The 1,153,433-nt window shown below is 42.2% G+C and overlaps 2 protein-coding genes and 1 non-coding gene across 4 annotated transcripts; 2 read left to right on the forward strand and 1 right to left on the reverse strand.

Annotated features, from left to right (window-relative positions):
• Window positions 1-122,017: 122,017 nt before the first annotated feature.
• Window positions 122,018-198,261, forward strand: E2F3 (E2F transcription factor 3). 2 transcript variants are annotated; one of them, XM_047102678.1, is made up of 7 exons: window positions 122,018-122,267; window positions 184,748-184,859; window positions 186,510-186,711; window positions 188,258-188,416; window positions 191,406-191,520; window positions 193,221-193,356; window positions 194,619-198,261. In XM_047102678.1, exons 1-7 carry the CDS (start codon window positions 122,250-122,252, stop codon window positions 194,879-194,881), a joined length of 1,005 nt encoding a protein of 334 aa, XP_046958634.1. In that variant the 5' UTR covers window positions 122,018-122,249; the 3' UTR covers window positions 194,882-198,261. The 2 variants fall into 2 exon arrangements, with proteins under 2 accessions (XP_046958634.1, XP_046958633.1); XM_047102677.1 differs by having other exon boundaries at window positions 122,019-122,267; window positions 186,492-186,711.
• A 40,267-nt stretch (window positions 198,262-238,528) lies between these two features.
• On the forward strand, window positions 238,529-903,229 carry CDKAL1 (CDK5 regulatory subunit associated protein 1 like 1). Its single transcript, XM_047101748.1, has 16 exons — window positions 238,529-238,615; window positions 239,422-239,465; window positions 258,823-258,997; window positions 260,351-260,463; window positions 352,260-352,344; window positions 418,281-418,377; window positions 434,671-434,719; window positions 468,141-468,261; window positions 547,101-547,204; window positions 642,124-642,290; window positions 676,615-676,760; window positions 738,159-738,339; window positions 779,965-780,027; window positions 866,723-866,806; window positions 869,708-869,872; window positions 902,118-903,229. Exons 3-16 carry the CDS (start codon window positions 258,828-258,830, stop codon window positions 902,301-902,303), a joined length of 1,731 nt encoding a protein of 576 aa, XP_046957704.1. The 5' UTR covers window positions 238,529-238,615; window positions 239,422-239,465; window positions 258,823-258,827; the 3' UTR covers window positions 902,304-903,229.
• LOC124529445 (U6 spliceosomal RNA) lies at window positions 516,550-516,656 on the reverse strand. Its single transcript, XR_006966344.1, has one exon. It is a non-coding gene; the product is annotated as a U6 spliceosomal RNA (small nuclear RNA).
• Window positions 903,230-1,153,433: the final 250,204 nt, after the last annotated feature.

Below are 1,153,433 nucleotides of genomic sequence, written 5' to 3' on the forward strand. Positions count from 1 at the left end.
TCTCAGGGTTGTGGGTTCAAGCCCTGTATTGAGCTCCGTGCTGGCCACAGAGCCTACGGAAAAAAAAAAATGTGGAAGGAGCAAATAGAATTAAACATGCCCAGGAAGATTTTAAAAAGCACCTAACAGAGATTCTAGAAAAGATTAATCACTGAAAAGGGAAACTCAGTGGATACTTAAATAGCAGATAAAGTATAGTCAAAAGAGACAATTAACTGGTAAATAGAGCTGAAGCAACTGCCCATGATTTAGTACAGAGTAAAAAGAGTAAAAAGCAGTTGAGAAATAGGAAAGAAAGGTTAAGAGACATGTCTTTTAGAGTAAGAGAGCCTACGATACGTGCAACAAGAGTTCTGCAGAAGAGAGTAGAAATGATAGTCTTGTCTTGAAGACATAATTACTAAGAATTTCCTTTAATGATAACAGGTATACATTCTTAAATTTGAGGGGGGGGGAATGACCCTTGGACACAGTGTGGTAAGACTTTAGAAAATCAAAGATAGGAAACATCAAAAAAGCACTCATTGCCGGAGGGAATGCAAACTGGTACAACTACTTTAGCAAACAGTTTGGCATCCTCTTACAGAGTTAAACACACACTCGCCGTAAGACCAGCAACCCCATTCCCAGCTATTTATTCAAGAAATTAAGATACATATCTATAAAGGCCCTATATATAAATATGTAGAGCAGCTTTGTAAAAACCACCCAATCTGGAAATGGTCCAAAATGTCCTTCAACAAGTGAAGAGATAAACAATTTGTGGTACATCCACCAGAAATAGTACTTAACAATAAAAAGGAACAATTTAAAAATACAACAACATCAAGGCGCCTGGGTGGCTCAGTCAGTTAAACGTCCAACTTCGGCTCAGGTCATGATCTCATGGTTCATGGGTTCAAGCCCCAAGTAGGGCTTTGTGCTGACAGCTCAGAGCCTGGAACCTGTTTCGGATTCTGTGTCTCCCTCTCTCTGCCCCTCCCCTGCTCACATTCTGTCTCTCTCTCAAAAGTAAATAAACATTAAAAAAATATGGATATATCTTAAAACAATATGCTAAATGAAATAAACCAGACTGAAGGACTACATACAGTTTGATTCCGTTTATATAATATCCGGGAAAGAGCGAAAGTAGAAGGACACATCAGTGTTTGCAGAGAATGTGAATGAAGGGAAGAAATCTAATTACAAAGAGGACTAAGGAATTCTTGGGGATGATGAAAACATTCTATACCTAGATTGTGGATGGCTGATGAATTATGCATATTTGCCAAAATCCATAGAACTTCATTTTTTAAAATTCTTTTTAACATTTATTTATTTTTGAGAAACAGAGAGAGACAGAGTGTGAGCGGGGGAGGAGCAGAGAGAGAGGGAGACACAGAATCCGAAGCGGGTTCCAGGCTCTAAGCTGTCAGCACAGAGCCCGACACGGGGCTTGAACCCATGAACTGTGAGATCATGACCTGAGCTGAAATCAAGAGTCAGACACTTAACTGAGCCACCCAGGCACCCCACCTAAATTCATAGAACTTTAAATATAAAAAGGGTTTTATTGCATTTATATATTATATTATATATAATATTATATATAATTTATATTATATTATATTATATTATATTATATTATATTATATTATACCTGACTTTATTTTTTTAATGTTCATAGAAGGTGGAGAAAACATCCAGAGATAAAAGACAGATCACTGTAAAGGAATTAAAATTATACTGATGGCAGACTTCTTAACAACAGGAAAATCCAGAAGGCCGTGGGGAAAAAAATGCTCAGAGAAAATAACTGTCAGCTAGAATTATGTATTACCCCCTAAAAAAATATGTTTCCCAACTAAAGGTAAAATAATTTTCAGATTTAAAAAGTACCACATGATGTGGTATATATATATACAATAGGATATTACTCAGTGATCAAAAAGAATGAAATGTTGCCATTTGCAACAATGTGGATGGAACTAGAGAGCATTATAGTAAACGAAAGAAGTCAGAGAAAGATAAATATCATATGATTTCATTCGTATGTGGAATTTAAGAAGCAAAACAGATGAACATGAAGGAGGGAAGGAAAAATAAGATAAAAATGACACATTCCCTGCACAAAAGACAGAGGGAGATTCTTAAATATAGAGAACAAAGCGAGGGTTGCTGGAGGAGAGGTGGGTGGGGGATGGGCTAGATGGGTGATGGGCATTTAGGAGGGCACTTGTGGGGATGCGTACTGGGTGTTATATGTAAGTTTTGAATTACTAAACTCTACTCCTGAAGTCATTATTACATTCTATGTTAACTAACTTGGGTTTAAATAAAGTTTAAAAATTAAAAATAATACAATAAAATGTTAAAATAAAATAAAAATAAATAAATAAAAATAAAAAGTACTAGAAGGAATTGACAGATACATGTGAGCAACTCCGCAGGCCGACGCCCCCCCCCCCCCACAGCCTGCAAAATTCGTTGTTTTTTTTTAAACTAACCATTTAAAATCTCTAGAAATGGACCAAAGAGGTACAGCAACAAACAAACAAACAGACAAATAAAGACAAAAAAACCCCATATACTCAAGAAAAGCTACTAGAATTCAGAAAGAACCGTGAGAGTCTATGGTATTTGAACACAGCCTCCTTAACCTATCCCAGCTCAGCAAGATGGGAACTCCCCTCCAGACCTGCGCCACCAAGCACGTGGAGCTCACTCTTGCCCCAGCGCCCAGCCAGAGGGCTCCCCTCCCAGGGGAACAGGATGTCAGCGTGTCTCATGCTGTCCCCAGCTATGTGTAACTGAAGCAAAGTTCTAGACAAAAATGACTGAGAAGTGAGGCTCTCTTCTTCTACCCAAACCCTGTTTGCGGGGTGGAGGCCCCACGCTGGGCGTAGCGCTGCTGAGAATACTGGGACCCCGGTTGCCTTTGACTCAGCTCTTAAGGCAGCAATTCCATGCCGGGACGAGCTAACGACACTTGGGGCTACCGTCCCCCCTCCACCACCAACAAGTCAGTTCTCAAAATGGGAGCGTCACTCCGAGAGAGGCAAGCCACTGGCGCCAACCCTTTTATCCAGAGCCAGCCTCAGAGATTTGCAGAGAAGCAGGCCATAAAACAGATAGCTCTTAATCTCTTCCTAAAGGTACTGCGGGGGGTGACGGTGGGGGTGGTCTGGAGCCAACGACCACGAAAGAATTCTTGAAGACACCTTTTTGCAAAAAGAGGTTTTATTAAAGCACAGGGACAGAACCCGTGGGCAGAAAGGGCTGCACTGGGGTTGTGCAGAGTGACTGGTTATATACTATGGAGGTGGGGGAGGTAAAGTCAAATGGGAGGCCTCCAGAAGGACTTTGATCTGCCAAAGAGGACTCCAAAGATACCTGAGGCCTTGTTGTTGTCACCCTAAGGTTGTCTCTCCCTCTAGCAAGGCATTAACATTAAGACAGTAGGGACTTCCTAGAGAAACATTTTGCTCTGCCTGCCTCAGTATCCGTCCACGGGCTGCAGGTTATAAGGAAATTTAATTTTACCTGCCATTTCCTTTTTGCTTTTGTTCCCCATATCACTCTGGAGGGGTGATGTTGGGGTTCCAGGAAACTGAGTCTACAGGTTTCTGGAGACTAGGCTTTCGATAAGATTACCTTTTTCTTGTAACTTACTAAGATATTTGCAAACTGATAGAGACTCCTGTCCTGTATGACTGTGATCTCTATCAGTTAACCATTTGTTTCCTTTCCTTTCCTTTGTTTCTGGGCAGCCAGCAGTACTTGAGGAATATCACACATATCCCATGGGGTAGGGGCTGTGCTAGCTTGTACTTTGTCCTCAGCCTGCCTTATGCTCCTTCATCAAAACTATCAGAATTAATAAATGAATTAAGTAAAGTTACAGGACACAAAATTAATATACAGAAATTGATTGTGTTTCTATACACCAATAATGAGCTATCAGAAAGACATTAAGTGGGGCACCAGGTGGCTCAGTCGGTTGAGCGTCTGACTCTTGACTTCGGCTCGGGTCACGATCTCTCAGTTTGTGGGTTCAAGCCCCACACTGGGCTTCATGCCGACAGTGTGGAGCCTGCTTAGGCTTCTCTCTCTCTTCTTCTCTCTCTCTGCCCCTCTTCTGCTTACTCTCACTCTTTCTCAAAATAAATAAATAAACTTAAAAAAATGATCAATAGGTAAAAAGATACACACATACATACATACATACATACATACATACTGTGGAATACTACTCAGCCTTAAAACAGAATGAAATCTTGCCATTTGCAATAACATGGATAGACCTAGATGGTATTATGCTAAGTGAAATAAGTCAGGCAGAGAAAGACAGATAGTATATATGGAATCTAAACAACAAAACCAAAAAACTAAACAAAACAGAAATAGACTCATAGATATAGGAAACAAACCTTTGGCTACCAGACTGGGAAGGTGTTGAGGGATGGGCAAAATAGGTTAACGGGGTTAAGAGGTATACACTTTCAGTTATAAAATAAGTAAGTCATAGGGATGAAAAGTATAACATAGCAAATATAGTCAATAATATCATAATAACTTTGTATGGTCAAGGATGGTAACAAGACTTATTGTGGGGATCATTTCATAACGTATAAAATATTGAATCAAAACACTACCAACATACACAAAAAAACCCAAGTCCAACTGGTTTCACCAATGAAATCTATCAAACATTTAAATAATTAATATCAATTCTTCAGTTTTCAAAAAAAAAAAAAATAGAAAAGAAGGGAAGATTTCCCAACTCATTGTATGAATCCATTATTAACCTGATACCAAAACGAGGCAAAATATCAAAAGGAAAGAAAACTAAAGACCACTGTGATGCCATGATTTTGAATTTAAAAATCCTCAACAAAATACTAGCAAACCAGATCCAACAATATACAGAATGAGTGATTCACCATGGTCAAGTAGGATTTATCCTAAGAATGTAAAGTTGGTTTAACATCTAAAAATCAGTTGATGTGATACATCATATCAATTGAAAAAAAAAAAAAGAAACACAAGATCATCTTAATAGATGCAAAAAAAGCATATGACAAAATTCAACACAATATCAGAATTAGGGGAAAAAACTCAATAAATTAGGAAAATAAGAGAACTTTCTATACCTAATAAAGGGCATCTATGAAAAACTCAGCTAAAATTACACTTAATAATGAAAAACTAGGCTTTCCTTCTAAGATCAAGAACAGGACCAGGATGTCTGTCCTCACCACTCTACTCAATATAGTACTGGAAGTTCTGTATTATTATCTATTTTGAAGCGGGGGAGAGGGGCAGAGAGGGAAGGAGAGAGAGAATCCCAAGCAGGCTCCACACTGTCAGCACAAAAGCCCAAAGCAGGGCTTGATCTCACAACTCATGAGATCATAACCTGAGCCGAAATCAAGAGTCAGATGCTTAACCAACTGAGCCACCCAAGCGCTCCAAATTCATCATTTAAAAAAATTCTTTTATTTACTTTTTTGTTTTTTGAGAGAGAGAGAGAGTTGGGGAGAGGCAAAGAGAGGGGAGGGAGAGAATCCCATGCCCCTGAAATCCCATGACACAGGGCTCAATCCCATGACCCTGAAATCATGACCAGAGCCAAAATCAAGAGTCAAACACTTAGCCAACTGAGCCACCCAGGTATCCTGTACTGGAAGCTTTAGCTAGAAGGTCTACCTAGTTCCAGGTAAGAAAAAGAAAAGGCATCCAGATTTGAAAAGAAGACGTAAAATGATCTCTTTTGGAAGATGATATGATATTGTATATAAAATCCTAATGACTGCACTAAAACCATATTGGAGCTAATAAATGAGTTCAGCAACATGCATAATACATGATTAATATAAAAAGTCAACTGTATTTGTATGTTATTGCAATAAATAATCGGAAAACTTAATTAAGGAAACAATTCCACTTACAATGGCATCAAAAAGAATAAAACACTTAGGAATAAATTTAATAGAAGAACTGTAATACTATATTCTGAAAAGTACAAAACATTGTTGAAAAAATTTTTTAAAGATCTAAATAAACGGAAGAACACCTGATGTTCATGGATCGGAAGACATAATATTGCTAAGACGGCAACCCTCCCCAAGTTGATCTATAGAGTCAATGCAATTTCTAATAGAATTCCACCAAACTTGAATTCATAAGTTGATTCTAAAATTTGTATGGGACTATACATCACCCAGAATGGCCAAAACAATCTTGAAAACGAACCATAAAGTTCAAAGCCTCACACTTACTGATTTCATAACTTAATCAAAGCAATGATAATTGATACCATTTTTACAGCATAAGGATAGACATAGAAATTGATAGAATAGAACTGAGAATTCAGAAATGAAACCATGCAACTCTTGCCAAATGATTTTCAACAAGGGCACCAAGACCATTCAATGGGGAAAGAATATTCTTGTTAGCAAATGATGCTGGGACTACTGGATAGCCACATGCAAAGGAATGAAGTTGGACCTTTATCTCACAATATACATAAAAATTAACTCAGAATGAATCAAAGACCTAAATGTAAGAGCTATGCCTGTAAAATTCTTAGAAGAAAATATAGGAGTAAGTCTTCATAACCTTGGATTTGGCAAAGGATTCTTATATAGGACACAAAAAACGTGAGCAACAAAGAAAAAAATAGGGTAAATTGGAGTTCAAAAGGACTCCAATTTGTGTTTTGAAGGACACTATCAAGGAACTGAAAAAGCAATCCACAGATGAGAAAAAATATTTGAAAATCATATATCTGACAAGGATTGTTTACCTATAATATATCAAGAATAGTTAACAAGCCAATTTAAAAATTGGGTGAAGGACCTAAATAGACATTTCTCCAACAAAGATATACACGTGGCCAGTAAGTTCATGATGAGACACTCAACATCATTACTCATCAAGGAAATGCAAATCAAAATGACAATAAGATACCACTCACAACCACTAGGAGGACTAGAATCAAAAAGTCAGTAACACATGTTGGTGAGGTTGTAAAGAAATTAGAACCCTCATTCACTACTGGTAGTGTGTAGTTATTTTGGAAAACAGTCTGGCAATTTCTCAAGTATTTAAATGTAGAGGTATCATGTGACCCAGCGATTCCACTCCAAAGGATATACCCAAGAGAAATGAAAACATGCCACATGAAAACTTGTACACAAATGTTCATAGCAGCATTATTCATAATAGCCCCAAATTAGAGAGAACCCAAACGTCAATCAACTGATGAGTGGATAAGCAGAATATAGTATACCTTTAGAATGGAATATTGTTTGGTCATAAAGTGGAATGATGTGCCGATATATGCTATAATATGGATGACCCTTGAAAACGTTAAGTTAAAGAAGCCAAATACAAGATGCCACATATTGTGTGATTCTATTTAGATGAAATGTCCAGAATAGGCAAATCCATAGAGATGGAAAATAGATTAGTGGTTGCCAAGGGCTGAGAGAAAAGAAAAATGGGAATTGTATCCATTTCATAACAAATTACCACAAACTGGCTGGGTGAAAGCCACACAAATGTATTCTCTCACAGTTCTAGAGGCTAGAAGTCAGAAATCTAAGGAACCATACTCCCTCTAAAGACTCTAGGGAAGGATCCCTCCCTGCCTGTTTCTAGCTTCTGGTGGCTACAGGCAATCAGGGGCATTCCTTGGCTTGTAGCTGCATCCTGTAAGGTGCCACCACCTCCACATGGCTTTCTTCTCTGTGTTCATCCCTATGTGCCTTCTCCTCTTCTTAGAAGGTCACTAGTATTGCATCTATGATCCATGCTAGCTCAGTATGACCTCATCTGAATGAATTATATGTGCAAAGATTTTATCTCCAAATACGGTTGCATGCTGAGGTTCCAGGTAGACATGAATTTTAAGGAACACCATTGAACCCATGATAGGGAGTGCCTGCTAACAGGTACACGTTTTCTTTTTGAAAATGCCCTAAAATTGACCGTAGTGTTGGCTGCACGTATTTGTAAGTATATTAAAAACTACCTAGTTATATACTTTAAATGGGAGAACTATATGGCCCATGAATTATATCTCAAAAAAATGTATATCTAAAAAGCAAAAAGAATTGATTCACCAAACTTTCAGTAAAGGAACTTCTTTTTTTTTAATGTTAATGTTTATTTATTTTTGAGAGAAAGAGACAGAGTGTGAGAGGGAGAGGGGCAGAGAGAGAGGGAGACACAGAATCTTAAGTAGGCTCCAGGCTCTGAGCTGTCAGCACAGAGCCCAACGTAGGACTTGAACCCACGAGCTGTGAGATCATGACCTGAGCCAAAGTTGGATGCCCAACCAACTGATCTACCCAGGCACCCCTCAGTAAAGAAACTTCTAAAAGATGTGCAGAAAGAAGGAAAGTGATCCCAGAAGGAAGATCTGAGATGTAAGAAGGGACAGTTAACTTGAGCTGGAAGTTAAGTCCCTGAAGATCAAGGACTTTATTTTCTTCACTGCCTTAGTCCCTAGACTTATGGTAGACCCTATATTCCCTAGAGCTAAAAATATGTGTTAGATAAATGGTTGTCGAACAAATTAGTAAACAGGGGCATAAATTAAAATAAACATTTTCATTAAATAACAACATCAAATTTTTATAATTAAAACAAATAACCAGTTCTGGGAAGATGGAAGAGTAGGAGGATCCTGAACTCATCTCCTCTCATGGACACAATGAGATAACAGCCACATCAGGGCAACTAACTTTGGAAATACCTAAAGACTGGTGGAAAAGACTTTCTACAGTTAATCAGAGAGGCCACATTGAAAAGGGGGCAGAGGTGTGGTTAGGAACCAAATCCCTGGCAAGACTAACCACAAATGGGAGAAACACCACAAGCACAGAGAAGTAAGAGTATCACACCCCATATCAGGAACCCCAGGAACAGAGGACCTGTACTGGGAAGATGAGTCCCCACATGTTTCGGCTTTGAAAACCTTCAGGGCTTCACTCCTTAACTTCACAAATTTTTATAATCCGTGGGGCTTAACTCCAGGTACTTTAAAAATCAGTGGGCTTACATTCAAGGGTGCTGAAGGCAATAGGAAACTAAATCCCTGCCCTTAAAAATACAGCCTAGAGGGGCATCTGGGTGGCTCAGTCAGTTACGCATCTAACTTCAGCTCAGGTCGTGATCTCATGGATCATGAACTCGAGCCCCATGTCGGGCTCTATGCTAACAGCTCAGAGCCTGGAGCCTGCTTCAGATTCTGTGTCTCCCTTTCCCTCCGCCCCTCCCCCGCTCACATTCTGTCTCTCTCTCTCTCACAAATAAATAAACATTAAAAAAAAATTTTTAATACAGCATAGAAGCAGCAGTTTGCAGAACACCTGGGGTATACAAGATGGGGATTTATTTACTAATCTCAGAACATGCGCTGGAGGAACAGGGATCTTTAGGAGACTTCTCCAATAACAAAAGAGCTCCTAGGTACCATTTCTCCCCCAACCCCACCCCCAGCCTAGCTCGCCAGACACTTGTGGGAGCCAGAACGAACACTCTCCACCTATCCTGCTAACATCACATGCCCCACTGCTGTGTTCGCCCGTGGATCCACCCCATCCAAGCCACCCCGCTCTGCAGGTATCCCTCCAAAGCGACTCCTGCGCAGCATAGGCTTTAAGCAATGTCACTAGGGACCAGTGCCACTGCAATGTGCCTCCTGCCCCGGCAAGAGGGGAAGACAGCCACACATCCCACTGTGCCCACCGTCCCAGCAGCTAACCTTATAGATGCCGGTACAGAGAAGGTGCCTTACCAATCAGTGTGACTGCAGCCCTAGTAGACAGACTGGGGGCAGGCATCCGATCTGACTGCCAGGCCTGCTCACCAGTGAAAGCCTCTGGGTGGACAAGGCAGGCCCGTGTGACTGCAGTCCGGGCAGATGGGCTGAGAGCAGGCATCTGGTCTGACTGTTAACACCACCTAACTACAAGCCCATGGGCCCAAACAGGTCCCTAAACAGCACAGGGACCAACCCCTACCCGGTGCTCCCACAACAGGCAAAGTGAGCCATTACAGCTGAGTGAACTAAAGGCAAACACAGTCACAACAGTAGGGTGCCTACAACACACATAGGAGATACCCCTGAAGCACCGGGTTCTGGTGAACAGGGAACATTGTGCTATAAGGCAACACAAGACCTCTTCTTCATAAGGCCACTACTTGAGATGTAGCTGACTTTCCTAATACATAGGAGATGTAGCTCACTTTCCTAGTACACAGAAACACAGAGAATTTGACAAAATGAGGAGACAGAGGACTATGTCCCAAAAGAAAGGACAGGGCAAAACCACAGCAAAAGAGCTAACTGAAAAGGAGATAAGCAATATGCTTGGTAAAGAATTCAAAGTAATTATCATAAAGATGCTCACTGGACTTGACAAGAGAAGAGGTCCTCAGTGAGACGTTCAACAAAGATATAAAATATAAAAAAAGGACCAGTCAGAGATGAAGAACTCAAAAACTGAAATAAACAACACAATAGAGGGAGTCACAGCAAATTAGAGGATACAGAAGAACAGGTCTGCAATCTGGAAGATGGGATAATGGAAAGCAATCAAGCTGAAGAACAAAAAGAAAAAAAGACCAATAAAAATGAAGAATAGGTTAAGAGAACTCAGGGACACAATCAAGCATGATAACATTTGCATTATAAGGATCCCAAAAGGAGAAGAGAGAGGAAGAGAGCAGAAAATGTATCTGAAGAAATAACAACTGAAAAGTTCCCTAATCTGGGGAAGGAAACAGACATCCTGACCTAGCAGGCACATAGATTCCCCCAACAAAATTAACACAAGGAGACCCACACGAAGACATATAATTACTAAAATGGCAAAAAGTTATGAGAATTTTTTAAGTAGCAAGAGAAAAAAAAACAGTTATATGCAAGGGAAATCCCATAAAGCTGCTTTTTCAGCAGTCACTTTGCAGGCCAGAAGGAAGTGATATGATATATTCAAAGTGCTGAAAGGGAAAAACCTGCAACCAAGGTTATCATTCAGACTAGGAGAGATAAAGAGTTTCTCAAACAAAAATTAAAGGAGTTTATCACCACTAATTCAGCCTTTCAAGAAATGTTAAAGGGAATTCTTAGAGTGGAAAGAAAAGGCCATAATCAGGAATAAGAAAATTATGAAGGAAAAAAATTCATAGGCAAATGCAAACATATAATAAAAGTAGTTGATTAAGCACCTATAAAACCAGTATGGAGGTTTTAAAAAAGCAAGAAAATCAATTACATTCACATACACACACACACACACACACACACACACACACACACACACATATCTCCCTTGGTCAAGAGATTTCCAAGATAAAAGGATATAAAGTATAACATCATGTACATAAAATGTGAGGAAGGAAGTAAAAATTCAGTGCTTTTACAATGGGTTCAAACTTAACCATCAACTTCATATAGACTGCTATGCACATAAGACATTATATATGAACCTAATGGTAACCACAAATCAAAAACCTATAATGGATTAAAAAAATAAAGAGAAAGAGAGAAAGGAATCTAGTCACAACACTAAAGAAAGCCATCAAACCACAAGGGAAATGAGCAAGAGGAGAAAGAAATAGAGAAAAACTACAAAAACAATAGTTTTTACTATTGTAACAAAATGGCAATAAGTATATACCTATCAATAATTGCTTTAAATGCAAATGAACTAAATGCTCCAATCAAAAGACACAGGGTGGCCAAATGGATAAAAAAAAGCAAGACCCATCTATATACTTCCTACAAGAGACTCAATCCAGACCTAAAGTCACATGCAGATTGAAAGTGAAGGAGCGGAAAAGCATTTACCATGCAAATGGAAGCAAAAATAAAGCTGGGGTAGCAATACTTATATTGGAGAAAATAGACTTTAAAACAAAGACTATAACAAGAAACAAAGTAGAACACTACATAATGATAAAGGGAACAATCCAACAAGAGAATATAACAAATGTTAAGTATTTATGCACCCAGCATGGAAGCACCTAAATATATAAAGCAACTATTAACAGATGAAAAGAAAGAAATTGATTGTAATACAATAATAGTAGGGGACTTGGCACCCCACTTACATCAATGGATGGATCATCCAGACAGAAAATTGAAAGGGAACAGGTTTGAATGACACATTAGACCAGATGGACCTAACAGATATATACAGAACACTGCATCCGAAAACAGCAGAATACACATTCTTTTCAAGTGCACATGGAACATTCTCCAGAATAGATCACATGTTAGGCTAAAAAACAAGCCTCCGTGAATTCAAAAAGACTGAAATCAGGTCACGCATCTTTTCTGACCACAATGGTATGAAACTAGACATCAATCACAGGAAAAATTCTGGAAAGATCACAAATACATGGAGGCCAAATAACATTCTGATAAATAATGAATGAGTCAACCAAGAAATCAAAGAGGAAATAAAAAAAGATACATGGAGACAAATGAAAATGAAAACGCAATGGACCTGGGGCACCTGGGTGGCTCAGTCGGCTAGGCATCCAACTCTTGAGTTAGGCTCAGGTCATGATCTCATGGTTGTGAGATTGAGCCCCAGGTTGGGCACGATGCTGGGTGTGGAACCTGCTTGAGATTCTCTCTCTCCCTCTCCCTTTGTCCCACCCAACTTGTACACACATGCACTCTCTCTCTCTCTCTCTCTCTCTGTCTCAAAAAAAAAAAAGTAAATAAATAAAGAAAAGAAAACACAATGGTTCAAAATCTTCAGGATGCAGCAAAAGCAGCTCTAAGAGGGAAGTTTATAGCAATATAGGCCTACCTCAAAAAGGAAGAAAATCTCAAATAAACAACCTAACCATACACCTAATGGAGTTAGAAAAAGCAGAAAAAACAAAACCCAAAGATAGTAGAAGGAAGAAAATGATAAACATTAGAGCAGAAATACATGAAATAGAAACTGAAAAAACAGTAAGATCAATGAAACCGGGAGCTTGTTCTTTGAAAAGATCAACAAAATTAATAAACCTTTAGCCAGACTCACTAAGAATAAAAAGAGAGAGGACTCAAATAAAATCAGATATGAAAAAGGAGAAATAACTACCAACATCACAGAAATACAAAAAATTTTAAGAGAATATATTTTTAAATGTTTATTTATTTATTTAGAGAGACAGCATGAGCAGAAGAGGGGCAAAAGAGATATGGACAGAGACAATCCCAAGTAGAATCCACACTGTCAGTGCAGAGCCTGATGTGGAGCTCAATCCCATGAACCAGGACATCATGACCTGAGCCAAAAACAAGAGTCAGACACTTAACCGACTGAGACACCCAGGTGCCCCTTAAGAGAATATTATGAAAAATTACAAGCCAAAAAATTGGACAGCCTAGAAAAAAATGAATAAATTCCTAGAAATATATAATCTTCTAAAACTGAACCAAGAAGAAATCGAAATTTTGAACAAACCGATTACCAGCAATGAAATTGAATCAGTAACAAAAAAAAAAAAAACCTCCCAACCAACAAAAGCCTAGGACCAGATGGCTTCACAAGTGAATTCTACCAAATGAATCCTACCAAACATTTAAAGAAGAGTTAATACCTATTCTTCTCAAACTATTCCAAAAAATAGAAGAGGAAGGAAAGCTTCTAAATTCATTGAAGCCAGCATTACTGTCACACTAACACCAGATAAAGACACTACAGAGCAATATCTCTGATGAATACAGATGCAAAAATCCTCAACAAAATATGAGCAAACTGAATTCAACAATACATTAAAAAAATCATCCACCACAATCAAGTGGGATTTATTTCCAGGATGCAAGCGTGGCTTAAGAGTCTCAAATCAATCAACATGATACATCACATTAACAAGAGAAAGGATAAAAACCATACTGTCATATCAATAGATACAGAAAAAGTACTTGACAAAGTACAACACCCATTCATGATAAAGACTCTCAACAAACTAGGTTTAGAGGGAATGAACCTCAACATGACAGAGGCCACACGTGAAAAAAACCACAGCTAATATCATGCTCAACGGTGTAAAACAGAGCTTTTCCTTGAAGATCATCAGCAAGGACGTCCACTCTCACCACCTGTATTTAACAGGGTACCGAAAGTCCTATCACAGCAATCAGACAACAAAAAAGCAATAAAAGGCATCCAAATCCATGAGGAAGAAGTCAAACTTGCAGATGACATGATGTTTTATATAGAAAACCCTAAAGATTCCACCAAAAAAACTGCTAGAACTGATGAACGAATTCAGTAAAGTTGCAGGATACAAAGTCAATGTACAGAAATCTGCTGCATTTCTATGCATCAATAATGAAGGAGCAGAAGAGAAATTAAGAAAACAATCTCATTTATAATTGCACCAAAAAGAAAAGAAAATACCTAGGAAGAAACTTAACCAAGGAGGTGAAAGATCTGTTCTCCAAACACTATTAAATATTGATGAAAGAAACTGAAAATGACACAAACAAATGGAAATACATTCCATGCACATGGATTGAAAGAACAAATATAGTTAAAATGTCCATACTACCCAAAGCAATCTATAGATTTAATGCAACCCCTATCAAAATACCACCAACATTTTACACAGAGCTAGAACAAACAGTCCTGAAGATTTGCGTGGAACCGCAAAAGACCCCGAATAGCCAAGGCAATCTTGAGAAAAAACAAAGCTGGCGGTATCATAACCGCAGATTTCAAGATATACTACAAACTGTAGTCATCAAAACAGTATGGTACCGGCACAAAAACAGACACACGGGTCAACAGAACAGAATAGAGAGCCTCAAAATAAACCCATGCATATATGGTTAATTAACCTATAGCAAAGGAGCCAAAAACATACCAGGGAAAGACAGTTTCTTCAATAAATGACTCTGGGAAAACAGGGCAGCAACATGCAAAAGAATGAAACTGGACAACTTTCTTACACCACGCATAAAAATAAACTCAAAATGAATTAAAGACCTACATGTGAGGCCTGAAACCATAAAACTCCTAGAAGGAAGCATAGGTAGTAATGCCTTTTACATCAGCTATAGAAACATTTTTCTAGATCTGTCTTCTCAGGTAAGGGAAACAAAAGCAAAATTAAACTATTGGGAATACACAAAAATGAAAAGCTTCTGTGCAGTGAAGGAAATCACCAACAGAACAAAAAGGCAACCTACTGAATGAGAAAAGATATTTGCAAATGACATCTCTGATAAAGGGTTAATATTCAAAAAATATAAGGAACAGATACAACTCGACACCCAAAAACCAAACAATCCAATTTAAAAATGGGGCAGAAGACACGAAGAGACATTTCTCCAAAGAAGACATACACATGGCCAACAGACACATGGAAAGATGCTCAACATCACTCATCATCCGGGAGATGCAAGTCAAAACCACAACAACATATCACCTCATACCCGTCAGAATGGCTAAAATCAAAAACGCAAGACACAACAAGTGTTGGCAAGGATACAGAGAAAAAGGAACCTCACGTACTATCGGTGGGAACAGAAACTGGTACCACTGCTGAGGAGAACAGGAGGTGCCTTAAAAAATTTTAAATAGAATTGTCATATGATTCAGTAATTCCACTATCAGGTGTTTACTCAAAGAATACAAAAACCCTAATTCAAAAAGATCTATGCACTCCTACATTTATTGCAGCATTACTTAAAATAGCCAAGTTATGTAACAAATTAAGTAACCCGCGTGTCCATCGATAGACGGCTGGATAAAGAAAATGTGGGGTATAAATACAATGGAATATCATTACTCGGCCAAAAAAAAAAAAAAAAAGAATGGGCTCTTGCCATTTGCAACAACATGGATGGAGCTGGAAGGTATAATGCTAAGTGAAATAAGGCCGAGAAAGACAAATACCATATGATTTCACTCACATGTGGAACTTAAGAAGCAAAACAAATGGAAGAACAAAGAAGAAAAGAGACAAACAAAACATCAGACTCTTAACGACTGGAATGGACTGTTAGTCGCCGGAGGGCATGGGGCAGTGGGTGAAATCGGGAAGGGGATTAAGGGTACACTTACTGTGGTGAGCCCAGAGTAAGGCACAGAATTGCTGACTCATTATACCGTACCCTTGAAACTAATATAACACATACGTTAACTACACTTCAATAAAAAACAAATAAACAAGATAAAACATAGAGTAAAAAAAGCACGTAAGCTGAGAGTGTGTTCAGAGAGCAATGAAATGTTCTGGAATTTTTCAGGCATAGGCTGAAGACATTAATTTTGGACTTTGTAAGTTAAATATGCATGAAACTATTTCAAAAGGAACAATTAAGAGATAAAGAGGGTATAACTCCTAGCTAATTGAGCAAAAACTTGGGAAAAAAGAGAAAGGGATGGTCAATTAATCCAGTAGAATTCTGGAAAGGAGGCGAGAACATAGAATGCGCGACAATTAGAAAGCAAAATAAATGAGTCGACAGGAAAAAAAAATCCAAATACACCAGAAATAGATGTAAATAGATAAAATCTTCCATTTAGCTATTTTGTAATGTTTATTTATTTTTGAGACAAAGAGAGAGCATGAGCAGGGGAGGGGCAGAGAGAGAGGGAGACACAGAATCTGAAGGAGGCTCCAGGCTCTGAGCTGTCAGCACAGAGCCTGACACGGGGCACGAACTCAAGAACCACGAGATCATGACCTGAGCTGAAGTCGGACACAACCGACTGAGCCACCCAGGCACCCTGACAAAATCTCCCATTTAAAAGACATTATTACAGCAGCTTGGAAACAAACCCTGCTAAACTCTACTTAAAGATACACATCTTAAAGATGTATATATCGAAAAAAAATGTATATAAATGCACACACCTTTAACCCAAACCCTAAAAACCCTAAAACCAAATGTGTTTCCAAATTCAGGTTAGTTTTAATTTCAGAAATCCATATAGGTCATAGCTTATATTTTACATTACACTCTCATTGGGGTTTGAGGTATCGCCTCTTAATCACACACAGTAGTATTCCGAAGGAAACATAAACGCTCACACTAAGAGACTAAGACGATAAATAGCTTCACATCAGCATAGAACAGATTTTGCTGTCAAAGGAATCACAAGAAAAACTTGTTTTCGGAGCTCTTTGGTTTTCAGAACGGCAGATACGTAATTACAGATTTAAACCAAGCACATTTTAGCCCGAAGAACTATCATACCTGTGGCAATGTTGAACAAAACAGGTTCCAGGGGCAAACAACATTATTAGGGCAACCAAACAAGGATCTTTTTTAAAGCTTCAGTGTACCAGGAAGATATAACAATCCTAAATATATACACACTTACTGAGACAGCCTCCAAACATAAAGACAAATGGGCAGTACAATAAGGGCGATTTGTTGTACGCCTCAAATAATTCTCAATTTATTATACCCTGTCTATCCACCATTTTAGTGTGTGTCTTGTCCCAACCGGATTACAATAAATCAGGACTGAGTGGGTGTTTTCATGGAGGAATGACTTCCGAGTTGAAAGGCGCTAAGTGAGGCCCTGTATGCTCATGACCTCCTTTGACCCTACAACATGGGGCTTGATGTCTCCCTATGGCAACAAGGGAGATGGAAGAATTTGCCCAAAGCCATATTGCTAAGTACCAGAGTTTGGAGTCAAACTTAGTTCTGCTGGACTCCAAAGACGCAGGACCTTTTCAGTGTATCATGAAATAAGCACGAGGCATTGTCCCTTCATTTATTGGCGTTAAGAAGGCAGCCATGACATAGGAGAATTAAAATCGGGACAAGGGATCTCTACATACTATCTGTTACCATTCTCCAGGAGGCATATTCTCAAGCATCCATGCGTGAGAGACACAAGGATTTGCACAATCTTCATCCTCCTGCTTCTCCCCAAATCTTGCCCTTTTCTCCCTGAACTTAGGACATCTTTGAAACGAGAACTCGCAATCCCAAGACATCCTGAAATTTCTCAGCATGACATTCATATCACGCTTTTAACAAAAAAAAAAAAAAAATGCGAATTGTTTGGGTAAAGGACGAACTAATAATTTAAAATGTAGAGACTTTTTAAACCGATTTCACATGTTTTTCTACTCTCATTCACCAATTCCCGTCCATAAAATGGAGAAACTAATTATAACTAAAATCGGTCACAGTAGCAGCAGTTGGCATACAAACACACAGTGAAAAATAAAGGCTAGAAATAAAAACGGCGTGTTTGCCCTTATGGTTAAAGAACACCAGAGACCAACCGACAATTACCAGGGATAGAGATCACAGAATGATCGCGGCAAAACTCGGCTCATGGCTCACATGAACGGACGGAGACGTGCAAACTCACCGTCCACCGCAAGAGGGCGCGCGTCCAAAGGGAGTGAAAGGTCATCCTGCCCTAAATCCGCACCGGAAGAGTAAATCCCTGTCCAAAGGGGTTAGGAATATTTTTATAACCGGGGCCTGCTGCCAGAGTTGATAAAGCAAGGATCCAAATTAGGAGTTTCCTCCAAAACTACCACTGTGTTGTCAATTGCATTTCTATAATGAATTCTATATAAAGAATGGTAAATGCGCCTGTCTGTATGGTAAAACAGAAACCAAATGAATTGTTCCCATAGAACAGTTCCAGTAAGTGTCAGCATTAAGTGAATCTCATTTTTGGCGGACTTGGCCAAAAACTGGCAGGTAAAGAGAGTTCAGCCTGCACTTCCCCTTTATAAAGGAAGGAAGGAAGGAAGGAAGGAAGGAAGGAAGGAAGGGGGGAATGTATGGATTTAAACCTTGTATCGCTTGTAAACCACGGAAGAGGGAAAACCTTGAGTTCAAATTCCAGTTTTATTATCTTTCGAAAGTATGCACGGCAGCTGTCTCAGCCTGTCTCTCCGTGTCACTGGTACAGGGTGTCGCTCGGATATCTCCGTCCTTCAAACGGCTTCAACTGTCAACTCCGCCCTGCAGACCTGATCTGTCTACCAAGAACCTGCAACACGGCCAGGTACTCCCCAGTGAGGAGGCGGTGTGAGTGTTCATGGGCCAGATGCAGGCTTTGGGGGCAGGCAGTTCGGTGTTTGGACACCGGCTCCACCTCTTACTGGCTATATGGAACCTTGGGCTAGTCTTGGAATCTGCCTGAGCCTCTGTTTCCTTATCTGTAAAACGGGAATGATAATAGGACCTACCCCAGAGGGTTAAGTCTTCAGTGAAATAAATAACGTGAACCAGGTGGTAAAGTGCTTAGTCCCAGCATGTGCTCTGTACATGCTCATTATTATACTTTATTTATTCACAGATATTTACTGAACACCTACGGTGTACCAGGTACCATTCTAGATGCTCGGGATGCATCCGTGAGCAAAACGGGGAATAATCCCTTCCGCTGTGGGCTTGCATTCTAGCAAGGAAAGGCAGACAGCAAACAACAGACATCCCAAGTAAACAACGGATGCTAGAAGGCGAGAGCTAATACGTGCTAAGAAAAAAAAGAAGTAAGCAGAAAACCAGTTACCGTTTTAAACAGGGTGGTCAAGGTAGGCCTCATTTAGAGGTGCGGCTTAAGTAAAGAATTGGAGGGGGTGTGGCTGATACCCTGGAACTATGGGGGCGGGATGGGGCGGGGCGGCAGGGCGGAGGAGTTCAGGCAAATGAAACAGCCAGTTCAAAGGTTCTGCCGCAGAAATACGCCTGGCTTATTCCAGAACAGCAAAGAAGCCCGGGGCTAGCTGGAGCAGGAAGGACATCCGCACCCCAAATGGCCCGTTCTCGCATCAAACTACACGAGGTCCAAAGCAAAACTCAGACTCTAACATTCGTCCAAGATCATAACTTGGAAGTCATTTTTTTATGCCTTCTCCCCTACATTCCTTATGTGCTATTATTTTTTTTAATTTATTTATTTTGGTGTCTTTAGATTTACCCTTTTCTTTCCACCTCTTGCTGTCCTAACACAGAGAAAGGTTACAGCTTGGCCCTAAGACTAAAAAATGTATGGTGCCCTTCTTTGTAAGTTGCAAAGGTCTGTGAAATGTTACGAAGCTGGGGGGGGGGGGCGGGTTCTCGATTTTAGGTGTCCCTGCTCTGTCCCTCAGCACGTGTTTAAGCTGCCTGGCCGTATCCACAACTGCCTTGCACCTGTCTGAATGCTTACCACCCACCTTACTTCTAGGTTAGTTCAGTTTCTTAACTAGTCTCCCCCTTCAGTATCTACTAGCTATAATCTGTACAGTGCAAAACTTTCTGATTGACCTTTCTAAGATGTTACATTCATTAGTCATCTCTATACTTCAGGACTCATAATGACCATTTATTACTTACCAGATAAAGTCTAAATTGCAATGCCTGTCCTCCTAATTATAAACAACTTGACATCAGAAACTTAGTTTTAAACTTCTGTTGTAGTCCAAGAAATGCTTAGCATGGTGAGTGATACATTACTGAATTGATTGGAAAAGAAAGGGAAAATTGAAAGAAAAGATAAAAAAGCGAAGTTTACATAGTGCCAAATTCTTTCAGTTCTGAGGGCCATATCGTGTGTGTGTGTGAGTGTGTGTGTCTGTGTTTTAATCAGGTTCCTTGAGGTATAATCTACATACAGAAAGACTTACTCCTTAACGCGTATATTCTCTGAGTTTTGACAGATGCATATGGTTGTGTAACTACCACTGCAGTCAAGATCTAGAATGGTTAGAGAGCACTCTAAAACACTCCCTTGCACCTTTGTGTTCAACCCTTCCCTCTGCCCCCAGAAATTACTGATCTGTTTCTCTCTTGTTCCTATACTTCTCTCCTTTTCCGCATGTCACATAAATGGATTCATCCAGCTTCTTTCACTTAGCATAATGTAATTTGAAATTCACCATGTAATTTGAAATTCACCATGTTGTTATGCCGTTGCATGTATCAATAATTTGTTCCCTTTTCCATGGTATGGATGGACCACAGGTTGTTTATCCATTTACCAGCTGAAGAACATTTAGATCGTTTCCAGTTTGGGGCAATTATGAATAAAGTTGATATAATTGTACAGGTTTTTGTGTGAACATTTGTGTTCATTTTTTTCTTGGATAAATACACAGAAGCGAAACCGTCGGCGTGGGGTACGCTTACTTTTTAAAGAAACACCAAACCGTTTTCCAAAGTGGCTGTGACCATTTTTCATTCCCACTAGCACTCGAGGACGGTTCTAGGTGTTCCAGACTCTCATCAGCACTTGGTATTGTCAGTTTTTTTATTTATCATTATTTTATCAAGTCTAACAGGTATATTTCACAGTGGTTTTAATTTGCATTTCCCTAATGACAATGTGCTTGCTTGCCATCTGTATATTTGGTGAAATGTCTATCCGAATCTTTTGTTCTGCTTTTAATTGCTTTGTTTTCTTGTTACTGACTTTCGAGAAATCATTGTCATTCTGGATACAAGTCTTCTAACAAATATATGTTTTGCAAATATTTTCTCCTAGTCTGTAGTTTGTCTTTTTTTTTTTTTAATGTTTTAATGTTATTTATTTTTGAGAGGGAGAGAAAGAGAGAGAGGGTCAGGGGCAGAGAGAAGGAGACAGAGAACCTGAAGAAGGCATCGAGCTATCAGCACAGAGCCCGATGCAGGGCTCCAACTCACAAGCCGTGAGATCAGGACCTGAGGTGAAGTCAGATGCTTAACTGACTGAACCGCCCAGGCGCCCCTGTGGTTTGTCTTTTTAAAAACTGCGTACAATGGAACTCACATTGGTGTACAATTCTGAGTTTTAACACATGCACAGATTCTTGTAACCACCTCCACAAACAGGATACAGAACATTCCAATACCTAAAAAAATCCCTCATGTTCTCCCTTTGGGCAGACCCTCTCCCCAACCCAATCTCTGGCAACCTGTTTCTGTTCTATAGTTTTGCTTTTTTCAGTATCTCAAATAAATGAAATCTTATAGCATATAATCTTCTGGGCCTGGTTCTTTCACATAGTATAATGCCGAACAGTAGTCTGTTACACGGATGTACCACAGTTTATCTACCCATTTGCCCACTCAAGGACATTTAAGTTGTTTCCAGTTTTTGGTAATAAGGATTTTTGGAAAATAAATTCAATGCTTATGATGAATAAACACAAAATATCAGACGCTCTTGAAGACAACAGATTGAAGCAACATTGTTAAGTTTGAGAAAATCAGCGAAGAAGGGTTATTAGCAAAGTGGACACAGAGACCATCATGGGACCAACTCAGGATAATGTACCCTCCGGGAACGAGGGGAACCCAAAGTCTGCCCGAGGAGCACGGTGAACCAGAACAGTCCAGGTCGGGGCACCTGGGTGACTCAGTCGGTTAAGCGTCCAACTTGGGCTCAGGTCATGATCTCGAAGTCCGTAGGTTCGAGCTCCGCGTCGGGCTCTGTGCTGACAGCTCAGAGCCTGGAGCCTGCTTCAGATTCTGTGTCTCCCTCTTTCTCTCTCTCCCCCTCTCTCACTCATGCTCTGTCTCTCTCTGTCTCAAGAATAAATAAATGTGGGGGTGGGTGGGTGATGGGTATTGAGGAGGGCACCTTTTGGGATGAGCACTGGGTGTTGTATGGAAACCAATTTGACAATAAATTTCATTTAAAAAAAAGTTTTTACTATAGACAGAAAATAAATAAATAAATAAATAAATAAATAAATAAATAAATGTAAAAAAAACAAATTTAAAAAAAAATCCAGAAAAATAGTCCAGGTCAACACAGGACCCTGGCTTGCAGTTAAATGATGCAAGAGAACTATTGGTAACATTATGAAGCTACAATTATATTAAACATTTTCTTAGAGTTTTATAATTTCTCTTCCCTACTTCTCAGAAAGCATTATGACAATAATGAGAGGTCTGTGCTAGAACAGCTAAAACCTAAATAGGAAAGAAAGTTCAGGGGGCGCCCGGGTGGCCTAGTCTATTAAGCATCAGGCTCAGTTCATCTCACGGCTGTGAGTTCGAGGCCCACGTCAGGCTCTGTGCTGACAGCTCAGAGCCTGGAGCCGGCTTCAGATTCGGTCTCCAGTCTCTCTGTGCCCCTACCCCACCCACAGTCTGTCTCTCTCCGTCTCAAAAGTAAATAAACATTTTTTTAAAATGATGTTTAAAAAAAAGAAAGTTCAGAAGCCTGTTGAAGAAGAGAACAAGGAAAAAGTCCAGCTGAGAACCTAAAAAAAGATGCTTTTTTTGTTCTCTGAGCTTCCCCTATATATTCCAGGGGTGGGGAGAGAGGAGATAATTTTTATTCTTTTGGTTGTTAGTTGGAGGAAATTCAGTTTTTTTTGAGAGGAAAACTTTTTCCTGTCACTCAGGAAATTCTCGGATAAATTGGTCACATAATTTTTTTATTTTTATTTTTTTACATTTATTTGTTTTTGAGAAACAGTGAGACAAAATGTGAGCAGGGGAGGGGCATAGAGAGAAGGAGACACAGAATCCGAAGCAGGCCCCAGGCTCCGAGCTGTCAGCACAGATCCCGACGCGGGGCTCAAACCCACGAACTGTGAGATCATGACCCGAGCTGAAGTTGGAAGCCCAACCAACTGAGCCACCCAGGTGCCCCTCGCATAATTTCTGATATACAAGACCCATAAGGAACACTGAATAACATCATCAAAACAACAGTTTTGCGAGAGATGTGAAATTTTCTTCAGAGGAAATTGCCTCCCATCTACCTTCAGCATAATCTGTCGGACCACAGCAGGTAGGAAATTTTGATGCATTCACACCTAGTCGGTGCTTTCACCTGGATCAAAATCTGTTAGGGCTGGGGCGCCTGGGTGGCTCAGTTGATTAAGCGTCCAACTTCCGCTCAGGTCATGATCTTGCGGTTCGCGAGTTCAAGCCCCGTGTCGGGCTCTGTGCTGACAGCTCAGAACCTGGAGCCTGGAGCCTGCTTCGGATTCTGTGTCTCCCTCTCTCTGTCCCTCCCTGACACATACTCTGTCTCTCTCTGTCTCTCTCTCTCAAAAATAAATAAACATTAAAAAAACAAAATCGCCTGGTGCTATTTGACACGTGCAGATCCCTAAGCCCTATCTCAGACCAACTAAATCAAAACTGGGAGGACAGGGCCCAGGAACCTGGGACGTGAAAGTCTGAGAAACATTTGTAGAGAAAAGTACGGCTGCTTTTAGGCCAGGCGAGACTGCAGAAACAGCAACGGAGAGATTTAAGAAAATGAATAATTAACATGTCCTTCAAACTGCTTCTCTGGATATTAATTGCTTCCGCTGTGCTTTTTGGCAACCAATTAAGAGCGGAGATCTTTGGTAAGTGCCCGGGGTGCACACCTTCTCTTCATTGACTAGACCTTTCTAATTGAAATACTTTGAAGTGTGTTTGCCTGCCTAAGAAGTTGCACGGCGACTCCTCTCTGTAAAAACTCTTGATAAGCATATTAATAAAGGAAAGATGTTGATCACATTGTCGTTTCCGTTGGTCCAATCTGCTTGAAGCGTGTTAGCGCTCTGTTAGTGTCTGCACCATCCATCACAAATGAGACATAAACACAGACCAGGAGGTCCTTGGCTTGGAAACACCTTGCCTGCCGCTCTAGTTTACATGTGCCTGAAAGTCATAAACTGCAGTTCCTAAAAATACTCTCAGGTCTAGATTGTGCTCCCCCAGTCAGGGGAGGTGACCGAAAGTGTTAGACTATGTTTCATGAATCTCCTTATTGTTATTTCAGGAAACCACTAGAGGATTTGACCATTTTCTCTTTAAAAGCAGCATAAATAGAAGAGGCTAGCCGGCAAGATGTAAGTGGAAGTTTCAAGTCAAAAAAACATATCGCATTTATCTTAGAATCCCATTTATGCTTAAATCTAACATGTCCCCAGAGATCCGGATATACATATACTTCCTAGGAGAAGATGCCAGCCCGTGTAACGATACCCACGGTCGCTATCTGTGCCTGGCAGCAAATAGCATTTGTTAGGGCCTCGTGGGCATGTGTGAAACCCTGGATTGTTTACAAAGCCTCCACAAGAGTTTACATTTTAGGGGGGGAAAAATAACACCAGATTAACATTGAAAGATATGTTCAAATAACTTGGATTTCTAAAACCCAACAGAACAGTAGGACGAATACTTCCATCGAAAACACGATATGGAACCTCCAATCCATAAAATTTAAAAACACCGTTTTGCCTATCAGAATGCACAAAGAAAATCAATAACCACCACCGTTGTTTGCTTTGGAAAGATGGGAGAAACAGAACAGATGAACGTTATAGTTGATTTACTGATTATATTTAACTTTCACTTCTGTTTAACCCAATCCTTTTTGTCTCGTGGGCTGAAAATTTCTGATTGTAAGCTTCTCATTCAAGACCACCCGTCCCTCTTGTCGCCCATCCCCACCTTCAACTCTCAAGGAATGTATTTCCTAGGGGAACTTTATGATCTATGCTCTCATTTCTGCACTGTACATGGTATTACGTATACATTTAAATACATACTTTGTGATGATTGCCCTTAAAGAGCTTTGGTTTGGCCGGTTACCCTAACGCTTTGCATGATTCCTTTTCAATCGTGCAGTTGATAATAGTTTGCAAGTCCCCTCAGCGTTCCCCAATTTTTAAACATTAAATCTTTTAGACTCATTCTGGGCCATTTCCTTTTCTAGTCCTTGACTCTTTCTCGAAATGACCCCTTTTAGTTCAGCCAGATGTAAACAAAACGGAATTTTAGCTCTGCTCTTACAAGAGCTGTGTTTAGACTATGATTTGCTTCAGGCCAATGCTTTTCAAAGGGAAGATTTTGATCTCCGGGAATCCTTGAAGGTGAAAGATGCCAGGGATCGGGAAGGCGGATTTTAAAATGTATATATTTATCATTCATAACTTATGTTAGGGAAGAGAAAAGGATTTAGATGCAAGTAAAAAGCATCTAAGCACGGTGGGCCAGTTGCGTAATTCAAAAACGCAAAATTGCCTTATAACTCATTAAAGTGTTTATTTATATGCCCATCTTTTTTCAAAATGGATGTGATTAAATGATTCCATTTATATGAAATGTCTAAAATAAGCAAATCCATTGAGAAAGAATGTAGATTGGTGGTTGGCTGGGGCCAGGAGGTGGGGGGGGGAGAAGTAGGGAATGGCTGCTAATGCTACCGGGTTTCTTTTTGGGGCAATGAAAACGTTCTAAAATTAGATGATGGTGATGGTTACACAATTCTGGGCATATACTAAAAAACCACTGAATTGTATACTTCAGAAGGCTTAGTTTTATGGTTATGTGCATAATATCCCAAGAAAGCTGTTATTTTTAAAAACAGATTTACATAGTTCCCTTCCATCAACTAGAAGATGATAAACAATCCAGTAGAAAATGGGCAAAGGATGTCCTGGAAGGTCACCTAAGAGGAAACACAATTAGACAAGCAAGTATGAAAACAGAGTATCACCAGTGCTTGGGGAAAACGCAAAACAAAACAACAATGGGATATTTCAGCCCATTATGTTCACAGAATTGGAAACCATTCCCGATGAGAGCAGGAGGTAAGAGTGAGAATCTCATACAGAGCTGGCAGGGACATAAATTGTTACAAAACTTTGGAAGGCAATTTGACAACCTCTCAAAGCTAAGAATAAGCATAGCCCCGTGGTTCCATTTCTCAGTGCCCTCTCATGCACCAGGGCAAAGATATATATGCACAGGGACATCCATTAGCATTGTCTGTAATAGGGAAGAATGGAAACAATTCAAATACCTATCAATAAAGGGGTTGAGAATTAACCTATAGTGCATATATATGGGATACTGTATAGCACCAAGTAAGTAGATTGGATTCACCGGCGGGGTGGGGGAATGCATTTACAAAGCACACGCCACAGGATTTGTCTGAAGGGAGGAGGAATAAGAAAAATAAGCCTGAGCTACGGGTTTTATGCACAGAATGAGGTTTGGCTCACCTGCGAGCACTGGGTCACATTTGACTCGTTTAGACACCAATGCAAAAAGGGAAATCTGATCAATTACAGAATTAGACTGTGATGGAAAAATATACATACAACTATTCCTGACGCTAAAATCGGAGAGAAATTTCCTCCAGGGTTTTCAGGAAAAGGCCACCACATAAAGCGGGTAATAAGCAATGTCTTCACTGTCATTGTCTTATCAATGGAACTGTCATTTCCGCAAAGACAAATCCCAGTGCTGCAATCTCCCAGTGTCTGGCTTTATCGGAAGACTCGTCTTTGAGAGTGGGGAATCGAAACTGGGGTGCCGAAGTATTCTGCTCAGCCAGCACGGTGGTCAAAATTTTAAACCTGAATGACTTCGGTGGGACATACACTCCTTAGAACAGCACCATTGAAGAGAACTTTCTACAATGATGAAAATGTTCTATATCTGCCTTGTGCAGTATGGTAGCCAATAGTCACATGTGGCTACCTACTGCGTTCATGAAATGTGGCTAGTTTCATGAAGGATCTGACTTTAAATTTTATTTCATTTAACAAGTTTTGATTTAAATAGTCATGCAGTGGGGCGCCTGGGCGGCTCAGTCGGTTGGGCGTCCGACTTCGGCTCAGGTCACGATCTCGCGGTCCGTGAGTTCGAGCCCCGCGTTGGACTCTGGGCTGACGGCTCAGAGCCTGGAGCCTGCTTCCGATTCTGTGTCTCCCTCTCTCTCTGCCCCTCCCCCGTTCATGCTCTGTCTCTCTCTGTCTCAAAAATAAATAAACATTAAAAAAAAAAATAGTCATGCAGTGATCCTACTGCCCAGAACTGTACAAGAGGAGCTCTGGAAAGCCGCACCCCCCACTCTGTCTATTAAGCTCCCACACTCAGCATCACGAAGTTGTGTTATGTGGCCTCTGGGGGTGTTTTCGTTTGTAACTCATGTTTCAAAGCACTGTGTCTCAAGGAAAGGACAGATTATAATTTTATTGTATGTCCACCTTTGTTCATGTATTCAATAAATACTCTTTCCACTGGGAGGTAGGTAGTAGGTCCGTGTCAGACACAGCATCTACCGTGTCAAGGGCAAGAGTGAGGTGGGACAGCGCTTAAGGATGGCCACGCATACGGTAGGCAAGGCAAGGTCCTGGGGGAGCACACAGGATAGAGGCGTTAGAAACCTAACCTGAACTTGGTGGGCTGAGGAGTGTAAGTCCTCAGGGGGAACTAACAATAAGTACAAGTCAGCTGGGGTCGGAGGTCAGTTCTCAGAAGAGGAAACCACGCGGCCTGTTGCAGGGATTCAAAGAAGTTCGCTAGAAGTCAGAAGGTGGATGTGGGGACTTTGAGAGTTGGGCGAGGACTACACCGTGTGGGATGTTTGAGCCACGTTCACCCGACTTCGGACTTGGTCCTGGTGGCGGTAGAAAACCGCTGAGAAACGTTAAGGAGAGGTGGAGGTTCCCGTCCTCCGCCATTGAAAGAGACCCACAGAAATTACCCCATGAGCCTGCAACTCCACCTCTGGGCGCCGACCCAAAAGAATCAAAAGCAGCGGCTTGAAGAGATCTTCGTCCACCCACGTTCACAGCAGCACCATTCACGCGTGTCCACCAACGGACGAACGGATGAACAAACGCTATACGCGTGCAGTGGAATATTACTCAGCCTTAAAAAGGAGGGCAGGTGTGAGACGTGCCACTACATGGAGGAACCTTGAAGACATTACTGCTAAGCGACCGCGTCAGAGACAAGAAGGCAGATGGTATCCAATTCTCCTTCTATTAGGGACCCAGCATGGTCAGATTCACAAAGACAGAAAGTTGAATGCTGGGGAGGAGGGAATGGAGGGTCAGTGTTCAACGGGGACTCATGAGTATTTAATGAGTTTCAGCTTGAGAAGATGCAAATGTGCCAGAGACAGAATGGATTGATGGCGGCACAGCAGTGTGACAGTGTATAAGGCCACTGACCTGGACACTTAGAAGTGGTTAAAATAGTAAATTTTAGATTATGTGTATTCTACCACAATAAGAAAAATGAAACAAATCCTCCAAAGCTAGCAAAAGCTTACTAACTGATCTCGCTGTGACCATTCTTGATCCTTTACGGTTAATTTTCTACACAGCAAAGGTTATTTTGAAACCTCAGTGTGGGGGCGCCTGGGTGGCTCAGTCGGTTAAGCGTCCGACTTCAGCTCAGGTCACGATCTTGCGGTCCGTGAGTTCGAGCCCTGTGTCGGGCTCTGGGCTGATGGCTTATAGCCTGGAGCCTGCTTCTGATTCTGTGTCTCCCTCTCTCTCTGCCCCTCCCCTGTTCGTGCTCTGTCTCTCTCTGTCTCAAAAATAAATAAACGTTAAAAAAAAAAAAAAGAAACCTCAGTGTGGGCACCATGTTCCCTCCCTTCCCCCCCGCCCCCCCCCCCCCAGAAATTTTTCAGTGGCCGGTCAGGTCTCTAGTAATTTGGTCCCTTGTCACCGCTGGGGCCTCATGTCCACTCTGCCCCTGTTTCTCTCCACTGACACTCCACTGTCTTCCTTACTGCTCTTTGAATTCACCAAGCAAGCCCCTCCCCCCTCCTCCCAGGGCTTTCTCACTCTGGAACATTCTTTCCCCTGACAATCACCTAGTTTGCTTTTTCACTTCATTCCGACCCATTATCACTCTGCAAGTATCTTCCTTGACCACCCTATCTAAAAACATTCCTCTCATGATTTTCTTTACAGCACTCACCCCATCCATCACATTAGTAATATATCCATTTGTCCATTTACTTACAGACTGCCTCTTCTGTAATGTAAGTTCCACAAAGGCGAAGACTTTATTTTGTACACTACCGAATCCCCAGGGACTGGAACGGGGACAGTCCTGTAGGAAACATTCAATAAATATTTGCCGAGTGAAAGAATAATTACATTTGCGTTGGAGGAAGATCATGTGAATGGCTCGCAAGGCTAGGACAAACCAGCTGGGTGACTGCTGTGGCAATCACGTGAGAGGTCAAGTTGGCCAGGATGGTGGCAGTGGGGGGCAGAGAGAGGTTTAGGGACACAGATACGCAGAAGAGAGAATCAAGAGGCTGAATGGAGAGTTCATTCACTGAGCTAGAAAACTCAGGAGGAGCAGGTCTGCATGAGAAGTAGGTACCATTCTCAACCACGGAGGCAGTGCCTGGATGGCTCAGCCAGCTAAGCATCCTATTCTTGGATTCTGTTCAGGTCATGATCTCACAGTTTTGTGAGTTCAAGCCCTCTGTCAGGTTCAGAACTGAGAGTGTGGAGCCTGCCTGGAATTCTCTCTCTCTCTCTCTCTCTCTCTCTCTCTCTCTCTGTTCTTCCCCAATTCATGCGGTCTCTGTCCCTCTCTAAATAAATAAACAAAATTTTTAAATAAGAGCAAATAAAATAAAGAAATTCCTGCAGCAGATTATCCCCTAAGAGATGTTCGGGGGTCAGCTACGTACGTTCAGCAGAGAGATCTAAGCTAGAAATGTCATTTCAGCACTTCTTAAGTAAAATTTTGTGCAAACTGGCTCAATTTTAATCGATGATATCCAAACCATAAGCCGTATATTCTGTACTCCATCTGATTAGTCAATTAACGTTCAGCCTTCAGGGGAACCTCATGTTCCTTCATATTTAAAACAAAGATCGCCGAATCCAGCGTCTTCGTTTCCCGTATGTGGAAATAAAACCCCACAGACACTACTGACTTGCCTAAGGTCACACAGTTGGACGGTGGCAGAGTCAGAAGTAGACTGGATCTCCGCCTCTGCTGCGTCAGTAGTTCGTAATTATGCACAACTGTTTCGATTTCTGTTTTGGTCTGTCCTTGGAAGGACTCCTTCAGAACCCCTCATCACGGGAAGACAAACGCCATGTGATTTCACGCATATGTGGAATGTAAGAAACAAAACAAACGAAGAAAAAGAGACAAAACACCAAACCCTTCACGGCAGAGAACATACGGGGAAGGGGGGGGGGGATGGTGACACAGGTGAAGGGGATTAAGAGAACCCTTATCAGGATGAGCACTGGGTAATGTCTAGAAGTGTTCAATCGCTGTATTGTACACCTGAAGCTAATACAACATTGTATGTCAATTACACTGGCATAAAAATATAAACAAATAAAATGCGCAAAAAACCCTGCTCATCATGTCTGCACTGAAAAGAACAAAGCTATCTGGATAGCCCCCAGGCACACCCTACTCCACCCAGCGAAGCTATTGACAGACACTGAGTTTTCTCTTTTTCACAGTTCAGCACAGTTTACCTCCCGGTTAAACATGTGGTAGAACTGCTTGAGAATAAAGATTTGATCTCAAGAATTCACATCCCGAAAAAGTATAGCCATTTGTGCCTCTAGATATAAGGTCCAGGCTTTGATGCCACCCACAGACTCCCCTTGAAGGAGTTTCTTATTTCATGGAAAAGCATTATTAGATGGTGTCCCCAAGGACCAAAATTTAGCAGCCAATCCGAACAATGCAAATCTTACATTAGAGGCAGAAGAAGGTATCACATCAATGGTGATAGTCAACCAGCCAAAGCTGGTTGTTTTTCTCGCCATTGTAGCAACTAACTGTGGCAGATTCGTGGAATGGGTACCCCAACCCTTCCCAACGTCTTCTCCTTGTCCCCTCTGGCTCTACATCCTTCCTTGCAGCTGGAGACATCCGACTGACCCAGTTCAGACCCAAGAGGCAGAAGCAGAAGCCTTCCCAGGCAGCTGCTGGAAAGCTGGCATGCCCCAGTTCCCCGTCTCCTTTCCCGCCGAGGGGCAAGATGGCACACTATAGCCATTGCCTTGCGTTTATGAAGGAAGAGGCCAAGGGCACCACCCTGGGTAGACCCTGTCGTGTCTAACTGCTGAACCAAACCCACCAGCTCCACATTGCTTATTGCGTGACAAAATCATTCTTTTTCTGTTTAAGCCACTGTAGGTGTATTTTCTGTTTCCCACATCTAAGTGCAATGGTAGCCAAAATACCAATGAAATAACTCAACTTAAAAGGATTGGGGGACGGGATGGGACAGATCAGAATATTTGTGGGTGGGGCCCAGTTATATTATAATTTATATATTGTGTAAAGATATGATATTTGTGAAGCCTCCAGTTTTATATGTTTTTATATACATATTTTATATATATAATATTTATGGGTGGGGCTGTGTTTTTTTATATATATAAAATAATCCTCAGCACCTCCTCTCCCAACTGGGAACTACTTATATAAGTTTTTTCTTAATCAGTTCAGTTTTATAGCCACAATCTATGAGAAAAAAAAAACAAACTAATACACTCATGATAAAGACCTTCAACAAAGTACGTTTAGAGGAAACATACCTCAACATAATAAAGCCCACAATGAAAAGCCCACAGCTAACATCATACACAATGGGGAAAAGCTGAGAGTTTCTCCCCTAAGGTCAGGAGTAAGACAAGGATGTCCACTTTCACCACTTTTGTTCAACATAGTTTTGGAAGTCCTAGCCACAGAAATCAGACAAGAAAGAGAAACAAAAGGCATCCAAATTGGTAAGGAAGAAGTACAATTTTCAGTATTTGCAGATGACATGATACTATACATAGAAAACCCTAATTCCTCCACCAAAAAACTACTAGAACTGATAAATGAATTTAGTAAAGTCACAGGATACAAAATTAATGTACAGAAATCTGTTGCATTTCTACACTCTAATAATGAATTAGCAGAAAGGGAAATTAAGAAAACAATCTCACTTAAAATTGAACCAAAAACAATAAAATACTTAGAAAGAAACTTAACCGAGGAAGTGAAAGACCTGTACTCTGAAAGCTGTAAAACACTGATTAAAGAAATTGAAGATGAGGGGCACCTGGGTGGTTCAGTCGGTTAAGTGCCCGACTTCAGCTCAGGTGATAATCTCACGGTTCGTGAGTTCGAGCCCCGCGTCGGGCTCTGTGCTGACAGCTCGGAGCCTGGAGCCTGCTTCGGATTCTGTGTCTGCCTCTCTCTCTGCCCCTCCCTTGCTCGCACTCTGTGTGTGTGTGTTTCTCTCTCTCAAAAATAAATAAACATTAAAAAAAATTTTTTTTAAAGAAATGAAGATGACACAAACAAATAGAAAGATATTCGATGCTCATAGATTGGAAGAGTAAATATTGTTAAAATGTCCATACCACCCAAAGCCATCTATACATTTTATGCAATCTCTATCAAAATACCAATAGAATTCTTCACAGAGCTAGAAAAAATAATCTTAAAATTTGTATGGAACCACTAAAGACCCCAAATAGCCAAAGCAATCTTGAAAAAGGAGAGCAAAGCTGAAGGTATCACAATCCCAGATATCAAGATATAGCTGTAGTAATCAAAACGCCATGGTACTGGTACAAAAATAGACACATAGATCAATGGAATAGAATAGTGGAGCCAGAAATAAACCCACAATTATATGGTCAATTAATCTTTGACAAAGCAAGAAAGAATATGCAATGAGAAAAAGTCTCTTCAACAAATCGCGTTGGGAAAACTGGACAGCTCCATGCAAAAGAATGAAACTGGACCACTTTCTTACAATATATACAAAAATAAACTCAAAATTGATTAAAGACCTAAATGTGAGACCTGAAACCATAAAAATCCTAGAAGAGAGCATAGGCAGTAAGTTTTTTGACACTGGCTACAGCAACTTCTTTCTAGATGTCTCCTGAGGCAAGGGAAACAAAAGCGAAAAGAAACTATTGGAACTACATCAAAATAAAAACTTGTGCACAGGGAAGAGAATAGTCAACAAAACTGAAAGGCAACCTAGAGAATGGGAGAAGATATTTACAAACGGCATATCCAATAAAGGGTTAGTATCCAAAACATATCTAAAGAACTGATAAACTCAACACTCAGAAATGAAATAATCCAATTTAAAAATGGGCGGAAGACATGAATAGATAGTTCTCCAAAGAAGGCATCCAGATGGCCAACCGACACATGAAAAGATGCTCAACATCACTCGTCATCAGGGATACACAAATCAAAACTACAGTGAGATCTCTCCCTACGCCAGTTGGAATGGCTAAAATCAAAAACACAAGAAACAACAGGTGGTGGTGAGAACTCGGAGAAAAAGGAACCCTCGTGCACTGTTGGTAGGAATGCAAACTGATGCAGCCACTGTGGAAAACAGTAGAGAAGTTACTCCAAAAGTTCAAAATAGAACTACCCTATGAGCCCCTAATTGCACTACTAGATATTTATCCAAAAAATATGAAAATATTAATTCAAAGGGATACGTGTACCCCTATTATCACAGCACTATGTATAATAGCCAAATTATGGAAGCATCCCAAGTGTCCATCAACAGATGAATGGATAAAGAAGATGTGGTGGGGGGGGTGGGGGGGTGTGGGAAGGTGGTGGAATATTACTCAGCCATAAAAAAGAAAGGGATCTTGCCATTTGCAACAGCATAGATCGATCTAAAGGGCATAGTGCTAAATGAAATAAGCCAGTCAGAGAAAGATAAATACCACATGATTTCACTCATATATGGAATTTAAGAAACAAAACAAAAGAACAAAGAGACCAACAAAAAAGCCGACTCATAACCATAGAAAACAAACCAATGGTTCCCAGAAGGGAAGCGGGTAGGGGGATGGGTGAAATAGAGGAAGGGGATTAAGAGTACACTTATCACGATGAGCACGGAGCTGTGTATCGCATTTTGAATCACTATATTGCACCCCTGAAACTAATGTAACACTGCATGTTAACGATACTGGAATTAAAAAAAAAAAAAAAAAAGAATGACATCAAAAATAAAAGGAAAAAAAATCCTAGAACGTTGGTATACAAAGACAACTTCCATACACATGAAAACTTTTCTAATTCGGTGAGCTCCGAATATCACCCAAAAGATGGCAGAAAACATCCTAGGAGCATGAAATCATACAAAGCATGAGAGACTCTCGTAGAGAATTTCGTGAAGCTCCATAGGGCTGCACCCCCCGTGACTAAGTGCTGAGGAGATTAGGGGAAATCTGCTTAGTCCAACCAGGACTCAGGCTCCACTCCTGTCCTCACACGACCCTGTAACAGCCCATTTCCTCGTCTGTGCGGTATGTGAAGGCCTCAGCTGACTAAGCAGTTGCAAGCGCTGGGCTCTGTTGCTATTAGTGCCTTGGCCACATCCCTGTAAACCATCCGCTGGCTCCCCCTGCATCCATCACTCTGCAAAGATCACGGTGCAGTCTGTGCTGCCACGCCGAGGCCAAAGCTCCCTGATGGACAGCGTGAGTCAATTCAGAAGTCGAGATCTTGCCAACGACGGGTTGCCTCTCAGATCATCTGCGGTTTTCCTCCCAGTCTTACAAATTACGTTGATAGAGGGCCTTTGAAATCCGGGGGCATCTCCTCAGTTCTCCAACTTTGCAGGAAACCGGGGCAGATGTCTGAACGATATTTTGTCATCCTTCTCAAATTGACCACGAGCCCAGGAAACACTGTGAAATGGGTGAGGCTGGCTTTCTCTGACTCTCCGTCCCTGTGAGAACATCCCTTACCACCCCCAGAGCTTCCTCTTCTCCCAGCTGCCACCTGGTGACGCTCCGCCTTGCCCAGAACCACCCTCTGGAAGGTCTATAGGCATGCGTTCCCCAGTCATCTCCCACATTGGGGAACGGGACACCTCACGAATAAGCTAGGCTAGACTTAAGGTTTTATAAAGTCCACGCACTGGTCCTTTAATAACCAAGCCGAACCCAAAGGAACAAACCCGGTGATATTATTTGGGGCACCAGTGATGGGCTGCTGGAAGAGGCGGTACGTGGCAACCCCAGCCCCAAGCAAGCTTAGACCCAGCTCGCCTCCGTTAGGGAACCCCTGCGTTCTCGCTCCTCTGAGACGTTTTGATTACTCCAACACTTGAAAATAACAAGAATCTAATCTGTACATCTTTTGTTTGTCCTCTTTCTACTATCTGCTATTTCTTAAATCAAATCATCTCTGTTTGTTGATCACACAAGTCAGAAAATGGTGTCTGGGGCGCCTGGGTGGCTCAGTCGGTTAAGCGTCCGACTTCGGCTCAGGTCATGATCTCATGATTTGTGAGTTCGAGCCCCGCGTCGGTCTCTGGGCTGACAGCTTGGAGCCTGGAGTCTGCTTCAGATTCTGTCTCCCTCTGTCTGCCCCTCCCCTGCTTGCACTCTGTCTCTCGCATTGTCTCAAAAATATATAAATATTTAAAAAAGAAAAGAAGGAAGGAAGGGAGGGAGGGAGGGAGAGAGAGAAAGAGAGAGAAAGAAAGAGAGAAAGAAAGAAAGAAAAAGAAAGAGAGAGAGGGAGAGAGAGAGGAAGGAAGGAAGGAAGGAAGGAAGGAAGGAAGGAAGGAAGGAAGAAAGAAAGAAAGAAAGAAAGAAAGAAAGAAAGAAAGAAAATGGTGTCCATGAGCTCTTGGTAGAAATCAGAGAAGCTAGTTAAACCGGTTGACCTGTGCCATACCACCATAACCACACGTGGGAATACTTTTTGTCAAAACAAGCCAGAAAAGCAGCCTGTTGGGTCACTTTCCTTCAGATCAATGGTTCTTTCCAGTGGTCGCTCAAGGTCATCCAGCTGGTCTCTCAGAGCATGGATTTTCTCTACTATGACCTAGTCTGTATTTTTGTTTCATGAATGAATTTCTTTGTCTCTTTGGCCTAATACAAATGAAATAACGAACACCTGGTTCTTTTCTCACTGCATGCCTCACTCGACTCCCCCACCAATTCTGCAAATTACTTTTTTTTCAGTGGTTCTTAGAGGCTGGCAGAGTAAGCAATCTGTTGTGCCTCTGCCCTGTTGCAGTGGCTTCGGAAGGAAAAAAAAAAGCATGACAATGACAACAGCAATGTTCTGAGTACTTCAGACCGGGGGCATAACTAATCTCAAAAAGTCCTTATAATCACAATCACCTCCCATACCTTCTGCTAGATCTTTTGGGTCCTTTAAAGGAGCCTCTAAAATCATGGGAAGTGTATGCCAAGTAATTTAAGAAAATAAACTTTACACCTTTGCAAAAATAGCCCGTTGGGAATTACTGGTGTCAATTTCCAACCCCCCACAGACTGCCTGGTGTGAATTTCACCTGTGGCTTGTTAGTGTCCTGGGGCTTGATTAAGGGCAGCCTGGGAAGTAAACAGAAGGCTTGCAGAAATATAATTAGAAGGGAACCCCTTGTCCCAGGAGTGTTTTTCTATTCCTTCCTTGCTCTCTGTACAATGGACTCCAAGCCTAAAACTGCTGCTTCTTAGAAGAAACCCAACAAAGAATGGGCAAATGCACTCTTGTCTGTGATGCAAATCAGGTCCATGCTGTTCGATCCTATGGGATAAAAACGAACCAGTGGGGGAACAAAATGCATTACCAGGCCTGCTCTGTCATGGATGGAAGGCTGCATTTTAGAGGCCCTTCTATCAGGTGGTGGCCCTTCAGTCTTGCTGTGTGCCCTTCTCTCCCCCTGTGTTTTCCTGGTGAGACTTCAGAGGAGGACTCTGCTCTTCCAGGTGTGGAACAAGCACAGTGATAACCTCACACATCAGGGGTGCCAGCGAGGACTGGCCCCATAGCCATGTCACTATGTCTGTGTCACATCACTTGCTTGTGCCTGTAAGACTCACTTGGAAATCTGCAAGGGGGATCTCTGTTTCTTTCTCTGTCTTTATCACAGCCTCTTTTCCTATTCTGTTGCCGATGCTGTCTCTCTAGTTCTACTAACTTCCATCAGGCTGCCAATTCCTTCCCACAAAGCCATATGGAATTACAACCCAATGCCGCACAGTTGGGATGTGGGGACCTACTTGTCTCATGCATCCTGTCTGTACTTTGATAAAATGCGAATCTTTGAACATCATAAAATGATGATTACCTTTTAGTGTTACGTGTTCAAAGGTCAAAAGAAATATGGAGGGAGAATCTGATCCAGTTTCTTTTTTTAAACTGTAGGCTTCCAATCAAACTAATGGGATCGCACAGTGACTTCCTATAAGGAGTAATTTTGCATTTATTGCCTGCTAATCCAGAGGGAAAAAAATAGGGGGAAGGCAGTGCTAGAACACAGCAAATTCTCTCAGGCTTACCACGTTCCTGCAGTGACTACTTTGTTAGGTAAATGATGTCTCCAAATGCTTTAGGGATCAGAAAGGACAAAAATGGATCAGTCAAAAAATATCACTCCCCTGCCAACAGTTTTCCTTTCATTTCTGGAGGGAACTGGACCCGGTATTGATTTCGTGACACGTTTTTTTAAAGCTAGGATCAAATCATTGCTGCTCACAGAATGTTTGAAAAGTAATACAAAATATCTAACAATATAATATTTAGAGGCAGTGTTGTCTGGTAGAAAGAGCAGACCAGTGGGGCTGTCGACTGATGTGGGTTCAAATCCTGCCTTGGTTGTCCACCAGCTCTGCGAACGTTTTCTCGTGTGGAAAAAGAAGAACAAGTGAATGTTTGTGAGATGAAAATGGCTCTGTGTACGTAAAAGAGGCTAGCCTAAATAGTAGGGTCCCTGACTTGGGACCAGAGCCTGGCACTGTTATTTACCAGCTACGTGACTTTGAGCAGATTGCATAACCTCTCTTAGCTTAAGTGATGCTATGCTACATACCTTATATGGCTGCTGTAGGATTAAATTAGACTCTGTACAGGGGTCAGCAAACCTTTTTTAAAAAAGCAAGATAGTAAATATTTTCGACTCTGAGGACCGTATGGTCTTTGTCACAAATACTTAACTCTGCCTTTGTGGCACAAAATGTTTAAATGAATGGGTATAGCCCTGTTGCCCTAAAATTTAGCTCACAAAAACAAATAATGAGCAAGATTGGTCCATAAGCCCTAATTTGTCAGTTCCTGATGATAAATGATAACATTCTAATAAGGAACACAAACTTTGTAAAAAAAAAAAAAAAAAATCTCTTTTTGAGTAACCTCAGAGCACCCGGGTGGCTCAGTCGGTTGAGTGTTCGACTTTGGCTCAGGTCACGATCCTATGGTTCGTGGGTTCGAGCCCCACATCGGGCTCTGTGCTGACAGTGCAGAGCTTGCTTGAGATTCACTCTCGCTCCCTCTCTCTCTGCCCCTCCCCTGTTCATGCTCCCTCTCTCTCCCTCAAAATAAATAAACACACTTTAAAATTTTTTTCAAAAATAAAAGTAATCTCTACATCCAACGTGGGGCTTGAACTCACAACTTTGAGATCAAGAGTCGCATGCTTTACTGAGTGAGCTAGCCAGGTGCCTCAGAAACATAATCTTTTTAAATGAAGGTAATTGATACTAGATGAGAGCTGAAGGAAAATATTGAAGATTCCGATCTTTCCCGCAACATCAGTGTGTTTTTATACAATTACTCCACATTAGATATCCCTATGAATTCGATAAGCAATAGTGCAGGTCATTTCTTCTGACAAAATCCTTAAAACACATACACACAGGGTTGCCTGGGTGGCTCAGTCGGTTCAGCAGCTGACTTCAGGTCAGGTCATGATCTCGCAGTCTGTGAGTTCGAGCCCCACGTCGGGCTCTGTGCTGACAGCTCAGAGCCTGGAGCCTGCTGCCTGCTTCGGATTCTGTGTCTCCCCTCTGTCTATTCCCCTCCCCACTCATGCTCCGTCTCTGTTCTCAAAAATGAATAAAACGTTAAAAAATTAAAAACACACATGCACAATTTCTGGGGTAAAGAGAAAAATATGGCAATAACAATAACAAAAAAGACAAACTTCCAAAACCACAAGCAAATCTAAATTAAAAAAATTTTTTTTAATGTTTATTTATTTTTGAGAGAGACAGAGACAGAATGTGAGTGGGTTAGGGACAGAGAGAGAGGGGAACACGGAATCCGAAGCAGGCCCCAGGCTCCGAGCTGTCAGCACAGAGCCCGACGCAGGGCTCAAACTCACGAGCTGTGAGATCATGACCTGAGCCGAAGTCGGATGCTCAACTGACTGAGCCACCCAGGCGCCCCTCAAATCTAAATGTTTTAACAACAAAAATCAAATAAGAAGAATGACAAAACTGAAGGGGAAGGCAAAATCACAGAAGACAAATTATGCACAATGGTGGGACCGGCGATACTCCCCAAAGATTCCAAGATGAGGAGAAATCATCTGATACTAACGAGGCTACGAGAGACAAAGAAGAGTGAGGCTCATAAGTAAATGCTGACACAACAAAACAGCTCCATGAATTGGTAAAGAATAGAATTAATGGAACATTGATGGTCCACAGAGAAAACAAAAATCACAGCTAAATAATACAGCAATTGATAAGAATAAAAAATAAAGGGCAAAGCTAAAATAAAGACTGAGATCCAACCTAACAGTAAAAAAAAAAACAAAAACCACTAAATAGACAAGACCATAATGGAAACCACTGTGTGCCAGACACGGCTAGTCACCAATCCCTTGTGAGCCTTGAGGGAATCATGAGAAAGCCATATGCTGGGAGTAGAAGGAAAAGAGACAGAACCTGGGTACTTACTGGGAACCATGACTGATGACATGATAGAGCTGACAGACCATCCCAGGACTGCCTGCCTCCATGCTTCTCAGCACACGAGGAAAATAAACTATATTTGGTTATGCCAGTGGAGTTCAGTCTCTTTTACGTGCGCCTGAATATAATCCCTAACTGATGTTCATATATTATCATATCTAGGATGCCATAGATTGTAAGACGCACCATTATTTTGTGCACAACTTACTAAGAAAAAACATATTGCCAACTATAACACAATGCTGTGACAGCCCTGTTAGATATGTGAATTGTTCATACCTCTCTTTCTTGCTTTGAAATCTCTTTCACCTGTTCTGAAGGATTTTCCAGGCTTTTCTGCTATGCATTCCATTATAAAAGGAATGATAAGCAATCCTTTTACACATAACTCGGTGACTAACCCAAGGCTACTTGTGGGTATCTTCTTTTCTTATGTCCCACAAAGCACTTGGTTGATGCTTTTCAAGGCCACTGTGTATGGTTGTGTGGTCTTTGCTTTGCACAAAAATACCTGACCAAGTGGGGTAAAGGAAGGCCGAATCTAGCCCAAGCTCTAATATTCTGGCACGTGGCTCCCACTAAAACAAGAGAGAAAAACCTATTGCCTGGAGAGGGGCCTTTTTCTGATTGGCACAAAAGTTCAGTGTGTATTCACTGCAGCCTTTGAACTGGGGATATGGTAGAAAAAAGGAGAGACATGGTTCCTGACTTCCCAGCTCTTGAAGTCTTGTGAAGAAGAAGGACGGCAAACAATGATGTGTGAAGATGGGGGTGAAGGAGAATATCCAGGCTCCGGGAGCACAGGACAGGGCCTAGAATGGGTTCAGATTTAAACAACCATCAACTTAACACAGACTGCCATATGCAGAAGAGGTTTTACACACAGCTGATAATAACCACAAACCAAAAACCACTAATAAACATGCAAAGAACAAAGAGAAAGAATCCAAATATACCACTAAAGAAAATCAACAAAGCATGAAAGAAAGACAAGAAAGGATTGGAGAATATCTCTAGAAACAACCAAAATACAAGTAATAAAATGGTAATAAATACGTATCTATCAATAATTACTGTGAATGTAAATGGAGTAAACACTCCAATCAAAAGACACAGGGTGTCAGAATGGGTAGAAAACCAAGGTCCTTCTATATGTTGCCTATAAGAGACTCAGTTTACCCCTAAAGACACCTGCAGATTCAAAGTAAGGAGATGGAGAAGCATTTATCATGCACATGGATGTCAAAAGAAAGTCAGAGTAGCTGTACTTTAAAACAAAGACCATAAAAAGAAAAAAAGAAGGGAACTATATAATAAAATAAATATTATATAAAAAAATAAAATACAACACAACAAGAAGATATGACAGTTGTAAATATTATGCCACCAACATGGGAGCATCCAAATCTATAAAACAATTAAGAACAAACATAAAGAAACTAATAGATAATTATACAACAATAATAGGGCACTTTAATACCCTACTTACATCAATGGACAGATGTTATAAATAGAAAATCAGAAAGGAAACCTTGGCCTTGAATGGTACACTGGATCAGATGTACTTAACAGATATATTCAGAAAATTTCACCCTAAAAGAGCAGAATACACATTCTTTTCAAGTGCACGTGGAACATTCTCCAGAATGTTCTCCATTCTCCAGAAGAGATCACACAATAGGCCACAAAACAGGCCTCAACAAATACAAGAAGATTGAAGTTATCCCATGCACCTTTTCTGACCACAATACTATGAAACTAGGAATCAACCACAAGAAAAAGTCTGGAAAGACTACAAATACATGGAGGTTACGTAACACAATGAATGGGTCAACCAGAAAATAAAAAGAGAAATTAAAAAGGGGCACCTGGCTGGCTCAGTCATTAGAGCATGTTGCTCTTGATCTTGGAGTTGAGAGTTCAGACCCCACATTGGGCCTGGAGCCTACTTCAAAAAGGGAGGGGGGAGAAAAATACACGGAAACAAATGAAAACGAAAACACAAAAGTCTAAAACCTTTAGGATATAGCAAAAACAGTCCTAAGAGGGGGGTACATAGATACAGGCTCACCTCAAGAAGCAAGAGAAATCTCAAATAGACAACCTAATGTACACCTAAAGGAGTCAGAAAAAGAACACCAAACAAGGCCTAAAGCCAGCAGAGGAAGGAAATAATAAAGATTAGAGCAGAAATAAATGATATAGATGTTAAAACAAAACAAAACAAAAAACACAACCAATAGAACAGATCAATGAAACCAGGAGCTGGTCCTTTGAAAAAATTAATAATATTGATAAACCTCTAACCAGACTTATCAAAAAGAAAAGAGAAAGGACCCAAATAAATAAAATCACAAATGAGAGAGGAGAAATAACAAACACCACAGGAATACCAGCAATTATAAGAGAATATTATGGAAAACTATATGCCAACAAATTGTACAATCTAGAAGAATAGGTAAATTCCTAGAAACACGTAAACTTCCAAAACTGAAACAGGAAGAAATACAAAACTTGAACAGACCGATAACCAGCAATGAAATTGAATCAGTAATCAAAAAACTCTAAAAAGGCGGGGCGGGGAGGGGGCCACCTGGGTGGCTCAGCCAGTTAAGTGTCTGACTTCCGCTCAGGTCATGATCTCGTGGTTCATGAGCTCAAGCCCGGCGTTGGGCTCTGTACTGACAGCATGAAGCCTGGAGCCTGCTTCAGTTTCTGTGTCTCCCTTTCTCTCTGCCCCTCTTCTCTCTCTTTCTCTCTCTCTCTCTCTCTCTCTCTCTCTCTCTCTCTCTCTCTCTCAAAAATAGACATTAAAAAAAAAGAAAAAAGAAAAAAGTCCAGGACCAGATGGCTTCATAGGTGAATTCTACCAAACATTTAAAGGAGTTAATAACTCTTCTTCTCAAACTATTCCAAAATAATAGGAGAAGGAAAACTTCCAAATTCATTCTATGAGGCCAGCATTACCCTGATACCAAAACCAGATAAAGACACCATAACAAAAAGGGAACTACAGACCAATATCCCTGATGAACATAGAAGCAAAAATCCTCAACAAAATACTAGCAAACTGAATCCAACAATACTTGGAAAAAAAAAAAATCATTCACCGCAATCAACTGGGATTTATTCCTGGTTTGCAAGGGTGGTTCAATATTTACAAATCAATCAACATGGTGTGTTGCATTAATAAAAGAAAGGATAAGAACCATAGATCATTTCAATAGATACAGAAAAAGCATTTGACAAAGTGCAACATGCATTCATGATAAAAACCCTCAGTAATGTAGATTTAGAAGGAACATACCTCAACATAACAAAGCCCATATATGGAAAAGCCACAGCTAGTATCATCCTCAATGGGGAAAAACTGAGCTTTTCCTCTACAATCAGGAACAAGTTAGGGTTGTCCACTTTCACCACTGTTATTTAACATGGTACTAGAAGTCCTAGCCACAGCAATCAGACAAGAAAAGAAATAAAGGAAAAGAAATAAAAGAAATAAAAGGCATCCATATTAGAAAGGAAGAAGTCAAACTTCCACTATTTGCTGATGACATGATACTCTCTGTAGAAACCTGAAAGACTACCAAAAAGTGCGAGAACTGATACACAAGTTCAGTACGGTTGCAGGATACAAAAGCAATGTACGGAAATCTGTTGCATTTCTATACCAATAATGAAGCAGCAATAATGTAAATGAAACCGTTTACAATTGCACCAAAAATGATAACTAGGAATAAGCCTAACCAAAGAGGTAAAGACCTCTGTACTCTGAAAACTAGAAAACACTGATGAAAGAAATTGAAAATTACACAAACGGAAATACATTCCATGCTCATGGATTGTAAGAAAAATATAGACATTATGGACATTATTAAAATGTCTATAATACCCAAAGCAATCTACACGTCTAATGCAATCCCTATCAACATACCGATAGCATTTTTCACAGAGCTAGAACAATCCTAAAATTTGTATGAAACCACAAAAGACCCTGAATAGCCAAAGCAATCTTGAAAAAGCAAAGCAAAGCTGGAGGCATCACAATTCCAGCCTTCAAGTTGTATTACAAGGGTGTAGTAACCAAAACAGTATGGTACTGACACAGAAATAGACTCACAGATCAATGGAACAGAATAGAAAACCCAGAAATGAACCCACATTTATATGGTCAATTAATCTTTGACAAAGCAGGGAAGAATGTCCAATGGGAAAAAGACAGTCTTTTCAACAAAGGGTGTTGGGAAAACTGGACAGCAACATGCAAAAGAATGAAACTTACAACATACACAAAAATAATCTCAAAATGGATTAAAGACCTAAATGTGGGACGTGAAACCATAAAAATCTTAGAAGAGAACACAGGCAGTAACTCCTTTGACGTCAACTGTAGCAATGTCTTACCAGATAGGTCTCCTGAAACATGGGAAACAAAAACAAAAATAAACTATTGGGACTACATCAAAATAAAAAGTTTGTACACAGCGGAGGAAACAGTCAACGAAACTGAAAGGCAACCTAGAAAATAGGAGAAGATATTTGCAAATGGCATATCCAATAAAGGGCTAGTATCCTAAATATATAAAGAACTGATACAACTCAACACCCAAAAAATGAATAATCCGATTTAAACATGGGCAGAAGACATGAATAGACATTGTCCCAAAGAAGACATCCAGATGGCCAACAGACACATAAAAGATGCTCAACGTCACTCATCAAGAGAGAAATACAAATCAAACCACAATGAGGTATCACCTCATACCTGTCAAAATGGCTAAAATGAAAAACACAAGAAACAACAGGTGGTGGCGAGGATGCAGGAAAAAGAAACCCTCTTGCACTGTTGGTGGCAATGCAAGCTGGTGCAGCCACTCTGGAAAACAGTATGGACTTTCCTTAAAAAGTCAAAAATAGAACTACCCTACGATTCAGCAATTGCACTAGTAGGTCTTTCCCACAGAATACAGAAATCCTGATTCAAAGGGAGACATGCATCCTGATGTTTAAAAAAATTTTTTAATGTTTATTATTTATTCTTGAGAGAGTTAGAGAGACAGAGCACGAGCAGAGGAGGGGCAGAGAGAGAGGGAGACACAGAGTCTGAAGCAGGCTCCAGGCTCTGAGCTGTCAGCACAGAGCTCAACGTGAGGCTTGAACTCGTGAACCACAAGACATGACCTGAGCCAAAAATCGGACACTCAACTGACTGAGCTACCCAGGTGCCCCACACCCTGATGTTTATAGAAGCATTATTTACAATAGCCAAACCATGGAGGTGGCCCAAATGTCCACTGATAGATGAATGGATTTAAGTAGGAGAACGGCACAAACAGATTTGTGTTTCAGAAGGCACTGTGGCTACACTGTGGGTAGTGGATAGTCCATGTTAGTTAGGAACGTGTCGCACAGCCCAAGTATGACATGACAGTGGTGTGGATAGGATTAGTAGCAGAGGGGGTGGAGAAAAGTGAATACACCTGAGAAGTATTTAGAAGGTACAGATGGCAAAGTAATGTTAGGTTGGCTTCTGGAGACAAAGAGGCAGAGTACCAGCTGACAAGAGAAGTGGGTAGATGGTCACATCATCTACCAAAGTAGGGAAGAGGAGTAGCATGATTCAGGGACACAATATTTCCATTTCGTACATGTTGAGTTTGAGGGACCCACGATGCCCAAGGAGACCCATGAGAGCCTCCCACTTCTCAGCTGCCCACCTCCCACCATACTCCGCTCACCCATTTGTCTCCCTTCCTTGTTGCCTTTACTCCTGAGCTTGACGCCTGCCTGCTTGGTCTCCAATTCCCATCAGAGGAAGCATATAAAGTTTTTAAAAAAGGAGCATAAGAAACAAGAAGGATTAATATCGTAATCCTCCCTAGCAAAGACATTTAGCAATTTAACATCAGTCTTAAGGCATCCGCTTAAGTTGGATTATGTCCCCTGGACCAGAGGTTCTCCAAAATGATGGTTGGTATTCCTCTTGTAGCAGCTGATCAAAGTCCATCTCCAGGGGGATCTTTCTCAGAAGATGGCAAGAGAGAGAAGCACTGAAAGATGAATTCTAACTTCTTTCCTTAGAGCCACCAGGGGTCCCACTTACCCGGGTAGATATACCACCACATAACGGAATTAGATCCATGATTGTTACATGGTGTTGAGTTGTGGAACCCTTGTCTAAGGAATCCTTTGGTCTAGAAATGGAACCTGAGACGGAGATTCTTGTGCGAATGGTTTGTGGAGGAAGTGGTCCTGGGGCAGAGGAGTGGGGGAAGCAAGATAAGGCAGGGTGCGAACACTGAATAAGTCGTGGTCGCAGCTGGACTCTGGCTTCAGCCTCATCCCCAGGGAGCCCAGGGGCCAATCTACACTTCAGAGTCCAGCACCGGCTAGGCAAGGGGCCAGCCTTTTGTATCCGATCAGTTGGCCATTGGCTGAGGGCTGCTGAGTGGCTCCAGGCAGCCCCATGCTGAGGGCAATTCTGCGGACACGAGGGCAGCTGTGGGTCAGAAGCAGCCTAGGTTCGCAGGCGCTGGGGGATGGGTGCACCAGGCCTGGAAAAGAGAATGTAGACAGAGAACCGATGGCTTTCTTCAAATAAAATCTTACCCAGAAGCCTGATAGATGTAAGGGAAAACACACACACACACACACACACACACACACACACACAGCTGAAAGATGGCACCTTCACAGAAAATTTTCTGACTTCTTATCACCCCCAGGAAAGAAAGCTCACCCGTTTGTACGAGAAACTTACAGAAGTAAACACCATGTTAAATAATTAATGTCTAAAAATGTTAGAAAAGTAACCAGATTAGATAAGATCATCATCACCATCATCATCACCTCAAGAAGATACAGAGTTCAAAGCACACTTTTTAAAACCCTATGAACGGGGGCGCCTGGGTGGCTCAGTCGGTTAGGCGTCTAATTTCGGCTCAGGTCATAATCTCGTGGTTTGTGGGTTCAAGCCCCGCGTCGGGCTCTGTGCTGACAGCTCAGAGCCTGGAGCCGGCTTCAGATTCTGTGTCTCCCTCTCTCTCTGACCCTCCCCCGTTCCTGCTCTGTCTCTCTCTGTCTCAAAAATAAATAAACATTAAAAAAATTAAAAAAATAAAACCCTATGAATGAAAGCAAAAAAGAATAGCAAAAACAAAAATACATTTTACAAGGAGATACAAAAAAAAAGGAGTAAAACTACCTGAGTTATTGGACTCAATGAATATGGAGTTAAAGATTTGTTGAATTGAACACACGGAACTGAGTATCCTCCCCAAAACATCATAAACTGAATGTTTAACTTGTTAAATTCATATGTTGTGAGTCCCAACACCCAGGACCTCAGAATGGCACCTTATTCGGAGACAGGATCTTTACAGAGGTAACAAGTTAAAATGAAGGTTAGGATGAGTCCTAATCCAATCTGACTGGTGTCCTTATAAGGAGGAGAAAGTTGAACCCAGATGCACACACAGAAGGAAGACAATCTGAAGAGACACGGGGAGAAGACAGACATCTACAAGCCAGGGAGAGAGGCATGGAACAGATTCTCCCTACAGTCCTCAGAAGAAAACCCCACCGACACTCTGATCCTGGACTTAAGCTTCCAAAACTGTGAGATAATACATTTCTCTTGTTCAAGGCCTGCAGCCTTTGGGACTTTGTAATGGCGGCCCCAGGAAACCAATACCTCTGCCAAGGAACATGCTTGGGGCAGTACCACAGAAGGGGTTGACATGGTTTGCCTGTTTGATTGTAAGTAAGAGTGGCTATCTCACTGTCCGATTTCAAAGTGAAACGAATAAAGTCATTATATGATAATAAAAGGTGTCATTAGCAACAAAAGCCTTAGAACACCAGAACACCACGCAAGGAAAAAACAGGCAGAAATTAGAATTGTACTTTGAAATGTCAACGTTCTGCATGACAAATTAGTAGGACCTGGATTTAATGAAGAAAGTATGGAGTTGATGAGTATAATAAATTAGGTGGAATTAACACACATGTGGAACCATAGAAGAAGTTAATACATTTTTTCCAGTGTAAGGGGTCATCAGAAATATCAGTCAAAGAAGGCACAAAAAATTTCATTACGTGAAGAAAAAAAGAGGGGTGCCTGGCTGGCCCAGTTGGAAGAATGTGCAGCTCTTGATTTCAGGATCATGAGTCCGAGACCCAAGCTGGGTGTAGAGATTACTTTAAAAAAAGGAAGATATTTTTACATACTACATTCCCAAAATAAAAAGGAGTGCAATTTGAAATAAAGGCAATAGAAGAATTGATTCAAATTTTATTTTTTTTATTTATAAAATTTTTAATGTTCATTTACTTTTAAGAGAGAGACAGAGAAGGACAGAGTACAAGCAGGGGAAGTGCAGATAGAGAGGGAGACGCAGAATCCGAAGCAGGCTCCAGGCTCTGAGCTGTCAGCACAGAGCCCAACGCGGGGCTTGAACTCACTGACCGCGAGATCATGACCTGGGCCAAAGTCGGATACTCAACCGACTGAGCCACCCAGGCATCCCGAATTGATTCAAGTTTTAAACTAATCTCTTAAATAATAACCTACGTCAGATGAAATCTACTACATAATTCCAATATATATATATATTTTATTTTTTAATGTTTACTTGTTTATTCTTGAGGGAGAGCATGGGCACGAGCAGAAGAGGGACAGAGAGACAGACAGAGAATCCCAAGCAGGCTCCGCACTGTCAGCACAGAGCCTGATGCAGGGCTGAACCCAAGAACCACAAGATCATGACCTGAGCCGAAATCAAGAGTCGGATGCTTGACCGACTGAGCCACCCAGGTGTCCCTCCAATGTATTTTAAACAATATATTCTCACTGTATAATACACACAGATGATCAACAATATATAAAGTTGTACATACAGCTGACAATTATGTAAAAAATACACAAGTAACTGCATCAAAATAATCATAGTTGTCTTTGGTTTCTGGGACTGAGCCGTAATTTTTCTTATTTTATTAATTTTCTAAATTATCTGCTTTTTAAAAAGAAAAAAATCATGAAGAGAAACTAAAGAAATGGAGAACTAATAAACTAAGCATCAATAAGGCAGAAAAGGAGCTGTAAAATCAATAATAGGAGGTTTGCTGACAATTTTTGAGAAGTATTAATCATCGAAATAAGAGGAAAACCCACACTAGCAATATTCAGCGTGAGAAAAAAGCAATTACAATATGAGCCAAAGTTTTTTTTATTTCACTGAAATGGAAGAATATTCTTTTCAACTATATGTTAAAATACTTGATAGCCAAAATGAAATGGACGAGTTTTCTAAAAATATAAAATATATAAGCAAAGAGAACTAGCAAGAATGTAGGCTTTCAATCCCATTGGCACAGGCTCCTGGAGAACATCTCAAAAGGTTTCCCCAGAACCTCTTTAAGAAGAGGTCTACGGGGGACGCCTGGGTGGCTCAGTCGGTTGAGCATCCGACTTCGGCTCAGGTTACGAACCGGTTTGTGAGTTCGAGCCCCGCCTCGGGCCCTGTGCTGACAGCTCAGAGCCTGGAGCCTGCTTCAGATTCTGTGTGTGTGTGTGTGTGTGTGTGTGTGTGTGTGTGTGTGTGTCTGACCCTCCCCCACTCTCGCACTCTGTCTCTCTCTCCTCCAAAAATAAATAAACATTAAAAAAAATTTTTTTAATAAAAAAATTTTTTTAAAAAAGAAGAGGTCTACAGGCACCAATTTTCTGTTATTCCACCTTTGGGTGAAAAATTAGTGAGAGGAGATGATTTATTATACTAGACTTATTATGGTTGAGGGGAAAAAGGCCACCAGAACTATCTAGAAAAAAAATAGGAAAAGCTGTTACAACATAATGAAAACAAAGGAGGAGAAAAGTCACCTGGCTTTGCCAGTCTTTCAACCAACAATTAATTCTATCACGTGTTGTTTCAAAAAACCAGAAAAGACAATACATCTCTGAACTGATTTCATAAGTTCAACATGGATTTGTTTCCCTGGCCGAAGGCCAATATCAAAGAAGAAAATTATAATTATCAGCATAGGTGCAAAGGAAGAAAGGGAGAAAAGAGGAAAGAAATGGAGGGGAAGAGTGGAAGGGAGGCGACAAGGGAGGAAGTGAAGGTAGGAAGGAAGAAAGAAATGAGGTCATTCCCAGCATCTAAAGACACATTGTCACCAATGAACAAGGTTTATTGACACGACTGCAAGGTTAACATGACCCATAGAACACTATCGAGGTGATTCATTGTATTAAGAGCAAAGAATAAGGATCACATAACAGTATAAATAGATACAAATCTGATTAAATGTAAAATATTGTCTTGGGGCGCCTGGGTGGCTCAGTCGGTTAAGCGTCTGACTCCCAGTTTCAGCTCAGGTCATGATCTAGTGGTTTCATGAGTTGGAGCCCTGAGGCGAGCTCTGTGCTAACAGTGGGGAGCCTGCTTGGGATTCTCTCTCTCCCTCTTTCTCTACCCTCCCCCAGCTCATGCTGTCTCTGCCTCTCTCAAAATAAATACATACAACTTAAAAGATACCATAAAATAAAATATTTTCTCAGTTAAAGGGAATGTTTCTTAATTTGACAGATTGCATATTTAAAGTTGATGGTAACTATCACACCTAATGCAGAACATTAGAAACGTTCAGCTTAAAAATAGGAATATGCCAAATTTCCCTTTGTCATGAATCTTACTTTATACTGTACTAGACAAGCTGTCCATCACTGTTTTATTTTGTTTTATTTTAAGTTTATTTACTTACTTTGAGAGAGAGAAGGAGCACGGGAGGGGCAGAGAGAGAGGGAGAGAGAGAGTCCTAAGCAGGCTCTGCACTGACAGGACAGAGCCCGATGCAGGGCTCAAACTCACTAACGGTGAGACCGTGACCTGAGCTGAAATCAAGGGTCGGACGCTTAACCAACTGAGCCACCCAGGCGCCCCAACTGTTATTTTAAATAAAATCAAAGAGATGCAAATATAGAAAAAGGAAAAAATAATATATTACTTTTTATGAAGTAAGTATGAGCCTCATGAAGAAGCAGGTTATGGTGAAGATCCGTACATATTAATCAAATTGTCATGAATTAGTGACATACCTTAAAAAAACAAGGAATGGAGTAGATGTAGCAGAAGTTTGCTCTAAAAACCAGAAAATAGGGGCGCCTGGGTGGCGCAGTCGGTTAAGTGTCCGACTTCAACCAGGTCACGATCTCGCGGTCTGTGAGTTCGAGCCCCGCGTCAGGCTCTGGGCTGATGGCTCAGAGCCTGGAGCCTGTTTCCGATTCTGTGTCTCCCTCTCTCTCTGCCCCTCCCCCGTTCATGCTCTGTCTCTCTCTGTCCCAAAAATAAATAAACGTTGAAAAAAAAAATTTAAAAAAAAAAAAACCAGAAAATAATGATGACCGAAAAGAACACAAAACAGGAAGGGAGTCATTATTTAATGAATATTATTGGCACAACTAGATATCAATACAAAAATTATGTGAATGACGACCTCTGGTGTACAATGTAATAAAGCCTATTCTAAAAAATTAACCTGGGGTGCCTGGGCAGCTCAGTTGGTTGAACATCCAACTCTTGATTTGAGCTCAGGTCATGGTCCCAGGGTTGTGGATTGAGCCCCACATTGGGCTCCATTCGAAGCATGGAACCTGCTTAAGATTCTCTCTTTCTCTCTGCCCCTCCCCACCACGTGCACTCTCATGCTATCTCTTTCTCTCGCTCTCGCTCGCTCTCAAAAACAAAAACACAAAAAACCAAAAAACTTAACCCATGAGAGTTTGATAGCTATGGAGGGTTGGTACTCACTATTTGCAATCAAAGATAAGGTACCCAAAGAGATGAACAAATGGCCTGAGAAAATCTAGCAAAACAATACATACAAAATTCACAGGCTTACCATTCATTATGGAAATCAAAATTCAAGTAACTCTAGGATCCACCTTTTAAATTAGCTAAAATTGATCTATAAATAAAAATCTGATACATCAGAACGATATGCAGAAAGGTATACTAACAACGGCTGGTAAGCTATACACTGGCATGTCTTTCCAGAAAGCAATCTGACAACATTTAAAAGCATTATGAAATTGTTTTGCATGTTGACAAAATAGTCATGACTTGGAAATATGGCCTCATTTCCCTCAACCCCCCAAATTTTAAAAATAATAATTTATTTACGAATGTTCGTGACAGCACTTTAAATTTTTTTCATGTTTATTTATTTGTGAGAGACAGAGAGAGACAGAGCGTGAGCAGGGGAGGGGCAGAGAGAGAGGGAGACACAGAATCCCAGGCAGGCTCCATGCTGTCAGCACAGAGCCCGAAACAGGGCTCGAACCCACAAACCGTGAGATCATGGAAGCCAGATGCTTAACCGACTGAGCCACCCAGGCGCCCCCATAAGAGCACTGTAATAACAAGATATTCCCAACAGCCTGAATGCTCCACAGTAGGGAGATGGTCAAGCAGAGTCTGGTCAATGCTATGAGGGTCACCTCCTTTCTCTTGCAAGCCCCTCTCTCCAAGAATGACCACACCACCCCACAGTAACCCAACAGAGAAAACTAAGACTTCTTTCTTTACTTTATTCCAGCTCTGCCCCCACGTAGAAGCCTCCTAACTGGTCTCTGTCTCCAGTGCCCTCCTCCTCCAACTCATTTTCCTCAGTGGTGCCAGGGTGCTGATTCTGAAACTTGAACCTACTCCTCCCTCTCCACAATTGCCCATAAAAATAAAATCCAGGGGCACCTGGGTGGCTCAGTCGGTTAAGCATCTGACTTCGGCTCAGGTCATGATCTCACAGTTCGTGGGTTCGAGCCCCGCGTCGGGCTCTGTGCTGACAGCTCAGAACCTGGAGCCTGCTTCGGATTCTGTGTCCCCCTCTCTCTCTGTTCCTCCCCCGCTCATGCTCTGTTTCTCTCTCTCCTTCAAAAATAAATAAAAACGTTAAAATTTTTTTAAAAAATAAAAATAAAAAAAATAAAATCCAAACAGCATAGCAACCAAAGACCAAGATCTGACCCTACCTACCAGTGTCTTTCTTCCCTTGCACACACTGCATTCTCTAACCATCGGGATGATTTTCGGTTCGAGTCCATCACGCTGTGGACAACCCTGCGCCCCTTTGCCTAGAATGCCCTCCCCGACCCTCCTGGGAGACACTCCTCATCCGTTAACTTTAATTTAAATTTCCCTACCAGCCCTTCCTGATATAGCAGGAAACGCATGCGCTTCAGCTCAGATATGTAAAAATCCTATGTTTATCTTCTCTGATTCCATTATTGCTGCTAATGACAGGAGCAGTAGAGTGGAAGCACCCAACTTGCCAATGAAAGGTAATGCAGTCTCTTTAGGTTTCAAACCAATGCCTTCATGGGGCGCCTGGGTGGCTCAGTCGGTTAAGCATCCAGCTTCAGCTCAGGTCATGATCTCACAGTTTAAGTTCAGGCCCCGCATCGAGCCCGCTTCGGATTCTGTGTCTCCCTCTCTCTCTGCCCTGCCCCCCCCATGCCGCGCTCTGTCTTTCTCTCTCTCTCAAATATAAATAAACATTAAAAAAAATAAAAAATAAATAAAGCCAATGCTTTCAGGAAGATATGGAAGGTTCCAACTCCTCATCAGACGATTTCTTTCCTTTCAGAGGAATTCATACAACACCCAGCACTTGCCAAGATGGCACCTGCATGCAAGGAAATATGGGAGGTGACATACCTCCGTCTCCTCCCTACATGTGCTGAGACGTCACTCGCCTCGGTAGGCTTCTGAATGTACTGAACTGGTAGCTGCTGAGATATGGCTTGTCCCATTTGGTTTTTTGGATGCTACGAGGATACCAGCTGCAGAAATCCTTGACCTCTGGCATTGTCCCCATGTTCTGAAGCCGCCTCATTCTCAGCCCAGGGCACCTTATCAGTTCCTTGGATTTGGGGCCCTTTTAACAGCCTTTCTCTGAGGCATGGGAAGCGTCTGGGTGTCCTCGGTGCCATGTGCAGTTTGCGGGCCCCTGGTCACTGTGTCACCCTCATAAATTTAGACCCATCCTCTGCCAATGCTCTTCTATTGTTCTTGCGCCATATTGGACGTGACGGTGTGATGAACTGCCCCCAAAGAAACAAGGAATCTGCCCCAATATTCGCGGTTGCCACAATACTGCCTGGCTATTCCAACACCCTTTGCCAGCTCTGAAGACAGAGTCCAACACTCACCGCTAAACTTTTGTCCTCCTCCTCTCCTCAGTGCCTTCTCTTAGTGCCAGAATGCATTTCTAATTCCCCTTCCTGACTTACAGGAGTTGTCTACACCAGTGCTTCTCAAAAGTTGGTGTGACTATAAATCACCTGGGGATGCTATTAAAATGCACATTCCAATTCAATGGTTCTGGAACAGGGCCCGAGAGTCAGCATTTCTAACAAACTCCCGAGTAACGCCAGCCAGGCTAGCCGATGGACGACCACTCTTGGAGAAGCAAGTCTGATCAATCATCAATCACTGGATTGGATGTGCTTCCCCCACGCCACTCCCCTGGGACAACAATAGCAGACAAGGTACAGGCAGAGAAAATAGGTGAGCAACGGGGGAAAGGAGTCGGGGGGTATCTCACAGATTCTCTCTCAGTCACGCTAATGGCCACCGCTGTTTCCTCTCCCACCTGAACCCACTGCTTCTCCGAGACTCATATGCTATCTATACTTCAGCCATGACTTCTGCATTTGATTATATGTGTTTCTCCCTAACTGCACTATAATTTTCTTGAAAGTGTACAGCAGAATTCCCAAACTGGTGGTGACAGGCTGCATATGGCCCCACAGATGTTTTGTTTTACCATTACAGTGTTTTTAAAATATAGGAGTCGGTTGCCAAATGCAAAGCGCCGATTCTCAACCCCAACTGCACGTCACAATCTCCTGGGAACACTTTCCAAAAACGTCACTGCCTGAGTCCTACCCTCTTAGCGATTCTGCTTTAATTGGCCTGGGAAGGGTCTGAGACATCAGAATCTATGCTTAAAATGCCTTTAATTCTAGAACCGTTTGAGAGTCACAGAATTATTGCAGATAGTACTAAGTATCCTCTTACACCACACAGCCCGTTTTCCCTCTTATCGTCTTACATTACTGGGGTACGATTGTTACAATTAATGAACCGTATTAATCCAGTATTACTATCGAATGCCACGCGTTATTCAGACTTCCCTCGTTTTTTTTCTAGTGGTTGTTTTCTGTCCCAGGACCTCATCCAGGTTACCATGTCACATTTAGTTGTCATGTCTCCTTAGGCTCCCCTTGGTCATCGTGGTTGCTCAGACTTACCTTGGTCTTGGTAATCTTGCCAGTCCTGAGGAGTACTGGTCAGGTATTTGTAGAATGCTCCTCACTTGGGATTTGTTTGATGTTTTTCTAATGATTAGGCTAGAGTGCTTTATGTTAAGATTTCTGGGTTATTCTAATGTCTAGTTAGTGTTTAAAAAAGTCATTGATTTTGGGGCTCCTGGGTGGCTGAGTCGGTTGAGGTCGGCTCAGGTCATGATCTCACAGCTCATGAGTTCAAGCCCCACGTCGGGCTCTGTGCTGACAGCTTGGAGCCTGGAGCCTGCTTCAGATTCTTTCTCCCTCCCCCCCCCTTTGCCCCTCCCCCACTTATACTCTGTCACTCTCTCTCTCCCCCTCCCTCTCAAATATAAGCAAACATTAAAAAAATTTTTTTTAAATAATTGATTTTAAGAATGTGAAGGGTCCTGGGGCCCCTGAATGGCTCAGTCGGTCAAGCGGTGGACTCCTGATTTCAGCTTAGATCATGATCTCGTGGTTCGTGAGATCAAGCCCCACATCGGGCTCCATGCTGACAGTGCATGAAGCCTGCTTGGGATTCTCTCTTTCCCTCTCTCTCTTCCCCTCCCCCCACTCGCACTTGCTGTCTCTCCAAATAAACAAACTTTAAAAAATTAAAAAAAAAAAAAAAGAACGTGAAGAATTCACATGAAAGCTTAAATTCTGGCTTTTGACATGTGGGAAGGTGTGAAAACTGCAGTGCTTCCCAGAAACAAACAACTGGCAATGACAAGGCATTGCCAGCACCCACCAGCTCGCCACAACCCGCTTCCCTATTGGCCCTCTTGTCACCCCCAGCCTAAAGCTTAACTTCGTGTTTTCTGCTGGGCACCTAGTGCAAGGCTGACACAAAGCATGCCCTGAATAATGCTGATCAAGTAAATAAGTAAATGAGCAAGTTCCTAAAGGAGAAGACACACACACAGTCACTGAACATGGCAAATTTGTGTATTATACGACCAGCTTAAACTATCGGGGCAAATATTGCCCACTGATTTACTCAACATTTGTTCTAACCTCCTTACAGGAAGGATTTTTATAGGAAGTGAGACTCCCTCACGGGACAGTAATCCGGGCATTCTCACTTTGCCAAACTTGCCAGGAGGAAAGAAGTCACAGAAGGAGCCTACCCAGGGAGAGGGATTTTTTTTCTGGCAAGCACAGCGGTGGAGACATTTGGTTATGCCGAGACCCGGAGCATCCTAATTGGTGCAGAGACAGAGCGGTCTGGGGGTCTCGAAGCAGCAGCCAGCTAAGCAGGCCAGTCCTGCAGGGTGGCTCTGGGACTTGTTCCCTACGCACGGCCTCCTCGAGCCCCATTTTTCATCCTCCCAAGAATGTCTCCACAAATCTACGGGATGAAGTCCGTGATCTTCTTTTACTTGGTTTGATACAATAATTGGTCAGAGACTGCTAATTGCCTAGCCAGTATTCATTGTCTTCTTCACCAACTCCTATATTTGGGAAGTGTAAATACGTCATGCTTTAAAAACATATGTTCTGGGGCGCCTGGGTGGCTCAGTCGGTTAAGCGGCCGACTTCGGCTCAGGTCATGATCTCGCAGTCTGTGAGTTCGAGCCCCGCGTCGGGCTCTGTGCTGACAGCTCGGGGCCTGGAGCCTGTTTCAGATTCTGTGCCTCCCTCTCTCTGACCCTCCCCTGTTCATGCTCTGTCTCTCCCTGTCTCAAAAATAAATAAAACATTAAAAAAAAAAAAAACATATGTTCTATTATCTCCACGTTCCCTTGCAGAACGAATGGCCAAGGACATGAAATGGAAAGCTTGGCCCAGGGTTTTCGGGAAAGCTCTTTCAAGGCGTCTCCTCGGCTGGCAAGTACTCCTCCATCCTCTGTCCATCCTCCGACTTACACGTGATCTTTTTAGCACCCGCAGGCTCTTGTGAAGGGGGAAGCCACATGCTAAGGACAGCAGAGAAGAAAGCCAGGAGGATGCCAGATATCGATGCCGTTGTGGAGCTATCTCAGCCCTTGACCACCCGCCTCCAGCCTTCTTATTCTGGGAAAGACAAACAAAATTGTCTCACTTAAAATATTGTTTGCGGGGGTCCCAGCTCCTACGAGTTTAAAGCAGTTCCTTAATAATATAAATATAATGGAATGGAATATCCAGACAGAAATTAAATGTTTTGAGGGCTGTAGCTCTAGGGAAAGGGGTACTGAAAAGTCACCTTGGCCTTTTCATGTGCCCAGTCTAATCTCTTTTGAGCCACCAAAGTATCTCTCTCCACCTTCAGAGCCAGTTGAAGATCTCCAGACGCATAGGTGGGTTGCCAAGCTAAGAAAGTGAAGGATAGCCCTAGAATCTGGCAAAGGGATTCCAATCAGCCCTTACACATTTTTCCAAATCCAGACAGAGCCCTGGGGGAGACACTGAGAAAGGGAAGCCAGTGAGGGTTCCGGATTCATTTGCTCACCCAGCGCTTCCTGAAGATTCATGGTGCATCTACCTCACGCCATGGAACCGTCTAGGCATTGAGAGCGGGCAGTGAATGAAAGATCATGTCTCTGTCCTCAAGGAGTATGCACTCTAGTCGGGCCTCTGCGAGGAAGCTGAGCTGTGCCACAGAATCAGCTGAGAGCAGGTGCAGGTGAAAGAAGAGAAGCAGAGAAGAAATCTGCTACCTGACCTCAGCCAGGGAAAGTGGGACAGTGGGTCTCTCCCAAGCCAGCCATCATGCTATAGTCTGCCCTCCCTGCTGGGATCCCAGCTGGACACGTGGCCCATCAGTTTCCTGGTTACAATAGAGGTCACAGGGAAGCATTTACTCTGGGGAAAATAGCCCTCGTACTTGGGGAATGGAAAAGGGTACGTTGGGGCCCACTGAACTTGAAGAAGGAAAAGTAGAGGTCTGGTTGGAAATTTACAAAACCTGGGTTTCTAGGGGCGCCTTGGTGGCTCAGTCGGTTGAGCATCTGACTCTTGGTTTCGGCACAGGTCATGACCTCACAGTTTGTGGGATCGAGCCCTGCGTTGGGCTCTGCGCAATCAGCCCAGAGCTTGCTTGGGATCCTCTCTCTCTCTCCCTCTCTCTCTGCCCCCCCACTCACGCTGTCTTTCTCAAAATAAATACATAAACTTTTTTTTAAAAAAATTTAAAAAGTTAAATTAAAAAAAAACTTTAAAAGTCTTGGCTTTTAGAGACAGGATTCAAACCTGTCTCTACAATGATTCTAACCATTTATTTCATCATGAATGTGGAATGGGGCAAGCAGTGTGCAAGGTCCCGTCCAGTCTTCACAGGAACCACACAGAGTGAGCTATTATCTTTCTTTAAGACTGTGATGAACGTTCACAGAAGTTAATGATCTTGATTGGGTGTGGTAAGAAATCAAAATAGAACCGTCTGACTCCAAGGTCACATTCTCTCCGCTTCACCATTCTGCCTCCTCCACGCCAACCTCGCAAAGACAGACGTCGTGTCCTAGAGAACATCGCCAGTCCTTATCAAGCAAATCTTGCAAATCCAAAACACAGCTACAGAAGTCGTTCCGCAGGAACTGTTGCCGAAGGCTGCAGTAGACTGTCCAGCTTGCAGGAGGGCACAACGGCTGGATGGATCCAGGAATTCACTGGTTTTCAGTAGTATGTCCAAGATTATATCCAGCCATAAGAAATGTTTGACAGCTCAGTAAGTCATGCTTTATTGTTAGCGGTCGTCATTTACATGACCTATTCTTGCCGTGGGGGGTGGGGGGAGGGTTTAATGCCAATTACCGCTTCCCTAAAGAAAGAAAAATATTTTCTCTTGTCATTTTCAACAGCCCAGCCTTTGACTTGACCATAGGATCTTCAGCAATCTCCACCATTTCCCTTAAGGGAAATGCACAGACTAAGGGAAAGTGGAGAAAAAAGGAGTCGCCAGAAATTCTTTCCAGACCACTGGACCCTCCTAGAACTAATTAGCTTGAGGCATGCAGGAAGAGAGAATGAATGTCTTATGGTCAGTAGGAGTGTAGGCTAGTCACCAACTGTTCCCCTCCCCAGGGCGCGGGAACATCCTCCCCAGGCAGAATCAGCTGCTCCCTCTGCTGTACCCCCCACGCTGGGAATGTGTCTCCAAATTTGCACTAACCATAGGTGTGCAGCCTCAGTATCAGGCGTGATGTCTTTTCATTTATGGCCCTGTGTCAAAATTCTTTCAGTGTTGGTGGCAAAGGACATAAAAACTAATCCAAACTGGCTTAAGCCAAGGAGGAGTTAAAGAAAAAGGAAACCATTGGCTCATAACATGGGAAAGTTCAGGGTTAGTGCCAAACTGATTTGGCCCGGATCCAGAGGCTCTAATGATATCTTCAGAATTCCATTTTTCTCCATCTTAGCGCTGCCTCCCACGATGTAGGTTGGGTGCTCTGCGGTGGGTCCTGGCAATTCCAGCTGACTTCATTCTTACTGCTAGAAATCCCAGGAGAAAGATGTCTTCCCAGCGCTTCCCTCTTAAGTTCTGGGTTTTTTCTGATTGGAGGAACCTGAGTGACTCAGCCATCTCTGAACCAATCACTAGCCACGGGGACTCAGTGTGGTGATTGGCCAGCCCTGAGGCACCTGCTCTGTGCCCAGAGCTGGGGGTAGAGACTCTCTAAACCATGTGGCCTGAGCAGGGAATGGCTCCCTGAAAGAAATTCATAAGGTTATTACCAGAAGAAAAAGTGGATTGGATAGTAAGTGGCCAGAATAACACAGGATCCTCACTGCCTAACACGGCACTTGGCACATAGAGGAGCTCAGAAGTCTTTACTCAATGTATTGTTGAAGGAGCGGGTGCTGCCTGGGGCAGACATGGGCTTGGAACAGTGCCCTGCCTCCGGCACCCGGTGGTATTGGTGAGTGATGCCCGTCTTGGATTTCTTTTCCCTTGGCTCCTCTCCTCTGAGGTCTGACTCAAGCCCAGTAAGATGCACATGATCCCTGATAATTTCCCCTATCTCCACAACACACCTTCAGTTTTCCAATCCTGACCAGTCTACCCTCTTTCCACCGAGGTAGAGCTCTTTACAAGGCAAAGCCCATTGCCTCCATGCCTGGTCCACACAACTCAACTGGACCTGAGCTGTCCTGAGTGAGTCACTAATGGGGATGGGTGCACTGCCCAGGATGGAGGACAGGAAGTAAAAAAAAAAAAAAAAATGCCAGACCTGGAATTTTATCTTCTAGATGCCCCACTCCATCCTTTATCCAAGCAGTTCACGGCCTCTTTTCCATAGTTTATCCGGCTGATATCCCGAGAGTAGGACCAGTGATTTTTCAAGATGGCAGCAGTTTGTGTTTCAATAGTTACAGCTGCACTGAGAAAGTTTCATCTTAGAGTACTTTACTAATTGACCAGAAAATATCATGCCCTGGAAACAGGAAGTCAGTAGCTACGCCCTGTAGAGCGTCTGTGAGAAGACACTTATTTCTAGGCTGCTGTGGTTTTGCAGGCAGGGTTCCACTACTGCCCCCAAAACTTGCAGCTGAATCAATCTCCTTATATTATAAAACTCATATGCCAAGTTAGCGTAACAGGATGCTAGCAATCCTCTGTGTTTTCCTACAATAATTAATGTTTCCTACCTTCCTAATCAATGCACTCATTGAAATTTTTACATCATGGGGCACCTGGGTGGCTCAGTCTCAAGAGGGTCCAACTGTTGATTTCAGTTCAGGTCATGATCTCACAGTTCGTAAGATCAAGCCCCCATTGGGCTCTGTATTCACAGCACAGAGCCCACTTGGGATTCTCTCCCTCCCTCTCTCTGCCCCTCCCCCACTCACTGTCTCCCTCTCTCTCTCTCAAAATAAACAAGTAAACTTTAAAAAACCCTTTACATTGTATATGGGGTGCCTGGGTGGCTCAGTCGGTTAAGCGTCCGACTTCGGCTCAGGTCATGATCTCGCGGTCCGTGAGTTCAAGCCCCGCGTCAGGCTCTGTGCTGACAGCTCGGAGCCTGGAGCCTGCTTCGGATTCTGTATCTCCCTCTGTCTCTGACCCTCCCCCGTTCATGCTCTGTCTCTCTCTGTCTCAAAAATAAATAAACATTAAAAAAATAAATAAAAAATAAAAAACCCTTTATATTGTATATAACAACGATTGATCTTTATCATAAAAAGTGTGCTCTGCAAGATAAAATATCCAATTTCCTATTTTCACCACCCGTACCCTTTTAAATAAACTTGAAATTGAAGACACTAAAGGTAGACATGTATTCCAGTTCAGGCAACATGCACGAACCTTGGAATAACTAATAAACTTTTGATTTCTTATGCATTACAAATAAGAACCTGAAGAAGACAGTGGGGGAAGTAATTACCTAAGATAGGGAAATTTGAAGAGTGCCTGATGATCTTAGAATGTGACTTCAGCACACTTTAGTCAGAGGCCACTGGAGGTGAAATATGGCGTAGCTTCTAATAACAGATGTATTCCATGTCTGTACAGTGCGTTTCATCAGAGCATTTTGTAACCCTTATCTCTGTCATCTTTATAAGCACAAGGGGAGTTAGAGTAGGCGGTCAATGACTCCATTTCACAGATAAAGAAATTGAGGTACAGAATAATCGGGTTTCTCAAAGTCACATACATCAGAGAAAGTGCTGGAAATGAAGTCCGCTTTTAATTCTCAGTCAGTCCAGAATTTCGCCTATTCATACTTAGAGAAGCTAAGACTCACCCAGCTTGGTTATTAACCTTTATTCTACACACTGTCGTTCTTTGTGTCTTCCTTGAACTCCTGTTGTTTCCTTCCCGGATGTCAATTCTCTTCCTGACACCAGAATTCTGTTTTCCTGATCCTTCATTGTCTCTCAGTATCAATCGGTTTCCTGTTTGTGTTTCTGAAGTTCATGAGTGCATTTATATTACGAGCTAAAAGACGTGAGCCAAAATTCTTGTGACATACATTGAAATGCAGTTAAGTGGGTAAGTGTAGCACAAAATGTTGCGAAATCAAAACACAAAGGTTTATGGGTGCCCGGAGCACAGGTTTGATGCGATTCAGCACTGTACCTACCCTACCTCGATGTAAGCCTAACTTTGAGAAATTTTGTTTTCAGCCAGTGTTAAATAGCTATTAATTTCCCAGGAGTGTAACTTCCCTTAGGGGTTATAGTGAAACGTCTTTACAGTACTCTGTCACGGTGAGGCAAGAGAAGAGTTGAATCTTGGGGTTTTAGATACGCTTTTGACAGGCAATGAGTGAAATGTTCACAATGATGCCTACGGCTTGCACTAAATACCACGAATTCTTTCTTGATCATACCATTTGTTCTTAAACATATCACAACTTCCGAGAGGGGAAGCATTTCTCTTTTTTTAAGTTTATGTATTTATTTTTGAGGGACAGAGCGAGCGAGCAGAGGGGATGGGCCGAGGGAGAGGGAGAGAGAGAATCCCAAGAATCCTGCACTGTCAGTGCAGGGGCACAAACTCATGAACAGTGAGATCATGACCCAAGCCAAAATCAAGAGTTGGATGCTTAACCAATGGAGCCGCCCAGGTGCCCCTGGAAAATTTCTCTAGCATTAATCGCCTTCTAGGATGTAGAGTCTTCTCGGTGCTGTCTCCCTAGTCAAAAATGTTTCATGAAAATCAAGTTCTGAGAATAAAGAATCAATATTTGATTAAACCTTTGATAAGAAAGTACCGCATGTTGCCTAGGAGAAAGCGAGGGTGCTTCATAAACACGTGGATTCAGAGCTTAGCTCTGCTCCCTTAAGAAAGTCACTTGGTTTCCTGCGCCCGTCTCCTCACCTAGGAAGCGGTGCTGATGATAACCACTTCCTGGCGTCCAAGCTGAAACAAGATGAGGTACGGCAAGTGCTTATTTTCAACGAATAGCAACTATTTGAAGGTATGTTTAGAAACAAATAAGGCTGGGGCGCCTGGCTGGCTCAGTCAGCAGACCATGCAACTCTTGATCTGTGGGTTGTGAGTTCAAACCCCATGTTGGCTGTAAAGAATACTTAAAAATAAAAAAAAAGGGGGGGCACCTGGTGGCTCAGTTGGTTGAGTGTCTCTTGATTTCGTTTCAGCCTGCATTGGGCTCTGTGCTGACAAGTGAGGACCCTGCTTGGGAACCTCTCTCTCTCTCTCTCTCTCTCTCTCTCTCTCTCTCTCTCCCCTTCCCTTCCACTTTCTCTGCTCCTCCCTACCTCAAAATAAATAAATAAACTTTATAAATAAATAAATAAATACATAAGGTTATTAATGGCCCGTGTGTGAGTATTCAAGGCGATTTGTCGCCGATGATCGGTGACAATGGGACCTCTGCAAAGTGCTCTGTTCATGTACATTGGTATATATCAGGCACTAAGTAGCAAGTGTCCGTTTCTAATTTGAATGAGTACAGACAGTCTGGTTCTCTAGTCTGCATGTGGTAGATCTTTATGCTTCTGTAAGAAATGAGAGAATTGATTTCCTATCTTCGCAAAGAGGAGGGAGACAGAGTGCCTTCTACACCCTCCGGGGTCACAGAAAGGTGGTGGTGTATCTTTGAAGATTAGAGAACTGCACTGGTCACCTTTTTTTAAATGGAAACTCTTTGTAGGTGGGATGGAATTCAACTTAACTATTTTTGCAAGTGATCTAATCTGAAGCTCCAGGGTTAAACTGCACACGTGCACACACACACACACACACACACCTCTAAAAACTGAACTAGCATTGAAGCTTATTTTTTTTAGGTTCATTTATTTATTTTGAGAGAGAACGAGCGGAGGAGGAGCAGAGAGAGAGAGAGAGAGAGAGAGAGAGAGAGACAGAATCCCAAGCAGGCTCCTCACTGTCCGTATGGAGCCAGATGCGGGGCTCAAACTCACAAACGCATGAAATCATGACCTGAGCTGAAATTGAGTTGGGCACTTAACCGACTGAGCCACCCAGGTGCCCTAGCGCTGACGCTTGTTATGTGTCATTTGATAGCGCTGTGGCCTCAGACAGCTGAGCCACAGGGGTATGGACACAAATGTATCCAAAATGTATTTGGGTGTACATGAGGGCAAAACAAGTCAACTAGTGTATATTAAACAACAACTTTGATCACGGTATTGAGTTGGATGTGGTTGGAAATGCATTAGAAGGATCTAAATTACACCCATCTTTTAAGGCCTGACTCAATTACCGAGGCCTCTAAAAGCCAACCAACAGAAGATCTTTCCCTTCTCTGACTGTCCATTCTATGTATTGTTTACCAAAAGATTTCGTGCTTTTCGTGGCCATAACTCTAGCGAGGACAAAAACCCAGCAGAAGCCAAGGTGGAAACCAGATCTAAGCAGAGGGACTCTGGTAAAGTCCTTGTCTGTCTCATGTACTTGGTGGTTCACCGACATACATTCATTGTCTTTTTTTTTTTTTTTTCCTGACTCTTGAACATTAGTTACTAGATTACAAATTCCTACAGGGCAGAGATTCAGATGAAAGACAAGAGAAACAATGAGGGCTGGGAGTCAGGAGATGGAGGTTCTGGAGCCAGCACGGCCACCAGCCAGAACTTGCATACGAGCCCGCTCAGCGCGCTGAGCCTGCAAAGGCCAAGCTAGGCCATATATGAGAAGTGTGACGTAATTCCCAGGTTCTCCCGAGGCTCCTGCTTTACACTGGCTGTAGACCAGTTAAATTATTTTTAGGACCCTTACACTCTCAAAGTCTCCCAATTTGGATGATCAGTCATATGACCTCTTTACATATAAGGCACTTTCCTTCCGTCCTTCCTTCCTTCCTTGCTTCCTTCCTTCCTTTCTTTCTTCGTTTTTTCTGTTTTGTTTTTACAGAAGCACTTTATGTTCCTTACCCAGTGACGCTTTGCTGAGGCCTAATGTTCTCACACGACAGTAGAAAACCAAAATTTGTTGTCATCTCTTAAAGAATTGAGAACTATGTACAAAAAAAACAAAACAAAACAAACCATGCATTGATTAAAAGGATGAATAAACTTGCCGTTGTAAATGCAAACCGTGTTCCAACTCAAGGCAACTAACAACCCACAGTGTTCTAGAAGGAAAACATTGAGTAAGAAAGGAAAGTGGGTCCTAAGGCTCGGAACTTCCCAGCCCCGTCAGACCAGCAAGACAACTGGTTTAGGACTCTTGGCCAGTCTCTAGAGAAATCCTGAAATAGCTCTTATACATTAATACCCCGCATGGATCAGAACCTGATGGTCTTGCAGATTCTCAAACCAGTGGATTTCTCTTCCATATACATGTTCTCAGCCTCACGCATGAAGCGACTGAGACACACGTACCAAGGGTTTAAATCCAAGATATGCACAAGGTATTGAACATACATCAGGGAAGCAGTGAACTTGGATACAAGGTCAAGATCAGCAACAAGCTCTACCATCCGGAGCCGGTATCAGACACAAACTTCAAGGACAAATGTCTTTTCAAAGGCTTATTCCAGGTATAAGGCCACTTGTTGATTCATGATTCTGTTCTGTGCTTACCCCGCCCACTCACCCCCACCCTAGGACCCAGCACAGGGCTAAGGACACAATAAGAACTCAATAGACATTAAATTAGGTCGGCATAAAACACACTTATTAACCTAAAGGAACTCCAAACCTAATTCAGGAGATGATGTACACATATGAAGCCTCTGGAAGTCTCTAGAAGCCCGTGTGTGGAGCTGTGCCCCGTGCTGCAGGCAGTCGGTCCCTTCATAGCAACTGGATTTTAAATATCAGAGCCGGGGAGAGAGGCCAGGTGAGGAACGGCCAGGACCAGACAGAAGACAGACTGGTGCGTGGAACACACGATCGGGGCAACAGGGGTGACAAGGCAGGGAGTGTCAGGGAGGCAGGGGCTGGGCCTGGCTGGGTGTCTGGCCAGCTGGCGGTGCTCCGAGGGGGTGGGGGGCATTCGGCAGGAATCCAAGCAGGCAGTTGGTGTTAGCGAGGTCCATGTGTGGACGGACTGACAGCAGTGAGGGCAGCGTGGTAGGGAAAGCCAGGCGTTGGGTCCTGGCAAGCCCATGCAGTCTGTAGCTCTAGAGAAAGGGGGTCTTGGGGCAAGAACAGGGCACAGCAGTGTAGGCGGGGACTCTCTGAACGTCGGGGGAAAGTGGACGCTGTAATTTGGGCTGATTTGGCTACTGGGCATGCTAGAATCTCAATGGTGGGTGAGCACTGGAAGAATGAGCCGAAAACTGGCAATAACCAAGCAAGAGGGATTAATGTGGTTTTGGGCACGGCCCCAAGGAGAAGAACCGGCTGTCCGAACCACAAACTAGGGTCTGACATGGGTTGGTTACAGTGTTCAAATCTGCCAGCAGGAGGCTGATCCCCACCTCCTCTGATAGGCAGAAGCCAGGGAAAAACACGGGGGCAAATCCCACAAATTATGGTAGATCACCGGGGCATGGATGTCGTCCCCAGCCGTGGTTACGGTAGGTGAAGTTGAAGGCAGAGACTGGGAATCGTGTGACGTCTTAGAGAGTGAATCCAAAACAGGGTCACAAAACAGGAGTTTGACTGAGAATAGGTTTTGAGTTAAAGAGCCCGATGGGAGTGATTTCACTCATATGTGGAATTTAAGCCACAAAACAAATGAACAGAAGGAAAGGGAAGCAAAAATAATATAAAACAGGGAGGCGGACAAAACCTAAGAGACTCTTAAATATAGAGAATGAACTGAGGGTTGCTAGGGGGGTTGTGGGTGGAGGGATGGGCTAAATGGGCAAGGGGCATTACGGAGGACACTTGATGGGATGAGCCCTGGGTGTTATATGCAGGGGATGAATCACTGGATTCTACTCCTGAAATCATTACCGCACTCTATGCTAACTAACTTGGGTGTAAATTTAAAAAATAAATATGTTAAATAAATAAATAAATAAATAGCCCCATGGGAGATCACGAAATTATACGAAAAAGACGTGAAAAGTGGAAAGTCGGGCACACAGCACATCTCTCGTAGCAATTTCATGCCACGGTGCAAGTCCCTATGGTAGCGTTACCTGGAGCAGTCCCAACGTGGGCTGACATACATGTGCTGGAGCCATTTAAAAAAGAGCTGATGGTTCAGGCAACAACCATCTCCAGGCAGAGATCATGAATGCCGTCAAGCCGGAGGCTTCATGGGTCACAAGACTGCATCTAGCAGCTGGAAGGAACAGATGCAGCCTTGGGGGACAGGAGGTAGGCAAGCTCTTGGGGCAGGATGTAAGGGTCTCAGTGAAGTAGACTGGGGTCACAGTGAACTTCAGTCCCAGGAGTAAAAGTCAGGGCCGAGGACAGAAGCAGACAAGGCACACGCACACGAGGCAAGAAGGGAAGCTTGAGCATGCTGGACCTACCCAAGCCCTACCAAATATCGGCCAGCACGGCAAGAATGTGTGGTGGTGGAATCTGATGTATACTCTGGACTCAGACTCATGGGGGTTTTAATCTTGATCCCACCACTTGCTGGCCATGAGACCGTCAGCTAGTTAATTAAGATCTCTGAGTTGTGGTTGCCTCATCGTTAAGATGGGGATGACAACATGCACTTAGCACAGTCGTGAAGATTAATGACGTAATGTGTATGAAGCACCACGCTCTCCCGGTGCCTACCACCATTACAGATGCTCCATAAACAGAACTATTACTACCATTAAGACTCAATCCAAACCACACCTATAGGGAGGAAGGCAAATAGAAATTTAATACGTGCCAGGCTGGCCCGGATTACCAAAGGGAATGGGTGCTGCTTGGCCTGCAGGTTTAAGAGCTGGATGGTGTTGAGAAAGGCAGGAAAGAGGAATGGGCTTGGTCCTATGGAAGAAGTGAGGACTCGATTTCTAAAAACAGGAGTTCAGGGGCACCTGGATGTCTGAGAGTTGGGGGAGGGTCTGACTCGATTTCAGCTCAGGTCATGATCTCACAGTTCTTGACTTGGAGCCCTGCATCAGGCTCTGCAAAGACTGTGCAGAGCCTGGTTGGCCTGCTCTCTCTCCCTCTCTTTCTGTCCCTCCCCTGCTCGTTCTTGTGCTCTCTCTCTCTCAAAATAATAAATAAACTTAAAAAAAAAAAGAGTTCGGGTTCAGAGAAGGACCAACCATGAGGTGTTGACTTACTGGCCTCAATTTCCAGCTCAAGAAACACTGAGCCTACAAGCAGGGTCCAAACAATCCTTGCAGAAAGAAGAAAGGGACGTGGGATTAGGCAACCAAGCAGCTCACTACGCTGAGAACCCCTGGATGCTGTCATCCAAAAAATATCCCCTCTCCTGAATGCAGGATCAATGGTACCTAAAATTCCACCATTACATGTTTATTTCTTTGAATTGAATATCCTTCTCCCCAGGCATAACTGTTGAAAATGTAAGCATTTCAGGGGGCGCCTGTGTGGCTCAGTCAGTTGGGTGTCCGACTTTGGCTCAGGTCATGATCCTGCAGTTCGTGAGTTCGAGCCCCACATCGGGCTCTGTGCTGACAGCTCAGAGCCTGGAGCCTGCTTTGGATTCTGTCTGTCCGTCTCTCTCTCTGTCTCTCTCTCTGTCTCTCTCTCTCAAAAATAAAAAAGAAATAAAAATAAACTAAGCATTGCAGGACTTGGAGCCCATTGGGTCACTCATAATTCATATACGCAGGCCTCCACCTGCTGAGAGCCTGCAACTCCCCCAGAGACTCATGTGGGCACTGGCCTTCCCCAGACATGGGGCATCTGTGGCAGCCGGCATGAGGGAAGGAGAGGGAGCATTTTTAGGACTATGAAGCTTTGGGAATGAACCAGGAAAAGGTGGGAGCTTACATAGTGTTTGTTTTCTTCTTTCTGCTGACATCGGGGTTTCACGGGAGCTAGTTTATACATCCATTTCTTTCCGTGGAACCGAGGATTCTAAGCAGGAAGCATGGGGACTACAGGCATCTAGGGAAGATAGTCTAGAAGGGTAGGAAGAAGGACACTGCATGCACAATTTCCTCTTCCTGGGGCCCAAAGCCCTGGGACCTTCTTCCTTCGGTCTCCAGACTTCCCCAGAAGAAGCTAGTACCTGCACGCGTTGGACATAAGGCTGGCTAATGCAGCTTTGAACTTTGAACTTAGGCACCAATAGTACATTGGAAAGGTATGTGTGTGACTGGCTTGCAAAGCGTTTGACCAGCGCTGTGGGATGTATGGCGGCCCCTAGCTGACTGGGGCTCCCGAGCCCTTAAAATGTGGCTGGTCTGAACTGAGACGTGCCATTGGTTTCACGTGAAGGGCTCATGACAAAAGGGAAAAAGAACGTAAAATGTCTCTTTGATATTTTGGGCGTTGGTTACATGTCAGAATGATAAGACTTGGGATATGTTGGGTTAAATAAAACAGATTATTAAAAGTAATTCCCACTGGGACACCTGGGTGGCTTAGTCGGTTAAGCATCTGACTCTTGATTTCAGCTCAGATCATGGCCTCACGGGTCGTGAGTTCAAGCCCCGCCTCGGGCTCTGTGCTGGTAGTGCAGGGGCTGCTTGGGATTCTCTCTCTCCCTTTCTCTCTGTTCCTCCCAGCTTGTGCTCTCTTTCTCTCTCTCTCTCTCTTTCTCAAAATGAATAAATAAAAACATTCAATAAATTTTTAAAAGTGTCCTTCAAAGAGAATGCTTCTTCTCCCTTGCCGGACTTTAAAACATAATAATAAATTAAAAAAATAAAAATAAAAATAAAATTCATTCCATTTAATCTTTTTTACTTCGTAATATGACCACTAAGCATTTTCAATTCCGTATGTGGCTCACAGTATATTCCTATTGGACGGTGCTGTTTTAAGCAAATTGATGGGTCCATTTGTTCAAAGAGTCCCAGCTCCTGAAGGTCCGGCCACCCCCACTGTGGTTTGTCAACTGGCTGGGGACCCGACCTCTGGCTGATGAGAGAGGAGTCAGCTTCTGTGCTGAGAGGGAGGGTGATGGCTTTAGGCGAAGATAATAGAACATTCCCTTCATCCCTCATGGGATCTGTTAGGGAACTCTCGTCTCTCTTCTTCCCAGACACGTATCCTCACTTCGGCAGTAGAGAAGCTCTCCTCGTCCTTCCCCACCCCCGTCGCCACCTTATGGTTCCTCCCTTTGTCGAGAGCCAGAAACTCTTAACTCCCTGTGTTCTTCCCCAGCCGGCACCATGGAGGGATGGGGTCTCTGTGAAAGCTTCTTGAGCTTTTCTGTCTTAGTGAGCTCTGAACTCCGTGTTGAGATCCTCTCCTCTAGACCAAAACACCTGTTAGGGCTCTACCTCTGACAGTAGAAAGTTCGTCCCTTAGTAAGGACACAGCTGCACCTCTCTCTGTAGTCACTCAGTGCATATTTGTATGACATCTACACGCCCAGCACTGAAGAGAAGAGCTAACAGAACCGACATCTGGCTCTGTCTGCCACATTCGATGAGCCCCTGGCTCCTTCCTTCTGGGAAAAACTTGCTTCACGTGGCCCCTACACATGACTTTATCTTATTTCTTCCCCTTTTTACTGTCCAGTCCTTCATCCTCTTAACTAGCTCCTAGCGGCCCTGATCTCTGAATATTGGCATCCCCTCAGTCTGCAGGCCTTGTCTTTTTAATTGTCACCAAGTCCCCACGTTCTCGCTCTGTTCCAATGGCTATAAATATAATCTGTGCACTGACAACAGCCCCTCTTCGTGACTTGGCCTGGTCCTAACCTCTCACTTGGACCCCAGACTGCCATATCTGTCTCTCTCTTCAACGTTTCCACTTGGATGTCTCATGGGCATCCCCAGTATCACATACCCAAAGCTAAATTCTGGTTTCTCCTCCAAAATCTGCTCCAACTCGGAATAGGGAGAGAAGGCATCCTTCCAGTTGTTCAGTTTACAAGAACATTGGAATCGTCCTCGACTCCACTTCCTCTCACATTCCACTCCTAGTGTGGCATCGAACCCTATCAGCTGTACCTCAAAATATGCCCACGTTCTGACCATCCTCCTCATCTCAGGCCTACCCCTTGGGTCAAGCCACTGTCTTCATATATGCGGGATTCTTGCACCAGTTTCCTCATGCCCCCCCCCCCTTCTGTTCTCCTTGCCTTTCCAGGCTGTCTATTCTCAAGTCAGAAGCCAGGGCAACCCTTGAAACATGTAAGCTGTAGCAGATGGTTCCAGTGCTCAGAGGCCTTCAACAACTTCCATCTCTCTCCAAGAATTTATTGCATCTGCCAGGCCAACCACGTTCTACCCTGCTGTCTCCGGTGCGGCCACGGCTTTCCTTAAGCACCTGGGCCAAACGGCTCCCATTTCTGAGGCTTTGAATTTGCTCTTGTCAGAAAACTCTTCTCCCAGACATCTGCCTGGCTTGCTCCCTTACTCTCCTCAGGTCTCTGCTCAGATGTCACCTTCTCCAGGAAGCCTTCCCTGACCACCTCGTTAAAAGCAACACTCTATTGGGATGAGCACTGGGTGTTGTATGGAACTGATGAACCATTAGCCCAAAAACCAAGAGCATAATTTACACGTTGTATGTTAGCCAATTTGACAGTAAATTATATTTTAAAAAATAATAAATAAATAAATAAATAAATAAATAAATAAATAAATAAAGAGACAAACTATATCCAAAAATAAATTAGGGGCGCCTGGGTGGCTCAGTCGGTTCAGCATCCGACTTTGGCTCAGGTCAAGATCTCGTGGTTTATGAGTTCGAGCCCCGCGACAGCTCGGAGCCTGGAGCCTGCTTCGGATTCTGTGTCTCCCTCTCTCTCTGCCCCTCCCCTGCTCATGGCTCTGTCTCTCTTTGTCTCAAAAATAAATAAAACATTTAAAATAAATAAATAAATACATACATACATACATACATACAAGAAAAAGCAATGCTCTGCACCAGACTGTTATATACCCTCATCCTGCTCACTTTTTTCTCTGTAGTGCTCATCACCACCTGGTACGTTGTATATTCACTTGCCCATTTATTACATGCCTCCCCCAGGAACGGGAGCTCTCTGACGATAACGATGGTACCTTTTCATTCATTGCTGTCTCCCAGCACCCGGTACGGCCCCCGACACATTGCGAGTGCTCAACAAATACTTGTTGAGTACGTGAAATCAGAGAAATGGTTTTCCTTCAAGAAGATTAGAAGAGTACGAGACAGCCACTAGATAAGTGCGAGAGTAAATACGTGTCATTGCAAATGGTAACGAGTGCTTCGAGGAAGCTAGCTGGCCCAATGATGGAGGACCTACTTTAAATAGGGTGGCCAGAGAGGATCTTCTGGAAAACAATGACGTTGACGTTGAGGGCAGGATTAGAAGGATGAGGGAGGATCAGCCCTGCCCACGTTGGGAAGACCATTTGGAAACACCGACAACAAGCAACAAAAAACAAAACAAAAAACAAAAACAGCCCAGCACATCCAAAGATCCTGAAGCAGCACTGAGCTTGACATCTTCAAGGAAAGGGGGCTGGTGGGTGGGTAATGAGAAAAAGGGTAAGAAGTGACCTTGAAGAGGCATCCAGAGGCCAAATCCTACACGACCTGGCGGGCTGTGGTGGGGATTAGATCTTACTCACGGTTTTTTCTGAGGCCCAACATGTTAGTAACACGTGGAGGGCAATGTCTGAGGTGGCGTCCAGAGATGGCATTTAGGCACCTAGACCGTTCAGTGAAGCTTCTGCGTGAGGCTTCGCAGTTAGGAATGGAGTGGCCTTTACAAGGAGAGAGCAGACCGGTCCTCCAACAGCAGGCTTCTCCCTCTATCAGAAGCAGCCCCCAGCTGCTCCAGCTCTTGTTATCTCATCCCTCTTTGATTACGTCGCCAGTCTGAGTGCCCACTATGACAAAATATGGGGGACATTTCCAGTCCAATCGGCCTTGTCTCCATTCTCTTCCCTACATCCTCACACCTGCCCCCGGGCCTTTGCCCATGCTGTTTCCCTGGAAAGAAATACCCCGTGCCTCATCTGCGTAGCCAAAACCCAGCTCTACTCCTAAAACAACCACGAGGTCAGATTTATAAGCCAGAGTCATGATTTTAAAATTGCTTTGTTGATTACTGCAGTAGGCTGAATAAAGCCCGCACCCCCCCAAAAGACACCCGCGCCCTAATCTCCAGCACGTGTGGCTGTTACCGTAGGTGGCAAAAAAGAAGATCTCTGCACGCGTATGAAATTAAGGATCTTGACATGGGGACATTATCCTGGACAATCGGGATGGGTCCTAAATGCAACCACACGTATCCTTATGAGACAGAAGCAGAGGGTGAAAACACACACACAGAAAAGGGGAAGGCGGGTGACCGTGGAGCCGGAGACGGGAGGGATACAGCTCCCAGCCAAGGTGCAGCAGCCTCCAGAAGCCAGAGGAGGCAAGATTCACCCCTACAGCCTCTGGAGAGACAGGGGCCCAGCTGACACCTGACCCGGTGACGCTGATCTCCGACTTCCGGGTCTCCGGAACTGTGACAAAATAAACTTTAGTTGCTTTAAACTCTCACGTTTATGGCAATTTGCTACAACAGCCACGGGAAATTAGTACGTCTGCCTTGCTCTCCTCACCTGGGCCTCTTGTCCCTCAGGCCCTCACCGCTTCCCGGTTGGTTATTTCTGGTGAATCGCTACGGACCCCCGTCCGCCTACGCCTCTTGCTGCTATACCCACGCATATTGATGGCAGACGACGTCACAGGTCTGTGGAGCTGTTTTCTTCTTCCTGCCCCCTTCATCCTAAAGCCACGTGATCAAGCCAGCCGGTCGCCAGGAACATCTCCAGGGCGACCGTCTCGGCAGGCCCGGGCTAGCTGGGAGGCTAGTTCAGTAACCCGCAAGTGAGGTGATGGGGTGTGGACGAGTGGGTGGCTGGAGCCAGTGAGCTTGCTTTGTTTTTTGTTTAACTTTGACAATGCCAGGTGCCGGGAATTATGGTGAAGAGGTAACGGCCAAAGTCTCCGGGCATGATTGTCCCCAAGGCTCTGGGGACCTCAAATGAGAGGTGGGAGCCAACAAGACCCCATGGCGAATGGCTCCAAGGGGTTGAAGAAAACAGAAACACCAGGTTTTACACTTACATCGTTGGGGAACTGAATAGTAGTGCTATACAGCAGGATGGGGGAAATTAGGAAGCAACGTATGTTTTGGAGAGAAAATTATTAATTATTTATTCAAAACGTTGGGCCTCCGGCAGGTGCAAATGACCATAGGAAGGTCGTCTCCTGTGGAAAGTCCCTTCCCCAACTCCGGTGTTACTCTTCCACCCCCCTCACAGTCTGTGAGCTCCTGAAGGGAGGAGATCATGCCTTACTGTATCTCCAGCACCAAACACACACCAGTAGATGCTAAATAAATCCATTTTAAAGGAATTAATGAATGGAATTGGACTCAGAGAAGAGGTGCAGGCTGGGGAGGACAAGCTTGGAGGATGCAGGCCGCTTTCAGAGGTGAGAGTTGAAGCTTTGAGAAATAGTACAACCGAAGCGGGTGGCCGTCCGATCTGCCATCGGTTGGATGCCACGATAATAGGAGGCAGTGCTAGGGAAGGACAGTCAAAACACTGTTTTTAAGATTTTATCTTGAAGCGATCTCTGCACCCAGCGTGGGGCTCAAACTCACAACCCCAAGATCAAGAGTCACGTGCTCTACGGACCGAGCCAGCCAGGCGCCCCTGGTAAAGCACAACTTTAATCTTTGGCCTAACATTCAGGTGTCAGAGATCATGATGATCAAATAAGGAAGAAGACAGGAGTCTGAGACATTGCCATCCATCCAGGGCTTTCACAAAATGAAAAGTAATTTTTCATTTGCCAGTCGGTTCAAGGTTCACTCACCCTTATCACGGTTGTCACGCAGCATTATAATAGGCATCAGTCAGGGACATAAAGGTATTCTGCGTGTGACGTGTCTGACTTCTGGGTACTGGTAATTATATTTTATGCCATATCAAAGATCTGGTCTACAAGGAATATACTTTTTTGTTGGATATCGCTACTCTTAAAAAGCTGCTAAAAGCGTGGAGCGTGCTTCAGAATGCATTTCGGGGCACCTGGGTGGCTCAGTCAGTTAAATGTCCACCTCCTGATTTCGGCTCAGGTCATGATCTCACGGTTCATGAGTTCAAGCCCGGCATCGGGCTCTGAGCTGACAGCACTGAGCATGCTTGGGATCCTCTCTCCTCCTCTCTCTATGCCCTTCCCCTGCTCTCTTTCTCTCTCTCTCTCAAAAATAAATAAACTTTTAAAAAAAATGCATCTCAAGTATGATTGTAGAAGGCTGCCCCTTAAATTTCCAGCAAGATCTTTGTTTCACTTCCTGCCAGCATCAGGATATGGGGGTCAAGTTCTTCTGAATGCCAAGAGATAGATAATAATCCTGGCTGTTTTTTAGACACTGCTCTTACCTTCATAGCCTGGACCTGTAATTGAATTACCCTGGGAATTTTATGACATATTGATTGAACCTAATTAAGTCAAGGACCTGCTCTCTATTATCTGCCTTTGCAGCCTCTACACAGAACTATTCGATTCAAACAACATTTACTAAGCTACTAAGTACAAAGCCATGTGCTGAGTCTCTGCTAGACACAGAGATAAATAAGACAGAGTCCCTGTCGTCCCCAGTCCTGGAGCAGTTAGCGTTTATATACAGATACTCTTGCACAGGAAAACTAAGATAAATACTGTAGAAGAAATGTGGAGAGCCATCACGACATTTACCATTAATTATTGGGTTGAGATGGTAAAGATCCAAACTATTTGTTTGAAATAGTATTGCCTCTATCTACAGATTGGCAAACACTCGTTCTTAAAACAGGCCATAAGGAATACTGACTCACCTGGTCTTCTGTACCTTAGTTACTTCCTTCATAATTAACCCTGACACGTCCTTCTGGAAAGCGTCATTCCTCCGCTTCTGGACCCCTCGTCTGAACGTACACATTCATCACCCCAGTGGGGGTTATCTCCTAGGGAAATGCAGGAACGTCTTTAGGAGGACCCTGGGTAGCCTTCCTTCCTTTACTTACAGAATCCCTGTCGCACATCCTGATTCCTTGATGTCCGGTCTGACTGCTATGGTTCAGCATTCCCGTGTGTGGCTCTCCCAGCACCTTAGCAAAGACTGTGTGATGCTGAGCTAACACCTTTTACAGATCTGCCCAGCTCCTTCTTCAGGAGACAGACTACTGTTCTTACATACCTGCACCATGGCCGCGGCTATAAGCCAGGCGTTCAAGAACTGGATGAAATCACCTTTTCAAACAGACATCAATCTACCCTCACTTTGGAGAGAAAATTATGTTTAAGGAAAATCATAGCCATGTTTCTAGAATACCGTTTTACACAATCCTGTCAAATAACTTCCAGGTAAATGGCACCTGGTTTGATATATATTTCTACGTGTGTATCTGTGTGTGCATATCTTAATGCCTATATGTATATAATATTATATATATTCGATGTGTGTATGTAAACTTGTAATTTTAAACTTCATGGTTATTTTCAGAAGCTGCACCCGCAATTAGAGCCAAATCCAATCCAAGTAGGCAGTAAGTGCTTTGATTGCATCACACAGACTTCCAGACTTCAACTGTATGTGTGGTTAATTTAAAAAGAAATTACCATGCTTTCCTCCACATATTAGCCTGAACAAGTCACTTACCCTAAATCTGAGATACTTCTGCAAAATGGCAAATCTGCCCTTCTGAATCTTCAAAGTGGTTATGAGTAACAAATAGAATGATGTTGGGAAAACCACTTTACATGAAACAAGGCAGTCAGGATGATTATTAGTCAAAAGTATCTTCTGGACCTCTGGGTCCTTCCTTTGCTGTCTGGAAGCCACCAGGCAATTTAGCTATTGTTGCTACTGAGGGTGGACTTCTTTGTGTGTCTTTCCGTTAAAACAACTCATGGTCTTGGACCCCAAACATCTCAGTCCGTAAGTTAGTCTACTCAGGAAATTCTAGAACCTAACCTGTCATTTCTTCAAGAAGGGTTTTATTAAATGTTCCCCTGTGCCCGGCATAGCAATAGACCTTGGAGATGCTAAGACAGATAATTCACAGTCCCTGCATATAAAGGGCTTGGAACATAGCCGAAAGAAACAAATGAATGAATGTAGTAAAAATTTTATAGGTGCCATATAGAAGCCTGTACAGAGAACAAAGAGCAGAGAGGAGGGAGTAGTTGAATCTGGCGTGGGCGGGAGTGTGACAGACCTTGCTGACTGCCTACCTAACAGTCGTGCCTTCCCCTCCCCACACCAGCTTCCACTAAATAGACTTGAAAGTCAAATGCTCTCTTTCTCACCCTCCCTACCAACTAAGCGCACATGTGACCTAGATGGGTTCAAAGAGATAAACTGCACCTTTGCCAGGTGGTTTCTGCGAAAGTGTTGCTTTCTTAATAAAAGGGTTCGTGGTAGATTGTATTTTTCAAAGACGGCCACAATATCTCCCACCCAGTGTGCTCTTCTTAATAACACGACTGTAAAACGCCTCCCATTAAGAGACAGAATCAACGTCCTCCACCCTTGACCCTGGAATGAATTTATTTTTAGTCTTAGCCAACAGGGTGCAGTGGGAATGGCACTGTGACATACGAGGGTAGATCATGAAAATGCTATGCGTTTCCACCTATTCTTTTGGTATACGTGCTTCTGGAAGCCAGCAGCCATGCCGTGTGGAAGCCCAAGCTAGCCTCTGCCAAGAGACCTCACGGAGAGACTGTGTCTACATGTTCTGGATGACAGCACCATGGAGGTCCCAGCCAACAGCACCAACCACGAGACACAGGAGGCAGGACATCTCTCAGTGACAGTCCATGACTGAATCGAGACTTCAAGTGTTCCCAGCTGAGACTTCAGACATTGTGGAGTAGGACAATCTTTCCCCATCTAGCATTCCTCTTTCTCCTTTCTTCCAGCCTTGATTCTAGGAGCTGAACAGGGTGGGAGTAGGGGAAATCTTACAACCATGTGATAAAAGCATGATGTTGAGCGTGACGTTGTTGATCTGTTAAACCAACACCTGCAACTGTCTATCTCCAGACCTCCTAGAACGTGAGAAAAGTTAACACACCCTTGTGGGTCTAGGACACCGAATGCCAGATTCTCTGTTACTTGTAGTTAGAAGCACCCCTAACTTATACATGTGATCCCTGCTGGTAAGATCTGGTGGGTTCGTGGGGGATTAAAATTTGATTTAAAAATGTGGATGTCTGTCTAATCAGAATAAAAGTAGACATAGCAATTGTAGCCTGGTCTCCTGAGAAGTTTGGCTGTGAAGGAAATGAGGGAAATGAATTGGTGGCTAGGGGGAGCCTATGGGCAAATTTTATAGTCCATAAGGAAACACCTAGTAAAGCCATAGAGATTAAAAGCAGGAAACAGGGGCACCTGGGTGGCTCAGTCAGGTAAGCGTCTGACTTCGGCTCAGGCCATGATCTCACGGCTTGTGAGTTCGAGCCCCACGTCAGGTTCTGTGCTGACAGCTCAGAGCCTGGAGCCTGCATCGGATTCTGTGTCTCCCTCTCTCTCTGCTCCTCCCCCGCTCATGCGCTCGCTCTCTCTCTCTCAAAAATAAACATTAAAAAATTCTTTTAAAAAGAAGTTAAGAGAATAATGTCAGCAATGATTGTTACAGTTCAACCCTGCTCTCGCCCTGTCTTCAGCTAATCTCAAAGACTCTCTTGGGAATTTTTAAAACAGAGCTGGCTTCACGGGTGTGCAACCTATAGATTCACAAGGGCCTCATGCTTAGAAGGTCTCCATGTTTGACTTAATGCTCTACAGTTTCTGTGTTGAAAGTCTTAATACATTTTGAACAAGGGGACTTGTTTTCATTTTGCACTGATTCCTGCAAATACATAGACGATCCTGCCTAAGAAAGTTTTCTGTTCCCGGGGCGCCTGGGTGGCTCAGTCGGTTGAGCGTCCGACTTCGGCTCAGGTCACGGTCTCGCAGTTTGTGGGTTCGAGCTCCGCATCGGGCTCCGTGCTGACAGCTCGGAGCCTGGAGCTTACTTCCGATTCTGTGTCTCCCCCTCTCTCTGCCCCTCCCATGCTCATGCTCTATCTCTCACTGACTCTCAATAATAAATAAACGTCTAAAATTTTTTTTCTTTTAAATAAAAAAAAAGTTTTCTGTTCCCATTACCCACTCACATGCAGTGCTAAGAAACAACTCGGACTTTTATTACCCATGGATCTTTAAGGGCAGTATATCCTGTTTTTATGCAACATGGACACATCCTCAGACGGCTATCAAGTCAGTGGTCTTTTCCAGGTGGGGAATTTTCCAGCCCCGTGGAATCCCCAGAGACTCCTACAGATCCTTATTAAAACCCTGCCATTCAGGTCCAGGGGCCCTCCGCCCAGCACCTGCACCAACACGGTTAAATGTGCTAGCAGACCTGGGAAGCAATTCCTCAAGAACTATACCACCTGTCACCCAGATGACCCGGCGGTTTAGTGGCCCACGGCGGACTAATACCTCCCATATGACCCGCTGAAGTATTCCTTCCGCAGCAATTACGAATCCTCTCGTTCATTCTCCCATCTACCCCGGAACTACAACTGTACCTGTAGAATAAGCTCCGGGTCAATCTTGGGGACACACTTCATGGAGCAAAGGCTTGGTGTGAAGTCTCTAAACACTGCAGCCAGTTAAAGGGGATCCTCTGCAGATGGCATGACCTTCGTTGCCACACTCTATCTTCAACCTGAGTGTAGTTGACATGTAATGTTACATTAATTGCAGGTGTATAATACAGTGATTCAACAATTCTAGACATCATGCCATGCTTGCCACAAGGGTAGCTCCCATCTGGCACCATACAATGCTGTTACAACGTCAATGACTATATTCCCTACGCTGTATCTTTTATTCCCATCACTTATTCATTCCACAGCTGGAAGCCTGTATCTCCCACTCCCCTTCACCCATTTTGCCCATCCCCCCACCTACCTCCAGTAGGTAGGCAACCTCCAGTAGGTAGCCTCCAGATGGCTCTGGCAACCGTCAGTTTGTTCTCTGTATTTAATGGCCTGATTCTGTCGTCTGTTTATTCGTTTGTTTTGTTTTTTAGATTACACATGTAAGTGCACCTGTAAGGTACTTGTCTTTCTCTGCCTGACTTATATTTCACTTAGTGTAGTACCCTCTAGGTCCATCCATGTTGTCATAAATGGCCAGGTCTCATTCATTTTTATGGCTGAGTAATATTCTATCGACGGACACTTGGGCCGCTTTCATACCCTAGCTAACGCAAATAATGCTGCTGCAAACACAGGAGTGCAGGTATCCTTTTGAATTAGTGCTTCTATTTTCTTTGGGTAAATACCCAGTAGTGCCTATGATGTTCCTATTTTGAATTTTTTGAGGAACTTCCATACTGTTTCCCACAGTGGCTGTAGCAATTTGCATTCCCACCAATAGCGCACAGGTGTTCCCGCCCTACTCTTTATATTTTCTCTCTCTAGCCGCCCAGAGCACTTCAGGATGTCTCCCTGGGGTCATGGATAGCTAAAAAGAGTCAAGCAAGTGATTCGATCAACTCTCACTGCTGTGGATTACCAAAACCCCATTCTCTCTTTCCTGTCTACAACGAGACTGTCAGAACCTGGGACTTCAGCCACTGCTCCTCACAGATACTCCATGAAGTGGGGCCAAAGGGACAACAGAATGTTCTGTGAAGCTGTCATTTTCGAGCCATCAGGTATGTGCCACATCTATAGGTCGAGAATTCCGGAGGCAGAGTTCACTCCCTTTATAGCTACAGTCATGGCGACCAGGCTTCCAATCAGCTGAGTGGCGGGCCTACCACAAAACCCAGGCAATTTCTTAAAAACCAGGAATGGGAGCAGGGGTTCTGTTGGTTACAGTCAGGGTTCGGGGACGTAGCGAGAGGGCCTGCAATGGGTGCCCGTGAAGGTGTCCGTGGCCCCGTCACCCCAGAAATAAAGCAGCAGACTACTCCCAAGTGCCCTCATCCTCCACCACTGGGTGGTTGGGGAGCTGGGGACACACACCGCCTGGCCGGACCCTAACTGGCTCAGGGACTGGTTGGGGGGAGGCACACAGTCCCTTTTGGCAGGCAGAGGTGGGTGCTGCTGACAGACGGGGCCGGTGAAGGCGGGAGCTTACCTCCTCTCCCCTTACCTCTCCTGTGCTGAGAGAAAAGGCCAGGACGAATTTATGTTTCCACTTTTATTAGCAGGGCTCAGTAACCATTAAAAAAAAACAAATCTAAGCATTTGTTTTTAATTGCAAATGGAGAAGTACTTAGCAGGAAAGCAGAAAGCAGAAAATGGAATTTTATCCACCCAGAGGAAAAGCTGGTAAAACACACACACACACACACACACACACACACACACACACACTTGGGTATTTGATATATATCTGTGTATCTTCAGGACCTATTTCTGTGTCCACGACTGAGAGGCCCCATGGTTCAGTGCCTGCATATCACAGCAGCCTGACATAATTTCAGCCCAAATACCTTGAAGAGGCATATGGCCCCAGGCAGACTTTTCCAAATCCCATTGTCCTTTCCACCCACCATCCCACAGGCAACGGCTCACCTCTCCTTTCTCAAAACCCTGCACAAAATATCCTCCCAGCCCCAACCACCATGCCTCCCGACTTTCTCCCCCTTTTCTTTCCCTCTCAGCTCTCATCGCAGAAGCCCAAGAAGCTTTGTCTGGCAAGGCAGGTCCTTCCACAGAGAATGAGGGAGAAGGGAAAGAGACCTAGAGGACACGGTTAGAATTCTTTGCAGGTGACGAGAGGGAAAGGCTGAGATTGTAGACACCGGTAATCATTTTCTTGCCTTACATGTGCAGTCCAAAAAAATGCATGGTTTTCTACATCAGCAATATTCTAAAATGTAATAATTTTGAACAGCTTCCTGGTATTCCATGGTATAAATAAGCTATAATTTCTTTAACTGAGCCGCTAGTAGTTTATATGCAACTTTCACATAAGGTCTGTGATAAATTTCACTGTTGCTTAAATCTTTACATATATCCTCAATTACTGACTGAGGATGAGTCTCTAAAAGTAGGGATTCTGATGCATTAGTTAGGATATTTCGGGCCACATGTGTCACATGCTGTGACTTAATTAACATACATGTATTTTTATCTGGGATAAAGTCAGAGCTGGTATGGTGATTTTGCTCTATGATGTCAAGGACCCAAGTTCTTTCTATCTTGTGGCTTTGTCTTCCCTAGATAGTGCTCTTGTCCATATGATCTGTATTCCGGACAGCAGGACAAAAAAAGGGGGTGGACGGGGAAGCAAGAGACCTTACATCTGTCCTTTTGAAGCTCAATCTGGAGGTCACCACATCACCTCTGCTCTCAACCCACTAGCCAGAACTTAATCACATGCTCATTCTTAGCTGTGGGGAAAGCTGGGAATATAATCTTTATTCTGAGTAGCCCAGCTAAAAATTTTATTACCATGGATGAAGGCATTAATGAGCATACATATTTTTAAGGGTTTTGATATATGCTACCTTATCGGTCTGCAGAAAGACCATAGCAATTTATATCACCCTTGCCAACACAGGACATTTTAAAATACCTCACCAAATTAATAACTGAAGAAAATGATCGTTGTGCTGTTTTATTTTGCATTTTCTTAATTCCTGGTGATGTCTGCGCCATTTTTTCCTGTTGAAATACATCTCAAAAGTGGCTTCAGCAACTTATCCTAAATGCAGAGCGAAGAGGGAAGCCCAGATTTCAAGATTATAGACTCTCAGTAGGGCACGCCAGCTTGCCCCCATCTTCCAGGTCTGTTTTGTTGCAGACAATTCCAATCCTGGTTCTCAGGGGTGGTCCTTTTTTTTCTTTTTTTTCCACCAGGTATGGACCTACTGTTGCCAAGTAGGTCTGCCCTTGGGTTTTATTATTTCAAAGACTTTCATGGCGCAGGGAGGCGGCCCCTTTGAAGCTAAGGGGGAATTGGGGGGGAATTACTCAACTTGAAAGGATTGTTCCTTCTGGGAATTCTAGTTAAACTGAGTTCACTGTTACCTTTGTTCATTTGGTGTTACAGCTCACCCAGGAACCCCAGTCCCAACTCAGTCTAGATAACCTGTTTCGGGGCCACAAAAACTCTTGCTGGGTCTGGGAGAGGTTCGCTGTATCTGTCAGATTATGCATGCTGAGGTAACAAACAGTCCCAAATTTCACTGGCTTAAAACAACAAAGTTTTTTTCATGTTTACATTCCTGTCTATCTTGGATCAGTGTGGGGAACTGTGTTCCAAATCACCCTTATCATGGGACCCGGGCTACCAGAATGTAGCCTGTGTACAATGTATACAATCTGGAACACGGCCGGTCACTAACGTAGAAATTCATGCACTGGTTCATAAAGACTTTCTCAGGTGTGACATATGTTACTTCTGCTCATATCTTATGGGCCAAAGCAAGTCACATGGCTGCTTTTGACTGCAAGGGGGGGGAAGTACAATTCTACCATGTGCTCTAAAGGCAGAGAACCAGAAATACTGGGGAGTGGCACTAATGATCACTGGACTCCTGCTCCCATGGAAGTGGGGGTGGGGAGTGTACTTCCAGAGTTACCTTGGGTGGCTCCCTAAAGGGGTCTGTTGCCCATGGTCCTTCTGAACCTGTAGTCTTCTTAAAGACAAATCTTGCCCTACTTGCTTTGGATCCCCAGCAACTGGCACATCTCTTGACACATGGCAATTTCTCAACAAATATTTATTGAACGGGGAATGAGAGGCAGCACTATGCCTGGAATAGCTTTTATATTAAAAGTACTGGAGAGCATCAGGCCAAAATGCTAGGGAGGGAGGCCCATTGCTTGGGGACATGAAAGGAGCCAGAAATAACAAGTTCATGTAGAACTAGGAGGTGTGGATGAAATGGTGGGCGGCTAGCCAGAATGCAAGGATATTGACCCGCCTTTCTCACCATCACACACCCAAGCCTGTACCACCTTGACTCACCCACTCCCAGTGTGTCTGAGTCCGCGTGTATATCAGCTTAAGTTCCACTTATCACACAACACCAAGTGTGTCCACACAAACATGCACACACCTCCACCCAGCACTAGCTGATTATAAATGTCCTGTTCATTCTTAAAAGAAGCTTGGTAATAATCACAACCAGCTTGAAAGAAGCAAGAATGAAAAGCCAAAAAAGTTTCCAGGACTTAACTCTTTGTGGGCAAGAGGACAAAAACAAATTCGCTATGTTTTCTCTCATTAATCCTGTAAACTAAACAAGCAATACATGTTGCGTTAGTAAAAAATAATTTTGTTGCAAACCCCCGGAATCAATTCAGGCTAACTTAAACCAAAGACAAAATGAACAGAAGAAACTGCATACCCCTAAAAGCAAAGTAACTCCTAAAGCCTCAAGAAAGACAGGAGCTGAGAAGCCTGGGTGGCTTGGTCAGTTGAGCGTACGACTTTGGCTCAGATCGTGATCTTACGGTTCATGAGTTGGAGCCCACGCCCGGCTCGCTGCTGGCAGCATGGAGCCCACTTCAGATCCTCTGTGCCTTCCCCCACTCACACCCTGTCTCTCAAAAATAAACAAACATCAAAAAGAAAAAAAAAAAAAAGAAATGCAGAAACCAAAGTTCCAAAGACTCTTTTTTTAAACCTTGCCAACAGATGATACAACTCCACAAACCATCCTGTGTACCTGTGTGGAGATTCAGATGCCAGGAGAGTATCTGACTGGCCAAGTTCGGATGATATATATCCACTTTTACCCTGGGTGGGCTGGGGAAGGGCCAGTAGGAAGGGAGCAGGTCTTAGTTCCCAGGACGTCCAAAATCACATGGACTGAAGGCAGGGAAGTTACCCAAAGGGATGGGCACTGATTAGTACAAAAATAATACATGTTTATGGCATGTGCTTATATTTTTTATGTAGAAAAATGTTTAAGTAGAAATGTATACCCATTACAATTCATATTCTGGTATATAGCCTTCCAGACATTTAGCTAATCATATAGAATTTTTTCCTTGCAAAAACTAAGCCATACTGTGTACCCTACCCTGCAATTTGCCTTTTTATCCTACTTAAAATACCTTGTGGGAGCACCTGGGTGGCTCAGTCAATTGAGCGTCTGACTTTAGCTCAGGTCATGATCTCACAGTTCATCAGTTCGAGCTCCGTGTTGGGCTTTGTGCTGACAGTGTGGAGCCTGGAGCCTGCTTCAGATTCTCTCTCTCCCTGCTCCTCCCCTGCTCATGCTCTCTCTCTTTCTCTCTCAAAAGTAAATAAACATTAAAAAAAAAAAAAAAAACCTGGTGAAAACTCTATATAAATAGTGACAAGATTGAAATATAACTTTTAATTCAGAGAAAGGAGGTTCAAATGAATTGTAACCAAAGATAGTGACCAGTAAACTAGTTAATCAGTGTTAGAGTAGGAATTTTGAAGTCACGATTCCTAGACTTCGTGTCCTACCCATGAACAACTACCACCAGGATATCTGATTTTTTTATCTCACCATCGGTGTATCTGTCTATCTACATACATACCTATCCATTAGCTAGTTACCTACCTATTTAACTTACAGATTAAGTTATGCTCCAGTAACAAACAACGCTGAAATCTCAGTGGCTTCTTAAGTGTATTTCTCTATCCTGCTACATGTCTGGTGCAGGTTGGGGACACTCTGCTTATCCACGCACTTGGGACCCAGGGTGACAAAAGCCCGATTTCAACCCAGCAGTGGAACAGAATACCACAAAGCACACCCCATTTCCCAACGCTTCACCCAGAAGTGATACATCTTCTCACTTCTGCTCACAACTCATTGGCCAATGCAAGTCTCACGGCCAAACTATCACCAAGGCAGCGATCCTACTATGCGCCCTTACCATGTCTCCAGAAGAGCTTGGATATTTGTGAGTGGCAAGTAGCAAAGATGACCCTTGGCTTCTTTGAGTTTATAAACAATCTAGTAGTCAAAATTGGGCTGGAATGGAGAATAAAATCTTTCCCGATTTGCAAATCCTTTAAGAGGATCAAATGCTTTAACCATATTAGTCTGAGTTTGCATCATAAACCATTTCCCTTTCTATCCTAAACTATATTTCGTCTCTCCCTCTAATCCTCTGTTCATAGAACATCAAACAAAACAGAAAGTAAAGACGTCGACAGCTGGTGCTGGTAACTCCCACGGAAGACGATTTTGTGCTATGTTAAAAAGCCCAGTGGTATTAATTCTAGGTAATCTAAAACAAAATAGGAGTAGTTTTGATTGCTTAAACTGTTTTTAAAACTATCCTAAGGAATTTAATATTAATATGAGAGCACTATTATCAGTGAGTCAGACCAGGAGACTATTACGAAAATAATACTGGTAATAATATATACCTTTGAGCCAGTTTATTTCAAGTGTTGCCTAGTGAATGTAGTAACTGATTAAATGTTTGAGATCTTTTTATTTTTTTAAATGTTTATTTGTTTATTCTTGAAAGAGAGAAAGAACCAGCACGGGGGAGGGGCAGAGAGAGAGAATCCTGAGTCAGGGCCCCATCTCATGAACGGGGAGGTCATGACCTGAGTGGAAATCAAGAGTCAGACACTCAACCCACTAAGCCACCCAGGTGCCCCATGAGATCTTTTTAAACAAGTAATGGATTATATAGATTATGGGAAACTGTAGGGGCACCTGGGTGGCTCAGTTGGTTGGGCATCTGAGGTCGGCTCAGGTCATGACCTCATGGTTCGTGGGTTCGAGCCCCGCGTCGGGCTCTGTGCTGACAGCTCAGAGCCTGGAGCCTGCTTTGGATTCTGTGTCCCTCTCTCTCGGACCCTCCCCGACTTGTGCGCACACTTGCCCGCTCTCTCTCTCTCTCTCTCTCTCAAAAACAAATAAATATTAAAAAAAATTTTTTTAGGTTTATAGGAAACTGTATCTGGAGCCACATTGCATGGTGGGACTCAGGTATATCATTCGGTTACTTTTATTGATGGGTCCCAAGGGGCTGTAGCCTGGGGGGAAGAAAGATGGCACAGGGTATCATCGGAGGCTCACTTGAGCCAAGGACAAGTTGGGGACAGCTGGAACCAAGTGTACAGTCATCTGACTTAGGTGGAGGCCGAGATGGGAGCAAAGACAGCCAAGTCGGTGCTACTGGGAGCTACAGATTTCAGGCAGACAGCCTCCAGGAAGGCCCTCGGATGAGGCCAGAGACAAACGCTCGCTTATAACCAATCTCATCGTCTCACTGGTAAAGGTGCAGCAGACGTGGAGGGAGTGACAAGGGAGAGATGACAGGACTCCAGGGGCAACGGTCGGCAGCCCTTGGAAAGGTGAGCTGAGCCAGTGGTCGGCAGAGCAGAGGACTCCTTGAGGCCCAGGGAAAAGCGTATGAGGATCTGGGCATGGAAGGATCTCTGCCCATGGAGTAGCGGAGGTGGATGTGTTCTAGGAAAAAAGCTAGAAAGGCCTACTGAAGAACCGAAGTTCATTGCAGAGGAAACTCTTTGCTGGGGTTTGGGGGCTGGGGTTTAGCTTCCTGGTGCTGTCTTCTGCTCACTGAACAGACAGGGAAGGTGCAAATGTCCCGTGCCACACACACTCTCTTCCACAGACAAGTTCTCTCAGTCCTAGAAATGGAGGGGACAGGGTGAGGGAAGCGGCATGGACGGGGCTAAACTGGATTCAGAAAAAAGCTGCCAGTCCCGCTACTGTTTAGTCCATCCCCCTGTTGGAGCCCAGAGGGTGTACGTTTGGTGATATAAATGCAAGTTTTCATCAAGTCAGCAAGTATTTTCTCAGTTTAATATAACAAGCAAATTGGTTAAGAGTCACAATTTTTTTTATTGCATCCAATAAATCAGATTTTTTTTTTGTAATTACAAAAGCAATACATGCAAATTGCAGAAATTTTTGGAAAAGCAGAAAATGACAAAGAAAAAATTTTAAGGGCTCATAATCTCACTGCTGGGAGATAGTTACCGTTAATATTTAATATGTTTCGCTCTTGTCTTTGTCTATGCAATTTTTAGCAACTTAGACTTTTTAAAACATTTTCGATTAAATGTTATATACAAAATGAATCCTACGTTTATCACTTTAAATTTAAATATGGACACTTACCCTGTACTAAAAATACTGGCACTGTCACATGATCTTTGTGGTTCACCAACATTTGTTTATTCTTTTTCCTATTGTGAGTCATTAAGTTTATTTCTAGGGGCGCCTGGGTGGCTCAGTCAGTTAAGCACCCAACTTCGACTCAGGTCATGATCTCATGGCTCGTGGGTTTCAAGCCCTGCGTCGGGCTCTGTGCTGACAGCTCAGCTCGGAGCCTGGAGCCTGCTTTGGATCGTCTCTCCCTCTCTCTCTGCCCCTCCCCTGCTCGCACTCTGTCTCTGTCTCTCTCAAAAATAAACATTTAGGGGCGCCTGGGTGGCTCAGTTGGTTAAGCATCTGACTTTAGCTCAGGTCATGATCTTAAGGTTCATGGGTTTGAGCCCCACGTTGGGCTCTGTGCTGACAGCTCAGAGCCTGGAGCCTGCTTTGGATTCTGTGTCTCCCTCTCTCTCTCTCCCCCTCTCTCACTCATGCTCTGTTTCTCTCTCTCAAAAATGAATAAACATTTAAAAAAATTTTTAAAATAATAAACATTTCTTAAAAAGTTTATTGCTAATATTTCATTATTGTAAATTATACTGAAATATATATATATATATATATATTTGCACACAAAACTTTGTTCACATTTCGAGTGATTTCATTAAGATAAATTCCTCGGAGGTAAAATCTGGGTCATAGACATAAACACTGAGGCAGTTCTGACTCATGATCCCCAGACTCTCTGGCACTCTTCCCATGGAGTGCTGGGGTCCATTTCCCTTCTCCTTGGATCTGAACAGACTTGTGACAACATGAACCAACAGACTGAGCAGAACTGATGCTGTGTGACCTCTGAACTTCAATGGCCAGAGCACTCGCATTTGGAGCCCTGAGCCACCACAGAGGCAACCGGACGACCACAAGGCCACCAAGCCGAGAGGAGGCCAACCCACATGGAGGCCCAGAAAGGCACCCCCGGAGACAGTCCTAAGACCAGTCCAGGCACCAGACTTGGGACTGAACACACCTTCAGAAAATTCCAGCTGCCCAGCTTTCAAGCATTACCCGCTGAGGCCGCACAGGTCACAAAACAGACTATCCATCGCTACCGTTTGATTCCTGATGCACAGAATCTGTGAGCTTAATAAAATGGTGTGGGCTTTTTTTTTTTTTAATGTTTATTTTTGAGAGAGAGAGAAAGAGAGAGAGAGAGAGACAGAGTGTGAGCCAGGGAGGGCAGAGAGAAGGAGTCACAGAATCTGAAGAGGCTCCAGGCTCTGAGTTGTCAGCACAGAGCCCGACGCGGGGCTTGAACTCACGAACGACGAGATCATGACCTGAGCCGAAGTCGGCTGCTGAACCGACTGAGCCACCCAGGAGCCCCGTTTTGTTTTAATAATAAAATGGTGTTTTAAGCCAAGTTTCTGGGTAAGTTTTCATGCAGCAATAGTAACTAGAACAAACATTTTCAGGGTTCTTGATCTATCCTGTCAGACTGTTTTCCGGGCCTCTTGGCACACCGTGGCCTCCCACCCAGATCTTACGAGAGCTCCCAGCTCACCGCACATTATCCACACTGACCGTTCACCTCTTGTTTTGTCTTTTAATTTTTGAAATGCTTATTCGTTTTTGAGAGAGAGAGACGCAGAGTGTGAGTGGGCGAGAGGCAGAGAGAGAGGGAGACACAGAATCCGAAACAGACTCCGGGCCCCGAGCTGTCAGCACAGAGCCCGACGCAGGGCTCGAACCCACAAACCGTGAAATCATGACCTGAGCCAAAGTCAACACGTAACCAAGAGAGCCACCCAGGCGCCCCTCTTGTTTGTTTTTAAATTTTTACTATGGAAGACGAATATGCACAATAGTGAGAAAACGGTATACAAACCAAACGCCCATGTGCCCATCACACAGCTTCAGTGCCCTTCCCACTCCTATCTCTACCAGCAGAGCGGTTATATGTCTACTTCACTCTTCCTCAATTAAAGTATATTTGCTCCCTTGGTCACTGAAGACCATTGCTGGAAATAGCTCAGTGAGACAATCAACGACAGAGCAGAAAAGATCAGAGCTACGGCATATACCAAAGAGTTACCATGAGCGAGGCACCATTTCGTTGAATTTCCTTTTTTTTAAGTTTATTTATTTCTTTAAATAATCTCCATGCCGGGGGCGCCTGGGTGGCACAGTCGGTTAAGCGTCCGACTTCAGCCAGGTCACGATCTCGCGGTCCGTGAGTTCGAGCCCCACGTCGGGCTCTGGGCTGATGGCTCAGAGCCTGGAGCCTGTTTCCAATTCTGTGTCTCCCTCTCTCTCTGCCCCTCGCCCGTTCATGCTCTGTCTCTCTCTGTCCCAAAAAATAAATAAACGTTGAAAAAAAATTAAAAAAAATAAATAAATAATCTCCATGCCGAACACGGGGCTCAAACTCAATGACCCTGAGATCAAGAGCCACGTGCTCTACCCACTGAGCCAGCCAGGCGCCGGAGTTGGGCACTGTTTTAAAACCCATCACCTATAATCACTCATTTAAGCTTCACAGAAACTCTAACAGGTAAGAGGAATTATCATCACCCCATCTTACAGATGAGGGAACAGAGGCACAGGAAATTAAATGACTTGCTCCAGTCTGCACAGCTAGCTACAAAGGGGTAGAGACAGAAGTGGAACCCGAGCAGTGCTTCTCCAAAGCAGACTCTCATCGCTGCTCTTGACAGAGACTAACTTCTGTGACTGATTAGAGCCAGTCAGTTCGTATGGCATAAAAATGATTCTCTGCTCCACCATTACCCCGGTTACTGGGGAGAGATTTGAAAGCTGGAGATAATACATGCTGCCATTTGACCAGATGGCTCAGACCAGACGGGTTGCTGGTTTACGTGTAGAGCCCCGGAAAGAAAAAGCCAGGCCAAAAAAGAGACAAATGTGGCATAGCCTAACAAGGTCAAGGTTCCTACTGCATATGGAGTAGGTCTTGTTCATATTAAAAGGGAAAAATACAACTTCTGGATTACCATGGAGCATGAAGCTGCCTCAGAGATCATTCCTCAGGAAATCATCGAAAAAAATAACAGAAATTCACGAGCAGCAGCCAAATGAGGAAAGAAGCACGTTCCGATACTATACACCTCAAAAAGGTGGTCCAGGAAGGACACAAGACATGGGAGCCAAGCAGGCCGGCATCTTGGGAGGCTTGCTGACCTCCCCCCCAGCTCCTTCTCGCAGGGGTCACGAAATGCTAAGCACTGGCATCAACACTCAAATCTGCAAAGAGCCGGTCTGTGTGGTTATCTTTATCTTTTTTGATTGCAGGGAAAGAACCTCGCTGCTGGGGAGAAATTGGGTGAGACATTCCACTGGAAAGCCACGGACGGGAAAGCTTCAAGGGCCGCCTTCTGAATTGCAGAAGGGATCCCAGGCCTGTGGAAACGGAGTCCAGCAGGTGGAATGAACTCTCTGAAATAGCAACCCGCACAGAGCTCGGGGTTTCTGATGAAGAGGGCCCACAGCCGCAGCTGAGCCCCCCTACCATGCCCACAGGGCGCAGAAAAACAGGAAACACCCAGCCTGCCAATTATAGCACTTTGGGGAAAACAAACTGGTCTCAGATAAGGTGGGAAGGCAGTCACGAAGTCACCCACACTCCATCAGAGCAAATAGGGGGTTTGACGGAGCTGCCCGAACTTGAGCAAGATGAAAAGAATCAGCCCTGGCAAGGAGGCACCGGTGCCTGCGGGGCTGGGGGTGGAAAACAACAGAATCTGATAAAAGACACACACCACAGCCTGCATGAACGCTTCACTCCAGGAAAAGAAAGAATCTCCCTTACCAAAGTCTCAAGGACAAGACGGAACTGCCCAGCGATCCACAAGAGAAGACCGCAGACAACAGGGATAGAAAGAAAAGAGCAAGTGAGAGGATACCCATGTGAGACGTCCTCTTAAGGCTCAGCTCAGGAAGGCTGAGACCACATTCCTTTGTGTGGTTCAAGCTCCAGCCTTAGGAACCTGGCTGAACCCTTCCGAGAGAAGGCAGCTATTTGCGTGCCACTGTAAATAGGTACCAGGTTCTTGTAATGTATTAAATCGTTTAATCCTTAGAGCAACCCTGTGAGATAGACACTATTATCACCCCATTTTACAGCTCGGGAAACTTCGCCCAAAGGCACACAGCTAGCCAGATGGTGGGGATCCCGATTCTGTCCTCTTATCTATCGTACTACTCACCATCGTTTACTCAAAGGAAGAAAAAAAAAGTTTTACTCTTCCTCTAGATCTGGAGAAGCCCATTTTGTTTACCAGGTAGAACTAACTACAGGCTGCCCTGCCTGGAAGAAGAATTCTTTGATTTTCCTCTCCACTCCCAGAGGAGCTGGGAAGGAGCAAGGGGCCTGCCACGTGGTTACATTTTTTTTTTTTTTTGCGCTAACCTTACTTGACATGTAAATAACCAGTTGAAATTAACCTGATTTCTATTAAGTGTTCAGCTCTGTCTCTTAGGTAAGTGAAAATCCCTTCACCAACAGGTTTGGCTTCCTAGGCCGTAGACTACACCCATACATAAAACACCCACACGGGCACACACAGCTTGCAGCAGTGTTTTAACACAGATACAATTATGACTCACAAATAAGCATGGCTGGAGCATAAAGCACTCAACCAGAAGTTACATAAGCATGGATGTCATTAGATGTCATTCTATTAGAGCACAGTAGCATGATGCATCATGGACTGGAGATTCAATTAACAGAAGGCAGAATAGGCCATTTATTGTAATGAATTCCTGAAGGGGGGATCCGTCTTGGAATCACTAGTTCACTGTGGGGAGTGTAATATTCCACCAATAAACCATAAGCTCAATAATAAGCCCAAATATTGCTTCCAGAGAGCCATCTGGTCTACAAACCAGTGATTTAGAAGCTTTCTATCTGGACTCGGTGTCTTGTGTTCTAGAGCTGGCTACCCTTAAATAATTCACACATGTGAAGGATGATGGATTTTTTTTTTTTTTGATAGTTCCAAGAAAGTGCCTAAGTTGTACCAAACTCCGGAAAGAAAGGCAAAGACAGGACGTTCAGCTCAGGAACTGGAGGGAAACATGAACCATATACAGCATGCAGGGCAGCAAAAGCATTTGGCCCAAATGTGACATTCTTCTTCCTATTTAGGCCCTCTATCTTATTTGCTTCTTGATCCTTTTCTAAATTTTTAATGGAAGCATGTACAGAAAACTTGTAAGAAGAGGAAGGGTAGAAGTTGATTATGGTCCTACCACCAATGACTTACGACGTATAAATATGTATTGTTTATTATTATTAATTATATTATATAATTATATATATATATAATTATATTATATAATTATATTATATAATTAATTAATTATTATTAATATTATTGCCTTATCCATGGCACACCCACCTGCTGGTTCATGTGAAGGTGTTAAGTATGAAGATAAAAAGGTGGGGAGTCCAAGTGCCCTCATAGGGAGGGTAGTGGCTGCAAGCTATATGGGCACAGGTAGAACTCCCTCCCCAAAGCATGTAGGCTTGGTGCAAGAAACATTCTCCCGTCCTGGGAGCCTCTGGGGCCATCCCTGAGGCAGTCTTGAGTGTTTAGATTTAATTTAGAGCAAGTCAGTAAGAACTACTACTATTTAGAAACATGATGGGTCTATACGCACGTTGGGTGTGCACGTGTTTAGGGGGCAGAAGATGGAGGTACACCCGATTGCCAAACTCACCATTTCACTATCTTGTTTAAAACTGTACTGGGGCGCCTGGGTGGCGCAGTCGGTTAAGCGTCCGACTTCAGCCAGGTCACGATCTCGCGGTCCGTGAGTTCGAGCCCCGCGTCGGGCTCTGGGCTGATGGCTCAGAGCCTGGAGCCTATTTCCGATTCTGTGTCTCCCTCTCTCTCTGCCCCTCCCCCATTCATGCTCTGTCTCTCTCTGTCCCAAAAATAAATAAACGTTGAAAAAAAATAAAATAAAATAAAACTGTACAACTGCTGCCATCATCCAGGGACACTATGGGACCCTAAGTGCCCAGCGATGGAGAAATGGGTAAAGAAGATGTGGTACGTACACACGATGGAGTATTACTTAGCCATGAAAGAGAAGGAAATCTTGCCATTTGTGACAACATGGATGGATCTAGAGGGCGTTCTGTTAAGTGCAGCGTCAGAGACAGATAAAGACCATTGATCTCACATGTGGCATCCAAAAAAACAAGAACAAAACCAAAGCACAAGCACAGTGATACAGAGAACAGAAAGCAGGGGCGGGGGGTGGAGGCAAAATGGTGAAGCAGGTGAAAAGGTAGAAACTTCCAATTATTACGTAAATAAGTCATGAGGATGTAGTACAGTGTGGTGACCATAGTTACCGCGTTGCACTTTTGAAAGGTGCTGAGAGAGTAGATCATAAAAGTTACATCACAAGAAAAAAAGTGTAACTACGTACGGTGACCGATGTTAACGAGGCTTACGTGGCAATCACTTATGTTTTACACCTGAAACTAATATGTTATAGGTCAATTATATCTCAGTGAAAAAAAGGCCTATTTGCTGCCCATCATCCATTAGATACAATTTATATGGGCCCTCCATCATCCAACCTCCGCCTTCCTCTTCAATACGGCCTTAGCGCCGACTTCCCCAAACTCAACAATGAACTTCATGAGGTTCCAATCACACTATTTTATTTCTCTGTATCTCTGCTCTTGCCCCGTCCCTAAACCCAGCCTCGCCCAACTATCTCAAACCCAAACTTTAGGACTCATCTCCACCTTGCTTTCCCCCAAAAAACTTATCTGATCCTTCCAGACTAGTTCCCCCCCCGCCCCCCGCCCCAGTACCTTGTACACTGTAGGGTTTTTTAAATCACGCAGGTAAAATACTCAGAATAGGGCCTGGCATATAGTAATCACACCAGCGTATGCTAGGCAGCTACCCCATCACATCCCATACTGTATCAGAAGCACCTGTTTTTATTTCTGTTAGCTACTGATCTCCTTGAAGACTGACAGGATACCTTTTATTTGCCCATCTGGGTCCACTCTACCTTTCTCCTTCCCGCTCGACTCCAGGAGGCTGGCATATACACTTCACCAAGGGGCTTCCTCCCCGACTGGCTTCCGAGTGATTGGAAAAGGGCACCGTAGGGTAAGGAGAGTGAGGTCAAGGTATTGATTCCCCAGCTCCCTCCTTGCTAGATTGCCATCAGCTGACTAATGGCTTCAGGACTGACTTCAGCCCTTGACTGAAGACCACAACGTCAGGAAGCATCTCTACATAGCTTGCTGGTCCTTCTTGTTCTCCCATGTTCCAGCAGCCATACCTCCCAGCCTCACCCATGTCAGGGCTCAGGATACTCATTCCCACTATCACCAGCCTCAGGGGTCTACGCTATCCCACGTGGTTTCCCTAAACTCTGACTACGTTCTCCTCAAATGACCCAATTTGAAGCTCCGTCTACCTTCTGCTGGGGTCCTAACTGCTACGAGGACAGATTCTTATGTGTCTCTGGAGCCTCACATCCAGCACAGCGCTTGGCATACAGAAGGTGCCCAATAATGGTTAAATGCATGAATGTGTCATCTTGGCAGTGTGCCAAAGTCAGGCCCAGCTATGTCTGAGATAACAGAATGTGGTGGTAATTAGCTGAACCTAGGCTCACGGGGAGAGAGAAGGAGGTGCTTCCAAAAGCACAGGTAGGGAAGAGTCTCATCAGACTGACTCATACATAATTGATCAGGACTAGAGAAAAGAGAATAGGGTCTGAATCTTCCTGGTGAATCTAAAACGGAAGTTTGCCTTTGGAACGTGAAGAAGAAACAATTGATGTGAAAGATAAGATATGGAAGATACAAAAAGAATTGTCAGGGGGGCGCCTGGGTGGCTCCGTCAGTTAACTATCCGACTCTTGATCTCTGCTCAGGTCATGATCTCAAGAGGCCGTGAGATTGAGCCCCGAGGGCTCTGTGCAGACAGCACGGAGCCTGCTTGGGATTCTCTCTCTCTCTCCCTCTCTCTCTGCCCTTCCCTGTTCATGCTCTCGCTCTCTGTCTATCAAAATAAATAAATAAACTCTTAAAAAGAAAAAAGAACTGTCAATTAACAAGGAAAGTGGAGTTGACGTTAGGGGTTTTTTTTGTTTGTTTTTTGGGTTTTTTTTTTTTTGCATCTTCACATATTTATGTCAGGGCAATAATTCTCTGACTTGGATGCACGAATGGAATTCAAATAAGCATTGTACTGAGACTTCCCACGTGTCAGGCATTGTGGTAGGATCTGGAGTCCTAGGAATGATTGAGACACGATGTCTATCCTTGCAGAGAGAGGAAGATGAACACATAACCAGGTCTTTAAGGCCACCTGGGAAGCATTATAGTCTGTGGAGAGTGCAGACAGACACAGGAAGGGTTACCCAACCCAGTCTGGAGGAGACAATGTGAAAGAAATCCAGAAAGACTTCCTGAGGAGGTGAGCTCTGAGAGGCGTCCTGAAAGACAGCCAGGTGAAGAAGGGCAGCCTAGATTAGGGTGTAATTACAGTCAGCAGATGACAATGTCAAAGGGGTGAGAAGCCCAGGACACACACACACCGACACCAAGCCCGAGATTCAAACACTACGGCCTCTTTGGAAACTGTTGTGTTTCACCATAGTTTTCATTACAAAAGATAGCATTAAAATACTTTATAAATAATCCAAAGAAACCAAAAGAAACTTTCAGAGTGAAAATAGTCTGCTTTTGCCTTGCTATCAACCCCCCTGTTCTTCAGAGGTAAATCCCACTAGCGTGTAGAATAACATTTTGGTATATTAATCAGTGTGGTTCTGTCCTCAGTACTCGTTGTTGATATTTCTGATGGTTTTTTTTTTCAATTTTTTTTTCACTTTTTTAGTCATACTCCCGACATACACACACCATTAAAGCAAGACTATGAGGCAGGGGCATTACAGGAATCAAGATGGCAATTGGCCCAAGCTGTGAATTCCAAAGACCTGTACTAAAAGTATGCTTGGGAATCCCAATTCTTGATGCTATGTATCAAAATCAAAGCCCTGGCATATGCGCAGCATAAACAGCAGCTTGGAAATCGAATGCATGAGGAAGCCAACTTCTTCGCCACCAGAGATAGCTAGGAAGTGGAGTAACGGAAGGGACGTGACATGACAGAGGGTCTGTGTGAGTCAAGATGAGGGCAGGACAAGAAGCAACGCCTCATACAAGAGGAGAGTCCACCCTCCTCCCTAGTGAGCAGCAGAGCCACCGGGGACCAAGGCAAAGTCTGCAGAGGGCCATTTGAGTAAGCAGAGCCAAGGAACACTTTAGTCGCTCTTCGGGTTGTCCTCCGGCAGGGACTGTCTACAAACAGCAGCCAGTTGGACAGCCATCAACTGTCCAGCGGATATGGTGGCTGTTCATGCCTTAGAACCTTGCTCTTTCCAAAGGTTCAGGTCATTTATAGACCCCCAAGATGGAGCCAGGATACATAAGAAGTGTTGATGTGGTAAAGCAATCCTCTGCATCCACACTGGGTGGCCTGAAGACAGCCAGCTCGAGACCTCTTTACCGCCTGGCAGAGGTGACCACAGCCCAGTAGACATTTGTACACAGGTGCAGATTATTGTTCAACACCCATTGGTCATACTATGTAGACTATTCCATGACTTAATAGTTTTAACTTTCAGCACCTGGACCAGTTTGGGCAAAGTAAGTCCCCAATAAATATTTGTTGAATAAATGGGCAATCTAGGAGTGATCTTTCCATGTAGAAGGTACAGACTTCCATTATACTTTTTAAATGGCTGCACAGTACTCTACGATATGAGGCAATCTATTTAACTATTTCCCCACTGAAAAACATTCTGGAAAGTATTTCTGTAGGTTAGATACAAAGTACAACTGCTGAGCCAAGTACATAGATTTTTTGATAGATATTGCCAAACTGTCCTCCAGTAAGGATATACCAATTTATACTCAGCAAAGTTAAATGATATGATAGCAAATGTTGACTGAGAGTTTACGTTACCCAAGGCAACTTCCCAAATATTCTGCATGGGTTGCTTAGGTTATTCTTTAAAACAGCCCTTTAAGATAGGTATTTTTTGTCATCATTTCACATTTTAGTTAGAAATGGAAGCATAGAGAAGTCAAGCAACTTGACCGAAGCCATGGATTAGTGGACCGGACTCCAGAGCATATGTCCTTAACCATGTGCCTCTCTCAGGAAGGGTATCTGTTTTCCCACATCCTCAGTGATAATAGGGGATTATGCACTCTGTCCATCTCTTATGAGATAATGTGGGTGAACACACGGGATGAGCTCAAACGTGGACGTAAAGGATAAAAGATTAGAGAGTTGATTCCATGCGGTTACTCCTCTAGTAGACCCAATTTTTACTATTTTTGTGACTAAACAAAAAGTTCTAATGTTCTTGCTGACAGCGCGAGAGTATCAGAGAGGGATCTGAGCAGCAGACAGCAGAATCCACGCTAGCTTATTTCAACAGAAATGGATTTATCATTTGCTATCTGGGCTTACAGAATTTCCAAGAAGGCCAGAACCAAGTTTGGCGGCCACACGGCCAGGAACAACGCCACTGCGAGAGATACCCAACCACACTAGGCGCCTGTCTGATGCCAGGAAACCTCTTTTCTGCTGCCTGGAGCAAGGGGCATGACGCAGGTGTGTTGGCAAGTCCTGAAAAATCAATCTCCACTGTGGGACCCTAGCTCCCCGTGGGCTGCCGCCTCATCTTGTTCACCCCACCTTCCGAGTCTCTCGTGGACGCTACTTGCAGAGGAGCCTGGGAATGGATTGCTAGCTTGCTAGCTTCTGAGGTATAATCCAGAAGGGTTTGGAGTCCTACACAAACGGCAGATCCTGCTACGAGCACACGTACTTTTTCTCCCTAAGCATTCAATGAAGTTTTGCCCTCTGTGAATAAGGGGTGGGGGGGGTGATCGATAAATATCTTTATTTTTCCTGTATTTTCACTTTTGCAATTTGTCCTGAACATGAGGGCAAGGCCATGAGTGGCTCCAGATGGGAAGAGGACAAAGAGCGGAAGTGGACCAGTGAAGATTTAGCATCCTCAAAAGAAGATCATCGATCGCCTATTAATATAGATGTAACAATGGTGGCTGTTAGTGGCATTCATCCTCCCCCCCCCCCCCCCCAGAACCGACTTCTGTGCACTCTCCACCATCCCTCCTGTCTGCACGGCTACTATAGGACCTTTCTGATTCATGCATTCTCCTTAGGAGTCTTTCACAACTACATTTCCCCCACCAAATGGGACTGATCTAGGGATGGGCACCTGACCCAAACTAAGACAATAAGTGCCTTGACAGGTAGCTTTGAATTTGTGACTGAATTTGTGGAACCCAGAAGATATGTAACTGAAGTGCCGTTGGCAGACCTGTCTCTTGCATGTAGAGGAGGAAGCCAGTCTGCACTGAAAGAAATGAAGCCAACCCAAATGAGGAAAGATGGTCAGACAGAGAGTTCCAGGAGGGTTTGAGCTTCTGGTTCAAGTGCTTCCTGAGACTCAACTGCATTACGGCCTTCTTGTGACTTCCCATATCTGACCAAGTTTAAGACACCATCGGTTAAGAGATGCACCACCTTGTTCGCATGTATTTTATGTAAATACACTTGCAATCAAACCATAATGTGCTATCAAGTGTTAGACTCATCTTATTTCAGAGATATTTTTAAAAATTGTAATGCAAATTTTAGAATCAATGAAATAGTTATTCAACTCTTCCTTGGAGTCTAAGCAAATTCAAGTTGGCTTGCTTGAGTTACAATCACAACTAATATATTATGGACTTACATAAGTGAGTGTAAGGCGAAGATAAGTTCTGACCCGGGAACATGAAAAGGATATGGAAGTAAGTATTTCTTAAGGGAAAACTTATTTCATGCAAGCGTCATAAAGAGCATAAATTACCCTGGAAGTAATTGCGATCGCCAGTGTCTTCGATGTCCTCATCTGCTCCTCCCGTGTTACTTAGAAGCACCGTAGTGACCCATCTTGAGGTGAAGAATGACTTACAGTAACAACACTTTCAAGCAAGTCAATGAAGGTGTTTTCCTATAATTATTATTCATAGATACAATTTTGAATATTGGTTAATATACGTGAGCATCTTCTCAAGGTAAAAGTTAGAAAGTCCTCAGAACGATCCTCCTAATAGAATTAAATTGTTTTGTAACAACTAGTGATGAATGAGTGATTCAAACTGAAGAAAGCTTTGAAACTCCACAAATAAGCAAACTCTTCTTTGGTAACAAAACAATTTGGAAACTCAGATTTACCTTCGTCAGTGCAGGTAAAAAAGGTCCTCTCTGAAGGCTGGGGAAATTTACAAACTATTAAAGATGGTTGCCCCGCCAAAAGGAATTTCTGGAGCTAAAAGAGAATTCATTCTTACAGATCCAACTGTCCCGTAGCCCACTTTTACTTTAAATTTGGCTTGTGGTGTTGCTGCAGCCGTAGTGTGAGCTGTGAACTTGCACAGTGTGCCAGATGGCAGTGGGGAACCCATTAGGTATGCATCACACATCCCGATCAAAACTGAAAGAAATTATGCTCAGATTGAGGAGAGACACTCGAGAGTAAGGCAATGATTAGAATTTTCTGTATTTTTACAGAAGATTTCACATAATCATTGTCCATAAATAAACTCATTCTTATGATCCTGCAGACCCAAATCTGGGATAATTTCCAGAGGAGCTCCTCTCGTGGTTTGGGTCAGAACGTGCACGTCCTCGTGATATTCATTAGAGAACGCCATAGAACTGATGCCCTTTCAAGGTTATCTCGAAGAGTCTGAGACTCAGAGTGGAGGCTAACGCATTAAATGTTGTGCCTTTCAGAGGAGGGCTGTTCTTTGATAGGTACTGGAGAGGAAATAGAGGAATTCAGTTACAAAGGAAGCTTATTAGAATCTTTGAGAGAACAGGCTTGATGAAAATAAATGGGAAATGCAGTGCACAAATACTGCTGATAGGAAAAGTCTAAGTAGTATTTTGAAAGGGGCTGAGGGACCCAAAGCGTATAAAATAACATTATCAGATTGTAAAGTTTATCATCTCTGAAATAAGATCTAAGATTGTGTTTGTCGCTGAACAAAATCATGAGATTGTACCATAATCATACATTCCCAGTTATCTGCGGAGTAGAAGACATTTATATTAGGGCTTGTTCTGATGTACTCTCGGGAGAAAAGATCTTCCTTTTTGTTGCTTAAGGAGAGACCATCACTGTCAATACGTCCATGGAAGCCAGTCCCAGCTCTGCCTTGAGTTGCCTTTTTGGCAAGGAGTAAACAAATACGTTTTTCTAGTTCTCGGTTTCCCCATCTATAAAATAAGGGGAAGGGGGGAAATGCTCGTCTGTCCCCACCCACTGGGATGCTGTGAAAACAAATGTCAGAAAGAGACATTTCAAAGGGGGAAATCTCTGTCTCAGATGAAGGGAAGAAAAACAATTCTTTTCTGCCCTATCTCCAAATTTTCTGAGAATGCTAGACTAAATAGTGTGAGTCTAACAGTCTTTGGAGTCCAGAATCATCTCTGAGGGGAACCTGGAGGGCTGCAGACAAGCGGCTGCAATAGCAGAAGCACGGAAAATAGTGTTGGTGCCTAAGGTGAACGTGGCCCTCCAGTTGTGAGGGATAGGGGGTGTGTAGACTCCCTGTTCGTGTGAAGCATGCAGTCTAGTGCCCAAGGGAGCCCTGGAACTGCGCTTTCCAAACCTGTGTCTGCATCAGGATCACCTAGGAAGCTTCCCCCAAAACACCCAGATCTGCCTCTCCCCAGGTCTAGTGAATTAAAGCCTCTGGAATGGAGACGGTAGACTGGTAGAGGTGATTGGAAGACATCGCTGGGCTTCCCATTTGAACTTGATTCAAGGGTGGCTCTGCCATTATTTATGTTCAGCAAGATGTTGCTTGAACAGAGAATTCAACTTCTAAAGCAAAACAAAACAAAGCAAAACAAAAAAACCCTTTGATTTAAAAAACCATAGGTCTGATGTGTTTCCTCAGAAGCAGGAAATTATTTCCAGAGTTTCTTTCGTCCATTCAACAAATATTTATTGCACGCCCGTTGTGGCCCTAGGGTCTCATAACAGTCTACACCCATTTCCAACGTGGGGGGAAAGGAGTCCAGCCCCCACCCCGTCCCTACTTCAGATGCCCATGGCGAGCCCAGCTTGTTACCTGTGCTTCTGACCAACCAGCTTATATATACATTGGAAGTTCCAATGACACCCTCCTCGGGTCTTATTAATTTGTTAGAGTACCTGACAAATTCAAGGAAACATTTTACTTACTAGAATACTGGTTTATTATAAAAGGGTGTAACTCAGGAACAGCCAAACAGAAGAGATACTTAGGGGAAGGTGTGGGGAAAGGGCACAGAGCGTGCATGCCATTTCCAGACCCAGAATTCTCCCCACATCACATCTCCATGGGCTCACCAACCCGGAAGCTCTTTGGTTTTCTATGAATGCTTCACTACTTAGTCATAACCGATGAAATCATTGGCCATTGGTGACTGATTCAACCTCCAACCCTTCTCCCCACCCCAAGGTCAGGGGGTGAGACTGAATAGGAGCTCTGCACCAGAAATGGGGACGAAGACCAAATATATATTTCTCATTATAAAGAAAAGGACAAAGTCCCAGTTCTTCTGAAGCTATCATCAACATAAACTGAATACCCAGGCCCGCAGGTTGTGTTTTTCTAGGTTTTATTCTTTAACTGAACCAGATGTTCTTCTCATAATTCTACACATTCTTTCTTACTCCACCCCCTTTCCACCACCCTTTCTTCCCTCCAGAAAGTCATTTCTATTTATTTGCAAACACAGATTTTAACGTCTGCTCATCTGAAGTATATTAGTCTCTGCATATCTCTGCCATTGGTTCTGAACCAGGCAGTGCAAAAAGCAAGTACGTCTGCATAACATGTGCTTGTTCCCTGGCTTTATTTCCTTCTGTTTTATATTCGATATGACAGGTCAGAAATATGTCTCAGAGCAGGATGTTTATATGTACATACCTTAAGTAGATATGATTTGATGGGCGATGTGGACGTAATCAATCAATCGACAAATATTTACGGAGACATTCCTGAATGTATAAAACAATGTCCTCATTCCCAAGAAGCATATCGAGCTTCCTGTGAGGGGCAACTCTGAAATTATAACAGAGACCTACCCTCTCCCTGCAGTCATCTGAAAAAAGAAGGAAGGATTTTAAAGGTGAAGGGCAAATTATCTCCTCTTGTAGCCCAAAGCCAAAATGATGACTGCCGCATAGTGAATAGTTCGACATTAGTGTGTGTGTGTGTGTGTGTGTGTGTGTGTGTGTGTGTGTGTGTGTTGCAAGAACAGAACTAGTGGGTTCCTAGAGGGGATAAACTCTTCACTGCTCCTGGTGGATATCTCACCAGCTTTGGGCAGGATGAAAGTGGTTAGCTCTAGATAAAATCAATAAAAGGGAAGGCCGTCCTCTGTCCTTTTCACCTTTGTTTTCCCTGCTCCCTCTCAGCTGGGCTTTCTCATTAGCACTGACTCCCATCTTCCTGCTCCCAGAACACTGTTACTCAAGGCCCCACTGTGCATCCTCCCTCCTTACCAGGATATGAAGGTAGTATTTGTACCCACCCCCACCTCCACTCATCTATAGGGTGGTTCTACTTGCTCCTTGGTGGATGGACCTTTATTCCTACTTGTTCCAGAGCATCACTCCTAAAGCTGGCTAGCCCAAGGGAGAAGATGACCTTCCTATAGAGAGGAGGACCACTGTCCAAGTAAGAATGTGGTCCAGGTAAGAATGCTGTCCGTCTAAGGATATTATCCACATAAGGAACATTGTCCACATAACAAGTCTACTGGTTTCCCCAACAACATTCCAAGCTCTTATTATTGTGCTTTCTTTACCACCAAATTTAGCCTCTCCAATCCAGATTCTTTGACATTGCTGGTAAATTTTAGCAGATCAAGTAAATGATTCCATGCAAACCAGCCAATGGGACAAGACTCACAGAGAATTTAAACACTCATCTTTTGTCTTTCTCAGGTGTCTGAATTATTACAGTCTCTAAAGACAATCTCCCCTCCTTTGTTCTCTAGCCCTAAGAAATGACTCTAAGGGGAGGAATTTTAGGTTAGGGTAGTAAGGATAGGAGATATATTAAAATTAGAAGGACCTTCACCTCATACTATTACATATAGGTCATCCCCAGCACAAAACTAGCTCAATGAAAAAAATTCAGCCACCTTCTTGCAGGTTTCTTCTGCAAGGAAGGAAAAAAATGCTTCAAGCAGCATTCATGTTTTATAAATTTTCTACCAGAGTTTAAGTTGGAAAGGTTCTCATACAACAATAATGTGTAACTATTTCTCTGTATGTTTCCAACAAAATAACTTCAGAGTTAAAAAAAATTTATAATAGAATCTTGAGGGATATAACTTCAGGGATTAAATATTGACTATTTGCTCTTAAACCAAGGACATATTGTTTTTCTTTGACCTCTTAAATCCTCATTGAGTAACCAAAAGATAAAAATCGTAGTATTTCTGGCATTTCAGAAAAGCTTCTGTTTTGCTTTGAGCAACTTAAGATATAAACAGAAAATGTCATCCTGACCAAAAGCCTATGATCATTTTTTTATGAAGAAGTTGTTAGCAAAGGCATATACCTCTGGTATGTAGATTTTACCTGGTATATTGGTGTCCTGGGACTGCTGTATCTTCATGGCTACAGAAACAGAAATTTATTGTCTCACAGATGCTAAAGGTCTGGGATCAAGGTATTGTTGGGACTGTGGTCTTTCTTAAAACAGTAGGGAAATCTTTCCTTATCTCTTCTAGCTTCTGGTAGTTTCTTGGCAATCTTTGGCATTTCTTGGCTTGTAGCTACATAGTCCAATCTCTGCTTTCATCGTCAGATGACATTTTCCCTGTGTCTCTGTGTTTTCATATGACCGTCTTCTTACATGACCACCAGTCATATTGAATTAAGGGCCCACTCTACTCCTGTATGACCTCATTTAACTTAATTAATTATATCTGCAATGACCCTATTTTCTTTTTTTTTTTATTTTTTTTTCAACGTTTATTTATTTTTGGGACAGAGAGAGACAGAGCATGAACGGGGGAGGGGCAGAGAGAGAGGGAGACACAGAATCGGAAACAGGCTCCAGGCTCTGAGCCATCAGCCCAGAGCCCGACGCGGGGCTCGAACTCACGGACTGCGAGATCGTGACCTGGCTGAAGTCGGACACTTAACTGACTGCGCCACCCAGGCGCCCCTGCAATGACCCTATTTTCAAATGGAGTCACATTCTGATGTGGTAGGGATTAGAATTTTGATGTTTCTTTTTTAGGGGGACACAATTTAACCCACAACACTTGGAATCTGTAATTTTGTTTGAGAATGACTTGGAAACCCGGTATTGTTTTCTGGGGAAACTGGCTACTTTGAAAGTGGTCCACCTTCAGAGCTGTGTGGATAGGCCACTGGGCTCCCCTTTAGAGTGGCATGGGTTGCAGAAGGATCCTTGAATCAAGAGTGTGAACATCTGAGTCAGAAACTCAGCTTTGCCATCTAGCACGTATGAAAGCAAGGTCAACTTTAGGCAATACTAAATGAAGGAAAAGATGGCCCTATGAGTTTCCAAGTATTAAAAGCAAAGACTTAACTAAAAAAGGCTTGCTGGACAGGCCTGAGTCACAGTGCCACCCCTCGAGTGGGGGTAAAGGGGCTCAGCTTCAACTAAATCACAAGGTTCCTGGCAGCAGGAAAAACAGCAGATGCTTTCTGTATATCTATACGTGAGTGTCACACACATATAAACCCACATACATCATTTATCCAGCAGACATTTACTGAGCAAGTACAGCGTGCTAAGTACCGAGAGACAAGGTTGACTAAAGAAAAATATCTGCTCTGAAGACGTCCACAGTTTCATGGAAGAGAAAAAAAAAACCAATAAGAAAGCAATAGATTACCATCATAATTCACATGCTGTGGAAAAGAGGAGACATCTACATCTGCCTGGGTAGCCTGGTCTAATTCACTATGATATCTTACTCAGATCAGAGGTTGGCCAACTTATCCTGTGAAGGGCCAGATACATATGTTCAGCTTCATGGGTTCAACTGTGTTGCAATGACTCAACTCTGCCCTTGTAGCCCGAAAGCAGCCATAGACGATATGTAAACCAATGGGCTTGACTATGCTCTCATAAAACTTTATTAACAAAAACCAAGCTTTGAATTTGATTTACTTTTTCATGTGTCGTGGGAGACACTCTTCTTTGGATGTTTCTTCAACCATTCAAAAGTGTAAAAAGGATAAAAATCATTCTTAGATCACAGGGTGTATAAAAACAGACCATGGGCCAGATTTGACCTGGAACATGGTGCGCTGACCTAGATTATTGCCATAGTCCCGGCCCCTCCAACACATTCCTCATTCTGCGGCCAGGAGTCCTTCTTAGACCAGATCTTATCACGTCATACATTGTCTCAATGACTTCTCGTTGCCTTTAGGATAAATTCCAAACGTCTCCATACTGGTTTATAAGGTACTCCACAATCCCCTGCTGAACCACTTTCATTTTTTTCAAGAGGCCATGCATTCATGTTCCCTGCTCCCATGCTATATTACCTGAGCAATTCCTATTCATTCCTCTATTTCCTCCTCCAGGAAGCCTTCCCTAAATTCTCGCTAAGCCCAGGTGAGGTGTCCTTCTGCAGTGCTTTAAGAGCCTCAGGTATTGCCTCACATCACGGCACTTATTATGTATGATTATTAAATATAGCTATCACTATGTCATTATTATTATTCCCTACTTGCGAGTCTCTGTCTTAAGCTTGATGAAGACAACCTCTAAGTTTATCTGCTTCTCACTTACAGCCGCAGTTTCTAAATTGGAGTCTGACACAAAGTACATGCTCAGTAAACACTCTCCGGATGAATGAAAAATATTGCAGGGGGCGGGGGATGTGATCTGAGGAATCTACACGGAGGAGGTGTTCCCTGAGCTGAGCCTTAAAAGATGAGTAACTGTAGAATTTTGACAGACAGTGATGGGCATTTTCAAGCAGAGTAACAGCTGTAGCAGTAATGGAAGTGGGAGAGACCATCTGAGGAACTTCAGGCAGTTTGGTATGGCTGGAGTCTTGTTGCCTGTTGGAAAACGATGGGAAGTGAGACGGGAGAGAGAACCTGAGAAACTGTAGGCTAAGATCAGGAATTCAGTCTTAACTCCTCAGGTCATGGGGAGTCTCAAAAAGACAAAGTTTGTCAGATTGACGTTTTAGCAACTTCACTTAGATCTCATTGCCCAGTAGATAGTCTAGATCCAATTAAAGTGTCTGAGAGAAAGTAGACAAGATCATTTTGGCAGCAGACCTGGCTGGAGTTTGATGCCAATTTCACATTACGAAATAAATTCAGATTCTGCAGCAACAGTTCACAAAAGAAATAAAGACACGCAAATCAAGGATATGTTCGTGAAAACACAGGGGAAGTTTCATACTTGAAACTCAGGAAAAATGGCCAAGTCGGAAATACAGAATTAGAAAAAGTCACAGCCTCTAAGTATATGTCATCTGGTTCACTAGCCCACATGTGCCTTTTTTTTTTTTTTTAACATTTATTTATTTTTGAGAGACAGAGAGAGACAGAGTGCAAGCAGGGGCGGGCAGAGAGACAGGGAGACCCAGAATCTGAAGCAGGCTCCAGGCTCTGAGCAAGCCGTCAGCCCAGAGCCTGACGCGGGGCTTGAACTCACGAACCATGAGATCATGACCAGAGCACAAGTCGGATGCTTAACTGACTGAGCCACCCTGGCGTCCCCACATGTGCCTATTTAAATTTGAATTTAAATTTACTAAATGGATGAAGGGGGTCAGAAGGTAAACATTTCCAGGTATAAAATAAATAAGCCATGGGGATGTAATCTACGGCATGGTGACAATGGTTAATAGCACTGTGCTGCAAAAAATAGATCAATCTTAAAAATTCAACTTAATATATTTTCTAAATTTACATGCTAGTTAGCATATAGTGCAACAATGATTTCAGGAGTAGATTCCTTAATGCCCCTTTCCTGTTTAGCCCATCCCCTGCCCCACTCCCTCCAGTAACCCTCTGTTTGTTCTCCATACTTAAGAGTCTCTTATGTTTTGTCCTCCTCCGTTTTTATATTATTTTTGCTTCCCTTCCCTTATGTTCATCTGTTCTGTGTCTTAAAGTCCTCATATGAGTGAAGTCATATGATTTTTGTCTTTCTCTGGCTAATTTCACTTAGCATAATACCCTCCAGTTCCATCCACGTAGTTGCAAATGGCAAGATTTCATTCTTTTTGATTGCCGAGTGATACTCCATTGTATATATACACTACATCTTCTTTATCCATTCATCCACCGATGGACATTTGGGCTCTTTCCATACTTTGGCTATTGTTGATAGTGCTGCTACAAACATGGGGGTGCATATGCCCCTTCAAAACAGCACACCTGTATCCCTTGGATAAATGTCTAGTAGTGCAATTCTGGGGTCATAGGGTAGTTCTATTTTTAATTTTTTGAGGAACCTCCATACTATTTTCCAGAGTGGCTGCACCAGTTTGCATTCCCACCAACAATGCAAAAGAGATCCTCTTTCTCTGAATCCTCAACATCTGCTGTTGCCTGAGTTGTTAATGTTAGTCATTCTGACAGGTGTCAGGTGGTATCTCATTGTGGTTTTGATTTGTATTTATGTGATGCTGAGTAATGCTAAGCATTTTTTCATGTGCCGGTTGGCCATCTGGATGTCTTCCTTGGAGAAGTGTCTATTCATGTCTTTTGCCCATTTCTTCACTGGATTATTTGTTTTCCGGATGTTGAGTTTGATAAGCTCTTTGTAGATTTTGGATACTAACCCTTTATCTGATATGTCATTTGCAAATATCTTCTCCTATTACATTGGTTGCCTTTTAGTTTTGCTGACTGTTTCCTTCACTGTGCAGAAGCTTTTTATTTTGATGAGGTCCCAGTAGTTCATTTTTGCTTTTGTTTCCCTTGCCTCCGGAGACATGTTGAGTAAGAGGTTGCAGCAGCCAAGGTCAAAGAGTTTTTTGCCTGCTTTCTCCTCCAGTATTTTGATGGCTTCCTGTCTTACATTTAGGTCTTTCATCCATTTTGAGTTTATTTTTGTGTCTGGTGTAAGAAAGTGGTCCAGGTTCATTCTTCTGCATGTTGCTGTCCAGTTTTCCCAGCACCACTTGCTGAAGAGACTGTCTTTATTCCATTGGATATTCTTTCCTGCTTTGTCAAAGATAGTTGGTCAAATGTTTGTGGGTCCATTTCTGGGATCTCTATTCTGTTCCATTGATCTAAGTGTCTGTTTTTATGCCAGTACCATACTGTCTTGATGATTACAGCTTTGTAATACAGCTTGAAGTCCGGGATTGTGATGCCTCCTGCTTTGGTTTTCTTTTTCAAGATTGCTTGGCTATTCGGCGTCTTTTATGGTTCCATACAAATTTTAGGATTGTTTGCTCTAGCTCTGTGAGCAATGCTGGTGTTATTTTGATAGGGATTGCATTGAATATGTATATTGCTTTGGGTAGTGTTCACATTTTAACAATATTTGTTCTTCCTATCCAGGAGCATGGAATATTTTTCCTTTTTTTGTGTCTTCTTCAATTTCTTTCATAAGCTTTCTATAGTTTTCAGTATATAGACTTTTCACCTCTTTGGTTAAAAATTCAATTTATTAATCATACTAAGCTACATTTCCTACAATCATTAGCCACATGTAGCTAATGGCTACTGTATCTGACAGTACAGAATTATAGAACATTCCCATTATTGCAGAAGGTTCTATTGAACAACACCATCTAGACTGTGTTGAAATTACAGTTAAAGTCAAGACTGTCCAGGAAGTTCCTCAAAAAGTTAACCATAGAACAGCCCTAGTACCTAGAAATTCCACTACTGGTTATGTACCCCAAAGAACTGAAATCATGGACTTGAACAGATATGTGTAGGCTAACATCACAGCAACATTATTTACCATATCTAAGAGGTAGAAGTAACCCCGGAATCCATCAATAGACGAATGGATGAACAAAATGTGGTATATACATTCAATGGAATATCATTCATCCATGAAAAGGAACAAAACTTTGATATCTCTTACAACACGGATGGACTTCGAAACATGTGAAGGGAAATAAACAAGACACAGGACAAACACTGCATATACTACTTGTACGTGGTACCTAGATTAGTCAAATTCGCAAAGACCAAAAGTAGCATGGTGACTACCAGGGACTGAGGGAAGGAGGAGGGGGATGGGGATGATTATTTAATGGGTACAGAGTTTCTGTTGGGGATAATTAAAGACTTTCAGGTATATATAGTCATAATGATGACACAACATCGTATGTGTTTGATGCCACTGAATTGTCCACTTACAAGTGGTTAAAATAATAAACACTGTGTTATATCTATTTTACTATAATAATTATTTTAAAAGTATCATCCAGGGAGAATGTATAGAACAGGAGGAGGAGAAAGCTGAAAAGAGATTTTTAAGAGAATAAGTAAGAAAATGAAACCATCGAAGAGTCCCACAAAGTCAGGAGGGTCGAATGGGAAACCAGAGGGAATGCTGTCCAGGAAACCAAGGCGGAAAAGAAAAAGCAATTTTCTACCCACGCACCCATTTGTGATGTGCTACAAACAACATTCCCTATCTAAAGCCCCACAAGAAAGAGGTACAACCAGACTACCACGTATGGAGAGGCAGCTTGTGTTCCTCTGCTTCCTCCTGTTCTAGATCTCACGGGAGTCACTGCCTAAGTAAAATTAAGTATCTTGACTCCACTTCTCCCTCTCAGCTCATGTTTTCAAGTTCTAGCTGATAACCTGGAAAGAAAACAGCTCATAACTTTCCTTACCCTTAACGCTTACAGAAATGTGTGCTTGCATGGCATTGTTTTCATGACAATCCAATGTGGTGGACTCAAAATAAATTTGATTAAAAGGAAAGGTAAGAGGGGGGCACAGGGCGCCCGGGTGGCTCAGTCAGTTGAGCGTCCAACTCTTGATTTTGGCTCAGGTCATGATCCCAGGGTCGTGGGATCAATCCCTGTGTCGGGCTCTACGCTGAGCATGGAGCCTAAGATTCTCTCTCTCCCTCTGCCCCTCTCCCCTGCTTGCTCTCTCTCTCTCTTTTTCCTCAAGTAACAATAATAAAAAAAGGGCGGCGGGGAAGTAAGGGTGTTTACCCAGAGAATACAAAAAAAACCCACCTAATTCAAAGGGACACATACAGGGGTGCCTGGGTGGCTCAGTCGGTTAAGCATCCGACTTCGGCTCAGGTCATGATCTCACAGTTCGTGAGTTCGAGCCCCATGTCAGGCTCTGTGCTGACAGCTCAGAGCCTGGAGCCTGCTTCACATTCTGTGTCTCCCTCTGTCTCTGCCCCTTTCCTGCTCATGCTGTGTCTCTCCCTGTCTCAAAAATAAACATTAAAAAAAAAAAAAAGGGACACATACACTTTTATGTTTACCACAGTATTATTTACAACAGCCAAACTATAGAAGCAGTCCAAGTGTCCATCAGTAGATGAACGGATAAAGAAGGGGTGTTATTACACACAATGGAATATTAGTCAGCCATAAAAAATGAAATCTTGCCTTTTGCAACAACACGGATGGAACTAGACAGTATTATGCTAAGCAAAATAAATCAGTGAAAGAAAGACAAATACCACGTGATTTCACTCATACGTGGAATTGAAGAAACAAAGGAGCGAAAGTGCAAAAAAGTGAAAGCGAGAGACAAACAAGAAACAGACTGTTAACGATACAGAACAAACTGACGGTTACCAGAAGGGAGGAGATGGGGGGGGGGATGGGCGAGGTAGGTGATGGGGATGGTTGCGTTACCGTATTGTACGCCTGAAACTCCTATAACGCTACGTGTTAACCCAGCAAAATTAAAATTAAACCCTAGAAAAAAAGGAAAGGTAAACCTGAAGATGGTGATGCAGCAGCATTACTCTTCAATCTCTCTTTACCCTCGCATGAAAACAGAAAGGACACCTAGATAGGAAAACCAGAAACCCACGAGCGATGTCGATGACAAAATTTGGTGACGGAGCAACCCCGTGAGTCTCAAAATACAAACGAGTGGGAACAAACCACCAACAGCCGTTAGGAGCTGCGTGGCACCAGCACCTGCGTCTGAGAGAGAAGGAGAGAACAGAGTAGTGCCTGAGGCCCCAAACCAGGAGAAGCCCCCAAAGAGCCAGGAGACCTTCACGGGGCTGCGGGCGGGGTGACATGGGAATGGCAGCTACCCCCCAGGAGCAGCTGAGAGCAAGAACGTTGGTAGGAAGGTCCGGAGGGACCGGAGCCGGCTGGCCTCCCCCTCTCAGGGCTGACCCTCAGGGCTCCCCTCTGAAGATAGGAGACCCCGAGCTGGGGGTGCTGGGATCAGATCAAAACCGACCAGGACAGGGACAAGGCAGAAGAAGGAAAGGGAAGCTCTAGGCTAGGGATGGAGGAAATCTCGGGAAGTGAGCCGCCATCGTCACGACAACCATCGAAGACGAGCTCTGTGAAGAGGGACAAGCGTATCTGAACCCTTCTCATTCTTCAAGACGGAGAAAGCGATTTTCACGTACAGAAAAGCATTGAGGACAAATACCGCGGGAGTAAAAGAAAATAAGGAGCGCGGATGATCGCCAAGATCACAGAACAAGGGACAAAAATGACATCGTGTGCCTCGGGTTTGCCAGAGGAATCAAACCTGAGTCTGGCCCGTACTGCGGATCCAGCTGCAAATCTGCAGGAAATGCAGGAGACAGAGGAACACGGCTAACGGCACCAGGAGTGTGCATTCTGCCAAATTCAGGTCCTGACGTCTAACGGCCCAAACTCTTTGAAAGAGTTCCTGGAGCTGCTGTACAACAAATGACCACACGCTAGGTGGCTTAAAACAACAGGAATCTATTCTCTCCTAGTCCTGGAGCCCAGAAAGCTAAAATCAAGATGCCAGCAGGGCTGTTTCCTTCTGAAAGTTCCTGAGGCAGAATCTGCTTCATGTCTCTCTCCTAGCTTCTGGTGACTGCAGGCAACCCTTGGTGTGCGTTGTTTGTGGGCCCGTCACTTCATTCTCTGCCTCCTGCTTCCATTTCTCCTCTCCTCTTGTAAAATAACGGACATTGGATTTAGGGCTCATCCTAACCCAAGGCCATCTCATCTCGAGATCTTTACCGTAATTATTCTGTGAAGGCCGTTTTTCTAAACAAGGTCAGAGGTCTAACTCGAAGGTTCCAGTGGACATAGGGAGGGGCCCCCATTCAACTCACTACATGCTTCAAGATAAACTGTAAGGAAAATAAAAGGATAGAAGACGAACCATAGATTAAAAGAAACTTAGGGGTGCCTGGATGGCTCAGTTAGCTAAGCGTCTGTCTCTTGGTTTCAGCTCAGGTCATGATCTCACAGTTTCGTGAGTGCAAGCCCCGTGTCAGGCTCTGTGCTGACAGTGTGGGACCTGCTTGGGCTTCTCTCTCTCTCTCTCTCTCTCTCTCTCTCTCTCTCTCTCTCTCTTTCTCTGCCCCTCCCCCACTCGCACAGTCTCTCTCAAAAATAAATAAATAACCTTTAAACAATAATAACAAAAGAGACTTTAAAAACATATCAACATTTTTTTAAATGGACAAGATGAAACTACAGTTCCTAAAGATGCATATTTGGGTGACAAAACTTTGAAAAAAAAAACAGGGAAGTGAAGACTAAAAACATCAAGCTAATGGTTACTTTTGGTGGGAGGCAAGGGGCTGTGACATGAATGGGACTTCAGATCAAGTTCCAGTTCTTGACCTGGGTGGTGGTTACAAGGGTGTTCCCCTGATAGTAACTCATTAATCCACACATTTGTGTTGTCTGGTTTCTGTGTCTGTACTTTTTGTTTCAATAAAAATCTGTATTGAAAAGGCAAGGAAACACACACACCTTTGAGATCATACCTTTCTTTTCCACTCATCTAATTTGTCTCCATAGCATTACTTGTTAAGTGACCAGGAAGAGCTTTTGTAAGAGGCAATTTGCAATCACAGTACAGTCTAAATAAATGCTTATGCTAACAATGGTAACATTAGCTACTCAAAAGACACTACCTACAAGGGAATTTTCTATGCCACAGTTGCCTAAGAAGCCAGTTTATAGGGCAGAGATTGCTAGGTCATGGATGGAAGCCCGTGTGGCTTTCTCCAAGTGCGTTCAGGGGACCACCTGCATCACAATGGTCCTGTTTATAAGGCACATCCCTGGACTCCAATCAGAGATACAGATTCAGTAGATGGGATTGACAACCATGATCTGTGCCTGAAGTTCACCCTAGATTTATTTAAAAATGCAAAAATTCTGTCCAAACAGTACCTTCCTGCACAAAGAGCTGAAGACAAGAAACTACACAGGTATCTAAGCCACAATCTATAATAACTATAATGGTCAATTTTCTAGGATAAGCACCTAGAAATTTTGTTATTAGTGTTTGATGTGGTAATGGCTTAAGGACACGTTCCTCTTCCTAACCAGGAAGATAAAAACAGAGAAGCTTATTTCTCTATGGGCAACTACCTGAATTGCACTACAAGAACCTTAAATTCTTAAACTAATCTTCTCCAGACCCTAAAATTTAAAGCCATACACTCTAAATCCAATGTGGTAACCAGACTTGCTTGAACTGGAATTAGAGGCACAATTTCATTTATTTTTTTTCTTTTTAATTTTTTTTAATGTTTATTTCTGAGAGAGAGTGTGAGGGGGAGAGGAGCAGAGAGAGAGAGAGGGAGACAGAATCCAAAGCAGGCTGCAGGCTCTGAGCCATCAGCACAGAGCCCAGCGTGGGGCTCAAACCCACCAGCCACAAGATCATGACCCAAGGTGAAGTTGGACGCTTAACCAAACGAGCCACCCAGGCACCCCAAAGAGGCACAATTTTAAATGTTAGATGTTCCAAAGATTTTCTGGGCTTACGATCAGTTTCTTTAATTTCCTGAACCTACAATTTTTTATCTGAAGACTTAATAGTGAATTGTCACAAAACTGTTTAATAGAACTGTTTCCTGGATATTATATATATCGATCTTATGGATGTTGGCAAAATTGTATTTTGAAATTGAAAATGAAGACTTTTGGGACACCCGGGTGGCTCAGGCAGTTAAGCGTCTAACCGGCTCAGGTCATGATCTCATAGTTCATGAGTTCGAGCCCTGCATTGGGCTCTCTGCTGTCAGTGTGGAGGCTGGAGCCTGCTTCAGATTCTCTGTCTCCCTCTCTCTCTGCCCCTCCCCCACTGGTGCTTTCTCTCTCTCTCTCAAAAATAAACATTAAAATTAAAAAAAAATTTTTTTCAATGTTTATTTACTTTTGAGACAGAGACAAAGCATGAACGGGGGAGGGTCAGAGAGAGAGAGGGAGACACAGAATCTGAAACAGGCTCCAGGCTCAGAGCTGTCAGCACAGAGCCCGACACGGGCCTCGAACTCACGGACTGTGAGATCATGACCTGAGCTGAAGTCAGATGCTTAACCGACTGAGCCACCCAGGCGCCCCAAAGAATTTTTAAATAAAAAAGAAAACGAAGACTTTTAGAAAAGATTGTAACATCAAACTTTATATATAAAGTACGAGCGTGTGTGTGTGTGTGTGTGTGCTCGCACACGTACGCGTGAATGAATAGGAATTCAGTGCTCGTTATGTTAACTGGCAGGATGAGAAGGGCCACCAAAATAACAAACACCCAACAAGGCGTTTAGACACAAGAATGGCAACTCCAGCTGTAGCTAGAAAAGGAAATAATGGAAAGAAGTCCAAAGTCATACAGCTGACTCTGGTTCTCCATCTCTAGGGCTTGAAGAGATTACCTGGAGGGTCTTGTTAAATAAGATTCTTGGGCTCTGCCTCAAAGGACTCTGACTCCTTAGGTTTGGGTAGAGCTCAGGAATCTGCATCTTTATAAACTCCTTAGGTTAAGTCTGGAACAAGTCATACTTTGAAAGATCTTCAACGGGGGTTACAGCCCAGGCTGACACTTAGTGTCACTGGTGCCCAGCAAGGAACGGTATCTTAGTGGCGCCACAAAACAACGTGAGTAGCAGCTAAGAGGTTTGAGACTCAGGTAGGCAGGCTAACAGACTGCATTAGTTCCCCAGGGCTGCCATAATAAATTACCAAGCTGGGTAGCGTAGAAACGTATTCTATCCCAGGTCTAGAGGCCAGCAGTCCACAATCTACATGTTGGGCGCGGGGGGCTGCTCCCTCCAGGGGCTCTGTGGGAGATGCTACCCCTTGCCTCTTCCAGCTGCTGGTGGCGGGCGGCATTTCTTGACTTTCATTCCAACCCCTGCTTCCATCTTCACAAAGCCTCTCCTCCTCTCCGCACCTTTCCTCTGGGCGTCTCTTGTAAGGATACAGGTCATTGGATTTAGGGCTCACCCACATCATTCGGAACGCTCTTACCTTGAGATTCTTGACTCAATTACATCTGTAAAGATCCCTTTTTCCAAATAAGCTCACAATACGGGTTCCAGAGATTAGGATAAACACGTGTTTTTGGTTTTGGTTTTGTTTTGAGGGGCCACCATTCAACCAGCTACCCAGGCCAACTCTGCAACAACCAGCTGTTTGGGGCGACCGTCAGAGCAAGAGGAAGGCGAGAGCTGTCTGGCTCTCGTGCTGGATGAGCCTAACCTTCAAGGGAAGGTCAGGAAGGCTCAGACTTCGGAACCAGCCAGAAGTTAGCCACTAACAGATGAAGTGGGTAGTGGGATGAGCGGCGGAGCTCACTTTATTTTATTACCCGGAACTTCTGAGGATGCTATAATCCCTACTAATCAGGACACGACTGTGCTCCCACTCTGGGACAAAGCCACGCTGCCGCAGCATGTGGACATCCAGGGACAACAGGAAGATTGGAGGCTGGGAGTCAGAATGGACGACACAGAACTGCAAACCGCACCATTAAGTAGAAGCATAAATAGCTACCACTTACTGAGCACCTGGTATATGCCTGGCACTTCACATTTATTATCGCCTCTTTTCATCGCGACCTTGTAATACGGGTCCTGCAATAGGGGTTCCCACTTACCATAGGAGAAAACAGGCTTTTAAAGATTAAAGTTATAGAACCAGTAAGTGGCAGAGCTGTAATTTAACCCCACATCACTCTGGCTCCAAAGCCCATTATCCTTCTATGAAAACATGCTGCCTCTCCACAAATCAATAGACCTACCTCAAATTTTCGCATCTCGTTTTCCAACACCTTCTCTTCTCTCTTCGGACCCTTCTCTCTACCACTTCATCCTGGGGTTCACCACATGTTACCATGTCAAAACGTTTGTTTTCTACCAAATGCCCTGCATTAAAAAATATAACTTGGCTAATGTAGAATAAGTATTGCAAAGCTTTCTAAATGAGAATCACAGGTGTGGCTCTGGATTGGGAACGTTTGCTCCTTTGTGATCGGGCCGTATTCATCTTGACGTGACCACCCGTGGGGAGCTCTAGCAGGGACTTTGGCGCTCAGTTCCAAATCCGGGGCTTGTCTCTAATCTTAGAACTGCGGGTCCCCTCTTTCCCACCACCGAATGCGTGCCACCAGGGACGTTTTACAGGTGGTATTATCTGAGTAGTTACAGCACTGGTTTCCTCAGCAGGGACCCACAGTGGAAAGCTACAATGATGGAACAAGGTCGAGGAAGCTGCTGGTAACACTACGCCTCTCATCCAACCAGGAACTGATGCCCTTCGAGTACCACCTAATCTGCCCTAAAGGTTTTATGAAGTTTTATGAAAGAGCATCCACGAATGTTTGAGTACTAGGCCGTGTCCTCCACTAGCTTGCCTCCTTGCGCACCTGAGCCGGGGGCAAGCTTTAACAGTACTTTTTAGCTCATTCTGTTTCAGCCTAGGTAACAGGACTGAAAGTTTTAAGAAAGTCCTAGCCTGGACTGACAGATCTAGTCAGGCCTTTCCTAAGACTGAGTATGTGAGTTTCTGTAAATTCGTATTATTAATAACAATAATAAAGTTTTGCATATGGGCTTTAAGGATCCCGACCCTCATCACCCCCTGAACTCCAGCTTAGCAGCTATTTTGCACAATCCTCAGCGACTGGAATGGTAAACGATGACTAACTGACGGGTACACCTTTCCCCACAATCCTGCAGGCGTTCCTTTTCCTGTCCTGTCTCACAGAAGCAGTCTTCAATTTTAAGACCAACGAATAGGTGGCATGAGTACAGAAGTCCGTTTGACAGTAACTTAATAGACTTCTGGTGACAAATTCTAGTTTACTAAAAAAAAAAAAAGAAAGAGAAGAAAAAGAAAAATCTTTTAAAATGTTTCCGAATAGGTCTGTGTCGTTGCGTTTGCTTTTAGTCAGAGAACTTGGTAGGAAACCGAGATTGTAAAGCGCTTGGTGGTGCCTGGGCGTGCAGCGTTTGCTGGGAGCAAGACGTCATCGTGGGAAGCGTGTACTTCTTCGGATTACTGCTTGGCGGATTAGAAACCTGCAGATCAGTCCCAGGTTAGCCTTGATTAACTGCCCTGGGTGCTTCTGGGCCAGTGGGGGGCGGGGAAGGGAAGGGGGGTGTCTGCCGGACTCAAAACCCGTACTCGTGGTAAGCTTTCGCTCAAAACATTTCAGAGTTTAATTTTTACTTAAACCCAGTCCCGGCTAATAATGAAGCTACCAGGAATCATCTGGAATGCTAACTAGACTGGTGCCCGCAGTCACGTCAGTCGAACCTTCTGCCCCCACGATCCCTGTCTGCCCACATGCTTCTGTCTATCAGGCTGGGCCTCGGGATCAGCTCTCGCGGCGGCATTGGTTGGATTTCAGGAAAAGAGAAACCCACGATTTAAAGGGCTCAGTTCCCACCTGCCAGGCATCGTCCGCGTGGTCCAACTTGCCTTTGGAACATATTTGGGAGAATCTCCAGCTTTTGCTCATCTATTACACTGACTGGCCAAAGGAAAGAGAATTCCCGCAAGTGTCCCCTTGGTCACCTTGACAATTTCTAAAAGCGAAACTTGCGCTCCAGACCGGATTGACACTGAGTCTGCGGGGCGCTGAGCGCCTGCCCAGGTCAGCAGCCCCCGCCCGGCGTGCGGGCGGGGACCGGGCGGAGCTTGGACAAGGCGTGGCTTTCCGTGGGAGAGAAGGAAAGGCTTTTGCCCCACCTCCCAAAGACCCTGCTCTCCCTTAGCCAATCAAGGAGGTCTATGCAAATGAGGCCCCTGTCGCCCCGGTAACCGTGATGCAAGACAGCCAATGGAAACCAGCCAGCCGCGGCCCTGCGCCACGATTGGGACTTAAGTAAGGAGCTAGAGGCCCAATGGGCTGTGGGAACGGTCCTCGGCGGGTTGAAGGGCGGGGATATGCAAATATGGTTTGAAAAGCCGGCGGGAAATCTGAGTTTCGCGGGAGGACCTTGGCGCGTAAACCGTATCCCTTCATTCATTGTCAGCAGCAGCTTCCTGGAGCCATTTTTCAGCTGCCGGCCGCAGCACCCGGGCTGCCGCCGCCGCCTCGCAATCCGTTGCATCGGCCGCCCCCGACGCCTCCATCCCCCCTCGGGGCCCGATATCCGTGCGGCCGGGACCCTCCTCTCTCCAGAGCCCCGATTATTTTTGGCCCCCGGTGCCCGTGCGGTGCGGAAAAATAAAAAGAAACGAGACAGAAGGGGCTCGGAAGCGCCGGGCGGGGAGGAGAGAAGGAGGAGAGACTTGGAAACTCCGACTGCAAATAATAAAAGAAATTGAAAACAATACATTAATATACCATAGCAATAAAAAGAGCAGGAGCGAGAGATGAGAAAGGGGATCCAGCCCGCCCTGGAGCAGTACCTGGTGACCGCCGGGGGTGGGGAGGGGGCGGCTGTCGTCGCCGCCGCCGCAGCAGCCTCCATGGACAAAAGGGCACTGCTAGCCAGCCCCGGCTTCCCCGCCGCCGCCGCCGCTGCCGCCCCGGGCGCGTACATCCAGATCCTCACCACGAACACTTCCACCACCTCCTGTTCCTCTTCCCTCCAAAGCGGCGCCGTCGCCGCCGGCCCCCTCCTCCCCAGTGCCCCCGGCGCGGAGCAGACGGCCGGCAGCCTCCTCTACACCACGCCGCACGGACCCTCCAGCAGAGCCGGGCTGCTGCAGCAGCCACCAGCGCTGGGACGCGGCGGCGGCGGCGGCGGCGGCCCTCCGGTAATGCCCTCCGGTTCCCACCGTCCCCAGCCCGGGCGGGAGGTGGGCTCGCACCGCGCGGGGTGGTGGGCGCGCTGCGGGCCGCCCCGGGACGGCGCAGGGCCGAGCGTCGCGGGCCTCGGCGGCCGCCCCTCCAACGGGGCTTTATTGTTAGCCTCGTGCACTGCCCCCCTGCGCCCGGAGGTCGGGGGGCTCCGCCAGGCGCGCGGGGCAGCGGGGATCGCCTTGGCGCGGACCACGTCAAACACTCCGAAACTTTTCGCGGTCCCCCCTTCTTTTCCTGCACTTTTCCCTACCCCCACCCTCCCCTCCCCTCCAACTCGAAGCTTCCTCTTTCTCGGGCGTAGGAAGGGGTCACGCCCCGGATGGAGAAGGGGGTGGGGGGGGAGGGAGTAGTGAACTGGGGAGTGGGGGACTCTGGGGGCTGGAAAGCGGGGGGACAGTTGGGGTGATCGCCCCACACCCTCCGCCGGCCTCAGAGGCCCGCTGGCGGCCGGGGGTCCCTGAGGCGTGCTCGGGGCGCAGGGGCTCTGCCAGGCTGCGCTTGACACATTTTGGGATCTGGAACTCCCGGCAACAAAGGGGTGGGGGAGGCGGAGAGGGGCGGCGGGGGAGGTGGGGCTGGAAGCCGGGTGCGAGCTGGGGCGTGGGCTGTCTGGGGGCGAGGGACCCGCGGGCAGGCGACCCGGCCTGGGCGCATCCTGGCGGTGGCAGCGGCGGCGCCCGCGTGGCCCGAGCGCCCGGGCCTTCCTCGCCGGGCCCCGGGCCTGCCCTTGACCCGCCTCTCCCCTTGCCCCTTCCTTCCCCGCCCTGTCCCCCTCCCCGCCCCCCGGCGACGGAGGGCGGGGGCAGCCGTGTTCCCGTCCCGCCGGCTGGGTCTGTCCCTCTCCCCGGGACCCGCCGGTGACGTTTCGCACACGTGCGCGGAGGACGCGCCTGTGACTGGGGAGGAGGCGGCGGCGGGAGGGGGCGCTGGAGGGGGAGAGGGGGGCACCCACTTCCTCCTGCTCGCCGGCTCCCTGGCCTGGGACGGTCCCGGCGCCCTCGCACCCGCCCCCGGCGCGGCCACCCTCCCTCTGCTCTCCCTAACCCCCCCCCCCCCCCACCACGGGCGCCCGCCCTCGCCCGGCGCCGCCGGTCTGCTCGGCCCTCCGGGCCCCCTCTCCAGCCGGCCCCCCCACCTCCCCCGGAGCCAGGCTGGTTTCGGAAATGCCCTTACAGCAGCAGGTTAGTGACCGGGACGGCTCGGGGGCTGCCGCCGCCGCGGGGGGCACCGGATTCTGTTAGGGGCTGGAGCCGTGGGGGTAGGCGGTTGAGCGGGGTTTTGGAGTGGGAACGGGGGGTTGGGTGCTTGAGGGAAATGAGTAAGCAAGAAAAATCTAAGTAAGTAAATGCCCCGGCCTCCGGTTCTAGGAACCTCGGGCCGGGAGTGTCCGCCCCGGGGGGTGGGTATGGTGTTTACATGTATCTTTTTCTAGGGGGCCGATGGATGGGCGATTGAAAACCGGAGGGGGGGGTGCTTCTCGCCAATGGCCGAGTTGAGCTCTGTTTTCTGTCTTCTTCCCTTGTGCTGGAGGGGGAGGGGGGCGGGTCAGAGGGTAGGGTGTCTGTAGGATTCCCAGGCCACCCGCCACCCCCTCCCTTTGTCCCTGTAATTTATAAAGCGCCTTTGAGAGATGATTTAGGTCAGTATGCGGCTTCTCTTTTTGTTGGTACTCGAAAGAAGTGTGGCCCGGAGGTCTCTCCCCTTTCTCCTTTTTCTCCTTCATTCCCTTCCTCCATGGCTCCTGTCTTCACCCTCGTGGTGAGGCTTGGCCCCCACGAGGCTGGCAACCAACGAGAGTCACATAAATGGTTGATAAATACCAGTCGTTGACCTCACCTTGTGTCAGTTCCAAATGGGTTTGTTTTTTGGAGAATCAAGATTTTGCAGGGGTCTTTAAGAAAGTCAGCACATAGGCAGCACTTGGGGAAATGAGACGGGTCTTGGAATAACGAAAATTTCTTATTCCCATACTCTTTCCAGTTTCTCCCATGGCTGGGTCTTAACTGCTTTCCAGCCCCACAGATACTTGCTGAGGATGTGTGATAGTCTCAAAGAAGCTCCTGGTTTTTAGTGACAAGGGTCTGCCAGCAGGGGGGAGATAGAGTTCAGTACCTACTTAGACACACTGTATCCAGTATGCTGGATCTCAGTCACAAGAATATTCCATGCTTTTGGCGTTAAATACTGTTACTTGACCTGACCTAAACATGTTTGGATATATTTAAAGCATATTGGCCCCTTACACAGTCGTGTTACTATATCATAAACTTAACCGGAAACAACCAGCTATTGACATAATTCTTGCATTGGATTCAGACTTATGGGAGAGTACTTTTGACAATGGGAAGTTATGAGACCACCAGATTGCTGGTGTTTTGTTTTTGTTTTGTTTTTTTTTTTTTTTTTTGACTCTTAGCCTGCTCTTGGAGCCTCCAAAACTTGTCTAGCCAAACTTCCCTGGACTTCATTGTATTTAAAGTGTAAAAATTACCCTCACTGGCTTCCAAGTTCTTTCAAAACTTTATCTTTTTTGCCATGAGATTATTATTCCAAAGTCATGAGCATTGAACGCGAAGTGTGATTTTCTTCTTATCAAAATTGTATTAGACTGTGATTCCAGTCTTGAAATTTTGTTGATCTTCTTTCCCTGAACCGGGAATGACAGCATGGGGATGGCTGAGTGATTGGCTGAGCAAAGAGACCATTTAAACACTTTGTGTCCAAGAAGAGGTTGAGAATTCTGTTCGGGAGGCCAGAGTTGCAGACCCAGCTGGTTCTAGTTCTCAAGAACATCTAAGAACTTAACGGGAGCAGAACCTCACCTTTTGGGGAAGAAAATAGGAGTACTACCTTACTGGCCAAGTCGCCTCTTATCATTTACAGGTTTCGTGCTCTTAGGCAAATAACTTAATTTCTCAAAACAGTTTTCCTCTTTTGTAAAATAGGAACAACAGCAATATTGCCGTTAAGTTTTTTTTGAAGGGTTAAATATGAGAATCCGTGTAAAACACTTAGCACAGTGCCTGGTGAATAGTATAGATGCCCAATAAAACTACGATCCAGAAATGTCACTTCTTTTATAACTTAGAGCAATTGTATGGGACCTCGTGTACAGCCCTCCTTTGTTTACATGTATGAGTAAAATGGTTACGAGTTTTCTAAAGGGATATGTCATTCCTTATACCCAATTAGTCTGGGTTTTTAAATCCACAACACATGGCTGTCCCAGCAATGGGTAAAACGGGGGCATGTCAGTAGGACAGGAATATATAGAGAAGGTGTCGAACTGCCTGAGCATGATCTTGTGCCTTGGGTTGTGATAAATTTAGATCAACTCATCCCCACTTTTTTTTTGCCTGGGCTCCGCTCCTCCCATGACGCCACGGACCTGCTAACTTTTGGGTGCAGTCTGTGTTTGGTGGCGTTTGTAGGACTGAGCTGTCCGTCGTCACCAGGTCCGAGGCACGCTCTAGGTAAATTCGTGTTCAGATGGTGAACTGTTGGAAATGGAAGAACTGTAGAGAACCACAGAGGAGCTATTTTCTGGAGCAGAAAGGACTTCATCATTTTCTCCCTCGTGGATGAAATGATTTCATCCAAGGCCTAGAAAATTTGGGATATATTAATGCAAGAGACAGTGGCCTTTCACATCTGATTTAATTTAATCCAGTTACAGCAGCCTGCTGATTACACTTTGGGAAAGAACCCACATGCTTGAAATTTCTGTGTAAGAATGGAGGAACCATAGACCACGTATATAGCCGGGACTGGTTTTTTTCCTGTGCAAGTATAAAAGAAAAATGCTGGGTTCCTGTGGTTCTATACTCAATAATCTTGCTTCTGCTGAGATACATGATTGATGCCAAGTTTAAACTAGGAGAGAATTTTTAGTCGCTACATACCCCAAAATGGAAGTTTTAATATAATGCGGTGCCCAGACGCGGGCAGTGCAAATAGCTCCACTATAATCAGTACCAAGGGCACCACTCTAATCATCCTCTGAGACGAAGCACCCTCAACTGTGGCCCTGTGAGCTAAGGAACCCAAGCTTGCAAACAGGGAAGGATTTTTTGTCGTCGTCGTTGTTTTTCTATAAGTCGTCACCTTGGAAGAGTAGATTCGGAGATTAATGCCGCTCTGTGTAAAGCTGCCTTGAAAACAGAAAATAATACTCAGAGCTTAGACCTGAATAAAAAGCAGCACCTGCAGATTTAGAGGCTGTGAGGGGAAAGTTGCTTTTATTCTTGTTTTTCAGAGGTCTCATGCAGTAGTTTCCTTTTAACTCTTCTGTCTTTATTGCCTCCCTAGAGATCTACCACCCACCCCTTTAACCCCTTTCCACATGACTGGGATCCATTTGGCAAAGCTTCAGATAGTCTGCGTTCATTTTCTGGCTGCTTTTCTGATTTCATGGGATTCCCTTGTCTTCCACTTGGCCGGGCCAACCAGCTCCCATTCCTTTTTGAACCACCTATTTTCCCACCAACGTTTTGAAACCAGGAGGAGTGAAAACCAACACTGGCTCGTGCTCATGATATCCAGTCCCGTGTCGGTGCCCGCGAAATCACCCCCAAAGCGTGCACAGCACAGAAGTAGATTTCGGTTCTTAATCAGATTCTCTGTTTCCATTCAGTTTTTAAAAAGGAACTTTTCCTGAATTCTTTGAGGTAGGAAGTATGCGGTTTAATGCATATTTTCATGCGTGTTCTCAGCTTAAAAATTGTGTTGTAGGGACCATAGTTACAACTGCTAAGAAGCCTTTTTTTCTACTAATCATTTTTCATGGGACCAGGAAGGGACAATAACTGGGAAAGCAGTAAATATAGGAAACCACTAACGGTATCTCCTTCCTCCTACTCTGATCCTCTCGTTGGCTTCAAAGAGTGACTTGGAAAATGTATCTTAACACCAAGAAAAGTTACACAACAGAAGGGCTTGGAAAAGCAACAGGAGAGATGGGGACGGGAAGCTCGTGTGTGTGTGTGGGGGGGGGGAATACAGAGGGATAGTGCACAAAGGTTTGCTCCAATAAGAAGGAAATTGGTTTATTTTCTGTTGTCACTTTTGCTTCAAACACTTCCCTCGCCCCTCCCACCACAAAGCAGTGTGTTTTTAGAACTAGAAGAATGTACAGGTTACGAGATTGCATTCTCAGTCTTCCCCAAGCCCTAACGGGGGGCAGTCTTGGGGCCATGGCGGTCACAGTCATCTACAAGACCGCTTTGAACAAGAAGAGATAACGCCCATTGGTTGCCAGATTTTATCATGAGGCCCGTGCGCTGTGCTTTGCTGGGGAACCTGAGCAAAGCAAGAAGCTACTACTTAGATTTGTAAACTAAGGCAGGGGTTTATGTCAGCTGGAGGGTGATGGGAGAATTGACAGCTGATGGAACAAGGAGAGGATAAAAAGAAAAGAAAAGTTGACCCTTGAACAGCTTACACACACACACACACACACACAGTAAAAAATCTGAGTAGAGCTCTTGACTCCCCAAAAACTTAACTACCAGTGGCCTACTGTTGACCAGAAATAACATAGTTAACACATCTTTTGCATACATATTGTTCACAGTGTTACAATAAAGTAAGCCAGAGAACTGAAAATGTTATTAAGAAAATCACAAGGAAGAGAAAATACACTTAAGAGTACTGTAAAAAAAAAAAGAAGAAGAAGAAAAGAAAAACCAAAAAAAAATCCCTCATACAAGTGGACCCGTGTAGTTCAAACCTGCGTTCAAGGGTCAACTATACTCTACTTCAGTCCACTTTCTGTTGCTGTGGCCCAGCTGTCTGGGGCTATCTGTAGGGTCTAGGCAATATTCTTATAACTTGACAGTCTCTAAGAATAATGCTTTAGGTTAGCATAGGCAACAACTGACAACTCCTGAGGTCTTGGTGTGAGTCATAACGCTGAGAGCTGTCTGACCCAATCTGCTTCGTTTTGCAGGTGAAGAAATTAAGCCCCAGCGGAGTTCAGTTACTTTCCCAAGGTCACAAGCTAGCTAATGGCAAAGCCAGGACTGAAACTGGAGACTTTGAATTCTTAGAGGAAGCCTCATTCACCAAGAGAAAGTTAACCGCGTCTCATGTGCTCTAGATGGGGAAATTGGGATGTGTAGAAAACTCCCTTTTAGGAGTGGTGACATTTTTTTTTTAATGGGCACCCATGGAAGTGTCTTTTGAACAGTGGGTCTTGGAGTAACAACCCATTCTCAAAGATTCAGGATAAGCAAAGCTATTTTAGATGTTAAATGAAAGGGAATTTTTAAAAAAAAATTTTTTTTTTTAATGGAAGGGGTGACTGGCTTATATAAAACATAATATTTTTAACGTTTTGTTATTTACAAGTTTGTTCTCTGTGTACGTGACGTTTTCTGGCACTTAAAAGGTGAAAGATGGACTTTACAGAGAATAGAACCTAAAAGGATTTCTGAAACTTTGTTCAGGACAGGGGCACACCGTGGAGCTCTGGTACTGGAAGTTCTATCCTGGGCCATCCGCCCCCTCAGTGGCTTGGAGTGGCTTTCACAGGTCCCCAGGTACTTGGCCGGTGACGCTGGATTAGATGCTCTTCCTGCAGCAAGACTTCTGGTTTAACAAAGTGACTGGCCCGTTAATTCTTGGCAGAGGAAGCCACCGTCCCCTAAAACCCAGAACTAATTTCATTAAAATGTCTTCTTTTACGCGTGGAACCGAGAAAGCTTAAAAATAGAATCCCTCCAAGCCCTGAAGCCTAAAAGTGAAACATAATCTGAGGTGGCTGTGGTTCCTCCACTCGTTAGGGGCTCGGATCTGTGGCCCGTCTGTAATCCCCAAAACAGAGAGGGGCTGTGGATAGAGATGGTCTCCCAGCCAGCGAGCAGGAGGCAGCACGATGCTGGCAGTTGTCATCAGTGAGACTCCTTTTCCCAGAAGAGTGTTTTGGTAAATGGAGCCCGTCTTTCAGGGAGCACGAAGCTGAATGCCCTTGGTCCTCCGGGCCAGCTCCTCCGGCATGCTCCTGCCCGAACCTGCTGAGAAGGGCTTCTCCACGCTCGGGTTTTCATGACCCCAAATGCTGTGGCTCCCGACACCGGAGTGAACTCCTAGCCTTTTGGGCTCACCCCTCCTCTGCCCTCTGCCATTTCTACTCCAAGGCTCTAGAGATAGAAGACCAGAGCTGTAGCCCCATGGCCCCAAACACCATCCCTTTTGAGCCCTTCTGGGTCTGGCAGGCCTTGGGAGAGAGGGGGGCCCGTGCGTACAAGACCTCACCCTCACCTAAAAGATGAAAAGTGAAGGGTCGGACGATGGAGTCTGGAGACAGAGTGCCTGAGTTCTAACTGTGGTTCCACCTGCCGGCTGTGTGGCCTGGGGCTTACCACCTGCTCTGTGTCTTAATGTCCTCACCTGTAAAATGGGAAGATCGTAGCACCTACCTCCTGGGGTTGGAAGATGGACCACCAGCCTGTGTTCGTTTAAACCCAATTCCAGGGGCGCCTGGGTGGCGCAGCCGGTTAAGCGTCCGACTTCAGCCAGGTCACGATCTCGCAGTCCGTGAGTTCGAGCCCCGCGTCAGGCTCTGGGCTGATGGCTCAGAGCCTGGAGCCTGTTTCCGATTCTGTGTCTCCCTCTCTCTCTGCCCCTCCCCCGTTCATGCTCTGTCTCTCTCTGTCCCAAAAATAAATAAACGTTGAAAAAAAATTTAAAAAATTGGAGGAAAGGAGATCCTTGTTATATAGTGGAGAAAATTTAAAAGGAAAAAAAAAATAAACCCAATTCCACCTCCACAGATGGCGGCGATAGGCAGGAGGGGTGAGGCACGGGGCTGCTTTCTCCTGACGTAGCTGTTCGGATCTGTGGCTCTTTATAAGCTGTGCACTGACTTGGGAGAAGGAACAGAAAAATAAGCTCCTTATTACAATAGAACTAGCAGTAGTAACAGCATCGTGACTAAAATCTTTATTTCTGTGATTAAATGTGTTAATAAAGTTGTACTGTTAACATGATTTCACTTATGCACAGTAAACCACGGCTTAAGATTGAACGGCAGAAATCGGGGTGCCTGGGCGGCGCGAGGCCCCAGGAGGGGAGGGCCGTGTTGCTCTCCAGAGTCAGGGAACCGGCCTCTGGGCCTCCGTTTCCCCTTCTCAGCTTCCTCTCGACCCTCGATTTTTGTGTTAGGTCTCTTCTTCCCCCTCATCCCTCCCCTCTCCCTCTGCCTGGCTTCTAGAAGGATGCCAGAATCTCGGCCTTTGCTGGCTGCTCCCGTGACGTACTAAATTAATTACCACCTCGTTCGAGGCACGGTGAAACCTCGCCTTTCCCGTCCTGCCTTCCCTTCCTCCCAGCTCGGGTCTGACCTGGCACGTGAGAGGCTGCAGGTGTCCCTCTGGTGCATTCACTTGCTCGTGGGCTCTTTCTCCTCCCACTCCGCCTGGCCTCTCTTGCCGCCCTCCTCACCGGCCCATCAAGTGCACCTCCCTGTAGCCCCATCGTCGGTGCCCTTGACTCCCTCCTCCAAACCTGCGAGCTCCCAGAAGTCGGTCTCGGTCGGTCAGTGGTGTTTTCATCATGTACGTCCCCGCGGTGTCTTCGACCCCGGAGACTCAGATACTTGAGAGGCGCGCGTTCGTTAGACACCCGCAGTGTGCCGGCCCCCGGGTCCGGTTGGGGATGCAAACGAAGTGTGAGGTGTGACCCGCCCACTCGCGAGTTTACAGCCTGTGTGGGGAGACAGGCTTTAAACACAAGGTGATTCGCAAGCAAGACTGAACAGGAGTCAGGAGCGAAAACAAGACTCTTCTAGTCCTCGGTTGTGCGGTGCAGAAGAGGACGAGCCCGCCGGCCGTGAGAGCGGGGAGACCTGGCTCCCGTGGTCAGCAGGCTCGGGGCACACGAGGGTACACACCTGAATCATCTGGGCATTTCCCCAGAAAAACCCAAACTCGGGCTCCGCCCAGATTAATTAGAACCTGTGGGGGTGGGATCCCCACATGGGTGTGTGTCCCAGATCGTTCTCCTGTGCATTCTCAGGTGGAGCCCCGGTGCTAGGTGCAGACAGAAGATTGAGGAGATTGTTCAGGGCTAGGGAACCATCCCAAGGCAGAGGTAGGGAGTAGAAGACAGGTCACAGACAGAGAGACCGTTTGGACTGAAGGAAAATAGAACCTAACGTTGGATATGTTGGTAGAGTTGGTGGAGAATAGAGATTGGCCTTGGTACGAGGGTCAGGCAGGGAGTTCCCTGCGGGGTAGTGGGGTGGGGATCGTGATGTGCGGGCTTTGCTTGAACAAAGAAGAAACGCCCTATCAAGAGGGGGCCGTGGGACCCAGCCCTGGGCGAGGTCTGCCAGAGGGTAAGGCAGGCCCTGCCTGCTGCCCGTCCTTCAACCTTAAAATGCCAGAAATCTACCAGTTTTAAAATGTTGGCTCGATTAAAAAGGAAAATGTGCAAGCCAAACAAAATAGGTCTCTGGGACAGATTTGGCTTAAGGGCTACCACTCAGCAGTCTCTGGTCTATGGGATAATAATAGCTAATGTTTATCGAGTGCCCGCGTGTATGGAGGGCACCAAATTGAGTGCTTCACGCACATTAGCCCACTATCCGCATAACAACCTATGAAGTGGGCATTATCATCATGCTTGTTGACGTGGGAAGGACTCGACAGCCAGGGGTTAGGGGGCTGGCTCAGGGCCCCCCTGATGAGTGGGGCCACCTAAACCTGGCTACAAAGTCTCCGCTCATTCCTGGATGTTCTCCTCCGTGGTCTCTGACGCTGTACTCCTCCTACAGTAGAGACTCAAGACACCCGGCAGAAAGAAAGAACCCAGTGTTTCCCCGAGCTTCCCTGATAATAAGAATGGCCCGTGGCACTCATTCCACGCGCTACCTCTACCCTCTTCAGTGAGAGAAATACCGAGATCTGATCTCCCGGGACGTTGGGCAAACACCGCCGTAGGTCGGGAAGCACGGTTCTCCGAGCTGGAGCCGGGCGCAGAATCCGCGCGCTGGCGTGAGGCTGGCCTCCACTCGTGCCTCGGTCGGAGGGACTAGCCCGGAGGCCCCGGGGAAGCGGGGCAGGTGCGCTGGTACCCGACGCCCGCCCCCTTCCGGCGTCCCTATGTCCCTGAAGATGGGTCGGTCACCCACGGCGCAAAGCGGGCGAAGCGTGAGGGGGCTCCGGAGGCCGGAGGACCTCGGTCGGGAGCGCCGAGTGGGGGCTAATGCCGCACCGAGGCCTGCAGGGAGCGGGTTGCCGAGAGGACAGAAAGCCAAGAAATCTCCCCGGGAAGGGAACCGGGTCACACCGTCTAGGCTCTGGGCGCCGTAGGTTGAACGAGCCGGGAAGCGGGACAGCAGCGGTGAGCGTGTGGAAAGGCAGCACGGAAGTGAGGGACGGGCTGAGAAGAGAAGGGAGACTTCAGACTGTCCGCGGGTTTCAGTCCTGGGGCTGCCGGGACGGCTGCGGCGGAGCGCGGCCTCGGGGAGACGGTTATTTGGTGGGAGTTGGTTGTGAGTGACGCCGGAGGCCGTCCAGCCTTCCGAGAGGCTAGGGCCGCGCACTGGAAACGTGGCTTTGGCAGAGAGGTCATAGTGCAAGGCTTGATGAACGATGGCGAGCCAAGAACTGGTCTCCCTAACTTCGAAAAAAAAAAAAAAAATTAATGTGGTGCCACAAAAACCTTTGTGTTGTTTTCACTTCTCGCAGCGCAATATGAAAACGAGACAGATCCATCAGGTTGATTTGGGGGATCGATACTGCCAGGGCTCGTAGAGACGAGCCATCAGATGTTATTTATTACATGCTTTACCAGGTCCGGGCCTGGCTTCTGGCTGCTTCGAGAAAGCCAACGGTTTGCAACCTGTCAGAGCCCAGAGCCAGCTAGAGAGTGAGAGTACTGTGCATAAAGAAAGGTCACATAATTCCGTCTTGAACTAGGATGGCTCTTTGGACCGTGATTTCCTAGGCTCTCTGATTTTGCTGGTTACAAAAACCAAAGCAACAACAACAACAACAAAACTTGAATTTTCTTAGGCTCTCGCACATGAGCCTTTAAAAATCAGTCTTTGAGTACTCCTCTGGAGGAAAGACTCCCTCTCTTATTCTGTTCCTCCCTGGCTCATACTCTCTCTCAAAAATAAAGATTAAAAAAAAAAAAAAGACTATCAAGGTTGCCTCTGGACATTGCCACATGTCTCCTGGGGGCAGAATTGACCCCCACCCCCGTTGTGGACTAGTGTACCAGACCTTGAAGAAAGAGCAGAAACGGGGAATCACGGAGATGCGTCTTCTATATAAAGTGTACATTAACATTTTGAAATAACAGTAGAGATTTTCAAAGCACATGGTTTCTCGTAGCTGGACTTTAATTTTGGCATGCCTAACCCCCGGGGGAACCCTGGAGCTGTGCTCTCCCTCTTGGTCGATGATACAGAGAAAACGTGCTGTGCACAGCCTGGTGAAGCTCTGTCTGGTTTATGGTCGGGCATGCTGTGAATCGGCCACTTGAAGCTTCCCTGTCACTTGGAGAAGAAAGGATCAAAGTCTGCAGTTCAGGGAAGGCCTAGGAAGTGTTGGCATTTATCATTTACTTACCTGGGTGATTAAGACAGACCCGCTCAGGACCTACTTCTCGGCATGGTTGTTGATCCCAGCGGGACCACGTCGTACTTTGATGATTTGGGCACACCACTGCCCTCCCCCCCCACCCCCGTTTCCCTCACCGGAACTGGGGTTCCTACCTCAGTCCCTGGGAAGGTTGAATGCCATAATGTGTGTGAAGTGCTAAACGCGCTAAACCCTGAAGTGTTTGCTGTCGTTGCCTATCTGACTGTCGCGAGTGGTACCTTCGTTGTTAAGTAGAGCTTGCCTTCCAGCGCACATCAGCTCTTAGCAAATAAGGTGAAGTGGGTTAAGAGGTACAAGTTTCCAGTTATAAGACAAGTCAGTCACCGGGAATGTAGTCAATAATATTGTAGTCACTTCATATGGTGACAGATGGTCACCTCACTCACTGTGGTGAGCATTTCGTAAGGTGTATAATTGTTGAATCACTATGTTGTACACCTGAAACTAACATCATACGTGTCAACGACACTTCCGTTAAAAAGAAAAATAACAACAAATGCGCAGGAGAAAATAATCTTAAATGTATATATCAAAAAACAAATTAAAAAGGTGAAAATTTTTAGAAAAATAATGGCAATCGTCTGTGGAGATTGAAGAAACATCTGTTAGCGTATTATTAAGAAACTAGCAAAAATGAATCAAATTCAACTGAGAAGGATTACTTGGTACGAAATACTCGGTAAGAGAAGAAATGCATAATAAACATTATTCATCATATGTAGTAATTGTGCATTCCAAACATTTTGAAATACACCAGTCAACCGGGAAATTTATATATTGTTGAAGACTAGATTGAATTTATAAATTAAGGGAAAAAAATTTTTTTGCACCGTGTTTATTATCGTTTGCAAGTGACGATATTAACTGTGGTACACACAGAAGCAGATAACAGAAATAAATCAGTTCTACCTCCTTTTGAAGTGCCACAATTTGTTCCTTTCTACTAACCTAAAGAAAATGGATGCAGAATTAATACTGTAGTTCAGACTTCCATTCACACCCGCGTACTAAAACATGGAAAATCTGAGTTTTGAATGTTCAGAATTAGATGCTTCGGAAGGAATATGTGGGTCATTTACCTTGGATTCTAAAGAAGTGTTGACAGGGTGCCTGGGTGACTCAGATGGTTAAGCATCCAACCAGCTCAGGTCGTGATCTCACGGTCTGTGAGTTCGAGCCCCGCGTCGGGCACTGTACTGACATCTCAGAGCCTGGAGCCTGCTTCAGATTCTGTGTCTCCCTCTCTCTCTGGCCCTCTCTTGCTCACGCTGTCTCTCTCAAAAATAAACGTTTAAAAAAAGTCATTTGTAAAATAAAGAAGTGTTAGGCTGCAGGACCAGAAAGACCTGAATATGCCATGAGGAGGGCAGCTGGGCAGCCCTGGTGTGGACTCCCAACATTTAGCTGCACCCGGGGGTGTGTGGAGACCTTCCACCTGCTCACAAGAACCACCTGTGCTCCTCTCTCCCTAAGTCTGCAATCAGTGATGCCAGGATGGTAACTTGTAATCGACCTTGGTGGAAGAATTTACACCAAGGAAAATGGCACATGCAACAAATTAAGGCTTTTTTTCTCCCCCTCCCGAAGATCTGGTTGTGAAATACTTAAAAATGTATTCTGTTGTGACCATGAAAAAGAAAAAAAAAAACTGTTAGCAGCCTGGTGTGAATGCAACCACTCTCTCTTGCCCACTCCCACCCACGTGGGCCAGTTTCTACCACGGAGCCTACGGATTCAGTTGACGTCCCTAGTAGATACGTACAGCACACCAGGTACGTGCCAGCCCCCGTTCCAGACGCCGGGCACCCAGCAACAGACAAAATTCCCTGCCTTTGTGTGGCTCAGGTCGCAGTTGATAAAGATTTTGCCACATAAAAAAATGCAGCCTTGTCTTATCTTCGATGGGTTCTGGTCTGGTCTCTTAGAATAGTGGTTCTTCAGTATGTGGTCCCAGACCAGCAGCAGCACTGGGGAGCATGTTAGAAATGCAGGATTTCCAGTCACACCCAAGACCCAAAGAGTCAGAAACTCTGGGGGGGGTGTGGGGAGGGGAAGGGAGCAGCAGTAGTAGGTTAAACAGCCCCTACCCCCAGGTCATTCTGGTGCACCAAGTTTGAGAGGCACTGTTTGAGAAAAGATCCCTCTCAGCGTAAAAGGGCTGGGGGAAAGCTAAGGCCTTAGCTGTGCTGCAGTGTTGCTTCTAGAAGTGCAATTCTAGTAACAGAGCTTATAAGCGATAGTCTTGGGTGTATCAAGACAGTTCACAGCTGGCAGAACCCCTTGATCCCTTCCTGGGCCTGGCGTCCCTCCCTGAAACCAGAGGACTCCGGGAGGATCCTGCACGCCAAAGCCCAGAACTCGGTAACAGAAATTCTTAGCCTTCTTTGGGCTTTTCATCATCCAGCAAACAGGGAAACTGCTTCCCTCCCTTTTCTCCAGAGACTGTTGACATGTTTGCCTGACAAATATTTTCCTCCTTTTAATTCCTTCTCTCTCACGGTCCTCTTATCTAGCACCATTAAAAATCTTTATAACCAAATTGCCAGCCAGATGTACAAGACTTATCTGGAAGTGAAATGGTCAGTCTCCTCACATGTCTGGTAATTTGGGTATTTAAAGATATTGTGAGTAGCAGATGAAATGAGAGACCACGGGAAAGCGTCCAGCCTGGAGCTGGGCACAGAGTGGCCAGCCACTCGGTCACTGTCCATGCGGTTCCTGTCCCCTAGCCCCAATAAAGGCCTTAAACAGATACCACGCTTCTTTGTGCGAAAAGCTCGTGACTACCCACAGTTTGAATGAGTATGAAGAACCATCGTATAAATTATAATCAAAATCACGGAATCAGAAATTCTGATTAGTTATGACTTTTATTTACAAGTGTAATTACACTTAGAAACTAGGGGGAAAAAAAGGTGTTAACCTGATTCTTTTTTTCCGTGAAGAGGAATGAAAAAAAAAAAAAAAAAAAGACCCTAATCAGAATGGCAGAAATTTTTCACTTCTGCAACCAGCCCAAACCCTGGTCTGCTCCTAAGCAACCTAATTAACTACTACCATGTTAAAAGGAGTGTTTGGGACGGAACCATAGTTTCTTGTGATGGAAGGCCTGTGTCCTGAAATGCATGTGGAAGATTATGTGGCTTTATTATGGCCCAGGTTCGTCTTGGTGGTTCTTCTAAAAGCGTCTCTCTAGCTATCTGGTGGGCAACTCCACCCCCTTTCCGTCCACCTTCAGCCAAAACAACTTCTGGTGACAGTGACAGTTAAGTTGGCCATTTGCGGTTGATGATATTACAGAGGTCGAGAAAATGAGGCAGGCGGTACTCATTTCTTGCTTCCTGCTTTGCTGAAGAGTGTGAGGGTCAGCCTTTCTAAGCCCATGACTTCCGTCTGACGTTTGCTGCTCTGTGTCACAAGTGTGGCCAAGGTGTGGCCCTTAAAACGTCCGCCACCTCTGAAGGTCTAGCATGACTCAGCTACTGCCATCCTTCCCCAAACTAGCTCTGGGTGTGGTCCTCCCGTCTTGCCTTACGGAGTAAAAGAAGTTAGAAAAGAGCCATGCCGTCTGTGTACCGTAGTTGAATTTTATAAATATTTTTTTAAATGGATCTCGACACACATTGTCCCATTTGACCATAACAAGTGGCCACGTGAAGAGCTCTTTTGGGTCTTGCTTCACCTTTTGCTGTTAATACAGGACTAATGGTGTTGAAATGGTCAGCCCATTGGCTGCCCTTTTTACGTGCCCTTCTATTTGTGCACCTAAGAGAAGAGATCTCCGTAGGAATACATGTTGGCCCCAACTTGGTGTGATTAGGAACCCGGATCTGTTGCTCTGGGGGACTTCTTTGTGTTGTGTAAGGGTTCTGAAGACTGCCAAACCAGCATGCAAACTTCTTAATACACCCCAAGAAGTGTAACTCAGGGTTACAGATACTGCTGTTGCCTTCCATTCCCAATCAGATCGGCAGGTTATGAGTGGAGCCAGGTTCAAGTTGAACAATTCCGTTAGTGTCCAGCTGTAATAGCTCCTCTCTGGAGCATACCTGCAGAGGTGGGGCTTCTGCTGGCTGTTGAAGGGGCACCGTGGACACTGTCATCTACTCAGGTGCCCACTGAGGACTGTTAAGAAACAGTGACTTCGTTGCCTTTTTTTTTATTCAAAAAAAATTTTCTTTTTGATGTTTGTTTATTTTTGAGAAAGAGTGTGAGCAGGGGAGAGGCCGAGAGAGAGGGAGACACAGAATCCAAAGCAAACGCCAGGCTCCGAGCTGTCAGCACAGAGCCTGACTCGGGGCTTGAACCCATGAACCGTGAGATCATGAGCTGAGCCAAAAGCAAGAATCAGATGCTTAACCACCTGAGCCACCCAGGCGCCCCTACCGTGTTTGTTGTTGTTAAGAAAATACTTGTTTTTAGTACATGCTTGCTTATTTAAAGAAATCAAAGACCGTCAGTGGAGTAAAGTTTAAAATACTTGGTCCTCCCACCTAGTCCTGCTTCCCTTCCTAGACGTAACCACAATAACAGCTTGGACTTTCCCTTTTTTGTTAATTTGCAAATACATGTTTTATATGAAGGTGCAAATTGTGGCTTGCAGTTTGTGCTTAGCAAGCCATTGGACGCATTTCCACCCTGGTCTTCATTCTGTCGTGGCTGCACTCTGCCCATTATATGGATTTGTCAGAATATAGTTAGCTCTCCTATAGTTAGCTCTCCCCATGCCATTGTGGTTTCGGTTATTTCTAATTTTAACTGTCCTTATACATGTTTTTGTACACCTGCGTCTTTCCATAGGTGACATTTCTATATATTGAATGCCTGTCACAGGGCACAGGGAGGAAAATGCAGGTAGATGAGGCCAGATCGCCCTCCAGACAGGCCGAGCCAGTCCTGTCCCCATGTCCCCACTGCCAGGGCAGAGCGGATGCCTGGTTTCCTGTACTCTTTCCAGTATTGGATAACATACGTCCTTTTATGGCTTTGCTAGTGATGCTAGATGATGATCTCTGATTTTTAGTTTGTGTTTTTCTTGATCCTTGTTCCTACCGTCACTGCTGCTACTGTTACTGCTACTGACTAATATTTATTCAGTGTATTTATGTGCCAGGATTGTTTCAAGCACTTCGCATGGAATTTACTGATTTTAAACTTCAACATCCCTCTGAATTTGGTACGATTACTGTCCTCATTTTACACACATACATGTAAACATCTCTGACCCGATTTGTATCTCTGTGAATTGCCTCTTTGAATCCTCTACCGTTTTTGTTTACAAGGCTATTTATAACTTTCCTATTGAATTATTGGTACTTTTAATGAGTTTCAGATATTGGACTTTCTCTGGTGTGTGCATGCATGTGTGTGCATAGTAAATACTTTTTCCCCCTCTGTCATTTTTCTATTAATTTTATCTATGAAATATGTCTCTCTACCAAAGTTTTGCTCTTTTTTTTTTAAGTTTATTTTGAGAGAGACTGAGACACTGTGAGTGGGGGAGGGGCAAAGAGGGAGAGAGGATCCCAAGCAGGCTCCACCCAGTCAGCAAAGAGCCCCACTTGGGGCTCTGTCTCAGGACCAGGAGATCATGACCTGAGCCAAAACCAAGATGCAGACACTTAACCGACTGAGCCACCCAGGCGCCCCCATTTTTTAATATATAAAACTACAATCTTAATAGTTTCTGAAGTTGGTGGCTTGTTTTGGGAGGGTCTTTCCTAATCCCTAAATTATAACAATACTCTGTATTTTGGGGAGCCTAAGCATCTGACTTCAGCTCAGGTCATGATCTCATGGCTTGAGAGTTCAAGCCCCACGTTGGGCTCTGTGCTGACAGCTTGGGGCCTGGAGCCTGCTTCGGATCCTGTGTCTCCCTCTCTCTCTGCCCCTTCCCTGCTCGTGCTCTGTTTCTCTCTCTTTCTCAACAATGAATAAACATTAAAAAAAATAACAATACTCTGTATTTGCTTCTCCTGATTTAATAATTTTATTATTTTGATCTTTTTTAGTCTCCTTGGAAAGGTGTGTGTGTGTGTGTGTGTGTGTGTTACAGATCTAACTTTATATTTTTCCTAGATGCATAGCCAGTTATACTAGGGCACTCTGTTGAATGGCTCAGCCATTCTCAAGACTCTCATGATTTTGAAATGCCACTCTTGGGGCACCTGGCTGGCTCAGTCGGTACAGCATGAGACTCTTGATCTAGTCGTGAGCTCAAGCCCTACACTGGTAGTAGAGATTACTTATTAAAAAAAAAAAGAGAAAAAAAGAAATGCCACTTTAGTCATATGAAAGAGTGTGTGTGTGTGTGTGTGTGTGTGTGTGTGTGTGTACATGCACGTGGATCTGTGTTGGTTTCATTTTGGACCTTCTACTCCGTTCCACTGATACCTTTGTTTCCTTCCTAAGAAAATAGCACACTGCTTTAAATACGGTAGCTTTATAGTATGTTTTGCTGTATGTAGGGAAGATCCTGCCCCCTCTCCTCTCATACTTGTGGTGTGTTTTTTTTTCTTCCATTAAAATTAATTTTCAACATTGTACTTTCTTGCAGTTTTGCAGTCTGGGGCTCTGTCTCCCCATCCACTGTGAATTTAGGGCAATAAACGTACCGTCCGCCTATTGGATGGTTTTGTACACCAGAAGTGGCAGTGAGCATCTCACATATATTGTGTCATTGGACACAGCATGAGAAAAGTGAGGTTCAGTGCTCACACAGTTTGTCCCAGGCTACACTTCCAGACGGTCAGTGAGAGACGCAGGAGTCCGGACCAAGTGATTCCCAGCCTCCTTTTTAACCGTGATGGTAGCCAGGCAGGGTGTCCCCCCCCCCACCCACCCAAGGTGTTTCCAGGGCCTTTGTCTGGGATGGGTTGTCAGGTGTCTCCATGTCTGCCGGGTGGTCAGTGGCATTTATAGAGCGGGTACTGTGTGAAACGGAAGGACTGACAAGAGCTCTCCTGAGGACTCACATCTTGGGGCAGCAAGGGTTGAACATTTCAGCCTTGCTAAGGGTATCTGTTCCCATTTAGGGCGTGGGTCAAGGTGGGACCACAGAGTAGAATACAAAGGAGAGGGGAAAGAAATGGTTCAGCAGATGCTTCTTAGGCCAGAAGTTTAGCCGTCCCTCAGCTCTGGGAGCAGCAGCAGGACCGGTGTGGAGTGCAGCCCTGGACCTTCTGGGGCGTTCTGGCGGGAAAGGCCATAGTTACAACACTGGGAGCTTCTAGCTGTGTAGAACACGTGCGAACACAGCACACGTGTTAGCTCTCTGGCGGAGGAACAAAGGTCTTGGTGGGTCTGGAAGCCCGTGGCTGGAGAGGAGCATTTATTTTATTTTATTTTTTTTTTTCAACGTTTATTTATTTTTGGGACAGAGAGAGACAGAGCATGAACGGGGGAGGGTCAGAGAGAGAGGGAGACACAGAATCGGAAACAGGCTCCAGGCTCTGAGCCATCAGCCCAGAGCCCGACGCGGGGCTCGAACTCCCGGACCGCGAGATCGTGACCTGGCTGAAGTCGGACGCCCAACCGACTGCGCCACCCAGGCACCCCGAGAGGAGCATTTAAAACTGTGTCTGAATCCGTCTACCTGCCAGGCTAAGCCTTCCCTTTGCAGGGAAGTTGCCCCTTGATTCGATTTCTCTCGGATGCCTCCTGTTCTTGAGGGCGAACATCAGGAAGGTAATTTTCTTTGGAGAACTTCGAAACGGCCTCCCAAACACCCGTCCAGCTGAGCGCCCACCGGGAGCCTCAGAAAAGTAATCCTATTTATTAGTAGGAGTCTATTGATTCCGTGTGTAAAATGGACCCAGAGGCCTGTGACAATGAGTCCATTTGAAATTATAATTTAAGACATCTAACAGACTAGCTGCACTGAAATACTACTCCAGAATATAAATGATGAGATGCTTAGTGAATTTCTCATGTACACGTAATTAAATTGGCAATTGGTAGGTCAAGTTTGTTTTCATATCCCAAATCACTTCATTTACCTTTCCTTCAGCAATCACGGGTGGTAAGGGTGGGAAAATCGCCACTAAATCTTACGGGCCTTCCTAAAAATGTGTCATGGTGCCTCATCGTTCATTTATTTGTTTAATCAGCCCGCATTGCCCGACCTCATGTTAAAAAACAGAAGGCGCCTCATCAGAGAAGTCTCCTCTTGCACTGCATAAACTACAGTCTTAATTTTGTGAAAGCTGGCAAGGTTTCCTTCCAGATTGAGAGGTAAATGTATAATCACTTTATTATTTATATAGCACAGGCCGCCCGGCCTTGTTTCTTATATCTGCAGTTATGGCTGGTGCTCCTTCCCAGACCTCCCTGTGCCAGTGTCTCTCTCTGATCACCACCCAGTGTCACCCTGGGACTGTGGCCACAGGTGGGCCTGCCCGGGCAGCGCTGGTGGTGACCACCATGCTGGGAACTGTGGTGTCCTGTCCGTGGCTTCACCTCGGCTGACCTGGTTTCTCTGTCCCTCCCAGGACCAAAGCTTCAACTCTGCCCACTCAGGTAACAGTTTCTGTCCACATTTCCTTTAAAACGTATTTTCACTTCTTCCTTCCCACCCACCCCCCTCAATACAACGTGACCCCGGCATCCTGGGTTTTTCCATTCTTGACAAATGATATGTCCACTGTAACTGTACCTCCGCTGTGCTGATATCTGTTGAAATTAGACCCAGAATCTAAATGTGGCTTCATGAAACGGTGGGTGGGACATTTTTCTCTTGGAATAGTCTGTGGTCTTCTGGCCCCCAGACCACCCGACTGTGCCTTCTCTGCTGTGATGTTGGGGGAGAATGGGGTAACAGGTGTCTGGAAGTGATTTAGAATTAAAAGTTCTGTATAAGGTGCGGCATTGGCTGTTTCTGCATCAGTGATAAATTAGAGAGATGTTCACCCTCCCCAGGCCATAGTGACCCAAACTGCAAACTAATTACATTTCTTACAGAAAAGGAATCCAGAACCTCCCTAGGTTTGCTCCGACAGCCACTTCTTACCCTGATGAGACTTTGTTACCCAAAGATTAAACGTTTCATTTCGGCTTCATGGACTGAGTTACCGAAACACTTTGTATTTGCTCCTTTTTCTCTTAGAAGTTTCCAAAGCATAATTTGGTCCAGAAAGTACGGCAAAACAGGCAGGTGACAAACGTGACTCTGTGCTGGAGGTGAGGGCCAGAGTGCGCGGTGAATACTTCACCCGGAACAGGGGGGCTGTGCAGGCGGGAGGGTTTAGCCAGGGCCTAGGCCGCGGCAGGTTTGCTGTGTGGTCAGACTCAGGGCGCCTGACATCTGGCAGAGGTCACAGCCTGGCTAGACAAGGTCAGTTCTTTGGCCTCTAGGCTCCAGGTCCCTATCTGTCAAAATGCAAGTGATCTTCATAGCCTCCTTGCACTCAGACCTTCGGTGATTTTGTCCACTAAGCCACAGGCACCCAGCACCGTGGCCCCTACGTCTTTGGGGGCCTCGGGGAGGCTTCGCTGCTCCAGGTGGCGACGCATCTGCCACCGTGCTTTTGGAGCACCCCTGGAGGTGACTCAGAGCTTGTGCAAGGAGGGAGCCCCAGAGTGCCAGTCACCTCCCTCCCACCACTCGCCACACCCCTCCCCTGCCAGACTTGATGTCTCTGACTTCTCCACTTTTCAAAGTCCTAAGGGTTAATTATGATGTTTACTATTTACACCGACGTTCTTGATAGTGCTGTTTCAAAGTGAGTGGCACCAGTTCATTTTCAAGTGTGAGTAGATCTCAGACTCAGGGCGTGGTTCTCCTGGCCTTTGAGTTGGGCCCCCCGCTCCAACGCAGTGAGCCTTAGGTGAATGTTACACTCGCCCAGAAGTCGCTGAATATCATGGCTCACCGGTGGCCAGGACTTTGGTCCTTTCCCTCCCACAGCCCAGTAAACCGCCTTCAGGTTCTTGCAACAGTTCTGAGAAATACTAAGAAATGTCATTTCCAGGTGGGGAAACAGAATGAAGGTCAGAGGCATTTAGTGACTTTCTTTTTCCCTCCAAGCTGAGAGAGGTGGTTAAGGGGTTGGACTTTGGAGTTACTTAGGTTGAAAATCTCATGAGCTTTGGGAACGTGGGCAAGTTATTTCACTTTTCAGGACCTCTCCGTTCTCTCATCCCCAACGTGGGGCAATGAACGACCTACCTCCCGGGCTTGAGATGGAGGGACTGAATGGGAATGCATGTGTGGATCACAGAAAGTGATCAGAAGGGTTAGCTCTTACTCTGTATGGGGAGCAAGTTGGAGAGACAGGTTAAAGACCGGTCTCTGGTCTAAATCTCCTTCGTATTAGCCTACAACAACTATCTGTATACAGAGATGATAGATAGACCTATTTATTTTTAATTATACTCTACATATATTCAGGACCATTTTGATCAGCATGGCTTCGGTGCATGCAGATTTTGTTGGGAGTTCTCTCTCTCTCTCTCTTCCTGTCTCGCCCTCCCTCTCTCTTTCATTATTCTAAGCCCAGCACTGGTATTTTAAAAAATTGCTGGAACTCAGGACTGTACAATTGCCAAGGAAAAGAAAAAGCCGAGACACTAAAGGTTCTCTTTGGCCAGGGGATCTCAATGGGGGACAATTCTGCTCCCATTTTTGGTTGTTATAACTGAAGAGAGGGAAGGAGGAGGGAAATGCTCCTGGCCTCTAGCAGGTAGAGGCCAGGGAACGCAATTAAGCAAACAGGAAAGCGCCCCCTTCCCCGCCCTCCCCCCCACAACCAAGAGTTACTGGGCCCAAAATGTCCATCGTGCTGAAGTTTAGAAGCCATGCTCTCAGGTGATGCTGTCCTCCCGTTATTGCAAAGTCCTAAAAATTCCAGGACCATTTTCTCAAACCGTAAGGGGAGGAGGAAACTGGAGAGGAAATTGTTTAGTTCTTCCATAAAGCTTGAGGTATAGGAAGCTTCCAGATCCAGTCAGAAATCTCAACAGCTTTTTGCGCGTGTCCCCCCTCCCCATCCCCAGTGCCGTTGATACATTTAATTTTTGTGAGCACTAAGTAAACAGTGGCAGGCTATACAAATAAAAATGTTCTTACTTTTTTAAATTGCTCTTTTTCATACAAATAATACATGAGTTTTTGTTCTTAAGCCCCTGATTTCTAGGGGAACTTGAATCATTTGTTTTTGAACTTTTATTTCTTCCATATTGAGCTACCCTAGTTGTTCGCATGAGCCATCACTTCTAAAAGAATCCTGTCTGTTAGAATAGCGGCTTGTTCTGACTAGTCATGCTTTGAATGGTCTGCCGTAGTTTATCAGAGTTAAAACAGGAAGTTCATATTTTAAATAGAAATTCTACTTTTAAATTCTCATTTTGCTAATTTTCCATTCTGGAATATTAAGAGGGGCAGGACTGCCACATAAAACATAGGATGCCGAGTTCAATTTCAAATTCAGATAAACGACAGAGGCTTTTAGTGTAAGTATGTCCCGTGCATCATTTGAGATATACTTATGATGAAAATTATTTGTTGTTTGTCTGAAACTACAATTCAGCTGAGTGTTCTGCATTTTTATTTGCTAAATCTGGCAACCCTAAAGATAGGGCTCAGAGGACTGGAAAATACCAGGAAATACCACTCATGTCTGGCATCTCCCTGCATAACTTTATCTTGGATGTTGGACTTTACAAAAGTGTTCAATAATAAATCTCAGGCGACTGTTTGCCAAAAGGAAAGAGAGAAATTTCTGAGGGTAATTTAGAAACTTCGTTCTGCAGTCACATTCCTTGGTCTCTGAAGGTGGCTCGAATACGAGTTAGAAATCTCTTACCTGATGTACAGAAGTGCCCTGTATTTGACCTAAAAACTCGATTCCGGAGGCGAAAACTGGACGGGAGAGAGAATCCTTTTTATGGTTTGGTTTCCAGGCCTTACCTGAAACTTAAGTGAGAGTGTAGAGTATCTAAACTCACTCTGTTTGCATCATTGGTAGGTTCATCTTAGAGCCCAGAGGCCAGTTACAATAATGGGAACAGGCTGATTGTAAAAGAATTAGATTAGCTTTGGAAAATAGCAAAACAAACAAACAAAAAAAGCCCAACCCAAGTTCTCATTAAAAATACAGAATTTGGGGCGCCTGGGTGGCTCGGTCGGTTAAGCATCCAACTCTTGGTATCGACTCAGGTCATGATCTTGGGGTTTGTGGGATCGAGCCCCGCATCAGGCTTTGCACTGACACTGTGGAGCCTCCTTGGGGTTCTCTCTCTCTCTTTCTCTCTGCTCCTTCCTCTCTCTCTCTCTCTCTCTCTCTCTCTCTGTCTCTCTCTCAAAATAAATAAACTTTTTAAAAATTTTTGCAAGAGTCTGCTGACAGTGAGCGTGCCCCAGTGAGTGTCCCTCACCGTTCTCTGGTGACGTCCATGTTTACCTTCTGGGAGGAAAGTGGCTGTCACGGATGCCCATCTTCACATATGTGGCCTCAGAATGGCTCTATCACAGACTCTTGCTGCCTCCAGCTGCCTTATCCACGTTCTTGCCTTCTGGAGGAAGAACCAGCCCGTGTCAGCTGAGGTCAAGTAGCTGTACATCCCCCCTGGTCCCACATGACATCGCTGTGGCCTGCCTCTCTTCGCAGTCCCCTGTGATGGCATTGGCCAGTGTCAGATTCTCCTCCCCACTCTGATATCTTGCTTCAGGTGAGTGTAGTATCACTTTTTGCTTCCTCCCAAGGAGCCTCTCTCATACCACCGTGCACACACGCTAACCTACGAGTTGAGGGAGTTACCATCCCTGGAGGCGACCCTGTGCCCTTTGGGAATGGAAGGAAGCCAGTGGATGAATGTCCCTGCCTTCTAGAACAATTCCGGGGGGGGGGGGGGCATTCTGCAGGCCACAGCAGAATCGAGCCCCTGTGATCCATAGCCATGACCTGGTTCACACGCCCTTAAATCATGCACCTGCCTCCTGCTCTCTGCTCCCCAACTCCTGCTTCCCGGGATCGCTTCCAAATAAACTACCTGCACCCAAGTCCATGTCTGGGTCTCTGCTTTTGGGAAGTATCTAATTTGAGACACCTGTCCTATTAGTTTGCTGGGGCAGCCGTAACAGAATGCCGCTGAATGGGTGGCTTAAACAGCACATTTATTTTTCATAGTTTTGGAGGCCAGGAAGTGCAGGATCAAGGTTGGGTTTAACCAAGGCCAACAAGGGTTGGTTTCTTCCAAGGCCGCTGTCCTTGGCTTGCAGATGGCCGCCCTCTTGCTGCCTCTTCACACGGTCCCCTGTGCGTGTGCGCCCCTGGTGTCTCCCTGTGTGTCCAGATCTCCTCTTGCAAGGACACCAGTTTCTATGGACTAGAGCCCACACGAACAGCCTCATTTCAACACGGTCTCCTCTCCGAAGAGCCTGTCTCTAACGAGTCACATTGTGAGGTATTGGGCTTAAGGGCTTCCACATGCGCATTTTGAGGTGGGAACAAATTCAGCCCCTAACACCCGTGGAAGAAGAAAAACTCAATCTAGGATACAGGCTACCCCGTCATAGGTCTCCAGTTTGTAGCTGTTTTCACAAAACCTGTGTGTCTTGTCTCCCGGAGGGCTTTGGAGAGGTGGATCTGTGAACTTGGAGGGGGATAATGACGTTAGTCGGCTGTCTTTAAATTTACCTAGCAGCCTGTGTCTCCACTTCCGCCCCACACGTTTCTGGAGAAGGCGACGGCGAGGCAAGGGTGTCGCTAGCCTAAAGGAGCTTGCAGGCTGAATAGGAAGACAAGACTGTTAGACATACATCAGCAGAGGCCAAAAGTCTGTTTTAAGACCAGCTGTAGGATGCAGACCGTGAACTTGGAAGTTCAAAGGGAGTTCAGTGTCCTGTCACTAAAATGGTCAGATTATTAGAGGTATGGTTGAATTCGGTGATTTATGGAACATCCACCCTGAAACCCTGTGATGGAGAGAACGCTCTGGCCTGGGGTACGAGAAAATGCGAGAGATGGAAGGAAGAAGGGAAGGGTCCGTAAGAAAGGAACACAGCCTCTTCCAGGGTCTTGAAAGAGGCCAGAGGGTTTGTGTGTGGGAGGGGGAGGGAGTAGTGAACCTGGTGTGGTATGGTCAGGTGTGATGAGGAATAGGGAACTTTTTGTATGTTTGAGCCGCGGGCCCATCGCACAGAAGTGCTTAAGGAGGATGGACTGGGCGGCATTGTGTAGGAGGGGACATGGGGACCCGGGAGGAGAGGAGCACTTCGGAGTAAAATGGGTCAGGAGGTAGGAAAGGCCTGTGCCGAGAAGGTTCTTCCTCCTGGAATGGCCCCGTGTCTTCCCCTGCGACCCTGGCTCCTTCCTTGTCCTCACAGACCCCGCTGACACTTCCGAAGGGCCCTTGCCACCATCCAGTCACCTTCATCCTGTTTTCATGTTTTGTTTTCCTAACACTTATCACCATCTGAAGTTAGCATCTTGTGTCCGCCCAGTGCCTAGAATGGTGCTGCCTGTGCAGAGCTCCGATGGTGCAGAGCTCACTAGTCACTCTGAATATTTGCTAAAGGAATGATGAGGCTGAAGTAGGCTGACCATCGGTGGACCGGCTGAGATTTGGAGTTTGGAAGGTCACCCAGTAGATAAGTCAGACTTATCTATTGAACCGGCTCAAACATTTACTGAGTGCCTGTTTTGTGCTGTGCCTCGAGCTCATCAGATCTCAGGGGTCATGGATGAGTAGGACCTTACGGGGATCTTTGTCCAGTGCATGGTTCTTTTTTCAATCAATTTTTTTTTTAATGTTTATTTTTGGGAGAGAGACAGCGCAAGAGGGGGGAGAGGCAAAGAGAGGGGGAGACACAGAATCCAAAGCAGGCTTCAGGCTCTGAGCTGTCAGCACAGAGCCCGGCGCGGGCCTCAAACTTATGAGATCATGACCTGAGCCGAAGTCGGACACTTAACTGACTGAGCTACCCAGGCGCGCCTGTCCAGTGTGTGGTTCTTAACCTGGGTCCTGATTGGATTCTAGATCATACTTATTTATTATTATTCCCTTCTAACTGGAAGTTAGCATTTCCTTCCACTATGAATCCACATTCCCTGGAGCCTGCTTCGGATTCTGTGTCTTCCTCTCTCTCTGCCCTCCCCCGCTCACTCTCTGTCCCTCTGTCTCTCTCTCTCTCTCTCAAAATTAAATAAACATTAAAAACAATTTTTTTTAATTACAGTGGTTTTTTTATACCTGCCACTGAATCTTTTTATTTAATGCATTAAAAAAAAGTACAAAGATGACTGTATTATAAATTTCTTTTTAATGTTTTGAATAGCCATGTTTCAGTACAAAGTGTTTCCTTTGTAATCCTATGTGTTTTGTTTTAGGTGCATAAAAACATGAGTCTGAGAAGGTATCTATCTGTAGTTTCACCAGAAGGCCTAGTCCGTGGCACAGACACAAAAAAAGGTTAAGAGCCCTGGTGGAATTGTGTAAAAATAGAGGTCCTCTCACCTTGGCTTATATTATATTAGTGAAGATTCCTGTCAACAATGATCCCATCCCTTCTCTGGGCCTATTGATTGCGTTTGAATTCTTTCTCCTTCTTTTCTCCACCCGCTCCCCCCCCCCCCCCCCCCCCCCCCCCGTCTTTTGTAAATTTTGGGATGGACTTTCTGTGAAAGATTCTTCCTGGTTGCCAGAGGCACTCGCCTGGTCAGGACTGTAAGAGGCTGTTACAAGCCTTGAAGATTGAGCACAAGATCTCAGGACAGCTGGTCAAAACAAGCCTGTCCTGCCTTGTGGGAGGGACAGAGGTTTCCAAACGATCTTTTGGTTAGGATCTTAATTAAAAACAGCCTAAATTCACTGCAAGAATTTATGAAAGGAAAATACCCGGGAGCACGTCCCTGTTGTGGTATAAAGAAAGAAGCGCTCTTGGGACACCTGGGTGGCTCAGTCAGTTGAGCGTCCGGACTTCGGTCCGGGTCATGATCTCACAGTTTGTGAGTTCGAGCCCTGCATCAGGCTCTGTGCTGACAGCCTGGAGCCTGCTTCGGATTCTGTGTCTCCCTTTCTCTGCCCCTCCCGTGTTCATGCTCTGTCTCTCTCTCTCTCAAAAATGAATAAACATTAAAAAAAAATTTTTAAAAAGAAAGGAGCACTCTCGTGGGGGCGATCAGGAGGCTTGACTTGTGGTGAGCTTGGCACAAAGGAGCCAGGAAACCTCCGACTGGTTCCCTCTGTTTGTGATTCATCTAACTAGGGCATGGAATGGTCACTAGGATCTAAGAATCTCTGAACTTGAGGACACTGTGATTTGTGGCATAATTAGATGCAGTTTATACTGTGACGTCAAGGTGTCAGAAGAAAATTTACAAGTAATGCATCTGTCTCACTTCTCCTGTGCCGCTTACATCGTTAACCCACTGAAAGCATCTAAATGCCTCAGTGGATTTGTCAGCATCACCCCAAGCACATTGCTTGCTCTTTCTCTACAAAGTCTGTAGAGAAACACTGGTTTCTTCCAGAATGCCTTTATTAAGTTTAGCTCTTGTACCTTGGAGCTTCCCTTCTTTGTTTCGTTTAAGACCAGAAGGGGGTCTGGGAGCTGAATATCCCTTTCCTGCCCACCTGCCCCATTTACTGCCGCAAGCTCTCCAACGCTTGATGTGAACACTGGTGATTACACCACGGGCAGCACTGAGCAGAGCCAGTGGCTTCTTTCTGCCCTTCCAGATCAGCAAAGGTACAGGCATAGAATCAGAGCCGGGCAGATGAAGAGGGGGAGGGGGAGTCTAGACAGTGACCAGTTCCAGGCACAGGCAATGGAGGGGTGAGTACAAGAAACGGCGCCCAAGAATAAGGTGCCTGAGCCACAACAGTTGGCCCCCTGCCGTGGATGCCCTGCACAGCACGGGTGTGCAGAGGGGTGTGGCCTTGGATGAGCGAGGTGGTGATGGACCATTTCAGGGTATTTCATGGTCGTTTTTATTTGTTCTTCCCACTTTGAAGTCGGTCAGTGGTGTATCCATTTTACAGAGGAAGAACTTGAGAGCTGGGTTGGTTATAACTTGTGTGTAAAATTAACAGTGAGCCCCAAGTATGTGGTAAGTTGAGTGTTGCTTGGCCTTTGATTTGATAGTGAGACCAGCCCACTGGAGTGTCATAAAAGTAGAAGTTTACCAAGCCAGTTTGTTAAAAAAAAAAAAAAAAGAGAGAGAGAGAGAGAGGGAGCAATGAATATTACTAAAATTCGTTGAATTGCTGAAGACCAGAATTATAAAGGGATATAAGAAGTAAGAAAAATGGGCTCCTTTTGGTTTTTGAGAGCAATAATAATAATAATAATGGCTATTACTATTAGAGGTCTTTCCTTAGTCTCCTTTTCCTCTCCGCCTCTCCAAAGATAACTTTGTCAAACTCAGATTGTGTATCAGAGGATTGTCTTCATAAATAAGGAGTGTTTGGGTTTTTCCTATTATGGTAAAATGAAGAGTCTAGATCTTCCTCTTTCTCTGTACATTAGATGCTTTCCCGCAGTGGTAGCCGCTTTTCCCTGCCTCTCTTAAACAAACGAGAAAGTACCAGAAGTAAGAAAGCAGGAAAGTGAAGGAAACACGTGGCCCATAATTTAAGCCCTTGAATTCGAGTAAAGTTCAAACACAGATATGTATGAAAGTGTGACAGTTAAGTCCATTTAGGGAGTGGGAAAGCCTTTCATACCTTTTAAAACATCAGAGGTCAGTATTCCCGCGTGGGGTGTACTACTGAGAAATAGAAGTCTCTTGGTTGGACCTAGCTTGTGTGGAAAGTAAAACGTGTCATTGCCAATTACAGGTGATTGGTGATTTTGGATAGAATTTATCAGCATTTGAAATGGCATCCATTTCAAAGGAGTAGTGTTTGTCTCTAGGGAAGATCATTCTTATTCCAGCTTCCACTACCCTTGATCTGTGTGAAGAGTCTAAAAATTGATGCGAATCAAGTTTGGAAATGCAACTAACACAGTCACCTCCAGACAACATTGAATAATTCTAAAACTGTTCTCTATTGCTTACCTCTTCTATTGGGCAAAAGTTGGTAAAGTGCATTTTAGCCTACCCTGTTCCTGTAGTTAGGGAGGGTGGAGAGCCATTGACTTGGAAGAGTTTCTAATATCCAGGAGGAGGAAAGAGAGTTAACACCAAACTCTGAGTAGGTGTGAACAGAAAAAACTGAGGCCACTCAGTTTTCTAATCAGCCTGATGTTGAAGGGATTTAGGGGTTCTCTGCTCAGTCTTTACTGATTAGGAAACTGAGTCTAGAAGCAATCCCTCTCGCCCAGGGTCAGATGGAACTCGTGGAAAGCAGCCTTTGTCACACCACTTGCCTGCACAATCCCTATCCTCAAGCTGTGCCTGGGTATAAGATTTATTTAATGGCATGTGTTGACTCTAAGTCTGTCCGTGATGTCGAATACCACAGATTTGACTGGGTAATCTGATCTTTTTTATTTGCGTTAAGTTAACTTGAGCCTTTAGCACGGCGTGATGCAAAGGGCACTCAACTTGGACCCAGAAGGCTTGGGTTTAAGTTTCAGTTTTGACATTAGCTCTGCCTCAGCAAATTTGAGGGCCCTGTTTTCTTAATCCATACAATGGGAATGACACCATTCACCCGACTAACCTTACACGGTTGTGAGGAGTAGTGGCGGAGGGCCTGGTAAAAAAGCACAAAGTGCTATGTAAGCGTGAGAGTGTTAGTCTCACACTTTGGTGATAAGCTAAAAGGCACACTTTCAAATTTTGGCTAACTCGAATCTGCATAATCTTGCAGATTCTTTCCCTATTTTTACTCTGAGTGCTTTTTTCCCTCTAGAATTTCTTCACACGAAGCGTTACAGCATCTCTCCGCATGCGAGCCTTGTCTCAGGGTGTATGAATTTAAGGCATTCCCCCCAGTATCTTTGTCAGTTTGGGCCTATTGGAAATTTTCGATACTCTACTCAGGATATGATAACTGCGTCCTACAAGAACATAAGACACTTCGGGATGTGTTCACATTTAACATTGTGAAAATCCAAGCGTGCTCTTCACTGGGGGAAAATGGAGGGTTGGGTACAGTTCGTGATTCTCCTCACCTGGGCACAGCCTTAGCAGTACAGATTGGAAGGAGATTTGGTAATTACGCTCTTTAGTTCTTCTGCGAATATAGCCAGTCTGGGCAATTTGGGCCCCAGAGTGAATTTTTAGGCATGGATTATCTGGTTAAGTTAGCCCGATAATTGCCAGCTGTCTCCTCTGCCCTCTGCTCTGTAGACCCCGGCCTGAATAATTGTCTTCTACTTAGTCATGCGAGCAAGTTGCTGGTTTCCATTTTCAAACAAAAACGAACGACATATTAGGATGGTATTTTAATTGAGCTATTTTTGCTGCTGATTCAAAAATACTCCACCCCATCTGGAGCTGCCCAGATCAGGACCCGTTAATTTAGTTGATTTGGAGGGTGGGGGGGAGCTCCCTTGTTGACTTGGGGAAAGACTTAGATATAACAAAAGAGATTTGGAAGTTGGTGGTACGGGGTTCTGTGAAACATTCAAAACTTATCTCAAATTCTGACCAAACATTTTTCTTCTACTAATTTTCCTAACTAAATGGAAACTCCAGCTGTATAAATAATGATTTTTGTTTGGAAATATTTCTTCCCTCGTTTTTAGAACCATCGGGGGAATTAAATTATAAATAAGTAGCAGCAAAGAACTGCTCTGTCAATGTGGAACAGAATGCAAAATTGCTCAGATTTTGATCTGAGTTCTAGAATGTGGAGACCACCCTTTAGCATGGGTTGACAAAGCAAGCTGTCCTTTGGGGAGGAGGAACAGGCTTATTACTCACATGTTCCTTTTTGTTTGTGTCTTTATTTCACGTCTTAGTGTATTTGCTCATTTCTCTGTTGGATCTGATTTTAATGACTGCAGTTCCTTCCATATACTCATAACTGATTACAAATGCAGTGATGTGTCCTTCTACAACCTTTTAAGAAAGGAAAAGGAAGAAAAAGAAAACAAGAGAATCCGCATTTCATTGACCTCACAAACCGTTGTCTTACTTAAGCATACATAATGGGAATGCTTAAGCTTATGACCAGCACTGATACTTTTCTTTCTGGATGTGTGGGCTTGGATTCTACATTCCAGTGGAAAAGGCACTGGCCCCTCAGCCTAGCCAAGGTGCTGTGCATACCCCATTATCTCCACATCTCCCGGTCCCTTCCCCGAACTTCCTTGAACCCCCATTACTACATACCACGGATTTACCCCATGTTAATACCCTATGGACTTCATCGTAGTTTGAACTCCTCTTTTGTTTGAGGGAATTGTTTTTACTGTAGTCTTGATTCCGTGAGTCCTTAACCCAATGCATATGTTGTGACAGGCATATTACTGCCAAAGAAATCATAATTATTTAAATCGGTTTTCTAGAAAAGTCACAATAACTTAGGTTAATAGTGTCAACATTATCTGACATTGAACTTTTTTCCAGAATTACTCAATGGAAACAAATGGGCGCTGTGAATTTTTACCTTGGCCCCTGCCTACTTCTGATCAAGGCATTTATAACTAGCAAAGCATATCCCTCGGTCCAAAGAGGAGAGGAGAAAATGTGGCACCTGAGTTGGGGAGAGTGAATGATTCACTCACAGGCACTTGGGAGTCTTGGCCCCTTTTCAGTCTCCCTGGCTCGTTGGTAGGGAGTCAATGAGACCAGTAGAAAAAGCCCACTTTTCCTACTTAGGATTTGCTCTGCTTTCTGGAACCTACTAGAGAAACTGGAGTTTTCTTTCCACAATGATCTTGGGGTGCCTGGTGGCTCAGTCATTTGAGCATCCAACTCTTGATTTAGGCCCAGGTAATGATCCCAGGGTCATGGGATCGAGCCCCACATCAGGTTCTGCACTGAGTGTGGAGCCAACTTAAGATTCTTTCTCTCTCTCTCTCTCTCTCTCTCTCTCAGCTCCTCTCCCCCCTTGCATGTTCTCTCTCTGTAAAATTAAAATTAAAAAAAAAAATTCAAAATGGTCTTAAGTGTTGGTAGTTACAGTCTATGTGAAAACTCATAAACATGATTTCTTTTCCTTTGGAAGGGGAGGTCACATCCTGGAGCTACCAGTGGAATGAATACAGGACCAAGGATCATAAACCTCCTGCTTTAAGTCTGGTTTCCAGATTTATTGGAGCCTCCTTCTGCCAGGAGTAATTTCCGTGGCCAAGGAGAAGGAAGGGTGATCAGAGAGGCAGGCGTGGGAAGACCCTGCAATCCTGCAATGTAGACAGGCAAGGGAGGGGACCTGCAGGGGTGAGGGCACCCTTTGAGAATCCTTGCTTTGTTTTATTGTGGTAAAATACATATAAAACTAATCACTTTTAGATATACACTTTGGTGACATTAAGTACATTTATAATGTGGTGCAACCATTGCCAGTATCCATTTCTAGATTTTATTCACCGTCCCTAACAGACACTCTACACTCATTAAACAATAACTCTGCACTCCCCTCTCTTCCCAGCCCCTGGCAAGCCCTGTTCTACTCACTGTCTCTATGAATGTGATTACTCTATGTGCTTCCTGTAAAGGGAGTCAGAGTATCTGTCCTTTTCGTGTCTGTCTTATTTCACTTAGAGTATCTTCGAGGTTAATCCCTGTTATAGCAGGTGTCAGAATTTCATTCCTTTGTTTGCTTGTTTAAGTTTATTTACTGAGAGAGAAAGAGAGAGAGAGAGAGCACTCATGCGTGCAGGGGAGGGGCAGAGAGAGAGAGAGAGAGAGAGAGAATCCCAAGCGGGCTCCACACTGCCAGTGCAGAGCCCAAAACAAGGCTCAAACCCACAAACCGTGAGATCATGACCCAAGCCAAAACCAAGAGTTGGGCGCTTAGCCTACTGAGCCACCCAGGCACCCCAGAATTTCATTCGTTTTTATCAGCTGAATAATATTCCATCCATCTCTCCATGGGTTGTTTCCACCATTGGGTTACTGTGAAGAAAGCGGCTATGCACATTGGCATAGAAGTATCTGTTGGAGTCCCTGCTTTCAATTCCTTTGAGCATAGACACAGGAGTGAGATTGTTGGATCGTAAGGTATGTCTGTGTCTCACTTTTTGAGGGACCACCCAGCTTTTCCACAGTGGCTGTGCCATTTTACGTTCCCACCGGCAGTATGCAAGAGGGAGATTGAGCCCCTCTGAAGGTCCCCCAACCCTGATTTGCTCACCAGGCCTCATTCTCTCGCGTGAATGACTGTTTTTGCTCTCTGGTGGGTTGGCTTTGGTCGGGGAGAGGGGCATTTTTGCTTTGCCCTTTACTGGTTGAATATGGCAGCCTGTTTAGGAGGTGCAGGAAGGCTTCCCGTGGCTGTGGGGTCCGAGTGGTGCTGTTTGTTCGTGCCTGTAAAGGGAGCCGGCATTCTGAAGTGCGTTCACCCCGCCTCCTCCAGAAACAGTCTGCCCGGGAGTCTTTTCATTATTCTGGTAACCGGCTTCTTAATAGCTGCCGGTTCATCTAAATGAAAAATTTATCTTGTGCTGCTTACCACAGGAAAGGCTCCTCACATGTCAGATATTCTTTTACCAATTATCTTGGAAACTTCTGTCCTGTTTTATTTCTTAAAGTTCAGAGTTATTTATTTGAGTTTCTGTAACATTCAGCCTTTTATGCCTTCTTATCATCACGTAGTAACAATCAATGAAGCGGAGTTTAGAATTACTTGAAATGCTGCAGCGCCTTCAATTGTATGTGTGTTTGTGTACATGTGTATTTATACCCAGACACGATTCCTTTCACTGACCACTGTAGATAAAGCTTTTAGTTACTAAAAGTTAGGCTTCTCGATTCATCATTTTTATAGAAATTGCAAATCTACTCTTTTACTTAACCTCCGAAACATTTGTGTGAAGCAGGTGGCTCACGGACACCATTACCTTCTTTTGACAGGTAAGGGAACCCGTGTGTCAACAAGGCGAGAAGCCCCACTGGGGTGCAGTGTGGGAGGGGCGGTGTAGACGGGACAGCATTGGAGCTGCCCGAAGTGGGAGCTCCCCACGTGCAGAGATGTCTGCTCTCCTCTCCGGGATGTCTCTGCACAGACAGGCTCTTCTCTGGACCTCGTTCTTTTTCTCTTCATAGACTTACCGTGTTGGATATGTACACAGATGCCCGGCACCCTAGCTCAAAGCTTCCCCAGACCATCAGCAATTCCCAGAGTGTCCGCTTTGTCCATCTGAAATCCCCACCGTGGCTGTTGACCACATTCCCTGAAAACTGTAGTGCTTCAGGTACTGCGTCTGCCTGTGGGGATTCCGGTAGCTTTATTGCCAACGGGAATTAGGTGACAGTTAAGTGCATACACCGATATTCCGTGTCTCCCATCAAGTTGAGGGTTAATTCTTTTATTTATTTTACTTCAATTTCCTATCACTATTTTATCATTGCTTAGCTTTCAGAATGATAGAACGCTCTTCCCGGCTAGATTTGGTAAGCTTTTTTAGAGGTAGAAATTGCGTATTAGGGTCTCGGTGGTGTCTCCTGCACTCTGAGGTCCACCCCACACGTTTATGATTTGATATGGCGCATTTAAGCAAGGAGAGTTTTTTATTAATGTTTATGTATTTATTTTGAGAGAGAGAGAGAGAGAGCACAAGTAGGGGAGGGGTGGGGAGAGGGAGGGAGAGAGAATCCCAAGCAGGCTCCACACTGTCGGCACAGAGCCTGATGCGGGGCTCAATCCCACGAACCGTGAGATCATGACCTGAGCCGAGATCAAGAGTCCGATGGTCAACCAACGGAGCCGCCCAGGTGCACCTAGGTGCACTCATGATTTGCAACAAGCTCAGTCTTTGTGAAGTACATTCATTCGAATCCTTGAGACACCCCATTTTTTCAGTAGAGCTTCACAGCTGACACCTCGAACAGACGAAAGGCTTGCCCGTGTCTTAGTTCCTTCACGGAAGGAGAGCTGTCCACCTCCACCTGAAGTCACATTGTGGACCTGTTCCTCTGGCTTCTGTTGTATGTCAGTTCCCTGCCGCAGGGGTGTCCAGACCCCAGAGCAGGAGGGCAGCGTGCGGGCGGCTGACCCCACGTCCCCACCTGGAAGCAAGGTCCCGGGAAAAGAAAGGTTACGTCAAACAAACAAGAACAACAACAACAAAACAACAGAAAACACATTTCCTTAGCCATTCAAGACTTTACTATAATTTTTTAATGTGTATTTATTTTGAGAGAGAGCGCAAGCCTGAGTGGTGCCGGGGCGGTGGGGAGGGGCAGAGAGAGAGAGGGAGACACGGAGTCCGAAGCAGGCTCCAGGCTCCACACCATCAGCACAGAGCCCGACGCGGGGCTTGAACTCACGAAACGCGAAATCATGATCTGAGCCGAAGTCGGTCACTTAACCAACTGAGCGGCCCAGGCGCCCCAAGACTTTATTGTTAAGTCTTGGGAAATGTCGCAGAGTCCGTCCAAAGTTTGTAGGAAGTACCCCCCTCCATCCCGGGGGGTGGATGGAGGGCATGTGGGACTGGGCTGTGGACCCTTGGCATTAGGACCGCTGGGCTTTTGTTCTGAGGCCAGGTCCCCAAGGGCAGGAGTCACACTGAGCCCCAGTCGGGGTGGGGAGTGGGCCGCAGGTCACAGGGAGGTATTCCTTTTGTGTAGGAATCGGAGCGTTTCCTCCATTTGCTGAGACCTACATTTCTTTCTTTTTTTTTTTTTTTTTTTCAACGTTTATTTTTTTGGGGGGTACAGCGAGAGACAGAGCATGAACGGGGGAGGGGCAGAGAGAGAGGGAGACACAGAATCGGAAACAGGCTCCAGGCTCCGAGCCATCAGCCCAGAGCCTGACGCAGGGCTCGAACTCACGGACCGCGAGATCGTGACCTGGCTGAAGTCGGACGCCCAACCGACTGCGCCACCCAGGCGCCCCAAGACCTACATTTCTTTTATGCCCACACGCATCTTACCGTTGGTCTCTCTGCATTGGTTTATAAAACCGTGGTACAACTTGCAGTCGGTAACTTCTGCAAGAGCCAAGGACGTTATTTTCACATCCCTCTCGGAGACAAATCGGGTATTAGAAAGACAGGCTCGGGTCTCCACTCTGCCACTCTCTAGCAGACGTTCAGTTTTCTCATCTGTGACTTCGAAGTTTGGGGGGGAAGAAATAACACTGCCCGGCAGGGCAAATCTGACTCTGAACAGAGGCCCGGCACATACTAACGGCGGTCGTTTTGCCAAAAGGGTAAGGGCTTACAGCTGAGGGCTCGCGCAGCACCTGCTTGACAGGCCTAGATGGCTCTTGTGTCACAGCCCAGGCAGCACCGAAGGTCGGAAGCATTCTGACAGGGTCTTTGCTGACCCCTGTTTCTGGACCAGGAAATGAAAAATGGGATGGGTCACCCACCCTCTGTATTATTTTTGCCTGGATAGACAACGCAGGCAGTTAGAGGGAAACTGAGAAGTTAGAAGTTTTCAAACAGATAAATCTGATTAATAACAAAAAAGCCGTTTCCTATAATGTCACTGTTCTGCTGCACCTTTATAAAGAAACGCGGCCACCTCGGACCCAGAAGATGACAGTCTTTTAAATTGTCTTTCTTGGGTAATATCAGGAGGCAGTGTAATAAGTTAGATTAATGGATTAGCTCGCGTCTTCTTGTCGGGCAGAATAGGTTGGTCCACAGAGCATAGAGGAGAGAGGAACCTCCCCGTGATCCTGTTTAATGTCACTTTGAAGGGGAATACGACCAGCCAGTGCCTGGTGTCCTGCAGCTTTTGACAGACGTGGGGGAAGGGCACCGCCTCTCTTGTTTCTTGCCCAACGGACAAATGAGCTAAGCAGTACTGCACACACACGCACACACACACACACACACAGGCAGAGCCAATAAGTCTTGCCATTTTGCTTTGTATCTGACAACCCACCGCCAACCCTCAGCACAGAAATGTAATCATAACCCCAAGCTACCGCTCTGTGTGTTTGGGCCTCTGAACTCAAACAGGGCCTGGAGGCAGTTCACCAATGCACCGGATTGAGACCCATAGCCATCTTCTGGGATTTTTTTTTCCTTCCCCAGAGCATGAGTGATTTGCACTGATCCGGTCTCCAAGGATAGGAGGGATAGGAGGAAATAGAGAATTTATTTTTTATATTATGTCATCTTGTGCCGAGACTGCTGTATAATCAGGAGCCGGAAATCTAAAGGATTAGGCTGCGAAGTCACTTTGTGCACGCGTTGGGTTACAGCACATCCATTCGCTGTCAGCAGTCACCCACAGAAGAACCCACAGTCATCGACATAATTTATGCTTGCCACTACACTGGGTTTTCAAGTGACAGAGGCTGCTGTCCGAAGCAAGGCCCCTCGAGCTCCGGTCTCTGCACCGCCCGAAGAGACCTTTGCGAGACCTCGGGTACCACCGCCGCCTCTCGAGGCTGAGCAGATGGAGGCCCGGAGAGGGGACGTGACTTGCCCAGGGTCACACAGTGAGTTAGGTCGAGGACTGGAGGACTGGTGTTTCTGGATGCTCTGTCTCTGGGTCTTTTCCACTCGACTTCCCGGTGATATGCTAGCTAGGATTTTACTCCAGGGTCATTCCTGAGGGTTGATGGGAAAAGTTTTTCACTCGTCCCTCCTCGTTACCTTTTTCCAGGTGGATCCCAGGTGGTAACTCTAGCTAAACGGAGCAGAGGATGTGCAAAGCTAGTTTGCGTGGTGGGCTTTTTTTGGTTGGGTTGTGTCATGAGTGCTGTCCGTGCACGAGAAACACACCATGGCTTGGAAACACGTCCAGAGGAATGATAATCGGCTCTCCAGGGAGCTAGTGCAGACTGGCATGTTCCCGGCCCACTGACAGATGTCCTTCTGGAAATCCCGGGCATCGAGAGGCATCGGTACAGGGGAGGTCAGCGCACCGGTTTTCTTCTGTTGATCTGTGGCAGACAATCATAGAACTGAGAACTCTGGAGCCTTGGCATGTGCCCAGAGTAAGTTAAAGTGTGTGTGTCTTTATTTAAAAGCATTTTTTGTGGGGCGCCTGGGTGGCTCCGTCGTTTGAGCATCGGACATCGGCTCAGGTCATGATCTCGCGGTCCGTGGCTTCAAGCCCCGAGTCAAGCTCTGTGCTGACAGCTCAGAGCCTGGAGCCTGCTCCGGATTCTGCGTCCCACCTCTCTGTCCCCTCCTCTGCTCACGCTCTGTCTCTCTCTCTCAGAAATAAATAAACATTAAAAAATAATTAAAAAATTAAAAATAAATGTAAAAAAACTGTCACATTTATATAAGGTTTATGTTACATTTTTGCAAATTTTCTATAACAGTCTAAACATAGGGAATGACTTTAAAAGTATGATGTTTTAGGAACTATGTAAAAGTTGACATCTTTTCTGGAAAACATGGAGGTACCGAAAACCCTCAGTTATTACTATGACTAATTTGTGTGCCCCATGTGGTGTACTTTGTACAGTATCTAAAGGTGTTGCCTCATCTTTGGGCTAGATAAGACGCAGGCTTGAGACCTGGGGGAAGGGTGGATTGTATTTCTTGTCTGATCTGGGGAATTGTATATTCCTGAAGTCCACAATCAGGCGCTGATGTTGATTGCTTATTTATTAAAACAGAGGTGGGGGGAGGAAAGTGCCACAAAGTGAAAAGCATTCTGGGGCTAACATCTGAGCTTCACTTAAAAGCATGGGCTCCAAAGAAATGTAAATTCATTGGCTTAATTGGAAGAGGGTATTTATAGAAATTGAATGATCCAGTAAGACTAAAAGCCTGGCTTCTTTGATCTCCAGAGGCCTGCTGTAGTAGATGCTGTTCTGAAAAGCCCTTGCATGTAGAGTGGACTTTGCCATCCAGTGTCTGGCCTCCTGGAGGTCAATAAGTTTGGCCAAGCCCTATCACTTGACTGGTATTTACTAACTTGTGTGTGTGTGTGTGTGTGTGTGTGTGTGTGCACGCAGTGGCTTTGAATTGTGCTGCAAACATGCAGAGAAAAAAAAAAGTTCACGTACACCGAAGTTTCTCATTTATGATATAGTTGACAAGTTGATTTCAATACCTATTATAAAGGAACTTTTATAAGAAGGTACGCTTGAAAATCTTGCTCTCAAGCCTATTCCCACCCCCCACCCCCCAGCACTGTCCTCCAGTACCTTTATAGGTCATCGTTTCCCATAGCTTGTTGTGAATTCTTCCACTGTTCATGCAAATTCAAAAAATTATGTATTTTTTATTTTTTGTCTTTTCTTAGAAAAGATAGCTGTAGATTATTCTCCACCTTGTTTTTACATTTAATGATACACTTTAATGAGTTTCCAGAACATACGGAACTGCCTGTTATTTTTTATATTCTGTTGTATGGATGTGCCATGGTTATTAAATCAATCTCCCATGAACAGACTCTTGGATTCTTTCAGCCTTCACCTGTTACCAACAAAGTGGCACGCGTATCAGTTCGTACAGGTGCAGGTGTTTCTGTAGTTAACTGCAGGATGGAGTGGAATTTTGGCCAGAGGATGTGTGCGTGTCAATTTGTAGTGGTGTTGATTGCCTTCCTTAGGGCTGTGTCCTTTTGCACTCCTACCACTGCTGACGAGAGCCTCACCAACAGAGGAGGTCATCACCCATTTGGTTTTTTGCCAATCTGATATGCAAAATAAAATATCGATATGGTTTGAATGTGCCTCCTTTTTTTTTTTAAAGTGTGAGGTTGGACATCTCCTATTTAAAGCGCATTTGTTTTGTTTTTTTGCAAACTGTATGTTCTTGTACTTATTCTTCTATTGGTTTGTTGACCTTTTTCTTATTGGTTTGTAGGGCTCTTTATATAATAGGGAGGTTAATTAGTTCTGAGTCCATGATATGATCTCCAAAGGCTGTTCTCAGTTTGTCATTTTCTTAGTCTTTGAGGTTTTGTATACCCCATACAGACATTAACTTTCATGTAGCAAGGTTTTTTCCACTTTTTTCTTTTATGGCTTTCAGACTTTGAGTCTCTTAGAAAGCACTCCCCATTCGTGGATTCACGCCCCACATCAGGCTCTGCGTCAGGCTCCGTGCTGACGGTGCAGAGCCTGTTTGGGATCCTCCCTCTCTGCCCCCACCTCGCGCGCTCTCTCAAAATAAATAAATAAACCTCAAAAAAATAAAAGGAAAGAAGAAAGTATTCTCCACTACTCCCCTCCCGCACACACATAGAGAAGTCCAACTTGCATGTATGTTTTTTGCAGAACTTCTATGGGTATTTTTTTTACATTTAAAGAGTGGCTCCATTTGAGATTGAGCCTGTGTTTTGTAAAGTAGGCTTCGACATTATTCTTTTTCCAGATATAACTCAGTGGCCCCAACCACTTAGTTATAAAGCCCACCTTTGCCTCCCCTTAAATGCCACATTATAAACATTTTATAAGTGAAAAATAGCCAGTATTCCCTTGTGAAACAAACCATGGGTGAATTATTTTCTGGAAAGAATGTTTGGGGCCTTCTCGTTTAAGGCAGCCCTTCCACTTTCTCCTCCGAGAGTGACGTTTACTCATGAGTGAATGAATAAAGTTAACCGAACTCCTCCTAGGAGGAACTTGCTCTTTAGGAGAATGATAACATTTTGCCTCCTGGCATCTCGAGATCCTAAGACAGGGCCTCATTTTCTCAAGGTAATTTGTCTCTTGGTCACAAAGCCTGAAGCAGGGCGGAAACATTTCTTAATGCCACTCAAGAATCACGCCATTTGCGAGCCCTTGAAAACGGGGGTTCTCCGTGTGGTTCCCAGGCCAGCAGCCTCTGCTTCGCCTGGGAGCTCATCAGAGAGGCGAATCCCCATCCTCCACCCTCAGATCAGAGACCCTGTGTAAGGAGCCCTCCAGGGGACTCTGAGCTTGCCCAAATTTGAGAGCCATGGCCTTACAAGTTATATTTAGTCTCTTAATGGAAAATTACAACCCTGTAGTTCTGCCTTCTAGGTGGATAGGGTTTGGGCCTTATCTTCTTGATACAGAAACATGTAAAGACCCGCCCCAAACAACGTCTGTCCTTTGACGGTGGTGTTCTTTGAGTAGAAAGCTCCCCTGGGTTTTTCCAGAAGTCCCAAAGATATCTCGGGAATACTTTGGGCTCGAACATCTGACATCCAAAATTCTGCGATTGGGTCAGTGATTCCCTTTGTCCTATAATAAAAAACCAGCAAAACTGGTTTCTATAATATGCTAAGAAGTCTTGGAGCATTGAAGACTTGTCTTACCTCTACAAAAGCCTCATTGTTCCCTCTCGTCCTTTGCCCCTCTGCCTTTAAAAATAATTTGATATCAGAACAGAATACATATTTACCCCTGATGACTCTCGGCCACACCGTAATTGTGCTTATTTATATTTGGCAGGTTAAGGCGGACTTCCCATAAACAGCAGCGTCTTTTGGGCCGAAGGGTTCAGCTTACAGCTGTTATTCTGACACCCGCTGGACTTTAGAATCAGCTGGGTAGCGTTTAAGAACCCTGCCACACAGACCATACCCATCCACCTAAATCAGTATCTCAAGGGTGGGGACCCAGGCATCAGACTTCTGAAAATTTCCTAGTCCGTTCCCAGTTTGAAAAGCAGGACTTGTGACAAGGACTGTAACCAGGAGCAGATACCGCAGGCGAGAAGGTGGTCCCCAAAATGACAAAGGCAATCAGAACGAGAAATCTGTAATTGAAATTGCAGCTTGCTTGCAACTTAAATCACCTCCTCTTTGGGTGACTTTCTCATCTTCCAAAGAACCCATTTCTCTCTGCATCCTCTGTATTTCATTGTAATACACTTGCTGATTTTGTTAGCAGCTGGCAAAGTGACAGGGGGTCCGGGTCAGCATCGGGCTTTCCCAGTGGCTCTGCTTTGATGCATTTAGCAGGTTGATTCGAACCCCCTTTGGAAACTTTTGACCCCCAGAAGCATCTGCTATCTAAGCCACCGTCCTTTTTAGACCTTTTCCCACCTTTCTGCCATCAGATAGTGTTTTGTCCACAGCAGGGGTTAACTCTGCCTCCTAGAAGCCCCAGGATTTTATTAACTGACCCCCTGCTGCACAAGTTTCCTTGAAGGGAGCCATAGTTGGCTAAAAAGGGAGATAAGGGTGGAGTACAAAACTTTCTAAGCATCCTGCTTTCCCTGAAGACAGGGCACAGCTCGTAATAAAGTAAGTGTTCTTTCGTGGTGGCCCTGGGGCAAGGGTGTCCCAAACGCTTTGGACCAGGGTGCCATTTGGTCATAAACCATGTGGTAATAGGGTGGGGACAGAAAGAAATTCTCTCATCCCTTTTACGACTCCAGTCAGCTCTAGAACCAAACCCTTAGGAGCCCAAGGGAAGAGCTCCGAAGGATCTGGTGGGGAAGCATGTGCCTTAGCCACACCTCAAGTTGAACAGTTGTAGGAGCTGGGGAGGGAGCTTTGTGTTTGGCTACACAGTCACAAATCAAGAGACTCTGGATATTAAATTTTTGCTTAGGATCCTACGGTGGTGTTTTTTTTTTTAATTTTTTTTTTTTTGAATGTTTATTTTTGAGAGAGAGAGAGAGAGCACGTGAGTGGGGAAGGGACAGAGAAAGAGAGACAGAGGATCTGAAGCAGGCTCTGTGCTAACAGCAGATAGCCCAGTGCGGGGCTTGAACTCACAAGCTTCGAGATCATGACCTGAGCCAAGTCAGATGCTTAACTGACTGAGCCACCCAGGCGCCCCCACGATGGTGTTTGGAAGTGTATTTCCCTTACCTTGTGTTGGTAACTGTAAATCAAGTCAAATATGTCTGGTGAACTTAACACTTTCCAGGTGCTGGTCACTACACGCTGGGGCATCTTGCTCAAAGCTGGTACACACAAATGAACAAAAGAGGTGAACTTATTGGTGGGTGAGGCTTCAGAGACTCTCAGGGATTCTTCTGGTCTTCCGTTCACTTTGTACATGTGAGGAAACAGACCCAGGGAGGCTCTGTGTCTTGACCAAAGTTTCTTGTCATTACTCTACAGCCTGCCAGTTTAAAAAAGTGTTTTTAAGTTCTAGTTTGCAAACTGACTAAAAGAACTATATACTAACAGGGTGGAAATAACACTCATTTTAATGTATCTGTCCCTAGAGTTTATTTTGTTCACTTTTGTAAACCGCTCTGAGAGTATCATCATAAAAAACATTCTCCTAAGTTGGAACTTGATTCTAAGAGTCCTGTCTCTCATGCTCCCTGATTTTTATGAAGTGACTGTCTACACATGCATGCATTTTAGTAAGCCATACAATCAGTGTATGAGTACGAATAGAAATCAGTTTTGTAAAAGTCTGTCAGTCCATTAGTTGAGTAAAGTGCCAACGTACTTACAAGATTCATTAATCATGTTTAATAAAACTATCGGGGCTTTTTCTTTGGATTGGTTAGTTTTAGTTTACAAAGCTAATGTTCTCAGATATGTAAGCTTCAGATGATCTGTAGAGATCTTGAAGTTTTATTTATCCCACAGATAAGTATTTGTGGGTTTTTTTGTTTTTGTTTTTGTTTTTTTACTAAGTAGGTACTTGTTTTGCATTGGTGATGATCAACTGCAAAATAGTTAAATTAACACTGGCCATGGGAATCTCTAGATGGATTCTCAGGTGAGCCCTCACGTGGCGTCCTTTGAGTTTGCTCAGGGTTATTCATCAAGAAAGCAATGCATTTCAGGTTTATGAACTCACTTTGCCCACAGGTTTATGAACTCACTTTCTGCCCAGCGGGAGAATCCTATGTATATAGTGGCTTCAGAGATGAAGACAGTCTCTCCTTCGTAAACCTCCATCCCTTGCCTACATCTGGAAATAAGTACAGATTAGGGAAGAATTGTTCTCCCAATCGTCAGGTTCAAGTGGAGTACTTTTTGAGATCCCTATGTCTCTGTTTAGTCACCCTATTAACAAGTATCTGTTGAGGTAACATCTGATGCCTAGAACCATTCTAAGGTAGATAGGCTAGAGCTGGAAAAGGTAAATGGCTAGGAAAAAACGCGCTTGTGAAAAAAGGACGCAGGCTTTGGAGTGGCCACCTGTCTGTATGCACCACTCATTCGTGTCCCCCGAGAGAGCTCATGAGCTCCATGTGAGCTTAAGACCCTATTCAGACAAATTGTTGCTTTTCCTGTAATCGTGGAGCTACTGGATGGAGTCCAGTCCTTGATAAACTTTATCGTTTGTTCTTGGTTTTATTATTAAAGGTTAGCATTATCAACATCCCTTTCCTATATCGCACTAGACCAGCCTTTTTTTTCAAAACTCGTTTAAAGAACACTTTCCTTTGTCTACTTGTTCATTGAATTCAATATCCCAAAGTTTGTATATCTTCAGAGCTATTGTATCACCACTACTCCGTCCTACATTTTTCATAGCGTTTATTCCTAGTGTATTCTTAGGATCTTCTTAACATGCGTTTGGAAAATGAACACGGTTTCATACACATTCAGTAACAATCTCTGCCGTAGGCCTTTCTAGTCTGATTTTTCTTCTTTGCCTCAAAGGTAGTGGCTCATTATAAAGTAGAGAATAGCCGGGGTGCCTGGGTGGTTCAGTAGGTTGAGCGTCCGACTTCGGCTCAGGTCGTGATCTCACAGTTTGTGGGTTCGAGCCCCATGTTGGGCTCTGTGCTGACAGCTCAGAGCCTGGAGCCTGCTTGGGATTCTGTGTCTCCCTCTCTCTCTGCCCCTCCTCCACTCATGCTCTGTCTTTCAAAAATAAACATGAAAAAAAAGAGACAAGCCAAGACCTTGTCCTAAACCTTCCGTGGGTAAGTCAGAGGCTCCTGAGTCATGATCTGTATCAGAATGCTTGCCCAGGTTAGCCCAACAGGGAGTTAACACCCGATTTCTGTATCAGAACCTGGGGGCTCATAAAATCGCAGGAAGTAAGTGGAGGAATTTGACTCCTTTCAAAGAGTGGTAGCTTCTGTTTTGATGGCGGTCTTGCTTTGCCCTTACGTCAAGAGGATGTCGCAGCACCTGGGTGTCTCAGTCCCGTTAAGTAGCCAACTCTTGATTTCGGCTCAGGTTATGATCTCACGGCTCGTTTGTGAGCTCGAGCCCCGCATGGGGCTCTGCGCTCAGCACGGAGTCCGCTTCAGATCCTCTGTCTCCCTCTCTCTGCCCTTCCCCCACTCATGTGCACTCTCTCTCTCAAAAAGAAATAAATGTGAAAAAAATAAAATTTAAAAAAACTTAAAGAAAGATCAAGAGGATCCATCTGTGTGTTCTCTACGTTGAGGGGTCTTTAAATCCTAGAACAAGCAGAAGCGGGCCCGACTAGAGCGGGACTCACTGAAGCCAACACAGCCCGTGAGCCCCCCTGCCTACCTACCTGGCCTGGTCTGGCTCCTCTCCGAACCCTCCTCCTGGACCCATTCTGTTTCCTCCACTTGAGAAAGCTCATGGGTGGTCCCGTTTGGAGGTAAATTTCTACTCCTCAGTTTTAGGACAGTTGAAGTCTCATCTTAGGGCCAACACGTATCTTATCAGTGTAACCGTATTCACCTGCCTGGGACTCCATTCTATCCTTCAAACTCTGGGAGATTTCTCAACCTCAGGGTCATAGGCCTGTTGGTAAAACCCTCCATGACAAAGGGGCAAAATTTGCTTCTATGTGTAGCTACTGCTTTTTTAATACTCTGTTTCCTGGAAACAGGGCTCTAGGATGCTTCTCTGGAAGTTAATTGGGAGAAAAACAATGGAGATAATGGAGGGTCCATCATCTGCCCCAGTCTGGGTGTTTGGGGGTGATTCTCCCACCTCCAGAGCTGCTTAATCCTTTATTTACCTTGTTGAGGGTCACATGAATTGGGGTTCTAAGTCAGATTTTCCACAGTTGTTTTGTTCTTCAGTGATCCCACAAGGAAGAGCCCCAGTGAGAGCAGTGAACTCGCTGGGATTATTGGTGGGGACTCACTGACCCCAGTGACACCGGCTATGAAAACCAAGTATCACTCACACCAGTAGATGAAGAGACTGTTCTCAGTCCTCCAGTTACCAAGACGCTATGTGAAATATGCTTCTGAATAGTCAGTGTATCTGAGGATTGATGTCACTATGTTTACATTAATTTTTTTTTCATTAAAACTTTTCATCCTCAGGACTTAAATTTATTTTGTAACTGGAAGTTTGTACCTTTTAATATCCTTCACCTATACATTGTTTTTTTTTTTTTTTAGTACAAAAACATTATCATCTTAACAAGTTAAAGGTTTGTTAGAGGACCCACTTTTCTGTAATTAAAATAATCTACAGTTGACCCTGTGCAGGTCAACTCTTATGTGGGTTTTTTTCAATATAGTATGGCACTGTTAAATGCACTTTCTCTTCTTTATGATTTTCTTAATAACATTTTCTGTTCTATAGCTTACTTTATTGTCACAGTATAGTACATAATACACATGATATACAAAATACGTGCCGATCAACTGTTTACGCCATCATTAAGGTTTCTGGTCAACAGTAGGCTATTGGTAGGTAAAGTTTTGGGGGAGTCAGAAGTTAATACGCAATTTTTGACTGTATAACAGGTCAGTGCCCCGACCATTTTGTTCAGAGGTCAACTGTATATGAAAGTACACAGTAAGCACTGGATAAATTTTAGTTTTCCTTTCTAAAACTTTGGGAGTTACCAAACTACGGGGAATGTGTAGAGAATTGATACTATAGAAACAGCCAATAATTCTAAAGTCTGAAGGCTTCCTTCCTTCCTTCCTTCCTTCCTTCCTGGCATCCATTCATTCTTTCATTGACCTTTGTCCTTTGCCATTCTCCATGGAGGCCCCCTGCACCCTAGCCCCCAGGAGCCCACCATCTGAGAACTTCTGGCCTAGCTGGCCCCACTCTTCCTACCTTTAACTTCCGGTTCCTCTGATTTCTCATAATTTCTTTGGTGCCTAGGCTCTTATTGTGTTCTTAACATGTGTTTGTTTTGTTTGTATTCTGTTTTCACGAATTTAAAATTAATTACAGAGACACCGTATTCTGGCACACCTTCCATCAGTAGAGGGCCCTGCCTTATCTTCCTCTTCACCGACAGACTTCCCTCAAGACCTTCTCTATGTATCTGTCACCAGTGGCTGTTTTTGGAGACCATACTGCAAATACAGTTCTGACTTGCTTTTTTTTTTTTTTTTCTTACTAGATAAAGCCAAAGGTGGACCTCACTGTAGAATACTGTGGCCTCATAATGTTCTGCAGTGTCGGTGTATATAATATAGAATGGTTTACCTAACCATCCCCCTGTTAATGGACAATAGACATTTAGGGATGTTGCTGTTGTTGTTGTTGTTGTTGTTTTTTTAAGCCCCCCCCCCCGTTAAATATAATGCTATAACAAACGTCCTCATATGTATCTCTCTCTGCATGTTTTTAGTATTTCTCTAGGATGAATTGATTTCCTGAAGTACGGTTGTGGGTCAAAAGGTGTTTACGTGTTTAAAATGTTAATAATATTGCCAGATTACCCTCCAGGTGCTTGGTCACATACCCATAATTCTGTCTTGCCAGCTGACTCCTACTTGTTTTTTAAAATCAACTATGTGAAACATTTCAGATACAAAGGATAGAAAGAATAGCATCATGTGGTGACATCAGTAAATGCAGTTGAAGATTTTTGTTTCCTCCCCAATTGCTTTTTCTCTTTTTTCTCTGTATTTGCTGTTTCTCACATACTTTTCTGCATATGGCTTGTGTGTGTATACTCATATTATATATGTAGTACCCTAATGCTATTTAATAAGGTCTTAACTGTTTTAAAACTTTATGTAAGGACACCATGTTCATTCTGTGGTGTTTTTTGTTTTTGTTTGTTTTGTTTTGTTTTGCTCAGAATTTGTGTGATTCATCGATGCCAATAACTATAGCCTGGTGGTACAATTCTTGTTTATGCTTCCTTGTGCATATGTGCAGGAGTTTGTGGTGCATGCTGAGGGGTTGATGGTTTTCACTAAGTACGGATAAAACTTTTTTCCAGGGGGTTTACAGCTCCAGCCCCCCTGTGCACTAGCAAGATACAACAGTTTTGCATATTTGCAACACCTGGTATTTTCAGACTTTGCAATTTTTTGCCAATCTGATGAGTGTGAAAAGATTTTTTATTTTAAATTTACATTTCCCCAATTATATCTGTTACTATTTTGACCATTTAGTGCCCTCTTTTGGGAATTGCCTCTTCTTATCTTCTATTTTGCTCGGGTTATATTCCTTTTTCCTACCAGTTTCTAATCCGGTATCTTTTTTGGATAATAATTCTTAGGAGGCTGTGTGCATCACACATATCTTCTCATAACCTGTGGCTTGACTTTATTGTGGTCTTCTGATGACCAGAGTCAATTTTAATGCAGTTTTTCACATGTATTATTTGTGTGTCTCTTTCTTGTTTAAGAAAAAAATCAAAGCCAAATATTTCCTTTGTTTCTTCTCATCACTGTAAAGTTTGGTCCCTTCATTTAGATCTGAAGTTGAATTTTGTGTGTGGTTTGAGGTAGGGATCCACTTTTATTTATTTTTCTTCTCAGAAAAACAATTGTCCTGGCACCATTTGTGAAATAGTCATTCTTTGGTAGCTACACTTGTGGTGAGCATAGCAGAATGAATGGGGTTGCTGAATCACTGTGTTGTACACCGGAAACTAATGTTGTGATGTGTGCCAACTGGACTTCAATAAAAAACCAAAAACATAAAACAAACAAAAAACAGTCATCCTTTCCAGCAACCTGCAGTGCTCCATTTGTAATACATGACATTTCCAGGTACATGTGGAATTGTTTCTGGGTTTCCTGTTCTGTTCTCTTGGTCTATTTGCCTATCCCTTTGCCAGTACACATTTCACTCATTACTGTAGTTTTAGCATACAAGTCTGGATATCTGGTAGGGCAAGTCTGTCGACCTTGTTCTTCTCTTCAAAGTTGTCTTGGCTGTTCTTGGCTCTCTGCACTTACCCCTACTCATTCTTTAGGTATGCTTAAGATTATACCACTTACCTTATGATAATACAGTTCCATTTCTTCCCTTCTCGCTAGTATGCTAGTATACTAGAATATGCTAGTATTCTGCATTTTACTTATACCTATGTTATAAATTCCACAATATAATTTACTATTTTTGTTTAGTCATTTGTCTTTTACAGAGATTTAAATATAAGGGGGGAAGAAGTCACACATTTGCCATGTAGTTACCATTTTTGATACACTTAATTCATTTGTGTAGATCCATATTTCCAGCTGGCATCATTTCCTTTTGTTTGAAGGTCTTCCTTTAATATTTCTTCTATTGTGAGTCCACTGGTTAAAAAAAAATTCCTTTAGCTTTTATATTGTGGGAAAAGTCTATTTGCCTTTGGATTTTGAAAGCTATTTTTGCTGGGTATGAAATTCTAGCTTGATAATTTACTTTCTTTCAGTTTTAAAAAGATGCTGTACTGTCTTCTGGCTGTATTATTAAAAATGAGGAATCTCAGTTTTATTTCTCTGCCACGTATTCCTCCACCCACCCCCACTAGCTTTGGAGATTTTTCTATCAGTGATTTTGAGCAATTCAATTGTGATGTGCCTTATTACAGTTTTCTCCAGGTTTTCTTGTGTTTGGGATTCATTGAACTTGTTGAATCTATCAGTTTAAATCACTGATCCCTCCACTTAGCTTTTTTAACATGTGGAATGCAGTCACATTAACTTTTTTTATGTCTTATCAGCTGGTTCTACCATTTGTGTTGGTTTTAGGTCAGTTTTGATTGTTTGATTTTTCTCCTAATGTCATTATGGTCATATGTTCATGCTTTCTTGGAAGCCAGGTAATCTTCGGTTGGATGATAGTCATTATTGGGTGCTGGACACTTTTGTATTTCTGTAAATATTCTTCAGTTTTGTTCTGAGAGGCAGTTAAGTTTCTTAGGAAGAGTTTGATCTTTCAGCTCTTGCTTTGTAGGAGGGGACCAGAGCAGCATTTATTCTAGGGCTACTTTTGCCTCACCAATATAGCAACAGCCTTCTGAATACTCTACCTGTGCCTCTGAATTATAAAGGCTGCTTTTTGTTTTGGTTTTTATTTTTTTTCTAGTTTGTCTGCTAGAAACAATTGAAAGAACAGTGTGCTTACAATTTTCTAGTTCTAGGCCCTATGGGAGCGCTAGGCACTCTTTATTTTTTATTTCTTTCAGGCATTTGTTTTTCCTGGCCTTGGGTAGTTTCCTCACATCCATACACTGTATTCTGCCAAATTCTCAAGAGGGACCTTCTGAAGACTTCCAAGATTCTGTCTCTGACCAGTTCTCTCCTTTCAGTGCTCTGTCCAAGTTTAAGCTACTTTGACCTCCGTGGACTCTCCGCTTCATCTCCTCAACTCAAGGAATTTTTGGCCTCCACCCAGGTTCCTCCTTACTTTGTTACGACCCAAAAACTCCCAACTCTCATATACAGGAATTTAACTTGACCACTAAATGAAAGTTGAGTGAATGGGAAAGTAGCACCCTTTGATCTTCGAGTCAGTTGTACAAGTATTGGATATTCCTGACATGACACAAGGCTACCAGATGTCTGCTTTCTGTTCTTTGCAATACTTAAAGTAACACTTCACTACGTTAAGAGGAAGTTCTTCATTTAGTTCTTAGGTTCATAAATCTTTCAAAAGTGCTCTTACTTCTTGGAGTCCATTTATCATGCTCCTGTATGGGGACAGTTTGTGAAACTATGTCCACCCAGGACCAAGTGTCCTGTCCTTTAGAGCCATGGTAGTCATTAAACACATGCTGTTTTCCTGAGATTTAAGATGCTTGCATTGTGCTGCAAGCCATTTTACCAACTACATTCTGAAGTCATTCTCTGTGAACTCACTGGTTGGGATTCAGAATAGTTACTCTGATGTTTCTACAAGAACTCAACGGGAGAAAGTTTGCTGAGAGATTTTTTTTGGTACAAGTCATGAAGAAATTAAATTAATATTATCTAAAACTGTTGTGTCAAACCCATAGTAAGAATTTGTTTGCAGCTCTTCATTAAACCTATAAGTTATCTCTTTAGCTGTAAATCGTTGAGGACGTAAAAAGGAGTATCTTTGTGTGTTTAATTGTCATTGTTTTCTATGGATGGGATGAGGTTCAGCTATTCAAATGGACAGCTCAAATTTGCTTGTATTTTTAGTACCTCTTTTTAGTCCTTATGTATAACACCAAGCAGGACGGAGACATAATTCCATTATCCAAAAACATGATTGGCTTATTTCATAAAATCTCAGTATTTGGTGTGAGCAATGTAAGTATCCTTTAATAAAAACATAAATTGTAGGAGGATAATGGTTTATTGCATGAGTCCACACACTGTGACCCATGGGCCAGATCTGGCCCCCGGCTTATTCTGTAAATAAGTTTTATTGGAATACAGCAAAACCCATTTATTTACGCATGATGGCTGCTTTCCTGCCACAGAAGTGTTAAAGAACTCAAACAGGGCCGTGTCCGACGAGGTCTAAAATATTTACTACCTGGCCTTTTGCAGAAAACGTCAACTCCTGGTGTATTCCTTTGGTACTGAAGTGAGGTAAAATCCTAAGACCAAAAATGAGGAGTTGAAAAGGAACATCAAGATAAACTGAATAGTACTCCATGTAGAGTGTAGACCTGAAAGGGAATAATTAAGCTTGAGCATTGTGTGGGGGATTCAAAACCTTTTGCCCTCTCCATTTGAGAGACCACAATGGTTATTATAGAAAAGGGCATCCCAACATTTTTCATTATTAAAAATCTTGCTTATTTCCTCTTACTTCATTTGCATGACATTAAATCTGTGTCATTTATTAACCAGGCCCTCCTCTTGGGCTTCTTATTCATTTACTCTTAATTTGGTATAGATACAGAATTAATCTGTAAAAGGTTTTTAGGGTTTTTTGCTTTTTAAGATCAGTATTCAATTATTGGGGTAGAGACTTGGGTAGGAAGGGTATTAGGGCTCCTAATGCAAAAGAAACCAGTGCCTTTGTGATGGAAGTGCCTGGCACCATGCCTTACATATAGTGAGTAGTCGGTATCATGTGCTGATGAATGAGAATTAAATACACAGACACATCTGGTTCAGAAAGGCAGATTGTCGGGGCGCCTGAGTGACTCAGTTGGTTAAGGACCGACTGTGGCTCAGGTCATGATCTCACGGTTCGTGGGCTTGAGTCCCACATCGGGCTCTGTGCTGATAGCTGGGAGCCTGGAGCCTGCTTCGGATTCTGTGTCTCCCTCACTCTCTGCCCCTCCCCTGCTCAAATTCCGTCTCTGTCTCTCAAAAATAAATAAACATTAAAAAAAAAGTGTGTATATATATATAAAGAAAGGCAGGTCGTCAAACATAGTTTTCTCCTTTCCCTTGAAACCCTACGAAAATAATAGTAAACAGTTTGTCGTTGTTGTTTTTCATTATTCACAATGAGAGTGGGGCTTTTAGCAGACCAGATCATTGGGCAGATTCCTGGAAAGCAGGGAAAGGATTGAGGAGTAGCGGTCAGTAAAGTAGAACAGGAAGCTATGGCGGAGAGAGCGTGGGTCTGCCTTGGAGAGCCTCAGGAGTCACAAAGCAGAGGCAAAAAGGATGTTCCCATGAAGGACTTCCTTTAAGTAGGAAAAGAGGACAATGGAGAAAATAAACAGGAAACAAAAGAAAACTTCAAAAGAAGCAATTAGTGGTGAAGGAGAGGCGCTCCTAGTTATAAAGAACAAGATGCTATAAAAAGGGATTGATCAGAGAGCAAAAGCAAAACAAATACTCTTGGAAATGAAAAATCTAGTTGCCCAAACTAAAACAAAACAAAACAAAACGTAGTGAATGGAAGTTAGATTTGATGTAAGGATGACAGAAAATAGGAGCTTTAGAGGATTCCTCTAAGAGGAATAGGAATTCCCAGAAAATGAGAGAAAACGAGAGGGGATGATTTACAACATAAATATTTCTTCTAGCTCAAGGCCAAGCCGGTAGCTTCTAGGAGCCCAGGAGTCCCTCACACAGTGAGTGAGAAAAGTTGCACACCTGAACAGATGTTACGAAATTTTACGATAAATGGAAGACAGGCCAGGCGTCTCTCAGAGAGGTTAGAAACCCAGTAGTTCCAAGGGAATGAGGATCAATGGCCACAGGTCTCTCACCATCAACACTGGATATAAAAAGCACTAGAACAGTGGCTTCTGAGTGCTGAGGGCAACCCATGTTCAGCCTGAAATTCTTTGCTTACCCAGCCTATCGAGTGTGAGGATGAAATACACATTTCAGATATACAGGGACTCAAACGTTCCCTTCCATACTACTCTTCGGATGTGTCCCAGGAAAGCAGTCAACTGGCATTGGGCTCAGGAAACTGACTCTGTCGCAGGCAACAGAAGGCAACCCCAGCTGACTTAAGCAGCGAAGGAATTTATGGAAGGATATTGAGGATTAGAGAACCAGGCTCGGAGGACAGGCAGGAACCAGCAAGGACCAGCAGACAGAGCCACAGCCAAAATGTCAATCCACAGAACGAATCCAGTGGAATCACAAATCTAGTGATTTCTCCCGGGCTCCAGCAGCCATCGCCAGCCAGCCCGCTGCTTTCCCAGAGCCCCTCCGGGTTCTGGGTCCGGAGTGGCTGTGTGTGTCTGTCCTCCCGCTGAGGCAGCAGGACTGGTCCAAGCTCTGGGGAAGCTGGGAAAGAGCACAGGGAGTCCTCTACTTCCATGATAGAAGGGCAGCTATGCCTCCTACATAGACTGATCAAGTGGGGAGTTTCCTAAGCCTGGGTGGGAAGGTTCAGAGGCTGGGCAGTCAAATAAAGGGACAGATGTCCCCTTCAGGCTTCCACACTGTACAGTGAGTGGAAAATCACAGAATGACAGCTTCGCAACAGGCGCACAGAACTGTCCGTCTAGGGTCTAGACAGCAGGAGGTAACAAGTGTTTCAGGCAGGAGAAATAGTGGGGCTTGACAGAATGGGTAATACAATGGAGAAAAAGATGTGACGGATATGAAAAGGTGAGGTAATCTTCGGTTGGACGATAGTCACCACTGGGGGGCTGGACATTTTCATCCAGAAACAGCTGTGCAAGCTTATTCCTTACAGATGCAGAGGTGACCACCAGGAGAAAGAATAACATTGATTCCCATGGGGAGGTAGCCATTATAAGCTGCCTGAACTAGTGGGTTTTTAAAAATCATGTGCGTTAATTTCTTTTTAAATTGTCTTAAAGTATCCTGTTTTGTTTTGTTTTGTTTTCTAAGTAGGCTCCTTGCCCAACTTGGGGCTTGCACTCATGACCCTGAGATCAAAAGTCGCATGCTCTACCAACTGAGCCAGCCAGGCGCCCTGTCTCAAATTCTTCTTTTTTTTTTTTTTCTTTTAATGTTTATTTATTTTGAGAGAGTGACAGTGTGACTGGAAGAAGGGCAGAGAGAGGGAGAGAGAGAATCCCTAGCAGGCTCCACACTGTCAGCACAGACCCTGGTGTGGGGCTCGAACTCATGAAACCATGAGATCATGACCTGATTGGAGATCAAGAGTCAGACGCTTAACCGACTGAACCACCCAGGCGTCCCTCAAATTATTCGTAAAAACAAAACAAATGTCTGTAGAAAGGGAAGCAATCACCAGTTCATCAGTAAATGGCTTTGATTCCAGAAGTTCTGCCCTTTAGAAACATTCGTATGTATGTGCTTAGATTCCCAGACCAGTCTGCAAACACAAATTATAGTGAAGATATCCTAGATCTGTAGTTTAAAAATAAAAAAAAAAAGAATGGCCAAGTTTGGGGGGGGCATTCTAGGTACCCAGTGATGGGGAAATTTAGCTGGGGCAGGGAGGCATGGGAAGGAGCACGTCTGAGAGAAGAGAGACTACTCTCCACTGGTGGTGGCTGGGATGTGGGATTTAAGGGGAAATCTTCACCAAGATAAAATGCACTCTTCTTGTTTCCACACGCCTCCGTCTGCGTTTCTGTTCAGTTCCCCAGTTCCTGGGAGACAATTCGCTTTCTGATTAGGCTTTCTCACCTAATAGCTCATAGAGACGCTGCTCCTGTCAATTCTGAACTTGACCTGGCTGAGGAAAGCCGGGGAGGACCTTAGAGCTCTTCATCCTGGGTAACTTCATCTCAAGGAAAAGGGGACACTGAGTGTGGTTTATAACCACATGGCACGGAAGGGACTGTGATGTGGCCCCTTCTTCACCCTCTACACCCAAGCCCCTCCCTACTCACCAGCACCTCTGAACCAGAGTTCTGGTTCAGCCCCTCCCAAGTCCCTGTGCTTCTGCTTGTGCCTGGACAGCCTTCTGGAGATCTGACACCCAGACCTTTCTCTGCAGGACAGAGCCCCTTGCCTTCCAGGATGTGGCTCAAACACCGCCAGCTCTTTCCACCCTCTCCAGACCTCCACCATCTTCTCCATCCAGCCCCTCTTCCTGCCTTCCTGCCCCCAGCCATGGGCTCATTGTGGCATTCTTCATGCATTTCCCATTATTTGCCTGGAGCCTCTCTTATAGCAGGGACCACCATGTTGCCTTTATAATCACCTGCCTGGGGCGCCTGGGTGGCGCAGTCGGTTAAGCGTCCGACTTCAGCCAGGTCACGATCTCACGGTGCGTGAGTTCGAGCCCCGCGTCAGGCTCTGGGCTGATGGCTCAGAGCCTGGAGCCTGTTTCCAATTCTGTGTCTCCCTCTCTCTCTGCCCCTCCCCCGTTCATGCTCTGTCTCTCTCTGTCCCAAAAATAAATAAACGTTGAAAAAAAAAAATTATAATCACCTGCCTGTGCAGGGCTGGGTACACAGCAGGCACTTAATAAATATTTAATGGATTTTAAAATGGTTAGCCAGATTGTGTTAGTATGTAGTCACAGCTGGAAACTGGGAATTCCTTTCTTGAAATCCTCCTGCCCTAACCTACTGACCTAAGGATGGCCAGAACCCAAGTGTGATTCATCTGTGGTCTGGTGTCAAACTAGAGATTCTCTCCATTGGGTCATTCCGCTAAGGAGCTTAACCTGGCCCTCATATCTTTTTAGCCTCCATATTTACTTCTCTTCGTCCTCTGCTTGAAACGTCCTGCCTCGTCTTTGGCCATGAAACAAAACGTATCATGGGTCTGGTTCTTTCCTTTGCCCACGTCTCTTATTAACGGGGGTAAAGGGAGTTTATTTTAGGGTTCAGTTTGTGAACGACAGCAGGCCGTGCCTTTTTCTTGATTTAATTCTTTTCCTGTGGCTCAGCCAAATGGTAGATAAGAACACCACTTCCCTCCCCGCCGTGAGGGGGGATGTCCTTCTGTTAGTATGGCCCATTTCTGCTTTGAACTCATACCCATGCCTACTGAATGGTACAGAAGATTTTTAACAGTCTAAAAACCAAACCAGCAGCCTTCTTTTGTTTAACCTCCAATGGAAATTTTTGTCTTGTTATGCAAGGAACCCATGATCACTTTTAAATGATTTAGAAAGAAGAAAATAAAATCACTGTAATCCTACCACCCAAAGATTAATACTCTTAAATGATTTAGTGTATAGCCTTAGATATCGTTTCTTCCTATGTGTATAATTTCCCTACAAAAATAACATTTTACATTCACACCTACTTTTCTTTTAAACTTACATATATAGATGCATATCATTAATTGCACAACCTTCCATTATATAAATGTACAATAACTTACTGAACTTTTCTTCTGATTGGGCATTTATGTTGGACATAGGTGGAAAAATATAAATATTCAAGAAAACAGCTGTGCTGTTTTAAATAGACAAATCCTAGAAACAACATCAATGTTCTCAGAATATACTCCAAAGAATAGAATTGCTAGGTATAACTTTAGTATGTATAAAGACACATTGCCTTCGGGGCGCCTGGGTGGCTCGGTTGAGCGTCCAACTTCGGCTCAAGTCATGGTCTCAAGGTTCGTGAGTTCGAGCCCCACATTGGACTCTGTGCTGACAGCTCGGAGCCTGGAGCCTGTTCAGATTCTGTGTCTCCCTCTCTGTCTGCCCCTCCCCTGCTCACACTCTCTCTCTCTCTCTCTCTCTCTCAAACATTAAAAAATTAAAAAAAAAAGACACATTGCTTTGTCAAATAAATCTTACAAACTATAAACATGAAGTCATTACCCCATATTTAATTTTACTTCTCAGAGATAACCTCCATTAACATTTGATGTGGGTCTTCCTCTATGGATACATGGAAAATTTTAGAGCGAAGTCTATATTTTATAGTTTTTTTACCTTTATAAAATCTTCAGATGTGTCCTTCTGCAACTTTAATTTTTCCCCCATATGTTTCTTGAAAATCTTCCCAAATATGTAGCGATTAGTCTCCAGCATATGTATGCGTATGCATGCACACATATGTGTGTGTGTATATATATGTACATTCCACGTACATACATACAAACCTTACAGGTTTGTGATGTCAGAGCTTTGTGCCTTACCTGCCAAGAGACTTTGGGAATTTATTCCTTGGTTCATTCAAAATAAATAAGTGAATTTGTCTGAGTGCATGCCGTGTGCAAGGCTACTTGAGAGCTGAGCTCATGGTCCAGGGAGGAAGCCTGGAGCATACACGTGCGTTGTGATGGCAGTCAGGCCGCGGTAGCCCAGAAGTTGCTATGGCAACAGGAGGGCCATTTCCATGAGTCCAGGGAGGTCGTGGGCTCAAATCCTGGTATCTATGACTCACTAAGGTAAACTCTTACCTTCTCTGCCTCAGTGCAAGGTGGGCATAGTGATACCCACCCCACAGTGCCATCATGAATGCTTACAGTAGAAGAGTGCTGACTATCCATTAGCAGGTATTTGGTTAACAAGTTGTGGCATACTAATGAATCCAGCATTATGTAGCTATGAAAAATAAGGTCATCCTGTGTTAATAAATGCATCATTGGTGTACAGTTTTTTGTAAAGTGCAATGGTCTCTGTATACATACGTATATTCACATAGATTGTCTAAAAGGAGATCAAAGGAACTTAATAGTCTTGCCTTTGAGGAAGGGGATGGGATCAGGAGTGGGAGAAAGAGTTGCTTTCCTCATAGACACATTTGTGCTGTTTGAATTTCCATATTCCTTTTATTGTGTAAAGGAAAGTTTTTTTAAAGTCATGAATAAAATAACTTGGGGTGCCTGGGTGGCACAATCAATTGTCCAACTCTTGTTTTTTTTTAATTTTTTTTAACTATTTATTTTTGAGAGACAAAGTGCGAGCAGGGGAGGGGCAGAGAGAGAGAGGGAGACACAGAATCCGAAGCAGGCTCCAGGCTCTGAGCTGTCAGCACAGAGCCTGACGCAAGGCTCAAACCCACAAACAGTGAGATCATGACCTGAGCTGAAGTCGGTCACCCAACCAACTGAGCCACTCAGGCACCCCGACTGTCCAACTCTTGACTTGGGGTTCTCTCTCTCTCTCTTGATAGATAGATAGATAGATAGATAGATAGATAGATAGATCTGTCCAGACCCCACTCATGATCTTGCGTGCTGTCTCTCTCTCTCTCAAATAAATAAATAAATAAAGCTCTAAATTTATCATAAAGTTAAATGGCATCAGTTTAATATAACTTTTCAAATATTTTCATGTGGCAGTTTTTCACAATCCTTAAAGTGGTTATAAGCATGGGTTTGGAGTAGGCATATTTACCGACTGCGGGATCTTGGAAAAGTTATTTGAGCATTCTAAACCTCCGTTTTCTCCCGTAGAATGGGAAATAATAATAACAACTACCTTGCAGGGACGTTGTGAAAAGGAGATAACATAATCAAGTGAAAAGTAATTACCATGGTGCATGATACATTATGAGCACTCAAATATCCCTTGAGTTCTAGCTAATGCTAGCATGCTAGATCTATCGGGACTCCAGGCTGCAAATAATGGTCACCGAAGTCAGTTTTCTTCTACGAAAAAAGGGAATCTGTTAGTTCATACAAAATGGAAGTCTTGGGTAGACCTGCCTTTGGTCATGGCTATTTCTAGCACCTCACTTGAAGGCATTGGGACTCAGTCTCTCCAGCTCTTTACTTCCATGTTGGCTCAGTTCCCAGGTAGCCCCAGGCTGACTTCCTACTAATAACTCCCAGTGAAAAGAACCCAGTACTTTCCCCATCGTTTCTAACAAAAGTCCCACACTGGCCGATTCTCCTGCTTTGATCATAGGCCCATTAGCCAAGGGATACCGGAATACGCTGATTGGTGGGCCCAGGTTACAACACTCACCTTTGAACCCTCGATGGGAAGGGCCAGCCTAAGATGTTGAGCAGTGTCAGGGTTTTTGCTCATCAGGCTTAGAGACAAAGAAACCACCTGAACTAAGAATTGTGGAGAAGTTTCTTCCCCGAAGGCAAAAATAGGGTCCACAGATGCCAGATGGGCAGAAACTATGGATGTTCCCCCCCGCCCCAGCCCACTGCTTGGCTGCCTGACAGTTATTACTAATATATATATAATTTTTTTTAATTTTTTTTCAGAAATTTAACATTACAACATCTTAGTTTGGGTTGACATTCTAAAATTAGCACCTACTTCATTTATAATAAAAGCCACACTTGGTAATACCTCAGAAAGATGCCACGTGGGCGATCTACGTAACCTCTCTCCCGTCCAGCCTTTATTCCTACTTAGGACCAGATGGCTGGGCCTTCCGCTGAGCACCAGATAGATGAGTTGCTTTACTGATAGGGGCCATGTGATATGAAGATCTCTTTATAAACAGAAGAACTCAACAGTTCAGGGAGATGGTCACACTCAAAAGAAACAAAAATTGAGCTGATGGGAGAGAGATTTCCATCTGTCCTGGTGTGAGCAGAGACCGCCCGTACTGTTTAAAACCCCCCATGTAGTTGTTTGTTTGTGTGTTTGTTTTTACCAAGCACGTGCGCCTAAATTTGTTAAGGTAATGCTGCTCCATGATGTATCAAATGTTCAGCTAGCTCTTTCCCCAGAGAGATTCCAGTTAGTGTGCCCGTCCTCAGGCCTGCGACCTGTAAGTCCTAAGGACTACTGTGTGTTCATCTCAGATCCAGTTCAGCCCCTTCCACTACAGCGCGGAGGAATGCTAACAGGATAGCCTGGCAGAAACGTCCATCTGGAAAAGGAAAATGACGCAGTGATCACCTCTCAAAGCCTGTCACGTCTACTCCGCAGGAATAGCTCGTGTAGCCGATATGACCGCCCCCAATTTCTACCCTCCAGGAGGATTTGCTGGGGCTGCCCTTCTTCCTCAGCTCATTTCTTTTTGGCGTAGATGTATAGGCTTGGTGATCTATCCCCTTAGAGGCTGAGATCTCATAGATCATGGGGATTCTAGGACTTAAGGATTCTCTGGCAGTAGAAGTGCCCTTAAGATTTAGATTTTCCATCAAGTATTTAGATTGGTTCAACTCTCCAAAGTCACACAACCAGCCTAGTCCTGGTCCTTGAAGTTAGATCTCCGTTTCTTAGCAACAGATCTCTGGGAATTTCCCCAGCCTACAAGCTTACTGCTTTCCATGGGTCTTCGCCTCAAAGCAATTTGGAACAGTAGCCTGGATGGGGGAGGGAAAACTAATATGCCCCCAGGCCCCTGGCCAGTGAGCAATTCTTTATTGTGAGTGTTCAGGAAGAGTTTACAGACTTAGGAGCCCAAGAGTTCTGGGTCTCCCATTTGACTCCCTGCTGGGGACCTTAACATGGAAAGAATACAGCGGTGTACCTCTTGGATGGCTTTCTGTGGAGAGAAAAAGCCTCCGTAGCAAAGCTGTTCCCCTCTCTACTTCTAGGTGAGCCTCAAATGGAGCTTGCCTCTATCAGTGGTAAGGTCCTGCAGGCCGCAAGAAGTGACCCACCCACCCTGCCGCTCTTCACTGAGGCTTTGATTGGCCAATGCCACTGAGAAGTCTGGGGAAAGACCAGCTGTTGTCCCCAGCATATGACTTGATTCAGAGTTTTGAGTGATGGCCTTAGACCCCATTCTCTCCGTGTCTTCACTCCACCTTCCCCTCTAGAGCCTCTGTTGTCGGGTAGTTTCTGGCTACTGTCAACCTTCCTGGGAAGGCACAACCCCTTCTTGCCAGCGGTTCCAGAAAAATCCCTGAGTTGGCCTTTGTTCACCCAGGTTTGGTCATGTGCCATCCGGCCCAGTCACTGTGGGGGAGGGGAGGATGGAACACAAAGATCCGGCAGGCCCAGGTCACCTGTGTGCACAGATGTGCCTGTGCTGGCACAGGGAGGGGGGTGCTCCCCAAAGACAGTCAGAGGCTTTTACCTAACGAAGAGAGTGTTTGCCAGGCCAACCAAAACAACAGGCCCACACGAGGATTTGACAGAATATTTGGGAGGGGAAGATGAAGTTAAGAAATTTTCTGAACGTCGTTCCTAGGCCTTGAGAGTGAACTTCAGCCCAGCATTGCCCAACAGAAAGATAACACGTGGGGCGCCCAGGTGGCTCAGTCGGTTAAGCATCCGACTTCCGCTCGGGTCATGATCCCAAGGCTCGTGGGTTCGAGCCCCGAGTCAGGCTCTGAGCTGACAGCTTGGAGCCTAGAAACTGCTTTGGATTCTGTGTCTCCCTCTCTCTCTGCCCCTCCCCTACTTGCGCTCTGTCTCTCTCTCAAAAATAAATAAACGTTAAAGTTTAAAAAATAGCATTTTTCAATTATTTTTATTTTATTACTCAATTAGTTAAAAACAAACATTTAATTTAAAAAAGGAAAGCTAATATGTGCCACAAATGCAAGCCACATAGTAAAAATATATATGAAACAAAACAGGTGAAATAATCATTTTAATACTGTCTGATTTAATAATATTTTGGAAAGCCAAAATATCATTTTGGCGTGTAATCTATATAAAAACAGTTGGTGATGGATTTTGCCCTTTTGGGGGGTGGCACGTTTTCAGAATCCAGTGTGCATTTGACACCTAGAGCACATGTTGATTCAGATGAGCCACACGCGGCTGTGGCCACTGTAGCGACCAGAACGAGATGAACTGATCACTTTCTACAGAGAAGCCGGCGAAGCTCTTACTTCTGTTTCTATGTCCTGAGGAGTTCTGTGAACTTGTGCATCTCCCCATTAGGAGGATCTGCCCCAGAAATGAGCCTAGAGGCACATGGCCCTGTGGGGTGTCCAGTCGGTACCGTTCCTGTCTGGACACCTGTCACACCCAGACGTTGGCACACAATAATTACTTACTTCAGTGATCTGTCTCCTCTCAGACTCTACGCGCTAGGGAGGCAGGGACTCTTAACCTATCTTGCTTTCACCTGCGTGCCCTAAGCCCAGTGCCCAGTCCGTAGACACTAGGTGGATATTTTTGTAGTGAAATTAGATCAAATTAAAAACTTGAAGACCTCCACGCGTCAGGTGTGATGACAGAATTGGAGACGGTAATACCAGGGGCATTTGCAGTATTTGTTATTCCGGTGAGTGACCATTTGTAGTCTGTGACTAGTTGTGTTACTGTTCAATCACTCTCGCATTGAATATAAATAGAGAGAGAGAGAGAGTGATTGAACACCTACAGAAACCCAGGCTCTGTGCCAAGCACTAGGTATACAAAGATAAGTGGGAAACGGTCCCTGCCTTAAAGGAAATGAGACACAGAGAAGTAAAATAACCCTTCTTTGCAATAAGTGGAGGATACAAATAAACAGAGTGTTTGCGGGAGCACAAGGAAGGGGGTCCTGCCCAGATTAGAGATGAGGTCGGCGGCAAAGTTTTGCAGGGGAAAAGTGAGTTTATGTTCCGCGATGCCTGCTGGCGTCTTAGTGTCTTGCCCCACGCCTGGCACGTATGCTGAATGAATGAATGGATGAATGAGCGAGCGAACGAACGAACGAACGAACAGGTGGCTCCTGATCCTAATCCTAAAGGCCCACTGGCTATGTCCTCCACCTGATGGGTAATCCGTTGCAGGTGAAGAGAGTTGACGTGATAGCCCGGCCCCCGGAGCCAGAACCTGGTGTGGGGCGGGCCAGGGCCCCGCGTGCGGCAGAGCAGAGGCCTGAGAGCCGGCAGGTGCCCGCAGCCCTTGGCAGGGACAGGTCACAGACAGCCCCGCTCCTTGTGATTGCCCACGTGCCCAGTGACCAACGCTTGTGCTTTCACATTGCAGGCCAAGCGAAGGCTGGAGCTGGGAGAAAGCGGTCATCAGTACCTCTCCGATGGCTTAAAAACCCCTAAGGGCAAAGGAAGAGCTGCACTTCGAAGTCCAGATAGTCCAAAAAGTAAGGATGCTCTCATCTCATATTCTCCTTGGTATGGGCTTCCCACCTTTCAAAGCTTGTGGCCGAGAGGATGCCAAGGTGTGAATAATGCTGGCATGCTGTGTCCTTTTTCACCTCTCTGTTCCTATCCAGAAAATTAAATACAGTGTCTGCAGATGCCCCGCAAAGGGTTTCGAGTCACTTCGGGACCTGAATACTGATTGGGGGGGGGGGGGGGGCGGGCCTCTTTGAATGTGTGTGGTTTCACTTTTCCACTTGGAATACAAGTTCTTTGTATTCTATGCAAATTTAAATTCTATACCATTCTATAATCAAATTTAGTTTTAACTTTCCTTAACAGACATGACTTTGGAGAGCAGGCTTAACTGGGGCTAGACAAACCGTGCCAGGGTCGGGGATGTCTGCGCCAGCCTGAATCTCTCTAACTCAGCGGAAGGCAGTGTAAGAATTGACCGACACTAATACACTGCAGCTAGTTTTCCTTTCCATCGATTGCTTTTTCTGGGAGAAAAAAGTAGGTTGAAAACAGCTAAACAGTCCTTTATGTCTTTGGCATTTAACATAGATGCTAAATTAGACTTTGTTCGCTCCTCTCATGGAGTTTATGAATGAGGCAGTCCACAAACGGTGTGTAATGCTCAGCGAAAGCCTTGACCTGGGCACCTGTGAGAGAGTAAACACGATATTGAATAAGGACATTGCATTCAAGAGGGATGGGGCGATTCCACTGAAAGGCAGTTTCAGTATTCTTCATCCACTTGAAGCATTATTTGAAAAAGTGGTGAATAAGTCACACACACACACACACACACACACACACACACACACAGAGGAGTCTGCAAAGCCAGTTAAATTGAGTCTGTCTGAGCCCATCATGTCACACACACACACACACACACACACACACACACACACACACACACACAGAGGAGTCTGCAAAGCCAGTTAAATTGAGTCTGTCTGAGCCCGTCATGAAACGCTGGGGAGACTTTTCAGCCTGGCCCCATCAGGTTAGGCTCCCCATGTGCTGCTCCCCTGAGGCTATCACGCTTTTTCATTAATTCAACAGATATTGTTGAACACCCACTATGTGTGGGATTCTTCACTAGACCCAGAGAGTAGGGGAAGCCAAAGTAGAAACTCCCAAGAAATTCACAGTAAAACGCTTTATAATCAAACAAGAACTTGTCCTGTCCCTTCCTTTTCTTTTTCTTTTTTTTTTTTTAAATGTTTATTTATTTTTGAGAGAGAGAGACAGAGTCAGAGTGTAAAACAGAGAAGGGCAGAGAGAGAGGGAGACACAGAATCAGAAGCAGGCTCCAGGCTCGGAGCTGTCAGCCTGGAGCCCGATGCGGGGCTCAAACTTGTGAACCACGAGATCATGACCTGAGCCCAAGTCGGATGCTCAACCGACTGAGCCACCCGGGCGCCCCCTTCCTTTTCTAATAAAGCAATTTCATAGCTTTCTGTAACTTACCAAAACACGACAGCAACAGCTTTGCTTCAACACTAATACTTGGGCTGCAGCGGGAAAGAGGGCTTGCCTACCTGCAAAGAAACCCTTCATTTCTTTACCTCTCCCCCTTCCCTGTCCCCCCACCCCCACCCGCTCGGCTTTTGTTTTTCTTTAAGCTCCAAAATCTCCCTCAGAAAAAACACGGTATGACACATCCCTTGGTCTCCTCACCAAGAAGTTCATTCAGCTACTGAGCCAGTCCCCTGATGGGGTCTTGGATTTGAACAAGGCAGCGGAGGTACTGAAAGTGCAAAAGAGAAGGATCTATGACATCACCAACGTGCTGGAAGGCATCCACCTCATTAAGAAGAAGTCGAAAAACAACGTGCAGTGGATGTGAGTACGAGCCACGGGCCCCGGTCCCAGGTCTCACGTCCACGCCCACACTCCATTTCCGAGGTCCCCTTCTCCCCGCCCCTCAAGCAGGTCCTTTGTCAGAAGTTCAGAGCCTCTTTGCACAGAGCCCTTCTCTTTAGATACTTTCAGAGACGAAAAGCTTGATTAGCCTCAAGCCAGGGGATCCTGGGATTCGGGGGGGGGGGGGTTGGGGGGGCCTGCAGATGTCAAGTAAGATGCCGTTCATCTGCTGTGGCGATGCCCACGTGTGTGCTCCCGTGGCAAATCTAAAGGCTGCTCACGCGTGTCGTTGGCTCGTCTCTAACAGGCGTTTGGAAGTGAACGACCGCTGTGTGTTAACACATCCGTGTGTATACACCATTGCCACATTATCCTTAGCCGTGGCTCGACCAGCAGGCCACCTCACTTTCTGAGTAAACTGAGGCAAGACTTAGTTGCCTCGGTTCCTTCTGGAAAGCAGGGATGTTAACACTTGCCACCCACACGTGTGATTACATGTATGATCATGCCGCTCGTGAATTATTAGACGGGACGCCTGAAGAGCCTCTATTTTAGAAGGAACTTTGAAAGCGTTGTGGGGAGGAACCAACCTCTTAGAGGGTAGCTTTGGAAAAATAGTACCTCAGACACGATAAGATGAGCGGGTAACTTTTTGTACTTTTTTGGAATTTTGTGACGACTCAGTGACCCATTTTGGCCTGTTGGGTAGTGGCCTTTGTTCTCCCATAGAGCACACAGATCCGTTCCCTTAACCTCCTTTTCCTTGTCGGTGGTTGGTATAAGGCCCTCAGAAACTGCCTAGGTCTTTTGTACTTTTCGGATGATATTTTGTTGAATTTTGAACCACTCCTCATCTTTTCTTTCAAATTTTTCTCGCTATGTCTCTCTATCCTTCTTCTCCCTCTCTTTCTCTTTCCCCCCAGGAGGCATGTGGCAGGGAGGAGGCCCTCTTTTCGCCCTTTGAATTGGAGCCTTCTGAAGAAACAGGCCTCCTCTGGAGAAAAGAAACCTGAAAATAGCAGTGTTGGATTTTGGGTTGTTGTGTTTTGTTGTTTTTTTTTTCCCCACTTAGTTTCTATGGTGTGAGAGGTGAAGGACGGTGTGGAGAAAAAAAAAAAAATAGGTGTATAAATGCTCTGATTTTAACAATTGGCTAACAAGCAGCGTGACCTGTGTCAAGAGGAGACATTTAGGGCCGCCTGGGTGGCTCAGTCAGTTAAGCGTCCAACTTCAGCTCAGGTCATGATCTCACGGATCATGAGTTTGAACCCTGCGTTGGGCTCTGCACTGACAGCTCAGAGCTGGAGCCTGGTTTGGATTCTGTGTCTCCCTGCCTCTGCTCCTCTCTCTCTCTCTCTCTCTCTCTCTCTCACTCTCTCTTTCTCTCAAAACTAAATAAACATTTTAAAAAATTTAAAAAAAAGAGGAGACATTTACTCAAAAGACCATTTCTCCCTTCCCTCCCTTCCACCCCCACCTCTGGTCCCCCCCAGCAGCCATGATGAGTCTGTGTTTCGGTTTCCAGGGGCTGCAGTCTGTCTGAGGACGGGGGCATGCTGGCCCAGTGTCAAGGCCTGTCGAAGGAAGTGACCGAGCTCAGCCAGGAGGAGAAGAAATTAGATGAGCTGATCCAAACCTGCACCCTGGACCTCAAACTGCTAACCGAGGATTCAGAGAATCAAAGATATCCTTTGTGTCACCTGTTCCTTGGGCGTTAGCGCCTTCTAGATTACATCGAGACTTGACAGGCTGACTGTTAGGCACAGGTAGAATTTTACTCTGGTTTCACCCAAGTCCATGTATATGTGTGTGCGTGCGTGTGTGTGTGTGTGTGTGTGTGTAAATCCACTTATCTTGGTTTTAGAACTCAGTATTTATGGAAAGATAGTCACTGGACAGTATCTTCTCCTATCTATTTTGATAGCTGGGTGGTGACTGTGGTTTTGGGGTTTTTTTTGTTTTTTTAAGCATGTTATTTATGTGTGGTTGGGACATATGGACACACTCATAGCGTAAGGCAGCACTATTATAAGACATGTAAGGTGTCGGTGTTAATATTAATGACAACACCCAGCAGATTCATCTTTGGCTCCCCAGATTTCTGGTGGGCGTTAGCTGTCATGTTGGGGTTCTCACATTCTATTTTCTTTTCATCAGATATTGGAGCGATCGGAATTTGTTGAATCTGTCTGGGCTACAGCTGAAGGAATAAAGAGAGTAGAGAAAAACCACACTATAACTTCCCATGCGTTAATGCTGATTCATAGCACCAGGATTTCAGAAGTACCCCCACCCCACCTGCACCGCCCCCACCCCCGGCCCCAAGGCCTGCGACATCTCAATTTATCCATTCATCTACAGACATTAGTCTCTGGAAGTAAAATTTTTTAAAGCCAGTTCTTGTCAACTGGCTGACAATCTGTTGGCCATCATGGGAAAACTTACTGTTCATCATCCCCCCTTCCAGCAGGAAGGGAGAAAGATTACTTCATTATGTTGACAAGAAGATTTTGCAGTATTCTCAGTTTCTAGAAGAAGACAAAGCCAATGTTTTAAGACCCCCCATCTCTAATCTGCGTTCCCCACTTGTGATCATTCCACATTACCCTTTATGGCTGATAAGCTTCCCCTTGGAGGGTGTGGGGACATATATTTTCCAATTCAGGCAGTATTTTGCTACTGTGATTGTTCGCTTTCTGTTGACCGAAAGATTCATGTTGTCAGCTGATGATTAGTGACATGGAGAAGAGGTGTGATGATTTGAACCCCCGGTGGTGGCCAGAGTGGGTTTATCAGGAGAGAACGCAGAATAACTCTAGTGGGGCTGCTTCCTTCATTGTTTAGTCGGGAGCCCCGTGGAGGAAGAGACGGGGTGGTTGTCCGTGATTGACAGCTCTCTGCAATGTGTAGCTTACGGCATGGTCCCCTACATTAGCTTTCTCTGGGGCCATTGTTCCGGAAACTGAAGGCTTCCTTGCGGGGAGCTGCTAACCCAAAAAAGCAAATTCAGGAGGGAGCCACAGCGGAAGTACTTTTAAATTTGTAAGATTAGAAAATGCGTTTGCACAATTTATTTCAATTCGCCACTCAGTTCCGAATGTGGTACAGCTTGTTCACAAATGTGTTGAAACTTTCCTTCCTGCAGCATGTTGAGTAATTGTAGATGAGTTTTTAATAAGTTCTTGTCACACAGCTTTTTTTGACAGTGGGCTGTGGAATAGGTACCTGGCTGTCAGTTCCCCCAGCGTTCTCGGTAAAAATTCACAACAGTCAGTTTGCTTCCTTGATGAAATAAATGGGGACCTAAGACCTGGACTCCCACGTGAGCTTGTCCCATCAAGCTCAGCACCGAATTAGCCGTTGTCTGAACCGTTCAGACTTAAAGAAGATAGTCTGTGAAGATGCCCCTAAAACGATATACAGATATGAAGTGAATGTGCTTTACTCTGCAAAGTACGTTCCTTAGCTTCCTTCAATTTCTAATAAAAGTCCACTGTTCTAAGAGACATTTCCTCCTGGCTCTCTAAACCCTATTTCTGTATTAAACATGTCAGATCATTGACTCTATGTGCTGTATTACATTACCTGCAGAAAGGCCTTCATTGAGTTGTGATTTGCTGTTTTATCCTAGGCATTTTTTGTGGGCTAACATAAAAAATGCAACAGGCTAGAAGACATTGTACATTAATTATGTCACTCCGTGTGCCTTATAGAAGAGAGCTACGTGAGTTCTTTTACTGCCGAGTAAGAACGTGTCTCTCTAGGCAAGCTCGCGTGAATACTTTTATCATGTAGTAAGTACCATATTCTTTCATGATATCCTCTCAGGTTTGCCTGCCAGGGCACTCAAAAGAATTGTTCAGTGAGTAGAAGTCATTAGCAAGGGTACTGAAATACTGTTTGCTCTGTCTTCTAACGGCAGTGTTTCTCAAGTTTGTTCAGTAGCAGAGCCTTGGGAAGCTGCTTTTCTCCTCCTTGTGAACACTGAAATATTGACAGTTAATAATATCCTACAAAGGATGATTTTTGTAACAGAGAAATAATGACGGTCTTATCAATGGGCAGTGTATAATCACCCATAGCCCGGGTGCCCTTAAGAATACGGGCTGTCCGTCTGAGCAGTCTTCTGAATTCTTCCGCCAAAAGATGTTTGCTACTCACTCATTCATTTGGGTGGCTGCTGACATTTGCTAATAGTCAAGCAGCAGATAGAAGTTACCAGAGTTTCAGAAAATATATGGGTATTAGAACTTACTTCTTTTTTCCCCCCTGTAAATTGGGAACTGCCATCACTCAGTTTGAGTGACAGAACACTTTTCACTGAAGTGTATGGAATGTCTGTGCTCCAGAGGAACCTGGCTAGGAAATCCCTGAACAAATTGGGTTTTGGTTTTCTTTGGGTAGTTTAACTATTCCGTTTCTGGGTTTAATATTTTAAGTAGCCATGGGCTTTTTAGAAATGGGCAGGAAAAAGCTGTGTATTTGTCTTGTGTAGAATATCAACCAGAAGATTCACGGGAGATCCCATATATTTAAAGATCTAGACGGAGACGCTGATATATTCTTCCAAGTCATAAAATACTTTATAAAATTTTTCCTTGCATCTGTTCTTTTGTCTTCTGAATGGTTACATCTGAGGCAATTCACTGGAAGATTTCCTTAACACTCCCTACGTTAGCTTACGTTACATATCAAGATATTCGAAAAATTAGTGGCCTTAAAGACCAAACTGTTATAGTTGTCAAAGCCCCTCCAGAAACAAGACTTGAAGTGCCTGACCCAATAGAGGTAAGGAGATAACATCTTTGTTCATCTGCAGAGATCTTTCTGGAATGCTTGAAGTTAAGGAATCATGGAGTCGTGGACAAAGGCTGTATCCTCTGAAAAACTGGATACTTCTTTCCCATCTATTTTACTTAACCCGAACTTTAAAAAACATTTCAACAGTTCATTATGCATGGAGTCCCCCAGAAATCAAATTTCACATAGCAGCATTGAACTTGGTGTATGGCTCCCTATCCCTCTTGTACTTTTTGTTTCTCTATTATCTGGTGGTTCTGACTGATTTGAACCGTTGGGGAATTTTATGTTGATTGCCCTGGACCCACCAGGAGTAGAGGCATTAATGCTTTAATGTATCTCCCCAATTAAAAAAAAAAAAAAAAAGTAACCCCCCCAACATATCTTAGCACATTTTCAGAATTTATCTTTTATAACATGTTTACTTTTAAGAAATCACATAAGGCTGTGGCTGAATTGATAGACTAGAATATTAGAAGAAAGTAGGGAGCATGTTTTTCTGATTGGTTTCAGATAATCTTCACTAATATAGGCCGGGACTGTAACTATAAGATAAAGAAATGTAGCAAAAAGGAAATGCATAGAAAATAAGAGAATGAAATTTGCAAGCTCCCATCTAGGGTACAGTTCTCACCTTAAATGATATTAATAGCTCTGTGACCCAGATGACGAAGAATTTTAGATGTTAGTGTGCCGTATTCTCTTATTAAACTCTGCTCCTATCACGTAAGAATGCTGTTCATCCAGTGGTTATTAAAGTTCACGTGAAACAGCCCTGCCAGGGGCACCTGGTGTCTCAGTCGGTTAAGCGTCCGACTTCAGCTCAGGTCATGATCTCGCGGTCCGTGAGTTCGAGCCCCGCGTCGGGCTCTGTGCTGACCGCTCAGAGCCTGGAGCCTGTTTCAGATTCTGTGTCTCCCTCTCTCTGACCCTGCCCCGTTCATGCTCTGTCTCTCTCTGTCTCAAAAATAAATAAACGTTAAAAGAAAAAGCCCTGCCGTATAGGAAAAACAACATGGAAATACTGTCTATGGAATATTTAAAAGACCTTTTAATCGTTTGCATAGAAGCAATATATTTAAAGAACACAGTTCACCTCCTCTAGGGCAGGGGTCAGCAAACTTTTTCTTCAGAGGATCAGGCAATAGGGCGTCCGACTTCAGCTCAGGTCATGATCTCACAGTTCGTGAGTTCAAGCCCCACGTTGGGCTTTGTGCTGACAGCTCAGAGCCTGGAGCCTGTGTACCCCCGCCCCCGCCCCTTCTGCACTCGTGCTCTGTCTCTGTTTCTCAAAAGTGAGTAAACGTTAAAAAAAAAAAGTTAAAGGACCAGACAGTAAATATTTTTGGACTTGTGAGCCATAAGTCTCTGTTGGGACAACTCAACTGCACAACTCTGCCTTTATGATAGTATGAGGGGAAAAAACAAACAAACAAACCCAGAGGCAATCCATAAACCGTGGGAATGGGCATGATTCTATGCCAATAAAACTTTATTTACAAAGCCAGTTGATGGGCTGGATTTGGCCTTCGGGCTGCAGTTTGCTGGCCCCTGCTTTTGATCGGAGTGGGCTACCAGTGAAGAAGCAAAATAAAGAATGAAAATTACCCTTACTTTCCATTTTTAGATGATAATTACTGTAGCTTTCATTTTTCAGTTTGGACTTTTCTCACTTCTTCTGTTTATAGAGCCTACAAATACATTTGGCAAGTACCCAAGGGCCCATTGAGGTATATTTGTGTCCAGAAGAGACAGAAACACACAGTCCAATGAAAACAAACAACCAAGACCACAATGGGAATATCCCGAAACCCCCTTCCAAAGGTAAAAATCCAGCTTTTTCATTTGGAAACTATGTTAAAAATGAAGGTGATTGGAAGGACCCTGTGTCAGAACCACACGTCTAGGCAAGAAATGAAAACTTTTGTTATTAAACGTTATTAAGGTAATTTTTTTTAAGGCATTGGGACTGGTTACAGAATAAAATAATGATCTTGAGCAAATGACTCCTCCACCCTCGGATGGAGTCCCTCAGGCTTTTGCAATCAGCAGAAACCATTTGCTTAGTGTTTTAGAAAACCAACTCAAGTGCGGAGTGAAGCTGTGAGCTGTTGGGGTGAATCATCAGCGACACTGAAAGGCAACAAGTTTGGAGAGAAAAGCCTTTTGTCGACAGAAGTTGTAACTGAATTTCCACCCTCCCTCCCCGACCCCAGTGTGATGGGGACAAGACATGGGAGGAATAACCCCGGGGGGAGTCTAAGTTCTCCCCTCTTTTCAGTTTCAGACTGGGGGACGTGTATTTAATTTTTCTTCCTACCGTTTCCCAGTATAGCAGCAAGAATAGGAGTGATTTACGTGAATAGGTTCTAATACTGAGCAAAAAACAAAAAACACAGCACCTCAGATGGTAAAACGAAAGACCCCCCCCCCTTTCAAAGAGGATATGTCTTATTACATGTGTTTTTAGAGGTATCTTTAAAAAGTTAGTTGAAAAAGGCTAAGTTAAAATCAGTGAGCCCTACTAGGAAGCCAGTGTTTCACTATTGATATTTTGTTTTTTTTTCCTTTAAATAGTGACTAACTGGGGGCACCTGGGTGGCTGAGTCCGTTGAGCATCCGATGACTCTTGATTTTGGTTCAGGTCATGGTCCCAGGGTCGTGGGATCAAGCCCTGCATCGGGCTTCATGCTGTGATGCGTGTGGAGCCTGCTTAAGATTCTGTCTCTCTCCCTCTGCCCCTCTCACCCACTCAAGATCTCTCCCTCTCAATAAATAAATAGTGACTAACTGATAGCAGAACAAAGTGTTGGAACTTGTTAGCCTGTAATCTTTGAAATGACTTGTAGTCTCGTTTGCTAACAGTGGACGTTTCGAAAGATGAATGAGTTAGACCAGAGCAGAGAAAGGCAGCCCGTCGCTGTGAACAGTTAGCACGAGATGGTCTGGACCGCAGTGTCGTTCTGATCAACCTTAGCACAGGGCGCATGCTCTTATAACCGTGACGTGCATATTCTTCTAAAAAGTCGATTCGATTTGCTCCTAATTTATTTTTCTGTGTCCCCATTTCTTTTTCCCCCTTTCAGACTTGGCTTCAACCAACTCAGGACATAGCGATTGTTCAATTTCTATGGCGAACCTTTCTCCTTTGGCCTCCCCAGCCAACCTCTTACAGCAGACTGAGGACCAAATTCCTTCCAACCTGGAAGGACCATTTGTGAACTTACTGCCCCCCCTGCTCCAAGAAGACTATCTCCTAAGCCTTGGGGAGGAAGAAGGCATCAGCGATCTCTTCGATGCTTACGATTTGGAAAAGCTCCCACTGGTGGAAGATTTTATGTGTAGTTGATTATGCATTGTGTGAACTCCCCTTATAAACCAATATTTTTTTATTATGGAACCAGAACATCTGTCATGCAGTGTTGTCCCTTCCTGCCTTCTTCCTCCGAGATAGTATCATGAAGTAAACTACAAACTTCAGAACAAAGCTGACATTTTAATGAATTTAAACAAAAAAAATTTTTTTTTCGTTTATTTGTCTAAACGCACAGTCGCAGGCGCCCTTGGGAAAGCCCTGCTTTGCCCCAGGCTCCAAAATCTCCTGGATGAGTCAGCAAGTGAGAAAATGTGCAATCAGGTGTCTCTCACCCGTATTTTTCTTCCCCCACCCCCTTCCCGGATTGGCTTGCTGTCCCTGATGGATGGGCTGTCGAATGGGGTCTGGCCACCTGGCCCACTCGAAAACAGCAATCTTCCTTAATAGCATTTCAAGCCGTGCCTTCTCCGCAGAATGCATGTCTTTGGGGTCTGCTAATATGGAACGGAACGGCAGGAACTGTAAACTTGAAGTCATGCAAAAAGTATGAAATGGATTTCTTCAGCTCTTCTTAGGAATATTTAAATTACTGTCATAATTCAGTGTAAGCTATGGACCGCGTGTCCCGCCAGGAGGTCGAGAGAACCCGCACAGCCTTTCGGATGAAGAACTCTGTTTTCTACTATCTGTTGCAGATACAGAGGAACCATAGCGTTCTGCCACTCGAAGCTGTTGTGGATTTTCCTGACTCCGTTAACCACTCCCAGTCCCCCGCCCCCAACGTATTTGTCAGTTTAAAGTTGATTTGTAGCAAATGCTCACTTAGAAGTTCTTTGTGGATTGTTTTAGGCTTTTAAAAAAAAAATTTTTTTTTTAGCCGCCATTGAAGCATTCCTGTGGCACCCATCACCATTTCAATTTAATTGTTTACTTTGAAACGGTTTTTTGCTCATTGGAATGATTGAAGCAGAGGTAGAGAACCTCTACTGATCAGAGCATCTAGACGCGTGGGACTGCAGGTGTAACAGCTTTGGCAAGAAGCACCAACCCCTCCTTGCTTCCCTTCCTGGGAGCGAGGGGGTCCTGGGGCTCGCGGACACCGGTGGCCCATGCGAGAGGAGAACCAGGTCAGATGACAGAGCAAGTCCCAGGGAGCCACAGGTGTGGATCCCTCCGTCCTCGGGCTTCCCTCCTTCCCCCCCTCCCCGGGCCCCGAGAGTGGGGCAAGGGCTCTCTTACACTGCACTCAGGGAGACCACTTCTCAGGATGGGGTCAGATGGAGAGGCCTCCGGGGACAAAGGCATCCCCGCCGTGTGAGTGGCATTCTGTGGGCATTCACTTAACGCTGGCGAGACCGGGGCACCCCCCCCCAATGCCCAGGGGGGCTGCAGTCGTCCTGGCCAGAGCCCGGTCCCCTTCCTCCATGAAGGAGTAAAGTTGAACCAAGGGAAGCCGGGAGGTGGGAAAAGAAGCGATAGAATGCCGGGGCGCCTCCCACTTTACTCTTCGGGGATGGTGTCCCCCAGTTGCTGGAGGCTTCGTGTCAGCCGCACATCCTCCCAGGTACGTCCAAGAATGGCTTTCCCGTGGGCCCCGGGAGTGAGCCTTCTCCCCCCCCTCCCCACCCCACCCCCCCCGGGGCAGGTGGCCTGGTACCTCAGATCCATTCCTTGGATACTGAAGACTGCAGGAATGAGGGAGTCACGTAAGAAACAAACAGAAAACAAAACCCTCAAGATGAAACAAACGGTTAAATTGAAATGCTCTGTGCCTGACGCAGTAGCACTCGATTCCTGTGTTGAAGTGAATCGAGACCATCCCTTGGGAAAAACACAAAACAAGACAAAACAAAACAAAACAAAAAACCACGAAAGCCCCAGCCAGTTTACTCTAGGTAGATTTCCACAATATGCAAAGTGGTGGTGGGGTCAAAACAAATGACACCAGCACTTTAAACTCTTTGTGTGGGTATGCGTGGGTGTATGTTTGGGAAGGCAAACAAAGGTGCAGATTATCCTCGTTTTTTCTTCCTCGGCCTCCGTCCCCAGCCTCCTCCCTCACACACACTGGATTTGGTACAAATAGCGGTGTGGTCCGTGATGAAGCCTTGGGGTGGGGGAGGGAGGGGGAGCTTTGTGTCAAGTGCCTACTGGAAATGCACTGTGGGGTGTTTTCCTGTATGGGAAACCGTTTATGCCAAGCTTTCCCCCATTTCCCATATTTATCTCATCTGGTTAGCTGCCTCTGCTCCCAGCTTTGTCTCATTCTCTTTGCCAGCTGCACAAAGCTGATTTTTTTCCAAAGTCTAAAGACTGAGCTCACCTGGCTAGGTTGCTGTGTGTTCTGTTGACTTTCTCGCGAAGCCTTTGCGTGATGTAATGATGCCGTATTTATTGTTTTCAAAAGAGAAAGGAATACTAATAAGTCTTAAAGAGTTCCTTCACGCGTAAGATTTTTTTTCCCCCCAGTTAGTGGGCTTAACTGGTGTACCTTAATTAGATGTCCGTGCTGTGTTCCATTTGCATTAGTCCTTTTCTTTCTGACGTAGTATCTGGCGTACCCAGCGGGTTAGTACTACGGTATTTGTGTTACTTTAAGTACTGAGTCTGCAGGTTTTCTGGTACCATTGAGTTGCTGCTATTAACGCTCACACATGAAATGGCTGAAAGTTACAAGTGTGCAAATTATGACTGCGTGAGCCTTACAAAATAAAGTGTATAAAGGGCAACACATGAGCTGTCAAACAGTGTTAGGTGTGTGTTCATATGTACAGATCTGTGCATAGCGGTCGTTTTATTTAAGTTGATATGTAGTCTACTCACATTTTCATTATCTAGCAATTTTGTACAAAAAAAAAATAGCAATTAATTTGTAAACACTGCCAGAGTATTTTCTAGCTGGTTTGTAATTTTTTAAGAGTGTCATATTGCGTTTTCGTTTTTCGTCGTGGTTTCTGTTTCCGTTTTCGTTGTTTTCGGTGTAGATCTGTAAATAAAACTGCAGTATTTAAAGCTTTATCTTTCAGGAAAAAGAGAGTAAGAACTCGAGGAGTGCATGACAGCCTGTGTGTGAGAGGAAGGGTCTGAAGGAAGATGGCTTTGCAGTGGTATGGCAAGTCCGATTGTGGGAATTTCTTTTCCTACGGGGTACGTGATTTTGTCGAAAGGAAGTATCTCTCCCACAATTGGGAGTAGGCAAACTACTAATCGGTTTAGCTTCGTGTTGTATGCTAGTTTAAAACAGAAAATATGTAATATAATGTAAAAAAAAAAAGCTTTTATGACGGATTTTGTAAATAGATTTGTTACAGGGTAAACCTGTTCTCTAGCTGTGATCTTACCACTTCAAATGGGTGTAATTTGAATAAATTTTGTATGGTAAAGGATCAATAAAATGATTTTTTTTTTTAAGAGTTCAGACTTGTAAATGGCTTTTCTTAATACCATCTCATGTTCCTATGTTAACTTCATTTTTTGGGATGCACTTTAACAAGGGGAAAGGTTGCCCAGAAGCTGAAGAACGTCACATGCCTTACCCTTTATTTGGGACTTGGGGAACACGGGACATCCTTTTCGAGCACCTGTAGTGTGCTTAGCACTTAGAACATGCTGTCCCTCTGGCCACCTGCAAAAACCACTTTCAGATATCGAAGGATTTTTACACTATGGGACAAGTCCAGTTTTATTCGTCATAACAAGTATGAAGCCAAAAGATTTTAATTCTCAAGATGGATAATTACCTCCCTTGTCCAAGATTCTGTATCTCTTGTAATACTGCCTAGGAGCAGGTTAGGAATTTTGGATGGCCACCTTATTTATTTTTTTTTTTTAATACTTATTTTTGAGAGAGAGAGGGAGACCCAGAATCCGAAGCAGGCTCCGGGCTCTGAGCTGTCAGCACAGAGCCCGCCGTGGGGCTTGGACCCACAAACGGCAAGATCATGACCTGAGCCGAAGTCGGACGCTTAACTGACTGAAACACCCAGGCGCCCCATCTCATACCCTTCATGCTCAGCTTATCATCTAAACTCCCAAACTGTTGTGTCTTGTACATATACACGCGCAATCAGTCAATCAATACGCAAGGGTATAAAGTTCAAAAACAAAACCATTCCTGCCCCTTCCCCCAACCTATTCACCCTAGAGGAAACCACAATTCTCAATTTTCTGATGCATATCCCTCCGGTTGCTTCCCAGGCAGATATACATGGGTGTGCACGTGCATGTGTATTTTAACATAAATCCTACCACGTTCCCTCATCTGCAGCTCCTGTTGTGTCCTCGCTGTAAATTCAGCCGTCTTTCCAAGTTTGTACTTACACACCACGTTCACGCTCTTCAAAGCCTGCATAGCATTCCAGTGGTTAAAAGTGTATTTAATAATTTTGTTTACCTAGGTAATTTTTTAAATTTATTTTTAGGGGCGCCTGGGTGGCGCAGTCGGTTAAGCGTCCGACTTCAGCCAGGTCACGATCTCGCGGTCTGTGAGTTCGAGCCCCGCGTCGGGCTCTGGGCTGATGGCTCAGAGCCTGGAGCCTGTTTCCGATTCTGTGTCTCCCTCTCTCTCTGCCCCTCTCCCGTTCATGCTCTGTCTCTCTCTGTCCCAAAAATAAACGTTGAAAAAAAAAATAAAATAAAAAAATTAAAAAATAAAAATAAATTTATTTTTAAATTTTTATTTGTTTGTTTATGTATTTTTTTAAATAGACATCCAAGTTAAGTCTGCAGGTTTTCTGGTACCACTGAGTTGCTGCTGTTAATGCTCACACGTGAAAAAGCTAAAAGTCACAAGTGTGCAAATGATGACTGCAATAATGATTTCAGGAGTAGATTCCGGTGATTCATCCCCTACATACAACACCCAGGGCTCATCCCAACAAGTGTCCTTAATGCACCTTACCCATTTAGCCCATCCCCCCACCCCTCTAGCAACCCTCAGTGCATTCTCTGTGTTTAAGAGGCTCTTATGTTTTGTCCCCCTCCCTGGTTTTGTATTATTTTTGCTTTCTTTCCCCGATGTTCATCTGTTTTGTATCTTAAATTCCACATATGAGTGAAGTCATATGATTTGTCTTTCTCTGACTGACTAATTTCACTTAGCATAATCACCTAGTAATTTTCTATTTGGGAGATTTGTGTTCATTTTGCTATAAAGAATAACATGTAAGTTTTATTGAGTACTTACATTATGCCAGGTACAATTTTTTTTTATGTGGTAAAATACACATAACACAAAATTTAACATTGGTGACATTTGTACATTTACAGTCTTGTGCAGTGAGTTCCAGAACATTTTCAACATCCCCAAAGGAAACCCCATACCCGTTACCAAACCCCATAGCCCTACTCCCAACCCCCGGCAACCTCTCATCTGCTTTCTGTCTGCACGCGTTGGCCTGTTCTGGATATTTCCTATAAATGGAATCCTACAATAAATGACCTTTCGGGTCTGCCTTTTTTTCACTTAGCACAATGTCCTCAAGGTTCCTCCGTGTTCAAGCCCTTGTCATTACTTTCCTTTTATGCTTGAGTAATGTTCCGTCGTGTGGATATGCCACATTTTGTTTATCCATTCATCAGTTAATGGACATTTGGGTTGTTTCTACCTTTTGGCTATTGGAATGCCAGATACTATTTTAAGTGCTTTCTCTGAGTGCTCTATGTTTTCTCAAAGCATACATCACTAGCTAAAGTATGTATCTGTTGTTTCTCCACTTCTAGAATGTAAGCTCAGTGAGGAGAGGAACTTCATGTTGTTCTCTGCTGTGCCCCCAGTTCCTAGAAGAGTGACTGACATATAGTAAGCACCTAAGCCATATATGAGTGAGTTATTCCTATTTTGCAGATGAGTCTGGGGTTTAAAAATGTCACAGGGGCGCCTGGGGGCTCAAGCATCCAACTTGAGCTCAGGTCATGATCTCACGGTTTGTGAGTTCGAGCCCCCGCATCAGGCTCTCTGCTCTTGGTTCAGACCCCACCCAGGGTCCTCTGACCCACCCCTCACCCCCACCGCACCCCCACCCCTGCTCTCTGCCCCTTCCCTGCTCTCGTGCTCTCTCTCTCCCTCAAAAATAAACATTTAAAATATCTAAAGAAATAGGGGCGCCTAGGTGGCTCAGTCAGTTGGGCGACTGACTTTGGCTCAGGTCATAATCTCGAGGTCTGTGAGTTCGAGCCCTGTGTCCGGCTCTGTGCTGACAGCCCAGAGCCTGGAGCCTGCTTCGGATTCTGTGTCTTCCTCTCTCTCTCTCTGCCCCTCCTTCGCTCATGCTCTCTCTCTCTCTGTCAAAAATAAATAAAACATTAAAAATTTTTTTTAATCTAAAGAAATAAAAATGATACAAACAAAACAAACACGAAGAGCCCAAAGACAAGGCAGTGTTGTGGTGAGCTTTTCATCTGTGCTGTCTGTCCTCTTTTTCCTCATTTTGTGCCTTGTACTGGACTCTTTCCCCCCCACACACATTTTTGCATTTCATCTTCTTTAGTTCTTGAGTCCCATTTTCCCAATTTGGTTGTCTGACCTGTCATCCACCATAGCTGCTACCCTACCCAGGCACCTCCACATTTGGTCAGCAGCTACTCTGTACTCAAGCCAGTGGTAAAAGCTGAACAAAATGATACAAAGATACAGTCCTTCCTCCAAGTGAACTGTTGAAGGCAGGGGTAGAGGATCTAGGGAATAAAAGAAGAATTGCCTGTATATAAAAGCAGTTGAAAAAATGTAGACAAGATACAACTAAATCAATTGTGTAGGGCTACATCCTTTTTTTTTTAATTATTTTATTTTAATGTTTATTTATTTTTGACAGAGAGAGAGAGACAGAGCATGAACAGGGGAAGGGCAGAGAGAGAGGGAGACCCAGAATCCAAAACAGGCTCCAGGCTCTGAGCTGTCAGCACAGAACCCGATGCGGGGCTCGAACTCACAGACCACGAGATCGTGACCTGAGCTGAAGTCGGACACTCAACCGACTGAGCCACCCAGGCGCCCAGGGCTGTGTCCCTTTAAAAGGTGAATATAGGGGCACCTGGGTGGCTCAGTTAGTTGGTTGAGCGTCCAACCCTTGATTTCAGCTCAGGTCATCATCGTGGGGTGGGGCGATCCAGCCCCGTGTCAGGCTCTGTGCTGAATGTGGAGCCTGCTTAAGATTCTCTCTCTCCCTCTTTCTGCCCCTCTCCCCCACTTGTGTGCGCTCTCTCTCTCTCTCTGACATAAAATAATAAAAGAATAGAATAGAATAAAATAAAATGGTGAGTATAGGGCTGGGATGTGTAAATATAATTCAAAACCTTGTCTGAATATTGTTTTAGAAATGAAGTGTCCTCAAGAGAATTTAGAAGCCAGTCTCGGCAATATTAAGAGATAAAAAAATAACAGAAAAGCTCATTGCATTCCCTCACACGGTGTGTCCATGAAATCATTCATTGATTCATTTAGTCACGAAGGATGCCAGGCGCTGTTGTAGTTTCTGGAGTCCAAATAGAAAAAGGCATAGTTCCTATCCGCAAGAGGAAGCTTAGAGTCTGGTTGGGGAAGAAACATGTTTTAGCTGGAAGTAAACACTGGGGGCCAGATCTTAAGTAAGCAATTTTTCTTTCTTTTTTTTCAAAACTTTTTTAATGTTTATTTTTGAAAGAGAGATGGAGCGTGAATGGGGGAGGGGCAGAGAGGGAGACACAGAATCCGAAGCAGGTTCCAGGCCCCGAGCTGTCAGCACAGAGCCCCATGTGGGGCTCGAACTCACAGACCGTGAGATCATGACCTGAGCCGAAGTCAGATGCTCGTGAGCCACCCAGGCGCCCCAAGCAATTTTTCTTTCTGAAGCCATATTTGAAAGACTGGGAACAGCAGATGATTAGAGGCAGACACAGAAATGGAGGGAGGCCGCAGCTCCCTACCCAATAGCTTTATCAAACAAGATTCTGACCTGGGTAGTGTGGAGCCAATCCCCAGTCCCGGGCCCGGGCCCGTGCACGTAGGTGCAAGAGGGGTTGTAGAAGATTGCCCAGGTAAGCATGACTCAAACGTGAATAAACCAATGGATTCATTTTCTAGGATCTCAGGAACTGGGGAGCCGCCACATAGACCTGGACTGCAACCCTGATATGAAGGAAAATGACAAGTTTAAACGGTAGGTCGTGCACCGAGACCTTTAGTGACAACTCGTGCGCTGGCTATTGAGAATGCGTCCGCCAGGAGTCCGTGAGGAGTTAAAAGAAGTAGCATGTGTAGCTGCCAGTTGGGATGACCTAGAGAATGCACAAAGAAGGCTTTTCATTGTGCCTTTAAGTCCAGGATGGGATGGCTGAAAGACAGAGCGATTTATGAAACTATTCTGAAATGTCTACAACACTAAAAATTACAATTATGCTTTTCATGTCTGTGAAGAGTACTGTCGAAAAGTTCTGGAGTGCCTTTTGTTGCAGTGTCTGCGAAGGGCTGTGGAAAACAGGGGGATCAAAGTCCCGCGTTACCAGGAGTGTGGCTCAGGAACAAACACTAGAAACTCCAACAGTGCTTCCTTTGGGAGGTTTCAGGACTTGGGTATATACCGCGTAACTGGATGGTTGGAACTAATTCTCGGGGAGACCGTGGCGGTGTCTCCTCTTTCCTACACCCCCTTCAGGGATTGCCTGCATACAAGCCGGCAACGCAGAAACATGGGTATTAGAACCCAGGGAGTTAAGAGACACAAAGCAAACCACTAATCAAGCCCGTGTTTTTCAAGTCAGACAAAGCCGCGTCAACTGGTGATGATAAAATCACAGAATTTGAGCTGGAAGGCCACCCCATAGCAAGGAGTTGCTTTCATCATGTGACGGTTTAGCGATCAATTCTTTTTTCATCATCAAAAAAAAAAAAAAAAAAAGTCTCCAGAATCCTAATCCAACAGTCTCTCTGCTATATCCATAAGGTTTCTCAGTTCTCAGACACGCACAACGGAAATCTGCCTCTTCCTAGTTTTGGCCTTGGAACTGGAGCCCAGCTGTCATGGTTAATTCATCATTGTGAATTAACATAGCTTCTAGAAGTTCCCCATCCAGATTGTCCACTAGCAGCGTAATCTCTTCTACTCTTCCACGCCACGTTTCAGAGGCGGCCGCTTCTACATAGGAGGTTCCATTTCCCCCTTGAAAGACTCAGTCATCTCTTCCTGTGCAGACCGCTTTTCAGCTTCAGAAGGCTTTCAGATGGCTTTTTCCCCATAAGCAAAGTCAGGGGCATTTGCCTCAGCTGAAGCCTAAATTATGCTATGTATCCCATCCCTGCAGAGTCCTCAGCACTGTACAGGGCTTTGTAGTTTACAAAGCATTTTCATATGCCTTGTCTGTTCGTCTAAAGCCATTTGTAACTGATGCCATCAACTCCAGAAGTCACTTATCAAGCTAAAAATGTCGGAACAGTGTACGGGCAGTGATGGAAAGCGAGGAAGAAAAGCATTTAGCTGTAAGCCACACTCTGGAGCCCCAAAGAGCAAGAAAGAATACTGTTGTTTCACAGGAGTGACCTGAAATAATGACATTAGTAAATGGAAATTAAACCATGCCAGCAAAGAGATCATGTTTAAGGGGATTAGGACTGAGAATGGAGGTTGTGTGTATTCAGAAATGGAAGGAAGCAGGACACCCAAGATGCTTGGAAAGAGCCACAGCTGAATTCTGTCCTTGGCAAGAAACCAAAGAATGGGTGTTCCTTTGGTCAAAGAGAAGACCATCTTTGTTGACTTTGCAATTGGGTATCTGTTAAGGGGATAAAATGAGTGCTGAAGACAAGGGCAGGCACAGGGCTGTACCAGAGGAAAGGAGAAAGTAGACAGTGTGGAAATAATCCTATTACCTGGTCCTGGGGAGGAAATAAACCAGCAAGTGGGGGCAAAAATTAGTCATAAGGGCAGAACAAAGAACTGGGTAGGACTTCTGCCCTGGCAATATGGCAGACTAGATAGCCAGGAAACCCTCCTGTTAGAAAACATCAAGATTGCATAGAAAAAAAAAATATGTTGTTGTTTTGCTGAGATTACGGGAAATTCCCAATGGCCAGAGGAATAAAAAAGAAAACTGAGCAGAAAAGAAAGATTGAAGAACACGCACAGGGGACGACAGGTGTGCCTAAAGACAGACAGCGCTTTAATTGCCAATATTGGTGCTGCAAATGAGGGCAAGAAGTCTTGGGCCAACAGAGAAAGAATGAAGTATTGAACCTCAGACTGTCAGATTAAGCCAGAGAAATTGGAAGAAGGCTCTAATGCTTCAGGCGATAGTCATCTCCCTGGCTTTCAGCAGAGCAAAATCCTCTCTGGACGGGTGTTTCACGTAGGACCACAGACTTGGTGCTCCCACCATGAGCTCACAGTCAAAGATCATTGAATACATAAGGAAACTAACCAGCATCAGTAGCAGAAGCAGCAATGATCAGATTTAGACCTCAAAGGTACCGAATATAAAATGAATATACATGAAACGCTTAAAGAAATAAAAGATATCAAAAACATGAGTAAACAATAAGAGATGATCAAGCTAAGGAGGTCATTACAAACTGCAAAGTAAATCTGACACAATTACCAAGAATGTAGCACAGAGACAAAATGAGATTTAATCTATATATATTAATCTATATATATAGATCTATATTATTATATATAGATAAATATATATGTATATATATATATATATAAAAGTGTATATATATTAAAAGATAGGAGGGATTGGATTATTTTTTTCTGTAAAGAGCCAGGTAATACATGTTTTTGGCCTTGTGGATCTTAAGGTCTCTGTCAAAACTACTCAACTTGTCTGTGCAGCATGAAAACACCCCTAAACAGCATGTAAATAAATGAACATGTGTATATTCCAACAAAACATAATGATTGATTCTAAAGCTTGATATTCGTGTAATTTTTACTAGTCACAAATACTATTCTCTTTTGATTTTTTTCAGCCATTTCTTTTTTTTTTCAGCCACTTAAAAAATGCAAAAATTGTGTGTTGAGCCCGACCGCAGATCTAAGAGAATGCTGGCTATTAAGAAATGCAAGCATTTTGGACTAGGAGGCGATAAGAAGAGAAAGGGCCAGGTGATGCGGATCTAGGCTTCCTATTTTGTTTTACTTTGAAGACACTAAACTCTTGAGGTTATGTTCACTTCAAAAAATAATAATAATATTTAAAAATACATAAATAAAGCAAACATTGTTTTTAGCTCACAGTTGTACAAAAAAAAAGGTGGTGGGTGGTTTCTGGTCCAACATGGATAGCGTGGAAGTTGTCTCTCCTGTCCTCGCAGCAAGAAAAAAGCTGAACAATGTGAAAATCAACAACTCTCCTTGGATTCGTCAGAGAATTGAGATCCAGGACAAACCCCTCCCCTGAAAACTGTATATATGGAAAATGAGAGCATGTCTGGAGCAGAACTGGCCCCTAGAACCAGCAAGTAGTATGAAAGTCTAAATTTTTAAAAAACGTTTATTTATTTTTGAGAGACAGAGACAGAGCATGAGCAGGGGAGGGGCATAGAGAGAGGGAGACACAGAATCCGAAGCAGGCTCCAGGCTCTGAGCTGTCAGCACAGAGCCCGATGCGGGGCTCGAACTCACGAGCCGTGAGATCATGACCTGAGCAGACATCGGTCGCTTAACCGACTGAGCCACCCAGGTGCCCCATGTTGTGTGAAAGGCAACATGTCTAGAAAGCAATTGACTAATTGTTGGGGTCTGAACGTTGAGGATAAAATCCCCCGAGGACCCTGTCTCAGGAGGAGCCCTCACATGTACACCAGTTTTTCCTTCAGGACCTCCACCAGGTCCTCAGAGGGAAGATCTAAGAGTGTTTCCTTCATGCTTCTAGCAGGGGGAGGGGGAAACTAGCTATTTTGAAATATGCCCACAGTGTTTTGTTCTCCTAAACAAAGGCCCTCGAGGAAAACGATTTTGCCAGATATTAACCCACATGGATTTGGTCAGAGCCTAAATGATGTGGGGAAAAGGACGCATCCAATTCCAACGACTTCTAGTCTTCCTGCCCCAACAGTCGCAAGATCATGACATGAGCAGAAACTAAGAGTCTGATGCTTAACTGACTGAGTCACCCAGGCGCCCCTAAAATTTTTTTATAGAGAAGTACAATTGATATTCTAATAGAGGAGAAAGACATAGAATCATGCAAAATGTTCAATTAAAATGAGAGAAGAGAAAAAAGTGGAGGACAAAAGAAAAAATAATGAGGGCAGCAAATAGACAACAGTAACAAATATGGTAGATATATTTTCTTCAAATATAGTAGATATTGTTTCAACTACTATCCATAATCACTTTTAGTGTCAATGGTTTATTTTTTTTTTTAATTTTTTTTCAACGTTTATTTATTTTTGGGACAGAGAGAGACAGAGCATGAACGGGGGAGGGGCAGAGAGAGAGGGAGACACAGAATCGGAAACAGGCTCCAGGCTCTGAGCCATCAGCCCAGAGCCCGACGTGGGCTCGAACTCACGGACCGCGAGATCGTGACCTGGCTGAAGTCGGACGCTTAACCGACTGCGCCACCCAGGCGCCCCTAGTGTCAATGGTTTAAATACACCAATTAAGGGGAGTCTGGTTGGCTCAGTCAGTTAAGCATCCGACTTTGGCTCAGGTCATGATCTCACAGCTTGTGACATCTTGGGTTCGAGTCCCAAGTTGGGCTCTGTGCTGACAGCTCAGAGCCTGGAGCCTGTTTCTGATTCTGTGTCTCCCTCTCTCTCTGCCCCTCTCCTGCTTGTGTGTTCTCGCTCTCTCTCTCTCAAAACTAAACATTAAAAAAAAAATTAAATACACCAATTAAAAGAGACTCTCAGAGCAGATTAAAAAAACAAGACCATGTGTTATCTATAAGAAATCCACTTTAAATATAAAGACAGATAGATTAAAAGTAAAGAGGCAGAGAAAGATATACCAGGCTAACACTGATCAAAACAAAGCAGAGTAGCTACATTAATTTCAGACAGAATGGAAAGTTATCAGCAAGGAAAGTTATCAGGGATAAAGAAGGGCATTACATAATGATAAAGAGGTTAGTACTCCAAGAAGTGTAACAGCCCTCCCTGTGTATGTGCCTACCAGCAGAGTGTCAAAATATGTGATGTAAAAACTGATAGAAATGCAAGGAGAAGGGGCGCCTGGGTGGCTCAGTCAGTTGAGCATCCATCTTCAGCTCAGGTCATGATCTTATGGCTCGTGAGTTCAAGCCCCGTGTCGGGGTCTGTGCTGACATCTCAGAGCCTGGAGCCTGCTTCAGATTCTGTGTCTGCCCTCCCCTGCTCATGCTCTGTCTCTCTCTCCTTCAAAAATAAATAAACATTAAAAAAAAAAAAGAACTGCAAGGAGAAATAGACAAACCCACTATTGTAGTTGGGGAATCCAGTACCCCCGTATCACTAACTGACCAGGCAGAAAATCATTCAGACACAGCTGAACTCAAATGAACCATTAGTAAGCTAGATCTAGTGAAAACCTCCAGAAAATCTCATCCAACAGCAAGCTTACATGGAACATTCACCAAGGTAGACTACTTTCTGGACCACAAAACATATCTTAAGAAATTTAAAAGAACAGAAATCAAACAAAGTATGTTCTCAGACAACAGTGAAATTAAAGTAGAAATCAAGAACAGAGAGGTAGCAAACCCTCAAATACGTAGAGATTAAACAACAGACTTCTCAATAACACATGGATCAAAGAAATTTCAAGAGAAATTGTTAAATGCTTTGTAATAATCACAAGTAAAAATGTAATTTACCAAAAATTGGGGGTTACAGCAAAAGCAGCTTAGAGGGTAATTTATAGCATTGTATGCATATATTAGAAAAGAAGAAAGATCTAGAGTAAATAATCTAAACTTCTACCTTCGTAAACTAGAAAAAGAAGAGCAAATTAAATACAAAGTAAGCAGAAGAAAAGAAATCATAAAAATTAGAGCTGAAATCAATGAAACCGAAACCAAAAAACTTTATAGAGAAAAGAAAAGAGAAGAAAAGAGCATAGGCCTGAATGGAAAATACAAATCTATAAACAACATGAAGATGACATAGAAGACAATCTAGGTCATCCTGTGTTTGGTAATGATTTTTGACATGCGACACCAAAAGCACAATCCACGAAAACAATTCTGATAAGTTGAACACAGTTTGATGCAACCGTATTGGTGCCTCATACTTAGGTGGTGAGTTGATGGGTCTTGTTTAACTGTTACTCATCAAAACTTTCATGCTACTATCTATTACCACACAATTTAAATTTTTTCTTTCTTTTTTAAAAATTTTTAAATGTTTACTTATTCATTCATTCATTCATTTGTTTAGGGAGCACAACCCAGGACAGGGAGTGAGAGGGAGAGAGAGAATCCCAAGCAGGCTCTACACTGTCAGCACAGAGCCCAACGTGGGGCTCATGAACCCTGAGATCATGACCTGAGCCAAAATCAAGAGCCGGATGCTCAAGCGACTGAGCCACCCAGGTAACCCCTAAAATTTTTTTCTTAAGGTTGGGCCCCAAAATGCCCAAGAAGGAGACAGGTAAGGGTTTAACAGGCTCTTTGATGGCAAACTGGTCTTCAGAGTACCAAATGTGATCTTTTCGGCGCCTATCATATTGCTAATTAATTATAGAGGAATAACGCACCGCAGGTTGAGGTCATCTTTTTTTTTTTTTTTTCTTGCTGTGCACTGCAGGAAAGGCCTCGGACTGAGAGATAAAACTCGAGAATTGGGTAGCATAAAGAGAAAGGCAAAGCTTTGCAATTCATTATTTTTTTTAAGCCAAGAAACAAATCAGAAAACAAAAAATTCCAAAGAGAAGCAAGCAGAGAGAAAAAGGTCATTTTGCCGCACCAAGGCCACAGAGTGCTTTGCTTAGCTCTTCTTTGAAGTGCTGATGTGTGCAGACAGAGTGCCAGGAACCGCCCTTGATAAAAACTGCTTTTCCTCCAGGCCCCTCGTCCAGCTGTGTCCAGTCACATCTCAAAGGCCCCGGGCACGACTTGCTCCTAGGTAGGTGCCAACGGGAGACAGGCTGATGAGAGCAGGGGTCTCCGCTGCTCCTGTGCTATGTGCCCTGCAGCTTCCGTAGTTCATTTCGTGAAAATACCGGCGGGGAGGGGAGACCTGGAGCGAGGAAGACCGTTCGGAGCCGTGTTGCTGCTTTGCTCCTTCTTGCCTCTGTCTCGCCTCCATATTCCCTGGCTCATTTCCTATCATCTTTGCTTTTCTCTTAGTCCTTCGCTCTCTGAGGCCCACTGTGTCTCAGGCTATCACAGCCTGTGCGATCTCGGCTTGGATGCACCTGCCCTTCACCGCGCGTCCGCTAAGCCCAAATCCCCTCCGACCACCCAGCGCTAGTATTTGGCATCGCGGACCTTACTCTTCCCGATCTGGCTATCGCAGCATGCACCTCATGGAAGAACAGAGACGAAGCAATATTGTATTAAATATTTGTGGGGGCACCTGGGTGGCTCGATCAGTTAAGCGTCCGACTCTCGGTTTTAGCTCGGGTCGTGATCTCGCGTGGGTTCGAGCCCCACATGGGGCTCTGCGCTGATAGCTCGGCGCCGTCTAGAGATTCTCTCTTGCCCTCTCTCTCTCTGCCCCTCCCCCTTGCATGTACATGTACGCTTTCTCTCTCTCTCAAAATCAACAAATAAATTTAAAAAAATATATATTTGTGGAAACAGGCACCCAACTCAGTTTAAAACCTTCCTTTGGACTATGCTCCTTTTTACCCTATTTATTGTACTTTGGGGGAAGATAAATATACCTCATAGATACTTTTTCATCTTTTGATTATTTAGCCTCTTAAAATTACAAAGATACTCTTCATGGGAAAATGACCAATTTTTTACTCTCCTATTTCTTTTGGCAATTATTTGGCATCACTGAAATAGTACCAATCTTCTAATGGAATTCTACATCATTTATGAAAGCTTCTCTTAGTTTAGGATGATTATTTTCCTTACCAGGGCAAGGGAGTGACATAAAAGCAAAGGAAATGGAGACCATCCTCTGGCCTCTTCCTATCACTTAAAGCTGCCACACCCAGGGCCGCTTCCTTGCAGGAGGCCCAATGAACATAATGTGGAAAGCCTCCACTCTCAGGGATAAGTTTTTTTGTTTTGTTGTTGTTGTTTTCGTTTTTTTTTTTTTTTTTTTTTTGAGACCGAGATAGAGAACAAGCAGGGGAGGGGCAGAGACAGAGGGAGACAGAATCCTAAGCAGGCTCCACACTGTCAGTGCAGAGCCCCACGTGGGGCTCGAACCCACGAACCGGGAGATCATGACCTGAGCCCAAACCAAGAGTCGGATGCCTAACCTATTGAGCCACCCAGGTGCCCCCACAAATATTCGGTCATGAGATCATGACCTGAGCCGAAATTAAGAGTCAGACGCTTAACTGACTGAGCCACCCAGGCACCTCCAGAGTTAAGCATTATAATAAAGTTTCTGTTGCTTCAGTGATCAAAAATAGAGTAGTTTCAGTGTAACCTCCCAAACATAATTATACAGTGGCATAATTAAGGAGACTTTCCAGACGATTTGGGAAAATTCTAATGCCGTCGTGTTTATTGCAAAGATTCAGATATCATTACCAAGACCCTTCTCCTGGCTCTGTTTTGGCTCTGAGTGACTCTTTCTTACTTTGGCTCACTTTCCCTCTCTACCACCACTAGACAAAGGGCCTCTTCTAGAAGTCAATGTTTTTAGAGATCTGAGGAAAACAGTATACATTTTAAGATGGTAGAAAAAGAGCAGTTTAAAATGCCTAGAAGCATTTTAACAATATATTGCAGCATCGAGCACTTGACTCACATTAGGCTTTGAATGGTAAGAGATTGATATGTGCTGAGTTTCTCCTAAAACGATAAACAGGAATGCCAGAATGGAAGGGACGTGGGGATCAGATCACATGATGATTCTTAAAAATATATCAACTGCTCCTTTCACAATCATTCAAACTGAAAGATGTTGATCTTTATTCTGTGAAAAGTAGATCAAGAATATTTCAAGCGTTTGCTTCCCTTCCTTACTAATTCATAGTCTTTCCATACAGTGCTGTTAAATAAAATACGCTGGAAAACAAATTAGTGAGGGGAACCCTTAGGCACTGATGGTGGGAATGTAAATTGGTGCAGCTGCTATAGGAAACAGTATGGAGGTTCCTCAAACAATTAAAAATAGAACTACCATATGATCCAGCAATTCTGCTTCTGGGTATTTATCTGAAGGAAATGAAATAACTATCTTAAAAATATATATGCCTCCCATGCTCACTGTAGCATTATTCATAATAGTCAAGACATGGAAATACCAGAGTCCATTGAGGGATGCATGGATAAAGAAAATGTGATCTACATTCAGCCATAAGAAAGAAGGAAGTTCTGCCATTTGCAACAGCAAGGATGGCATTTGAGGGCATTATGCTAAATGAAATAAGTCAAATAGAGAAGGACACACAGAGAGCAGAGTGGTGGTTGCCAGGGAGGGGGGTGGGGAGGCAGGCGAAATGGGGGAACGTGGTCAAAAGGTACAAATTCCAGTTATAAAGTAAATAAGTTCTAGGGATGTAACGTACAGCATGTGGACTGTAGTTAAGTTACAAAACAAATGAAAAAAAAATTAATGAGGCAATTAAGAAATGAAAAAAGAGGTACTTGTCTGGCCCAGTGGGTAGAGCATGTGGCTCTCTCTTGATCTCAGGGTCATGAGCTTGAGCCACAGTTGGGCATAGAGATTATTAAAAAAAAGAAAAAAGAGGGGCGGCTGGGTGGCGCAGTCGGTTGAGCGTCCGACTTCAGCCAGGTCACGATCTCGCGGTCCGTGAGTTCGAGCCCCGCGTCAGGCTCTGGGCTGATGGCTCAGAGCCTGGAGCCTGTTTCCGATTCTGTGTCTCCCTCTCTCTCTGCCCCCCCCGCCCCCCGTTCATGCTCTGTCTGTCTCTCTCTGTCCCAAAAATAAATAAACGTTGAAAAAAAAATTTAAAAAAAAAAGAAAGAAAGGAATGAAAGTTGTCTTAAAGATAACATGTAGATAGCAATGAGATTAGTGTGCATGATGCACCCAGGGCACTATTTGGTAAAAAAGAAACACTAATTCAATTCCAACATGTTTAGATCCAACACGAAGAGAGAATTATGATCAGTTACATGAGTCAGGATTTAGTGGATAAAACAAGCCAGGACTCATGAGAAGCCCTAGCTATTCCTTGGTTCTAAGATCCTGAAATCACCATTTCTCTGAGAATCTTCATAGAAAGAACTCTGTTTAAATGTAGTAAACATCAACATTTATTCAATTGGCACATTCTTTTTTTTTTTTCAAAAAATGATTCAATTTCCAAAACCGATTCAATCAGCAAATTATTATTTGCTTATTAGTTAATAAGCAAATTTTTATTGAGCATCTATAACGTGCCATTAATTTTCTGTGTTAGCTTGGCTGGGCCATGGTGCCTGGATAAGTGGTCGGATCATATTCTGGATGTTTCTGCGAGGATGTTTGTGGATGAGATTAACATCTAAATGTGTGGACGTTGACTAAAAGCAGATTGCCTTCTGCCATGTAGGTGGGCTTCGTCCAATCAGTTCAAGGTTTGAAGAGAGCAAAAGACTGGTCTGTGTATACATGGATATACACATTCTTTTGGTTTTGTGTTCTGGAGAACTCTGACTAATGCAGCATTAGGTAGTAGAAACTTTTCAGTGTCTGTCCATCCTCCAACTGTCAAAGCTCCCTAACAAACTATAGGGTCACAAGTGGGCCCTCTTTTATTACACGATCCTCACTTCCTAGACTAAGCTGATTGAACACAGTCTCTTCCCCAGGAATTGGAATGGAGGTTAAGAGAAATTATTGTCTGTCTCTTAAATGGAGGAGATGTAACCATTCTGGAGGGCATCCTCCCCATGCACCGAGTAGCAGAGAAAGTCACAGCAATTAGGGAAGAGGAAATTCCAGGTTGAGGGAAGCAGGGATAAGAGAGAGAGATCAACGAGTTCCACGTGCTTCCAGAAGCCAGCTGCCCGGGAATTCTCTTTACAATAAATTCTCCATTGCTTAATTTGACTTGAGTTTGCTTGTTCCTACTACTTGCCACCTTAAGAGCCTAACGAATATGACCTAATGTGTCACACAATGTGTCGGCCACTAAGGATACGGAGATAAAAAAAAAGGCTTTGAATGCCACATCCCCACCCCACTAACTCCCCACCAAAAAATGACGTGGTCCCTTTCTGTAAGAAACCTCTAATACCAAAGGAGAGGTACACATGAAAGCAGATAAATCCCATACAGTGTAACAAGTGAGGAAATATTTAATGTTGTCCGACTTGGAGAAGAAAATCAAGAACAGGATGCCTAGGGGCACCTGGGTGGCTCAGTTGGTTAAGCAGTTGGTCTGACTCTTGATTTAGGCTCAGATCATGATCCCGTAGTTTGTGACCTCTGTCAGCATGGAGGCTGCTTGGGATTCTCTCTCTCCCTTCTCTCTCTGCCTCTCCCCCACTCTCTTTCTCCCTCACTCTCAAAATAAATAAATAAACATTTAAAAAACAAGAAATAACAACAACAACAAAGAAACAAGCCAGGATGACTGGTTTAAATCTGAATTTCAGATAAACAATGAACCATTTTTTCGGAGAAGTGTTCCTCAAGTATTTTATCTGGCGACCTCAGAGGTAGAGCGCATACAGATGTCAGAGAAAGGGGAAGCTTGACCCAAAGTGAGGTGTCTCAGAAGTACTGTTGCTTTTAGTCAGTTAGTTGGTTCGTTGGAGAAAAGAGTGCTTTGGGTTGAGTTTTGAACGATAAGTAACAGTTCAGATAAAGAAAGGTGGTAAGAGTTTTTGAGTGAGAAAGAGAAAACCACAAGGCCAAAGGTGTGGAAGCATGACACAGCAGTGTGCGTGTAGGAAAATTCACCACCTTGGTATTGCTAAAGCTGACAAGCTCCAGGCAATGAGATGAAAAAATGTCAGTAAACATATTGGGATTAAGATGCCATGCTAAACACAAACAACGATTCCCCTTCCTTTGCATAGGCCTGTTGGAATGTCAGGAAAGATATGTTAAAAGCAGTAAGTCATGACACTAAAAATCTAGAAGGGCTGTGGGCAGCAGATAAAAGAGGTGAAGAATTCCTGGAAAATAGAACACCAATAGCATCAGATTAGCAAAGAAATCACATAGAGAAACTGTAGCCAACACACATAGACAGGAGAAAGTTATGTCAGTAATATCTCAAGGGTAAGAACAGATTTTCCTAAGGAAACCCCAACTTCATGGTCAATAAATAGGAGAAAAGGGAAGAGCCTGGATGCATCATTATGACAAAGATTGAGAGACCTGACCTGGAATGGGAGGAATGGTTGGATTTCCCTCACTGCCCCAAGTACTAGCCAATTGTTTGCTTCCAGAATAAAGTCCTGAGGATATTTTTTGCTAACAATGGCCAGGAAGGGTCAGAATTAGAATTGCCATATATGTTTGGATCAGAAAGCAAAGAAGGAGCCATTGGTGACTCCAGACATTGGCCGAGACTATGGTGGGGCTGGAGGTGGGGGTGGGGATTCCAAACCAAAGTCATGAGCACTACTCTATATAAAGAGAATTGTGTTTCAGGAGATAGGTAGAGAGTCCCAGGTAAGGGGAAGCTGCCTCTATAACCACAAAGCAAGTGTGCACTCTCTCTCTCTTTCTCTCTCTCTCTGTACTTCTGTATGTACACGTGTGTGTGTGTGTATAGATATGTGTATATATATATATATATACACACACACACACACACACACACACATATACACGTGTCTATATATACACACATATATACGGATATATATACGGACATATATATATACACACACACATATATGTGTGTGTGTATATATATATGTGTGTATATATATATGTGTGTGTATATATATATATATATATATACGCGTATATATGTGTGTGTGTGTGTGTGTGTGTGTATAAAAGCTTTCTAGCTTGACAAATACTCCTGCATAACAAAATATTTTAAAGTATCCAGGGGCGCCTGGGTGGCTCAGTCGGTTGAGCGTCAGACTTTGGCTCAGGTCATGATCTCACGGTTCATGGGTTCGAGCCCTGTGTTGGGCTCTGTGCTGACATCTCAGAGCCTGGAGCCTGCTTCGGATTCTGTATCTCCCTCTCTCTATGCCCCTCCCCTGCTCGCTCGCTCACTCTCTCTCTCAAAAATAAATAAACTTAAAAAAAATTTTTTTTCAAGTATCCAGAGCCATGGTTTTGCAAAATATCGACAATGTCTGACTTTAATTAGTATTGCACTTGTCTGGATATTCTGTTGATGTGTGAGGAAAAAAATTCCAGAATTGGTACATTAATATATATTTATTCCATAACATTTCTTTTCCTTGACCATTTTAATGAAATCACTAGCCACATTGTTACAATCAAGATTTTTACATAATTTGTCTTTTATTGAAAGTAATTACCTGAAGAATTAAAAATAAAATGTAATATTTAAAATGTACAGGGGCGCCTGGGTGGCACAGTCGGTTAAGCGTCCGACTTCAGCCAGGTCACGATCTCGCAGTCCGTGAGTTCGAGCCCCGCGTCGGGCTCTGTGCTGACGGCTCAGAGCCTGGAGCCTGTTTCCGATTCTGTGTTTCCCTCTCTCTCTCTGCCCCTCCCCCGTTCATGCTCTGTCTCTCTCTGTCCCAAAAATAAAAAAATAAAAAAAACGTTGAAAAAAAAAAAATTAAAATGTACAAAATTTAGGGGTGGCTGGTGGCTCAGTTGGTTGAACGTTCAACTCTTGATTTTGGCCCAGGTCATGATCTCACGGTTCCTGAGTTCGAGCCCCTAGTTGGACTCTACACTGACAGCATGCACTCTCTCTCTCTCTCTCAAAATAAATAAGTAAACTTTTTTTAATTAAAAAAAATGTACACAATTTATATTGCTTTTATCAAAATGTGTAAATTTAAGTAAACGTCAAAATTATTTTTCATACATGTTTTCAAAATGCTATTTTTGGCATGCCTGAGTGGCTCATACAGTTAAGTTTCTGACTCTTGATTTCGGCTCGGGTCATGACTTCACAGTTAATGAGTTCAAGTCCTGAGTTGAGCTCCACACTGTCAGTGTGGAGCCTGTTTGGGATTCTCTCTCTCTCTCCCTCTCTCTGTCCCTGTCTTGCTCTCTCTCTGTCTCTCTCAAAATAAGTGTTTAAAATTTTATTTCAATATTGTTAATTTTTAAATGAAAACACTAACAGCTAGTTTTTACTGTCCATCTATTTGCTAAAAGTAAGAGTCAGCATTGTGCTACATGTCTATTATCGTCTGTTAGTGTACAAATTTAAAAGTAATATGAATTATTCAATATCGCAAAATTTTATTCAGCTGTCATGTACAATTGTTTCAAATATCGAGCTAAGTCAGGAGAACCTCCAGATCCACAAAGGCAAGCAAGAAAATGGATGCTCAGCCTTCTTGGAGAATAATTCTTCATTATGTAAGAAACTATTGCATTCATCTTGAGAGGAAGGATTTGTCATTATAATTAATTTGTATTTTCTCTTCCTTCAATGATTCTGCCTCTCAAATCCTCCCTGCTAAAACAATACCTACTTCTCAAATCGATAGGGCACAACTCACAAACCTTTGTGGCATTTGGACAGGATTGTCTCCTTTTCTTTCAAGGTCACAGACGTGAGCCGAGGAAAGCGTTTCTCTGGGGTTTGAGTAGTGTTAGCATGAGAGTGTATGTTTAGGGATGCACATCTCACTGTTCCAGAACTGAGTGCCTAGCATGAGTGGAAAAGGCACATATGTGTTCTTTAACCACGTATTTTTGTGCAGAGCCTTTTATGTCCAGCTCTCAGAGTGTGAATGCCCCCACACTTCACCTTGTCACGTTATTCAACCCTCACCTACAATCGCCAGCATCAGTTTTCTATGATCAAAACTTGAACGCACTGATAGGTGTGACCAGAGAGCCTCATTTGGGCATGGAGGTAAGCGGTTTCATGTAACAGCAAATATTAACAAGAAAGAAAAAATAAAACAAAGCAAGAACCACCAAACACCTAAGAAAAATCAACACTGCGAAAGAGACACCAAGTGGGACAAATAGAAGGACTGACTCCAGGGGCGCCTGGGTGGCTCAGTTGGTTAAGTGTCGGACTTCCGCTCAGGTCATGATCTCAGGGTTAGTGAGTTCGAGCCCGGCATCCGCGTTGGGCTCTGTGCTGACAACTCAGAGCCTGGAGCCTGCTTTGGATTCTGTGTCTCCTCTCTCTGCCCCTCCCCTACTTGAGCTCTGTCCTTCTCTCTCTATTAAAATGTAAAAATAATAGTCATAACAATAACAGCAAATAATGATGGATGACACTTACTGAATTTCTACTTTATGCTACTTATGATTCCATTTCATTCTTTATTAAAAAAATATTTTTAGCATTCTTTTATTTTTGAAAGAGAGAGAGAGGCAGAACGAGGGAGACAGAGGATCTGAAGCAGGCTCCATGCTATCAACACAGAGCCCTATGTGGGGCTTGAACGCATGAACCGTGAGATCATGACCTGAGCTGAAATCAAGAGTCGGAGGCTTAACCAGCTGAGCCACCCAAGTGCCCCAACCATTTCATTCTTTAAACTAACTACACCTATTGTTCCCATTAATGCTCTGAGCATTTTGAAAAATGCATACTATTAGTGTCTTTTGACAGGAAAAAAAAATCTGAGGTGTAGCCAGGTTAACTAAAACTCACAGGCAGTACCCTTGATAAACAGTGTTATTGTCAGCGTAGCAAATAACTTACCAGGATTGTTCCTCATAGTGCCTGCTTTGATTTACTGCTGCCTAACAAAATACCAAAATGTATTGGCTGAAACCAACAATGAACGTTTATCACACCATTTCTGTGGATCAAGAATGTGGGAGTAGCTCAGTTAGGTGGTTCTGGCTTGGGATGTCTCATGTGGTTGTAATCAAGATGTCAGCCAGGGCCTCCCACCATTCGTCCCCACAGGGGGGGGGGAGAGAGAGAGAGAGAGAGAGAGAGAGAGAGAGAGAGAGAGAGAGAGACGTCAGCCAGGGCAGAAGTCATCTGAGAAGTCATCTGAAGGCTTGACCGGGACTAGAGGATCAACACCAAGATGTTGCACTCTCTGGCTTGGAACACTGGTGCCATGATTGGCAGGAGGCCTCAGTTCCTTCCCACGTGGACCCCTTCATAGGGCTGCTTGAGTGCCCTAATGACGTGGCTGCTGCCTTCCCCAGAGCGAATGATCCGAGAAAGAAAGAGATGAAAGTTACCACATCTTTGATGTCTTAGCCTCAGGAATCCCACACTGTCATTTCCTCCACGTTTGTGGGTTATACCCATCGACCAGATTCTGTGTAGGAGAAGAATGTAGAAAGGTGAGCATCACTGGGGTCATCTTGGATACCAGCTGCCACGTGTCTCTCAACTTGACCTTGTGGCATTCAATCCCAGCACCTTTCAGCAGTGCAGACTGACTCAGCAACTCCGATTTAAGCCACGGATAGATTTTTAGAGACAAGCGTGCGCTCCATACCCTTAAGGCAACCCTTTATTAATATTGTACCTGTCAACCAAGCTTTAGTCAATGTTGAGCATCAGGAAATGTGACACGGTCATCCGCAACAACTTCCCTGAGGATAATAAACCTCCCTTGATGGTTCACGGTATAGAAGGCCCAGCATAGCTGATCTCGGTCTACTTGGAAACCTCTGCCCAGGCCACTGTCTGTCCATTCATTCATCCCAGTCTTTCTTACACATATTCCCACCTCAGAGCGTTTGAAGTTACAGGCGTCTCTGCCTGGAATGCTTTCCCTTGCTTCCTCCCACTCTTTCTCTCCCTTGGCTTCCCATTCTGGACTGCACTTACTTGTCATTACCTCAGAGAGAACGCCCCTGCTTACACGGGACTCCATGGGAGCAATGGCCTCTCATCCTTGGGGTCCCTGAGCTATGTTCTGCCATGAAGCAGGAGAAAAGAAATCTGTTCTACCTGAGGAAGGCAGTTACATTAGCACTCTCTTGGGGGAAGAAAAGGCACCATTTGTTATGGTTGTCACGAATAATCAAGACAATTATTGCCACCATTTGTCAGTTCTTAGATAGCAGTTGTGCCCTAGTCCTTTTGTCCTTCAAGAATCCACTTGCATAAAAACAATAGTGAGTAAAGGGGACTTGACTAAAGATGTCAAGGGAAGAACAAGAAGTAGACAGTCTGAAAAACAATCTCCCTTAGATATCCCTGTTCCAAAGAACGTTCTTTGCTGCTCTGACAGAGATCTTTCCTCCACGGTTGTGCCGTAAGTGCTTACTAACTAGGTCTTTGGAAAGTGGGAAGGGCTCATTTGTAGAGTTGCCAAGTGCTGTGGTATAAATATTCTCACCATGGTTAATTTCACAGCCCAAACACAGAGCTGGAAGAGATACCAACAATCAGCCCTAGGAAGCCAATAGGCACAGCTCAGCACATCCTACCTAACACCCCTTCAGCACCGACCTCTTCAATTCTTTGATTCTTCCTCAGATTTACCCCATCTTTCAGCTCCTAACCATCAAAAAAAGCAAAAGGTCTTCCATTAGCAGGATTCACCCTTCCTGGAAGGCAGTATATTTTGATAATAGAGTGTGACTCTTAGGGTCTTGGGACAAAGAAACCTATCAAAGTATTTCTTCTAAACTCATGTGCTAGAGGGGCACCTAGGTGGCTCAGTCGGTTGAGTGTCCAACTCTTGATTTCAGCTCAGGTCATGATCCTAGGGTCATGGGATCGAGCCCTGTGTTGGGCTTAAGCTTCTCTCTCTCTCTCTCTCTCTCTCTCTCTCTCTCCCTCTGCCCCTCTCCCCTGTTTGAATGCTCTCTCTCTCTAAAAAATAATAAAAATAAGCAAAAAAACCTCATATACTAGATCCCAGAGTAATTTAAGAGAATGTTATTTCCTGTTTCTCCTTATACATACATCATCTCCTTTATCATCTTTGTAACTGTCATTGGGGATATTATTACCTAATTTTCCAATGAGGAACTTGAAGTGGAGGGATTTTAAGTGACTTGTCCAAATTCATTGAACTAGGAAGCAGTATACTAGGATTTGAAGCTAGCGTTGTCTGAGTCCATGTCTGTGCTCTGAATCCTTACCTTATGTTATATGCGCCTGTGAACCCAGGCTGTGTCCTAGAGATCTGACTGGGGAGCACTGGATACAGTTGTTTCTCTGTTAACCACACAGCCTTCCCAGGATGTTGCTGGAGAGTTACAGAATTAATGCTATAACTTCAATAAACAACGTGAGGTTTTTTGTTTTTTAAAGATTTTATTTTTTAAGCAATCTCTGTACCCATCGTGGGGCTCAAACTCACAAACCGGAGATCAAGAATTACATGCTCCACCCCTGAGCCGGCCAGGTGCTTCCAAAGTGAGTTTTAAATAAGGAAATTCATGAAACATGTTTTTAGCATGTGTCAACAATGCACAAAACACAGAGCCAGGTAGAGTTGTAGATATACACCTAGGACCTGGGGCTTCTTCAACATTTATAGAAAAGAATTGAGTAAGCTGCTTTAGGTCAAGTCTTACGGGGTGCTTCATGTGGGGGACAACCCAGGAGATCAATGTTGACTATACCAAGCTTTACTATGCCAGGTTGGATCCTTTGAAAATAAGTTCGCACTACCTAAACTCAGTTTTTGGTGGCTAGAATCCATTTACCCTTATTTTAATAACAATTCTTTTTTTTTTTTTCAGTAGGCTTTATGCTTAGCATGGAGCCCAATGTGGGCCTTGAACTCACAACCCTGATATGAAGACCTGAGCTTGGTGCCCCCAGTGTCTATTTTGTTTGGGGATATCTTTCCTCCCCAATTTTCAGTCCAGATGCTCTAGGTGGTATTTATTCTGTGTCTTACTTCCAAAGGGTTCATTTGGGGTGAATTTTATGGTATATGAATTATATTTCAATAAAGCTGTTATTTAAAAAAATAGAATTCTTGAGGCTCAGTCTGGCTAATTAGAATATTACATTCTCCTGGCCAGAGTGAATGTGTTCAGGGACAGTTATGTAACCCAATCAAGATAATAAAAAAGAAATGAGACTTTTGCTGAGATTGTTGAAAGCACACCTTAACAAATTTTTTGACTGAATTGAACTGGGAAGATGATTCTACAGTCATCTTGTTACCTCCTGGAATCAGAGAACAAGCCCAGCTTTCTCAAGACAAGACATTTAGAATGGTATTTCCTGATGGCATTTTTGTTTAACTTTCCTCCCAACCCAGCCTTTTGAAGCGAGATCTTAATTAAGACCTTTCAGTACCATAAGCCAATACCTTATCTTTGTTTAAGCCAATTGGGGTTGTGGTTTTTGTTATTCGCAACTACAGAGAAGTCATAAATGATGACACAATTCATACCAAAATGGGAGTGTAAAAGACACTCAACTATAGAGTTATCTACGTTAAGATAGTTCCAGTAAGAGTGAAGACCCGTCTTTTCTAGACTGGAAAGGTGGTGACTCTTCTAACCCTTAATATAAGGTAGGGAACAGCTGGTCAGATGACTAGGATGTTGTTTGTTTGTTTGTTTGTTTAGACAGAGAGAACACACAAGCAGGAAGAGGGGCAGAGAGAGAGAGAATCTTTTTTTTTTTTTTAATGTTTATTTATTTATTTATTTTAAGAGAGAGAGTGCGTGGGGGAGGGGCAGGCAGAGAGGGAGAGAGAGAATCCCAAGCAGGGATTCTAGGTTCCCTGAGACAGAGGGAATCTTATGCATTGTCCACGTGGGATTTGATCCCACGACCCTAGAATCATGACCTAAGCCAAAATCAAGAGTTGGATGCTCAGGGCACCTGGGTGGCTCAGTCGGTTAAGTGTCCGACCTTGGCTCAGGTGATGATCTCGTGGTTTGTGAGTTCGAGCCCTGTGTTGGGCTCTGTGCTGACAGCTCAGAGCCTGCAGCCTGCTTTGGATTGTGTCTAGCTCTTTCTCTGTCTCTCCCCCTCTTGTGCTCTCAATCTCTCTCAAAAATAAGTAAACATTTAAGAAAATTAAAAAAAAAAAAAGAGTTGGACACTCAATCTACTGAGCCACCCAGGCGCCCCTGATGTATTTTATCTTGGGACTAGGACTATTTATTGCCACAGGACGGAATGTTAAAAGATACAGTGCAACAGTGTAAGAATTTTAGAGTGTGTTGGCTGTTTCTCATGGCCGATCTTCTGGTGCTCCATAAAGGAGGGCTTAGGTTGAAAGCGGCTCATCTGATATCTAAGAGTGAGAATCAGTATTTTTTTTTTTTTAATTTTTTTTTTTAATTTTTTTTTTTCAACATTTATTTATTTTTGGGACAGAGAGAGACAGAGCATGAACGGGGGAGGGGCAGAGAGAGAGGGAGACACAGAATCGGAAACAGGCTCCAGGCTCTGAGCCATCAGCCCAGAGCCCGACACGGGGCTCGAACTCACAGACCGCGAGATCGTGACCTGGCTGAAGTCGGACGCTTAACCGACTGCGCCACCCAGGCGCCCCGAGAATCAGTATTTTTAAAACACCCCTGATCCCACAGGTCTCATCCAACCAGCTGTCTTAATGTACTTCTGCCTGACGATGTGGGCAATTACCAATTACAAAAATGTGGCAGGAACACAGGACTGGAGCAGATTAGCCTCACCTACCTGCCCAAGAACATTTTGAATTTCTCAAGACAGATGTAGAGATGAAGCCATTAAGCTAAGGGTTGTAGAAGAACAGAGCACTGGAGCCCCTGCTGCTGAGAAACAGAAGCCCAGAGGTCCAGTTCTAGACTCAGCTCGTTGTCTGGCTTTGGTTATTAGCTCAGAGAAGTGCCCGGAAGCAAGCGCTAACTAAACTCCAAGTCTGGCGAAGAGAATAGTGATTATTTCCCCTCTAAGTCTCTGGTCACACCATTAGTAACTGAAGAGGTGCAACCTCAGGATGGAACCCCTCCCCAGTGTCCACTTCAAATGTGGCCTTGGAGGAGACGGGGCTGTTTTGGCCAATTCCTTCGCTTCCAAGATTGGGAACCTTGCCATTCCTGTCTAGCGGTGTATGATGCACGCTATGGATTGTGAGACAACTATATACTTACGTTGCCATTCTTCTTTCTTCCAGAGAAGGGTTGATGGGGGCTGGGTAACAAAAAGAAAGAAGATGGACAGATCACTACTCCGCTTTTATTCTTGATTCTGTTCCCCTGATTCTTTGATACTGGGAACAGGGTTATGTCGGCTCTAGTCTATTGGAAAGCAGATGCTGATGAAGGTAGAAATGAAAAAAGTTTGGGGCGCCTGGGCAGCTCGGTCGCGTAAACATCCAAATTCGGCTCAGATCATGATCTCACGGCTTGTGAGTTCTAGCCCCGCATTGGGCTCTGTGCTGACAGCTCGGATCCTGGAGCCTGCTTTGGATTCTGTGTCTCCTTTTCTCTCTGCTCCTCCCCCACTTATGCTCTGTCTGTCTCTCTCTCTCTGTCTCTCAAAAATAACCATTAAAAAAAATTTTTTTTTAAAAGAAATGCAAAAATTTATTAGGGGGTGGGGAGAGAATCCACAGGATTCTCAGCATTATGCTACTCTAAAAAAGAGATTTCTCAGGAGTAATGTCCGTGAAGGATAAAGGGGGAGAAAGTTGGAGTGAGTAGGCAAAGCCTTCAGTCGGCAATGCAGATCATACAGTCTCAGTGCAACGGATGGCTGGAGAGCGCACTTACGGTGGTCTGCATTGCATGGAAATGGCTAGGTATGAATAAACCCCTCATGCTTAATCATCGCCCGGGAGGGTTGCCCAGGAAGAACATGGCCTCGGCCGAGAAACAAGGTGGTTCCTAAGGTGCAGCTCATGAGGCTGTTGGCCAGCTGCACTCTTCACAGCTGAGCGGCACGTTCTTTGGTGAGAGCAGACCTTATGGTTGCGCTTCCGTGGCCAACAGAGTCTCGGGTTCTCTCATTACCACTATTGGGTATGTTTCTGCGTGCCTGCGTTATTTTTATCGTTTAAGTCGGGCTTGGCTGGATTTTACGAAGTCACCCAGAGAACTTGGGCAAGTTTTTCCACGGAGCAACCAGACAGAGTTTGAGTTGTCTTATTTTAAGGATGGAGTGCTAGTGTTTTGGTTGCATATGGTATTCCAGTATGGAAGTGTGGGCATGCTTTAAAGCATATGTATGGGAAGAAGGTGTGTGGGAATGTTGAGCTGCTAAAAGAAATGAATTAAATAGTGAAAATCCGTTTTGCTACTCAGAACCCATTCAACATTCTTCTAGAAAAGTATCCCAATTTTCCTCAATGAAACCATTCTGTGCTACACCAGGAGCCCAGATGCTAGAGAGCACTTATCCACTCTTGCCTCCAGGGGTGGACATGGTCAGCCTTAGCCAATCAATGCATTGCATTCTTCTGTGCCATAGAGATAATAGGAGCCGCAGCAGACCCAGCCTGAGCCAATGATAGGCAGTGAGACCTTTTTTGGGGGGGGTGGGAGGAGGGGGTTGTTGGGTGAAAAGTAAATTTATTTATTTTCTTTTGGACTTGAATCTGGAAATTGTCCTTGAAGCTAATGACAGCCATCTTGACACTAGAGTCTGAGAATGAAAAACAAGTCAAGAAGAATGATAGAGTCAAGAGGTTGAGAGAGATGGATGCTGGCTGGAATTATTTAAGGCTCTAAATCCATTTTTACCTGAGGCATGATCCCTGCTAAGATTTGAACATGTTTTACTTAAGAAAAGTTGGTATATGTACATGCATTGTATATACACATTTGTATTTACTTTTATATACACTATCGTATATTAAAAACATGTTTATATACTGAAATCTCCAATTCAAGTCCCATACCACAGGGTTCATTCTTATTTTCCTGTTTAAGTCATCTCCAAACCCAGCGTGGGGCTCAAACTCAAGACCCTGAGATCAAGAATCACATGCTCTACCAACAGCCAGCCAGGCATCCCTTATTTTCCTGTATATAATTCTCTTATTTGATAGTAAAACAAAAAAACCCAAAACAAACAAACAAAAAAACTTGGCTCCTGTTATGATCCATATATTAACTTATAGGCTTAATCCTCCTGTTTGTAGCCAATCTTTCATTGTGACCCCCATGTCTCCTCCCCTGTCATACATGCCCTACTCACCCCAGTTGAAATATGACATCATCCCCACCTTAGCAGATGCTATTCTTACCATGCCTGGGCTCTGATACTTTGCACCAGGCTGGTACTGGTGCTGGACTATGTGGATATCCTTTTCACCCAACTCTGACTCTGACATCCTACACTGGGTCACCACTGCCGACTAGTATCCATAGTATGGACGTGCTATAGTTTAACCATTCACTTATGGAAGGTAACGTTGTTTATTTCCAGTGTGGGGTATTACAAATAAAGCTATTGTGAATGGTTGAGTATGTTGTTTTTGTATGAACACAGGTTTCATTTCTCTGGGATGAAGGTCCAGGAATGGGATTGATGGGTCATACGGTAAGGGCATGTTTAATATTTTAAGAAATGGCCAAACTCTTTTCTAGAGTGGCCCCACCACCTTATGCTCTTGGTCTAATGACTTTTTCACCAAGTTGTTCAGGAAGGGCAGGGCAATGAAGGGAAGAGAAAGGAAAAGAAGGGAAGGAAAGAGGAAAAGGAAGAGTTAGTAATAAACTATTACCTATATTTATGTCCATGTCTAATTTCTTTCATTTTTTCTTTTTGTTTTTTTGTTTGCGTTTTTGTTTTGTTTTTATTTATTTTTGAGAGAGCACAAGCGGGGGAGGGATAGTGAGAGGGGGGACAGAGGATCCCAGGCAGGCTCTGTGCTGACAGCAGAGAGCCCGATGCGGGGCTCAAACTCACAAACCCTGAGGTCATGACCCGAGCTGAAATTGGCCGCTCGACCGACTAAGCCCCTCTAATGTTTTCTTTTGATCTGGATTTCTGCTTTTACCCCTTTGACACATCATTTACATTTTTATTGCTAGGTGTTATTTTCTTATAAAAGCACTTTTTACCTGTTTTTTTTTTAGCATATTCTTTACTATTTTCTCCATTAAAAAATGTAAGAGCCAGGTTATTGACGTTAAATATGCATACAGTAAAATTCACCATTTTTCACGTACAGTTCTAAGAGATTTGACAAAAGCATGGAACCATGGAACCACCACCACTATCAAGATACAGAACATTTTCAACACTTTAAAACATTTACCTTTGCCTTTCTTCCTTTTTTTTAAGATTTTATTTATTTTTTTTTTAATTTTTTTTTTTCAACGTTTATTTATTTTTGGGACAGAGAGAGACAGAGCATGAACGGGGGAGGGGCAGAGAGAGAGGGAGACACAGAATCGGAAACAGGCTCCAGGCTCCGAGCCATCAGCCCAGAGCCCGACGCGGGGCTCGAACTCACGGACCGCGAGATCGTGACCTGGCTGAAGTCGGACACTTAACCGACTGCGCCACCCAGGCGCCCCTAAGATTTTATTTTTAAGTAATGTCTATACCCAGTGTGGGGCTGAAACCCATAGCCCCAAGATCAAGAGTCACAGGCTCCACCGACTGAATCAGCCAGGCGCCCCTTCTTGTACGTCTGTCATCAACCCTTTCCTTCCCCCAGTTCCTGTCAGTCGATGATCTGTTTTCTGTCCCTGTAGTTTTGCCTTTTCCAGAATGTGATACAGATGGAATTATATGGTATGTAGCTGTTGAGGTCTGACTTTTTTCACATAGCATAATGTATTTCAGATTCACCCATATTGTTGTTTGCTTTAGGGATTCATTCATTTTGCTTGCTGAATAATATTCCATTGTATGTGTGTATCATGCAGTAACTATTTACTGGTTAAAGAACACTGGATTGTTTTTCAGTTTTTTCTGGTTTTTGTAAAACCGAATTTGATGAACATTTCCTGATTTCTATATAAATTCTGTTGCAGTATTAATCATTTCCCCTTATAATTTTATCTTCCTTTTGATTTGTTTGCCATAGATGCCTTCTTGTTTCTAGTTATTGTTTTTTCTCTTTACTGTGTTATATCTGTCGTCTGTTCATTACAGTAATTTCTTTTAAAAATCAGCTTTTGATTGTATTTGTCAAGTGCATTTTCAGATTCTAATTTACTTACATGTGTTTTAGTTTTATTTCACTCAGGGTTTACAAATTTTCTAAGATCTTAAATTGAATGTTTATTGAGTTGTCTATTAGTAATAAAATACTTTAAAAGCATGAATTTTTCTTCTGAGAAGAGTTTTTCTGCATTTCAAAGCTTTTGAGAAGTACTTTGTTATTGTTATTTTCAATGAATTACATAATAACATTGCGAGTAGGTATTGAAGTCCTTTTAATATTATTTTAAAATAGACTTTTAGTGTGTTCTTAATTTTCTCCTTAATAACTCTATTATTTAGGAAAACTTAAATTTTTTCATGTAATTAAATTTTTTGTTTTATATTTGCATTATTAATTTCTGTTTTTATCACAAGTGATGGCCTAGAGAGCATTTTGTATGTACTATAAATAAATAAAGGTCTACTTCATTTAATTGATTCCAAATATCAATTAATTCTATATTTGAAGATGTCAGGACCTTTGCACAATGCTTCATCCACTCCGTCTCTCATTATTGACACAGGAGAATTAAAATCTCCAATATAATTTTCATCCCGTCAATTGCCTGTATTTCTAACAAACACATATACACCAGGGCTTTGCCACTTGGTTCACGTTCCCCTCTATCTAACTACTGCCAGTCTCCTAGGCAAATTGTACATTCCATTTCTTACTGCCAGAGTTCCTGAACCTCTACTCCAACTCTTCCTTCCTTTCAACAGCCTCATCCTGGACCTTGTTACAATTTGGGACCCTTCTACCTTTGGTAGCTCAGTGTCAGACCACATCGTTTCTCTCAATTCCTGACTCCCACAAAGCAGCAAACTCATTTAACCCTGCCCTCCAGCTCCCCAGTCTTTCCCCTTCTTCTAGTTGGGTCTGGCCACTTTGGATTCTCTTTCTTCTCAGATCCCACTTGACCCTCCTTTTCAGTCACTTCAACTTTACTTTCATTGGTACCTTTAGTTTCCTTTCCCTCTACTCTATCTGTCCCACAAATTCCCAGCCCTGGGTCGACATATTCATCTACCTTCCCTGCTACTTACCTTCAGAGACTGCAGAATTATTAAAGATTCTTGATTGACAAGGAGAAACCAACCGGGACTAGCTTCAAAGAAAGAAGCTAGCATGAAGATTCAAATTTGTACCTTCAGAGAATCAAAGGTCAAGAAGGTAGCCTGGCTTTGAGAGGACTGAAGTCAGGACTTCTGTTTTCATTTTTCATCTCTGCTTCTCTCTTCCTGATTGCTTCTTTCTTCTAGAAGGTTTTCTGTTCTCCCATAGTCACATGGAAGCCCCCTAATATACAGTTCTTCTGTTGAAGAGATGTCAAAACTGATACGGGGCTTTCTTAGTCTCAATTTCAAAATCATGGGGAAAGAGCTCTGATTGGCTCAATTTGGGACAGAAGTCTACTCTAGATCCATCAACGAGGGCCAGAAGTGCATGGTCATATTTTGTAAAAATGGCAGTTGGTGACTCCTAGTGGGTGACCATGTGCTCATCCATGAGCCTATGGCCAGGAAGGGTAGGATATGCTGCTGAGCCTGGCCAGAGTTTTATGTATGCATGAAACCCAGTACTATGGTCAGAGGAATATAAGGTTCTGATTGAACTGGTCTTACTTGCCCACTAGTAGAGGCTGAAGTAGTCATGGAATTAGAACCACAGGGAATTAGAGTAGGTTCTTCCGGCTAAGGAAAAACAATGACTATCTGCCATAGTTGCCAAATGATAGATAAGGAAGCTGAGAAACTTCTTGGTGGTTAATTACCATCTACTTATTACAAGTGTAATTTGTGCAGGGCCAGCCTATGAGCTAAATAAGGTTTTACTCAGTATGTTTTCACTGCTTTATTTGAAGTTAAAAAAAAAAATTAGAATGTTCAAATTTTCCGCGTTCATGGCTAAATATGAATTTTATCGAAATTTTTGAAAAAGAAAGTCAAATATAAAAGACTTGATTATTTTGGATTAACTACTGCATTGTTTCCCCCCATTAGTTAAGGTAATCAACAATCAAATCAACTTATAAAACATCTTTTAAATAAACTTAAAAAAATAAAAGTAAACATATGTTTCTTTTGTATAATAATACATCATAGTTATATAAAAACAAAACTTCAAGGAGTGTAGTTTTGCTTTGAGCAAATTCATTTAGGATATGAATTCTGCCTGTATTTATGCATAAAGTAATTAAATCTGCTTTGAAAATAAATATTGTAATTATTCGCTGAGTGCCTTTTTACTAAACATTTTTTCTGCCTCCTTACAAATCATTTATTGAGAAATCATAGAGGGTAAATATAAGAACACAACAAAAAGTAAGACAAAAAATATTGTTTCCTTTATTTTGTCCAGGGTTAGGTTTTCTTTTTCTCTCTCACTTATTCTCCTTGAATGAACAACAACGCCAAAGGGGGTCTTTGAGAAATTTAGGATTACCAAATAATCTAAAAACTGAGTAAAACAAAATTGAATACCCCTCTTCTTCCTCCCCTCTTGGGTATTTCAACTTAAACTTGGTTTCTCTTGCAGCCTCAGAGAGTAAAATTCTCATAAAATCAGGCTCTGTTCTGCTCTCTGGCAGAGTTTCTGAATAGCAAAGCACTCCGTGGCCTTTGTTATTTCTACCATTCACTCTCAGAGAGATTTGTTCTCGGGGGAATTGCAAATCTCTGAATTTTCCCGATAGATTTATCACTAGTAAGAAAATATTTGGAAAGAAGCCAGTGAGAGATGTGGCTAAAAGAGAGCACTAATGAATGCATTTTTTTTTTTAACAAAAGTCACAAATGTCCTATGGTTAAAGAAGAAAAAAAGGATTTTCTCTTTCCACATCTTCCTGGAAGTGACCACGTTCTGATACTTGCCAGTGAAATAGATTTTTAGCATAATATTTTAAAAGACTTTTTAAAAAGTTTTATTTATTTATTTATTTAATCTCTACACCCAGTGTGGGGCTCAAAGTCACAACCCTGAGACCAAGAGATCATGTTTTTCTGACTGAGCCAGCCAGGCTCCCCTATTTTAGTTGATTCTTTTTTTTTTAAGTTTATTTATTTATGTATTTTTAAATAATCTCTACCCCCAATGTGGGGCTCAAACTCAGGCCTCTGAGATCAAGAGTTGCATGTCTTCCAACTGAGCGCACCCCTTGTTGACTTTTGATGGTCACTGCTAATGAACATCTCATTAGAAAGCTTTTTTTCTTTTAAGTCACATTTTCTTAAGTTTGAGTTTTAAAATAACATTAGCCAGATGCATTTGAAATGTATTTAAAATGTTGAGGGGAGGTGCAGAGGGGTAGAGGGAGAGAGAGAATCCCAAGCAGGTTCCACACCTACCGCAGAGCCCGATAGGGTGTTCGATCTCATGACTGTGAGATCATGACCTGAGCCGAAATCACTAGTTGGATGTTTAACCGACTGAGTCACCCAGGTGCGCCTGTATCTGATTTTTTTAAACTAGGTGAACAACCTTTATTTATTCTCCAAATATTTATATTTCAGGTCCTATGATATGATGCTTAGAAAATAGTCGCGGTCTTTCCCCAGGAATATCATTTCAATAATTTCTACCTCTTTGTACTATAGCATCAATTTCTCCATCTCCATGGGATTGTTCTTAATTAGCATAGAACAATCTTATTTCTCCTATCTTCCAGTAACAGTCCCTCTTTATTTTTTAAAAATGTTATCTTTATTCCAGTATACTTAACACACAGTGTTAAAGTCATTCTTTATCAACCCACTTTCTCCGCTGCTACAGTCCAATATTTCTGCTGCCCTTTGCAGCAAATCTGCTGAGTTGTCCATACATGCTGTCTACAGTTCTGTTCCCTCCTTCACCCTTAAATCCATGTCATTTACCTTCTACCCACACCATTCCACCAGAATTGTCCTTCCAAGTTGCTCAATCCAATGATTAATTTTCACTCATCTTACTTGACCTATCAGCATCATCTGACACTGTTGATCACTCCCTTCCCTGTGATGCACCTTCATCATTTGGCTTCTGGGATACCATTTTCTTCCTACTTTGCTGGTTATTCTTCTCCCTTACCTTTTATTTATTTTTATTTTTAAAAATTTTAAATGTTTTATTTTTTTTTTTACATAATCTCTACATCCAACGTGGGGCTCAAACTCATGACCCCAAGATCAAGAGTTGCATGCTGTACCTACTGACTGAACCAGCCAGGCACCCCTTCCCTCATCTTGACATTGGAGTGCACCAGCCCTCAGTCTTTGGTTCTCTTCATTATTTACATTCCTTCTATAGCTAATCTCATCTAGTCTTTTGGCTTTATATGCCAGCTATCTGCCAATGACTCTCAAGTTAACGTCTTCAGCCCAAACTTCTCCCCTAAACTTCAGAATCATCCGTGAACTGCCGAATTAACAGTCCAGTTTGATGTCTAATAGGCATCTGGAGTTTAAGAAGATGAAAACTGAGCTCCTAAGGCAATGACACTCACTAGTAATGAGCATACCTAGTATTCATATTGGGTTGTGAATATTACTTCTTTCTAAAAGGAACCATGACTCCTTGAAGAATTGGCTGATTTCAAGGGGCAGAGAAAGAGCAGGATGAGCCTGGAAAATCTTGTGGTTCCAAAAAATAAGAAGGTGCAAACAAACAAACAAACAAACACAGCAGACTTGTCAAAAGAACACAAGCCATCCCAAAGACCAATGGCCACATCTGGGATAATTGAAGCAACAAAATCATGGTAGTAATGGGTTATAAACCATAGAATAAAATAGATATCTATGAGTTCATAGTAATATGAATAAATAATTGGACAGATAAATAAATGATGGGAAGGAACAGCTCATCTAATAATAAAAGTAGAAGGAATGATGGCAACGGAAAATTATCCTTTGGCAAACACCATAGTATTAATTTTTGCTTACAGGAATCATTAAGGCATACTAAAATTAGTGGATGAATACATGCTGAGAAACAAGACACTTATACAATCTCAAAGTGTCTTCACACAGGCACTTACTAATAACAAAGGGAAAGATAGTAACTTTCCACTGGAGAGATCAAGTGTTCAAAGTACATCATGGGTAATGAGACATTTCAACATCAGGTGCCTCTTTGATGTGACGGGCGGAGAGGGCCACGACATCACTTCTGTGGTGGTACTTCTAATACTTCATACCTGAATTTAATCATGAGGGAACAGCAGACAAACACAAATTGAGGGGCATTTTACAAAATAACTGATCAGTATTCTTCAAAAGTGTCAAGGGCACAAAAGACAAAGAAAGAATGAGAAACTGTCCCGGATTGGGACAGTTCATACTACCCAGAGTCAATGTGAATTTCTTGGTGTCGATGATTGTACTTTGGCTATATAAATGTTAACATCTGGGGCAGCTGGGTGAAGGTTATGCATAAATTCATTGTACTATTTTTTGCAACTTTAAAAAGTGTTGAAGTTATTTCACGTGATTTCATTCACTCTCTGACCTCCTTTCTTACTATTCATGCATTTACACACTCACTCCATTCAAACCACTCTGATCTGCCTGCCATCTCTTGAACATGTCAGGTGAGCTCCCTTTCCACTGGCAGGGCCCCTTTTCCCTGAATGCTCCCCCCACCCATCCACCCCCCCCCCCCATTCCTTGGCTAACCTCCTCGTCTTTTTCAAGCCTTTGCTTAAACATCTTTTTCTCAATGGGCCTACTCTGACCACCATCTTAAAAAAATGCCAGACTTCCCTCTCAGTTATCCCTAATTTGCTACAAATTTGGGGCCATTTTTTATCAACTTTGAGCACATATAAAATTTTTACTTAGGTCATTTTTATTGTGTATCATCTATCACTACCAGCTAGCGTATAAACTCTTAAGAGGGCAGGTTGCGGTCTTTTTTTTTTTTTTTTCTCTGAGTATTCAGAACAGTCATTGTTAGGGTCCCCTGGGTGGCTCAGTCGGTTAAGCTCAGAGCCTGCAGCCTGCTTCAGATTCTGTGTCTCCCTCTCTCTCTGTCCCTCCCCCACTCATGCTCTGTCTCTCTCTTTCTCTCAAAAATAAATAAACCTTAAAAATAATAACAAAAGAACAATCATTGTTACTCTGTATACAGTATATATATGTATTATTGAAAAACAGAAAAAACATATGCTTCTTTCCGGCAGCTATTTATAAGTAATCAGGGAGTTAGACAAAAGATATAAATTACTGTTTTTTAAATCGAGACACTATGGGAGCACCTGGGTGGCTGAGTCGGTTAAGCATCTGACTCTTGGTTTCAGCTCGGGTCATGAACTCATGGTTTGTGAGTTCCATCCTGCATTGGGCTCTGTGTTGACAGTGCAGAGTCTGCTTGGAATTCTCTCTCTCCCTCTCTCTCTACCCCTCCCCTACTCGCTCTCTCTGTCTCTCTCAAAATAAATACATAAACTTAAAAAAAAATCAAGACACTACGTAAAGCTAAGAAGTTTAGGAGTACTCTTTCAGTTGCAAGTCAAAGAAACCCACTCAAGTTAGCTTAAGAAATAAAAAGGGGGCATTTACTCATTCACAAAATTCAACAGCCCGGAAGTAAACATAGCTTCAGGTAAGCTGGATTTAGGGAGGCTCACGGTCATCCTCAGAATTCCCTGATTTCTCCCTTCAACCTTCAGATCTACTTTCGCCTGAAACAGCTTGAGCCCCAGGCAGGTGATCTCCACCTGGTAGTTTCCAAAGCTCCAACTGCGGGTTCTGGGGGCTGACTGAGAGCAAGAAATTCGCCCCTGCCTAGCATGGGTCACCCGCCCTGTGGCTCCACTGCTCTGGCCTGGCCCATAGGCACAGCCCCCACACCACTTATACAAAGGGTGGAAGAATCAAAAGATAAAATTAATTATAGAGTTGAGCCAAACCTATTTGTGTAACCCGACAGAATACACATGGCCACTGTTGGAAGTATAGCACTCTGACCTCTGGTGGTTAGAAGCCATGGAGAAAATTCAGCATTAGTTCAAAGACCACAGCAGTTTAAAAAAATTTTTTTTAAACGTTTTTATTTATTTTTGAAGGAGAGAGAGACAGAGGATGAGCTGGGGAGGGGCAGAGAGAGAGGGAGCCATAGAATTTGAAGCAGGCTCCAGGCTCTAAGCTGTCAGCACAGAGCTCGATGCAGGGCTCGAACTCTCAAACTGTGAGATCATGACCTGAGCCAAAGTCGGATGCTCAACCAACTGAGCCACCTGGGCACCCCTCTAAGATTTTATTTTTAAGCAAGCTCTACACCCAGTGTGGGGCTGGAACCCATAGCTCCAAGATCAAGAGTCACAGGCTCTGCCTTTTGTTTTTCCTCTTCACTGTTTTCCTCTATGTGAATTTTTGCATTTTTAATGACAGCCTATAGTTTCTTTCTTCTAAAGTGTTCATATAAAGTTGTTAAAAAAAGACCAAAATAGGACTACTTAAGCTTCAGTTTTCTTCTCTGTAAACAGAGCATAATAAAAGAATAGTAATGGTACTACTAATTTATAGGATTACCTATAGAGTTATTGTGATGAATCTGATAATTCAGTGAGGGCTTAATGTGGTTACTGACACACACTTCTAAGTTCTCAAAAATTGTGAGCCTTTACTATTATTTTATAGATTCACTTGCATTTTTAGTGTCTTTGTGCACACAAATTGGCTTGTCTACCACCAAACTTTTTTTTTTTTTTTGTATTAACTAGGCTTCATACCCAGCATGGAGCCCAACGTGGGGTTTGAACTCACAAACCTGAGGTCAACACCTGAGCTGAGATCAAGAGTCTGATACTTAGCCGACCAAGCCACCCAGGTGCCCCACCACCAAACATTTACAAAACATTTAATATTGCATTATGGGCTGAAAAGCCAGTAACAAGTGTCTATTCTTATGAAGTTGATAGTCTAATTTGAGACTCAAAGCAGAGAGATTTAAACTTTATAAACACAATGTGATATATACATATGATGGAATATTATTCAGGCTTAAAAAGGAAGTCAATTCTGACGCATGCTACTATATTGACATGTTTCAAGACATTATGCTAAATGAAATAAGCTAGATACAAAAGGACAAATGTATGATTCCACTTATATGAGGTACCTAGAGTAGTCAGATTTATACACTCAGAAAGTAGGACTATGGTTGCCAGCGGCCAGCTGGGAGAGGGAAAGGGAAGTTGTTTAATGAGTACAGATTAGTTTGGGAGGATGAAAATGTTCTGGCGATGGATGGGGTATGGTTGCCCAAAACTGTGAATGTACTCGATGCTACCGAACTGCACATTTAAAAATGGATGACATGGTCAATTGTATGTTACGTACATCTCACCAAAAATTTTTTTTAATTTAAGTATTAATATAAAGGAAAATCAAAGTTTAATACTACAAAATAACAGACCAGTAACTTATAAATTTTCAAGTGCCGTTTTAATTTTATTCATCAAATGTGTCTTTATTTTTTGAATAAGTAGTACATGTCCATGGTACAAAGATAAAAGTTACAAAAAGGAATACAGGAAAAGTAAATCTTCCTATAGTCAACATACAAATGTATATACGTATATATTGCAATAACTATACTCAGACACTGTAAACACTGTTGAAACTTTCTTTTTCCGCTTAACAATGTCTTGGGTAGTACATTAAAAGCAACCTTGTTCTTTTTTTAAAATTTTAAAAAAAGTTTTATTTATTTATTTTGTGTGTGTGTGTGTGTGTGTGAGAGAGCGAGAGAGCATAAGGCAAACTTGTTCTTTTTAAAGAGCTGTATAGATACCATAAATGTATTTAACAAATCCCCACTGAGAAGCCAGAGAGGGTTTCTGTATTTTGTTATTACAAGCAACATTTCAAAGAATCATCTGGCACATGCGTCATTTTGTGTAACTGTGAGCATTTCTGTCAGATAAATTCCTAGAGGTTTGGTCACCGGCTCTTCAAGTGATTGATGTTAAAAGCACCCCCCATTCCCATTTCCCCATTCCTCGCAGCCAACGAGTCCATTCAGGTTTTCAATATTTATTCATGTCTGAAGTGTTGTCCTCAAACCCATCCTCCAGAAAGAATAATCTGCTCAGACACTTTGGTGCTACCTAATACATCCAGGATAAGGTCTAATATCTTTATTTTGGCAAACAAGGCTCAACTTCTGGTCCCTGCATTTTCTCTATCAACCCTTCTGTACCTTCATCACTCACTTTAACTCTTTTTGCTTATATAAGAGTTTACAGTTTCAGGCCTCCATGCATGTGCTCTTACTATCTCCTTGGCCTGGCCTACCCTCCTCCACTTCTGTCACTTCTGTTGTGGGGAGTCTAGACCCCCTCATGCAAAAAGAAGAACCTCCCCCTTGGGCTCCACTGGTCCGCGTGCATTCATCTTCCTCAGCCATTGCTCTTCTCCACCGAAACTGTATTCAGCAGCCTGAAATAGTGGTAGCGGCTTGTCTCTTTTTTCCTTTCTAGTTCTGCAACGAGCACAGTGCTTGAGATCATGTGGTGTGCACTCAATAAAGTCTCTTTACCTGAACTCAACTAGATCTTGGGGGGAAAGGGGTGGAGTCATTCATCCATCCATTCATTCATTCAAGGTATACTGATGGAGACGCCATTAAGTGCAAGATTATGTGCTAGGCAGTGGGATTACAGTAAAAGAGATGCGACAACATAAACAGGCAATTCTAATTCAGCTGGGTAAGGACTGCAGAGGACTCTAGGTCACAGTTTGGATTTTTTTCATGGAAATGGTGAGCAGAGGGTGGTATTGTAATTAGAAGGAATCACACTAGAAACAAAGCTCATGATTTCTGACTTCTTGCTCATGGCGAATTGTCTTCATTTTTGAAAGAGGAGATGCTCTTCTGGTAAACAAGGTCAAGCACAGTGTCCTGGGTAAAACATAATAACGTGAGCTAACACTTACAAGGGAACTAGGTCAGAATCAGTATACTCCACGAAAGTTCTCTTTCTCTGCTAAACTGCCTTAATATTTGGCGCTACACTGTCTTCTAATGGATAAAAAAACCCTTCTTTCTTGGTGTTAAATGATCTATATTGTTTAATCAAATTGTTCTTTGTCCTATTCTACTCTCCTCTCCAGTATGACCTCATTTCACAAAAGGTTGAGGAAGCAAGTAAAATGAAATGAAAATAGCAGGTTCTTTCAGAATTGAATTCAGCACAGAGGATTGCCACTACTAGCAGAGTAACTTTAGGCAAGTACTTACACTCCCTGTTTCCCCTTTTGTAAAGTAATAATAATAATAATAATAATAATAATTAATAATAATAATAATAAATGTTAAGAGCTTAATATGGTGCCAGACACATAGTAAGAGCTCAGAAGATAGCTGTTAAGCGATTCTAAGAACCTGAGATTCTGGCGTCTAATTTCGCTCTTGCAACCAAAAAAATTCTAACTGTAATCTTTACCCAAGCAAGTTAGACCTGAACTCGCGCTTTCAGCGATGAGGCAGTTTGCCCTCTCCCGGCCACCGTCTTGGAGCATGCGCAAATAAACGTGGCGGGACGTAAGTGTCATGGCGAGCTCCATCTAAAGTGTTTCCCGTATCCGCAGAACGGCGTGTGGATCCTCTCACTTTGGACTGGTGTGTTATTCCCTGACCTCTGGGTAAGGGTGGCGGGGGGATCAGTGTGGGGCGGAGTGTGGCTAGAGCTCCTTTAATGGCGGAGCCTGGTTTCCCCCGTTTCGGCCTTTCTCGGGCCGTTTGCTGGCTTGTTTCGTAGTTGAAACGGGACTTGCCAGCTGGGGTCAGGGAATTGGGAGGCGGGGAGCGCTGCCAGAAGTGAGGACAGAGTGGTTGGCGTTGCGTGCTGCAGGGCTGCGAGGAATATTTAAAGGAACTCGTCCCTTATTGTCAAATCTAATTTCATTCGTTTTCCCACTTGCGCTGAATTTGTGTGATGGATGGGGACGAGGCGTTCGCAGTTCGGTAGCTTTCACAGAGCTGTACCTCAAGAATTGAAACAGCAGTTGGCCGGAAGAGCCAGTGGCTTGATTTTTCACTCTTGTTCCTTTTTATACTCATAAAACCTCTCTCTGAATCTCGGGACGCCACGTGTTTTTCTGGTGGAAGGTGATCTGGATACGTCCCTCACTGCCTAATCCCTATTTTGTAGCTGGTATTAATTGAATCACGCAGACGTGTTGTAGTGCTGGGCAGTGTTTATTACTGTGGCCAGACGCTGGGTCACCATCGTGGCAAATTCGGTGGATGTAAACACACTGACCCAGTCAGTAAGGAGTTGGAAGTAGTGTGGAACATCATTAACTTGGCTGTAGAAAGCTCTCTTTTATGAAGTCTAATCCCTGTTAAGTAGTTTTAAAGAGCCCTTATGTGGTTTTGTGAACTTGTTGGGAGCTCGCTTTTTCTAATGAGTTTTTATTTTCCAGACTTCTCTTTCCAGAGGATTTAAGACTGATTGCAGATAATCAAGGTACTTATTTATTTCAAACCTTTTATGCTTGAATAAAGTGTTCCACATTGGGATGTTCACAAAGGCAGTCTAGCGTCTCAGTAATGCTGTCACCATCATTATCTGGAAATGCCATCGTCTCCATATCATGCCAGATCAGTAAATCTAAGAGACATTTTCATTAATTTCAGCCTTTTTTGTACATTCAGCAGCACAGACCTTGTTGGCCTCTTTGACATGCTGTCTTCCTTTGCCTTCTATCCCTTACTGATTTTCTCCTTTTCTGGTTGCTGCTTCTTAGTCTCTGTGATAGGCTGGTTGTCTTCTTTTTGGCAGTTAAATTTGGAGTTCCTCAAGGCTTGGCCCTGTATTCTTTTCTCTTTCTGGATGATCTAATATATATTCATCTTTGTCAGTGCTGTTGTTGTTATTATTTATTTTAGCCATCCTGGTGTGTATGAAGTGGTATCTCATTGTGGTTTTGATTTGCATTTCCCTTATAGGTAATGATATTGACATCTTCTCATGGGTTTATTGGCCATTTGTATACCTTTGGAGACCTGTGTACTCATCTCTTTTGTCATATTTTACATTGGGTTGTTTGTCTTTTTATTGTTGACTTGTGTACTCACTGTATTCTGGTACTAGATGTTTATCAGACATGTAATTTCTAGATACTTTCTCCTGTTGTATGAGTTGTCTTTTCACTTTCTTGCTGGTGTTCTTTCAAGCATATACATTTTTAATTTTGCTGAAGTCCAGTTTTTTTTGTTGTTTGTGCTCTTGGTGTCATAACTAAGGAAGGAATAATGCTTAATCTAACATCACGCAGATTTACATCTATATTTTCTTCTAAGAGTTTTATTGTGTTCGCTTTTAAATTTAGGTCTGTGGTCCGTTTTCAGTTAAGTTTTGTATGTAATGTGAGGAAGGGCTTCGGCTTCTTTCATTGCATGTGGATTGTTCTTTCCCCCCATTAAATTTTTTTTTGGCACCCTGGTTGAAATCAGCTGATGAGGTAGTATATTTTTGATGAACATTCTCGATGATTTTTTTTTTCAACGTTTATTTATTTTTGGGACAGAGAGAGACAGAGCATGAACGGGGGAGGGCAGAGAGAGAGGGAGACACAGAATCGGAAACAGGCTCCAGGCTCTGAGCCATCAGCCCAGAGCCTGACGTGGGGCTCGAATTCACGGACCGCGAGATCGTGACCTGGCTGAAGTCGGACGCTTAACCGACTGCGCCACCCAGGCGCCCCTCGATGATTTTTTTTTTTTAAATTTTTTTTTTTTCAACGTTTATTTATTTTTGGGACAGAGAGAGGCAGAGCATGAACGGGGGAGGGGCAGAGAGAGAGGGAGACACAGAATCGGAAACAGGCTCCAGGCTCTGAGCCATCAGCCCAGAGCCCGACGCGGGGCTCGAACTCACGGACCGTGAGATCGTGACCTGGCTGAAGTCGGACGCTTAACCGACTGCGCCACCCAGGCGCCCCTCGATGATTTTTATGAAAGAGTAACTCTAGGATAAAGATTTTCAAACTTTAGTGCACATCAAGATCGCCTGGAGGCTTGTTATAGATTGCTGGGCTTTACTCAGAGTATCTGATTCAGTAGGTCTGGCGTGGGGCCTGGGAATTTTCATCTCTCCCGAGTTTCCCAGTGGTGCTAATCATGCTGATCTGGGAACCACGAACTATGAAAACTACTGGTGTAGGACTTTGGTTCACAATGTGGTTACACATGTAAGAATTACTAGAAGGTTTAAAAAATAGTATCAATCTCCAGGCTCTGTTCCCCCATTTTTTTTTTTTTTAAAGCAATCTCTACTCCTAGCTTGGGGCTTGAATTCAAGACTGAGAGGCCAAGAGCTGCATGCTTTACCTACTCAGCTAGCTAGGTGCCCCTGTTCCCCTTGATTGATTGAGTTGCCCTGGGGCTCAGTTGCCGGTAGTTTTCAAAAGCTCCTCAGGTGAATGCAATGAGCACTCAAGCTTCAGAATCTGTGTCTTCCCCTCTCTCTGCTCTTCCCTGTTTGACCTCTCTCTCTTTCTGTCTCTCAATAAATAAACGCTAAAAAAAAAAAAAAAAAAGGTTGAGAATCTCTGTCTGGGAGAATGATGGTTCTCAATCAGGGATGTGTAGTGGAATCATCTGGGCAAGCTTTAAGTTTATGTCCTTATATTCCACTCCTTGGAGATTATAATTCAGAATGGGACCTGGGTATTTGATACTATAAAAACTCTCCTAATAAATCTCAAATGCAAATAACACTACTATAGGATATTGCTTTATATATTTTTCCTAACATTTTCAGTATCTCCCTTTTCACTGACGATTTATATTCCCTTCATCAAACTTGAATTCCTCAGCCTTTTGAGAAAAAAACTGTATGATCTGTTGTTTCCTTTCAATGTTGTCTTGTTTCTTTTTAGTCTCAGACTTTCATTTCCTTCTTACTCATTTACAAATTTCTGAGGGCTAACGGTTCTACCAGTTTGTTGGAAGGAAAAGCTTTACAAATAGTTATGAGATGGTTCAAGTCCTTATGCAGTCAGATTTACGATCCTCTGCTTTATATTTGTTCTCCTTTGTTTCTCTAAATTGAATTTCTAGAAATGGAATTGATGGATCACAGGATATACTGTATATGTCTTGGGGAGCCTGGGTGGCTCACTCTTGATTTTGGCTCAGGTCATGATCTCATGGTTTGGGAGCTGGAGCCCCATGTTGGGCTCTGCGCTGACAGCATGGAGCCTGCTTGGGATTCTTTTCTTTTTCTCTCCACTCCCTTATTCATGCGCAAGTGCGTGTGTGCTCTCTCTCAAAATAAACATTTTAGAAAAGGGTATATATATGGTTTAAAGTTTGATATGTATTGCTAGGAAGACTTCCGGAAAGAATAAACCAGCTTTACCGTGCTTTCGGCCAACAATAGGGTTTTGTCCGTCTTTTTTTTTTTTTATCAGTGGGGTAGACAAAAAAATAATTTATTGTTTAAACACTCACTATTAGTGTGCTTGAGCATTATTTCCAGTGCTTATTGGCTATTTGCATTTCTTGAAGGCCTGTTTTTCCTTTGCCCCCGCCCCTTTTTTTTCCCGGAATATGTTTATTTCTTCGCATCACATTAGACTCTTGCGTTGTTTGGGCTTTGCCAATGAGGCAGAACTATAGTTGGGGGGGCTTGGCATTGAGGCCTGGGTTCTAAATGTAACTCGGTTGGTGTGCACATCTTTTTGCTTCTTTGGATTTCAGTTCTATAAGATGAGAGGCTTAGCAATGTTTCCTACTCCCTGTACTGCATGATGTTGTATGTCTCCTCTCCTCTTTCTTTCTCCATTCCTTTCCCTTCCTTGAATCAATCAATACACAGGGCTATATGGGGTGTAAAAAGTGTAATTAAAAAAGTATGGCTTTTAATGTGTCCTTTAATTCACAGTCCTTCACTAGTTCTTTAGTAACATTTGAAGGCAGTACCTGTCTTAGCCTTTCTCATTTAGCCTCTTTATTTCATAGACTAACAGTGGTAGAAGAAACTCTGAGGGTTATTAGGTGTTTGCTTTAGATTCCAATCCAGTATAAGAAAGATGAGCTAAATTTACCTTGTGCATCTTATTTATTCATTCATTTGGTCAACAGATACTGTTTGCCTGCTCTGTGCTGGGCATTGTTGTAGGTGTCACAGAGACAGTGGTGAACACGAGGTAATGCCTTTTTTCCTGATGGAGGTGACACTGTGGTGAGAGAGATGGAGTTCTGTTCTGCAGTTACAGTGTCAGGTTGGAGGTCAGTGTGAGTGTGTGTGGATGCTTGGTCTCTGTGTGGTTGTCTTCGATGTGGTGGTTAGGAAGGGCCTCTCCCAGGAGGTGTCATTTGAATAGAGAAGTGGACAGCAAGCCATACAGCTATTTGGGGGATGATATTCCAGGCAGAAAAAAAAGCAAGTGTGGAGCCCTTGGAGTCAGAAACTAGTTTGGCATACTCAGAGAATATGGAAAAGGTTTAGTATAGTCAGGACAGAGCGGGTAGCCACGGGCCGTCTCTTGTTAGACTGGGTCATCTGTAGTAAAAAAAAAAAAAAAAAAAAATTATTGAGAACCTGCAATGTGCTAGATGTAGTTTGAGGCACCAGAGGGGATAACACAGTGGACAGAGCACACAGAAACTTTTACCTTTGTGGAGTACATCTTCTAGTAGAAAGACGTAGATGTTAACCAAGTAATGAAAACATCGAAGCAGGTATGAGATGCTGTGGTCGAGGAACAGGGCAGGGAAGGGGAGTAGCAAGTGTGTGTATATGTGGTGAGGTGGGAGTTGCCCGGGAAGATTTCACTGGTGGTCTCTGAGCAAAGCCCTGAGGCATCCAGGCAACACTGAGACCCTGGGGTGAGTGTACCTGGTGGCTGTGAGCTAGCAAGGAGCCCATGTGTCATGCAAGGAGAAGAGGGGATGGTAGGAGATAGAGTCAGAGAGGTGACAGGAGGCCGATTATGTAGGTCCTTGCAGGTCTTTGCACTGATTTTGTTTTTTTTTTACTCTCAGAGGGAATACCATTGGCAGGTTTTGATCTGAAGCTTGAGATGAAGTTAGGTTTTAAAGGATCCCTGGCTCCTGGGCTGAAAATGTCCTTTGCGAATTAAGGATAGTAGCAGGGAGACTAACTATGGCAATAATCCACGCAAGAGTGGATGTTGGTTTGGACCAAGAATGTGGCAATGGGTACAGTTAGAAATAGATTCTGAAAATATATTTTATTAGTTAAAAAAATTTTCTTTTTGATGTTTATTAATTTTTGAGAGACAGAGACAGAACATGAGCGGGAAGCGTTAGAGAGAGGGAGACACAGAATCTGAAGCAGGCTCCAGGCTCTGAGCTGTCAGCACAGAGCCCGACGCGGGGCTCAAACTCACGAACTGCGAGTTCATGACCTGAGCCGAAGTCGGCAGCTCAACCGACTGAGCCACCCAGGCGCCCCAGAAAATATATTTTAAAATAGAGCCAGCAGGATTTTGTTGGTGCATTGGATGTAGGGTGAAGGAAGGAGTCAGGGATGACACCACGATTTTTGCCTGGAGCAGGTACAAGGTTGGGATTGCCTTTAAACGAGATGGGGAGAGTTTTGAGAGGGTCTGGTGTGATGGTGGTGGTGGTGATGACGGTGATGTGTGTGAGATGATGGTGGTGGTGGTGTGTGAGGTGGCGGGGTGTGATGTGGTGGATGTGTGTGCGGTTGGGTGGGGAGAGTCAAGAGTTCTGGTTTTGACTTAGGTTTGAAACAACTGTTCGACATTCAGGCAGGGGTGTGGAATTGAGCAGGCAGCTGGACATTTGAGTCTGAAGTTCAGGGGAGGTCTGGGGGTGGTTATAGAAGCATCTGCAGTTGGTATTTCAAGGTCACGGAACTAGATGAAATCGGATGGGGTGGTCCCCAGATTCATGGGGGCATTTCGACGTTGGGAAGTGGGAGAGAGGAGGAGGAGCCAGCAAAGGAGACTTGGGGTGTGGCTGACATGGTAGGAGAAGATCCCACAGATCGTGGGGTCCCGGAAGTCAGTGAAGAAAGTACCGTAAGGAGAGAATGGTCAGTATGCCAAGTGCTGCAGAGAGGGTCCTATAAGATGATTGAATATCTATGATTGTATGTATCGTTGGAAGTCACTGACATCACGACAGGCAATTTTGGTGGAAAGGTGGGGGTGAAAGCCTGGTTCATGAGATAATGGAGCGGGGGGGGGTGGGGGCAGAGATCAGAAACTATACGTGTCGACAGCTCTTGCAAGGTATTTTTATTTTATTTTATATTTTTTGAGTATAGTTGACCCACAATGTTACATTAGTTTCAGGTATACAACTTAGTGATTTGTCAGGTTTATACATTATGCTATGTTCACCACAAGTGTAGCTACCGTCTTTCCCGTTACTTGGCTATTATGGTGTCATTGACTGTATTCCTTACGCTTTTGCTTTTCTCCCATGACTTATTTCATAACCGGAGGCCTGATCTCCCAATTTGCCCTTCTCCCATCTTGCCCAGTCCCCTACCACCTTCCCCGCTGGCAACCATCAGCTTGTTCTCTGTGTTTATAGTTCTGATTCTGCTTTTTGTTTATTTGTTTATTTTTTAGATGGAATTTATGAGTAGAATCATATGGCGTTTGTCTTTCTCAGGCTGACTTATTTCACTTAGTGTGATACCTGCTAGGTCCATCCATGTTGTCTCAAACGGCACAGTGTCATCCTTTTTATAGCTGTGTAATATTCCATCGTGTGTGTATACTGCATTTTCCTTGTCCGTTAGCCTACTGATGCACACATAGATGGCTTCCATGTCTTGGCCGTTGTTCATAATGCTGCAGTGAACATAGGGCTGCACATATCTTTTCGAATTAGTGTTTTCGTTTTCCCTGGCTAAATACCTGATAGTGGAATTATTAGATCATCTATTTTTAATTTTTTCAGGAACCTCCATACTGTTTTCCATGGTGTCTGCACCAATTTACATTCCCACCAACAGCACATGAGGGTTCCTTTTTCTTCACATCCTTGCCCACACTTGTTAATGCTTGTCTTTTTGAGTTTAGCCATTCTAACAGGTGTGAGGTGATATCTCTTTGTGATTTTGGTTTGCATTTCCCTGATGATTAGTGATATTGAGCATTGTTTCATGTGTCTGTTGGCCGTCTTTATATCTTTGGAAAAATGCCTGTTCAGGTTTTCTGTCCATTTTTTTTTTTTTTTCAACGTTTATTTATTTTTGGGACAGAGAGAGACAGAGCATGAACGGGGGAGGGGCAGAGAGAGAGGGAGACACAGAATCCGAAACAGGCTCCAGGCTCTGAGCTGTCAGCCCAGAGCCTGACGCGGGGCTCGAACTCACGGACCGCGAGATCGTGACCTGGCTGAAGTCGGATGCTTAACCGACTGCGCCACCCAGGCGCCCCTTTCTGTCCATTTTTAATTGGATTATTTTTTTTTCTTTTTGGTGTTGAATTGTAGTTTTTTATATATTTGTGTTAACCCTGTATCGGATATATCATTTGCAGACATCTTCCCCCTTCAGTAGGTTGTCTTTCTGTTTTGTTGACAGTTTCCTTTGTTGTGCAAAAACATTTCATTTGACATAGTTCCAGTGGTTTGGTTTTGCTTTTGTTTCCCTTGCCTTTGGAGATGTATCTAGAAGAATGTTGCTTTGGCTGATGTTAGAGAAATAGCTGCCTGTGTTGGCTTCTAGGATTTTTATGGTTACAGGTCTCACATTGAGTTCTTTAATCCATATTGAGTTTATTTTTATGTATGGTGTAAAAAAGTGGTCTAGTTTCTTTATTTTATGTGTAGCTGTCCAGTTTCCCAGCACCATTTGTTGAAAAGACTGTCTTTTCCCCATTGTATATTCCTGCCTCCTTTGTCATAGATTAGTTGACCATATAAATGTGGGTTTATTTCTGGCATCTCTGTCCTGTTGTGTTGATCTATGTGTCTGTTTTTGGGCCAGTACCATACTGTTTAATTATTACAGCTTTGTAGTACCTCTTAAAATCTGGAATTGTGATAACTCCAGTTTTGTTCTTCTTTCTCAGGATTGCTTTGGCTATTTGGAGTCTTCTTTGGTTCCATACAGATTTCATTGTTATTTGTTATGGTTTTGCAGAAAATGCTTTTGGCATTTTAATAGAGATTGCATTGAATCTTTATTAAATTTCTTTGGGTAATATGGATATTTTGACAATATTAATTCTTCCAGTCCATGAGTATGGAATATCTCTCCATTTGTTTATGTCATTTTCAGTTTCTCTCATTAGTGTCTCACAGTTTTCAGTGTGAGAACCCTTTGTATACAGGTCTTTCTCTTTTTTCTCTTCTATGATTTTAGTGTAAAGAAATGCTACTGATTTCTGGTATTCACTTTGTGTCTTGCCACTATACTGAATTCATTTAGTACTTCTAGTAGTTTTTTGGTGGAGTCTTTAGGATTTTCTGTGTATAGTATCATGTCATCTGTGAGTAGTGACAAGCTTAACTTCTTCTTTACCAATATAGATGCCCCTTGTGTCATTTTCTAGTGTGATTCCTGTGGCTGGGACTTCCAGGACTATGTTGAGAGAAGTGGTGAGAGTGGATGTCCTTGTCTAGTTTCTGACCTTAGAGGGAAAGCTCACAGTTTTTCACCATTGAGGATGGTGTTAGCTGTGGGTTTTTCATATATGGTCTTTCTTATGTTTAGGTATGTTCCCTCCAATTCCATTTTGTTGAGAGTTTTTTATCATGGATGTATGTTGAATCTTATCAGATACTTTTTCTGTATCTATTGCGGTGATCATATGATTTTTATTCTTTGTTTTGTTGATATGGTTCATGATGTGAATTGGTTTGTGAATATTGAATCATCCTGGCGTCCTAGGAATAAGTCCCATCTGATCAAGGTGAATGATCTTTTTAATGTATTGTTGTATGAGGCTTGCTAATATTTTGTTGAGGATTTTTGCATCTCTGTTCATCAGGAATATTGGCCTGTAGTTTTCTCTTTCTGTGGTGTGTTTGGTTTTGGTATCAGGGTAATGCTGGCCTCATAGAATGTATTTGGAAGCTTTCCTTCCTCTTCTATATTTTGGAATAATTGGAGGAGCATCGGTATTAATTGTTCTTTAAATGTCTGATAGAATTCACTGGTCTTGTATTTTTATTTTTTGGTAGTTTTTTGGTTACCAATTTAATTTCATTACTTGTAATCGGTCTATTCCTTTCTTTTTTAAATTATCTTTTTTTTTTATTTGAGAGAGAGAGAGAGAGAGAGAGAGGATGTTAGTGAGGGAGAGGTAGAAGGAGAGAGAGACAGAGAATCTTAGGCAGGCTTCATGCTCTGCGTGGAGCCCAACACAGGGCTTGATCCCATGACTCTGGGATCATGACCTGAACCAAAATCAAGAGTTGGATACTCAACTGACTGAGCCACCCAGGCTCCCTAGTTTATTCAGATTTTCTATTTTTTCTTGGTACAGTTTTGGAAGATGTATGTTTCTAGGAGTTTATTTCTTCTAGGTTGTTCAATTTGGTGCCATATAATTTTCATAGTATTCTCTTATAACCCTTTGTATTGTGATATGAGTTGTCACTTCTCTCTTGTTTCTCATTTATTTGAATCCTTTCACCTTTTTTTCTTGATAAGTCTGGTTAAAAGTTTTTCAATTTTATCTTTTCAAGAACCAGCTCTTGGTTTCATTGATTTTTTTCCTATTGTTATTTTAGTCTCTACATCATTTATTTCTGCTCTGATCTTTATTATATCCTTTCTTCTACTCATTTTGGGCTTTGTTCTTTTTTTAGTTCCTTTAGGCATAAAGTTAGATTGAGTTTTTTGTTTCTTGAGGTAGGCCTATATGGCTATATATTTCTCTTTAAGGACTACTTCCTGTGTGTCCCATAGATTTTGGACTGTTGTGTTTTCGTTTTCATTTGTCTCCATGTATGTTTAAAATTTTTTCTTTGATTTCTTGACCCATTGGTTGTTTAGTGGCATGTTGTTTAGTCTTCATGTGTTTGTGTTTTTTCCAGTTTTTTTCTTGTAATTTGTTTCTAGTTTTATACCATTATAGTTGGAAAAGATGCATGGTATGATTTCAGTCTTTTTAAATTTACTGAGGCTTGTGTTTATGACCTACTATCCTGGAGAATATTCCATGTACACTTGAAAAGAATGTGTATTCTGTTATTTTGGATGGAATATTCTGTGTATGTTATATCCATCTGCTCCAGTGTATCATTCAAACACATTCTTTCCTTACTGATTTTCTGTCTGGATGATCAATCCATTGATGTAAGTGAGGTGTTAAAGTCCTCTATTGTTGTATTACTGTTAATTTCTCTCCTTATGTCTGTTACTATTTGTTTTACCTATTTATGTGCTCCAGTGTTGGGTGCATAGATACTTACAATTGTTATATTCTCTTGCTGGATTGATCCTTTTATCATTATGTATGTAATGCCAGTGCCCTTTTTTGTCTCTTTAACAGTGTTTGCTTTAAAGAAGCCTATTTTGTCTGGTAGGAGTATTAGTACCCTGGCTTTTTTTTTTTTTTTTTCTTCTTCTTTTGCTCCCATGTGCATGGTGAATGTTTTAGCACTCCTTTGCTTGTAGTCTGTGTGTGTCTTTAGATCTAAGGTGAGTCTCTTGTAGGTGATGTACAGTGGGTCTTGTTTTTTTTGTTTTTTTATTTTTTTTATTTTTTAATTTTTATTTTTTAACGTTTTTTGAGACAGAGAGAGACAAAGCATGAATGGGGGAGGGTCAGAGAGAGGGAGACACAGAATCTGAAACAGGCTCCAGGCTCTGAGCTGTCAGGACAGAGCCCGACGCGGGGCCCGAACTCACGGACCGGACCGCGAGATCATGACCTGAGTCGAAGTCGGCCGCTTAAGTGACTGAGCCACCCAGGTGCCCCTGTTTTTCTTTTTTTTAAACATTCTCTGTGTCTTGATTGGAGCATTTAGGCCATTTACATTTAAAGTAATTATTGATAGGTGTGTATTGCTATTTAAAAATTCCGTTTTCTGGCTGTTTTGTAGTTCTTTGTTCCTTTCTTTTGCTCTGTTTCCTCGAGATTTTGTTTGGCCTTCTCTCTCTTTATTTCTTGTGTACCTATCATAGGTTGAGTTTGTGGTTACCATGAAGTTCATTCATATATAGCATGCTAAGTAAAGAGCAGTTCATATTAATTTGATGGTCATTAGGGGCGCCTGGGTGGTGCAGTCGGTTAAGCGTCCGACTTCAGCTCACGTCACGATCTCGCAGTCCGTGAGTTCGAGCCCCGTGTCGGGCTCTGGGCTGACGGCTCAGAGCCTGGAGCCTGCTTCCGATTCTGTGTCTCCTCCTCTCTCTGCCCCTCCCCCTTTCATGCTCTGTCTCTCTCTGTCTCAAAAATAATTTGATGGTCATTTAAGTTCAAACACATTCTAGAAAAAAACAAACGGAAAATCATTTTCCTTTTTCTTTTTCGCCTTCTCTTTTTACTCCCTTCTGCACATTTTCTGTATATGTTGTCATATTTTGCATCTTTTTCTTATGTCTAATTGGCCATTTCTTTTCCACTTAAACAAGTCCCTTTTACGTTCTTTGTGAGGCACGGTTTAGTGGTGATAAACTCCTTTAACTTTTGTTTGTCAGGAAAACTGTTTCTTTCCTTTAAATCTGAATGATAATCTTGTTAGGTAGAGTATTCTTGGTTGTGGGTTTTTTCCTTTCAGTGCTTTGAATATATCACGCCTTGCTCTTCTGGCCTGCAGAATTTCTGCTGAACAATCAGCTGATAGCCTTATGGGGTTTCCCTTTTAGGGAACTTTTTGTTTCTCTCTTGCTGCTTTTAGGATTCTCTCTTTTTTTTTTTTTCAACGTTTATTTATTTTTTGGGACAGAGAGAGACAGAGCATGAACGGGGGAGGGGCAGAGAGAGAGAGACACACACAGAATCGGAAACAGGCTCCAGGCTCTGAGCCATCAGCCCAGAGCCTGACGCGGGGCTCGAACTCACGGACCGCAAGATCGTGACCTGGCTGAAGTCGGACGCTTAACCGACTGCGCCACCCAGGCGCCCCAGGATTCTCTCTTTTTTAACCTTGACATTTTAATTATTATGTGCTATGTTGTGGACCTCCTCGGGTTCTTCTTGTTTGGAACTCTGCTTTTTGGACCCGGATGTCTATTTCCCTCTTTAGATTAGGGAAGTTTTCAGTTTTTACTTCTTCGAATAAGTTTTCAGAACCTTTCTCTTTCTTCTGAGACCCCTGTAATGTGAATGTCTGTTTGCTTGATGTTATCCAAAGATCTCTTAAACTTTTCATTTTATAAAAATTGTATTCTCATTGCTGTTCAGCTTGTGTGCCCTCCATTACCCTTTGAGATTGCTGATATGTTCTTCTGCATCCTCTAACATACTGTTGATTCCTTCTAGTGTGGTTTTTATTAGGGTTGTTGTATTCTTTATGTCGGATTGGTTCTTTTTAATATTTTCTATCTCTTTCTTGAAGGTCTGACTGAGCTCTTCCAGTCTTTTCTCCAGCCCACTGAGGACCTTTACAATCATTGCTTTAAATTCATTATCAGGCATACTGCTTAAATCTGTTGCATTTAATTCTTTTACTGAGGCTTTTTCTTTTCTTTTATTCTTTTAGAACATATTCTTCTGTTTCTCCATTTTGCTTAACTTTTTGTGTTTGTTTCTATGGATTAGGCAAAATGGTTATTTCTCCAAAAGTTGAAAGACTGGTCTTGTGTATGGAGACCCTATGCAGACTGGGTATGCTTGCTGACTTGTGCTGGCTGGAGCTGTGTCCATATGTGCTTAGTTACTCTTTTAACTGTACTCTTTCACTCCTTTAAACTGGCTTTTTAGGGACACCTGGGTGGTGCAGTCGGTTGAGCATCTGACTCTTGTTCTTGGCGCAGGTCATGGTCTCACGGTTTGTGAGTTCGAGCCCTGCATTGGGCTCTGTGCTGACAGTGTGGAGCCTGCTTGGAATTCTCTCTCCCCCTCTTGCTGTCCTTCCCCGACTCGTATGCATGCTTGCTCTCTCTGTCTCTCTCTCTTTCTCCCCCAAATAAGTTAATAAACTTAAAAATTTTAAACCATGGCTTTTTTTTAAAATTTTTAAATGTTTGATTATTTTTAAGAGAGAGAGAGAGAGAGGACACAGGCAGAGGAAGGGCAGAGAGAGAGGGGGAGACCCAGAATCCGAAGCAGGCTCCAGGCTCTGAGCTGTCAGCACGGAGCCCGACCTGGGGCTCGAACCCACGAACTGCAGGATCGAGACCTGAGCCGAAGTCAGATGCTTAACCGACTGAGCCACCCAGGTGCCCCAAAACCATGGCTTTTAAAAGAAAGATTAAAGAAAAAAGAATTTAAAGAAGAAAAAATAATAAAAGGAGAAAAGAAAAAAGAGAACAAGGACAAAACCAAAAAGAAAAACATAATAAAACAAGACAAATTTTAAAAAGTTAAAAAAAACCCAGTAAAAATTAAAACACACATAAAACACAGAACTGTAGCTTGTTTTCTTTGCCCCAGTAACCTAGGACGGCTGGTGTGGACTTGTGGGTCCTGGGCTTGCTGAGGTCACAAAGTCCCTGTGATGACCACTCCCACCAGTTACGCCATCCAGACCCTCCAGTTTCCGTGTTGGAATCTGCCTCTGAGGGCAGCCAGACCCTTCTACAGTCTGGTGTTTTGACGTGGAGAGGGAGAGAGCATTCCCACACTTGGTCCACCCTTTCAAACCGCGGCTTTTCTTCTAGGGCTGGTGTGGGCTCGCAGACCCTGGGCTGGCAGAAGGCACAGTCTGTTGGGAGAATTGGACCTGCCTGTCGTGGTGCCTGACCCTGTTCCAGTCTAGGCTTTTTAGGTGGGGTGGGAGCATTAATGTGTCGTTCTCCGTCCTCCAGTCCCTCTGTCCTGGCGCTTTCCTGCAGCTCTTCTGCTGCTTGGCGGAGGTCTGGCGTTGCCTCTCTTATATGCTAGTTGCTCTGTTAAACTGTGGGGTTTTTTTCCTGGGCCCAAGGACAGAAGGATCTCCTGGTTTCTCAGTACTGTCCTTCCCCACTGCAGTGCACGGTGTCAGGGTGGGCATTCCCTTTGTCACTGTATCTCCATCTCTAGCTGTTCTGTCTTTGGTTGTTGTGTAGCTGCTCAGTCAGCCCTCAGTTCTTCAGGAGGAATTGTTCTATTAATAGGCGTAATTTGGTGTGTTCTGTGGAGGAGGTGAGTTTCAGAGTCTTCCTACGTCATCCTCTTGCATTGGAACTTGCAGGACTTTTTCTTTCTTTTTTTTGTTGAGTTTTTAAAATTTTTTAACGTTTTATATTTGAGAGAGAGAGAGAGAGAGCGAGCGAGCACGAGCAGGGGAGGGGCAGAGAGACTGAGACAGAATCTGAAGCGGCCTCCAGGCTCCGAGCTGTCAGCACAGAGCCCAACGAGGGGCTCAAACTCCCGAGCAGTAAGGTCGTGATCTGAGCCTAAGTGGGACACTTAACTGACTGAGCCACCTAGGTGCCCCTCTTTTTTTGGTTAAGTTTTTGTTTTAATTCCAGGATAGTTAACATACAGTGTAAGATTAGTTTCAGGTGTACAGTGAGTGATTCAACACTTCCACGACACCCTGTGCTCAGCACATGTGCTCTCCTTATTCCCCATCTCCTGTTTCACCCGTCCCCCACCCGCCTGCCCTCCGGGAACCATCAGTGTGTTCCCTAGCATTAAGAACCCATTTCTTGGTTTGCCTCTTCATCTCTTTTCTTTCCTTTTGCTTTGTTTCTTAAATTCCACTGATGAGTGAAATCACACGGTATTTATCTTTTCTCGGGCTGACTTACTTCACTTAGTATAATACTTTCTGGCTCCATCCACATCATTGCCAAGAGACAAGCAGTGTTACTTTAAGGGAGAGAAATGTGAGTGAGATAGTACATGGAGGAGGTGGGTTCAAGATAAGGTTTTTGTTTTTTCAGTGGGAGAAATAGCAGCATGTTTGTATCTAGGCAGTAATGATTGAGTAGAGAGACGGTGACGATGCCGGAAGAGCGGCCACTGCTGGGCTTCTGTGCTTGAGGAAGTCAGAGTGGAAGGGCTGTTCTTGGGAGGGTGGGCTGTTCATTCATAGTAACATTGCTGGGCAGAGTCCATGGACCATCTCCCTGTAAAAGAAGGAAGTTTTCCATGTGTGCAGAGTGGGGGAGAGGATCTGAGGGCCTGCTTCACTCAGGCCTTCTGTTTTTGGCACCATCTTTAGCCTCATGAAGAGGAGATCTATGAGAAACTAATTTTCAGAAAATTCCCAAGATAAATGAGTTTTAGTTTCTTCACTGCAGTTTTTCAGTCTTTGCCCTAATGCGTACTGGCAGTCTGTAAGGAAGCAGAATTTCCTGAATTTTTTTGACCACAGAATGATTTTTTCACTGGTAGATGGTCTTTCAAATAAATAGAACCCATTTCAGAAAGACTAACCTGGTTCATTTTTCCTTATCTAGTTTGCTGAGTTGGGCAGGGCTCTTGTTTGCAAGAGCGGAAAACCCAGTTTAAACTCATTTAAGCCACAAAGGGAAACTGACCGGCTCACAAGACGGGCCGAGCAGGGCTTTGAACCAGGTGCACAGATAATGTCAGTGTGGCTCTTTCTGTCTCCAGCTCATGTTAGGCTTCATTCCCTAGGTCGTTTCTGCCCTGTGGCAGGCAGCATGGCCCCTGGCATCCGCAGGCTGACGTCCTCCCCCCTTGGCCACTTCAGTGGGAAGGGAAGCCACCTCTTCTGTTGGCTCTGGCACACAAGTCCTCCTAATGATCCTCATGGTCTGGGCTTGTCATGTCCAAACCTGAACCGGTTATGGTGGCCAGGAAGATGGGTTACTGTGCAGGCTTGGGTCACGGGCCCCATTCCTGTGTCTAGGGAAGGAGGAGGCCTGTGATTGACAGCCTCACCTTGACCATGTCCTATCCTTGTTAACTGTAGCTCAGCTGGTCTTTATCAGGTTAGATTATTTCTGATCTTTTGTTATGACTAACGATGTAAAATTGGCTGAGCTTTGAACGGGGGTTGGACTCACTGGGCATAATTCGTCCCAGTTGTAAAGACCTCACTGCAGTCAAGGGCACAAAAAGATCCTGCCTGGAAAGCTGGTTTGTTAATTGAAAGCTGTGCGTGGAGAGATGGGGATCTGGCAGGTGGGAGAGGGGAGATTCTTTGGAGGGAGGGGCCTGAGAGCAGCGGAGAGTATCGGGATCCTGACACTGGTTTGGGCGACCCGGGTGAGGCACCGTGGTCGTCGCTACGTGAAGTCCGCAGCAGAGGGCTGCTCAGGCCACGGGCTGGGGCTCGTTGGCCTGGGATTGTTGTTGATCTTGGGGTGAGCGAGCTTCCGTGTGCTTCCTGGCTGTCTAAAGGGAGGGCGGTAACACCACCAGAAGCACGAGTTGTGAGTGGTCAGTGAGGTGACCCGTGAAGCACTTGTTTCATGCCTGGACGTGGTAGAAGTAGCAGCCGCACTGTCAGTAAATGTACTCGAGTGTACATTCCTTTTTCTTCCCAGGTGATTTTCTCCCCCCTTAATCATTGTATTTTAACATAGTTACAGATTTCCTTACAGCAGTAAAAGTTGTGTGGATATGCTGTATGGCTGGTCCAGGTTTCCCCAGTGGTAACGTCTTGCAAAACTGTGAGTGTCACACCCGGGATACGGACATTGATCTGGTCAGGACGGAGGACGTTTCCATCTCCCCAAGGACCTCTCCTGTTGACCGTGGCTAGTGGCCTTCCCTTCTCTCCTGCCCCATCCTCTCCTCAATCCCTGGTGACCTCTGTTGTGTTCCCCATTTCTGTAATTTTGTTATTTCAGGCTCAAGGATGTTATAAACATGTAACCATAGAGCCCGTAAGCTTTCGGGAGCGGCTGTATTCACGGCAGCATGATTCCCTGGAGAATCAGTGGCACTTTTCCTTTTTTTTTTTTTAATCGCTGAGTAGTATTCCCTGGTGCAGCCATACTGCGGTTTAGGGCATGTGGGTGTCTGCACGTTTGGACAAAGCAGTTGCTGTAAGCATTTGGGTTTAGATTTTTGTGGAAATGTAAGTCTTTATTTCTCTCGGATAAACCCTCAGAAGTAACATGGGAGTTCCATGGTTGGTTTTTTAAGAAGATGCTGAGCTGTTTTCCAGAGTGACCGTGCCGTTTTATATTCCCCCTAGGATTGTAGGAGTGGTCCAGTTTCTCTGCATCCTTGTCAGGGTTTAGTGCTGTCACTGTTTTTTTTTTTATTTTAACCATTCTGATAGGTGTGTAGTGATACCTTATTGTGGTTGGAGTTTGTTTCTCTGGCGGCTAGTAATGCTGTGTGCTACTTGCCTTCTTTCTATCCTCTCTGGTGAAATGTCTTTGTCTTTCATCCATTTTCCAATTGGATTTTTTAAAACTGTGTTTTGAATTCTAGATACCAGTCCTTTGTCAGATAAGTGGTGGTTTGCAAAAATTTTCTCCCACTCTGTAGCTTGACTTTTTCTTTAACATTTTTTTTTGATGTTTATTTATTTTCACAGAGAGAGAGAGAGGGAGAGGGAAGGAGTGAGAGAGAGAGAGAAAGAGAGAGAGAGAGAGAGAGAATGGGTGGGGGAGGGGTTTATAAACCTGATGTGGGACTCGAACTCATGAACCATAAGATCAGGATCTGAGCCAAAGTCAGACGCTTAACTGGCTGAGCCACCCAGGCGCCCCTGTAGCTTGACTTTTTGTCCTCTCTTAAACGGGTCTTTTGCAGAGCAAAGGTTTGAAGTTTTGATGGTGTCTGGATTGATTAATTTTTCTTTTTATGGATCATGCTTTTGGTATCCGGCCCAAGAATTCCTCACCTAGCTCTAGGTCTAGAAGATTTTCTCTTACAGTTTTTCCTAAAAGTTTATAGTTTTACGTTTTACATTTAAGTTCATGATACATTTTGCGTTAATTTTTGTATAAGGTGTGAAACTTAGATTGGGGTTCAGTTTTTGTCTGTAAATGTCCCATTGCTCCAGCACTAATGGAAAGGTTATCTTTCTTTTACTGAATTGCTTTTGTACTTTTGTGAAAAGTCGCTTGAGCATATTTGTGTGGGTCTCTTTCCGGTTCTCTGTTCTGTTCTGTTCTGTTGATTCATACTTCTGCTCACCCACCAACACCGCACAGTCTTGATTATTCTAGCTGTATAAGTCTTCAAATCGGGTGGCTCAATTCCTCCCACTCTTCTTTTCTCACAATTGTTTCAGATGTTACTTTTTTTTTTTTTTAAACGATTCCACATAAATTTTACAACAATCTTATCTATGTCTACAAAACATCTTGCTTGGATTGTGATAGGAATATAACTATAAACTTGTACATCAGTTTGGTCTTGACTGACTGTGGTGGGGTGGGGGTTCCTTACTGTTTGGTCGGCTGGTTGGCAAGTCCAGGGTTCCTACATGGCCTCCTCTGGTTCTGCCCTGGTGGGGTAGGGTGGGGTGCCTCGTTACAGCCTCATGAAAGTAGAAGTTAGGAGGTGGGACTGTAGTTTTGTGTTTTGTGGGGCTTTGTTTTGTTTTATGGGGTAGAATGGTTGTCTAAAAGTTTTGTCTTGCTAGACTGTCCCTTTTCTGGTTCTTTGAAAAGAGAACAGGTTTTTTTTGGGGGTGCTTTTGTTGTCTGTCTCTGTTAGCAATTCTGGGTTGCTGGCTTCTTCAGCTCCAAGTCTGGGATAGAGGAGGCGAAAGAAACCCCAAGTAACTCACCATTGTGTTGTTCCTTGGGTTCCAGGGTCCCCGGTCAGTCAGCCTTCTCTCTACCTCTCAGAGTCTTCTGATGCTTATTTTATGTATAATGCCCATAGTTTTCATTGTACTTAGTAGGATGGATAAGGAAGAGGACATCTGTTCTATCTTCCTGAAAGCTGTGTCCACGTTTTCTTGTCTTAATGATAAAAATTTTGAACATTCAGGAAAGTAGAATAGGATAATGAACACCAATATATGTGTCTTAGGTTTAAGACATGTAAGGTTTTCCTGTATGTCTTAACCTATTTTTATTGTTTTAAAGTAAATTATAGACATATTTAACGTCCACATATTCAATATTAATCTCTAAAAAGATTTTTAAAAAACTTTGTTTTGAGAGAGAAAGAGCGAGCATGCGTGAGTCGGGAGGGGTGGAGAGAGAGGGGGAGAGAAAATTCCAAGCAGGCTCCACATTGTCAGCAGGGAATCTGACATGGGGCTCGATCCCATGAATTGAACTGTAAGATCATGACCTGAGCTGAGATCCCAGACGCTTGACTGACTGAGCCATGCAGGTGCTCCATAAAAAGATTTTTTAAAAATAATAAATAAAAAGTAAAATCATGTTTACGATGTCAGAAATAAGATTTTTAAACATGAGGACAATACTTTATATCAGTACTTTGTATCTAATGATTTACATTAATATCCTAATATTATCTAACACCCACTTCATATTCTGACGTCCGTATTTGTCCCCAAAATATCTTACAACTGGTTGGACAAAGTGACATAGAGTCAAGAGCATGAATTGCATGTAGTTGTTATGCTTCTAACGCATTCACTGTGAATAGTCTCTCTTCGGTTTTTTTTCTCTGTGAGACTGATTTGTTGAAGAAATAGTTCCAGTTGAACCTTGGGATGTCCCATTATCAGTAGGATTTGTCTCATTGTTTTCTTGTATTTTTTTATCTTTTGCATTTTCTGTAAACTTGAAATTAAATCTGAACTCTCTATTAGATTCAAGATCAGCAAGAATATTTCGTAGATGATACATGTGAAATAGATTTGTGAGGGACTCATATGCCTCTGTCGTTCATAACTTTTTTATGTAATAGAGAAGATGCCTTCTGCCTCCTGTGATTCTCTCCTGGACGACATAGAAGATATTGTGTCACAGGAAGATTTAAAGCCACAAGATAGGCATTTTTCACGGAAGCATGTTGTTCCAAAGGTGCGAAAGCGAAACACCCAAAAATATTTGCAAGATGAAAACAGCCCACCGAGCAATAGGTAAGCTCTTGTTTTGAGATTATATTCAGTATCCTACCAAGGAAGAAACTGGTGCTACTGATACATACTGGTATATATCAGTGTGTGTGTGTGTGTGTGTGTGTATATGTGTATATACGCATATGTGTATATATATATATACATACATACATATATATATGTGTATATATATATGTATGTATAGGTGCTGTTTCTAAAAATCTTTTGGAGAGGAGATATTTTATTTGGTTTTAAATTTAGCAAAGTAATTGGTTAAAAAAAAAAAAGATGTCAGATGGCATGTTTCTTGAAGACTGGGTCAAGGACAGTATTTGGCATAAATATAGGAAATGCTGCCCCTGCCCCATATCTGTGTCCGCCACCCCAGGATCTCTTTGGTATCTCTGTAGTTGGTATGTAATTTTGTGTTACTTCCAAATGAGGCATTTTACTGCATTTTGAAATTCTTATGAGACAGTGGTGGTTTGGGTATTTGATTTTTCTTAGCAAATTTACAAATACTTCTGGATCAGCTAAAGGCATTGGCACAAAAAAATTATTGTGTCATTTATCATATTAGGTCTGTTGTAGTTCTGTGAAATTGTAATACAGCCTAGCCAGAAAGGATTATGCAGTTGTATAATTTTAACATGCTTATATTTGTTCAGATAGTAAATTGTTGAAAGTTTTAATGCATTCGATGGTTTTATTTGTAACACTTTTTAAAGTCTGTGAATTTAAACTTCTCATATTTTAATGACTGAAGTTTATTGAATTTGCTCTGAATATGTCTTTAAGGTAACTTCTATTTAAATTTAAATTATTAGTGCAGTCTGAGTTGAACGACTATTTTTCCCTTTCTAAAAATATTACATTTTTATAACTATTTTTACATATGGAGTACTTTTAATTATGCTGTAGGGTGATGGTTTTTCTGTTTTGATTCAGTTATTTGTATCTGTAAGTTATAAAGATTGTAATTGTTATATAGGAGTCAGTGAATGGGTGATGTCCTTAGTTTTTCTTTATTTGCTTCTCTTGCTAGAACCATTTTGTTTGCTATTGTTATTTGTATTTACCTCTTTAGGAGTTTAACTTAGTGATAGTACTTTAGTACTGAATTTAAAATGCAGAGAAAAGGGAAATATTTATATGGAGAGAGTCATAACTTAGGTTTCTGTGGTTATTTTTCTTTGATTTTAGACTTTTGGTGTAACAGTTGATTATGGATTAAGTTGGTACGTTTCATGAATAGATTGCACATGGGTTGCCATGAGCGTATTTTTGCATAATATGCCCAGAAATCGAGTGATTTTGTTCTAAAAAAAAATTCCTAAATGAGACTTACTTTTTTTTTTTTTTATTGTTTAATAGCACTATTCCAGGCATACAGAAAATTTGGATGCGAACATGGGGCTGTTCTCATAATAATTCGGATGGAGAATATATGGCTGGACAACTAGCTGCTTATGGATATGAAATTACAGGTAATGGGATCTGTAGTGTATTTTATTGGTTAGGTTTTTCAGGGCTGAATTCTTTAGAGAGATATATTTTAGCTTCAGCAGTTAAAGTATATTTTAGCATGACTTAATGATTTTAAGGCAAAACAAAATGATAACTCTTATATGTTGTCTAGATAACTATAGATACATTATTATACAAATACTTTAAAAAAACTACTTTGAAATAAATTTAGACTTACAGAAAAGTAGTAATATGACAGTTTGCATATGTCCTTTACCCAGTTTCCTCTAGTACTGACATCTTACATAATTAAGCTAGAATTAATAAACTAGGAGGTTAACATTAGTGCAGTACTGTTACCTAAGCTGCACATCTTGTTTGATTTCTGCCGGTTTCCCCACTGACGTTCTTCTGTTCCAGGATCCAGTCTAGCATCTCACTTTACATTTATTTGTAATGGCTCCTTAGTCTCCGCCAGTTGATAGTTCCTCTCTTGTTCCTTGTCTTTTATGTCTATGGACTGCTGAGGAAAGCTGATTAAAAGTTATTGGTTGTTGCGTAGAATGTCCCTCAACTTGGGTTTGTTGGGTGTCTTCTCCTGATCAGAATCCGGTTATGTATGGCATTCTTGGCAAGAAGAGCACATTGAGTTCTCAGTGCATCATATCCGGGAGTCGATAATGAGTTGATATGTCTTATAACCAGAGGGCCACGTCTGCTAGACTTCTCCACAGTCAAGTTACCGTTTTTTTCATTGTAATTAATAGATCTCCTGTTTCCCCTCAACATTTCTCTGCTAGTTTCAGTGTCTGAAAATTTGTGTCCATGGATCGTGTCTGCAGCAGTCATTACTGTTTGTTAAATGGTGATTCACTGTTTCTTCCTTTCTTACGCTTATTAATTGGAATTCTCCTGTAAGGACGACCCTTTCTCCCTGGTTTTATTTACATATATTGGCATGGATTTACATGCTTGTTTGTCGTTCCTGTGGGTTGTAGTCCAATACTGTTGTTATTTTGCCGCTCGTCTGTTCCAGTTTGGCCGTAGGACCTTGTCAAGATGGCTCCTGTGTTTTCTCAACAAGCCCCCGTTCTTTCTATTGTCTGCCGCCACAAGATGTGCTCGTCTCATATTTTCCCTTCCCCAGCCTTGGAAGCAACCATTTTTCCAGGGAGTCCTGATCCCTTTCGGTAAAAGAATGGTGTTTTGAGCCAGACGAGCTTTGTGGGCAGTAGGTGAGCTCATTGCCACTGTGAAGTGTCCATGTGTCTAGGAGCTGTCAGTGGACGGAGCTAGGAAGTATGTATATGTGGAAACCGGCACATGTCGTGTCTACATTACTGTGTCTGTCAGCATGTATATTGAATGGGGCCATGATTTGATATTTTGTGACAGGCACTGGCCTGGTGTCTTATGTATGTCACCTTGCTTAGCCTTTGGGAGATGTGGAAGTATTGGCATCCTGACTTGACTATACAGACGAGAATGGAGAGGTTGTATCCTACCTTAAATCACACGGACAGTGAAGTCTCTTCTCACCCCAGAACACTGCTCTTGACCACTGTTGCCTATGCCTGTGTGATTGGCAAAGTCTTAGCCTCAAGATGGCCTGTGAGGATATGGGAAGATTGGAAACTTCTTTCCTAGTGGTGTTTCCTTCAGCAACTCAATGATCCTAATGTCTTAACTCTGAGTTTTTGATAACTTGTCCTTTAGACCGCAGAATCAGCCTTAATAATTTTGTTCTTTAGATAAAAGTACTCAAAATGTGTTTTTAGAATGATTTCTCAAAAAAATAAAAGGATTATCCTTCTGGATTCGTTAGTAAATTTTAGTGTAAGTTAGCATGGGTTTGCCTTGATACATTCTGATGGTGCAGAATATTAAGACAATAGTCTGTAAGATAATTTCCTAAAACATTAGAAAAAATGAGCTTGACTTCTCCTAGGTAGTGTTAAATATCTAACACATTGTAATTTTAATTTTAGTCCATTAGAATTTTGTATTTGCTCTTATTACAGTACTGTTCTAAGTGATAAAAAGTAAAATAGTCCTGATGCATTTACACAAGAATACCAAGTTTTGTTATGTATATCCAGCTTTAGCCTGTTTTTAATTTTTAATTTTTTGCTTTAAAGAGAGAGTGCATGTGAGAGGGAAAAGGGGTAGAGGGAGAGAGAAAATCTTTTTTTTTTTTCTTTTTTTCTTTTGAGGGAGAGAGAAAATCTTAAGCAGGCTCTATGCTCAGCATGGGGCCTGACATGGGGCTCGATCCCAGGACCTGGGATCATACTTGAGCTGAAATCGAGAGTTGGATGCTCAACCCACTGAGCCACCGAGGTGCCCCCAATTTTAACTTCTTATTTGGGAAATAGTAAAAAGGGAGAATAAATTGAAATTTGTTTCTCTTATTAATGTGGTGTACTACTTTTATATAGTTTCATTACTTGTATGTATTTGTACTAACTTTATGTCCTGTTGATTGTCCCCACTTTAGAAATTTATAGTCTGTGTTTAATTCTAGTCTGGCTTGCCTGTAGTGGACTATAGAGTCCCTTTTCTCACTGGTCAGGTGCTGTAGGCCCAGAAAGTATGAACGGTAGTAGCTGCTGTAAAACATTTAGAAAGGAAATCTCTGGGGCGCCTGGGTGGCTCAGTCAGTTAAGTGTCTGACTTCGGCTCAGGTCATGATCTCGCATTTGGTGAGTTCGAGCCCCATGTCAGGCTCTGTGCTGACAGCTCAGAGCCTGGAGCCTGCTTCAGATTCTGTGTTTCCCTCTCTCTGCCCCTCCCTCTCTCATGCTCTGTCTCTCTCAAAAATGAATGAACATTAAAAAAAATTTTTTTTTAAAAAGAAATCTCTACAGATTTTATACTTATATTAAATATATGAGATGAATGATGGGTGGATTGTTTGTGCTAGCTGTTGTCTTTCATTATTGTGGAATAGTAGGAGTTTATATAAATTATTATTGCTAAATAATTTAAAATGTTTTATTAATCAAATATAGACCTAAAATGTTTTTTAACTGTATAATTGATGCAAAATAGGCATAAGATATAGATTATGTAAAATGAACACCGAGATTACTGAAAACAGTATACAATAAATTCGAAATTAGCTCTCAGTTACCGGTAGTAGATATTTTTACTATTTGGAGACAAAAGAGATTATGTGGGTATATACTTGAAATTGCTTTTAACTGTGTGAATCCAGGAATATAATTATTCTATAGTAAAATCTCAAAGAGGCTTACTCAGAGCAGTTAACTCTTGTTCATTGCTTCTTTCAGACCCTTTTTATTTTGAGAGAAAAGGTGGTTCATAACTTACAAAATAGTGCCTGCTGGTTTTTCATTTCAAAGAATGAAGCCTACTGAGGAGAATTGATGTCATTCCCTAAAATTCAGAACAGTCGGTTGCATCATGGGTACATGGATGCATGTATACAGTTAGCGTCATGGAAAACGGTGAAACTGTCCCTATAGACACCATGGCTTTTAAAAGAAATATGATTTGAATGCATACATTCCACGAGTGTTGTTTCTTCAAGTAAGCAGTTTCTGTAGACTGAACTTTTTTCCCCCAGTAAGGCTGCCTTTGGTTAATGTTCTTGGATTATTTCTTTGGAGATGTTGGGAAAGTATTTTCAGTGTCCTCATTCGTGGCAGATCTTCATTATCTTCAGAGTGCATTTAAGGTTAGAATGGTCACAGGTCATTTGAAGCCACTAAGTAATAAATAAAGTATGTGATATGATGCTGAGCCATGCTGTTTTAGTTAAAAGTAAGGCATTTTTTATCTTAATTGATTCTGAAAACTGTTATAGAAGAGTTTTCAAAAATGTTTATAGCAGCGATATGTATGCTTTTTGGATCGCTTCAGACTCTCACAACTATAATTTCATCAAAGATTTCATAACCAGTTGCTTATGAATTCCAGTAGTGGAATAAAGGCATGGTCTCCCAAGGTGATGACTTTAGGGACAGCTCTCATTTAGGTAGAGCTGTATTAGAGATATTTTAGATAGAGCTACATTGGAGGGAGAGAGAGATGCTGGAGAGAGACGTTGTTTACTTAGTAGCTGTGCTTACTGTGAATGAAAGTAGCATGTGCTTTTTGGTTTAGTGGAAAAAAAGTCCATTGCAAGGCCCTCGACTGAAGTTTTAGTTCATAGACAGATGAGAATAATGTGAGTTATATGTACGGAATATTTGTGATAAGCCTATATAGTTCAGAATAGAGCGTTTAGCTTGGGTGCCCCCAGTTTCAGAGAAATCATTTTTATTTCATTTCACTTTTTTGAGAACAGTGCGTGTGCGTCGTGTGTGTATGAATGTGGGAGTGGGAGAGAGACTCTTAAGGAGGCTCTATGCCCAGTGTGGAGCCAGACACAGGGCTCAGTCTCGTGACAGTGAGATCACGACCTGAGCCAAAGTCAAGCGTTGGACACTTAACCAACTGAGCCACCCCGGTACTCCAGAGAAATGATTTTTAAATTAGGTTTTACAGTTCTTGATAGTTCCTTTGTATATTTGTATACCATTTATTCATTCAGCAAGTATTGTCTGAACATGATGTGTGTTAGAGGCTGTGGTGCTAGGACGTATGAAGACATGAAAAAATGAAGCATACATGGATTCCAGCAGGTGAGAAATTTATTGTTTTTTGGCAAAGGAAAAGCCTTCATATCATGTGTTACATCTTAGAAGCTGTTTTAGTAAGTGGTCAAGCTGTTAATGTATTTTTTCATAACACAGGGATATAGGACCTGCTTTATTAAAAGAGCTTTTACAGTTTATATTTTAGAAATGCTTTGTGATAATGTCAGGTCGGAATAACATTTATTTATTTTTTATCAGGCTAAGTGTACTCTTTCATCCTCATCACCTATTTCACCTATCCTGCCACCCACTTCCCTTCTGGTGACCATCAGTTTGTTCTTTATAGTTGCGTCTGTTTCGTGGTTTGTCTCTTTCTTCCTTTTTTTCTTCGCTCTTCTGTTTTGTTTCTTGAATTCCGCATATGAGTGAGATCATATGGTGTCTTTTTCTGATTTATTTCGCTTAGCATTATGCTCTCTGGCTCTGTCCATGTTGCTGTAAATGGCAAGATTTCGTTCTTTTGTATGGCTGAATAATACTCCACTGTAGGTATGCACCACCTCTTCTTTATCCATTCATCATTTGATGGACACTTGGGCTGCTTCCATAGTTTGGCTTGCGTCAATAATGCTCCAATAAATGTAGGGGTACATGTATCCCTTTGAATTAGTGTTTGCATATTTGCTGGGTACATACCCAGGAGTGTGATTATTGGATCATAGGGTAGTTCTGTTTTTAAGTTTTTGAGGAACCTCCACATTCTTTTCCAGAGTGGCTGCACCAGTTTGCATGCCAACCAACGGTGCAGGAAGGTTCCTTTTTCTTTCCATCCTCGCCAACACTGGTTGTTTCTTGTGTTTTTGATTTTAGCCATTGTGATGGGTGTGAGGTGATAGCTTATGTCATTTTGAGGTGCATTTCCCTGATGATAAGTGATGTTGAGCATCTTTTCATGTATCTCTTGACAGTCTGTATGTTATCTTTGGAGTAATGTCTAATCATGTCTTCTGCCCATTTTTTAATTGGATTATTTGTTTTTTGGGTATTGAGTTCTATCAGTTCTTTATATATTTTGGATACTAACCTTTTATTGGAAATATCATTTGCAGATATCTTATTCCATTCTGTAGGCTGCCTTTCAGTTTGCTGATTGTTTCATTTGCTATGGAAAAGGTTTTTTATTTTGATGTAGTCCCTTGTTTATTTTTTGCTTTTATTTGCCTTGCTTCAGGACATCTATCTAGAAAAATGGTGCTATGGCTGATGTCAAAGAAATTACTGCCTGTACTCTCTTCAAGGATTTTTATGGTTTCAGGTATCACATCGAGGTCTTTCATCTGTTTTGAGTTTACTTTTGTGGATGGTGAAAGAAAGTGGTCCAGCTTCATTCTTCCGTGTGCTGCTGTCCAGTTTTCCCAGCACCATTTGTTAATGAGACTGTGTTTTTCCCACTGGATCTTTATTCTTCTTTTGTTGAAGATTAGTTGACCATATAATTGTGGGTTTAATTTCTGGGTTTTCTGTTCTGTTCCATTGGTTTATTTGTGTATATTTATGCCAGTATTCTGCTGTTTTAATTACTACTGCTTTGTCATATAACTTGAAACCTGGAATTGTAATACCTCCAGTTCCATATTTATTTTCCAAGGTCTCTTTGGCTTTTGGGGGTCTTTTGTGGTAACACACAAATTATAGGATTGATTCTAGTTCTGTGAAAAATGCTACTGGTATTTTGATAGGGATTGCATTAAATCTGTAGATTGCTTTGGCTGTAGCCAAATCTGTAGATTGGTTTGGACATTTTAACATTTGTTTCTCCAACCCATGAGCATGGAATGTCTTTCCATTTCTTTACGTTGTCTTGAATTTTTTTCATCCGTGTTTTATAGTTTTCAGAGTACAGGTTTTTTTTTGCCTCTTTGGTTAAGTTTACTTGTACATACATTATTGTTTTTGATGCAGTTGAAGTGGGATTTTTTAAACTTTGTCTGCTGCTTCATTATTAGTGTGTAGAAATGCAACAGAGTTCTCTACGTTGGCTTTGTATCCTGTGACTTCATTGAATTCATTCATCAGTTCTGGTAGTTTTTTGGTGGAATCTTCTGGGTTTTCTCTATAGAGTATCATGTCCTCTGCAAATAGAGTTTTACTTCTTCCTTACCAATTTGCATGCTTTTTATTTCTTTGTGTTGTCGGAGTGCTGTGGCTAGGACTTCCAGTACTATGTTGAGTAAGAGTGCTCAGCGAGCACATTCTTGTTTTGTTCCTGATCTCAGGGGAAAAGCTCTCAGTTTTTCAACATTGAGTATGATGTTGGCTGTGGGTTTGTCATATATGGACTTTATTATATTGACGTATGTTCTTTTTAGACCTCCCTGAGAGAGGGTTTTTATCATGAATGGATGTCGCACTTTGTCGAATGCTTTTTCTGCATCTATTGAAATGATCACATGATTTTTATACTTCCTTTTATTGATGTGACATATCATGTTGATTGTCGATTGTTTTCTGAATATTGAACTACCTTTGTAACCCAGGAACAAATTCTACTTGATTGTGGTGTATGATTTTTTAAAAATATATTAGTGGATTCATTTTGCTAATATTTTGTTGAGGATTTTTGCATCCATCAGAATATAACATTTTAGGTTTGAATTAAGAAAATGAATCTCCTTGTGGAAATAAGTAGTAGTTTATATGGCATAGGAGATAATATTAGAATTGAATGTCTGAAGTATAAGCATATTTCCTGGACCTGGCCGTTTAACTTGAAATAGCTTTTTAGGAGCGTCTAGGTGGCTCAGTCGGTTGAGCATCCAACTTCGGCTCAGGTCACGATCTCGTGGTTTGTGGGTTCGAGCTCCACATTGGGCTCGCTGCTATCAGCACAGAGCCTGCTTTGGATCCTCAGTCCCCCTCTCTCTACCCCTTCCCGGCTTATGCTCTCTCAAAAAACAAAAACAAAACAAAACAAAAGAAATAGCTTTAAATTTTCAGAGAGATTAATGGGATATGTTAGATTCATCTATGCAGATGTTTGTGTCAAGAATACATTCAAGGACCACACTTGAGGGTCAGTAGAATTTTAAGGGCATTAAAGCTTGATTTTTGTGTTTGTGCTTGGAGTTTTTGGAAATCACATTTGTACATAATTAAAGTATGAATGCACATAAAGTTTCTTTGCCTGTTTTTTATCTGTTTTAAGAATTGGGGTGCCTGGGTGGCTCAGTTGGTTGAGCGTCTGACTGGCTCAGGTCATGATCTCGCAGTTTGTGGGTTCGAGCCCCGCGTTGGGCTCTGTGCTGACAGCTTGGAGCCTGGAGCCTGCTTCGGATTCTGTGTCTCCGTCTGTTTCTGCCCCTCCCCCACTTGTGCTCTGTCTCTGTCTATCAAAAATAAGTAAAATGTAAAAAAAAAAACAAAAAACCAAAAACTGGTTACCATGACATTTCACATTAATATCTTGAGCTTATATATATAATAATAAAAGATATTAAGATAAGTAGACTAATTGTGTGGGATTCTGAAAAAGCAGTAGACCTCCACCTTCGTCGAGATGAAACTGAATGACAAGTTTATATTTTACTTCTCTTAGACTTAGGGGCACCTGGGTGGCTCAGTGGGTTAAGCACCTGAGTTCGGCTCAGGTCATTATCTCACGGTTTGTGAGTTTGAGCTTCATGTCGGGTTTTTTGTGCTGACAGTGCAGAGCCTGGAGCCTGCTTTGGATTCTGTGTCTCTCTATCTCTCTGCCTCTCCCTCGCTTGTGCTCTGTCACTCTCTCTCTCTCAAAAAAAAAAAAAAAAAAAACACAAAATATTATGTACCTATGTGAAATCAGGGTTTTTGTACACATTTCCAGGCAAGGGAGTTGAATTGGTTGAAAGCATACTGTGTGTTAGGCATTTCACAGAAGTCATTGCAAGCATCAGATGAAATAACTTTGGTGGGAGGTGACTGCATATTTTAAGACCAGGAGATTGAGGCTGGGAGAAGGGAGACGTGATCTATACACCTTCACCCAACTGATGTATGCTAGAGTGGACCTTGAGACATGGCTGCTGTCAGCACAGCCTCTGCTCCTTGTTATACTGTGTAGTCTCTCAAACTTAATACTTTAAAGGCAGGTCAGTGTGGAAACCTATTATTAGATAGGTTTTACTGGGTGTTTTTTATTTTTTATTTTTTGCTGCCCAGCATTTTAATATTTCTCCTGCATGACTTTTAGGACTCTTTTAAGTGCAATACTGTTAGAAGGCTGGTTGTCTGTCTGTCTGTCTTTCTTCCTCTTTTTCTCTTTCTAGAGGCAAGAGAAAGGGGGATACGTACCACTGGAATCCATACTGCAGGAGTATGCTCAGTTTCTTAATTTCAGTGCAGTGGAAGTAAGCTGTTACTTTAGTTAAAGATGGCACTGGGAGCTGAGAGCCACGTGGCCCGGGTCCACCTCCTTTATCATCAGTGTGAAGTCACCCCCCAGGGGGAACATAAATATGACATCATCATCTTTTTGCTTTTCTGTTTTGATCAACAGCAGTAATTACCTATGTGCATTTGGGCTTTACCATGTGCTGGGCCCAGGCCAAGGGCCTTCTCTCTGTTCCTTCATTTAATCATCACAGTAATAGGGCAAATACTGGTGCTCCGTTTCCAGAAAGATTTTTTAAAGTTTTGGTTGGCACGCATGTTGCGTTAATGTCAGCTGTACAGCTTAGTGATTCGATGGCTCCCTGTGTCCCGCTGTTCTCAACACCAGCGTGGCTCCCACCTGTCACCATACAATGCTGTTACAAGACCATTGACTGCGTTCCCTATGCTGTGCCTTTCCTTCCTGTGACCCACTCAGTCCTTAATGAAGCCTGTATCTCCTCTCCCCTTCACCCATTTGCCCCTCTCCACAACCACTAAATAAAACACTCGATGTTTCTGTTCTAGAATCTCTAGTGGAATTCATTGAAAACTCATCAGCTTTCTTAGTGTACAACTCTTGCCTCTTTATTTTTTTATTAAAAAATTTTTAAAAAATATTTATTTTTTGAGAGAGAGAGAAAGGGCCAGCGTGAGCAGAGGAAGGGCAGAGAGAGAGGGAGACACAGAATCTGAGGCATCTCCAGGCTCTGAGCTGTCAGCGTAGAGCCTGACACAGGGCTTGAACCCACAAGCCGTGAGATCATGACCTGAGCCGAAGTCAGACGCTTAACAGACTGAGCCCCCCGGGCGCCCCCACGTATACCTCTTTAAGGTAGCCTTCTTATTCCTTAACCATCACCACTGCTGTTTATATGTGTACAGTGTGTTACAGCTCATAAAACATGTTCATGTCTGTTGCTAATTTTATATAGATAGTACCTGAAGATAAAAAGAGAACAAAGACTTTGTTTACCAGGCTTTTAAAGAATTACTTAAAAATATCCTGACATTTAGGTTTCTGACTTAAATTACACATACTGGTAACGAGTATTTACAATGAGGTATTAAGTTATGTGCTGAATAGGACATTTTTCTAAGTGTTACCTAGAGTTTCCTTGGAGGAATTCTTTATCCTGTAGCCAAAGGTGATTCCTTTTATCCGAAGATTCTGAAGTCTGTCTGGAAATTACAGTGAAAATAAATTCTGTTCTGATGATTTGCAGACTGTAGTAAATACAAGAGTTACCATCAGCTTATGGATATAGTTGAATCTTAGCGTTATTCTAAAGCTCAATGTTAAACATAGGTTTTTTTTTTTTTTTTAAAGAGGAAAAGGGGTCTTTTGCACGTTAAAATCGGAACTATATCTGTTAATCTGTTAACTTTCCTTCTCATGTGGGCATTTCAGGCTAATTTTATAAGCTTTAACTTTTTATATGTATCCCGTATGCTGGAAAACTATAGGCTTAAGGTAATTATTTAAAAGAACTTCCTCACCTTGCCAGTAATTTGCAGTTTTACTTTCCCTGTCTGGTTACTATGGACATATTCATATATTAGGTTATTTGCATGAACCACTAGGGATATTCTTAATATTAATATTCTTAATAAGTCTTAATATTTTTTGGTTATTTTTGCCAATATTCACATAGAAAGTTGAGAATTCTGATGGCTGACTTGGTATGAGGGATCTGACAGCACAGGGTCTAAGTCAGGATGTGACTTCAAAAAAAAAATAAAGGAGACGTCCCCTATTCTGGAATGGATGACTGTTGTTATTGGAACGCAGAGCTGTATTCTTTCTACCGAATCTCCAAAAAGTTCAGCTTTCCAGGGTAGGAGACAACAAAACCGAGCAACTCGCAGTGTTAGGATTTGACACGAGAAAGGAATTTGGAGAGAGCTGAGTGTGAAATGAGACCTCCAGGCACAGCCTATTATGTATCATGAACAGTGGGCTGTTGATTGGAACCGTAAATGTCCGAACTAGACAGCCTCTTTTTGACCTGACCTCGTGTTCTAGGAGGGTGAAATTTTGGAATCCTGTGCTTGGTGTTGTGGAATGGCTGGCTTGAGCTAGGAAAAATTGTCTTCTGATCTCAGAAGGAACGGAGTAAAGATCTGCCCTTCACACATTTCCCTTTTGTTAGACAGTGGACTGGGAATGCCAACAAAGTAAAAGACGCACTGATCCAAGTTGGGGAAGAGGAAGAGCAAGCCAAAGGAGTTAAAACAGGATTTTGAAAGTGGGAGTAGCTGAGAACTGATTTGAAGAGAATTAAGAGTGTAAGAGAATTAGCCCGTGCAGGGTGCGTGTTTGTTGTACGTGCATATTGACGAAGAGACTCCATCATTTGGAAGGATGTGGACAGATGGAACGGAAAAACCATTCATATGTAATTTAGTCTTAAAAATGCTTCACTGTGAGGGCCATTGATACGTATAATTGATTGCTGAATGTTATGTATAACTTGTCCCCTCTAGAAGGTTATGTCCCCTGAAAATGGAGCCCAGTGTGTGTACCTCTTAACGAAAGCATTGTGGTGAAGATACTGTTTAGCTTACGTGGCATATTGTGATCAATGTGTGTCCTATAACTTTTTTTAAAATTTTAAACAAATTTAATGTAGTATAACTTAGATTTTATTTACCCGTACTATTTACTCATTTTACCCAGAGGGTCTTGTAAAGAGGTGGTCTTCATTTTAAAATGAGTCCAGGACGACTAATTACATTAAATTTCATTATGTAGGGAATTATATTATGCTTTATATTCTAAGAACTGAATAGCATTCTCTGCTCAAGTCCCTGAAACTTAAAATTTTTTTTTTAAGTTTTTATTTATTTTTGAGACAGAGAGAGACAGAGCATGAGCAGGGAAGGGGCAGAGAGAGAGGGAGACACAGAATCTGAAGCAGGCTCCAGGCTCCGAGCTGTCAGCATAGAGCCCGACGCGGGGCTCGAACTCACAGACCGCGAGATCATGACCTGAGCCGAAGTCGGATGCTCAACCGACTGAGCCACCCAGGTGCCCCTAGTCCCTGAAACTTTAAATTTGATATGCTAACAGTTTCTGATGCTTCCGTGAAACGTAACATTTCCAAATGATGTTTTTAATACATTTTAACAGGATGTTGGGACTCCTCATCACTGTGATAAAAAATAGAACGCATGCTAATTTTTATGATCTCTATGTTCTAGTGTTCTTTTCCCTTCTTTAAATGGGGCATGGAGATCTTCAGTTTCTGTTAATTTTCATCTTGTTGGCCCAAGAATCTCATTCATTACGTGAAGCACAAAAACTCCATGTGTTTGAACCAACAGTTTACTAAGTAGCACAGTCACTCGTTTTGATCTTGTACTAAACTGTGGATTATCTATACAGATTAAATAGTGACAACTTTTCTTTAATCCCAGATATTATTTCCCTTATTGAGAGTGAACGTGCATGGTTGATTAGAATCTTCGCCTTTTAAACAGATGAAGAGAAAGTCTAGCTCATTCTTGTGCGTTCTACAGTGTATTGGTGCTAGGTCATAATTTTTCTTAGTCTGATATCACATCTGAAATGAAATACCAGTAATAGTTAAAAACTCATGTGGTAACTTATTTTGAAAAAAATTTAAACTCTTTAAGTTTTCTTTGTAGTAGATGTGGGAAAGGTTTATCTTTTTAATTGTCTTTGGGAACCTGAATATCCTGTTTCCTTCTGTTCCACTTTTGAATTTTTTTTTTTAATGTTTATTTATTTTTGACAGAGAGAGAGAGAGACACACACACACACACACACACACACACACACAGAACATGAGTGGGGGAGGGGCAGAGAGAAAGGGAGACACAGAACTTGAAACAGGCTCCAGGCTCCAAGCTGTCAGCACAGAGCCCGACGCGGGGCTCGAACTCACGGACCGCGAGATCATGACTTGAGCCGAAGTCGGACGCTCGACCGACTGAGCCACCCAGGCGCCCCAACATTCCGTTCCACTTTTGGCCTGACCTTTCCAAGTTACTTAGACTTCTTGTCTATATAGACTCTTGTCTATATGTTACTTCTTATAACATGTAGGTGTTACTAATACTTGATGTGTAGTTGTTTTTTTGTGAACAAACTACTATGGAGTGCTGAATTGTTTTAAGAAGACTAGTCTTTAGAATTGCTGTTGTTCTGGTATTAAAAATTTTTTTTTCCTACTTTTAATATTTTAGACTTTTTTAGGAGAGAAAAATCAACATAGGCTAGAGATTTTCAGAAATTTCATACTTGCTTAATTGTTGTTCAATGATTCAAATTACCTTTTGAGATTTTGTAAAACTTTTTTTGGATAGTGTATTCAGAAATAGTCTGGCTAAGTTTTAGTTTTCTCCTTCTTTCTCTCTTTCTCTCTCTCTTTCTCTGTCCCTCCCTCCCTCCTTCTGTCCTTGCCTTTCTTTCCATCTTTCTTTCTCAAGGGTAAATGATAAATTACCAGGGAAGCTACACTTAAAAATCTGTTTTTTGTGTTACTGTTCTTGACTTTTGGGAAGAACCTTTTTTTGAGATGTTGACACTTGAGTGTGTAAAATAGTGTGGGCTCTTCTGGGCCTTTAAAAATTTAGTGAGTTTGGATTAAAGATGTGATGTATTTTTAGCTCTTGGACAATAGATGGCAGTATTATATTACATGATCACTGCCCCTATAATACATATGAAAAGTGATTTTCATGTTACAAATAGTCCTCTTATAAAATTATTAGAAGTTATTAAATTTGTTAACACCTTATTTTTTCTGATTTACTACTTTTAAAAGTGTGTAGTAGTGTTTATATAAGAATTGGACAAGTTGACCTTCTCGGAGGCAGCACGGATCCTGTGCAATCTGCTTGCAACATGTATGCTGGAGACCAGATGTGAAATGACTCATTCACCGACTCATTGCTTGACATCTTCATAGCTCTCTTGCCCTGACTGTGCTTGTCCTAGAATGTGGTGGTTGCCCTCTCGCCCACGGGAGCCTACTAAGGTGGGAGTTTTTGCCTCTGAGGACAAACATTTGTTACCTCTGCCATTACGTCGCTTGCGTACTTTCTCAAAACGAATCTTTGCGTAAGATGCATCTTGAGTAGCCCATTAATCCTCAAATTAATCCTCAAATCTGTTAACATATTTAAGGTTAATGAGGCTTAATGTGAAATGAGAAGGCAGTAAACTACAGCCCTTTAAAATTTCCCACCGTTCCCACTTGACCCACATGTGTTTGATGGTTAATTTCAGCGGAAGTGATTCGAATGTCTGGGCAATCTTCAGACTTCCTTCTGGTCCTTCCTCTATTGTAGCCTGGTGCTTGTCAAATTTAAGCGTTGGTAAGAATTTTTGTACATAGATTCATGCAGGTGATATATATGGGTGACTTAAGGGCCTGTTTGTGTGTTTGTGTGCGTGTGTATAACAGTCGTGACTCTGCATATTAGATCAACTAAACTTGATCATTTCGATCCTGATGCTTGTATTTACCCTAAGTCTGCTTGCACTGCTGCTGGTATGTTCCCCTGGCTTAGAGGCAGAGAGAAGTCCCTCTGTTAGTTCCTTCTTAGGGTAATTTGTCTGTTTCCCATGTGTCTCCCATAGTGAGTGAGTTCCTCCTATCTTAGCCATCTTTACCTTTGACATCTCAGAGACAACTGTCACTTAATTTTTAGGAGCAGACAGTAGCCCCTATTATCATTGGTTAGACTGTAAGACCCGGCTATGGCCATGGATTAGCTGTATGACTTTGGACAAAAGACAGTGTCTCTGTACTTCAGTATCTGTCTGTACTTAATGAAGACAACAGTAGTTTTCCCCCCAAAGATTAAATGTTAGCATGTGCAAAGTGTTCAGTGGATTATCATTATTACCATTAAGCACAGGACATGGCACAAAATAGGAATTCAGGTGTTCTTTTAAGTGAATTAGTGAACAAATAAAAATGATATTTTGGCTATCTCGAAGTAAGTTTATTCGTCTTATCTTTATAGCAGAATAAAACTTTAAAGTATATTCTAAAGGTTAAATAAATTGTGTGTGTGTGTGAGTGAGCAAGAGAGAGAGAGAGAGAGAGAGAGAGAGAGAGAGAGAAAATCCCTTGAGTTTTCAGCACAATCCTATTTTGGTGTCTGTCAACTCCAGTCTGCATAGTCTTGGCAGGTCTTGGGTAAGAGCCTCATACTATCACTTTTCCTGACATGGACACTACAAATTATATCGAATCAGAAATCTAATTTAATCCATCCTTATGAAACTGCAAGCAGTAATTGCCTTCAATGTAATGGGATTGGATTCAGCGTTAGAAATGCTGATGTTCCCGGGGCGCCTGGGTAGCTCAGTCGGTTGAGCGTCTTCGCCTTCGCAGGTCATGATCTTGCAGTTTGTGAATTCAGGCCCCGCCTCGGGCTCTGGGCTGACAGCTCGGAGCCTGGAGCTGCTTTGCATTCTGTCTCCCTCTCTATCTCTGCCCCTCCCTTGCTCACACTCTGTCTCTCTCCCTCTCAAAAATAAACATTAAAAAAAAAATGTTGATGTTCCCTCAAATCTAAAATTTGGTTCTCTTTATTTCCAAATATTTGTGTGTATACCCAGAGACTTGTAGAGAGACACCAGTGACCTTGGAGTGCTACTTGTATTCAAATGTTGAGTTCCTTGTGACAGTTGGTAAGGGTGCAGAGTATGAGGACGGCAGTGAGAAGGGTACTTTCTCCTCCTTTTCCCCCTTTTTACCCGGAACTAAAGCAGAGAGAAATAAAACTAAGGGCCTTCAAAATGGGCTTTTTTCACCCATTCAGAAATAGAGGAAAGAAATTAAGAGTCTCTAGAGAAGATGCAGAATGTTGTTTACCCCTGAGGGTGAGCATTTAGCCCTTGTAATATGGCAGAAGGCGCTGTGGGGTGAAGGGAAATCCTTCTAAAAAGCTTACTCTTAGCATGTTTTGACTTAATCCTTCCCTGTGAGTCATTTTTAGAAGTAGCTCAGTTTACCAACTTGCACGTCTTACACTTGAATACGTTGTGAGTAAGGGGTGAGGTTGATCCACGGACTGCATTTGTGCGCTACGGTCTGACATGCGCTGGGTCATGGGGTCATGTTTCATCCTCTGCTGTGACTCTTTCAGGTGTTTCTGGCAACCATTTTAGCCGCCATCTTATTAGCCGTTGTCTTGTCGCTGTCTTTTTAATTGAGTTGCTGTAATTTAAGATGGAATCCTATTAACTGTGATTTTGAAATCTCTGTAAAGAGCTCCTTGAGTGAATTTTGAGGAAAATTCATGGTAACACACGAATCAGAGACAAAAAATCATTGGGAATATTTTCTGCTTTTCATGTGAGAGCCGAGTTAGCTACCTTAGAAAAATAAAGGAAGGGACTGGTGGTGGTGTTCTAGAATACATACGTTATAGTCCAACAACACCACACAGGAACCCGTTGAAAGATGTGAAAACAGAAGACATTGAAAATGGTATACAAACCTCTAAATAGGAGGTCAAATTAAGGCAAAGACTCTTTAGGGAGAGTATTCGAAGCTTTTCATTTCCATCTCTTTTGCAGTAGCTTTTAATCTTGTGATTTAGGTGAGTTGCAAATCAAGCACAAGCCATAAACAAAGGCTTTCTTTCCTGGGGCAGGGAGGGGGGAAACGGGGCTTTGCAGTTTTGAGTGAAGGTTTATCTAGTAGCATAGAGACCGGAAGGATACTGTGTTAGGTGAAGAATTGTTGGTTGTCGTGTTTGTGGTGTGTGAGCTGCAGCGGGAGTGTGGTCAATGTTTGTGTGTTCTTCATGTAGGAATTTAAACCTAGATTTCCAAATGTATACAGGAAACATTGTAAAAACAAGAACTGTTTTTGCAAAATTTTACACAGCGTAGAAATGCGTGCATTAATTGTGACACAGGATAATTCTAGGATTTGACTTATTATATGTTTTAGGAATTCATGTGGGACTATAAAAACCAGCAATTTCGAGCCGGTGATGGCTCAACCATTCTTAACTGAGGGATGTTTGGATCAGTCATTAAAACTTTCTGAGCCTCATCAGGTCTTTTTTGTTTTTTCTTTTTTGTTTTCTTTTTAATGGAGTGATGTACTACAAACCTCATGAAATTGAAATGAAAACATGTAAACATGAGGTAATGTTTTAGTTCTTGAAAATATTTATGATTTAAAAGACAAATAATATATTTATTAGGCTTTAATGTTATTAAACTGTAAACTGATGGGCTTTGAATTCCTTGCTATACTCTTTCATCTGTGTTGCATTAAAGATGTTTTTGTACAATTTAGAAGCTCGATTCCTAGATATACCAAAAGGTGGCACTGTTTACCTATGTCTTAATATTTTTAATTTGCTTTTTGATGAGAACATGTGTTGGATGTTTTATCTGGAAATGTATTAAATTGAGGTTATATTTTTTACATTTAATTTTCTGTTTTGTAAATGGATCTTTAATTCACGCAAGGTTTACTAGGACCAGGTTTCATTTTTACTTTGAAATGGCTTGGAAATTCAGATATTTAGCAGTCAGTTTGTAGATATAAACTCCTGTATAATCCAGTATAATTAATAAAACCTTGTATTAATGTGACAGCTAATGTTTCATGGAAAACACAGTTGCTTTTGTATAGCAGGAACCATTAATTTTTTTAAGCCTCTAAAAACAATCCAGTGATTAAAACATAACAGCCATAAATAAATGATTTGTGTGGCTTTCAGGTCACACCACGTAGGTTTATCCATTCTGGAATGTTATTTTATGTTAAAAGTACCTTTGAAAATTTAGCAAAATCTGTCATTGCTTGAATTTCCTGCTGGCAGTAATGTGATGAAAGGGGAATCTAGTAGGTTCTGTGAATAGCTTCTCAGGTGAGAAATGCAAAAATTAGATAATAGGAATGTGATTTGAAGTGAGGATTTATATGCAGCAGGATGTGGTTCATACACTTCCCATGCAGTTAGGTGAAAACCTCCTGATTGTTCATTCATGGAGCATAATGTACGACCAACACAGTGTACGACCCGAGCAAGAGAATACGAGGAGGTTATTTTTATGTCCAGTCAGAGCTATCTGTCCTTGGTTTGTAGCATAAACAGAATTTGTCAATAATTTTTACTGGAAGTGGAAACACACAACACACTTCTGTTACCAATATTAGAAAAGGTTTGACTCTTGTTTGGGGGCAGGGTTAAATCAAAGGCAACTGGGGGTGTGCTTCCATGGTTTCCTTCATTTAAAACTAGAACATGTTTCAAGTTAACATGGCTTGTACATTTCAATTTTTGTTAATTTTCCTTAAATACCACTTTTTAAGGTACAGGCCTTAGAAATATAGAGTTTGCCTCTTTTTCCATTAAAAAAAATCTTATAACTCTGATGTGACTGTTTCAGTTACTCAGTGTGTGTCGTTTAGGGGAAGTGAGGACACACATGGCAGAGGTTTGTTTTATGTTCATGAGAGTGTATGTGCTTGTATTTAAATGTTCACTCTTGTTGCTGCCTTTGTTGATGTTAGTAATATGATACATATGTGATTTGTCCGATTTGTTTAAAAATGCATAATTAAAGGAGGATTTGATTATTCAACAACTGTTTCAGTAGCTAAAGACTATTATTTAGATATTTTCTTCCAGTATTTGACAACTGTTGTGTGAGCTATGAATAGTATGAAAAATAGAATGAATGTACTATGACACTAATACTTCAGACCCCATACTCTTAGGATACTATTATTGTAGAGATTAGAACACCGTGTTTTCATTATTTAAAATAGCGAGAAACTGATCTACTCTTTCCCCTTTTCTGCGTTTGTGTGTATGTGTGTGTGTGTGTGTGTGTGTGTGTGTGTGTGTAGATGTAAAATTCTGTGGATTTGGTAAATGACAAAGGTTTATTTTTGAAAATGACTTTGTGTTTTCAGATTTTTATAAGGAAGTTAGAAAAATGTACTCAGAATGACTTCTAAAAAAAACCCTTAATAAAACAATTCGTGAACAACAACAACAGCAACAACAACAACAACAAATAAACCCTCTATTTCTACAAAAATGCAAAATGGAGAAAGACAGCTAAGTGTCCCCCAAATGCTTTACACAGAATTCCCCTTCTCCACCCTGCCCCCTTCCCTGACCCCACCGCACCCAGGCTCTCACCATAATTTCAGATTTGCTTCTCAGGGAAGCTGACATAGTAAAATGTGATGTTTTACAACCAGTACTTTTCCTGCAAATAATAGTTGTGATTAAAATAAATCAAATCAAATAGCATTATATATTTGTTATGAAAAAAGATGTATCCTGCACAGTTTATCTGGTTCCTGTAGATGCCTTATAATAATGTGCTAATTTATGCTGATGATCTTACCTTATGACACTTCTGTGTGGCCTAGATATGTTAATATGTTCCAGCTTTTTAATTTCAGTAATCTGTGTTGGTTGAATATGCTTGTTAGTCCATGGTACCCCTCACCAGTCTGTGTCAAGGACTGGAAAAGAACAAGAAAATGCATCTCAGAATAGTTTTCTTGAAGCATGCCTTAGTAAGGGAGGAAATTATAAAATAGACATAATTTTAAAAAGACTGTCACATCTGAATATTCACTGAGAGTAGTAAGTACTCCAAATACTGTCAGCTTTTAATTAGGAGAGTAGGGTCGTTGGTATTATTAAGCAAGGCCTTATTAGTAACCTTTTGATTTAAAACAAAATTAAAAAAAATGTCAATGAGAAAATATTACAAGAGAAATAGATGTCATAAGCAGTTTTAAAGAAGTAAACCATTTTATTACAGCTCCTTTTCTGTTCTGTTCTGTACACTTTGAGGGTTATGTGTCTAAAAATCCCCGTGGTAGGAAACTACTATTATGTGGTTGAGAATTTCAAGACCTTGTGGTAGAAAAAGGGGTAAGGATGATCAAGACCTAAAACATATGGGAGAATTAAAATACTTTAAAGAAATTTCAAAATAAAAATTTCAAAGAAGGAAAATAAAAATATTTATGACTTAAATTTAATTAATTTATTTATTATCCTTTTTCCCAGAAACTCTTGATAAATTATTTTTATCCCTTCTAGAGAAAGTACTTATCCTAAGAGGGTTTTTTTTACTTATATTTAGCCCTTGATCCGCAAGTGTAATGGTCCTTTATCTTTTCCTTGAAATTGGGTCTCACTATTTTTGGGTCTCACTTTGATCTGAAAAACACTGATCAATTCAAATGTCTGAAAAACCTGGGGGTAATTTTTAAATTAGCATGCGTGGCATAACTGAATACATAGTTCTCAAACCTCTCTGAGCCTGTGATTCCTAATCTGTAAAATGGGTTCAGGGGCTGTTGAGAAAATTAATAAATGGTTGATAAGGATTGGTATTATTAAGTATTAAAGAACATTCATTTTTATATAGAAATGTTTTAAATTTGGATCTCTGAAACAAACTGGAACTTCAGTTTAAATATGCGCTTAATTCATTTTAACCCACTTGGTTTTGTGTGTCTCTCTTGTACACCTTTCTGATGCTAAAGTGTTAATTAGGAAATGAGGCAAAATAGGATATTGAGGTAACATATGATAGTTGGCTTCTTCGGGGAACCAGCAAGACAGAGTGGAGTGATTTCATAGAAGGAAAAGGGATTAGCAGTTGGAAGATTTGAAGTCTTGCTTCAAAGGTGACATTATTAGGGAACTTACTTACCTTTTTTTTTTTTCAGTGAATTTATTTTTTATTTTATTTTTTTACTTCTCATTTTGACATTTTGACTGTTTCCAGAAGTATGAGGGATGGGTCGTGTTTTTTCACATACTTTGCAATTGGTAAAGTACTATGTTAAGAAATGTCAGGTGTGAATCTTTAAAAAAATTTTTTTTTAATGTTTATTTATTTTTGAGAGAGAGAGAGAGGGAGAGAGAGAGAGACAAAGTGTGAGTGGGGGAGGAGCAGAGAGAGAGGGGGACACAGAATCCGAAGCAAGTGCCAGGCTCCGAGCTGTCAGCACAGAGCCTGATGCGGGGCTCCACCTCACAAACTGCAAGATCATGACCTGAGCTGAAGTCGGGCACTTAACTGACCGAGCCACCCAGGTGCCCCCTGAATCTTTTTTGAACACTTCTAACTCTGCCCCTCCATCCCCTCCCCTCTCCCAGTCAAGCTCTTCCTTAATGCAGTCTTTTTTTTAAATTTTTTTTTTTTCAACTTTTTTTAATTTTTATTTTTGGGACAGAGAGAGACAGAGCATGAACGGGGGAGGGGCAGAGAGAGAGGGAGACACAGAATCGGAAACAGGCTCCAGGCTCCGAGCCATCAGCCCAGAGCCCGACGCGGGGCTCGAACTCCCGGACCGCGAGATCGTGACCTGGCTGAAGTCGGACGCTTAACCGACTGCGCCACCCAGGCGCCCCCTTAATGCAGACTTATGACCGAGATGGTCTTTATCTCTGCTTATAGTGCTTACTAGATTCTGTTGGAATTACTTGTTCACAACTCTCTCTCACTCTGTCCTATTAGACTGGACTTGAGTACAACTTTTCTATTCATATGACCTCCTATCATATTTGGCCTATAATAAGCACGCCCTGTTTGCTGAATGAATTCATATGTATATTTGCCTCATTCATGAGAAACAAGTAAAATGTACTGAATGATTATGTACAGAGTGGTTTCTCATTTGTGTTGCCCTTCTTTTTACTATTAGGTGTAAATCACTGATCATTTCTTACCACCTGAAAGAATTAAATGTCGCATTTTTCTAGTTCAGGTAGTTCTTTTGTAAGTTTTGGGGACTTTTTAATGAGCCTGACTGAAGTTAACGGCCTTATTTGTGCTTTACAAATGTTGTGATTCATGGGGACTGTAAGTATACATTTCTTGCTTAAAGTGCCTAAATAAAATGGGCACATTGTTCTTTGTTAGTTTCTTCAATTGGTTCTTTTCATTTTCCTGTTCTTACTGGTGATACCTTAAGGCATCTGGCCAGTGTTGAGTATTTCTTCCTGACTCATCATTCCTTCCGCCACCTGCCAAATAAATGCTTTTTCACTTTGGTCAAGAACATTTGGAGTTAGATTTCATTGTGGGTATAGGTCATGGGCCATCTGATAAGTCTCAGCATGTCATACTAATTAGCATTGACTGCCAGCCACTCGAATGCTTAATTCTGGTGCTATGCTGTTTTAAACCTAAGGTATTATAGAGGATGGAGAAATTCGTTATCTGAATATGAAACTAGCTACCAAATTTGAAGGTTCTTCCTCCACTCCCATTACAATTTCCCTTTGTGTGAAGTTCCAGTAGATTGCATTAAGTTGATGTTTATTTAATCCTTCAGGGCCATTAGATTTTTTTCCCTTAGGTATATTTAAATCACCCCCTTTTGAGATAATTTAGAAAAGAGGAAGTTGAGGGTTGGGAATTCAAAAGGAAGAAAAATGGCTGATAGGTCCTATGGTAGAGGTTTTAACCTTTCAGCAGGGAAGACATTTCTGGGCCCTGGTATTTGCCATCTTGTGTCTGAGAGCCAGGAGGAAGTTGAGATCTGTGTTGGAGTGTTCCTGGGACTTTGTGGGGCCCCAGAAACATAGAAATCTATTCCAGTAAGAACAGAATCGGTTGGACTATAGATACAATGAAAGCATCTTAGAATGTATTTTATCTGTTACAAGTCAAAAGAAAATTTTCTCACATTTGAATTAAACTGTAGAAGATCCTGAATTCTCTCAAAAGCAGAGGATGGTTAGCAGCCTTAAAAATGCAGTATTCATTATGAACCGAGAGTAAAATGTCACTTAACAGTCCTTTCTTTTGGTGTGATATCTTTACTGCAGTAAATTAAAAACTTTTTTGGGGCGCCTGGGTGGCGCAGTCGGTTAAGCGTCCGACTTCAGCCAGGTCACGATCTCACGGTCCGTGAGTTCGAGCCCCGCGTCGGGCTCTGGGCTGATGGCTCAGAGCCTGGAGCCTGTTTCCCATTCTGTGTCTCCCTCTCTCTCTGGCCCTCCCCCGTTCATGCTCTGTCTCTCTCTCTGTCCCAAAAATAAATAAACGTTGAAAAAAAAAAAAAAATTTTAAAAACTTTTTTGATTGGGGCTTCCATGGATTCTTTTTCTCCTTTTGGTCTCCCTATTCTGTCCTTCTCTGAGATCTTAAAATTCCCTCCAAATAGATTCTTCTGCTATGGGAATTTTAAAAAATTAGCCCCCTGATTGGGAAGGGATTGCGTCCCTTCTCTGTTTCCATAAGGGGGAACCTATGTAAATCTCTAGAAAGTGGGTTGTGTTGATCTCAAAGAATAAGTACTATAGGTGGGAGAATGAATAAGAAAGAAGTTGGTGTTAGAGTGCTATCTGTTGAGTTAGCCACTGGGAGGTTGACCATCTTGCCTAGTGATCTTAGCCAAGCCATGTAATATTTCTGAGCCTCAGTTTACTTCTGTTTTATAAAGTGAGCGAGCTCAACTCTAGTCTTTGCTGTTCTTCATAGATTCATTTTTTCAGTAGATCTTCACCAGGTGCCTGTGGTGCTGTGTATTCAGCAGTGAAAAAGACAGATATGGTCTCCTCCCCGTGAAAATACTCCTACTTCTCCTGTCTTTGTTGACCTGGCCTTCTCCCTGTTCTGCCCTTATCTGGTAATTGGGTGGATAATGAGGAAATGAAGCAATGTGAAATGATTAATTACAAATTTGGGGGCCCCGTCTGCTTTTATGTACAAAGTGAATCAGCGTTTTTGGGAGGAAAAACACACTTGCACAAAGCATAGCTTATGTACGTTAAAAATGTTATTAAAATGAAGAATTATCTGCTAGTGGAAATAATTGGGTGACTTGGGAGGGAGAGAAATGAAGGTCTGAGCTGGAGAACGATCCCACTACACTGTACCAGGTACAAACACGGAAGATTTATCCCTGATGCCGAAAAACAATTAAAAAGTATTTGAGCTTTTGGTGGTGGGGGGGTGGTGGTGGGGGGTTAGTTACTCATGCTGTTGTATATGTTGAAGGTCAGATATAATTTTTTTTTTTTTAATCTGGGGCAAAAACCTGTTTGGTATGTCAGCCTTTAGTCTGGAGAATTGAAATTTATTGTCTCACCAAAGTGGAAAATAATTTGAATGGAGTTAATAAAAATGGAAGGAGTAACATTTTACTTCATTGAGAAATACGGCGAGGCATCCAAAATGAAGACGAGTCCGTCTTGGGCTTCAGGGCTTAAAACGATCCTCCAGTGTGTGTAGGTTGGTTCAAGAGCATTCAACTCTGTTGGAGGCAGCCAGGTTAGCGGTGTATAATTTAAAACTCTGACTTCTCCCAAGATACTGATGAAAGCAAGTAAATTTATTGGTTATTAGGTAGCAAGAGTAAGTTCAATTTTCTCCAGACTTGGCGACAATTAGAGGTTGGTTCTGGCATATCTAATGCTTAAGTTTCAAGGCTCCCTCTATTTGAGAGCTGTTTTGGGGAGATAACCTTGTAACACATACATTTTAATGAGTTCATTACTTTGACCACTTGCTGAAGTAGAGTTGGAGTGACTGCTGACCTGGAGTGAAGGCCCGCGTTCAATATTAATACGGCACGTCCGCATCCAGACAGCAATCTTTCATTCTGACATGCACATAGTCAAAGTAAATTAATGTTCAAAACCCGAACACTTTAAGTTCAGCCAGTGTGTGCATTCCATAATAATCCTTCAGAAGCAGTTTACACAGAAATGCTGAGTGCTTTCTTATACTTTATTTATCATATGTATGGGTCCACATTGCAGTATTTGTAACAAGATTTACCTGGTGCTATTTTCGTGAATCCTTCGTCTTGGGGTGGCTAAAGAAATTAATTATTTTAGGATTTAGTCTGTGCATGTTTTAAATAAAATGGCACTCTTTTTATATATTCATGCCTGGTAAGACAGTAGCCTAATTTCAGTTATATTATTTTTAGATAATTTTTATTAAGCTAATTCCTTATTTTATCTCTGCTCAAGAAATCACAAGTTTTTGAAAGTGTAGTACTAATTTTTAATAAGCTAGGCCTGGAAATAGTGTGCATCTGTGGCTATCTCTGTAACAAGGGTACTGCTGGAGGATTTTTCTTTCCTTACGTACCGTTTTCTAACTTGCTCTTATTGGTGGAAAAAACATTCATGGCAGATGTAGTAATGGGGAAATTATATTAACATTTAAGTATTAAATTAGCTTTTAGCCAGAGTCTCCTACTAATATGATGACATTTAGTAAGTTCAGGATTTTACGGACCACGTGGCACAACACTCATTGTTACACATTTCCTGTTTGCCTCTTAAAACATGTTAGATCTACTTTTTCAGACTGCAGATTTCATTGTGGATTTCAGCGTTGTTACTATTTTCCTTTGCCTGTCAATGTTGGTTATTCACATATCGGGAGTGTGTGTATGGCGACCATAATGAGAATGCCATGCGGTTGTCGCCATGTATGTAGCAAGCTGGTTTTCATAACACTTTTTACAGTTTAATTCCAAAGATTACAGTTTAATCTACCTATTAGCGAGCATATTTCAACTGGGGAGTTTTCCATTCTCCAAAAAGATGGCAGATGAAAGTGAACCTAATACGTGTTTAAAGAAAATACGCTGCACTTAAATTATATCATCAGCATGACGCTTTACAGTTTGTCTTAGAGTTATCTTCAGTGCCATACTTCTGCTGTAGAAAATCAAAATTAGATTCCTTCTATGATAGAATTTATTTTCTGTCCGGAAATAAATAGAGCATTTGGTGTAGCATATAGACCATCAGATAACAGCTGTAAGACTATGTTTAATACGTTTACAGTTTCCTGAATCTTGGCCGTCCCTAACAGAAAAATCGGTGCTTTACCCCTGGTACAGTGGATTGAGATCGGATTTGGAAACGTTGTGCAGAGAACACCCATTGTTTCCACTGAATGATGTGTGCCCTACGGAGGTGAACTTTTTGACCCACTGCTCTGCCAGGAGTAATGGATTTACACTGATTTGAGCGTAGTCTCTCACTTGGTCCCGTTTTCAGTTCTCATGTGTGATGACCGGCTGGCAAAATTAAACATCTGCTTTGTGGCTGTGGAAGGCAGCATACTCGCTGGCTCATGCTTTAAAATTGACAATGCAGGCTTGATTAGTGCTATGTTATCACCACCTGTATTAACTGGCCATGGATAAATTGTCTGTGTCATATGAACATACACATTTTTGTTCTGTATGGGGACTTTTTGTCCTCATGGAAAATTTCATAGAAGCTTATGTGAGCGTGGATTAATTAGAAAATCAGCATTTTAACACCACCTCCCCACCCCCAGTCAGAGACTTTGTGAGTGGTTTCTACAACAAGAGACTATATAAGAGATTGCGTGATTGAATCTTTTATTTGTGATCTGATTTTAATTTGCTTACTTTTATAATTCTTCCACAAAACCCAGCCATATTGCACCTCTAGAAAGATCAAGGAGTTTAGCTGGAATGTGTACACATGTAGGTTTTTATGGAGACGTCTGTACATCTGTACAAACACACTGTAAAATACGTGCATTTTGCTGAAGTAGTAAGACCTCTTGGGAAGGGAGAGTTGCTATGGAGTCCTCAGAGGTGTTGGGCTATTTCGATGGAAGCAATGCCTGTACCTCCACTGATAGAAATATGACGAGGCAGACATTTTCTTTGGTGAAAAGTAGTGCACAGCAGACTGTGAAGCTCCGCTTCTTGTAGCTTTATGGACTTAGTTCAGAGGGCTGGTTACTGAGAGCAAAATATGTGCATGATTACATATAATCAAGGTTAATTTTTATCAAGGGTCACCATGTTTTCGCTATGGTCTGACAATCATGACCTACATTAAAAGAGCCCTGTGGGTCTGTCTGGTATATTTTTGCTTGATGTCTGGGTAGTTTATTTCAGATGCTTGTCAGTTTCATTATATATTATCGTTTGGGGCTCTTGCTGGATCTTCAGGTATACCATAAAAACAGTGTTCTTTGCAATTAGGTTGTCGCGAGGGAGCTTCTGTTTTATGGTGTGTAAACATTCTTTAATCTTGAAGGATGAGTAATTTGGGGGACATTTTCCATTTGGTTTTGCGTTGTAGTCAATTGATGGAAGATTTTAAAAATGGAATACTTCTTAGCCCTACAACTGAGGTTCTGGATTTGGGTCAGTTAATCCAGTCTTTAGTTCGTTATTCTTGGGGAAAATATTTTAGAGTTTTTAATTCAAATGCATTTTCCTTGCTTAAGAAAAATCCAGATGAGCAGTTTATTTCACAACGTAGCAACTAAGTAGGATTTATAAAGACAGAAATTTACAAATATTTCCTCCTTTTGCTGGTACAAAGGGAATGGTGGGCAGTGTTTAAAAACCATGTGAGTTAGGACATTTTGGTAACTCAAAGACAAAACTTAATGGCTGTTAAAACTGGCTATTTGATTTTATAGTTTTGAAATCATATTTAATTTTAGCCACATCTGTCTTGGTAGTTTAAAGGATAAACAGTTCAAACAGTAAGAAAAAAGCAGTTTATGTTTTGCCAGTTTTCAACTTTAGATATCAGTAAATCATTGCTGTAGCCTTCTTTATCTTTTGTTTGCACAAAAAACCTGTTAGAATTATGTCTGGGGGGACCATCTGCTGTGGTTCCCAGTCTTGTCAGTGTGATAAGGGATAAGCTGTATAAACAGGGGCACCAGAAAAAAAAAAAAAAAGAGAGCGAGAGAGATTGAGAGGAAAGCAGGCTGCTTTTAGGAAGGAAAAAGTCTGATGTGGATTTAATTTTACAGTGTAACCTCAGAAAGTCATAGGATTTTGCTCATAGTCTATCAGGATTGACACTTTCATATATTTATTTAGAAACCACAGGTCCAATGGTTTATCTTCACATTAATATTATACCCCCCCCCTTTTTTTTTTTGATTATAGGGTTCCTGGTTTGGAGGTCGAGCCTTTAGAAGTTATTTGAAAATATATCAGTATAGCACTTGACATTGCAGTATTTTCCAGATTGTCTCTTTAGTTTTTGAATTCTTTTTTCTAGCTATTAATTTTTTTCTCAGTTGAATCCTCAGAAGTCATCCTTTTCCTTTTTCATTTGCAATGAGGTCACGGTGCTTCATAAGGAACAAGCCAGTCATTTCCATGGCAACGCACTCTATCAAAACATCACAAATCTGTCTTGTCCCTTACCTTTCAACTCTCAAGTGCAAGAAGTGTGTAAGCAGCACTGTTGTTCGTGTAGCATATTCGATTATAGCAGGATTGCAGAAAGGAGAAGAAAATCAATTAAAATAAGTTAATTTCAAAAGTACCTTAAGATCACTTAGCTATATATATACATATGTGTGTGTGTGTATATAATTTGTCTTATATTAAAATATATTTTATATTAAACAGTTTTTTTTAAGGTGGAAAATAGAGATCTCAAAAAATTGATCTGAAGAGTGGTCATTTAGCATTAGTGAAAGAATAATAAGTAACTGAGCTGTGTGGTACATATGAACATATTACACAATTACTTCCATCGTGAGACGTCCACGTTTGCTTGAAGGCCTTAACACATTCCCATCAGTCATTTTGGCTTATGGCAGTGTTATTTTGGCACAGTAGCGGCACCTTGAACTTTAAATGAGTTCCAGAATTTTTTTTTTTCCTATTAGGAGATGCTAGTGAAATGATGGGATTGCAGTCTTTGAACATCGCGGATTTGAACTGGGCAGGTCCACATATACCCAGATTTTTGTTTTTGTTTATGTTTGTTTATTTTTGAGAGAGACAGAGCGTGAGTGGGGGATGGGCAGAGAGAGAGGGGGAGACAGAATCTGAAGCAGGCTCCGGGCTCTGAGCTGTCAGCACAGAGCCCAGTGCGGGGCTCGAACTCACGAACCATGAGATCATGACCTGAGTGGAAGCTGGACGCTTGACCAACTGAGCCACCCAGGTGCCTCTGGTTCTCCCAATGTCTTTCTCTTTTCTTTTTAAAAAACTTTTTAAATGTCTTACTCATTTTGAGAGAGAGAGAAGGAAGGAGGGAGAGAGAAAGAGAAAATGAGTGGGGGAGGGGCAGAGAGAGAGGGAGACAGAATCTGAGGCAGGCTTCAGGCTCTGAGCTGTCAGCACGGAGCCTGACGTGGGGCTCGAACCCACGAACCGTGAGATCATGACCTGAGCCTGTCAGACGCTTAACCAACTGAGACACCCAGGTGCCCCTACTCAGATGTTTTCTGATACATATAGTACAGCACAGTAAGTGTATTTTCTCTTCTTTATGATTTTCTTAATAATCCTTTCTTTATTCTAGCTTACTAAATAGTAAGAATACAGTATATCAGCAAATATGTGTTAATTAACTGTGTGTTATTGGTGAGGCTCCTGAAGTAGGCTGTTAGTAGTTACGCTTTTGAGAAGTCAAAAGTTAGGTGTGGATTTTCAACTGTGCAGGGGTGATCCCCCTTAAGGGGGATCTGTGCCCTCAGTCTCTGCACTGTTCAAGTGTCAGACTGAACTTGTTTTTTTATAGGAGAGCAATTGATCATAATTCCTGAAAGTTTCATCCTCTTTAAGATCAAGTATTATGGAGTATAATAAAATTAGTTTTTAATAATTAAAAAATTTCCCAGAGTACATTTTCTTGCCCCGTGTGCATGTTGCAAACTTTCCATGTGCGAAGATGGTACACTTTGCAAGGCTTGGTGCTTGCTGTTTGCCTGTGCTCCCTGCTGTGCTCCCTGCTGTGCACCTGCTTGGTCCTTGAAGAGCCTCTCAGTTCTGCAGAGAGGAGTGGGCTCATCTGACTTACTCCTCCCCTTTGGCTGTTGGAAGTTCGGACGCAGGCATTTTCTTGTCCCTATCTGTATGTGGCATGGAGCACATGTTCAGTAAGTGTTTGTTGAGAGAATAGTGATCAGAATGCATGCAGTTAGTTATTGGTGATAAACTGTATTTTTCTGTGGCAGAGCCGTATTCTAATTTTTTTTTCCTGTGTGTGTTAACAATGAAGTTGGAATATGTTCTCCATAATCATTTAGTATCTCTTTTTATTTCACAGTATGGTTTGGTACCTTGGGCCCATCCCCTTGTGCCTGCCCAGGCCTCATCCTTAGCCATCACAACAGAACTCCTAAGCCCATCTCTTCCCATTTATCTTCACTTCTGACGAGCTAACGTGTGGCAGTTCTGAGCTATCTGTTGTGGGAGAAGTAGCTGGTGGTGCGGAAGGTTCTCAGAGGCTGTAGACACTGTGTGATGGACTGCATTCAAGTGTTTTAGTATGAATTATTTGATAGAGAAAGGGATTAAGAGAATATGATAAGGAACAGCTCTACACTCCCTACCCAGATTCAGAAATAAAGCAGTATGGATACAGCTGAAGCTGCCTTCTGTATTGAGCGGAGGATAGGTGGGAGATACTTATCCTTCTCCCTTTCTGCCTCCTCACTCCAGGAAAGCTTTGGCTGGCAGAGGAAATCTTGGTCTCTTCCGCTTTCACAGTACCACCCCAGGCCCGTGTGTATTCTTGAACCTGCCAGTGTGTGACAGCCATCTGTTGAGAGGTCTGCCACCTCGACCAGGCTGGGCTTCAACTCTGTGTTCCCAGCACTGTGCACATGGCTGGGATGGAGTAGGTGCTCATTAAGTGCTTGTGGCATGAATGAATGAATGAATGAATGAGTGAGTGAATGAGTGAGAATGAGTGAATGAGTGAGAGTGAGTGAGCGAGTGAGTGAATGAGTGAATGAGTGAGTGAATGAATGAGTGAGTGAATGAGTGAGTGAGTGAATGAGTGAGTGAATGAGTGAGTGAGTGAATGAGTGAGTGAATGAGTGAGCAAGTGAACGAGTGAGTGAATGAATGAATGAATAGGTACAGTTCTTTTCTAGCGATCACCATTTCAGCGTAGGATTCTGTTGAGCAAAACGATTTCCTTGTCTGGCCCATAGTTATAGGCCCTTGCTGCGCTCATTTGAACAAATTGAATTAAACATAAAATCCTGTAGAACAGACACATTTACAAGTCCCTGCTCACACAGCTGCTGGTCTCTTTAATAAAAACATTGCTGTTTTGATTGAGCATTCATAGTCTTTCTTTTTGTTAACTTTGTTAGTGTCGTGGTGTAAGCAGGGTCTACAGACTGACTCCGAGATGAGTGGAGGACAGGCCAGTGATGAGAATTGAGACCGTGGGAGATGGTGAGATGGATGTTAAAGGGGCAGAGAGGGAACAGGTTTTATTCTTAGGTGTAGTTTTAATAAAAAGAATAAATATGTATACTTGTCCTCCCTGGACCATAACTTGTAAGTCTTTGACTCCATATTTCTCAGGCAATTACTCTAATCTTCCCTGTCCTGAATCACCCGTGTATAACGTTCCTACTTGAAATTACCAAGAGTATATATAGATGTATTCGTTTTTTTAAAGTTTTAAAAAATTCGGGCATGATTTACATCCAATAAAATATACAGGTTCTAAGTAGTGTTCAGTTCAATGAATTTTTTCCCCCATTATATGCATCCATGAACGCCTCACCCCCAAAGAAGATAGAGAATATTTCCATCAGCCCCAGAAAATTTCGTTGTGCTGCTTTCCAATCAATCTTCCCTTCCGTTTTCCCTCTGCCAGCAGCTGCTTTCCAATTCTGCCCCCTCTTATTTGTGGAAGTCCTGTAATCGGCATCACATGGTGTGTATGTCCCCTTTTGTTTCTAGCTGCTTTCACTCGAGGTGGTTTTGAGATTCATCCGTGCTGTTGCACGTATAAGTTTCATTTTCTTCTAACAACACAAGTGTATATACATCAGCAACCAAATACAAATTTACTTTTACCTTAAAGGTGAGAAATGGAGGAGTGCTTTTTCAGTTTTATTAATTGAGTTCATGACAACAGCTCACATTTATGGAACAGCAGCCCCTATGCCAAGTGTTTGACCTGCATTATCTTAGTCTTGTTCTGCAGTGATCTGTTTACTGAGTTCTTTGTGGCAGACGTATTTGGTGAAAGTCTTGAGATCTGATGAAGGACTTGATGTTTGCCAAATGAAGCTGTCCAGTGCTGTGAAATTCTGATTGTTTTCCTCAGGACTAACCACTGTTTATGGCAGGGATTGATGAGCTGAAAGTGGAAGGGCATTGGAGAAGAGACATTGGGTAGGAAAAGCACTGTGGTAGTTCACTTCAAATTCCCCTTCCATTGGCTGCAAAGAAACAGCCTTTGTACGTAGGGTTAGTTATGTTGACATTTTCAGAGATGCTTATAACAATGCAGTGCCCTTGTTTGTGTTCAGAATTCTGTCCAGCCTTGAATTTTTGTGTGTAGATTTGTTTTACTTGCTTACATAATACCTACTGTGTTCCAGAGACTCTCCTAATAACTGCTTCACATATGCTAATTCTCATAACTCTGCAAAGTACAGATTTTTTTCTTTCGAATCCCCGTTCTGCACAGGAGGCCACTGAAGCACTTAGAGAATACAGCGCCGGGCCACAGTCACGTAGGCGGGAAGAGTGGAGCTGAGATGGTCATCCAGGCAGGCCGATTTGAGGGCTTTCCCCACCACCTTGGGTGCCACACCCCCACCCTGTACCTGCCCACATTCCTTACTTCTTCTTGATCCTGGTGATGATGCTGCAGGGGGACCGGGAGGGGGGTGGCGGGGAGGAAGGGTCGGGGGAGGGGCGTGTGTCAGCAGGGCTGGTCGGGATTGATAATGTCTAAACAGATGCAGTGTAGTGACTGAAGCTTACTTTTATGACTTGTAGGATTCAAGAAATAGGTCTTGAAATTGCATGGTTTTTTGATGTTGTTGTTTTGTGCTGGGGAGGATATTTAGGAAGGAACTATTCATATTTGGAATCTGCACAGTAATAGAGTGAGCACTTTAAGCCTCAACAAAACTAATCTTGGAGCCAACATTGTGCTTGAGGCCAGTGCATATAGCGGGTCGATGCCTCTCTGTGAGTTGTCTGTAGACCCTGGGGGTGGGGGACTCACCAGATTTTTGCAAGGAACGTAGTATGTGTTGTGTTCGTCATTGGCAGTCGGAAGTATTGTATCACCATGTGAGGGGTCCTTGTGCTCAGATGGAACACACCTGCACTAGGTCCTTGACATTTGTGAAGTTAGCATTTGGGGTTTCAGTTATTTTTGAGCACCCAGAAAGTCCATGACATTTAGTAGTTTGTTAGGAGAATATCAGTTTAATACAGCGGTGGGGTTACGAGAATGAATAAAAATAATGTATGCAGAAATCAGCTGTCAGAAGACTGGAGCATAAATACTAGTCATTTGGCTAGTGAGCGAGTCTAGCAGAGGTTCCTGCGTGTCGGTTTCACCTGGGATGCTCAGGAATTTGGGAAGGTCTCAACATGTCCGTTACCGTGTCAGGAGGGCACTGGTGTTGCTGTCCGTGTCCGTGCAGGCCTGCGAGGCCTCCTCCCTGGACTTGGGCCTTCCCTGTTACTTTGTTCTTTTGTCCTTTATGGAGAGGTTACCCTTGACTTCTGTTTGGTCTTTAAAGCTGAAGTTCCTTTATATTATCGACTCCCCTCCCCAGGCTGTAACAAAGGCTGTTAATGGCAGTCACCTTTCTTAGCTATGGGTTAAACATTCTGGGATGTATTCTTTTATTGCTGTGTCATAACCCTTGTGTGTCTCCCCTCAACTCACCGTGAGGTTGGTTTCACTGACACTTTTTCTACCTTTTACTTTATTTCTTTACATTTTATTATAAAATTTTTTTAATGTTTGTTTTTGAGAGAGGGGGAGAAAGAGAGAAAGCGCACGCAAGCAGAGGAGGGGCAGAGAGAAGGAGACACAGAATCTGAAGCAGGTTCCAGGCTCTGAGCTGTCAGCACAGAGCTTGACGCAGGGCTCAAACTCTCAGACCATGAGATCATGACCTGAGCTGAAGTTGGATACTTAACCGACTGAGCCACCCCAATTTTTTTTTTTTTTTAATCTTAAAATACATTATTAAAATTGCCGGGAGAGGCTGAGATGTTTTTACAGCTCAGCCTCCAGAGCCTCACTCAACCCTCGATACATTAGATCACTTTGCCTCCCACTAACTTGGGGCAGTGGCTGTTGTGAAAAAAATCTTGAATGGGGTTATTGTCACACACTTATTGTTTTTTAAGTTTATTTATTTTTGAGAGAGAGGGAGAGAGTAGGAGTGCATGTGTGAGCAGGGGAGGGGCAGACAGAGAGGGAGAGAGATTCCTGAGCAGGCTCTGTGCTGTCAACCCCGGCAGGGGCGGGGATTGGAGGGGAGTGGTTAGGTCTGCTGTGAGGTCATGGCCTGAGCTGAAATCAAGAGTCTGATGCTTAACCACTGAGGTGCCCCCAACACTTGTCTTTTAAGTTAGACTTCCATTTTTACTGTGCTTTACTGTAATTTGAAAAAATGGGTTATCATATATTTGTATTTTAGCAAAGATACCATATTATCCTCTCATTGGTAAAGGTTGCTTTATTTTATTTTATTTTTTTTCCAATATATGAAATTTATTGTCAAATTGGTTTCCGTACAACACCCAGTACTCATCCCAACAGGTGCCCTTCTCAATACCCATCACCCACCCTCCGCTCCCTTCCACCCCCCATCAACCCTCAGTTTGTTCTCAGTTTTTAAGAGTCTCTTATGCTTGGTAAAGGTTGCTTTAAATACATAGTTCTTTGGTAAAGGAGTGTTATTCCCATATTCTAGTTCCTAAGATACGTTGTCTGTGTTTGGTTTAGTAAGAAGCCTTACAATTCTTTGAATTTCATAAGGAGCCGTTTTCATGGGGCCTGTTGAGTGTATACTTACCATGTAAAAGACACTGAGTTAGATGCTGTGGGGGACACAGAGATGCAGCTCTGTTCTTCATTCTTTTTCTTTTTCTTTTTCTTTTTTTAGAGTTTACTTATTTGGAGGGAGAGCGCATGCATACACATTGGGAAGGGACACACTGGGGAGAGAGAGAGGGAGAGAGAGAGAGAAAATCCCAAGCAGGCTCTGCACTGTCAGTGCAGAGCTGGGCATGGGGCTCGATCTCACGAACTATAAGAATATGACCTGAGCTGAAATGAAGTGTTGGACGCTTAACTGACAGAGCCACCCAGGTGCCCCTGTTCTTCATTCTTATAAAGCAGTCATCCTTTTAAGACTCTTGAAGGGTGTTAAGCTAACGGTTTGTGCAAACCAAATACAATTGCTGTTGTTAGAGGTTAGGTAAATATTTGAAAAAAAATATTCTGTACTGTGTGAAAATCTTAATTTATCGCAGCTCTCATTAACCTTTATTTTTTTAAAATGCTGTTCCTTGTGAAATGTAGGTATTAAAGAGATCAAAGTGATATGACAGCATCATTAATGATGGATGCTTTAGCAGGCTACAGAATTGAACAGTAGGAGGTTTACAGCCAATACAGAGTGCCTGTGGTAATCGTTAAAGTATGATCTCCAGTTTCGGTATTATTTTGCATATCTATGATTTATAATAAATACTGTGAAATTGCAGGTTTTGCCTTTTGCAGTAACATACAAGTCCGTAAATAATGTTACAGCCTTTAACACGATAGTTTTTGGCTTAGCAGTTCCTGGTAATATCTGGGCATTTTTCTGAGTGCTTACATATATTAACTTCATGCTAAGGATTAAGCATGGTTTTCAAAAATGAATGCTAAATCCTTTTGGAAAAACACAGCAGGGCTGTCTTCCAGACCCTCGGTTCGGAAAGCCCAGTCCCCACCTCCACCCGTCGTTAAAAACAGAGAAGTATATTTTCAAAAATAAACAGCAAATTCATAATTACTTTTTGCAGAGGAAGTGTTTTCTTCACGTATCTGACCCACAAAATACTGTTTCATTCACAAGATGTTTTACAGAGACCTTTTCACGTATGTGAAGTAAATTTTAACATGTTGTTTAACTATTGAACATAGCGGGGATACGGTGCTATGGGCTGAAGGAAATAATTTTAAAAATGAAAAGATTTGGTACTTATTTTTATTTTTTCAATCACCACATGGGGCAAAACATGGATGATCCCACTAGACAATGACCCTGTTTTCCTAGTGAGAAGAGAAACATGTTTGATTAACTGCAATGTATAAACTTCGGAATGAAGATGAAATTGTCAAATGAAATTGTCAAATATGCTTATATTTTGTGAATTTATGTACGCATAGTTAAAATTGCATCCTATGAAATCATTTTAAAGTTGTTGCTTTTCCAGCTTTTCCTCTCTAGAATCACTTTTTGACCTGTCTGACGCAGTTTTCTAGACTTCACTTCCATTTGATGTGTTTGGAATTCAGCATATTTTGAATCCATCTGTGATGCGGTCTCTGGAAATTTTCGCCTGGGAGAAAACTGTTCTCATAATTAAAGAACAGTTGGTTTTGTCTTTACTCCTGTAGAAGCGTGTATGTTGATCTCTACAGTGTACCCAGTTATTATAATGCTTTTAAAAAAATTAATCTTTGAAAGGCTTGTTACTGTGAAATGCGATACTTGCCAGTGTGAAGTTACATCCCTAGGAGTTAAATCAGGGTTAAATCTCACTGCAGCTGTTTTTACTGGTTCCAGTGACTTCTCTAGGCTTCAGAGACCCTGTTGCTCAGGGTAGTATCTTCTCCAAGTGATGGTCTGTTATCCAAAATGAGGGAATGGAGAGAGTAAGGCTCCTGGTAATAAGGAAGATTTTGCATAGACTTGATTGGAAATATGAAACAGTTCCGTGTTTTCTGAGGGATAATTTTTTGGGGGAAAAATAAACTGCACATTACATTTGAGCATTTGCTTAGTAGCCAGCAAATCTGTCTCAGGGAGTATAGGTAGGTGGTAGTTTAGCCCATTTTTTCCCTTGGGATCCTGTGACCATTGCATACTGCTTTTCCTTGCTGTGAATTTAGCTCTTTTTACCTGTTTCTTCATTTTTACATTTCTCTGTTTCATATTTTCTTGTTAGAATTTCCCCCCACTTTAGTCAAATGAAGAATATTTATCACTATTGATGTCTTCAGTGTCATAAATATCTGTAACTCTTATTTAGAGGTGAGAGTGATGTCCCGATGGCTAAGAGTCTACCACATTGACCTCCAGTACAGATTGATGTGTTTCTGGAATGAATGTTTCACTGATTCTTGCTTGCAGATTAAACTTTAATATTTGATATCAGACCTGTGTACTGTTGAAAGATAAAATACCCTCTTAAAAATATTTGCATGGTAATCTAAAGAACAAAAACATTTAGTAGGAGTGGTGGTAGAAATGTTTCCAGGATCAACACTTGAATGCTATGGAAGAGCATTTTTTTTTTTTTTTTTAATGGCTGGCAGGTGGCAGAGTTGAAAAACAGGTTTTTATAATGGAAATGCTAAGAGTGTTAGCTGTAGTGGTGTGAATGGTATTGTCACAATAGATATAATAGATGTGTTGCATTATCTTATCTAATCAGACACTTTTGTTAGAAAAAGCTCTCTTCCCCATTAGTTTCCCCGTGTCTATTGGGAGAATGGTTCTTTTTGAAATAATTTTAGCTACTCAAAAAATTGTTGAGAGGCTAAGGATTTTTTTTTTTTTTAATCTTGGTCAAATTTTAACAGATTTAATAAGCCTAAGTGTATTTTATTAAAAATACTACTTTAAGCTAGGAAAGTAAGTGTAGGAAACAGCCCAGATGTATTCCGGATTAGAGGATATGACTTTGCCCCTTTAATGAGTATCAGTAATGTTGGCAGTGTTCTGTTATTTTTTTTTTTTAATGTTAGTACTCATATTTCACATTTGATTTGTTTTCAGTATCCTTACTCTTAGCAAGGGGCTCAGGAAATTGAATTACATTTTGTATATTTAGTTTCTAATCTCATTCTTATTTTAAAAATCCTTACAATTTCTACAGGCTTTTGTACATAGGGACCTGTAGTATCTGTAAGTCTGGGAGGCTAGGAGGGAAATACTACAAAGGAATTGGGTTTGATCCGTGTGGGGAAGGTGCTCCATTATCGACTGCTTAAAGGAAAAGGAAGTCAATTATATGCTAAGAGTATAACTAGTTGGTCTGTTCTGAGTAAATAGTGTCTGAGGGGGTCAGTCAAAATCAAGGTGGATAGTTGCCATTTGGGGACTTTAATCCAATGGGCAGGAAGCACTTTCTGCCCACGTGGGCCGGACACGGAAACATGCTTCCCACCCTATCCAAGAGAAGCTGGTGAAGAGTGGGGATGGGTGGGCTGTGGTTGGTGGGAACTGCGATGCCTTTTCTTCTGTGAGGTGTACAGAATGGACCTAGTAAGCCCTCCCTGCACGTGTCAGGGCGGAAGCTCCGCCCCCTGGGTAGTTAGGCAGTTTGAATGTATTTGCTCAGTGGAACTCTTGAATGATTTAATGTGTGCCAGTGCTAGTGCTAGAAGTCCACAGATGACCAAAATGCAGCCCGTTCTTCTGAAAAGCCATCAGTCCAGTGAAGCTCACAGCTACTTAGAACCACTGGAGGAGAATACCTTTGTATGCCCGGTACCCAGTCTACCTGCCTGAATGGATTTGCTTCATGAGCCACACTGTGGTCCCTCCACGGCACCCGATGAGTGGTCCGTGCTCCTGAGGCCAGCTCTGTCACTTGTCCACTGATCCCCCCTCACTGCTCCAGGATATTGTTCCTGAAGTTTTCTCCTTTCTCTGTGGATTATCTCCCCTCTACTGCGGGATTCCTATCATCAATCATGCTGTGATATATCCTTTTTTTTTTTTTTTTCAGTTTATTTCTTAGAGCACGGGAGCAGGGGAGGTGCAGAGAGAGAGGGAGAGAGAATCCTGAGGAGGCTCCACACTGTCAGCGCAGAGCCCGATGCAGGGCTCAAACTCATGAACTGTGAGATCATGACCTGAGCTGAAATTAAGAGTTGTATGCTTAGTTGACCGAACCACCCAGGCGCCCCATCCTATCTTAAAATGATCTTCTTTCACACCATATTCCACTCCAACTTTTACATTTTTTTTCTTCCTTTTTTGTAGCAAAACTCCTAAGCAGTTGTTTATACCTGCCGCTTCCCCTTCTGTCTCTAATTTACTCCAATCAGGCACCTTTACTAAAATTGCTCTTGCCAAGTTCATCAGTGACTTCTGTATGGCCAAGTGCAGTGGTCACTTCTGAGTCCTTGTCTTACAGTCTTTATCTGTCAACATTTGACATAGCTGATCACTCTTTCCTCCTTGAAATACGTTTTTACCAGGCTTTCTGGATACCAGTCCCTCTTGGTTATTAGCTCTTTTACCATTTCCCTGGCTGCTCCTTCAGTCATCCTTGCTGGTTCCTCCAGCAAGGATTAGGGTATCTAAATGTTGGAGCCCCCAAGGCACTTTGTTTTACTTCTCTGCCTGGACTCACTCATTTGGAATTTTGCAGAGCTCCACAGCTTTGAAGTACTCTGTATGCACACAGTTCCCAAATATACATTTTCCAAATCCAGTCTCTCCTTTGAACCCTGGACTCTCTGCCTACGTATCATCTGAATTTGAATTTTTAATAGGCATGTCTACTCAACATGTCTAAAAGTGCTAATCTCCCCCTCAGATCTGCTCCTCTGTAGGCTTCCTATCTCAGTAGAAGGAATCTGTGTCTCTAGCTTGGGGCAGAATTTGGAATCAAGACTAACTACTCCTGTTTCCATGTCTCACATAGAATCTGTCAGCAATCTGCTGGCTCTGCCTTTAAGACATATCTTGGGTCCTGTCATTTTTATCACCTGCATTTAATGGGCACCACCTTGGTCTAATTCAGCATCATCTTCTTGCCTAGATTATAATAGTTGCCTGATATATCTTTCTGCTCCCCACCCCTGTATCTGTTTTCCACTTAAATTCTTTGAATACCTAACCAGATTATTTCCCTCTTCTCAGATTTCATTCACAGTGCTAGCCAATGGAATTTTCTGCAATGATGGCCATGTTCTGTTTTGTACTAATATGGTAGCTGTGGCCCTATATGGCTGTTAAGCACTTGAAATCCAGTTAGTGCAAGGGGGCAACTGAATTTAAATTTTTATTTAAGTAATACTAATTTTTTTAAATGTTTATTTATAGTTGGGAGAGAGAGAGAGAGAGAGAGAGAGAGACAGTGTGGGTGGGGGAGGGGCAGAGAGCGAGGGAGACAGAGTCCGAAGCAGGCTCCAGGCTCTGAGCCATCAGCACGAAGCCCGATGCGGGGCTCAAACCCACGAACCATGAGATCATGACCTGAGCCGAAACTGGATGCTTAACCAACTGAGCCACCCAGGTGCCCCCAAATTTTACTTAATTTTAATTAATTTAAATATAAATAGCTACAAGAGTGAAAGCCAGTTTTTATCATGACTTGAGAGGTATTAGGCAACCTGAAGCCCTCACACTTCTCTGACTCCATTTCCTGCTACCACTGTTCCCCTAATCGTCTTTTTGTTCTTTGAACATCCTCAAGCATGTGTGAATACTTGCTGTTCCCTCTGCTTGGAATGTTCTTCCTCCAGGTTCCCTCATCTTGGGTCTGTGCGCCCCTGTTACCTTACCAGAGAGCTCCTCCCTGACCACCCTGTGTAAAATAGCACCTTCCCTCACTTTCTGTCTTCGGCCTTCTTTACTTCCTTTGAGTGTTGGGCACCAGCTGACGTTCCTCATCTGTTTCTTCCCCACGAGACCGTCAGCTGCAGGAGAACAGGAGCCTCACACGGCGATGCTGTTGTCGCCCCGGAGCCTAGAGCAACTGCCAGCCTGCAGTAGGCACTCGGTCAGTGTTTAGTAATGGATAGTGGTTAGAGTCAAGGTGAAACACTTTGGTGTGTGGATGAAGACTTCTTGTAGTTACAGAGGAAACAGTAACCCCATCACCTTCAGGATTTGGGCAAACTACAGAGAGGCTATGAAGTTCGAATTAGGCCTTGACTAGGCCTTGAATAGAAATGTGTCTCATGTTAGTAGAGAGATTACAGTTACGTGACTTACCTTGTTTTTAGTTGTACCCCGTTTTAAATGATGCTGATGTTTAGAACATGAATTCTGCCGTGTGGTTGGCACTATGTGGGCCCTGTTGATACGAAGAATAAGTGAACGAGTTGCCCTCGCTTCCTTCAGGGAACTCTGAGTACCGGATATGATAACGTATAGTGTCTGCTGATGGGAAATAAAGTGGTAAAAAGTTCACGTGCAGCTCTACTTCCTTTAGCGTTGTAAATGGTATGTTTAACTATTCAGTAATGAGGAGATTGCTAGGTAAAAAATGTATCAGTGGAAATGGGTGTTTGCTTCCATCAGCCCCGCAATGACCGTTCCTCCTGGTACTTGATTTGCTCCAGGTTTTTGTTGAGAGGGATCAAATTTTTTCCCTCCCACCTCCCTCCTTTTTTTCATTATTTCATTTCTGCAGAAAGCTGAGACCATAAAATGTCATTAATTGTCGGTAAATTTTCAAAAATTACAAATCTGAATTGTTGAGATTTTCATTTGGAAAGAGAAGTGGTAACCAGGTATGTATGATAATTTTGTACTGCTCCCGAAGAGACACTGTATGAATACTTGATGAGCTTATGCTGTTAAATTCTAGTAGAAATGAACTTGACACTGTGCCTTAGTTCCCTTTTCGTTATGGGTTGTTGTTCATTTAGGTGTTGTGAGTGATACATGAGCTTTACAAAACTACTCTTTCTTTTCTTCAACCCACGGAGTATGTTCTTCAAAGCCACCTTCCACATCCCTCCCTCACCCGAGAAAATTCGTCTTTCCTCCTTGCCACCTGTGTTACTCTTCCTTCTTTGAGCCCACCTTTGAATTTAGGACTTGTAAAATTATAAACGTTTATAAATGTTTGATCTCTATGTCCATGGAACAGCTTTAAAAATCTTCTTTAATCTCCAAGATGAGGCAGTCAAGAATAAGGCATCTTCGATTACAGAATCTCTTTGAAGTTTTCTTTCTATTTCAGTTTTTCCCTCTAGCGTTTCTACTTTCAGTGGCTCAGAGGTGGTGTTTTTTTTTTTTTTTTTTTTTTTATTAAAAATATTTTCCCCCTTTTGCTTAGGTCTTTTTGGCAGTCATTCAAAAATTCAGAGGCAAAATTAGTAAAATTACACTTAGAGTTTTGTTTATTGTTTTCAAGCTCTGCTTTTCTACTTAAGATAGTTGTTTGGGATGGAAAGAGATCTCCTTTTAAAATATTTTCATCCATTTTACATTTTATTGCTGCTTCTTGTAGGTATAATAGTTCTAAGAATGAATGACCTGTTACGTTCCTTGACTAGAGTACAAAGCTAAAATTAAGATGTCCTGAGTATAGTTTAGCTACTACCCATTTTTGTTTTAAAGGATTATATATTTAAGTTTTGAAATGAAAAATTGCGAGTCTTAGAATGTGGACTTTTATTTTGTGGTTTTACATGAATCAAAGTCTTGGTTCAGGCAATAATATTAAAAATATCACTACAGAAAGAGGGTTATCTTGTTACTTATTTCATTCAGGTTGTCCTTTGTGAAATTATTGGTGGTCTTTTTGTCTTCCTGAATATCCATTCTGCTATGTTGAGAAATTTGCTTTGCCTTTTGTTATCAGATTCACATATTACGAATGTTCAGGCTAGATAGCATTAGTCAGAGCCATTAAATTACATGTATCACAGCATCTTGTGTATTTACATTGGGCTTTTACTTCAGTGGTGGGTTTGCTGTTTTCTCCTTTATACTTAATATTACACACACACACACACACATACTCACACATTCATGCTAAATAGAAATAGTTTCAGATTGCCTCCCATTTGATTTTAGATGTAATCGAAACTCTTAGTGAAAGCCAATGAGATTGAAAGGCTTAACTTTGTGAGTAGAGTTTTTGTTTTTTTAATTCTGTAATTAATAATTATTGTTTCTCAAGTTTCCTTTGGTGGGTATTCTCGTGGAACATTCTAGGATCCTGTAATACTCGTTGTTTGATTAGAAAATTATTCATTACCTGCCTCCCAGTTTTTCAGGAGAGCAGGGCCTCCTAATTGACATTGGTGGGATTGAATTTCAGGACAATAATATAACATGAAAATACTTTCTAAATTATCATATTGGGTAGTTTTTCTCTTATTTCAATGAAATATTAAGAATAAAGTCCACATTTATATTTTTAAGTTTCACAGAGTTATTTGTTGACCGTAGAATTGCATTGCTTTATATTAAGCATTAGAGACGTGTTATGGGAAAGCAGGTAAGAGTGTGTGTGGTGGTACCAGACTGCATAAAGTGCAAGAACCAAGAACCATTTCATTACTTGCTGTGTGACCTTGAGTAGGTTGTTTAACCTCTCTGTACCCAGTTTTCTCGTCTGTAAAGTAGATAATGATACCTATTCTGTATGGCTGTTATGAGTAAGAATAAGAATATTCTTATGAATAAGAAATGAATTTAAATTATTTAAGATAGAAGTGTTTTGAAGGATATTGGGAAGAAACGATATAATGGTACCAGACAGCTGCCGCCATGATTTCGTTAGTGTTGGTTTGTTCGTATTGGCAGATAAGTCTGTGTTTGAATGCTTGCTTTGCCATTTAATAGTTATGCGACTCTCCCGGATTGCTTTACTTGGAGTCCGATTTTTCATCCTGAAAATGCAGATTGTGTAATGTACCTAATAAGGTCATCATGAGGATTAGAGATGGGGTATGTAAATGACCTGCTATGGGCACAGTAGGGGTGCCATAACTTTACTCATAATACTTACAGTTTTTATATTTTTCCCCCTTGAAACCCCTGCCTGAGAACTGTTTTCCTCTTTCCTTGTAATATTTAACTGTGCCTTACTAAGTGGGTATCTAGAGAGTTTCTAGGAGGAGGAACTCTTTTGGGATTCTAGGGCTTTAGACCTGAGAGAAATAGATGTCTCTTAATTGCAGGCCATGAGAGAAACATGGTGGGGACCATTAAGGTTCCACCACTGAGTGTTAAAACAGGATGTGAGTGCTGAGCCAACGTTTTCTTCCTCCTCCGTCTCCTGTCTCCTTCTGTCTGCCCGTTAGTATCTGTTGCGAGTGGTTATGGTGGTGGGGTCACGGTCCACACGCTGTAGTGCCCGTGTAGGAATTGCAGGCCTCTGCTGGAGAGTGTCGGCGCGGGGCTCCCGAGAGCTGCGCAGGCATGGATGGGTTCACAGAGCTTCAGAGGCATCGTCGGGAAGATGAAGTTGAATTTCCTTCAATTCTTATGTTTGTAATGGTCATAGTTACCAAAAGCATCGGCATAATTTGGAATCCGGGGAAGGCTGTGCTGTGGGCCAGCTTTGTAATAAAGTTTGCTGTTGCTGAGGTCACATACTGATTGTCTTTTTGCCAAAAGGCAAAATTGTTCCTAAACTGAAACCTCAGCCTAACTGAGCCTAATAATGATTTTGAAGGCTGTATAGTGATGACAGAAAAATAGGTTAAAGCCATTTTTGAAGAGAAAATACATTTGAACTTTTACATTAAGTGTGGCATGTGCTACATGTCTGACCCAACTTGCTAAAGCAAGTCATTAATGACGTGACCTCCTGTCATGAGCATAGACACATGTTTTAAATTCATAAAGGACAGCCTACTGAGAAATGTCTATTGTGTTCATTAAAATATACATATGAAACTAGAGTCAAATTAAACATTTCAAATAGCCAATTTTATCAACTCTTAATAATTAATTAGCTTTTAGCATTGAGGATAAAGGTAATTAAAATAGACTTACTATATGCTATACAATTTCAGCCTCAGGAAGATGAACAGGGACATTTATTTTTCATATACTTAAACAGTGGCCTTTCTACTCTTGTTCTCTCGGGGTTTGTATATAACAAAAGAACTTACTGAGGTTTTTTTTTTGTTGTTGTTGTTATTGTAAAACTATAATTATAAAATATATCCAGTGCTTTTTAGTTTGCCTCAATTTAATTGCAGCCTGTTGGAAAGTTAAAATTCTGTCTTCAGCTTCTGCAGTTCAGTAAAAAAGTATTTTCTGCTGTGGTAGCTTATTGTCACATTATTTTATTTACATTTTTATTAATTTGATCTTGAGAGTGGTTTATAGCCTCACATGGTTTAAAGTACCTAAAATAAAAAGATTTACAGGCAAAAGTTTTGTTTCTGTCTGAGTACCTTCTTTGCTCAATTCTTAGATCCTCTCCAGGTAAAAACACTAGTTTCTTGTGTATCAGGCCATGGTTTCTAAAAATGCAAACAAATGCAAATCTGTATCTTTATTTTCTCTCCTTTGTTACATTTTAAAAAGTAGAAGTCCAGGAATAATAAATAAGGTCACAGGTAGTAAATGTTAGACCTTAGATAAGAACTTGAAAAGAACAAAGTCACAGTATTTTTGTACCTGGAAATCAGTTCCTTCAGTTATGTATCCCTCCCCTTCCCTGTTACTTCAGGTGGAGTGTACCTGTTTGCTTCGTCTTCAGAAGAGAAAGTTCCTGGAGAAGACCTACCCTTTCTGGAACTGTTTCTGTTTGACCCATCCTATGCAAACTTACTCACTCATGCAAACACTGGGTGCTTTATACAAATATTACCACCTGTACTTTTTATTTGTGTTTCTCAAAGGAGTTTTTGGTAAAATTTGCATAATGACTTGGGTCATTTAGCTTTGTGTATTGTTAAGAGTTCAAATGCCGTGGATAGGAAAGATGATAGCGTGTAGCAGGTACAAAGCTTCTGCGACAGGCAGCGTTCTCAGGATAACTCTGTTTTAGGTATTTAAATCTAATTTGCATATTGGATCGACACCTATGATTATTAAACCTAACTCCATTTACAGTTGATGAAAATTTGCATAAAATTGGTCTTGATAGCTTAAGGTAAAGTGAGCAAATGTTAACTCCCTGTGTGCAAGCCTCCAGTGTCATGGTGAAAAATTAATCTAAGCGCATTTGGTATACTGATAATCTGCTCTAGAAATTAACTGTGCTATCATGTCAGAACGTCAGAAACATGCCTGACAGTTTGCCTTTCTGTACTGGAGATGATGGGTAGCATATTTTGCATCCTAGCAGCTGTGCGGGATCACATTCTCTCTGTATGAATCTCATTCTTGGTAGGCACGGCATTCAGGAGGATCTTGTGTGTAGATTGTGACTTGTTTTATGATTTTGAAAAAAAATACAGTAGTTTTACTCATTTTATGTTGGTTCTTGCTTTATTGTAGGCTTTCTTTTCTGGCTTTAACTCGTAACTTCCCAGTTATTTGGTCTTTCCTTTTCTTTTTCTTTTTAACTTGTTTGCAGAAGGTGATTCTTCTTATTAAATACTGTGTGGGTGAATGCATGTATAATGGTTTACTGGGGACAGTGAGTGGGTACAAACCTCCTTTTCAGGTGAAGTTCCTGGCCATTTACAAAAAGGCTGATTACTTCTTAGAACACTGATTGCCTCAGATTTGCAAAAGCAGAGGAAAATCACACCTCTTATTTCACCTTTCTCCATCTATGGTTAAACTTCCTGTAATTATATCGGTAAGGGTGTTAGGCCATTGATTAGGCCTCTGTATCTGAACAGTTTGATTCTGTCAATTTCATTGAAGTCATTCTTCTTTGTTAGGACCTCAGGCTGATACCACTTTCAAGCTGGTGACTGAACAAACATCAGTCCTTAAATAATATTAATTTCTAGGGGCATCTGGGTGGCTCATTCAGTTAAGCGCCTGGCTTGCTTTCAGCTCAGGTCATGATCTCACAGTTCGTGAGTTTGAGCCCTGCATCAGGCTCCATGCTGATAGTGCAGAGCCTGCTTGGGATCCTCTCTCTCCCTCTCTCTCCACCCCTCCCCTGTTCGCACTGTCTGTCTCTCTCTCTCTTAAAATAAATAAATAAACTTAAAAAAAATGAAAAAAAAATACTAATTTCTATTAAGTTTTTTCTTTTGGGGCACCTGGGTGGCTCAGTCAGTTGAGTGTCTGACTTCAGCTCAGGTCATGATCTCATGGTCTGTGAGTTCGAGCCCCGTGTCGGGCTCTGTGCTGACAGCTCGGAGTCTGGAGCCTGCTTTGGATTCTGTGTCTCCCTCTCTCTCAAAACTAAATAAACATTAAAAAACAATTAAAAAATAAAAATTTTCTTTTATAAGAGTAGTCTATGCCTTTTAAAATGAGATTTTAGTAAGATAGTAATTAATACTCAAGATATTTAATTTTACTAATAAAGTTTTGATTGCCTTAAGCAAATCTAATGTTGTACCAAAAAACCTGGATTGAGAGTATATATTTTTAAACGGTACTTATAAATTGTGTCTGGCTAGCGAGCACCCTTAGTGCATTTAAAGTATTAGATTTGTAAAATTCACTTTAGGTACAATGTTAGATTAGGATGTGTGTTATATAAAGTAAGGCATTCCTCTGTGAAATCTGGCATGTTTTTTCGTTCCCAGATTCTGTGGTGTGCTGAAAAATAAATAGTCACGTCCTTAGTCTGATTGATCCCGGATCCCTTGAGGGAACTGGCAATTTCCCTTGGATGGCATTGCTAAATTTTCAGGTTTCTCTCTGCATTGTTCTCCCTGTGGCCAACACTTTGGTTAGATTACTGAAAAAAATCAGTGTTACTGATAAATGCTTTGTACATAATTCCAAAAGTCTCAGTACCTCTGAGAAAGAGCAGGAACATGTAATTAAATGCAAGTGGTGGCAGCTTGTTTAAATTTGAGTTAATGTAGATTAACCCACTTGGAGCAGCACTGTCGGGGGAGTCCATAAAGATCATAATGATGCTTGTTTTTGCTTTTAGGTAAAATAATGTTTGATAATAAGGTTTTTTGTTTCTTGATGATAAGGTGTTTTGTTTATTTTGGGGGAGAGAGCGTGTGTATGGGGCAGGGGCAGAGAGAGAGGAAGAGAGAGCATCCCATGCAGGCTCTGGGCTGTGCGTGCAGAGCCTGACGCGGGGCTTGGTCCCACGAACCGTGAGATGGGGACCTGAGCTGGACGCTTAACCGACTGAGCCACCGAGGTGCCCTGAGGATAATAAGTTTTCATGAAGTTTTAACAAGAGATTTTTTTGGAGGCAGAATGGTAGGTGGTGACTAAAGTTTTGCGTTGAATGAGCGGAAGGAAAAAAAATTAAACTGAGAGTTGATTTCTGTGTGTCCTTGGAGAATAAGGGTCTGTGTTCTCAGAGCTGCTTCTCTGGTGGTGAGCTGGTCGTGGATCGGGGTGAAGATGATGATACAAGCAAAAATCTGGGAGGGCCAAGTACTGGTATACTAATAACGCAAACCTTAAAAATTTTCCATGCATCGCCCTGTCGAATTGTATTGGAGGGGAAACACTCTTGATGGCGCTTCCCTCGACTGCATCTTGTAGCTACGAAAACCGAGGGCCACGTAGAATGGGGCACCTTCACCTTTGCCAAGTTACTGAACTCATTAGTGGCGGCCTGGAATCCAGATCTTACTTGCTCGGCCTGGCACCTTGTTCTTCACTCTTCTCCTTCCCGGTTTATAGCTCATACAGAATTTTTGCTGGGTTACCAGATGGTTAGGTATGATTGAGACAGGAGGTGGGAAGACCTGATGCAAAAATTTCTTTCACAGTTTTGCTGCAGACCGAGGCTGCTGACCTCCAGTTAACAGTAGTGTCTAATGTGACACTCAGGGCTTGCTGTAGAAGACGCCCTGTGCCAAGAGGTTTACATGCACCTGACGTGTGATTCTCAGAAGCCATCTATGCGGTGGGGAGCATTGTTTACTATTTCGGGGATGCACAAGCGAAGTCTTAGGTGAAGTAACGTGCTAAAAATACATACCTACTGAGTGTGGGAGCACAGATTTGAAGTCTCATATCCCATTCTGCTTCCTCCTGTGTGTCATTTAGCATATAAGGCAGGGCCTTCGAACACATCCAAAGCCCTTTTTAACTCTAACACCCTGGGACCCCTGGATTGTAATTCTTTTTAAAAAAGATTTTCTTTTGAGTTACGATGTGGCGAGTTAGCTAATTGGATTTCACTCTAGAGGGGCAGACTTCTTAATGTGGTAGAGTTCATTCTGGAAGGTCTACCAGCTCTTAGAAAGAAAGAATTAAAGTTAGCTTTGCCATTATTTGGTCCTCAGGATTTCAGGCTTCTCCCTACTGGCTAGTGATTTCTTTCTGTAGTGGTTTTGAGCCATCTTTAACATATAATTGTAGTCCTTTGAGGATGGGTGGCCAAAGGATAAGTTACCCAGTTTACCTTAGCTTGGAAAACTGGAATGCATGCCTCCCTCTTGTGTTTCCATAGTTTCCATAGTCTTTCTCTGGGATTCCTCAGAGATTACTGATAGGTCCAGCAGCTGTCCCTGCTTCTTCTGTCATTACCCTGGGATATCAGTTACCTGGGCTGGATTTAGAACAGTGAGGCACTTAATTCTTCTTACTCATCTTGGCCTCTAATCCCCTTTAACCATATTTATTGTGTTCTTTTCTAATCTGAAGGAAATGGTGACATCCAGTTCCTCAAGGCAAGGAAGAAAAAGTCACTGGTAATCTTTTCTCCGGGGCTCCTTTATTATTTGGGACTATAGCCCTATCATAGTGATTAAATCTCAGAGGGGTGTAGATTTAGGGAGTGGCATCCATCTGTTCCCCACTGTGTTTGGGAACACGGAGGATATTGTGAGCAAAGGTGGTATTCTATGATTCCCCGCCCCCCTCACCTTTTTGGTCTTCTCCCTATTATTTGTCTGTGGCATGTACCGATAAGAGAGTCACAGTGCAGTTCTCAAGGAATTTGGGGCAAATCTATGTCCTCTTCTGCAGATAATGATTTTTCTTTTGAGAAACAGCTCGTGGCTTGTGTTGGGCCTCGTTTGAGACTGAATACGCAGTTGTGAGCTATCCGGTGACCATGTGGCCTGAGCTTCCCCTCATGAATTGGGTGTTGTCTGACCCATTTTGCCATAGAGTGGGAATGAACAGCCTCACTCTGGTACCACGTGGAGACAGTACGTAGGAGGCCAAACTTGGCTGGCCCTGGAACATATAGTTAGGTTATATGAGCAGGTGGTTCAGAAACCTTTGAGGCCAACTTCTGCTTCATTGTTTCCTTCAGACCGTGCCTGTGGCCTCCTGGGAGTTGCTTATGACCAGTTGGGCAAAGAAGAAGAAAACTTGAGGCTGGTTTACAAATGAGTCTGTATGACCTGCTGGTATCGGTCAAAAGCAGATATTGCAGCGCTAAAGCCCCACTCAGGACTGGCCACGAGTGATGGTGATGAAGCGAAATCCAGTTTGTGGGCAGAACTTTGAGCAGTGTGCTTTTTTGCCTCCTATATTTTGAGTAGGAGATGACTAGAGATAAAGATCCATGTTGATTAATGGGCAGTGGCTCATGTTTTGTCTGGATGGTCAGGGACTTGGAAGGAAAAGGATCTGAAGATTGGTGACAAGGAAGTCTGGGAAAGAGGTGTGTGGATGGACCACTGTGAATGTCCATAGACTGTGAAGATTGTGTCCCCTGTGAATGCCCGTCAAAGGGTATCTACTGTGGTGGAGACTCTTGCTAATGAGGTGGGTGTCAGTCTCTTTCTGTAGTCACATGAGGGCTTACTCAATGGGTTCATGAAAAAGTGGCTGCATTGGCAGGGCTGGAGAGTTCATGGTTCAATAATATGGACTTTCCCTTAACAAGGTTGACCTGGCTAATGCTGTTGCCGAGTGCCTATCTGCCAGTAGAGAGTCTAACGTGGAGTCCCTGATACAGCCCCGTTTGCAAGGGAACCAGCCAGCCATCTGCTGGTTGTTGACTGCATTGGACCTCTTCCATCAGAGAGAGGGAGAGGATGTAGCCTCACCGGGATAGGCACATATTCTGCATATGAATTTGGCTTTCTTTACCTGTACCTATAATGCTTCTGCTAGTACTGCCTTCTGTGCCTTCACAGAGTACTTTATCCACTGTCCTGGCATTCTGTATTGCATTGCTTCTACTCGGGGACTGACTTCCACAATAAGGAAAGTGTAGAATGGGCTTACGTCCTTGGAATTTATCGGTCTTGCCATGTACCCCATTATGTGAAAGTGGCTGGCCTGATTGAAAGGTGGAACAGCTTACTCAGTACTTTGTTACAGCACCAGTTGAGAGACAAAATCACGAAAGAATGGGGTCTTGTTTTACAGGGCACAGGATATGCTTTGAATTATATGATGCTGTCTCTCTCATAGTCAGAATTCATGGTTCTGGGAATCAAGGGTTAGAAGTGAGTGTTTTTTCTCACTATTCTACTTAATAACCCACTTGCAAAATTTTGCTGCCTTGTCCTGAGAACACTGGGTTCTGCTGGTTTGGAGATCTTCGTCCTCAAGGGGAGAGTGTTTCCACTAGGGGGGACACAACAGTGGCTGCATTGAACTAGGAGATGAGACTGCCCCTTGGCTCTTTTGGGGTCCTTATGTCACTGAACAAACAGACAAAAAAAAAAAGGCTGATTTACTCTGTGGAGTGATTGATCCTGATCACCAAGGGGAAATTGGGTTATTGCACAGTGGAGTCAAGGAGACACAATCTGGAATTCAGGAGGTTTTCTGGAGTACTTTTGAGTACTTCCGTTCCCAGTAGTAAAGGTTAATGGAAAACTACAGCAGCTCAGAAAGAGTGGAATGATTAATGACCCAGATCTTTCAAGAGTAAAGGTTAGGGTCATTTTGCCAGGTGAAGAACCCACTGCAGCTGATTCAGTTTAAACTCTAGTGTATCAGTTTGGGTCTTTTTTTTTTTTTTTTTTTTTTTTTTAAATCTTGCAGGTCTGTGCTTAATTTTCTGAGCATATGTAATTTAGTTATAATAATTTGTTAATGTATTTATGTTCTAATTCAAACGTCTCTGTTAATTCTGGGTCCATTTTGATTTACTGATTTTTCTCTGCGTTGTGGGATTTTATTTTCCTTGTTTTTTTTACGTGCCTGATAATTTCTGAGCGGGTGTTTGACATTGTAAATATTACCTTGTTGGATGCTGAATAGGTTTCTGTTCCTGTGAATATTCTTGATCTTTGTTCTGGGACCCAGTTAAATTCCTTAGAAGCAGCATTTCAAGAGCACCTGCTGGGGGGTCTCTGGAATTGATCATTCTGAGCATGAGCAGAGCCATGGGTTCTGTCAGGCCAGGGCTGCTACTGAGGCATTACCCTTTGGTACCCTACCCAGCATTCCATGAATTGTGTTTTCCTGTCTGACTGGAGAGAACAGACATTACGTATTTCCAGCCCTGAGTGAGCGCTGGGCACTGTCCTCTCCATTCTTTTGATGTCATTCTTCCCCTAACTTTGGGTAGCTTAATCACAAGTATGCACTGATCAAGACTCAGGTGAGTATTTAAAAAAAAATTTTTTTTTACAGCTTATTTATTTATTTTGAGAGATACAGAGACAGTGCGAGAGGAGGAGCAGACAGAGAGAATCCGTAGCAGGCTCTGTGCTGGCTGATGTGGGGCTTGAAGTCATGAAACTACGAGATCATGACCTGAACCAAAATCAGAGTTGGGGTCTTAACCGACTGAGCCACCCAGGCGCCCCAAGACTCAGCTGAGTATTTCAAGAGTACCCGCTGGAGGTCTCTAGAATTGCCTTGCTGTGTAGCTCACTTGTCTCCAGTACTCTGTCCTGCAAACTGTGAACTCTTCACTCTTGTCTTCTCATTGTGGAGTTCTCTGGACTGTCTCGGTCAGCTGCAATGGAGACTGGAAACTCTCTCAAGGCAGTAAGCTGGGGCAGTTGTAGGGCCCACCTGAGTTGTATCCCCCTTTCAGGAGTTATTGTCCTTCACTGTGTGATGTTCTCTGTCTTAAAAACTGTTGTTTTATATATTGGCACATTTTTTTGGTGGTTTCAGATGGGAGCTTTTAGGATCATGTTTTAGACAACCTACTCGTGTAACGGTGAGCTAAGATTAAACAAAACCATGTTGATTATTTAGAAAGTTAAAAGAGAAGCTTTCATTTCAGCATAATGGGAGCCTGTTTTTAGTAATTTATAACCACTTTATGACACAATATTTCGTTTTTTATTGAAGATTTGTGTCTCTTCAGACTTCTTCCTTGTAAGTTGTAGAACAGAGAAGAGACAAAGCAGGTAAGATTGACCTGATTGCCTCTGCGGGTTTGTGTACACGGAGAAGCTGAATGTGTAGAATTTCAAGAAGGTAATAGAGAAGTCTGGGAGTAGTTTATCTGAGCACCAAAGAATCGTTTGTAAATAAATGCAGATTGAGAAAAGCAAAGAATGAAAAGAGAAGCTTTTGAAGCACAATATGCCAAAGTCTTGTCATAAGGATATATTTGTGTTTGTCATTTATTGATTTGAGGTCTGCTTACTGTATGTTGGAAAATTTATCAGGGTGAAGGAGTTGATCCAAAAATGCTACAGCAAAGTTGGATGTGCAATGGGAAAGAAAGTAAACTTTCATGAAACTTTTCACAGAATCTGTTTGAATTCTGGGCAAAACTAAAACTGTGTGTCTCACACTGAGGTTTTGAAAGTTGTTTGTATGAGTTTTATGAAGTGAGGTTTCGTTTATTTGGCTTCTGTTTGCCTTACGCTGTGCCCGTGCTTCACGTGTATTATCCTCTCTTGTCCTCCTGACCAATTCTGTGAGGTGTGTGGTGTTAATCTAGTTTAAAGATGAAAGCTTGGAGGTTTATAGGCTTTGGATAGTTTGCTTAGGGTCAGTGCTAAGGAAGTAGATAGGGACCATGCCTGGGATACTGGCTGCTAAGCATCTACTCGATCACTCATCAGTGCCTGGGTTGTGTCTTTGTAGTTGCTTTTTCTGAACTTTTCTTAGGTTATTTCTTTCCTTGAGTTAAAGAGCAGAAACTGAACTGAAAGTAGTTCTTAGGTTATCAGTTTCTGTTTCGAAGGAACAGGGAAATAGACTGTTACAGGGAAGTAACAGGGAAGTAGAGACTGACTGGCCTGTCTCACCTTGGTTTTGCATTTTCCCGATTGCTCTAACATCATGTTTGTTGAAATGCCTGTACATATTGTTGAAATGGCTGTGTTTCTAAATAAAATTGTTACGTATTTTTATTTATCTTTTTTAAAAACAATTTAATGTTTATTTTTGAGAGAGACAGAGAGAGAGACAGAGTGCGAGAGGGGGAGGGGCAGAGAGAGAGACACCCAGAATCGGAAGCAGGCTTCAGGCTCTAGGCTCTGAGCTGTCAGTGCAGAGCCCGATGTGGGTTTCAAACTCATGAACCGTGAGATCGTGACCTGAGCCAAAGTCGGATGTTTAAACTGATTGAGCCATCCAGGCGCCCGTAGTATTGTTACATAATTTTAAATGCATATTTTAATCAGTTAATTATGCTTTCTTGTTAAATAATCCATAGGCTGTTGTAGGTTTTTATCATTGGATGGCACTTGGAACCATAATGTTAGTATTCAAGAAGAAAGATTCAGAGTACCTCTTTCTCTGGTGAAATCATCTGATCTCCAAGCACGGTTTAAATAACACTATAAAAGTAGGGCTCTTAGGAGAGGGGTGGTGGCTACAGGTGTTTGGCCCTTTTTTCTTGGAGTGAGAGTGGTTAGAGGACCCAGAGAACACATTCAGTATCTGGGTGTGCGTGCTGGTGTCTTGCTGTTTGGTTCAGTCCGTTGCATTAAGAAGAGTGTTCAGTAACGGTGTGCGGAGGCAGCTCTTCCTGGATGGCTCCTGGTGCTTCAGATCTAGGCGTGTTCTGTTGTTCCGGTTGTAAACCAGCATACGCATAGTAGATTCTAAGGTACCGTTTGGACAGATAGAAGTGTCCTGAGGGAAAGGAAGAGAGAAGTTCAAAGCCTGCCATGTAAGTGATCATGACTTCTAGCAGTGTCAAAAGCCTGTGGCCAAAGTTGAGAAAGTTCTTAGACTAATAAAAATAACGTTCATTAATGGTGAGATTGAAATCGGCATATTGTGTACGTTTGCTTTCTCTGGTGTACCCCGTATGTTTTAGGAGGTTGAAAAACCATTTAAGAATTTGAAGGTCTGTTCCTGCTTTTTTAGCACTTTTCAGGTTTGTTCCTGGTTCCAAGTTAGTATCAGTGTGTACAACTGCATCGTACTATGTTTTCATCTCCCCAAAATAAACAAGTCAACAAAATCCAGTGTGTTCCATCCTTGACAAGAACACTGTTTTGTTGCTGACATATGGTTAGTCATTAGTTGTATTCAGCACTATACTTTCCTCATTTAATGGCACCATCTGTTAAAACTATGACTGATACCAGTAGAGAGAGGAAGCCAATTATTTTTTAGTTTGCGAGCATGGAGTAAATGAGAATGTGCCTGAAGTTGCCTGCAGTCAAGTACTTTACAACTGGTTTAGTCAAACAGTTGGAACTAGCGCTACCTTGGGAAACCAGATCTGGAAAGAACATGATAATGCTTGTTTAGCGCCTTTCTCTACTCTTACCAAGGGTAATGTTTTATAAAGAATAAATAACACATAATTAAGTTATTCAAAAAGATTTGCACAATGTGCTTGTCTTTAATGCTATCAAACTACTGGTGTTTGTGGTTTGTTACTGCAGCTAGCATAATGAGACTTGGAAAAGGTGTTTTTGCAGTGAGGCACACAGCTTTACAAGAATGATTTTTCACAGGCTTTTGTATTTGGGATGATTTTGTACTAATAACATAAACCAAAATTATTAGACATTTATAATTGGTTCTTTTTCATGTCCGTGGCCTTGTGTGTGTTGTGCAGTGATGTTTTGCATTGCATGTATAGGAGTGCAGCATAATTACTGGCCTTGCTGGGGTGTGGGTAGTTCTTCACAGCCTCTGTATGTGTGTGTATCTGTGTGTGTGTGTGTGTATTAGTAGGTGTGTCTGCTGTCATTTTTTGCTATCTCTGCCTGAGCTCTTAAAACACTTATTTTGGAAAAATAGTTTTGACTTGGAAATTATGTGTGGTTGTCCTCTTTACCCACCCTTCCTGCCCAGAACTCATTATAGGACCAATAACTTGATACTCAGAGTTTTCCTTCCCTCTCTCTCTCCTTCTTTTTCTATTTCTCTGTTCTGTGAGTAAATCTTATCCACACGATGAAAACAAAAATTAACAAGATACCAAAGGGAAATATGTCAACAAAATTCAACTTTGACTTAGAATCTGTCTTGAATAATTGTGTCAGAAAAGGTCTCTGGTAGTAAATTCTCTGCTTATGCATGACTGAAAATGTTTCCTCTTTGTTGGAATGGGTATAACTTCCTAGGTTGAAATCATTGTCCCTCAGATCTTTGAGGCTTTTCTTTTAGAATTCAGTCTAATAGCTATGGAGTCTGATGGCAATCTGTTCTTGTCTTTCTCTGTAGTATCTTTTTTTTTTTTTTTTCCTTTTTAGAAAAACGGGTAGGATCTTAACTTTAGCCTCAGTTTGAAGTAGCAGAAGGGTATTTCCAGGTGTGGATGATTTTTCAGTTACCATGTTTAGCAGTCTGTGGATTTTCATTGAGAAGGTTCATGCCTGACTTCTAGGAAACTTTTTTATTTTGTTCTATATTTCCATACTTTTTATGTTCTCCCCCTCCCCCTCCCCCTCCCCCTCCCCCTCTCCCTCTCTGGTATCCTGTTATATATGGTAGCCTATATGGTACCATATAGTAGTGTGGTACCCTAATAATGGTAATATGGTACCATATGGTAGTCCTCTATGTCTTTTAACTTTTCTCTCATATTTTCTGTTTGTCTTTTTGCCTAACTTCCTGGAATGTCCTTGATAATGGTGCATTAAAATATACATAGTAGTGGTTAATTTTAGTGCATATTTAAAGATCAATATGTGCATTAACTATACTTAAAGAAATATGTATTCAGCACTTCATGCTTTCATGCAGATTATTAATCTTGCTTTTTTATATATACATTTACATAATATTAATTGTATATACTAGGGTGACCATCTTTTTATTTTATCATCAGTAACTTTCTGGGCTCATCTTTTATGCCTCTCTGGAATTTCCCCACATTTCTCTGCTATAGATTGCCATCTTTTGACTACTTAACTGCCTTTTACTTTTGTTGTCTCCTTTCTGGCAGAGAAAGTGCATTAGTTCACACCAACCCACCCCAGAATAATTTTCTTTCAGTTGTGATGATTTCATCTTCTTACTTCAGTGCAGAGAAAAATTGCTGGCAAACTATTGTGTCTTGGTAATCTGGACTATTAAATATGACGGATAGAGTTGCTAGCTCTTAAGATGTAGAAGGGATCCTAATGTCCTCAAGGAGTGCAAATTAGAGATGAAAGATTATTTTAAAGTGATAATATTTGCAGGAGGCTAATTCTTTCGTTAGTATATTTTCGATAGGGAGGGCTTTTTCTATGACTCAGGACCCAGCACATCTGTTATGTATTTCAGTTTAAAATTGATGGTGTATGTAACCAAGACTTATGTTTACAGTTACTGTTGTTCTTTTGGATCAAACTAAGAATATTGAAAAATTTTTGAACGGATAATTTATTCACGTGGTACACACTTCTAAAGGAACCAAAGGGTAAACAGTAATAAGACCCCATCCATCTGACCCAGCTACCAGATCTTCTGGAGAAACCCAGTATTACAGTTTGTCTTTCTATGAAGAAGGATATGGATTTATAAGAATAAAGGTATATATACAATCACATGCATGCACACATATGTGTGATTTAGTGATCATTTAATACCATTTCATTAGAAATTTCCTTATTCTTTTTTTTAAAAGCAGTAGGGTATGGATGTAAGATGATTTATTTAGCCAGACCTTTCATTCTGGACATGGATATTGTTTCTGTTCTTGTCTTTGGCTGCTGCCCACGTCTGTGCTGCAGGGGTACCCACATCTCTGTGTGTGTGCACCACTTTACACATGTATAGGTATAACAAGAATAAATACCGGAAGTGTGATCACTGGTTTAAAAGGTGTATAAATTAGTAATTTTGACAGATGTTGCCAAATCTTTTCTGTAGAGATTGTATTAACTTATACTTCCATTACCAGTGTCTGAGCTTGTTAGTTTCCCTAGAGCCTTGCCAACATCAAGTATTATCAGACTTTTTTTTTTTTTAAATCTTTGCTAGTCTGATGAATCAAAAGTGGTATCTCAGTGTCTTTTATTTTTTTAAAAAAAATTTTTTTTTTCAACGTTTATTTATTTTTGGGACAGAGAGAGACAGAGCATGAACGGGGGAGGGGCAGAGAGAGAGGGAGACACAGAATCGGAAACAGGCTCCAGGCTCTGAGCCATCAGCCCAGAGCCCGACGCGGGGCTCGAACTCACGGACCGCGAGATCGTGACCTGGCTGAAGTCGGACGCTTAACCGACTGCGCCACCCAGGCGCCCCTCTCAGTGTCTTTTAATTTGCATTTCTCATAAGAGCTATCTTTATTTCTTTTTCTGTGACCCATCCATATCCATTTGTTATTTTTCTGTTGCATGATGCTTACTAATTTGAGACACTGTCTCTTTGGGAAAGTAGCCCTTTGTGATAGAGGATTTCCTGATTTGTCTCTCTTGGTTGTATTTGTCATTTATGGTTGCTTTGGCCATGAGGAAAGCAATTATTTTTTATACAGTTGACTTTATGAATGTTTGGTTTTTACTTCAAGGTGATGGTCATACTTCTCTGATTATTTCTGCTGTTACTTTACTGGTTTCATTTTTTTATATTTAAATTGTTGAGCTATCGTCAATTTATTTCGCTTTATGTGTGATTTGTGGACCCAACTCTTCCCCTCCCTTCTCAATGACTAACCAGTTCTTCTGATACCATTTATTGAGTCATTTACCTTTTTCCTTTGATTTGAAATGCCACCTTTACCACACAATAAGTTCCTATATTCTCTTTTCATATTTAAAAGTTATGTTTATTATAAAAAGCTCAAAGAGGCACACAGGAATAGGGAATAGGTGAGTGAGCTCCATGTAACTATCAACAGATTGAATAATTAAGATTTATTCCCTTCCTCTTACTCTGTTTTTGCTGAGGAATTTTTTTTTTAATGTTTTTATTCATTTTTGAGAGAGAGACACACACACAGCATGAGCCGGGGAGGGGCAGAGAGAGAGGGAGACACAGAATCCGAAGCAGGCTCCAGGTTCCGAGCTGTCAGCACAGAGCCCGATGCAGGACTTGAACTCACGACCCATGAGATCATGACCTGAGCTGAAGTTGGATGCTTAACAAACTGAGCCACCCAGGCGCCCCTGCTGAGGAGTTTTAAAGCAATCCCAGATACCATGTCATTTGACCCTTATATCACTTCTGTATGCAGCTCTAACATTAAGGACATTTTAAAAGATAAATTAAATATTTGACTTTTTATTCCAAATTCAAGAGAAAAAGCTTTTTGGGGCTGACATTCGGTGTTGCTGCATTCTTATTAATTAGTAATCAGTTGCTTCAGAAGGGTGATGCCATAATATTCTTTTAGCTGTTTTAGCATTGTGTCCTCATAAAGCTTTCCTCCTGCACTTGTCTCTGTGTAACCTGGGTATTGCAAGGTTTTATTCGTGTAGAGGTGTCCAGTTGACTTCACTAGTGGGTCACATAACGAGGAGTCTTGATGGAGGCTTCAGGAATCATAAAATTGCAAACAGTGGTTACACAGAGCCAAATGTATAGATGGAGGTAGAAGAATGATAGGCAGTTCAGGTATCGCCTAATCTATTTTTTTAGTGTGTAATAGAAGGCTTCATGCTAGAAATTAATGTCCTGATTAAATTCATGACTGTATTCTTGAGAATCAGGACGTAGGGCATATGTCCTGTCTGTAGAATTGTACCATTCCAATTAGTGCTCAATTTCCCATTGTCAGTTTCATGTGAGAAAATACACTTCCGCGGTGCCAAGTGGGCACAAACATTTTACACAACTATACATTTCTGTGTAGTTTATATTTATTAATTAGATTGCACGTATAGTATATTTCCTTTCAGCTTGATCATCTTAAAGCTGAGCTAACCTCATAGGGCTTGTTCTTGATAATTCTATTATATCCTCAGATTTGTTCTCCAAAGACAGCTTAAAATATGGTTCAAATTTTTGTACATCTATTAAACTCTTTTGAAAATGAGAAATTATTTTAATTAAATAACCTTGGTATTCACCGGGATACACCTTGCAGTGATAGAAAACTAATACAGATTTTAGTTACCATTTGCAGAATTTATAAAACACATTTGACTGGAAATTTCTCATTTTTTGAACAATTTCACAGGTCCCTGATTTTCTCCTGTTTTAGTGTGTTCATGTGCCTGTTAACATTCTGTTACTGTCTAGTGAGTCCTGTTGATATTTGACTGGTTAGGTCTTCTTGAGTCCTGCTGTTCCAAAAAATGAGCTGGGGAGGTGGTTTTTTATTTCCTTGATTTTTACTATCTACTCATTTGAATGAATTGCAATAAAGTTTCCATATCCTGCTTTAGCTTTTAAATATCCCCCTAACTTGCCATAGCAACTTCTTTCTAGATGTGTCTCCCGAGGCAAGGGAAACAAAAGCAAAAATAAACTATTGGGACCTCATCAAGATAAAAAGCTTTGCACAGAGAAGGAAACAATCAAGAAAACTAAAAGGCATCCTACTGAATTGGAGAAGCTTTTTGCAAATGACATCTGATGAAGGGCTAGTATCTAAAATGTATAAAGAACTTATAAAAGTCAGTAACAAACAACAAATAGTCCAATTAAAAATGGGCAGAATACATGAATGGACATTATTCCGCGGAAGACATCCAGATGGGCATCAGACACATGAAAAGATGCTCAACGTTCACTCATCATCAGGGAAATACAAATCACAACCGCAATGATACACCACCTCACACCTGTCAGAATGGCTAAAATCAATAGCACAAGAAACAACAGGTGTTGGCAAGGATGCGGAGAAAGGGGAACCGTCATCTTACACTGGTGGTGAGAATGCAAACTGGTGCAGTCACTCTGGAAAACAGTATGGAGGATCCTCAAAAAGTTAAAAGTAGAACTGTACTGTGATTCAGCAATTGCACTAGGAGATATTTACCTAAAGGATACAAAAATACTGATTTGAAGGGATACCTGTCCCCCAGTGTTTATAGCAGCATTATGTATAGTAGCCAAATTATGGAAACAGCCCAAGTGTCCATTGATTGATACAATGGATAAAGATCAGGTGTGTTTGTGTGTGTGTGTGTGCGCGCGCACGCACACATACATATTTAGTGGAATATTTCATACACATACTTTTACAATGGAGTATTACTTGGCAATCAAAAAGAATGAAATCTTGCCTTTGGCAATAACATGGATGGAGCTAGAGAGTATTATGCTAAGTGAAGTAAGTCAGAGAAAGACAAATACCATGTGATTTCATTCATATGTGGAATTTAAGAAACAAGATAAGAGAGCAAAGGGGAAAAAGAGAGGCAAACCACGAAACAGACTCTTAAGTATAGAGAACAAACTGATGGTTACCAGGAGGAAGGTGGGTGGGGGATGGGTGAAGTAGGTAATGGGGAGTAAGGAGTACACGTGATGAGCACCTGGTGATGTGTGGACGTGTTGAATCACTATATTGTACACCTGAAACTAATATAACACTGTATGTTTACTGGAATTGAAATAAAAACTTAAAAAAAATACCATAAACTGGCTTAAAAAATAAGTATCTCCTTAAATTCTGTGTGTTCAACTGACTTGAAATCTTTTAATGGGTGATTTACTAGAAAGCCAGTCATATTTCTCTTCTTTGACTTGAATAAACTGTTAAAGAGTCATCTTTTCTCCTTGTGTTCAAAATAAGCAAATTATCCGTGGCAAGTTTACTCAGTTTTCTCATGTTAGCACTTCTCATTATTATTCCGGTAGGTTTTCAACCTTATTGTTAGTTCATATGTGCTGGCTAAATAGGTAAAACCAAGTTGGGCTGAAAATCTTATTTCCCATATGTAAAAAACCATAGTTTATATATGAGAAACAAAAACCCCCTCAATCCATTGGAGGGAGATGATAAAATCTGGAACAGTATTAACCAGGCAGTATGTATTTAACTAGATAGCTAAAAGACCTTGTGTTTTTATAAATTTAATTCTTTTATAAATTTAGAACTGTTGAAAATAATTATTTTTCCAGATTGTTTTTTTGTTTTATTTTTATTTTTATTTATCTATTTTTTTAAAGTAGGCTTCATGCCCACTCTCCAACCCAATGCTGGGCTTGAACTCACAACCCTGGGATCAAGACCTAAGCTGAGATCAAGAGTTGGATGCTTAATCGACTGAGCCACCCAGGTGCCCCTATTTGTCCACATTCTTAAAGAAAATTATTTACTTCTAAAATATTTTATTTTTAAGTAATCTCTGCATCCAACATGGGGCTTGAACCTATAACCTAGAGATCAAGAGTCGCAGCCCGTACCAACTGAGCGAGCCAGTCTCCCCTCTTGAAGAATTTTTTTTTTTTTAAGTTTATTTTGGGAGAGAGAGAATCCCAAGCAGGCCGTGCACCATGAGTGCAGAGCCAGATGTAGGGCTCGAACTCACGGAGCTGTGAGATCATGACCTGAGCCAAAACCAAGAGTTGGACGTGTAACTGACCGAACCACCCAGGCACCCCCCTCCCTTGAAGAATTTTTTTAAAGAATTTAAGTGTTTGTACCAATTGTTAAGCTTCTACAGTGTGCTAGTTCTGACCTATAGCAACTTTATGTAGATTATGTTTAGTCTTGGTGACAAATCCACAGATACTATCCCCATATCATAGGTGAGGAATGTGAAGTTCCAGAGGTTAAGTGCCTGACTACTGTCCCATTGCTAGTATGTGATGGAGTGAAGATTTGAGGCTACATTTCTGAATACGAAGTCTTCCCCCACACCCCCCTCCCCAACCCTGCCACCAAATGTTCATGGATACTGTATTTCCTAAGGTCTTACTCATGTTTGAAATTGTATTTTTCTAAAATAAAAATCGGGTTCTATCAATGAGATGTTTGCAGATTTTCTTATTTTCTTTTTCCTCCTCATAGTATTGCTTTTGGATTTTGGATGGCTATTCTGGGCAAAGGGAGTGAAGAACAGGATTGGGTTGACTATCGAAATATTTTGTTTTCCTTTGCATTTGTTACCGTGCTTCCAGGTGACATTTTTCAAAAGTTTATAGATTAAGTCTGGCCTCTTCCCACATTAGAACACTTGTGTTTTTCTTTGCTAATTTTATTTCTTTTGTTTTAGTTCATTGCGGTTTGAAAAACAGGTTTGTGCTTCTGTATTATTCTTTCACTTTGGTCAACACGTTTTGCCCCCAGAATTCATGTCTACTCTCCCTTACTGCCTCCTCAAGTTTACTATTTACATTTAAGCACAATTGTAATATAGAATCGTTATCTTAGCTTTTATCTAGTACAACTTTCATTTTATAAAGAAACTTTTAGTTACCGTTTGCATTAGAAACTGATATACTGAGGGGCGCCTGGGTGGCTCAGTCGGTTAAGCGGCCGACTTCAGCTCAGGTCATGATCTCGCGGTCCGTGAGTTCGAGCCCTGCGTCGGGCTCTGTGCTGACAGCTCAGAGCCTGGAGCCTGTTTCAGATTCTGTGTCTCCCTCTCTCTGACCCTCCCCCGTTCATGCTCTGTCTCTCTCTGTCTCAAAAATAAATAAACGTTAAAAAAAAGTTAAAAAAAAAAAAAGAAACTGATATACTGATACATATGTGTAGTTTTTTTTACTATTATGAAATCAGGAAACACTTGGACTTGCTAGGCTTTTTTCAATAAAATGTTTTTGTGCTTAAGGATATTTGAGGGGACCAGTTATATTGGTTTTGTATGGAATTTTGGGGGAAGAAAAGTATATTAAAAGGTTTTTTTTTGGAGGGGGTAGGTAGTGAGGCAATGAAATATAAACCTGTATATTTCCATGGTATATAAACTGTTGTAGTCATGTTTTCCTTGCAGAAAGCCCATTCACTTTTTAGTAACAGAGTTTAAAGTTATAGTGAAATCTATACCCTTATTTAATAATTTCTGAAAAATCTTAAGATAATCAATACACAAGCTGACTTTGTAAGATAATCAATACATAAGCTGACTACATAAACTAGTAAGTTTATGCTGTGATCCATTTGGAATATGGGGAATGGGATATCATATAACATAGCTTGCCAGCTTAGACTTACTTTATGCCCTTAACATTATTCAGTGTATTAATAGTTTTAAAATGGGATCCTTTACAATTCACTTTACCAGACGCAGGGGGAAAGGGAAATTGCTATGTTGTGTTCAAATCTTGTTGAAAGAAAATCTGTTGCTGTAGTTCATAGAAGAAGTAGTGTACCACATCAAAAATTTTTCATTCCGTGCGAGATGCTTGCTATTTATGTTTCACAAAGTAAAATCAAGGGGGAGGTTAGTTTTTTAATGGGTGGGTTTTGTTGGTTTCTTAGCCATGGTGACTAGCATAAAGAAAAATAGTACTATGTAACAGACCCTTATTTTATTACTGAAATGTTTTGGTGTGCTTTTAAATATATTTGACAGCAGTGGTGATGAAGGTAGTAGAGTTTGTTTGCAAATATCTTCTGCTATTATGAAAGTTGCCTTTTAGTTTTGTTGATGGTTTCCTTCACTGTGTGCAATCTTTTTATCTTGATGAGGTCCCAATAGTTTATTTTTGCTTTTGTTCCCCTTGTCTCAGGAGGCATATCTATCTAGTAAGAGGTTGCTATGGCTGATGTCAAAGAGGTTACTGTCTGTGTTCACTGTATCTGATAAGGGGTTAATATCCAACATATATAAAGAACTTAAAAAAAACTGAACATGCAAAAAACAAATAATCCAGTTAAAAAATGGGCAGAAGACATGAACAGATATTTCTCCAAAGAAGACAGATGGCCCAACAGACACGTGAAAAGATGTTCAACATCACTCATTATCAGGGAAATACAAATCAAACCACAATGAGATATCACCTCACACCAGTCAGCATGGTGAAACTTAACAACACAGGAGACAACAAGCGTTGGTGAGGATGCGGAGAAAAGGGCAATCCTTTTACACTGGTGGGAATGCAAACTGGTGCACTCTGGAAAACAGTGTGGTAGTTTCTCAAAAACTTAAAAATAGAACTCCCCTATAATCCAGCAATTGTTCTAAGCATTTACCCAGAGGATACAAAAATACTGATTTGAAGGGATACATGTACCCTGTTGCTTATAGGAGCATTATCAATAATAGCCGAATTATGCAAAGAGCCCAAATGTCCACTGACTGATGAATGGATAAAGAAGATGTGTACACCCCCCCCACACACACACTCAAAGGAATATTACTCAGCCATAAAAAAAGTGAGGTCGTGTCATTGGCAGTGATGTGGAAGGAACTAGAGAGTATTGTACACGAAATGAATCAGAGAAAGACAGGTACTGTATGATCTCACTTGTCTGTGGAATTTAAGAAGACAGATGAACGTAGGGGGTTAAAAAAAAAGAAAAAGAGGCAAACCAGGAAATAGACTTTTAACTATAGCAAACTGAGGGTTCCTGGAAGGGAGGTAGGCGGAGGGATGGCCTAAATAGGTGGTGGGTATTCAGGAGGTACTTGGGAGGAGCACTGGGTGTTCTGTGTGGGTGATGAATCACTGAGGTCTACACCTGAACTAATATTATGCTGTATGTTGATGACCTGGAATTTAAATAAAAACTTGAAAGAAGAAGGTTGCAGCATCTGGAGCTAGATTGCTAAAGCCAAATTCCTGTTTTACCATTTGGTAATGTGTGACCTTGGTCAAGTTATGTAAACTCCGGTTCCTTATCTGTAAGGTGGGGATAAGCTGTCTCATGGAATTGTAAGGATTGAATGAATTTATGCATAAAAAGTTCTTGCAGGCTGGCACAAAGGAACATGCTTAATACGTGGTAGTTACGATTATGTATGTATATTTAGGGAATATTGGCTTATTGTGCTTTTTTTGGGCAACTGGAGAACCTTTTACACGCTGCTTATTGTGGAATTCTTTTCTTGAGACGAGATCTTTGTAGTTTGGGAGACTTCACTACCTCATTCAAGGGGTCTGTTTCCAGTTTACGAGTAGGTATCTGGTACCACTTCAGGGGTGACCGCTGAGATGAGCTGGTGGTCCGCTCTCGGCAGAGACCATTCTGCAGGCGTGTGTAGAGCTGAGGTCCACGGGGGCACTCCTGCCACCCCACACAGCCCTTTACTCCCCATCAGAGAACTCATTAGAAAAACTCCACAGGTTTTCGCTGGTTTTTGCCCAGACTCTTCCTCCTTCCTGCAGATGCAGCTCGTTATCTTCTGACCCAGAGGCTGGCTGGGCACATACCAGGGTGTCCAGTTACTTGCCTCTCCATCCTGTGTATACAGTTCAGAAGACCTGCCTTTGATGGGGTTGGATCCCTGCTTCCCTTCACCACCTTGCTGCCACCCTGAGACTTCCACAGACTCCTGAAACTGGGCTGCGATCTCACAGATTAGATCCGAGGGCTAGAATTAATTTAAAAACATCCATTTCCACCAGTGAAGGAAGTACTGGGGAGGAGAGTGAGACACACAAATTTGAGAAGTATTTCAAATTGTAAGATTACTTAGTACTAAAATTTTTTACATAAGCTTTTGTATTTCATTCTCTATAGCACCACGTTTCTTCAGAGTATATGGAAGCCAATTTTTGGTTTGTTTAATTGAATTTATTATATTCACATCAACAAATGGTATTAGAGTAGGGTAGGTAGAGAATAAAAACTCTCATTCTTTATAATTATGATTTTGTTAAAGCCGAATTTTGTCTTTACGCTTCTATGCTTTTTGGCATAGATCTGTAATTATGGTTTATAAGATATTTTCACTTCCTCTCTTCCTCTGTTTTCTGAGTAGTGACATGACTTCTCAGAATACTTAACATACTTAATACAAAAAGACAGTATTTGTTTTTGCTCTGGTTGCAAAAAGATACAACAGAAGGATTCTGGATAAAGATAGTACAGATCGTTAAATCCTAGGAAAAATGATTCTGTTTCACTTGAAGAAGGTATAAACTTTTGGTAAGGGTAAACCATAGATGAGACTAGGATCTTTTTTGTGTAATTGTAATCTAGAGATAGTTACATATTCTGTGCTATTTCAGCAAACTTGAATATATTGTGAAACTCTTAAATTACTTACCTGGGTTCTCTTATCTATCAAATATAAAAATGGCTGTGAGAGGAAAATTTACTGGTAAATGAAGTTAAAGTGTTCAGTGTGGATGCATCTGTCTTACCTTTTTTGCGTTGGTTACTTGGACAAGAATTCCAGGGGTATGTGCATTAGGCTAGTACGTTTCCTTTCCACAGTCCTCACCGGGGAAATATGTGAAATTCACTAAATCAATTGAAAAGTTTTGAATGTCTTTGTGGCTTATGACAAATTCCTAAAAACTAGGGCTTTCTGAGTTCCAGTTGTATAGGTAGTGTATAAAAACTCAATATGTTGCTATAAGGTACAGTTTAATAAGCTTTTAGACATATTTGGTTCACACGTGTTCTGTGTATTTTAACCCTCTTAAGTGATTTGTAATATTTAGATCTATTTTCCCTATGGGGTTAGGTAGAAGTAAGGTCTTTAGAGTCAATGAATTGCTTCTGGGTAAAGCTCAGCAAAAACAGATTTTGCTGTAATGAAGATTTTGAAATACCTTCTTAGAAGGAGATGTGGACTGTTAACGTTAAAATTAAGTCGGATTCTGTAAAATTGTAATTGGGAGACTCTATACGCCTTTGACCAATTTAAGCTTATCAGCCTTTCTTCTTGGTTTATCCTTAAAACAGTAGCCCTATCTCTGAGACCTGCCTTAATTGTGTTCCCCTACCCCCAACCATTAAAGTCAGATTTAGGATTGATGTTTTCTTTGCTGTCCTTCTTTTGGTTGGGGGGCTTGAGGATGTGGTTTGAGTATGCTTTATTTCCCGTACTTCTTTTATTTTGTAATTATTTAACTTTTAAATCCACTGTTATTACTCTATACCCCCCACCCTTCTTCAACTCACTGAGTTAGCATGGGCTCATTCAGAAGCCTCTTTACTGCATTACTTCTCCTCTTTACTGCATTACTTCTCCCCCTCCCCTCCAACCCCCTGCCATTATATACCAAATTGAACTTCATTGCCTCTTACCTGTTGTTAGGAGACAGCACTTCCCGTCAGTTGCATTTGGCAAATAAGTTTCTTGCTAGAAATTCAGCTGGATGGCATGATGCATAGTAGACACTTTAAAATACATGTCGAATGAGAGAAAGGAACTGAGGTCTTGAGAGGTTAAGTGAAATAATACACGGGAGCATTATAACAGATACTATCAAATTGATACTCAATATGAAAGTACTCTGAGAGGCTCCAGAAATATTAGGTGCAACAGTATTAGAAATATTAATATTCATGTAATAGTAAATCACTTTTTCTATTTTAAAAATCTATTATGAAATAACATACCCTATATTAGTTAGGGATAGTATTTATTTATTGATTATAAAAAATATTTTTTTTTTGAGAGAGAGAGAGAGATGGAGCACGAATGGGACAGGGGCAGAGAGAGAAAGAGAGAGACGGAGCACGAATGGGGCAGGGGCAGAGAGAGAGAGAGACAGACAGACACAGAACCTGAAGCAGGCTCCAGGCTCTGAGCTGTCAGCACAGAGCCTGATGCGGGGCTCAAACTCACAAGCTGTGAGATCATGACCTGAGCTGAGGTCGGATGCTTAACCAACTGGGCCATCCAGGCATCCCTGGGATGCTTTTTATTGTTGAAGTGTAATTGGCACACGTTGTTATGTTAGTTTCAGGTGTTCAGCATAGTGACTTGACTTCTCTCTCCCTTATGCTGTGCTCACCACAAGTGTAGCTACCATCTGTCACCATGTAACACCACTACAAGATCATTGACCTGTGGTATGTATCTTTGCTGTACCTTTTATTCCTGTGACTTACTCATTCCATGATTGGAAGCCTGAACCTTCTGTTTTCCTTCACCCATTTTCCCTACCCTCTCACTCTCTTTCCCTCCAGCAACCATCAGTTTGTTCTGAATATTTATAGGTCTGTTTCTGCTTTTTGTTTGTTTTGTTTTTCAGATTCCACCTATGAATGAAATCATGCAGTGTGTTTGTCTTTCTGTTTCTGACTTATTTCACTTAGCATAATACCCTCTAGGTGTGTGTATATAAATGTATGTATACACACACACACACACACAGATATGTACACACATACATAGTTAACTCTTTGGTTTTTTGAATTCCACATATAAGTGAAATCATGTAATATTGTCTTTCTCTTTCTGACTTATTTCACTTAGCCTAACACCCTGTAGGTCCAACCCCCACTCCCCCACCATCTTTATCCGTTCATCTATTGGTGACACTTGGGCGGCTTCTATTGTTGGGCTGTTTGTACATAATGCTGCAGTAAACATAGGGGTGCATGTATCCTTTTGAATTAGTATTTTCTAGGGATGCATTTTATTTTATGTAACAGAGGCTTAAACTCATGAGGGTTTATTTTTCTCATGAAAAAAGAAATTTGGAGGTCGGTGTCTGTTGACATTGGTTTAGCAGCTCAACAGTGTCAGGGCTGTTGTTTGGTTATTTTCTTGGCCTTTCCTTCGTGGCTGCGAGGTGCTGGGGTCATTACCTTTCTGTTTGAGGCACCGTGAAGGGGCATCTCTCTTCATTTTACATTTAAGGAGACCAGAAGCCTTAGAACATCACTTCATTTTTCCGGGAAGCCGAAAGCCTTTCTTGAAGCCTTGCAGGCCAGCCAACGTCCCCTTAGGTGTTAAGGACCAGCTGTTTCACATGGCCACCCCTCACTAGAAGAAAGGCTGTGAAAAGGAGATTTAGCTCCTCCAGCCTCTTAGTAGAGATGGGGGAAGGGAGAAGGAGTTTGGAGATAGGGGTTGGGTTCGCTAACGAACAATACCTACAAAAGCGACCACTCTGGCTAGTCAAAATCCAAACAGATCCTTTTTCTTGTGAAAACATTTTAGGGAGTTACAGTCACCAGCTTTCCAAGGCAGTCAGTACCTGTTCTTATCCACGCCTGCATCTCCCTCTGAGTCCACCGTGTCTGCTTGATGCACAGCTTTCTGCATTAGGTTTGGTCATAGCTCGTTCTCTGGTGACCCTAAAGCTAATCGAGAAAATCTGTGCTCCCGGTATATCCAGTAAAGTACTGCGGATAAAGGAACAGGATAACTGTGAAGAATCCTCCCACTTAGAAAACGGGAGAATTAGAAACAACTGGCATCTGGTATACAAGCACAGGATACAGGGGAGGATGTGAATTTTGAAGGTTTCCTGTTAATGGCAGTAGATTAAATTCCTAGTTGGCCAGTCTGTTGTTTACATTCCCTGGAAGGATCTCCCCCTAGTCATGATTTGTTGACTACCATAGGTCTATAAGAAGTCTTGAAATCGGGTAGACCAGTTCCTTCCACTTGATTTTTCCTTTTAGCTATTTTAGGGAGTTTTCAATTCCATATAGATTTCGGAATAAGTTTGCCTGTGTGTGCCAGAAACCTTCCTGGAATTTTGGTAGGAATTGTGTTAAAACTTACAGAGCAGTTTGGGGAGAATTCACATCTATACTCTGTTGAGTCTTCAATCCAAGAACATGGTGAGTCTCTCCAGTGAAGGTCTTCTGTCCGTTCTGTCAACAAAATTTTGTAATTTTCAGCCTACAGATCCAGCACATATTTTCTTAGATTTATACCAAAGTGTCTCATTTCCTTTGGAGCCATTGTAAGTGGTATTGCTTTTTTGATTTTGATTTCACTGGTTGGTTGTGAGTATATACAGATGTGGTTGACTTTTGTTTGTTGATCTAGTCTGCAACTGTGCAGAATTCACTTATTCTGGGGTTTTTTTTTTTGCAACTACCTTGGGATTTTCTACATAGATAATCATATTATCTGCAGCAAAGAGACAGTTTCCTTCCTTCCTTCCTTCCTTTCTTTCTTTCTTTCTTTCTTTCTTTCTTTCTTTCTCTCTCTCTTTCTTTCTTATTGGTATGCATTTTGTTTCCTTTTCTTGCTTTACCATGCTGTTTATACCTTCTTGTATTACATTGAATATGAGGTGAGATTAGATGTCTTTGCATGGTCCCTGATCTTAGGGGCCAAGAATTAAGTCTTTCACTGTTAGGTATGATGTTGGCTATAGGATTTTTGGTAGATGTCCTTTTTTGTGTTTGAGGAAAATACCATTTTCCCCTACTTGATGAGTGTTTTTAGCATTGAATAGGTGTTGAATGTGTTATGGATATTTAAAAATATTATGAAGGGAACTGGGTTTTTCTTTTTTAATTGGAAATAGGGTAGCATCTGAATAGTAAAATGTTAAAGCCTGAATGTTATCTAATATATATAGTACTAAAGGCATCAAATATTACTGGCTCTGAATCAGCTTATTTCTCACTTACAGGGAAAGATTTATAAAAATCATTATATGTGAATATTCTTTGTTTCTCTTTGACTTTTAAAATAAATATTCCCTTCAGCACTAAAAAACCACACGTTGTCAATGTCTTTATTGGTCCTGCCACTGACATTGTTTCCTATCAAGGGAAAAATACCTCCATTGGATAGAGAGTCCTATTCTTTTTTTTTTTTTTTTTTTCCACGTTTATTTATTTTTGGGACAGAGAGAGACAGAGCATGAACGGGGGAGGAGCAGAGAGAGAGGGAGACACAGAATCGGAAACAGGCTCCGGGCTCTGAGCCATCGGCCCAGAGCCCGACGCGGGGCTCGAACTCACGGACTGTGAGATCGTGACCTGGCTGAAGTCGGACGCTTAACCGACTGCGCCACCCAGGCGCCCCGAGAGTCCTATTCTTTATTTTGTAGTGCTTTCCATTCTTTTGCAATTTTTGTGTGTGTGTGGCAGCTATATATTCTTATATTGCCAAGCAGCCTGCCTATCCGATCACCTTGTTTCAAAAGTAAAACAAAACAAACAAAAAAACAAAAGAAAAAAAAAGAAAAAACGATGTTTACAGTAGAGGTGCAGAAAGAGCATTACTGAAAATCTCGTTTTCAAAACCATTTGCGAAGAAGCTGTTCAGTCACTGCCTCATCACCCCCAGATTCTTTTTTTTTTTTTAATTTTTTTTTAATGTTTACTTATTTATTTTGAGAGAGAGAGTGCACAAGCTGGGGAGGGACAGAGGGAAGGAGAGACAGAATCCCAACCAGGCTTCACACCGTCAGCACAGAGCCCGACGCGGGGCTTGAACCTACAAACCATGAGATCGTGACCTGAGCTGAGATCAAGAGTCAGAGATACCCAGCTGACTGAGCCACCCAGGCGCCCCACCCCCAAATTCTTTAGTGTCTGTTTTCTGCAGAGTTATTCTTTTACGAAACCACAACATGACCATCAAAAAGGGGAACCAACACTTAGGGCGTCACTGCCACCTCATTGTCAGACCTCGTTCATGTCGTTCACTTGAGTGCCCCTTACAGCAAGGGGACCCACTGTGTGATTATGTTTGGCATTGAGTTGTCATGTCTCTGTAAGACTCCTTTAATTTGGACCAGTTTTTGTCTCTTTCCTTGTCTTTTCATCTTTGACGTTTTTTGAGGAGTGTTGCCAGTGATTTGAGTGATTGTCCCTTGATTTGTGTTTGTCTGGTGTTTCTCACGAGCAGGTTCAAGTTTTGCATCTTTGTCAGGAATATCTTCTGGAAGCGATGCTGTCTTCCTCTCTGTGCATTCTGCCCTGTGGCACTTGACTTTGATTTGTCCCGTTATCGTTGATGTTAATTAACTTTGATCAATATGTTAAGGTGATGCCTGCTGAGTTTCTATGCTGTGAAGTTACTTTTCACCCTTACTGTGTATTTTGTGAGATGGTGTTTTAGGAGTATGTAAATTCCCTGTTCGTCTTGAGACCTTTGACCTCCCCGGGACTCTTATACTCTTGTACCTCGCTGCGTTTTTACAGGGATGCCTGCTTTCCCCTCCTGGATTCCGGCACATTCTGGGCACGCTCCTCTACAGCTGCCCGGGGCCATCCTCCTGCACGTGTACCCACAGCCCTCACCCTGTCTATGCTCTGACAACAGGCACTGCCCCATGTGCATGCCCTCGTCACTTCCTTTGGGTTTGACACCCCATGCCAGGCTGCCCTTTGGCGCACATGCCCATCTCATTGTAGGGTAGCCCCGACAGCCCAGGCGGGGCCATCCCCTGTGGACCTGCCTGTCTCACTGTTCTCAGGCTCTGAGGCCCTGGGCTGGGCTGCCTGCCTCGCTGAAGCTCGCCCTCTGCTCGGACTGTGACACCTCATGTCAGACCACTGTCCTTTCTCACCATCCCCACCCTCTTCATTTCTTGGGCACTGATGCCCCACGCCTTCCTCATCCTGCTTGTGCCCTGACACCCTCTTCCCTGTGGAGGGGCTCTGGTATTCCTCCTTAGACCACCCCTCACCTTCCCCTAGTACCACTGCCTGCCTGGTTCAGCCCCACCTAATGGCTTTGTGGTGAATTGGTTGTAGAGAAGGGTAGGGAGGGTAAGGGGAGCTGTTCTCTTGGTAGTTCTATTCTTTTAGTTGTTTTAAAAAATTTTTTTTTCTTTAAAAAAATTTTTTTTTAACGTTTATTTTTGAGACAGAGAGCGTGAACGGGAGGGTCAGAGAGAGAGGGAGACACAGAATCTGAAACAGGCTCCAGGCTCGGAGCTGTCAGCACAGAGCCTGACACGGGGCTCGAACTTACGGACCGCGAGATCATGACCTGCGTAGAAGTCGGACGCTTAACTGACTGAGCCACCCAGGCGCCCCTTAAATTTTTTTAATGTTTATTTTTGAGACAGAGAGAGAGCCTGTGTGTGTGAGCAAGCAGGGGAGGGGCAGAGAGACAGGGAGACACAGAATCCGAAACAGGCTCCAGGCTCTGAGCTGTCAGCACAGAGCCCCATGTGGGGCTCGAACCCATGAACTGTGAGACCTGAGCCGAAGTCGGATGCTTTAACCGACTGAGCCACCCAGGTGTCCCTCTTCGTAGTTATATTCTTTTTTTTTTTTTAAAAATTTTTTTTTTCAACGTTTATTTATTTTTGGGACAGAGAGAGACAGAGCATGAACGGGGGAGGGGCAGAGAGAGAGAGGGAGACACAGAATCGGAAACAGGCTCCAGGCTCTGAGCCATCAGCCCAGAGCCCGACGCGGGGCTCGAACTCATGGACCGCGAGATCGTGACCTGGCTGAAGTCGGACGCTTAACCGACTGCGCCACCCAGGCGCCCCCGTAGTTATATTCTTAATCAGCCCTGTTTGCTTTCTCACCCCTCCTTTCTACTTTGTAGCTCTTTTCACAAGGAGTGGCGATCATTTGTAACATTCTCAGTGTAAAATTCATTTTTCTTAGGAAAAACTTGGTGAGTATAATGCATGAATAGAAATGCGTGTGCAGAGTTTAGTTGTTTTAGGCATCATGAAGGAAATCATCCTTGTGCACGGGAGTGGAGGCAGCCCACATCAGAGCACCTGTCCTCAGACGGGAAGTCGGTAGTGCACGTTCAGAGTGTTTCAGCCCAGCCTTTAGAGCCAAAGATCCACCCTGGCCCTACCTCCTGGTTTCCCGCTTATGACGCCTTTCTGCAAGTCACGACATTTTTGTATGTCTGTTTCCTCATCCCTAAGATGGAGATCATAAATAACTTACCTCATGCGACTGTTGGGGAGCTCAGATGAGATAATGTGTTTAAAAATGCTTTGCAAGTGGTAAAATGCTATGCAAATGTGGTTATTTAGTTCTAATTTATTGCCTAGTCAAATTGAAATCTGTAGGAAATTAAGTCAAGCATTTTAATTGCACTTGTAACTTCTAGGCAAATTCCCTCTGATTCATAAGGCGGAGTGGAGGTCAGCATAGTGTTTGTTCTGTGCTGCCGCTTTCGGTCCATTGTTCTGTCGCCATTACTCAATCAGGCAAACACACCTCTTTTGAAGTCCTGCCCACTCACCCTGCCCGTGTGACATATTTCCGTCTTCTTGATGGTTTTCACCCCTGCCGTGCACCCGTCTTCCTCACCCCATTGCCTGCTGTCTGTCATCCTTGGTGACATCATCATCGTTGACCTTCCAGGAGTTCATTCGTGCACTTACCGTCGCTTGTGGCACAGCTGTGCGTGGCGTGTATCTCCGGATAGGCGTCTTCAAGTGAACATGTCTCGTGCCCGAGCTACACCCTCCTTCTCTGACCTGCATCTGTGCTACGGGGGTCACTATTTCTGTCCCCTGTCTAGGTCAGAAATCTTGAATTCTTCCCCCGTCATTTCCCATGTCTAGGCAGCTACTAGCTGTTTTATTTTTACAAAAATCTCTTTCCTAATTGAGACTTTGTTTTCCCATAATTAATTAACAGTCTGCCTTTGGCCCTTATTACCTAATCCCTGATCCTTTGAAACAACCTCCTTCAAGGCCAGCATTAGAACCTTAGCTTGTCAGGTCCAAGCCTGGGCCGCTGCTGAGTAATTGGATGAAGACTTTCGGGGTCTGAACCAATTCTCCGAGGAGCCAGTCCTCAGATGAGCTAGTCAGATGATAGAGAACATGGCTCTAGAGCCCCATAAGAACCTCCAGATGGTAGAGATCAGGCTTGAGGAAGAAGATCTGCCTTCTCAGGCCCAAGGTTGTGCGAAAGCCTCTGGAATCCAGGAAGACCTGATCTCTGGGACAGACTTCCATTATCTAAATAGCTGCTGTTAACATTTTGGTACATTTCCTTCTAATCTATTTTTAATGCATAGAGTTTTTTTTTTCTTTTACTCTTCCCATAGTTATTACTATATGCGTAAATAGCATAGTACCTATTACGTGAAAGTAAACATTTTCCATGCTATTTTTGTAAGTGTAATTTTTTAATGGGTATATAGCATCCCGTAAGATCGTGTGGTCTTCGTTCCTTTTAGAACAATAAGCTCCCCCGGGAGAATACTGGATTCTCTGTCAGAGCTTGACAGCAATGTCTCCTGAAAGTATTTTTCTAGTGTTAACTTTTGATTGCTGACATGAACTAGTCTGTTGCCTCTCATTTGGTATTGATGCTTGCTCATTAACAGGGCTTTCTGTGTCCTTGATTTTTGCTTTTCCTTCCTCCCTCCCTCCCTCCCTTCCTCCCTTCCTCCCATCCATCCATCCATCCATCCATCTGCCCATCTACCCACCTACCCACCCACAGTGAGAGCATATTCTCTTCTAAGTCCTAAGTCGTAAGTTTGCCTCTGGGGATTTAGAATGGATAGTCCATTGAGGGTCTTATCCTGGGGGAGACGTATGTATGAATCTTAGCTAGGATGTGCCATAGCTAGTCTGGGCACAGAGGAAGCAATGCCTTACTCTTTCTGAAGAGGGTAAGGAGGGCCTCTTAGGGGAGGTGACATGTGACGGAGTTGTGAAAGTTGAGTACGAGCTTGCTGGGGGTAGACTGTGGAAGAGACATTGAGGCAGAGGGCTCAGAAATGAGAACTGTGATGCTGTGGCTCAAGCTCGTCTCTAGTGGGTTTTTTTTGGGTACTTTTATTTTTAATTTAATTTATTTTTTTAAATAAACTTTGTCAGAATTTACCATTTTTTAAAAAAGCTTATTTAGGGGCGCCTGGGTGGCTCAGTCGGTTAAGCGACCGACTCCAGCTCAGGTCGTGATCTCGTGGTCTGTGAGTTCAAGCCCCGCGTCGGGCTGTGTGCTGACAGCTCAGAGCCTGGAGCCTGTTTCAGATTCTGTGTCTCCCTCTCTCTCTGACCCTCCCCTGCTCATGCTCTCTGTCTCAAAAATAAATAAACATTAAAAAAAAAATAAAAAAAAAAGCTTATTTATTTATTTTGAGAGAGAGAGAGCCTGCCCAGTCGGGGGAGGGGCAGAGAGAGAGGGAGAGAGAATCCCAAGCAGGCTCTGCACTGTAAGTGGAGCCTGATGTGGGGCTTGAACTCACAAACCGTGTCATGATGACCTGAGGTGAAATCTAGAGTTGGGTGCCCCGGTATTATTTTTTAAATATTTTTATTATAGCTATCCTAGTAGATGTGAAGTGATATCTCACTGTAATTCTGATTTGCATTTCCTTCATGGCTAATGATGTTGACCTTCTTTTCATGGTTACTTGTTTATCTTTGGAGAAATGTACATTTACATCTTGTGCCCATTTATAATTCGATTATTTGTCCTTTTATCATTGAATTGTGATAGTTCTTTATATTGTCTCTAGTTTTCTGAAGCAAAATTGAGACTGGAATACATTATTTTTGATTTTGTCACTAGAAAATGAATCAATCAAAATAAATTTGAAATTACCTACACTAAATGAAATTTAAATCGGAAAAGTAGATTTGGAGTTAGAGGATATTAATTTTAACAGGTGGTAACATTAATATATACCACAAATCAAATTCAAGTTAAATTATTTTAGTTGTTTAAGATAATTTTCTTACCTATGTATATTAGCGTCAGATAACTAAATATTTCACTCCTTATCACAAGCTGCTGTGACAGATGAGCAAGGTTTTTAATACTTTCTTCTTTCCCAAATAGTTCTCTAAGGCAGTATTGTTTCTTCTTTTTGTTACTACTTATTTTTTGCCTGAAATTGGTAAAACTTATCTGTAATTTTAGAAATCTTGAAATGGCTATTTTGGGGATATTATTTATGAATATCTGTCCATCAGTTGAACAATTACTGGATGCCTGCTAGGTAGACATACAGCCAGCTTGTTTTGTTTCTCTCCAGGGGTCGCATTCAAAATATCTAACGTTTTTGTGGCATGGACATTGACAGATCAGAATGGACACTGGCCTTAAAGTACTTGACTCAGCACATTGTTTCATTATTTCATTCAGCGATCTCTGATGTTCTTCTTTGCACTTTGGAGTCTAGCAAACCTAGGTCTCGTCCGTAGCTTTATGTTTGGTGTGGATCTTTCCTGCGTTGGCAGTTTCCTCTGGGTATTTTTCTTTGGATTACCAAATTGGTCATCGTTTTGATCCAGTAAGTTTGCAAAGTTAAAACCCAGAGGTAGCTCTTGTATTAGAGATGATACTCAGGGTACAATCTAAACTTCACTTCAAGGAGATACTTCTTTCCTCTAGAATTTGTCCTGGAAATTGGTCATTCGTAGCAGATGACTCCACTGATCTGTGCTAAACTATTGAGAGTTTGTATATCATTCTGAATGAAAACCAGATGCTTTGCAATTTTGGTAGTGAGTGGTTTTTTCAGTTATGATTTGCTCCTTGGCTAGATAGAACTCTTTTCAGCATATTGCTGTAGAGATACTTGAATGAGGAAGGAAAGTTCCCCTAGAATACTTGAACGTAAGGTTACGATGGACCATCTGCCCTGGAAAGCCATCCTGGCACCGTTCCTGGCCCTGGCTCCCTGCTGGCGGCCTCTGCCCCTCCAGCGCGGACTCAGGCAGCCCTGTGTCACCACAGTCCCCAAACTCGGCTTTCTTTTTCATCCGCTGCATCGGGTCACTGGCGTGCCCCACCACATCAGACGGGGTCGTGAACACGGTGCTGAGAGCACCACCCAGGACTTACAGGACGAGAAGGAAGAGGGTGGAGAGTGGAAGGTGCGTAGCTGCTAGTGGGAATGCTAATGAGGAGGATGGAGAGCAGGAGGCCGCCGGAGAGGTGGGCCAAGAAGGGGAGGGGCGTGAGGGCAGCAGGAGGATGGAGGTGGTTCCGGCAGAAGACGATGAGGAGGACGATGTCAACACCAAGAAGCAAAGACTGATGAGGAGGACTAGACAGGGGGACAGAAAAGACCGCTGTGACCTCCACTTCTTGTCCCAGAATCTGAACGTGGTCACGTGTGAGTAGAGAGCCTGCCGGGGACAGTGCCTGTCGAACGTGACACCGGCCTCCTGCCTGCAGCCAGGTCTACGGCCTGGCTTTGCCGCAGGGGAGGGAAAAAGAACCCATGCTCCCACGGCCCTGCTCTTTTCCTTAAAAGTACTTTAAAAAGGGAAATTTGCGTTTTGATTTACATTTTATATTTTCGTTCCTCTTGTGAGGGGCCAGCCATTTTTAATGACCTCAGAAGATCGAACCAGCTTAGAGCCTTCTCTGGCCCACTTCTGACTTGACTTGTGCTGTGACCGTGTTCATTATGCTGTCAAAGGAGAGAAGAAACCTGGTACAAAACAACAGATCTTATTCCCAGCATTCCTGTAGCTTTTTGTGTATGTATTTAGCTGTACTGTAAGTAGTTGGTTTTATGAGGTGGTTAAAAAGGCCAAAGGTAAAAAGTTCCTTCCTTCCTTCCTTCCTTCCTTCCTTCCTTCCTTCCTTCCTTCCTTCCTCCCTCCCTCCCTCCCTCCCTCCCTCCCTCCCTCCCTTCCTTCCTTCCTTCCTCCCTTCCTCCCTCCCTCCCTCCCTCCCTCCCTTCCTTCCTTCCTTCCCACCTTGCCACCTTCCCACCTAACTACCTTCCCTCCCTCCCAGCTGCTGTTTATTTTTTGGGTCTGTTTAAGTGTGAAACATTGTTCCACAATAAAGTGGAATTGTATATTGCTGAGTTCTTAAAAAAAAGATACAATTGCATTTTTTAATAACTCTGTTTTTTTGTGTGTAGTAAATGATCAATAGTGACTTATTTTCTCCCTTACCAAAATGTGGTTTCCACTAGCTGCCAGTAGTATGTATCTAATTAACCCAGTTTTCAGTGATCCAGGTGTACAGATTACCCATGACTGTTAAAGCAAAAGCTCTTGCTTTCCTTTGGTTCCTTGAGAGTTTTCTAAGGTGCCTAATTGCAGCCATAGGGAGGCAGGAGACTGTTCCGGGGGTCTGGGGAGCATCGTGATGCATACAGGGGTGATGGCAATGGACAGAAATAGACATTCACATTAGTTTGGAGGTGAAATCCTTCGGGAGGGGTTGGATGTGCTGCAGGGGATGGTGATGGAAAAGGAATGGTTAAAGGTGACTGTCCGGTTCCTGGTTTTAGCATTTGGGTAGATGGGCCCTTTATAGAGATGGGAAGGACTGGAAGAGGTAACATTTAGTCGCTTGCCTGTTGGCTCTCAGCTACGATCTGCTGACTGTCCTCTGTCCCGGTCTGTATTGTGTGGGACTGCATTTCGCAGTCTTCTTTACCTTTCGGCTTTTGTGGGTAGGACTGGCCAATGAGAGGCACTGAGGGAAGGCTGGAGGATTGGAATGGGGAGAAGGTAGGGTATTTTCCTTCCTCTCTTTTTGCTCCAGGTTGTGTCCCAGGGGACCAGGCAGTTTCATTCCTGTGGCTCAGCTCCTACCCGACAGCAACTCCCTCCGGCAGCCCCAGCTCCCGTCGGACAGCTCCAGCCTGAGGTGTAGCCCCTGCCGAATGATGGCAGCTTCTGGGCTCTTACAACCCCACCTCTTCTGATGGGTCCCTCCAGCCTTTAGGCTGCTGATGGTTTCTTGCTGTTACTCACGTCCTGGTTGCTCCCCCGTTTCCTGTTTGGTGTCCTGGCTTTTCCATCGCCCATGGAACCACATTTCTATGTTTTTCTAAAATGTCTGGAGTGGTTTCCTCACTAGAATGAACCTGATGAATACAAGGGTGAAAATTTGAGTCCAGTTTCAGAAATGGTTTTTGTCAAGTTTAATATTTCTGTGATGCGTTCCACTGGAGATGTTATGGGCGAACTGGAGAGTGGGCTCAGACGGACGTCTGATCTGAAAGTATAAATTCGGGTGTTGTTGCTCAGCATAGTGGTAGTATTTTAGACCATGGGAGGACGGGTCGGGCTCATGGAGTGAACAGATGAGAAGAGAACCCAACTCTAGGACGTCAGGAGGTCTACTCATGGAGGGCAGAGGGGGAGGGATAGGGGGGTCGGGGGGTAAGAGGAACGGGAGTGTCGTGCTGTTGACACCGACAGGAAGGGGGTGTCGGGCGGCTGTGTCATGCTGCTGCAGCGTGTGGCGTCTGGTTGGTGCAAAAAGAGTTCTTGTGAGATGTTTGGGAAGGGACTGAAGAAATGGGAAGATAGCAAGATTCAGACAAGCTACGGTTTTTATAATTGCTTTTTTTTTTTTAGTTTCAAATGCTTAGTTTTTGAATATGCAAGGAAGTCTTCCTTTTCCCTTGTCTCCTGTAAACCCCATTTCTGCTCCCTCCATCCAGTTCCAGCCGTTGCCATTTATTTCTGGCACCCGTCCCGACGCTTTGAGGCAGATGCAGGCACTTGTGATCACGGAGTCTAGATTTTACCCCACGGCCCCAGTGGTAGCATACCGTGTGCATATTTTAACATCTTCTTCTTGGGGGAATGTGTCCTGGTGGTCTTTCCGTTGTAGGATTTAGAGGCCAGTCATTCTGCCTCTTTCGTGAGCAGCCTTATAGCAGCCTCCCTTCCGAATGTACTTGGAACGCCTTTAACCAGCCACCTTGTACTGTTGCAAATAACGCTGCAGTGAATGACCTTGCACGTGCATAAATATGCTTGTAAGTAGGCTAACTCCGTAGACGCAGGACTTCTGGGTCAGAGGATACGCCTCTGCCCCTCGAGTGGATGTGGCCCGAATCGTGTCCGTAGATGCTGTGGTGGTTTACGCTCCCACTGGCACTGCCCGAGAGTGCCGGCTTCTCCATGGCAGCGGCAGCACAGTGTGTTATCAGGGTTTTGACACTCCAGTAAGTGAAGCACGGCGCGCTTGGCTTTTCTTCATGCGGTTTTAATTTTCATTTATTTCAAGATGGGATTGGGGCGCCTGGGTGGCTCAGTCAGTTAAGCGGCCGACTTCGGCTCAGGTCGTGATCTCGCGGTCCGTGAGTTCAAGCCCCGCGTCAGGCTCTGGGCTGATAGCTCAGAGCCTGGAGCCTGTTTCGGATTCTGTGTCTCCCTCTCTCTGACCCTCCCCCGTACATGCTCTGTCTCTCTCTGTCTCAAAAATAATTAAACGTTAAAAAAAAAAAATCAAGTTGGGATTGAACATCTTTTTGTACGGTGAAGACCCATAGGTGTTTCCTTTTTGTGTGAACTCTTAAGTTCGTATTCTTTGCCCCCTCCCTTTTTTTTTTCTATTGGAGTTTATTCTTCTGAATTTTTGAGTTTTACTCGTGAGGCCTGTGGGCCCAAAAGCTCAGAGTGGCGGGAGCAAGAGCCTGCAGGGTACGCCGACGCGCCGTGGTTCCGGACGGAGGGGTGGCGGCCGGATCGTGAAGTGTCCGCCCGGGTCCGTTTGGTTCGTACATCGGCCCTTACTTTATGAACCTACTGAACATACAGAAATCAATGCCCTTTAGGGATTCCTTAGATGCAGTGACTTCTGAGCCAATTATGTGTCAGGATCAACAGGGCAATTTAATTTGGAAAGATGATGGGGAATATTCGCAATGTTCTCTCCTACACAGTAAGGCAAAAGGGTCCGTCCTGCACTCTGATTTTGATTATGACCAGCCCTCCTTAGCTGTGTAATTAATTTTCAGTAGTTATTGGTAGAATTTTGCCAGCTTTTATTTCTCATTTAAAAAAAACCTTCTTTTCCTTTCATACACTAAACAGAGTTCAAGCTGACCCTTGGCTTCATCTTATTTCTGTGAAGCACTCAGCAGGACTCGTTTTAAAAGAACAAACTTATTATACGAGCAATCTCTAAGGATAAGTGCTTCCCCGTAGGAGCTCCTATGTTCTGCTTCGCTCAGAAACACACTGAAGAGTCCCTGATACTCTACAGGGGAGGGTCACTTCTTGCTCTGAGTGTTTCAGACTGGGAACTGACTGGAGACGCTCTGTCTCTTTCTTTCATTTCTGCTCTCCCTCTCTCTCTTCTTCTCCCCCCCCTCCCCCGCCCTGCTTATTCTTCCCATCCCCCCCCCTACTCCTCCCACCCTAGCTGGCTGAGGGCAGAATACTTTCTCACAGATCATTTCCATTGCTTTTGTAAAACCGATTTTGAAAACATGGTTACTCCATTCTGTTTACACAGCCCCTACGGAGAACAGTGAATGGAACAGAGAAGAAAAAAATGAATCCGCTGACCAGAACTCTCATTTTGCCTTTTATTGGTTTTTAAGAAATTACTTTATAAACATGCACCTCAACGGTGCTTTTAAATTCTCCTCCTAAAGCATATTCTCTGACTGTGTGGTAGGCACCCAGTGATTCGTATCGCATAAATAAACTCCCTGGGTATGGTTAAGTGTAATGGACATTTAAACTGTTTGGACTTGCCTTCCAGAGTTCCATAGTAAAGAAACTCCCCCAGAAGGCTTTGGGGTTTAAGGCAGTCAACTTTTTTCCCCCTCTTTGTTTTGTTTTTAGTGAGTTTTTATTTGTATCATCTTAACTGCCCTACTTAAATCTATGAATAGAGCCCTCTCCCTGTCCTATGCAGCTGCTCTGGTGGACTTTCAAATGGAACAGTAGCAGAAGATAAATGTTTTGTTCTGAGTGGTGCTGACTTGACCCGTGCCCATCTCTTCTGTGATGCCGCCATTGTGCGGAAGCCTGCAGGGTGAGAGGAGCCGGGTGGCTGTGAGAGTCAGCCTGTGCCTTGGACTCAGGATCCTGCACTCATTATTAATTCTCTCTTTATTTGCATGTCTCCTACGGATTACAGAAGGCCAAGAGCTGACACGTTCAGGATCTTGGAAATTTTGGAAATAGCCAAGCGGTTCCTTTTGAAGCCTGATTATTAGTCTTCTTAGAAATACCGTGAGGCAGTCTTACAGCCATGCAATACTTCTTTGTTTTGTTTTTAGATATTGTCTGTATTATTTTTGATCAAGAGGCAAAAAGCCACTAATGAGGCATTCTAATTTCCTTGAGTTTATAGTCTCTGGAGTCAGTTTGTCTGGATTTCTAATCCTGCCCCCCACCCCCCCTTGCTGTGTGATTATAGGCAAGTTACTTTTCCTTTCTAAGTCTTAGATTCTCTCTCTAAAATTAGAGTAAAAGTGAACCCACCTCAAACTGGGAGGATTAAGTCGGGAAAAAAATGAGTATGATATGCTTGGCTCATACCACTCGATGCATAATGTATACTCAGTAATGCTAGTTATTAGCAGTACTGCTACTCAGATTTTTATTACTTTAGGCTTAAAAGTAATTTATCTAGCATATATAAAGAAATAGTTTGGAGAGTAATGCTTTTTGATTAAAACAAATAGTAGTTTGTTTCTCTCTCCTCACACTCAGAGTAGGTGGTGTGTCAATGACCGTCATTTCCTTGGTTCAGTGAGTACAAAAGCTTTTAGCCGCGAGGAGAGAAGTCCCTCAGAAAATGTATATCGGGTCACTGTTTTCATGATGGGTCTCAGCAGGAAAATAGTTTTTATATTCTCACCTTAAAATGAAAGAACGCTACTGATTCTAAGCTCTCTGGAAAAGGAAACTTAAAAAAATTTTTTTCTAAAAAGGTTTGATTCATTTTCTTAAATGAAAAAAGCAATAGATACTTAAAAAAATTGAAGTAATACAGATGGATATAAATTAAATATTAATGTTTCCTGTCTCAGGATTAAACTCTATACAGTTATACAAGTAAGGACCATAAAAACAGAAAAGAGAAAGACTATAAAAGGAGCGTATGAACACCTCACTCCCAAGGACAAACACCTCAGTTTCATGTATGTGTTTTCAGAAATGCTCTTTACTTAGAATGGAATTTGCCTTAAAAAATTTTTTTTCACGTTTGTTCATTTTTCAGAGAGAGAGAGAGAGAGAGAGAGAGAGAGAGAGACGGAGTGTGAGCGGGGGAGGAGTAGAGAGAGAAGGAGACACTGAATCCAAAGCAGGCTCCAGGCTCTGAGCTGTCAGCACAGAGCCCAACGTGGGGCTCGAACCCATGAACCGTGAGATCATGACCTGAGCCGAAGTCAGATATTCAGTTGTCTGAGCCATCCAGGTGTCCCTGGAATTACCTTTAAAAAAAAATTTTTTTTTAATGTTTATTTATTTATTTTTTTTTTAATTTTTTTTTTCAACGTTTATTTATTTTTGGGACAGAGAGAGACAGAGCATGAACAGGGGAGGGGCAGAGAGAGAGGGAGACACAGAATCGGAAACAGGCTCCAGGCTCCGAGCCATCAGCCCAGAGCCTGACGCGGGGCTCGAACTCACAAACCGTGAGATTGTGACCTGGCTGAAGTCGGACGCTTAACCGACTGCGCCACCCAGGCGCCCCTAATGTTTATTTTTGAGAGAGAGAGAGAGAGAAAGAGAGAGAGAGAGCGAGCGAGCGAGCAGAGGAGGTGCAGAGAGAGAGGGAGACACAGAATCCAAAGCAGGCTCCAGGCTCTGACCTGTCAGCACAGAGCCCAATGCGGGGCTCAAACCCATGAACTGTGAGATCATGATCTGAGCCGAAGTCAGACGCTTAACTGACTGAGCCACCCAGGTGCCCCTGGAATTTCCCTTTTTAAAAAACAAATACAAGACCTGCCCTCTGCACCTTCCTTTTCTTTCACCTGATGATTTAACAAAGATAATTATAAAATAGCATTTATAGCTTTATCTTGCTTTTTAAGCTGAGTGGTATTTTAGCAGTAGTCTCATTTATTTTCACAGTTTCCTTATAATGGATATGTAGGCTTTCTAGGTTTTTTGCTTTGTCAGTAATGCTTACTGAGATTTGTAAAATTGATTACTTGTCTCTCTCTATGTATGTGTGTATGTGTGTATAGGTGTACGTGTGCATATATGTGTGTGTATAAATACACACGTGTGTGCTGCAAGTAGCCCAGAAGCGTGTGTCAGAGAAACCCTGATGCACATTTAAATTTTTGAGAGCAGTTCTACATTGCATTCCAGAGAGTTTCATCCGTGTAGACTGCCGTCGGCAAAGCGAGGCGTCGGTGTCCCATTTGCTTTGCTAGCAGTAGGTAGTGTCGTAGGTTTTAATAGTTTCCAATTTGAAATGAGAATATAAGATCTTACTTCATTTTGCATTAAAAAAATTTAGTGAGATCAGTGCATATCAAGATAAATTCCTAACAGATCAAAGATCTGCACGTAAAACCATATGTGTATTAGGAGAGGACATTGGCAAACTCCTTAGTAATCTGGGAATAGAGGAATCTTGTTAATTATGACTCAAAATCCAGAAGTAATAAGAGGAGAGGTTGATGAATTTGTTATCTTAGAAATAAAACTACATGAAGACGGTCTGTAAGAAAGTAAAGTGACAGAGTGGGAAAGAATACTGGAATATATCATCGACAGAGAATTAATATTCCTTGTGTGTATTTGTGTATATTAGTAATTAAAACAAGATAAAAATGTTTAGCCTGAGTGGGGGGGAATGGGCAAAAAGACATGAACAAATGGAAAACATTAAAAAAAATTGCAAACAGCCCTTAAATATATGAAAAGATGCTGAGCTCCTTCATAACAAGAGAAATACATACTGACACCTCCCTGGGACCCAGCTTCCCACCAGATTGGCATAAGTACAGACGTTTGATAGCACGCTGTGTGGGGGTTGATGTGGGTCAACGGGCAGTCTCACGCATCGCTCATGGAAATGCAAGGTGGTGCACCCTTTATGGATAGGAATTTCAAAGTAGGTAATGGAACGACATAAAAGTTTATCCCTTGACAGCAATGCCACTTTTTGGGGCTTGATTCCGAGGGTGATCTGGGAAGCATACAAAATGATACAGGCACAGTGCTTTCATTGCAGCCCTGTTTTCAGAATGAGAGACTGAAAATAATCAGATCTTGACAGCTAGATCCCATCTGGCTAGTCTGAAGCTGGTTCCCTTCCAGACCAGTCCTGGTGTCCCGGCTCTGGCGTTGGCAATATTTGACTTCTGTGTAGATGATTTTCAGCTGCACGTCAGGCGTCGCCTGCACCGGAGGCCACATCTCAAGTAGCAATCTTTCTTGGATCCTCTCCAAGCCTGTGCCTCCAAGCTGGCTGCCTTCTTACTGCCTTTCCCTTCCTGGGTTCATTCTAGCCCATCTACCTAGTCCTTCTTTCCCCAAGTGGTCTTCTCTAGCTGCTGCTCCTCCGACACTGGAGGTGTTGGTGACTAAAATGCTCCGATGGAGGCAAGACTGTAAGGCGTTAACTATCTCTTTGCAGACATTTAATCTAATAACCAAGTCATCCACTAGCGGTGCCATGTTTGAACGTTGACTTTATTTTGGGAGATGGGTTCCTGGAAAGGCAGTTCTTCTGGCATTTCTTGATTCTTCTAGAAGGTGGACAGCGCTAATCTGGTTGATTTCTGTTTCTGATGCCATTCACTCCTACCCTCCTAGTGTTAATGTTTGAAGTTGGCATGTATCTTCAAATTGATAAGAACATGACTACAGTTTTCTGCCCCTCTTGAAGAGCTGTTACACAGTTGATGGTGTTTCTGACAGTTGCTGGCATCTTAGAACCCAGAAAATGTGTTTATAAGGGGGCAAATCATGTGGAATCTGCATTCTTTATGGGCAAATCACTCCCCTTTTGTAGTGAGTTTTTCTGTGTTAGTTGAAAAAAGGGGGGGGGATCTTTGAATGATTGTGGGTTGGCACAGAGATACAGAGATTCAGAAACCTTTCTTTAACTCTTAGCATTTAACATAATTGATTACCCCTTTTTCAGATAGTTTTTTTCTTTGGATTTCTGTCACACCATGTTTTCTGTCTTTTATCCTCTTATCTTGCATGCTGTGCCTTTTCAATGTCCTTGTCCCTCTCACCTTCTTCTCCAGACCTTGAATGACCCGGTGTTCTGCCCTCTACTTCTTTCTCTCTCCTTTCTCTTTTTCTCCTGTAATCTCGCCCATTCCTGTAAATTCTGACATGTTCTGTAGGGTTTTGATTCTGCTATTTGTCCAGGCTGAAAGACTCCCGCGAGTTTCGGTTTCTTTTATACCAATAGCTGCTCAGTATTTCTAGTTGGAGATTTAATAAGGATTTCAAACAAAGCACGGCCCCCTAAAACCCCTATTGATTCTTTTAGTCCCCAAATCTCTTTTTTCCAGCCTTTCCCCAACTCAGTAGATGGCATCACAAACAACTGACGATCAGGTCCAAGTTCCTTCCATGTGCTGAGGAATCCTACTTGATTCCTTCTTGCACTATTCCTGTCTCGTCTACCCATGAATTCTTTTGATTCTACCTCCGAAATAGCCCTCCTCCGTTTACTTCTTGCTTTTGCCGTCGCTGTAATCCCAGTCCAGCTTATGCCGTCCTTTTCACTTAGTCTTAGACCAGTGTGTCAACTTCCAGCTGGGTTTCTGGACTTGACTTTTTTCCCTGTTTGTAGTCTTCACAGCACTTCTGGAATGGGCTTTCTGAAGTAGAGATGAACTGTTTGAAACCCAGTGGTGACTTCCCGTTATGTTTACAATGCTGTGTTAAGTAACGATTGGTTTCTGCCTGCCTCTCTGACCTTTCTGTCCCGACTTTCACTGTGTCCAGTCACACTGTTCTCTCTGGTACTGGAACGTGACAAGTTAGGTCTTGTCTCGTGGCCTTTATTTTACACTTGCGGTGTTTTCTTCTTGAAATGCTCTTTCTTCTGGTCTTTGCATGCTAGGTTTCTTTTGTCACTTAAGTCTCAACTCAGATTTGAGTTGAGGTCTCTGAGACCTATTTTGACCAGCAGCCCCCTAATTATTCTTTGTCTATTACTCTTATTCTCTTTTTTTTTTTTTTTAATTTTTTTCAACATTTATTTATTTTTGGGACAGAGAGAGACAGAGCATGAATGGGGGAGGGGCAGAGAGAGAGGGAGACACAGAATCGGAAACAGGCTCCAGGCTCCGAGCCATCAGCCCAGAGCCTGACGCGGGGCTCGAACTCACGGACCGTGAGATCGTGACCTGGCTGAAGTCGGACGCTTAACCGGCTGCGCCACCCAGGCGCCCCATACTCTTATTCTCTTAATATCACTGGCCAGTACCTGAAATTACCTTGTTTTCTGTCTTTTTTTTTTTTTTTTTTTAAATCAGACTTCCTTCTCAAGACTTAAACTCCTTGAGGGTAGAAACTCTTTTCACAGCCATATCTTCTGTTCCTAGAATGGAGCCTGGCACATAGTAAATCCTCATTGTATTACTGTTGTGTACTGACTGATTTGTGCTTGTAAATAGTGTGTTTTGACAATATTAAGTAAGATGTACTAACACAAAACTGAGTTCAGAAATAATTGGATAAGAGACTCTTGTGTTCATTGGAGAAGGGACATTGTCTTTTGAGGGGTGGTTAAAAAGTTGCGCAATTTTGTAGGCATTTTGGTATATTCATCAGGTTCCTGTTCATTGCAGTTAGATCACTGAGCGTAACAGTCACCTTATTCTGAGAGTCCGTACATTCTGCCACATTTCAGACGTAGTGGAATAATTTGCCTTATTTATTGCTGGAGTTCTTCTTGAGATGGCTTTTGTTGCAGTATGTAGGGTGAGAGATGGCTTTAAGGTGACTGAGTAGAAGAATGTGCCATGATACAAAAGCTGGCATCTGGTGCAGATAGTTCTGTCTTTAGGTGTTTGTTGATTTTAGATAAATGCCTAGCCTTTATTTATTTATTTATTTTGTCATTAGCTAACAGACACTCATGACCTTTACTTATCTGTGTAATACATTGCTCGGAGTTTAGGATTATCTTTAAAATTCACCATTCCCCCAGTACATACTTAATGGGTATCTCCCATGGACCAGGTGTTGTAATAAGTGTTGGGGGTATAACTGTGAATAAGATCAGGTCTCAGCCCTAAGTGTTTGTTAAACAAATTGCTGAAGCTTATTCACGAACATGAGTCTTGCCTTCAGAGCTTTAGCAGAAAGGCGGAAGTGCCATGTGCATGTGGTTCCGCGCTAGGGTCTTCCTTCTCTCTTCTTGAGCCTCCTGGCACATTGTTCAGTGTTGCATGGGTGTTTGAATGTTCATTCTGTGCCCATCGCTGTATTAGGCCCCGGACATTCAGAGGGCAGCAGATAAAAATGCTGTCTTCAGTATGTCTTACGTAGCAATGAAGACAGGCTGTGGGGATGAATTCTTTCCATACGGAATGTGAAGTGCGGGAATAGTCTTGGCGCAGTCTACCATGGGGTGCAGAGAAGACGCATCTGCGGACCTCAGGCTGCACCTGAAAGATGAGTAGGAGGTAGCCAGGTAGGCAGACGAGTGAAGCAAAGATATTGTAGCCCGCTAGGTAGTGCAGGCTTTAGCAATTACAACCAGTTTGCTGTGGCTGGAGGGAAAGATGAATGTAGGGAGAAATTCATACTGAAGTTGGGGAGGTAGCTAGATCTGGAAAGGCCTTGATCACCACTGGAAGTCATCAGACGATTGGTATTAGAGGGAGGTCTTTCAAGCGGCATTGTGGAGAATAATTAGGAGGGGACAAGGGCAGGTAGGTAAATACTCATCATTTCTGACTTTGAACAGGGAAGTGACATAACCAGATTTTTTAAGTAAAAGGTCACTCTGGCTGTTGGGAGGGAAAATAGACCATGAGGTGTGGGAGGGGGATACGGATGGAAGGAGTGAGACAGGGAAGGAGCGATCGTAGCCTTCAGCTGATAAACAGGTAGAGGCACCTTGTCTTTAATCGATTCAAGAATTTTTTGGTCTGGTGTCTATAAAAATATTTCATCTTTTTTATAATAAAATATTTGGGGAAAAAAAAGTCTTTGCCAATTTGCCAGAAGCTTTGATGTGCTCGCCATCCCTTTGACAGAATGCTGTCACTTGAGGTTCCCTTCCTGGGTGGAGAATGTGCACACTGACATCGGCTTGTCCTCGTGGTTCTTCATGTCATTACACCTTAGCTTCTGGTATTCCAGTCATATACGTTGTGGGTGCTACAGTCTTCGATTTCGGATTTCTTTTCGTTGTGGGAGTCCTGTTTCGGTGTGTACGTCCTGTTAGACAACAGGGTAGCTGCAATAGCATCAAACACCGTAGGCATTTACAAACTCGCTTCGTAAGTTGATGGGTTTGGATTCTCGGTTGCACTGCCAGTGAGTTTGTCATCGTACGGGAGTCCCCCCTCCACAACCCCAGCCCTCATCGGCTGTTTCGGTGACCCATGGTCAGTCACAGTCCAGCAGCAGGTGGTGCTCCTTGTGGCGTATTGCTAGAAGGTCAAGTAGTAGCCTAACGCTACATCCCAGTGCCTGTGTGTTCACCTCCTTCATCTCCTCATGTGGATGTTTTGCCGTCTCACTTCGTCACTAGGGGAAGGGTGAGTGCAATACGGTGAGATACTTTTACAGAGAGAGACCCGTTCACATAACTTTTGTTGCACCATACGAGTATAATTGTTCGATTTTATTATCAGTTAGTGATTCTCTTACTGTGCCTGATGTATAAATGAAACCTTATCACAGATATGTATGCACAGGAGAAACCATAGCATCTATAGGGTTCAGTAGTGTCTGGTTTCAGGCATCCGCTGGGGGTGTTGGGACATGACCCTACCCAGGATGGGGGGGACCACATACATAACAATATTGGATCAAACTGGTGAGAGGCATGAAAGGCTCACTTTGACGTAAATGATTAACTTTTTCAGGGAAGACAAATTACAGTTTAAACAGCATCTCAAGCTGCAGAATATTCAGTGTATGATAATATCTCCAGCTGGAAAATATTGACACGGTCCAAAAAGGGGCAGTTAACTGCATATTCCACTCAAGTGTTTGGAAGTTTTTAAGTAAGGGAAGAAAATGCTTATTTATACTTTCACTGAAAAGGTACAGCACAGGTTCTAAATTTTTGTATTTCTCACGAATATTTCCATAGTCTGTAGAGCAGTTAGGGAGCGTGATGCCGTTGACAATGTACCTGACTGTCCACTGCGTCTGTCACCGTGCTGTCGGGGTAAGCGCTTGAGTGATTGTGAATGGTTAAATGCGATACTGAAATTTCTTTTTTATATCTGTTTTTTAATAGAAAATGCATCAGACGCAGATCTATGGCTCCTGAATAGTTGTACTGTAAAAAACCCAGCTGAAGACCACTTTAGAAACTCCATAAAGTAAGTGGAAGTTGTTTTTTCCCTGTTTTTAAATAAGTGAAGTAAGAACTTCAGGAAATCAACTTCTAAAAAATTCCCTAATAATAGGGGTGCCTGGGTACCTCAGTCAGTTAAACGTCTGACTCTTGATTTCGGCTCAGGTCCTGATCTCTCCTGATTCGTGGGTTCGAGCCCCGCATCAGGATCTGTACTGACAACGTGGAGCCTGCTGGGGATTTTCTTTCTTCCTCTCTCTCTGCCCCTCCCCTGCTTGTGCGCACTCGCTCACTCTCTCTCAAAATAATAAACTTAAAAAAATAAAAAGTTCCCTAATGTTATACATATATATATAGTATATTTATAATGTATATTCATATATACATATATACACATGTATGTAAATGTATACATATATATGAAATTTAGTATGTATCAAAAAAAGTATGAATTGGAGTTTTAAGATTATACTGTTTTGACTTTACGTGATAAAGAATATAACTTTAATGTGGACTTTTCCCATGGGTGATTTGAATATTTGTTGAGTAGTAATGACGTCTTCTTCTCAGGGAACCCAGTCTACACTTGTTGGATCAACTCAAAACAGTCTTTCCCTCTTTTTTCTTTCCTGCCCATTAACATTGTTCTCGATACTAACGATGCCTGGCCTTGAGGGGAGTGAAGTTCAGTGGAGGAGAAGGGCATCTAAGTCCTTCTTTCTTTTGTTCCTTCACGTTCAAGTGAAAGAAGTATCCTTTTGCATATGTGCTCTATATCTCCTCCTGTTCACCTTCTTGGAAACCTTGGTTTATAAATTATGTCCTCCTTTTCCTATGTTTTCAACGTCTCTTCATCTCACTGGTGCCTTTCCATGGGTACTGAAACCTCAGGTCTGATTAGTCCCAGGGCCCCCTTGTAGCTATCCCTGCCCAGGACTCATCGGTTCCGGGGCCCCCTTGTAGCTGTCCCTGCTTGGGTCTCATCGGTTCCGGGGCCCCCTTGTAGCTGTTCCTGCCCGGGTCTCATCGGTCCGGGGCCCCCTTGTAGCTGTTCCTGCCCGGGTCTCATCGGTCCCGGGGCCCCCTTGTAGCTGTCCCTGCCCGGGTCTCATCGGTCCCGGGGCCCCCTTGTAGCTGTCCCTGCCCGGGTCTCATCGGTCCCGGGGCCCCCTTGTAGCTGTTCCTGCCCGGGTCTCATCGGTCCCGGGGCCCCCTTGTAGCTGTCCCTGCCCGGGACTCATCAGTCCCGGGGCCCCCTTGTAGCTGTCCCTGCCCAGGTCTTATCGGTCCGGGGCCCCCTTGTAGCTGTCCCTGCCCGGGTCTCATCAGTCCCGGGGCCCCCTTATAACTGTCCCTGCTTGGGTCTCATCGGTTCCGGGGCCCCCTTGTAGCTGTCCCTGCCCGGGTCTCATCGGTCCCGGGGCCCCCTTGTAGCTGTCCCTGCCCGGGTCTCATCGGTTCCGGGGCCCCCTTGTAGCTGTCCCTGCCCGGGTCTCACTGGTCCCGGGGCCCCCTTGTAGCTATCCCTGCCCAGGACTCATCAGTCCTGGGGCCCCCTTGTAGCTGTCCCTGCCCGGGTCTCATCGGTCCGGGGCCCCCTTGTAGCTGTCCCTGCCCGGGTCTCACTGGTCCCGGGGCCCCCTTGTAGCTATCCCTGCCCAGGACTCATCAGTCCCGGGGCCCCCTTGTAGCTGTCCCTGCCTGGGTCTCATCGGTCCGGGGCCCCCTTGTAGCTGTCCCTGCTCTGGTCTCATCGGTACCGGGGGCCCCTTATAGCTATCCCTGCTCGGGTCTCATCGGTCCCGGGGCCCCCTTGTAGCTGTGCTGCTGCTTTCCTTCTTGTCTTTCCAGCCAGACTTCTTACATGCTCCACCTCTCCACATCCCGTTCTTACTCAGCCCCCATGGGTTTTTCTGTCAAACACATCAAATGAAATATATCAGACATATATGAAACATGTACAGTTTACATAATAATAAACATAGCACCTATATAGCAACCACTCAGTGTAAGAATTACAACATTGCCAAGACTTTAGAAACTACCACGTGTCCCTTTTTTGTATCCTATCCCTAAGAAGTAATCTTTACCTTGACTTTTGTGAGTTGTTCCCTCACTTTTATTAGTAAATCTACATTTAGGTAGAGTATCGCCCCAAACAACGTGTGGTTTAGCTTTGTCCTGTTTTGAACTCCATTTGTTGGACTTACTGATGTTAGAGATTTGCTTCTTTTCCTCAGCAATAGGATTTTAGATTTATCCATTTGATGGATATAAAATAACTGGTCCTTCTTACGTTTCACTGGATGGATTTGTCACTGTTTGTTCATCTTATTATTGATCGAGTACTGAGTTTTCCCAGCGTTTTGCTTTTATGAACACTGTTGCTCTGAACATTGTGAACATGTTTTCTGGGGCACACAGGCAAGCGTTATTTTAGGATACGGACATAGGAGTTGACTCACTGGGTCACAGGTGAATGTGTATTCAAATGTCAGTAATGTCAGACTCTTCTTCCTGAATGGATGTACCAGCGTTCACTGCCTGCAGTAACGGGTGTGCGCTACGTTCTTGCCAGTTCTCCATATAGTCAGACTTCTAGGTGTTTGCCAGTCTCGTGGGAGAGGTGATGGCTCACTGTGGTTTTAATTTCCATTTCCTTGATTACTAATGATGTTGAGCATCTTTTTATATGTTTATTGGCCATTTGGGTCTATCTTTTTTTGTGAAATGGCTTTTCAAATATTTTTTCCTGTTCTTTTTTTTACTGTTTGTGGGAATATATTATATGTATTCTCTATACTAATCTTTACATGTTGTATAGGCAGCAGACATCAATTGTAGCTTTTTTTTCCCCACTTCCTTTAATGGTATCTTATGATGAAGAAAAATTTTGGATTAAAATTTATTTTTTTCCTTTCGGTCTGTGCTCTTACTATTTACGAGGCTTTTCTTTACCTCAGAGTTAAGGTATTCTGTAATCTTGTTTTCTAAATGTCTCCTCTTATACTTTAAGTTTATAATCCATCTGTTGTTAATTTTTGTTGTATGGTACCAGGAAGGGGGTCCAGTGTCCTTTTTTCCCCCCATGTAGAAAGTGAATTTTTTTCAATATCATTTACTGTTTTTTAAAAAAAATCCATTCTTTTCCTTTTGTGTATGTATTACTCACTCTGATGTTGAGTGTCCATAGATGTTTGGGTCTGTCCCTGGGATCTCTGTGTGGTTCCATTGATCTCTTTCTTTCTTTTGGTGCTGTTCCACACAGTGATTGATACAGCCTTATATTAAGTCTAGATATTTGATATCTACCAAGAATATCTTGGCTTTTCTTTGCCCTTTGTCCTTCCACATAAATTTAGTATCAGATTCTAGGTTCAACAAGGAAGAAATACTGTTGAGGTTCTGATTGTGATAAGATTGAATCTCATGGTGACTTTGAGAGGAGAATTGGCATCTCTACATTTTGAGTTTTCCAGTCCACGAATAAGGTATCTGGGCCTTCTTTGACTCTCCGGGAACGTATAATTTCTTCATATAGTACCTGTACTTGTTTTAGATCTTTCCCCTTAACAGTGTAGGGACAACCACATTATTCCAATATCATTTATTATTATATAAAAAAACATGTTATTTCTCCTTGTATCTGTACAGTATTTATTTTTATACTACTGTACAAGGTATTTTAAAAGAACTATTTTTCTAGCCATGTTTGCTCTCTTGGTCTCTCAGGATTAATTCTTGCAGCAGTGGGAAGGATGGTTGGGCGTAAGGACAAGTACAGCTCAGGAGTCCGTGGAGGGCAAGAGTTGCAATAGTTTAGGAGCCGATGACCTCATCTCACATGGAGACGCTCGGGTAAGGAAGGAAGGAGTTGACTTAAAGAAGAATTCTTTATCCTTTCAACATTGATGAGTAGGACTCTAAGACCACTGGCTAGAGTATAATGGGGAATGCCAGACGGGGAGTTCAGTTGGAGGGAAGACATGTTTTGGTTTGGAACAGGCTGTATTTGAAGTCACAGCTATAAATACTCTAATAAAGTGATGATCCTATTTGATCTTTATTGAGTGCCTTCTGTGTGCTGGGCACTGTTTGGAATGCTTTGCCTCAGTGGGATATCACCTAGCTTAATTTTTGCAGTCTGTCACTGAGTTGTGGCTTACAGCTTTATTCCGCTTTTCCAGATGAGGCAGCATCTGTTTTCCAGAGGAAGTTCTGTAAGGCCGTTCAGTTCCCAAATGGTGCAGTTGGGATTGTAACCTAGGCAGTCTGACTGGAGTCACTGTGTTCAGTCATTTTCTTACTGTGCCCCCCAGATAGAGCGGTCAGGGAAGCGTTTGTAGGACTCAGGCAGTCATCAGAGGGACCAACACTAAGAGACAGAGTTTATACTTTTTGCATAGAAGTGATAGCTGAATGTGATGGTATACTCAACTCAGAAACTACAGGAGGAGCGGGGGGTGGGGGGCCACTTGCACTGCGGTGGGGAACAGAGGAGGGTGGTGGAGATGCAGGGTGGCGCGAGGGAGTGGAGTCACGGTGGGGAGCAAGCCGAAGATGATGATTGCCAGATGCTGCTCGTTTTCAAAGTATGCTTTTCATTTTATGAGAAGTCGGTCATGTCCCCAGGTTATCTACTCTTTCCTTCTAGGAAAAGGTAAATAAGATGTAAGGGTATTTTCATGCTGTGGATACCCCCTCCGTACAGAACCCAGAGGATTTGGTTTCTGTGATTCTGTTTTGTAATGTAGCTAATGGCTGTGCTCCTAGACTGTTTGTAGACTCAGATATAACGTGTGTCAGTGGGTTTTGTCGTATACACGGCTGTGTTGTGAATGTGGTTCCCAGGAACGATGCGGTGTTGGGATGATTAAATGAAGTCATCCCAGGAGAAAACCGTCTTTAAACACTGGTGGCAGCAAGCCCACTCCTTTAGTGCACTCTTCTGCTCAACTGAAAGAAAAATGTAGAAACAATATTGGAGGTGATTAAGTAGCGTTTTTTTTCTTTTAATGGCTTTAAAGGCTTTTGGTAATCACAACCAGTTCTTGTTAACATAAAGCCTATGCCAGTATTTGATTTGTTTCCAGAATAAATATAATCCGGTAAAAGACACAACAATGCTGAGGAAACGCCAAATTCAAGTGACATTTTTATACATGGAGAGACTCTCAGTGATGTCCTGCTTGTGTCAAGCCTCATGCTTTACTTTGCTGCTTCCTCCCTTGTCGTCACTATCTCTTAACAGAGGATGGGAGATGAATACTTTATGCACTCTGGTACACCTTGAGTCGTCGACACTCTCCTTTATGCACTCTGTTACATCTTGAGTCGTCTACACTCTCCTTTATGCACTCTGGTACACCTTGAGTCATCTACACTCTGTGCACTGTTAACACCTTGAGTCGTCTACACTCTCCTTTACTCACTCTTACACCTTGAGTCGTCTACACTCTCCTTTATGCACTCGGGTACACCTTGAGTTGTCTACATTCTCCTTTATGCACTCTGTTACATCTTGAATCGTCTACACTCTCCTTTACGCACTCTGGTACACCTTGAGTCATCTACACTCTGTGCACCGTTACACCTTGAGTCGTCTACACTCTCCTTTATGCACTCTGTTACACCTTGAGTCGTCTACACTCTCCTTTACGCACTCTGTTGCACCTTGAGTCATCTACGCTCTCCTTTACGCACTGTGTTGCACCTTGAGTCGTCTACACTTTCCTTTATGCACTCTGTTGCGCCCTCAGTCGTCTACACTCTCCTCCAGTCTCCTGGCTTCGTCCTTTCCCTGTCAGTGTCCTCTCTTGAATTCATTTTCTTTTTTTCTTCTTCCTTTCTTTTTTTTTTTTTTTTTAATTTTTTTTTTTTCAACGTTTATTTATTTTTGGGACAGAGAGAGACAGAGCATGAACGGGGGAGGGGCAGAGAGAGAGGGAGACACAGAATCGGAAACAGGCTCCAGGCTCTGAGCCATCAGCCCAGAGCCCGACGCGGGGCTCGAACTCACGGACCGCGAGATCGTGACCTGGCTGAAGTCGGACGCTTAACCGACTGCGCCACCCAGGAGCCCCATCTTTTCTTTTTTTTTTGATGATAGTGAGACGACATTTAAATTCAGGAGAGTCCAGTAGGTTTTTCCTTCTTCCTGTTCTGCTTCACTTAATCCCTTCTGCTCAAATTCAAAGATTTACAAAGATGAGCTGAGACCTATTTTTTTTTTTTAATCTAGATCTTGTACGAATAACGATTGCTTCACTTTGCCACTCATTCCTGAATGTGATCATTTCTGATCTTCTGCTTTTGTTTCTCTCCCATTGTATTTTTGGTATTTAATAATTGTTTGTCTTTAATTACTCATCACCTCATATTTATGTCTCTTGAGTCACCGAGGCAGGAGTAAAGAGAGATAACTCTAAGGGATTTATCTACTGTATTTTATGTCATTAATACCATAAATATTAAGATTCATGAATCATTGATCTCATTGATTAAAATCCATGAATTGTGAAATCCTAATGAGACAGTGGTAGACTGATTTTTTTTTCCCCCTGGTGGTGATGGTCAAACTTCACAGTATACACAGTATTGTAGGCAGTGTTATTTAATGTTGGTCAGAGAGAATGTGGCTTAAAATTATTTGAAAGTCTTCATTTTATAAGCTAGTGCTGATAATATAGCATTTGATCTTTAAATAATTTGTTAATCTAGTTAATGTACCCGATACAAAAGTGCACGTCTATATTAATCTGTAGGCTGTGCTGCTCAGTACTTTATACTGGCTCTCTTCTAGTTGATCTAATTATTAAGGTTACAGTGTTTGTGTTACTGGTATTCAGATTGATAAGCGAGTGGGAGTTTTAAGTAGCAAAAATGAAGTCGAGTGATTTTGGTGGGGGGAGGCTGCTTTCTGAACTTTGAAATCTTAAATGCTGTTGCCTTTGCTGGTTTTGAAAAAAATCACTAATGAGCCCCATGTTTTGTGATAGCAGCATATTGGATGTGTGCACTTTCCTCTTGAGCATTTGCTAGTTGCCCTGTCCTTGTTTTATTCATTACACCAGTTTGATTTAGACAATATGGCCTTTAACTTGAGGGGCTCTTGAAAAAGATCAAAAGTTTCAAAAAAATAAAATTTGCTCTTAATGAGAGTATCAAATAAGAAAACTCCTTTGGTTAATGCTTTATAGAAATGTGGGATCTTTTCTATGCCACCTAAAGGAGGTCATTCAGAGGCTGGTGAAAATAAACACATCTTGTGTGTTCTATATAAATGACAGAAAGAATAGCCAGCTTGCTTTGATCATATGGGCTGTCAACCTCTTTTTGACCTGGTGCATGATTAACCCAAACGGGCAGTGTGGTTTTAGCCCTGCTGATAGTGGATAGACCAGAGTCACTGGTTCTTTGAACCACCTTTGCTATAGAAATAAATGGTAATGTGGAAGGGAAGGTTTAGCTATCTGAGTGAAATTACTTGAGAGAACAATTGGAAATCTGAGAAGGAATGAACAGAGAAGAAAACGGTTGAGACAGCGGCTACTTACTTTGTATAACATCTTTTTGTCTACAGGACAGCTCCTTATATAGCATTCTGTTGATAGAACACAGAAGTTATTGGATGGTCATTCCTATTATGAAGTCATTTTTTTGCTCTATGTAGATTTAACTTGGAGTTCTTCTTCATAAAGTTGAGGATGCAGCATAGTATTGTTTGAACGTGAATTTGTACAATGTTTTAAAAAAGCTAACCTATTAAGAACAGAGAAATGCTTGGCCTTTCAGTTAGTAATTATCCAGTTTATAAGAGAATAAAGAGCTTGACTGATTGTGTTGTTAACCTAGATTCACTAGTAATCAGGTTATCTTTTGGAAGAGAAAATTAACAGTAGGTTTTAGTTTGGCCTTACAGAAGTTGTTCTGTGAAACTTAATTTTTGGAGCGCTGGGGTGGCTCAGTTGCTAAGCATCTGACTCTTGGTTTCAGCTTAGGTCATGATCTCACAGTTTGTGAGTTCAAGGCCCGCATCAGGCTCTGTGCTGGCAGCACGGAGCCTGCTTGGGATTTCTCTCTCCCCCTCTCCCTCCCCGGCTTGCGTGCTCTTTCTCTCAAAAAATAATAATAAGTAAGCATAAACTTAATTTTTAATACTGTACATTGTCTATTTTTTTTTTAACTTTGGTGTTTCAATTTTGGCTTTTCTAGTTGTATGCGGTGGTTTCAGTTCATTGTCAGTTTTATGTCCTTAAACTGTCAGTGGCAGCTGCCTGAGTATAATTTTACCAGGCACAGTCTCATTGCTTCAGTTTTCCTTGCTCACCAGCGCGTTTCCCTTGCTCACCAGCACGTTTCCCTCCATATGGAATGTTAGTTCAAAAATAGTGGACTGTTTGACTTCGTATGTCCTGGATCAGCTATGGCCTCGTGAGGTTTTTGTCCCTGAACAGTGCCGTGCTTAGTATGAGCTGACATTTCTTCCTCCCATTTTCTCATTTCCTTCACTTGTTCTGATACCGTCCGTGTGCCGATGACTCTCACATTTCTGTTTCTGACTCTCCTCTCCCCTTCCAGGATCCAGACGTGCATATCTGACTGCTTCCTGGACTTCTCTGTTGACATGACTCATTGACCCCTCCAGTCATCATGTGGAAACCCATGTTATGTACCTCACCTTCCCCCCGCTCCCCCACGCTGGTGTTTGCACTCATGCTGTCCGTCTTATTTGCTTGCACGGTCATCTTCCAGATAGTCTGTGAGTTTTCTTTGATTCTTTTCCTTCTAGAATATCTTTTCCTTTCTCCTTTTAACCCTTCTTCCTCCTCTTTTCTTTTTTCCTTTTTTTAAAAAAAATTTTTAACATTTATTTATTTTTGAGAGAGAGAGAGAGAGAGAGATAGAGACAGAGACAGACAGTGACAGTGTGAGTGGGGGAGGGGCAGAGAGAGAGGGAGACCCAGAATCCAAAGCAGGCTTCAGGCTCTGAGCTGTCAGCACAGAGCCCGGTGCGGGGCTTGAACTCGCAAAACTGAGCCGAAGTGGGACGCTTAACCAACTGAGTCACCCAGGTGCCCCATCTTCTTTCTCTTTACTTTCGCTCGCTTTATTAGTATTTTTATTCCTTATGTGGTAATAAGTGTTCCTCTTGGAACCGGCAGTGAACCACTGTGTTCTCTTCAGGAGTCGTCAGATTGCCGCGAACTGGACACATATCTTTTGAATGTAACCCTCTGCCTCCATTCCTGTTGTTAATGTTGTAGTTACCGTCCTCAGTATCTCTTGCTCATAATTTCACAGGAAAATTTTAACTTGTTTTCAGCTACTTTTCTGGGCCAGTCCATGTTCTCCTTTCCTTCACACCCCGTAGTGGTTCCATCCCAGCTATAGGATGAAGGTAAAATTTCTTAGTGTAATAAGGTCTTTAAAAAAAAATCTTTCTTGCCTCCCTCTCTAACTTGTTTTCTTGTGGCTCCTTAGACTTCTACTTTTCCCGTACGTTATATGATTTTTTAAACACATCATGTGTTTGCACGTTTTCTTCCCTTTCCCTTGAAAATGCTCCCCCTTTCTCCCAAATGCATGCACGTGTGCATGTGCGTGCACTTGCACGCACGCACTCACACATCCACACACTCCTGTAATCCTGCCTGGCAACCTGTTCTTCATTTGGAACTCCTATCAAAGGCAGTATCATCTGGAAGGTCATCTCCCTTCTAACTGCCCCCCTTACCTCCAAGGTCCACCGAGTTAATCACCCTCTATTCTCTGCTACTTCTTTATCCCGTACAAACATCTATTGTTGAATATTACATTTTATTATTTGTTTACATGTTTGACATTCTACTAGATTGTGAGTCTTGAGGTCAGGTTATTGACCTCAGGAAAATTCTTTTTTTATGGAGTTTCTGACCCGCTGACTCTACTGTGTAATGATCTTCCTTTTCTTGGGACACAGAAACCATTAATAGACTGCTTGTCAACTCTTCTAAGAATGGTCCCCCAAGGCCCTTGTGAATCTCTTGTTGGAGACAAGTCTGTATATTTGCAAAAAGGGGAAAAAAAATTCTAATTTTTGAATATCCTGTTAATGGACCTTCTTTTTAAGAAATCATGCTGTTTTCTTTTTATGTTTTCCTTGTAAACTAGGAAGAAACCTGCCCCATGTCATAAGTGAGGTAGGAAACTTGTATTGGTCACTGTTGCTGCACGGTGTCTTTCCAGAGAGAGTAGGAAAGGGGGTAAGAATTCTTTTGTTTTAAATTTCAAGGTTTTGTTTAAATTACAATTAACATACAGTGTAATATTGGTTTCACGAGTAGAATTTAGTGATTTACCACTTACATACAACACCCAGTGCTCATCACAAGTGTCTTCCTTAATGCCCATCACCCATTTAAGCCATCCTCCCACCCAGTACCCCTCCAGCAGCCCTCAGTTTGTTCTCTGTAGTTGAGAGTATGTTTAATGGTTTGCCTCTCTCCCTCTCCCTTTTTCACCCCGATGTTCACTTACTTTGTTTCTTAAATTCCATATATGAGTGAAATCATATGGTATTTGTCTTTCTCTGACTTCTCTTAGCATAATGCACTCTGGCTCCATCCATGTCATTGCAGATGGCCAGATTCATTCTTTTTATGGCCATTCATCAGTCAGTGGACATTTGGGCTCTTTCCATAATTTGGCTATTGTTTATAATATTGCTATAAACATCCGGGTGCATGTGTCCCTTCAAATCAATATTTTTGTAGGCTTTGAGTAAATACCTAGTAGAGCAATTGCTGGATCATAGGATAGGAATTCTTGGAGTAGTCACTTGGTCAAGCTGGCAGAAGGCCACCTGTGAATGACAGGACTTTGTTCTTCTTGCCAAACTAAGCTGGGCCAACTTCAGGACCTTGACCATTGGCTCAATTGAAGCATCTCATCTTGAGTCAGAGGGTAGGAAAGAAAGGTGTAGATAAAAACCTGGTAATGTTTGGTCTAGAGTTTGACACACAATTGTAATTACTTGATACATATTTGTACAGTTAGGTCGAACTGATTCTTTCTTTTTGGGGAAAAGAGGTTAGCATCATACTGTCTGTGCATCAGCAAGTCATTGTTAATGTATTTACTCTGGTTAAATATATAAATTATATAGCTATATTAATACCATGGCATATATTTTGCTTTTGAGTATCAAATTGTTCAGTTTCACCAAATGAGCAGGAAACAGATATACCACTGAATTAAAAAAACAAAACACAAATCCACACGGCTGTTGCAGGGGAGGAAGCTGAAACGTTGGTAAGGTTGACTTGAGAAAGGACGTTATGAGAGAGGTCAATTAGTAAGATGTATGTGCACGGGGATACTGGTACAGACCACATTTTTGTGGATACGTTGTTGTTTAGGGGTTAGGCCTTATCATCGTACCACGTGTGGATTTGTGTTATTCAAGTCCTAAGTCATGGTTCTGTTTAGTCTATTTTCTGTTGTTGCAAGGACTTTATATTTGGTTTTCCCCATCAGCGAGTCTGGGGTTAATAATGGTGTTGGAGGAACATGCTTTCTGGAAACATAAATGGAAAACTCTCTGTTGATTCCTAAAGATTTTGACCAGTTCCTCGTTACAAGGTTTATGTTACTTGTCCCCTAACCAAGGAAAAACATGGAGATGAATGGGAGTTCAGGGATATTATTACGTGGTATATCCCAGTGAGAAACTTGATTGGAAATAAAGGAGAACGTGTATTTTAGGGTTGAACTTCTTCTGGTAGACTTGAATAAGGCAAAATGAGGGAATAAACTCACAGTTGAAAGATTAGTCACTTATTTTGCAAATCAGGAACAGAAAAAGCAGTTTAGATGTAGTAGGTCATTTTAAAATGCAAAACTGAGTTTTTGTAGTTATCTACAATCTTTTTGGAGAATAGTATTTTGCATATTTCATGATTACTGTTACATCAACAGTTGCTTTGTTTTTGCCATTTTAAGCAAGAGAGTAAGTGAAAGAGGTCAGTGTATTATGTACTGGCAACAGCTGGCTGATAGCGTTGAATACTTACGTAATTAAATATATGTGTTGGCTGTTGTCCTAACAGCTCTGTAGGTGGAGGCCCCAGAAAGCATGCAGAAACTTGCTTTAGCAGGATTAAAGAAGAAATCAACATGATCTGGGCCCGTGCTTTCAGCCAAGAGTGATTTCCTATTGTTTTGGTTTCAAAGACATTCTACTTATTCTTGGTGTGTGTGTTTATACAACAGAGAAAAGGACTCTTGTGTATTTTTTTCTCTCCTTATTCTGTGCTCTAAACGTAAGAAACATAATCTTTCTTAAATTTTAGGCACTCAATGGTATTGTTTAATAACTGAGAATAAATGAACTAAAAAAACATAGGACCTTTAAACCTATAAACAGGATATTAAAACATCACGTGTTAACTGTTGCTGTCCCTTGCTTATGGTTGCACTCAGGTTTAGGTGTGCTCCGGGCCACTTTGAAGGGTTACCTCGATTTTAGACTATATTAAGGCATGGTTGTCTGCAGTCATGGAAAATTGGAGAGAGTGGTTGCGAAGGGGAAACAGGATCCGTAGGTAAAATGAAACTGTGCTTTTAGCTACTAGCCTTATCTGTGGAGGCAAATCCTATTCAAAGTGCCCTATGTTTATTTCTCTTACTGTTTTTATAGCTCAAGGGCTGAGGCCAGTCCTTAAGGCACTTTTGAATACAGGCTTTGATGGCTGGATAGCAGCTCTGTGGGTTATTAGACACAGTGCTTGTAGACATAGTCCGGCATAGGCTGTGTGTGGCTGTCCCATATGAATAATCCTGTATTTACCCATCTCTTGATGTGCCTGTACTCCGTTTCAAAGTTCCTTAGGGGTAGCCACTATGTGTTTTATCTGCATCCTGACACCTACTAACTGTGGTTGACCATGACGGTTGAACAAATGAATGAACCAAACCATACGTTTTGCTTTCTCTCTAGGTTTATCCTCCTGACCCCCACCACCCCCTGCCTCTGTCAGAACGAGAGTGTTCCCCTGTAGCTTTTCATAGAACTTTTTCTGTATCCCTGTTTTCTATTAGGTTGCCTTACTTAGAAATTAAGTTTGGCTGTATGTCCTAGAAAACTAAAAAAAATAGAGGCTTACATAAGATGGGAGATTTAGTTTTCTTCTATAATACAAAGTCCACAGTTAGGAAGTTGCTGGCTTTGGTTTACCAATTCGAGCATGGAAGTGCCAGGTCCCGGCAGTCTTAGAGATCTTTCCATTGTGGTGGAATGTCAATGCTCCTCTGCAGCCATTATATGTGTTTTCTAAAAAGGAGGAAGTACCGAATGGGCGGACAGTGCCACTTGACTTTGTCCCTCCTTTAAAGGGGCTTTGTAGGAAGTCCCACTCAAAACTGTGTGCTTTATCCCAATGGCTGGAACCGTATCAGATGACTTCTCTATTCATAAGGGAAGCAGGAAATATATTTTTATTTATTTCAGACTGGTCATTGTTGTTCCCAACAGAATTGGGGTTCTGTTGGTAGGGGAGAAAGGGAGTACTTTATCTGGGGGCTAACTTGATGTCACTGCTGTAGATGTAATCTTTGGGGCAAAATACGTATTTTGTTTCTTATTTGTCTGGATCCCTGTATTAGATTATGTTCTCAATATGGACAAATGACCCTTCTTTCTCCTTTTTTCTTTACTAAGAACATTTAAGAAGCAGCATAGTTGCCATTTGAGAACTTTTCCTCTTTTTGCTTACCCGGACCTGTTTCTGATGATGTAACAACAAAATATACAGGAAAGAGCTCATGGCTTAGATGTTTGCACACACTAAGGATAATGATAATGATGATAATAATGATAATGAGTAATTGGGATTTTCAAATACCTTCTGCTCCTAAGATGTACAGTTAGCATATTTGAAATGGAATCTATAAGGACAGTATCTCATTGTTCCAGAGACTCAGTTTTAAGATATAATAATTCTAAACCTGTTTTAGAAACTAGAGATTTTAAAAGAATTTAGTAGAAAACAAAACTAGTGGAAGACAAAAGTAGGGTCGAAAATGGAATATCACGGAAGGTTTTAACCAATTGGAAGCCAGGTTGAGACAAATTCATTCTATAATTAAATATTAGAAAATGTTATTTTATATAATTCTAAAAAGTTTGTTTCAGCTGAGAACAATGCTGCTTTTCAGTAAAATGGAAATTCAGTGTTTTACACCTAACATGAAAAAAATGGAGAATTAGAAGTAACCACTGAACATCTAACCAGTGGGATGAGTCCAATAAAACTTGCTATAGATTTTCTGTAGTTTGGTGCCATTGGATATTAGAGGAAAGTTAAGGGTATCAAATTCTTCTCATGGAATGCACCCGAACATTGTGCAACAGTGCCTTTTTGTGTCCCTGCACAGATACACTGCTGAACCATTGTTGTGAACTGCCCAGACACAGTTACGTCTTAATGGCCTATTCTTCAGTGTTTTTCTTCTTTGCTGAATGTGTGCGTGCGTGCGTGTGTGTGTGCGTGCACACGCGCGTGCTTGTCTCCTCAGTAGATACATTGAGAAAGAAACTGACAGAATCACATGATAGAAACTGCTCTGGGAAAACTACAAATTAATGTGTATGTCAAAGATCTCTTTCACAGAATGTTTTAGAATCAACAGCTCGTCCTTTGTGCCAGGCTGTGACGTGTTTTCTAGCTCGTAAATTTCTATTCTCTTATATGAGGGGTCAGATAAGAAAGTTTACAGCAAAAGTAAAAAGTTTAATTTGATGCTTTCCTTAAACACATGTCAATATTGTATGATAGTTACCAGAGAAAGACTTGTTTTTTCTTTGAATGAGAAAATGTTTCGAGTCAACGTATTTCATACTTTTTTTTGGTCATCCGTGGTTGAAGCATAGATTAATTTACTGTTTTGACGTTTTTACCACTTTACTAAATAGCAAAGGTTTTGGTATACTTGATCAAGTGATTTTTAAAATGGTGATTAAAAAATATGAAGATAGAACTGATGGGTATTCCATTGAGCATATCCTGGGCACATGGCACTCTGAGTATATATTTCTTTTCCTCTCATTGTCCTGTTGCCTAAGTAGCTTCAGTTAAGCATTTGAGCCTGAGAACTGGATGTCTGAGGAGAACACTGACGTGGCTGAGACACCAAGTTTTAGGAACAAGGTTCACTGCATAATGGACATTAGAGGGGGAGCCTTATCTGTATTGCTAGGGGTGAAGGAGAGGAGGGTCAGAGGCCTGGAATTAGGGGAGTCTTTCCTCTCCTGTAATCCTAGAGCAGTATTTCTGAACCTTTTCAGGCTCTGAGATCCTTTCGTATAACAAGTACGTTGCACTGTACCCTTTATTATTCTGAAGTGATATTCACAAATATAATTTACGTACACACACAATAACAAATGACAGTGCTCTGAATACAATGTAAGGGGAGAAACCAAAAATTGGTAAGGTAATAGATACGTTTCAAAATGGAAATGTTCAGGCATAGAGGCACCAGGAAATGTAAGAGATGAATGTATATAGAATTACACTGAATGTGAGGGTAGTGAATGTGGCGTGACATCTGTGTGGCCTTAATGGCTTAAATGCCAAGAATGGCCTAATCCTAGTGATGGGCCTTTCTAGACCAGATGACGACTCTTGGTAAAGTTCTCAGTGCAGCAAAATGTGATTTTTTTCCTTCCCTCCATTTTCATAAAAGTTGGATTCCCGAATTGCTTAAAAAAATGCGTTGTGTTTATATGTGAAATAGAGTTAGAATGTAGATATTGTGAATATGTTTTTTACCTACATGAATGTTCAGTAGGACATTTAAAGCTCATGCAGGACGTGTGGACTTTTTCGTGCTGGACAGACCTGTTCTTAATGAGAAGGAACCAGGCACCTGTGACTTCTGCCCACTGAGTGGCCCTTGCAGTCTCCAGTGTCATAATCACAAAGATTTGATTGGTTTCATGGCCTAATGATTTAAATTTCTGTGTAGCCTGGGAAACACCAAAATCAATATCTAGAAAAAGAAAACCCACAGAGGTTAAAAAAATACAATTTTATATCTGTATACATGATTTGTATTTATATAAATATATAAAAAATCATGTATAAAATCATATATGTATATACACACACACGTGATGTGACATCAGTAATGTCACAGGTCTCCTTGAATGAAACCATTTAATTGAATAGTTTCCAAAAAGTATGAGCAAGCAGTTTACGGAAAGGACATGCAGGTAAACATCAAAGAGTTTCATCCTTCCTGGTGGTCAGAGAACTGCGAGTTAAAATGAGATACTATAGGGGCACCTGGGTGGCTCAGTTGGTTAAGTGTCCCAATTCGGCTCAGGTCATGATCTCATGGTTGTGGGTTCACGCCCAATGTTGGGCTCTGTGCTGACAGCTCGGAGCCTGGAGCCTGCTTCCTATTCTGTGTCTCCCTCATTGTCTGCCCCTCCCTCTCTCGTGTTCTGACTCTCTCTCTCTCTCTCTCTCTCTCTCTCAAAAATAAATAAACATTAAAAAAACATGAAAAAAAAATGAGATACTATATTTTCCTGAGTACATTGGATCCCCTCCCCACCCCGCCCCACCCTAGGAGATCCTGTGCTCCTAAGATTGTGTGGAGATGTTTACTCTGATACATTGCTGGTACATTCAAATATATTTGAATTACTGCAGTCTTCTTGACTTAGCAGTTCTGTGTTTTGTGGCCCTCCCCTACAGATGTGAAAACACTTGTCTGCAGGGACAGGGATTTAATCATTCATTGCATCGTTGGTTATGGCAGCAAAAGTGTTACAACAGCTCTTAGACCTCCACTTTCCCCTGCCTTTCCACTCTCCGTCCTCTCTCTGTACTTTCCTCCCTTCCTTCAAAGGTATATCCTGGAATAATTCCTTGCAGGTAGATAGAAAGCTTCCTTATCCTTTCATTTATGGATTTATAGAATACTTTGTGCTCGTACTTATTCATGGATTCTATTGGTTCTATTTTATGTACAAGGGAATTTTATTTAACCACTTATTGATGGGCATTTAGTTTTTTTTTTCTAATAATTGGCTGTTAAAAGTATTGTCCCTGAACATGTTTTGGCTGGGACTTCATAGAGTATCAAAATTTTTGTAACTTGCATCTCAAAATGATATCATACTTACTGAAAAGTTGCAAAAATAGCGCAAAACTTTCCCGTAGATCTTTCCCTCCACTTCTATAATGTTCAGATGTCTTACATTACCAGGATGCAGTTATCAAACCAGGAAAAAAATTCTGATCCGATATGATTAACCCTTGTACAGATCTTACTCACATTTTGTCTTTTTTCCTCCTAGTTTAGGGTCCCACTTTGGGTCTCACACTGCTTTTAGTAGGCACATCAGTTCTCTTTCTGTTAGGGGGACAACTTCTCAGTCTGTTGTTGTCCTCATGACATTGGCACTTCTGGAGACTCCTGGTCATTTATGTTGTAGAATGGTGCCTAATTTGAGCTTTTCTGGTGTTTCCTGATGATGAGCCTCAGCCGTGCATCTTATCTAGCCTACAGGAGTGATAGATCCGCATCCTCGAGGGTCACACCAGCGGGGTTCTGCACATTGCCTGCATCTCTGTTGAGTTAACTCTAACATCCAGTAACTAGGGGTTAAACTTACTTCATTAAGGCGGTAACTTTTGCCCTTCTCTACTGTGAAGTTATTATTTGGTGACGTTTTTGCTTGGTGATACTCTATCATGCTTTCACCATTAATGTTAGCCACTGATTATTCTTGCCTGCAATAGTTAATACTATAGTATTTATCAGGTGGTGATTTTTCTCTTCCCATCACGCCGTCTACATTAGTTAATTGGAATCTTGCTGTGAGGAAGAGAGCGGACTCCTATTTATTTATTTATTTATTTCATTTCATTTTAGGGTCAAGGTTATTTATTCTGTGGGGCATAATCTCTCATTGTCATTATATTTTATTACTCAGAGTTTTAGGGATTTGGCCAGTGGAAGCTCCTTTCTGTACATGAGCTAGTCTAGGCTTATCTTGTCCTCTCCTTGCTTCAGTCCTGGATTGAGCCATTTCTCCAAGGAGTCTAGGTTCCTTTCATTGGTGAATGGTTTAAAGACACCTAATTTGAGCACTGGGTATGCTCTTTGTTACTGAGATGCCATCACTTCTAGGCGGTGTTAGTGGACAGAGTTAGGAGATGTATATAGGTGTACAAACATCTGTTTCTGTTTATTTGTGTTTATCTGTATCTGTTAAAGAGCATGAGGTCATACCAATCTCTTTGATTCTACTTCACCTGCAGGGGATTTATTTCTAGCCTTCCCGCCTCTTATATGCAACTCCATTCTGTAGCAGGGAGAAACACACCTCTCATTTTCCATGGTGTACATGTTACTTGTTCAGTCCTATGAAACGGGTAGCACAGTTTTGGAATTCCTAACCCATCCTCCTGTGAAAAAGACATTTTGCTTACTAGCATATAATGTTTGAGCCCTTTTTTGTCTTTAATATTATAGTATGTAGTCAAAATGATGCTTTCCAAAGTTAGATTCAGTGTGGTTATGTTACTAATTTGTGATTCAATTAAGTTAATTTGAAGCCACTCATATTCCATTGTGGATTCTGCCCACTTCCTGTCTGGTTTTAATTTTTATTTTTTTTGTATTTTTTTTTTTTTTTTTGGGTATGTGAAACATTAGCATGATTTTCAAAGGCAGAACTATATACTAAGTCATTTGCTGAGAGAAGGATCAGTGCCCTGTCGCCCTTTTCACCATCCACATGACTCTGTTCTTTTCACCCCCATCCCCCGGTCTCACAGTAACATCTGGCTTACTCTTCCTTTTTTCCACATACAAGCACCAGTCACGTTGTGACTTTTCTGTCATGCCTTTTGTATTTATTAATTGGAATTTTACTCGGGAGAACTGTTTGTTTTTTTTTTTTTTCTCCCTACTTATTTGTTGAATTATTTATTTCAGTATGGACTCATGGTCACTTATTCTGTGGGCCATAATCCCACAAAATAAATTACACCGAATTCTGTATGCAGAATCCATGTACTTTTTAAAAAGTTCTTTTTGTTTTTTCCTTAACTGATAGCATACTCTAGATACTCTCTTATTCTGTAATAGAGCCTAGGAACTGTACATCAGGTGGTGGAGATATTCCTTGCTCTTTGGTATGGCTGCACTAAGTACCTCACTTAGTGACCCTGTCATGGTTTATTCAAGTGTGTCCTGTGTGTGCACATTGAGGGCGTTTCCAGTATTTCGCACTTCCAAGTAGTGCTGTGCTTAGTTGGGTTTTGCACGTGGATTTTTATGTTGTCATTAGTGTATCATCAGGATCCATTTCTAGGGTGGAAATGGCTGGCTTAAAGGTGAGTGCATATAGAGGTGTCACCAAAAGGGTGGTGCTGATTTGCATTCCGAATCGAGTCTATGTGAAACTTGGGCATTTCCACGGCCCCTCAAACAGAGCATTGTTGTTGTCATGCTTTGTTAATTCTACCATTCAGCAGGGAGGATGGGTTCTCAGATTGTCATTTTCATCTCTCTCCTTCTCTAATTCTTTTTATATGTTTGGCCATTTTTATATCTTTGTTAGTTGTTCACATCTTTTTCTTATTTCTTATCAGTTGTCTCAGCGTTTAGGAGGGTTTTTTTTTATGTATCATGGATATTTGTCTATGATACATAGCACAGACATATTCAAACAGTTTTCCAGTTATCTTTTGACTCTGTTTATGGTGTTTTAGTGACATATAAAATAACTTCCATCATTAAATTTATACAGTGTCTTTTTCCACTTTCTCCTGGATTTTGACTCCTAGTGAAGTCATAGACTTTTTGTACACTGAGAGTAAAGAGAGGCTCGCTTATGGTTTCTTCTAGTCCTTGTATGGTTTCATTCTTTTACATTTGCATCCCTGATCCATTTGGGGTGCATGCTTATGTGTGGTGTTGGGGTGCTGGTCTACTTTCATCCTGTCCAGATGGCTACTTAATTGTCCCAGCACTCTTTATTAAGCATTTTATCTTTATCGAAGTGTTTTTTTTAATGTTTATTTATTTTATTTATTAATTTTTTAAATTTTTTTAATTTTTTAAAATTTGCATCCAAATTAGTTAGCATATAGTGCAACGATTTCAGGAGTAGATTCCTTAGTGTCCCTTCCCATTTAGCCCACCCCCCCCTCCCACAACCCCTCTGGTAACCCTCAGTTTGTTCTCCATATTTAAGAGTCTCTTCTGTTTTGTCCCCTCTGGTAACCTCAGTTTGTTCTCCACATTTAAGAGTCTCTTCTGTTTTGTCCCCCTCCCTGTTTTTATACTTTTTTTGTTTCCCTTCCCTTATATTCATCTGTTTTGTCTCTTAAAGTCCTCATATGAGTGAGGTCATATGATTTTTGTCTTTCTCTGACTAATTTCACTTAGCATAATAGCCTCCAGTTCCATCCACATAGTTGCAAATGGCAAGATTTCATTCTTTTTGATTGCTGAGTAATACTCCATTGTGTGTGTGTGTATGTATGTATGTGTGTATGTGTATATATATGTATATATATATCCACATATGTATATACACACACATATGTATATTTATACACATATACATATGTGTGTGTATATATGTGTGTGTATATATATATATACAAATATATATACACACACATATATATATATATATATATATGTATATATACACCACATCTTCTTTATCCATTCATCCACCGATGGACATCTGGGCTCTTTCCATACTTTGGCTATTGTTGATAGTGCTGCTATAAACATGAGGGTGCATGTGTCCCTTTGAAATAGCACACCTGTATCCCGTGGATAAATGCCTAGTAGTGTAATTGCTGGGTTGTAGGGTAGTTCTATTTTTATTTTTTTGAGGAACCTCCATACTGTTTTCCAGAGTGGCTGCACCAGCTTGCATTCCACCAACAATGCAAAAGAGATCCTCTTTCTCCCCATCCTCAACAACATCTGTTGTTGCCTGAGTTGTTAATGTTGGCCATTCTGACAGGTGTAAGATGATATCTCATTGTGGTTTTGATTTGTATTTCCCTGATGATGAGTGATGCTGAGCGTTTTTTCATGTGCTGGTTGGCCATCTGGATGTCTTCCTTGGAGAAGTGTCTATTCATGTCTTTTGCCCATTTCTTCACTGGATTATTTGTTTTTTGGGTGTTGAGTTTGATAAGCTCTTTATAGATTTTGGATCCTAACCCTTTATCTGATAATGTCATTTTCGAATATCTCCTCCCATTCTGTCTATTGCCTTTTACTTTTGCTGATTGTTTCCCTCGCTGTGCAGAAGCTTTTTATTGTGATGAGGTCCCAGTAGTTCATTTTTGCTTTTGCTTCCCTTGCCTCCGGAGACTTGTTGAGTAACAAGTTGTTGTGGCCAAGATCAAAGAGGTTTTTGCATGCCTTCTCCTTGAGGATTTTGATGGTTTCCTGTCTTACATTGAGGTCTTTCATCCACTTTGAGGTTATTTTTGTGAATGGTGTAAGAAAGTGGTCCAGGTTCATTCTTCTGCATGTTGCTGTCCAGTTTCCCCAGCACCACTTGCTGAAGAGACTGTCTTTATTCCATTGGATATTCTTTCCTGCTTTGTCAGAGATTAGTTGGCCATACGTTTGTGGGTCCATTTCTGGGTTCTCTATTCTGTTCCATTGATCTGAGTGTCTGTTCTTGTGCCAATGTTTATTTATTTTTGAGAGAGAGAGAGAGAGGGACAGAGTGTGAGTAGGAGAGGGGCAGGGAAAGAGAGGGAGATGCAGAATCTGAAGCAGGCTTCAGACTCTGAGCTGTCAGCACAGAGCCCAACATGGGGCTCGAACCCATGAACTGCGAGATCATAATCCTGAGCCAAAGTCGGAAGCTCAACCGACTGAGCAACCCAGGTGCCCCCATACTGAGATATTTTGAGATGCCCCATTTATCATATATTACATTTCCAGATTTGTGTAGGTCTGACTTGGGCTTCCTGTTTTATTCTGCCGGTCTGTTTGTTTACTTGTGTTCTGTCTGCTCTTTTTTCTATGGAAGTTTTATTTATGAGTTGATATCTGGTAGAATTAATCTCTCCTTGTGTTTTTTTATTTTTCATGTTTTTTTTTTTTTTTTACCTTGGTGTTCTTGTATGTTAGGTTTTCAAATGAACCTTACTATCACCTTTCTAATTCCATGACACAAGTAGTTGGTACTTTTACTAGTAAATCAAAGTTAATCATAAATTACCTTGGGGTGAACTGACACTAAAAAAAATTTTTTTTAATGTGTATTTTATTTTTGAGAGAGACTGAGAGACAGAAAGCAAGCGGGGGAGGTACAGAGGGAGGGAGACGCAGAATCCAAAGCAGGCTCCAGGCTCTGAGCCTGATGCGGGGCTCGAACTCACAAACTGCGAGATCATGACCTGAACTGAAGTCGGACGCTTAACTGACTGAGACCCCCAGGTGCCCGGAGAACTGACATTTTGTGATGTTGATTCATCCTATCCAAGAATAAGATATGGTACATTGATTCAGTTCTACATCTGTTTCTTTTAGGAGTGTTTTAACCTTTTCCCCAATATAGGTTTTGGATATGTCTTGTTAATAAGTTTATTCCTGAGAATTTTATGGTTTTTATTGCTCTCTTAGATGCTTTCTCTACGTCTGATGAAGATTCTATTGTTTTTCCCCACGTTGGTTATTGTTTGTGACTGTCTGCAAAGGCTATTGTTACTTTATATTTTTTATATTTATTTTTATATTTTAACCGATTTTTTTTATTGTTAATTTTTCTCATCAATTTTTGAAAGGATTTTCTAGGTGCACTGTCATTTCATCTGCAAATAGTTTTCTTCCTCCCTTCTTTTTTTTTTAAACCAATTTTTATCTTTTATTTCTCTTAATTACATTGGCAGATGCCTGTAGTACAGTGTTGAGCAGTTTTGGATGTTGTGGATAATCTTACCTTGTTCTCTGTCTTACTGAAATGACTCTACTGTGTCTCCATTTAACTAACAATACTGGCTTTTGGATTTTATGTATTTGGTCATGTTAAGAAACTATTCACAAATTTGCATTTTCTTAGAGTTTTATTGAGAATGGATGGTGAGTTTCACTGAAAGTTGTTTCAAAATAGATTTTATTCCTCTTAGATGTATTCATGTCTTGTACATATTATTACTGGGTCTCCTAATACTGAAATAACCTTGCATTTCCAGAGTGAATTCCACATGGTGTGTTTATTTTTGTATTGTTGCATTGAATTTACTGTGCAAAAATACTAAAAATACTAAAAATATTAGCGGTGATATCCATGACTGGTAGTGGTCTGTATTTTATATTTTTGAACTGTCTTTATCTGGTTTGGTTATCTGTTACTTTGTTTTTCATAAAAAGAATTAGAACATTTTTCTTCATTTTCAGTACTTTGGAATACTCTATAGATTACCCGAAGTATCTGTCTTTAAAGACTTGGTAAGAAGTGAGAAAAAGCCCTGTGAATTCATCTGGATCTTTTGATTTTTGTGGGATGGCTTCTAAATAAATTTCTGTATAATTTCTATGGAAATTGGTCTACTTATTATTTTTTTAATTTTTTTTTTTTTTTAATTTTTGGGAGAGAGCACAAGCAGGGGTGGGGCAGAGAGAGAGGGGGACAGAGGATCCAAACCTGATGTGGGGCTTGAACTCACAAACTGGGAGATCACGACCTGAGCCGAAGTTGGATGCTCAACTGACTGAGCCACCCTGGCATCCCTGGGAATTGGTCTGTTTAAAAAGCTTTCTTCTCTAATAGGTGAATTTTTTTTTTTTTTTTTTTTTGGTAATACGTGGTCCTGTAAAAATGTATCCATATCATCTTGCCTTTCAAGTTTATTTGCATAGAAATCTGCAAAAGTGAGCTCTGTAATTTTAAAACAGTTTTTTGGTTTTTATGATATTTTTCCTTTTCATTTTTTATTTGGTATATTTGCATTTTTTCTTTTTTGTTTACTTTGTTCTCTTGTTTTTGAGCTAGGTATTTAACCCTTTTATTGTTTCATTTTTACTGATAACTGTTCAGTACAAATTGTCTTCTCACTGCCTAAATGTATTCCAGAGATTCTGATGCATCATGTACTCAAGATCACTAATATTCTAATTTCAAACTGTATTTCTCTTTTCACCCAAGAGTTGTTCAGAGGAAGATTTAAAAAACAATTTTGAGATTTATTGCATTATACTCAGTATTGTTTGAATTTTTCTACTTTAAATTTTTTTTTTTCAACGTTTATTTATTTTTGGGACAGAGAGAGACAGAGCATGAACGGGGGAGGGGCAGAGAGAGAGGGAGACACAGAGTCGGAAACAGGCTCCAGGCTCTGAGCCATCAGCCCAGAGCCCGACGCGGGGCTCGAACTCCCGGACCGCGAGATCGTGACCTGGGTGAAGTCAGACGCTTAACTGACTGCGCCACCCAGGCGCCCCTGAATTTTTCTACTTTAAAGAGCTTACTGCTACGATACTTTCTTTGTGATTTATTATGTCATTGGTTTATGTGAATGTTCAATGAATGCTCGAGAAGGTGTGATTCTCTATAAATAGGCATAGCATTCAATGTAGATCTATAGGGTGTACCTTACTAATTGTATATAAGCCTTCAGCTACATTTGTTTGTGCATGTGTATGTGCTTGATTTTTCTTATGTGGAGAGTGTATTAAAGTCTCACATTCTCTGTACATTTCTTCTAACGTCAGCCTAAATTAAGAGGCAAAGTGAGGCAAACTCAAATTACCAGAAATTAAAGTTGTCTGGGAATAGCAGAGGAATTACAGGTTGGCAAATGTATGCTGCAGCGAGCTGTAGGCAGGTTCTCTCAGTGTTTGGGGTGGGCTGTATTTATAGGCAAGGAGTGCAGAGAGGAGGAAGTCAGGCCACAGTCCAAGCAGTATGTTCATTGGTTTGAGGATCGGGAGAGATTCTTGGAGACTATTCATTGGACAGGAGATAAATCTGTGTTTTCTGTAAATCAAGCGTTTACTGGAAATGTCTCTCAGCTCCCTTTTTCTGAGGGTTCTTTAGTGACATTCTCCATTTCATATCATCTGGTGCCATTTTTATTTTATTTTTTTGTTTACTTATTTATTTTGAGAGAGAGGGAGGGAGGGAGAGTGTGCATGCAAGTGAGATCAGGGGAGCGTCAGAGAGAGGGAGAGAGGATCCCAAGCAGGCTCAGTGCTGTTAGCGTGGAGCCCGATGTGGGGCTCGATCTCATGAACTGTGAGATCATGACCTGAGCTGAAACTGAAGAGTCGGACACTTAACCGACTCAGGTGCCCCTCATCTGGCTCCATTTTAGATTGAAATCCTTTCACCCTTGCAACTTGTGTTTAGTTTCATGAGCGTAGTTACAGCATTGTTTGGCGCATTGATATTTCTAAGTGTTAAAATCTCGTTGTCAATTGTGGTTTTAGAATTAAAGTGCTCTTTTCATATTTAATCCTTTTGGCTTGAGTTCTACTTTGCTCTCTTTTTCCTGTTACACCATTTATATCCCTTTAATTTTAGCCATTCTGAACTATGCCTAAGATATGTCTCTTGTATGTAGCATTGATATCTTGTTGCTTTGTTGATACTACTGGTAAATTTGGTCTCAAGTCTGTGGTGATAATTTTTAAGTATATGTTACTTGATATTTGCTGTGTTTCCCTATGAGATGTATACATATATTTTAATTAATAACCTGTTATTTAGGAACACTTGTATTATTCGGTGGTTACCTTTGTCTTTATACCTTTTAAATTTTTTTTTTCAATGTTTATTTATTTTTGGGACAGAGAGAGACAGAGCATGAATGGGGGAGGGGCAGAGAGAGAGGGAGACACAGAATCCGAAGCAGGCTCCAGGCTCTGAGCCACCAGCCCAGAGCCCGACGCGGGGCTCGAACTCACGGACCGCGAGATCGTGACCTGGCTGAAGTCGGACGCTTAACCGACTGCGCCACCCAGGCACCCCTGTCTTTGTACCTTTTAAATGGCTGTATTGCTCTGTTATATATTTAGTCATTTACCCTTTGTCATGTTAGTTTAATGGTACCCTTTAACTTCTGACTTTTGACAACCAATGAACTTATTTTACTTTCTCACCTCCTTTCCCATTTCTTCACTTTTTTTTTTTTTGCTTTGTTTGTTTTATCACTGCCTCTAACATTTGCACATTAATCTTCCAACTTTCAGAGCTTAACATCTCCACCTTTATTCTAACCTTTAATCTACTGTTATGTGTACGGATGTCCTTCTCACTCTTTTTGCTGAAATTTCCCTAGTCATTTGTTGGGTGGATTAAGCCCAACCTCTGGTAGATTACTCAAGAAGGGATAGTGATTCTTATATGTTTAAAACTGTTTTTAAAAGGCACTCATACTTGAAGGACAGCTTGGTTGGGTATAAAATTCATTATTCATACTTTCTTTCATTGAATTTCTAAAAACAGTGCTGTTCTGTTGTTGCCTTGCATTGTATTTTGCTTTAGACAACTCTGATGCCAGTTAAATTTGTTTGCCTCTGTTCATTATTTTATCTTTTTTGTTTGTTTGTTTGTTTGTTTTTTGAGATTTTCCTTATCTTAAGAAGCCTAAGAGTTTTCTGTGTTTGGGAGTGATTGTTCCAGGTGCATTGACACTTTCAGTCTGTAGATTCAGATCTTCTTTTATTTCTGCAAATTTTTCTTGGATTATAGTTTATTTATTGGTTCTATTCCCCCCTCTTTTTTTTTTTTTTCCTCTTTTGCTCAGACTCCAGTTTTAGGAATGTTATTCCTTCTTTCCTGCTTTCTAGTTCTACCACTTCTCTCTGAAGTTTTTTTCCTTCTTTCTTTATATGATTTTCATTTTCTTGACTGTTTTGCTGCATTTCTTCAATACTCCCTGTTAAATTTTTATTAGAGTTTTAGAATAGATCTTTATATTTAGATGGGATCATTTTGGGGTAGGCTGGTCGGGAGGGCTCTTTGAAGGCATAAGTCTAACTCAGATGAGTTCTGCAGTATTTATTCATAGTCATTAAGAGAAGAATATTCCATACATAGCAGAAAAACACTAAAAATTCTATTCTTACTAGTAACCACCATTCCGTTTCCAGCTCTCTATCAGGCAAGACCTAGCTTATTACTAGGAATAGAAATTATATGTGGGTAGTGTTTTGTTCTGTTTGGAACTAGTTGACCAAAGGTTCATTGTGATCCAAGGTGGTGGATAGAGTAAATGGATTATTTTCCAGTTAGTAACTTGTGGATATGAAGTCAAATGAGACTGAGTGGCATCCTTGTCTGTGGTCTATGCCACCTTGTAGAATAGACTACTATGTGGGGAGATCCTTTTAGCCAGTTTTTGAGCAAATGTTGCCACTCATTTCTTACGCATTGGACACTATGAGAGGCACTGGGGCCATAAACCCCGTCCTCAGCTGAAAATAAGCCTCTTGAGAGGAGATCTTTAAATAGAGTTCTATTCTGTGTTAAATGGCTTATAGGGAGACTGAGGTGTAATTAAATTGCATCGTTGCTGAAAGATGAGTGAGTATTGCTGTTGAAATGTATTGGAGGAACATCTTTTAGAATGTAATAATATTATCAATTCTGTTGAATTTTAAAACTTTTTTATTTTGGAATAGTTCTAGTCTCCCAAGCATTGGTGTTTTTTTAAAAAAATATGACATTAGGGGTGCCTGGCTGCCTGAGTCGGTAAAGCATGGGACTCTTGATCTCGGGGTCATGAATTCGAGCCCCACGTTGGGCACAGAGATTGCTGAAAACAATATGACGTTATATTTGAAGTTAGTTTTCTTTTTTTTTTAAAATTTTTTTTTTCAACGTTTATTTATTTTTGGGACAGAGAGAGACAGAGCATGAACGGGGGAGGGGCAGAGAGAGAGGGAGACACAGAATCGGAAACAGGCTCCAGGCTCTGAGCCATCAGCCCAGAGCCCGATGCGGGGCTCGAACTCACAGACCGCGAGATCGTGACCTGGCTGAAGTCGGAGGCTTAACCGACTGCGCCACCCAGGCGCCCCTGAAGTTAGTTTTCTTACAAATACTTGCCAAATGAAGAAAAAGTGAGGGTGAATTTCATGCCAGTAAACCACTGTTTGCAGTGTTTGATTCTTTACACTCCTTGCTTAAACCACGACTGTTCTAGAAGACTAGTCTTTTTTTAAAGATGGTTAAAACTAGGACAGGTTGTCACTTGTCTGGAATTATTCTTTTGATAAGCAAGACTTTATGAAGACTGAATGTTGTCTGTCACTGTCTGCATCGGTAATTCTCTTTATTCTGATTGAAAGAAAATCTTTACTTCCTGCAAGTAGCTTTATATAGAAATCTGGCCCAACAGAACACTTTTGGATCAAATCTCATGCCTTCAAAAGCATTGAAAAATGTAATTTAACAATGATTCTGTTCAGCAAGGTGAGGCTATTTATAACAGGGCAGCATTTAAACCTGTGTTTCTTGTTGGCCCGTCTGCAAAGAGATAGCTTGTTTTGTTACCAGACAACATTGGGATGTGATTTTAAAGAAAAGAACAGTTTTTAATACTGATGGTACTGCTTAATACCTTAAATGAACAATCAGCATTTTGTGAGAAACGGAAAAACAGGCTAGGAAGGTGCATGGTTTCAGTTTGTTGCATCACATTGGTTGGAGATATTTAGTTCAAGCCTCTTTCCTGGTGGCCCACCTCAGCTCAGTTTTTTTCGTGTTGTCATAATTGCACGTACAGTTCTTTGAAAAGATGGCCTCTCTGGGTAGACGAATCCCTGTAAGGAACGTTACAGAAAGTTGTTAAAATAACTCCTCTAAGTGTGATCTGGAGTCTGAACTGTTTCTAGGTAGCAGCTGACCTTTAGGAAATCCAGGGTGCTTATTTGTGTGTCTTCCTCGCTTCCCACCCCCCCCCCCCCAACTCTGTCACTGGGCAGGCTCGAATCAGTATCTGCCTGCGTCTAAATTTTGTGCTCTTTCCATTTTATTATGCTTTGCAAATTTGTTGAATTCCTCCTCTGTGGCCGACATTGTGTTAGAGGCCAGGCATTAAAAAAATACTGTCATTTACTTGATGGGAAAGACGGTATGCCCGTTACAGTTAAATGTTTCTCTGCCCCAGCTGCGACCCTGATGGGACCAGAACCTGACCCTGTGAGAGTTCTCCCTTGTTAGCCGCTGCAGTATTAGCTTTGTCAATAGAGGGCGCTAGAGAGAAGTTGAAAGGTGGGAGCTGTGGGAGAACTCCTCTCTGGGTTCCTTTGCTCCTTCCTTTTTCCTTCCCTGCAGGAGCCTGCGGTGGGTGCGTGGAAGGTCTGGCGTGGCTCAGGGGACAGCATCGACCCTGCCTCCTTTCTGTGATACTGCAGGCCACATCCCTCAGGAAACTCTGGTTCCGGCCGCACAGTTCCATTTGTACCTGCCTGATGTTCCATTCCTTCTCTGACTGGATAACATTGATTTTTTTTTTTTTTTTTTAATCATCTAGATCTAATAGCACTTCTCTCTTAGAGTCTTCCTTAAACTTCCAGCCCCAGTTTCATTTCCTAACTTGTACTTCTTTAAAGAAGCCTATATGTAAATGGCGCCTGGGTGGCTCAGGGGGTTAAGTGTCCTACTCTTGGTTTTGTCTCGGGTCATGATCTCGCGGTTCATGAGTTTGAGCCCCGCGTGGGGCTCTGTGCTGACAGCTTGGAGCCCGGAGCCTGCTTCGGATTCCGTGTCTCCCCCTCCCTCTGTCCCTCTCCTGTGCACTCTCTCTGTCTCAAAATAAATAACCTTAAATAAAGCAGCCTATATTTACCATAGCTGTATTATCCTTTTAGAGTGTATTCTAATTTTTAGTTGGCTTGTATTTTTCTCTTCCTGAAAACTGCCAGCTCTTGCTTATTTCTGTATACCTGGTGTGTGGCATAGCCTCTTGAATGCTCCCTGAATGGATTTAAATCCTCTGTTACACTCTTTACTGCTTGCTTCTGCCTAGTGAATGTTGTTTCTGAAGGAAAATATAGCTCCCCTTTACTGAGTAATGGGCAAGGCATGTCTGCATACTCTGTCTTATTTAACCTTATTTTATTTTAAACTTGAGAAGCAGGTGTGTTTAGAGGGGTTAAGTATCTTGCCCCCAGGTTTACATGGCTAGGAAGTGATGGAGTTGGGTTTTTTTTTTTTTTTTTAAACATGGGTCTGTCCCACTTTAAAGACCCTTAAATGTAAAGAAGATGTTAAAATTTAAACAAGTTTTTATATGTTTCTCTCTCTCACTTTAAAAAAATTTGGTACGTTCCTAATGTTTATTTTCATTCTGGTTGGCCTAGCTCCATTAGAGTGTCACACAGTCCAGCATTTAACAAATTCCTGGTTTTATCTGTACTTAGAGATGCATCTGTTAGCAGAAAGTTTCTTATGGGTAGTGTCTTGTCCTCTTCAAAGTTGGAATTAATAAAATGGTTCTTTCAGCTCTCACAGTTATTTTTAGGGAAAGACTATCGCAGAGGAAAAAACCCATAATGTCCATTTTATGACTGTTGTATAATTCCACCTGGGGATAAATGGTGTTTTCCGAGTCATTGATTGTTGTCTGTTAAAGGTTTATGTTGTGACGTTGATTTTCCAAGTCATAGATACTTTATCCAGGAATCATTCAAAATTGAATGATAAGAAATACTGTTTTTATTGTATAAGGCTTATGTTTTATAAAGCTAGTCTTAGTGTTAAATAGTAGCTGATTTTTTGAAATATTGTTGGTTGATCCATAGACTTTAAAAAATATATTTATTTTTTTATTTTTGAGACAGAGAGCAAGTAGGGGGAGGGGCAGAGAGAGTTGGAGAGAGAGAATCCCAAGCAGGCTCCAAACTGTCAGCACAGAGCCCCACATGGGGCTCGATCTCATGACCATGAGATCATGACCTGAGCTGAAATCAAGAGTTGGTCGCTTAACCTACTGAACCACACAGGTGCTCCAATCCGTAGACTTTTTAAACCGTTTTTCTTCCCAGTTATAAAATAGTACCTTGCAGATTGTAGAACATTTGCAAAATACAGTTTAAAAGTCACCTAAACTCCTTATGTGGAAGTTACTATGGTTAACGTGTTGGCATATGACTTCCCAATCTTTTTTTTTTTTTTTGTATTGGTTTCTCTTTTACACAGATGAAACTGTTTTTAGTATTTTTGTATCCTACTTGAAAAAAAAAAAACAGTTGAGTGTGTTACATGGTACAATACTAGTTTTAAATGGCTACATAATGTTTCATCTTACAGATCTGTAATGTATGTACATTTTTTTTTTTTGGCCAGGGACTTAGATTTTATCTAGTTTGTCACTTACAACAATAAATATGTTATAACCATCAAATAAACAACATGTTTGGTTATATGTCTCTGTGTTCATCTCTGGTTATTATATATTTTGAAAGTAGATTAGATTCCCAAAGGTGGAACTTAGGGTCAGTGCGTGAGCTTTTTAAGAATTCAGGATGCATTTTGTCTCATTGTTCTCTAGACAAAATGTATCAATCAGCCTCCTACCAGTTGTGTATCAGAGTGAGGGGGGAGATGCTTTTCCCTTCTGTGTTTTTGGAATTACAGATTTTGTCTTTGCTAATTTAATGGGAATTGGGATGATAGCTCCTTGTTGTAATATGTATTTCTTTGATTATCAGTGTAATTAACATGTTTATATTTACTTGGGTTTGTTACCATTTACCTCGTGTTTATTATAGACGATGTTTTTCAAGTGTACTCGTGTGAGCTTCTTGTATGTTGATAATCAAGTGTAAGAGGACTTTTAAAGTCAGGACTTCTTTACCGTGCTCATGAAAACAGTAATCAAGAATAAGTTTTACCTTCAAATCTTGAGAAAAGGTTATGCAGATCTGATGTGAATTCATTTAATGATATCACAACGTGCCCACCATTGTCTCCTTTAGTACTTTTATCAGCGTATTAAAAAAAGAAGTCAAGATCAAACATGTTTTTGAAATAAAATGAACTATTTACTTCTCCAAGGGAACAGACAGTAATGACTCGAATTCTTTAGGAACTACGGGTGAGTAAGATGCTTGATAACCACCCCAAGAGGTTTTGTGGTTCCCATTTGTAAGCTAGTGTTTGCTGCGCTGTCTCTTGTCTCGGGCTCTCTGCAGCTCTTCCCGAATCCTTGGACAAGTTCCTGCAGGAAATAGGCGTTCCTAGTGGTGCCCTCTGGGCCGGCAGATCGTGAGCAGGCCGCGCTGCGGAGCGCAGATGCGCGTGCAGATGGCGTGGTGGGGCCAGCCTGCCTTCTGCCGGGCGCTGCTGGAGAAGGTGATTGATAATCCAGCTGACTCCGCATAATGGTCCGAGGCAAGGGGAGCGGGAGTCCCAGGCTAAGTGAAAGTCAGAGCTGGCGGAACAGACTTGCACGCTTGCTGTGATCCGCAGTCTTCGCGAACTTCCTCACCAGCACTCTTAGCCCCTGGCCTCAGCGCTCGCCGTTTTGTCTCCTGGCCTCCTCTCTGGCCTGCATCTGCATTCAGAGGGAGGTGGCATCCTAGCTCTAGAAGGGGCTGGACGCAGCCATCCTGAGTTCGAGGGGGTATTTGGATGCTGACACGGTGGAGCGTGGGCCCCGAGTCAGTGTCCAGGTGGCTGATTATGTGCCTCAGTCTTCCGTTTCTTCTCTTCCCTCGTAGCGGTCTCCAAGATGGGGTGTCATACCCAGGAGTCCATGGATAAGAACACTGGTTTTGCTTACTGTCAGTACTAGGACCCTGGGACAGGTACAGAGGATTACTCTCTCCCTATTAGGAGTTTTTGTTGTGTTCTTTTTTTTTTCTCTAAGTCAGACTTAATAGAGTACATACAGCGGCATGAATTTGAGGACGGTTCACGCTGTTTCTTGGCCAGGGTTTTACTCTGAATTTAAAAATGTCAAAATGACTGAGGACTTCAGGAGTGGCTAGCCACATAGCATCAGTCTGTTATTTAAGCTCAGAGTTCTCCTGGAGTTCTATTATCTGTTTTAGGCAGTTTTCTGTTTGGAGTCCCAAACATCAGGAGATCTTGTGAATTCTGTCTGCAACTAATAAATAAGTATAATTTGTGTCTGGTTTTCTTCACCTTCTTTATTTATTTGCAAGTTGTATTTTACGTGAGCAGGGTAAAGGAGTAGAGAGAGAGAGAGAGAGAGAGAAGAGAGAGAGAGAGAGAGGGAGGAAGGGAGGGAGGGAGGGAGGGAGGGAGGGAGGGAGGGGGAGAGAGAATCTTAAGCAGGCTCCATGCCAGTGCAGAGCCCGATGCGGGGCTCAGTCTCACGACTCTGGGATCATGACCTGAGCTGAAATCAAGAGTCGACCACCCAACTGACTGAGCCACTTAGGACCCCTTTCTTTACTTCTTTTAATAGCTTATCTGTAATGTCCAAAACCGTTCTGGGCTTTTGATTTGGCATTCTGCAGAATTCCCATCTGAGTCACAGAGGGGTGAGTTATTTTTTGGAACTCTGAGACCTCACGATTCTTATGGTTTGAAAATCCTGAAGCCTATGGTGAAAACCACTTTGGAAAGCTCACTGACTGGGAGTATCAGCTCTGAGACTTGATGGTGATGATCGTTGTTGCATTCTGCCCCGCCCCCTGCCCCCCCCCCCCCCCCCAATTAGGACAAATTATTTTTTGAAGCTTCAAAAAGTAGTGGTGTTGTTAGCAGGCCAGAACATGAGTCGTTCTTTAGCGAAATCTGAATAAATCTGGAAAACCAGTATTTTGAAGGGTCACAATGAAGAGAAAGTGGGAGCTGCCAGCGGTGTTAAGTTACAACAAAGCCAGAACTTTCCGCAGAGCAAGGGATCAGATCTCCGTGGGCATCGGAGGCTGTGGCCCTTCAGATTCCCAGACAGCCTCTCACTTGGCGTCCTCTCTTGTCACTTCCTTGACAAATATTTTAAGTGTGCAACTACTTATGCCTTTTCTGGTTAGTCTGAAATGCTGACCATCCCCGATAATTTATCCACTTGAGATAAGGTAATTCTTGTTACTCAGATCAGGTCACTGAAATCCCTGAGACTGAACGCGTAGAACTCTCTTCTAGCTCTTTGCCACATCTACCGTGAGAATGAACACCAGTCTCAGCAAGGAGACTGTCAGCATCACTCTGAAGGGCTGCACTGTTGTTGTGACAGGCCCCAGGGGAACCCTGCGGGGGGACTTCAGTCACATCAGTGTAGAGCTCAGTCTCCCTGGAAAGAAAAAGGAGGGGCTCTGAGTTGACCAGTGGTGGGAAATAGTGTGAACAGTAGCCGATTCGTTTCTACCTGTAGTCATGTACAGAACGTGGTCAAGGGCCTTAACTCTGGGCTTCTGTTACAGGATGAGGTTGTGGATGCTCAGTTCCCCGTCAACGTGGTTCTTCAGGAGAATGGTTTCTCCTGTGAAATCTGGAATTTCTCAGGTGAAAAAAATGCATCTCTGGGGTTCAGATGAGGCCAAGGTGTTGCTTGTTCAGTATCTCAAGCCCAGAAAGATGAATTAATTCTTGAAGTCAGTGACATTGAGGTGGTTTCAAACTCAGCTGCTTTGTTTCAGCAAGCCACAACAGTTCAACACAAGGATACCAGAAAATTTGTGGATGGCATCTATGTTTCTGAAAAAGGAGTTCAGCAGGCTGATGAGTAAGATCTAAGCCGTCCGGCTACAAAAATAGCAAGATGCTGGATCAATTTCAGACTTTGTGATACTTTAGACATGCAGTGAAAGCTGTATTGATTGCGGCTTTTTAAAAAAAATTTTTTTTTTTTAATGTTTGTTTTTGAGACAGAGACAGAGCACAAACAGGGGAGGGGCAGAGAGAGAGAGAGAGAGAGAGAGAGAGAGAGGGAGACAGAATCTGAAGCAGGCTCCAAGCTCTGAGCTGTCAGCACAGAGCCCAATGCGGGGCTTGAACCCATGAACCGTGTGTGTAATCATGACCTGAGCTGAAGTCCGAGGCTCAACCGACTGAGCCACCCAGGTGCCCCGGGGCTTTTTTTTTTTTTAAAAAGAACTCTCAGCTATTTAATCTTTGTGTGTGTTTTATCAAGAGAAAGAAGAACCACCGATTTCCTCTCTCCCAGAAACACAGAGTGAAGAACTGGACAAATGACCAAATCATCTTTCCAGATAGATGTGTTTCTTCCAGGAGCAAATGTTCTGTACTTACTGCTTCTTCGTCAATGCATCTCTTGTCGATGTGCTCCTAGCACGACATGCACCTCTTTCCCATGACTTCCTGAAAGGTCAAGGCCACAGAAGTAGTATCGCCTCCTCTTGTCACGTCTCATCCATTTGATGAGGATGCTTGAAGTCCAACACTAAAAGCTTTGCATAAGACCTAGTTAAACTTGAATTTGGAGGTGCTTACATCAGAAAAGTGCCTTGTTTAATTGACTTGGAAATAGTCCTGCTGGGCGCGAGTCTTGTTTGAGAACCCACAGCTACTTTCCTAGGAGCCCCGGTTTCGAGAGCTCTGGATGCAGGGAGAGCCCCTTCAGGTGCATAGAGGAGAGGAGTGGGCATCTCCACCTGTGCATCAGGATGCCATTCTCTGAGTTGTGCAGAGAAGCTTCACTCCCACATCTTGTGCATATTCTCCATGTTTATATTAATTTGTTGCTGAGCATCAGCTGGGCAGAGGTAACGGGCCGTACTCATGTTGACGCCGTGGCTGGAGCTGTCCCTTCGCCCTTGCTCCAAACAGCTCTTGGAGGTAATGAAATGTGTCCTGAATCCTTGTGCTGAAATACAGAAAAACCAGAATGAAGGCCTTTTTCAGCGCTTCTCACCTCTGGTGAAAAAAGTAGGAAACGTTTTTAAGTCCCAGCTTAATGGAGAGCTGCTTCTTTCCTAACCAGTGATTTTGAAAGACGGAGATACATGGTGTGTGTTTTTAAGGACAGTGTCTGGGCAAACATCAAGTTGTCCCCCGCCTTCAGAACTGGATGTTCTTATGCTTCTAGACACAATTTGATACTGATAGGAATACCTAGACTTGTTTCTTAGAAGGTATCTACGACATCTAGCCGCCCGTCCAGTGGCCCTTTAACACCTGGGCGAAGGGCTCCCTCTCTAAACCATCCTCCGGGACTCCTGCAACGATCAGTCCGTCCATGTGTTCGTGACTACACATGGTTTTCTTTTGGAGCTGAGCTCAGCTGTCAGGTGACAGTCGAAGAACATGGTGTTTCTACACCAGAGGGGGCTTCTGTGTCTTCGAATCTGCTAGTTCAGGTGCTCCGCCTGGTTTCCTGACCGTCGATCCTGCTGCGGCTTCCACCATTTGTTTGTTCACCTGTTTGTTCTCTGGCCATGCACATGTGTACCCTGGATTGCCACGCGCTCTGCAAGATGCCGTGCACAAGCCTTCCTGGTTTCCAGTGATACTTTATTGCGGTGAAATACGCATAACGTACGATCGACCAATGTAACCATTTTTAAATGTACATTCAGTACTTCACATTGCATCACCACTACCCACGTCTGGAACCTTCTCATCATCCCGAACTGGAACTCTACCCATTGGACATTGACTCCTGATTCCCCCCTCCTCCCAGTAATCCCAGTAATCCCTGTAATCCCTATTTTCTATTTTCTGTTGTATGAATTTGACAGTTCCACATACCTCAGATAAGTGGGTTCATTGATATTTTAAAAATAGATCTGAAACAGTCATGCCACGTTTCTCAAATTCATGGCTTAACTTGCCAGTTGAGTTTGTATTTCTTCTTGCAGCTGTGGCCCTGAAGGCACTCCTCATTGACCGGCCAGCCAGGCGCCAGACAGACCTGGGGAGACCCCACAAATGATGGGCCTTCCTCCTTTTAATGAAGATTGATGCCGAGGAGTCCTCTGAAAGTGACACAGCATTCTTCCCCATAGTTGTTTATCTCTTGTGACAACAGTATTGTGCTTACAAAAACGGGGAGGGTTTCAGGTTACTCGGCTGTTACCTATGCCCCAAGGCAAGGCTCTGAGAGTTCTTAAGGGTAGACTGGGAATTCTTTAAGAAATCAGGCAGCTAGGGGCGCCTGGGGGGGCTCGGTTGGTTAAGCATCCGATTTACCTCAGGTCATGATCTCAAGGCTCATCGGTTTGAGTCCTGCGTCACGCCCTGTGCTGACAGCTCAGAGCCTGGAGCCTGCTTCGGATTCTGTCTCCCTCTCTCTCTGTTCCACCCCCGCTCGCTCTCTTTCTCTCTGTCTCTCTTTTTTTCTTATTTAAAAAAAAAATATTTATTTATTTTTGAGAGAGAGACAGCATGTGAGGAGGGGAAGAGCAGAGACAGAGGAGATACAGAATCCAAAGCAGACTTCGGGCTCTGAGCTGTCAGCACAGAGCCTGACGTAGGGCCTGAACTCTCGAACTATGAGATCATGACCTGAGCCGAAGTCGGATGCTTAACCGACTGAGCCACCCAGGTGCCCCTGTCTCTCTCTCTCTCTCTCTCTCTTAAAAATAAATAAAAATGAAAAAAAAAATCAGACAGCTAACAGCATCTGAAATTACTGAAGGAAACAAAATCCATTCTTGAGAAAACAAAAAATTAGGAGTTAGCTGAACACCAAGGACCTCTTCCTTTGGTTGTCTCTAAAGCTAGTACACAGACATTTTTACTTTGAACTCTCTTTTTATCTCTGTCCTTCATTTCATGCTTGGATTAAGGAAAAAATACAGAGTTTTTATTTTTTTTAAGTGTTTTAAATATTTTAGCATTATTTAAATTTTGACTAGATAGCTCTAAAATGATTTCTAATGTAAGATCTATTAAGTTGAAAGATATTATCATGAAATAAGAAATTATATGGCATTTGAATCAGTAGTGTAAACCTCTTATTACCTTCTCATAAGTAATCCATGATCCTGTCTGCCGCTCGTTTTCTTTCCAGCTTTTCCCAGTTAGGCCCGGACTCAAACAGTATGTGTTGAGGAATGTTGTGTATGATGTGAGCACCCATTCAAAGTGTTCATTTGTAATAAATGACAACATGTTCCATGTTTGCTCGTGAGGATTAAAAAGAATTGCTGTGTATTGCTGTATCAGAAGTTGGACTACTGAGGTGATAAATCTAAGCTTTGGCAGCATTTCCGGTGACTGTCTAGAACGTTATTTCCTTGTACCAGTTCACTCAGGATGAAGAAATATGCACCAAAGAGGCACAAAAGGAGGGAAATTGGTCACTCTCTTCCAGGGCTGGATGAACTGCAAACTAGGTGATAGAGTACAAACACTCGTGTGAAGGTCCTGGAAGACATGGCTGAAATGACTGACTTTGTTTAAAAAAACAAAACAAAACAAAGCAAAACCAAACCCCACTGAGATGGACACATCATTCAATCTTTAGGTAGAACGGTTTGTCATCAAAGAAATGCACCGTGCATCGTTGTTTGAAAATAATGGCTTCCCGAAGAAAGTTTTGGTGTCTGTTTTGGGTGAGATGTTTGAAGTGTCAAGCAGATTGTATTTCCTAATAGTTACGTTTCCAAACCAGATAAAATTGCATGTGGTATTTAAGATGAAACTAGAAGGCTGCTTTTTCGGGGAAAATACAAATTGTGTAACTCAAAGGAAAACTGATTTTAATCGGAAAAAAGCAGTAGTTGGTTGACTGTTGTTTTCTCAGGGCTATGGTTTTAATGAGTTTTGAGTCACAGATTATCTTAATAATCTTACAAAACCCAAGGACATTCTCCTCCTACTGGAAAGAGGCACATTCACAAACATGTGAAGTTTTCATACAGTTTCAGTTACATTTTTGGAAGGCCGTACATGGATATCAAGTTTGAAACTCTTTCTTCTTCTTCCTTCTTCTAATGTTTATTTATTTATTTTGAGAGAGAGGGGGTGGGGCAGAGAGAGAGAGAGAGAGAGAGAGAGAGAGAGAGAATCCCAAGCAGGCTCTGTGCTGTCAGTGCAGAGCCCGAGATGGGCTCCCACAACTGTGAGATCATGACCTGAGCTGAAATCAAGAGTCGAGGCTTAACCGACTGAGGCACCCAGACGCCCGTTGAAACTCTTTCTAGAAGGGCTGTGGTGAATTGACATAAGTCAGCTTTGTCATTCACAACACGTAGTTTTTGCCAAACAAGTTCAAGGTGGGGGAGGTACCTCTCTGCAAAACTCACCATATTCTTTTCACACAAAGATATCTATTAATCATTCGCCAGTGAATCTAGCTCAGACAAATTAATACCGCTTGCTACATAAGCTTGATGAACATTCAAATCTCTGTGCTTTTAGGTGCCTTGACCACCACTTTGTATGAAAGGTTTGTCTAGGCAGACACAGTGACGTTTTACAAGTAGAATTCTGTTACCTTTATATTCAACATTAGGTAACAGAGAATCCCCCTAAACTCATGACTGGGCAACAGGACTTTTAAAAGATTACGTTTTGGGAGCCGTCTCTAAGGGTGAAGGCTTCTTAGGCTGTGTTCATTCAGAAGTGTGTAGTGTCGGGGTGACTCCGTCGGTTAAGCATCTGACTTCGGCTCACGTCAGGATCGCATGGTTCGAGGGTTTGAGCCCTGCATCGGGCTCTCTGCTGACAACACAGAGCCCACTTCGAATCCTGTCTCTCTTTCTCTCTCTGCCCCTTCTCTGCTCACTTTCCTTCTCCAAAATAAAACAAACAAACAAAGTATGTAATGTCTCTGAATATTCTAGTCAGTCTTCATTTCTTGACTACTGTTGTTTTCAGTAACCGAAAATCGTTTTAGCAAGAATCCTGCCAGACAACAAGCTACAGTTTTTACCGATAAAAACTCATTTAAGTGTCCGACTTCAGCTCAGGTCGTGATCTCACGGTTAGTTGGGTTCGAGCCCCGTGTCGGGCTCTGTGCTGACCTGACCGCTCAGAGCCTGGAGCCCCTTCAGATTCTGTGCCTTTTCCTCTCTCTCTCCGCCCCTCCCCTGCTCATGCTCTGTCTCTCTCTGTCTCAAAAATAAATAAAAAACAATTAAAACCCTCATTTCTGATACTTAGTATACTAATTAGCAAACAAGCTGTTACTTGAGATATTGATAACAACAGAAGTATTCATAGCAGCTATTTCTGGAATTAGGATTCTGGTTAGATTGCCCTGGTCTTTGTATTCTTGAGTTGGGCAACTGAATGCCCGTAGACTTGAAGTTTGAACTATACGATCATCCCCTATTTTATGCTCAAGTGTTTTATTTCATTTATTTTTTGAAGCAGTGCATTTTATTCTCTTTTTTAGATTTCATTTATTTTTATTATTTTTTTTTTTAATTTTTTTTTTTTCAACGTTTATTTATTTTTGGGACAGAGAGAGACAGAGCATGAACGGGGGAGGGGCAGAGAGAGAGGGAGACACAGAATCGGAAACAGGCTCCAGGCTCCGAGCCATCAGCCCAGAGCCCGATGCGGGGCTCGAACTCACGGACCGCGAGATCGTGACCTGGCTGAAGTCGGACGCTTAACCGACTGCGCCACCCAGGCGCCCCAAGATTTCATTTATTTTTGAGAGAGCGAGCACAAGCAAGGGGAGGGCAGAGAGAGAAGGGGAGAGATAGAGAATCCTAAACAGGCTGTGCGCTGACAGCAGCAGACGGGCTCAAACTCACGAACCGCGAGATCGTGACCTGAGCCGATAGCAAGAGTCGACGCTTAAAGAGCCACCCTGGCGTCCCGATGCTCACGTATTTTAAAGGAACAGACATTGTAACGGATAATGATTTATATTCTCTGTAGCAGCGAGGCACCGTGTTTCACACCCACCTGTTTTGAATCATTTTCCTGTTAGTCGTGGAGTTGAGTCTCACTTTCGTGTTGTCCCGCTGACCCTGTCTCATGGTGGGGTCCCCGGGCATCGCATTGTGTGTGGTTGCATATAGCGACTGATCGGCGAATTTTGGTGGAACGAGTGAACGTTCGGAATCCCCACTGAATACATTGTAGACAGTCTTTATATTTTTGAATAATTTGAGCTTTACAGAGAGGTGGCAGAGACAGAGTTCATGCATACGCTTCACCCAGTTTCCCCTGGTGGCACCTGTTGTGTCAGTGAAGCACCTTTGTGACAAGTGAGAAGTTCACATTGGTTCATTACTGTTAACCAAACACCATCCTTGATTCAGATTTCGTTAGTTTCCCCTCGTGTCCTTGTTCTGCAGGATTTCGTCTCGGGTCCTACACTGCACGTAATTCTCTCGTGTTCCCAGTATCCACTGGTCTGCTGTGGTTTCTCACACCACCCTCGTTTTTGACAGTTTGGAGGAGGACAGTTTTGTTGGAAGGTCAGCTCTTCTGTCGACTGCCCTTCAGTTTGGGTTTGTCGGATGTTTTCCTCATATTTAGAGGAGAGTCATAGGTTTCTGGGACGAGGTAAAGTACCATTCTCATTATACTGTATCAGAGGTACATAGTAAGCAATTTTATTTCTCACGTTTCCATCTCAGCATGGAGAGATGGGGAGAGCAAGAAGGTGGGATTTAAATCGGTCAGTTTTTGTGGTAAAGACAAATGAGGGAACTAAATCGAAAAGAAAAATTTAAATTTATCTGGGGAAATTCAGCCCTTGGTATTCTTGTCATGTGTCACTTTGGATGTTTGTGAGCTGGTAATATTTACTTTATATAAATGCTTGACTGATGTAAATCAGACAAATGAAAAGGCCAGTGGTTTATAGATACACATTAAGGCAATAATGTTTAGAAGTCTCTCGACCAGTTTTTGAAGTGAGAAAAATCCTTAATTGGATTTTTTTTTTTTCTTTTCCTCTGCTACTATGTTTTTCCCTTCCCTGTGTTCTTTTGCTTTTGGGTTTATGTTTTTCAAGCCGACTTAATGTTATTGAGAAACATTTCAAAGCATTTGTCACTGGAGTAGTTTATCCCTTAATTAATGGTGAGGCTGTTTTGCAGACAGGTGATACACTTTAATGTATTACAGAGAGTTGTTGGTTATTGATTACTGATGAATAAATTACTGCCATTTTTAATCATCAGAAAACTTCTTTTGAGGATAATTAATCAGATTCATGCATTTCTTAACCAGTGTAGGATTATCATCTTTTTTTAGTTACAAGAATGAACCTGCCTGCCTCTGCCCTGGGTAAATTCAGGAGAGAGGAGACAGGTTTCTAGGTTTGTATTTTGATCTTTACTTTTATTAGGCAGATGAAAAGTGTACTTGCTTAAAAATTACTTCAAACTGCCTTTCTTGTTGAGTAGGTTTTGAACTACCTGCTTGACAGATGGTGTTGGAAGTAATTACTGAAATCATGTGTTTACCTGCACGTGGACATGTGTTCACCAGATGCACCCTGTTTACCCAGTGCTGCTGATTTCTTAAAGAAATATGCACCTTCTGGATAGAGTTGCATAACTTAGGAGAAAAGCTCTCTGCCAGCCAGAGCCCTCAGTCTCTCTCGGTTGCAGAATTTTGCAGAATCCGTTGTGGTCAGAACCATTTACCTCTGGTAGAGTGGTTGGTGAGGATAGGCCAAAGAAACACTTTTGCAACATTGTTTCCCTTTCCTTCTTTTGATTTCCTTCCTCTACGGAATCATTTAAGAAATAGTCCTCCCCCCCCCCCCATATTGTATATTCAACAGTAGTCCTAGTGATCAATCTTTTATTATGATGGTTATGGTTCAGTGTATTGTTGTATTATTTGTACTCAGTATTTTTAGAAATGCATTTTCCAGATCACATGTTAAAGATGTAGTCATCCTTCCCATTTCTAAATTCTGATTTTGGAGGTCTGGCTTTTTGGATTAAGTGTTGGGTGTGTGTGTGTGTGTGTGTGTGTGTGTGTGTGTGTGTGTTTTAACAACTCATGGGTAATTCCTGTATTCTTGAAGATTGAGAATAACTGCTTTATTTTATTTATTAACCATCAAAACCTGATTTATGTTTTCCACCTCATTTCTCTTTTACTTCTGTTAAAAAAAAAAAGCTAAGAAAAAAAGATAGTGCCCCCTTTTGAGCATGTATGCCTTGAGTGTTCAGTTTTGAAACAGTACATTTAACTGTCTGTAAACCCTGAGAGACAAGGAAAGTCATTGTTTGAAGATTTTGACAGGTGCAGAACTGTAATTACAGGCCTGGGCAGCACAGCAGCTGGCAGGCCTGACCTGTGACAGGTCTGACCTGAGTTAAGGCGCCTAAATTTCATGGCAAGCTCAGATTTGTTTTATAGTATGAAATCCACCTTCTGCCACAAAACGTTTCTACTGATTCAGACTAGATACCAGCTGCAAAGGGAGGCATAGATGCAGAATATTGAGAAAGAAAACTTGCCATTGAGCTACCTTTTGTATGACTTCGGGACCAGATGGAACTTGTATAGATGAATTCTAAAATTGATTTACACATCGACTGAAATAAATCACTCAACACCCAGTGGTACACAGCACTTACATGTGAGGAGGGTGGTCTGCTGGCCTTTTTTTTTTTTTTTTTTTTACTTTTTATGTTACCTGTTTCTAAAACATTAAATTTTGTTTTAAATATTTATTTGGGGGATAACTCAATTGGGGGAGAAGCAGAGAGAGGGGAACAGGCTCTGAAGCGGGCTCTGTCAGCCTGTCAGCACAGAGCCTGATGTGGGGCTCGAACCCACGAACCACAAGATCATGAGCTGAAGTTGGACTCTCAACCGACTGAGCCACCCAGGCGCCCCTAAAACAGTATTTTTTTTAGTCATGTGAGTATATCTGACTTTTGTAAAGAGTTATGTCTGAGTTGTATTTTTTTAGGTCTTCATAGAGAGAGTAAAGCAAATCTATAATGAGATTTATCACCATCGGGTTCCGTTAGGCAGCCAGGCACCTTAAAAACACCAGCTTTGTTGCTGACCCGTAAAGCGTCCCGCTCATGGCCAGCAGTCTTCGCCTCCACACCCCGTGTTTTCACCCTGGAAAGCAGCAGTTTGGAAATCACAGGCTTTTGCTAGAGCAGAAATAAAAAGACGGTGATTTGTGGGCTCAGTGTGACCCATAGATGAGTTTTCTTGCTTGTACAGTGTTTTAAAATTTTGACCGTTTCTCATTTAGGAATCTGTCTTTCTGGCTTTCCTGGAAGCACTGACGATGCACAGTCCCGGGCCTGCATTCCTGTGGGTGGGGGAGGCGAGTACCAGGTGCCCCTTTCCCGTCCTTTGGATTGCCCTGGTCCTTTCCTTCCTGCTGTTTGCTCGCTTCTGTTACCTGCCTGCACACGGCGAGCTGACGGCCCTTGTACTAGAAGAGGTGTGGGCTTAAAAGTGGACACACATGAAGAGGAAGGACAACATGAGCGATTTCTGGAACGTTGATCCAACTAACGGGCTGGTTTGTCTCGTGCTCTGTTCGCCCCGTGCTCATTCCGTTACTCCCCGTCATGCTTGCATTGTTTTCCTCTTCACTGTTATAAGAATTGAACTACTAGGAACTTTAAAAAAATAAATGCTTATTTACTTCGAGCAAGCGTGAGAGAGAATCCCAAGCTGGCTCCGTGCTGCCAGCACAGAGCCCACTGTGGGGCTGGATCCCATGACACTGAGATCACAACCTGAGCCACAGTCAAGAGTCAAACATTTAACCGGCTGAGCCACCCAGGTGCCCAGGAACATAGACGGTTTTAAAGTTCTGGGCATCCTGAGAGTTAGGGCAGATCCTAGTAGAACGCCATGGTGGGTGACTTAAGTGAGAGCAGCACCGTGGTACCCTTTACAAAGTGGACAAGAAGGAGTGGAAGGATCCCAGAGATTAAAACTGTTCTAGAAAGGAGAGAAGAAATGGGTCTCTTTTTCCTTCTCTTCATACTCCTGTACTGTTTGGTGTTTTAGCTCTGTGGTTTTTCTTTGTCTGATTAGAAGGAGAGAGGAAACCTGGGGAAGAGTTGAGTTTCATTTATCTACGAATCCACTTCTACAACATATGGGGGGAAAACCACCCCCACTGCAGGTCGACTTGGTGCATAGTGGGCTCATACGCCGTGTCGGTCGGAGTTTTGTTGATTGAAGTTAGTACAGAAGGAGTGCCATAGACTAGGAGTTGAGAAACGGTGGACTGGAGACAGATCTAGCTTGCTGCCTGTTCTTGTAAATAAAGTTTTATGGGACAGACACAGTTGCAACCATTAGTTTATATACCGTCTGTGGCTGTTTTCGTGTTAAAAGGATTGAGAAGTTGTGACTGATACCGTATGGCTTGCAAAATCTAAAATATTTATTATCTTGCACTTTACAGGAGAAAAAAATGTGATGATTTTTATGTAGAAGGTTATGTTCAAAAAAGAAGAAAAACAGCCCTTTTATATGGCGTGAGTTATTTTTGTTGAAAACAAAGGGAATTAGATGTGTGATTGATTTTCAAAATTAATATGGCTTTGTGATGATTTTGCAAATGTTTTGTATAGAGTTATTGTTCTGTTTGAATGAAATGAAAATTTTATGCCAAGGACCTCAGTGGGGCTATGATTTTATGATGTCATTTACAGCAGCTGTTTCTGGGGAAGATTATAATAGCTGATGGGAAGACTTGAAGTAAGACAGTTAGTCAAAACGCGATATAATATTAGCAAAAATTAGTAAAATAAAAAATTGGGTAAGTTTGGGCCACAGCTTTTTTTGGAGGGAAGAGTAGAATGGCAGTAAGTATGAAAGCATGATGTTACTTAATTAGCTTCACACGTAATATTTTCAGGAGTATATTTAATGCGCAGATGTGGACATATGGTCTGTTATGGTGTTAATTGAAACTTTGAAAGTTTTAGTTATTAGGGGAATTGTGAACGTTCATCTAATATTCACATTAGACATTAATAAACTTACGTCTTTAGTGTTGTTTTCAATTTTGAGAACATTTAAAAATAGCAGGCCTGTATTGTGGGATTTGTTCACCATGATTATTGAGTGTGTCAAGAATGAACACTGTTGTAGGCACTAGGATTTCAGCACTGAGTAAAATAAAACACTAAATAAGCATTTCCCATTGCTGTTGTGCAGGAAAAAAACCCTAAAGATACTTCTGAGCTTCCATGGGCAGGGTGGAGGGGGGGAACAGATAAACATTCATCAACTCAAGTATTTCTTGAGCTGTACCAAGTGCTCTTTTAAGTCCTGAGGATATAAGCATTAGGAAAGCAAATTTTTGTCTTTTATGTAGCTTCTGTTGTAGTTGGATAAAAGGGGTACCGTAGAAGTTGGGTAACAAATGCTATGAAGGAAATGAAAGAAAGGTCTTGGGGATGTTATTTTGGTTGGGGTGGTCAAGAAAGAGTTCTTTCACAAGGTGAGGTTTCAGCAGGCACCTGAATGAAATAAGGTAATGAGCAACGGGCACGTTTGAGAGAAGAACATTCCAGGCAGAGGCAATAGCAGTGAACAAGCACTGGGATAGGTGTATGCTTGGTTGTTTAAGGAACAGTAAAGAGAAGTCATTGTGGTTGGTGTTGAAGGAGCCAGAGGGAAGATGCTCGGAGATGTTTTGTTTTCTACTCAGTGCATAGCTCTGAATATATATCAGAGGTGAAGTTCCACGGGACCACGCTAAATCCTTTATAAATCTATATGACAACAGTTTAAAAGGAGAAAATAAGGGTCTGTGGAAGATGTCCCTAGACCAGAAGTCAGGAAATAATAGAGTTAATTTGCTCATTGTTCCTCAAATTAAATCTCACTTCTGTGAATCTCTTTGTGATTTACTCTTTCAAAATGGAATTCTACACGGTCCAGTCCAGTGCCCTGAGGCCTGTGTAAATTGTTGAATTTATGGAGTGCCAGTACCCATTACAGGGTGGCCATCCAGTGAATTTGTAACAAAGAGTGTGAGGCTTGAATAAATGGGTCAGAAAGCCTGACTCAAACGAGAATAACAATTCACATTCAATTAAAATGTGCACAGCCTGCAATAATTTTTCATTGCACCAGGGTTAAGGAGAAAGTGGAAGTAGGAAGATAATTAATAGTTGTAAATTTAAAAGTCAGCTCTATTCCGAGTGTTAATTTTTTCCTGGAAGTGTTTTACAAAATGGTCAAGTTCCTGAAATTGTAGAAACACTGATCATGGTATTTATAATTGTGAGGCGTGCTAGGTAGTTGACCTCAAGTGTGAACTAATTAACTTAGGGCTTGTGTAATATGCTTTAGCAAAAGTAGATATTTAAAAATAATTGACTTGTTTTTTTTTTTCATTTTACAAATGACAATATTTAAGGTGCTTTAATTTATTTTAATATCACCGAGCACATTTTTATGGTGATTCTTTCAACTTTAATGCAGGTAGGTATCAATAGATGAAACTTTTTTCTGGCATAATACGATCATTAGGCTTATTCACAAAATATATGTCTTATAAAGAACATCATCATTCACAAGTATTTTAAAGCTACTGTATTTGAAAGAGTGCAGGTTTTTGAAACTCAGCAGTTGTAATGATTATTGAAATGCCATACAAAGACAAGACAAATGTGTAGTGTTGGGAGAGGTATTTCTACGGGGAAGGCAGGCACCCACATGTCAACAGGTTGGGTTAAAAAAGTTCTTTTGCAAAGACTTGCTGGAATTAAGGACTCATTTTTCCTGAAGAGTAATAATGTATATGGTAGTTTGATTTTCAGGCAAACCCAGAATGTATTAGGAATATCTATCTGTTTCATGCATTTTCACAGGACTCTGGTACTAGTTTTGAGCAGACCTAATTTCCAGTAAAAAGCTACAGATTTTCCTTCTCTTGGTGTACATGATTCGGCAGCATACTCCCTCTTGAGTCTGTTTAGGATTAAACAGACTTTTCTGTTTGCTGTTTACCCATGTGGTGGGTAAGGTAGTCTGTGTTCATAGAGGAGTTGCTTTATGAGTTGGGTTTACAGGTGAGGCGGTGAGGCCCTTACTGACATCCTCAAACATGTAACCAGCTCTTTCCAGGGCAGCAAGTCTTACCCATGGGTCTCCACGCCCATGATTACCAGCCACAAGAAGAATGAGATAATGGGGAGGGCCGTGTCCCTGACCACCCATTTGTTCCCCATTTTCTCAGATGGTGGTTGATGGTGAAGGCTGGACACAGTGGGCTGGGATAGGTGGGCCCTCTCTGCTTCCAGCCCTATGGCATGTCCTGTGAAGATCCCTTTGCCTAATTCGGATGCTTTATCAAGGGATGCCCACCCCCTCACTAGCTGTGCCTGGTGTGGGGAGGCGAAGCTGTTGGGGCAGAACCTTGGCTGGAATGCTGTGTGGTGGAGGGGAAGGGAAGGAAAAATAAATCACTCAGTCTAACTTCTTTTGCTTTATTACGTTATACTTCCCCCAGCCCCTTTCTGGTGAATTTGAGGTAGTTTTCAGATGCCCTTTAGGTTGACCCAACCAGCTTCAGCCTACTTCTCACTCTTCAAATTCTATGAAAAGTGTCCTACAAGACAAATTTTAGTGAAACTAGGCACACTTTTCTCCTTACTCCTGGCTTTATTTCAGATTTGTAACATTTTACCTTTATTTACTCAGACCAAAGTATTTAATTCAGCCCCCTCATTTTACAACAGAGGGAATGGAATACCCTCAAATAACTAAGTATAAATATATATGTGTCTGTCTGTGTTTGTGTATATTATTGATCTGTGTTATACAAGTAATAAATAATCCAGGAGTACAGCGTCTGTCTTACCTGCTGTTCTCTCTATGATGTGAAGCGATGAGTCACATGAGTAATTGTATTACTTGTGTAAAGTACTTGGAAGACAGTTTCACTTGCATTAAGTCCTGTGCTGCATGTCATAAAGATGAAAAGTTTGAGCCATCTGTTACTTAAAAAAAAACACACACACAACAATTTACCCTGGTATATACCACCTGGTGTTTAACTAGGCCTGGGGATCTGTTCCAGTTCTAGCACTGCTTCATTGTACAAATATTGGGGTGAGGATAGGGAGGGTATGGTGATAGCTTCTGTGACTTGGGAAGGGCCTCTTTCACTGAGTCTCGAACAATGTTATTCGGATCATTGTTATTTCCTATTGTGGCTTGCCTGTCATTAAAAACAATTTTGTCTTAATTTTGAAAATTGGGTGTGAGGAGTAACATTACACAAAAACAACATTATACAATGATGGAGATAATGTTCTGTGCAGCATGATTTAATTTGGAGCCGTGGATGGCCACCTGCTGGGCCTTTGTTCTTGGGGCAGTCTGGCCGGTGGCCCCAGTGTTTTGGGTCTTCGGTTGGTCACGTGGCTGTTGAGATCTGCCTGGGTTAGTTGCAAGCCATTAATCTGGTAGCACAGGACGATGGGATATTTGACTGCTGGGTTTTTGAATTAAGAAAACAAATCCCTTTTAAAGCTATTATTCAGCAATCACAGAATGCTTTTAACATGTTGATATAACATCAGAGTCTTTACATTTTATCTAGGGGTAGCCTATTCTTATCTACAACATAAAAAAAAAAATCCAGTACCATTTGGCATTATGGTAACTAGCTACCATATAGCACCTGTCTGCTTACCCACTGTGGTGGAGTTACTCTGTAATTCAGTGACTAACCTTGGGACACTTTTGAGAGTGACAGCCACTAATATTTATGCTGGGATAAAAGGTGAAGACAAAGACATATGGTCACTCTGTTTATAAGGCTTGGTCATTTTTTACTGTCCTCTGTGATCAGGAATAACCAAATATTCCATATGTATTTAAGGATAATTCTTATATTTAAATTGCATTAATTGTGGCTGATATGGTCCTTGAGACAGAGAAGGTACTCAAATCAATATTTTCAAATTGAATAAATGTTTACATTTTAAAAAATTAAAACTTCTGCCAAGTATCTTTAAAAATGTACATTTTAAATTTTTTTTTTTTTTTTCAACGTTTATTTATTTTTGGGACAGAGAGAGACAGAGCATGAACGGGGGAGGGGCAGAGAGAGAGGGAGACACAGAATCGGAAACAGGCTCCAGGCTCTGAGCCATCAGCCCAGAGCCCGACGCGGGGCTCGAACTCACGGACCGCGAGATCGTGACCTGGCTGAAGTCGGACGCTTAACCGACTGCGCCACCCAGGCGCCCCTAAAAATGTACATTTTAAAACCGCTTTTGCATAAGACTCTTCTCTGGTTTCCTGATATTCGGGTTCAGTCTCAGGCTTCCCTATAGTGTGGTATTGTCTGTTGACCTATGATGTGAACTCTTAAATCACTGTAATACATAGCATCTTAAAAGGATGGGCAAGCACTTAAAAATTGTAGTTGCCTGTTCTATCTAAAGTAATTTAAACTGCATACTAGTAGAGGGAGCCATTTGGTCAAGTGCTTATTATGACTTGTCCCAGTAACTTATTTACTTTTTCTTATTACTTGAAGTTGTGAAATGATTCATTGGCTACCTAGCAATTCCTTAAATTTCTTCTGAGAAAATAGGGCAGTCAATCCATTTAGTTGTCTGATAGTATGTAGAGATTTTCATAGTGTGGAAAGATGGAGATTTCGGATGCTTTTTCATGCTCAGCTTTACTCTTGTGTTTATCACTTTGGACACTTTCAGCAATGTTCTCTCTCTTCATGAGCCCTAATGCATTACATATAAGGCATAGGAATTTCTCTCCTTTTTTAGATGAGGTAATAAAAATGGTGTTTGTTGCCCATCTGCCCATCTCGTGAGATAGATTGGATTTAACTGAACCCTGAAATGTGGGTTGCAGTGTTGGGGGGTTTTGGAAGTCAGTTGTGGTTTAGAGGGACTCTGTGATGCAGGGCTGGGAACTTTGGTGTTTTCTTCTGGTCCACGGTAGGTGTTTTTAAGAGAGCTGTTAGAAGATCTTGGGTTCTCGACCATGTGAATTGGTTGGTTTAAACATCCCATTTGTCCTGGTCTCCCTGTTTCTAATATGAAAGAGTTGAAACGCGCTATTTAGACCTCCATTTCTTTATCCTTTGTGTGTGCACGTGTGTCCTGAGGGTTTCATAGGCTTGTTCCTTTTGTATCTTTCCCTATTGCTGTCTACCACTCTGGTCTGATTTCTTTCTCTTGATCTTTCTGTTTTTTTTTCTTCTTGTTCTCAAGCCTTGCCTTTTTCACCTGAGTAAAAGAGTTCACAAAGTCTTCTTTATCTCTACCCTAATTGTTCCTAGTATTCAGATACTGGTCATGACAGAACTTGCGTGGGTGCCTCATGATTTTTATACAGTAGAACTGAATTCACGAGGAAGATGGTTATTTACTTGTTAATTATCTTTTCATTCTCTGTGGCAGGAGAAGCTTCAAGGGCAGGCGTGCTGTTTTGTTTACAGCTATATCCCCAGAGCCTGGAGGGATGCTGGGTGCCCAATAACTGTTTTAATAAAAAGAATAGATTAAAAAAATAAAAACAAAACAGTGAAAGAAAGGGACACCTGGCTGGTTCAGTCAGTAGAGCATGTGACTCGTGATCCTGGGGCCAAGCCCCACGTTGTTGGGAAGGGGGAGGGGAGACTGTTCTTAAAATAAAAAAAATTAAGAATAGAAATGCCATAGCTTTCCGATAGTTTACCAAATCAAATATTATTTAGGAAGAGTCATGGAGTTCCTTTGCTTTATAGAAACTGTCTTGAACTTTGGCTGGCACTTGAACCATTTAATGAGGGAGAAGTTACTTTGGAGTGATTCTTCCTCTAATAATGCAGGTGTATAGTCTCTTTCCTTTCTAGCACTTGTAGTCCCTAGACTTGATTTGACTACTTTTATCAGTTAAGATCCTTTTTGTTGGAAGTAATAGAAATCTCAGCTGAAACTCACATAAGCAATAAAGAAGTGGCTTATTCTCGCAAGTCCAAGAAGGCTTCAGAGTGGGTTGCTTTAACTTGGTGTTGTCATAAGAGACCCAGTTTCCTTGGTTCTTTTTACTCTCCCTTTTGCTACCTTTGCTTCATCCTTAAAGCTTGTGCTTTCTGTGATTATGAGGACAGGAGTGGCAGGGGAGTCTTTATTTTCCTTGTTCGTATCTAGTTGGAAGAAGGCTGGCTTTTCTTCATTGAAGACCTGAGCAAGACTTCTTCGTGCATCATTGGTCCGAACTGACTTTGGACTGCTCTCCCTGAACACGGGCAGGGAGACGGAAGTGCATTTGGCTTGGACTAATAATCATCTCAAGTGAAATAGATGTTGGTTCCAACTGCGCTGCTCATGAAAATCCCATGTGAATTAACCTTTATAAATACGTTTTTAAAGACTGTTGATTTCCTGAACTCCAAGATAAGACTTCCCAGAGTAATTAGGTTCATAACCAAGAGGATGCTGGGTAAAGTCAACATTATCATCATAATCACTTCATTAGGGAAATTACAGCATTTACATTTAAAAACGTGACAGTTTTTGTTCTGTCTTCCCAAGTTTATTAAATGTGCCACATTGTTTTTGTAAAGTAGAAAGTAGGTTTTTGTAAAGTAGAAAGTAGAAATTGGAACTATGACTCCCCCTTAAGTGTGTTGGCACTGATAACAATTGATATGTTTAAATTATTTAAGTAAAATGAAATCTTGTTGACCAGAAATACCTGGAAAAAGATAAGTAGGACATAGTGAAGCTTACTGAAAAAAAAAAAAAAAGTCAATATATAAGGTAACGTGCATCTGTTACCTTAACTTACTAAAAGGTTTCTGATTTACTTGGAGTTATGGTAATGGATTATTTTCATTTGGCGAAGAATTCTTAGTAAATGTTTTTACTAAGCAGCATGGAAGTGTTATGATATTGTGGAGGAAGCCCTGAATTAGGAGCTGAAACCCAAATTTCTCTCATTTTCCCACCGACACAGTAGAGAGGATGGTCTCAGGTGAGCTCACTCACCTGTCCTGTTGCGTCTCGTCACTTCCAGGACTTGAGAGCAGTTGTGTACTCATCCGTGACCGAGTGAGGTATCCCGGCTTGTGAAAATCTAATGGCGTACCACTCTCATGAAGACCTGAGTGCAGATACTTTTTTGCTTAAGGTTTTAAAGTGAAGTAGTCGGGGTGCCTGGGTGGCTCAGTCGGTTGAGCGTCTGACTTCGGCTCAGGTCATGATCTCACGGTTCGTGGGTTCGAGCCCCCCGTCTGGCTCTGTTCTGACGGCTCAGAGCCTGGAACCTGCTTTGGATTCTGTGTCTCACTTTCTCTCTGCCCTTCCCCTGCTCATGCTCTCTCTCTCTCTCTCTCTGTCCCCAAAATAAACAAAACATTTAAAAAATTAAAAAAAAAAAAGTGAAGTAGTCATCCTTCTCCTTCAGAAGGTAGAACTCTCCCACAGGCGTTCTGATTTCTGTGAGCACACCAAGTGTTTCTTTTTGCTTTAAATAGTGGAGACCAATGTGAATTCGTCTCTTATTCTTTTCCTTTAAGTTTATTTATTTATTTTGAGAGAGAGAGAGAGAGAGAGAGAGAGAGCGCGCGTGCGCGCGCTCATGTGGGAGGAGCTGAGAGAGAAAGTAGAGGATCCCAAGCAGGCTCCACACTGTCAGTGTGGAGTTGGATGCAGGGCCCAAACTCATGAACCGTGAGATCATGACCTGAGCTGAAATCAAGAGTTGGACGCTTAACTGACTGAGCCACCCAGGCGCCCCAATTCGTCTCTTATTCTTGTATTCTGTTTTCCAGCTCACTTCTCTGAACCTCATTTTCCTAGTTTGTAATGTGAGACTCTCTCCCTTAACACTTAGATTCTTCTTGAGGGTTGCATGAGGCAGCACATGATGCCTGTGGAAGTTGCTCTGGAAAAATCTAAAGCAGAATAATTTCTAGAAACATGGACAGTGAGCTGCACAGGACCACCCCTTAGGCTCCCATCTTTTGTCTTACTGAGACTTTTGTCTCTCCCCTGCCGCCATTAGAGACTTAGTATAGTGACTTGGGTATTCAGGATCTTGATGTGTGGGGGTTGAAATTTGAACCCTATAAACTGGAGGTGAAAGAATGTATTGCTTGTTTTTTAATAGTTTATTATTCTAACATGCAAAACCCACAAACTTTCCCTTTTATCACCATTTTACAAGTGGATCTATGAAACAACTAGAATTTAAAATCAGAAAATGATTTTTTCCCTTACATTTGTATTTGCTAATTTTCAAATCTACTGAAGTTTCTTCTCCTATCAGCTGGGTGTAAAAAAAATTGCACATAGATTGCAGCTTTTTGGTGGGGAGTTTTCAAAGAAATTTTACTTTTTTCTAATAAAAATGTAAATATTTGGAAAGGAAAACTTTTCTACTGATGTATTTGGTATTACCCTTGTGGAATTTTGGTGGGAAGTACTACTTTTGGGGACAGATAGTTCCTGCCATAGTCACAGACTCTTAGTGCTAGAATCGGCCTCAGGGTTCGTGTTGTTTTACCATTTTCCTGTCTGGGTGAGAAAATTAAGGCTCAGAGAGGAAGATTTGTCTTCCTGTCAGTTATGGCACAAGCCGGGCCGCGAGTCGAGGTCTCTGGAGCGTCAGTTTGGGGTTTTGCTCCTTGAAGCGGCCTGCCTCTCAAAGCCCCGCTTGTGTTCTCAGGAAGAAGGGGTGCAAGCGTGCGCGTACAGGGCGGCCCTGCAGACAGACCTGGGTCCTGGGCGCCCTCCGCGCTTTCGACGCTCCGGCCCGCGCGGTGGCCAGCCGCCGCCACGTACAGCAGAGGCACAAGTCCTCTTGGGGGCCTGTCTTTGAACCCTCACGAGCAATTCTGAATGACTGGGTCTTTTCCCTGTCGTTCTAGTGACCTGTGACAGGGATGGCCGGAGGATGTGTCTGCAGACCAACTGTAGTCTTCAGCTAACCGTGACATCCTGTTTATACACCATGGGTTAAAACCACTTTCATGTGGCTTCTGAGATATATAGGAAGGTTCACAAGACTTTAGAGACAGCTACCACAGTTGTACTTTTCTTCCCCTTTTTGTGGACTGGGAAATTTCTGGTTATTTAGCGCTACAGTATTTTTTTTTTTTTTTTGTATTAGATATTTGTCTTCTGTTTAACTCCTTCATTATAAAATACGGTAAGAAGTTTAGAAACCACAGAGAAGTGTACAGGTTAGTGAATTATTCTAAGTCAGACATCCCTGTAGCTACCACCCGGTTGCTTACCCACACTGGAAACCCTTCGATGCTTCCCGCCACGGCTGCAGCTTTCTCCCTGCGTCCACAAGTGACCAAGCGCTGCCTTGACTTTTGTAATAATCACTTCTTAGATGGCTTTATCACCCAGGTTTTTTGTTTAGATGATAAAGTTCAATCTTGCCCATTTTAAAAAACCTTGTATGTATTTTTGGAATATATATATATATATATATATATATATATATATATTCACTTCTGTGCATTGGTAAACTGTGGAGTTACTTAAAGGAGAAATTGACTGATTTCAGTAGAATTCAGAGAAAAATTTCTGGAGGGAAATGGAACTTCAAAATTAGCCACAAACATTGCCTCTAACCTTTGTAATTAAAAAAAGCCTCCTAAGAACGACCTGTTTTGTTTGTAAGGTAAAGTGAAATGGATAATTGATGGGATTATGTAGTTAAAGCAAACCAAATCTTCTCTCTTCTTCCTTAGCATGTATAATTTTGCATCTGGAATATTTTGCACTTGCTACATTGAGATCGTTCAGTAACTATTCGTTGATTATATAAAAACGTCTTAATTGTGGCAGTCCTGTGTAGCGTCTTCCTGTGCGCACACAGCTTTTCAGTCCTCCTGGTGACACTGAACACAGCTTCCGAGGCGCCATGAGCACATTCTCTTCTCTTACGTGCCTCTCGGAGGGAATACTTGGTCCCTTTTTGTATGACTGCTGAACTTTCGTGTCTTCACAGTAGACGGTGGTGGGAATGAAGAAAACCTATTTTCTTGTGTATTACAGTATGGTTTCATGTGTTCACGTCAAGTTGCTAAATGGCGAGTGCTGTCTGCTGGGTTATTTCACTCGACCGTTTCAGTTGATGTTGGTGTGAGTGATATTAGCGTGATGGTAGCGTGAGTGTGGTCACATTTGTCCTTTGGCTGGCACTGCAGAAGTGGAAGCGTGGTGGCACTTTCTCCCACCCCCCACCGCCCACGCCCGCCCACCAGTTGTTGGTATTTGGGTGTTTTCACATAGAATGGGGGGGCCGTGTCTGTTTCGCTGAGGTTTTGCTTGCTGGAACTAGAAGTGAGCCCTGTCGCTCCAGGATTCGTCTGGGCCCAACTATGTTAGGTGCTCTTGTCAAAGAATTTTTTTTCCCTCGTGAAGTTATAAAGTAGTTGCATTTGTTATAAATACCTTTCTTATCTGAGGTCAGATTAATCATAAGCAATAGCTGTATTACTTTTGTGAAGATGTAAATAGAATTGTATTTTTTACAAGGAGTGAGGGAAGGGACAAAGTAGAGAGTTGAGGGGAAAGTTGTGCTGCTTATAATCAGTAAGAAAATAATTCTTAAGAGTATGATAGTAATTCTTATGAATTGTTTATTTGATCTGTGAGAGTGAAAATCGTGATAGGATTTACTATAAAATTCACGTGGAAATAAGTGGTGTTGGCACTGATCACATGTAGTTCATCTGATTGGATCATCTGTTTCTGACGATGAAAAAGATTCCTGTTTAATGGTAGTTTTATTAAATTTTAAGAGACATAAACATGGCTGTTAATCACAACTTTAGTTAATGACTCATCCTAGTATTATTTCCTGGTCTTAGGTGTTCTTTCAGAATTTACTGAATTGCAAGAAGGGGTTTTGTTTTTAAGTTTATTTATTTAGTTTTGAGGGAGGGAGAGAGGGGGCAGAGGGGAGGGGCAGAGAGAGAATCCCAAGCAGGCTCTGAGCTGCCCAGAGCGACTGAGCCAGCCAGGCGCCTCCCCCCCAAGAAGTTTTTTGAAAATGTATTCGAAGGTGTGTAAAGTGAATCACATCTAGGCATTGCCCTCGAGGAGCTCATAGTTTCGTAGGGGGAGACATGTCTTTTGCAGGAATTACGGTTCTAGAAGTCAGTGCTGAATGTTACAAATCATTTGTTGTAGGAACAAGTACATAATTTAGGACACTGATTTTTCTGAATTAGCTAGTTCACTTAGAATATGTTAAAAATGAGTTGTTTATGGTGCCCTGATAATATTCTCTACCTCTTGTCCCTCCGATGAAACCTCTTGATTATGCAGGAGTTAAAGCTTGCTGAAGCCCAGTTAAGGCAGGTTTGAAGAAAGTTTCTCTTCTCTTGCTCTGTTCTGTAGATGGGGATTCCATATTCCATTACTGTATGGATTAGTCAAGGAGACAACTCTTACTTTTACCTGGGCATGAGTGTCTCTTGGTTAGCCACTTTTTATTGTATTATTTTAAATTAAGAAAAAAAATTTTTTAACATTTATTTATTTTTGAGAGAGACAGAGACAGAATGCTAGTGGGTTAGGGACAGAGAGAGAGGGAGACACAGAATCTGAAGCAGGCTCCAGGCTCTGAGCTGTCAGCACGGGGCCCCATGCGGGGTTCGAACTCATGAGCTGTGAGATCATGACCTGACCTGAGATGGGACACTTAACCGACTGAGCCACCCAGGCGCCCCTTATTGTTTTATTTTAAATAACAAAGTGCTTTTCTCTTACCCCCTCCAGAGGATCAGCTTTTACATTAACTAATGCCTCTTTGGATAAGTGACTTTGAAAAAGGCACGAAAGGCTTGGAAATCTTGTTTAGGAACTTTTTATAAGTTTCTGATATTTTTTCATTCAGACTGTGTAGCCAATTCCAAAATCCAGTGGATCTCCCCCAGAAACCAGGTTGGGATCTAAAGGTACCCCAGCTCAAATTGTATTCAGGATGGACTAGAAATAAGCCCATGTGTGCATTTTCCTTCTGAACTTTGGTTCCTTTAGTTCAATTTTTAGTTGAATCAGAACTGTATACTTCCCTATTCCTTCCTCAAAATATAACCTAGATTTCTGTTGTAATTTAATTTTTGTTTTTCTTGGTAAAAGTGATAAAGTACAATGAGATGTGCAAATTGGACAGTGAATTGAATAAATGTAACAGCTGATCTCTTTTCACTCTCAGTTTTTAAAGGTCTTCTGATATACTGATAGACTCTTGAGATTGCTTGCTTTCTTTTTCCATTTTCTTCTTTCTTTTGTTTCTTTCCTCTGTCCAAGGGTATTACCATCTAAAGTGTTTGCTAGGAAGAGTATCAGGATATTGATCTTTGGGGAGGTGAACTAACTACAGATTTGCTTTTCATTTTATGAAATGAATTCTCCATAATAGGACTACATCTGTCGTAACTTTAGGTTACTTTTTGTGTTGGTCCTTTTAAGGAAGGAGTGTCTTGCTTACTTTAATTAGCTTAACAAGAAGGGAATGATTGATTTGAATGGTAACTGCTGTGTAAGTCTTAAATGCAGTTTTAAAGGTGGTGAAGTATCATGTATATAGTGGTCAGATTTTCTGAGCTTCACTCCTCTTACTTTTTCTTGGATCTCGAAGTTACAAGGTACAAATATCATTGAACCTTAAACTTCATAATGTAGGGGAGGAAAAAAGAAACAACCTTTGTGTGTACTTTCTTAGGTTCATCCACTGGGGCTTGGGAATCAATCTGATAAAAGATGGCTTAACAGGGGGAAAAAACCAAATTTAGGTATGCAGGGGTAGTTCATGAGGACACGTGACCTAAGGAGGAGGTTGCAATTTAGAGATTGTATGCTATCTTAACAAAGGGGTAAGAGTAGAGAGGAGCTGAGATGAAGGAGAAAGGGTTTGGGGTTCCTTGGAGAGAGGGAATTTATGGTAAGGTGATTAGAAATACGTGGGAAATGAGGGTTGTTTAGTAGGGTTGGTTATGCAGATATGAGATGGTTTGAGTTGTCTCTGGAGTAGTTCTCTTCCTGATACTGGAGAGGGTGATGCCTTCACACATGGAGATTTATGTTCTTCATTTAACCTAATTGTGGGGGGGTTGGGCTCTTTTCCTGAGCCTGCTATTTCTTTTTCCTTTTTTCTTTTTTAAGTTTGTATATTTTTAGAGAGAGAGAGAGAGAGAGAGAGAGTGAGAGTGTGCATCAGTGGGGGAGGGGCAGAGAGGAGGAGAGACAGAATCCCAAGGAGGCTCTGCACCATCAGCACAGAGCCCGATGTGGGACTTGAACCCTGAGATCATGACCTGAGCCCAAATCAAGAGACATATGCTTAACTGACTGCACCATCCCGGTGCCCCCTGAGCCTGCTGTTTCTTAATTGCTTTTTGCTCAAAATAATCTTCTTGTCAAAGTGCTGCATTTTGCGGTGGCATATTCTGGCCCTCTTCAATGACTAAACAAAGTTCTGGGTGACTGGTAGCATTGTACCAGATTTTAGGAGGCTTACTTAACCTTTATTTGAGCCTGCATTAACTTCTTCCTGTTTGAACTCAGAACACTAATATTCTTTTGAAGTAATTCATCAAAAATCCTAGTATTAAGGTATTTTTTAATAACATATACAACATGTTAGTGTAGTACTACATGTGTATGATTTATGTACAACTGTATGTATTTATGTATCTGGGTTATCTCCCTCTTTTTTATGCTGGTGAGTTCTTCGATTAAAAGTTTTGGTGGCCACTTGATATCTGATGAGCCTCTAAGCATATACTGCACACACATTTCATTAATGAATTTGTGAACATCATATATATATATCAAGTGAGGCTGTTGATGGTCATCATTTATTCCAGAGGTTTCATAGATCCATTGTGTAACAGAAGTGGCGGTGGGTGAATTGAGTAGACAAGCTAGAAATGACATGTTGAGAGGTAAGAGCCAACACAAAAGGAAGAGAAGAATCCATCTGTGTGGCTTCCCGAGATTATTTATCACTGGGCCGCACGGCCTTAAGATCTTGGTAACCCTTGGCTACCGACATCATTATGTTGAAGCAAAGGGCAGTGATGGATGACTGTCAGTTCTGTCTTTACCTTGGGCAAGCTATTTCATCTTTCTGAGCCTCTGTTTTCTCTTTTATAAAATGAAATCACAGGGCTAGAAAGTTTGGGGTGTCTCTTACAGATGTGAAATTGTCTGCAGTGCTGAAGGCAGTCAACTGCGGGTACAGTTGGAGTCACCATATTTTGCACCTATAGGAAATGCAGGCATGCCATACAAATATTTTAGAAACATTTCCTTTAGAATGGTTACCTATTTTTTTGACCATACATGGTTTGGGATGTAGGCCAGTGTAGGGGATAAGGCTTCAGGAGGTGAAAGAAGGCAAATTTGGGTGAATAAGTGGGAGCTAATTAACGGGAAAAGACAAGTGTTCAGTGATTAAAAAGGCAGACTTGATGGGGTTTATCCATCTTGAAAATAACCATCCAAATGTGTATTCAAATATGTAACTGGGGATAGATACCTGCAGACATTCAAGTCCAGAGTAACTGGGGTTTTGTCTCATGATCGCGAGACTCAATGTTATTTTAACTAAACCTAGTTATGTCACCTGGAAAGCCAGCTTGACATGACATACATTTCCATTGCTCGAAAACTGAAGCCCCAATTCTGTAAGACAATTAAGCACCCCTACTATCTGGTTTCTAAAGCTAGTGGCTTAAAAGTTGTATCCAAAGCACTAAAAGCCACAGGTTTTTTCTCTGATTCAGAAATTCAGCATCAGGACTCTTGGGCAGGATAACGGTAAGTCAGTCAACAGCAAGTCCATTCTCCCCGTTGTTTTTCCAAAAATTGTAGAATTATTCCTAATACATCTTGTTCTCTTGAATTCAGTCCGTCAGCAAAATCCTCTACCTGTACCCGGAAGAGTGCCCAGGTTCCACCCACTTTTCACAACCTCCGCTGCTACCTCCAGGAACATGTCTGCCCTGTCTCCTTCCACCTCTGTCCCCTCATGGTTTACTCTCAGCACAGCACTCAGAGTGATCTTTGTAAAGCGTGTGCCAGAACAAAGCACACCTCTCCTCCTTCCTCGACTGCTTGTTCCAAAATTTACAAGAGGCATCATGGTTGTTGAAGTATATCATGCACACAGATCCTTATTTGCTGAGATATTTTTATGTTTCACATGGCTACTTGTCTAACTATAAATACTTCAAATAGGTGTTCCCTTAAATATTTGCAGAGAATACTCAACATGCAGAGACTGAAGACTGTGCTTGCTTTGTACAGAAACAGATTGATTTGACTCTCTTTTTAGTGCTGTTATGTGGAAGTTTTTATGAGTATATCCATGTGCATTTAGAAAGGTGAAAGATCATGGGGCACCTGGGTAGCTCAGTCGGTTAAGCATCCGATTTGTCTCAGGTCATGATCTCACGGGTTCGAGCCCCATGTCGGGCTCTGTGCTGCAGATTCTGTGTTTCCATCCCTCCCTCTCTCTTCTGTCAAACATAAATAAACATTTAAAAAAAGTGAAAAAAAAAAGAAATGTAAAAGATCAGATATATATCTAAGAAATACTTTTTCATGAAAGAGAACTTTGGTTGAAGACTGAGTCATTATTAGGAGTATTATATCGATTAAGCATCACATCGAAGGGAAGATGGGCGTAGTAGGAAAAAAGAACACGGAGAGAGAAGCAGCATTTCCTCCCTGCCTGCTTCTTGTGCAGAACTGTGTTTTTCTTGATTTTATTTCTTGAGTGTATTACTCTGCTATGAGATCGTTCACAAAAAACAGAAAAACAGGAACTGTCGAATACTGTTTCTACTTTGAGGACATTCGATACATTATAATCCCCATAAATTTCTGTGTGGTTTTAATCAAGAAATGTTTGCTCTAATTTTTATTACACGATCGAAACCCAAGTTGGATTTCTATTCTGAGATCTGGTGTGCAAGGAACAGGGGATCTTGGGTGCCCATCTGAGCTCCAGCACCAACTCAACGTGTGAACATTGGGCTTCAGTTACTGCATCTTCTTGACTCTCAGTTTTCTCATTTGCGAAATAAAGCAAATGATACTATGTGATCTTTATTTTTTACGATTTCTGTGAATTTTAAGGTTCTGAACAAATTATCTCTTGTATTTAGTAGTTGACAGAAAAGAGGGAAAGGTTTCTTTATGTTTTCTGCATCACTCTAGTGCTGTAGTCAAGGATATGTCTCTAATTTTAGAAGTGTGTTTCAGGAAAATAAGGATGATTATAGTGAATTAGTTTTACATGTAATTTTTATTTTAATTAACATTTCAAGGCTATCTAAAATGAAAACATGGAAATTCATGCTACCTTAAACTTTCTTAAGGTATTATTGTTACCAACGTTCATATTTTGAAGGATAAAAGGTTTTAAAGATGTGTCTGTGCTGAGTACTTTCTAAAGAAATTGTTTTATTGGCTTTTATTAACCGGAACAAAGCTCACTAAACAAAAAGAACAAGATGTAAGAAGGGAATGTTTAGAACAAGAGGACTCAGAGAAATTGTGTTCAAGCCTTTGCTGCTTTATTTGGTCACATATAAAATGAGGCATTAACATTCCATAACGGGGCTGTGATTTTTGCTTTGATTCTAATTCTGGTCTACCCTAGCATTTTAAGTCCAAATTCAATAAAAGCATGAAATAATATTCTAAATAAATCACTTGTTCAAGCATCTCTGTTTTGAACTTTTCCTCTTAATTTTCTGGTGTTGTGCTTACTCCCTGAAAATCAGCCTTGGACTGTTTTATGACCTGGTTTAGTGTTTGTAATGTCACTGGAACATTTTCCCTGTATTGTTGTACTTATTGGCTGTACGGTTTTCAAATGTTACGGAGCTAACTGCATAATGGTTAACCCGATGAAGTGCCGTGGGAATGCCGTGTAAGTGCTGATCCTGATGATTATTGTTGTTAAAGTATAGGTGTTGGTGGTGATGTTACCTCCTTTTTGTTTTCCACACTAGTATTTTTATCCTGTGGAAATGTTTCTATAGCTCTAAAGAGCCTTAAAGTTTTGTACTCAACCAGATTGTCTCCACACCTTTCGGGACTATTCTATCCAGGGTTACCAACCGTCACATTAACTTCATTCCCAGCTGGCTGACTTGAATCTCTGGAAACCTGATAGGCATTCATGGAACCTCCGATTAAGTGTGTCCTGTGTGAATTTGTTGCTTTCTGTTCCAGTCCTCAGCCAGCTGCTTCTTTGGGCCAAATCTGACCTGCTTCCTATTTTTGTAAATGAAGCTTTATTGGAACAGACACACACACACACACACACACACACGTAATGTTATATATGATTGCTTTTACATTAAGGTGGCAGAGTTGAGACTCTTCCAACAGAGACCTGTGAGTAGCGAAGGCTAGGGTATTTACTCTCTAGCTCTTTATATAAGATGTTTGCTGATCCCTCTTAGACTCAAAACCTTGGCATCACTTTGGATTCCTCCTTGGGTTTTCCCCAAATATATTTAAGAGGAAAACCCATCTCCTTTCCTTTAATCTTTCTTTTTTCAGATCTTTCACCTGCATTCAGGTCCTCACATCCTTTAGCCTAGAGTATTAAATAAATTTCCCCACCTCTTGGCTCCTTCTCCCCTTATGTTTCATTTTATGTCTTGCCATCAGCGTGATGTTCCTAAGATTTGGTGCCACTCTTTGTCCGCTCTGCTACCAGAACACTTCCCCATTCCCACTAACTTCAATAGAAACTCCCCAGCCTCTCTCTTAAGGTTCCTTCCATAATATAAGCTTTGCCAGTCTCCCTCATACAGGAATTCTGTAGTGTAACACTTTCCTCTGACGGTCTTGTCTTCGTCCATGCGGGAACAACCGCCTTGGGCTCTCTGTCTCCATTTTCCACCTTCTCCTCCTACCGTCTGCCCTAAAAACCCCCTCAAGTTTGTTTGGAAGTCTTTACTGTCTGTTTCTGTCTGCATATTCCTTTTCCCTCCCTGATACATATATGTATAGCCTGTGCCTCTTTCTTCACTCGTGGCATTTTATCTGATGCTGTGTTGTTGATGTCCTTTTACGTCTCATCCGTTATAAACCAGAAGCTTGTTGAGTGCAAAGTGCGTGTGTTCCCTTAAACTCTCAACATCATGTCTTAGGCGTGCTTAATAATTAAGTAATTGAGTCACATTATAGGAGGCAGGCCTTCTAAATTGAATGTAATTATTGGTGACCTCACAGACTCCCTTGGATGTTTGCAGTGATTCTGGGTGTTAGAGGGAATTCTTGAGGAAACCAGATGTCACTTCCTCATGTAGATTGTTAATGTAAATGGAAAGATTTTTTTCGTCTGATAAGGTATTTCACATTTACTGCAAGAAAACTGTTTGTGTGCGGTGATGTGTATGGTGCTGATAAACACAAGTAGAAGCAGCAGGCAGAGCCAGGCAGGAATTCTCTTGGATGTGGTAAGCAATCTACCAAACTCAGATTTTTTTTGATTCCGTTAACACGTTCCCCCCAGCCCCACCCCCAGGATTCCAAGAGGAAAAATTATACCAAAGCACTCTAATAAGTTATTGAAGTGAAACCCTTACAGATGATGTTAGAATAGTCTTTTACACTCTGCTTATCCGTTCATTCAGTCATTCCCTGCATTCCTCCCGGAAGGTTTTGATGCGGCTGTCAATTCCAGATAGCTGGTTCTGTTAATCCCAGGGTTTTTGGGGGGGCCTCCTGTTCTGAGTTTGTTCTCTGGAAAAAGTTGAGAAAAACAAAACAATGTGCCAGGTGTAGAGACTTTTCACTTCACAGTGGTATGTTCCTGAAACTGGGCTGCTGATACTCTTAACTTCCTCAAATGGTTTTAGAAACAGAGATTGCCAGGGGGCGGCCAGGAAGACAGTTTGGTGTATAAAGCGTAGTACCCAAGCATGTGGCAAAAAGGAAAAAAAAAAAAAAAAAGAAAGGAACAAAGCATCACTATATTCCAAAACCCACACACTTGAAAAAGAATTAAAGACTTGAAAATGTAATTTTAATTGGGCAAAGGACATGCATAGTTTCTAGGAAAAGATATCCGCTCTGCTGGGTTCACCACTGTTTTCCACTGTTTTCTAGCACATAGTCAGTGTTTGCTGTATACACGCATGTGAGATAAATGAGTAACACAGATGCATAAAATATATCCCAACCTTCTTCTAAGTAAAGAAATGCTTCATAACTGGAAATGTATGCCTTTGAATCGGCATTTCTACTCTCTGGAATTTATTCTAGGGAAATAATTAGCATAGATTTCACATTTATGTTTCCATAATCGTGGAACACTTTCTCAAATACTCAAAGATGTCTATCTGTCCATCCACATGTATATGTACATATGTTGTTAGCATAAGTTAGCATAAGCACTTAAGCTTATGCATGTCTCCAGGGAACAAAACTGGGAGATATATGAATTCCCAGGATAGAAAGGGTATTATACCTTCAATTTCTTTAACTTTTGTTTGATTTTTTTAAAAGCATATTTTATTTTTATACTGATCAAAAGACTGAGAAGTTATAGAATGAGTTTTAGGTACATTTTCATTAGTAATTAAAATAACTTATTTGAATGGCTAACTTGTCTATCTAGAAAGTGTGTTTTTTTAAGTTTGTTAATTTTTAGAGAGAGGGAGGGAGGGAGAACAAACGGGGGAGGGGCAGAGAGGAGAGACAGAATCCTAAACAGCCCAGAGCCCAGTGTGAGGTTCAGACTCACGGACCGTGAGATCATGACCTGAACCGAGATTAAGAGTCAGAAGCTCAACTGACCACGCCGCCCAGGGGCCCCTAGAGAGTGTGGTTTGTAAGAGTGCTTTATATCCTTGAGAATTCTGTGGAAGTACATTTTTTGGTTTTGTATTGGGACGGTAACGAAAGACATTATCAGGTTGGAGTGCTGTTGTGTCCTTTAATGGTGTGATCAATGGATGCACAGTTCAGAAGTCTTACAGTTTTCTTGCAGCGGTTGTAAGAAAATCCAGCTTCTTGGTAGAATGAATGGCTTCTTATGGTTTGGAGAACTTATATGCACTTACATCAGTTTCCAAGGGTATACTTGTGAGCAAAAGAACGACTCTGTTTTTCTCTTCATCTTTCTAGAAAAGCTCAAGAGGAGAACAAGAAAATTGTGCTAGCTGGATGTGTTCCTCAAGCCCAGCCTCGGCAGGACTACCTTAAAGGACTGAGTATCATCGGGGTAAGCTTGTACCTGACGGGGAGGACAGAAAATCCTAGGTTGTTGAAACACGTGATAGGCCCACATTTGATTTGCTCTTTCTGTGTTATTGACAAGCTCTGTTATGCTTCCGACTACCTGTCAACACACTTCCCCTGTTGCCGCTGAAATTTTGTCATGTCTGTGTAACTTTTTCACCTTAGCACAAAAGAATGTTCCAGATTTTCTTGTTGAAAACACCAAACATTACGAAGCCATAGTATGGGATTTAGGTCCATTACTAACCCCTGGCCTTTGTCTGCCTGTCCTGTGCTGCGTTTTGCCATGGTGTACGTATCATTGTACTTTTCCCATCCCACGGACCCATGTGTCATCCCTCCAGCACACGGATGCCTTTTTCTGGAACGCCCCACTTCTGGTCCCTCTCACATCATGACTGCAACATGATTCGTTCCGTTCAGCCTCCTCTGACCCCTGCGCGGCCTTCCGCAATCCTGTGCCTCAGTTCCTGGGTCGCAGCTCACTGTGCGGTTACCTGTCATCTGCTCTCTCATCGCAGCATTCCACAGAGTTGTGATTTTACCTTGACTCTGAGAATTTTTTGATTAAGGCCACCTTTCTACTTAAATCATTAACTTTACAGGACAGCTTTTCAGTCTTTTTTAAAACTCTAACCATGTTACTCCAGCCTTTCCCATGGTGCCTGACATACAGTAGGCACTCAATAAGTGCTTGGTGACCGGCTGAAGGAAAGAATCTTCCTACTATATTTTGGTCATTGGCATGCCTTCTTCCCTGTGGGGCACTTAGCATTGTGAAGTCAGGACACTTCCTGTCTGTTCCCTCTCTCATTCTTTGTGGCCATCACTGTTCACAAAAGGCCCAGAGGTAGCTGGCCTTCAGTCGGTATTTGTGACCACATGGTGGTACTTCGTCCTCCTCACCACCCTCCAAGGGCTGTACTCAACCTGCTCAGCAATCTTCTTTTAAAGTAGGCTTTGTTGATTTTTTAAAGAAATATAAAAATTCAGTATGCGCATAAAAAAATCACATGAATAATTGGCACCTGGAATGAGGTTTATTGGATTTTTATTTATTTTATATACTACTGACAAGTTTTGTTTTCTTTTAAGATTTTATTTTTTTAAGTAATCTCCATACCAGTGTGGGGCTCGAGCTTATAACCCCGAGATTAAGAGCTGCACGCTCCGCCAGCTGAGCCAGCCAGGCGTCCCGTTATCGACGACTTGTTATAGTGTGTTCTCAGTGTAATGAACTTGTTTTCTGCTGTCGAGTCCTTGCCCCACTAGCAAATTTAATAATCTGTGAGCAAACATTCTCGTGTTAAACAGAACCTGAATGTTTGAGAAGTTTAGTTTGTTTTCACCATTTGTCTGTTTACTTTATGATTTCTCCTGGTTTAAGGGATGAAATGAATATGGACTCCCAAGTTATGTTTTCAGGTCAGACTAACTTTCTCCATAAACATAGTCCTGCTGTGTTAGGGAAATAGGAAACTCGTTAGAATTCGGATTCAGAAATGGAACGTGGCAAAAACATAGGATTCCTCTTAGATTTCACCTCAAGGAATTCAGTTATCGGAATAGCATAATTTCTTTAGTATGACAAAGCCTCTTCTCTGTGTACAGTTTGGTACCATTTTCCTGAACTCCGCTGTGTGCAGTGATGGGCTCAGAATATGTTAGGAGGTAGGGGGGATTCTAAGGGAGGATGCCCGGTGCCAGCAACGGGGAAGATTATCTCAGGGGTGATATCGTCTCATGGCTTTGGCGACTAACGTCTCCCTCTTCCCCGTTTAGTCCAGTATCTTTTGCGTTCTGTTTCCTAATAGTGTTTAATTACCTCAGAAGTTCTTAAGACTTCCTTATTTTGCTCCTTTATGAGAATGGAGAAATAAGGTCACATGTTTTAAAAAGGGAATACAAGGAATATTCATAATTCCATCCCTGAAACACAGTAAGTATAACTTTGCTTATCCCCTTCACTTTTTTCCCCTCATTGTGTCCCTCGTCTGTTTCTTTTTAATGTAAGCTCTATGCCCAACGTGGGACTTGAACTCATGACCCCGAGATCAAAAATTGCATGCTCTACCGACTGATCCAGCCAGGCACCCCACCTTTAGACTCGTGCACATTTGACTTACTGTAATCTCCAAACCATTTTTATCCTTATGTCTCCATGAGCTTTTAAACCATTTTAAATCTTGTGCTCTCTTCGGTATTACATGTACTAAACCACTTTAAATCTTGCATTAGCACTCTATTGAAGGATATGCCATCATTTACTTAACTATTCTTGTTGGATATAAGGGTTTTCTAGTTTTTAGGAAGCATACATCATATATCGATGTCCACAAAGGGCTTTTTATTTTAATTGCAAGTCAGTATATTGTAAGAAGTTTCCGAAAGTGGATTCACACTATTGGTGACACTGTTTGAGTTGTAAGTTAATTGTGTCTTCAGTAGTTAGTGTTCCAATGAAACTATGAGATTCGACTACTCTTTGTAAACATCATTTTTAGAGCAGTTGTTAAGTGGCAGCATGTATATAACATGTATCATAACTGACTGTATATGAAAACCTTGTCCATAAACTGAGGGTTGATGGTGGGAGGGAGGGAGGGGAGGGTGGGTGATAGGTATTGAGGAGGGCACCTTTTGGGATGAGCACTGGGTGTTGTATGGAAACCAATTTGACAATAAATTTCATATATTGAAAAAAAAATTAAAATTAAATTAAAAAAAACAACCTTGCCCATAGAACCTAAACTTTAAAAAATCTGGAGTAGGAAACCAAAATCATCTATAACTGGTGTTTGAAAAGACCTGTTTCTGAAGATAATTGTTAGAATTGCTACAAAAATAGAAACCTTCTGAGACAGAGTGAGTTTCCCTGAAATAAAGAAATGAATTAATTGATTTATACAAAGGAAAAAATTCTGAAGTATAAAAAAAATATGAAGATGTTTAAGTTCATTGACTCAATAGGAAACTAGTTTTTGAGGGTGTTTGGGATTGTATTGCTCAGTTGATTTACAGACCGAACGAAAACTGATATTCTTTAACAAAATTCCCCTTACAGAATATCTGTGATGGAAGGGCTTTAATAGAAGGGGAAGAAAGAAGCCTTGTAACTGCAGTAGGTGTTTTTGTCGTCTGCTAGGATTTGTCTGTGTCACTGCGCAATACAGGGAGGACGTGTTGATTCTTTCGACCAAGTGATTGAAATAAAAAGCTGCCTTTAGGTGGGGATCAGTGGGTGAGCAAGCTACTTACTGTACACCTGAATTAAAAGGGCACGTTATCCTCGTGTTTGCAAGTACTCGTGGAGTAAGCAGTTAGGAAGATATGTAATATTTAAAAAGGATATTACTACTGTTGTAACGTGTGAATTTCCATCCGTATCACCCTTTAGAAATGGTGCATTTAATTTGTTTTCATTATCAGAGATAGCAATGTAGTCAGGGCACTTAGTTATCAGTTGTTTGACCCCTGAGTGTTTTATTGTCATCTCTCCTACTGTCTCCTGAAGTGATCTAGTTGTAATTAATATTATTTGTGTGGTGGTGAATGAAGAGAAGATAACAGAATATATCAAAACCTACCAACCTCTGGGTCCATACGAATGGATTTCAGTGGAAGTAACCTCTAAACTGATCTCATTCTGGAGCACAAAAATGTCTAATTTTTTTACATTGGGAGAGGAGAGAGAACAGATTTGAAAACATACATGTCTTAGATAAAAAAGTCTTTTTTTTTTGTAACCAAAACTTGTTTCATAGCATGATTAAATGAAATGTATATTTTATATCTAGAATATATGTATTTGCAGGTAACCAGTATGGAATCAGGATCTTTTTAATAACATTTTACCTGACAGTGAAAAATTTTCTGTCCCCTGGGGGGGGAATAGTTATGGTTAGCCCATCCACCTTGGAATGAGTTTTAATGTAGTGCCCCTCTTGTGATACCTACTGAATGCTCCTTTCCTTCTCTTCAGCTCATGTATTGTCAGGAAAGTTTCTTTTAGATTAGTCAACCAGAAAGTAGACTGTGCTCTGTTAAAATCTGGTAAAAAAAAAAAAAAAAAAAAAAAAAAGAAGAGCAGACTTCAGGATTCCAGGATTTTCAAATCCCAGGGGCCGCCCCATCATTTTTCTCCAGCAGGTACTTACTGAGAGCCTATTATGTGGCAGCACCTGGAACAGGTATGCCGCCGCATGTACGATTTCAAAGATCGCTTCCCTCTTGGAGCCTACGTTTCAGTTCTTGGATAACTGGTGTGAGCCTAGAATGTCTCTTCCCCAAGAGAATGTGGTGGGATGGGTTCCTAAGACCATAGGGAGATTGATTAGTCGGGAACCTCTTGGTAAGGCTCAGGTGTACTTTGAGAAATATACTTTGTGTCCGTTAGTTAGAAGTTGTGTTAAGAATAGGTACATGAAACAATATTTGCTTGAGTTCTTCTTCAGGCAGTGTTACCTCTCCATTATTGCAGTTATTATTTATAGGCGTGACGTTTATTAGGAGGGTTGGTTTTGAAAATTTTAGGAGGGAGCATGTTTACAGAACTGTACATTTTGTGTTGATTTTCTGTGCTAATTAATAAACAAGGACTGCATCTGAATGTGGTGTTGATTCATTAGGCTTATCTTTGTAGTTGTATACTATCTCTAGAAATCCTAAATAAAATGTGCATTTTAGATTATCACATTTGGAAACATGCAGTTCATAGCAGGATATATAACTTGATGTTGAAGATTTGTAAATGACAAAACTTCCTGATTTGCCAGCTGTGAGCCCCGCAGGCAGGTGCACACTTTTCTCTGGATAGCTGAACAAAAATGTTGTTCAGCACAGGTGTCCACTTATCTCAGGGACTATTAACCAGGTTGATTTGCAGTGGCTTAAACATCTTTTCAGTCAGCCTGCCCTAATACTGAAAAGTCAAACAGCACGATGAATATTTCCAATGCGGACACTTTAATTTTGAAAATTACGTGTATAAATACAGCAGCATTTGAAAGAGACTCTATCTGAGAATATTTCTGTCCTATATCTTATTGCAAAAGGTAAATGAATTCATGGAGTGGAGCAAAGTGTCACGGTAATAGTGGCATTGATATCGAGGGCAAAGCGTGAGAAATTGTGTCCTTCTGGTTTGTCTCTGCTTCAGAGATGTATTTCATCTTGTTATATTGCTTTTTTTTTAACTTTAATTATTGAAAAGGCAGTATCATACCAGAATGACATGTAAATTTAAAAGGCCACTCGTGTTTGTGCCTTTGTTTTCATTTCTTTTGTGGCCTCTTGTAGTTTTTCCTGTATGTGTGTATATTCTTGCGTCGTTCACATATTTTAAGAAAGTAGCACATATTAGTAGTTAAGAGCGTGGATTCAGGAGCTAGATTGCACAGATTCATATCCCTGATGCACCACTTACTTATTAGCTATGTGGCTTTGTACAAGTCATTTCACCTCTCTGTGCCTCAGTTTCCTCCCCTGTAGACAGGAGGTAATAATAGAACCTAACTCTGAGTTTTGTCAGGGTTAAACCAGTTAATACGTGTAATGTGGTGAGCACGGTGCCTGGCACTTGGTAAATGCTCTGTCTGTATTAGCTTTATTATTATTATTATTTCTTTAATTTTTTTTTTTTTAATTCACTTAACTAATAGAGTCAACATCGAGCAACATACGCTGTGCCTGGAACAAGAACTCTTTGCTAGAGATACAGAGCTGAATAAAATGTCTTTCCCCTGAAACCCGTGAAATCTGAAGAGGGGCACAAATAATCATGATGAATATGCAGAGGCGAGAAAGTCCCCTGTGGGGACACACGTTGGATGGAGTCGTCCTACACTTGGGCCTCAAAGCCAAGAGTAGTGATTGGATGGAGAGAGGAGAAAAGGCTTTTAGCAGAAGCCACAACACATCTAAAGAAGAGCATGTGGGCTTACGGGTGCCTGGAAGGCAGGGGACTAGCAGGAAGTGTAATTCAGAGAGGGTAGTTTAAGAGGTGTAGTTTGGAGGAATGCAGATGAGGAATAAAGAGGGCCCTGTGAAGGTGGAGAGAACGGGTTTGCATTGCACGAAGTGCTCAAGTGAGACCCAGTAGGACCGGGGGAAAGACTGAGCAGTAGCACAGCCTGGAAGAAGTGACACTTATTATAACGAAGCGGTATAATCGAGTGGTTGTTTCTCTATGCCCTGTACTGGCTATTTGTTCATTATCTTCTTGTATGTTATTTATACTGGTCCTTTTTCTTGCTTTAAGACAGATTCATTGAGGCATAATTAACATATAGTGAAATTTATCTTTGATGAAGTGTGACAAACGTACTCTGTTGTGTAAGCACGATCACGGTTAAGAAACAACATTTCCATTGCACCAGAAAGTTCCCTGTGTCCTCTTGTAGTCAACCCCCCACCCCGCAACCTAACTAACACACATACCCACGGTCCTTGGCAACCGTGGTTCTGATTTGTCTTACGGTTTTGCCATTTTCAGAACGTCCTAGAAATGGAATTACATGTTACTTTGTTTCTTGCTTTTTTCACTTCGTGTAATGCCTTCGGTATTCATCCCTGTTGCTGTGATTATTACTAGTCCGTTAGTGTTTGTTATGTAGGATTTTTTCACTTTATGGGTGGACAGTTTATCTGCTCACCAGTGGAGGCAATTTGTGTTGTTTACAGTTCTGGGCTATTAAATAAAGCTTCTGTGAGCATTCATGCACGGATCTGCGTGTGGCACTGTTTGCACCCTCTCGGGTAAATACCCAGAATGGTATTGCCTAGTCATATGGTATACATCTGCTCAGCCTTTCCAGAAACTACCAGAGTATTTTCCAAAACTGCTGTACCCTTTCGTTCTGTAGCAGCAGTTGACTTGCTTCGCATCCTGACCAAAAGTTGGCATTGCCGGCTTACAATCTTAGCAGTTGTACTGGGTGAGCTGTGGTAGCTAATTGTGGTTTTAATTTGCTTCTCTCTGTGGAGTGATGATGTTCAGCATATTTTCATGTGATTATTTGCCATCGCTGTATCTTTGGTAAAGTGTTGAAACCTTTTACCACCTGCCCCTCTTTTTTGGTGACCTTGAGCTAGGAAACTTTCTTTTTTTTTTTTTTTTTTTTAAATTTTTTTTTCAACGTTTATTTATTTTTGGGACAGAGAGAGACAGAGCATGAACGGGGGAGGGGCAGAGAGAGAGGGAGACACAGAATCGGAAACAGGCTCCAGGCTCTGAGCCATCAGCCCAGAGCCCGACGCGGGGCTCGAACTCACGGACCGCGAGATCGTGACCTGGCTGAAGTCGGACGCTTAACCGACTGCGCCACCCAGGCGCCCCTCCGAGCTAGGAAACTTTCTTAGGACGCCTGGGTATGCACACGCATACTCACATGTGCACACGCACGGACACACACGGGCACACATGGGCACACACGGACATGGACACAACTGTTTCTTAGGACTGAAAGAAAAGAAATTGATACATTGGACTTTATCAAAAGTAAGTACTCTTGCTTCTCAGAAGATGTTAAGGAAATGAAACGGCAGGCCACAGACTGGAAGAAAATATCTGCAAATACATGATCTCCTAAACAGTTTGTATCTAGAATATATAAAGGATTTCTACAACTGAACAGTGGGAAATCAGTCTCTCTTAACATGGGGGAAAGATTTGTCTTTTTATCACTTTTCATTGCCTTTAAAAGTTTTGATATAGTAGAAACTTGAAAATTTGGATGGGAGTAGTGATGAGTGGATAATGAGGTTTGAAACTTACAATGTATATTCCCAGGATCTCAGAATAGGTCTGATAAAGTATGTATTTCTGTCTCTCTTAAACCCCTTCTTTTAAAGTAAGAAAAGGATTTATTCACCTTTTTAGTTTATTTGCAGTTTACTCTGATGGACCCTCCTTAGGGCCAGGGACTTTGTTTATTATTATTTTAGATTTTTAGGTATTTTACATTACTTTCAGTGCTTATTAGTATAGCATCTAGTGAATGTTAAATACAAGGTATGCATTTAACTCAATTTTTTTCTGTATTGTTCTCTTTTTCCTGCAGCATTTATCTTTAAATTTTTCTTGTCCCGTTTTATGCTCTCATATTGGCCTCTTAATTAGTGCCTTAGTTTTGTATGCCACATGACAAATGACCACAAAAATGCTTAACACGACATGTACTTACTATTTTATAGTCCTGGAGATTGGAAGTTGGACGTGGATTTTACTGGACTAAAATCAGGGTGTTGATATGGCTGCATTGTTTTCTGGAGGCCCTGCAGGAGACTCATTTTCCTTGCCTTTTGCAAGGACTTGTGACTGGTGGCCCATTCTGCCGTGGTTCAAGCCAGTAGTGACTTCTCTCTCTTACCTTTTTATCATTGCCTTTCTCTCTATCCCAGAAGGGGAAGTCTCTCACCTTTGAAGGACTCCTGTGAGGAGATTGGGCCCATATTAGGTGATCCAGGTTAATCTCACCATGTCAAAATCCTTAATCTCATCACATCTGCAAAGTCCATTTTCCAAGGAAGGTAACATTCATAGGTTCTGGGGCTTAGGAGGTAGACATCTTTGAGAGGCCAGTATCCTGCCGATGACACGTATACCATTATTTATTATCTGATGTTTTACATCTCTAATGTGTATTTGTGTTTTGGTTCTATTATTGCCCTCTTTTTAACTTTAGTGTCACTTTAAAAGTAATTTTTTACTTCGTAGTATTGTCCAAAATAACGTGTCTCTATACAGTTGTGTTTTTAGCACGTTGAGTTTTGTCATAATTGCAGAAAGAGTTGTTTTTTTCCACCAAAGAAAGTTTTAGGGGTATTTTCATTGGATTTAAGAGGAAGAAGTTTCTGGTACGATACTGATTTTGCTTGGCATCCATCTAGCCTGGCCTTATCTGTCTGTTAGTAATTTTTATGTCTTACCGAGTGTTAGTCACTCACTGGTACCATTCAGGTGGAAAATACGCTTTTAGTGATGTGTGGAATGTGCTGCCATATCAACTTCTGATGAAAGGACTATTTCTGCCATCGGGGAGAAATTTTTCTCAATGAAGAGATGCAAGAAGATAAAACTATGCCGGAAAATGAGAAGGTTTTGTTGAAAAAGTTAAACCACACGTAGTATCCAGCATTCTTTGGTGTATCTCATTAGCAAATTTGTTCACAGGCTTGTGAATTCAGTGATCTTTCTAGTAGGGTTGGTTTAGTGACTACTATGGACTTCCCCACATTTCAGAGGTTTGGACATTGAGCTGTCTTGCAAAACCATGGATAGAGGTAGGGACTTTTCCTTCACAACTTGGAGAAAACTTTTGGGAGAAAAATGCCTTTTGTTTTTGTTTTTGTTTTTTTTTCCAGGGAGAAGTCCATATTGACCTTTAACCTATCAGATGCTGATTATTGAATCAGACTCCCCTTATGGTAAAAGTGAGAAGTTTTTTATAGTATAGTTCTTAACAGAGAAAGAAAGGCTTTTTTTCTTTTTCTTTTTTTTTTTCTTTTTGTTTTTTCCTTTTCCTTTTCCTTTTCCTTTTCCTTTTCCTTTTCCTTTTCCTTTTCCTTTTCCTTTTCCTTTTCCTTTTCCTTTTTTTTAAAGGTTGATAGGGTGTATAGGTGGTTTTGAAGTTTTGGTCTGGTATTGGTATTTCTAATTAGAATGGTAATGACAGGACAGGTTGTCCTAGTTTATTTATATACAATCAATTAAAGGAGACAATGAGAGAATTCCTTTGGATCTGTGTGAATATGTACCTATAACGTATTCACCTTTTTTCTGAAAGGATTTGAGGTGCCTCGGGATGAAGTCTAGAAATAGTAAAGCCCCAGCCAGATCCGTGCAAGTATAAAAGCACTCATACCAAGTAATAGAGAAATATGGGTACATTTTCAATAGAATTAGCCTCAGTGCTGCTGTTGAAGGGGTTCTCTTGACCCCACAGTGACGTCCTTGTGCAAGCAGAGTGGGATCTGAACAGCATAGCATTTGGTGCAGCGTTTCACCGGGCCTCCCCCACCCAACTATCTGACCGCCTCCCCTGTCGCTCTGCCCCTCACTCACCGCCATTTCTGTCTCTGCCCTGGAGGTTCACGTTGATGCTCCTGTCATATGGTTCAGGTCCCAGGGTTAGTGCTGCCTGTTGAGATGTTTACTGGACCACTGTGGCAGAATTGCCCTCTCTACCTCCTGCCACTTCCAGATTTTATTTTCTTCGTGGTATCTGTCATGACAAGAAATGAACATTTTCAGTTGTTGAACGTGTTTTGCCCCCCTCCCCCTCCCCATTAGAATGTAAGGCCCATGATGCAGGGACTTTGTATTTTCCACCATCGTGTCCCCAGTTGCTAGACAGTGCTTTGTGTTTAGCTGGTGCTTAATAGATACTTGTGAAGTGAGTGCATGCACGCCAGTGGTGATTTGTGGGCAGAGGTTGGGGGAATAGTTGTTACCGGGGTCTCTTGAAAGTCCAAGTTCAGTCGGGTGGCATTCTGTGATCCGTTAGTGATGGCCTTCATGTGCATAGGAAAAGGAACAGTCATGAAACGTACCACCCACGTCCCATGTGCCACTCCCGGATGAGATCTGCCAAAAACACCTGGCCAGACTTTCGCCGGGTACCCTTGTGCCTTGGTTCCTTTAGCCTCCGAAATAACAGTAGTACCTCCTGCCTAGGAATGTCTGAGGATTAAACGTGATAGAGCATGTGACGTGTTAGCCCAGAGCCTGGGACGTGGTAATTGCTCAAGAAATGTTAGCTGTCACTGTGCCATTACTAGTCATTAACATGCCTTGTGGCTCGTTGTTCGGGCAAAAGCCGCTAGGGCAAGAGCCGCTGACCTCCAGACGGTATCAGCCTGTTCCCTGATGGGACTTTTTTTAAGCCTGGTTGGCAGAACTGTGTCTGAGGTGTGTCGCGAATTGCCGCGGGTTGGGTGGCTGGCCGAGCCACACTCTAAACCCGCACTTTCTGGTGTGACCTGCCAATAGCTGCATCTGACTGTTGGAGTTAATTCACGTTGAAAGCTTGTCGGTCCCAGTAGCCACACTTCAAGTACGCAGTGACTACAGGGGGCCGTTGGCTGCCACGTTGGGTGGCACAACATCGAAACGCTTCCATCGGTGTAGAGAGGTCTGTCGGACGGCACCGCTCTAAATGAAGAGCACTTTGATTTGCTTTAGGTGACTTTGTGTAAGTTTGTTTCTTCCGTGTGTGTTTAGTTATAAATTTGGAGTAGTTCGTAATAGCTGAATAAAATATTTTGATGGATTTCTTTTAAAAGTTCTGCAGCAGAGTGACTCGTTAATGTTATTTATGAATTGTTTGTTCACTAACTCCTTTCTTCATTGTCGACAACATATGGAGTCAGTAATAGAACATACTGCATGCCTTTTTTTTTCCTGTATATTTATAACTAAGTGCCTGAAGGACACGAGATACTGTTTTATTTATTTTATTTGAATTATATGCCAGAAACTAAGCTCTTGTGTATTCAGGGCTACAATTTATAGTATTAATTAAGAACAGCTTTCCTTTTCTCTCCAGAATGAATTCAATATATTCTTCATTACCCTACGTGGATCTTGAGTTTGTTCTCTCGTAATTGTTTTTTCTTCTCTCCCTGCCTCCCACGTGTTGGTGGTTTTTGTTTTTGTTTTTCGGCCTTCTAACTCCCCTCTCCCATTTACTGCTTCCCCCCAACCCCCGTCTCTTCTCTCCCTTCCTTCTCTGCTTCCCCTTCTTTCTTTTTGTCCCACCGCTTCCTCCAATATCCACTTCACTAGAAATGGAAGCAACACAGTATTTTCTTTAAATCACTCACTGAAATTTCTCCCTGCGTGTTTGTAATCAAGTGCTGTTTTTATTTTCTTAATGTTTGGTAGACGCTTTTTCAAGTTCTAGAGGCCCTCCACGCACCTAGTGATTAAATTATGTGTAGGGATCATTGATTTTTCTGCCATAAAGCAAATGGAATTAAGTCCTTCTTTGAAAAGATGAGACAATAGGGGTGCCTGGGTGGTTCAGTCGGTTAAGCATCCGACTTCGGCTCAGCTCATGATCTTGCTCCTTGTGAGTTCGAGCCCTGCGTCCTGCTCTGTGCTGACAGCTCAGAGCCTGGAGCCTGCTTCACATTCCGTCTCCATCTCTCTGCCCCACCCCGGCACGCTTTCATATTCTCTCTCTCTCTCTCTCTCTCTCTCTCTCTCAGTATAAAATAAAACATAAAAATCAGATAATATATTTTCAGCTGTGTACATACATTCGAGCAAATTCTGTGCGACTATCAGCATAAACAAAAATTCTCTTTATTCAACATATACATACGCACACACATATATTTTAAACTTTTATTTTGACATAGTTTCACACTGACAGGAAAATTGCAAACAAAAGGAATTACCATATACCCTTTACCCAGATTCTGCAAATGTTAATATTTTAATAAATTTGCTTATAATTATCTTTTTTAAAAAAATGTATATATACATTTCTTTCTGATTCTTTGAGAGTAAGATGTAGACGTGATGCCTCTTTACTTCTGAATACCCGTATATTTAAAAAATGAGAATATTTTCGTACACTCTTAGAGTATAATTATAAAAATCAGGAAATTAACATTGGTACACTGTAGGCTTATGTGAAGACCGTATTCAGCTCTTGCCGGTTGTCCCAGTAATGTCCTCGATAGGAAAAGAAAAAGCCCCATATTTGAAGTTGCATTCAATTCTCAGGTTTCTTTAAGCCTCCTTTAATTGGGAATATATATCCTCAGTTTTTCCTTGAGGTTCATGACCTTGGTATTAGAACGTTTGACCGCCATCAGCCTGTATTATTATTATTATTATTATTGTAATAACAGCCTTTTTGAGATATAATGGACACAGCATACAGTGCTGTCATGAAGCATGTATAATTTAATGATTTTTAATACATTCAGAAGTATGCCACAATCCACCAGAGTCAATTTTAGAATATTTTCAGCACTCCAAAAAGAAACCCAGCCCTCCCTGGCAGCTTCTCTCATTTCTTTTACTGCCGTTCACAGGCACTCAGTGATCTACTTTGTCTCTGAAGATTGTCCTATTCTGGCCAGTTCATATACATGGAGTCGTACAGTATTTGACTAATTTGGTCTGGCTTTGGATTGGCATAACGTTGTAGCATATAGTATTCCCCTCTTTATCCATGGGGGGGGGGAATGTATTCCAAGACCCCCAGTGCATACAGAAACTGTGGATTGCCCTGAGCCCTATATATACAGTGTTTTTTTTTCCCCCTATACATACATACTTATGCTAAAGCATAGTTTATAAATTAGGGACAGTAAGAGATGAGCAACAATTACTATTACTAAAACAGAACAGGTATAGTCATATGCTATAATAAAAGCATAATGTGATGTAATGTATTACGTAATCTCATGCGTGAATGTGATCTCTTTCTCACACTATCTTAATGTACTGTACTCATCCTTCTCATTGTGATGATGTGAGATGATAACATGCCTACGTGACGGGAATGACATGTGCACCGTGACGTAGGATTAGGCTGCTGCTGGCTTTCTGATGATATGTCACAGGGAAGGTCATCTGCTTCTGGATTGCAGGTAAATGAAACCGTGGAAGGTGAAACTCCTGGTAAAGTGGGGACTACTGTCTGTTACGTTCCCCTTTACGGTTTAATGATATTTCATTGTATGGATGTTTACCCTTTTGTTGATGTCGTCATCAGCTGATGAAACTTGAGTTGGTTCCACCTTTTGCTTATTAGGAATAATGCTGCTTTGAACATTTGTGTACTAGTTTTTGTGTAGGCATGTATCTTCATTTCTCTTGGGTGTATACTAAGGACTGGAATCCTGTTGCAACTCTGTTTAACTATTTGAGGCTCTGCCTATTTTCCAAAACGGCTGCACCCTTTTACCACATTCCCACTAGCAATGTAGAAATGTAGAAATGTTCCAATTTCTCTGTATCTTCGCCTACACTTGTTATTGTCTGCCCTTTTGATTATGGCCGTCCTAGTGGGTATGGAGTAGTATCTCATTATTATAAAGTATATATAACATTAAATTTACTCCTTTAAGTATTTGTTTTTTTTTCGTTATTGAGTTGCAGGAGCTCCTTATATATTTTAGATACAAATCTAAATCCTATCGTGTTTATGATTTGCAAAAACGTTCTCCCATTTTCTGTGTTGTCTTGTTACTTTCTTGATGGTGTCCTTTAATGTACCAAGAGGTTATAATTTTGTTTTATCTTTTTTCTTTTGTCATTCATGGTTTTGGTATAACTAAGACACCAGCGTCCAACCTAAGGTTCACCTACGTTTATGGCTATGTTTTCTTTTAAGAATATTACAGTTTTATCTTACCCTCAACTTTTTAATGTTTTAACTGCTTCTTCTACAGGTTATTCTGACTCTCTTTCTCAGTCCATGTGCTTCCGGGCTGGGTGCAGTGGTCCCTTTGAGCGATTAGGTCTCCACCTGCATAGGAAAGCTTCTGTGTTTTAATTCCACCATTGGATCATCTCATCTTGCATTACTTTTATTCTCTCTCTTGTATCCTCATCTGATACCTTGTTCATTCACCCACATTCACCGGGAAATTTGACCAGCTTGTGTCTCCTCTTCTTTCTATCCATCTGTCTGTAGAGTAGTCTCTATTTGCTGTCACTGTTTTTTTAGTTATGATTCATTACTGCTGAGCTCACTGCTTCCCCTAAGTTCATCGATTCCCTCATTGTTAAATCAGGCATACGCATTCCAGTCTTTATGTTAACTCACTATCTTCGTACCATTTGACCCTACTGGCTGCTTTCCTCTTCTTTGAACTCTGATATTTTGACTTTGATCACATTCTGTAAGGAAGCCACATGAATTCTCTTCATAAAACCAGAACCTGGTGGTTCCAGCAAGGCAGGTTTGTTTGGGACTAAAGATCCAACAAAGATTTACTTTGCCTTTGGCAATTTCTCAATAATTATTGCTACTTCTACCACTATGCTGGGCTGAGTGGTCAGAAGCAGAATCAAGTTCAGGTGTGTTCTCGCAAGTCTTTCCTTATTTCCTGTAAGACATTGAGGCCAATGGAATATTCAAAAGAGGGTTGCCATTTCACTTTTATTAAAGTCTTTTTAGAAGGTTCTTATCTCATTTGAGTTCATTGCAGCATCTTTGTATAATAGTGAAAGAAATAACGTAAGGGTCCATCAGTTGGGGAATGAATGAATGCATTATGATAGATCTCTACATGAGATACTAGGCAGCTAGTAACATAAATGAAGTAGACCTTATGTATTGATGATGTATAGAGGCAGGATTGTTATTTTCACTCTCATCTATCTGTGTACCTATTTATCTCAAAATTTATAAGGAAAAAAGTACAAAACAAAGCTATATGTAAATATTCTGTACTGACAAATGTCTTGGTATCTACTTATTGAACTATTATGAATGATATTATCTTAGGAGCAGAAATGGAGGGTGTAGGATGTTACAGGTTACTTTATTTCCTTTTTACATTTCTGATTTGTTTGAATTTTTTCGATGAGCATGTATTCTGTTATAAAGCTGTAGCTTGAGGATTGTGCAAGGTGTAAGTAATACCAACTTATGATTTTTTCCTTTTTGACTTTCTCCCTTCCCTTAGCTTCTTGCAGTAAGTACAGTCTTTGCTTTTTTCCATTTTCCTTCTACACCCTAGCCACTCTTAGAGTCCCCTTTGGTTCTCTGAGATGCACTCTTTGACTTTGTATTCCTTTGACCCAAGCACAGCGCCTAGCACATGGTAGACATTCATTAAGAGGTGTTGCAGTGTTAGAGTAATAAAGCATAGAATAGGGGGTAGATCTCACTACCAGCATGTCCTTTTGCGTAGGTTGTCATTTTGTGCCATTTTTCTTGAAGAATGAAAAGAAGAGAATGTGTGTGTGAAGAGACATGTTTTAATTAAACTTCAGTTTATGTCCCTGGATCTGTTGAGTTGATGTTGATAGGCTATGCTAACAGAACGCCAGGAGGTTCATTTAAATGTATTATTATTTCTTCAATTATCATGGGAGGACAGGAGAGTGGTAATTTCATACTTCACTGTAACATAAAACATTAATACACAATTTTTTTAATAATATCTCCAAATGCATGAATTAAAGGAAACCTGAGTTCGTGGGCATAGAAAAATGTGTTTCATTGACTCAGGCAGAAGGGTCAACACTAATTAATGTTTCTTGTCTCATGTAAATAGCTTATCTAACCATTTGTTTTCTTTTCAGGTTCAACAGATAGATCGAGTGGTAGAGGTTGTGGAGGAAACCATTAAAGGTAATTGTTGCGAGTGGGATAAGCAGATGTATACAGTAGTCCCCCTTTGTCTGCAGTTTTGCTTTCTGGATATGGTTAGCCAGTCAGCTCATGTCCGGAAGCAGATGGTCCTCCTCCTGACTGCCATCAGAAGGTCAGTGGCAGCCTGACCCCTCATCACATGCCTGCCTTGTTCACCTCGCAGCTCATCTTACCATCATAAGAAGAAGGGCGAATACGGGATAGGAAGACATTTTTTTTTTTTTAATTTTCAAATGTTTTGTTTCTTTGTTTGTTTTTGAGAGACAGAGAGAGAGAGAGCATGAGTAGGGCAGGGACAGAGAGAGAAAGGGAGACACAGAATCCGAAGCTGGCTCCAGGCTCCGAGCTGTCAGCACAGAGCCCTATGCGGGGCTCAAACTTGTGAACTGTGAGATCGTGACCTGAGCTAAAGTCAGATGCTCAACCAACTGAGCCACCCAGGTGCCCTGAAAGTAAGATACTTTGAGAGAGACCATGTTCACATAACTTTTATTACAGTCTGTGGTTGTAATTTTTCTATTTTATTATTAGTTATTGTTGTTAATCCCTTACTGGGGCTAATTTATAAATTCAACTTCATCAGAGCTCTGCATGTGCAGGAAAAAACAATACATCTAGGGTTTGGTACATATATATGTATATATATATATACATATATATATATATACGTATATATACACACACACACATATATATGGATATATGGAGATATATATCTCTATATAGATATATATAGATATATAGTGTCAGGCATCCACTGGGGGTCTTGGACCATATCCTCTGGCTGGTAAGAAAAGGAAGCTACTGTATTGTTTGAACTATATTATAAAAATATCACTTAGTTAACATTTATTTAGATATAAAGTTGTAACATTTTGTCCTTGACTACTTCGTCCATTGACCAATCTAATGCAGGAGGCATATATCTGATTGGCTTATAAATGAGTCAGGTCATAATCGTTTTTTAATCTCATTTTTATTTTTCAGCAAAATGAATTTTGAGTTTCAGATCAGGAAGAGATAATTTAACTAATTTTAAGATAAGGAAATGATTTATGTGTATTTTTTTGCCATTTTATTTAGATATAGTTGATGTTATTTGCAGGTTTTTATATCACCTAATTGGTTGTAGTTAACGATTTTTAAAAGTACTTTTGGGGTGCCTGGGTGGCTCAGTCGGTTGAACGTCTGACTTCGGCTCAGGTCATGATCTCACAGTTGGTGGGTTCCAGCCCCGGGTCGGGCTCTGTGCTGACAGCTCAGAGCCTGGAGCCGACTTTAGATTCTGTGTCTCCCTGTCTCTGCACCTCCCCGACTCATGCTCTGTCTCTCCCTCTCTCAAAAATAAGCAAACATTAAAAAAAGAAAAAAAAAAGGACTTTTAAGGGCCCTGGGTGGCCTGGTTGGTTCAGCGTCCAGCTCTTGGTTTCTGTTCAGGTCATGATTTTACAGCTTCGTGGGTTCGAGCTCTACATCAGGCTCTGTGCTGGTGGTTTGGAACCTGCTCCTTCTCCCTCTCTGTCTGTCCCTCCCTCACTCGTGTGGTCTCTGTCTCTCTCAAAATAAATTTAAAAAACTTAAAAAAAGAAAGTACTTTTAAAAGTAGTATTCAATTTTGATACTCTCTTGTGTATAATTTTTGTAGTTACACTAGAAAATAGAATCATGCTTTATTTTGTTAGTCACTGTTTTTTGAACCAGATTCCTTTTGAAGTCACTGAGAAATAAATTATCCTCACTTGTATGGTTTAATTTTTAAATACTCATAGTCTATTTTCCCCTTTTAGATTAGTACAAATAAAAACCAATAATATTGAAATATTAAATGAATTGAGCTTTTTCACTTAAAATTTTAATTGTTTTATTACAAGTGGGGATTGTGTGTTTAAAAAAAGAACACACCACTTTCACCAAGTTGAGATTTTAACCCCATAGTTTTCCAGCTGGCTTGTGTCTGCTACCTTGCACATGCTGTTCCTCATTTATTTTGACTCATCGATTTATTAGAGAACCAGAGAATAGGAGAATCAGAGTCTCCCTGAATCTTCTTTGAAATTTCAAAATAAAAGGAAACATCATGATGAAAAAGCAAACCGCGTGCCCACGTCCCGTTTTGAAGATTGCAGAAACAGAAGTGCTGGCGTGTATTGTGCAGGTCAGGGGGACAGGCTGGGAGGGACAGGCTCCGTGGGACAGGCGCCAAGCGCATCATGTGACTACGCCTTTCATCTTCACAACAGCCCTGTGAGGTGAAGCGGCTGTAGATATTCTCCCCATTTCTTGGTTGAGGAAGTTAAGATCCAGAGGCACACGGCTGGTGCGCGCAGAGTTGGGATTTGTATCCAGGCCGGCCTCCAACCTTGCCTGTGCTCCTAAGTGTGGTCCTGCATCCGCGTGACTGTACCCTGACTTCCCTGACCTCTCCCGCTGGAGACTCACTGTGTTAGCGGTTCCTTGATTGAGCTTCTGAAAGCAGTGCTTCAGGGTGCTTGAGGGTTTAATCGCCTTACTCATCCTCTGTCTTAAGTACCAGCTGCATACTGGCTACCCCATATACGTACACATACATACGTATACGTATATATATGTATATATGTACACACACACACACACACGCGCGTATTTTAATTAATGGCGATAAAGGTAGCACAGAAGAAAATGTACGTGACCTGGGGTGTGGATGGCTTTTGTAGATGCAACACCAAAGGCTTGATCTGTGAAAGAAGGAACTGACAAGCTGGACTCCATTAAAATTAAGAATTTCTCCTCTGCAAGAGAAGACTGTCAAGAGAGTAAGCAGACAAGTCATACTGGGAGAAAATGTTTGCAAAAGATAAATCTGATGAAGGAATATTATCTAAAATACATAAAGAACTTTTAAAACTCAAGAGTAAGAAAATAAAGTACCCAGTTAAAAAAATGGACTAAATACCTCATCAGACACTTCACCAAAGAAGATACATGGATGGAAAATAAGCACATGAAAGATGATCCACCTCATGTGTCATTAAGGAAATGCGAGTGAAACAAGGAGATACCACAACACATTTACTTGTATGGCTAAAATCTGGACCACTGACAACCCCAAATGCTGGTGAGAGTGCGGAATAACAGGAACTCTCCTTCATTGCCGGTAGGAGTGTGCAATGGTGCAGCCATTTGGGAAACCAGTTTGGCAGTTTCTTACAAGACTAACATACTTTTAGCATATGATTCAGCAACCATGCTCTTTGGCGTATACCCAGAGGACTTGAAAGTTTGTGTCTGCACAAAAACCTGCACACAGATGTTTATAGCTGCTTTATTAACCATAATTGCCGAAAGTGCAAGCAACCAAGATGTCCTTCCGTGAAAGGATAAACTGTGGTGCATAGAGGCAATGGGATGGTAACCAGTGCTGAAAAGAAATGAGCAATCAAGTTATGAAATGGTATAGAGAAAACTTCAATCTCATTACTGAGTGAAAGAAGCCAATCAGAAATGGCTACACATTGGATGATTCCAACTCTGTGGCTTCTGCAAAAGGAAGAAATAAAGAGATAGTAAAAAGATCAGTGTTGCCAGTGTTGGGGAAGAGGGGAGAGAAATGAATAGGCAGGCTACAAAGGAATGTTTTAGGGCAGTGATACTGTTCTGTATGATACTATAGTGGTGGATACATGGTGTTACATATTTTTCCAAACCCGTAGAATGTTTAGTACCATGAGTGAACTGTAAAATGGTCTTTGAGTTATAATGATGTGTCATCATAGGTTCATTGATGTAACAAATGTACCATTCTGGTGGAGGATGTTGATAACCGGGGACAGCTTGGTGGTGGGCTGGTATATAGGAACTCTGTTCTGCTCGATTTTGCTGGGAACCTAAAACTGATCTGAAAAATAAAGTCTAATAAAAAACCCCCAGTAATATTGTGCTCTGAATGTGGTCAAATGGCTTGCAGGGGTATAATTTCTATAGGAAATCATAGAAGCTAAAGATAAAGTACGTTTTTCTATAATGACAATACTTGGGGCACTGAATATGTAGGTTTTCTACACAAAACAATTTTTGTTATTTAAATATCACAAATCATTTTTTTTATTTGTCACCATTAAATGTCAGAGTTTTAATTTTAGTATATGTGCTGCCGAAGCGAGCACTAAATGTCAGAGTTTTAAGCAAGATTCTTGGACCAGGGGCTCACATTCCATCAGCTTGTTCAACTTTAGCACTGGTGTCATCCCCAGGAGCTTTTCCAGAGCCTTCACCATGAAGCTTAATCAGTTTTACCAGTTCATACTTCCCAATGCTTTTTCAGCATTTTTACTTTTCTGACAGAGACATCATGGAGTGGGTAAATAGACTGACAAGCCTTTTCTGATGCCATTTGGAGTCTATTTATCGACCACTCTTTTCAAGTCATTTGTCTGTACCTCTTGGGTCATGACTTCCATCATCTTTTTTGGAATTTGGCAGACCTATTGGTGCTTAGCATAAGAGGTCTTCTGAATATGATTGTTGCATTTTTAAGTAAAATCAACACAAAATAGATGAAGCAAATGACCATTCCTAGTCAATGGCATCAATGTGAGCTTCAGTCATGGTCTGCCATTTTTGACCATGGAGCACCATTTGTCAGTGGTAAGATCCATGCCATGGAACTTAGACAGGAAGTTTTTGCGCTGAACATCCTCAATAATTAGCTTGAATTTTCTAAATGTAACTTCATTGTTCTGCAGATCAGCAAGGCTCACTTCTCAAACACTGTCTTGGAGGCCATCAGATGCAATTTCGATTCCTTGAGTTCTTGTGATTAGTGTTTTTTCCAATATTTCTTAAAAAAAATTTTTTTTAATGTTCATTCATTTTTGAGAGAGAGAGAGAGAGAGACAGAGCGCAAGCAGGGGAGGGGCAGAGAGAGAGGGAGAGAGAGAATCCCAAGCAGGCTCCAGGCTCCAAGCTGTCAGCACAGAGCCTGAAGCAGAGCTCAGATCCATGAACTGTGAGATCATGACCTGAGCCAAAGTGGATGCTTAACTGACTGAGCCACCCAGGTGCCCCCTCCAATATTTCTTCTATTGAACATAGTTGGTGCTTTTACATCCTACCATTCTTTCTTAGAAAATGGATTAGCCACTTTCTTCTTGCCTCCCTTTTTGCCCCCTTTCATAATGCACTTGTTTTTCCCAACCACCATGGTGTTGCTCAGGGAATCAAAAGGGCTGTACTGAGCAGTTTTGACATGAACTGTCTGGAGTTAGTGTAGACCTCATAGGTTAAGGGCTCAGTTTCATTAGACTACCCACCACTCTAGATGTCCATTGTAAGAATTGTCACCTATACTTCTGACCAACTGTAAATTTGGTTCCCATGACCCCCTACTTAGGTTTGATGACTTGCTTATAGAATTCAGGAAAACCTTTTACTTGTTATTACTGGTTTATTGTAAAGGATACAACTCAGGAACATCCACATGGAAGAAATGCACAGGGCAAGCTATGTGCTAATGGAAGTGGAGCTTCCATGCCCTCTCTGGGTATGCCACCCTCCCAGCACCTCAGTACATTCACCAACGTGGAGGGTTTCTGTGGAGTCTACATTACCTAGGCATGATTGATGAAATCATTGGCCAGTGCTGCTTGAACTCCCAAAGTGTGGGGTTGGGGGTGAAAGTTCCAACCTTTTAATTACATTGTTGGTTCCTTTGACAACCAGCCCCCATCCTCTTAAGAGTTACCTCATTAGCATGAATCCAGATATGGTTGAAAAGGGCTTATTAAGAATAACCATAAATGCTCCTCTCACCCTTATCACTCAGGGAATTATAAGAGTTGTAGGGGCTCTGTACTAGGAACTGAGGATGAAAGCAAATATATACTTCCTGTTATATCACAGTATCACAGAAGGCCTATCACCTGTAGGTCGAGTTGACTGGAGATGGCCTCTCACTGAAGAGTTTTTGCTTGAGTGCATTTGTTGGGGAGACTGAAATCAGATTTAATTTGAGAGTTCACAGCCAGGGATGAGTTGAAGATGAAGTTGATGGGGATGTTCATTGGCAGATTGACTTGAGGGTGGCAAGGCTGATGAATTAAGTATTAGTATTGCAACAGGAAAACTTTAGAGATGGAAGAAATAATTTTGGTAGGTGCTCTTAGTTGCAGATAAAGAAGGTAAGCTAGGGAAGGGGTCAGGTGACTCATCTGAGATCTCCTGGTTGATGGAGCTCTGGACCTGTCAATGAACTTCTGTTTTTCTCTTTCTGTTGCCAGTATTTCATTTAGAAAGCACGAGTTGGTGAAATATTGTGGCATTTGTAATAGCTAATTAGTTCTGGGTTGACTTTCAGCAGGTTACTTTCTTTTTTCAAAAATATTTATTTTTGGGAGAACGCAGGTGGGGGATTGGCAGACAGAGGGAGACAGAGGATCTGAAGCGGGCTCTGTGCTGACAGGCTGACAGCAGAGAGCCCGATGTGGGGCTGGGACTCATGAACCGCGAGATCATGACATGAGCCCAAGTCAGAGGGTCAACCGACTGAGCCACCCAGGTGCCTCTCAGCAGGTTAGTTTTCTGAGGCTCAGGTTTCTTAGTTCAAAATAGAGAGGATTAAATGGATATGATTTTTCAGATACCCAGGACATACTACGGGATCAAATTGTGTTACTATTTCTTACTACTTCCTTAATACCGAGGCTGCTGGAATCATCTAACTGCTAGAAGTGACTCTTCTTCCAATCTGACTGTATACACTTGCTGCCATTATCCTGGGATTATTTTACCTTCCTGCATGTGTACCTTCAAACTGTGACTTCTTAGTGTGATCTTAATTATCTTTTATTCTACCCTGTCATTTTCACTTTTTCTTCCATTGATTCCATATATACACCTTCTGCTCCAGCCAAAATGTGCTGATTGATGTTCCTGGTATATTATTTGTAGCTTGCTCTATGTTTGTCTTGGGGTCCTGCACGAGTGGATAACTTCCGTTTACCCTTACAGACCCATTCTGTACCTTGACGTGTGCCCAGAGAGGCTGACCTGTGTATGTATTGCATCAGTAGGTTACTTACTGTTTGGCATCTAATTGGATTTTTCCAGCTGGAGGTTGGAGGCTTGACTAGAGTGTGAGATGGGAGTATTTGTTAACACTTCCTCACTCTCTTCTTCTCTGCTTATGCTGGTTTTGTGCTTCCCTCAACTGCGGCCACAGATCCTGCCAGGTGGCCCACTCTCTTCATCTGTTTCTCCAGGTTCTTGTAGTTGTTCCCTTCCTTTGCTTTTTCAGGCCCAGGGGTGGAAACAGCACCCCATTGTTGCAAGCCTGAGAGTATTGCATTGTCTCTTGTTGGTTTTCCTAACCTTGCCAAACCTTAGTAAATAGTCCCTTTATTAAAACCTCTTCAATTATGCAGTGTACCATCTGCTTTGCTGGGACCCTGATTGATAAATGCTCCATGGAGAAGCAAGTCTTTGCCCAGAAAGGCCAGATGGAATACTGCCTGACAAGAGGATTGTGCCATAACTGTCTTGTTTCCACATTTGATTCCTGTTGGGCTCTCTTCATATGTCTTCCTTGAAGGGAGTTTGGACATACAGCCTCTGCCACAGCCTGTTGGCATTCTTCTTACTGCTTATGTTATACCAAGTAATGTTTTAAAAAATGAATTAATAAGCTACATTGATGCCCAAAAGCATTTAACTATTGTAATTAACATAAAACCATATAAAGCATATTCCATTTATATCTGTCTTGGTTGGAACGAAATGGAAAATTTCAAGTTATTCTGAATGAATCTTCACTATTTTAATAGTGGCCTGAAAATTCCATCCGTTTATAGCGTTTACTTTAGGAGAAACCAGACTATAATGAATTTAGGATTTTTTCCAGATCATCTCGGTAATTCAACAAGGCATATAACTGATTCTGAGAGAAGAAGTACAGTGTTTAAAGTATTTATATTTATTTATTTATTTTAAAATATTCACGTACCTTAGTCTTGGTTTACATGGTCGTTAAAAAAAATTTTTTTTGTATGAAATCTGTGAAGGGAATATAAATCTGTATTTCTTCTGATATGTGTTCATTAAGTCCTCCAAACAAATAAAGAATCCTTTAAATTCTTCTCTTTGTAAAGGTAGTCTACTGGATAACGTAAGACAAATGATTGCAAATAAACATTGCCTATTGAAGTTAGAAAAATGTTTTTAGTATTAAGTCATGTTTCTTCCCCTCTAATATGAGAGGCCTCCGTTGTTAATAATACGTTTGCTGGTATTTCATTCAGTCTAATTCCAAATGCCTCCAGTGTTGGTAATTCAAGACTTTCCCAATATGGCACAGTCTGCAAGTTTAATTGATTTTCCGTTTCCCTTAACTTCTCAGTAATTGATGCAACCTTGGATTAGACTGACCTAAATTCCCAGGGTACTTCGCCAAATAGCTCCTCCCTATTTAACACATTGCTCTTCAGTGTGTCAGATTTTGTACTTTGCATTTGATACTAATTCAAAGTATAAACTTGTCATGAATTGAGACTGGAAGGCAACACTATTATATCAAGCATGGTTTTTATCAGTGTTAATAACTGAGTAACCTCCCAAAAGTCCCGTGGAGATTTACTTGAGGATGTTTTCCAAACTTAATGAGTAAGTGAATTGAGCTTGGATACGTAACATGGTCCATCTGGCATGGTGTGGGTTGGACCATAAAAGCACATCTACTTTTTTCAGGGGTTTCCAGTAAAATCATTTTATTCATTTTCAAAGTATGCTTTCAAAAGGGACACTTCTGTGCATCCTCTCAGTGTGTGTAATCGCTGACACAGTTATATAGTTGGAATGTGGTGGAAAATGTTGCACATTGGTTTTATATATTGGAAATACTTCTCAGACTCACTGGTATAATTAAGTGATAACTTCTATCTCGTAATAACTAAAGAAGTCAGGAAATTATTGCTGTTGTTTATTTAGTTTTTTTTTTTTTCCAATGAGCCTGTTTAAGTTTATGTACCTTGTTAATAAGTGGTTATAGTTTCGCAATCATTGTATTTTGCTACCTTCTTAAATGAGTCAGTTTATGTTTTTTCCTCTCTCCCCCTCTTTTGGTCCCCGAGATTAGCAATAGGATTTTAACTTATTTGTTCTGTATCCTTCCATATCCATTATTTCTAGAATGGATATTTTTTATCCATTGTATCTTTCTTAGCCTTTTCCAAATCATAATAGTTTTCAAAAGATGAATTGGGAACAATTCCTTATGGTCTCCAACAACAAAGTTCTACCACGAGACTTTAAGTTGGTTTCTCATGTCACTTTATTTTGTAATGGCTCGTTTGGAATAATGACTGGAAAGGACCATCTATTAGAGAAACCACCATGTTGTATCTTGTCTGTATTTTTCTAACTTCATTAGCTAAATTGTCAGTTCTATTTCCAGCCACACATACATAGTTGAGCAGCCCTAGCTGCAAAGTATCCAATAGATGCTGATAAGGATCTTCTTTAAACATTATAAATGGTCATGTTGACCGTTTTGAAAAAAATGAAAATCTAGTTAAATAACTTTCATTTTGTCTAATATTTTTCTGCCGTTAAAGCTTTTAAAACTAAAATAAATGCTTTCCTGTGCCCCCCTGCCCCAGGTGGGTTCTGCTATTTTACGATACCTTCAGAATTGTTTTATATGTTTTTGGTTTGTCTTCAATTACACTGCTTTAGTGTGTTCATCATGTATATTTCCTTTTCTGTTCAAAGACTCATTTTCTTATGGTTTGAACCCACCTTTCTTTATTAACAGAATTAATTTTTATGAAGTCTTGGGTATTTCATTAACTTTTGTTTCTTCATTCTGGTGGTAGGGCTACATGGGAGGTACATGGGGTTGAATAGTTTGTTAGTTTGACAGTCTTACCGGAGTTTTCACATAATAACACTGTTAAAATGGTTCAGTGGATTTAATTGTTCAAAACAAGAAAGGAAATTACTTTGAGCTTGAACCTCTCAGGCTTCCCATGACCCAACCCTCCTATTAGTGGTCCCACTGATCTGTCTGCGAAAGTAGCCCCATCCTTCCTTGTTTAAATATTAACAAGGAGTTGCCTACTGTGGAAATTGGACTTACACATTAACTCTTGCAATTTTGTGTTTTTTTTTTTTTAAACACAGGTGGGACCATGTCCCTCCTTTACTTCCGTGGTGTCCCCCCCCCACACTACCTTACCTCACTCAGAGTAAAAGCCAAACCTGTACAGTGGCCTCTAGGGGTCAGTATGAGCTGGTTCACCTGCAGTTTCCCTCCTCTTCCCTCCTTCAACTCTGCCCCCTTTTCATTCTGTTTTCCAGGCATTAATCTCTCTGATGTTTCCCTCCCCCCCCACCCTTCCAGTTTTATGGAGAGATAATTGACGTACATCACTGTATAAATTTAAGATGTACAGCATGATGGTTTGATTCCTATATATTATGCAATGAATACCACACTGAGTTCAGCTAACCTGCACCTTCTCATATAGATACCATCAAAAGGAAAGAAGGAAGAAAAGAACAAAGGGGAAGATTTTTTGCTTTGTGATGAAACTCTTAGGATTAACTCTCCTAACAGCTTTCCTGTATGCCATACAGCAGTGTTAGCCACAGTCACCGTGCTGCGCTTTACATCCCTAGTACCTGTTTATCTTCTAACTGCAAGTTTGTACCTTTGACCGCTTTCCCGCAATTCCCCCTCTTCTCTCCTTCACCAGCCCCCTTACCCATAGTAACCACAGATCTGATCTCTTCTACTATTAGTTTGGTTTTCATTTCCTCTTCCTTCCCTTCTCCATGCCCCCCACATAAGTGAGATCACACAGTATTTGTCTTTATTAGTTCAGCAGAATGCTTGCAAGGTCCACACGTGTTACTGCACATGGTAGGATTTCTTTACTCTTTTTTGTGGCTGAATAATATTCCATTGTGAATCTAAAGCACAACTTCTGTATGCATTCATCCATTGATGGATACTTAGGTTGTTTCTATATTGTAGCTGTCATAAGTAATATTGCTTTGAATATGGGGTGCAAGATATTTTTATGAGTTAGTGTTTTAATTACCTTTGGATATATTCTTGAAAATGGAATTGCTGTATCATATGGTAGTTCTATTTTTAATTTTTTGAGGATTCTCCATAAATGTTTCCCATAGTGGCTGTATCAGTTTACAATCCTACCCGCAGTACACAAAGGTTCTCTTATCTCTACAGGCATGCTATCATTTATCTGTTTGTGTGTGTGTGTGAATGCTTATTCATTTTTTGAGAGAGAGAGACAGAGCATGAGTGGGGAGGGGTAGAGAGAGAGGGAGACACAGAATCTGAGGTAGGTCCCAGGCTCTGAGCTGGTCAGCACAGAGCCTGACATGGGGCTTGAACTCATGAACTGTGAGACCATGACCTGAGCCAAAGTCAGACGCTTAGTCAACTGTATCACTCAGGTGCTCCTATCTCTTGTGTTTTTGATGATGGTCATTCTAACAGGTGTGGGATGATATATCATTGTGGCTTTAATTTGCTTTTCCCTATTTACTAGTGATGTTGAACATCTTTTCACGTACCTGTTGGCCTTTTGTATATCTCCTTTGGAGAAATGTCTCTTTATGCCCTCTGACCAGTTTTTCATTGGGTTATTTGTTTTTTTTTGTTTGTTCTGTTTTGTGTGTGTGTGTGTGTGTGTGTGTGTGTGTGTGTGTGTGTTTACTATTGAGTTATATGAGTTCTTTATGTGTTTTGGATATTAACCCCTCAACAGATAAGATGGTTTGCAAATATTTTTTTCCTATTCTGTAGGTTTTCTTCCTTCGTCCATCTTTCCGTCCTTCCTTCCTTCCTTCCTTCCTTCCATCTACCCTCCTTTCTTCTCTTTCTTTTCTTTTCTTTTCTTTTCTTTTCTTTTCTTTTCTTTTCTTTTCTTTCGATGGTTTCTTTTGCTCTGCGGGATTTTTAGTTTAATGTAGTCCCACTTGCTGATTTTTGATTTTGTTGCTTGTGCTTTAAGTGTCATATCCAAAAATCATTACTAAGACCCATGTCAAGGAGATTTGTTCCTATTTTTTCTTCTAGGAGTTTTTTAGTTTTGGGTCTTTAATCCGTTTTGAGTTAATTTTTGTGTGATGTAAGATGTGGGTCCAGTTTCATCGTTTTATGCATAAATATCTAGTGATCCCAGCACCATTCATTGAATAGATTGCCTTTTTTTCCATTGAGTATTGTTTGCTCCCTTGTCAAATATTACTTGGCTCTATAGGCATGGGTTTATTTCTGGACTTTCAGTACCATACTGTTTTGATGACTATATAACTGTGTAGTATAGTTTGAGACCACGAAGTAGGATACTTCCTGCTTTGTTACTCTTTCTCAGGATTTCTTTGGCTATTTGGGATCTTTTCTAGTTCCATATAGATTTTAGAAATATGTTTCCTACTTCTATAAGAAAAAATGCCTCTGTAATCTTACGGGGAGTGCACTGAATTGATGGATGGGTTTTGTTAGTATTGACATTTTAACAACATTGATTCTTCTAATCCATGAACATGGGATACCTTTCCATTTATGTATGTCTTCTTCACCTTATTTCGTCAGAGTTTACAATTTCATTGTAGAGGTATTTTTTTTTAAGTTTATTTATTTTTGAGAGAGAAAGAGAAAGCGTGAGAGAATCCCAAGCAGGCTCCACACTGTCAGCGTGGAGCCCAATGCCAGGTTCAAATGCACAAACCATGGGATCATGACCCCAGCTGAAGTTGGACGCTTAACTGACTGAGTGTGCCTCCATTGTAGAGATCTTTTCCTCCTTAGTTAAAATTATTTCTAAATACTTTATTGTTTGTGATGCTGTTGTATATGGGGTCAATTTTTAAAATTTCTTTACAGAAATTTTGTTCTTAGTGGACAAAAAATGTTACTGATTTTTGCATGTTAACTTTGTATCTAACAATTTTACTGAATTCATTGATTAGATCTGACTTTTTTTTTTTGGTTGAGTCTATAGGATTTCTATATATAAAAGTATGTCATCTGAAAATAGACATAATTTTACTTCTTGTTTTTCAACTCATATATGTTTTATTTCTTTTTCTACTTTGATTGCACTATGTAGGTCTTCTAGTAGTATACTGAATAGTAGTGGTAAGAGTGGGCACTCTTGTCATGTTCTTGTTCTTACAGGAAAAGCTTTCCTCCTTTCACCATTGAGTATGATATTGATTGTGGGCTTGTCATGTATGACCTTAATTGTATTGAGATATTCTCCTAATTAAGAGATTATGTGCCTAATTAAGAGAGATATGTGCCTAATTAAGAGTTTTTAATCATGAAATGATGTTGAATTTTGCCTAATGCTTTTTCTACATCTATTCATAGGATTATGTGATTCTTTTATTGTATTTTATTAATGTGATTTATCACAGTGGTTAATTTGCTGATGTTGAGCCATCCTTGCACACTAGAGATAAATCTCATTTGATCATGGTGAATAATCCTTTCAATGTGCTGCTGAATTGGTTGTCTAGAGTTTCATTGAAATTTCTTGCATGCGTTCATCAGGGATATTGGCCTATAGATTTTTTTTTTTCCTAGTAGTATCTTTTTCTGGTTTGGTATCAGGATAATGTTGGTTTTATAAAATGAGTTTGGAAGTATTTCCTCCTCTTCAGTTTTTGGAAGAGTATAAGAAGGATTTATTTTAATATTCTTTAAATGTTTGGTAAAATTCACCAGTAAAGGCATCTGCTTCTGGAATTTTGTCTGATGGGAGATTTTTGATTAGTGATTCAATCTCCTCACTAGTAATTAGGCTATTTAGAATTTTTCTTTCTTCCTGATTCAGTCTTGGTAAGTTGCATGTTTCTGAGAATGTTTCCATTTCTTATAGGTTGTCAGGTTTGTTGGCATTTAATTGTTAATAGTAACCTCTTGGGATCCTTTGAATTTCTGAGATATCAGTTGTAATTTTTTTTAAGTGTTTATTTTTTGAGAGAGACAGAACTCAAGTGGGGGAGGGGCAGAGAGAGAGAGAGACACAGAATCTGAAGCAGGTTCCAGACTCTGAGCTGTCAGCACAGAGCCCGATGTGGGACTTGACCCCACAAACTGTGGGATCATGACCCAAGCCGAAGTCATGAACTTAACCAACTGAGCCACCCAGGTGCCTTCTGAAATATCAGTTGTAATGTCTCCTTTTTCATTTATAATTTTGTTGATGTGGGTCCTTTTTTTGTTTTTTTTCCTTCCTCTGGTTAGTCTAGCTATGTGTTTGTCAAGTTTGTTTATCTTTTCAGAAAACCAACTTTTAGTATGGTTAATCTTTTGTTTTTCTCTTCTCATTTTTAATTATTTCTGATCGAATCGTTATTTCTTGTAATTTAAGTTTGGGCTTTTTCTAGTTGTTTAAGGTTTAGAGTTAGGTTGTTTATTTGGGATGTTTTTTGTTTCTTAATGTAGGTTTTTATTGCTATAAACTTTGATTTTAGAATAGAATTGCTTTTGCTGCATCCCACAAGTTCCAATATGTTTTATTTCCACTTTAGTTTATCTCATGAAGCTTTTTTATTTTCTCAATTTTTATCATGATTCATTGGTTCAGGTGAGTGTTGTTTAATTTCCATGTGTTCGTGACTTTCCAATTGTCCCCTTGTTAATTTCTAGTTTCATACCATTGTGGTCAGAGAAGATACTTGGTGTGATTTCAGTCTTCTTGAATTTGCTGAGACTCGTTTTGTGACCTAACATGGTTTCTTCTCTTAAGTGTTCCACGTGCACTTGAGAAGAACGTGTACTCTGCTGTTGTTGCGTAGAACGTTATGCATATATGTTAGTTCTGTTTGCTTATAGTGTTGTTCAAACTTGCTGTTTCCTTATTGATACTCTGTCTGGCTTGTGTATCTTTTGTTGAGAGCAGGTTATTAAAAGCCCCCAACTCTTACTGTATTATTTTTATTTCTCACATTAGCTCTCTGATATATAAAATATATAAAACTTTTTGCTTTATATATTTGGGTACTCTGTTAGGCATATAAATCTTTATAATTCTACATTTTTGATGTATGACCCCTTTGTCATTTAATAATGGTATGTTTGGTCTCTACCATTGTTAATTTAAGTCCATTTTGTCTGATACAAGAATGGATACTTTTATTTTTTTTAAGGCTAAAGTGAAGTCTCTTATAGGCAGCATATTTTTGGATCTGTTTGTTTGTTTTTGTCCATTCAGACATTCTGTGTCTTTTGAATGGAGAATTTAATCCTTTTACATTTAAAATAATTATTTTTGGGGACATCTGGGGGGGGGCCTAGTTGGTTGAGTATCTGACTCTTGATTTTGACTCAAGTCATGATTTCATGGTCATGGGATCGAGCGCTGTGTCAAGCTTTACACTGGGCATGGAGCCTGCTTAAGATTCTGTCTCTCCCGCTTCCTCTGCCCACTCAGGTTCACGCACGTGCTCTCTCAAACTATTAAAAAAAAGAAAGGAAATAAAATAATTATTGATAGGCAAGGGTATACTGTTTCCATTTTGTTAATTGTTTCCTGTTGCTTTGGAGGCCTACTGTTCTTTTGTTTCTTACTCTGTTTTTGTGTGTTTTGACATCTTTTTGTATCAGGATGCTTTGGCTTCTATATCTTGGTTTCTTGTGTTATTACTACACAGTTTTCCTTGTGGTTACCATGAAGCTTACATAAAATATTGAAAACTTTTAACACTCCATTGTAACTGATAATGACTTATCTTCAATAAAATTTGTATACTTGACACTTTTATTTCTTTTCCCTATCACATTTTAGGTTATTGCTGTTAGAATTTACATGTTGTATTGTGTGCCTAAGAAGAAGTTGTTGTACTCATAGTTAACATAAATTTATGGTTACATTCCTCTTGTTTTTTTAACATTTAGAGTTTTAAGTGAAGTATTGCATCACTGTTACCATATTGCAGAGTCTAACTATGACCTACATTTACTGTCTGTTATTAGTGTGATTTATCTATCTTTTTGTGTTTTTATGTTAATTAGTGTTCTCTTACTCCCACTGAAAGAATTCCCTATAGCATTTTGTCTAATGCGGGTCTGATGGTAATGAACTGTCTCATTTTTTGTTTGTGTAGGAAAGTCTTTATTCCTTGTTCTTTTCTGATGGATGGCTTTGCCAGGTACAGAATTCTTAGTTGAAAGCAGTTTTCTTTCAACATTTTCAGTATGGCCTCTCAATCTCTCCTGGCCTAAAAAGTTTCCTTTGAGAATATTATGGGAGTTCCCTTATATGTAACTTCTCTCTTTTCTCTTAGCTGCTCTTAAATTCTTTTTTTGTCTTTGATTTTTTAAGTATGTATGTATGTATGTATTTATTTTTTTTGAGATAGCAAGTGGGCATGTGCTCCCATGAGTGGGGGAGGGGCAGAGAGCATTCCTAGCAGGCTCTGCACGGTCAGCTCAGATTGGGACATGAGGCTCTATCTCCTAAATCTTGAGGTTGTGACCTGAGCCAAAATCAAGAGTTGGACACTTAACCAACTGAGCAACCCAGGCACCCCTGATTTTTAAAAATAATTTAATAATAATGTGTAACCCTCTTCTGGTTCAACTTACTTGGTGTCTTTTGGACCTCATTGATCTGGATGTCCATTTCTCTCCCTAGGTTTGGGAAGTTTTCAGCAATTTTTGCTTTAAATTTATGTTTTGTCCCTTTCTGTTTTCCTTTTCCTTCTGGAATTTCCATAATGGAAACATTGTTTCTTTTCACTGTGTCCTATAATGTGCTAGGCTTTCTTCATTGCTTTTTATCCTTTTTTCCTTTTTGCTCCTTGGATAATTTCCAATGTCCTAGGTCTCTGATTTTTTCTTCTGCATGCTCAAGGCTACTTTTGAAACTCTGTCTCTTGAATTCTTCAGTTATTGTATTTTTCAACTCTGGGATTTATGTTTGTTTTATTTCCACCCTCCCCCTTTTTTTAGTGACTAAGGAAATTAGTGCACGTATATAAACACTGTTTCATTTTTTTAAATGTTTATTTATTTTGAGAGGGAGAGGGAGAGAGACAGAATGTGTGTGAGCGGGTGAGAGGAAGACAGGGAAAGAGAATTCCAAGCAGGCTCTGCGTTGATAACGCAGGGGCTTGATTCCACGAACTATGAGCTGAAATCAGGAGTCAGACTGTCAACTGACTGAGCCAGCCAAGTGCCCTGTGTTTGCTTTTTCTTAACAGGTGCTGTTTCCTTGTAGAAATTCTCATTTTGTTCGTGCATTATTTTCCTAATTTCATTTTTCTGTTTTCTTATAGTTAACTTCCTTATGAGGCTTATTCGCAAATTTTTGTCTGACGGTTCATAAATGTCCATTTCTTTAGGGTCAGTTATTAGATCTTTATTAGTTTTCTTTGGGGGTGTCGTAATAACCTGCTATTTTGATCCTTGGTTTCTTACATTGCTGTCTGTACATTTGAGCAGCAGGCCTTTGCTTCCATAGTTGACACATTTCCTTTGGCAGAGAGAGTTTGTCCCCAGTCAGCTGAGTTTGGGTGTGTGGGTGTGTTTGCTGATAATGTCTTTGGGCAGTTGTGAGGCCCGCTATTCTGATCGATTTTTGGGTGAGACAACTCTGAGGATGGAGATGGGGGGCTGAGAACACGCGGATAGGACTTGGCTTGGTTATCTACCCAAATGAGGCATCTGTAGGAGGGGCTCTGTTGTTGCCTCAAGTCTCTGGTAAGGCTTACTAGGTTATAGATGTGGCTATGAATTAGCTTCACTGCTCCGGCAGAGGGCAGAGAAGGGCCTAGGACATATATAGCTCATTGCTTGGGGGCCCGAATCAGGCCCGAGTGGACAGTGAATTTGCTGGGCAGGTAAGCCCACCGATTTTGCTCTGCAGGTGGGCAGAGCCCTCTGTGCTGTATTCTGTGTGCGACTGTCATTTTTCACAGGACTTTTGAAGGGGCCATGCAGCTTCCGTGTGGCCTGGGTAGTTTCCGTGGTTGGACAGGCTGAAGCTATATTCAGCAATGAGAAAGGCTGTGAATTAGGTTCCCTGCCCAGGCACAGTGGGAGAAGCAGCTCTAAAACCGGGAAAGCTCTTTGTTTTTTGCCTCAATTCAAGCTGACTCGCAAGTTCCTGGCTGCGCAGAGACTGGCTCTGCCCCACAACCTCTGGGGTCTTCCTGCCCTTCTCTTGGCTCAGGGCTACTGGCCTCATGGCTTCCAGGTCTTGTCGCCAGCCTGTCTGTTCAGGTGGGACTGGGAGGCACTCTCCATTCCAAGTCAGTACCTTGCCTGGTCACGGGCAAACTGGATCTCGGTTCGTAGAATCCCTCATTTGAGGTTGGGAATTAGGTAGACCTGCATGCACGTGGTCCCCTTGGCGCAGTGTGCTGCGGAGTTGGTTCGGTAGGTGAGCATAGCTGCTTTGTGGAATTGCTGCGTGGGCATTGAGGGTATGGATTCGGGCTGCCAAAATTCCTGGTCGTTGTAAACCCCTGGCCCCCCTTCTCTGTCACAGTCAAGATTCCCTGGGACTGGGCCCCACAGATTGTTCAGCAATCCCTGTGGTGTGAGACCAGAGTAGGGGCTCCCACAAATGACCCACGATACGAGGGAGGTTGGTTGACCCCTCGGGGTTCTCTTTAACCACTGGAGATACGAGAGGCTTGGGGAACGTCTCCTCTTGGTGCTGTGCTGAGTGAGGGAGGGACAGTGCAGTCAATGTAAGTCAGTCTCTTACCTCTTAATGCAGTCTGGCTTGGTCTTTGATGTGCATTGGGGTACTTCAGCCCCATATTCTAGAATCATCTCAATGATTTCTTGCTCTCGAATGATTGTTAGTTGTTCTCGTGAGAGGCAGTCAAGTCAGGAGCAGCTGATGTCGCCATCTTGGTGACATCACATTCCCACTCTTGCAAATCTTTGTAGTGTCTTAGCAGATTGCAGGAAGGTCACACCACAAATATTGTTGAAGTCTCTAAAAGTGTATATAGTGTTGTAGTCTAGATTTGGTGACACCATTCACGCACAACAGGTTTTAAGTTTGAACATCCTGATTTTTCTGTTTGAATATTAATCATTTTTGTTTCAAGTATTTGGTGTTCTCAGGTATACCAATTTCTGAATCCCAAGGTTCTGATTTCTATTTACTGTAATAGGATTATTTAGCAAAATATGCCAAGGAGATGAATTACTCCTTTTGAAGCTCTCATAGAAACATGGCAAATTAATAAGTTTTTAAAAAACTTGAGGTAAAAAATTTTCTTCATATGATGTTTCTTTAATATGATTAACTTTTAAGAGGATCAGCATGGAGCACACCACTTTTATACCCTGCATGCATAGCATATGCTCTTTATATTCATCCGGAAACATTTTAATCTTCATTTAAAGAATATGCAGTTTTTGGTACAATGTAGGGAGAATCGTTGAGACTATAAACTTAAATAATATTAGCAGCTCCATTACATTTTTCAAATAGAAGAGGGTGAAGTTGTAGATAGGTTAATTGTGTTATTTTTCTGTTTTCTTAACACAATAGTAAGCTGTATTGGTAATTCTCCATTAGTACTTTATGGCTGGCTTCCATAAAAACGGAGATATAAAGTGGAAACCAGTAGAAATGTAAAGTAGAAGCCAGGTCATGTTAGAGGTGTATTAGAACTTCAATATCCAAATAAAATATATGTAAAAATCATGATCACCCTTGAGGAATGTATTAAAAACAAATATATATATATATAATATATATATTATATTATACATATGTATGTATAATATATACGTATATACGTATGTATAATATATGTATATATAGTCAAATGAAAGCACTGGCAAGTTTATAAGTCAGATGTGAGCACACAAAAAATTTAAATCTGATTTTCTCTTTTTCTTAAAAATTTTGTTTGACAGGAACATTGATTTAATCAGACAGTTGTAAGATGTCGTTTGTTAGGTAATGCCGTCGACCTTTCCCTGGAAAACCCAATATCGGTGATCACTGGCACAGAGAAAACTGCTTCTCGACTTTAACATTTTGCATATAATGTTTGGAGATACACAGTTTTAAAAGTTCATTCTGTAACACTCTACAAAGCATGTACCATATACATAGCAATTCTGAGACTGAGAGAATAAATATCAGTTTCCTGTAATTATCAGTTGGGTGGGGGGAAAAGTCATGTGCAGAATCTCCAGTTGGAATGTGAACTATGCATGGATTTTTAAGAAGAAGTTTATCAGTACTACTGGCTTATAACAAACCTTACCTTGTATTGAACAATAAGGTTGTAGTAATTGAAATGTTTTTATGAAAGGGGGCTTCTGACACATGAGATCTGTAACTCCCAATGTTCAAGTGCACCATTCCTTGACGTCCTGCTGCAGTTGGCCGTCGTAAGGGGTAAGAATCCTGGATTGAGCATGTGATGAGCTGTGTTGAAATATCTCGTTCTCCTGTTAACAGTGTCCTGTTTAGCAATGCACACAACCTTACTGGTTCTGTTGCTTGAGTTGTTAATGGTAAGACGTGGAAAGTCCCTTCCACTCTGAAACTCTGGAGGTGTTTGAGTCTGTAATATAACACCGACTCTCAGAGTCTGTCGTTAGGATGAGCTACTGACATTTTGGACAGTGATCTCTAGCCAAAGTTTTTAGAATGTGAAAAGCTTTTTCTCGCATCCACATATCCTTCTGCCAGATTCTACTTTTTCTTTCCCTATGCCTCCCTACTTAAAAAAATGAGGTTGAAATGTTTGCAGTGGACCTACCATGCATTTTGCTTTTGTCAGTCTCTGTATTCTGGAGTGAAGAGGGTCTGGAATTCATAAAGCACAATTCTCTGACTCATTTGCCTTTACCTCATTCAGTTGTAATGGCATCCTGGGTGGTGATGGACAAGTGTACTTCTTGGTGTTGCTTAGGAGTTTTATGCTTCTTTGAAGCAACTTTCATTTCTACCCTGGGGCATGTTTGTTTTTGGGACTTTGAGACAGGCTGCTTTAGTCTTGACGACTAGGATTGCTGGAGAAAAAAGTAACTTGAGAAAATTTCACGTAAGGTAAAAACATTACCTGGAGCAGGGATTCTCAAGGGTGTTTGCCGAGAGGGGAATTGTTTGCTGAGAGGGGAATGGTAGCTGAGAGAGGAACAGTTTGCTGAGAGAGGGAGCTGGCAGACTGGTTTCTCAGAACTTGGGGAGGCTGAGGGTTGGAGGTTCTGCCATATGGCCCTTCACCTAGATTCATTGCCCTGTTGCAGCCTGGCAAGGATCCTGTCACTCAGGTGTCCTGGGTTGGGAAAACAACACCGTTCTCTAGGCATATATGCTGATATTTACCCAGGATCCTGTGCAGTTCCTGGCACGACTGCTTACACTTTCTTCCTCTCCCCTCATATTCAAGAAATGGTATCAGGATGCGAGTGAGCGATTTAAGAGGAATGACCTTGAATCTACTTTAATTTATATATTTGAAAAAATCACTCGCAAATTTGATTATCATTATCCCTGCAATTATTTGTGACCTATTTCCTAGCCCTCCAGAGCTTAAAAAATAAATGGGATCTGACTTTAAGTGTGTGAAAGTTTGGAAAATCTCCTTTGCTTTTTGCTTTTGGAAAACGTCATTACGGCCATAGATCTTGATAGGATTACAATTGCATTAATTACAGTAGCAACCGTAATGAACTTCTCCCTCGCTCTTTGTAGCTTACCCTTTCCGTGTGCGTGAATTCATCTGTACTCTGGATCACACAGCCAGGCAGCAGTGTGTTATAATGCGAACCCTCATCCTCCAGTCTCCTGTTCTTTACTTCCTGTTAAGCTGCTTACCTTGAATAGAGGAAAGTGAGAAAGTGAGGCGCGTGTATTACTTCCTTTCCTTGCGCCTATTGTCGAATGTCACTGCTCACCCATTTCTGGTTCCCTTTCTTAATGTTGCCTTAACACATTTTGTTCCTTCACGTTTCTTGGCTCCTCTGTGATCAGTTTTCCTCCTCTCCTCCCTCACTTTTACAAGCTATCCCATTTTGTGCCAAAGGGTTTTTTTTTGTAAGGAGGGCTTTTTCTGTTTTGTTTAAAAGGAAAAAAAAAAAAAGCCTCTGAATAGAATATTTGAGTCTTACCTTGCTTTAAAGGTGCTTAATTTAGGAAATGAGAGAATGGAAGTATACCTTAACTGTAAGAAACCAATAAAAAGTTGATCTACCCAATAAAAAGCTAATGAAAAGTTTTTACAGGGAAAATTCTCTTGGGTGTGTTTATTAGGGGTAATTTTCGAAGATTTTTTTTTTTTGAGATACACTTTATATAGTTTTCATTCTAAAATGGTTAGGTCAGGAAAATCCTTCCATGTTTTTTAAGGATATGGGCTGTGATTTCTATCTCAATTTTGTATTTAGCCTAGATAAATAATGAAGCTGTAAGCAGAAGGATTTCGATGTAGTTAACTTTCAGTCTTTAGTACTTCATAATGAACATTAATTGTAATTTCCTAAAATTAAGTTTTAAAACTAACGTTTGATCACTCTGAATTGGAACTAAAAATGTGTCTCAAGCCCATATAACTTCTACTTCATAAACCACACTTAGAAATATTTTCATTTTTGAAGGTGTGGTTTTTCACAGTGGGGCTCCTTCATGCCAAGTCTTAATAAATCTTTTCAGTGAAATCTGGTTTTAGCGATAGGCTCTTAACTAGATTGGTTTTAAGAAGTGGAAAATGAGCACCAAGCAGGAATTCTAGCAAAAAAAGTCGTCTTGCTGTGTTGGTAGTGTTATGTCCAAGTGTACCGTGAAGTACGCATAATTGTGTATTTGAGTTGTATGACGCTTGCCCAGCACCCCCACACCTGGCCATCTCTCTTCGAAGCCTTTCCTCATCTTTCTTGGGAAAGTGGACCCTCTTTCGTGGTGTCCCACTGTTCCTAGAAACACCTGTCAGACCTTTTCTGACACTTCATTCCAGGTACTTGTTTTCCAGTCTGTTTTCCTCGGAACCTTACATCGTTTTAGGACAGAAGTCAGTGTGGTGACTCAGGACAGAATAGGGTTTTTGTTTTTGCGTGTGGGAAAGGTAGATATTGGAAATCTTTATGCATATTTTGGAAGCATGTAATATTGATAAAATAATATTTCATACATCTTAAAATTTTTTTTATGTTTATTTAGTTTTGAGAGACAGAAACAGAGCCTGAACAGGGGAGGGGCAGAGAGAAAGGAGACACAGAATCCAAAGCAGGCTCCAGGTTCTGAACTGTCAGTACAGAGCCTCACATGGGGCTTGAACTCATGGACTGTGAGATCATGACCTGAGCTGAAGTTAGATGCTCAACTGACTGAGCCATCCAGGCACCCTTTTTTAAGTTAGTTTTTGAGAGAGAAAGAGAGAGCGCACATACGAGCAGAGGAGGGGCAGAGAGAGGGAGAGAGAGGAAGAGAGGGGATCTGCAGTGGGCTCTGCGCTGACAGCAGAGAGCCCAATGCCAGGCTTACACTCAAAAACCATGAGATCATGGCCTGAGCTGAAGTCAGACGCTTAACCAACTGAGCCAGGCTCAGGCGCCCCTCATACCCTCATACATTATTTTCAAGCTCATCTGTAACATGGAGCTTTTGTTTCTGTTGTGAAGACACATTAAGGTATTATGATACAAAATGCACATCTTCTTTGTTTTTCTTATACTTTTGTGCTTAATACATTGTCGTCATTTTATAGAAAGGCAATGCTAACGCCTGTCACAAGGGGCTGAGGACTAAGAGTGTGTCAAATGTAAAGCCAGCAAGTAAGCCCCTGGTGCCATTTCCTACCTTCTCCCATTTAGATTGCCTTCAGACAGCCACAGTGCAAGTAGGTATGTTCAACTCATGCTGAGAGGTGAAATGCAGACAAAGTGTGCTTCAAGATCCATAGATGGGACAACTGTCCAACTTACGCTGCTTCCGGTCTCTCTTCTGTCACACTCTGTGGGGGCTTGAGTTGAATAATAACAGGCGAAAACTTGAAACTTTCATTGGTGATTCAAAGTGGGACTTTGCACTGCAGTGTTCAAAAGTTCATAAGGGGCTTGTGGCTTACAAGTTCCTTATGTCTGTATTTTACCATTCTCATTTCCTAGCAGCCTGAATGCTGTGTATTGTAAGGTCTGCGATTTCTGCTTTCGTCGCCTGGTGCAGTGATTTTCCAAATGTAGGTTTGAGCGTGAGCAGTGATTAAGTTCTGTATTGCTACCATGGATGTTTACATGCTGAAACTGAAGCATTCGTAGCTTTATTGCTGTAAATACTAAAGCCTTGGAGCTATTTAGCAAATTATAGTTCAGAAGAGCCTAGGATAGCAAGACAGTCAGTGACCTAAGGAGTTCATTTAAGGGTTCTACTAATGTGGAGTCACTGACATGGGACTGCCTTCTACTCTTGAGTGTTTTGATGTACACTTGATTTACATTTGGAAAAATGAATCGGCACTACGCAAATCTCCCACTGTCATAAAAAGTACATCCGCTTGTAAAGGATTTAATTAAAACATAAAATTAAGTGCTTATGGGAATTTGTCCCCAGAAGGTGTTTCCATTAGGGTAAGAAGACATTTTGCTTATGTGGATTATTTGTTTTGTGTGTCTTTTGTTTAATGTGATGACCTTAAACTAATTGTCATCATCAGTTGTGCCAGTAATGCTGGGAAAACGGAAGAAAAAACTGTCTTAAAAAATGTTCCATTGCAGCAAATGCTTTCATCTTTCTGTCTTACATAGTTCTAGATCATACATAAAGTTTACATTGTTGTAATTACAGTGTAGGAAGGAACTCTTTTTGTGCACCAAGGTGTTAAATAATCCTCAGACTTCTAGGGATTTGCACTTTGTATTATGACCTTATCTTAGCTTCCTCTCCGACTCACCTTCGTGTCGGGTAAGATGCAGGCTTCTTTACGCCTTGTCCAGCTCTGGAATACACGCTGGTAACTGTGCGCCTCCGTAGGCCCTCTCCACCCCTGTTCTGATTCACGCTTCGAATTCTTCCTCTTAGGACAGTTGAGTCTTACTGTCCTTTCTTTATTTTGATATCTTTTTCTAGGTGTCATTGTTCTAGTTAACGTTTAAAGTTTTCATACCTATTCAAAATCTTAAAAGCTAAAATTTATGCTTGAATTGGGATGATTTTGGGTGTTTGAGCCCGTTCTGGCCCGTTGTGTAAAGTTTTCCAGCTTAGGTGTGGTACAAAGCTGCTCCTTCCACTTAATCAAACTTCCTAGTTTTACTTTGCTTTCTTCTTTTAAAATGAAATCATTTCAAGGGAAGGCCACACTTGAGTGTGACTGTCCAACGGTTCTTTCTTGTTGGAGTGGTGCCTGCCTATGAGGAATGACGTTGAATTGAGCAGAGTCACATTTCTGGCCACATTTTTGTTTTTCTTCATGATTAAGCAGTTAAAAGTGCCTGTGCAGGGAATGTCAAGTAAGAACTCCAAACGTTTTGTAGAAGAACAGATTAAATTGAGCGTTCCTTTGTAATAGTCTTAAATAATACTCAAATGGATGTGACTACATTTCCGTAAGTGAGAATTGGTGTCTGCACTACATTTATTCTCTTTTCTTTTTGCTGGAATTTTCTGCCAGTCTTCTCCTAGCCTCTGCCCCTTGCATCTTGGTGGGTTGCTTCACCGGGACATTTTCCAGCAGTCTGACCCAGAGCTTGGGGTTCAGACAGGTCTGTCGAGTGGGTAGTTAATAGGACTGAATTTGTGTGAAGTGAGAGCAGTTTGGCACGAGACCTCTCTGGTGGTGGTGGAAGGTGGGCGGTCACACATGAAGGAAACGAGGGCCTTTGCAATTAGATGGGGTGAATAAAGTATGGAAGGAAACTCTGGCTGGTTACGGAGCCTTCAGAAGAACAAGAGAAGTTAAAGAGGGGGAAATACACGATCGGAGTCCACATTGCCAGATCACGGGTGCTTCTGTGATGTGTCATGATATTCCAAAGCTAATTTGTGACACCCACTTGAGCTGTGTGAGAACCAAAGGAGAGAAGATTGGTTTGTGAGCAGAAATGTAATTTAATTAGTAAATATGCATTTGGTAGGCAGTCCTGTTGTCTGTCACTCCGTTAAAAGATGTGCTTATAATCCAGAGGCTCATCCTTTTCTATTTGTAAATGACCGTTATAATTGCCATTCTGACATGTTGACAGGCTGTCTTTCTAGTATCCACGGGTAGAATGTTTCCCCTTGATTTTAATAATGTTTTCAACATTTGGCACTGTGGGATTTGGAAAAGACGTTTTGCTCTTGAAGATCCGTAAACAGCACTGAATATTGATTGAGCTAATAGAGCAATTACTGTACATGACTGTTTTTCTCCCACATAGATTTTCTCAGTATTATGAATTTACAAATATGCATTCGGTAGTGGATTAAATTTAAAAATTAGCTTTTGGTTCAAAATTTGATAACGTGTAATTTTAGCCAATAAAATGGTTTAGTGGATTCGATCGAATGTAAAAACCAGCACAGAATCAAGGTTTTATAGCTGATTTAAAAATAACTGCTGAAAGCCTCAGGCTTGAAATTAAATTTGGTTTTAACAGGGCTGAATTTTATGTGACATTTGTAACAACGTAAGGAGATGTTTATTAAAGATGGTTAATAAACTCACTGAGACACATTTGACCATTATTTATAGGAGATGAAATGTAAATTTACATATAAAATGGAAAAGATAAAAGATCTCAGAGATTGTGACTTTGAGTGTGTCCCATTCTACATGTTAAGGCAGTTTGGTTTTTGTTCTTATCCTCAGATTAAAATTGCTTATCTCTGTTTTAATCACTTCACATCATTATCACTGACTCCTCAGTGGCCTCCTGTTGTCATCTGTAGATCTGGTCACACTGAGGATTATTCTACCGATCCGTTCCTGTTAGTTCCTCTTATAATTTCAGAATAGACGTGTGATTGAAATAATGTCAAAACTGGTATTTTCACACTCCCATTTTTCTTTCGGACTCTGTTGTCCTGATTTCCTCCTACCCCTTTCTCTCCTGTCTAGCCACAGAGGGTGCTGAAATTCACAGTAGTCACAAAATAAACCAGTATTCCTTGAATGGCTCTTCTTTTCCCATCGTGGTGTGAGGCATCAGTGGCCAGAAGGGATCACACAAAGGAGCAGTGTGTGTTGAGTGTGTAATTGGGCTCCTTGCTCCATGGTCCCTTCATAAGTGTGGTGTGTTCATTTCCAACACAAATTTTCCCAAATTTTCCTTTTTTACCTTTCATATCTTTATTCCCTGAGCCTGTTTCCCTGTTCCAGACCCCTGGTCTCTTCTTCTTTTCTTCCCAAAGACATCCCCTCCAGTTTATTCTTTAGCCTGTCAAATTTCAGTTTATTTTAGATGGTTATAGTATTGATAACCACACATAGAACAGGTAATGATTTGCAGTGTATGTTTTTATTCTGTGGTCTGTGGATTCAAGGAAATAATCTGAAACAGCAGCTCTGTTTGCAAAAGGATTCTTAAAAGAGCTGGTTTATAACAAGTAAAAGTTTTATTCCTCCAGTCCATTAAAAAAAAAATTGTTCTGTGGTTAAATTTTCTTTTTTTCATCTTTGGCTGGGTATAATGAGGGACTTTTATATTATTTCCTACTTTGTCTTCAGTGTACTATATTTTTCAATTAAAAAAAAAAAACCAGGCTATTGTTAGTTCTCTCGCTCTTTAATGAATCATTGGATTGGAAAATAACTCATTATGTAATCAGGCAGAGATATGTTCCTTTATTTGCATGTAGATAGTGAAGATGAATAATTTATCAAATGTTATTAGCGCAGGCTGCGTATTACTGAAATCTCAGCAGGATGTAATGGAATTTGTCTCGTGCTAGTATGAAGATAGCATGCCCTTGCCTAGTCATTATTGAACTTGTGGCATCTCTCAGCGAACTATTATGTTAGCACTCCACTCTTGCACACCTCTTCATTAACTGGACTTTTGATTGAAGAGTTGAACTTATCTTGAAAATCTGAAATCTGGCATGCCAAATGCTTGCTTGACTCTAGCTATGTTTTTACAGCACAGCAAGAATTTTCAGAATGAATGAAGGACTTAATGTTTCTTATTAAAGTGATTAGTGCAAAAAGGCTGTGACTGATGGTTTTATTACTTCTGGTCATGAAAAGCTGTCTGTACAAGAGACGTTGAAGCAATGTATTTTTCTGAAACGAAGGGTGATGGAACATGTATATAATTGCCTTAGAATCTTATGCCTGTACTAATTATGTATTTGAAGTTATTTTAAATGATTGCTTTGAAAAAGTTGGCTTTGATTTGCTTATGGCATGATTGCACGGGGAGGTCAACAGATCTCACAAGCAACAGTGAAGATGGACAGTCAAAAAAACAATCCCAGCACTCTGGAAATTGCCTAAAAGTTTTCAGCAAACTGAGAAGTGTTTCTTCACGAAAACAACTGAACTTTGGGTAAGAACAGTGTGAGTCCATGGCATTTGTGCCTGGGGCTACTCCCATTTTCCTTCCTCAGCTCTTCTAGCAAGGTTGTTCAAGGCAGAACGGGCTCTGAAAACCAGGGGCTTTGCTGCTGCTTCCAGGACAGCTCAGTGGATTTGAAGAACTGTCCGTTAAAGTGGAGATTTTGATGGCAAGCGACAAGGGAGCGTGTGTGACTATACCTGCCCGAAACTGTGGGACTGTTCTGTGTGGACAGGTGGACTAGCCCAGGGATTTAATGGGGACTTGTGGAAGTGATTGGAGGCTTGCTAAGTCCCCATAGACGGTTAGTTGACCTGAGGTTGTGCACTTGCACAGCAGAGACAGGAGTGGGCCCCGCCACCCACACGCATCTGCCTGCTGGAGCCTGCATGCGTGTCCTGAGAAGGTGGCAGAGAACCTCAGAAAGCACAGGAGGAAGAAAAGGCCGGGGGAAGCGCACTTGGAAATGTCCCTGACTCTGAATAACCTCAGTGGCTCATACGCAGTTCCATCAGCAGATAGAAATCTTAATGGTTTATAGGGTTTGAACGAATGTGTAACCAGTCTTTCCTTAATAAAAAGGTATGCAGATACAGGGTTGACCCGGAGGAAGTCAGGCTTGGTGGTGGGGGGTGGTGGAGAGCTAAGAAGTGACATCAGTAGCCCTTCCTTGTAGAAGAGATAGACTTAATAGATTTAGTCCAAGTAAGCTAAAACAACAAAAACAAACAAAAAAACCAATCCCTGGTGGGGGGAACCCGAATGGAGAATGTCAGTATATAATCTAAAATGTTCTGTATTCAACAAAGTATTATGATTCATGCAAAGAAACTAAGTATAACCATATTCAGGGGGGAAAAAAAGTACACATTATCCTTGACCAAAAATGTTGGATTTGACAAAGACTCCCAACTACTAAGCGAAACCGTGTTAAAAGCCTTTAAGGAGGAGTGTCTGGGTGACTCAGTTGCTGGGCATCCGACTTCGGCTCAGGTCACGATCTCACAGTTTATGGGTTTGAGCCCCATGTTGGGCTCTGTGCTGACGGCTCGGAGCCTGGATCCTATTTTGGATCCTTTCTCTTTCTGCCCCACCCCCATTCACACTGTCTCTGTCGCTCTCAAAAATAAATAAAAATGTAAAAAAAAAAAAAAAACCTTTAAGGAAAGGATGATGACATTGACTTGAATGTAGAATCACAAACAGAAATGATAAAAAAGAACCAATGGGAAATCTGTAGTTAAAAAGTACAATAACTGAAATGAGATGTTCATGCAAGAGGCTCATTTGCAGGTTAGAGATGGCAAAAGAAGAGCAATTAGTAAATTTGAGGATAGATCAATAGAAATGATCCACTCTGAATAACGAGAAAAATCACCAGGAACTCGAAGACCTATGAGACAACATCTGGCACACCAACAAGTATGTCATGGCGCCACAGAAGGAGATACAGAAAAAATGCTCCCAATTTTTTTTTTAAAGCATTACATGAAAACTTCCCAAACTTGATAAAAAAATTACTTTATAGAGCCAAAAAGATACATGAACCGCATGTAGGAAAATCACAGTGATCCACACTTACATACATCATAGTCAAACTGTTGCAGAAGAGAGAAAAATCTTGAAAGTGTAAGGCAGAAGTGACACATTATATACAGAAGAACAACATTAAGATTGACAACTGACTTCTCAGAAGCAACAGAGGTCAAAGGTGTGGAGTGCTATGCCGTTGACCCCCGAATGACATGGTTTTGAACTGTGTGGTCCACTTTGACGTGGAGTTTTTACAATACAGTACTGTAAATGTATCTTCCTCATGCTTTTCTTAACATTTTCTGAAGCTTGCTTTATTGTAAGAAGTACGTAATACATATAGCATGTAAAACACTTGTTGATCAGCTGTGTATGTTATCAGCAAAGATTCCAGTGAACAGTGTAAGCTGTTAATAGTTAAGTTTTGGGGGGGGAGCCAAAAGTTATACATGGATTTTCAACTGTGTGGGGCTTGATTCTGCTCAAGTCTGCATTGTTCAAGGATTAGCTGTATTCACTGCTCAACGAAAAAGCTGTCAACTGATAATTCTGTATCCAGCAAAGGTATCTTTCACAAATTAAGCAAAATAAAGACTTGCCCAAGTAAGCAAAGAATCTGTTGCTAGTGGGTTTCCTTTACAAGAAATAATAAAGAAAGTTCTTCAGGCAGAAAGGAAGTAGTATCAAATGCTACGTTGAATTCTTAGGAGGAAACGAGTGCTAGAAATGGTTAAATATGGTGGGTAAATATAAAGTCCTTTGTAAGTCTATATTTTTCCTCTTTTTAAAACTGTATAGTTGTATGAAACTAATTACAGCACTGTTTTGGGATTTATGCAGCTGTGTGTTAATATGTGTGACAGCAATAGGACAGAGAAGGAAGATGGAAAAGAAATGGCACTTGGACAATTGAATCCATATGAAAAAATGAACGGAGACCCTTACTACACACAAAAAAGTAAAAAAGTGGATCCTAGACTTAAAGATAAGAGCTAGAATAGTACGACTTTGAAAGGAAAATATAAGAGAACTCTATGTGCTAGGGCTAGGCAAAGAGTTCTTCCATACGATGGTAAGAATATGAGCTATAAAAGAAAAAAATTGATAAAGTGCACTTCGTTAAATTGAAGAACATTTACTTTTTTTTTTTAATGTTTATTTATTTTTGAGAGAGACAGAGACAGAATGTGAGCAGGGGAGGGGAAGAAAGAGGGAGACACAGAATCTGTAGCAGGCTCCAGGCTCTGAGCTGTCAGCACAGAGCCTGATGTGGGGCTCAAACCCATGAACCGTGAGATCATGACCTGAGCCGAAGTTGGATGCTTAACCGACTGAGCCACTCAGGCGTCTTGAAAAACATTTACTTTTTAAAACATAATATCACAAAAGTGAAGCTATAAGCTACAGACTGAGTAAAATATTTAAAAATCACGTCTGAAGAGGGTTTGTAAGCAGAATAAAGAAATCTTATAACACAATAATAAGGTAGTTACTCCAATTAAAATATCGGCAGACTTCTAGAGTAGACATTTATATCAGCAAATGTTCTCCAAAGAAACAGCCAGTAGTAGTTGTGTGTGTGTGTGTGTGTGTGTGTGTGTGTGTGTATGCACGTGTGCACGTGAGTATGTGTTCAAAAGAAATGTATTAAAAAGAATTGGCTCATACCATTATGGAGACATGATGGAGATTGAGAATTCCAAAGATATGTAGTTGGCAAGATAAAGACCCAAGAGCATTTGTGTGGTTCCAGTCCAAGTCCAGAGGTCTGAGACTCAGAGCTGGTGGTGTTAGTGTCGGTCTGCACTTGGGCAGAAACAAGACCCAAGAAGAGCCTGTGTTTTAGCCAGAATCCCAAGGCTGGGAAAGAACAAGGACCCAGCTCAACAGTCAGTCAGGAGCTGTTCCCTCTTAGCTTTCTTGTTCTATTCAGGCCTTTGATTGGTTGGATAAGGCCTACCAGTGTTAATCTGCTTTACTCAGTCTACTGATTCAAGTGTCAATCTTTCCCAGAAAGACCATTGTGGAAACCCAAAATAATGTTTGGCTAAATGGCATTCTGTGGCCCAGTCAAGTTGACACATAAAAATTATTACATTTACCAAACAAGACATACATTTGGCTAATAAACACATGAAAAGGTGCTCAACGTCATTAATCATTATGGAAATACATAATTCATTTGAACCACAATAATAAATTACTTCCCCCTAGGATGGCTATTGTCAAAAAAGTTACAATGTGAGGTCTTGGTGACAATGTGGGGAAACTCAAACCCTCATACGTTGGTGGTAGGATATAAAATGGTACCCCACTTTGGAAAACCGTTGTTTCATACAAAGGTAAGTATAAATTGACCACATGACCCAGCAATTCCATTCCTAGGAATCTATCCAAGAGCAGTAAAAACATATGTCCACATAAAGACTTGGACGTGAATGTTCCTAGAAGCATTATTTTAATAGGTATTAATTGGAAACAGTTCAAACATCTACCAGCTGGTCAACAGATTAACAAAATGTGATATATTTTGGAATGGGAGCAAGGGTGGAGTACAACTAAGCTTGGGACAATTTGGGGGGTGATGGAAATGTTCTAAAACAGGGTTTTGTGAAGACGGTGCAGTTGTGTGTGTTTCTTTAAAGTCATTGAGTTGTAGACTCGTCATGGGTGAATCTTATAGGATGTTAAAGTTATAAAAAGTTACAGAAAATACTCTGTGTAATAGGCAAAGGACAAAGTAAACATGGAGAACAGTAATTGGAGAATCTGAAGGGGATGGGAATTCTTTGTACTGTTCCATATTTTCTCAACTGCAATTCAGACTTTCCAAGTTACAAAAATTTTTATGACTCTTAGAAATAGTCTGATTGTCTTTTGTTATATTAAAAAAACCAGTTTAAAACCTTGTGTTTGTTTTTAAAAAAAACAACCCTAAAGTGTCATTTTATCTCAGCTTTTTAATTCTTTATTTCTTGGATTTGCTGTTTGCTCTCAGCAGGTAATCTGCTTTTGCATTTTTTTTTAATCCCCCAGCGGTACAGTTGGCTGACAGGCACAGTGCTCCGTGAGCCCTCCCTGCTTCATCCACGCGTGTGGTTGACGCTTGAGGGCGTGCCTACCTTGCGGAATGCCATCCTGAGGGTATTTTTGGTTCTGTCATCTGTACAGTAGAAAAAGGTGCAGATATTGTAGGCAAAGCACTTTTGATGGCAGGGTATGCACACAGCTGTTTTTCTCTTTGGCATTATTTCTTAGGACAATGATCATGTCTTCTGTTGGTTTTTTTTTGGTATTTGTTTCATAGAGGAAGAAGGTAAATTAATACATTTATTGAGAGCAGTAAATGAAAGTGAAGTTCTGTGACCCGTGCTGATGTGTGTTTATATGCTTTGTTTGAAGGTCATTCTGTGAGACTACTGGGTCAGAAAAAGAATAACGGAAAGCGGTTGGGTGGAGCGCCATTGGATTTGCCAAAGATCAGGAAGAATCCACTGATAGAAATCATTTCCATCAATACTGGGTAAGTGTCTCTCAAACTTGCTCATAAAATATTCAGTATACTCCATCCACAAATTCAGGTTTTTTTCCTACCGGACATGTGACAGAGTAAAGCAATTGAACGTTTTCATGGGAAAGAAAAATCATAAATCTCTAAACCACATGAATATAGTTCCTGCTAAAAGATGTTCCCAGGGTATAAATTACACTTATATTTCAGGAAGAGTTTAGGTTTTTGATTAATATTATTCTGACTTCTTTTTGGTAATAGACATGGATTTCGTTTTCTAGCCATGCACCCGGGTTAAAATATTTTTTAAAAGAGTGTTTTGGGGGTGCCGTGTGGCTCAGTTAAGCGTCCATCTTGGCTCAGGTCATGATCACGCGGTTCATGGGTTCCGGCCCCGCCTCAGGCTCTGTGCTGTCAGCACAGCTCATCGAGTTATATACTTGCAATGGGTGAATCTTACAGGATGTTAAAGTTATAAAAAGTCATAAAAAACATTATGTATGTAATCGGCAAAGGACAAAGTAAACCTGGAAAAACAGTAATTGGAGAATCTGAAGGGGAGAATCTGTGCTGACAACTCAGAGCCAGGAACCTGCTTTGGATTCTGTGTTTCCTTCTCTTTCTGCTCCTTCCCGCTCGTGCTTGCTCTCTCTCTCTCTGTCTCTCTGTCTCTCTCTCTCAAAAAATATATAAACATTAAAAAAATTGTTTTTTAAAAGAGTGTTTTGTTGTTGGAATGGTTAACATACCCAATCATCTTGGTTTTTTTTCAATAGGGTTATAAGTAAATAATACCCAAGATACTAATCATGGTTTGATTATTAATTCTCTGAAATACGTGTTTGAAAATGTTGCCCTTTTGAGCTTTAAACTGAAAATGAGCATGATAACTGAATATTAAGCACTCTTAATTTCCACATCTTTGTCTGAAGTTCTTCTCCCTTACTGTAACTCTTGGTGAGCCCATTCGTACTTGGTTTTATTTGCATTTACTGAATTTGCAGTCAATGTTAGTGTAGTCTGAAAGTCTGATGAGGCCAATTCCCTCCTCCATTCATAAAACTTCCTCCCACAGGGGCGCCTGGGTGGCGCAGTCGGTTAAGCGTCCGACTTCAGCCAGGTCACGATCTCGCGGTCCGTGAGTTCGAGCCCCGCGTCGGGCTCTGGGCTGATGGCTCGGAGCCTGGAGCCTGTTTCCGATTCTGTGTCTCCCTCTCTCTCTGCCCCTCCCCCGTTCATGCTCTGTCTCTCTCTGTCCCAAAAAAAAAAAAAAATAAATAAACGTTGAAAACTTCCTGCCACAAAGGCAAGCTGTCCTGCTCCTCTTTGATTTCAGCTTTCTTCCTTCCTTTCTAGAATGGTTTTCCTTGTCCTTTGCTTCCTTCATGCTGTTTCCTGTGGAGAGCAGGCGAACTTGTCTCTTGCTTCTCCATCATTTTCTACGTCTCTCTTAGCAGTTGCCTTCTCTTCCTCCCGCACAGTTACAGCTAATGTTGTTGGTCATCTTTCCTCTAGTTTTACCACCTTCTGGTTAACCCTTCCCGCCGCTGCCAAAGATCAGGGAAGGTTGAAGAAGTCATTTGGTTTCTCCTAAAAGGCCCCATGGGGTCAGTTTCATTTGACTTGGTGAGTTTGTCCTGGACCAGCATCTGGCCTTTGGGGTGGAAGATTCAGAAACCTGTACTCATCGAGCTCATAGAGTGATTAAATCAGAGTGGAACAGTGAGAAATGTAGTTATCGCATTGACTAGAGTATCTAATCTATTCTCTCTTTTGAGCCTGAGCCAAATTATAAACATAAGGCTGTTTGCTACTCCCTCTGTCTCAATTATTCTCCTTCCTTCAGATATTGCAGGTTTTTCTTTTTATTCCTGATTTCCTGCATAAAACTCCCATATCCCTACATTCCCTGTCCTCCATATTTGCCTTATTTTCTTCTATAACACTTCTCACTATTGAAACATATAGGAGTTTGTTTATATTTTAATTGTCTCCCCTCATCGGTGTGTAATGAGGTCCAAGATAGTGGGGAATTTCGACTCTTATCTACCACTGTAGCCTTAGTATACAGAAAACTGTACACAGCAGGGATTTAATAAATATTTACTTGCTGAATGAATGAATCATTGATTTTTATAATTTGAAAGTTTAATGGGTTTATGCTAAATTCTCTTCACAGTACAGATGGCCTTGCCAGTTGGACAGTAATACTTGGAGTTTGCTAAGCATGCTTTCTCCCGAACAATGCCTTTTAGAAGGGCAAAGTCAAGTGTTCCCGAGAATCTCTCTCTTTTTTCGGTAGAGAATTGATCAACACCTCTTTGCCAAGACAAATTTCTTTAAGTGTGTTGATGGTTTAGGGTCTTTGAAATGCTCTCATATTTAGATCCATTTGGTCTCTTCGGGGTGACTTTGCAGCTCTAGACGACCTACTGAGTGTTGCTTCTAGCTGTTTGTTTTCGAAGATGCTTTGTTTTTCTAGTTTCTCTGTACTTTTTCATTTTGTCATTCCCTGCTTCACCCTCCTGTGTTCAGTGACACTGGACTACTCGACACGCAAACTCAGGGTTCTCCTCTGTCTCGGCTGCAGGCCCCTGTGCATGCCATCAGGTGTGCCTGGCACGTCTTATCTTTCCCCCACTCATCTGGTTGGCAATCCTTCCCTATGCAGTTACGTGCTTTTTTTGGGGGCAGGGGTGGCTTCTTCTTCCTCTTTCCATGACTGAGCTGAATACATCCCTCTTTCCATGGTGCGTTTACCACGTTCCCTTGTCTCATGGTTATGGCACCTTCACACCGGATAGTTTATATTTCCCAGTAAATTGTAAGCTTCCTGGGCTCTGAAAGCATTTCAGTTATCGTTACATTATTATCTCTGAGTTCGATGTCTAGTACAAAGTGAGTACTCAATAAATATTTGTGAATACATGTTTTAAGGCCATCACTAGTTTTCACTGCTGTAAGAAATTTTAGGAAGTTTGCTTTATTTTATTTTATTATTATTTTATTTCATTTTATTTTATTTTATTATTATTTTTAATGTTTTTACTGATTTTTGAGAGAGACCGAGCGTGTGAGAGAGGGAGGCACGGAATCTGAAACAGGCTCCAGGCTCTGAATTGTCAGCATAGAGCCTGACATGGGACTTGGAGCCACGAACTGTGAGATCATGACCTGAGCTGAAGTCGGATGCTTAACTGACTAAGCCCCCCGGGTACCCCTAGGTAGCCATTTTAAGTGGCATTATGTTAAAATTTTTCACATATTTGGAGTTTCCCTTTTCTTGGATTATTTCTTAAAATGAGGCTACCTTGTAAACTTTTTAATCCAGCTCCCTGGATATTGGCTGTCACTGTGTCACTTCCTATCCCCGATTGCAGTATAGAACTCACCCTTAGTAAGTAAATTAGCACATACGCCCCGCATGTTAGGAGAAGTCAGTCAATCTGTCTCCAGTTGAGAGAAGGATTTCTAACCTTCCTCGACTACTAGTCACTTTCCCGAATCAGGTGTGGCCTTATCATCTGCTCTCCGGTGAGAGCATCCCGTGAGCATTTGGCACAGTATCACTCTTAACATCTTAGCTTGGATTTTATTTCTGACCTCTGGTGGAGCTCATTGCTTTTTGTTTTGTTTTGTTTTGATTTTTTTTTTTTTTAGCTTACATTTAAATGTTTTAAAAGCATTCTTCCCATAATTATTTCTTACAAGAGAAAATGATCCTTCTCATCAAAATCTTGACAGAGTTTTTTATTGCTTTCAAATTAAATAAGGACGTATTAAATTTTATATCAGTTTTTCATTTGGGAAAAAGCTCACATTTGCAACACATTTTATTGTATGTTAGTAAATTGTTGAGGTTACTAATTAGAGTCTACAGAATTGTTCTGATTTCTTACATTTCTATAGAAGTATGAGGAGTACATTAATTGCTTAACCAATGAAGAAGTTAACATTTTCAGGTCTTGCCAGATTCTGGGTGATCTGAGAGAAGATTATTTATTTGAGAATGCCTTTTATTTATTTCTTTTTTTTTTTAATTTTTTAAAGTTTATTTATTTTGAGAGAGAGAGTGAGACAGTGTGAATGGGGCTGGGGGCAGAGAGAGAGAGAATCCCAAGTAGGCTCCATGCCATCAGCACAGAGTCCGATGTGAGGCTCGAACTCACCAACTGTGAGATCATGACCTGAGCTGAAATCAAGAGTCGGATGCTCAACTGACTAAGCCACCCAGGCGCCCCGAGAATGCCTTTTATTTCTTCAATAATGTTTTATCTTCTCTCCTAAACCCTCTCTCCAGTGTTTGCTTAGTCCTTTTTCATTATATTTGTTACGTTGAGTATATAAATGTTGGTCCACATGATTCATTGTGCGGTTTCCGGTGCTCTTCTAGTTTTCTGAGCTGAGCTGTTTCAACTTCACTGCCGCCTGTCTTAAAAGCTCTTATTTCCAGACGGTCTCTTGGGTGGTAGAGACTCCCCGCAGGGGAAATGTGAATGGCACATGTCTGTCAAATATGGTGATGAGATAGCTATGTGGATGTGATTCCGAAAAACAGGTGAGAATGAAGTTAACGATGATTGCTAATGCATATTGAGTGCTTCATGTATGCCAAGCACAGTGCTATGAAATGTATATTCTTTCCTATATTTAATGCTCAAAACAGCCTTATGAGATTTTTTTTTTTTTAATAGATGAACAAACTAAAGTGCAGAGAAGTTAAGGAACTTCAGTTGTCATGTAGCTGGTGGTTAAGACCAAGACTTACCTATTAAATCCATCAGATACTTTTGTGGGTTAAGAGAAGCAAGGAATCCTATCCAGTGTAGTTGGCAGAGAGGGATCGTTTGGGAGCAGAACAATCTTTGCATTACAGAGACTTTTGAAATGGGCCCTGGAAGACAGACAGGTAGAGTGTGAAATTACATATGGAGGTGTATTCAGTTTCAAATTACCACGAACTGGCTGGCTTAAAACTACACACATGTATTATTTTATAGTTCTGGAAGTCAGAAGTCTAACACAGATCTTTTTTATGCTAAAATCAAGGTGTTGGTTGGACTGTGTTCTGTAGGCTACTGGAGAGAATCCATTTACTTCCTTTTTTCGGCATCTAAAAACCACCCGTTTTATTTGCTTATGGTCCCCTTCTTTCTTCTTCAGAGCCTGCAACATTGCATTTCTTTCTGTCTCTTTTCCCTCGTCTCATTTCCTCCCACCCTGAGTCTCGGTCCCACTTTTAAATGATTACACAGTAACCACCTGGATAATCCAGGCTACACTCTCTAATTTAATGTCGCCTGATTAGCAACCTTAACATCAGCTGCAACCTTAGTTCCCATTTGGCATGCAAAGTTCCAGGGACTAGGATAGATATGATGAGAAAATTGTAGGGAGAGAAAAGAATGAACAAAGCCATCTGAGTGGACCATGTAAGTTGTTGGTGAAGAAGACAGTTTTCTCCAGGCAGTCTGGTGTTTCCAGCGTATGTAAGGAAACGTGGGATTAAATCATAGTCTGTGTGAAAAAACGAGTTGCCCCAGGGTGAGAAATTACACTTAATTCAGTTGGTAAAGGAGAGTCACTGAAGTCTAGAGCAGCGGTGAGAAGTAATCATAGCTGGGCATCAGGAAGATGATTCTGGTACCAGCTGATAATGTGGGTTGGTGTTGGAAGACGGGTCCAGGGAGACTTCTTCTGAGGCCGTTACAGCAGCCCAGCCAGCAAGGAGTGAGGGCCTGAGTGGTAGTTTGAGGAAAAGCATGGATAGCAGAAACGTGTCATGGTTAAAAAGATGGGCTTTGGTTGGGGCTCCTGGCTGGCCTAGTCAGTTAAGTGTCCGACTCTTGATTTCGGCTCAGGTCACGATCTCACAGTTCGTGAGTTCAAGCCCCACATTGGGTTCTGCTCTGACAGTGCAGAACCTGCTTGGGTTTCTCTCTCCCTCTCTCTCTGCCCCTCTGCTCTCTCTCTTTCTCTCTCTCTCTCTCAAATAAACAAAAAAAAAAAAAAAAGAAGAAGAAGAAGAAGAAGATGGGCTTTGGCATACTCCACTGGAGTTGTTTGTAGCTGTCGATTTGGGCTTTGCCAACCATGGTTGGAGATGGCAATACAAAGCCCCAAAAGACGCCTTAGTTGGAGAGGCATGAGTGAGTGAGGTCACTGAAGGTGAGTGGTCGCTGCGTGTGTACGGGAAATGGGAGGAGTCCTCTATGAACTAGAAGTAGGCAGAGACGAAGGTTTATGAACATGGTGTGTCGTACTATCAATTGCTTCAGGCCCCTTCCAGAGAAAAAATGTTGGGACAGGAAGCTGTTTCAGGGGAGTAGGAAAATTAGAAACCAGATTCAGAATTAGTTTTGATCCAGGAAGATTACTCTTTTGAGGAGTTTAACTATGAAGGAGAATAGAAAGATTCTTCTGTCTGAGCCTGTTTAGAGGCAGAGGGGTAAGGAGGAGAAATAAATTGGCGGGAGAAGCTGGTTCAGCAGGATCGTGTGTACGGATGGGAAGGTAAGCCTTGGCAAGGGGGTAGGACACTTCTGTGCCTCCCTGGATATAGCAGTGAAGGATGTGAGTAAGTCAGAGTGTAGAACTTAGTTCTTTTTCTTAAAGGTCTTGACTGGTTTATGTGTTTGTTTATTCATTCATTTTTGAGGGAGAGACAGAGAACGAGTGGGGGAGGAGCACAGAGAGCAAGGAAGACAGAGAATCTCAGGCAGGCTCCACACTGTCAGCTCAGTGCCTGATGTGGGCCTTGAACTCAGAAACCATGGCAATCATGACCTGAGAAGAAATCCAGAGTCTGATGCTTAACCCACTGAACCACCCAGACGTCCCGGATCTTGGCCAGTTTCACGTACGGACAGTGTTTCAGTTCTTTCATGCTAGCAAGTGAACTAGACAGCAGTGTGTCAGTGTTCTGTCCCAGTACGTTTTAGTTACTGCACCACAGTCCTGTGATGGCCCTGACTTGGGATACAGCCAGTTCTCGATTGCAATTCCAGCCCCGTCCCCAGGACTTGTCAGTGCCCTTCGTCCCTCCCTTCCTCTCCTTGGTGTTGGTGTCAGTTGTTCGCCTACACTGTGTATTTTCTACAAACCACAAGTTACATCTCATGATAGATTCTAATGAAATCTCCAGCCAGAAATAAGCCAGTATCTTAGGTAAAGATAAAAATTTGAAGATTCATGCCAGAGTGTTTGATTTTTCTCATTAAATGGTGGAATGGAGTCATAGTTCTGAAATAACAATATATGGAGATTCATGTAGTTCTATGTGGGCATATGAGGATATTTATGTAGATTTAACAAAAGGATCACTCCCGCGCTGTAGTCCCTATCATACGGAGTCTACGTGTGTATAAACAAAGAAGTGAGCTGAGGTTGGAAGGCTCCGTTTTTGTTAGAGGACCTCATTTGTGTGATTGCTTTATTTTTTCCCTAGTACTGAGCATGGAGATGGAACCTAGGTAGTGTAAAGACGAAAGGTAAAAATTGGGAATTGGGCCATAAAGAAAATCTGTGCCTCATTTTTGCCTTCCCTGTCACCTGCTTCAAAGTCATCAGTTTTGACAATTTCTTGGCAACCGTGTTCTTCCAAAGCCAAGAGTTGGACGCTGGGTAGCAGTTGTGATAGAAGTTGTATCATCGTTTAGGTACTACTATCAGATTATCCCTAGTTTGAAGGGATAATCCTCCCCTGGGCTAAACACATCTGAGAAAATACTGTCTGACCCTGTAATATTTTACTGATACTTTCTCTTTTAAGATTTATCTCATTTTTCTTATTACTTGCCATCTGTCAGACATAAAATGATGGTATATGCGAACCTTTAAGGGGGGTGTCTAATTTTCTTTGAGATTATGTACTTGAATTTATTATCATTTTTTAAAGAATCTGTTACTTTTTCCCACCTATAACATCATATCTTTGTGAAAAAAGCTAACTTGTATGTTTTCACTTTCTTTCTCTAATGTCCAGATTTTATCATGTCTATTCCAGTGCTGGATTCATAGGTGTGCTCAATGTTTGAATGAATGAATGAATGAATGAATGAATGAATGAATGAATGAAACAATGATAATTTATTGTATATAAGTGAAATTATTTTTAGAGAAATATAATCACAGTAACAGTTCTTTTTCTGGTTCTAATGATTAAAACATGAAATAGTATTAACTAGACATAATCATAGTACGTCTGAAAATAGAACTATGCTGAGCTTACCACATTACCAGGTATTGTGTTAGGTGCTATGATACATACAAAGGTAAACATTTCCCAAGTCAACAGGTAACTAACATTGAATGGACTAATCCAAAACATGCAGCTCTAAACACGGTATTAATTGCAGCTCCTCTCTGGGGAAGATTTGGATCTCTTTCTATTCTATATTCTGGGGAATGCTTTTAGATCTCAGCATGACTGTCTTTCTAGGGGCTAAGGGAACACAGCAGGGACTCCTTAGACCTCTGAATTTGAGCTGTGGGTTACTCAGACATTTTCTTACTGCCTTTCTGTGAGATGCTGTGGCAGCAACACAGTTAAAAAGTTTCCATGGCCTTGGACATCAACTGCCATCATGAGTACTTGGTGGAAAACAGAAGCAGCAAGTATTATCTTTTTATGTGACCCTTAAGTTACAGCTTTCAGAAAATTACATTGCGTAAAAAAAAAAACAAAAAAACAAAGAAACATTTTTAGAGGTATTTAATTAGAAGTGCTCTAAAAAGTTTTTAATTAAGGTTCCAAGGAGATCCTGTTAGCAGTTTGAATATCTGTGGTTTCACACTCATACTAGGGTGAATCTTTTTAATATTGTGGGAGAATAAAATTTGGGAAATCTTATCATCTCTTCGAAATGACTGCATATTTTAACGATTTGTTGAGTTCTTATATCTCAGCATCATGTGAAGAATAAGCTGTTATTTTTGTAGTTTACGCTAGGCTGTTGTTCAAATGTCCTGATTATATAAATCATGGCCGCCTTCTGATGGTGCTGTCTTGAGAAAGCTCCTTCAGCTTCGGTGCCCTCCTCAGAGACAGCTGTTAGAAGGTCCTAACACCTCTCTCTTCCAAGAGGCAGAATCCCAAGATACAACACTTTCCAGAAAGGATTTGGCAGACTATATATATATAGTCATTCTCTAGCATAAAAATTGTGGGTCAGTATTGGCTTTTTATATATCCGCACTGATGCTGCGAATCAGCCTAAGCCAATTTTGTTCTGTACAACTAACTCTTAGGGGTTTTTTGATCGACAGCAGTCGCTACCAATAGGGATTAGTTGTTCCTTATAACCCAGCTGTCAGATTATAATGAAAGCAAGTCCCAGTCCAAAACCTGTAATAAGAACTTATTAAGCAAGCTGGCACAGTCCAGCTGTTCTTGTAAGCTTTGTGAAGTCCTATCTCTCTCTCCTTTTGGGTGATTAAATCACACCTTGCGTGAAAGGTTCGCTGGAGCCCAATGAGACAGCATGGCCAGCTTCCATCCACCAGAATCCGCTACCAGTGTCCGAGCGCCGGCTGAGTAGGGGCCAGGCCAGAACAGTCTCCTTAATGTTCAAAGCCAGGGCTACAAAGTGTGATTCATGGACCAGTGCTGGGTCACCAACTACTGATAGCGGGTCTGCGACAAGTGTAGAAATTGAGAGCAATCATTTTAGAAACTTTGCAAGCCGTTTAACATTGCTGCAATGTCTTGGAATTCATTTTCATTGTATTTCATAAAACTAGCGGTTTATAAGAGGTTGGCAATCAAAATCCTCGTCTGTCACTGTAGTTTGAGAAACACTGGTCTCAGCCATTATGTTGCAGGATCCTTCACCCTGTTGTGGAGAATATTTAGCCAGTCCACTTATCTTGAGTGCCACTGATGTCGCTAATTAGATGCTGTTTCTGCTGTCTTTTATGCTAGTAGCTAACCACTTGTGCTTACTATAGTAGTTAAGCACTACTTTTACAAATGCAGATTTATTTCTGTCATTTATTATGCTAAGTTGCAAAGCCTCTTCTGTCCTGGGAAGATAAAAAGCTAAAACATTCCCGTAATCTCTGGAAGGTAGTCTTTCTGATTAAATAACTAGAAAAGAGGGACTTTTCTTAGAGTTGTAGCTTAAAATGACTCACACATTTTATATAATGCTCTCTATGTTAAATCCTTTCAAAAGTAAACTATTGTGGTCCTAACGTATGGTTTCCACGAAACTTGAAGCTAGAGATTGTAACCGTTCTTTTAGCATGTCCCCACGATGAGCAGAGAGCTGTTGTTTTTCTCTTCTTCTGTAAACTTAGGGAGGCCAGGAACCTATGTCTTGATCAGGAACCTGGAATGTGACTCCGACTTATTCTGGAGAAGGCACTGGGGTCTGTGGCACGTTGGAGAGAGCGCTGCACTTGGGTCTGGAGGCATAGAAAGTTATTTTCTGGCTTTGTGACTCAGGTACATTAGAGACCTCTTAGAATTGATTTCTTTTCTCATGTGGACAAGTGCTGCCTACTACATGTGTCACCTGACTTAGTATGGGTACTTTAATAAGTGTTTTCCCTAGAATTTTGATGTTGTTTTATCCTCCACTCTACCAACATTCTCCATGACTCCTTCTCCTCTTCTTTTCTCTTCTTCCTTTGTACTATTTATGCAAGATAGTTTCTGGTACTAGGATTTAAAGTTCGGAGCTTGTTCAATTCATCATCAGCTCGTCAATCTCCTACTTCACTCGTTCAGTGTTAAGTGAATGACAAACTTTAAAAAAAAGTTAGGGCGCCTGGGTGGCTCAGTCCGGTAAACATCTGACTCTTGGTCTCAGCTCAGGTCTTGATCTCAGGGTCGTGAGTTCAAACCCCATGTTAAAAAAAAAAAAAAATTAATCTTCTTTTCCCCTGTAGCTTGTGTCTTGCATAAATTCACTTCATAAATATTTTAGTATTTTAGTGACAGCAGTGTTACTTCAATGCAGAAAATTTTTTTCTGGCTGGAGTATAATTCTAATTACTTCTCTCTTGCAATAGATGATTGTTTTGTAGAAAAAGAGAAAATGATAATTTGGACTATGAATGAAGTAAAACTTACTCAAACAATTAAATGTGTGAAATTGAAGTATTTATGGCAATTTTGAACTTGTTACATTTTTACTTTTGTCCAAAAACTAGCTGTCCTGAAATTTGCAGCTTTTTTGATGTTTTCAATGAAATCACCAAATACTTTATTTCCACTTAAATACATAGAAATGAAATTTTAAAGTGATCTTATTTTTAGTGGATTATAAAACTGTATTTGGGAAAGATCATTCATAAGAACAGTGGATGGCACTGTTGGTTCATACCCGCGAAGTAATTATCACTAAGGAGAACTTTTAAATGCTGGTTAATAAATGCCTTTAAACAAGTGGCCCAGTTAAAAATTTTAGGCAGTATTAGAATGGGGATTTCACCTCCAATTTTGTAAATTCTTCTTTATGTAATCATTATTTTATATAAACTTTGAAATGAATATATAACTTTTTTAGTAATGATATATAAAGAAATGGTTGGTTTTAAAAAATCCTTTCAAATTCTAGCATGTACCATTCCCCTAACTAAAAAGTGTATTTTGCTTACCGCTTTTCTGATTCAACAAAGCTATTTAACTTGAGGAAGGGAGAATAAAAAACTGAAAATTTAAAGAAACTCAAATTTAGGCCCAGCATTAAGGGAACCTTAGATTGCAGTTGATTGAGTAGAGTGGTCCACGCTTTGTTCAGGTTAGTTCGTAGAGTCTGTGGTGAGAGGATGTACATTAATTTTAAATAGTTATAGATGCTTTCACAGTTTTATAAAGTTTCTTTTTTTTTTTTTAAATTTCATGTGTGGAAGTATCTTATGCTTGTTCATTAAAACCAAAGAGCCCTCAACTGGACGTTTATTTACTCAAGATATGTGGTTGAACACCTGTTAAGTGCTGAGGATAGATAGATGTGTTCATTTGGTATTGGCGTCTGCCGTTGAGAATCCCACAGGAGAGCGAAACAAGCATAGAACAATAATAACATTGTGAGTAGGACAGAAGGGGTGTAGACAAAGTTAATTGAGGACCACCAATGGATTGTTTGGATGGATTAGGTAGGGCTTCCAAAGAAAGTGGGTATTTAGTCTGAATGTCGAAATTTATCTCCTAGGTGGGTTCATAAGGCCATCTAAGCAGGTGGGGAATCATCTAGACAGTGGTTTTGAGTTGTCTCACATAGGGAATGCACACAGGCTGTGCCCTGCACAGGGAATGATGAATTGGTAAGTGGTGGTGTTTCGGATGTGGGTCTAGGAGAAGAGGGGTGAAAGAGGTGGCTTGAGATTGCTTAGGTTCAGACCTTGGCCTCATCATTTCATCATTTGCTGTGTGACTGTGGGCCCTAGAGTTTTCAAGAGAACGGGCTGCCAGCTGGAGGTTCAGAAGAGTCTGGTTGTGCACTTGTCAGGTGCCTCTTAAGGTGCATTAAGTTCATCCATTGGAATGAGATTTGAATTCCTTGTTTTGATGGTTACCATTTGGGACTGTTAAATCATACAGATTTAGAGTTAGAGGACTACTGGATTGCCTGTCTTTTCTTCTCCCCTTCCTTCCCCTTCCCCTTCCCCTTCCCCTTCCCCTTCCCCTTCCCCTTCCCCTTCCCCTTCCCCTTCCACTTCCCTCCCCTCCCTTCACCAGTAGTTAAGTAGGGTGCATGAAAGTGAGTGGCCCTGGGAAGGGCACTTTGGGAGTGGATGATTGGCTGTGTCCAAAGAGCTACCATCTGTCAGTTTTCCTGTTGCTTCAGGGAAACTCATTTTCCAACCCTTATCAGGAAGGGGAAAAGCCTCCAAAACTTGTCAAGTGCAACTTTAATTAAGGATAATTGGATACACACATGATTGGGGATAAAGTCTTTTCAGTTTTTTTCAACACGAAAATAGTACATATCGTATTTATTTCAGAAATGACTTGAAAAAATTCTTTTTGCTACATCTCAGCATGGTAGCCCTGGTTGTCTTATTTTTTCTAACCCTGACAAAGCAGAATGTTTTGTTTAGCTTTTTAAAAAGGCAATAGTGCATGTAGTTACGACCTCATTTACTTTATCTGATGAAGCAGTCTCTGAGGAATGTCTCTTTTTCTGTAAATTGACGAAGGAACCTGGATTTAAGGCAAGGTCATTTTTTAAAGTCCTGCTTTCTGTTTCCAAACAACGTATGTGGCTTTGTGAATTGTAATGTATATTTTATGGTTCTTTTTAGGTTCTCCTTGAAATGGCTATTAATAGTGAGAGGTAATGTGGGTTTAGGAAGATCTTTTTACCTTGTAAAGGACATTTTATGTATTGTTCCATTACTGTTCTTGAGGAAAACGTAAACTGCCTGAAATGGGATTTTTAGTCTGTTCTCTTCCTCCCCCAACTCCTTTCCCCATTTCTGATGTTCTCTGCCTGCCCACGTGCCTGTACAAATTTATGGCAGTGGTACGTAACGATGGACTTTTTTTTTTTTTTTTTAACGTTTTATTTATTTTTGAGACAGAGAGAGACAGAGCATGAATGGGGGTGGGGCAGAGAGAGAGGGAGACACAGAATCGGAAGCAGGCTCCAGGCTCTGAGCCATCAGCCCAGAGCCCGACGCGGGGCTCGAACTCGCAGACCGCGAGATCGTGACCTGAGCTGAAGTCGGATGCCCAACCGACTGAGCCACCCAGGCGCCCCAACGATGGACTTTTTTATTTAGGACCTGTAGCACCTTGTGACTGGAAGATAAAAAGGTTGGTGGTCTGCTTTATTTATTGGTTTGTTCATATCTTCATTGTACTCATTCACTCATTTATGCAACAAATATTTTCAGGATATCCGTATGTATCAGATACTCTTAGTGCAGTGACAGAAACGAGGCTGGCTTATTTCATCCCTGCCCCTGAGAGTCCCAGTCAGGTTTAGTTAACTGGTAAATAATTCTGTTTTGGTTTTCATGGAGTATAATAACAGTCAGTTCTTTTTTATTACGTGTGTGGCTTAGGGTTGTGTACCTAGAAATGACCACAAATACAGAGATTGTATAAAATAGGACTTGTATAATATATGGTGACTGAAAATGGTCTTGTCCAATTTCATGTTCAGCATGTGGGATGTGAGAGCTGGTGGGACCCTCTTTGGTAATTGATTACCTTTGAGAATTCAATCACCGTGGTCACCTGCTGCCCTCACTCTGGAGTTTGGGCAACGCATGACCCTTCGAATGTTGATGTTCTGATTACTCTGTTAAACTCAACGCTCTGATTTTACTTCCAAAGAGTGAAACTGTTAAGACCCCTTTCTGTTTTACCTTAATCTCTTTCTCATTCTTGTTTCTACTTTTAGGTTTATTTGTTTATTTTCCTAAGTTAATTTCCAATTATATGCAACGTAAGAAGCAAAGCAATAAAAATAAAGACGCTGTGTCAATAGCAGCACTGATGTTGACGTGTTGAACTGATAAATGGAAACAAGACGTCTGTCTGTTTCAGATTCCTTGGGACGGAGGGCTCTCGGTGCTGCTGCTGCGAGGTTCAGTCGTGTGCAGTGATGCCTAGTAGAGGGTCCTCGGTGGCAGGATATGAGTCCCTTACCTTTAAATTCTAGTAGTAGGTTATCCTAGGTGAATGATGGAAGAGGGCATAACGTGGGTGTTTCCAGGTTTACTTTGTGTTTGATTTTTAAGTTGCCTTCTTCTTTCACGCCATAATTTAAAATTGCGCAGTGATCACGACAGGAGGTTTTCCAGATGATACTCCACAGTGCTTTGTAGAAGCAGCATCACTATGCTTCATTTCTTAGTTCCCGTCCTTAACCCAGTGTTGCTTTACTCATCTCTCAGTGGTTTCTGGACGACTTCAGTTGAGTGATGCTGCCATATCTGTGTTTCCTGACTTAACTTGCAGTCTCTTTATCCTCTTTAAATCGTTATTTAGTCCACTATTCTTCCATCTTTGTGTATTCTGTCTATCCACAAGGGGCCATACCACCACTGTGCTGTTTTCTTGTTTACATCTGCTATAGGATGATTAGTCGTGTGTGTGTGTGTGTGTGTGTGTGTGTGTGTGTATTGTTAAAATTTCTTTTCTTTTAATATTGTTGAGAGAGAGAGAGAGAGAGAGAGAGAGGCAGTCACAGAGAGAGAGAGAGGGAGACACAGAATCCGAAGCAGGCTCCAGGCTCCAGGCTCTGAGCTGTCAGCACAGAGCCCAATGTGGGGCTCTAACCCATGAACCGTGAGATCATGACCTGAGCTGGAGTCTGACGCTTAACCGACTGAACCACCCAGGCGCCCCAGTGTGTGTTTTTAGAGTGATCATTGGAAGAGTCTTTTTTCCCGAATTTAGATATACTGATAACAGCCAAAAAGTAACTTTAGTAAAGCTAGACAAGAGTTTCTATTCCTTTCAGAATACAGTTCTTCATAAATTTACCCTCGTCTTTTTATTTTCTTTTCTGATGGTTTTAACTGCAATTACCGTTAGCATATGTAACATATTCTACAGCAGACCCTTGAACAAGGCAGGTTTGAACTGCACACTTCCACTTGTATGTGGATTTTTTAAATTAAATACACATACAGCTCTGTAAATGTATTTTCTCTTCTTTACGATTTTCTTAATATTTTTTTTGTCTACCTTAATGTATTGGAAGAACACAATATGTAATACACATAAGCTACAAAGTATGTGTTAAGCAACAGCTTATTTTCCTGGTAAGGCTCCTGGTCAACAGTAGGTAAGATAAGGCTCCCAGTTAACAGTGGTTCAGTTTTGGGGGAGTCAGAAGTTTTATGTGGATTTTTGACTATGCAAGAGGTTGGTACCCCTACCCCTATGTGTTGTTCAAAGGTCAACTCTATACTAAAAAGCATAGATTTTCAAATATATTTCATTTGGATGAGTTAACAGAAGTGGAATTATGTCGGAGTTAAGAACCGTTTCATGGGTCTTGGAATATAAACTCAGATTCCTTTCTACAGGCATTTTTTTTTTTTAAAGTAGGCTCCACCTTGGGGCTTGAACTCATGACCCAGAGATCAAGAGTCTGCTGACCGAGCCAGCCAGGCGCCCCTCAAATTGCTTCCTATAACATTGCCATTTACAGTGCTGACAATGAAGAAGATGCCTACTTTATTCCACTGTAAAAATTGTCCCCGTTTTATGGAAACTGAGGTTGAAGAGATTAAATAATGTGCTACCGTCTTAGCATAAAAGTAGCTAAAAAGTGCAGCCTCATGTACTCAGTGTGAGAGGCCATTTGGCCTCGTGTGAGGAGCGTGATTCTGGTGCGAAACTGCTTGGGTCTGAACCCTGGCTTCACTGCTTATTGTGTAACCCTGCATACGTTTTTTTATGCAACAGTTTTCATCTCTCTGGGAATATTAATAATAATAACAATACCTGTTTCATAGGCTTGTTGTGAGGATTGAGTATATCTGTGCATTGCTTAGGATAGCATCTGGCAAATCAGTAATTATAAGTGATTGCTGTTATTATCATCCTCATTAATTAGACTACGTTCTCTTTATTTATTTATTTTTTTTAAACCCCATGTATGTTTATTCCTTCTTTCTAAAACAACGTAGGCATTTTGGGTAGTCAAGTTAGTGGACCACTCAAACATTTGAGTGAGTGAGTGAGTGAACGAATGGATGAAATAATGCCTGGAACCCACATCTTTGACTTTTATGTAATTGTGACGTTTTATTACAAACCTCCTCATCTTGGTGTAGTAGGTGTGAAAGAACTCTTTGAATTTATTTATTTATCTTAAAGTTTAAAAAATTTATTTAGAGAGAGGGGGAAGGGCAGAGAGAGAGAGAGAGAGAGAGAGAGAGATCGAAGCCCAAGCAGGCTCCACGCTGTCAGCGCAGAGCCTGACCGGGGATTCGTTCTCACAGACCGGGAGATCATGACCTGAACCGAGATCAAGAGTTGGACAGGCTCAACTGACTGAGCCACCCAGGTGCCCCACAACTGGTTGATTTAAATAAATCTACTGCAAATAGGTGGATTTGTCCTTTGTAACATTTCTTTGACGAATGTCTAGATTACTAGAGTAACATAACACTTTGCGTCGTGGGCAGCAGGTTGGTTTAAGCTCTTCGTGAATGAGTTGTGCTGCCTGAGATCTCTTGCCAACTAATGAGAATGGTCTGAGGCCTTTCTTACAAAAGATGGGGGGGGAGAAACCCTTTTAATTAGAGATAGACTTTGCAAAACTATTTAATAAGTTCCTTTATTATTTGTAGCCCTGTGGCCAAATACCAACTGCCCACACACCTTCTTAATACAAATCTATTCTTGGATTAATTAAAAACCCTTTTGGCAGTTTCATATATTCAGAGACTCTTGGAGCCGGAAAGGATTTTAGAGATTAAAATTTTTCTTTTCATAGATGATGAAACTGAGGACCACTGGGCCTAACAGCCCAGAGTTCGGTGGCCCTGCATATTGCACTCGCTTGTAGGAGAACTGGTTTGTGACAGACAGAAGGACGCTACTCTGACAGGTGATACATCTTCCCCTTCAGGATTTTAGAGCTTGGTGGAAGGATTAGAAACTTTTGTGGTCTGGACACATCATAACAGTGATACCGTATGTTAGCTTGTGTTGAAGTATATATGGGTCAAAACAGCAGAAAATGGTATCACTTGGGCCATTCATGCTTTTGGTGAAGGAACAGTGGGACACAGCGAACTTATGTTTGTATTCAGTGCCTTGAATTAAATGGGATAAAGAGTCTATTGTGACTTAAGGCTTTTCTTTTGATGTGTGAGAACCTTCACAAAACTCTAGACTTTGAATCTCCTTGTGTTCCTCTTCTGTTCACACATAATTTGCCTTTCCTGCCTGTATTTCTGGTTCTACTCTTTACTTTCCTTTTTTCCCTAAAGGCTTGTGTGTTTGTGTCCCTAGCACCTAACAGTGACTGGTATATGGAAGCTTTCAACAAAAAAGTTTTTCATACTCAGTTTCCAAATGCTAGGTATGTTTTCATTCAGAATTTTCTCTTGCTGTTTGTTTCCTCAGTATGTATTTCAGTCTTTCTCAGGCTGTGTTCTTTGAGAGAATGAAGTCTGAACTTAACACCTGAATGTTCTATGGCATTTACTGTATAAAATGAATTCACTTCTTTCCTAGGCTTCTAGATTGGTAAATATCTGTTTATCATCCTTGGGAGATTAGAAAATAATCACCTAGATTATTTTTTGTGGTATCTAATTATCGTGGAGTGCTAATTGAGAAAGCCTGATTTATTCGCTTTATCGGACTTCTTAATACCCTTCTTCAAGCTTACTTTCCTAGGCAGCGTTGTCACTGATTGACCTCATTTTGATGTCCGTTGTGTATTTTACCCACATTTCCTTACGTTGCATAGACTTATTTTTTACTATAGGTTGTTGCTAAGTTTGCATTATGTTGCATAAGTTACAGTTGACTTGGCTTATTCTTTAAAGAGAAATGCAAGGAATAAGTGTATAAGAGAATTCTGACATTGCTCTATTGTTCTCATGTCAGGCATACACTACTTGAACACCAAACTTGCCATCACTTGTTGGGTTTGTATGTGAGACATGCTAGCACCATGGCCACACAAGTTCCAAAGGCAAAGGAAGGAGACTGGGACAAGTAGATCAGAGTGTGGTTAACACTGACTCGGCCACCACCACTGACCCTTGAGAGTCAGCCCTGTTTTAGGCATGGCATCTAAGACTGGCAACCATCTGAGTTCTTACTTCCAGAGGAGTCCATGTTAGATGTGGTAGGGCACAGTTCTATGAAAATAAAAGAAGAAATAAAACCAAACCCGTTCACAGATGACATGATTATCTACATAGAAAATCCCATGGAATCTACAATGAAACTGGAACTTATGAGGGAGTTTGGCAAGAATGCAACCTCAAGCCCACAAAAAACAATTGTATTTCTATGAACTAGCAATGTACTATTGGAAACTGAAATTAAAAAAAAAAAAAAATTTCACATCCGAGCTCCAAGAAAAATCACTACAAATTGTATTAGGATTTGTATGATGAAAAATACGCAGTGGGAGAAATCAAAGAAGATCTAAAAAAATATAAACATGATGTTTATGAATTGGAAGACTCAACGTAGTGCAGGTTATCAATTCTTCCCATATTCATCTCTAGATTTAATTTCAATATAAATTATGGTTGGATTTTTTTTTTAGTTATGGCCAAGCTGATCCTAAATTTTATATGGAAAGACTAGTGAATTAGAGCTATCTAAAATAGTTTAGAGAAAGAATAAAATTGGAGAAATCACACCACCCTAGTTTATAACCCATTCTAAAGCAACAACAGTCAAGAGAATGTGAAGGGATAGGCCCAGAAGTCATTGGAAACAGAACAGCAAGTGCAGAAATAGACCTCCACAAAATGGCCAGTTGACTTTTGACAAAGGCACCAAGTCTGTCCAAGGGGAAAACATCAGCTTTTGCTGGAGTGGTAGTTATCCATATGGAAAAAGAAGAACTTTGACCTAAACCTCACATATATGATAATTCACCTTGGAATCAATGATCCAGAAGTAAAATTTTAAATTCCAAAAGTCGGAGGAGAAAACATAGGAGAGTATCTTTGTGATCTGGTGTTAGGCAAAGAGCTCTTTGACATGGCATCTAAAGCATGATCTGTAAAAGGAAAAAGGATGGACTTCACTAAAATGAACGTATTTTGCTCTGTGAATGATGCTATCCAGAGAATAAAGAGCGGGCTGAACACTGGGAGCAACTATTTACATGCCCAAGCATAGGATAATATCCAGAATAACTCTCAAAACTCCGTATTCATATTCAGTATGAAAACCAAAAACCCAGTTAAAAAAACGGACAAGAGGCTTGAACAGACACGAGCTAAAGATGATATTCCAGTGGCAAAGAAGCACATACAAAGTTTTTCAGCATCGCTACTCTGCCACTAGTCACATATTAGACTAGGTAAGATTATGAAATACAGTCCCAGGTGTCGGCAGAGTTTTGGAGCATCTGGAACTCTTACATGGTGGGGTAAAATGATACAGCCACTTTGTAAAGAGTGTAACACCAGCTTACCATCTGACCATTAATCCCACTTGTGGGTCTGAGAGAGGAGAAGACTTCATTTCATAGGAAAACGTGTACACGAGTGTTTCTAGCAGCTGCTCTCCAAATCATCCCAAACCAAAAACAGTTCATACGTCCTTCAGGGGGTGACTGGATAAATAAGCTGTTATATCCATTCAGTGGGTAGTGAGCAATAAGAACACGAATGAATGATTGCTACCCTAGCATCCTGGATGAATCTCCAAAGCGTGATGCCAAGTGAAGAAACTTAGTTCAAAAAGGTTATGTACTGTATAATTTATTTATATGACATTCGAGAAAAGAGAAAATGATAATGATGGAGAAGAGACCAATGATTCCAGTGCTTAGAGGTGGAGGGAGAATGAGAGAGGGGATGTAAAGGGAGAGCGGGAAGAAATGTGTTGGGGTGACGAGGTTCTTGTATCCTTATTACCATGGTGCTTGCATACATCTATTCTATATGTGTGCTATAATTCACAGAACTAAACCGTATACCCTGCAAGAAATTCATTGTAGAAATTACCATGTGGCAGTTATTTTAAAAATTAATGGATCCTACAAAGAAAAAAAAATGTTAAATGTTTAGGTGGAGAACCAAGGGAGGGAGATTGAAGTTTTTGGAAAAAAAAAAAAAAAAAGGTGTAAACTTGCATCTAAGTAGGAAGCAAAGTCGTCTGGACAAAGAGGGAGGTGGGTCTGGGACTGTATATTTGAGAAGAACATAGTTTTGGAGCAGCCTCTGAGTTTAAATGAAGCCTTACTGAATTTGTCCTCGGCAGTGAATGGAATATTGTCACCTCAAGGTAATAGGAGATGAATAATAGGACAGTGAAATGGCAGCTTTTTGTCATGATTTGATTTATTAAATAAAACTTTTTAATTGCCTGCTGTCATTTCCCATTAAAGAAGACTCTCTTTCATTCTGGCGGCTCCTGCCAGTCACCATTTGTGGGTCAGAAGACAACTTGCAGAAGTACTGTCTCGTTTGCTGCTGGAGGTGAGAATGGAACGGATGGAATTTGGTCAGGACAGAGATGTCAGTCACAGAGGAGACGGTTTGGCTTACGACCAAGCCGATGTCTATGTGTCTCCGTTGCCTCTGTGCACACGTGCACACCAACCTTGCCACTTCTGCATAAAGGAAGAAGTTGTTACTGCTTTGGAACTGGTGCCTATAAAACTGCAAAAGTTGGGGTGCCTGTCTGGCTCATTGGGAAGAGCATGGGACTCTGGATCTCAGGGTTGTGAGTTCGAGCCCCGTGGTGGGTGTAGCGATTACATACATACATACATAAATACATACATACATAAATACCACTTTGTTTTATTTTTATTTTTTTTTAATGTTTGTTTATTTTTGAGAGCAACGGAGAAAGGATGCAAGTGGGTTAGGGGCAGAGCGAAAGGGAGACACAGAATCCAACGCCGGCTCCAGGCCCCGAGCTGTCAGCACAGAGCCCGACGCGGGGCTTGAACTCACGAACCAAGAGATCATGACCTGAGCTGAAGTCAGATGCTAAACTGACCGAGCCACCCAGGCGCCCCCATAAACACTATTTTAGAAAAAGCAGAAGTTTATAATCACTTGTTTAAATTTGAATTTTTTTGTTTGAACAGATACTGTAAAATCAGGTTCTCCTGTTCACCATGTGATCATCTTAAACATATTTTGGAAGAATTGCAAATCTCCTTTTTGCAGAGGCTAAGAAAACACAAAATGGTGGAAACCCAGTCGCGTGGATCCCTTACAGCCTCTAGGAGCATTCAGCCGTGCTGACACTGTGGGACTAGCGTGTACATACCAGACTGTCGCAGCTGCATTTTTTTTTTTTTTAAATCAAATGATCACAGAAGCTTTATTTGTAATAACCAGAAACCAGAGTCATCTCACTGTCCGCCACCAGGCGAAAGGACAAATTGTGACACAGGCATACAAAAGAGTACTACCCAGCAAAATAAAGGAATTAGCTTTTGACACCTAAAAAGCCTGGATGAAACTCAGGATAACTGTGCGAAAGAACTCAGACAAAACCATTACACATGGCAATATACCATCTACATAAAATTAGAGAAAATGTAGACGAGTCTATATTTAAAGAAAGCAGGTCAGTGGTTACCTAAGGCAGGAGGGTCCTGGAGGGCGGAAGGGAGGGATCACACGGGTACACAAAGAAACTTTGTCTTTATTGCAGTGTTATTTTCTTAAATATGTGAAACACTTCTCAAACTGCTATGACTGGTTTCTTTAATCCTTTTGATAACTGATAGAAATTTAAACATGTTTTAATGATACCACTCTTTTCTCCCTTTTTCCCCTAAAAAATTTTCTGTGTTCCCCTGCCACCTTAGTATCTTCCTGAAAATATAAAGGAAAGAAAAATCAGAAGGGAGAAAAAAGGGAAGAAAGTGAGGAGAGAGTATAAGCTAGATCCCATTTTGCTAGGAAGAGGCTACCAGAGAATACCTTCATTTGGCTTCCTTGTTTTGGCCGTGTGTGTGTGTGTGTGTGTGTGTGTGTGTACACATGCATATGTGTTCATACATGTTCTATGGAAGTTTGTGTAGCCAAGCCTCTTGGCAGTTATTGGCACATGATAGGCACTTAGGGCTGATATCTGTGGTTTTCTTTTGTGAATCATCTAACTTCACACATTAACTGACTTCACAGATAACTTTCATAAACTAGTTTGTGCTCTGTAATGTTTGTCACATGGTATATAAGTAAGGGAATGGAAGGTACAATGTGGAAAATTACTGTTTCAGGCATTTCAGCCTGACTGGTTTATCAACAGGGAGTTACTAGTGTCATCCTTATAAATAGCTTATTACATAATAAACCTACATCTTTGATCACATTTTGGTCGGTGATTTTCTTTTCATCAGAGAAAAGAGAAGGACACAGGCACATACCTGTTTAAATGCTTTTGTATAGTTTGGAGCGTGTGGGTGGCTCAGTTGGTTAAGTATCTGACTCTTGATTTTGGCTCAGGTCATGATGTCATGTTCGTGAGATCAAGCCCCACATTGGGCTCTACACTGGCCATGGAACCTGCTGAAGATTCTGTCTCTCCTTCTCCTGCATGTGCGTGTGCTCTCTTTCATAGGTAGGTAGGTAGATAGATAGATAGATAGATAGATAGATAGATAGATAGAGTGCGTGTGCTCTCTTTCATAGATAGATAGGTAGATAGATAATACATACATACATACATACATACATACATACACGGATGGATGAATAGTTTCATGGGGTTCACAGAATCCTTGAAATCTCTGACTCTATATCCTTAGAGATTCAGGGACACATATTAAAAACTGACCTAGAAGGTGATATTTATGATGTCCTTCCTCTTCCACCTAGTCCCTATTTCCTCTGGCCAGAGTTTTAAGCCCACAGATGATCCATACTTTTCACTTCTGAAGGTTTGGTTCATTGGGTAGGCTTGCCTGTGAAAGATCCTCGCGGTTTCCTGTCAGTTTTCACCACCAGACACAGGAATACAAAAGGTGCAGTAGAGAGTCCCGTCCCCCCCCCCCCCCAGGCCTCTGCTTGTCCTGTGCCTGTGACAGGAAGGCTCAGTCTCCCTCGGCTAATACCACCCCCTTCTCCGTGCATTCCCCGGAAGCATCAGGGGCTCGGCTGGGCTTCAGTTTAGTGGACACACTACCGTCACCCCTGGTGGAGTGACCCTCTGTAGGTATTAACTCTTGCAAGTTAATTCAGACTCACAGGGAGTTTTTTAAAAAAACGGTTGAAGTGGGTCATCATTAGGGGCACTGCCCCGCTGTTATCTCTGGGTGTCCAGATCTGTGTTTGACGCAGCGAGGGGAGTATGCGCCATGTCCTGCAAGATGGGCCTTTAGGCTTCCTTACGAGGATCTGCAGATGCCGCCTCAGCAGCCTGGTTTACATTGTCCCAAAATTTTATTATGAAAACGTCAAATGGCAATTTTGCACGAATTTTATAGTGAACACCACGAAGAGTCTGTCATTAACATTTTTTGTTTTGTTTTTTAGATTTTATTTATTTTGAGACAGTTTGTGAGCCATGAGTGGGAGGGGCCGAGGGAGAGGGAGAGAGAGAGAGAGAGAGAGAGAGAGAGAGAGAGAGAGAATCCCAAGCAGGTTCCATTCTGTGAGCGTGGAGCCCAACACGGGGCTCAAACCCATGAACCCCAAGATCATGACCTGAGCCGAAATCAAGAGCCAGACTCTTAACTGCCTGAGCCACCCAGGCGCCGCGTCATTAACATTTTGTGATCCTTGATATTTACTCTTCTCTCCATTTCTGACCATCCATCACTTCATCCTTTTTCAACACATTTCAAATTAAATTGCAGACATTAGAACACTTCTAAGTGCTTCATCAGACATGTCATTAACTGGAGGTCAGTATTTGTTTCTAGTTTTTACATAAAATTTAGAAACAATGGGATACGCACATCTTACAAGCGCATTTCCTAAGTTTTAACATACATACACCTGTGTAACCCCTATCTATTAAAAACTGTGCTTAGATATTATTCACATAATATTCAGAATACAAATATAGTAACCCCCTTGCTTTATAGGAAAGTGTTGCTAAATATTCTGTATTCACTGTGTCAAGAAAAAAGCTATAGGGGCACCTGGGTGGCTCAGTTGGTTAAGTATTTGGCTTCGGCTCAGGTCATGATCTCGAGGTTCATGAATTCAAGCCCTGTGTCAGACTCTCTGCTGTCAGCACAGAACTTGTGATCCTCTGACTCCCTCTCTCTGCCCCTCCCCTGCTTGCATGTGTGTGCTCTCTCTTTCAAAAATAAACATTTTTTTTAACTTTTATTTATTTTTGAGAGAGAAAGAGAGACAGAGCATGAGCAGGGAAGGGACAGAGAGAGAGGGAGTTACAGAATCTGAAGCAGGCTCCAGGCTTTGAGGTGTCAGCACAGAGCCCGACGCGGGGCTCGAAGCAAGGGTCTTCAGTGTAGAGTAAGTTCCTGGTGCATATGGGATCAAGAACATAGGTGGAAGCACTTAGAAGGATAAATTATCCTCAGAGGCAGGAGGGTATTGGGAAAAATGAACTAATTTCAATTTTTCAGACCTGTTTTGGGGGGGGCACATAAAATGTGACACTTAGATCCTTTATGAAATGATTTCCTAAGATCATATTTTTATTCTGTTCTGTTTATGTTTATTTTTTCTGTTACATCTTTGAATAGAACCATTTTATAATGACCACATACTTGGAAAATACCTTTAAAATTTTCTTTAATGTTTATTTATTTTTGAGAGAGAGAGAGAGAGTGAGTGAGCATGGGAGGGTCAGAGAGAGAGAGAGAGAGGAAGACACAGAATCTGAAGCAGGTTCCAGGCTCTGGGCTGTCAGCACACAGCCCAACTCGGGGCTTGAACCCTCGAACTTCCAGATCATGACCTGAGCTGAAGTCGGAAGCTTAACTGACTGCGAGCCACCCAGGCGCCCCTTTCAATAAAAAAATACCTTTAAAAGTTTAGGAACCGCAACAACCCCATTACGACCATCCTGAATGCGTACTATGTATCAGCTACAGTGCTAGGCGGAAGAATGCACTGCTGGGTGAAGAAGTGTTGTGAGTTGTCACAGTTCAGGAAAGAAATACATAGTATGAACTCGGAGGCAAGAGGAAATGGGCCTAAGAATTTAGGTGATTGGTCAGTTCAGGCATTAGACAGCTGCAGCTTGCAGGCCAAATCAGCCACTGGCTTTTTTGGTACAGCCTGTGATCTAAGACTGGCTTTCGCATTTTTAAAAAAATTTGGGGGAGGGGGGAAATCATAATATTTCATGACACATGAAAGTTACATGAAATTCAAATTTCAACCAACATAAATAACGTTTTGTTGGTGTATGTGTTGCCAAAGTGAGCACTAAATAAAGTTTTATTTGGAAACAGCCATAATCACATGATTTGCGTTGTTGTTGGCTGTGACTGCGTTTTGCACCGTGGTGGCCGAGGTGAGCAGTTATGCCAGAGAATACACGTGGTGCCGTGCAGAAAAGAGTTAATGCAGAAAGTCTTGGGTTGTAGAAGGGCCTAGCTGGGGCTCGGGGCATGGAGACTGGGACTGACCCTTTAGTGGCATCCGTAAACGTGGCTGTCGACTTCTGCGTAAGTTGATTAAACTGTGGTTGTGACCTAGTCACTGTGCCTCCGTGACCAGCCCAGAGTGCAAATTCTGCAGGCTGCGTCTGGAGCAGGCTGCCCGAGGCTGCTGTACTGCCCGTGCGAGTTCCTAGATTCCTCTGCCAGAGAGAGGAGGGCGCTCCGTGCGGCCCCTCCCCGGAGGACGGCCGTGAGAAGCCGCACACGATTCCTCCAGGCTTCACCTGCTGCGTCCTTCTCTCCTGCTCACTGGCGTGCGAAACCGTAGCCCTGAGTGCAAGTCTCCGGAATCCTGTGAGTCCTTCTGCCAGGTCAGCTGCCCGGTGGGTGGTCTCGGGTCCCCCGAAAACAAGGGGCCGTCAGGAAGAGAACGGAAGGTCAATGCTCAGCACGTGACAGACTGCAGTTATAACTAATTCAGCAGTGTTTTGAGTAGACCTAGAGTGCTTTTTACAGTTTTTACTTTATTTTTTATTACCATCATTCCCAAACAAAAGAAGACAAAAGTGTGCTTTGAATGCCTCACTTTTAAGGCACAGCGGAGTGTGAATGACATTGTTGTCCAATTAGATGGCAAAGCACTGGTTTTATTTTCCGCAGTGACGCTCTGTGCTAAAAGAATACAGTCTGCCTTGCCATTATCAGACTCAGCACTCATCATAGTATTCCCAGTTCCCAGAAAAGCAGCAGGTAGAAATATTAGACAATTCCAAATGGAAGATCTGTGTATAGCAGAATTGCTTTACAAAAGTCACAAATGAGGAAGAGGCTACAAACTAAATTGTCTCTGATCGGCACTTCTGTGAGCCAAGCAAGAACTCCTTGTCAATACTGACGTAATTTAGCGTGTTTGTAGCAGCTGGAGAAGCGTGTCCAGTGAGAATAAACTTGTTTAGTATACACTAGGTGAGGGCGGTTGCCCAATGAGTGGAGAACACGAGGAGCTGTATCAGTAGTTAGTTCAAAAACTGGAGAAATGATTTCAAGTGGTTTTCTTTGGCTCTGGATTAGTCAGTAAATGTGTCCAGGATCATTCAGTTGTCGATTAGAAGAGCCAGCGAGGAGTCAGAGGTGGTGGAAGGATTAGCTTCTCGGCATGGCCTGTGTGGAACGATTACAGGTGGGAATGTTTACAAGGAAATGAGAAAAAAACCCGACGGATTCGGTACAAGCTGAAGTGGAACCCGCCAAGATGTGTTGCAGCTGATGATGGTGAAAATATGTGCACAGGAGAAACCTTAGATTCACAGACTGGGAAAATACAGGGTGTTCAAAACGTATAGCTGCTTACTTTTTACGAGCACACACTTTGAGGAAAATACCTGAGTGTGTTGTGTGTCGAGCCAGTTCAGTGGTGAATTTCTTTCTTCCTTTTTTTTCTTACAAATTGAGCTTTTCTTCTGTGACTTTTTGTCAGAGATTAAAGCTAGAAATCTGGACTTGCCCTACTGCATAGCATTTGGTGACTTAGCAGTGGCAAAGTTGTACCGTGATTTTTTTTTGAGGTTGGGGCTGGAATTGAAATTAAAGAATTTTTTTAAAATGTTTTTTTTTTATTTATTTATTTATTTATTTATTTATTTATTTATTTATTTTTAAAATTTTTTTTTCAAAGTTTTTTATTTATTTTTGGGACAGAGAGAGACAGAGCACGAATGGGGGAGGGACAGAGAGAGAGGGAGACACAGAATCGGAAACAGGCTCCAGGCTCCCAGCCATCAGCCCAGAGCCCAACGCGGGGCTCGAACTCACAGACCGCGAGATCGTGACCTGGCTGAAGTCGGACGCTCAACCGACTGTGCCACCCAGGCGCCCCTGTTTCTATTTATTTTTGAGAGAGAGAGAGAGAGAGAGAGGCAGACAGACAGAGTGTGAGCTGGGGAGGGGCAGAGAGAGAGGGAGACACACAATCCGAAGCAGGCTCCAGGCTCTGAGCTGTCAGCACAGAGCCAGACGCGGGGCTCGAACTCACTAATTGTGAGATCATGACCAGAGCCAGAGTCGGATGGACTCAACCAACAGAGCCACCCAGGCGCCCCTGGAATTGAAATTTTACTGAATGAGAAGAGCCACTCTCACCTGCTCTTACTGAACACTAAGAGGCTTTGAATTAGTTTCTGCTAAAGATTTGATGATATTTTTTAATGAAATTAAAATGAAAAGTTGTGGGCGTCTGGTTGGCTCAGTCGGTAGAGCATGTGACTCTTGATCTCAGGGTCGTGAGTTCAGACCCCAAGGTGGGTGTGGAGCCTCCTTAAAAAAGAAAAGTGCTAAAGGGACTTCTGTGTGAAACTCCTACTGTAGGAGAGTCATTTTGGTAGCAACTAATGTTTGCATCACAAGTAATGTTGGGCTACTCTCCACGCTTCATGTGCTGTCCAAACTCACACCAAGAATGTGCTCTCCATTCCTCCCCAGATTGGTAGCAGATCCATTTTCTGAGCTCAGACTGCAGTTAATTCTAGCAGTGTGTTTTGGACCTCAATGCCAGAGTTGAGGAAACTTCCATACTTGAACATCTATTTAAGTGTGCAGAATGGGACTCCTCCCCACCCCAGCCTTCGTTGGAAGTGATGAATCTGCATTGTATCGATGTGATCAAAGACAAACATCAGGAGTAGAACTGTGTGGATGCCTTCCAAGTGATGAATTTGCTCAATTAAATTCGCATGCTATCAGTATTTGCCTTTACCCATCTTTGTGAAAAGACGTTTTCGAAGATGAAATAAGTAACATCTCTTCATCTCTTCATGTATCAGTATTAACAGATGAATATTTGTAACCAACTCTGATAATGGGGGCCATTAACTTTGAACCCAAATTAAGCAAAATATTTTCTGTCACAAGGAAAGAATTACATTCTGCTTCTTAGGAAGTCCGAATTATAAGAAAATTGTATCTGTTATTTTTAATACCTTTTGAATTTTGTCAAAAGCTTCAGGAGATTCGTTGTCTTTCATTGTAAAAGTACATACATAACAACTTTGATACTGCCTTTTGGCTTGGAAGGGCTGGCCTGGAAAAATGTTTACTTTCTGTGCCTTTACAAAAAAAGTTTGCTACACCTTTGTTAGTTGATTGAATGTGGAAAGGGGTGGTGGTGGTGATGGAAACAGCGAGAGATGATGCCCACGGTTTCTGGCTGGGACATTGTGGTACTGTCCCTGCAGACAAGGAGTTCCAAGGAGAACTGTGTGTGAGATGCCTGTGGGATATTTCCAGCAGCCAGTTGAAAACCGGGGTCTGAGTTTCAGGAGAGAAACTGGGGCGAGATGTGCTGTCATCAGGAGAAGATGGTAATAGAAACCTTGGGTGTGGTTTCTAATGTAGTCTGTGTTCCTTCAGAAAATGAATCCGTTTTTCTCCTGTGTTTTCTGTTAGGAAGCAAGACTCATTTTTCGTGGAGTTCGTAAATACAGACTGGTCACTAAGTAACTTTGATTTCATACCAAGGGGAATGTTTCACATTCTCTTCTTGACTACATGATAACGTTCTCTTTCACTGTGTGTAACTTTAATTCTGAGCTACGGTACTTGAAGTACAGTCCACAAGGTCCTTTTTGAAAGCAAAAGCATACATGCATTTTGGCTGCATCAGTGTTGCTTGCAGAAACCACAGTGTTTTTATCAGGGGGAAAGCAAAAACTTGTTTACAGTGGAAAGCATAACAAAATCTGTGATCTTTTTGCCTGAGGGCTCTTTCCAAAACAACTTACTGTACCAGACATCTAAGGTCAGTATTTCCTAATTAAGACGATTCAGCCGCAGCTGGGGCTCCCAGTCCTAACCATCACTCATAGGGCTGTCCTTACACACACGCACGCACACACGTGCACATGCACACACACAGACACACACACGTACGCTCTCCTTAATACATTGTGCCTTTCAAGTTACTAGTTAGTATCAGGAGGCTAGGCCTTTTTAGCTTAAACTAATATGAGAGAGAAAGATGTTTCATTTCATATCACTAATAATTTTTACCTGTTTTTTTTTTGCCTTTTTCTGAAACCAGATTTGGATATCCAACATGACAAATAGGTATATCTCTTTGTTAGCCAGCTCTGAGCCAGGGATTTAACGTGTCGGTATTTTACTGTATTAGTAATGACTTTGTGTCTGCCGTATGTGGGGGATGGGAACATTGGCCTGAGGAGGCAACATACTTCTTTCCGTTCTTGCTTGTTCTCATCAGAGTGCCTCATTCTAGTGAATGCTCAGTAAATATTTGTTCGTTTGAACTCAATTAAATGAGCAAATTGGAGGGTTAACAGTTGAGGAATAAATATATTTAGAAAGGAAGCAACACTTGGAGATGAATTGCTCTAGTTCTTGAAGAGTGTATGGAGTGACAGAAATTGGGGATTGATTGGGCTCATCCTTTTTATTGTATTCTTAGCTGATTTTTTTTCTCTTTTAAGATATGTAACTCCCTGGAGAAAGATATTTTTAATTTTGTGGTCTTATGAATAGAAATTACTCAGGAATGTACACCATGTTTCATATTCCAGTTTTATAACATGAATAAAACTTAATATAGGAAAGGAAGCATCCAGTCAGTTGAAAGATGTATGTAAACTTATGAGTGGACACATTCTTTATTTTGTATCCTGTTTTTCTACCTTTTAGCGTTTTCACATTTCCTTTATTTTTTTAATTATAGAGAACTTCAAACAGAAGAGAGAGGCTAGCATAAGGAACCCTCAAATGTTCACCAGGCTGCAATAATTATCAACTTTGGAAATACGTATTATTTTATCTGTCATGCACCTTCCCCTACCCCTTTCCTGACTCAGCACAACTGGATTATTTTGAGCCAAATTCCAGAGATTGTATTATTTAATTGGTAAATACCTTAGTCATCTATTTCTAGAGAAAAAAATCTGATCCTTTTTTCTTCTCTCTATGGAGGGGGAGGAAAAGGGAAAACGAGAAACCAACCCAAATACCACTGTCATACCTAAACTAAAATTAATAGATTTTCTCGTTATCAGCAAATGCTGTCAGTCTGAAAACTGACAAAACAGAGCTGATGCTCTTTTTCATCCTGCCCGCCCCCCCCCCCCGCCCCCACCACCTTTACAGTCAGCTCTTTTGAATCAGGACCCGGAGGGGAGCCACGTATTCCTTTCGGTTGGTATGTCTACACTACCGCATTGTTGGTTATGTGTCCCAGGTTGGCCATCAGACTCCAGAGACGAAAATGACGTTAAATACCTCTTTCATTTCAATGCACCGAAGGACCCAGGGCAGAAGACGTAGCGGTTCCAGCATCTCTGTCTCATCAGGAAGCCTAGCCTGCCTGCCCTAACGTATAGGTGCTGTTAGCTCTTCTCTGGAATGAGCCTTCTGTCTAACTGCCACGGGCCAGAGTCACGATGTGCAAAGACACCACCTTGACACAGTGAAGAGCCAGCCTTGATTTGTCACTAAATTTTTAATTTCTTTTAATGTTTATTTTTGAGAGAAAGAGAGAGCGCACGAGCAGGGGAGGGTCAGAGAGAGAGAGAGGGAGACACAGCATCCGAAGCAGGCTCCAGGCCCCGAGCTGTCAGCACAGAGCCCAACGCGGGGCTTGAACTTGGAAACTGCCAGATCGTGACCTGAGCTGAAGTCGGACGCTCAACCGACTGAGCCGCCCAGGCGCCCCTTCACTGAAGTTTTAGACCATTCTATTAAGTGGGACCAAGGCCTACGTACCCCTTCACAACTTCCTCAATCCAGTGACAGTTCTCTACAGCAGGTGAAGCAGACACCTGCTGGGTTTATCTTACCTCTGATGTTTTGAAGGATATAAGTGTGAGAAGAGGGACACTGAGGTCATTCCCAGGGAAGTCTGCATCAGCCCAGGCCAGTGCTAACTTTATATTCACATGGTCCCTTAAGTATTTTTTCATCTGTTGTTTGGTTTTTCTATTTCTCTCTGTCTCTTTTTATTTTTTTTTTATTTTTTTTTTCAACGTTTATTTATTTTTGGGACAGAGAGAGACAGAGCATGAACGGGGGAGGGGCAGAGAGAGAGGGAGACACAGAATCTGAAGCAGGCTCCAGGCTCTGAGCTGTCAGCCCAGAGCCCGACACGGGGCTCGAACTCACGGACCGCGAGATCGTGACCTGGCTGAAGTCGGACGCTTAACCAACTGCGCCACCCAGGCGCCCCATCTCTCTGTCTCTTTCTTTCTCTGTCTCTTTCTCCTTCCTTCCTTCCTTCCTTCCTTCCTTCCTTCCTTCCTTCCTTCCTTCCTCCTCCTCCTCCTCCTCCTCCTCCTTCTCCTCCTCCTCCTCCTTATTGATTTTAGGAGATCATTTCACTTGTCCTAGAGCTTCTCATATTCCAGAGTCTTCTGATTGCATCCTCACAGTGTTATTTAATATATTTCTTTATCCTGAGTTTCTGCTGCAAAGTGGAAATTGGATCTAGGACTTGATCAGAGTTCAGAATTTTGGCAAGAATGCTTCATAGCAGGTAGTGTGTCCTACTTGTTGCTTCATATCAGAAAGCTCACGTCTAGTCATCTTACTTCTGGTAATCTGTGCTATTTTAGTTCACTTGGGCTGCTGTAACAAAATAGCACAGGCTGGCCAGTTTATACACAACAGAAATTTATTGCCCGCAGCTCACAAGACTGGAAAGTCCAAGGTCAGGGCACCAGCCAGCATGGTCACGTACTCGTGAGGGCATTCCTCCTGATTTGTGGCCATTGGCTTCTCTCTCTATCCTCACATGTTTGAGGGGCCAAAGTTTTTCTCCGGGGCCTCAAAATTTTGAGACTGATCTCATTCATGAGGGCTCCAGTTGCTTTCATTTCTTCTTGGGTAAATGCCTAGGAGTGGAATGGTTTGCATGGATGGTACCATTTTATATTTCCACTAGCCTTTGCTGCGGGCCCAGTTCTGTATTGTTGCCAACACGTGATGTAATCAGTCCCTTTGAGCCATGGTACTGGGGATATAATTACATCTCAGTGTGCTTTTCATTGTTTTTTCTCTCGCTATATATATATATATATATAAAGTTAGGGGCTGTTTCTTTATCGGACATATATTTTGCAAATATTTTTCATCCATTATATGTCTTGTCTTTTTATTTTCTTAACCTTGTGTTTTGAAAAGCAACAGTTTTAAATTATGATGAAACCTACTTTATCATACTTTAGAATATAATTTATACCTTTTTGTGTTCTAGTTAAGAAATCTTTATCCAATTCGAGGCTGCTAACGTTTTCTCTTTTCCCCTAGAAATCCTGTAATTTAATTAATTAATTCATTCTTACATTTAGGTCTCCTCTGCGCGCATTTTTGATTCATTTTTGAATGTTGTGTGCGGTAAGGGTTGAGGTTCATTCTTTTGGATGTACGATTGTTCTGGCACCATTTCTTGCAAAGAGTCCTTTCCCTTTGTCTTGGAATCTTTGTCAGTAATCAGTTGACAGTGTATGTGTGTGTCTCTTGCTGGATTGCCTATTTTGTGTCGCTGATATATGTGTCTACCTTAGTGTCAGTTCCACACTGTGTTGATTGGCGTTGCTTGAAATCGCATAGTTTGTCTTCCAGCTTCTTTCTTCTTTTGCAAACTTTGTTATGCTGTCATAGTTCATTTGTATTTTGATACGTTTTAAAATAATCTTTTCAGCTTTTAATTAAAAAAAAAAAGCCCGAATCAAATTGTAGTAAGTGTATAGATGATTTTGGGAGCACTGACATCTTTAAATATTGAGTGTTCTAACCTATGAGCATGGTATATTTTTCTGTTTAACTAGATCTTTAATGCTGATCGTGTTTTGTAGTTTGATTAACAGATGTTGTATGTCTTTTGTTAAATTTTCCTTTAAGTATTTTAGTGGGGGGATAGTATTATAAATGGTATTTGAAAAAATTTCAACTCCCAAATGCTCATTACTGTTATAAAAAACTTTGATTTTTGTATGCATCCTGTCATCTTGTTAAACTTACTTAGTAGGTCTAGTAGTTTTTTGTGGATATCTTAGAATTTTTTATATAGATAATTCTTTTGTTGGCAAACAAGATGGTTTTACTTGTTTTTGGTCTCTGTGCCTTTAGATTTTTTTTTCTTGGTTTATTGCATTGGCCAGGACTTCCAGCCTAATCTGGAATAGAAGGATAAGGATGCTAGCATTATTCCTGATCTCAGGTGGAAAGTATCAGTCTTTCACCATTTAGGATAGTGTTAATTGTCGGTTTTATGTGGTTGAGGAAGTTTGATTCCATTTCTGACTTGCTAAGCATATTAATCACACATGGGTGTTTAGTTTTGTCAAATGCCTTTTCTGCATTTATGCATATTTATTCTTTTTTAGTCTTCTGAACTTAACATGTTGAATTATATCAATAGATTTTTAAATGCTAAACCACCTTTGCTTTACTGGTATAAATCCCACGTGGTTATGATGTATTATAATGAATTTTTGGATTCAGTGTGCTAAAATTTTGCAGAGAATTTTTAAACCTGTGTTCGTGAGTAATTTTAGTCTGTAGTTTTCTTGAAATTTAGCTTTTATATCAGGGAAATGTTGACTTCATCTTTTTTATTGGTAGTGTTTAAGTGGTTTAAATGTAATGTGGTTATTGGTGTGTTGGATTTATTGTCCCATTTTGCTGTTTTCTATTCATGCCACGTGTTTTGGTTTCTTTTTTCCTGGTCTCCTGCCTTCTTTTGTGTGAAATGTGAATTTTCATTATTCTTTCTCTTTATTTTGGTCCCATTTTCTTGCTAGTTACACTATAGTTTACGATATTTATATTTGAGTTACTACAATTTACTTCCAAGTTCTATCACTTCAGATTTAAGAACCTCATAAGCGGGATACTGTTACATTCCCCCTTCTTGATTCAGTTGTCGTCCTGCATTTTATTTTTTTCTGTAGCCTGCATTATACATACGATTTCCTGTCACTCCATCTTGTCCAGAAACAAAAAGTCTTTTTGCTAGTGTTTTATTTAGCATTTTTTTGCATTGATATTCCTGAAAATGGTTATAGCTTTCTTTTTTGGATTCTTTGTGAGCTTTTGGAATTATTGTCATGTTTGTTTAGGAAGAAAAATATCAGATAATTATCTTGTTTCTCTGTTTTTAGGAATAGTTTATATAGAACTTGTAGCATTTGATTTCCTGAAGGTTCAGTAGAGGAGAGGGTGCTTTAGATTCTCTGTCTGTTCTAGTAATGGATTTTTTTGTCTTCTTGTCTTTTCTGGGGTCAGTTTTGCTAACTTGTATTTTTCTAGAAAATTACCCATTTCATCTAGATTTTCAAAATCATTGACATAATTTTGTGCAAAGTAGTCTCTTATTTTTAAAATTGTTCTCTGTTTTGGTGGTTACTTCTTCTGTGTCCTTTCTAATTTTGTTTTTCTCTTTATGCCTTGGTACATGATTAGTGTAGTTTTTTATAGGCCTCTTTATTGGCTTTTATTCTTATTTTAAAAGTAAAAATGTTTATAGAAAAAAGGCTTAGAAAATTTGGATGAAGCACAAATAATAGGATGAAAATCAGTGACTCCACCACGCAGAGATAGGCATTGTTAACAATTTGCTGACATTTCATATGTTGCTATGCATATTATGGCTTGTTAATTTAACACAATCGAGATCAGTTTTCTACACACGTACTTGTATTAGTTTCTTAGGGTTCCTATAACAAGTGGCCACACACTGGGTGGCTAAAAATAACAGAAATTTATTTTCTCATAGTTCCAGAGGCCAGGAATCCAAAATCAAGGCTGTGGACAGGGCCATACTCCTTCTGAACGTAACTCTAACCTCTGCATTCATCTTAACATGGCCTTCTTTCCTCTGTGTCTATGTCCAGATTTCCCTGTTCTTAAAAAGGCCACTAGTCCCTAGATGAGGGCCCATCCCCATCTGTCTGACCTCATCTTAACTTGATTATACCTGCAAAGATCCTGTTTTGCAATAAGAACCTTCACAGAATTTGAATAGACATGGATTTTGGGGGTACACAGTACAGTACTGTTATGTTCCCTTCTGATTAGTTCGAGGCCTTCTTTGTACTTTCATTTCTCTCCAGGAATTTTAGGGTCTGCTGCTGAGCGAGAGAAGAACATCGCTAGAGTGTGTCAGCACTCCGAAGTGCTAGCGGCAAGCTAGCCTTGTGGTTGAGCCATAAACACAGATTACCATCATTACCTAACAAAGCGTCATCATTGAAGAGAGAAGCAGAGCTTATTACATTTCTTTAGAGCTAACTTCTCAGTTAATTTTAGATGAGGATGCTCTTTCTCAGACTGTTCTTCAGAATTATTTAATTGCATCATAAATAAGTGAATAGAATGACAGTGATATTTTTACAACCCAAATTAAGAATCATAAAAAAGCAGGTGGCGTTAATAAAACTGTATCATCAGAACACTAAAAAACAATTTTTAAAAAATGGTGGCGTGAACGTTTTATTGGTGGTGGTGGTCAGTTTGATCAGCAAACCATTCAGGAACCTTTTCATGACATCCACCCTGGTCCTCACATTGCTTGTGACACTCTCTAGTCCTGTTCCATGCTTCTTTAACAAGTGTCTTTCTGCCATCCCTGCTACTGTCCCTGTATATCTAGTCGATGGCTGTTCCTTGTGATGATGAATTAAGAAGTACTTATGGCCATGGCTTTTTAACACTTTGCATTTTAATTGGTCTAAATATGGGATAGTGGGGAGCAGGGGGTGGGCAAGGACTCAACAGTCTTTGAAGATACTATGTGTGATGCACTGTGTGGTGCCTTATATGTTATTTTTGTTGAGTCCACCAAACTGTCTGAAACGTATTATACTGGCTTTAAATACCAGAAACATTGATAGGCCTGGAACTAGAATTTAGGCCTTAGTGTCCACAGTTTTGCATACAGCTCTATTTCTTTTTATTAACATATGTACTTACAGACTCCATTGTAAAGACATGTATAAACATCCTCTGTGGAGCCTTGTATAAGACAACCTATTTTTAAGAGTCGAAGTGGAATTTTTCTTAATTAGTTTTTTCCTTTTAATAATTTAAATTCTCAAGTCCTCCATGAGCTATTTGTAGTAATTATAGGTCTAGAAAAGTTCTCTATTTGTCAGAGGGTCAGGGAAGGTAGATGTCACGCTCCTTCTTAAACTAGTTTTATTTAATGCTACTTAATTTGTCTTATGTTATTGGATCAAATAATAGGGGTCTACCTAAGAAGAATTGACTCGTCATTGTTGTCTGAAGGGTAATACTGATATAAAGTTCCCCTTCATCTCCAGCAAGGACGCAGACCCACCCTTTTTCTTTTTTTAATTTTTTGAGTTTATTTATTTATTTTGAGAGGGGGGTGAGGGCGAGAGGGAGAGAGAGAATCCCAAGCAGGCTTTGCACTGCCAGTGCAGAGTCTAATGTGGGGCTCGAACCCATGAGCCACGAAATCATGACCTGAGCTGAAATCAAGTGTTGGACTCTTAACTGATGGTGGCACCCAGGCGCCCCCAACACACCCTTTTTCTAATCAGCTTGTGACCCAAGAAAGCACAGATTTATTATTTATTATTATTATTAAGACTGTTAAGGGTTTTTATGCTTTACAACATCAAGGGTCTTAACCATAGAGCTTTTGTGAAAAAATTGCTTTGTGTTATGGAATGCTTTATGAAAATAATGGAAGATTAGATGAACATGATTATAACCTGAAGTGCCTGCCTCTCAATGTCACTTCCTGTTCCTGAAGAAAGGTCTTTTACTCTTTTCTGAGCCTTGCTGCCTTACTCCCCATCCCCATAAATCCTCTTTACCGAGGGCCATTTACGTTATTGTTGCTGTTGTGGTGTCAGTTTTTCCCAAACATGCTCTCCTCAAACAAGTGACTCATTTCTACAATGATGGCTTATTTCAGAATCTTTCACAATCTCTTGTTTGGTCCTGTGGGACCACATGTGCTGTCACAATCAAGGGTCAGATGATAGTTTCTGATAACATGTATCAACTAGAGTTAACAGTTGTTAACTGCAGCTGACAATTTCTTCACCTGAGGAGTGTTTCTGAATTGAATCCTGTAAACTGTTCTAATGATAGTAATGTCGTGTGTCTTACATTTGTGCCTCCGTCATTACTCACATACGATGGAGCGATAAACTCAAAAAAATTTTTTTTACATTATCAGATGGTCGGTATTACAAATAGCAATCCAGTACCAACCAATTATCTTTTTTTTGCCTGAGTGTTTTATATTTAAGAAGAGTGGTAAGGTTCTCTTCATTAAAATTGAGCTAATGCTACTTTTCTGTCTCCTATAGGTGAAATCAATTACTTAAATACAATTATAGATCTATCTTATGAGCACTGCAAGTAAGAGCGAGTACCTAATTCCCCATTCAGGGCATCAGCTTTATAAGGTTTCATTCAGAATGAAAGGGTAGGCTTTATTGGAACAGCTGTGGGAAACTTACGTAAACATCGAAGAATTCATAGTAAAATTCTTAAAAATATGTTATGCTATACCAGTGTGTGTGTGTGTGTGTGTGTGTGTGTGTATAGAATATATATTATATATAAATATTACATATAACATGTTACATATGTATAATATATATGTAACATATGTGTTTAACATAACATGTATAATATATAATACATATGTTATATATAATACATATTTATATATAATCTATACCTATGACAAATATAATATATATAATATGTAATATATATTATATAACATATAATTATAATGTTATACAATGTATAATATAATCAATATATAATTTATGTAATTAATATATAATATAATATATAGAATATAATGTTATGTATATATTATGTATGTATATTATGTATTATGTATATATGTAAATATTGTATATTATATATATTACATACATATGTAAATATTATATATATATATATATAAATACAGATATATATAAATGTGCAAGTGTGCTGTTGCTGTGAAATCACAGCGAAATGATGCAGTACGATAGGGAGTAGTGAGAGAGCTCTTTTGTCCACCCTCTCGTGACATATTTTGATTATTGCATATGTTTAAGATTTTGGTTTTATAGAATGTTTTAAAAAAAACTCTTCATTATCTGTTAGTAACTGACATAGGTGTATTTGTTTTTTTCAGTTCGTGAATGATGCACAGGCTTCGTTGATTTATGCTTTATATGAAAAGAGCCATTTGGTTGAATGAGTTACTCTTGTTATTCAGAACGGTTTCTGATGGTGGTTTTCAAATGGTGTTTTCCATTTTCCCCCTTGTGTGTAGCTGGCGTACATCGTGGCAACGTTTGATTTATAGGTGTGCTGTCTGGTTTTGCCATGTTTTGTGTGCCCTAGATGTTTGGGGTACGTATCTCTTACCTATGTGAATGGGTAGTTTGGAGGAGGTGGCAGATGGCCTGTTGGGCCGTACTGTGAAGGTTGTGGAAGGCTGCGGGCAGGCATCTCTTTTAATTGGGTAGGCAGTAGAATTCGAGTACATTTCTCGAGTGTCTGATAGGTGTGCCTTGTAGGTTTCTTCAGACTCTGAGTCTCTGTGAATATAATGATTTTTTTTTTTTAAATTTTTTTTTTTTCAACGTTTATTTATTTTTGGGACAGAGAGAGACAGAGCATGAACGGGGGAGGGGCAGAGAGAGAGGGAGACACAGAATCGGAAACAGGCTCCAGGCTCTGAGCCATCAGCCCAGAGCCCGACGCGGGGCTCGAACTCACGGACCGCGAGATCGTGACCTGGCTGAAGTCGGACGCTTAACCGACTGCGCCACCCAGGCGCCCCATGATTTTTAAATTTTTTGCAGAAGTGGCAGTGCACCAATTGACATTAGCAAATTTATTTTTGGTTTTATTAATTTAGGACTCACTCTGTCTCCTGTATTCCTAGTGGTCAAACTGATGCCTAAGCTTTGCTTCATGCCTTTAGTTGACAGAAAACACCCACCTAGCTAGATGCCATGCTAAGGTGACCAGGTAGGCCGGCACAAAGTGGTGTAAAAACCATGACATAACATTCATCTTAGGCCATAGTGAACGTTTTGATCACTAAACAAATGAGACTCTTCTATATTTGAAAATACAAAGTGTGAAGATGTTTTACACGCATGTGAGCATTTTCCTTCATGTTCTGCTTTACAAATGGATTTCTATTATGGAAACAGGAAGGTAGTAGCTATGATGTCGAAAAATTTTAGTTCTCCTTCTTTGTTCAGTATTTAAGAAGGTGTCTTATGGGCCCCTTCTTCGGGTAGAGGCGTCGCCTGCACCTTTCGGTGATGCCTGGCACGGGATGGAAGCGGCCGAGTACCCCTAATCACCCCACCTGGGAGAGGCCTTCTCTACCTGGGGGACACCACTGCACAGGGCCCAGTCTCGCTTGTAGCCTTTGGTGGGGGCCAGTGGATTCCTTTTGTTTGTGCTTGCTTTCTCTCGGTGCTCCCCAGGAGCGTGTCACAGGCCTGAAGCCATGTGGACAACACTGTCCTCTCTCATGACTCCTCACAAGCCGGGGTTGCAGTGGTGCTGGCAGAAGAGGGTGTAGGCTTCTGACTCTGATCACACCTCCTTTCGCTGGCGGCGGTCACTTCAGTACATTCAGTCTGGTTGAAGTTCGGTTTTCGGGCCTGGAAGCCGTGCTGCTCTTAGTGGCGATGGTGATGGTGGCAGTGGAGGTGGTGATGGTGATAGAGGATGAGGGACCTTTGCCCACTGTTGGTGGGACCGTAACTAGGTGCAGCCACTAAGGGAAATAGAATGGAGGTTCCTGAGTAGATTAAAAATGACACTATGATGCAGCACTTTAACTCTGGGTGTTTATCTGAAGAAGGCAAGATATGGAAATAACCTGAGTGTTTGTGATGAATGGATAAAGAAATTGTGGTAGAGATCTATCATGAAATATTACTCAGGCATTCAAAAGGATGAAGTCTTGCCATTTGTGAAGACATGGATGGACCTCGAGGGCATCATGCTAAGTGAACTAAGACAGAGAGAGAGACCATAGTGTATGATCTCTCTTACATGTAGAATCTTGAACAACAACAACAACAACAAAAGCTCATAAATGCACAGAACAGATTGGTCATTGCCAGAGGGAGAGGAGTGGGAGAAATGGGTGAATGGGGTATAAATTTATTCTACAATAAAATAAATAATAATGAGTACCTATGCAGTTCCAAGGCTTTTCTAAGTAAGTTACAGGTATTAACTTGTTTATTCTTGCTAGCAGCATTGTGACATTGGGACTCCAGTTATCCTGAATTTAAAGAAGAGGCAAAGAACGAATAAGGGATTTATTTGCTTAAAGTCACGACGATAGTAAAATACCAGACTGATGTCCCCAACCACAAGGACAGCCAGCTGCTAAGGTGACTTGGCCCCGTCTATAATGCGTACATTTATTATTGACTTCTGTCTTTCTAGTCCCACGAGGACACGCCTTAGGAGGCTACTGATGAGGAGTGTGGGCCCCAGTCTCCAACCGTCTTAAACTCAAGTTCTGGCTTGGTGGCGTGGTCGCCCTTTCACTGTGAGCTTGGGAAAGCTCGACACAGCAGCCCTGCATTCGTGCCTCCGTTCCAGAATGTGCACTGACAGCCTACTGTGTGCCAGACACTGAGGTGTGAGGGATGTCGCACTGGGGACAAAATCCTTGTCTTCATGGAGTTTCGTTTCTAGTGAAAGAAACAGACAAACGGGTAAACAGAAGATACCATGACAATCGTAGGAGAGTGGTGAGTGTAATGGGGAAACTAAAGCAGGCTGTGGAGACGTAGAGGTTACAGAAGGGGGCTGTTTTGGACAGAGGAGTTTTGGGGGCAGCCTGTGAGGTCGTGCTCTTTGATCTGAACTATGAAGATGGAGAGTGAGCCACGCGGGTGTCTGGGGAAGAGCGTGTCAGGTAGAGGCGGAGGCCCTAGATGGAAGGTGCATGGCATGAGCCTCAGGGAGGCCTGTGTGTGGGTCTACTGCTTTTGCTAACGCGTAAGTTATATAGTTTGTAGTGTGGGTGCAGGTGTGTGAAGCCTCTTGATTCTCTGTCAGAAACACCATGTTCTTCTGACCCTCATTGATCATGTAAATAGATGGCTTGACACTTCTAAAGGCCCTGCGTTAGTTATTGCCGTATAACATATCCCTGCAAACATAGCCACTAAAAACAGCATTTGGTTATTACCTCACCACGTCAGAAAGGCAGGAGTCAGGGCCTCGTTTAGAGTCATCTGAAAGGCTGTGATCATAGTTGTGTCTATGAGGGCTGAGTTCTCTCAGAAGGCTTGACCGGGGAAGGGCCCCCTCCTGAATTCTCATAGTTGTTGAGAGCATTTGGTTCCTTACAGGCTGTTGGATTGAGGGCCTCAATTTCTTGCTGGCTGGCAGTCGGAGGCCACCCTCAGTTCCTTGCCATGTGGCCCCCTCCAAATACTGGTTTACAACATGGCAGCTTCCTTCTTCAGAGTTATCAAAGGAGAGAGTTTCCTTGTAAGACAGGTGTTATTAACACAAGTGACATCCTAACATCTTTGCCATATTATTGGTTAGAAGCAAGTTAGAGATCCAGCTTACCCTTAAGGGGAAAGGATTACAAGGGCATGAATACTGGGAGGCAGGGATTTGGGGGGCCACTGTACAGACCGTTAGCAAGAGGACCATACAAATAACTGGAGCCACCCATTGGGAATGCTTGATATAGTGTGCTTATCTCTATTTAACAAAACTCTTTGCTGTTCGGCGCCTGGCTGGCTCAGTAGAGCATGCGAGTCTTGATCCCAGGGCTGTAACTTTGAGCCCCATGTTCAGGGTGGAGATTACTTAAAAATAAGATCTTTTTTAAAAAGCTAAAAAAACCCACAAAAAACTATTGAGTGTTAAAATGCTATGGGTGTTTGATAATTAGTAAAAAGAAGCAAGGTTTTTAGCTCTTCTAGGAGATAAGTTGTAACTAATTAGGAATTCCCGCTGAACTTATTTTTCTATTTCTGTCTCCTACCAGCTGTTCTTCTGACTAGGGCGGAGACAGCACAGGTCAAATCTTGACCTCTTGATCAAATCTGAAATTGTTGATTCCTTCTTCCACCTTTAATCCTCTTTTCTTTACCTTCCCGGCAGCCCCTCCTGTGGTTTGTCTTCTTCCTTCGCCTTTGTTCCTTGCCATTCTCCTCTTCTGGAACATTTTCTGTTTCGCTGTTGCAGCTTAACCTCTTTGTCTTCTCCATATCCCTTTTACATGCTCAGTAAGTGTGTGCTGACCATGTCCCCTAAAAGGCAGGATGCCAGGTTTGAATTTGACTTAGTAGGCAGAGGTTTTCAAGCTGGGTTCTGATGAGATGGCGGGGTTCTCAGGGGCTGTAGGTGACAAGGTAGGTAGGCAGATGTAGAACTGTCACTTGCTGCTGCTTGGCGAAGGACCTGTTACTAGTCTGAGACCAGATGCATACAGAAATAGAGAGTCCGTGCTGAGACACCTTTGATGGGGTTTTACGTTTGTTTTTCTGGTTTTGGTACTTCAGTTGGAAGTGATACTACTTTGTGTCATACCCTATGCCCGTATGACAGCTCTCATGGACTTTTAAAGTATGGCTTGATTCTTGCTGGCAGTACCTGTGACATGAACGCATATCCCTTAGTAACAGGCTGTATTTACAGGCTGTATTTGCTGTAAATACTTGAAAAACTGTTGCTGACAATTCAAGGCTAATTAATGAATTTTTGGATGGTCCCAGTTTATTGATAACCCAAGTTGATTATTAGTTGTGACTTAATGAAACTATTGCCAAATGGCACATATGGGCAGGCAGGCTACAGACAGCCCGCCTGTTCCTCTGCAGTCTCTGAGATTTCTTTGTTGGCTTTGTATCTCCTCTCCGTTCTGTTTTGTTTAGATCATTTTTGGAAGATTAGTACATCACATCACATTACGTTTTGGGGAGATGACTTTGTTTTCTACCCAGAGATCAACCTGAATTTGGTCCTGGAAGAGGTGTTCTCGATACATGTAATTAGATAATGTCCTCTTCCAACAGAATCCATATGCAAATAGGTGTAGCATCCTTCGGTCTTACCTGCAGTCTTTCTCCTTCGATGTAGAAACCAGAGTTTTGAGCAAGAATTTTTCCAAATGGAAGCCGATCCCCTAGACCAGTGGACTCAACCTAGTCAGCTTGAGGAGGGAGACGTTGGCCTCCTTGAGTTCGTGTAAATAAAAATACAGGGAGGAGGGGAACCTGCTGAATGAATCCGGTCAATGTGACAAAGAGCTATTCCTGTAAGATATTTTGTCCTCTGACTTATAAAACTTCCTTTTTGTTTTTCTCTCTTGCTTCTTTTGTGAAACTTGCTATTTTCAGGTGTTTTGATGTTTGGGGGAAGTTATAAATGGAATTGTGTATTTCAGAGAAGGTCAGGCTTAGGAGTCATCACTCATCACATGCCTATCTCTCTTTTTTATTTTTAAACGGCACACGAGTGTCTGACTTGCACATGGTATTTCTTGCTTGGCAGGCTGGTGCCAGACTCAGTGTCTTTTGTTTTTAAGAGATAAATGTCTGGTGGTTTTTGTTTTGCCGTGAGACACATGTGAGTCATACGTATCATGAACCAAGTCCTTCCTCCAAACCTCTAATTGTTTTGGACAACTTACCTACACTTCATCATCTAGAAGCTAATTTATTAAAAATTCCAACTGTGTGTCCATTTATAAAAGTTCGGTTAGTCATCTACACTTTATCGTCGATATAATCATTTCTTGACCGAGGGAACTACCAACCCTGTTGGCACTAACTTTGTTTTTGTGCTTGCACGTTGATCGTAAACTTAGAAAAAGATTAAAAATGAAGATGTAGGCCTCAGTCTCTGTGACTTCCTTCCTTCTTGGTCGTGGATAGCACCAAAAATCTAGATTTTACTAGTGTGTTTAATCCCGTGAATGACACTCTCTAATGCAGTCGTTAGTGTTTTGTTAAGAAAGCAAACAATACTATGATCAAAAAGAGACTGAAATATTTTATATTACATTATTGAATAACTTGCTCAGCGTTATCAAAATGATCTTTATTTTCTCAGCGTATTATGACAGGTACTGTGTGTGACAGTTAGAATGGATGGCAGAGCCGGACTGTCCGGGATTTATGTATTATCTCTACCATTTAAGTGGTTCCGTGATGTTTGAGATATTTGTCAAACAACTGGGTCTCTCCATGCCTTTGTTATGTCTTTGTAAAATAGGGAATAATAGTAGCATCTACTTCACAAGGTTGTTTTCAGGGTTAATTTAATTAATATATATAAAGTGTATATGTGAACAGTGCCTGGCATTGCCTACAGGTACATAGAAGTCTTAGCTCTCATTGGTCACCTTTTTGATTGTCTAGTTTTACTAAGGTTTGTTAATAACAACAGACATGTATTTACCATATATTAAAAGTATGTACTAAGATTTAAGTGTTTTTAAAACTAAAAATTTCCAGTACAAAGCTACTTTTTATCTATAACTCTTAAGAAAGAACAGTTGGATTGAAACACTCCATTATAGGGTTTGTTGCAAAGCAATGTTTTAAAACAAAAACAAACTTAAAAAAAAAAAAAAAAAGTCTGTCCATGGAGTTGAATGGGAGACTCAGTGATGTGGTTCTGCCTTGTTTTTTTTTTTCAGCATTGTGTTCTTTTAACATTTCCTAAGTTCCTGATTGAAAAAATAAAGACAGGTGATTTTCAACAAAGTAGCTATGTCGTCTTTATATGCCTTATATCTAGAACTTAAGTTTTTTTTTTTTGACTGTGGACATACTTCCATATTATTGTTTTAAATAGTCTTTTTTTTTTTCTTTTAATTGGGAACATTTCCTTGAACATTCACATAGAGTATCAAAAGAAGTTTTTGTTTGTGGTTGGAAAAAAATGTCTTTAACCTGCCAACAGGACTTAAAATTGCATAAGAAAATGGGTGTTGATGCAGAGGAATGGTGTGTAGGCAGCAGATCTCTTGTTCTGTCTGAAAACAGTGATGAAATACAAACAACCAGTGTGGAACTGCTGTTGCTCTGTTTCAGTGTGGGAAAGACAACTTCAGAGGAGGAGAAAAACTGCTGTTTTAATGCTTTTATTATATTTTAGGCATGGGACTTTGTTGGCACGCATTACAGGGATCACAGAAAGCTGAGATCTATAAAAAGTACTATGGTGCCTGTTTCAGTCTATTTATGTTGAACTTTAGCAGGAGTTTGGGATTCATTTTTGATCTTTAAGTGCTCCTGTGAACTCTTGAAATTATTTATAGAACTTTGCTTTTTTTTTTGAAGCTTTTTTTTTTTGCTTTTTTTTTTTGAAGCTTTTATGATGCCTTGTTGTCATTAACCAGTGTTTTACTCTTTTGTTTTGGTTTTGGTTTTTACTGTAGTAAAATATACATAACATAAAATATACCGTTTTAACTATTTTTAAGTGTCACATTCAGTGGCATTAAGTACATTCCTATTTTTGTGCAGGGGTCACCTCCATCCACCTCTAGAACTTTTTTTATGGTGCCATCCTGAAACAGTGTATCCATTAAACAATAACCCCCAGACCCCCCTGCTGTGGCAACCACTATTCACCTGTCTGTCTTTATGAACTTGACTATTCTAAGCACCTTATGTAAGTGGAATCATATAACATGTGTCCTTCTGGTTTATCATGTTTTATCAGAATTTCACTTTTTTTAAATGTTTATTTCTGAGAAAGAGAGAGAGAGAGAGAATACAAGCGAGGGAAGGGCAGAGAGAGAGGGAGACACAGAACCTGAAGCAGGCTCCACATTCTGAGCTGTCAGCACAGAGCCCGACGTGGGGCTCGAACTCACGGACCGTGAGATCATGATCTGAGCTGAAGTCGGCCGCTCAACCGACTGAGCCACCCAGGCGCCCCCAGGATTTCGTTTTTTAAGGCTGAGTAACAGTCCTTTGTATCTATGTACCACATTCTATTTATGTGTTCTCCCGTTGATGGGCAATTGGGTTGTTCTACCTTTGGCTATTGTGAATAATACTGCCATAAACATTAGTGTGCAAATATCTGTTTATGTCCCTGCTTTCATTTCTTTTATGTGTATATTGGAATTGGAATTGTTGGATTACATAGTAATCCTGTGTTTAATATTTTGAGGAACTGGCATACCGTTGTCTACGGTAGCCACACCATTTTATACTCCCACTGTCTGTAGAATCTTGTGGGGTGTGTGTGTGTGTATACAAGAGTCAGTCATAAGATTTCATCAAAAACTCAAGAGTGTAATCTTTGTATTTGGTCTTTAACAGATTCACTTCAATTCCTGCATACTTAATACAATGAGTAGTGTAATATAGATATTAGTTATATTAGGTCTATCCACTTGTTTTCTCATTCCACTGAAACTTCTGTGGGTTGATGAAATGCAAGGAGTTATCCTTCAAGTTTAGTTACATGTGTTAACACCAAATAGGTAGCCATCATTAGGTAGAGTCTTGTGTTCAAGCGTCTTGATAAACAGTCTTCGTTCTCAGGCTCAGAAGATCGAGATGTCAAAACACAAAAAGTAGCCTTCAATTCTGAACTGAGTATGGTAGCGGATTGGCATTAATAATTTTGGTGTCTTATCTGTACAGAAGAGATTTGGCTTGTAGGCCAACAGACTCTGTGTGCCTTTCAGTACTTGGAGAGACTATTTTCAGTGTGAATATGATAATGGATTTCTTTATGTAAATAGATGTTTAAAATAGGTTTCTGGTCTATTTTAAAATGGATTATTATCAATCAACGACATTATCATAACTTGAATTTTTTTCATCTAACTTTAGAATGATGACTAGCAAAAATATAGTAGAAATATGACTCGTTTTCACTTCCTTCAAATAAATAAAATAAACCCAGTGACAGAAGTCCAATATTATGTTTTGTCCTAGATCCCCATAACACTTTAAAATTATATGAAGTTGAGCACGATAATATGAGCTACTATTCAAGATTCTCTTCATTCTATTTTATTTCTTAAGGCAGAGGATTTGTGTCATAAAGGAGTTTCCTTCCTTCCTTCCTTCCTTCCCTCCCTCCCTCCCTCCCTCCCTCCTTCCCTCCTTTTTAAAATATGGAACACTTCACAAATTTGTGTGTCATCTGTGGGCAGGGGACATGTTAATCTTCTCTGTATCGTTCCAATTTTAGTATATGTGCTACTGAAGTGAGTGCAAGGATTTTTTTTTAAAAAATGAATTTTAGAGTCCTGTATTTTGGGACCAAATTTAAAAATCCAAAACTGGGGCAACTGGATGGCTCAGTCGGTTAAGTATCTGACTCTTGACTTTGGCTCAGGTCATGGTCTCATAGTTCGTGAGTTTGGGCCCCCACATCGGGCTCTGCTCTGACAATGCAGAGCCTGCTTGGGATTCTGTCTTTTTCAATCAGTCAGTCAGTCACTCTCTCTCTCTCTCTCTCTCTTTCTCTCTCTCTCTCTGCCCCTCCCCCCTTTCAAAATAAATAAATAAACATTAAAAAATCCAAAACAAACCAAAGAAAATTGCATATAACTCTAACATAGTAAGACTGCAATAAAAGAAGTTGCCCCTCCCAAATGGAGTGATGCTCTGACACCCCACCTCTTCTCTCATCTCCTTTCATTCATGATCACTTTGTGGGTATGACTGGGGCAAATCTCAGCACTGTCTTTGGGCAGGAGAAGAGGTTGAGAACAACCAGTACTGAAGTATTAGATTACATTTTAGAAAACCTGGTTTTTGCTTCTTCAAGTCAATTAGCTGAATCATTAGGTCTCCATTTCTTACTCATTTTTTTTTTTTAATTAAAAAAATTTTTAAAGTTTGTTTTAAAAGAGAGAGCAAGCAGGGGAGGGGCCAGAGAGAGGGGGAGGGAGAAAGAATCCAAAACAGGCTCTGCACTGTCATCACAGAGTCCGATGCGGGGTTTGATCCCACAAACCGGGAGATCATGACCTGAGCTGAGATCAAGAGTTGGACGCTTAGCTGACTGAGCCACCCAGGTGCCCCTCCATTTCTTGTTTGTAAAATGTTAGGCTTGAACTAGAAGGATGTACTTTTTGAGGGGGTGTGGGGTGTGTGTATGATTCTGGAGTCTTACTTAGCAACACTCAAACTTCAGAAACCCAGGAAATTCCTCCAACAGTCTCATAGAGTTTCTATAATGTCCTAACCCTAGAATTCTCTTCTAGTTCGAAGGAAAGGACTGTCCATCTTGTTATCCTCAAAATCTCCCAGCACAAGGCATTTCTCACAGTTGGCACCTAGAGAGAATGCAAATGCATAGAAAATTATTCAGATTAAGGAAGGTACAAATTGTCATGGCAACAAACACTATTTAATTGGTTCTTGGAAGCTCTTAATGGGTTTGGTGGCCCTGTTCGTTATGTGGATCCATACATTTTGACTGTAGATCGTAGAAATCCTAATGATAATGAGATACAGTGACTTGTAGAACTCAAAGTTAGGAGATACACCTTAATCCAGTGGTGTTGTCTGCATTCTTCTGTGATTTCTTTGACTCTATCTTCCTTTGGCTTTAGCCTTAGGGTCAAATGGTCTTTAGTTCATAATCTGGAAAAGGAAGGGGTAATATTTTAAGAGACTATTTCCCCCAAACTCTCAGTGCATTTCATTGAATTTTATCCTTGTACAAGTATGAACTAATTCTTGGTTCCTTGAGAAAGCCGTGCACCAATTGGCTTAGGTCTGAGTTCCTGGGCTAACCGTTTATGAGAGGAGGAAAGGAATTACTTCCCTTTGATTAATCATGCCCTAGAATACTCTAGAATTGAAGACACAGTGAGTTCATCTTGACCTGCGAAAGGAGGATGACAGGAGGGAGGGGTCCATTCTTGAACAAAACCAGTATTCTTTTAGGACGTGGAATGGGACCAAGTCCAGGGCGGGGTATACCAGCGTGTCCTGTCGTTCACCCTTTCCACTCCCAAATAGCCGTATACATTTTTCCTCTTACGCGTGTTCTTTTTTTTTTTTTTTTTAATTTTTTTTTTTCAATGTTTATTTATTTTTGGGACAGAGAGAGACAGAGCATGAACGGGGGAGGGGCAGAGAGAGAGGGAGACACAGAATCGGAAACAGGCTCCAGGCTCCGAGCCATCAGCCCAGAGCCTGACGCGGGGCTTGAACTCACGGACTGCGAGATCGTGACCTGGCTGAAGTCGGACGCTTAACCGACTGCGCCACCCAGGCGCCCCAATACGCGTGTTCTTAATGAAAATTTGCCCTTAGATGAAACGCTCTCACTGCCTCCCCAAAAAAGGACTTTTCCAGGTCTCATCTAGTTCCAACAGCAGGATCTTTAGTGATGTATTGTCTTCTTTCTCACATCTGAGGGAGCATCTCATGGTCTTGCCCCCTGTGGCTAAAGAATAACATGTCTATCCATGGTGCTCAAGCCAGACCAGGGAGATTGCAGTAGACGTTCCCATGTTTAAAGGAGGATACTGGAAAAGTACACACAAGGATCAGTGATCACTCTTTCCTAGTTCAGGAGAGTTGAGTGCCCCTGTACTGGGAGAAGGTTAATTTCTTAGTGATTTTTATCTCTGAGAGTGTCTCCTTTTCCCTGGTCTCCCATGGCCTCTCAGGGGTGGCCTTTGAGAAGGACTGAACGACCATTGGAAACTGCAGCTGCACTAACTCTCTCACCTCTTGTGGGGAATTGGGAGGGAGGGACCTCAGGTTGCCTCAAATCTGTGGTTCTCAGTGTGGTCGGGACCAGCCACATAGCAAATTATGGGCTGTCACCCCAGACCTAATGACTCAGAACAGGGGCTCCAGTGGTATGTCCTTCAACACTACCTCCCAAAGCATCAAGTGCGGTTTCTAGTTTAAGAGCCATTGACTTAGACGTTTAGCGTTTTTTCGTGGTTTCTTTGGCAAATCAACTCCCTTAAGACTAAGTGGGCTACTAGTTGGTTTATGGTCAGTTCCATTTGCAGTAATCATAGTAGCAGAGACCCTGCCTGGTCATTGCCTCTGAGCCTGTCAGAGCCTGCTCCTGCCCTGTCTTGGCCTCTGCTTGTTCCCTGTCTTTGTGCTGCACCTTAATTGCACTTTCACAAGGAAGTGTATTGTCATCTTTGTTAGGCACGGGTATGCCTGTTAGAGGGAGGTGCTTGGGAAAGGACCCTTGTGGGGTAGGTCAGGTGTCTTCCAGGCTCCATTCCGCTCTCCTGGGAAATTTCTAACTTCACAGCCTCTGTTTTCGCAAGCTTTAGCTCTGTTTCCACTAGCATGGCTTTTTGGTTGGTTTGTTGGTTGGTTGGTTGGTTGGTTGGTTTGTGTCTGAACCGTACTGGAGTCCACATTACTGAACTTTGAGCTTTTTTGGGTTATAGAGGTGGAGAGGGCCTCTCATATCAAAGATCTGTTTCTCCCCTCCTTGCTTTCAGCCTAAGCTTATCTTTATCTAGGCTACAGGAAGCAGGCAACACATTTCTTCTGTCTTAATTTTTGTACCATTTACGTTTCTTTTTCTTGAAGCAGCCATAATAAATACTTGGAGCAGATCATGAGATTTAAGGTATTGGCTCTTCGGTTAAGAGTGCTGATGTTAAACTCTATCAGAGTTAGAAACTGGTGCCACCAACAGATGGGAAGCAGATAAGGAAAAGCAAGTCCTTTCTCTCCTGTCTAGCCTTTCCATCTCCCGCTTTTGACCCATGGCCTCATGGGGTCAAGCTGGCAAAACATGGAATCCATGGAATAGAACTCAGCAATAAAGAACAATGCACTGTTCATACACTCTACAGTATGGATGAAAGCGGTCAGACATAAAGGAGTGTACACCTTATGAGTCTATTTATATAAAATGCTACAAAACTAGTTTATCATGAATACTAATGGTGAGAGAAAGATGGGGTTCTGGCTCCTGGGCTGGAGAGGTGACAGACTGGATGGAAAAAAACCAAACGGATACAAGAAACCTTCGGGGTTGATAATTTCACAGATACATTCGTTTATCAACTGTCATCAAGGTGCACATTTTATTTTTCAGGGAGAGAGAGCACGTGTGCGTGCAGGGGAGGGGCAGAGAGAGAGGGAGACAGGGGCTCCAAAGCGGACTCTGTGCTGACAGCAGTGAACCCAATGCAGGGCTCAAACTCCGGATCCGTGAGATCATGACCTGAGCCCAAGTCGGAAGCTCAACCAACTGAGCCACCCGGGAAGCTCAACCAACTGAGCCACCCGGTGCTGCAAAGTGCATCTTGTAAATATGTGCAGTGTACTGTATGTCAGTTTTATCTCAGTAAAGCTAGTCAGATTACTAATACATTTCTCCATTACAATAATGCAGATGAAGCAAACAGTCTCCCCCTCCAAAATAAAACAAACCAAAACAACCCCTCGAATCTTCGTTACTGTAAGTAAAAAAGAGGTGGGTGCCTACACTCTTCCTGGCCCTTAATTAGTCTGCGTCCTGTAAATTCTTCCAACTTGTGGCTTCTTCTCTGAAAACCAGAGCCCCTACCACCTGTCTCAGGGATACCTCCCAAGGAGTCTGTGCACATCAAAAATGGGGGAGAGAGTGTGTTATGTGAGTTAACACCATTCCTCCTCACAAGATCCCTCCTCCTGAGCATTGAAAAGATCCTTCGGGAGCTTCGATTTGGCCTCCTTTTCCTTCTATATAGATGCAAGGAGAAAGAGTATATGTCCCACAGATACGCTATACCTGCATTTTTTGGTAGTGAGTTAGCTGGGTAACTGTGTCATTAATTTGAAGCTGTCTTCAAGAAATGGCAGTGGGAAAAGATACATCTTGAAGCAAATCAGGCTGATGATGTGTGACAAAGGCTGTTTGATTGTCTGAGTTTCAGTTATTCTGTAACCACAAATGTAATAGATTGGTATATTATAAAAATATTTTCTCAAAAAAACCCCACAAAAAACAAACAAACAAAAAAAAAAAAAAAAACAAAGGCCGGGGCGCCTGGGTTGCTCAGTCAGTTAAGCGTCTGGATTTCAGCTCAGGTCATGATATCATGGTTCATGGCACTGAGCCCTGAGTTGGAGTCTACACTGACAATGGGACGCCTGCTTGGGATTCTCTCTCCCTCTCTCTGCCTCTCCCCTGCTTGCACACACATGCTCTCTCTCCTCTCTCTCTCTCAAAATAAATAAATAAACTTGGAAAAAAATAAAAGCATCAAGAGGTAATCATATCTAGAAACTCACCTTTACACTACAGCTATCCTGTGGCAAGTTGAATGAGACAAGAAAGAGATAATCTTATTCCTGGCGTAAATACTCCGCTGGAGTGTGCATCTGGTGACTAGTGACTGCGCAGGGTTTATGGCTGTTTCATGTTAACATTTTTGTAGCTGACAAGTGACTTTTTTTTTTTTTTTTTTTTTTACAAATAAGGGAAAAAGAAAGTGGTTGAGTTTTTCCAGCAATGAAAGGATCCAAAAATGTCAATAGAATTTCTTTGAGAATTGACCGTGTGTTATATATGTTTTAGTTGCTTTTACTGATATCTTTCTTTTGTAGTGATGAAATCTAGATGACTTAGGATTCACCTTTGGTCATGGATATCAGGAGATACCAGTGGAAGCACTGTGCGTTAGCCTGGCAGTTTGAGTCTATCTTGAAGCAGCATGGTCTGGGGCGTCTTTGTTTCAAATCCTAGTCTCACCACTCATTAGCCTTTAATAAATTACTTAGTCACATTCTGTCTCAATTTCTTTATCTGTAAAAGAAGGGCAGTAACAACGCAGACCTCATGAGGTTGATTAAAAGGGCTCTAATATATGTAAAGTGCTTAAAATAGTGCCTTCCACGCAGTAAGCATTGTGTAACTATTGGCTTACTATTTATTACTATGCCAGCAAGAGTGTTTTATTTTTAGGACTCCATACTCGGAAAGATTTTTTTTTTTTTATACGGTGTATACAAATTGAGCATTTAAACATGAATGTTTGTCAGAATGGAAATAGAGTTTTTGGGGAAAATACAGTAAGGCTTTTAACACTTGTTAGCAGGTTTGTCTTCACAAGAGTTAAAGCAATTTTCACTCCTATCTGCAATCAGTAAGCCTCCCTAGAAGTGGTATTATTAAGCCAAATTAGAATGTCTTTCTCTAAAAAAAAATCTTAAAATGAACCCGTTTTCCTGATTTAATCTAGGGGGAAAAAGTAAAATAGGATAGGAGGTATTTGGGAATATAAGGAAGAATTATCCTATGCAATCTACTGAAAAACAGGAAGAAAAACCATTTAAGGGTAGGCAAGGGATCTACTCTGGGAAATGCCAATAAACAGCTTTCCTGTTAACTTGTTTCATACTGTTTGGGAGCTGTGGGCATTCAGGCACCTGGCTTGATCTATAATATTTGGATAAACCGTTGTACGTATTGCATCGGTTGATTCTTTTTTAAAAAAGGAAACATTCCATACCTTGGTGTTTGCCTGTATATCGAGGTTTACTGGGGAGACAGAGGTGTCCTACGACTTACTTTGGCCTCCTTTGGAGGGCAGCTTCCTTAGGGTTATGACCTGCCTCTTGGGAAGAAAGTTCTCAACTGGTATATTATTCATCTTGAAACTATTATTCTTTACTGTTCCTGTTCCAGTTCTTACATTTACGTTATTCCCTCCATCTGAGGTGTAAAATCCTTTTTGTGTCCTAATGTTTCTGAGAAACAGCATAATAGTTCTTTAAAAAGGATTAAATTCTATACTTAATAGGGGTAGCTTTTATCTCTCCCTCTTCTTGCCCCAATAAAGAAAAAAAGGAGCTGTCACTGAATTGAAAGGGAATCCTACAGTCTTTCAAGGAAATACGGTGTAATATGTATGAAGGAGAATTGCCCCAAAATATTGGGCAAGAGGCCTGAGTGGGAGACGCTTTCCTCCCACGGAGGTTTGGGTGGGACAGTTAGCTGTCCTTTTAGGACCTGCTAGTTCCCTCATTTTGTCTCCAGTAACTGATTTTTGTTGTGATCCTGCCTTAGTTTATACTCTCTAAAAGCTAGAGATGGACAATTGAATTTTACTTAATTTAGTGCTAACTAGAATTGAAATATTCAAATTTGGAGAATTTGTTGAAATTGGTGGGTAATTGCATAAATGCTTAGGCATTACTTTTCCATTTTGGCTTAAAACACCTCTTCTCTCTTCATTACGTAATTACACCATTATTTGACCCAAACAATTTTAAGTTATTTTCCCACACAGATTAGACAATTATCTGACTTTAGCTTTCTAGTTTCAACACAGTGGAAATAAAAGATTTTTTTTTCTTATCCCAGGATGTTTTGACCCATGTTAGAACAATACCTCTTCTCCTAGGCGCCAAAATGTGGTACCTGTTATAAGTTATAGAATTAACGTCAGCTAGTGTTTCCTGTGAGATTTCACCCTGGCAGACGTCGGCCTCCAGAGCCACTGAGGAAGCAAAAACAATAAACTCTCCTTGCTGATATTCCTTTACTTTTTAATACATTCTGAGGTCTGTTATTCAGGGCTTGTTGTGGTTGTTGTTGATACATTCATTGCGAAGCCTTCAGGAGGTTAACCCCGAGGTAAGTCTTGGCTACAGATCACTTCCCACATATTGTCCTTCAGAATATTTGGAAGTGAACGGTGTGCCTGGGTGGCTGAGTTGGTTAACCATCCGATTCTCGACTTTGGCTCAGGTCATGATTTCACAGTTCGTGGACCTGAGCCCCAGGTTGTGCTCCGCGCTGACAGCATGGAGCCTGCTTGGGATCCTCTGTCTCAACCCCTCCCCTGCTCGTGCTCTAAATAAATAAACTTAAGAATAATAAACTTAAAAAAAATTATTTGGAAGTGAAGCTTTAGCGTTCCTTAGTTTAATAGCAGTTAAATGTTAACTGTTAAGCCACAGGAAGTAAATAAAATGTTGTTTCTGATATCATTATGTAAATTTGCCTTCAGCTTTGTTATACGATAATCATACTACTTTTTACACGTACAGATTCCTTGGTTCCGTGCTTGCATGTTCTGATTCAGTATGTTTGGTAAGGAGGCCGGGTATTTGTACCGAAAAGTCAAAAACCCAAACTAAAAACCAAAAACAACCAACGAAAAAAACACCCTCCAAGATGTTGAGAACATTTAATGGTGGAAATGGGGAAACTGTGTGTGTGTGTACATGCGCCTGTGCACTCACACATGCTTGCTTGTATGTTTGTGCTTTTTATACATCCACTTGGCTATATATATATTTAAGTTTACTTCGTTATTTTGGGAGAGAGAGTGTGCATGAGAGAGAGGAAGGGGAGAGAGAGAGAGAGAGAGAGGGAGAGAGAGAGAGAGAGGGGGAGGGAGGGAGGGAGGGAGGGAGAATCCCAAGCAGGCTCCATGCTGTCAAGTTGAGAGCCCGATGCAGGGCTTGAACTCATGACCAAGAGATCAAGACCTGAGCCCAAATCTAGATTAGAATGCTTAGCCGACTGAGCCACTCAGGTGCCCTGAAAGAATAAGTCATATATATTTGTTATTTACAAATACACATGCCTTGATGTGATCACATATGGCTATTCAGGATTAATACACACAGTGGGTAAATAAAGTCTTCTGTGGTAGGAGATACATAATTGCCTTCAGGGGCCCTATTTTGTTTTTAGTTTGGCTATTCGTAAGTTAATTCATGTCTGTAGTAGAGTCACGTTGTACCTGTCTTCCAGGTCAGCCTGGAAGACCTTTAATGGTCAGCCAGCTATTTTTGCTTTGCTAACAAGTATAATTTGGTGACTGTAAGTATCTTTGGTGCTGTCTTTGAATGGTGCGGATACTAGCTCAGCATTAATCTTTTGTACTGGTTTCATTGTTGTATAAAACTAAGAATAGCATTGTAGGTGGGATAGAGGAAATATTTTGGGAAACTGTGTGCTTTATGGTTGACAGAATGTTATCATCTTCCACCATGCTATTTTGGTAAACTCATTAAGAAAACAGTTGTTGCTAGTAGGGGTGTGGGACTTTGTCTCCCAGGGAGTGAACCACTAGCTACAAATAGAACATACTGAAAATCCAACTGGAATTATTACTGTTACTATATTTCTATGTGTATCAGTTGGTGTGTCATCTGACTCAGGATAATATTCAGTGAAGCCTTTTTTTTTCCTTGCTATTTTTTATCTGTACGTCTTCAGTTGTAAAGATTATTATAGAAATGTAAGGAAACTTAGATAGATGACATAGGATGATCTGCAGCAGTGTTTTTTGTAGACCAGCTTGGATTTTTACTGGTTGCTGGTGAAATGAGAGATAGGAGGAAAATCTAGTGAACTTTTCCTGAAGGTAAATGTGTGATCCTTCATCATGACACTCCTACTATGTTAGTGTCAAGATAGACTACTTTTAATTAAAATAATGACAGTACAGAGTGGTTTAATTTTTTTTTTTTAATGTCTTGTCTCCATACTGTTTTCCAGAGTGGCTGCACCAGCTTGCATTCCCACCAACAATGCAAAAGAGATCCTGTTTTTCCCCATCCTCAACAACATCTGTTGTTGCCTGAGTTGTTAATGTTAGCCGTTCTTACAGGTGTGAGGTAATATCTCATTGTGGTTTTGATTTGTATTTCCCTGATGATGAGTGATGTTGAGCATTTTTTCACATGTCGTTTGACCATCTGGATGTCTTCTTTGGAGAGGTGTCTATTCATGTCTTCTGCCCATTTCTTTACTGGTTTATTTGTTTTTTGGGTGTTGAGTTTGATAAGTTCTTTACAGATTTTGGATACTAACCCTTTATCTGATATGTCGTTTGCAAATATCTTCTCCCATTCTGTTGATTGCCTTTTAGTTTTGCTGATTGCTTGCTTCGCTGTGCAGAAGCTTTTTATTGTGATGAGGTCCCAGTAGTTCATTTTCGCTTTTGTTTCCCTTGCCTCCAGAGACATGTTGAGTAAGCAGGGGCTGCTGCCAAGGTCAAAGAGGTTTTTGCCTGCTTTCTCCTTGAGGATTTTGATGGCTTCCTGTCTTATGTTTAGGTCTTTCATCCATTTTGAGTTTATTTTTGTGTATGGTGAAAGCAAGTGGTCCAGGTTCATTCTTGAATTAGATTAGTTGGCCATACGTTTGTGGGTCCATCTTTGGGTTCTCTATTCTGTTCCATTGATCTGAGTGTCTGTTCTTGTGCCAGTACCATACAGTCTTGATGATTACAGCTTTGTAGTATAGCTTGAAGTCTGGGATTGTAATGCCTCCTGCTTTGGTTTTCTTTTTCAAGATCGCTTTGGCTATTTGGGGTCTTTTCTGGTTCCATACAAATTTTAGGATTATTTGTTCTAGCTCTGTGAAGAATGCTGCTATTATTTTGATAGGGATTGCACTGAATATGTAGATTGCTTTGGGTAGTATTGACATTTTAACAATATTTGTTCTTCCTATCCAGGAGCATGGTATCTTTTTCCATTTTTTGGTGTCTTCTTCAGTTTCTTTCATCAGCTTTCTTTAGTTTTCAGTGTATAGATTTTTCACCTCTTTGGTGAGATTTATTCCTAGGTATTTTATGTTTTTTTGTGCAACTGTAAATGGGATCGATTTCTTGATTTCTCTGATATCTGTGTGTTGATTTTATATCCTGAAATTTTGCTGAATTCATGAATCAATGCTAGCAGTTTTTTGGTGGAATCTTTTGGGTTTTCCATATAGAGTATCGTGTCATCTGCAAAGAGTGAAAGTTTGACCTCTTCCTGGCCGATTTGGATGCCTTTTATTTCTTTGTGTTGTCTGACTGCAGAGGCTAAGACTTCAATATTGTGTTGAATAACAGTGGCAGGAATGGACATCCCTGTCGTGTTCCTGACCTTAGGGGGAAAGCTCTCAGTTTTTCCCCATTGAGGATGATATTAGCATAGGGTCATTCATATATGGCTTTTATGATCTCGAGGTATGCTCCTTCTGTCCCTACTTTCTTGAGGGTTTTTATCAAGAAAGGGTGCTGTATTTTGTCAGATGCTTTCTCTGCATCTATTATATGGTTCTTTCTTTTATTGATGTGATGAATCACGTTAATTGTTTTGCAGATATTGAACCAGCCCTGAATCCCAGGTATAAATCCCACTTGGTCGTGGTGAATAATCTTTTTAATGTATTGTTGGGTCCAGTTGGCTAATATCTTGTTGAGGATTTTTGCATCCATGTTCATCAGGGAAATTGGTCTATTTTTCTCCTTTTTATTCGGGTCTCTGTCTGGTTTTGGAATCAAGGTAATGCTGGCTTCATAGAAAGAGTTTAGAGGTTTTCCTTCCATTTCTATTTTCTAGAACACCTTCAAGAGAATAGGTGTTAACTCTTCCTTAAATGTTTGGTAGAATTCCCCTGGAAAGCCATCTTGGCTCTGGACTCTTGTTTTTTGGGAGATTTTTGATTACTAATTTGATTTCTTTATTGTTTCTGGGTCTGTTCAGATTTTCTGTTTCTTCCTATTTGTTTTGGTAGTGTGTATGTTTCTAAGAATTTTTCCATTTCTTCCAGATTGCCCATTTTATTGGTGTATAATTGCTCCTAATATTCTATTGTTGTTTTTATTTCTGCTGTGTTGGTTGTGATCTCTCCTCTTTGATTCTTGATTTTATTTATCTGGGTCCTTTGCTTTTTCTTTTTGATCAAACTGGCTGGTGCGTTATCAATTTTGTTAATTCTTTCAAAGAACCAGCTTCTGGTTTCATTGATCTGTTCTATTTTTTTTTTTTTTTTTTTTTTGGTTTCGATAGCATTGATTTCTTCTGTAATCTTTTATTTCCTGTCTTCTGCTGGTTTTGGGTTTCATTTTCCATTATTTTTCCAGTTCCTTAAGGTGTAAGGTTAGGTTGTGTATCTGAGATCGTTCTTCCTTCTTTAGGAAGGCCTGGATTGCTATCTAATTTACTCTTATGACTGCCTTTGCTGTGTCCCAGAGGTTTTGGGTTGTGGTGCTATCATTTTCATTGACTTCCATACACTTTTTAATTTCTTCTTTAACTGCTGGGTTAGCCCATTCATTCTTTATAGTAGGATGTTCTTCAGTCTCCAAGTATTTGTTACCTATCCAAACTTTTTCTTGTGGTTGATTTCGAGTTTCATAGTGTTGTGGTCTGAAAATATGCATGGTATGATCTCAATCTTTTTGTGCTTACTTAGGGCTGATTTGTGTCCCAGTATGTGATCTATTCTGAAGAATGTTCCATGTGCACTGGCGAAGAATGTATATTCTGGATGAAATGTTCTGAATATATCTGTTAAGTCCATCTGGTCCAGTGTGTCATTCAAAGCCATTGTTTCCTTGTTGATTTTTTGATTAGATGATCTGTCCATTGCTTTGAGTGGGGTGTTGAAGTATCCTGCTATTATGGTATTACTATCAATGAGTTTCTTTATGTTTGTGATTAATTGATTTATATATTTGGGTGCTGCCACATCTGGTGCATAAATGTTTACAATTGTTAGGTCTTGTTGATGGATAGACCCCTTAATTATGATAGAATGCCCTTCTGAATCTCTTGATACGGTCTTTATCTTAAAATCTAGATTGTCTGATATAAGTATGGCTACTCCAGCTTTCTTTTGGTGGCCATTAGCATGATAGATGGTTCTCCATCCCCTTATTTTCAATCTGAAGGTGTCTTTAGGTCTAAAGTGGGTCTCTTATAAACATAAGATGGATATAGATGGATCTTGTTTTCATATCCATTCTGTTACCCTATGTGTTTTGATTGGAGCATTGAGTCCATTGACATTTAACATGAGTACTGAAAGATATGAGTTTATTGCCGTTATGATGCTTGTAGAGTTGGAGTTTCTGGGGTGTTCTCTGGTGCTTTCTAATCTTTGTTGCTTTTGGTATTTATATATATATTTTCATCTTTTCTCCCTTCAGAGAGTCCCCCTTAAAATTTCTTGCAGGACTGGTTTAGTGGTCACACACTCCTTTAATTTTTGTTTGTCTGGGAAACTTTTTATCTCTCTTTCTATTTTGAATGACAGCCCTGCTGGATAAAGAATTCTTGGGGCGCCTGGGTGGCGCAGTCGGTTGAGCGTCCGACTTCAGCCAGGTCACGGTCTCGCGTTCCGTGGGTTCGAGCCCCGCGTCGGGCTCTGGGCTGATGGCTCAGAGCCTGGAGCCTGTTTCCGATTCTGTGTCTCCCTCTCTCTCTGCCCCTCCCCCGTTCATGCTCTGTCTCTCTCTGTCCCAAAAATAAATAAACGTTGAAAAAAAAAATTAAAAAAAAAAAAAAAAAAGAATTCTTGGCTGCATATTTTTCTGATTCAGCACATTGAATATATCCTACCACTCCTTTCTGGCCTGCCAAGTTTCTGTGGGTAGGTCTGCTACAAACCTGATCTGTCTTCCCTTGTATTTTAGGGACCTTTTTTCCCTTGCTGCTTTCATGATTCTCTCCTTGCCTGAGTATTTTGTGAATTTGACTATGATATGCCTTGTTGATTCTTGGTTTTTGTTCAATCTAATGGGGGTCCTCTGGCCCAGTTGGGCAGGGCTCAGTGTAACAGCTCTGTTCTCCACTAGATGGCGCTGCTAGCCTACTGGGATGGATTGTTGTGGCGCTTGTAGGTGCGTATGCACATGCGCGGGAGCGGTGAAAATGGCGCCACCCAGCTACCCAGTCTCTAGTATTGGAACTCTGTTCTCCCCATCAACAATTGTGCACCCGACCTTTGTCTTCAGCTTTCCTCCACTCCCCGCTTTTTCACTGTCTGTGACCAGGCCCCAGGCAGTACCTCTCTCCCAAGTTTTGTCTCAGATGCGGCTTTTTTCCCTGGCCCCTTACTTCTGGGGGACTGCGGCTTTGACCCGTTCCGCCCCTCTGCAGGAGGGTCTCACTGAGCAATGGTCGAATGTCGGCTGCACCCAGGAACGCTTGCAGGACCCTGCTGCTGCCGGTGCCCCGAGACTGCGGCCAGGTTCCAGCCCACCCCAGAAAAAGTTCGTGAGACAGTGTAGCAGCAGCTTTTCAGGGATTGTGGAAAATCACAACACACATCTGGCACCAGGCTTCATCCTTCACGACCTTGTTCCAGCACCAGCGAATGTGGCCATTTTTCTGGGGTCTGCTGGGGCCAGGTGGCCTCAACAGTCTCTACCAAATGTCCTTCCAGCAGTGGAACTGCTTTTCCCCGTGTGGCCCGAGAACGTCCGGATCCCTCTCTGTTCCTGGGGATTTGCCCTTCCCACCAGAGCACCACCAGGTATCAAGCTGTGGAGATGCAGACTCTGCTCCTCTTGTTTATAGTCTTAATGGGATTGAAACCCCCTCCTTTCTCCCGTTTTAGTTTAGTCCCTGCGGCTGTTTCCAATTTTCCACTTTCTCTCCAGCTGCTTTTGGGGAGGGGTGCTTTTCCCATATCTCTCCCCTCCCCCGTCTCTGTCCTCTCTCTGCCCGCAAAAGCACCTCTCTGCCCTCCGTGGCTTCTCTGTCCCCAAGTTCACCTCTTTGCACCGTGTACATGCTGAATTCTGTGGTTCAGGTTGTGCAGATTGTTGTGTTAATCCTCTAATCATTTTTTTAGGCGTGCAGGATGGTTTAGTGTTGGTCTGGCTATATTTCATGGACGTGAGACACACATAAAACTTCCATGCTGTTCCCAAGTGTGTGCATTTTAAATTTGACACCTCAGGGTCTGGGAACTGCAGATGGAAAATGTATAGACAGGTGCATTGAAAATGGATGGTTTGATGAATATTCTGGCTCTTTGATTTCTTTTACTGGCTAGTGATACTTGGCGTGGTGTACACATTGTATTGTGTTTATATCCTGTGTGTGGTCCCTGGGCCTAGAGTGCTTAGGCTTGGAGGTTCCGTTTCCTGTCCCCAGCTGCCTGACCTTGAAGACGAATGAGCTGGCTGATCCTTTGGCGTGGCGGGATCCATATTATCTCCTTGGGACTTCTCCATTCCTGACTTCCCTTTCCCTGTCTCATTGTGTATTGTGCTGGATTTCTTTCCCGGAAGATCCAGTTGTAAATGCCAGCTCACCTTTTTGCTTAGCCCTGCTCTTGGCTCTGTAACCAGCTGTTGGCTTGACAGCTGGTCTGGTTTATTATGAAATCACAATAGCTTGGAGTATCGACACTCTAATTGTATACAACGCACTGTGTGAGATGTTACGACATTCAGTAAAATGAGTAAAGTATATACCTGTTCCTTAAGTAAATTCTAAACCACATAATCGTGTATATGTTTTTCTTCCTTTTTTATGTTGTGGTAAAATACACATAATGTAAATTTCACCATCTTAACTAGCTTTTAAGTGTACAAGTGACTGGAATTAAATACATTGACATTTTTGTGCATCCATCCCAACATCCATCCCCATAACTCTTTCCGTCTTGTAAAACTGAAACCCTGTACCCCTTAAACACTAACTCCACATTCTTCCCTTCCCACAACCTCTGGCAGCCATATTAGTGGACTCCATACATCATTTGTCTTTTTGTGACTGGCTTATTTCATTTAGTATATAATGTCATCAGAATTCATCAGTAGTGTAGCATATTGCAAAAATTTTCTTTCTTTCTATGGGAGAATAATATTCCAGTGTGTTTTCCTTATCTGTCCATTTTTCCACGGACACTTGGGTTGATCCCAAATTTTAGCTATTGTAGGTAATGTTGCTGCTATGAATATGGGTGTATAAATATCTCTGAGACCTGCTTTCAGTTCTTTGGGGTATATACCTAAAAGTAGAAATGCTGGGGAATTCTTTTTTAATTTTTTGAGGAACTGCCATATTATTTTCCACAGTGGCTGCGCCATTTTCCATTCCCAGCAACTGTACACAGGGCCCCAGTTTCTCTGTGTATTTGCCAACATTTACTATTAGTAGTGGCCGTCCTAATGGATTGTCACCGTTGTAATGGGTGTGACATGGTATTTTATTGTAGTTTTGATTTTCATTTCTCTCATGATTAGTCATGTTGGGTATCTTTTCATATGCTTATTGGACACTTGTCTATCTTTGGAGAAGTGTTGCAGTTCTCTGCCCATTTTTGAATTGGGTTGTTGGTTTTGTTGAGTTTTAGAATTTCTCTGTATATTCTACCCATCTCTTATCAAATATATGATTCGCAGTTACTTTTTTCTGATTCTGTGGGTTGTGTTTTTACTCTGTTGATAGTAAGTGTCTTTTGGAGAAAAAAAAATTTTTTTTTAACTTTTCTTAAAGTCCCAATTTATCTGTGTTGTCTTTTGTTGCCTGTGCCTTTGGTGTCATATCCAGGAAATCATTGCCAAATCCAAGGTCATGAAGCTTCTGTTGTACGTTGTCTTCTAAAAGTTTTATTGTTTTTGGTCTCACATTTAGCACCTTTTGATCCAATATTGAGTTAAATTTTTTATATGGTGTTAGGAAAGAGCCCAATTTCATTATTTAGCATGTGTATATACAGTTTTCCTAGCACGATTTGTTGAAACAATAGTCTGTATCTCATTGAATGGCCTAGGCACACTTGAGAAAAATCGTTTGACTGTTTATGTGTGGGTTTATTTCTGGATTCTCTATTTTATTCCATTGGTCTGTATGTCTGTGTTACACCAACACCATACTGTTTTGATAACTATAGCTCTGAACTCAGTTGTGAAATCAGTAGTGTGAACTCTTTAGTTTTATTCTTTTTCAAGTTTGTTTTGGCTGTTTGGGGTCCCTTGAGATTCCGTTTGAAATTTCGGATTTTTTTTTTATTTGTGCAAAAAACCTCATTGGGATTTTGATAAGGATTGCATTGACTCTATATATCACTTTGGGTAGTATTGACGTTTTAACAACAATCATCCAATCTGTGACCATGTAGTGTATTTCTATTATGTCTTTTTCAATTTCTTTCAGCAGTGTTTTGTATTTTTTTTGTTTAAGTCTTTCACCTTGGTTAATTGCTAAATGTTTTACTTTTTCTTTTTTTTTTATTTTTTTTAATGTTTATTTATTTTTGAGAGAGAGAGAGAGAGAGAGCATGAGTCGGGAGGGGCAGAGAGAGAGGGAGACACAGAATCTGAAAGAGGCTCCAGGCTCTGAGCTGTCAGCACAGAGCCCGACATGGGGCTTGAACTCATGGACAGTGAGATCATGACCTGAGCTGAAGTTGTACGCTCAACCGACTGAGCCACCAAGGTGCCCCAATATTTTACTTTTTCTGATATGGTTGTAAATGGAATTATTTTTGTAATTTACTTTTCAGATTTTTCATTGTTCATGAAATATAACTTTTTTGTATATTGATTCCGTATCCTGACACTTTGCTGAATTAATTTGTTCTAAGTTTTGTGTGTGTGTGTGTGTGTGGGGGGGGGATTTTCAGGATTTTCTACTTAGAAAATCATATCATCTGTAAACAGCTAATTTTACTTCTTCCTTTCCAATTTGGGTGCCTTTTGTTTCTTTCACTTGCTCGGGCTAGAACTTCCAGAACAATGTAGAATAGAAGTGGTAAAAGTGGATATCCTTGGCTTGTTCCTAACTGTAAAGGACAAGATTTCAGTTTACCTGGAGTGTGATGCTCACTGTGAGTTTTTCCACTTACAGCTTTTATCATGCAAGGAAGTTTTCTTCTATTCCTAGTTTGTTGATTGTTTTTAGCACAAAACGGTGTTAAATTTTGTCAAGTGCTTTTTCTGCATCATTTGAGACAATCATGTGTTGTTTTTTCTCCTTAATTCTGTTGATGTGGCATATTATATGGGTTGATTTTTGTATATTGAACTATCCTTATTACATTCCAGTAATAAATCCCACTTGGTTTTAATGTATAATTCTTTTGATGTGCTAATGAATTCTGTAGCTAGTATTTTGTTGAGGACTTTTTGCATCAATGTTCATAAGAGATACTGGTCTGTAATTTTCTTTTCTTGTGGTGTCATTCTCTAAATCATAATGCTGCCATTATAGAATAAGTTAGGGTGCATTCCCTTCTCTTCAGTTTTTTGGAAAAGCTTGAGAAGGGTTTGGTATTCTTTCTTTCTCTTTTTTTAAGTTTATTTAATGATTCATTTATTTTGAGAGAGAGACAGAGAGAGTGAGCACATGCATGCACGTGTGAGAAGGGAGGGGCAGAGAGAGAGAGAGAGAGGGAGAGAGGGAGAGAGGGAGACAGAGGGAGAGAATATCCCAAGAAGGCTCTGTGCTGTCAGTACAGAGCCCAACTTGAAGCTCTATCTCACGATCACGAGATCGTGACCTGAGCCCATATCAAGAGTCCTGTGCTTAACTGACTGAGCCACCCAGGCATCACAAGGATTGGTATTCTTTAAATGTTCGGTAGAATTCATCAGTGAAGCCATCAGGTTTCAGGCTTTTTTTGTTAGGAGATTTTTGATTACTGATTCACATTTTTGGTACTCACATACCTATTTAGACTCCCTATCGCTTCATGACTTGTTCTTGGTAGGTTTTGTGTTTTCAGGAATTTGTCCATTTCAACCGGCTATCCAGTTGGTTGATACACACTTGTTCATAATATTCTCTTATAATCCTATATATTTCTTTTGAATTGGTAGTAATTGGGGTTCCTGGATGGCTCAGTCCATTAAGTGTCCCACTTCAGCTCAGGTCATGATCTCACAGTCTGTGGGTTCGAGCCCTGCGTCAGGCGCTCTGCTGACAGCTCAGAGCCTGGAGCCTACTTCGGATTCTGTGCCTCCCTCTCTCTGCCCTTCCACTGCTCACTCTTTATCTCTCTCAAAGTAAATAAACTCTTAAAATAATAATAATAATAAAAAAGCTAAAAAAGAGCTAGAATTGGTAGTAATGTCCCACTTTCATTTCTGATTTTAGTAATTGAAGTCTTTTTTCTTAGTCCATCTAGCTAAAGGTTTGTCAGTTTTGTGGATCTTTTCATAGAACCAGGTTTTTTTTGTTGATTTTCTCTGGTGTTTTTCCATTCTCTATTTCATTTATGTCATCACTCATCTTTATGATTTCCTTCTGCTAGCCTTGGTTTTAGTTTCTTCTTCTTTTTTTCTTTTCCTAAGTTCTAAAGTTGGGTGTTGACATGAGATCTTTATTTTTTTTGTACGTGTTTATAGCTCTAAATTCTCTCCTTAGCGTTGCTTTCTGTGCCTCCTGTAAGTTTTGGTATTTTGTTTTCCTTCATCACTATGTTCTCCTTTTCCATTGGTTGTTTAAAAGTGTATCGTTTAACTTCCACAGTTCTGTGAATTTTCCAGTTTTGTTGTTGATTTCTGATTTCATTCTTTGTGTTCAAAGAAAATACTTTAAAATCTGTGGAGACTTAATTTGTGGCCTCACATATGTTCTGTCCTGGAGCATGTACCACGTGTATTCTGTTGCTGCTGATAGAGTGTGCTGTTTGATGGCTTTTATGGAGAGTGCAGTATTAAAGTCTCCAACTACTTTTGTACAACTGTGTCTTGTTTCAATTCTGTCTATTTTTGCTTCATATTTTGATGGTGTGTCACTGGGGTATAAATGTTTACAATACTTGTTTTATCTTCTTGATGTATTGAATCTTTTATCAGCTTATCATGTGCTTCTTTGTCTTTTATAACTGTTTTTATTTAATGCCCCTTGTATCTGATATTAGTATAGCAACCCCTGCTCTCTGTAATTGCCTGGAATATTTTGTTCCATCCTTTTACTTTCAAACTATTTGTTTCTTTGGATCTAAAGTAAGTCTCTTGTAGCCAGCATATAGTTGGTTCATGTGTTTTTATTAATTCGGCCAACCTCCATCTTTTGATTGGAGAATTTAATCCATTTGCATTTAAGTTAATTACCGATAAGGAGGGACTGACTTCTGTCTTTGTGCTGTTTTCTACATGCCTTATACAGCTTTTGCCCCTAATTTCTTGCATTACTGTTTTCCTTTGTCTTTAGTTGATTTTTTATAGTGAAAATTTTAAGTAACTTCCTCATTTCCTTTTATTTATATTTTATATCTGTTTTCATTATGGTTACCATGGAGATTGCATTCAACATCCTAAGATTATAACACTAATTTGAATAGATACCAGCTTAACATCAGTAACATACAAAAACTCCTTCACAACTCCAGCCCCACGTCATTTGGTTGTTGATGCTGAATCCCTCTAGTGAATTTCTCATTTTTCTTAACTGTACTTTTAAGCTCCAGAATTTTTTTTTTTTTATTTTGTGTTCTTTTATTGACATTACTATTTTTTTATCCATTTTTTTTTAATTAAAAAAAGTTTTTTTTAATGTTTATTTTTGAGAGAGACAGAGAGAGTGCACATGGGGGAGGGACAGAGAGAGGGAGACACAGAATCCGAAACAGGCTCCAGGCTCTGAACTGTCAACACTGAGCCAGATGTGGGGCTTGAACCCATGGACCATGAGATCATGACCTGAGCCGATGTCGGACGCCCAACTGACTGAGCCACCCAGGTGGCCCCCATCCATTGTTTTCTTGATTTTTACATATTTTTATTATTTATTAAAACAGCTTTTTAAAAAAATGTTCATTTATTTATTTTGAGAGAAAGTGCGTATGTGTGAGCGGGGAAGGGCAGGGAGAAGGAGAGAATCCCAAGCAATCTCCATGCTCAGCATGGAGCCCGATGCGGGGCTCTATCTCACAACGGTGAGATGACCTGAGCCAAAATCTAGAGTCAGATGCTTACCCAACTGAGCTGCCCAGGTACCTTTAAGACAGTTAACTTTGTTTATTATTTTAAAATTTTTTTTCCTTTTTTTTTTTCCTTCAATATTTGTTTATTCTTGAGAGAGAGAGACAGAGTGTAAGCAGGGGAGGGACAGAGAGAGAGGGAGACACAGAATCCGAACTCAGTCTCCAGCTGTCAGTAGAGAGTCTGATGCGGGGCTCGAGCTCATGAACTGCAAGACCATGACTTGAGCCAAAGTCGGACACTTAAACCGACTGAGCCACCCAGGCGCCCCGAGACAGTTGTTTTAAAGTCTTTGTGTAGTATATCCGCCGTAGATCTCTTTTAGGGACAGTTTCTGTTGATTTATATATATTTTTCCTGTTTCTTCGTATGCCTTGTGATTTTTTTTCAGCACCTAACGTTTGAATCTGATAATTCAAATGGAAATCAGATTCTCCCCCTTCACAGGTTTGTTGTTCATTTGTTATTATTTATTTTTTAATTGTTGTAGGCTCTGTTTGTGCTGAGAATCAGCCTGAGGTGGGAACCTAAGATCTTCTCAGTTCTTTTCTGGTCGTATGTGGTCACTTTCTAATTTGCACATATGCGGAGTTGTTTCTGAGTGTCCTAATCTTTAATATCTGCTTCCCCATAGGGGAAAAAGTGAAAAATGAAGGGAGAAGTAGGGACGAGGAGTCTTTACATCTTCCAGCAGTCACTGCAGTTCAGCTGGAGAGGCGGGGACTTTGAAAGGTGTGGGGAGGTGCAGCAGTGTCTTGTGCCCCCGTGATAGGAAGCAGCGATGGGAGCAAGAATCCTGATAGCTTGAGGGCAGGGTCCTCCCCCACACCCACATGCTGTGTGCGACCTGGCTCTGGGTAAGGCATGGGTAGGGTGGGAGCTGCTACTGTGCTACCGGCTGACCTTATCCTCAAGTTGCCGTCCAAAGTTGTGGGCCTTTCTCAGATACCAGAGTCCTGAAATTGTTACATGACGCAGATTGTGCCAGTGCAGGTTCTTATCAAGGTGAGGAGACGGGTTCCTGGAGCTTCCCAATCCAGCATCTTCCTAGAATACTCTCCATCCATCATCATGTTTTCTTACGCAGAGTAAGTTGCATCTTAAGAGAAGTAAGGTACTATCAGTGACAAAGGAGTTTCAGGTGAGATAGGTTCATCTTTCATCGAATCTGGGTAACCTCCCGTAAGGTTCTTGATCTTTTTCAGCCTCAGTTTCCTCTCTGAAAGTTAGGGATAGTAATACTAATAGCAAGACTTCTGGGAGGATAAGCAAAACAGTGTAAAATGCATGCTTGAGTGTCCAGCATTCAGAAACCATCTTTTACTGTTATTAGCACCAACCTCCCCCAAGTGATTTTAAAGGCTGTGATGATTTTTACACAGGTCAATGGCTGATGGTGATAAGGGTAATTCTTTCAGGTAAAGTGATGGAGAAATAAGATTATCGTTTAAATATGTTGGAACAACTTTTTGAAGCAAAGGATGTGACATAGTGGTTAACGGAAGTGGAGTAAGAGAAAACGTAGCTGAAAGTGTTTTTGAATTCGGTATCAGTAGGAGAAAGTTGGACTGCTGCCACCTGCCCCCCCCTGCCCCCCCACCCCGCTTTTTCAGAACTAAAAGCACCTTCAGAAAGGGAACAGTTGAAAGAGACCGTAATTATTAGAGTAAGCTTTTGGATCTGGGGGGAGAAGGTAGAATCGGTAATCCTGGTGGAGAGATTCATTTTAGGTTGGAGAGTTCCTGGCCGTAGGAAGCTTAAAGAATTTAAGATTTTGTGACTATAATTTGTTAGTTTCTAAGTACGTTATTTTTCCTTTGTTCGGGATTTTGATCTTGGCAAACAGGGATCATATTATCATTTGAAGATCTAATCAGATCCTGCTGATAGAGGAGTATCTCTTACATTTGTTTTAAAGGATCAAAAAGTTTGTCATACTTCTGGAAATATTTTTAAAACCAAGATGAGGGCTCCCAATATTTAACATTTCCTGAGTTTTTGGTTTTTTTCTTTGCTTCATGGTACTTGAATATGGAAGGATGTGGCTGGCCCCCAGTATGATTTTTTTAAGGTGTAGCTCTGTAAAGGGCTTATTATTTTGTACAATTGAAGCTTTGAAGAATATTGTACTTTGTCAATTGATTAAAAGTAATAAGGTTCTGTGAGTGAAACAGAATATGCTGGTTTGAAGTGGTAATGTCTGAGTCTACAATAATTTTAGCATACTTAAATTTATTTTTGACCCAATAGAGCAGAGAGAAACAGAATTCTGAGTCACATGGGCTTTTATTCTTCCCCCACAAAAACAGATATCAGTACGGGTTTTTAAAAGTGTAACTCTGATTTTTAAATTATTTCAGAACTTGTGATATTTAAAGATGCTCTTTAAAAGAAAAAAGTGAATACAGTAAAATTTTTAGTTTTCACTTGCTTTGTGTGGTTTAGGTATCAAATTTGACATTTTGTTATACATTTGAGCCCTTTGAAATATTTTAATTTGTGAAACTTGTTATTTCATCTCTTCGGTTTCCATACTTTAAAAATTTTCTGCCACAGATGCTTTTGAGGAGTTAAGAGTTCTGCTGAATTGAATGCCCAATGTGTCTGTGCTTTTGAGGTGTTTTCGTTCCTTCCTGGCCTGTGGCCAGATGACCACCTGTGCACAGATCAGTAGGTGTGGTGACCCAGCTGTGTTATTCTGTCATGACAGTTGTGGTCTCTCCAGGATTTTCCATCTTCCTCGGACGGCCACGGCCATTTCTTTCTGGTTTTGGCTTGCACCAGTCGGCCTTCAAAGATCTTTTGTTTTCTGACAGTTGAAGAAATTGGTTGGCGTTCTTACCTTTAGACAATTATTTAATTGTTTACAGGTAACTGAAAGTATCTACCAAAGGTTTCTAATGATGAATCCCTTTATTTTGTCGGAGCTTTGTCACGTCGAAATGACTGGTCATTATAATTCCTGGTGATAGAATTGTTTTTAACCCAAAGAGCGTCAAAAGCTCATTCTTTCTTTTTGGATTTTTTTGTTGTGCGTATTTTTCCTGTGTGTTATGACAAATCTCCCTTTTTAACTGTAAGGCATAGTAGATTTAATGCTTGAGATCGTGCTATTATAACGTTCTTGGAGAAATATGCTTTATTGAAATTTTCACTTTATCAAAATAATACAGAGCATTGTTTTGATAACTGCAGATAAAGATGAACCTATCTTATACAATATTGAGTTTAGAACTTCAAACACATATCACATCAACAATCCTAATTAACCCCGGGGGAGCAGTTTAGTGAAGAATATTTTGAATTCTTAATGTGACATTTATACTTACTGGCTTATTTTGATTATTATAAATGTTTCCGAATATCACCTGGTTTTATTAAAATGTTTTAGTGAATTTTCATGAGTGAGTTTTCCATGGGGGTTACATTTCCACCTTTCTGAAGTGAGCCAGTAGGAAAATATGACTTGGTTTCCGCAGTTGATTTAAGCCAGCCTCTCAGCAGCACATCTGGTCCATAAAGTTAGGTACACCTGGAACATGATAATGCATAATTATTTCCTCACAGAATTGTTTCGAGCAGTCACATTAGACAACCAGTGGCTGGCACTTAGTGTTCACTTACTAGGTACAGACACTAAGTCCTTTACATGTGTTAATTCATTTATGTTATAAATGTTTCAAATGCGCATTTCCCTTTCCTTCTTTTCTGTCTTCCTTCTCCTTCAGGCGGGTGTCCCTCGAGAGAGTTACTTTTAAGATACAGCCCAAGTCAGAAATAGTAGTGGCTTTTATTAAGATTAGCCACTTCAGGGGCGCCTAGGCGGCTCAGTTGGTTACGCCTCTGACTTCAGCTCAGGTCGTGATCTCGTGGTGCATGGGTTTGAGCCCCGAGTCAGGCTCTGTGCTGACAGCTCGGAGCCTGGAGCCTGCTTCGGATTCTGTGTCTCCCTCTCTCTCTGCCCTTCCCCCGCTCGCACTGTCTCTCTCTCTCTCTCTCTCTCTCAAAAGCAAACATTTAAAAAAAAAAAGTTTCTCAGTTTCATTTATGGAGCTCTCCATTGGTGATAGAAATAAGGGAAAGGGGTCAGGTCAGGAGACTCGAAGTAGTATCAGGAGGTCCAGAGAGCAGACCCCCCGGCAAGAGCGCTGACTGACCCAGATGAACGTGCGTCGTCGGGGGCTGTAACCGGGGATGGAACGGTAGGGCCTGAGCATGGCTTGGTGCCACTTGAAGAGAAAGGCAGAGAGGACCTGAGCAGTAGAATATAAAAAGATGTGGCAAATCACACGAGTTGACACATTTTGCCCCTGAGCCAGTAGGAGGATGAAAAGCAAAATTTGTAAACAGAGAGGAGATAACTGGTGTGGGCTCGTGGATGAAAAAGCAGCTTAGCCTTAGGTTTCCAAAGGATAAAAGAGAGACACACATGTTTTAGAGAAATAACTTCATGTACAGGACCATAAGGACTGGCCACATTACTTGTACGCCACGTCAGCTGGTTGATGGTTTTACTACTTGCATCCATACGTAGCTAGGATGTTTGACACACATTTATTCTGGGGAATCAGATTGGTATGGAAACAGCATGAAGTTCAAAATTCAGCAGGCCTTGAGGCGCCTGGGTGGCTCGGTCAGTTAAGTGTCCGACTTTGGCTTAGGTCATGATCTCCAGGTTCACGGATTCAAGCCCCACATCAGGTTCTCTGTGACAGTTCAGAGCCTGGAGCCTGCTTTGGATTCTGGGTCTCCCTCTCTCTCAGCCCCTCCCCTGCTCATGTTCTGTCTCTCTCTGTCTCTCAAAAATAAACAAACATTAACAAAATTTAAAAAGAAAGAAAAAAGACATTCGGCAGGCCTAGATTTGAATCTCAGCTATAACATGTCTTGAGCAAGCTACTTAACCAGACTTCCCCCCTACCTGCACTCAGTTTTACTGAGACATAGTGACATATAACATTTAAGCTCAAATTAGGCAATGTAATGATTTGATATATGTATATATATGAAATGCTTACTACAGTCCCTTTAGTTAACCTATTTCACTTCACGTAATTCTTTTTTCTTGTGATAAGAGCTTTTAAGATCTAGCTCTCAGAAATTTTCAAATATATGATACAATAGTGGCAATTATAATCACCATTACACCTGTGGAACTTAAGTATCTTAGAACTAGAGGCTTATACCTTCACATTACCTTCACCCGTTTCCCACCCACACTCCCCATTTCTGGCAACCACCAGTCTCTTCTGTGTTGCTAGGAGTTTGTTTTTGGGTTCCACCTATAAGTGAGGTCATACACTATTTGTGTTTCTGTCTGACTTACTTCACGTAGCATAATGCTGTCAGTGTTCATCCATGTTGTTGCAAATGGCAAGATTTCCTTCTTTTTTATGGCCGAATAATGTTCCATTGTGCATGTGTGTGTGTGTATGTATATATATACACACACACACACACACACACACACACACACACACCATATTTTTTATTCATTGGGTTATCTGTCGGAGAAACTTAAGTTGTTTCCATGTCTTGGCTCTAGTAAATAATGCAGTGAAAATGAGCATGCAGATACCTCTTTGAGATAGTGACTCCCTTTCTTTTGGACATATACTCAGAAGTGCAATTGTTGGATCACGTAGTTTTAACTTTTTGAGGAACCTCCGTACTATTTTTTTATAGTGGCTGGACCAGCACTGGCCACCCACAGTAGCCAAATATTTCCTTTCTTTTGTCTACGTCCTTGCCAACACTTGTTATTTCTTGTCTTTTTGATAATAGCCTTTCCAAAAGGTGTGAGGTGATATCTCATTGTGGCTTTGATTTACGTTTTCTTAACGATCAGTGCTGTTGAGCACCTTTTGAGGTACCTATTGGCCATTTGAATATCTTCTTTGGCCATTTTGAATTGGATTATTTGTTTTCACTGTTGAGTTCCTTATGTATTTTGGGTATAAAGCCCCCATCAGATATTATGGATCTCTTATTATGGAATGATAATCAAATATTTAAATGACTTATTAGGAATTAGATATGTGGTTTGAAAATATTTTCTCCCATCTTGTAGGTTGCCTTTTCATTTTGTTGATTATTTCTTTTGCTGTGCAGAAGCTTTTTAGTTTGATGTAGTCCCACTTGTTTGTTTTTGATTTTGTTGCTGTGCGTGAGTATCACATCTAAAAAGTAATTGCCAAGACCCATGTCAAGGAAGTTTCTTCCTGTGTTTTCTTCTAGAACTTTTATGGTTTTCTACAGTCTTACACTTAAGGCTTCAGTCCATTTCAAATTAATCCTTGTGAGTGGTATAAGACCGTGGTCTTGTTTCATTCTTCTGCGTGGGAGCATCCAGTTTTCCTGGCAACATTTATTGAATAGACTAACCTTTTCTCCATTGAGTATTCAGTGAGTCAAGTACTAGTTGAGTGTATACGCATAGGCTTACTTCTGGGCTCTTCATTCATTTCCATTAGTCTGTTTGCCTGTTTTTATGCCAATACCAGGCTCTCTTGATCACTGTGCCATTGTAATCTTGTGTGAAATCAGTAAATGTGATGCTTCCAACAGTATTCTTCTTTCTCGGGATTGTGTTGGCTATTAAGAGTCTTTTGTAGTTCCACACAAATTGTAGGATTGTTTTCTTTTTCCTTAAAAAATGCCATTGGATCTTGATAGGGATTATGTGGCGTCTATAGATGCTTTTGCGTAGTATGGACATTTTAACAATATTAAATCTTCCCATCCATCGGCATAGGATATGTTTCCAGTTATTTGTATCTTCTTCAGTTTTTTCCATCAGTATCTTATTGTTTTCAGTGTATAGGGTTTTTTTACCTCTTTGGTTAAATTTATTTCTAAATATTTTATTGTTTTTGGTGTCATAAATGATATTTTCTTTATTTCTTTTTCAGATAAATTTTTGCTAGTGTATAGAAATGCTAGCCTTTTTTGTATGTTGATTTGGTATTCTCTAACTTTACTGAATTCACTGATTAGATCTAACACTTTTCTTGGTGGAGTTTTTGGGATTTTTTTTATGTGTATAAGGTCATGTCGTCTACAAATGTAATTGTACTCTTCCTCTCCAATTAAGATGCCTTTTATTTCTTTTTCTTGCCTAATTACTCTGGTAGGACTTAAATCACTGTGTTGATGGGAGTACCATTCCTATTTAGAGTGGATAGCTTTGTCTTGTTTTTGACCTTAGAGAAAAAACTTTGAACTTTCACCATTGAGTATGATGTTAGCTGTGGACTTTTCACATATGGTCTTTATTGTGTTGTAGTACAGTATTCTACACCCAATTTGTTGAGAGTTCTCAATGGATGTTGACTTTTGTCAGATAGTTTTTCTGCATCTATTGAGATAAACATATAATTTTTATCCTTAATTCTATTAATATGTTGTATCACATTTATTCATCTGTGTCTGTTGAATCATCATTGTTTCCACGGGATGAATTCTACTTGATGATGGTGTATGATCCTTGTAGTATATTGAATTTAGTTTGCTAGTATTCTGTTGAGATTTTTTGCATCCTGTATTCATGAGGGATATTGACCTATAGTTTTCTTTTCTTAAAGTGTCCTTATCTGGCTTTGATATCAGGATAATACCAACTTTGTAAAATGAGTTTGAGAGTGTTCGCTCCTCTTCTGCTTTTTAGAAGAGTTTGAAAAGAATTGGTATTCACTTTTTTTAGGTATTTGATAAAATGCAACAGTGAAACCATGTGCTCCTGTGCCTTTTGATGGTAGGATATGATATGATCTCTTTACTTATTATTGATCTATTCAGATTTTCTGTTTCCTCATGATTTAACTTTTGTGGGTTGTATATTTCTGGGAATTTGTGTGTTTCTTCTAAGATTGGCCAATTTTTGGCCTGTAGTTGTTCGTAGTATCTTAAGACTTGTATTTCTGTGGTATTAACTGTATTGTCAGACAGTTTTGAAGTAGATTCTTCATCTGTAAGATGGAGATAGTAACATTCAACTCTAGAATGATGAATGAGATAATGTGTATAAAACATCTAGAAAAGTATCTGATGCTTAATCAAGGCTAAACAAAAGTGAGTTAGTCTTGGGGCGCCTGGGTGGCTCAGTCAGTTAAGCGTCCGACTTCAGCCCAAGTCATGATCTGGCGGTTCACAATTTCGTGCCTGGCATTGGACTCTGTCCTGACAGTTCAGAGCTTGGGAACCTGCTTCTGATTCTGTGTCTCCCTCTCTCTCTGTCCCTCCCTGGCTCACACTCTGTCTCTGTCCCTGTCTCTCTCTCTCAAAAGTAAATAAACATTAAAAAAAAAAATTTTTTTTTAAAGTGAGTTACTTTCCTAGGGAGAGGCCAACAATAATTTTCTCTTTTCCCTTCTCATGGAACAGATGGGAATTGAAAAGAGAAGACCGATAGCAATTGGGAGACTAGAATTTGTGCTAATAAGAAAGAGGCCATGATCTGTGTTTTATCTAAAAACAAAACAAAACAAAAAAATGGCTTAAGAAGAAAAGAGGGTTAGTTTTTTAAGATTATATAATTGGATAAACAGTAAAAATCATTTCAAGTGTATGTGTTACTTAAGAGTGCCATGCAGGGGCGCGTGGGTGGCTCAGTCGGTTGGGCATCTGACTTTGGTTCAGGTCATAATCTCATGGTTCTTGAGTTTGAGCCCCCGTATTAGGCTCTGTGCTGTCAGCTCACAGCCTGCTTCAGATCCCTTGTCTCCCTCTCTCTCTCTCTGCTCTCCCCACTCCCCATATACTCTCTCTCAAAAATAAGAAAACAATAAAAAAAAAGTGCCATGCAAAAATTACCAAAAATTAAGCATTACGTATTTGGCCGCTGAGTACAGTGATTCCATATATATTTATAGTCAAATATTAACAAAATTACACATTGGTCAGGTTCAATTATTAAAAGTTCAGTTTTCCTCATTTTGAAATTTTAAAGCATTTATGTGATGATGGTGTTTTAAACCATGCTACTCATTGTAACAGTTGAATCAATGAAGATGTTTTTTTTTTTCGTTTGGTTTTGTTTGGTGGTGTTAAGCCTTTTTGGTGTAGGACTGTTTTATTATGTTGTAGCTGTTTCTTTTATTTTTTTTTAATTTTTTAAATGTTTTTATTTATTTTTGAGACAGAGACAGAGCATGAGCAGGGGAGGGACAGAGAGAGAGGGAGACACAGAATTCGAAGCAGCCTCCAGGCTCCATCGATGCGGGTCTTGAACTCACAGACTGTGAGATCATGACCCGAGCTGAAGTCGGACGCTTAACTGACTGAGCCACCCAGGTGTCCCGCTGTTTCTTTTATAATAACAAAATTTATTTAAATTACATTAAAAAATTATGAGAGTAGAGCCAACATTTTAGTTTTTCAAAGATAATTCCCTATCATGTCTACAGAATATTGGGATTTTTTTTTTTTCCAAAACTAATTGTGTTATTCTCCTTGTTTACTTTCTCTAATATAATCTTAGGGAGTATTCATTGGACTTGTTTTAATATTCATTTTTTTCTGACTTCAGGAGTGAAAAATACTGTCTTAAAATTTCTAAGGCTATGGTGTATTTTTTTGTGAGAATGCTATGTTGCCTCTTTATTCTTATATCATTAGTTACATGAATATGCATTATCATTTATAAATAATACAGTATACATAAGCAATACTACATTTTTATTTTTATGATGGCCAAGCAATGTCAGTGGTTTAAAAAATCTTGAGTTTCTTTTCATTAATCATTGTAAGTATTTGTAAACTTTGTTCCTCATGGATATGTTCATTTGAAGATAATACTATGTGATTTGTACAACCATTTTTGAGTAGTTGAAACTTAAAAGAACTGCAAATTGAAATTTCTTTGCCTGGTGGAAATAAAATAAGTATGAACTATGGTGGACATTGGCTTTTTACATATTTCTCATATAAAGTGGCACATGTCACTAAGCTACCATTTTGGTGTATGTTTTGGGTGTTTTTTTCCCATGCTAAGTATGTACTGACTTTAAAAATTGGAGCTTCATTTATTGCTATCATTTGAACAGGTGTCTCAATGCTTGTACCTACTGCAAAACTAAACATGCCAGAGGGAATTTGGCGAGTTACCCAATTGATGAACTAGTCGATAGAGCCAAACAGTCTTTTCAAGGTAAGAGTTTCTAGAATTATGTGCTCTTTGACCACTCTTCTGTCTCCGTATGATGTATCTTGAACTTTATCACCCATTTTCACTTAATAGAAAAGACAAAAAAAAAAAAATGATTGACCATCTGAAGTGTGTTAAGACTTTTGTGGACTGAGGTGAAATACTTTTCAAGATTTCTACCTCTTTCTTTGGTAATTTTTGGACCATTTAGAAAATAGAGTAAGTGTTTCCAGGAGTGTTGGAAAAGGTAGATTCTACTATCAACTAATAAAGTTAGCCCTCTTTATCTGCAGGACTGTTGGACCAGTGCAGAGTGGCACTGGTAGAGAGTCCTAATGAGAATAATTCTTTGTGTGGGTGGCCAGCTACTTCTGAATCATCAGTTGCTGGAAAATGTGATTGTTTAGGTATCTCTCAGCATATAATAAGACTTATCTTTAACATGAGTCACGGCTGTGTTGATACATAACTGCTTATTAAACCATAAACTCCCTCTTTTGTCTTTGTTTATAGTATGTGTGTATAACATTGGTGTTTCTTTACGCCCAGCGTGATATAATCTATTGTCTCATAATCTTGTGGGTTAATAGTTATTGGCGATGTACTTTCCCTTTTAACACGTAAGTCAAATGCTGCTTTTAGTACACCCTCAAAGTCATAGTATGAGTTCTTTATTTAAATAGTACTTTAAATAAAGTGAGCGTTTTTTTATTTAATCTATGTAAAGCCTTTGTCAACATGAATTTGGAATGCTCTTTGTAATAGAAAAGTACCCTTGACTGATTAACATCTGACAATTTTTTTTCCTTCATTCACATTCAACTTGTATTGAACAAGAAATAAAAGGCAACACATCGACTCTTACCAATATTCTGTTTCAGAGCCAGGTAATTATCTTATCTGAAGAAGAGTCTGAGTGATTGTCTTCTGTACAACACGACTATGTTAAGGCTTTTTCAGAAAGGGCATAAATTTGCACAGGAACTTAATCTACTTGAAAAATGATGCCTTTGCTGGTATTCTGAGTTGGTGTTTATTTTTCCCCATATCTGTCAGATAATGGGGATATTAAAACTCTATGGTCTGTCCACCAAACACTGCAAATTGGTAGGAGTATGATTTAGTTCTTTCAAAGGACTTTTCCAACATTATGCATTTCTAACTGCAACTAAATATAACTGGAAAAAATCTTCTCATTTTACTCTGACAATTTATTTTACAAACGTGAAACTGTTCAGTCACCATCTAGAAAGTGAATGTATTCCCTTGGCTCCCTTGTATCTATCCCCCACCTATAACCTATACTGACATTTTGACGTGATTGCTTCGTGACTCAGCATGGACACATTTATGTATTACATTTGACTTGAGGTAAAAACCAGAAAGGAATAATCCTAGTTTTTATAAACTATAGAAATTTGCTAAAGATACCCAGCTCAGCTCTCTGACACATCTTTAGAAATGCCCCCTGAGCAATACAAGTACGGTTGTGTGACTGCTGCAGACTTGAGTCGTCACTGACCATCGTCACATCCAAGTGGGTTGGCCAGTTATGGTGAATGTTTCAAAGTATATATCAGAGGTCAGCAGTGACTTAGTGTTTATTTATAGACCAAGTATTAGAAGAGATTTACTTAGTATTGCTTTCATCCACATGAGTATGTGTGTGTGTCTGCGTATGTGCCTTTTGGTTCCTGACCGTGGAATGTTGGCAATGTAACCTTTTTCTATTGTCTTCTACCCATATAGTAGAGTCGAAACGGAATGCTACTTTCTGGACTGGTGAACTCATTTGGTTGACGTATGGTACTCTTACTAGAATATTGAGATCATAACTTCCTAGGCAAGCCAGTGTGGTTAGGAAAACTTTGAGTCATTAGCTATTTGATGTGCTTTGCCATAGGAGAGTTGGAACTGGAAACAGTGTTCTGCTGCTTACCAGCTGCTATGGTCTGAGGAAGGTACTTGGCCCCTCCAAGCCACGGTTTTCTCATTACTGTGACACTTAGCGCTGCTGGTAGTTAGAATTCCATATAGCTTCTATGAAGTAATTGCCTGTGTTCTTTTTATGAAGCAGACATGTTACTTAAACTGAAGGAATTTAAAGTGAATCCAAGAAGTCTAATTTTGAGTGAGAATATTGGAACATCTATAACAGACATTAATGGCTAGAGTCAAATGACAGGTTTTCTTTTGCTGTTAAAATATGTTTTATGAAAAACGTCTCTATAAATAGAAACTACTTAGTGTGACAGTTACCTCTCGTTCTCTTAATTTGAGAAAGGCAGATTCATGCTGAGGATGGCCTTACAATCTTTTTCCACTCCAGGAACTATCCGTTGCTAACTTACATTTTAAACACACTGAGTTAGTTCATTATCTTTCTTTCTGCAGAAGACATTGGGATTTTACTGATCTGACAGAATTTCTGTGTTTGAGCTTTAGAATTGTAAAGCATAATTATGAAGGTAAATATAATAGAAGAAAAACCTCTTATCTCTGGGACTCTTGCATATTTAGTTCTTTAGTAATCCAGGTGTTAGGAATATTTTTTGAGCTAGAACCCCTGAAATTCTTCACTACACCATTATTCAGTGGTCCTGTAATTAATAATAAACAGTACAGTTCTTTGAAAAGCTACTTTAAGATGAAAACTCTTAAGTATGCTGTTAATAAATTTTAGTACGAGGAAAGTCAGTGGAAGTTAAAGGAAAAGTACATGTCCTTTCTTTTTCTTAAATTTTTTGATGACTGACTGTGTATGAGAAATATAGAGTGATTTATAAAAACTCTGAACAAATTGTAGAATGGGGATAGAACCCAGGTTGCCTGTCAGATGATAGAATCAGCACAGCACAATTTCTTTCTGAATAGCATATTTATGAAATATTTTATATTCATAAAAATTTATTTCTTAAAAGTTTATTTCTTAGTAGTCTAATGAATGAAGAGACTAAGGGTTGACCCAACGGCAAGGGAGCATTCAGAAGAGGTTCTGAAATAATCATGAAATCATTCTGAATGTACAGTGGTTTCCCAAAGAGCTAAAATTATACTGACTATACATTTCGGCTGCCAAAAAACGAGAAAGAGAGCTCGTTAAATTTTGAATGGATAGCATTAAAATCAGAATTACTTATATTTTAAAATAGAAACTTTACCTTTTATCAAAAAAAAAATACATATATTCTGTGTCTCCCTCTCTCTCTGCCCCTCCCCCGTTCATGCTCTGTCTCTCTCTGTCCCAAAAATAAATAAACGTTGAAAAAAAAAAAAAAATTAAAAAAAAAAAAATACATATATATTATTTAGTTTATATTTAGTTGGTTTCCTAGCTTTGTATGTTTTTTGTTTGTTTGTTTTTCTTTTTCTTTTTCTCTCATCCTGGTCCCCTTGATATTTTCACCTTCTCAACATGTTTATCATTTTTGTGGCCAGTTCTGAAAAGAAGATTTATCAGGTAACGGCAGCTTCTTAATCTCATTGTTCTAACAGACTTGGGACACCTTCCCCCTCACCTCCTCATCTGTGCTGAGATTTAGGTTTTAAAAATTCCTAGGCATCACAGTTTGGGGGGACTGGGGTTTGACGTGGTTGCATTTTAGATATCTAGAAAAACATGTCAAGCTATGACCAGGACTTTGTTGGGGCCAGAATGAATTTACAAGCTAGTGTTTTCTAGGATATTCGTATTGATTTTTCTCTAGCAGGTAATCAATCAGTTTCAGTTGTGTAAGTGATGGCGCAAACCTTTTTAAGTGTGCCGGGTGAGTGGTGTGGAAACAACACCTTTCACTGCCGTCTCTGGAATCAAAATGTGGAGATGATGGATGAGCTATTTTTATAGCTATCGCGTGCTTTTCTAGATCTCATTTGTGTGTCGGTACTGTTTTTTTCTTCCTCATAAATTTAAAAAACCCTCGCAAGAAAGTGGCCTAAACCCGTTATGGAAAGGTAAATAAATTGAGATGAAATATTCAAAGCAGGGAGAAAATTTCTTGGTGCTCAGTGATTTTAATATTCCTGTTGAAATTTTTAAAAAATGAGTTCTGTTTTATTGGAGACTTGCAGAGATACTGTCTGCTGCGTGTAGGATTAATTATGAAATGCAACTGGAAAACATTACTTCCTGACCTTTTGTATAGGAAAGGATATGAGCAATATTTGATTTTCGGAAGGATGAACTTAGATTGTTGAGTTACAGTGTATATCAAGCCACATTTATCTCATCACCTTTAGCAATGACTACTATATATTGATTTTGATCAGAGATCAAAAAAGAGATCAGTAATTGCATCCTGTTAATTTATGTGGCAGTTATGAGTGTCTCTTTTATTCCTTTATCTTTTCATTTGTGCCATGTTCAAAGAGAGAAATTTCTTTCTTCCATAGGATTAATAATGTTAATTTGAATGTTATCCATTTGGAGGATTTTAGGCAGCTTACATTAAATGATGGAGCATGCAACGGACCCTGAAAATAAAAGCTGTATAAAATGTGTTGTGTTTACACAAAGGGAAGGTAATTCTACCAACTGGTGAATCCTGGCTCTCCAGAAGAATAAGGAAATATGATTTATGTACTTTGACATGAGTGTGAAAAAGGAAGTATATAGTTTATAATGAAACATATACATGTTTGAGGCTGTAGACACTAAGAATTATGTTCCTTTCCTAAAAGACATTGAATAATGTAATAAAAATCCTTTAGCTGGTAATATGTAGAAATGCCAGGTATAGCCTCTACATGGTGTTTTCTCCTGTTGCTTCTTTAAGAAACCCAAAGTATAATATTAAATGGTAACTTTTCAAAGAAATTTTAACGAGATACCTACATGCCACGTACATAATACATGTAACTTGGTAAGGGGACCCGATGCCTAAACAGGTATTTGTCCGATATCTGATCTAAATAAGCGAGGTTAATCACTTTGATTTTGAAGAAAGCTAGTTAAGGCTGTCCATGGCAAAGCAGAGTGTAATTTACCTGGCCTCTGCCTCTTCAGATCTCTGAGTTTCTAAGTCAGCGGGGTTCAAACCTTTTTTTCTCAATAAAGGGAATCCTTTCTTCAAATGAAATTTGAAAAGTAAGAGCCAAGGTATCATGGTTGAAGCAGAGGTGAGGCCCTGTTTAATGAGCCCTAACCTCAGAGTCTTTCCTCAGAACATTTAGAATCCAGCTGAATAGTCTGGTGTACAGGTTTTCCCCGCTTTCTGAAAGTAGAGCATCCCTGTGAAATATTTTGAAAGCCCAAGGGGCGTAGAGCAAAGGAGCAGTTACCATTCATTTGTATGGAAAAAACTTTGAGTATTTCCCAGACCCCAAAGATAACCTCTCTTAGGTTTTTCTGATACCTTAGGACACATCTTGCCAGTAGGTCCACAAAATAAATGGAGCTAAAGCACAGAGGCTCCCAGACACGGTTCAGAGCTGTGGCCGCGTGGTGCTGAGATGCTGAGCGTGGTCCCCAGGGGAGGAGCTCCGAGGGGCCACCCTCGCTGCCCAGGCTGCGCTCTGCCTCCTCCTTCAGCGGCGTGCCGCGAAACATGCTGATGCTGTTTTCACTTTTCGCCTTTTTTCATAAAAACAAAAACCCTCTTTGGATTCCTTTGAGTTAGCGGAAAACAGGTAGCAACATGAGTCTTTCATACAAGCAAAGTGGCCTAAATGTAAACTTGAGAACAATGGGAGATGCCTGTGTTCCTCAATATGCCAATCCAGGCGTGGCAGATGTTTTCCTAAAAGGGCCGGGTGGTAAGTTCTTTAGGCTTTGTGAACCCTAAGGTCTCTGTTGCAAGTTCATTTCCGCCCTTGTAGCATGAAAGCAACCACAGACAATACATAAATGAATGGGTGTGGCTGTGTTCCATTAAAGCTGTATTTGTGATTGGAATTATGGGTGAGAGGATTCATTGGTCAGCTTTGGGGAAAGCTAACTTAAACAAATGAGAGAACAACTCTCTATGGCAGAACTTCCTGTTGTTTCCAATATGCTAATATTTGCCGTAAATCCCTATGAGAGGAGGATGTGGGCTTTAGGGCCAGAGGTTGCTCTCAGGTCAATCAGTGTTCTCCGTCTGGCTGCTCGTTTTAGTCACTCGGCAGTTGTAAAACCAAAACCAAACTTCTGTCTGTGTCCCCTTGCTGGCAAGTGCACCACACTTCCTGTGGACGGGTGGCCCTGCATTTTCTAAGGTACAGGTCCCTCTAATGTATACCCGGAGCTGAGAACTAGGATTGAGAACCATGAGTTTAGGCAATGTTTGGTGGAAACTGTAAAATGAACTGACCCTTTCCACCTCTGTTGAGAGGGATCTTGAAGAGGAAACCCTGGCCAGTTAGTAAGGAATGAGCTGAGTTTGGGAGGTTGGAAGGACGGCCCAAGCGTTGTGCATTTGCTGACATCCTGGAGTGGTGTCAGAATCCTAAGGTGCTTACTTAAGTTTAAAGGGTGCATTGGGTTTTGTTATCCCCAGGGTATCACAAAAGGGTCAGCTGGCATTTACTGAGTATATACTGTGCTGTATTAGAGACTAAAAAGATGGAAAGAAAAAAAAAAAGGCAAGGTTCTTGTCTTGTAGGGGCTCCTCCTAGTTTATATTTAAAAAATTTTTTTTTAATGTTTATTTATTTTTGAGAGACAGAGAGAGACAGAGTGTGAGCAGGGGAGGGACAGAGAGAGAGAGGGAAAGACACAGAATCTGAAGGGGCTCCAGGCTCTGAGCTGTCAGCACAGAGCCTGACGCGGGGCTCCAACTCACAAGCTGTGAGATCATGACCTGAGCCGAAGTCGGGCGCTTAACCAACTGAACCACCCAGGCGCCCGATCGCGCTCCTCCTAGTTTAGAAGGACAGGGTGGCAGGTTGGGCTGATGAAAATTAAAGTACGCAGACCAGGGAGCAGGTCTTCAGATAACAAAAATCACCGAGCCTTTTAACATAAATAAGCACCTTTGGATTTTGAAAACTCCCGTCGTCTGTCTGGGGCTGTGTCCGCAGATCGACCACACTTGCGTTACCTGCCCGCCTTCCCTGACCCTGGGCCCCTTTCCCTGACCAACCAGCGTTTCTCCTCAGAATCCTTCTCAGCACAGGGCTCTTGTCAGCCACCGCCGTTGGAATACACTCAGTATCCAAAATCGAATCTACTTGCCATTCTGAATCTTGAGGTTCATGTGATGCTAGAGGTCCGTGAAGGGGAGAAAACGAGCAGTGACACTTGGACTGAAGTCACTGTTAGAACTATATAGCTGTTGTTTTTCCATTCATCCAACAAGTATTTACCAGCATTTGTCAGAGACAGTTCATGTTTTAGCTGGTGGGCACATGGTTTAGAAAAATGGGCGTAACAATACGTTATTATCATCAGCCTTTGATGACTTCTGCCAGGAGGCCCCTGGATAAGGTTTGCTGATAACTGAGCAAACAGCTTATTTTGCTGGGAAACAAGGATGCGCTTTGAGGCTGTTCAACAGAACGGCATTTGCTCATAACTCGCTGAATTTTCATACTTGAGGGTGCATCGTACAAAGTATGCAAGTACAAAGTACAAAGTACATACAAAGTACGATCCTGTGCAAAGTACAGGAAACTGGGAGCTTCCAGGAATGCCTTTTTATATCCCTCCTCAGGAAATCTAGAGTGTGATCAGCCCCCCACTGTTATTGGTGAGTTTTATTTTATTGCTCCATTGTGTTCTGCGAAACAACTTGCAAATACACGAGTGTAGAAATGTATGTAAAATAACGAGACCCTGGGAAAACCTGAGAAAAAAGTCCAGTGTGGATGTGGAGTCGTAACATTGGAGCTGGGCCGTGGTCACAGATGCAGTTGAGACTCTGAACTTCTTGAGATCTTATTGTCCATAAGGAAAAGAACGACAGCTTGGCCTTGGATTTGGAGATTTTCCCCTGGGAGTCTGTGTGGAGCCGACTGAGAGGTGTAGTGCATCTCCACAGTGTCCCCTTAACACTCAGATGCGCATACTGGTTTCTTACAGTTGCATAGTTTGACATTCCTTGTTAAAACGTAGAGCCGAGCCCTGGAAAGCCTAACACTCTGAAAGGCTTTCTGGGGAGGCTGAGACAATACATCCCCAGTAGCTGTGACTCTGTGGTGACTTGGTCCCACTTGTGAGTCCCGAAGCTCGGGACTCCTTGCACCACAAAGGAGTCCCACAGGAGAGGCTAACCGCTTAGGGGTTTGTGTACGCTCGGTTGTCCTGCAAGATGGTGCATTGCAGTGCCGGAAGAAGATACGAAAATTAGTGTTGACTTGTATGTTCTCACCCTTTGGCTTTGTCTTTTGCCTGCATTTCATATTGTACAGAAGAGACCAGCAGTGCAAAAGTGCATGAGTGTGGCTGATGATCTGCACCTGTGGTGGTGCAGGCCTAAATTTTCCGATTGGAGAAAGTGACTTTTCAAAATGTGGAGACCACGGATTTAGAGGAACACACGGCCCATCTCGCAGGTTAAACGTAGCTGTTCCAGCCAGAGATTTGGTCTGAGTGGGGCAGCCGAGTTCTTTGCTCTCGGTCATGGTCCCTAGGGGCCCGTACCCCGTTTGGCTTGAGTGCACATCCTTCTGTTGTTGAGATCAGATAGGCAGCTGATGAAGTCGATGTCGTTTGGAGGAAAACTAAAGCACCTGATGAGGACTCTTGCCCTGCGCCTCTGCTCAGAGACAGACTCCTTCTCGTCATTAACACCTTTCCCCTCTCCTTCCATCTGAGGTCGAGGCCGGAAGACTGAGCCCAGAGAGCGCGGGGTCGGGCACATGTGGCAGCGCGTAGCGGTTTAGTAGGTGCTCAGTAAATGCAGAATGAATGTCTGATCCTTGAATTGATGACGCCTGATGAAATTCCGTATGTGACTTGGAACCAACAATGAAAACGTAGCCTGGAAAAACTAAATTTTACAGTGAGCAGGAGATCCTGCTTAGTTTCAGCAGCTCTTCAGGCACAGTTGAGTACTGTGTCCTTACAACACAGGCTTAGTTTTGTAACGGCAGCTATTTAGTGGGGGTGAATTTCCAGTATTTGCCACAGAGAAATAATTTACTTTTGGAACTTATTTCCTGATAGTTAACGGGTACCTACCATTTCACTGAGTATTTCCACTTAGGCGCACATTTTCGTTATAAATAACTATATATTTGCATTGAGGGTTTATTATTATTATTATCATTATTATTATTATTATTATTCTTTTACTAAACAGAATTCTGCAAAAGATGTTTGGTGACGGGGGACAAAAGTTAACCAAAGGTTTGCTTTCCCCGTTTGAACTGAGGCTGATCTGTCTCTGGGATCGTTTTGGTGAACTTGAAAGGCTGCAAGTTAGTTTTGGAAGGTTGTTTAATGGAATTTTAATAGCCTTGGAAAGATGTGAAAAGTGATACTGCTACCTGGTGGTTTGTAAACCTGACCTTTGTGAGATGTTTTCTGGGCAAAAGTACTACTTTGTGATGCCAGTAGCTTTTATTGATTCTCCGGAGTCTGCAGTTTTCTGACACTGGCTGTCAATTCATTCCAGCTGAAAAATTATTAAATTTCTTCTCCTGCTTGTGTGGATATTAAATTGCAGTAAACATACTTGCACAACGTCAGGTATGGCAAGCATAATTTTCTGCATGAAAAAAAAAATATTTGTTAGTGGGACCTTGGCTGTTCTGCAGAGGTTATAAATTTCTGAACTTCTTTTTATTTGTTGCTCTCAGTAATATTTATTTCTCTTGGGGAGTTCCAGCACATCTCTTGGTATTTGTAATGTAAGAAAGAAAAGTTTGATTTAGATCGCCGTCTTTAAAAAATAAGCCCCTTAGTCATCTTTTCTGGTTCTGTCAACAAAAGAAGGATGAGAACCTGGGGGTAATGGGGCTTAACCCGTGAAAATATAATTGGGGAAGAATGGGCACGATCTGGTGGAAGAATGAATTGAGTGAATAAGGGAAAGGTGAATGAATAAGATGACCATACACTCTACATAGAGCTTTCTGATTTGTTCAGTTTTAGTTAGGAGGGTGAATGCTGGTATGATAGTAATCATGTATAGAAGCAGATCTCCAGCTTTACAGTCTCTGCGGATAACCCTGGACCTCTGGGGTATACATTTAAATTCAGACAGGTGGCCAGATTCCCAATTCAGTAGGTCTGCCCTTGGCCTAGGGATTTGCATTTTCAAATGAATCGTTCAAGATGACTCAGGCGCATGTGGTAAGGACCACTTCTAGAAACTTCTATCTAGAAAACTTTCTTGATTAAATAACTATACCGAGTCATTGAATCAAAATACTCAATGGAAGTGGAGACGAAACCTACATTTATGTGAGGAGATAAATAAAAATCTGCGCTGTTTTTCCCACATAATAGATGCCGGGTGTGGAGCCGTTCCATTCTTCCCACGCCTGGCCTTTCATCAGATTATTGTGTGGAGCTTAAAAATGCAGATTCCTAGGTGCCACTTCAAAAGATTCAGATTCTGTGAGCTAGGCTAAAGCTGGGGAATCTTTATTTTAAAAGCTTCATGGGTTTGGGATTCACCACCTAGATTTTGTTTGTGGTCTAGTTCTTTTTGATGTATAACTTTGTGTTGATTTTTCATTCTTCAAATATTGCTTTTTGGGTGTAGTTTGAGTTGAGCCTTTCAAAGCAGAGTATCACACTGTCATAATTAGAAGAACAAAAGGGCATTTAACTCTCATTTTAGAAAACAAATATATGTGTATCTACCGTGTATCAACATGACTGAAGTAATTAGCTAATTTGTTTTTACAGGTACACAAAGAGTATGTGCATTTGTGTAGTTTGTAAATTATCTTTATTTCCTTGAGATAAGATGTGCCTTTCTTTTTCTTTATCTGAGAAGAATAAATTTAAGAAATGCTAAATCTGTATGGTAGTTGCAATTTCTCTAGTTTGGAAAGCGCTTAATTTTTATATACTTGCATGATGGAGTATTACACAGATGTGAGTGTTAGTGTTGCAGTAACCTGGAAAGTGTTGTTTCATAATCATGTTAAAAAAACATGCTGTAGATGTCCTTTACAATCACAACTATTTTTAACAAGCAAGCAAAAATAATTGAGTACAGAAAAAGGAGAAATTAAACCAATATGTTACTTTCATTGGAGAGACAAAGAATGTATTAAAATTTTTTCTGCTCTTAATATTTTCTGTAAGTACATACCCCTTTAGACTCCAAAAACAAAACCTAGACCTCAACTTCATTTTTAAGGAATTGCATATTTTAAATTATCAGAGTTTTTCAGTGTAGAAAATTAAATCACACGTATTTGAAATAGAGTCACTTTTTATTTCCTGTCTAAGATACGGGAAACAGAAATGTGACTATTTGGAACAGTTGTTAAACTGAAACTTATTTGTACCTAACTTTGGAATTGGTGGGTTCTGTTTGACCATAGAACAGCCTGATATCCTGAAGATTTACTTTCCACAAATAATAAACTATGTGTAATGAAGACTTCTTTAGGAGAAATCTGAAAGCTGTGTGGCTTAACCTATTCTGTTTCCTGCCCAGCTCTGTGGTTGAAACTGCAATTCTCTGAACAAATCAAAGAAGAACAGGCTAGGGAGGAAACCTCTGCAGTGATCTTTCACCCTTCACTTTCAGATGAGCACAAGGAGGACCGGGGACCTCCTAAGGCTCCCGCTCACTCCTGCAGTTCTCTTAACCACTGTACTCGGCTTCTTCTGTTCCGTGGAACAGCATTAAGAACATCTTCTTTGAAAGACAATTCAGAGAATATGGGGGGAGAAAAGACACGTGAGTAGGAGAAGTTTAGGGAAAGGAAGGTTGCCGGCCAGAAGACTAAGTGGTAGCTTCTTCAAAGAGGAGAGACTTGGGTCCGCGGAGGGTAGTTTGCATTTGGGAGGAAATCCGATTGAATTTGGGATCAAAGCCCAGAAGGCCCCATGTGATCTGGCTGCATTCTCCACTCCACACTCCTCTTATCCTGCTGTCTCTCTAATGTGCTGTCACCCAACTCTCCTTCCTTAGTTCCTTAACACAGCGCTCACTCTTCCTCTTTGAAAGGGTTTACCTGTGATCTTGCCCGGCTGTCTCTTTCATGTTAAAGTATCAGCTTCAGTGTGACCTCTTCATGGGGTCCTTCTTTGCCAGCCCTGTTTAAGGGAATCTCTTACTTCTTCATCTCCGTCATATCGCACGTTTCCTCCAAAGCACTTAACTTTTCCACTTCATACCCAATTGTTTATACATTTCTTTACTTATAGTTTGTTCTGAGAAAGCAGTGAGGTTGCCTGTTCTATTCATCCCTGGACTCAGAGTTTGGCATAATGTATGACCTATCGTAGGCACATAGTAAATACTTGTTGAATGGATGCATGAATAAAAATTATACATTAATAGAATTCTATTTACAACTATTTAAAAACATTTTTCTTAGTGAGGCATGCTATTTCTTCCTTTAAAATTTTTTTTATTTATTTTTGAGAGAGAGAGAGAGAGAGAGAGAGAGCGTGAGCATGTGAGTGGAGGAGGGCCAGAGAGAGAGAGAGAGAGAGGAAGAGAGGGGGAGAGAGAATCCCAAGCAGACTCTGCACTGTCAGCTTGTAGCCTGATGCCTAGCTCAAACTCACGAACCATGAGATCATGTCCTGAGCTGCAATCAAGAGTCGAATGCTTAACCGACTGAGCCACCCAGGCACCCCTGCTATTTTCTTTTTAGAGCAAAGTATAAACGGCATAAACTGTATATATGGGTGTGTTGTCATCTTATTAGGAAAAACACATTTGCTTTTTCTAAATACCCTCCCAGGCGGGTGTGAAGTGACAGGATTCAACGGTAGGAGTAGAGACAGTAGCAGTATTTCATGAATCGTGTCTGATAAAAGATTTGTGTGTGCGGGCACATGTGTACCAGATATGCAGAACTATCACAGCCCAGAAATATGGAACACAATGTTCAAACTCAGAAGGGTTGCCCGTAAAGTCATCAAAACAAAAAGATGGGAGTTGGAGATCAAAGCCAGAGTATGAAACCAGAAAAGCGGAGAGAAAAACAAACCCAAGCACATGGAGTGTAAATGGGAGAAAGTCCAAAGTAGTTAATTAGAAAGGGTCGTATGACTTGCCACTTGCAGTGTGTTGTTGGACTTGACTCGGGGTTTAAAGACTGCATGTACAGTGGACAGAGCCCACTTTTGTCACAAAAACCTATTTGAAGTGTTTAACAGTTTGTATTTTCTTCTCCCTAATACCGTGTGGATAAACTATTGAAACGTTCTAGTAGACTGTTACTTGGGGGGGGCCCCCACTGAATCACACCTTTAATAGTCATACTTCGTGTAGATAGACACCTTCCCACGTTGGCTGTCAGCTTGGCCACCGTTGACTGGCTTTGGCCAATGGAACCAGGAAAGCATAATGCAAGTAGACTTTGTCCTGTATGCTGGGGCTTGTTTTTGTGGAAAGTTGCTTGGAGCCCTGAGCCACCTTGTTAGGAGGTCCGACTACTCAACTGGCAGTATCATATGGACAGAGAGATGGATAGCCATCTTCTAGCTTCCCAGCTGAGACTTAGACATGCGAATGAAGAAGCCATGTTGAAGGTTTCAGCTACTACATTGATCAAAAGCTAAGCCTAGCCCAGATTGCAGAATTGTAATAATAAATTATTATTTTAAGCCACTAACTTAAAAAAAAAATTTTTTTTTTACTGTTTATTTTTGAGAGAGATAGAGACAGAGGTGAGAATGGGAGGGGCAGAGAGAGAGACAGAATCCAAAGTAGGCTCCAGGCTCTGAGCTCAGCACAGAGCCTGACACAGGGCTTAAACTCACGAGCCATGAGATCATGACCTGAGCTGAAGTTGGATGCTTAACCGCCTGAGCCACCCAGGTGCCCCTTAAGCCACTAACTTTTATAATGCAGTGTGTTGTACAGGCATAAGTACGTTGTGGTAGATATTTTTAAGAATGTATTTTAATATAAAAATTTCATAATACCTTTATTATATTTACAACACCTTTTAAGATTAGCCCCCTATATCCAGGATTGCTTTTCATTAAGCTAAATATGGTGGTAATAATAGGATTATGGTTTAAACAATTACTGGTTTATGCTGGGAACTGTTAAGCATAGAGAGAACTAAAAATCAGCCTCATAGTTTATAATGTACCATCTAATATGTTAGCCGTTATATCACTGGACGATAAGACCAATGATTCAGATAATCACAAGAGTCTGTGGCATTTTGGTTAAGAACAGAATAGGTTAACTGCTGTTTGTGTAGTTTGTTAGTTCTGTGGCCTTGAGGAAGCTGTTTGGTTTATTCTCTCGCAGACTCAGTTTTCTGATCTGATAAGTAGGGGAAAAGCATACTTATTAGATAATCAGCATGAATATTAACCAAGAGACTGTAATGGTAAGTCTGATACTTTGAGAATACTTAATAAATGGTCACTAATACCATATTGTTCTTGATGATATAATAAGCGGGCAAGAAGGAGGCAGAGGAGGAGAAAATAAATCGATACCTAAGAAAGCTGTCTTGCCATTTTAGTTTTTTCTTTCTGATTGTATTCTATGTGTGTGTGTTCATACACCTGCCTGCATCACATGCCTGTACTTGGGCTGCTTTTCAGAAGCGACACTGGACCCTACATGTGCTTCTCCCATCTTGAAGTGCATGCGAGTCACTTGTGCATTTCGTTAACCTGCAGGTTTTGTGTCTGAAGGTCTTGGGTGGGGCCTGAGACCGTATTTTAAGCTCCCAGGTGATGCTGGTGTTGCAGGTGCTTGGAACACAGCAAGTAAAAAGGGCCTGTAGGATGACAGGGTATTCCTGACCCTCACAATCCTCTTCAGTCTCCTCTCCAGCCACCGGCTCTCAGCATTATGTACCATATAATTTGTTCTTCAATCACAGAACCTTTTCTTCAGACATCCACGATAGTGTCTACGAGGTTTACTTAAAGTGGTTTGTTTCCATCTTTTACCCTCCACCTCACCTCCTCTGAAATAGCGACTGCATGAATCTCGCTTATCTTTACATCACAATTAATGTTTAATTAATGTGGTTTGCATGCATGCACGCATGCCCTACGATTCTTGTAAGTGCAGACTGGAAACTTCATGTTTTGCCTTACCAAGCGCGAGCAGTGAATGCTCACAGAACCCTGCAAGTGTCCGCCTAGGGATCCTGGAGTTTGAAGAAACAGTCAGCCAGTGCCCGTGATTGGTAATGAGGGAGAAAGATGGATTGTTCACAGATGTGAGGTAATTTACAGAGGATAATGCGGATTGGGCAGTTAAAACGACTTTTTTTTTTTTTTTTGGTGAGTATTAATGTATACCCACACTATATTATATTAGCAAATAATGGCAAACTAGAGAACATTTAAGATAAAACGAATGCCTTACATAGGAAATGTGGAAGAAAACTGGAACGAAAAGGTATTATCTTTGAAAGGTTTTCTTTGAAAAACTTGGGTCGCTGCATATTGTATACGAGCAAATTCATGTCTTTTTACATCTGTGCTTACTCTGGTTATATCTAGGCTTTATTTTTCAGACTTGAAATAATTTCCATGTAACAGACTGACCTTCATTTACAGTTGTACTGAAAGATATAATGTACTGTGTAATTAGTTTTAGTAAAAAGAAAGGGAGGATGGTGGGGTGGGAGAAACTTGGCACTGTTAGGTAGAGAATAAATTGAATCGATTTTAAAAATAATGTCTTTAAGTATATTAGCCTAGCATTCAAATGTTTCCAAGCAATATGATTTCTGTAGCTAAGTTCTCAAGTAATAGGTGCTCTTTGTAAATTCATAAATATTGCAATTAAATGAAAATTATACCACCCATGAATTTGGAAATTTTGTAATGTTTTTGCTCAGATTGATTAATGTTTTGCATTTTACTGTATATTTCTTGGCTTACAATAATGACATTTAAAGTAGCTTACTTTGAGTAAATATAAGAGATTGGTTGAGATTTTTCCCCAGCACATTAGCCAAGGTTAGTGTGCAATTTAATCTTAATTGTTTTTGTTATTATTTATTTAACAGACGTTTGTCAAATACCTATTAAGTGGAGGATTTGTGATGATGAAATGCTGTATACATTTCACATATTCTGTAGTGGATGTTAGAAGGTAATTTGTAAGTATGGCTTGATAACAAGTTAAAAAACAAATATGTGTTTTTCTTCACTAAAACACAACTTGCTGAATTGTAAGGTGCTACTTAAAGATGAATGGCTTGTTCAGAATAATTTAAGTAAAAGGAAAACTAAGTAGAAACTCGGAACAATGTATTTTAGGTAAGACAAGATGAGTTTTCAAGTTGGGTGTCAGCTAATTGTTGACATCTAATCACGTATTCAGCCGCCATATTGCTTTTCATTCTTAAATATGGACTCCAGGAAGCAAAATGGCTATCACCATGTAAATAGAAATTCATTTTGTGTGCTGCAAAATATTTATTCTATTCTACCACCAGAACATAAAATGGACTCTTTGCACATCAGTGGTTTTATTCCCAGTTTTATTTTCATTCTTGTGACAGTGATTTTTTTTTCAGGGAATGCAAGTGTGATTCTAAATATAATTCAGATGTTATGCCGTTTTGTGGGCCCCTGTATTCATAAAATTGTCTACGAAATGGGCATCAAATAATTTTCTTTGTGCTTTTACATCTGGCCTTTCCTTGTTACTTTCACCTGGTGAATTATAGGTGCTGGTGCTCTTGTCCCTGTTTTACTGAAGCACAGAGAGGTAACAGTACACATCTGAGCAAGAGTACTAAAATGGCCACTTTCTGATTGATGGGCCAGTGCACTTCGCATGATAGCATGCTGCCCCTCAGGGAGAATGTTGTACTCAGATACTTGATATTGCAAATGCATTGCTTGCTATAGTGCAGTTTAGTTTATTATGGTAACTGGGGTCATTTCATCAGTTGTGATCATTTTGAAGGAAGCCCTTAGTGGTATTGCAGTCATCACGTTCTTGGATGGTGGTACCGACACAGTTTGCAGGTCTTCAGTTTCATTGGCCGTTACTGTTTCAAAAAGATTAGATACCTGTTAAGAACAACAGAATGCGGAAAGTCAGATCCAAGCAATAATTTTGGGCTCTGGGAACCTTAAGATACTAAGAGAAAGGGTTTGAATGTTTGTTAGTAAATAAGACTGTATTTAAGTACATTCATTAAGTAGTTCAGTAAGGTACATTTAAAACTAACTCTGCTTAATTTGTAAAAATACTTCTTCTTTTCAAGTTTGGAGATTAAAAATGTTTAAAAGAACATTATGGGACGCCTGGCTGGCTCAGTTGGTGGAGCGTGTGGTTCTTGATCTCGGAGTCATGAGTTAGAGCCCCGTGTTGGGGGTAGAGTTTACCTGATTAAAAACATAATAATTAAAAAAAAAAAAAAAAGAAAATGCTGCATTTTGTATTTCAGAAATATACATGAGTCTAGTAATGATGTTAATGGTACAGAAAGATCAATTCTGCTCCGTGTACCTTTGAACCTGAGGCTTGGGATCCGTGGAGACACTTGAAGCTCCAGTGTACCCATCAGAGTAGCTTGATTGCCTAAAATCTGTGTTCCCTTCATGCCACAGACCGTCATTGGGTGTGCTGTGAATGCGAATTTGAAATGTATTTGCAAGCCAATTCCTATTTTTTTTTTTAAATGTGGATTTAAAAAAATGGATTTATAGCCAGACCGGGTACCTCAGAAATGCTGAGTAAATCCAGTTCTTCCGTTGCCAGTTGTGCCTGGTTTTAATTTTAAGCAAATTGCATTTGTGACCGACTCTTGTTTTGCTTTACTTTCTGAGAACCCGTGCTCAAAGAAAGAAAAAATAAACCCACTTTTGTTCCTAGTTTATTTGCAAACCAGGTCAGACGCCCTTGATTAGCTCTCAGTTGGAGGATAATTTGAACCTTGACAGATTGAACCCAAACAGCAGGGTTTCTCTAGTCTGGCCATCAGATAGAAAAAATAAAATAAAAGCTAATTCCAGTTCACAAGCATACAACAGGACTGAATAAATGTGCAACTGTTAATGAATAGCTATTTCAAATATTTACAAAAGGCTCAAGGAAAAAGAAAAGATTAGCATCTTAGGCAGCTGTTCTAAGGGAAACCTATTAAAAATAAACATGATAAATGATGCTTGAGAGCTAATATATCTGTCAAATATCAAATACACTCAAAGAAAAAAAAACACCATTTCAGGAAAAAAACAACAACAACAAAAACCAAAGACTCTGTTGGGCAAGCTCTCTTGCTTTGTGGTTGACACCAGAATTTTTTTCTTACTCTTTTAAATTTGTCTCTTCTAATCATGGAATATTCATACAGATAGTATTTTATAGATTGTAGGTCATGGGTAAGTGAATGGAATCATTAGAGTTGTGTCTGTTGTGATTAAATTGGTTAGAAACTTGAAAATTCATCTATATATCATTTGAATGAAGACATACTGTTAATTGTTATTTTATGGGATTGCAGATGATATAATGGTTTGAATATGATAGTAATAACATTTTAGCATCATGGCAAGTGTGCTAGGAAATGCTACATAAAAATGGAAATTATTACCGAGGCAGTGAGGTGTTGGCTCCCAAAGCTGATTACAGGCACAGTCACTATTGCCTGCAGGGTTGGTATCAGGCCATCCTAGCTTCTTTATGGAAACAGTCTTTTTTTTTTTTTTTCTCACTTTAACTAAAATTAAAGCAAACTGTATTTGCCACGTATTGGTGACTTGTATAGTGGACCTTTAGCATTCAAGACTTACCATTTGTGTTAACTGTTTCTTGATAACTTGAAAATCTGTGGAAAGAAGCAATTTGAAATTTCTGAGGCTTGAATTTGTATTTGAATAGCTGTATTCTGAGACTGGAGTGGAGATCAAGTCATTTGTCTGCTCAGTGAGTGTAGCCAGCACTTAGAACTCATATCTCAGGGTAGTGTAGAGTGAGCCTCTTGTGGGTTTTTTAGTTGTAAATTACTAAATCTTTGTGTCCGAATGTCACCGGAAGGAAAGCCAGTTAATAACGTACAACCTTTGTGAATTTGGAGATTTGTGGATGGTAAGGATCTACTATATTAATCATTGAATGTTTGAAAAGTTTAAAAATCCTTAGTTACTTTGATTTGAGGTTGTTTCTAATCCCGTTGTTTGCAACAGTGGGATTCTTTACCAGGAGTGTGGGTCATTCCATGAAAGTTCAGAAAGCATGTTCATCAGTTTAAGTGTGTTCTGTGTAAAGAGGGACGTCAGTGGTGCAAATATTAAGCAATTCGGTCATGATGTCAACTAGAAGTCAGGCCGATTGTGTGGACTGATGTGTTAGTACACCCACTGTTTCAGGCTAGTTTCAGCAGATGTGTGGCCGTCTGGAGCCCTTTCTAGGGAGGATGCGTATTGTCAGGGAGACCGAGGTGAAGGTCAGCAGAGTCTTGGGACCTGAGGGTTGGGCCCTAGCCCGTTGTCCCACCTCACATCCCATTCCTGTCCAGGGGCACACTAGGCCTCAGCAGTGTCTTCGTTGATCCATTTCCTCTGTCCCCACGCAAATGGGCAAGATTGAGCACTCCGTAATTACCTATCACATGGAATACGCTTTAATCACCATTAATTCATTTCTGCCCACTAATGGAGAGGTTAGAAAGTGGAAGGGAAATGACTAAAAAAAATAAGACTGATATATAGAAGGGGCATGAATGAGTAAGGAGTAAGTAAGGGATAAGGAAGAAAGCTAGCCAATTTAGTCTTGTATGCCACTTGTGGCTTCTGTGTAGCAAACAATGTTGTTCTTATATTTCTGTTTAATTCTTCGAAATACACACACACACACACACACACACACACACACACACACACACGGGGGGAATTACATTATGATTTATCCTTACCGGAAGAGCCGCATCAGCACTGTTGATATTTTTAATGATGACTTTCTATTTCTGCTGTGTTGAAAGGGCACTGAATATCACCCCCCCGTTCCAAAAGTGGCTTTAGCGAGCCCTGAAAGGGTCTGTTTCTTATTTGGAAAATGGTTTGGTTCGGGCTCCATTGATAACGCTAAGTTTTCTTGCTGTTGTACAGTTATATTAGACCCTTAAACTTAGACTCCCTTTGTAGTTCATCATTGTAATTTACACACTGGGTTGGGACATTCTCTTCAAGACAGTTTGTCTTGTGCTTCCAGCTGCTCCCCAATAGCCATTGTGCTGAATAAGCACTTACTTCAGTCTGTCCTTGATACAATTAATGCAGGCATCTGCAGAAGCGGCGGCCGCAGCGGCAGCTGCAGAGCCTTATGGAAGCCAACTTGTGCTTAGCATTGTGATAAAAGAAATAGTTTTGAGCTGGAAGCTAATGTTGGCTTATTTTTAGCATAAAAAGAGTTGCACCTGCCAGGGCTAGCAGAGGACTGAGGTTTGTTGATTACACGTTCTTGTTAGTGCCATTGTTATTGGTAAAATGGGGATGATGTCATCCTTATCAAACTGAATTGGCACCCTGCAGAGTGACAAATAATTTACCCTCTGTGGTTTTATCAGCATGGGCTGCGTGTTAGAAGCTCCTAGAGTGCTGAGTTTTCACAGTTGAATGCTATGGAACTGCAGAGGTGTGTGAAAATGAAAGGGATTGATACTTGTAATCAGTGCACATAGTAATGGCCAAGGTGTAATGAAACATAAGTGCACATTTAGGGTAATTACGCTGCCACCAGGTGGGGCCCTGGGGCTTTGCATGTATAGAAGCTGCTTGAGGTGGCGGGTGTGCAGCGAGGACTCCTGCGGCACCATCTGGTAGATTCTCATTTTCTCATTAATTCTTCTGTCCCCTAAGTCTGGGCTACATTGACTTTGAACGGCACTTCATCTGTTCAGTAGCTCATCTCATTTTGGTGGGGAGTTGCTTTCAACGGTGGTATTGATATGATGTAACTCACAGTCTCAGCTGTCTGAAATATATTAAAACAAACCATTCAGTTGATTTTTTTTTTTTTTTTTTAGTAAAACTGGCTGGCTTAGTAATGTCCACATGACCATCTCATTCTAAATGTTTCACCACTTATGTTGTTATTTTAAGTAAAATAGTTTGAAAAGCCAAACGCACCCTGTCCTCCAAGACAATTTGTAAATAACAGCGCGATACATACCCAAAAGAGTAAACAGTGACAAAAGTGCATTTTCTGTGGTTGTTTAAAAAAAAAAAATGTATGTTTTATGTCTCTAGGCCGATTTCGTTTCTGCCTCGAATATAACAAAAACTTATTTTTCAGTCAAGCTCAAGAACAAGAAATCATGAATATACGTAACGTCCCTGAGCCGTGCACCGAAGACTGTTACGGTAGTTTCTAGAGAAAAGAATAAGAAAATGATATTCAAGGTTGTATATTTTGGAGGAAAGTAAAATGCTTTAAGCCTGCTAAATTGATTTTTGTGAATATTTTCACATAATGTTAAGAATAATGTAGTTAAGGTGCCTATCGGGATGTTATAGTTCACAAATGGCTGCTTTCTTTATTAATACGAATATTAAGATCATGGAAATTTTTAATGGAATCTATAGTATATTATTTGTATAACGCAAATAGTAACAGTGAGGTGACATCTGACGGCCACCTTTTTTATGCTCCGTATTTTATAGCGGAATACAGCGTGTCAGAATAATTTGGGCCATCTTCTGGAGCCTGTGGTTGCATTTAGTTGCCATCAGATTAGTGATTTCACAATCTCTTTCATAAACACAAAATAGTACTTGTGCAGTCTGAGTGGTTCTTTAAGAGCTTTGTATAAACAGTAAAAATGCCCCTACTAAAAATTTCCACCGAGAGAATCCCCGTGCATCTTGTCATTTTATTTCCGCGAATTTTCCTAAAATGGAAATTGAGAGGGGAAAAAAACACATTAGCTTCTTCCACAACGACACGAACGCCCCCAGGGATGTCCCGGGAGCGTCAGAGTCGTGGCCCAGAGGCCCGAAGGGCTTTTCTGTCCGCGGCTGTGCTGCCGTCTGGCAGCCTGGCGTCCACACACGTCCACCTCCGTGACGGGAAGGAGTCAGAAGCAGTTTAGCGCGTCAGGAAGCCCGAGTAGTTTCTCCTCACGTTTCCCTCGAGGAAGGTTCCTAAAAGATTCCTAAGGTGGTTCTCGCTGTCCCCTCCTTTCTGTCAATGTCAGTTCACTTAGGGCAGCCAATGAGTGGCAGAAGGTTGTGAAAACTCCGGACTTCTTTCTCGAGAGGGTCACTTGATTATGATCTGTTACATAGTGTTGTGATGGACAGGAAGTATGCCAGCAGCGCTTGATTCCTCTCCTGGAGGTGACTCGTTCGCGCTCGGAGCATTAAAATACCAGGATCTCTTTTCTTTTCCTCACGCATTCAACAGACATTAGTGAGATTACCTATTTCCCAGGCTGTGAGCTCAGTAAAGGCCTAGGCGGTGAGGTCACACTGTTCGAGTCCCGGCTTGGCCACGAGCCAGGTGTGTGACTTTGAGCAAGCAATTTAACCTTTCCGAGTCTCAGCCTTCTCCTCTGTAACCTGAAAATGCTAATGCTCTGCCTTGCATAGATTGTGAGAATTCATGATAATGTCTTCCTATCACAGGGTCTGCGTGTGGGCACTCAGCAGACGGTCGCTGCTGTTAGGGTTATTTTTATCGACAACCATGATTAAGCATCTATGCTTTAATATTTAGTTGACAGAAACTATTACACAGGAAAACACAGGAGGAGGTCATTACCCTGCATTCTCCAGTACTGCCTGTTCCTCGAAGGCAAGGATGGGCATACACCTACACGGTGCCAACATAGTTACTAGACATGAGATGCCAAGCGAAGGGCACTGATGAATTAGGAGAAATACCTATGTAGTGCTTCTCATGATGACATTTTTAAATGCATAAAAAGATACACAGGATTATAAGAAAACAGACTACACTGAAATAGCATTATCAGTATACAGAAAGCACAGTTTTGTGATACGATAATGTATGTGTTGATCAATACATTAAATAAGACACAGCTGTGTGTTCTAATAATTGTCAACATTTCATGGTGATATTTCAAACAGTTTCAAAATATCTGGAGTAACTAATGTGATGTGAAACTATAATTTCATATGGACAAAATCATAGGTGCTGAAGATTCCTATAACTTCTTGCATACATTCATAATTGTAGAAATGCCAAATTTTGGCAAGAGATTAGTGAAAACTGATGTGTGTGTGTTTCCCATCCAGATTCTGACATTCTTCCCCCTACCCTCCTGTCTGTCCAAGAATACGTTCAGGTTTCTGGAGCCAAGATAAGAAACTTCTGGTGGAGTAGAGAGAACTTTCAACTCGCCTTCTTAATGAAGGCAAAGATATACACAACAAGGACAGAAGCTAATAAATGCACAAACCAGCAGGTTTGTGTTGTATTGGCCGTTGGCCAAGACCCCTGGTTGGTGGGCCCTTCAATTCTACCTCTGTTGATCCCCTCCTGTAAGATTAGCTATGTCTTAAAGTTTTATACAAAGTAGTTCCTTGTTACTTAATTATGATTGAAAATATACTTACTGTTTTACTTCAGTTAGAATATCAATTTTGTATGAAATATCATTTCCTCTTAAGTCTCTCTGTTGGGTCACGGGTCTGTAACATTCCGTTAGTTTACAGTGGATCTGTCCCTTGACCTGTGAGTGAAGAATGCCTAAGAACATGATAGGTTTGGAATTATTTTTTTAAATGTTTTTTAAATAGTTTTTGAGAGAGAGAGAGAGAGAGAATGTGAACGTGGGAGGCCAGAGAGAGAGGGAGATACAGAATCCCAAGCAGGCTCCAGGCTCTGAGCTGTCAGCACAGAGCCCGACATGGGGCTTGAACCCACAAACCATGAGATCGTGACCTGAGCCAAAGTCGGACACTTAACCGACTGAGCCACCCAGGTGCCCTGGTTTGGAATTCGTGAATAAAGTGACCTGAGATGCAGTGTATGTCTAAATTAAAATGTTGATTTTATTTTATTTTATTTTTTTTAATTTTTTTTTTTCAACGTTTATTTATTTTTGGGACAGAGAGAGACAGAGCATGAACGGGGGAGGGGCAGAGAGAGAGGGAGACACAGAATCGGAAACAGGCTCCAGGCTCTGAGTCATCAGCCCAGAGCCTGACGCGGGGCTCGAACTCCCGGACCGCGAGATCGTGACCTGGCTGAAGTCGGACGCTTAACCGACTGCGCCACCCAGGCGCCCCTAAAATGTTGATTTTAAAGGCTAATTCATTACTACAGCTTTGTTTATCAAAATTGTCCTTAGAACTACTTAAAAATAACAGTAAGAATCATCAGAGTGCAGAGAATGGTGCTGGTTTATAGAGGAGAAGTACCTTTAAGCTGAGTTTCAAAGGACGTGTAGGATTCGGGGTACCTGAGTGACTCAGTCATTTGAGCATCTGACTCTTGGTTCTGGCTCAGGTCATGATCCCAGGGTTGTAGGATCAAGCCCTGTGTCTGGCTCTGTGCAGAGCATGGAGCCTGCTTCAGATTCATATTCATTCTCTCCGTCTCCCTCTCTCTCTCTTCCTCTCCTCTTCCCTCCTTCCCTCCCTCCCTCCCTCCCTCCCTCTCTCTCTCTCTCTCTCTCACCCCCCCCACTCCTGCCCCTCTGCTTCTCTGCTTGCACGCACACGTGTGCACTCTCTTAAAAATCCAAAAACAAACAAAAACCCCCAAAACAAAGGATGTGGTAGGATTGGGCAGATGGCAGTGTGGCAGGGGCACCCCCATTGTGGCTGGAGAAATAACACGAGCAAATACTGAAAGAGGTGGGTGTGCATGTGTTAGCCAGGAGCACCAAGCCGCGGGGATCACTGGGTGCATGGCAGGATGTGCTGAATTCTATAAAGGCCAAATTGTGGAAGCCTTATGTCCACTGCTAAGGAGCTTTACCCTCATTTTTTAATTACTGGAAAGAAATCAAGGATATTTTAGAGTATGTGTTTTGAAAAATTCGAGGATGAGAAAGCACACGCATAGTCACCAGTGACTGAGACTTGTAACCTGAATGCCTGGAAAAGGTCGTCTCAGTGATGGAAACTGAGATCCAAACAGGGGCAGCTTGCTTTAGAAGAAAGGAAACTGTTAGGCTTGGGCTTAGTGTAGCGTTGGAAGTCTTTGTAGAAATTTATGGCTGTCCATTCCTAATTCTCATCTGAGTCTGTCTTAAAAAGTTTAAGTTTCGGGTACCTGCTGGCTCAGTAAAGCATGCAACTCCTAATCTTGGGGTGTAAGTTCAAGCCCCACGTTGGGTGTAGAGATCACTTAGAAATAAAAATTAGAAGTTCAAGTTTACATGAAAATTTGGGAGTCAGACATTGGAGCAGACAGCTGAAAAGGTGCCAGCTGTTTCGTCGGGGCTGAGTAGGATTAAGAAAGTATCATCGATGTGACAATTAGGAACTCATTGGTCATCTTGAACAATTTCATCCGAGTCATCATTTCCAGACTTCAGTGTACATATCAATGACTTGGGAAGCCTATCAAAAATGTAGATGTGGGAACTCTTTATCACAGGTATCTAGGACGAGGGCAGGGCCTAGAAGTCTGCTTCTGTAAGCACCAAGGTGATGGTGGCAGTGGTAATGATAATAGTGACTGAGATGTGTATCAGAGGGAGAGAGAACGAGAACTGAAATATATATGCCAGTTATGGTTGTATGTCCATTATGGTTATAACCGCAGTCTCCTAAGAACCCTATGAAGTACATACTCTAATTTTTCTATTTCAGAAATGAGAAAACGGAATCAAAGAGATGATAAATAACTTGCCCATATTTATGTAGCCCGGAAATTGTTACTGTGCAGCCCATGATCTTGACCTCTGTGTTACTCCCAGTGGGTGCCAAGAATCAGCACCTTAGAGCAGGGCTGGTCGGAGGTAGGCACAGGAGGGCTGTTGGTCCAGCCCCCCTCCCCCACTCCATATACCAAGGCCCTTAGTCATTGTATTTATTTCCGTACATGTTTTAAAAGGCATTGCTTTGTTTCATGTTACAATTCTTGTAACACCGTTTTGACCTTGTGTAATTTTTAATATTGTTTGAGCCTTAAAAAATGTAAGTGACCAGGAGTCTCTTAACTTCCAAGAGGCCGTTGGTGAGTGATTGCAGAGGAAGCTGGATTGTGGTGACAGGAGTAGCTAGAGGGAGGTGACTGGGGTTTGGAGGTTAGGGAGGAGTGGCCGGTCCAGAAATCTATGTAGAAAGCCCTTAAGGGTGGCCGTCCCAGGTGGGGGAGCTGTGGTTTTAAAACAAACACACTGATTTCCCTGGGAGTTATGTTTATTTGTACTGCCTTGAAGGGCCTTGGGCCCAAGATGCAGAAGGAAATAATTGGGGTTTGGAGTGGTGTCAGGGGGAGATTGCCAAAGCCCTAGAGAAGCTACCCTTTGGTGCCCCCAACCATGGAGAGAAGAACAGAACAGATATGGTGTGGTAAATGAAGAAATCCTGTGATGGGAATAATACTTTCACTTTAGGGGCTACGTATGCGTGTTTCTAGATGACCAGGAAGTAGATTTTAATTTCCCCGGAGAGATGGTTCTCGTATGATGGGAGAGTGGTTTCAGACGAGGTGGGAAGGGACGGACTCTAAGGTTAGATGAGCCCAGGGGCAGGGACGCTTCCTACTCTCACACAAAAAAGAGGAAAGGAGAGTTCAAGTAAAAAAAAAAAAAAAAAAAAAAAAAAAAAAAACAAACAAAACCCCAGAAATTTGGAAGTGATGGGAGGAAGTTTAAAGACATTCAGAATGAATGGTTCTCTAGCTCCCTTAATGAGTAGCTAGCAAGGTCATCGCCCAGGAAGCCATGGGGATTTGAGGAGAATGGTTGTACATCACTCGATAATTATATGTCTTTGTAGACCTTTGAAATTGATAAGAGAAAAAAATAATAGAAGCTCTTAGAATAGGTTTCAGTATTTACATTTAAAACATTTCATCTTCACTATTGTTTGTGAGTTGGGGGGGGGGGTTGGAAGACTGTTTCCAGGAGGGGGCAGCAGTGCTATAAGCATTTTATTTGGGTTATTTCCTTTCTCTGTTGACTTGGCTTTTAAAAATCAAGTCATAATGTGTTTTCTGTCTCTGTTACCCTAACTAATGAAAAAATACAACAGGTTTTATAAATCTATTCAATAATCTTACAATTTATTAATTTATTAGTTTCACATTACTAAACATAGCAATTGTGGAAAATGCAAAGGTACTGAAAATTATCCTTATATATAATAGTTATATTTGAAAATTTTTGATTTGATTTGGCCTAATTTTGTCCTTCTCTGTGTGTGGCTTGTATAGTAAGAAATTTAAAAAAAAAAAAAGGCTTACCAGCTTAAATAGCTTTTAAAATATAAACTGTGGGAATATAGGACTAATTGGGCTCGTTGAAAGAATGTTTAACATATAAACATTAATTTTTATTGAGCACAGACTGAATTGAAAAGGCTAAACTTACATGTTAAAATAATTTGGCAATCTAACTGCAGATTCAAAATTTCTGAAAATGTAAATAAATTAAAATGCAGGCAGTGTTTTGCCATCTGTAATGAATTAGCATTCCATTTTTACCAGCTGCTGCTGGGGTTTTTGAAGCTGACTCAGGATCTAAACACACTGGTGGGTAGCTGCTGATAAATGTACGAGCCTGCGGTTTCCACTGACAAGGCTGCACTGGTGGTTAGAACAGGCTTTGCAGGTTTAAGTAGTACGGATTCTTCCACTGAGGGCAGGAAATAAGGATGTATTTTGCGTACAGATGTTGACGGCACAAATGAGGAGGGTTTGCTGCTAAGATGTCGGAACATTGAGGATGCCACTGCTGTTGGGCGTGGGGTCATCCTCGAAGGAAAAAACTGGCAATGGTCTCTTAGCTAGCAGACATATTTTTTGGCTCTGTAGTAATATTTGTACATTGCTGGGAGATTTTATACTCTAGATTAAGTTCCTTACTATGTTTTCTTCCTGTGTTTCATTTCTAAGGCTTTTTCATTTTTGAGCATAGAGGAGATAATGACTTCCTGGAAGGAATTTGAACTTTGAAGTCAGACATACCTAGACAGGAATTCAGGCTCTCTCACTTGTTAGGTGTGTGATCTTCTCCAACGGATTGCTTAGTTTTCCTCATCTGTGTGAGTTTTCCTCATCTGTGACGGAGGGATAATACCTACTGCTAGAATGGTTAAGACAATGCATACTCCATGGAGAACCACCTCAGTCTGATACTGTTCTTATAGCCCTGAAAATACGTACATGAAGGGAGGGGCAAAAACCAAACAAAACAAAACACGAGTGGCCCATTTTTGGTCACTATACATTGCTGAGGGAATAAGGCTTAAGCAGGTGATCTATTGATTTCCCATACGATGATAAGATCTGTGATACCTTGAGTAGTAACTGAGAAATAGATGTGAAGGCTTACACACTGTGTCCAAACGATAGTATGTTCATTTCACAGATAGGAAAATACTTTTCTTTTTAATATGCTTTTATTCCAATTTTTTTCCCTTGGTGTAGACTTATCAAAAGGACAGAGTTTTAGGGAAAGAGTTTTGTTTCAGAACTGAAACATTTTAGTATCCTTCCATTGTCAGTGTCATGTAAACTCAATATATTCTGATTCTATAGGTAGTAAGAAAGAGATCTGGAAGGTGTGTGTGTGTGTGTGTGTGTGTGTGTGTGTGTGTGTCCGTCCCTCATACCTCTTTATTGTCAATCTTCTTCTTACAAATTAGACTTCCGGATGTTAAAAATTTACATTCTAGCCAAAGCCAGCTAAAATCAATACGTGTATTCAATCAACACATTGATTTCGTGTATAGCGTGTCGTAGGTGTTGGACGACATAGTGGTGAGAGCATGACTCTGGCCTCATGGAGCTGCCATAACGATGGGGTTGGAAGGGAGTTGATGCGGACTGTTGTCAATTCAGAACAAGCAAGCCTCACATTGTGATGTGGTCCATGCTGTGACAGGGAAAACTTGTGTGGTCAGGGAAGCTTCCCTGCAGGCAGTGGCACAAAATACGGAAAGCTTTACCAAAACTGTATTTGTGGCAACAGTTATGACTCAGGGATAGGAAAATGCCTCAGGTGTTAAATGAGCATAGAGGTTTTTGATTCTGACAGCCTGTGTGTGTCACATACAAACCTTTGCAATCTTAAGACCCGACCAAACTTAAGGAATTTTTAGTCAATTATGGTGAAAGTATCCTGGGAGTTTTCAGACCTCTCATGGTCTAAAATCGCTGTCCTGCTTCCCCCATCACAGAATTGTCAGGTGTCGTCACAGGCTGACCCGGGACCAAGATGTACCTATCTGGCCATTACCCGGGCCAGCCTGAGCTCACTCCCCTAGGGCCAAGACCTGTGTCATTGATTTGCTAGTGACTCACCATGTATCACTCCAGCTGGCCCTGACTCTGCTTCCTTAACTGTAGATCAGTGTGAACTCAGAGAACCTGTTTGTGACCCTAAATTGGTTCTGTGTGCATTTCTTAGTGTTACTCATCCACCCATGACTCATGGCTCAGTTCTCATTTTCAGTGTGTGCGTTAGGGTCACTCTTAATTGAGGCATCCTTCTCTTAGAAGCTGACTCTTACGTTGTTTTGACTCAGCCTGGACTATTTGAAGTTGTGTGTTTGCTTCTGTATGGTTATAATCCTAGCTTCTCAGCCTGGAGATTTAGGCCATTTGTGGTCCCAATTTCCAGCCTTCGTCCTAACCACGTCACTTCCTGCTGCTCCTGTCCCACTCACCTATGTGTACTTTTCCCATGTGTGTGTCAGGCTTTTCTACCAAGATGATGGATCTTTGTTGCCCTGGTTTCCTTCATTTTTTTCAGGCCAAGCTCAAAATTGCCACATTGGGTTTGGATCTCTTGCAGTGATTTCTCCTGCTAGAAATGTCTCCCTATCTGACCCAATTCCACTTTGCCTTACAGTTAGTAGTGTTATGTCTTGTCACTGCTACTAGACCATTAGATGGTGTTGTTGGTATCCCATATCGTATCTCATTCATTTAGATTGAGTTAAGTTTCGCTAGTGGAATGCAGTGGGGGCTCAGACTTGAGAGACAGCAGACAGCAGCCCTCTCTGTGCTGACCCACCCTGCCTCTGTTCCTGTGCGCAACAGCTTTTACACTGTGGTCTTTGGACTCCTTCACCGTTAAATCAATAAGTCTTTAAAGCCAACTGTAACAACCCTATGTATTGATTTATTTTTAAACAAATCTCTCCCATCAGTGATGGTTTCACCACTGAGGGGATAGGGAAGTACCTGCATGGTTTTAAGATTCATGTTCAAGTGGACTCTCTTCCCATTTCTGAGGATCCAGAGAGCCGCTAGCACCGCTGATGAAGCCAGGCTCCCTAAAAGCAGCAAACGATTGGTAGTAGGAGGAAGGTGGAGTACAAGTCTCCGACTGAATATTTTAGAGTATTGGTGCTCCATGGTCAGGAGGAGCAGAATAATACACCTCTTGGGTTTAAAACTGCTCATATATGATTTTAAAAAACTCAATAAATAATATTTCCTGTCTGTTACATATAAGGCACTTTAGCAGTTTTTAGGACCTTTAACCTTCAGAACAACTTGTTTGGGTAAACATTTATTCCTATTCTGATAGATGCAGAACCTGAGATTCAGAGAGTCACGTGGGAAGCAGAAATGTGTGTCGTGGGGGCAGATTTACTGTGGTCTCTACTGAGTGTTTGGAAGTTTAAACTTCATTCTCCATCAGCACTTCCTTCCTGTCCTCCTGGATTTCTGAGACTTTCCACCTCTGACCACCTCTGACTTTACTTCCCTCTCTGGTTGTAAAAGTCATCCCGGATTCCCTGAACTTCTGGTTCTTATTCTGTTCAGTGATCCCTGCTCTTTGCTGCCCGCACCCCGGAGTAGTGTTTGGTAAGAGAATCCAGCCTACCAAAACCAAGAGGACGACCAAGAGTTTATGGAGAGCCTTTTCCGCACAGTCAAGGTTTACCTCTAAAAGGTTTACCCTGACTGTTTGTTTTTTAATTCACTATGAAAATTTGATACTGATTATCTTTTTTCTGTTTCCGACCTTTCTTAATATTTTGTTTCACTGAAAGGGTGCCTGGGTGGCTCAGTCGATTAAGCATCCAACTTTTGATTTCCGCTCAGGTCGTGATCTCACGGTTCCTGAGTTCCAGCCCTGCGTGAGGCACTCACAGTGCGGAGCCTGCTTGGGATTCTCTCTTTCTCTCCCTCTCTCTCTCTGCTGCTTCTCCCCTGCTCGTGTGTGCACTCTCTCCTCTCTTTCTCAAAATAAATAAACTTAAAAAAATAAAACATGCAAAAAATATTTTGTTTCACCGAATTTTAAATCTGCCTGCCTCTTCCTCAGCTTCGGGCCTCTCGGGGTGTTTATGAGTGGGATTGTCTGCCATGTTCTCACCATCATCCTCCTGTCAGAAGACATTGTTTTGTGTGCCAAGATAGTAGTTTACGTTTTTTCAGAGGTTGTGACTTTAGTAGTTGGGTTATTTTATATGTAAAATATATACATATGTATGTATATACACACAAATCCATACGTATGTATGTATATGTATTTAGAAATAAATTTTGTGTTTTACACATCACCCAAAGAAGCAGTCAGGCATATTTTATTATATTGGCATTTCTATAAGTAATTCATTTCTACATCAACGTGAAGAAGCTTGCCAAGGGCTCTAGAATACTTAGAGTAGGAATGTGAGGTAATACTAAGCAGTTCTACATATGTTTTTTTAACCCTATCAGAGAAACTAAATTCTTCTAGTTTTTACAATATTTCACTATAAAACCAAGATGGCATAATATATCATAATAATACGGATCTTTCTGTTATATATACATTTCTCTGTGGCCTATAACTAATGCAGTGTATACATTAAGCTCCTGAATTCATATGTAATGTGGGTCTGAAGACATATTTGAAAGTTGATTATTCATTAAATAGACCAGTGCTCCCCCATCCAAGTGTGATCCTAATCCAACAACATCAGCATCTTGGTTCTCAAACTTTAAGGGACATCATGATCACCAGAAGGACTGGTTAAAAACACAGATCGCTGGGCCCCATCCCCAGAGCTATGGCCTAAAGCTTGAGTATTTGCATTTCTTTCAAGTTCCAAGTTGATAATGCTGCTGACCCGGGACTACAAGAAACCTGAAAAAAGACCTTTTCTCCATTGGCATGTGATTTCCTGCTTCACTTATAAGCGTATATTCTGTATATTTGGCATGTAAATTTATAAACCTTCATTTTTGATTCTGTATCCTGTAAATTCCTTACGAAGACTTTACTGTTAGCATACTCTTCTTGTGAATGGACTCTCCTTTTCTGTTCTATTTTCTAATTTTATCACATGTAGATGGGCAGGCTATTGATTTTGCTGTATTTATGTAGACACTTGATTGAACTTTCTTATTAATTATTAATCCTATAGCTTTTTAGCTGATTCGTTTGGGCGTTCTAGGTAAACAACCATATCATTTCTGTTCTTCATTTTGATATCCACTTGTAAAATGGCTCTCCATGAAATGTTTTTCCTATCTGCTAGCGCGTTGCTGTTACTTTTCTGTTTTTGTTGTTACGGTTTTATTTCTTAAGTCTGTCCTCAATTCATGTTTATGTAATCTCAAATCTCCTGTTTCTGCCTCTAAAATGAACTTTTTTAAAAAAAATGTATGCACTGTAGAAGTCATTCCTTTTGGAAATTGTAACTTCCACTTCAGCCAAGGTCCCAAACTGTTGTACCTTCTGCAGAAATGTTCTCCTTGTCACTTTGTCGTCAGACCCTCTTCTCACTGCAGGCCCTGGGAACCACAAGTTTGTTTTCTGTTCTTTTCCTTTACTTTTGCCTTTTCCAGAATGTCCTGTGAGTGGAATCATGCAGTATGTAGCCCTGACTGAAGAGTCTGACTTCTTTCTCTTGTCATAATGTATTTGAGATTCATCCATTACTGTTGCCTTCTCATTCCTTTTTATTGCCAAAGAGTATTCCACAGTATGAATGTACCACAGTTTGTTTATCTGATCGCCAGGTGGATGAAGGGCCTTGGATTGTCTCCAGATTTTGGTAATTATGAATAAAGTCATTATAGACATTTGCATGCAGATCTTTGTGAGAACAGTTCCAAGGTAGTTTCTGCTTTTCTTTACCAGTTTTCAGTTTTCACATAGTCTCTATTTATTGTGCTGTATTTTCTTTTCATAATGGCTTCCTCTGATTTCTAGAGTTAGTGCCCGTTTCTGTGTTGTTATTAGGAAGAAGTTTCAGAACTGAAAGAAAAATTTCTGAATTTAGATTCCATATTGTGAGAATTAGTCTCTTGTGTTACACTCTGATTTTTCTCTTTTGCTGATGAAAGTTTTATATGCTGTGTGTTCTTTTGGCTCATTCTTTGGAGGAGAAAAATCTACAATCATTTGTGAGGTATGGACAGAATGAGATAGTTCAAATATTACATGAGTTCTGGCACAGATTGGCGTAGGGCTTCACCTATGACTCCTCCAAAAGAACCTTCCCAAATCCATGTTGTAGGAAACGACAAAACCCAACGGTCAGTAGGTGGCTGGACGGGAAATGGAGCAGTGAGGAAATGAATTGGAGATACAGGCATGTGCCTCTTCTCACATTCCTATGAACGTATTTTTCCATTTGTTGGATTGGAGTCAAGACAAGTCTGACCAATTCCAGGCATCTGTCCCTTTCTCACATGTGGCAGGCAGAGTTGAAATGTGGTCCCCAAGATTTTCACCCTCTGTTCTACATGCTTTATGTAATTCCCTCCCCTTGAATGTAGGCAGAATCTGCGAATATGATGACATATTCCTCCAGTGTTTTTGTAGCCACTAGCCACATGTGGCTGTTGAACATTGAAGCGTGGCTAATGCAGCTGAAGAACTGAATGCTTTTATTTAATTAATTAGCTTATTTACTTAACTATAACTAATTTAAAAATAAATAGCCACATGTAGCTAGCTAGAGCCAGCTGAAGTTGATATCAAACTTACTGAAATATTTGGAGTGAAGTGTACTGATGTCTGCATCTTACTTTGAAATGCATGAAAAATGAGATGGACGGTTATGTGGCAAATAAGTGTAGTGAAATGTTTATCGCAGAATCTAGGTGGTGGTTATATGCGGTTCATTGTAAAATTATTTCAACTTTTACTGTATATTTGAAAATGTGTATAATACGATGGGAAGAAATCCTTAGAAGGATTTTACTGAAAAATCAATTACACCCTGTGAAGAAAAGTCTAAGACCAATGGCTTCACTGGTGAATTATACCAGAATTTTTTAAAAATTTATTTATTTTAAGAGGGAGAGAACATGACTGAGGGAAGGGGGCAGAGAATCCCAAGCAGGCTCCATGCCGTCCGTGCAGAGCCCGACATGGGGCTCAGTCTTACCTGAGCTGAAATCAGGAGTTGGACACTTAACCGACTGAGCCACACAGGCACCCCATGAATTCTGCCAAACATTTACAGAAAAATTAACACCAATCCTTCTTAAACTTTTTTTAAAAAGAGTAGAGGAAATAACTTTTCCTAACTCATTCTCTGAGGCTAGCATTATCCTGATATCAAAGCCAGATAAAGACATTAGAAGAAAAGAAATTACACACCAATTTTAGGAATATAGAGGCAAAAATCCTCAGCAAAAATACTAGGAGATCAAATTCCATAGTATATTGAAAGGATTATACACCATCACCAAGTGGGACTTATCCCAGGAATACAGGGATGGTTAAACCCTCATTTAACCAAAGTTAAACATAGAAAATTGATCAGTGTAATACACCTAGGTATAGGAATAAACATAACCAAGGAGGTGAAAGACCTATACTCTGAAAACTATAAAACATCAATGAAAGAAACTGAGCATGACCCAAGCAAAAGGAAAGATATTCCATGCTCATGGATCGGAAGGACCCGTATTGTTAAAATGTTCCTACTACCCAAGGCAATCTACGAATTTAGTGCAATCCCTATCAAACTACCATCAACATTTTTCACAGAACTAGAACAAATCATACCAAAATTTGTATGGATCCTCAAAAGACCCCGAATAGCCAAAGCGATCTTGAGAAAGAAAAACAAGGCTGGAGGTGTCACAATTCCAGACTTCAAGATGTACTATAAAGCTGTAGTAATGAAAGCATTATGGTACTGGCACAAAAATTCGCAGAGATCAGTGAAACAGAGTAGAGAGCCCAGTAATAAACCCATGCATACATGGTCAGTTAATTTATCACAAAGGAAACAGGAGTATACAGTAGGAAAAAGATAGTCTCCTCAACAAATGGTGCTGGGAAATCTGGACAGCAGCTCGATGCAAAACAGTGAACCTGGACCACTAAAAACCAGTTGTAGGTGACAAGGGCAACACACAAGAACCAGTTGTTTTCTATGAGCTAGCAGTGAATAATCCAAAAAAGAAACTGAGAAAGGAATTTTATTTACAATAGCATCTAAAAGAACAAAACTTTTGGGAAAAAATTTAATCAGGGAAGTGAAGGAATTGTACACTGAAAACTTAATACTGAAACTGAAGAAGACCTAAATGATGGGGGATATTTGTGTTCATGTATAGTAAGACTTAATATTAAGATGTCAGTATTACATCGTATTCCTTATTACAAATGGCCACAAAAGACTTAAGAATGTTTATAGCCAGTTTATCCATAAATTTTATCATAGCAGTCTACAGATTCAGAACACTCCCTATTGGTATTCTAACAGTTACTTTTCCATAAATGGAAAAGCTGATTCTCAAGTTCATGTGGAATGGCAAAAACAAACAAAACCCCCTAAACTCAAACAGCTGAAGCAGTCTTTAAAAAGAATAGAGTTGGGAGACTAACACTTCCCAATTTTGAAAGCTGCTATAGAATCACGGTGATCAAAACAGTGTGTATCTCCATAGGTATGGATATATAGATCAATGGAATATAATTGGCATTCCAGAAATAAACTCCTATTTTATGGCCAACTAATTTTTAAAAAAAATTTTTAATGTTCATTTATTTTTGATAGAGAAAGAGAGAGAGAGAGACAGAGCATGAGCAGAGGAGGGGCAGAGAGTGGGAGACGCAGAATCTGAAGCAGGCTCCAGGCTCTGAGCTGTCAGCACAGAGCCTGATGCAGGGCTCGGACTCACAAGCGTGAGATCATGGCCTGAGCCGAAGTTGGATGCTTAACTGACTGAGCCACCCAGGCGCCCCTGTGGCCAACTAATTTTTAACAAGGGTACCAAGTCCATTCAATGAGGAAAGAATAGTCTCTTCACCAAATGGTACTGGGACAACTGATTTTCACATGGAAAGAATGAAGTTCGACCCTTGCCTCATGGTATATATAACATGAGTTAAAACAATAACGCTCTTAGCAGAAAACATAAAGATAAATCTCCTTGACCTTGGATTTATCAGTGGAGACTTAGATATGTCACCAAAATACAAGCAGCAAAAGAAAATATGGATAAGTTGGAAGTTGGACTTCATCAAAATTTAAAACTTTCATGCATCAAAGTACGTTATCAAGAAACTGAAAAGACAATCCTCAGAATGGGAGAAAATATTTTCAAATCATAAATTTGATGAGTTTAATATCCAGAATATATGAAGAGCTCCTACAGTTCAGCAACAGAAAGTTGACCTAGTTAGAAAATGGGCAAAAGACTTGGATAGGCATTTTTTTTTTTTTTTTTGAAGAAGGTAAACCCATGAAAAGCTGCTTAAAACATTGGTCATTAGAAAAATGCAAATTAAAACCACATTGAGATATCATCTCACATCTGCTAAGATCGGTAGTTTTATTTTTATTTTTATTTTTTTTAATGTTTATTTATTTTTGAGACAGAGAGAGACAGAGCATGAACAGGGGAGGGTCAGAGAGAGAGGGAGACACAGAATCTGAAACAGACACAGAATCTGAAACATACACAGAATCCGACGCAGGGCTCAAACTCATGGACCGCGAGATCATGACCTGAGCCAAAGTCAGAGGTTTAACCCACTGAGCCACCCAGGCGCCCCAAGATCAGTAGTTTTAAAGAAGGATGGAAAATAACCAGTGTTGGTGAGAACATTGAGAACTTCTAACACTCAGACATTGCTAGTGGGAATGTAAAATGTGGGTCTTCCTTAGTAGGTTAAATGTAGAATTCCCACATGATGTAGCAGTTTTAATTCTGGGTCTATACCTAAAGGAATTGGAAACAGGTACTCAGGTACTTGTTTCCATGTTCACCGTAGCATTATTCACAATAGCCAAAAGGTGGAAACACCCTAAATGTCCATCAGCATATGAATGGGTAAAGAAAGTGTAGTGTATACCTACAACTTAATATTATTCAGCCATAAAAAGGAATGAAGTTCTGATAGAGAGTACAGCATGAACCCTGAAAGCATTATGCTGTGTGAAATGAGCTAAATTCAAAAGGACAAATATTGTATGATCCCACTTATATTTAGTGTCTACGGTCGACATACTCATTAAGGCAGTAAGTAGGTTAGAAGTTACCAGGGGCTGAGGGCGAGGGGAAATAAGGAGTTTTTGCTTTGGATACACAGTGGCAATAATTGCACAATGGTGTGAATGTAATAAATGTAATAAATGTCACTGAAGTGTAAAATAAGAATTAAAAACACTTAAAATGAATAGTCAAGCCATAGATTAGGAGAAAATATTTACAGTACATTTATTTGACAAAGGATTGGCATCCAATGATATCAAGACAAGTAAATTTGGAAATAGGCCAGGGGCGCCTGGGTGGCTCAGTCCAACTTCGGCTCAGGTCATGATCTCGCGGTTCGTGGCTTCGAGCTGCAGTTCGTGGCTTCGAGCCCCACATCGGGCTCTGTGCTGGCAGCTCAGAGCCTGGAGCCTTCTTCGGATTCTGTGTCTCCCTCTCTGTCCGCCCCTCCCCCGCTTGTGCTCTCTCTTTCAAAAATCAATAAACATTAAAAACAAAAATTAATTAAAAAATAATAAAATAAAATAGGCCACAGATTTAAACAGGTATTTCACAAAAGAAGACCTACAAATGACCAGTAAGTCCTTTAAAAAGTGTTCAGTATCATGAGTCGTCAAATTCTAATGACAAGAAGATACTGCTGTATATTCAGTACAATTGCCAGGATTTAAAGGATTGACAACACTAAACGTTGGAAAGGATGTGGAGAAACTGGAATTTTCATAGCGGGAATTGGGGTTCCCAACCAGTTAGAAAGAAGTCTGACGGTTTCTTATAAAAGTAGAATGTCTGCTTGTCCTGATGATCCAGCGTTTCTTCCCATTTGACTGAAGAGAAATGAAAACAAACGGCCACAAAAGACTTAAGAATGTTTACAGCCATTCGATCCACAATAGCCAGAGAAATAGGAAGTGGTGCGTGTGTCCCTCCACAGAAGAACGGATAGACAAAGTGTCATTTGCTCACACAAGGGAATATTATTTAGCAATTAAAAGGAATGAATAAGAATAACCAGGATTTATCTCAGAAAACATGCTAAGTGAGAGAAGCATCACACACAAAATACACTGGGTGTGATTCCATCTCTGTGAAACTCTAGAACAGGCAAGACTAATCTATGATGGAGAAGTATTCAGTATGTTTGTTGCCTCAGGGATGCGGAGGGAGAGGGAGTAGTGGAGATCGGTAGGTAATAGGTTTACTTTTCAGAGGAGTGCTAATGGTCTGTATCCTGAGTTTTGGGTTCTGTTTGCCGAAACTCCATTAAAATCTGTGCCTTCATTTTATGTAAAATTTGCATCAAATAAAGAAACTGGTTAATGATACAAAGAAAAAAATTATAAGCTTCGACGATAGTCACGCAGTGGCATACAACAGTGACATGTGTCATGGCATTGTCACCACTGGCCTTGGGCAGTTACAGCCTGATGTTGTACGATGTACTCACTGTGTATGTGAATAACTAGCGCTTGAAGCTACATCTTGCTTGATGTTTCTTATTGCTTAATTATCAATTTGTAGAGTCTAAGCAAGATGCAGAAATGGTGTTTATGGAAGCTTTCCTTTCTCCAGAACTTCCTCTCTAATGACAAAATTGTTGGTGCCCAGATTTGAACATTGTGAGCAGTTGTTTGTTTATTCTTAGATGTTTATTTATTTTTGACACAGAGATCACAGGAGGGGCAGGGAGAGAGGGACACAGAGGATTCGAAACGCGCTCTGCGCTGAGAGCAGAGAGCCTGACTTAGGGCTTGAATTCATGAACTGTGAGATCATGACTTGATCAGATGCTTAACAGACTGAGCCACCCAGGCGCCCTGGAAGCAATTGTTTTAAAAAAATAATAATGCTCAGCAATATATATGGACGAAATAGTGTGCAGTAGATAATCTGATATATTTTCAGGAATTAGAAAAATCACAGTTTTCTGTTAATGTCCATTGCAACTTTGAAAGCAGTCTGACAGAAAATATAGTTGTATTCATAACCTTCTGGTGACATCCAAATTTTTCTTCCCTGAGCTCTCCAGTGTTTCTTTTACATTGCTCAAAATAAGAATTACCTGCGGTGTTGGTTCAAAGTTTATTTCCTACATGCTCCTCCTGGAGATTTCTGCCTCAGTGGGGAGGGTTGGAGATCATGTAATTTGTCCTTTTGACAAGTGCTTCAAGTAAATCGTATCAAATTGGGAAACGTTGCTTTCAGTTGTTGGTAAAGGTGTTAGACAAGAAGTACTCTTGTAAGCCTTAGTGGTGACCAGCAGTCGCTTAATTCAGTATGACAATAATAAAAGCAGTGTACGAGGAGGGCCTCGGTGGCTCAGTCAAGTTTCTCACTTTGGCTCGGTTCATGATCCCACAGTTCGTGGGCTCGAGGCCCACGTCAGGCCCTGTGCCGACAACTCAGAGTCTGAAGCCTGCTTGGGATTCTGTGTCTCCTTCTATCTCTGCCCCCCCCCCATAAATAAACATTTCAAAAATTAATAAAAAACTAAAAATAATATGTGATGTTATTGAATATCAGTGACTGTTCCGGTCACTCTTGTCAATTCTGTTTGTATTAATTCCCCTGTTCATTGCTCACAAAAGTGGGAGCTGCTGTTATCTCATGTTACAGGTAAGGAAACCGTTTCAGAGAAGAAGAATGATTTGCCCTCAGTCACAAAGAAAGACAGTGACAGGGTCAGGCTTGAAACCCAGAGATTCTGGCTCCAGAGCCCCTGTCTTTCCTGGTAATTTGCTTGGCTCCAATATGGGTTAAGGGCGGGAAGGAGTTTGCTATCGTAATGAGGTGCGGTGGTGGTCCCGTGCCTCAGTCTTTCCTCGACTTACCTGCTTACCTGCTGTCTAGCACTTGCGATCTTGAGCTGCAGAGGGGTTGGAAGGCTTCGGCTTGAGCTCTGATGGGATCACTTGTTAGCAGGATCACGGGCCTGGTGCGGCCTGTTCTCGGCACGTCAGTAACGCTTCTGTGCTGTGCGGAACAGGGAAGGCGAGGCCGCATGGGGTCAGGCATCCTATCCTCCACTGCTTCGCTGCCCATCCTGCTTATTTCCCGCGTGGTTAGGGGCTCACCTCCTTGTAGGTGGTTGTCTGTTTTCCTTTTTAAAATTTATTCTTACCCCCCAGAGAGGTTTTTCCTACTTTCCCTTTTTCTACTTTCACTTACTATATCCTTCGAATTTCTGTTGCTTTGTGTCTTTCCTCTTCGTTAGCATTTTTGTGACCTATGTTTCTTGTGTACCTCTGTTAAAAAGAATTGTTCCCACATCACCACCTATGAGGAAACCTTACCCAAAAGTTGAACTCAAGTTTGATGAAGTAATGCAGAAGACACGGGGACATGCTAAACTCCCCTTCAGGGATGCACTGAGTCAAGTCCAGATGTGTGAAACTTGACAAAATCAAAGACAGTTTCTTCATAAAGAAGTGGTGGGTGGGTCCGGGGGAAGGGGGTGGGGGGAGAGATGGTAGGAAGAAAAAGAGATGGATGGGTAACCTCACAGATGACAAGAGTTAAAAGAAAATTGCGGGGGCCCCTGGTGGCTCAGTCAGTTAAGCGTCTGAATCTTGCCTTCAGCTCACATCGTGATCTCACGGTTCATGGGTTCAGTCTCCACATTGGGTTCTTTGCTGACGGTTCAGAGCCTGCTTGGCATTCCCTCTCCCTCTGTCTCTCTCAAAAATAAATAAGTAAACATAAAAACAAATCCGTGGCAGGGTTAGATGTGGGGTGTGGGAGAGGGGCTGTGGACAGGTGGCCCTGCGTTATAGTTTGTTGAAGCTGGTTGATGGTACATGACAATTCATTATACTATACTGTCTACTTGTGTATATATTTGAAAGTTTTAAGGTAAAAAGTTACCATATGTGCTTATAAACCCTTCTTCATCTGCACAAACCTCCAGAACCAATCAGTAAAGCAGTTCTTACTTGAAAATTGATCTAAGATGTTATTTCCCGAGTACGAACTAGCCATGTCTCCCTTGGCCTAAGATTTGTCCCCATATTTTCTGACAGGGTCTTTCTAGACAAACCAGACTTTCAGGAAGCAGTTGCCTTAAGCATCTGTGTTAATAGAGTCTCATCATTTTGGGCACTTTGAGTGAAATTCAGCTGAGGCAAAGTCAAGTGGATGAGACTCTCCAGGTGTTCCACTAAACATCTGCTCTTGGCGACAGGCTCACAGAGGTCAGCCGTACTGATTCACCGGAGTTGAATGTGAGGGAGCAGGTGTGCAGTCCTTTGCTTCTTTTGTCCTGCACCTGCCTCACCTCAGGTGAGGAGAAGCAGCTGTTGAAAGCAGAATAGCATTACCCTGTGGGTGGGTCTGGAATGATCCCAAATATGCAGCTCTTTGTGCGGCCTCAGTTTTAATAGCTGATATTTGGGACTTGGCATCACAAAAGGAGCACGTTAGGACATCTTAATCAGGTACTAAATTCTTTGGTATTCTGACTGGAGTCCGTAAGATAATCACGAAGCATTCAGGTTGCTGCCAGTGAGGCGTTTGCCGGCCTTTGGCTTGCCTCTCAGAGCAAGAGAACCATAGGGTTCAATGCACCTGCCTCGACACTGGTAACTCAGTGGCTCTTGGCATATCAATTTCGATCTCATGCTTGTAGCAATTGTTTTTCAATAATTACGATCGAGAGGAAAGGATATAGGTAATGTTGAGGCTGGATTATTAGAGTGGGGAGGGCCCGACCCTGGGGGAAGAATAATGTCCCCTTTAAAGCAGACCTGCCAAATCGCCTAATTTTGTGCCATGTACGTAGCTGCATTCATCTTTATTGTTTCCAGGGTTTTCTCTTTGGTAGTATGTAGATGCTGTAATGGTTCCAAGTACTTGACTTCTGCAGTCAGGTGAATCACTGTTGTCCTATTTGCTGAATCTGTATGACTTTGGATGAGTTATTTAACGTCTCTCTTCTCAGTTGCTTGTCTGCAAAGTGAGGATAATGACTGAACTAACTTCACGGAGCTGTTGTGGGAATCAAATTAAAAAATGTATGGAGAGGGCTCAGCGACAGGCCAAGTGCTACAGAACTGATGACGTTGACCGTGAGGAAGAGGAGGAGGAGGGGGAATGGTATAGTAGCATGTGAGCAAAAAGATTGGGTATAGAACTTTGAACATTTCTTACTAGAGCAGAAATGAACATAATTTCTTGCTAACAAATACAGTCTTTGTCAAAGCATTCAAGTAATGTGATCAGAAATGAAATGTAAATATGAAAGGAACATGTTTCAAACTCCTTGACATGTGATTGTGTACTGAGTACATTTTAATCAAGGGGAGAATTCAACTGTTGTCAAGGATATTGGTAGTTCATTTGCTTATTGGCTGTCTACTAAGTATTGAAAATGCTATTTTGGAGTCAATTTGATGAGAAATTTGCAGATCAGGGTATTATTGACCTCAACTATTTGATTCTTTAACAAAAATCAGCCTAACTTTTTCAGTAAAGTATTATTTTGTAAGTCAGTATGGATTTTCAACAAAAATTCTTTTGTTCTTACCATACCATTCAGGTGGTCTTCCTAAACCAACAGTGATAAAATTGCTAGCATTAGAAATTTAGAGGGGCACCTGGATGGCTCAGTTGGTTACACGTCTGACATTGGCTCAGGTCATGATCTCCCAGTTTGTGAGTTGGAGCCCTGCATAGGGCTCTGTGCTGACTGCTTGGAGCCTGGAGCCTGCTTTGGATTCTGTGTCTCTCTCTTTCTCTACCCCTCCCCTCATCATTCTCTTTCTCTCTCTCTCTCTCTCTCTGAAAAAATGAATAAACATTAAAAATTAAAAAAAAAAAGCAATTGGGAGAATTAGGGGCACCTGGGTGGCTCAGACGGTTAAGCATCTAATAACTCTTGATACGGACTCAGGTCGTGATCTCACAGTCTTGAGTTCAGTCCCTGTGTTGGGCTCTGTGCTGAGCGTGGAGCCTGCTTGGGATTCTCTTCCTCCCTCTCCCTCTGCCCTTCCCCTGTTCTCTCTCTCTCTCTCTCTCTCTCTCTCTCTCACACACACACACACACACACACACACTAAATAAAAAACAACAAAAAAGAAATTGGGAGAATTAATCTCTGATTTTGCATTTTATACGTTTTTTGCCTCTTTCTTTTCCCTTTCTTTCTCTTTCTTTCTTTCTTTCTTTCTTTCTTTCTTTCTTTCTTTCTTTCTTTCTTTCTTTCTTTCTCTCATGCTTTCTTTCATGCTTTCAAACATGCCATACAGAATTCTTCAAGTAGTTACATGGGAAAAAACACTAATGCCTTAAGTTTTTAAAAAGTCTTAAATTTAAACTGTTTGTTTTTTATAGAATTTTGAATGATGACCTTCTTTGTAAAGGTTACTCTGCCTTTGAGTCAGAGATTTTTCATTTAGGAAAGTTTGAAGAAGGTATTTTATTTCATATTTGAGTGTAACACATGTAGTAACTGACCCCACATTTATAGAGGTAAACCATTGATTTACAGAGATGACCATGCTTTTTATTTTTACACCAAGTTGTGTACTTCCTAATTTTAGTTTTGACAAAAATAACACATAAAATACATAATGCAATAGAGCAATACTGGTGAATCTTCCACAGAGAATGATCAAATGTTAGTATCGTCACGTTCTCTAGATGAAAGTCCCTGTCATCTCCTGTCAGGGTTTATTCTCCTGTTTCTCTGCCAGAAGTAACTGCTGTCAAGAATTGGGTGTTTATCTTTCGTGTCTGTATGTGTGTGTTTTGTAAGTTTATAACATTAGAAAATAGTTTCATACTCAAATATTTTCCTAACTTTTTTCCTCCCAGTCAATGTTTTGTGTTCTAGAACTATCCATGTTGGTCCTTGTATCATTGTAATAGCTGTAGTGTTCCATTAAATACATGGACACTTCGTTCATTCATCCGGTGATGGACGTGTGGGTTATTTCCTGTGACACACAGTGGAATTGCAGTGAACGTGGTAGTTACACTTACTGCCTTGCACACACATGTGCGAGTTACTTCAGGATATATTATCTCTAAGTGAAATTTTGGGTTAATGAATATGTTTATTTTCAACTTTGCTGGATATTACCTAAATCATCTTATACAGTCCTTCCAGCCATGCATAAGTATTTCCGTTTTCCCACATTCTTACTCAGCTATCCGCTTTTAGAATTTAGAATTACAAAATGTCTATCAGAAGGATGTGTATTTATGCGTGTAAGATGATACATACATATGCTGACATCTCAGAGCCTGGAGCCTTCTCCGGATTCTGTGTCTCCCTCTCTCTCTCCCCCTCCCCCTGCTCACGGTCTGTCTGTCTGTCTCTCTGAAATAAATAAACATTAAAAAAAAATTTTTTTTTAAGTGGGGGGTGGGGCACCTGGGTGGCTCAGTTGGTTAAGCGTCTGACTTCAGCTCAGGTCATGATCTCACGGTTCATGGGTTCAAGCCCCACATTGGGCTCTGTGCTGACAGCTCAGAGCCTGGAGCCTGCTTCAGAATCTGTGTCTCCCTCTCTCTACCCCTACCCCACTCATGTTCTGTCTCTCCCTCTCTCTGAAATAAACATTAAAAAAATTAAAAATAAAGATGATACATACATACATAGGTGACTAGACAGACAGTGATGCATTCGTTCAGTACGTAGCATCACTATGTTGATCATTTCCTGTAGGATACTTCAGAATTTTCTAGTAATGTCTAACGTGGGCAGTTGTGGGGGGGGGGGTCTGTCACTTTAGCTTTAATTGCCACTGTTTGTAATCATTCCTGGAAAGAAAGGGAGTGGCTTTCCATAATAACCTACCCTCACGCAAGCACTACAGCGCCCACATACACATTCGGGTGCATGATTGCCTTGTGGAAATATGTGTGTCGTGTTCCTCTACTTTCTTGACCCAGTGGCTCCTTTGAGGAAGTTAAAAGTCTTATTTCCCTCTTTCAATCCAGCTTCTGAGAGGCTGCCGCTTAAAGTGTGGACTCCAGTATCGCGGGAAAATCAGCATTCTGGGCAGTGAGTGAGGGGGAGCACTGAAAGATGAAAATTAAGAGATTGAGATTTGGAAGTAACTTTTTTTTTGTAGTCATTTTATGAAATTTAAGAATGGGATGTGGGAGAATAGATAACACGGTCTCGGCAAAAACAATTAGTAAGTAAAATATTTACATTATGTCCATTTGGTATAAAATGCATATTTTTACAATTGCTTAGGTGAGTGTTTTCCACTGCTAAATAAAATAAAGAGTCGAGAATACCGTAAGTCAGTAACGAAAGCCATGGATTGGGTTTTGTGGCTGACAAGTAGTTGGTTTGATTTGTGAACTTATCAAATTAACATGGTTCTTTTATTTTTCACGTAACAGCCCAATTTAAGTTAGGCTCCTGTACCCCTGTTGGAGATTGAGACTACTAGATGTTACCAAGTTGGGTACAGAGTGTGGGGGAGGGAGGAATCACCAGGATGATAATTCTCTAACTTTCTCAGAATAAACCTGTCTTCTCAGAGAGCTGTGGCCTTGGGAGTCTATATTATGTGCAACTCAATCAGGTTCAAATATTCCTGAACTCAGAGGCTGGTCTCAGAAATTATTTTTTACTCAGACCTGCTACCTCCAAAGGAAAATAAAAAGGACTTTAGACTTGGAACTTCTGTTGGTAGAAGTGAATTAAAAAAAAAAAAATTCTGTTTGAAACTGACGTTTAATGGATGAGTATGTGATGTGACCTGCCAGGTAGAGTGCTGAGAAGTGGGGCTGTCTTGGCTAAATGTATCTAATAATTCAGAAACTAATTTTTAAGTTCTATTGTTTTCAGGATTCCTACACTAATTACATTGATCTGAAATGGTCCCGGACGATTAATTTAAAGTGTCAGACACCCAGCTTTGCACGGGAGACATGATTCTCTTTATGGAAAAGACGACCTTCTTAGACCAAAACTAACCGAGATATAAAGGGTGAGCAAGGATGAAGGCGGGTACAGTATTTTCAGTCTCCCAGAGTCTGAAGAAAAGAGGGGGCAACAGTGTAGGTTACTTTATATTGTTGGCTTGAGCCTTGGTTTCCAAGAAGACCCCAGTGTATATAGTCTGTATACCCTTTAATTAAAGATGAGTCGACTGTGGGGGACCTGGGTGACTTAGTCGGTTAAGCATCCAACTCTTGATATGGGCTCAGGTCATGATCTCGCGGTTCATGAGTCTGAGCCCCTCTTCGGGCATGAAACCTGCTTGAGATTCTCTCTCTCTCCCTGCCCCTCCCCTGCTTGCACTCTAAATCTCTCTCTCTCTCTCTCAAAATGAATAAACATTAAAAAAAAAAAAAAAAAGATGATTCAACTGTGGAGATTTGTTCACAAATGAGGTGAGTCAGAAAGGGCCCTACAAGAAGGGCACTGTGTTTCCTGACCTCCAGTTGAAATGAAGAGTCCTCATGGGGTGGGAAGACGCAGGCTTAGGGGGAATTGATCCAAGGGGCGGCTGTCCACCTTGCCCCAAACCAGACTGAGAATGAGGCCACATGTCATCGCCTCTTTGACCTTGGAAATCTGGTGCCAGATACAGGCAGGTACCTCAAACAGCAGATATCCACATTATAGGAAAACAAATATCTGTTAGGAAAGTGTTCCAAAAAATAACTTTTAATTTTGTGTCTCCTCCATACCAAATCTTTTATAATCAGATGATAAGTCAACTTTTATAGTGAGGGACAATCTTATCCCAGTTGTTTAGGGAAAGAAATGGTGTCTCTATGCATAAAAAAAAAAAAAAAAAAAAAAAAAAGACTGGATTGAAATATCTAAGTGGTTATCTCTCAATAGTGTGATTTAGTTATTTTCATTTTATAGTGTATGGAATTTTTTAATGGTGAGTGTCCATAGTTTTTTCCCCTATGATTCACATGAATCAACCACCCCCACCCATTATAAAATAATTAAAAATACTTAGTTAAAGCACTTGGTGGTTTTGAGGCTACACAGTGGGAGGCTATGTTGGTGGCTGTTACTGTTTTGTGGTTTATTTATTCATTTTTCAGTTAAATGGTTTCATAACTAATACATCAATCTGTTGAAGATTGGATTATATGACTCAGTCAAGGTCCGCTGGATTGATGAAATTAAGTTTCCGAATCTATAGAGAATTCCATGAAAATGCAGCCGCTCTTTAGGGTACAGCCTTGTTAATCAACACATTTTTCCTCATTTACTTCCAGATGGGAAAGACTAGCCCAGCTCCTCTTGGATACGTTTTAGCGTGTGACACCTGTGTTCTGCAGCGGGGGACTTGGGCTCCTTTTACTGTTTCACATAGTCTGAGCTTTGTTTCGTTCGCTTCTGCGTGTCTCTGTCATTTTCTCTTGTTGATTCGTATATGTCTTCCTGTCCTGCTTGTCTTTCTCTGTATTGGTCTTTCCAGGTGCATTCTCTCTGCCCGTATCTCTGTCTCTGTCTCTCTTTTTTCCTGCCTCTCCTGTTGTTCCTTTCTAGTCGGCATATTCCGAATGCAGTTTTTAGGCAGACTGGACAAAAATGACTACAGCAGATTGACTTAGGTATGACTGTCATTCTGAGAGCGGCCTCCTAGTTAGGGTTTCCTAGGTTCTGCTTAGGAGCGAACTCATTTTTATACAAATGCTGTGAGTGTTCAAAAGTGGCCTACTGTTGATCGGTGGCTGTTTTCCTTGGCATTTGCAATCTAAGGCATGGAAACCCAATGTCTCTTCCTTAGTACTATGGATTCAGTAAGATTAGGAATACTTACTGAGAGCAGTGATAAACTAAACAGTGTTTGAATGATATCATCATGAAAATGGTTGAATAAAATAATGTTTTGTAAAATCAATCATACATACATATTTTCTTATTCTCATAAACATAAGACTCTGTATTTAGAATAATCCTATGATGAAACTCTTTATTAAACAATTTCCTCCTAATAGATGTTGGTTTAGAGTGACTTATGCTGAGTGAGATTAGATGTGGCTCCCAGAATTCCTCTTATAGAAAATACTAGTGCCAACGAGTACTTTGGAGACGATCTTACTCAACTCCACATTTTATTTGTATAGAAATTGAGAGCAAGAGAGGCACGTTCTGTAACCAGTGCATCCGATGCAAGCGAGACACGGTCTCCTGGATCCCTTCCTCTTCCAGTTCTCTGGCCGCCACATCACACTTCACCCTCCTCACGGCATGTTCTTTTCAGGGCAGGGGGCATCCAGCCCCTGTTACAGTGAATCTTGTCAACAGAATGATGCTGCTTTTCAAAACCATTTACGAGGGATACAGTGACTGCGGGTACCTGTTGTTCCATGAGTCTTTTACATTGCATTAATTTCAGTTGTATTCTCCCAATAACCCTTCGAGGTTGTTAACAATGTCAACATTTCATTGATAAGGAAACTGAAGCAAAGGCTTGGGAGATGTGGCCAACGTGACATTTTACCTCTTATGACCATGCTGTGTTAGCTTTAAGCACTGATAGATTTTTTAATGTTTATTTCTTTTTGAAAGAGAGAGAGAGAGTGAGAGCGAGCATGAGTGGGGAAGGGGCAGGGAGAGAGGGAGACACAGAATCCGAAGCAGGCTCCAGGCTCTGAGCTGTCAGCACAGAGCCCGACTCAGGGCTCGAACTCACAAACCGTGAGATCATGACCTGAGCCGAAGTCGGACGCTTAACCGACTGAGCCACCCAGGTGCCCCGGGAACAGTGTAAGTTAGACTTGACCTTCTCAGTATTCTAGTCCTTAAATGTTACCTGCAGTAACTTTCATTCACAGAAGCTTAAGCGTAAGCGGCCCCCTCCCCCTTCAATTTATACCCACATCGAATGTGGCATGCTGCTCAGACAGCGAGTGTTTGGCCCAGTACTCATGGAAGGTGGGAAGTAAACACGTACCTAGAATCACACCGAAGCAGTTTTCCAAGACACGTAGGTAAAATGGTGCCATGACAACAGTTTTTTTATACCTTGTATTTAAAAGAGAGTCTCCCGAGTGCTGAAGTAACACACTCCCGTGCTGATCTCGCTTCTTTAGTAAATTGTGAGGAGCTCAAGGCTTCTCCCCTAATCAGCCCTGTGACATGGCCTCCCGTGTTTTCACTTTAAATATCGCACGCTCTGATGCCGTATGCAAATTAAAGCACCAGCACCGTGAGCAGATCTTGCTGGTGGCACATCATATATAGGGTGCTTGAGTGAAAAAGGCTGCTGTTAAATTTAATGATGAGGCTGAGTGTCATTAACTGTATGCTTATTCAAAGAGCTTTCCCTCTAAACATCTGCTCCCTTGTCAGAACTGTCACTTTTCAATAACACCTGTAGGGTAGAGTCATTTCCAACTTCCTCCTCATGGAATCCCCTTGTTTTCGCTAATGGATTTCTTGGTAAAAGAGGAAAACAGAAACTCTCTTTTTCGTAATCTCGCTGTTGTGTCTCTGCTTGAGTCACATGCTGTAAAATGGAAGAAAACGGACAACATTCCTTAAGGAAATCACTCACGCACATGGGATAGAATATTTTATCATTGGTTGTAGTGGGTTTTTTTCCAGGAAGTTAAATATTAAAATTAAATGAAAAGTCATTATCCTGAAGGGTTTGTGTAATTTACAGTAGTGTCGGTTGCAGGTGCCTACTGAAAATCGGTGGGGTGTGTGTGTCCCCCTTCATATTCCTGGCGAGGGAATGTCCATTTGGGCTCATGGATTAAAATATGAACATTGAGGTTGCCTTTGAAATGCAGAGATGACCGGCTCACTAGTGTCTGCTCGGCGTGGGTGGGTCTGAGGGAAGGAGGGCGGACGAGTGTGTGAACTGACTGCTTTCTCAGAGCTACGCATGTTAAGTAGCACTTGTAGTGTTGTACAGATAGGAAGGTGGGGTTTTTATTGGTGACTGTTACCTTTATTTGCAGTCTTCCCCTCCCTGGGATTTTTGTTCTAATACTTTTACTCGTGGAACATGTGTGCCACAAAAATGCACCAATCCTGAGGGTCTAGTTTCCTGATTTTCACAGTCTGAAAGCAAGAAACGTGAAACACAGAACCAGCACCGAGATTAAGAAACTGAGCATTTCTGGCAGCTCAGAAACCAGTTTCTTCTGCCTCAGTCACCCACCCAGAGTGACCACTGGCCTTACCTGTAACACTCTGGATTAGTTTTACCTTTATAAATGATTACAGATTAAGGATTTTGACCTTTATCCTAAGAACAATGGGAATTTTTATCAAAAGGCTTGAGGCAGTGGAATGACATCATCTGATTTGCATTTCTAAAAGATGAGGACTGGCAGTGTGGAGAACATTTTGCTGGGGTCCAGAGGTTGAGTGGAGGGACCAGGTTAGAGGCTTATTGACGAAATCATGTGGTTGTTAGACCTAGTGCCTTAGCAATGAAGATGGAGAAAAATGGACAGATTCGAGACACACACCCATTAATGCTGAATATTTTAATTTTTATTTCAAAGGTTTTCTGAGGATATTAGTCTTTGAAACACTATCTCCTTTAATCTTGCAAGGCATCGTTATTTGGAGATGTGTTCTCGAATAAAGTGCTGCTGGAATTGTTAAATGCACACTCATTACTTTACTCAGCCCAAGTTCCTTTGAGATTTTATAATTGAGCATTAGTACTGTGCGTCGTCGTAGAAGTCTCCAGAGATTGGGCTTGATGTTCCCTCTTTTAGCTGTGCTGCTCTTATAGTGCCCTCATAGATCTATTGGAAGAGATGAGATGATTTCCTGCTCCTATATGTTTTAGTTTGATCGCTCAATCATGATTGTATTTTCCATATACTTGCACCAGCAGCTGAGAAGAGAAAATTCTGGGAACAAAGGTGCTGCTTCCGAACAGAAAATGGTTTGTTTGAAAGTGCTTATAACCACCACCCCCCGCAAGGAAGACATGAAACTTTAAAGCCCCTGTGTATTCATATCACAGTGCTGAGTTTGGCTTGCTTTATTTTGTCATGAAAACATAAATCCTTTTAGGCTTAGGAAATGTATACTTAGAAGTGACTATGAAGACAAAAATAGTAATGGGGGGCAGAAATCCTAGGCTAATCCTCTCACAATGGTGGTCTCGTAGGTATGTGTATCAGTCAAGGGGTCAGTCAGAGAACCATGACCACTGTGTGTTATGGGATAAGGGATTCATTACAGGAATCGGGGCTTCCACCGGGTGGGGTGGCGGGAGCTGGGGGGGTGTTGGTGGTGGGGGTCCAGGCGGGGGTCCGAGGCGCAGTGAGTCAGACGCCAAGCACGGTGGACGGTGAAGGGGAAGGTCTTCGAGGCTCTGGGGAGCTGGGCCTCTGCGGGTTTGCGAGCACACATTCGGTGGTGGGCCTCGGGCCGCTGTTGGTCAGCAGGGTCCGCTCGTCCAGAGTCGCTGGAAGCAGCTTGGGGGAGACTGAGGGTGAGCCGGAACCGGCCGGCGTCTCTGCCTCTTCTGTCCCCGCTTCCGATCAGGACGACCTTCGTTTAGAGCGTAGTCTACTGTCTCTCTCCTGCTTCCAGATCGCCTGTGCTTTCCTCCCTGGGCTTTAACTCAGACCCACCCTGAGGAGAGCCATCTGAGGATTCTAGCGGGGCCCTTGGACACAGAACAAACCATCACATACAGAATCTGAACAGCAGGGGCTCCTAAAAGTTAGCACTTCACGTACTGGAATTGTTGAATGGAGCCAAGAGAAAGGCTAATGTAGTTTTCACTAGAAGGCAAACGACAGACTGGGTTATGTAAGATCAACTAAATAAGAATTGAATACTGTCTGTATTTATTAGATTTGGATGAGTCTAAGTATAATTACTTGAAAATATTTAGTATCGATTAAGTGTCATAAGATACATAGGAATTATAAATACAAATTTAACTGAATGATTACAATGGATCCCTTCTTGAATCTTCATTGGTAAGCAAATGAAAAGGCACGCTCGACTAGACATCAGTGTATGTAGATTTTCATACTGGCTGTGTCATGAACCAGCTATGTGACTTGATATAAATATTTAATTTTCCCATCCTTACATTCGTTATTTATGAAGATGAAAAGAAGGAATGTGTGTGAACACTAAGCAGCATTGTACCATCTTCAGATATTCCCATGTCCTTCAGGAAAAAAAGGTTTCCTCCAATTAGCAAGAAGTTAACTTATATAACAAACATTTTTATTCTGAGCAGCAATCTTCTAATGAATTAGATTCCCTGCTTTACACATTAAGTCTGATTCCACTGAAGTCTGTCTCAATGCAATTGTAATGTGACAGGATATTTTTATTAAAATTTAAATACTCTTCGGTCTCGGGTATTTTTCTACGAGGAGTCTTCACTTATATTTTCAGTGATAGTGCTGCACTCCTAAGAATATTACTCACTTTTCTCACAGAAATTATACCCTTGGATGTCTCGCTACAGTATATCTGAATGGGTATTAGATGCTGGATCTGTGTTAATAAATTTTCAAACTTTCTGGTTGTTTCCCCCCTTGTTACTGCATCCTTTTCCCATAAAAGTACATGAAATAATAAGTCAGATGCTGTAAGTGAAAGTCCAAAAGCTACAGTTAGCTGTAGCGTGATGAAAATGTGCGTGTCTGTATCTCGTGTGTGATTTGTGTATATGATGTGATATATACACAATGCTCTTGTTGAATTTAAGCGTCCATGGGACAGAGTTCAAATTACACAGAGCTCAGAAATCATCCCCAAATATCTAATACAGGAACAGATTGGGATTAGGTAATCAGAATTGATGAAGGGACCAAAAATGGGTCAGATTGACCAAAGGATATAGCACAGTTCAGCAGCTTTTAGAATGAAAGAAATCTTACTCACTACAATTAAGTTTTGTAAACGAATGACACTTTTCTTAAAAAGGCCTGTAGTCATATCTAAGCTATTATTTCCTGTGCTGTCAGTGAGATATATTTAAATGCTTTAGGTGCTTCATTAAATCAACTTAAAACACAGATTTTATTTTAATGTGGCATTTGCCCTGGTTTATGCTTGTTATATTTTTCCTCCGTGTTTGAAACGTGGTTCAGTACTTTGAGCTGCACCCAGACCACCCACAAACTAGGTAGAGTTCTGCCCGCAGATTCCCCACTTTAGGGAGAAAGATGATCTCCCTGTGCCCGGGAGGCAGTGGGCACACAGTCCTGGGCAGGTCTCAGGCAGAGCCAAAGGCAAGGTCCCAGGCGGGCAGACCAGCAGCTCCTCGTTTCCTCCAAGTGGAGGACTTGGTCCCTGGCGCTCTGGGTTTAGCAGGCTTATACCTGGCAGGAAACGCCCAGAAGAAAACAGTCTGACTAATACCATTATCATACCCACTCCCAGCTCCCCGGGAGGTAAGCATTAATTACTTGCGGTTACCTACTCCTATTAACTACATCCTCATGTTCTAAATGAGAAAAATGTTTATTATTCTCAGCTCTTTATTTCTAGATTTTGTTTCTGTTTTATCATTCTTCCTTGTAGCTCTTCTAACAGCTCATCCACAGTCCTCTGTTCTCCTCACATCCAGTGTTTCCCAAATGTCTTTGGTAAGACTCGGCTTGGCTGCGGGTTAAACCTGTAGCCTCCCAGACTCTCTTCATGGAGGGTCTGATTCTGTGGGCCTGGGATGGAGCCTGGGCCTCTGTGTGTATAACAGGTACCACGGGTCCTTCTTGTCAGGAAAGGCTAGGCAGTGCTGCCTGACCTTGAGAGCCCAGCTCAGTGCGGCCGTGCGCCAGCAACCCAACAGTGGGTACGGAGCCAGCTTTAGTAAGTGAAAACACCAGAGGATCATGGGACATATTTATGCTGAAGTTATTCATTGTTGCCTGAAACTCACACTTAACTGGATGTTCTCTCTGGCAGTCCTCCCTATGGGGAAAATAGATTTGTGTTGCAGAAACTACCATTTGAACTGGCACAGGTGTCTATAAATTAGAATTCTCTTGGACTAAAATGTAGCTGCCGCCTCAGACTCTTTATGTGTCTACTGATTTCCAAGCTCTTTTGATGAATCATGGTGTAACGGGTTAGGTTGTGTCCCCCGGAGGTTCATATGTTGAAGTCCTGAGCCCCAGTCCCTCAGAGTCTGACAGATTTGGTGATGCTGTCTTCACAGAGGTAATGGGCCTTAATACAATAGGACTTCTGTCCTTATAAAAAGGGGAATTTTTGTTGACAGACACGAGGCAAGAATGCCACGTAAAGATGGAGGCAGCTATCGGGGTGATGCTTCTGCAAACCACGGAACCCCAAAGATTGCCAGCGACCCACCAGGGCTGAGGAGAAGTGGTCTCATGTTCTTGCTCACAGATCTTGGAAGGAACCAACCGTCCCAACATCTTGGTCTTAGAGAACAGAACTTTCTTTTGTTCATGCCAGGTGCTACTTTGTTCCGTTAACTCTGGAAAACTAATAAACATAGCCATACAGAAACTGGGCTGTTGAACTCTGTGCTTCGTGTGGACAATCTGTAGAATGTAGGCTAGACAAATTGCATAATCTCTGTTTTACAGATATAAAAGCAGAAGCTCAGGGTGATTAAATGACTTACCCCAGCCGACACAGCAGGTCCTTGATGAAGAGGTGAACATTTACCAACATGTATGAACATAGGAGTATAGAATATGCGGAACATATAAATACGGACTGTATATGTGTATAAATATTCTTAATGGTAATCTATGCAGGGTGACTGTCATCTGCCAGATGCTCCGTGTGCATTGTCTAATTTGATCGTCAAGACAACCAGTGACTTAGGTCCTATTGATCACCTCCATTTGACGAATGAGAACTGAAGCTTCATAGGAGAAATTGTCTTGGCACAATCAAATAGTATCTACCAAGGGGTGGAAGTGAAAATCGAGCCCAAGTCATCTGGTTCCAAGCACTGTTCTTTACTATCAGACAGGAGATGGTAGCTGGTGATATAACTCGACAAAAAACTAGATGAGAGAAAGGAGGCTATTGTGTTGGACTTTGTTTTTGCCCTAGAATTATATATTTTGGTGTACATGCTAATTTCACTTGTGTGCATGTGAATCAGTCATCTTTTATGAATACAGGGTCACCCAGAATGTCTTTAGTTTATAAGTTTTATCAAGAATTGAAAGAATTTGATACAAGTAAGGTTTTCGTATTATTACAGACATTTTTGTTTATGCTCTCTGTGTTTTACCCTTGAACCAAAATAGACATAGTCAAATGTAATCTCTGGGTTTTATATTTTTATTAGTGCTTGCCCGTTTCCCTGAAGGATTGCTGGCAAGACAGTCTTTCTGATGTGTGGAGTAATAGGTTCTGCCTCCCTCTTCCTCCACTTCCTATATCTTTTCCGACCCCTGACATTTGTGGTGCAGACTTGTATTCCTTTGGGTTTTCACTGTAGTGTTTCTAATCCCGCATTTTAACAGTTAATGTTTGCTTACTACATTGGAAAAGGAGATTTCTCACCAGAGGTGATTTCTGGCCTGCAGAGTGTGTGGCTTCTGAGATTTATTATTTTTACAGGGTGGAGAAGTTTCTCCAGGCTATTTCTGTGAATGAGAGATCAAAGTCTGATGGATCTGACAACTTTCCTTTGAGGAGGACCACCCAATAGTCTGATAGTTCTTGTGTTTTTCTACCACATGGTGATTGATGTCCCCATGATCCACTGCCATCTTGTTCTGGAAGCGAATGAAGAAGCTCCTGTTTCTGCTGTTGGTTTTTACCAGGAGGCAGTTAGGCCCTTTTTTTATTATTTTATTCAAATTCATAAAATTTCCAGTGTTCTTCTCCCCCTAGCCCCCCACCTTCTATTCACTAGTGCTTATTTCTTTTTCCTTCATGTAAAGTGGAGTTCATTTAAACCTATTTGACTTTCCTGGCCTGGGTGGGGAAGCAGCAGGCTTTTTTGGACTGAGTCCTTATGGAAAGGGTCAAGCTTCTCTTGGGGTGAAGTTGGTCCCCTAGTTCCAACAGATGAGTAGTTTTACTGGGGAAGTGGTCTGTTGGTCAGGCCTTCAGTTCCTAAACGAGGTCAGACATGCAGGAGTCTAGATACATGAGCAGTGGGGATCCTGTTCTCTTTCAGAGAGAGCTGAATGAGGCAGGTGTTCAAGAATTAAGTCAGAGGCACCTTATGAAACCTGGATAGCCCAGTAAGCAGGAAATAAGCTGGAGACTCAAGTGGTCGAATAGGGGAACAGAGGATCAACCTTACGGGTAGGTTTCTGAAGACTCTCTGTCCATCTTCTCTCGTGGGGGGTGACTCCTGGGTTTCACCTAAACGTCACCTTCTAGGAGCATCTTCCGTGACCATCGTCTCCAAAGTAATACCTACCACCACCCATGCTTCCATCTTTTCATTTCTTATCTTGTTACTTTTCTTCATAAGAATTTATCACAATATCTTTATTATATGTTTGTTCATATTCTCCCATTGCCCCAGCCCAGCCTAGTATAGATTCCTTGAGCATTTGGGGTGAATATTTTCTTTATTGCTATATTCTTAGTGCCTAGAACTTAACAGACACTGTTAATGACTGTCTTCTTGTCAGAGATATTAAATTTTTTTAATGTTTATTTTTGACAGAGAGAGAGAGAGAGAGAGAGACAGAGCATGAGCAGGGGAGGGGCAGAGAGAGAGGGAGACACAGAATCCGAAGCAGGCTCCAGGCTCCAAGCTGTCGGCACAGAGCCCGATGCGGGGCTTGAACCCACGAACTGCGAGATCATGACCCAAGCGGAAGTCGGACGCTCAACCCACTGAGCCCCTCAGGCGCCCCTAGATATTAACATTACCTATCTAGTCTGGCATCATTTTCTAAAACACTACTGTTTAAAGCAGGTTCTAAAAATACTCTGCTTCTACTGCGTAGAACGTATAAGCTTTTCTGTAGTTTCATGGAGCCCCCTAAAAAGTCTTTAGTAGTGTTTCCTTACCTCCTCAATGGGTAGATTTTCTCAAAGCTCATGTACTACTCTGACGAAATTTGCCTATCGTTTGCGTATCTAAGGTATTGCTCACCTCCAAACTCACATAATATGCCTGAACATGTTTTTTACTTAGTTTACCACAGTGAGTAAAATTGGAGATAGGATAGTCTGTTTTATCCCTTCTTACAGGTTGCTGAAATACTAATGGACTTTACAGTAAGTTGTTCTCCCATCATATTTACCAAATCTCCATTAAATTCTTTTTTTTTTTATATATGAAGTTTATTGACAAATTGGTTTCCATACAACACCCAGTGCTCATCCCAAAAGGTGCCCTCCTCAATACCCATCACCCACCCGCCCCTCCCTCCCACCCCCCATCAACCCTCAGTTGGTTCTCAGTTTTTTAACAGTCTCTTATGCTTTGGCTCTCTCCCACTCTAACGTCCTTTTTTTTTTTTTTTTTTTCCTTCCCCTCCCCCATGGGTTCCTGTTAAGTTTCTCAGGATCCACGTAAGAGTGAAAACATACGGTATCTGTCTTTCTCTGTATGGCTTATTTCACTTAGCATCACACTCTCCAGTTCCATCCACGTTGCTACAAAAGGCCATATTTCATTTTTTCTCATTGCCACGTAGTATTCCACTGTGTATATAAACCACAATTTCTTTATCCATTCATCAGTTGATGGACATTTAGGCTCTTTCCATACTTTGGCTATTGTTGAGAGTGCTGCTATGAACATTGGGGTACAAGTGCCCCTATGCATCAGTACTCCTGTATCCATTAAATTCTTAATCCTAGGCTAGCCAATATGCAGATACCTGATAAATATACTCATTTATTACAAGTTGATTTCTATTTTGAAAATCACAGATTATTAACTATGGGGAAAAGATTAAAAGGAAGTGATGAGGACAGACAGCCTTTCCTACTTCCCAGTCTTAGGGAACTGTATCAGAGTTGTCCCAGGAAGTGGAACTAGTTACACGCGCACACACACATGTATATACACATGCGTACACACATATGCAGATTGATTGGTTGGTTGGTTGATTGATTCTAAGGAATTGCCTCACATGATTGTGGACACTGGCAAGTCAGAAATCTGCAGGGCAATCTGGAAATTCCAGCAGGAGTCAGTGTTGCAGTCTTGAGTCTGAAGGCAGTCCGGATGCAGAATTTCTTCCTCTCCTGGGAGCCTTAGGCTTTTGTCTCAGGGCTTTCAACTGATTAGAAGAGACTCACCCACGTTATGAAGGATAACCTGCTTTACTCAAAGTCTACTGATTTAAATGTTAACCACATCTAAAAAATACCTTCACAGCAACGTCTAGACTCGTGCTTGACCAAACAACTGTGTACTGTAGGCTAGGGAAATTGACACCTAAACACCACAGGTAACATATGACCCTGTAGTCTCACTCCTGGGTATTTAGCTTAGAGAAATGAAGATTTAAGTTTACACAAAAACCTGTAAAGTAAGGTTCATAGCAACTCTCTTTGTAATAACTCCAAACTGGAAATGACCAAAATGTCTTTCCGTAAGTGAATGGATTTGCAAAGTGAGGTGTATGCATACAATGGATTACTGCTCAGAAATAAAAAGGAGCAAAGTATTGACATGAAATGGTCTCGAGCATTATTGAGCATTGAGTTAAAAAACAAATCAAATGATTACATACTACGAGAGTCTATGACAGAATTACAGAAATGGAGAACAGGGTGGCCAAGAGTTAAGCATGGGAGGAGTCATGATTATAAAGGGAGAGCATGAGGGAGTTTTTTGATGAGGCAGTTCTGTGTGCTATTTTGGTGGCTACATGAATCTGTACATGTAGTAAAACTTATAGAACCCTCCCCCACCAAAAAACAAGCAAACAAACAAACCAACCCACAGTAAGTTCATTGACAACTGGTGAAATCCAAATAAGGCCGTATAGTTGAGTTAGTAGGATTGTAATAACATCAGTTTTCCTAGTTGTGATCGTTGATGTTGTGTAAGATGGTATCGTTCAGGGAATTCGGGTGAAGGGCTCAAGGGGACTCTTCTAGTTTTGTAACTTCTGTGTGAATCATAAACTGTTTCAAAATTTACAAGTTGTTTAAAAGGAAGAAAGAAGGACTGAAAGATCTTTAGATGTTAGTCACTGAAAATGGCAGATAGGTGGGCAGAGAGGCAGAGGGAACATGGAGTAAAAGCCTGAAGTTGTGGTGAACACGGTGGGTGGTGAAAGGCAGTGAGGAGAAAGGCTAGGGAAAGGGTTTTTTTGTAGGGAACCATCAGATGCAGAAAGTAGGGATTGTTGTAGAAAATCATGTGCTTCAGGCATTTGACACCTTATCTCCAAAGGACGAAATAGGGCGCTTCCCTGGGATTTTTCACAAGGTCCAAATCAAGCGGAATTTAGAAGGACATTTGTCTTTTAGGTCTGATTAATGGAAAACATGAAGCTGTGATGCTGTGCTTCTATAGAAGGGTATCACTGAAGTCTTCTAAGAGCATTAGTCCGTTTGTGTCTTTTTAAAAATATACGTTCTATATACTTTCGTCCTAAGGTAGGTTTACACACGGTAACATAATTTTTTGAAGGGAGGGCTTCTGGGAATAATTCATACAATGGGACAAACAATACAGTCAAATGTCTTAGAAGCAGCAGGCTTCGGTTTACGTTCATTGAACTGATCAGGAAGTAAACGTTTATAGTACTGCGTATATTTGCTGTGTAATTGCTCAGAGTTACATTTTTACCACATGTTTTAGAATTTTAACTTAATATTTTTGTGACTTCAACAGCACATACTTATTCCTCACAGTTCTGAAGCTACAGGTTCAAGATCCTTCCTCCTTGGCTTGCAGATGGCATTTTCTTCTGTGTGTGTTCACCCTTGGCACCTGTTCGTCTAGATTTCCTGTTGTAAGGACACCAGTCAGGTTGGATTCGGTCGAACCCTCAAGACCTCACAGTGACTCAGTCGCCTTTTCAAATGCCCTGTGTCCAGATAGTCACATTCCGAGGTGCTGGGGTCAGGACTTCAACATGTGTATGGAGGAGTGGGGGAGGCGGGCACAGTTCAGCCCCTAACAACCGTCGTACTGTCTGCACGTACATGCTTTTTCTTCCCTCTCTCATTTTGTTTCTTTTTCCTGCCTTACAGTACCAGGTAGGGCTACCAGTAGAATGTTAAGTAGAAGTGGATCAAATATCCTTGACTTATTCATAGTCTCTTAGGTGGAAAATTATTCAGCTTCTCTCATTAAATATCACGTACACTGCAGTTGTTTTGTGAGTCATTCCGAAAGTAAGCCCTGTAAGTCAGGTTAAGACAGTTTACTTCCATTCCTAGTTTGCTGAGTTTTGATCATGGATGGGGGTGGGCTTTTTCTGTATCACAATCTCTAGTAATATACTTTTTCTGAAATCTACTTTTTCTGATATTTTTATACCCACTCCAGCTTTCATTTGATTAGTGTTTATATATCTTTTTCCATCTTTTTAAAAGTCTTCATTTCTTCTTAGGAGACGTTTCAGGTTTACAAGAAAATTGAGAGGACGTTAGAACTGTCCCCACACATGCACAACCTCCCCCAGTATCAACATGCCCACCAGAGTGGTACATTTGTTACAACTGATGAGCCTGCATTGACACGTCATTATCACCCATATCGATAGTTTACATTGTTGTTCACTGATGGTGTACATTCGTGGATTTGAACAAATGTATCCTGATATGTATCCATCATTTTGGAATCATAGGAGTATTTTCACTGTTCTAGAAATCCTCTTTGCTCTTCCGATTCATCCCTTCCCTCATTTCCCCCTACCCTTGGCAACCACTTATCCTTTTGGCCTCTGCAGAGTTTTGCCTTTTGCAGAATGTCACCTGGTTGGAATCACGTAGTATGCAGCCTTTTAGGGTTGGCTTCTTTCACTTAGTAATATGCTTTTAAGTTTCCCACATGTCTTTTCATGACTTGCTAGCTTATTTCTGTTTTGGGCTAAATAACATTCCGTGGTGTGGATGTACCACAGTTTATTTATCCATTCACCTACTGAAGGACCTCTTGGTTGCTTTCTGGTTCGGGCATTTATTAATAAAACTTAAGGAAACGTGTGCAGGTTTGTGTGTGGACACGAACAACTTCTTTGGTATATGCCAAGGAGCACAACTGCTGGTAATTGTATATTTAGTCACATGAGAAACTGCCAAACATACTTCCAAAGTGGCTGTACTATTTTTCAGTCCTACCAGCAGTGTATGAGAGTTGCTGTTGCCCCACACTGTCACCAGCATTTGGTGTTGTCCGTGTTCCAGATTTTTGCCACACTAATAGGCGTGCAGTGGTATCTCATTTATTTTAATTTGCATTTCCCTGATGATATAGGATGTGACACATCTTTTCATGTGCTTGTTTCCCATCTGTCTGCTTTGGTGAAGTATTTGATAAGGTATTTGGCCCATTTTCCACTTGGGTTATTTTCTTATTGTCAAATGTTGAGTTCTTCGTATGTTGTGGATCATAGTCCTTTTTCAGATATGCCTTTTGCAAATATTTTCTCCCAATCTATGCCTTCTTATTGTCTTGACAGTGTCTTTCACAGAGCAGAAGTTTTTAGTTTTAATGACATCCAACTATCAGTGATTTCTTGAATGTTGTATCTAAAAAGTCATTGCCAGGGGCTCCTGGGTGGCTCAGTTGAACATCCGACTTTTGATTTCAGCTCAGGTCTTAATCTCATGGTTGGTGAGCTCAAGACCCACATGGGTCTCTGTGATGACAGTGCAGAGCCTACTTGGGATTCTCTCTCCCCCTCTCTCTGTGCCCCTCCCTTGCGCTCTCTCTCTCTCTCTCTCTCTCTCTCTGAAAATAAACATCAAAAAATAAAAAGACATTGACATATGCTAGGTCATCTAGGTTTTCTTCTTTTTATCTCTTTGGAGTTGTATAGTTTTGCGTTTTACATTTAGGTCTGTGATCTGTTTTAAGTTTTGGAGAGAATGTAACGATTGTGTCTAGATTCATTTTTTTGCAGGTGGACATCCAGTGGACATCAGCCCCATTTGTTGAAAAGACCATCTTTTCTCCATTGTATTGCCTTTGTTCCTTTGTCAAACATTAGTTGGCTAATTAATGTAGGCCTAGGGCTCTGTATTTTTTTTTTTTATTGCTCTTTTTATCTGTTCTGTTACTCATACTGCACTAACTTGACTCCTGCAGCTTTAGGAGGTCTTGAAACCCTCCCGCACTGTTGTTCTTCTTCAGTATTATGCTGGTCTTCTTTATCTTTTGCCTCAAAATTTCAGTACCATGTTGGCTACTCCTTATGTTGTGTTTCTGCATATAAACTTTGGAAACAGTTTGTGGGTGATTTGCTGGTTAGTCATACACATTTTTATTTCCAAAGTGTACTTGTTCATTGATGGTTTTGTTTTGTTTTGTTTTGTTTTGTTTTTTAAAATCTGACCTTGTGTCCTGTAGCATAGCTATGATCATATATTAGTTTCAGGAAGGTTTTTCTTTTGTCGTTGATACTGTTGAATTTCCTACATAGACGATCATGTCGTCTGTGAACAAAGGTAGTTTTATTTTTTCTTTACTAATCTATATGCCTTTGAATTCCTTTTCTTATTGCATTAACCGGTAGTTTTAATATGGCATTGAAAAGGAACGATGAGAGAGTTTGCTTTCTCCCTGCTCACACGTATTTTAAAAGGGGTTGATTATGCCTTTCAAATATCAGAAGCTTTTACCTGATTGAAAACTTTCTCTGGGATACATGCTTGCAAAAGTGTTATTTTTAAAAGGAAATGAGAGTCCTAATCTTGACTGAATTAATTTGGGGAGGGGAAGATATAATTACAAGTTACATTTGGGGGACTGTACTCCAGAAACACACCTACCCGTTTTCTTCCCTAACAGGCTCATTCTTGCGCGCACGGACACACCTACAAAAGCACAAAGAAGAATAAAATGTGCTTAAATTATGATTTTACCTAGATATAAGGCACTGTGAAATGTTTTGTGTGTCCTAATCATTTTTAAGGCATAGGAATGCATATTGCTTGTTTTTGGACTTAAGATCGGAAGTGATAATTCTCTCACTCCCGCTTCTTGGTCTTGTTACTTACTCATATTCCTGTGCCTACCTGCGGTTTACGTAAGGAAGGCCGCATAGAGTCACGCTGTGTTATGGAGCATTAAGAAGCAGTGATCAGCTCATCCTCATTGTGTTTATCCGTATGTGACGGCTGAGGTAAGCAGGAATGCCGGTGCTTAGTTTTCATGAACATTCTTACACTCTCGTATCGGCCAGTAGCAATATTGTGTATATCAGATCCTGGAATTCTGCACTTTCTGAGTCAGAGCAAAGTGTTCATATTACAGAAGTGCTTTTACTTACACAAATGCTTAACGATGGCAGTGGTTTTCTGTGGGAACTCGGCAAAAACAAAATTGTCAGTCATCCTTGAGTTGCTAAAGGGGAAAGGAAAGGGAGGAATGAGGGTGACAGAATTAGCCAACATGTGGCCGAAGTCATCGCAGGGTCTAAAGCTTCTTTTTTGCCTGTACGACTTGCGTAGGTTAAGGATAACAGGAAATGTCGGCACTGGGCAGTTAGGAACCCTGTAAAGTTTTCGTCTTCGTTACTCGTGGTGGACTTGAATCATGATTAGAGACACTGCTGTAGCCAAACCATATTTGTCTGCAATGTTTACGGTTTTGTTATTTGCTTTAAAACAAATGTCTCTTTTCCCGGATGAAGGGATAAAGACTATTCGTTTTCTTTATGTGGGTGTTTATGTGGTTTTAGCAATTAATGACCCTGTACGGTTGGCATTCGTTGTATTTTCTGGCTGCCCAGCACCTGTTGAACGGTCTTGCCATAATCTAGCATGTTCCCAACCTTGGGAAAACCACCTCCTCGAGACAGAGCTCAGAAAACTACCCTCCTTTGCCGGAGAGCCAGAAATGTGACCTAGGTTCCAGTAGCGCCAAGCTCCAGAGTGAGCCGCTTGAGGATGGCGTGTCCCAACCGTGGTCCCTTTCGTGTCAGTGGGAGTAGCAGCGTGGCGGCCTTCCCTCACAGGTGCCAGGGCTCCCAGGCTGTCGTTCTTGGGGCAGCAGAAACAGGGACTGCTTTCGCAGTAGGCCTCTTCGCTTTGTGTCATGCATTGTTCCTAGAAGCTTAATGTTGAGCCTCGTTCTTTTTTAAATCTTTTTTCATGATTATTCATTTTTGAGAGACAGAGAGAGACGCAGTGTGAGTGGGGGAGGGGCAGAGAGAGGGAGACACAGAATCCAAAGCAGGCTCCAGGCTCTCTCCGAGCTGTCAGCACAGAGCCCGACGCGGGGCTTAATCTCACGAACCGCGAGATCATGACCTGAGCCCTGAGCCTCATTCTTAATATCCTTTTAATAAACTCGTGTTCTGTGTGATTACTCAGAATCAGCTGCTGTTGCTTACAACTAAGAAGCTGAAGGCTCTCCGTTCTCACCTGGCACCATGGAGCATCTCGTTGGGACTCCCAGACGAAATTTGGTCTGGCTGTGTTTCAGTGACCGGTCAGAGCAGAGGGCAAGACCTACGCTCCAAAACTTGAGTGAATGATAGCGGTTTTTCGACTAGCCCTAGAAATGTAGGCCCATAACTGCGGAGTGGAGATTTAGTTCGAGATAAAGGCTGACCCTACAATGGGCTGAGGGTAAGGGATCAAAGTCATTGAAGTGATTAGAATTACTTAGACTCATGCCAAATTGACAAGTTAAAGTATATGTAATTATTAGATGGTTTTAGAAAATTTTAGATTTCAGTATCATTTTTTGATTCTGAGTTCCCTTTGTCCTATTTCTAAGATTGTAAGTCTTAAAAAGTTTCAGAGAATCAGGTTGTCAACTATATACAGGAGTGACTAAATCAAAATTATTGTTATTAGGATTATGTACTCCCATCCACAATTCCATTTGGTTACTATTAAAACAATGATACTAATTTTCTAATAGTTGGTGAGCAGCGTCCCCCAAGAAGGCACTTACAATGAAAATGTTCTTCCAGAAACTACGTACCTATGAAATTGTTATTCAGATACTCTTAGTTTAGCAGATTTATTCTCATATTGAGAATTTTACTTACCCTTTACGTAAAGAATTACTGACTCAGTGATTTAGGAGTGTGGCAATCAGGAGGCAGTGTTACTTTAATAATAGAGTCCAAACTGCTACTTGCCCATTTTTCTTGAGATTCAGATGGCTGTCTTAGTTAACGCCCCTCTCATGTAGAACTGGAAGTTTCTTTCTCACGATTTCTTTTTCAAAAATAAAAAGATAATCTTAATAATAGCTTCCACTTATTTAGTGCTGACTCCAGTCATTGTGTTAGATGCTTTACATAAGTGATTTTTAAGCCATTCAACACCCAGCAAATAGTTTACCCGTATCTCGTGAAGAAAAGAGAGCTTGGGGAGGTTACGTGACTGTGCTCTCCAGGTCTATTTTAAGGTGATGTTTCAGAGTAATTTTAAGTGAAACCAAAGGAGCCTGAGGTGTGCTTCTTAGGAATCATTAATTGTTACTTATCCTGAACCTGATGGAGTCTAAGCAGAATGGCCCCATGGCCCATCCTCGGAGAATTGTTCTTAACCCCTGGACCACTCTGTGGCTTGATTTCACAGCCTGTTTAACTTGTAGCAGCTGGCAATGACTACTGAGAATCACTTCATTTCACTCCCTCTTGGTGAAGTAATTTTTCATAGATTTGAGTTTTACTTTCTCTGGTTTCCATTCTTCACACTTGGCCAAAACAGCAAATGAGTAAGAGAATGCTCTGTGGAGAATTTAAACCCCCTTTGACCAGTTTCTCCATAATTGCAGATAGCTCTACGATTGTCCTGTTTCAGGCAGCAGGAATAAGTCAAAAATTTTCAACTTTTCCTTTCATATTGAGAGATGCTGGGCCCGATTTGCAACCAGAGGCCCTAATAATATATTTGTGTGCTGTAGCTGTGAACGAATTGCCTCAGATAGATTTTTCCAGAGCTGTGTACATTAAAGCACAGAATATTTTTGAATAAAGCATAACAGGATATTTGAACAAAATTCAAACTGGTTTTGTAGTGACAAAGGCAGACATTCTGAGGCGGTGCCAGAGAGAAGAATCCTATCCAACTTAGGCAAATCCTCTGGTGCTATTTGAGGAAAGGACTTTGTGTTTGAGTAAATCACTGCCCCAAGAACATTCAAAGGGTCTGCTGTAGTTGCCATAATTAATCACATATTCAAAATGCAGACACAAAAGGAAGCACCGTAAAAACTTTTTTTATATTTTAGGCTACAAAGAAATCCCAGTTTTGAAGTTTTTCTTACTTCACCCTCTTTCAGGATCCCCGAGGGCTGGGAAGTTGGTGTGGGAGCGAGGGAGGAACTTAAAACAGTGATCTCGCCTGAGAAATACAGGAGCCATCAAGAGGGGACAGCATCTGAAGGTTTTGAGTCTTTATATATCCAGGAGCGTGTGTGCACATGTGCACACTAGTCTGTGGCTAACGGCAGAGGGGAGCTGCTGCAGAGACAGAACGGCTTGGGTAAACTGAGGACGGCTCAGTTTCCATGTGGATTTCCGTGTTTGAGTCAAACAGTTGCGTGCTTTATCCCCCAGAACAGCAGTCTGTGGATCAGATTTGACTTAACACTGGACTGAGAAGAGAGAAGTAGGGGTTGGATCTCGGAGCTTCACTTTATTGAAGCGATAACTCTCCTGTAGGCAGCTTTTGTTCATTACAAAAATGGGTTGTTTCAGTTAGTCGAAATAATGCAAGGAAATTTCCAGCATTTACCAGCTGGTTTGTAGTTTAAACTGCATCTGTATGTCATTTTTTAAATATTTATTTTTGAGAGAGAGTGCATGCACAAGTGGGGGAGGGGCAGAGAGCGAGAGAGAGAGGGAGAGAGAGAATGCCGCAATCAGGAGTTGGCTGCTTAACCAACTGAGCCACCCAGGCGCCCCCGCATCTGTATATTATTTTGAGTTTATCTAGTAAAATGAATGAATACCCTAACTTATGTTTAAGGCGTATGTCTTAAGTTGAGCACTAGGCATGAAGAGTATTGGGGAGAGTAGTATTTAACTTAAAAATGTTTTGTTAAGGCAGATTAGAAGTTATTAAAAAAAAAGAAAAAGTGATTTTGAAAGGTATTTGGTGGGGAAAGCATGTTCCTAGAAACTCTTAAGTATTTAACATGTTCAAAATTCTAATAAAGAAAATTGGTCAACATACTTACTTGTTATGTTAAATAGTTAACACTCTAGGTTACATTATCAGTACTATATTAGTGATGTCCAGAAATGTACTTACTATCAGATACAATGTCACGACAGCAAAAAATTATAACATCTTGTTTAATAAATTTTAGGGTGCATTGATTTTTATACTTATATACTTTTATACTTTCATACTTATATACATTTATATATATAAAAATATATACATACTTACATGTACTTATATACTTTTATATATATAGTATATATATATATATACTTATATACTTTATATACTTTTGTACTTATATACTTATATATACTTATACTTAAATGAGGATAATTTTACATCCAAATGAGGATGTACGTCATAACCATGGGGATTTCATAATTATTTGGAAATATTTTGTATTTTTCCCCCTTAAAAGTACGTTTTATAATGTACTTAGATTTTTCCAGATTTATTGTTATATAATTGATATGTAACAAAAAGGCATTTTATAATGTTGATGTCTAAGGTTTCATTCTATACAGTAATCATCTTTTAAGTAAACATATCTATAAATCTTATAATGTAAGAATTGGGAAAATACTAGAACCTGCCCCAACCACTTGTCAAAACACCAAGCCATTGCTCTTGGTTAGTAAGTACAATGATCCTTTAAAGAATACCGCCAATCAGTTTTGTTTCTCGCTTTTATGTTTGAGTGATGGCCTCTATAAAAATGGGAAAGAAATTAACATTAGCTACCTAGAGATAAATGAAAGTCTTAACAGTTTCCAGTATGTTTTTACTGTAAGAATTTTAGGAAATTGAGTTCACACATGTTGAAAGATACCCTACAGAGCTCCTTTAATCGCCCGAGGATTGTTTTCTACAGGTAATATCATTAGCTTGGAACAATAATGCATTTTTATTTAATAAATGGAATGGAAAGTATACAAAGGATACTGATGCATGACCTCAATATGGGATAAACATCAAGAGCATAAAAGATTCTAAATTAACTGTGGGTGGTTTTGTCAGAAATATCAATAGATACATAGTACGCTGAACCATATAGAGTTGTTTACGTAGAGAATTGAAGCTTGGCACTAACCCTTCAGGGGAAAACATCTGGGCAGCACCTCTCAGAAAAATTAAAAGAAATTGAAATTGTTTGACTGAAACAGAAGAATCTAGAGATGAGGAGAGGTACCAACTGTTCCGCATCTCTGTAAGAACAAGTGGATATTAATGAGAGCAGAAAATATGCAGGTTGGTTGTTGTGAAAGTAGCAGAAAGAAAAGGAGCGTCTTTTCTTAGGAATTTTGAATGCAATATATAATTGCATCTGATAATAATGGTATAGTAGTTTCCATGGGGGGTACATTCCAAGGTCTTCAGTGGCTGCCTGAAACTGTGGAAAGTACCAAACCCTAGGTGTACCCTGTTTTTCCTATGATAAAGTTTACTTTATGTATTAGGCATAGCAAGAGACCAACAACAGTACTAAAGTAGGACAATTTTAACAGTATGCTGTAATAAAAGTTACGCGAATGAGGTATCTCTCTCCCAAAATGCCTGATTGTACTCTCATTCACTCTTTTGCTTGTGATGATGTGAGAAGATCACATGCCTGTGCGACGGGACAGAGGGAGGTGGACGGCGTAGGCACTGTGATGTAGCCTTAGGGTACTAGCGACTCTGACGGCGTGTCAGAAAAAGAGCCATCTGCTTCCAGACCGCGGTTGACGGCGGGCACCCGCAACTACAGAAAGCGAAACCGTAGATGAGAGGGAACTTCGGTGTGGACTCAGCCAATAAATCTGTACTGCGTGTCTCCTGTAACCTAGGCTAGTGTTAGGTGCTGATTCCTGTTTGAGTACAAGATTGGACTAAACCAGGGACTAGATACAAGGTTTTCCTCCTGCTTCTGGGACGTTCATGAAAGTAGTTGGCAGGCTAAGTGAAACTTCTGAGAAATGGAAAACCCAGAAGGCACTCTTTGAGGAGGTAATGTACCAAGATGTTATATAGAGAGTCAAAAATAGAATGACTCTATAGACTTAGTCACCCTTTGATGTCAATTAAGCTGACCTTCACATCTAAGTATCTTGAATATTCCTTAAGAAATGTCAGGAGAAGCAAGAGAGGGTTAGCAATGCTGCTCATATTTTCCTTGTCATTATTTACCGTTTATTATGTACACAATGTAATCCGTCAGCCAACTTTAATTTCATAAGCTATTCATTGTGTTTAAACAGTGCCTCTCTTGTATTAAATATTTATGGCAGTCTTTGAGAAGAATACATTAAAATGGCAGATGGGGGTCATTTTAAACATTTCCTTGATTGAAGGAAAGGGACCCCCTTGTGAATTTAGAGTCTGCTTTCACAGAAAGTTCACAATGTCTGATAATAACCCAAGGAGGCAAGAATTCCACCAATTCCCAGCACCGAGATTTCAAAAAGCAGTGGCCGCAACCCGTCTTCATGCTTCAGCACCTCCCATTTTAAAACTGTTTGCAAGGGCACTGGAGAATGGTGAGCAAAAACGTTCACAGTTGTATTGCCTATTAATAATTCAATAGGAGTACACCACTTTTGCATTAATATTACCTTCTCATCGATTTGTAGCCACAGTAGCAAAAATAAAGGGAAAAATCAAAGTTTTGACCTGCGCTGGGCAGGAAGATAGGTCCTAGACTCTAGTATTCTGGAACTTGACAATTACATTGGGAGTCGTATCGTAGGTGTCCTGAAGGAGGGATGTGCTTTTTTGCTTTCCTGTTTGTTGTTTGCCTTGGTAAGTAATAAGCCTGAATCCGTGAACAGTAGTGATTTTTTTTTCCCCTCAGAGTAGTGTCTTCTCATTAAACTTTAGAAGAACTGTACATCTTTACTTACATGACCTTCTTTGGTAGTCATCGGAAAAGCTACTCTCTTTAATAGCTACTCTCTTTTCCTGAATATAAAAATTGAATCTGCGAATGCTTATTAAAATCTTGGAAGATGGGGCGCCTGGGTGGCGCAGTCGGTTAAGCGTCCGACTTCAGCCAGGTCACGATCTCGCGGTCCGGGAGTTCGAGCCCCGCGTCGGGCTCTGGGCTGATGGCTCAGAGCCTGGAGCCTGTTTCCGATTCTGTGTCTCCCTCTCTCTCTGCCCCTCCCCTGTTCATGCTCTGTCTCTCTCTGTCCCAAAAATAAATAAACGTTGAAAAAAAAAATTAAAAAAAAAATCTTGGAAGATTATTTATTAATCTTCATTTGTATCATTTGACTGTTGGTAGTTAAGATGCTTCCTTCCTAACCAGTCATATTCTGTTTTTCTCATTGAACACTTGATGTAAAAGGGAAATGAGTATCTCTGAAAGTTCTATTTCAGAGATGGTTACTTTTTTTCCTGCTTTTCCAGCATATTTTTTAAGTTTTTAATTTTAATTCCAGTAATGTTAACATACAGTATTATATTAGTTTCGGGTATACAGTATAGTGATTCAGCACTTTCATGCAACTGGCCCTGTGCTCATCAAGACATGGGCACCCCTAATCCTCGTCACCTGTCCCCCCCCCCCCCCCCGACCACACACACACACACACACACACACACACACACACACATCCACACCTTGGCAGTCATCAGTTCCTTCTCTGCAGTTAAGAGTCTGTTTCTTGATTTGTCAGAGACAGTTGCTTTAAGCATCCATTTCATTCATGTTTGGGAAGAGCTTTGAAAGCCTCAAGCCAGAGAAATTATGGCTCTTAGAGTACTTAAGTTACTTACTAATCAATAGTGACCATCCTTGGCTGATAGAGTGATTATTTTACAATTTTATGAAATGTATGGGTCTGTGCGGCTGCCTTTAGCAGCCTGATAATTTCAGAGTCCCTTTAAACTTCTCTATTTTTCAGGTAATTGTTCAACAGTTAAGTGGGGAAGTGAAGAAACTGATTTTCCAGTAGTAAAAATTATGCATCTTTAGTTTCAAAAGTGGTTCGTTATACACACTGACTATAGCATCACGTTTGAAAATGTAGTTCAGGAATTTTTCCACAGATGTGCTTCTAAGATTCTGTGAAACCCCTGATATATCAAGAAATATGTTGTATGTGGCTTGCATTTAGAAGGAGATCCTTAACTTCCATCAGTGTCACAGGGAATCTCTAATGCAGAAAAGTTGAGCTAAATAGCCTGATCTAATCTCCTTATTTTCCAGATGAAGAACCCGAGAGCCAGCAAAATCACATGACATTTAAAGTGAGGCAATATTGGAAGGACTGCCGTTAAAATCCTTCCTCCTACTGTAGACAGTCTCCGAGGTTTCCAATATTCTTTTAGAATTTAGATGTTTTGAACCTAGAATTGAAAGAAGAATTATGAACCGTTTCCATATGAAAATTTAGTCAACCCAAAATACATATGAACTAGTGTCCGGGATTCCCGGTAACTAGGGCATATTGTCTCGAGTTCCATCTTAGCTTGGGAATAGTATTTGTAGAAGCCAGCAAGTATTCACTCCGTCTTAGAAGTGAAAGTGATGCCTCCCACTGCCTCGTTTTAACCTGATGCGGTCGAAATGTAGCATCTCCTCCTTGTGCATTTGTTCGAATAAATCCTGGTAGTCCCAGACAACTTGGAGGGTTCCCAGTAGACTTTGAGAGAATGTTGACTTAAGGTCTAAACTTAATGGGATAACTTTCATGAGCAGAAAGTAACGGCAGGTGGCCCGAATGTGTGCAACCACTTTGCTGGGTTTTCTTTGGGGACGGGGTACATAAAAGCACCCCGTTCTTCTGGCAATAAAGGCTGGCCTTCAGGGAAGAATAATAGTCTCCAGTGCAGTACGATGTAGGGGAAATGGAAGGAAGAACCCAGAGGAGCAGAGATGGTCCCCAGCAAGAGCAGAAGTAGGAAAAGTAAGATCTAGTCAAGAAGGCAGTGATTTTCTAACAAGGGTGGTTATTCATGAGGAGGGAATGATGGCAGATTGGATGTTTCCTTTTACTCTTAATCTGGTTTAATCTATTTTTTAAGTTTATTTATTTATTTTGAGAAAGAGAGCCCACAAAATGGGCAGCTGGGCGAGGCACAGAGAGAGAGGGAGAGAGAGAGTCCTATGTGGGCTCCAGGCTGTCAGCACAGAGCCCCACACAGGGCTCGATCTCGTGAACCGTGAGATCATGACCTGAGCAGAGATCAAGAGGCAGCTGCTTAACTGGCTGAGCCACCCAGATGCTACTTAATTTTTTAAGAATCTTTTTGTATTTTGTATTAGTGGCAGTGGGTTTTTTTTTTTTTTTTGGCCTTTTATTTGGCTTATCTTTTATTTCTGTAATCATCAAAGTAGGGGTTCTGTGGGGGTATTTTTTGTTTTTGTTTTTGTTTGCTTATTTTTATAGCAGGCATGGCATGGGCTGATTTATTGTTTTTATTTTTACTTTTTGCCTGTGGACACCAGCCCTGAAGATGTGCCCCTGTCCACCTCAGAGGTCAGTGGCAGGTGTATTCAGGCTGTTGAAGGCTCCTTGTGTCACATCATCTAGGCACCAACTCGTGTCCATGTCTGCTCCTCAGAACTCCAGAATACAAGGAGCCAAGGCTCAGATTTGACACATTTTTTTTTTTTTAGGGTGTCAGCTCCTGGTGTATGAGTTTAGTACTTGTCTAACTACTCTGAAACTGTGTTTCTATTTCCTTTTAATTTTGACTCATTTTCATAAAGTTGGTTTAGAAGAAAATTTCTGTATCAAGTCGATTTGGACCTTCTGAGTCAAAAGTGTAAGTGATTTCTGGACTTTTCTTTTGACAAAAAGTGCCGAGAAGAGCCGCATTAAAACAACAAATCTAATTTTAAAAACACTTAATGAGTTAAAAAGTAGACTCAAACCAAACTAATGAAAGCTATTTAGGAGGAGTCAGTTGAAGTGGTTTTAAGCATTTATTTCATTGCTTTTTTAACTCCTTGACTGTTAACACTATAAATGTGAATTTGAGAAAAATTAACTTGTTTTTGAACTCTATAAAAAGTATTTTTTTTCTTTTAATTAACTTTATTGTTTTTAAAGCCCTGTATCAAGCTCTATTTCTGTGCTTGGGTAGTTCCCATTTGCAAATGGGGCAATTTCTGCATATAGGTCTGAACAGGCTATGCCACAATTATCCTTTTTATTGTAACTTTACTGACAGGGAAGTAGTTTTCTTCTCCAAATGGAAATTCCAGAGTAACTCAAATGCCTTAGTAAACATATTGTCATTTCCAATTTCCAAAGGCAATGGCCCCTGGTCCAGCACACAAAACCCATGTCAAGACCTGGAATGGGTCCACATCCCCTCATTGTTACTTTAGTATCTCACATAATAATAACAGTTGCCAGCATTGTTGTTTACTCTGCGCCTGGTGAATGGGAATTGTTTTGTGTGGGTTATCTCATGTAACCTTGACCTCAACCCTGTGAGGTGTGAGTATAATTTTCTTCCATCTCAGAGCTGAGGAAATCTAAGCTCAGAGACATGTAGTTAACTTACCCAAGGTTACCTAGCGAGTAAACGGTAGAGCCAGAGTTCTTATACAGCTTGACTCTAGAGCTTACTCTAACATGATCCTCTGTGCTATCCTGATAAGCAGGGATATACATTCATTAAGATCAATGTAATGTTTTCTAGTTACAACTCAGTTTGGAGTCACTTCAGCCTAGAGGAGAAACTGTATATGATCATTGGCCTCGCCCCAGGTCTCAGGTCCTGTGCAACCTGGAAAATTTTCCTGGAAAATCTGCTGTTGTTGAATTGTAACAATCCCAAGTCCCTACGCCCATTTTATGGACAAGGCATGGGAGATATTAACGATCTCGTGGCCACCGGCTGGTGGTCCTGGTTCAGGCTGTCTCCAAACAAAGCTGTTCTACCGTTGGTGGGTGAGAACTCCTTGGGCCAGCTGCCTAAAGAGGGTTAAGTGCGATTAAGTTCTTTTTTTTTTTTTTAAAGGTGGGGGTTGTATTTTTCTCAGTGGCATCCGATCTTCTTTAGAACACTTGCTAGGAAACGATTTCCTACCCACAGGAATAGGGGAACATTTTTGTTTTGAAATTTGCTCTTGCCTAGAAAGTTCATGTTTGAAGTATTTCCCTCCTTTCTTGCCCATCATCGCTTGCCTTCCCTTAGCAAATACTAGTTCAGTACTTACCACCTGCGGTAGCCACTGCGAGAAGAGCTGAGAGGCACCTACGTGAACACAACACGTTCCATCACCTGAAAGGACCTCCAGATGTTTTTTGCACAACTGCCGTGTTCAGCTTGCTTTGAAGTTCACAGATAAAGGAGCACAAGTTCACAAAATCTTCAGGGGGCGGATTTTGTAGTGTAGATTATCTGCATGCATTCACTATGCACCTCCAATGTTGAGTTCTTTGTGCCGCAGTAACCCACACATAGCCGCAAGATCTCTGCCATCGTGTCTCATACCTCCCTCTCCCAGCTCCGTGTTTCTTTCTGTACAGCACGGTGACATACAGACCATTTGGCTCTGGAGCCCGTATTCCTCTTGGGGATTAATAATCAAGAAATATGAGATCGTAGTGTGAGTGTTAATTCAAGGAGGGAGCTTTAAAAGTCTTGTAAAGGTGTGAAATCTTTTTCAAAATCTCTTTTAGGATTTTGTAACTAAATGTATGTAAGTTGTTCTGTATACTCTCAGAGCCCTACCCTAGCATTTCTCTAAGTGTGGTTATCAGGACCACCAAGGTACATGGTCTCAGACATCTCAGACCTACTTCATTAGAATCTTGCCCACCCTTCTCCCTTGATTTTTTAACATGCTTTGGGTGATTCTTTTTTTTTTTTTTTTAATTTTTTTTTTTCAACGTTTATTTATTTTTGGGACAGAGAGAGACAGAGCATGAACGGGGGAGGGGCAGAGAGAGAGGGAGACACAGAATCGGAAACAGGCTCCAGGCTCTGAGCCGTCAGCACAGAGCCCGACGCGGGGCTCGAACTCCCGGACCGCGAGATCGTGACCTGGCTGAAGTCGGACGCTTAACCGACTGCGCCACCCAGGCGCCCCCATGCTTTGGGTGATTCTTAACACATTAGCACTTGAGACCTAATTTCTTGTTGATTCTATCTGTACTTAAGCAGAAGAAATTCTAACTGCAGATCAAAAAAAAAAGGAAATTACAGAGGGATTCCTGATACCTTGTAGTCCCTAAAGAAAGCTTCCATAGATCTCTGTGAATTGAGGCAACAATATGCCGTCTGGCCCAAAGACCTTCTACTCTTAAGAAAAGGGAGTTTCTTCAATGGCTGTAAGTAGGCTGAGGCTAGATCCCCCTCACTCCAAGTGCCAGTCTTGACAACTCTCACTTCTTAGAGAATCTAATTTCCCAACCAACACTAAAAATGTTCCCCTAAAGGGGCGCCTGGGTGGCTCAGTCGGTTAAGCGTCCGACTTCAGCTCAGGTCACGATCTCACGGTCCGTGAATTCGAGCCCCGCGTCAGGCTCTGGGCTGATGGCTCAGAGCCTGAAGCCTGCTTCAGATTCTGTGTCTCCCTCTCTCTCTGCCCCTCCCCCGTTCATGCTCTGTCTCTCTCTGTCCCAAAAATAAATAAACGTTAAAAAAAAAAGTAAAAAAAAAAATGTTCCCCTAAAAATGATGGGAGAGTGTTTCTATCTAGTTCCAAAGAGACTCCTTCTTCTGACGAATTCTTATACTCTTCACAAGCTCCTCTTGGGGGAACCGAGCCAACAGTGTTAACTTGCATTATTCACTTCCTATGAGCCAGACCCTCTACGAGATATTCTTTTGTGTGACTGAATTTAAATTATTATTGAATTTAATAGTTATGGGAAATTATGTGAACTGATTATTATTTATCCCCAGGTCAACTTGAGTCAGAGGAACTAGGAATCAAACCTTGGTTGGCCGAATTCAAAACTATATACGTCTTCCTAAGGAGAGACAAATAGAAGACCATACTTCCCACTTTAGGTCACAAAAAATCCATCCCATGAAACCACCATCTTTCCAACATAGAATCAGCAGAGTAGCACTGAATGAAAGGACTTTCTTCATCTATCCTGAAGGAGGGTCATCTCCTTTCTGAATTTAAGTGTCTACCCAAGAGAATATAGTGCCATTTGCCTTGGGGCAGTAAGATAATTGTTTGGTCTTTCCTTCTGAATCTTACAGGATTAGAATAAACAGAGGTGATGTTTATGTCAACAATGTTATTTAGCCAAAAGGTGACACTGTCAGTGTGAACCAATGCTCGATGGTTGTCGACTCGCAGAAAGTGATGAGCTATTTATGAGCTAAAACTGGTTCAAAATTAAGAATGCCTCTGTAACTGTAACTTTAGCACATTCGCCTGAATGTTATAATGTATTCACTGTAAAGTCTAGAAGCCTTATAAATATATGACTGGCAGTTGCCTCAGGCAGAAATCTTTTACTGATGCAATGAGATAAAAGTAATTAAGCTACATGTAGACTGATGGGTAATTAAATCCATGTGAAGCATTTTGTAACTAATTGCTATGTTCTAATCACAGATTGCTTTCTATTTGTCAAGGTAAGTGTATATAATTACACAGTCCTTATTTTCTTTAATCTGAAATCATCCCAGTTGGGTGAATATTTTTAAGCACTCTGAGTCTTAGAATATTTGGTACATCTCTTGCATAAAGGTAATTTGCATATTTTATAATTTGAGGGCCTTTTATAGTAGAATAGCTTTTAGTGTCATAGCAATTCTGTGGTCAGTAACGATTTCTACAATCTAGGTTCATTGTTCCATTTTTATTATTTTTCTTTAATAGTAAGGCTGGTGTGTTATTTACTGAATGCCAGTAATGTTCAGAGCATTATATGGACTGTGGTACTAATCACAGTAGTTTGAAAAGACCAAGGATCAAAAGTAGATTTAAAATAGAATATTTCAAGTAACTCTGGTTAAATAAATAAATAAATAAATAAATAAATAGCTAGCCAGCTAGCTTTCGGGGTGGGAGAGTGTGTATATCAGAGAGCAGTGTGGCCAAGATATGGCTATAACTGCTTGGCACATGAGAGCAGGTATGACAGGACATTTCTGGAATTGGGCCTGGAGGGCATTTCATCTCTTGGTGGGAGCAGAATTACAGATATAGACACCCAGTCAAAGCTTGTTTTGCTTTGTTTTTAATGTTTGTTTATTTCTGAGAGAGACACAGAGACAGAGCATGAGTGGGGGAGGAGCAGAGAGAGAGAGGGAGACACAGAATCAGAAGCAGACTCCAGGCTCTGAGCTGTCAGCACAGAGCCCAATGTGGGTCAAACCCACAGACCGCGAGATCATGACCTGAGCCGAAGTCTGACGCTTAACCGACTGATCCACCCAGGCGCCCCAAGCTTGTTTTTTTTTTTGTGTTTGTTTTTTTTTTTTTTTTTTTTAATTTTTTTTTTTCAACGTTTATTTATTTTTGGGACAGAGAGAGACAGAGCATGAACGGGGGAGGGGCAGAGAGAGAGGGAGACACAGAATCGGAAACAGGCTCCAGGCTCTGAGCCATCAGCCCAGAGCCCGACGCGGGGCTCGAACTCACGGACCGCGAGATCGTGACCTGGCTGAAGTCGGATGCTTAACCGACTGCGCCACCCAGGCACCCCTGTTTGTTTTTTTTTTTAATGTAAGTTGCCTCTGTTGTTACATGACACTAGACAGTATGCTTTTTGGATGCAAGGCTAATTAATGAAGTAACATTGATCTTTTTGAAGGGTATGTACTGGCCATTTATCTTCTAGAACCTCTCTTAGTTTGGGTTTATGTGTCGTATTCATCTTTGTGTTCAAGGCAGAGTGCCCGGCACATGTTACTCAGTTAATATTTGTGGAATTACTGTGTGTAACATGTTGACCAAGAGGGAATCCAGGATCATTTTCTGCAGATTATTTTCATTTGTGAACTTCCTTTTCACATTCTCTACTTGGATAGACCTTTAAGGCATATTATAAAGTTATTGCAATTAAAAAAAAAAAAACATTTAATTCACTTTTTTTTTTTTTTTTCAACGTTTATTTATTTTTGGGACAGAGAGAGACAAAGCATGAACGGGGGAGGGGCAGAGAGAGAGGGAGACACAGAATCGGAAACAGGCTCCAGGCTCTGAGCCATCAGCCCAGAGCCTGACGCGGGGCCCGAACTCACGGACCGCGAGATCGTGACCTGGTTGAAGTCGGACGCTTAACCGACTGCGCCACCCAGGCGCCCCTAATTCACTTTTTATACATACTTAAAAAAATGTTTATTTTGAGAGAGAGAGAGTGCACACAGGGGAGAGCAGAGAGAGAGGGAGACAGAATCCCCAGCAGGGCTCTGTCCCACAAACCATGGGATCATGACCTGAGCTGAAATCAGTCATCGGGCGCTTAACCAACTGAACCACCCAGGCGCCCCTGTATATACTTGTTATTAGATTAACTGTGTAACGTCTTTTTTTATTATTGCTAATGACTTTTAATAGCCCTGTAATTTGTAAGGAATATTCTTTAATTTTGGTCTTCTCTCAGTGATAACTATTCTGAGAAATACAGTTTTCTAAGGCTAAATTGTAATATATTTGATAGGGACCCAGAAACTTTTCCCCCTCTTTCTTGGCATATTTTCCCTCCAGCCGCTAAGGCTGTCCTTCATGGCGTGAGGAACTGGACTCTTCAAACCGCACACGAGACCTGCTTCCTGGCCCCTTACGTGGAACAGCGTGTTGGCAGCCTGCCAGCAATTTGATTCTTTTTCAGATATAAATGTGTGTTGATTCCTTTAGACACTGTATCTCATCCCATCGTTTCTTTTTTGTATTAGTGCATATGTATAACAATAAATATAAATGTAACATATTTTATCTTTGTTACATCTAAGTTTAATACCTCAAAAAAGTGCAGAATATTCTTTGCCACTGTGTGCTGACATTACCATTTTCAAATCGTCCCGACCACTTCCTTATGCTTATACTTGCCTATTTTGTAAATATTTAACTTACAATTTTTCTTTACATTTATTCCTCTAATTGCCTTCCATAGCTGTGGCATCGGTTTTGTCTATGTGTGGGGAGTGCTTAGTAAGTACTGGCATGTAAGTACTTAGTAAGTACTGGCATGGCAGCCCCACGACCTTCTCAGAAGGTGGTCTTTTCTAATTGCAAATACAGTTTATACCTTTTTTTAATGTAGTGTGTGAAACTTTTTATTTGAAGAAGAAAGTGTTTATTTGATGGATTTTTAAATACAGTGATCGTTTTAAAAAAGCATTCTGAGGGGCGCCTGGGTGGCTCAGTCGGTCGAGCGTCTGACTTTGGCTCAGGTCACAATCTCGCTGTCTGTGAGTTCAAGCCCCATGTTGGGCTCTGTGCTGACAGCTCGGAGCCTGGAGCCTGTTTCAGGTTCTTTGTCTCCCTCTCTCTCTGCCCCTCCCCCACTCGTGCTCTGTCTCTCTCTGCCTTTCAAAAGTGAATAAATGTTAAAAAAAATTTTTTTAATAAAAAAACAAAAAAGCATTCTGACGTTAGCTACTTTAAATGAAGAAGCTTTACTCAGTGCTGAGGGAAATAGACTCTTGATTTGGATTTGACAAAGACTGGCTTGGGCTTGACCTACTTAAACTTTACCTGAGGAGTCTGCAGTAAAGTTGGTAAGCTAAGGTTTTACGTACGCAATCTCTTCCCCTGGTAACCAATACCCTGCTTCGATGTTCCTCCTTATTAACTCTTACTTTGAAATACAGACTCACAGTAATGTTGTGAAAGTAGTACAGAGTACCCTTCATCCTCCTTGCCCAAATGTTAATATCTTACATGAACCTCCTACAATGATCAATACCAGAAAACTAACACTGATATAGTACTACTCTGTAATCTGCAGACACTATTCAAATGTTACCCATTGTCCCACTAAAATCCCTTTTCTGGTCTAGCATCCAGCCAACTGACATATGGTTATCATGTCTCCCCAGTCTCTTAAACTACAATCTGGAACATTTCCTTGTCCTTCTTCATCTTTCAGAACATTTTTGAAGGTTATGTGCTGGCCATTTATCTTACAGAACCTCTCTCAATTTGCGTTTGTGTGATGCTTTTGCGTGATTAAATTCAGATTATGTATTTTTGGCAAGAATACCTCTGAAGTGATGTTGGGCAGTTTTCAGGTCCTTGAGGTACATGATGTTGAGATGTCTCATTACAGATGGTTTTACTTTTTATCACTCAGTTAAGATGGTGTCTGCCAGGTTTCTCCCCTGTGAAGTTATTATTTTTCTCAGTAAGCATCTAACGGGGATAAACTTCCAGACTACGCAATTACCTTGTTTCTCTTCCGTTCTTACCTACCATCTTGAACATGCATTGATGATTCTTACCTCCAACAGTTATTACTGTGGTGTTCGCCAAAAGGTGATTTTTCTATCTTTCCTCCTACGTTTAGTAATTGCAATTATATATCAGGAAGATGTCTGCTGTTTCATTTATTTATTTATGTAAGTATGGGCTCATGGATATTTATTTTATTCTTTGCTTCAAATTCCTTTACTATCATTATTTATATCATTGCTCAAATTGTACCACGTTGGCCATTGGGCAGTGTCTCAGACACCATTCTGCTGCAGGAGGTACGTCAGTGAACAAAACAGATGAAAATCTCAGTTTTATTTAGCTTTCATCCCAGTTGGAGGGGAGGTGGAGAGACAGTATAGAATAAGCATTAATTAGAAATAACTTATATAGTAAGTTAGAAAGAGATACTTCTCTCCGTTTTTGATTTTGCCTGTTCCAACCTCCTGCTGCATTCCCTGAGCAATTTTCTCTGGTGGATGCTGGTAGACCTCCTTGAAGCAAACTATGAGGAGACCCTCTCTGGGACCTCCCTTCCTTCCATAACCAGCTGAAGCCACGTGAAATAACACGAAAGAATGAGGGAATTTCCGATTCTAGGATAAATAATTTTTTCATGAAGGTTTCGTAGAATATTTATTTCAGTGAACTCAGGTTGGAAGCATCCAAATGGTGTTTCCTGGAAGAGATTGCCAGACTTAGTATGGGTAAATTAAAGCATTTAAAAAACATAACCAGTATACTTAAAAGAATAATAATAATCTTGCTGTAATGGGCTGAGTTTGGGCCAGTGTAATTACCACAAGTACTCTTTTCCTTTTAAATCATTTCTCCATAGTTAGAAAATACCACGGTAATATGTGGTTGCAGGAACGGAGGGAAAGGTGGATAGTTTCCTTGTAATGGTTTCATGGAGAACTACCAGGGGATCGTAATGTTAGTTTTTATTAAATTAATGTGAGTCCTTTGGTGATGATACTTCATTTTTTCTCAGAGAAGAAAAGTTATGTAAATCAGACTTGGAAATTAGGAGCTTTTTAAAAGTTTCCTATTCAACTCATGTGCTGGTTAACAATAGACGAATCACATATCTTACCCATTTTCTTTGTTTCCTCATTTTAAAGTTAGGAGATAAATATTGGTTTACAATTGGAGGCAATTTGTAGATCTTTGAGTGTATAACACTTGGGAGTATTATTTTCAGTAAAAACCACATTATACTAACATATATATTACTACATACCTCATACATATATTTTAGTGGTGAAAGTTAAGGGTTCAAGGAGCTTTGAAGTGTAGTTTTAAATAGACTAATAATCTTGGTAAATTTTGAATATTGTGAACTGTATAAAACGTGCAAGTCGATGACTTCAACATAATACACAAAATTATTATATAATTGAGATTTCTTTATGGTATTTTTTATTTATGAGCTTTACTATTTTTCAGTTTTCATTAAACACAGCAACACAATCAAGTAAGTAAAAACAAGCATAAGTAATGAAGTATAAAATATATAAGGTATAGCATTCTATCTATTAGGTTATTTAACTGAAGAATTTTTAGTTTTTCTTTGTTATTTAGGAGAAAGTATAACATTTTTGAGAAAGTAAAATTTATTAATAAAGTTCATATTCTTTTAGTTCTTCATTGTAGACTGTTCTAATAGTCTATATAACAGTGCTGTCCAATCAAAATATAATGTGTGCCATGTATATGATTTAAAACTTTCTAGTAGCCATGTTGAGAAAAGTAAAGAGATACAGGTTAAATTTATTTCAGAAGACATTTTAAGTAACCCAGTGTATCCAATGCAATCATTCAACTTACAATCAATATAAAAATTATTCGTATTTACTGTCTTTTTTCATGCTGAGTTTTCAGAATTTGTACACTTACAGCGCATGTCAGCCTGGACTAATTATATCTGAAGTGTTCAAGAGCCATGTATGGCTGTTGGCTATCATATTGGATAGTGCAGGCTTAGACTCTTAGTGCATCTCATCTGTTATTTATGCATTGTTTTGGTTTTCTTCAGTCATTTCTTATTTGTAATGCTGCTAAAGCCTTCTTTCTTTGAGATTTTAGTTGGTACTTGTCATGTTGCCATAATTATAGTCAAAGTTGTATAGGTGTTGTCTTTGAGTCACTGAATTGGCATAAAAAGTATTATGTTCGAGTTCCTTCCTTGGAAGTTAAGAGATTAATTCTTATCCGTGCTCTCCTACTGGTTATTGTATAACTTTGGGCAAGTCCTCTTAATCTTTCTGATCTTCAGAGTCTTTGTTTGTAAAACGAAGTGGATAAAGTCTTGCATTTTCTAACTAGACAATTGTGATTTTTACAGTTATCTTTTGTGTTTGTTATTCAAATACATTGATTAATTACGCTAATATGCATTGTGTTAGGCATAGTACCCCAAACAAAAAAAGATGTGATGGAATCTGTTTTCAGTGAGTGGCCAGTTGATAGACCATGACAAAGGAGAAAAGTGACCTTAATCTACTCTCCAGTATAGCATAATTAAAGTCTTACATCATTTCTGGGTACAAATTGGAGAGCCCTGAGTTGGAATAATTGGGGCAGGAAAAGGATGAGGTCAAGGGAGCTAGCTGTTGGTTTGCTGTTTTCACCAGTGTCACCAAACAACTGTATTTTATCTTTCTTTGAAAAGTGGAATCACTGATGGCAAGAAATTATCATTTTTTTTACCCCCTGTGAGGTAGTGTTTTTAAATGGCAGTCACATTTTCCCCTTAGGCTACAGGAGAGTTTTTTAAATACTGAACATTAGCTGTCTAGATTAGCCTCACATAGCAGAATTTAATAAAGGTCATTGCACTTGATTATGCTTATAGAACCACTTAAATTAAGACACACTGACTCCATTGGTTGATTTAGCTTCTTTCAAGTGTTTTACAAAACAGAAAAAGATGGACTTTACTAATATTTATTTAATCTCAGGGACTATTATTTGTCATTCACATTTTAAATTATAAAACATTTCCAGAATGTATAAAACTTACCACAGTTAGAAACCAACACAGTTAAAAAAAAATTACTAGATGTATCAAATTTTAATATTTTATGTTCAATTTAGATCTTTTTTTAAATAAATAATTGAAGAGAATATTGAAGCCTCCCTCCTTTGTGTATCTTCCCGATAATCCCATCAATAGTTCATTATCATCCCCATCCCCTTCTCTTCCTTCTTTTCCTGTCTTCTTCTGGATTGAGTATTATGATTCCGTTTTCTCTCCACAAATGCCTTGTAAGCTATACCTCTGATTGATTGCTTGTAAGTTGCTCAAGCATTCAAATATACACGTTTAACGTACCACAACCAACCTTCAAATTTGGAAATAATTCAGTCATTATTTCAGGGAATTTACTTATGCGTGTGTTATTTGGCTTGGTAGTATTCTGCTCTGTCCATTCTCACCCTCAGCTCTTTCTCTCTTTGCTTCATTTTGAATATTTCATGTCACTAGGTCTTCAACTTCATCTTTAGAAGTTTCAGTAGGGTGTTTTTCTAATATCTTTAGTTTATTTTCTCATATTCACAATTTATGAGCACATGGACCACATTTACAATAGCTGTTTTAATGTCCTTGTCTGCAGATTTCATCATCTCTGTCTTTTATGACTCTGTTCCTATTGATTGTTGTTTCTCCTGGTTATAAACATAGTATTTTTCTTCCTGTCTGCATGCCTGATGGTTTTTGTTTGGATGGTAGGCGTTTTGAATTTCATGTTGTTGAACACTGGATTTTATTGTTTTCCTTTAAAGAGTTTGGACTTGTTCTTTCATAGAGTTAAGTTATTTGAAATTACTTTGATCTTTTGAGGCTTTCTTTTAAGGTCTGCTGGTTTAGGTCTAGAGCAGCTTCTGGTTTAATGCAAATTTTTCTCAACCATGAAAGCAAATAGCCTCCTAAGGACTCTGTCCAATCATTCATGTGTTCTAAAATCCCCCTTGGCTTCTAGGAACACAAATCATTCTTGGTCCTACATGACTTCTAGGACTTGTTTGGCTTACAGCTTTCTTGGGGTTTAGCTTCCTCTCCTGCATACCCAGGTAGTACTCAGCCAGAAGCTTGAGGGGAGCTCTCTGCTGATCTTTGGAGCTCCATCCATGTCTGTGCAACTCTCTCCTCCATAATATTTAACCTGTACTATAGTTTTCTGAGCTTCAAGCTCCCTCTTCTCCACTCAGCAAGATCACTGGGCTCTTTTCACTTTCCCCCTTTCTGCGCTGTGGCCTAGAAAATGCCTCCAGGAAGTAAGATGGGTAATCACAGGACTCACCTTGTTTGCTTCTCTCAAAAATCGCAGTCATGAACTGCCTGTAATTACTTGTCTGATGATTGTTGTTCCATACATTTGGTCAGGTTTTCTGGTTCTTTATAGCACTGAGGCAGTTCCTTTAACAGTTAACCCTTCATGTGTAGACATGGAAGGCTTCACTGTATTTTCTTTTTAAAAATTAAAAAAATATATATATTTATTTACTTTTGAGAGAAAGAGCATGAGTGGGGGAAGGGCAGAGAGAGAGAAGGAGACACAGAATCAGAAGCAGACTCCTGGCTCGGAGCTGTCAGCACAGAGCCCAACGCAGGGCTCTAACTCACTAACCATGAGATCATGACCTGAGCCGAAGTTGGTCGCTTAACCAAGAGAGCCACCCAGGCGCCCCTGTATTTCCTTTTCATTAAATTTTGTGTTGTTGTCAGTACGACCAGGTCCACAGTTTATACTGGATATTATACATTCATCCACTGAAACACCTATTGGTAGATATAATTTTTATTACCATAGCTTGGTCAACTTATAGAGGTGGTTATTGGTGTACATGTTATTTTATTGTAATAAATATTAAAATCATGCTTTATTAATAGCACCTACAAGTGTTTATAGTGCTTTCTTTTTCGAAAAAAAATTTTTTTTCAACGTTTATTTATTTTTGGGACAGAGAGAGACAGAGCATGAACGGGGGAGGGGCAGAGAGAGAGGGAGACACAGAATCGGAAACAGGCTCCAGGCTCTGAGCCATCAGCCCAGAGCCCGACGCGGGGCTCGAACTCCCGGACCGCGAGATCGTGACCTGGCTGAAGTCGGACGCTTAACCGACTGCGCCACCCAGGCGCCCCTCTTTTTCGAAATTTTAAATCGAAGAGGTAGCTGATCATTACGTCTTTGCTATATGGGGTATGTATCAGCTCTTCCTACTCTGATTATTCTTTTCTCCTTAAGGCACAACTACCAGCTTCTCCACAAAACTTTCAAACTTTTAAATACTTTTCTGTCATAGAATTGCCCCTTACTCTTTCATTACGTAGAAATGGTGCTCACCACCCCCACCTCCCCACCCACCCTTTTTCACTTTCTCTTCACCAGAAAAAAAAAAAAAAAATACCCGATCTCGATGACATCAGACCTGGAAAGGGCACACTTAAAACACTTACAAGAATATTTTAACTAACCCAGTTGCCAATTATAGTAGCTGAAAAGAGCCAAACTGATCTGAATTATGCTATTTATCATTATAGTTACTTGGTGTGTGGTTAGTAGATTCTTGAGGGTGAGCCTATTTTTTTCTTTAATTAAGGAGAAATGAATTCTTCCTTTCCTTTTCCTGCCTCGTAAGAGAGGATTTTATCTTACTTATTCTTGTTTGTCCTTCCTTCTGAAATTGTAGCAATGATTCAAACTCTGAAGACTGTCTGAGTTTGTGGCACATGTTGGTTTGTTGGACATTAGTGTAAGTGATGCAGAATGAGGGCTCCTTCGTGATACTTCAACTCTGTTGAAGGGAGAAGAAACAGGAGAAGAGATAGGATACTGACACCACTTCCTTTCCATCCAGGTGCTACCAACTAAAAAGAAAAGGTGTGTTATGGTCTCAGATTCCTTTTACTTGTTTCTATTTAAATTTGTGAGTCTGATTTCATGCATTTTGGTCATTTGTAATTCTCCCTCCAAAAAAAAAAAAAAAGTGAAAGAAAGGAATTTCTTTTAGACAGACTGGACATTGACATTATCTGTTATTCCTTTTCTTATTTCTTCTTACATACCAAATATAGTGATTTGAGAATGCTGAAATGGCACTGAATATTCATGCGCTTAAACATGAGAATATCTTAAAACACAGAGTTATTGAGAGCTCTCACTAGCAAGTATAATATACATATTGCATATTCATTGCGTATGACAGTGAATAGGTTATCAACATGTAATTTTTGCCTCCTTAGCTCTGCTCTGTGAGCTTGAACCTCTTGCAAGAACTTATGTCACCACTGGCTCCCATCTTATAATTCTTTTTCACCACGAACACCTCACTGTGCCACCACGTCACCCCAACCACACTGACCTCTTTGTGGTTCGTTGGGAACTATAAACATGCCGAGGCTGGATCTTATATTCTCTCTGCTTCAAATGCTCTTCCTCCAGAAAGCTGATGCACGTGGCGTACTTAACTACCTTCGTTCCTTCAGGTTGCATGTCCTCTCGAGTCTTCCTCAGCTTTTCCTTGTCAAAAGTAGTAATGTCCTGTCCCAACCAGTCTATCATTCATTCTTTATCCTGCTTTCAAACACCTTGTAGCACTTACTTGTACTTGACAATGTATTATTTATCTTTTAGTTTGTGGTATCTCACTTGAATATATGTCGTGAGGTCAGAGACCTTGTCTTAAGATCTAGAAGAGTGTCTGGCACATAATACTACTCAACAAATACTTGCTACAAGAATGAATGAATGAATGAATGAGTGAATGGTGTTTTATTTGTATAAGACCTAGATATACACCTGATGCACCTTCAAACTGAATATAAGAATGTGCTGGAACATAGAAACCTATATATGCTGTTTAAGTACTTGAAATTATTAATTCATGAGTTGTGTCTTCAAAGTCAAATTTCCCTTATTGTAACTACAGAAATTCAGGTCCTATTTGTAGATTTGGTCCTTCTGAGAAGGACCTTTAGGACCCTAAAACATTAGTCATAAAAATTCTGCCCTTTTACAATTTAAGTTCTGTTTGCCTTTCATTCTGTAATTGAGTTCACTGACCCAAAAAACGCAAAATGCTTTGCTTCTAGTTTCCTTTATGCTCTAAACTATTCTGTAATTCGTTAACTTAGTCTTGGAGTCTAGGTAAATTTCTATCCACCGCCCCGATCACCTGATATTAATGTTTTCTGAGAACAAGATATTGTGTTGTAGGCATCTAGTTATTCTCTTTTTCTCTTCTTCCCACTTCCTTCCGTGTCTGTAATGTTTGTACTGTTGGGAGTTGAGCCTGTTGTGATTTTTTTTTTTTTTAGAGGCAATATAATATCTCCCCGCATATCCTGCTAGAATATCAGAGGGCCCATCCATAGACACCGTGGTCTGTATTCCCTCCAGGGGTATTAGAAAAGCCCATATATGGAACATAACACTGTGGTATTAACAGGATAAACTTAATCTGCCTCTATGAGGCTTATTGCCAGTTTTGGAGCCTGGGGAGTCAGATGCCTTGTTTTCAGAAAGCGTGTCATCCTTTTGTGGTGTTCAGTTTGTTTTTAGCTTTCCATTATTTCCAGATTCTTACAGAAGTATGAAAATAAACAGGGTTCTCTCTGATTGTGACCTTTCAAAAGAAAGAAAACAGGTGTTTTTGTGTAGTGACAACATTATCAATTTGTGTTGACAACTTCTTTTCTGTGTAGCACTGTAATCACAGAGGTCATGATGCTCTGGAAATACTCTGTTAGCTCTTGTTATTAAAGCAATAAAAAAGATAATTTTAAAGTTTAATTGTTTCATGGATAACTGATCTATCTGAACTTACCTATGTGGGAAGTCTCACATCTAAGTAAAAAAATAGTTTGTATTTACTTGCAGTGCTGTCTAGCTATCATGATAGGATTATAGGGAACTTTTAAAAAAAAAATGTTTATTTATTTTGAGAGAGAGAAAGAGAGCTCTTGTGCATGTGTGCGTGAGTGGGGGAGGGCGGAAAGAGAGGGTTAGCGAGATTCCCAAGCAGGCTCTGCATGGTCAGTGCAGAGCCAGACACGGGGCTCCATCCCATGAACCGCGAGATCACGACCTGAGCCTAAATCAAGAGTCGGAAGCTTAACCCAGTGAGCCATCCAGGCGCCCTGGTAGTAGGGCTCTTTAATCAAGACTACTAATCTTAGGTGAAGTTAAGAGACCGTGCAACGAACTTCACCACATTCAAGCTGCATTTCTGTATTGTCCAAAGAAAATTTAATCTGGCATTTCCTTAATGCTTGATACAGAACCTAGTATACTCCTTTGCATGCGGTCTATGTGTGTATATACATGAATATTCATATATATATATATATATATATATATATGTTTATGTATGTATATGGAACCAAAATTTATTGAGTGCTTCCTATGTGCCATGCACTCTAGTAGGTTCTAGGCATCTGTGTATTAGTAAGATTTTTGCACCTCTTCCTGGAGATGCCTATATCCTCTCAAGGAAACAAACAAATCAGTCCTTATAATGCATCGTGATACAAAATTTTGCACCAGATGCTTGGGAGCACAGGAGAGGAGCTTCTAAATTAGTCTGGGTGATCAAGAAAATTTCCCGTAAGACTGTATTCATTATGCAAAGAAGACTGGAAGACATTTTAGACAGAGGGAACAGCATGTGCTGAAGCACAGAGGCCTGAGCTGCAGGGCTCGCACAAAGAAATACAGGTGACTCAGTTCTGTTACAGTGGGAGCTGTCCAGCGTTCGGTTGGCCAAGAGCAGTGTGATTGTGTCGTGATTATGAAGGAGAATGTTCTTGGTCTTAGAAGATACATGGTGACATATTTAGATGTAAAGTGTCACAGTGTCTGCACCTAGTTCTCAGGGAGAAAACAAAAACCATGGGGTTTGTCCATGAGGAGAGCGGGAAGGGTGGGGAGCTCACCAATGTGGCAAAATGTTCCTGAGTCTGAGTGAAGGAGGTGCAGGTAGTAGATGTACTAACTCGATGTACTACTACTCTTAAAACTTTTCCGTAAATGTAACGTTGTTCAAAATAAAAAAGTAGCAGAAAACACCTTCGTGTCACTGGTAACTTTTTAAGTTTGCAAAAGTAGTATACACAGTGATATAGTTGAAGAATTAGGTAATTAATACCTGTTTTTTATGGTGGCCTATTCATTGGGTCTTTAATGGTGATACATCATTGTTATATAAAAGATAGACATGTTATGGTGTTGTCTTTAATAATCTTGTTTTTCATTTTTATTTATGTATTTTCTTACTGAAAAGGAAACCCAAAGCCCTTGAGCATCGAAGGGACCAAACAAATTATAGTGTCTAATTGGCTATGAAATGAATAGGTTAACTAGGTATGAGGCTGCCTATGTATATTTTTATTTCGAAACATCACCTTTGAGGACATTTCCATGACCCTTCAAATGCTTAAACAGAGGGTCCTATTTATTTCTGAATTTTCTAAGATTTGCTTTAAGAAGAAAGAACCCATAACAATCTAATTAATATGCCCTGTCACCCTTAAAAGAGAGCATCAGCAGTTAAGAACAGAGAATTGAGTACATATGAAATAAATACAACATAATGTATGTTTAATTCATTGTCCACGTTAGCCTTTGAAGATGGAGATGAAGTAGGGGAGGAATTGAAAGGAGGGAAAAGGCCAAGCTCGTAATGTAGGGAACAGGACAGAAGGGGAGAGAGCACGCGTTTCTGAGGAAGAAACACGGAGCAGACTTTGAGGTGACTTGTTTTTGCTTTTTTATTTAACTTTCGACCCTGTTAATCACTGTTTACAGTTTTCCTGTTTCTGTAGTCCTTACTTTTGGAGACTCTCCTCCCAGTGGAATAAATGAGATTTATTTGTATGGTAGAGATTTTCGCCGACCATAAAACAGGAGCCACTGGAGAACAAAAATCACTTCTCCGATCAGATGAAGTCAGTCTTCACCCATATTTTCATTTCTTACAATGGAGCTTATACACTGGACCAGTTATAATGAGTCATAATGTTTTGAAATTGAGTTTTGGCAAAGTTTGATTTTTCAAAAAGGGTTTTCTTTGTTGTGAGACTCTTTTATTGAGCATATTATCTTTCTTTTATTGTTAACCTCTTATGTCTTCTCCATTTTCGGTCCTCTGCCATCTCAGATTACTGTGGAGCAGAGATCAAAATTCCGCTGTGGTGGTGGCTCTCCATTCGAGGGGGGAGAAACAACAACAATCCTATGTGTTTCAACTATAGACTCATCAGGAGTTACTTGGGTAGAATGATAATGGATTCTAATAACTAGACTTCTTAAAGGATTTTCCCTGGTGAGACGCATTTCATTTCTTCCTAGTATTTGCTCTTTTTTCCCCAGAAGTAACAGCCACAAAAGGATGGTGGATGATCTGAAGAACCTAACGTTCATTAGAAAAGGCAGAAGGAATAATTTAAGGAAAACAAACAAAAATCGAGATAGATGAACAGTTTTAGGAAAAAGTAAAATTTCTCCTCGATGCTTATAAAAAGCTAATTTCTGTCTCCCACTTTTCCACCTACCACTTTCTTTTTTTGTGTGTATTTATTTTTACAGGCCTGGGAGTTTTTACTGGGCCTTTACTTTTCTTATCTCCGTTCTTCCTGCTTGCGTCTCTTTTTTATTTTCACATGTTTGTGTTCCTGACATGTATTCATCAAAGTCCCTGCTACAGTGCAGACTGGGCCTATCTCATTGGGGCTGACATCATCCTCACTTGGAGCCAGCCCAGTATGCCTCTCATTCTGGTTTCTGAGGCTGTGTTCTTTGGCGCCCCACCCCCTCTGCCTCCACCCCCACCGATAGGCACGTATGTGAAGTTCCCAGGGTGTCTGTTCATGTCCCCTTGCCAGCTCCTGGATAATAGCCAGCGTTAGATCACAGAAGTTTGATGATGAACCCTTATCTGCCCTGAGCCTGAATGGATGCTGGGCACATAGTGGGTAAGGGCCTAATAAATGTTTGATAGACCAATAAAGAAATGAACGTGGAAAGGAGTATAGCTCGTAACTGAAGTCCTTACGGAATGAAGCTGTTTAGGCGAGCCCTGCTGTCCATAAGTGTAGCCAATTAAGTGTGCAGACAGAAGCGTGCATGTGTCCCCGTATCCATTAGTGATCGCAGACTGCAGCCTTCATTCTCCCTCGTGAATTCCTGTGCAAGCTGGCCTGGCAGGAACCGCTTGCACAGGGAGCAGTCCACATGACTGCCCAGAGACAAGGATGTCAGGCCGGGGATCCTGCTTCACCTTTAGTGGGAAATGACTTTCTGAATCCTCACGTCTTGAAGGATCAGAACTCATTAGAATTCTTGAAATGTAACCTTGTGAAATCGGACTTTCTCACTTCGATTAAGAGCAGAATCATCTTTGACAAATGTCTGGATCGAACTGGCAAGGCCCAGCCCTCCCAAAGTCCAGGCATCTCCCGTTTTGCACATGTTCTCTCATTGTGTGTTGAACCAGGTTGCTATTACAGAGAGCATTTTAGCAGCCTTGATCTTGGAGACATCAAGACCATTATTCCTGTTGTTGCTGATTTAGTGTTACAGCTGCTTCCTCTTTATGTGATTTAATTTGAAGTTTCAGCCCACCAGGGGGCTATTGGTCCCCACCTATGCGGCTTTAAGAGCTGGCTGCTGTTTTCTGCATGGATGTTATTTCCATTCCTATTCATAGTGATTTTCCCCCTTCTATATTCATCTAGCAACAGCAAGGCACTGTTCCAGGAACTCGCTCTCTCTACATAAGGCGTAACACGGAGCCATTTGGATGGAAAAATTATAAATTAAAATTATTCTGTTCATTTTAAAATATTCATATTGTGTTGCTCAAGTGCCAGTAACTGGAAAATCATGGATAATGTCCTGTTTTTATAACCTCTTTCAGAGTGTTTTAAAATCCGTTTATGTTGTTACTTAGCCATGTCTTTCCCTGGAGTGGATTTTGTGATAAGATTAAAAACAAACAAGCAAAAAAAAAAAAGGTTGTAGGAGTCCAGTGGCTGATGGCATATGTGATATTAAAATAAAGATGATTCCACTAATTGCAACCCCTCATTCTTTTAAAAATAAAAGGGAAAATTGACTCCCATGTGCAGAGAATATTTATACAACTGTCAGACTACACAAAGGTAGCCTGTGAACACGGCAGAATGTTTCTTTTGAAGAGAAAACCTTTTATTAAATGATTAAAACTAAGCAAATGTTTATTGATTTCTGGAACTGCACATTTATGTTTAAGTAAAGAAAACCCATATATTCCTAGCACTACTGATTTGCAAATACTGAAAACATCTCCAACTTTTAAAATAGAGTTGGGCTTTTTGGTTTTTGGTGGGTTTTTTTTTTGTTTGTTTTTTGTTTTTGATACCTCCTGTTCTCTATGCTAAGTTATTGATTCTTTAATTTCAGGAAAGTACAATTTTATTTCTTTTCTTGTATTTTCTGTGTTGTGTGGGTGTGAATGAGGATGTGCCTGTCTCAGAAAGATAGACAAGTAGAGAAAAGTGAACATGTTTTTATATGGTTTGGCTAGCGTTTTGTTTTGTTTTGTTTTTTTTTACAAAGTAAATCTATCTCTTACCTTAAGGAAAGAATAGTTATTGGAGATCTCAACTTCATGTCTATCTGTCCATTTCTGTGGAATGCATTAAAGAGAGGGAAGATCTTTACTCTTTCCTGTAAGTTTGTAAGTTCACATTTACCTAAAAGCCGTGTGTCTTATTTTTTGTTGCTCTTGGCTCGGAGTATTTAAATGTATTTTTGAAATTCTTCTCTTCCATCAGCTAGAGACAATTTAAGTGATAATTTGAAGGCTCTTTCTAGACATTTATATTTTCGGGTCAGGCTGTAGTATTTCTGGGCCTTGTGTATGTGCTGAGGTATGTTCTGAAGCAACAAATCACTTCAGCATGAGCAAATTTCACAGGGCTATTTGACTGTTGGTCTTAGCTTTGTGAGAATCGCTTGGCCTTTTAAAATAGGCTAATCCTTTAATCGAATATGCTTTCAGAAAGGTTCTGAAAACCTGGGTGGCTCCTGCTAACTCTGTTTTATTCATTTTAAATAATACTAGGTTATCCAGATGTATTTCTTTTTGATTTGGGGGAGGATGTTATTGCAGGCCATAATATTTGAAGTCGGGATTCTTTATAGTAACGATGACAACAAAACATATATACATTGTCCACATTCTCCTCAAGTCTGATTGATGGAAAATAGGATGCCAGCTGTCAGTAAACAGGTTTTTCAACCCAAATACTTAGTTTATACAGCAACCAACTTCTTTGAACGCAGCAATGCAGTGCACTCCATTCTTAATTGAATAAAGAAAACAAATCAGAATAGTTACTGCAGGAGAAATGGGTTATCTCATAATTAATAATTTGTGAGTTAAACCTGAACCACACTTGACGTTTTTCTTTGGGCTGGTCACAGACTGATTAGTGAGTTCAGTCCTGCTAGTGCCCATTCTGTAGAGTGACTGTTTCAGTTCCAAGGCTTACGGTGCTCCATAAAATAGGTGTCCATTGTGATGGGATTGTAGCTCTCGTCCTGATCAAAGTGCTTTGGAGGAAGCGCGGTTGAACTGATTGGCTGTGAATGTTAATCACTCCATAGGACGCACTGATAATTTACAGCCTTGTTGTAACTCTCTGGTGTTCAGAAAATGAACTTAATAACCCAGTGCCACCACGGGGTAAGCTGCTTTTTCTCTGCAGTTGAATACTCAGACTGCCTGCATAATGGTGTTGAGTAATACTGCATTAAAAAGAGTGAGCAGCTGTATGATGAAGGAAACAGATTTGTTAATTATCTCCTTTGATTCACAGAGGGTGTCTGTGAGATATGGTTGACCAGTGAAGACACGGGGGCTTATGGCAGAGACATTGGCACCAATCTCCCCGCACTGCTGTGGAAACTGGTCGAAGTGATCCCTCGGGGAGCAATGCTGAGGCTTGGCATGACGAATCCCCCCTATATTTTAGAGCATCTGGAGGTAAGGAGAAGCACCCCGTTTCCATGCTGACACAGACACGAACCAGCCCAATGTGGCGGCATCAGCATCATCACATGGGTTACATTGAAAACCTCTTGAACGTTTTTTGTTTGTTTTTTTTTTTGTAGTCCCACATTACTAAGAATGAGTTGAGAATTTCAAGTCCTCCTCTTTGTCAGTCTGCACACCCCGTTTTTGCTCGGCTTCTCCAGAACTTGCCATCTTGTCAAAGTTCTTTGTTTCTTCTTTGCAGCTCTTCAGTCTTCCATCGCATAAATTTGCCTCGGTTCCCCCACTCGGTACCCCGGCCTGGTTCTGGGGTGCTAATACATTGCATTAATTCCGCAACCTGTCGCAAACACGTTATCCGAGCTGCTGTTAGGCACATCAGGAAGGGGACTGGGCTGGAAGTCTGAGGATGTTTTAAATCTCCTCCCTTTGTCTGGAGATAGTGAAGGGATGGAATAGAAACAAAGAGCGACAGAGTTTGGTGTTCTTTCCCTTGATTCTTTTGTGGTCACTGTGGAAAAATAAGGGGTTGGGGTCATGGGGGACACCTGGGTTCACTTGTATCCCTTCCCCGGGTCAGGTGCTCACCCTCAAGGAGCTTACCGTTAAGCTGGAAAAATGGGCATATGTACTGCTAGGTGGTATCTCAATGACAAATGCCACGGTAAATATGAGCAAGAAACACGGACAGGCAAACAATCATTTAAATGAAAAAGTACATGCTAAGATCCATGACGGCTGTTTGAGAAATAAAATAATTATATCGGACCCAGAGTTACGGATAAGAAATCTAATAACTGCTGTAGGAAAATCATGTGCAAAGTATAGAAACAAGTCACTTATATTTTTATCGGTTGTGTTCTTTGCAGTTAGTTTGTACAGAAAAATAACATTCCAAAAATCTAAAAGCAAGTATGGCTGCTGAAATTTGATGCATAAATCCCAATGAATATTCAGTGATTCAAAAGATTGTTTTCTGTTGATTTGATTCGAAGCCTATACTTGTTGAAGTTGTGCTTAAAGAGCCTCCCTAATACCGAGAATGTGTTTTAGAAATTCTGAAAACAGATTTGGTAGCAGTCTGATTGTTAATTATAAATATTTAATGAAGAAATTTAGCAATTTCAGTTTTGTTATTCACATATTTCTAGCCATATCTTTCTAGTAAAGGTATATGATTTATAGGTTAACTTTGGTACTTTGGACAGTGTGGGACAGTTAAGATTTGCTACTTAAAGATAAATTGCAGGCATGTCAATTTATACGTAACCCTTTGACTCAACACTTGAAAAAAAGCAAATGGCTCTCTATAAAAATCAAACATGGTAACAGCTGTAGCAATAAGTGTGAGGTTTGCAGTAAATGTGAGGTATACACCAAGCGATACGCTAGATGTGTGCATTAAGGAGAGTCTCATCAAGAATTAAGGGAACCATAGTAGCTACAATCAGGGAAGTTCATGCATGAGGGGGGATATCATGTATTGGCTCCGAGATGACTAAATAAAGTACCTCTTGGAATAAATTCAGTACTTTAATTAATTTCAAGGTTGCAGAAAGGAACAGTACATTTATGGCAAATCCTAGTGCTCGATATCTAAAGTAGTGCTGTAGTTGATCTCCAGGTAGATGCTCCAGGGCAGTGTCTAAAAATCAACAGGAGGTGCCATGAACATAGCTTTACACTTTACTGGGGAAAACACCAGATGTTTAGTTCATAGATTATAGTTGGAATGATAACAGGTTCTGATTGTCATGGTGTTTCCTTTTTAAAATTCTTGTCATGGGTGCCTGGGTGGCACAGTTGGTTAAGCATCTGACTTTGGCTCAGGTCATGATCTCATAGTTGGTGAGTTCAAGCCCCGTGTCAGGCTCAGTGCTGGCAGCTCAGAGCCTGGAGCCTGCTTCGGATTCTGTGTCTCCCTCTCTCTCTGCTGCTTCCAGCCCCCTCAAAAAAACAAAACCAGAAACAAAAATGGGGCGCCTGGGTGGCTCAGTTGGTTAAGCGTACAACTTCAGCTCAGGTCATGATCTCACAGCTAATGAGTTGGAGCCTCACGTCAAGCTCTGTGCTGACAGCTCGGAGCCTGGAACCTGCTGCGGATTTTGTCTCTGTCTCTCTCTGCCCCTCCCCCACTCATACTCTGTCTCCCTCTCTCTCTCTCTCTCTCTCTCTCTCAAAAATAAACATTAAAACATTTTTTAAAGCATTAAAAATAAAATAAAATAAAATAAAATAAAATAAAATAAAATAAAACAAAATAAAATAAAATAAAATAAAATAAAATTCTTGCTTTAAGTGACCTATAGTGTTGGCCTTCCCTCCTATATTGTCATCTTCACGAGGCAAGGACTTTGTCATATCCATGCCTGGATGTACCCTGTCCAGTGGTGGTTCAATAAGCAAGCAAATAAAGAATGAATAAAGGAATGTCCTTCTTCATAAAATAAATTATAGAGCCCACTCTGTAGCCTTGAACTTTCAAGTCTTAACATTCTGGTCAGAAGAGGCCACAGAAGATGGCAAAGTAAATGAACTTCAAGGGTGAAAGTTTATCCCAATGAGAGGCACTCCCTCCCGTGCACATGATAAGCTGGGAGTAACCCAGTCATATTGGAGCACACCAAGGGAGAGAGCAATCCAAAGGAAAATAGAGCAAATGAAACAGGTGTGCAAGAATCAAAGACCCATGCCATCTGAAAATAAGAGCTTTCAAAGTCTTCCTTTGACACTTTGACAGGGTCTTTTCACCTTGGCTTTGGTGGTTCTTCTCATCTCCTTGAGTGGGAGAGCCTGGAGCTTGCAGTATTCTCCAAACACATCGTCTGTTATGTAACAGGCAAGATAACTGAGCTGCGGAGGCTTCTCAGGCTTCGCAGGGTGAACTAGGACCTCTAGAAGAGGAGGCCAACCTGGTGAGCCTCAGCCCCTGCGGGCCGATACATTGCATGTCCCCATTTTCCTCACGGTAAGCCTGGGGTGCTCTGCTGAAATCACAGAACTTACCTAAAGACAGTTCTCCAAATAAGAAAACAAAGAGAAAACAAGACAAAAGATGGAAACAAAAAATAACACCAGTGAATGACAGACAATGATGTCACTTAAAACTGTGCGGATAAAAGAAACCTACTCTTGAAATAACTACTCAGATGCCTTACTGCCCTGACAGTAACATTTCCTTGAGAATTGTATTTGTAGGACCACGCCTTCTTATGTTTCTGGAAGATGCTTCCTGCTTCAGACTTCAACTGTAGAGCACTTCGCTGGGCTGTTTTCTTTCCCCATTGTTCCGTTTACTTCATATTCTCCTGACTCTTGGGCGATCTTTCTTAAAACCCTTTTTACCAGCTTGCTTGCTTGCTTGCTTGTTGCTTGTTGGTTTAAACAATTTATTTATTTAGACTATTTATTTATTTAAAGAGGAAATCACTTAAGGGAAAATATCAAAGTTTCCATCATTATTTAACAGTATGGTGTGGGGCCGCCTGTGTGGTTAAGTCAGTTGAGCGTCCAACTTCGGCTCAGGTCATGACCTCATGGTTCATGGGTTCGAGCCCCGCATAGGACTCTCTGCTGTCAGCGTAGAGCGCACTTGGGATCTTCTGTCCCCCTCTCTCTTTGTCCCTCCCTGCTTGCGCGCTCTCTCTCTCTTAAAAATAAACAAACATTAGCGGTACCCGGGTGGCTCAGTTGGTTAAGCATCCCGCTTCAGCTTAGGTCATGATCTCACCATTCATGAGTTCAAGCCCCATGTCACGCTCTGTGCTGACAGCTCAGAGCCTAGACCCCGCTTTGGATTCTCTGTCTCCCTCTCTCTCTGTCCCTCCCCTGCTCGCTTTCTTTCTCTCTCTCTCACTCTCTCTCTCAAAAATAAACGTTAAAAAAATTGTTTTAAATAAATTAAATAAATAAATGAACATTTAAAGAATAATCTTTTGAAAGTGTGGTGTGGAAAAATAGATCTGTTGATATTACTTCTTATTTAGTCTCCATAGGAACAGAAGATGCATATTAGAGTTAGCATAGGGTCCACTTCTAAGGTTTGATCAAGAGTCTAGGGATGCCCCTGGCTCAGTCAGTAGAGCATTCGACTCTTGGTCTTGGGGTCATGAGTTCAAGCCCCACTTGGGATGTGGAGCCTACTTTAAAAGAAGTTTAGTATCATGTGTAACCCTTTATATAATAGATGTTGAATAAATGTGGGTGAATAAAAGGAAGGGAAGGAGAATTCTTAATCCTTAACAGGCAGGCAAGTAGTGATGTGTTGTTTGGAACATCTATAAGCCCTAATTTTAGCTTATTGCTGCCATAAAAAAATAATATGAGATTAATTTTAAACAACGATATAGCAAAGAGATACCTCAAACATATATACATATACATATGTATCTTGGAAAAATACCCTGATTGAAGAAACATAATTATAAGCTTATGTATTACTTACTAAATATAGATATGAGGTCAAAACAATAGATTAAAAAATGGATTGAAATCTATCTCACCTGGTCTTAAAGTCTGCAGTGCCTGTCCATTACCCACAGGATAAAGATACACTGTGCAGCTTGACATACAGCATCCTTAAGATGCCTTCTTCCAGGGCTTCCCCACTGTCTTGACCCCTTAGTACCCTGTGATGCCTCCTGTATACTGTGGGTTTTTCATACTCCTGAAATTTTTACTTTTTCTCATTCCATTCTTACCATGTGATGACAGTTGGTAATAATGAGTTAATCCGGGTCTCCTGGGTGTCTCGGTTGAGTGTCCAACTCTTGATTTCAGCTCAGGTCATGAATCCAGCCTTGTCGGGCTCCTTGCTGAGCATGGAGCCCGCTTAGGATCATCTCTCTCTCTCTCTCTCTCTCTCTCTCTCTCTCTCTCTCTCTCTCTCTCTCGATCTGTCCCCCCCGCCTCTCTCCCTCTTTCTCTCTCCCCCCTCCCTCTCCCCCTCCCTGTCTCCCTGTCTCCCTCCCCCTCTGCCCCTCTCTCCTTCTTGCTCATGCTCTCTCTTTCTCTAGAGTAAAATTTTAAAAAATGAGGTAATCAGATGTGCTACTATTTGCTACTGCATGTGCTGGCTAGTATATTGCCCCTATCATGGCAAATAAGAGATATTTTCCCTATGTGTTTTCTTGCTGATTGATATTGCTAAGGTCATAACCCGGGCATATTCTTCTTGAATGAACTCTGACCTTCCAGAAAGCAGTGTGGCTTGTGAATTTGACCCCTCTTGAAACAGCCTATCTTAGTGTTGCCTTCCTGGTTGTCGGGAACCCACAGCTAAGGTATTATAATTCAGACAACATAATACACGTGAACCCAACAGGGCACAATGAGCTCAATGGCGGTGATACAATGGCTACCACTAATCAGACACCAGAAATAGCTGGTGCTTTTTTTCAAGACTGCATAATAACATCAGTGCAATTCATCAAGTGCTCGTTATTTTCAAGAAACCACGCTGATTGCCTTATACACATTATCTCTTTACCTTCCTAAAATAAGCTACCTATATAGCTTATTATTGGCCTCAGTTTATCGATTTAAAAGCCAAGTCTTAAAAAGTTTAATTATTGGTCAAATTCTATAAGTAGTTAGCAGCTGAACTGGTTTCTTATCTTGTCTGATTCTAAAATGCTTCCTACCACACTGCATCTTTCACAGAGTCTTTCCAAATGCTTCCCAGATTCCTTCCCTGCTTTGTCGGACTCTGTCCAACGCATCTCTGAGGGCACACAGCGTGGTGCTCTCCGATGATGATGACTTATTTACATGCAAATCCAACAAAACTGTTGTCCTTTTTGGGGAGAGGCTGCCTTGTTCACGTGTTTGCTCTTCAGTGCCGGTGATAACATGCACCCAATGAACGTGTGCTGAATGGTGTGGTGCCTCCACACGTTCCTTGACTGCACGTCTCACGTCTGTTGAAGTATCTTCATATCCGTGCAGAGCATCTAGTTTTAGAAGACTTTGTGGATGGTTGTTACCTGTGTGCCTCACTTAACGTGTCACTTTTCTGTGAGGGGGTACTAGATGGTGAGGGAGAATCCATCGCGGGTGCATTTTATTTCTTTGCCCTGCTAAGAGATCAGAATGTTAGGTAAGCTCTTTAGAACTACCTGGAGCAGATGAGCTCACTGTGTGATTACTGAGTTTGTAGACTATCTAGCCTCTTAGCTTCTTCTCCTTCCTGCGTCTTCCCTTTCACTCATTTTTTCTAATCTCCATCAGAGAAGTCCGCAGTGGATGGTCAAGGAAGAGAAATTAAAATCAGACAATTTGTCTTGTTTTTCATTTTATGGGTTGGCTGCTAAGGAAAAGATGTGAAAGCTGTTGACTGGTAAGGAATCTATGGATTTTATTTATCTAAGCTATTCTGGTTCTCCCTGGGTTAGGAATAATTTAAAATAACCTGAAGATTCCTGTATGTCTTAAAATTGTATCAGACTTTTAGTACATCACTTACAGCCTGGTCCAGAGAGGGTAAGTTGATGACTCTGGAGTGCAGATGCTTGTTATTAAGGACTTTCCTACGTTCAAAGTATGAACACATCAAGCTACTTATTCTTCCATTTATATTATTCTGTAAAGCATCGCTAAAAATACAGTTACATTCACAGGATACTATCCTACCTTTTATTATTCTTCAGTTACAATGTGTAGATTTTTAAAAGATTTACATTTGGTGTATTTATGTTATTTAATTACAATGTTATATTATGTAAGATATATCATAAATAAGTGATATTTAAAATGTTGCATCCGTGTTTGGTTGAGAAGTCTTGTAATCACTAACAAATCTGTTTTCTGCTACCCTTGATTTTTGTATATTTACTTCTACTTCAATGATCTTATTAGTCTAACCTAATTGTATATTTATCAGAATTAATTTATCTGGTAAAAGACAGTAAATATGCCACATAGTAATTTATGAACATTAATTAACATGTTTGGCCTGGCAGACTTTTTAAAAATGCCTCCTAGTTTCAAAATAATGTAGCAAGCTCAGTACTTGATGTATTTCTGTTTCATCAAAGCAGAGCAGAATTTCCAAACTGAAGTCAGTAATTCACATGGGGACCATTAAAGTTATTTTTCCTTAAGGCTTATGCTTTTCAACATAATAGAAAAATATGCAAATAGACTTTGTGCAGTTGTATCAAGATATTTCCCCCCTTTGACAAATGGAAGGACAGGCTAGATGATTTGTTTTGAGCAAGGAAATGGAAAGGAGAAATCTATTTCTGCCATCCACAGTTAGCTTTGGGACGTCAGTGTGCAGTTTGATCTGACTGTTGACACCCGCTTTCTGGCCAGTTATAATCATCGGCACTTTACTTCATTCCTAACCTGGCTTTTGCGAATTTCAAGAGGTCAGTGACACCTCTGAAACCGGAAGCCAAAGTTTGTTTCTGTCTGAAAATCTGGGGGTGGGGGGTGGGGAACCTGCATTAAAAATACTAAAGGGATTCATATCCAGAATAAAAAGTTGATCTGGCTTCCCCTGGAGCCTAATTCAGAGAGCCCCTCTGCAGGGGAAGATAAGGATGGAGGGCAGGCCCCAGCTCCCTTTGCCGAAGGACTTGACCACTTGTGATAGAAGATGAAATTAACTTGCTGCTCTGCATAACCGTGTTGGCGGGCCCCTCCCTACTTCCAGTTCTGTGGCCTCCGGGACATGCTGGGTCTGCACATCGGCAGAGTTTCAGTTGGGCCTCAGACACTTCCATCTCTGCCCACACCTGTGTCCCAGCCTGTTCGTTCCTGCGATCCTCATTTGTTCCCGCGCCAGGTTTCAGCCTCGTAGCTCCAGGCCTGTGTAAGAAGCCTAAGCTTTTCTTGAACCCAGCAGCCCCTCAGAAAAATTTCCATAGTTTATTGCTTCTTACTACAGTCTCAGTCTATAATATTCCGTCTGGGTGATTAAGCCTCACGATTACATGCAGACCCAAGGACCCAGAAAAGAAATGAACTCGTAAATAGATAGACGTGATCTCAACAGACGACTCTTTGTTGCTGCCCTCATAGCAAACAGACTCCAAAGGTTTCATCAGGAATTTTATTTATGCTTATTGTCCCAGGTTTTCAGGGGAAAATGAACTATTTTGTGGATGAATGAGTGTTCCTCGTGTTGAAAGTATTGGCTACCTCTGTCTTCCTGGGAAGCACAATGGAAAATGCATTGTTTAAAAATTCTATTTATGTGGCCATCAATAATGTATAGAGGCCTACACTGTGGACTTCACTGTGGTTCTCATTTCTACCTTCTGAATTACCAGATAGCAGAGGTGAGAGTCTGGACCCACTGTGGAAATGTATATCATCAGATCATTTTTGGTTACCATAAGATGCTTTAATCGACTGTGTAGTAAAAGCCATCCATATTTCTCATTCTCTTATCTCATTTTTCCCCTTGCCATTGGCCTAAAATTGTGAAGATTGCTCATGAAATCCAATGACATGTGCATATTTATTCCCAAAAGAGATGATCATTTTCCTGAGAGAAGTACGTAAACGTAAAACACGTGTCATGACAATAAGTGAATGGGTGTCTGGGTGGCTCGGTTGGTTAAGCATCCAACTCTTGGTTTCTGCTCAGGTCATGATCTCATTTTGTGTGTTCAAGCCCCACATTGGGCTGACAGTGTGGAGCCTGCTTGGGATTCTGCCTCCCTCTCTCTCTGCCTCTCCCCTGCTTGCTCCTCTCTCTCTTTCAAAAATAAATAAACATATAAGAAAAAAAAGATGGTAAGTGAAAAGTCCCCAGCAAATGCTTTATAATGAAACTGATGCCATTGTCAAATATATGGAACCATGTCTCTATGTATATATATCTTTTAATAAAGCAAAATAGTTTAAAACATACCTATGTACGTACATAAACATACATTTATGAATGTACATATTAGAAATTATATAATTAGATATATATCTGATATGTTAGATATATATAATATGTAATATGTTATATATTGTATATATTGAAAATTATATACAGTGGAAATTATATATACTAAATACTTTCCAGAATACTTCTAGAATATTCTAGAATACCTAAGAAGCCTGGAGATTTACATATTTCAGTTGTGGGATACAAATACTCCCATTCGCTCTTTTTAGTATTCCTGTGTACATTTCAGTTTATAAAGGAGGGCATTAGATATGTATGTGGTTTAATTTGCATCTTAAAAGGCATTTCACATTGCCATTCCCCTGAATCCTTAATTTCACAGGAGTAGCTGAGAAGGCTTCCATGTCACCTGTCAAAATTAGTATAGTTCAAACTGCACAATACACCATCTGTGGGCTTTATCTTCCTCATTAATTTAGGAAGTCACTTATGCTGAAACCTTTGAGAAAAGCTGCCTTTGACTTTCCTTTATAAGCACCGAGAACAGCTAACACATAAGGCAATCAGTGGACATTCCTTTACACTTTCGTTTTGATTCCAGGATATTTCTCTATTGATTTCTTTGCTCTGCTAGCCTATGAAAGGCTACCTTAGGCACTTGCTAATTCAGCACTTAGTAAAATGAAATCCTCATATTTTATATCAGGTGGGTAATGGAATTTTCAGATGATTCATGGTGTAGAACAGAAAGGTTGGTAATGAAGTTAATGGTTCATAGAATAGTAGAGTGACATTCTGCATATTTTTCAGAAAGCAAAGTGCAGTTTCTTAGTTTGCTGCTATTTATTTCTAGTTTACTAAATTGTGTGCTGCTTCCCGGTCCAGAATGCATCTGTTCTTTTTCCCCACGTCTTCCTTTGCGTACCACAATAATAATTGGCGTGAAAATGTTAAGCTTTCCAGTTGAAGTCTCCAATTCTGTAATGTCATTTAACAGCAAATAATGATTGTGCCCTAATTTGGAAATGTAAGGGTTTTAAAGTTACTATTACTATTAAGCACTACTTTATCTGTGTGTTACATAGCAAAACTCTCAGGTGGATTTAAATGGGCATCAATAGTCCACGTGTGATGAACCATTTTCAGGATTACAGGTATTGCACTTGGGATGGAGAAAATCAAACTGTAATGTTGAAAGTAATTTTGAATTAAATGTTCATCTATTTAAAGGGAAAAACCTATTCTGTCTCTTTTTATGGTATGTATTTTTGTGCGTTTTTAAAAATCCCTGGAAAGTTTGCCACGTGTAAAGCAATGTTTGATTACAGAAAATACTGTTGAATAAGTCTGTCTCTAATATATGGCAACAAAGAAATAACTCTCCTAACTACATGTTAAAATATATCTAGGGGCGTGTGGGTGGCTTAGTCAGTTAAGCGACCATCTGACTCTTGATTTCAGCTTGGGTCATGATCCCAGGGTCCTGGGATTGAGCCCCACATCAGCTTGGAGCCTGCTTGGGATTCTGTCTCCCTCCTCCCTCCCTTCCTCCCTCTCTCTCTCTCTCTCTCCCCCCCCCCAAATAAAAAAAATCTATTAAAAAATATAAATAAATAAAATAAATGTAAAAAGCAAACTTTATAGCAACTCTTAACATACAGTGCCATGTGCAGTATCAGCCTACATTCTGATCAACTGAAACTTAAAACGTTAATCTTTTAATTAATTTATTACTATATTTTCAGCCTTCCTTTTTTTTCTCTCTTAACAAATTCTTGCTTTCTGTTCCTCTGTTCTTCTATTACTGCCCATGTGTTAGTTTCTTAAGGTTGATGGAACAAATTACCACAAATGAGGCTGCTTGAAATAACATATTTTTTTCCCTCACGGTTTTGGAGGCCAAAGGTCCAAAGTCAAAGTGGTGGCAGGCTTAGTTCCCTTCTGGAGGCTCTGAATTGGAAATCTGTTTTCTTTCTTTCTCCTGTGGTGGTTGCTGGCAGAGTTGGGCATTCCTTGGCTGGTAGACGCATCACTGCAGTTTCTATGTCATTCTTTGCATGGTCTTCTCCTTGTGTCCGAATTTCCTCTTAGAGGGACACCAGTCATCGAATTAGGGCCTACCTTAATTGTGACCTCATTTAAACTTGATTACATCCACAAAAACCCTGTTTCCAACTAAGATCATATTCACAGGTACTAGGGGTAATGACTCCAATATATCTTTTTTGAGACATGGTGCGATCCACAACAGCCTTCTTTTGTGGTGAACAGACATTCTGTAGTGTGCCGTTTTAATGCCCTTGTTTGATTTATATAAATCTGTGTGTGTGTGTGTGTGTGTGTGTGTGTGTGTATTTTCTTAGTGGATGCCTTCAGATTACAGTTAGTATCTTAATTTATAACAATCTATTTGACTTAATCCCAACTTTATACTAGTATATAAAAAACTTCACTTTTATGTATACCTGTTCCTTCTCCCCTTCTGTGCTATTGTTATCATACAGATTATATCTTTGTACAAGTATGTTCATCAGCACACTTCTAATTAGTGCTTTGTGCAAGATAAAAGCAAGAGTTGCAAATGAAAACCACGTTATACTGTCTTTTATATTTACCTTTATAGTTTTTGTTCCCTGTGCTCTGTTTTTTTTTATATGGAATGTGGTTTCTGTCTAGTGTCTTTTCGTTCCAGCCTGAACTTTGTTTAGTATTTTTCATATGGGTCTGCTAGCGACGTATTGTCTCAGTTTTTGTTTATCTGGGAATGTCTTATTTTTTTCTTCTTTTTTTGGAGGATGACTTCTATGGATCTAGAATTCCTGACTAATGGTCTTTTCCTTTCAGCCACACTTTTATGTCCTCCCACTGCCTTCTGGCCTCTGTCATTTCTGATTAGAAATCAGCCGTTAATCTTATTTAAAGCATTGCTGATACATGGTGAGCTGCTTCTCTCTTGGCGCTCTCAGGATTCTCTCCTTGTCTTTCAACAGGTTGATTGTGCAGTGCCTACGGATAGATTTCTTTGAGTTTGTCCTACTTAAACCTTCTAGAATGTGTAGTTTTTCCTCAAAGTTGTGAGACTTTGTGCTGTTATTTCTTCAGATATTCTTTCTGCCTATTTCCTCCTGTCTCCTTCTGGAATTCGCATCATGTGTATGTTGGTATGCTTAATGGTATCCACAGACTTCTGAGGCACTGTTGATTTTTATTTTTATATTTACTTTTATTTTTCTCTTCTTGAGACCAGGTAATCCCAACTGACCTGTCTTCAGGTTTGCTGATTTCTTCTTCTGCCTGCTCAGATCTCCTGCTGAGCCCCTCTAGTGAATTTATTTCCATTCTTGTACTTTTCTTACCAGAATTTCTATCTGCCTCTTTTTTAACTTCTATCTCAATGTTGATATTTTTTTTATTTGGTGAGACATGATTCTCAAGCTTTCTTTCAGTTCTTTCTTTGTTTTGTTTTTTACTTCTTTGAATATATTTAAAATGATGATTTAATGTCATCCAGTAAGGGGGGACCCGGGTGACTCAGTCAGTTGAGTGTCAGACTTCAGCTCAGGTCATGATCTCGTGGTTTGTGAGTTTGAGCCCTGCATCGGGTTCTGTGCTGACAACTCGGATCCTGGGGCCTGCTTTTAATTCTGTGTCTCCCTCTTTCTCTCTGCCACTCCCCCGCTCATGCTCTGCCTCTCTCTGTCCCTCAGAAATAAACAAACATTAAAAAGTTAAAAAATAAATGAAGTCGGCCAGTAAGTACAACTGGGCTTTTGCCAGGACAGTTTCTATTGGCTGCTTTCTCCCCTGTGTTGTTTTGCATATTTTATAATTTTCTGTTGAAAGCTAGACATTTAAACAAACATCTAAATATAGTGTGGAAGCTCTGGAAATCACATACTCCTCTTTCCCCACGGTTTGTTGTTGTTTGTTGAGTGACTTTTCTTAATTCAGTAAAGTCTATACTTTTTGTCATGTGTGAACGGTGGAAGTCTCTACCCGATTAGGTTATCCATCAGCTGATGGTTAGAGATTTTGTTAAGTGCCTAGAACCCATCAGTCTCTGTCTTCAACATGGGAGAATGTTGTCGCATGTCCTGTCAGCTCAGTCAGGGTGCTTACATCTCTCTCTTAACCTTTATTTGCTGTTTGTGCAAAACTTGAGGTTTAGGTAGAGGTGAGAGCTGAAGGGCTTCTTGGGTCTTCACTGAGCACATGCACAACCTGGACATACACATAGTCCTATGCATGCATATGGCCTTCTAGAATCCCCATAATATGTTAGGATTTTCCAACGCCCCCTCTGGACATCACATTCCCTGGCTTTTCCTGTTAAGCTTTTTGGTTTATTTATTGTTTGCCCTAGCTTATTCACAGCCCCAGGCAGCCCTGATGTTAAACAATTGCAGCTGATTATTTTTGACAAATGCCCCTGGGAAAAAGGCTATTTTTCACTGGGTGAGTGCCAGGTCAGGTTAAATAAGCAAGCTGAGTGAGTAGAGTCTTCCATAGAACCACTAGACAGATCAGATAATGACAGTTTTCTTGAAACAAGGCTTTGAAGGAGCTCTAACTGTCTTTTGTCCCTTCCAGTGGCCACCCGGCTGCTGCTTTTCACCATGATTAAAGGCTGTTGGTTTTCAAGGCTACTTCAGAGCTGGGGAGTGGGAGATAAGAAAAGGGCAGGTTTAAAATGCCTCATTTTAAATGTTCTCTATTCTTACCAAGAGTCCTCCATTTTTCTTGAACAAAGGCTACCCAGATTGCTACAAGCCTTCAGTTAATTTCTAGAATTCTGAAAAAAGTGATTTTTGACCATTTTGTCCCTATCTTCATTGCTTTCATGGAGGAGAGGATTTTCAGAGGTCTTTACTCTGCCATTCCTTCTGATGTCCATAAATATTATTTATGCCTTGAAATGGACTGCCTGTATATCTGGCAGGCCATTAGTGCGTTGGGTTAGTCCATTTTCTTGCTTAATTTTTGTGTTCCGTGTCAAAGGTGCCGTCAATCACTTACGGTGCCATCTGCCCTCCTAACGCTTTTGAGGAGGAGCTCATGTCATTAGTAAGTTATTGACAGCCAAAGATCACTATTAATTGAGTCTCTCAGTGGCCTGTAACAAACATCACCCTCACGGAAAGCACAGAGATAAAATGTATACCTCATTAGACACTCGTAGCTCTGGGCACCACATAGAAGGTAATGTGGCATACATAGGCTGAACTTGACTGTGATGGTTGGTTGCTTCTCTCTCTCTCCCTTCTTAATTGATTCTTTTATTAGAAATCATATCAAATAGTATTTTGTTATTTCTATTCTAATAGATAATTCAACTTCCGCAATCACGATCTTGTATGTTGTTGAAGTTGCAGTTGGTCTTGATCCATAAAAATGCTTTGTTTTCTTGATAATGATGCCCCTTCACAACACTGTCATGTTCCATCATCTGTGTAGTCTTGCAGAAAGCTTTGCATATCAATTGATTAGGCGTTTGTTAATCGACAAGAAGATGTTTGCTGTTGATGCAGATTTACTAAACTAAAAAGATACGCAACTGGCAACTAATAGCTATAAACTCTGGAATTTGCAGTAAGCCACCAGAAAATACAGGTAATCCAGAGGTAGTTAACTCCAGGAATTAATGAGTCATTTAAAAATGTGCAGCGCATTGTTTTACGGTCACAGTACACACAGATTTTAAAATGCCTCGGTTGTATTCCCGACATTTTTGTTCAAATATCTTTGTGATGTTTTTATTTATTATTCTTCCAACTTGAACGGGTTGTGATTGTATTGAAGTGCTCACACGAGTAGAAAAACCTGCACCTGGATCTGTGTTGTCATTAATGTGGCCCTTTTGTTGAGTCTCGAGTCTTTCTGAAAAGGGAACACCACTTTGAGGGGATTGCACTAAACGAGACAGATTTAAAGTTTCCATTTGGTTTCTAATTCTGAGACTTCTAAGATCTTTTCAGCGTCATTTTACTTGATGTAAGCTAAAACTTAGAAGAACAAAAATGGCATTTAGAAAGTGCCATTTCATTATCTGGTGTGGACTGATCATCTCAACACCTGGTTCGAAGTTTGCGTCATATGTGTGGAAGCCTTTGTCCATGAGGCCTGGAACACAAAGACTTCCTGCTTCTGTAACAAATGTGGGGACTCAGTTACCTTGACTTGCACCCTCCACCCAAAACCTGAGGGAAAGAAACATTCTTTTGGATCGCATGGCCCTCCGCACTCGTACGTGCTTTTCATGTCGCAAATAACACAGTGTGAAAGTGAAGTTGACAGAAAGCCGTATCCCGAACATCTCTCTGTTGCTCAAGAGATGATCACCCTGCAGATGGACTCTACTTGTCCCCGCACCTGTGGCCCTGGAGGAGCACCAGGGACCGTTTTGGTGGCCGGCACCGTGGGGCTTCAGGCACATTCCCTTTAGCACTCACTGCCAACCACACCAGGCTTGGGGCGCACTCTGTGCCCTTAGTGAGCCTCTGTCTCTCGAGGCATCGGCCCCTCTTTGGTTTACTGTCAGGTGTACCGTGGAAGCCCCGAAGTTTCTTTAGTATTTCTCTTCTTCTCAAAGTCCTTGCTATTTCAGCAAAGCAGTTGTCAAAAGAAAACATGATAAACAAAAACCTAGTTCTGTTCCCCTTTCTCTTACCACCGGCCTAGCCCACCTTCACTTCTGTCCGTTTCCTCAGTTTCAGGTACATCTCCTGCTTCCAGCGTGTGTTGCCCGTGAATTAATACGGGGACCTCGGTGTGGTGTATCTTATGGGCCTCTGTTCTCTTGGCTCAAGCAGGCATTCCTGATTTTAGAACTCAGAGGCAGTCCCGAGTGTTGCTGATCGGCAGGTGTCGGGGCCATTCTTGGACATGGTCCCAGATGCAGTGCTGATTTGAAACTTTTACATTTCTCCAGGTTTTGATGCTTTCACTTATCAACAGGGGCATAATAGCAGTCACCCTGTACAAAGACTATTAGACAATGTACCAACAGTGCTTTGTGGGATACTATATAAATGTAATATTTTGTTTTAGCCTGGGATACAGGAACCTCGCTGGAGCAGTGGAGTCTTAATGAACGTAGAATGCTTAGGACAGTACCCAACACAGGAAGTGCTCAGCAGTTATGAGGTGGTATTATTATTGTTATCTTCTAGGAATTTTGGCATTTTATCTTTAAAACAATGCATCAGATCTGAAAGTACAGAACTTATTTTTCATTTTCCTGAATGAAGGTGGCTTTTGGATCAGGTGTTCCCACCTTGTAAGTATTTTCTCCTCAGAAACCTTGTGATTGACGGAGCGAATTGAATTCTGGAGCCCTCCTGGGGAAGGAGGAAGCTGTCTGTGGAGGGAGCGGAGTGGGACTTGTGAGGGCAGTGTGAGGCTCTCCAGGGGCCACGGTGGGAGGACTGGTCCCCAGGTGATGAGTCACTGTAAGCAGAGACCGAGGTATGCCAGTATTCGCTGGGCCTCCTCTGTGTTGCCGCCATCTTGTCCTTTGCCCAACAGCATGTCTGGGAGAGGCATTCGTGTTGCCATGTGTGTGGGGAGTTTGTTTTTCTCCGTTGTCATGTCGATACACCACATATTTCCCCCCGCCATTCTCCTGTTGAATATCAGGATGATTTCTGGATTTCAGCTATTATGGGTAAAGCTTACACGAATGTTATCATTTGTGCCTTTTGGTGGACATATATGCTCATTTCTCTTGGGTTTACACTTGAGGAGTGGAATTGCTGGCTAACGTGTGTTTGGCTTTAAAAAAATTGCCAGCCATGTATGAGTCTTGCCACTTTTCTCTTACATAGATTTTGAATGGGACATAATAAAGACCCTTCAACAAATGACCCAGTATTTGATCCTCCCCTGCGTGCGGAATTGTTTGGGATTGGTTGTGAGTTGCTGGCTTTTTCCAGTGTGTGGTTGATGCAATGCCTATTCGAGAGAATGAAAAAAATTGGAATACAGAGTTTTTATTTATATTAAATATATTTATACGATGGCAGATTCAATAAGCCACACTGTTAGAATGCATTTTGGTGTAATTTGGTTAAGTCTGTAAAAAAAAAAAAAATTATTAGGAAACCTATCATAAATTTTAACTTGTAAGAGTTGTATTTAAGAAGGCACTCACTGTTCTGAAAACCTGAAGGCGTTGGTTCTAACCCTTATTCTAGCCCTGATGAACGGTGTGACCTTCCACAAATCCTACAACATCTGTTAAATCTTTATCTTTGCCTGGAAATGGTAGTGTAGGAGAGCAAGCAGTTTGATCTCTTAGTTTTCTCATTCTATGACTTTTTAATAAGTCCCTTAAAGTTATTTATTACTTTTTTACATGTCTAATTAATAGATTAATCATCTAATAAATTAATCTGTACTAACTCAAGGAAGAGAAAGTAGTTACAAACTCAAAGACATGGAAGGGAGTAAAATTTTAGACTGGGGAGACAGTATAGGGTTTACTAAACCCAAAGTGTATGTTCTCGAAATACTAAAAGCTTTACTGGCAGCTGCTTTGGTTTTGTAATGCATCACAGATGTGGCTACTCAGCTACTACGTAATCAGAATCCTAAAGGACATTCCACATATAATGTTGCAAAGGTTCAGCTTTGGACTGGGTTTTGTAAAGTCAGCTTGAAACAGATTCAGCCAGTCTGTGGCTCTTCAGATCCTACGCTGATTCAGAGTCTCACATGTGGCTGGTGTTTTTCTTAACAGTTATTAGTAGGTGGCACAGTGTAGGAAAAAGGACAATCAGCTGTTTCTGTTATGATTAAAGGTTGAGATTTCCCTTCACAGTCCTGCCATTTCAAAATTCGATTCCTTTATTATATCCAGATGGGACTGGAGGAGGCCTCGTATTGTACTTTTTCATTCTGTAGAATATATAATTATATCTAGTAATACAAAATACTTTGTGAAAATAGAAGCAGGAAATAAATGTTACATTAGGCACACAGATGACTCTCAAGTTGAGCTGCATTTGAAACCACCCGGTTTTCATATTCTCTTTGGGCTACAAGTTAACTGTTTCATTACTGACTGATGCAATATGGTGCATTTCTTTTGGAGTGGACTGTGGGAATTTATCGTGTTGCACATTTTAAAGTTCAGTTAAAAGAAATGAATTTAATCATTTTATTATTGGTTGTTGATTTAGAGACATGAATAGTAAAATGTGCAAAATAGTGAATGTGGATTTTTTTTTTTTTTTCTGGAATGTGGAGTTTTCATTTGTTTAAAAAAAATCTTACTTTGGACAGCAAAAGTGAGGTATGATTGAACACTACCATAGCACTTGAGCAGTGTCCTCTGCCTTTCAACGGATTTGACCTGTCATGTGAACGCCTTGTATCTTGATTATCTTAAGAAACAGCTTTAGGCACCTAGAATTTAGAAATAGTTATAGTTAGTCCTTTATATTTGAAACGATGACAAATATTTTTTGGTTAACTGTTCATTAAAATCTCTCCTGTGTAAAAAGTAAGATATCCTTGGAGGGATGAATGGATAAAGAAAATGTAGTGTATGTAGATACAGTAGAATATTATTCAGCTATAAGAAGAAAATCCTGCCACTAGCAATACTCTGGGTAGATGTTGAGGACATTACACTAAGTGAAATAAGTCCAACAGAGAAAGACAAATACTGTATGATCTCACATACACGTGATATTAAAAAATAAAACAACAACAACAAAAAAACGAGCTCATGGATAGAACAGATTGGTGATTGCCAGAGGGGAGTGGGAATGAGGGTTGAAGGAGTTGGTGAAAGGGTGAAGGTGGCCAAAAATGTAACCTTTCAGGGGCGCCTGGATGGCTCAGTCGGTTAAGCCTCAGACTCTTGATCTCAGCTCAGGCTCAGGTCATGATCTCATGGTTCATAACTTCAAGCCCTGAGTCAGGCTCTGTGCTGACACCGTGGAACCTGCTTGGAATTCTCTCTTCTCTCTGCCCCTCCCCTACTCGTTCTCAGTCTCACTCTCTGTCCCCCTCTCTCTTTCAATATAAATAAATAAACTTTAAAAAAAGCACAAACTTTCAGTTATGACTAAACAAGACGTGAAAATGTAATGTACAGCATGGAATGTATTTATGAGACCTGCATTGTATGAGAAAGTTGCTGAGAGAGTAGATCTTGAAAGTTCTCACCATAAGAAAAAAAACTTGGTAATTACGTCTGATGAGGCATGTTAAATAGATTTATTGTGGCGATTATTTCACAATATACATAAATATCAAATCATGATGTTGTACACCTGAAACTAATATAATGTTATATGTCAATTATGTCTCAATTTTTAAAAATGAGCTCAGTATTTCCTTGCCAAAGAATTACAACCTTTTCCTGCTTGGTTACGGAGTTTCAAAATCGGTGAGTTTCCCACCTTCGTCCACTATATCCGAGTAGTTGCTGTGTGTTTCTTACATTAGTCAACCCTTAGAAGTCTCGGACGCTTTGCCGTATCTACCTCCTACACGTAACTGCACTGTTGAGGTCACACTTTTTTCTTACAAACCACAGTGTTAAGTGTGCATCTTCCAATGGCTGGACAGTATTTCTGGATAAAAACCAACTAGCAGGCAAGGGTCACTTAAAAACGAATCTATTTCCAGATCTTCATTTTTCATTTGTACCCTTTCCTAAAACTGACTTGTCTGTAGTGAAGGTTTCACGCTGGGTCTCCTGTCACACCTCCCTCTCACCTTTATCCAACACCCTCAGGCCACCAAACAAAGGACTTCTGAAACTGCCTTTTTCAAAGCAAGGCATAAAGAGTTCCCATGCCTGCTTCCCTCACCATCCATTTCATCAAAGATTGCCATCATAATAAATTTTTACATTTATGCTAAATAAATATTTATACTGTTTTGATGAATTGTGTACTAGGAGTAATTTAACAACAATTCGATTTAAAAATGTTCTTTAAAAATGCTTAGAGCCTTGTGGTCACAATGTTTTTATTTTAACATATACACAAATTTTGATACAGAGAAGGATGGTTAGAATCTATCAATAGAAGACTTTAAAGCTTAAAAATTATTAGATAAAATGCTGTGGCAGAATTAGAAAGGAAATTCAAAGTGGAGGGGAAAAAAAAAGGATGCCAATTTTCCTGTTTTTTATATCTCATTGAATACGTTTCAGAGTGTGATGTAACAGTTGTGTTTCACAGTCCCATATTTGAAATATGCCAGAGAGTACATCTTCTGCAACTATTTAAACTCCTCTGGAAAGATTTCAGTGTCAATAAAAAATGTATCAGGTGGCTCGTGGTTTTCAGAGAATCATTTTGGGGTAATAAATACCAAGCAAAAGTTTCAATACCACTCACTTGTCTGCAAAACAAAATCCCACACCCTGGTCTGGCACTCTAGCCCTCCAGGACTCAGGCTCCTTCCCGGTCTCCTTTTCCAGTGGTGACTTTCCTCTCTCCCTCTAACATGTATCAGTTTTCAAGTAACACACTTCCACTTTGAGCAGACCTACTGCTTTGCCTAGAACGTGCTCTAGACTTTTCACCCTTGTTCACATGTCACCCGCAGTCTGAAATGCAGCCCCCCCCCACCTCCAAGCTACCCTGTTTACTAAAAATCCATCCATACTTTATCAACCCCTCCCCCGCCCGTCTTTCCCAGTGTACACAGAGGGTTAATAATTTATGTTGAGTCCTTAGAACCCTGTACCTTTACTAGGCAATTACCACAGACTCCATTCTCAGCCCCATGCCCCTACCACATTCACCCACCACATCATATATAAAAAATAGTTGGCATCTTTTATTTAGCTTTTATTAGCAGCTGATTTTACCAGGGGGCAATGTATTTAAGTGCAGCAAACTCTATTTTGGTATACACAGTTCTTATTTTGGCTTTTTCAGTGACCTGGTATACGCCTCTAAGCAAACATCAACTTTAGATACTTTATACCTAAATTTCTGCATTTTAAGCTTGAATGTTATACTCTTATGTTTTAAAGTATGCAGTTTAAAAAAAAATAAAAAAATAAAGTATGCAGTTTGACGATAATTTTTAGTAAATTTGTGTAGTTGTCCAACCACCACAATCCAATTACCACAGTCATTTTTAAAATTGAGATATAATTGACATGTAACATACTAGTTTCATGCATTCAACATAACGATTCGATATTTGTATATATTGTGAAATAACCCCAATAAATCTAGTTAACAATCCTCACCACACATGCTTAAATTTTTTTTTTTTCCTTGTGATGAGAACTTTTAAGATCTGGCTTATTTCACTTAGCATAATGCCTTCAAGGTCCATTCAGACCGTTGGAAGTGGCAGGATTTCTTTTTTTTTTATTATTTAATGGCTGGATATGTTACTCTTTTTTTATTTAATGGCTGGATATGTTACTCTGTGTGTGTGTGTGTGTGTGTGTGTGTGTGTGTGTGTGTGTGTATGCAACAGTATATACCACATTCCTTTATCCATTCATCTATATAAAGTTCGTTTTCAAACTTCATTTAGGGCAGCCTGGGTGGCTCAGTTGGTTAAGCGGTTAAGCATCTGACTTCAGCTCCAGTCATGATCTCACGGTTTGGTTCGTGAGTTCGAGCCCCGCGTCGTGCTCTGTGCCGACAGCGCGGAGCCTGGAGCCTGCTTCGGATTCTGTCTCCCTCTCTCTCTGCCCCTCCCCTGTTTGTGCTCTGTCTCTCTCTCTCTCTTTCAATAAATAAACGTTAAAAAAATAATAAAAAAAATTAATAAACTTCATTTATATAGCCAGCAATTGTGGAAAGTCACTCAAAAGTCTATTAAGGAAAAAATAAAATTAAACACCCGGATGGGAGAATCCCATTTGTTTTTAGCTTTTAATGAGTAGTTTTAATGTGTAATCCTTAAACCTCTAAAGTATTGAATTTTCCTTCCTTCATTTCACTCAGAAGACATTCCAGAGTGTTAATTTTGCTCATGGGATGCTTGGGATACATTTCTTCATCTGGAATGTGTACTCCTCTTCTTGATACCTTTCAGAGTAATTCCCGGTTCTTCCTAGATGTCCTCTGAACTGTGCCCTTTGGGTGGTTCTGTGGAGAGATTAGACTCCTGTGAGGATGGGAACAGAGAAATGATTTAACATTAGGTAGACCTTTACCTTCCATCCTGGGTCACTCCAGCATATTCCGCATGTTGTTAGACTTACCTTTGACATAGTTCTTTCTTTTCCTTTCTGTCTTCTATATTCTCGATCTCTAGCTAATTTTGAAATATTAAGGAGAAGGCAGAGTACTTGATTTGGAAATCATTTTTCTCACCTAAGACAGAAGAAAATTCTTAGCATGTAATCTGGTGCCTTAGTACCTCCTGAACCATTGTTACCTAGATCCGTGTTACTCCAGTTCTGAAGGTGGGTCAACATAATGGGTTGATAATATACATTCAAGACCTGTTTGATCATCGGAAAGATGAAGTACAAAGCCTGATTGTCATTTTTTTCAAGTAATTTCGTCCAATAAAAATGGCAAAATTTAAGATCTGAAAACACTTCTGTATCAAATTCTATTCTCATGAGGCAGAAACTTAAAGGTGCAGCCTATTTTTTGCATATTTGTAGAGGCACAGGCTTTGACAGAAGATTTTGATAAAAATCTTCATTTTCGTCTCTAATTTAAAGAAATCTTATTTCAATTTCACTGAATTTTAACTTCCACTTGATTAAAAAATAACAAAAGTTTGGGATGTCTGAGTGGCTCAGTTGGTTGAGCCTCCCATCTTCGGCTCAGGCCCTGATCTCACGGTTCGTGAGTTCGAGCCCCACGTCGGGCTCACTGCTGTCAGCACAGAGTGGCTTTGGATCCTCGTCTCCCTCTCTCTCTCTGCGCCTCCACCCCACCCCCACTCCAAAGTAAATAAACACTGAAAAAATTAAAAACAAAACAAACCAGTAAAAAATTAGCTCAAGTCTTAAAAGGTGAATTTGCTTCATGGAAGAGAAGCTTTTCCTGATCTTTATGTTCTAGACAGTCTGTCTGGTGCTGTAACGTTGGAGCCAGGATGCTTAGAAAAGCAGCAGGTTAGAATATCAGAATATTCTGACGGGGTGTTCTTCGACAAGCCAGCCCACCCCGCCGTCACTGCAAATGCTTTCAGTTCAGCTCCAATTAAAGAACTGATGTGTGAATCCAGTTTTACCAAGTGAAAACAATTAAAGTGGAACCAGGAGGAACCAGGAGGAGCCCTGCCTTGTTGCCCTATAAAAATTATATACCCACTTATCAGTTTGAATTTAGATTTCATACTGCTCGGTAGCAAAAGACTGCAAAGATCCCATTTATTATCATCTAATTTCAAGTAATGTGATAGGAGCTATTTATGCATTTTGACACATTTGAAAAAATCCATACATTTCTAATAAATCTGATATAAGGAAAAATAGGCAACTTAAAATTTAAATCCACTTTGATATATATATATATAGAGAGAGAGAGAGAGAGAGATTTAAGTCTTGTTTTAGAGAGATCCCTCTTCAAGGCTTCTGTCCAGCCCCACCCCCAGAAATTATTGTTAACACCTTCATGTGAGTTAGTTTGTGCTGTTCCTCAAGAATAATTTTAGGTTTAGGGAGAAGCACACATTGGTCTGCAGGAACGATGCTTTTGTGAGGCACATTTGATGGAGCAGTGCGTAGGGGAGGGGAAAAATCTTTTCCTCCACCCATCCTCGTCTCTCTGGGAGGGGTTCTCTCTCTGGGAGTGGCCGAAGACAGATTAGTGAGAGTAAAACAGAAGTCGATCAACAAATGCATCGTCATGTGTGCTTGCGGAAGCACCTGACAATCACCAACCCTGTGTTTGGAACTTGAGTCTGTATACCATCCTGTGCTGAAACAAAAGGGATTTGGGGCTTTTGTGTGAGGGAGACCAGTTAAAAGAAGGTGGCCAGGAAAAGTAAACAAGGATTCCTTAGGAAGGTTTGCAATGCAGATCCAAGTTTTACTTTTTGTCTCCCGTGAGAATCGTTAAATGTTCCTCCTCTTCCTGGTCCAGAGTGTCCATATTTGTATCTTTTTCTTTTTTCCAAGTTTCCGTCTTTAAAAATGAAAATTTCCTTTGTAAATAGAAATTGCCTTTACAAAAGGAAAACAAAGGCCCTGTTTTTTAGCGCTTTTGCTGGGTCTGCTGCTTCTCCATTGCCTTCAACTCGAAATGTCTCCTATACCAAAGAGGTGTAATGCTGGTGGCATATTCTGGTTCCAGGGGCAGGGTGCCAGTGTTTCCAATCCCGTTCTGCCAGTGTCCCTTGGGCAAGGTCGTTAACTTCTCTGTCTTAGATGCAGTAAAACTAATTCCTAATTTGTTCAGAAGTTTACATTTGAGGTATGTGACTTAGCACAGCCTCTAGTACATGAGGATGCTAACTGCTATATTTTTCACATCACCATCACTATTATTATTACTATAATTATTATTATTATTATTGTTACTATTAACTACTGCTGCTGCACCACTCATGGCATTGTGATTGCAGAGGGCTGAGAACGTTTTTTGGTGCCCCTGATAATCATTCTAAATAAATGACTGCCGATGGTGCATGCTTTTAAGATCAAAGGTCTTGAAGATCTTTGAAGAGCTCCCTCGCGTTACAGTCCCTTTGGGAGTGGGGAAAGGACTGCCCGTCTGTCCCTCTCCTCATCTTTTACTTTCATTCCCATTTTTATGTTCTTCTTCAACAAAGAAATTTCTTTCTTGTCTTATTTATTTTGTTCACTCTCTCATTGTAGCTCCCTGGACAACATTGTTCTAAGGGTAGTAACTTCTTCCGGAATGATGCTAAGGTGTTTTGCTGATTGTTATCTCTGATTCTCCTTTGTTTGTTGTTCCCATATTCAGATTTCTCTCCTGTTATGCTAATGTGGCAGCTTTATGAGCCCCTGGAGTGTTAAGTGCCTGGGTGATTTGGACCCTGCCTAGAAGAAAGGTTTTCTTTCATTTTGGAAAAAATTGAGCTCACAGGAATGATGTTTTGTTAAGGAATATTATTAGCTTAATATTTTGGTCTTTGAAAGTCATTTCACTTCTTCTAAACCCCCCTGGGTAATATCGGATATAATTTTATAATTTGATTGTTTTAAGATGATAATAAGAGTAATGTTTCTCTTTTTTAACAGTGATTGTTGTAACTATTAGTTTTTCCCATTCTATTTTTCTGTTTTCCAAAAATCTCAAAAATGAATACATATTACTTTGATAATACAGGAAAATATTTTTTAGTGTTTATTTTTTTTTTAAAAAGTGGGTTTTTAAAATTATTTTATGTATGCTAATTACTTTATGCATCTTTTTTCCAAAGGTGTGTAACGAGTACAGCTTCATAAGATCTATAAACCAAATGTCTCAAGTGAACAATTCCCTCTTTAACATGATTTCAAGAAAGAATGTTACAATTGGTATACTTGATAAAAGGGTAAATAGGTATGGAAACCTTAAGTGGTCCCCAAGTGCATTTCTTATTTTTCTCAAATGTACTTTAAAAGATATAATCGATATTATTAGGCAAAAAAAAAAAGCACAATTTATATAATAGGTTGGTAGATTATTGTACAAAATATACAGCTTTGTGTCTCAAGACAGTGGGATAGGTTATGTGTTACCACTTGGCGGTTTGCCTGGAAAATTTTTATCCTTGAAGATTGAACTCCATTTGGAATGAAATCTTCTGTTGCCCATGTAACGAGTTAATTTCTTCCTCCCCTCTTCTCTCTTTGTAACTGATTTATAGTTCCATCCCAATATTTATTGAAAATTGCTTAAGGAAAAGGACTTTGCAGGGGTGCCTGGGTGGCTCAGTCTGTAAAGCGTTGAACTCTTGATTTCAGCTCAGGTCATGATCTCACGGTTTGTGGGATTGAGCCCTGCCGTCCAGTTCCGCACTAACAGCGTGGAACCTGCTTAGGATTCTCTCTGTCCCCCTTCTGCCTGTGTGCGCCTTCTCTCCCTCTCTCTCTCTCTCTCTCTCTCTCTCCCTCTCTCCCTCCCTTCCTCAAAATAAATAAATAAACTTTATTTTTTATTTAAAAAAAGTTTTTTTATAAGTTTATTTATTTCTGAGAGAGAGACAGAGAGAGACAGAGCATGAGCAGGGGAGGGGTAGAGAGAGAGGGAGACACAGAATCCGAAGCAGGCTCCAGGCTCCCAGCTGTCAGCACAGAGCCTGACCCGGGGCTCGAACCCACGAACTGTGAGATCATGACCTGAGCCAAAGTCAGACACTTAACCGACAGAGCCACCCAGGCGCCCCTGAACATATTATTTTAAATGTCTCCAAATGTTCTTTCCTTCATCCATAAAATGACAGTGTGGCAGTGGGATGCATGAGGTTATGCTGTATGACAAATGATCTCAAAAAATGACACTGTCTTATAATGACAAAAACGTATTTCCTTGCTCATGCTAAATGCCTGTCAGGGACTGACTGAAGCTCTGTTTGAGCTGTCTCTACATTCGAACTTCGATCGTAGAAGAAGGGGAAAATTAGAGATGGAGAAACCCTTCTGTCCAGAAGTCATACCTGTCATTTCTGCCCACATCTCATTGGCCGTTCAAGTCATGTGGCTACTCCTGAGTTTAGGCAGAGATGGTAACATCCACATAGGGAGGGAAGCCACTTCAGGAGATGAGGGGTCAGAGGAGATGCACGTAGGGCCCCACCCCTCCCCCCCCGCCCCCCCCCCCCCGTGCTCATCTGCAGAGGACGCAGTTTTGTGTGTGCACGTTTGTAAGATGCCTAGGAGTTTGCTGTCCTTCTCTGCATCCCCAGTCCCAGAAAGTTAGTTTCATGTTGACTAAACACTTGCTGTGAGCAAGTCCATACCAAGCAATTGTGACTGGAGCGATTAAACCACAAGAACATTCTTCTTAGTATGCCACCTAACACTTGAAACAGAAGTTACCTGAAGTTAGCCTTTGAATGATGAGACCATAAAGAAATGAGAAATATATCTTCAACCTCTGCCTCTCGGTCGCAGTCCTTAATTATTTGTGTCAGGTTTGAGAGAAGCCGATAGGACAGCCTTTGCTGAGTGCTCGGTGTAATCAGACTGCACTTTCCCCATTAAACCGATCAAGTATTGATTTGTTCTTTTAGTGTTTAGAAGACTCAGTGTTGTTTTGTTTTAATAGAAAACAAGGCAACTATATGTATATTGTTCGTTTGTTTTTTTAGGCTATTACCTGTTCATGTTATATGGTGTTTAAAACACAACAAATTTTACTGTGAGTTTTCCTCTTTGCCGTTTTATCTTAAATTTTGCACAGTAAAATTGACTTAGTCATGTATGTTCAAGTTTTCATGAATTTTCACATACATACAGATTCATGAAACCATCACTACCACAGGATATAAAAACTCCCTTGATGTCTTGGTGACGGCAGAGCGGAATAATAATTATGAAATAGAACAATGGCAACATCAGTTGAAGACAAATGTGTGTGTGATTACAACTCTTAGCATTCTGACAGTAGTATTCATATACATTTTTATCTTTGTAATGCAAAGTCTGATTATTGACGATGACCCTTGTAATGGTAAAGGAGCATTGAAGTCCTTTTAACATTTCTGTGAAGGCTAATTAGAACAGAGGGCTCAACTTATATTAATGCAAATGCTGAAAATGTTAACTCTTTGCAATTTGGAAGTGAATTTCCTGTTATAATTAAGTTATAGATCAAATGTGAATTAGAATCTGTTCACAATATCTAATCCTCCTCACTTGGGACATGCGGATTGGAAATGTTCTCTTCTTATGCTCCCTCAGTTGTCTTACTGCTGCTATTAAATGATAATTTATTTTTAGATTGCTGAGAGTAAATGTAGGTGCTGGTAATTCACTTAGTGGCTGTTACGGTGTCATTAATGAAGTAATGGATGACATATGACTCCGGTCTTATTTTATCTTGACTTACATGACTTTGGGAGTATTGAAGGTGACTCCGGAAATAGGATCTCCTAGAACACAGGCATTGCTGTTTTGACCTTTACCTAGAGGTCTTTGTAGGGCTTCCTCTAAAATAATTCATGTTGACTAATTAATTGGCTCATCGAATCATTCGTTCATTCAACTATAACTTAAGTATTTAAGGGCCAGGCATTAGCGAGGATATGGGGAGATGCAGGGAATAAATAAGATACATCCTTGGGGTGTGAGCATGTATGGCAGAATTACAGGACAGGGAAATAAAGGCTGATAGGAGCCTGTACAGTGTGCTCTGGCATTGACAGTGGAGCACCCAGCTCCTTGGAAGAGATACTTAGAATAGCAAAGTATTGCTACAGCAGGGTGAGCGTAGAAGATGTTACGCCAAGTGGAATAAGCCAGACAAAAGGGACAGATACTGTAATGATTTCACTTATATGAGGTGCTTAGCAGAATAGTCAGGTTCATAGACAGAAACTAAATGGCGACTACCAAGGGCAGGGGGAGGGAGGCATGGGGAGTGATGTTTTTGGGTACAGAGTTTTCAGTTTGGGATGATAAAAAAGGTCTAGAGATGGATAGTGGTGATGGCTGAATATAACATCATGAAAGCATGTTAATGTCATGGAATCACACATTCAAAAGTAGTCAAAGTGGGAAATTCTATGTTACATATATTTTGCCACAATGAAACAACAACAAAAAAATAGGAACCAAAAAATGATCAGTTATACTCCCCACCCCCAGTTCTTCTCTTTTTAAGGGAAGTTTTTTTTTTGTTTTGTTTTGTTTTTTGTTTTTTTTTAAATTTTTTTTTTCAACGTTTATTTTTGGGACAGAGAGAGACAGAGCATGAACGGGGGAGGGGCAGAGAGAGAGGGAGACACAGAATCGGAAACAGGCTCCAGGCTCCGAGCCATCAGCCCAGAGCCCGACGCGGGGCTCGAACTCACGGACCGCGAGATCGTGACCTGGCTGAAGTCGGACGCTTAACTGACTGCGCCACCCAGGCGCCCCAAGGGAAGTTTTTTTAAAGAATTTTTTAACATTCCCTCTCCATCTTTTGCATCTGTTGTAGTTTTTCCTAAAAAGATTTTATATGTAACAGCTAATCTCTGTCAGATTTATGCCATTAGATTGTGTTGCAGAAGTCCATAAGTATGGATGAAACTTGCTTTACTAGCTTTCAAGCTAATAAATATTCAGAACGTTTGAGGTACTTTTGTATGAAATGGCATATTTAATAAATTCTACATCCCTATATTTTATTTAATTGAAAAAAAAAAAAAGCCTATGTACTTCAACATGAATGACCCTTGAGAACGTTATAAGTGAGAGAAGCCATTTCCAAAAGACTGATGGTTCTCTTTATATGAATTGTCCAGAGTAGGCAATTTGTAAAGCCAGAGAGTAGACTGCTGGTTGTTTTGGACTGGGGGGAGGGAGGGGGTTGTGGAAAGGGGAAAATGGGAAGATTTGGGATTCGTTTTAGGGGGAATGAACCAATTCTAAAATTAGATTTTAGATGGCTGCACCATCCTGTGAATATACTAAAAAACATTTAATTGCACACCTTTTTTTATAGGTCAATTGTATTGCATGTGAATGATATCTCATATAAGCTTTGTTTGCAATGCTTAAAGGAATGGTTTAATTTATCTTTTTTTTGAAGTATCTTTTTGCTTTTTGCTTCCTCATATGTCTTAGGTTAGTTGAAAACAATGTAGCACTGTCAAGATTAGCTTTTTAAATATGCATATGCTTTCTAACAAAGCTACAACCTGAGCAGACTTTATGACTGGTAACCATCAAAATGAATGCACAGACATCTGAATACAAGTATTAGTACATTTTGTGCACTCACACGCTGAGTGACTTTGTTAAACTGGTAGTGCACATATTTAAAACCAGACGGAATATGATGATTCATTTGATGACTGCAGAGCAACAGAAATGACACATTTCTTTTAAAGATGTACCCATTATAGGATTGCTTTTAAAAATGGTCTGTTTTCGTCAAGTCATTACGTTTTCTTTGCTTTTTAATTTCATAAAAAAACTAACAAACATTGAGACGATTACCAGCTTGTGAAAGGAGAGCTCCAAAGAAAAGCACTGGGTGGAAATACTGTTTCATTGATTTGGTTAACCATTCTGTAATCCCTGCTTCTAAAGTAGTCACCGTCTAGATGTTAAGCAGCCTTGATACATTAGCCCTTAAAGTGTAAGTGACCTTATATTAAAAGAGATACATGGGGCGCCTGGGTGGCGCAGTCGGTTGGGCGTCCGACTTCAGCCAGGTCACGATCTCGCGGTGCGTGAGTTCGAGCCCCGCGTCAGGCTCTGGGCTGATGGCTCAGAGCCTGGAGCCTGTTTCCGATTCTGTGTCTCCCTCTCTCTCTGCCCCTCCCCCGTTCATGCTCTGTCTCTCTCTGTCCCAAAAATAAATAAACGTTGGAAAAAAAAAAAAAAAAAGAGATACTGTTTCCATACTAGTTGCTACCACAGCTCCTCATACACACCCCCCTCGTGTGCCCACATAACCAACTCGCATACTTGCCCACCTACTCGGACTCACAGCCAGCTCAGAACGCAGGGTTTGCTCATGGCTGCCATTTTTTTGTTAGCCACATTTTGAACTAAGTGCCCCCCCCTTATTCCTTTGGTTAACCTGGGCCCCACATTTATAATTAATTTATAAATTAATTGCATTTATAAACTACTTGCCTAAGAAAACGCATTGTGATTCCAACCTAAAGCTGCAACTGATTTTTAGATATATAACCCAATGGGGAGGGGGTGCTACCTATGAAATGCCTCATTTTTACTTTATATTTACTTATATATTAACATAGAATTTTTCACTTCCAGAAATTAAGGCTGGCCAATCATATGTTTGTTTACCTGCTTGAGTCCAACCATTACTATTTGAACATTTGTCTTCCTATCAAACAGCACACACATTTTAAATCTCTTTCTATGGGGGCGCCTGGGTGGCTTAGTCGGGTAAGTGTCCAACTTCGGCTCAGGTCACGATCTCACGGTTGATGAGTTCGAGCCCCGCGTCGGGCTCTGTGGTGACAGCTCACAGCCTGGAGCCTGCTTCGGATTCTGTGTCTCCCTCTCTCTCTGCCCCTCCCCGACGTGTGCTCTGCCTCTGTCTCCCTCAAATGAATAAACATTTAAAAAAATTTAAATCTCTTTCTATGTATGTTCATGTGGTTTTAACCCATATCTATATTTATATGTTTGGTTGTATACCTAGCAGTAGCCGTTGTGGGGCTCCAACGAGAAGGGCAAGATAGTTATTTCCTCCTCTCAGAGAGCCTCCCTCTTGGAGATCGATGACCTTGGTGCAAGGTGGGACCAAGAAAGCACTTGGGTAACAGCAGGAGCAGTTGCTGAGGCGTCAGAGAGGAGGAAGTAATCTCTGGCTCCAGAGAACCTGTAACAATAAGCTGAACCTTAGAAATAAGGGAAGAATTTTGAAAGGTGAAGAAACCGAAAGGTCCTTCACCAACATGCAGAGTTCTTGGGAAAAGGAATAGACCTAAAACCAGAACAGAAAATATCTACTCTGTCTCTTCGGGGTACATGAATCTGTGAAGTCCTAATTCTTTCAGTGGGAGAAATACAGACTTTAATTAAGGGGTAAGTTTATTTTTATTTTGTGTTCTGGCGCCTACCATTCTAAAACATTGCCGGGCCTGTAGCGTGAAGCTGAGGGTAATTACTAGTGGGCCATCTTATTTTGAGAGCCCACGGGAAAAACCCACCCCGTTCATCCTCCTTGTTTGCTATTAACGTTTCAATTTGTAAGTTGTCATACTGCGACAGGCCGGTAGTTCACCCGGAGCAGGGTCCTGCTTGTAGCAGGCCACCCTGAGGGTTTCCAAGAGAAACTGCACTCCCCTTTCTGGCCCAAGGTCATGCTCGCTGGGAACCGCTTTCTAATTTATTGTATGCACATCAGCACAAGTTAAACCTCCTTCACTTACTAGTTACAGGGACCAGCTCATTGAAAAGCTGTTCCCAGGTTCCCATTAATCTGGATGAAAATGTGTTACCAGGAACTTTAGAAACTATTCAAGGAAGAAAGAAGAGTATTAGATAAATTGGTCTGTTGAGGGCTTACATGTAAACACGTACTGAATTATTTTATTTTCCCAGTATCCCTGGAAGGTGGGTCGGCCACTCTCTCTGTCTTACAGATCAGAAAACCGAGGCACAGAGAAGGAGAGTGAAATTTCATTCCCTGCATTATGCTCCTTGTTAAAGTGTCACTTTTTATCACAGTAGGTATGTCGAAGGTTGGCCAACGCAGGGTCCTGCCCCGTTAGTAAACACACACTTTTTTTTTTTTCAACATTTATTTATTTTTGGGACAGAGAGAGACAGAGCATGAACGGGGGAGGGGCAGAGAGAGAGGGAGACACAGAATCGGAAGCAGGCTCCAGGCTCCGAGCCATCAGCCCAGAGCCCGACGCGGGGCTCGAACTCGCGGACTGCGAGATCGCGAGATCCCGCAAGATCGCGAGATCTTGACCTGGCTGAAGTCGGACGCTTAACCGACTGCGCCACCCAGGCGCCCCAGTAAACACACACTTTTGTTACGCCGTGGATCTTGATGTTCAGCCGCAAAAGACCCGGCCAGCAGAGAAGCATGGCAGAAGGCCAGCCTGGATGCGGCCGGGTGTGTGATGATTAGCGTCGCCTGACGCGGCCTCCTGTGCCGCTCGTGCTGAAGAGCCTGCTGGCTGAGTACCCAGCCAAGAAACATGACAGTTTTGTGAACAGATAATATGTCAGGCGTTCGTTTTTCTGTTGAATAAGAAAGTCTTCAACTCCAGCTCTAATGTATATGTCTCTATGGACACGTATCTATCTGTCTTTCCAGGTAGATAGAAGACAAGGTGTGTCTACCTATTAATTTCTAGTAGAGAAAGTATGGATAAAACATTCCAAGGAGTCCTGTTATTTGGCTATTTGAATTTCTTGTTCCAAAATGATTTTTTTAAACGACTAGGCTGCTATTAAGAAGGTGACCGAGGGGCGCCTGGGTGGCGCAGTCAGCTAAGCGTCCGACTTCAGCCAGGTCACGATCTCGCGGTCCGTGAGTTCGAGCCCCGCGTCGGGCTCTGGGCTGATGGCTCGGAGCCTGGAGCCTGTTTCCGATTCTGTGTCTCCCTCTCTCTCTGCCCCTCCCCCGTTCATGCTCTGTCTCTCTCTGTCCCAAAAATAAATAAACGTTGAAAAAAAAAAAAAAAAAAAGAAGGTGACCGATCCGAGTCCATTGCTCTTTTCTTGCACATTCCTAAAAGCCCTGATGTTCACAGTTGGTGGAAAGAAAGTGGAGACACGCAGGGCATGGTTAATACATATGCATGACTGACCCCTCAAGAGCTAGGAGGTGACTCTACAGAATTAGCTGGCTCTCAGACTCCATAGATCCTCAAAATACTGTTGTAAGGACGAAATGAAATAGCACATAGGAAAATGCAGTATTTCGAAAGCTAAAAATCACTGGTCGCATGCAGGTTATCAAGGAGCAGCTCCTTTCTCAACATTTTTACTTCTTGGTCTCTTTGTACACGCCCTCTCCCCCTGCGCCCTCTTCTCTTTTCCTCTTCTCCTCTTCTCCCCCTTCTGCCAGGCTCTAGGTGATGAGCCAGTGGCAGGGGGCAGTTGGAGAAGGACTGAATCCGTCTCGTGTTCTTACTGCTTTCATAAATGGTCACGTTCACGCCACTTGCCTTGTATCACTCTTTTCCCTGCCCACCTTTGTATCCTCTGAGGAATTTTAAGACACTCTCTGCGCTTCCTAATTTGCTTCGCTCCATTTTGCTCTACCTTTGCAAAATTGGATCATCTTCCTGTTCCTCCCTTCTTACACACTCTACATCTAGCTATCAGCCGGTCAACTGGTTAGCTTCATTGTGTGATGCTGTGTCTTTTGCATAGTAGATACTCAGAAAATACGTGTTCATTAACTAGCTGAAAAAGAAACAGGTGAGTTACATATTCCTTCTTCTCTTTCGGTATTAAAAAAAAAAAAAAAAAGTGTTGACTGGCCTTAAATTTGGAGATTTTATCCAAGCCCACAGGATTGTAGAGCCTCAACTGTTTAACTCTTGGTGTTTTTCCTGCTAATGTAGCAAGGCAAAATAATAAAACTTGTTTGAGGCAAGGGAGTGTTTATTTTGAAAGACTCAAAAATCTTCCTCTTTAGGCATCCATGAGTTTACCTTTGTTTTGTCACCTAACAGAGACGATAAACATGAGGAAGCCACGCTTGCGTGGAATCCTCTGAAAGTAACATTAAATTTCCAAATGTCATCAGAGAGTATTGCCAGTGGACACTCGCTTGAAGAGCCTGGGTGATTGGTCTGTTTTCAGCTTTGTTGATTTGATTGCCCTTGTGAGTGTTGATCTGAAGGGAACCATTACCTGATTCCTTAAAATGATTAATGTTTTCTCCTTCCATTTTTTTTTTTTTTTTAAAGGAAATGGCAAAAATCCTTAATCATCCCAGAGTCTATGCTTTTCTGCACATACCGGTCCAGTCTGCCTCTGACTCTGTACTCACGGAAATGAGAAGAGAATACTGCGTGGCCGACTTCAAAAGAGTGGTGGATTTTCTGAAAGAGAAGTAAGTCTGTTAGTACTTAAGAAAATAACCATTTCTTTTTTTCTTTCGAAAGCATGTGGCAAAAATGCACTTATTGTAGCCACAATTAAAGGTACCAGAGGGAAGGCGAGAGTTTTGAAGCTTTCCGAGCCTTTAAGTTTCCTTAGGGACCCTTGATGTGGTTTCTTCTTATATCCACCTCCCATCTGTTCACAAAATACCATTAATTTGTGTGAGATTGCCACAGTCTGTCCAAGGTAGCACGCATTGCAATCATTTTTCTACCTGACCTCGTAGATGAAAACTGCGTTGGCTTTGCTTAAATCTCCTTTAATGTGGCTTTTTGAGGTTGTGAGCTGGGCCCGATGTGGAGATCGGCCAACTCATGTCACCGCGGAGTAGATAATTTTCTCCCAAGTAGCATTTTTTGAAGAGTATCTGGAACGTTCTTGCTTTTACCCGCTTATCCCTGAAGATCACTTGGAGAATTGTGATGTATAAGGTGGTTTTGGGATTCTGTGTTTTTAAAGTTGAAATTGCTGTTGACCAAAATTAAGGCATATTTACACAATCTTAGACATGAATGATCATTTTGTTTCCACAGAAAACACTTGCAGCCCATAATTATATTCTTCAAAACCCTACTTCTCATCATCACCAAACGTTGACTGCCTTCTGTGATTATACAAGGCAGGAAATAGCAGGGCTGGCCAAGGTCATACAAAACCTTCTCAAGTCTGGGGCACTGCTCTCCCCCGTGGCGATATGTCATTTATCCGGGCGTATCTGTGGCATGCGTCTTCCTACTTTCCATAATTTTTTTCCATATTTTTTTCCTCTGTTGTTTCTCTTAATTAAGATACAACTTTTTGTTTCCATCTTCTTGTTTATAATTATATACCTTTGTACCATGTCGAAGTGCTACATGGGTGTGATTGCTTTATACAAACTGTGAGCAGTTATTTTTTCCACCTTCAATTAGTGACTTATCCTGACTACATAGAAATCTTTTTAAATCTTTTTTCTTGTTCTATTTACTTTCTCCTTCCTCCCTCATCTTTCCCTTATGTCTTTCTAATTTTTTTTTTCCACCTCTAGGCATTTCTTGATTATCCTAACCACTAGAAATAAAGACACTTGTGTGCATTCAAACAAACACAGCTAATTGTTCGAATATTCAAATCAGCGAAGAGAAGGCATGTTTATTCTAGGATTTCGTAATTGTAATTGTTAAATATATACAGCCTTCAAAGTAGAAAGCAGAATAATGACAGATCTGTACCATCCATAGTAACTTTCTGCTCTTGAACAGAATGGAGGTCAAGGCTGAAGTGTGAGAACTTTTATGTTAGGTGTCTGTTAAGTTCCCCTGTATCTCTCCTTTGCGTTCATTCTAGCTTATTGTAGGTAAACTTGCCTCCTGTGAGAGAGTCCTTTTGGGCACGTTGGTACTGGTGAATGGAATGTTTGCAAAATTGCAGATAAATTGTTGCACCTGTGAAATTTCTTGCCTCTTGCTTATTACTAGGGCAGTGGCAAATAATGTGTACGATTCATACCTGTTGCACAAGATTTTGCCAAGTGGAGACATGCATCCTGTTGTGCAGAATAGACTGAACACTTTCCAAATAGTTTGTTGCATTAATGTGATTCGGTGAGGTTAAGGAATCAACACCTCTCTTTCTCCTCCACTTGGGTGAGTGCTGACTCAGTTGTTTGGGGAATTACTGTGGCTACCTAACTGGGCAACAATTTCACAATAAGTGCTAGCCTTTTATGTTGTTCCAAAGGTGGCCCTCTTAAATCTGTTGCATCTTGAACAGTTTCAACAGCATCCATGAGGTATAGAGAGGTGAAAAGATGATCACATCAAAGTGTTAGAGAATAGGCTCTTGCCTTTATTCATGGGTTAAACTCATTGTCCTTTTTTTGGATTCTGAATTAGCCTGAGGCATCTTTGTAGCTTTTCTAGAACTACCCTGCTGTCGGAAAGATCCCAGAACGAAGTACTCTGCCTGAGGATCTCTAGCATTTCCATTGCTGGAAATATCAGAGATCCCTGGAGAGGATATTGGAGATGCCTGGAGAAGACGCCCCCATCCCACACCCATCCATCCACAATGTCAATTTCAAGTTGTGTGAATCACTGAAATGGTAGAGTATGGGTCTAGATAACATCTCTGAAACGTTGTTTTTTATTAAAACTCTGTGTTGTATATGTACAGCGAGGGCAGAAGCAACCTCGGTGTACAGTTTCATACTTAGATTTTAACTTACGAGATGTATTGGAAAAATGTAGAAGGCAGACAGTATGGTGCCCTGATGCAGAGAGCAGATGACTGAGAAAAGTTACAGGTACTCTTCAGAAAAAAAGAAGAAATCAAATCCCCACGACTAATCACGTGATCCTTGCATGGTTTTACACAGTTCATCAGAACCATAAAATTGTGTATTTTGTCCATTCTGCCCTTTTGCTTGTGAAGAAGCATACAGCACTCTCTCCTGCACGGACAGTGGGGTCCACCTGTGCTCCTTAGTGAAAACGTGTTTCCTGTCCTTTCGGGAAGGTCCACCCATCCAGAGAGTACTTTTCAACTGTAACAAATATTTAGAAATAAATGAAGTAAGGGGATCCTTCTGTGATGTTTTGCTTATTTTTCCCTATAAAAACTAGATGGCTTTATGCCAAGTAGAGGAGGGCTTGTTGGAAACACCAAAGTCTCAGGGATTTCTGTAGCACTGCTGGTCTGGATAACTGATCCGGCACAAATTGCTTTGTCCAGTGTTTAATCAGAATTCAATAAAATATTGTCTTTTTTAGAAGGAGGACCTCACACTGTCATTTTGCCATTTTGTGCATTCATAAAATGACTGTGACTTAAAATGACTTGTTTGGCGCTTTCCTCTTGCAGCTGCTTTTTAAGCTCCTGTATTAATGTCTTCTTTCCTCTGAAGCTTTTGAAGCCCTTTTTTTTCCTAGTGAGCCTTTAATAGATGAGAATCTTGATTTTTTTTCTCCATGAATATGAATCTTCTCATAAATTCATGTTACGAATAAGGAACAGAGCACATCCTAATCTGTCTCGTCAAAAAAAAATCCAATTTTTAAAAATTTTTTATTTTATTATTTTTATTTTTTTTAACGTTTATTTTTTTTTTTTTAAATTTTTTTTTCAACGTTTTTTATTTATTTTTGGGACAGAGAGAGACAGAGCATGAACGGGGGAGGGGCAGAGAGAGAGGGAGACACAGAATCGGAAACAGGCTCCAGGCTCCGAGCCATCAGCCCAGAGCCTGACGCGGGGCTCGAACTCACGGACCGCGAGATCGTGACCTGGCTGAAGTCGGACGCTTAACCGACTGCGCCACCCAGGCGCCCCAAACGTTTATTTATTTTTGAGACAGGGAGAGACAGAGCATGAACAGGGGAGGGTCAGAGAGAGGGAGACACAGAATCTGAAACAGGCTCCAGGCTCAGAGCTGTCAGCACAGAGCCCGACGCGGGGCTCGAACTCATGGACTGCGAGATCATGACCTGAGCCAAAGTCGGCTGCTTAACCGACTGAGCCACCCAGGCGCCCCAAAAAATCCAATTTTTAAAACCACCTATAGCATTTAAGACAGAAGTCCAAACTGTTTAAGTCTACCTGAAGCTACGGGGGCTTTTAAACTACTAATTCAGCGATATTTATGACTCCCTGTTTCTGAAACACAGGGAGGTGAAATCTCTTTAATTAATTTTCTTTACCATTGAAACCGGCCCATGTGATAGCTGGGAGCAGTAGAAGTTTACTTGTGAGCCAGCTTGAAGTTGATTCATTATTCTCTGCAGTTGTTTGAAAGTTGGCAACTGTTCTCCTAACAGCAGCTGGATTGGAGATAACCTGGTGGTGCTGGCACGTGCTGAGGCATATGGGAATTTATTAAATCACGCAACCTTTGCAAAGAAAAGTGTCTAAATTGCTTAATATACTAATTTAAAACAGCTGGTCGTGAGCAGAAGATCATATGACTTAAATTATTCTATTCAGATTTATTAATCCAGTTGGAAAATTAAGTTGATGTTTTTATGTGAATGGGTAAGATGATTCCTTGAAATGTGTAATGGGATTTGGAGGGATACGGAAGCAAACTATACCACCAAGGTGCCATTCTGGTTTCAGAAAGATTGGTGTCTTTATGATTTTCAGTAAGTACCTCATGAGTTTTATTCCTTTTATTAATTGGCACTGAACTGGTTTTTCTGTTACCTTTTTAAGATACTGCTGGAATTTTTTCAAAAAGTATAAAATTGTATTTTTTCATGTTATTTTGAAAGAGTTAACTTCCTAATGAGAGGGTTTTTCACTTTGGTATGTTGAAGGTGATATACTTAGGGTTCCTAGGGCGTTGGGACCTTGGACACGGACTTTAATTGGGCCCCCCTCCTTTGAGCAGTAAACCCAGTCACTTCCCCAACATAAAACTGTATATTCACATATATTCACAAAATGACAACACATAGAATTCTTCTCTCAGGCATATGTTCTCGTGGTGAGGAAAAGAATCTCTGAGTCCTCAAATTCACACATTAAAGTGTGAAAGAAGATGAAGGAATGTCCTGTTGATAGATACATTTTAAGACATGAAAGAGTTTATATATTAAAAGATCCCTTTGTTTCCACAGATTATTTGTTTGGAGGTCCAAGGGCCTTTGGTTTATGTTAACCAGACCTTAAACCTGGGAGACTGGGTCCATCTCCCTTACCCCGTAGATGCATTTTGAATGAATTAACGACCAGTTATGTTTTCACCTGCTAGTTGCATAGATCTTAAGTTGTACCTTCCTGTAGCGTCTTTATGTTGACTAAACATGACACAATATTATCCATTCTCAGAATTTGCTGTAATCATTTGTCAATGTGCTGTGTAATTCTGGGCCAATTTGTCATGTTGCTTGTAGAATATTAACCCTTTAGCATCGTGATGTCCATTTGCACCCCTGAGTTGACTCTACCCAGAGATTGCCCAGTGAAATGCCATAGCCAGTAACCAGTGAGCACTCGGGGTAAAAGGGAACCTTTCAGCAGGGAGGACTCACCAGAGGGGAGGTACAGCCTTGCAGAGAAAGCTCTGTCCTCCCATCTCTCTGCTGTGGACTCAGGCAGTAAAGGGGCAACGAGGGCACAAAGCCGGGATCACTTTGGCAGGTTGATTTCTGTAAGTGAGTCACAGAGTTATCTCACACTGCCCAGCCTATCCTGTGACCTACTTTTCCAGTCTGTCTGAAGGGGGAAAAAAAAACAAAAACAAAATGATGCTAACTCATTAATGTCTTGAGTCCCATTTCTTTCTTTCGTTACTCCCAATCATCCATGTGTCCATACTGGAACACAGTCTGATGGAAGAACGTTGTGCTAAATTTGTATTTTATTCTGGTTTTCATATCTAGCTTTATTCCTAGTGGCTTGGACACCTGAGCAGCAATATCTGTCAGAATAGAGGAAAAGAAATTGCGGGGAAAAAAAAAAAAAAAGATTCGGCAAGGACTAGGTAATTAAGTTTTCTTCCACATGCATTCCCAGATTCCCAGATGTGTTTCTATTCACTGAATAACCGCCTCCCAAATAATTTAGGCAAAATACTTCCCTCAAAGTTGTTTTCTGACTTTATTCCATCATTTCTAACATCTTTAACTAGGTTGTTATCTTGGGTGTCCGTGAGACCTTGTTCGCTATTTTATCTCTTGTCGGACCTCTTTTTGAAATAGTGACATTCTATTGTCTTCCTCTCCCTCCCTTGCTACTTTTACATTTTTTCAAAAGAATGAATAAGTATTATTGGAACAGTTATGTAGCAAGAAAACACTTTTTCTTTTTTTGACATGGTATTATATTTACATTTGGAAGATACTGACATCATGTGCTAAATACCGCATTATTGTAGGACTACTCTACACGTGATTCATTGGTTTGAAAGTAATTACATCTTCTATTGGTGCTTTACATTTTCTGTCTAGCCTGGTCAGGAGAGAAACCTCATCATTCCTAACCTCTTTCTACCTTCTATCGTTCCATTACAATGCAATCGTGTTATTCCTTTCGGAAATAACACAGAGAAGAGAAGCTTCTTTCCCTTAATCCTTTGTACATTCTCTCTACCTCAGTGTTTTGTTGTAAACGTAAGGGTCGAGTCGCATAGTATGATAACATGTACTGATAGTAAGCATTTTTCCTTTCATTGATAGAGTGCTTTTCATATTCCACGGGGCTCACATGTTATGTCATGATGTAGTCACAGAAGTATGTAAGATAGGTATTTTTAGTCTCCACTTAATTTTTTTTTAATGTTTGTTTAATTATCTTGAGAGAGAGAGCATACAAGCAGGGGAGGGGCAGAGAGAGGGAGAATCCCAAGCAGGCCCCGTGCTGTCAGCACAGCGTCCGACAAGGGCCTTGATCTCACAGACCTTGAGATCATGACCTGAGCTGAAATCAAGAGTCAGACACTTAACCGACCGAGCCACCCAGGCGCCCCTAATCTGCACTTTTTAAAGTGAGCATCAGAGTTCAGACTGGCTAAAAAGACTTGGTGAGAACCCACAGTGATTTAATGCATAATAGAGTAGGTCTTCAGTTTCTGCTGCACAGCAATCTTCCTAACAATAATATTGATCCAATCACTCATTTTTTTTTTATTTATCAGTTTTGTTCTCAGCTCTGTAATAAATGCAACAATATCAATACCAATAGTAATACTTAATACGGTCATAATAATAAAGCCAGTGGCTAATATTTTTAAGTTGTACTTTTGTGCCAAGCACTGCTCTAGGGCAGTGACATATGTTCGCTTATTTAATCCTTAAGTCCCAAGGATGTTAAGTAATTTTCCCATGGTCAGGCAATCACTAATCAGTGATAGAAACTCAGTGAAAACTCAGATCCTGTGATGCCTGAGCAGCTCAATCATTGTGACGTACTGTTGTGCTAATCTAGGGCACAGTGCTCTAGCGATGGGAGACGGTAAGGTGGACTCGTCAAATAATAATGAAGTAAAATTTACAGTGCTTCTAAGGGAAGGTGAGAAAGGTATACACGAGTGTCAAGGATGGTGTTTTATCCCGAAATCTAATAGAAGAGGGAAAATGAGAGGAAGGAAGAATTTGGATAGAAAAAATGAGTTTGGTTTGGGACATACTGAATTTGCATTACCTGTATAGAAAATCCAGGGGAGATGAGAACCGGGTGGCTCAGTCATTTAAGCGTCCAACTCTTGATTTTGGCTCAGGTCATGATCTCATGGTTCATGGGATTGAGCCCCACGTCAGGCTCTTCGCTGACAGCATGGAGCCTGCCTGGGATTCTCTCTCTCTGTCTCCCTTTCTCTGCCCCTCCCCTGCTCACACGTGCACTCTCTCCTTCTCTCACTCAAAATAAATGTTTAAGAAAAAAAAAAAGAAAGAAAAGAAAACCCAAGGGAGAGCCCCTGTAGACTATGCAAAAGGTGGGCTACGAGCGCAGGAAGGAGATGAGGATGTGGAGATGCATGTTTGTGAGTAATTAGCTTTTGAGTGGCAGATGAAGCTGTGGGTGACGAGATCATCCAGCAGAAAGAGAATGGAAGGCTAAGAACAGGGGATTCGGGAAGACCGGCATTTGGGGGATAGAAAAGGTGAAGGGGTCCTGTGATGAGGGTGAGAAGGCAGGGTCAGGCCCAAGTAGGGGAAGACGAAGGAGGAAATGGCACCATGGAAGCCAAGGGACGTAGCAGTTTTAGGAAAGTGAAAATGGTAAGGGTCAAATGCCAGCTAGAGTTGCCTCTTGGAAGCGGGTGCTGAGCTAGGTGCTCTGGAGGAAAAAAGAAATACTTCTTAGATTATTTTCTTTCCCCAATACCGTGAGTGCTCAAGAGCTGTTGAGATGTAGTAGTGTCTCTGTGGTCCTCTGTTGACTGCATGCCCAGTTCTGAGCACGGTGCTCAGTTTGTCCTCCTTGACCCCGTGACCCCCATTTTGCTACGCTGTGTGCACAGCATCCAGGGCCACAGGAGCAAGAGGCGGGGATAATACATATTGGCTGAATGCATGGTGTGTACTCTGGAACCAGAGAGGTTAAGGCTTAGAGTACTACCTCCCATTCTATTTTAATTAAAGTTCTCTTTTCATAAACAAGAAAATCTCCTGTTCTTCGCAGAGAAACTGATCCATTCCCTTTGGTAGAACAGAAAACTCTGTATTCTTAAAGATTCTCTGTTCTGTGAACTCCTGCTGGCTTATAGCTAACAATAATTATAAGGCGATAGGTATTCAGTGTATAATATGTCGGAGGCAACGTGCTAAGTACCTCAGTACTTTATGTGGATTGACTCATTTAATTTTCACAATGGCTCATACCAGATGGGAAAACATTATTACCCCCATTTGACAGGTGAGGAAATTGAGGCACACAGCGACCTGCCAGAGGTCAGGTTCACGCTCCAGCCTGCGAACCTCCGCGTGCTTGTCATTGCTGCTGTGGCATCTCGCCTTTCCAGATGGGGTCATTTTTAAAAACATTAGGGATGATCGTAATTTTCTAATTGAGGATTGCACTGTATTGTTAGACAGAAAATTTCGGATTACACATACCTTCTTCCAAAACTTTGCCACACCTTTCTCTAGTCAGTATCCCCTCCCTTTTGCTCTCACTCCCCAAGCAGGTGGAGAGCCTCTGCATAAACAGATGACAAGCTGTGTTTGATTGTGAGCACAGGGAAGAAGAAGTACAAGGAGATGATGACCGGTTTATGTGTCACAACATCTCTAACTATGAACTGCAGAGTGTGTTCATCGAGTGTGTGTACAAGTCAAATAAAATGCTGTACTAATGGCGAGGTGTCACAGAGCTATCGTCCTACGTAATCTGCTGTGTGGCAGAAACTTTGTGAGGCCTAATTTCTGTGTCCTATTTACCCTTCCTTCCTAGAACCAAATGTATTCAGTGTCCAGCTCGAACCCCTGCCCGTGAGCAGTCTCTGTTCCTAACACTGATCATTTCATCACTTGCTGCTGGCACAGGGGGATCCGTTACTCTGGTTACTCTGACTTCCCATCCTCGTCCTTATCATCGTTCTCTGATGGACGTTTCCTGAACCCTCATTATTATCTAAGACCTTATGTTCTTATCAAAACCCAGGAAGAAATCAGAGGAGCATAGCACATGCAGTGCGTGTAATTTGGAATGTTGTACTAGACTTGGCAGGATTATCTGAAAGTGCCATCACTAAGTCAGCAGCAAACAATGGGAAAAAGAGAGAGTGATGTAACCCATCATTGTTTTTAAGGATTGAATTTCAGACTATTAGGATCTGACCAATTTAAATTCTGGAAACAGGACCAAAAAGTCAATTGTGAATTGATGTTAATTTCAAAGGAGCCAAAGACTTGCATTTATTCAACTAATATTTATTGGATACAGACTGTGTGTCAGACACTTGTTGGGTGTAGAATATTAAGAGCTTGGTAAAACCTGATGACTGTCTTCTAGAAAATGACATTCTGGGGCGCCTGGGTGGCGCAGTCGGTTAAGCGTCCGACTTCAGCCAGGTCACGATCTCACGGTCCGTGAGTTCGAGCCCCGCGTCAGGCTCTGGGCTAATGGCTCAGAGCCTGGAGCCTGTTGCCGATTCTGTGTCTCCCTCTCTCTCTGCCCCTCCCCCGTTCATGCTCTGTCTCTCTCTGTCCCAAAAATAAAAATAAAAAAAAAGTTGAAAAAAAAAAAGAAAAAATAAATAAAATTTATAGAAAATGACATTCTTTTTTTTTAATGTTTGTTTACTTTTTTTTTTTTTTCAACGTTTATTTATTTTTGGGACAGAGAGAGACAGAGCATGAACGGGGGAGGGACAGAGAGAGAGGGAGACACAGAATCGGAAACAGGCTCCAGGCTCTGAGCCATCAGCCCAGAGCCCGACGCGGGGCTCGAACTCACGGACCGCGAGATCGTGACCTGGCTGAAGTCGGACGCTTAACCGACTGCGCCACCCAGGAGCCCCAATGTTTGTTTACTTTTGAGAGAGATTTACAGACAGCACAAGCAGGGGAGGGGCAGAAAGAGAAGGAGACACAAAATCCGAAGCAGGCTCCAGGCTCTGAGCTGTCAGCACAGAGCCCAACGTGGGGCTCGTACCCACGAACCGTGAAATCATGACCTGAGCCGAAGCCGGATGCTTAACCAATTGAGCCACCCAGGCACCCCTAGGGACTGATATTCTTAAATCATGGTTAATATTATACACATACTTAGAGCCACTGTGTTTGGTAAGTAACCCTAGTATTAACTCTAGTATAGGGGGGCAGAGCTTAAGTGTTGATTATAGGCTTTCCATGGACAAGAAGGAAACACTGAATTACAGGTCTTACAGAAAACCAATCTCCTTTCTTTAGACAAGGATACTTTACTGGTTTGATTTTGTTGATGATATAAAATCTACAGAGAAAGGGTTTACCTAGATTACACACGTGTACATGTGTATATTTGTATGTATAAAAGTTATAGTTCAGTTGTCTGAAAGTGACAGAAGAAAGTGATGGCATAAAGAAAGTGGAAGTTTTTCAGTCATGTAAATGAGGTCCAGAGCTAGGCAGTAGAGCTGCGTAAAAGTTCCAGCATGTCAGGGATACAGGATATAGCTTTCATCTCATGGTCCAAGATGGCTACTTAAGCGCCAGCGATCAAATTTACATTCCAGTCTGTAGGCAGATGAGGGGCAAAAGAGGATATGTGTTCTCCCCTTTTAAACACTTTCCCATAGTTACACATGTCACTGTGATTTTATCTAAATAGTCAGAACCTAGTCACATGTCTGCACTTAGCAGAAAGAAAGGCTAAGCAATGTAGTCTTTAATTTGAGTGGCCTTGCACCCATCTGAAAACGTGGGGGTCTGCTGAAATAAGGGCAGATGAGATAGTGGAGAACAATTAGTATTCTCCCACAGTCTCACTCTTTTGGCCACTCATTGCTATGTACAGAGTTGACCCACCCTAGCCCCATCCAGTTACCCTGTCCTTTTGTGTATCCATGGTTTATGGTCGATGCTGTCCTTTTCAGAAGGTCCAAATGCAGCTGCAAAGTCCCCAAAGTCCCCATTTAAAATGGAGTAGAAATAAGATCATAAATTTTTGAAAGTCCCATTTAATATTGGGGGAATGGGAAGCACCTGTCAGCTATTATTCAATGGAAATTACTGAATCCTGCTTTGTAGAATCGTGACAACATTCTGCCCTAGCACTGAAGGACGTTCTTTGTTACCTCATCTGAAGAACCGTGACATCCCTCTGGGAAGGGATGGACCTTCTAGCTGATTGTCCTGTATTGCTCCGGTCTGCAAGGCCATATCTGGGTTGGGCATTAGAGGGAATGCTGTTCTGGCTGGATTCTAATACTTCATGCCTGCTTCCTTCTGTTGCTGATTTCAGACCTGGAAGTTGCACAGATACGTACTCTGCAGACCGTCATGGTACATCTTTTGCAACCCTTTTCCCTTAAAATTTTAGTATGCTTCTGATCTGTTTATTTCTTGTCAGTTCAATAAACAAGTGGAGTCAAAAGCATGTCTGGACATAGCATTGAACCTGAAGACTCTATATTTTATTGATTGGCCTCTATCCTATGCCCTCCTCCCCCAACTCTGAATTTAGTGATGACTCCCCGGAGGCCATCTGAGACACTCATAATCCCACTGCTTCCAGGAAACTGGGCAAGTATATGGCGCGGCACATAATCTGTCTTAGGTAGGGATGGCATTGTAGCCAGTTCCTATAATTGGTTTGCTTGGCTTTTGCAAACTTGCAGACCTCAAAATCACGGAGGGATATAACTCAAGGGAGATTTTTCTTCAATCTCAGTTTACAGTTGGTCACTCCTAGTCTGAGTTCTGTGTTGCTAAGGGCAAAAAGAAGGAGCAGGCTGATACTTCACATTCTGAAATTTGTTAGCACTTCTGCTGCTGTAGACTGAGCAACTATTGGTCTGTCTACTGAGGTTCAGCAGTTGACTCTTTGACCAAGTATTTTGCCAACATATAACATTAATTAGCTTTCCAGTCTGCAGTAAGAGTACTTCCTACCTGCTGCACAGCTAAACTAATGCCATCCTTCTAGGTACTGTTACTTGTAGAATTCAACTTTAGGTAGATTTTGTCTGGGCTGTGAATGACCAAAACCAAAAAATAATACCTCAAATAAGGGAGGTGTATATTACTCCATCACATAGGAAAAAATATATTTAGTAGGTGGTCAGTCATCTGGTGCTGGTGAGACGTAGCGAGGACCCAGGATTCTGTCTTGGTGCTCAGCTATCCACAAGTTCTGTGTCGTGGTCCATGGTGGCTGCTTAAAATCCATCCACTAATCTGCCTAGTAGCTAGTAAAAAGGAGAAAGAGAAAGGTGTATCTCTCTCTCCTTCCCTATCTTTAAAGCTCATCTTGGAGCTGTATGTGACACTACCACTTATGTCTCTTAGAGTAGAAGATGGCCATCTCGAGGTGCGAGGGAAACTGGGAAGTAATAGTGTTTCTTCCAGACGTCCGTGTATCTAGCTAAAAATCTGCTTCTGTGGGAGATGAAGGGAATGGAAATGGAGGGGACACCGACAATCTCTGCCCCTGCATGTACTTTTAAAAAAAATTTTATTTATTTGAGAAAGAGATAGAGCGTGAGTGGGGGAGGGGCAGAGAGCAAGGGAGAGGCTCCACGCTCTCAGCTCACAGGGCTCGAACTCATGAATCGTGAGATCATGACCTGAGCCGAAACCAAGAGTCGGGGAGGCCTAATCGACTGAGCCACCCAGGCGCCCCTACATGTACTTTTAAAAACATTCTCGTGTTCCAGTTTGAGAACTTCCCCTAAAGAAGAATTCAATTTGTAGTTCTAATTCTAAGCATTGAATTTTTTTCTCTTGGGTATCATACCTGGTTTTGCACATGAGCCAGTTATGGTCTTTAGTTTTTATTGTTGGTGGTGGTGATAGTGATTTCAGTTCTGACTTCAGTTTTTTAGCTTTGTATCTACTGACACAGCCTTATAAGCTAAACCATATTCGGACATATTATGAGTTGTTCTCAGTGATTATCAGAAAATACCATTTTATGAAAGACTTAAAGAAATGCCTGGGGCGCCTGGGTGGCTCAGTCGGTTAAGCGGCCGACTTCGGCTCAGGTCATGATCTCGCGGTCCGTGAGTTCGAGCCCCGCGTCGAGCTCTGTGCTGACAGCTCAGAGCCTGGAGCCTGTTTCAGATTCTGTGTCTCCCTCTCTCTGACCCTCCCCTGTTCATGCTCTGTCTCTCTCTGTCTCAAAAATAAATAAAACATTAAAAAAAATTTTTTTTTTAAAAAAGAAATGTTACTTCCAGGGTTTTGGTTTTGTTTTATTTTGTTTTCTTTCTAATACCAAACAGGAGTCCATTTCACCACAGTTTTTTCTTGTCCTCAATGTCCTTTTAGTATGCACGTGGCAATGGCCTCAGCCTCGTGGAGAGCATTTCTTGTGTTTCTGTACCATGTGGGGCATCTCCCACCACTTAACTGCCTCCGTCACACTAGATCACGAAATACGTGCAAAGTCTTACGTGTATTTCTCCTGTGACCCTCCCCAGGTCTAGATGCCCAGAATGGTGGACGTGGCATTGCCAGAATTACTGAGCACTTTCATGTTACAAGAAATAGAAGAAAATGAACATTTTTCTTGTATTTGTCTGTGTAAACTTATTTCCCACCCGATATTTGCTCTGATTTGTGTGGGGTCCATGGCATGATGTGTCTTTGCTTTTATTTATTTTAAGTGTCTGAGATTCTTACAGGAATTTTCTTCTGATAAATTAATCTATTCTGATCAATGAAATCAATGGTTTCTCATTAATAGGCTTTAAAATGAACAGATTTTTCTTCCTGTATTATTTAGAGAAAATTGGTTTTAGTCTAGCCATGTTGATAAGACCAAACATTAAGCTTTTTTTTTTTTTTGGAAAATACTGTTTTAATTGAACTGTGCAATAATGACTCTTTTTCATATGCTTTCTCCTAATTTATTACGATTCAGTCTTTTTAATTGTATGATTGGAAAACACATTATTCTTCTGAGTTTTTTTTTTTTTTCTGGAAAAAAAATGTCATTGTCCAGTTTGTTCTAACTCTGATCAACTGTTCTAATGGGTTGTATTCTTTTTTCTCCATTTTAAATAAGTTGCGCCTTCAAGAATCATGATATAATTAAATTTTAAAGAGTTTTTCTACTTAGAAAATAGATTACATCTTAAAAACTTTTATAGTGTAATTCCCTGAATTTTACTTAAAATGATTTAAAAAAAACCTAAGTTTAATAGAAACCTCTTGAGAACTTTAAGTCTCCTGGTACACGGAGAGCTGAAAAAAAAAAAAAACAAAGCAAACCCAAAACAACTATTGATTAAATTTCAGTGAGTTTTAAAACGATAAAAGACATAATATTTTCCATTTTTGTTGGCTAAAATAAATCCCCATTTTTTCCAAATAAAGAAAAAACAACAAAAATACGCAAATTAACAGCCCTAGCGTAAAAATATTTACCCTGAGAGTCATGATTGTGTGTGTGCATGTGTGTGTATGTGTATTAGTGCTAACTTTTTTCAAATAATATTTATATTAATTACTAATACTTGTTCAGTGTTTAGAATGTTCCAGTCACAGGGCGCCTGGGTGCCTCCGTCGTTAAGCATCCGACTTTGTCTCGGGTCATGACCTTACAGTTTGTGAGTTCGAGTCCCATGTTGGGCTCTGTGCTGACAGCTCAGAGCCTGGAGCTTGCTTCGGATTCTGTGTCTCTCTCTCTCTCTGCCGTTCCCCCACTTGCGCTCGGTCTCTCTCTCCCTCTTTCAGAAATGAATAAATATTAAAAATGTATACATTAAAATGTTCTGAGAAAACTTCCAAACTCTTTCTATGGAAGCCAGCATTACCTTGATTCCAAAACCAGACAGAGACCCCACTAAAAAGGAGAACTATTGACCAATTTCTGTGATGAACGTGGATGCAAAAATCCTCAACAAGGTATTAGCCAACCAGATCCAACAATACATTAAAAAAATTACACACCACGACCAAGTGGGATTTATACCTGGGATGCAGGGCTACTTCAATACCCACAAAGCAGTGTGATTCATCACATAAATAAAAGAAAGGGCAAGAACCACGTGATCCTCTCAATAGATCCAGAGAAAGCATTTGAGAAAATACAGCATCCTTTCTTGGTAAAAACCATCAAGAAAGTAGGGAAAGAAGTATCATACCTCAAGATCATAAAAGCCACAAATGAACAACCCAATGCTAATATCATCCTCAATGGGGAAAAACTGAGAGCTTTCCCCCTAAGGTCAGGAACAAGACAGGCATGTTCACTCTCACCACTGTTATTCAACATAGTATTGGGAGTCTTTGCCTCTGCAATCAGACAACACAAAGAAATAAAACGCATCCAAATTGGCCAGGAGAAGGTCAGACTTTCATTCTTTGCAGGTGACATGATACTCTGTATGGAAAACCCACAAGATCCCACCAAAAAACTGCTAGCATTGATTCATGAATTCAGCAATGTTGCAGGATATAAAATCAATGCACAGAAATCGGTTGCATTCCTATACACCAACAATGAAGCGACAGAAAGAGAAATCAAGGAATCGATCCCATTTACAGTTGCACCAAAACCCATAAAATACCTAGGGATAAATCTCCCCAAAGAGGTGAAAAATCTATACACTGAAAACTATAGAAAGCTGATGAAAGAAATTGAAGAAGACACAAAATAATGGAAAAATATTCCATGCTCCTGGATAGGAAGAACAATATTGTTAAAATATCAATACTACCCAAAGCAATCTACATATTCAATGCAATCCCTATCAAAATAACACGAGCATTCTTCACAGAGCTAGAACAAATAACCCTAAAATTTGTATGGAACCAGAAAAGACCCCGAATAGCCAAAGCAATCTTGAAAAAGAAAACCAAAGCAGGAGGCATCACAATCCTAGACTTCAAGCTACACTACACAGCTGTAATCATCAAGACAGTATGGTCCTGGCACAAAAACACACTCAGATCAATGGAACAGAATAGAGAACCCAAAGATGGACCCACAAACGTATGGCTAACTAATCTTTGACAAAGCAGGAAAGAATATCCAATAGAATAAAGACAGTCTCTTCAGCAAGTGGTGCTGGGAAAACTGGACAGCGACATGCAGAAGAATGAATCTGGACCACTTTGTTTCACCGTACACAAAAATAAACTCAAAATGGATGAAAGACCTAAACATAAGACAGGAAGCCATCAAAATCCCCGAGGAGAAAGGAGGCAAAAACCTCTTTGATCTTGGCCGCAGCAACTGCTTACTCAACACGTCTCTGGAGGCAAGGGAAACAAAAGCAAAAATGAACTACTGGGACCTCATCAAAATAAAAAGCTTCTGCACAGCGAAGGAAACAATCAGCAAAACTAAAAGGCAACCGACAGAATGGAAGAAGATATTTGCAAATGACATATCAGATAAAGGGTTAGTATCCAAAATCTATAAAGAGCTTATCAAACTCAACACCCAAAAAACAATACAGTGAAGAAATGGCTAAAGACAGGAGTAGACACTTCTCCAAGGAAGACATCCAGATGGCCAACCGACACATGAAAAAATGCTCAACATCACTCATCATCAGGGAAATACAAATCAAAACCACAGTGAGATACCACCTGACACCTGTCAGAATGGCCAACATTAATAACAACTCAGGCAACAACAGATGTTGTTGAGGATGCAGAGAAAGAGGATCTCTTTTGCATTGTTGGTGGGAATGCAAGCTGGTGCAGCCATTCTGGAAAACAGTATGGAGGTTCCTCAAAAAAATAAAAATAGAACTACCCTATGACCCAGCAATTGCACTACTAGGCATTTATCCATGGGATACAGGTGTGCTGTTTTGAAGGGGCACATGCACCCCATGTTTATAGCACTATCAACAATAGCCAAAGTATGGAAAGAGCCCAAATGTCCATCGATGGATGAATGGATAAAGAAGATGTGGTGTGTGTGTGTGTGTATATATATATGTATACACACACACACAATGGAGTCTTACTCAGCAATCAAAAAGAATGAAATCTTGCCATTTGCAACTAGGTGGATGGAACTGGAGGGTATTATGCTAAGTGATATTAGAGAAAGACAGAAATCACATGACTTCACTCATATGAGGACTTTACAAAACAAAACAGATGAACATAAGGGAAGGGAAACAAAAATAATATAAAAGCGAGGGGGACAAAACATAAGAGATGCACAAATATGGAGAACAAACAGAGAGTTACAGGAGGGGTTGTGGGAGGGGGGGATGGGCTAAATGGGTAAGGGGCACTAAGGAATCAACTCCTGAAATCATTGTTGCACTATACGCTAACTAATTTAGATGTAAACGTAAAAAAAAATAATAATAAAATTAAAGAAAAAAAATGTTCCGGTCACTGTTCAGATTGGTTGGTTTGCAGAAACTCCTCTAATTCCTACAGTAGCCCAGAGAGGCATGCTACTGACATCCACATTTTACAGATGAGGACGCTGACACACAGTCTGGGGTGAGTGTGGGTAGGTAGCAGGTGGTAGAGAATTTGAGTCCAGGTCACCTAGCCTTCCAGCTGGTGCCGTTTAGCTGCTGTGCTGTCCTGTGACACACACTGAGCTGTAAGTACTGCTCCAGCAGTGGCTTGTAGACCAGTGCCCCTCTGCAAACTTTTGGTCCTCGACGTACAAGGTTATTACTGAAATCAAAAGTGAGCACTTAGAAACTTTTAAAGTAATTCAGCATTCGTGAGACATCAAATTTACGATATGTTTTCAAGTAATTCATTTCAGTAGTTGTGTTTTTAAAATGTATCTGTCCATAATGAATTGGAGGGAATTATTTCTTAATCAGAAATCATTGAAGAAGCACCGCTCTAAGTAGAGTGCCGTTTATGGTGCTTTAGGTTCTTTTCAATTCATAATTTTATTTAGCTCTCACAATAACCCTGCAAAGTGCAAGGTGCTATTTTCATGTCTAAGGTTGAGAAACTAAAAATCAGAGAAGGTATACGTGTGGTAGGTCTGGAATTCAAAGCTTCATCTTGATTCTAGAAAATATAGAAATTAGGAACTTTTTTTTTAATGTTTATTTTTGAGAGAGAGACAGAGCATGAGCAGGAGAGGGACAGAGAGAGGGAGACACAGAATCTGAAGCAGGCTGCAGGTTCTGAGCTGTCTACACAGAGCCCAATGTGGGGCTTGAACTCACAAACTGGGAGATCATGACCTGGGCCAAAGTTGGATGCTTAAACCGACTGAGCCACCCAGGCGCCCCTGGAACATTTTTTTAAAGATTTTTTTTATTTTTTATTTTTGAGTAGTTTCCACACTCAACGTGGGGCTTGAACTCACAACCTGGAGATCATGACTCGCATGTTCTACCTACTGAACCAGCCAGGCACCCCCATATTGGAACATTTAATTGCCTATGTAAATCTGTTAAATTTTTTCAAGACCTTTTCATATTTGCCAGTTATCTTTATAAAGGAGAACTTAGATTGAATAAGTATTTAAAAAATTTTTTGAATACTCCTTAACCCTAAAGAGAATAATACAGCATGGTCATTTATTAGCCCTTTGTTCAGATATTATTTTTATTGCCACTCATGAGAGACAATTTTTAAAATGTGTATCAGCAACCCTAATTAGCAAAGATTTCTTTTTACTGCTGCTTCTGATTGTCATGGCAGAATATGAGTTAGCATTTCCTCAGTTTCCTCATCTGTAAAATAAAAAGGATTAGCTAAACGATTTTAAATTCCATCCTAACTCAAAAGTTCTGTGATTTTGTTCCTCTTTTTTTTCCTTAACTTTCTCTGGATGAGTTTTATTCTTTCCTACTTTTCAGTTATTTATGTTCTCTAGAGCCCTACCCGCACCACCCCCCCCCCCAGCCTGCATTTACCTCTGCTACCTCTGTACTTTATTGTCCCCATGGCCCACTTTGTCTGTAGAACCATCTCCCCTGCTGTCTGCCTCCACCTTCCCCACCCTCCTTCTGCTCCTTGATCGGCTGACCTGCTTGCTACTCACTCTTGTCAAATTCCTAAGTGTAGGAATTTCAGCAGGCAGCCTTCCTTCTTTAGTTTTCTTCTCTCTTATGTTGGCCAACCCCCCCTTCCTCCTTGACTGGCTTTCAGTTTCAGTCAGTCCCTCCCCCCACCTCCCTCCAGCTCTCCGGCCCCCTTTTCCCCCCTTCATATCAATCTGTCTGTCTTACCTAACTGGCTTCTGAATGAGAACTTTCCACTTGGGTGTCCTCAAGCATTCAGGTTCCACCTTTCATACTTCCTCTTTCTGTCCCGCTCTTTACGGTAGGAAAAGGCCCCACTATCCATCCACCCAAATCGGAAGCTTTGTTTTGGGGAGTTTTTTTGTTTTCTGGGCTTCCTCCACCCAATCTAGTCTGCCACCAGGTCCCATGAATTCTGTCTGCATGAGGACTTGTGTCTGCCTCCTCACCCCCTCTGTCACTGCCACGTTGAGGAAGGTCTTTTGTTTTTGTTGATGTTTTTTAGTTTATTATTTATTTTGAGAGCGAGATAGAGAGCAAGCAGAGGAGGGGCAGAGAGAGAGGGAGACAGAATCCCAAGCAGGCTCCACACTGTCAGCACAGAGTCCGCCACGGGGCTCAGTCCCACGAACCATGAGATCATGACCTGGGTGGAATTCAGGAGTGGGATGCTTAATTGACTGGGCCACCCGGGACCCCTGAGGAAGTTCTCAGGGAGATTGTGCTGCCTCTGGAATCCCTTCCCTAACTCCAGGCTCACACCCTACAGTCCACACTTCACTTCATTGCCAGAAGTGTTCTTTCTAAAATACAAACCATATACATACATACATACATACATACATACATACATACACACACACACATATATATATATATATTTTTTTTTTTTACAAAAATTCTCCCATAGCTCCCCCATTACTTCTAGTATAAGAAAGAATAACAGTCGCACCTGGGTGGCTCAGTCAGTCAAGTGTCCGACCCTTGGTTTTGGGTCAGGTCATGATCTCATGGTTTATGAGTCTGAGCCCCACATAGGGCTCTGTGTGGACAGTGAGAAACCTGCCTGGGATTCTCTCTCTCTCTCTCCCTCTCTCTCTCTCTCTCTCTCTCTGCCCCTCCCCTGCTCATGCCCTCTCTCTCTCTCAATAAATAATCTTTAAAAAAATAAAAAAGAAAGAATAACAAAGGCAATTACACCACCGACCACTGATTTATACTGTCAGGAATTTTGCAATCTATACTACATGTATAATCTCCTTGTAGTTAATCTCCATGATGGTGCTTAGCACGTTCTCTGTGCATGGGTCTCCCCACTAGAGACTCCCCCTCCCCCACATAACTTCATGAGGCTTTTCATGTGTATGTACCCTCAGCACCTAATACGGTGCCTAATACATAAACCCCTTACATCTTTGTTGGGTGATTTCTGTTGTGGTCATCACAGGACTAGCTCATAGGGTGTGGAGAGTCTCCTAGAATCTTACAGCAGAAAAGACCACAGGAAGGACAGAAGAGGTTTTGCTGGTCTGGGAAGAATATAGTCCTAGGTTAGGTCAAGGGAGCCACAGGTCCCATTACCCAGCACAGCCACATCTCTCCGCTCCCTAGAAGGCATCGGCACCTAGATAGAGCAGGACTCGGGAATGGGCGGAAATGATTGCCTTCCTGGTTTGGCTATTTTGCAGGTAGCCAGCCCACTATTACAGCCTATAACTAGCAGCCCCACACCTGCACGCGCCATATTTGAAGACAAAATCATTGTACGCCACAGAAGATAGTCTTAGAAAGTCGGTTGCCTCCCTAGCCCCGGTTTGTCTAATTCTTCACTGCTTACCCTTCAGTGAAAGACAGTGCTTATTTCGTTATTATTGGAAGACCACGTTCTCCCATGCTACCCATATTTCTTAAATTATCAGCTTTCACACAGCATGGTATATCCTGTGTTTAGGAGCAGAAACTGTTCTTTTTAATTCCTTTTCTTGGGTGTTTAATTTAAAATATATAACATTTAATGTAATCTCTCCGCTTCTGAGATGTTTTAAAGGGTGTAAACTGAGGTTATGAACACTTTGGGTCAGGTTACCATAGGAATTTGACATTTATATGAATAAGAATAATACCAAGAGTTACAAAAGCTAATATAGAATTGCAAGGGCTATCAAGCTCTATGCTTAAGGTCATAAATTGATTGCCAGCAGGGGTCAAACAGGAGTCTCTGCTTTCTCTGCACAATCTCCCTTGGGTAAGCCACTGCCAGGATTTGGTGCACCAGCAGAAAGGGCAGAGTGAATTTACACCTTCTTCCAATAAATTGCCGGAATATTCACTGCTTACGAGATCTGTGGATTAATAGAACTTCTATTTAGACAACTAAACACAGAACCCAAGATTATTTTTCCAGAAGTAATATCAGCCAAGAGAAATAAATCAAGTAATTTAGTCAAGCATATGCGGACAGCCTCTGTTTGGTCCACACTACGTGTTTTTTTTTTAAATTTTTTTTTTTCAACGTTTATTTATTTTTGGGACAGAGACAGACAGAGCATGAACGGGGGAGGGGCAGAGAGAGAGGGAGACACAGAATCGGAAACAGGCTCCAGGCTCTGAGCCATCAGCCCAGAGCCTGATGCGGGGCTCGAACTCACGGACCGCGAGATCGTGACCTGGCTGAAGTCGGACCCTTAACCGACTGCGCCACCCAGGCGCCCCAACACTACGTGTTTTAAGATAGGGTTTCAGATTAGTGTTTTTTGCTAAAGGGCTGCCGACAAAAATAAAGAAAAGATGATTCCAAATGAACTCATTTGGTGCTAATTCTCCAAAACAAAGTGCTAAAACCAGAGTTGGTCATTACAGTACAAATATGTGTATGTTGCAATGGTGCTCATGTCTATTCATTTTTATGTTGTCTTAATAGAGTGTATTCTTTTTTAAATTTTTTTTTTTTCTCAACGTTTATTTATTTTTGGGACAGAGAGAGACAGAGCATGAACGGGGGAGGGGCAGAGAGAGAGGGAGACACAGAATTGGAAACAGGCTCCAGGCTCCGAGCCATCAGCCCAGAGCCTGACGCGGGGCTCGAACTCACGGACCGCGAGATCGTGACCTGGCTGAAGTCGGACGCTTAACCGACTGCGCCACCCAGGCGCCCCAATAGAGTGTATTCTTATAAAAATGGAATTCTGCATGTTTATTAAGTATGGAATAAGCTTCTAAGTAATGGAAGTGATATTTAAATATAAATAGAAGGATTGGCTACCTTTTTGCAAATATTATGACATTGGATGCTTTGGGTGGGTAAAGATTACCTCTTAGGTCAAGCAAACATTTAAGAGCCTACATTTTGTTTTCAGGCATTACTTTTTATTACTCATTATTATTTTTCTTTGTGAAGGTAGGAAGTGAACTCTGTTCTGTAGTCCATTGTAGGTTATTTACATGAAATCATATCCACAGATAAACTAGCTGCATCTACTTCTGGCGAAAGGGAGGTTGTATCTGACTCTGTTTTATCATCTGTCATAACGCCTTGTTTGTTAGTCATTTTTTTTTTTAACTAATTGGTTCCTGTTGTCACTATCATTGAGTTATTCCTTTTCTCTCCTCTCTCCGTTTTATGAGAAACTATTTCTACAGGTGCCTGTTTGTTATAGCACCATGAAAATATTACATTTCCCCCCATGTTTAGATCCCACTTGGCATTCTTTCTGCTGTCCCGTCCGGTGCTGTGTATACGAACAGGGTTCGTAAAGGAGTTTTGTTCTGCATTAGAAAACATACTGGAGGCCAGGCAGCATAAATATCAGTGATTGAGACTGTGATTAGATACAGGAAATTTAAATAATACCTCAGCCAGGAGCATTAGAAGTCACTCAGTGGGACACGGCCTGTGGCTCTGCTGTTGGGAATGAATGACTGCTGTCTTGTGCAGTGCACATTATGGGGATCTTTAAAACATTTTTTTCTTACTCAATTAATTGAATATAGCAGTCGTTACCCATACAACAGGAAGCAGAATATAAGCTGTGAATGCCTGTTTTATAAATGGTTCATATGCCAGCAGGCCACTAGGAGATGCTAAATAACAATATGGCTATTTAATTTACTCGTTTCAACCTGCATGGAGGAAAGAATCGTAAAAAGTTGCTTCTAGCTTAATTTTTACCTTTTTTTCAAAACATTGTATTTATACAGTAGCCATTATCTCATTTTTTTTCCTTCTTTAGCCAATAGTTTATCTCCAAAGTAAGTAAGTAAGTATCTCCTTTCTTCTTTCACTCTTTCCTGGGAGGGAGGGAGGGAGGGAGGAAGGAAGGAAGGAAGGAAGGAAGGAAGGAAGGAAGGAAGGAAGAAGGAAAGCTAGGAAGGAGGGAAGCAAGGAAGAAAAGGAAAAGAAATTAAGGGATGAGATGTGAGAAAAAAGTTAAAGGATGAGAGTTTAATTAAAACAATAATGCACATGTGGCACTAGAAGACAGCTTAAAAAATCATAGTCCTGCCTGCCCTCATTTTCAGCCAAAGCCCAGAAAAGTGAATTTTTCCCCCGCATGTATTTAATGACAATGTTGGTCTCTGATTTTCCTTGGCACCATCCGGCTGCCATGAAAGAGTCATTTTCTCAAAATGTCAGACATAAATATATGAGTTGCTCCTTTCAAAATGTCAGACAGAATTATGTAAGTTGGTTGGATTGAAGATAACCCCACATCTTCAACTAATTTCTGCAATTTTTGACAGAAAGAAAGTCTAGCAAATTCATAGGTACTGTGGTGTTTAAAAGGAGGGGGAGAGGGAGGGGGAGGAGGAGGAAGAGGAAGAGGAGGAGGAGGCAGGGGAGGGGGAGGAGAATGCTCCAGCTTAAGGATTTTGTGAACTCAGCCACTTTGGTGGAGATACTAAGTGAGGTACTGTCATAATTTTCCTCGAAGCAAGAACTTTTGTGTGGGAGTAATCAAAGTCAGAGCACAGATAATCTATCGAGACTTTAATTTAACCCAGTAATTGAGAGCACAGGTGTAAAGTCAGATAAACTGGGATGAAATTCTCTCTAGCTTTGTGATGTTGACTGGGTTACTTAACCTCTCTGACCTTGGTTTTCTTATCTGTAGAATGAGGATAATAATGCCTCTCTCTTCAAGGCTGGTGGGAGATTTAAATGAGATAATGTGAATTAAGGTAGACAGGGTGGTGCTTGGTACTCATTACATTAAATGATTGCTGCTCTTTTTTCTTCCAATAATAACAATGACAGCAAAAACATACCTACAACACAGAACACAGTCATTAAACAATACTTAAAAAAGTAAGTTAATACATGTTAGCTAGAAGCCAGTGCACATGGCTTATATTTAATCTTAGATACCTAGAAAATCAGTTTGGTGGAAGAAAAACACACTGAAAATAGTTTTCTGTTTTATTTCCTTTCTGCAGATTTTTATAAAATGTCTCCGTAGGTTAAAAGTATAGTTCAGTTGGCAGAACTCATCCAAAATATTGGGAGAACAGTTACATATTAATCCGGGTCCATCTAAGAGTGATGCTATCAGTCCGGGTCATCAGAGTTGAAATTAGACATTTTTTTTTTTCAGGACCAGAGTTATCATCACCATTTCTAGACTTTTCTTCCTTTATTCACTCCACACCCGAATTCAGCCCCCAACACTGCCAATCTGTTTGCTTCCAAATGTTTTATTTTAGTCTTTCCTCTTCCTTATAAACCTTTGCTTTCCTGCAATTCCTCACAGTTCTTGTCACTGGTGCTCAATCCTATATGAAGTCCTTTCTCTTGAAGTGTCTTTGGGTGATAATACCCTTAAACTTCTTTCCTAAATAAAAGGAGCATTTGGTCGGGGTCTTTGATGCCTTAAAGGAAAAGAAAGAATGACAGAGAACAGGTTAGGGACTCTGAAGGGCCACCGTGCAATATATTTTGTTCAGAAAGAGATTTCGGGACCTGTCGCCCCTGAGCAGAAGTTGTATGTTTTTGTAATGGACCTACCGACACATCTTGGGAAAGCTACCAGTACATAGAATGGTTCTGATTCCAGCATCGCCTCCCCTATTCTTGGTCCCCAGGTATGAAATTCTGTCGCCCTGAAAATCAGAACTAATCTCCTAATCTTCGGAGAGTGTGAAACGTTATCTCCTTAGTAGGTTTCAGAATAAAAACATAAAAATGTTGTCTGGCGTCGTGCCACAGGTACATGCCTAGTGCCAGAGGTAGTTGTGCGCGTTATTGTGTTGAAGACTCTTCTGGCCTGGCTGCGGCCCAGAGTCCTGCGAGATGTAATCAGTTGCAGTTCATTCTAAACAATAGATGTTGGTGGGAACTCGGGCAAGTGGCACCCAAACCGTTGACTTAAGTTGTCAGGAGAGCTTGACTCGTGGTTAGCGTTGACCCCAGTTTGGGTCAGCTGGCTCAACGGTAAGCCGCTACCAGTAAACCAGGCTTCTTTGGTGCGTGAAGAGGGAGGGGAGGACCCCTCTGGCCACCTTCCCCCTCCTGCTCACAACAGCCTCTACAGCCTGGCTCTGAGGCCCTTTCTGACGTGTGCTGTGCTCAGACATTAGCTTCTCCCCACCACTCCTGCACAGCCCCGAGAGGCCAGCTCCGTGCCTCAGCCATCACCAGCGTCCCGTGTCCCTTCCATTCATTCCTGACTTCTCTTGGCGGTATTTAGCTCCGTAGCATTTCGTGGTTTTCACGGGAACCCACAGCCGCCCAATATATTTGAGGCTAGAGCGGGGCAGGCGTTACACCGCATTCTCACCTTTTGATTAGATCATCCAGGTGAGATGGTGGTTGAAAGAGTGATCTAAGGTTGAAAGCCTGAGGAGAAATGTGGGCCAAGTATTAGCAGTTTGTTTAATGTGAGTTGTTTGTTTTTAAGTTTGAAGGTAAAAGTTTCTCAATACATAATTCAATTTTTTCTGCCCTTAGCCTTTGAAAATATGTAGGAACAATTTAAAATTTAGACACACACAAAAATCAAAATGTGTTACCCCTCGGGTACCAGTTAAAATGTGTTTACTCTGAGTTTGTTTCAGTAGGTCCAACCAAAGAATACCTTAATTTAATGGCGAAGTGCTATGAGGAAGTGAATCTCAGAGGGTAATCCGGCAGGGGGCGGGGGATGGCTATCACCTCACACCCTCCTGTTACTGCCTGGCTCTGAGTCTCAGGAGACCTTGAGGGGCTGAGTTCAGACATGGATGCCCTTTTTGTTCTTGTTGTAAATTAGTTCTGGGCATGGAAAGCCTGAAAGCTCAAGCCTTTTAAATATATAAGTCAAGTTGATTTTTTTCTTTCATACCCTTATCAAGCTTCATACCCTTATCAAGCTTCATACCCTTGTCTCTTCCCTGTTATAACTTGGGAAAGTCTTCAAATCATTTCAATGATTTGCCTCTCAGTTACAGATGCTTCCGTTTTCTGAGGCCTAGAACTTTGCCATCGAGAGAATGTCTGCTAAACGTTTCCCTGGTTCCCATTTTACCTTCCAGTTTAGTTTTCATTCATCTTAGAACAGAGTGAAGATTTTTCGCGAGAATAGAAACAATCAGCGGAATGGTACAATATATTTTTATTTACCATCGATCATATCCATTTAGCTTTTCCGTGGCGAAGTGAGAACACATCCATCATGGCTCTTGCATCGTTTCCTCCCGTGGGATTCCCTGTAACAGCGGTACGTTAGTTCCTCACACGGTGTGACGTGGGAAAGGAAACTTAAAAATTGGTTTTCTGTGATTGGCATGGTGTCCTTACATGAGGGAAACTGTCCTCACTTGAAGAAGGTCTTATGAATTTTAGTCTGTGGTGTTTCCTTTTATATTAATATGTATGTAAACAGTAACTTGGCAGTCATATTTTTACCAAGAAAATAGTAAGACATTTTTTCTTACGTTGATACTTGCTGGGTTTTACTTGACTAGTATGAGATGAGGATTAATTTGAGAGGATGAGTCATTGAAAAGTTTAAACATCAGAAGTAGTTTTCTTTTCCTGGGACAATGTATGGAACAGTTTGATACGTGACAGGAGTCTGTGTGATTTTAACATGCTAACACAATTCATTTATTTATACCTGCACATGGGAGTTGAGTGGTTTATAGAGAAATGTGTGAAACGCAGGATTTTTTTAAAACGCATTTGAGGAAATCAAGAGAAAGGAGAAAATTAATATAGAGATGACGAGAAAATAAGATGATGCCAATGGTGAAGTTATTATCAATAATATATCTCATCTAGTCACATAAGCTTACGTGACTTGCACTGAGTATTTGTCAACAGGCTTTTTAGAAGCCAGCGCAAAGACAGAAATATTATCAAACAATTTACACAAAGCGTATAAGGTTGAAAAGTCTGTGCTCAGGAACATAGCTGACTCCTAATATTGAGAGTACTGCAAAAATTCTGCCTGAGACCCTTCTCATCATGTGTCCTGTCCTCGTCAGTGGCCCGGAGAAGCTCTTTTCACTGCGGTAAAAGGATGCCGGTCACAGTTCAGAAAAAGCCCAAGTACAAAGTCCTCCCACCATGTGGCTTCATGCAAGAATAAATTTAGACCTCGCAGATGGATAGAAGGACCCCACTCCCTGTGCCAGTCTCTGCCGTTACTCCCAGCTGTGTTTTCGATAAATAACGGATTGCAGAAAAGTTAGCGTTGTATTATCTGGACAATACATGGAATAAAGATGTATTTTGTTGCCTCTTAAAGACAGATCAACAGGCTTTCACAGTCCCCTTGTCTGATAGAACTTCAACCCTTACAAAGTTGACGTGAAAGAAATCCTTTTAAAATTGGTTCTGGTTAATTGTCAGTTGTACAATTAGTCACCCCACTCTTTCCCCTCCCCAAAAGTCTTCTTTGCTTTTTGGATTATAAAGCTGGGCTGAGATAGTATCTTTTATCACTGTAATTAATAGACACACTTTTTCTGATTAGGCGTATTCTTCTCTATATGCTTTTCTATGTATTTTCAGTTCAGCTTTTCTTAAAGTCATACTTGGCTGCTTGTGTTATTTTGTTTTGATTTGGCTTTACTTGTTTTATTATAAATTTAAGTAAGTTTTAGAGAAATGTAAAGGTGGATGAAAATTCTTCCTCTTCTTCCTCTAAAACTTTCAGGGAATCCTCCCACCAACGCCCAACTTCTTTTCCCATTTGGAGACATAGAGACATGGGTTTGTTTGGTTATTTGGAGGATGGGAAGGTAATGAGCAATGTAATGAAGATGAACAAAAGGAATTGAACCTATTATTTTCTCTAGGGTCTGGAAACTAAAGTTTTTAGGGCATTCTTTGAATATTGAAGTGCTCTAATCATCCTCTTTGAAGTAAATAGTGAAATGATTTTATAAACCCCTGCCTCTCTTTCTAGCTGCAAAGAAATTCATCAAGAAGAAAGCAAGCTTCATTCCAGACTTCCTTAGCAGCTTGCTCATTTGTCTGCTTGCTTCTTGTTGGTTTATATTATGGACATAGAACAACTCTATAGAAAAAATACATATATACAATGAAGGTTAATTTTCAACTATATTTTTCTCTGAATTTGCCGCCAGGCACCTACCTATTAATTTCTATTCATTTTCCTTTCATCATTATTTTGAATACACATTTCTGTGATTCTGTGTTGTCCTTGTATTTATCATTTTTTCAGAGCTTGTGTAAAACATTTCATTAAGTTTACATTCCCTTCTTTGCTTAGTTATTCCTCGTTGTTAAACATTTGGGTTGTTTTCAATTTCTATCATGTAAAAATTTGGCTAAGAATTCCTTTTCCTTTTTTTGCAGCAGAGAGCACAGAAGCAAGTTAAAATTCTCTGTATCTATTTGTAGCTAATATTTTAACGTGAGATAATGCAAAACTGCGATCCAGTACGGTGGTATTTTTCTGTTCTGTAGATTCACCGTAAGTAAATTGTGTGTCCTTATATATATTCAGAATGTCCTGTACAGTGTATCACTTTGGGAGATTCTTTTGAAATAGGCTGTGCAAGCATTTCTGTGATTGGGCATCAAGAAATAAGTTTGTTGTGCGAGTTTTAATTGGAATCTCATCTTTTGAATGAAAGGAGTAGACAACACAAACTCTAGCAGTCACTTTTGCTCTAAAATCCTTCATTGTAATTACTTGGAACATGTTTACTGTTTTAAATGGTTATACATGTTTATTATTGTGTCTCTGCTGTTATGATTTATTCCTGGTCTTACCTCTAATTAATGCCGAGTCACAACCGGGAGGGCAACAACCCATGTTTTTATTGTTCTTATGAAGAAAAAAAAAAAAGGCAGACTTTTATGATGCATTCTCCAGGAATTTATTTTGGAGAAAAGTGCAGCCTGCCCGTGTGTGAAACCAGACATATATGCAGTCATAATTAAGATGCTATCAGAGAAAATGGTTTCATTTCTGGACACTTCTTTCTGTGTTGTTGGGCACGACCTTATGCATTTTGTCCCCTTCCAGTGATGGCTGGCAGTCGGCAGGTGTACTGTAACTCACCAGTGGGTTTCAGCCCTCTCCTGTTCTCTCTTTCTTGTTCTTCATCCATGTCATGAATGCCCATCGCTTATTTCTCCCAATTCTCAAATTTTCTGGGATTTGAGGTCTTGTGAAAATAGCTTTGCATTCCTTTGCTTCTAGTCCTGTCCGCCACCCCCCCCCCCCCAGTGCTGGCCCCACTGCTAGCCCCCTCTCTCCCCAGCTCCGTTGCTAACTCTGCCTCTAGAAGCCTGGCCTAAACTTACTAAAGGATCCTATCATTTATTCCCTGTTGAGCCCTCCTTGCCGTCCACGTGTCTGTTTTCTTTTTCAAACTGTTCCTCCGTATTCACACTAGCCATCGCCCATCTTTTCCCTCCATTTCAAGTATAACACCCCGGCTTTCGCTGGCTACACAGCAGCACGGGGCCTCCCAGCCGCCACCTCCACCCCCCGTCCCTGCCCTGCTCAGCATGCAGTGACATGCTGGCCATTTTCCACATCCTTCCTGCCCAAGGATGTGCCGCTTGTGTCTTCCGCCGGACTGAAGGGAACCCTAACAGAGAGGTGAGAGGAGGTTGCGTGTCGCCCGTGTTCTGGAAAACAGAATCGGTGGGGGAGGAGCCTGGGCAGAGTCAGCCGAAGGCTTTGGCCCACCAGTCTGAGGTGGAGATCGCCAGGCCCAGGGTGCTGAGTTAGGCCAGAGAGGTAGAAATACAAGTGGGCTGCACACAGGAACTGAGGGTGAGGTGGGGAATCCAGGAAAGCAGCGGGTGGACCCAGAGAGAAGCAGGGTGGGAGGGCAGAGCAGAGTCCCTGTGGTGGAGGTAGAAACCCACCGGCGTGTCCGCAAAATATCTGGTCTGCACTACTGAGTGAACTTCCTCGTAGGTGTCTTTTCTGATTCTGACTCACCTCCCCCATGTCCACCGGGAGTTGGCTCAGTGCTGGGCAGCATCGCGGGACTGGAGAGACGTTAATCTCATTTCACTGTCCCCACATACGGCTAGTCAGCTGTTCCTCTCAATTTGTAGGCTAAAACATAGAGGCTTGAAGAGGATTCAGACCACACAGCTTGGTACCAAGTACCTGCTAGCCTTTTTATCTTTTTTAAAAATATTTAAAAAATGTTAATTTATTTTTGGGAGAGAGAGAAAGCGCGCGAGTGGGGAAGGGGCAGAGAGAATCCCAAGCAGGCTTTGCCCCGCCACCACACACCCGATGCAGGGCTCAGTCTCACGAACCATGAGATCAGGACCTGAGCCAGAATCAGGAGTCAAACGCCTCACCGACTGAGCCCCCGAGGCACCCCTAGACTTTTAACCTGGATGTCCCACTGACGCTTCAAGCTCAGCTTACCACAGAAGCCGTATTCCCTTCACCACGCCAGCCTCATTGCTTTTAGGTTCTGTTCTTTCTCTTCATCGCACTTCTGCTTTCAGAGTTCCTACGACTTAGGATGTGTTGACACTGAACACAATCTCTTCTTGCTCCCTACGTCCAGTGTCTAGCTCCTTGTCACAAACTCCTTTCTCTCTTTCTTTTTTTTTTGTGATGTTGATCACTCTCTGAATGAACAAGAGGGAAGGAGATAAGAGGAAAGTAACAGGACAGAGTGCTGGGAGTCAGAGTGATGGATTGTTCTGGAGAAGCCCTGTCTCCTTGGAGATTCTCTTTGTAATCGGGCCTCCTATAGCCTAAGTGGGTTGATCTGTGGGTTGATTGCTGGAACTCCATGGTTGTAGGCAGGTTGAAATATCAGTTTGCCTTTGGATTCCTTCTTTTGATTCTTCTCCCTGAATCATCTGCTGATACGTTGCGATGATTTTTAATTTCATTTATTTCGCAATAGGGAACATGAAAAAAAATTTAAGTACAAAGGGGATACACTGAGAAGTGAGTCTTACTCTGGCCACTCAGTTCTTCCTTCTCTAGGGTGTTCCTAACTGGGGGAAGAGTTGATTTCATTTTTCTTCTGGCACATTCTCTTTGTTTTGAAGCTGACAGAGGGGCCTGGTAGATGTCTAGTGCGTCCCTCATTCCATTCTCTATGTGTTCATTTTCTGTTACCATGTGACAAATTACCATAGACATAAAGACTTAAAACAACCCAAACTTATTTTCTCACAGTTTCTGTAGACCTCAAGTCTGGTACAGTAGGACTGGGTCCTCTGCTCAGGCTCACACCAGGCTGAAGTCCAGATGTTGGCTGTGTTCTTGTTTGCGGCTCAGGGTCCTGTTCCAACCTTAATGGCTATTGATGGATTTTATTTCCTTGCAATTGTATGACTGAGCTCCCTATATTCCTGCTAGTTGTCTAGGTCCTATTCTCGGCTCTCAGAGGCCACTCACAGTTCCCCCCGGGTGGTTCATAGCGTGGATGCTTGCTATCTTCCACGCCAGCCAGAGCCCTTTTCTCTGACTTCTTTCATCAGCAATGGCAAAAGATCTCTCTGCTTCTGTTAAAAGGTGTCTGATTAGGTCAGGTCCATCAGGATAATCTCCTTATTTGAAGGTCAACTGATTGAGACCTTAGTTGTATCTGCAAGATCTTTTCGCAGCCAAACCTAGTTTAGTGTTTGGTGGAACGACCAGGAGAAGCTATCCACACACTAGGGCTGGGGAATTTGGAAGAGCATCTTAGAATTCTGCCTACCATGCTCTAGCTCAGGCTTTGTTTTGGGCTTTGAGGGCTGGGCTTGGCTAGGAGATAAGGTGGAAAACAGCATGAGAGTAGAAGTCGGGATTGGAGGCGGGTGAAACCCAGTGAAACGGATTACTTCCATAACTGAGTCCACTCTGTGCTGTAGAGATCAAACAGAACCTTTATCTCCTGTGGTTTTATACCAAGGTCTAATGCCTTTCAGTGCACTATTTGCACGGCTTTTGAATAGTATTTGGAAAATAGTGTAATGACCAAGGTTTCCTGAAGGTGTGGGGTCCGCTAGCCGTTCTTCCTCCAGTACCTGTGGTCACCTTTTTCTTTATTTGCCCAGGATCATCCTGGTTTAGGCCTGCCATCCTAGTGTATTTATTAATAGCACCCCACTTTCACTCAACAGTGTCTGTGTTTGGAGGATGAGTGTAGACACACTATCCATACCATTTAGGTTTCCACAAGTCCCATCTTTCTTAGCTGCTTCTTTCTATCATCCTAATGCTGTTTACACACTGACAACCCATAGACCTTAAGCTCACCCCATCACATCAGTTGTCAAATGAACGATGAAAGAAAGGATGATTAATAGTGTCAAATACAGTAAGTAGGTCAAGTGGAATTAGGACAGAAAATAGCATTCATGGATTTGCCAGTGATGAGATCATTTCATTCACTGGGTTGGGGTAGAAGCCAGCTTATAGAGGATTTACCAGGAAGTTAATAGGGAAGAAGCAGCAGCGGCAGCAGTGATAGACTGTTCTTCCAGAAGCCTGGAGGGGAAGGAAGAAGGGAAAATATTTGGAACCAGTTAGGGAAAGGGGAGGGAGGAGTTAGGCAAGACAAGCTGAGTTGAATTGTTCCTTAGTAGAGGTGAGCCCCGGTATCAGGAAAAGTATGGCCATGCTAGAGAAAGAGGCAAGTATAAAGGACAAGAAAGCCCATCAGAAATTCTAGAAGAATGAAATCTGGAGCACAATTATAAAGGAAACGGCAAGTGTGTTCCTCAGCATCTGGGAGGAAAATACAGAAAATTAAACCAAACTACAGGGAAAAATGTGAGTGAAGACAAAATTCTGATGCTGCCAGATGGTCTCCATCTTCTGCGTTAAGGAACCAGTGTTATCTTCTGTAACTCCTTGTTGGCTTTGTAACTCTTACTCATAATTATAAGTTCCCCAGCTTTACCTTTGAGCCATCATTGTTTTATCTCTAGAGATTTTTACATCCCTTAAGTCTTTTCAATAAAAAATATATATATATATATGTGTGTATATATATATATATATAAAATAAACATAAATGTCTGGAATCACACCTGCCTGATTTCAAATAAGTGGTCAATTAAAGCAGTTCATAGATGAGCTAGTCTGATGGGCTTTGTTTTACAGAGACGAATACAGTTTGGTAAAGAACACATGTAGCTTGATCCCAAGGCTGTTCGGTACCTAATAAAGCTAGTGAAATCACTGAGGAAAACATCTGTTTTGTTATCAGGCCACGACAGACTGCCTACAAGTTCACATGAAAGACTTGTCCATGTGAACATAGGATCAGTTTCGTACAACTGTTCGTTCATCCAAGCAAACGTGGCCAATCTAATCTTAGGAAATTACTTCTGTTGTTATTTTTAGAATAAGCAATTTTGGTTCAACTTGATAAACCTGAAGAAATCAAATATGAGCAATTCATGAATGACATTTTCCCTATCTACACAAAAGGCCCAAGGGCACAAAATTTCATTTTAAGAATTTTATTTGTGAACTGTACACTCAATTGCTTTCTAAATCTTTTCATCTATAATTTTTGCAATATGGTGGATCGTCTCTGCATCACATGTAAATACATAATGTGTTTTACTGGCACTCATCTTAATGAAATAGAACAAAATCGAAATAGCATATTAACTTTTTGTATTGAAATCTTCTGTTATTGTTTGTGCATTTGATGTTTGTGCTTGAGATTCAATATGGATTTTGTTTCAGCATCTTTCTCTCCATCAACATCAATTTTAGGCAATCACAGGAACATATAATCACAGGAACATTTCCTATTTAGTTAACATTAAATATTGCCTCAAGAGTTCTCAATAGGCAGAATTCTGAGGCCCATGATTGGAGATTGGGCTTGTTTAAAATCCACTGAGATTTTCTTTATGGAATTTTTCGGGATAAAGCACGGGCAATCCGTGAGACAAGGCATATCTTGCCTACCGTCCTCCTGGAAGCACCTGTGCTGGGATGCATTTCTTGACTATTAAAAAAAAAAAAATGCAGCAGCCATAGGTTTCATTTTGAGCATAACTCACATTTGACAGGAAAACTTTACTTTTATCTGTATTTTAAACTATCAGAGTCATTAAAGAAGCATCTAATCTAGGGGTCAGCAAGCTTTATTGGTAAAGGGCCACATAATAGTTAGACTTTGTAGACCAAGAAACAAAATGAAGGATAAAATGTCTTCCCTCTGTCTATAAGGAAAACAAATTTTTGCAAAATTTTTATTGATAAAAATATAATGTAGTGCAATATTTAAAATACAGAACTGGGGCACCTGGGTGTCTCAGTTGATCGAGCGACTCTTGATTTTGGCTCAGGTCATGATCTCAGGGTGGTGGGATCAAGCCCCCATGTTGGGCTCTGTGCTGAGTGTGGAGCCTGCTTAAGATTCTCTCTCCCTCTGCCTCCGCCCCCTCCCCCTCTCACATTCCTTGTAAGTAAGTAGAGATAGATAGATAGATAGATAGATAGATAGATAGATAGATAGATAGATAGATAAGTACATAAGTACATAAGTACATAAGCATGTAAGTACATAAATACATAAAGAACATATAGACCGACTGGTAAAAAGACCTACTTTACTTGGATAACCTTTCACTATTTGGGGTTCGTGATTTAATGTTCCCTGTCATCAAAACCAGTTTTGCTAATGTTCATTTGTCAGTGCTGATGTATAATGAGATTTACGTATTTTTTGAAAATGTCCTTTCATCACCCAGATACGCAATGCCAAATATTGATAACAATTCACGATGTCAGTTTATCATGGCTTGAGCTGAACGTTTTTGTTACTGGCAAAGGATTTATAGAATTGTATTAGATCCTTTACTTGATATTTGCTTTTTATCAGATCAGTCACTTCCAACTGAAGGTTTGGTTGAAACTCCTCAATTACAGAGCTAAATGACCTTTTAAATATAGACGTTTCCTTCGCAGTCATACTGAGACCTGAAAAATGCTGTAGTTTGAGCTCAGAAAATAAATCTGCATATTTGTGTGGGAATGGAGACCACACTTAACGCTTTTAAGTTTTGACATAATGGTAAATGTGTAACAGGCCTTCACATTGCTTGTGAATTAAACAACCTAATTGTGAAAAATGACCTGACTGAAGTATAGGTTTTGCGTGAAAACATTATTTGCCATGTAATACTAGGTTGGATTCATTAAGAAATCTACCAAAAATATTTCAAAAGCTAATTTTCAAGACCATTCAGTGTTTGATAATAGTAGTTGAAGGTGGTTCTTCTCATAAAGAAAAATTTTAATGATCAACCCTGATCTCAAAAAATTCACAATATAACTTGGCCACTGCGAAGCCTTAGAAGTAAGTAGAGCAAGTCAAAATACTCTGCTTCTGTTTCTGACAAAAATGTGTGGAACTCATGAAAGTTAAGTGCCCAGGAGTGAATGAAGTTCACTGTGGACACTACCAGCTCCGTCTCACGGAAGATTGAAATATTTCTGCAAAGCACCTGCATGAATAACGTCACAGGCTTTCATTTTCGGAAGCTTGTTGGGGTGTGTGTGTGTGTGTGTGTGTGTGTGCGTGTTTCGCACATAGTTTCAGCCGGCATCAGTTGCGACGCATCGTGGCAGATACCACTTCAAGTTGTAATGAGTTAGTGTTGTCTCGCAGTCTTTGAAAGTGTCCCTGCCCATGGTTGCTCCATGCAGACTATTCTGTAGAGGCTAATTTTGGGTCACTTCAGTTGTGGCATTGGCTCCACAAATGAAAATAGCAGTATTGGTAATATCTCTTGATTCATCAGAGCCACGGATCAGTGCCCAAAAGCATTTGCTTTGTTTTCTAATTGACCATCGGGTTTGGTCCCGATACCCTCAACGCAGTGTGGTTAGGACATTGTAGTGACAGGTGAGACCAGAGGAGTTGGATCATGATGGGCTTTACTTGGCTGCCGATCATAAAGGCTGGAGATGAGTCTTGCAGGACATCAGTTACTTGTTTTTGTTGTTGTTGTTGGACTTCTATTTAGTTTGTTTGCTTGACCTCGTAGTCCTTTATTGAAAAAAAATCATAATCTCAAATGGAAACCCAGTCTTTAACAGTTAAATCTGAAGTGGCTTCGGTTGAAGACTCAGGAGGCCTGACACCCCATAGGTCTGAGGTGCTGCTCAGGCCCTGTCCCCTTAGCCTTTCTTGCAAAACAGTCTGAAAGCCAGTGTTTTTAGCACAACTGAGAAACAGGTGGTACAATGGCGTACTTTGAACAAAGGTAGGAGCCTGTCTGGTCACCTGTTATGTATTTGACCTTTTTTTCAGGTTTATTTATTTTGAGAGAGAGAGAGAGAGAGAGCGTGCGTGCAAATGCGTATGAGCATGGGAGGAGCAGAGAGAGAGAGGAAGAAAGAGAATCCCAAGCAGTCTCCGTACCGCCAGCACAGAGCCCAGTGTAGGGCTTGAGCTCACAAACTCTGAGATCATGACCTGAGCCGAAAACAAGAGTCAGATGCTTAACTGACTGAGCCACCCAGGTGCCCCTGAGCTAAGGCTTTTTAAATGTCTCATTTGATCCTCTTCGCAACATAATCAGTAGGTATCATTCCCATTTTATAAAATGAAGAAAAGATCCAATTATATAGTTATTATTTTTTTTTAGTACTGTTGATTACAAGATCTCAACTTTCTAGAATGGCTCAGTGAAACTTTCTGCAGTGATGGAGATGTTCTGTATCCGTGCTGGTGAAGGTGATAGAAAGTTGCTGGATGTGGAACTGAATTTTAAACTTGATCTTACGCTTAATTCATTTTCATTTTAATAGCCACAGCAGATAGCATTTATTGTATTGGAAAGTTCACATTCTAGTGTAACAGTCTCCAAGTGATTCTGGGGTTTGTTTGTTCTCCGGTGATTCTGTCTCACTTGACCACTTGCTTTGGGAGATTATTATGTAGTTTGTCTTTCAATATTTTGTTAAATGTGTCACATATTTGATTCCACCTACTTCAACCAAGAAGTTGACAATCAGGTCTCAATAAAACTTACGTATGGGATTTAACTTTTCCTTCCTTAAAAGGGGCACTAATGAGTCGTTCACTGACTCATTAGTATTTATTAAGCACCTACTTTATGTCAAGCACTGAGCTGGACCCTGGGCATGTAGCATGCCAGCTGGACACAGTCACTGTCCTCAAGGAACTTCGTAGTCCCAGTGGAGAAAACAGAAACAAGCAGCAATTACAATAGAATATCGGGCAACAGCAGTGTTGGGGAGCTCGGGAAAGGCACTGAAATAACAGCACAAGTCCAGGACATGTTTCCTGGAGGAAGTGCTCTTTAAGTAGAGGCCTAAATTGCGAGCAGGGGTTAGCTGTGCCGGACGGACTTGGAGGAGGAGTGGGGAGAGTGTTGTGTGTGTCATGAGTACAGGCTAGATAGAGAGTTGGGGCTCCAAGGAAGGGCCTGGAGTTCGGTGGGGCCAGACTGTGTGAGACTTGGAGCCTGCAGGATGCACTCTGTAGGGGTCAGCTTCTGGGGGGCACAGCGGGGCAGAGAGGGCAGGGCACTGCTGGGGGCTGGGAGCGGGTGAGGAACAACAGAATAATTAGCACAAAGTATAAACCTAGAAGATATTTAAGAGTTTAATAAAAAGAAAAAAATTTTTCACGGTGATATCACTGCACTTCTTACTGGCCGCGCTTACTTTCATTCCTATCCCTTGGTGAATTAATTCAGGCTGCAGAGAATTTTCTGAGTCTATCAGTGAGAAGAACTGTTAGTCTCCACCTTTAAGAGACGAGATGTACTCTGAAAAAGCTGATTTCCTTTTGCTTTTCAGAGGTGCTTTTTGTACAGGTCTGCAGTTCCTTTCTGAAACAGTCGTTCCTTTTTTTCTTCAGCTGCCCTCATATATTATAGTACCTTGAAAGGTTTGTTTCAAAGATGGCCAGTGTATAAAGTGTTTTTCTTCTGCTGGTTTTGTATGTAGTTTTTACTTTCCTAATCAGTGGGTAAAGAAACTATTAATTCTCTAGTGTATTTATTTAGCACTGGTTTAGGTAATAATACTACCTAAGAATGAGTATTCACAAATGTGTGTTGCAGACTTATTCTCACATTCAACTTCCTTGGTGAGAGCCAAGTCTGTAGAAGCAGCTGTGTAAAATAATATCCATCAATTTGATGGTTGTTGGTGATATCACTTCACTAGGAATTTCCCTCAGCCATTAGTTTTCTTCTCTTTCTGCTGTTCACCTTGTGGAGAATGGGTGTTACTCTTTGTGTCGATAGTTTCTGAAAAGCCAAGATTCTGAAATTGGCCACGGCTGTCCAGGTGATTATGAAAGTTTATCTGTCAAGGTAGAAGAATAGAACATATTTGTGTGTTAACCTGACTTACAACGTCAACATATTTGTACCTGGTACAATACAGAGACTGAGATCTGTACCTTCATTACTTGTGTTTCTCTGTGTTTCATTTCTTGCTAAGCATTGATGGACGTCATAATTCGAAAAGGATTCAATTAATTGCAATTTTTGAAAGCATTTCTGTAAGAAATGGGATCAGAGCAGTGTTATGCCTGCAGAAATCACTCAGATGTTTTTTCTTAGAGAAATTCAAAGTGTGGTTGAAACATGGGGGACTGAACCATACGAACCAATGTCAGTCAATAGACGTTCCATAGAACTTTCTCCGTTGTGACGTCCGCTTTTGCATTTTTTTCTGTCCATGCATGACAGTTTTAATGTTTTACATGGAGGAGTTGTAAAAAATTAGTTTCAGTGGCTGATTTTGTGCAGCAAACATTAAATCAGTTCCCATGAACAGCCCCCTGGTTCAAAACCCTTAATAAATGCAAACTTTATTTTTAGTAATGACCTTTCGTAATGTGAGCCTTGATCCATTGAGATGCTGTTCACTTTTGATGCATCTCCAAATCCCTTTTTTTATGCATTTTAAATCAACACACGCTTGCTCTGAATTTATGCATGTGGATAGACGGAGATGTAATTTAAACACATCTGTTCAAATATGCATTTCAGATCAACTTGGTGCCGGTTCTCATAATACGATGGAGTTTTTGACGGGTATTATATCCCTAAAGTACACAACAGATGGTATTTATTAGAGAATGAATAGAAATGAAGTTTAAGGATGTTGAGCTTTTTGTCTTAAGTCACTCATTTTTTAGTCATAAAACAATAATGGTCTGACGTCCTGTGCCCCTATGTGATCATTCTTTGTGTGAGACTGTTTTCTTTCAGATGAGTGTCTCTCAGTCAAATTGAGATTAAAAATATCTTTTTGTTGCATAGCCACCATCATTGAGAAGACTCAATGAGAAAGAGAGAGAGTAAATAATAGGCATTAACAATTAGATACTAACTACAATTAATACTTTATAAGTCATATAGATAATGGATTTTAAAAGATTGAATAGCCTCACTAAAAATCTTCATTCGCTCTTAGGAATATGTCAGTGCATAGTTCAGATTTATTAGAAGTTATTTTTATATACTGGGGTCATTATTTCAATGCCTAAAATAAAATTTCTTTACTCATCTTCAAAGCTTACCTCCCCCCCCCCCCCACAAATCCTTGTACTAAGAATGACATGATATATCTATGGTAAGTTGACCTAAAACTAATATTCACTGCCGTTCAGATTTACTATTTTCAGTTATGAGCTGTACTTAAATGGTTGTCCTTTCAACAAATATAGAAAAATACGACAAAAACACGTACCGCTCTTTCCCTAATTCCTCGCCCCCCTTCCACTCTTCCACGCGCTGCACCCCCATGCACCTTTATGCCCACACCTGCAGATAGGAAGCTGACAAGATTGCAGTTGCCCTTGTACCGACGAACCCTTGATGGGAGACCAGTGACTATTGCACGGTTTTGAGAGTGGTAATAACAGGCTTTTAGCACTTATTTCTTTCTCCTGAATTTATAACACGAGGAACCATTTCCAAAGAGCTGGATCAAGGATAAGAAACAAAATCTATATATGCATGCTTTTTTCTTGCATTTGATAGAAGCTATATTCTCACATCCACAGTCAGAGGCAAAGAAGCCAGACCGACATGACTTGTGAGCTATTACCGATTTCTGCAGACACCACCACAAATAAGTCTTTTTCTCAGAGATTTAGACAGAGCGAGTGCAAAAGGAGAGCGATGATTTGTGAAGGGACCTGCAGGTATGTTAGTCAGTAATAGAAAACATTTTAAAATATTTGAAATAATATAATTGCTTTGCACCGGGAACACGTACATGAATAAAAGATGTGAGCAGGTGTCCTGCTAGTATGGAACCTCATGCTGTTGTATTTATTGGAAATATGCACGCCATCAGCAGATTTAAATTTGTAAAAAGTAATCGAAACAGAAGGCTTGAATAAAAACTCAGGCTTAAAAATCATGTAACTCCCTTAAACTGCATTTCCAATTTAATAAAATACAGTTCGTGCATCAAATTACCTTTCTATCTTAGATTTTTCACTGTAACCCTGAAAATCATACTTTTCTTGGTATTTCAGGTTTTTTGCACTAGCACAACATATAATCCTTGCCTGTAATGTTTGGCTTCCTGTTGCATAATCTGTTAAGGATTTTTGTAGCATTTAAAATTTTTGATTAGTAGAGTCCTGCTGTTTACTGTATCTCTGGGTTGTAATTTTTATGGTTAGTAGCATACAGATGTGTAATATTTATTATCATAGTCAATGTACAAAGACACATTTCCTTATTTCATGTTCATCAGTGAAATCGGTTTTAATACAATTACATGGATAACAGCGTTAACTTTATTTTTTTTTTTTAATGTTTATTTATTTTTGAGACAGAGAGAGACAGAGCATGAACGGGGGAGGGTCAGAGAGAGAGAGGGAGACACAGAATCTGAAACAGGCTCCAGGCTCTGAGCCATCAGCCCAGAGCCCGACGCGGAGCTCGAACTCACAGACCGCGAGATCATGGCCTGAGCCGAAGTCGGCCGCCCAACCGACTGAGCCACCCAGGCGCCCCTAACAGCGTTAACTTTAAATAAGGGAATGGTCACCTAGAATTTCGTTTGCCTTTTGGTGAAAGTGGTTTTCTTCCTTTTGTTTTGTTGTATTTATTTATTTGTTTGTTTGCTTGTTTGTTTGTTTCACACTATTTTTATCCCTTTTATGTTTTTAACTACCAGGGAAAATTTAGTCAAAGTGCTCGAGTTTTAATCCATCTTAAGTCTACTGTGGTTTCCTCCCCAACATTTCTTATAATTTGGTCATCTTACTTATTTTTTAACCTTAAGCTTACTTCCTACCCACCCTACTCTACCCCCATTCCCACCATTCACCCCATCCCTGCTCCTCTACTAATGAACACATTTTGAGAACCTCACTATGCGTCAAACCCTGGGGAGATAAAAACTTGCTACAACCTGGCCCCCACCCTCACTGTACTTAGGGTCCATCACTTACACAACGAATGCTTTTCTGGTGACGCTCGATACTCCATCAGTAGGTGTCTGAATTAATGGCCTGTTCTCCATCCTTTCTCTTCCAGGCTTCACATCTAGAATCCTACTGACTTCCTTTATTACCAGCTCTACCGCTTTTCACCAACACATGCCTCCACCCAAGTCAGCCACCTAATCAGTCACACTTTTGATGATTATACAGTTTGCCACGCTCCTTCCCCTCACCATCCCCAGTCTCACTGTCCTAGCGAAAGCCATCATTATCTTGTGCCCTGTCATCTCCGTGTCTTCCGAGTCTTCCTTAGGGTGCTGCTAGAATCATCTCACGGAGGCACAGCTTTCAAGCATTGCTCCTCCCAGAAGCCTCTGATAGTTCCTTTTCGCCAGGCTTGTGTATGTTGTTCCTATCCTCCTCTTTAGCTGAAGTTCCGGTACTCCTCGTCATGCGTGCCCTGTCCTGTGGTGTTTGTTCCTTCTTTTTTTTTTTTTTTTTTGCCTGAATGCCTTTGCTCTTGCTTCTCCTTCTGTTGAGAGTATTCAGGCACCTTTTCTCTATCTGTGCTGTTCAGTGTAGGAGCCATACGTGTTTGCTGAGCACGCGGAATGTGGAAAGTCCAAACCACCATGTGCTGTGTGATATACATAGCGGCTTTCAAAGACTTCATATGAAAAAAAAGAGTGTAACATATCTCGTTAATGTTTCTATTGATTGCACGTTGAAATGGCAATAGTTCGTGCGTTTTTGGGTCACGTATTTTTATTTTTTTTTAATTTTTTTTTTTCAACGTTTATTTATTTTTGGGACAGAGAGAGACAGAGCATGAACGGGGGAGGGGCAGAGAGAGAGGGAGACACAGAATCGGAAACAGGCTCCAGGCTCTGAGCCATCAGCCCAGAGCCTGACGCGGGGCTCGAACTCCCGGACCGCGAGATCGTGACCTGGCTGAAGTCGGACGCTTAACCGACTGCGCCACCCAGGCGCCCCTTGGGTCACGTATTTTTAATTTCACCTCTTTCCTTTTGTCATACGACTGCTAGGAAATTTGCAGCTACATATGTCACTTGCATTCTAGTCCTGCTGGACACTGGTGCCCTCTACCATCCGCCTGTGTCCTCTGAGCCCCTTTCGCGAAGGCTTCCGGCGTCTCTGTCCTCTCCGCATCGTGTTACTGTAGCTCTTCTTTGCCCCGCTCTCGTAGCGCGTGACCACCGCGCCTCCGCTTGTAGTTATTTATGAGGAGGTGGTGTGGCCCTGAGGTCAGAGCTCAGAAGTGGCCACCACGATGCCTGCGATCCACGTCACGGTCCTGCCGCTTACTGACTTTAGGTCCTGGGGCCGGTCACTCAGCCCTACTGAGCTTCAGTTTCCTTTCTGTAAAACAGCCATGATGTGAGTACCTACCTTACAGGAGCACTGAGGGATTAGTTGAGTCAGCGTATGAGGAGCACTTAGAGCAGTGCCTGGTGCACAATGCAACGGGGATGTTTTCCGTAGCTACTGATGTTACCGCTGCTGCTACTGCTGCTTCCTGGTGGACCCCTGACGTGTCTCTGACTGAGAGCTTCAAAGGCGGGGATGGCACCTTGCCGTCCTGTGGCACGGGGCCAGGACATGGGAGGTCCTCCTCCTGTGATATTGATGATATTGAATGTTGACTGGATGCATTGTCGATTTAATTGATGCTGTCGATTGTGTTGAATTTTCCTTGAGGAGCCATCACAACCCCAAGTGACTCCTCTGCCAATGTTAAAAAAAAAAACAAAAAACATTTAAGGTTCTTTCACCTTCCCCAAATATGTGTAATAGTGGCTCTTTATTCTACTTTTCTGTCCTCAGAGGTATATCCTAGGCAGTACTCGTAGAAATACCTCCAAGACTGCCCTTCCTTCCTTTCATAAAGCATATTGGCCTCAGCAAAGAGCATGTCCTGTCTGAACGTTCTCAGCATTTGTCGCCCTCCGGAAACGGTTCTGTTCACCATCCCTACCTTGGTGCCAGGACGTGCCTTCACGTTTCGCTCTCCGTGTCATTTCTTTGTGATGTTCTGTTGCAGTCGGCGTGTTTGTGTTCACATTTCATGCAAGTGTCATCATGCGACCGAAGACAGTTCTTGTTCAAGCCTGCCTGGAGCACGTGACTTTGCCTTGAGGGCGACACGGCTTTGTGCGGGAGGCCTGTTGTTCCTGACTGTGCGGCCCTGTCTTAGACACTTAGCTGTGATGAGAGAGCCATCGGTTGTCTCTTGCCACCTGGGGTCTCTCCATTTACTCTTCTGATCAGGATTGGTTCTGTGAGAACTGTTTGCCGAGGGAAACTGTGTGCTGTAATTGGAGCTCCGTACATAGACTGAGGTGGAATATGAATTCCGATGACGTCACACTCTGTTCCAGTGAACGTCAGCAGACTCTGCGTTAGGAAGTGGCTGTCTGGGGCCCTGTGTACCCGGTCATGTCCTCAAATCTCTACATTTTTTCCTTGTTGCTCCTGCCCCGCACCCCACCTGAGCCCTAATTTCATCTCCTTTGTGGCTCATAATGCCATTTATTCCACCGCCCCTGCTTACCCCACCCTTCTCCCTTCCGTGGTATTGAACCTGACACTGTGATCACATCACCGTCTACCTCAGCCGGTGGCTGGGAATGACGCACAAGCCCCAGCACACAACCTGTGCTTCTGTTTTCCTGGCCCCTTCGTTGGAGGTACTCGATGCGTGTTCGCTGCGTTGAATCAGATCGTCTTTAAACCGCCCAGTAGACCTTGCCTAGGCCATGTCACGCTTGCTGCCAGCATTGGTGGTCACAGACGGAACTTTTCTCCTTTACTGCTCTCTCTGACATCACAGCACCCAAATCTTTGGCGTGGGCTGTCCTTCCCGAGAATTATTCAGGTTAGCAGGTTGGAGAGGCAGCTGTTAGGGTTGGAAGCCCGATTCCTCCCTTGCCAAGACTTCCCCTCTCTAAACCTCTGCATGGGAAACCTATCACTCGTTCCTTCTCACAGGGTTGTTTGGATGTCCGTGAAGTAGTCTAGAAAAGGAGTATCAGCGTGTGACCCTTCGTGGGTCTTTGCAGCCATTACCTGCATCTGAATTACAGGAAAGACAGAGATGCTTTGGCTTCTGTGTCAGGCTCCGAACCGTTCAGGATCTGGTGTCGAGCATAAACTGAATATTCCTCTGATTCTTTTGCCAAAAATGATGTAATCAGGACCGCTTTCTAGACCTTGCGTGGCTTGGGACATGATGCGAAGTGTTAAAAATTAACAGGATTTCTTGTTTTCTCGCTGCCTGTCTGAGCCAAAGGCTAGTTATGTCTATTAATGTTTCTAGTCTCCTGGGGGTCCTATCTCTTCCTCTCATTTTGGCACCACTGAAAATGTGTGTGATAAAATCTGAGCTGTCGTGAATCTTTTTGTTGGCTACTGGCACAGATAGGATATTTGGTAAGGATATTTTTTTCTACATTTCTTTTCACTGGCTGAAAGGATAAGTGCATGAGTATTGTTTTAACCTGAGAGTAATAATTGGATAACTGAGGACCGAACAGGAAGATGATGCTAAGTGGGTGTTTTTGCTGCTTAGCAGTGGTGAGGTCATCTGATGGCACTCATGCTTCTAGATGAGAGCCTCAGAGAAGTTGCTGTGTGAGGATACCTGATAGTTGCCGTTTCTGAGAAGGGAGGCCTTTTGGAATAAGTGTATCTGGCACTGTTCATATTCTCTGCCCAACATGAGTGGAGGCAGTTTGTCGTTTAAGATCACAGGCTCTGAAAGCAGACAGGATTCAGATCCAGACTCTGCTACTGCCTGCTGTGTGACCTTGGGCAGTTTACTTAATCTCTCTGTGCTCCGTTGCCACCTCTATAAAATGGGAATGTATTACGTACCTTGTGAACTGCTTTGAGGATGAAATGAGTCAGTATCACGCCAAGCACTGGCACAAAGTGCTCAGTAAGTGTCAGAGAGGCGGGTGTCACAAATGCCACAGTATGTGTCAACCTGACCCGGAGTTCACGTACGAGTAGTTCATGAATGTTTTTTCCCCTAAACGACGACTTTGGGGGTTGCTGTAGTGTCCTGATGTCCCCTAATGTAGCGGCTTTGTTCTTGGGGTTTGAAGTGCTTCTTGGTTGCGGATCAGCTACCACCTGTGTCACAGCGATGCCCAGTATCCCACCACTGGTGACCCAGGTGTCGTAAGAGGCAGGCTGCCCCCCAGAGGGCTGTTGGGGCCCGCGCTGAGCCGGGTTACACACAATTGGGAAGAGCCTCAGAGTGTTCTCAGGATTGCTGGAATGTGTCTTAGGTGATACCGTGTGGCTGTGCCGACAACCAGCCAGGCCCTCTTGGAGGGTGGAGATTTGGGCCAAATGGGGACCCAATAGGCAGTGTCGTGGAAGGTGATGAGCCCTCTAGGTAGAAGGTGCAGCACCCACTGACCAGGCACATTTCATGTGTGTTTCATACAGAAGGGACCCGTGGCCACCTTTTGCCCCAGCAGCCCTCACAGATCTAGACTGTCCAGAACTTTGCCAAGAGCATATCATTTCGTCAGTAAATGATGTTTGAATGATGGGATTTATCACCTTCAAAAATAGAAGAGAACAACTGTGAGGCAGAATTAGAATGAAGCCTCCTTTTCCGTTTCGCATCCACCTTCAGCTTCCGGGATTCCAGTGTGAACCCCTTTCTCTGCAACTTTAAACAGAGGGCTGCAAATAAACTTAGGTCATTTATTGATTTGTTTTTCCAGGTCATTTAAAATGAACATCGATCCCCTGTTAGTATTTTAGTTATTTCTATAAATAGAAATATTGAAGGGGAAACAACTATTAGCTAGCTAATACTTTTTTTTTTTTTCCTTAGTACTCATTTGAGAAAGATGTCCTTCCTTGTAAGCAGGACAGGTCAGTACCAATGGCCAGGATCCTGGTACCAGTGGCGTGGACCCCAGTGAGAGGCTGCCACTTCCAAAGCCCCCTGCATTGCCTCTTCTCTCCCCCTGCCAGATGGGTCAAGGCTAGAAGTTCACCTTTAGGACTTTAAAGTAAAATACTATGATGGATATGAGATAAAACGGGAATTAATCACTAATAGGTATGAGGAAAGCCTGTTGCCTTACTGACTTCATTCATTCATCCCCCTGTCTTTTTTGCCCCATTCTCCCTTCCCCGTCACCTTTTAAGCCACTGAGCAGCTCTGTGTGCTGAACTGTGTGTGCTGTCCCATTACTGCTGAGTGTAGGGATATGAATATGACCCCACCCTTGACCTGCAGATGCTAATGGTTCACTTGGAGGCGTAAGACAGGGATACATGTGAAAGGTACTGGGCAGATCATAACAGGGCCACCAGAGGTCTGAGGTGTGACCTTAATTGTGTGACTGAACTGAGACGCAGAGAGAAAATCAGGAAAGACTTCATCAGAGAGGTAGGCTTCAGGGGACGATTGTGCAGAGAGAGAGTACTCTGATTTGAGTTGTGTCAGTGCATATTTAGCGACCGTGGAAAAGGTTGATTGGGGCTGTATTTTGGAGAGTGTCATATGCCCACTGTCCTCTTATACTCACCCTGGAGTGTCCCCGGGAGTACTTAGAGCAAACATCAGAGTCGTGGGCTTGGTTGGCTAGAGTCTCTGCAGATAATAAATATTTTTGGCTTTGTGAGTCACACCATCTCAGTGGCAACTGTCACAGTTACTCAGTTCTGCTTTTGTAGCCAAAGCAGCCTTAGACCGCATGTAAATGAGTGGGTGTGGCTGTGTTCCAATAAAACTTTATTTACCAAACAGGTGATGGCTGAATTTGGCCCTTGAGCCATAGTTTGCCATTCCCTTGATATGTGATATTTAGGGTAACCTGAATTGAAAACCAAACAAAATGAGAGTTCAAGTAATACGGAATAAAGGATATCGTTGTGAATAACATTCTACTGTGTTCTGATTTGGTGGCTTCTGTTGCATGCTTGCCCTCTCTGTGTGTATGTATTTTTTTCAGTATTATTTATTATGCTGCTACACGAATTGCATTTTAGGATGGCGTAAGTCTTGAAATGTGGTATCTCTGAGTGCCATTTCTTGATGATGACAACACTTCCATTAAAAGCAAAAATTTGCCTGATTTCTTACTTATGATGGGCCGAATATTAGAGCCAACTGCATTAGGACCATATAATTTTATAAATTATTCTCCCTAAGACCTGATGGCTAGCTGCCTTCCAATTGTGCTTTCCTATTAAAGAATGCTGTGATCTGGGTTTGACTCTCTAAAATTTCAATAAGTGGGTTTTTTTTTCAAACTGTAATTTTAAAAGATTTAAGAAACTTGTTTAACTTTATAGTTTTTGCCCTGTCCTGATATTCATTTAATTGGTTCTGCTAATGTGAATGCCCTTTCAAATATGAAAAAAATAAAGCAGGAAGGAAAAGTTGATTATTTCTGTAATTGGATTTTCTCTTGAATAAAATGATTTCACCCACGTTATCTTTCTGACTTAAGGGATGGGGGTGGGGGAACCAGTTTTCTTTCACATTGTAGTCAGAAGCAGACAGAAGAAGGTATAGTCTGTTCCAAGGTATCAGAAGACCATATTGGTTTTGGTTGTAATTAATTACTGATGCTGAATATACTCTGGCCCCTGCTTTCATTCCCAAATCTAAATTTCCACTGTGTGCAAAATAATTCCATCCAGGAAGAATTCTAATTACTTTAGTAATTATCATCTTATCTCTAAATGGAATTCAGACATTTGCTGCAGTTTATGAATGTTGGAAATGTTTCATTTCCTTTTCACCTTGAATAACAGAAAAATACACATTACTGAATCTGGCTTCATTGAACCTTATAATTCATGTTACCATAGAAACAGAAAAACTCATATAAGAATTGTGTTAACAGTACTGTAGATAGTAAATACCTTCACTTCAACCAGCAATATCATAAAATGATTTTAATAACAGATGTGTAAAAACTCTTTGAGATTTAATATGGTTCCTTTTAAATATTATAACAATATTACTCAGTATGCTTACTTACACTTTTTAAAGCAATATCTTTGGTCTTATGTAAGGCTTTGTGCTTATTCCAAAATATTTGCTGTGGAATGCAGGCGTAACGTTATGGGATAAAAAACTTACTTAACACAGTATTTACTTAATTTTTAGTTAACAGTAGTGATTCATTTGTTTTTTTGCTTGAAGCCAAACTGTATATTCATGATTTATCCTGGGTTTAGGAACATAGTGGATGACACTAAATTCTTTGATGTCCTCTGCGTCTGCTTGGCGCCCCTCCCTTTTTTGCGCCTTTTTTTTGTTAACTACCTTTTTTATTCCAAAAACTAAAATTGTACCAAATTTAAACTAAATAAGCCATCTGGATTTTTATTTAGCATATTAAACGTAGTTTTATTGGGATACCTGGGTGGCTCAGTCGGTTGAGCGTCTGACTTTGGCTCAGGTCATGATCTTACGGTTCATGAGTTCGAGCCCCGTTTTGGGCTTTATGCTGACAGCTGGGGGCCTGGAGCCAGCTTCAGATTCTGTGTGTGTGTGTCTCTCTCTCTGCTCCTCCCCCCCCTCTAAAAATAAACATTAAAAAATTTTTAAGTAGTTTTATTGATTTTGAAGAGAGGTAATAATTAAAAAAAAAACCTAATTGCTACTACATTTTTTTCTCAAAAAGAGGCTTTAAAAGGCTATCTTGGATTTTAAATATCACTTATAATTAGTATGTGAATTACCAGCAGATTTTGGCTAATATTTGAAAACTGTCTCTTCAACCAAATTAGATGTAAACTTCTCTCTAACATTCACAAATTTTATGTGTTCTGCTTTGAAGAACGTACATACTCATTTATAGGAATACATCTATATTCTTTGTATTCAGTGTGCAAACAGAGTTGAGGCTTTACTAGCCCTATCTTTTACCACTTATTCCATCTATTACTGTACCCAAACACAATGTGGTTTGTGTAAATGTAACTTCATTAAGGTCATAGAATAGGACACTGGTGAGTTTGATTGTTTCGATCTCGGCCCAGTTAGAAAGAAAAACTATGCAAGGTGTACCTATCAGAAGATATTTAGTACAAGGAATTTATGACATAGAAGTTAGAAGGCTGGAAAAGTAAAGGTGGGGAGATGAGATAACCAGAGGATAATAATTACTGAAAGCAGGTGCTGCCAGGAGGGCTGGGGGAGCAGAAGGGCAGAGTTTGTGTTACTGGGTCCTGGGAGCACCGACCCCAGGGGTTGCCACCTCACCAGCAGGAAGTGACCACTTTGAGAGTCACCGAAGTTTCTCCCTGCTTCTGATCTCCTGTCACACCTTCTTTCTCAAGACCTAACAGGAGGCCAACTGCCAAAGGAATCAAATGTACTTTTTTGGACTTCTGGCCCCAGTAATACGATTAAAAGTAGATGAGTGTGAGGCTGAGATGTTAGTAAGAGTAACACCAGTTTTCATCATCTCCAAAATAATATAATAACTGACTATATCGCTGACTTTATATTAGGTTAAACTTTATGAAATTGGCAGTAACTGACTATTTTTAATTTTCAAACAAAACAAATGAAACAGCAATATGTAACTCAGCTTCCAGATTATACTAAATCTACTACTGCAGAGATGATGATTTCACTCATTGTAGTCAGATGAACCTTTTTTCTTAGGAAAAAAAATAAATGTCTCTTACATACACTGTGTCATTAGGTCAAAAGTTGCTTGTGTTTTTTTTTCCCCCTAATAATTTCTTGGCTAATCCAAAAGCATTCATAGAAGTATCTCCTCACCTTATTTGGGTCACAGAAGACTTTTAGAATCAGAAGAAAACTGTAGTCACTTCTCCCTGAAATATACACATAAAAATTTGCATGCAATTTTCAGGAATCCACAGACTCTGAGAGAAGAAATTTTAGAATGGCATAAAGAAAGGGCTATATTGGCATTGGCACTTCTTTGACTTTTTGTTTCTTTACCTCTTACTCATGATCAGCATGCCTGTCTGAAATGCATACTGCAGACACCCACCAACCTCTCATGAGTTTAACATCAGAAGAGTGATTCTAGGTACTTAATCAGTGAACACAAAAGAGAGAAACGGATGGATGGATGGATCGATGGATGGATGGACAGGTGGACGGACAAATGGATGCACAGATAGACAGTCTCCTCCTCATTTGAGGAGACTTCACCAAAGAGAAGATTATCTACAGAACTGCTCATGAAGCCATTTACTTTCTAAGTAATTTCTGAGCTGTTTTTATTTATTTATATTTAGTAGGTTTAAATTCTCAACTAGTATTAACTAGTTTTTCATTTGTGCACTTTCAACATAATTAAAATTCCAGAAACAAGCTAAGCAGTAGTATAATTCCTTCATTAGATATTTTAGGAATTTTGTCAAGCTGCACCACAGCCAGAATATTATTCACATCTAGAGCATTTGTTTTTTATACTTTACACATAAATCAATTCACCAAATGTTAAGGTCTTCTAATTTTTTTTTCTGTGATAAAGAATATCAACCTGATCGTGTCATGCAAACTCTATTTGTCTCTTACACTCCTCAGTTACTCCTTAGATCATTTTCTGCTAGTACCGATCTACGGCACAAAGTACAAAAGAAATGCGAGCAGCAATTATGGGCCATTGGTGTACTGAAAGGTGGAGGAGTCCAGGTTCAAGGTATTTGGTAGAGTGTTGTTGTTCCTCACTTCCGTTCATTCCTTAAGGGACACAGAAGCAAGTTGACATCTATTAAGCATCTGTGTGCCAGCTGCTATTATAAATGCTTTATATTCATCACATCACTTGATCTCTCAACAGCCCAGGAAGGGATGTGCTCTTATCCCCGTTTTGTAGAAGAGAAGGACCTGAGGCTCAGAACAGTAACAACACTTGTGAAAACGTGACTAGAAACCAGGGACCCAAATCCAGATTTAAAATCTCATTTCTTTCTACCGATACTGTTGCTGCTTCCTCTCTCTCAGCCATCTGGAGATAGGAATAATTATATCTACCTGCTTCTTGATGAGTGATGATAATGATAAAAACAAGAAAATACCTTATGAAGAATAAATTTAGCATATAGCCATTTAGGTTTTAAATGCCTCCGTATTCATTGAGGTACATTTGTGGAAAGAGCACCAACCAGGTGGAAAGGTTTGGGTTTGAATTATGATTCTTCCAGCAATAGCTTGGTGACCTTCGGTAAATCATTTAACCTTTGGAGACCACAATTACCCTCTTTAAAACACAATTCTGCAGATAGAGGCAAGTTTTACTTGCTGTAGTAAATTGCTTTGCAAATATTATTACTGAATATTTTTTTTTTTTTTTTATTTTTTTTTATTTTTTTAAAAAAAAATTTTTTTTCAACGTTTATTTATTTTTGGGACAGAGAGAGACAGAGCATGAACGGGGGAGGGGCAGAGAGAGAAGGAGACACAGAATCGGAAACAGGCTCCAGGCTCTGAGCCATCAGCCCAGAGCCTGACGCGGGGCTCGAACTCACGGACCGCGAGATCGTGACCTGGCTGAAGTCGGACGCTTAACCGACTGCGCCACCCAGGCGCCCCATTACTGAATATTTTTAACATAAACTCATGATCAGCCACTGCTTCTAGTACATCAGTTCAGTGAGCACCTCAGTAACGCGGGTGGAGAGAAGACTGCTGTATCATTTAGTGATCCTGCAACTCTGGGCAATTTACCACTCAATCTTATTTCCCTAAGGGTACTTTCCCTGTGTCTCCCAGAGGTTAAACTAGAAGTTCCCGGGGCGCCTGGGTGGCGCAGTCGGTTAAGCGTCCGACTTCAGCCAGGTCACGATCTCGCGGTCCGTGAGTTCGAGCCCCGCGTCGGGCTCTGGGCTGATGGCTCGGAGCCTGGAGCCTGTTTCCGATTCTGTGTCTCCCTCTCTCTCTGCCCCTCCCCCGTTCATGCTCTGTCTCTCTCTGTCCCAAAAATAAATAAATGTTGAAAAAAAAAATTTTAAAAAAACTAGAAGTTACCTAAGTTGCTAACACATTGCCTGGCACTTAGTATCATCCAATAGATGGTAGTTGTTGTCATTTCTTTGACAGGGTTACGATAATGATAGCTAAAACATAACAGGCAGTCTGTGGCTGGCACTGTCCGTAGCAATTAGTACATGTACTGACTCCTTAATCTTATCTAGGAGTACTCTTACTCTCCCAGTTTTAGAGAAAAGGAAACCAAAGCCTACTAAGGCTAAGTAGTTTGCTGTAGAGCATGCAGCTGTTAGTGAAAGAGCCTCTTAGTTATATACGCAAGGGGAGATTTTTCTCCCAGATACCCATATGAAGATGAGGGTCATCCAGAGGCATGCCTGTCTGTCTTTGTCTTAGTCACTTACGGCTTTTTAACCCTTATCCTGATGTATAGGCGCTTTTTCTTTCTCAGCTCATGTCCCTTAAGATTTGTTGTTCAGGAGCGCCTGGGTGGCTCGGTCAAATCTGTTAAGTGTCCCACTCTTGATTTTGGCTCATGTCATGATCTCACAGTTTGTGGGTTCAAGCCCCGTGTCGGGCTCCGCACTGGCAGTGCTGAGCCTGCTTGGGATTCTCTGTCTCCCTCTCTCTCTGCCCCTCCCCTGCCCCCCCACCTCAAAATAAATAAACTTAAAAAAATTGTTTTTCATAGAAGTGTGAAAGTAATTTTAAAGCTGCTGACAGTTTTCTCAAATTTACTTGAAAATGTCATGCTGTTTCTCCTTAAATTTCCTTTTTTAGGATGAACAGAATGATACCTTGTTGTTGTCTGTTGGTAGCTGGGACACAGTCCTTCTTGCCGTCCTGCTCAGAACATAATTTCCTTTCGACCTTGACCTTACCTTTTTTATCTCTGCCCTTCCCTCCTATTTGGCCATGTTTAATTCTTTGGCTACATCCTGTCGAAAGTTCAGTTGTTAGGACTCTTTGGAAGAGAGTACCTAATGGAGGTTTCCTGCTACCTTTCTGTCTTCAGAAAGGCTTCCTCCCCACCCCACCCCACTTTTAACAGGTTTATTATGGGTATAATTTAGATACCATGCAGTTTGCACCTAATGTAAGTTATAGTTTGAAATTCTTAGTAAATTAAGAATTTGTGCAGCTATCATCACAGTGCAGTTTTAGAATGCTTTACTTAGTAGAAAAAGTTTCTTAATGCCTACTTGGAGTCAATCCCTGCTCCCCCCCTGAGACCCAAGCAACGACTGATCTGTTTTCTGTCTGTCTAATTTTGCATCTTATAGAAGTTTCATATAAATGGAATTAAACAATAAGTAATCTTTTGTGTCTTCCTTCTTTTACTTCAGAATGTTTTTCAAGGTCCATCTGTGTGGTGCACGTGTCAGTAATTGGTTCTCTTTTCTTTGTAGGTAAATTTTCATTGTTCATTTTGTTTATCCATTTACCAGTTGATAGACATTTGGACTATTTCCAGTTTGGGGCCATAATGAGGAATGTCACTGTAAAAATCCACATTAAAGTCTTTGTGTGGACACACGTTTTGATTTCTCTTGGGTAGATTGCTAGGATAGAAACTTTGTTAGTGGCAGTAAGTGTTTCACTTTTTAGGAAACTGCCACACTGTTTTCCAAAGTGACTGCAAAGTTTTGAATTCCCACCTACAACGGATAAGTGTTTCTGTTTCTCTAGATGTACATCAATGTCTGTTATTTTTTTAGTGTTTTTTTGTTTAATACAGCCTTCTCCTACTGAGTGGGTGTGGGATCTTAACACGGTTTTAACTTGCGTTACTCTGCCAACTAATGATGTTGAGGCAGCTTTTTATGCACTTATTAGCTATTCATCTGTTTTCTTCAGTGAAGTGTTGGTTAAAATCCTTTGCCCATTGTACAGTTATGTTGTTTGTCTTTTTATTAGTGACTCATATGAGTTCTTCATATATTTTGAATACAAATATTTTCATAACATACATGATTTGCAAATAATTTCTTCCTGTCTCTGGCTTGTCTTTTTGTTTTCTTTATGGCGTTTTTCCAGTAAGTCCAGTTTACCCAATTTTTTTTTTCTTTTATTGTGCTTTTGGTGTTAGCGTTCTAGCTAAGAAGTCTTTGCTGAACTCTATCGAGGACACAAAGATTTCTTCCCATATTTTCTTCGGGAAATTTAGTAATTCCAGTTCTTACATTTAGATTTAGTATTAAAGGACTTTCTGTGCATACCATAAGGTAAGGGTCCAGTAAGTTCTTTTTGTTTGTTTACTTTGCGTATGGTATCCATTTGCTCTAGCATCGTTTATTGAAAACACTGTCTCTTGACCTCATTGAATTGCTTTGGCGGTTTTGTTGAAAATTAATTAACCATAAAAGTATATTTGTTGAAAAGTAATTAACCATAAATGTATAAATGTATGGGTGTATTTTGGGGCTGTCCGTGTTCCATTGCTGTGTCTTTATACTAATACCACACTGCTGTGATTACTGTAGGTTTATAGTAAGTCTTTAAGTCAGGTTCATCCATTCCACCAACTTTGTCCTTTTTTTCTCTGGCTACTCTAAGTCCTTTGCATTTCCATATAAATTTTAGAATCAGCTTTTCAATTTCTTCAGAAAAATGTGCTGACATTTTGGTAGCAGTTGCATTGAATATGTGTATCAGTTTGAAGAGATATGCAATCTTAACCGTAAAATATTCCAATCCATGAAAATTATATATTTTCTATTTATTTAGATATTCTTTAATTTCAGTAAATTTTAAGAAAATCTCTTTAAGTTCTGTTTCTAGAGTGTAGGTCTTAGACTTCCCAAATTTATTCTTAAGTATTATTTATGCTATTGTGAATGGAATTGTGTCCTTGGTTTCTTTTTTTCCTTTTTATGTTTATTTATTTATTTATTTTTGAGAGAGAGAGAGAGAGAGCGAGAGAGAGCAAGTGAGAGAGAGGCACAGAGGGAGAGAGAGAAAATCCCAAGCAGGCCCCACACTGTCAGTGTAGAGCTGGACGTGGGGCTCGATCTCACGAACTATGATATCATTACCTAAGCCCAAATCAAGAGTCAGACACTTAATCGACTGAGCCACCCAGGTTCCCCGACCTTGATTTCATTTTCTGACTGTTCCTTACTAATATAAAGTGTACAGGTGATTTTTATATGTTCATCTTTAGCTCTGCTAAACTGGCTTATTTTAGTAGGTTCATTAGATTCCTTAGAGTTTCCACATACAAGGTCATGTCATCTGCAAAAACCTATATGCTTTTCTTTTTCTTACCTTTCTTGCACTGACTACAACCTCCATAATATATTGAATTATAGAAGTGAGAACAGAAATCCTTGCCTTTTTACTAATCTGAGTGGAAATGCACTCAGTCTTTTACCACTAAAAATGAGGGGCACCTGAGTAGTTCAGTCGGTTAAGCATCTGACTTCTACTCAGGTCATGATCTTGTGGTTTATGGGTTCAAGCCCCGCATCGGGCTCTGTGCTGACAGCTCAGAGCCTGGAGCCGCTTGGGATTCTGTGTCTCCTTCTCTCTCTGCCCCTCCACCTCTCATGCTCTGTCTCTTTCAAAAATAGAATAAACATTAAATTTTTTTTAAAAATTAAAATTGGTAATTGCTGTAGGGGCACCTGGGTCGCTCAGTTGGTTGAGCACCCAATTTTGGCTCAGATCATGATCTCGTGGTTCATGGGTTCGAGTCCCGCATCAGACTCTGTGCTGACAGCTCAGAGCCTGGAGCCTGCTTCAGATTCCGTGTCTCCCTCTCTCTCTGTCAAAAATAAATAAACATCAAAAAAAATTTTTTTTGCAATGATAATTGCTGTAGACCCCTTAACAGGTTGAGATAGTTTTTCTCTATTCCTTGTTTATGGAGAGTTTTTATCATGAATGGGTGTTGGATTTGTCAACTTAGTTTTCTGCATTTACTGAGATCACCATGTGGGTTTTACCCTTTATTCTTTTAATAGGCTTACTGCATTAATCAAAATTTGTATGTCAAATTTGCATTCTTGGAATTAAAACTTGATCATGATTGGGGCGCCTGGGGGGCTCAGTTGGTTGAGCACCCAACTTTATGTCTGCCCTCTCTCAAAATAAATAAATAGGGGCGCCTGGGTGGCTCAGTCGGTTAAGTGTCTGACTCTTGATTTGGGCTCAGGTCATGATCTAATGATTCGTGAGGTCAAGCCCCACTTCAGGCTCTGTGCTGATAGCGTGGGGCTTGCCTCCCCCACTCACACTCACTCTGTCAAAATAAATAAATCAACTTTAAAAAATATTTCTTTTAGTTACATGTTTGTTTATGCATAATAATTTTAATAGATCTGGTTCTTTTTTTGGTTATTTTTATTTCTTTCTTTTGAAATAAATAGAATGTGTGCATTAGTCTTAATTTTTCCACATATGAAATTTGAAGTTCATCCTTTTTCCATTTTTTGCCAGTAGAACACCAAATTGCAAGTGAAAGTCTTGAGATGATTAAAGTACAACATTTTAAGTGGTATTTCAAATACACTATGGGGTGTGTAAGTATGTGTTTACTTTTACTCAGGGTAAATAATTAAGTCTTAAAATATTTGGGACTCTCTTAAATCCTAGCCTCTGGCCAGCGAAGAGGTCATGCTCTCCTGATACCCTCCTGATTGATAGATTTGCAGAACTGATCATAGAACCACTTCTGCCACTGCCGATGCGTAATTAGAATCTTTCTCATTAATTCTATTCCCAAGCTATTTAATGAACCCATTTTGCCGGTAAAAAGCTTGTATACGCCAGAAAAAAATAGTGGGTCAAAATGTACCTGTTAATTAAGCTAAGAGAACATTTTCATCTTTCTTTCAGAATTATTTTCTCATACTGCTATGAAAACATAAATATAGAAGGTCTTTTAAATTTTAAAAACATAGAATACCTAGTAATTATATTCATTAGGCTTACAGCTTTCAATACATATGTGGAAATGATCATTTTTAAAAATTTTAGTATTTTGAAAATTCATTGCTTTTCAAAAACAGCATTCGCTGGTAATTAGCATATTAAATATTTGGATTAATGTTCTATTTTACACTTCTTAAATTTCCTCATAGCCACTTAATTAATTTAGAAATTAGTTCACTTCAGACTTCCTTGATTTTCTTATGAACTGAAGAGAATTATTTACTAGGCAAATTAACAGTATAAATATGAGGGTTTTTGTTTTAAGTTGGTTCACCTAAAGAGCCAAATTATTTTTAAGAAGCATTATTTGCATGTATAAAATTAACGTATAGATGAGCCTCATCTAACATTAAAGTGTAGTCTTTACTTTGGAAACATTTTATAGGCAATCAGTTTATATTCTTACATCCTTAGAAACCAAATAAACTGTTTTTACTTTTATATACTAACATAGGTCTTTTACAAACTCATAGTTGGCCTGTCCTCTCCTTTGTTATCAACTTTCTGTGTAGATTTTCAAATATATTCACACATTGGACATCCCCTTTTTTAACATTTAAGAGGACTCCTGGAAAAGTTTCTCTTTTCTCCTTCACTGTGGGCCTTAATGCCAAAGTAAGCAGGTGTTGCATAATACTGAGCTCAGCTCTCCGGGGTCAAGGAGGATTGGGGGAGGGGGAATCAGTAAGGTACTTTCCTTTGGGAATACCCCATAATCGAGTGCCAAATTCATTCCAGTTCACAGCCTACGACAATAACCAATTGTCTTGGTTTCTACAGTATTTCACAGGCAGTTTCTAAGAGTTTTTTTTTTAATTTATTTCCTAAGGGAGATAGACTCTTCTCTGTCATTTCTGCTGTGATCTATTACTTACAGTTTTAGTTGTGGATTTCTTTTGTTCAGTAGTTATAAGTCAAGTGTAAACATTTGCTAATTAAACTTGTTGACATACTTTTTCTATTCAACATGCTTTTAGTAAGTCTAGAAAATGGTCTTTTTATCTACAGCTTACTGTCAAAACATGTTTTTTATGATTTTCAAATGTAATTTTGATAATCACCTCTGAAGAAGAATGTTTTTATGTCACCATAAAAATCAAAAAAATTGCTTTTCAAATATGCTCTGTTTCATTTTTCTCTGTGCACATTATCTCTTTTTCTGTTTAGCAACACAGAGAAAAGTTCTAGCCTTTGGAACTTACCTCACTAATTCAGGGTCAGCCAGATTAATAGCTGGATGAGACCAAGTAGAACTCAAGAAAGAAATATTTTTAAAAATCAATGCCATTCTTCTTCCACACAGGAATTAAAGTATTATCCAAACAAGATATGGAAAGCCAATGTTTTTATGATGCCATTTGTATTTCCCTTTCCTCATGGTTATATCCTTTGTTCTCTCTTATGCCCCCAAATATCTAGTATGTTTAAATGGGATAAACTGTTTTATTCATTCATATAGAACTACATGTAGGGAATAGAGAAATTGATATAGTGAGGTGTCTTTTGGTTTGTAATGTTTGAGGCTGTTTTTCCCGTTTTGTATGGATCGAGAGTAATATTGGAGCTTTGAATACTGTCCACGATATTTTGGTATTGTTATACTGGTAACACACAGTTGAATATTGTAGCACACTCTGGGACAGACTCCACCACAGAGAAAGGACATTCAAGATGTTAACATTTGGGCTCATCAAAAACAAAGGCAGCTTGTTATCCAGTCAATCTCTGATGAGAAGCTTTTGATAATTTATTCTTAACATGAAAGGGTAGAGTCACTCTTTCTTGATGGCGAGTCTCAGCCATGAATGAGAGGGAGCAATATACAAGAACTTGGAGGAAATGGAGAACATTGCAGTGATCAGAGGAAAACTTATGAAAACCTTTAACTGATACCTTTAGGAAGAAGAGAAAAGATGTTGCATCTCTAGAACAAATGATTAAGTGATAATCATTAATCATATATTAAGTGATAATATAAGAAAATTTGCTAGACCTAAAGACCATGAGTGTCCCGATTGTGCCCTTTACAAAGATTTCATGCCTAATCCAAGGTCTATTATCATGAAATTTAAAAACATTGAGAAAAAATTAATATCCTAAAAGTTTTCAAAAAGAGTGTAGGGCATATATAAAGAAGTTAAAGAGGTTTACATCAGAGTGAATCAGGACATCTCATCAGCAACCTTTCCAGGTTAAAAAAAGAAACAGTAGAAAATTCTGATGGCTAATATTTTTCATTTTGGAGGGCTGTGAACAGCCACACTACCAGTCAATTGTGTAGATTAAGACATGTTCAGATTATGGTAAGACAATAACAGAATTTCTCTGGCATTCTTTTTGATGAAGCTTCTGAAAGAATGCTCCAGCAGAATTAATCAAGAATTATGAATATAGGATCAGGTAAAAGGGGGAGGGGGGGAAAGAAAACCAAAGAGCAACTTTCAAGGATGACAACTGGTTCGTTATGAAAACAACACATACCAGAGAAAGTAGGAGTGGCATTTCCAGGGGGGGAAATTGAATGAGTGAATTCTATACAGTACCTTGAGTGCTTAGAAAATAATATTGGTTTTTGATCGATCTGAGCTTGTGGAAAACATGGACACAGGTACCTAGAATAGGAAGCAAAAAAAAAAAAATTTTTTTTTTAAAGTTTTTAACTCTGGGAAAAATTAAAGGTGGCAAAAGAAAACATGATGGTAGTGTATACCAGTTGTCTGTGAGCAGTAACTTTGCAGTTAGGCTCCTGGAAATACGACTAATTTAACTAAAAACTGTGCAGTGATATTACTGAGAGGGATGGGATAGAGTAGTTTAAAGGGCTGCCTCAGTGGAGAAGCTAATAAGTATTGCCTGAAAATCAAAAATCTAGAAATAGCAGAATCAGCATCTATTTTAAAATACAGAAAAAAGAACAAAGAAACATTCAGAAGAATTAAAAAGGAATGGCTCTTGAGGAGGACAGGGGCCCCTGTTGTCCATAAACTTTTAATATTTAGGACTCTCTGAAACTATTTGCTTAAATGTCCCTTTCCTAAAAATAAAATTTAGGTTCAAAACATAGGCATTTAAAAGATCGGAGAGGGTCGCCTGGGTGGCACAGTCAGATAAGTGTCGAACCCTTGATCTTAGCTCAGGTCTTTTTTTTTTTTTTAATTTTTTTTTTTCCAACGTTTTTTTTTATTTTTATTTTTGGGACAGAGAGAGACAGAGCATGAACGGGCGAGGGGCAGAGAGAGAGGGAGACACAGAATCAGAAACAGGCTCCAGGCTCTGAGCCATCAGCCCAGAGCCCGACGCGGGGCTCGAACTCACGGACCGCGAGATCGTGACCTGGCTGAAGTCGGACGCTTAACTGACTGCGCCACCCAGGCGCCCCTATCTTAGCTCAGGTCTTGATCTCAGGGTTGTTAGTTCGGGCCCCGTGTTAGTTCGGGCCCTACTTAAAAAATAAAAATTTAGAAAAGAAACTGTCAGAGAAATAGAATAATAATGGATGGCATTGAGTTTTTTTCCATTTTTGTCTTGTTATTTTCTAGAGTTCCTGGAATAACTCTTGCCACAGATATTATCTGTGGTTTTCCTGGAGAAACAGACCAAGATTTTCAAGAAACAGTGAAACTCGTTGAAGAGTACAAATTCCCAAGCCTCTTTATTAACCAGTTCTACCCAAGACCAGGAACTCCTGCTGCAAAAATGGCACAAATTCCAGCACAAGTGGTAAGAGACTTCTCTGGCAAGGAAGGTGCTAGATTTAGCCAGCGGCTGTAAAAATGCAGCCCCGCTGTCTATCTTAACCCAACTGGCTCATGGTATAACCTTGAAGTTAAAAAATACAGGGAGGTGGGGAAGGGAGGGGCGGTGTCTGGGTGGCTCTGTTGCTTAAGCATCTGACTTCGGCTCAGGTCATGATCTTGCAGTTTGTGGGTTCGAGCCCCGTGTAGGGTTCTGTGCTGACAGCTCAGAGCCTGGAGCCTGCTTTGGATTCTGTTGTCTGCCTCTCTATTTGCCTCTCCCCTGCTCGCTCACTCTCTCTGTTTCTGTCTCTCTCTCTCAAAAATAAGAAAACATTAAAAATTTTTTTTTAAAGTTTGAGACCCAGTAATGGCAAACTGTTTTCCAGAATGCCTCAGAAATTAATGTTCTCAAAGTAGGTTAGTTTCTAGATTTATTGGCTGAAATGGGAAAATGTTAATAAGCTTGAAGAGGAAGTCATATGTTTTTAACTGAAAATTTTCTGTTTTGTTTGAAATAACTAATACAAAATTGTGCCTTCCCATTAATTTTCCTCAAAACTTACATGAAATACTAAAAGGAATAACCCAGAACTTGTTATTTTTTCCATCATGCCATATGTAAATATCAAACAAAACATACAGAGTTCTTATTTGAACATTTGGTTGAAAGAACATATTTTTATTTGTATATACAGGTATATATTTTTAATATATTTTAAAGTCTATTTTCCCCAGTAAAACTGAAGTGACTATCATTCCTTGTTTTCTCAAAATTTTCTACCTTTTTATTTCACAAATTTCTGTGTATACAAAGGTAGGAAAACATTTTCCAGGTAGACCACATAATTTTATTTCTAACTTAATCAAAGAGAAAAGCAGATTTCTCACCACAATCGACTTTCACAACTGTAAAAGTGAGTTGAATTAATCCATTATTTTTATATCTAAGTTATAATAGACTTTATTGCCTAAGACAAAATTCACCTTTTTTGGTCTACAGTTCTTTGAATTCTGACACATGCATACATTAATTTAACTACTACCGCAGTCCAGGTGTAGGACACTTCCGTCAGCACCCTAAATATTCCCTTTTATTTTTTTGTAGTTCTCTACTCCCTCCATCCCCTCATCTCTTGTCCTTATAGCTTAATCCATTCTTTTTCAAACTTTACCTCTTTAATTAATAAGAAGGAAGTTTTCTGAGCTGTAACATGCCTGAAGACGTGTGTACAGCTGTACATTTCTCTAAAGTGGATACTTCCGTGCGCCCTGGGCAGATCCAGAAGCAGAAAATTGCCAGCACCTCAGAGGTTCCGGTCATGCCCTCCCCGCCACCCTCTCCCTTCCCCCGACAGAAACCGCTCTCCCTCGTTTTAACACCATACATTAGGTTTGACCTGTTCTGTACTTGATGTAAAGGGAAGAATTCATCAGTGTTTGAATGTTTGGCTTTTTTTTTTTTTTTTTTTAATGCGGGGAATACTTTTGATTGTTTCTGTTTTTCAGTAAAATTAATACTTGCCACACAGTCTTGCCTGAAGTTTTAAGTTAACTGCTCAGCATTAGCAAGAAGTGGATTCTTCAGGGTGCCCGGCTAGCTCAGTCGGTAGAGCTTGTGACTCTTGATCTCATGGCAGTGAATTCAAGCCCCACTGTGGGTGTCAAGATTACATAAAAACCTAGGCGGCTGGGTGGCTCAGTTGGTTAAGCGTCCGACTTCAGCTTAGGTCATGATCTCACAATTGGAGGGTTCGAGCCCCACATCAGGCTCTGTGCTCACAGCTCAGAGCCTGAAGCCTACTTCAGATTCTGTGTCTCTCCCTCTCTCTCTTTCTCTACCCCTCCCCTGTTCGTGCTCTGTCTCAAAAATGAACATTAAAAAAAAATTTACAAAGAGAAGATTATATAAAAAAATAAAATCATTTTAAAAATGGATTTTCTAGTAAATTATAACACATTTAACTTCGTTAAATAATTTTTCATCTTTTTCTTCATTGTTTATTATTATACAGTTTGGGAGGCTAATACAGCTATCTCAAATTTCACATCTGAAAAATCTCTACATCTCTGTCAGGAGTTGAACCTGTTGCTTATTGAGATTGTTGGTATTTATTTTAGGAATTGTTACAGTCTCTCTGATCTGTCCTAAAATAGTGAGGCCTGAACTGTCCCTGGGTGCCCACTCTGCCGTGCGCACCTCCCTCAAGCCCCCAATTTTCATTTTTTTTAAACAAGATTATGTTGCTGAGACTAGTCTGTTTTTGCAGGTAGCTCTTGCTCGTCTATTTTCATTTCTGTACAGTGTTCCACTGCGTGCTCGCTTAGCCACCCTAACGTGAAAAGAGAATTGGGTATTTTCAACATTCCACTGTTAGTATCGCAACTGAGAACAGGTGTGAGCATTCTTGTCTTTGACTTTTGTTTGACTCGTCTACATAAACTTCAAAAAAAATTTTTTTTAATGTTTGTTTATTTTTGAGAGAGAGACAGCGCGCAAGGGGTGGGGAGGGGCAGAGAGAGACTGAGAAACAGACTCTGAAGCAGGTTCCAGGCTGTGAGCTGTCAGCACCCAGCCCTGTGCAGGGCCTGAACCCATGAACCACGTGATCATGACCTCAGCTGAAGTTGGACACTTAACCGACTGAGGCCTCCCCCCTTGATACTATTAAAGTGACTGTTTTTCATTTTTTTAATTGTTCCTGCTATCTAAAAATATAGTTGATTTTAACATACTTATTTTGGGGCGCCTGGGTGGCTCAGTCAGTTAAGTGGCCGACTTCGGCTCAGGTCATGATCTCACGGTCTGTGGGTTCAGGCCCCATGTCGGGCTCTGTGCTGACAGCTCAGAGCCTGGAGCCCGTTTCAGATTCTGTGTCTCCCTCTCTCTCTGACCCTCCCCCGTTCATGCTCTGTCTCTCTCTGTCTCAAAAATAAATAAACGTTAAAAAAAATTAAAAAAATATATATATATGTAACATACTTCTCTTTCACCGGTCAACTTTGCTAAATTGACTTAGTAATCCTAATAATTTTTCTGTAGATTTTTCTTCAGAGTTTTCTATGTGTATAATTCTGTCATCGGCTGATAATCGCAGTTTTGTTTCTTCCTTTCCAGTCCTCATAACTTTTACTTCTTGTCTTACTGCACCGGCTGGGACTTCATAGTATGCTGTTGAGTAGAATTGGCCATTTTCTCTTCTTCCCAAACTCAAAGGAAAAGTCTTCCGAATTTCTCCATTCGGGATAAAAGTTGACTATAATTTGGGGATTACAGAAGTTCCTTTCTACTCCCAATTTACCCAGAGTTTGTGTGTGTGAACACACAAGTGCACGCTTGCACTTGTTTGAATCATGAATGAAATTGAACTTAATCACTTTATCTTCATCTATGGAAATAATTATATAGTTTGTTTTAAGTCTGCTAATATTGTGAACTATACTGAATGCTTTCAAATGTGTAAATCAACCTTGCTTTCCTGGGAGAAACTTCATTTGGTCATAATGTATTACTTTTGATACGTAATTGTAAATTTGCTAAAATTTTGTGAAGAATTTTTGCATATTTGTTCATGGAGGATTTTGACCTGTAGTTTTCAGTGATATCTTCTTCACTTTGGTATGAGAGTGATGTCGGCCTCATATAATGAGTCGGAAAGTATTTCTTTATCTACATTTTTCTGGAAGAGTTTGTATAGAATTTATACTATTTCTTCCTTAGATGTTTGATAGAATTGCCTAATGTGGTAAGTAGAATTCCAAGATGGCCCCACAAACTCCTTCACTCCCCTCCCCTGCCAGGGTGCACACTCTAAATCTCACTGTGATCTCACTCACTCTGATCTCTTTGATCAGCTTTGGAAAATGTCATCCATTCTCTCTTCAGGTATTTCTTGGACTCCATTCTCTCATCCTGTCTTTGGAGATTTCATTTATATATGTTAGCCATTTTCATCACTTTCCCCATTGTCTAAGCTATCCTTTTTAATATTTTTCTTTCTTCATTCTCTTTGTATTTCTAGATTTTTTTCTCCTCACCTGTTTTTTTTTTTTTAGTTTCTTGATATTTGCAGCAGTCACTGGGCCATTGTCACGGTGTGGTGCCTGGAGAAATGCAGAGTCCCAGACGCCACCCCAGACCTCGGCAATCCTAGTCCGCATCTCCAAATGATTCGTGTGCGCATTAGCGTGCGTGAAGTGCTGTTCTAGTTCACTAAGCCTCTCTTCATCTGTTTTTAGTCAGCTCTCAAACCCATCTATGGAATTTCTAATTTTAGTTAATTTGTTTTTTCTTCTAAAGAATAATTTGAGGGACACCTGAGTGACTTAGTCCATTAAGTGTCTGACTCTTGATTTCGGCTCAGGTCATGATCTCACAGTTCGTGGGTTTGAGCCCCACATCAGGCTCTGTACTGGCAGTGCAGAGCCTGCTTGGGATTCTCTCTCTCTGTCCCTCCCCAGCTTGTGCACATGCACACACGTGCACGCATGCTCTCTCTCAAAACAAAAAGAACAATTTGATTTTTTTCTTCATGGATTTTAGTATTCTAGTGAAATTCGTCTTATTTTCCTTTGTATTTTTTTAACATTTTTTTTTTCAATGTTTATTTATTTTTGGGACAGAGAGAGACAGAGCATGAACGGGGGAGGGGCAGAGAGAGAGGGAGACACAGAATCGGAAACAGGCTCCAGGCTCTGAGCCATCAGCCCAGAGCCCGACGCGGGGCTCGAACTCACGGACCGCGAGATCGTGACCTGGCTGAAGTCGGGCGCTTAACCGACTGCGCCACCCAGGTGCCCCTTTTTAACATTTTTTAACTCCGTTATCTTAAAGCTCATTCTGAATTCTCCAATATCTGGTTCTAATGTTGGTTCTTTCTGTTGTCTTTTTTTTCTTCTTGATTTTGATCATTTGTCTTTTTTTTTTTCCATGTGCCTGATCATTTTTATTAAATGGTGACCATCATTTGTGTAAAAAAAACCCAAACAAAATGAACCTAGAGATACTAGTCAGTGAAGTATCGTCTTCTGGGTAGAATTAACTTGCATCTGCCAGGCTCTATGGTAAAGCTTGGTTATTTTGATTGATCTGAGGAATATAATTGATCTGCAGAAAGTGGCTCCAAGTATGGAGCTTATGGGCTTCTCTCCTCTTGGGGATCTTGGTCCCTCAGGTTCTCACTACCTTGATAGTTTTTGATGTTGAAACGGGACATATTATACCTTTTACTCACTTTTTCCAATTGTTTTTGGCAAGATTGCTGGTCTGATAGAAGCTAGTTTGCCTCAGCCAGAAGCAAAACTCATTACATAAGATCAGCTTTCAGGTGCTTTTTCTTTTCCGCTGTCTTTTACCTTTTAAACATAGCCCCTTAACATCTTCCTTACATTTTTTAGATTTTAATAACCTGGTCCTGGTTTAGCAGAACCTTTTTTTTTTCTTTACATGGTACAGCAGTTTCAGGTTCACGGCACAGTTGCGAGGGAAGGACATAGAGTTCCCATATACTCCCTGCCCACACGTGCACAGCCTCCCCCAGTCTTAGCATCCCAACATCAGAGGGGTACCTTTCTACATGGATACATCATTTCTCCTACTTTTATGTGAATACTCCTTTAAATGAATACTAGTATTAATATAAATATATGCAGTTTTTAATGTTTTATAGTAGAGCTCTTAATAATGAACTAAATTATATGTATTTCTTAATCATTTAAATCACCAAGTGGATAAAGCCCGATTGAGTTTTGTATTTGCATAGGTTGGTGGGGGGCAGTTCTCCAGTCTTTTATTGCCTGCTGAAAAAAGAGTATAACTCACTTAAATTTATAATGGAAATAAATTAGGCAGTGTATTTTCATGAACAAGATAAAGTAAAATTTATTTTTCTCTTAGCTTTTGCAAGATGATTAATGTATAAGAGATTTAATAGTAAGATCACCTAAGCTAAATGAGAGCGACCTTAGACTTTTAGATGAAAGGTCAAATTTGCATGTTTTTATTTTCTTTTCGATTGAGTCTTCCTTCATTAGTCTTCATTAATCTTAAGTAACTCTAATAGTGTTTTCAAATTGTCACTGAGATTCTTAGTCTGCCTAGAAAAGGTCACTTCAGTTTTAAAAGTCTTTGGATCCTTATCTTTCAATTCCAGACTTTTTTCTTTTTAAGAAAATTTTGATAAAAAATAATGATGTTGGGATGAAATCTTTAAGAGGCCTATGACTTGAAGAACAAGCTTGAGGTGACAAGAGTGGCTGTTGGAATGTTCGTATTGGTTTGAAGTATTAAATTGTGACATTAAATCCACCTGCTTGCCTGTCTCACTTCTTGGAACCAGAGAGTAAGATCATGTCTTTAGATACATGTCAGCATAAAAGAATCATAACTCCCTTAGCTGCAGTTTCTAGAATATTTACCCTGAGGATAACGAGGCCATGGTACTCTTCTTGACTCAGCCCTGAGGAGTGTGGGTACGTGTGCCTGAGACATAGAAGGCCACCTTGGGACAGACAGAGACAGCTTTGCTGAAACTGTTGATAATAGGTTTCCCTGTCAGGGACTGAATTTTTGCTGGAGGTATTCAAACCAAGGCAGGGTGGCCACTTGGAACAAATGTTGGATGAGGAATTGTTCTTCAGTCATATACAGAGCTTATTCAGTGACACGTAATGGCTCTCCCAAATTCTAGCTGCGTAAGAGTGCAGAACATACTTTTATTATTTTTTTTAATTTTTAAATGTTTATTTTTGAGAAAGAGAATCACAGAGTGCAAGTGGGGGAGAGTCAGAGAAAGAGGGAGACACAGAATCTCAAGTGGGCTCCAGGCTCTGAGCTGTCAGCACAGAACCCGACGTGGGGTTGGAACGCATGAACCGTGAGATCATCACCTGAACCGAAGGTGGCTGCTGAACCGACTGAGCCACCCAGGTCCCCCCAGAACATACTTTATTTTAAAAAGCAAAACAGAAATATAGAATACAGCTTTGTCACTTTTTCTGAATATTTCTACAATTTTTTGTTGGAGTGCATCAAGTTGTCTTCATGGAAAGACACTTTTACTTCCTGGCACTTAGACCTTACTTCATAACATGATTACATTACTTACAGAGTCTCGTATTTTCTTTCTTCTTTTTTTGAATGTTAATTTATTTTTGAGAAAGAGGGAAAGTGAGAGGGAGAGAGTGCACGAGCGGGGAAGGGACAAAGAGAGGGAGACACAGAATCTGAAGCAGGCTTCAGTCTCTGAGCTGTCAGCACAGAGCCCGAAGCGGGACTCTAACGAACTATGAGATCATGACCTGAGCCAAAGTTGGACGCTTAACCGACTGAGCCACCCAGGTGCCCCCACAGTCTCCTATTTTCAAATTAAGCTTTTTTCTTTGGGGGAAAGGTAAAAATATTTTTAGGAGTCTTTGTACTCTAGATTGTCTAGTACTCTTTATTCTAAACTGATTCCTAAACACACATGGGGAGACTCTCCTTTTCTCAAGGCCCTTTTCCTTTTTACTTCTTTTATTGTGTTTTTTTTTTTTTTTTTTTTTTTTGCTTTTACAAGGACTCTTCAGATTCTTCTGCAATTAATTGTATTTGATCCCACCACATACATTTAATCTTTTAAATTCTACTTTTCTGGATATCATTTCTCTTTTGACTTCCATTTTGGATAGAGTTTTTAGCCTAACCCTAGTTTTGTTCTATGGATTTCAGATCACTTAATGGTACATCATGAAGACTGTAGTAACAGCAGGTTACTATATAGGTGATCTATACCCAGAGAGGAAGCTGGGAAACCTTCTACCTTGTGTGAGCTTTTATACAGATGGCATTCATTTCACAAATAGAAAATTTGTGATCTTAGAGATCTCTAAGACCCCTTGAAGTTCTTCATAATCTTTGATTCTCTCTCATATGGTTATAAAACCATAAACTATATTTTAAACTATATTTTAAAACTATACTTTAAAAATCTAGGTGCTTTCTTTTTGTAGATCATTGGTATGTAATCTGCATTTCCCAATCCTTCCATCTTTTACTTTGTTATGAATCTGAGAACTTTCTGTCTGTATGCTCAGTTAATTGATTGACGAGGACTACTAAAACACAAAAATTAGTTGTTTATGGGGGCTCCAAATGGCAGCAGTGGGACCAGCTATGCTAGAGAGAATAATAGGCCCCCGAAGATACCCACATCCTGATCCCCAAACCCGTGGATGTGTTACTGTATGTAGTACAAAGGCCCTCGCGCATGTGATTAAGTTAATGCGCTTGAACTGGCACATTGTTGCAGGTGGTGTGGGTGGGCTCTGTCTTCACAAGGGTTCTTGTGAGAGGGAGGCATGAGGGTTAAAGTTAGAGGGAGGAGAGTGGAGGACATGCGCAGAGGATCAGAGCAATGTGCTTTGAAGATCAAGAATGGGGCCATGAGTTAGGAACGCAGGCGGTCTCTAGAAGCTGAAGAAGACAAGGAACAGATCCTCCCTTAGATATTCCAGAAGGAACACAGCTCTGCTAACATCTTGGTTTTAGCCCATAAGACCCCTGAGACGTGTCACTTCCAGAACTGTAAGATAATAAATTTGTGTTGCGTTAAGCCACTAAGTTTGATAACTTGTTACTGTCACAATGGGGAATGAATATGCCAACAATGGGGTTGTTTGAACTGAGGGCATCGTCTAGCTCTTTGAGACAGGGAAATTGATTGCTTTCAGCCTTTATGCTACCCAGAGTGTGCTGTGCGACTAGATGACAGCTGTTTGCTCCTAGATCTGTGAAAACTTACCCCGATGCTACCCACCAGGCACAGTAATCTATAGGCCTAATCATAATAACGTCCTAACAAAATAACAGTAAGAATTAACATCCATTTAGCCATCAGTGTATGTCTGACATTGTTCTGAGCCCTTTGTGTGTATTATCTAATTTCATTAAGTTATTACGGTCATTTTACACATGAGGAAACTCAAGCTCAGAGTGATGAGTTAACTTGCCCAAGCTCACACGGAGAGAGAAGGTCCTGCCTTTCTCTCTCTACCCTGAGGTCATGCACTTCCTTCTAGTATTCTTCATGCGCCCACAACACCCGGCTGCTGGAGATCCCAGCATGCACCATGTTCATTTCCTCTGTGTCAGGCTCCCTGGAGGGAGCAGCACGTGGAGAGACCTGGGAATACAGAAAACATGGGACATTTAATGAGCCTAAAGTGCTCAAAATGCATGATATTTAGGACAGTAAGGCACGTTGCAGTCTTTGGTTGGGTTTGGTGGGGTCTGCAAGTGTATGAGCTCCATGAATGAGCCAGGAGCCACAGGCAAGCCCTGGACAAACAAGGCCTTGTCAGCCGTGCTGGGTGGCCTCAGACTGTCCTGTGGGCACTTGGGAGCCCCTGAATAGCAGTTATCACGTGTTTGTTTTTGAAAGCTCATTCTGTGTGCCGTGCCAGGAAGCCCAGTTAGGAAACTGTACAAGGCAGGTTTAGAGACTTATAGGTGAGTTTAAGAAATCTCAAGGACTTATTACTGAGACCTTCAATCAGTATTTTTCTTTTGGACCTAATAACTGCAAGCATTAGACTTAGCTACATGTCAGCATAGTTATTCTGTGTCCAGTGGAGAATATTCATTTGCTGTACAGAAGGTCACTTAGTTGGCCTTTGATTGATTCCAGGCTCACGGACAAATATTGGTAGGCCAGAACATTTTCCAAGGACCCTTGAACATGCCGCGAATTTAGGGCATTACATCTCGTTTCTGCCTTTGTTCCTGTTGGTGCTGTTGGTGTTCTGTTTCTTAATGGTCATGAGATTGCTCCCTAGACCAGGCCTAGGCCTCTTGTACTCAGAAGGAGAAATGCCAGACCCCGCCAGACCCCTACCCTTGTCTGTTTCCCATCCCTCCCCCCAACATGATTTTATCTCCTCCCAAACTCTGTCTACGTGGCAGTTACAGGACTGGCTTTTCCCGTGTAGCCTCTTTATCATCTTCTGTGTTTTTGTTCTAAGTTCCATAAGATAAGCTTATCGCCAGTGTGTGTGTGTGTGTGTGTGTGTGTGTGTGTGTGTGTGCGCGCGTTGTGAACTGTGGAAAACTCTGGATTTGGGAGCATTTGAGAAACTGGAGCTCTGATTGGATCATTCTTTTTTAAATCCTTTTAAAACTGAGTGCTTTTCCTTTTCCTCTTATCCCACTTTCACACTAAAAGAGTAAAGGAAACTGGTGATAATGTTTGGAGCTTTGAAGGATGTGAAAATGACAAGAGTTGTTTAGCCTCAGTTGTGTGGAGGGAAATCTGCCACCGCCACTAATACCGTGGCCTTGCCAATACTAGGAAGCCCTTTGGTTGTCTACCATCTTGAAATTGAAGTGTTAGAGAATTTACCAAAGGTGATTAATTTGGAGTGAATAAAAGCAGAATGTTTTGTCAAGATCTCATGAAGGAAAGTAAGTGCTGTTTCTCAGAAGAAACTATTCTTGGGGGTATAAAAAAGATACATGGACATGGAATGATACAGCGGACTTATGCAGGAACTCGCCATCCAGGAAGCTGTCCAAGGGACCCAGTGAAACAAACACCTCAGGAAAGAGGTATCACCGGTGAGATCTTTATTAGTGTTCTCTGCCATAAGTGACTTTTGAAGAATAATCATGCTCCTGATTCCTCTCAGCCTGACTCATTCATTCTTTCAGAAAACCACAACCTTCTCTCTGTGTACCTTTGCTGCTCGCCTTAACTTTCTGCCCTCTGAATCTGACCTCTTGCCTGCCACAGAGCACTGCCTGACTTTTCATTTAGTCCTGATTGACGTTGATGAACTGAATTTCATTATCATGCATATCATTTTTGTGTGGTGAGACCCACAGGACAAGACGTGTACTAGACATGTGTAGACTGTAACTCCAGGATGGAGCCATGTTCCTATGGAATTGTTTTTTGGTCAAGATGGTAAAGATAAGACAAGAAAGACACATGTTTTTGTTGATATCTAAAGTCCTTTCATATGTCCCTTCTGTTAATTACAAGCCGTTGTAAGAAAAAAATCAGTGATGAGTATATTTTGGAACCATGGTTTGTCTTGGTATTTCAGGTTTTGTAAAATAAGTCAACTTTAGGGCAGCGAAGAGTCAGATATGATTTGAGAGCCTTGAGTTCGATGGTAACAGTTTTTTGTGCTTTTGTAGTCAGCTTCTAGAAAATCATTAAACAAACAAACAAACAAACAAAAAACAACTTCTGGGACGCCTGGGTGGTTTAGTTCAGTTGAGCATCCGACTCTTGATTTTGGCTCAGGTTATGATCCCAGGTTGTGGGATCGAGCCCTGCGTTGGGCTCTGTACTGAGTGTGGAGCCTGCTTGGGATTCTCTCTCTCTCCCCACCTCTTCCCTGCGCATGTACTCTCTCTCTCTGTCTCAAAAAAAAAAAAATTTTTTTTTTTTTGAGAAAAAATACCCTCATCTTGTTTCTTATGATTGTTTAATGTTTTGTTTTCCTTTTGGCATTTATTTTTATCTTGTTTCTCTTCTGAATTTATAATTATGACAAAACAGCAGGAAGATACGTCGTTGTAAATTTTTCTCTCAGATGCTGAATGGTGGTAGGTATTACGGTTGAGATGGACAGAGTGAATTTTTATTAAATAAAGAGAATATAAACTCTATCCTTTGGAAAGTCATCTTTATTATATTTTAGTCTAACGTTTTTTCGATGGTGATTACATACCTTGTTTTATGTAAGTTTCAGAAAAAATTGCACGGATCTACATAATTCTTTTATGCCTTTTATATGAACTTGATTTATTAAAATTGTAATATTCAATTTGAATTCACTTTTTATTAACAACTTTAGAAGTGAGTAGACTCTTTGGAGTAACTTCTACAGATAAAGAATCTTATAATGACCTATCTAATTTTTTTATCTTATTATTTTTCAGTGATAATATGGTTCATTAACAACTTCATATTTATAACCTTCAAAGGGACCTATAAGTGTAGTTCTAAGTAATGGAGCTAATATTAAATGCATATGTAGGTCAACACTATATATTTGGTAATTTAACATAACATGCTTTCTAACTCCTGCCTCTTGGAACCATGTTTATATCACAATTAAGGAGTAAAGTATCAAATATGAGCAGATAAGCATTCAAATGGATAAAATATACTGTACTAACTATGTCCTGATATCTTATAATCTAAGATGAATGTCCTGATTCTTTCTGTTTGCTACACCCAATAACGTACCTGTATAGAAATGGTCTATAAAATGAGAAGTTATACAGGCAGGGAAAAGAAACATAGTCTATGCTTTTCATGCACTTTGTCTCAGGTTATTCTTCCAACAATACTTTTAGGTATTATTTTTTCACTTTGCAGATGAGCCCCCCGAGGCTCAAAGGAAAGCAGATTTGCACAAGATTTCATAACATTGAAGTGACAGTGCCCGAGATGTGGGTTCTTCTTTCTGACTCTGCTCCATGCTCTTATGAACCATAAAATAAATATTTACCCCAGAAATTCAAAATAATTTTAGAACATTTTGACCAAAAAAGTACTGGTTTCCACAGTTTTATTTTTCTATTATAGCAGTGAGTTTTTATTTATAGGTCCTAGAAAAATTGTCAACTTCTTAAAATGATTTTTAAACTTACAGAGAAGTTGTAAGAATAGCGCATCTCCAACATAGCGGGGCCTTCGCCAAGCTTCAACACTTTGCTAAATTTGCTTTCTCTGGAGAGTTGGCTAGACAGACATACAGACAGACGGGCTGATATTTATCCCCTGAACAATTTCAGAGTAGATTACTGCTTAATGGTTAGTGAGGGTTTCCTAAGAAGGAGGATCTTACATAATCATTAGTGTTGTTAACCTTAATCAGGGAGTTTAACATGGATACAATACTTTAACCTACAGTGTTGATTATAGTTTGTCAAGAGTCCCAGCAGCGTTCTTTGGAGTCACTGTTTTCCGATCTAGGACACAGTGCGGGATCAGGTCTTGACTTCGTTGCCACATCTCTTTAGTCTCCTTTAACCTAGACACTAACTCAGCTTTTCTTTACCTTTCATGATATATTGACATTTTTAAAGAATACTGGCTTGGTGCTTTATAGACTGCCTCTCATTGTGGGTTTCATTTTCCTCATGAGTAGGTTCCTGTTGTGTGTTTTGCCCTCTTCACCTAAATACATGATGTTCTGTTCTCAGTATATCACATCTGGAGGCACATGGTGTTCTTTCGTCCTTATTGGTGGTACTAATTTTGATCACTGGATTCAGATGATGTCTGGTTTCTCCACCATATAGTTATCGATTTTTTGCATAAGAATTTTAACCCCCAATATTTAACAGCATCATAAAAGAAAGAAAAAAGAGGCCTTGAAAACTCAGAAATCTTAGGTGGCGTGGTTCACACTTTCCATTTTTTAGTGGGTGGACCTCCACCGTTACCTAGTCTAAAAGACTTCTCATTCCTAAGTTTGTGTGTGTGTGTGTGTGTTTTAAATTTTTTTTTTTTTTTAATTTTTTTTTTCAATGTTTTTTATTTATTTTTGGGACAGAGAGAGACAGAGCATGAACGGGGGAGGGGCAGAGAGAGAGGGAGACACAGAATCGGAAACAGGCTCCAGGCTCTGAGCCATCAGCCCAGAGCCTGACGCGGGGCTCGAACTCACGGACCGCGAGATCGTGACCTGGCTGAAGTCGGACGCTTAACCGACTGCGCCACCCAGGCGCCCCTTAAATTTTTTTTAATGTTTATTTATTTTTGAGAGAGACACAGAGCACGAGCAGGGGAAGGGCAGAGAGAGGGGGACACAGAATCCGAAGCAGGCTCCAGGCTCCAAGCTCTGAGCCATCAGCTCAGAGCCCGATGTGGGGCTCGAACCCATGAACTGTGAAATCATGACCTGAGCCAAAGTCAGATGCTTAACTGACTGAGCCACCCAGGTGCCCCTTTATCTTAGTTTTAATTCATTTTAAATCTTTGAATTATTTCTAACAGTTTTTAATTCTTAGACTATTCTCTGTTTACACCAGGTACTTCAGAAGGAGTGTGCAGTGACAGGAGAACGTAGACTAGGAAAGGCAGAAATTTATTTCGTTGCAGTGCCTAGTGTGTTTACACAGCAGGTGGCACATGTACGGTTTTCATCCTCAGAAATGGAAAACTTGTGTGGGTCAAGAGGAGCTAGAAAAAATTGTGAGTGATATATCTTTAATTTTTACGGGGAATTCCTGGCCCTGAGTGAAACGCTACTCCTGAAATGCTATGATACTAACTCATCAGCTCTGTCTGGATATCACTGAATGTCAGAGACATTCTGTTGGAATCAGAGGCACTGCAATGGCTCAATCACTTGAGTGTCTGACTCTTGATTTTGGCTCAGGTCATGATCCCAGGGTCGTGGGATTGAGCCCCGTGTTGGGCTCTGGGCTGAGCACGGGACCTGCCTAAGATTCTCTCTCTCCCTTGTCCCTTTCCCCTGTTTTCACTTTCTCTAAGAAAACTTTAAAAAATAAATTCTGTTGGAATCAGAAACACTTTCCTTGTATGCTACATCCCTTTATAGCCTTTCCTCTCAACCTCAGTTGTCAATGAAATCACAGAGAATCTCTGCAACCACTTTCTGGGTGTTTTGAACTTGTTTTGTTATGACAGTCAAATATAAAAATGTGAAGGAAGAATTCTACAGGTAAATTCCAGTTGGTTCTGTAATCAAGGACAAAAGCATGTGATTGATATTACTAGGGCCATAGGCAGTTAATGTCAAGTAGTAATGGATGGATCTCTTCCCAACTAACTTGATAGTAAGTCTTCACAGGGGGCCCCAGGAGCCCCAAAGCCCCCAGAGAACAGCCCTCTTCATTCTTCTTACCAACTTAACCCAGAATCAGTCAGATGCCATTAAAATGACAATCAGTGTGTTCTCTAAAGTTTTTAAAAGGTTATCCAAATGAATAATTTGTCAGGTACCTGAAATCTTATCCCAGTGAAGAACATAAAAAGCACTGTGAAAACATTTAATTTGCTTTTACCTTCTGATAGCAGGGGCAGATGGGAGGTGACACGGTGGCTCTCTGCTGATACTTCTCACCGCCGTGCAGTGACCACAAAGTCATATGGATGGTAATGCCCCAAAATGTGGCTTTGGGGAGTAGTTGAAGTTTCTTGATCACTTTGGCCATCAGAACTACTGGTATCTTATTAAAAATTACCATTAAAACAGCAGTTAGGATAGCATTAAGTAATATACCTAGTATCAAATATACCTACTATGAAATGATGACATAATATCAAATAGACTTCTGTATGCAAGGGACTGGACTGGGCACGGCACCACATATCAGGGTGACTTCTGAGCGTTCCTCACTCTCAAGCAGCGTGTGATCCAGAAAGGAGGCGAAGGATGACATAAAGGGAGACTATACAAGGCAACGTGTCTCCACTGCTGTAAAAGTGATACAAAGGGCTGTTAAAATGCAGGGCCCGATGAGTGGGATGATTGAAGTCACTGTCAAGAAAAAAGGGGGATATTTAAGCTGAGCTTCTCATTGTACAAAACACATTAGGAGTGCAGTACAAGATGTTTCTAGAAAATGATGAGAAGTTTCGTCCTTCTAAAATGCAAGGTTTGCAGTGAATAATGGGAAGGATCCTTTTGGGAAGTGGTTTGGGGCCAGTCAAGGGAATTTTGACTCTGTAATCACACACACAACCTGGTTAGCCCTTGAGACCGCCCCTAGAGAAAGATCTCAAGCTGAGCTGTCAGAAGTACATCACCCGTACTCCGTAGGCAACACCCACCACGTTTGAGTAGAAGAATGAATGGCACAGTTGCAGCACGATTTCAGTAGTGCTGGAGGAAACGGATTAGAAGCCATACGTAGGATGCATCAAAATGGCGGAAGGCCTCAGGCAGGAATGGAGATGGTGAGGAAATAGTGTTGCCATGAGATCAAAGAGGTTCACGGTGGATACAAGAATAGGCAGATGGAATGAACAAGAGAGACTTTGAAGGGAGAAGCTGGCGTGTACCTCGTGTGATGCTCACTGTGTACCTGACATGCCTGGTGCTTTACATACATTGATGTGTCTAATCTTCACAATAACCCTAGGTGATGACTGCTGTTATCCCTTTTTACATTTGAGGAAACTGAGGCACAGAGAGCATATGTATCTTGTTCAAAGTCACACAGCTAGTAGTGGAGTTGGGATTCTTAATTTTTTTTTAACGTTTATTTTTAAGAGAGAGAGAGGGAGAGAGCGAGAACATGAGTGGGGGAGGGGCAGAGAGAGAGAGAGAAAGAGAGAGAGAGAGGAAGACACAGAATCCCAAGCAGGCTCCGGGCTCTGAGCTGTCAGGACAGAGCTTGGCACAGAGGTCAAATCTCCCGACTGTGAGATTATGACCTCAGCCGAAGTTGGACACCTAACCGCCTGACCTACCCTGACTCCGCTGGAGTTGGGATTTTTAAACCAAACGTTCTGGCTCTATGCTCTGCTTCCCAACAATTTTCTCGATAATAAATTACAGTGGCCAGGAAGAAAGAAAATACAGTGCCAAAAATAAAGCTTTGAGAGACTTAATTAAAATACAGAATCCTTGATTTCTATTTTAAAGACAGAATTTTAGAGCCAAAATCTTCCTCATTTAAAGGCAAAGTGCCTTAACCAGGATGGCAACTTGAAAGGTGTAGGACTCTGTGTTCTCTGTGTCTTGGTGAGGGAATATTCTCGACCCAATGCCTCGTCCATGGTAAGGCCACAGTGAGTGAATGACAGGGGCCACAGGCAGACAGCAGTATTGCTCTGGCTGTACGAGGTGTATCTGTAAGCACTGAGGGTCAGGTTGTGGCATTGAGTTTCATCCCTCACCTGCCCCCTTTGCCGCCCCACTAATTGCCATGTTTTCTTTCACCCCAAGACCACCTTCAAGTAAGATCCAGGGCTTAAGTTCTCCCTTGCTGGGCCCACATTCCTTTTATACTTTGACTTTTTTGGTAGTCTCTGTTGGAAACAAGTGAAAACCAGAATGAAAACGTTCAGGAAATTTACAAAAGTTAAAAGCCACCATAGTACCTCATCTTCAACCCTTTATTTCATTAGGTCTAGGTGTCATTTTAAAATATACATATTTTTCAGGAAACAAAACATTTATGTACCAAGCATTGATTAGGATGGTTTCCTAAAGCTCTGTGGCCTACCGAGTCTCTTGCTTATTAATTAATTAGTATGGCGTTCTCTAATTTGACCACGTCTGTCTGCTTCTCCTTCCATAGGTCTTGTGGACTCTTCCTTTTCAGCATAAAGGCCTAACAAAACAAAATAGTATAAACTGCATGAAATTATGGGCCAACTATGCGCCTGGTACTCTATCAAACCCTGAGCAAGTGATGTCAGACATCACTGGAAATAGAATGAGTGGGGGAAACAGTTTTCTACTGAAACTCTCCTAGGGGAGTAGACTCTCTGTGGGTTGTAACTAGAACTTTGAGAAGCCACCTGAAATGAAGCTTCAGACTCCCAAAGATGTGCTTGTATAGCTGCCTTCTGAAGAGAGAGCCTAGGATGGGTATCACTGCCTGTGTCACTGTTTTCTGCTCCTTCCCATGTAGGTCTCAGCCGGTCCTCTGAAAACGTCACGTGTTTAAAGATCATTGACTTCCATGGTCACCAAAATAAGTAATTTGTAAGAAACCTTCACCTGTCCCTAATTCTAGATCAATGGTTCTAGATCAACAGGTTTTCAGAATTTGATTACATGTGATATTTACTATACACACATACATATGCACTCTTCCCAGAAAAACAACAGCAACAACAGCACAGATTTACCCGAAAATGTTAATATATTTTTGAAATACCCAGATATAACCATCCATGGCCTGTAGGAACCATGTGCATGGTGATTTGTATCACCTGATGAACTTATTCCTGCCTCAGTTTATGTCCTGTCCACCGTGGGACGGCCACCATAGGACATTTCTCATAGATGGCCGACACCTACAGTGAATGTTTGTTGAATGAAAGGTTAAGTGCAGGCTGACCACATCATTGCTGATAAGGCCGGATAAAGACACTAACTTCCAGAAATAGGTTCATTTGTGAGAACAACACACAGTGAGTATGCTTCATATAAACGTAACAGAGAAAAACAGATCAGAGACAAAGACAGTACTTTCAGAATCTGAGCTCGTGGAAATCTGGGACAGAATGAAACACAGAGCACTGTGAGATTAGTTCATCTGGCCCGAAGGTGCAAGAGAATTCAAGGGAGCAGTTTGTAAGCGGCACTGAAATATAGTGATCTGCAGGTGAAATCATTGTTTGGATGTTCTGTTGTTGCTATTACTGTTTAGGGCTTGGGGGGTTGTGGAAGTTCTCCCAGAATATAACCATCATTTATAATGGAAAAAATGCACCCCAGCCCCAAACAGCCAAGTGAAAAAGCTATAGGCCACCACTTGTTTAAAAGTTCAGAACTATGTTTATATTTCACTAATTTATTTTATTAATACTTGGCTGTACAACATGGTATTTGTCTTCAAAGTGAAACCATGTTACTAAGAGTCTTGAAAATCAATATGATATAAAGGAGTGTTAAGTGATCCCTTCTACACGGTCATCTGTGGATACTAAATCAGCACCATGAAGCTTTGTAGTATTTTGTGTTTCGGAGAGTTAAAAGTGTAGCATTTACTTTTCTTGATTTTTAAGACATAAAACAAAAAAGATACACTGGCATTCTCGATGACGCCAGTAGGTAGTAAGTCGAATGTTCTAAAATTCCTACGCCTTAAGGAGATTCTAAAGGGAATTAAAAACCGAGCGGGAGTTTCTTGATCTGAGTTACTACATCCACAGGCTTCAGAGGATCTGGAAACCAACTAAATTGTGTAGAACAATGTAAGAGTCTGTACATAGTCCCCGCACCCCAGGGGAGGGACTCAGTTGGTTTTCATCAGGTTCTTGAAAGAGATCCTTATTCCACAAAAGGTTAAGAACCAATTATATGGATTTAATGTCTTCAGTTTAAGAAAACAAATAAAAGGGCACCTGGCTGGATCAGTAGGTAGAGCATACAGCTCTTGAGCCTCGGGGTCATGAGTTTGAGCCCCACATTGGGTGTAGAGATTACTTAAGAGAGAGAAGAGAGACCTATTCAGCAGCAACAACTAATTAGGAAAAAAAAAAAAAAGGAAAGAAGGAATTAGAAAAAAAAAAAGAAAGAAAACAAGAACAGGCTGTTTGTGTGTGTATATCTGTACACACATACAAAAAAACCTGTGTTTAAAAAACAAATTTCCCCTGGGTAGAATTTACAGCTCTCAATCAACAGCTTTTAGTCAACACCTCGTGAATGTGGCAGCATCCCATCCAGCAGATAGAAGGCAGCTCTGAGGAGCCGTCCAGAATGAAAGGCAGAAGGAAGCGGGAACACGGGAGTTATACTGGACAAGAATGCAGGTTGGTTCCAGGCTTACTTCCCCTCAGGAGAGGGCTGGAGTCTAATGAGGCACTGGCAATTCCCGACTGACTGGTTTAAAAGTACGTTTCTGGGACAGCCGGAACTCTACATCTTCGTTTGGTGATGTGGGGCTTAGCATAAGTCACTCTGTTTGGGGCCTATTGCCTTTTTTTTTTTTTTAGCACCTGTTTAATTGTTCAAATCATCAGTGTTTAGTTGTATTTTAATCTTGGCCTGGATAATTAACAGCTTAAAAAATTAACCAAAAATAAAATTTTTTAAATGAACTTTTACTTTCTGGTTACTAGAAGGAATAAAATTTCGTTACCGTAAAACACTGTGTTTTCAGGCCCAGTATTCCTTGGTAGGGCCCATGTCAGAGACCCTCCAAGCCTGATATAAGGGACCAAAGAAACTGTACCTCAGGACTTTGAAACTTAATTGTCTCCCATATTAAACAAATTTTTTTTTTAATGTTTATTTTTGAGAGAGACGGACAGAGAAGAAGCAGGGGAGGGGCAGAGGGAGAGAGCGAGACAGAGAATCCGAAGCAGGCTCCAGGCTCTGAGCTGTCAGCACAGAGCCCAATGCAGGGCTCAAACTCACAAACCGTGAGATCATGACCTGAGCTGAAGTCGGAGGCTTAACTGACTGCAGCCCTCAGGCGCCCTCCCGTATTTTTTAAGTGTGGGATTAAAGTTGGGGTTTTTTGCCAACCTTATGTCATCATGAGGACTGTCTTTGTGATCTTTCTTTTTTCTTCCTATTCATTCAGCAGATACCTAGTGAGTGCTCCTAGGTGCCTGACACTGTGGTGATGGGCAGCTTGGGTAAGGGCTCTCTTCTCATGGAGCTTACATTCTAGCTAGCGAGGGAAACAGCAAACAAACAAACATCAGCAAAATACCGGAGAGTATGTTGCACGTTAATAGATTAATATACTAACTAATGACTGGGTGGATCCTTTGTGTTGATCAGCAAAGACCTCTCTGCAGAGGCGATGTCTGAATTTTGATAAGGATGAGGAGCCAACCTTGGCTTTCACACAAAGACCTTCAGAACGGATGAGCATGGAGAAACAAAAGGGAAGGCAGTATGGCTGAAATCTCTTAGGAAATGCAGTAAGGCAAGACGAACAAGGGTCAGGGCAGGTCAGACTTTATAAGCCAGAGTAAAATCTGGGGAGCAGCACAGGCCGTAAATGTAATGCTAATTCTGTAAGGTTTGAAGATACTGGAGGGTTTTGGTTTTTCGTTTTTTGGTTTTTGTTTTTGTTTTTGTTTTTTTTTTTTGCTTTTGAATTTTTGAAAATGTATAGATACAAGCAATTGAAATGGAAATTTCCATATGAACCGAAGCAGTGGTTAGAAATCATCAGCTTATTGATGTTTTCAGATGCTGCTCTACAGCATGAACGCCATCATCATTCTTTGACTTTACGGAGACACACATCTGGTCACTTATGGAGAAAGTTTACAAGGGTTCCATCTTTGTAACTATAGCCGAATAGACACCTGTTAAGTGTTAGCTTGTGATAAGATAATGAATACAAGTGATACTATTGAACTGTTCCGGAGTTATGTTCGTGAGAACATACAAAGCACACACGTTGATAAGAGGAGCTAACGTTTATTGAGTGACTACTGTGTGCCGACACTGCCAGACATTTTGCTGACCTTTGGTCTGATCTCTGTCCTACGAAGGGTGGCATGTACATCAAGGCTGTAGGTTAAGCCAAACTCTAAGTGCCAGCTTGGCCAAAGGGGTAAGCCCAACTTTGACACCTTCGATTGTTTTTCGTAGCTAGAACACTTGGTCCCTTCTGTCCTTGAGCACAGTCTTCAGAAAACACAGAATCTGTTGTGTTTGGGGAAAACAAACGAAAAAGAGTTGTAAATGCTACTTTCACAGTGCCTTTTGCTGATAGAGACTGATCTTAAGGGTTACTCTTAAACAGCCTCCAGAACAAAGGGATGCTGTGTGTGTGTGTGCATGTGTGTGTGTATCTCTTAAACATGCACAAACAGAATGCGTAAAAATAACTTCTAGTTTTATCCCAGAATTCTTCACTCTTATACTGGGGGTTCTAACGTTAGATTATCACTTAACTTTATTCTTTAAAGTGATTGTTTTGAAAGAAACTTCTAAAATTCCAGATGTGTAACATGTGAGCTAAGTGAATTAAGAGATTTTTTTTTTTTTTAAGAGTACTAACAGTTGGTCAGAGAATAAGTTCGGCCTCAGGTTTGAACAGAAAGATCTAGATAGATCAAATTTCGTTCTCTTCCAAATCCTACTATATAAAACTACAGTGCAGAGGTTTTTATTACAGGATTATTAACCTGCAAGGCTAAAGAAAACAGGAGAGGAAATAGCAGCAACAAAGCTGTGGTGGCAAGAAAATAGATGGATGGTTGACAGCGAGCTCACCTCCCTAGAGTATCCTAAACACCAACAGTGCAGGTGAGCCAAAACCCAAACCAAGAAGCATCCTTGAATGGCCCAAGAATCAGCTGGCGCCTCTGGAAGGAGAACAAGGCAAGAAGGGAGAGGACTAAAATAAGGAAAAGGGTAAGAAGAGATTAGATGTCTCCATTTCCTCCCCAACTCGGGCTTCCAGGCGATAGCCCCTCACTCCCTGACAGAAGACTGGAAGCTTGTTCTGAAGGGCAAACGTACAAGAGATCTTGAGAGAAAGAGGGCCAGTAGGATGTGCACGTGTACATACCCTCATGCGTATAGAGAGAGAGAAAGAGGCAGGGAGGGAGGGAGGGGCGCTGAGAAGTCCCAAGATTTGTCAGCAAGCTGGAGACTGGGAGAGCCATCATATGGTTCTGGTCCACATCCAAAGGCCTGACAACCAGCACAGCCAGTGATGTAAGTTATGGTCCTAAAGCTGATGGCTCTAGACCCAAAAAGAGCCAGTGGTACAGTTCAAGTCCAAAGGTCAGAAGAGACCTGTGCCCCAGCTCAGTCAGTCTGTCAGGAGGACTTGCCCCAGACTCAGTCTTCGGCTGATGAGATGAAGCTCTCTCACACTGGGGAGTACAGTCTGCCCTATTCAGTCTACCAGCTCCAATGTTAATCTCATCCAGAAACACCCAGGATATTTGGCCAAGTGTCTGGGTACCCCATGGCCTAGTCAAACTGACACATAAAATCAACTATCACAGGAATATATAAGAAGGTCCCCGGACCGGAAGCTGCTGGGCATGGTTGAGGGCAAGGGGGATTTGGTCCACATAGATACAGATACCTCTTGCTCTCTTTGTTTCTTCATGCAGCTAGGGCCCTGGCGTTCATGCCTGCCTTTACCTTCCCAGCAAGGGTTTAGAAGAGTTTCTTGGGAAACCCAGCCAATCCAACACTGAAAAGATGCTGGCATCAGAGTTTCCAGAATTAGTCCAGCCAGGTCACTCTATAGTAAGGCCCATATTGGTAAGCACAGCCATAGGTAGGCTCAGAACTTTCCATCAGTTTTACTCTCTACATTGGTCTCCTAGGGCAGCCGTAACAAAATACCACAGACTTGTGGTGGCTTAAACAACAGAAATTTTTATCTTACACTTCTGGAGTCTGAAAATCCAAGATCACAATGCTGACAGGGTTGGTTTCTGGTGAGACCTCCCTTCCTGGCTTGTAGATGACCTCCTTTCCACTGTGTCCTATCATGGCCTTTCCTCTCCTGAGTGCACAGTGAGAGAGAAGGGTCTCTGATCTCTCTTCCTTTTCCAGTCCCACCCTTACAAATTCATTACCCATAATTACTTTTGTTGTTGTTGTTGTTGTTAGAGTAGGCTTCATGGCCAATGTGGGCCTTGAACTCACAATGCTGAGATCAAGAGTCATATGCTCTACTGACTGAGCCAACCAGCCCCCCCCCTTAATTACCTCCTTAAAGACCTTATTTGTCACATTGGGAGTTAAGGCTTCTACATATGAATTTTGGGGGAGACAGAGTTCAGTCCGTAACAATCCCTTACCCTTAAACTTGAATAGGCAATCAAGGATTTCCAGAATCCTTTCCTTTCTGAGGAAAACCACCAAATAACAAGAAAGACTGGGCCAAAATCAACAAAAGAGGGGGGATCGGGGTGGTGGAGAAACAGGACTATTCAGGGAGAAGAAAACTCAAAAAATATATATATCTTTGATATTCTCAGAGAAATGAGAAAAGGTATATTCATAACACAATATCAGGATACCATAAAAAGAATGATTTAGAGAACAAAAGCAATACTTAGACATTAAAAACTTAGTAGCAAAATTTAAAAATTCAGTGAAGTTGGAAGATAGAGGAAATCTCCAGGAAACAAAAAAAGAAGAAATTACATAGAAAATAGACAAAAAAGGGAGATTAAAGGACCAATTCCAAGAGAGCCCAGCATTCAAATAGCAGGAATTCCAGAAAGACTGAACAGAGAAGGGAGAGACTGTCAGGGAAATGATTCAAGGGCATTTCCTGTGTCTGGAGGACATGCCATGCCAGATGCAAGCAGTTACACTGGACCCAGCATTATGGATGAGAAATAAACTGGACATCAAGACAAGAGAGCATGTCTGGCCACATTTGAAGGATCAGCAGTCAGAATGGCTTCGAGTGACAAGTGGGTGATGCCCTCTCAATTCTGAAAAAACTAAAATGCTTTCTGTCTTAGAATTTAATATCCAACCAAAGCATCATTCAGCATGTTCCTGCTCAGGAAGCTTTCTTTTTAAGTTTATTTATTTTGAGAGAGACAGAGTGCACGCACGCACACGCCAGAGGGCAGGGAGAGAGAGAGGGAGAGAGAATCCCAAGCACTCCACACTCAGCACAGAACCCAACGCAGGGCTCGAGCCCACAAACCGTGAGATCATGACCTGAGCCAAGATCAAGAGTCGGACGCTCAACCGATTGAGCCGGAGACTTATTGCCTGCGTGGGCATCATCAAAACAAGAGAATACACTAAGGGAGAAGATCTAAGATAAGGAAACGAAACAACACAGAGGGGTGAACAGAGTCTGCAGAATGGCGGTGGAAGGGAGAGCCATTCGTCAGTACTTTAGAGCAACCAGACTCCCTCAGAGCAGGCTTGAAAGCTCTGGGAGAACCTTCTTCAAGAATATGAAAAGGATACGTATTTAGTGGGAATTAGCTTCTTGAAACTGATTTGGGTCAGTGGAGGAGAATTTGAGGTTGAATTGGTGATAAACACACAGACAATTAAGCAAATAGTAAATGAGGTGTTTTGTTTTTTTTAATTCCAAGGAAAATAAAATATACAGGAAAGGACATATAATCATAGTTACGACACAGCTGAATTCCGACCGGGATGTGTGGTGGTGTTGCTGTATTGGGCAGAGGAGGTGAGCAGGCAGGGTGGGGACTAGAAACTCACCTGCCATACTGGGAAACCAGTCGATGGTATCTAGTGCTAAAACGTTTAGGGGCGCCTGGGTAGTTCAGTCAGTTAAGCGTCTGACTTCGGCTCAGGTCATGATCTCACAGTTCATGAGTTTGAGTCCCACATCGGGCTCTGTGCTGATGGCTCAGAGCCTGAAGCCTGCTTCAGGTTCTGTGTGTGTGTGTCTCTTTCTCTGCCCCTCCCCCACTTGTGCTCTGTCTCTCTGTCTCTGTCTCTCTCAAAAATAATTAAAAACATTACAAAAAATTAGAGTCACCATGAAGACATGTTATTTAGCAATATGGTGACAAAAGAATATACCAAAAGAATAAACTCAGAGAGTCAAAGGGGAGTTACTTCTAAGGAAGCAGAAAGTGGAAAGGGAAGCTGGGAGACTGTTGTGCGGGTTGACCCTTTTAGATTCAGTATGTGTTGCAAAACCAGTTATATGAAAAAAACTGACCAATTTCCTCTTCAGGGGGTTAGGATTAGCAGGGTTACTAAACACAGCAACAAACACATGGAGAATTCCCAAGACAAACACCAAAGCATAGTCTCCAACCTGGAAATGTGTTGGAGGTACGCAGAGTATAAAGAGCTAAGAAGATGCTGTAATTAAAGGAGAAAGAAGTAAAAAGAGCACAGAGCGTTTTCCTACAATTAATAGGTTGATAAAGACCTTCCGACGTTGCTGTGAAATAAAAAAAGAAGTTTATGCTTCTTGGCTCTTGGGGAACCGAGAAAGCCAGTAGATGGAGTCACTGCTTGAAGGAAGGGGGCTGATTGCTGATAAAAACTCACGGAGCAGATATTCAGTAAATATTTGAGTGAACGAGTGCTTATCATTAAAACATAGTTGCGAGCACTTTGAAAATAGAAACCACTATATAAATGTCAAAAAAAAAATGTTTAGACTCTGAGATTGATTAAAGTTCATTTAAGCATAACTCTTTTAAAATCATCACAGTCAGGCAGTTGATTGAGCTTTTTCCAAGGTACTCTTGCCATTTCGAATCCTAAACTTGCAGGGATGTTAGATCTGGAGGCCTTTGTCCTTTTGTCCCCTCCCAGTGGAAAAGCAGAAGGAACAGGATATGCGCAGTAAGTGGATGGTGGGGTCCTTTCCTCTCTGAAGAGGGAAGGGAAGGGAAGGAAAGAGGCAGGGAGGAGAGCCGGGCGCTAACGGGGAGGCAGCATCCTGAGGCCCAGCGGACAGGCCCGCGCTTCGCCTGCAGGCGATCTCTGTGGCAGACCCGGCCCCTAGGGGTGGAGAGGGAGTGTGGCAGATGGGACAGCGATGCTTCAGCTGCCGTGCAGTCTGTGGTGGTCAGCATGGTCAGAGTACCCCGTTTGGCCTGTTTCCTCAGGCCTTAAATGGTCAGGACGGTTATTTGGAACCAACCGTCTGGGCATTTTTTCCTATTTGTGTGAATGTGGGTTCATTTCTACGAAAACTTATATAACACGGATTATAAATAACTGGGGTTCTTTGAGGTGTTGGACTGGGCTCAAGGGAAGCCTCGTTTTTCATGTTCCTCCTGCCTTGCCCTCGCTCTAGTTTCATAGGCCCTCAGCCGTCACCCCTGCCCCCTGCTCCCACCCACTCACATACGTACCTGTGCCTTCTTTCTGGTGAGGACGGAGCCAGCCTCAGAGATTGTCCCCGACTAGCTGCCCGTGCAGGAACCTTGCTGTACAGTATGAAAAGGAATCCACTGAAGTCTGAAGTGTCATGAGGACGAGAGAAGGGAGAAGATTGAACTGTATATTAAATTGTCTTGTGGTTATCAAATAAAGACTCTCTGATCATAAAGGCCAAAGATAAAAAAGAAAATGTGTGTGTTCAATATACGGAACAAAAATCCGTCTATTTTTGACATCGTATGTGAGGAGAAGATAGGTCAAAAAGCCCAGCCACCCCTGAAATGAATTTTAGACTCTCCTTATTGGTGTGATGGGGCAGGGAGAGATCTCAGTGATGGTGCATGGCTGATAGAAATGACTTTTTACAGTAGGTGCTAAATTAGATGTAGAAAGTAGGAGAGTTATCAACCCTACATTGTCACGTCTGACCTTCCAGGTCCCAGTCGTGGAATCATAATAAAAACGAGTCGTGGGTTTCTCTGGAGATGCAGCAATAACTGACATAGAACCGTTTTCAAGCTTCTCTTCAAATGGGGTGACACCAGGGGTTATGCAGGGTCATGAAGGAGGTGCATTGGTTTTGATCAGTTTTTAGAACTATACAGCAGCTTATCTGTAGGTCAGAGAAATTTAGTTTTCTCCATTCTTTTTTCATCATGTTCCCCCCTGGGTGCTATGTGGATTAGCCTCTGGAAGCTGGGGTGCGGCTCTGAGTGTTAATAGAGTTCACGCAGATCCAGACTGCCCAACTCTGTATTTCACGACGTTGGGCTTCCAAAAGCATTCTCGTGGAATGTTCGAGTCAGTAAAGGCACGTTACCATCTCTCCACAAATAAGAGGAAGAGAGAGATGTGATGACAACAGAGAAATACAGACGGCTTCACCTTGCCTGTGTCATAGCCACCTGCAGAATAGTACTCTTGCACCATTCCATCTCTGATACGACTTCCTGTTGTTGCTTTTTGCTTAATTGTATACTTTGTCCCTACTAAAATAATTTATAGGTACCAGGCATTATTATTAAGCAGGTAGAAAAAAGTTAAGCCATTTGTCCCCAGCCTCTCCCTAATTTCAAATAATTTGTAACACAGTAAAACTGGAGACAGAAACATTGTAGGACATAGAAGCAGACCTGTGGCCCACACTCTTCGCTGGATCATGATAGCGGGAGGGGCTCCCAGAGTTTTAACACTGTAGCTGCTGATGCTTCTAAAATACCACTGTGAGGGAAGTTATCTTGTCATATGTTAAAGGAATGTTTTAAACTCTAACAACCACAGTGAGGAGCACCTGGCTGGCCTGTGTGTGGAGCAGAGCATGAGACCCTTGATCTCAGGGCGGTGAGTTTGAGCCCCAGGTTGGAGCGTGGAACCTACTTAAAAAAAAAATAAAAATAACGGTGAAACCTCTTCATGCAGGAGTAATCACTAGACCTATGAGTCGGTCTGTATCCCAGTAAAACTATGAATTAGTCTAAATACCAAAGTTGTGTGAAAGAAGATTTTACAGGAATTAGATTAAAAGCTATGGTCTTTGCTTTGTCAAACTACTTAGATTCAAGGTAACCAGAGGGAGGAGGAATTTGGTGGGGGGATGACATTTATTCTTGTGTTATAAGGTGTTTGGGTATGTTACAAACCTAGTGTCTAATATACGTCACTTATCTGACTACTGATCAGTATATTCTGAAATGTTATCGATTGTTATATTTACTGATTTATTTTTAAAGTAAGGGTATTCCATGACATATAACTGTTGATGTTGTCCTTCCCTAATATTTTTCTAACCAGCAAAAGATAGTGGATGCTGTCGTTCCCCAATCCTGTGTATAACTTGTCAGAGAAAGGGTTAAGAAAGCAGAGTCCCTTGGGAAACAAGTTTCAAATTCTGGAGTTTTTACAGTTATCATCTTGAACTACATTTATAGTTACGAAAATAATTCCAACATAAAATAAACTTGCCTTTAATAATCTATGGAAGAATCATAAACAGGTCATTTATTGGCACAGCCACTTGGTGTGAGCAGTGTTAGTACCAAATATGAACACCCTGTATTTCTTTTTCATTCGCTCAGCAAACATATATATTTACTGTGTGGTTGGTTCCCAGTTAAGCACACTCACTGTTTCTCCCCTCTAGTTTCTCAAATCCAGGGGCCTCCTCTGGCTTGCTTTCTGTCTCACCAGGGCTGAGTATGGTCCCTGCAACGTGAGGGACACACAGTAAATGTGTCAAATGAATGAATGTGTCATTCAATTAGTAACTAAGTTTTAGAGGTGGGAGAATGTATTTTTTATTTTTTTAAATTTTTAACGTTTATTTACTTTTGAGAGAGAGAGAGACAGAGTGTGAGCTGGTGAGCACGGACAGAGAAGGAGACGCAGAATCCGAAGCAGGCTCCAGGCTCTGAGCTGTCAGCACAGAGCCCGACACGGGGCTTGAACCCACAGACTGCGAGATCGTGACCTGGCCGAAGTCGGACGCTTAACCGACTGCGCCACCCAGGCGCCCCATTTTACAACTGTTTTTAAAAATATTTTTTAATATTTATTTAGTTTTGAGAGAGAGAAGAGAGAGCAAGCAGGGGAGGGGCAGAGAGAGAGACACAGAATCCGAAGCAGGCTCCAGGCTCTGAGCTGTCAGCACAGAGCCCGACACGGGGCTCTAACTCACAGACTGCGAGATCGTGACCTGAGCCGAAGTCGGATGCGTAACCAACTGAGCCCCCCAGGTGCCCCTGGGAGAATGTATTTTAGATGTAGAGGGTGAGAATAGAGACAGGGAGAGTTTGTGGGTGGCTCTTACGAGGAACAGGAAGAGCCGCAGACTGGCTCCTCGCAGAGCAATGAGCAGGGAGTACTGGGAGGCCTCCATCCACACACAGTCTCCGGATCGCTCAGGACACAAGGGAGCGACCGCATCAGTGGAGGTCGGGGAAAGTGGAGGCCAAAGGGTGGGCAGACAGAGGTGACAGAAGTTGAGGTGTTGTGTCATGAATTGAGATCCTGCAGGGAATCGGTGACCTGAGTGTTGGGTTTGAGGGACTAGACGGCTCAATGAAGCTCAGACCCAAATACGAGGGACTAAGGGGATGGCAGTGTTTGCTGAGTGGCTCCCATGTGCAAGCAATTTAATAAAGTCTTGTGGATGGAAAAGGGCCTCCCCGATGACCAACACGCAGTTTCTGCTCTCCAGGAGATGCTGACGCACAGTAAGTGCCAAAGGTCTGTGGGAGCACATAGTTAAAAAGATTCTTTCTGGGGGCGCCTGGTTGGCTCAGTCGGTTAAGTGTCTGACTTCGGCTCAGGTCACGACCTCATGGTTCATGGTTTCGAGCCCCGCGTCAGGCTCTGTGCTGACAGACAGCTCAGAGCCTAGAGCCAGCTTTGGATTCTGTGTCTCCCTCTCTCTCTGTTCCTCATCTGCTCATGTGCCCTCTCTCTCTCTCTGTCTCTCTCTCTCAAAAATAAATAAAGATTTAAAAAAATTGAAAGAAAAAAAATTCTGTCTGGTGGGTGGAGGTGGGGATCTGGCACAGAAGTAATCTTTGAACGGGGCTCTTCAGGATGAATGTAGTGCATGGAGATAGTAGGGTAGGCGTTCCAGGGCAAAGAGAACAGCGTGGGCAAGAAAGATGTGGGCTTGATAAAATGCAGGTCCATCAGGAACGAGACGTTGTCTTTGGTGTTAGCTGGGAACCTGAGGCAGAGCCCTGATGCGGTACTTGGTGCTTGATTCTCTGAGCAGCTGGGCGTCCTTGAAAGTTGTTAAAGGGGAGAGTGACCTCAGATGACCGTGCATTCGGAAGTGAACTCTGGCCTCTATTCAGAGGTGGGTTAAGCAGTGGCTCCAGACCGTGGCTTCACATTAGCATCACCTGCAAATGTTTGCTGAAATTCCAAATCCTGGGCTGTACCCCAGGTCGTTACATCGGAATCCGTGGCGAGGGGGTCCAGACATGGTCGGTGCAGCCGGGGTTGCGCACGAACGGTTTGGAGCAGGGATTGGCAAACTCTTTCTGTAAAGGGCCAGATAATAGATGTTTTTGGCTTACAGGTCACACGGTTTCTGTTGTTAACGCTTCTCCCCCCCCACCGAGCGCAAAATCAACCACAAACAATGCGAGAACCAATGAGCGTGGCTGTGTTCCAGTAAAACTTGATGGGAGTTTGAACTATGTATGATTTTCACATGTCACCAATATTCTTGTCCTTTGGTTTTTGGTGGGTTTTTTTTGTTTTTTTTTTTTTTTTTTTTTTTTTTTTTTACTTCAGCCACTTAAAATTGTAAAAACAAATCACAGACTATACAAAACTTGGTGGCCAGACCAAATTTGGCCAGGCCACATTTGGCCTGCAGACCATTTTCTGCCAGTTCTTGATCTGGAGGACGAAAACTGGACCCGGAGAGTCCAGGAAAGAAAATATTACTACAGTAATCCAGATAAGAAGTAAAGTTAACTCTCTTTTGTGATCGTTAGAAGGTCAGACTGAAGATAAGTGATATTGAATTGATATTTATAGCAGCTCATACTCTTGGGTGCTACTTTTGAGCGCCAGAAGTTCCCATACAAAGGAACCTTGAATGAACCATTGTGTGGTATGTAGTATTTAGGACCCTTTGACTTCTTTTTAATTTTATAGGCGTTTTATTTATGTCGCAAGGCTGTTTCTCTTCTAACTGCTTGAAATGGCTACACATTTTGGCAACACCTACTCCTACCATCGCAGAACAGTTCAGTCTCCTTCCCCTTCTCCTGTGCCAGGCACGCCTTTGTCGCCAAAGAATGACCTTTCCTTGCGAACAAATGTTCTCTTTAGAAAATAAGGTGAGCTTGATATAAGAAGATATGGCCACTGATATTTTATCAGCTGAATTAATGCAGAATTCCCTTTTTAGACTTTGCTCCAGCATGTGTTGCCTAGTTAAGGAGCTCCTTTACCACGCCCACTGTGAAAATGAGAGACTGGTTATCGCAGCCACAATTCCACTGAGGTTATTTGACAAACCACAAAGCCAAAAAGAAAAAAAAAAGCGTTCCCTCTGATACCTGCTGTGCTTCAAAATCAGTGGTACGTCTCCACATTTGGCTGGTTGGCTTTTTTTGAATACCATTAACAATGGGTGAACTCACTGGCTTCCCTATTTCCTAACTCCCACTCTTTGAAGTCTGCTGTTTCCTCTCAGTGTCTTCTGAGACATGCCTACGCCGTGCCCTCCACTGTGGGGACTCCAGACTCTAAAGAACCTGAAAGTCTCCTTGAATTTGCTGTAACCAGAAGCAGAGAAGGAAATTCAAGAGCATAGACAAAGTTGGGTCATCTCTGTTACCTTCCAGATCGTAGTAGAAAGTAAGAGGTGAAAAATGTATGTAGGCTTAGAGCAGCCTATTTTTCTTTACTTTCCCCACCCTCCTTACTGTAGCCATTTATCACAGAACACAAAACTATTACATACGTGCCTTATGAAGGAAAAGCAGATGAGATTCTGAAGAGTTTGTTTTCCTGAGTGTTTTGGGTGTCTTTGATCACCAGACCTATTTCACATCACTAATGTTTTTTTTTTTTAAACTAATTTTGAATTCGTTATTTTAGATTCCAGGGACCTGTTCTTTCTTCTTAGTGATCTTGAGTGATTATTATCCTAGGGACTCCATCCAAATATGTCCAATATAAAGAGTGAGATTGTGATTGAGTGCTGATAACGTCAAGTGCTTTTAATTAAGCTTCTGATGTTTTATACATTGATAACAAAATAAAGTTTCAGGTTTATTAAATTAGCCTCCCATTAATTTTTCAGAAGCACTCACCAAGGGAACTAGATATATAGCAGTAGCCTATTCCCTGCAGCCAAAGCCTCGATGTGCCCCTGAGGAATTCCTGAAGAGAGTTCATTCTTGAGTCAAGGAAGAGGTTGGGAAGTAAAGCAAAGCTGCTGACGGAATATCGACATTAAGAATGAAAATGCTGTTTGAATTCAGAACCCAGAATGCCAAAAGCTGAAGGCCAGCGGGGAACCCACGTAGAAGACAGAGGCTGAGAGACCTCAGGGAGCATATTGGCTGGTGGTCCTCAACTTTGACCGCACGCTGGAAAACCTGAGAGCTTTCAAATAGATCCCATCGTGCCAGTTAGCTCAGTGCCACTGGGGATCTAGACCAGAGCCCTGGTATATTTTTAAGGTTCCTCACTGGTTCCAACATGCAGCCAGGGTTGAGAACCACTGAGAACCACTGGCCCCTCATGTCACGACGTCCAGAGCGGATTCCTCGCCCAAGGTCAGAGAGCTGATTTGCTGAGATGTTAACTTCCGTCTTCTCTCAACTTCTTGCCTCCTTTATTCTGTATGCTACCTGTGTGATCACATCCCCTCTTCTGCTTTATTGACTTACACCTGTAGGTTCATGACTCCCAGATCCATGGCCCCCATCTCTCTGCTGGCACCAAACCCTTATGTCTCACTCCCCCATTATCTCCCAAATGTATCACGGCCAGCCGCTCAAACACATTCTGTTCAATCTGAATTCCCCACCCCACCTGCCACCCTCCACCCCTTACCCCCCAAAAACTTACTTTTTGCCTGGATTCCTCATGTCAGTGCAGGGAGCGCTTCCCTTCCTGTCGTTATCTGAACCTGAAATCTTAGAGGCATCCACGTCCTTCCCTCTCTTGCGCTCCTTCCCTAACCAGTCACCAAGAGCTGTAAGGCCTGCGCCCTCCCTCTTCCTCCATCCATCCCACCTCGTCGCCCCACCTAGCCGAACCTGGGATGGGGTGCTGTCCTTTCCTCTGAACCATTGCCACGTCCTGTCGTGCCACCTTCAGCCTCTAGCCTGGCACCCGTGCTCCACCTCTCACACCATTAGGAAGCCCCTTCTGAGACCTAGATGTGATTGTCCCCTTTGCAACATTGGGTGCTCTAGTCCTCTAGCCATCTCTCTGATTCCACAGCACCACCTCCTTTCCTTTCTTTTCCCCGTGCGCTTACATCCAGCCTACTTTCTTACAAATCATAAATGGCATAATCTATCTATAGACTCCGTTCCTTTAGTTCTTTATCAAAACCTGAACTCTCCAGTAAGCTATAATCGTTTCCCTCTTCAACCAAATGCTGGCACGTTGCAGACTGAGTTTAATAAGCCTGGCACTGCCCGCGTCCTGACGACTGGAGCCTGGAGCCTGCCCCTGGCAGGAAGTGTAGTAGAAGGTCCCAAGGCAGACAGGAGACCTACCTTGTCGTCAGACCACAGTTGTGGTTGTTAGCACCTTCACTTACCTCTTAACATTTCCGAGCTGCTTCCATTCTTATCCCTGACTTTCATGTCCTGGGTATCCTTGCTAAGCCCTGTCCTCACTTAATTCTCCTAGTTCGTGCAAGTTTTACCAAGAACCCCTTTGAGCTCAGTCATTTGTTTTTAATCTTGCACATCTTGGCTGGTTTTTTGGCCCTTTTGCCTCAGGATGTGGTTCTCTGACTTCCCTACCGAATGCGTGTCCCCGGCAGGCACTAACTGACCAGTCCTTGTCCCCTGGCTTTTATTACGTAGAATTTTGACTCCAGTCTCTTTGGGAATTTGTTTAGAACCTAACACTCCCAGACCCTGCCATTGTCATTGCCTTGTGCGCCTGTAGGACACAAAGGTCAGGCAGGGCCTGATGAGTTGTCTTGGCTACTTCTGTTCTGTTTCTCCTTGCCAGGGCTTAACTACTTCTCAGGCTCTCTGCCAACAAGGGGACAAGAAAAAATAAGTGGCTTGAAACTCTCCTTTCTTACCATATCAGTTATACTTTGTTTTGAACCTGTGTTAGTGGTTTGCCATAGAGTTGGCAATACATAGTTCCAAACAATCCAAGCAAAAAAAAAAAAAAAAAATCCAATTCCATGTCATATGATACTACTGTAGGGGAGTGTGAGTACCTTATAATAATAACACAGTCATCTTTATTTCTTCCTGTCATGCCTTGTGTCATTGTCATTCAGTTCACATGCACAGATCCATGCAAAACCAAGTACATTGTTGCTGTTACTGTTTCGAATAAACTGTTATCTGTTAGATCAGTTAAGAATAAGGAGAATAAAATTTCTTTTACCTGCACTTTTTCCCCCCACGTATTCAGTGCCCTTCCTTCAGATCCAGATTTCTGTTCTCTATCATTTTCCTTCTCTCTAAAGAACTGCTTTTAATGTTTCTTGCAAATGAGGTCTACTGGCAACAAATTCTCAGTTGTTGTTTGTCTGAGGAGGTTTTTATTTATTCATCTTTGAGGGATAATTTCGCAGGGTACAGAATTCTAAGTTGATGGGTTTTTCTTCTCAGCACTTTGAATATTTCTTTCTCTTCTTGCCTGCATGGTTTCTAAGATGTCAGATACAGTTCTTATCTTTGTTCCTCTATAGATAAGAAATTCTCCTCCCACCCTTGGCCTCTTTCAGGAATTTGTTTTTGATTTACTATAATTTGAAAATTATAATAGGGGCGCCTGGGTGGCTCAGTCGGTTAAGCATCCAACTTCGGCTCAGGTCATGATCTCACGGTCCATGAGATCAAGCTCCACATCGGGCTCTGTGCTGACAGCTCAGAGCCTGGAGCCTGCTTCGGATTCTGTGTCTCCCTCTCTCTCTGCCCCTCCCCTGCTTGTGCTCTGTCCCTGTCTCTCAAGAATAAATTAGAATAAGAATATGTAAAAGAATAGGTTTTCTTGTCATTGTCCTTCTTGTGTTGTCTGAACTTCCTAGATCTGTGGTTTGGTGTCTGACATTAATTTGGGGAAATTCTCAGGCATTATTGTTTCAAATATATGTGTTCCTTTCTCTCTTTCTTCCCCTTCTGATGCCCCCATATGTTACACTTTTTGTAGCTGCCCCCACAGTCCTTATATTCAATTTTTTTTTGAAGTTTATTTATTTATTTTGAGAGAGAAAGAGAAAATATGAACCAGAGAGGGGCAGAGAGAGAGAATCCCGAGCAGGCTCCTTGCTGTATGAACCAAGAGATCATGAGCCGAGACTAAGAGTTGGATGCTTAACTGACTCAGCCACTCAGGCACCCATGGATATTCTCTCCTCCCCCCCCACTTCAGTCTTTGTTCTTTTTTCATTTTGGTTTTTCAGAATTCTGTTGATATGCCTCGAGCTCAGAGATTCCTTCTTCATCAATGTCCAGTCTACTGATGAGCCTGTCAGAGGCATTCTCCATTTCTGTTAGTGTTTATATTTAGCATTTGGGGTGGGGGGGGGATGAGGCTCATTCTTAGATTTCCATCTCTCTGTTTGCATTTTTCATCTGTTCTTGCATACTGTCTACTTTAGCCATTAGAGCCCTCCACATATTTTAAATTCCGAGTCTGATAAATCCAGCACACTGCCATGTCTGGTCCTCAAGCTTGGTCCGTCTTCAGATTGAGTTTTTTTGTCACTTGGTATGTCTTGTAATTTTTCTCGATAGCCAGATGTGATGTGCTGAGCAAAAGGAACTGCTGAAAATAGGCCTTGAGTTACCTGGTGTTGAGGTGTGAGGACAGGGAAAGCATTCCAGAGTCCTGTAATTAGAGCTCAGTCTTTTAGTGACTCTGTGCTCCTGGACTGCAAACATTTTCTTAGTGTTTCCCTCCTTCCGTGGGTGGAACAGGATGGCTAAGTGGACTGAGGTTGGGTATTTCCCTTCTCAGGTTAGCTAGACTCTGGTAATACCCAAGCAGGTTAGAGTCTGGTTAACTGGTTTCCCCTGAGGGCAGGCCTTATTAAGAACGGAGTGTTCTGGCTGGTTTCACAATTCTGCTTTGTCCCCTCCCCATGCCAGAAACCACAGGAGATTTTTCTCCCATATTTACCGTGGGAACCTGGTTGAGCTCCTGGAGGTAAATCTCTCCGTGTCGTGGACCACCTGCTCCCGTCCCATGACTGGATCGCCCCCAAGCTCCTAATGGTCATCTGCCCTGAGCCTCCCACAATCCGTCAGTTACCCTTCCGGTTTTCCTACAGTGCTGGTTCCTATGGCAGCCTCACACTGCAGGAAGCCCCACCCCCCGTGTCGGCTTCCTGGTCCCTCCCAGTTCTGGGGGCAACACTTTCTTCTGTTATTCCCTCCCTTATGCATCCAAAAAGAGTTGTTGGTTTTTCAGTCTGTTCAAGCTTGTTACTTGCCGTGAGGCCAGAGTGGTGACTTTCCAAGCTCCTTACGTGCAGAAGAGGGAAACAGGAAGTTACTACATTGAAGCTCAAACCTGCTCTTTCGGCTTCTTACCACTAGGTTTACTGAGACATTTATATCATAGTATCTACAAGTAGACACTGAGCACAGAAAACACGGACTTCATGTGGGGAGCCCAGGAGAAGTTAAACTGGAGGATATTGGTACAGTTTGATTGGTTCCATAACCTCACCTTCCAAGTCCAGATTCTCATCATATGTGGTGCTTCTTTCAGATCTAACTCCTGTGTCCCCTTGATGAAAATGGAAATGATGACACTGTCTGGAAACCTGAACTGTTAAAAAAAAAAAATGCTCCATTGGGGCTTTTAGCTTGGTGGTGGTGTCCGAAAAGGAGTTTAAACTTGGACATGAAAGGAGTCATCGGTGTTCTCTGTTCTTAGTGAAATACAAAGCAGTTTAGGAAATACCTACAGGTTGGGGTTCTCAGAAATCTACAAGCTTTACCACGGTTTCAGACTGCCTTAAACCCAGCTACCTACGCAGCCTGCAAGGCTCAGCACACAGTCGCTTGTCATCTCCCTCTCGTCTCTGCAGCCTGGACCGCAGGATTCGGGATGCAGGTGATGGGAAGGTGCCTCGTACAGTTGACAGAGTTGTTGGGCACCCTCGTTCTAAGCACATCACACACCTTGTTTGACATGTTTACTTTTTACACACCCGGAGAATTAGCAGGTGCTTGCATGACTGCGTTGTTTGTTTTAACAGGCTAAAAAGTGGGAGGTAGGTTAGACCCACACGATGATGCAATAGGAAAGTATCTAATTATTCCATTTTTGGCTCAGCCTTCAGTTTCAGTTAAAAGTGCTGATAGCAAGGCTCAACAAGTCCTGTAGCCTAGTACCCTTAGCATTGTCTGCCTGTGAGAAACCGGCTTGCTACCAAGCACGGCCGCGCGTTAGCCACTTGCGTGTAAGATCTTCCATGTGGCTAGAATTTAGCAAAAGATCTCAGAGTTCCTGTAACGAGGCGTTACAGTGTGGACGCAGAAGGCTCTAAAAGCCCCATATCTATTTCCGCACGCTCAACGAGCCAACTTGGAATATTGTGTCTGCACATAGACTGTTCACAAGTAAAATCCTGAGAGCCAGACAGCTCATGGTTGTTTGGACTGGTATATTCATCCTGACGTGTCAGGGTGTAGGTTACGATTGGTCCTTGAACTGTCTTCATCGAGTGGAAGGAGCAAGGTTCAGGGTCCGGGAACTATCGCTACAAGTAGACGTGGTCCAAGGCAGAGATTCAAGATCTGGGGTGACCAACTGTTTCTGTAAAGGGCCAGATAGTAAATACTTGAGGATTTATGGGCCATGTGATCTCTGCTGTAACCACTCAACTCTGCTCTCGCAGCGTGAAAACGGTCATAGATGATATGTAAACAGAAGCATCTGGCTGCGTCTTGGTAAAGTTTTGCTTACAAAAGCAGGTGGTGGACTGGGTTGGCCCATGGGCCATCATTTATCAGCCCCTGTCCTGGATCCCAGAACGTACACCACTGGGCTATATGATCCTGACCTCATAGGAAAAGTAGTGGTAGTTTTCAGTTAACTGAACCAATACATATAACTTTCAGTACTCAGCCAAGACTTCACTGTATTTGTATATAATGAATTTGTTGTCAGAAAGAAAAGCATTTTTCCTCACTGGCTGCTTTGTGTGCTAATCCGAATTGTTATTTACTTGTCATTTATACCCCACTTCCTTCCCAGAATAATTTGAGGTAAAGGCATGTATAGATTTTAGCTGTCAAAATAGAGATATAAAACCAAAACCACATGAAAAGGTCACACAAAACAACCTCTGAATATTCCATTTCCACCGGCCAACCCAAGCTAGTCGTAGCTCAGCCATTTGAGGACTGAACAGTCTTTTGGACACCTCCTAAATTGAATACTGATACGCTCCATATTTTATCTTTCCTAGCATCGTTTCCTTTCTGAAAAAAATGTCCCTCCGTGTTTTATAGTGAATCTTGTACCAAAGGAAATGTTAGTATCCGTCATTTTTCTTCTGATTGAAGCCGAAGCCAAGAACTGTTACACAACTGAGTGGGTACATGGAAAGGACAGAGAAAATGAGAAGCTAAGGAAAACCTTGGTGGGCAAGCTTGCCCTGTACAATACAGATTTTAGGGCTCTTCTAGAGCCAAGGGACTATTTCCAATCAGTTAGAGGCTCATCCTTGCTCTCCATGGAAAAGGAGTGTTGAATTACTTTAGAGTTTAGTGGTCGGAGGCCCTTTTACGAGGGGAACGGAGGAGTGAAGGTTTGGGCTGGCGGCAGGGAGGGATGACTTTTTGCAGGTGTCAGAACGTAGAAACAAAGCCGAGTGACTTGAAGGACTGGCAAGTGGGATTGTGTCCCCAAAGACAGTGCGGAAATAGGAAAGCTGGTCTATAGGAGTGCAATGAGTGTGTACAAATGACTCTAATGCAAGATCCTGGTTAATAGCAGATTCAACTCCTTAGCCAAGTGGCTGCAGAAGGTCATGTACGACCCAGGCCAGAAGGTCTGCTTACGTCACTGGCATAGGAAGGTGTGACAGACGTGCTCACGCAGACCCTGGAGTTGGAGGATATCGGGAAGTACTTCCCAAGAAAACATGGATACCAGGCAAGGATTCATTCGCAAGTGAAGACTGAAGCAGCCAGGAACCTGGTAGTCCGATTAACAACAGCAGAGGGGAGTCCAAAGCAGGGTGTGGGCTGTATCAAGGACAGACCGGCCATGCTTGTGCCAGAAATGTAAGATGTGGCAGGGGGCTAGCTATGGCGAACACTAAATAAACATAAGAAAAAAATTATAGATTTTTTATTTTAATGTTTACTTATTTTTGAGAGAGAGAGAGACAGAGCGTGAGCAGGGGTGAGGCAGAGAGTGAGAGGGAGACACAGAATCTGAAGCAGGATCCAGGCTCCGAGCTGTCAGCACAGAGTCCAATGTGGGGCTCTACCCCATGAGCCATGAGATCATGACCAGAGCTGAAGTGGGATCCTTAATGGACTGAGCCACCTTGGCGCCCCAAAGAAATAAATTCTATAATTGGCATCTGAGGACATGGTCGGTATCTGTCTTAAAGATGTTTTATCTGCTCTGTAAATTGAGAAGTAATTTTTGAGGTACCGAGCTGGTTCAGTCAGTTAAAAGTGCCTGACTCTTGATTTTGACCCATGATCCCAGGGTCTTGGGGTCAAGCCTGAAGTTGGGCTCTGTGCTGACAGCGTGTGGAGCCTGCTTGGGATTCTCTCTCCCTCACTCTGCTCCTCCCTGGCTCCTATTCTCTCTCTCTCTCTCTCTCTCTCTCTCTCTCTCCCTCCCCCTCCCCCCCAAAAAATAAATAAATAAACTTAAAAAAAAGAATTTCCAACTTTCACTTCAATCCCTTCTCGTTCACTCTTGGTGAGACGGCAAGTTGGGGCAGTGTTTGGCCTCATCCATCAGGGTAACCAGCGTGGCATGCTATTTGACTCTGTATCTGTTCTTCTGTACTTTATCTTTTTTAAAAAAATGCACACTGTCAAGCTGGCAAAGATGTTTGTGCAAAGGTGATCATTTTATTAAAGAACTAAAATGAGTTACAGAAAAGAGTTCAGCTTTCAGAAATTTTTGGATTTCAGTACCCCGTTTAAGGGGTTGCAGATCTGGTTACACAACTCTTTTAAGTTTGGCAGGGACAAACTGTGAAGTGGAAAGAGTAGATTTTAGGGTAGTGTGTACAGAATGGTCTCCTTTTTTTTTTTTAGTTTTTTTAATGTTTATTTTTGAGAGAGAGAGACTGACAGCATGAGAGGGGGAGGAGCAGAGAGAGAAGGAGACAAAGAATCTGAAGCAGACTCCAGGCTCCGAGCTGTCAGCACAGAGCCCGACACGGGGCTCAAACTCACAGACCGCCAGATCATGACCTGAGCCGAAGTCGGACGCTTAACCGACTGAGCCGCCCGGCAGTCCCAGATCCCCTTTCTTTGGAAAGTAATAGTTGTCGATAAAAATATATGCACAGAAGATCTAGAACCATACACAAAATTATCTGTAGTCGTTATGGTGGGTGGACAGGTCGCAGTGTGTGAGAAAACAATCTGCCTCTTACAGTCAACGATAATAGAGAACCCCACCCTCTCTCCAGGGTCACAGACGCTGGGGGAGCAGGAGGTGGAGACGGTTCTCAAGTAGTGGGTTCAGCTTGAGAAAAACATATCATTAGAAGGTAAAAGAGGTTGTCTTTTCATAACGATATATGAGGCTTGTGTCCTCATTATAGATGCTTACAGTTAAATGCCCGTCTAACTCAGGCGTATTCATTTATTCATTAATGTCGCAAATACGCGTTGAGGGCTTCCTGTGCATGAGACACCGGGCAAGGCACTTGGACCATACAGCAGTGACAGGACCAAGGTGGCCTCCAGCATACAGCTAGAGGCTCAAGCAGACAGACCCAAGCTGTGACTAGGAAGCCAGATGAAGGTATTTTGTTTAAAAGGATGCCTAGCAGTGCCTAGTTCAGAGTGACAGCGCTTGGTATTACAGTGAAATTGCACACCCTCAAATGTGTTTGAGTTTTCTTTCGCTTCAGTTTTTTACTTCATTTTACTCTCTGAGTTGTGTGTTTAAAAATAGAGGTTTTTTTTGAGGATGATTCGTGTTTCAACCAGGAAACCTCTAGGAAAGGTTGCCTGCCTGGTCTGTGACAACCACCCACATAACCATCAAGTGGCTTTCGTTTCTAATTGCATCCCTGTGTCCCAGGTTGGCACTGTGGCCCCTCGGTTTGCGCAAGGAAGAATCTCTAAACAATATGTTAATGCAGGTAGATGGGTAGAAAGACGGAGATAGGTAAGTCTGCATATAGATACATATGCCTGTATATATTTTTGCCACCTGTCCACTCAGATGTTTGTGTTTTCTTCCACAGAAAAAGCAAAGAACAAAAGATCTCTCTCGGGTATTCCATTCTTACAATCCGTATGATCACAAGGTAAGAGAAGCATGTTATTCGTGTATTGGATAGATGTCTTTCTGAACATAGAGCAGAAGTCTCACTAGTACATAGCGATTCTGAAGTACATTTTCCGGTTATGTTTACATTTCCATTTTAATTTGTCAACTCCTTATCTCTTCTAAAGAAATCAGAAAATCTTTATTTCCGAACTAATGTCATTCTATTTTATTCACATTAAAATGCAGTTGCATATTGTCACTGAAATCTCAAAGTCGATGGAAAGACAGATCTGGGGGTATTATTTATTTGGTTGGGGTTTTTTTTTCCCCTTCCAAACACTAAAGTGATGCACTTGACTTTTGAATTGGTAAAGATCGTTGAAATAGGAACTGCCGACTGTTGGTTTTCCATTGCTCCTGGTAGAAAGTTATTTCTTTCTAAATAAAACCCCCAACAATGAGCAGTATATCGCATAATATCTGAAATATCCCCTGCCAAAAGTTTTGCCTTCTAGAAGACCAAATAGCGTCACGACTCCTCCGTGTTTGTGCCCCAGCTTTATAGACTCATGGCCAGTCCTGCTTCATTTATATCCCATGTTCTGCGCTCCCCATATTTGAAGAATTCCCGAATATCTTTTTACTTATAAGCATTTCACCATATAATGGTAAAAGATAAGGGCTCTTTAAAACACACACACACACATTTAACTGTTTGTGAAGAAAATGCTCCACACCACATCATCACAGGGAAATATATTACAAGATTTCCGAGACTTGTGCACAACTTCTATTTCATGTAAGGTTCCAGTAAATCTGTTAATTCGAGGTGATTTCAGAAGCGAACAAAAAATTTGCACAGTTGAAATGCTAATATAAACTTAAATCCTTATCTATGAATTTACAAGGAGACATGTGGTGGGGATTTTTTAACTAGCCAAAATAAGCAGTGTGAAAACTATTTTCCTCAGTTGAGAATACGGGAGACGTCTGGATTCAGGAGGAAAAAATTGTGCCAGTTGTTCATGGAAGTTGAAAGATTTTCAGTAGCTTCTGGTGTTTCTATAGTGACCAGTTGACTTTAAGCACCAACAGTTTGTGAACGAGGTGTTTCTGCTTCATGTGACCATGGCAATATACGGTACTAAAAATTATATCATTTCAAATTACATTTTTCAAGTTAAACCAGTCGCTTGGCAGAATGTGGCAATTTGTTTGAAAGACATGGAGAGAGCTGGGAGTGCCTGACAAAGGGGAGAGAAGGTGCAGGCTGATAAGTAATACACCAGCAAAGGGAACGAGATTCCTGATGGGAAAGTTGCATTTTTTTTTTTTCTTTAAGATGAAGCCATTTAACATAAATGCAGCAGTGGGTAAAGTTAACATTTAAGAACAATAAAAGGCTGTGACAAATCCAAGGTTTTGCCTGACTTGTCTGAATTTTGCCCACTTCTAACATTTTTTAATTCACAGTGAAGGGAAATTCCATTATTCTTTTATTAGAGCTCTTAATGGAACTTCGCCATTTGCAGCCTCTACCGGCTTCCCCTTCATATCCTTTGTGGCATTGTATCAAAGTCACCTCAGATTATTTTGGCTTCCCTTGTGAAGACTTCATTCCTCTACAAATTAGTCACTGGGCAATGAGGAATTGAATATATAAATGCTAGATGGAGTGTTCCTTTTGATCTTTGCTTTCAGATCGGTAATAAATTATTGTAAGGAGCTAGACTGCTTGATGAGTGATTTTTGAAGTTCCAAAGGTTTGGCCTGTTGGCATCCTGCTGTATTCTGCATGTGTAGTGACGGAAAAGGGGAAAGTTTCCAGGCGGCTCCTGCCCCTTACTTGCCGCCTCCCTTTTCTCTGGGCTCCATCCAGGGCAAGTCTACCCCGGTCACTTTTAACCTGGTCTCCTGTTGATGGGTGTTTACAAAGACTAGCATCACAGGGACTGAGTAACAGACACTGCTTTCTCAGTCTTAGAATGTACCTTTTTTCCCCCACAAATAAAATACAAGGGGGTTGCCTTTCCAGTTACTTTGTCATTTTAATTACCCAGTTATATTCAAACAAATTAGCTTTCTAAGCAGATAGGTTTTAGCTAGAACATTTTGTAAGATGTGGTTAAAGTTGGCTTAAACACCTCCTGTTTGGTGAGATTTCTGTAGTGATCTTTGGGTTAAATACATACATGCATTGTAAATGAAAGCTCGTATAAAATAAAATATAGGCTGTTTGCGATTTACTTTAAAAAAAAAAAGGCAAGGCAGGGGGTGGGTAGGGAGGAGGGTACAATAAGATTGGCCACGTGTTGATGGTTATTGAAACTGAATGATGAGTTTATGGGGGTTCATCATGCTATTCTGTATATATTTTCTTTCTACATGTTTGAAATTTTCCTGGGAGTGAATTTTGTGGTATTCCTTTCCTCTCTAGCTAGATTCCTTTTATTGTTAATTTTTCCCTTGATGTACATTTATACCAAAGTAGGAACACTCGGCGTTTCATTGGGTTCATCATGCTGAGTAAACTCAGCAGTGCAGCTCATGTTCTAAAGTTGGCATGACTTCCTGGGGCTACATCCCAAATTATAGTGGGTCACCAAAATGATAGCCTTGCCCGCTAGAAACTGTTAAAACAGTTGTAATTACAAAGGGTAGTTAGTACAACTGTTCTGTTCTCAGTGAGTCAGTTACATTTGCTCTTCTCTCCTCCCCGCCCCCCGCCCTCCTCGACCCAACCCAGATTGCTCCTGCCTGACCCCAGACACCGGAAAGTCACCGGGTTAAACAAATGTGTTGTTTGAGTGAGGCCAGGTGCATTTCTTAATCATACTCTGAAGCCATTGTTCAGGTTGTAAATGGTCAGTTGGTTTTCTCTTAAATGCTGTTGCAGAAACTAACAAAACTTAGAGCAAAATGTACACTCAGAATGAGTCTTAAGGAAAATACCTCATTTATTTTTATACTCTTAAGACAAATTTTTCTGGAGACTGGAAGAATTTCATTTTGGACTATTATCTCTGGTTCCATATCCGTTTTTAGAAATTGTTTTTAGTTCTTCTAATGCAGACATATAAAAAGGCTTAACCAAAGCTAAATCCCATTCATCTGTCCTAATAAAAGGGGACATTGGTAAAGACAGTCCAAAGTGGCAGGTAATCTGATTGCATTTTGTGCATCGGATGCTGTCCACTGTTATTTTAATAAACACGTAATAAACATAGCTTGTAATTTCTGAAAACACCTCATACTACCTACCAGGAAAGGTTACAGGTCCGGAGGCCTTCCAGGTCACTGAAGTTGAGTTTTTTCTTTGGATAAGTTATGGGTAAGTAGAGTAGGCTATAATCAGAACACTTTTCATTAAAACTGCGTAGTACCATGTGCTTTCTGTCTTTGGCCTGAAAAAAGTATTGCCATGCATATAAAAGATCTCTCTCTCTCTCTGTATTTCCTTCCTTTTTTCTTGTTAGATTTTATCAGATTTATGTGTTCAGGGGGAATGTCTAAGTTTATTACCTAAACACAGATGTTTATAAACTGCTAATGTAAAAAGCTATCAAAAAATACGAAAATGCGTGGAAAGAAAAAGTACAAAATTCTGTTTAAGTCTGTAGTGGTTTTTAACATCTGCATAGTTGAGTAAGTTTCTAAACATAGTTAATCTGCATAAATTAATATGCATTCCACCATTAAAAGTGAGTCTTTAACAGATTACCACTATTACAGTTTGTGTATTTTACGAAGTGGGCATCTCATGTGCTTTTAGTGACTATAATTATTTTAATAATTATCTACACTTATAAACATGAATGAATAGGCACACATGAGAAGAAACATTATTATAAAGCCATGTTGGTGGAATAAGCTTTTGTTTTTTCTTTCTTTCTTTTTTAGTGACTAGTGTTATTTCTACAGACACAGATGTATATCAGTTAAACTATAAACAAATTCATATGTGCCCCCCAAACGGCTTTGTATGAATACGCTTGATGAGTTAGCGTATGAGTAGATAGAAAACAAACATTAGTGCTTGCTTCAGCCAGAGGCCTTTTGTGCAGGCTTCTCTGCTCTGTAAAACCCAGCTCAGAATCTGCAAAGTCTGCCAGTCAGGACTGTCAAAATCCATGTTTAGTTCTCTCTCCTCACCTCATTACTTCTTCAAGTCCCCCTGCCCCCCATCCACACACAGTCCACTTTTAAAAAGACTATTTCCAGCAAATATAGATGTCTGGTTTCCCAAATCACCGTCAGCCCTAACAGCAGTTACAAAGGGGGTGGTTATTGCTTCAAGAAGTCAGAGCTCCACTAAAACGTGGCGGCATAGTAAAAATGAAGGCCAGGACAAGGCCATAAAGACGCTAGGTCATTAACAAAGGAACTCTAAGAAGTGCAGCTGCCCAAGACCACTTAATTTGGACCCAGACACCCAAAGATCCCTGCACATTTTAGTTGTCCCAGAGTAAAACGATCAGGCCTAAAGTACATCAAGAAGCAGATGTTTTAAAATAGTAGAGATGTGTGTAGTCTATTTTTAGAAACAGTGACATTTTAAGGGTAAATATTATTTATCTTGAAAACTCTTAGGAAAGCTGGTTTCTAAAGGTTGGGCAAATGAAGTATTACTATAGAAAGAGGCTTAACAACAGAGAAATAGGAAAAGAGGGGTTAAACGTGTGTTGGTAGTTGGGTTAAAGGACCAAACAAATGTGTTGTGAGCAGGAAAAATGAGGGTAGAATCCATATTCCACCCCCCCATCACTTATTTATATAATTAGATCCTGTAAAAATACTAAAGGGTGAGGTATTTTTATCTTAACGATTACGCGAGGCGTGACTTGAATGGAATAATTGTAAGTAATATATCAGTACAATGCCTCTTTGAGGACAATATCAAATATACAAAAAAGTACTGTCACCTATTTTCACAACCCCCACTTCCTGAGACTGCCTTAGGAACTGCTATTAATGCAAAGACATCTGGGAACTCATGTCGACTCCTGTACCGTGAAATAGTGTTTAATAAAAAGTGTGAAATGTTGTCCGTGGCTTCATGTGGACAGAAGCATACAGCAGACATTTATCTTCAAAGTCTTGGGTGGGGGGGTGGGGGGAAGTCTTGGGTTAAACTGCGATCCTTTCCTTCTTCCCTAAGAGACTGTTAGTCTCTGTGACGTCAAGTTTTTGTAAATGCACATAACCTACCTGAAGCAAAAGGGACAGTTTCACTTTAGAAATGCTGTGTTGATTTACATTTCTCCATTCATCAGATTTGTCTAGTGATTGAAGGTCACAAAAGTCACTTTCCCCAGCTCTTTATGTCTGAAGAATGGTGGCCATTTGACTCGGTCCCGAGGCAGCTACAGTATTGGCACGGCTTCATCATCCCCTGTGCTTTCAGTACCATAACGTAGCAACAGAGTGCTTTGAGTGGTTCTTCTAGAGAGGGAGATGTGAATTTGGATCATTGCCTGCTGGCCCTGTTGAGCTTTGAGCTATCTGCTGTCTGGAAATAGCATATTCAGTTTTTAATGGATACGGCACTCTATGATAGCCAGATTTTCATGGCACATGCGGATAAAGAAACAAGTTATTGATTTGGCATGTTTATGCCATGCTTAAAACAGTTCTCCGCAGCAGATTGTCCAAAGCCATTTGTGCACTTAACTCTCTTCCCCATCTTTGGCAAAGACTAAAAAATGTTTTAAAAGTAATTTTAGTGATGTTGCTAAATATCAGGAACAATGGGATACACGTCTAATTGATCGCGTTGCCTTATTGTGGTTACATGTGCCGCACTTAAAACCGTGCTCAGGTTCTGGCCTTGAAGCCCAGGGAAGCGAGCACGTCGGTAAATAGGAAAACCATTTTCCTCGGCTCCAGAAACTCCAGTCCGAAGCCAAATGACGAGCTCAGCCTCAAAATAATGGACGTAACTAAAGAGCTCTCTTGGTACAAAATCTGTGCTTCCGTTTGTTAAAATGTCTCTCCTCTCAAGGTGATCGTGTAATTGTTACCAGAGACGCACGCAGAGTTCAGCTGGTTCTTTTACTTCAACAGTCAACATCCCTGGCTACCCCGTTGCTTCCTGATCTGTGCCAACCTGACCCAGAAGCATTTTCCTGGTTTTTAACCCTCCTCAGCGTGTGATTCAAGCCGAGTAACTCATCATGTTTCCTCGAGCCTACCTTTACCACTGTACCTTTGTGTTTCTCTCTTTTCCTCTTAAAGTGACATTAGATCTAAAAGTTAAACAGTTTTTTTTAACATGTTAGTTTACGTTGTTACTCGGCAGGGATGGGTAGTATGGAAGCGTATGTAAATGGCCGAGATTTTAATGTTGCTAAAATGATACAGCCATCACCCGATGGATGTCAGAATTCTGATTTGCCAGTCACCCTGAAGTTTGACAAAGAGAATGGAATCTCAGTGGACCTATTTGGTTGGTGGTGTTGTTATGACTATGATTATGATTACTACTCAACTATTTAGAGCACACCCTGTAACTGGCACTCTCCTCATAGCTTTACACACACATAACTCACTTACTCCCATACCTTCTGATTATCCTGTTTTACAGTTGGCGAAACTGAGACATGGAGAGATTAAGTGATTGCTCAAGGTCACGTAGCTAGTAAGTTACAGAATAGTCTAGCTCCAGGGCCCAGGCCCATCACCCCTGCACCACAAGTAGCTGAAAAGCCACAGTGTAAGATGCTCTGATAAAAGGTAGATTGACGGCTCAAGCTCAAGGTCAAACTGGGCCTTCTTAACTGCCTCTCTCCTCTGTTCCCAGTCTAAATTTAAAGGTCAACTCTGGGACTGCCTGGGTGGCTCAATCAGTTAAGTGTCCAACTCTCAATTTCGGCTCAGGTCATGATTTCGCCGTTCATGAGATTGAGCCCTACATTGGGCTTTGCGCTGACAGTGCAGAGCATGCTTGGGATTCTCTCTCTCCCTCTCTCTCTGCCCCTCCCCTGCTTGCACTCTCTCTTTCTCAAAATAAATAGGTAAACTCTGTGTAGAAATAGATGTGTAAGAAGGAATAAGAGAGACAGAAGACAGAAGTAGGGGGAGACCAGTGACCTCCTTGTAAAGCAGCCAAGCCTGTCCTAAAAACCACCACCTTCACCTTCACTCTCTCCCCACTCCCCCAACCTCCCACACACCTGATTCAGGTACCATCAGCCTGGGGCAAAGTCATCTTGAATAAAGCTGGACATCAGAGACTTAGCGGATCAGGCGATGCCTGCACTCCGTTTCTCATAGAGCCCTGTCCAACTTGCTTTCTTGCCTGACTCCTCCCTATGGGCGTGGGGGCTGGGCAGATAGGCCTCACAGGGGTTCTGGCCAAAGGCTTTGGAACTCTTTAGGACCAGTACGGCAGGTGTCCATGCCAGAGAAACAGGGCAAGTCAGATTCTAAATCACTTGAGAAAGGTGGAGGAGAAAATCAACTGAAACCCTGACTCATAGAAATAGGAAGACGGCAGCAAGGCAGCTTAGAAGCAGGTAGAACGCTGTCCTGTTCCATTTATCAAGACATCAGCTGGCATTTGTGACTTCCTTCCACGGGCAGGTGGAGTCATGGGCAGAAAATGGAAACCCCTCCACCTCTCCACCCAAACACGCTCAGAAATGTTAGTAACTGGGGAAGAGCAAAGTTCATAATGAAATCCTTTGCCAACATTCAGTATAAAAGTATTAATAAAAAATAATCAAAAGAAGATCTACATAGTGGATCTGTGTGGATGGTGGTTACTGTGTTTTCAACTTATTTATCAAACGTAAAAATACCTCCTAAAAACCTAAAAGTTTGTACTGCCATTGGTTGTATCCTGCCTCCACGATATTTACTACCATCAGGAAGAGACGAGGACAAGGCAGGGCCAGGAATCATGTTGTCCCAAGGGCTGGGGTACGGTACTACCCTTGCCTCCCACAGCCCCACTGGTCACCCCCTCTTGTCCTCTGTCATCAGTGTTTGTACCCTGCCCCGACCATGTTCTGTGTCTCGTCGCTGCTGTGCACTGTCACCTACCAACCTTTCCCACCCCCACCAGGACGGCACGCTATTCACTTGATACATTGGGGCTACCAGAAGTAGCAAATGAAAATACAGGACCCCCAGTTAAATTTGAGTTTCAGATAAACCGGGAGTACTTTTTTCTAATACAGATGTGTCTCAGGCAATATGTGGGATGTATTTTTATTAAAAATGTATTCATTTATCTGAAATTTATATGCAGCTAGATATCCTATTTTTATCTGGCAACCCAGGTTGCAGGTATATGACACATTTCGCTTTGGCAAATTGAGATAGAAAGGTGGAAAGAAAAGAAAACCCAAAATGGAATGGAATTTAAAAGAATTATTTTAAAACCTCCGCTGCGTGTGTGTGACGGGCGTGGGGAAATGTTTACTCCTGTTCCTCATCCCATCCTTGTTGTGTCACATGCCTGGTCTACTCTCAGAGGCTGATACCTATGTGAGATAGACTTTTGCCAACATTTACCATTTTAATTAAGAAGATACAACTCACCAGGGGCACCTGGGTGGTGCATTTGGTTAACTACCTGACATCTGATCTTGGCTCAAGTCACGATCTCACGGTTTGTGAATTCGAGCCCCACGTCAGGCTCTGGGCTGATGGTGCAGAGCCTGCTTGGGATTTTGTTTCTCCTTCTCTCTGCTCCTCCCCCACTTGTGCTCTCTAGCTCTCTCTCAAAATAAATAAAAAATTTTAAAAAACCCAGAAGATAAAACATGCCAGAGGAGAGGTGGGCGGGGGGGGGGATGGGGGAAATAGATGATGGGGATTAAGAAGGGCACTTGTTGTGACAAGCACCGGGTGATGTATGGAAGTGTTGAATCACTCTCTTGTACTCCTGAAAATAATATCACACTGTACGTTAGCTCACTGGAATTTAAATAAAAAAGAAGATAAAACAACTTACTCATTTGACCTTAGTTCTCTAAAATCTTGTAACAACGTTTTAACCTGGGAAATCTGGAAAATAGTGTGGAAGACACAAACAGAAGTTATATTAAAAAGTGCCCATACCTTTTGCCCCCCACCCTGAAAAGCACACTTTGTTTCTCAGCAATACATTTAAAAAAAATTATTTAATGTTTTATTTGTTTTTGAGAGAGGGACAGAACATGAGCAGGGTGGGGCAGGGTGGGGGGGGCGGGGAGCAGAGAGAGAAGGAGACAGAGAATCGGAAGCAGGCTCCAGGCTCCGAGCTGTCAGCACAGAGCCTGACATGGGGCTCAAACCCATGAACCGTGAGATCGTGACCTGAGCCGAAGTCAGATGCTTAGCTGATTGAGCCACCCAGGCACCCCTCTCAGCAATACATTTCATCATAAAATCTAATTAATGACTTCTTTGTAGCTGAAGTTATTTTTATTGAAATGTACCGAGAAACATTAATGCTAGTGATGTTCACAGCAACCAGTATAGGCATTCACTAGAGAAATGAGGAAGCTGTTACTGCCTTTTTTTTTTTTTTTTTTTTTTCTTTAGCTCTACTGCTCAAGTTTTAAGACTGTCGGGAGTCCTGTGATTGGTGGGCTGTGGGTTGATACCGTTTTTGGAATGAGCTCCCCAGGCCTGGCCTGTGTCTTCCTCAGCACATTATTTCAGTGGCTGAAAGGCCCCAGTGTGTGTGCCTCTCCTATGATTACCAACCTGCAATACAGATTCTGACTTGCACAATTTCCAGAATTTTGTTGCCAAAGAATAGTGAAATGCAAGTGTTTCCACAGGCCAATAATTCATCCTCTCAGGGGTTTTTGTGCAAGATTAAGGAGACAGGATTACAGTTAGGATTTGCAGTGCTTTTTCAGTGTATACATTAACACTCTTATCTTGAAGTTGGAAGACTAGAATGTTAGCATCTGGGAAAAAAAATAAGATAACCAGCTTCTCCTAATGACTGTTAATATTTTCCACTATTCAACACTACCTCTGGGTGCCTTTCAGAATTCCGGAGGTATTTTAAATGCACATGTGTCAAATAAAAATAAAGGAATTTAAAAAACCCAAATTCTTTTTAATTTACCTCCATTGATATGTGGAACATACATGGGTAAGAAAGGAGAATATTCCACGTTTAATTACTGTAAGGTATAATAATCTAGCTACTGTGCATAGAACAGATCTCTCCAATTCACTTTAGGATGTTTTTCTTTTAAAGAGGGATGCTTTTTTAATTTTTAATGTTTATTTTTTTGTAGAGAGACAGTGTGTGTGTGTGTGTGTGTGTGTGTGTGTGTGTGTGCATGCACACACACACACACACACGCAGAGGAGGGCCAGAGAGAGAGGGAGAGAGAGAGAATCCCAGGCAGGCTCTGTGCCATCAACACAGGGCTGTACGCGGGGCTCAAACCCATGACTTGTGAGATCATGGCCTGAGTCGAAATCAAGAGTCTGGACACTTAACCCACTGAGCCACCCAGGCACCTGTAAAGGGGGATGATTTTAAAGCGGCTTGTTTGACTTTACTCTTGACTTTTTATTTCTTATCAACACTTTCTTCTTCAGATTTAGTTTAAAAGTTTCAGTTGGTGTATTTAAGGTTTTAAAGTGCCTTTCCCCTCAGCACTATGCCTGCCTGGGGCATTCTGATGTTCTCCTGGTTTGTGCAGTGTCTCTTGTGCAAGCTGATTATCTTCCTCTGTCCAATTCTTTGTGCTTCTGTTTTCTTACCAGTCCACTTTTTCACTTCTCCACACAATGTGTTAGATATTCTTGCCTTTTGCACTCCATTATGTTTCTGCTTGGGGGTATAATTCTTGGGATCTTCAACATGGTGCGTTCTGGTACTTTCCTGCCATTGACGATAGTAATGTGACAACTCAGCACGGGGGTCTGGCATCTCTTCATGTCTCCCTAAACCATAGGGCTGGGCAAGCCTTTATGGCTCTTGTAATCCTGCCACGCCCCATCCCACCTCTACCTCTATAGGTAAGGAAGAGGCTCCTTTGTCCTGTAGGATTCATCCTTCCAAACCCAGTTTAATTTCACCTTCTTTGCATCTTTTCTGACGCACACAGGAAATCGTCCTCATGCTTCCACTCTGATGCACGTATGCTTTGATTATTTGATTTGCCGTGCTCTTAGAATCCAGTTCCATTCAGTAAATGGGAGTTTTTCCCTAGGGGACAGGCACAGTAATGGGGGTAAGATGCTTCTTATCCAACAGGGCAGTAGAGAGACATGGTCACAAATACTGCACTTAATTACTTTGCCCTGATACGTATTTACCGTTGACACAAACCTTCCACTCTACTATGCTGTGACTATCATAGGACAGGGATCATGTCTTGTTGGGTTTTTTTCGCCTCTCCAGGAAAAGGCCCTGAATTATGGGCTAGAACTTAATGTTTTGCATACATGAAGTATGTATATTTTACTTTTCTTTTGATCTGCATACCATAACTATGCGAAGCACTTACTTATCGACCCACAGAAAATGCAGGGTTAAAACCCAGTCTCTAAACTCCCAGTTTGACGCTTTGTCCATGTCACTACATAATTGGAACGTTCCGAGTAGTAATGGCCACAGCTGTGGGAGAATGTACTAAGTTTCTTCTTGGTTTTTAATTATAAAATTGATAATAAAATGCTCAATACTGTATTCAAAGAAAGCCTTCCTCCTAACCCTTACAGACCCCTGTTCCCCTCTCCAGAAGCAACCACTGTTTCTGGTTTTATATGTATATTTCTAGAGTTACTTTTGCACATATAAGCACATGCTTACCTGTGTGTTTTTGTGCAGATACATGTTTTTTTAAATTCAAATGTTAACGTACTACAAATTCTTATGTTTCTTTTTGCACTTGATAACCTATCTTGGAGATAATTTCAATCAGTACATAAAAAGCTGCCTTGTTCCTTTTTCAAAAAAAATAAATGTATCTATTCTATACCAGATGTTGACCACATTTAACTAGACTCTTACTGATGGATCTTTGGGTGGCTTCTGATCTTTTGATCTTACAGGCAGTGCTGCAGTGTATAATCTCACAAACATGTCACTTCATGTATGTATAAATATTAACTGGCTGATAAATTGCTAGAAATAGAATGGCTGTATCATACCTAGGTGTGTACATTTTAAATCATGGTAGGAATTGCAAGATACCCACTAAACAAGATGTTCCAGACTACATTTCCATCAACAACGTAAAACAGTGTTTCCTCACACCCTCCCCTGTATAGTATGTCAGCTAACATTTAAAATCTGTTCCTCTTAGGGAAAAAGTGGTATCTTACTATAGTTTTCATTTGTATTTCTCTTTTGAGTGTAGCCACTTAGTTGTCAGAAATAGTCACAAAAAAAAGAATAATTTGGTTTCTGATTTTGCATATTTCTACACTCAAAACTTTATTTATTTTTAATTAATTTATTTTTGGGAGAGTGCAAAAGGGGGAGAGGCAGACAGTGGGGGACAGAGGATCTGAAGCAGGCTCTGTGCTGACAAGCTGTCAGCACAGAGCCCAATGTGGGGCTCGAACTCACAAGCCACGAGCTCATGACCTGAGCCGAAATCGGTCACTCAACCGACTGAGCCACCCAGGTGCCCCTACATTCAAAACTTTTAAATTCTAACTCCTATACCTACCAGCAGTAGGACCTTGCCAAGATACTTAAGTTTTTTTTACCTCTTTCGTGTGTGAAATGAGCATAAAACTGTAAAACTATTAATTTTAAGACTTGCCATTAATTTATAGAACACTCAGAAAGGAAAGAGGCGTCACCCATGATAATGTTGAGACACCATTGATTAGAAGACACTTCTCAAACTGAGAGATGCTAAAATGTAAAGAAATGTGCAGTTTGAAATTAGTGAAATTTGCCTGTACCTGCTTTATAGGACTGTCGTAAGGGTGAAATGGAAGGCTTCTAGAAGAGTACCCAGTACACAGTAAGTGCCTAATAAGTGGGCATTCTCAATAACTGGTCCTCTTGTCATTATTGTTGTTGATGCAAACTTAAAGTCACTAGAATGTAAGAGGGATTTTATCCGTTTTATCTAAATCTTTTTCTTCAATACCTAAAACAATGCTTGGTACAGGGGAGGCACTCTGTAAATATTTGTTGATTGAAGAAATTAACCTGTTTCCTCCTCCAAAACTCCTGCAGAAGTATACGTAGAAATCTTAATTTTTCCTGAGTAGCAGGTGCCGTGGCTGTTGATCTCAGGGTTCTGTGGTCTTTTACTTCCTTCTACCTACCCCCATACTCGCTCACACCTCCAGACCTTATCACAGACATATGATTTCATCAAAAAACAAAACAAAACCCTGAGCCGCATGGAGCTTGGTGTAAAGCACCAACCTTTATTTATAAAACCAAAAACCTTGAATAGAAAGGAATCTAAATTGAGGATATTGTTGGTATTGTTTTTTTTTTTCTAAACACCAGTCAAAGTGTACTTCATGTAATCTGTATAGGTTCCTAATAAAAATCTGAGATTTGTGTAAGTCCTACATTTTAGAGTTTGCATTTAGAAATACAATATAATGGGGCACCTGGGTGGTTCAGCTGGTTAAACATCCCGCTCTAGATTTCTGCTTAGGTCATGATCTCTTGGTTCCTGAGATCAAGCCCCACGGTACCGGCCCTGTCCTGACAACATAGAACTTGCTTGGGATTCTCTCTTTCTCCCTCTCTCTGCCCCTCCCACACTCACGTGCGCATGCGTGCACTCTCTTTCTCTTTCTCAAAAAATAAAGAAACTTAAAAAGAATACAATATAATGTTTTTACAACCGATTTACAGTATATCCACTACAGAAAGAGTAAAGAAGTTAGACCTGTTATTTTGAAAGTACCGTATTTTTTTTTTGTTTGTTTGTTTAATGAGACAGAGAGAGAGAGAGAGAGAGAGAGGTACAGGCAGAGAAAGAGGGAAAGACAGAATCCCAAGCAGGCCCTGCGCTGCCAGTGCAGAGCCCAATGTGGGGCTCAAACTCACAAACCCTGAGATCATGACCTGAGCCAAAATCAAGAGTCAGATGCTTAACTTACTGAGCCACCCAGGAGCCCCCAAAATACCATATTTTCTTCAATTGAGCATGAGTCCTGCGCAAAGCCTTTTCTTCCTTCCAGTCTATAAAGATGTGAACCTCGGGATCCCGAGGTCTTCATTATGACATAAAGTAGATATCCTTTACACTGTGCTTTTTTGAAAAAAAATGTTAACATTTATTTATTTTTTGAGAGGGAAAGATAGAATGGCAGCTGGGTCAGGGCAGGGAGAGAAGGAGACACAGAATCTGAAGCAGGCTCCAGGCTCTGAGCTGTCAGCACAGAGCCCAACGCAGGGCACAAACCCATAAACCATGAAATCGTGACGTGAGCCAGTCAGATGTTTAATCAGCTGAGCCACCCAGGTGCCCCTGCTTTTTTGAATTTTAATATTTTCTCATTCCAGACAGATTAATCTGATAGACTTAGCTTTATTTAACTTGGTTACCAGAATTAGAATATTTTCATGCAGCATAGGTCTCTTTTAACCCTTCCAGAATTTAAAATGTAATATTGATTTAGTCACTTTTAAAAGGGAGATGTGGGGGTGCATGGGTGGCTCAGTTGGTTGAGTGTCCAACTCTTGATCTCAGCTTGGGTCTTGATCTCAGGGTCAGGGTTCGGGCCCCACATTGGGGCCTTAATAAAATAATAATAATTGAAATTTTTATTTTTTTTATTTTTATTTTTTTTTTAATTTTTTTTTTCAACGTTTATTTATTTTTGGGACAGAGAGAGACAGAGCATGAACGGGGGAGGGGCAGAGAGAGAGGGAGACACAGAATCGGAAACAGGCTCCAGGCTCTGAGCCATCAGCCCAGAGCCCGACGCGGGGCTCGAACTCACGGACCGCGAGATCGTGACCTGGCTGAAGTCGGACGCTTAACCGACTGCGCCACCCAGGCGCCCCAATAATTGAAATTTTTAAAAAGGGAAATGTGAAATACAGACTTTGAAATGTGTTTTTATCAATATTTGTATGTACATATATGTATATTAGGTATATAAACATATGCAGATAGATGTGCATGCCATGGCTAAAATAAAATCTCTGGCTAATATCAAGATTAGCTGGGATAACCTCATTCTCCACAAATAGCCCATGTTTGCCGGGTGATAGTATTTTCCCACCTTATTACTGGCCTTAAAATTCTTTAAATGGTTTCAAGTGTAGTCAGAAATTAAATGTGGGCGTTTTTACCGTAAATTGAGTCGATAGCGTCCGAGGCAAGAGTCTTGTGGAAAATTCAGTGTATGCGCTAACTTGGTGTAGCGCGTCCCTGCTCCCGGGCCCCCGTGGAAGGAACAGAAGCACTCTTGCTCTTGTCCTAGAAAGCCCACACATATCACAGACCCGTCCGTCTGCTGATGAGCGCGTCTGACTTCACAGTCCCTCCTCTCTCACCTACTTGAAGAAGAGAAGGCCAGAACCTGAAAGTTTGCTCACCGAAACTGAGGCAAACTTAATATCTCGACCAAATACTGTCACAATCTTCAGGGAGGCTTAGGGCAGCAGGATATCATTCACTCTGTGCCCCAGCAGGTCCGCAGCTGCTAACACCCCAGGTCTGTCTATCAGCGACACTCTGGAGGCCTGATCAGTGATTCAGCGTTCCCTTTTGGTACTCGATAGGCTTCAACAAACATTGACCAGTTTTCCCTTTAGTCCCGACACGCACATGTACTCATTTTTATTTTATTTTATTTTTTTTTAAATTTTTTTTTTCAACGTTTATTTATTTTTGGGACAGAGAGAGACAGAGCATGAGCGGGGGAGGGGCAGAGAGAGAGGGAGACACAGAATCAGAAACAGGCTCCAGGCTCCGAGCCATCAGCCCAGAGCCTGACGCAGGGCTCGAACTCACGGACCGCGAGATCGTGACCTGGCTGAAGTCGGACGCTCAACCGACTGCGCCACCCAGGCGCCCCATGTACTCATTTTTAAATAAAGACGAATGGTTTCAACTCATGGATGGAAAGTCTTATTCAAACGAAGTATTCATAGTAACAAATTTTGAGTATGTAACAGATGTGCGTTTCAAGCTTCCCTTGAGGATTGCAGAATGCTTACCTGAGTTTATAATTTCATAGTATCCGGGTAAGAAGTTCCTAACGCTATACGTGCATGTGAGTGTATGATCTCTACCAGGGTTCCTCACCCCTTCCCAGCCTGCCCCTCCCAGCTTTTCTGGATTGCTGCTCACACCAGGGTTCTGTTCCTTGAGCACCTGCGGCCCCGCCCCTGCCTCCCAGATGTCCAGGCAGCGGACTCCGGGCGTTGCCTTTTGGGTGGTGCCTCCGCAGCGTGGGACTGTGCGGGACTGGTCCTCTTCTCTTTACGACCTTGATGCATATGAACACATCCTTCCGGCTTCTCCCTCTCCCTTCACCCACTACTTCTGGTTGGTCGTATTTTTCCAGATCTATGTGTGTGATTCATCTAGATGGGACCTCAGCGTCTTCGCTGCAGCTGCCCCGGGGCAGGCCTCTGGCCTTTTGCTGCTGGATCTCTTCCTCTGTCTGGGCGGACTTCTCTGTTTCCATCCTCGCTGTCCTCCCAAACCCCAGTCCGTTCTCCCACCGCTTTGCTGGGAGTACTTGCAAGATGCAGTGCACGTTGTGTTAATCCCCCATGCAAAGTACTTTCACAGCCCTTGGTCACTTACAGAATGAAAGCCCCCAGTGTAAGGCCCTTTATGGCCGGCAGCTCCTTCCCTTTTCCCTTGAGCTCCAGCCCTACCAAATTATAAGCTACTGGTACTTCCTTCCCCATCTCATCTCTCCCCTTCAGAACGCCCTCTGGGAGGAAGACTCCTGTCTTCCTCTGCTGCCCACCTGCTCCAGGGTGAGGTGTCCCTTTAATGTGCTCCCCCAACCTCATTGTCCTTCTGCCTCCCCTGGGTGACTGTGGGTGTTTTGAGGACCAGTACTGTGTCAGTCGGGGATGTCACCCTGAGGGATTAGCACAGTGGCCAACACACAGTAGATGTTCAGTAAACATTCGTTTAAAGAACGAAGGTGATATTTTTCCGAGGTCTGATTGCACCTTACACAGGTACCCCTGAATGTGTGTTTCTCAAGCATCTTCAGGCTGCCGTGCACACGTGGTAAATTAAAAAGCTTGTGTGAACAAGCAGTGGCTTCCGCTGGATTTCCATCTGTCATAATTAAAACACGTCTTTTCTTTTCTACCAGTAATGTTCCATTTATATAAAATTCAAGGGGATGGTTGGCAAGCAGGGCGTGCTTTCTTCTGCAGCTGTCCGAAGAGTGTGCAAGCGTCTCATGATGGAGTATGCCCTTCTGTCCCAGAGGTCCACAAGCCTCGTGGCACAGTAGGATCACCTGGGGTGCTTTATAATCTACCAATGCCTGGATCGCACAAGCCTGCACAACTTGTGTGTGTGTGTGTGTGTGACATTACTTCCAGATGCTCCGAGTGAGATGATGCTCGTTGGCATCATGGTAAAGTTATGCATTGCCACCTCAGCTGAGGCCTCAACGGTAGTCCTTTTCTGCATCTGCACACAGCCCCTCTTCCCATTTTTCCTGGCGCTTACCCTAAACATTTACTACTTTTGTACCTCGCCCCAACCTGTACTGTGTATGTGTGTGCACACACACACGAATACACACACACTCTCTGCCCCCTGTGAATTGGTCTTCTGTTTATACAGCTCAAACAGAATCTACCATTTTGAATTTCTAGTTTTACCCATATTGTACTTAATCTGATAATGTGACCTATCGTTAAGGATCCTCACTAACTTACTGGATATTTTATTTAGGATTGTGGTATGAATGACCCAACTCATGCTGGCTTCAACAAAGAGACAATTCATAGTTTAGTGGATTCCTTAATTGAAATCAAGATAGGGTGGGGAATGGGCTAGATGGGTTTCAGGAGGGCACTTGAGCCTGGGTGTTGTATGTAAGTGATGAATCCCTGAATTCTACTCCTGAAACCAATATTGCACTGTATGTTAACTAACTAGAATTTAAATTAAAAACTTTTTAAATAGGGGTGGCTGGGTGGCTCAGTCGGTTAAGCGTCCTACCTCAGCTTGGGTCATGATCTCACAGTTCGTGGGTTCAAGCCCCGCATCGGGCTCTGTGCTGACAGCTCAGAGCCTGGAGCCTGCTTCAGATTCTGTGTCTCCCTCTCTCTCTGCCCCTCCCTTGCTCATGCTCTGTCTCTGTCTCAAAAATAAATAAACATTAAAAAAAAATTTTTTAAATAAAAAAAACTTTTTAAATATGTCAAGATAGATTTTGCATTAAACAAGGCTTGATTCAGAGCTCAAAGGCAGTCCCCACTAGCAATCTTTGTTCTGTTACTTGGCAGTCTTTGATATATCAGCTATTCTCAGGCTCGCTTCCTTGGAGTTAGAGTGACTACTCTAGCCCCTCTCATGGTTCCTCATGCTACCAAGTGTAAAGGGGAGAACAGACCCTGTCCTGGAAGATGCAGCGAAGTCCCATCGACCCCGATTGATTTGGGTTGTGTGCACTTTACTGAAATCGGAGTTAGATCGACTTAAGCCAGCCAGGATTCTCACCCCAGGAGCAGGGGGTGCAATTGACCCACGTAAGCCACATCTGCTACCCAGGGAGGGAGGAAGCGGGGGCAGGGGTGTGTGGAGGGTGAGTTTCCCAAGGAATAAATGACTACAGAAAAAGCAACCGGGGTGCCTGGTTGGCTCAGTAGGTTAAGTGTCCTACCTCGGCTTGGGTCATGATCTCTTAGTTCATGGGCTCAAGCCCTGCGTCGGGCTCTGTGCTGACAGTTCAGAGCCTGGAGCTTGCTTCAGATTCTGTGTCTCCCTCTCTCTCTCTCTGCCCCTCCCGCTCACACTCTGCCTCTCTCTCTCTCTCTCTCTCTCTCTCTCTCTCTCAAAAATAAATAATAAAAAAAAAGGCGACAAGTCTTTACAATAATACGAATTATCATAATATTGTCTATAAGGATTTCAGCAACGTTTTAGCAATGTGCTTTGAATTTGAAGTGTCACACACACATGTATAGTGAAATTGCTGGGTCATATTGGACCATTTTGAACCTCTGGTGAAGTGAATGCAACAAGATAGTTCTATGTTCTGCTTTTTAAGCAGTATATTTTTATAAATAATGTAAGAAATCACTGTCACAGGATTTGTGAATTTAATATATACATATATACATATATATATATTTACAAATAATAAGACTCATTGCACTGAATACCAGAAGTATGGTAAATAGAGTCTGAAGAACTGACTTCAAGTTGACGTTTTGTCACTTGACTTTGGAGAAGCTATTTTCTCTGACACTAGTTTCGTTACCTGCTAGGTGCAGATAGAAGTCATACCTGACAGTTACTGTATCACATGAGATAACGTATGTTAAAGCAGACAATAAAAAGGCCCAGTTAATTGTTATTGACTATTTCACTGCCCCATCAGGTCGAGTTTACCTGGTCAAAGAAAATGTCATTATAACGAAAATGTAATTCTGTATTGCTAACGCATTGCCTCTGTTACTTAAAACCTGTTTTGTTTTTATTTTTGCTTTTGTCTGAGGCCTCAGACAAAAGTCCCTAATGTATGTAAAAAGTCCCTAATAATATGTCCTCGTACAAAATAAGAAGAACCGTGTTGTTCACCCACAAAATCTGAGTCATTGCTACAGTGGAAGATAAAAGCCAAGTCTTCTGGGGAGCAAAGGCAAATAGGTAAACAGCCAAGTGCACAGCTTTTGTTTTGTAATAACGGAATGTATTATCATTCAAGAGGAGTGACAACCTTTTCTTAAGGCAGATTTCTAAATAGAATGTATCCCATCCATCTTGCTGTTAAGGGGCATTGAACAGCATAACGGGCCATTGTACCATTCAACTTACAGAACTCAGTAAGCTTTGAAACTATTTTGGACAGTTTTCAATAGAGAAGCATTCTACCCAGGGTTTTAATCTGCCATTTTGTAGCTGTGCAACGTGGGCAATTTGTTTCACTTCTCTGAGCTAATCTCTAAAATGGAGATTGAGAAAAATAGCGCCTACCCCCACAGAAGGAATTTAAAAAAGGAATATATGTTAAAGAGATGGGAACAGTGCTCTGCATGTAGTAAGTGCTTAATAAATGTTAGCTGTTACAGTTGTCTTTACAAACTCCATCAGTAAACACTTAGTGTTATAATTAGATATGTATAAAAGAGTATTAGCAGTGAAGTAACTTTATTGTGGTTAAAGCACATATGTGATTAGATACTAGAAAGTATCACCAGGGTCCTTCAACTGGATAAGAATCTAACCAGCTGGAAATCTAAAGGAGAAAAATGAAAATATTGTTCTGGTTCTCTCTGTGAGCCGATTAAATTTGTGTGTGTGTTTAAGTTGACTTACTTATTTTGAGAGAGACAGAGACAGCACAAGTCTGTAGAGGAGGGGTGGAGAGAGGAGAGAGAGAGAAAGAAAGAAAATACCAATGAGAGAGAATCCCAGGCAAGCTCCATGCTCCAGAGCCCAACTCAGGGCTTGAACTCACAAAACTGTGAGCTCATGACCTGAGACCAAGAGTCGGATGCTTTACCAGCTGAGCCACCCAGGCGCCTGTGTGTGTGTATGTGTGTTTTAACTTTAAAATTTTAGAATAGCACTGAGGCAGTTCAAGATATCCTAACAGTTAGTGAAAAGCCTGTGGAGGAAAGGGTCAAAAAGCTAACTCACACGTGTGAACCCAGAGTGGACCTCCTGATTCACACTTGCCCTGACAGTAACCTGCACCTTCCAATCTGCTTAGATGTGCGTCGACTCATCAGTACTACAGCCTGATTGACACGACCCAGCCTTCCCTTACATCAACAGGCTTGTCCTGCAGCACCCCCCCCCCCAAAAAAAAGACAGGGAGAAAAGATAGAATAATATCTGATAACTGATAACTCTAGATATGACCCCAAATCACATTACCTTACATATGCCAATATATTGGTAATAGATGGATTTTTATGTTTGTCCCTTAAATAGTCAAAGTAATAGGGTCTGTATGTAGAATCATTGAGGGGCACCTGGGTGGCTCAGTTGGTTAAGCATCTGACTTCAGCCCAGATCATGATCTCACTGTCGGTGAGTTGGGTCCCGCATCAGGCTCTCTGCTGTCAGCACAGAGCCCTCTTAAGATGGGCTCCTCCCCCACTCACTCTCTCATGCTTGCTCTCACACTCTCTCAAAAATAAACATTTATTTTTTTTTAATATTTATTTATTTATTTGGGGGAGAGTGTGAGTGGGGAAGGGACAGAGAGAGAGGGGGGAACTGAGGACCCAAAATGGGCTCCGCACTGACAGTTTGACAGAAGAGAGCCCAACGCAGGGCTCGAACTCACAAACTGCTAGATCATGACCTGGGCTCAAGTCGGACATTCACCCGACTTAGCCACCCAGGTGCCCCTCAAAATAAAAAACGTTAAAAAAAAAATAAGACTCATTCAATGTTAGCACCGGAAGGGATTGTAAGGTCAGCTTAATACAGCCCCTTCCTTTTTCGCTCTTTTCCATTTCTATATGGAAACCGAGGCCCACGGGAGCTAAGTTGCGCAGGCAGGTGGCTAATGAGAAAACTGTACCTTAAAATCAGATTTGCTCCCTCCCCGTCTCCCAGGCCTTCCACTTCACCACAAGCTGTTTTTTGGTTTTCTGATCATTGTTGTTTGTGTGTGTTTGTGGCTATTGTGGATTTTCAGTATTTGCATCCTACAGAGTAAAAACACCTTTTATTTCCGGTTACTCTGCGACTCAAAACTCCGGTGCATCCCATCTGTTGGCAAACTGGGCTCAGCATTTTAAGCCCCCGAGGTTGATTTAAACTCGACTGGCTCAGCTCCATGTGACTTTCCAGGTTACTTGGTTTTATCAGAAGCCAGGTATACAGACCACAGTGGTTTGAGGGGTTTAGTAGAAGACAACGACCACTCTCGGGGTATGTGGACCCGTTGTGGATTTGTATCAAAGAAAGCAACTGCAGCCTGCCTGTTTCGCTCTTCTGCTGGCGGAAGGCCACAGAATGGGCCAGGCTAGTGGTCATTCCTTTACTCCCTGGCACATATCCCACACCCAGCGCCCGAGGAATTACAGCGGCTAGGGTTGGAAAACCAGGGTGGCGAGAGGAAGGTAGGGCAGAAGTCACCAATGCCAGGATGAGAAGACCTGCCAGGGAGAACCGTATGTGATTGTTCTGTCACGGTCCTGTGAGTCTCTTAGCCGCGATTTTTCCCTCTGCACGAGCTGCCACACTGGAACGTAAGAAAGTGTTCCCAAAGACTGTTTGACAATACAGGGTAGCCAGGGCTTATGGTACGCCAGAGTTCAATAAGCAGTCACAAAAGAGCCTTCAGTATAATGCCAATATTGTGTGTCTGTGCTTCTGAATTGTTGATTTTTTATATTACAATTTTCTATAATGTGGAACGAAGTAAATATTACTTTCCTTTAAACCGGCTGCGACTAGGCCAGAGGAAATTTGGATGACTCTGGATTTTTTTCAAAATCTGGTTGGCTCTGATAATTGTTTTTTAAGTGTATTATCTGTTTTGAATATAAACATCACTGGGGCGCCTGGCTGGCTCAATTGGTAGAGCATGAAACTTGGATCTCGGGTTGTGAGTTCAAGTGAGTCACAGAGATTACTTAAAGATAAAATCTTGCCATTTGCAACAATGTGGATGGAACTAGAGTGTATTATGTTAGACAGAGTAAGTCAGTCAGAGAAAGACAAATATCATATGATTTCACTCATATGTGGAATTTAAGAAACAAATGACCATAGGGGAAGGGAAGGAAAAATAAGATAAAAACAGAGAGGGAGGCAAACCATAAGAGACTCTTAAATACAGAAAACAAACTGAGGGCTGCTGGAAGGGTGTTGGGGGGTGAGGATGGGCTAGATGGGTGATAGGTATTAAGGAGGGCACTTGTTGAGATGAGCACTGGGTGTTATATGTAAGTGATGAATCACTAAATTCTCCTAAAACCATTATTACACTATATATTAACTAACATGGATTTAAGTAAATAAAAATATAAAATAAAATATAATCTTTAAAAATCAATCACTGAATTTTGGAAATACCATTCTTCACGATAGATGATGTCTTTTGGGTGTTCGCTCAATAACGTCTAGTTCTAGAAAGATGCATGGTTTCTGTATCAGTTTAATTTTGACTTTCTTGTTGAACCATTTAATGGTGTGTTTGTATATGTTTTGATCACAATTACTTTTCGCTCATACCATGCCTCTTCATGACTTTGGTGAGGTCCATGTTATTATATGTATTTCAGAAAGTCAACATGAGCGAGGCCAAAGGAACTTGATGCTGGCCTCCTCAGTGTTCAGGTTTCGGTAGAAGTAAACCAGATACATATTTCATGGGAGGGAGGTCCTGCAAGGAGCTGTCTTTTTAGGGTTTGCAACACTGGAAACAAAGACCATAAAATCTCAAAGGTTACTCTAAAATGCTATTGCTCAGTTCAAAGCATTGAGTTATTTATGTTAAATTTTCACTGATTTGAACTAGAGTCAGGGGAGACCAGAAACTCCTTTAATCACATCCTGAACCAAGAAGGCACAAACATGTCTGTTTCATACGTACCCCTAAATGAATGTAACGTCAGTTATTCATTCAGCTTGCAAATCAGAGTCATAATGTATGCAAGGTCTGAATTAAGGAAAAATATTTTTAAATATTTTAAAGGAGCACATTTCATTACTTCCAAGTAATTAAACAAAGTCAGTATTCGAAGGAGGACTACTTTGTGATTCTTTTTTACGAGTAGATAAAAATGATACTTTTCTAAGACATCATTAAGATTTTAAGAAGGAAGTAGTTGTTAACTACAGAAAACGTCTTAACCTAGCTGGTTATTAAAATATTACAAATTTAATTTACAGTGAAACATCGTTTATATCTATAAAATTACTAAGGACTTTCTTTTAATGTTTTTATTTATTTTTGAGAGAGAGAGACAGAGAGACAGCGTGCGAGTGGGGAGGGGCGAAGAGAGAGGGAGACACAGAATCCGAAGCAGGTTCCAGGCTCCAAGCTGTCAGCACACAGCCCGACGCGGGGCTCAAACTTGTGAACCGCGAGATCATGACCTGAGCGGTAGTCGGACACTCAACTCATTGAGCCACCCCGGCACCCCAAAATTACCAAAGATTTTTAAATTTAGGCTACTCAGTACTGGATGAGAACATAAATTTAAGAAAAAGCCTTTACATTTTCACTTAGCTCAGCAAGTCAGCTTCTGAGAATCTCTTCTAAGGAAATAATCTTAAGACACAAATGCCACCTTTCACAATAATGTCCACTGTATTATTATTAATAATAGGGGAGAGAGAGCAGAAACTTAAATTAACGTCTACCATTAAGGAAGTCGATTATATGAGTCAGTCATAGTGTATATGTGCAGTGTAATGACACCCAGCCAATAAATATTATCTATACAGAATACAGAATTTATAACAATGTGGAAAATGCTCATATTTTTAGAGAAAGGATGATAACAAAATTTTACGTAAGTTAGCATGCCGGTCCTATTTTAAGACATGATAATGGAAAGGGGGAAAAAAAATGCCAAAAGTTTTAAAATCTCAAACTCAACCATTTTCACTTAAGGTCTTATTTATGTTAATATGCATAGTCACTCCTGTTTTCATTATTGCTACAAGAGTAAAAAGTAGGCTGTTCTCTTTCCAAATTATGTCACATGTCAAGTTATACGGGCTGTAATATAATTTTTATAGTAAAGCAGAAATATCTTTAGATTTTTCCAAATACTTTCACTTCCATTAGCCTTTTATATTTGTGGGTTTAATGTATTATTTATCTCATTTTGGCTACATAACTCTTCTGGAAGAAGTTTGTGTTTCCTGGAATTTTCTCCTTTCCTGCATATCTGTTTATCTCCCAAAACTCCACAAAATCAGAATTCTAAATGGTATTTCAGTGACTAGTAGCAATTAGAACCTATATATTTGTTTTAATTTTTTTTCTTAGGTCCCACGGCACATGGGGATTATTTAACATTTTCTAAGTACACGTGATCCATTTACAAAGACAAAGCACTTTGTGTTTCTCTAGTTATTTTTATGTAAAGCTATTAAAGGAACAGGAAACATCTTGGACCACCCTTCTCCCTACAACTTCCCCAAAAATAGTCATTAGTATTAAACATAACAGATTAAAATTGTTTCCCCTAGATTCCGTGGAGAAAGGCTGCAAAGTAACACTAAAGCATTTGGGGTTATTTGTAATAAAGCCTGTGCAGGAGAAACAGGACGGCAGCTCACGTTGTCAGGCAGACCGTGGCAGCTGCTTTGTGACTACGTGGCATTGTCCCATGCTAAATCATATGGGAAATGGGTACTGTTTGACAGATACTGTCATCAGTTCAAACATTATTAAAATAATTTAGAAGCTTCTAATTTTTTTTTTTTTTTTTTTTTTTTTTAATTTTAAGGACAGGCTGTCTGGTTTGCTCAGGCTTTCCCGGCTCCGCTGCTCAGGGCTCCAGCAATGAATGTTCCTGTGCCAGATTTTTTATCTAGCCAAGCCTGAGCTACGACTTTTTATCCCAGTGGGACAGTGTAGCTATGTTCTTGGCGTTTTCTGCCTATTACCAGTTAGGGTCTGTGAACAGAATCTCCATTTGTGAGAACCTCATTGTGGATAGCACGCAGTGGTCTTTTCATTTTGATTGATGGTTCTGGTTCTGCACCATCTGGCTTCTGATAGGCTGCATTAATCATATCCTGAACTAAGAAAGTGTAGACATGTCTGTTTAATATGTACCCATACATAATGTAACGTTAGTTATTCATTCAGCTTGCAAAACAGAGTCATAATGTATGCAAGGTCTTTATATAGTAAAACATAAATATTAATATGCGACCCATTAATGCTGTTTTTACTTGTACTAACCTCCCACTAGTACATTTGTTTATGAAGATTGAGGAATTAAGAGACGGAGGACCATGTGCACATTTACATGAACATATATAATTTCGCTGATGTCTTATATGAATTTAGAGTGACGTATGTCTGTAATACTTATCTTACACATATTTACTTTGTATATACCTAATTGCCTCTTAAAATACAGGTTCAATGCAAGGAGCACAGATTTACTTTTTCTCATGTGAACTGCTTGCATCAAATGTAGGTCATCTGTTTGCTGAGGTCGCTGGGGGTGTATGTGACCCTGCTCTTTTGTGCTGCCTCCGGCTGGGTCCACTTTTGACACAGTGTGTCCCCTGCTGTGTAATAACATCCAGAAAGGAGAGGAGAGGAGAGGAGAGGAGAGGAGAGGAGAGGAGAGGAAAGGAGAGGAGAGGAGAGAGACAGACCGACCAGGACAGACAGGATAGGAATTCACAAGTCAAACAAAGTTTACTCCAGATTTAGGACCATCATACTTACAAGTAGCTTCAATTTGGTTTTAGAAATTTGCTAGGACCTTCTCCAGTTAAGAGAGATTTAGTGTGCATTAATCATAATCCTTTCAGTACCTAGAAGAGGGAGGGTAAGGGGAGGGTAATTCTCATGGGAAGTTACCTTGTGCAAAATTGCTAGAGCATATTTCTTAAGGTAGCAAATTAAAACCATAACTTCGTAAAACACATTCTATGTTTTATTAATTATGTTTTGTCATAACAGCACTCTATTCCTCTGTGGTTACATCTTCTTGTATGTGCCCCAGATTCAAAATATGTATTTTAATGAATTATACTATTGAGGAATGAGCGACGATTAATGCTTGCGTGTTGCCGAATGCAAAATACAGTCTACACTGTAACTGTAATCAATCATGGAATAATGCATGGGACGCAAGGCAGATAGATGATCGTAGTTTTTGCTGAGAAATAAGTAAATTACAGCTTCTGTTTGAAACATCATTTCAGTGAGGTTTAATTAGTCACGTAAGCACCATGAGCGGTACCAATAGTCACTCCATAAAATGTAACACATGGGTCCAGGCTGACACCTTAACAGTTTAAGATATTAAGAGAACATGTATAAAGCTGGGAAAAAAATCATTTTAGGAGTAAAATGAGTAAAATTAAATATTCCATCCATTCATTTCTTATTTTTAAGGTATTTTTAGGTGTTTCACCCAATAATTTAGATCCCATTATTGCTTAATTCACCCTGTTCATTGGCTTTAAAAAAAAATACATTCACTACCGAGAATTGACAAACTAGAGAACAGAAAGTCTATAATAAACAGGGCTTCTGACCATGAGAACACCGATTTAGTTCTGGCATCTGTAAAAAGTAGCGATTTTGCTATGAGAAGGCAGGGGTTCAGGCCTTCCCTCCACCATGTGACTAGTTGGGTGATGTTGAAAATGGGTCCAAACTGCCTGGCCTGTCTCCAGATTAACCCTCCTTCTAAGATATAATAGCCTTGGTGAGCTTTTTATCTAAAAAAAAAGTCCTATCTTTAATAACCTCAGACCTGATTCCTTATCTTAAACATGGAGATCATCCCTGCTCCATCATTAAGGGTCAAAAAAGATGGCCACATGCGTTATACACTTTTAAATGCTATAAAAATCTAGGTACTGTCATTGATTGAACTTTCCCGAATTTCTTCTGTTCTGTTCATGAGACTTTGCGCTGGGATCCATTCTCTTTCTGTCACAGTAAATTGGAGAAGCAGTAAAATGATGAATACATGTGTTTCCTGCTGCTTAAGATCCTCTTCTTGTATAAATTCCCCCTAGAGTTTACGGCAGGGGCCGAACACTATCTTTTCCCCTGTACAGGACCATATGCTAGAGAAATACAGCATAATTTAATTTCCTTCTTTGGGCAACGTGTGAACTATTGGACTGTGCTTCCTTAAAATTAAGGACATTCATTCTGAAGCTGGGACAGGACTGAAATGGGGCTGGGAGGGGGGACTTTTAAACCAGAACATTTTATTAGTTCGGGGACGCAGTGCCCGAACGACAGCTTTCAAAGGCCATGGCTCTACTTCCTCGTCGGAGAACGGGGGCCACGCAGGAGGGAGGGCACGAACAGATGGACAAGTTAGCAAACTAGACAACCTCTCCCTTCTTCTGCAGGTTGTCATTAGACTTGGATTCAAAGTGCACTGAACCCCCAGAACGATAAATACACCTCTTTCAAATGCATAAATACAAAAACATGTCATTTTAAAATCTGTAGCATTTTAATGAATCTATACTCTTGTGTCACGAATATATGAACACTTACATTATTATTGAATTTTAAGCACTTTTTAATGTTTCCAGCTTGTCTGAAGGATAACCAGACACGTATGGTTCTCCAAATCCAGCAAAAATAACTTCCGTTCTAGACTGTATTTTGTGTTCCCTTTGACTTGAGGTGAAATCAGGTATCCCCTAAACACTGCACCTAGCATCAGAGAGCAGATTTTTGCGTCTGCAAACAGTGTAAGTCTTGCCCTGTTCCCAGCATTGTCAATGGGACTCAGTAGTCATTGTATGAAATTTGACAGACCTTCTGTTCATGTGATCGTTCAGTTACTGTATGCAGGGCACCTGGGAACCCAGAGCACAAGGTATTGTGCGCTCCCACGTGTCAACCTCCTGTGTGTTGGGCAGAAGAGAAGCAAAGAGCTGGTTTTACTTCTAACAGTCCTACATAATGCCGCTGATGCCACTATTATTAATTACGCATAGAGATCTTTTAGAGGAACCGCGTTATAAAAGTTTAACTGAAGATCATTTGAAACTTTGAAAGCAGGAGGAAGTCAGTGCTATCATCACGCCTGAAAATGGTTATGGGAACCAAGACTAATTAATTATTTGATTCAGATAAATTTATTCCTCATTCCCCTAAGGCCTAGAGATGCCCATGTTTCCCTCCCTAAAACATACATTTGGAGGTTTGTGTACCAATTCACCAAGGACATGTGGCCCCAACTTACCTTCTTGGGTTTCATGTCTGACTTAAACTATAACCCAGAAACTGAGCACATACCTGTTCAAATAGCTGTCCAGTGCTTTGTCCTTAACAACACTGCACTGTTTTGACTCTATTTCAAATCATAAAGATAATCCTGAGGACTTACTTCCTAGCTATCTCTACTGCAATAAATGATTGTTAATAAGCAGATAAATGATTTGCCCGCTACTTTTCCCAAAGGCCTCCAAGGTTATTGGTAGTCCAGACTGATGTCTACCATAGCTATGGCCTCACCACCCCACCCTTCCACGCTAACGCGTCCTGTCCCATATCTACAACCGTTGAATGCACTGATTGGAATACAAGCAGGAAACCACTGGAAGGCACTGGAGGGTGGGACAGTCATGCACTATGCAGAGTTTGTCAGCATTAATGTGAACAAAAGGTCACCAGGAATCCTCCAACTTATCATGGGGAGAGAACATTTGCTTTTCAGAATCCCTGGTCTCATAGTTCACCTGGTATGCCGCAGTTGCACGGTTGCAAGCTGAAGACGGTGTTCCTGCCAAAACTATTTTTAGTAGCTAGTTGGTAGTTGATAGTTTAGTAGTTCAGTTGATAGGTGATCAACCTGTGTACTACTAGCTGTGAGTTATTTCAGTTATTTAGTCTGCACTCGACCTTCACTGCCAAAGGTGGGTTTGTCCTGTAAAGAAAGGAACTACCCCTTCTTTCCTTTTCCACAGCCCGTTACTATATTCAAAAGGTAGTTACGGCATGAAAACGCCTTGGAATGATAAATATATGAGATATTCTTCTAAGTATATGAGATACTTATCTTTTGAAAGAGTCTTTATTTTTATGATTTGGGATTTTTTTAAATAAAACATACAAAATGTGAATTGGTTTTCTTTTCTAAAGCAATAATTCTTCATTAAGAGAACCTATTCATGGGGTAAAATGACAGCATGATTGCTGCTTGAGCTCATTATTTTCAGATGGCAGAAACATGGTATAATGAAAGGAGCGTCTCTCAAATGGTTAATGTAACTAAATGTTGGATGGGGGGGGAAGCTGCCTGTCAGGATCCGGTGACTTACAGGCCGCGATGTCCATATTTTTCCCAGGAGCGGGAAGCCTTAACATCATGGCTGCTCAGTTTTCCATTCCCCGCTTATTGTTCATAAGCATTTCTAGAAAAGTTCTCTAGGTAACAGATAACATGTGCCTGGTACCCAGCATTTTGTCCTTCCTTCTTCCTGTTTCTGATTCCAGTTGTATTCTTGCTGTTTTATTCATTTTCCCCTTCCTCCCTTGAACATTAGCAGAGCAGTTTACCAGGGTCATGTTTTTGTTTCAAATGACGCTTGTAGCCCTCCACCCCGAAAGATCTGGGTAGTTTATGCTTACCTGCATTTTGTTAGGCAAAAGAAAACAGTTCCTCCAAATACATTCAGTCGCTTAGCCATAGTAACCGGCACTACCCGGGGGGGGGGGGGGGGCGGGGAGTTGGGCACGCAAGCGTTCATGTGAGTTTGTGGGAGACCATTCATTTTGTCATTTCAACCACAGGCAGCCACAACCCAGAGCTTTTGCAATGCCCGTTCTGTAATGAACGTCATTTTATTTTCTAACACTTCGTAATCCAAATTTGCTAAAACATCTAGGTAGCATGGTGTGTATCAGAAAGAGCAGTTCAAGTGAACCTGGCGTGGAATGTGCATTGCCTCGTTTACCAGCTGCAAAACTTTGGGCACATTTCCTAATCTGTCTGACCCTCACATTTGTCATCTGGAAAAAAAAGGGGAAATAGTATCTCCTTTTTGTGAGAAATAAACCTCTGCGAACAACTGATTCATTGTAAGTAAATACTCATAAAGTCTCTTACCCATTTCCTTTCCCTTCCTTCTGAACAATTACTATTTAATATGCTCGGTAGTCTAGACACTTAGAAATACTGAATTATTAAATATTTTCATGTTTTATTTCTCACGTCATTCCATGGCAGTTGAGAAAAATACATTCTAATGAAAACATACACACATCATGCATTAGCTCAGGCAAGCCCATTTTTATACATAAATTCAAAGTCAGATCCAACCCTGGAGAAAATTGTGAAGTAAAGTTTGCCTCTTCCAGCAGTTGGTGTCTCCTTTACCCTTTGCATGACCTTTTCATTGCTGTGGCCTCGACAACCTCTTGCTGTCTCCAGTCATCCACGGTCAAGACCGCTTTCAGGAAAGAATGTGATAAACACTTCCATTACGAGATATAAATTATTGAGAAGGGTCAGTATGAGAATCTCCCCAGCTCTTTTCATTTTAAGACAAGAAAGAAGAATTTAAGCCCAAGTATTAACTACTAATTGTTGATTCTCACATATTAATGAATTTTCTTATTTTCGAACCTGCTTTTGGGAACTTGTCAATTCTAGTGTCCCCCAAAATTGTAACTTTGAATTGGCTTTTTCCCCCTTAAGACATTACTTTCGATGACCTGTGATCCCCATAAGGATCCACAAATCACTGGAAACTGTTCCCTTTGGGCAGAAGCCCATTACATTTTGTGACCAGGTAGTCCAGTAAAATGCATAGTGTTGTCAAGGAAGGGCGTTGGGAACGGAGCAGAGGACGGCAGTTAGAGCACAGCTACTAGATGTAGGTATTTCTGACTGTCAGTATCTCCTACGAAAGACGTAACAGAGCCGGAAAAAGTAGAGAAGAATAATTGCTGCCTTCAGTGCAAAATCAGTGTTATTGTGCCTTTCCTTAAAATCTCCACTTACGGAAAGCATATGAAACACAATGAAAATCTTATTAATTATTACAATATATATTATATAGGCAAGAATATTTTTGTTTTTCCCAAGTAAATTAGAATAGTGCTTTCTCCAGAATCCCTAATAAGGGGAACACTGGGAAGACTCACAGGCAGTCGTCAGGGATCTCAGCTCCCTGCTGACTTTCTCTGTCTTTCCGTGTTGTACTCTGCCGATAGAGGATGTGGGTCAAGATGCAGGAAAGATCAAGATGTCAGAATAGAGAGGAATCCACTCAGTTGCTTGGTATTCCCATGAAACCTATGCATAATCCACCGTCAAACACTGGATTATATACCGCCTCACGTGTTTGCCTAATTATGTCTTAACAACCAGGCTAACTTTCTCATGGGTACAGACTCAATCTTACATTTTCAAATTCCCTGAAAGGAAACTAGTCTAGTAGTTGACATTTCGTGGGTTTTAAATAAACACTTGCTGGGGCGCCTGGGTGGCGCAGTCGGTTAAGCGTCCGACTTCAGCCAGGTCACGATCTCGAGCTCCGTGAGTTCGAGCCCCGCGTCAGGCTCTGGGCTGATGGCTCGGAGCCTGGAGCCTGTTTCGGATTCTGGGTCTCCCTCTCTCTCTGCCCCTCCCCCGTTCATGCTCTGTCTCTCTCTGTCCCAAAAATAAATAAACGTTGAAAAAAATTAAAAATAAATAAATAAATAAATAAACACTTGCTGAGTGGAATTGAATTGATAGTAAAGTTACTTACAGACGTCTGATGTGATTTTCTTTGGAAATACCTTGGACATGGCTGACGTGGTTTTCCTTGGAATACCTTTAGGAGAACACTTGATTTCAGGCAAATTGGTACCTCTGCCTCCTCCTAAGAGACTTGTCTGCTTTTGATGAAATCATCCATCTACCCAAGGTTCTCAACCGGGGTTGATGTCACCATCACAGTATACTGGAATTTCGTGGGCAGGGACCCGGGACGTTAAATCTCTCGAATGTGGCACAGTCCTTCACAAGCAAAAAATTGTTGTGCTCACAATACCACTAATACACCTCACCAAGAACCGTTGGATTCGTGGGGCGCCTGGGTGGCTCAGTCAGTTAAGCGTACAACTCTTGGTTTCGGCTCAGGTCACAATCTCACAGTTTGTGAGTTCGATCCCTGCATCAGGCTCTGTGCTGACAGTGTGAAACCTGCCTTAGATTCTCTCTTTCTCTCCCTCTCTCTCTGCCCTGCCCCTGCTCATGTGCTCTCTTGTCTCTCTCAAAATAAATAAACTTTAAAACAAATTTTTAAAAAAGGAACCACCAGATTGCTTCTGCCCCTCCTAATATTCAGACCTCCTATTCACCACTACCCCTTGTACTGTATATTTAAGCTTTACTGAGCTACTTCTGGACCGTACCCAGTTCTATTTCTTTATCTTTGTAGATTTTGTTTCTTCTGCTTTTATCCCACTTTCTCTTCTAGTGAACATCTTCTAATCTCTCAGGACTCCGCTTAGGCACCACCTCCTCCAAGAAGCTTTTGCTGGTTTCAAACCCAGACTGGGATAAGAGGCACTTTTATGTGTCTTCAAAGCAATTGCACTTCCCTCTGCCGTGACATTTATCCCAGTGAATTGTGGTTGTCTGTTTACTTTCCATCTTTCCCACCAGACTAAAAACTGTTTAAGAACAAATTGGATGTCCTAGGAGCTCATCCAGTCCCTGACACATACTGAGCACTTAATCAAAATTTTTTTGAATGAATGAATCAGTGACGTTTTCAGACAAGAATGAGTTCATTTGGCAAATATCAGTCGTGCGCTTTTCATAGCTAGGAAGGGCTTCGGCACGAGGCATGCTGGGATATTGGCAACACTGACACCGTGGATGGAGGGGAGTTGTGCAGGGGTAGGCAAGAGTAAGGGGAAAGGATGGGAGATTATCCCAGTGGTGGGGCTGGCTCGGGCTCAATCCCCTCGGTAGCTCTAAGTCCACGGGTGGGACAGGACAGTGGGTGGCCCTGGCCAGTGCGGTTCTGAGCACGGTCCCCAGACCCTGCCTGTCCCAAGGGAGACAACTGCAGAAGTGGGATTAAGATCTTGGAATCTGACAGAATAATTTTGTGTCTCTTCAATCTTTAATAAAAAGTCTTTTTAACGTTACTTTTCTAGTCACTAATTTTTATCGTATTTTAGAAGTGAGCTGGTTGCTGATGCACCTGAAATATTTGTCAGAAAAGAAAAGAAGAACAAAAGGCGGGAACATTCTTTTTGAAAGCTGGTCTTCACCCCAGCTTTTTGAGTGTCAGTGGTCGAGGATAGCAATGACCTTGTTTCCCACCAGATTCCAGACTGGGTGCTGAGGGAAGCAGGAACTTAACTGCTGATCCTTTCCTTTCTTTCCTCTGCTCCTGGCACAGGAAGGGCTAACTTGAGAGAGAGAGAGAGAGAGAGAGAGAGAGAGACAGACAGACACACACACACACACACACACAAGTGGTGAGGATGAGGGTCCCCGCTGACTGTCTCGAGTTCTGGGTAAGACTGTAGCCCCAGACCAGAGCTGCACTACCAAGCAGAAAACCCAAAGAAGCCGACTTGCGTGGGTCGAGCCTGCCTGTGAGAAGTGTCAGGAGAGCTCCACAGAGTTGGGGTGCCCAGTGTCCACTTCATCCAGCAGGGTTTGTGGTAGCACAGCTAATTCTAGCACCTGCCTCCTAGTGAGCCAGCGGCCATCAGTGTACTGCCACTCCAGCAGTGATGGGCTCCAGAACCAGGCGAGGCCGGCTGGGTTCCTAGACTGTGCGCCTTCGTGGCATTGGCCGCAGCTGAGCAGATTCTGGGCGGCAGTGGCCGACATGCCGAGGATGTGAGGAGCTCCGTGAGCGTGTTACAAAGACTCAGAGGAGAGCAGCTGTGTTGAGAATTGGAGCCAGAAGCTTAGGCAAGAACACAAATAATACAAATAGAACGTGTTAGGAGAAAAGGGAAGCACAAACTGTAGTAACCGTGGTCTTGAAGAATAAATATGAACTAGTTTGTGTGCAAACCCAAGCCAGAAACGTTATTTTCACAAAATTATTACGAGAAGTTCGACACGATAATGGCAGTGGTGCACTTATTGACTATTAAATAAGACACAGAATGGCCCTCATCAAGATTGTTTATGCGCAGCAGGGCTGAAGTGCCAATGAGCCAACTCATAAGCTTTACTGACTAGAGTTCTAACTAGGGTAGAAAAAATCCCTGCCAGACAGCACGTCCGCTTTGTTTGGAATAGAAGCATAAATACCTAATTTGCCTTGTTACGGAGAAGAATGCATGATCTCTGCCACGTGTAGCTAGATAATCATTCCGTCAGGCTCAAAATGTAAAGGACCTCATCAGTTTGCTGATTCGGCCTAATCCTTCTTCTCGGATGGTGAACCCAGGCTGTAAGTTCATATGTCATTTCATTATATTTCATCTCTTGAAGGCAAAAATACGGTTTTGCCAGAAGATCAAAAATAAAAGCGACCAGAAGTACACATAGGTCAGCGTACCGTGATTTCGAAAGTTAAAAACGCACACAGCGATAAATTTCTAAAAGTTTGTGTCCCTATTTTGCGGGCTTATTATTTTTTTTTTCTGGTTAAGTGTTATATCACGGGGGCGCCTGGCTGGCTCAGAGGAGCCCGCAACCCTTGATGTTGGCGTTGTGAGTTCTAGTCCCACATTGGAGGTGGAGATTACTTAAAAATAAAATCTTAAGAAAAAAGCCAGTGTTGTCTCATCCAAGCAAGTGTGTCTGTCATGATAAATGCGTCTCATGAAGGCAGGGTAGAACCACATAAGCCTTAAATATTTTTCATTAGAAAAGCTCTTCTGATAATTTTTTTGTCGAGGAAAAATCATGAGGATGACAACTTCACACATGAGTTTTTTGTTTTGTTCTCAGCAAAGTTGGCTTGATGTTATTTAAATTAGAAATCGACATTTTATTGGGGCGCCTGGGTGGCGCAGTCGGTTAAGCGTCCGACTTCAGCCAGGTCACGATCTCGCGGTCCGTGAGTTCGAGCCCCGCGTCGGGCTCTGGGCTGACGGCTCGGAGCCTGGAGCCTGTTTCCGATTCTGTGTCTCCCTCTCTCTCTGCCCCTCCCCCGTTCATGCTCTGTCTCTCTCTGTCCCAAAAATAAATAAACGTTGAAAAAAAAAAAAAAAGAAAAAGAAATCGACATTTTATTTTATTCTTTTAATTTATTGGGCTTTTACTTTTTAGCTGCTGTCTTGCCGGCCAACTGCCATTCTTCGCGAGTTGTCTCAGTTTCTTGATGTATTTGTAATAAACAAAAGCAAATACATTTTTATTAAACCATAAAAATGATCCACTGTGCACCCTGACGTAGAATGCTCATGTGCAGTATAATTGTTTAATACTGTTTTCTTTCCCCATTAAGTCAACCCGAAAGACTATTGATTGTGTCAGACACTGGTTCTTAATGCCATAATTCTCCAGACCTGTGTCTCCAGGGACTCTAGGCAGGAGGGTGATTGTGTAGCTGGCTGTTCTCGGTTGAACGCCCAGTGGCAGCCTGCCTGGAACAAGGCAGGTTGTAGAACAGTGCATCTCACCGTGCCGAATCGCCTCGTATTCTGGGAGAGAGGAGGAGCGCTTCCTTATTTACAGCCAACTGAGGAGGGAGTTCGAAAGTGTAAAACACCAGAATTTTAGCAGGCACATTATGTTCAAAAAAAAAAAAAATGTGTGTGTGTATGTATATATATATATATATCATTCTGTACGAAGTTTTTAATTTCACCCTAATTTCTGGAGCTGGGCCAGAATCCTATTAATTACTTTGATTTATAGTCCTTTACACAAAGCATTGTACATAAAAAATCTTCTCACTATCGTGCCATATTCTCTTGAACCAGTTGGTCCCTTTCTGTGATCCTCAGTTCTCTGATGTGCGAAAATGGTTGTCCTATTGACCCCACAGTCATGGTCAGATGACGTAGAGCTTCCTCAAGCATTAGGTGCTTTTCCTCCACTAGAGTGAGGCCCCGTGTGTTCAGTAAGAACTGTTTCTGAAACAACTTCCATGTGGCAAGGACTGTCCTATGAGCGGGGGCTCAGAGTCACACGCTGGCAACGGATTCTGAGGGCAGTGCAGACTGATTGACCTGTTCTGAAAGGTGAAGGAGGGGCGCCTGGGTGACTCTGGCGGTTAAGCGTCCGACTTCAGCTCGGGTCATGATCTCACGGTTTAGGGGTTCAATCCCTGCATCAGGCTCTGTGCTGTCAGCACGGAGCCTGCTTGGGATCCTCTGCCCCCCGCCCCCCGATCCTCCCCTTTTTGCTTGCTCTCTCTCAAAAATAAACATTTAAAAGTGAAGGAAATGAGGGGCGCCTGAGTGGCTCAGTTGGTTGCGTCCGACTCTTGGTTTCGGCTCAGGTCGTGAGTTTGAGCCCCCCATCAGGCTCTGCGCTGATGGTGTGGAACCTGCTTGGGATTCTCTCTCCTTCTCTCTTTCTGCCCCTCCTGCATCTCTCTCTCTCTCTCTCTGACAAAATAAATAAGTAAACTTAAAAAAATAAAACGAAACTAAAAAATAAAAGTGAAAGAAATGAGACGACGCAGGCTGGGGCTGAGGTGGAGGGGGAGAGCAGCGGAATGCCGTCACTTCCCATATTTTCTAAGACGTCCTGTTTTAAGTGTTCGTATTTGCTTTAAAACAGAGATTTGCACCATGTGGCCTCTGCTTCATCAGGTGTCCAAAATATTCGTTGTGTTGCTAGGCCTGGGGCACTAGGAGGTCATGTCCCCTTAGGTTACCTGGAGCCTGGAACCAAAAGGGTTTACTGTCCTCCGCGTGTTTCTATGAGGTCTGCAGGCCCAAGGCGGGGAGCTTATCTGCACGCACAGAGGACACGCAGCCCCTCATGCCAAGCAGTTACCTTTTCCTCCTCAGAACAATGTCCTGGCTGTTAAAAGCGTGCAGACTTTCATGTTTGTTCTTAACGATGAAGAGCAGAAAGTCTATAAAGTTTTTAAATTAAAGTAATACCGTAAATGCCTTCATTTACCGAACTGATCTTTTCACATTCAGAATAAATATCTCCTCTGTAGTACCTCTTAAAAAGAAAGGAGAAAAAAAAAATCCCCAGAGCTTTGTAACATTATTATTAGAAAGGATGTGTATATGTATTTTTTCTCCCGTGAAACTGTGTTAGCGACATCCCAGAAAACTGGAATTCTCTATTAACCCTTAGGTCAAGCATCCAACTTGACCCTCATCTCTTTTATTCCACCTCATTTATAAAGGAGCAGTTTATTCTTAACTTAATTCCTAGCTTCTTTTTAGGGAGCATTCAAAGTTAATCTCAACAAAGAATAGCAAATCAGACTTTGCAATCTGTGGTATTAGGGAATAGAATGAAATCAAGTAATTTTAGTGTTAGAAGGAATCCTGGCGCTCGTCTTATCTAACCATTTCGCTTTCCTGTGAGGCAACCACAGCTGAGAGAAACTGTCTCTCCAAAATCACGCGGCTGATTTGTGGCTGACCCTGTGGTTCCGTACCAATGACACTAGGCCACACAGCGGTATCTTCTAAGAGTTAGGGAGGCCTCAAATGTAACACGTTTCATTAGAATAAATGCATGTGAAAACTGGCTTCAAGATTCTGCACTTCTCAACTGCTCGGGTCCAGACTTGCATCTTTCTGCTTAGTGGGTCTGCACCATGTGTCATAGGCGGTTGCCTCGTAAGAGAAAATTTATCACCAAATATTGCTTTGGGAGTCAGGGACCAGGCATTTGCCAGAGCTCCAACATGCATCTTCTGGGTCTTGGGTTTTTACCTACTCTGAAATTAGAATAATAACAGGGCTGACATGACCGACCAACAGCTGTGTGGAGTACCATCCTTCCATAAAAATTACCCACAATATTGTTTATGTTCCTTAGCCCAGGAGGGGAAAAAAACAAAACAAAACCATTTTGATCTCTGACCCCTAACCTTTCTAACCTGTCCTACCAATTCCAAGGAAGGCCCAGCTCCAAATCAATATGGCAAGACCCACCTGGAGCTCGTTGCCTTCGCTCTTAACCTTCCGAGTTTTGGAGTGAGGAGGAGAATATGTAGAAGCACTTGTAGAGCCTCTCGTGTATTCCTGGGAGGATAGTCTCGCTCTAGGATAGTGTCAAACTTGCCCTCCTGTCCAGGGTTCCCTCAAGTCTCTGCCATTGTCCTCACCTGCCCTTTCCCATCTGATGACCCAGGTCCACGTCTACATTTGTGGGAGCCCAGAGTTGCCCACGGCCCGTAAGCAATAATCACTGTGGGTGCCGCGACCAAAGGCGCCTTGAGCAGGCACAGGCAGAGAGTCGATTGGGGGAAGTGTCAGTGCTCCACAGCCTGCCATCCAACCAATGGTTTTTTGCTTATGAGTGTATCACATGATCCAGGTGTGGACCAACGTGGGTTATTTTTCATGCATGAAGTCATTTTGTTGAGATGCTTCTTTTTTCCACCTTAACAGCTATTTCACATTTATTCTCATGCTCTAATTAGCCGCATGACAGCTGACTATAAATATGTTGCTATGGATCAAAGTGCAGAATAAAGATCTATAGACAGCCCCCTAACTTACAATGATTGTGTTTGACTTCTAACTTTCCTTTTTTTTCTTTTTTCAAGTTGTTATTTAAATTCCAGTTAGCTAACAAACAGTGTGATATCAGTTTCAGGTGCAGAACCTAGTGGTTCATCACTTACATACGACACCCAGGGCTCATCTCAACAAGTGCCTTCCTTAATGCCCATCCCCCGTCTAGCCCATCCCCCACCCACCTCCTTCCATCAACCCTCAGTTTGTTCTCTCTAGTTAAGAGTGTCTTATAGGGTGTCTGTTAAGTGTCTGACTTCACGTCAGGTTATGATCTCGTGGTTTATGAGTTTGAGCCCCACATCGGGCCCTGTGCTACAGTGTGGAGCCGCTTCGGATCCTGTCTCCCCCTCTCTGTCTGCCCCTCCCCTGCTTGAGCTACTTCTCTCTCAAAAATAAATAAACATTAAAAAAAAAAGTCTCTTATGGTTTGTTTACCTCTCTTCTCCCCCACGTTCCCATACGTTCATCTGTTTTGATTCTTAAATTCCACATATGAGTGAAACCATGGTATTTGTCTTTCTCTGACAGACTTATTTTGCTTAGCATTATACTCTCTAGCTCCATCCATGTTGTTGCAAGAGATTTCATTGGTTTTTTATGGCTGAGTAATATTCCATTGTGTGTATGTGTGTGTGTCCTCTTGCTTATCCACTCCTCATTTGATGAACAAAGTCTGGAAAGCTTGGGTCCTCAACTTTATAGTGTATTGTTTTTCACTTTTATTCTATTTTTTTTATTTTGAGGGAGAGAGCGAGAGAACATGTGCGAGTGAGGGAAGGACAGAGAGAGAGAATCCCAAGCAGGCTCCGTGCTGTTAGCGCAGAACCTGACACAGGGCTCGAACCCACAAACCGTGAGACCTTGACGTGAGCCGAAACCAAGAGTCAGATGCTCAACCGACTGAGCCACCCAGGTGCCCCTGCTTTTCACCTTTTAGAAAGGCTTTTACCCTTTCATCATGTGAAAAGTAGCACTACCACATGTATAACTTAACTCCTGCCAGATTGGCCAATAGAGCGTGATGGGGAGCTCTGGGGGCAGGAGGCCACTCGGGAGGCCCTGAGAGATCAGGCCGCAGCACAGAGGCTTAGAGGTCAGGACAATAAGAGTAATAAAGCCTAGCTGGCATCTCTTTCCCCTGTCAGTTTACAGGAGCCTTGAAAGTTATGTAAACCAAGCTTTTCAGTTTTTCAGTTAGGGCCACGATGACCACCCTCTCTTCCTGTGGTCACGTGGGATTCTGTCTTCACTTTAACTTGAGGAAAAGCTACTTATGGGTTGATTTTTGCAAAGAATGATTAGTAATCACTTCCATTCGGTGGAACGTAATCTGTGGAGGCAACATTAATGTTTTCAGTACCTTATGAACAACATAAGGAAGAAAGAAAAAAGAAAACCCCGTGTACTCTTTTGCCACAAGCTATGATATTATTTAATCTTAAATAATTAAAGAAAAACATTTTTATTCACATAATGTTACAATCATACCGCTAATACCAGCTTAATACTTTTAAACTAATTCATTTTCTCATTTGTGGCAATCGAGAAAGGTTTATTAAATCTAATGACTGTTTTAGGATTAAGTAGGGGAAAAGCATGTTCTAATTACAGGGATGGATAAAAGCAAATTAATTAACCAAAAACGTGTATTTCCTCCCTCATAGATGTCTGGTCAGCCATATCCGAGATGAACTTGGGGTACCTAGCTCCTGAGTTTTTTAATCATGTTTTTAGATTGCATTTTTTACACCATCTGTACCATTAACATGACTGTAATTTCTGTCACAGTTGGAAGCTTCGGTTAATAAATGTTTTGTTTTGGAGGGGGAGGGAAAGGCAGACAAGAAGGAAGTGTTTGTGAATGAACCTGAGGAAGAGACTGCCTTCACCCAGGGGCCATGAAGGGAAATGCTAATAAAAGTAATTGAAAATTTAGAGTGGACCTTCAGGCCTTTCTGAAGGTGACTGTATACGTGACAGGAAGGAAGTAAACCCTGGGAAGCTGGCTACATTCACTCTTTAAGTGGGTCCATCGCATCTACCAATCCTGAAGTCCTTTGGAAATTCCGAATCGTGCGTCGCTAAGGGGCGCCTCAGGGGCTCAGTCGGTTGAGCGTCTGACTTCGGCTCAGGTCATGATCTTGGGGCTCGCGGGTTTGAGCCCCGCGTCCGGCTCTGTGCTGACAGCTCGGGGCCTGGAGCCCGTTCAGATTCTGTGTCTCCCTCTCTCTCTCTCTGCTCCCCCCCCCCCACGCTGTGTCTCTTTCTCTCAAAAATAAACACTAAACAAAAAATTAAAAAATCAAATGGTGCATCACTGAAATAGCGCATAGATACGTGTCTGAACCCCCCAGTTCAAATGAGTAGCAAGGATGCAAAGACTTGCGGCATAACCGCCCATTTACCGAACGGCACACCCTTCCAGCAGCAAGAAAGAAATGGGTGTTTGGTATTTGTATGCAGGGTCCACGGTGTCCTTACTTGTCGCGCTAAAGACCAGAACTCCTGATGATGCCCCGAGAGCACCTGTGCAAGCTTGCTCTCTCGGCCTTTGGTTCAGGGCCGCGTTTTCCAGCAGTGCCTTCTTCTCTACACAACTCCACCACCAAAGAGAATAGTTGGGCTAGGCAGTGCACCGTAACGAAAGCCGTGAGTCTTCACCTCGAAAACAAAACCCGGTCAGGGCGGTGAGGGCAGGTCTGGCGCACGCCTCCGCCAAGTTTGCTTGAAACCTGGCTCTCTGGCATCAGTCAGCCGAGCGCTCTTATCCGTAGGACCAGTGACCTTGGAATTGATCAGATTAAGCATTCAAGTCAACTTAATATTTAAAATGCTTTCAGATAATTGCCACAAAGTCTTATGAGGTCCAGCAGCCCAATCTCAAGGTCGTCCTATCAACTTCGTCCTGACAGGCCCTCCGTATTCCGCTGCTGGCTTTCTTTCGAACTCACTCTTCACCACACTGAACCCCGAGTAATGAAAACAGTCAAACTGCTCATAAAATGTCACATTACTATGAGAGCACACATTATTTCTACAGATATTTTCTGTCAGTCACTAGATCACTCCTCACAGCAGTGCGTGCCTGGAACATGCCTTAAAAAATGACAATCCCGGACTGTAAAGACTACTTGAGCAGTGAAATTTACTGATTTGTCCCTTTGATCTCAGCCCACAAAAGATACCAAATGTTACTCAGGAATAAATAAAACATTTATAGAAAAGGGGAGAAAAGGTTATATGCCTCATTTTGCTTATCAATGTCATTTCCAAGCCAACAATTTTATTAGGGGTAGGGGTATGGTGACGCTATTTTTAGTTTGTGGGGGAGAAATGTGACATTTAGAACAAATGTCATAGCATTTCTTCAATAAAAATCCATGCTGTCAGCCGCCTAGCTCTGGAGAATTAGAGAAAAGCTGTGCTAAATCAGAAGAGAAGCGACAATAACTTGACTCGTGGTTTAACCCCCTCAGACCCAGCCCCTGTGCGGATGGACAGCCGTAACAGTTGCTGTTTGTGCACAGAGCTCCGGGAAGCAGGCTTGTGTTTGCACGGTCGTTCTGAAAATCATCCGTGCTGCCCACCTAAGAAATGACCCTGTGCTCAGCCAGAGAGCTCTGTGACCTGTTTTGTTCAGTGACCCTTGAAGAGACACAGTTTTTTTCACAAACAGAAGAAGAACCCCCAATACCTACTAAAGTAACTATTCCAATGTGAAGGCCAGAAAATGACTTTATTGACTCTAAGCCGCAAAATAAACACTAAAAAAACAGTAGAGGGGAGCATTAATAGCATTTAAGGTGGAAAGAAATAACACGCCGTGAATATAGTTCTTGTTGCAGAACGTTTTGCCCTCATCTCTTTCACCTCTTTTGGCATCTCTTCACATCCAACCAGGAAATTTCTTGGGGTTGTTATTTAACTTTTGAGGGACAAGCGCCATATCTTTGGTTTCTCTGAATTCCCCACGGTGCCTAGCACAGTCCTTGATAAAACTATTGAACAGTTACAGCATTGCTGTGAGAAATATGGTTCGTATCTTTTTTTTTGTTTGTTTAAGCTTTCTAGCTCTCCCTAGCATGCCCCCCCACCCCCACCCCAAACCCACGCGATGATGATTCTCAGCCTTTGCCATTCTCAAGGCTCGGATCTTACGCACTCCAGTGGAGTAACGGTAATAGTCTGCCGGCAGTTACCCATGCCCTTCCTGAGGGTATTGTCCCCTTCGTTAAGTGAGAAGATGAAGACATCTGTGACCTTTTTTATTTGTTTTCGGTTGTTTTTTTTTTTTTTTTTGAAGTTCTTTCCCTCCCCCTTGCATGCATTTGTAGTGCTTCATTCATGATCTTCTCTACCTCAGAAGAGGTTCCTCTCTTCCTTGACAAAGCTTTTGTCTCCTTTTTTGGGGGGGGGGAGGGACTCCTAACTTTCTGCCTGCAGGTGAGCATAGTAATAGTCTCCGGTTGAACCTGCTGCCTTCTCGAATTCCCATTAAATTGCTGAACATGAATGGAGCGCTCAGTAGGTAGCAGGTCTTGATCGAGGTGATGGGGGGGGTGTGTCGAGTAAGACAGGGTCCTTCCTCTTCGACAGCTGACAGCTGCTTACTCAACACGTAACCCGTGCTACGTATCACCTCTGAAAACACGCATCCAGCAAACGTTGCCTGAGTGAGTTCAAGTGACGCGGTGACTCCTAATGGCAGGGCTTGATCTCGAGGAGCACGTAGTGATGCTGTGGCCGAGAGCCCCTGCCAGCAACCCCTCTCATTTTGAACTAGTACTTATTTCCTGCTCAAAATTATGAAGTATGTTTTATACATATCCGTAATGCTTAATGCAATTTTTCTTCAATTACTGTGCCACCGTTTTGAAGGCAAAGACTGTTTCTGAAAGACTGAATTACTCTTCATTTTTCATGGTCGTTGCCCAACAGAGTGCCCGACACACAGGGCCACCTCGTGTGGTGTGCAGTCCCTTGGGCTGTACATCACTCAGCTCCCGGGGGCATCAGACACGAGTCAACCTCGGTGGCCTTGCGTCAGTGCTCAAGAAATATTTTTGTTGAGTCTTAATGATATGAGCAATTCGTGAAGCTTCGTTTCATTTTCTGAAATTTATTTTTAAATCCTTTCTCCTACTCTTTTTAATCCCCTGTAGTATATAAAGCCACGTGAATAATTCAGAAGTCGGTTCAGAAGTAGGTGATGTTTTGGAAATTCATTTTCATATGAATTAAATCCATGTGATTTAGTAATTTGTATATGCCCCCAATTATATTCCTAGCCCGTTTTTGCTACCAGTGTTTTGACATGACTTTTTAACACTTGGTAAGTATATTGACAACCTCATTGACAGGATGGAGGCATGTGATTTCTTTTTATCGTTCAGCATTGTCATTTCTAACGATGGATTCTCAAATACAAAGAAAAATAATTGCTCCCGTATGGATTTAGTTAAGACTTTAATGAATTAACCTGATGTCGTTTGAACTCGGATTGCTTCTGTCTCTATTGTGAGAAGTCAGTGAACATATGCCAGATTTGTTCTGTTATGGCAGCTACGTAATCATCAGTAGCAATATTTTATAATAATCATAATATAGGATGTCTCACTTCCATATTTGTGTGCACATAGTGAGGGGGAAGGGTATCATTCTCTCAGCCGGCAACAGAATTCCTCTCAGGCAAGGAAATAGCATTGTTTGGGAAACCGTCCTGATAAACAGTTTCATGGACAAAGTAAGAACCCGAGGCTGTGAGTTAGAAGGAAACAAGACCCTAGAAGGTAGAACTAAGTGCTCTGCAGTAGAAAAATAGAATTTTTCTCTCGGTATAAATAAGAGAAGGTGGTAAAAGGGAGAGAAGTAGTGGGAGAATAACTAATATCCAATTTTAGGCGGTTTGCATTTTTTCCCTGTGTGCACTTACCCACGAAACTAAGTCAAGAGACCAGAAGTTGGGAGCTAGACGTGACCTTGAGAACACAAGTCCCTTACCCCTTGATGTTTGAAGTCATTTGGAGAAGGGCACTGAGCTTTTGTCCATAAGACAAAATGTGGGAGGTTGGAGCCTAGAACTAAGGGGGCAGTGGGACCCCAGATGCCATCTGGATTTCATGCATACTCACGTCTGCCTTTAATCCCCAGCTCTGCCTTTTACTAGCCAAATACCCTTGGAAAAGATATGTAATTTTTCTGTGCCTACGTTTCCTCATCCATAAAATGGAAATAATACAAGTACATTTTCCCACTGGGTCATCTTGATGAAATAAACTAATGTAAAGAGTCAGAAAAACGCTTTCCATAATCACTGGATAAATGCTGCATATATCACCCATACTCTTGCCGAACACATATGATGGAAGGCTTGGGTTTGCTCTTTATGTGTATGCTTAAAATTTAATTACAAAGAAGGGAACACATGTAAAACCGCTCTAAGGAATCAAAATCGATTCAGTATCCGTTCCCTCTGACCCCTCCATTTCTCCCTTAAATGCAAAGTGTCTTATACCTCAAACAAATAAGTGGTGCGTGATTTATTACCTTGTACCAATATTATGTATTTTAAAAGACCAAAATGTATTTCAAAAGACCAAGTCTAGATGTGTTTTCCAATCTTTATACATTTGTTCCTTGAGAGAAGAAGTATGCTCTGTTTCTAAAGCAGACTCATTAGACATAATTTTTCTAATTGTTTGACTCTTATCTACATGAAATGGAAAAGTAGCATACTTTGTAGAAGCTGTTAGCTTCAGTGGTTGCTAAATGTAAAATATTAAAATGCAGGGATCGTGAAGTTATTTTGAGAATATAATTACTGTGTGTTCTGATTGCTTTCTTTTAAAACCTTTATGCCTTTTACTGCTGACCAATTTCGGTAGCCATTTACATTCATGAGGAGTGTTTGCTGTATTGATGATGATACATCTAGAAACTTAGTTCTGAAAAAAACCGTAATTCACATCTGCATAATGTTCTAGAAAAATACTTTTTGCCAAGTAATTGCTTTATTTTACTCACTTTTTTCTCCAGAATTATTCTGCTTTTAACCAGTGTGTATATATGTGGGGGTGGGGGGTTAAGAAGCTGTTGTATTTAATTTTTTTTTAATGTTTATTTATTTTTGAGACAATGCGACAGACAGAGTGCAAGCTGCGGAGGGGCAGACAGAGGGAGACACAGAATCCGAAACGGGCTCCAGGCTCCAAGCGGTCAGCCCAGAGCCCGATGCGGGGCTCGAACTCACGAACCGTGAGATCATGACCTGAGTCGAAGTCAGGCACTCAACCGACTGAGCCACTCAGGCGTCCCAAGAAGCTATTGCACTTAATGTAGCATTTTCTTTTATAGTTGAGAGGGGACTTTTGAAATAAAATCTTTTGTTTCACCTCATTTCAAGCTAGAAATAAAAAATAGAAAGCGTAGGGAGGAGAAGGGAAAAGTTGTGGCAGCAGGAAGGGTGAGGAACTTGGTTTGAGGAGCTGCTGAGAAGCCTGACCCTGCCCAGGACATCCCATCAGTCCCAAGACTCCATTCCACCGCCACCTACCTTGCCCATCTAGCCATTCTCCATTCCCATGACCTCCCGTTTCTGCACTTTTTATGGTTTACTGTTATTCCTTCCTTCATTTTATGTCTTGATATAATGAAAGCTGTATAAGACCAAGGATTGGGTCCACTTGCTGTGTCCCTAGTCTTTAGAATATTTAGAAGGTTTGGGGGTGCCTGGGTGGCTCAGTCGTTCAGCATCTGACTCTCGATTTTGGCTCAGGTCATGATCTCAGCATGTGAGTTCGAGCCCTGCATTAGGCTCTGCACTGGTAGAGTGCGCTCTCTCTCTCTCTCTCTCTCTCTCAAAAATAAATAAATAAACATTTTTTAAAAACGACATTTAGAAGGTTAATGCATTTTGTTGAATGGCTTAGTTAATTTTCTTCTAAGTCACTTTGCAAGTAGCGACTCGTTACGTTCAAGATACCCGTTTCCCATGTATTAGTACTTAGTACATACAATCTGTGAGAAGGGCAAACTGACCATATCAAAGCCTTCCAAATGTACAGAGGCATATGTTATAAAGAAAAAAACCCGCTGATCTGAGTAAATATAAGTATATGAGGATGTTCATTACAGCACTGTTTATGATAAAATTTTATAACAACCTAAATATCCAGTGATAGGTGATGAGTCACATATCCTGCATTCATATAATGTAATGTCATGCAGTCCCTGAAAATTGTGTTGAAGAAGAATATTGAATGTTGGAGGAAATGTTTATTGATAATGTCAAACATTGGAAAAGTATTACAAGATAACCTATATACATGGTATCAATTTTATAAAAATAGTAATGATTATACATTTACTTAGAAAAAAGTGAGATTGGTAAAATATACACAATGATGTTAACAGTAGTTATCTGCAAGTGGCATAATTCCTGATTTTATTTCTGTGTGCGCCCTTCTGTATTTTCTTAAACGTCAAAAACACTGAGTGCTTTTGTAAAGAAGAGAGGGAGAAAGGGAGGTTTTCCAGCACTATTTGTGGAATGGCGGGACAAGCCCACGAGGAAGGAATGTAGGGAAGGGAAGATAGAGACGGGTCGGCTAGAGTGGCAGCCACTGAAGAATTTGTGCGGTGGGAGTGATCGAATGTAACCAGCTGGAAAGGTACAGAGAGATCACTTGACCCTGAGGAGCAAGATTGGTATGCCTGCCACTGTATCCGGCCATCTGAGGTAGACAGGAAAAAGAGCCCTGAATGGCTCGTAAGCTTTGCCAAGTGGAAGCCTCTACCGTCTGCCTGGGTAGGTTTCTAGCATAGGATTGAAGCACGTTTTAGCCATGCATTCCTTGGGCTCTTAGTATGTGTTTATTGATTTCTTTTTCTGCACTCTGTTCTTTGTTTCTGTGATGATATTTTTAGAGACGGTAGGTGGAGTGGGAAGAAGGATGGGCTTTTGAGGTTGGCAGAATTCAGCACACAGGAGTTTGAGCCCTACTCTGTAACTTAAAAGCTCTAAGACACTGGACACATTTGCTTTGATGCTCTGAGACGGAAGTGTTAAAATGAGGCGAATAACAGTCCCCTTGCAGGGTTTTAAACAAGATAAATGTATGTGAAGTCACCAACTCAGTACCTTTCACAATAAGACAACAGACAGCCAGTAAGTGTTACCTATTGTTCTTAAGATTGTCTTTTCTCATCGTCCTTGATTACACAAGCGCGGTGTATAATTGCAAAACCATATGCTTGTGTTGATGTTTCGTTTTTGCTTTTATAATTTTTTTTTTTACTTTAGTTACGTAGAAGTAAAACCAAGTCAAAATATTCACCAGTAAAAGCACGCTGTTTTGTTGGTTCTCAGTCATCCTGACCAAAATCAGTAGTTTGGCGGTAGTCCTATTTCATTATGACATCTACCAGTCACCTAAACTGGCCATATTGAAACAAAACAGTCTTTGAAAATGCAAGCACATCACTCAGCCTTGTTATGGAAAACTGGGAGACACCTGGATGTGCCCAGGGGGACTGTGATTTCACTTCTCACTCCATAAGCAACATCCTTCTGTTGTGAATTAAATCTTCACAGTCGAAAATCTGTGTCTGCATGTGCTTGTTTATTTGGAAAAGAAATGTTATTCGGAGGCATTTTATTTGTAATCGTTGTGGAGCGATATGATGTTAAGTGAGCCTGATGCCGGTATGCTATTTCCACATTAAGAGTCCTCGTGAGCATTTGAGTTTCTTTCTGGCTCTGCTGTCATTTATTAGGCCAATGGTCGAGCGCTGTTGTGTACGTATGTGTAAGTCTGGTGTTCTGCACAGGTTTGTAACGTATGACTATTGCATATATTATATACGTGGGTTGGTGTAGCTACCTGAGGATATGCATGTTAATGAGCCAGTTTCTATGTATACAAGGAGGTTTCATTTCTTGGGTTTCACCCAGCCCTACTTCATTCAGGAGGTAAATGCTCTTCTTGGATCTCACGTCCCAAGCAGGGTTCAGCATCTGGAGAAGCTTAAGGACCCAGTGCATCAAATTATCCTGCTCAAACTGTTGTTTACTGTAGTCCATTTCGTCCTGTCCCATTCCAGGGACAGAAAGTCCAAGCTTTTCTTTGTTGCCTTCAGCTTTCTGCATCTGCAGGGATCCGACGTGCTGTGCTTGCTTTGCTGGAGGTGGGGGCGGGGGTGGGGGGCCCTCATGATCATCATGAGAGTGCAAGCCCGGTGACTACAGGCACTGGTTAACCTGTTTGCTAAAGCTCGGGATGAGTCTATGCTCCTCTGTTTCCCTTTCTGGCGCACCCAGCATGTGCTCCATTTTATGGATATGTGTCAGTTCCTCATGTATTTCCATTTTCCTTCTGCTGAGGCTTGAGCAGTCACAAGCAAATCGTGTATGGCGGTATTCATAGAAGTATTGACAGTTTAAGTCTGGAAACGTAGTGTGAATTTCATCGCTAACTACAAATAATGCCGTCTAGAATCTAAGCGGTTTAATTTAGGTAAATAGAAATATTGTATCCTTTAAAACAGTCCAGAATAACTAAACATGCCACAGGGATTTCCCATTTAACTTTTTAGATCGTCAGCCTCTAACCTTGATTTTTTTTTCAATTAGAAACATTGGTGTACCTAATTCAGTATTTTTAGCTTTATATAATTGTAGTCCTGTGTGTAGCTGCATGTGATCTGTCTTTCCAGGATAAAGTTTCATTGTGCCAAAAGATGCTTTCATTTCGAAGATACAGCACCACATCTCTTATCCAGAGAAAGGAAAATCTGCCAGTGAGCCGTACCACACCGATTACAGGCCAGGAAGCATTTGCCTGTTTCTACTTAAAACCGTCTCTGGCCTGGGCAACCCCCTTCTCTTGTGTGGACTCTAGGAGTCATTTTCTAACTGGTCCCTCTGAGTTCATTCTAGTTCCCTCTCAGGTCTATTCACCTAAGGGAAACCAGCATGGTCTTTTAGGCCAACGAACCTGATTATATCACCTTTCTCCTTAAAACTCCTCAACGGCTCTCCATTCCCTTTAGGAAAAAGGCCAAACCCTTTGTGTATGTGTGAGGCTGAATCTCTCCCCTGGCTCCCCCTGGCTGTCTCTGCCCCGGGCACACCTTGCCTTCTTCTGCTTCCCTCAAGCAGTGCTGTTCCTTCCCACCACGGGGCCTTTCCATGCGGTTTCCCTGCCCAAAATGCTCTTCTCGTCTTTCACCCCATTAGTACCTGGTCACCTTGCCAGTTCTCACCCCCAGGGCTTCCTCAGGCAACCTCTCCCAGGCTTGTCTGACTAACCCAGATCACTGCCGTATACACTCTCATAGCAGCAGGTGACGCTGCTCTGAACAGCCATCAGTTACCTACGTGTATGATGATTTGATCATAGCCATGACCCTTGCAAGATCATAGTAAGCTCCCAAAGGACAAGGACCGAATCTGGTTTTGCTCACTGAGATCTCCCCAGAGCCCAGCCCAGCGCCTGACATGTGGTGCGTACTCGGTGAAGTCTTTTAGACCAAGGCAGATAACCGCATCTGTAATATATTCTGTTTTATGAGAACATGTCCTCAGTTGCCCTGGTTTACACGTTTCTCACAGAGAGCCACTCTACACAATGATGCCTAATCCACTTAATGACCACTCTGGTGAGATCCTGCCTCCTGGTGTATTTGTTTTGTGTCTTCAGTGTAGATCCCCTGCTCCAGGCAGAGTTTGAGATTCAAAAATTTCCCTCTAGTTCCACTGACCATGGATTGGGTCTGAGGATATGTTTACATATACACAAGACACGGAGATTACTGACTTCCTAGCTACTCTTAAGAAAAAGATCTTTGCAGTGAGTCCTGACTATTTTCATATTAGTGTATTTCCAGAACAAGAGATGTTAAAACAAACAAACAAACAAACAAACAAACCCACTGTGACCCCGCAGGTGTAGGATTTGTTCTTGTGATTTGGGATTACTGTTTGCTTTTGTCCAATTGTGACAGTTCTCTGAGGAAGCACTCTGCTTATTTGCACAGGACGTAGCATATTCATGGCCTGCACATATTTTTGCAGACCCACGTTCAACTAAATATACATAGGTGCAAAAGCTTCAGTAACGACTGCTAGGAACCTTTTGGCTTTCAGATGGTGGGTGAGCTCTCCTACCTTTTTGTCTTCATTCCATCTTTTGCTTTTGGAGGGGAAGAACAATTTTATATTCGCTACCATTTTTTGGACACATGTATATTTTTACTTACACAGAGGCTAATTCAAGGAAATAGCTACTGGAAATTTAGAAAATGCAAATTAAGGAAAAATGAGAGTCAGTTTTAGTGCAGGAAGCCCATTTTGTTGTCTTGTGGGGGCGGGGTGGGAGCGGTCAAGGTAGGGTCAAGGTATATAGGGAGGATGACCTAGAGACATCCAGCCTTGTACACGTGTCAGCAGGGAGTAATTACCCTGTCCTTCTGAGTTAAAGACATTGTGGAAACCTTATATTATATGGGTCATCTTCCTTAGGTACTTGACAAGGCTACATTTTCCCCCCTCCAGAGATACTGGAGAAGATTGACATTATCAGAATAAAAATAATCTTGCTTGCAATATTTTCCTAAACAGCAGCAGATAAGCAAAGACCATTTTCCAAGTAACAGTGACTTCCTGCTTCATTAAAAGATTATTTATGTTCTGTAGAAAGACAGTATTGAAATGGTAGTTCCAACAAGCAAATTGTGGCTCTCTCTCCTATCAGCGTAAGAGATAAACTGTTAGCAATAATAAAGAGATGCCCACTGAACTGAGAATATACTGTTTTGAGATAAAGAACTTTTTGGTGGCTTTAATCACTTTTTGCCTTCCAAGAGAACTTATCCACTTAATATATTTATAGGAGCGATCTGTGTTTTAGATTTGTAAATGTTTCCGAATATATGTTTTTAAATGTATACATAGAAATTAAATTTAGAGGAAAGAGTCTCAAAAACCACTCTTCTGTAAAGCTAACATATAAACTCTGCTTCTGCATTGCTTTCTTTATGGGCTTGGAGTAATTAAGCAGACATAATATAACACATAAAGGAATTTATTAGGCTTTTATTAAGGCTTGATCATTTGAGTTTCAGATTTTAAATCTCAAAGGGCTCATAATTGTCATTTTCTGCTAAAAGCTACATTTCGAAAGAAGTTAAGCTATGGTGCTAAGGAAAGATGTGTTCAAATGGAAAGTACAAAGTGCTGTTTTCATTAATTCAGCATTTCAGTTCAAATGTCTATTGTGCCTATTGTGAGGCTTTTAATAAGTAATACAGACACAGCTCCCACAAGTCAATTTCTGCTGGTATTTTCTTAAAACAATGTTAATTACAGGAAGCAGAGGTTTGAGATTGAGATAATGCCTTGATAGGAAAGGTCACATTGGTTTCAAACACCAAAAATGTGAGTGACTAATTTGCCAGACCAATTTAAATCTTAGGAAGGTTTTCAATTTGATTACTGACTCAAGAAACACACTCAGACAGTTCCAGGACTCAGCAGGGTGAATCCAGGAATGGTTTATGATGCTGAATAGCTGTCTTCAGGTTAAACACAGTGTCCTTTCTGTTTCAGCCTTTGTTTTTCAAATCCTGTCTAAGATGTATTAGTAAGTACAGTACCTTTGATTCTTGAGAATTTTTTTTTTCCTGAATATTAAGTTGTTTGGTACTGAAATTCTTATGTCTGAGGTATTGAACTATACTGACCCCACGAAATTTTCTCAAATTTTTACCTTAAAAATAATCCCTGATTATGAACCTTAATTTACGGTTCTAGAGTCTAGAGAACATCCAGAAACACTTCCCAGTGGTCAGGATGACAGATTGGACACACCTCCCATCTTTTCTCCATATTGGCTCCTCTAATTCCCTGTAAGAGTTCGTCTCGTTGGGATCATGAAAGTGAGCGTTTCTTCAACAGAAGCAACATTTTATTTTATTTTATTTTATTTTTTTCAACGTTTTGTATTTATTTTTGGGACAGAGAGAGACAGAGCATGAACGGGGGAGGGGCAGAGAGAGAGGGAGACACAGAATCGGAAACAGGCTCCAGGCTCCGAGCCATCAGCCCAGAGCCTGACGCGGGGCTCGAACTCACGGAGCTCGAGATCGTGACCTGGCTGAAGTCGGACGCTTAACCGACTGCGCCACCTAGGCGCCCCAGAAGCAACATTTTAAAATTTAACAGACCCTAGAACTGAAAGCTGTGCCTTTGACTCAAAAGGGGGCTCCGAGATGCAAGACCCGTTCCACAGCTTTGCCCGGCGCCGGCCTTGGCCCCAGGACTGAAGTTAGATGAAATCTGCGCAGTATAGAATTTGCCCAAATGTTGAAAATAAAAACCAACCCGACGTGGCTCAGTCAGGTTTAGCATCCTATCTGTAGCTTCCCTGCCTCTCGTTGACTCTCAAGGACCTGGAATAAGACTGTCTTGATGTCTCATGTACTGGTGTCACCCTGAGCCCGTCTGTTGTAAGCCATCAGGGCACGTCTACCTCGCACACAGAATGGTACTACACAAGACAAGACAAGACAAGACAACACACACTCACACACGCACACGCAGAATTTGGCCTTAAATCCATGCCTGCTGCCTGAAGCTGCAAATGGTCCTTTTGGCCTCCTTCCCTCTCCTTACTCAGTCCTGCCTTGTGAACAGGTCACTTGTCTTGAGACAACTGAAGATGAAGTGGTGCATTCTAGGCTCTGGTCTCATTGGCCATCTTCCCGGGGTCTGTTTAATCGCCTTCGCAGACAGCATTTCCTGCGCTGAGCTGGGTCCTAGCCTCTCGTGTTCCCAGTAACACAGCACAAACGCCAGCGTGGGGCACAGAGAGAACCCTCCATGGTCTGGGGATAGAGTGAGTACCTCTGGTGTCTGGATTTCAAGTCACTGCCGTTCCCTCTTTCCTCGTGCTTCTGTTCCACCCTATTCCCCTCTCTTCCTCTCACCAGTGAGCCCACATTCTCCTAAACCACAGACGTTTGCTGGGTGAAAGTCAGAAGAAGGTAGATGCAGTTGAGCCCCAGAGCAAATCTTATCTTCAGCTTTGTGGTCATAAAATGAAGCTGTCTTTGTCATTATTACCTGGGTTCCCTGCCCCCAGCTTCATGCCTCTACCTCTGTCTGAATTACAGACCCAGAATGATCTGTCCCAGCGTTCCTAACTGTTGCACTATAAAACGCTGGTCCAGGATGATGTTTTTACTAATCGGACGTGAGAAAAATAAAGATGAATCTTCACTATGCAAAACACAGTAGATGGAATAGGGCTTAGCTTTGAATAGATTCACCAAAGATAGCATGGTGGAAAATTTGTATCAATAAATAGGGAAAATTTCAAACCTACTGTGAATTATTTGGAATATGGATTTTTTAAATAGAGGAATAATAACTCAGAAGAAGCAGAAGCCACTGAATACATGTTACTCCACTCTATATGCCTCACCTGTTGCTCCTAAACATCTTTTTTTTTTAAGTTTATTTATTTACTTTTAGAGAGAGAGAGCATGTGCATGCATCCAAGCCAGGGAAAGGGGCAGAGAGACAGGGAGAGAGAGAGAATCCCAAGCAGACTCCACACTGCCAACAAGGAACCTGACGCGGGGCTCAGTCCCACGAACCATGAGATCATGACCTGAGCTGAAATCAAGAGTCAGACACTCAACTGACTGAGCCAGCCAGGTGCCCCTGAACATCTCCTTTTTTTCTGCGTCAGTGCTGGTGTGTTGTAAGGGACGATGCTCAACAGCTAGGGGACTCTGAGTGTGTCCCTCACCCTCCAGGGGCCTCAGCTTTCTTCTCCGTGTCTTGGAGGTAATAATACCTCGTTGTTGTGGGGAAGAGATGCGATCATGAAGGTGAGGGCTATGTGAAATCAGAAAAGCGAGTAGCGACCCTGGTTTTTCCAGCTGTGTGTCTACTATGGGCTATTTTAAGCTTTTGTTTATCCTCTCATTTTTATGACTTTGTGTTTAGTCTTAGTGGAATATTTGAGCCAGGTGAGAAGGAGTTTGAGTCATAATGCTGTGGAATGTCAGTTTTCGAGTTGCTTTTCCAAAATATTTCTGCCAAATGTACTGTCAAAAGTGCCAGCTGATTGACTTAATTACTTCTCATGAAAGTGCCACTGAAAGTAACTGTCACCTATTCATGTGAACTGTGGAAGGACTATTTAGTAAATATCGAAAAATACTAAATTATCGTAGAAACAATGACAGCAACTAATTTATAGGAGCCATGAGGACCAGGAAAGGACCAGGAAAGGTACAATTACACAAAAAAATTTTCCTCGTGTACAGCTATGTCAGTTAAGTACTAAAGGTTCTTCGCGATAGTGACTCAAAAGTAATCTCTCTGTAGCTTCCGTACGTTCCTTGTGGAGCATCTGCTCACATGAGTTGGCTTTCCAGGCTGGTTGACGTCTTAGGACCCCGATAACGATCCCATCTTGCTTGGATCGCCAGTGCCCTTCCCGACAACACTGATGAAACAGCTCAAGCGCCTGGATGTAACCTGCGTGGACCCGGTTCTCACCAGGAGTGGAAGGCTGAGTTCACGGGTGTCACAAGTTGTGCGGCACCTTCCCAAAGAACACACTAATCGACTTGATTTCATTTTCTGCTGAAAATCGACTTGATTTCATTTTCTGTTTGCATTCACATCACTAGTCATTTTGCTCCCTTGCGGTCAACTGCATTCTTAGGCTACATAGAGGGCATCCCAAATGCAGCCTGCAATCTCACCTACCCCTTCTCAGGCTTCCTCCTGTCCAACAATAAAGCTCTGCCAATTGTGCAGAGCTGCTCGTAATCTAGTTACCTTCTTGGGTACGTGTGTCTAGAGTCCATTATCAGCACACAGCGGTTTCGAGGGCTTCCAAAGCCATCTGTAGAATGACATGAAAGAAGGCCTTGGATGCTCAGACAGATATTCTGACATCAGCTTGCAGGTCCTCAAGTCTCCTTGAGTAAGGCTTCTGAAGCCCCATGTTAAATTAAATACAGTGGGATCAATGACAATCCTGATGTACAACACTGGCTATGAAGAGTATGTTAGACAAGACGCTGTCGACTGGTCACCCGTTTATGACATACTTGGAATTTCGGTCACTTCGACAGTTTGCAAGCTTTGCAGTGGTCACCCAAGAGTGGGTATCCTCACGGTGTCAAAGGAAGGTCAGGGAAGAGAATATGGAGGCTCTTGCACTTGCCTGGACTCATGGCTGGTCCTCACGGCTCCAGGGCATGGAGCTCCAAGGGCACTGGCGATCCAAGCAAGATGGGACCGTTATCGGGGTCCTGAGATGTCAACCAGCCTGGAAAGCCAACTCATGTGAGCAGATGCTCCACAAGGAACGTACCGAAGCTACAGAGAGATTACTTTTGAGTCACTATCAGGAAGAACCTTTAGTACTTAACTGACATAGCTGTACACGAGGAAAATTTTTTTGTGTAATTGTACCTTTCCTGGGACTCGGAGCTGTTGTCTCACAAATCAGAAGATGATACACTACAACTAGGAAAAGGTGATCGGGGTAATTTCAAAATAAAATGCATACCATCTGTTCCTGCAGGCTAAAGGGATATTGTGAAATTCGCGGTAGTTTAAACAAACTATAAAAACAATTTCTTTTTTTTTAAATTTTTACTGATTTATTTTTAGAGACAGAAGGAGCATGACGGTGGGCTGGGGCAGAGAGAGACACACACACACATACAGAATCTGAAGCGGGCTCCAAGCTCCCAGCTGTCAGCACAAAGCCCAGCCGCGGGGCACCCCCACAGATGCAAGATCGTGACCTGAGCTGAAGTCAGACACTCAGCCAGCTGAGCCACATAGGTGTCCCAAAAAACCGTAAAAACAATTCCTGAAGTATGCAGAGCCCAGACAAAAAGCAGGTTTTTAGCAGTTTTCTGGTGACACATTTACCTCCGAACCAATGGTGCTTCAGTAGTTTTCTTTATCTCCCTCTTGCTTCTTATACCCATCTCTCTGTTTATCCCTCTCTTTTTCTCCTTTCTTCCTCTTTATAAATATTCTCCTTCAGCAAAACATAAATATGTAAAGTGTATTATTTTCTGCCCAAGACAGCCAACTCAATGTAGATAGACCTCTTAAGTTGTGAGACAGGTCACTCCAGCTCACTGAAGACTTGTGAGAAATTCTTAATTTTCACCAGATGAAAGGAATGCTGGAAGAAGCGAAATAAGATGGTCTGTAATTTGGGGGCTCCTGGGTGGCTCAGTCGGTTGAGCACCCACCTTCGGCTCCAGTCACAGTCTCGCAGTTCGTGAGTTCGAGCCCCACTTCGGGCTCTGTGCTGACAGCTTGGAGGCTGGAGCCTTCGGATTCTGTGTCTCCCTCTCTCTCTGCCCCTCCCCTGCTCACACTTTCTCTCTCTCTCAAAAATAAATAATATTAAAAACAATGTTTTAAAAGATGGTCTACAAGTTGGACATTAAAAATATATATACAATTAGAATATTTTACAAAGTCCACCCCATGACAAGAACAGAGATGAGCAGATATTATAAACGCTATGCACCTGTGTCCCCACTGAAAACCTGTATAATTTAAAAAGTGATATTTACCGACTAGAGGAACCCTCGGTGGATTTGTCAGTTTTCTGACAGGATGAAGAAGAAAATGATAGAAAAGCCATCAAATGTTTGATGAATGTAGATGAATTCATACCTACCAGGGAGAGAAGCATAGTAATAGCAAGGACAACTAATGATCTCTGGGGCATACAGGTGAAGTTCAGTGCATGCTATCTGCAGCTCTGATAACATGCCTCAAGCATGCCATCAAGGTGATCACCGGGACCATATTTTATGTTAGAAAAGATGGTCTGATTAACTAGAAGAACGTCGAATATTATGTAATACTGGAGTTAGGAGGGAAGGTGACAAGGGTAGTTTTATTTGTCCTCTTATTTCCTATTACCTACTCAGTGACTTTGTTTCCAGGTTTCCTTTCTTCTTTATAAAGAGCAAAAATCATGACATGGTTTCTAAAACATTACTGATGCCATGAACATCTTTCGGTGGTATTTTCATATGTAAGTAGGGAAAACCTCACACCATTTACAGAAGCTGAGAAAGATAGAACCCTGACTTACCAGAGAGATCACATTGCTTTTAGCCGACACTCTTCGGCTATGTAAGAGACTCATCACGTCATTAATTATCAATATTCTTAAATTATCTTAATAAATGGAAAGCTGAAATAGTATTATAAGCAAAAATTATGACATGGGGAACAGTAGTTCTGATGATCCATTTGATTATACACTTTTATTAGTAAGATATTTTAAAATAGGTTGTTTTCAATTTTATTTTTTTTAAGTAATCTCTACATCCAATGAGGGCTTGAACTCATGACCCTGAGATCAAGAGTCTTATGCTTCACCAACTGATCCAGCCAGGCACCTACTAAAATAACTCTCATATAATTGTTTTTATTTTTATTTTTAGAGGGAGTGCACAAGCAGGGAGGGGCAGAGAGAGAGAAGGAATCCCAAGCAGGCTCCGTGCTTAGCATAGAGCCCGACACGGCGCTTGATCCCACCACCCTGGGATCATGACCTGAGCTAAAATCAAGCGTCAGATGTTCAACCAACTGAGCCACTCAGGTGCCCCTGCATCATTGTTTTTAAAATGTTTATTATAAGGGCACCTGGCTGGTTCAGGTGGTGAAGCATACGACTCTTGATCTCAGGGTTGTGAGTTCAAGCCCCACGTTGGGTGTAGAGATTACTTAAGTAAATAAATAAATTTAAAAAATAACATGCTTATTATAGAATATCTGGAATTTTTTTTAAGAAAGAAAGAAAAAAATATTAATCACCCATAATCTCATCACCCAGAGTTAACCATTCTGACATTTTTGGTTTATTTCCTTTCTTTAGACTCTATTCATTTATTTTATTTTATAATGCTGGCAGCGTAACTTATTTTTAAAAACCATATTTTGAGCATTGTTTTGTGTTAAGTTCTCAAAAACCTTTTGTAAATGGCTACAGACTACACCATTGAATGGATGCATCTGTTTGTTAACTATTCCTCTATTGTTGGACAGATTGTTTCTAATGTTTTATTATTATAAATTACCCCATAAGACACATCTGTATAGACACATTTTTTGTCTCGATGGCCATTTTATTTATTTATTTTTATTTTTAAATATAATTTATTGTCAACTTAGCTAACATACAGTGTATACAGTGTGTTCTTGGCTTCGGGAGTAGATTCTCATGATTCGTCACTAACATACAACACCCAGTGCTCATCCCAACAAGTGCCCTCCTCAATGCCCATCACCCATTTTCCCCTCTTCCTCGCCCCTGCCCGCATCAACCCTCAGTTTGTTCTTTATATTTAATAGTCTCTTATGGTTTGCCTCTCTCCCTCTCTGTTTAAAACTATTTTCCCCTTCCCTTCCCCCATGGTTTCCTGTTAAGTTTCTCGAATTCCATATATGAGTGAAAACATATAATTATTTGTCTTTCTCTGACTGACTTATTTCACTTAGCATAATACCTTCCAGTTCCATCCATGTTGTTAGAAATGGCAGGATTTCATTCTTTCTCACTGAATGGCCAGTTTATTTAGATATATTCCTGGAAGCACAATCATTAGGTTGAAGAGTACAGATATTATCACATTAAAGGGTTTGTGATAGATGCTACCAAATTGATTTCTAGAAAAACTGCCCTATGTACACCCTCATCCCAGAGTAGCCTTCAGTTTCAAAGATTTTTTTTTCTTGGTATTGGTGAATGATTCTTTTAATGTGCTGTTGTATTTAGTTTGCTTATGTTGTATCCGATTTTTTGTTCTGCATCTATACTCAGAAGTAAGATTTGTGTAAGTGAGTCTTAATTTGGGGCGGAGGGGATGATTCATTTAAGAATCTCATCAAAACCGTGAACCTCCCTCTCAGAAAAATGAATCTACTGACGAAGTGCAACTTTTTTTTGCATATTTTAAGGGACCCTGGACCATCTCCCCTTAAAATACTGTTATATGAGACTAAGTATTTTAGATGGATTATTTCATTTAACCATCTACCTGGGGCATCACAGAGGAAAGTAACTCACTCAAAATGGTAAACCTGGAATTCAAAATCCAGGACTTGTCCTTTTTAGCCATGATATACACTATCTTAGGTCTTAACCCTTGTTTTTATTATTCTTTCTTCATGTTACTTTTTTCAGTTGTTTCCAGTCATGGTGATGGTGGCTTCCTAAAATCTAATGGAGTAGTCGGCCATATTTTTTCTTTTTTTTGCTTTTTAAAAATTTTTTTTTCTTTTTTAAAATTTACATCCAAATTAGCATAGAGTGCAACAATGATTTCAAGAGGAGATTCCTTAGTGCCCCTTACCCATTTAGCCCATCTCCCCTCCCACAACCCCTCCGGTAACCCTCAGTTTGTTCTCCATATTTATGAGTCTCTTCTGTTTTGTCCCCCTCCCTGTTTTTATATTATTTTTGTTTCCCTTCCCTTATGTTCATCTGTTTTGTCTCTTAAAGTCCTCATATGAGTGAAGTCGTATGATTTTTGTCTTTCTCTGACTGACTAATTTCACTTAGCATAATACCCTCCAGTTCCATCCACATACTTGCAAATGGCAAGATTTCATTCTTTTTGATTGCCGAGTGATACTCCATTGTATATATACATCCCATCTTCTTTATCCATTCATCCATCGATGGACATTTGGGCTCTTTCCATACTTTGGCTATTGTTGATAGTGCTGCTTTAAACATGGGAGTGCATGTGTCCCTTCGAAACAGCACACCTGTTTCCTGTGGATAAATGCCTAGTAGTGCAATTGCTGGGTCGTAGGGTAGTTCTGTTTTTAGTTTTTTGAGGAACCTCCATACTGTTTTCCAGAGTGGCTGCACCAGCTTGCATGCCCACGGCCATATTTTTTCTATGCTTTGGATTTGTTTCCTATAGCATTAGGTTATCAGTTTCTTAAAAGTGTAAAGGAGTTCACTGCTAAAAAATGTTCTTGCCTGGAGTCTTTGGAAAAAAAAAATTAAGTAATCTCTATACCCACTGTGGGGCTCAAACTCATAACCCTGAGATCAAGAGTTATGTGGTCCACCTACTGAGCCAGCCAGGAACCCGTTTGCCTGGAGTCTTTGAAGAAGAAATTGCTTTATAACCTTTTAGATTGCTTGTATGTATATTGGTTTTCTTTTGTGCTTTTTTCTTTTTGCATCAATTTTTGTAATACATCTCTATAATAACTACACATTACATCAGTTTTCTTTTTCACATTTTTTAGCATAGAGTTGTATGCAATATTCTCTTGATTATTAGCATGCCCTTTTTGTTCCCCATTTTGTCTTTCATCTTTTTTCCCCCATGATTGGTTTTGCTAAAGTTTTGTCTGCTTTATTTGACTTGTTGTTGTATAGTGTTTTGTTTTGTTTTTCTGAGATCCTCCCATTCATACACACACTTATACATACACAAATATGCCGGCATGGTTAATTGTCCGTATTTTTGTGTTTTTTATTCCTCTTTTTAATTGAATTCCTTTCTTCTGTGTTTCGTGGTGTATGACTATTCTTGGGATGATCATTGTTCTTATTTTTCTCATTGCTAAAGTGGAATATTTGTTACTTGTTTTAATCTTCTGAGTCTTAAAAAAAATCTTCTGAGTCTTAGTCTTCTATCTAATAGGTAGTATTTTGATCATTTTTATTCTCAGGTTGACTTATTTGGAGTTTTTCTTTCCTCCTATATTCAGTGATTATTTAGAAAAGTGTATTTCATTTTAATTTGTGTTATTTTCATGGGGTAATTAATTATGAAGCTTTTGGGGTACCTGGCTCAGTTGGTTGGGTGTCTGACTTTGGCTCAGGTCATGATCTCACAGCTCCTGAGTTCTAGCCCCGTGTTGGGCTCTGTGCTGACAGCTCAGAGCCTGGAGCCTGCTTCTGATTCTGTGTCTCCCTCTCTCTCTGCCCCTCCTCCACTCATGCTCTGTCTCTCCCTCTCTGTCAAAAATAAATAAAAACATTAAAAATAATTTTTAAAATATTATTAATTTTTTGGATAGTAGAATCCTAAGTTAATTCCTTCAAGAAGTTTGACTGTTATAGGGAGAAATGAACATGTGTTGACACCTGTATATGAGAAGAGAAACCTGAATTTACATATTAAATTCTATTCATTTTAGCAAATATTTATCGATCTCCCACAGTGTGCCAAGAGCTGTGCTAAGTAGTGGGAACACAGTAGCGTGAAAGGGCAGAAATAGTTTCTACTGCCATGAAAATTTTAGTCTGTAGAAAATACATACAAGTATACAAACAATTACAGGAAATACAGTGGAATTAACTGAAAAACTAATAAGATAATTGAGGATAAGCCAAGTATGAGATCCCATCAAAACTAAAAGTAACCGAAAAGAACAATTGAAAAGGACATACAGGTCATGGAACAGACTAGGGAACTCGGAAGTAAACCCACACATATATGGTCACATAACTTATGACAAATGAAGCAAGATTATGCAAGGGGGAAAGACAGTCTGTTCAATAAATGGTGCTGGGAAAACTGAATGGCCACATGCAAAAGAAGGAAACTGTATCAGTATCTTTACACAAAAATTAAAGGGGATTAAAAACTTGAGTATAAGACCTGAAACCATAAAACTCCTAGAAGGAAATATAGGTGGGAAGCTCCTTGACATAGATCTTGGTGACAATTTTTTAAATCTGACACCAAAAACAAAAGCAACTGAAGCAAAAATAAATAAGCATGAATATCTCCAACTTTAAAAGCTTCTGCACAACAAAGGAAGCCATCAACAAAATGAAAAACAACCTCTTGAATGGAAGAAAATGCTTGCAAATCATATATGTGATAATGGGATAATATCCAAAATATATAATGAACTCCTACAACTCAACTGCAAAAAGACCATTCAATTCAAAAGTGGGAAGAATATCTGAATAGACATTTTTCCAAAGAAGACATACAAATGGCCAACAGATACATGAAAAGATAATTAACATTACTAATCATCAAGGAAATGCACTCAAAACCATATGAGGTATTACCTCTTACCTGTTCAAATGGTTATTATCAAAAGGACAAAAAGTAACAAGTGATGGCAAGGACGTAGAGAAAAGGGAGCCCCTTTGTACTTTAGTGAGAATGTAAACTAGTTCAGCCACTATGGAAAATAGTATGGAGGTTCCTCAGGAATTGAAAATAGAACTACCCTATGATCCAGCGATTCCATTTCTAGGTATTCATGTGAAGAAAATGAGAATACTAACTCAGAAAGTAGTCTGCACCCCATATTCATTGCAGCAGTATTTACAGTAGCCAAGATACAGAAACAACCTAGATGTCTATCAATGAACGAACAGATAAAGAAGAGGTTTGAGTGTGTATGTGTGTGTGTGTGTGTGTGTGTGTGTACACATATATACAGACAGACACAATGGGATTTTATGCAGCCATAAAAAAAGAATGAAATCTTGACATTTGCAGCAACATGGATGGAGCTCAAGAGCATTATGCAAAGCGGAATAAGTCCGAGAAAGACAGTTACCATATGCTCTCTCTCTTATAGGTGGAATCTTAAAAAACAAAAAACCAAAAACTACGCAGGCTCCTAGATACAGAAGACAAGTCAGTTTGCAAGGGAGGGGGGTTAAGGACATCAAACAGTAAAGAAATCTGAGGAGGTAACGGGTAATACGTGAAACAAGACTTGTCATGAGTTCATGGTTGAAGCTGAGTGACACTAAATTGGGTTCATTATACATTCTTAAACCAAAAACAACAACTATAGTAGTTCCCCCCCTCATATCTGCAGGGGGTACATTCCAGGACCCCCAGTGGATGCCTGAAACCACAGATAGTACCATATGACCAAGTTTTTTCCTATATACCCACACCTGTGATAAAGTTTAATTTACAAATCAGGCACTGGAAGAGATTAAGGACAATAACTCATAATAAAATAGAACGGTCGTAACCCTATATGTAACAAAAGTAATGGAAATGCGATCTCTCTCAAAATATCTTATTCTACTGTATTCACTCTTCTTGTGATAATGAAAGACCAGCATGATGGGACGCAGTGAGGTGAAGGGCGTAGGCGCTGTGATGTCTCACTAGGCTCCTGCTGACCTTCTGACTTCCTGTTAGAAGGAGGATTATCTGCTTCCAAGCCAGGGTTGACCACCGGTAACTGAAGCCCCGGCTCGGGGAGGGGGGGCCACTGCGCAGGGTTTACAGTGCAGCATAAAATTGGGTTGAATCAGGAGTGCTTCAGCTATTCATGGGGAGCTTCATGGGAAGCTTGGGTTTGGGGCTCCCTGATAAGGCCGAATGAAGAATTTGACAGAAAAAGTACCAACCTGGTGGTTAAGGAAAGCTGTGGAACCACTTCTTTTTAAAGATTCTACAAAATACACAGGTGACTTATGTAAGAGGCGAGATCCTGAAACACCCTCGGGTGATTTTCTGAGAGATTGTTTTCTCTAAAAAGTAGACACTGTCATTTACTGGAATTTGTAAAATCAAAACTATACATTAGTTTCTCAAGGCGCCAGGGTGGCTTAGTTGGTTGAGCGTCCAACTCTTGATTTCGGCTCAGGTCATGATCCCAGGGTTGTGGGATCAAGCCCCACATTGGGCTCTGTGCTGAGTGTGGAGCCTGCTTGGGATTCTCTCTCTCTCTCTCTCTCTCTCTCTCTCTCTCTGTCTCTCTCTGTCTCTCTCTGTCTCTCTCTGTCTCTCTCTCCCTCTCCCCCTCCCTCTCCCTCCCTCTCCCTCCCTTTCTCCCTCCCTCTCTCCCTCTTTGCCTCCCACCCCCCTTTCTCCCCCCCACCACCCCCATGTGCTCTCTCTCTCTCTCTCTCTCTCTCTCTCTAAAATGAAAAGTTGAATTTAAAAATAAATTTGTTTCTCATAACTCTGGTTTCCCTTCTTTCCTCATTCGTATAATACTTTACTAATCAAAAATTCAAAAACATTTCTACCTTGGCTGTCTTCTACCATCACTCCCTGATTATTATTTTTTTGATGTTTATTTATTCATTTTGAGAGTGAGAGCATGAGCAGAGGAGGGAGGGAGGGAAGGAGAGAGAGAGAGAGAGAGAGAGAGAGAGAGAGAGAGAGAGAGAGAGAATCCCAAGCAGGCCCCACACCATCAGCACAAAGCCTAACTTGGCATTCTTTAATACATGATATATTTGTTTGCCTGCCTGAGAGACACTTAAGTACACGTTTTAATAAAAATATAGATAGATACATAGGTAGAAAAACATAATAGAAAAAGATTCATTCACAAAAGAAATTTAGCAAATACATATACCTATAGGTAAACCCAACAAAAAACCTACAAGATCTTCATGATCAAAACTGATTGTTTCAAAGAATATAAAACATATTTTATTCAAATTTCATAGAATTGTTTCAAAAGTATAAAATACATTTAAATGATGAAACATAACACATTCCTGGATGGGGCAATTTAAAATAATGGTAATGTAGGGGCACCTGGGTGGCTCAGTCGATTGAGCGTCTGACTTAGGCTCAGATCATGATCTCATAGTTTGTGGGTTTGAGCCCCGCGTCGGGCTCTGTGCTGACAGCTCGGAGCCTGGAGCCCGCTTCGGATTGTGTCTCCCTTTCTCTCTGCCCCTCCCCCACTCGTGCTCACTCTCTCTCTATCAAAAATAAATAAACATTAAAAAATAAAATACAAATAAAATAATGGTAATGTCAGCTCTCTCCATGTTATTCTATAGAGTCTGTATAATCTTCATCAAAGACCCAGCAGGGTTTCTGGATAAATTTTACCTACAAAAGCAGCAAATGCTTCTGTATAATGAATGACATGATAAAAGATCAGTGGTAGAGACAGATGGTAACTACACTTACTGTGGTGAGCATGTCATAATGTGTGTAATTGTCAAATCACTGTGTTGTACACCAGAAACCAATGTACTGTGTGTCAACTATACCGAACTTCAAGAAAAAATGTAAGAGTTAAAAGATAAGCAACAAACTAGGAAAAAAAAATAATTGCAATAATTGTAATTCAGTAATTACAGCTCAACAGAAAAATGGACAAAGAGTTCAATAATACATATGAAAGGTGTTCATTTTATCTCACTGGCAATTAGGAAAGTGAAAATTGTAATAAAAATATTCACCTTTTATGCTAGCAGCGTCGTCTTTTTTCTTTTAATTGGTAATAGACAGTGTTACTGGGGGTGGGAAAGAAAGCCTATGTGAAAATCGTAAGTTTAAATATTCTTCCTTCAACCTAGTAATCCCACTTCTAGAGAAACACAAATGCGTCCAAAGAAGCAAGCGTTGTTGTTGTAATAGCCGAAAATGAGAAACAAGCTAAACGTGTATTAATAGGAAAGTAGTTAAATGAATTATGACATCTTCGTCATATGGCCTCCTGTGCACTAATTTAAAAAAAAAAACAACAGCCGTAAGTAGGGCTTTATGTGGTAACTTTCCCCTGAGAAAAGTGGGGAGCCATTGTAGGGTTTTAAGTGGAGATGTGACGTGACCAGGCATATCTCTCTAGGTGGATTATGGGGAATGGATCAGAGCGCTGTCAGATAGGGGCCAGGTTCCCATGACGAGGCTGGGAATCCAGACACACAGTGATGGTGGCCCCGTGATATGGCAGAGCTGAATGAAACCGTTGTCATATAGCCAAGAACATTCTTATGTGGCAGTCCACTCTTGTCTTCCATTTTAATGTGCATTTGTTGAGCGCAAATTACTTTCCTAGGCAAGGATGATAAGACAGATTTCTTGACCATCTACTAGTAGATTAAAAGTATGAATCTAGGAGCGCCTGTGTGGCTCAGTTGGTTAAGTTTCCGACTCTTGATCTCAGCTCAGGTCTTGATCCCTGCATTGGGCTTGGTGCTGGGCATGAAGCCTACTTTAAAAAAAAAACAACAGAAGTATAAACCTATTGGTTTTATGAAGTTTGCTTTCCAGATGAGACCACCATCTCCCTGTTTGCAAACAGTGGAGCTCCCCTAGGGACCCATGCCAGTCTCTTGGTTTTGATGGTCAGGAAGCTCAGGGACAAATTCAGTGCTCACCTGCAGTGACTCTTAGGCTTGGTGTGTCCTTAGCTTCCACTTTCACCTACAGAGATTTAGTCTGTCATTTTCATTTCCAAAAGCTGCATGATTTATGTGTGTCTTTTATTGTGCACTGATTATCCATTAAAAACAACCCAACAGATCTGTTTAAAATTACTAATAAATAAAGGAGCATGCAAGCCACCCTCTTAGCTGCATAGTCCCTTTGATCCCTTGGTGACTTTAACGTTGTGATTTGACTTTCATCTCCAAAAGTCGTGAATATTCTATACTGGTTCAGCAAATAAGAAAGATCATTTTAACTCCAGAGCAGGCTCCATGGTAGTTACCGGCTCCCCGAGATTAATTAAGCATTGGTAAAATCCTTCTAACACTGTAACCTGACTTTAAAATTGAAGAGGTAGCATTATATGGTAGTTACGAACTCAGACTCTGGAGCCAGACCTCCAGGTCTGAACGTGGGCTGTGCCTATCACTTATCAGCTGGGAGACTGCCAGCAAGGGACTTGGTGCCTCTGGGTCTCAGACGCGTCAAGAGGAAGTTCCTGCCCCATGAGGTTGTCTGGAGCATTGAACTGGCTAATATCTGTAAAGTGTTTGTATTTGTTAAGGAAAAAAAAATGAAGATTCTTTCCTAGCATACATCTTGGGATGGAATAGACCTTTTTTTTTTTTTTAATGTTTATTTATTTCTGAGAGAGCAAGCAGGGGAGGGGCAGAGGGGGAGAGAGAGAGAAAGAGACAGAGAGAGAGAATCCCAAGCAGGCTCTGTGCTGTTGGCACAGAGCCTGATTTGGGGTTCCATCTCACAAATCGTGAGATCATGACCTGAGCTGAAATCAGGAGTCCGGCACTTAACCGACTGAGCCACCCAGGCACCCCGGAATAGACATCTGTTTTATTTAAGACTACGATAAGGGAAGCATTAAAGCTTTAAAAGATTTGGTTTTGGTTTTTCGTGTGAGTATACTTCTGAAAGAAAATAACCGTTTTCTATACATCAGCCAGTTGCAAACCACAGATTGTTTATGAGTGCTCATGCTGATTAGTGTGGCTGTTGAAAGGCCGCACAGCAAAACACGAGGAAGTGAAAAGGCTGTCGTCTAGAAGATGCGCAAGTCAGGCAGGGGGGTGTGCTGAATGGATATGAAGCTCATCTCCGCAGTGGTGAAGTGTTTGAGCTGTCTGGGAGTTTTTTGTGAATTATGGTCTACATATAGGAGTCAAAGCACCACTTGGATTTCTTGTGTATAGCTAGCCACCCGTACATGAACAAATGATGACACACATGTGCTAGAATGTGACATCTTTTTCGAAATTTTTTAACATTTATCCATTTTTGAGAGACAGAGACAGAGCATGAGTGGGAACAGGGGCAGAGGGAGAGGGAGACACAGAATCTGAAGCAGGCTCCAGGCTCCCAGCTGTCAGCACAGAGCCCGACGCAGGGCTCGAACCCATGAACCATGAGACCATGACCTAAGCACTTAAATGACTGAGCCACCCAGGTGCCCCCTAGAATGTGACATCCTAAGACGCACAGGACGGCTGAAGCAAAGGATCTCTCTGCCCTGTAGTCTGCACATGTCTCCACAGGATGAAGTTCGTTTGAGAAAAGCAATCCTCACCATCCCTTGACTATTAGAGAAGAATTATGATTTTAAAATCCCCAGCTCTGCTGTTCATTTGAATTATTTACATAAGCAAGGCTTCTCCTTCTTAAATTAAAATCGTACTGAAATATGCTTTTTTAGACTTTTGGGTATTCTCAGTTAATTTAGGCAGGCTTGAACAGAATGAAAATCTAGAAAATACTGCATTGTTTTTAAAGTTAGGCCTCTAACCTTTTATTTTAGAAGGTTTTTCCCCCCTCCACATTAATACACTGGCTTATTTCCATTTTTATGATATTTAGTTTTTATATATCATGATAATTATTATTTTGATACATTGAACATCACCCCCAGCCCCCACGCACTTCATTTTCTAGAGAGCCTGTTATAAAATACAAGGACGGTCTACTCCTAGTCTGTAATGATTACAAATTTTTCATAGATTTGATTGAACCACCTAATTCTGTTTGGAAACTTGATGTGATTTTTTTTTTCTACCCTCTTTTCATTAACTGCCAAAAAGGATACATGAGGAAAGTAAGTGTTTTGAATAAAACCAGAGCACTTGATTTACAAAACTAAAGGCTTGATTTAAAGAGTGTGATATGATCTTTAGCCTGGCTAGGTATTATTAAAGGTTTTCATCTGATCTTTTTTTTTTTTTTTTTTAAGTAGCAAAGAGATACATTATCTCAAACATGACTGCCGAATCTACTCAAACATTTGTTCTGTAAGGAAATTGAAGCATCATCACTTACTGATCCTATTTGATGATTTCCCAAAAAGATAATGAAAGCAAACACATAGAGTAATAGTTTACTTTTGATAAGAAGTGTTCTCAAAGCCTAGCAACCTACCCCGAAATGTTGAATAAATCTGTAGAAGTGAAATTTTAAAATGTATTCTGTTGTATTTTCACTGATATTTTCATGTGCTTTCTAACTCAAAGATAGTTAGATATGAGCTTCCCGCATTTTATAGATGGCGAAAGTGAATAACTTGTCCAAACAAAAGTCAGAACTCACTTGAACCCAACCTGTTTTCTCGCCCCTTGATACTCGGGGTCAGTCAGCTACATCAGAAAATACAACTTAAGAAAGAAAGTAGCGACCCGTGTTGGGCAGTGGAGAAGATGAGCAGTGAGGATTGGAGGGACAGTCCTGTAGTATCCAAGGCAGGGGCAGTATGCTGGGGAAAGGGGGAGATAGATGAGAGGGAAAAGGAAACAGCTGTGAAATTAAATTTCTTACCATCGCTCTGAACTACACCACAGTGGCTGTATGTTTCAGGATCTTCGTAACAGCATCATTTCCCAAAGCCCGCACATCCGGTCTCTGTACGTGTATTTCCACTGATACGTCCGTGGACGAAACACGGACGTGCTGTTAATGTGATGTGTGCCCTGTGTAATTCTGAGCTCAGAACACAAAGAGGAAGCCATGTTTTTAGCTTTTAAAACAATTGTATTTATTTTGAGAGAGTGAGAGTGCGCTCGTGTACAAGAGTGAGGGAGGGGCAGAGAGAGAGAGAGAATCTCAAGCAGGCTCCACACTGTCAGTGCAGAACCAGACACGAACTGTGAGGTCATGAGACCTGACGCTAAATCAAGACTCAGCCGCTCAGCCGAGCACCCCCAGGCGCCCCTGCCACAGTTAGTTTTGCAAGTTCAAACACTCTTATCTGCCAGGATCCCTGTTCTCTTTTAAACTAGGACATGGCACATGATAGGCTCATTGGAAGGGAAGTGATTCCTCTGCTGTTAGCAGGACACTGTGTCTTCCCCCACCTCTTTTCAGGGTGAGGAAAGGGAAGATACCTGCTCAAAGAAAGTGTGGAATTTTCCAAGAGAGGAGAGGGTTCAGAGTGCCTACATTGGTTGGTGGGGAGGTAGGGGGGGAGCGGGATGAGGGAGAATGGGAACAGAACAGAAACATTACCCGAAATAGGCTTATAAAACTAATTGCCCTGAATCAACAATTCATTATCATGGGTTTGCTTCTTAATAATGAGATGTTTCCTTCATTTATCAGGCTGGGCCTTATTTAACCTCAGGACTAAGGCTCCACGAAGTCAGGTACTGAAGGTGAGGTTGCCTAGTTAGAGGCAAGCAAGTACTTCCTCAGGGGGCAGTCCTGGTGTTTTCTAGGAAATGCTGGTTGGGGGGAGGGCAATGAATCATTAGCATTAAATCCTTTTTTTTTTTTTTTTTTTTTTTGCCTGCTAGCTTTCTGGCAAGCTGAAGAATTTGAAACTAATCATTTATTTATAATACCTCTTCATATTTTTTTTAATTAGGAATAAAATTTTATGACTGAATATTTTAAGCTATTAACTTTCGCCTTCATACAACATTTTTATTTGCTGTATAATTCTCTTTATGTGTACTCCAAGTAATAGATTGCTATCACTTAGAATTTTAGAACATTCCAAAAAAAAAAATTATTCAGCGTCACCATTATAAACTCTGACTTCAACTAAGAACACATCAGTGGGCCTTAGTTTTGTGATCTGTAGAGTGGGGGTGTTTGGTGAAGAAATAAAGGAAACCATTTCTTTCCCATAACGGAAGTAGGGATGATACCTGTGCTCATGTTGGTTAGTAGAAGTAAGTGATAGAATTAGATTGTCCTCATCTGATAGTTTAAACTGTATCACAAATCCTTCCTACCTACCTACCTCCCACCACCATTATTTGAAACAGTAAATCTGAGACCTTTAAGTTTTGTATCATTTGCCAGTCCTTGTGATTCCAAAGAATATATCACTAGTTATACACCACTGGGCTTGGTAAAATCCACAATTTACAGCTCCAAGGGTTTTTAGAATCCCTCAGCCTATCTGCAATAACTGTTAAGAAAACTGGATTAACATTTTGAATTTTAAAACTTCTACCCACGTGCTTTTTTGCCTAGGCATGAATGATCCATGGGGCTACTGATTTGTGTTAACTAATTTTTCCTCATCTCGTATGTCCCCTAAAAAAACAAACAAACAAAGGCAACAAGTGCATCTTCCGAACAACCTTTTGTGGTTCTTCTGTGTATGACCTGCTCTACCAGGAGCTCCCACACCGGCCTCTCTTGTTCCTCACACCTCTCATCTCTGGTGAAAGTCCGCCTTCATCTTTTACTTTTTTAAAAAGATTTTCTTGCTAGGCAATCTGCACCCGGCGTGCGGCTCAGAACCCTGGAACGCACAACCCGGAGATCAAGAGTCTCACGTTCTACCGACTGAGCCAGCCGGGCTCCCAGCGTCCCTTCATCTGGCTGACGTCAATCTTAAAGGCAGTTTTCTTAGCCTGCACTTTGACACTAGAAGCTCTGTATTTGACCTTGTAGCCTAAAACAGAGCAGGCAACTCTCGGGGACTGTTTTGAGAAAATATTTTCATTGTGTTCCATCTTTATTGATGAGTGAAGGGTGGCAAAAAATTACTTTTCCATCTCCCGTCTTTTTCTGCTTTACTGTGTTGTGTGCTCACTTTTTTTTTTCAAGTTTATTTATTTCGAGAGAAAGTGAGTAAGCAGGGGAGGGGCAGAGAGGGAGAGAGAATCCCAAGCAGGCTCCACCCTGTCAGCGCAGAGCCCCACATGGGGCTCAGTCCCACAAACTGTGAGATCGTGACCTGAGCCAAAATCAAGAGTCAGAAGCATAACCCACTGAGCCATCCAGGCACCCCTGTGTTGCCTGCTTACTACAGTACCTCTGTTTTTCTTTTTAAGATTTTTTTCTTTTTTTTGGTGTTTGGTTGCAGACACCGAAAAAGTAGTAAAGAGAGGGTAGGACATTGTGCAACTCAGAAAACACTGGGCCTGAGAGCTGGGAGCTCTGTCCTGCAGAGTAGCCTTGAGCAAGTTACTTAACTTCTCTGTTTCTGCACTCACGAGTTGGAAACAACAAGAGGATACCTGCGAAATGAAAAATAAGGGAATCTTGTCAACATGCCTCACAGGAGTGGTGCACTTGTTACAGTCAGTGAATTGACACATGGGTTGGGGAGGCTGTGTGTGCTTAGGGGCAGGGAGATGTGTGGGAAACCTCTGTGCCTTCCCCTCTGTTTTGCTCTGTAAAACTGCTCTAAAAAAATTAAGTCTTTTTAATAAAAATAAGTGAGGAACTATGTGAAATAAGATTCTCACAGCTGCTGTTTGTTACAGAGGTGGTAACTGAAAACTGCGTTCCTTCTCCAGCCCTTCAAATAAATTTCTGAATTAAATCCTTTGAGGGTAACCTCACAGATGATTTGATTTCAGTGTAGCAATGTTATTAAAAGTATTAACACATGACAGTATAACTACAAAAATATATACTCCTTAAAAATGCTGGCTCTTTCATTCATTCATTCAACAAATATTTATTGAGAACCTGCTAGGATCCAGGCATGGAGCTGGGCACCAGGGGTATAGCCACAAATAAAGGAAACAAAATCTCCAGTCTCATAAAATACAGAATCTTGTGAGCTTTCATCGAGGTCATTTATTTCCCGTAACATTTTTTAAGGTGTCAGCTTGCTCAAGGTGAGTAGGCTGTTTTGGCCTGCTGTAATGCCATATGTATGTACTGTTCTTAAACTTCACGCCGTTCAGGGTGCTGTTTTGTAGCAGAGAATTGTTTATTATTATGATTCTGCTATGTTAATGAAGAGGTACTCATTTGCAAATAACTGTTTAATCTGTAATTAAAATCTGGCAGCTCTCTTAAAAATAAAGACAGTTAGGGGCGCCTGGGTGGCGCAGTCGGTTAAGCGTCCGACTTCAGCCAGGTCAAGATCTCGCGATCTTGCGGGATCTCGCGATCTCGCGGTCCGTGAGTTCGAGCCGCGCGTCGGGCTCTGGGCTGATGGCTCGGAGCCTGGAGCCTGTTTCCGATTCTGTGTCTCCCTCTCTCTCTGCCCCTCCCCCGTTCATGCTCTGTCTCTCTCTGTCCCAAAAATAAATAAAAAAAAAAAAAAAAAAACGTTGAAAAAAAATAAAGACAGTTAAAATGCGTAGTCACTGGCCTGCTATATTGCATATGCAGTTGCAAAACATTAAGAAAGGCATATCGTATTCATCACTTTTAATGAATCTTTCACCCTGGTCCCAAAGTAAGCCCCTGATGGTATTCCTGTCATCCCGTCCATATGCTTCTGAGAGCATTAACTATTCTCGGGTCTGTGCATGCCTAAGTATAAAATCAAAATCTCTAGGGTTTTTTGGATCATATATAAGCAAGCTCTCTCTCTCTCTATATGAGATATATATATATATATATATCTCCAACACATTATCATTACCGTATCCTCATTAAGATGATGGGCCCCTGACCATATCCTAATGTTTGCTCAGCAATCTGAAATTCATGTATGCAAAAGGAATTTTTTCTTATCCTTTTGAAAGAAGAATGATAAATATTTATACAGCCTTAACTCTTTCAGGCAGGCATAGGATCATGTTTTAGAAATGACAAGAACAAATGAGTTGTAGATTTATCAATATTGGACAGTTTTCCTCCTCTCTCCCCGTTAAATATGCTTTGTCTTCCTTCTCTGAAATCCTTTGAGTCATGGCTTTGAAAAGGGAGCATAAGAGTTCTTTATCTCTGCTTCCCAGGCAGGACTGTTCCAGAGGGCTGGGGTCGGCCCAGCAGGACTGCTGACCTGGGCTCCTGGGGGCTGGGATTCTAACTCCTCCCGCAGACTTGGCTTCGTTAGCCAGTTTAGCATCGGTCTAGACTAAATAGTCATGTATCTGAAGTGTTGCTTTCTCAAAGTTACTTTGCTCTGAAGCAGTAATCGGATAGCGTCACAAGACGGTTCTGTACGTAAAATTGGAAGTCTCCCAGCTGCTTGAATCAGCATCTCCAGTAGGGGCTCTAGATGGGGAACTGAGGGATGTGTCTCAGCTCACAGGGCCATCTTCTTGTAGTAGACTGAAGCAGGAAATTCCAGAATTTGCTCCTAGCGGTAACAGGGCCACTGTCAGCTGTATTACTAATAGTAATCAAACCTCTCCACATACATACTGACTCCCCAAAACTAGGTTACTAATCAAAAACTTCCAGACTCCAGCCAAGTTGTTTTCATTGTTTCTTTCACGTGGGTCAACCTGATCCCCGAATTGTTACTCCCAGTCATTCTGCACTGGTCCTCGTGCCTTGGCAAACACGAAGCCCAGACCGTGCGTCAGCTCTGGAAGAGAGAGGAAGGAGCCGGGGGTGTTGAGACCAGTCCCTGCTGTCAGGCTGGGGCGGGCCACCTGTCCCAGACCCCGGTCCCAGCAGAACCCTGCTGCCCGAGTCACTCACTGCGGGACACCTGGCTGGCGGTCCAGCCTTCTCCATGGAACTCCTAATTTAGAAACACAAGGAATGGCCTTACCCGTTACTGATTTCAAATCTCCCTGTTTTGTTTTTAGAAGAGGAAACTGAGGCCCCAGAGGGAAATGACTCGCTCAGAGTCAAACAGCTAGTTAGGAGCAGAGGTAGAACTGAAGGCCTCTTGACTCTCTGATTAGTTCTTCTTGAGCTCTCATCCTTTTGGCTGGGGTCTGTCTTGGAAGGGAGGGAGACTGGAGGGGCGCCTGGGTGGCTCAGTCGCTTAAGCGTCCAACTCTTGGTTTCTGCTTAGGTCATGATCTCACTGTTCATGAGTTTGGGCCCCGCATTGGGCTCTGCGCTGGCAGCACAGGACCTGCTAGGGATTTCCTCTGCCCCTCCCCCACTCACCCCCTCTTCAAAATAATTAATTTAAAAAAATTTTAATTAAAAAAAAGGGAAGAAGATTGTACGAGTATACCCAGAAACCTTTGGTAAGACATAAGGCGGTAGATCAAGACTGTGGCTGTTAGGAGAAATCTAGTCACTGGCGATTAAAATACAAACCTGTTGTCCTTTAAAATACGAAGCGGCGTAGAATTCGCGATAATGCATCATCATATTTGCATGCCCTTTTAGGCAACATTTTAAGGTGGAAATAGGCAAAGAAGTAAAAACAAAAAATACAAGGTGATCTATGAAACAGGAGAAATTCAGTGGGAGAGAGGATTTTTAAAAATCCACCCTACCTATAGGAAGGATGATGGAAACCGGCTTTTGATTGCCGTGTGGTTCACCATGCAGAGGACGGCCTTTTCGTATTTAAGTGATATCCCAAGGTTTATTTTAACTGCTCACCGCCACGTGCAGTATAGCATTAAAGTGCCTTCCCCCCAGGTCAGCAGTCTGTACTGTTGTTAATGGTTCCACTATTCAGGGTCTCTCAATTCCTGCAATATGGTAACTTGGTGGCAGTCTGAAACATCCAGACCTACTAACTAGGTTCAGTAGGATTCTCTCAGCTACTCGGTGAGTTGGCTTTGGTTTCTGCTGTTTAGTCTTTGGTAACCATTGCGAGGTTCCTGTCTGCATACGTGATAAACGGCTTTTCCTAGAGCCACTCACAGACATGGCAACACTGGGGTTTAAGTAGACTATATAATATTGTGTTTGGCAGGAGAGGCCATTAGAAAAGAAATCAAAGCAACCCTCATAACTAGATTCCATTTTGAAAGGTGTTACTGACCAAGAAATAAAGCTCAGAATTGGCAATCGTTTGGATTAAATGACTGTGCCCTTTTCTCTTTCCTCCCCACTCAGCCCTTCCTCCAAAGTAGATTGATAGAAAGAGTACATGGGATTACTTGAAGCTTTCATCTTCCTTCGTGATCACTGTGGAAGAGGATTTTCTTTTTATTCTTGGTTTAAGTAGAATCTTTATTCCTGCTTTAAATTTCATATAAAAACTACCCCCCGCCTGCTATACAAAAACTACCGTGTCCACCTGCAACCACAGTTTTTTAGGGTTGAATTTTCTATATACTTTCTTCGTCGTGTATCACCGAGAGGAAATAGGGACAGAGGGTCGTTTTCAATCAGACTGCTCCCATTTAAGTTCCACGACGTGCACGTGCAGGCGTGTGCGCATGCCCACAGCTAATGACTGGTTGCAATAAACTTTGGTAAAATTTCCGTTTACCTTCATCACCTCTGAGACAGCGAAGTGACATTAAAGGGGAAAAACAGAATAGACGAAGAGAGACAAATAGATCAATTTTCTTTAAATAAAGACATTTTAGGGGGGAACTAGCATTCATTTTTTTGCTGTTGTTGTTTTGTTATCATTGCCATTCCTCAGTATTCTATACCTATAAACTGCCTAGCAGGACTTGTATGTGCTTGAAGAAGCTGCACTTTCACGGCAGGAGAGGAAATCAGAATAAATCAGAGATGCAGGTGCACAGTAATACAAGTAGGCTCTTTCCCCTGCAGCCTGAATGCCTGGCCCATAAAGCAGAGGCTCTGGAACTGAGCTCTCAGGGTCTCCCGGAGCTAAGCCAAGAGGTATGGGGGGAGCGGGAGAGAATAATTGTTATTCAGTCTTCTTTAATGAGAGGTATTGCCCGCTGCTGAAAGATTGTGGCAGTGTCTTTTGTTATGCTAATTAGACACCATTAGCGCTTGGCTGCCTTTGATTTCTGCTTAATCCTTTCTGCTTCCTCAGCCTCAATCCTGGCTGGCAAATGGGGGAAAGATGGTGGGATATAGTGCATGTGTTATTTATTACTCACGTCTATGCAGAGTTCTTCGGTAACAGGGTCGGTAAGGAAAGGTTTATCTTACCAAAGGTGGTATGTATGTCGGACATTCATTATTTGGCTTTTTTAGAAATGAATTTGAGAATGCTCGATCTCTGCCTTTTTAGTGGAAACACCATTGTTTTGTTTTGTTTTGTTTTTATAGGGCTGCTTTCGCAGCCACACGAAATGGGAAATTTAGATGGCCTCCCCTTGGTTGCCTGGATCTCCCAAATAACAAAACAAAACAAAACAAAACAAAACAAACAAGCAAGCAAGTTGGTCATGCCTTAGCTATGGGGGAGCCTGTGATGGACCAGAAAAACGGAAGCAAGAATAAAGATCAAAAAGAGGAATTTCCCAGTTCACAATTCCCACCTTTATAATTTATAGATATGTGTGCGTTCTTTCCTAAAATTAAATTGTTGCATCTATATGATTACCAAAATTAAGAATGTTTGTGGTGAGTTAAAAAAATTTTTTTAAATCACCAGTGAAATGGATTTCTGTTAAATCCTTAAAAATTACATAATAATGGTCTAGAGCAGCCATGTCCAATAAAAATGTCCTGTGAACCGCAGATCGTGTTCTAAATTTTCTGGTAGCTACACTAAAAAAAGAAAGAAAACAGGTAAATTTTAAGAATGTATTCGATTTGACTCAATCTGTCAAAAATATATGCATGTAATCCATACCAAATTCATGAAATAGTTTACATTCTTTTATTCATGTTAAATTTTTGAAATCTGCTGTGTGTATTTTACAACACCTCTCAGTTGGGATTTGCCACGTTTTCAGGGCTCGTGGCCACTGTGCTGGGTGGTGCGGGTTTAGAGTTATTCAGTAACTCACTTGCCTAAAAACAATTGTCAGTATAAAATCCATTTTTCATGTGATGGATGCATATTACGGGCTGTATGACTCTGGCCATGTCACTTGATCTCTAATGAGCCCTAGTTTCCTCATCTATAAAATGATGTATTTGAACTAAATGATCTATTAATTCTTCCACCCATGCCAGCTCTAAAATTGATGATTTCAAAAATCCACATTTAGAGTCTGGGTGTACTAGAACTTATCCATCCTTGCCTATCACGTAGTGTTTGAAAAGAAGCCTTTCACCCCGGAGAAAACTACAAGGTGTCCTGCAGACCAGGCCCGTACCGTTTTTCCTCCAAATGTCCGGAGCTTTCTTTGAATTCTTCTGAGTCTTACACTGCAGTCCTGTTTAAGAGAATGAAGTTACCTGGCTCTCAGCAGTCTTCACGCAGTACTTCCGGAATGAGGTTCCGGAGGAAAGAGGTGAGGGCGAGTGGCAGGGAATCCCTGCACATCACTAGAATTACATAAACGCTAGATCTCTAAAACGCAGTGGTCTCTCTTTCTTTATCTGTGTCATCTGGCTAATTTATTGTGTTATCAGTGAAACAAAAATCCTAAAGATGCTTTCCTCCAGGAAAGGTGGTCTGTTAATTAGTTCTGAGCTGGTAAGTGTGACCATTTCTGTGCCTTTAAGAGAAGCTCATCAAAGAAGATTGACCCGGATGTGCTGAGGAATGACTGGGAGAGACCAGTGTGAAAAGATCAGGAAGGTGGAAGCGAATGGGATGGAGATAATTGTCCAGCCTTAGAATTGGACTATTAAATAAAAAAGGGTTCCACAGAATATCTCATAGTGGTCTCATTTAGTCATCCCATTAATAAGATCTCATGGATAGATATTACTGGCAACATCTGGCCTTGGGACTTGAGATAAGTTTTAAATGTTGAGCACTTTCCTATATTGCCTGGGCATTGTCGAGCTTACCTGGTGCAGGAAAAATAGATCTAACATACTTTGTTCCGGGTCTGCAACGAGAAAGGGAAACTCGTTCGGGTTTGTTAAGAGAGTGGATCTCATGTTCTATGTTTTTAACACAGTTTTTTTTGTTTTTGTTTTTTTTTTAATTCCACAAAAGCATTATAGGTAACACCTTAGAATGTTCTAGAATACCAAAAATGTACAGGCAGGTAGTTAAAACTTGGTTGTTTTTTGAGTTGGAAGTTCAGTTAGCACACAGGTCTGCATTTCTAATGCTGGAAAGGGATCTGATTGGCATTTATCATGTAACTATTTGCCGTAGAGAATTATTTTAACCAGATCAATAAAGCACAGTTACTGTACTATGACTGTTGGCTCTCAGCCAGCAGGTGACAATAGCTCTGTTACTAAGAATGGGATTTTATCTCTCACTGGGAAGAGACTCCCTTAGATTGTCTTTTCTCATGGTAGAGTGGGCACATGGCTGGAAAAAAACCCAGCCAGGGACTGAAGAAGACAGGGCACAGGGCTGTTGTTAGAAGAAATGTCACAGTCTGATTTGATTCAAGAGAACCACCTTGGGTCTGATCTCTTTATATTGCATCACTGCTTTTGCAAAGAGCCAAAAATTGTTTTTTGCCGTTTTCTTCCTGTTTCTTCTGAAACGTGAAGAAGGAACGATAACATCACAAAGATACTCAGGGTAATTAATGGATATGCATAGATGAAATACTTAAAGGTATGGATATTCTACCCCAAGGGAACAGTTTTTTTCCCTATTGAATGTATTTTTTCCTACTAGTAAGTAGAGCTAAACAATATATGGTTTTTCACCTAGCAGATACTGCTTTGAAAAACTCTAATAGCATGTATTTTCTGTCAGTGTCTAAGAGCCCGATATAAGTCAGCCCCTTTGCGAATAAACCGTCCAGCGTCTCTCAGGAATCTGTAAGTAGACCAATAAACTGATGGCAAGGATTTTGAGTATGATGGACTTGGAGTCTCATTACTTGTTTTCTGTGCTATCATCATTTTTGACACACATTCCTGTGTCGTGGCCCTTTCATTAGAGAATGGAACTGTTGAGTAAGGATGATATTAAATTTTAATGTTATTGCTATTATTACTGTCGACTGTTTTTACCATTAGTGTGCCTGGTTCTTTCATTCCAGCTTCTGCACGGCCAGAAAACAGGAGTGTGCATAAACAGTCAGGAAAATTACCGTATACCCTGGAGACCCGGCATCACATGCTCTGCCTGTTGTGAATGATGAATCAAACTGGAAAGGTTATCATTTTCATTAGCTAGGAGAGAACAAGACCACACTTTTCTCCAAGTGTAATTACAGTGGTTCGCTGGCAACATTACACTGCAGTAATTAGTCTAAAGGTGTATGTGAGGGCAGGCTTTTGCACAGACACTAGAAATATTATTTCAGAGTTTAGGGTCACAGCCTTGTGTTTAACATGTTCCAGGCAGCTTGGGGTGGGGGGGGGGGTGGGGTGGGGGGAACTAATTTGACTGGAGCTAAAGAAAGACATTTGACATTTTCCAGAGTCATGCATTCAGAAGCCAGTCAGGTAGAAAAACTGTATTTCGTTATCTACAAAAAACAAGAAAACAAAGAAAAATAACAAAAAACCCCCAACAGCTTACCTGCAGAAATGGAATGTTGGACTATTTCATAGGGTAAACAGAGATAATATTCAGGTTTATTAGGAATGGTATATAAATAATTACGAGAGCTTTTGATAGATGTGTTCTAATCTCCTTTTTCCCCCTAAGGCAACTGGACAGAAAAATTAATTTCTGGAAACTTTTCAGAGGAAACAAAATAATTTCTTTACCTTCCTATTAACTGTTTCAGGAAAGAAGTGCTTCTTTTACAGTGGTCCTCAAATATATATTTGTTCTTTGTGAATGTTTTTTGGACCCTGAGCAGTTACACTGAAATATTGAGGTCTCTCTAACCTGACCCTCCAGTTAGGTTAGAGACTAGAATTGGAATTTCTTTTCCAAACCTTCTCTCAGGTTCTCTGTATAAAGTGAGATAGAAATGAGGGGTGGGGGTGGGGGACTAATAAAAAGAAATAAACTTTACATATAGTTTACACTTAAAGTCATATACAGGAGTTTCAAAGAAACCTTTTACTTCTTCAAGTGCAGGGAGTCCTTCATAAGTAACACTTCTTCCTGAGTTGCAGGGAAAAGTCCACATAGTCTAATGTCTTTGTTTAATGTTGTGTTGCTTGCCTGCCTTCAAGTGATTCTGTTCAGTGTCTCTCTCTAAATCCTGGAGGATTTAAAGCCCCGTAGGAACTTTCCAAGGACGAACGGAGAAATAGAGCAGACTTGAATGAGCATTCACTCAGCAACCAAATTCTGTTGGAAACCACTGCTCTTCAATGCAAGCACGTGTTTCACGTGTGTCATCTGGGCATATGGTTAGAACTGATGTTTCTCACAACTTCAGGCACTTAGGAAAGTTTAAACATAGATGTGACACAAATAACACAGCTAGCTGATGATGTAACGTACTAAAAATTCTACCCAAAAATTGAATTTTAAAACCCTGCTTTTTGTTTGTCACAGATGTTTCTCTACCCAGGGGCAAGTCACGCACAGTGGAATGAGATCTTTGACGTCGTCCCCTTTGTCCAGCTAGCACTTAAGTAGGAGGCACCAGGTAGCATGGCCTTCCGGTTCCAAGACTTCCTTTTCTGCTCTCTGTCCGAGCCACTGACCAAATCACCGCATCTTGCCGGCTCTTTCTGTGGAATCTGAGATTGTCAGACCTGTGTCCGGTTCTTACCTTCCTGGTCTATTTAGGGAACCTCTGCCTCTGTGGGTAAATAAATAAACAAATAACTCGGAGAACCTTTCTACCGGCCTTTCAACAAGGCCTGGAGAATTGTGCCTCTCGCGTGTTCCTTCACATCGGCTCTCGGAGATCGCCAGGAATGCAGGGTCTTGTGAGTCCTTGTTCTATACCCATCCCTCGCTTTGGTGATACGGTCTGTGAAATGGAAGAAGAATGGTTTTACGAGACTCTTCTTACAATTCACTTTTCATAAAACATCGTTCTAAAGTTAGGTTACAATGGACCAAGTTCTGCACACCCTAGGAAAACAGCTTTCTATGCGGACATTTGATGAATACAAGACAAAATGGGCCCACTTGCGAGAGCAGGTGCCAGGACTGACGACAGCCCCTTGTACGAATGTCTTCAAGGTCAGACTTGGTAAAAGGAATCTGAGTTTCCCATAGAAATCCTTAACTTCCCAGCCCAAGTTCCTAAATTCTCAAATGTTGAAGAAATTAGGGGCACCTGGATGGCTCAGTCAGTTGAGTGTCCAACTCTTGATCTCGGCTCAGGTCATGATCTCACGGTTCATAAGATCGGGCCCCACCCCTGTCAGCCTCTGCGCTGAGAATGTGAGCCTGCTTGGGAGTCTCTGTCTCTTTCCTCTCTCTGTCCCTCCCCTGCCCATGTGCTCACTCTCTCTCTCTCTCTCTGTGTCTCTCTCTCAAAAGAAATAAGCTTTAAAAAATAATTTAAAAAAAATGTTGAAGAAATTAAATGCACATTTTAGTTAATCAACTGTATAGATTATATACCTATAAAGAAAATCCGAGGCAGAAGCGTTGTCTTTGTTAGGATTATAAAACAAGGGCTTTGCTGGGAAGATTTTGACCGGCTTCTTTAGACTCATGTCACTAGACAGCTTTTTGAGAGACTTTGTAACTATTTCTTTGGTGTGCATTAGAGATCACATTACTTTAAGTGCAGCAAGAAAGTAGCTGTAAATTTGCAGAGGGCCATAAGCGTATATTTACTTTAAGGAAAGCAAGCCTGGATGTAGAGTTCGTGTTTCCTCCATCGGAAAGCTCTCGGGCTCACCAGGCCCTAGCCTGCCGATCTACCATGAAGAGTGACCTAGAACTTTGGAACTGAAAGGTCCTTTACATGTTATGACCCACTTCCCCATCAGCCTGACTCTCCTCTACCCACCTGCAGCCAGTTTCACCCACCCCTCCCTTTTGTGGCAAGGAATGTGAAAACCCAAAACGTCACATCTCTTTTATCTTAAAAAAATAATCTGCTCAGACCCCGTGTCTCCCCCCACCCCCCGCCCCAGCATCTACATGTGATCCTGTCAAACCTGTGGCAGCTAGTGTTTTTGAATAACCCTCCCTGAGATGCTCTCTCCTAAGTTCTGCTAGAACTCTGCACCCCTGCTTCTCCCCACACTTCCAAGTGCCCCCTTCCCTCCTGTCCTTGAATGTTCCCCCCATCTGGAAGCTGCCTCGGAACCATGCTTCGGGCTCACAGTTCCACTGGCATCTTAATTTGCGCTACTGGTCACGATCTTTGTGCAAACATTTACTTTAACCTCTTACATATTCTGGGGAGTTTGATCGCTTCTTGAATAGCACAAGCCATCTTTGTGTTAAGTTCTTCTGCAGAAGACTTGTCTTAAGCCAGTGCCGTAACCTTGCCATCCTGTCAGTGATGGTGAGGTAGCCAGAGGAGAATATCAGAATGTCAGGTGAACGTAGATGTCGCAGAACTTCGGATGAGACACGGTGTATTCTCCATCATTCTCCATCGGTAAAACACACGAATCCCTTCCAGTGGATTCTCTCTGCCTTTAGCACATTACATAGCTGGGCCGTGGCTGTCCTCATGGCCTAAGGATATCTGTAGCTTTGCCCTTTTTCTCCAGATTCCCTGCTTCCCTGCCCTTCCCCCCCACCCCCACCCCCCAACTTCTGGCCCAGACCGGGACAACCTTGCTGGTTGGCAGAGACATTCTTAAGGCAAATCAGGACAATTACCCTAAATCTTGTTTGTTATATATGGGTCCTTAACCATGCTGGGTTATCCTATGAGGTTGGGGAGAAAACAGTTGGAAAGTAGAGGGCGAGGTAGCTCATTTAGAAAAAGATTTGAGCCTTATAAGCAAACCCTTGGTCCATAAGTCCCTTATTGTCACCAAGGCAAAATTGCCTCTTCGAGGGCGTCCCACCTGAACTTCCCTCCTTCCTTGGCGTCATTGGTGTTTTTAAGGTTCCTTCAAATAGTCACTTCTCTTAAAGGTTATATTTGATACTCACTTCATTGCACCTTCATTCTGTGTATCTGTATTCTGTATATCTTCTTTATGTATGAGAGCATTTATTATTGTTTTTGTTGGTTTTTTCAGGGGGTTGGGATAGATTGCAGCAGCTTTTGATAAAAGTCCTAGTTTCTTAGGCTCATTTTTTGCTAAGTATCTTCTGAGGAACTTTAGGAGCCTCACCAGTGAGACAGAATCTGTGGCCGGGGGGACACAAGGCAGAGATGTTTGCCGCCGTAAATCACTGCACGGAGCTGTTTTCCTGCATCCTTTTGGCAAATGATAGTTAAATACTCACCTACAAAGAGTTCTCTGATGGATGATCGAAAGCCTTTCCCTCTACTGTACAAACATAGCAAGACTTTCAAGCTCTGTGTATGTATTGCTATCATTGTTAGTACCTCCAGGTAAAATAGAACAGCCCAGAGATGATGACTACAGCCGTCCACATTCATACAAACAAGAGGAAAGAAGCAGCCTACGTTTTCAGTGACACTGCAGTCTCATATTGTTGTTAATTTCCCAAAAACTTAACGTGAGATCAAGTGTAATTGCAGATTTCCTTAAGAACCATTGACAGATACTTATCTTAAGTTATAAGCAACTCACACTGTGAACTGTGTGTAAACATTCTAAGTTTTCTTCCAGAAGAATATACTTCAGTGAAACCCAGTATCCATCAGTCTTTTTAAATAAACAGAGCCATTCCCATTCAACGCTGCAGTTGGGGAGACTTTCTTTTGTTGTGAGTTGATTTTTAAAAGAGATTAATGTTGCAGCAACTTCCTATTCGTTTTCAGGGAGTGAAATAAGTCTTTGATAAGGATCATCCTCAAGACCTTACGACCTTTGGCTCAGGGGGCTACATTTTGAATGAGGTGGTAAAAAAGATAGTAAATTGCAGTGTGTTTAGGCATTGGCATTGTATGACGGAGAAGGGTGTTTGGTGTTTTGTTTTGTTTCTAATTATTAGGTGGTCTGTTGAGTGCAGCTGTGTTTATGTTTCCTAAATGCTAACTGCCTGAACATGGTGACAAGTCCCTATATCTGAGAATAGGGACTGCTTTTTAAAAATCTTCTTGTCCATGTGCTTTAATAATGGAGGGTTGTCTTTATCAAGTAGCAAAGGCAAAAATAATTTGGGGCACAGTCATTCAATCCAGCTAGTTTGCTACATCAGACGTTTTGACAACCTTATGAAAAAAAAAAAAAGAATTGATACTTTAAATGTTGCATTTAGCAGTGGAATAAACTTGGAAATGGTGGAAGTTTGTAGACTAGTCACATTTCTTTAACTGATGTTTTGGTTGATTTAACTTCTTGGTTATTAAAGATACACACTTAGATCATAAATGTAGATTGATCCTGTAGAGAATTAACAGTCCCATATTTTTTCTGTCTTTCTTAAAAAACAAACAAACCAATGAGCGTAAGGTCATGGCTTCAACAAAGAAGAAACAGTTTCTTAGGAGAGAGAAAAATGTATATAATCAGTAAATAGCTATACGAATTTAATCGGTAATTTCAGAATCATATGCAATGCGTGACATGTTTAGATGCAAGGACTTAATGACTAGTTTTTTGAGGCATTTTCTTCAGTGTGACATCCGTCATAACTCAAATTAATGTTTATTACTACTCTACCGTTGCGAAAATATTTTCATGAATTTGGATTAGAAGCAGCTTGTCCTGGCTTGTTTTGCAACTTTGCTTCAAGAAACAAAGTGATACTTATAAGACTTTTGTGTGTCTTAGACGCCTTAATTAACTTCCTCTTAGGTGGAAAGAGGAAGCTGAGTTTTGTTTCTTAGGTAAGAACATAGGATTGCATGCTATGCTCATTTTGTATTAGCGCATAGATAATAATGTCTTTCAGGAAAGGTGAATCAGTGCTTCCTGTATTAGCTGTTCAGTGAGTAGCAATCCGGAGTCTGCTTTCAGTCCGAGAGGACACTGCCTACTGATCCAGAACTCTTTGGGCGGGCAGTTTTCTTTGGGATTCTCAGGTTTCTGTCTTTACCATTCCTTTTTTTCTCCCCTTGTCTCCACAGATCGGTGAAAGACAACAAGTGTTAGTGACAGAAGAATCTTTTGATTCCAAGTTCTATGTCGCACACAATCGATTCTATGAGCAGGTGAGAGACACTTCTGCGTTAAGTTCTCAACGCTTTCTCCAAAGTGAGAAGGTTGTGAAGTAAACCACTTCAAGCAAAAGGAACTTCAAAGGGATGGACGGTGGTAGAATCTTGTCACCGCAAGGCTGTTGTACAGCCTCCAGCTAGCTAGACTAACGGGGGCTATCTCGGTGGCTCAGTCTCCAAAACAGCCTCCACAAAGGAGTAGCTGTGTTTTAGTCCTCCTTACTCTTAGACCGGACCAGCTGTAGGCTGTGGGAGCTCAGGAGGCAGCTCCCCCTGCCAGAATTCTGCAGCCTGGCAGGGCACAGGGGAAAGTCCTGCCCAGAGAACAGGAAGGATGTCTGCACGGGCGACATCAGCCTGGAAGGGCCGGGATTTCCTCTCACTGTCCCAGCGCTCACTCAGGGGGTCGGTCGCCTGGTTGTTTTTTGAGTTGTGTTTAGTTTTAGTTTTTTTTTTTTTTTTTAATTTCCACCTTGATAAGAATGCTGGGCAAAGGGAAAAGAGTCCGTTCCGTGGTTTCAACTCAAACAGTGTGACTGACTCTGGAGACCAGTATGGGGATCAAAACAGCTTCACTTTGAGAGTCGTCTTCGAGGGCCAGCTCGAAGGGCCCCCCACTCACGGGCTGCCCCCTCCCCGCCATGAGCTGGCCTGCCTTGCCGCCCCCGGAGCCAGCCAGGTTCCTGTTTCAGCACTTGGGACTCTGCTTCCCCCGGTGGTCCTGGGAAGGGCCCAAAAAGACATGGTGTCTCCGCTCCTACATGGGACACTGTCCCACGGGCCTAGGGATTTTGAGGGTCCCTCCTGGATTGTGTTCACTTGTCTTAATATCAAATGGGTTTTCCTGCTTTTTTTGTTCCTTTCTCATCAGATGAAGAGTGAATTTTCTTTTCTGTGGCTCATGGCTGAAATCAGAGCTCGGGAAGCCCCTCAAGGCCGCTGTGGGCAAGTCAGGGAGAGGGAGGCCGGGGAGGCCGGCTGCCTGTGGTGCAAAGCAGAGTGGCAGGAGCTGGAGCGCCCCCCTCCCCGACCTCCCCCTACTCTCCTCCCCCACCGCACCCATGCTCCACATGGAATAACCCCACCCGGGGCCCCGCAGCCCCCGGAGACTTGGGAGGCTCCTGTCAAGGCCCACGGGAAGCCTGTCCTGTTCTGTCCCAGGCCCGGCAGAAACTACAGCAAGGAGGTGTCCCCCGCACTCCTTCCCCGTTTTCCATCTCATTAGTTGCCTCCAGAGAGCCGTTTTCCTATTCAGGCCAACCTGCTCAGCCCCGGGGAGGAACTCGATTGTATTTTTGGTCGCCTCTTCCCTCTCTTTTCTCTGCCATCTGGGTTTTTGCCTCAGCGGGGAACTTTTTTCCCCTTCATTTTAAAGGCAATGGCATGCCTCATTAGCTGTTTCCTCCAATTTAAAGCAGTCAGGCTTTTTCCAATTATTAAAACTGGAGGGGGAAAAAAAAAAAAAAACACTGAGCCCTTCATTCAGATCAAGGCAGCAGATCAAGGAGAGTTATTTTTCCCCCGGAATAGCACCACATCTCTCAGAGACGGTTTACTCCAGAGATTTCCTTGTTTTATGAAAACCGATGTAAAAGGGCTTTCATATTCTGATACTGAAGCCTTGTAGTTCCTGGGCTTGCCGTGAGTCATTCACCGCCCAGGTGACCTTTCTCCTACCCTCGGATGAAGCCGCATGCTCAGTGGTCATGAAAGAATCAAACCCGGAAAGACCGAGATCCCAGAGAAATTGGTTGGGGACCGCCGGCGCCTCTGTGACTTGCTGGTGTCCACAAGGAAGCCTATCAAAGATTTCACAGGCATTCTTTTTCCGAGTGAGATGTGTTCCAGCAGGGGAGAGCGTATCTAGATATCAAAGGATTGCTGGATTAGAATTTAGGCTATTTATTTTGGATCCCACCTTAAAAAGACTGGCACGCAGCCGTGGCTCTGAAAGAGAAGCGTGAGGGAAACACACTGCGTGCAAACCAGCGACAGGTCCCCAAAGGAGCGAGGCATCTGCTCGAGGTGAACAAGTACTCTCCGTCAGACGCCTTCGACCGGCCGGCTGACGGTTTCCCGTCCACTCGAGCAGGGGATCCTGGATGGAGGTGGAACCTGGGTGCATTTGATAACAGAGGGAAGGCAGGGAACGGGAACCCTTAGTTCCAGGAGTCATCCAGCCGCAAACACCGGCGTTTGGGATGTTAAGAAGGCCGCTTGTACACGTTCTTGCCCTGCCTCCCCCGCCCCCAACCAGAGCACACGCCCACGCGCTCGCACACGCTCACATCCACAGAAACGTGCAGGCCTTTGATTTGAAGCGTCTACTCAAGCCATTCTTCTGACAGCTGCCTTGGCAGGTAGTAAAAGTATAAGGCTTTCATCAGTGTTGTCTCCGTTCTCTTCATTGCCCGGGACAGCCCAGAGCAGAATATCAAAGGCCTGTCCAAAAGTGACTGGCTGATTGCTGGGGGATTTCCCGGGCCTGCCTACCACATGCCTCAGGACAGCAGGCGTCCCGCAAAGAGAGAGCATTGTCTGCCGCCCGGCAGGAAGCTCCTTCCAGAAATGCCTTCCTCGCCCGCGATCTCCAGGTCCTTGAGCAGCTGCAAGATGGAGCCTACTTGGGACAGGATCTCAGAGCGGGAAATAAAGGAGCTTAGGGGACAAAATCTGAATGATACAGTGTGGGCTTCAGTTAACAGTGGCACATCAGTATTGGCTTGCTAATTATATGTCTTACTAGTGATAGGACACTCACGCTAGGAAAACTGGGGGCGAGCTGTACAGACACCCTCTGCCTTCTGGGCAGTGATTCTATAGATCTGAAGTGGTTCTAAGATTTGATGTTCACTTAAAAAAAAAAAAATTAAGCCTTCTGAACTTTTTTTCAAGGTTTTAGTGCCAAAGGACCCCACATTCATGGGGAAGATGATCGAAGTGGACATTTATGAATCAGGAAAACATTTTATGAAAGGGCAGCCGGTATCAGACGCCCGAGTATACACGCCATCCATCAGCAAACCATTAGCGAAGGGAGAAGTCTCGGGTTTGCCAGAGGTGAGTAAAAAGACGCTTTCCTCTCTACCCTGCTGGCAAAACAGCAGCTGTAGAAGCACCGTGACTCCAGCCCACGTTTCCGTTATCGTTTGGAGTTCCCTTTTTATGCATGCATGAGGCTTTAATCCTTTCTGACAGATTGAAATCTGAATTAGGAAGATGCATTTTTGCCGATGCCTCTAGCTCTGCCCCTCTGCCTGGAGACGAATAGCTGTTTCTGCTTCCGGGCCAGAGCGGAGGGCAGGAGGCAGTATTTTCAGGTGGAAGATGGAACGCTGAGGACCATCTGACTGGTATATTTCGGTGTCAGCAGATCCTGAGTGGAAGGGGGTGAGGAAAGGGACATTTTCATGCTTTACAAAGCTGTTTATCGCACAGTCAAAAGCCGCAGTTAAACAGGCACCAAACTGTGTCCATCCGGTGTGTGCGGTTAGGGACCTTTCTGTAGGGCGTCCGTTGAATATCTGCTTTGGTCACGTGGAGTGAAAATTAAACAATTTTTTTTCTTTCTATAAAAAAGTAACCTGACCCCTGTTTTATACCTTGGTGTAAATATGGCTGTTTGCCAACCTCTCTCTTACATTTCATTGAGCTACAGTTGTAAAAGCTGATGGAGTGTGAAATGAAAATGTGTGTCACATTTCCAAGCATCATTTGATGTCCTTTCTCCAACACAATTGTTAAGCACTCCAGAAAAAATACGCAGCCATGACTTCACATGCGGAAAAAGGGAGAAGTGATATTTATCTGACCGTACAATTCCACAATTGTTTAAGTACGCGTATTATCTTTCCCCTGAAAATAAGTCACAACGGCATGTTAATTAGACTTTGAGAGTAGTGACAAAGAGGGCCCTCTTATCTCCGTTCTCACTTAACGTGGTGATGGACTCTGGTGTCCAAACATGAGTGACACCTCTCACGAGCCTGACAAGTGTCTATGCACAGCCATCTGACCGATAATGGAATGACGCACACCAGCCTCTGTCACAGCCCCGCCAACTGTGTGTCGTCCTCAACAGGGAGTGAACTCTAATACTGGATAAGCATAACCATGAATGTTTGCTGTTGTTAAAAAAAAGAAAAAAAAATCCTTGGGGTTTGGGATGGATGACCCGGAAGGAACAGTATAATCCAGAATTTAAATTTTACTGCTAGAGAGTCGGCTTTTGATGTGTTAGCTAATACTTTAGAAATTAAAAAAAAAAAAAATTGATGTTTGTTTATTGTTGAGAGAGAGACGGAGAGTGAGTGGGGGAGGGGCAGAGAGAGAGAGGAAGACACAGAATCCGAAGCAGGCTCCAGGCTCTGGGCTCTAGGCTCTGAGCTGTCAGCACAGAGCCCCATGCGGGGCTCGAACTCACCAATCATGCACGACCTGAGCCGAAGTCGGATGCTTAACTGACTGAGCCACCCAGGTGCCCCAATACTTCAGAAATTTTTAAAGGAAGTTGGTCTGTGGTGGTTGTTGTTTGCTTTTCTACAGAGCGTGTATTACAAGGTTGACTTTAAAATTGCCACAGTGAGGGGCGCCTGGGTGGCTCAGTCGGTTGAGCATCCCACTCCTGATTTTGGCTCAGGTCACGATCCCAGAGTCATAGGATGGAGCCCCACGTCAGGCTGTGCGCCGAGCACAGAGTCTGCTTGGGATTCTCTCTCTCTCTCTGTCTCTGTCTCTCTCTGCCCCCCTCCCCCACTCACGTTCTCTCTCTCTCTCTCTGAATGATAAAATAAAAATAAATAAAAATTAAAAGAAAATAAATTGCCACAATGCAAAGGACTTCACAGCACGTGGCAGTAGGGGGCAAACTATTATCTCAAAGACCCTGCCGGATGTAATCCCATCAACGTGTGTCTGTGGAAAAGGACAGTGTTCGGAAACATTATCGTAAACCAAGAAAAGCAGTGCCCTTCTGTTAGTTCCTTAACTATACTGTTTCTTGCTAAAAGGGCAGCCCCATTTAAATTCCGGGGGGTGGGGGAGCAGCCTTTTCCCCTCTGCCTTCCTCCCTGCCTCCAGCCTAGAAAATGTGTTGACATCTGTTCCCACCGCCAGCCTCCCTCCACCCTGGGCTGTCCGAGATCCTTGCTAGGATGTGCTGGCCCTCCTGGCTTTCGAGGAGGAGTCTTAGAGTATGCATGAAACCAAAGGGTTTGGGATTATCAGTTCGGATGCTTGCGTCGAGAGGAAATCAGGCAAGTCTCTCGTTACCGTGTGCGACTTCCTGGACATTAATGAGCATAGCTTTACACTTCATTATTTGTCAGCTTTTAAAGATACGCCAGGCTCGGGGTCCAGAAAGCCTTCTTTAATGAATTTGTCCTGATGTTAGAAATGTTGTTGCTGATGGTAGAAACCAAAATACATTAGGCAGGAAGAGAACACCTACATTTTTGTAGAATTTAGAAGTAGTTGTTAGAGGTGAAAACCATGCTTCGGGCACTTGGAGCTCTGTGAGCACTCGTAAAGGTGCTGGAACTCTCGAATGAAAACATCAGCTCACCTGCGTGGATGAAGCATGGCCTTGGGGTCAGACGGACCTGACTTTGCCTCTGGACTTGCCAGTTTACCCGAGCCATGCAACTCCCAAGCTTAATTTGGAATCATAATGCGTGGGAATCATAATGTCTATCTCATAGGGCCGTTGGAAGGAATACGTTCTGGAGTGCCTGTAAACCACCTGATCCTGTTCCTGGAACATAGCACACAGCTACCAAATGGTTGTTTCCCATTTCCCTGAAATCTAGTTGCGTCTAGAAAGAGCAAAACTCTGAAGATGACCTGGTACTAATAGTCGTGGTTTTGTTCATTGTTCCAGCCGTTCTCATGCAGGACACATTTACGGAGGTCAGCGTGGGGGGTGCGTCTCTATATATTAGGATCATCTGTTCAGATCCAGAGGCCCAATCCCATCCGAATGGGTTTCTGCATTGTGTAGGCTTTCCTGAGTTTTTCTGGAAGGATGCCCCCTGCCATACACTTTGTAAAGAAATCCAGAAAGGTCAGAGCATTTAAAGCAAAACACTGTTAAAAAATTATTGTCCATAGTAAATGCATTACCCTAATTGAGAATTTGATAATCCTGTAAGTACTTAGCCCTATGCTACTTTAGAGTTGTTTTGTCTCATTTTAGGCCCTGTTGACGTCTTTTGATAAAACTGGTGACAGGTACACAGACTGGGGGAAGAAACACAGACTGGGTGGGCATCGTGAGATCCAGATTATAGCCTTCTGGTGTTTGCGGTAACAGGCTTTTGTAACCTTCTGTATTATCACTTAATGTTCGCCGAACCTCGGTTGTCTCTCGGAGATTCTGTGATTGAAATATTCTACTTGACAAAAATGGATTGAATGAATGCCTACCCTGTGGCAGGGCTTTGAATTCTATAAATATTAATAGAAATCAGGCCTTGTTACTTTCAGATAATAATAGGTAAATGCTCACAGCATGGTGGAAAAGGAAAGCGATAATAAAGGCAAAAGGTTGCTGTCCTCTAAGAAATTTTATGCTAGTGGAAACAGCGTATGGTAACATCTTTTTATGATTATTCCTGTCTTCTTTTCAGTTTGGTTGGAGGAAGAGAAGATTAGAAAAAGGGGATAGGAAGGAGCCAAAATTAGTCTGATTGTTATTTGGGGAACATGGGGGCAAACTGCCACCTGTAGCCTAATAGAGAACATTTCTGAGTAAGTATCATTTGAAGGATAATTTCAGATAAAAAGGTTATATAATAATTAAAACAGTGGAAGACGTCATGGAGTTCAAAGGGATAAATATAAATCAAAGAAATGGGAGATCATGAACTTTTTTATGGAAAGTATTAGGGGGCTTTGTTCTTAGGAGGAAGCAGGGGACACATATGCTTTCAGAGATGTTCTCGGATAATAATTCTCAAGTGTGGTCCCCAAATTTGCAGCATCCGCAAATCTGGGAACTTGTTAAGAAGGCAAACTCTCAAGCTTCAACCCAGACCTGGATTGGAAACTCTGAGAGCAAGACCCAGTAACCTGTTTTCTTAATAAGCTCTGCGTGATACTGATGCATGCTGAAGTTTGAAAACCACTCTCCTAAGAAAATAACTCTCAAGTGGGAAGGAGCGTTTGCTATTTATAACAGCAGTTTTAATATTTTAATGTAATCGTACCAAATTTTCACACTTCCAACTTCAGACAGTAGAGTGGAACAGCATCTCCATGGATGGAGAAGACTATCTCATCTACGTATTGATAATTCCTCAGGAGTGGGTTGTAAACATGATGGCGGGAGTATGCGCATGTCGCATGTGTGTAGAGAGGAGGTGTTTAGTGAAAGGGGCCGGAGGCATAGGAACCTTGAGCAGAAGCACCGTTTTAAGACGTGAAGAGCATGGTTATTTTTGCCACACTCCCTCATGGAAGCTAAATTTGTAGTAGCATGTCCTGTTCAATGTGATGATCTTTTTATACCGTTGAAGTTTCCGTAGAAAGTTGCTTTGCTGTTCAGTCATTTCACCTGAAGAAAACCCGAGGGTAAACATGGCCCACTGTCACTTGTACCACATTCATGACCATGTGATAATACGAAAAATTATTTGAGAGCCATCACTGAAGATTAGGATCAATGAGTTGTTTTGCTTTAACTCTCTTAAGGAAAATTTTTATTAGAGAAAATTTCAAGCATACACAAAAGTAGAGAGAACAGTATAATAATCTCACATACCCATCACCCACCTTAAACATCTGTAACTTCTTTCTTCCACACTGAAAATTCCAGGTCCCAGTAACCCAACGTAAGTACTCATTGCTTTATCCTGTGATACTCATATAACTGTCTGATAATAATTGTACCAATGCTGTCACCAACACCATGATTACCGAATACGGAGTTTAGTTGTGGTGGCGGTGGTGGTGGTCCTAGTTTTGCAGCTGTTTTTGTTCATGGGTATATCCCTTGGGGGATGTACATGCCAATAGTCGTTTTAAAACTTGTTTTTGTTTATTTATTTTTGAGAGAGAGAGAGAGAGAGAGAGAGAGAGACAGAGCATAAGTGAGGAGGGGCAGAGAGAAAGGGAGACAGAATCCAAAGCAGGCTCCAGGCTCTGAGCTGTCAGCACAGAGCCCAACGTAGGGCTCAAACTCATGAGCTGTGAGATCATGACCTGAGCCGAAGTCAGATGTGTAACTGACTGAGCCACCCAGGCACCCTGGCCAATAGAGGTTTTAAAGTCAGCCGAAATCGTTCCTCTCTGTACAGCTTTCCCAACAAATGGATACTCCTTTGGGGAGCATTTGTTCCACTTTGCTTTCATTTTTTTTTGGAATTTTAAAATCTTAATTTTGTTTTAAAATTATGTAAGTTACTTTACAAAATCAAATCTACAGAAGTATGTTCTGAGAAGTTCACCTTCTGTCTTCTCCATCCTGTTTCTTCTCTTACCTATTTAAGGAATTTTGTTTGTTTCAGTTTTCAGTTTGTTCTTCCCATGGTTTTTTGTTTTAACGATATAAACAAATACATGCACATATTTTTCGTCACCTCCTTCTTAAATTGTAGACACTTTCTCTGTTTTTCACTTGACAGTGTATCTTGACAGTTACTGCCTTAGCAGTGTATAAAAATTCAATGAATGTTTTTAATGATTTTTGTTAGGCTTCTAAACAGAATACATGAGACTTTATACTGCTCTAGTACCTAAGTTAAATAATATCTAAATGAAACCCAACATCTTTTTGGTCAAAGAAAAGATAGGCGGAATTACCCCAAAGCCTCAAGGTAGCCAGAGAAACAGTAGGCCAGTCAGAGGTTAGGAATGGTCAGCCGTGCGAGCACAACAAAGTCCAGAAGCCCAACACTGGCCGTGAGAGTGCATCCAGAAGAGAGGATGCTTTGGCCGATGGAGTTCAAAAACGCTGAAGACCATCCCCATTTGGAAATGAGCACATCTAATTCCCTTAGCCTGGTACCATTATAAATTAGATTCATTTACTTCCCTTTGTGGAGTCCACATTTCACCAGGCAATTTCTGATGATAATGTGCCTTCCTATACAGATCTGCCTACAGGAAGAAAATAGGATTATTCAGTCCTCTTAAGTGTGCTGTTAATAAATTGGCATTCTAGTTTTATATACTGGTCTCCTTTGTCCTGTCCATGTGGTCTTTTCTGTAGGTGCAGGACAGTTTCTGAGCTTTCAAAGTTGTGAGGCCAGCCCTGGGCCCCATTAGATCCCACAAGGCAACAAATGCCACCTCATGTGACATCTTCAGAGGCAACAAGGGATTTTTCCTCTCCTAATACTCATTCTGCCATTGGCTAAATATTCCGTGCCTACTGCTGTGACTCAAAACCAGCATTCGTGGAGTGCTTATTATGGACCAAGTCCTAGGCCAAATATCTTACCTGCACTCACTCATAACCCTGTGAGGAAGGTACTGTGGTGATTCCTATTCCACAGATAAGGAATCTGAGCATCAGTAACTCCATAAATGACTGAAGTCACGAATTCAGAAGGTGGGAGAGGCAAGCCAGGACTTATGTGCAGTTCTTACCAACGTTCAAGCCTGCGTTCTTGTTTTTGAATTGTTGTAAGATATACATGTGATCAGTCTTGCCATCTTAACCATCTTCAAGTGTACAGTTCAGAAGGGTTGAGTACTGTATATTCACATCGATGTGCCACGAATCTCCGTAATTTTTTTTCCAGTAAAACTGAAACTCCATTCCCATTAAGCAACTCCTCATTCACCACTAGCCCCAGCCCTTAGCCACCACCGTTCTGTTTCCTGTCTCAATAAATGTGACTACTCTGGGTGCCATACCTTATACAGGAGGAATCATACTATACTTGTCATTTTCTGACTGGCTTGTTTTACTTAGCATAGTGTCCTCAAGGTTCATCCACTATGAACCATGTCTCAGAATTTCCTTCCTTTCGAAGGCTGAACAATAGTCCACTATATGTCTGCACCACATGTTGTTTATCTACCTATCTGTTAGCGAACACTGGGGTTGCTTCCACATTTTGACTGTTGTGAATAATAACGCGGGTGTGAATATGGTTATCCGAATGCTTCTTTGAGACCTTTTGAGTATATACCCAGAAGCAGAACTACTGTATCATATGGTCGTCCTATTTTTAGTATTTTCCACAACAGCTGCACCATTTTGCATTCCTACTAACAGTGCACAAGGGTTTCTGCTTCTCCACGTCCTCACCAACACTGGTTATTTTCTGGGTTTTTTGGGTCGTGGCCATTCTGATGGGCATGAGGTCAGGCCTGGGTCTTTAAGCCCAGGCTCGTACCACCTTCCCTTTGGAGTTGTGAGTCTCACTGATCACTTGTGGGCGGTAGTTTTCATATTCCAGTGCAGGCTCACACCGGATCCAGAGAGGGAGAAAATGGTCAGCGTTAACCATCTTCCCTGTGTTCTGTGAAAGATGGTATTCAAGTTATAAGTCTATGTTAGGAAGACAGGAGGATACCAACACTACCACCGCTTGACCAAGGGTAACTAGTTTCACTTCTGGTGTTCTTTCTAACAAATCACTTGAGTCCTACCTCTTTTTAAAAATTTTTTTTAATGTTTATTTATTTTTGAGAGAGACGGAGCATGAGCAGGGGAGGGCGTGGGATAGAAAGAGAGGGAGACACAGAATCTGAAGTAGTCTCCAGGCTCTGAGCTTTCAGCACAGAGCCCATAGCGGGGCTCGAACTCAAAAACTGTGAGATCATGACCTGAGTTGAAGTCGGAAGTTTAACCGACTGAGCCACCCAGGCGCCCTGAATCCTACCATTACTAAGATTGACACTTATGAAGTCAGAGCCATTTTGTGCCTGGGAGAAAAGAGAAAAGAAGAAAATTCTCTGCCATTTCTAAACTTCTAAGTAGTGCGTTTTATTTCAAAGTTTTTCTCTTTCTGAGTTTATTCCTGGTAGCAAAGGATTGCCTTAAAGAAAGAAGAGGTAGGGTGGCTTTGTGAAAAGAGCTTGAGATTTGGAGTCTGTCGTGTTTGGGCTCAGTCTGGGTTTACATGTGCCTCTGCTCTGGTAGAGCTTCCTTGAATCACCTTTTCTTCATCCGTAAAAGGGACGTAATTGGTTCACAGAGCATTAAATTAGATACTGTGGACAGAGTGCCTGGTGCATAGTAGGTATATTAATATTTGATTAAGGGATTAAGTGTAGTTTTAAAAATCAGTGATTTCCTGCCTCTGAATTTTTTTTTAATGTACTTTACTTCCATTCTACATTATTGTACAGCAGTTAAGGACATTGATTATGGGGGTGCCTGGGTGGCTCAGTCCATTAAGCATCTGACTTCCGGTCGGGTCATGATCTCGCAGTTCGTGGGTTTGAGCCCCGCGACCAGCTCTGTGCTGACAGTTCGGAGCCTGGAGCCTGCTTCGGATTCTGTGTCTTCCTCTCTCTGTGCCCCTCCCCTGCTCGCGCTCTGTGTCTCTCTTTAAATAAATGTTAAAAAAATTTTATAAAAAAAAAAAAAAGAATATTGATTCTGGATTCTGATTACCTGGGGTTGAATCCTTGTTTTACCACGTACAAGAAATACGGCCTTGGGCATATTATTCTGCCTCTCCCCACCTCCGCCGTCTCCTCTGTAAGCGGGGATGACGATAGTACCTGTCATAGGATTTACATAGAAATGGTTTAACGGTCAGTAAAGGTTGGCTACTCTTCGTATTATCGTTATTAATTTGTGACACATGCCGAGCAATAAAGCAATCAATGAAGGTAAACATTGCACGACCTTCTGTCACCGCAAAAGTTGTAATCCTGAGCTGTGGATTTCCTGCAAAATGACGGATAGAAATGGACAAATTCGGAGGCTTCTGCACCTAATAAGAATAACAACTCAACAGGAGATTCAACAGCAAATCGTGTAGCATTGGCTGTTCCTCCTGACAGACATTTCTTTCTCTTTATGCCTCTTCAAGTTGCAGAGAGGGAAGGAGGCAAACCATAAGAGACTCTTAAATACTGAGAACAAACTGAGGGTTGATGGGGGGTGAGAGAGAGGGGAAAGTGGGCATTGAGGAGGGCACCTGTTGGGATGAGCACTGGGCGTTGAATGGAAACCAATTTGACGATAGATTTTACGAAAAATAAATTAAAAAATAAAGGAAAATATTCTAGAACAGAGAGCACAACCTACCCTTCTGTTTCTCACAAGTGATGGGAAGGCTGCCCCCGGGGTGCCTGGCTGCCACCTGTTTCTCATCTGTTGGGACTTTGATCCCAATGATGGATTCACTTGAGCAGTTAGATAGCTCAGCACCAACACAGCCGACTGCCCACGGAACGGAAGCAGAAGGGTGGCGTGGTTGGCCTTCGGTGCCCGACAACGGGCCAGCAGGATATTCAGGTGTCCTGAGTTTTATGTACAAACTACGCTATATTTTCAGAGCTCTGACCCTTACAAAAGCACTCTTACAGTGCTTTCCTCTCCATCTAACATTCATTTCCAAAACCACTGAAGTGAAAGGGTCTATTAGTTCAGGGCCAGATCTGAAAGCACATGCAAACTGCATTCATGAGGTTAAGAAATGGCTTAATAATTAAGTTAAAACAGTTGAAAGCGGATCTAATTTCAAACAGATCAGCTCACCGTGTTAGACGCGAATGAGGATGTGTCCCTTCCTATTTTCCCTTCCACCCCTCAGATGTTGGCCCCAACCCCAAGCAGTTTTTCTGGTTTCTTTTTTTTTTTCTTTTTTCCTTCTTTTTAAACTTTATATAAGATTGAATTCTTCAACTGCCCATATGTTAAATTGGCGTCACACGCAATGAAAACCCTAGTAGGTTGGACATTCAGTCCGTTTCTTTCATAGTGCGTCGAACTAGTTTCTTTTGCAGACCCGTCTGGACGTGTTTGGGTCTCACGGTCTAGAGACGCAGATTTTATCCCATGCTGCTGAGCTGTGTGAAGTACATTCCAGCTGAGCCGGTGTGGTTACGTCCGTTCAGGGCATGTTCGGTAGGTCTGCGGTCCCTTCCGTGGGCCTGTTTGAGTGCCACCTTCAGACAGGAGGCTCAGCAGTTGGCTTGCATTCCACTTGCCTCGCGCGGTTGCTGCTGTGGAGTGGCTCCTCCTGAGGCTCGAACCCGGGCTCGGTGAGGGCAACTGCATGCGTCAGGGAGCCCGCTGTGCCTTCATAACAACAGTTCCTCCCGTTTGGTGATCCTCTACCACGTGCGTGGTGGCAAGGCTTTTTCCCCGTATTACCTCAGTAGTATTTCTAGCCCGGGCCAGGGCACAGGGGCCAGCACACGTGGACGCTGCCGTGCACAGTGACCAAGAGCCACCACAGGGGCAGGCACTGGCCCGCCCTCCCGACCCGCCGTCCACACCGTGGAAGGGAGGGGAAGGCACAGCGAGCTTGAGGTCGGAGGCATCTGGGCAGACGCTCAGAGCAAGGAAGGGCTGAGGACAAGAGGAAAGGTTAGTACCCCCGAGAGGAGACTGGTCACACCTAACAACATGCCGGTGATGCCTGGCTTCTCACAGTGTGTTTCAACATCAACTGACCGTAATATCATCTGGGATCGGACTAGATATCGGACAGGGAAATAACAAATGGGGCCCTGGCGAGGAGGGTTCCAGTCGGGGGGTTCTGGTAATGCTGCTCTTCTGGTGTGACCCCTTGTAGGCCAGGGTTGGGGTGAGGGAGAGGGTCCCGTGTAGGTGTACTGGCTGCCTGTGCAATGTCATTGCTCTCAGGGTTAAAGTTTTATGGATGATTTTTACCAGGTCCCCAGTGAATTCATCTAGAACAAAAGGTATTCTTCATCATAAAAGCATCAAATGGAAAAAGCTTTCTTATGAAAACCAAAGGGGGTATTTCAGCCACACCCAAACATGAAAGGTCACGTAAGCCCCACCTCCTGTCCCTGCTGACAGGGAGGGAGGGAGACTCCAGGAGGGTTTTAGCTCCTGTGATGATTGGAACTCAGGTATCCCGAACTGCTCTCTCATGCTCTCACTTTGACTACGTTACACTCCCTTCAGATGTCTTTCCCGTTTTCCTTGGTCGGCCCTTATCAGTGCCAGGCATGACCATGTGTCTCAGTTTGTCTGGGACCATCTTGGTTTATGCCTGTTGTCCTGATGTGATTAATAACGGTCCCCTTTTTCCACTCCCCAAAATGTCCTGGTTTGGATGATGAATTGTGTGATCATCCTGTCAATTTCTAAAGTAGACCCAGTACTGTGTAAGTAAGCCCTGCTTGGGGTGCAGAAGTCTGAGATGTGGTCTCTTGCCCTCAAGGAGGAGAAAGTCTAGCTGGGAAGAGAAGATACGTGCATATTCAACAAAGTGTGTAATCTATCAAGTGCTAAATGAGAAAAATTGGAAGATAGGAAGCCTCTGAAGGTTGGAGGTATCAGGGGAGGTGGGGGTCACGTTCTTTGTAGACAACAGAAGAGTGTTCCTCTAGTTTAAACAGGAAGGGGTCTGCAGAGGGGCACAGTTCCCAGGACTCTTGGAAGGGCTGGCGAGTAGGTTCTGCTGGAAAGACAGAAACGACACCGAGAGCCACATGGAAGCTGCCGGTGAGAAGCGTTCCCTCTGCCCCACCCTGCACCCGAAGGCGGGCGGACCCAGGCCCCGTCTGCTTCCCCGTGAAGCTTACCTCACATGCAGCGTCTCGCCACGTGGCACCTGAGCGTGGAGCCTGCCAAGCCTGCAGCCTAGGGACGGAGGAGGATGGGAGAGGTTCCTTGGAATCTGCATGACTACGGCAGAACGCTCCGTGTGGAGGCCTGGCTGTGCGAGGAGGCTGTTCAAACAATTTGGACTCCAGAGGGTTTCGCGGACGTGGTGGGAATGGAACTGGACTTGGGGGGCGGAGAGGACCTCATCAGGCAAGTGAAGATGGACGTTTTTCTCCATGTGACAGGAACACCGGTCAGGTGACAAGGCGCAGGAACAAATCTGGCCTCGTTTGGGCATCCGTGAGCCGCTGTGGGCAGTTGGGAGGCAGCAGAAAGTGACATTCGCTGTGAAGCGTAAGACCTCTGGGTTTGAAGTCGAATAGAACTCATCCCTAATACGTGAGACATACAGCCCACGGAACCAGCCCATGAGAGGTTAGGCTTTGCTTCCGTAACACATGAACTCGGAGATCTCAGGCTTAACCTAGCAAAGTTCTCCTTCCTGCATACCCTGCAACACATCTAGTACCTTTTAGGGGGCAGTTCGCAATCAGGGATCGTCTGTAGCACACAGTCCTGGGACGCACGCAGGTTGCCTGCAAGCAGAGGATGGCTGGGAGAGCCCAGCTTTTTCCTGCCTCAGCACAGGAATCCCACATGGCGTTTCTGTTCACATCTACTGACCAGAATACCCACATGGCCCCACCTACTTCAAGAGTTTGGGAGGGACACCTGGGTGGCCCAGTCAGCTGAGCGTCCAGTTCTTGATTTTGCCTCGTCATGATCCCAGCGTTCTGGGACGGAGCCCCCGTGCAGAACGTGCTTAGGATTCTCTCTCTCTCCCTCCGTCCCTCCCCTGCTCACACTCGCTCGTGCATGCTTTCTCTCTTAAAAAAAAAAAAAATACATGTTTGAGAAATACACACTTATGAGTAAATAAGGAGAAGATATGGGTGAATACTAGAAGTTTCTACCATGACCTGTTGGAAAGTTTTTTAAGCGTGAGCATAACAGTAAAAGTCACCCATGTGAGGAAAAACGCCACCCTGTGTGTCCTGTGTACCCACCAGGCCCCTAGCACAGCGCCTGGCACGTAGCTGGTGCTCAGTACGTATTTGTTGAATGAACTTGGCTTTCAGTGACGTGCAAGCTGGAATGGATAGTTTCTCGACCAACGACAGGGAAGCTGAGAATCAGTTACTTCAACTTAGGATACCTCAGCTAAGCCAGTTTAGTTCAGTGGCTAAAAAAATTCTACTCATGCCCCACCACCTGATCTTTGAAGTCATCTGACATCTCGATAAACAGATTGCAAAAGCCCCCTTTTAAACTGATAACCATCTTGCAAATTTAAGTTCCTTCCATGGAAAGTGTAGGGATGAGTACTTTAGAGCCGGGCATGCTCCTCACCACAGATTTCAGTTTTCTTCCCATTTACTTTCTTTTTTTTTTTTTTTTTTTAATTTTTTTTTTTCAACGTTTATTTATTTTTGGGACAGAGAGAGACAGAGCATGAACGGGGGAGGGGCAGAGAGAGAGGGAGACACAGAATCGGAAGCAGGCTCCAGGCTCTGAGCCATCAGCCCAGAGCCCGACGCGGGGCTCGAACTCCCGGACCGCGAGATCGTGACCTGGCTGAAGTCGGACGCTTAACCGACTGCGCCACCCAGGCGCCCCTCCCATTTACTTTCTAATGATGAAACTGACAGCCTGTTTCTCTCGTCATACTCAGAATATTGACTGTGAGATGTGCCTCAAATGATAGAGCCATGGAGATCTCTGTTTTCTAATGTAGTTTGAGGTGTTGTAAATTTAAAGGGTTTTGTAGAAACAGATTTTCTGCCCCTGTGTCTGCTCAATGCAATTCTATAAAATCACTGGTAAATGTAAACATTCGAGCCATATGTCAGGTCAACGCTTATCTGGTAGGAAGTCCACCAATAAAAATAGGATGCGGTGCCCTTGAGATTTGCCACCACTCAACAGAGAAATCTGAAGGACCACAAAAGCAAAGAATCATCGCAAATGTAATTTATCATGATCAACACTTTCCTTCCAGAAGCTCCTGGCTCCCAGGGCTTCTTTCTTGCAGACATCCATTTTGAAAGATCGAGTATCTCTTATGCACATGAGCTTTGGAGTCATACAGTGTGGATTTGGACTCTTGGCTCTGTTCCTTATTAACTGCACGATCCTTGGCTGGTCACTTACTCCTCCCTAGGTGTGTTTCCTCTTTTATAAATTGGGGGTAACGGAGTCTACTTGGTAGGGTGATTTTGACAGATGAGATAATGCGTGGAAAGCACTGAGCACCACCCAGCACATAGGAAGTGACTGATGGATATGCGGTGTGAAATTGGGGGCCTGGTGATAGTCCGTGAAGATTTATCTGGGCCTAGTTAATCAAGATGCTCCATGGGCATGGGTTATGTTTTGCCCAAATCACGTATGTACCATGAGAAGAAGACTTAGTCGTTGGTCTTTTCAGACACATATATCACCAGCGACAGCATTTGTGAAGTCTGGTTGCCTGAAATACTTCATGATGATGGTTTAAGTTTCCCTTTTTCATTGACATTGAGTGGCTATTTCTTTTCTCTTATCCCGTCAGATGAGGTCAGTTCCTCTGAGCAATTACAGAACATCTATGGTCCAGGATAGTGTTATTTGCCATAGATCGTTTTCTTTTAGATATTCTTGTAGGAGGGAATTTCCTCTTCTGTGTTGTACTATTTTATCTGAAAATAAACACAATCTGCCTAATTGGTCTCCCTGTTTCTACCCTCTATATAAACTAGATCGTGTCTCCCTTATGCTTAAAACTATCAAGGATTCCATATGACCTAGCATATGTACCCCAAAATGGAAAGCAGACATTCAAGCCAATACTTGTACACCAATATTCATAGCAGCATTATCCACAATAATCAAAAGGTGGAAAGAGCCCCAGTGTCCATCAGCAAATGAATGGATAAACAAAATGCGATACATACATATAATGGAAATTTAATCATCCATAAAAAGAAACGAATTTTCGATACCACCGTGTGAATGAACAAACCTTGAAAACTATGCTAAGTGAAAAAGCCAGGCACAATAGGAGAAATGTTATATGATTCCACTTATATGAAAGATCTAGAATAGGCAAATTTATGGAGGCGGAAAGTAGATTAGAGGTTATCAGGGGCAAGAGGTAGAAATGGAGGTTATTTCTTGTCTTTTTTTAAAAATATAATTTATTGTCAAATTGGTTTCCATACAACACCCAGTGCTCATCCCAACAAGTGCCCTCCTCAATGCCCATCACCCACTTTCCCCTCTCCCCACCCCCCATCAACCTTCAGTTCGTTCTCTGTATTTAAGAGTTTCTTACGGTTTGCCTCCCTCCCTCTCTCTTTGTAACTATTTTTTCCCCTTCCCCTCCCCCATGGTCTTCTGTTAAGTTTCTCAAGATCCACATATGAGTGAAAACATACAGTGTCTGTCTTTCTCTGACTGACTTATTTGGGGAGTTATTTCTTATTGATTACAGAGTCTCTGGAGGGATGGGAAAGTTTTGGAGATAGTGGTGATGGATGTACAATGTGACAAGTATAATTAATGCCACTGACTCGTGCACTTGAAAATGATTACAATAATGAATTTTACATTGTATATCTTACCAGAATAAAAAAAAATTTAATGTTGAGTTTCCTTATGCTCACAGTGGAAACAAAAGTGTCAAGTCCTAGTGTCTCGGCCCCACCATTGGCTCTCTGATGCCATCATTGACCTTTCTCACCCTTGAATGTTCTGGGCCAGCCACACTGGGTCTACATGCTGAACACATCAGCTCTTGAATGTGGACACATCAGCTCTACTACCTTAGGAGGACCTTTCCACTTGCTGGGCCCTCTGCCTGGAAAACACTTCTCTTAGATGCCTATGTGACCCATCCGTCCTCCCCTTCATCAAGCGTCTGCTGAAATACTGCCTTATAAGTGAGTCCTTCCTGATTAGCTCTCTATAAAACAGCTACCCCCACCATTCTTACTCCATTTTTCCCCATGGAAAATCTCACCAGCAGACACACCAAATATTTGTGTTTCTTTGTCTCCAGGTACTAAAATGGAAACTCCATCCCTAAGTGCTGAGATATTTTGCTTCATTCATGTCTTTGTATTTAATGTCTAGAACAGTGCGTGGCACGCCATAGCAAATGCTTAGGAGACGTCTATTGAGTGAACGAATGAATGTGTTTGTGTTGGAGATAGACATAGACATCCTTACTAAAAAGGATTGCAAGACCAAATACCTGGTCATCTTATATATCAGTGAACTATTGCCACTATAAATGCCTCATGACACAACCTTAGAGCCACTAGGCTCACGTCATCTGGGCTTGCTCAGACATCTGCAGTGAGCTGTAAGGTGCCTAAGCAGCTCGGGGCTTCTGGACCCGACGGGTAAAGATGGCTTCATCTGGGACTCCTTGAGTGAATCAGCTCTATTCTGCATGGCTCCTCCTTTATCAGGCTAGCCTGGCATCTTCTCATGGTAAAGGCAGAGGAAGAAGAACAGAAAGCAGAAATACAAAAGTACTTCTCAAGCCGGGGCATGCATCATGTTTGATAACATCCCACTGGCCAAAGTAAGTCACATGGACAAGACCAGGGAGAGCACTGTGAAGTGATGTGGCAGAAGGCGCAGACACGGGGAGTGTGGAGAGTCGGGGCCGTTCATGTACTCAGTCTGCCGCGCCCTGTGAGGTCCTGGCCTGGGTGCTGCTTACCTTCTCATCCTCTTTCTGTAGCCCCACCAGAAATCACATCCTGCTTTGACTCGAGATCTACTTCTTCTAGTTCTCCAACTCAGTGTCTTGTTTTTCAGTTGTGGTATTGGAAGGATGGGGACTAGTAACGACACAGAGCAAAACAACCCTCATTTTTCACACAGAGCCTCCAGGATAGTAGAAGTTAGTAGAAGTTAAAGGTCTTCTCGTGGTCTTCTATTAAGGAAACCTAAAGGACTCGAGAGTTTGGATGGCGTCCTCTGAAGTGTACGTACCAACAATGCAACATCGTCAACCTTGGAGCATGGGGTAGGCAGAATGAATAACTGTCTCCCAGAGCCATCCAAGTCCTGACCTCTCTGTGAATGTGTTAGGTCGCATGCCCAGGAGGAGTAAGGTTGCAGATGGAATTAAATTTGCTAATCAGCCGGCCTTCAGATAAAGAGATTATCCTGCATTATCCAGGTGGGCCCAGTATAATCCTGGGAGTCCCTACAAGTAGAAGGGCCGCAGGAGAATCAGAGGTCAGATCATCAAGAAAGCTGCCTTTGAAGGTGTTGGGGGGATAGGGGCAGGCAGAGGGCATGAGCCAAGGAATGCAGGCTGGAAAAGGCAAGGAAGTGGACTCTCCCCAGTGCCTCTGGAAGTTGGACAGCATATGAGACCCACGTTGGATTCCTGAGCTCCAGAACTGTAAGATGATAAATTTGTGTCGTTTTAGCCATTCGTTTTCAGTTATGTGTTACGGCAGTGACAGGAAACGAATACAGGGACTGACTTTATCCTGTGGAATCCAAGCAAAAAGTGAGAAGATGTGTACTGGCTACTGAGAGGCTGTTTACGTCTCCTCTGTTTTCCACATGGGCCAGGAATTTTTTAAGAGGTGCGGGAAACACCTTCGCAGTGGAGAGGTGGAACAGGAGAAACGCTCAGGGGGAGAGGCAGGTTGTTGCTGGGGCCCATCAGAGAAAAGGAGGAGGTTGTGAGGGAGACACTTAGCTCACGTTCTCAGGAAGTCCTGGCCCCACAGCTCTGAGCCCCACCTCCTGGGGCTGCTTTTTCTACTTAGACCAACGTTTTCTCCTCCCCCGTCTGTAGCCCAAACCCTGCTAGAGCTCCTAACATAACGTGGAAGCCAGGACGGAGACTGGAGTTTGGCAGGTACATGCAGTGGTTGCCCTGGTCTGAGCAACGCACCTTGGAGCTGAGTCGGTGGATTGTCAGCTGTGTGTTGCTTCCTCTTTTCCTGATAACACGCTGCTGTGTCCCGAAGTAGCCTTGCTCGTGTACGTCATCACCAGCGGCATGTCGCGGGGGTCTGGGGTCTCCACATCCTCACCCACATTTGATACAGGCTTTTTACCTTTGACAATCTAGTGTCTGTGAATCAGTGTCTCATTGTTTTTAACTTGTATTTCTCTAATTACAAATGTGGCTGGCATATTTGTATACATTTGTTGGATTCCTTTATTTATTTAGATTTCCTCTTCAATAAGGAGTCTGTGTAAGTCTGTTGTCCATTTTCTTCTGTTGAATTAATACCTTACTGATTTTTAGGATTTCTTTATATTATAAAAGTCTAAAAGTGAGCTATCTGTGAAGCACGTGTCTTTTCTTAGTTTGTGGCTTGTCTTTTAACCTCTCTGTTGTGCCTTTAGAATTTCATGTATTTTTGTGATCTAAGAACTATTTCCCTGCCTTGGGGGTTAGAAAGGTTTTCTGCCCATATTACCTACATGTTTCTAGTTTTGCCTTTCCCAGGTAAATAATCTACCTGGAATTGATTTTTAAGGATGGTAGGTAGGGGTCAAATTTCATTATTTTCTGTGTGTATAATCAGTTGTTCCAGAAAATTGTATTGAAAGTCCATCTTTCCTAGTGGTCTGAAATGCCTCTGTTATAAAAATCACGTCTCAACACACATGTGAATCAGTTTCTAGCCCTCTACCGGGCATCTTGTTATGTTAGTTGTCTATTGCCGTGTGACAAATTACCTCAAAAATTAGCACATAAAACAAACATTTATCGTCTCAGAGCTTCTGTGGGTTAGAAATCTGGGCACAGCTCAACTAGGTGCCTCTGACTCAATGCCTATGATGAGGCTGCCGTTGGGGGTGTTGACCAGGAGGGTAGCCTTAACTGGAAGGTCAGCTGAGGGAATACCTGCCTCTAAGTTCATTCGTGCGGTGGTGGCGATTCCGTTTCCCATGGGTTGTGAGACTGAGATCTTGGTCCTTGGTGGCTGTTGGTCAGAGGTCTCCTTCAGTGTCTTCTCACGCGGGCTTCAGCGTAGGGCGGCTCACAACATGGCAGCCGGCTTTCCTCAGAGCAAGCCAGCAGAGAGTGAAAAACATGGAGGCCACAGGTTTTTGTAATCTAACTTCAGAAGTGGAAGCCCATCATTTATGTCAAGTGCCGTTAATTAGAAGCAAGTCAGATTCAGCTCAGAGTCAAGGGGAAAGGGAAGAGTTACACAAGGATGTGAACGCCCCGAGGCGAAGATCACTGGGAGCCATCTTGGAGGTTGCCCGCCCCACTTGTATAGCGATATGAATAATGAAGTCTCTTCCTATTAATCTTTGCTGTTATCTTTTTTTTTAAGTTTTTTTTCAACGTTTATTTATTTTTGGGACAGAGAGAGACAGAGCATGAACGGGGGAGGGGCAGAGAGAGAGGGAGACACAGAATCGGAAACAGGCTCCAGGCTCTGAGCCATCAGCCCAGAGCCTGACGCGGGGCTCGAACTCACAGACCGTGAGATCGTGACCTGGCTGAAGTCAGACGCTTAACCGACTGCACCACCCAGGCGCCCCTCTTCGCTGTTATCTTAAGTGACATTTGGTAGGGCTGTTGTTTTTAACTTTTTGATAACTTTCCATATTCAAAATAGAAAGGGGAAATGAGAATGCCTTGGAATGGATTTTGGAACTTTGGAAGTGAGAGGAAAATGGAGATGTGAACTTTGTTCAGGTGGCTGAGTTTAAATACATACCATGTAATTTTTCTTAACTAGTTTATCTGCATCTTCCAAGCTGAATCACCATCATGGTGATCTCTAGGAAACGTTTTACGTGTTAGCTCATCGTTTACTAGATTCTTTGAGACAGAACAAAGCGCCTGCCATCGACTTTATTCTTTTCTTGCAGTTCATGGAACTCACTGATGCTCAAACCATATTCCCAGTATCACCGAAAGTGCTTCTTAGAACAGGGGAGGGTTGCATGGTGAGAACAGTTAGCATCACACACGACTTCTTTGTCATTTTAAACACAAATATCTGTCAACACACTCTCACGGTTACCTAGTGGGAAGAAATCCTTAGGAGTAATTATTTTGAGTTGAATTGCTTGCTTAAAGATTAACTTTCATACACCTGATTGTTCCGTTTGTCAACACCCTCGTTCACGGCTTCCTGAGTACACTTCGTGGAAGGAGGGTTGGTTTGTGTTGTAGCTTAAGAGATGATTGGGGGCACCTGGGTGGCTCAGTCAGTTGAGCGTCCAACTTCGGCTCAGGTCATGATCTCGTGGTTTGTGAGGTCGAGCCCTGCATTGGGCTCTGTGCTCTCAGCTTAGAGCCTGGAGCCCACTTCGAATTTGGTGTCTCCCTCTCTCTCTGCTTCCCCCCACCCATGCTGTCTCTCTCTGTCTCTCCTTCAAAAAATAAATAAAAACATAAGGAAGTCTTTCTGATCTTTTTTTTTTTTTTATCAGTAAAGCATCTGGGTCCAATTCACCTGTCCTGTCTTCAGCTTTGATACACCTGTGGGGCAGCCTGAGTTTGCATGGATTCTGATTTCTAGCCAGTATTTCAGAATGGAGGGGTTCAGACTTCCACCATCGTCATGAACATTGTGATTACTGACTTCATGATTCTAAGGGCGCCTCTTGGTTCCCTCTTTATTTCCACCCCCGTGTGTGCGTGTGTGTGTGTGTGTGTGTACTTCTGTATACATCTGTGGCTGATACTTAGTTAACAAAAGAGAGACCTACATATATGTTCTAGAGTAATTGCCAAATCGTGACATTGTAAATAAATAGTTTGGTTTTTAAGTGTGGTAAGAAAATCTTCTCACGATGAATAAGAAGTAAAACTGTAAGTGTCTCTCCCGCTAAGATGCCAGACCTCAGATAACATACCTTTTGGCAAAGCTTGCAACCTCTTGGTTTTTGTAGAACTAAAGAGGTTATATGTAAACAAATGACAAACACCACTGTTGGCCAAGGCTTTTATACTGTGTTATTCTAGATCAGATTCTTCTGCCCTCACTTCACCCACTGATTTCGGGAAGTGTAACAAGCCAGAATTAGGCAAGTGTAAGGTATTCAAATGGAAACTGGGTGCTAAGTGAAAGGTTGGGAACTTTAAAGAAGATGACAGAATTCAGCTAGAACCCCACAACCGTAGGGCTGAGAAGGAATTACAAAGTCTGGGCAGCCACCTGTATGCATTCCTTATTTTCAGGGACCGGGGCAACAGTTTACATTGGAGATACTTACATTAAGAGGTGCTTCCTGGGGCGCCTGGGTGGCTCAGCCGGTTAAGCATCCGACTTCAGCTCAGGTCACAGTCTTGCTGTTCATGGGTTCGCACCCAGTGTTGGGCTCTGTGCTCACAGCTCAGAGCCTGGAGCCTGCTTTGGATTCTGTGTCTCCCTCTCTTCCCGCCCCCCCCCCCCCCGCCCCTCTTCCCCTTGCCCGCTCACACTCTGTCTCTCTCTTGAAAATATTAAAAAAATTTTTTAAGAGGTGCTTCCTTAAGTTTGTATTTTGGAATTAAAAGACAATCATGATAGAACTTTCAGATATGAAGATGATTTTGTACTTAAAGTAATCTTTACAAAATCAGATTTTGAGGTTCTTTTCTACAGTATATTGCACCGCATCATGTATATTTTAACGCGATTTGCTTGCATTGATCACATCTTTGGTTTCGATAGATTTTCTGCATAGGCCGTATGTTCAGGCTCAGTTGGAAAAAAACAAGAAGGTGCTTCTAAGCTCTAATTTATCTTGAGTTATGAGCCATCAAACATTTTTTCCTTCATCCCTGTTAACTTCCACTTGAAGCACTCACAGTGCCTTTGAGCCATGAGAAAAATTTACACATAATATTTTGAATCCATTAAAAGAAGTTCAGAGCTTAAGAGTTGTTTTCGTATCTCTCGAGTCGGATGAATTACGATCTCACAGAAAATAATAATTAGGTGATGGGTGGCTGCTGTGCTTTGATTTTTGGTATGATCATCCCTTTCTTTCGTTTGCCTCAGTTCAAGCCAGGGGTTTGGACACCCTGAAAGAGGGGAGTCACCCAGACCAAGCAGAGGCTCATCAGAGCTCTCCCTTTGCTGAACGTCAAGGCAACATTATTCAGAATATAGTCTGAAATGCATTTGGTCATACAGTACATAGTTTAATAATGTATCTTTGGCCCTATTCGCAAAGCCTCATATTTACTCTGCTGTCACCAAAACAGGATAGAAAACAAGATTGTAGTGATTTTGTGTGTGTGTGGGCATGTTCTGGTTTACGATTTTCCCTTTGCGATTTTAATGACCTGATAGCAATGACACATTTGAGGTGAGGGGGTGTGGGGAAAGTCATGTAAGAATAATATCTGATTCAGAATTGCCCGTGCCCAAAAGTGCTACAGGAAGGCTGACAGTACTGTGCTCTCATCATGTAACTCTGTGACAGAAGTGTTAAAAATGTAAATAGTCTCCCCCAAATAAATGAACAGGTGTAATTGATCCCAGGTTTAATTTGTGGGTCCAGCTACAGGCCAGTGTACTGATGGAGTATGCATATAATGTTCTTTACAGACTTCAGGAACTAGAGAATACAAAGACCTTTGGTTCGGAGATAATCGGGGACTCAGAACGATAGGGTATCAAGATGCTCCCAGTTTGAGGCATTGTCTGGAGAAGCAGTGGAGAGAGGTAGCTTGGCACCCGTCATCCGCTGTATGTCCTCGTATCTGGTGATGACACGGGGCTCGGAGGGGAGGGTGTCTGTCAGTCGGAGGAAGGGAGCTGGCACGTGGAGGGCACCCTGGCAATACCTGCAGGTGTCAGGGACAGAAGAACTCCCTTCGATGCTGCGCTGCAAGATGGGAAGACAGGTGGCAAGTCTCTTACAGGGGTGTCTTTTATTTGAGCAGAACCAGACCAACTGTTCCTCATTAAAACACATTTTGCAGCACGTCCTAATGTGAGCAGATCAAGTGTGTGTGTGTGTGTGTGTGTGTGTGTGTGCACGCGCGCGTTCAGAGAAAATTCAGCAAGGTGCCATCTACAGGTCACACTTGAAGAATCTCAGCATGTGGTTCAGAACCGTAAGACAGGTAGCATGAAACGCCTCTACGAGACGGGAGGCTGGCTTTCCTGGAATGGCCATCTGTAGAGACACAAAATGTCACCAGTATCTCCATGAGATGCAGTAGTAAGCAAAATGGATGAAGTCTGCCGGGTTGGAGTCTTGACCCAGACCGTCATTTTCTATGGAGCGCTTGGTTTTTCTTCCCATCGCATTATAAGGGCACCTGCGCTGCATTACGACCAATGCTAAATTCACCATGACCGAAGCCAGGCCTCTCCTCTGCTTCGCCGGTATACCTGCTCTGTGTAAATTGGGCAAGCCGGGATGAAGTCCTGTGAACAGCTTCCCTGGGAACTGGGGAGGAAGAAAAGAATGCATACGGAATACTCACAGTCCTGCCGGCCTCATGGTGACCAATGCATAAACGTTTCTCCTTCTACTTAGTGTTTCTATGTAGAGGCTGTCGTCCCCCTGACCTCCTGGATCCTCATGCTTCTGGTTCTGTGGTCATATGTATTAATTTATAAATATTTTTGATAAAGAGGAGGAAATTCAGGAGAGGCCTCAGAACAGCACGACTTTCCATTGGAAGGCCAAGCCCACTCAGCTCCCAAGAAAAGGACAGGATGTTTGCATCTGTATAAAAATATAAATATAGAATGCAAAGGAACACAAGTATCTTTTCAGAGAACATTAATCAACTACATCCTTCAGGTCCTTCTCTCTTTCAGCTGTAAGAGCCACGAGTAGGACCAACGTGGTGGCTTCACAGGTCTGTGTTGGCAGAAGGAAAAGACCTCAGCAGAGGCTGAGTCCTGGAGCCCCCCTCTTCCTCCTCCAGGAAGCTTCACGGCCAGCCAGCCATGAAGGGAGGTGCCCTGCACCCCTCTTCCCTGTAAACATGGACTGCACTCTCTCGTGCAGCCATTCGGCACTGCCTGCACTGAGCTCACCTGGTGGGATAATGAGAAAATGGGGATTCACACGTGCCAGGAGTGGTGAGCACAATAATGTACACACACGCGCACACACAACAACCCACGTCCTGATCCCAGCAGCCTGTGAATGTTGCCTGACATGGCAAAAGGGACTTCAGGTATGGGATTCAATTAAAGGTGGTGATGGAGAAATTATCCTGGATTATCCCCATGGCCCAATGTAGATCACAAGGATCCTCATCGAAAAGCCGATACTACTGGCTTTGGAAATGGAGGGAAGAGGCCACAAGTCAACGGATACAGGCTGCCTCTAGAAGCTAGGTAGAGAGCAAGGAAACCAGCGCCCCTCCCCGTCAACCCCCCAGAACCGCCAGAACAACGCAGCTCTGCTGACATCTTGATTTTAGAATCGCTGACCTCCAGAATTGCAAGAGAATGAATGTTACTAAAACCTGTGGTGCCTGGGGGCTCAGTCAGTTAAGCATCCGATTTCGGCTCAGGTCATGATCTCGCCGTTCGTGAGTTTGAGCCCTGCACCAGGCTCTGTGCTGACAGCTCAGAGCCTGGAGCCTGCTTCAGATTCCGTGGCTCCCACTCTCCCTGCCCCTCCCCTGCTCGCGCTGTCTTTCTCTCTCAAAAATAAATAAAAACATTAAAAAAAAACACCTGAGGTTTGGGGGCGTCTGGGTGGCTCAGTCGGTTGAGTGTCCAACTCTTGATTTCGGCTCAGGCCATGATCTCAAGGTTTGTGGGTTCGAGCCCCATGTCAGGTTCTGAGCTAAGCATGGAGCCTGCTTAAGATTCTCTCTCTCCCTCTGTCTCTACCCCTCCCCAGCTTGCTGTCTCTGTCTCTGTCTCAAATAAACTTAAAAAACTTTTTTAAACCTGAGGCTTGCGGTAATTTATTCAAGTAGCAATAGAAAGCTAATATACCACACTCCTTCTCCACTGGTAAGTTTTTCCCCATTGCTACTATTTTATATTTATGCTGTGTGTATAGATAATGTTTGACCCCCTGTTCCATTTACCCAAGAATCTTATAAATACAAGAACAGGCACATGGCACTTTGTATGGAAGACTGTCTGCACCTGTATAAAATGTGAATCCCCAGCACTGAGGAACAGGTAGAAATGCAAATACTCCTTCAGCTAGCACTGCCCCCCCCTCCATGCTGGGCCAGGGCGCAATTGGAGAGGCCCCTTTCAAGGAGTATACACAGGATCACGCAGGAGTAGAGAGGTGCCACTGACGGGTGCCATGGTGAGGGCCAGCCAGCAGAATACCCAGCCCCACAGAGGGAAGGACCTGAGTCCTCTGTCCTCTGGGGCGGGGCGATGGTTGAGAGAGCTTTTCCTACAGGAGGTCCTATCTGACGGGGCCCTGAGAGAACAATAAGGAGGCAGGGGGAAGACCGTGGGTGGGGGGGAGCTGGCTGGTTCAGGCTGGGCACAGAGCAAGGGCAAGAAGGTTGTATGTACCTCTGTGGGATCGACAGTGACTTTTTTTCCCTCGTTTTTAGATTCTTTGAAAAAAAAGTTTACGACAAAACTAAATATCAAAGGAGAAAGCAGATGTAAAAATGGGCCCCTGGCACATCTGATGGCTGAATCCCCTGTCATAAATTGTGGAATTCGAGTTTCTTTTCGTGTATGAGATGGTTTTAGTTAAGAGCCGTTCCAGAAGGCTCATTCCACAGAGTAAGAGCCCAGAGGGGAAAAGATGCCGGAGCAAGCGAGGCACAGTCCCTCTCTTGTGGGTGAGTGCTTGAGGATGGTACTCAGGGCCGCACGTGTCCGTCTCACTTGGTACTTTTCTCAGTGCTGGGGAGGCTCTGGCCTTCCCCACGTCCCAAGTCCCACTGCTGGGCTGGGGTAAAATAGCCCTTTATCCAGACCTTCTGTATCCCAGGCATCCACCAGGGCGCTGGGTGTGGTATTTTCCCCCCTTTCTACATCACCTAAAGGTAGATACTGAGATACCTTTGCCTCATAGGAGAGGTAGCAAGGCTTAGAGAGTTTCCACTGCTTGCCCAAGGTCTCACAGCTGCTAAGTGTCTGAATTTGGATTCAGTGACCTTATCATTTTACAAAGAGAATATCTTGAGGCAGCTTGGTATTTAGAACCGCAAACTACCACGGAATATTGTTAATCTTGAGTTTTATGTGCTCAAAAACTGAATATACAAATCTCATTCGATCCCCGTAACAACCCCGTGATGTGAAAATACTAATAGTACCTCCGTTTTTTTAGGTGATTTTATGTGGAAACAGAGAGGATGAATCATTTGTCCCCAAATCCTCCAGTAGAGATGGGATTAGAGTCTGGGGCCAGCGTACTTCCTGTCCCCAGAACTGGTGTCATTTGACATTGGTGCGTGCAGTGTGACCGTGTGTGGGGGTCTCTCCCTTCCCTAGCAATGCCTGGGTAACCGCCCAAGAAAGGGATAATTCAGGATGGACTGTTGTCACCATCTGACTAGACTGAGTTTTGTCTCTAAAGCCTTCGTTTATCTCCACCCGGTTGATCTGATCTGTAAAGCTCCTGAACATCAACGTTCTTTTTGTTTGGCTTCGTTTTCAGAATATGTACTTGGTTCTACATTCACAGATTTCTTACATTAATAGGATTTAACAAACTAGACTTTTGAAAACTAGTAGGATACGTTAAGAATTAGCAAGTATAGGAGCGCCTGGGTGGCTCAGTCGGCGAAGCATCTGATTCTTGATTTCGGCTCAGGTCATGATCTTGCAGTTCGTGGGTTCGGGCCCCACATCAGGCTCTGTGCTGACAGCTCAGAGCCTGTTTGGGATTCTCTCTCTTTCTGCACCCCCCCCCCAATAAATAAATAAAAACTAAAAAAAAAAAAAAAGAATTAGCAACATGTTTAGAAATTAATCAAGGAAGCAGTGAGATTTACAAGGGGGGGAAAGAGCCCATGTTAATCCAAGTTAACACTTTCTCAGAGTTGTCCTTAGTTTGTTATAACTGGATAAATATAAGGATCTTTATTGAACAAAGGTCACATCCTACCTCCTTTCAAATTTCTGTCTGTTTCAAAAAAGGCATTTGTAAGTGGAGTTTTATTTCTTAAAAAGTGTAAGTTTGAGAGTTGGTGTTTGTTTAGTTTTAATATGCAGTAAAATTTCTCATATTGGGTGCGTTATAGTTTGAGAGAGAGAAGTGTGTCTTGAACTTCAAGAATTAATAAGCTTTGGTAATAATGTTGTTTTAAAGATTTAGTTCTTTTTATTTTTTTTGGAGAGTGAGCAAGGTGGGGAGGGGGCAGAGGAAGGGAGGGGGAGAGAGAGAGAGAGGGAGGGGGGGGAGAGGAAGGGGGAGAGAGAGAGAATCTTAAGTAGGCTCCACACTCAGTGCGGAGCCCGACGTGGGGCTCAAGTTCACAACCCTGAGATCGTGACCTGAGCCAAAATGAAGAGTGAGACACTCAACCAACTGAGCCACCCAGGAGCCCCACTGACTTTTGGCAGTAATGTTAAAGAAGTTTAGGGAGGAATGGGGCGCCTGGGTGGCTCAGTCGGTTAAGCATCTGACTTCATCTCAGGTCATGATCTCATGGTTTGTGAGTTCGAGCCCCACATCAGGCTCTGTGCTGACAGCTCGGAGCCTGAAGCCTGCTTTGGATTCCGTGTCTTCCCTCTTTCTCGTGCTTCCTTTCCCTTCTCCTGCTTGTGCTCTGTCTCTCAAAAAAAAAAAAAAATAATAATAAACATTAAAAAAAATGTTTTTTTTAAAAGAAGTTTAGGGAGGGTTGGAGCCTTCTGTCTACTTTCCAGAACTATTGACCATACTAACTTTTTCTCTAAGTCACTTACACGCATTGTTCTCTGCGTGCAGTCGTGCACGCGCACACACGTAAACTTTTACCTCACGATTGGGTATTGATCGTCACCTCACCTATAAGCACTTTTTATTTTAACTGTGTGCTAGGAATGCCGTGTTGTTTCCTACTCGTGAATGCTCCTTGTCACTGTGTAGAGGTCTGCTGTGTTTGAGCATCTTGGACTTGATGAGAAAGTCCTTCTGTTTCCTGTATTTTCAAGTTTCTTTTCTTTCGGTGCCACAGCAATAGTGACAGCTGAAATACGCAGAGCTCGCTGCCTGCTTGTTACTGTCTTCTGAGAAACCTTTTTTGTTTTCAACCTTATATTTAAAAATACATCATCGGACTCTTTTAATCAAGGTCTTGAATCGGTAAAAGGTGAAGACAATAAAAGACGCACAGTGCGGTAGACAGACTAAATCTTCCTTCTCCTGCTGTGTTTTGATCTGAGGGAGACTGGCAGGTGAGGTGGGCTTCCTGGAGCTCGTGTGCGATTCTGTGGTGCAGACGTGGCCACTAGGAACAGGAGGGCGGCCTGTCACCAGAGCACTTTATATTCTGGTGTGTTTGGTATGTGATGGGGGTGTTGGGGGGAGGGGGTTGAGTAATACCCAGGGGGAAAAATGGCTATGTTGACTACAACTACAGCTGACCCACTATGGTCGTTTAATAAGTAACTTTCGTATTTTGAGCAATTTTATGGCAAATGAGTTAGAAGAAGAAGAAATGTTGTGAAACTGTCAGGAGCCGAGGGGTTTTTTTCAGGCTGAGAGCACAGGCACGTTACCTGCACTGCAGCTTTGTAAAGCAGAATGTTTTATAAGCTCAACTAAATGCGTAAGGCTTTAAGACGCACCTCGCCCTGCCCAGGTCAGCCTGACCCCTGCCCCAGCTGGCAGCAGCGATCACCAAGTGACAGCTCCTTGAATGGCAGGTGCAGCACCAGGGTCCAGCATTCAGAGCCTGGGGTGGAACAGAGGTGGATATTTCTAGAAGCTGGGAGAGGTTTCGTTTCAGAGCCTCTCTTTGAGGGCCCCCTTCCAGGGCCCTGTACTTAATTTTGTATTCATATTTTTTTCTTAAAAAGAAAGCTTCCGTCTCTGTGTTATCCAGATCTACTCCTGGGTGAGGGTGTCTCTGATCCTCCTGAGGTCATACAGCGTGAAGCGTGACGGGGGGCTGCGTGCAGGTGTGCACGGGGACCTCCACATTTCTCTGGGGGAACGGTCTGTAGTCTTAGTTATGGTCTTCTGAACCCGAACTGAAGAAGCGTTGATTTAATTTCTAGAGGCGAGGTTTTAGGATTCGTGTAGATTAGTTCCCTGAACACATCATAGGCCACGTCGGTTACCAGGGACACGGAAAGGCATCTTTCTGACCGGTTGGATCTCATCTGGATTACACACCCCCCATTCATTCATTCATTCATTCATTCACTGATTCACTGCTAAACATTTACTGAGTCCCTGCTCTATACCTGTAGTTGTGCAGTTTCAAGAGGCCAGAGGTGAGTTAGACAGCCTCCCTGCGTTGGAAGAAGTCCCATTGTTGATGTCATTGTAGTGCATCCATATGAGTGCTGTCCTTGAGATAGATGACTTTTATTTTTTTTTATTTAATTTCAGTTTTATTACTTTACTTTTAATTTTTTTAATGTTTAGTTTTTGAGACAGAGTGTGAGTGGTGGAGGGGCAGACAGAGGGGGAGACACAGAATCCGAAGCAGCCTCCAGGCTCCAAGCTGTCAGCACAGAGCCTGATGCGGGGCTCGAACCCACGAATTGTGAGATCATGACCCAGTTGAAGTCAGACACTCAACTGACTGAGCCACCCAGGCGCCCCAAGACTACTTTTAGTCAAAATAAAAGTTTGTCCACAGGTTCTTAACCCTAGCACATCACACAGAAAGCCGGATGCACAAGAGGATGGTCTTCTGGTGTGCAGGCAGGTTTGGGTGCACCTCTGTGCTCTGGCCGCCGCCCCCACTGCCTCGGGGGAGGAGAGCTCCATCTTTTGGGGTGCACGTCCCTTGTTGAGGGACGGACCACGCAGGGCATCAGCCCAGGTACCTATGGGGCACCGAAGTAAATAGCGATTCGACTGCCATTGGGTCGAGAGATTTATCCTTGTGGCTAACAGTTTCGGTGACTTTGCAATTGGCCTCCTACAGTCAAAGCAAGAATTGTTGCACATCCGTCACATGGAAGTATTAGGCAGTGGAGGCTGGATTGTAAAGGTGATTTTTTATTTCCCCATTCCTAGTCTTGGCACCTCTCATTAACTCATCTGAACACAGGTCCTGTTGGTTCTCCACCCAAAGTCCACCGTCCATCCTATCCATGCCTCCTGCCAGCATCCTAACGAAGGTGTCCGTCACCTCCCACCTCAGCTTGTCACTGGACCCTCTCCTCTTGTTCTCTCCCCTCCCTTCCACAGACCCTGCCCATTCCTGCCTCTGTTCCTTTCCGGAACGTGCGGTTCCAGTGCCTCTGCTGGCCCAGCTGCAGCCCGCACTTCCCACGCAGAGGACGAAGGTGTCAGCAGGGGGTTCTTGGGGAGCTTGGGAGGAAAGAATAAGCAGAATAATGTGTGCTTCTGTGTATTTCTCCACACGTTCTTCCACGGACATGCCTTATGCTGTCCTGCCTCTGGGTCGCCCCCTCCTCCCCCTACCTTGTTCCTCCCACCCGTGCTCTTCTTCCCCACATCCTTCCCCTCCTCCCCTGCCCCCTCCCTCTCCCTCAAAATGTTGTTTCACGTTTCAGAAGGGGAGGCACTGATTCTAAAGCCTGTACACAAGGCGAAATCTTATATAATAGAATTAAAATTACACTTTACAAAACCAGAGCCATCTTGAGAGCAGCCAGGTGCCTCCCCCCCTACTCCTCTGCACCCCCAGGAAGAAGCATCCCCAGGTCTCAGGGAACAGAGACCACCTAAAAAGCAGTGTGGTGGTGACTCCTCACTCTTCGTGCTCCTTCCAAGCAGGACTTTCCGACCTTGTCCATGCCTGGCGCACAGAGAAAGTGGTAGTGGCTACACTGCCCAGCGGAGTAACGGAGGGAGCCGCATGTGGAGGGCCCGTCCCTCTGGCCGCCGAGACCCCTTCAGACCCCTCTTCAGGCTTGGGGCAGCCCTCCTGCAGCAGGGCCCTGGCTGGAAATCTCCACCCTGAGGGATACGTTTGTGGAATCAAATGGCTTCCACAGTTTGTCCTCTGTCCTTCTTTTGCCGAGTGGATGTGGTCTCATCCCTAAAAGTTAATGTTTTTCCTATGATTCCACTCTACATAAACGTTATGCTTCATGAATTCTGCCTTGATTCTCCATAAACGCACACTCTGTCTCGTATATGTTGTGTATAATCTGGAAAATCATCAATTTGGTCTGACGCTTCCAGGAAAGGAAATGTGATTTCCCCATACCTAACTTGAGGCCATCTGGCCCATGGTGCATGTCTGAATGTGTCTCTGTTGAAGGAGTAACTAAGTGATAGCTGCTTCTTACATCAAGCTAAAAAGCTTCTGCACAGCAAAGCAAACCATCAACAAAACAAAAAGGCAACCTACTAAATGGAGAAAATATTTACAAATCATCTATCTGATATGTGATAAGGGAATAATAACCAAGATATATAAAGAACTCCTACAAGTCACTAGCAAAAAAACCAATCTGATTACAAAAGGGGCAGAGGATCTGAGTAGATATTTTTCCACAGAAGACATACAGATGGCCGACAGGTACATGAGAGGCACTTAAACATCACTAATCATCAGGGAAACGCAAATGAAAACCACAGTGACACCGCATACCTGTTAGAACGGTTGTTATATCAAAAAGACAAGAAATAACAAGCATTGGCGAGGATGTGAAGAAAAGGGCACTGTTGGTAGGAATGCAAACTGGTGCAGCCACTGTGGAAAACAGTCTGGAGGGTCCTCAAAAAATGAAAAACAGAACTGCCATATGATCCAGCAGCAGTTCCTCTTCTGTGTGTTTATCTGAAGAAAATGAAAACACTAACCCCCCTGTGTTCACTGTAGCCTTATTTATAGTAATGAAGGTATGGAAACAGCCTATGTGTCCATCGGTGGATAAATGGATGAAGAAGATGTGGGATGATATATATATGTATGTAACAATATTATTCAGCCATAAAAAGAGGGAAATGTTACCATTTGCAACAGCATGGATGAACCTCTAGGGCAATCTGGTAAGTGAAATAAGTCAGACAAGGACAAATGCTGTATGGGCTCAGTTACATGTGGAATCTTTAAAAAAGCAAAACAAGCTCATAATTACAGAGAACAGATGGATTGGGGTGGGGATGGGCAAATGCCCGAAGGTGGTTAAAAGGCGCAAACCTCCAGTTATAGTGTGAATGAGCCCTGGGGACATACTGTGCAGCGTGGTGACTGTAGTTAACAATACTGAGTTGGATATTTGAAAGTTGCTAAGAGAGTAAATCCTAAAAGTTGTCACAAGAATAAAATTGTAACTATGCGTGGTAGTCGATGTTAACTAGACTTCTTGTGGTAGCCATTTTGGAACATACAAAACACGATGAGGTTGTACACCTGAACGATAACGATGTTCTGTGTCGGTTGCATCTCAATAAAGACAAAAAAGCTCCTTGTATAGGGACTCATTATTTGATTGACATCACAGTAGGGCTTGTTTGCATCTTTTAAATCTTTTTTTTCCCCCCTCTATGTTTCCGTCTTCCTAGGAATTCAGAAATAGGCTTGGGAATCACCCGAGTTCAGTATCCCACACTTCTGCCGTCGGGCGAGACTTCGTGAGCTCCAGGATGGCCCTCCGCTTGCAAAATCTCCGTCGAGACCGTGCACTGAGGGTGTCCGTGGGCCTGGCTCTGTTGGCTCTTCTTCTCGCCTTTTTTTGTCAAAATCTCTAATGAAAACACAACTAAATGAAACATTGGAGAAGAAGAATAAGTTTCTAATTTAAAATCTTCAATGAACAGAACAGCAATCACATCAGTACTCCAAGAGCCGTCATTTATCCTGGTCTCCCTGCCTCTGCTCCAGCCACACTTTTTAATGAGGCTGATTGTGTCTCTCGTGGAGTTGGGCCATTGGTTATTTGACCTAAAACCTACTAACTGTTGCCATGGCATATCCTTTAAATTAAGCTCCTTTTGGTTTATTTGCGGCAAGAAATGCAAGCGGTTGCATTTTCTTTCAACCTCTTGTCTTCAAGTCAGAACCTAATTACACAGTCCTCTTTTCCTTGTGTGGGAAGAATTTTGAATTTCATTAAACCTTTAAAAATGTATCTTTCTCTCTCTGCTTTGTTTGGAGTCCCGGTGCTACGAACATCTTATTTTTCACAGCAGATGTGTTCCTGAAAAGTTTATAGACAAACCTGCATTTGGAAGCAAGAATTCTTTTGGAAGGCACAGGGAGAGTCGCCAGTTCCAGGGCTCTCGGCGACGTTTTTGACAAGTGCAAGGAATCCCCCCACGTCTTCAGCACCCGCAAACTTTCAAAAACGATTTGTCTAAAACCAGCTGTGCCCCTTTTCTGACGTTTCTGATCGGTGACATCAAATATTTATTTCTACCTGACATCACTGGCCTTTACTAAATACAGTGACTTATTTCACTTACGTGAAAGGAGTTGACTTATTAAACAATCTTACGAACGTCAGAATTTAAATGTTACTTGGATGGTATGGAGTCACAGGGAAATCGGGTGCCCTCTGGTTACCATAGGACGCTTCATCTTTAAACTCATACCCTGTTCAGCTCTTCTTTTTATGTCAAAATGTTTCAGCCTTTTATGTCTTCCGAGGCATCCAAATAAAATTTAATTATGTCATCAGTTGGTGAGTTTGGAAAACAAAACCGGTGTCAGTACATTTCTCCAAACCCAACATGTGCTTCTAAGAGGAAGTCCGGTTTCAAATGCGGAGGACCTGCCTGTGTCCCTCCCAGGGTCCCCAGCGGAGCATGCATTTGGGTTCACCCTGCGCGACAGCCTGGAGTCACGCGGTACGGGGCTTTAGAAGAACTTTGTGCCTGTCACTGACTGGAGACCAGAACGGTGCTCCTGTTCCCCCCCCACCCTTTCCCCACTCTTGCCCTCCTACTCCCCCCTCCTGCTGTATGCTTTTTCTTGCCTCCACTCTCCTTCCTTCAGTTGTCCTTTCCGTGAAAGCATGACGGCCGTCCTGTAACAGCCCCAGCGCCCCTCACCAGCCGCGGCGGGGATTCTCAAGAATTGTTTCAGCCACACAGGGTGCCCCCCTCCCCACTTCCACTGTTTCCTTCCCCCCAGTCGGGATGCAACCTCATTCAGCTCTTCGGTTCAGAAAGCATAAAAAGCCCTGCAGTGGGGACCAGACCGCACGTGATCTCGTTTACCGTCCTGGTGACCAGTTGGCCAGCGGGGTGGCTGTGGTCTGAAAATCCAGCTTGCGGTTTTTCTATGACGTCCTGCTGGAGGGAGGGAGGGGGAAGCGGGTGTGGTGGTCGCTGACTAGACTGTTCTCCTGTGGACAGGACGAGCCCGGCCGCGGGGGGGGGGGGGGGGGGAGGGGGTGCTGCAGGAGCAGGTTTGGACGGCAGGAAAGCTCTCACCTTTCCACGTCCTCTCCTCCCAGCCCATACGGCTGCCGTGCGTCTCCCATCGGCCTGGAGTTCAGCCTGGCCTCGTGACCGGCGTTGGCTGTGGCCAAGGCAGTGGGAGCGGAAGGGTCGTGTCTTTGAGGCGGACGTGTTGAGTGGCCATGCACTCTTCCCGCCACGAGGGTGATTACAGGCACACGTGTCACGATGAGGTCCCCGAGGGAGTGCAAGGAGCAGGTGTAGACGTGCTAGACAGGTGTAGAACAAGAAAGGAACTTTTGTTGGCTTAAGCCACTGAGACTGGGAGTTGTCAGCATAGCATAACATAGACTGTCCCGATTCAAACAAAAAGTCAGCCACGGGGCCTCTGGGTGGCCAACTAAGGCTCACGCTTCTTGAGTTCGAACCTCCGTCAGACTCCGCGCTGACGGTGTGCGGCCTGCTTGGGAGTCTCTCTACCTCTCTCTGTGCCCCTCCCCTGTTCGTTCTCTCTCTCTCCAAAGAAAGAAAGAAACTTCAAAAAAAAGTCAGCCACGATAGGACAGTCGACTTGCAGTTTGTAAGCATAGCTCCTGTTGTGCCTATTTTCTTTTCATGTTTGCTTTTAGGACCAAAGTCTTTTTTGGATTTTTTAATGTCATCCCTCCTGCCAAAAAGGAAACTCTGAAGGGATCCGTCTCGGTTCATTCAGGCTGCCGTTAACACCACCGTAGACTGCGCAGCTTTTCACCAGCAGAAATCTATTTCTCCTGATTGTGTAGACTAGGAAGTCCAAGATCAGGGCCCTGAGGAGATTTAGTATTTCGTGAGGGCTCACTTCCTGCTTCATCGTCTGCTTGTGCACCTCCCACGGCAGAAGGGGTGAGAGAGCTCTCCAAGTCTCCCATTTGTGAGGACTCCACCCTCGGGACCCATTCAGCTCCCAGAGACCCCCACCTCCCACCATCACGCGTTTACATAAAGAAGATTTATTGATCAAGTTTCTTTTCCCTTCCTTCCACTCCCTCTCCCTCTTTCATTCCATCTTCCTTGGTTCATCAAGTGTAAGGTAGTCATTAGGATCATGTAAAATATTCTTTGGTGAAAACTTTGCTCTGTTTCTGGGAAAATGTGTCTAAACATCAGATTCCCATATGTCTTTCAGTCAAAACATGCTTTTCTGCTGACTTCAAGCCAGGTTGAAATTTTTAGTCATAAAGAGAGGGTTGGAGTTACAAATGAAGCTTTAAGAGGTTTTATCAGTATAAAACAAACAGAAGAAAGCAAAGGAAGGGAAAGAGGGAGGGTGGGGGGGAGGAAAAGAGAGAGAGAGAGGAAAAAAGAGAGGGAAAAAGATGTTCTTAAGATTTGCCTGGCCCCTGAGGCACCCCAGGATATTTTAAATTTTTGAGGGAAACACCGACATCTGTCAGATACTGCGCAAACTACTCGCTCAAAATGGTTCAGTTTCAACATTGGGGTGCACGCTTTTTGAAGGTGCCATGTTTAAGGCTGGATTTTAGGCAGTTGCTGTGACAAAAAGCAAGTATCAAGTGAAAATGTGGAACAAGAACTGTAGATGATTTTGTTTCAAGGTTTGAGAAGTTGTGCAGTGCCCCATAGATGTACAGCTTCCGTTAATAAGTAATTATGGTAAGTTTGGAATAAAAGAACTATGTATTTCAATATACTTGTATTTTTTTCACACAGATTTTGTAAGATAGTAAGACACAAGTATGTACTAAGTTGTTAGTACCTACCTACTTAGTAAAGAGAATGGTTAGCTGTTTCTTTTGGTCTAGGGGTGCCACGAGTCAAGAAAGCTTGAGAACCGGGGCGCCTTGGTGCCTCATTCTGTTGTGTCCAACTTCGGCTCAGGTCATGATCGCACGGATCGTGGGTTCGAACCCTGTGTCCTCTCTGTACTGACAGCTTGGAGCCTGGAGTCTGTTTCAGATTCTGCGTCTCCTCCCTCTCTGCCCCTCCACTGCTCATGCTCTGTCTCTGTCTCTGTCTCTGTCTCTCTCTCTCTGTCTCAAAGATAAATGTTAAGAAAAGAAAAAAAGAAAAGAAAGCTTGAAAACCTCAGCTCTATGGGGCAACATTTTTGGGATCCATGCCAAATTTAATCTGGGGTCCTATTTGTCAAAATATTTTTTTTTAGTTTTTTAATTTATTAATAGCACGTGTTTGATGAATTTGCACTTGCCTTTCCATCGAGCTAGCATTTATGGTGTTGAAACTATAAAATTTGAGTTAAGAAACCATAAAGGAGTCAAGGATCTGAACCAACTAGTTTCAGACCTCAGTACAAATTGGAGGCAGATAGTTTAGGGAAAGAGCGTGAGGTTTTTGACATCAGCAAAAGTTCTGGTTAAGTTGCAGCCAGGTCACTTTCTGAAGCTCATGTAAAATAGGGACACGATCCCACCGCAGGGTCATTGAAAGCTGAAATGGGATCACGTATATCAAGTAGTATGTCCTTGGCACACACAGTTTTTTTCCCTTTTCATGATTGCTTTAGCCATTTAAGCATGCAAACCAATTTTATAAATAGGGTTAGGTGGTTTTCAATTCTGATATTAACTCACGACCACCCAAAAGAATTATATATGGAATAAAAAGATTCTTGCCTCAAGGGACTTAAGCTCTAATTCTAACAAATGCAGCAAAGGAAGAAAAATTCAAAGAAAACGGATCGCAGCTGTATTTGAGGAGATCAAATTAATGAACGGTGTGGGGCACAGATTTGGGTGGCCGATCTGAGATCAAGAAGGAGATTTTCTGCGGCCAAAGATGAAAAGAGCAAGCAGACTAATAGGAGACCTAGAAGTCATACCCTCCCCCACCCTGCCTTGGCGGTAAAAGGAAATGCAGACACTATTATTCTTCATTAGTTTTCTGTCAATTATTTCCTACCAGTACTGTTTCCTGGGGTTCCATAGCCAAAACATCCCAACTGTGTAGAGTTTGAAGCAAAGAGTTTCATTTGGCCTCTTGCAGTCCTCTTGGTTTATGGACATCTGAATGCACTTATGAATTTTGATGGGCAAGTGCCCAGAAAAAAAAATATTTATGTAAATATACATATATATATATGCATGCATATATATATTTAAAATATACACTTAAAAATACATTTTTACATTGTATTTTTAAAATACAATATACATTGTAAAAAATACAACCTTGGATCAAGGTCAGAGAAAACTTGGAATTCAGAAAAGCCTAAAGAACTACAAATTTTAACACCTAGGTTTATGTAATCTGCTTTTAATATGCCTACTTAATAACAGTAACTATAGATGTTATTCCAGACTGAGTCCAACATCCAAGCTTTTAACTTGTTTTTACCCCCAATTTCCATAAAAGGGAATAAGACACATGTGGTTTTTAAACAGAGCAAGAGAATTTCAAATAAATATAAAGCATGTTGTTTAGTTAAGACTTGTTATACTTAGGTCCAACCTTTGTGAACTAAAGCATACCATCCACATACTGTATGCATAAGTATTGAGGCTACTTCCAAACCACAGCTTACTTTTTAAGTTGTGTTATCTCCCTCAGAGTCACTTTAGAATGACTCTGATGGCACTCACTCCTGAATGTAGTTCCTGGTGCTATCTTGTGAGTCTCTGCCCTTGCAGGATGAATTTGCGTGATGCCTTTACTCTTGCAGGTGTGATCTGTTTTGAAATAGCCAGAAGTAATTTAAACATCTGGTGAGTGAAGATTAGATTGAACTAAGTGTATTGGTAGGTGTCCCTGGGAAAATTCTTTTGTGGAACTCGGCCCTCTTAAGAAAATGCCTCGCAGCAGGACTTTCTTCCCTTAAACGCTAGACTTTCCCCTGAACAGCATGAACAAAAAAAAAAAAAGTCCAGGAGCAAATGGATTCACAAGTGAATTCTACCAAACGTAAAAAGAATAATTAACACCAGTACTTCTCATCCACTTTAACAAAATGAAAAAGGAAGGAATACTTTCTAACTCATTCTTTGGGGCCAGCATTACCCTGACGGTAGAGCCAAATAAAGAAAAGAAAATTGAAAGCCAATGGCCCTCATGAATATAAATGCAAAAATACTTCGCAAAAATACTGAGCAGATCTGCAAGTTGATTTCAATGGCATATTAAAAGGATTATCTACCATGACCTAGTGGGATTCATCCCAGGAATGCAAGGGTGGTTCAACATAAAATCAATCAACATTACATATCACACTAATAAAATGAAGGGAAAAAACATTTGATCATCTCAACTGACACAGCAAAAGCATTTGACAAAATCCAGCACCCTTACATGACAAAAACCTCTTAGAAAACTAGGAGTAGAGGGGAAACTCCTCAACATAAAGGATATTTATGAAAACACACAGCCCACACCATACTCAGTGGTGAAAGACTAAAAGTTTTCTCCCTAAGATCAGGAACAAGACAAGGGTGCCTTTTTTCACTGCTGCTATAAAACATTGTGCGAGAGGTTCTAATGAGAGCTATTAGCCAAGAAAAATAAATAAAAGTCATGCAAATTGGAAAGGAAGAGGTAAAACTGTATTTGCAGATGACATGATCCCATGTATACCGAATCCAGAAGAATTCACAAGAAAGCTGTTAGACCTAATAAATTTAGCATAGTTGTAGATTGTAAGATCAACACACACAAATCAGTTGTGTTTCTATACACAGCAGTGAGCCATTTAAAAAGACGTCAGAAAGCAATTCCATTTACGATAACATCTAAAGAATTAAATACTGAAGAATAAACCTAACAAGGGAGTTAAAAGACTTGCATACTGAAAACTATAAACCATTGCTGAAAGGAATTTTTTTATATCTAAATAAATGTAAAGATATCCTATGTTCACATCTAGAAGACTTAATGTTAAAATATCAACACTACCTAATGCAAGCTACAGATTCAATGTAATTGCTATCAAAACAACTCCCCCCCCCCTTTTTGGCAGAAATGGAAAAACCAGCCCTCAAATTCATATGGAATGCAATTGCCAAAACAATCTTGAAAAAGAAAAATAAAATTCAAAGACTAACAAATACTTAATAACTTCAAAACTGACAATATGGCTACAATAATTAAAACAGTATGGTCCTGGCACAAGAACAGACATGCAGATCAATAGAATAGAATAGAAATCCCAGAAAAAAATTTTCACTTATATGGTCAATTGATTTTTGACAAGACCAGTAAAAAAGGACGGTCTTTTCAACAAATGGTATTGGGAAAACTGTATATCCACATACAAAACAATAAAGTTGGACTTTTACCTTACTCCATATATGAAAATTAACTCAAAGGGGCTAAACGACCAACATAAACTTAAGAGCTAAATTTATAAAACCTCTAGAAGACAAAACATTGGGGAAATTCTTCATGACTTTAGATTTGGTAATAATTTCATACGTGTGATACCAAAATGCAGGAAACAAAAATAATTTGGGGCTTCGTCAAAATTAAGAACTTTGTACATCAAAGGACACAAGAAAGCACAAAGCTATCAAGCTGTCAAGAAAGCACAAAGCCTACAGAATGGGAGAGAAAATATTTGCAGATCCTATCTCTGACAAGAGATTAATAGCCAGAATATATATTACTCAACAACCCAAAGTTAAACAACCCAATTAGAAGTTGTGTAAAGGACTTGAGTCGACATTTCTCCAAAGAAGATACACACGTGGCCAACAAGCACAGGAAAAGATGCTCAATATGCTAAGACATTAGGACAACGCAAACCCAACTCACAGTGAGTTATTACTTCGTACCTGTTGAGACGGCTGCCATCAAAAGAAGTGTTGACGGTGTAGGGAAGTTGGGACGCTTGCATGCTACTGGTGACAATGTAAAATGGGTCAGCCACTGTGGAGAACACCTTGGCAGTTCTTCAAGATTGAAACCTGGGACTGCCATATGACTGGCAGTTCTATTCTAGTTACGTACGTAGTCCAAAAAACGTAGGGACTCTAACGGATACCTATACACCAGTGTTCTTAGCAGCATTATGCACAGTAGTCAAAAGGTAGAAACAACTCAAATTTTCATTGATAGATGAATGCATAAATGAAATGTAGTACACAATGTTACCTTGAAAAGAAGTGAAATCCCGACAACATGCTATAACATGGATGAACCTTGAAAACATTATGCTTAGTGAAATAAGCCAGACACAGAAGGACAAATACTGTGTGATACCACTTCTAGGAGTTACCTAGACTAGACAAGTACGTAGATACAGAAAGGAGAATAGAAGTTGCCAGGAGCTGAGGGGAGGAGGAAAGAGGGAGTTGTTGTTTAATGGGTACAGAGTTTATGTTGGGTATGATGAAACAATTTTGTAAAAAGATAATGGTGATGCTTACATACACAAGCACTGTGGATTTATTTAATGCCACTCAATTGTGCACTTAGAAATGGTTTCAGTGATCAATGTTTTGTTATGCTTATTTCGCCAAATATATAAAGTATATAAGTATAAGTATAAGTATAAGTATAAAGTATAAAAGTGCACTGTGAATTTGAGAAAGAGTATAGCTAGATATTAAGAAATAAGCTCAGGTTGGGGTGCTTGGGTGGCTCAGTCAGTTAAGCGTCTGACTTAGGCTCGGATCATGATCTCATAGTTTGTGGGTTCGAGCCCCGCGTCGGGCTCTGTGCTGACAGCTGGGAGCCTGGAGCCTGCTTCGGATTCTGTGTCTCCCTCTCTCTCTGCCCTTCCCCCACTCGTGCTCTTTCTCTCTCTCTCAAAAATAAAGATTAAAAAAATTTTTTTTTTAAGTCTCAGGTCACATTGTGAAGTTTTTTGATGCCAGTTTTGACGCAGTTCTAAGGAATCTAGACTTTAGCCGATAGTCAAGGAAGAGCCACTCCAGGCTTCTAAACAGACTTCTAAGCATTGCAGGCTCTGAAGAGATGCCTGTTTGGAAAGATACGTGTTGACAGCGTGGGGGACAGTCGGCTCTCCTGTTGATGCTCCAACCAGTGGGTTCTTCTGGTACCATATACGGACATTTTTAGAAATGCACAATGGAATAACCACTTTTTCAGGACCACGAAGCAAGGCTTCACCTTGAGTTTTTCATCTGCTGCTAAGCCACTACACTTGTCCATTTCCAGGAGAACTGAGAGCCGACCTCAGCTTAGCCAGCGGGGTGGTGGTTCTTGTCACCGCTGTCACTGACACGGGTATTGCTGATACCAGGGGTTAGTTGGTCTCACGCCTGTTGCTCTCACACATACCGCATAACCAGATGTGGGGAGCCCATCGTTATTTTAACAAAGAAAATGCCTCAATAAGAGGCAGCCCCCTCTCTTTGTGGTGCAGCATCTTTGAACCTTAATCTTTGCTTTGGCATTTTCACGTCGAATAGCTTCCGGGGTCCCAGCGACCGTATATCCTCCAGCACCTGCTACCTTCCCTGTATATCTGCTGTGATTCAAGTGAGTGACTCCAGCTTTCTGGTTTTGATCTTCTGCATCTCAGATCCTGTTAATACTCCTGTTTAGTTAAGGATTCATATGCTCTCTTCTCGATAAATTTATGTGAATACTTAACCCAAAAGCCACCTGTGATAACCATCTCAGGCTGTGATGCTTAGAGAACAAATATTCCTGGCTTTTTGTCTTGTTTTGTTTGTTTGTGTTTTTGTTTTTAGCCAGTATGACTTCTGCAGCCCTACTTGGTGTCATTTGAGATATAAGAGAAGGGCTTCTGCTGCCCACAGACACCAAGTCCTGGCCCACTACCCTCAGTTCCAACCTTCACAGGAAAAGGCTAAGTTCCTGATTATTGGCCCACTGCCATATTAAAACGTGTCACATCTATGAGACCAGAAAAACTGGACTATAATTTGGTCTCCGCTCCCTGTTTTGGGTGTAAGTAAACCTACCCACAGCCCAGTCTCTCTCCCAGGAAACAGTGGTGAATAGTCGATATCCTGTCTCATTTGGTTACAAGAGTGAAATCAGAAGTCAAATGGAAAATGAACCAAGAGACAGAGCTTATAAAGTCTGGGTCCCATCCAGTGGGAGTAAAGGATCTTTTGAAATTTACTTTTAAATTTTTACCTGGAGAGACATTCAGGATAGGTTGGATTTTGTCTCATTTAAGAGCATGATCTTCAAACCTGGGAAGGAACGTCTGTTGTGTCTGTCGTCCTTGACCACTTCCCACCTTTCCTGTTTTTATATCTTTTTTTGTGTCTGACTCTCCAATAGTTTTTCTTCTCAGACATTCCTTCTGTGTGTAAGATCTCTAACCTCATCTGTTCAGAACGAGATTCTAAAGTCTCCAATTAAGTTCCCTCTTCTCTCTTTCCCTCTTAACACAACACCCTCCAAGATGTTTGAAGTTAGAAAGGTCAAAAGTTCCAAAGCAGTCTTACAAAAGGCAGAAATTGGTCAGATGGCAGTCTAAAAAAATGTAATCTCATCAAACCAGATTGCCTCGGGCAATCAGAATTATACAAGCTACAAGAAAATTCAGTAGCTAAAAATGCTGCATTTCAGGTTGAAGAATATTTTTAATGCCTTTAGACACGTAAATCAAAAGGCAAGTTGGGGGGTGGGGGGGAAGCAATTTAGCACCAGCTTTTCCTCATGCTGTGTGGCAGTCAGCCTGTCTATCCGGGGAGCTGTGGTAACTTCAATTGATATTAAAAGCAAAACCTGTGGCAACCCAACACTAAAGTCACAAATGTCAACTCCTAGAAACTCACCGCTGGCTGCCTTCTGGTAATCAATCTTAAACAGCCTCTGTTCCTCCCCAGTGTGGCAGACAATTTAAACTTTCGTACAGAAATACTTGAAATTTGAGTTGAGATTTAAGTAGGTTACATGGAAAGACTGCTCTTTCTCAGCGCTTGACAGAAGGGGATCAGTGTGTTTCTCTCTGCTTCACTGAGGACCTGGTTTTGCCTGAAATTGCCAGCGTGGAGAACCCTACAGATCAGCCTAGAATAAGGGCAAGAGGGGCTCATGGAAAGCATAGAGTTTGAAAAGACCCACTTATTTTATAGATGGAGACACTGAGGTTAGGAGGAGTTAAGTGACTTTGTCTGAGGCCATCTCTCTAGTTTGGAACTTTTCTAAACTGGCATCCCAAGTGATGTGTTTGGTGAAGAGATGCTTTGGGGTGGAACTCTGGACTTACCTGTGTCCAGAAATGTGTCATCACTGAGTGCGTGTCTTAAGGCTCCCGTCACAGCTAAGAATATCTCTGCAGCCCAGTGCCAGCTTGGGTCAGAGGTGTCCCCTGCACCTGTCTCCATCCCCTGAGCTCTTAGTCCCAAGTCCCAGAGAGAAGGTAGCAGGAAGAGGTTGGGGGTGGGAGTCTAGGGGCACTGTGTGCGCACTGACCTAGACTGACTTTTGTTTCTCCACTGGAATGGGGTTATGGAAAGTTGAGTTATAGAAAGAAGCTTGAGTGGAATTTATAAGAAGGAATCCATACTCATCATACTGAGTTTATAGACTTCTTGTTACAACTGTGTTGTATTCTGTAACATACGGATCATTATCCTTGATTTCCAGAACCAGATCTGAAATCTCTGCCTTCTCTTCTCTGGAGCAGTGCAGACCTTCACCTTTTCCTCCTAAGACTGACCCAGGGGCGCTGTTTACTCTCTACCAGGTTTGGTAGCTTTGCTTGGGCCGGATTTTCTGCCTCAGCCTGTGACTGTTCAGTGCACACAGGTTATTGACCATCCACTAGAGTCACTTATAGCCCAAGGTCCCGGAACGACCCAGTGCTCCAGCGGCTGGCTGTGTCACTCCACGACTGTTACCATAAGCGCCTCCTTTCATTGTGCATGACTTTAAGAGAGAAAACATGCTAACTCATCTTATACCAGTAGGGAAATTTCTCAACTCTTGGTAGTTGGGTTTAAGATTTATGGCCTTTGTGACTGGAGCTAGGCAGCACTCTCTGAGGCAATGAGACAATGAGTCTAAGCCATAGTAGCTGGATTTTGTGTTCTACTATTGGAATAGGAACAGGAAGCCAATGCAAAAATCCAGGAATGGACACGGTAGGAGGACCTGGAATGGAACAGAAATAAGGAGATGGGTCCCGGGTGACCACTTGGGAAGAAGCTGAAGTCACTGTAGTTTGCCATTATTGGTTTTAGAAATCTCATTCAAGGGTCGGTTGGCACAAGAGTCAAGGCAAATAGAAGTAGTAGCCAAAAGCACTTTTGATGTCTGTAGCCATAATATTACGAGTAACAGCCTCCCCTTCCTCACCTCTTCATCATCATGGCTGCCATTTATATAGAGCCAGGTCCCTTCCCAAGCACTGTAAATATGTTAGCATATGTAACACCTTATGGCCACTCTGAAGAAGGAATGATTATTCTAGATGGGGAAACTGAGGCACAGAGCGGTGACCCATCAAGGTCACTAGCTGGCAGGTGGCAGAGCCAGGGTTATAAACCAGGCAGTCTGGTTCTAGAGTCCTGTTCTTAACCAGTGCACTTTCCCGCTCTCAGGCTAGAGTCTGTGGGCCTGCAGTGTACCTTAGCTGGTGTCACAGAAAGGGGTGGGCAGGGCACCGGCAGACGTGCTGAGACCATGAACACAGGTAGCTAAGCTTTAGGAGATACTTAAGGCAACGTGAGGACACTGGGAGAAAAAGAATCCCTTCCAGAAGTGGGATGGAGACTTCTCAAGGGGAGGACAACTTGGCATGTGGTTGGCGAGTACTTAACTGTGTGCCAAGCAACTGTGCTTAGCACTGGGATGAAAGAAACAAACAGGACAGACACTGTCCCTACCTTTGGGAAGCCCGGAGGCAGTTGGAATCCAGCTACTCGAGGTAGGAAATACAGGGAATTGTCTGAGCCCAGGCGGGACATCTAACCCAGACTGGGGAGGTCCACAAAGGCTTTCTCTGGGAAGGGTGAGCCCCGTAAAGATGGAGGCAAAGGACGCTAAGTACATTGAAAGGGCACGGGCAGGTGCCAGGTGGGACAAGCAAGGAGTAGAAAGCAGATTGCTGCCAAGGAGTTGATTTAGCCAGGCAGAGAGGTGGGTGGAGATGTGACTGGGGCGGGGTCGTCTTTAAGAGAAGGACCTTCCAAGGGCAGGTTTTCTCTGATCGGAAAAGTGAAATCTAATACTTGATATCTGCCCTAAAAATCATCAAATGAAGACAAGTGAGGCCTTCATGTGAATTTTCTGTCATGACTTAAACAGAAAAGCGGGGCGCCTGGGTGGTTCAGTTTGTAAGCGTCCAGCTCTTGATTTCGGCTCAGGCCGTGATCTCACGGTTCATGAGCTCGAGCCCCTTGTCCAGCTCTGTGCTGACAGCTCAGAGCCTGCTTGGGGATCCTCTCTCTCCCTCTCTCTCCCACTCCCCTGCTTGCACATGCACAAACATGCGCACACACCCTTTCAAAATAAATAAATTTTAAAAAAACAAAGGAAAAAAAAGCAATGCCACAAACTGCGTCTCTTTCCCTATGAACAGTTATGTTCAGCCCCTTTTTCCTCTCTGACCGTCAGTAGCAAAAGAATTAATTTCAGAACCACTTAGGATACTTCAGAACCTCCCCCGTCTTCAGAGGTGGCAGAGAACAAGTCCTTCCCTTTGCAGATAATTTTCTCTGCCTCTCAATGTCTTGTAATCAGATGCGGTGGCTCCAAATTTTCTTTATTCCAAACATAGCCAGGAAGCAATTTCTCAGACAGTTTAACTTTGATAGCAGGTAATTCTAATCCATTGCGAACATCAACCTGACACGGACTTGCTATCTTCATTACTTGAATTACTCTTTTGGGCCACTCCCCGCCCCATCCATTCTTTCCAGGAAGGAGTGAATAGAAATTGGCAGCTTTCCTCTTACCGTGCCGTTTGGACCAGATTATTTTTTGCTTCACGATGACATCATTTGGCTGCATACCTTAAGTAATGAAATTTGTTTGTGAAACTCTTTATCGTAACCAAAAGAAGAGAAAAAGTTACCTTTTTTGATGGGAGGTCACCCACCCCTGTCAACACCGCTGTCTGTGCTGTTCTGAACAGCTGACAGTTGCTGTTAATTTACTTTCGCTCCCCAGTTCGACTTCCCATATGGAAAGCTGGAGTGATTTTTGAATAACAGCAAGTAATATCTGATGTGGCAGCGACTGGCAACTCTGACATTGAGCTCGGCTGTGGCCATTACCCAGGATTCCTCGCTTCTCCTGGAGAAGCAATTACAATTTCACAGGCTGGAATTAAAACTCCCCGTGGTATATGCAGTAGGGCACCCACACTGTCAAAGTGATTTCAGGCTGCTAATCTCCTGCCGGGGTGCGAGTGGAAATAGAGTTCCTCCTCATGGAAACGGAAGTCCAACAACTTTAAAACTTGGAATCTTTGATATGTTTGAATCTGCACTGAGGTCGGTGGGCACGGCCCCCTCCCAGCAGAACTGGTTATAGATTGCGGAAGAGGGGTGTTTTCATCAGGTTGGAGCCGAAGCTCAGGGTTCCGGGGAAGAAGAAGCAGTGCTCAGCCTGGAAACGAAAGTCATGGAAATGGGCCCCAGCCCCTGTACGGCTCAAATGAGAAGGGAAGGAAGGAGGGGACAAGTTCTGATCTCTAACCCGGGGAAGGACACCAGGCAGGTGCACGTTATGGCCGCTCCCTGGAAGGTCTTCTCAGAGGTCAGAGGGAACAGCCCCCGCTGTGCAAGGAGGAACCAGGGAGTAGTGTTTTTTAAGTAAGCCCAACATGGGGTTTGAACTCACAACCCCAAGATCAAGAGTCACATGCTCTACCAACCCAGCCAGCTGGGCGCCCTGAGAGTTAGAACTTTTTCGGTAGCGCTTTGGCCATTGGACCTGGGTTCAGATCCTGGCTTCTCTTACCATGTGATCTGACACAAGGGTGTTTAACCTCATGGACACAACTCCCTTCTGTTCAGTGGCACTCATGATACCCACCTCGCAGGGTTGTGAGGGGCCAGATGTGAAAAAGCTCTTTACAGTGGCCTATCCTTAGTGGACGCTGAATAAAGCATTAGCTGTCATCAGCCAACAAAAAGCTGTGTCCAATCTAGAACCCTCAGGAGCTTGTCCCAGCCTAGTACCCCTGGCAGAATTGTTTATTCAGTACTTTGCCTCCAGTCAATTACTTTGCAAACTTAAATTTATCTGTTTTATTTATTTATCTATTTATTTTATTTATTTATTTATTTATTTTTAACGTTTATTTATTTTTGAGACAGAGAGACAGACCATGAACAGGGGAGGGGCAGAGAGAGAGAGGGAGACACAGAATCCAAAGCAGGCTCCAGGCTCTGAGCTGTCGGCACAGAGCCCGACGCGGGGCTCGAACTCACGGACCGTGAAGATCATGACCTGAGCCGAAGTCAGACGCTTAACCGACCGAGCCACCCAGGCACCCCTATGTATCGATTTTAAAGGAAAGTTTTTAGGGGCACCTGGCTGGCACAGTCCTACCAGAGCAGGCAACTATTGATCTCATGGGTCGTGAGTTCGAGTCCAGTGTTAGGCTCTGCAATGACAATGTGGAGCCTCCTTGGGATTCTCTGGCTCCCTCTCTCTGTGCCCCTCCCCCACTCTCTAATTAAATAAATAAATGCATTTTAGAAAAGTGGAAAACCTGTTTCACTAGCCATACAAACGTGGTTACCACTTAAAACAATGAAAAATAAAAAGTGTCCAAATCTACTTAGCATTGCTTGACAAAGCCTCTGGAGTGAGGTTCCAGTGGCCAGTTAAAAAAACAAAACAAAACAAAAAAGAGGAGACAAACGATGGAGAAGTGTTAAGGCCACAGCCGTCCAGGTTAAGCCTTCCTCACCAGCTGCCCCACCCCGCCCAACCCCCACCATACTTAGGGACCTGGTCCGTGTCTATTAGGCCACTTGTCCTGTTTCCTGTAGCCTCACTCACATTTGAAAATGGAGAAGCACCCAACAGAGAAGTGCATCGACCCCTCTGAGTTTTTCTTTCATTTCATTCTCTGCACCCTGACATGAATTTACAAGTGAAAACACAAGGGTGAAGCTCATTTTCTTTGTTTCTGGTGAAGAAATGTGTGACCCCCACGAATGAGAGTTGGTAGTCATCCATCCGCACCCATTTCACCCCTGAATTTCTCGGTGGTTGGGGACCTTGATGGGGCACAGCCGGTGGAGGTTCCACCCCGGGCCCGGTGTCCTTCCCTCCTTCGCGAGTGCCCAGCTCTGCGATACAGAAACATGGAAGCTTCTCGTTCATTTTCGTCTTGTTACTTTTGATCTGGCCGGTTTGGGAGAGGACAATCGTGAAGCGGGGCTTTTGTCTACATCCACTAAATGACACCGTGTGAGTTCATCAGCTTCTGGTCTCCTCTTATGAAAGAGTTCTGCTAAGTGTTCCCTACTCGGCACATGTCCAGCCCGGGAATGAGGAGACCTGTTTCAGACTCCATTTTTAACACTCTAATGAAATGATCGGCAACAGGCAGAAATCCAAGGGTAGCCTGAGGCATGCCACATCAGTATTCCTGGGACAGGAGCGGATTCAGATGCTGAGGAATTTGAATATCTCCTGCAGCCTCTCTCTCTTGCCCATGCTGTCACCTCTCGGAATGTTCTGGCAGCTCACGCACCCCAGGTTCCCACCAAGGCCGACCCCTCGGAAAGTACCATCTGCTCGTTCTCCATTGTACCATCCACGATCTGACCCCAGAGTGAATCCAGGAGGAGAGCATCATGGAAAGGGATGAAAGTACTTATGACATTGAATAAAAATTAGTTTTAGGAAGGAAAAGAAAGGTTAATAAAGTTGTCCGCAGGAAGGCGTACAGAGACAAAGAAGTTGCTGAGATGAAGGAGGAAATGGAATGTAGTCCTTGGATTCATCTTTTACGTGTGGAATGATCACTTTACCATCCGGTGGTGTCTTGGGCCAGTGGTTTCAGTAAGTGGAGAGGTAGGACACCTTTTATGTTTCAACTTGTTTTTTTCTTTTTTACTAACCTAGTGTCAAATTACTCTCCAGACTTCGGAGAAGGCTTATTTATGTCAAGGAAGGCATTTATGCTGACAGTTATCGCCACCCTACTCCACGATCTGACAGATCTAATTGTCAACCAGAACGATGATGTCAGTGATGATCTATAATGTATTAAAATTCAGTCTGATTCTGGGGATTTAATTCAATTAGGCCCCAACAGGAGTTTTTCCTAAGTAAGGACTCTAGACCTGAGTTAGTATAATCACATGAAAAATTCCCCTGTAAGGAATCAAAGAAGCTAATTTCAGTAAAATGTTGTGTAGGCTTATAAAATATAGTGTCCTCTAAATGCTAAGGGTCATTTATTACATTTTCCCTTGATCACACGTCATTTCTGTTGGTCACGGAGAAAATGGCTAAATGTAGAGTTCCAGTTCGCTCGCTGATGTTTCCAGGAGGTCGTGCGAGGGACCCTGACTTTGCCCTTCAAAATCCTTCCTCCTGATGGTTAGAATTCCACCTTGCGTTTTTAAATTGAGGTGAAAGTCACATAACACAACATTAACCATTTTAACGTCAACGTTTCAGTGGCGTTTACTGCATCCACAATGCTCTACAACCACCGCTTCTATTTCCAAAACTTTTCCATCACGGAAACTGTACCCCTTAAGCATGATCTCTTCCTTCTCCCTTCCCCCAGCCCTGGGAACCTCTGTCCTACCTTCGGTCTCTATGACTTTGCACACCTCATGGAGGTGGAACCATGCAACATTTCTCCTTTTTTTGTCTGGCTTATTTCACCTGGAATAATGATTGTACCATGTATCAGAACTTCATAACTTGTACGGCTGAATAATATTCGTGTCTCTGTGTGTGTGTGTGTGTGTGTGTGTGTACCACATTTTATTTATCCCTGTATTCCACTCATCTGATGGATATTTGGGCTGTGTCTCTCTTTTGGCCACTGTGGCTAGTGCTGCTAAGAACGTGCCTGTACATGTATTTGCTTGAGTCTCTGTTTTCAGTGCTTCGGGGTATGTACATAGAGCAGAATCACTGGGTCATATGGTAATTCTATGTTTAACTTTTTGAGGAGCCACCAAACTGTTTTCCTAGAAGTCCATCTTTGGCAACTCACTCCGTTGGATTATGCATTCCTGTTTCCTTAGATCTTTTTAACAATTTACTATAAAAATCTCCAAACATATTTGCAAGTTTGGAGTACAACATATCTCATGTACCTATTACCCGTCTTCAGTAACCATCGGCCATGCGGCCATACCTGTTTGGTCTATTTTCCCTACCTGCTGCCTCACTTTTAAATTTTTGTCAGAGAATTTTATTTTATTTTTTTTTTAATTTTTTTAACATTTATTTATTTTTTGAGAGACAGAGGGAGAGAGCACGAGCAGGGGAGGGGCAGAGAGAGAGGGAGACGCAGAATCCGAAGCAGGCTCCAGGCTCTGAGCTGTCAGCACAGAGCCTGACGCGGGGCTCGAACTCACGGACCGTGAGATCATGACCTGAGCCGAAGTCAGTCGCTCAACAGACTGAGCCACCCAGGCGCCCCTTGTCAGAGAATTTTAAAACAAATACTAGACATCATGTAATGTGTCCCCCAAAACTTAAGTATACTCCTAAAACTAGGGAGGGATATCTTCTTACATAACCGCAATAAAACTTACACTGATTCTTTAATATCAACCAATACATAGTCTATATGTCCCCCATAGTCTTAAGATACTGGGTTACTTCTGACTTACTTGAATCAGGAGCCAAACAAGATTCACTGTATTTGATTCATTTATGTCTGAAATGTCCTTTAAGTTGATGTTGAGCTCTTTCCTTTTTATCTATGTCACTGACTTGTGAAAGAAACCAGGCTCGGTATCTTATGGAATGTCCCCATTTGAAATGGACTAATTTCTGGGGCACCTGGGTGGCTCAGTCGGTTAGGCGTCCGACTTCGACTCAGGTCATGATCTCAATGCTTGCGGGTTCAAGCCCCGCGTCGGGCTCTGTGCTGACGGCTTGGAGCCTGGAGCCCGCTTCAGATTCTGTGTCTTCCCCTCTCTCTGCCCTCCCCCGCTCATGCTCTGTCTCTTTCTGTCTCTCAGTAATGAGTGTTTAAAAAAAAATTTTTAAATGTTTATGAAATGGACTAATTTCTTCCTTGTGGTGGTGTTTACATCCTCTCGCAAAGTAAACATTCTATTTCTGCAGTAATGGCATAGTGGGTTCATGAATAATTCATGAGTTCTGGAAACTGAGTCAATATGAGTGTGACCCCCACCACCGGCCCTCCTCTCACACCTCACACCTCCAACAGCACCAAGGGAAGTGGGTTCTCGTCGCTAAGGAAAACTTATTATTAAATATGTCTGTTATTAAATATGGCACACATTTAATATATAAATGCCTGAAGACATTTATATCAGAATGACCAAAGGAAGACAATAGCCCTGTATCACAGATCAATTGCAGTAGACTCACAGAAGACCCCCAGTGGTCCCTGTAGCCTGTTTAGCAATTCTATTAGAAGTCTCTTATGCTAGGACGAAACAACAAATCCCAAAGGAAAGATATTGGAAAATGTGGAAATGCTCTGCCGAACAGCCAGTGTTCTCTCAGCCCTCCACAATTTTCTCCAGAATGTGCACCCTCTGAGCAGTTACAGGACAAATCATTCTGTCATCTGCACACTGTGTGAAAAAATGTAAAAATCAAGAGAAGGAAATGTGTAGAACACGACACCCACAAACGATAAACGCTGTCAAGGAAAAAATACATATCCAAACTGGGAAGTCCAGTAGAAGTTCTTGTAGCAAGCCATGACTTAGTAGACACCCCTGACTGGCTCTCCTGCCCCTGTACGCCATGAAACAGCTCTGGGAGCTTCTGCGTAGCATGCTGGGACCTCTGCCCCCAAGAGGCACATGGGTTGTTCCCAAAATGACATTTTACTTATTATAGCTCTGTAATTTATTAATGCATATATGCATTAATTAATATATTAATTATATGCGTAATATATGCATATTATGAAAGTGAAATGTGAGTTGGAAAAGAAGGAGATGTGTAGTCATGATTTTGTTGGAGACTAAGTTGAAAGTTTTGGAAAGCCGTGATGTAGGTGAGTGACGGAATGTCTCGGTGATTGACAGAAATGGTGAGCAAGATACCTGTAATAGTGTAAAAAAACGTGCAAGGGCAGGAGGACCTTCCACCCAGATTTCTTTACCACCAGGGACCAAAATTCTCACTCCTCTTTAAAGAAACAAAAACGGGGGCGCCTGGGTCGCTCAGTCGGTTGAGCATCCATGTGTTGATTTCAGCTCAGTCATGGCCTCACAGTTGGTGGGATGGAACCCATCATTGGACAGTGGGGAATGTGCTGACAATGTGGAGCCTTCTTGGGATTGTTTCCCTCTCTCTCCCTCTCCCTCTCTCTCTCTGCCCCTCCCTTGTGCTCCTCTCAAAATAAATAAAAGAAACAGAAGCTGGAAATTGAAGGTGGTGCTTATATATGTGGTTTATACAAGAAAGATGATTCCAGTCAGTAGTCTCATGACCGAGGAAAATGCTCTGGCTATTTTAAAGTCATTTTTTTTTCCACCTCAACTTTAACAATTAGCAAATAACTGATGGAGTGAGAGTGGAGTGTGCTTCTATAATGCTTCCCTAGATGAACCAGAAGTAAGCACCCAGCATTCCTTGCTCTGAGGCAACGTTAAGGTACCCACAAGTTCATTATCCAATAAAATGGTTAAACTCAGGTCCCCCGCGGGCCTGCCAAAGCATTGATTTCCTCGCCTTGCAGGGTGTAGGGTAGGCCTGGGATAGAAGCGTGGGCTTACCTGGCTGCTTCATGCCGCCCATGCGCTGTGCCAATATTATAATTTTGTCTGTTTCTGTCATCTTTGCATGTGTTGGTGTCAGATCGGTCAGAAGGCCCTGGAGAGGGTGCTAAATTGACATGTGACGGACCAAAGTTGCTAACTAATTTTCACTCTCATTCCCCATGAAAATAAATAGTAATCAATAGGCGGATTATGTTAATCAGTGTGGACAACGGATGCTTTATTTTGGACGTTGGTATATATTCAGTGTTCTTGTCTGAGTGTTCGTAACTAGCAAGGGTAAGCGTCAGTGGTCTGGGGGAGTTTTACATCTTTATGTCCATGTCCCAATAGTGGAAAAGTTAGCATTGTAACATATTCTGTTGACCTTTGAACAATGAGGGAGTCAGGGGGACCGACCTCCCACATAGTTGAAAATTGGGTATAACTTTTAAGTCCCCAAAGACTTAACCACTAATAGACTCCTGTTGACCAGAAGCCTTACTGATAACATAGGTAGTAGATTAATACATATTTTGTATGTTATTTATCTTAGATATTGTATTCTTATAGTAAAGTAAGAGAAAAGAAAATGTTACTAAGAAAATCATAGGGAAGAGAAAATACATTTATAATGTTGTACTGTATCTATTGAAAAAAAATCCGTGTATGAGTGGATCCGCGCAGTTCAAACCTGTGTTGCTCAAGGGTCATATTTTATTATTTGGAGTATCTTAACAAAACCATATTCGTTATTACAAAGCTATAGTGTTAATTGCCTAGCAACTATTGTTCCTTCCTTAATTTATTAACTCATTGCCTCATCCCAAATTACCCACTCAAATGATTTTACTTAACAAACACTAATCTTATTTTTCTTCTTCCGTGAATGCATGCAGTATTTGAGCTCCTGACAGCTTTAAAATATCTTTGAGGGTAACTTTCAAATTACCGGTGGAGATTTGCTTTGAATTGCGATTCACTTGTCTAGGCAGAAAATTTATTTTGATAAGCTCTTAAGATTAATCAGATTCTCTAAAGTAAGTTTCCTTGGACATCAGAATTTATATTTTAGAGTCATATAGAAAAAGACCTAGGTTGGCATTTGCTATTACTGTCTAACCATGAATTTTTGAGAAGTACTTCTTCTACCTACTTCCTAAAAGAATCTGGGGTTCTGGGGTCTTCACAATCCTCCAGGCATTTTCAAAATAATGGACTTACTTCTTCCGTTCGTCACTAACTTCTTCCTAAGACTCTTCAATATCAGCACATTTCTGATGTCACGAGCCACAAAACACTAATTAAGGGAAAACGAGGCTGTCAGTTCACTGCCCATTCACATGAGGAAAACACAGGAGAGCGAGACCCAGGCTCACTGTCATCCAAAAAGACACGCCAGGACGGTCCCCTCACCACTGTGAGCCTCTCCCTTCTCCCCACGTTGTCACTGACTGCAGCTGGCCATCTTGTTGTCAGAAAGGATTAGAGAAAAGGAAAGGATTGGAGATAAAGAGGGGAAAAGGAAAATATTGGAATTTGGGGGGGGGCGGATTCCAGTTCGCTGTTTAATTTCAATAATTGCTTTTGGAATTTGGAGTAACACATGGCAAGAGTAGAAGAGAGTATCTTAATGTGTCTCAGTCCTCACGATTAACTAATCAAAAGGAAGAAAGAGACCTACATAAGCTTTCTCATTTTCCCACGCACGAGAGTAGGCACTTTGCAGGAGTCTTTTCACTGAACATAATTGATCATCTTTAGGCTTATCAAAATTTGGAAATCGTTCACTACACAGAGTTGAGACCAGAACTACTAATACTGAAACCACGAAAAATGAAAGATGTCCACATTTTCTTTACGGAGACCGGTGAGCCGGGAGTGGCGACAGCCGTCACACTGTGGGAGCACCTCAAGAGTCCAGGCCGGGTTAGGTGCGGGGGAGACAGTGGCACTCGCTGCTCAAGTGTTATGCTCCGTGGCCGAGAGCGCTTTGACCCTGAATCCAGCTCTGCTGTTTGCTGCCAGCCCGACCTAGGGTGCGGGCCTCTCCTTCTCAGACCCTGTTTCCTCTGCACATGGGGATGGTTGTAATGTAATCTTCTTAGGACACATGTGAGAGGCAGAAGGCGCTAGTGTGTCTCACGCACTTGGCACAGAGCTCAGCGTATAGTAAGTGCTCAGTAAAGCTGCCTGTGTGGTCTCTTCAGGGGAGGGTAAAGTTTCTGCATGGAGACGGGGGCAGAACCCAGTCCCCACTGATGCAGGGTTCTTCTCACCTCCCGGGGCAGCAGCCCGGGGCCCGGAGTCCCGTGTGCTCCTCTCTGGTTGCTGTGCAGGTTGGCTAGCTGACAGGAGGCTTGATAAAGCTCAGAGAAGAAACCTACAGTGGAGAGGAATTCCCATTACTCCATAATGTAACACTACTGTTTCCAAAGGGCCCGTAGGTAATGAATCATTTCCTACACAGGCCGGATAACAAGACTGTCTTAAGCCAACTTCACCACCTAGTGGCTGGCACAAGAAGTTGTTTAAAAACTGTTCTGCCTTGAAATGTCCCCCTAAGGAAGGGTTCCTGTCCCCCTTCCTGACATACCTATAATTTCTCCTTCCTTTCTTCCATTTGATGGCATCTGTTATGTGCTAAGCTCTGCTAAGTCATGAGGATATGATGCAAAAGAGGCCTAGTTTCATCCTCAAGGAGCTAATAGCCTTCAGCGGAAAAGAAACCCACGTAAACGTACCATTGCGGGGGTGGGGACGGGGTAGAGAAATGTTCTGTGTTCAAAATGCGTTCAAAGTGCATATGTGTTCAAAGTTCAACAATAGTTTCACTTTGTTTTGAATATAATACACACATATTTTGGAAAAGTATATATATATGTGATATGTATTATAATCATCTATAAATACATATGATATAAATACACATTTCGTGTATATAATATACATATAAAATGCATATTTCATATATTATATATTATGTATATATTATATATAAAGATCTTTCCAGAATCCTCTATGACTTCCACTTAAATCTCATTAGTCACAGATACATCACACATCTGCTCATAGTTTCGAGAAGCTGAGGAATGCAGGGTTTTAAGTTGAGCATACTGTCACCAGAGCAGCACGGGTGTTCTGTTAGTAAAGAAAGGGCATTGAGGCTCCTGGGTGGCTCAGTCGGTTAAGCGTCCGACTTCAGCTCAGGTCACGATCTCACGGTTCGTGAGTTCCAGCCCCGCGTGAGGCACTGTGCTGACACAGCTAAAGCCTGGAGCCTGCTTCAGATTCAATCTCCATCTCTCTCTGCCCCTTCCCCACTCATGCTCTGTCTCTCTCTCAAATATAAATAAAACATTAAAAAATATTGTTTTTTAAATAAAGAAAGGGAGGGAATGTGGCGGTCGTACAGGCAGCCGGCCGTGGATGCCAGCAATGTGCTCGCCGTGAGTCCCGCAGATCACCCAGGAGAATTCTTCCCATTTTGCAGTATTCCTTCATGTGTCTCTGTCTCGATCTGCATCATCTCCGTCGTCCTTGTTTGATCCCATTCCTCAGGGCTGCCCCTGGGGAAGAGCTGTGTCCCTGAGCATCTCCCGGGGCACTGTGGCCACTGCCAGGTCCCATGCCAGACCCCTCACATCAGAACCCCTAGCCCTCGACCTTGGCTGCACTCCGAACTGCTGAGAAGATTTAAGAACTATCGATACCTGATGTGCCTCCTGAGAAAATAGGTTATTGGTCTGGCGTGCCGCCCGGGCACTGGGAGTTTGCAAAGCTCCCCAGGTGCTCCCAGTGTGCAGCCAGCACTGGGAACCACTACATGAGGGCAGCTTCCTTTTTAGGGGAACAGGGGGGTTGGGACAGAGCCACTGTGGGCTGCCTTGCCTGTTCTTAACAGCTAGAACCGTAGAGTCCGTATCTCTTGGGCCTGTAGACAGACCACGGAGAGGAGTGGAAGCTGTTCGGAGACAGTGATTAAGAAAAAGGAATAATTCCATCTTCACAGGCCGGCACAACACGAGTAACTGATGTAAGGGATTTTCATCCTCCTTGGACATTTTTACATCTCCCGTCTCTTCTCACCCAACAGCTGGGTGAGATGTCACCTCTCGGTTGTGAGGAGTGGGGGAGGAGGGTGCTTGGGTGGGAGGAGGGAGCAGCCCTTCTGGGTTTAATCAGTTTCCTTCCTGGGGCTGGCCTGTGAGTCGTTCACACTCTTACTGGGGATTTTGTCTTCCGTGCATCCTTGCCTGTGTTCATACTATCCCGCTGATTCTGGAAGGGCAAAGAGAATGTGTTGTGCTCACAATCTGCCTGCTTTGAGTTTACGAAGAGGTCAGAACAAATACGAGATTATTTTTTCCACTCATCTATAATTAATAGCAATTAATAATTTAATATTATGGCTTCATTTCTGTTTGAGCTGGATGGTTTCACCTATGGCAGCACGTATCATTTCAGAGGACTTGTTAGTGATTTTGAAAATGCTTTTAAAAGCTTTTCCAGAGCTCAACCCTTGACCCAGAAGCTTGCTCATGGGTAGACTAAGCTAAGGCCACTTTGGGAAACGGTCAGTTTTGCGGCAAAGACGAAAGAGAGAAGACTGGAGACCCTGGTAATTACTGTGAAAGGAAGTTTTGAAGTTGACAACCTAGATCTGGCTTCAGAGTCCAGTGAAACCAAATGTAAGAAGGGAATTTTCTGGCTAATCCCCCACTTGTCACCCGGACGCATTCTGTACCCTCTGGTCCTTCTTAGAATTCATCCAGAGGCTTTAGAGATTGGAATATCAGAGTGAGTTTGTGATCAAAGTAGGTACCATGTATTAAGCACCTGTTTGTTTTGTAACAGGTGCAGTTCTTGGCCCTCTATGCACATTGTCTTAGGTAATCCTTACATCAGCCCATTTTACAGACAAAGAATTGAGGCTCGGAGGAGTAAACTGACTTTGACTGAAGTCGTATAGCCAGTAAGTGACAGAGCTGGGATTTGAAACCAGGTCTCATGCTAAGGGATTCATTTAATTGCCTTCTTTCTTCAAAGAATGAGGAGGAGGGGTGAAAAGAGAAGGAGGAGGGAGGAGAAATCTGAGAAGGGGTTACAGAAACGTTCAACCGCCCAATGTTTCAAAATATTTTCATCTGCTAACTCCTCCTCCACTTCCACACCTAGATAGAGTCATTTCATCAGCCACGGTGACACGGGAGCATCGTAACAGGCCTTCTCTAGGTAGGAAGTGAATGCTTGAGCGTGGCTTCTGCCCCGTCCCCTCAGCTACATGGGGAGAGCCTGCGGGGCCAGAATAGACGTGCTGAACCCCGCGTAGACCCGTGACCAGCTAGCACGTGTGCAGTTTTCAGAGTGATGACTGAGGCGTGGGCAGCACCTGTAAGCACAGAGTCGTTGGGGAAAGGAAATAACTTCTGTTTGTGTCCTCAGGGAGCCTCCTATTTTCAGTGGAATGATCAATGGCACCTGAGGTTTGGAAAAGTTGTCAATGTGGTCTCATCACCTCTTTTCGTGGTTCCTCCCTCCTGACTCTCTTTGAATTGATATTCAGTAGGAACTTATTTGGCGCCTTCTGTGTGTCCAACGTTCTCCTGGGCATTGGGCATATCCTGACGGTAATTTTCAAACCAGAAATTTATCCTCGGTGTATTTCTGTTAAAAAAAATCTTAATGCTAAAGGTGATTCTATGAATCACTATTTGTTGCCGGTTGCTGAACCCGTGATGTCTAAAACACCTTAGCTCAGCTTCTGCTACAAGCTGCCAATCTACCTTGCCAAACTAACAATCCTTTGCCAGTCATTTTGATGTAAACTCATTCCGGTGCTTCTGACATTTTCATTATTTTCTGGGTTGAATTTGGTCCACTAATGGTTCTGTGCCTTTCCATATACAATGTCTTCTGTTCAGAATACATTTTCCTTTAATCTGTGTGAGGCACTCCTGTTCGTCCTTCAAAACCCTACTCACACATACCCCCCCATCCCCGAAAGGCCTTCCTGATTCTTTTTCAGACAAAGCGAGTTCCTCTAGCTTCTGTTTTAGCAACTCTGTTCACACTTCTACGACAATATTTCCTACTGGAATTTCTCTGCCAGTGGAATTCTCAGGAAATGCATGCTTCCGAAGGCTGGGACTGTGTTTCATTTATCTGTGTCTCCTTCAGGCCTGCCTGTCGTAGGAGTTTAGTAGTAGTTTTGCTCCATAAGTTAATAAAATTATGCAAAACTAAAACTGTCAGATAACTCAGGTAGTGAGAGTGTTTATAAAGGGCGGGAGAGATGTTGGAAAAAAATTTCATTTCTAAACATGCAACGTTTAATTATAGGTCTGGAGAGAGATGGTGACTATGAGGGAGATAGCTAGGGTATTTAAACATGTTTAAAATGAATCTACTACACGGCATTTACAAATATAGAGAAATTCTAAGTAGAGCTGTGGTATGTAGTAACTCGAAATTATTTCTGGAGAAGGTCAATTTTAAGCCTATGCTTGAGAGGTGGGCAGGTCTCTTCAGTTGATGGGAAATGGGCCCGGAAAGCCATTTGCACTGAGGAAGAAGCATGAATCCAAACGTGTGGCTAAGCTGACTGGCCGTTGGCAGGTCCTCAGTGAACGCATGATGTGGCTGGAAATTTGGAGCATCCACCACACATCCCTTGTCCACTTCAGCGTTCAACTAATCAAGAACAAACACGACGGGTCAAATGAGGAGCAGAGATCACAGCTTCGTCACCCAAAGCATGCCTTTCCTGAAAAACTGTGGCCGTTGTGCCCTCCTCCACTTCCTTAACCAAAGCCTAACACCTCAACCCCAAATGGACTTCCCGCTCCCTAAGACTCAAAGCTGGAGGCTGGTCCCCCTCTCTTGGAGAGCCGGGTCCGCAGCAGAGATGCTCAGCCAGCACAGAAAGTCACAATCACGTATGGAGCCCAGTCCCTGAGCACAACACAGTGCGCTGGAGAGTGGAGGAGAGAACTTTGGGCTCCCAAGGCTGCTTCTGGACCCCAGACCCAGGGCCCTGCACGAGAGGGAGAACCACGCAACCTGGAAGAAAGGCAGGCTCTCTGCCATCCTCACCAATCTGTGGGAGGACTTGAGGGAAAAGGGGGGACAGAGAGGTAGCTTCCTTCCTACTCTGGAACCAAAATGACCTCACCCACTGGTGCCACAGTAGCCCGATCAGATATGCACACTTCTTTTTTGGAGAGGTGAGCCAGGGTGTGGGAAGAGGGGCCCACCGGCGTTCACCCCACGCCGTAGTCTCCCTGGTGGTAGGGTGGATTCCCTTCCCGTCTGCAGAAGTGGAGGTGAGAGGTGGAGTGGGTGTATCATTTCTGCAAAAGATGTGCTGAGCAGGTGTGCTTGGGGTGGAGGGCAGCTGTCCCGGGGGTGGCAGAGGCTGGTGCAGGAAGATGAAGACACTGGGGCTGTGTGTGGCCTTGGGAACTGGACGGGGGGAGGCTGACTTTCAGACCCTTAGCTCCGGAGCAGCAGCCACGAGGAAGGGTTGATGTGTGTCTTGATGGCAGGATAGTCCTGCTTAGAGGCAGACAGAAGAGATGTTTCCGAAGGATGCAGCAGGACCCCTCAGAGGGTTGAACGGGTCGGTCCTGTGCCAAGTCTGAAAATAGCCACAAGTGTCTGGGCCGGTTCCCCCTTCATCCAAATTTGTGAAGGATTTCCCAAATGTAACCTGGCCACAGGCCCTCCAATGTTAGCAGAATTATAGAAAGGACTGGAAGCTTCTGGAAGGGACCCAGAAACCAATAATCCCAACCCTCTTATTGTCCAGATGAGAAGACAGAGGCTGAGAGGGATTCCATACCAGCCTTAGTTTGAATACACTCCCCCAAAACATCACACATCTCCACCTTTGTTCTGTGACGATTCTCAAGAAGACGATCTTTGTCATTTTCTGAAGCTGTCAGGTTTCGGTCGTGGAACAAAAACCTTGGATTTACAAGCACACCTCTTCACGTTACAGCCCCTTTGGGGTTCATCACTGGCTGTTGAAAATTTAAGGTCACCTTGGTGTGAAAGAATTGTTAATGGGAGTGGGTTATGCTAAGTTGAAGGTCTGCAACCAGCTTCAGGAGCTGGTCAGCATCTTACTTTCACGACCTTGAAAGGCTGTTTACATAAAAGATAAGGGAAGGTCCAGCTCATCCGGCCCAGGGTACTCATGAGAATTAGTGGGAGGGGCTAGCAGGAAGGAATAACAGGAAGGGGGACAGACTACTGAGACAAGGGGCCTACAGACAGAAAAATTAGCACTTTATTTCTCCTGGAACTAACTCGTGTCGCTAACATGGGACCAGGTTTCAGATGGAGGACACAGTGACTTTCAACTATTATTTCCCATTTGGTACGTTGCCTTTTCACTTTGTCGAAGGTTTTTTGTTTTGTTTTGTTTGTTTGTTTTGTCTTTGCAGTACAGAAGCTTTTCATTTTTATTTATTTTTAATTTTTAATTTATTTTCTGAGAGAGAGAGCTCACGTAAGTGGGGGGAGGGCGAGAGTGAGAGGGAGGCAGAGAATCTTAAGCAGGCTTCATGCTCAGCACAGAGTCCAATGTGGGGCTCAATCTGACGAACCGTGAGATCATGACCTGAGCCAAAATCGAGAGTGGGACGGACGCTCAACCATCTGAACCACCCAGATGTCCCCAGTGGTTTTCAGTTTGATATAGTCCCACTTGTTTATTTTTGCTATTGTTGCCTCTGCTTTTGGTGTCAGATTCAGAAGAATCATCACGAATACCAGGGACAAAGAGCTTACCACTTATGTTTTCTTCTAGGAGTTTTATTTTTTCAGGTCTTATGTGCAGATCTTTAATCCACTTTAATTCATTTTCATGTATGGTGTAAGGTAGTTTCATTCTTTTGCATGCGGCTGTTCAAGTTTCCCAACATATATTGAAGAGACTGTCCCTTCCTCGATGTTCATTCCTTTCTCCTTTGTTGTAAATTAATTGACCATATGTACATAGGTTTGTGTTCTCCATTCTGTTCCATTGATCTACGTGTCTGTTTTTAGGTCAGTACCATACTCTTTGATTAATACAGTTTTGTAATATAGTTTGAAATAAGGGGGTGTGATGCCTCCAGTTTTATTCTTTCTAAGGATTTCTTTGGCTATTTGGGGTCTTTTGTTCCATACAAATTTAGGATTGTTCTGTTTCTGTAAAGAACTGAAGAACACCATTGGAATTTTGATAGGCGTTGCATTGAATCTATAGATGGTTTTTGGTAGTATGGAAATTTTGACAATATCAACTCTTCTGATTCATGAGCAATGGGATATGTTTCCATTTATTTGTGTCTTCTCTAATTTCTTTTATCAATATCTTATAGTTTTTAGGGGCACCTGGGTGGCTCAGTCGGTGAAGCATCTGACTCTTGATTTCAGCTCAGGTCATAATCTCATGGTTCGTGAGTTTGGGTCCCACATTGGGCTCTGTGCTGATAACACAAAGCCTGCTTGGGATTCTTTCTCTCTCCCCTCTCTCTCTGCCCTTGCCCTACACTCTCTCTCAAAATAAATAAATAAGCATTAAAAAATAAAAAGTTACAGTTTTCAGTGTACAGATCTCTCATTTCCTCAGTTAAATTTATCCCTAAGTATTTTATTGTTTTTGATGCTACTGTAAAGGGAATTACTTTATTTATTTCTTTATCAGATAGTTTGCTGTTGGTGCACAGAAATGCAACTGATATTTGTACATTCATTTTGTATCCTGCAACTTTACTGAATTTATTACTTGTAACAGTTTTTGTTTGTTTTTCTTTTTTTTTTTTCAGGAGCATTTAGGATTTTCATATTCAAGATCATGTCATCAGCACACAAAGGCAATTTTACTTCTTTCTCTCCAATTTGGATACCTTCTGTTTCTCTTTCTTGCCCAGTTGCTCTGGCTAGGACTTCCAGAACTATGTTGAATAGGAGTGGTGAGAGTGGCAACCTTGTCTTGTTCTTGATATTAAGTAGAAAACTTTCAGCCTTTCACCATTGAGCATGATGTTACCTGTGGGCTTGTCACATAAGGCCCTTATGATGTTGCAGTACGTTTCTTCTATATCCGATTTGCTGAGTTTTTATCAAGAATGGATGTTGAATTTTGTCAAATGCTTTTTTCTGCATCTCTTGAGATGATCGTATGATTTTTATCGTTCATTCTATTATGTGGTGCAGCCCATTGATTGCTTTTCACGTGTTGAACCATCCTTGCATAGAAGGGATAAATCACACTTGATCATGATATATGATCCTGTAAATATGCTGTTGAATTTGGTGTGCTGGTAATTTGTTGAGGATTATTACATCTGTATTTATCAAGGACGTTGGCTGTAGTTTTCCTTTCTTGCAGTTTTCTTCTCTGACGTTAGTATCAGAGTAATGCTGACCTTGTAGTGCTGAGTTTGATAGTGTTCCCTCCTCTTCAATGTCTCTGAAAGAGTTTGAGAAGAATTGGTGTTATTTCTTCTTTAAATGTTTGGTTGGATTCACTGATAAAGCCATTTGTTTGGGGCTTCTTTTTTGGGGGAAGTTTTTGATTGCTGATTCAATCTCCTAACTTGTTATTGATCTGTTCAGATTTTCTAGTTCTTCAGGATTCAGACTTGGTAGGTTGCATATTTCCAAAAACGTATCCATTTCTTCTAAGTTGCCCAATTTGTCTGTGTATAATTTTTCATATCAGTCTCTTATGATCCTTTGTATTTCTATGCTATCAGTTGTAATGTATCCTCTTGCATTTATAATTTCATTTATTAGGGTCTTCTCTCTTTTTTCTTGGTAAGCATAGTCAAATGTTTGTCAATTTTATTGATCTTTTCAAAAAGGAACTCTTAGTTTTGTGGATCTTTTTGATTATTTTCTATTCTGTTTCTTTTATTTCTGCTCTGGTCTTTGTTATCTCCCTCCTTCTGTTAACTTTAGGCTTAGTTTTATTCTTGTTTTCCTAGTCCCTTGAGCTATAAAGTCAGGCTGTTTATGTGAGATCTTTCTCCTTGCTTAATGTAGGCACACAATTATCACTGGAAATTTCCCCTTTAGCACTGCTTTTGCTGCATCCTGTCAGTTGGGGTATGTTGTGTTGTCATTTCATTTGTTTCAAGATACTTTTTTATTTCCCTTTTGATTTTATCTTTGACCTACTTGTTGTTCCAGTGTGTGTTGCTTAATTTTCACATACTTGCGAGTTTTCCAGTTCTCCTCTTGTTAGTGATTTCCACTTTCATATCATTGTGCTTAGAAAAGATACTTGGTATGATTTCAGTCTTTTGAAATTTGCTGAGACTTGTTTCATGACCTTACATATGATCTGTTCTGGAGAATGTTTTGTGTGCACATGAAAATAAGTACATTCTGCTTGCTGTTGGGTGGAATATTCCATATACATCTAAGAGGTCCTTTTTGTTTAAAGTACAGTTCAAGTCCAATATTTTCTTATTGATTTTCTGTCTGGATAAGCTATTCATTGTTGAAAGTGGTGTGGTGATATTTCCTATTATTACTGTATTGCTGTCCTTTACTCCATTCAAACCTATTAGTTTTTGATTAATATGTTTAGGTGCTTCAGTGTTGGGTGCATATATATTTAGTTGTTACATTTTCTTGATGAATTGAGTCCATTGTCAATATATAATGACCTTCATTGTCTTGTGTTACAGTCTTTGACTTAAGTCTATTTGTCTGGTATAAGTATGGTTGTTCTTGCTTTCTTTAGTTTCTATTTTTGTAGGATATCTTTTTCCATCCCTTAATTTTTAGCCTGTGTGTGTCATTAAAGCTGAAGTGTATCTCTTGTAGGCAGCATATAGTTGGGTTTTGTTTTTTATACATTCAGCCACTCTGTGCCTTTTGATTGGAGACATTAATCCATTTACATTTAAAATAATTATTGCTAGGTACGGACTGACTGTTGCCTTCTTATTTAAAAAACAATTATGTTTTTAATTCCAAGGTCATTAACCTACAGTATTGTATTAGTTTCAGGTGTACAAAATAGTGATTCACCAATTCTGTAGAGTACTCACTGTGCATCATGGTAAGTGTACTCTTAATCCCTTTTGCCTATTTCACCCATCCCCCCATCTACCACCCAACTGTTGCCTTCTCATTAATTGTTTTCTGGCTGTTTTGTAGTTTCTTCATTTCTTTCTTCCTCACTTTCCATCTTCCTTTGTGAGCTGATAGTGGTATACTTTGATTCCCTTCTTTTTTTTTTTTTTTTTTTGAGAGCGAGAGAGAGAAAAAAAGTGCAAGCGGGGGAAGGGCAAATAGAGAGGGAGAGAGCATCTTAAGCAGGATCGATGCTCAGCACGGAGCCCAGCTCAGGGCTCAATCTCATGACTGTGAAATCATGACCTGAGTTGAAATCAAGAGTCTGCCCCTTCACTGACTGAGCCACCCACGTGTCCCTGCCTTCTTTTTATTTTGTGTTCTCTAGGTTGTGGTTACCCCATAGCTTACTTGAAACATCTTATAGAGAACAGTCTACTTTAAACTGATAACAACTTGGGGTGCCTGGGTGGCTCGGTCAGTTAAGTGTCTGACTCTTGGTTTTGGCCCAGGTCATGATCTCATGGTTTTGTAGGTTCAAGCCCCACATAAGCTCTGTGCTGATGGTGCAGAGACTGCTTGAGATTCTCTGTCTCCCTCTCTCTCTGCCCCTCCCCCACTGATGCTGTCTCTGTCTCATCCAAAATAAATTTTAAAAGCTTCAAAAAATAAATCTGAAATAAATTAAAAACAAGATTGCCTTTAAAAAAAGTAATAAACTGATAACAACTTAACTGTGATCACATACTAAAACAGTACCTTTTTACTTCCCCTCCCCCCACATTTATGTGTTTTGATGTCATGAGTTATATCTTTTTATATTGTGTATCCATTGTGAGATTGGTGTAGCTATGGCTGTTTTTAATAGTTTTGTTCCTTACTCTTTTTACTAGAGTTAAATGGTTAGCACACCCCCATATTATAGTATTAGAGTATTCTGAATCCGGCTGTAAACTGCACCAGTGTATCGTCTATTGGTATTGTATTTTTTATATGTTTTCAGGTTACTAGCTAGTGCCCTTTTGTTTCAGCTTGAGAATTCCTTTCAGCACTTCTTATAAGGCAGGTCGCTGCAGTGAACTCCCTCAGCTTTTATTAGGGAAAGTCCTTATCTCTCCTTCATTTCTGGAGGACATCTTTTCTGAGTAAAGCATTCTTGTTTAGCAGGTTTTTCTCCTTCAACACTTGAAATACGTCATCCCATTCTCTCCTGGCTTGCAAAGATTTCTGCTGAGAAATCTGCTGATGGTGTTATGGGTTTCCCTTGTATCAGAGAAATACTTTTCTCCTGATGCTTTAATTTTTTTCTTTGTCTTTGATTTTAGACCGTTTTATTACAATGTGTCTTACTGAAAATCATTTTAGATTGAAATTTTGAGGTCCCCTTTGAACTTCTCAAACTTGGATGTCTGAATCTGCCGGGTTTGGGAAGTTCTCAGCCATTATTTATTTAAATAAGCCTTCTACCCCTGTCTCTTATTTTGAAACTCCAGTGACGTATAGATTGTTTCTCTTAATAGTATCCAGTAATTCCCATAGGTTTTCTTCATTCCTGTTCATTTGTTTTTGTTTTTGTTTTTCCTTGGCTCCTCTGACTAGCTAATTTCAAGTGATCTGTCTCTGAGCTCACTGGTTCTTTCTTCTGCTTGGGGCAGTCCGTTGTTCAAGGTCTCTACTGAGTTCAGTCGTTGAATTCTTCAGCTCCAAAATTTGTTCGACTTTTTTATGTTTTCTGTGTTAACTTCTCATTTTTTTTCTTGTGTTGTTTCTTGATCTCATTAAATTGTTTATCTGTATTCTTTTATATCTCTCTGAGCATCTTTAGAACAATTATTTTGAGTTCTTTGGGGCAATCCCTGTATCCTTTTCTTTGGGATCAGTTATTGGCAGTTCACTGTTTCCTTTGACGAAGTCATATTTCTCTGCTGTTTCGTGATTCTGGGGCCTTGAGTAGGTGTCTGCACATTTGAAGAAACAGCCACCTCTAGCAGACTTTACGGACTGACTTCAGTAAAGAAAGCTGTTTTCCTGTGGGTGGCATTGTGGTGGCGTGTGCCATGACACAGATTCTGGGGGGTCAAGGCACCAAGTGCGGGGATGTGTGTGGCAGCTCTGGGTCTAGGGGGTGTGGTACCTCGTCAGGTCGGGCCGCCGGGGTCCACAGCAGTCACAACTGCTTTGTCCTTGATGAGTGCTGGGAAGGGTCCAAAGAGGCTACAAGGACTGTTTAGGTCCCCAGCAGCACGTCCAGGTCTATCAGCTAGGGGTCAGGGCAGGCAGCAGTTGTGGCCAGAGCTAGCAGCGCACACACCTGGCTGTAGGGGGCGGCCCTGGGTTCCCGTGTGTGGCTGGTATACAGACACAAACGTAGTGGTAGGGACCAGGGCGGGCAGCAAGAACCGGGGCCATCTTCAGGCACGGTGTTGGCTGTGGGGGTGGCCCTGACTGTCAGCATATGCTACTATAGCTGCTGGTTCTTGCCATGGGAGCACAGCAGTAGAGGCCAGTGTTGGGAGTCAACCAGAAGCAGGTACAGAGCCAGAGGGACTAGTTGCAGGTAAGTACAGTACAGGCCTGTGACACAAGACAGGCTGGAACTGGGCTCACAGGCGGGCAGAGGCCCTGGCTGTCAGTAGTTCCTCCTGCAGCTACGTGGTCTCCCCATGGGCGCGCACATGGCCGTGGAGGCCGGGGACAGAGGTTGAGTCAAGGGTGCGCAAATGTTGGCTTGGATGGGGAGGGGATCTAGTTTCAGTTGAGGCCGGCGGTGGAGGCCAGTGACAGGAGACAGGGCTGAATCTGGGCCCACAAGCAGCCCACAAAGGAGGGGCTTTGGCTGTTGGTGTGCACGTCCATGGGGGCACGCCTGACAGCGGAGGCTGGTGATAGGAGTGAGGCTGTTGCAAGTGCAGGGTTGGAGGGGTTAGCCCCAGCACGCACACGGTGGTGGAGGTCAGCCGCGGGGATCTGGGCTGGTATCTTGCATTTCTGCAGCTGCAGAGGCTTGAGGGGGCTGCTGGTCCTCACTGATTCTGGTGGGGATGGGTGGGGAGGATGGTAGGAAGCCAGGAGGAACTCAGGGGGCTGGGGTCAATGAAAAGCAATACCTGTGGGGTGAAAACTAGTGAAATCTTTGGGGGGTTCTCATTGGGTAATCGGGGGAGGGAGAAAGAGTGAGAAGAAAGGAAAGAATGGCTCTAATCCTGTCCAGACTAGTAATCTAATAATAATGATAGGCAAGCTAGCATGTGCTGAGAACCAAGTACGTACAAGATGCTCTTCCTTTACAAACGTCAACTCATTTAATAATTATAATACAGTGATGTAGGTACAGAGGACAGAGAAGGGACTGGGTCCTGTATTCCCATGGTGGCGTCTGCATTCTCCTTGGTCTTTGCAGTGAAGTAGTTGGTCAGAGATGCTACCTGGCCTGGGACCCCCTGCCTGGCATAAAAATGGGTTTAGCTTTTCACCCGAAATGAAGGACCGTCTTTTTTTAATGTTTATTTATTTTGAGAGAGAGAGCGTGCATGAGTGTGAGAAGGGCAGAGAGATGGGGAGAGAGACACTCCCAAGCAGGCTCCACACGATAAGCGCAGAGCCCAGTGTGGGGCCCAGTCACAACGAACCACAAGATCGTGCTCTGAGCCGAAGTCAAGTCGGTTGCTTAACCAACTGAGCCACCTACGCACCCCAAGGACCATCTTTTTTTTAAAAATTAAGGTGAAAAAAAATAAAAAAAAAAAATAAAAAAAAAATAAATAAAAAAAAATAAAAATTAAGGTGACGTGGCATTATAATGCTCACAGACCTGTAGGATATGTTTGTGGGAAATGTGGACCCCAAATCTCTATTTCAAGCTAGGCTGAGGTAATAGAGATCTTCATCTGGAATTTAAGGATGAGGAATATAGCCTTCCTCTTGCAGAATTGATAATTCGTTAGAACCTGAGAGGTTGGAAGGTCCGGGGAACAATGTCTTAGGATACTGAAGCATTTGCCAGTGAATGTCTGCCAGTAGAAGATGGATGTCAAATTTCAATTCAAGTATGTGAATAATAAGCCCCTTTGGCAAAGAGGCAGAGGCCACATGCATTCTTCATGATCAAACAAGAATACAAGTGCTAAAAATTGTTTCATCAATGTGTAGTGGAGTCCCCTTGGGTGAAATTCTGGCTAGAAGAGGAGCCACTTGAGAAGGATTGGTTCACACCTCCAGGAATCTCGTCAAAGTCATTCATAACTACCAATTACACTGTGTCTTGTAGTTCTAAATGACATATGAAAGGATGCAAAGAAAAGCACTAGAATTTTAGCCACAAAAGAAGACTTATGCGTTTAATTAATTTGTGCACAGGGAGAAGGAACCCAAGTGTCCATCAGTGGATAAATGAATAAACAAAACGTGGTCCGTCCATACAGCGGAATACGATCAGCTTTACAAAAGGCAGGAAATTCTGGCACATGCTACAACATGGATGGCCCTTGAAGATGTTGTGCTAAGTGAAGTAAGCCAGCCACAGAAAGACCAATACTGTGTGATTCCACTCCTGTGCAGTACCAACTGCAAATTCACTGAGACAGAGGGTGGAGTGGTGGTTGCCAGGGGTTTGAGGAAGGCAAGAATAGGGAGCTTGATAGGGTGTTTCAGTTCTGGAGGCAGGTTACACGGCATCGTGTAGATACTAACACTACTAAACTTTACACTTAAAAGGGGCGCCTGGGTGGCTCAGTCGGTTAAGCGTCCGACTTCAGCTCAGGTCACGATCTCGCGGTCCGTGAGTTCGAGCCCCGCGTCGGGCTCTGGGCTGATGGCTCGGAGCCTGGAGCCTGCTTCCGATTCTGTGTCTCCCTCTCTCTCTGCCCCTCCCCCGTTCATGCTCTGTCTCTCTCTGTCTCAAAAATAAATAAATTAAAATTAAATTAAATTAAAAAAATTAAAAAAAAATGGTTATGATGAGGCGCCTGGGTGGCTCAGCCGGTTAAGCGTCTGACTTCGGCTCAGGTCATGATCTCGCGGTTCATGAGTTCGAGCCCCACATCGTGCTCTGTGATGACAGCTCAGAGCCTGATTCTGTGTCTCCCTCTCTCTCAGCCCCTCCCCTGCTTGTGCTGTGTGTGTATGTCTCTCTCTCTCAAAAATAAAAATAAAAACATTTAAAAAAATTTTTTTAAAAGGTTACAATAGTAAATTTTGTATTATGTGTATTTTACCACAATTTGAAAAATCACAAATAAATAAAACATTTAACCCATCAAAATCGAAATGTGCACTTAAAATCTTAATAACTTATTTCTGTGTGAAGGAAAATGCCTCCTAGAGCATTTCTGTCGCACCCTCGTAAGTGTTTTTAACACTTACATTTCTATAAACTGTGAAGCGCATTTGATTTCCTCTCAAAGTTCTCTCCTAAGAGCTTAAAAAAAAAAGTTATTCTACCTGAATGAGAAGGTCTGTGTGGAAGTTCTTTGGTCTTGGCTCAGAGAGGCAGTGAATTCAGTAATGAAAATCTTATGGGTTTCTAAAATTAGTAATCATTTCAGTTTTCTTGACCAAATGAACATTCATTGTTGCAACATTTGTACTGCAGTCTGTCTGTCTGCCTCTCTCTCCCCCCACCCCACCCCCCTCTCTCTCTTTCCCTCCCTCTCTCTCTCTCCCCCCCCCCCGCCCCCCTTGGGTTGCTGGTCAACCAGTTGGCTTCAAGTTATTCCAGGGCCACACCCATCCCCTCTACTTCCTGCCGCATATCTGCCGTTCCTTTCATAAGTCATGTCATGGGTCACCGGGCAGTTGGGTGAACGTGTGGGGTGGCCACCCACTGTCAGGGCTCAGAATGCACATGCCCCATTAATGAGTCAGGGGATGAATGAGGCCTGAGGATGAGCACACCCATGTGAAGGTTGGGGAGTATTGCGGGCATGGAAGGAGGCCTCCCGCATCAGGTGCTAACTGCGCACCCCATCCTCACAATGCAGCACTCATGCTGGAAACGTCCAGCACCGACAGCTCCTCATTGGCCGTTCCTGTGGCGTCAACCTACCTCATCTCTCAGCAGGTGCCTGTAGGAAGGGTGTCTCCTCCAGACAACATCACCAGACGACTTGAAGCACTCTGCCCCTTTGGTGTTCATCTCGGAGTTGAATTAAAGCAGTGAATTCTCTTCTTTCTGGGAGTAGCCTGGCGTTAGAGAGATCTATTCCAACCCCCTGCCCGTGTTTACGTCGGGGTTTGAAGCTGGTTTAGATGAACATCTTTGAGACCCCAAGGCTTAGAGTAAGGAAGTATTTTTAGAGATGCTAGGCTATTCCATTCACAAGGGCGGCGTTAGAGCTGCTTTAACAAATTACTCCAAATCATGTGGCTTAAAACAACAGCAGCTTAGTCTCTCTCGGTTCTGGTGGCCAGAAGTCGACGTGTTGGCAGAGTGAACGTGTAACCCCTTGAATCTCTACAGGGGAACCGTTCCCTGCCTCTCCCAACTTCCAGCGGCTCCAGATATCCTTTGACTGGGGGATATAGATTCCAGTCTCTGCCTTGTCTTCACATGGCTTCCCCTGTGTCCGAGTCTCTCAAACCTCCCTCTGCGTTTCTCTTGTAAGGACACTTGTCATTGGATATAGGGCCCGCCCCAAACCCAGGATGATCTCATCTTGAGATCCTTAATTACATCTACAAAAATAATCTCTCTTCCAAATAAGATCCCATTCATAGGTTCCGATGCTCAGGACTTGGACCCTCTTCAACCCACTGCCGATGGACGTATTTCACCGGTGATGGGAGGTGAATGGCTACAACCTCCCTGGAGCAGTGTTGGCCATATCCTGTTCTGCACTTCTCTGTTCTCTGGGCCCTGGGTCTCCCAACCTCAGCCCAGAAACCCAGGAACCAAGTCTCGTCCCTCCCCGCGCCCCTCTGCCCAGTCTCCCGCCTCCAGGCTCTCTCTCCCTTCCAAGCTGAAAATACACTTTTCACCACATGGGCGCTGAGAAGGGAAAAGCATTTTGCCAAGGTTACACATCGAGTTGGCAGAGGCGGGGCTGGGGTTCAGAGTTCCTGCTTCTGAATCCAGCGTCCTCTCTGAAATGGTTATTTTAAAATAGTATCACTGCGGTTATAAAGCACGGGGAGCAGAGCTTTCGAATGAGAATGTTGGGCTTCCCGCACTCCTGGCAGACTTTCTAGGCTGTTTTCAAAGAAACTTCTCGGCCTGTCAACATTCTCACCAGCCCCTCTTACCTTCCGAGCGTCACAGGCACGACAACGTGCGGGCAGACGCGCTTCTCACAAGCTCCTCAGCCAGTAGCTCTGTCGGCAATTTTTCATGTCTCGTCTCCAAGGCATATGATGGCAGAGACTCTCCGGCAGCTGAGCTGCACACTAGCTCTGTGAACTGGGCTGTCAATTTTTATTTTAATCCTCCTTTATTCACAGTTTGATTTCATTTAGGATTGGCCTCCCTTCCTGTTCAAATGCCAGGCCTACGGCCCCACACTCCCTGGCACAGCTAGATCTAGTCATCACTACAAAGAAAGAACTCTGCCCCTAGACACTCGGAGGGGAGTTTGGCTCCCGTGTTAACTCAGTCTTCCTGGGCAGCTCTGAGTCCCGGGGCAACAGTCGGGAGAGAGCAACGAGGGATCCCTTCTTCACTTCCTGTTTCCTGGAACCACACCAGCTTGGAAGTGGTTTCTTTTCTTTTTTCTTCTAATACCCAGTTGGCTTTCCCATGTTCTTGAGGAGTAGGAATACACAGACCACGTTGTAGATCTCCGGAATGGTAGCCCTCGCGAAAAGGTTTTACAAGGGAGATGATGAATATTCTGACTCTGGCCTTTGAGTGCTTATGAAGTCAGAAGATGCGTCCTTTGGTAAAAGGATTCATCTCAGGTGAAACACAAAGGCTCGGAGCTGATCCTTGAGCAAACGCCAAGTAGATATATGGTGTAGAAAACCAGAAAGGATGCCTTGGTGAGCATCCGGGACCGGCAGGAGCCCCATCTCCGCGAGGAAGGGCCTGAGTGCACCTTTCGGGCTGTCCCCTCCGTGAGCACCCCTGAACGTCATTCCCCTTGCAGCCTGTGTTCCCTGATTTGCTTGATGTAAACCCGCTCTACACGCCTGCCTCTTTGTAAAGCTCATTTGCAGTCAGTTTTTGCCGTCCTCATCGTCGTCGTGATTTTCTAAATCAAGAAGATTAAAGCCTAAGAAAAGTAGAGGCAAACCTGACATCAAGTTTGAGCTGACTTGAAAGCCCCCCTTTCAGGAATAGTTAGGGAATAAGGTGAACTAGAACCACAGTGCTCAGTGCAGTCCCTAGCCAGCCGAGCAGAGGTCGAATGAGGTTCCAGTCTTCTGCTTCCCAACAGAGGGCTGGGAGCCAGAATATGCTCCACCTCTGGGTGTACTCAGATTTAGATCAGGCGGGTCTATAGAAGGGGGACATGTGGATTCCTGAAGTTTCCCCCACTTCTCAAGCTCAAATATTATCCTCTCAAAGTCTGTCCAGGTTTCCTCACCATATATTCCAAGTCATCAGTTTCTTCTCATGTACAGCCAGGAATGGGACTTTGTACCTTTTCTGAGGCCCGTGGAAATGGCAAAATTGAGGCTCAGAAATGAAGAAATTTGCTAACACTCACACAGTCAGGGTGACTCACAGCCAGGACTCAACACTAGGAATTCCAACTGTATGGCCGGTGTCTTTTCTCTATGTGGGGGAAGATAAGAAAGCATTTTAGGTACACAGAGTCTGAGCTGCCAACATGGCACCCATTTGGGGATACACAACAGGTAATAATGGGTCAAGGTGGAGAGAAAAGTCTAGGCTAGTAGTGTCAACTTGGAAGTCATTTGCTTAAAAGTTATGAGGCCGATGTGAATGAGGGAAGCAAAAACGTGATGATAAACCCTGAAAAGAATCCCCCAATTTAGGGAGTGAAGGACAAAATATGAGTAGGCAAAGGACCTAAAAGGAGCAGTCAGAGAGGTAGGGAGAGAAACCAGTAAGGGCTAGTGCTGTAGAAACTAAGTTAAGATGGAGTCATAAGAAAAAGGTGGTCAGGAGGGTTTCATTGAAGATATCAGTTTGCGGGGGATAAGACCCAAGAAGTGTCCGTTGAATTAAATAGCTAGATCTCTTTTCTGAGTTCTATACTTGTATACTTGACATGTTTACTTGACTTCCCAAAAGTACGTCAAGTTGTAGATTCATATGTCCTGAAGTTCTGTCTTCCTCTCTACACTCCAGTCCCCAAATCTGATGCCCCTCCAACATTCTTATTTCAGTGAATGTGTCTATCATCTATGGGGTTATCCCAAAGTAGCCACTGGTAACAACTTCTTCCTCACCTACTGCATACAATCCAACATCTTCCTAGCGGAAAGGGAGGCTGAGAAACTGGCCAGGGTTGGCTTGGACCAGGGCTTGGGAAATATTTTCTGTACAGGGCCAGGTAGTAAATATCTGAGGCTTTGCAGGCCATATGCTTTCTGTTGCAGCTCCTCTCATCTATCCTTGGAGTATGAAAACAGCCATAGACAATAAGTAAGTGAATGGGTATGTCTGTGTTCCATCACTCTTTTATTTACACAAGCAGGTGATGGGCTGGATTTGGCCCAGGGGTAGTTTGCCAACCTCTGGCTTAGATGAAACACAGACTCCTTCTAAGAGGTGGGCAAACTGTCATTTCAAACAGTCCTGATTCTGTGAGCAAGAAGTTAGAGGAGCCTGGCTCTCGGTGGGCCATTAACAGTGCCCCTCTCCTGGTCTGCGACACCCACGTCTCAGACATGACAACTGCCCCTCCCGATGGCCGGCAACTACAAACTATTGGAAGTCTTTGTTGAATTTTGGAAGATGTTTTTTTGGTGTTTAATAAAGAGTGCAGTGGAATGTTTTTTCCCCCTGACTATTGCCAGTAGTAGACAGTCACTGATCAGAGACTTTTGGCAAAGGGACTCGCTAATTCTACAAAACACCAAATTATAAAATTTCTAAACTGATGCTCTGGCTCTTGAAACTTGATGGAAGGAAGAGTAGGGTTGAAGGAGCTGGAGGCTGGGGGTGGGAGGGGGGTTGTAAGGCCAGAGCACCTGTGCTGGGGTATATGTTAATTTGTTTGGAAATATTTATCTATGCATACATAGATGGTGCACTTGATGAGTAACTATATTTGTGCTGCACTTACATGCTTTTTCTCTGCCTTTAATGCAATCAGTGCACATTATGGAGGCATGAATATGCAAATGTTGAATAAAGCTTGAATTTTTTAATTAAAAAAGCTAAATCAGGGGAATTATAAGCACCCAATTTAACATTTTTAAATATGAAATGAAATGTTCTCCTTCATTCCCATTCATTGCCATGGATTTTGTTGATATTCAGCATGGAACTTGATTATTTTATGCCTATCTGTTTTTAAAGGAGTTGGCATGGATTTTGGTGAGATCAAGGAGAGTTGGGGGGGGGGCTGTCTAAGGAGGGGAAGGGTAAGAGTGAGAGGGAGACGACTGTGTGAAGAATGACTTCTTTCCTGTCCTGCTTGATGTTGCTGGCACATGAAGCAGCTTATGGCTTGTATATTTTCAAAGAGTATCAGCATATAAATACTCCGTTGGGAATAAATTTCCAAAAGGAAGCCTTTTCCCCACTCAATCTTCTCTTAATTTAGAAAAAATTACTTTTAAATTGATGTAACACGGCAGCTTATAACAGTTACATTATTCTCCCCCAGGAATAAATGTAGGCTTCTTTCTGTTTCCTTTTCACAGTGGCAAACAAATGCTCTCTCTTCGGGCTTCACCCTTTCTGAGAAGGAAAGGGAACCTCTCTACTGGCTGGGGGTTAGAGTCCACGTTGCAATCGGTTGATTATTTATTAAACACTTACTCATGTGGGATTCAGAACAGTCCATAATTATATTACAGAGACTCATGCCAGGCTCCTTGGCATTTAGAATCTTCCATGGTCTAAGTAGCCGGGTGATCTTGGCCAAGTGGCTGGTCATGATATCAATAGTCATTATCCTTTCTAATTATGCTGCAGTTTATTCACAGTACTTGTGCCTGTGTGTCCTCGTTTAGTTTGAAAACTGTCTCTGGGCCTCAGGAGGAGAATGGGTCAGGCCCCTTTTAGGTCCCCTTTGGAGCTACCATTTTTGAGTTCCATAAGGTGTTTAAGTGGGGATTAAAAAAAGAAAGGGCTAGACTAATGATGACTGCCCACGTGTCACCCTAATTGAGATGCTAGTGTGAACAAGTAGTGGGAAAGCTAGTGTGCACTGGTGAAACAATGTTCAGTCCATGCTCGCCAGTAAATGAACTCTCAGAATTTATAAAGCTTTCCACTTAGGTTTCCTGGTTTGGTCACTTTACAAGAGAAATCCCTCCTGTAGCTTATCTTATTCCTCACATTTTATACCAGTTCCATCGTCATAGTTCAAGACATGCAGTCTGAGATTCTCGAAAGAATGTGAAATTGTTTGAGGCACCTGGGTGGCTCAGTTGGTTAAGCGTCCAACGCTTGGTTCTGGCTTGGGTCCTGATCTCACAGTTGGTGAGATGGAGCCCTGCATCACACTCTGTAGCAGCAGTGGGGAGCCTGCTTAGGATTCTCTCTCTCTCTCTCTCTCTCTCTCTCTCTCTCTCTCTCTCTCTGCCCCTTCCCCACTGTGTGCATGTGCTCTGTCTGTCTCTCTCTCTGTCTCAAAAAACATTAAAAAGAAAAAAAGAGGGGCGCCTGGGTGGCTCAGTCGGTTAAGCGGCCGACTTCGGCTCAGGTCATGATCTCGCGGTCCGTGAGTTCGAGCCCCGCGTCGGGCTCTGTGCTGACCGCTCGGAGCCCGGAGCCTGTTTCAGATTCTGTGTCTCCCTCTCTCTCTGACCCTCCCCCGTTCATGCTCTGTCTCTCTCTGTCTCAAAAATAAATAAATGTTAAAAAAAAAAAAAGAAAAAAAGAATGTGATATTCTTCAAAGGCTGAGGTCCTTTCTACCACACTGGAGGAAATGAAGTGCTCAGTGAGTAACTGAATGATCTAATGAGTTCTGACATCAAATTTGTAGCTATGACAAGATTTCAACGCATCTCTCTTTATTATCTTGTCTTTTTTTTTTTTTTTTTAGTTTATTTATTTTGAGAGAGAAGAGAGAACCTGCAGGCATGAGTAGGGGAGGGACAGAGAGGGAGAGAGAAAGAATCCCAAGCAGGTTCCCCACTGTCAGCGTAGAGCCTGAACTCACTAACCGTGAGATCATGACCTGAGCTGAAATCAAGGTTTGGACTCTTAACTGACTGAGCCACCCAGCTGCCCCTATCACACATCATCTTTTCTGATGGAGGTGTAGCAAGATATTACTTTGGTAATACCCAGTTTAAACTAACTGTTGATTTTATTTATACCCAAGTGAGGAAATACATATATATATATATATATGGAATAATTTCTAGATTTACAGAAAATTTGCAAAGGTAACACAGAGAGTTCCCGTACCCCTCACCCAGCTCTTCCTAATGTTAACATCTTATGTTAACCATCATACATTTGTCAAACCTAAAAAACCACTATTGATACATTACTTCTAACTAAACTCTAGACTTTATTTGGATTTCACCAGTTTTAGGAAAACATTTCTAAGTCTCAGATGTCTGAGTTTGTATATGAGGTCAGCTCAGCTGTTTCAGATTCTGTGAACCTGAGTTTATGGGATCAATGTTATTGGATCACAGAATGCCACATTAGTAAAGAATTTTAGAATCTACATAGTGCTTACACATTTTTTTAAACATTTTTGTTTATTATTGAGAGACAGAGCATGAGCATGGGAGGGGCAGAGAGGGGGGAGACACAGAATCCGAAGCAAGCTCCAGGCTCCGAGCTGTCAGCACAGAGCCCAGCGTGGGGCTCGAACTCACGAACCGTGAGATCATGACCTGAGCCAAAGTCAGATGCTTAACCGGCTGAGCCACCGAGACGCCCCAGTGCCTACACATTTTTATGAAGAAGGTAAATAAGCTCTTTGGGGAAACTAAAATTACACAGGCCGACATAACTAGTTATACATAGCACGCTCTACCCAATGACTCCAAATGGTGGTCACTTCACCATAGTGAGAAAGAATCCTCGTATACAGATAATACACTCTTGCCACATCGAAATGAAAAGTTCCTTACGTTGTAACGTGTAGAAAGGTCCCGATTCTCACGGTCTTTTTAATCTACTCGAGGAGGAATTTTGTGGCATGAGCCATTGGAGAACAGACGGGTGGACTTTAAGAAAGGGATACAATGGAGGTGTATTTCCAGCTTGCAGTGCGTCCGCGGAGAAGTGAGTCATCCCCAAACCATCCGGGTTTCCCGGGGGTAGGCATTTCATTTGGGCTGGCTGTGTGGATATGAGTTAATCCCAGGTACATGTAAGATGGTGTGATCTTACACGTCAACACCACAAGGAGTGCAGGAAACACTCTGTCGACACGCATAACCGCGAGTCCGTCTACAGCTGATGCCTCTAAGCCATCTTATTGAGGAGCAGGGCGACCAGAATACATTTCGCCCTAGCAGTACAGATGGATACCAGGAAACCGAGCAGATGCATTGTGGCTAATCAGGCAGAGGCGCAGCAGGGTAACTAAAAGCTAGGATTCACATGCCTCTGTGAACCTTAATTAAAGAGCTCGGTGCCTCCTTTCGTTTTATCCGTTGCCAGCGTCTGGTCTCCTCTTGTGATAGTTTTTTGGTTTTTGTTTTTGTAAGTAACTATCCATTTGCTGTGAGAATCTAACGGAGAGACAGCAGAGCGCCATGTCTCTGAACGAGCAGCGTGATGGTCGTGGCTGCCCAAGAGTTAAGGAGATTCTGTTCCTGCAGCTGCAAACCGATGCCCGCAAGAGCCAAGCACGGAGGAGGCAGGAGAGGGTGGGAGGAATCCAGGCTACCTCCGAATTCATCCCGCGCTGTCTTACGCAACAGCCAACAGAAACCAAATGTACTTAAGGGAGAGAGAGCTAAATTATTGAGTAGACTCTTAACAGCAGGCGAGTGGAAAAGACATCTGCAGATTTGTGTTTCACGCCCCAGTAATAAATACAGTGTTGAGAGAAGAAATCTGTCCTGGCAAACGTGTGGGGGTGGGGACAGACTCTGCTAACAGGCTGGCTTTTCCACCTTGATGAGATTTGAGGCAAAGGTTGTTGGCTGGGCCCAGCATTCTTCCATGTGAGCTGGAGAAGGGAAAGAGGTGGGAAAGAGATACTGGGACTTGTAAATAACTAGGTTTCCTATGGTTGGGAGATTAACCCCATGGCCGTTCCAGAAAGCCCTGAAGAAGTTGCATCCTGTGGAGAATGTATCTCCATGCAGGGGCTGGATTAAGGGGTCAGCCCTCAAGCTTCTTGAGGCCAAGAACAATCTCCATAAATGTTTCTTGGGCCTCATTTCGTAGATGCCTCTCACTGGCACAGACACACATATGTTGCTGGAAGGCCATGGAAAGAGATATTTCCTACTGGCACTTTGCATGGAAAGATCGATGGGTATCCTTCGAAAGAGCATTGAGTTAGGAGTCCGGAGTCCTGAGCTCTGTTTGCAGTCCACCTTTTAAAGAAGACACTTGTCAAAGGAACTTAACCTCTGTCTGTGTCGATTTCTCAGGACAATCCTATTTCGTGATGACAGAGGCTAAGGATGGGCTAGTCAAACTGCTGTGGGCCGTGTTGCCCCTTTACACCGTCATCATACCTAAACCGAGATAAATCCATATTTTTAGAAAACTATCTCATGCCACTACCCCCTTCCTTTATCCCCAGTGCAATGAACTCCAATTACGGGGATTAGACCAGAGGCATCTAGACATGAAAGTATTCAGATGGTTTGGGCAGTGGGCCTGGGTGTGAAATCACCCCTATTTAAAAAACCCCTAATGCGATGCCCCTTCAGAGCGTTGTGCTCACTCACTTATCGCTAAGAGCATACAATTCCAGTGACCAGGGCTCAGTGACCTCGTTCCCGCATCCTGCGGTGCCTGCGTGACCCCAGATCCCCACTCCTATCCCCAGGCCCTCAGACCATCTGGCTTCATATTCTGGATCGTGATATCGACCTCAGGTCTGCCATGTTCCGGTGACCCATTGGTCTCTTCCCAGTATGCTTCTCTGTAGAATACAATAGCTCCAAAATGGTGATAGAAATGAGTCTTGACATGTGTGGGTTGAAGCCTGGTGTTCAGTCAATTATAATTAGCAAGTTATTAAGTCAGGCCAGAAACAGAAGCATGGGTTGGTCTCATTGTAATCTTGAATCTCACAAGAGGCCAGCAGACACACTGCATGGGAGATTTATGCAGCCCACATTTGGAGAAACCCACCATGCATTTTCTCCTAGTAGAAAAAGACTGGGGAAGAAACCATCATGGCCCCCTTCTCCTAGTGTGGTAACGGATTTTTCTTTAAAGCATTTATCTTTTGAGAGTATAAACTGCTGTATTATCCTTAGCTGAGTTACTTGTAAACCACAGAGTCTGAGGTTCATAAAAGAAACATTGACATTGTAATGAGTGAAGATTGATCAGTTGTAAATTGGACTGGTAGAAGGCACCTTCATTTTCCTTGAAATTAAATCTTGAAACATATAATTCCCCTTTCTTGATTTTTTTTTTGACCTATACTGCAGGCCCGTGTGCAATACAGGGTGGAAAGTATGGATGTAGATTGCTCATTTTGACTGGAGACACTAGTTGACTGGTCTAGAGGCTCTTAGGCTTCTGGAAGCCTTCATTCTGCAGCTTATGTGTTTATTTAGGTTTATTGGGCAAGTTTGGGTTCTGGTTCGTTATATCCCTGCACCCACTATCATTCACGTGTCTCCAGAGGGCCAGTGCTGACAGGTTCTCAATAGAACATCTTGGAGAAGTGCACCCTGTGCGTTCTCATCAGCTCTGGAAAGGTGTTTCTTGCATTGGTTTGGGATTTGAGTTCATCTGGGTGACTCAGCATCGGAGGCTGAATGAGCACGCTGAATTTGCTCCAGGGCATTTTGAGAAGCATTGGGGTTAGAGAGCTGTTACAGCCCTTGCACTTTTTGCCTCTTGTCCTTACGATTCAGCCAGAGACAAAAATCTAACTCCCGTTGGTGGGTGCTATCATCTGGGAAGCTGAGGACAGCCCCATGGAGCGGTCATGATCCACTGCTGGAGAAGAGTGTAAATGGCAAAGAGAGAAGCTAAAACATGACAGCACATGAGTGCACCCTCAACCAGCTATCTTATCGTTGCACTAACTGGAAATAACCTTTTCAGCAGATGGGCTCGGGGGCATTTTACCTTCACCTCGGTACAGCGTTCCATTTGCAACCATGTCTGTCCGGGTGTCTCTGCTTTCTAATTCATTAGGTGATTTTTTTTTTTTTAAGTTGGTCAGTTAGATTTTGGCTACAAACACTCTGAATCCATGAATAATGTGACCGTCCCCCAGTTTAGGCCTCAGGACGCCATCACGGAACTTGAGACAACATGGAGGTGATGGAGCAAGGAACAGACTCATGATGAGTTACCCTTCACTTTTCCCTCCCTCACCCATCCCACCCAGCTCCCACACGGATGCCTTGGTTTATTTTATTTTATTTTATTTTATTTTATTTTATTTTATTTTATTTTATTTTATTTTATTTTATTTTATTTTATTTTATTTATTTTTTAAAGTTTTTATCTACTTAGAGCTTGGGCTCACAAGTGAGCAGGGAAGGGGCAGAGAGAGAGAGAGAAAGAGAGAGAGAATCCCACGCAGGCTCCACACTGTCAGCAAAGAACTCACATACCATGAGATCATGACCTGAGCCGAAATCAAGAGTCGGATGCCCAACTGACTGAGCCACCCAGGAACCCCATGTATTCCTTATTTTAAATGCGGCATATTGGCGTTCTGCCAGAAAGGACGAATGTGACCACTGAAATGTGGTAGAAAGGAGCCGACAAGGCCCCAGGCCTCTGACCCCTCTTGCCCTTCCTACTGCCTGTCTTCAGTCCATACCTATGCCTGTCTAACCCCTTCTGACCAGATGCAATGCAGTCTCTTAGGAAATCAAGACCTCCGAGGCTTATGATGTGACTGTATCCTCAGGTTCTTTGGCTTTTTTCTTTCCTGATTCATTGGAAGGCCTTTCCAGCTTATCACCACAGCTGTCTTGAGGCCCCCACCCCTTTTACAGATAGCTCTGGGATTCAGATTCAGAACTCAGGCAACCATCCTTGGCCCCCTGCCTTTGACCCTCTATAGGGACAGCACAGTCCAGAGTTGTTTTAAACATTCCCTAAAAGCTTTAAGGACAAGCAGACAAAACTGTATGCATCTCTAAAATGGTTTGGAAAGCCCAGGATGGGGCTGATTAAGAGGAACTTGGCCATGGGGAGGTCAAGGTTCTTGGCTTTCCCTTAACTCAGCTGGTCTCTAATATCTATGATGCTTGAGATTACCCTAAATGGTGTGTTAAAACTTCCCCTTACAATAACTACACTATTGCAACTCCCAGATCTTGTCACACGAGCAGAGTGCACGTTTCTAAACCTTTCCCTTATAAATCTCTCAAATTCAGGGGTCTCTGAAGAGTTTCTGGGTAGTAAACAGAATCTCCTGAATCCAAACAGTAGCAGGTAGGTTAACCAGGAGAGCTCCTTAACTAGTTAGGGCTCTCAGATGGCTGTGAGTTAGCTCTCCATGGCAGAAGCAGTTAAAGCAAAAGCCACTGAGGAGTCTGTGGGGAACATAAAAGGGTTTAACGGGCATAGATGTCAGGCAGCCTCTTAGATGGCCCCCAGGGACCCCGCCTCCTGGTGTTCCGGCCCTTGTGGAATCCCCCCTTTTAAGTGTGGGTTGAACCTTATGACTTGCCTCTAATAAATAGAGGACCTAATGGGATATCATGTCTGATATTGTTAAGGAACCAGGCTGGATTGCTGGAGGGGAACCACCAAACGACACTCAGAGATCTTGGCGGATCGGGGTTTTATTTCACACCAGTGGGCTCAGAGGAGATCCTTCTGCAGAGGTCTGAGTCCCGAGCACAAGCATGGGGAACAATTTATCATCTGTTACTTCTGCATTCTGCATTAGTAGTAATTTGGTATATGCAGCAAGTGGGGCAGAAAGAAGAACCCGGAAGAGGAATCTCTAAGCTGGGGACTAGAGCTTATGTTAGTCCTGTCGGCCATCTTATGGTGCATAACTTTACTTATTTTCCCAAAAATGCTAGTTTGCAAAAGATGGTGACTTCTGTGTTGTTTGTATTCCCTCTCTTGTGCTCTTCTTTGTTGGATGAAGTCAGCCGCCATATTGTGAGCTGCTGTGTGGAGAGACTCACATTGGAAGGAACAGAGGGAGGCCCCCGGCCAACAGTTCATGAGGACTGACTCCCGTCAACAATCGCTAGAGTGGACTTGGAGGCAGATTTTTCCCCAGTCCAGCCTTCAGATGACCACAACCTCTGTCCCCACCCCCGGGATTGCAGCTTTTCGGCAACCCTGAGGCAGAAGACCCAGGTAAGCTGCACCCAGATTCCTGACGGTTAGAAACTGTGAGATTATAAATGATGCCGTTTCAAGCCAAGTTTTGGTGTCATTTGTTAGGTGGCGGTAGATAACTAATCCAGCATGTTGAATTATTGACCTCTGGTATCCCTCCCAGACCTGGGATTTTACGAGTTCTCCGGGGTTAAAAAAAGGAATGAGGCTCAAAGGCATCAACTATATTGATGCCCACGTTGTTCTTTTCTTTCTCCTCTCTTCTTAATAAGCCCAATAAATAGTTGTGCTTATCTGTTGGGATTCATTTTTCCTTGCACTTCAGACTTGTCAGCTAGCTGAAATCTTATTAGGCTGGCCAGAGAAAGTGAACTAATTCAGGCAGGAATCTTCCGGGAATTCTAGGAAGTCCACCAGGAAAAGGAAGATACCATCTGGTTGCTAATGCAGCGTGCTTTGCATGTAAAATAGGACAGATCCCAGCTCAGATAAGCACTTCTGAGGTGTCATTGATTGCTTTCGGTCTCAGCAGCTCTCTCTAATCCAACCTGTTATTTTCACCTTTAGCACCAGGGCCCTTCAGCGCTGGTACCGAATCGTTCCTTCAGTCTTCTGTTTGAGGAGCTGCCATTATTTTCTGCATAGATATATTTGGGACTTAAATGCTATTGGTTCAATAAAAGAACCACGGCGCTTTATTGTGAGTTGAGGAAGCCCAGGCAGGGTTTTGTCCCTGTAGTTCCAAAGATCTATTACTCTGCTGGACCAGCCCACTGAGTTAATGTTTCGTATTAAGATTTCTAGTCTTCATTCCTGGAAACAGAGAGGCAAGTGGCATGCTAACGTTTGATGTTGCTGAAAGAAATAAAAGATGTAGTTTGAAATTTAAAAGGCAAATCTTAGCACAGTGAACCAAATTTCCCTTCTTTTCCCCACCGGGCACATGGGCACACTTGGCAATGATTGAGCAATGGTGTTTTTTAAACCAATAAAATGATCTAGAAGACAGGCCCTAAGGAGTTCAATCATGTGAAAAAATTGTCTTGTGCTCTGAGCATATCAGGTACCTAGAATACATTAGGAACAACCACAACCGCCTTTAAATAGTGTTCTGATTGTGAATCGTGACCAGCCATTTATCGTAGGAGCCGTTGTTCTCCCAGGATGGGGGTTGAGAGAGAATAAGGAAGTTGTAGGGTTCGCGATGTGTGGGGGGTGCCTTTACCATCTTGTCCCAGTGACCTGGTGTCTTGGGCCGTGTCAGCCACTGAGTGTGTGCTCAGCATGGTGATTCTTGAGTTGCGCTTACTTATGGGTTTCTATCTGCAACGATTTTCACAAAGCAGTGTATTCTATGTTTTCTATAACGTACCAAAGAAAATACATCTGAGAATATCAATGAGGAAATGGGAACCCAGAGGTTAAATCCTTTTTAAATATCGTGATAAAATATGTGGAACATAAAATTGACTATTGTGGCTATCTTGAAGGATGCGATCTAGTGGCCATTACATTCGTGATGTTGTGCAACCATTAACGCCGTCTAGTTTCAGAACTTCTCATCACCCTGAAAGGAAACCCCTTACCTATTAAATAAGCACTCCCTGCCTTCTCTCCACCTCGCTGCTGGTAACCACTGATCTGCTGTCTCTATAGATACTTGCCTGTTTTGTGTATTTCACATAAATGGGATCATATAATATGTGACTTTTGTGTCTGCTTCTATCAGTATTTCTATCCCTTTTATGTCTATTATCCATTGGTGGATATACTACATTTGGGCTATCCATTCATCAGTTGATGGACACGGGTTAAATGGTTTTCACATTAATTAACAACATGAACTAAAATTTTAAGTATCTACAACCAATTAATAGATTAATACTACTGTATTAGTAGTAATCGCTTAGACTAAGCTTCAGAAAGGGGCTATGTGTTTTAGCCAACAGATCGCAGGAATGGACTCTTTTCTGAAAGCAAGATTCATGGTTCGTCTTTATCCTTTAAAATGCTGACAGGCAGGAAAGTATTTGAAAGATGTGATTATCCTGAGAAAACTGATCCACTGAAAGCCGGAGGATATTTTTATGGGTTCTGGCATTGGCAGATTAGAGTTACGATGGGGAAGAGTTGGGCCCACTGGTTGTGGAGAGCTTTCTGGGAGGTTCTGGGAAGGAGGTCCAGGAGCTGTCTCCTGGGTTATGTGTGTATGTGGACGCACTTTCCCTCTGCCTTTCTGGCTAGAGTGTTGTCAATACTCATGAATTATTTCTACCTCAGGCATGCAAACAGCCATCCCCTATCAAAGACACTCCACGGGCTGGGGTTTCTGTCACTGCAGCGTTTCACTGTGACTCCCCGTGTTGCTGCTGCACCTGGCACCGTTGAGCTCAGAGGCTGGGATGGAATGTAGAACAGGTAAAGAGTTTGGCTTTGCGTGGGCAGAGGCATCTCTAACCCATGCTCACATGACAACGATGCTATTCTGGTGTGTAATTAGAAACCTTGGTTTGGAAGGGGGTAGGTTTAGAAATTTCTGAGGGTTGGTAGGTGTCACAGACCAGAGGAATGGGGTCACACTTAGCTCCGCAGTTTGCACAGGTCTGCACTCATGTGAATCAGCTCAGCCTTGTGTATTTGGAGACTTACATCAGAGCCCCTTTCAAGATAGCTCTCAAACTCGTGTAGTTACATCGGAGGAGAAGAAAACGGCCAACTTCTTAAACTGGGGACATGGGAACATAGGTGTTAGTCATTGCATGATGATCTTTATACCTTCTATGAATGTTATTAAAAGTCATATTATCTCCTGATTTTATTACAAATTCTTAAAATGCTCTACAGAAGCTAAGTGGTTGCAAGGAAAATGGATAATAATTGCTTATACTTAAAGAAAAAAAGGGCCCATACCCTTAACGAGATCACTGTGCATACCACACAGCATCTGTTTGGTCTAAATGAGTCTAAATGAGTGATGCTGAATAATAATGTCCTGCATCCTCCACTGCTGCAGAGCCCAGATGTGGTCTGCCATTTCTGGTATTGGAACTTCTCCCTGGCCCACCTCTGCAGTTACTAGGACAAGATCCTACACTGGTTTATGTCTGCAAGTGAACATTGGATGGGTCAAAGTTGAAGTGATTCATGAACCTTGAGCGTGAGTTATCTACCTGTGCAGGATGGTTCTTGAGAAAAGTTGCCTCGTCTTTCTAGAAGGGTGTTATCATGCTACCTTAGTCATGCTAGTATGTGGCACATCTTGGAGTAAATGCACGTGATTAAATATGACTCTAAGTGTAAAAGGAAACTAACTTAGAATTTGGAACATGGTTAGTGCTCAACACATGATACTTATTTGAAAGCATCGGCAAAAGTCTATGTCAAGAGGCCTAGAATATTTTCTAGGTGGAAAAGATAGAAACAACTAAGCAATATTCCAGGCTTTTTGGTACAACCTGCAAAGCATTTTCTTTTTTTTTTTTTTAAGTTTATTTATTTATCTATCTTAAGAGAGAGAGCAGGGGAGGGACAGAGAGAGAGGGAGAGAGAGAGAATCCCAAGCTGACTCCGCATGATGGAGCCCAACACAGGGCTCAAACTCATGAATTGTGAGATCATGATCTGAGCTTAAATCAAGAGTCAGACACGTAACTGACTGAACCACCCAGGCGCCCAATAAGAAACATTTTTATTTTTGACTGGGCCGTGACCAAAAAAGATTTAGCGTGGTTCCATGTGGATTTTGCATACCTCTCATGGGGGACCTTCTGGATGGAGGCGAGACAGTTCAAGATAATTCTAGAGTCCATATCCTCATATAGAAAACTAAATCCTTTTCAACATCTCTGCTGAACGGGCGTCCGTCTACGTTTGAACATCTCCACCGGCAGGATCTCACTACTCTTCTTTGTAAAAATGAAACACCTGCCTCATCTGTACTTCACGCCCAGGAAGCCCACCCACTGCCATTAGTCCTCCTCATCCTCAACCAGACCAAGTGCATGCTAGAGCGACTGCATTCCTAACAGATTGTTGGAGGAAAGTTGCCATAGCCTGTCACCCAGTGTATTGGGCCGCCATAACAAAGTATCGCAAACTGGGCGGGTTGAAACAACAGACGTGTTTTCTTACGGTTCTAGGGGTTAGGCATCTGAATCAGGGAGTTGACAAGGCCATGCTCTGTCTGCAGGTTCTAGGGGAGGATTCTTCCTTGGCTTCTGGTAGACCCTAGCGTTCCTTGGCCTATAGATGCATCATTTCAACCTCTGCCTTTAATATCACGTGGCTTTCTCGCTCTGTGTGTCTGTGTCTCTTCCTCTCTTCTTACGAGGACACTAGTCATACAGGATTATGGGCCCATGCTACCCCAGTAGGACTTTATCCTGACCTAACTAATTACATTTACAACAACTCTATTTTCAAAGTTTTTATATTCTGAGATACTAGAGGGTTAGGACTTCAACATATTTTGGGTAGGACACAATTCAACCCATAACGCCACTCAATCTGTTTTTCTGTCTTCCAAAAAGGAACTCAGCCCTGCTGAGTGTCTAGAGAGAGGATGTGTCAAGAATTGTTAAGCACTGGGAGAGCTGTGAGGGTGTCACCTGGAGTCCTTACCTTATACCCAGCGGTATCACAGAAGGTTTTGCAAAAAGATACAACATTAATGATTAAATGATTGCCCATTGAGTGTTCTGATTTTATTCCCCAGGAGTTCTTATTAGATTTTCTTTGGTTCAATTTGAGTTGCAATGCTTCTGTGTTTCTCATTCTTTTCAAACTCATGTAATACTTCCTTATTTTATCCTCTGTGGATCCCCACCAGCTAAACCAGTGTCATTGAACTTGGCTTTTGGAGTTTTTGTCAATAAACATTAGATCAATGAAGTATGCTTTGCCAACTTCCACACATCTGGTCTCTATTCTGATGCCTTCTCCTGAGAGGGGACATACTCTTTCTGCCAACCCCACCTGAGGATCACTGAAGTAGTATGTGCTGCTGTGAGGTAAGGAGCGGCTAGTGCAGAGATGGTTGAAGGACTTGCCCACATCCCCTTCTCTGAAGCTCAACCCAGTATTACCTCCCCTGTGTGAGGCTGGATGGACCTGTACAAGTTGAGTTAAGGTTGCTGCTTCGTAAGAGACAGTTGGTGGTGGGAGAGAAAGAGAGGGAGTTAGGCAGGAAACGGAGCGGCGAGAAGGGAAGACCACTTTAATCTTCAGAATTGTCTGGATGACTCCTGGAGGCCCTTGAAATGAGAGGCCTCCACCTTGATCACCTACATCTTGGTCACCAGAATTATCTGCCAGGCAGTTCTATGGTGGGATTCTAGGTGGAGCAGAAAGGGTCCCAAATGGAGGTGGCGTGGGAAACTGGTGACTGAGGAGGTCTAGAGACAAAGACCTCATTCGCTGGGTGGCTCAGAAATTTTAGAGTATCCCTGATTATGGTATATCTCCCTCCCTTGTTTGTAGAGGGAAGAAGCATCACTTCCAGTTAATTACAGGCTTATCAATGATTGTCAACACCATTCATTTTCCTTTCTTAATGGAAATGGTTCCTTTTAAAAAAAATTGTGAATTAATGAGTCAAATCTGTGCTTATTGGAATAGTTTCAGCAAATGCTGGTGAGGGAAAAATTACAACAGATTAATTATTACCACTATAATTCCACAGTTTTACCAACTCCTGGGAACATCTGCTTCCTTTAAGAGGGCTCTGCCTACACAGTTCTCAGCCCTGCACTGAGAGGTGGTTCACCCACTGCTTCAAGAGTCAAGTGTCCCCCTCTTTGAGTGAAGTGAGTTTTTTGCTGTAAGGAGAAGGAACTGAAGAGAAGGAATGAGGGAGGCAAGAAGGCTAAGAGAGCTGAGTATCCTATCCACTTCTCCTTTGGGAACTCCATTTAAATCTTGGGCAGAAAGCATTGCCTAAACCCTCTGTCCCTAGAAGAACAGGGTAAGTTTGCCCCAGAAGAATTTGCTATGTTCTGAACACACTTTCCAGTCTCGGAAGCCATGTGCCATAGGGTGGACATGGTGGGCAACCTAGTGCATCAGCAGCTGCAAAGCCCCAGAATGGATCTCTACACTGTCCGCTGATTGCTTGTGACCACAACTTCCTTTGCTTTTTGTGATTAGCAAGACTTGGAACCCCCTGGCATTTCTCATCTACTAGAAGAGAATCAGCTAGACAGAACTGAATTTGAGTTTATCTGCTGCATTAAAATATAAGAACCAACTTGTCAAATTCTCTGAGAACTAATGAAAGGCAAATTATCATAATGGGGTCTCCAAGTAAAAAATATATGCATATATATACAGTACAAAAGCAAGCATGTGTATTACAGAATATTTAGAACATGTAGAAAAGCCCTAATGAGAAAATAAAACTACTTCTACTCCTAGTGATAACTATTAGCATCTTGGCATGGATCATTCACAAATATATACACACTCCCAACTCGAATTGTATTGCTCACACTGTTTTGTAACACGTCCCCCTGAACTATATTGTTCATGATTTCTTAAGGTGTTAATTACTCCTGTAGAACTGATTTTAAAATGATCACATTATACTTCATCGGGTGGCAGTGACATAATTTATCTAACTAATGTTCCAATTATTGGTCATTTAGCTTGTCTCCAGTTTTTCACTATGACACGTGATACCACAGGAAGCATCCTTGTGTGAAACCGTTAGTGCACATCCTTATCAGATAATTGCTTTGTTGTGTCCTTTTCTGTATTTTTGTTGTTTTCTGGATACATGTGTCGTCACTTAGCAATAGCAATTTCAAGTTGAACTCATGTGTTACATTCAGGAAGCCCTTGTTTTATTTGCTCCCACCCATGAAACAGTATTTTCCATTTTAAAAGCACTACTTAAATTTAATAATTAGAATGAACTTTAAACATTGTCATATTCATCTACAAAACACGCTGGAATATTCGACTGCGTATTAGTCTGCTCAGGGAGCCATAACACAATATCATAGACTGTGTGGCTTGAACAAGAGGTATTTATTTTCTTATAGTTCTGGAGGCTAGAAGTTTAAGATCAAGGTTCTGACCATTTCAGATTCTGGAGAGAGCTCTCTTCTTGGCTTGCAGACAGGCTCTTTCTCACTGTGTCCACGCATGGCCTTTTCTTGGTTTGCACACACTCAGAGAGAGAGGGAAGGAGCTGTCTGGTGTTTCTTCTTATTAGGACACTAGTCCTATTGGATCAGGGCCCCACCCTTATGACCACACTTGAACTTATTTGCTTCTGTAGAGTCCCCGTCTCCAAATACAGCCCCACTGCAGGTTAGGGTTTCAGTATATGAATGTTTTAGAGGAACACAAATATTCAGTTAATGACAAACTGAGATCTTGAAACTTAATTATAAGTCCTTATCTTTGTACAGTACTTTTTAATTTTTTAAGCACTTTTACATACATTGTCCCGTTTCATTTGAAAATGAGTCCTATAATCTTCAAATTTCCCTCACGTTAGCTTCTGTGAAAATTAGGGTCTTGTTTTTCCCCCAAGTAATGCATGGATATGGTTTTCAAGGTCAAGTAATAAAAACCTTATAACAACAACAGTTGAAATAGTCCCTGTTCACCAGTCAGCCACCTCACCCCACCCCTCTTGGTTCAGCATATCGAAGGTAACTATGGTAATGCCTTTTGGCACATTTCTTCATATTTCTAAATCCTACAACTGTGTATTAAGTACTGTTGCATAGTAAGTTGCTGCACATTTAGTGGCTTAACATGATATACTTTTCTTAGCTCATTATCTCCGTAGGTCAGGAGTCCAAGCACAGCCTTACTGTGTGCTCTCCTCAGGGTCTCATGACACCACAACCAAGATGTCAACTGAGCCATGTTACACTTGAGCTCAGAATCTTCTTCCAAGCTCACATGCCTGTTGGCCGAAATTGTAGGATTGAGGTCCTCATTTTCTTGCTGGCTGTCCACCATGGCCTCCCCTCAGCTCCTCAAGGCCACCCAATGTTTGCTGCCACTTGGGCCTCTCACTTCTTTCGGCCTCTCTCTTCACAGACTTTCACCTGATTAATTCAGGTCCGCCAAGGACAATCTCCCTTTTGTTTATCAAGTCAGTTTCTAGCCTCTCTTAAGAGGAGGAGGTATCCAAGGGCATCACACAATGAGGTCACCATAGAGTATCTGTGTCACAATCTATAAAGCTATACAGTAAAACTTTGGTTTGTGAGCATTATTTGTTCCAGAAACATGTTTGTAATCCAAAGCACTTGTATATCAAAGCAAATTTCCCCATAAGGAATAAATACTAAGATGATTCATTCCACAACCCTAAAATATTCATATAAAAAACGATACCCGTACTGTAATATAACACAAAATCATAAATAAAATACAAAATATAAAGAAAAATAAATTAACCTGTATTTACCTTTGAAAACCTTCGTGGCTAGTGTCAGGAAGATAAGAGAGAAGAGGGTTATTGTGTAGGACGACTTTCACTGTCACTAATGGATGTTGACTCCCGTACAATATTAATAAACTCTTGTCCTATGCTGTATTTAGTGTAACTGGCAATAAGGCAGCAGAGGAAAGGGTCTTTGTCTGTAGGCAGCCTGACCTAGAATGAAGCAAAGTGTTCCTAAGCTCACTCTTTCTGGAAAAGCAAAGGACTGTCCACAGGTGCTTGGAAGTAACAAAAAATACACTAGTGCCTATTGTGAGCGCCTTCCAACATTCTGAAAAATCACTGATTTCTGCCAAACACCGCAGCCTGAGACCCAGCATCCGAGCATGGGATTCGATCACCCACGATCTCGCAGCGAGTGAGAGAGAACGATTGCCTCAGTTGTGATCAAGTGACATTCAGCGCCATTTACTACTTGTATTGCAAGATACGGCCCATTTATCAAGTTAAAATTTATTAGAAATGTTTGCTCGTCTTGCAGAACATTCACAGAACAAGTTACTTGCAATCCAATGTTTTACTGTATTTGATCAATCAATTTTAGATATTACTGAGTTCCTTTTGGGATCCATAGTATTTTAGCCCTTATGCTTCCTTTCCTCTCCATTCTCTTTCCCACTTTTAAAAAATTCAAGCCATGTGTGAAACTTTAATATGTCATGTAAATTGTTGGTGGACATCTGTCATATTTTGTACCTGCAGAGTCTCCTTTGAACACTGTTGCTGTTTTTGAGGAATTACCTGCCTAGTGATTCCCCTCCCTGTCCCATCCCTGGCAATTGTCCACTATCTTCCAGCTTCTGATATTGATGTTCAGATGCCTGCTGTGTACTGAATTCATATGTGGAAGCCCTAACCCCTAATGTGGCTATATTTGGAGATATGGCTTTTAGGAGGTAATTAAGATTAAAGAAGGTCACAAGGGTGGGCTCCTAATAAAAAGAGGAGGAGAGAGACCTCCTTCTCTCTCTACATGCACAGAAGAACGTGAGGGCAACAACAAGAAGGTGTCCATTGACAAACCAGGAAGAGAGCTGTCACTGGAACCTGACCATGCTACCACCGCCATATTGGATTTTCAGCCTCCAGAACTATGGCAGGATAAATCTCTTTTGTTTAAACTACCCAGTCAGGGCTATTTTGTTATGGCAGCCTGAGCAGACTAACACAATGCCCAGTGCTGCTCTGACTCCTGCTCTTTTGGGTATAATGTAGATTCCCTTTTTAGAAATATTTAGGACCTGTTCTTTGTTTCTAGAGTTCTGAAATATAATGCATCTTGATGTAGGTCATTTAAAAAATACTCACTCATGCACATTTTCAGCTTGAATGGGACTTTTATCATTTGGATGTTGGACATTCTCATCTAACCCTTAATTTTCTTGCCTTTTATGTCCTCTTGTCCATCTTTATCATTTTGTGAAAGTCTGCATTGAATTTGCAAGTTTGGCTTTCATGTTTTTAACTTCTGGGAGCTCTTAAATGCTGATTATTATGATTATGATTAAATGGCATCTTATTATTTCATGCATGTAGTATCGTGAAGTTTTCTTCTTTCTGCATTACTTTAATTTCCTCTGAGTTTTTTTGGGGGAGGGGTATTTATTTATAGTTTTCTCTATTTTGGAAGTTTCCCTCAATAAATGTTGAGAAGGAGACCAGGGGCAACTTGTTTTCCATGCAAAACTCCAAGCAGTTTCCCTGTGTTTATCTCCTATTGCATATGTACCTCCTTCATGCTGAAAAGTGATTATCTCTAGTACCTTTGCCAGATTTCTGAGATAATGAATGGCTTATTTCTCACCATGGCCATCCCTGCCAACATTTAAGTTTGAATTTTCCCTCCTCTGTGATATTGACCACTCCTCTGTTTTCTTTCTGTCTTTATCTGTTATTGTGTGAGTTATAGATATCTTCTGGTTTCAGAACCAGAATTCCCTCATCTTTGGTGTTTTGGGGTGGTTCTAGGGATTACTTTCATGAGAAGGGGGCCACAAATCACCCAGGATCATGTTAGAATGTTCTTCCTACTTCCTTGGTGGGAGGGGCAGGCATTTTTGAGTCTCTTGTCCAGATAATGGAACTTGAAGCTGGGAGAGGGATGTTGCACGTCACACAGCAGATCGATGGATATAGAAGAAAACTGGAAAAACTCAACTCCCATCAAGGATTCTTCTGAAATGCAGAAGATGGATAACTGGTCTGTTTGGATTATGGAATTTCCCGTCTGATAATGCCCATTGCCTGTAACTAGTTGGTCAAAATTAGATTTCACGAAAACAGACCGTTTTGATTACAATGTTAGAATTCTACAGCAAGGCATACCATGTGATTTGAAGTCCTCAAACTCCCTGTCAGAATGAATTTTTGTAAGCCATACTTGTTCAGCCTTTAGAAAAACAGAGAACTTGGTGATGTGCTTCTGGCCAGGACAGAGCAGACTGGAAATGACCACATCAGATTTAAAAATGGTAGAATGCTGCCCCTTTTCCAAGGCAATCAAGGTGAAGGCTTGCGTTCCCCAGTGGCCGTGGGGAAAGATCTGGAAGCTGGCTTTGGGCTTCTCCAGCGTTCAAAATGGTGTTCTGGTTCCTCTCTCAAAGTTAGCGAAGGAATAATGTCTTTAAAAAGGCTGAGTCATTTTGTGTTTGCTATTTACCGAACTCAAGACAGTATGGTTTGCATTAGCAGGACTTCTGCAAATAAAATTGTGTGGAAGGGATTTAAAACAATTCTCTGGCTTGTATGAAAAATGAGCCCACAATCCCTGGCCCCTCAGAGTTCCTTGTGGGAGTCCTAGTGTCAAGTGATCTTCTACATGCCTGGCGGATCTGTGAGCCAAGCAACATCTGCATTTTTTTAAAAAATAAACATTTGCATGTAGAACTGAGAATTTCTTCTTCAGCCTTTTTTTTTTTTTTAGTGCTAAATAGATTGATTCATCATATATGCACACAAGTACTTAGAGAGAAATTGTCAACAGATTTAAAATACATATTTGAGGGGCACCTGGACAGCTCAGTTTGTTAAGCATCTGACTTTGGCTCAGGTCATGATCTCACGGTTCATGGGTTCGAGCCCCGTGTTGGGCTCTGTGCTGACAGCTCGGAGCCTGGAGCCTGCTTCGGATTCTGGGTCTCCCTCTCTCTATGCCTGTCCCCTGCTCACACCATCTCTCCCTCTCTCAAAAATACAGATTTAAAAAAAAATTTTAATACGTATTTGAGGAGATTTTGTGGTGATTTCTGTGTAACTATTTTGGAGCCAGGATTCTTCACTTTCGTTCCGAACATTTTGTGTTAAGGGAAAATTCCCAGTACCCCAGCTTACAGGTGCATATGGGCAAGACGGCTTTTTCCTACAGGCAGGACCCTCTGGCATGATTTGTAGGCACTCAGGAAATGTCCCTAGCTCTCCATATAGTTTATTCACAATATTACTCCCCGAGAAAGCCTTTTGTTCCACATCTAGATATAAATTCTATACTTTAGCAAGCTTTGGGAGAAGTAGCACACTGATAGAAATTTCCAAAGGCGCAAATGTCCCAGACCCAGTTGCGGATCTGTATCTTAGGAAGGCAGCGACAGAGAGGAGGCACTGAAGATGTCAATGAAACAGGAAGAAGGGGCTTGGTTAAAAGGAGGATTTTATGGCGAGACAGGCAGTATGATTTGAAAACCACAAAGTGCTTAACTGTCAGGTTCAATTTTTAGAAGCCCAAAGCCAGAAAGTTTGCAGAGACTAATGAAGGCAAACTTTGCCTACTTTTCAGTGCTGCTGAGGGCGATCCCTGCAGATGGATTGGGAACGGGCAACTCTCCTGTCACGCATGGTGGAAGGGCAGAATGGCACAGTAGCAAACCGGACCCTGAAGTATGGTTTCCCAGAACACTGGGTGAAGGCTGGGGTAGACGGGGTAACTCTCCTTTCTCCTCTGCCTGCACAGAACGAGTTCCTTGGCACTCTCAGACCTGTGAATGGGTTTCCTCATCTTGACAACATGGCTCTAATTGGAAAGAATGGGAGTTACATTCCTGGAAGTATTTGCTCACAAGGGGTTTCTAACAGTAACATAATATATTTCTTTGAGAGGGTATAAGAGACAGAAAAAAAAAACAAAAACCCTTAACGTTCTTTGAAAGTAACGATGGTTGTTAAAAGTAATACTTTATAAACGGAATTTCAACTTCTTTAGAAGTTGAGGAAGGAGGAAAGATTCTGGGCCATGGCATTCTCCAGCTAAACTCCCTTTTATCTACAACATTGGTTCTTAACCTGCATGATAATTTTTTTTTAAATAAAAGCTCTTTCCAGGAAAATGTGTGAGTGCGTGCATGCACACACATACACTCCTTACTTATAATTTTCCGGAGCCTTTAACATTTTCATATGAAGACACTTGAGTTCTAGAAAAATCCAGTACCATAAGTTTGCATTCTGGGTCTTCCATTATTGGCCCCAAAGTACTTTTCCATTAAGGAATTATTTCTTTGAGACAAGATTGTGCCTGGACAGTATGCTGAGATCTAAGCCAAAAGGCTGTGTGATAGTCTCAAACACTGTGTAACACAAGACATCGTGGGGTAATGGGCAAAGCTCTGAAGTGGGCATTAAGTTTTGTAACTTAACTAGTTTTGTAACTCCTCAGGTTATATAACCTTGGAGAAAAAATATCATCTAGTCTTTTGGGGACTCCTTGGCCTCTGCATAATTCAGGATGGCTCACTGATCTCTCTTATTTCTCTTAGCTCTGAGTTCTTAGACTTTATCATTCCAGGTTATGACCACCTCGCGTGGGGCCAGTCCCACTCCCAGGGATCACTTATTAGGCTACTTATGATGGGAGGACATTGCAGAAGATCAAAGCTATGGAGCATAGGACCCTGACCACCCTGTAGGGACGCAGATCCAGGATGCATCCCCTTCAGGCCTTTTCTAGTTCTCTCTCTGCTTCTCTGAACTCTTGGCCAAAGAGTACCCAGTGACTTATCACCCGGTATATCCAGCATTTGCCTACTCCCTCTTGCATTTGATGCCTTTGAGAAGTGGGGTTCCTGCGTCTGACTCATTTATCTACCTGGCCCTCCAGTCACAAGCACTCTTGCCAGAAATGTCTTACCTGCCTGACTCAGGTTGCCCTGTTCCCCTCGGCTGCTGGCTCCTATGGCCACCCATATCTCAGTGTGACACAGAGATGTGGTCTAAGGACAACCGTCTCTTCTCAAGGACATCTCCCTTTCTCAGTCTGTGTGGGTTGCCACAATAAAATACATAGATGGGGTGGCTCAAACAACAGATATTTATTTCTCATAGTTCTAGAGTCTGCAAGAGTGAAATCAGGGTGCCAGCATGTTGGGTTGTCCTGAGAATTCTCTTCCTGGCTTACAAATGGTCACCTTCTCACTGTGTTCTCACATGATGGAGAAATAAGGGGCTGTGGCCTCTTCCTTGTCTTCTAAGAATACTATTCCCATCATGAGGGCACCACCCTTATAATCCTACCAAACTGAATCACCTCTCAAAGGCTCCATCTCCAAATGCCATCACATTTTGGGGGTTAGGACTTCAACATACGAATCTGGGTAGACACAAACATCTAGTCATAACACTCTTCTCTCTGGCCGAAAGAAGACTGAAAGGGGATACGAAGTGACTTCGGAAGAAAAGAGAATTTGGGACACGGGTGGAAGATGAAAAGTAAGGAGCCTGAGTGTCTTTGGATTTGCATTCACCGAATAATTTTAAGCCTCAGAGAACCTTTCGTGACCCTCATGGAAGCACCCTGATGAACATACAACTTTCACTGTGCAGCATCTAAGTTGAGAGGGGTGGTTTCTGGGGAAATGCTGGGCTTCATCTTGAAGCAAATGGAGTGGACATGGCGGCAATAATGGAAATGGAAATTCTTACATTATCCTCCAGGTTCTCAAGGAACCACATACAAATTTCATGCATCCTCTGGCAGTGTTCTGGCTGGAGACAAGAGTCTGGTCATAAACGACCAGGATGTAATCTCCAAATAATTTTGTCCTTAGCCTCCACAGAGCGCAGTGTTTCCATGTGGTCGCCTTTTTGACAAAGGTCAAGATGAGCAGAGACCACTGAGCACATTTCAACAAGGATATTAGATTTCACTGGGGCCAGAGCTGAAAAGTGAGTTATTAGGGTTTTGTTTACGATACCCTCTGGCTCTGTCCTTAATTAGGTGGAACTGATAAGCTTGATAAATTTTGAACTATTGCTTTCTGTTTGCCAATCACAAAATATTACTGTGTAGGATGTTAGTTATTTTCCGCATCAAACCCTTTCTGTTTTCCTGAAGATGTCATTAGTTTCCATTTCAATGGGCCTTTTGTTTAGAGGGAGAGGAATGTCCTTTTTACCTTTTTAATTAAAGCACGTTGGTGACTAACATACAATTTCTTTAGACTTTCCTCTGAACCTCATTCTCTATTCTTCCTTCTCTTCAGGCTCCAAGGTTTTGCTCTCCTAGGCAATAATTAGATCAAGCAAAGGACTCAGACACCGATAACTTCTTTCCAGTTCTCACCAGCATTTCTTAGCTTCTATTTCTTTCTCTCTCTCTCTTTTTTTTTTTCCTTTTTTCATTTGTTTTCCTTTCAACTGTACTAAGCAGACCCCACTGTCAGTGACCTCCTACCTACAAACATTCTATTCCTACTTGGAAATGGTGAGAAGCTATATCGGCAGTATTTTAAGGAACCCAAACCACCAGTATGACAGCAAGAGCAACAAAAAATAAATAAAAAGCAAACACGTATTTATGTTTATGAAGCAATTGCATACATAGGTTTATACATACAATGAAACGGATATGGCACGTTGGAATATTTCCTTAGCGATGTTCTGAAACCATAATTATATCTTAATGAAATATATGGTCAAGTTCTAACAGGTCCAAGAATAATTATTTTACTCTTGTTTGGTGAATGCAAACTTAGACATCTAAGAGTTCTAATTATCCTACAGTTGAAACAGTTTGCACGTAGAAGGATTTTTCCCCCTAGCACGGTGTTCAATATAAATTTAAGTCTGGGTTTAGTTGCTGCAGGTCGGAAAGATATCCTCCTGCTAACCTCCTCATTCAAAAATACCGAGGAAGATCATTCCAAGGAATCACACCAAGGAAATGAACCAGCTCATTGAGACGTAAAGGGAAACACCTGGATTTTAGAACTGTACAACACATGAGACTACAAGAAATATCTGTGGGAAAGAAGAAGTCAGCAATGACTCAAGGATGAGGTTCATGACTTGTAGTAAGTTACCTTCCAAACAGAAAAACGTGAGGCCATAGGCTGAAATCCTCTTTTGTTTCACACTGGAAGATTGCTTCTAAGAGGCTGCGTGAGACGATGGTACTTAAGTCATTTTTGGAAAAGTTTCTTCCCTTCGTGATTTATCTCAGAAATTTTATTTCTGGCCAGTCTTTAGTTTCGGGATGTTTTCTGTGGTTATCACCTATGATAACCTACGATATTTCCTATGGCTGGGCCACTTCGTGGGAAGTAGAAGAGAAGGTTGAGGTAGAGAACATATGGGAAGAAAATAAAGCTGAGGGTTAGAAATAGCAAATATATGGGTAAAAACAAAAGACTGATAATTTTTCTCTTAAGTTCCTTAAAAGACATTTAAAATTGCATAGTGTGTCTTGTAGCACTGTATTGCTGGGTTTATGTTATACATACATGAAATATGCGTGGCAATAATAACAAAGGAGGAAGGTGGAAATGGAACTATAGTGAAGTCAAATTTCTGTATTTTACTAGAATTTGGTCAGAATCAACTTGGAGTAGACTGTTCTAATTTGAGATGCATACTGTGATCCCCAGAGCAGCCACTAAGAAAATAGCCCAATAAGAGAGTTAAAATTAAAAAAAAAAAAAAGGAATCAAAATGGCACACTAGAAAATAGATATTTAAGGGGTACCTGGGTGGTTCAGTCAGTTAAGCATCCGACTTAAGCTCAAATCATGATCTCAGGTTCGTGAGTTCAGGCCCCGCGTTGGGCTTTGTGCTGACAGCTCAGAACCCTGAGCCTGTTTTGGATTCTGTGTCTCCCTCTGTCTCTTTGCCCCTCCCCCACTCATGTTCTGTGTCTCTCTCAAAAATAAATAGAAATTTTTAAAAAAAATTTAAAATTAACTAACACAAAATAAAAAAGTAAAAAGAAAAACAAAATAAAAAAAGGACCTGAGACCTGGAAAACAAATAGCAAAATGGCAAATGTAAATCCAGTCAAATCAATGACTTTATTAAAGGTACGTGGACTAAACACCCAAGTCAAAAGGCGGAGATTCCCAGATTGGATGAACAAGCAAGGTCCGACAATATGTTGTTTGCAACAAATGAAAGGTACAAATAGGTTGAATGTAAAAATGTAGGAAAAGATATACCATGCAAATAGTAACCATTAAGAGAGCTGGAGTAAATATATTAGTATCAGACAAAATAGACTTTAGTAAAGAATTACTAGTATGTAGAAAAGAATAAGATAATTGTAAATGATAAAATATAATGATAAAATGATAAAAACATCAATACATGAAGATGATACTACAGTTGATAAATGTATATATATCTAACACCAGTGGCCCCACATCCATGAACCAAAAACTGAGGGAAGGAAAGAAGAAATGTCAAATTCAACAATTAGAGATTTTCATACTCCCACTTCAATAATTGATAGAATAGCTAAACGGAGAATCAGCGAAGACATTGAAGACTTGAACAACACTATCAAATTTGACCTTAATTGGGGTAAAATGGCATTTATAGAACTCCACCCAACAACAGCATAATACATATTCTTTTCAAATGCAAAAGGAATATTTTCCAGGATAGACTATATGCTGTATCAGAAGGCAAGTTTAATAATTTTAAAAACCATAACCATTTAACCATAACAGACTTAAAGTAGAAATCTATAGCAGAAAGAATTTGAGGAATACTGCAACTTATTGGGAATTAACACAATTATAAATAATACATGGATCTAAGAAGATATCAAAAAGGCAACTAGGAAATATTTGACCTGAGTGAAAATGAGAACACAGCATACCAAAAATTATGGATGCAGCTGGAGTAGTACTTAAAAGAAATTTGTAGGTTTAAATAACTGTGTTAGAGAAAGGTTCTCAAATCAATAAACTAAGCTTCCAGTGTAAACCAGCAAAAGAAGACCAAATTAAAACCAAAGAAAAGAAAATGAAGGAAATAGAGTAGAAATCAATGAAATAGAAAGCAAAAACACAGTAAAGAAAAATCAATAAAGTCAAAGTTGGTTCTTTGAAGAGATGAAGAAAATTGATAAACCTTTAGCCAGACTGACCAAGAGAAAAAGAGGGAAGGCTCACATCATCAAAATCAGAAATGAAAGAAAGGACATTACAGACCCTACAGAAATAAAAATTACAAATGGAATATAATAATTTCATGCCACTAAATTAGACAACTTAGATAATATAGACAAATTTTCAGACAGGCATTAATTATCAAAATTAACTTAAGAAAAAAGTAGAAAATCTGAATAGATATATAACAAGTAAAGAGACTGAAATAGTAACAAAAATCTTCCCACAAATAAAATCCCAGTGTCAAATGGCTTACTGGTGAATTCCATTAACTATTTAAAGATGAAATGATACCAATTCTAGACGAATTCTTTCACAATATAGAATAGAAAGGAACACTTCCAAACTCATTCTTTGAATCCAGTGTTACTCTGATATCAAAGCCAAACAAAGACATCACAAGAAAAGAAAACCACACGTCAGTATTCATCACTAACATAGATACAAAAATCTTTTTAAAAACTTAGCAAAGTGAGTGTAGTAATGTCAACAAACAAACAAACAACAACAACAACAAAGATGATATAGTATGAGCAAGTGAGATTCATCCCCAAAATGCAAGGTTGGTTAAACATCCAAAATCAAGCAATGTAGCATACCATATTAATATAATAAAGCACAAAAAAACCTCATATGATTAGTTAATGATAATCTCATTAAATGCAGAAAAAGCATTTATCAAAATTCATCACCCACTTATTATAAAAACTCAAGGAATAAAAGGGAACTTCATCAACTTGGCAAAGGACATATATGAAAAATCTACAGGGGCGCCTGGGTGGCGCAGTCGGTTAGGCGTCCGACTTCAGCCGGGTCACGATCTCGCGGTCCGTGAGTTCGAGCCCCGCGTCAGGCTCTGGGCTGATGGCTCGGAGCCTGGAGCCTGTTTCCGATTCTGTGTCTCCCTCTCTCTCTGCCCCTCCCCCGTTCATGCTCTGTCTCTCTCTGTCCCAAAAATAAATAAACGTTGAAAAAAAAAAATTTAAAAAAAAAAAAAAAAAAAGAAAAATCTACAGTTGACAAAATACTTCATAATAAACTGAATTCTTTCATCACTCCATTTAACATCATATAGAGGTTCTAGCTAATGAAATAAAGCAAGAAAAAGAAATTAAAGGTATGTAGAATGAAAAGGAAGAAATAAGGCTTTGTTTATAGAGAGTATGATTCTCTATAGAAAATACTAAGGAAATTACAAAAACACGACCAAAATTAGTAAGCGTGTTTAACAAATTTCCAGGATAAAAGATCATTATACACAAATCAGTTGGGTTTTTTTTTATGTATTAGCAACAAACAATCCAAAAATGAAATTGGGAAACTATTTCATTTGTAGTAGCTTACAAAAGAAGAAAATATTTAGGAAAAATATAAAAGAGCAAATCTTTTGTGCTGAAAACTTGAAAACAAATTGCTGAGAGAAGTGTAGGAAGACCTAAGTAAAGGGAGAGACATTCCATGAACGTGGATTGGAACAATCAATATTGTTAAGATGAGAGTCTGCTCCCCCCGCCCACCCTAATCTGTAGATTCAACAATCTCCATATCAAAATCTCAACAGGTTTGTTTTTGTTTTTGTGTTTGAGTTTTTTGGTAGGAATTGGCTAAATGTGGGTGAATATGCAAAGGGTCTAGAACAGCCAAAACAATTTTGAAAAGGAACAAAATTAGATGATACACACTACTCAATTTTGAAACTCACTAAAGAGGTATAGCAACTAAGACTGTACTCTTGGCATGGGAAGAGCATATAGATCAATGGAACAAAATTTAGCATCCAGAAATAATCTCTTTTTTTTTTAATGTTTGTTTATTTCTGAGAAAGAGAGAGACAGAGTGCGAGTGGGAGAGGGGCAGAGAGGGAGACACAGAATCTGAAGCAGGCTCCAGGCTCTGAGCTATCAGCACAGAGCCTGACACGGGTCTTGAACCCACAAACCATGATATCATGACCTGAGCTGAAGTTGGATGCTTAACCGACTGAGCCACCCAGGAGCCCCTCCAGAAATAATCTCTTAAGTTTATCTATTGATTTTGATAAGAGTACAAAGGCAGGTCAGTGGGAGAAAGGACAGACTTCTCAACAAATGTTGCAGGAGGAATTGGCAATTTTTGTCTTTTTTTTAAGTTTGTATTTATTTATTTTGAGAGAGAGCGCACACATACATGAATGGGGGAGGGACAGAGAGAGGGAGAGAGAGAGAACCCCAAGTGGGCTCCATGCTGTCAATGTGGAGCCCGACATAGGGCTCAATCCCATGAACTATGAGATCATGACCTGAGCTGAAATCAAGTTAGATGCTCAACTGACAGCCGCCCAAGTGCCTCAGCAATTTTTTTTTTCTGTAGGAAAGAAGAAACCTCCACCTAAACTTTATACACACACAAATATGAACTTAAAATAGACCACAGACTTAAATATAAGATTTAAAGCTCTAAAACTTCCAGAAAAAATAGGAAAAAGTACAGAAAAAAATAGGAAAAGGTATTTTTGACTTTGGTTTAGCCAGTGGTTTCTTAGATAAATACCCAAGTTACCTTCCATAAAAAAGTCACCTTCCATTTTTTTTCCAAAAAAAAATGGATAAATTGGACGTCACCAAAATTAAAAATCTTTACCCTTTAAAAGATACCATTAAGAGAATAAAAAGACAATGAGGTGCCTGGGTGGTTCTGTTGGTTAAGCATCTGACTCTTCATTTCGGCTGAGGTCATGATCCCAGTAGGATCGAGCCCCACCCTAGGCTCCATGCTAAGTGTGGAGCCTGCTTAAGATTTTCTCTCTCCCTCCCTCTCTCTCCCTCTCTCCCTCTCTCCCTCTCTCCCTCCCTCCCTCCCTCCCCCCACCTTCTCCCTCTCCCTCCCTCTCCCTCCCTCTTCCTCCCTCTTCCTCTGTCTCTCTCTCCCCTGGTCGTATGCTCTAAGATTTAAAAAAGAAAATAAGACAAGCCACAGACCGAGAAAATATTTGCAAATCTGATAGATGACTTGTGTCCACAACACACACACACACACACAGACACACACACACACACACACACGTTATATACATCATATGTAATCTTACTACAAATCATATATTTGCAAATCTGACAGATTTTATATGGAATATGTATTTTAAAACTTTGTCATAGCTAAATAACAAACCCAATTTAAAAATAGGCAGATTTAAGTAGTCATTTTACCAAAGAAGATACACCCTTGTGCACTTTTGGTGGGAATGTAAACTAGTTCAGCTACTATGGCAAACAGTATGAAGGTTTCTCAGGGGCGCCTGGGTGGCGCAGTCGGTTAAGCGTCCGACTTCAGCCAGGTCACGATCTCGTGGTCCGGGAGTTCGAGCCCCGCGTCAGGCTCTGGGCTGATGGCTCAGAGCCTGGAGCCTGTTTCCGATTCTGTGTCTCTCTCTCTCTCTGCCCCTCCCCCATTCATGCTCTGTCTCTCTCTGTCCCAAAAAATAAATAAACGTTGAAAAAAAAATTTTTTTTAAAAAAGTTAAGACTAGAACTACCGTATGATCCAACAGTTCCACTTCTGAGTATACATCCAAAGGAAGTGAAAACAGGATCTCAAAGATATATCTGTACTTCTGTGTTCACTGCAGCATTATTCACAAAGGCCAGGATATGGGGGAAAATGTAAGTATATTTCAACAGAGGAATGGATAAAGATCATGTGATACATGCACACACACACACACACACACGAAAATTATTCAAACATGAGAAAGAAGGAAGTCCTGCCATTTGCAACAACATGGATGGAGCTTGAGAACATTATGTAAGTGAAATAAGTCAGCCAAGAAAGGCAAATATTGTGTGATCTCACTTATATATGGACTCTAGAAAAAGCTGAACTCCTAGGAACAGAATAGAATGGTGGTTACCAGGATTTTTGCCTTGGTTTTGGTTTTGGTTTTGGTTTTGGTTTTGGTTGGTGGTTGGGGTTGAGGAGATGTTGGTCAAAAGCTACAAACTTCCAGTTATAAGATGAATAAATTGTGAGGATCTAATATACAGCATAGTGATTATAGTTAATAATACTGAGTTGCATACCCGAAAGTTGCTAAGAGAGTAGATCTTAAATGTCTCAGCGCAAAAGAGAGTTGGTAATTACGTGACGTGACGGAGGTGTTAGCTCATGCCCTAGTGGTAATCATTTTGTAATATACATCAAATCAACACGTTGTACACCTTAAACTAACACAGTGTTGTCTGTCACTTATATCTCAGTAAAGTTGGAAAAGAGAAATCTCTGATTCCCTTTGTCTCTTGGTTGACTTTTTAAATGCTGAACGTATCTGAGGTTGGTTCTGGCACCAACCCTTATACTGCAGTAAGTAGAATAGCCAGCCAACGGTGTTTCAAAATGTATTCGTGTAATTGGGTAATTGGTACTTGTGCTGATGAAATACATTTAATTCCAACGGTAGAGTTTCTTACAGAATATTCATCACCTACCCCCAATAGTTCATGAATTTCACTGCAGATTTTTAAAAATGACCTTTTGCAACTTGGTAGGAGAATATATTTAGTGGAGAAGAGGAGAGTTAGTGCTGCAGACTGTAACTGTTATCTTGTCCTCTGAATTGGTTCGAGCCAGTGTGGGCCAGCCAGGAAAAGATGTGTTGTCAGAAGGAAGAGTAATTGGCCTTTCTCTGGGACTATTTAACGGGCTCTTGCATAAATGTGTATTAGTGTATCCAAATTAGTGTCATTTTTTTAGGCAGCAGAAATTTAGAAACTGAACCAAAGAAAGTCTATTACTTCCTTTGTTTTATAGAACTGAAACTGAACAGAATGGTTGATTATAATATAGCTGGTTTGCATGCACCAGAAATACATTTTGTTTGGCCCATTTCAAGAATAATGAGATTCTAGGAGGATTCCATTAGAATCTTGACAATGGCTTTCATGTACGAAATACATATACATATATTCTCTGCCTTGTCTCTTGTCACTCCAATGCACACAAATATATGATGTAAAATCATAAGTCTGATTTTTAAAACACACACATGCTAGAAACTACATCCCCGTGACCTCTGTCACCTCAGCACTTTCTGAGCCCGTAAGCTTATTAAAACAATGTTGCTCAAACATTTCTGTTGCTCAAACCTATTCTGACTTTTTAAAATAAACAGTGCCAAGACTTGTCTCAGGATTTTTTTCAACAAATCTTTGCCCTAAGAGGGATGATTTGACGTTTGGAAACAAATGGGGGTCTTTCGGGGCCAAATTTGATGATCAAGATGGTCTATCAGGTTGGGAAATATAATTTTTAATTGAAAACAGAATACCCTAATTGAGTACTGAGGTTTTTACTTATGTGATTGACCAATTTTTAACAAATTGCAGTATCTGTAGATATCAGAGCACTGCTTTCTTTTTACGGAGATGGGTTTTCTAGTGACATTGAGTAGGAGAAATCTTTTAGTCTCGCAATTAATCACCGTGTAATTCTTGGGAATTATGAAAGTCACATTGTCAAACTGAGTTGAAATTTAGACACCCTGATGAGTTTTTCAGGATTCTTGGAGAGTTGGAGAGGGTCAAAGCCCTCCATCTGTGGGGAGCCGAAGCACTGACTTTCTCTTCCCTGCACTCTATCCTGTTTGGCATCGAGTGATCTTTTAAAATGGCGAGTTGGTGTATTCCCACTTTGACATTTTCATTGGTTCCCTGAAGTCTAAAAGCTCATACTGTTGGCTTTATAAACTTGAGTCTTCAGTGGGGTCCCCAGAGTTCCATTTCTCCCAGTCACCGGCAGGAGGAAGACGCTTCACGTGGACCCAGTGCCACCACTCTGCCTGCCTCCCTTCCAGCTGTGATTCTCTGCTGGTCAGTCCTGTCTCTTTTGACATCTCCAGGTCTCTGAGAAGGGCTGTCATGGCTCACCTTGACTCTCCATTGCTGAGGGACTTGACCCCACAAATACCCTTTGCTTCCCATCTCTGGCTCCCACTCTTTCTCCCGCTGGAAAAGCCCATCTCTTTGAGAGGAAAGGACCGCTGCAGAGGAACCAGTCCTTAGTGAGAAAAATTTGCCGCTTTCCTTTAAAGCCCTCTTCCCCTCCACGGCACACAGATATTCTGGGACAGGTAGGGATGATGCAAATGTGAACCTCACCCTGCATCCTGACCTCCACCTTTTGTCACGCACAGTCACCTTCTTTAGCCCATTCCTCCAGGTTCATTCTTGGCTTGGTGATTTTCTGTCGGTGGCTGTCTGTTCCTGTGTCATCTGCCAGCTCCAGCCCTGACCCATTCCCAGGATCCATCAACCATGTTAGTGGCTGTTGATCCCCAGTTGTGGACAAGATTTGGGTCCCTCTTCGTGGGGCTCCTTAGCCCTTTTATAAAACAGTCTGTGACTACATAATTATTCCATAGCAATTAAGGAGACATTGACCAGAACGTACAGAAGGTGTTGGGTGTGAGTAGGGGGGTATCAGTTCTGTTCAGCCATGATATTGCTGGCATCCTGCTCGTCTAAGATGTTTTGTATCCTGGCTCCTGTCTACTTCTCCAGGCCCTTCCCTTTCCCCCGTCCTTGAACTACCTGCATTTCTCTAACAGGTCATGCACTCTGCTCTCGTTCATTCATCCAAACAATATTTGAGCGTCTTCTGTGTTCTGAGCTCAAGAGACAGGATGTGACAGATAAAAGTTCCGGAGGGAGAGGGACGAGCTTACATTCCAGTAGGAGGCACAGAAATAAACTACTGCATAAACAAGAAACTACCAGATAGTGATGGATGCTATGAAGAAAAGAAAGCACATATACCAGGGACCAGGGAAGGCCTCTCTGAGGAAATGACATTTAAAATAATTTTTTTAATGTTGATTTATTTTTCACACACACACACACACACACACACACACACACACACACACACACAGTGTGAGGGGGGAGGGTCAGAGAGAAAAGGAGGCGCAGAATCTGAAACGGACTCCAGGCTCTGCAGAGCCTGACGCGGGGCTTGAACTCACAAACCGCGAAATCGTGACCTGAGCCAAAGTCGGATGCTTAACAACTGAGCCACCCAGGCGCCCCAGGAAATGACATTTAATCTGAAATTGGAAGGACATCAGCTTACCCGGAGCGCCTCTTGCACCAGGACAGGGAGTTTGTGTTTTATTCTAAATGTAGGGGAAGCCGCTGGAGATTTTTAAACCAGCTGGCGGTGTGGGATGGTCTAGCTGCCCGACAGTGGATCTTAGAAGGCCTGAGTGGCGGCAGGAAGACAGGTGTGCTGGTCTGCTCAGGCGGTTTATAACAAAATAAGCGGACTGAGTGGCTTAAACAACAGAAAGTTACTTCTCATAGTCCTGGAGGCTGGAAGTCAAGACTGAGTTGTCAGAGGGCTGGTTTCTCCTGAGGCTTCTCCTTGGCTTGCAGGTGGCCACCTTCTCCTTGAGTCTTCACGTGGTCTTTCCTCTACGTTTGTACCCCTGGTATCTCTTCGTGTGTCTTAATCTCTTCTTGTGAAGACACCAGTCACGTTGGATTAGAGCCCCCGAATGGCCTCATTTAACTTACATAATTAAGGCTTCATCTCTAAATGTAGTTACATTCTGATATACTGAGGGTTCGGGTTTCCGTATATGAATTAGGGGGTGGAGTGGGGGCCAAGGACACAATTCAGCTCATAACAAGTTAGGAAGCCATTGCAGAGTCCAGAGGGGAAAGGACAGGGCTTCTGCTAGGAAGCAGCCTGGAGAAAGAACTAGATGGATTTGGGACATATTTTGGAGTAAAGTCAACAGGGCTCCGTGGTTAGATACGGGCAGTGAGGGAAAGAAAGGGATCAAGGTGACTCCACGGGTTTTAGCTTGAGCCAGTGGATGGACAGCAGTGCCATTTACGGAGAAGTGGTCTTCGTGCATCGTCTCCCTGTGGCGGGAATTGCCGCTGGGGCACCCCCACAGCCTAGCTGCCCCAACACCCACTCAGACATCCCCTCCTCCTCGTCCTGGCCAACTCCCGTTCCTTCTTAGAAACTTCAGTTCAAGAGTTACCTCCTCGGGGAACTCGATCCCCCCTTCCTCCCACCCAGTGGTGGGACATAGTGGGTGGGGGTCGCTCCTCCACACCCCTTAGCACTGCGTGTTGATGCCTGTACCACCCGTTCGTGGTCGGTTTGCTTGTCGGTCTCCTCCATTAGACCACGAGCACAGCGAGCACCGTGGCTTACTCCCCGCCATGTTTCAGGTCCTGGAACAGTGTCTGCACGGGGTCCACAGAGAAGGTTTGTTGAAATGAAATGAAGCTACTTCTGAGGTTTTAGTGGTCACTGTCACAGCCCCCATCTGCCTGTTGGCCACGGCGAATTGTGGCACTTGGAGGCTTTTCCCACTTGCCTCTTTCAGCTTGGACCATGACTGTGCTTATTTGAAGGTGCTGGTGATGTCCATTTAAAGCATGCATATTTAAGACTGCAACATCTAGGGGGTTGGGCCGAGTAGAATACACTGTGATTATTGTCTCGTTTCAAATGCTTCAAAGGTTTCTCAGGTCCTCGTGTTGGCTAGATCGATTCAGCGGGATTTTCTTTTCTTCTTTTTTTTTTTTTTAATTTTTTAAAAAGTTTATTTTGAGAGCGAGAGAAGGGGGGGGCAGAGAAAGAGTGAGAGAGAGAGAGAATCCCAAGCAGGCCCTGCACTCTTGGCACAGAGCCCGATGTGGGGCTCAAACCCACGAACTGTGAGGTATGACCCAAGCCAAACCCAAGAGTTGGACCCTTAACCGACTGAGCCACCCAGGCGCCCCCATATTCAGTGGGATTTTCCATCACCATTTTCTCAACCTTATTGGGATCTTGCAAGTCCATTCGTTTGTCTTCACAGGGAGCTCCAATGCAACGTAAGAAATGCTCACGTGATTCCTTTTCAAACAGCGCTGTCTTAACTTCCCCTCAAATATTATTTATCAGGAGGATGCCAAGTGCCCGCGGGGTGAGGTGGACCGCACAGACCCACGGAAGAGCGAGCCTTGCTCTGGCCCCCGCAGCTTTCACACGTGGGGCGTGTTGATCTGCGCACCCCCATAGAAACCTACCGGGCCTGGGGCCCCGCTGGCCACACCTGGAGACAGAGACTTGAAACCAGGCAATCCGCTTCCGGTTACCAGAAAGCGGATCACAAACTGTCCGCGGCGCCCCCGCGGTCCTAGGACGCAACAAAAGCCCCTGCATGCGGGCCTCTCTCTGTTGTGCCCCCGCTTCTCCTCCCTCTCCCTTCCATGCCCTTCTCTGGCTCTATCACCTCCTCGCCTTTCCTCACCTCACTACCCCTCATCTGTCCCTGGCAGGGGAAAGAACCACGGAGGAAATGACCGCCTTACACATCACGTATTACCCTTCACGTGCATATACGCCGTTTGGACGTATGTTCGAAGTCTAGGATTCCATGACTGTGTGGCATACAGCTTCAGGTTTCCAGCTTTTCACTTCAGAATGGAACTATCTTCTCCTTCTCTCTCAAAAGCCCTTTTTATTCCCCATCATGCTTTGTTTTTAGTTTATATGTGAGTCTTTCTTGTTTATTTATTTTCTTCTTTCTAAGACTCCATCCCGTCCACCCCACCCCACCCCGCATTCCTGCTTCAGGCTGAGCGAGAAGAGGGGACAGGAAGAATTGAGATGTATTGGGCTGGGCGGCGGGGCAGGAAAGCCCCGGTCACCAAGTGGGGCTTCCTCCGCACCTTTGCACTTCTCCCAGCTCGAGCTTTGGACCAAAAGCTTTGTTTAAAACGGGAGCTGCATTTTCCCTCAGCAAACACAGAGAGCCCTCTTTCCCATTAGGTGCCTCGCTGTCACCCAGAGTCTCATTTTTCAGGGGCCGCTTGAGTTGCCAGCTCAGGGCACAGTGCCGGGGGAACCTTCCCGGAGCTGCACTTTCTCTTGTCACTGCAAATGAAGCAGAAAATTCTCTGAAGCGACAGGCCCCAGCAGATAGGGGCTTGATTTCTTTTGTGTGTACATGTGTATTATGCAGAGGAAATCATTATCTTGCCTTAGATGGGGGTCATTTTCTTCCCTCTTTTCCTACAGACCTATAAATTTAATTATTTGGTCACTGCTGCTTTAATTAAAAAGTCTTACTTATCTTTAGAGGTTTCCCTTTTAAATTCCTAGAGATTAGGATTATCCACAGCATGTCAGCTCTTTTTACGTCCATATACTATACGGTTTCTATAATGATATAAAAATGAATTACCGAGATACTAGAAGCTAATCATATTCTGCATTTCTCCCCTAATAATCCCAGATTACATTAATCATAAATGTCAGCAGCGTCTCTAGATGACTTCTTGACTTTTGACAAAAAGCCTTCATCTTGGCCCTTTAAATTCCAAGGTCAAGGGGAATGTAACATTCAGAATAATTATCAGCATTATTTTACCTTGACATTTCATCCCTGCTTCCAGTTTAACATTCCACCCAGGCAATGAAGACAAATGTCATCTTTCGATTCACTGGAGGGAATTGCCCCAATTAAACCTGACTTAAAGGCTATTGGAAATGCTGTATTAATTTGCTATTCTTCTTTAAAATAGAAAATATTTCATGAAGGAGCAGAATTTTCATTAAAAGCATTAAGGATTTACCATGACATGAACAAGCAATTTTTGAATTGACTTTTTTTTTTTTTCTCCCCGGGCTGGAATCATAGTCACTGTGCACCTCGGCCAGACCAGGGCCTCCCTGTCAGTGGGCATCCCGTCGGGATGGGCCTCCTTCTCTTCCTCTTAGCTCAAAGGTCATCGTTAGAGTCCTGTCACATCAAAAGCGGTTAGAAGTATCTCTTAGAAATCCCGGCCTTTCCACGTAGCAGGACCTCGTGCCTGTACAACCTCTTGCTTACACTTCCTCCCTCAAACTCCCCTCCTCCCCCGCTTGACGAAAAAATGTCAGGCCAAGGTTACTGGGGCGTGTTCTCCAAAAGCCTCTCATCCTGCATATGCTACTTAAGACGGGGGTGGTCAGCTCCTTTCGAGAACACGAGTGCCGTGAACACAGAGACCTCATCGGACTTAAACTCAGTGCTGTACGTCCAGCACGAGCCACAGAGTCAGGCAGGTATTTCTGATGGGAATGAAACACAGGAATGAGATTGCGGGTTCTGGATCCGACCACCCCGGGATTGGATTCCTGTTTTGCCACCTACTGGCCTTGCGTCCCTGACGAGCTGTGTCCCTTTTTCCGGCCTCAGCGTCTTCGTCTGTAACAAGGAAATAATAGTACCACCTTCATGGGGTAAGATTAAATGAGATGGTGCTTGTAAAGCACCCAGCTGCAAGCCTGGAGAACATGGGCTCTTCCATGTTAGGCAGAGAGGGGTCAAGGCTAATACCCCGCCCTCCCCAGACCCCGGTTGCTTGGGGGCCTGTGCTAAACTGTGGTCGTTCGCTTTCCAAGCTTCAGTTGGGAAATTGCGGAATTCTCGCTCTAGAATTCTGTGGTAAACTTTCTAGTCCAGCCCTGCTTCACAGGTTACACTTCCTGTTCCTGCACCAGCATGAGTTACCACCTGCAGCAAGTTTGAATCTCGGATGCTCCTCTGTCTGGGCAGCGTCTCCGGACCTGGCTCCCCTGGGGCTCCCCTGTGTGCACCTGCCTGGTCCTCCGTGTCCTGGGACTCGCGGCCTGACGGGGGGGGGGGCGGGGGCCCGTTCCACCTCCTGCAGTCTGGCCCGGATCTTGGTTCCAAGCCCTTCCATTTGTCCCTTCAAGTTGTCTTCGCCTGCACTGGGTCGATATTGCCTTGCATGTGAGTCTGTCTTAACATCGTGTTCATCACAGCAAGGAGTGCTTCTTCCCTGATCTACTTTCTCAAACAAATACTTGGAAATATTTCAGATGTGAAAAAAAAAATGCAGAGAATAAAATAATACCCCCCATTGACATTAGCAAATGTTGACACTGAACTGTCTTTGGTTCATATTATAAAAGAATTGAGTGGTGCAGAGTACAGTCAAATCCCCTTTCCAGATCCCTCTAGGTACCCATTCACTCCTTTTTCTCCCTCCCTGGAGGGACGCACCATGCTGAAGGTGTTTTTTTTTTCTCCCACACATGCTTTTATACTTCCACTAAGCATTTATATGCCCATAAATTATACACTGCATTGTTTTGTATTTTAAAAATTTTATGTAATTTAAAATTTTACATAGTATGCTGAATGTGTCTGTTGTGGGTTGAGTTCTGTCCCCCTAAATTCATACGTTGAAGTTCTAACGCTCATTTCCTCACGAGGCAACCTTCTTTGAGAAAAGGGCCAGTTCAGGTGTAATTAACTGTCCCGATCCGGGGGAGGGGGAGTCCCCGTGACTGGTGCCCTCATGAAAAGAATGCCATGGGAAGAGACAGAAACACCTAAAGAGGGAAGACGATGTGAAGACAGAGGGTGAATACCTCCAGGAAGCCAAGAAATGCCCGAGGCACCAGGGACTGGGGGAGGAGTCTGAGACACCTCCCCAGGAGGAAACAGCCCTACGGACACCTTGATCTTGGACTTCCAGCCTCTAGGGCTGTGAGAGAACACATTTCTATCATTTAAGCCCCCCAACCATGGTACTTTGTTTAGACAGCCCAAGAGGGTGAATTCAGGATCCTTCTGCCAAGTCGGCTTTCTTCGCCCCACTGATACGCTGTCTCTCTACACATGGCCATGTTGGGGGTGGCAGCCTACCGTCCCCATTTTAAATGCCAAATGTTGGATTCAAGGGGTTTTTGTTGTTGTCTTTGTTGTTCTTGTTTTTGTTTTTAAAGAAAACAGGCACCTGGGTGGCTCAGTCTGTTAAGCGTCTGACTCTTGGTTTCGGCTCAGGTCATGATCTCACCGTTCGTGGCTTCAAGCCCCGCGTCGGGCTCTGGGCTAACAGCATGGAGCCTGGTTGGGATTCTCTCTGCCTCCCCCTCTCTTTCTGCCCCTCCCCCGTGCTCTCTCTGTCTCTCTCTCAAAATAAGTAAACATTTAAAACAAAAACAAAACACATAGCCCAGTGCCATCTGCAGCTCTCATTTTTTCTTTCATTCAATAAAAAAATGTGCTGAGTACCAGCTCTGCGCCAAGCCCTGAGGAGAGCACAGGGGAGCCTAGTGAGCTGGGGCAAATCCCTCCCGGAAAGCAGGCGAGTGACCCGGGCTTGAAACGTATGCTGACGGGGGGGGGGGGGGGGGGGGGGGCGGGGCGGGGGGGGGGGAGTGACAGCGCGTTTGGCGGTCTAGGCTGGCAGCTCCTGGGGACCAGGCGGGGCTGCTGTCTGGGAGTGCCACCTTCCGCAGCCACCGGGGTGCCCATCCCCCTGCGTCGGTGCTCGCCGCCCTTCATCAGCCAGCAGCATCCCCTGGAGGGCTTGTGAAAATACAGATCCCTGGGCCCCACTCACAAGGTTTTGAATTCAGCCGGTCTGGATGGGACCCGAGGAATTTGTACATCTACCACGTTCCGAGGTGATGGAGTGCTGCTGGTCCAGGGAACACACCTTGAGAATGATGGGTCTATTGTATTTGATGCAATTTGGTGTCTCGTACTTTCTTTGTGTGGTGCGTGTATTGTATAGTGTGTGTCTCATACTTTCTTTGTGTAGCGTGTTTGTATATCATACGTAAAGATCAAGAGTCATCTGCTTTGCCAACTGAGCTAGCCAGCCACCCTGGGTATATATTTTTAATGAATTCACTTTTCAGCAGGATTAAAAAAAAAAAAAAATGTGTGTCATAGCCTGGCTTGTAAAATTTTTGTTCCAATTAGTTGTTCTGGGATGGGTTTGTTTTTGTTTGTTTGTTTGTTTGTTTTTTTTAAGTTTCAGGTGGGGTTCCAGAAACTTCAGTGCCCCTAGACCAGCACGTTTTAGTAGTTTCTTAGTTTACGTGTAGGGATGATGGGTTCAAAGCCCACACCAGTACCTGCCGCAAGGTTGGGCTTTTATTTCTTACTGGTGATCTGTGCCCCTTCCCACCAAGGGCCCTGATAAAATGGCAAGTTTTCTCTAGCTTTCTTATTGCCTCCCTGACACGTAGAGCTTTTTTGTCACGGATTCTGTTGTGTCGCCCAGAATTCATACATTGAGCCCCCGGATAGGACTGTGTTTGGAGGGAAGGCTTTAAAGAGGCAGTTAAGGTTCAATGCCATCGTAGTGCAACGCGAGTGGTGTCCTTTGTAAGAAGAGACACCCGGGACGCACACACCCAGAGGACAGTCCCCGTGAGGACCCAAGAGAGAGGCCTCGGGAGACTCCCAGTCTGCCAGCAGCTCAGCCTTTCAGCCTCCAGAACTATGACAAAATCAATTTCCCATATGCCACCCGCTCTGTGGTGTTTGGTGATGGCAGCTTGGGCAAATGAATACAGCCCTTTGAAAGGCGGCGGTGGCGCTTCACCCAGGGCGTTATCCCCCCATCACCTTCTGCGGGCAAAGCCTCCACCTCTTACCTCGTGGCCACTGGAAACCCATCCCGTGGAGACTCCGGGCGCTGCTTCTCCTCAGCTCGTGTGTACTCCCCGAGGGCTTAGGTTTCTTTTGTCTCTGGCACCCAGCAGTTTCCCTTATTTTCCTCTACATCTTTCAATGTTCTGTTTCACCCAACGTTTGGGTCTCTCCGTAACCGTCATCCCAGGCGACATCAGGTTCATCTGCTATGCCGCTGAAGCTCCATACTATGTTCTTAAATCCTTTTAACACCTTCTTGCATCCGATTTGATCCACATCCCTCCCGATGATTTCCATAAGACAGTATCGTCACCCTCCGCTTACAGATGGAAAACTGAAGGCTGGAGAGTTGGAGCGATTTTTCCCCAATGTCGCGTAGCTAATAAATAATGGAACTTGTCCTGGGACCTCCCAAAGGTGCCTCCGCTGCAGCCTGGCACCTCATGCAGCCAAAGTGTAACGTTTTTTACAAGGTAGACGAGTAATATTCCAGCACTACAGAATATAGCTTTATATACATATATATAAAAAAGCTACAGAATATGAATTTGAAAATTCTCCAAATTTCAGAAAACATTGCTAACATTTCTCCCAAGTAAAGCTGTGAGATGCTGTCAGGAACATCCACATTTGACTGTTTCTCTTCCGTGGATCTAAAAGCATCTTCTGAGAATCTGAGAAAACCTTCTCTTCCACACCATCCATGCCATCACTCCTAAGAGACAGATTCTCATCTCTGTTTATGCCTGAAATTTAGCAAAAATTCTCTCTATTTTCTTCTAGTAGATTCTAGGGCCAGCACCCAAAGGATTTTCCTCTTTCGGATATAATCTTGGAACCCTCTAAAGTGCAATGTGTAGTATGGAATGGGGAATACAGAAGTGTAAGTTATCCACCGGGATATGATTCCGGGCGCTCAGCTTAGAAACAGATCTGAGGGTGAGTTTTCCTCTTACAGCCACTGGCTTGGGTATAAAGCAGGTCCTTTCTGGAGAGGCATCTCCCCACATTAACACAGCATTCTCTCCTGACCTTGCTCTGAGTTAGCTCACCGTCCGCTGCTCTGGAGTCCATGATTAGGATCTTTTGTCCTGTCTTCATCCCTCACCCCCAACCTGACTCAAGCTCCTTGCATGCCGCCTTTCCACTCGTGAAGTCTAGAAGGATCCTCGAGTTTCGTTTAGATGCTCTCAACTCCCGTCCTGGGTTCATCCGCGTCCATTCGCCTCCTGCCTGTTTTGTCTGAACCTCATGTACATTCCTTGCCCGTAACCCTCAGCCACTGCCTTTCCTGAAACTCATTTCCTGGCTGCTCTCAGGAGAGTAGCAGTGGATTTGCCCTCGGTTGCCATGACCGCTCGTCTTTCTCTCTTCACGTCTGCTGCCGGGGGGCCTCCAGGGAGGTCTGTCACCCAGCTCTCGCAAGGCACTGGGCGTCACCACAGGTACCGCACGCACTAAAGTTACAGACCTCGCTCGCCTGTTGCCTAGCCTCGCGCAGGTCTGTTCCGATTTCCTCACCAGCCTTTTTTATTCCGTCAGAAGGAATTGTCAGGTTGGTAAGTGAAGTGATTCCAAGTCAAAAGCTGTGTTCGATCAGGGTATGTATTTGAGGCTGGAGCATTCTTTTCTGCCTACGTGCATTGTGGTTCCTCTTCTTGGCCATCCGTTCTGTGCCTCAAAGTCACCAGGTCCAGTAGATGCTCAGGGGCCCGATGACCCCTTTGTTCTCCTTGGTACCAGGGTGATCCCATGACGGTAGCCTCCCCCCTCCCCCACTGGCTGTGTTCTCAGGCACCCGCTCTGCTCTAAATAATCGTGGAAAAGAAAGTTTATGTCTTAGAAGTAATGTTCTCTACCTCCGTTTTCTTCTAACTTCTTAAATGTGAGAAAGCAAGGGTGGGGTCCGAGCCCACGTGGTCTTGCCGTCACAAAAGGCCTCGAGTCTCAACAAAAGTGTGCTGGACACATCATGCTGACAAGAGTCGTGGGGATGTTATCAGAGCTCCCTGGAGATGCGGTCTCTTCTTGGGGAAGAGACCTCGCTTACACCTGCACGTGTCCTCCTCTTATTACCTCTGGCTCCACTCTGCTGCTTACGTGCTACCCACACACACAGATGGCCTTGGCGAAGCCGGGGATCCGTTTAATTGCCTATCATGACGTAAAACTGCTCAGGAGATTCAGGTGATTATTTCAAATGGCAGCATTTTCTTTTCTTTTCTTTTTTATTTTTTTTAATTTTTTTTTCAACGTTTTTATTTATTGTTGGGACAGAGAGAGGCAGAGCATGAACGGGGGAGGGGCAGAGAGAGAGGGAGACACAGAATCGGAAACAGGCTCCAGGCTCTGAGCTGTCAGCACAGAGCCCGACGCGAGGCCTGAACCCACAGACCGCAAGATCATGACCTGAGCCAAAGTCGGACGCTTAACCGACTGAGCCACCCAGGTGCCCCAGTATTTATTTATTTTTGAGGGAGACAGAGACAGAGCATGAGCAGGGGAGGGGAAGAGAGAGAGGGAGACACAGAATCGGAAACAGGCTCCAGGCTCCGAGCCATCAGCCCAGAGCCTGACGCGGGGCTCGAACTCACGGACCGCGAGATCGTGACCTGGCTGAAGTCGGACGCTTAACCGACTGCGCCACCCAGGCGCCCCCAGCATTTTCTTTTAAACCGGTTGGAGGGATTCAAAAATCAGAAACCTAACAGTTGGGTCATTTTCGAAATGCAGCTATTTTTTGTGTTCTGCGTGAGAACAAAATACTTTTGGCAAAGCCCCCCCCCACCCCGAAATGCTAAACATCTGAAGTCAAAGAGTCCAAAAGAAGGCAGGGGGCCACGTGCTCTAGGAAGAAAAGCGGGAACCAGGAATCCGAACTTGAATCTCTGTCTATGACTGCCAGGCGAGTGAAGACTTGGACAAGATAAAACTGTCTTCATATGGGGAAAAAAACCCAAGCCCAGATATGTACTGGTCCCCACGCACCTCACGGTGATGCTTCGCTCCAGCTGCAGCTTTGAGAAACGTGTGAGAAGTCCCTGAGGTTTCTGCATCTGAAAATTCAGTGCTCCGGGAGTTTTTTCTGTACGCAGAGAAAACACCATGGGAATAATTGCTACGAAGGAATTCGGCCTCTCAGGTGGACTTGAAAGGCTGTCAGCTGACCACGGTCGCGTCTCTTCACCCCCACTGTGTGTGTTGGACGGGCGGTGAGCCGAGGAGAGGCCGTCGTGCATTTTGACATCTACGTGTTCCCTCTTCTTTGCGTCTTTGAGGAGTCCTGTTTCTCTTCTGCTCATTTTCTCAGCTCACTTTGAAAAGTTCTAGTACCTAGACATCTTCAAGTAGCCGGCCCCACTTGAACCCCGAAACTAGTTTGTTAAACCTTCAGGTTCAGGGGACATGGGAGGGAAGTGTTTTTGTGTTTTAATCAGTCTTCATCCATTCTGTGCCCTAAAGTATTAAAAAATAGGTAATAATGGAAAATACGTGGCGCCAGGCAGGATTTCCAGCATCTTAACTCCATTTACTCCTTTAGTCCTTCCATAGGGAGCACAGGGAGGCTGGGGACGCCCCAGTGTGGACCCCGCAGCCGGTGGGAGAGCCGGGAGGGGACCCAGGCCTCCCCTCGACCGACACCTGCCACCTGCGAATGTTTTCACAACCAGTTCTCCGACATCCCCAAAAAGAGCCCTCGTTCGCAGCAGATAGTCATTGCAGATTTCCGTGGTTCAGTGCTCCCTCTCTGGCAGAGCTGAGACTTCCAGCGGGAACCCAGCTGGCTCCCGGACCTGCCGAGAAGCTGAATCGTGGGCTTTCGTGAGCCGACGATGCTCCAGACGGAATCTCTCTATTTTCTCCCGCAGCAACTGAAGGGGGTTCTGTGTGCTGGTTCACCCGCCTCCCCAAATATCCTCTGGGACTGGGCTGTCTGCTTCTGTGCCTGCCTCTCCCGCCCCTCCCTGACTTCTGGCACTTTCCCTCTGTGGCCAGGAGGGAGGTTTCGTGCCTCTGCAGCGCAGTGCCCAGGGAGTCAGGAACAGGCGAGGCTCCCTGTCAGGTCAGGTGTAGAAGGGCAAATAAACACACTCGGGATAAGGAAGAGAAGGGCTAAGCCACAAAGGAGAAGAGACGATAGCCATTCGGAGCTCATGGGCACCTGACACCAGCTCGGCTCTGCCCCTCCTTGTCCAGCTGAGGACCTGCCTCTCTAGGAATAACTACCTGGGTCAAGGGAGCTGTAGTTAGTTTATGCGAATCAGTAAGGACATGTGGGAATACCCCCCCTCCTGGCTGATTTCCATTGACACCTGACTGTGGTTCACAGAAGAGGCCAGGGTATCTTGTCATTGAACTATCAGAAACATGCACAGCAGGACGGTTGGGGGCGGAGTCTCGCTGACCTAGAGGCCATGAAGGAAGATATGGTTTGATCAGTTCCCATACTTAGGTTACGGCTTTTACTTGGATTCTTTGGGGATTGACCTGCGTCCTTTGCACTGTCTCCACCCAGGTTTCCTTGAGCCTCTGGACAGGGTCTGGGCTTTGCTTCATGCCCACGAGGTCCTTAGAGGTAACTGAAGTCAACCAGCCCGAGGTTGGGGACAGGGAATGGGGAGGTTTGCTCACAGCAGTTTCCGTTGAGGTCACTGCTCCCCAGAAAGGGAATTTTGGGTGAAACGCTTGAAAGTACTAGAGTAGGCTTTTTTTTCTGATTTATTTAGGTTTGGTTTTGGGGTGTTTTTCCCTCTAAAGAGAAAGATTCCTTGTGTATAATTATACACAGTTGCTTCTTGGTTTTCATGTTGTAGTGCTCACTATTCATTTCAATTCTGCTGTCTGGATCCCAGTCTTGATTTCCACCGGGAGGAAAACCTCATTCGCTTTCGTTTGACATGAGGGAATAGATCTGCTTTGAGGGTGTGAGTGGGGCGCGTGGGGACCTCACCTGCAGTGCAGGCCAGTGAGGCAGGAAATGACCTTCTTCATCATCACGTTCATGCCTGTGCCCAGTTCCGTTGCAGTGGCTGGGCACCTCCATCACTGCTGCTGAGGCTGGATGGGCCTGTTCCTGTTTCCAGAGGGTTCTCTCTGAGCTCCAGACAGGATGACTAATGGCCCTTCGAGCCGACCCTACAAGACTGAGGAGACAAATATACCTCATTCATGGGGAAGCAAGCCCCAGGACATATACTACCTAGGAAAAATGAGATGGCCAATGAGCTATTTCATTGGGTATTTATCAGCTTCAGTTTTTTATTATAACACTTTATTTGGCCTTTATATACATATATATTTATATATGGGTGTTTGAAGAGAGGTCTCTATGAATATACAGATATATTTAGAATATATATACACTTTGTTATATATGATATATATTATTTTGTGTGTATATACTTATATATACTTTATTACATATAATAATGTATATTATGCATATGTCTGTATACATACAGCGCCTTATTAAAAAAACCAAGAAGAAAGCACTACATACTAGAATATCATTAAGGGTTAGCTTTTCTTACATGCTTTTTCTTCTTGCAGGAGGTGGAGAAGACTTAGGTAAAAGTAGGTGTAGGCGAAACAAAAATAAAAATAATATGTTGTTTTTTAATCACACAAATAAACTACTGCCAACAGCATGTATCTTTCCAGTTATTTATGCATGCAGAAGCATTTCTTTAAACAATTAGGATTTTATTATGCATGCAGTGTTGCAGTAGCTTTTTAAAATGTACTATAGTAGGATTAAACAGGATAAATTATATAAAAAAACTTTTTACCTAAGAGTTTACACTAAATAAAAGTCATTATTATTACTTTCCTTCTCTATCAAATATCATTACCTATTTTATTTCCAGTTATAAACAGTCCTGTAATGAATATTTTCATGACTTTAGCCTTATATATAGCCATTATTATTTCTTTAATATAGTTCCTATGAGAAGAAATGCTAGGTAGAAGGATTATTCACTAATTCATTAAGCGACTCTTTATTTTGTGCTTACTATTTGCCAGCAACTCTCTTAGGAGCCGGAAAGAAATATCAGAATACCAAGACATACTTGGGACCCGCTGTAGTGGAGCTTACACCCCAGGGAGAGAGGGAAACTGGTTAAACAATTAGAGGGAGCTCAGAGAAAGCAACTTCAAATGGTTAATAGACATGTGAAAAGACGTTCAGTCTTCCCTGGTAGGGAACAAAATGCAAATTGAAATCACAAGGAGGTGCCACTTTCCCTCCATCAGGTTGACCCGAACTAACCAACAAACACCAAAGCCAGCCAGGATGTGGAAGACTGGGGTGCTTACAGATTCACATTTGCTGGGTGAAAGGTGAATTATTACAGCCTTCCAGGGCAGTAATCTGACCACATCTATAAATATAAAATGCACGTATACTTTTAACTCAACACTGCGGTCGGCAGTCGGCGGTGGGGGGGGGGGGGAGGATTTATGCCATAGAAATTGTGTTTAAGAACATACGTCTGAACAAGATCAGAGTATGCCATCCCCAAAATATGCCACTGTGACAGAAGCATTATTTTGAGTTTGAGGAGTCACGGAAGCAACCCTGCCCTCCCTTTCTCTCCTAAAACAGGGTACGTATTCCCTTCGTAGAGGTCTCCTTATACTCCCTCCTTGTCACTGGGGACAGCGTTTCCTTGATGCTACATAAACAAGCCCAACCGCCATCTTCCACTAGTCTCCACATATGCGTAGCCGCCTACAGCTTACCGTTTGGGAAACCCAAACCCCTTCGCTTTCAGTCATTTTTCCACACTTCATCGCCCTTTGTTAAAATAGTATATACACTCTGGGGCCTTAACCATTGCTGTGCCTCTCCCTCTTTTCCTGTCAAACTCCTGTGTGCTCGTGAAGTGAACTCTTTTCCTGTGAATCTGTCTTTCATCACTTTTGTGAGCAGGCCACAGTCACCTAAGTGGGAAGAGGAAAAAATTGGGCTTTTATCCCTTCCCTGCACATTCGACAGTGTTCATGGCACCTTTGCTCACAGTGGCAAAAGCCAGAAACAGATCAAAAGGGAGTTACAGTATAGCCACTACATGGGAATTTTAGTGCTATCATGATTTCTTGTACGATATCCCCATTAGGTGGTATTGTGTGTGTGCGAGTGTGTGTGTGTGTGTGTGTGTGTGTGTGTGTGTGTGTGTATGCATAAAGAAATTAGGGAAGAATTAGATTTAGGAATATCTGTGATATATTATGAACCAAAAAACAAAACAAAACAAAAAGCCATGAAGAAGAAAGACACAAAGAGTTTTACAGTAATGAAAAATGCATGAGTCTCTTTCAGGGAAAAGCCAGCAAACTCAAATATAAGTATAAGCTCTTATGTATTTATCTGATTAAGGGGAAATGTGTGTACAGATATCTAGCACAGTTTTAATCTGGTTACTGCGGGAAGATGGGATTGGGTAGATGATTAGCTTTTTTCTCGTACGCCTCATATTGTGTTACTCCGGTAAAATACTAAACATAGAGAATTTTAACATCAGCGGTTTTATTACTAATAAAATGCTGCAGAGAAGATTGAGGGGGTTCCAAGAGCTCAGAGCAGAGGCACCCAGCACTGTTCCTCTAACTTCGAGAAGCATTATCCATCCAGTGGGCCCGGTAGGGAATAAAGTTCCCTTGTCCAGGAATAAAGAGGCCGTGCATGGGCATGCGTAACAAGTTGTGGTCTTTGTTTTTAAGTCTAAGGTGAGTGCACATCTATGCAAGTAAGATGCCATTCACTTGAGCAGGTGCCATTTCTTAGGCTCACTGTAATTAGGGAGAGAATTGTAACGGAGGCACAGAATTTAAAGCAGAGGATATATAGTGCAGAAAAGGGTCAACTTTCAGCCCTGGGGCATCCCATTCTCCGATGCTCAAGTTTTTTCCTCTGCATGGGGGGTACCTTCCTTTTGCCCACCTTGCAGGACCGCGAGCAGGATCACATGAGCTAGACTACGCGAAAATGCCCGGCACAGAGCCTGGCGCGAGGTGAACCCTCCGAATGTGCCCCTTGATCTGAACCTGCCCATTCCATCCTACAGAACCGTCACCAAGAACAAAGGAGGAACAGATGCGAGGGCCCTCTGGAGAGTGTGAGGCATGACATAAAAAAGGGAGGCATTAAGAAAGGCAGCGTGAGAGCTAGTGTTAGAACCGGGGACCTTGGCATCCACTTCGGATCTTGGATATGCTCCGTGCGCACTGTCACTGCAAAAAGTTTAACTAAGTTCGAGAAGTTGGTTGCTTGTCTAACAGCCGGGAGAATGAGGAACTGGCTGAGGTGAAGTGCTCCAAAGGAATGTCTGGCACAGAGCCCTTATTTCCAGAACTTTCCAGCACTGGCAGGTGTGAGATTGTGCAGTCACCGAGAGCCTTGCCAGGGAGATTCGGTGCTAACTGCTGAACGCGAAAGGGAAAGTCCCTTGGTGGGCCGTGTGAGCTGTGAAAGGAAAGTCGCAGAAGAGGGTACAATAAATATCAGTTCCAAAAACACTTTGCAGGCATTGAGACTTGGCCAATTACAGAGCCAGAGTGTTTTGGCCAGCTCTGAAGTGTGGGGAGAAAAACTGAAGAGACAAAGCTTGTCTCCTAGCGTTCTTTTTATAATACTCTGTGTGTACCAAGTGTCTCATAGCACAAGGTGAAAATATTTGAAAGGAAAAGGAAAAAAAAAAAGCACTGGTTTATATTCATGAAATGGAAGCCTTAGAGTATCACGTCTATCCCCTTGTATCCACCTAAAGCACGGTGAGCCTTCCAGCCTTCTTTCAGACCCAGCTCGAACTGTGCCACGCAGCTTTTGGTTGCATGCTTCGACCTTGAGGTAGAAATCTGTGTGCAAACGCTCTCTCCCTGGTCCTTCTTAGAGAAGAAATGGAGGCACACAGAGGGATGGGCGCACCCACAAGTACCCCAGCTGTGCAAGGGGAACGAGACAAGGGCATCCTTGGGTCGGCACGTAGAACGGGGTCAAAGGACGAAGGTCAAAAGGGTGGGACTGTGACCAAACACATATGCTTGGATTCTCAGTTCTTTTTCGTTTTGTTCTGTTTTATTTTTGAGAGAGAGACACAGAGTGCGAGTGGAGAAGGGCAGAGAGAGAGGGACACACAGAATCCGAAGCAGGTTCCAGGCTCTGAGCGGTCAGCACAGAGCCCGACGTGGGGCTCAATCCCACAAATCGTGAGATCATGATCTGAGCCCAAGTCGGACGCTTTAACCGACTGAGCCACCCGGGTGCCCCCGATTCTCCATTCTGACGTAAAAGCCCATTCCTGGTCTGCCCCTCTCTTCCTTCTCTCTAATGTGCCCCTTTCTGGCTTGATGGCCAAATTGTCTCAAGTTAGCTCATGGTGGAAATCCTGTGAAATCACTGATCTTAGACAAAGCCCCCTCCTGTTCTTGCCTCCTGTGGTCAGCAGAGGTAGGTGTAGACGGTCACTAATTAACCTGTTAGCGCTTGCTGTTTCTGTTGGCCACAAACACACAAAGGCTTCGGTATAAAAACAGCAAAACCACTAATCACAGCTCAGTAGTTTCCTGGGTTTATGTGAACAGACAGTCAGAAAAATTGAGGGTGCTGTGTATTCAATGCCTTTTTTTACAAAAGAACAGTCATAAGATTGCTGGAGGTGGACAGTCGGCTCCTTTGGGCACTCCTGGGCCTGCGGCTGTTTAGGGGACAAGCAGCCTTAGCTCTCGGGCCTCCTCTTTCTCATACATAAGATGAAGACTGAGTTGGAGGACTTCTGTGGTTCCTGCAGCAACAGTTTAGGATGGCCAGAGTTCGTGATATTTGGGGCATACTTATTCTAAAAACGTATTCGTTGTTTATCTGAAACTCGAATTTCACTGGGTTTTCTGGGGCACCTGGGTGGCTCAGTCCCAGGTTAAGCGTCTGACTCTTGGTTTGGGCTCAGGTCATGATCCCAGGGATGGTAGGATTGAGCCCCTCCTAAGCATGGAGGCTGCTTAAAATTCTCCCCCCCCCACCCCTCTCCTCTGCTCTATCGTGCGCTCTCTCTCTCTCTCTCAAATAAAAAAGAAAAGAAAAGAAAACCAACACATACTTCTTTCTCTCTTCCCTTGCTGATATGGGAACATACCCTGTGTGTGTTTCATCAGTGACTAACAATAATTCAATTGCCATTAAGCAAATTCACTTCTGTGGTTTCTGGGTGGGTAGACTAGGCTGGGTTCTATGGTAGTTTGTGCCAGGAAACTAGAAAAATGACCAGGATGCTTATTGGACAAGCTTCACTATCCTGCTCTGAAAAAAGATCAGCTAGTTTTAGGGTTTTAAATACTGAATAGCATCGTTTGCTTTTATACGGAGAGCCCACAATGTTTCCCTGTTGCATTCAAAAGTATGTGCTACTGGGCTATCGCATTAAATTTAATTGCTAAAATTTATTTATTTAGAAAACAAATCAGTTATCCCCTATATTCTGTGTATATAACATTTGTTGTACTCATTCATTCATCCATCCATTCATTTATGTTTGTTATGTATTTATATTGTTTTCGGTCACTTAGGCGGAAGAAGAAATAAAAACTACTGAAACCACATTGGACGAATGACTTTAAGGAAATGCGTGCTAGGGGGCGCCTGGGTGGCTCGGTTGGTTAAGCGTCCGACTTCGGCTCAGGTCATGATCTCACAGTCTGTGAGTTCGAGCCCCGCGTCGGGCTCTGTGCTGACAGCTCAGAGCCTGGAGCCTGTTTCCGATTCTGTGTCTCCCTCTCTCTCTGCCCCTCCCCTGTTCACGCTCTGTGTCTCTCTCTGTCTCAAAAATAAAAATAAAACGTTAAAAAAAAAAAAAAAGGAAATGCGTGCTAGCTGAGATTATGAGTGATCTTTTAGTTTTTTCTTTTACTCTCATAAATATAAAATCCTTTTTTAAAAAGTTGAGAAAAATCCTAGCAGAAAGGAAACCTTCTCGCCCAAACCTACATCTACAAACCTATCTCTCCCAACAGCCTAAAGGTCTTGTCCGCTTTCTAGCTGTTGACAAACAACACATATTAACATAATTGAGATAATTAAGGGCAGTGCCAGGTACTGTTATCATACGGGCCTCTACAGTTCAGGGACTGCCAATATCCGCTGCCTTGTAACAGCCTTAAGGCGTGGAGATTAACACCTACAAAGTGTGATGGCTTGAATATAGATGAGGGGAGGGACACAGGCTGCTTCCTTTGATTAAAACATTACCGGAATAATTATTACAATAGCGAAATGGCTTCAGCCTTCTGTTAAGATTTTTTTTCCTTCTCCAGTTTACCATGTATCTCCGAAACCTTTTTTTTCTCATTCCTCCATATGGCAAATGACTGTCATTGAAAATCTTATGGTACTTCAAGTCGAGAACATTTTGTATGGATTGAGTTAGTGGTCCCCAAGATGGGGTAATTTTCATTGTTGCTGAGGAGAGGAGAATATTACTTGGGGAGACTCAGCCGGCATTTTATTAAACAATTGTACCAGCTGGAAACAAATTATTGCCTTTATTTGAAACTACCATTAAGGAGTCGTACACTCTCATTTCTGTGGGAAGTAAGTGTCGGGACCAGGCAGGGTTCTCATGTTGGTGGGTTTCTTTGCAGGCCGACCTGAACCCAAATCGTGACCAACACTGAGGCTGTTGGCCGCTGTTTTCACATCAGCACTGTAGTTGCTTTCAACTTGGAAACCGATGCCACTGTCACTCGTTTCTCTAAGGCTCTGGAGTATTTATGATTTATGGAATATCATCTGCCACAAATAGAGGGACACACTGATATTGGGTAAAATCCAAATGCGGTATTAATGCACCCCTCCTTCAGCTGTGATTTCTTTGAAACAATTTTGTATGGATTATTGCTGCAGCCTCTGGGTCCCATCTGTGGTATGCTATAAGAGTCAGGCACCACAGTTTTGAAAAAAAAAAAAAAAAATACTGGCCATAATGTCTAAAGGCCTTGTGATCCAGAACTTGGTTGTGCTCTTGGAAAAAAAAAAGAAAAACACACACACACACACACACAACCCACATTCTACCAAAAGTAGCACAGGCCATGTTATCAGCTAATATCTCCACTCTGTATAGTTAGTGGGAAAATAAAGTATATCAGGACAGTGTAATTTAGAAGGGTGGAGAGAGCCACATAATTTCCAGGGCAGGGAAAAGAGTGCTCGTTGGTGCATTTTTGGTGGAACTGATCTGTTTTGGCAGTAACTTCCAGTTTCCTTTTTTTTCTTTTTTTTCTATGCCTAGTCTTTATTTATTTTATTTTTTTTTATTTTTTTGGTAATGGAAAAATACAGCACCAGACCCTAAAAGTCAAAAAGTGACTGCTGAGAACACTGCCCATTGCTTTCTTCCTAGAATTTGCTTACAGCTGCCTTTTTGCTGGATACCTGTTTATTAGAAAAAAATCAAGTGCCTTCCTGTCACAAACTTAATTGAAATGGGCTTATTCAAACCCCGGGGGGAGGTGCCTTTTGGTCATTTCATTTCTTTCAAATCTGCTATGCCTTTTGGCCTCATTGATTAAAACACAAAAAGCCTTCCATGTAATTGTGCAAGTCGGGCACCCAGATAATTTTCTCAACTGAACCGTCTGCCTTGGTTCACCCAGGCTCTACCCTCACCCTGTGGTTTCTCAAGGGGGACAAAAATCCACTGTGGGTGAAACAGCAACTTCTTCCAAGGTGGTGAACTGAGACACAATTGTAACAGCGCCCTGGATTGACTGGGACGAGGGGATGAGGAGGTTTGCACTAGATAAGTCAGCTCAGTGGAACCCCATCTCAGGACTCAGAAAGGAGCTGTCAGTGAGGTGTCCCCAGCTGTTCTGAGCAGAGAGGGAAGGCGAATCTGAGTGTGGTGGGGTCACCTTAACTTTTTCTCTGAAACACAAGTCGAGTCCCTGGTGAACGTTCGCGACCACCTCCAGCTCCTTCGGGTGGCCCTCTGAGAAGGATCCCGTCCTTTCCACCTGTAGATCTTTCTCCCACCTAACAGTGCTGCACTTTGCAGCCAAGGAGGATGCTTCTTGCCTGTTCCAGAGCCGAGAGAGGGGCTGAGACTGGGTCTGTGTGACGGGCCACCTGTGAGGTCTTGATCCTGAGAGGTATAGACTTGCAGAAGCCCTATATGAGTGAATCTCTCTCTCACACACAGACGCGCACACACACATTTGAAATGACACAAAATGCGTTTAAAAAATGAGTACTTTTATTCCTTTCCTGTTCCTGCTATATAACAAATCACCACACTCTGGAGACTTAAAACCACAGAAATTCATTCTTTCGTGGTTCTGGAGGCTACCGGTCCAAATGCAAGGTGTCCGTGAGGCTGTGTTCCCCTGAGGCTCTGGGGGAGAATCTGTCCTTCGCCTCTTCTGGTTCCCGGGACGGCTGGCTTGCCTTGGTTGCACTCAGATCCCTCTCATCTCTGCCCCCGTCTTCATATCACCTTTTCGTCTGTGTGTCTTCCCTGAGGACAACTGTCATTGGATTCAGGGCCCACTTGGATAACCCATAACCATCTCTGCATCTCAACATCCACTACTTACTTCCGTCTGCAAAGACCCTCTTTTCAGATAAGATCGCGGGGACCTGGGGAAGATGGCGGTGTAGGAGGATGCTGGGCTCCCTGCGTCCTGCTGATGGCTTAGATTCCACCTGCACCTGTCTAAATAACCCAGATAAGATCGCCATCCCGGGTTCTGGGGATTAGGACCTGGACATCTCTTCTGCGGGGGAGGGGACACACCGCCTTGCCACTGTAGTAGCCAAAACTGGTTGATTGCCCACAGCAAAATGTTTAGAAGTAGGTGCCTTATTGTAATATTATATGTTATACTGAACGGCATAGATGTATTTATTTCTTTGGTACACTTCACTTTGCTCCAGAGAGGTTTTGAGATAGATGCGTGAGGTCACACGTTGCTCATGAAGAGAAGTCATGTGTATTCTGTATGTTTCTTGCGACGAGACCCTGCGGTCTCTGGGGATTGCAAGCCCTTATCGGGCACCCCCAAGCATGAGGAGCACCCGTTCACAAAAGGAGGGTGCGGGTATTTTTGCCGTCTTGCCCGCGTTCCGTCGAGGACCTCCTCATCCCAGTGGGGCCTCCCCTCCCAGCACGCTTCTCCCACGTGCTCTTTGAGAGGCAGTGACTCTCTGCCTTCGTGCAGTCATAGACCCTCATCGACTGCTTGTTGTATAGTGCTCCTGAGGACTGAAGGGGAGAGATGTCCTCAGCATTCCAGAATACTCCCTGGTGAGGTGACCGGAGATGAAGAGACAGAGGGCGTCTGGTGACAAATATTAACTTCTCTGCCTTGCAGTAGGCAGTGCGGCCAACAAGCTCCAGTGAGACTTGAAAGCCACATTCCCCTCTTCTGTGTCTCCTTGTCCCTGGTCTGAAGTTCGCAAGCCATCCCTCTCTTGCCCATCTTCTTTTACTACATGCAGCATCACTGGTAAACTGAGCCAGGATCCCTGTGAGGGCAGGCCCTGCCATGTTTTAAACTCTAGCTCCTCACAAACACATCTGAGTGGATTTGATGGAAAAGGGTGAGCAGAGCCCTCACTTAGACCGTGAGCCTCGGCTGTGGGCCCCAGTCCTGGTTTCACCAGAGGAAGTCAGCACTGGGGATTTGGGAGCATTGGTGCCATTATTAAGAACATAAATACGGGGGCTCCTGGGTGACTCAGTCTGTTGAGCGTCTCACTTCAGCTCAAGGCATGATTTCACAGTTTGTGAGTTTGAGCCCTGTATCCAGCTCTGTGCTGACAGCTTAGAACCTGGAGCCTGCCTCAGATTCCGTGTCTCCCTCTCTCTCTGACCCTGACCCACTTGTGTACGCGCTCTCTCTCTCTCTCTCTCTCTCTCTCTCTCTCTCTCTCTCTCAAAAATAAATAAATATTTTTAAAAGAGTTGGAGGGGCACCTGGGTGGCTCAGTCAGTTGGGTATGGGACTTCGGCTCAGGTCATCATCTCGCGGTTCATGAGTTTGAGCCCTGTGCTGACCGCTCAGAGCCTGGAGCCTGCTTCGGATTCTGTGTCTCCCTCTCTCTCTGCCCCTCCCCTGCTCATGCTCGCTCGCTCTCTCTCTCTCTCTCACTCTCTGAAAAATAAACATTAAAAAATTTTAATAGCAATAAAAAATAACATTAATATGGATTCTTACCCTTTATTGTTCCGTTAGTATCACTCCTTCCAGAATCCTGGAGGGCAATGTGGTGTTTGCAGACGGGGTTCAGACGTTCCTGGGTTTCTAGTCAAAATGCCTTTAAAACATCATCAAAACCTTTCGCAGGGAACACTCACTTCTAGGATTGGCTCAATGAAATATTGTATTCAGTGGAACTGGCATCTGGCATCATAAAAAGGAGCATTTCTGTAGAAACTATGGCCTGTGCCCTCTACTCGCGAGATGGCAAGGGAAAAGAGGCCCGGTCATCAACTTGGATGGTGACTAATCAGATTAGTAACCCCTCCCAGCGAGGAGAAAAAGCAGGGGCACATCTGGTGTGGGAAAAGCCAACTACATTTCCCTCCTCACTTTTCTGGTTACCTGGGTTACGCCGAGCTTGAGTCCGGGGTGCAGGGGGTTCTGTTTCGTTCAGTTATCTCTGTGCTGCCCCCGTGTTTGATCACAGTCTAGGTCTGTCCGAAGCGGGCTGCCATGGGGCCTCACCCTGTCTCACTTCCCCATCTGACATTTCTTCTCTCTAACGTCTTCTTCTCTGTAGCTTGCATTTATGCTTCGTAAAGGATTTCCTAGACGCTGATCCAAGAAGCATGGAGTCCTAAGAGCTGCTTTGACAGGAAAATAAAAGGGGTCTGGCGTCTACTATGTTTGGAAAACTCAGCATGTTGTAATCCCCGCTTGGAAATTGATAATAAACACTAAAAGCCTCCTTAACCTCCGTTAAAGTGGAGTTTCCCAAACTTATTTGACTCCGGAATTCCTCTTTCACATAACCTGTATTAGTAGGGAGAGACACATTCTGGAACATACTGGTGTGCTTCAAGACGTGTTGGGACTCTGAAACGACAGGCCTGGGGCTGAATCTTCTACTCTGTGACTTACTAACTGTTGGCATCAGATAAGTTATTAGGGAGCCTCAACTGCCTTATAGAAAAAGTGAATGTATTCCGATTCTGTGTCTCCCTCTCTCTCTGCCCCTCCCCCGTTCATGCTCTGTCTCTCTCTGTCCCAAAAAAAAAAAAAAAAAAAGTTGAAAAAGAAAAAATGAATGTATATGACACTGGCCTACCTGCCTCCGGTGTAGGGAGAAATAAAGGTATCCATAAGAGCTCACCTAACATTACAGTAGGCCGTTCAAAAAGAGTTATGTGTATGTACATCTGTGACAGGAGAACGGCCCGTGGACTAACTCTGTCCCACTGCCCTTTATAAATAAAGTTTTATTGGCACACAGCCATACTTAACGTGTTTATCATCGTCCGCGTCTGCTGTCGCACTCCAGTGGGGAACTGAGTAGTTGAAACAGAGACCATGGGGCTCGCAAAGCCTGAAATGTTTATTATTTGACCCTTTCCCGGAAGAAGTGTGCCGACCCCTTTTCTGTAATGAGAAATAATTTCTGTTCAAGGACACATTGTGTCTGCGGAAGGAGAGATGGCCAGATGTGTTTCTCCTTCATTTGGGAACCTGGGCAGGGGCCCTGGCATGGATCCTTGTCTCAGGGTGCGGGTGGCCTGGCCTGCCTCACCAGGTACATCAAATGGGAAGGTCTCCAGACCTAGCAGGCAGGTAGCAAAATACCCACACACAGACTTTCTCCAGATAATAACTTGGGTGATGAACCTGTCTGGACACTTGCAGCAAATCCTGGAAGACTGCCCAGTTCCACCCGAGGAGAAGGAAGGGCAGAAGAGGACGCAGCTCTGGGCCTATGGAACAGGCAGAGAGAGGCGTCGTGTTTTCTAAAATCCTTAGGAACCAGAGACAGGTATTCACTTGCAAGAGTAGTTCCCAGAAGGTTAACAGAGCACTGAAACGTCTGGGTGACACTCGCAAACATTTCACCCTTTGGCCCCCGTGGTGGGCGGCTGGTGTTTGGGACCGCTGGGTCTCCACTCTTCGACGGTCCGGAGCACTCAGGGAGGCCAGCGTTCCGAAAATCCATCTCAACGACTCTCTGGAGCTCGGCCCCCTCCACTCAGCTGCCCGGTGTTCACAGACCAGGCACGCCAACAGCCGAGCTAAAAGCCGGGAGCCGTTCCTGGGAGGAAGAATGTTCTCCACTCAGTAGGTGGGTGAGTAAGTGTGATAAGAGCCTTACCACCGGGAGCTAGATTGTGGCCGTATCGCTACAGCCCGTTTCTGGTCTTCACAGTCTCGAGCTGCTAACAGCATCTGGCATCCACGGCTCTTGGCCGACGAACGCCTGCGGGGCTATTTGTGGAGCCTGTCTCGGAGAGCACACTTAAGACACCTCGTGCATTCCTAGCCTTGCTCCCCACCACGTGCTGCCCTTCTGTTTATGGCAGGGAGGGACGAAATGTTTGGGAGAGTCACCGTGACATTTCAGTGCTCTGTTAATCTTTCGAGAATTGCTCTGACGAGTGACTACTTACAGCCGGTCCCTAAGGATTTTGGAAACGCATAGAAACAGAGGGTAAAAAAAAAAAAATCATCATAACTCGGGGGCACCCTAGCTGATTATCGTTCTGCCCATTTTACCCTGCAGACCAGTCAACTTCCCTTAGTGATTTGAAGGCAAGTGGACCTCCCCCGCTCAGGCTCCAAGACCCTCTACGATCTTGGGAGCATGTTGTTGTTCATGACTCTCTGGTCTTTTGCTGGGGGCAGGTGGCTGAATCCCTGTCCCGCAGTATTCCCCCTCTTCTCCCCGTCCTCATATTGCTACCCTCCTGTTCGCCAAGCCCGTCCTCATGGAGCCTGTTCTCAGAACTCTGAGAACCTGAGCTCTACACCGTATTTCACATTGAATTAGATGCTATTAGTTAGGGCCCACTGAAAACATATAAATATATACACTCTCTTCCCTCTAAGAAGAACATTAGCTTCTCGAAGGCAGGGACTGTCTACGTCACTTGAACCTGCCCCACTGATCCCAAGTCGTAGCTGGAATTCGGTAGTTCATCGGTAAGCGCGGTTGGAAATGAGAAATTATGAAGATAGGTTTTGAGGGGGTCTTTCTGTCTACAACATTTAGGCGGGGGGCGGGGGGCGAGGGGGAAGACATGTTTCAGAGGAAAGAAAGCAGAAGTTCTAGCTGGAGAGTGTTAGCCGTGTTCATTCTAGGACTCAGATGCATCTGGAAGGCCAGGGGTGGGCCCGCCAAGGTCCATTTGCATTTGACCCAAGGAGCCGGTGTCTTGGGAAGGAACTCATCCTCAGGGAACAGAGTGTAAAGGGTCATGATACTCGGACAAGGCCTCTAGGCCCGTGAAAGATGGAGGGGTTTTTCTCCTTTGCTGCCTAGAGCAAAGTATCACAGAGTGGGATGTGTGAAACGACAGAAATTGGTTTCCTTACAGCCCGAAGTCTGAAGTCAAGATGTCAGCAGGTCTGTGCTCCCTCTGAATCCTTCAGGATCCTCCCCTGCCTCTTGTAGCTTCTGGTAGCACCAAGCATTCTTGGCCTGTGGCTCCATTACTCCCAGCTCTGTCCCTGTCTTCACATACCCTTCTCTCTCTCAGAAACATACCAGTCATATTGGATTAAGGGCCCAGCCTAGGGGCGCCTGGATGGCTCAGTCAGTTAAGCGTCCGACTTCAGCTCAGGTCATGATCTCATGGTCCGTGAGTTCGAGCCCCACGTCAGGCTCTGTGCTGACAGCTCAGAGCCTGGAGTCCGCTTCACATTGTGGGTCTCCCCCTCTCTCTGCTCCTTCCCTGCTCATGCTCTTTCTGTCTCTCAAAAATAAACATTAAAAAAAAAAAGGGGGGCCCAGCCCAATGACCTCATCTTAACTCAATCACGTCCACAAAGACCCTACTTCCAAATAAGGTCACATTCACAAGTACAGGCATTAGAACATCAGCACATCTTTTTTAGGAACACAGCTCAACCCATAACAAAGGCATCTTTAATAGAGACGTATGTGTCAGTCTTCAATATCATTCTTTTCTTTAGGCACTGAGCTAAATAAAGCCCTTGAAAAGAAAAGTCAATAGAAGTAGACTTTTTTAAAATAAAACATTGGTTTATATGCTTTGATTGTATATACATTTGTTATCTATATGTGCTTATCTGGATACGTTTATTATCTCTATGTGCTTATAATACTGTTTTGGGACTGTAAGTGAAGTACAAGAAGCTGATGGAGATTTTCTCCCTGGAGCCCAGAGCCTGTTCGAACCCAACCTACAGCCCAGTCTGAGTAGAGGTAGGCCCATCTACACCTGGGGCGAGACGACAGCAGGAGCGGGGGCTTGAACAGGGAAGAGAGGCCAAGGTGACCGTTCCTAAGTACCCAGAGGGAAGTCAGACCTCAGTGGGGACTGTAAGGGGCTCCTCCCTCCCTTCCTACCTGCTTTGAAGGCTCTCCTCCACCCCCAAACCCCCAGCACTTTGTTCTGCAGAACAGCTTCCTTGTTGCTTCAGTATCCCACCTTCCCCCCTCTTCCTTGTTCCAGGAGCGGGCCAGCTCATTTTATTTAAGAGGGAAAAGAGGATTTTCTGTGTCTGTGCAGGGATGCATGGCTCTGCTCCCCTCCATACTCAGGGCATTCGTGAATCTGCCCCACCAGGGCATCCTGTTGTGGCTGTGGGTGGAAGGGGAATCCCTCCTGCCCTCGGGCTCTCCCCCTCCCGCTAAGGAGTGGAGGGTGGAGAGTCTGCGATGCTTCCAGGTGGCACTGATGCCCTCTGGCTGCAACAGCTCTGCACGACTGTCCAGAACTGTGTCCATCAGAGCCATAGGCACCTGCCTCTGCCTGAGCGAATGTTTCCATAGCCCCACCGAGGGGCGCCTGGGCGGCTCAGCCGGTTAAGCATCTGACTCTTGATTTCAGCTCAGGCCATGGAGTTTGAGCCTCACGTCGGGCTCTGCACTGATGTCACAGAGCCTGCTTGGGTCTCTCTCTCTCTCTCTCTCTCTCTCTCTCTCTCTCTCTCTCTCTTCTCTCTCTGCCCCTCCCCCACTCTTGGCCTGCATGAGCTCGCTCTCTCTCCCTCTCAAAATAAATAAACATTAAAAAGATTCTTTTAAATACATACCCCCACTGAGCAATCACCTCCCTTTTTTATTTGGTACGAGCATCATCTTTTCCGCCATGAAATAGGAATTAGACTAATATCTGCCTCTCGGTCTTTACACCCTAATATGGGCCTTGGGGAAAAACGGGGGGGGGGCGTAGAATGCTGTCTCTGGTGACGGGGACCCGCCGACCCTGGGGCACCTGCCCAGGGGGCGGTCCTAAGGGAAGCCTGGTTACAAGGCAAGGACACAGGTGCAGCAGGCACAGCCCCAGAAGATGATGCACAGGGGGCCCCGGGGGGGGGGGACTTCCGGCCGGGCACGAGGCCTTCGCTGGCCTTGCAGGCTTGTGAGGAGAGGGCAGAGGGAGCAGGGAAGGCGTGAGCTCCCCCTGCCCCTCCCTGGCCGGCCGCCTCGGCGCTGTGCCCTGGCTCACCCCTTGTCAGCCAGGCCCTCAGCAGGCGGCGCTGACAGGGCGGAAGGATGCTGCGGTCATGGGCCTGCCCGCCAGACCCCACTGGACACTTTTTGCGGAGTGTGTAATCAGGGCGTCAGAGGGAACTTGAACGGAAAGCACAAAGTCCTGAGTTTTGGGCCAGTTTTTCGGAACTGGAAAATCTTTGTTAACACGAGAGTGTCTACGGATGATGTGTTCCTGCATATGTTAGTGCTTACACATCTACTTACAGGGGCTTGATCATTAAATCATGTTATCCCCTAAAGATGTTCTCAGCAGCAACAAATCTCCTGGCATGACATATCACAGCAATAAAAAACTACTCGTGACAGGCAGGATGCTTCTGGAGTGCAAAAGAAATTTTTTAAAAACTAGGTTAAAACAGTAGGAGGCATGATAGTCAAGCAGAAATAGAAATGACAGGCTGAGATTGCCAAATCCCGATCTTCTGTTCCTGAATAATCGATGAACTATTTTTAGCTCTTATTTTGTTAGTGTGTAAAGGTGCTAACGGGGCGTTTTCTCCCATTTCCTGCCCAGACCCTCTCCATCGTTCTCAAGTCAGGAATCAATATAATCTCAAAACAACAACAGCAAATAAACAACAAAAAAAGAAGAAACAAAATAAGGGGGTTCATTAATTGGTAGATTGATAAACTGATTCAAGAAACTGGGTTCAGAATAAATGACGGGAATGAGGGAGGAGGAAGGTGGCAACGAGGATATAAGACACGATTTCGTGTCCTTAAAGAGTTTCTTGGGGCGTCTGGGTGGCTCAGTCGGTTGAGCATCTCTTGACTTCGGCTCAGGTCATGATCTCACGGTTCGTGGGATCGAGCCCTGCATCAGTCTCTGCACTGACAGCCTGGAGGCTGCCTGGGATTTTCTCTCTCCCTCTCTCCCTCTCAAAATAAACTAAAAAAGACAGAGTTTCTTGTCACATGACATCAGCGATGATTTTTTCGCCTGAGGTCAGTTAGTCAAGCTTAATAACGATGATTTTTTTCGCCTGAGGTCACTTAGTCAAGCTTAATAACAGTATTCAAAATTTGAGTGGCTGCAATGTCTGTGGCAGCATTATATGGGCTCTCTTTCATCAGCTACTCGATCACGCCATCTCCCTGTTTTACAGACGAGGAAATAGGGGCCCCCAAAGACTAGGTGACTTGCCCGAGGTCACGTGACCGGTGGCTGTGGACATTGGCCGAGATCCCATGAAATGAGCCCGCGGAAGCATCATGTGTCTCAATGCCGATGTCCTGCCTGGAGTGTTCTGTGGGCTGCTTGGCTATCTTCTGTCTTTACCACCTCCCTCCCCCAAGTAACCCCCAAAGCCTGGCTGCTAACCCAAGCCCGTGGGACTGAACAAATAGACTTGTCCTGCAGGCAAATCTAGAGACCAGGACATCAGGTCAGCATGGCCAATGGAGCCACCAGTGGTCCAGTTGCCCAAAGGCCTTCATCCTGGCTGCTCTTCCTTCACAGAGGCAGATCAGAAGTGGGACGGAAGGATCGCTGTGGGGCCAGGCTGGCACCAGCCTTCCTTAGCCCCAGGGGCGTATTCATTCCACAAGCACAGCATGAGATCTACAGACGTGGGTGTTCAATCTCTACTATGGAGTGGGTAGTATGTACTTCGGGCAAGAACACCCGCCCAGAGGTGGTTCCCGGCCGTCTGTTGTCCTCTGTCCCGCATCCACATGTAGCTCCTTCGACGCTTCACTTCTTGGCTGTGTCCAGCAGCAGCAGCTTTGCGACCTGGCACAGGAGATGCGAGAACGCGTTTGTCATTGTCAAGCCAAGTGATGTTCCAGATGCCCGGGGCCGGCTGGCAACAGTGTCCTGGCACCTCTGTCCCCGTACAGACAGGCATTAAGGATGCGGCAAGCCCGGTCACTTATACTCTTGGAATGTCATCTAGGTTGGCCCTGATTCTGTTACCTGGTACCCACTGGCAAGGAAACGTGGGCTCAGAGGAGGTCAGCGTGCACACCTTGCTTCTCCTCTGCCTTCGTGACATCACACGGCAGCTTGACGTCCACCACGAAAATGAATAGTGCCACCAATCAGGGCTTTTTCTTTCCTGTGGGAAGGCTGGTTGGCACACATTTACCTGCACACCGCTGCCTCCAGCCTCTGGAGGTGTGTAGGGAGTGGCCAAATTGATCTAAGAGAGTTTGCTGTATCCTTAAAATAAGTCAACCTTCTCACCCCTATTTTTAGTCCCTATCGATGCGCAAGAAAGCTTTTAATTCGTCTTAAAAGAACCCTAGGATTTTTTTTCTTTTTCTTTTGTTTAATGTCTGTTTGTTTTTGAGAGGGGGGAGGGGCAGAGAGAGAGGGAGACACAGAATCCAAAGCAGGCTTCAGGCTCTGAGCTGTCAGCATAGAGCCTGACACGGGGCTCGAACCCACAAGCCATGAGATCATGACCTGAGCCGAAGTCGGATGCTTAACTGGCTAAGCCACCCAGGCGCCCCTAGAATTTGTCAATATTTGTGTATTTATTTACAAACAAGGTCCAAAAATGATAAAAAGCAACACATATTTATTATGGGATACTAAGATGCTACAGAGAAGCAAAAAAAAAAAAAAAAAAAAAAAGAAGCTGGGGCTTCTAGGTGGCTCCGTCGGTTAAGCACCCGACTTTGGCTCAGGTCATGATCTCATGGTTCATAAGTTCAAGCCTCGCATCGGGCTCTGTGCTGACAGCTCGGAGCCTGGATCCTGCTTCGGATTCTGTGTCTCCCTCTCTCTCTCTGCTCCTTCTCCACTCACATTCTGTCCTTCTCTGTCTCAAAAATAAATAAATGCTAACAACTTTTTAAAAAAAAAAGATGAAAATGTTATGTCATTTTATTCTATCCTCCAAAGATGATCATTTTTACTTTCTTAATAGTTTTTTAAATATTTATTTATCTTTGAAAGAGAGAGAGAGGAAAGAGAGCATGAGTGGGGGAGGGGCAGAGAGCCAGAGGGACAGAGGATCCGAAGCAGACTGTGTGCTGACAGCAGAGAACCTGATGCGGGGCTCAGACTCACAAACTGTGAGATCGTGACCTGAGCCGAAGTCAGACGCTTAACCCACTGAACCACCCAGGCGCCCTAAAGATGACAATTTTTACAACTTTACAAAGTTGCTTGACCAAACTTTATTTTTTTATTAATTGCTTTTTTTTTAATTTTAATTCAAGTTAGTTAACATACAGTGTCGTCTTGGCTTCAGGACTAGAACCCAGTGATTCATCTCTTACACAGACAACCAGTGCTCATTCCAAAAAGTCTCCTCCTTGATGTCCATCCCCATCTAGCCCATCCCCCCCACCCAGCTCCCCTCCAGCAACCCTCAGCTTGCTGTCTGTATTTAAGAGTGATCAAGCTTTATTTTTAAGAGAGCAAGCAACAAAAGCTAAGGGCTCCTCCTGATTATGTTAAAATGACCCTCATTCGCTGTGGAAAAGGCCCCTTGGAAAGGTTAATTTCCATTCTTTCCTGGTCACTTAAATGAGCCCTGATTCCGGAAAAAAGAAAAGCTGCTTTTCCACAAACTTAAAACAAGTAGCAGTTGCTCTCCTGTTGTCCTGGATTCCAGTGTCCAAAAAATTACGATTATTTTCCGGCTTAGTGTGTTAGCAGGAAGTTTAGGGGTTACAAATACGCTGAACCGTCCTCAGAATTCTCAGTTTGTTATCCATGAGCTCCCTGAGAAAGCGTCCTCTCAAACGAGTTCAGTCTTCGGAATCATTTGACAACCAAGGCCTCTGCCAATCGCACAGTGGGAAAGTCAGCAATAGCTGTGGTGTGTTCGAGACTCCTCAGAGAGTGACCGCCGGAGCCTGGTCGGGTTCAGAGGCACGCATCAGGGCACGTTAACTGAGATGCGTTTGCTTCGGAACGAAGACTGTTTTAGAAATAAGCTGAGGATCCAGATGTAATCGAAGAAGCAAGGACCAGGCTCTCTCTTCTTTCTCAACAACACTTAAAACTTGTTACCCACATCTTAATGCTGTCACACTGCGGGTGTGAATTGAACAGCCCGCACCGGGCCCTGCCCGAGTATCAGTGGATTCTTCTGGCTCACCGTATAACCTAACCGTATAGGGCGCCACAGACGCCCTTGTCCTGACAGCTCACGCGAATGGTGTCATGGAAACAGCCCCTGAGGGCTTGTCTAATAAAGTCATTCCTGTGACAGTTCTAGAACTTTAAGATCGGTTCATTTTTCTGTTCCAGAACTTTAAGGTCAGTTCATAGCAAGAGCTATGCAGGATGTTGAAGGCAGTTGGAATTAGACCAAAGTTAGGGTTAAGGTCACTGCCCTTAGGTTGTCTGGCCTCTGATGGGGGATACAAGATTAGCTCATAAGACCTAGCAGTTCATAAGTTCATTAGTTCATAAAACCTAGCGGAGCCCAAATCACAGAGCAGGTATCATAAAACCCTTTGCCAAAAATGCTTCCGTTCACCAAGAGCAAGCCTCATGTCAACTATGGACTCTGGATAGCAATTCTGTATCAGTGTGGACCCATCACTTGTAAGAAATGTACCCCTCTGGTGTGGGATGTTGATAGTGGTAGAGGCTGTGCCTATGTGGGGCAGGGGATATGTAAGAACTCTCTGTGCTTTTCGCTTAATGTTCCTGTGAACTGCTGTGAAAAACAGTCTGTTGGGGGAAGAAACAAACAAACAAACTTACAAGTTCTCAGGAAACTATTCCCATTGTGGGGAGAGTCAACTTCCAAAGCCAAAGCTATAGCGTTCCTGATGGGTACCATGAACTAATGAATTTATGAAGTATGCATTTGGGGATGCTCTGGACCTTGGGTTATTAGAAATGACTTTTTAGAAAGGTAAGAAAGAAAGAAAGGAAAGGAAGAAAAAATTCATTTGAAAGGCTTTGTTTCCAACAAACACATCAAATGTTGATTTGTAAAAGTTTTCTGTTAAAAGCAATGAGAGGGAGATACCACATTTTCATTATGGTTCCTACGAGAGCACTGTTTTTAGAAGATTTATTCTTCTCTTTTTTTTTTTTTTAAATTTAAGTTTTGGTTAACATACAATGAGATTCTGGTTTCAGGAGAAGGATTCAGTGATTCATCACTTACATACAATGCCCGGTGCTCATCCCAACAGGTGCCCTCCTTAATACCCATCGCCCATCTAGCCCATTTCCCAACCACATCCTGCATCAATCCTCAGTTCTCTATCTTTAAGAGTCTCTTATGGTTTATTTCCCTCTCTTTTCTAACCCTTGCTTCCCCTATGTTCATCTGGTTTGTTTCTTAAATTCCACATATAAGTGAAATCATATGGTATTTGTCTTTCTCTGACTGACTTATTTTGCTCAGCTTAATACATTCTAGCTCCATCCACATCATTGCAAATGACAAGATCTCATTCTTTTTGATGGCTAGGTAATATTCCATTGTATATATATATATACCACATCTTCTTTATCTGTTCATTGGTCAGTGGACTTTTGGGGTCTCTCCATAGTTTGGCTATTGTTGCTAATGCTGCTATAAGCATTGGGGTGCAGGTACCCCTTCAAATCTGTATCTTTGTATCCTTTGGGTAAATACCTAATAATGCAATTGCTGGATCTTAGAGCAGTTCTGTTTTTAGTTTCTTGAGGAACCTCCATACTATTCTCAAGAGTGGCTGTGCCAATTTGCATTCCCACCAACAGGGCAAGAGGGTTACCCTTTCTCTGCATCCTCACGAACACCTGTCGTTTCTTTTGTTAATTTTAGTCACTCTGACTGGTATTGTGGTTTTGATTTGTATTTCTCTGATGATGAGTGATGTTGAGCATCTTTTCATGTGTCTGTTAGACATCTGGATGTCTTCTTTGGGAAGGTGTCTATTCCTGTCTCCTGCCCATTTCTTAACTGGGTTATTTGGGTTTTTTTTGGGTGTTGAGTCTGTAAGTTCCTTATAGATTTTGGATATTAACCCTTTATCAGATCTTTTCAGTGAGGTGCAATAGAGAAGAGGAATAAAGGCAGAGCAAATGAGATAGTCAAAGGCCAGGTGGTCTGCAGGGTGACTACTTCCTGCAAATCCACAAATCTCCAGTAAGATCTGTAGAGAAAAAACCATCATAAAGTGCCCCCTTTAAGTGGATTTATTAAAGTAATGGGAGAGCAGGCTAAGTTTCGTGTTCTGGGAGTCTTAGGGTGTAACAGGGACAACTCTTGAAGGTTTAAGAGAATGAAAGCAAGAGAGAAGCATGAAAGGGAATATGATTGTCAAGGGAAAAATAATTCTATTAGTGCTGGTTTTCTTAACTGCAATGGTCAATTTGGGGAATATCGATACAGCCAGAAGGATCCCTCTGACGGATATATTCTACCCCTAACCTAGGAAGTGCTGACATCAACACTAAAAACAGATGGTGGTTTCTATACTAGTTGAATAATAGAACCCAGAATTATCACACAAAGGAACTTCAACTAAACCGTTTTAATCTAAAATGATGCCCAGAAGGTAAGATGGTAAAAGTCAGGATGGTTCCAGTTATGTGGGAAAGTATCCACAATCTGTTAATCCTGGAAGATTATTGTAGAAACAGAGAAATCACCTGGGGATTGACTGTGTTTATTGTTAGAGGGTAGACTGAGCCACCTGAGGAGGAAGTCATGCCGTCTTTGAACTTGACCAGGAAATTATATATCTCTTCTCAATGACTGCCTTCTGCAAGATGGCTTTGATAGGACTTAGTGCTTCTCAAGGTATTCATAATCAGACAAGAAAGAAGGTGGCAAGATTTTAATACAACACTCAAAGATATTTTTGGAAGAATTATACATGTGGTAACTTTCCTTCCTGCTAGGTATGGAGCAGATCTGAAATATCCTTGTGTTGGATGCATGGAGACTGGGAAGGATGATGGGGGAATGCAGGTACTTCTGGAGGTAGATAATTGAGCTCAGGCACATTCAGGGCCTCTGAGGTGGCAGGACCTTGGGAGTGTGGGGGTTTAACTGGAGACTAGAGTGGCATGATCCCTACTGACAAACCTGGCACTGAGGGAGTGGAGCCAACAGCCAAGCCACTTGACGTTGAAGGAATTGTGTGTGTAGACCTGGGGAACAATAGCCAGGTGATTGCCACGTGATGACCACAGACTGAGGATCCGGCTTTCTTTTATTTTCCTTGGCCCCAACATGTTTTATAACCAAGTTAGTTACAGTTGCTTGAGCATCTATATCAAGTTCTACTGTCATCTACTTTCTCCCACTCTGTTTCCAGCCAGGTATGATCTATTCTTGTTCTTACATAGGATTGAGCTCTCATTGTCCATGACATGAGACCACTATGTGCCCCAGCTTGCCTTTTTAAGAAATCTTGAGCGTAATGCTTTTCAATTCTACCTATTTTAAAGTTTTTTTTTTTATTCTGCCTATTTTAAACATAAAAATACCCATGCTCCAAATTTGAACTCAGTTGGTATGGGGAATGGTTGGGTATTTAATTTGGAGTAAAACATAGCCCTGTTGATTCTAATGTTTAGCCAGAGCTGAGAATCAATGCTCGCCTGAATCTACATCTGGGTTCTCTGTAAGGTTAACCTTATACTTTTGTTGTATTGACTTCTATTGAGTTGGCCTTGTGCTGACTCTCCAGTCTGCCTGGGTTTTAACCTTTGGTAGCTATCTTCTCTCCCAACTTACTGCCTACTTGGCCTCTGAAACTTGCATTTTCCTATGCAAGCCTTCTTGGATATGGCTTTTCCTAGAGAAAAACCCAATCGTGTCAAAAGCATGTTAGTGGAACTTTTGATTCTAGTGACCAGGATGTGGTTTTCTGGTTCCTCCTTTAGTTTCTGGCTGTGATACATTAAACAAAGAGGACATGTGGTCATGGGGAGCATCTGGGATCACAACCCCAAGGCTGTAAAAACATGTATTCAGGGTTCTTGCTGTCCTCATGACTTCTTGAGCTTAAGACCTGGGAGGAAGCTGGAAGGTGGTGTTTGTAAGGGGTCTCCAACTCTGAGACAGTAACCAGACGTAGAACTCCTTGCCCCTTTGAACAGGTGGATAGATGGTGTGACCACAGTTCACACTTTGCCTTAGTAAATTGTACTGCCTTATGGGGCAAATTTTCCACATAAGGCAAAAAAAAAAAAAAAACAAACAAACAAACAAAAAAAAACCTAGCCTCTACCATGGGATTCCTGTGTGTTGTCTAAAATTCCTCATTTGACTATTGAGAAAACAGAAAGGACAACGTATGGCTTCTAGAATTTAGAAGTAAGGTAGAACACTTGTACACTTTTATTAGGACTTAGCCACTTTGCATCTATCCTGTATTATCCTGAGGCATGGGGTCTCCAGTGTGGCTGATAAAGAAAAAAAAAAAAAGTGAGAACTGCCCAGATCTCAGCAGCTTTGGTTAAAACCTCCAGGAGTCCTGGTCTCTTGCAAGTGAGAGGTTAAAAAAAAAATGTTTGCAAGTTGTGAGCTCTTCCTTTGAAATTTTCATTTTCCTTTGAACCTACTCTTTTGCCTTAAAGAAGAGAGTCACCTGTATCACCCGAAGCCAGAGCTAATTGGAAGAGATTTTCAGTTCTGCAAAGCTGACTTGGTGTTTCATAGGATTATTTCTTTGGTCTTAAGTATATTTTTGATTTTATGATTTCAAGTGATGGTTTTCCTGAGCTCAGATTCTGTGATCTGACTGACCACCCCTGGATTATCAATCTGCAATATAGCTTTAAAAACCTGCAGAAGGATGGTGGTATTTAAAACAAAAACAAAACCCAACTCTCAAATAGACTTATAAGTTAAGTTGTCCTCAAAAGGTATTGAATCATATATTTGCTAAGTTAGGCAGAGATACTGTTTCAAGCATCTTTATTCATTAAATTACTTTTTGTTCGTTATGTGAAGGACCCATAAAATTTAACAGCAGTTTTCTAAGGCTAGCCTTGCTTTGAGTTACATGTAAGTAGTGGTGTTAATTTTTCAAGAAACTGGAATGGGGATTTAAAATAAAATATGGGTGTAGGCTGCCTAGTGGAATTTAGTGAAAGCAACAGCTAGCGCCTATATTTGCATACTTAGCATTGTAACTAAGGACAAGTCAACACACACACATTTCCCTGTAATGACAGTCCAAGATGTGCTTCTTAATGGGAGATACTCAACTGCACTGCAAATTTAATGAACTCTTATTTTGAAATGCAAACCGAATCCAATATCCCACAGAAAATTAACCTAGTCAATAATCTAATTTGAAGTTTTAAGCTGTGAGAACATTCCAGGGCACTGACCACATCTGCCTTTTCAGATGCTTTTGCCTTAAAGAAGAGAGTCACCTATATCGCCCAAAGCCAGAGCTAATTGGAACCACAGAGCTGGTTCACCACCAGTCCCTGCATATCATACTATTGGCAAAATGCTACCACTCTTATTCTTAAGGGGGGTGCTTTGGAACTTCTAGTTACCACCCGTGAAATGTTAGCCTGCATAAGACTGTGGAAAGAACAGAACAAACCCCAAACTCGCCTGACCTCATTCATGTAAATGAAGGAAAGAGAAGCTCCTTTCCAGCCGGGCGCAGCCCCGGTCCCATGTGGCATCCTCTCCTCTGCCCCTCTTTGTCCCTCACTCCTCCATCAAGCCTTAGGGAGCTTCTCTCACTTTCCTTGAACCACAGAGACTCTCCCGTGGCCCCTCCGACTCAGAAAATGGGGCTGTTTGCCCCACATCTACTCTTCAAAGTAGAGCTCCCGTCCGTGAGTCCATGGTCTTTTATCCTTCAAAGGCCCCTGGAAAAAGGCCACCTGCAGAGCAGTCTTCTTTCCAGTGTAAAACCACTTCCTGTGATTACAGGGTGCTTCGTCTCCTGTCATGCCTTTTTAGGAATGGCCTGCAGTCCGTGGGTCCAAGATGTTTTTCTGGGTCTTTTGATGAAGCACCCTTGTGCCTTGTGCCAGGTGGGGCGGGCAGTTGAATATGTAGGTCTGGAACTTAGGAGAGAGACCACAGCTGGAGACCGGGGTTTCGGTCATCCCCACAGAGCTATTAGTTGGCAGCATGGCAAAGGGTAAGATTGTCAGCCACGGGCCTGGAAAATGGAAACAGAATCCCACGGCACCCTGAATCCTCTAGAAGGTGTAGAAAAGCTCCATGGGGCCTGGTCTCCTGCACCTGAGAGAAAGAAAAAACAGAGAAGAAAGTATAGCAATTGGGAAGCTGTACCATGTAGAGAATGACTATGGCACAGAAAACGGATGCTGTGCCATTTTGTGCCGCTTTTCCTAAGTTAATGAGGAATGTAAGTTATTAAGCCTTTGGAGGCTTACAAACAAAGGCAAACAAAGCCTTCTGTAGAAGTTAATTTATAACGATTTATAGACTTGGTGCTGAAGAACCGTACTTAGAGGAAATGCATCAGGGAGATGAAGAGTTGGCGGTAAGGGCCTGGGGACAGTAAGGGGCCGCCATAGTGCAGTTGGTGTGGTTTGTGGTTCACAAGCCACATGTGGTGTGCACGGTAGCATGAAGACTGGAGATCAAGGGGAACTATTTCCGAAGCTGCATCATGTTAAAGGTTACCCTCCTCCTGCCCCCTGGTTCCTTAGAGGAAACAGGATCGGAGGCATGTGTGAACCCCACTGTGTACACTTTGTAGTTGATTTTGTATAAGTAATCACAGGGATGCATTGTAAACTGAATCTGGGTTGCCAGATTTCACAAATAAAAATACAGGATGCCTAGCTAAATGTGAATTTCAGATCCACAGTGAATAACTGTTTCGTGTGCATCTGTCCTGTGCAGTATCTACCCTGTATCTTGCAGGACAAGTGTAAACTGAGCCTAATTCTCTTTAGAGAGTCATCCTATTCAACATTCTCAACCACATCTGCTGTTTTCCTCATAAGGACTTGAGTTCAAGGCCGTCCAGGTATTTCTGTGGTCCTCTGAACTGACTTAATGTCCTCAATAGCTTCGCCACATGTTTCTCCAATTTCTCTGTAAAATCTCATTCCCTTGAATCCCAGTGGCTGCAAGAAACACTCCCAGATTCCCACCTTCCAAACCGGCTGGGTCCTTCAGGTGGTTTTCTATTCTTAACCTTTTCTTCTAGTTTTTTCCTCTTCCTTCTACCCACTCTTCCACCATTTGGCTTTTCAGATGGTTTCTTGCTTCCCAAGGCGACCCCTTCCTGTCATCTGTAGATTTCCTCTGCTTCCCAACCCACAGCTGGGAGCCAGCCTTGCCTCCTTGCAAGTAGCAGCTGACTTGGGATTGAGGCCCAGATGGTTCTCTACACCCTTCTCTGCTAATACCCCTAATAGCAAGACAGATCTGGTAGATCCTGCCTAAAGTATTCACGTCAAGAATGTCGTGCCCACAGTGGCTGAGCCGAGGAGAGAAGTCCCTCTTACAGTGAGCCTCTCTAAGGCTGAGTTCTACAAGGTGCTCAGTGATGGATGCTCGGACAGGCCCTGTGGGGAGTGAGGAGTGAGCTCTTTAGCATCATGTGGTTAAGGCAGAGGCACATCTGAGAGCATGTTTACACTGTTTTATGTTATAATACAGTACTAGGATTGGGGGGGGGCGGGTAGGGGTGTCGCATAATTTCCTCAGGAGCTCTAGACTCAAGCTCAAAGTCTAATTCCAAAGAGCACTTTCATATTTATTCACCCTGAAATAAAAAAGATTTTAATTCGAGCTGACAATCTCGACATTTCATTAGCACCAAAATCATGTAAAATCAATTCATGTCACCCAGATTGTTTATTACAGAGAATGGATACAAATACATATATAACTGAACAGTGGCAGATTTCACCCAATGATTACGGGAGGGAGAAGATGATTTCTTGGCCGCAGAGGTACTGGGTTCCACCGGGTCCTCTGAAACTGGGCTCCCCGGTTACATCTCTGTGGTGACATCCGAGCATTTCTCGTGACTGAGAGCTGTCCTAAGAGTTCTCTTCCTGGTCCCCGAGTCATCTTCACCCCTGCCCAGGCTGGCAGTGGTGTCTCTTTCTGCCAGAATTTGTGCCGGACGATCTCTACCAGCTCGGTTCCCGAGGACAGTTTCTGCGATGACCCAGGGTGCATTAGATCTGGGCAGAATCGGGGCAAGCTCCAGGAGCCACTCCCAGCTAGTTAAAACATTACTTCCATGTGAGCTAATGCCATTCCTGCAGCTTTTTATGGCAACAACTCAGCATTATCGTAGCAACATCTGGAAGGACGCTCCCTCTTTTCCCCTCAAAGCGTGAACAACTCTCGGAGACTTTCACTTCGTGTGACTGTTTGCCCTGTAAATGTGATTCTCGTCGTGACTGCATTCATCCACATGGACAAATGAGTTGGTACACCGTAAGAACCTTTGAGGCCGAAGCCGAGAAAGGTCCCTTTCAGAAACACAGACCTTTGCTGCCCTTCATTCCTCCTAGCTCACAGCTATTTTTACAGCAGCACTAGAGTCTGGAGTTTTGGGAACAAGCCAGATGTGTTGGGCGTGTCTGTGCAGACTCCAAGATCTTTGGGGGGGGGGAAATAGCCGCGAAAGAAAACAGTTTTCCTCCTTTCCTTGGTTTCTAAGCATTTCTGTTCATCTGCATCATGTATGTGCATGGTATGCTAAACTGTTTTCCATTTGGGGGAGTAAGACTGTACTTTAATGCTCTCTGTGATCTTGCTTTTTGGTCCCTCCCGAACTCTTTATTCTACTGCCAAATCACTGACCTGTCTAACCCTCTGTTGCAGGGATCCACCCTGACCTTCATGGAAATTCCAACCAACTCAGGAAAGGAAAACTTTAGCTCTAGCCAGGCCTAGGATCTTGCAACGAAGGGAAACCAAAATGAGATTTTTATTTGGAATATGCATGGTTGTTACTCCAAATGATAGTTTTAAAGAATTTCTTTTGTTAAAAACTTGGCCCCAGCATTATTATTTTGAAATACGTAGCTTTAGATGGTGCCTGGAGTTGGGCTGTAAAAAAAATTAAAAAATAAACTCAATGTTTTTTTTTTATAGTGTAGAGTGTCCCAAATTCAAATCCTAACACTTTATACTAATTGCTACAGCTCTTAATATCAGTAATATGAAAAACTACTTCTTGAATTATTTAGTCCTTTTCCCTGTCTTCCCATGTCCTTTCCCGATTCTGAAGGGTGTTTTCAGTCACCAGATACATTGTGATACTGCTTTTCTAAGCCTTTAATTCCATAGGCCATGGAGGGTTAATTAAAATGAGGGTGATTGCAAGTGCCATTAAGCAAGTATTCCCTTTTCTGAAGAGGGTGTGGTGGACACCATCAAGTCATACTCTTACACTTACTTGGCAAAGTGTTGTTTGATTTCTAGAAAGAATTTACAGTCAGTCTGAGGTCCAAGTGTCTTTAGCCAATAGAAAAGATGCAATAGAAGTCTGTGGTACTGGGGCGCCTGGGTGGCTCAGTCGGTTGAGCATCCAACTTCAACTCAGGTCGTGATCTCGCGGTTTGTGAGGTTGAGCCCAACATCAGGCTTGCTGCTGTCAGCACAAAGCCCACTTCAGATCCTCTGTTCCCCCCCCCCCCGCCCTCCCCCCGCTTGCACTCTCCCCAAAATAAATAAATATTAAAAAAAGAAGTCTGTGGTACTTGAATTCAAACTAAAGCGAAGGTTCAGGGTAAAGTCTGCTACTGGTACAGAGACAGTAGAACCAGCCCCCGGAAGAGCACAATGGGACCATCCTTCCATCCCAAGTCCGAGGGGCTCTGGGACATGGGGCAGAAATCACCATTCGCTGGCTGATAAAATAAGGGTCAATAGGTTAAATGCTGTTAGCGCGAGGCCCCCCGCCCAGCCATTCTCTTACTAACATTTCATGACCCCTCTTTTCTCCATCAAAAGCAGGGGAAACAATGATGCACACATCCATTTGGGGCACCTGTTATACGCTGTGAGGTATTTCCAAAGGGAAAGAGTGGCTCCCTACCTTGCCACCCAGCCCCGCTAGAAAACGAAGGCACTTTCTCATGAACTCAGCCTGGCAAGAGCACGTCTACCTTCCAACGGAGAGGTTGGTGATAGTTATGCTCTGGAATAGGACATCACGACGGTGACCGTCTCCTGGGAAGCTTATTAAAAAGTCCCTTGCACTTCACCCCCCGAGATTCTGATGTAGTTAGTGAGATTCAGGGCCCAGGAATATGCATTCTCATGAGCACCCATGGTTTCTGGATGCAACCAATCAAAGCTGTCATTTATACCAGGCTTCATCTGTTAAAAAAACTGTTAGTCAGGAAAGACGGGCCCCAGCTAAGAAGATTCTCTCACACCCCATGCACTGAAAGACAGCCTCAGAGATATACACACACACACACGTACACACACATATACACACATACATATACACAATACATATACACACTCTCATACATGCACACATACACATACATGCATGCATATATGCACATACATATATACACATATATGCACATATACATATACACACATATACATATATATTATACACTCTCATACATGTACGCATACGTACACATACACGTATATACGCAGACACACATACACACATACATATACACACATGCACACATACGTATACACACATATAATCTATACACATACATATACACACATACATACACACATACATATACACACTCATACATGTACACATACACATACATACATGAATATATACACATGTACATATACACACATGTATACACATATACATATACACACATATACATATATATTATACACTTTCATTCATGTACGCATACATACATATACATGTATACACGCAGACACACACATATACACACATACATATACACACATACACACACATGCACACATACATATACACACATATATACACATACATACACACATATATGCACACATACATATATATATATATACACATATATACATACATATATATTACTCTCATACATATACACATATATAGACACACACATACATATACACATATATATGTAGACATATACACACATACATGTACACATATACACACACATACATATACACATATATAGACACACACATACATATACACATATATATGTAGACATATACACACATACATGTACACATATACACACATACATATACACATATCTGCATATACACAGGCACACATGTATACACATACATATGTATACACACATGTGCACACCCCCACACACTGACATATACACATACATACATGTACACATATACACACATGCATATGCACACTCACATATATACACATACATACACGGACACACATACATATACACATATACGTATACATGCACACGTATATACACACATACATATATACATGCATGTGTATATTTTATGTACCTAATATTTACACTTTAAATATACATATACACATGTCTGTATGAATAAAATTAAGGGACATACAGACACAATTTTCACTTAAGGCTGGAAAATATTAATGCTCCTTAGTAAAGAGTATTTTTGTATCACATGAGAATTATGTTTGGAAAAAAAATGCAGCATGGGGCTGTTCCACAAACTCTTTTAGCTGGATTCTAAAAATCACTCAAATCTGTTGTGAAGGCTTCTTGTGGCTGAACGTCCCTGTGTTATATAAGGAAATTGTGTGCAGATAGGGGATATATATTGGTTGTGTGCATATAAGGGAGAGGAGAGGGAGCAGAGCTCTGAATAGTTTTAATTGGCCATTTGCTCCTCCAACGGTGCATGAATATAATTGTTATAACTGAATGTGGGGAGAAGTTAAAACCCCTGAAAGAAGGGTGTCACATTCGTGACGCCAACAGCTCATTTCAAAAGCTCAGCGACAGAACTATTTTCAGAATTTCTAAACTGGCACAGATTTGAGGTGCCAGCTACCGAGAGCAGAATATATGAATAAACTCAGGTGCTGTGACCCAAAGGCAGTGAGACTTCAACATTATTAATAAGACCCCTGGTTTTCAAAATATGCCCCCCACACATCTCCAGCCTCCCACACCCTCCATGCTAATTGGCCATGAATCCCCAACCCCCCATAGCGCCTTCCACTAAAAAATCCCTGACATATGTTAGCACGTGAACAAAAGTGCATGCTAAGTGCAAGAAACAGCCCTCCGAGCACAGTCCCTGATATCCTTATTCCGTGGGTCTGGGTGAGGCCGAGTTTGCAACTTGATAAGTACCCAAGGGCTTCCTGATGGGGGTGCCACATGGACTCCGGCCTGGGCCATTCTGCATCCAGCTGTGTGTGGCCCGAGTCCGATCCTTTCTCCAGAAGAAGAGGGGTGCTGGGCAGGTACACAGCAGTAGGGCAGGGGACATGCGTGCACGGTCCGTGACAATACCTCCTTCGCGTTCTCCTTAGGGTTAGCCCTTGAGCGTCATAGGTACTAGGCAGACATGTAAAATATACAGTAAGACCTTGGATTGTGAGTAACTCGTCCTGTGAGTGTTCTGCACGATGAGCAAACATTTCTAACAAATTTTAACTTGATAAACGAGCAATGTCTTGCACGACGAGTCGTATGTGAAGCCAAATGTCACCCGATCACAACTGAGCCGACGGTTCTTGGAATGCACTTTGATATACAAGTGCTTTGGATTACGAACATGTTTCCGGAATGAATTATGCTCTCAAATCAAGGTTTTACTGTAGAAACAAATGCCAGGGAGTAGAAGAATCTTTTTGCCTTTTTTATTATTTTTTTAATGTTTATTTCTTTTGAGAGAGGCGGGGGGAGACAGAGAATTTCAAGCAGGCTCTGCACTGCCAGTACAGAGCCTGATGCAGGGCTTGAACTCACAAACTGTGAGATCATGACCTGAGCTGAAACCGAGAGAGTTGGATGCTTAACTGACTCAGCCCCCCAGGAGCCCCTCTTCGCCTTCTTAAGTACGGTATATATAGGCTCCTAGTCTGGGATGGCTCTTTACTGGGATAGAGGGTTCAAAGCCTTTCCATTTGCAAGTCGGTGAGCAGATGTCTGCAGCATTGGATCTGGAGAGCATTCACCTGAATAACCTTCAGGATGGCTGGGGGCCACGCGCCCTCGCATCCGTCCTTCAGCAGGGTCATGTACCCCGGGAGGTCTGGGGCACAGACGCTCCGCGGTGAGGAACAGTAGGACTGAAGATGTGACCAAGGGTTTGGGAAGTCTGCCCAGGAGACCCATTGGGAACCAGATTTATTCGCAATCAGTCTTTGCTGGGGCAGCGAGGGCCTCGGAAAGACTGAGTATGTGGCGATGGGAGCAGCCCTGGGTCAGCACAGGCCTCCATGGCTGAGCTGAGGAGCCCGGGAGGAACTGAAAGGCGACTGGCCACCAGCGAAGAGCCACCTGGGAGAAGATGTGGGTTTTCCCTGAAAAGCAGACAGGACACCTCAGCCAGAAGGGCCACGAGCCCAGGCAAAGGAGCCTGTCTGCTCTGCGCGGGACATGGGCTGACGCTCATAAATGTTCCTCGTTGCCTGGTGCCTCAAGTCGAGCGAAATTTACTCCCAACCCTGAGTGGCCAGTGGTTTGTATGATGCACAGGTTAGCGTTCTAGTCATGTCCAATGTCTGCTTAAAATCTGCCTGTGCTTCCCTGTTTCTCTGAGGATAAAATTCTAAGCATCCCAGGACCTGCGGGCCTGGTGCGACCTGAACCCTGTGTACCTCGCTACCCTGACGTATCCCTCTCCTCACCCCAATATCCTCACCCCTGCCACACAGGCCTTCCCGGGTCCCCCCGTGTGCCGGGTGCATTCCCTCCCCGGGGATTTTGCACACGCTGTTCCCTGTGAACAGCCCCACTCATCCTTCTCAGGCTGCTTGGCGAAGTGGTCTCCCTCTGCCTTCGTCAGCCCGAGTCACAGCCTCTGGCCGTTTCCTTTCTGGCACTTGTCACTCCGTGACACGGAGCATGTGGTTGTGCGTCTGCTTGCTGTCCCCACTAGGCTGTGAGTGTGGGGAGCATGAAGACCACAGTGGCTGTCCTGTCCACCCCCACAAAGTGCCCTCCACACGTACAAGGAGCTCAGTATATGCTTGTTGAATGAATGAATGAATGAATGATCCATCTCTTGGCTCTTTGCAACAGTGCCCGGCAGCCTGGGCTCGAGAGAAAGAAAGCAGAGGATGGTGAGAATTCCCTAGGGCTGGGAATGGCACTTGGGACCGTGCATGAGAAGCTGCGGCCGGCAGAGGGGGACCCAGCAGCTTCAAGAGACATGCATGTATGAATCCGCTAGGACATTGAATAGACCGTCTGAGACGCAAGTACGCAAACAGGGGACAGACGCAGATACTCGTGCTTGTGTCACATTTGTGCTCCGCGCGGCAGACCGAGAGGGGTCAGGCCAAAGAGCCCACTACGCTCCCGCCCGGATTTCCCGCCGTGCCCGACAGGGCCTGGAACAGCAGCATGAAAGCTACTGCTGAGTACTTGCTCCCCATCGACGCTTGCATTTTACACATTAGCTCCTTTAATCCTCCACAACAACCCTGTGCGGTTAAGTCATTTCCTGAGGATCGGCAGGGGGCAAGACGGCAGAGCCCCAGCTACACCCAGGCCTCTCTGCTTGCAGCTGCTGAGCTCTTCTGTCTCCAGCACTGTTACCCAGTGCACGTGGCTTCCCGTTCCTGGTCACTGCTCTTAAGCAGAGGGCTCCAAAGCAGTCACGGGGAAGCGAAATGAAGGCAAGACCCTCAGAAGGTTTACAGAAGGCGTATCTTCTGCGTGCCCATGTGAGGCAAATACTCGATCCCTTGAGCAGCATCTAATTGCCAAATCACTTCCATCTTTTCTTTTGCAAACGACTGCTTAAAACGACCTTGCCCAGAAATCTCTCCTTTCGCAATGACTCGATTGGAAAACCCTCATGGAAGAACCACGTATCGGATCCCATTTGGGGTCATTCTTTCTCTCCTTTTTAGCACCGAATGCTCTCTTTGGCAACTTTGCAAATTGGACATAAGGTGCTGCCTTCAGGGGCATAGAGTGAAAACCATAATTTTCTGCCTGCTTCATGTTATACCCGACTTCTGTCTTTCTGTTTATAAAAATCATTAGGACCGGTTGTGCACGGAGCAGCTTCTGTGGGGGGTGGGGGTGCGAATTTGTTGAAATTCCAGCTTGGGAGCTTGGAAGGAAAAAGTAAGATCAAAGTGAGGTAATGTGAGGAAATGTAAACATAAGGAAACGGCCTGGAGAGGATGATGAAACTCTAGTCCATCTCACTGTGTATTTCCAAGAAGAAACGTATTTGCGTGATCGGTTCACTTGTAAGTAGCCACCCGGATGGATTATTTTGGCAAAAGTGAGTTCAGAAAATCTGCCTGATGCAAGGGAAAGAAAAGCAAAAATGAACTACTGGGACCTCATCAAAATAAAAAGCTTCTACACAGCGAAGGAAACAATCAGCAAAACTAAAAGGCAACCGACAGAGTGGGAGAAGATATTTGCAAATGATGTATCAGATAAAGGGTTAGACTCCAAAATCTATAAAGAACTTATCAAACTCAACACCGAAAAAACAAATAATCCAGTGAAGAAATGGGCAAAAGACATGCATAGACACTTCTCCAAAGAAGACATCCAGATGGGCAACCAACACATGAAAAAATGCTCAGCATCGCTCATCATCAGGGAAATACAAATCAAAAACCACAATGAGATACCACCTGACACCTGTCAGAATGGCTAACATTAACAACTCAGGCAACAACAGGTGTTGGAGAGCATGTGGAGAAAGAGGATTGCATTGTTGGTCAGAATGCAAACTGGTGCAGCCACTCTGGAAAACAGTATGGAGGTTCCTCAAAAAACTAAAAATAGAACTACCCTACGACCCAGCAATTGCACTGCTAGGCATTTGTCCACGGGATACAGGTGTGCTGTATCGAAGAGACCCATGCACCCCCATGTTTATAGCAGCACTATCGACAATAGCCAAAGTATGGAAAGAGCCCAAATGTCCATTGATGGATGAATGGATAAAGAAGATGTGGTATAAATATACAATGGAGTATTACTCGGCAATCAAAAAGAATGAAATCTTGCCATTTGCAACTAGGTGGATGAAACTGGAGGGTATTATGCTAAGTGAAATTAGAGAAAGACAAAAATCATATGACTTCACCCATATGAGGACTTTAAGAGACAAAACAGATGAACAGATAAGGGAAGGGAAACAAAAATAATATAAAAACAGGGAGGGGGGGGCGCCTAGGTGGCGCAGTCGGTTAAGCGTCCGACTTCAGCCAGGTCACGATCTCGCGGTCCGTGAGTTCGAGCCCCGCGTCAGGCTCTGGGCTGATGGCTCAGAGCCTGGAGCCTGTTTCCGATTCTGTGTCTCCCTCTCTCTCTGCCCCTCCCCCGTTCATGCTCTGTCTCTCTCTGTCCCAAAAATAAATAAACGTTGAAAAAAAAAAATTAAAAAAAAAAAACAACAGGGAGGGGGACAAAACAGAAGAGACTCTTAAATATGGAGAACAAACCGAGGGTTGCTGGAGGGGTTGTGGGAGGGGGAGTGGGCTAAATGAGTAAGGGGCATTAAGGAATCTACTCCTAAAATCATTGTTTCTCTATATGCTATCTAATTTGGATGTAAATTTAAAAAAATAAAATTAAAAAAATAATAAATAAAACATTTGGAGAAAAAAAATCTGCCTGGTAATAGTCATTCAACCTGCATTGCTTTCCCGTTGATGCCAGTGTTTCCCAGCATAGGCAGGTGCCCCCAAGCCACAAGGAGGTGCGACCCGAGGCTGGAAGCCTTCCCACATCGGTCTGCTTTGGGTAACGTAGGGACGGTCCCATTTGGGATCTGCTGGCAATTACATTCATGAAACCGAACGAAATCAATCGGTGCTTCCGAAGATTCCCGCCTCCTTTCCTGACTCCTGCTGCGCCCTTAGTAGCTGGTCTGGTCGGTACTAGACTTCCATATAGTTAAGGGTTTAACGCAGAATCGCTGTCGCGTGGCAGAGGAAATGTGGATGTCAAGGCCCCGTCAGCTGTCTTTCCTTGGTCTTGGAGTGGGGACGGCACGTGTTGGGCAAGTTAAAGTAGCAGGAAGAATACAGTGAGGTGTTTTTATAGGAGGCGCTGGAGACGGTGATTAGGATCCCTCTCGTCTTCATCAGACCTCAGCTGTACAGGAACTAAATTAGCCTGTTAATGACCTGACCCAGGGGCCAATGACTGAGAAATGACACTGTTAATCATGGTGAAGATTCCCGTTGAGACCAGGAGAACCTCACACGTCACTCTGCAAACACAAGGCGGACTAGGGGACCTCCAGGAAGCTGTCTGAAGTGACGTGGGTGCCCACACTCTTCATGATCAGAGGGCCCTGTGTATAAATCCTGTGATTTCTTTTTTTTTTTTCCATACAAAGACGTGCTGAGTTCTCTAGGGCTGTGGTCCAAAGGGCCACAGACCAGGTGGCTCACACAGCAGAAATTTCCTGCCTTCCAGTTCTAGAGGCTGGAAGTGCAAGATCGAGGTGTGGGGAGGGCCGGCTCTTTCTGAGGCCGGGAGTGAGAACCTGTCCCCGGCCTCTCCTTTAGCTTCTGGTGATTGCTGGTGATCTTTGGCGTTGCTTGGCTTTGAGAAGCAGCACCCTGGCCTCGACCTTCACCTTCACACGGCGTTCTCCTGTGTGCCTGTGTCTGTGTCCAAATTCCTGCTTTTATAAGGACACCAGTCATACTGCAGTAGGGCCTACCCTCCTCCAGTACAATGTCTTAACCAATTATCTTTACAATGATCCCCTTTCCAAATAAGGTCCCATACGGAGGAGCTGTGCATTAGAACATCAATATAGGAACCAGGGGGGACACAATTCAAGCCATAACAAAAGAGTTGGTCTCTTAGGAGTTTATTAAGGGGTTTATAGGTAATACAGGCTGTTGACCCTCTTTTCTATTTTGCTGCCAAACTGCTTATAATAAGTTAACAGGGGCACCTGAGTGGCTTAGGACATTGAGTGTCCGACTTCGGCTCAGGTCACGATCTTGCGGTTCGTGAGTTCAGGCCCCGCGTGGGGCTCTGTCCTGACGGCTCAGAGCCTGGAGCCTCCTTCGGATTCTGTGTCTCCCTCTCTCTCTCTGACCCTTCCCCCACTTGCTCTCTCTCTCGTTCTCTTTCTCAAAATAAATAAATACAAACTTAAAATCATACTTTTTAAAAAGTTAATAGGGGTGCCTGGGTGGCTTAGTTAGTTGAGCATCTGACTCTTGATTTCTGCTCAAGTCATGATCCCAGGGTCATAGGATCAATCATGCTATGAGCATGGAGCATGGAGCCTGCTCCAGATTCTCTCTCTCTCTCTCTCTCTCTCTCTCTCTATCTATCTATCTCCCTCTCTCCCCCTTTCCCCCATTTATGCCCTCTCTCTCTCTCTCTCTCAAATAAAAAAAAAGTCAATAAATAAAGGGGAAAACAATAAAGTTCAAGCCCCTATATCTTACTTTGTTGCACTAAAGCTCTGGTAACAGGTTGGGGGTCAAATGAGGCTTTTAGTTCACAGTGGGTGTAGGTGGCTCCCCATCACAATGATGAAGAATGAGGTGGTGACCGAGTACGAAAGAGTCAACTAATTGTAAGTACCAACGCGGAAGGAAGCACCGTCATCCAGTTTGAAGTCAGGAGGGGCACCTTACGTGTCTTGTTCTAACGGTGCTCGCTGCCGTGGGATTTGTTTGTTCGACACCTTCACGTGTGTAGGGGGCTGTCTCTGCTCCAGGTTGACCTGAGGACGCCCTCACTCCAGGGAGCAGCCCTGTGTGGAGGCCCAGGGCCCAGGATGGGTGGTGCATTGAGCAGACGAGGGCATGAGAAGGTGGGCTTTCCTACCCACGAACAGCCCTGTTTGCAGGCCAGAAGGCAATACAGCCCTTATTTTTAAAAACCTCCGGGGGCGCCTGGGTGGCTCAGTCAGTTAAGGCTCCCACTTCAGCTCAGGTCAAGATCTCACGGTTCACGAGTTCCAGCCCCGCGTCGTGCTCTGTGCTGACAGCTCAGAGCCCGGAGCCTCCTTCGGATTCTGTGTCTCCCTCTCTCTCTGCCCTTCCTCTGCTCATGCTCTCTCTCTCTGAAAAATAAATAAACATGAAAATTGTCTTAAATAAAATAAAATAAAAATAAAAAACCTCTTCCTCCCCACACATCACTGCCTCCTTTGCCCCCTAACCCCTTCTCAACATGTCATGTTCGACACGCTGTTTTGCCCCCATCTTTCCATCCTATTAACTTATTTTAGGGGGAAATAGTTTTAGCATCCTCCTCCTAAGGAAATTATTCTGGAATTTCGACCACCAGAGTTTTTCCAGGGCATTTCAAAACTCAGCAGTAACTTTTTAAGGCACCGAGGAGAAGATGTTTAGAAAACGAAATTTCATTTTACTAATTGCCACGCTGCAGAGGGCTGTGGTTAGGATTACGGGAGCGAGGCACCAGAGAGGATTACAACACAGCGCTGACCTTTTACCACCCCGCCGAAGCTCCAAAAACAAAACCAAATCCCGTCTTACTAAACCGTACCTGCGTCTTTTCTGGGAAATGCCCGAGAATACAAGTTTGTTTGTTTTTTAAGATGGTTTTCCTTGCCTGGGAGAACAATCCAGAAACTGAAGTCAAGAAGGTTCTCCTAGTACGGAAGCATTTTGCCTCATCGGGTTGAGCCTGGGGCTTTTTCTTCCCCCCTTCCCCTTTTAAGGGATATCAAATGCCTCAGATCACAGTTTGTCCCGGGCAGGTTATGCAATTTTAATCTTATAAATATGAAAATTAAAAGGCGTAATTAGAGCTAAAACAGGACACTTTATTTTTAAACCAAAGGAAGCAAAAACAGCAACAGAGAAGAAAAGAGTGTAATTAGGGCTGTCTCGGGGACATACTGCATATCAGCCCCACTTCCTTCTGCTTTCCCTCTGCATGTCCTTTGTCTCCCTCCCGACACTCCCGGCCTCCTCTCCTCTCTCTTGCTGTAGCTCTCGGGTTCTCATTCCATCCCAGCTTCTTCCACCAAAGACACGAACGTTTAGAAACAAATTTAAACTGGGGCGGCTGGGTGGCTCAGTGGGTTAAGCATCCAACCCTTGATCTCGGCTCAGGTCATGATCTCAGGGCTCGTGGTTTCGAGCCCCCCAACAGGCTCTGTGCTGACAGCTTGGAACCCGCTTGGAGTCTGTCTGTCTGTCTGTCTGTCTCTCTCTCTCTCTCTCTCTCTCTCAAAATAAATAAACATTAAAAATAAAGTTAAAAACTAATCTGTCTTCGTAACAATGTGCTTTTCCCCTCTCCAGAATTAAGGGATTTGGGGGGACGAGGAGATGCTCGACCCAGGGAATGCATCCCTGCTGTCAAGTCAGGTGGCCCCGGGTGGCACAGGTGTTTCTGCCTACTGGTATAAGCCCTACCAGTCATGGCTCATGGTCATTAAACACGTATTACACGCTTACACGTTAAGTCGTTTATATGTAATAATGACCCGCGATGAAATGCGCCATGATTTCATTTTACAAGGGAGGAATTGGAGGGTGAAAGAAATCACACGTTACCCAGTTCTCCTGGCAAAACTGAGATAGGAACCGGGGTCTTTCTGACCAAAACCGGAACCGTTACTATGTAATAACCAGCGGGGCAGAACCGGGAGAACGGGGAGGCGGAGATCACGGAGTGTTCTTGAAAGCAGGGTTATTCAAGATTCAGGAGCTGGGAGTGCCAGGGAAAGTCACTGAGTTCCAGCACTTCCCACCTTCCTTCAGCCTCGGGGAAGGACAGGTGTGTTCCTAGCTGCAGACGGGGCCTGGGGGAAAGTTAAAACTGTGGCTAAAAGGTCAAATGCGTGCACCCAACGGAGTGTCATCCAGCCTCAAGGAAGGAAGGAAATCCTGCCATATGTGACACTATGGATGAACCTGTGCTAAGTGAAATGAGCTGGTCACACACGAGCATTCACTGCATGATCCCACTTACGCGAGGAATCTAACGCAGTCAACCTCCTAGAAACAGGACGACGGGGGTGGCCGGCGGGGGGGGGGGGGTGGCGGGGGCATTGCTGTTCAGAAGACACACAATTTCAGTCGTACAAGAGGAGTACCTTCCGGAGATCTGTGCAACACGGTGTCTACAGCTCACAGTGCTGTGTCGGATGTTTAAAAATCTGTTCTGTTCAAAGGGATAGAGCCTGAGTGGTGGGTTTGAGGGGCAGAGGGTTGGGGCCGGGGGTCACAGCGAATGGAGTGCTTCAGCAAGAGCATATGCTGGAAGGATCCAAGATCCCACACAGGGAGATGGGGGAGTCAGGCCAGCGCTCGCCTTGGCCCGATTCTCTCGGCCTTTCCCTCTTGCTGGCTGCAGCATCACTTCCGCACCTCCGGCTGACGTAGCTGCGTGCAGGTAGAAGGATCTCAGAAGACTACCAGACGTGTCTGTCCCCTCCTGTCAGGAGAACCCTCTCAAAGACACCCCCCACCCCCGGTCGGGGGCTTGTGTCTCCATAACTCGAGGTCATGCCGGGCTAAAAAGGAGACTGGGCAAACAAGCGAGTCAGCTGGCTGATGGCGCCAAGGAAGACGAGCACGGCGAGCGAGTGACTGTGTCCACTGGCCGCTGCTGTTCACACCTGAGTAAAAATAACTGGTCAGTTTGCTTTTTGCCTGAAATCACTTATGCTGTGAGAAAGGAATCTGGAGAGGTCCACAGACTGGAAATAGACCCAGGGCGAGGAAAAGGAAGGATAGTTTCAATGGACAGTGTGCTTTAAGAACACGGGTTTGGGGGCGCCTGGGTGGCTCAGTCGGTTGAGCGTCCGACTTCGGCTCAGGTCACGGTCTCGCGGTCCGCGAGTTCGAGCCCCGCGTCGGGCTCTGGGCTGAAGGCTCAGAGCCTGGAGCCTGCTTCCGATTCTGTGTCTCCCTCTCTCTCTGCTCCTCCCCCGTTCATGCTCTGTCTCTCTCTGTCTCAAAAATAAATAAACGTTAAAAAAAAAATTAAAAAAAAAAAAAGAACACGGGTTTGGGGCACCTGGGTGGCTCAGGCGATTAAGTGCCAGGCTCTTGGTTTCTGCTCAAGTCATGATCTCATGGCTTGTAAGATTAAGCCCCACATTGGGCTCTGTGCTGACAGCATGGAGCCTGCTTGGGATTCTCTCTCTCTGTGCCAAAATAAATACATAAGCTTAATTTTAAAAAATAATTAAAAACACACAAGAAAATGGTTTTCTGAGGAGTTCAAAGTGCAGATTGCTGTGCAGACAGAAAACAGCCAGACAGTTGGAGGCCCCGAGGCAGAAATAGGGCCCCAGCATCCAACAGGGGTAATAAAAGCAGAAAGGAATGGCAACAATGATGAACCCAATCTATTTTGTAATTTTCCCAGAATTGACAATCTTTCTGGCGCACTAGTTTCTAAAAATATTCTCCAGTGCCTTTCTTTCTTTCTTTCTTTTTTTTTAAGTTTACTTATCTATTTTGAGAGACACAGAGACAGCACAAGTGGAGGAGGGGCAGAGAGAGAGAGGGAGAGAGGGAATCCCAAGCAGGCTCCACACCGTCAGCACAGAGCCCGATGTGGGGCTCGAACCCACGGACCCTGAGATCATGACCTGAGCCAAAACCAGGAGTCGGACACCTAAGTGACTGAGCCACCCAGGCGCCCCTCCACGTGCTTTCTTTGACGTCCAAACTGAACCTCACAGATGCCTGCTGGAAACACACATGCCCATGATCTCCAGGTGACCAAGAGACATGCGAGCAACCCGGGGCACAGGCAAGGCTGCTGGGGGGAGGAGACGAGGAACTGACGGGCCCGGGCACCTTAGGGAGTCTGCCGGGTCCTCACCGCGGCTCTGGGGCCTCCGGGCGGATCCGTGATACAACCTGGAGCTGCCTTCACTTCACTACAGACTCTCAGGGCCAATCTTGAACTCGTTTATCAGCAACAAGAGCCATCATGACCTCCGTGGAAAAGCCAGAAGGAGAAGACATCATAAATCATCCCATTTAATTTCTTTTCTCTCATTTTTTTTCCCAGTTAATTTTTTTTTTTTTTCGGTTTTATCTCAGAAGTTCCTGCGGCTGCAAAGGCATGGGTTCCCTCCGCCCCCACCCCTTGAGGTCAAGGCCCTGGGCTTGGGGAGGACTTTTACCTTCTTGGGCTCCCAGTGGATACAGCCGCTGGCAACTCTCAAAAGGCAGACAGGGACATGGACCCCGCAGCGGGTGACTCTCCAGAGGAAAGCTGCCATCCTCGGGACATCCGGCTGACCCCACAGCCCGCAGAAAGCCCAGGGAAGGGTTTGCACTTTGGTGTAAAGTCTCTCCACCTTAAGCCGCTGGCATCAAATTGCCGGAAGATGATTTAAAGAGATTGCAATGACTGGTCATTCCCTGGCTGCCGGGTCACTTTCCCAACGTACGAGTGAGGGTGATCTCTGTAAGAGATTTTCATCTCCTGAAATTGTGACTCTTGCTCATTCTCAGGGGGCTCAGCCGGTTGAGCGTCCCACTTCAGCTCAGGTCACCATCTCATGGTTCGCGAGTTCGAGCCCTGAGTCGGGCTCTGTGCTGACAGCTCAGAACCTGGAGCCTGCTTCAGATTCTGTGTCTCCCTCTCTCCCTGCCCCTCCCCTGCTCTCTCTCTCTCTCTGTCAGAAGTAAATAAACATTAAAAATATTTTGAACATTTGTGTTTATTTTCCTCCTGTGTCCTCAGGAGTGAGCTCTGATTGTGTCGATCACCAGTGGCCTCTGTAAAGTCAAGATCTCCCCAACCCCAAAGCCAGGTTTCCATATGTGATAACTCGATATTACACTCTTGATATTACTACATGTAAAACCACATTTTTAAAAAAAAATCGAATAAAATATTCATTATTTGGGGAAAGTTGAATAATGAAAACTGTTCTATTTATTTTAGAATTTTGATAGTCTGGTGAAATTAATAGGCTAAAACAGGTTAATTACTCTTCTCAATTACCGACTGGATTTATCAAGTGCCAGCGCTACAGGGGCTCTGTTAGGCATCGTATAAAGAAAAAAAAAATACGTAATCTGCTGGGAAGTCATTTTCAATCTAGGGAATGAATTGATATTTTCTATTCAAGTCCACAAGTTAATTGCAAAGTGATTTGAAAATTAATTGTTGTACAATTGACGGTTTTTAGGTTCAACTTTCTTTCCTCTGTGGTCTCACAGGTCTTTGGAGATCTCTCCACTGTTTTGTGTTTCATACTGAATTTCAGCTGTACCTTTATTTGCCAGTAAGCCACTAAATAATTTGGGGTGAATAAATACATGGTGATAGGAAGGACAGTAAAATTGAACAATCAATACTGACTTAAAGAAGTTTGGGGCACCTGGGTGGCTCAGTTGGTTAAACATCAGACTTCGGCTCAGGTCATGATTTCACAGTCCGTGGGTTCGAGCCACACGTCAGGCTCTGTGCTGACAGCTCGGAGCCTAGAACCTGCTTGGGATTCTGTGTCACCCTCTCTCTGCCCCTCCCCCAGTCGTGAAATAAACATTTTTAAAAAATGTTGTATAAAGGGTGGTCATTGGTGGAACAGAAATGCAGAGTGGAAGGCACAGACTTACTAAGATAGCAGTACAAAACCACACAGAAATGTTTGCATCTATTCCCCCAAATTTACCCAGGATCCTTCTGGCACCGGAGACTAGCAAGAGTGAGCATGGAAGTTTCTTTTCAGACCATCAGTCTTTGCTTTTCTATCCTCCTCCGAGAGCCCTTACCCTCATTCACACTCTCTACCTCCAGTGGGTCCTACTGAAACAGGCTTCAAGTTTCACATCCCTGACCCCTTTCCAAAGCGCAGGTCTGAATGACATCCCTCCCCTAAAAGCCACGTAGTGCCTCATCGTCATCTTAACAGAAAAGAAACTCAAGCCTTTCATCAGGATCTACCTGCTGGGCTCCCTCACAGCACCCACTCTCCGCCCATCACCAAGTTGACCATATACATCAGTCATGGTAAACTTCTTGCAGCTCTTGAACTTCCTATGTTGTTTCCCACCCCTGTGCTTTTGCAGATGCTCTTCCCTCTGCATGGACTGCCCCTCCTCCTGTTGTCTTCCTTCATTTCCAAACTCAGTGCTCCAAACTCAGCCCAAGGGCTGTGTCCACTGAGGACCCTTCCTTCCACTTGTCTCTTCCTTTGTGACTGACTTTCTCTGCTTTGATGATTACACCTCTCATTCCACTGGTGTTATTTTGTTTACGTGCTGGTCTCCTGTGCACTTGCAGAAACTGGGCAGAGCCCATCTGTGTGTCCTGGGCTCCCACATAATATCTGTTACGTTGTGGGTGCCTAAGTCCTACCCGTGGGGACGACTGAGTGAAGGAATGCAGGTAGACTTCATTAAAGGGGTAGACTTTCAAGTGCTGGCTATGACAGGTATAGAAATGGCCTTGACTTCCATAGGGTACGTGGATAAGAGCAATTACCGTGTACAGGTTTCTCCCATGATCCGAAAGTAGACTGTTCCTGTGAAACTTTCTGTAGGTGGTGTAAAACAAAGAAGCAATTACCATTAATTTATCAAGAAAGTTTTTCTGAGCATTCTCAGACCTCTACCTGTTAGGCTTTTCTGACACCTTGGGACACACCTTGCTAGCAGGTGCACAGAATAAACCGAGATGAGACACAGATGCTCACAGACGCGGTTCAGAGCCCTGGGGACTTGATGCTGAGCACATTTTTCGGGGAAGGGGCTCCGTGAGGTCTCTCTCACTTCTCGGGGCACTCTGCCTCTTCTAGAAGGGGCTCCCTGCAAAACACACGCTGAATGCTATTTACGCTTTTTGCGTAAAAGTGAAAATCCTCTTAGGATTTCTTTCAGTGAGTGAAAATAGGTCTTTCGTAAAAGCGAAGTGACATAACGCAAACTTTTGGGAAAAGTGCATACCTGTATTATTTTTAGGGAAGCCTCCTTTTTTGTTCCAGAGCCGTGGTTTTCAGAGTAGGGTCCCCAGACCAGCAGCATCAGGGTGACCAGAAGCAATGTCAGAAATGTAAATTCTTGGGGGCGCCTGGGTGACTCAGTCAGTTGAGTGTCCAACTATTGATTTCGGCTCAGGTCATGATCTCACAGTCCTGTGAGTTCGAGTCCCACACTGGACTCTTGTGCTGACAGTGTGGAGGCTGCTTGAGATTCTCTCTCTTTCTCTCTCTCTCAAAATAAATAAAACTAAACTTAAAAAAAAAAAAAAAAAAAAGAAGAAGAATTGTAAATTCTTGGGCCTCACCCGAGACCTACTAAGGCAGAAACTCTGGGGCTGTGGCCGGGACCCAGCAATTTGTTTTACAAGCCCTCCAGGTGATTCTGAAGCACACTTAAATTTGAGAACTACTGCCCTAGGGAGTGAGAAAGTCAGCATTCCACAATATGCTGGTGTCCCAGCTTGAATTCGGGACAGATTAATGAGTTTACACAGGCTCACTGGTGGGAGGAAAATCGCTGGTGACTGTCTTCAGTTGGCCTAAGTACCTAAGACGCCCTCATCCCCCACCCCCATTCAGATCTCCTTACCTCTCTTACAGCAGCTTTCCCACACCCCTCAGTTCCTAATGCCAAAACAGAGAGTTCTAGATGATAAGATCTAGAACTTTGGATTAACATGAAAAGATATATCTGGAATGAAAAGGGCCTGCTTATGTTAGGCTCCGGATGTGTCGTGCCTTGTTGGGGAGAGAGAAGGAGAGAGTGGCAGGTAATGGAACTGATCTTGGACTCGAAGTTAGGAATGCCTGGGGGAGAATCCTACCTGCACTACTTGGAAGCTGACAAACTCCTTGACTCTCCTGGGCTTTAGTTCCATCCAAGTGAACAGGGTGTTGTAGCCCCTATCCCGTGGGGGTGTTGGGGGGGGATCACATGGGACACAATGTGTACGGGGGCTCAGCAAATGATGGTCCCTTTCCTTTCTCCCACCCCCCTGGTAAAAGGACTCCCCCGGGGCCACACTCACAAATCAATCTTTGTTGTTCTCTGAAGCCAGGCTACCCTGAGATGTTCTCACAAGTTTTGGTGACAGAGGGTGGCCAGATAAAATACAGTGCATTCAATTAAATTTGAATTTCGGCTAAACGATGAATATTCTTCTTAGTTGCTATTAATGTGCCCCATGCAACATTTAGGACATACTCATGGTAAAATATATATGTATTTTCGTCGTGTATCCGAAATTCAGATTGAACTGGCTGTCTTGTATTTTTATTTGCTAAATCTGGCAACCTAGGATCATCCGACGGCAGAAGCAAGTTCGGTGGCTTGGCGTTTCTGCTCCCTGCCTGATGCTTTAACAAAGGCTGTTTCTGAGTGGAACATGCTGGGTGCACCTCGGAAGGACACTCGGCACCGGAAGACACCGGATGATGTGGGGCCCGAGGCGGGGAGGCCCATCTCTTCACCTTGGGGCCATGGGGGAGGGGAGGAAGGAGGGGCGAGGGCTCTCGTGGAGGTGGCTGCACCTCAGATCCTTGCCTCTACCAGCACAAGGACCAGGGGCCACCTCTCCCCCTTCCTGCACCACCAGGCATCTCTGGAGGTGAAGTTGTGTTCAATGGCCCATATCTGTGCACTTGCTGCACCACTGGAAGTCGGAGAAGGTACTGAAAGCGGTAAGCATCCTTTTTTTTAGGATTCCGTGGTGCTTATTTTTATTTTCCAATCTGGTGTTGGTACGGTAACGAGAGGCTTTACTAAATGTAGCAAACGAGTCGGATCTTAAGCGCTCGCTTAGTTCCACCCCTTTGAAAATGTTTAGCAGTTGAATTATTTAAAGGAGAAAAAGATGAGGGAGTTTGAAGGGAGGGCTGCCTGCCTCAGGCACAGCCCGGGGAGGGTGCTAAATGTGGTTATCAAGAGATCAAAGAACCAAGGAGAGACTCCTTTGATCTGATGCTTGTCAGAGTCGAAATTAGATCTTTGAGACTCTGCTCGGGTCCACACCCCGCACCCCCGCCCCCCTTCCCTCACATTTCTTCTCTTTCATGGGCACCTGGAAGTGTTAGACCAAGGCATGCCCTAAGAAAAAGCCTGTGTGGCTATGGGAAATGTGAGCGCGGCCTAGGACACGAGAGACATAATCTCCGCTGGAGGAAAACCCCTTTTCTAACTACAGTTGCTTTCATTCATTATTTTTGAGGGGAAAAGGGGTAAATGTGAAATCCCCACCCCACCCCACCCCCACTCAGTTGTACCTGCAGACACACGTCCCAGTGTGGGAACTGATATTCATCATCCTGTGGTTTCAGTGCTTTTCCTTTGATACAAACAGGAAAGGTACCAATTGGCTGGGACTGTCTTTTGGTTGCCTGGATTTTCCAAATGTTTGGGGGCAAGGGGTCCCCAGGGGAGGTCTGTCAAATCTGAGCAAAGCCTGCTGCATACCCAAGCCAAATGCTACCTCTTTTGAATTCTGGGCGCTTTATTTTCTAAATAACACAACCGCATTTAGAGCCCTGCTCTGCCTTCCCTTTGCCCCGAAAAGCTGCTTATCAGGGGCTTTAAGATCTTATTTATGGCAGTCCTGTTAAGCAACCTAGGTCTCATTCTGAGAATCGTTTCCACAACTTGTACTACTCCACATAAAGTGCAAGAATAACGGGGTACATTTCCACAGATGAGTCGAACGGTTCATCCCTATCAGTCCATGAGAGATGCAGAATGTCTGTGGGTTCAGCGTTTCCTTAATGGACAAGATTTGATGTGTGTGTTTCCTAATCCCAAGCTATTGAAATATTGATTCTCATCCTGACCTGGCCTCCTGGGAACAGAGCCAGAATATCTACATCTCTGCGCTCCACATTTAGACTGTTTTCCTGCTGGCCGAGCCTGTGAACACCAGGATGAGATTAGATTTGTTTGGGGTGGAGAATGTAAATCCCAATGAAATAGCCGTCTGGCCTCGTTTCTGTTTGACAGAATGGGGAAGCCATTCCCGACATTTTTGGTCAATGTTATCATGTGTTTACCTTCGTATCCTCTTTGCTGCTTTTTTTCCTGTTTCATTTAAATGTCTGTAGGCTGTCCGGTGAAAATAATATGAAAAGAAATCCTGGTTAAAGATTCCTTGGAGCTTCTGAATAGGATTGTCTGAAAAATGTAAAATACCTTACAAGGGATTCCAGAAAGGTGAATAATTTTCACCAGGTCAGAAATGTTTCCTGACCTGGAAAATATTGGAAGCCTTTCCATCATGTGTGTGATCTTTGAATGTAGATCAAAGGTGGTTTGGAATCATGCCGTCGCAGCCTGGTGCTGGGCACAGTGTCTGGTCAGTGGTAATGCCATCCTATTTGAAGATGAAGGGGTGGGGAATGTGGCGGCCAAGGGACCATTTATCATCATCAGCTCAACCCCTTTGCACCATGATGATATTTAGGAAGCAGAACAAAGGTGAACCCTGAGGACACTAACAGGCCTTCTCATAACATGTTTAACGTCTTCTAAACTTTGTTTCTCTCCCTTCCTCCCTTCCTGTCTCCTCCACCATTTCCCAGTTTGGACTGACACAGTCATTCACCTGGACGGGGGATGATGACTTCCTACTGCACCTCCCTTCTCTCAGTCTTGTGGCTTCCGGTATTCATCCTCCGTACTATTGCCAGACGGAACTTTTGAAGATACCTACTTGTTCAGAATCCTCTAGAGGCTCCCCATCACCCAGAGTCCCATGCCCCTTTTCTAACATACCTAGCCACCGTGATCTGATCCACCTCCCTCTACAGGCTGGGCTTCCTTCCAAGTGCATCTTTAACTTCACCTTCCACAAATTCTGAAATGCAGTTTTCCAGGTTTGCCTTTACCCCGGTAGTTCATTTTTCTTGGAAGCCCATTCCTTTCTCTTTCCCTCAGCTTTCCCTCTTAGAGGCTCCCCTTGAGGACATCTCCAGGAATCTTTTCGAATTTGCTGTCTCTCCATCCCTCGGCTACCCTTCCTGTACTTCGTTAGCAATACCCATGTTGGCCGCCATCACTCACCATGTTTACAGGTTTGTTTGTTTGTTTGTTTGTTTTGCCCATCCATCTCCGTGACTACACTGTAAACTCCTTGAAAGTAGGCACATCCCTTTACTCGACTTCGTATCCGTGGTAACTTAGTCGATGGTGGAGCAGAGAAGGTACTCATGAGGGTTTTTAGACTGAACTTAAGGGAGGATGCTGGGAATATAGACAGGAACAATAAAGACCAAAAGAAATGAGCACCGGTAACATTTTGTTTTTTGTAACAACCCTTCAAGGAAGGATTATCATCTCCATTTTTCTGAAGAGGAAACTAAGGGTCACAGAGATCAAGTTTGGGATTAATCTCTTAAGATTAAGATCAAGAGAGAGTTTCAGCAGGAACATCCTAGAACAGTTCCAGGAAAGGATCTGTAAGGATCAAAAACATTTGTTGAATTGAACTCCTTCTAGAATATCTGCAAGCATTACTCTTGAGTAGGTTCATCATCAAATCACATGTGGGAAGAGGTTCTTTAAAGACCACCTTTGTTGCTTCTTTTTGTAAGGTTTTACCTTACCAAATTTGATATAGTAAAATGAGTCCCCTGGATTTGAAATATTCATCCACAGTTCCTTCAGCAGGCATTTGTCACGTACCTAAGATATGCCAGGCACTGTGATAACACAAAGGGGTGTGATTTAGGGCAAGAAAACCTTCCCCAAGGAAGCTTTTATGGAAAAAAGTCTGCCTGGAAAAATCTAATAACATGGAATGAATGTACCATTGAGTCACCTGTGGATGAGAGATTTTATCAGCCAGACTCCTACAAATCATACACACTTGTAGACCCAAATCCTGGAAGCCAGAAGCATTTGTGACTCACCAAAGAGTTCTGGATCTTTGGGGTTTGTTAGTGGCAACAAAAAAGACTGTAAGCAGAAAAGGAATTTATTGAAAAGATTAGTTGCTGTAGAGAACCACTAGAACAGCTGGAGGACCAGATTTGGGAACTGGACAGAAACAGGAGACGATAGCTCAGACCCTTGGCTAACGTCTGTATGCAGAGTATTCCAGTGGAGACACTGCTCCTGACCCCCTCCTTCTGCCCCCTGGTCACTGTGGTCCACGTGACCACTGGTGCTGAATTCTGAGGCTACTGGTGCCATCACTGCCACCAGAGAAGAACTGTCCTCTTGTTTCTAATCCTTACTGTCATCAGCTCCCAATTCCTTATGGGCATATGTAATGAGTGGGCCCTGTGCACCCATAAGTCTGTCTGCAAGGGATACTGACAAGGTGGGTAGCCCACATCTGCAGCTGTTGTAGACAGTCAAGGGCTCTCCTTCCCCCAAAGACTGACATACGGGGCAATTCTCCAAACATAGGAAGGGCATCTGGACAGCGAAAAGCATGACCAATGTCCACTACAGTCACTAAGATTAATTTTAAATCTTAAGATGGAGGTATCTCACCAACAGCCACATAGTACAACATGAAAATGAATAATATTTGTCTTTTCTTTTTTAATGTTTATTTTTGAGAGAGAGAGAGAGTGTGTGTGTGAGTGAGTGAGTGGGGGAGGAGCAGAGAAGGAGGGAGGGAGAGAGAATCCCACACAGGCTCCACACTTTCAGCATAGAGCCAGATGTGGGTCTCGAACTCACAGACTGTGAGATCATGACCTGAGCCAAAATCAAGGTTCGGACGCTTAACTGACTAAGCCACCCGATGCCCCAATATTTAGCTTTCCTAATACTACTAATTGAATTCCTGGACTTCCTTGAGTAATTAGCTTAAGTGTTTTATAGAAATAGTGGTCAAAGTTTTACCACATGCCTTTTTTTCTGGAAATAAAAAATGGAACAATATTGTGACATAAATTCTCCCTCCCTCCCCTCCTTCCTTCCTTTCTCCATCCTAAAAACACTATCAAATGCCTACTATATGCCAGGAACTGTGTTTGGTCCTAGAAAATCAAAGATAAATAAGATATGCTCTTTACCATCAAGTGGTCCCCAACATCCTGGGGGAGAGACAGAAATGAAACAAATAATTGTCTACAGTGTTAGAGGTGCCAGGATAGAAATCTAAATATGGTTCCATCAGGGCACACAAGGTGGAATGTTCATCTTTACCCTGAGGAACTGAGAGGTTAGAGAAATCTCCATGGGGATAGTGGCACCTGAATTGAGTCTTCAAACATGTAAGTGGTCATCAGGTGAAAAGGTAGAGGGACATTCCCCAGTGAGGGTGAACTCACAATGAGAGAATGGGGGCCATGAAAAAGAGGTGGCTGGCCAGAGAAACTCCGAGAGCTTGGAGTAGCCAGCTCGTAGGGTCTTGGGAGCATGGTACAGGGGGAAGCTGGAGGACTGGGTGGAAGAAGGCCTAGATGAAATAAAGTAGAAGGTGGGTCGTGGGGGGACCTTGGCACACACAGAGGGGTTTGGAGCTTTTCTGAATGGATTACAGAGCCATTGAAAGAATAACATGATCAGACTTAACGGTTATGAAAAAATCGCATTGGTGGCAGTGAGGTAAAAGATCTGGAATGGGATCAAAACCCAGGGGACCAGGTAGGAAATTACTGCAGTCCACATAGCAGGTGGTAAGATCCTACTAAGTACTGCAGCAACATTGGGAATGGAAAAGAGGAAATAGAATAACTCCTCAGGAGCTGGAATCTATGGGACTTTGTATGGCTGAGGGGAAAGCTGGTGGATGCTCTTCCCCAAACAGAGAACTCAGGATGAGCAATAGGATTTTATCTGGAGGAGAAGGGGTTGGTTGGGTGGCACTGAAGATACACATTAGGCCTTAACCATGCTGGTTATCTAGGTGGTTACACATAAAACACCAGAGCTGGGGCGCCTGGCTGTGTCAGTCAGTGGAGCATGCAACTCTTGATGTCAGCGTGATGAGTTTAAGCCCCAAGTTGAGGGCAGAGATAACTTAAAAATAAAATCTTTAAAAAAATAAATAAATATCAAGAAAACTTAAAGGCAACCTATGGAATGGGAGAAGATATTTGTAAATGACATATCGGGTAAAGGGTTAGTATCCAAAATCTATAAGGAACTTATCAAGCTCAACACCCAAAAAAACAAATAATCCAGTGAAGAAATGGGCAAAACACATGAACAGACACTTTTCCGAAGAAGACATCCAGATGTGTAACAGACACATGAAAATATGCTCAACATCACTCATCATCAGGGAAATACAAATCAAAACTACAATGAGATACCACCTCACACCTGTGAGAATGGCTAAAATTAACTCAGGAAACAACAGATGTTGGCCAGGATGTGGAGAAAGGGGAATGCTTTTGTACCGGTGGTAAGAATGCAAACTGGTGTAGCCACTCTGGAGAACGGTATAGAGGTTCCTCAAAAAATTAAAAATAGAGCTACACTACAACCAGAAATTGCACTACTAGGTATATATCCAAAGTTTACAAAAATGCTGATTCAAAGGAGCACATGCACCCCAATGTTTATAGCAGCACTATCAACAATAGTCAAATTATGGAACGAGCACAAATGTCCATCTGCTGATGAATGGATAAAGAAGATGTGGTATATATACACGATGGACTATTACTCAGCAATCAAAAAGAATGAAATCCTGCCATTTGCAACAACGTGGATGGAATTGGAGTGTATTATGCTAAGTGAAATAAGTCAGGCAGAGAAAGACAAATATCATATGATTTCACTCGTGTGGAATTTAAGAAACAACAGATGAACATAGGGGAAGGGAAGGAAAAATAAGATAAAAAACAGAGAGGGAGACAAACTATAAGAGACTCTTAAATACAGAGAACAAACTGAGGGAGAGGAGGTGGGTGGGGGAATGGAGTAAATGGGTGATGGGCATTAAGGAGGGCACTTGTTGGGATGAGCCCTGGGTGTCATATGTAAGTGACGAATCACTAAATTTTACTCCTGAAACCATTATTATACTATATGTTAACTAACTTGGATTCAAATAAAATTATAAATACATACATACAGACATACATAAAATAAAATAAAGGACCAGAGCTCCAGGATTAGGGTAAAAATTAAGAGGTGTATCTCTGTCGTTATCTCACCAATCAAGTGGTAAGGCCCTCCTAGGGGCTACTAAAACCTAATAACATACATACCAATGTGTGAAACTGGAGAATCCAGTCTTTGCCACTAAATTCCAGAGTGGGAGCTAAAGTTTGCACCCTCCTAAATCTCAGATGGTTTAAAGAAACCATACTGCGTCTAGGGAGAGTTAACAAGTTTTGACCATGGCAAAGACCCTGGGTGGCAGTCAGCAATGTGGCTCCTATCCAAATTCTACCCATTACTTGCTTGGTGATGGGGTAAAGGGATCTGCACTTGATCAGTTCTTCTCTGCAAAACGAGAGCTAATGATCTCTGAGGTCCTCGTTCGGTTCTAAATAAGCCTGTATGAACGGAGTCCCACCTTGGGTACCTGTGAAGCCACATTCTCTTATCTTTCAAATTAAGTCTAACTTGGGTCTCCAGAGCTTGGCAGGATATCCAATCCCTCTGTCTACATTCCGTTCTGGTAATAAGCGCCTTTTGGAGAGAGAACTGCCACGTATGACCAGCCCGCTACATAGCCCATTTGTGGTTGCTTCTGCTCCGTCGCTGCCTCACTGTAGACCTGCAGAGTCACAGCTCAGTGCCCCCATCTTGTCCTGTAACGAAGCCATTGCTGGCCCAGATCTTTGTGCTGAGTGGGTCTTTAAGGCAGGACGATGGCCACACTGTCAAGGCGCACAGCTCTTGGTTTGCATTTGCTCATCTGCACCCCTGTGTCGCCACACACCCACCTTGTCCCCCCTACCCTAGAACCACCTCTCCCTCACCCCCTGGCTCTAGAGTTTGAGTACATTTCTAGACCTTTCCTTTGCCATCATGGTGAGTCCCCTTTGGTGGCCCTTGGCATGTTTTCCCGACGGCAGACCTCGGTCAGTCTACTTCAGTCCACCAGAGACTATTGTGCGGACTTACCCGTTTGCATTAAAGTTGTTCTCAGAGCCAGGAGACCCCCAGGGGGACTTGCCATCTCTAGGATAGAGAAGTGGCTTGCAAATTTTAAATAACTACCTAGTTCCATTGAAGAAGAAACGTTAACCATGCTGATTAACCAGGTTCCCATTTAATATTATATGTCCCTATAAAATGACAAACAGCAGTAAGAGAAAGGGAGTCACCGGAGGAGGGACCAGGAAAGAACTCTGTGAAACTTCTGTCAGTCAGCATCCCATTAAGTAGATACAGTCGCTGGTTGGAAATCATCTCCCGGGATCCAGCTTTTCAACTGAGGCTGTGGGAAATTCTTGTGGTGTGTGTGTGTGGGGGGGGGGGGGCGGTGTCCATCATCACGATAGAAGGGATGGCCAGTGCACCACCACCCACCCAGCCCTCAGCCCCTCCACATGTGGTGGCCACGTGCGGTGAACCGCCCTTCCTGCTTCTCCCAACTTGGATATGAAAGTGAGGGCCACCACGACCGCCTGGCGGGTGGAGGTCGGGCTGGGGGGTGAGAATGCCCCCCCCCCAAGCATTACAGGAGAGTGGGCGGGGCTGCGCCAGCAAGTGGGGAGGCCTCTGGGAATAGCTGAGTGATTTTCAAGAGGAAGGTCAGCTCCGCAGGGCGGCACAGGGAACGCAAGCCGGATTCACGCATCAGGAGGCAAAAACAAACTGGAAAAACACTGCCATTTCTTGCACAATCAACCGCCGAATATGTGTCGTCATCAAACACGAGATCGTCCTCACCTGGCAGTAATGCAGCTGAAACAGATCATTTCAGCAGTCTCGCTGTTCCTGAACCCAGTGTGGCTTTGCCCGATAACCATCCCATAACAAGAACCCTGGCCGAATAGTCTGAAGTGCAGGAAACGTTTATTTCCTTCCTCATCAGACGAAAATGTTGTGGGTTCAGAGCCAGAGAGCACGCTTGTGTTGGATGTGTTCTGGTGACTTCAAGTTAAACAGCCGTATTTTTTTATTTTTATTTTTATTTTTTTTTACAATCACTGCAGCATCCTAGTAAACCTTTTGGGATGAAACGAGGGACTTGGGTTTTATGGGGAAACCTACATTCGTCTTAAAGATAGTACATCATCACCGTGTCCTCTGGGGCACTTGGGTGGCTCAGTCGGTTAAGCATCTGACTCTTGGTTTCAGCTCAAGTCATGATCCCCTGGTTCATGAGTTCGAGCCCTGCCTCGGGCTCTGCGCTGACAGTGCAGAGCCTGCTTGGGATTCTCTCTGTCTCTTCCCCTGTCTCTCTCTGCCCCTCCCCTGCTTGTGCTATCTCTCTCTCTCAAAATAAATAAACTAAAAAATATATATATGGTACACAATATCCTCAACTTTGTTATTCTCTGAAGATGAGTTCTCTGAGAGTCAGGATCCTGTTTTCACTTCATACTCATCCTGTCAGGCAAATCTCAAAGACAGAGCCCCACAGATCGACTTCAGCCACAACAGACTGATGCACAGAGCACGGAACATGCGGTGTGTGTGTGGTTCCAGGACCCTGCATCCCATCTAATGAAAACCCAGGCTGATCCCTGGTTTTGTAATGAGAAGTCTGCAGGGACAGAGCAAGTCAAGAAAGGAGGTACAGTTTTGTAACTAGTGGTTGCTATAATTAAAGTTATTAGTTAAGGAAGGGCTGTTACTCGGGGCAAAACAATCAGAAGGAAGTTTGAGCAATTAAGTCAAATTCACTGTGGTTATAAGGATTCCACCCCCACCATGCCCCCCCTCCCCTGCTTTCTTTCTTTCTGGAAATCAAAACAGCCTCGGGCAAGTGTTCTGTACTTCTCAAAGAGCATCTTGACTCTAGAGTGGCTGGAGAGCAAACAGCACAGTGAACTGTGCTGTTGACTCTAGCAGCAGGTTAATTAAGAAAGCTGTTAGTGATGATTAAAAAAAAAAAAAAAAAAGCCGGCACATTTTCAGTTGGTATGGACAAAAATCCACGACCTAGGTAGAGTGGATGTTTGTTCAATACTAGGAAGACGTGCTAGAGGCATTTAAGGGAAAAGCCCAACAAAGAAAGCTTAAAGCTCAGTACAAGATGTCCCTTATTTATACTGTTAGCAGAGTCGATCGTTTGAAATCTTACCTACTTTTTCCTCTCATATAAATTATGTAAGCACAAGTGTTCAGGGCTTCAGATTCACCCTGTAAAGGCCCAGTTGGTTCCTAATGGGCCTAATTACAAGGGAATAGGGGTCTGGCCGTTGGGAGACTGGGTTGTAAGTCCTGGGTCTGGAACTAAAGTGCTGTGTGGTTTGGGACAATGGGTTCGATTCTCTGGGTTTCCATTTCTAGGCCACGTGTACCATAGGTACACACGAGTCTCGGCCACACAGTAAACCTGCTTTGCCCAGGTAATGTCTTCCACTGGGGGGAATCAGTTCAAAACCCTAATAGGGGATGATGGTAGAAACGCATTGCCCCCAGGACGGTGGCACTGAGTGGGACCATCCTTCTTGGAAACACAGTCCCTCCCACGCTCCTTCTGTTGCCAGTGGGCTGGCCAAAGGCTGATGAGGACTTAGAGAGGAGGCAGAATTGGGGATTGTTCTACATCTGCAAACCCTGAAGTCAGACCTTGATGGGAGGGAAAAGCTACTAGTTCCCTAGTTAAGCTTCTGTTTCACTGGCCTTAGGTTTAGCTGTCCTGCTTCTCTTCCATGGCCATCACTCATTCCCAGTCTCCCTTGGAGACTCCCTTAGTCCCTTGGAAACACCAAGACGCGCTTCCTCATACTACTAACAGTAACACGAGTACTGATGTCATTGCTTAGGGGACATGGAAAAGGAGTACAAGGGTTCCCACTAGACCTGACACTGGCCTTCACTCTCTGCTTCCTTTCTTCCCAAGCGAAGACACCACTGGTGAGTTCCCACTGGAGACTGGCCCAGGATGGGAGCCATTGGAGAAAAGAAAGCACCCAAGAGAAGGGACTCCCCTTACGTGTCTCTAGGATGTAAGGGGGATACCAAAGTCAGAAGCACTTGAAATGTTATTTGAACATACATAGTTACTCACCACCTCAAAGATGAGTTACCGACTTCATTTCTCGAGGCTTTTTCTGTCTCTTTATATTTGAGCATTGTTAGTGACCTAACCTCTAAATTTTATTGTTTTGGACCCTTTTAAAGTCTGGGGGTAAAAGATAAAAATATTGACTCCTAAAGATGAGTTCAGAGAGATGATTAAGAAGTAAAAATACATTTTTTGGTATTTATTCACTTTGAGGAAGGGGAGAGGGACCAAGAAAGAGGGAGAGAAAGAGAAGCCCATGCAGGCTCTGCACTGTCCATGTGGAACCCAACCTGGGGCTCAATCCCATGACCCTGGGATCATGACCTGAGCTGAAATTAAGAGTCAGACACCTAGGGGCGCCTGGGTGGCTCGGTCTGTTAAGCGTCCGACTTCGGCTCAGGTCACGATCTGGCAGTTTGTGAGTTCGAGCCCCGCGTCGGGCTCTGTGCTGACAGCTCGGAGCCCGGAGCCTGCTTCGGATTCTGTGTCTCCTCCTCTCTCTGCCCCTCCCATGCCCGTACCCTGTCTCTCTCTGTCTCTTAATAATAAATGAATGTTTAAGAAAATATATAATAAATTATTATATATATAAAAAAAAGAGTCAGACACCTAAATGGAATGAGCCACCCTGGTGCCCCAGAAGTAAAAACAAACCAAAACATTTATGTAAATAACCTCACTCCCTCTGGTGCACACGGGAGCAAGGATGTGGTGCGTCTGGCTTCAGTGGCAAGATGGCATATGGAGAACCCCAAATGAGAAGAAGGGGAGAGACCTGACGTAGTAGGACCACAGGCCATCCCTGGGGAAGTCTTAATAGCAAGAGTAGAAGAAGGGGGTTGATGAGAGATGGAATGAAGGAAGTTGTTGGGAGAACTGAGCTCAGAAACTTTGGAGGGTCGTGGAAGTTGAACTCGGGGTAACTGAATACCCCACAAAGTAGATAAAAGCAGAATCTCGGAACTCGGATCTGTGCCAGAGGCGGAGAAAGGTACTGGTTTTGCTTGGAAACGATGCCAGTCAGAGTAGCATGGAACTTTATGGGTTATATTCTGTCCCCTCCCATTTGCCCCTCAGATTTTCTTCCTATGATGGTAAAGCTGAACATGTACAGTTGAACTGACCAGACACCACGTGGAAGGATGCGGGGGGCTGGGGGGCATTGCTATTAGGGATGGAGGCTAAAGAAAGCTAGTGAAAATCTGACGTCATATTTTTTGACAAATAGCTGAACCGCTTTTGGGTACATATGCGTTCTCTCCATTTCTCACAAATTCTTTCTTCTAAGTCTCTAAATACCATGGCCTGGCTATATTGCTTCCCTGTTCAAAATCCTGTAAGTCATTTTATGTCTGTGGAATAAAGTCCAGATATCTCAGCCTGGTACTTGCAAAAGCGCTTCGATACCTAGATCCACACACAGGTTAAACTAAAATGTATAGCAAGTCCCGGGCTGTGCACAGAGGGCATGCATGTGACAACTCTTGGTCCCCATAGTGGATATAATGGTTTCCATCCAAATTCCGTCCTTTCCTCCTTCCTTTATCTTAAGAGAGCCTTTATTTTGCTCAGATCTCCATTTATCCCACACTTAGAGATATATCTCAGGGGGAGAGGAAGGCCCTGATTCATCTAAGAATAATCCGAATCCCCTCACCAGTGCTCACTTCAGGGATGCGCTGGTAACTCAGTTCTGGCCAAGGAGATGTGAGCAGAAGTGTGTTAGAAGCCTCTGGAAAAACTTCCTTGCTCATTAGAGAGTCTCGGGTAGAGGCAGAGTCTGTCTTTGGGTGTTGCATGTTTGGCTATGATTCCTGGAAATAAGCCAACCCCAAGGATGGAGGGACAGAGAGATGGTAAGAACCTGGGTCCTTAAGGCATCCCCAGGCTGCCGAAGCGACTAAGTCTCGAGTTTGCTCTGCCTCTGGAGATGCTGTGACATGATTTGATACGATGACGTGATAGATGAGATGAGATGAGATGATACAACTTCTCATTTTAAATCAGAGTCAGCTTTTCAACCACTTGCAGCTAAAAGCATCATGCACAACCTTCCACTCTCATTTTCTGATCCAGCCTAACTCCAACCTGGATGTTTACACCTCAGAATCCTTAGCCAGGTGCACCTATGCTTCTCCATAAATGCCCCCCATACCTCCCTCCATCTGCCCAGCTACTGAGATCCTAGCTCTTAAAAGCCTTAGTAAAAATGTCTTTTCTGATAACCCACACTGTCCTCCCAGGTGCCAGAAAGCGCTTGGTCCTTTGAATCCAAAAGCCCTTTACTTGTACATTCCTTCAGACATCATAGTTATTTGTGTGAACCACGTGTCTTTTTCTAACTGGAAAGTCTTGGAGAATAGGGGCTCTATCATACATATCTCCCGCATGGAATAGAGTCTGTGTTTAACAAAAAGCGATGAGAGTTTGTTGGGAAAAAATCAGATATTGCTAGACTGATTTACCACCCACCCTCTGAGAACTCAGCAAACACTAATTGGTGTAGTCATAGAGTAAGAACACTAATTTGCAGCTGATTTTTTAAAATGTCACCTCCATGTGAGAAATGTACAGAAAATGAAATCTTAAGGATCCGGTCCCTCTGGTAGGTCCAATTGAGTGAAATTTAATGATAACAATGGAATGACATTGTAAACAAAGTATCAATTCGCTTGGCAAGTTCTTTGCATTTAAAACGGAAAAGTAAATCACCCAGAGGGCTTGGTGTTGGCTTTTCAATTGAATGAGACAGTCAGATACCCAAATTCCAAGGGCAAATTGACAGCCAAAAAAAAGACAGGCCAGAAATTGTTTTACCAACCCATCCGATAAAACTCTCTTAACCAACCCAGCCGATAAAACATTGGCTCATAAAATTTAGGATACTATGATAAACCTAACAAATTAGGAAGTTGCCATCTTGGGTTGAGACAAAGGTTATATTCCACACTGGGAAGTGGCCACAGAATAATGACTTTTCACTTGCAGAAATCATGGGTCATGAAACCTGAAGTTCTCTTTTCTTGAGTCTTTTAAAACAATGGCATCATGACTCAAGTCTCACTGTAAACATACAACTAAGGTTGGAGAGGTATTTTAAACATCATATTGTATTCATTTCAATTTAATTTGAAATATGTTATACACGCAGAAATTCAAAGAAGATGGATTTTAGACACCCCATATACCTAGCTTCCTGACGTGATAACATTTTGCCACATTTGCAATATTTACCACAATTCGCATTGTGATACTCAGGATAAATTTCTGCTCAAGCTCTGAATTCAGTAATTTATTAAGATTTTTTAAGTTTTATTTTTTATATAGGCAACATTTGGAGAGTAAAATGTACAATGAGTAAGTGTAAATCCAGTGATTTCTTTTTTTGCAATGTATTTATTTTGAGAGAGCGAGAGAGAATCCCAAGCAGGCTCTGCACTCTCAGTGCACGGTCCGACATGGGACTTGATCCCATGAACTGTGAGACCGTGACCTGAGCTAAAATCAAGAGTCAGACACTTAACTGACTGACCCACCCAAGCGCCCAAGTCCAGTGACTTCTGACAAATATATACACCTGTGTAAACAACATCGCAATAGAAATGTTCATTTTCATCACCCTATAAAGTTCATTTGTGCCATGTTGCAGTCAAATTGCCCTTCGAAAGGCAAATCCTGTTCTATCACAATTATTTTTGCCTGCTCTTAAGTGTCATTTAAATGAATTCGTATGGTGCGCACTGATTTGTGTCTGACAACATAACGGGTTTAAGATTCATCCATGTTGTTGCACATTAGCAGTGGTCTTTATGTTGCTTAGTAGTATTCAACTTACGAATATGACACAATGGCTTTACCCATTCTCCTCCTGGTGGACTTTAGAATTGCTTTCAGTTGGAGATTATTATGAATAAAGTTGGGATGAATATTCTCATGCAAAGTCTTTTTGTGGACATGTTTGTTTGTTTGTTTTTTAATTTGAGTATAGTTGGCACACAATGTTAGGTTACCTTCAGATGTACACCTTAGTGGTCTGACAACCTCATACGTTGCGCTGTGCTCACCACAAGTGTAACTCCCATCTGTCCTGTCACATCCCTGTTACAATATCATTGACTGTATTCCTTATGCTGTGCCTTTTATTCCCATAACTTATTCATTCCATAACCAGAAGCCTGTGTCTACCACTCCCCTTCACCCATTTTGCCCAATCCCCCTGGCCTCCTCCCCTCTGGCAACCATCAGTTTGTTCTTTGTATTCATAGGTCCGATTCTGTTTTCTGTTTGTTGATTGGCTTGCTTGTTTTGTTTTAAGTTCCACTTATGAGTGGACTCATATGGTATCTGTCTTTCTCATTCTGGCTTATTTCACTTAGCATAACACCCTCGAGGCTCATGTTGTCTCAAATGGCACAATCTCAACCTTTTTTACGGCCATGTAATATTCCGTGTGTGTGTGTGTGTGTGTGTGTGTGTGTGTGTGTGTGTGTGTGTGTGCTTTCCATATCCATTTTCCTTATCCATTTGTCTGCTTATGGACACATAGGTTTCTTCCATGTCTTGGCTATTACAAATAATGCTGCAATAATTATAAGGGTGCATATATCTTTTTGAATTAGTGTTTTTATTTTCTTTGGGTAAATACCCAGCAGTGGAATTATTGTATCACATGGTATTTCTATTTTTAATTTTTTGAGGAACGTTCATACTGTTTTCCACAGTGACTATACCAATTTACATTCCTACCAATGGTGCATGAGGGTTCCTTTTTCTTCACATCCTCACCAACACTTGTTATTTCTTATCATTTTGATTTTATCCATCCTAATTGGTGTAAGGTGATATCTCGTTGTGGTTTTGATTTGCATTTTCCTGATGATGAGTGATACTGAGCATCTTTTCATTTGTCTGCTAGCCATCTGTATATCTTCTTTGGAGAAATATCTATTCAGATCCTCTGCCTATTTTTGATTGGATTATTTGGGGGTTTTTGGTGTTGAGTTGTAGATGTTTTTTATATATTTTGGATATTAAGCCCTTATCAGATATATTATTTGCAATTATCTACTCCCATTTGATAGGTTGCATTTTGGTTTTGTTGATGGTTCCTTCACTGTGAAAGCTTTTTATTTTCGTGTAGTTCCAATAGTTTACTTTCGCTTTTGTTTTGCTTTCCTGAGAAGATATATCTAGAAAAATGTTGCTAAGGCCAGGGTCAAAGAAATTACTGCTTATGTTTTCTTCTAGGAGTTTTATGGTTTCAAATCTCACATTGGATCTTTAATCTATTTTGAACTTATTTTTGTGTATAGTGTTAGAAAGTGGCCCAGTTTCATTCCTTTACACATAGCTACCCAGTTTTCCCAGCACCATTTATTTAAAAGACTGTCTTTTTCCCATTGTATATTCTTTCCTCCTTTGTCATAGATTAATTGATCATAAAAGTATGGGATTATTTCTGGGGTCTCTATTCTGTTCTGTTGATCTATGTGTCTACTTTTGTGCCAGTACTATACTGTTTTGATTACTACTCCTTTGTAGTGTATATTGAAATCCGACTCCACCTCTGTTTTTCTTTCTCAGGATTTCTTTGGCTATTTGGGGACTTCTGTAGTTACATACACATTTTAGTATTATTTGTTCTAGTTCTGTGAAAAATGCTTTTGCTATTTTGATAGCGATTGCATTGAATCTGTAGATTGTTTTGGATAATATGGAAATTTTAATAGCATTAATTCTTACAATTCATGAGTACAGAATACCTTTCCATTTGTTTGTAATCTTCAATTTCTTTCATCAGTGTTTTATGATTTTGGGAATATAGATCTTTCAACTCTTCGGTTAAGCTTATTCCTAGGTATTTCTTTTTCCTTTTTTTTTTTTTTTGTCACGATTGTAAATGGTGTTGTTTTCTTAAATTCTCTCTTTCTGCTACTTCATTATTAGTGTATAGAAACACTGCAAATTTCTGGTTATTAATTTTGTACTCTGCCACTTTTCTGAATGTGTTTATTACTTCTAGTGGTTTTTTGGTGGAGTCATTAGGATTTTCTATGTATAGTATCATGTCATCTGCAAATAGTGACAGTTTAACTTCTTCTTTACCAATATGGATGCCTCTTATTTATTTTTCTTATCTGATTGCTGTGGCTAGGACTTCCAGTACTATGTTGAATAAAAGTGGTGAGAGTGGACATCCTTGTCTGGTTCCTGACCTTAGAAGGAAAGCTCTCAGTTTTTTTACCATTGGGTATGTTAGCTCTGGGTTTTTCATATATGGCCTTTCTTATAGTGAGATATGTTCCCTGTTTTAATCGTGAATGGATGTTGAATCTTTTCAAATGCTTTTTCTGCATCTGTTGAGGTGGTCATATGATTTTATCCCGTTTTGTTGATGTGGTGTATGACCTTGATTGACTTGCAAATATTGGACCATCCTCACATTCCCTGAATAAATCCCATCTGATCATGGTGAATGATCTTTTTAATGTATTGTTGTATGAGGTTTGCTAATATTTTGTTGAGTATTTTTACATTTATGTTTATGAGGAATATTGCCCTGTACTTTTCTTTTTCTTGTTGTGTCTTTGTCTGGTTTTGGTATGAGGGTGACGCTGGCCTTGTAGAGTATATTTGGAAGCTTTCCTTCCTCTTCCATTTTTTGGAATAGTTGAAGGAGAATAGGTATTACTACTCTTTAAATGTCTGGTAGAATTCACCTGTGAATCAACCTGGTCCTGGACTTTTATTTTTTGGTAGTTTTTTGATTACTGATTCAATTTTGTTACTTGTAATTGGTCTGTCCAGATTTCCTATTTCTTCCTGGTTTGGTTTTGGAAGATTATATGTTTCCAGGTATTTATCCATTTCTTCAAGGTTTTCCAGTTTGTTGGCTTATATTTTTTTGTAGTATTCTCTTATAATTATTTGTATTTCTGTGGTATCAGTTGTTACTTTTCCTCTCTCATTTCTGATTTTATTTGGGCTCTTTGTTTTTTTCTTGGTTAGTGTGGCTAAGGGTTTTCAATTTTGTTTATCTTTTCAAAGAACCAGCTGTTGGTTTCATTGATTTTTTTTCTTTATGTCATTTATTTCTGCTCTGGTCTTTATTATTTTCTTTCATCTAATCACCATGAGCTTTATGTGTTCTTTGTTTCTGGTTCCTTTAGGTGTAAGGTTAGATTGTTTATTTGAGCTCTTTCTTGTTTCTTGAGGTAGGCCTGTATCACCATATATTTCCTGCTTAGAACTGCTTTCACTGTGTCCCAAAGATTTTGGACCATTGTGATTTCATTTTCATTTGTCTCCATGTATTTTTTTAAATTGCTTCTCTGATTGCTTTGTTGACCCTTTGGTTGTTAAGTATCATGTTGCTTATTCTCCACATGTTTGTTTTTTCCAGTTTTGTTTTTCTTGTGATTTATTTCTCATTTCATGCCATTGTCATCAGAAAAGATGCATGGTATGATTCCCATCTTCTTACATTTATTGAGGTTTGTTTTATGGCCTAATATTGATCTATTCTGGAATATGTTCCATATGTACTTGAAAAGAATTTGTATTCTGTTGTTTTGGATGGAATGTTCTGTATATATCTGTTATGTCCATCAGCTCCAATATATCATTCAAAGACATTGTTTCTTTTTTGATTTTATGTCTGGATTATCTAGCCATTGATATAAGTAGGGTGTTAAATTCCCCTACTATTATTGTATTACTATCAATTTCTCTCTTTGTCTATTAATGTTTGCTTTATGTATTTAAGTGCTCCAGTGTTACATATGTACTTATGTACAATTGTTATATCCTCTTGTTGGATTGATCTTTTTACCATCATGTGATGCCTTCCTTTGTCTCTTGTTACAGTCTTTGTTTTAAAGTCTATTGTGTCTGATATAAGCATTGCTACCCTAGCTTTTTTGTCACTTCCATTGGCATAGTGAATGTTTTCAATTTCTATACTTTCAGTCTGTATGTCTTTAGGTCCAAGGTGAGTCTCTTGCAGGCAACATACAGATGAGTCTTATTGTTTTATGACTTTTGCCACTCTGTGTTTTTTGATTGGAGCATTTAGGCCATTCACATTTAATGTAATTATTGATAGGTAAAATTGCCATTTAAAAAATTTGTTTTCTGGTTGTTTTTGTAGTTCTTCTATGTCTCTTTCTCCTCTTCTCTTCTTCTCTTTCTTTGTGATTGATAAGTTTCTATAGTGTTGGCTTTCTTTCTCTTTATTTTTTGTGTATCTGTCATAGGTTTTGGGTTTGTGGTTATCATGATGTTCATATGACATCCTAAATAAATAGAAGTCTATATTAATTTTGTGGTCATTTAAGTTCAAACACATTCTAGACAAGAAAAGGGAAAAAACTTCTTTCTTTTTATTTTCCCCCTTCTCTTCCCTTTTTACTTTCTTCTCCATATTTTATGTATATATATTAATATTTTACATCTTTTTATCATAGTTTTCTTTTATTTTTTTACGTTTTTTATTTATTTTGAGAGAGAGAGAGAGAGCACACAGAGGAGAGGCAGAGAGAGATGGAGAGAGAGAATCCCAAGCAGGCTCCACTCTGTCATTGTATAGCCGTGTGGGGCTCAACCCCACGAACTGTGAGATCATGACCTGAACCAAAATCAAGAGTTGGACACTTAACTGACTGAGCTACCCAGATGCCCCATATTTTTCTTTTTTTAATGTTTGTTTATTTATTTTGAGAGAGAAAGAGTGCATGCAAGCAGGGGAGGGGTAGAGAGAGGGGGAGAAAGAGAATCCCAAGTAGGCTCCATGCTGTCAGCACAGAGCCTGGCATAGTGCTCGATCACATGAACTGTAAGATTCTGACTGAGCCAAAGTCAAGAATCAGACAGTTAACCACCTGAGCCACCCAGATGCCCATTCATAGTTTTCTTATGTCTAATTTTGGCCGTTTCTTTTCCACTTAAAGAAGTTCCTTTAACATTTCCTGTAAGGCTGGTTTAGTGGTGATAAACTCCTTTATCTTTTGTTTGGGAAATTCTTTACCTCTCCTTTAAACCTGAACAATAATCTTGCCAGGTGGAGTATTCTTGGTTGCAGGTTTTTCTTTTGAACACTTTGAATATTTCATGCCTCACCCTTCTGGCTTGCAAAATTTCTGCTGAAAAATCACCTGATAGCCTAATGGGGTTTCCCTTTTATGTAACTTTTTGTTTCTCCCTCGCTGCTTTCAGGATTCTCTTTATCTTTAACCTTTGACATTTAATTGTTATGTGCTGTGGTGTGGACCTCCTTGTGTTCATCTTGTTTGGAATTCTGTGTGCTTCTTGGACTTGGATGTCTATTTCCTTCCCTACTTCCCTAATTGCCTTCCCTGCTGAAATTTTCAGTCATTATTTCTTCAAATAAGTTTTCTACACCTTTCTCTCTCTTCTTTGTCTTCTGGGACCCCTATAATGTGAATATTTCTTTGCTTGATGTTGTCCAAAAGATCTCTTAATCTATCCTCATTAAAAAAAAAATTCTTTTCTCTTTTTGCTCTTCAGCTTGTGTGCTGTGCTGTACATTACCCTGTCTTCCAAATTGCTGATGTGTTCTGGATCATCTTATCAATTGTTCATTCCTCTAGGATGTTTTTTATTCCAGTTATTGTTTTCTTCAACTCTGATTAGTCCTTTTAAATATTTTCTATCTCTTTTTTTTTTTAATGTTTATTTATTTTTGAGAGAGACACAGACAGAATGTGAGTGGGTTAGGGGCAGAGAGAGAGGGAGACACAGAATCAGAAGCAGGCTCCAGGCTCCAAGCTGTCAGCACAGAGCCCGACGCGGGGCTCGAACCCACGAGCTGTGAGATCATGACCTGAGCCGAAGTTGGTCGCTCTACCGACTGAGCTACCCAGATGCCCCTGTCTTCTATCTCGTTATTGAAGGTCTCACTGAGTTCTCCCACTCTTTTTACCAGTCCAGTGAGTATCCTTACAGTCATTACTTTAAGTTCTTTATCCAGCGTGTTGCTTATCTCTGTTTCAGTTAGTTTCTTTTCGGAGTTTTTTTTTTTCTTATTCTTCCTTTTGGTGCATATTCCTCTCTCCCCATTTTGCTTGACTATGTGTTTTTTCCTTGGATTAGGTAGAATGGCTACTTCTCCTAAAGTTAACAGAATGGTCCTGTGTATGGTGTCCCCTCTGTAGACAATGTGTGCATGGTGATGTTTGCTGACTGGCTAGAGCTGTGGCTGTATATGCTAGTTACTCTTGTAAACCACAGTTTTGGGTGTTTTGTTTGTTTGCTTGCTTGTTTATAGAGAAAGAATAATAATTTAAAAAATTAAAGAAAAAAGTAAAAAAGAGAAAAAAAGAGAAAAAAGAAATGAGAGAAAAATAAAAGGAAAAACCAAAAAGAACAAAAAATAAAAACAAGACAAAGAAAATAAAATTAATTAAAATTTTTAAAATTAAGTCTTTTTTAATAATAATTTAAAAAAGACAGCTTATTTTCTATGACCCAGCACCCCTGGGGCCAGTGTGGGCTTGCAGATCCTTGTCTTGGGAAGGTCACAAGTTCACTGTGATGACCAGACCCACTAGTTACGGCATCCATACCCTGCTCTGTTCTGGGCTTTTAAAGTGAGGGGGAGAGAACATTACTGCAGCTCCGCTGCTCAGCCCTTTTAAGCCCTGGCTTTTTTTTTTTTTTTTTTTTTTCTCATGCCCCAGTGCTACTGGGGCTGGTGTGGGCTTGTGGACACTGGGCTAGCTGAGGTCACAAGCTCACTGTGAAGACCAGTCTCACCTATTACAACGTCCAGATGCTGCTCCGATCAAGGTTTTTAGGGTGGGGTGGGGTGGGAGCATTAATGTGTAATTCTCCAGTCCCTCTGACCTGGAGAGCTTTCCTGCAGCTCTGCTTGGCAGAGTTCTAGAGTTGTCTCTTTTATATGCTAGTTGCACTTTTAAGCCATGGGTTGTTTTGTTTGTTTGGTTTTGTTTTGTTTCTGTGCCCAAGGACAGAGGGATCTGTTCCTGGTCCCTCAATGCTGCAGTTCCGCACTGTAGTTCACAGTGTCACAGGTGGGGGTTCCCCGTGTCACTGTGTCTCTGTCATTCTTGCTGTTCTGTCTTTGGTTGTTCACAAGCTGTTCAGTCATTCCTCAGTTCTTCTTCTGGAGGCATTGTTCTCTTAACAGGTGTAATTCGGTGTGTTCTGTGGAGGAGGTGAGTTCAGGGTCTTCCTACCTGGCCTTCTCCTTTTTTATTTTTTTTTAAACATTTATTCATTTTTGAGAGACAGAGACAGAGTGCTAGTGGGGGAAGGGTAGAGAGAGAGGGAGGCCCAGAATCTGAATCAGGCTCCAGGCTCTGCGCTGTCAGCACAGGGGCCCACGTGGGGCTCAAACTCACAAACCAGGGGATCATGACCTGAGCCGGAGTCAGAAGCTCAACCAACTGAGCCACCCAGGCGACTCCCTATCTCACCATCTTGGAATGGAGCTGTGGATATCTGTTTTTGTGGGGGTTTTTTGTTTTTCACTTTTGGGGTTTGTTTTGTTGTTGATGATTGTAGTTAAATACTTAAAATGGAATTGCTGAGTCATAGGGAGGTACATAGTTAACTTTATAAGATACTGACAAAATTTTTCCATAGTACTTGAACCATTTTGTATTCCCAGCAATGTATGAGAGTGCCAGTACAACACATTCTTGCCAACATTTGAGGTCGTAGACTTTTCAGTGGAAATGAAGTAGTATCTCATGGTGGTTTTAATTTGTATTTGCATTTGATGAAGAATATTGACCACCTTTTCATGTCTTTTGACCATTTTAATCTACCTTGGTGTCTATTTAAGTACTTTTGCCCATTTGAAATGAGCTTTCTTTTCTTAAAATATTGATTTATACAAAATTTTACATATTCTGGATTCAAACCATCTATCTATCTATCTATCGAAAGAGAAAGAGATCTTTTCCTCCTATCATTTGCCTTTGTATTAATGGTATATTTTGATTAGTACAAATATTTAATTTTAATTTCTCCTTTCTGCTTTCTTTTGGGTTAATAAAATATATTTTAGTATTGGGGCGCCTAGGTGGCTCAGTCAGTTGAGTGTCTGACTCTTGATTTTGGTTCAGGTCATGATCTCATGGTGGTGACACTGAGCCCTACCTTGGGCTCTGGCTGGGCACAGAGACTGCCTGGGATTCTCTCTCTCCTTACCTCTGCCCTTCTCCCACTGTCTCTCTCTCAAAATAAATACACTTAAAATATATTTTATATATACATATACACACACATATAATTAGTATTCTATTTTATTTTTTCTTTTAGCATTTTTTAAAAACAGCTTTATTAAAGCATAGTTGACAACAGGTAAACTACACACATTTAAAGTATACAATCTGATAACTTTTGTCACATGTATACACTAGTAAAACCATTACCATAACCAATATAATAAGCATACCCATCACTTTCAAAAGTTTTCTTGATGCTTCTTTGTAATCTTTTCCCCCATTTCTTCTCCTCCCCACCCCCACCCCACCTTTTTAAAAATTCCCACACAGTAACTACCTATCCACTTTCTGTCACTGTAGATTATTTAGATTTTTTTAGACTTTTATACAAATGGAATCATACCATACATACCCTTTTTAATCTAGCTTCTTTCCTCAGCATGATGAATTTTGGTTCGTGCTTCAGGTGCACGTCAGTAGTTCATTCCTTTCTATCACAGAGAAGTATTCTATTTGTTTATCCATTCACCTACTGATGGACATTTGGATCGTGTTCAAATTTTGGCTACTCCTAGTAAAACTTCTATGAATATTTGTGCACAAGTCTTTGTGTTGACACATGCTTTCTTTTCTCTTGGGTTCATATCTGGTAGCAGGATGGCTAGATCCTATGGCTGGTGTATATTTAACATTTTATGAAACTGTCAGACTGTTTTCCCAAGAGGTCATGTCATTTTATATTGCCATCAGCAGGGTACGAATGTTTCATTTGCTCTACATTTCCACTGACACTGATATGGTCATTGTAATTTTAGCCATTGTAATAGATGTTTGATGGCATCTCATTGTGGTTTTAATTTGCATTTCCTTAATGACTAAGATGAGCATTTTAAAAAATCTGCTTATTTGCTGTCTGTATATCTTCTTTGGTGATGGGAATATTCAAATTTTGACCATTTTTAAAAATTGGGTTGTTGTTTTCTTATTAAAATCCATATTGAATTTTGAATATTTGATTTTGAATTCTCAATTGAATTTGTATTTTCTGGACACGGGTCTTTTTATCACATACATCATTTGCAAGTGCTTTCCCCCAGGGTGTAGCCAGTCTTTTTGCACTCTTCATTTTCTCCCTATATATGGCAGAAATTTCTATTTCTGATTACGTCTAATTTATTAGCTTGTTCTTTTATGAGTCTCTCTTTTAGTGTCTTATCTAGGAATCCTTTGCCTTACCCAAGGTCACAGATATTTTCTCCTTTTTTTCTTCTATCAGTTTTAGATTTCGGGCTTTGATATTTATGTCTATGATCCACTTTGAGTGGATATGTGTGTAGGTATCGTGGATATGTGTATATGTGTGAGGTATTGCTTGAAGCTCTTTTTTTTTTTTTTACATATGGATTTCCAATTGTGAGAGCAACATTTATTGATCATCTGTTAACATAACCTAAAATGTATACTTCTTTGTATTTTTTTTTAATTGTTGCCCTTAGGTTCACATTATGCATTCTTAATTTGTCACAGTCCACTTAAATTAATATTGTACCATGTAAACCATGTAAACTGTGAGAATCTTACAGTGGTATGATTCCATACACTTCCCTTACATCCTTTATAAATTGGCATATATTTTACTTCTATATATATTATAAAATTCACAACCCAGTGTTATTATAAAGAGTCAATTTTCTTTTAAAGAAATTTTTTAAATTTCAAAAGGCAGGTTTTTTTTTTTTAATTTACCACCATATTTACTATGTCTGGTAGTGTTGATTTCTCTCTGTATAACTAAGTTTCCATCTGTTACCATTTCCCTTTAGTCTGAAGAACTTCCTTTAGCATTTCTTGGAGTGAAGATCTGCTGGTTATAAATTCTCTCAGCTTTCTTTTTTCTAGCAATTTTTTTAAACCTCATTTATTAAAGGATATGTTCACTGGCTGTAGAATTCTAGGTTGCCAGTGTTTCCTCTGTGTTTTATAGATATCATTCCATTGTTTTTTGACCTTTACCGTTTTCCAGAAGGAATACTCATACATAATTTTTATCTCTGTCCCCTAGTAGACAATGTGTCTTTCTTTTCTCTCTGCTTTACAGTTTTATCTTTGATTTTCAGTTCTTTGACTATGATATACCTAGGTTTGATTTTCTTTTTTTTTTTTTTCAATGTTTTTTATTTTTTTTATTTTTTTTATTTTTGGGACAGAGAGAGACAGAGCATGAACGGGGGAGGGGCAGAGAGAGAGGGAGACACAGAATCGGAAACAGGCTCCAGGCTCTGAGCCATCAGCCCAGAGCCCGACGCGGGGCTCGAACTCACGGACCGCGAGATCGTGACCTGGCTGAAGTCGGACGCGTAACCGACTGCGCCACCCAGGCGCCCCGCTAGGTTTGATTTTCTTGATGATCCATGTGTTTTATTCAGTTTTCAAAAATTCTCAGCTACTATTGCTTAATTTTTTGTTTCCTATTCTTTCCCCTCTCCTTCTATATCTTCAGTTACACTCTGTTAGATCACTTTATATTGTCCTACAGGTCACTGATGCTTTGTTTATTTTTATTTCAATCTTCTTTTTCTGTGTTCATCAATTTGGAAAATTTCTGTTGGGCTTTTTTCAAGGTTATTGGTACTTTTTTCTGTAGTGTCCAATCTGCTGTTAAGCTTATCCCAGGAATCTTTTATTTTAGACATTGTATTTTTCAGCCTAGTGTTTCCATTGGCTCTTTTTTATAGATTTTATCTTTACTGTGATTCCTCATCTCTTCACGTTTATTCATGTTCAAAATCACATCCTTAAGCATATTATAATAGGTGTTTTTAAATCCTCATCCGCTAATCCTAACATCGGAGTCATTTTCGGATCTGTTCCCATTTTTTTTTCCCATTTTACTTCTTTGCAAGTCTAGTAATCTTTTATCGCATGTTAGACATTGTAGATGATACATCATAGGGAGAACTGATTATGTTGTCTTCTTTTAAAGGTTATTGAGTTTTGTTTTGGTAGTAGTTACATAATTGGTCGATCTTGATCTAGTCAGACTTTGCTGAGGCTTTCTGAAGGTGGTCTATTGCTGTTTTTATTCTGTGTTCTAGGGTATGGCCCTGACTCTAGGATATAGATTTTACTCATAAGATTTGGCTTTCTAGGGTCTCGATCTAATGAATGCCTTTTGTTTTCATTGAGGATTCTCCACTCTGATTGGGCCGCAGTCCCAGTATCTTCAAGCTCGGTGTGATCTCTGATATCTCTGTTCAGCCCTCAGCCTCCCACCAGCAGGATTCACAGAGTCAAGACTAATCCATGCACCTCTCAGCTCCTGGCCCAGGATCTGAGGGGAATCTCCATGCAGGTTTCTTGGTCCCCAGTTCTGTGTAACTCCCTCCTTTTTCTGGCCATGCTCCCATTAATTCTAGCTGCCTCCAAAACACTTTTTGAACTATAGCAGTAATATTGGGCAGCTCTTTCTTGTTTCTGGTTTTAACAAGAATTTCTTTAATAATTCATTATTTGTTACTTTCCAATAAATACTCTATCTTGTTTAGGAATCTTCTTCCATTTTCATTTTACCTAGAGCTTTTACCAAAAATGCCTACTGAATTATATCAATTTCTCTTATCATGTAATAGTATAATCCTGTATTTTCCCCCTAAGTTATTAATAGAATAAATTGTGTTGATAAAAGTCCTAATGCTCAGCCCTTCCTTGATTCCTATAATAAACTTTTATTTTATATAATATTAGGTATGCTTTTCAAATTTTCAGGACCTTAACATTCAAATTGCTAAAGTAGAAGAATAATCTTTAAAATAGAGCATGCTTTAAAAAAAAAAAGCAAAACCACTTGTTTCAGTCACTTTGTTTTTCTTAAATGTACAAAGGCAAGTTGATTATTAACAGTGAAAAGAAGTTTGTACCGCATTTCTGACCTCGTGCTTTTAAGGCAATTGCATGTTTTATTGAAGTATACTTGTTGACAATTGTACATTAAAGACTGAGCTGATACTGTTGACATGAACAGAATTTAGAATCCTAAGCTCTGTCGCTTGTGAACCAAGGGACCTTGTTTAAGTCATTTACCCTCTCATTATTTCAGTCACCTTCTTTGTGAAATGGAGGTGAAATCATATCTACCCTGCAAGGTTATAGTTATTCTACAATGTGAGCGACTATATTTTTTTTTCCAGAACTGCTCCACTTTCAGTATTTCTTCCCTCTCCCCCTTCTTTTCCTTAAAACAATTAAGATGATGTTTTTTTTGCAAAGCAGTTTAAGGTTCACTGCAAAGTTGAGAAAAAGGTGCAGAGATTTCCCGTATACCCCCTGCCCCCGCACATGCACAGTCTTCCCCATAATCATCATCCGGGTGGCACATTTGTTACAACTGATGAATCTTCCGTGACACATTATGATCACCCAAAATCCATAGTTTACATTAGGGTTCATTCTTGGTGTTGTACATCCTGTGAATTTGGACAAATGTTTAATGACATGTATCCACCATTACGATATCATACAGGGTATTTTTACAGCTCAAAAAATCCTCTCTGCTCTGTCTTTTCATCCGTCCCTCCCAAACCTCTGACAACCACTGATCTTTTTACTGTCTTCATAGTTTTGCCACTGCTATCCTTTATTACCAATGGTCCCTAAGGACTACATGGCTGACATCAGATATTCCCTTTTTAGGAATGGGCTGTGGGAAGATTGTTTCTTGACCCCGCTGTCATTGTTCACAATTGGATTCACTGTTCCTGCCGCTAGGCAGTACCCTCCGAGGGTCCTGTTGTTATGTGAAGAGACATGAGCGGGAAGGAGAAATCCACTCTAACTCCCTGGGAAAGAGTTAAAATGGGAAAGGGAGGAGAAAACTCATCCTTGAGTGGAAAAGGAGGAGAGAGATGTAAGGGAAATTCAACTCTGGAGACTGGAGCTGTATTTAGAGCAGAGTTCTCAGCCTGCTTTCAAAATTCGTTAGGACCAGTTCATTGTTTTTCCCAAAGAAACAATGGGGAATGACTTTAACACTCCAATTCAGCTGCCTTGAAGTTTAAATAAATTTTCAGAGGACTGACCTAGAAACCTAACCACCCAAAGAATTCTATTTTTCAGAAAAAGCAAATGCATTCTGGATTTAAAACAAAAACAGAGGAAAACCTTGCAAAGATATTTCTAGCCAGATCCTTCATATGCATCTCATCAGCCCAAGCACAAAACGACTTAACACATGACAGCAATACTTAGGAAGGGTTCTATGTGGAAAGGGAGCTTTTGAATGCCTAAAAAATGATGATCGAACACCAGGATACATAGCAGAAGAAAGCATCTCTTCTGTTTTGGAGAGCCATGGAAATGCTTTCACATGGCCTTTTAGGAACGGTCACCTGCAGGTGGATGTTAAATAGTCAAGGCTCCCCTGACACCAGACAATACAAATGAGGGAAATTTGCGAGAGAGCTGAGAGCATTTTTAAAGAAAACCCCAAAAGTCTGTTCTTGGATAAGTGGCCCCAGTTTTACATGCACCCAGACATACTAATTAAACAAATGTGTGCATACACCCTCAACTTGAGATCCCGGACATGGAACTATTAAGTGGCGATATTAAGACTTAAGTACATTCACTTGAACTAACTGAACTTCTGTTTCAGATAATGGGGCCACAAAATTCCTGGAATTTACCTTTTCTTCTTCGTATTTTTCTTTCTTCTGAACTTAAACCCCAGTTCACCTAGAGGTTTCAGGATTCTGGGAGATCTGATTTGCCTAAAAACGAGGTCAAGAGAAGCTCTCTCTGTTTATAACCAGAAAGAGCACGTTCACTGGTGAGAGAAAGATCTTCATGGTTCAGCTCTACGACACCGATGGCAAATGAAAGGGAAGTTGGTGGCACGATGTGCTTAGGAGATCTGCTTTGCATGTGTGCTATTATCTTCTTGGTTGGTAACCTAGTTTGTGGTTTTTCAGGAAAAATACTGTAAAGATCAATATCTGCTTCCACGTTGCTATTCCTTTGGTTTCCACAATCCAGGATACAGGCCTGCCTGTTTCTCTGTTTGTCTCCTTTGGGAAACTCAAACTTCATTTATTAAGTTCGATCGGCTTGGGTTGATGCAAAGAAATGTCCGAGTCTACTCAAAAATAGTGATGGAAAAAGCATTAAAGAAAGAAATCAACAAAAATAGTGGGAGAGAAGAAAAAAAAATAAGGAACTAAGGAAAAGGAATGATTAGTGTCAATATGCTATTTTAACTGAGAATTTTAAAGGGGGTGAAACATTGAGAACTCAACGTAATGGCCTGGAAAATAAACTCAGATTAAGAAATGTCAGATTGGAGGGTAATCTTGATGGGGTGGACGTAAGAGAAGCAGTGCCCTTCCCCTACGCTCGTGGAGCATTGCAGAACTCCTCAGATGAATACTTTTTCATTCCTTACACAAGCCAGATCTTAATTTCCCTAAAGCGTGATGCTTTGACCAGTAATCTGTATTTTATACGTAAGATGAGAAATCCTTGCAGGAGAAAGGCAAATGTCTTAACTTCCTCTGGCCTCTGATGATTTTTTGCTTCTGCCGAGAAGCTGACACAGCCACCACTTGGATTGTTTCGATTTCAGAGGGCTTAAACCCAAGTTATTAAGAGTTCTAAACATTATGAGTCCAACGCTTATCTAGCCGACGCTAGTTATCATATTTAAAGGATATACTTCCTTGAACTGTTATCTTTATCGGCCCAAGACTATGCCGAATCAAAAGAATTTTTGAGTAGAAAGGGGGAAAACGTTTGGAGAAGAAATAAGATGCAAGAGATTTTCTTCATTCATGATCCTACCTGGAGATTCCCAGAATCCTCCTGGAGTTGCAGTGGGTGGAGGGCCTTTTATCAATGTGATTTTTCATGGACTGTTTACATCCCGTGAACAACAGATAACAGCAATTGAGCATTTGTTCTCAATGCCACACACCATTCTAGGTGCTTTATATGTACAAATTCAATTAGTCTTCCCTACAATCAAAGGTGGAGCTATTCTTATTATCCCCATTTTAAAGATGAGACCAGCAAGGCTAGGTCACTGTCTGAGGTCACACACTTCTTAACAAGAGAGGCAGGATTCATATCTGACTTATTCTGACTCCAGAATCCACACTCAACAACCACAATACTGTGGTGGTCCCATTATATGAAGATACCGGAGTTTTTTAAATAATCTATTTCTGGCCATTGGTGGGAAGATATATTCATTTACCGGGGGAATAGTTGTGTTAGCAGGAGGAAGTCTCCTCTCTGTTACCCATTCATTTTGTAAAATGAGTTTCAATACAAACCAAGTCAGTCTTCACACTGCCAAAAAGATTGCAGTAAGGTGTGGGGAGGGTGAGGAAGAAAAGCATGCATTGAGAAGAGACTGTGTTGTCTCCCTGGTCCGACACGGATCAAGTGTGATATGTTCCTTTCGAGAAAAAAAAAAATGGAAATAAAATTTAAGGAACTGGTTATTATTTTTTTCATTCATTTTCTTCTCTGCGACATAATGGCTGGTTTAATTTACCCAGCAGCGGGGAGTGATAAAAAAAGAAATGCTTTAACAAAGAGCGCGGAAGAAACGTGTTTTGAACCCCGAAGTCAGAAGGTGTGAGCGGCTCCTGTGTACCAAGAGCAAGCTGCCCAGAGAGGAGAAGAACGAGCTGGTCGCCACACTCAGAGCAAAGGGAAGCACTGTGTCTCTTGACGTGATGGATGTCCCCGCACCACGGGGTTAGAAGTAGCATCTCTTTCTGCCACCCAAAGAATGATTTACACAGCCTGTCCACATGGTTGTGACCTAGCCGGTGTTCCTTGAAGGGTAGAGAGTGCAGGTGGGCAGACTGGAGAGGAGGTTGAAGCAAAGAGGAAGAGATTCGCCGTTCCCTCCCCTAACCCCAGTAAAGTGGAGCGTTGTGCAGAATCAGGGACCCAGTAAAGGGATAAAAGAAGAAGCCCGGGAATGGCCACCTCCAACCCAACTACTGTTAACACCCCTCCCTTTCTCCTTCCCGCTTTGCAAGGTACCACGTTTGCCGCAAAAATGGAAGAAAATGCCCTAGTGATTCTGAAAGCCCTAACTGGTGAGGGGGGAGGGCACCTAAAGTAATCACAGAAGTAAGAGCTTGGAAAAAAATATTAAAAGCCATGGAATCCCACAAGAATGGCAACGGCTGTGCATCTTGGATGCCGTCACTTAGGGTCCAAGGAGAGCTTAGCTTAGATCTCTACTTTCTACATCGATATGAGGGAAAGGTATGGTTTTTTCTCTTTTTACAATAGTTTCTGGCTATGTGATAAGAACTCCTCGCAATCTTGCATGAGGAGAAATGGCTTACATAACTTCAGATGTTACCTCTGCTGGGAGGGGACAGTGCAGTTGCAATTTTTTTAAGTTATTTACTTGTGAGGTCACAGGTTAAACCCATGTTTGCCAAGAATCGTGGGAGACGAAAATATGGCCGTGCGGTGATTCTTAAGGTGGGCTAAGAATCCAGATTACGTACCTAGAGATACGGGCACGGCCGGTACAAGGCCTCCCCGCAGATATCTCTGTTTATGAAATGCAACAACATTTGCAGATGCTTTCCTGGGGATTCATGAGACAGTGGTGTTGACCGTTCCTTCAGCACCGACACAGCACCAGGCTTGACGGCCTGCATGTAGGGATTTGAGACTTTTATTTATTTATTTATTAAAAAAAAATTTTTTTTTTAACGTTTATTTATTTTGAGACAGAGAGAGACAGAGCATGAATGGGGGAGAGGCAGAGAGAGAGGGAGACACAGAATCTGAAACAGGCTCCAGGCTGCGAGCTGTCAGCACGGAGCCCGACGCGGGGCTCGGACTCACGGACCATGAGATCGTGACCTGAGCGGAAGTCGGACGCTTAACCGACTGAGCCACCCAGGCACCCCAAGGGATTGGAGACTTTTAGATGCCGCAGAGTGCAAACCATTATTACCCCTTGTCATTTTTTAAGTTATGGGATTACACAGAGCAGCCCTTATGGCGGATTGCACACAAAGCCTCCCAAAGGCATTTTATTTCATGCTTTACGGTGTAGTAAGATTATGATCAACTCTATGTAAATCCCAATAAAGAGTAGAACTTTGTTTCGTGCGAGACACAAGGTTGCCTCTGGCTTCTGCTCTGGCCGGTACCATGCCAACGGACTGCAGGGGGTGAGGAATTGAAATTCTAAAGATTTCAATTTTTGCAAGGTGTGTTCAGTCTATAGTTTCCAAAAGTACGTGTTTCATGATTTTATCATTAAATTAACGCCCATTCATTAAAATATAGGGAAAACAGGAACGAATACAAATTTCTTTTAAAGAGTCAAGGACCTCAACCAGTTCCGCAAGTAGTCAGAGGCGGAAGCCAAGTTAGGAATCCACAGACTCTGATTTCAAAGCTAATGTTTTCACTGGATCATACCTTAGAGTTTAACTATTTTAACATTTTGCTTTTTTTTCATTTAACATTGTGCCAAAAGGATGTTTGATGTAAAACTTCCTTAGAGGGAGGCATAACATTCTATCTCATACTCCAGAAGTGTTTCTGGACTTCTAAAAGTGATGTCTTGTGGAACATCATTGTCGAAGGTGAAGGTCAAGGATCAGGGGACTCCACTGTGGCATCTGGTCCCTGCTGGAAACACAGCTTTTGTGCAAGGACCCGCTCTCCTCAACCTGGGCTAGGGTTTTGCAGAGTCAGTAGGAGGGGCAAGGACCACACCTGTCTTTCTTTATAGGAAGTCAGAGGATGATTTAGTAGGTTTTGGTTGGGAGGGAGGAGACAGCATTCTTGACCCAATGTTTAAATAATAAGGAAAAGAAATGGAAACTCATTTCCTTGGGGATCTCTGAAGACAGGAGAAAGTCTCATCCATCTAGCAAGATTAAAGTGTGTCTTCACTCAGATGAGTAGATAAGAGTGGCAATTAGTTGTTCCTAAGCTTTAGACCTATAGGAAATGGAAAGCAAGTAAAAACAAACAAACAAAGCAAAGCGAGCAGGGTAACTCAGCCTGATACTCTGAAAAGCCTAGCACCCGGGTTATCCTAGGATGTGGATTTCACGATGCAAGGATTGGAAACCCTTCATTCTTCCTAGGCTTCCATCCACCTCCTCCTCGGATGGGTGTCTCCCCGCCTGGTGCTCCTCTCTCCCCTCCGGAAGCTGTCTGTTCCTTCAGCCCCCGTTTCTGTACTGCCCAGTTTCCTTCCAGGAAATCACTTCGCTCCAAGAAAGACAGACGGTTTCCTTGTCATGGATACACCTCACATGTAGATTCACTCTGAAGTATCAGACTCATTTTACAGCTCGTAAATTAATTTCAAATTCAGTCTCTGGCAAAGCTTTTGCGGCCAAGAGCGGCAGCTCAGATCACGTGCCCCCAGTCGCCCCCACCTCTGCGCCCATCAGCGAGATCTATTTTCTCTACAGAAGCACATGCATTGCCCCATGCTGACAGTCACTTGTTTTAGCATTGGCTAATCACCAATATGTTCTGTTAAGTGAGATTCATAGATGCTGATTACATTTATTGCATAAATTACTTCATTATTAAAATCAGGTCATTTGAGCCCCCAAACCATTAACATGAAGGTTATTAACATAATTTCATAAGCTAATAAATCAAGCACAGGAAAGGAATTAAAGGGTTCTTACTGATAAGTGTTTCTTCAGAGATTAAGGAACACAATTTTCTTATGCATATATTAACATTTTATGAGTGGATTCGTGCAAGAGCAGTTTTTTTCTGTCTGCACACATGACTCACAGTTCGTCTTCATGCTCGCCCTCCGAAGCTCATTTTCAAAATTAAGGTTTTTTTTTTTTCCTTTCAAGTAACTGTAGAGCAGTTTTCAACTGAATCCATTAGCCGTCTGTAATATGCCCTACCTATAAAATTCTTATCTTCTCGCACTCCTTAGGCTGCAAAATCTTTGGAGTGAGGGTGGGGGGAGGCAAGGTAAAGGTGGAAGGAAAAATAACTTGGATTGGTGTTAGATAATGCGATTTTCATTCTAGGTGAATTTCAAATGGATTCCTCATCTTCAGACGTTCTACTGAAGTTCTAATTATCTCTCTAATTACAACACATACTGAGGTTAAGTGTTCTTATCAAATGGTGCATTAAAAATGGGTTTTATTCCCAGGCTGGATCTAATAGTTTGAGATACTGGCCTGAACACACAGAAATTGGTTCCTTCGTTCATTCCACTTACCAGATTGTGAAAGATTCTGAGGGTCGGAGCCATCGTTATCCAGTGCGATGATGTTGCCTAGAAACGGAGATAGGTTCCAATGTAAATTAGACTATAACAACTTTATCCTTTGTGCAATTTGTGTAATGTTTTTAGCAAATAGCAACTGATGGGTCATAATTGAAATACGTGGAATGTTGTTAGCAAGCCTTGGCTGTGATTTTACAGGAGAGTTTGTGAGATGGGTGGGACTTGACAGTTCTAAGAACAAATGAAAGAAAAAAAAATAAAGAACAAATGTAGTGGCCAGGCCATACCTTTCCTCTAAATCTTAAGTGACTCAGATATTCCCTTGAACAAGGTACGAACTTCCCTGGACCTCCTCCTCCCTGCCTGCTTAAACAAAACAAAACAAAACAAAAACAAACAAAAAAAACCCTCATTGCTCTTGGGATAGAAAAACTTTTCTCAGCATGGTCTACAACCCCCACGTGGTCGGGTCTGCCTAGCCTCTTGGTCCAGCCCTCTTCATAGCTGGCTCGCTATGGTGCTTGCTTTTCATTTTTCATAAGCAGTTTGTGAGTTAAAGCCCCGCATTGGGCTCTGTGCTGACAGCTCAGAGCCTGGAACCTGCTTCGGATTCTGTGTCTCCCTCTTGCTCTGCCCCTTCCCTGCTTGCGCTCGGTCTCTTTCAAAAAATAAGTAACATTAAAAAGATTTAAATATTTGTCGCAGTTGACATTTTTAATAAAAAACAATTTTTAATTTTTAATGTGTTTTCATGGTTACAAAAATTAAAATGAAATAAAAAGGTTTATACTAAGCTGTCTTGCTTTGATCCCCATTCTCATATATTCCATTACATCTCCGTTAGAGGTAAACTTTTTTTTATTAGTTTCTTATTTATCTTTCCAATATTTTTTTTTTGCAAGGACAAATGCAAATGTATATCCTAAATATATATCTTGTTTTCCTCCTTTCTAACACAAAAGATAACATACTTTGCACTTGGTCTATGTCATGCTTTTTCCTCCCTGACAAGATACTCTGGAGCTTATTCTGTGTTGAGACATAAAGAACCTTTCTCCTTTTTTTTATAGCTGCATAGAATTCCGCTATGTTTATGGAACCAGTTTATGGAACCAGTTCCTTATGCTGGCAGTTAAATTGTTTTTGGTTTTTTACTGTTACACGTAGTGCTGCAGTTAATGACCCCTTGTGTGCACGCATGTGTCTCCCTGTTATGCGTATGCAGGTTCCTTGTAGAGCAAAGACCCACAAGTAGGATTGCCGGGTCAAGGATAAACGCATCAGTAATTTTGGTGGGTCTCAGCGTACCACCCTCCCTGTGAGCGGCGAGCGGTTTCCTATTGTGACTTCATCAGCAGAACAGGATTGTCCATTTCTCCCCACAGCTTCACAGTCATGTTGTCCAACTTTGCGATTGGGAGGTGAGAAGGGGTGCTCAGTGCGGTTTTAATGTGCATCTTTCTGATTTTGAGTAAGGCTGACCATCTTTCCAGGTGCTTCGGGACCATTGGTAGTGTTTCTGTGCAGAAAGTGCATCTTCAGGTTCCCCGCCCATTTTCTATTGGGGTGATTAATCTTTTCCTTCCTGTTATCTGGGTGCCTTCTCTTACAGAGATTAGCCATTTCTCTGTGATATGTATTGCCAATATTTCTCCCAGTTTGTCACTCATATGACTTTCCCTATGGGGATTTGGGATAGTTAGTATTTACTTCCCCTGCAAAGACCCTAATACTGGGGCAGGGGGCAAGTCCCACATCTCTTTTGGCGTCACTATTAGTGACGCAAAACATTAGTTTTTAATCTGTTAAAAAAATGTGAGCTGTGTTATAGGTGGTCTCCAGAGCCCCCTTGTCTCTGCAAGTCTCCAGTACTATTTTCTTACATTCTGGTTTACTAAGTTTCCTCTGCCTTCCCCTCCCTCTGCCTCCCTGAGCTCCGGTTCTGGGGCACACATCCATTGGGAAGTGTGGGGCCTAACATAATGTTACCTGGGAAGTACCTAGAAAGGCTCCATTCCCCAAGTATTCCACCTAATTTTCATTTGAAATTTCACCATCAGTGATACATTTTTAAAAATATGTGTGTGTGTGTGTGTGTGTGTGTGTGTGTGTGTGTATAATTTGAGAGGGAGAGAGAGTAAGCCAGGGAGGGGCAGAGAGAGGGAGAGAGAAATCCCAAGCTTTCTCCACATTGCCAATGCAGAGCCTGATGCAGGGCTCAAACTCACAAACTGTGAGATCATGACCTGAGCTGAAACCAAGAGTTGGACGCTTAACCGACTGAGCCACCTAGGCACCCGCCATCAGTGATAAATTCACATTCTGTCTTAATTTCCACTAACTTTGTTCAAGTCTTCTGTCTCCAAGTTTGTCTGCCTGGATCCTGTCTCTCCAACCTCCAGCCCATATGCTGCCTCCAGATGACATTTCTTATAGAATAGTCTCGATCAGGGCCCTTTCTCATCTAACTTTCTTGTATTGCCTGTTTTGTTCACTGTTAAGCTTTCAGGCCCCTTCCAGACAAGGTCTCAAATGCATCTCATTGTGCTCTCGCTGCTACCTTTCGTTCCATCACGTGGACTCCTTGCTTCATCCACCTCGACGCCCTTCTCAGGCTGCTCTTTCGACATGGCATGTCCTCCTTCTATCCCATCTAATTGTCCCTACAAAGTATTTCCCATTTCTCACCATCCTTCTCTGCAGCTGGGATTGAACTCTGCTTCCCTAAAACCCTCACAATACTTTGCGAAGAAAAAAGGTCATCCCCTGTGTTTTTCTTGGGAGGTATGTGCGTGGTTCTCTGTCTACCAGAGAGTATGATCTCTTTGAGGGCAGAAAGGTATTCTTTTTACATCCTCCGAGGTTTCTGTATGAAATAGTCTCTAAGGCATCTGTCGGCCAGAAGTGAAGCAATACTGACTCCTGGGATGGGGTAGCAATTTATGACGTAGGTAGGTAAGAGTTAGTTTAGCAGAGTTGGTTTTTCCTCAAATTATGGTCCATGGAAACATTAGTGTGTGTGCGTCTGTGCGTGTGCGTGCATGTGTGTGTGTGAGAGAGAGGACATGCTCGTGGGAGGGGAACAATATTGAGAGGGAGGGAAAGTATGTGTAGAGGTTAGAATTGAGGGGCACGCAGGAGAACACCTGCCACCTAACATTTTGCCAAAAAGCATCTCTGCTCATTTCTGAAGTAGTCTGCCTCATTGTCCTTCCAAATTATATCTTTCCCATCTTTCTGATTTTGGACAAAATTTATCCATGAAGACTTTTCTAGTGAACTCACCACCACCAGCCACCTGGCATCACTCTGATAGGTTAATACGTTCTGTGTGGGCATGTGAAGGCATTATTGATGCAGTCTAATACAGCGTGAGGCTGTCTTTTGTCCATCTCATCTCCTCTTTGGATTGTCCCTTCTGATAGAATTTCCTATTTAATCTTGTAGCCTTTCTAGAGAAATAGCTCACGAATATTTGATTGTGAAAGAATTCTTCAGGCTATGTGAACAGGGCAGAGCCCGCCTCCTCCATGACCGCCTGGAATGGAGATTACATCTCCCAGGCTTCCTTGCGTCTAGGTACGGCCATGTGGCTAAGTTCTGGTCAAGGAGATGTAAACCCAAATGGCTTTTGAGGTCAGAAGTTTCGCCCTTTTGGACCCTTTCTCCTTCCAGCCAAGGGGGATGCCAAGGTAATGCATGAAGCTTAAGCAACTATCTTAGATGCTGAGGTGGAATCCCTATGCTAAAAATGACCGTGGAACGAGATACAAAGAGCCTGAGTCCATGATGACTTTCTGAAGATGCGCTTCCAGACTACCTACCTCCAGATTTTTTTTTAAGTTTATCTATTTATTTTGAGAGAGACAGAGACAGCACACATGCAGGAGGGGCAGAGAAAGAGGGAGACAGAGAATCCCAAGCAGGCTCTATACTGTCCGTGCCGAGCCCGATGTGGGGCTTGAACCCACGAAACTGTCAGATCATGAGCTAAGATGAAGCCAAGAGTCAGACACTTAACCGATTGAGCCAGCCGCGTGCCCCCTGCCTCCAGACTTCTCACACATGAAAGAGAAGGAAGGCTTCTGCGTGTTGTGTAGGTCTTCATGATTTAGGGCTTCATTATTCACAGCCAAACCTAATCCCAATTGAATATAGTCATAGGAAAGAGCAGAGGCTAGAGAATTACAAAGAACCCTTGAGCAAGACCCAAATTGATGCTCTGCCCAGATAATAATAATATACAAATCATTACAAGGGAGAGGAAGAAGATCAAAAATTGTGGGCTAAAGGGCATCTTCCCTTCTCCTTGGTGAGAGCAGAGAATGTGCCCCCAGTGCAGTTCTAATACTCTGGAAGGGCAGGGAGTACCAGAGAACTGAAGTGTGAGCAAGAGGAAAACCAGAAGGTACTCAGGAAGCCAGAATGTAATGTGTACTGGCCTTTTAGGCTATCGGGAAGAGACTTCAAAACATAGGAGACGGAGATTTTGATCACATGGTCCCTTCATTCCTCAACTACAGAACTAATAATTTTGTTTATGGCAATTAACATACCAATATAAGTTTTTAGTGGGGCGCCTGGGTGGCTCAGTGGTTTGAGCGTCCGACTTCAGCTCAGGTGATGATCTATGGTTTGGGAGTTCGACACCACCCCCCCCACCCCCCACCCTACCCCCACCCCCCCGCCCCCGCTGTCAGGCTCTGTGCTAACAGGGTGGAGCCCATTTCGGATCTTGTCTCCTTCTCTGTCTGACCTTCCCCCACTGCTTCTTTCTCTCTATCTCTCTCTCTCTCTTAAAATAAATTTAAAAAATAAGTTTTTGAGGGGCGCCTGGGTGGCGCAGTCGGTTAAGCGTCCGACTTCAGCCAGGTCACGATCTCGCGGTCCGTGAGTTCGAGCCCCGCGTCAGGCTCTGGGCTGATGGCTCGGAGCCTGGAGCCTGTTTCCGATTCTGTGTCTCCCTCTCTCTCTCTGCCCCTCGCCCGTTCATGCTCTGTCTCTCTCTGTCCCAAAAATAAATAAACGTTGAAAAAAAAATGTTTTTGATTATAATACCTCTACTTATTTAAGCTATTCCCAGGAGTTTTAAAGAAAAAAACTAAATAAATAAATAAATAAATAAATAAATAAATAAATAAATAAAAATTTAAAAAAAGAAGGAAGAAAACAAAAAAATTCCAGCCTGGCATTATTCCACAGAGCAAACTCTGCTCACAGAAACTCTTTCCAACAGTGTAGAGACACGGGCATTATGTTCCGGTAGAGAAACCGAGGTCCAGAAAGGAAAGTGATTTACCCTAAACCACCCACCTGCTTCATTAATAACAGGATTAGGCTCTAAACTCCCCCCTGGAGGCTCCTGAGCCAGTTCTCGTCAGTACCATTTTATCAGCCCCTAATTCCCTGTCCAACAGGAATATTGGTCGTGCCATGGAAAACCGGGGGGGAAGTGGAATGGAACATTCCTCTTTGCCATAAGGCCACGGGTAACCAAACACCGAACTCTCATCTACCACCCACAAAAGAGAAGGTTGGCTTTCAGAACGTTTGTCGTTTTGAAATGGAGTCGGCTGCAAGAAATCCTATGGAACGGGAGATACGCTTCTTCCCAGGCTCTCTGCCCCAGCGCTTCAGGAAAAGTGGTCCGTCTCAGAATCTCAGGTTTTTAACTCTGAAAGAAACCTCTTAGTTCAATATATAAATAATCCAATCCCCTCATTTGTAAATGAGGAAAATTGAGGTCTTGAGAGAAGGAAGATTGTGCCCAAGGTCACAAAGCTGGTTGAGGTTTTAATAAGTATCTCTTCCATTCCTTTCATGTCTTTGCAGGACAGATTAAAAAGAAATATTTTTTCCTCCCCTTCTGTTTCCCCAGCCACCAGGCATTCCAGATGAGGCCCCCATGGTTGGAATCATAAATATGGCATAACAAAGTACCACTATATACAATTTATCAACTGATGATTTTTTTTTTTTTACCCTGTAGGAACAGAATGTATCATAACCGCTCATTGTTTTGCACTTTTGTTGTCAGCTTTTTATGCGTGGGTTGAACTGGCTGTTCTTTGCACTGAGGTGTGTGTTTGAAGATGTCATGCGTTAATGGCTAATTAGTAGCATTTCAGAGCAGAAGTAGACCTTGCTAACACAACCAAGTTTCTGTGTCGCCGAGATGCAGGGTACAGCTGCTGCTTTTAGGTGTCAACAAAGCCCAACACAGTGGAGACATTACCCAGGGCTGGGAGAAGTCTCCTGAGAGAGGCCAACGACTCATCTGGAGCCTGCCAAGTCGCTGTGTTGGCCACTGGTCTGAGCAACCCACTGGATGCCTGAAGGCCCCTGGTCACCCAGCACTAGCTCCCAACCCCTCGGACAGTTATTCACATGGAACAAACGGCAGGCACTGAAAGAAACAGCAAGTACTTGTGAAAAGAACCATAGAGCCAAGAGAAAGAAACTGAATTGTCCCACCACTCTACCTGCAGCTGGGGGGATGTCCCCACCCCATCCCCCTGCACTGTCAGTATTGTATTTGGCCGGGCTTTTCGTTCCTGGGGCGGAAGTCATCAGGCAAGAGTGCAACGATTAATGAAATGGCATGCTTTGCGGGGAGGAGGAGAGATACTGTGGAATTAATGTAAGATAACGAGGAGGTGATCAAATCCACGTCGCGGCTGCATAATCTATCTGATCTACTACTGTGGGATCACGGGCACATCAGATATCAAAGTTCCCTTTGATCATCCCAGGGAATTCAATATGTTACCTTCACTGAAATTGATTAGAATGTAGCTGCTTTCACTTTTCGTTTTAGACGCTGAGAATGAGCAATGAGCTTGCTTCTCGAGCTTCACCTCAGAGAAACACCCGGTATTTATTCAGCACCAACTCAACAGGCACGGGCCTGTGCTCAGATTCGGGGACGAGAGTTTGCACCTGCACGATTCTTGGAGTACATTTAAGGCATCGTGCAAATTCATACAAATGCCCCATTGAGGACCATTTCTGGTCCAGGCGAAGAAGACAGTTTTGACATTCCTATTTTGAGATCGCCACTTGGTAATTGCCACCTTCACTCCATTTTTTTCTTTTTTTTTTTTTTCCTTCACAAGGAATACAAAAATTTCTGAACTCTTGTCACTAGTGTTTAATGAAAACTAATAGAAACGGACTGTGATGCAGAACACAAAGAATATAATTGCTTTCACAATTACTTAATGCTCCTAAAAAACAAACCATAGGGACTTGTAGTTAAACGTGGCAGATGGAAAAAAAAATGACTATACGTCCAATCCCTCTCAAACTCCCACTAAGATGACAGTAACAGAAAGAAAAGGCAAACATCAATAAAGGACTATGTGAACAAAAGAGGAAATGCGATATTTTGAAAGCCAGAGAGCAGGATATGTAATGACTGACTGACCAGGGCAAGCGAAAGCTGGAGGGCGAGTGCCAGGAGGGGTGAAGTCGAACTCCAGGATTGATGGGGCCGCAGACGTCTGGAGAGCCTCAGCAATATGGCACTGGCCGCCTCGGAAGGGGCGCGGGCAGGACTGGAACCGGGAGGAGAGGTGAAAAGTCTGTTTAAGGGGTAGATCCACCTAGATCCCCTAGAGTGTCCCTTCCCTACCTCGTGTAAGACAGGAGGTTCATTCTCAAAAGAGGTTGAGCAAGAAGCTCCTGGACTGGGGACCACTGGGCACAGCTGGCACCCCAGGAGACCGAGGGGGCATGTGCAGACCAAACACTGGCATCACCAGCACCACTGTGCTCCTGCTCCTGCATTGCGGGCAGCCGGGCACATGCACTGGCAGGAGAAAGGAGGCTTCCTTTTGAATAAGCTAATCTTCCCAGGGGAAGGTGTCTACAGATACCGTGGCAACTAGGGTGAGCAGAATAGTGTCCGCGTCCTAGTCCCCGAAGTCAGTGAGTGTGTTAATTACATGGCAAAGAAGAATTAAGGTGGCTAATTAGCCGCCTTTGACATACGGGGTGTCCTGGGTGACCTATGGGGACCCAGCGTAATCACCAGGTTCTTAAAAGTAAAAGAGGGAGGCAGAAGGGGTCAGAGTGATGTGACGTGAAAGGCATGGACCCACCATTGATGGCTTTGAAGATGGAGGAAGGGACCCAAACCCAAAGAATATGAATGGCTTCTAGAGCTGGGAAAAGGATTCTTCCCGAGAGGCTCCAGAAAGGAATGCAGTCCTCCCGACACCTCCTAGTTTTAGCCCAGCGAGACCGTGTCAAACTTCTGACCTCCAGAACTGTAAGATAATTACAATAGGTGGCTTTAAAAAAATTTTTTTTAAGTTTATTTATTTTGAGAGAGAGAGAAAGAGAGCACAAGCAGGGGAGGGACAGAGAAGGAGAGAGAGAATCCCAGGCAGATGCCACGCGATCAGCGCAGAGCCCAATGTGGGGCTTGAGCCCACAAACTGAGATCACGACCTGAGCCAAAATCAAGAGTTGGAGGCTTAGGGGCACCTGGGAGGCTCAGTCGGTTAAGCATCTGACTTAGGCTCAGGTCATGATCTCATGGTTTATGAGTTTGAGCCCCAAGCCAGACTCTGCGCTGACAGCACGGAGCCTGCTTCTGATCCTGTGTCTCCTTCTCTCTCTGCCCCTCCCCATTCATCCTCTCTCTTTCTCTCTCTCAAAAATAAATAAATAAATAAATAAACATTAAAAAAGAGTCGGACATTTAACCGACTGCATCACCCGGGCACCCCAAATGTGTTGCTTTAAGGGGCCGAATCACTGGGGGCTTCCTACGCTGCAATAGAAAACTAATGCAGATACTAAGGGGGGGCTCCCAATACCAGATCAGTGAATTCCATCAGTTGCAAATCCCACCCATATTCTCTGGGCTGCCGTTAGCTTTTTAGAACATCCAAGGAATAATGGATATGTGAAGGAAATATCTAACATTAAAGGCAAAACAACGAGGAAAGCATTGATGGTCAACCTGGTACTTTCACCTGCTGCTGGAATGCAGGCCTCACCAGAACTGCTCCCGGAAATAGTTTTGGAGGCCCTCACATTACTGCGGGATTCCCTGGTTGTGATTCAGAAAGCAGGAATCAGGGAATTCAGTGCAGAAGTACGTTGAAGGCACACCATGGGTCCAGTCATTGCAGATGACATGTGTCCCCTATTAGAAGGGAACAAAGATTCTTAAGGAAACAATTCTGTTGCTACGTAAAGAGCAGCATAGACTCCAGACACGGTGGAGGATGTGCACAAGACAGCTCATACTACTGTATGAGAAAATCCCTATGATGGGAGAGTCCAAGAGAAGAAGCCTAAGAAAGAAGTTCCAAAGAAGAGGTACAAGTCTTCCAAAGTACCTCTGGCTCCGAAGAGAGATCATGAACCTCAGCGGGCACGCTTCCTCAGAGCTCAGGAGCCAGCCAAACCACAATTTTCTGGGAAGATTGTTCAGATAAAGGCAAACTTATTGACCAAGCAGCTAAGTAAAAAGAACAAGGAAAAAGGAAAAAAGAAAAAAAAGCCTTCATAAAACAGTTTTAAAAATAAGAGAAAAGTAAGAAAATAAGTGTCTCTGTAAAGGATACCCAACAGGTGTCCCAGAATAAGGTGGAAAATTTATTGGACCCAGCGTCTACAAGCCTACAGCAGGAACAGAAGACCCCCAATGAGATACATCATTGTATTTTTTCAGAAGTCCAATAATACAGATGATTCCTCTGGAAACTTCTCAAGAAGAAAACCTGATGAGGGACCAAGGATCGGGCATCAGATCCCAGAGGCTTAAAAGCACCTGAACATTTCTGAAGAAAGTAGTTTCCCCATGGAATTTCCATCCAAGTAGGAGAGCTTCTTCAGCCATTCAAAGTCTCAAAAAGTTGCCTCCCATGCACTTGTTTTTCAGTTATCTACTAGATGGGATGTTCCTCCAAGAAAGAAGACATTCTTAGCCAAGAAACAGGGCATTCTAAATAAAACAGTAGCCAAGGGAAGGTCGAAATGATTACTATGTTGCAGGCCCAGAGAACACCCAGTCCAGATTGGCATAGAAGGACAGAGAGCTCAGAAGGGATGACTCCAAGGGGGTGGTGGAGGGAGAGGCATCCGACAGTTCATCTGTTTCGCTTGCCCTTAGGAGATGCATACTTACTGAAGAGAGTTTTCTTGGAGCTGAATTAGTGGTAAGCACCTTGGAAGACTGAGCAAACAACTCAAAACAAGACAATTATTTACTCTGAGGATCAGAGCAGAAATCCGTACATGTAAAAGAAAATGTAATCCTAGTTGGGTATGAGATCTAGTGAAATGTCCACCATGACAATAGGGCAAATACTGAACACCGGTTTAATCCCAGTTGATGATGCCTGATATGCTCATGGCTGTGCAAAGAGAACAGTGGTGGGGGCACAGATATGTGTATATTCCATTTGTCGCGCTAGATTGTGAGAGTGACCACAATTGTCTTCTCCCTGTGTCCTTCACAGCGTGAGGCAGCATCTCCGTCAAGAGGTGGAGTTTATTTTTCCTGCCCTCAAACCCAGCTGGCCTTCTGTCGGAATGCAGTGGGGACTACCAGTTCTGAGCCTGGTCCTCAAGAAGCTTCGTGGGCACCTGCGCCTGGGAGCTCTGACCGTCCTCTGTGTGAGCGAGCCCGGCACGGCCTGCCAGGGGATAAGAGGCCCCAGTGGAGTGCGGGAGAGCGACCCCAGCTGAGGCCACTCACGCCGGCCGGCCCCCAGCCAGCCCAGTAACGGGCCACAGCTGCATGAATGAGCTCAGCCAAGTTCAGAAGGATTGCCCAGCCCAGCCCAGCCCAGCCTGGTTCAACTGCTGATCCTCGGCATTGTAAGTACATACATGGGTGCTTTAAGCCAATATGTTTCGAAGTGCTTGGTTGCACGGTAAAGACTAATTGATGTTGTGCGTATGTGCGTGTGTGTCTACGGGAAGCCGTTAATGCACAGACTAAGTTTTCGTGTTCTGTAACGGGGAATCACTACATCTACCTAAGTCTGGAAAATCAAGCCATACAGTGGAAGCAGGTCATTTAGGAACACGGGGACAAAACAGTGAGTAGATTCTCAAGCGGATGTCCAAGGGATGTCAGGAGGGGCCAAGCAGAGGACTGTGCTTTTTCATCAGAGGCTTTTTAGGATGGTTTGAGTTTTGAAAATTATGTACACATTTCACTTGGATAAAACTGCCAACCAAGTGGAAACAGAAAAGTAACTGAACTCCCAAGTTATTGATAGTCAGCTGGTGTAGAGCGTTCGCCATTGCCAGCGATAGTCATGTGTTTAACACATGCCCTGGTGGCTAGAGGAATTTCCTGCTAAGACATTCCCACAACCAGCCCCATTTTCCCTTTTGATTAGTATTCAGTCTTCGTGCTCACATACTTGTGGTTAGTACACAGCGGGAGAATTGAAAACAGCACATGGAAAAGTTGGATGCAGGGTCTCAGACACTGCAGGTGTTCTCCAAGCTGGTAGTCTCCATTCTAATGGACGCAACTAAGGACCGCAAACATCAAAAATAATGGAATGCTGGCCGCCGCCAAAATCGGGGCCTGGAAAAATTGGTCATTAAAAATTATTCTGTGGTTTAAAAAAAAAAAAAGATTATTCTGTGGTAACACTGTTGAATGGGCATGATTAAAAAGTGGAGCAAATCACCATTATTCAACACGGAGCAGCGGTGCTGTAAAAACCAAACACTCCACACACACACACACACACACACGTGCGCACGCACACACACACACACACACACACACACACACACTGTGGCAGCAGAAATGGCTGTCATCAGATGAGCACTCTCTTCTTCCCTGATACTACTCTCTTGCCTTACGTGTATTTTTCTCTTTGCAATTCTTATTATCACGTGTGTTTATGAAATTCTCTCTCCTGTGTTAGGTTGGGAAGAATTAAGCGATACCTAGAAAAGATACACAGAAGGTAAAAGCAAGAGACTAAATACCACGCGATGTGTTTACCAGTCAGAATGGGCTAGGGAATGTCGTAGCAGCGGAAACCCCCAAACCTCTGTGACTTAACATTTCAGGCTACATACCCAACGTTGAGTCTTCGGGAGGACCCTCGTTGTGCAAGTCACTCAGGGATCCGTGCTGATCTGTGCTGCCGTGATCGCTTCCTCTCAAAGCTGACCGGAAGTGATGTTCATCGTATGTCATTCGCCATCTTCACAGGGCTCTCTCTGTATTCGAAAGAGGGAGAAAATGCCGTTCCGCCATGTGCCCAGAAGGAGAAGTGGAGCGTTTGGGACACATTCCAACTCAATCTGGGATTCTTCCTGCTAGTCAACATTTTCATACCTCACCTGGAATATAAACTAGTTATGTTTATTTTTATCCAAAGTGTAGGAACTTTCCCTAGACATGGTTTACCCCAGAAAATTATTGTACTTTGAAGGCAAGATCATGAAGCTGGCTAAAGAGGGAGGGCCTGGGAGGTTATATGAGGTACGAAAGTTATGTAAAGTAATGTGGTTTCCTTTTTCTTCTTCTTGCGGTTTAATGGCACAGCACAGGATTTACAGACCAATACCAGTCTTCCTTAAGTGGTTTCTATAACAAGATAATTTTATTTCACCTAATCACTAACCAATTTACTCTTGCTTCCAAGTGCAGCCTTCTTTTTGCCCAATTTCTGAAGATTGTGAATTTAAGCAAACACCACTTTCTGCCCAGGAAATGACCCAAGGTGGTCTGGAAGTAGAAATGCTAATGCACGAACGAGAAAAACGTATTCATCTAAATCTCAGGGCAACAGTTGTGCTGCCAGCAGGAGAGGTTAAGGTGAGCAGGGCCTATCGATCTAGAGGATCTAAGTACAGCCTTCAGATGAGACATGTGGAACGGGGAAGGAGCAGAGTATGTGTACACCTCTGGGGACTAAGGAAGGAAACCTATTTTCCAGCAGTTATTTGGGAAGAACCGCAGTGACAGCACTGGGCCTCTCTCTTGCGGAAAGATGGAAACAGAGAAGCAGGGGATCCAGATATTTAGCCACAGACCCAAACCCGTTTGATCTTGCAGCTGCAAATATGTCGTGCATCATATCCAAGTCTGGTTACACCTCTTTGCTGAAAATCCAAACAAGCAGAAGGCTGAAATAATCAGAACTCGTCACTGCATCGGAGGAAGAAAACACGCATGGCAAGTAAACCAGTTGAAATCAGGAACACGTTCAGAAGAAAGGCAGATCCAGAACGTTGCAGGGTTGGGACTGATTTCAGCCCATTTCTTAACCTCTCTAAAACACATGGCACATTCAGGCAGGAATAAACTCCACCAGGATGAACCACTTACCTGACTTCGCTCATTTTGAAATCTGAAATCCGTATTATAGAAGGTTCCAACTCGCCTGAATTATAACTAACATGGTCTTCAACGTGGGACCTAATGAGATCTGTTGTGAAGATTTGTTGGGAATATTCATACCCGCGAGTATATGCCGTAAACTTCCAACCATCTATTATGGGTCCTGAGAGCACCTTTCATTCGTCCCTCATTAGCATGCTGGTGACATAAGACAACCAGGATGCTATTGACCTCAGCCCCCTTATTTTATATTTATTTATTTATTTGTTTGTTTATTTATTTATTTATTTATGTTTTACTTAAATTTTCATTTTGTTTTTTTTAAGTTTATCTTATTTATTTATTTTGAGAGAGAGACAGCATGAGTGGCGGAGGGGAAGAGAGAGAGGGAGAGAGGCAGAACCCCAGGCAGGTTCCACACTGCCGGCGCAGAGCCTGATGCGGGACTCGAACTCACAAGCTGTGAGATCGTAACCTGAGTCAAAACCGAGAGTCAGATACTTAACCCACTGAGCCACCCAGGCGCCCCCAGATAAGTGTACTCCTCATCCCTTTCCCCTGTTTCACCCATCCCCCCCAACAACCTTCCCTCTGGGAACCATCTATGTGTTCTCTGTAGTCAAGATGCTTCTGGCCTCAGGCCCTTTATACTGCAAATGGCAGCTTACTGCTTGTAGATTACTATATCATATATATGCCATCATATAGATATAGATTTGTCACTTGTTCACTTTAAGCTCCTTTTGTACTTGTTTCATTGATTGTTTAGATCAGGGTTTGTCAACCGTGGTGCTAGACATTTTGGATGGGTAATTCTTTGTAATGGAGTGGAGGCCGTCCTATGAGTGAGAAGATGTTCAGCAACATCCCAGGCCTCTACCAAGCAGATGTCAGTGATGCCAGTGTGACAAACAAAAATGCCTCCAGACATTGCCAATGTCCCTTGGGGGCCAAAATCACTCCCATTTTTTTTTTAAATTGCCAGCATTTTTTTGGAGTGAATATTTTTTTTAACGTTCACCTATTCCTTTTGAGAGAGAGAGAGCATGCGCGCATGCGCAGGGGAGGGGCAGAAGGAGAGAGAGAATCCCAAGCAGGCTCCACACTGAGCCCTACATGGGACTTGATCCCACAAACCATGAGACCATGACCTGAGCCAAAATCAAGAGTCAGACACTTAACCAACTGAGCCACCCAGGTGCCCTGCCAAAATCACTCTCATTTGAGAACCACCAGGGTAGACCACTTCTGTCCAACAGAAACATAATGCAATTCATAAGTGTGAGCCTCAGAAGTGATTTTATTTCTTTTTAAAAATTTTTTAAGGTTTATTTATTTATATATTTTATATTATTTATTTTTGAGAGAGAGACAGCACGAGCAGGGAAGGAGCAGAGAGAGAGGGAGACACAGACGCCGAAGCAGGCTCCAGGCTCTGAGCTGTCAAGCACAAAGCCCGATGTGGGGTTCGAACTCATGAACCATGAGATCATGACCTGAGTCGAAGTGAGACATTTAACCGACTGAGCCACCCAGACACCCCCTTAGAAGTAATTTTAAATTTGCTAGTGGCTACATTAAACAAAAGCAAGAGCGTGCCCCTCCCCCACTCGTGTGCTCTCACTCTCTGTGTCTCTCTCTCAAAATAAATAAACATTAAAAAAAGTAAAAAGAAATCAGCAAAATGAATTGTAATGATTTTTAATTTAACCATATATATTCAAAATATTATTTTAATATGTAACAATGTAAAAATTATTCATGACATCTTTTCCATAGTTGTTTTTTCTTTATTTTCTTACCAAATCTGTGAAATTTGGTGTGGATTTTGTACTCACATCACACCTCAACTTGGACAAGTGCTCAGTTGTCACATGTGGCTAATGGCTGTCTACCAACAGGACAGCACAGGACTAGATGGCTGTTATGGACTGTGAGTTTGTGTCCCTCCAAGATTCCTATGTTGAGGATGCAGTTCCAAGATGGCAGCATAGGAAGCTCCTGAACTCACTTCTTCCCATGGACATGAAACATCTACAGCCACATATAGAACATTTCCTTCTGGAAAGAACCTGAGAACTAGCTGAATGGCTACTCCACAATGAAGGATAAAAGGGCCACATTGAGACCAGTAAAAAAGACAGAGATGCACTTTTACCAAAAACCCGAACCCCTACTGCAGCAACCCACCGACAGAGGGGCCTTACAAATATGGAACTTCCCCTTGAAGAGTTCTTCGTGCCCCACGTCAAGCACACCCAACCCTTGGGACATGCACTAGAGAGGCAAACCCCCAAGTCTGGCTTTGAAAACCAATGGGACTTATTATATCCAGGAGAACCACAGGGCTATAGCAAATAATGTGCCCACTCTTAACTCATATGCAGACTCATTTGTTCCAGGACCCAGTGCAAAAGCAGCAGTTTGAAAAGAGCCCAGACCATATGCGAAGGAGATTCATTTGGCATCTGCCAGAGGAGCAAAAGCCTGTTGGGAAACTCTTCAGGGTTGGATAGCTGACAGGCACTATTTTTACAGTCTCTCTCTACCTTGCTAGGACCCATGTTGGCAGGCACCATTGTTACAGTTTCCCTTTACCTTGCTAGTGTCCATGCTGGAGGGAGCCATTTTTGCGTGCTCACTCTAATTTACTAGCACCTGCTTGTGGACCCATCAGAGGTAGTGGGTAAGTTCCCCTCCACTGAACTGCTGCCCAGGTTCCCAGTGGGCAAGCACGCCACCTTCCCGGAGCCAGCAGGCATATGCAGCCCACACAGGGGATGCCTCCTGATTGTGAGGGTCTGGTGGCCATGGAGGATTGTGTTTCTGGGCCCCACACATGTGAACAATTGGACAGATGATTGGAGAGACAATCAAGAATTTGGGCAAGGTTAAATGATAAGGTTCATCATCTATACAGGGCCAACCCTTCAGGACTGGGAAAGATGGCCGTTTTGCCTAACACATACAAATAAACACAGAGAGTCAAGCAAAATGAAGGAACAAAGCAATACCTGCCAAATGAAAGAATAAGATAAAACCCCAGGAAAAAAATACCTTGGATGTGGAGTGTCTGGGTTGCTCAGTCGGCTAAGCATCCAACTCCTGATTTTGGCTCAGGTCATGATCTCAGGATCATGAGATAAAGCTCCATAATGGGTGTGGAGCCTGCTCAAGATTCTCTCTCTCCCTCTACTGCTGGTGCTCTCTTTCTAAAAACAAACAAAAACCAAAATCTCGATGAAACAGATAAATTAATCTACATGATATAGAATACAAAGTAATGGTCATAAAGATGCTCACTGAATTGGGGAAAAGAATGGACGGACACAGAGAGAACTTCAACAAAGAGTTAGAAAATATATTAAAGTACCAAAGATAAGTCACAGAGCTGAAGATTACAATAACTGAACTGAAATATACACTAGAGGGGTTCAACAGCAGACTAGAAGAAGCAGAAGAAAGAATCAATGATCTGGAAGACAGGGAAGTGGAATTCACTCAAATAGAGCAACAAAAAGGACAACAACAAAAAAAAAATTAAAAAGTTCAGATACCTTAAAGGACCTTCAGGACAACATCGAGTAGGGTAATATTTGCATTATAGAAGTCCCAGAAAGAGAAGAGAGAGAGAATGGGGCAGAAAACTCATTTGAAGAAATAATGGCTGAGAACTTCCCTAACCTGGAGAAGGAAACAGACATTCAGATTCAGTAATCCTAGAGAGTTCCAAATAACATGAATCCAAAAAGACCTACACCAAGACATATTACAATTAAAATGTCCAAAGATAAAGAAAAAACCTTAAAGGCAGCAAGAGAAAAACAACTTATTACATACAAGGGAACCCCTGTAAGACTGTCATTAGATTTTTCAGCAGAAACTTTACAGGCCAGAAGGGAGTGGCATGATAAATTAAAGTACTGAAAGGAAAAAAACTTCCAACCAAGAGAACTTTACCTCAAAGTTATCATTCAGAATTGAAGGGCAGACACAGAGTTTTCCAGACAGGCAAAAGCTAAAAAGAGTTCATCATCACTAAACCAGCCTTACAAGAAATGTTAGAACTTCTTTAAGCAGAAAAGAAAGGGCACTGGTTGGTAATAAGAAAAAATATGAAAGTAAAAATCTCATTGGTAAAGGCAAATATCTATATTTAAAGGAAAGGAGGTTAATTATAATGTTACTATGAAATTTAAAGGACAAAGTAGTAAAAATGTTAACTATAGTAATTAGCTGAAGGATACACAAATTTAAAAAGATGTAAAATGTGAAATCAAAAACAGAACATGGGATGGGGAGGGTAAAAATGCAGAGCTTTAAAATGCATTCAAATTTAACTTGATATCAACTTAAAATAGACTGATCCGTGTGTATATTGGCGCGCGCGCACACACACACACACACACACACACACACGTATATATACACACACATATACGTGAGCCTCATGGTAACCACAAATTCATAACCTATAATAGATGCACAGAAGATAGGGGCACCTGGGTGGCTCAGTCAGTTAAGTGGCAGACTTCAGCTCAGGTCATGATTTCACATTTCATGAGTTTGAGCCCCATGTCGGGCTCTGTGCTGACAGTTCAGAGTCTGGATGGAGCCTGCTTCAGATTCTGTGTCTCCCTCTCTCTCTCTGCGCCTCCCCTGCTCATGCTCTGTCTCTCTCTGTCTCTATCTCTCAAAAATAAATAAAAATTAAAAAAAAAAAAAGATCTGTGCAAACTATGTTTAAAAAAAACAAAAACAAGATAAAGAGAAAGGGGTGCCTGGGTGATTCAGTCAGTTGAGTGTCTGACTCTTGATATCAGCTCAGGTCATGATTCCAGGGTCATGGGATTGAGCCCCACATCGGGCTCCATACTGAGAATGGAACCTGCTTAGGATTCTCTCTCTCTCTCTCTCTCTTTCTCTTTCTCTCTCCCTCTTTTCCTCTCTCCCACTTGTACTCCCTCTCTCTAAACAAAAATGATAATGAGAGAAGAACCTAAGCACAACAGTACAGAAAGCCATCAAACCACAGGGGAAGAAAGCAAGAGAAGAAAAAAGGAACAGAGTAGCTCCACAAAATAGCCATAAAGTAACTATCAATAATTATTTTAATTATTATTATTAAATTATTAAATTAATTATTAAGCTAAATTATTAAAATAATTATCAATAATGAGTTTAAGTGTAAAAGGACTAAATTCTCCAATCAAAAGGCATAGAGTGGCTGAATAGATAAAAAAGACAAGCCTCATCTATATGTTATTTACAAGAGGTGGAAGGACACACACACAGGCTAAAAGTGAAGGGATGGAAAAAGATGTTTCATGCAAATGGAAACCAAAAGATGGCTGGGGTAGCTAAATTTATATCAGACAAAATACACTTTAAAGCAAAAGCTGTAGGGGTGCCTGGGTGGCTCAGTCAGTTAGACATCTGACTTTGGCTCAGATCATGATCTCGCAGTTCACTGGTTTGAGCCCCACATCAAGCTCTGTGCTGACAGCTCAGAGCCTGGAGCCTGCATCAGACACAATTCCATGTCTCCCTCTCTCTCTGCCCCTCCCCCGCTCATGCTCTGTCTCTCTCTATCTCTCAAAAATAAATTTAAAAAAAAAACATTAAATTTTAAAGCAAAGGCTATAATAAAAGACAAAGATGGGCATTACGTAACAAAAAGGAGTTAATCCAACAAGAGATATTACATTTGGAAATACTTACGCATCCCACATAGGATCATCAAAACATATATAAGCAAATCTTAGCAGACCTAAAGGTAAAAAATGACAGCAATACAATAATAGTAGGAAACTTAAATACCCTACTCACATTAATGTATAGATCATCTAAACAGAAAATCAATAAGGAAACATCAGTCTTAAATGACACATTAGACCAGATGGACTTAATAGATATATATAAAACATCCCATCCAAAGCAGCAGAATATACATTCTTCTTAAGTGCACATGGAATGTTCTCTAGAATAGATCACATGCTAGGCCACAAAACAAGTCTTGATAAATTTAAGAATACTGAAATCATATTAAGCATCTTTTCTGACTACAATGGTATGGAACTAGAAATCAATTATAAAAAGAAGAGTGGAAAAATCACGGATATGTGGAGATTAAGCTGCATGCTGCTGAACAATCAATAGATCAAGAAATCAAAGGAGAAAAGAAAAAAAAACAAAACAAAAACCTTGAGATGAATGAAAATGGAAATACAATATATCAGAGTCTATGAGATGAAGCAAAAGCAATTCTAAGAGGGAAGTTCATAGTGATACAGGCCTACCTCAAGAAACAAGAGAAATCTCAAATGAACTTGATACCTAAAAGAATTAGATAAAGAAGAACAAATGAATCCCCATGTTAGTAGAAGGAAGTGAAACTAAGAGCTAGTTCTTTGAAAAGATAAACAAAATGGGAAAATCTTTAGCCAGATTCACAAAGAGAAAGAGAGAGGGCTTGAATAAAATCAGAAATTAAAGAGGAGAAATTACAACTGATACCACAGAAGTGCAAAGGATTGTAAAAGACCTATGAACAATTATAAGCCAACAAATTGGACAATGTAGAAGAAATGGATAAATCCCTGGAAACATACAGTTTTCCAAAAGAGAATAATGAAGAAAGAGAAAAACTAAATAAACCAATTGCTAGTGAGGAGACTGAATCTGTAATCAATATTCTCCCAAAAAACATTAGTCCAGGACCAAGACAGGACCAAGTCATCAGTGAATTCTACCAAAAATTCAAAGAAGGTTAATACCTATCATTCTCAAACTCTTCTAAAAAACTGAAGAGGTAGGAATGCTCCCAAATGCATTTTATGAAATCAGCATTACACTGATACCCAAACCAGAAAAGGATACCGCAATAAGAGAAAATTACAGGCCAATATCCCTTAGAAACATATATGTAAAAATCCTCAACAAGGTCTTAGCAAACCAAATTCAACAAATACATCAGAACAAATGGTATTCAACAAATACACCATGCTTAAGTCGGATTTATTCCAGGAATACAAGGATGGTTCAACATCTGCAAATCTATCAACATGATACACCGCATTAACAAAGGATAAAAATTCTAGGATCATCTCAATAGCTGCACAAAATTAATATGGTGAAACTCTAACCCATGAGGAATGGTATTAGCCAGTGAGTTTGGGAGGTAATTATGTTTAAACGAGGCCATGAGGATGAAGGCCCCATGAAGGGGATTAGTGTCCTTCCAGGGAGGGACTGGAGCTTGCTCTGTCAGCCATGTGAGGGTACAACAAGAAGACTGCTATTTGCAAACACAAGGAGTGCTCCTACCAGACATCCAAAAGCCTTAATCTTGGACGTCAGCCTCCAGAACTGTGAGAAATAAATGTCTGTTGTGTAGGCCACCAGTGGCTTAGACAAATATGTGTGCACCCATGCATGATGCCTTCTCCCCATTGACTGTGTCTTCTTACACGTTGTCATGATGGAAAGGCAGAGAGGACTCACGTATTCCCATTTAGTCACTTCATGCCAATTTTGTGTGCGTGCATTTGCACTTAAAGAATTGGCACAATGAGAACTAAAGTCATGACTGACCATCCACCATGCTCTTTGCTTTATCACAAAAAAAATTATATTCAGGCTGTGTTTACTGTTAAATACATTATATGAAATGGTAAACATCCTAATTACCCGTGTATCACAATGCTAGATTAATTAAAGTTCTCTACCAAACATTCGGGAGGAATATTAAGTTTGTGATTTTGTTGTTTTTTGCCGTTGTATTCGGTTTTCAGAGGAATCCTATTATAACAGTGGTTAATAGAACTGTGTGCAGTAAAGAAGATAAAAGAAACTTCTTTGATAGCCATTCTTCCCTGTAGGGAGCGTTTTTTCATTCAAGACTACCATTATAGAGAATGGAAACAGGCCTCAGAGTAAGACTTGAATATTGAACTAGTGTAGCTGGGTCTGTTTCTTCCGGGGTAAGAACGATCTCCTCTTTGTATATATTTCCCTTTGTGTGGTTTCATTCACGAACCTTCTTGCCCTGACAACCATCTCCATAAACACTGCTGAGATGATGACTAAGACACCCGCAGCCCAAATTATTTCCCTTTTTTTCATTCTAAACCAGAGTGTTCTTGAGACCTTTTTGTAGTAGTTGTTGCTTTCCAAACCTGCAAGATTATCAAAATCCTTTGGAGGGAGCTGTTTAAAAGACTAAGGGCCCAGAAAATGTAGAATATTTATATATTTATTTATAATTTATATTTATATATATATTTATTTATTATTATATATTTATTATTTATATATAAATAAATAAAAATAAGAGGATAATGAGAAACAGGAAATAAAAAGCAATACAGAAGTGTGTCAGGCAGTTGATTAGTAAACATATGTTATTTTTCTGGAAAAAGAAGTCTGAAAAGACTCCACCCCCAGAGGTTATATTTCACTAGCTCTAGTGTGGGCCCTGATCGTTGCATGTTTTTAAACTTCATGGGCGATTTTTAATGATCAACCATATTTGGGAACCAGTGGTTTAATTTCCTGTATGAATCAAAAGAGGTGGTATATGATAGGGAGTCTTATCCTAAGATCCTTTGTTTTCCTTCTGTGAGCCTTTCTCTGGGCTAAGATCTTGTCCAGTGGTAGGTGGTACATGAGGTCAATGAGAAGTACTTTGAGCTCGAAGTGAAGACAGCCAGATTTGATTTTATCTGCTAGTAACAATCCCTTTTCAAACACCTCGTCTATTCTTGCGATGAGTTTTTTTCTGCCTACAAAATAGATTTTGTAAGCAATGATCCTTTGTGTTGGTTGCAAATGTGATTTGAAATGTATTTAGGCTGCAGGGGGTACATGGATGAAAACCGCTATGGTTATTCATTGGCATATAAAACAAAAGATCAAATTTGCTTCTCAGTACTTACCCCCAAACATGTTTTTGCTACTTTATTCACTGATAGAAGATCCCTTGTATTGTTCCCATAAGAAATCATCCTAAGACTGAGTTGATGGAGATACAGACCCAGTAGGACCACAGCTATATAATATATACAATAAAGATAGGCGCAAATACACATGGCTTCTCTGATCGCCAGTAAAATCTCAAATTAATGTAAAATTCATCCCCTAAAGTCATTTCTTATTGTTTCATAGTATATTTTCAAATATGTCTTTTTTTCTTATTTGGATAATATTTCATATTTAACGCACAGAAATTTAAAGCATTCTTTCATCAATATTTTCTAAATAATGAGACTAATTTCAATGAGACATAAAAAGAAAACTGTGGTTAATAACTAAGTATGAAAACATGGCTAGCTAGAATTAATCTGCATATGTAAACTTAATTAACATTTATTTTATTCAAATCGAGTAATTTGCATAAATTTTGAAGGGAATTTACTTTCTGGCATATTTTCATTTTGTGAAAGCTCAGATGCTTTATGAATATCACAATGGCTTCAAACAGTTATTATTCTGAGATAATCAGGATGTTATGATAGCTCAATTTTTGTGGTGAATTTATTTTCCTGGATAGCCATTATTATGTAATCCATCAAGTAACGTTTAGGATTTGTCTTCAGAGACAACTTTTCTATCCATACAAAATCTTGATGATCTAGAAAGATGGAACGTAGTATCACCCAACGTTGAGTTGTGTTGCCGAGAGGATACTTCTCTGATGAGTTTCTTATCTGTCATGAGCAGTGGCACACATGTGGAAACCATCTCAGCTCTAAGCCAGCTCCATATGCATCTTGTAAAATACCACCCTCTGAGGCAGTGGAGAAAAGCTCTCTATTCCCATCTCCACCCTGTTTCCTGCAACTTCTGTGAAGTCACAGAACTTGGGGAGGAAATAGTGGCGCTTCCTGGCCTAGATTTATCACCATCTGGGAACCACAATGAGATGCCTGGTGATGCCACCACCACTTTAATCTGCCACATTCTGGGAAATTCACCACCCACGGGGTGACTCTGGCCAATTCAAGTCACCTCATCCACTGGGAAGAGGAAGAGAAGAGAAATAATGGGGAAGGAGTCTTGCTCAGAAACCTCCCAGCCTGCTTCTATTTGCCACCACATCCTGTGCTAACATTCCTCAGGCTGACTTCCAAGGCCATTGCTGATTTGGCCCCGCCCTGCCAATTTCTCTCCAGAGCCAAATTGGCCCCCATGATCCACAAACAGAGTCATCTCAGCCTCGGTCTTCACTGAGATTCTTGCTCTTCCCCATGATCCCATGACACATGGGACGGCCCAAGTGTCAAATCTCCGAGAAATATTCCCTGATTCCTCCAGCTTATAATACCTACTACCATTCCTCCCCTCTGACCTCACAATTTCACCCATAACAAGTCATTTAGAACCTAATTAGGAGCTAGCATGTACCGTCCTTTGTGTCATGAGTTAACTTTAATTCCCCAATTAGCATAACTTTTGTGACGAATGTCTACTTGCTAAACTCTCCTCACTCTCCCTTTCCTCACCCAGTGGGATGGACACTCAGTAGCCATCAAGTGCTCAGTCCACTAATAGATGTTCAATAATTCCTAAGATCTTAGAGTTGGAACTTTTAAATTCAGCTAATAGGTGGGCAAATGAACTCTGCTGTGTTAGAGAGAGAACCATTTCCATAGCCCTTCCGTCTTTCCTTCCATCCTTCCATCCAGTTTTCCTTCCTTTCCTTCCTTCCTTCCTTCCTTCCTTCCTTCCTTCCTTCCTTCCCCTAATCCTTACTTTCTTCTTTCCATCCTTTCCTTCATCCTCTGGTCCCTCCCTCTTTCCTTCCTTCCCTAGCCTCCACATGCTTGCAGACTTGATATCTCTTCAACTATGACTTTTATCAATGTATTCATTTAACCAGAATTCTCAGACACCTACTGAAAGGTGGACCATGTTAGGCTATGGAGATGTAAAAGTAACTACAACCTGGCTAGGTCTCTTGGAAAAGACAAACCAGTGATACAATGTGGAAAGAATTAAGCTGAGGAGACACGTAAAACTGCAGAGAGCAACTCCCTCCCTCTGAAGGCCACAGCTCTGCAGCCCTGTGAGGTCAAAACAGATGGTTACTGAGGTTTAACTCTCATCGATCCAATTGTGGTGATTTGCTACAAATTCTTAGAAGAAAATGACTAAGGTTGACTTAAATTCATACAGAGAGTTTGCACATTATACCAGTTATGTCCTAAGAGCTCACTGCTAAGAATATCCTTTGGAACTTTGGGACACCTTTTTCAAATTCAAACACAGTTTTGCATAGTGATTCTGTCCTTGGGCTACACATGCAAGCTGGTTATATCCACTGTGTACCTGAAGTTTAGCACAGCATAATGTTAATGCTCTAAAATCTAACCAGATGTAAATGGATTTTTTTCAGAAAGCGGCAGAGCTCCACATCTGTCCACTGGGACCATGGCAACCCGCCCCCTCTCACCTGCTTCTCCGCGCTCCCCTTACCCTACCATTCCAGAAGGAGGGGGTACCCTCTTCCCCTGTTCCCTCCATGCAAACTACCTGGGGATAAGTGATCGTCCAGCCTCTCCCATGGTGGCTGGGAGTGAGGCTTCCCGGAGGAGCATGGAGAACACGGGGGCAGGTTAAGAGAGCTCTGTGTACCGCAGCCACATTTCGTCAGTTGGAAATGGAGATAAGCAGTGTGACAGAAGGTTTTTGGATATTCCCCTGGTAGGAGAGGCAGTCTGGGAGATGACGATTTGTCACCAAGTTCTGGAATTTCTCAGACCTTTTACCCCCTCCTGGGCTTAGAGGAGGATTAGAGAGAGTGTATGTAAGGTTTCTACTTATGGGCGAATGACAGTTCTGAGTAGAGTAAGTTTAGTATTTACTGAGAGCTTACTCTTACTAGGAGAGAATAATGAGATACTCTTCGATAGGGCTTCTTATTCGATGTCACTTTTAATTCTCACAGCACCCCAGGGGGCTGTTCTAGACCATTTACGGATGAGAAACGGAGACAGAAGGTTAAGGAAGGCCACCCAGTAAATAAGGACAAAGCTGAGGTTCACAACTGGGCAGTCTGAGGCCAGAGCCCAGCACCCTGGCTTTTGCTATTATTGCTCGTAGGGTCAGTAGAACAGACATCCGGAACAGAGGCCGTCATGGAAAGCTCCAGACATGTGCTTTGGTAGTTTCCAGTGGGTGGGCTGAGGAGAGGGGCCGGAGGATGACGCGTGAAAGCGGACAAGGGGCGGTGGGAGGACCAAGAGCGCTGGGGGCCAGCACCACCCGTCTGCAGTCTCTGCTCGCCCACGCCCACGCCCACCCACTCACACACCTGCTTGGGGCCGCGTGAGCTCTGAGGCACCCCCTTCTCTCCCGCTCCACTGGCCCATTATGGGACTTGCGGTGTTCCCTTGCACACCTGTCGGAAGCCGGGGCTCCTTTCTGCCTCGACCTCCCCCCCCGCCCCCCCCCCCCGGTTGTCTTATGTTGCCGCCCTGAGAGCAAACACAGAAGCAGCTCGGGGCTTCGCCCCCCCCCCCCCCCCATGCCCTTGCCCTGCAACTTCAACTTCAACCCGGGACAGAGATAGATGGGTGAGATAATAGGTTAGGTTACTCCTAAACACCATTGTCTATAGTAAAAATTACCGTTTGTTGTAGTAGAGTCCCAGCCTCGGAGCACCACTGAGGACTGATTTCTAGGACCAAGAAAAAGAAGGATCAGGGGCTTTTGGGAAGTGAGGCTGCGGGTTTGGGGAAGCTGGGGAGGCCGCCACAGGTGGGGTGGAAGAGAAAGGAGCGTTCTCTCTCCTTTCTCTCTCATTCCCCCCTCTTTGCCGTGTACCTGGGGTGACGTAAGGGGCGCGCCTGACCCCAGCAGCCAGAGGGCCACGAGGGTAGCAGGCTGGAGCAGGGGCTCTCCCTCCGCTTATGTGTGAGGAATACGTCTAAACCGGTGAACTACGTTTCACAAAATTCAGATGCCCCATTGCGCTTTTGAAAATTAGACGTGCAATGCAGACTCACTATAGGAAAATCAGGATGACTGTTAATCTAGACAGCACTTTCTCTAATCTCATCTTATCCCGTCCAAAGAATGGGATCTGTGGTCATCTCAAAATGAGCCCACTGCTCCTTTGTGGTTTTATGATAACTTCATATTTGAGGGATCATCTTAGATTTAGATTGCTCTGAGTTCATGAATATAAAGAGCCTCTGTAACTCCTCTGCCTCTAGGCCAGAAACAGTTAAGTAGAATAAAATCTGTAAAAGTAAAAATAACAGAGCAAGACAAGCTTTAAGAACGAAAATATTCACAGGCCAATTTCTTTCTTTCTTGCCTCCTTCCATTCCTTCCTCTCCCCTCTTCTCCCCTCTCCTCCCCCTTTCCTCTCCCTTCCTTCCTTCCTTCCTCCCTCCCTCCCTCCCTCCCTCCTTCCCTCCTTCCTTTCTCTTTCTTTCTTTCTCTTTTTTTTTTCTTCCTTTCTCTCTCTCTCCCTTTTTTCTTTCTTTCTTTTCTTTCTTTCTTTCTTTCTTTCTTTCTTTCTTTCTTTCTTCTCTTTTTTTCTTTCTTTCTCTCTCTTTTTTTCTTTCTTTCTCTCTCTCTCCCTCTTCTTTCTTTCTTTCTTTCTTTCTTTCTTTTTTTCTTTCTTTCTTTCTTTCTTTCCCTCTCCTATCTTTCTTTCTTGTGGGCAGTGATTTTGCAAACCTGTTGAGAGAGATAAATTGAAATGAATTGTCACAGAAGCATTAAATATTATAGATGATAACAGTGAAAAATGAACAGGGAATTGGGGTGGAATTTTGTACAGCTGAAAAATAATTCCATTGAGGGCTAGATAACATTAAGACAGAGGAATTCTGGAGTGATAATGGGAATTGCTTTCAGGTAACCTTCAACTCCCAGAGAGCATGTTGCAAAGGAAATGTAAAGTTGATGACTGCCTTTTGTGTGGAGAGAAGTATTGATTTACTGCACAAGAATTACTCCCTGGCTGGCCACTGAGCAGAGTTTTGGGGAACAAGACACCTCAGAACTGAAGTTTTGGGGACTCACATCCCACATGTATAAAGGACGGGCAAGAGTTTGAAAAGCTTGCTAAATAAAAATCAGGGGCACTTGGGTGGCTCGGTCGGTTGAGTGTCTGACTCTTGATTTTGGTTCAGGTCATGATCCCAGGGTCGTGGGATGGAGCCCCACATAGGGCTCTGCACTCAGTGTGGAGTCTGCTTAAGATCATCTCTCTCTCTCTCTCTTTCTCTCTCTCCCTCTCCCCCTCCCTCCTTCCCTCCCTCTCTCCCTCCACCCCTCTCCCCGACTCGTGCTCCTTCTCTCCCTCTAGAATAAAATAAAATTAAAAATTAAAAAAAAAAAAAAAGAAAGCCATTCCTCCTCTTACCTGGAAATGTGTGTGACCCATGGAAGCAAGTTTTGATCCTTTTCCTGCTTAGGAAGTTTGCTGTGTTGTGGAACAAACAGCAGTGCTGTAGACGTATCCATACAAATACAGTGTATTAATAGGGATCTCAAAGCAATATCCAAACGAAAACAGTGAAACCTCTCTAATCCCTGCAGTAGACATATGTATTTTTCTCACCTAATATTTACTCTAGGGCTTTCTGTAGGGCAAGGTGCCATGGCACATAAAAAGTGGAGCTTGTCTTCTTAAGGAATCACAGCCCTACAAAGTGTCTCCTGGTTCTTGGTTTGCCCATGAATGTGAAGATGGGGAGGGATATCAGCGGGGAACCTACACACTAAGCCCAGAGGAAATGATCTTCCTATAGGTAAGCACCATGTTTGTAATTAAAACCTGTACCTTGCTTCCTGACTAATGGTAACCTTTTTCAAAAATAAGATAATTAATGGAGGCAGAATAATACAAAATGGAGGCAGAGAATCACAGGGACCACTTTACAGGAAACTTCCTCCCCGGCCTCCTCCATCTGTGTATTCTACAGCTGCGTTCCCCTTGCACAAAAGGTAATTAAGAGGTGATAATGATATGCGTCCTCCCTTATCAAAGTCATTAACACGTTATTGTTGTTGTCAGGAGGCTAGCTATTGCCTGGTCTCGGAGATGCCACTTTAGGCGAAAAGTCCTTTTTAGTCTCCCAGGGATTTCTGCTGTGAGGAAGAAATTCCAGTTTGGGGATGAATTAGCAGGTTACATTCTCTGTGACTTCTGAGTGTCTAATTTCACCAAACCTTGCAGGTTTCTGAGAACCCTCAGGGCCATTCTGACTCTCAATTTGACCTACATACTCCTTTCCAAGCTGTTCTATTCAAATCAGGGACAAACTGTCTCCTAGTCGCCACATTGCACATCTATTTTGCTTGAAGATTTGGCTCCAACCCCGTCTATCCGCGGTGCCTTCTCTGAACTTAGATAAAAAGACAGTACAAATTCTTCCAACATCAGTCGGTTTCTCAGCCTTGGTTAGCGAGTGGTATGGTGCACAAATATTCACTCCAGATTGTGGTGACGGTTTCGTAATTAATCTCTTAAACATCTTGGGAAAATATGGGAGTATCTACTCGTGCAACTTTTTAACACTTTAAGGATTTCTACAGATGGAAGAAGAAGGAGCAAATGCATTCAGATTGGTTCTGAAATGTCCTAGGCTTCTTTACATTAGAAAATAGTCTGATTTCTCTGAGGTTTGTGTTTAAATTATATGATCCTTTAAATTATATGATCTAATTTGTTGACCGTAAGCCTCATTTGAATCAGACTTATGAGGGCACCTCGGTGGCTCAGTCAGCTGAGTGGCCAACTGCAGCTCAAGTCATGATTTTGCGGTTCGTGAGTTCAAGCCCCACATTGGGTTCTCTGCTGTCAGCATGGAGCCCGCTTTGGTTTCTCTGTCCCCCTCTCTCTCTGCACCTCTCCCACTTGTGCGCTGTCTCTCTCACTCAAAAATAAATGCACGTTTTTTAAAAATCAGAGTTATGGCAGTTTGTCGTCTTTAAAAATTATCCAGATAAATATATACATCTTAAGAACCAAATATTACTAAAAAGCTTTTTTACATAAAGGGAAAAAACCCACAGCAATTCTCCTGTTCTACCCTTTCACCACCAGTCCCTGCAGGCAGCTACTTTTAATTAATTTTAGCAGTTTCTTCTGGTATTTACCTGCATATATCTAAGTAATATATATGTTCTACTAGATCATTATTTAATAAATAACAGTTGGGGAGGATTTAAGTCTGCTATCCCATAACACTGCTTCCTCTTGTTTCCTTTTTTGGTTAAATCAATATTCAGAGTGTATATTATTATAACTATGTAAATAATGTTCTCTACTGAGCTAACACTACACTATAATTACCTTTCCTTTCTTGTACACCTTTTTGTTTTTCTTGGAGTTAATAATTGCCTTGTTTTTCATCAGCCTGACTTTGTATATAACTGTCCCTAAATTCTGCCACAACATCCAACAGTCTTCCCAAAACTTTCCACATAGTAATATAGAAGAGATAATCTATGAGAATCTAAAGGCCTCCTTCCTGGGGCCCCTTTATTCTTTTTTTCCAACCTGGACCACTGTTTCTTTTGGGCCATAGTATCACTGTTATCCCAGAACTTCTCTCTGTCATCATCTCAGTGATTCTCTGTACCTCCTTCTTGTATTAGAGGCTCTCCTTCCTGGTTTTCGTGTTTTCCTCTTTCTTGCTTTGTTCCCTCGTTTGAGTGGCACACCCTTCCTGAGTAAGAGTGCATGTGAGGTAAATTTACTGAGAACTTTCCTACCTGAAAATGTCTTTATTCTACCCTTGCAATTTTTTTGGTAATTTGGCTGGAAATTAATTCTAGGTTAAAAATAATTCTCATTCTGAACTTAAAATATCAAAATGATATGCTTTGGTTGAGTCTTTTCCTACTTATTGTGTTGGGCATTAAGTGGTCATAGCCTTTAAATGTCCCTATCCTTCCAGTCTATGAAATTTTCTTGTATTGTTTCTTCAATAGTTTGTTCTCTTCTCCCTTCTCACAACCCCAGTTTCTCTTATAGAACTCATATTGGGCAACTATTGAAACTTTTGGATTAATCTCATGTTTTCTTTTTTCTTCTCGCCTAATGCCCATGTTATTTTTTTTGTTTTATTTTCTGGAAGATTTTATCTACTTCATCTCCCAAACTTTCTAGATTTTTTTAAAATACCATGGCTCATATTTTTAATTTCCAAGGAATCTTTCGTGTTCTAAGATTGCTGTTGCAAGGATGAAATATGTTTTTCAGCCTCTCTGTGAAAATTCATCATATTTTATTGAAAGTGTTCTTCTAATCCCTGTATTGTCTATCTTCCCTCTGATTTCTTTGTTTTCTGTTTGCTTGTTTTGTCTCTGTCTTTCATGTTGGAGGCTGTCCCTTGCCAACTGAATGTTCTGTGTGCATGTGTAAGGCTCACTGAGGGATTCACTATAGAATTATAGGGCAGTGAGCCAACATTTTTACTAGAATACCACTGAATTCTACAGGGTTTTTCCTGAACGCCCTTTAACTTCTCCACAAAAGGATCTTCCAAATATCTTCCTAGGGATTATAAGCCTGGCTGTGGCCTTCTGAGTAGTAGGTGAAAAAAGGAGGTTAAAAGAGTTTGATGATCAGACTTTTGCTAATAGCCCCTGTTTCTATGTCTTCTGTGCCTTGGGTCCCTGGTCCAGAGCCTGTCTGGTTCAGAATAAGTCAGCTGTCTTTGAGGGTTGGAGATGATGATGACAAATGGACCTAAGGAGCTAACCGCACTCTACGTGGGTTTTTAGTCCACCACTGACTTCATACCAGTATCCTCTGTGGTCCCTATGGCTCCAGTTCCTGAGCCCTCCAAGTTCTGAAGGATGACTAGCTTATTTCTTATTGGGTTGCCCCGAAGGGAGGCATAGACTCCAGCCATCTGTGTTCTGCTTAAACTGTTATCATTGCTCTAATAGCTTGCATAAGGTTGGCATTTGTTGACATTCTTGCCCACTGTTGTCCTCTTTGTTCTGTTCATTCTTGTAGGTTTATACACTTGCATTCTTTTACTGACATTTAAGTGGGTTTCCAGGAAGGAGTGGAGATGAATAGTATATAAAATGAACATGAACTTTGTGATTTAATTGATGATTACTTCTGAGCTACAGCTTATTTTTAAAGGAATTTTGGACCTTAACATACTGATAAGTAAATCATATTAGCATATCATTCATTTTAGTATTGATACCTGCAAGGACTGGGTCTTCCCTTATAAATTAAACTAATAATATTCTAGGGGTACCTGGGTGGCTCAGTGGGTTAAGCGTCCAACTCTTGATTTCAGCTCAGGTCATAATCTCACAGGTTTGTGAGATCAAGCTCCACATCGGGCTCTGCATTGGCAGCGCGAAGCCCACTTGAGATTCTTCCCCCCTCCCTCTCTCTCTGCCCCCCCTTTCAAAAATAAATAAAATAAAGTTTAAAAATAATAATATGCTAAAGTTGGATATGCTAACCAAGGTAAGACCAGGCCCAGGGTGGGGCACCTAGGTGGCTCCGTCGGTTAAGTGTTTGACTTTGGCTCAGGTCATGATCTCATGGCTCGTAAGGTTGAGCCCCGCATTGGGTTCTATGCTGTCAGCTCAGAGCCTGGAGCCTGCTTCAGATTCTGTCTCTGTCTCTCTCGCTCTGCCTCTCTCTCTCTCTCTCAAATACAAACAAACATTAAAATAAAATAATTTTTAAAAAGACCAGGCCCAGGGTTTGTGTTATCCAGTTCTGTGTTGACCATTCTCTTAGGACTTAGTACATACTTTTGCAAAGAAACTTAAAAACAGCAACAGCAACAAAACAGTGAATCACTAGGCTACAGTTTTCTTTCTTCTTTCAATAAACATTTTAGTGGTCACCTATGAAGTGTAGTGAAATAGCCGTATGAACTGGAGATACCACGGGGAATGAACAAAGGTCCTTACCCTGGAGGGCTTCACTGCTAGTGAGAGAGACTAACAAGAAAACAGGTAACTACAAGGCCAGGTAATACATCTTGGCTTAGCAATTTGGGAGCGCCATTCCCCCGAAAGTGATAAAAATGCCTAGTTAATATTCTCTTCATGCTCTTCGTGTGGGAATCCAAGACTCTGGCTAGTGGAAAGGTTAGAAATCAGTTCATATAGCTATCTGCTATATTTTAGATATATAGCTAGATGCTATAGATGGATACATAGAGAAACCGATAGATGCTATATTTTAGTGGGCCCTGTACCTTACAGAAATGTCACCAGAGATAGACAGAAGCTCTAAATGGGTCTTCTTCTTAGGAGACTCCCCAAGCTTTGCCCTTCAGAGCTGATACAGTAGCAGGTCTGGGTTCAAAACTGTTCCTCCATGAGAAGAGACCTAGGTAAGCCTTGAATGTGATTCTGTTTATTGCAGTAATCATGTTATTGTTTGTAAACATGTGTGCAGAATCTTTGGGGGCAGGTGGAAGGTCTTACTCATTTCAAGGAGGTCCAGTGGTGCGTTGCAAAGAGCATGAACTTTGAAGCCAGGGGAGCTGGGTTTGAATTCCACATATTAACTGTGTGATATTCATCAAGTTACTTGATCTCGCTACGTCTACATTTCCTACTATATCAGACTGAGATCATAATACCTGACTCACAGATTTATTCTGTTAAATAAGCAAAAACAGATAAAGGGCCAAGGGCAGTTCTTAATGGAAGTAGGTGCAGAATGATAGATAGTATTTTTTTCTTCCTTTCCCACCAGACAGTGATCCTTTCAAATGTAGAAAACATATGCTATTCCCTCCCTCTCTCTCTCCACACACACACACACACACACACACACACACACACACACACACATATTTTTAATGTTTATTTATTTTTGAGAGAGAGAGAGAGGGAAACACAGAATCCGAAGCAGGCTCCAGGCTCTGAGCTGTCCACACAGAGCCCCAACACAGGGCTCAAACTCACCAACTGTGAGATCATGACCTAAGCTGAAGTCGGACACTCAACGGACTGAGCCACCCAGGCGCCCCTGAGAACATATGCTATTATTATGTGTAATCCCACCCTTAGTGCAAGGCGGGGCACACAGCTGACACTTAATGCATATTTATTCAATGAAGGAATAAATAAAAGGATGTTTGGATTCCACGGGTTGAGGTTTCTTCCTTTAGACTGCTCTTAACTATTTGCTGATACTAATAAGCCAGTATTCTTTTCTGAGCTCCTGGATTACAAGTTCTGTGGTGCTGCAAACAGAGCTAAGAAACATTCACACGGGGGGTGCCCAGGTGGCTCAGTCGGTTAAGCGTCCGACTTCAGCTCAGGTCATGATTTCACAGTCTGTGAGTTGGAGCCCCGAGTTGGGCTCTGTGCTGACAGCTCGGAGCCTGGAGCCCGCTTCAGATTCTGTGTCTCCCTCTCTCTCCGCCCCTCCCCTGCTCATGCTCTGTCTCTCACTGTCTCAAAAATAAATAAAAACATTTAAAAAATTTTTTAAATAAATAAGAAAAAAAAAAAAGAAAAACTAACACGATCTTTAAACACCCAAATGACACTTGAAATTCAAACCGGCTTATGCACCCCGCGGTAGGGCATATAAAGAAGTGCCCCTGAAATAAAAGAGGTGTCTGAAGCAGCAGATTGTCTCCGCTTTCTTAGTTTAAAAGGCCATTTGGCAATCATGTCTCTCGGCAGCCTCCCGGATAGGAGAATCTTCGGTCGTGAGGCTCCGCGCTGAGACTCAAAGGCAGAGGAGAGGGTGAGGCGAGGAGTTCTGTGCGTTGCACGTGATGGTGGTGGCTCTCCGTGCACAGAGCTGGAGAGTGGCCCCCGGCCAGATCGTCCATCCACCGTTGCGTTCACGAGAGCGGGAGCCGTGTTTGGCTAACCCACCGTCCGGCGCTTTGTGGCTGGGGCGGTGACAGTGCGTCAGGGCTGTTTGTACACAAAACGAAACAAGCCTCAGTGGCGTCGTCACCGCGAGCGGTCCGAGCAGCACGTGCCTCTGCTGGCCCTGGGCTCCCGTCCCCCTGGCGGCAGACGCCCGGGAGCGTCGCAGACGGCCCGGCTCCTGCAGTCAGCGTCCCGCGCGTTGGCCCTGAGGTTTCGTACCGCGCTCCTGGCCGGGCTCGTCCTGCCCTGGGGTCTGCGGGAGGCCTGTCGTGTGCCGAGACCGTGCCTTCCTCGCTGGCGGGCGCGCACCTTGCTCGGAAGAGACCCAGCGGCCGGAGGGCTCTTATCTGATGGTGAGTGACCCCCGAGCCTCTCTGCCGCACCGCTCTCTCTGCAACACCTGTTTGGATTCAACTCTCTTCCGAAGATTTCTTTGAGCTTATTCTGCCCCTCCCCCCCTTTTAAGCTTTATTTATTTATTTTGAGAGGGAGAAAGAGAGGGAGAGAGAGAGAATCCCAAGCAGGCCCTGTACTGTCAGCGCGCCCAGGTGCCCCACTTCGCACTCTCTGGTATGGTTGCTCGTCGGGTCTCCTTCCTTCATTTTTCCCCCAGGGGACATCCCATCGACCCCCAGGACTGGGATTATGACGTCTGTGCAACTGACAGCCAATCGGCACATTCATTTGCACCTCTTAGGAAATTCATAATCAATGAACGTAAAAGGAAATGTATTCTATTTTGGCCCAAATGGGTTTTCCTGTCTTCTGGATTTTTTTTTTATTCTATCTTGTATTTATTTAGTTACTTTTAGTATGCTTCTCTTCATTTTAAACTCTGTAGATCGAAATATATATCAAATTGATATCTCTGTATATTTTTTAAATATCTGTTTTGTTTTTAGAGAAAGAGCATGAACAGAGGAGAGTGGCAGAGGGAGGGAGGGAGGGAGAGAGACAGAGAGAGAGAGAGAGAATCTCAAGCAGGCTCTGTGGAGCCCTACGTGGGACTGGATCCCACGACCCTGGGACCATGACCTGAGCCAAAGTCAAGAGTCCGACACCCAACAAACAGCTACCCAGGCACCACTATGTGTATTTATACCAATTACCCCTATCACTTGGCCAATGTAGATGCCTAATGAATGTTTGATGGTTTATCTTGAGTCACTATTTTGGCCCTTACAATTAAATAAGGTCTAGTCGGGAGGGCAGTGCTTTGAGCTGATGATCCTTCCAATCCCAAAGGAAGGAATGGGTCCAGTGTGTTCTCCAGAGAAGATTATAGGACTTAAGACAAAACGAATTTAAAATAAAATTTTAAGGGCATAAATACACAACATGTAAAAGTTGATTTTGTAAGGGAAAATATCAGACCATCACATTACCACAATCAGCTCAACTGAAGTGTCTAAATTAGCTCAAGTTTAGACTTTTGAGATATCTAGTGCAGAGATTTGAGCAATTTTGTGCAATTTTGTAGAGGGCAGGAGTTAAATCATCTCTTTCAGAATAGCCTTGGAAAATAACAAGTTTTCGTTACTTCTAAGAGATGTCAGGTGTGGCTCTTGAAGCACAACGCTAGATAAGGTCTTTTAAGTTCAAGAGTTGTCCAGACTCCCATGATCATACACACACCATGGCAAGACCATGGAGCACATCATTATTGTTCAGATTCACCAGTGTTTTCTAATAATTCCCGGACATCCCAGCCATGAAGACTTACAAGGGAGGGAACTGGAATTTGCCGTGTCAGCTCTGAGGTGTCTCCCTGGAGCCTCTGACCCGGTCTCTGTTTAGACTAGACCTTGAAATGCCCAATGTGGTGCTTTTTCTCCACTGGACACTTGGGAAAGGGGCAGTGAGATTTATAGTGCGGTTCATACCATGGCAAGGAGATTTTATTTTATTTTTTTTTAATTTTTTTTTCAACGTTTTTTATTTATTTTTGGGACAGAGGGAGACAGAGCATGAACGGGGGAGGGGCAGAGAGAGAGGGAGACACAGAATCGGAAACAGGCTCCAGGCTCCGAGCCATCAGCCCAGAGCCCGACGCGGGGCTCGAACTCCCGGACCGCGAGATCGTGACCTGGCTGAAGTCGGACGCTTAACCGACTGCGCCACCCAGGCGCCCCACAAGGAGATTTTAAAACAGTGTTCAGGCGAGCTGGTTAGCCAGCAGGGATCTCTGCTGATGGTCCTCAGGGTATAAAGTTAAGAATAACTGGCTACATGTCTTTGTTTTGGGTTTTAAAGTGGTTCGGTTTCTCAGGCCACGTTAGCGCAGACTTCGCTGCGTTTTTAAACAATGCACACCGTAAACGACTTCTCCAGGAATCACTCTTAAGTCTTACCTGGATCCCTTCCTCCTCGTTTTGCACTCAGTAATCTGTTGCTTACATTTCAACGTCTTCTGGAGACTGTTTTTCATCTGGCTTACTAGAGAGAAGCAGGGCTTTTTTGTCGTTTGGGTTTTTTTCATGAAGAATTGTGTTGGCGAATTGATTGTAATTCTTCTCCCAGAAATCTTGGCACGCAGCATCGATTTACAAACGTATACATTTGCCTGGGTTACTTTGGCTAGCCCTATGTATGACGGTGGGTTTGGGTTGAATTCTCAGGCCAGTGCCCAAACGTCCATATGCCCCGATGCTTGTTATTAAACTGGCATTCATATCTGCAAAGTCGCCGGCTAGTCCCATAATATTTCATTTAGCTGAGAGATTACACGCAACAACACTTTACGTGTGATACTGAAATAGGAGTGTATCAAGATTCTGCTCTCCTGGCAGTATTTCTAAAAGCAGCCCCACCTGACGGTAGCAATGCCAGATGGTTAAGTAGAAAGGCTGATGGGCGTATAGATCTTTGGAGCTCAGTTAGCACAGAATGCCACTCTCCGCTTCTTGGAGACTCGTGCTGTCTGTAACCGGACATAATTAAAAGATTAAAGAGACATTTGGAAATGTGAAGCTGGTCACTTTTTAATCAGGGAGATTGATTTTCCAATCCCAGTGTGAAGGTGGAATTTTAAATAATTTATAGGGTAGAAATCAGTGGCTTGTCACAACTTGGCTGAGAGAATACAGCCTCGGGGAAATAGGCGGACTGAATTTTTCTTTTTTTTTTCCCTCTTAAGTGCTTTATGGAAAGGAGCGTAAAAGGGAGCGAGCCATGGCTGGTTGTTACAGAGATGTTTCCCAGCCTCTATATCTCTGCTGGGAGAATGAAGATTAGTTGGGTTCCCTCCCTCCCCCTCTCCTCTTCTCCCTCTGGCTGGAGGTCTGCACATATTCTCTTCACTACTCAGCAACATTTCTCTTTTATCCTGCAGATACCAGTCAGGTTAAAACCAGAGTCTCCTGAAAAGGGATCGTGACTGCAGAAAATGATGCTTCCATTAGCCACGAGGGTGCATTCCAGGGACATAGATTATCAGAAAGCACACAATCAGAGTCAGAATACAGGAGGGTTAAAGACGGGCTCTGTGGCGCTATCTCAGGGCTCCTGCAGCACCAAAGGAATAGCAGTCCTCCAGTATGAATGTCGGTTCCAGCAGCTATGTGCCAGAAGATATGAAATGGGTATCTAGAAGCCTCCACGCTAAGGGGAACAATCGAAGGATTGGTTGGCCGACCGACAGAAACCAGAGAAAGGCAGGGGGTCACCAGAAGAGGCCATTGTTTAAGAGCATGGTTCTTTGATATATGTATGTATGTGTGTATGTATAAATAAATAAATAATTTTTTAAAAACCTATATGCTAACTAACTTGGATGTAAATTTATAAATACATACATACATACATACATACATACATATTTTTAAAAATAGAGTATGGTTCTGTTGGGTTCAGGAAACACTGAAGAAAATTTCTTTTCTTCCCAGGTCAGCCAAGTTGGCGGGTCCTCCCCGATTCAGAGAGTGTCCAATGGTGCAGGCTCACCGTGCCGGGTCCCTCCTGGGCACGAACCAGTCGTAACACCTCTCCCCTTCCCCAGGTAAGCTTTCGGGACTAACACGGACTTACCTGTGCTTCATGAAATTTCCAGATTGGGTTTGCCCTCGCCCAAGGTCTCCCTGCAACTTGTAAAGTTTTGTGTGTGTGGTTTTTTTTAATGTTTATTTATATTTGAGGGAGGGGAGGGGCGGAGAGAGAGGGAGGCACAGAATCCGAAGCAGGCTCCAGGCTCCCGGCTGTCAGCACAGGGCCCGACGCGGGGCTCCAACCCACGAACCGTGAGATCATGACCTGAGCCAAAGTTGGGACCCTTAACCATCTGAGCCACCCAGGCGCCCCTCCCTGTTACCTTTAATGTCTGGAGTGGCTTTGCCAAAGTGGAGGGTGGAATGGAGAAACCCTTTTATTCCACAAATAAAATCCTGTGAGGTAATCCGTTTCCTAAGGGTGAGTAGCCATTCAAGTGCATCAGTCAATAGAGGGAAGTAGGTGATGGTGGGACCTTCTCTGTTCTTAGCTGCTGTGTCTCTTTGGGAAGGATGGAGTGGGATAGAGGAGAAGGAGAGCAGGGGAGGGCTTCAGAGTATACACTGTTGGCAGGAAGGTAGGAGGCAGTGACTGCCCTCAGGAGGGGCCAGGGGAGATGGCATCGAGGGACACCTATGTGCTATTGGTTTGGCTGGAACAGCTAGAAGCTGGGAACGAAAGCGTGTTTGCCACTCTTCAAGATACGTCAACCGAGCGGTTCATTTCTAGGACATTTTCCCCCATAAAACTCTTAAAATGAATTGGTAAAGATCCGTAGCCTTCTGGCTACTGAAATGGCAATGGATAGTCAAGTATAAGGTCCACAAAACAACTCTCCCAATAGCGGGTCACGGGGCTGAACGTAACAGGGGGTTTCTGAAGAGGGACAACATTCCAGGGCCACTCTTTGCATTCATGCTTTTACACCCGTGGATTCCTGTTCCTCTGCAAGACATAACTAGAAGCTACTACACTACAGTTCTATCATTTCCACAACCCTGGCTGCTGGCCTATAACCCTAAAGCACGGTCTCTCAACTGCAGCATGATAGCCACTCTGGGCTGGACAGGTCTTTTCTGGGAGAGGCTGCCCCGTGCATTGTAGGATGCTTACCAGCGTTCGTGGGCTCTACCCAGTCAATGCCAGTAGCACCCTCTCCGCCAACTGTGACAACCAAAAACATCTCCAGATATTGCCAAGAACTCCTGGGAGAGCAGGGCAGAATTGCCCATAGTTGAGAGTCACTCTCCTAAAGGAACTTCTAATTCATACTGAACCAGTAGGCCAACTACACATCAGGTGAAATCTACACTATTTACTAAGCTTCCTGTAAATAAAGAATGAGACCCCATTAGGCATAAGCCTGTAGGTTTGAGCCGTGCTAGAATCATTCTGTCATAATTATTACCTACTCTGTTTGCGCTAATGTTGCAATGCAGTCCTGAATAAAACTCTCAACACACAAAGCTTCATGTTACCACCTTTATTTCAGCTCTCTTCCTTTTTCCTCTCCTTGCTGTCTCCCCTCCCACCCCTTTGACCACCAGCTAACTTAAATATGATAACTCTTTGAAGAGTGTTTTCCAGAAGGCAATGCTTAATGCAAAGACATGATTCACTAGTGGTGGAGACTCAGGTAGCAGGGCTCGGGTAGTCCAGAAGAGAATTCTGCAAGGGAGCCTCAAATCATACCGGGCAGAGGCTACCGAATCCCTCCATTTGTATGTTGGCTCTGTCAGAGCAGATCACGTTCTTGGTATTCCCCAACAACTGGCGACAAGAGTCAGAATTTTCGGTAGCTTTCCTGGGAAACAGATCTGGTGCTGAAGACAGGGATCTTGTCTCAACGGAAATGGAAACTTTTTGCCCCAGGAAAGGAATAATTGTAACCAATGGTTGTTACAGAGCTCTTTGCCCAAGTAATTTTGGTGAGGTTAAGTGTGTCAGCAAAGTGAACCAAGCGTTACCATCATAGATTATGAAATGCAGAGTCTAACTTTAATAAGGTTACCATCAAATGTGGGAGTTCGGGGTCAGTAATGGGGAACTGGGGTGAGTGAGAGCCAAAGAATTGGGAAGACAGACAAATGAACAGTAACCTGTAGGGTAAACATAAAGAACCATTCACTTGAACACTTGATGGGAACAGGAAGTAAAATTTCTACCTGCATTAGTATAGTGTTGCAAATGTGTCTGGGATCATTAGGTGCATGTTAGAGGGCATCCCTGTTGTAAGGGTCTTCTAGGAGGGAATGAACATTTGGGGAGGTTGATACCTAGGTCTGTCTGATGACCGAGCCCTGTCTACCAACCAGTCCCTCCAATAGCAAAAGTTGGTCTATTCCATGCCATTCTGCTAGTTGTAAAGAGTGAAAAAGAAATGATCTTCTTGGTTGAAAATCCTCGGGCTAAATATTCTGAGAAGTTCCTTCAACTGCCCTACTAGAAATACAAGTGTTTATTCAAAATAATGAAATGAAAGAGAACAAATTCATAGGCAATCCATTTTGTGCTTCCAGCTTTCTTGGGCTGAGATACTATTCTTGTGAGGTGCCCAATTTCCCTGAAATCTGTAGTGGGGGGGGGCAGTAAAACAAACATGCTGTGATCAATGACTGTCAGACTTCTCCCTTTTAAATCAACTCCTGTCTGTCTTTGGAGATAAGCCGTTGCCTTTCCTGTCTGTACATGTGCACGGACTCTCTTTCCTGAGCCATTTTTGAGATGTCTGGTGAAAAGGTTTGTAATGACTGCTTCTTCTTCCCTCCCCACATAAATGATCTGCTTAGTGTAAGACTTGGGGTCCTCTGTTTTTCAGTTGACTTTTAAGCATCAGGTAACGTGCTGCTGAGGTGATCTCATTCAGTTCCCCGGCTTAAATACTGTCTGCTTGCTAATGTCTCCCAGTCCAGACTTCTACATAAACTCCTGCTTCTCATTCACTATCACCCACTAAGACATCCCATAGGCATCTCAGACCTCACATGTCCAGAACCTTGATTCCTGGCTCCCAATCAGCAGACCTGTTCTTCCTGCGGCCTTACGCATCTCAGCGGATGTCAATGCTACCTCCCTCCTCATTCGTTTAGGCCGAGAACCTTGGTGTCATCCCATCTCTCACTAAGTGTATCTAATCTATCTGCAAAAAATGATTGGTTCCAACTTCAAAGAACATCTATCCCCAATCTAGTCATTTCTTACCGCCCGTGTGTCTGTATCTGGCCCAAGGGACCCTTTGCCTCTTGCCCGTTAAATACAATAGCTTCTTATTCTTTCTTTCTTTCTTTCTTTTTTTTTTTCTTAAAGGTCTTACCCTTGAATAATCTCTACACCTAACTTGGGGCTTGAACTCACAACCCTGAGATCAAGAGTTGCATGCTCCACTGAAGGAGCCATGCAGGTGCCCCTAAATGGCAACAGCTTCTTAACTCATCTTCCTGCTTCCTCACTTGTGCCTTTAGCATTGATATTCTGAGCACAGCAGCGAGAGGAGTTCTTTTAAAATTGCTGCTGTGCTTAAAATTGCCCAAAGTATTCCCATCTTAGAGTCAAACCAATGTCCTATGGACAAGAAGGCCACACTGATCCTCCCAGTGGCATTCCCTGTCCTCTTCCTCTCTCTCACTGGGTTCCAGACCCACTGCCCTCCTGGTTTTTCCATGAGCCCACCAAGAATTCTACTGCATCCGGGTCTTTGCACTTGCTCTGCCCTGCTCAGACTGCCATTTCCCCAGATAGCAGCCTGGCTGCCTGGCTCGCTAACTTCGGGTTTCTGCTCAAACATCAGCTCGGCAGCGAGGGGGACCTTGACCCAAATGTTGAGCAGCACTTGGAACTTTCCACTCACAACTCTCCATCTGCCTTCCTTATATTATTTTTCTCCAAGGCGTTTTCGTGGATACGATTGTATTTGCTTGCTTTCTTTTGTCTCTCACTGCAGGGATGTAAGGTTTATGAGGGAAAGGGCTTTGTTTTGTTCACTCCTGTATCCCCAGGGCCTGTATCAATGACTGATAGATCCCAGGTGCTTAGTACACATTTGTGAAACGAATGGCAGCTTTATATTCCCTTTAAATGTTACTTTTGGAGGAAACCTCCCATGATCCTCTAAGTCTGGGTGGAATGTCCCTCTACAGCTGTTTCCAGTAGTGTTTGCAAAGTGGTCAGCACACTGAAATATTTGTTAAATTGAATACACACGCACATACTTACACACACAAGACAGGATTATAATTTAGTGAGTTAAAATTCACATGATACGGAATTAACTACGTTAAAGTCTGCATGCAGTTCAGGGGCATTTTTTACATCCATAATGTTGCGAAATCACCACCTCTTTCCAGTTTCCAAGCATTTTATCAACCCAGAAAGAAACCCCACACCCAGTAAACAGTCACCCTCATACTTCAGCTCAACCCCAGCTCCTGGCAACCACTAATCTGCTTTCCATCTCTAGGGCTTTATCTACTCTCAATATTTCGTGTAAATGGAGTCATACACTCTGAGACCTCTTCGGTCAGTGTGGTTTAACTGTATGTGACTTCGAAAGGTTTTATATCAGCAAGACTATTTTTAATCCTTTTGGCATGTGTGGCCATAGGCTCAACCTGTATCTCTTTCCTTCAAGAACCTACCACTTGAAAAGGCCAACAAATAAACTCACGTGAAACTTTCTTCCGAGTTACCACTGGTAATTGACCAGAAGCCTTTACTTGTGCTGTGGCCAATCGCTCAAGCCTTCGTCTCTCCCCCAGCACCCCCACCTCGTGTCTCCCATTACGCTTCTTCTCAGGGTTTACCATGTGTCCCACCCCTTTCTGCATGCTCACTGGGATGAAAGTGTTGGCAGTAAAAGACTAAAGCTGAGGGGCACTGCTGAAAGTCCATAAAATCATGAAAGGTAGGGAAAATCTGTGTAAGAACTTGCTCCCTGAATCCAGGAATCTTTTTGAAGCTTAAAGGAGCCAGTTTAGGGGAAAAAATAAGAAGTTCTATTTTATGGAGCAGATTGGATACATACAAAACTTGTTACCCTGGTGAAAAGATAAATAGCTTTAGGGTTTAGACAAAGATACAGACAATAAATCAATAACAGACAGTTGAGAGGAAGCAGGGGACAGGAGTTAACATCCGAGGGCAATTCCCATTCTCGCCCACAGATACCCCTGGTCGGGGCGCACACGGGGCCGGCAAGAGCGGGCCCCACGGTGACACGTTAACGGCAGCCTCCTGGACTGATCGACTGGACTGTCTCTTCCAAACAGACCTCTCTGGAATTGCAGTCAGCTTCAGATTTTCAGAGCCTAATTTTGCAAATTCTCAATGAACTTGCCCTTGGGTTGAGCATTAATGTGTTCCTGAGTTTGAGCTATTTCAGAGCCTGGAGGTGACAGCATGAGAGAGGGAGGCAGAGGCATGGAGACCAGTAAATTATTTCCCTTGTTACCGAGAATGAACTTGAATTTTATCTTGGAGGAGGCAAAAGTAAAGTTCTGGGTGACCTCAGGTTTTCAATAGCCCAGTTAATTAACAGGGAACATTTGAGAATTAGCCCAATAGTTTCAAAACTTTAAACACCTTATTGAAGAAACAACACTTCCCTTTTCCACTCTGACTTCAGCTTATGTTTTTGCTTTTAGATTTTGTAGTAATTTACAATTTGCAGGCAAGACCATTTGTAGGCTGTACCCTGTTGTACATAACTCGCTGTGCTAGCATATCTCAACACCGCAGTCTGAGACCAATTGGACCCCAAAATATTGCTTTTTTTTTCTTACTGGACCAGTGTTAACATGTATGGTTAAAACTGAGGCATGACAAAGTCTCCCTGAAACAAATAAATGAACAATAACCAAATATTGTTTCCTTTTGCCAGTGAAAGTAGCCGGCTGGATGGACCAGCCAAAGAAAACTAAAACCAGTGTGATGAGATTTATTTTCAAAAGCTCAGACCTCTGAAATAGGCAATTAGAAAAACAGGAGTTTTGACTTCTGAAATTGAGAGTTGTGCTATTTTTTTTTTTAATTGGGCGATATTTAGTGTAGAAGTGAAAATAACATCAAGGCTTCAGGCACGATGCAGAGATTATTAATCTGAGAACAAAAGGCACTTGGCCAGTTAAAATAATAATTTTAAACAAGGACTTCAACTTCCCCAGCAAATGGCTGGAACCCAATCAGGTCTTTCCAACTGGAGTTGTAGTTCGTCCCCCCAGATGATGCGGTTTGGCATAATACAGAATGAGTAAACTTTCTTCGGTGGGGAAAATATTATCAAAAGAAAATAACGTCATGAGGAGCCTGACCTTAGCCACTATTCATGAATGGGAAGGTGGGTTTGCTAGTCAGAGAGGGCATCTACCGAAGTCCGGGGGTTGGACGTCACTTGAGGAAAGGCAACAAGTCAGAAGACAAATGTTTTTGATTTGTGTGGTTTCCAGTAGGAAGTAATTCATCAACTCACACGGATTTATTTAGGATCTACTTCATGTGTAGCCCTGTGCCCGGGCCTGTTGGTCTGCAGGAACTTACCTCATTCAGGGATCCTCGCACTGTTCAACACCAACGCCACTGCCATCATCCACGCAGGCAGCGTGTAACAAAAAGTGTGTCAGGCACTTTCGGTGCGTTCTTTGAATGTTAGCAAATCCCCTGCACCGGAGACACTGTTTTGCTCATTTTGCAAATAGGGAAATCATGTTGGAAGAGATGAAGAAGCTTGCCCGGCGTCTATTCCCAGTGGCAGAGTGAAGAGGAAAGCCCACGTGGGACCACACAGCCCTCTCAGTGTACCGCACTGAATGTCTGTGCCTAAGTGTGTGAACGTGTAGGGTTGTATGAAACATGAGTTGTTGAATTCTGGGCAACTGTGGGCCATTGGTTTGACCAGTTTTCCCTAACTACAATAAAGACCAAGAAGACAGAGTCAACATTTTCCGTTTGCATCCATTATTCAGTTAACAGAAAGGTAAATCAGGTGGTCGTATCTTAGTCCTCATCACTCAAATAATCAACACAACCATCTTAAGTTGAAAACCCAAAATTTTATATGATTTAATATCTATAAATCTTATTAGAACTTGCTGAGTTTTTAAAAATAATCTGTTAAACCTCGTTCATTTTTGTTCTCAATTATTTTGAGGAACTTTTAGTTCAAAGCCAGCAGAAATTTATCTTTTCCGGAAAACAACTTAGAAACTTTCTCCCGGAACTTCCATTTAACCATATTATCCGTATGTGTGACAGCTTTTTTTCTTTTAAGTCATTTTGAAAGTCGTCTCTAGAGCTTTAAAAAAAATTTTAATATGCTACCTATAGCAAAGGCGAGGAACAAAAGGCACTTCTTAATCAAGTGGCACCTAAAATCATTTTCTTTGCATCGTGGCTAAAATTTGTGAGACCTAAAAAATTTTTTAGAAGGATATAATTCACATACCATTAAATTCACCCTTTAGAGTGTGCACTTCAGTGGTTTTTGTGGGTTTCGTGTTTTGAGAGAGAGAGAGGGAGAGCATGGGGAAGAAGGTGAGAGGGAATCTTTTTTTTTTTTTTTTTTTACGTTTTTTTACTCATTCATTTTGAAAGAGACAAAGAGAGTGAGTTGGGGAGGGGCAGAGAGAGGGAGAGATAGAGATCCCAAGCAGAATCCACGCAGTCAGCACAGAATTTGCCTACCCGGATCTCCATCCCACAAACTGTGAGATCATGACCTGAGCTGAAACCAAGAGTTGGATGCCCAAATGACTGAGCCACCCAGTCCCCCTCACTTTCTATTATAATACTGCTACAAACACTCACGTATAACTTTTTGTGTGCAAGTACATTTCCAATTCTCTTGGGCATATACCTAGGAACGAAATTGGTTGGTTTAAACTATGTTCAGTTTTTGAAGAGCTGTCGCACTGTGATTTGTACAGCAGCTATACCTTTGTACTTTCCCACCAGTAAGGTGTGAGGCTCTAATTTTTCCACATCCTCCCTGACACGCGTTATTCTCCTTTCTATTGTAGTTTTTAATTACAGTCATCACCGTGGGTAAGAGATGGTATATCACTGTGATTTTGATTTGCATTTCCCTGATGAGTAATGATATTGAGCACCTCACATGTTGGCCGTTGTATATCTGCTTTGGAGAAATGTCTGTTCAGGTCCTTTGCCCATTTTTAAATTGTGTTGTCTTTTCATTGTTGAGTTTTAAGAGTTTTTTTTTTTTTTTAAATATATTCTAGGGGCGCCTGGGTGGCTCAGTCGGTTGAGTGTCCAGCTTCGGCCCAGGTCATGATCTCACAGTTCATGGGTTCGAACCCACATCAGGCTCTATGCTGACAGCTCGGAGCCTGGATCCTGCTTCGGATTCTGTGTCTCCCTCTCTCTCTGCCCTTACCCCATTCACATGCTGTCTCTGTGTCTCTCAAAAATGAATAAACGTTAAAAAAATTAAAAAAAAAATATATATATATATTCTAGATACTAGCCCCTTATATGATATGTGATTTGCAAATATTTTCTCCTATTCTTTAGAGTGTCTTCACTTTCTTGATAGTGTCCTTTGAAGCCCAAAGGTTTTTAATTTTTATGAAGTCCAATTTATTCACTTGTTCTTTTGTCATTTATGCTTTGGTATCATGTCTAAGAAACCACCATTGCCTAATCCCAGGTCCAAAAGATGTATATTTTCTTCTCAGGGTTTTAGAGTTTACTCTTACATTTAGTTCTTTAATACCTCTTTTTATATGGCGTGTGGTAGGGTTCCAACTTATTTTGTTTTTCTATCACTAGAATTAAATGTCTTGCTAGAACAACAGAGTGATGACAAGCTCAGGCTCCAGCGTCCAGCTGCTGTATTGTAAAACAACCTCCCTTCTCCAGTTACAAGGTGTGTGATCTTAAGGAAAGTTCCCTCATTTCTCCATGCCTCACCTTTCCCGTATGTAAAGGGGGATAGGCAGTAACTACCTCACTCGTGTGCATTAAAATCAAATTCTAGAATTGTCCTGAGAAACAGAGTCTGTGCATTTAAAGTGCAGACGCACAGTAAGCATTGATTGTTAGTTATCGTCATCACTGGCTCTGTGAACTTTACTTACATTTAGAACTATCCCATCATCTCCTCTGGGTATATCTTTTCACTAGCAGACTTGATAAGTGTCTTATCATGAATAAGCCTTAGCAGATAGATTTTAATGTACCTTGAATGTTCCAAGAGGGTTGGATGTGGGCTGAATTTAATTTTTTTTCATGTTTATTTATTTTTGAGAGAGAGAGAGAGAGAGAGAGAGAGAGAGCGAGAGAGCGTGAGTGGGGGAGGGGCAGAGAGAGAAGGAGACACAGAATCCAAAGCAGGCTCCAGGCTCTGAGCTGTCAGCACATGGCCCAACTTGGAGCTCGAACCCACGAACTGTGAGATCATGACCTGAGCCGAAGTCGACACTCAGCCGACTGAGCCACCCAGGCGCCCCAGATGAATGTATTGTTGTAGCTCACCCCAGAAAGAAGCAAAGTATTTGGCAAAAGGCATTTCCAATCTTGTATAGAACTTCACACAAATAAAGAGACTGAAAACAAGGCAAATACATCAGTTCGCTAGGACTGCTGTAACAAAGTCCCACAACCTGGATGGTTTAAAGAATAGCAGTTTATTTTTTCACATTTCTAGAGGCTAGATGTTTGTCTTTAGTTTCTTCTGTTACCCTTCTTTGGTGTCTTCACCCCTCCCCCTCCCAACACTCCCTCCTTCCCCCGGCCTCCTCTGGGGAACAGTCCTCTTATCCAGCTGGCATCATTTTGATCACATAGAACATTAGACACAAAAGCCTAATTCTTACTAATGTGCAAGCAACTTAAAATGTTACCTGTTCATGGGGCGCCTGAGTGGCTCAGTCGGTTGAGCATCCAACTTAGGCCTAGGTCATGATCCCGCAGTTCGTGGGTTCGAGCCCCGCATTGGGCTCTGTGCTGACGGCTTGGAGCCTGGAGCCTGCTTCAGATTCTGTGTCTCCCTCTCTCTCTGCCCCTCCCCTACTCTGTCTATATGTCTTAAAAAAAAAAAAAGTTACATGTTCATGCAACAGTGGACTTCTTACCCAGAGAGTACCACCAAACCATCAACTGCGTGTATTTGACTCCCAACAGGAAGAAGCTCTGGAAAGCCAACCTTATCTTCAGACACTGCCAAGGGAGTGACCCTCTGCTACCAGTTGCCCCAGTGCTTCCTGCGAAACTATGCCTCGTGTCCAGGGCCTGGTGTGGCCCTCGTGGCCTGTCTCCGCTGGACCCCGCCACACGGCTGAGTTCAGGTAGGAACCAGAAGTTACTTCTTTCAGGGGTACATTTTGATGCAGAAGCAAAAGCAATGACGAACTCTAAAGTTGATGTATTCGTTGTGAAATTCAGACATTTGCAACAAGCCAGCAGAGGAAATGTTTTGGAGAGAAACACATTCTTTTTAACTCTCTAATCATCTCACGTAGGCAACTGACTGCCTTCCTAGAGCATCAGTCCTACTGAAATGAGAGCCCCTTAATTCAGGTGGTTTGTGGAAAACATTTACCAGGAAACCTTTCCGTTCACATAACAAGAAGCTCTCAGGTAATTTAGAATTACTTGTTTTCTAATGTAAACTCTGTATTCTTAAACAGAAAAGACAGAGGTTTAGTGTTTCCTGAGATTGGCTTCAGTTAATTAATACATGGTTGCTAACTTCAACTAGGGGAGCGGGCAGGGGGTAAAAGTGTTGCCTTAGGGAGAGTTTTGTCAAATGGATAATTCAAAAAAGTCATTCCTTTTGAGCTTAAAGCCATTAACTCCTCTAGTAACCAACTGTGAGAGTTATGTTTGAGCTTGTCTTGAAAATTACTTAAAAAAAAAAAAAAAGGAACAGACAAGGGGCTGCTGACTTGGCTGACAGTTTATTTACACATCTTAAACTAGAAGCTGCATATACTTGTTTTAAGATCTGTTTGGAATACTACTGGCACTCCCCAGCTGTCTTCCAGAAGAGTCCCTCTATGATCAGGGTCAGCGCCTGCTACCCTGAGGTTGCTACGGACCCTAAAGAACTCCTTCTTTTTTTTTTTTTTTTCTTAACCCAGAGGAAGTAATATTCAAATGTTTGTTCTTATATACTCAATCAGTCGAGCGGAACAAATCAAAGGGAACTCTTTTGGGACAGGCTCACTATCTGGTACCTTGTTCAAAATGTAGCAGCTTAGTTCTGTTGGTTCTAAGTCCTGGAACACTTAGTTCTGTTGGTTCTTTTTGGTGTTGATGAACCTGAGGAAAGGAGAGAGAATTCCAACTGGGGCAGTATGGAATGGGGGGTATTTCCGTTTGCTAGGGCTGCGGTGACAAAGTATCACAGAACGGGTGGCTCGAATAACAGAAATTTATTGTCTGATGGTTCTGGAGACTGGGAAGTTCGAAATCAAAGTGTCAGTGGGGTCGGTTCCTTCCAAGGCTGGTGGAGAATCTGGAGCTGATCTCTCTTCTTAGCTCGTCTAGCAATCTCCTCCCTAGGTTTTCCCTCTCTGAGTGTTCCTGGGTCCAAGTTTCCCCCTTTTGCAAGGACACCAGTCATACTGGGTTAGGGCCCATCCTAATGAGCTCATTTTAACTTGATTACCTCTGGAAAGACCCTGTCTTCGAGTAAGGTCACATTCTAAAGTACTGGGTGTTAGGACTCCAACATGTGAATCTCAGGGGTACAAAATTCAACCCATAATTGGGGAGCAGAGGTGTGGCATTTAGCGAAAACCCATGTGAGAACCGCATGCTGCCGTAAAGGCACTGATCCCTGACAGCCTCACCTGCTACACTCAGTACAATAACAAATGCTTTCAATGTCTCAAAGACAAGCCGTCTAGAAGCAGTCAGATGAAGTCCTCTGTGTTCCTGTGTTTAAAATTGTGCTGTGGTCTCTTTCGCTATTATCCAGGGGATGCCTAGAACAATACGTCTTTCGCATTGGGTCTGGAAGACAACTCGAATGATACTTTGTTAAGATGCCATGCTTTGGCAGCCAACTGATCAGCTTCTTAACATTCAGATTCGTTTGGGCACATCACTTAACGTCTCTGTGTTTCTTTTTCCTTATCTGTGACATGGCTTAATAATACCCACCATGGGGCTGGACAGTCAGATGACGTCATGCGAGTAAGCTCTCAGTTTAGGACCTGGCCCATAGTCAATGCCCAGTAAATGGGAGTTTCTACTACTTTATTTTTGTATTTTTGGATCATTATGCACATCCAATTGTGGATCGGGGCCAGATCTTCAGTGTCCACAGACTGAGAGTAGGAGGCGAGGGTCACTTGTCATGAAAGGGAGCCTTGTGAGTCAGAGGGAGGCTTTACAAGCAGGGTGATGCTGAGGAGAGGGACATGATAGAGGCTTGTGATGTGACCCACACTCCCCAACATCCCGTATGTATCTGTAAACTGCAGAAATCATAGGATTGTTGATACGACTGGATTTCCTGTGGAAGTTGGCATGAAATGAAGCTTGGCATGAGTCTGGTATTGACTACAGGGTGGAGACAGAAAGTCAGAAGGGAGTAGAGACAGAGGACTCTGTAAGTAAATAAGATCGGAAATTCACAGATACAAATAAATGAATGCATGAGTGTGTGAAGCCCGTGTGGTTTCAGGTATGATTTCCTATTGCTGTAAAATCAGAAAACTTCCCACAATCTGGTCGCTTTCGACATTCTTCAGTATAATTAATCTGTTGCATAATTACCCGTTTTCCTTCCTAAAGCCCATTTTCTTGGCCTTGTTTTAGATCACCTGGTCGTTTGCCTACTGGTCTTTCAGCCATACAATTAATTAATCTCTCTGTGAATTTTTCCGCCATATAGTGAATGCAATTATGCCCCTTGCTCTCTCTGTCTTTCTGGCTACTAGTGATCACTTACAGTCCGGTTGGGGAGACTTTGCGTTGGCTGGAGAGGTTCACCCAGCAGGCAGTTCAGCACCATCCGAAATCTTCCTCTAAACCACGATCCCAGCCTCATTTACCGTTAGTCCTCACAGTAAACCCTCCAGGTAGGGCAACTAAGTGACCTGTTGCTCCCTGAATTCCCATTTTCCATGTTGGTTTATCTCCCTGGAATAATGTTATTTATCTCCGTCTCTTTTGCACACTCCCCCCTCCCATGGCATTTTCATCAGATGCCATCACGCACCTCGTCTAACAGTATCTTCAGCCCTATTCTTAACTGCGTGGTGAGACTGTGGCTCTCCTCTCCTCAGAGCCCGGTTCACTGACTGACGTAGAGGGGGAGCCCAACACAGGGTTCCATGAAGGGGTAAATGAATGAACAGAAGTGAATAGTAACAGAGAAAATCCGAAACATCAAATAACCCAAAAATAATCTATATGTTCCTTTGGTATGTGTTTTATACACACATTCAGGGAACATCAAACACGAAACTTCAAATACAGCAATGAAGCCAGCCTGTGCAGATCCCCCTTGGGTGGGGTGGCCTGGAAAAAGGGTGGGAATCCTAACAGGAAGGGAGGAACCTCTCCCCAGCCAAGTGCCCTTCCCTAGCCTCAGTGGCTTATCTAGAAATCAGAGAGACTCCAAATGGCTGAGAGCTTAAGGGCACAGGGCTGGGTAATTAATAAATGATTGTAATGCCTTTAGAAATGAAAGTCCTATGGAAACACTAAATTATAATGACACAAAAAGAATCATCTTCCATTTTCTTCTTTAAAGATGTAAATGGCATACTTAAAAAACAAAAACCCAAAAACCTGAAGTGGTTTGAAGAAACAGCAATAGGTTTAACAGGGACACGCACTGAATGATCATGCAAACCCATTCGGTGTTCTAAATGCAGTCACAGTGCTGACCATCAGCCCTGAAAACAAATTACAGTAGCTAATGACAGGGAACAGTAATTAGGATGTTTTTAGAAAATTACTTGGAAGCAAAATTGTCAACAAAGACCACTCAAATATAGCTGTAAACAGCTTAAATAACAGAATAATTCAGTGACCTCTGCCCCAAGCAATATGAAGAAGATGTAAAACACATCCAGGGGCCCAAATAACTGTCTTTCAAGTCATTATGTACATTGTTTTTAACCTCGGTCTCTGTGGGCCGTTCTAAATGTGGTGGGGAGCCAAGTGCCCTTGAACCGTTGTGTCGTTTGCTAAGCCTTATCCTGGTTCACTCGTATATTCGGGATAATCCTCCCTTTCTCCTCTCCTTTGCGTTTTTTTGTTATCTTTGGCATTCATTTTTGAAAAACATGTGCCTCACTTGGAGCGAATCCACGAAAGCAAACAACCTGAAAACTTTCCAGACAGCCCTGACTGTCTCGAGCCACAGGCAGCCCAGCTCCGGTGGAACGCAGCTCCCACGGCCCGGCCCGCAGTGCTGCGGGGACCCTGGCGGAAGAGTTTCTCGTTGGCTCTAATAGCAACTGACATTTACATATCTCCGAGTTAATTCCCACCCCCCCCCCCACTGGTGCAGCTCGTGGCTGCGATAAGCAAGTGGGGGGACGGAGGGTAGAGGGAAGAAGGGGTGGGTGGAGGCGAGTATGGAACAGGAGACAAGCCTTGAGATTGAAAAATGTTTTCTTAGTGCTTCATTTAGTAACACAGCAAAATGAGGGAAATTTGAGGAGCGAGTTGCTTTGATAAATTGTCACTTTTTTTTTTTTCTCCAGAAAAGCTTGAGTAGATCTCCTCATTTATTGCCTGTTAAGGAAAAGTGAGCAGTTCCTTATAGGGATACGTGTGTGTGCGTGCAGAGTGCACACGTGTGTGTTCAGGCAAAACAACCAAAAATATATTTTAAAAAGAAACCATATTAAGTGGAATCCTTTCCAAAATGTGCATTCCACATGCTTCTCTGACTAGATAGCCTCCCAAGTAGGGTAAGTGTGTTGCTATTGAGAGCTCTAGTCATTATTAGAGCCAACTGCCATAGAAAATGCTGGAATATAGTTATGCTCGGTACCCAGTATTAAATCGTTTTCAATATATTTTGGTCTGCTTTGGGGTTGTTTTTTCTACCTCTGGACTTTACTGTCAGGCTGGCAGATGTCACTTTCTGCAACCCCATCCACTTTTCCGTTTCCTGGACTAGAAATTCTAGTTTGTTCGAATTATGGCAATAATGAGCCTACTTGGCTCTCAGTAAGTACCTGTGAATAACGCATAGGGGCATTGACAGTCATTTTGCTTGTAAGAAACTTTACTTTTTACTTTTATCTGTTTCCTGACCACATGCCAGAGATTTAAGCTGATTATCTAAATGGGGTGTCACTGAAATTAATAAAAGGTGAATTTATAGCATAGGATTTAGGCAGCTGATAGAGATTTATATGAAGTGTTCAGAATACACATAACTTTGTTTCAGTTCTGTGGCCCTTAGTTTCATATTTCCAGGAATACACAATATATTCAAATCATATTATTTTTAATTAATTTAATTTGAAAATTTTCCACTAATACAACTAATATAATTCTACTTGCTATACAGAGAAAAGAAACAACCAAAAAATTCTGCACTCCTATTACCCTAACACAACCATGCTTTGCACTTGGATATATAGTTGACCCTTGCACAACATGGGGGTTAGTGGCAACAACCCCCCACACAGTCAGAAATCCGCCTATAACTTTTGACTCCCTAAAAAGTTAACTGCTAATAGTCTACTATAGACCAGAAGCCTTACTAATAACGTACTCAATAAACACATATTTTATGGGTTTTTTAATGTTTATTTGTTTTTGAGAGAGGGGGAGACAGAGTGAAAGGTGGGGGGAAGGACAGAGAGAGAAGAAGACACACAATCTGAAGCAGGTTCCAGGCTCTGAGCTGTCAGCACAGAGCCCAATGCAGGGCTTAAACCCACGGGCTATGAGATCATGACCTGAGCCGAAGTCAGATGCTTAACTGACTGAGCCACCCAGGCGCCCCAGACTTGATCTTTTTATGGTTTGCTCTTGCTCTCATGGTAGAGTCCTCTGCAGTCTCAATGGTGCCAGAGCCCTTCAATCTTTCTAGGCCCCACACTTCAAACTCTATCTGTCCATCCCCTTTGGGAACGCCAAACCCTGCCATTTTCCATCCCAGAAAAATTGTCCCTATCCCCAGCCCACTTTTTTGCCCATCTCTATTCTCCATCCCATACTAGGTGGAAATAGAGGCAAACATGAGGCTTCTTTCAGTATCTCTCTCCCTCTCTCTCCAGGATTCTGGCCAATCAAGTTCTGTCTGCCTTAGTTGTTCTCTTGTGCCTTTCAATAGTTGGTTTAAATTTCTTGGGGCACCTGGGTGGCGCAGTCGGTTAAGCGTCCGACTTCAGCCAGGTCACGATCTCGCGGTCCGTGAGTTCGAGCCCCGCGTCGGGCTCTGGGCTGATGGCTCAGAGCCTGGAGCCTGCTTCCGATTCTGTGTCTCCCTCTCTCTCTGCCCCTCCCCCGTTCATGCTCTGTCTCTCTCTGTCCCAAAAATAAATAAACGTTGAAAAAAAAATTGTTTAAAAAAAAAATTTCTTATTCAGCTTTAACTTTTTTTTTTTTTTAATTTTAGAGAGAGCACAAATGAGGGAGAGGGGCAGAGGGAAGAGCTCGGAGCCTAATGCGGGACTCGATCCCACAATCCTGGGATCATGACCTGAGACAAAGTCAAGAGTTGGACGCTCAACCAGCTAAGCCACCCAGGTGCCCCTTATTCAGCTTTGATAAGGAGGGAAGAATCTATCCAGAATGCCCCCAGCAGAATTCTTGACATCTCAATGTCAGGGATTGACTAAAAGAGTCAATGAGAAGGGGAATGAGACCATCATATATAGGTTAGACCCACTTGGGCACATGGAAAGGTGAACACCTGAGCAAAATTGAGACTCTGCCAGAAAATAATTGCAGAAACTAGGATTCTATATTATTTATTTATTTTCCATATTATTTATTTAGATGATGATGGGTTTCCTTACAAGAACTGTCACATGTTTAGATTGCACGGGCTCTCCATAATCTTAATCTTCTCCAGACAGACCTACCTCCTAATTTACCCTCCCTTTCTGCCTTGATTCCATTAATTTACGAGTTCCTTTGGACCCATTCGCTGCCTCTCTCTGTATCCTCAATCTAAAACGTATCTGTATTCTGGATAACTGGGTCTCTGTTATGAAGCATTTGATTTAAAATGTCATTTTTCTTATTTTATTTTTTAATTTACATCCAAGTTAGTTAGCATATAGTGCAACAATGATTTCATGGGTAGATTCCTTAATGCCCCTTACCCATTTAGCCCATCCCCCCTCCCACAAGCCCTTCAATAACCCTCTGTTTGTTCTCAATATTTAACAGTTTCTTATGTCCCCCTCCCTGTTTTTATATTATTTTTTGCTTCCCTTCCCTTGTGTTCATCTGTTCTGTGTCTTAAAGTCCTCATATGAGTGAAGTCATATGATATTTGTCTTTCTCTGACTAATTTCGCTTAGCATAATATCCTCTAGTTCCATCCATGTAGTTGCAAATGGCAAGATTTCATTCTTTTTGATTGCCCAGTAATACTCCATTATATATATATATGTATACCACATCTTCTTTATCCATTCATCCATCAGCGGACATTTGGGCTCTTTCCATACTTTGGCTATTGTGGATAGTGCCATTTTCCTTTTTTTATTGAAGAGTAGTTGACATACAGTGTAACATTGGTTTAAGGTATACAACATAGTGATTCAACAACTCCATACATTATGCTATGCTCACCATAAGTGTAACTACATAAGTCACCATATGCTATTCCAATACCATTGACTATATTCCCTATGCTGTACATTTCATCTCTGTGACTTATTTATTTTATAACTGGAAGTTGCTACCTCTTAATTCCCTTTATCTTTTTCACCCATCCCCATCCCCCACCCCCCGCCACCTCCCCTCTGGCAATCATCAGTTTGTTCTTTTTAAGAGTCTGTTTGTTTTGTTTCTTTGTTTTGTTTTTAGATTCCACATAGAAGTGAAATCATATGGTATTTGTCTTGATCTCTCTGACTTATTTCACTTAACATTATACCCTGTAGGTCCATCCATATGGTTGCAAATGACAAGATCTCATCCTTTTTATGGCAGAGTAATATTCCACTGTGTGTGTGTGTGTGTGTGTGTGTGTGTGTGTGTGTGTATCACATCTTCTTTACCCATTCATCTATTGATGGACACTTGGGTGGCTTCCATATCTTGGCTATTGTAAATAATGCTGCAATAAACACAGGGATGTAGATATCTTTTCAAATTAGTATTTTGTTTTCTTTGGGTAAATAACTGGTAGTGGGATTATTGGATCACATGGTATTTCTATGTTTAATATTTTGAGGAAACTCCATACTTGTTTTCCACAGTGACTGCACCCATTTATATTCCTACCAACAGTGAAAGAGGTTCCTTTTTCTCCACATCCTCACCAATACTTGTTATTCCTTGTCTTTATGGTACTAGCCATTGCATTAGGTGTGAGGTGATATCACACTGTGGTTTTATTTGCACTTCCCTAATGGTTAACAATGTGGAACATCTTTTCATGTAACTGTTGGCCATCTATGGAAAAATATCTAGGTTGTCTGCCCTTTTTTGATCAGATCAGTTTGGCTATTCTTGTTTTTGTTTTGGCATTGAGTTGTGTAAGTTCTTTATATATTTTGGATACTAACCCTTAATCAGATATGTCATTTACAGATTATCTTCTCCCACTCAGTAAGTTGCCTTCTCATTTTGTTGATGGTTTCCTTTGCTATGCAGAAGCTTTTTTGGGTGTAGTCCCAATAGTTTATTTTTGCTTTTGTTTCCTTAGCCTGAGGAGATACATTCACAAATATGTTGCTAAGACCAATGTCCAAGAGATTACTGCCTAAGTTTTCTTTTGGGGGTATGGTTTCAAGCTCTCACATTTAGGCCTTTAATTCACTTTGAGTTTATTTTTATATGTGGCATAATAAAGTCATCCAGTTTCATTCTTTTGCACGTAGCTGTCCAGTTTTCCCAGCACTATTTATTGAAGAGACTGTTGTTTTCCCCATTGTATGTTCTTGCCTCCTTTGTCATAGATTAATTGACCATAAAAGTGTGGGTTTATTTCTGGGCTCTCTATTCTATTCTTGATCTATGTGTCTATTTTTGTGCCAGTACCATACTGTTTTGATTATTAAAAGTGCAACTTTCTTATGTGAAACCAAAGTAACATTAAAAATTGTGCTGAAGTCAAAATGAATTCTAAAACATGGAAATAATAGGCACTTTTCTTCCGAATGCTAGTAACTCCAAAAGGAGTTAAAATGTTCTATTCGAAGAATAGGATTCTCATTCTATTAAAATATAGAAATCTATGTAAATTATTTACAATTGGTTATATTTATACTCTTTCAAAAAAAATACGTGGCCACTAAAGGGTGTTTGAAAAGTCACAGAAATGCCTAAAGAAGAAAAGAAAATTAAATTTATTCTCACCATTTTGGGATATAGCTTGTTCATTTTTTTGGAGAATATCTATCTGATATTTTTTCCTGTGTGTGTGTGTGTGTGTGTGTGTGTGTGTGTGTGTGTGTGTTTAAAAACAGTTAAAATGGTTTTAATGTGGTGGGCACTGCACGTATCATTTCCAAACCCTTTTAATATTTATTGACTTTTTTCTTTAAAAGAGATAAAAACTGGGACGCCTGGGTGGCGCAGTCGGTTAAGCATCCGACTTCAGCCAGGTCACGATCTCCCGGTCCGTGAGTTCGAGCCCCGCGTCGGGCTCTGGGCTGATGGCTCGGAGCCTGGAGCCTGTTTCCGATTCTGTGTCTCCCTCTCTCTCTGCCCCTCGCCCGTTCATGCTCTGTCTCTCTCTGTCCCAAAAATAAATAAACGTTGAAAAAAAAAAATTTAAAAGAGATAAAAACTATACTATGTGATTATCTGAATATGAGGGGTTTTTATTTAATGAAAACAATATAAAAGTAATTAGTTCTTAATATTGTTTTGATGATGTTTTTCTCCATTTAAGTCATGTGTCCACACATCCTTTGAGTTTTGAAGCTAAAAAAAAGTAAATTTTATGAGAGTTTGGTCACAATGAAAACAAACAAGGAATTCAAGAGTAATCTGTTGGGTTTCACACTGTCATGCTTACAACTTCACAGCAAATCTCTGAGATTAAATCGTGACATTTCCAAACTGAGAATCCAGAGCCCTAAACCTTCCTCCTGTTTTATTTCACTGATGTTTGAAGTATGTTGGTGGTCTTGTAAGAGAATCTGAATAAAGAGAGGAAGAGGCCAATGTTGGGGAATAGCCTAGGAAAAGAAAAACATGATTTCCTTTCTTCTACCAGAAAATATAGCTGCTCAGCCAAGATTAGTCTTTTCTCGTGCCAGACTATTTATTGGGGTGCAAAAAGAAAATATTAAAATGTTATTTTCATTTATTCATTGAAAGTTATATTTTCTGTGTATATCTTATATATTATATTAACACAGTAGGATATATACGTGTTTTATAAATACATAAATATATGTATATTGAGGTAAAATAAAATTCTGTGTTATATTTACACACAAAATACAAGGTATGTATTTTTTTAAGTTTTTTTTTAAATACCTTTATCATGAGGCATCTGGGTGGCTCAGTCAATTAAGTGTCCAACTCTTGATTTCGGCTCAGGTCATATTATCATGGTTTGTGGGTTTGAGCCCCGCGTTAGGCTCTGTGCTGACAGTGCGGAGCTTGCTAGGGATTCTCTCTCCCTCCCGCTCTCTCTTCTCCTCCCCTACTCACATGCTCTCTCCATCTCAACATACATAAGCAAACTTAAAAAAAAAATACCTTTTTCATGATAGGAGTACACAATCAAAACTTTTGGAGATCACTGATTATCTTCCCTCAAAATCACTTCCTTATTGGCGTCTTGTGAGAGATTTTAAGTGTGGAGAAGCGTATCCTCACTGGAAAATGTGCTGTTTAAGATTACCTTTTTTCTAGGAGTGCCTGGGTGGCTCAGTCACTTAAGCCTCTGACTTCGGCTCAGGTCATGATCTCGCAGTCATTGAGTTCCAGCCCTGCATCGGGCTCTGTGCTGACAGCTCGGAGGCTGGAGCCTGCTTCGGATTCTGTGTCTCCCTCTCTCTCTGCCCCTCCCTCCGCTTGCACTCCATCTCTCACTCTCTCAAATATAAAATAAAACATAAAAAAATTTTTTTGTAATTACCTGTATTCTATACGTCTTTCTGATGACTGAAATCATCACTGAATGGAGCCTGGCTAAGGAAAAGGACCTTCTTCCTTAACCCCTTCCACGTGCTAATTAAAAATCGATTCAGTTACTTGGCCAACGTTGATTGAGCACCACTCTGTAGAGCACTGTTCTGCCACTGTGAAGGGAGCAGGAAGGATGAGGACAGGATTAGACGAAAGTCTGTCATTCGCAGAGAAGTGAAGCTTGATAGAAGTAAGGGCTAGGTGCTATGGGAGAGCGGAGGCAGGGGAGGGGTCTCCCTTCAGACCAGGGGTATCAGGGAGAAGGTTCCAACTGGAGGAGATTTTTATAGGCCAGGGGGTGCAGGACTGTCCTGGATAAGCAACCAAACAGCCATGCTGGCAAGGAAGGCATTTGGTCTGTGGGAGAAAGCAGTTAGGGTTAGGGTTAAGGTTAGGGTTAGAATAAAATAAGTCCATTAATTTGGAATTCAGTCAAGGAAGTTGATTAGGGAGGCATGCACACAAATACATTTGGAATAATCTTACATCCCTTAATTATGGATTTGACATTTTATTTATGAGAGCTAGCATCTTTGAATTTCTGGTTGACAACTAATGGTAATATGGGACACAGCACCGTGGTACAAAGTACACGGGACTTAGGAGTTAGATACAGCTTAAACCTTGGTTCTACACTTTCTTTAACTATGGATGAGACTTTATGTAAACTTGGATCATTTCTATGAGTTTCAGGTCTCCCGTCTGTAACATGGGAATATTAATAGTACTTTGTAGGGTTGTTGGAAGAACTGGAAATATAAAGGACATGTAAAGGCCCTGTCACGTATCAGCCATACCACAAAGTCTTGCTGTTACTGTTTTCGTTTTCTGTTTTCATGTTTTAAAAACTCTGGTGCGCTTTCTGACAAATAGTCATTTTGTTGGATGGAATTCCAAGCTCGTACAATCTGTGAACATGTTCGATAGTCATATAATTTTCTCAGCCTTTGTACAGTAAAATTAAATGCAGGACCATCCTGTAGGAATGGATAACTTTAGCTCAGTGGTTTCATATCTGTGAAAATACCATCATTTGTTTAATAAGTGATGTCAGAACAGGGTTAAAGCAACCTACAGAATGGTAGTGAAATTGGGTTTAAACAAATCTGTCTGTTTATATTAATTCCCTCCACTTTCTGATAGAAGGAACAGTTTTATTAGAAAATAATCAGTGTGTAGATCTCTTTTTTTCTACACATTCTATCCACCTTCACTGCATAGACCCTCTTAATCTCAATGATTCCTGTTGAGTTGGGTTCTTCACAGATAACAATGAATTTTAAGCATAGTATTTACAGCATTCTTCATTCTGTGGGGAAATTGATTTGATGGGAACGGTAGATTTGGAGTTCCGGCCTGGGGCACTGTGGAGAATTTACAGAATAAAAACAGATAACTGGGCAAAGTAAACAATATCTTTAGAGAACTTATCATCCGCTCTCCAGAAAAGGCCAGCAGAGTCATTCATTTGCTGTGTATCTTATTTTGTTAGGACATAAATCTCAGTTATAAAATCAGTTGGGGGACTCTGCTACATGACTTTATAAAACACATGCTTGTGAGCTTTACAAAGTTTCTATGAACTCGAAGCATCCTCCTCATCCCATCGGGAATCTTCCATTAGAGGCTTGAGACATAGGAGTTAATAGGGTTTGTGATCCCCATTCTGTTTTTCCACCAAGCAGATCTCCTAAGAGTATTAATTTACGCATTCTATTTCAGTAGACACGTTAACGCTAAAAATGTCAAATTATTGCCCACATAATTTTTGTCACCTATTAGTGGAGTCTCAGTTGTCCAGTCCCTCCTCACCTGAGAGCTTTGCACACGATGAGCTCCAGCCTCTTCATTGTTCTCCCGACTAAAATCCAGCACTCTGGAAATTCTGTGTGCAAATCTCAACCCGTAGGCACACCTGACCTCTTTGCCTCAAACTCTTCCCTCAATAAAGACAAGTTTCATCCCGCTTGGTAGTTGACATCAGTTGCATTCCAACAGTCCAATCTTCTTTGCTGTTGTATCGGCCACAATTTTCCCCAGATAGTTTGTTTTTCCAGTGAAAAGGAATCTAAGAAATAGAAATATCCCATATTTTAATACGGGCTCTTGCTTTGTAGTAAGAGTTCAAAGGTCTCTCCAGAGGGCCCTTTTGCAGTTTTCTGGGCCTTGGCCGGTTTCCCTGGAGAAAAAGCACAGTGGGAAGACTGGGGGTATGCCTATGGACCTCTTCCCTGCTTTTCTGCTGCAGTGGAACCAGCAGCCCTCGGTCAAGGTGTGGGCCCTGTAGAACTCTACCTTAGAACCCTGGAGAATGAATCCATTGATTTAGAAGAGGTTTTCCCTGACCTCAAAGGGTGATTTAAAGTAGGTTCAGAAAGAAAGTACATGGTGGCTTCCCGGGACTGGGTGGAGGGAAGATGGAGAATTATCATCTAATGGGTGTAGACTTTCAGTGTTACGAGATGGATGGCATTACGAATATATTTAATAACACTGAGTTGTACACTTAAGGCAGGTGAAGATGGCAAATACTGTGTTATGTGTACTTTACCACATTTTTAAAAAATGAAACAAAACAAAACAAAACAAAAACATAGGTCCGGAAGTATCACCGCAACTTTGAAGAAAATATGCAGCTGGTCGCAGCTTCAGAGTCTGAGCCAGATCTGCGTGCACTCAAGTGCCCTGTTCCTTGTTCTTGTCCTAGTCTCCTCAGATGCCAGCTGTGGGCTTCTGGCCATTGGTCACATGCTTAGCAGGAACGAGTGCCTGAATCCCCTTGTGGGGACGGGGACACTCTACACAGCTCATGTTTGGGAGTCAAAGGGCAGAGTCCCTGGGTGGCTTCAAGCCCCCACTGCTTTTCCTTGGGCTTTTGTTGACTAGATCAGCTTGATTCCTCTCATGTTCAGACCTCCATATTTAACACAATTTGGAAACTGCTCTATCCTTGGGGAACTTTGATTTTAGGTAGCTTACTACTCAGGGAGAAGTTGGGATGAGTGCCCAAGGCTCTAAAAATGCAAGTTCCCAACCTCCAAAGGTACTGCGGCACCGTGACTTTTTCCTAATGAACCTCTCCTTGGAAACATTCTGGGGCGCCCGGGTGGCTCAGTCGGTTGAGCGTCCAACTTCAGCTCAGGTCATGATCTCACGGTCTGTGAGTTCAGGCCCTGCATCAGGCTCTGTGCTGACAGCTCAGAGCTTGGAGTCTGCTTCAGATATTGTCTCCCTCTGTCTGCCCCTCCCCCGCTCATGATCTGTCTCTCTCTCTCTCTCTCTCTCTCTCTGTCAAAAATAAACATTAAAAACAATTAAAAAAAAAAGAAACATTCCAACGGAGAGAGGAGTTCTGATATAAAGTGCAAATTCTCTCCCTCCTCAAAAAAAAGCCTTCCTCAAATTACATCCTTCAGTCCCCTGCTCCACACTTTCACATCTTGGTAAAATGCATAGTGATTAAAATGGTCTCAGGTCTCTGGGTGATCTGGCCTTTGTCCCCTCTTACACCTCATGCCTTCTCCCTCTTTCTTACTCCATTCCAGCCTCAGTGGTCTCTTCGCTGTCCCTCTGGCATGGCAGGTATGCCCCTGCATCAGGCTCTGCCCTCTGCCTGGAATGCCCCTCTGTAGATATTTGCACCTCCTTTACATCTGCACTCAAATGCCACCTTCTCAAGTGACACCTTTCCTGACCATCCCATTTAACATTGCACGTATAATTTCCTATATTCTTAGGAGTAGGAAAAGTAGGAAGCACAAAAACAGTAAAATTAAGTGTATCTATAAAAATCAAGGAAGGGATTCGCAAAATAAAAGGTATGACACCATATACCTAAAGTGCGATGTGGGGGGAGGAATAAAGAATGGGCTCAAACTTAAGTGACCAGCAACTTCTTACAGACTTCTGTGTGAACAAACCTAATGGCAACCACAAATCAAAAACCACTAATATATATGCAAAAAATAAAGAAAAAGGAATGCAAGCATATCACCAAAGAAAGCCAGCTAATCATAAGACAGCAAGGAAAGAAAAGAACAGAGAAGAACTACAAAAAAACACCATAAAACAAGTAACAAATCGGCAAAAAGTACATACCTATCAATAGTTACTTTGAATGCAAATGGACTAAACACTATAATCAAAAGACGTAGGGTGAGGGAATGGATGAAGAAACAAGACCATCTATATGCTGCCTACAAGTGACTAATTTCAGACCTAAAGACACCTGAAGATTGAAAGTGAAGGGATGGAAAAGCATTTATCATGCACATGGAATGCACCCAACATGAGAGCACCCAAATACAGAAAGCAACTAATAATAAAATAAAGGAAGTAACTCATAGTAATACAATAATAGTAGGGGACTTTAACACCCTACCTACATCATTGGCAGATCATCCAAACAGAAAATCCACGAGGAAACTACAGGCCAAGATCTCTGATGAACATGGATGCAAAATCCCTCAACAAAATATTTGCAAGCCAATTCAACAATACATTGAAAAAAAATTCATTCACCACAATCAAGTGCAATTTATTCAGGATGCAAGGGTTGATCAGTATTCATAAATCAATGAACGTGATACATCACATCAACCAGGGAAATAATAGAAACAGTTGCATGAGTCATACTTTAGTTTTTTCAGTCCCAAAAATTTGTTTTTAAAAAGCAGATCCTGTAGCACCTGGGTGGCTCAAGTCCATTGAGCGTCTGACTTTGGCTCAGGTCATGATGTGGTGGTTCATGAGTTCCAGCCCCACACTGGGCTCACCGCTGTTAGCCTATCAGTGCAGAACCCACTTCGGATCCTCTGCCCCTCTCTGTCTCCCCCTCCCCCACTTGCACACTCCCGAAAATTAAATATTAAAAAAAAAGTGGATCCTAAGGCTAAGTGACCAACGTCCTTTGGTGAACTCTTTTTCAATACCATTTTCTTTATATCAACTCAGAAAACTCAAGCTTCACAGATGATTGAAGATGTTTGAGAACCTGTGTTTACTACATGGCTGTGATTCTGACGGGCCGCCATGCCTACCATCGTCTCGTTGAACAGAGCCCGGTCTTGATGGGGGAGGATTATGGTGCTGCTGCTTCATGAGTAATTCAAAGAAAAGTTTCGTTTAAAAAAAAAAAAAAAAACTATAGTGGTCATCCATAGCTATAATAGTTTTAATCTCAACAGCGTTTGTTCTTTTCGAAAGACGTTCCTAACAATCATTTTATGTTCTTCCCAATGTTCCTGGGGAGCAGAAGACAGGACTTGTAGTATTGGAACCATCTTACATCTGGGGTGCTGCTACGGAGTGGGACCAGAACGAGAACCCACCCTTCCGGTCTCCTGTGTGCTGTGCGTTACTATACAATCTCTGGCACTTGCCTCTGTGTGTGTGTGTGTGTGTGTGTGTGTGTGTGTGTGTGTGTGTGTTTGACACCTCAAATCGGTCATCTTGCTTTTTAAGACTGGATTACTGCCACCATTGGCAACCTGGATGGATCTAGAGAGTATAATGCTAAGTGAAATGAGAGAAAGACAGATATCATATGATTTCACTTACATGTGGAATTTAAGAAACCGAAAAATCAGACTCTTAACTATAGAGAACTGATGGTTCCCAGAAGGGAGGTGGGTGGGTGGATGGGTGAAATAGGTGAAGGGGATTAAGAGCGCACTTATCAGGATGGGGACTGAGCAATGTATAGAATTGTTGATTCACTATATTGCACACCTGAAACCAATTTAGTAGGACCCTGTATGTTACCTACACTGGAATTAGAATTAAAGCAGTTATAGGGGCGCCTGGCTGACTCAGTCGGTTGGGCATCCAACTCTTGATTTTGGCTCAAGTCGCGATCTCAGTTCGTGAGTTCGAGCCCCACAATGGGCTCCACGCTGACAGCGCGGAGCCTGCTTAAGATTCTCTGTCTCCCTGTCTCTGCCCTTCTCCCGCTCGCACGCACACTCCCACGTGCACTGTCTGTCTCAAAGTAAATCAAATAAGCTTAAAAAAAAATTTCTTGGTTAGAGAAAAAATATCACCCTAAAGCCATCTTCCTATAGTGTCTTCCTTTCCTTTTAAGATCCAAGATGATGCCTTTTCCACATACCTTCTGTGCATTTGGTCCCCCTCCCTTTACCCACAGAAAGCCTCGGCCAGATGGTGACACCTTACCGGCCTTGGGTTTGAAACATATGGATCTTGGGGCACCTGGATGGCTCAGTCGGTTAAGCGGCCGACTTCGGCTCAGGTCATGATCTCGCAGTCCGTGAGTTCGAGCCCCGCGTCGGGCTCTGTGCGGGCTCTGTGCTGACAGCTCAGAGCCTCGAGCCTGTTTCGGATTCTGTGTCTCCCTCCCTCTGACCCTCCCCCACTCGTGCTCTGTCTCTCTCTGTCTCAAAAATAAATAAACGTTAAAAAAATTAAAAAAAAAATATGGATCTTCACAAAATAATGCATAGCCTTCAAAAGAAATACGCTTTTTTTCCCCTGCCTCTTTTAATGATTGGCTTGTCACCAAAAGAGGCCTATTGATACAAGCAGGGGGACTAGGAGATGTTGCCGTCCAAAGTGGTCGATGCTTGGTGCCGACCGCTGAACCGTGAGAGACCGCGGCCCTGGAGTCATAAGTCCTCGGCAGTGAGCCCCTGAGGCTGTGTGGCCGCCCCCGGGCCCCAGCTCCATCTGCCCGCGTCTCCCTGTGCTGTGCCTGCCTCGGCTCCTGTCATTCTGCTCCACACTTGCCCTACTTTGCCGTGGCTTGAGGACAAACAGAAGTTTGCCGAGGCTCCCAATCAATGTGTGCTTCTCTCTTTAAACGGATCAAAGCTGAAAAAACATTGGCGATCAGCTGTTCTCGGAGGAAGAAGAAAATATGTAGGATTTGTCACTGCCAGGGAAAGTGACACTCAACGCTCACCCAGAACCGGATACTAACAATCCTCGTCTAAAGGCTGTTCCTCAACACCCCGGCTGGTTCTCACGCAGCCACCAGACCGTCCATCCAAGCGGGTCTGCAGAGAGCTTCTGAATCTCCCCCCCCCAGGGGGCCTGCAGGGCCCAGGCTAGCCCCCGCCCAAGCCCTGTGCGCACAGACTCAACTTCCAGTCCAATATTTGTATAAAGAGATGTCTCTTTAAAAAAAGAAAATGTTTCTTGTAGAAAGGGTGTTTTAAAGTCGCTGCTCTGAGAATCTGTTTTGCCAGAAAATGTGTTTTTCTTATCAAATGTCTTTTAGCCTTGTGACCTGAAACAAAGTATCACAACGGTTTGAATGCCATAAACTTAAAAAGCAACAACAACCAAAAAACAAAAAACAAAACCCTGCCTACTCCGGCATTTTAGTAAGTGAAAATGTCAATTTGTCGTCAGGGCTCAGATTTGCAACGGCCTAATTGGCTGACCCTGGTTCTACTTGGAATCACAGCTGATTTATTTATCCTGGAATAAATGCGATGCCATCATGTCTTGGTGACAACCGAAGTAAGCTTTGGCCAGGTCCGCGCATAGTTTGGGGATGAAGAAAATAAGTTTTGAAAGGCAATGGGTATTGCTGATTATAGATTTTGATTAGGAACAGATGTGGGGCTATGGCTTTTAGTGGTAGACAAACTATTATTGAAACAAGCAGCTACGAGCCATATTATCTTCTTTTTCCAGAAAAGAGAAATATTAACAAGTTGAATCTGTTATCTTTTTCTTCAAGGGATGGCCCAATCACCAAAAACGAACTCTTAAGATATTTGTTTATGCTTATGCTGAATAGTGCACAAACAGGGGGCACTGTTTTTGTTAACGTGTCTCCAAGCAGAAGCAGAGGCTTGGAGAGTAAGTCTGGAAACTTCTCTTACCACTGTGCTAAAGCTTCAGACCTCTCCACTTTAAATTTATTTATGGCTACCCCTTCCAGCAGTTTCACCCTCTTAGGGTACATTACATACTATAGACACTTTGCGTATTCCAGGGCTCTTTCCCTCTTCCTTCGAGGACAGCATAAACGTTCGGGATCACTTACTGCCCAGTCTGGGGCTGGGTCAGGCAAGGGGTGGGCTTTAGACATTGCAAATCGTTCCCATCTTTCTCCGCCATCTTCTTTCATCACCCATCATTTATGGAGACCCCTTCATTTAAGGACACTCCCCAGAAATTTCATATGGCATTTCCAATCATACACCGTTGACCAGAACTTACTCACGTGGCCACACCTGACTTTAAAGGAGTCAGGGAAGTGAAGGGTTCATCTGAGCAGCCATGTGCCAAGGATTCAGCTTTGCGGAAGACTGGGAGATAGGTGTCAAGACTGACTCGTAGGCTGTACCAGAGACTTGTACCAACTTACACACCCATTAAGAGCATCTGAGAGCTCCATTTTCTCCATGTTTTCAATAAAATGTGGTTATTGTTGGTCACTTTGATTTTTGTCCATCTGATGGACACTCATGTTTTGTTTTGTTTTGTTTTGTTTTTTTCAAAAAACCCCTTTATAGGGGCGCCTGGGTGGCTCAGTCGGTTAAGCGTCTGACTTTGGCTCAGGTCATGATCTCATGGTTGTGAGTTCAAGCCCCACATCGGGCTCTGTGCTGACGGCTCAGAACCTGGAGCCTGCTTCGGATTCTGTGTCTCCCCCTCTCTCTGCCCCTCCCCTGCTCATGCTCTGTCTCTCTCTCTCAAAAATAAATAAATGTTAAAAAACCTCTTTATATCCATAAACTACTCCCATTCTCTCCCCTTCACAGACAACCAGACTAATGTATTTAACATATATCTGTGTTTTCTGTTATGCATAATGGCTATTATTTGGTATGTGCCTATTTTTAAGTCTTTGATTCGTAAGATAGTTGCACTGTATGTCTTTTTTTCGTTAAGCAATGCGTTTTTAAGGCCCATTCACGTGGCTCTGTGTGCACCTAGCGTGTTCCTTCTGACTGTTACATTCTGTGATTTCCGCCCACACATCTCACTTGTCCATCCTTCCCGATCATGGACACCAGGTTGCTTCTAATTCTCCAGCATCACTTAATGCCTGACAAGGAGCCTGGGTGATAGGTATTACCCCACACACACCTTGAGAGAGGAAAACTGAGGATTAGAGAAGTTTAAAAGCTCAACCCCGGTCCTATCGCTAATATGCTCTACTGCCTTAGGTTAATGGCCTCTAGAAATAAGAATGCCTGAGCACATCCATATGTGAGTAATAAAGGTGTCTCTGTGGTATGATTTCAGACATCCCAGGAGAGCTCTACTGCTCCCAGGTTTTCTCCCCCTTTCAGCTCCATTGCTGCCTCAAAGTTGAAAGCAGAGATTCTTTTCTTTGAATGAATGATTCTTCTTTCATCAGAACCCAGATAGAGTGTAAGCCTTGTTGGTTTTATGCCTTGTGGTTAAATGAGTTTTCAACCCCTCTCTGGAGGGGAAGGATTAGGTGAGCTGTCGTAGCTACTGAAGGGTTAGAGGTCAGCGTATCATTTGGGACTGTATTCTGCTATGAATATATGAAAACAGAGGCTTCACCAGAGGGCGGTTGTGTTGTCCAAGTGGCTCTCAAGCCCGGCCTCCAACCAGTGCAGTCAGCATGACCTACGAACCTGTTTCGAGCCCTCACCTCAGACCTTCTGAATCAGTCTGGAGGAAGGTTCCAGAACCCCGTGCGTTAATGAGCCCTCCAGGTAATTCAGATGCCCGCTGGAGTTTGGGAACCACAGGGTCAGCCTTTGTAACAGAGAGTCCGGGGTAAGCAGCCAGGGCCGGTACTATGGTGCAATGATGCCACGGAGGACCCGGCTCCTTCTCTCCCCCTGCCCTGGCATCGTTAGTACACGGCTTTCATGTTTGATGCCACATCTGCACTCCAGGTAGGCAAAAGGGCAAATTCAGAGTGGGTTGAGCCTGTATGGAGAAAACAAACCTCTCTCCCAGACATCTTCTGCTGACATCTCCAGACGCTGCAGAGTCTGACTGTATGTGGTAACTGCAGATGGCCATTGGCCCTCTGCTCCCCAGCTGATGACAAGTGGGGGGATTGCTGTGGTGAGCAGGTGGATGGGCAGGTTTTGCATTTTGCACTTCAAGATGAGCTTACCCTGCTTCACAACTGGTCAGGAGGCAAGCCTTCCTAGGGAGGGAAGGGTGATCACCACCCTTTATGAGCCCAGGCACTTGAGAGAGGGCGGTAGTTCACCTGGTGTGAACAGCAGTTCAGATCCTGCGGCCAGCATCTCCCTTTTGTCCTTGGAGCTCAAGAGAAATTCCGCAGTTCACAGTAACTCCGTCTGAAGCCCTAAGCTCGGCAGCGAGAACGTATTCCGTCCTGCAGAAACCACAGAAGCGATTAGCAGTGGGACAGAGAGAGATTCAGAGAGGCTGGTCATGATGAGTTTGTTTACATGAGCTCCCTGCAGCCCAAGAGAAGGGATCATCATTTATTTTTGCCTCTCGGCCTTGAGACTGTTTTCTCCCCCTGCTGCGTATCTCCGCCTGTTGACTTACTCTCCAGCTCAGGGAGTATTTCACCTACCTTGTAGGTGAGCTTGGGACTAAGCCCCGGATTGCAAAGAAAATAAATATCTTTATCTTAGTCCTCCGAGGGCTGCCTTTTGAGAAAGAAAAGCCAGAGCGTTGGGAGATTACAAAGCGCGAGAGAGCTGTTTCCCCAGCAGGCGGTAGGGAAACTTGCTTCCTGCCCCCTCGGCCTGGGAGGGGCGGGGCACCCTAGCTCCCCGGAGACCTTTCATGTCTCCCCGCTCCTGGGAGTGGGTTGCGCCCACCCGTCAACACTACAGGTGGGTCCGAAGCAAGTGCCAAACAAGCAGCTGCACAGCCCAGGGACTTTGAGCTGTTTGCAGCTCTCCTGTCTTTGTACCCGTGCCAGTTCACACACACCTGGGATCTCACCAGCTGCCTGCCCACTGCAGCCCCCTTTCCACCATGTGACCCTGTGCTCATGACATCTGCTCCTCTCCGGGGCGGGGCGGCCGGCCCCATCCCCACCTTGCCTAAATAAGGCCTGGGGAGGTTGGAACAAGACCCACGCTATTCATGCCTAAAACAGCCAACTCCCACTAATTTCATGGCACGTTACGAGGGATTAAGGTTTACTTCGAAGAAAGGCTGGCGCTCACAATTAATCAGTGTGGTCATTTGGGGATCAAATTAAATTGGACCCGAGACCTCGGCTCTAAAATGGAATCCCAGTCTATCTTGGGCATGTGTCGGACTGAGGATACAAAAACACAGACCGTCCCCGTCTTCCTCCTTTGCATATAGATGTTGTCATTTGTAATTTGAAAACACAGCAAGGGGTAAAGCAGGAACTACAGCCTGGGTTTTTAAAGTGAATGCAGGGCTTCTGTTGAATTCAGGAAAGACTTACTTTGTCCTTCTTTTGTTGAGAAGTCTCTCAGGTAGGTGCTGGGGCAATGAGGCAGTAAGGTCGGAATGAGACCAGATTTTCAGCGAGACGCAAATGCAGTTACTTTGGAAACGATATTAATACAAATTTGACTACCTAGCACCCAAAGGATAAAGAGCTGTAGACATTACTAATTCTGGTTGGGGATTAGCCATGATTTTACGGGGCGGGGGTGACATCTGAGCTGAGTTTTGAAAGATGAGTTGTAGGGGCGCCTGGGTGGCTCAGTCGGTTAGGCGTCCGACTTCGGCTCAGGTCACGAGCTCGCGGTCCGTGAGTTCGAGCCCCGCGTCGGGCTCTGTGCTGACCGCTCAGAGCCTGGAGCCTATTTCAGATTCTGTGTCTCCCTCTCCCTCTGACCCTCCCCCGTTCATGCTCTGTCTCTCTCTGTCTCAAAAATAAATAAACGTCAAAAAAAAATAATGAAAGATGAGTTGTAGACGTGTGCTTTCACTCTTCGGGCAGATACTGGGAGGTCACCTGCAGTCAGGATCTCTGGTTGTGTCTGACATTGCTTTGCACCATTATTGCTCCTAGCCTTCCGTGCAAGACTATAGTCCAAGGCTAAAAGCGGTAATCACCTTTGGAAACTGCCAACAAACAGGAATAACTGTTCCGGGGCCAACTTTTCTCAAGGAAGTAATAAATGTACCCTTGTGGCTAATGACAGTAAGCGTGGAAGTCTCTTTCCAGCTTCCTCCCTGCCTTGTGACTTTGGACACGAAACGTAATCTGTCAACTCGTTGCCTTTGCAAGTATGGTTTCTTGAGGATGGCGTTAATCTGCAAATGAATTGTAAGCACTCACTGTATGCTTGGTCCTATTTATTGCCACTTCTCTGACTCACAACAGTGTAGAAAAGATGGAAAAACAGGGAACAGAAAACATGTCAAGAGCCATATAAGTAAGGGAAACAGCCTTGTTATTTTTAAACAGTATCGTTTCCAGAAACGACTGGAAGGGCCACAAAAGAAATTGCAGCAGTTTACGAAGTTTAGAATTCAAATAACTTTTCTAGTAACTTTGAGAATACAACAGGCACACCCCCGCCCTGCCCTGATCGCCCAGGGTGGTCGACTGGTGCCCTCGTTGCTGCCCACCAGTATTTACGGTTCTCTTTTTGGGACCACAGAGGATTGTGTTAGCCCCTTGAGTCTGGGTTTTGTTTTTACCAATGAAAAGTGAGTGTCAGTGGCTTCATATCTGATCCAAAGCATTCTAATCACAAGTGCTCACTTACACGGTCCTCCTGCCTCCGCAGGAGGTGAAACCTCTCTAAGGAGGTGTCTCGCTGAGCCATCCGAAGGAGGATAGTTTCCCTCTAGAGTCACGCAGACCTGCAGTGGCCTCTGGTTACGTGAAAGAAAACCAAAGAAAAGAAAACAAAAACCTTTTGAGAGTCTTTGAGAGCCACTGAGACTTAGGGGTTGCGTGTTACCACAGGATGACCCAGACTGTCCTAACGAACGCAGCACCTGATTAGCTGTTACCGCGTGCGTTCACACGTAAGAGATTGGAACTGATGAGAACGCGTACACCCGAGGTGGGGCGGACACACAGGCGTCAGCTCAGGGGAGCTCTGTGCGTGCGAAGGCCCTTGCCATACAGGCCTGCAGCACATCACGTGAAGGAGCTCATTCGAACTCTCACGACAGCACCGACTGATAGCTACTACCACCTGCCTTCCTCGGATGGGAGGACCAAGGATGGAGAATCACAGAGCTCAGGTGACTTGCCTAGGATCACATAAAAGTGGCCGGTGCGATGCCAAAGACCACGTTCTTTCCTTGCTGCCTCCGAGGATGCTCATCTAGACTGTTCCCTCCTGATCGTGTTGAGCAGGTAACGAGCTTCCCCGGTTCCCACTGGTCACTAACCTCAAGCTCCCCAGATTTCTGGATCAAGCACCTGATGGATGTCATCGTTAAACCTGATGGGAGAATGTGGACCGAAGGGGGCAGATGTATCCCAACTTCCGGAAAAAGCAAACCAGATCATTGATTGGCTCACAGAGTCATCATTATGTATGAAAACCAAGCAAGATTTTCCTGTAGTACGTAGATTAAACAAAAACAACAAAAAGGTTGTCTACTCTATTTTTCTAGAAAACGTGGTTGTAACCCAACCAAGGTTAAGTGTTTATCAGTCTTACAACATCAGTGATATCCAGTAAAGGTTTTCACAATGTCCTGTGGTAATTTGTTTCCTGAGTACCCCTGCCGGCAGATAAACATACCAAATTTCCCCATATTTGCATATGGCCCTTCGGTCAGTCCGGCATTAGGTTATCCCCAGGTCAAGGTGAGGTTCTGGAAGGGCAGGAACTGTGACCATCTTGTTAATTCATGGATCTCAGTGCCTAGTTTGATGTGCGGAAGGCAAGAAGCTATTAGAGACATTTGTTAAACAAATAGATAAAGTTAAAGAGTCTGTGACCGCTGATAAAGATCACCCAATAAACACAGAAATGAGTGTGGTTTTACCAAAATGGATGAAACCCTTGCTTTAGCCAGTCACATGAAGGATTATCCCCCCAGATCTGGTTGTACAGCCTTAACCATGTGGCCTAGGTTTATCTGAGGTCTAAATTCAAAAATGGAAAATAACTCTTCCCTGTATATTTAAGCTGAAATCCTTAGGTTTCTTTTTGTTTTCCTGTTTTATTACTGCTCCTAATCCATTCTTTTGGTGAAGGACGAAATTTAAATTGGCAGCTTTTGGAGAATTTTGGCTGGGGGTATGCTGGCATCTGGACTTGGCTTTTCCAAGTGGAAACCTCCAGTGAAGGAGCAGTGGACATGTGCTTCAGAGCTAGTCGCCTATGTAGCAAGAGGCTACTTGAGGAAGTGCATGTTCGTCCTTGAAGTGTAATCACCCATCCAGCAACTGGACTGTTAAGAAGCATCCATTGCTTCAAAAAATAACCAGTTCTTATTTGGCAAGTCTAATCTCAGGGTATGTGTCATCATTCCACAGCAAAGATAAAAGAAAAAAGTCACCAGAGAGATTTTATCAAGTAGACACCCATACCTATGTGGTAGGCACTCCAATGGCGTGAGCTGCGCCCACACGTCCACAAATGCCTCGAGAGCCCAGCTCTAAGAATCGACAATGCCTATGAAGGTGACTGCTTGCTTTTGTGTTATTAAGTCAGCTCTGGACGCTTAGCTCAATTTCCTTTCCTTTCTGCAGTTAGTTGTTAACACATGTGTAGGGAAAGGTTTAAATAAATGCTTTATTCACCAGAATCACACGGGATGGAATTGTGGTTAGGGGCATGTATTTGTAACCAGCTTGTAAGTTCCTTGCAGGCAGCGTGCACGTTGGGCTAGTTTTTCAAAAATCCTTATGACATTTAAGCTTTGCGTTAAATAGGTGTCTAGTAAGAGCCTGTCAAGTAGGCTTAGTATATATTTGTATCTGGTAATAAGGCTAAGTTTGTATTGGTGCAGGCTCTCCAAAAGATTGTGGTCTGATTTTTTTTTTAATAAAGACTTTATTTTTTAGAGTACTTTTAGCTTCACAGCAAAACTGAGAAGAAAGTACAGAGATTTCCCGTATCCTTCTTGCCCCCACACATGCATAGGCTCCCCAATTAATCAACGTCTCCCACAGTAGTTCCTGTGTCACAGCTGATGAACCTGTGCTGACCTGTCATAATCACCCAAAATCCATAGTTGACATTCGGGTCCACTCTTCCTCTTGTGCATTCATGGGTTTGGGCTGGCAGCTTTTTTATAATGGCCACTTAGTGATTTTGCCCTAAGATTTATTGGGTTTGGGGGTGTCTAGGTGGCTCACTTGGTCGAGCGTCCAGCTCTTGGTTTCTGCTGCGGTCATGATCTCATGCTTTGTGGGATTGAGCCCCATGTCAGGCTCTGTGCTGACAGTGTGGAGACAGCTTGGGATTCTCTCTCTTCTTCTCTCTCTGCCTCTCCCTCACTCTCTCTCACTCAAAATAAATAAATAAACTTAAAAAAAAAGATTTATTGGGTTTGGTTTTAGACTCCTAAAACCCTTTTTAAAATTTCTCTCTAATTCCAAAACAATCACAAATTTACAGAAAAATTGCAGCTACAGTATAAAACTTCCTTTCTGGGGGTGCCTGGGTGGCTCGGGCAATTAAGCATCTGACTCTTAATTTCGGCTCAGGTTACAATCTCTCAGTTCATGGGATCAAGCCCCGTGCCAGGCTCTGTGCTGACAACACAGAGCCTGTATGGATGGGATTCTCTTTCTCCTTCTCTGTCTACCTACCCTTCCCCTGCCCACTCTCCCTCTCTCTCAAAGTAAATAAACATAAATTTTTATAAAACCTTCCTTTCTGAGACACTTGAAGGTAAGTGCTGCCCTGATGCCCCATCACCCAAATACTGTAGTGTAGATTTTTTTCTCTAGATCATGAACGTCCTCCTATAGGATAGATCAACCATCCATCATGGACACTTCCATCAACGTCAGGAAATTAACACTGATGCACTACCACCCTCCAATCCTTGGGGTCTATACAAGATTCTCCAGTTGTTGTTTGTTTATTTGTTTAATTTATTTTTTAATGTTTATTTATCTTTGAGAGACAGAGAGAGACAGAGCACAAGCAAGGCAGGGGCAGAGAGAGAGGGAGACATAGAATCCAAAGCAGGCTCTGGGCTCTGCACTATCAGTGCAGAGCCCAACGTGGGGCTCAAACTCACGAACCGTGAGATCGTGACCTGGGCCGAAGTTGGACGCTTAACCAACTGAGCCACCCAGGCGCCCCTTGTTTTTGTTTTTAATAATCCCTACCCCCAACGTGGGGCTCGAACTCACGACCCCGAGATCAAGAGCGGCATGCTCTACTGACTGAGCCAGCCAGGCGCCCCTCCAATTGTTTTAACAATGTCTCAATTTTCCAGCACAAAGATCTAGTCCAGAATCACATTTCTTCTGTCAGCAACAGTTCCTCAGTCTTGCTTGGGTTTTCATGAACCTGACATATTTTGAAGTGTCCCGGACCGTTACTTTATGGAGCCCACCTCGATTTGGATTATTGGTTAGTCTCCCACGATTAGATTCAGATTATGCATCTTTGGCAGAAATAACGGAAGTGGCCCTCTGTTCTCTCTGCCTCCTGTTAGGTGATGTGCGATTTCATCCTGCCGCCTTCCAGACACCGTTCGGTCCAACTGCTTAAGATAACATTCACCAGCCTTCTTCACCTGCCTCCCCGGCTTCCCCCCGCCCCCCCTCCGCCACTTTCTAATGAATAAGATTTCCTGGGTGATATTTTGAAACCATGTAAATGTTCCATCCCTCATCAAATTGTAACTGAATCGTATGTAAGGATTCCTAATTTGCTATTTTATTTAACGGGTTAAATCCACCTTTAAAATTATTTCTCTTAATGTTCAAATTATTCTAACTTGGCCAGTAGCTTCTGTGCTATTTTACGTGACTCCACCATTCTTGGAGCATCTCTTTAATGTCTCGTGCAAAAATACTGGGTTTTGCTTGCCCCAACCCTGGAGTTAGCCACTTCTTCAAGGAGCTCTGGTCCTGAGTAGTGGAGAGGCCAAGGTCTGGACCCTGTATGTACTCATTTCAACTGGCATCGCTGCTTCTCGTCACCCACAGGGGACAGAGGTAGGGACTATATGTGCACATACTCACGTCCACACATATGCTTACATCTGTATTTCTGTATCTGTCTATACGGAGAAAACCATGGGCTCGTACCAATGTTTGCACTTCCAACCCCACAGGTTTACTCTAGTTTTCTCTAGAATTTGTCATTTGTACCTCCCTTCTCTGGCAGTGAGAAGCATGGTATTAGGGACTGAGTTGTGTCTCTCCCCCATTCATATGTTGAAGCTCTAACCCCCAAGGTGATGGTATTTGGAGATGGCGCCATTGGGAGGTCGTTAGATTTAGAACAGGTCATGACAGTGGTACCTTCGTGATGGATTTGGTGCCCTTAGAAGAAGAGGAAGAGACAGCAGAGTTGTCTGCCATGTGAGGGCAAAGCGAAAAGGCGGCTGTATGTGAGCTGCAAAGAGACCCCAACTATGCTGGCACCTTGATCTCAGAATTCCAGTCTCCAGAAGTGTGAGAAAATATAGCTGTGTGGTTTAAGCCACTCAGTCTATAGGACTCTGTTGTGGCAGCCCAACCAGATTAATATACATGGTTTCCATTGTTCCTAATATATGTATTTATTTTATCGGTGTCCCTCACTGGGGCCCCTGGCCCTCCACATTGGACTACCTCTCCATGGGGATGCCCCCTGCTCACCCTCCTTGGGCTCTGATTTCCCATTCTGTGCCATCGTGTCCCGCTCCTTCCCCACACCGTGAACTTCTGTTCACCTCTGCTTCATCTAATGGCTTCGGAGCTGACCTCCTCAGGAAGAGAAGGAAACAGATTTTGCTTAGTTCCCTAAACTATCACCTGATTATTTGGGGAGAAGGGTTTTATCAAGCAAAAGTCTACAAAGCTCACTATAGTAATACATTTGAAGCTAGAAGGAACCTTAGAGATAATCTATAACCATCTTATTTTATTTGGTAACTATTTGATTTCTAGGGATAATTTTTCTTATTTTTAAAATTTTTCTTATTTTAAACAGAAACTGCGTCTTGTAAGAAGTATTTTGCATTTAATGGAGCTGAGATTATAAAGAAGTTTCTGGAGTTAGAACCACTGCTTTGTAGAAACTCCTTCTTATTTATAGAAGCTCCTTGGTTACTGGCATGATGGGAAACTCTGCTACATGGTGTTTTCTAAGGAACATGGGCTACTTCACATAGTTTCTTCAGGGGCGCCTGGGTGGCTCAGTCAGTTAAGGATCCAACTCTTGATATCAGTTCAGGTCATGATCTCACAGTCGTGAGTTCGAGCCCCACATTGGGCTCTGGGCTGACAGTGTGGAGCCTGCTTGGGATTCTGTCCCTCCCTCTCTCTCTCTGCTCCTCCCCCACCTCTAAATTAATTAATTAATTAATTAACTAACAAAAAACATGCTTTATTCATCCCATTCATTGTTTTCTCCTGCCCCTCCTTTGTGTTTCCAGTAGAGAGACTTGGAGCAGAACTATAGCTGGAGAATTTGTTTGGTGAAGAAGCTAAAACAAAAGCAGCAGTGACTTCGTTCTTTAGACTGATGTTGAGCTAAGAGAAACTAATTTTATTACTGTCTCACCACCACCACACACACACACACACACACACACACACACACACACACACACCAGGATATGTGGTTTAGCAAGTATAAACGCATTTACCGAGACAATGTTTCTACAGTGGAGACTGCGTGGGAAAGCGTAGGCAGCGACAGTGGCCACCGCTAAGTGTCTTGCTGGGAAGTTACATGGGGCTCAGGCTGTAGGAAAGACTACTGACGAGGCTGTGCCTTTAAAGATACAGATTTAGGGATGAGGCGCAGAGAGGAAAGTAGACCCAGGATCAGTGGAGGAAAGCCACTGAGGAGCCAATGCCTTCAGGAGCCTGATTTCACTGGGGAAGAGAGGAACTCTCAAGGGTGCGGTGAGAGAACAGAGCCTGTCTTGAGAAGTGGAATGGACTTCTGTCTCTTTGGCCACATGGAGTCTTTTAGATGACGCATTTCAGACAGGACTGAGGTCAACTGCAGATGATAGAAAACTGCAACCATGGTGGCCTAAGGGAATAGGGATGGATTTACCTTTTGTTTTTGGAAGGACAGTTTTTATTTAGTCATTCATTCTACAGATTCACCTCTTCCATTTGCTTTTCTCCTCCAGAGCATGAAAGGTTGTGTCAGATTCCCCTCTGGGTAAGAGTTGGCCCTGTCTGAAAATTCCAACCTGCGTCAGAGCCATGAACAAAGAGATGAACTTTTATAAAGCTTGAGACAACTTGCATTCATTAAACATATACGGTTTATACTACTCATTTATCTTAAAAGATTTTTTTTAGCTTTTATACAAATTCTAATTAGTTAACATACGGTATAATAACGGTTTCAGGAGTAGAATTTAGTGATTCATCACTTTCCATATAACACCCAGTGCTGTGACAAGTCCCTCCTCAATCCCTGCCCTCCACCCACCTCCCTCCGTCAACCCTCAGTTTGTTCTCTGTAGTTAAGAGTCTCTTATGGTTTGCCTCCCCCTCTCTTTTTCCCCTTCCCCTATGTTCATCTGTTTTATTTCTTGCATTCCACTTATGAGTGAAATCATATGGTATTTGTCTTTCTCTGACTGACTTATTTTGCTTAGCATAATACATTCTAGCTCCATCCATGTTGTTGCCAATGGCAAGATTTCATTCTTTTTGATGGCTAAGTAATATTCCGGTGTGTGCGTGTGTGTGTGTGTGTGTGTGTGTGTGTGTGTGTGTGTGCGCGCGCGCGTGTGTGTGTACATACCCCACATCGTCTTTATCCGTTCATCGGTCAAAGGATATTTGGGCTCTTTCCATAATTTGGCTACTGTTGATAAAGCTGCTATAAACTTTATGGTGCATGCGCCCCTTCAAATCAGTATTTTTGTATCCTTTGAGTAAATGCCTAGTAATGCAATTGCTGGGTCATAAGGTAGTTCTATTCTTAACTTTTTGAGGAACCTCTGTATTGTTTTCTAGGGTGACTGCACCAGTGTTCATTCCTACCAACAGTGTAAGAGGGGAACCCTCTCCACATCCTCACCAACATCCTCACCAACGTCTGTTGTTTCTAGTGTTTTTAAATTTTTTTAATGTTTTTATTTATTTTTGAGACAGAGAGAGACAGAGCATGAGCAGGGGAGGGGCAGAGAGAGGGGGAGACACAGAATCGGAAGCAAGCTCCAGGCTCTGAGCTGTCAGCACAGAGCCCGACGCGGGGCTCGAACTCACGGACCGTGAGATCATGACCTGAGCCAAAGTCGGACGCCCAACTGACTGAGCCACCCAGGCGCCCCTAGTGTTTTTAATTTTAGCCATTCTGACAAGTGTGAGGTGGTATCTCATTGTGGTTTTAAGGATGGATTTATTTTCTTAGAAGTTTGGAGGCTGGTGTTTCCTGGCAGTGATTCAATAGCTCAAAAATGAAGGGCCAGCGTCTGTGTGATTCTCATGGCCTTTCCCTCATGATTCCAAGATGGCAGCTGTAACTCCCGGCATCATGTATGCATATAAAACAGGAAAAAAGGAAAACAAAAGCTTATCCAGTGCCTCACTCCATCACCACCCTCAGAAGATATTAATCTGCTGAGCATTAGCCTACATTTTTTATAATGTTAATTTATTTGTGTATGAGAGAGAGAGTGTGTGTGAGCGGGGGCGGGGTGGGGGTGCAGAGAATCTGAAGCAGGCAGAGAGCCCATGACATCATGACCTGAGCCAAAGTTGGATGTTTAATACACTGAGCCCAGGCACCCCTAGCCTGCATTTTGACATCATCCCTTCTGTCTACAAAGAAAGCTGGAAAAGTGAGTAGTAACGTTCCCAGCTTTTATAATAGAGACAAGAAGGGAAAAAGTGATTAGAAATGGGTTTCAGGTCTATCAGTCTATTTGTCTGACACAAAAGGACTGATCGATTATTTTCCACTTATTATTTAGGAAACAAAAGTTTCAACTGGACATAGGAAAAGCATTTTTAACCCTCTGGTTAAAAGGTTACTGAGGCAGACAGCAATGTTCAGATCTTCATGTTGAGAAATATTCATGATTCTCTGTCTTCGAAGATTTAGACATTCGGTTGTCAAAAGCCTGGAGACTGGACCAGATTGTTTCATTAGGTCTATGATTGTTTGATTCACTTCTTCCAAGCTACACATTCCCTACCTCTCATTGTGAGATGCCCAAAAATACAAAAATGATCCCTCTTCATCAACCGCGTTCCCCCCCCCCCCCCGCCCCTCCTGCATCTACCTCACTGGAAAATTTCCACCGGCACTTTGCTATTAGAGGCTCTAAGGCTAATGCTGTTCCTCTTAATCAAAACTAATTTCAGGTATGCCAAGAAAAAATAAAAGAATTTGATAAATGAGGTATAAGTAAAAAATCAGAACATCAAGATTTATTTAGTTTACTGAAATGCATTCAGATAAAACTAAAAATTGGTCTAAGATCCTATTAGACGTGAAGCAATGACTCGAGTTTTATAGTAGAGTCACAAAACTTCCCCAGACATAATATTATACAAGATTACGTGCTATGCTTACTTTGTAAGTAAACACATTTGTAAATCACTTGGCAAAAGTGTCGAGAGCCCACGGTTTATTTCTGCTTCACGTTGCGCTGAAGTCTTGGCTCCACGGTTCCCTGATGGCAACGACTAACCTTTTCCAGACATCCCTTCGTGCCCTGGAGCGGAGAAGACAATGCCCCATTGTGAACTTACACAAGATTTGCAAATATGGTGCAATTTTGGTGTTCCAGCGGTCTGAACTTCACAAACCCACCAAAGATTCCAGCTAGCCTCTGCTTGTCAGCCAAAAGCATGAGGAAGACTGGGGAAAAGTCCCCTTTCTTAACTGCGTTTAAAGACAGTCAAAAAGACACTTTCTTCCCCTCTAGCCTTTCAAATGGCCAGAATGAGAATTGGGCTTGGTTTCACAGTCATCAAACAAATCATCTCTTTCATACACATTTATGTTTATTACATGGCCGCCTTAGTTTAGGGAAACTTACTAGCTTCCGGGACTTCCACGGATTTTGCTAGCTGAAAGCTCTGGTTTCCATCATGCACCAGGCTCCACATGAGGTGTACCATACGGTACGTCAAATTCATCCCATCCGCTTAGCAGATTTGTACTGAGCACCTACTCA

This window comes from Lynx rufus, unplaced genomic scaffold (assembly GCF_022079265.1).
Source record: "Lynx rufus isolate CCGP_SWC_20201006 ecotype Redwood Valley unplaced genomic scaffold, mLynRuf1.p SCAF_6, whole genome shotgun sequence".
NCBI classification, from domain to species: Eukaryota; Metazoa; Chordata; class Mammalia; order Carnivora; family Felidae; genus Lynx; species Lynx rufus.

What these genes read in the sequence shown, in the direction of transcription:
- E2F3 (XM_047102677.1), top strand. An exon ending in AAGTCCAGATAGTCCAAAAA is followed by an intron (nt 184,860 to 186,491) that starts GTAAGGATGCTC and finishes TTTTTCTTTAAG; the next exon opens with CTCCAAAATCTCCCTCAGAA. An exon ending in AAGTGCCTGACCCAATAGAG is followed by an intron (nt 191,521 to 193,220) that starts GTAAGGAGATAA and finishes TTCTGTTTATAG; the next exon opens with AGCCTACAAATACATTTGGC.
- CDKAL1 (XM_047101748.1), top strand. Translation starts at nt 258,828, where the DNA reads ATGCCTTCTGCCTCCTGTGATTCTCTCCTGGACGACATAGAAGATATT. An exon ending in AACAGCCCACCGAGCAATAG is followed by an intron (nt 258,998 to 260,350) that starts GTAAGCTCTTGT and finishes ATTGTTTAATAG; the next exon opens with CACTATTCCAGGCATACAGA. An exon ending in AAGTCTCGGGTTTGCCAGAG is followed by an intron (nt 869,873 to 902,117) that starts GTGAGTAAAAAG and finishes CCGTCTTCCTAG; the next exon opens with GAATTCAGAAATAGGCTTGG.